The following is a 1,153,433-nucleotide window of genomic DNA, read 5'->3' as shown; positions in this document are numbered from 1 at the left end:
ATATATCAGCTTTAACGAAAGATTTATTATCGGGCATACATGGCACAGAAAATGATAATGGCACAAATGATAGTGAAAAGACGGTAGACGATACGCAAGAAACCCATGATAATGCAAACAAATCTCAGTTGGAAAATGATAACAAAGATGACATTGAACATACAGAAACAACGACTGAAGATCAAGTAGACAGCCCAAAACTGTTCAATGGGGCTGTGAAACTTGAACCCCAGACTGACCTATCGGAAGATGTAGATATGCCTGCTACACCACTAGATACAGAATCAGAAACTGAAAAATTGCAAAATGTTCCTAATGATAGTAGTACAAAAAATGTTCAAGGCCTCAACGGTGTTATAGAACCGATAAAGGTTGAACCGACAGAAGAAATAGACACTATTGATATACCTAATGACCCTATCGGTCCAGTAGCCTTAAAAACAGAAATGCCCAAAACACCAGAAAGTTTAATTGATTCAAACGATACATCTGAATCCTGTAAACCAAAAGAAACTGTAGAGATAAAAAAAGAAAATGATGTAAGCGAACACCGTACATCTAATATAAATAAATCAGCTGAGATGGGCACAGCTGAAAATAGTGAAAACTTTGCCGTCGACACTCCTGTTGATATCAATAATATAAATGAAGAAGTCAAAAAATCGGTCACCGGTGACATTCTTAAACCTAATTCCGGTGATCCGAAAAATGCAGACTCGGACAATGATGAAATGAAAAAATCTGAAGAGGTTCCTAGATCCGATATTGAGCAACCGACAGCGGTAATTATTGCTGAAAATAAGCCTGTTGAAATTTTTAAACCTGATCCTGTTGAAGCTACAAAAACAGCAGATGTTCCTGAAAAACTGTCAAGTTTAGATGCCGCAAATAATAAATCTGTAGTTCAGGACCCACTAGAAATTAATGAACCCGCTATTGTTGATACATTGAATTTAGATTCAGATGATGAGATGGATGGAAAAAAAGTTGTAGAAGCCAAATCTCCGGCACTCAAAACGACAGCTGAATCCAAAGAATGCATCTCTGTGGATCTTGACGATGATGACGATGATGACATCATGTTAGTCGATGACCTCCCTAAGGAGACAGCAGCCGCAGTTGAGCCAAAAGAAAATATTGATGAGTCAAAAAGTGATGCTCTCACCCCCACGCCCTCTTTGAACAATGATCATCCAAAGGCATCGACTCCTATTATTGCCAATGACAATGACGATAATCGGAAATCACCAGAGAAAGGTAATGCATTAGGTGCTTAAATAATATAGCTTCGCTTGAGTAGTTTCTAAAGCCGGTCACAGATTTGCATCCAATGTCTGCCAAAAATCTATGTTTTTTCAATGCCTGTTTATTGATTTAGACAAGTACCCCATGGATCAGGCATATGGCTGATAACCAACAATCTGACAATATATCCTCAACTCTTTGGAGGTCTATATATAGTAGAATCTCACGGATGTGTCACTACCTGAGGCGACTCGTGTCTCGAAATGAAATTTTTAGTAGTGTTATGTTTTGCTACTATCCATAATTGAGCCCATATCCGGAAAACGAGCGTTATCTTAAAAACATTGTTCAGAAATATTAGCAGTTAAACATTTCAGTTGGTTGTTGTGGAGATACACAGCATCAAAAATATTTAATTCTGATGAATAAAAATAGTTTGACTAATTGAGAACACGGCTTATTAAACAAAAAAACTTTATTGGATAAACCACCATGTTTATAATAAAATATATGGTAACAAATTTAACGCTGTTTTTCCGGAAAACATAAAATAATCGTAAAACTCTGATTTTAATGGTAACATCCTTTACCCTAAGTTTTTAAGTGAGTCACTTGAAGTGATGTCTTCATTAGGAGGTCCATTTCTAACATTTGTTGGGGTAGATTTCAATATATTTTTAACCAATCAGACAAAATGTCTTCCATTTACTTTGCATCCCTTTGGATTTTATTTCCCATTTCCATATCATATTTGTGATTTTTTTTGTGACTGACATCTATTGTTTAAATTGTTGATCTAATATGCTTTAAAACAGCTTCCTATACTCTACAAATCAATGATTAGTGAAATTTTCAACCAAATAATAATTTAAAAAAATACTTAAAAACATCGCAGGAAGTTTGAAAAAAATGAACAAAAGATTTTATTTATTGAACTTTAAACCTCCCTATCTCCATTTTCATGTGTCTTATTATTATTATAACTCTGTAATTATAATAGGCTACCCTTTTTTTATAATATGTTCCAAAAATCAATTGATTTCAAGTTATATATTTTTGAGTTATTGATATTTGATTATTGGAAGTCATTTTACTGTTCTATATACAAAAATAAACTTGGATTGAATGACCAATTTGTGTTTCGGAAAGTCGGACACCAATGGGTTAATGACAATACAACGTGAGTCATCTCTAAATTGTATGAAATTATTGGGTCTATAATTATTATTGTAATTTGTATAAAATAGGCGATTAACGTGATTAGTTTATATAACTATGCACTTATTCTTTTCAAGTTAGGCTGAATGATAGAACAAATTGTCGCTCGATGTTTCTGTTTATGTACTGTTTGTATTTATTATAACATATCCATGTAAGGCGTGAATATGTGGGCAGCTATTTGTAAGGTTGTTTTTCTGTAATAAATCGGGAATGCTTTTAAATTTCAGTTTGTTGAGAATTTACAAACATTTTACTAAAATTTGAAAACATCCAAAAACATAGTTCGGTATGTCTCAAAATCATGTTGTGGAGTAGTTGAAATTTGAAAGATTGAAATACCCTCCAAAATCAGGCATAATGTTAATTTATTCGTGCTTTATGTGCATGTTCTATAATATATTAGATGTCCTTGAATTTTTTTTCTACATATTAGCGACACATAATCCATTGTTAACTCTAAATACTTAAACTGTTGACTTGCCAACTTTTGGCGGCAACCCCACGGTAATCTGATTTACCACAGAAAGCCAAACATACAAATAGCTGCCCTGAGAATTAAAGTTTTTAGAGTTCATCAACATATTTACGCCATACATGGATATAATACCACCTTCACTGTCTATGTCGTACTATTATAGTCTTCTAGTTATAATCGTTTACTTAGTTACTTAATCCAACATACTTGAGTCAGAATGTTAATAGATACCGATATGTACCAGAATTGAGGGTGTTTTTTGTAATCATTTTCCCCTGGAGGTCCTTCATTTAGTTTGTTTGCAGTGTTGATGAAAATATTCTTGTATATAATTTTATTTTCATTTCAGTTAATGTTAACAATGATGATATCGTAATGGTAAATGATGACAAAGCTGTCTCTGACAACATTGCGAACAATTTAAAAGAAGCTGTTGATACTGCTAAAAGCGATAAGATAGCTCCAGCAGAGACTGCAGACTTTCTGAAGCCAAAATCACCTTTGCCCGAAGCCAATAAAAATCAAGAAAAAACACCGACCGATGGTAGATATAACACCTAATTTATTAATTTTTTAATAAAATTGATGCATAAATAAATTATTTGCCATATTAAGAAATTTTTTAAAGTGCATTATGTATTCAAGATTTTGCTCCAAGCATATTAATTAGTAAATTACTTAGTTCATTACAAATTGAGAATTAAAAAATAATTTTCACGATTTGACAAGCTCTTTTTTATTTTGATTCAGATGAAACCAAATCACCTAAGGAAATAATCGATGTGGTGGATGAAAAGGAAATCGAAAAAAAACTTGGTTTTCCATTAGTCCCTTTAAACTTCAAAATAAATCTTGAAGAAAATCTTGCAGACTTAACTAGAAAGGATCTGGAAGAATTTTGTTTAGTTAAAGTTGTGGAGGCTATCGTCGCCAGAAGCAATCTCAGTGATGTCCAACTGAAACTGAAAATGCTGCAGAAGAACATCGAAGAGTGGCGAAAGAAACTGATAGATGTCACAAAACAAAACAAAGATCTCGATACTGTCGTGCGAGCCGTTAATGATTTGCAGAAAAGGAACAACGAGGAACGGCCGGTGCCTATTAAAATCACCCGCTCTGTGGGCCTGCAGGTCGGATTTACGTGTCATCCTTCTTTAAGTAAAGTGATCGATACCCCGAAGCCTCCTACCACAAGCGCAACGATGAACGTGAAGAAAGGGAGGCCGCCGAGAATTGCTCCTAAGCCGTCAATTCCAAATCCTCCAATCCCAAATTCTGCAATGCCGAATTCCCCATCTATACCTTCACCGCCCACTCGAACTACCGTAACTCAACCATACCAGAAAAAAAAGATTACCCCCACTACCCCCATTCCTGTTCCTAGAATTGTGGCAGCGAATAAGAGTCCCGCCAAAAGCGTTGATAAGAATTCTCCATCTTCGATTCTGTCACCCGCTGTCAATTCTAATATGCCAACTTTAAAGAATGCTTTACAAAATTCTGTCCCTGATAATCGCAAACCGGCAGCTGAAAAAAGGCCAGCCACGTTTCAATCGATCGATCTGACCAGCGATGAACCACCAGCCAAACAACCGGACATGAGGACATTACAAGCAAAACTGAACAACCCACCCACTATTAGGCCGCCCAATCGAACCGAGAATGTCCCGAAGATTGTGCAACCTGTCAACCGGATAGGATTTATCGGCAACAGCCGGCCTGTGTTCTTTCAACAGCACCAAAACAATATCGGTGGCAATACGACAATAATCAGCCAGCGTAAAATAGCTCCGGCCGGCATGAATCGGCCGCACACTCTCGTCAGAGTACCTGGTAGCAATCAGCAGGTACGGATGACTAATTCTATACCGATAATGACAGCGCCACCGATGCGTCATCCCGCTCCCTTACCTCAAACGCCGCTTTCTAATAAACAAGTTTCTCACCCATCTTGGAAATGGATTCCGCCACGGCCTAGTCTCAAAATATCCAAAGCCGACAATGGAATTGTTATTTCATGGGAGATGGAAGGATTCGTAGATTCGCGGCACGAAGAAGTTGCCAGTTATCAAATATACGCCTACCAGGAGACGACCACTCCGCCAAACACCGATCTCTGGAAGAAAATAGGCGATGTCAAGTCCCTACCTCTTCCGATGGCGTGTACGCTTACTAAATTCATGGCAGGTTTTAAATATTATTTTGCAGTTCGGGCTGTCGATGTCCGCTCCAGGGTCGGCCCGTTCAGTGCGCCCGGACAAATTTTATTGGTGAATGAAAAGTGATACGACTCCTAAGTATCTGATCGTAACTCAGAGACCATAACATTATGTTTAGTCATTTAACTAGGCTGTTTGTTCTTGGTAATGATCGCCTTCAACATTGTTGGTAACAACACTTGTTATAGCATTGAAAAATTCTACATTGGTTTGTGTTATACCAGTGTAAATAAATAAATTATACCAGAACCATATTTTCACCGTTCAGTCGAAATTCTGTCACACATCATTTTGAGATAGTATAATAGTCTTTGAATGTTTAAGATGACCTTCAAGATTTTGGCGTGATTGCACAAGATTGGTCAGCTTCAGTATTCTGTAAGTGATCTCGGTCCATTTAAAAGGTATTTGTTTTGTAATACATTGACACATTTAACTCAAAAGGTCATTTCTGCTGATACTGACTTTTCTGAAGGGCAACGATGATAGGTTTCCATAATGAGATATTTTGACAAGATGGAGAGCCAATAATTTAATTCAATATTTTGTTTTCTCTTCTATATTATGTGTCGTGTTTGATTTGGAATTTAAAATTAATCAAGTTTGTCAGTGAGCTATTTCATTTATATACAGGTAGGTGTATGGGCATACACAATAAAACCTGTAAGGAATACTTTCTTCTATAACATTTCTTCCGATTTTTCCCCCATGAATTTAGTCTCACAAGAGAAAAAATATCTAATTCACTCCAAAATAAAGGTCTGTTTCCATCACGAAAATTATCTCATCAAAAAATGTCAACATGATACAATATGTCAAACAATAGCATTCTTGAAAAAATATTTCGAATTAGGAATAGATTATGTATACCTAATATGAACATTAAAATAGTGTTGGTATAAGCTTAAAGTTTATAATGCAAGGCAAACATGATAAACTCTTAAGAATCGAAATGTTCTATTGATGAAGGACTCATAACATTTTTATCTATCCTGTACAGAAAATTAAATATCTATGTACATATACCCAGTGGCGGCTCGTGGATAAGATATTTGGGGTGCTGTGATTGATTAAAAATAAAAATAAATGTTTATTTGGATTACATTTTACCATTTACATCAAAATTAAATATAAATAATTAAAATAAAGAACTTTGCATAAATTCCTCTAGAAATAAATTTTAACAATGTTGATAAATCATTATAGGTATATTTGCGTTGTGTGCTCACGCGCGACGCAGAAACAAATACTGAAATCGGACTGTCTGATCCGCAGTACCGATTAGGCTTTCATTTGCGAGCACCGCTGCTGCGCCCTCCTTTGCCGACTTGAAAATATTCTATTGAAATCAGTACTGTGCAAAATCAAGTACCTACTGCGGTGTATTAATATTATTGGACATTGGATGTATCGAGGCGCAGGCGAGCTAATGACACGCTTAATAATATTGATATTTTCATATAATATACATAAATGTATGTATATTATAATATTACATTTGTCTCAATTTGCTTGGGGGTGCTGCAGTACCGCAGTGCATATGGACGAGCCGCCACTGCATATACCTAAGTATTACCGTTATCTTATATTGAATATGATATATTATAACTAATTCAATGAAAAAAAAGATGCTTAATACATAGCAGAAATCGACAAATTATGATTGAATAGTTAACTTCTATGTATTAAGTTTCTATTTGTACTCCATTGTAAACCTTTTATTAAAAGACAGTTTTATAACTTAACACAAATATTAAAATTAATCTTTTGAAATTTGATTTTGCTTTGTTTATGTAGTTATAAAACTCGAGCAATAATCAATAATGTTGAAGCAGCTAACTATTTATAATTAGGTTTTTATATTTTTTTCCCATGAAAAGTGATTTTGTATATTATTATAAATAAGTAGGTACTTAGGTTTAATTTGTTTTAAAGAAAGATAAATGCTAGTATTGATTTTGTTTTATTTTATTCCTATTTTCCTATATATATTGAATACATACCAGTGGCGAAGAGTGACTTTAGAAAGAGATGGGCTGTAGAGATCAGAGAAAATAACACGCCTGTGGTCAGGTATAGGTACTTACGGGAAATAAGAAGATAATACGACATTACTACTGATGGATAGGTACACACTAATTCGTTGAAATTTCAATTACTTACTGACGACAAAATTGAGTGATGAATTTAAATTATGTGATTTTCTTAAACCAATATACACATCAAAAATTATTTCTTATTTCTAAAAACCATCTTTAAATTATCTAATTAATTATTTTGGACAAAGCTGCAGTCATAGACAAAAAGATTTTAGTCTTACGTATGAGGTCCTATTGTTTTGCTGAGGTCACGTGATGAAGTCCATTCAAAAACCAGTATTCCCAGCGAATAATCCAATAAAGACGGATGGCATTTTTTAAACTTTTAACAGATGGTGCTGTAATTTGTATTTATTTATAATACATTCGTACAAATACAACAGATGTAGTTGGCAAATAAAATTATTTTTATAGAATATTAAGTGATTATTTAAATAATCGCCTAGTACACTGATACGTGCATAGTTATGTGTGGATAAAATTCCTTAAATAATAGGTGTTTTAAATTTGACATAATTATAATGATGTATCTTAAATTAATTCTAGAAAATTTTCGACCTATCAGTGGATGGAAAATGGCCACTGTCCAATTAGGTACATCAAGCATGTGACTATTAATTTAAGGTTACCTCATTTCCACCCACATGTATGTACAGCCGCGGGCTATTCATTCCATGTTGAATGTGTATAAGTTAGAGTTGCTTCACTGCCATACGCAGAGATGTCATCATTTATGGTTAACCCACCAAAGCAAGAAACAGAAGGAAGACAATAATTTGATTTGCTCAGTCGTTACAAGCATGAAGCAGTCTACGGTTTGACTTATATTTTGGCCGACACATCATCACTTATATTTAATGACATACAGTGCTCATGATATGCTGGCCAAAACAAAAGTTGCCCTTTTGTCAGACTTCTTAAGCGGAATATTAGAGATGGTTTAAGAATGTTCCTATCCTTCTTTTTAGCAGGCATGATGCCCAGTAGGTATGAGAGTAGTAGTAGTAATGAAACAGTCACAGAAACACCCAGCTTTTGATAAAATTTCATAAATCCATTGTGACCCAGGTAATCAAATCCAGGGTGCCTGGATAAGAGTCCAATGCGTTACACATTGGGCTACGAGGGTTTCTATTCCATGTTTTGTCTTATTAAGATATATAACAAAACAAAGTTATCTACAGAAAAGAAAGTATTTGATTACTTGAACTGAGCTGAAATCGTATTGCTTTATTGAAATTATTCAATATAGTTTTCTTCATCCCTCTATTCTTCTGCCCTTGATAAAATACCATTTTTTTTAATCATGTCATCCTATGGATCCTCCGCATAGTTTGTATTAAAAGATTTTTGAAAGATGTTATAGGTCCTTACTCTGACTCCAAACACACATTGAAAAACAACATAACATGTTTGTTGATAAATATTAAATGCTTAAGCGTCCGCGATAGCCGAGCGACTCACGCCGGTTTATAATATCGTGGATCCCAGGCTCGAATCCTGGGTCTGGCAAAATACATATATTGTTTTTCAATGTGTATTTGGAGTCAAAGTATAGACCTAATAGGTTAAGCAGGTGGCTAACATCCATTGCTCGTCAAAACAAAAATCTGTTAATACAAACCTCCACTCTGTGGTGGCCCATATTATGTTCTTAGGATCGGACATGGTCAAAAAATATATAAATTAAGTGCTTTCATAAGGTTCATGTCTTGTTCAAGAAACATAATATCCGTCTGGGTAGGTGATAATGATAAATGGTAAGTCCAAAACATATTTTCATTTATTATTCGACCAGTGGCGCACCCAGGATTTAATATTGGGGGGGGCCCAAGGAGGAGAATGTAAATTAGTCCCATAGGCTCTTTTTCTTCTTCACAGCCTAATTTCTCGTTGTCTATTGCCCTCGGTGTACCTACACCATGGTCCCCACATCCTGAAACGGGCCCTCAGGCTAGGATATTTGGCGGGCCCCCTACCTACCGCTAAGATTAAAGGCAGTGTGAAACACTACATTAACGTTTTGCAAATTGTGTTTTAGTTCAAATTAAGGGTAGGTACTTATACAGTGAATTATTGGCGATTTTCAATACATCCACTTTAATAATGGAGCTGTCGAGTATCGACACATAATAATTAAAAAATATATTGTTCATGGCCACGAAGTGCAATAGCGCCGCAGGCGACTTTTTTTACTATTAAAGCTAATTTATGATGTGTGTTTATCTCACTTATCTGGTTAACCCGACACGCCGGTCCCCCCACAGCCCGGGCCCCCAGGCTAGAGCCCTGTCAGCCCTCCCCAGCCATGACCTACACCACTCCGGAATTCGGGTGGACACCGAGAATTTTTTGATAGTTCCATTAGGGATTGGGTTTCTTAAAAAACCTGACATTAGTGTTTCGAAATTTTTGTGTTAGAAATTAAAATCTAAGAAATTGTTCTAAAAAGGGTGCTGGAGAATTACAAATCATTTTTTTGCCAGTGTTTTTATTTGTCTAAGCCCAAAGGTTTATTGGCTTTCAATTTCAATGGTTAAAATCATTCTGATAATTTTCATGTTTGGTGGTGTCAGGGCCCCTCGCCACCCCCCCCCCCCCTTGGGTGCGCTACGTAACCACCTCGCTTCAGTGTGAAAAAGCAAACATTCGTACTTAGCTTCCATAAAAATGCAAAGTTTTTTTTTAAAAATGCCTGTTTTTAAAGGTCTGGATTTGATGAAATTTACCATATTGGTCTAGTACAGGTTTTAGCACTGCGGTAATGTTTTCGAAACTATAGATTTCCTGTGTAAATAAAACAGTGCGTAGATATAATGTTAGGGTTTCTTGTCTTTGCGAGGGTAACAAATCCTTTAAATAAGCCTAACATTGACGGAGCACCATCCATACAAATTCCTCCATGATATTTTAGATTGTTCTAAATATGAAGAAATAGAATCAAAAACATCTTGTCATGTCGTACGCTCGGTGAGTTCTTTGCAGCATAGATATTGATCCACTATTTTGTTTTCATATGAAACGAAACCTGTGAGGCCAACGATAGACGCGTGCGATCGATTCGGCAACATCGAAATCACATTAGATCTTTCATCGGCTTTCATAATTTCAGGAAGGACTTTTTCGGTTTTCGCTATTTCGCGGATTTTTCTGCTTTTATCATTATTTTTGCGGTGCACTTGCAATAAGCCAGCGGTGACCACTGGTCTAGAGCCACAATATTTATGCTGAATTCCACCGAAAAAAAAATATATTTTTTAATTTACACCACCACCGACTGTGGTGGACATGGCCCCCACATCATGAATGTTTGGCGGCCCCCCTTACCTATCACCAGGGTTAAGGGGAATGTGATGTTCTACAGTAGTGTTCCCAAATGGTATTCCTTGGATTTATCTATATTGTTAAATAATTCCCTTGAATTCTTGATTTGTCGGACCTCATATCATATTATCGATCGTTATCATACTATGAACCACTGGTCGCGACCCCCTCTTGTGGTAGCCAAGTAGCATTCGACCCTTCGATATTGGATAAATAACCATTTTTATTTTTCTAGAAACACTAAAAATAATTGTAATATAAAATTATACACGTGAATTATTATCATGTAGTTACGTATTCATGATATTTTCTTCATAGATCATATTTTTTATGTTCATTTTGATGAAGTAGAATAGCGCCACATGCGATTTTTTTTTTATAATATAACAAATTTCTGGTGTGTGTTTATCTCACAATTAGACGAGCCGCAACGCCGGGCCCTCTTAAGCCCGGGCCCCCAGGCTGTAGCCCTGTCAGCCCATGGTGGTGGGTATAGTCGTACTTTTCGCCGAATTTTTATCGTCGATTTTGGGTTTTTTAATAGTGAAGTTCCAAAATATTAATTGAAAATGGATAAAAAAGTATTATTGCATTTAACTTATAGGTACACAAACCTACCCAACAGAACACAGCCTAATTTCTCGTTTATCGGACTTTTGTCTATTGCACTCGGTGTACACCACTCCGGAATTCGGGTGGACACCGAGAATTTTTTGACATTTCCATTAGAGATTGAGTTTCTAAAAAAAGCCCGACATTAGTGTTTCGATATTTTTGTGTTAGAAATTAAAATCTAAGATTTTTTTCTAGAGGGTGCTGGAGAATTTTAAATCATTTTTTTGCCGTGTTTATATTTGTCTAATCTATTGGCTTTCAATTTCAATGTTTTTGCCTTGCCCCCCCCCCTGGGTGCGCCACTGTATTCGACTGTAGAAAGGAAAAAGGACGTAATCCACACAAATCAAATTTCACAGGAGGCACAAAAACGTTTTTGTTATGGTTATCGATCAAAGTTAAAATACAAAATCGACATTACCGTGAAGTGCATGTTAATTAACGATTTGGTATTTATATTCCCTACAAAAATTATGGTTAAGTAGTTTTTACCACGTTACTTCCTTCTTTTTTAAAAAAATGTCAGCTAAATTGAGATAATAAATCGGCATTTGTAGCTTATATCCTTTGGATACAACTTGTATTTAGTTATGTACAACCATTTATACAACGTAATAATCTAATAAAACCTATTTTGAAAAAACTGAAGGTTACGTCATTTTTCCGATCTGCAGTCGTATTATTATTTGTCTCTTTAGACTAAAATAATAAACTAGAATGGTATTTTCTAAAATAACCATGAATTGCTATTATTATTATTAGATATAGATAATAATATTATAGGTGGTAGGTACAATTAATACTATAATTTTGATTCCGCGAACAATGTAAAATGGTAAGTTACTAAATGGTACTACACTATAATTTTATAAGGATTGTATATGAATGTTTTGTGTACCTACTATACCTTCACACCTTTGTACTGCATACAAAAAGATAGTAACACTAGTACCTAGGTACTTAACAAAAAATAGGTGTGCACCCAAAAAAAATGGTACACCCTCCATTTCAAAAACTATCCTTCATAATTTATGATAAAGGCGGGAACCGAAATCTAGCAGGTGCCACTAACTTCCGCATTTACCCCACCTACAACTTATAGTTTCTCGTCGCTCAAAGCGCGTACCTTCGCACTTTTCCGGGTACATTCCCCATAGCCAGATATTCCGCACTTTGAGTGTAGCGATACACATCTAGCCTGCAGCTGTAACTACTGGTGCTCACCTACGAGTTATTGTACCATGTCGCATCCACGAGTGGCTATCTAATGCGCGTGGCCTGATGGTCATAATTTTAGAATCATCAGTGTCTATTTGTATAGAATATTAAAGCAACCCATTTGACGCCTCAGATGATTGCATCAATGCGTGTCGTAGAATGCCTTTGCGTAGACAGCCAAATAATCCCGGTCACGATCCTCAGTTATGAGGTTATGAGATGAAGTATTAGGTACTACAATCCCCTAAATAATTGTTATTCGTTCCTGGGGGTGGGGAGGGTCCGGACCTGAAAACCATCCCCTGTGCAATTTTTAGACTTAAAAAAAACTAAAGACCGAGAGCAGACGCTTTCCGGGGTCCTTCTTTTAATACTGCCATTCGCCATGGCATGTCTAAAAGACAGGACAGAGCGGCGCGGAAGACACAACAAGCTAGAAACACATTGTTATCACGTCACATTAAGCTCACGCCACGGGCAAGAATGTGCAATGTTGTTTTACTTGGTAATTTAACAGAACCATACTGAAGTCACCTCGCGATTGGAAACAGTACACGTGGTGGTGAGAAAGTCAGTGACAAACAACGTCTGTACTATCAGCTGTGGACTATCTGAAGCTCGCATCGAAATGCCACTTATATTTTGTCACCCTGGCAAATCAACTACCATCTTCTAAATCGTTGAAATAAATGATATATAAATAATTATTAATTGAGAAATAAATTAATAAATAATATAATTTTATTATACTTATTAGTTTTGAGACAAAGGTTTTTGTCACGGGCACCAACTCAAAACATCTGAGATGGTTTCTGTGGGTCTATTCTATACTTGTCTTATCGACCGCTAAAGTAATAGATATCATCAAACTTAGGGTAGGTTTGTATCAAAGTATTGGCACTTATTGTAACAATTACAATAAGTTGGTTATATTGTTGCAATAAGTGCTATATTTTAACAGCAGCAAGAGAGGCGCTGTTAAAATGTAACGCTTATTGCAACAATTACAATCAACGTATTGTAATTGTTACAATAAGTGCTAATACTTTGATACAAACCTACCCTAAGTTTAATAATATCTATCACAGAATAGACCCACTGATCTTTCTTGTAAAACTACCAGTGGGTCTATTCTATACTTATCAACCGCTAAAGTGATAAATAGTATCAAACTTAGGGTAGGTTTGTATCAAAGTATTAGCACTTATTGTAACAATTACAATAAGTTGGTTTTTATTGTAATTGTTACAATAAGTGCTAATATTTCGATACAAACCTACCCTAAGTTTGATAATGACACCCACGGTGGCCGCGCGTCTTAAGCGTTGGACTATAAAGCAGTGGGTCCCAGGTTCGAATACTAAGTCTGGCAAGTACACATATTGTTTTTCAATTTGTGTGTGTCTGGGTATGGACCTAAAACAGTGACGTCCCTAGACAAAATGCCGCCCCTAGGCAGCGTCAAAATGCCGTCACATTTTTTTATATACTTATAGTATCTTTATCATCCTTTCATGACTCCAATATTTAAGAAACGTGTCGCATGGATACATTACTGTCAAAATCTATACCACTAAAACATTCAAAATTAAATTTAGATAAGTATAAAAAGCTAATAAATATAATATATGTACTTAATTAAGTTAGACACCCAAATCACCAAAGTCAGAGGTTTTATTTCGTTGATATTTCTTACACATTTGATTTGTACCATTTAGCAATACACAGAGTTATTATTTTCATATCATTTTTACTATGCTATTATTGTACAACATGAAAACAAAATAATTTTAGCTATTTATATAATGTAAGTATCATATTTCTATATAATCCAAATAATTCTCCTCGATTTGCCGCCTTTCGAGTAACTGCCGCCCCCAAGCGACGCTCAATCTGCCTACCCCCACGGGACGTCACTGACCTAATACGTTGAGCAAGTAGCTGACATCCATTTCTCGTAAAAAACAAAATCTGTCAATACAAACCTCCACTCCGTTGAGGCCCATATGATCATATCAGGATCGGACATGGTCGAAAAAAAAAGTTTGATAATATTTATCACTTTAGCGGTCGATAAGTATAGAATAGACCCACTGGTCAAACATTTGGAACATATCAAAGGTGAGCAATCTTATGACACATTTTTACATGAAATGTTTGTCAGTTATTCGCTTAAACTTAAACCATTGTCTCTTTGCTCTGAATCCTACGAGTAGGTATATTATACTAAAAATATTAGCAATTAGAATTCGATCCAACCGCGAGATTTGAACTCAGGGCCCATAGATTTTGAGACTGGCTTTCAGTCACTACAAAAACTACGTATTAATAATTAACAAAATGACGCACTCAAAATACATAATATTACTTTTATCAGCATGACTGCAGAGAAAGAAAACAATTACGTTAAATTATTTTGTTTGTTTTTATTTTATTTTTGGAAACACGACCGAAATTACACATTCATACTTCGGAGCGGCGGGCGGCGCGACGTGGAAAATTCGAATACACGAAGGCCACATCTACGTCTATGGTGCTAGTACTCGTAGCATAGCGTCGGCCCATAGCACCTTACCAGCGACGAAAGCTACGAATTGCGACGGATTCGTCTCCAGACAAATATTATTATCTGCTTATATTATCCATCAATTACATTGAGCTACTTTACGAGCTGCTTGTTGGCGAATTTACAATCTGCCTGTAAAGTCGCCCAGTGTAATCATCGAATAAGCTAATCAGCAGGTTGTAAACACTCTACCGAGAAAAGTTGAAAGCCAGTCAACTTTACACGCTACACGCCGGCGTGTGGGCCTACTGCGTCTGCGCACTAGAGCGCAGTACCAACCTCCCGGTAAAAAAACGGACTATGTTCTGTCAAAATAGTCGCTGGCTTGTGGTTTCTGAGCGAATGGAAAGTTTTGTGTGTCATCATCACAATCGCAGTAGCTGAATAGCTCGTAAAGTAGCTCAATGTAATTGACGCATTCTGACACAAACCGAGTCAAATTTCAAACTAAACTGACACGTCAGTAAAGCCTCAATTACATTGAGCTTCTTTACGACCTGTTTATTGGCGAATTTACAATCTGCCTCTAAAGTCGCCCATTGTAATCATCGAATAAGCTAATAAGCAGGTTGTAAACACTCTACCGAGAAAAGTTGAAAGCCGGTCAACTTTACACGCTACACGCCGGCGTGTGGGCCTACTGCGTCTGCGCAGTAGAGCGCAGTACCAACCTCCCGGTAAAAAAACGAACTACGTTCCGTCAAAATAGTCGCTGGCTTGTGGCTTCTCAGCGAATGGAAGGTTTTGTGTGTAATCATCAAATTGCAGTAGCTGAATCGCCCGCTTTTAAATTCGCCAATAAACAGCTCGTAAAGAAGCTCAATGTAATTGAGGCTTCAGCTTCGCAACAGTCCCGGAAAAGGGCAAAGAAAATTCATTTTCAATTTTGGGCGAAAATCTGAGTTGAAAATTTTTGGAAGAGCTTAAAAAACTTTTGACTTTTAGACCGATTTTTTTTTGTGGTTCTAATACCAAATTATATTCGTCAGGCATAATGGTTGTTATACACAATAATCGTAATCGTGTCATTATTATTTTTAAAAAATCGTGAGATTCGTACCCGTCTCGTCACTTCAACCATGCAACCCCGTACTTTGCGGGCACATTCTCCATACCCAGACACTCCGAACTGTGAGTATAGCGATAAACAGATAAACACTTCTTGTAGGTATAATTAAGGTTGCTCGCTAACGAGTCATTGCTATCGAATTCACAAGCGGTTATCGAATGCGCGTAGCATAACGCTTATAATTATTATTAGGATTCTTTGTGTCCTTTTGTGTCGTCCACGCTGTTTTGTGTTGTAGACAAAAGATCTTTCGGAAGATTCTACACTCGAATGCCTGTAACTTTCAACAGTTACAGTCAACACTGGTTTCAATCATGTTTAATTGTACAGCCTTCAGAGTTCAGATCATTTTGATAACCTAGGTGCCCATTGTAATATAATTTCAGACCAATCGAAACGCCGATTTCAGTAAATAGATAAGCGTGAAAAAAAAGATATGACACATTTTAGTCGCCTATCGAAACCCAAGACCCACTAATACGCCTAAACAGGTCACACGTTGTAATTCAACACCCATAAAACGAAAACCTCTTTAGATAAAAAATCTACCCTTTATGGCCACACTAAAATATTATACATATATAGTTTATAGCTATCCACTACTCGTTGTAGCGACTATGTAATATTATTATATGATATAAAAATATCACCGAGCTTTACAAAGCACAACACGAACTGTCGGGATTTCCCCGCTAACGATACAGGTAGATATTTTCCACCACGGCATGGTATGGCGGGGTGATTTCGTAGCCTGCAATTTTTATGCTACGGCAGTCAAAGACGTACTCTGGATCGGCGCGGTACTATTTTCCGACGGAAAACGACGTCAGTTTTCCACGGCGGCGCGAAATTGCATAAACATTTTTGATGGAATAATCGATAAAATCGACGCTAAAGTCTGACTGGACTACTACAGTGTTTGGTTTACTGTGTCGTTTATATCAATAACTATTCAACTATAATATGTAACCAATGCCATATTGTTACTAATACAAAGCAATCACTTTTAGCTTTCAAAATTTTAGCAATTTAAATTATAATGTACAATACTTACACTTAATACTAAACGTTATTAAAGTTGTATGTTAACTATCTTCAAAGTTAGGTGTTTACATTATATTGCTGGGGCATGAATATAATTATTATATCGTTAAATTGTAAAAGCTTTGACTTCGTGTGTAAACCATGTACAATAGTACAAACTGTATAATTATATCGAAATTACTAAGTAATTAATCATTCTTTTACTAGAAATCATTGCGAAACTGAAAAATTAAAGAAAAACCTTGGTTTTTTTGCTAAATATCTACTCACATAATAATATAAACTTAGAAATCTATAATAATTATTTCAATGGTATTGTCACACATTTAAATGACTAAACACTGACCTACCGTCAGTAAAACTTTACTGTCTATCGTCTATCCAACACCCTAATATAAGATTAAAAAGAGAGGAGAATGGCTAAAAATATTTATCGTAAAATCTTTAAAATTAATGTGCATCGCCGAAGATCGGTTAAAAAAAGATAAAACATTGAATGCGGACTGACAAAAAACAAACGAAAATCTCTACACTTTAGAAAAAGCACTTCTATCAGAGGGCTATTCTAAATACTAAAACAGTGTTAACACAGTAACACGTTTCCGTTATTTGTATTCTTCCAAAATAACACGGATATCACTCGGAGTAATTCCGTAAACAAAGTGGTTACCTAAAATAATTGTTAACACACATTGCACTGTATCGTACATGATACCAAATGCATCAGATTAGAATTTCAAATTAAAAAAAAATTATACATACAATGAACATTACAAACGATAAATGAAGACGTTCACATCATGACATTTAAAAGCAAAGTAATAGTATTAAAGCAGTGTAACGAGGAAAGAAATATTTGTGCAGTATCACAAAAACAGTATAACCCTTTATAGGTCATAAGCGAAAAACGGATAGTTTTGAGACCGGCAACATTAAGGTCTATATTTCTATAATTTTACAAGTTATAAACACCCTTATGGGTTTTAATCATTCTCAGATAATGCACAGAGGTCTTGAATCTGACCAATCGCCCTGAAGTTCGCACATATTGAGTATATTACGAAAAATGTGTCCCGGTCAGTTATCTGACCGGTGTTCATTTAGCGACATGATAGCTGCCAGTTTTTCAACAACAGTGTTTTTAAGTTCTTGTTTTTTGAAAATTGTGACTTGTTTACTGAAAACAAAGTATGCACATTTATACTATACATACAAATATATAGTTTTTTGTATTTCACCTATAAATTGTATGTGTTATAGTAAAATAATATCAAATTATTGAGTGGCATGTCGAAAATCTAACCTCAAATTGTATAATTTGGATCCTTTTTGATTTACATAATATAAACACTAAAAATAATTTCTAAACCACAACACATCTAATTTCATATAACAATATAGTGAACTTTTACAATTACTAGTTAGTTTTTGTGGATAATTAGTCGCTATCGAGTTATTTGATGATATGTGTCATTCTTTGAAAAAATGTTTTCCATAAAAATCGCGGGTAAAAATAATTGTTTTTGTTTTCATTCAAACTGTAATAATTTTTTGAAATACATATCTCAGAATGAAATAAAATAGTTATGGAATGTTATATGTATAAGTAGAAGCCTATATTGCCGAACAAAATTTTGTTTTTATTGTCTGAGGATGGAAAATGGGAGAAGCGGAGGTTTTAGTGCGAAAGACCTTGAAGACATGGGTAAAGACGCATCCCTAAGATTATTTGAAGGAATAACAGAATACCAATGTGTGTTGGATAATGAAAAAAAAACCTATTACACATCTTCACTTTAGAAACAAGTTGGCTGATCAGCTGATAGGATCTTTTACTTCACGAAAAAGGGTTGGTCGACCTCCATTTCCTGACGATATCAATTCAAATCATTATCCAGAAAAATGTACACTTCGTAGATGTGGTTATTCCAGCACTATGCTGAAAGTGATACGAACCTCAGTAACAAATTGCAAAGTATCCCTTTGCATACCGTGTTTTATGCCGTATCAATTATCTGAACAAAAGAAAAAGCCAACAAGGACTTAGAAATGTTTATTATTTTGAGAAATTTCTATAAAATTGATAAAGTAATTATTATTGTTACAGAAATAAATGAAATTATAATTTTTTCCTAAAAAAAATTATTAAAAAAATTTTTTGTGAACAAATATTTTTTTTACCTAAATGGACACCGGTCAGAAAACTGACCGCTGGGAAATCGATAATTACGAAAAAACTATATGCATTTAAAAAAAAAAATATTTTTTCTGTTCATCAAAATGAATATAGAATACATAAAAAAAATAATTAAGCACATATCTTTAAAAAAAAAGTTGTCCTATAAAGGGATAAAAAGTAAATGGGTAGGTACAAAAATTATAAAGCATGGAAGCACATCGAATGAGCTAAGTGGACCCTATTTTAAGAATTTATATAAACACCTCCCACCTATAAATATTTATCCTCGCGTAGGTGGAATATATAAACATCCAAAGCGATTTGGTTGAACACAGTTATTACCCTCCCGAGTGGCATCACCAATGGCAGGTTAGTTCTGCGGCTTGGGAGAACAAACAACTGATGCTACCGATTTCTAAGATAGTTATCAGGGACGCACAAGTCAATACTACCAAGAATGGCAGAGTTCTCATTTACACCACGTATAAGTCGAAAAAAATACGTGGTCAAATAATAATATTGATACCTCTAGCTATGCCATGTTAAGAATATTTTGCAGTACATTTCACAGCTTTAACACTTTCATGGCTGGCCGTGTTAAAAAAACATCACGCCTGACAGTTAACTTCCCGGGATAATTAACTGCCTAAATATTACATTATCGTACTTATAATTTTTTTTATTGATTCTGGAGTTAAGTGATATGTTCGAATAGCCCTCCAGGAGCACGACAATCTGTTATGAATCATGGATTTCTCCAATAACCCTAATTGGAGTGTCATTAGTAAATAAAGAAAATTTTGACGCTGTCATTTTTAACCTGGAAACAATCGAGAACAAGTAAACAGGGCGTAAAATATGAGGGAAGCGATTCTTCTTCTTCGATAGTGCTACAGCTCAAGTCGAGCCCTGGCCTCCTACAGGGCTCGAAATGGACCGGAACGCACCAGAGCGCCGTTCCTGTTCGTGAAATCGGTAAAATTATCGCTCCGTCTCGTGTAATAAATAATTTGACCGTCTGAGCTAGGCCATATAATAGAAAAAATAACACACTTAATTTTATGAAAAAAACACATACCTAAACTTTGATAACTTTACTATGTAAAAATCTTCAGAAAACTGTCGAGCGCTCCGGTTCGTAAATTTTTCCATTTCGAGCGCTGGGCCTCCACCGTCCTCCAGCCGGAACGGTCCTCCGCACGTCTTTTCCAGTTCCTGATTTTTAGCAGCTGGTTGTCATCTTTTGTAATGTTATCACCCCATCGTGTGCGTAGCTTTCCCATTGGCCTTTCGCCCCTGGGTTTCCTTCGAGGATCTTCTTCGGTATCCGTGACTCAGGCATGCGCTGGACATGGCCTGCCCAGTTTAGCCTCTGGAGTTTCATGAAGGTGGAGTGTTTCGAATCTTGCTATAAACGGTATAGTTCCATGTTGTACCTAATTCTCTACTCCCCACCATCATTCATGGGTCCGTATATCCGCATCAGGATCTTTCTCTCAAAGCGGTCCACCATTTCAGCTGCTTTCATATTTAGCGTCCATGACTACCACCCGTACGCAATGACTGTGCGTATGGCGGTTTTATAGAGCCAGATCGTAGTTTTTCTGTGGACATTTCTGGATTTGAATATGGGCAGCAATGGGACGTACGATTTATTTGCAGCGGTTATTCGGGCTTTTATTTCTTCCAGTTCCTCGTTCTCTTTTGTAATATTGGAACCCAGGTATGTGAACAGGTTGACAATCTCAAATTGATGGTTTCCAAAACTGGAACTTTGGCCCAGCCTACTCTGATTTTGTCGGCTTTGTACCACGACTTTAGTTTTGTTTTCATTTACTCTTAAGCCAATCTCTAGTGCGGCCCTTTGGAGGTGGTCAAATTCTTTCTTCTGCGGCCCTTTGGAGGTGGGGGGAAGCGATTAGTGAGCTCAATAATTTCGAAGTGATTGTGGGGAAATGTATCTACCTATAATGTAAATAGATCTTTAGCATTCCGTCACTTTGATTTTTTGTCTATCGATAATCGTTGCTGTTACAAAATTTTCAAAACTGTGCTAGGACGTTTAAAATCTGCAACCCGCCACTGTTTTATTTAGTTAAATTTTGTAGTTACACCACCGTGGGTTGCTCATCATATTATATTTCTTTACCGATTGATTGTTGTTCATAAATTCTCATTGATTGAACTGCGCTAAATCTTCGCATATAGGTTAGGTATTCTATGTAGAACTATTGTTATCTTCAATGATTGGCCTATAGATGTAGCAGATGATTTCTCTTTTTAAAATATTTTGGGCTATTTTCGCATAGTTACTTATTCACTGCGGAACTAATTACTAATTAATTACCACATTAAAATAACACGCTAATTATATCTAATGACCATCCAATGGGCAACACAATAGTTACGTTGGACGCATGTAATGAGTTAATGTCCAGGCTTCCGATGATTTTGTGTGTATCAGTTGATAACAGAGTGTCTTGTAATCTCATATGTACATACTGAATACAAACAATTGAATACCTTGAAGAGATTGACTTGTCATTGTTAGGAGTATATTGTTTTTAGACATTTTGTTTAGGTATTGTAAATTATTGATGCTTTATATCAGGTACCTAGATCAATATAGCTATTAAAATTGTATGTAGATTTGATGCTCTAGAACTGGGATGGTAAATCTCCAGTCTGAGTCGGTTTAAAACTTTTTTCAGGTAATACGTACCGTCGTTTCCTTTACAAATTAAACTTCTATTTATACGTGTGCCATCGGTTCGCCACCACTGTTCTAGAACTAGATGTGAAAAATATTTAAAATTTCTATATTATGTGATTGCATTTTTGCCATACGCACGAATACATAACTTACACAAGCTTATTCAAAGAAGTATCTAAGTATAACATACTCACTGCAATATTGAAGAAAATTATCAATCAAATGCCAATACTAAACAATAATAAATAGTGTAATAGCTACTTCTTTTCACCAAAAATAAAACCGATTAGGGTGTCTCGTTTACATTTTTGAATATTTGAGTTTACTGATATTATATTCAGGTTACTAAGCAATAGGTATGCTTTTTTAGGTTATATAGATTACAAGATTACATAAAATTGTTATGTGTATATTTGTCAAACTATAGTAACCTCCCATTGTATCTTACGCGTAAGTTGTACAACCAATGTGTGCTACCAATTTTCTTCGCAAGAATCTCTAAATATGGATCCTTAATGGTAGAGAAATCCAAAAATTATGAGTAGCGTAACGTGGCAGGAAAAGGTGCACGTTGAGCACAACGCAGAAAGATCACAAAATAAACCAATGGATTAATAGGCAGACAAAAGAGTAAGTATGCGATGTGATACGGGTCATTATGGCATATGAATGGCAATGAGCTGGAATGTCGCTCGGTGAGTGGTTATACAGAGGTACCCAAGGGGCACTAAACGACCACAAGGACACCCTAAAACCCGCTGGATAGACGAACTCATAAGATTCGGCAGATTTACGTAGCAGCAAAGAACTATAGACCAATAAGAGTAGAAGAAGCTGCAGGAGGTCTTTATTCAGCAGCCGATCGATCCCTGTCGATGATGATGATGACAATATTTGTCAAACAGTGACAAGAGGAAAACAATTGATATATGAAACAAATGAAGATAACATTTTTGAAATAGGTAATTAACAAAAGAGCATCACTACCTATAAAACAGTGTTGCCAACTATAAAACTGTCATAGACACAATGTCATTTTTTTCACCAATACAATAAATTAATATGTATGTAGTGAATTTTCTGAGGAGGTTGGACGGTTTTCAATCTCCTTTATATTTTCTGAATAGTTATTGAAAAATCATTTCATTTAAAGATATCATACTTTTGAGTACGCTCAATAATAAATTGTCCTTGGTGGCGAATTTTCTGTAAATCCGTGTTTGCTATTGCGTCGTGTATATTATGTAATTATTGTTTTAAACCAAACTGTCACAAATAATGATGTTTGCGCATAATGTTGGCAAAAATCAATGCAGAAATCCGCATCAAGACCTTTTGAAATAGTTACCTTTACATTGCGGGACCCGTGTGCTCCACCTGGGAGCAGATATTGGGACATAAAAAATGATTGCTTACAAAATTGGCGAGCGAAAGAAAATTGAAGTGTGCAAAAATCAATTCAGAATGGAAGTTGAAGTTTCGCTACGAATCGTAAAGGTTTTCTGTGGCCTCTACATCTACAATAAGTCGTGGGTGGCTAAGTGTAGAGTTGTTTAGTTTAGTGTGGCCATAAAGGGGTAGGTAGGGGGATGTTTTCGTTTTATATATGTGATTAATTTCAACAGCTGACGTGTTTAGACTTATTGACCGACCTCGATGGACGACTGAAATATATTAGGTATAGCTTTGACTTTTGGTTCGCTTACCTATTTACGGAAGTTAACGATTTGATTGATGTAGTGTTACATTACAATAGGAAACTCGAATCCTCCAGATTATCAAGAAACACGAAAGTCCATATATTTATAAAACATTTTTTAGATAAGTATTGTAATACGGTTCCAGAAATTATAGGTACCTAATACCTATTCAATAACAATGAACAATGGAATCTCGCGTTGTCTCTAAAGATGTCGTCCGCGAGTCTGCGACGTTGTTACAATATTATTAGCCAACATCTTGATGAGATTGATATTTTAATATTGAATATTTATATATATACACACAATATCATGATCAGCCTGAATCTATCCACTGCTGGATGAAGGCCTCTTCAAGCTGCTTCCACTTCTCTAGGTCCTGTGCGTTGCGTTGCCACGTACTTCCGCAGAACTTTATCATTCCATCGATCCAGCGGCCTCTAGGTCTACCTTGCGGACGTTTGTACCTCTTGGATACCGCTGGATGACGGAAACAATATATATTTTATATAAACACAGAAATACGCACATAAGATACATAATATACGTACACACATACAACACCGTGTTCGATCCTATGAGGATTATAATATGGGGCTCCACAGAGTGGATGTTGAATTAACGGGTTGATAAATGGATTTTAGAAACTTGCTCAACCTATTAGGTCCATACTCTTGGTCCAAACACACATTGAAAAACAACAAGTAAATTTGTCAGACCCGGGAGTCGGGACATGAACTCAGCTAATATTATTTTAATAATATTTCGTTGTTTCTAAATATCATGCTGTGAACGTCTTAAACTTATAATTTGTAATGTCCACAATATGTAAAATAAATTAATTGAATTGAATTGAATTGAAAAAGCCATGACATTATAAGCCGATACGTTATCGTTACATACCTATAGGTAAGTAATAAGAAGAATGCATTTAGACAAAAATTAATAGTAAGTACCTAATAATAAAAAAAAACAATAAACAGTGCGTTGATGAGTCGCGATCTTCGGGCAATGCGTTGATGAGTCGAGCAGTGCTTGCAACGGGCATCTAATAAACTTGGCTCGAATAAATAATTGCAAGTAAAAGATGATCGTGACATCAATCATGCAATTAATTATAACCATATAATTTAACTGTCCTAAAAATATCTGGATTATAAACGTTTAAAAAGAGAAAATCATCTACGAGATTCAAGTGAGTGAAAGGAAAACCCAATGCCTATATGGGTAATAATCGTCTAGCTCAGGGGCAGTCAACCTTTTTATACCTACCGCCCACTTTGTGTCTGTCAGTAGTAAATTTTTTAACCGCCCACCGGTTCCACAGTAATGGTGATTTGCAAAGTAGGGAAGTAACTTTACTTTATAAAATTTATAAAGCAGAGTTACAGCAAGTTAAAGTACATACTTAATAATAATTACTTACTAACTACTTTATGTCAGACATTCGCTTAGTTGGCAGAAAAAATCTTTATAAAACTACTGTAGTTAAATCTATCTTTTTATTTATACTTTGCATACATGGAAGCATAACATCTGATGAAATTACATTCGTTTAATTAAATTATCAATGAGATCCCTAAGGCTGATGCGGCGAAACTAAATACTGGATATCTGATGAAAACATAATGAAAACGTTTTTAAAACCCCTACCGCCCACCATGAAAGCTAGAACGCCCACTAGTGGGTGATAGGGACCAGGTTGACTACCCCTGGTCTAGCTAGACATAATTTAGACGGAGAGCTAGTCATTGAATGGAGAAGATGGGCGGAAGACCGAGCAGGATGAGTGAATATAAGGCGGTCAATGTTTGTTGCATGCTGTAGTGCAGCAAAGGGATTACATTACTTCTTTGTCAGTTACCTGTGAAGGATAATAATGAAGGCTGGCGCGCAAAAGTTATGGTAGAAAATCCAAACTTGTGAAAAAATAAAATGGCACCCTTTGTAAAAATATTGGAAAATCAAAAGCTCCACAGCCATTTTTCCAATCAATATGGCCACAGTAAATATAGAAATAACGGCTGGGACTTGATGCAAGTTATTTCGACAATAATTAATAAAATTTGGTAGGTAGGTATGTTGTGCATTTTTTTATAAAAGGATACAAATGTTTATGCACATAATATCCAGTAATTATTTGATAGGTACGACTTGATACAAGATATAAATTATACGATATTATGATTGCATTTCTAATTTACTTACTGGTTATACCGTTTGATTTTTTAATTACGTATTTTGTTAGTGCTTATTTACACACGAATTTGCTCTCAATACTATACGGCTATCTATTTACGATACGGTGGACAGTGATATAGCCAACTGCACACGTACGAATTTCTGGACACGGAGGGGAGTACCCATATAATATTATTTTTTTATTCCTTGAAACCACTCTTTAAAATTATATAATTTTCTATATTTGGAAAAATTTTCAATATGATTCACATTATTATTTTGGTTTATCAGAAACCCGATCTGTGACGCAATTTTAAATAAAAAATAAAATAAATTGAACGATACCGGAATAAGCTTTGATATATTTATTTAGTATATATTATACCTATACATAAGAACTTATAATTGTGATTATGGAACACAATATTTTATTTAGTTAATATAACCACCAGTTGAACTGTTAATAAAAACAATATTGTAATATGACCACCTACTAGTTTTTTCGTGTAACTGTTACCCTTTATTGTGAAGGGGCGTGTGAAATGAAAGCAATCTCAGATTAAGATTAAATACCTAATATGAACACGAAGAAAAAGTAATAATTATTATTGTTCTCTAAATTATTGCTATAATAGGTAAGTATGTTTCAACATTTTTACTTTAGATGGAACTTATTGATCTCTTCTAAAATCTAAGGTTTATTGGATGTTAACAATTCCTCAAAATATTAGCTAGCTGCTAGAGCAGGGGGGGGGGGCAAACTTTTTGGATGGAGGGCCAAATTCAAGAATTCAAAATGAGCGGCGGGCCGCAAGTAAAATACTATTTTTAGATATAGACTATTTGATTATCACGAAAAATAAACATTACAAAAAAAATAATGAGAAGAATGAAACTGTTGTACATTTTTTAACATTTTTTTAAATTCAGGTGTTAGGTAATTTTGTAGTTGATATTCTCAAAACTGCTTCTAAATGGGCATCGGAGATATTTGATCGTAAAGAATTTTTATTGAGGTTCATGATCGAAAATGTTTGTTCACATATCGTCGCTTAAGAAACAACACCGCGTGTTTGTCTACAATGTTTTTTTTTAACTAAACACAAAAAAAATAAGTTAAAAGGTATCAATTTTCAATTTTTTGAGACGTTTTTTGTTTCCCCTGAAAATTTTGATTAATTGACTTCCGCGGTGTTGTTTCTTAAGCGACGATATATAGGTTGATCCAAAAATAACGAACATTTTTCTTGCATAATCTTTAAGTTGGTTGAATTTGTCTGAATTAAGGGCATTGTAAAATTTTGAGATTTCTTCACGACGATGCAATTCTCTTAAATCAGTGTCACACTGCAGATCAATAATCTCAGGTTGTAGCTCTGTCGGTACACTATCGATATCTATTGAAAATGGATCGCGTACTATTGCTAAACAAATTTTAATCTATTGTCAATATTTAAAAAAAAATTATAAAATAGTTATTCGTAATCAGAGGTACAATTAATGATGGCGGGCCGCAAAAAAATACCCGGCGGGCCGCAGTTTACCCCCCCCCCCCTGTGCTAGAGGGTAGGAAGCAAGGCAACTGGAACGTACGTGTCAGTTTTACTGTTGTAAAATAACAATGTCAAATAGTACGGTGTGTTTTGATTAAACAAATTTTTTCGCATAAAAATAAAATAAGTAATAATATAATTTAATGGTCGATTTATAGACTCGATTGACAGTACTGTATTGTAAATTGGTAAGCTACTTGAGAGAAACAAAGATGTAAATTATAATATTTATATACAGTAAATTCTGTTTAGTATGCTGACAACGATTATCCATATTGTTGATTAACTGGTTTGCATTATGATCATCAGTTTTATACGGTCATCTTTACTTTACTTGTACTTTCATCCTACATAATTATTTCGGATAATCGATGTTCAACCGTACGCCTTTTCGTATTAATTTAATTGCGTTAGTTTTGGATAATCGATATTCAAATGTGCGTTTCTTCGTATTAATTTAATTGTGTTAAGAGCATACATAAGTGAAACGGCAAATAATTTTCAACAGTAGGTGGAACGACATTTCGCAGTCGTCGCAAATCGGAAACTGAAAGTCGAGGTCAATTTGTTTGGTGATGGCGTCGGAGGAATGGAGGAGGATGGCGCATGTTGAATTTTTATGACAAATTATATTTCGTTCGGCTCGCGTCATTTGCACAATCCGCGCATCGCCTAGTCACGATCTTTTTAGACCATGCTTCAGCTGAAGAATAGCCTTAAGTCTTTCACCGCCAAAGATGCGCTAAGCGCGTGGCCATTAGGTCTAATTCTTTCACTGCTGACGTGTTAATTACCACATTTAATTATAATGCCAATTGATACACGCCAGGCGTGTCTTTAGCAGTGCCGTATTGTGGTAATTAACTGACCAGCATGGAATGTGGTATCATAAAATGGCTGCCTATAGCAGGACAGCACCCTCTCTCTCTCTCTAGTTTTATTTCTTACTCTGTGGTCGGAATATTATAATAAACATGGCCGGATATAACATAGGGCTACAGAGATATAATAGCCCAGGATCCCGAAATTGGAAAGGGCAGAAGATAAACGCAAAAATCTGTAGAACGCTGATTTAAAAAAAGAACACGAGTCTACGATGAATTTTCCGTATAAGATAAATTTCACTTGCAATGATTGATTTGCGTGTCAAAAAGCAAAAAATAGATGCTTTTCAACTACGACATTCACAAATGATTTGCGTTAAATACAAAATAATATTGATCTTTTCAAATTGGAGATATAGGGAAAATGCAATCCGAAGGATCTAATTCTAGCTAGGCTATTGAGTTAACGTATGAGTTAGTACAATTTTATGTATCGATTATTCAAGGCAGCGTCATAGATAATGTTCAAGTTGCTCAAATGTGTCAACAAAAATATAAGATGGATAATAAATAAAAGATGGAAGCCCAAGTCGACGATGAAGATGATCATTTTTCAAATTGGGTTACAATACGTTTTTGGGGACCCAATACGTATTGGCCCAGACCCCCTTCAAACGTGAATCCGGGTCTGATAATAAGCTACCTTTTCCGCTGTAAGACGTATATAATAGGGTGTATTACGAGTCTTAATGTCGAAGGAACTCATGGCTTAAGTTGCCATGCACTTAATGCTCAAATGAATTTATTATAACCATGAGAGAAGATAGAAATAACATAATTGCAAACAACCAACTAAATCCAGATACACAATATTGAATATATTAGGGTAGGTACCTATTTATTGAAACAAAAAATGTATTTTAAACAGTCAGTGAGATTCGAACATTGGAGCACTTCAAATAATTAGGCGTAGGTACTTAGTGGTAAAATTGTTGAACATTCAATAATGTGTTGAATTATTCTCGATATAAAATAGGTAGGCCTGTAATAACGAAAAAGGTGCTGTAATCATAAAGTAAAATTACCGATTTTGTCGAAATGTACACAAAATGACTGGATTAAGTTTTGATGTAGAAGGTTGGGCTCATTACCGACTTGCCGGTCTCACGCGATCCTAGCCTCCCCATAATTCAACGTTTCTCAAACTATACAAAGCGAGAATATTACAACCATTGATATACTACTGGATGAATCATATGCTTCTTAAAATGACGCCCGATTTTCAGCGAGTCGGCCTTTGTTAAAACTTACTGAGTAAGCCCGGTCTAACTTGCATCTTACTCTAACTAATAGTCAGCGCATGACGACTTGCTCTGTCTGTTTTGCGTTGCAGCCACCCTTAGGTTCACTATTCCAAGAACGCAAATTTAGTTTTACAGCCAGGGCAATACGGGTGAAATTCGGGAATCCATGTTAACGGTCTTAACGCATTATACCTACAAGGAAATAAGACGATATTCGTTAGATCTTTTGTGGTACATTTTTAAAATGACACTTGTATAGGAACTGCTCATCTAGTAGTATATCAATGATAACAACCATTACCTCATCGCCGTCAAGTGACTGTACCGTTATAGCGCCTGTATACGTGCATGGATTTACTGGCAGCAATAATGTGTATTTTAAACTTTCGTGACAATAACTGTTTACATGTAAAAGTCCTGACTGTCTCCAATCTTATTCTCCAAGAGTGACCGAGACGCGATGTTGTCATTTTATGGTACTATTTCGTACAATTTGACAGCAGTGAAAATCGGTTAACCTCAAAATTCGTTCGTAGTCCTTTTTTTTGCCGGCAGGTTCGCGACTATCATTCTACTGCGCAGGCGAACTTTTTTGATTCGTGCATGCAATTTTGCAACTGCAGGATAATACATGTTTACACGTACATTTCATTGTTATGACCGCGATAATACGTGCTGTCAGCAGTAAAACCATGCACGTGTATTAATATGTTATGGAGAGATATTGCCTTACCGATATTTTTGCAAAATTTAATGAAAATCTTGAGTATTTTGATCAAATCTAATATAAAAGGTATTCCAGCCATAATTTAGTACGTATAAGGCTGCGCGCACACGGCAAAGCGAAGTTTCGGATTCATCCGCCAAACGACGTTTGCGTTTTATTTGCGAGCCGATTGCGTTTTATTTACGAGCCGATTGCGTTTTAAATGCGTTAATATTTCGACAATGCTGTCCAAGAGAAAACACGGTTTTCAAGGGGATTCATAAACGTCTTTTTTTGAAACTGCACCCTGCTGCGAGAGTATTTATCTTTCATTACAGTGGCGTACAAGGATAAATAAATCAATATAAAATCAGTACATAATATTGCATTATACCTACATTTATTTTCCCACTATTGCTTCTTTTGGAGCTGGACTGTTTTATATTGAAAGCGTTTTGAAAATTACCTATTGTTGAGCCTATTATATACCATCATCATCAATACTATCGACCGAAAGCCATAATATATTATAGTAAAAAAAAATACGAAATCTAACATAAATTTGGATATTTTATAGATAGGATAATACAATTTATCTATTACAGTTTGGTTTAGGCATAGCTTGATGAATTAAAAAAATGAACTTACAATATGTGTGATACGTATTTTTATTCTAAAGTTAAAAAAATAAGTAAGAATGAAAAAATGTGCACAATTTTGTCATATCGCCTAAAATATACCAATACTATTATGGTTTGGTAAGACAGGGCTTAATTGATTTTTAAAATCCAACCAATACCATCTGTAAATTGTAGTCGTATTTCAATAAGAACATATACAATTGACTGAAAAAGGTTAATGTGCACTATTTATGGCGGACCTTAACAGCTTACCTGCACCCTTCGCCACTGTACCTACATTTATTTTCCCACTATTGCTTCTTTTGGAACTGGACTATTTTATATCGAAAGCGTTTTTAAAATTACCTATTATTGAGCCTTGTATGTATCATCATAAACTTTGTCTGATTAATACTATCAACCGAGGGTACTTGATGGAGTTTGAATTTAAATTCTAATTAATTTAAGTTTTGTACTATTCCACTTGAGTATTTTTTTGCGATCAGGCTTTTGCCTTTCAACATTTTGCGCACTCGCCAATGGCAAATACACATTGACATCAAATTCTAGCTACAATAAAAAAAGATTATAACTTAATACACGAAGAAAGGGTAAAAACCTTATTACCTAGATACCTACTAAGTAAATGATGAAGTATAAAAACATAATATTTTGAATAATTTGAATATTTGCAGTGTTTCTAAAAAAAGCCGTTGTAAATACGATTAATACATTCGGTAGGTAAGCGTATTAAAATGTCATTTCTCGTAAACAATAGTTTTCTCGTTGTGCAATATGTTGGGAGTTTAATAATATTAACTAATGAGAGATGTCACCAACTGTAACTACTCACTAAATAAAAAAAACGAATAAACAATGTTAAGGTATAGTTCGCAATATGCAAATTTAAATAATTTTTGATGAATACCTATATACCTATACCGAAAATATTTATATAAGTACCTATAGATACGTATTGAATTACCCACCTACCTATTCATATTATTATGAAATACATATTTAAAATAACACCATTCTTTTGGGAAGAATACAAGTAGGTGTGCATTTGGTTATATTCGATATTAAATAAGTATGTATCTTTAATAGAATCATGCCTCCTTTTTATGATTGTAGAATCTTTATGTAGGTATCGAATCTATAAAATATTTTTATTAAATTTAATCTGTTTTTAAGCGTGAAGGCTCGCCATAACTATAAGGTAAACTAAACCATTATTATTTATTTTGTAGTAAGTATGTACTTCTTTAATTATTTTTTTTATTAGTTGACACTTTTATCTTCTATAGATACACTAAAATGGAAACGGGTGCCAATAATAACATATTGAAGTGAGAATAATGAATACCTTCCTACTACTATCGATAGGTATGTTCCTGTGTACTTGTGTAGGTACATGTATATTTATATTAATTATTATTTTCGTGTTATAATATATTATTTGCGATTAATTGATAACAAAATTTAGATAATTTATCTATTCACCCGCTACAGTAAAATCTATAAAATATTTTAATTAAATTATATCTGTTGCTCTACATTGCATGAACGCCACTGAAGCAATGGAGTAATTAATTATGTCATACAATACGTGCCATGAATATACTACCTACCACATGTTCTTTTAAATCTTCCCATTTAGGCCAGGACCGAACTTTTGAAAGCTGAAATTTATGGGGGCGCGTATTAAGAAATATTACTGATTAACCACATAATTATGTTCAGAAAGGCCTAATAAACTTTAATTACCAATGACAAACTCATGACCGGATGAGTGGGTATTTTTCATTAAAAAAATGGTTCCATGACAAAACAGGACAGTGACAAAACAGAACACCTGGAGAAAACCTGGCTGTTCTGTTTTATCATGTTCTGTATTGTTATTGTTGTCGAAGTCATGATGAATTGTTTGCAACCAGAAAGATTCACTTGAATGCTTAATGCTTATTTGGACTATGTCTGCATTTGCGTATAGCTAACAAAAATCCGCATGAAAGTCATTAAAAATAATTTCTACACTATGAAAATATCATCAAATTAAAAAACGCTTTCGATATAATATAACAGAATTCTATTCCAAATCAAGCAATAGTGGAAAAAATAAATATAGGTAAAATGGTAAAAAAGAAATACTTAATAATTATGTAGGTAATGTTTACATATTATATTTTTATATTTTATTTTTCTTAGTTCGCCACTGGCGACAAAAAAAAGTTTTTTTTTAATTCTTCGGATAGTGCAATAAATAAATTCTTGTTTGTCGAACACAATAAGGCACATATTGTATGACATAATTTATTACTTTAGTCCGAAAAAATTAAAAAAATCTTCCTTCTTTCTTAATTAGAGTCATCAAGAATTTCACAGTGGCGTTAATGCAATGGGGAAAACAGATATAATTTAATTAAAATATTTTATAGGTTTTTTGTATATAATTTGTTAGAACAATGTAATATATTATTATACCTATTGTATCTTTTATTAAATAAACATTTAAAACATATTATTCATAAACATTTGAAATATCTCCCCTTAAAATCTGTTCATATTTCCAATAGAATATTATTGCTTAGAATTCAATAGCTACATATTAAAAAGATAGCTATTGTAATGAGACTATATCAGGTAATTTCGTGTTAGTGTACCTACTAATATTTCAATCTATTTTTTATGAAAGGTGTTTTGAATTCATAACTACCAACTTTTTTTGAATATGTAATTGAATATGGTACTGTAGCGGCTAAATAGATAACTTGTACCTATTAATACCGACAGAACTGTCTGCCTTCAGCAAACGGCCCCTCTAGGGTACGAAAAGACCGGATCATCGCCCTCCAGTCTATTAGTCAGCTGGTCTTGAATAAGTAAGTAACCCTCCTCCTAGCTACCATTCAAATATAATAATAATATTAAATAAGTAGTATTAATTATAATAATATTAGTCAGTCAACCTTAAAGGGTTAGATACATCGCGTGATGTATACAGGTCGATCGGGATTGGTTGAGATACCTCATACGATATGTCGCATAGCCTGTCGACGCTCCAAGGACAGGAGCAAACAGGATAAAAAAATCTTTATTAATAATCTAATATATAAAAATTAATATTTGTGTGTTTGTTTGTTCGTATTTAATGCGCAGCCATACCGTTCATCCGATTGCGATAAAACTTTGTAAACTTATTGCTTGCACTTGCGGGAAGAGTATAGGCTATACTAATATATAAAAATGAATGTCTGTCTGTCTGTCCCGTATGCGTTCCTATACCATTCATCCGATTGCAATGAAATTTTGGTAAGTGGTTGTATGCATACCCATAAAGGTTTCTGAATTAGAAAAATCATCATCTTCTTCTTCTTCTTCATTATATTTTCTTTTATTCGTATGGTTCCTATACGATTCATCCGATTGCAATGAAATTTTGGTAAGTGGTTGTATGCACACCCATAAAGGTTTCTGAATTAGAAAAATCATCATCTTTTTCTTCTTCTTCATTCTATCTTCTTTTATTCGTATGGTCCCTATACCATTTATCCGATTGCGATGAAACCTTCATCAGTTGTTGTGGTAACACCCGCAATGGTTTTTGAATTAGTACAACCATCTTCTTCTTCTTCTTCTTCTTCTTCTTCTTCTTCTTCTTCTTCTATTCTATATTCTTCTATTCGTATGCGTTCCTATTCCATTCATCCGATTGCAATAAAATTTTCGTCAGTAATTGTGCCAACACCCGCAAAGGTTTCTGAATTAGTACAACTATCTTCTTCTTCTTCTTCTTCTTCATTCTATCTTCTTTTATTCGTATGGTCCCTATACCATTCATCCGATTGCAATGAAACCTTCATCAGTTATTGTGGTAACACCCGCAATGGTTTTTTAATTAGTACAACCATCTTCTTCTTCTTCTTCTTCTATTCTATATTCTTCTATTCGTATGCGTTCCTATTCTATTCATCCGATTGCAATAAAATTTTCGTTAGTAATTGTGCCTACACCCGCGAAGGTTTCTGAATTAGTACAACCATCTTATTCTTCTTCTTCTTCATTCTATGTTCTTTTATTCGTATGGTCCCTATACCATTTATCCGATTGCGATGAAACCTTCGTCAGTTGTTGTGGTAACACCCGCAATGGTTTTTGAATTAGTAAAACTATCTTCTTCTTCTTCTTCTTCTATTCTATATTATTCTATTTGTATGCGTTTCTATTCCATTCATCCGATTGCAACAAATTTTTCGTCAGTAATTGTGCCAACACCCACGAAGGTTTCTGAATTGGTACAACCATCTTCTTCTTCTATTCTATCTTCTATTCGTATGCGTTCCTATACCATTCATCCGATTGCAATGAAATTTTGATCGACTGTTGTGCTCACGCCGCAAAGGTCTCTGAATTGTTACAACTATTTTCTTTTTCTTCTATTCTATCTTCTTCTATTTGTATGCGTTCTTATACCATTCATCCGATTGCGATGAAATTTTGACCAGTTGTTGTGAGCACGCCCGCGAAGAGTTCTGAATTAGTACAACCATCTTCTTCTTCTTCTATTCGTATGCGTTCCTATACCATTCATCCGATTGCAATGAAACTTTGGTGAGTTGTTGTGCCCTTGCCCGCAAAGGTTTCTGAATTACTACAATCATCTTTTTCTTCTTCTATTTGTATGCGTTCTTATGCCATTCATCCGATTGTGATGAAATTTTGACCAGTTGTTGTGCGCAAGCCCGCAAAGGTTTTTGAATTAGTACAACCATCTTCTTCTTCTTCTATTCGTATGCGTTCCTATACCATTAATCCGATTGCAATGAAACTTTGGTGAGTTGTCATGCGCATGCCCACGAAGGTTTCTGAATTATAAAATCATCTTCTTATACTATTCGTATGCGTTCCTATACCATTCATCCGATTGCGATGAAACTTTTGTCAGTTGTGTGCGGTTTCTAAATTATTATTATATAACATACAAAGTTTGTTGTTTGTTTGTTCCATCCAATTTTGATTTTTTTTTTACTACATATTTATAACATTAATAACGTTTTCATATTTTGGATTCGATATTAATTTAGTGTTCTTATGTTTGACTTTTACTCCTATTATATTTATTTTCATATTGCCATATTGTATTACACAGATATTTTAATATTAAAGAAATAATTACCTCTTATTATTTTTCAAATATCTAAGATAAATATAACCACGAAGCGACCCCGTGCGAAGCCGGGTACTTCAGCTAGTTTATTAATAAATAATAATAGTACAAAACTTAAATCAATTAGAATTTAAATTCAAACTCCATCAAGTACCCTCGGTCGATAGTATTGATGATGATGGTATATAATAGGCTCAACAATAGGTAATTTTCAAAACGCTTTCAATATAAAACAGTCCAGCTCCAAAAGAAGCAATAGTGGGAAAATAAATGTAGGTATAATGCAATATTATGTACTGATTTTATATTGATTTATTTATCCTTGTACGCCACTGTAATGAAAGATAAATACTCTCGCAGCAGGGTGCAGTTTCAAAAAAAGGCGTTTATGAATCCCCTTGAAAACCGTGTTTTCTCTTGGACAGCATTGTCGAAATATTAACGCATTTAAAACGCAATCGGCTCGTAAATAAAACGCAATCGGCTCGCAAATAAAACGCAAACGTCGTTTGGCGGATGAATCCGAAACTTCGCTTTGCCGTGTGCGCGCAGCCTAATGTGAATGTTTGGCAGCTTATTTTGTATTATAGGATAATTATTGTAATTTTAGCTCAAATACTAGACTTCTATGTAGATTTTTGGCAAGGCGTACAGTGGCGTGTAGGAAGTTACTAAGTAAAATTTTGGTGGTTTGTGTTCTTATCTTTAGCGTTTTTTATTAGGTATTATTCCTGTTAATGGTTAACTTTTTTAATACAAATAATAAATGAACATATCTTAAAAATCAATCAATCATTGGATCATTCTGAGGGCGAATTCATGGTCATTGACAGCTGCAGATCTATCAACTTCAGTAATAAAAAAAAATGTATTTACATAAACTTGAATAGAAAAGCATTATAATGTAGTTATATTATTTAGTTAATAACTGAAACTTGAATTTGATATTAACGGATAGTAGGTACCTATACTGTTTTTTATTTCTCCATACATTGACCATTTCGAACAATATGTGCCAGAACGCTCAGAACTAAATCTTTGACATTGTGTAGGTATTGCTAATGTATACATTAACTGGCTGTGAAAGGAGGCATTGCCATTAATTATTGTACACGGTATGCAGCTAAATATATCAAATAATCATTATTAAATTAAGAATATTTACATGACTAATCACAAAATTACAAACAACAGCGTGCCAGGGAATGGGACAACAGGACGCCAGGACAATTGGACACCGCACTGTCGTAAACACGTAAACAGAACGTAGACGTGGAATTCTTATCAGTTTCTATCTACTACTTAGTAGTTTTAATTCATTTTACTCTTAACATAATGTTTTTTTATTGCGGATTAAGAATTACCATGCCTAAGGCTTTATATAAAAATAAAAAAACTCTTTTTTCGTTTTAATTTAAACATATGCACGATTAAATCATTATTTACGTGTGCATATTGAAATTCTCACAAACTATTAAATCATAATACAATAATTTAAATATAAATAATAATATTAAATATTATTTTTAAAAGTACCTATAAGTACCCAACGTCTACTTGTTTTCGAATTGCGTGGCGTCCAGTTGTCCCGGCGCCAAATCGTCCTAGACCCGTGTGCCATACGTAGATAGATTATTATAAACTGTCAAAACAGCAAGAGTTTATAACCGCCATCTTTAAATGTGCCAACGAACAGTAAATTAATTGATATCGTGTCCAGGAACCTGCACCTGTGCCGTGAGATATTGTATCGGAAACTGATGGCTGTATAGCCCTGAGATTAATTTAATTAATTATCCAGTAATGTCATTTTATATAACAAACTTAAAAATACGTAATAAAAACCATCGGAATACAAGTAAATACAGAAGAAAATAGGTACATAGGTAAGTGAATTAGAAATACAATCATATCATACAATTTATTTAAAATTCTAGCAGATGCTCGTTATTATCAAGTCGTATCTATCAAATATCTGATAATTATGACAGCGATATTATCAGATATTTGATATCAATCAATATCAAATTTGTTCATATCGAATCTAATAAAATTTAAACATTACTGTCGGCAATGGAACAACGCGTATTTTTTAAACTCAATGCTATACAGCCATCTCTTTCCGGTACTACTACTCATGGCGAACTGTGCTACGGCAAATTGTAATACGTACAACTTGTCGTTGAATCGTCATTGAATTTTATAAAAGAAAATGCGCACATGACTATAATATTATAGTTGAGGAATGATTTTTGAAAGGGGATTATTAAGTAGAAGCATATTTTGATGGTACCTACTGTCTGTATAATGTTGAAAAGCTTGTGGCAGAAACATTGCAATATATTATGCTTAATACCTATTTTAATTGAAAACAGGTGTTTCGTACACAACTGAGGTCTTATTCTTAAGTTTTCTGTCTAAAGTAAGTCTGATTTATTTAGAAAATTATCAATGAATTTATGTTTATTACAACGTTTTTATTAGCGTTTCTTATTTGTCCGGTGGTTGTTTATCCGGTACAAATCTTGCAATCGATTTTTAACTAACTTCCCGACTAGCTAGACATTTGAAACTTTTAGAATATATCAGAACAAGACGACAATGCATTCTTTTAATACCATCTTTAAGTAGAATTGAATTCATTTTCAGTTAATTCTGTTTTGTATGAAAAGTTATTTCGGAAGAAATCCGTAATCCAATCCACTATTATTGGTTGCTAACTGGGTCGTCCTAGCAACTAAATTATTAATATATACGTGCGTTACTATGGAAATCAAAATGACATTTCAGTATTCTGTATTTCTATATTTGTTTGTTTGTTTTTTTATTTACTTCATATCAAGTACAAGTTCGAGCAAATTGAGCATAATAATTCAACAGAAAATTTAAAAACGTTGTATATAAAAAGTTCTTTTTATCTTGTAATTATTTTTATAAATAGGTAGATAGCTCCAATAGGTAACCACAGTGTAAATGTATTAGCTCTACAGTTCCGTGTGAGTACAAGGGTGAAAAAAACTAAGTTTCGTTGTGCATTCTTGACAGTTAATATTATATTAAAAAAACATGCACATTATAACGAGTATATATTGAATATATACATATTTAGGAAATCAGTCCTTTTGTAATTTACTTGTCATACAAAATAACTAACTTATTTCCTAAAAATCTTTATTAAAAAAAACACTTTAAAAACATTAATAAACATAGACAATTTATTGCTATTATTGAAAATAAATTCATCATAGAAATAAACCCCTTTAAAAAATCACTACCGACAATAATAATTCTTAGCGGAAGATATTTTTTTTTACGAAATAACATTTTTAAAGGGAAGTTAAATAATTCTATGGCCGCCTTCATTTAAAATTTAAATTTAGTAGATAGGTACCGTTAACCAACGATATTTTTTGTTCTGTATGATTCTGTATTGCCGTTTTGAGGACCGCTGTAATAAAGAACCTTCAGAAACTTTATCCGATAGATCTGACACGAAAAGCATGTTGTATGCGGATCCAAAAGTTTCGCAGATTTCAAAATATATAACTTAAAAAAACTCACTAAACACGGGCTCCGAGCTTTCAAATGATTGCAGTCTACATTATAAATTTGGCACGCGACCGTTTACTTATCGATCATTTTAATCACCCAAAAAAGACTAATTGAGCAAAATATCATTTAGTGAATCACTGCAGTAGACATTACAGGATATCAATCATGTATTCTGGTTGTGTTCTCGTGTGTCCAGTGACATCCCTGGAGTAGCGCTCGAAATGGAAAAGGTTACGAACCGGAGCGCTCGACAATTTTCTGAAGATATTTACATAGTTATCAAATTTTATGTGTACTTCATAAAAATAAATGTGTTACATCTTCTATTATATGGTCCATCTAGCTCAGACGGTCAACATTTTTTTTCCACGAGACGGAGCGATAATTTTATCGATGTGACGAACCGGAACGGCGCTCCGGTCCATTGCGAGCCCTGCGGCCTGGACAGAATACCGCTCTCACATTAATTTTCCAAATTGCCGTAGGTACCTACACCCTGTTCTTTTATTCGACACTTTTAATAAATTAATGGGATATTCAATAAACAAGAGACAGTCTATCTGCGACATAACAATTTTATTCGTTGGGTTGAAAATCAATGCGACCACTTAACGTTATGCCTATTGTATAACACCAGCTGACCTGGTCCAGATTATTTTATAACCACCGGCGGCCAGAACATCGAGCTTTGTGTCGAGTGTCTAGCCGTCTAGCTAGAGCTTTATATACATGGGGGGTGAATATTAGCGGGGATGGCACTTTGCAAAGAGAGCTCACAATCCGAATGGAAATGGGTAAAGCAGCACTGTACTCAATGCTTAATGTTTGGCTGGGACTTACGATCCACAGTTGTAATTATAGTTGCTAACGTTTTTTGAGAGAATTCCTGAACATACAACAATTTCGAACCCAAAAAATTCAAAATATTTTCGCCGAAATTTTTTCCACAAAAAAATCCAGAATCCAAGGCAAGAGTTATCTTTTTTAGTTCTATCTGCATTCTTGCCCCTGAAAGCTATCTATCAGTTTTCCGCCCAAAATGAGTAATCCATTCAGAATCCAGGATGAGAGCGTTTTAGGGCTATCTTCCAAAAAATTCCGAAATGCCATCGGCTTTTCCGTACAAAATTTTAATTCTGCATCTTCAACTCACTATTTAAATATTCCGTCTACAATATGCAACGGAACGTTTTCACATGGGTATAATTTTTAAAATTTGCCTTTATTTTATAGTTTTGCCAGGTTTTACGTTCTGACGAACGTCTTTTAAAAAAATCGGGTCGAAGATTCCAGGACTAGTCCTGATTGAGGTTTACCCGGAATTTAACGCACGATCTTCTTTTCTGGGATGATTGCAGTCAAACCGCGACAAACGCGAGTTAATCCTAATTATCGTAATAGGTCATAATCAATGTCACGCCAAGAGTGGCTGCCTCCCGAGTGCTAGCTCAAAATTGCCACTCCCTCGAATTTTCTCATATAAAATATGTAATCTTACCTATTTTACCACGTTTTTATTAGCTTGTATTCTTGTTTCTTGTTTTTCCAGTACACATTTTTTCTTGTGTGTCCAGTCCTAGCAACTAAATTATTAATATATACGTGCGTTACTATGGAAATCAATATTAATAGTCAAGTTTATATGATTCAACAGAAAATTTAAAAACCTGGTATAGAAAAAGTTTATTTTATCTTGTAATTATTTTATACCAGATTTTTAGTGCACAATGCAGTAAAACCAAATACTTTTGAGAAACCTTCTATGAAGACGGAACCTAAATGTGTGAAAGTGAGTTAAAAATTAGTAATAAAGCTAATCATTAAATTATCTAGACGTATTTTAGCATTGTAGATTCACTTGAAACTAGAAGCTCGAAGTATTCATAAATATATCTTTTTTTCTTTCGACCATGTCCGATCCTAATTGGATCGTATGGGTCTCCACAGAGTGGAGGTTTGTATTAACAGATTTTGTTTATTTTTTATTTTTACGAGAAATGGATGTCAGCCACTTGCTCAACCTATTAGGTCCATACTCTGACTCATACACAAATTGAAAAACAATATTTTTTGTACTTGCCTGACCCAGGATTCGAACATGGGACCCAACGACGCTATAGTCCGACGCTTAAGCCGCGCGGCCATCGTGGGAGTGTATAATAGTCATGCGTAGTCATAAATATATATTTAAATAAAAGTGAAAACTTTTTTTTCCACACCCAAATATTTTTAGATTGAAAATTTCATCGAACGTACAAGATGACTAACTACTAGGCCAGTGCTATAATATATAAGGAAGTTATGAAATAATGAGACATTCCTGGGTCACTTAAAGTCACCCATCACAACTTGAATAACTTTTATTGTTCGTTATATAACTCTAAAAGGTGTGGAGACTTGATGGTGGGGTGATGGTAGTAAAAACATGGTATCTTAACAGTCGGTAAAGTAAATCATTACTGACATGGCGCCAGATTCCCAGAAAGACGAAAACTGTCAATGAGTCATGGCGAGGACAACGTTTCTAACTATATTGGTACACGCGAGTTTTCCCACCACTTTTCACATGCCTTTATGTATTCAACGTTCACCGATAACATCGTCCGCATTGTTATATTAAATAGTTTAAATCAACAGTTAATTAAACATTCTACCTAATATAACTAGTAAGTTTAAAGTAATATTAAAATGAAGAATGCATTTGGGGTTGATGGAAAATTTACTAACACGAACGATTGGTTATATAATAACTTATATTTAATATTTCAATTTTAGTAGTATTTTACTATTTTGTTAACTTTATGTAACGGAGAAAATAAAATTAATATCACCTTGCGTAAATTATTGGATGAAATTATTAAAAATTGTAATGAAACTCCAATCTGTTTTTATTACACGCTATTTGTTGCTTACATTATATTATTGTATATAGGTTCCTACATTAACTTTAGATTTTTTTCCCACGGGTTTTCTGTACAGTTCCAATTTTAAAATTATTATTTTGAAATCGATGATTTCATTCATTCGGATTATGAACTGAAAAATAGTTATTAATTAAATGACATGTGCATATTATTATAGTAACATAAATATTTTATTATTGCAAACAAACAGTTACAAATAATATTATATTAGTTACATTGAGAATTATATAGAGAAAAATAATAATATTAAAAGAGTAAAACCAAACAAGTAACAAAAGGTGTAAAATTAAACGACATACGTACATAATCAAATAAAATAATTATAATAAAACTGCTTATAGGTATAGGCAGGGTTTTTTATGAAAAAATAAAGGTGCCGGAACTCGCGTATTGCCAAACTTCTTACCAACTAAAGAAAATTATGTTCAACTTCAAACTTTTCCTATGCCAAGAAGTGCACGAAAAATTAAACAAACAAACATTAATACAAATAAACAAACAAAGTTGTAAAAAATAAAATTATATAGTGATTTCTATGGCCTCCACCACATTCTGAAACGGTCCAGGATGTTTGGCGGGCCCCCTACCTATCACTAAGGTAAAAGGCAGTGTGACGCTATATAGTGGCGTTTTTCAAATGTTGTTCGAGGTAAAATTAAGGGTATTCAGTGTATTAACAATCATTAACCAAAATATGCAATTATACAACCTCATATTTTAAAATGTCAATACCTACGTCAGAAGGAAATTAGCGCCGAAGGTGATTTTTTTACGATTAAAGCAAATTTGTGATGTGCGTTTATCTCACTTATCTAGTCGATCCCCCAGGCTAGAGCCCTGTCAGCCCCCCCCCCCCTTTGTGCTGGCAATGGTGATTTCCAAAGTTCAGTCCAATTCTCGTCTGGCAAATAGTCTCGATTCCTATTATTAGGTAGTGTTAGAGTCTATGGCCGAATGTCTTCCACTGAGTAACCACCGATCAACGTATTTTGATAGGATCGAAAAGTGTCAAAGCTGGTCCGACGAGTTTGATGAACAAAAGTACCGAAACTGTTTTGGTCTTCAACGAAGTTCTTAATGGGGTAATAATTAGATTCATTTGCGAAAATTCGCGTTCACATTCACTTGAAGAAACGGTAATAGAATCCAATGCATATATCAAACGAGATAGTTTTTCAGGATATATTTTTTCATATGAGATGATTCAGGAAAATTAACTTGTACTATGTAAGCGCGAACATTGTTTCGTCTAATTGCTTTTGAAACATTAAAAATACCGTGAATAAAGGTGCCGGAACGCCGTTCTACCGCGTTACATTACAAAAAAATCCTTTGGTGTAGGTACTAGGTTTCACTAAGTATATATATACCTAGTATCTACCTAAATCAGCGACTGCATTACCTCCTTGGATTTCTGTTTATTCGCTGTCTAAGGTACTCAGTTGAATGGCACTCACATGCTTTTTCTCAGATACTGTCATCAAAACAGACGGTCCTCATGGTCCAAAAGTCTCGACTGTCATATTTTTTGGTTTTGTTAGACTCAACCAAAAGGGCTGCTGAACCCAAACTTTCATCCGATCTATTCAGGTGAGATGCCGCGAGTGTATTCACCGCAAGTCACTTGTCATCTTTTGATGGCAATCAATTTGATTTAATTTTATGCGAGGTAATCAGACAAAGAGGCGTATCAGTGTAGTAAAAAGTGCAAAAATAGTGCAAAGTTATAAAACGTATACTCTAGTTTTAGGTAAGTGGAGGTCTGTGGCGTTGACAGGTTTTGATTCACTCTTATGAAAATGGTGCCTGCGTAATAAGTCATTACAATATGTATATCAATGTGTATATTACAATACTACAATAGTTATGATATTTTATATTTCGATTAGTTTTTAAATTAAGATGTCGATACTTTCTAATAATGCGATCGCATCATTTAAAGCCGCCACTGCTCTTAAAAGTTGTAATATTTGTATTCGAATTCGTTCCTCCATTCACCGCCCTTTATATGTAATGTGCCGCCCCTATGTAACGCATAGCCTGGTTACTCCCACGAGACGTCACTGCTGTTAACACAAAATTACTCCTGTTCTATTATTTTACCACGTTTTTATTAGCTCGTATTCTTGTTTGTCCAGTATTAATTTTTTCTTGTGTGTCCAAGATTTGTATTGGACGATTGAAGATTTTTAACTAACTTCCTGACTAGCTAGACATTTGAAACTTTTAGAATATATCAGAACACGACGACAATGCATTCTTTTTATACTTTTACCCATTCTAAGCAGAATTGAATTTATTTTCAGTTAATTCTGTTTTTTATGGAAAGTTATTATTGTTGGTTTCTAAGGGGGTTCTAGCAACTAAATTATTAATATATACGTGCGTTACTATGGAAATCAATATGACATGTATGAAATAACATTTCTGTATTCTGTATTTATTCAGTATTTATATGTATCACGTACAATAAAAAGTTTTTATTAATACATAGAATTGTCAAGTTTATATGATTCAACAGAAAATTTAAAAACGTGGTATATAAAAAGTTCTTTTTATCTTGTAATTATTTCATATAAACTTAGTATGGAAGTTGTGGAGTTTAGATTTTGCCCTATAGAAAAATAGCGCTTATGGAAAACTTGCTTTAGCGATTTAGATAATAAAATCACAAAACCTCAATTTTCTAAATGCAAATGGAAAAAATCCATATAAGTAGGTACGAGTACCTAACTACGTTTGGAAATATGGTCGATTTTTAAAGCTCAACCAGAAAAATGACTAATGACCGTTCTAAAATTTTCAGTGTTTTTTTTATATCATTATAATGGACATATAGGTATTGTAAAAAAGGTCACGCAACTCAGAGAAAAGCTCAGGCAATATGAGCTCGAAACTAATTGTCGCATTTTCAGAAATAGACAGACCTCGTTTTTGCCCTAATGTTAAAAGTCAAACGAAATTTCATTTTAATTTAGCTCGTATTCGACGATAAACATTTAGAATTTTGTGGTTAACTGCCTAATCATTTTTCAATTTATTCCGAAGCACTGGTCACTGGTCAACGTTTTAACTAATAATTAATATTAAATATTCCTTTATAAGACCGGTCATTCTCAACCTTTTTAGATTAGAGTAACACTTGAAATTATTTGTAATATTTTAGTGAGCTCCTGTCTAACTAACAATTGAGTTACAATGTGTCCGGAAATTTGTACGTAGGTATGCAGTTCACCGTATCACACTTCACCGTGAAATGTTGTATCGGAAATATATGGTTGCATTTTAATGACCGTCTAACCTCTTTGGGTCGTATAGTACTGAGATAAAATTCATATCTAAATAAAACACGGTTCTTGTTGGTTTACAGGAAGCCAGCGGCAATCAAATTTTGAAAATAGCCGATATACTTACTGAACTTAGGTAATGTTAGGTTAGGTAAAATTTGAACATTATTGTGTGCAATGCTCCACGAACAACGCGTATTTTTTAATATCTTTCCGGTAAGAAAGCTCACGGTGAACTGTGCTACGGTGAAATGTAATACGTACAATTCACATGTAACCGGGTTACATAGGGGCACGAAAAAAACATTTTTTCATTAGGCCGCCATAAACGTACAGTTTTAGTAACAGGTTGAACATGCCAGTTAATACGTAATGGCGGCCATACAGTTTTCTTTGGTAGATAATCTGCTGCGCCCATAGACGGACAGTTTTCGACCTGCCAGATGTCTGCCAGGCTCAAACTGCCAGCGACCCCCCACTCCCGTGTTTTTGTAAAACTGTTGGAATTTCGACACGCCGAAAGTTCTCGGGTGACGTTAGATGTTGGTAACGTTAAGTAGAATGGCTGGTGTAGCTTGTTATAAAATACAAATTCATTTATTATTAATAATGTAATAATATTATGTACGCGGAGATCGCAAATATTATATATTATTTTTTTTTACGAGGGTAAAACAAAGTTATAGTTATTTATGTAAACATGTTATTTTATATAATATAATATAAATGCTAAAATTTTAGAAAGCAATATAAATATTAAGTTATTGTGAAAATATAGACTAATAACTCAGTATTAAAATTTTATTTATTGTATGTAGTGAATATTATAAATTATTAATTTAAGGCGTTCACAACATAAATTAATAAACCTAATTGTGAATGACAATGTCGGTAAATCTAAATAAAATTTAAGTATATATTTTAATAATATCATAGTAATTAATTATTATACTGATGATTGATGTAAATATAATTTTGTGGCATGTTTAAATTTATTGTAAGTATATAAAATCAATACCTATATAAATATTACCGTATTCTAAAAATATGACCAAATAGATAATTAATGCTGTCCATTAAAGGGAATAATTTATTCAAAAGAAAAGATTATAGTTCATATTTACACGAATGTGTATAATATTGTTTCGGTGAATCTATAAAATACACAATCCACTAGAGAAATCATGATTTATTTTACCATCGTTATTGGTGTGTATTTTATGTCAATTTGTTTCTAATAAAAACAATTGTAATCATAATAAATTCAAAGTAAAATTATTCGTGTATCAATATCGTTCAAGTATACCCTACTTAAAACTAATTTAAACACTACCCCGGTGTATTATCTCCGCGAACTTAACCTCCATAGTTTTTGACACTTGCTCTGCCACAGACAATAACTGTACGTATATGGGCACGTCTGTTGACATTTCGACAGATTTAAATAGGGTAGTTAAACTGATCTGTGGTGTGCCCACTAACGTACAGTTTTTGTACAATTATTGTCTGTGCCAGGTTCAACCTGCTACTAAAACTGTACGTATAGGTATGGCCAGCTATTAAACTGTTACGTGTCACGTGTATCGTATATTACTAACGGTTTCCCGTGATTTCTAGGTGTAAAAGTAAACAGGTATACAGATTGAAGGCATATTTTATAGATTGATTCGATTTTAATGTATTTTAAATCAGTGAGATATACCAACAACGCGTCCCTCAACCACGACGTTTCTTTTCAATGAATATCAAGTCAGTGCCTTTAGAGACATAGGTACGTTAGTATCACAGTCGAATATATCAGCATGAGCCTGACATGAGAAAGGGAGCACGCATGTAATTGACGGGTGCATACAAATTCAAATTTTCTAGAATATCAGGATTGGAAACTATATATTATACCACGTGAGAGCAGGGAAAATGCTTTAAGAGCAGAAGTGAACTACGAGCTTCAAGAGAATGAAAGGCGAGCATGCCTTGAAGAAAGTTAGTCGGAAAATACTCGTTTGAGAAACTGTCAGACGAAAAATATTTATAGATATACCTACATTAAAATAAAGATGTCGAAGACATTTCTTCTGAACACGCTCTAAAACAAGCTTATAGGAATGCACATAAGGACCTTATAAAGTGCCGCCCCTATGCAATTCATGGCCTGCCTAGCCCACATATGTCAGTGTTTAGTCGTGTTCATCACACGAAGTTTGGGAAACTCAGAATTACACATGAACTGTTACTATTTATTTTGACTTCCAGTTTCACATTATTTACATATTAAATCTAATGACTTCGATAGTCTTATCAAAATTATAACTACCTACTACTATTATGAATTATTTTATTTATGTAGGCTGGTACTTTTACACAACTACTATTCGTGGGCAATCAAAAATTCAGAATCGTGAGAAGTCATGATAATGAATATATTATTAATGGGTGTCTTTCCCTAATGGTATAAGTATGCAAAGAAAACACAATAATTTATTGAAAGCTTAATATGATATCAACTCAACAGAAATATCGATTACGGCAACCTTAGTGTGTGCATGGAACATTATTTTATAAACAACAACTGGCGTCTTTTTATTTTGCGAACGTGAGGTTTTTGGGATTACAAAATGTTATCTCACTAAAACAATATTAACTTTAACTGAGTGTAGAAAAGAAACAGCGGTGAGGGTTTGTGAAATTGGTTTTTTAACAAAAATACGTCCACCCAGCCAGTGGCGGACCAACAAAGTGTGGCAGTGTTTGCACCAGTGGTGTAACGTTAAATAAACAAATTCCCCGAGCCAAAGATGTTGCATATAAAACAATGGGGTATCCATTGATCATGGGCCCCACATCCCGAAGCGGGCCCCCAGGCTAGGATCTTTGCCCCCCTACCTATCGCTAAGGTCAAATGCAGTGTGCCGATCTACAGTTGCATATTCCCAATAGTGTTCGAGGTCAAATTAGGGTATTTTTAGCGATTTTTTTGTATTTTAATACACCCACTTTTATGTTGTTATGCACAATTTATTATGGACTTGTCGAATATCGACAACAATCAAAAATTACATCGCACAGCCACACATTTTTTTACTATATATACCTAGTGCAATTATGTGATGTGTGTATCTCACTTGGCTGGTCGATCTGCCACGCCGGGCCTCCCTTAAGCCCGGGGCCCCAGGCCAGAGCCCTGTCAGCCCCCTCCCCCCTTGTGAGGTTCATGCCTTTGGTTGCCCTAATGAAAATGCGACTTCATAAAATATCGATTTTCATTTTGTCTATCAAACTGAAATTATTTATTTTATTATGCACATGCATTATCCTCTCAACCAGCGCTCGAAATGGAAAAGTTTGCGAACCGCGAATTGCGAATTTTCTGAAGATATTAACATAGTTATCAAATTTTATTTGTATTTTATAAAAATAAGTGTGCTAGAATTTTTGTTATATGGAATAACTAGCTTAGATGGTCAAATTATTTTTTCTTCGAGATGGAGCGATAACTTTACCGATTTCACGAACCGGAAAGGCGCTCCGGTGTGCTCCGGTCCATTTCGAGCCCTGCTCTCAACGCTATCCATACAACACTGACGCTTAGGTACTTATTTTTGGTGACAAACATATAGCTACTTATTTAGCTACATTGTAAAAGAAAACCAATCGCTTTTTTAAATATATTTAAAAATTGTGTAAAGTAATCATTGTTATCAATGAGCTTATAAATATCACGGGTGCACCGGGTTGTATGATTTCTATGGGGTTGCCAACTACTCTTAAATTCTGGTGAAAAGTAACATTTTAAGCATTTTTCGTACAAATTTGTTTAGTATTCTCCAATTGAACCACATACACCCCGCTTGGTGGATTTGGACCACTTCGTTCAAAGCAGTTTTAAGTGGGATTTAAATATGTAATTTTACCTCTTTTCCAATGCCTTTATAAACATCATATCGCAAGAAAACCAGCAATCTTTACGGAACACAATTATTAGGAAACGCTACCCGAAAGTGTTGAACTTTCAAAACGGCACCCCCAGCGACTTGTTACTATGGAATATGGATGGTTCACCCGTTATCTTTGGTCCGCCAATAAGCACTGGATTTGTAGATTCTATTGATGTTATTGAAGCATCTATTATCGAACACGGCCAAGCCATGTTCACTTTTTGATCAATTTTAATACCCATAATTCAATATATTATTATGTTGCAATATCAAATTCGGACTTAAAGTACTTATATTAAAATGAACTTTAAATAAAATTGTAGTTTTAATATCAAATGTGGCAATGTCAGAGATATCTTGTTTTTAAAATAGCCAAGTCATTGAGAGCCAATAAGATTGCTGCATTTGAATCAGCTGACCGAACATCGTTCAGTATTTTGTATAGGGTTAATCTGCAGGTAAAATTGAAGTTTTTTGTTTGCATATTCCATGTTTATTAAAGTTAATTTCTACCTCCATGGAAAAGAACGGTCGGGAAGCGAAAGTTATTTTACAGAAAAAATGTTGATAATGTCAAGCCACATTCTAACATAATAAATCCTCCAAATATACATGCAAAGTAGCTTATTTATTCAGGCGGCGTATTTATTTTGGAAGAAACATAATATTATTTCTTATATTTATTTGTCAAATTAAATATTTTTAAACGTATAAAGCTGTATAGTACCATTTGTTTCGATCCATTTACATGCAATGTGGTTTACTTCATTTATCGATTTATTGAATGATTATTTTGCATTTTTTTAAAATAAAAAATCATTTTATTGTTACGAAAACAATATGTACTCCACGAAATTATTCACATTCACATTTAAAAATACCTATGGTCGCGCGGCTTGAGCGTTGGACTATCACGCCGTGGGTCTCAGGTTCGAATCCTGGGTCTGGCAAGTACACATATTGTTTTTCAATTTGTGTGTGAGTCAGGGTATGGACCTAATAGGTTGAGCAAGTGGCTGACATCCATTTCTCGTAAAAAACAAAATCTGTTAATACAAACCTCTACTCTGTGTGAAGGCCCATATGATCCTATTAGGATCGGACATGGTCGAATACTTTGGGCACCTCTGGGCACGTCTGGGCTTTGGGGTTACTTTTGAATTGACGAAAGGATATTGAGATTTCATTACAAGAGTTGGGTGATAAATTAAAGCACAGAATTTATCGGGTCCCGAAAATCTAATTTAATTAATTTCAGACTAACATTGTAACGCATATTTAATTGTGGAAAGTTTGCAGGATGGTGGCTACATAATAATTATATTATCCATCTCAACTTACTAAACATGGATAATAAATAATTGGCGGGTATTTTAACTGCGACTACGTAAATATTTCAATTATTATTTAAAGTATTTAAACCATGTAAATATTTTATTATCAGGGGTTCCGGTTTGTATAATTTTCCATTTCGAACGCTGCACCAAGACCAGTTTCGTCATAGCCGAAATTATCAATTGGCAAATATTTAATAAGGTATATTACGTAGATTCTGTTATAATTATTACAAATAGGTACCTAATGTTTTTTATCTAATGACTCTAATGAGATTACTATTCACAATAATAAATAATTAGTTTCCGTTTTATCTACTGATAATACCAAATTGTGTTAATCATTCACTTCTGATTGCAGTGAACAAATTGTGATCAAGAAATGATGACTAACAACACAGGTGAAAAGTAAAATAAAAATAATGACATTTAGACAATTTAATAAAATAGTGGTGAACTGGAAATAGTTGTGCTCGTTGATCAATGGCATCCGTCCAGAGAAAAGGAAGGCACGCCACGATGTGCGGAAATATGGATACTTCGGAAGAAGAAAATTCGCCTAAATGGTAAGTACACATTGAAAATCAAAAGCGAACTAATACTATTGTAATTTGTTATTTATTAACCTTAATTTCGCGTGTGCATATTCCACGGACCTAAGTATCCATACCCAACGGCTACGTCTGCGTACGTAGAACGTAGATCACATGCTTAGCTCATAATCATGGTGTCATCATCATCAGCCTGAATCTATCCACTGCTATATGAAGGCCTCTTCAAGCTGCTTCCACTTCTCTCGGTCCTGTGCGTTGCGTTGCCACGCACTTCCGCAGAACTTCATTTCATCGATCCATTGGCCTCTAGATCTACCTTGCGGACGTTTTGTACTACTGGATGAATAAAATTGTCCAACGATTTCTCTTCTTCGAGCCATGTGTCCAGCCCATCTCCATTTGAGGCTTTTAATGAACTCTATTACATCGCAAACCCTTGTCGGCTTCCTTATCCACTCATTCTTCTTTTGGTTCTTTCGCGTTATGCCCAGCATGCACCTCTCCATACCACGTTGTGCTACTCTAAGTTTCTGGATCTCTCTTTTACTTAAGGTCCATGTTTCACACGCATATGTGAAGACGGGAAGCACACACTGGTTGAACATTTTGCGCTTTAGGCACAGTGGAAGGTCACTTTTGAAGACATTATTCAGGCGTAATCATGGTGTAATTAAGTACCTATATTATGTGAAAAAAAAGGCATAGACAGAAAAAAAATCGATGTATAAAATGTCCATATCCTAATATAATATATTTTTAAATTCGAGTTATGACAATAATTTTATTATTTACAATGTCTACGTTATCAAAACAATAATAATTATTTTATTGGATAAATTAAAAATTTTATGCCGGATTCCTGCAAATAGACATCTATCTGCGAATGCTACAACTATTTTCTCAATTCTTGACGAACTCTAGCGGGGAATGTCAAAAGTAACACGATGCGGAAATCTACTTATCACAGAACATTTTGTGAAAATTCTGCCTGCAAATAACCGTAGACGATGGAAAATTTATTAGCACTTTGTACACAAGATTTTCAATCGTATTTAATATATCCAATAATATGGGTACTTATTTTCAAACAAAATACCCATAAAAATGTGATAACGGTAAACGGTGCCTAATCTACTCTTGATTTTAGCACTATTTTATTACATAGTATCGAAAGCGGCTTTTTAGTATGTAGGTACTTAGGTAGGTACCTAGTATTTTTTTTTGAAGAAATTGTGGCAAAAAAAATTGCTGGCACACATAAAATATCATTTAAAATAAGATTGGTAAATGAAAATTTTCATTTCAATACCTAATGAAATAGATAATGCTTTCCTTGCCTTTTTACAGTAACGTGATTAAAATAATATTAATTGTCACACAAAGTTATAAGCGATCACCGAAAAAGATTTTTTAAACAATAATATTGCACTTATTTTTATATAAACAGCCTTCAAAATTTTAAAGAATGAATAATTTTCAATATTATTTTTGTAATACTTAATCGGCCGGCAGAGGGAGCTCTGTTAGTTTTTGAGGAATTGAAAAATTCAGTCGAGTGCGTGTTATCGTTGAGGTGGTTGCTGTTACATTTGACAGTACTGTCCGCCATATTCATTTTCAAATGTATAAAATTAACTAAATAACATCAGCTGTCACATGAAAATCTTTATCGGCAGTAGTGCATAAGTGTTTGTGCTTCAAAAGTTAAACATATGTTTTAACACCATGTCATTATTTGACAGTGAAGTTGACGTGTAAAAAATACGTATTCATAACCTCGCCCGTTCTGATTGCAATAGTTAGCTGTTAGCAGATTCGATATGTAAACACACCTTTCATGTTTGCTATAATGAATATTTTTGTCCAGTGCTCTATAATTCCTTGAGAATCGCTAATTGATTTCAAAGTGCGTCGATGGCTTGCCATCGTAAGTGAAATATTATATACTACGAATTATCTGTAGTAAAGCTGACGTTTTGACTTTGCGATAAAAACAAGGGACCTAAATTATTGGATGGCGAAATAATCTCGAAGGTAAAATTATTACTTCTTTGCAAAAATTGATGTACCTACTTAATATTAAATTACTTATATTTGGTTTATATTTCAACAATCTACCTAGTCATTACGGTAATGGATGTATACTTAATGTATACTTTTTATTATTTGAATTGAAACCTTTTACAAAAAGTTTAGTAAAGAAACGTTTCTCATTTTCTTAGCAATAACCACAATAAACCATTATAATATTATGAAGTAGATATTGTGTAAACACTGCTTATTGCCCAATAACGAATGTGTTGTCCTTTCGTAATAACTAATTCGGTTTTTTATGGCACATGCATAAATTTACTAATAACCAAGAAATACCGAATATGCTATAGACATTTTGATTATTACGAAATTTCCAGTATATTACCAAAATATTGTAATTTTATTCTAAAGTTGAATTCATAGGATTATACAAAATAATATATTGTGTACTTTGGTTGAATTGTACTTGGAAAAAAATATTTATAGGTAGGTACCTATTTTATGTAACTACTTAACATAAGGTATTCTAGGTAGTACTTACCTAAAATAATATTTCGTTTTATTTTGCATAATAAATCGTTTATGCAAATGTTGGAAGTTTTTTAAAAACTATAGTGTGTAAGAATTATAATTAACGGTCGTTTATTGTTAATAAAGTGTACATACCTACCTAATGTTATAAAAATGTATTTATTTTATAAAGAATTTACCTAGTTTCCGTGGTAGGTACTTTGATCCCTAATCTTACTTAAATCTTGCACATTTTTATATCAAATAGATAGCTAGTTTTTTGATGCTATATTAATTAAAATAGTCAAATAATATTTATATGCAAACATACTTCCCATAGTTGTGTCTGCAATGGCAGCTTTAGATACGTTGTAGTCCGATGTTTCTGACAGGTTTGGAGACCCGCTTGTGTATGCATGAAAAAGTGTGCACAATTTTATCGGATCGCCCATAGCAAACCAAAACTATTATGGCTTGGTTTCGCGGGATTTAATTGAATTTTAAAAACATACATCATCGCTGTAAATTGTAGCTTAGTGCTTAGTTCACTGAAAACAAAAATACGCATGATTGATAAAGTTTAGTGTGCACTATTTATGTCGGATCTTGACAGCCTACCTCCACCCTAAGCCACTGCCATATATATAGGTAAATCATAAGCGATTCGCGCGTGTATAGGAATTATTATTTACTAATATTTAATAATGCTACTAATTCCCCGCTCTTTTACGTACATATGCCAACCCCGCTGCCGTCCTTTACGTATTATACAGAATTGTGAATGACCATGAACAAACAATAATGTTTCCAGTATTCAATATCATCATTGGTTTTGGTTATTAATTAGGACAAAAACTACTAAGTAAGCTCCTTCAATAAATAACTAGATTTGCCATAGTACGTCAGGATTTTTGAACTCGCTAAACCTGTCTGTTACATTTTAGGGACACGGAAAGCCGCAGTTTTAAAAACTTTTTATCCTGTGGATCATTTTTATGGAAACACACTACGACCGAATGCGGGTTTCTGTAGTGGCAGAACCCGCAGAAATGCTGAAAGGACTTATCTTTTTCTATCTGAGAAAATAAAGTCAAATGTGCAATCTTTTATTGTTAAGAACTCCAAGGAAAAGGGGTTTCATTTGGAATTAAATTAGTGATTTGAAAGACTTATAACACTGTAGTCGTACAAATTACATGTGAGAATGTATGGACCCCAAATCTATAATTTTGCTTATCATTCATCCTCTTTGGAACTTTCCAATTGAATTTGGATAGGTACATCGTTTTTATGCCTTTGGGAATAGGTACGTCTTCTCGTAGACTATATCGTCGTTCAAAACGTCAATATTACAACCAATCCGTGTAACAACAATAATATATTATATGCGTCTACTTAAGTATCTAATCAAAAATGTACATGTGATTTTTATCGTAAAAACGTTTTTATTATTTCTAAACATTTTAGATTGACTGTCTATTCAGGTGAAATAATAGTTGATGCTCGATCACAAAAAATATTGAAATCGGTACCTACATAATAATATTATATCGACAGCTCACGATTCAATGCTGCTGGCACAGAATTTATTATTGACTACTATTCAAAATATAGCCTGCATAAATAAGTATGTATAATGTGTGTCGAAGCTTCACAGAAACACAAAAATCGCAGAATTTTGAGATACTTCTTCGAATATTTGCTACGCGAATGAAACAAAACAAATATTCAATAAATTAAACGAAATATGATTCTTCTAAAGATAATACATATTTTCGTTAATATTATTTTGAATTGACATTTAGTTATCAAAAATGATCCGAGGCTTTTTCAAAGTCATGTCAAAACGAAATATCAAATTTTTGCTTCGAAATAATAAAGTATGTAATATAAACGAATCAGAAATTAGATAGTCAGATACTTTTGACGTGTTACGTTAATTCTGCGTCACATTTTTTCATGCATTTGATTTGAGTTACTCCATCTCAACCCGGCATGTACAGTTGCGTTTTGCGCACGGCCGCGTTCCATGACGCTATAAACGTGTCAGAATGAAAAGATTTTAGTGCCACATTTCCTTGTCCCGAAACGAAGCTGCACGCGACTGCTGCACCCATGCAACTTGGTGGTTAAGGGGGGACATGCTCGTCGAAGGTCAAAATTGAGTTTTTATTGTATTTTTAAACCATGATTCTGGACACTCCTTAAACTTTGTAGATAATCTATTTATATAATTTTGAAGCCTTATTATCCTTTATAGTTATTTTGAACATTTTAAGACTGCATAAAGTATTTTTGTTACATAAAATAGTATTCTTTTAAACCTCTAGCTCTAATGTTTTAGAATATAGTCATATTTCGGTACATATCTGTGCAGCGGTGTTACGATTTTTTACATTTATTAATTTTTAAACGCATTTATGAAACCATTAGTATAATTTATTACGAGATAATTTTTGTAAAATATTCACGATAAAAAATTATATTGATAATCTCTGTGATCCCAAATTTGACAAGAATTAGGCATTTTATTATTCAAAAAATCGGCAAGATTAACACATTTGAAGATGATTTTAAAGATATTTATTATAAGCTATGTCTTTGATCATTCAAGTGTGATAAACATCTTATGAATAATGATTGCTTTATAATAATTATTGACCTAAGAATAAGGTAGTGTTTTTTTGAAATATGCCATTTCTTTTGTCATTCTCTAGTGGTTAAGCTACAACATACGGCCGTAGCCATAAATTGACAAACTATAATTAAAGTAAAGAGTAAAATTATGTTAACGCGCGTGTTTGAACATGTACCTAACTGAATTTTTTTTTATTTTTTTTTAAACGGTACATGTTCAAACACGCGCGTCAATATCATTTTACTCCATACTTCAATTATAGTTTGTCAATTTATGGCTACGGCCGTATGTTGTAGCTTAACCACTGGGGAATGACAAAAGAAATGGCGTATTTCAAAAAAACACTACCTTATTCTTAGGTCAATAATTATTATAAAGCAATCATTATTCATAAGACGTTTATCACTCTTGAATGGTCAAAGACATAGCTTATAATAAGTATCTTTAAAATTATCTTCAAATGTGTTAATCTTGCCGATTTTTTGAATAATAAAATGCCTAATTCTTGTCAAATTTGGTATCACAGAGATTATCAATATAATTTTTTATCGTGAATATTTTACAAAAATTATCTCGTAATAAATTATACTAATGGTTTTATTAATGCGTTTAAAAATTAATAAATGTAAAAAAATTTAACACCGCTGCACAGTTATGTACCGAAATATGACTATATTCTAAAACATTAGAGCGAGAGGTTTAAAAGAATACTATTTTATGTAACAAAAATACTTTATGCAGTCATCAAATGTTCAAAATAACTATAAAGGATAATAAGGCTTTAAAATTATATAAATAGATTATCTACAACGTTTAAGGAGTGTCCATAGTCATGGTTTGAAAATACAATAAAAACTCAATTTTGACCTTCGACGAGCATGTCCCCCCTTAAAGAAAGAGTTTAAGAAATCTTGACTTTCTCTGCCGTCATTTATCTTTAGTGACAATATATTATGTATATTTTAATCTGTAGCCATGTACTGAAACTCAACCGAAACAGATGAGTCAGGTGTTAAAAGTGATGAATGTAAGGAGGGATAAAATTACGAAAATATTGCTAAAATAGATATTTCTGTTCGCAGTCGAAAAAAAAGCATTGCAAAATAAATTTGCTTGAAAATATCGATTAAAACTGTGATTAGTTTAGATTTGGTAGATGACAAATTATGATTTATGAAACGAAATGATATCTTGCTGCTCTGCATAGGTACTCACATTTTTATAGCCGGAGATTACGAATCATTTCGATATTAATGAACAGTCTTAAGCTTAAGTATATATCTAAAAGTAGTAGGTAGTTCAAGTGCTTGACTCTTATTAAAGCTTTTTGAATACGAAAATAATAATTAAGTTTGTACCTTTGATTAAAACTCTAGGTACCTACGCAATGGCGGTTTACGACATTTTGGAAGCAACAGACTAAAACTATTTTAAGGAGTCATGGTGAAATGGCTTAAAACTAGAGCGTTGGAGCGGAGCTCAGAGGAGGAGCACTGTAGCAATGGGATTTTACCCGGAGCACCGAAAATTTGTAGAGCTCACTGCTCCGGATGTTTTTTTATTATTAAATTTTCGTCCTAAAATCCAATGAAAATAGTATATTTTGACACTTTGCAACACTGGAATTATTTGAAATATGGCAACACTCTCTAGTGATAAATAGCCTCACTTTTTGACAGAAGAGGCAAATAATGAGAGATGATTTACTGTCGGAAATTTTGTTTTAATAGAATTAATAGTGATAATAATGATTATTTTAAAACTACTTATATATATATATATATATATTGTTTTTTTTTAATATTTGTATACATAGTACTTATTAATTTGTTTTACCCGGAGCGGAGCAGACCCTGGAGCGGAGCTGGAGGGGAGCAACTCAAAAAAAAGTCCGCTCCAACGCTCTTCTTAAAACTAAGCAGTAGGTACCTTCCTACAGTACATATTATTAGTGGCGGCTCTTCTACTTTCTTTGTGGTGGGGTTTAGCCATTACTTATTAAATATACATACCTACCTACTTTCTCATAATATTATACATTATGTACCAAGCTACTTATAATAAATGATTTTATGAATGAGGAAATAATAAGCATACACTTACCCATTATCAGTAAAGTTTTGAACAACGAAATACAGCGAGCGTTTTTACTCACCTAGGGGTTATTTGATTCGCTCCCAATTTTTTGTAGAACGAGATTTGTACCGCGGTGACGGGCTGGGACTGAGTGACCCCGGTCATCGAAAAATATACGCCATAGATTTCTTAATTTGTACATAGGTGTCACCGTGAAGTAGGGCGTACTTAATTTAATTAATTACTTTGATACCACATAATCGTCATTATGTTATTACACAATTTAGAATCATTGCTCTATTTATTTGTATAATAATAATAAATATCTCTATAAAATTGGGACGGGTTTAGTTGGATAATAGTTCATTTAAACATTTAATTAAGTAGGTATATAATGACAATGATAAAAATTAGGATGTGTATTTTTGACATAATAACGATGTGGGGATGGTCCCTACGAGCCCTTAAGGTAGAGCCGACCCTGCATATTATTTTATCCGCGTACTTTAAAATCGGTGACCTTTATAAACGTTCTCAAAATACGACCTTTCAGTGGAAATTGTTTCGATCTAATAATCTCTTAACCTTTCAAAGAAAATCTATCCAGTCATATACTCTTATTATGGAAACATCGATTCAAAAATAGATTTTAATCGCACATCCCTATGATTCCGTCACTTGACTTTGAAACCCACGCGACTTCTGTAGTTAAACTTCTTCACTTTGTTGGTTTCCTATCTTCAGTATTTTGTGACGTCGTCATTAATCCAACACTCGTCTTTCATAAATAAACTCACGTGGCGTGTATGTTGCACGTGCTCTTTTGTTCCTCTCGTTTACTTCAAGTCGGTAGACACTTATTCATAATTTTCCGTAATACCTACAGCGCCTCAGACTTATTATATCATGTATTACGTATATATGAAACGGCTTAAATATTACTATGGTTACAAATACTTTGGAGTATACAGAAAAAGGCAAGCACAAGGGCTGATGATAAAGTGCGAGCGAGAACACATTAAGCAAGCAATGCATTTGAATGTTTTAGTTTAAATGATCATTTTCACAGTATGATAGTGAAGCTAATAAACTACTGTTTGCCTTATAGGTGATGAGGCAAATACTCTAGTCCTATGTAGTGCGTTTTTATTATTTTTAATGAATTTATAGACATAGATGTACTATGCTGTATTGAAATTTACTTACCGTTCTGAACTTACTGTTTTATTTCTCCTACCATTAGCTGAAGAATGTTCCAATATCGACCACATGATACAAAATACAACATGGTTAATATTTACGGACTTTTGGTATTTTAAAGAAATTGTTTACTCTTTTCTACTTTAGTGATTATTTTTCAAAACTGGACATATCCACTATTCACTCCTCAGAGATAAATGAACTTTTCAAATAAAAAACACAGCGATAACACGCACGCGACAAAAACCAAACTGTCAGATTGTATGACAACATACTTGGTAACGTGACTCAATACAGTCCCGCCATTAGCTGAAAGTGACATGTCTCATTTCGAATGTGAACAACGTTGGACGTGTCCCTATTTGAATGTCAACCTATTTTTTGAAACCTCTTTTCAATATGAAATTGGTGTTTTGTGGCTGTTTTTGAAAGTCAACTAAGTGTGTATGGAGGTTATAGAATGATATTCCGATAATAACTCATTTTCGGAATATATGGACATGTCCAATTTTGAAAGTTAACCCTGACTTGTTTAGCAGGCTTCATTTGTTTACTTGCTGTATTTTCTTCACGCATCATATTCGCATGTAGCGGCGCCAAAATGCCCGTCTTTCAGTTGGTTCTTGTGCCGCTGCCAAATCGTTTTCGGCAAAATTTTCACAGGCAGATTCTCACTCCGATCGTTTGCCCTGATCGTTAAATATTATTTTATACTAAATAAAAATAAAATAATTCATATTTTTCGCTCACGGTGACGTCTGAAACGGGCCTTATGAACTTTTAGCATTACGCCACTTAACTGCAATTTTTGAACGTTTTTACTGTGGTTTAAATTGATTGCCACAGCATAGCTAATATTTTGGAAGTTGACGCATTACAACGTGACGCCATGTTTTTAGGTTGTGACTTAATAAGGGCAAAGTATTAAGAACAAGAAATACAAAGCCCCCTGAATGTCCTCAAATATTACTAATATAAATGCGCGTTCCGTTTACGTGACACTCTTTAATACAATAATAATTATGATAAATATTTAAAATTACATTATGTTGTGTCTGTTATTGAGAATTTTGGTTTCCAAGACTGACATAGCTTAGGAATTAGTAGTGAAAAGTAATTAATACTACACATAACAAAATATATATACTTCCAAACCTTATACTTACTTATATATATTTTTAAGTAATAAAAAAGTGAACATAATAGCGCCTATACACGTGCATGGATTTACTTGCACCAATAGTGTGAATTTAAACTATCGCGATAATAACTGTTCACACGTAAAAGTTCTGACTGTCTCGCCAATCTCATTCTTCAACAGTAAGCGAGAAGCGATGTTATCATTGTTTGGTACTATTTGACAGGACAGGGTTAACCTCGAAACGAGTCTCTGCGCGGTGTAGTTCGTTTGTTTTACCGGCAGGTTCGCTACTATCGTTCTATTGCACTTTGGGTTTTGAGTAGAAGGTTTTCTTCAACATTTTTTTATACAAGTCTTTAAATCATTTTGGAATCATACATATGTAGTAAATATATTCTGTATGCTTATACATTGATTTATGTTTATATGTCTGAAGTAGAAACATGTTCTGTTTTTAATATATTAAGAATCTGTTTGGAATGAAGTCCGACTACAGAGCAAATATTTACACCTCAATCTGAGAGATCTGATGAAAGCATGATATTGTAATCGTCATTGGCATTTAAAAAACATGGACAAAGATAATACCTATGCCATACGTTTTATGGAAAAAATAGAAAAAAACAGAATCGGATTCATATGATAATAAAGTTTGCTGATTTTAGTGAAGTCATGTGAGCTCGCGAGGTGACAATAAATTGTCAACTTTAAATGGTAGGTAACATAATATTATAAACCTGTTTAACGGCCATCCATGTTGTATTCGCAAGTTGTTTTTGGTGAATTCTATTTCGGGTGTGCCCAAATATTGCATACATAATATTATTGAAGAAGTCGCGGTTGCTTGTATCTTCGCGCCCATCGTGTTATACGCGTAAAATAATTTAATCTATAATACTTACTAATTATTTGCACCTTCACACTGTTTATAATTTCACGCCTACTATTTGGATTCGTGTTGATATAATAAACTATAATATATCCTCGTAGTAAACATTTTATGATGGGGTTTAATCAGTGACATCATTTGGTGGTAGGCAGACCATTCGTTGCATAAGGGCGGTATGTGACGCAAACGATATTGTCGTTGCATTAGAAAGTATCGTCATTTTAGTTTAAAAAATGATTGAAGCATAAAAGATCCTGACGACACAACTACAGTTGAATTGTAATAACCATTCTAATACATATTATCACAAGAGTACTTTCAATACCACATACTTCCACGTACCTAAAACCATCCCTGTTTGAGAGTAGTTTTCATGGAAATGTTCTAATTCTCGGTAAATAAACGTTGTTGTGTTTGTCAATTTAAAGATTTTTTAGTGTACGTATTATTGTATGTTTAAGACCTAAACTAAAATAAGTAACTACCGAACTTAACTAACCTAACGAATTTGAAAAAAAATTGAAACTAAAAATGAAAGAGGATGGCGTTCAAAGTCTACTTAAGGGCGGCACTTTGCCTAGGTACGTCACTGATTATAAATTGTGTCGATCAAATTCGTATATTTCCACTATTTTTTTTAAAAGATTTTTTTGGCTTTTGATTCTTACATATCAAAGGAATATTCTATGTGCAGATTAAACGAACCAATGTCAGTATTTTTCATTCAAATAGTTTTTTCATTAGTGCCAAAGTCCAAGTTATGTGCGAATCACAGTATCTTTAAATCAGTGGTGCACAACCTATTTGAAAGATGGGCCAATTTACCCAACCAGTGGATAGTAAGTACTAAATGAGACATACTTTTTATTATTTTTTAATAGTTACATATCAGCTAACACAACACTCCAAACGCTACATTGCGTGCATACGTATTTGCACGATAGATACTTAGATAGTATATCGGAAATTAGAATTTTGTCGTATTCAATGGAAAATTTGGTGAAGTACCTACTTGATATTTCGGGCCGTAGAAAATGGCATTTTCGGCCGCATGCGGTCAACGGGCCGCGGTTTGTGCATCACTGCTTTAAGTCCATTTAAGGCCATGCATTAGTTGAGGCACGGTCTAAAAAGATCGTTGCTAGGCGATGCGCGGATTGCGGGTGGCGGGTGAAAATGACGCCTGTCAAACGAAATATTATTTGTCATATAAATCCAACATACGTCCATTTTATGTTCTGTTTATTGTTCTATTAGTAACAATAATAATATATTCATTGACATGTTTTCTTTTTAAAGTAAATGGGTAACGTTTTTAGTCATCTTTACACGATTTTAGAATTAATTGACCCGTCGCCATCACGCAGCAAAGTGACGTGTTCCTGGGTCAACATTCTCTCACTGAATGGCAGCGAGTCCAAAATTTCGTCGCGCGTACAGTTGAAAATTATTTGGCGTTTCACTGATGCGTCACCTTAAATAAAGTCAATCATAAGTCAACTTGTGGCCCTGCCGCCATTTTATTTTCGCAGTGAAAATAAAATACAGTTAAGTATATCTTTTTTACAAAATTGCTAATGTTACTGGATATTGTTTCATACTTACGGAAGATCACATGTTTTGTATCAAATATGCGTCCACAGTAAAGACCTGTATTATTTTTATGCACAATATTATAAATATAACCCAAAATTTGCTGATTTGTTAAACAATTGTATAGATAATATATTTATTAATTTACTTATATAAAAAAAAATGAATTCTAATTTCTACTCTTAATGTAAGTAGGTATGGTCGAACGGTAATGTCTCGGCTTTTGATGTCTTGGGTCCCGAGAATGGACCTAATAGGTTTACCAAGTGGTTAACATTCATTTCTCGTAAAAACCAAAATCTCTTAATTCAGGCCCATAATTATGATCCTCTTAGAATCCAACATGATAATGTGATGTAGTAAGTTCGGGTATATATAGCTATTTCCCATTAATGTGGATTCATCGGTTTTCGCAGTTATCGCCTGAATAAATCGTCCAATGTAGCTATCAATAATTTAGGTGAGATTGTATCACCTTGCTGGATTCCTTTGCTGTGGTAGTTGCTATATAAAGCAAATCATGCAATAGTGAAATGTGATAAGTATCGCCAAAAGTTTGAAATAAAAATGAGTTGTAGGTATATAAGTTTTTACGACTGGAGAGTCACTGAAGAAATTAGGTCATCCAATCGGACTTATATGTGGGGTCTTCTAAAAGCCGATGGATTAATCAATTGATTTATATAACGAATAACGCAATTATTATAACGTCTTATGAACGGATTTACGAGATGTTGCCTTTGGAATTTCTTATCGACAAAGCTGATTTTAATACTGTTATACTCCTGGGGGAGACGTCGGTGTGGATGTTTATTAAACATTTTATTCAGCAATATCTCACGACAACATCTAATAATGATGATACCAGTTACAAGGCAATGAACGACATGGTCTGTCGACTAGTTTTCCGTAGAAATAAAACGTATTGCGAAGCTCGAGCCGGTACTAGAAGTGCCAATCAGTTAGACTGCGGTTTCTAAAACAACTCTCCTGTGTCGCGGCCAGTCATACTATAGTGGTTTTGGCCTACAACACTCGCTTTTTAGTTATACTCTATTCGCAAATCAAGTGGCAGATAATTATTAAGGTAAGGTGCATTGGGGTAATTCCGAATATGGGTATATTCCGAAAGTTCAAAAATTCTACCAATCGAAGCGATATTTTCCTATTGGCAACATTAAGTCTAGAAGCCATATTCATTGTGATCGCTTCGTAAGTCGTCGCTAGTCGCTAGTGTCAACAATGCGTGCATACCATCAAGTTTTTTCGGAGAAGTGTTTTTCGCGCCATTTTTGCTGATTCGTAATTACCCCAACTTACATATCTCGGAATTCTGGTAAGTTATTTGAATAAGTGATTGCTTTTACGATAGATTATCGTTTTTTACGAATTCGTCAGAGGAGCACAACGTCCTAACTGTGTTTTTAATTTTATTTCGGAAATACCCCTTTGGGGTTATTCCGATACATATTCACTCCGCAATAGCCCACTTAACTTTTGTCATAGTAATTGGCAGTGATTCTCAATCTGTAAAGAAACTAAAATTATATCTAATTTAGATGTACATAATATACTTAATTAAATTAATATTAAAGTAAGTAAATTTAGCGTCCTCCTAATAAGAAGCTATCGCAGGCCCTATTATAATCTTGGGTATGTGCGGTAACGCCAGCCTTCACTTAACAGCATAACTAGTGTATCCGATATCATGAGCGAATATAGCAATGCTGATATTATAGATTATCTTGATTTTGAAGAATTGATGGATGAATACTCTGAAGATGATTGAAAAATATACAAGGAAGAACCGAGAAAAAACAAAAGATGTGAAATATGGTGAAAGTTTAACTGACGAAAAGATACTCACCAACAACGATTCAAATTCTCTCTGTACTAAGAGTAAAAGTGTTGGCAAAAAAAGTGAAGGTAAAGAAAATCAAGCGGATAAAACAGACAAAAAAAAACGAAGAGAAAAGACACATTGAAAGAGATGACAAAGACAACGTTGATGTTTTTACAAAAGGAAAAAATATGACAACTAGAGAAGACTCAAAAGAAAAAGACAAAGATGAACAACTGCTACTAAAACTGAAAAATAAAGATATAGTATACAAAACTCAAGAAAAGGACCCTGCCATGAAGGAAAATTACAAATTAAATGATTCAGTGCTTGTCAGATATTCAATCAGAAAAAATGGAGGTACTATATTGGGTTCATAGAAGAAATAATAAAACATGAGGAAACATACTTCTCTATCAACTTCTTAAAACTATGAGACCACAGCAGCAGCTAACCTTTATTACGACCAAAAGAAAAGATAGTGACAACGTTCCAGAGTCATTAATAGTGAAGAAGATAGATATACAAAAAAAGTGCTGATGAAATAGAATATTACTTATGTAATGATAAAGATAGAATTTAATTTGACTGATTGCGTACCAAACCAATAGATCATTATTATGTATATGTGAGGCTTTCAGACCAAGTCTTAAGCAATTCTGTTATATTTTTTTAACAGTGTAGCCCGCATTTTAGTTTTAGGTTTGCTAGCAGGAATAAATTATAAGTTTATGCCATAAAAGTAGATGAAAATGATTAAAAACACAAGTTCCGACTTTGATTTAACATTTTTAATGTTGACTAATTTAATTGTATGGGTATGAAGAAAGTTTATTTTGCTATGCAAAAAGCAGTAAGTAAACAAAAGATATCTTTATAAAAAATATTGTTCTATCAAGGTAGTCAAATAAGAATGTAGACTCAAATAAAAATTGATTGTTAAAATATCACCTTCTTTGATTTTCCTCGTCTTTATTTTAATGATTTAAGGTGGTAGGTACTTGTGTCATATTGGGATATTTTTTCTCATTATTTGTCACCGGTGGGAACAAAACTGGTAGTAACAACCGGGAATAAACCTACTCTGCTCCATCCCGTTCCACAATCCCTTTAATCCGAAGTCCTTAACTGAAATGTTGAGAACCACTATCTTTTTTTGGGGTAATTCCGAACTAATAGTATCAAAAGTTAGGGATTTTGGATACTATTAACAAAATTGATGATATTTTGTGTTAGGATTAATTACGGTCAAAAAAGAAAGGTAAACCTTCGGTCAAAGTGCAATAAAATCAACTTTTGAATAATTTCGGAATTACCCCAAGATAGTTCGTAATTTCCCCAATGCAAAAAAAAAATGACTCAATATTTCAAATCCTCAATTTAAAGAACCCAACTATATATTCAAGAATCTAATATATATTTATCATACATCTTTTCTTTAAGTACACCGAGGTAAAACAATAATGGCAGTAAATATAAAACACTTTGAATAATTAACCGAAATATATAACCTCTAGTCATCTCATAGAAATTTCTGTCGGAATTACCCCAATGCACCTTATTATTTTTGTTGTTTATTCTAACGAGCGATTTTGAATAGCTTTCGAACCTGCATACACTAGCGACAAAGTGTCTGCACTCTGCAGTCACTTTGCCCCCGGCGATGTACGAAATGTCACCACCAATATAAGTATTCGTGGTCGTTTTGGAAATGATTAGTGACGAACGCTCTAGAGACAACTTTCCCCTAGTGTGAACACTCTTAATAATTCACTTCTCAGACCTGTGGCAGTTTGCGAACAAATTTAGGTCGGAGTATACTAATTGTTTCTACACTGCTCTTCTTCTTACGTGCTGTAGTTTGATCACTTCCAATACTACCATAATACCAAAAATACTGTAAACATTTCGCCCCTAGTGTGCGCATGCTCTAACAGTTGGTCTCTATTTGACATTTTCCGTGTCCATAACAAATTTATCCATGATTTTATAGTGATTGATTTTCAATTAAGATAATAAGTGTACCTTATAACAAGTTATGTTTTATTGAAACTGGTAGACATTGAATTTGTAATTAAATATACGGTTTTGTGATTACTAAACTTATCTATGTTATAAATGTTCTTTTTAATGTCGGTTATCCAATAGATACAGGGTATCGGTCCAGAATATGGCAACACCGTTTTCCTTAGCTTGTAGGATCTCATTGAAATTTGCAGTTTAGTGAGAATGCCTTGCTAGAAAGCAGATGTTCCATGCTTTGCTTTTCGCCTCATTTGCAGGCTTTGCCAGTATAGATCGCATTTTTTACAATGCTTTCTTTGGGACGACCTTCCATAGTTCTCAGTCTGTAAAGGGCTTTTCATGTTTGCTTTTTTGAGACTGGAGACGCTCTGCTGACCTATTAAACAACCTTCGAGATGCTCAGAGGCTAAGTTTGCATCCCATTCTGGAAGTGGGTTTTCTTCAGATATGTAATGAAAGAACGAATGTTAATGCTCTGGCAATGATTCTACTTTGGCTCCAGTATAAGCGAATTAGCCTACGCAAATACAGATCAGTGTAGGTACACATGATAAAAAGTCAACAGAGGGGATCCAACAAACCAAACAGGACACTGGCACAAAACAGATCACCATCATCCAGAAACTAAAAGAGATCATATCTTACAAGAAAACACACTTTATAATTATTGTCTACAATTCAAAGTGGATCTTGGTCACCGAAGAGGTTTGGTCACAGATTAAACTAACGTAAAGCTGACTTATATTTAGACAAATTACTCGTACATTAAACCACTGACCATACGCCCTTGTTCCACCTACCAGGACCTCTGCGGGAAGGCAGATATGAAAGAAGAAGAATTTTGCAACCAACTGAGATTTACCCTTATTAAATCCCCCACACCGATATGAGCAGGGATTCAATTTTAATTAATTTATTTTTACATATTGTGGACATTTTAAATTATAAGTTCAAGACGTTCACAACATGACATAAAATTATAAAGAAGAAAGAAAAACAAAAGTAATAAAGGGGATAAAAATGAAAATAAAAAAAGAGAACATAATAATATAAACATGCAAAAGCAGTGAAAATACAATTATACATATAAGTATAATATATAAATTCAAAGAAATACACCGAGCTTGTTTAGGAGACCCTATTTTAAGAATTTATAAAATAGCGTCCACCCAAACTCACCCTCACGCAAGTAGAATATATCAACACCCGAAGCAATTTGGTTGAACATAGTTATCGCCCTCCCAACTGGCATTACCAGTGGAAGGTTGGTTCTGCACCTCGGAAGAATAAACAACTGATGGTCTCTATTTCTAAGATAGTTGTCGGGGACACTCTGTTCAACACTGCCCAGAATGGCAGAGTTCTGAGAGGGATGAGCATATTCTATCACGTCATCGATTCAGATGAGGGATAAGTAGATACGTAGATCACATTTAGTTGGTTTATGTTTACATAGAAGTCATTATTGTTTTTTTTCTTGTGCGTCAATTAAATGTGGTTTTCTTTTAATTTTCCGTTTATAATTTCCCCAGTTATCTGTCCAGATACCGTCTCGAGACCATGTTGTATTATTTTCAATTTCCACTTTTTTCTGTCCATCTTATCTTTTCTCCAAAAACAATAATTGACTCCAGTCTTTTCTCGCAAATCGACGGATGTTTGAATGAAATTAAAGATCAAATAATAGAAAAAGACGAATAAGAGCCGCCTTGTAAGACAATAAGCAGTAGAAGCAAAATAAGATTAATTCTTACAAAACAACAACTTAATTTTGCATGCATTTTGTGTGCAGCATGCAAAATTGATCGCTTTCGAAAAGTATCGCATTCTTCGTTTTGCCTTTACATGTAATTTTTTAAACAAGCACACACCGGTGTGATTACCTATAGTTTGTTATGCTAGACTGGCCAGCGGATTTTGTGTCAAGAGGATGTGATCTAATGATATCTAAACCAGCGTTACCTGTTTGCGTTTCAAGTTCTTTAGGTGAGCGGCGTTCTGTTGAGTTTTCCGTAGGCCGCCATTGGGAGGCGCTTACGAACGAAAGAGACGCAGGCGATTTTGTCGGTGGAATCTTAAAAAAATACTATTTGCTTACCATAGGATCGCTAATTAAAGTTTGATAGACAGAGACGGAAAGGTGCGTTTGGAAATGGAAACGATATGGAAAAATATTTTCATTTCTTGATATTATGTATAACGAGTTGTTTTTTTTGTATTGTTTTTGCTGATTTTAGTAAAACGCGTATTGTTATTTAGTAACCAAATAGCTTGAACTATAATAGAGGAGGCATTACCGAGGCCGACTGTATTCAAGCCGTGGCACTGAATACGAATTACGATGGTAGTGCGAGTTATTGATTATCTTAGAATTGAATGCCGGTAACGTGTTCGCAATAAAAATGAAGATTTCCGATTTCATATTCCGTTTAAATTATGTATTAACATTTATTTCAATATGCAACAATAATCATTTTCTATAAACAGTTGTACCATTTTGAAGTATGAGCGATAAATAACAGCTTACACTACCATCGAAGTTTACAGTAAGTACCGTGTCACAACATTAGTCGACCTTGGGCATTACGAACATTTAGTATTACAGTACTTGATGTCATTATTCTGGAACATTTGAAGTGTGGTTGAATTGGCAGTTACAGAAAAAATAATATTTTGTAATTACTTATAATTCATAAGATTTGGGAATGTGACCATTCTTTATTGAACATAAATAATTTAGAAACACCTAGAAATATACATACTTACTCATTGAAAAATCCTGAAAAATAATTAAGTATTACACTTAAGTAAATAGAAAGGAATTTAAAAAAATAAATATACTTAAATCTATCAAAAAACTTGATCAAATATATTTTAGTAGGTACTTACTTATGATCACAAAATAAAATAATGAGATCCTTTAACGAATTCATATTTTTGTAACGTTACTTTTTTAAATTCTAAGTTTATCTTTGACTACTTTTTAATGATTTTACGAGTACATACCCATGTATTTATTATATGTGGCTTTCGTGACGGTTTTTATTTATTTATATCAACTTTAAAACGATACGTACAAATTCAGCACATCATTAAATAAAATGAAATGAATTCTTTCTAAAACTCATGGCTGAAAATGCTTGCATGTGTTTTCAAAGCTTCTGGTATGGCCAACTATTTATGTACCGCTGGTACCCGATCACTGATCCACATAATTTTGAATTAAGAAACTTCTTTAACTTGGTAAGTAATCCATCAATGTTCACAAATTAATAAAATAATATGTGGTGATTCTTTAGAAATAAATACATTGACACATTCGATATTTGAATAATGCAATCAAAACATTAATTGTATTGCAAACAAGTCTCGTTAATTGTTAACTCTTTATTGTATCTACACCCGCATATTTACTGATAAAATTCTTTTGCTCTGAAGCAAACAATGATTGGTTGTTTTGATTTAACAGCTGCTGTCGTTGATAGTAAAATAAATAATACCTATGTACATATTCCAAGATATTAATTCAGTTGCAGCAGGTAATCCATACAATTATTACTGCTGACTAATTTATTAATGTAATTAATTGTTCACACGTTTTTGTGCTCACAATGACGCCACCTTTTAGTTAGGTGCATCTGCACCTAATATGCAAACCGTTTTATTATTCAAATCACCTCAGCGGAAAAAAAATAAACCTTGATTCGAATTGAAATTAATACAACTTTGTCATCGATTAGTCCAATATAATTACAATCGGTTATTGGCACGGGGATCGATTCTTCGTTTTAATATTTTTTTCTGTTTCATTGGTAGGTAAGTAAGTAAGTACCTACTTAACTATATTATTGCTAACACCCTAGTACTACATACCGTCTCTGTTCTGGCAGAACACACTAACTGGAGAATACTAGTTTTGAGTCATTTGACTTTGAAGTTGTTAAAAAGTTTTAAATAATGGTCTATCATGTGAGTTTATTAAGTAATCGTAAAAAGGATGACTTTAAAGTAAAGACTGTTTATTTATTAAGAAGGTTTCCAGACGGTAAAGTTTGAAATAAGGAACATTTTGGTACTAACTCAATATGTCATTTTTTGAATTAGTGTCTTCTGCCAGAACAGCGACGAATTACATTGTTCATATCTATAATAATACTTATGTATATCAAGTCTGTTCGTGAACAACATATTATTCTATCTGCGACAGAATATTAAAAAAAAATAAACATTTGTATCAAAGCAGCTCACTTAAATTATATAAATATCAGAGAAAAATACCAGGTGGCATTCTATCAACATTCTTGTCGATGCGCTCAATAATAATGTTTAAGTAATAATATTATTTTTTATATCACAAGCAAAGCAATAAGTACCTATAATATGCCTATAGGGCAGTGCTCCGCAACCTTTTCTCACCCACGGCACACCAAAGGTCTTCCGAGAATTCCACGGCACACCACACGTAAAACAATTTATTCATCAAAACATGGACCCCACATCCTGGCCAGGATCTTTGGCGGGCCCCCTACCTATCGTTAAGGTTAAAGACAGTGTGATACTTAGCGTTTTTCAAATGGTGTTCGAGGAAAAATATTGGTATTAATTGTATGTTAAGCCATTTTTTGTATTTATTGATACATCCACTTGAATTATGGTTAGCTGTCAGGTTGAGAACAATTTTATTATTTGTCGAGTATTGACATAATAATAAATTGTATCTTACAATTGTATGTTTTAAAATATTAATATCAGCGTAGTGAAATAGCGCCGCAGGCGACTTTTTTTTACTTTTCGAGCATAATTGTAATTTGTGTTTATCTCACTTATCTGGTTGACCTGCCACGCCGGCCTCCCCTGAGCCTGGGCCCCCAGAGAGCCCTGTCAGCTCCCCCTTGTAATACCCCCAATGGTGGTCTGGTAGGTCCTTTGGTACATTTGTAGAGATCCTTGTCTTAAAATTATTTGTGTTTTTTTTGGAAGCAATGTACCGCGGCACACCTAGCATAATCTCACGGCACACCGGTTGTGGAGCACTCCTATATGGCAACAATATTCATGCTAAAAAAACACGTCGGTTGGAAGACCGCTATAGATTGGTAGGTATCTATTTCGATAAAGCTGGTGTATTTTAGGTGAGTATAATCTTAAAATAGTTTTTTTTTTATTTAAGCCTGTTAGTGAAATGCATATTGGTACGTCACTAAGCGATTAAGCGCAGCACGTGTGAGAGGCACGCAACGTGGGTATTCTATGTATGCGATCGCACAACAAAGACGCTATAGTCTATTCGCTGTAAAAAGTCCGATAGCTAAATCGGACATGCTGTCCATGTCTTTTGACGTATGTATCATCGTTAAATAGTCCATTGCGTAGTTAACCTATTCGCTGCGTCCAACGGAACTGGTGCGTTGCCCATAAGGTGGCCATTAGTTATAATTAGCATGTTATTTAAATGTGGTAATTAAACATTAATTAAAAGGTCCACAGTGAAACTAAGAATTCACGACATTATCTTAATTACTTAATTAAGATGAGAGTATCAAAACACAGTCCAAAAATACTACAAATCAAAAATATAAACCGTTAAAATTAATATTCCAACGATGCTTGTAAAATTTTATAGATATCGTATTGATTAATATATGTTGATATCAAATCGAGTGCTTAAAGCAGACAACGTTATCTACAAAAAAGTGTTTTTTTTTTTTTTTTTTTGAGATAACGTTATTTTACATTTACGGCTACATGATAGTCAAACAACGTTATGTCAATCTTTTTTAATTTCTTATTAAATCATCAGTAAAGTTTAACGCTAACTACATACGTTACCCTTGTTTTCATATTTTTTTTAAACTATCCCTATAAATTTTAACATCATCATAAGCAAGATAAATGTACAATACACAATAAATTATAAAATATTAACATTAGGTTTTAAATAAACATTTCCCTTGTTGAGTTACAAGAATCTAAAATAACGATTTTTGGCTCTCCTGTAAAGTTGCACTTTTGTAGATAGTGTTGTTTGACACTAAGCCCTCGAAATACCACTTGGTGCTGCGCATAAGTATCGAGTATATAATATTTTGAAATTTAATTTTAAAATATACTGTGCGTATTTATTTAAAAGTGACAATATTGATTATATATTGTCAAGTACGATGCAATATTTACAAGCTTGCCATTTACAATACTTTTATTACGTAAAAAACCTTGCAATAAGTCTGATCTATATGCGGTGCACACCATTTCTTGAAGTGAAATAAAATAATGTATTATTTAACTGTCATGTCCATGTATTTATATTTAGCTCAGGGGTGACGCGGTGTCTGACAAATGATTTTTATACGGAATTTTATGTTGGGTATGTATTATTTAAAGTTAATACAAATTTATAATGGTAGGTAATTAATAATTATCGACTATGTGCGTCACCTGTTCATTGATATCTTAATTATCTAATAGTATTATGTATTAGTATGCTATTATTTTTATTTAATTATTGTGCAACATACATTGCCTTTAGGTACATACTCATGTACACAGTGTTGCAGATTGATTGTGACAGTCGCATAGTTTTTAGTTAAGCTGTACTCATGGATTCTTTTAAATTCTGGGTTTATGGACGCTAAACCAAGAGATGTCACGGAGACTTGAAGCTTTCGAGATGTGGCTGTCGCATCCTCAAAATTCCTTGGACTGACCGGGTGACAAAAATGTTGAAGTTCTCAATCGAACGGGGAAGGACCGAGAAGTTCTACGTAGTATCAAAACCAGGAAACTACAATCGGCAACATTATGAGAGGACAAAAATACAGCATTCCCCAACTTGTCATTCAAGGAAAGATCGATGGGAAGGGTAGCAGAGGACGGCGCCGCATTTCGTGGCTTAAGAACCTCCGTGATTGGTACGGGTGCAGCTCCACTGAACTGTTCCGGGTAGCAGACGACAAAGGTAAGATCGCCTTGATGGTGGCCGACCTCCGCTAGGGGATGGCACAATATGAAGAAGAATTACTTTGATTAGTTATAATCTGATGTTTCAAGTACCTACCCACCTATACAGGGAAGGATTGGCCCGTCAAGACACCTAGGGAAATCCCGGTAGGCCGATGATTCCCCAGTGCAAATTAACATGTTAATTATTCGTGAACAACGCTTGCCTAGATTCCAAATATATCATAGAACATTTTAAACTTTTGAATGAGATTTTCAATAATTATTCCCGGCGCATTTTGTATTTTGTATAAGTATTACATTTACCCATCCTTTCAATTTTCGACAATAGAATTCATTAATCTGTATCTTAAGATTTCTGTGTAATAAAATTTTGGGACAGTTACTTACCTAACCGTACCTAACCGAAATTTTACGGTACATGTTCAAACACGCGCGTTAACATCATTTTACTCCCTACTTCAATTATAGTTTGTCAATTTATGGCTACGGCCGTATGTTGTAGCTTAACCACTGGGGAATGCCAAAATAAATGGCGTATTTCAAAGAAACACTACCTCATTCTTAGGTCAATAATTATTATAAATCAATCATTATTCGTAGGATGTTTATCACACTTGAATGGTCAAAGACATAGCTTATAATGAGTATCTTTAGAATTATCTTCAAATGTGTTAATCTTGCCCGTTTTTTGAACAATAAAATGCATAATTCTTGTCAAATTTGGGATCACAGAGATTATCAATATATTTTTTATCGTAAATATTTCACTATAATAATGTCGATATAAATTATACTGATGGTTTTATAAATGCGTTTAAAAATTAATAAATGTAAAAAATCTCAACACCGCTGCACATTTATGTACTGAAATATGACTATATTCTAAAACATTAGAGCGAGAGGTTTAAAAGAATACTATTTAATGTAATAAAAATACTTTATGCAGTCATCAAATGTTTAAAATAAATATAAAAGATAATAAGGCTTCAAAATTATATAAATAGATTATCTACAACGTTTAAGGTATGTCCAGGATCATGTTTTGAAAATAGAAAAAAGCTCAATTTTGACTCACGCTGAGCACGTCCGCCCTTAACTAGGAAATTTTCCCTCCTCGTGTATCTGCGTTACAAGTATTTCCCATTAAAGCGTATACACAATATTTATGTTTTATGATAAAAAATGATATCTGGGTTTCAAGAAATTTAAAGGATAGCACAATGAAGAAATTTAGTTAGATTATTATCATTGTAGATTGTGGTCGAAAAGCTGTAAATTTTCTAACTCTATTCAACGATATTCCTTTCATTCACAGAAACGGATTCACTACTTGTAATATCCAAACCACACAAAGAATAAATTTTATTATGTATTTTCGTTCTACTGTTCGTAACTGATCTCTTCTAAAACTCATATTTTTATATATATTATTGATTATCGTGTAGGTATCGCAAATGCGAACGCGGTAGTAAATCTTTCTTAAGGTGGGTTCTGACGATTCGATTTTTGTTGAACGATTTCTCTTGATCAACTAAAATCGAATCAATTTTTATTCATACGTTTCCAGCAAATATCGAAAAGTTACAAATAAATGGCGGCAATTGCAGTAGGTCGTGCGTGTGCACTTTGTGTTTGTGAGTAATTGTACGAAGAATTAAGGCTATACCTCAGTTGAGGCATGGTCTAAAAAGATCGTAGCTAGGCGATACGCGGATTGCGGGTCGCGGGTGCGAAATATAATTTGTCATATAAATCCAACATGCGTCCATTTAATGTTCTGTTTATTTTTTTATTAGTAACAATAATAATATATTCATTGATATGATTTCCTTTTCAAGTAAATAGGTAACGTTTATAGTCATCTTTACACGATTTAAGAATTAATACCCCCGTCGCCATCACGAAACAAATTGACGTATTCACACCTCGACGTTCGCTCTCCGTCTGCCAGCGCATCCAAAATTTCGTCGCGCCTATAGTTGAAAATTATTTGCCGTTTCACTGAAGTATCGTCTTAGTAATAAAAGAAAAAATGTAGGTCGTGAAAAATATCGTGTTTTTCAGTTAGGATTTCAATTCTGAGAAGAAATAAACTAGGCGCTTTAGGGACCCACCCTACTGAAAGAATTTTCTGTGGTTGAATGAAGAATGAATTATTTAAGCATGCCTAGAAAAATTCTAATATCTGCGTTCTCATGAGTTTGATTTTATTTTTTATATCAGTCGTCGTTGTCAGTTTTTTCGCGGTTGAAAATAAAGCATCTTCTCGAGCATTGCGATTTCTCAAGGAGTCTAATTTATGATTCTACAAAACTTTATAAGAAATATTAATTCAAAACTACTTCGGCTGCGGTAGTGATTCAATTCGAGTGAAAACTACAGTTCCCTCACTTCGAAATAACGTTTCTACTCATAACTTGACCGATAAAATAGGACTGTTTTCGATCAACAATAGTTGATATCTAGGTTCACACTCTCATTTTCGTTCGATTTTAGTTGTGTCATGTTCTGTTTTGTCACTGTTCTGTTTTGTCATGTTCTGTTTTGTCACGTTCTGTTTTGTCATGTTCTGTTTTGTCACCGTTCTGTTTTATCATGTTCTGTTTTGTCATCGAACCCAAAAAATAATTTATTTATGTAACAACCTACTATTAGTAATACTTAGGTAGGTAATACCTGAGAGTGTAATCCCTGATAATCGTCAATCCGATGCCACGTGCCTAAGCACACATTAAATAAAAATATCTGATACCATTATGTCACTATAACGCCAAGAATGCTCCTATTGTTTCATTGTATAGTTTTATTTCTCAAGTACCGACTTACCTTCATTACTTAAATAAGTACTTATCCGATGATCAGAAATTTGATGTGCAAGAAAATAAATAAACTAAATATCTAGCTTATTTTCAGCACATTTAAAGCTATTGAAGGCATCAAAAGACGCTAACAAAAACGCCATAAGCCAGGTGACTTTTTTGCAAGCTAGATGCCTATCGAAAAATGCTAGACCTGGCAGGAAAAACGGCAACGCTGCTTGTGAGTATGATACAATATGGCTTATTCTAAATTTTAGAACAGTTTCAAAATAATATTAATTGTGGTAGATATCGAATTTATATGATCATTCCGTGCAGGTTAGTTAATTATATTATCATACACTTAGTTAAAACGAGACATCAAGTCACAACACTCACAACATTTTTCAGTTTATCAGTTTAACCCAAATTCTTCATTTTCGACACGTGTAAAAGCACTTCTTCGTTAATTAACTACACTTCATCAATAATACTTCCTGATCTATTCTTCCTTTTCTTTACATATAAATATGATAATTATCAATGTATTAAAGTGTATGATTCTGGCATGACCTCATACGAGTGTACATACTAAGATGTTGTTTGTCCAGTCATTAGCGTTATCAAACTGACCTTTTATCGCATTAACAATAATTAATTTTGTGTGTCAACTGATATTTTATGCTCAGAGCTCAGTATGCATTTTCGTGTTATTAATTAAATTTAAATAAGTACTGTCCCATGCCAGTGGTATTCAAAGTGTGCGCTGCGACGCCCTGTTTAAAAAAAAATCCAGACAAACATAATCTAATGTCTGAACCACGGTCGCAATGTTGAATCATATTATCATTGCACCCATTTATGACTACCAATGATTCCTCTCACAATATAAACTCTCGCAAGTAGTATTCCGAATCTGGCCTCAACGTCAAGAAAACGATCGTGCAGTGCCCAATCCGTTGACATCTTCCCAATTGATGAAGGAGATGTGTTTAGATTTATTAAAAACCTTAAGAATACGCGCTCTTTGGGACCGGATAATGTCCCTACATTTTTTTTAAAGGGGTGTGTTGATTTTGTCAAAGGCGCACTTGCATATATATATAATCTTACAATGGAGACAGGTATCTTTCCGGAAATATGGAAGATGTCGAAGGTGACTCCAATTCATAAGAGTGGTGCAGAGTCGTCAGTAGAAAACTACAGGCCGGTAGCTGTTCTCTCTGCACCAGCAAAAGTTCTGGAGATGATCATGCACAGCATGATTTCTCCAAAAATTGAGTCATTTATAATGAATGAACAGCATGGATTTAGAGCAGGCCGATCAACGGAAACCAACCTGATGGTATTAACTGATTATGTGTCGTCAGTACTAGATAGAGGCAGCCAGGTTGACTGTTCTTACAATGACTTCTCGAAGGCATTTGAAGAGTCGATCACGATATTCTAATGGAAAAACTCCAACTTATAGGATTGTCGGATCGATTTTTGGAGCTATTCGGGAGTTATTTTAGGAACCGTCAACAATACGTTTCGTACGGCCTTTATCAGTCACATACCTTTACACATTTTCTGGTGTCCCCCAGGGCTTAAACTTAGGGCCATTGCTGTTCACGATTTTTATAAATGACATAGCATTGGTAATTAAAAATGCTATGTTTTTGTTGTTTACTAAAGCCTCACGAGTATTGTTTTTCCAGTACTCGATGCATGGCAGAGTTCTCTCGCGAATATCATCTGTAAGAGATCTTGGAATTATGTTTGACGGTAAACTGACGTTTAGTGGTCATATAAATACCATTTGTAATAAGGCGCTAAAGATGTTGGGCTTTGTCTTGCGTACTTCCCGGGTCTTTTCGGATGTTACGGTACTAAAAATTCTCTATCACTCCTTAGTTAGAAGCATACTTAAAAGTGGGTCTGTCGTTTGGTCCCCGCATCAGTTGAAGTACGGCTTATGGTGGAGAGAGTCCAAAAGAAATTTTTAAGACTCCTTTACTTTCGGCTGTATGGATATTATCCGTGGCTCTATCCGAATGATTTTCTCTTAGGGGTGCTTACATACTGTAGCTTAAAATTTAGAAGGGATCTTTATTTAGCTACATATTTTTTCAGACTTATACGCGGCGTAAATGTGAACTCTGCCATTCTTGGTGGTGTTGACTTGTGTGTCTCTGATAATTACCTTAGGAATCGAGGGCATCCGTTGTTTGTTCTCCCACTGTGCAGAACTAACCTGCCATTAGTAATGCCAATTGGGAGGGCAGTAACCATGTTTAATGAAATCGCTTCGGATATTGATATATTCCACTTACGTGAGGGTGAATTTAGGTGGACGTTGTTTTATAAATTTTTAAGATAGGGTCTATCAAAGTTCACTCTGTGTGCTTCCATCTACTTTTATTTTGTTACTTATTTTATTTATTTTCTTATTTTATTATTCTCTGTATTTTTATTTTTAAAAATTATTAACACTTATTTTATGTCATGTCGTGAACGCTTTGAATTTATAATTTGTTATGTTCATTATATGTAAAATAAATAAATTTGATTTGATTTGATAAAAAATGTCTTTTAACTATACCTATTTCAGCTTAGCATCTATTTTTTAGTATTTTTATTTAGTATGCTATAGAGCAGTGGTTCTCAAACTGAGAGGTGCAGTCCCCTAGAGGGGGCTGGAGCTTTTGATAAGGAGCCGCGAAATATTTCAGTATTTGTAAAAAAACAACACGAAAACGTGATCACTGGACGATACCTGATACAAATCAGTCAAAATCTCGAGGTCGAATTTTCACAGGATCACAATATTTTATCCGTATGAATTAGTATGAAATTAGATGAAATAAGTATGAATTAAACATATGAGAAAAATGAGTGAGGCTGCAGTGACGTCCAGTGTGGGTAGACAGATCATGGGTCGCCTATTGGCTGCAAATTAAATAAATAATGTGATTTTGAGAGTATTCCGCCCGTGGTGCAAATGAAATGTCTGTATAATTTAAAAAAAAATACATTTAAGTATCCATGAAGATAATAAATGTGGTCTAGGTAGGTAAGTAACGAATTTATATTTGAGACTAAAAATGAGTTTTTTTTTTTTTAATTTAGTTTGCATAATGGAAGCAGTTTAATTCAATGATTTGAGAAATGGCATCGAGCAAGACCTGAACAAAAACGAACCACAAGTGCGAGTGAGAAAGCATTCCGCACGCTTATATCTCTGCAATATGCGTTAGAGTAAGATAGAATTTCTACGGCTGAATTAAATATTTTTTGTATACGTCGCCGTACATATTGAGATTGAATGACTAGTCATTTAAAAACTACGAGCACGTGTTGCTGAAATTTATTTTTTTTGAGTTTAAAAATAAATTTAATAGTACTTACTTAATTATTTTTAGTTAATTTAGTATAAAATATGGTTAACTATGTATGTTTAAATTTAAATTTAGCCAAACTTAGAAGCAACATTATGGTATAACGTTTCATGTTAATAATAATAAAATTGAGATGTGCGTACGCAAGAAACACGGCTTCATTTTGCCGTATATTATTACTCTGAGGCATGGAGAGTAGTACCCACCTAATACCTATCCACATACCCAATACCCTACTGGTATTTATAGGCCTATAGGGCGTTGTGGAAAAACCTTTTTACACTACTTACGGGCGCCGTGAAATGAAAAAGTTTGAAAACGACTGTCGTTTGTCATTATTGTCACCGTACGACTGTATTGTATCTTTGGTCAGTAAATACGTGACCTAAGAGACGAGGTCAGTCTGGGGACATTGTTATAATATTAATGCAATGAATAAAATTAATATATTGTCATACCTGTCACGAGGGAGCTGTATCTAAAAAGTGATCGTTTTTGAATCTGTAGGTGCGGGTTCTAATCCTGCGTCTGGAAAAAATAACTTATATCAGGGATGGTGAACCTTTTTACGTACACGTGCCAAAAATTCCCAAATATTATTTTTTTGACTGTGGCGTGCCGAGCAGTTTTTCGAGTAAGTAAGTAGTTCCAGCAGGAAAAAATGATAAAATAATTATAAAAATTCTATTAAAAAAGTTCAAAAATTATAAGCAATTGAGTTCTTAAGTATTATTACTATAATACCTACTTACTTAGTTTGGTTCTTTACGCACAAATTGACGCCAAAATTTCTCCGATCAGATGAGGCATCCTCTTGCTACAGTAATCTCAAGTATTGTAAAATGTTTGTAAATCGATCAAAATCAGAGGTTCACGACACGGCTTACCCCGCCGCCTGATGAGGTCAATGCTATAATATTATTATTTGTGACGCATAAATCATAAGGACCCATCTATGCAATTTCAATTAATTATAATGCTTATTCTTCAAGACTTCAAGAGTATCAGCTGCCTGTTATTTTTTATACAATGCGATCTGTCATTTATGAATGAATTTCGTCGTTTCCGTTTGCGCAAGGATTGATAAAATATTATTGGTAAAAATATCATTAAAAACCAAAGAAAATACGAATTTTTTATGTTATGATATAACATAGTATTATATTTACTTAGGTATTTGTAAAAAATATCGTTTGAATTGGATTTCTATTTTTTTTCTCTTCAACACAAAACATTCGCGTGCCATGCAAAATCATCTCGCGTGCCATAGGTTCGCCATCCCTGACTTATATACTTACATAACATTGTTACTTTATAACTATGAGGAATGCATTTAATAATCATCTATATTACGTAAGTAAAGGGTCGTACGACTTCGCCCTAATGCTACAACTTAGATAACAGTGGTTACTAATAGCCGGAGAAAACACCTACTCTCTCACCAGATAAAATTTGCACTATCCATGACAGTGGTGCGAAGGGAAAGGCTATCCATGAGAGGCAAATTCATTGAAGGTGCAAATTTTTGGAGTTGAATGGTCGAAAGTATTTCAATGCAAATATAGACTATAGCTACATAGATACCAGTGCATATGATATGAATATCTCTTTATATCCTACAAGTCAGTAGTCCGCTCGTGGCGGTGCAGTGTGCGTAGCAGTAATGCGTACATCAAATTATTTTCTATTTCGGTTCTGTGAGCGGGAAGACCAGGAAATCAGTCGAAATATGAGGCATACACTATTTAAATTTACACATTTACTAGATACCAATATCCCAGAGTATTAAATCGTCAAGGGTTGGTGACAATGACAGTATTAATGGACAACGCACTCAATACAGTAGCTAGCAAGAAAATTCGCGCATAGCGACATTCGCACATGTATAGATAGACGTCACGCAATTTCTATTATGTGATATCACGCATCGGGAATTTATAGCAATATCACCTTTATTGTAATGGCGTTAGAACACTGTTTCTATTGTCAATGTTTATTTGAGCGAACCCGCTGGAACCGAACCATTCGGCAGACCCGACAAAAAGCATCGGGAATTTATAGCAATATCACCTTTATTGTAATGGCGTTAGAGCACATTATGCCATTCAGCAGACCCGACAAAAAAGTGAGCGTCATTTTTTTTTCTAGACGCTTATATTATATTAATGTCATTGGTTGGTGATATTTAATATAAATAGATCTTAATTATTGTTATTTGATTTCTTGAATATTAACTGTCAAATTTAATAATATGCTCGTCGATAACTAAACTAAGTACTTATATATTTACGTATACTATTTTTCTAAAATAGGTTTTATGAATTGGCGAATACTCCTTATTATGCGATTAGTTAAAACCTACCTCAATAAAAATAAATTTTATATTAGGTATATTATGGTATATACATTATATCAGTACCTAACAGACCAACAGAGGCATCGACGCGTAATATAATGTAATAGTTGTCGCTATATAGAATATATACATACAGATGCACCGCATCATATATTTCGTGCGGTCAAAGGCTGTAATAATCCGTACGTGGATGTATCATACATCAATTAATAATCATAACAGATCGGAAAATTGCATAGCTTTCAAGAAAATATTCAAAAAAGCTTTTCCTACGCCATTAAATCATATTTAATTTTAGATATTTGAAATTGAAATTTTTACGGTTCTCAGGATTTGATTAAATTTTAAAAACTTACGTTCTCAATTTTCGGTATTATTCTACGTTGACATTTAATTAGTGTATATTTATTATTTATACATCAGTAGTGACGTCACATTATTATTATACTTTTAAGTTTTAAGTCCTGTAAATATGCACTATTTACTCCCATGATAGTCTACCTATAGATAACTTTTAGATCTCAAACTCTCTCTTGCCTTATTGAGTCTATTAATTGTCGTTATAACTTACCGATTTAAAAAAAATCTTCCTTATTATTTACATAGTAACTTGTTATATATTTTTGTTTTGAAAACATGCAATGGTTTAAATTGTACAATGAAATTGTGTGAATACATTTCAATTTCAAAGACGAATTGGAGCGAATGTGCCCAACCCACACAATAATAATTTATTATCGTGAGTTCGGATTAAAAACGACATTTTCATCTTGAACTAAGTGTTCCGTAACGAGATTATTCCGGTTTGAATTTTCAACAACACGCACGAAATAAGAAGGCTGCCAACAAAATCGTTTGGTGTGATATAAGTAACGTAGATATTATACACATGTAATATTTTTTTATGCTATACAAATGATGGCGGCCCTCATAGTTCAATGCATAAGGCATTGGCTTCACACACCGGGGTTCCTAGTTAGACCTGGTGAGATCACAATAAATACATAAAAGGTATGCATAATATGTCGTGCAAAATTATAGTTTTGAAATAATTTAATCCAAAGCTTTTAGTCCCACTAAACCAAACCAAACCATCTTAGAGTGGAGTATTGGGTGGAGATAGAGATAATTTGCTCAAATAAAACAAATACTCTAGAAACTACAGTGATAAAGCTTAGTCTGACATGTATATAGCAAAGTTAATAATAGGTAATAAGTTTTAAGCTCCGGATAATCTGTTGTAACTATTTCACTACACAGCTAATCCAGTGCTTATGCTTAATTTCATTAGCAATACGCTAGTATTGTTGTGAATAAATAATACAATTGAATTTAAATACCATAGTTTTACCGTTGGATAGTGTATTGAATAGCTATAAATATTGTATAGTTAAATTCAAAACTGCATTTTTTTCAGATCCTTCTGTCTTGATTCAGAACGGCGATATGGTTTTCTCAAGCCTGTGTGTTCTGTTACCTACTCAGTTATTGTTTCACTACCTACTCTAATTAATTGGTGCCCTCATGGCCTGTTCTAGTATTTTTAAACGTTCTTCAATTTACACTATGAATAGGTCTGATTCCCAAGATCTCATTATGGTAGTGCTGTTGCTATATCAAAGTGGTACACAGAACGTGTTACATAAGTATAATTATTATGTGGATATATTAATGATAGATGTGGTATCACCCAATTATTAGTTAAAATCTGGTCAAAACATTATTTTAAAACATAGGTATGATGTACTCATTTTCATAGATAGGTAGACTCAAAATATTTATTTGGCACAATTATTTCAACTATCTTAAGAAGTCGGAAGCCTCAGTTATTTGTTCTTCTAAGGTGCAGAACTAACCTGACATCGGTGATGCCAATTGGGAGGGCTATTTATAACTGTGTTCAACCAAATAAATTGCTTCGTATATTAACGTGTTCGACTACAAGGTTTACTTAAAGTATTTAGCTCAATCCGTGTATTTTATCATATTCATAAGTATTAATTATTTTGTAAATATATACCTAAGTATATTATTAACACTATTTTTTTTATTGTTGATAATGTCATTTTGTGAACGTTTTGAATTAATTATTTGTAATGTTCGTTTAATATAAAATAAATAAATTTGAATTTGAGTTATGGCCACATCAGTGATGCAACAGTAAGCTGCGCAGATACCGTTTCCTCCCTTACGTAAGAAAAGAACGGGTTGATTTGTATATCGTATATTAGGCATATAGTCTATATCGCTGATAGTGTTATCACTAGGGGGCGGATTTATATGCAACAAAAAACATGATTATATGCATGCACATATGCACTTAAAATCAATAAAATATGCACTAAAACCGAAGAAATACTTATGCAGTTAAAAATTGACATTTTTTGTGGGAAAAATTGTAAATACCCACTTAACCCAATATTACTGACAAAAATCGAACAAGTAGTTAATATTTTCAACGTAATACGATGGCAGAACAGAAAAACACAAACAATGAATATAAAGTTAATCAATTACAATTTTCAAAATAGCTTTTCCACAAGTACAAATAATTGAATAATAAATGGAATATAAACCAAACTTAACTTAAAAAACAAAAACGACACACTTAACTATTCCTAAATACTGTTATCTGTTTTTTGCCCGAAAAAAAAAATACCTATAATTTTTTTTTCATTATGCTCTGGCATTAAATTTTTCCGAATAGGTATCTGTCAGTATTTTGTTTATATGCGGAAAATGACCTCTCAACGTCCACAGAGGTGATTGGGCAAACTTTAAATAAAAGTGCCCGAGTTGACTTCACTTTTTCTGATTAATCCACAGCTCGGAGATGGAATTAACAATGCAAGTGCATCTAAACTATCTACCTTCCTAACTTAGTTATATTTCGATAAAATAATTAAAAAAAAACTAAAATTATAAATTCAAAAGCTCTAAAATATGCATTTATTTATGAAATATGCACTATTGTCTCAAATATACTCTAACGTCTGAAATATGCATTTATATGCACAATAAAATTTTGTTTTTGGATTCTGTGTCTTTCAAAACAGATTTCTGTGCAACTCTCATAGCTGTGCATACACCCTAACAAAACATGCACTAGCATATAAATCCGGGCCCTAGTTATCACTGCTGTCGTATCGGTTTATCTCACTTCCCCAAATTTGTGTAAGTACCGACCCGAACTATCGAACCCTTATTCTCAACGTAGTACATTAAATTTATAGTGAAAACTCATATTGGATTGTAGTAAACTCATTCAACAAGGCATTCTTAACACAAAATAATTGAATATTTACTCACTGACTTGTTGTTTTTAATATAAATTATCACGTATCTACCTACCTACCATTTTTGTATGTTTGCAAGAATTAACCGTTTGCTCAAAGAGGTCATGTTTATTTTAAATTTGTAGAATTTACCTACTAGATTTTTTTGGTTGGAAGTATTTACTTAAAAATGTAAGTAGGTATACTTTAGTGGTAAAAGATATGTTTTTTTTTTTTTTTTAATATTAGTGAATCATGAAAATGTAGCAACATACGCTATCTCAATATTTAGCTAGATTACTTGTGGGAAAGGGCATTAATATACGTACAACAGGAACCCTAGGTCTGCCTTTCAGATCTCACAAGGTTTCAGTTAGAAGAAAATGAAGGGAAACAACATAAAAATGTAACACAGTAAGACTTTTCTTACACATTATCATCAACTAATAACATGTTATATCGTCCTTTATTATGTTGAAGGTTACCCCGTAAATGCATATTATCATTGTATTATGAAGTGTCAACATAAAACACTTACGAGCGTACTTCAGTGAAATGGCAAATAATTTTCAATAGCAGGTGCGACGAAATTTGTCACTAGTCGCCAATCGGAGACCGACCGTCGAGGTGTCCGCACGTCGATTTGTTTTGTCATGGCGTCGGATGAAAATATTCTTAAATCGTGTAAAGATGATTAAAAAACTTTACGTATGTACTTAAAAAAGAAAACATGTCGATGAATATACTATTATTATTAGTAATATAACAATAAACATAACATTAAATGGACGCATGTTGGATTTTTATGACAGATTATATTTCGTTCGGCACGCGTCATTTGCACTATCCGCGCATCGCCTAGCCACGATCTTTTTAGACCATGCCTCAGCTGAAGTATAGCCTTAAGTAATACACGATTGAGATATTTTTATTCAATTTCGATGTATGCGTAATATATATATATATTTGAAATTGTTTCACCTTGCTTGAGGTGAGTTAGTAGTTTAGGTGAACAGTTTAGCTCCCTCAGTGTAATTTCATTTACTTTATATGTATGTATATTTTATTCCATTGTTTAATTATTTTATTTATAAGTAGGTACTTACCTACTTATGTATAACTCTGATTAGAATGATTTTCATAATATTTCTTACATTCATGGTGAGTGAGCGAAAATATACCTATATATACATACGTTTTACATGCTTATAGTATCTACATATTTCTCAGTAGGCGCAAAATATATAGGTGGGTACAGGCTATATTTAGTTTGGTTATATAGTACATAGCACTACAACCCCATGAGGGTCTTGGCCTCCCCTAGCATTTGCCCCCACCCAGGTTAAGATCTCTTCTCATACTTTATTTACTATGTCCGTATTGTTTTAGATTTGTTTTGTTGTATTGTATATTAATTAATTAGAATCATTTGTTTCTCATAAGCAATTTTAATTAAATTACCTAAATCTCTGTAAGCTCAGTCAAAGCACACGAGTACGTGGCGAAATTAGTCTTGGGTATCTGCTCTTTGACATTCCCAGGTGTAAACAATTTCTAATTCTTCGTTTGGTGTGAAGGATCGTATCCGGAAATATGTACGTATACGGTTCACCACAGGACACCTATTCATGCGCCGCAGTACGTGAAACATGAGTTCCTGTAACATTTAATCAAATGACGAGTTCTTCGTTGAACATTTCACCGTGGAATACATTTGTACGTATCCTATAACATGTGTATATGCCTTTACTAGGTTAGGTTAGGTTAGATTAGGGTTAATCTAATTGGAACAGTACTATTTGCAAACTATCGCCGCATTTTGTAAGTAAACAATGTTCAACGGAGAATTCTTCAGTTTATATAATGTTATACGAACTCATGTTTCACATACTACGGCGCACGAATAAGTGTCCCACGATGAACTGCATACGTACAACTTACATGTAACCGTGGAGGATAGAAGGATGTGTAGGGCATCGTGATACGTTCGATTGAAATCGAATGTGGCGCCTGGCTGGTTGGTTTGAAGGGGTCCATACTTTGCACCATTTTTTGGTTTTCTTTTGCCTTCCGGCTTCCCGAATGTCACTTTCTTTAACATCTGTGGTTTGTCCATTGTGTGCATGGTCCAATAATAAAAGGCGGTTCTGTTTGATTGATTGCATTCATATCATATCTCATTCAAATAAGTTGATTACAACAGTTATACAACTTCGTTAATTATGATTGTAATTTTGACTATAGTGTCTGCGTCAACAATTACGAATTGTGCCAGTAGCACTTTGACAAAGGTTTAACGACATTTTCTTGAATATATTTGGCGATCACTCTTCGTTAAGGTAGCGACACATTCTAACTTTTCATTCTATCCAAATCGGCGCCACAATTCCATAAATCTCTGAAAAAACATTCCAAAAATAGACAACGTTTCCGAAACAACCAGTAGAAAAAAATACCATTTTGTTTTCCCCTTTCTATGGGTTTTTTTTGTGTGCCAAGTTCTGGCAGTGAAAAACATGCCGGTTTAATTGTGCGTGTCGGAATCGTGTAACAAACTACAATAATATAGTACTTGTGACTGTTGGAAAATTAGAAGAGATTTTTTTTCCATTCTACAGCCCAGAGCCATTTTACCAAGTAAGTATCTAAGTTCAGTAAAAGAAAAACGAATTTAAAAAATACTTTAACTGCCTCTAACACTTTTTTACTACTTTCAATGCAAAAATGTGATACAAAACAATTTGACAACTATCTGCGATGTAATGGTTAAACAATTTTTGTAATGATAGTAACTATACGATGATTTGAACAAAATTATTAATCTTTTGAATGTTATTATCATACTTTTGTTTAATGAAGCATGCATACTCATTTTCATGTTAGCTTTTTAAAGTTTTGCATTTTATAGAATGTTTGTGTAGCGGCCCTCATTCAAGAGCCCATTGCAGGCCTCGGCAGAAAGCACACGCACATTACACAGTGACGCACATCTTTATATAATCAACTCAAATAAATTTAATATCAAAAGTGCCTTCACATATTTAACTGGTCACCCACCAACATCAATCCCACATATGTTTTAAAATTTTAAATATATATGGTAACTGCTGCTTACCTCCCAGGAGCTAGTCGGAGAGCCACGAATCAAGATTTCACGTCGAGAGGGGGTAGTGTGGTTATTAGCAACTAGCAATTTATTATTGTACGGTCGGCGTTACGACTAGAGTTGGGTATTTCCCGAGAAAATCTCAATCTCGAGATTCGGGATTCGGGATTTCCCGAAATGATGCAATTTTGAATTCTCGAGATTCGGGATTTCCAGAAAAGAATTCTCGAGAAATCGGGACATTTAAAAGAAACTTATAAAAATCCTAAAATCTGTGTAAAAACAGACTAATTCCAAAAAAACGTGTTTTTTTTTATTTACGAGTATGTAGGAAATAATTTAAAACATTACATTAAAATAGAATTTCAAAAAACACAGACTGTCAATCGCTGCGTCTGACAATCGCGTACGCTTTTGAGACACAAAATTCTCTGATGTTGCAAAAATTGCGCTCATTTTGATTCGACGTTGGTTTAATTGTGTTAAATGCCCCGATCAGTCGTTGAATTTTGTGTTTTCTGTCCACTTTTTTCATATAGAAAATCGTTTTTTCAATTAATATTTGTTAATAAAGAAATTCCGAATCCCAAGAAAAGATCTCGAGATCCGGGATTTCCCGAAATGTTCAAAATTTCCATTCTCGAGATTCGGCATGGAAAATCCCGAAAATTTCTCGAGAATTCCCGTCGGGAAATTCCCGAAACCCAACTCTAGTTACGACGAACCTATATTTATACATTTAACTTGGTTACAACAAATGGTTCTGTAATCAAGTTTAATCTGTTTTGTCATGCAACCCAGAAAACAGTACTGATTCCACGTGCAATATGCTTATTTATTTACTTAATTTATTATTTCATTTCCTAAAAGCGAAATTATAATGAATTAAATTCAATGTGTAGTAATAATGACATGTTTAGGACATGACTAGGTACGATATTTCCAAACAATGCTAATTCATTATTTATTATCGTTTCTATACGTTTTTAGGTTGCCCAAAATAACTTGACTTATCCTATACGCACCAGTGTGGTTTCATTTATTACATATGCATAACACTAATTCGAGAATTATATTGTGTGGCGAGAGAAATGTATAATTCGATAGTAGTAATTTATTTTAATTTTTCGTTTTATTCTTTTAACAAACGGCTGAGGGCCTCAGATTTCGATTTCTTACTTTCACTTTCTCGAGGCGCCATGTTAATTTACAGTCGGCCAATTTGTATTGCCGAGCATCGAGATTCTTTTTGTGGTTTTCTAAAAAAAAATGTAAATTACAATGACTACTTATAGCAACTTTACTGGTTTACCTACTGTAATATTAAGAAAACTGCGCCAACTCAATTACTGTCAATTAATTGAAGTTAAGAATATTGTTTTCATATTTGTTTATTTACTTAAGTCTATATAATTAACTTTACAAATTGCAAATTCAAGACGTTCACAACATAACATGGAGAATTCTAAGAAATAGTAGAAAAACAGTGTAGCGAGTAAATTCTAAAATTATAAAGTAACGCTGAATGAGTAAACGTTATTTTAAGAATTTATAAATCAGCGTTCGTCTAAACTCTTCTCACGTAGATGGAATATATCGATACCAAAGGGATTTGGTTGAACCTAGTTATTGCTCTCCCAATCAGTCTCACCAATAACAAGATAGTTGTGCATATTGGCTAACCAAATAACTGATGTTACCGATTTCTAAAATCGTCAGCGACAGTCAAGTCAATGCTACTGAGAATGAGGTGCATAAGTAGTCTATTAATGTCGTGGGCCCCAAGTTCGAATCCTGGGTCTGGTAAACACACATACTGTTTTTCAATTTTGTGTTTGAGTATGGACCTAATATGTTGAACGAGTGCCTGATATCCATTTCTAATGAAAACAAAAATCTGTTAATACAAACTTCCACTCTGTGGAGGCCCATATGATCTTATTAGGATCGGACATCGTCTACAGAAGAAATCTATTAGATCTCTTCTGACTTTTAGACAGTATACCTAAGAGAAAGATAACCATTGGTACCCGCAGATGGTATAATGATTATTAAGTAATTTCAAAGTTGTAACAATAATTACTTAAGTATTATCATTATCAAGGGCGTAACAAGATGTCTTTACATCCAGGGCGGTAACGAAAAATATTACGTAATGCAAATCTTGTACTTACGCGTGTGCACCTTCTTATCTCTGCTTCACATCCGTTTTTTCCACTAATGGTCGATTCCAGATATACAAACTCATCCACTGTTAATAGGTTTTGGAAAATACTTGCTGCTGGTAGAAGGTTAACCCGATCGATAACCATTAACTTGGTCTTATTCCTATAAGGATATCGTTTTACGATTATCTTCCTCTACCCGGTGTAGCAGTTCTGTGGGTTCTCTTTCATCAACAGATATTGGCGTGGTATCATAGGCTATGGGTACTTCTAATATTTCTCTTTCCGCCTAATACTTATACTAAAAATTGACTTTTTAAGAATAATTTTGTTGTGTTGGATTATCACGATATCTTCCAGTCTGAAGTGGAGATATTGTAGTAATAATTATAAAAAGTGTGTACCTAAGTGAACATAATAATTAATTATTACCAAGTGTGTGTAGGTACTAGACAATTCGTTAAACACGTGTGCGATGTTTAGCTGTTTATCTTTTCTTCTACGCAATGCGGCTAAAACGTCTACGATTTATGTTTTACTTAGTAAAAAGGTATCTATCGTCTATGCTTAGGTATGAATCTACTACCACTTCTCACATGCTGAAAATCTATCTCCCGCAAGGAAAGTGTGAAGAATGTATTTGATTCACTGTTCACTTAATAATTCCATGAAAGTATATAATATATTCACGTTTCAAGGCGTGGAATTAACTGTTTCCACTGATTACTAATGATTAATGAATTAATAATCGTACTTAGGTACTTGTCACCAGCATTTTCTCTATTTTATTGTTGCACTAGCGATCGCCTGCGACTGTGTTGATTGAAGAAATATACTGATTCGATTTGATGTCTCTAGCCAGCCGTTCCATTTCTATGAATGTCCAGTCAGTGCCTTTAGACACGTACGTCAGTATGACACACGAGCCCGTTGATCGACAACGGTTGGACGTAGGCCCCCATTTCCCCGCACCCCACCTCACCAATCAACCACTATCTTACCACTACCTATTCGTGAGGAATTGCTGCGAGGGCGTCTTTTCGAGAACTGAGTTTTATTAATATATCAGACTATATTTAGAGACAAGAAGAGATCAAGACTATATTTAGATTTAATATATATAAACAATAATTTAATTTAATACATGTTGAAGTAAGTATGTCCAAATATATATTCTATTATTTCTAAAATCGGTAACAAAAATAGTTTTTGGTTTCGCAATTACTTACTGTTTTTTTATAATCTGGTATGGGCGGGGGGGGGGGGGGTTAGTTTGTTTTCCTACAAGTTGGCTTCTTTGCTCTGTCTACAAAGAATCGTATTTTTATGAACATTATTAAATAAAATTTATCTGTCTATGTGGATACAGCGAATCGCTATTTATTAACATTCAAAAATAGTATCGCTAACAATAGAGTTATGATTCATTTGTTTACCATTTTTTCCCGATACAGCCATTTTGTGTTTTCGTATATTATACGTATCTATGAATAATGTAGAATTTAGACAATGAACTTATAGACACGACCTCGTAACAAAGGTCAAAACAAGATGAATATTTTTATCATCGTATTTCGCATTACAAATTAAGGCCAAAATTTTATTAATACGTGAAAACTAATTTCAATAATTTTATCTTTTTTTAGTATTCAATGATAAGTAAGGAATGAGACAACTGGACGCCAGGACAATTGGGTGCCGCACTGTCGAATGTAGATTTTATACAGAAAGTAGACGAGGAAGTTTAAAAAATTCCTATCTAAGTACCCACTACTTCGTAGTTTAAATCATTTTGCGCTCAACATAGTGTTTTTTATTGCGGATTGAGAATAATCATGTCAGAGGCTTTATATAAATAATTACAAGATAAAAAGAACTTTTTATGTACTTACAACGTTTTTAAATTTTCTGTTGAATCATATAAACTTGAATTGACTAGCTTAAAGGATCAAAAAAAAATGTACTTGATAGAAATAATACTGAAATGTCATATTGATTTCCATAGTAACGCACGTATATATTAATATTAATAATTTAGTTACTAGGACCCACTTAGCAACCAATAATAGTTTTACTTTTTACGGATTTCTTCCGAAATAACTTTTCATATAAAACAGAATAAACTGAAAATGAAATCAATTCTACTTAAAGATGGCTAAAAGTATTAAAAATGCATTGGCATCGTGTTCTGATATATTATAAAAGTTTCAAATGTCTAGCTAGTCGGGAAGTTAGTTAAAAATCGATTGCAAGATTTGTACCGGACAAACAACCACTGGACAAATAAGAATACGACCTAAGAAAAACATTGTAAAATAAAAGAACTCTCTTCTCGTTGGAACTTAAGCATGTGCACAATATGTGTGCATATTTAAATTCTCACCATGTATTAAGTACATAATAATATAATTTAAATATAAATAACAATATTAAATATATATTTTAAAAGTATGTAGGTACCAGAGGGTTGGAGCGGACCATTTTTTGAATTGCTCTGCTCCAGGGTCTGCTCCGCTCCGGGTGATAGGTATTATATGTATACAAATGTAAAAAAAAATTAAAAATACTACCTAGTTTTGAAATAATCGTCATTTTCATTATTGATTCTATTAAAACAAAATTTCCGACAACAGATTGTCTTTCATTATCTGGCTCTTCTGTCAAAAAACTGAGGTTATTTGTCACTCGGCAGCATTTCAAATAATTCCAGTGTTGCAAAGTGCCAAATATAACGTTTTCATTGGATTTTAGGACGAAAATTTAATAATAATAAAAAAAACATCCGTAGCAGTAGAGCACTACAAATTTTCGGTGCTCCCTTCTGCTCCGGGTAAACCCCTATTGCTCCACTGCTCCGAGCTCCGCTCCAACGCTCTGCTATTTTCGAATTTCATTCGATTGCGTGGCTCCCAGTTGTCCCGGCGCCGTATCGTCCTAGGACCTAGACCCAATAAGTAATTCCTATCGATTTAGGTATTGTTTTAATATGTTAATAAAAACAAGTGTTTACTTTAACTTGTATTTCAAGTAAGTACCTAAGTACTTATGCTTACTTACTATAGTAATTATCAAGCATTTACTGAAGAATGCCGAGTAATATCGACTAATTATTCACTTGCCTCATGCTTGTAATAATAATTGTCGTCGTGTGAATACTATAGGAAAAACTTGCTTAATTAACTGAGTTTTAACCTAATTTATATTTTTCAAAATATTCCTTATAACCAAGTGCTTTGACTATATTGCAGCGTTTCTCAAATGTGTTCCGCAAGGAAAAATAAGGGTTCAACGTAAAAAATACACATTGATAGTTAATGTACGAGTAGACTAGACATGGGATGGACATACACTATAGCTACATTCTGGATTTTCATATATTTTAATATTTAAAGAGCCACACCATAGTCACGTTCTCACGTAGTATTAAACACACAAATTCAATTTTAATTACCTTTATACACAAATCTTAATTATAAAAATAATAAGTATAAAAATACATATATAAGAAAATAAAGAATGAGAAAGAAAACTCTTTTGGAGCAGATTCCTTGTTTTTTGTCTACGGCGTTGTATATTTACTTGTTTTTAATTATTTTACATATTATGGAGGCGGCATTTCAATTGAGTTTTGTAATTTTTGCTTCTGGACAGTTACATAGGGGTTGCGTTCGATTTTATAAAATGCCTCAAGGGTTCCGCCATGCAAAAAAGGTTAGAAATCACTGGTTTACTGTCTAGTGGTACTCGAGTGCGAGGAGTCAAAGTATATTTGAATAATTCTCGATTCTCAAAATGTATATAAATAGATGTTCGCTTCTTTTAATTTATCCATTATTAGATTATGTGTCCGCTTCATTTAATATTATTTCAAAAATAAATAATATATAAGTAGGTACCTACTAAAATGAAACGTTTTCTCTAGACATATTATTTCTTAAAAGCTATGAATGTCTTATTTAATTCAGTTTATTTCCTTACAGTATTTTTGAAATTTTCGCTAGATGAATAATTTTAACCTTTCGGAAAATTTTCATCGCTTCGACGGAGTTTTGTAAAGATTCTAATTTCTCTGTTAAATTATATTGAAAACTGAAACCGTAGTCAGAGTTTCGCTTTCTGAATAGCACAAAAGATGGAAACTTTGCAGAGTTACGTACTTACTTTCCTCAACTCGTCTTCAGCCATATTAACCTATAGGTCCGTATATAACTGAGTTGTGTTTACTACGTAATTAAAAACATAGTTTAACCGTTCTCTGCCTGTATTAATCTTAAATCATTTTCAACAACTAACAAGTCGTTGATACTTCATGTTGATGCTGATGTTGAAAAAACCTACTATTTTTTATTGTATGTAAAATCTAAGTTGAAAACGATGTCACTAAGGCTGATGATTATATAATGTTTGGGTACGCCTACGTAAGTCGAAATACCTATCTGAGTAGAGGACTTATTATACTTTATAAGTTACCTATTATAAGTCTTATAATTATAACATAACGCTTACAATTTATATTATATTTTATTATTATATTATAATATTGTGTGTCTCAGGCAATGTTGCCAACCGTACTATAATTATAGTACAATACTATAATTTTGATTCTGCAAAAAATGTTAAATACTATAATTTTCCGCCAAATATGCCAAAATACGAGTACTATAATTTTAAACCATTTAAGCCGAAAAATGTTCCTGTACTATATTTTTTACAGAAATACTATAATTTTTACGCCTTTGTACTATAATCAGCATAGAAAAAGATGGCAACACTGGTCTCAGGTTCGAATCTCGTAAAAAACAAAAATCTGTTTACACAACTTCAACTCTGTGGCGGCCCATAAATGATATTCATTGGATCTGATATGATTTAAAAAAAAAAAAAAAAGAAATACATTCATAATGACTATAATGAGACTTGACACTTACCTATTATTTTTATGTTACCTATATATTAAAAATAATAGGTCCCTGTTGTATACGTGCATGGGTTTATTGGCACCAATAGTGTGTAAATTAAACTATCGCAATAATAAATGTTTGCCCGCAAAAGTGTTGACTGTCTCGCCAAAATCATTCTTCAATCGTAAGCGAGACGTGTTGTTGGCATTGTATGATGCCATTTGATAGGTTGTGAAAATTGGTAAATGTCACAATGTTCTGCGCGGTTGAGTTTGTATTTTTTTTCTGTGAGGTTCACCATTCGCAAAAACAAAATGCTGACAAAGGGTTTTTTTTAAGTTGATAAACCATTTCCAATTTAAATATTTTTTATTTATTTATTTATTTATAAATGATGATTGCACATTATAATACAACTTATATTACTTTTGACTACATAATGTAATTATGGTAATTATAAAACGAACGTTATTGTTTGAATAAGGTACCTACATGAATGTGTTGGTGTTGAACAAGAACAAGAAGAAGAACATATTTCAAAATATGTCTATATTTGGGATTACTTACCAATGTGAATGGAAATTTTCGAAAATGAAGATTTTTTTTATTATTAAGCTACGAAGTCTCAATTGAGTCTTATTTAGCTTTTCTTTATACATATACTGTTAATACATATTATTACAATAATTACTTATACAGTTATTACAATACTGTATGAGTACAAATTTACAGGAGAGGAAAAAAAACAAAAACAATTTGAACTTGTTGGCCACACTCACTCAGAAATACTTGGATGCACTGGAACGCCTTGATATTCGGCCGAGCCAAAAATATCGCAAGATCCAGTGACAATTGGAGCTTTTGTTTACTTAGATCCTTTAGAAGCCGCTGTGTCTGGGTATCATACCGAAGACATTGCCAAACAACATGATAAACATCTTCAATCTCACTTCCGCACTGGCACCCAGGGTCATTTATTATACCCAAGCGAGCCAGGGATGAGGCAAGATTATAATGGTCCGCTCTACATCGATTGATTGTGACAATTGTTTCCCTATTTAACATTTTATTGGTAGGTATACCATGGTTTGGTTTCAGAATTGTAATAACTTTGAAAGTACTTTTTCCCTTGTTATTTTAATAAATTGTCTGTTTCAGTTTTTGCTATTTTCTTGAACTTTTCAAAAAAGTCTGTATACGGTATGGGGAGTTTATTAATGCTCCTCTCAAGAGTTGCTGTTTTTGCAAGGCTATCTGCGTTCTCGTTCCCCAGAATTCCAATGTGTGAAGGAATCCAGTAGAATGTAATTGTGCTGTTTGAAGTTTTGTATAAATTTGTTAAACCTTTTTTTGATCTCCAGTATATATAAATTGGTTTTTACGCCAAATTTTGGATAAAGTAGACATTGGAGAGCACTAAGTGAATCCGTGAAAACGATTATATTTTTGTTGACGTGTTTGAGAGCTATGTCAAGTGCATCGTTCAGAGCGATACATTCCGCAGTATATACAGATGCATTTTGATTAATGCTTCTTTTTATTTGAATATGAAGTATTTATGTAAAATCGCAATATCATTATAACAGGTGCCCATTTGCAAACAACTTTAATGATAGGAAGTACTTACTAACTTATGACTTACTTACTTACTCCAGTATGAAGAAATATTATCTCAGAAAAAAAACAAATTACATTAATCGCATTAGTACAAAATTTAACCAGTTCTATAATACGATGAATGGAAATATTTTATTCGTTTTTTTGTAAGTGTCAGCATGTGTATAAATATTATGTAAAAACTAAATATTGGATACTTCCTAATAAAAAAATTGAACCTGTTTTTTTTTTGCTCTGCGAGTAGAATTACTCTGTAAATATTATCTTCGAGTTGGCTACCTGACCCGCCGAACCTAAAAATTTTACAATCTGGCCCTTGCCAAAAAAAAAAAAAATTACGACTCCTGTAGTACTAGATATCATACACACGAGTTCAAATCAGTCGAAGATGTAATAATTAACAATTTTAAACGTAACCAAAAGGTTAACTATACTTATGTTATTACTAAGTAATTGGAAATATTAAGTACAACTTTACTATGTAGGTAAGTAGACCGAAATTCTAAAAATACATCTTGAGTGTTCTCAAGAGGAGTTCATCATTATTTACAACAACGGAAAATCTACAAAAAATACATACAAGATTATAGTATGTTTGTCCGTCAACCGAGAATCTAATCGAACTTTAATAGGCGCTACTGCCAAATCATATGTCTTTAAAACTCCATTCTTCGCAAAAGACGTCACGCAAATTTTGCTATAAATAACCTATTTTTTTCTATTTCTAGCAATAATGTTGGCATATGAAATCCACTCCACGGTCATTACCGCATCCACTCTTCAATTACTGCGGTCGCGGATTTTTTGCTCAGCGCCTAAAAAGACATTTAATTTTACTCAGTGAAAGTTTTCCACGCATTTCTCATTCGCTGTTTCTCCCGCTCGCCGCGATTTTCCTTCTGTGCTGTCCATATACGAGACAATATTGCGTACCATCTCGGAAATCTTTTTTTTTATAATAAAACTCATGCACAACTCTTCATCGCAGTATGTGTATGTACATAACGTCTATTCAATTCTAAACTATCCTAAACGCCAAACCATAAAATGTGCAGGAGATCGAAATTTAGAAATTACGAACTTAACGTACCTAATTCGATTTAGTTCTGTAATGGCGAAATATTAAAAAAATATTTTTTGTGTCAAATACAATAAATTTTGGGGAATTTTTTCCAATTTCAAATTTATGAAAAATTCAATACATTGGCAAATAATGTCACTTAGGAGACTTAAGAAGTGGCATGAAAATAATTGTTTCTTAAATTCAATATAATCCTATGCATTTAGGTTTATAGAGAACTGTTGGAAATTCCATAGAGTATCGATTGATTTAATAAAATGTATTTCGAAAAATTGGCGACTAGGATAGTTTAGAATTGACTAGACTTAGTATAGACTAGTATTGGGAGTTACTAATGAGATACTGAAATCGGTCTCAAGTCATATCCAATCTTAAAAAAGGACACCTTGCCGCACATCCAAGGTCCCTAACCATTCTTTATGAAATTCTACTAGGTATGATCTATTGAAAAAATAAACACATATTATATGGGTACCTAATATAAGAATACGTTTACAAGAAAATGGTTCTTTCATTAGGATTTCATTAGGATAGGTGGTTAATAAAACATTTTGCTTCACCATCGTCGTATATTAATTAGTTTGTATGGATTTTTTGTTTTTATAAAAATGTGTCATTTAATTTTACTAAATTTAAAATATTAATAAGCCTCGAAGCCTAAGTTCGAATATCGAAAATTGATTAGAATCTTTAAAAGTATGGGTGAAATGGCAACCCTTTAATGTACTCGTACATCCTATTACTTTTCTAATCGATCACATTTAATGTTTAATATTATTATAAATTAACAGTCAAGTGGCAGCTGTGAATAAAATTATAACTATTTTGTCAGCACACTGTAGAGAACTGCAAATTTTTAAATAAAAAATATTCACACAAAAATATATATAAGAATAATTACAAGATAAAAAGGACTTTTTATATACAACGTTTTTCAATTTTCTGTTGAATCATATAAACTTGACTTGACCAGCTTAAACGATGAAAAAAAAATGTGCTTGATAGAAACACTGAATAAATATAGAATACTGAAATGTCATTTTGACATTTCATATTGATCTCCATAGTAACGCACGTATATATCAATAATTTAGTTGCTAGGACCCCAGACCCCTAGAAACCAATAATAGTGTTTTGCTTTTTACGGATTTCTTCCGAAATAACTTTTCATACAAAACAGAATTAACCGAAAATGAATTCAATTCTAACTCAACGATGGCTAAAAGTATTAAAAGAATGCATTGGCATCGTGTTCTGATATATTCTAAAAGTTTCAAATGTCTAGCTAGTCGGGAAGTTAGTTAAAAATCGATTGCAAGATTTGTACTGGATAAACAAGCACCGGACAAATAAAATTACGACCTAATAAAAACGTTGTAATAATAATACAGTTGGTTGCTGAAACGCAACAACCATGCAATAATTAAAGTTTCTGTATCATTTTCTTTCTGTGACAAGACAGCAAGCTGGCATGAAAATTCATATTACAAAATATTTCATACATTGACAATGTTACTTTACAGTTTTTTTTAAACGAAAAAGGAATTAGCTATGTTGAATTCTTAACCTTGTTCGGATTTTCTTTCATATTATTACTTCCATGCTGACTGTCACAATTTTTTTGATTAATCAGTTCTGATCCGGGTATAATTTGTGCTGATATTTTTGATGATTTTTCTCATTATAATTAGAATATTATTTTTATAGTAAGCTCTTCCCGTAATGGTAAAATATTAGTTATGCTGAAAACACATAATAGACGCTACATTATTATTTTAATAGTAAGTAATACAACCGATGCAGGCAATCACATGTCGACTACGTCGGTTCTCATTTGCCTTTATGTTTGAATAGGTGACCGTACGAGCTATACCGCGTTTTGACGGCTCCGGGAGAGGGCAAAAGTTAACACATACATACATTCGTAAAGCTTCGTTTCAGTAAAACTCATTTACCAAAAAGATGGTACTTAATATTGCAAACCGCTTTAAAGAATTGCCTCTCAAAGAAGCAGTATTTACGTTCTTCATAATATCACGATACAGTGGCGAAGCATAGCTAATATTATATTGCCAAGCAACGTGAGACGTGCAAGACGTAACGAACACGGCTAGTCACCTATGGTGCCACTCTAGAGTGATTTACCTCTTCCTACAACCTATTCTTTATTTACTATATTAGTAATTATATTAGGTGAAAATAACCCCTTGCCTGGAAATAATTCCTCTAAAGGGGAAACTGCATATTATGTATAGTACAGTATACCAAAAATAAACGCCTTTGCAGATACGATAAAAATTAATCTTATTAAAGATTTGAATCTTTCTCACCTTTTCTTTGAAACATTTTTTGATATTATCAACCGTTCATGAGATATAGCTAAAAATCCGCCATTTTTCAAAATGGCGGGCGTAGCGCAGCATAATATTATGTGTTCATCTTCGGTCTGTCACTTAGCACTAGTCTCATTTTTAAGGAAATAATTTTTTTGTACAACTTGCTTATCTACTGTCAGGATTTTATATACTCTGTCTGATTACATTTTTACAACGTAATATTAATTGGTAATTGATAATGTTTTTTTTATATATTCGCATATCCAATCAACCGCGAAATACGTTTCGTTTTTTGTCATTCAAAGTTCATTCTTCTCCAATATATTAATGTCATTTTTATACTATCTTATTTTGTTATAAAATTATATTTTTTAATCGTGTAGGTAGGATCACATTTTTGCAGATGGAATTTTCCTTCGGTAAACAAGTTTTGACAGTCTTTTTTTTGTGGCGATAATACGTCCGATGGTCTTAATAATATAGTGTTTAATTTCAGGTTTTTGTTGTTTGATTTGGGTTCTTTATATGTATATTAAGATAAACCGGCTGTAAATAATAATATATACACTTTGTTCGCCGCGGTATAATAATCTGGTAGGTTTTCGATCAATTTTGTTTATAACTAATAAATTAAAATATGTATAAGTTCACTAAAAGTTTGCCATCACAAGCCACAGCCTTTGGTTGATTTTGCTTCCATGCCAACCTCTACATACTAAACTTAGCTATTTAGGTACGATCGTGTAACGGTAGAAAACAATTGCCAAGATTATACTAACAATAAATAGTCCTGTTAGAACTACTACATAAAGCAGGTATGCTGACACAATATAATAATGGGTATCTCATTTTAGAAACTTTTAAGAAATATAGACAAAAACATGTTAAGTAACGTTTTCATGAAGAACCACGTCTTTGTATTCGGCAAGGTAGGTCGCCAATCGTTTGGTAATGGTGTCCAAATAAGTATTACATTAGAATCGCTTATAACTACTGAATAAATAAACATAGCGAAACAAATAGTATATCACTGTGAAGTTAAATGAGACGGGTGGCTAGGTCGCCAGTCGTTGCGTAATGACGCCCAACAGAGTGATAAAATGTTGTCCTAACAGTAGATATAAATGCAGGTGGAGGAAATCCGGTGTTGATAACTGCGTTCCGACGACCATTTCCCCATTTTTAGTGAGAGCGCACCGACAAATGTAGGTCTCCGTCCGTGTCTCTTCGCTAGAAAACCACTGATTTTTTTCTTGCAAAAAATATAATTTCATATCTTTTCTGTACTTAGAACATATCTCTGAGTATAAATAGTTTTTTTCTTCAGTAAATCCGGTGTATTCCTCTGTAATATTATGTGAATACAGTAGAAAATTATATTGACAATGAATAAGATGAGAAATTGTGACTGAAATACTGAATTTTTTTTTGAAAGTGAGATACTGAAATTTTCTAGTTTCGATGCTACGTAGAACCTTTACATATTCGTAGAACTCCGTAGACATATTTAGAACTTTTTGTAGAACGTATTTATATGATACGTAGAACTTTTTTCTATTCGTTTGAGGACGTTAACATTAATCACCCTACCCTGTCAGTCCAAAGAATACGTCTATACAGCCAAGCTTCGAAGTTCTCTACTCTCCGCGAGATCTCCTTGTTACAATATAAATATTATTTAATATTTCACACAGAGCCTCTCTACGGATGACTTTTGACGCCTTTGACCCACATTATGTATATGTACATATTCACCTGGTTACATTATGTATCTAACCAATTTACCAATAATATAAATTATTATTTTAGCATAACGACACTTTTCTATACTATATGCACACTGTAATATGCTTTCATACACAAAATTAACACTATTTCAGTCTAAATTTCCCGACTCTATGTGTATTTATATGTTTCGCACGTTGGCCGACTGGTACTGTAGAAAAACCGTCCGAAACGTACATAATATTTTTCTTTTTCTTCTGTTAACGATATTTTAATTGCAGTTAGAGCTATGTGGTTTTTATATACTTCATTGTTATACAAATAAATCTTAACATAATATATTATTCGATTCGAGGGGTTCCGGGCCAAAAGGCGACCTTCAAATATAAAATATTACAGGAGGGTCAAAAACTGTGCTGTATTGTTAATCTTATTATGAATTAATAATAATTTGATCATTAAACCTTTTGTTTAGCGAACGGGTACTTCGTATTTGCTTACGTTATTTGGCCAGTAGCCTATGGAATCACTCCCAATACTAATTTCCACATTTCTACAATGTTTGAGACTTTCACGGTTGATTTTTTTTATCGTAATAGATTCATGGGTTTCTGCCGCGTGTACTTCTTTCTTCTTTTCTCAACTCCGTGCTCGTTGCAGAGGCCATTATCAAAATTGTGTTATGATGAAGTGTATGAATGCCAAAAGGAATCCGATTGGCTAATAGCAAACGTTGCTCAAAGTAATGTGCTGTATCAATCGTTACGACCAGAGATACCGGATCGAATATTGGATTTTGTTAACAGTGCTGGAAGCCATGACGTTTTTAACCGTAACCCATCATCTCTATTAATATTTCAGGGTTTCTATGGATTTCGATGACCTCCTTTACCAATCGTGAAAATATCCCTTATTCCGGCCCAGTATATACACTACATTTCATCATAACGCATCTCTTGATAACGGCCTTTGCAATGAGCTCGAAACGTCGAGGAAAGAAGGAAGAAGTACACGCGGTGGAAACCCAAGAATCTATTACGGTTTTATATTTATATCTTCGTGATATTTCTGGTTGTAAAATATGGTACCTACTTAGGTAAAAACATATACCTAAGAATGTCTTTCTTTATTATTATTTCTGAAAATGAAATCGTAATGTTTTTTCGCATACCAATTTCCATTTAATTTTGGATTCTTTAATATTTTGTACATAAGATAATATGTCTAGTTTCAAGACCAAATAATACCTACATTTAAATTGAAAGATACGTTTTACTTTACTAATACTAGCAGGAGAAAACAGTATTATTTTAATGATAAAATTAAGGTATCAGATTCAGTTGAAAATGTCCCTCTGAGGCGGACGAAACCGGTCCTAATCTATTGATTAAAAGTGGAATAAGTACTACAAAAACATTGCGTTTTATTAAATTAAGACAACAATAGTATCAGATTCTTTATGTATTATTAATAATTGTTAATACCGGGCGCGTACACTACAGGGAGGGGCTTCGGGTCCGAACCACCCCTCGACCGAAAAAATTAGAAATTACTCGTATTTACGTGTATGGAATATTACATCTTCTGCTTCTTCGTCTAATTCGTTGGCGTGTATCTGTAATCTATACCCACTGCCCTGCTAAGTAAAAATACAGCGTTTTTGGTTTTCGTGAAATTGTTGTAGGAGAACCTAAGTTTTAAACTACCCTTTCTCTTATATTATGTAAAATTTTTGGATTGTTTTGACATAATTTCTAAGGTAAAGCCCAAGTAAAACGTGTATTCTCTACGACAATTTCACTGAAACCAAAAACACTCTTTTTATTTAGCAGGGCAGTATAGCTGCCAGCCAGGTGTTCATAGCTTGACTCAAAGTGTGGAGTGTTTTAGTATGAGGAATACCCCCGGAAAGGCGGGGTGAATTCGTAAATCAGTGGCACCTGATAGATTTTGATATCCCCGCCTCCTCTTGCTGCATTATAAATCAATTATTATGGATATTTTTTTCGAAATGGAGTCCCCCGTATAATTTTTCTGTTTGCGCGCCTGGCATATAAAAAAATCATAGTCCGTCAAGTATTGTTTTTTTTTTTGCAAATTATTCATAGATCCGGTTTAATTGTGTACAACTATTACTTAATTATTATAATCATGTCTGAATCTGCAATATCTGCATCAAGTTGTTTGAGATAGTAACCAATCCTGATCCTGGAATACAATAAATTACGAAGGCTGTTTAGTACATTTGCTCGCATTTTTAACTGTGCAGTAAAATTGTCTTGACCAAAAACAATAAATTCTTCTTCATTCTTTGTTCTCGTAGAAATAATCTATATATTATTGATAGTTTCAAGATTTTTTTTTTTAATTCTGAGGTATTTTTTTTTTTGGCAACTACTTAATTTATTCTTACTCTATCTGGTATGAAAAAAGCTGAAGACCCCAAGGCAATATCATGGTAGCTATTATTTGAGTCGAAAATGAGTTATAGTTTATATAGTAGGTAGGATTATTAGCCTTAATTTCGAATGCTATTTCCAATGAAGCAACTTTCATTGCTCTAAAGTGGCCACAGCATAATACGAAACTATTGGATGTTGAAAATGTTAACCGCAATCTTCTATGAAGACCAAAATAATCAATTACGGTATGAATATTTTACATTCGAAGTTATCATACTTATGTCATTTTATCAGTTAATACGTTCTCCACATTGTCTGCGTCGTCAAATATATGCTTACAATATAGTAATGCCGTAATAAATAATTGTCAATTTGATGTTTCAACTCATCTGGGAATTGTGAATTTGACTGTGTTTTTATCTAAATGTATAAAAAGAGCTAATCCACTAAACATAATATTACATGTGTTTGTTGTAACATTCCATCATAAATATTGTTTTTTTGATGATAGAAATTGAAAATAAATGTACCTATATTTAAGGCAACAAAATATAAAATAACTTTTAAATCTGATTATTTCATTCAATAACCGCAAACTCCACCATAAAAATATTTGCTATAAATGATTAAAATACAGGCCAATTCGTAAATGTCTAAATATATCCAAAAGTCTAGTGATAGTCAACATGTTCTTGCGTTCGGATCGTCAGCTCCTAACACTGGATGGGAGACTCCGGGGCCCAGGGTGCGCGAGCGATCGGCATCTTCTATTGGCTGAAGATAACTGTATTGACAGAGTATCAATCGGAATGGGGACGATTAATTGAAGAGGGCAGGGTCCGCCCTCGGGTGGTAGGTATACCACGATACAAATGATGTTATGATCTGATGAATTCAAGAACATTAATAACTGAAACCACTGAACGTACAGTATTATAATATGTAGTTACTTCACAATTCAGAATATTGTGATTACGAGATTTATTTGTACTGGATGCGGTTTTCCAAGTCCAAAGTACACAGGAAGCCAACAGTGGGCACTTGTACCGCATTGTGTACCATGTTGGTAACTGAAATTATTTAACCGCAGCAACCAAGAGAAAAAATCCAGAACATTGAACTCTACGCCGAAAATCTTACAGCTGTACACACATAAAAACGGCCAAATTTTATTCGGTAAAATTGAAAAAAGTCGTTAAATGTAAAAATGTAAAAACAGTTTCGATCTTGCGTGAAAATTTTATATTGTTATTTTGTTTGTAGTTTTTTTTACGAATCGCGAACGGCGTATTGTTTCTATTGCGAAATTATCTTTATGTTATTTTTATGTTAATTATTACTTACTACCTTTTGCCACCGACTATAAATTGTTCTGTTGGCGAAGTATTTAAAAAAAGGAATTAAATCGTTAGGAATTTTACTATTTTAACATAATCTCTGCGTACCTATATAATAGTTGTAGGTATATTGTGTCACTTACGGAGAAAGCAGTGGCCTGCAAACTTTTCACTCATATTATGTACTGGGTCAATCAGAAAAATCAGGTCAGATAATTTTAGCTTATTATAAGTTCCAATTTATTATCTTCTGCTGTTTTTAGCTTCGATATTTTTCTTCGAATTTCATTATTTAGCGGTAATTTTTTATTTAACGTATATTTCTTCTTTGATTTAAAATCCCGGTTCATTAACGATAATCAGGAAGCCAGGGGGGAATCTTTGACATGTTTCGCCCAACTTTACTAAATCGTTTATGCGAAGTGGACTGCTGCTGCAATGGGCGTGCCAGAAGTGGATTTTCGTTAAACTGAACCCATGTATGAGGAATGTGTAAGATGTTAACTATATATATTTTTGTTTCGTTACTCAAAAACTCTTTGTCTAACAAAAAGTCTTTGGTTGGGACAAAAATCCACGTCCCTTTGGCCACTGCCACGCCCATTATAACAGATGCCCATACCACCATTTGGACGATTTAGAAAAGTTCGGTGAAACATGTCAATGATTTTCCCTTCTGGTTTCCGGATAAACCTAATGTACCAAAATGCCTTTCGATATTTGGTCTTTTGGTACAGCATTTGCACAAGTACATTAGCACTTGAGTATCGAATTTCAAGTCTTTGGGTAGGTATATGGAAGTAGTCGAAAATTGATGGTGAGAGAAAATCTTTACTTATTATAGAAACACAGGTTGTATTAATGAATATTTTATTTTATCCATTCGATGTATGCTAATTGAAAAAAATTCTTGGATCCGCCATTTTAGGTTTCACTGAAGTTCACTTTAAATCATTTCATTTCGTTAATGCGTTAGTTTTAGAATATGTAGGTATGTTTTTAGTAATTCTATTGAAAATTGCAATCCCATGTCGAATTTGTCCATTTTCAATAAAAACGCGATATCGTCTGGTGTAACCTTTTTGGCCGTTTTGTAAATTGTAAAACATTATGGCGGGTCCACACTGGCAACATGTCGCGCGACAACCTCGTTAAATTTTACGATAATTATCATTCTTATCGTAAAATTTAACGAGGTTGTCGCGCGACATGTTGCATAGTGGACCCGGCATTACACTCTTGAAGGCCCATTGATTTTTTTGACTTGTAACTACTTTATACGAAAACTCGTATAGAAATTACATAGCACCATTGCCTATTCAAATTCGCACGTAACGTATAATTTTATTGGCAATTCATATCATCTGCTGAACCGTAAAATTATTATCTGTAAACATAAATTATATTCATTGTAAAACCATAACGTACTCTTAACTTTTGAGCATGATTAATATTGGGGTGTAAATATTACTTCTTATCAAATCTTTATTGATAAGTTGTTGAAAACCATCTATATATCGAAAGAAAACTCTCGATTTTATGGTAGTGTTTTATAGAGGCGATTACTTGGTAAAAAAAAATCCATTGAATATTTCGTTCTAGATATACACAAGAGATGTGAGCTAGCTGGATTTTATTTAATAAATGGTAGACTTATCAAGTCTGTATAGTCAACAAAAATACTTACGTCACTGTGAAGCTGTCACATTCTATTCATCGTATGTCGTCATATTGACTCTACAAACCTTGATAGGTTTTGGCCTCCTCCAGATTATTTCCTATTACCGACAATCCAGTACCATCATTATAATTATTATCTGTAGCATAGGCCTGTCACGGCCGCCTTACTGCTAGCCTTCACCGAGGATACAGTGTGGTATTCGAATTTGTATGTCATAATAATATTCATCACGTGATAAAATAATATCTTAACATACATAATTTGAAAACACCTCAAACACATACATACTTTTTTTTAAATACGATACCGAATAGCGGGTCTATTCTATACACAAGCTATATACCGCTAAAGTGATAGTATTGATTACGTATTTGTATTGAGTTATTATAATTGTTACAATAAGTTAGCCGTATAAACAGTCAAAACTGTCTATCTCACTCTAAATTTTATCACAGCCAAGAGAGGTGCTGTTGAAATATAGCACTGATTGCAACAATTACAACCAACTTATTGTAGTTGTTACAATAAGTGCCAATACTTTAATACAAACCTACCCTAAGTTTAATAATATTTATTACTTTATCACTTTAGCGGTCGATAAGTATAGAATAGGCCCACAGAACTCAGTTAGCAACTGCAAGTACGTTAAGACTAAAATTTTGAGAGATTACTGACGTTATCTAGTAATTAAGTACCTATTATTGGTACCTTAATTAAAATCACAAAAGAAAATCACCAATATTAGCGAAATTTGTAAAGCACTTCAATTACATGACTACTAGTTAATGTCGTCGCAATCGCGTAGGAGGCAAATGGCTAAATTGGTAAAATACATTGACAGGAATCCGATGAATACTCGTTCGAGTCCTTACCGGCGTTGTATCTTGTCAAGATTTTGTCTAATATGTACCTAAATATGTTTTTGGGGCGTTTCTAAATTATGTATGTTCAATAAAAAATGTTAAAATTCACGCGTATTGTGAATAATTATTTGTTGAATATAAGTATTATACTAATACATATTAAACGATTTTCAAAATCGTTTACATATCACCTGTATTGCTAACTAGTTACAGGTATCTCATCATTGGATTAAATAAGTTATCTACGCCGGACCCGTAGACGCCATGTGTTTTTCCCACATCTGCATTCAAAGGAGTCGTCCTCACGTGAAATGATCCATTTTTTTCCACCTTGCATCATGGGGTACCAGAGTCTTTAAACATGTCCATTTCATTTCTGATATCTGAGTAATTAAATAGTCGCTTTACTTACCGTCGATCTGTTCTCCGCTATTTCTGTCAAGACATTCCCGAGATCCTTATTCTTCAGTAAGCTTGTAAATTGTACCCATGCAGTTCGCCGTGAGCTGTTCTACATAAAAGAGATGACCGTATAGCATTGATATCAGAAAGTGACGGATTGTTTGTGGAGCTTTTAAATTGTACGTCTGTTACAAAACCATTTAGATGCGACGCTTGTTTGCAGATAGTAATGTTACAATTTTATTAGATTCAATAAGAACATTCATTTTATATGGATTGGTAGGTATCAAATATATGATAATAAGAGTAAGTGACCCTGTAATTATTATTAGATATTATTGATATGTACGACTTTATATTTACGAGCACCTAATTGCTAACCTACTTTTAAATCATTCATAATTGATATTATTTATTGCATTTCTAATTTACTCACCTACTTATTTCTTTTGTCTTTCCCTTGTATTCCGGTGGTTTTATTACGTATTTTACTTATACATGGATTTGATGCCAATGCATACCGTCGATCCCTAAAAAGTCGGATCTGAAATTTTGTCATTTTCGGATTATTACGTAAAAGTTGTTTAAACACTTTAAACATTTATACCACAATCACAGTTTTTTTTGTTTGTTTGAAAAATTTCGAGATACTCAAGTTAAAAATGACGGATCTACCGAGAGTGTCCGAATAACAATGTCGGTTTAACCCATATTTTTATTCATTATGGCAAGCAATAGGTCACAAAAGATATTTGATGAAACATCTTTGATTGCTCGTACTGAAAAATAGCATTTTGCAGATCCGACTTTTTTAATAGGGACCGACGATACGGTCACCTGTTTCTGATCCACCGTCTCACGGTGAATAACCATGTGTGATGTGACGAACTGCATGCGTACAATTTTCCAGTCACGAATCTTCAAGGGCTCTCTAATTTATTTTATAAAGAACAAGTTCCTTCTATAAAGTCGATTGTAGGTAATGTAGGTACATATCTTCTTTCGTAGTTTCCGTTTCCCAATATAGACCACTCCCGTTATCTTCACTCCGCTCTGATCTATGTATATTTAATATCAATTACATTAATTACATTGTCCAGTTATCTATTAGTCCGGTAAACCAGCTCTTCTTTTACCGATCGCACTATCAATAACGATTTAGGTTCGTGGCACTTAACTGGCGACTTGCGAACAAACTTACAACGAATCAGTTAGTTTTTTATAGTCGGCTGGCACGCAACCAAAATCGTTTTCACACCTATTGGCCGAGCGAACAGTTTCTCCAAGCTAATATGTATAACTACTTGGGTGCCCGTGCCTTTCGTGGCCAAACTTTTCAGTTTGCGTGTACGAAGAATTCGTTGATGTGCAATAACCATGATTATCTAGTACCACAGAACAGATAATAAATAGAATTCCGATAGGCTGTATACCAATTGGGAGGGCAATAACCATGTTAAATGAAATCGCTTCGGATATTGATATATTCCATTTACGTGAGATGAATTTAGGCGGACGTTGTTTTATAAGTTTTTAATATAGGGTCTATCAAAGTTCACTCTGTGTGCTTCCATCTTCTTTTATTTTTATTTTTGTTATTTTATTTTATTTCTTTTCTTATTTTATTACTTATTGTATTATTAACTCACATTTCTCTGTATTTTTATTTTAAAAATTGTTAACACTTATTTTATGTCATGTCGTGAACGCTTTAAATTTATAATTTGTTATGTTCATTATTTATGTAAAATAAATAAATTTGAATTTGAAAATTTTAATATTGGTCAATACCTACAGTAAATATTGACGGAGGGTTTTGAATGTGTGAGTGTCCTACGAAAATGAACCACACATAGACGTGCAATAGTGTGTGTAATTAACCAATATAAAATGAGCGTCAATACATAAACCGAGAGCAGTTGTCAGTATTTGACGTGTGACGTATTCTTGACACGTGTTTAAATTTATCCCTTATTCTTCCTTACTCGAGATCGGTTGCCTGCTTCTCCTTACCCGTTAGGTATTTCAGTTCCCATTATTTCTGAGTTCCCTGCCTAATACTTTTCGCGCAGTACGCCCTTTGTCTCTTTGTCTCCCGGTCTCGCCTTTTTCTAATTCTACGATTCCGGGATTGGAGAATTTTACCAACTACTTACTTAATATTTTACGCTTCAAACAATCCGATGAGAATTTAATTTTATACAGAAGAAACAATTACAAAAAAAATATTTTAAATCTATAAATCTATTTTTTAAATAATTACAAGATAAAAAGAACTTTTTATATACCACGTTTTTAAATTTTCTGTTGAATCATGTAAACTTGACAATTCTATGTATTAATAATTTAGGGCAAATAAGGTAATTGTCAACAAATCATTTTTTTTGCTATTTTGCAACAAACAAACAAATATAGAATACAGAAATGTCATTTTGATTTCCATAGTAACGCACGCGTATATTAATAATTTAGTTGCTAGGACCACCCCCTTAGTAACCAATAATAGTGGATTGGATTACGGATTTCTTCCGAAATAACTTTTCATACAAAACAGAATTAACTGAAAATGAATTCAATTCTACTTAAATATGGCTAAAAGTAATAAAAGAATGCAATTGGCATCGTGTTCTGATATATTCTAAAAGTTTCAAATGTCTAGCTAGTCGGGAAGTTAGTTAAAAATCGATTGCAAGATTTGTACTGGATAAACAAGCACCGGACAAACAAGAATACGACCTAAGAAAAACGTGGTAGAATATTGTGCTCAAATATGTAAATTAATCATATATTGGGATTTCAGCTTTTTCCATTCATCGCTTTGCAATGTCTATTTTTTCAAATCAGAAAAAAAACAGGACCGAAATTATTAATGAAATCAAATTGACCTTATTAATATTGTATGACTACTTTTAATGGTTATATTTATGTGCTTCATTATTGGTGATCCGGTCTCACATCTTTGCTAGGCATTGCAACCTATGGCGGAATTTTCAATCCTAGTTACATTACAAAATGGAAAAATATGTTCGCTTTGCCAAAAACCTTGTAAAAAACTAATCTCGGGATTCCAACATTTTTAATCCGAGATTAGGGGTCGTGGAATCGAAAACCTTCTTTACGTCTGTACTCTCGTGGACAAATCGTTCAAAATAATCACTTGTTTGGGTGGACCCAGGACTAAATTTTAAGAAGCAGTTTTTTAAGTCAGTATCTCTGATTTTGATATCCAGGCCCATAGGACATAATGTACCCCTGTCTTCATAAATTTGTAGTCACGGGAAATAGGAAACGGTTTCCGGGTGAAATTTATTTTCTCCTCGCCTTATCTCAATTTAACTTGGCTGTTGACCTACTGATTTATATATTAAAACTAGCTCAAAATTTGCAGTGGGGGAGTATATACTACGATCGAGTGCACTCGTGAATTAAGTTAAGCACATTCATTGGGCATTGGATTTTATGCATCTAAGAAATATTGTTTTTAGGGTCGTATAATAATATTGTAAGGGGTTCCATAATCATTAACTGGTTAGAAACTTTTTATAAAGACATATAATATGTATATACTTATATATATATAATAAATATGTACTTAAACCGCCATAAGAGACGCAGCATGCCCCCCCCCCCTTCCTGAACCCTATGCATTGGAAGGACCTTGCGGACACGAGAGTAGAAACTTTTATAGAAGGCGGCCTAGATCCATATCTGATTGGGGTGTCGATGGTGATGATGGTCTACACCAGGGGTAATCAACCTTTTTATACCTCCCGCCACCGGTTCCACAGTAATGGTGATTTATAAAGTAGGAAAGTAACTTTACTTAATAAAATTTATAAAGCAGTTACAGCAAGTTAAAGCATATAATAATAATTATCTACCAAATACTACTTTATGCCAGACTTTCGCTAAGTTTGGCAGAATAAATCTTTATAAAACAACTTACTGTAGTTAAATATATCTTTTTATTTATACTTTGCATTCATAGAAGCATTAAGAATCTTTTGAAAACATAATGAAAATGTTTTTAAAACCCCTACCGCCCACCATGAAAGCTGGAACGCCCACTAGCGGGCGGTAGGGACAGGTTGACTACCCCTGGCTACACTCTACACTTACGCTGTCATATTATTGAATAAGTTTAACACATACCCATGACAAAGAGTATTAAGGTTTCCAAGATAAGGGTTTTTCGTCATGGGGTTTTTTATATCATTTTATACTTAGTCCCAGATGCAGTATGTCGAGACACGTTAAATCGAAATAACGTCAATATTACATATATAATCCAAAATACAATGATTAATATGTGACGTCACATCGCGTTCCGTCATTACTATTGTGGCCATTTTTTAAATTTTGTTATCTCCATATTTTTTTTAAAAGTATATTATGAATATTTATAAATTAATAAGTCAATATAAATTACACAAATTAATTAACTCATTGCGGATCTAGTATACCTATTAATAAGATGGATTTATACTTAATACATTTTTTTGTTATTATATGGAAATAAAATTAGTACCTAATGTTAGTAATTTGTTCATGCTTCCGTTGACAAAGTGAAAATAATATAATATGATTTATTTAAAACATACTGTTAGTCGTTCGTATTTGCGTATTTAATCGATGTTATAAATATTTCAAATGCTTGCCAGGCTTTTTGGTCGTGAATGGCACGTGTCACCTGTCACTAGTTCTACGCGCATCTCTTTCCAAACACCGCGCATGTTCCAGTGTTGCCATCTTATCAAAGTGGAATTATAGTACAGAGCTTTCAAAATTATAGTATTTGGGATAAAATATAGTACGCGTTGTCATCTGTTGAAAATGTATATGTTTTTTTGTTTCTCAGAAAAAAAATAACGGAGAATTTGAGAAACTCCGAGACTCCCTTTTATTCAGGTACCTCTTCCGACCAAAAATGCTCACCGAAGAATTCAAGAAATTTCATTTTAAATCAAAGCCAAGAGATTTTTTTACGTTTTTCGAGCAATTTTTTTTCCAAGTTCTCCAAATCTTCTTATATTGCGAAATTATAGTACTTTGGACCAATTTATCGAACGAAAATATCGAAATTTTAGAATTTTTTATATATTTTTTCCGATATTCAAAATTATAGTATTTTGGGCAAGTTCTTTCTAAGGTTGTTCCAAATTATGAATGTTAAATAAAGAATATTGCAATCTGAAATCTTGTGTATATTATAATAAAAATCAATTAAATTATACAGCGGTAGCATTGTAAATATGAAAACTATAATCTGATAACGTATTAAGTTATTACGGTATTAACCTTGTGTTGAAATGCTATCTGTTAAATTAGCTAGATAATTGAAAGTGTGCCGCTATAAAAATTATTGCAAAAAAAAAACGTATTCGTTTCTGATATCTTTTTTCCACTGGCCACATCGTGACCGGCTGGAACAAAAACAACGTTTTTTTTCTTCTTTTGATTATGTTAGATTCTTAAGAATTTATTTACCATGCAAATTGCCTGGTTATTTAGTTCTGCTGTCAGTAATAAAAAATCGGTAAATAAATATTAAACCCCTTATTTCTTTATCACTAACGTCTATATTGTGCGCCAAGGATATCTACTTAGTAGGGAATAAAATAATATATTGTGTGATAATGAAATGTCATTATTGTGAGTTGTGACTGCGAAACATAATTTTACATAGGTATATAGGTACAATACAGAGTACCCAACTATTTATTTTTGTTATACCTACCGTTACCCACATAATAATGCATCACATTATTATAGTGAATACTTTAGTTTTTGTGACACATAATATCATTCCCGTTTGATTTTGAAAATTCATAATTCTATAAACACTGATCTTCTAGGACGTAGGTTATGCATCACCTACTATCATAATAATGCTAGATTAGATTATTGTATAGATAATTATTATCATCAGCAATACAACGAAAATTGGGTCTTGCCAACTTCCGGAAAATATCCCAACACTCCCAACCACTGTTTGTTTTATCTCTCTCACTGCAATAGCCCCAGAGATTATAATATATATGTCATTTTCTACACAGTACATCTACGTCAATTTGAAATATTTAGGCAAGTATGTATACGAAGCCTATTTTTTATTCCATAAAGAGGGACCCTGCTGTGTGGTTGAGTCTGTTTTAGCTTTAGAAAATGCCCTTATCTTCATCGACGTTACATCCCTAAGAAAAGATCGACCACATGCCATCGAAGCAAAATCATTTTTTTGCTAATGGACGTAGCACCTGAAGAACACAAAGGACGTCAGAATCGACTCTGCTCATAAAAATCTAAATCAAATTTCATTCTTTCGTAAACGGTTGAACACATGAAAACTCTACTTCCTACTAACTTACACACCATAATTATATTATGTTGTAGGGCCGGGGGGGGGGGGGGGGGGTCGCAAATTCTCGTTCGTGAAATTTGAAATGATCTACTAACATCTCCACTTTAATATTTTAAAAAAATGTAAGAATGTGTCTTGTATAAGTCATCTTACCCATCTTATTATATGTACATCAGAAATTCACTAAATGGAAAGCGTTTGTTCTTGATATTGTGTGTGTGTTTGTAAAAATATGCATAAAGCAATATCTGAAACTTAGATGTTACCTACATTCAGTGTGCAAAGTGAAAAAGAAACCCGTGTCGGTGCATTTTAAATGCAGCTGCCAGTACTCATTTGCTTTTCTAATTTCCTTGCATAATTTTGCCATTAAAAATTCTCAGTTTCATTAGAATGCCAATGGAAAATTATTCAATGAAAACCTGTGCGGGTACACTAGAATAAAAACAGATTACCTACTTAAGACGCTTAACTTATTAACTCATTATTAATGTTTTGTTTTTCTTTTAGTTGATTATCATAATTAATTTTTCTGTCTCATTATTACCGTGAAATATATAAAAATACGAAAGAATCAGTCAAACAACAGTGTATTCTAAATTGTCTTATAAAATGACTTCTTTTTCCTTCTTCCGATGGCGTTATAGCTCAACAGCCAAATGCCTTTTCTATCGTCACGATCCTTTGCGGTTTTTCTTCAGTACTCTTTCATACACTACTAATTATATGCACATATAAATAAAAAAATATATATAAAATAAAAAGCCTTTTTATTTCTTACAAACAAAAGTAAATGACAGTTAAATGACTATATCTAAGGAATATATATATAACCTATGAATATATATTAAGATTTTTTATTTTTATATATAATACTATTAGATAATGTTTATAAATTAAACAATGATATGTAATGGTTTGTAAGAACCTCTCTTCGGGTGAAGGCCTCCTCCAAAGTGTTAATCTCTGGCCTCTCTGGTTTCTTTCTCCATACCTGTTTGATTTCGTAGCTAAGTATTCGTCTTGTCTGGGTTGGCCTATTTTTGCATTTAGGTGCAAGTATACGCACCCACAAAAATAGCGGAAGAAGAAGAAATTGATACTTTTTTATACAAATGTAAACAAAGCTATTAACCAAGCACATACAACTTTTAATTATATGCACATACTTAAACCTTCTGATTTTCTACTGATTTACTACATGTGTTGTCCGTTTGGTTTATGCTAATAGAGACACTGCAACCTGATTATAATAATATACGATTGCACATCAAGCGTCACACTTTGAAACTAATTAAAATTTCGTGACACACAAAATTGTTAAGTTTTCGAAAAACTGACACTGGTTGAGGAACGCTGCAATAGCGCATTGACATTAACAACAATCAATAATCGCTTCAGTTCTATGACTACTAGTTAATTTCGGTGTAATTAGGTATGACGCTCGTGGATAAATTGGTAAAGCAAATTGGCCGGAATCCAGTTCGAGTCCTGTCCGGTGTCGTATTTTTTCAGGATTTTTTAAATACGTATTTTTCTGAGTAGTTTTCGAATGCATGGATGTTACGATGGTTGAATTGGTTGGTAACTATAGAGACAAATTGATTTGATCGCCCGACAACCTGAAGACGTGTATTCGATTCCCTCTCGGTTCATGATTTATTCTAGGATATTTCTAATACATAATATATATTTCTGAGCAGGATGTATGGTTCAATCGAGTCGTTTTTTTAATGTTAAGGAGCATTTTATTGTTCTTTGGATACTAATATAATTTGAACACTGCGTTAACTTTGTCAGTGCAGACATTTCATTTGTATGCGGCATAAATGGCAACAAAGAAACGCGACACATTGGAAAACCATTCCACGTCTGTTGCATTATGCAAACTGAAGAAATGCATACATAACGATACCACAGTTCAATAGGGGAACAACTCAAAATTTAAAGGTTTTGAGTTAAGAATGCCATTCGATGTAGAAAAATTTTCTCTTTATAATTCAACAAAAAAAAAAGTCAAAAATGTCTTCAATATGTCATAAAATCAAATAACCCTTTCTGGGATTAATTAGTAATTCCGTTATATAATCAAATTTATTGGTTAATTCCTTATTAAAATGTATAATTTCATTGTGCATTGATGAATTCCACTAAATTGAATATAAAAAAACATACACTTTCAACGAAATCAAAGCTTTAAAATTAAAATGAGAATTACAGCAAAAAATTCAAACGCCATTATCTTGGAACATGGTTTTATGAGTTGTTCCCCTATTGAACTGGGGTATCGAAGGTATGTAGGTACTTACCCTATGCAAAGTACCCAGTTGGGATAATGTAATGAAGCATGGGATGTGGTTGACGCTAGAAAATTCATAGTCCTATTTTTTATTACTTGGAGTCTTATCTAGGTACACTAATTACTTTCATAGTGGAAGAGGAATATTTCAATTACATTTATTATTATACTCTGCACTATTGCGACAAAGATGTTGCAGATAAACCTTGTTTTGTGGATTATGTATTTTATTACATACATGTAACATGTATACAACACATATACACCATTAATAGTATTAATATTAATTATTGAAACTGATAATAATGTCACTAATACGTATAAGTAATTAAATTTGCTGCAATTTATTTTGCATTTTAACTTTATTTGCAGCTTTATTGACAAGCGTGTTTTGAAATTTTTAGATAAAATCGATAATAAAGATGGAGCTTTCCCGGAAAATTTTTGGCTTAATAAATGAGATCCGTGTTGCCAGTCATGGCCCCCACATCCTGAAGCAGACCCCAGGCTAGGATCGTTGGCGCCCCCCCCCCACCTATCACTAAGAGTAAAAGCAATGTAGCGTTTTCCATGGTGTGCGCGGTAAAATTAAGGTGTATTTTTAGCGATTTTTCCCATCCATTTGTATTATGGAGTTGTCGAGTATCGGCACACGGTTAAAAATTGCATCATACAATCAAATATTTAAATTATTAATAATTATTGAACCAAAATAGCCCCGCCCCGCAGGCGACTTTTTTTACTATTAGAGCAAATTTGTGATCTATGTTTATCTCACTCATCTGGTCGACTCGTCACGCCGGGCCCTTCCTGAGCCCGGGCCCCTAGGCTAGAGCCCTGTCAGCCCCCCCTTGTGGGGGGCATGTTGGCAGTACTCAATAGTTGTATTTGTAAATACAATCTAATGGCGGCCTACTATCGCGATCTAGCTTTGGTTATTTATTTGCAATTTTACGCGGCTGTCATCTAATTTGTGAATAATTTGTATTGTTATTTATTATTGGCTTGCAATTACAATGCAAGACGTTTTATCCCAGTACACACAACACAACCCCCTTAGATTCATCACTTTCACCTCCGCACTCCTCTTTTTCGGCAGAGCTTCAGTACCTAACACCGATACAGAGGACACTTCATGTCATTGAATTTAATATAAACGACAGCAGAGCAAGTCAAAATACTCTTTCTCTAATCCATCACTTCTTGTAATAATTGGCGTCTATTGTTAGCTGTAGGTGTAAGGCGACGCGTAGGATTGCAACTCGTGTGGACGCAACTTAATTTGATTATTAGCCGCGTACATATTCATTTACGAAATGATTGCAAGTCGGCTTTTTAACGCACGTGCATATTTTATTGTGACATTATAAGTATTATGACATCTAGGAACTAACATTTACTAACTTAATAAGCAACATTGCAACGCCGCGCCTATTATCATAGTTATCATTAAAAATTACAAAATCATATATTATGAGATCTCAGGTCTGTTACGTATGTGGTTTTATAGCATACCTTGCCTTAAATTTCGAAAAAAACATTATTTTCAAATATTTTTTGGTTAACGTTGGTTGGTCTAATAGTTAGGGTTGTTGGGCAAATAGAACTTAATGCATTATTATAAAATGATATTTCTGCTTTGGTGGTATTTAAATATTAATTTCAATATTAGAAACCTTTTTATCGTTTTTACATTTTTGTAATGAAGTTGATTAATAAACAACAATATTAATTTATATTTTGAAGTAATCATTACGGTGAAAGTTCAGAAACCTGTGTATAAGTTAAAGTAACACGTGTTAATCGTAAACTAATAGCACTTGAAAACATTTCATTGAATAAATTAACAGGTATTTGAATAATACATACTTAAATATAAAAAAAATAATCACACTCATATGAATGAACACTGGACATGTGGCGTTAAATTTATATTTTTTTCATGTGTTCACAATAATTATTTACTTTTTAAACCCACGGTGGCCATGCGTATATATTATAATATGTAGAACAAAATTATTGAAGTGAGATTTTATTTGTTATTAAATTTGTTGATACTTATCGTGGGTATATTTTTTGAGAGGGAATTTTTTTACTTTGAATTTTTCTCGGACGCAACTAAAAAAGCTGTAAGTAAATAAATTAGTTATTATTATTTGCTGCCTCAGTACAAACAAGGGCACACTATTTGACAAAAACCTGTTAAGAGAAAATGATTGTCAAAGTTTTTGAATACCAATAAGAGAGTAGGTACCTAATTAGATATTTTTATAAAATATTTATTTATTATTATTATGTAAATATCCTAAACAAATGAACAGTTTATCTAAAATTATAAAGAACCACCTTAAATTCCCTCCAATATTTAAATTAAATCAATTTATGCAATAAAGTGTAGTATTGTAATAAAACAATAATTACACTCCTTTGATATTTATATGATGTCGTTGATGTCATACAAATTTATCTGAAATATTATGATAAAATAATTTTCTACAAAAATAGTGCAGCCTTACCAAGAATCTTCAACTGATTCTCCATATTTTGTAATTCATAAGTCAAAACTAACATTTTGTCAAATAGTGTAACCCTTGTACTTAGGTAGCTATATGTATGTTTTAAATCATCATAATAGTAATGTAATAGTTGTCACTAATCGAAAAAAAATGTTCCTGTCGAAGATATAGATAGAATTATAATCGATAAAACATATATGAAAATTGACAACACCATGTGGTGTACAATTTGTTATCAAATTACCTATGTATTTTTTATTATCAAATATAAAGAAACCTTCATTTAGTTGGTGTGGGAAATGGAATATTGTGGAAATATAAGTTTTTCTGCTTTCTATCGTTTACATCCATCCAATAAGCACTCATCGACACTGCCTCCAACACCACATCATATACTTATAGGATCGATTTTTTTTTTCGATTTTGGTCTACATTTCCGTTGCATAAAGAAAATGTAGAGAACAAATCCAAACTGTCTGTACATATTACATATACATATATATAAATGAAATTGTAACATGTATCGGATAGAAAATAAAGCTGACACTTCCGTCGGATGTAAACGAAAAGTTAACAGATCAATAAAGATTTTATTCACATAAATTTCGCGACCAGACGAAAACAATATTTTGTTTTCCGTTTCTTTGGAAAAGAGACAAAAAGTACCTAACCTAACTGAACCATCTGCTGTCTAGACTTGAAAAATATTTTATTCATTGTGAATACTACTTAATGCTAAGTAAGTGTACTTACCATGTAGGTATTTAAAGTTTTAATTAAGCTCTAAATTTAATATTGAATGGTAGAGTGATCTATAAATATCTATAATATGACGGTACCTATATGGGTTATATTAAAATTAAATCAATAGAATTCTGCATTCAAATTTGCCCGCCTACAGGGACCATTACGTTTTACTTTGACCAGTATCCACTAGCTCGTGTCACGAAGTTTTCCCTATATTATGTATCTATTTATAAACACAAGTTTATTAAGATGAAACTTTGTGAAACACAAAAAACCGCAGAATTTCCAGACAATATTTAATCAATTAATTATTATGTTGAACGTACATAATTTGAAAACATCTCATGCATATAATATATACCTACCACCTACCCACCAGGAAAAAGAAATACGAAACCCGACGGGACTTGAACATGACAATCGCTGGATTTGCGCCAATATGCTTTTCCAATTAAGCTACGGGCATTCTACTTAATTACGACGAATTTAACGAGTAGTTCATAATATATGAAATGCTTATCAAATTGCGTTGATTACGTTGACTGTCGGTTTTTGTTTAAATCAAGGTATGTATCAATTAAATACCTTACCTTAAACGCTTAAAAGTCCCTCTCTTTATTTCTCCAATCTTCAGAAGTTTTTATAATAGTTTAATAGTGAGAATTGTATATATTTACACCTATAATAGATTTATCTATTTTTTTATGCTATTGTAATATCTAATAATTGACTACTTATTTATAATATAATTTTGTTTTTAAATTCATTTAGTTAGAAGGTAGATCGTAATATCTTAATAATTATTTTATGACTAAATACTCGTGCAGAGCAATTCGAAAAACTTTTCCCATTTTCGTTAGCGACGATTGGTGGAGCATGTCCGCCAAACGTCACTCCGTATAATTTTTTCACGCGTTTGATTGTAATTGATTGAGAATGCTTCCACTTACAAAAGAAAGCATTCCAAATGAATAATTATCCCAGCACGAAAATAATGAAAACAAACATTACACACGTACGCTTTGGTCGCCGGTGGATTATGGATCATTTCGACTAGTGCACATATAGCCTTAAGGCTATACCTCAGTTGAGGCACGGTCTAAAAAGCGGGTGCAAATGACGCATGCCAAACGAAATATAATTTGTCATATAAATCCAACATGCGTCCATTTAATGTTCGATTTATTGTTTTATTAGTGACAATAATAATATATTCATTGGCATGTTTTCTTTTTAAAGTAAATGGGTAACGTTTCTAGTCATCTTTTCACGATTTAAGAATTAATACCGCCGTCGCCATCACAAAACAAATTGACGTATTCACACCTCGACGTTCGCTCTCAGACTGCCAGCGAGTCCAAAATTTCATCGCGCCTATAGTTGAAAATTATTTGCCGTTTCACTGATGTATCGTCTTAAGTAGTTGTCATCATCATCAGCCGGAGTCGATCCATTGCTGGTTGAAGGCTCTCCTATCTTCCTCCACTCTTCTCGGGTCTTAGTTTTTCGCTGTCACATACTTCCTTCGAACTTTATGAATTGCTGAATATGCTGGATACACCAGCCGGTTTTAAGGCGTCCCGTGGACGTTTAGTGCCCCTTAAGTACCACTGTATGACGGCGTTTGTCAACTCGCCGTCCTTGCCAGCCCATTGCCATTTCATCTACTTAGCGATCTCTATCACAATGTTTTCTTAAATTTCATAGGCTCTATTGGTAAGTATACTACTTACTGTCATATAATATAATGCAATTCATAAAATATTTAGTAAACATTTTATCTTATAAGCTATGTTACATAAAATATTTATATAACGATAAAACACTGAACCATAGTGACACATGTACAGTCTAGATAAAGGGTTAATTTATTTACTTTGAGTAGTTAAGACTTACTTACTTCTCTCCATTTTTGAGATCTGCAGTTTATTTTTATAATAACTGCATTATTTTTAATTTAAAATATTTTCAAAGTAGCTTAGTAAAATCCATTCATTATAATATAATAAAATTTACAATGTATCTAAAAACCCCTCAAAACTGTGTCATTGTTTTTATGCGCATATCTCAATGTGTAAGTCAGTGGTATCCAAACTTTATGTTACTACGCTTCCCTTTTAAAAAAATCTAATCTTGGCGACTCCCTTCCTTTATTTCATGAAATAATACAGACACCTTTTAAAATAGTCAAAAAAGTACCTACCTATCGCTGAGGTTAAAGGAAGTGTGGTATTACATCAAATGCAATCATCATTCAAATTACAACGTACAATTTAACCCACATATTTAAAATATTTGATAGCCCTGAAACAAATTAGCGCCACAAGCCCCTTTTTAACTATTAGAGTAACTTTGTGATGTGTGTTAATCTAACTTAGCTGGTTGACCCGCCACGCCAGTCCCCCAGGTGAGGATTATATAATTAGTCTCCATATCTTCAGACAGGTTTCCAAACAACCTTTTATAGGACTGTTTTTTTTATGTAGTTTATAACTAGCGGCCGATTTATAAACTGCATCTGCAAACCAAAAGCTATATTAATTGTGTTAAACTTTTCGCGCCTCCCTTTGCAACACTCCGCGCCTCCCAGTTTGGAAATCGCTGGTGTAAGTAATGGAGAGAAACCTTTTTGCTTTTGCCCTACTCATTTCTTAATATTTAGGAAATTGTACGAATCAATTAAAAATTGGCATATCACCTATGGAATATTCCACTCTACTAAATTTGGCTGTCATCTGTATCATCGTTGATTATATCGAAAAATTGACCTTTTAGTAGTCATAACACACCTTAACATATGATTAAGTGTAATGTTTGTATACTATTATCACTGAATTATCACTATTACATGCTTTGAATTATATATTTTTATGCTAGCATGTTATTAATTATTTATAGAAATAAAAATAATGTTTTAAAAAGATTCAGCGCCCACTCGGATTTATTACAACCATAAAAGTAGGTATCTAGTACTTGATTATGCTTACTATGTATGTGTCTTATTCAATATTTTTATACAATATAATGCATACTAAGTGATGGGTAATTTATAGAATATTAATAAAATTATTTTTTAAAGAAAACATTTCAATTCCGAAATGTCAAAACGCGTTATCTTTACACCAGTTTTAGGGAATGATTGCATCTTTAAAGCTATGTCTTCATTTGATTACTTCATCTTCCACTTGGCTTACTTTTAAAAATTCTGGTTTTAAGACCGAATAGTTTTGGGCATGCTTTAGTTAAAAAGCATACCAAAAATAATTTTCAATTTTCACAGGAAACTGTCATATTTTTATAATGCTGATTTTAATACAGTGTTTTGAAAAAAATATAATACACAACATTTTTGTTTTAAATCCTTCAAAATTACAGTAATTTTGATACATTTGGCATACAATTATAGTACTTGTAATATCGTCACCGTTCTGGTAGAAGACACTAATACGAAAAAATGACGTATTGAGTTAGTTATACCAAAATGTTCCTTATTTCAAACTTTACCGTCTGGAAACCTTCTTAATAAATAAACAGTCTTTATTTTAAAGTCATCCTTTTTACGATTACTTAATAAACTCACATGATAGATCATTTCAAACATTTTAACAACTTCAAAGTCAAATTACTCAAAACTAGTATTCTCCAGTTAGTGTGTTCTGCCAGAACAGATACGATATAAATTTTTGGCAGAATCATTCGGGGTTGGTAACACTGACGTGATGCCATGAAATATGTATATACGTGTGCTAGCCTGCCATTTTGAAACCGGTTTCAGGCAGGCAATGCGCAGGCTACGCATGCACTGCGATGCGTTCATCTAGCGCAGGTTTTCCTATACTATTTTCGGAACATATCAGAAGAATGGGTACCCCAGTGTGTCAAAACAAGCTGTTATTGTTTTACTTCCGTTTACTACGACATATTTATGCGAAACAGGATTTTTTAATTATGCTGCAACGAAGTCAAAGCCCAGGAACAGGCTCAACGCTACACCAGATTTAACTTTCTAATAATTTGCATGATATCAAGAACTCAAACTCATCGAAATCATTAAAAACTTAATTCACGTATATTTATATGTTATGTTTTTAAAATAATTAAGTAGGTACTATTTAAATATATCTAAATAGATAATTATTGTTTTTTTTTTCATTTTGTTAAAATTAATTGATTGTGTATTATTTACCAACCCTACGAAATTGAAAATACACAAGGTGTTCTAAATTGTAGGATTTGTTCCGTCGTAGGAAAAGTTTGGCAAACCTTGAACTTCAGAAGATGGGTTTTCTAGCCCGAAACAGCTTTCGACGTAAATGACTCAGTTAAAGTATAAATACTAACAATAACTTTTTTTCAAAACTATTACAATGGTTCTACTTGATGTTTAATTTGTAAAGTCTCAGTATTCTCAACCAAATGCAATACGTTTGTTTATGCTGAAGAATGACAATAGGAGGGTGTGGTAAGTATAATAGCATAGCAAAGTATATTAGAATAATTATTCCAGCGAACGAAAAATCGTCCGAATGCCCGGGGTTTTATCAACGTAATGGTTATTATAAGAAACTACTTTTGTGCTGATTATAAACATGCGCCATATCATCCGATCATCGTATTTGCGATCCTTCTGTGCATATTTTATATTATTTTTACGCTAAAGATTCGACACTGGTCGTGTTATTGCGAAATCAGCCGAGATTTTTTTTCACGATTGGATCCGTGGTATAGCTTCTATCATTTCATTGATTTGATCGGCCACGATTGCTCGATAGATGAGATGAGGGTAGGACTCTGACACAACTTTCGACCGACACGTATCGTCGATCTGTCAATGTCGTATTTCCCTTCAGGATTTCGTTTGTAATCTAATAATGGTAGATACGTTTTAAGGATTACAATGTCAGAGAATTTTCCGGATTAGTATCCGATCCCGGGTTCGAAGGAAATATGAAATGTTTCCCATTTTTTTATTTCTCAGCATTTAAAATATGACACTGTGTAAGTCACTGACTATTTATTCTAGGGATCTGGGTTCGATTCTCGGTGAGGTCACAATATATTATTTTGATTAGCCGAGTGTTTGATTGTTTCACTTTTACTTATACATTACTATTTTACTACACTATTGTCATTGGGCCCCATGTGTATTGTAGTGTTAAAAGGGATATTTATTTATATATATTATCATTTTTCTTCTTTCGACCATGTCCGTTCATAATAGGATCATATGGGCCTCAACAGAGAAGAGGTTTGTATTAACAGATTTTATTTTTACGGGAAATGGATGTCAGCCACTTGCTCTACCTATTAGGTCCATACTGACTAATACACACATTGAAAAACATTATGTGTACTTGCCAGACCCAGGATTCGAACCTGGGACCCTCGACACTATAGGCCGGCGCTTAAGCCACGCATATTATGATATAATAAAGTTACAACTCACGTACTTATATAAATGTTTTATGATATTAGGTTATTACCGATGAACACCAAGTGAGTGTGAAGTGTGTCCGAAATCCTAGCATTTTCAACAAATCGTTAAGGTTTTGGGCAAACCGTAGTCCTTATTTTTAGATAATAGATACATAATTGTATAATATCTTGTATTTTAAATTTTATCCTTGAAAAATACATACAATTAAATGTATAGTATGATAGAAGTAATGCGGGGTTTTTTTTTATTAAATCATAACAGTGATTACATACGCAGTTACTCATTTTATCTTGGGGAAACATAATATTTATGTGATAGTGGTTTTAATAATTCGTTAGCTGTGGGACTTTTGGGAGTACGCACTTACATAAATTGCAAAAATAATAAATAATTTATTCACATAAACGTAAGCCAACGAATATTTCGGATTTACCCGAAATTTAAAATTTTATTCAATAAAATTTTTAAAGGAACCGGTATATGAAACAATGTTGTTTTGTTTTTGCTAAATCAGTAGAAAACAAATTGTGGCACTATTAAAATATTCTTAAGACATCGTTACGTGTAGGGTCGCCAACCGTCCCGGAATGGAAATCCCTGACCATGATCTCAGTTGGATCATATATCTGTGGAGCAAAATGTCTCGGAATGTTAGAGAAACCAATATTATCGATCTACGGTTAAGGAGTATTCTTTCTATCTCGTACAACTCTGCCTATCGTATTATTTCTACTTATCAATTTTGAGAGTGATTCATACTTTTCATTATTTTTTATGTCAACGCAATGATATAGGGGTTATTTAATCAATTCGAATCTCGAATCGTAGATTCTTTAGCAGTACTTAATATAATACGTATTATTAATAGAATTTGCGTTTACTTGGTAGAACTCTATTATAATGGTTTTAACAAAAAAACTTCTATGAGAAGTACCTATATATTCTATGCTAATCATTATTTCCTTTTTCGTATTCTCCCATTTCCTTTTTGATGTCGTACCCGAAACTGTTCGGTGGAGCTGTACTTATTTATATCTACCAATCGTGGAAGATTTGATGACATTTACGACTGACATATTATTATTATTGCAAACAAATTCTATCTCAAAGGTTTCGGACCACATTTCCGGGAATCGTCTCAAAAATATTTGGCAACCCTAGTTATGTGTGTGAAATAATTTCTGATAATAACCAATGTGCTAGACTTCATAATTGGAGGATAATTAATTAACAGAAGATTTATTAATCTATCATATTTATTTTATTTGTTGTGGGGGATAGATACTATTTCGCTATTATTTTGTGTTCTTCATCATAATTACTCATCCATACTTCATACTCTGTACAATAGAATTCCAATTTACAATGTTAGAGCAATTGAAATTTAGTAAAATATATTATTATGGGTTATTAAAATTCCACTGTCTGTGAGATTATATTTCAATTTAAATTTCCGACAATTATTTAAATTGAACTATTTCCATTCCGAATAAATTCCAGTCATTTCAAAAACCGGCTAGCAATTTTCCATTTTGAATTGTGAATGCTTTGTATAATTTTCAGTAGAACACCACGTTATCATTTTTTAGCTATGTTAATATCCTACAACAATATAATAAATTTATGTTATTTTTCATTTGTTTCAGGTTGTCCAACGATTCAATACTCGGGAGTCTCCATCAAATTATTCAAAATGGTATGTTTTTAAAAAAAATATTTTTTCAACTTATGTTTTCATGCAAATTGTTTATTCACTCTGAATTAAATTTAAAAAAAACTCTGTCGAATTTGACTTTCATAATATTCCACGATATTTTAGTTAATTGTTTATACCCCACCGTACGTGATGTAAAATAATTATTATTAATCTCACAAATGCACATCTCTATTCTACTACGCAGGATGCTGAGTAGAAAATTTCAAACGTTAAAATTGGGTCTAGGACGATTTGGCGCCGGTACAACTGGACTCCACGCAATTCGAAATTAAATAGACGTTAGGTACATATAGGTACTTACTTAAAAAAATATTGAATGTTATTATTTATATTTATATTTAAATTATTATATTATGATTAATATTAATATTAAATATGCACACGTAAATAATGATTTAAAATCGTGCATAATAATATGTTTAAGTTCCAACGAAAAAAAAAAAAATTTATTTTATATAAAACCTTAGGCATGGTAATTCTCAATCCGTAATAAAAAAAAACATTATGTTAACAGTAAAAAATACTAAGTAAGTAGTAGATAGAAACTGATTAAAATTCCTCGTCCACGTTCTGTATACGTATCTACGACAGAGCGGCGTACAATTGTCCTAGCGTCCAGTTGTCCCATTCCCTTAAAATTAGGGTAAATTTCGGCAGGGTAGGGACGCACCTTCGAGAGATCAAAAATAAATAGTTATAGGTATATTCGATAAATCACTGATATTTCGTTTTCCTTGTTGATAAAATCACGTAATTCCCACTTGTTTACCACGCATACAATAACTAGGTATTAAAACAAAATTAAAAATACATTATTTTCGAAACTGTTTCGAAATCTATCACAATCTAAAATTCACGCTATATTACAAGAATTACATACATAGTACGCTTATTATACATTAATTTAATATTTTCCCATGTGTCTTATCAATTCTGGTATTATCTTATCTTACATTATTGATTTTTCACATGAGAGAAGCGTAAAATTACATTGTTTATCTTTGTCATGATATATAAATATGATTTATAAAAACAAAACCAAAAATGATTAAAATATTATTCAATAATAGATTAAAAACAAAGATAGTTTATGCATCGTTGTCTGTTTCCTTGATAAATGCGGTTTTTGTGACTGTAGCCAAATTACCTATATAAACCTTTAAACCTGAGGTGTAAATTCTAATTGACACATACAGAAAGGGAAGAGATACTTAAGTCGGTCCAACCAGCTGCCGCAATATGGTCGCCACAAAGGCCAATTATATTGCATTTAAAAACTTGCGAACGTGAAGATCTCTTCACATAGTTTTGTTTATCTGTGTTGTTTTAGCTTTGTTTTACATTAAATACATATCTTATATATTATCATTAAATTAATTTATTTCTGTTAACTCTTCGTGCCTTTCTCTCCCATGGCACTTTTTATTAATTTACGTCTTTCAGTAAACTCAAGCTCACTCGAGAGCGTGGCGATCTCTACTTGACTCCCAAGACTTGGGTATCTGCTCCTGAGACATTCCCAGGCGTAAACAACTGCTGATGCTTCCCATTCAAACGTAGTGCCTCGTGATACAGTTGATTAAGACCGAGTGTTTTGCGGGGCGGGTTGGTTTCGAGGGGTCCATGTTTGTGTTGAAACATAAATAATTATGTGTATTACCCCCGTTTCAGACGGGACACCTGTGTCGCGCTCGGTATACTATAGGAGGCCTTTGTATTATGTTTATGAACTTCCCAGAGCTAATGATTCAACGCATAATTTCGCGTTATAAATTAGAACATAAAACTGGCTGCGGTAATAAAAACAAGTGTATCGGCTGCTTGAGAATGTAGCGGCCGACGGAAAAGTGTTCTGGATACGCGTTGACTCATTAGCTCCAGGGCGTTCATAAACATAATACAAAGACCCCTTTATTCGAATACAAAGACATCCTTATTATATATGAGCGCGACACCGGTGTCCCGTCTGAAACGGGCCTTAGTCGGTCGATAAGAAAAATCGTTCAGACTCATGATAAAAAAATGCTTGATCGCATGTTTAATGTTGACTGTTGTTATTATTCAAAATTTTCATATATAGATAGGTATATAGTTAGTTTGATATTATTATGTCAATGATCTTTAGAATAAAAGGTTTCCAAGTGTCTTTTTGTATAAAAAAAACATGTGCTTGCGGATCGTGGCCCGCCGGTTACCGATCACCGCAATATATTATCGCTATTTTCATTTTGTTACTGATATGGTTTGTTATTTTTTTTTATTGTATGTATAATATTATAACAGATTAACAATTAGGTAATGAAATAGGCTTCATACGGCAACAGTCGAGATTTCCGCGGTTGTGTAAATACGTGGTTTTTGTTTTCGGCTGATAAGACTAATTACCGGTAATATATTTCGGAAAAGTCCGCATACAAGGTCTGCAGTTTAGTTTCGCCTCGTCACCTATTCAAATAGCACGCTTTTACGTTTTGGTTTTATACTTTCTTGCGCTGATAATAAATAATATGTTTTGAAATTAACATTCAAAACAACGATAAGCCGTGAAATACTGTGTAACAGTGAGTCTTGGGAAATGTGAGTAAATTCATTTTTATCGTACTTATACACTGATGCGTTTTGGTGGCCTGATACGGGTCTTGAGATCGTAATATGGACAATCGGCTCAAAATTATATATCGCCACCTGGAACCAACAGTGAGATAAAGTGAAAAAAGTCGATTTTGAGATAAGCATTCCATAATATAAAAAAAAATAATAATAACCCATTTAAAAGAAAAAATACCACTGTTGCATTTATTAAAATTGTCATGGAATTTCAAAGGAACTGTGGGATAACTGTAATAACCCACTCTTAATAAAGGCATACCTACACAAAATCCTATCATTATCATCTATTATAAATAACACCCACTGCTGATTTCATGTAACGATATTATATCTATAATGCAGTTTTTTTTAAGAATGTGTTGGATTGGAATAGAATAAATATAATTATCGAATATTAATCTGCTCGGAGGTTGTTAAAATGTAACAAGTACAACACGACACGGCGCCGATAACTTTAATATTGTGCATGATCCCATTTTAACAGTTTCAAATATTTGTTATTTTAAGCGATGGATATAAAAGTAAACAGATGTTCACGATTAGCAATTAGATTTTTTTTTACATTTAAGTAAAACTCATCGACCCACAAGGATTTCTCTCTGTGACCCCGCCAAGCCAACCGGCCATGATTGGTGTATGGTGTATAATATGATTTACAAAATCTATGGCTTGATAAAACTTGTTTCTTTATTTCTCACAAATTAAATTATTATTTTTTTATAGAGGCGATACATAAAATATTCGAAGGAACTAGTGTTTTTTTCAGTAATTCATTTTGTTTATCATATTAATTGAAGGTCCGGTGATAATTAGGCAAAGTAGTACAGCTCATACCGGAAACAAGTTAATTTTGATTGATTATATATCTGGGTTAATGTCATATGTCATGACACGTTGGTCTGCAAGGAGTAATAATAACTTACAATTCGTAAAATGCAGATGGTGCGGGATATAAATTCCTAGAATGGTGCTAACTTTAACTTTTTATTATAATTTTTTAAGAATTAAATTATATTGTGTTGAATTTAATAATACTTACTATGTAACATAACAATGTTTTTTTATAAATTTCAGGCACGGCTCGCAACACCGTCGCCCTACTCCGCCAGGATGTGCGGTCTACCAATTAATCCAGTGAGCAGCACCACACTATACCACAATGAAGCTCTCGGAGACTTCGCTCGCCCACAGGGGTTCGCCTCGACCTCGGCCTGATCACAATCCGAACCCTATAGAACCCGAAATCCACGAACAGAGTACTACATTATTCAGTAGACTCCGACAAAGTGGAGGTCCATCGCAGATAGATCACAGGAAAAAAACAAATAACAGGAAGTCATTAGACCTAACTCCGAGGAAAATTCACGACATTCAAAGTGTAGCGAATAAGGTCAAGAAGTCTTTCTCGTTTGATGAGCCATGTGTAAATGCAGCGACAAACAGCGCTGTAGTTGTAGAAGATAAAAAACCTGTCCGCGTTGTCCGGTTGGGTGCCACTTACGAAAATCCAGTCACTGTCGAACCAACAACTTTCAGTAATAATGTACAACGCTGTGATAAAAATGCTCCGGTTAAGTGCATTTCAGTGATCGATGACATCGATTGTGATATTGTTAGAGGTGGAGCTAATAATCAAGAATCGCGAAAGCAATGTGAATTGTTGTCCATAGGTGAAAATAGTGCAAGTGACACAAGTTATAAGTATCTTGTAAATAGTGATTTAAATGAGTGCTCAAAACCAAGTGAAGATAGCGAGACGACATCTGCTGAAACCAAGGATTTTGTTTTAAATTTAAAGTCAACTGTAGTAGGATACTTCTCGAAACGATTAGTTGATAGTGAATCGAATCAAAATAATTCTACAACGGGTCGATCAGTGGCTGAATCTAAAAACCCTGCCGAATCCCCGACCGGTATAAAAGCAGCGCTGTCTGGTTATTTTGATAAAGTTTTATCCGAAGAATCGAGGCGACGAATATTCGGTGGCGAAAAGGCGGTTAAAGGATCCCAGGTCTCGACGGGACTTAGAAAAGATCTCTGCAGGGATCGACGAGGGCGCTCTGGGTCTCGGGCCGGATTAAGGTGCCGCAGCTCGCCGCCGCCTCCGCCCTCAGTATGTCCTGGCGGTGGTGAGGGATCGGCTGGAGGCAGGCTCTGCCGAACGTGGTACGGGGGTTACGGCACCCTGACTGAGGACGGGGACACGTTCGCCGAACAGGTGAGGATAAGTCATATGCAATGACTGTTGTACGAGAACATAATTGTATACTCGATTAACTATTGTTAATTCATGTATTTTAATAACCGATGTGAAAGATCTTGGCATAATTTTTAATTCTTTATTATCTTTTCACTCGCCCGTCACCTCTACATCTATGCGTGTAAGTAAGCTTCTGGGATTTATCATGTGACAAGCTAAGCCATTCAAGAATCCAACTGTGTTACTGACACTTCGTCTCGTTATTGTCTTCTTCAATCTGGAGCCTTTATGAAGTTTCTTACAACCTTATTTTAGACCGCGTCCAGAATAAATGTATTCGATGTCTGTATTGCAACACACATATAAATGAATAACTATTTTCCTTTCGATTATTCGTGAAACGTTTATTTTCCGGCTGCTTTTCTTCAAGTCATGCTCGCTTTTCACTCTCTTCACGATCGCAGGTCACTTCTGCTCTTAATACATATTTAATTAACCCACTCTTACCAGGGCGGTTTCTAAACATGACTTTTTGAAGGATTATTTATATTTTTTCTTCTTTTCTGAGGATACTGTTTGCTTTACATTTTTTACAACGTTTTTCTTAGCTCGTATTCTTATTTGTCCGGTAGTTGTTTGTCCGGTATAAATCTTGCAATCGATTTTTAACTAACTTCCCGACTAGCTAGACATTTGAAACTTTTAGAATATATCAGAACACTATGCCAATGCATTTTTTAATACTTTTAGCCATCTTTAAGTAGAATTGAATTCATTTTCAGTTAATTCTCTTTTGTATAAAAACTTATTTCGACACCATTATTGGTTGCTAGGGGTCTGGGGTCCTAGCAACTAAATTATTAATATATACGTACGTTACTATGGAAATCAATATGACATGTCAAATTGACATTTCAGTATTATTTCTATCAAGTACAATGTTTTTGATCGTTTAAGCTAGTCAAGTCAAGTTTATATGATTCAACAGAAAATTTAAAAACGTTGTATATAAAAAGTTCTTTTTATCTTATAATTATAAATATAACTTATCTGATTATAACCAGCTCTTTTTAAATTTCAATGCGGTGTTATGAACGATTTTTTTATAATTTAATAAATTAATTATTAACGCATGGTATTTTCAGTTGACCATGGAAGAATTGTAGGTACAAAGATCATTAGCTTTTAGATAAGTTTTATCCTAATATATGACAGAGCAATCGATTCAGTTTTACAAGAATTTAATAGACATGCTTACTTATCTGTTATAATATATGTATTATATTTGTTGCTATTTTTTCATGAAAATGTTACGAAGTAGTACAAGTTAGATTATTTTATATTGCGTATATATTTCAGTCATCATTATAATATTTTCTCTCTGTCCATCACCATTTCCCCCCGTTTTAGTTATTCGTCAAAGCGGACAGATTCGATTTAAAACTTTTCGAGAAAAATTCTTAACTTTTTCCTCCTTCTGTCTTTTTTCTTTCTTCTCGGCGATATTCTAATATATATTTTTCCCACTGTTGCTCTTGAAAACTTTTTTTAATATTCGTTCATTAAAGTTTTTTTACCTTCTTTGAAAGAAACATAAAAGTCACAATTCTCACGAAATACCGGCTGTACAGCTGTCAGGTAAGATAAAAATCGAATACTTTTTGAAATCTGTGACATTCAGAAAAAATAAGCCAGTCTAAATCATCCCACCCACGGTGGCCGCGCGGCTTAAGCGTTGGACTATAACGCCCGGGGGTCCCATGTTCGAATCCTGGTTCTGGCAAGTACACATATTGTTTTTCAATTTGTGTGTGAGTCAGGGTATGGACCTAATAGGTTAAGCAAGTGGCTGACATCCATTTCTCGTAAAAAACAAAATCTGTTAATACAAACCTCTACTCTGTTGAGGCCCATACGATCCTATTAGGATCGGACATGGTCGAAAACAAACTATTTAAGTAATGAATTTTAAAACATTATATTACGGTGTTATTAACTTGATAATATTATTATAATGCGTCGATCATACCTTCAAATCGGTTACTCAATAAACAAATGTTAACATACTTTAATAAGAGGATACACGAGTGAAACACAAAAAATGCAATGTTTCTAGACACTTTTATTCATAACAGCTTATGAATTAAATATAATATGATTATTTCATATATGTTTATTTATCCAATCTTCAGATGCTGTTTTATAATCCATCGCAAACAAAATAACGTTTTCCTCGAAATATCGAAGAAATAAATGCAATAATCGTCGTAGTAACTTTTCATATACTTAGTTGGTTTGTTTTTTGATTCACTTCGAAATTATATCGATTATATCAAATATTGCACTATTTTTAATTTGATATAGAATTGCTCAAGCCTCTCATTTTCAGTCTCTCTGGCTCTGACAGCGTTGTGAAAGGCGTTGGTCGTGGATATGCAGAAAAAAATCAAGTGTTCAATTGCAATAATCTGTCAGTAGAATTACAAAAAATATGACTGAAAAAGTATTCTGGCAATCGAAAAAAGCTTTCGAATGAATAGTTAAGCCAACCCGAAAATAATGATAACGTATGTTTAATTCTATTTACATAACAATTAAGATCTAAGAAATCGTGCTTTTGGGTTACATGTAAATTGGGCAATGGGACAACTGGAAGCCAGGACAATCGGACGCCGCACTGTCGTCGACACGTAAACAGAGCGTAGACAGTAATCAGTTTCTACCTACTACTTAGTAGTTTAAATCCATTTTACTCATATCATAATGTCTTTTTTATTTCTGATTGAGAATTACCATGCTTAAGGCATATAAAAATAAAAAACTCTTTTTTCGTTGGAACTTTTAAACATCTGCACGATTAAATCATTATTTACGTGTGCATATTTGAATTCTCACCAACTATTAAATCATAATATAATAATTTAAATATAAATAATAATATTAAATATTTTTTTTTAAAGTACCTATAAGTACCTTACGTCTATTTATTTCCGAATTGCGTGGCGTCCAGTTGTCCCGGCGTCAAATCGTCCTAGACCCGTAAATTGTAGGTAAAACATTTCACCGTGGCACAGTTCGCCGTGAGCTTTCTTATCGGAAAGAGATGACCGTATACCTACTATGCGGTCTCCAATTTTATTAGATTCATTTTGAACATTAATTCAATTTTCATTGCTGATTTTGGGAAAATTCATGAATTTAAGAATGAAAACCTAACCTAACCTAACAAATAATCCAGTATATCAGCTATTTTCAAAATTTGTTTGCTGCTGGTTTCCTGTAAAGTGTAAACCGACAAGAACCATGTTTTATTTAGACATGAACTTTATGTCAGTTTGTACTGTACGACCCAAAGAGGTTGGACGGTCTTTACTATACGGCTATATATTGCCGATACAACATTTCACGGTGAAGTGTGATACGGGGAACTGCAACGTATAAGTTTCCGGAGACGGTGCTTTTGATGGCAGTCGATCTACGGAGAAATTCCTGTGATTTCGCGACTATTTCATGGTATCCTAAAATCATTTTAATTCATATTATTTTTTTAAAGTATCTATTGTCATCTCCCTCCATTTTCGAACGTGAAAAGATGCTGTCACTTTTTTTTCGTCTGGGTTCGGGACTTGGAGGTGGACAAATAACACACCGGAATTGTGATCAGAAACGACGAGTTTTATTTCTACTAGGTTACTACATTTATATAATATTTTTTCGGAGGACGAAATGTATATGTTTACGATTTGGCTGTTTGCAGCGTTCTGTCGCGCCAAAAAAACGGCCGCTTACGAAGCGATACCAATGCGGCGTTGCCAATATGAAATTTTGCCGCCAACCATACGTACAACGTTGCCGGTTTATTATTATTTATTTGCGTAATCAACCCTTACTATTTGTCGGCTTGGTACCGATTAGGGCTTCTCCAGATTCACAGAGACATCCCCAAATGGGGACCATTTGGGAGTGTAACACTATTAAAAGTAAGTATGTGAAATACATAATAGGACATTTTATAACATAAAATTGTTAAACCTTATTTTAGGGTGATTACGTTATTTGTAAACAAATAAAATAAATATGCATTACAAAGAATAACGGACACAATTTAAATACAAGTATTAATTTGTCTTTCTTCAAAAAGTTGCACATATATTATTGTTATTGGCATAAAGGCATTGTCTCCAATAACAAAGAAATACGTGACATATTGAATTGGAAACATCACTGTCATTAGGTAAGCGTATAACACACGTGTCGCCAGTTGACAGTGAGCCCACTTGCGTTTCATTTATCAATTAGAATTAGTTCATAAAAATTGTGCAACATTGTATGCCATTAAATAGTATTATTTAATACTACACGTTCGGCAGTTACATTATACCTAACTCGTGTATGATTGTTTTCCGAGTTTGGTGTTTTTTTATGACATTACTCTTGTTACACTGTTGCATGGGTTGATTAGATAACGTTGGAAATTATTATTACAGATTGAGATTACAGTTCCGTTTATTATTTATTAAATAATTACATTAATTGTTGACTGATAAGATGGTGTTACCTAGATTCCCATCTTGGAGAGGGGGAGGACAGGCAAATGGAAGAAACAAGCAGTTACGCACGTAATAAATTATTGAAGTGGATTGAAAGATGAATAATATTATGCTAACGGTGCTTTATTTTTTGTTAAACTGAGTTCAATTTATTTCGTCGAGGTGACATTATGGACATGCGCATATGCTATATAGTATACGCCTCAGTGGCGAAGGGTGAAGGTAGGCTGTTAAGAGCGTACATAAGTGAAACGGCAAATAATTTTCAACTATATAGGTGCTCAGTCCTCATCGTGAATCTCTGTGGCAAATTCTGCTAGGCTATGGTGTCCACGGAAACTGGTCGCCGTGATAAGTGCTCTCTACACCAATACAGAGTGTCGCGTGAGAGCAGCCGGAACATCCTCTGACCTCTTTGAAATCACGTCAGGAGTCAACCAAGGATGTGTACTTGGCTCTTTCTTTTTATCATCATGATGGATTTCATAATGCGTAAGACGGTTTGCCCCGACAGTGGGATACGCCTACATCATGATGACACAACCGATCTATGCGAAGAAAGACTGTGCGACTTGGAGTATGCAGACGACGCAGTCGTGTTTGACTCGACGATCGAAAGGTTGGAGGTAACCGTGAACAGGCTAGCCGTGAACTCGATGCGTATGGGTCTTCATCTGAATGCCGCTATGACCAAATCCATGTGCAGTGCTGCATGCATCGACGCCGAAACTCCTCTTCGGGTTTCTGGTCTGCCCGTCGAGCTGGTGTCCAGATTCAAATACTTGGGTGCCACGGTTGCCGATGATGGTGGTATTTCTAGTGAGCTTGGAATCCGCATGGGTGTGGCGGGCTCTGCGTTCAACCAACTTGGAGTCGCATGGAGGTCAAGGCTGTATTCTGTGAGGACCAAATGTCGTTTGTTTAACGCGTGCGTGCTACCTGTGCTCCTGTATGGCTGTGAGACATGGCATCTTACTCAGCTTCAAGAGTCTCGGCTTTTGAGCTTTGAGAATCGATGTCTCCGCCGAATCTTAGGGGTACATTGGTACGACCGCGTTACAAACACCCGAGTTCGTGAGCAGACACAACAGCCTTCGGTGATTGAAGTTATCACGAAGAGAAGATTTACGTAGCTGGGACATGTATTCCGGATGCCGCCAAAGAGTGCGGCACTTCGTACCCTTGTGGCACAGCCTCAAGGGTTCCGTCGCCGTGGCCGGCCCTCCCTCACCCTGCAGCGATGCTACAAAAGCGACCTACGTGCTTCAGGTCTGACATGGCGGGAGGCGCAGGAGTTGGCGATGGACCGAGGGAAGTGGCGCCAACTTGTGCTTGCCCTATGCTCCAACGTTGGGACGTGACAGGGTGAAAGAAGAAGAAGAAGATATAGGTGTGACGAAATTTTGGACTCGCTAGCAATAAGAAGTCGAGCTGTGAACACGTCAATTTGTTTCGTAATGGCGACGGGGGTATTAATTCTTAAATCGTGTAAAGATGACTAAAAAACCTTACCCATTTACTTGAAAAAGAAAACATATCAATGAATATACTATTATTAGTAATATAACAATAAACATAACATTAAATGGACGCATGTTGGATTTTTATGACAAATTATATTTCGTTCGGCTCGCGTCATTTGTACAATCCGCGCATCGCCTAGTCACGAACTTTTTAGACCATGCCGCAGCTGAGCTCAGCCTTAAGATCCGACATAAATATAGTGCACACTAAATTTCGTCATTCAAACGTATTTGTTTTCATTGAACTAAGACTACAATGTGTGGATTGTGTTTGTTAGCTTTTAAAATTCAATTAAACCCTGCCTAATCCAAGCCCTAGTAGACAATAATAAAAAAATATTCGTTAAATTATGCCATTAAACCGTACATAATTTTAGATATTTTATAGATAGAAGAATATTTTTTATCGATTTTGGTTTGGTTTAGGCATGGCTTAATGAATTTAAAAGAAAAACTAACCAACACCAATAAAAGTATATATATTCTTAATTTAACGAAAACAAATAAGTACCTATGACTGAAAGAATGTGCACATTTTTTCGGATCCCTTATATCATACCTAAACTATTATGGTTTGGTTTAGGCAGGGTTTAATTGAATTCTAAAAACTAACCAGCATAATCTGCAAATTGTAGTCTTAAGTTCAATGAAAACAAATACGCTTGACTGACAAAGTTTAGTGTGCATCATTTATGTCAGATCTTAATAGCCTACCTCCACCCTTCGCCACTGGTACGCCTGAATGTTTGTATTTGGCTTTAAAGAGACCACGTTTCATCAAGATGACATTAATTGAATCCATTAGGTGGCATCAATATTTTTTCATTATACGGGTGAGTTGTCTTATCCGGTTGGGCATTTTACCGATGTGGAAGCCTTCATATTTATAAAATATGTACACCATTGTCCGCACAACGATCTCGGATGACAGACGTTGTGTGGACAAGCTGCATTATATAAATTTGAAGGCTGTCACATCGGACAGTCATCTTGGATCACGGATTTCTGACGTTCGGTTCGGAACGTGGACATACGACCTTAAACTACAGATCTGTCTATGACTGATGCGATTTAATCGTAATATCTGATGTTATTGAATTCCGTCATGGAAAAGATGTGAGTTCGAATTCCGTTCGAATCGCGTTTTTTCTTTTGTTTTTCTATTTGGATTTTTAAAATTAAGTTTATTCCTTAATACGATTTCATTCTTAAATCCTAAATATCCTAATTATAATTAAAATTTCTTATTTATATGTTAATGAGTTAATCACGTTGGCAGGCAGGTATCCAGGTTCAATGCATGACTTCTTGATAAATAATACGATATGATATTTCGTCTTATCACCGACTCAGTTATGAATAATCAAATAAAATCTTGAATTAAGTATACAAGCTCTAGCCAAGGTCGGTATAGAATTTACAATAATAACTTTTATAATTTATACTGAAACTGAATCATTAAAAAAATGGTTTTAATAATTTTATTGTGACTACCTCTATGAATAAATAAGTTCAAATTTAATCATCATCATTGTATTGTTGATTACGCCATCTTTCGCTCTACAACACTTGACGGATCTTGGCCTACTGTAGAAATATTCTTCATTATTGCTATCCAATTATTTAAGTCAATGTTCATCAAATATTCTGTGGCAGAGCCCAGCCATCTCAGTTTCGACCTTCCAGGCCTTATACCTTTCTAAGGGAAATACGTACGTACCTTTCGGGTAATTTCGCCATCACCCTATGTGGGCAGCCGATCCAGCGGGTCTAGGACGATTTGTCGCCGGGACAACTGGACTCCACGCAATTCGAAAATAAATAGTCGTTAGGTACTTAAATGTACTTTAAAAAAAAAATTATAATACATATTATTTATATTAAAATTATTATATTATGATTTAATAGTTGGTGAGAATTTAAATATGCACACGTAAATAATGATTTAATCGTGCATATGTTTAAGTTCCAAGGAAAAAAGAGTTTTTTTTTATTTTTATATAAAGTACTAGCTGAAGTACCCGGCTTCGCACAGGGTCGCTTCGTGGCTATATTTATCTTAGATATTTGAAAAATAATAAGAGGTAATTATTTTTTTAATATTAAAATATCTGTGTAATACAATATGGCAATATGAAAATAATTCTAATAAGAGTAAAGGTCAAATATAAGAACACTAAACTAAAATCGAATCCAAAATATGAAAACGTTATTAATGTTATTAATATGTAGTAAAAAAAAATCAAAATTGGATGGAACAAACATACAACAAACTTTGTATGTTATATAATAATAATTTAGAAACCTTCGCAGGTGTGCGCACACAACTGACAAAAGTTTCATCGCAATCGGATGAATGGTATAGGAATGCATACGAATAGTAGAAGAAGATGATTGTCTAATTCAGAAATCTTCGTGGGCATGCGCATGACAACTCACCAAAGTTTCATTGCAATCGAATGAATGTTATAGGAACGCATACGAATAGAAGAAGAAGAAGATGGTTGTACTAATTCAGAAACCTTCGCGGGCTTGCGCACAACAACTGGTCAAAATTTCATCGCAATTGGATGAATGGTATAAGAACGCATACGAATAGAAGAAGATAGAATAGAAGAAAAAGAAGAAGAAAATGGTTGTATCAATTCAGAAACCTTTGCGGGCGTGAGCACAACACTTGATCAAAATTTCATTGCAATCGGATGAATGGTATAGGAACGCATACGAATAGAAGATAGAATAGAAGAAGAAGATGGTTGTACTAATTCAGAAACCTTCGCGGGTGTTGGCACAATTACTGACGAAAATTTTATTGCAATCGGATGAATGGAATAGAAACGCATAAGAATAGAAGAATATAGAATAGAAGAAGAAGAAGAAGAAAATAGTTGTACTAATTCAAAAACCATTGCGGGTGTTACCACAACAACTGACGAAGGTTTCATCGCAATCGGATGAATGGTATAGGGACCATACGAATAAAAGGAAATAGAATGAAGAAGAAGAAGAAGAAGAAGATGGTTGTACTAATTCAGAAACCTTCGCGGGTGTTGGCACAATTACTGACGAAAATGTTATTGCAATCGGATGAATGGAATAGGAACGCATACGAATAGAAGAATATAGAATAGAAGAAGAAGAAGAAGAAGAAGATGGTTGTACTAATTCAAAAACCATTGCGGGTGTTACCACAACAACTGACGAAGGTTTCATTGCAATCGGATGAATGGTATAGGGACCATACGAATATAAAAAGATAAAATGAAGAAGAAGAAGAAGATGATGATTTTTCTAATTTAGAAACCTTCATGGGTGTGCATACAACCACTAAAAGGAAATAGAATGAAGAAGAAGAAGAAGAAGAAGATGGTTGTACTAATTCAGAAACCTTCGCGGGTGTTGGCACAATTACTGACGAAAATGTTATTGCAATCGGATGAATGGAATAGGAACGCATACGAATAGAAGAATATAGAATAGAAGAAGAAGAAGAAGAAGAAGATGGTTGTACTAATTCAAAAACCATTGCGGGTGTTACCACAACAACTGACGAAGGTTTCATCGCAATCGGATGAATGGTATAGGGACCATACGAATAAAAGGAAATAGAATGAAGAAGAAGAAGAAGAAGAAGATGGTTGTACTAATTCAGAAACCTTCGCGGGTGTTGGCACAATTACTGACGAAAATGTTATTGCAATCGGATGAATGGAATAGGAACGCATACGAATAGAAGAATATAGAATAGAAGAAGAAGAAGAAGAAGAAGATGGTTGTACTAATTCAAAAACCATTGCGGGTGTTACCACAACAACTGACGAAGGTTTCATTGCAATCGGATGAATGGTATAGGGACCATACGAATATAAAAAGATAAAATGAAGAAGAAGAAGAAGATGATGATTTTTCTAATTTAGAAACCTTCATGGGTGTGCATACAACCACTTACCAAAATTTCATTGCAATCGGATGAATGGTATAGGAACCATACGAATAAAAGAAAATATAATGAAGAAGAAGAAGAAGATGATCATTTTTCTAATTCAGAAACCTTCATGGGTGTGCATACAACCACTTACCAAAATTTCATTGCAATCGGATGAATGGTATATGAACGCATACGGGACAGACACACAGACAGACTGACATACAGACAGACATTCATTTTTATATATTAGTATAGCCTATACTCTTCCCGCAAGTGCAAGCAATAAGTTTACAAAGTTTTATCGCAATCGGATGAACGGTATGGCTGCGCATTAAATACGAACAAACAAACACACAAATATTAATTTTTATATATTAGAAGATATGCATGGTAATTCTCAATCCGCAATAAAAAAACGTTACGTTAAAAGAGTAAAATGAATTAAAACTACTAAGTAGTAGATAGAAACTGATTAAAATTCCTCGTCTACGTACTGTTTACGTGTCTACGACAGTGCGGCGTCCAGTTGTCCCATTCCCGATCCAGCGCAGTCTTTGCACATTTATAATGTCACGTGATAGTTTTTCCCTCATTCAGCGAAGAATATCTCATACACGAAGTTCAATAGACGAGAAAGATAATGAAACCATGTCAATCGGAATCTACGTAGGGAGACAAGTAACAGAAATGATATTTTAAACTAAGTACAGCATTTGGACGGAATATTTATTTGTATTTCGTATTTTTATGTACATGGGGCTTAGCTGTATGTAACAAAAGTAACCGGGTCATGGCCCCCACAAGAGGGGGGGGGGCTGACAGGGCTCTAGCCTGGAGGCCCGGGCTCAGGAGGGGCCCGGTGAGGTTAGTCGACCAGATAAGTGAGATTAACACACATCAAAAATTTTACTTTAATAGTAAAAAAGTCGCCTGCAGCGCTATTTTCCTTCAATAATATTATTATTTAAACTTATGTGGTTATACGATAAAATTATTAATTGTGTGTCGATACTCGACAATTCCATAATTCAAATGGATTTATTAAAATATACAAAAAAAAAACTCTCAATATACACATTAATTTTACCGCATACACCATTTGAAAAACGCGACTGTGGAGCGTCATACTGCCTTTATCTTTAGCGATAGGTAGGGGGGCCCGCCAAAGATCCTAGCCAGGGGGCCCGCTTCAGTATATGGGGGCCATAAACCGGGTATCAATATACTTAACCACCAAAATTATCTCCTACGTCAGATGAAGGATATGGCACAGAAAGATGAAGATATGTTAAAATAAATTTAAAATTGAATCAATATTTGATTTGGTAGATAATGTGAAATTTTGATTTGATTAATAGATAATTAAGTAGATAGAAATAAAATAATACAAACCCATGTTCGTTTATTTTTATGTAAACCGAAAAACGCATCTGATTTGGTATTATGTTTTGACAACTTTCTCCGCGGAAATGTATCTTACTTATACATTTAAACATAATAATCTTCACTAATGACTTCATTATCACAATTTTGTTTTTTTTATTCATAATTATTTGTGTATTTCATAAGTTTAGAAATTTTGATTATTTAGAAACACGTGAAAACGACCAGTTGTGTACTTACTTACACATTTTATAATATATCGTCACAACGCTCTGATGATTATCATTACTAAACTGTATTAAATACGAGGCTATGTATTTTCAAAATAAACAAGAATTCCGAACTCATATACTGGTATAAGTTGATAAATTATTATGAATACTATTCAGTTTCCATACTTATGATAGAGAAGTCAACACGTGTTCTATAAATCACTGTACGCACAAGGTGAGATTGGTGTGATGTTTGCGAAGTTAAATGTAAATATAGACAAAGTGAGAGAAAATATTGTCATATCCACATTTAAACTTGTATCGTATGATTGTACAGTAGAATAATTAAATTTAACCGCCGAACAGATAATAAATAAAATTTCGATAGGTTATAATATACCAATACAGTAAATTTTGACGCAAGGTTTTGAATATGTTAGTGTCCTACGAAAATGAACCACGCATTATAGACGTGCAATAGTAATATGTGTAATACACCAATATTAAATAAGCGTCAGTGCATAAACCGAGAGCAGTTATTAGTACTCGACATACGACGTATTCTTGACACGTGTTTAAATTTATCAGAGAAATAATGACAATATGTAAAACTAATTTTGCCGAGACCTACATATTATGCCCGGATCTGTTCATATATTATATTATATATATTTAATTGTAATAATTTGATTTCCAGAACCCCCCTGGCGTGGTGGCGGGTTTGAGTGGCGCGGGGTGCGGCGGCGGGCGGCGGCGTGCCGATGCGCGTCGCCGCCGCCTGCCGCTCGACCACCCGCACCACCCGCCCAGCGCGGCCGCCGCGGCGAGGCTCTCGGCCAGCACCGTCAGCCTCAACATTCTGCCGCGCATCTCCGCCGCGGTCATCCCGCTGCGCCGCAAGGACCGGGCGGACGCGGACCTCTCCAAGTCGGCGGCGCCGTTGCTGCAGCGCGAGAACAGCGCGCCGGTCCTCAACATGAACTCGCCGACGTCGCCGCTGACTCCACAGCACCTGTCGACGCTGAAGAGAACCGACTTCAGCAAATCGGCCGCTCCTCTTATCGGACTTCAAATGGACGATCCTTTTGCCAGTGGCATGTCCGGTATGAGAAAGTGTGAGACTGTTTCCGGGTTCAGTGGTTTTGAGCCTCAGAGGGCGGTGAATAGGCTCAGGCCTGGTGGTGTTTGTTCGAGGTGTAGTAGTTTGTTGTCGCTCGCCGCGAGTGGGTCGCGATACTCGCTGGGTGCCGCTGGCGGGTTCGTCGCTGTGACTAGTGTCGATGAGGAGACTCTGTTGTGTAAATTGTGCTTGGAGGACGTACCTTCGAATGAAGTCACCAACATCGAGCACTGCGGGTGCTCCTTCTGCACTAAGGTGAGCTCGACTTTTTGTCAATACTGTTACCATGCATTTTTAATCATTGACGACCCCAAGGCAAGAACATGTTAACTAGTAAAACATGACTTTTGAAGATATTTAGACATTTGCGAATTGGCATGTAGTCTAACCATTTATAGCAAATATTTATAGTGAAGCTTGTGGTTAAAGAATGAAATAAACAGACGTAGAAGATATTTAATATTTTTTTGCCCTAATTATTCAATATGCAAAACCATATTTTGCCATAAGAATTCCAATACCTAGTTATGAAGGAATATTATAGCAAAAACATGTTAAGGTGCAAACATGTCGAGACTCGTTATTTTGAGTGGAATATCTCTTAATATTTTTTATAGCTTTTAGATAAAACCACGCTTGTCAAATCCACCATTCCCATACGAATCGAAACATCAAATCGACAATTACGGTACCTACCTATTATGGTCACCAGAGCGCTGGAGCGGAACCTTTTTTGAGTTGCCCCGCTCCAGCTCCGCTCCAGGACCTAATACTTGCTCCGCTCCATTTTAATAAGTATTATATTATGTATACAAATGTTAAAAAAAATAAGTAGTTTTAAAATAATCGTCATTTTCATTATTAATTCTATTAAACAAAAACGACAGCAAATCGTCTCTCATTATTTGCCTCTTCCGTCAAAAAGGTGAGAGTATTTATCACTTAGCAGTGTTGCCATATTTCAAATAATTCCAGTGTTGTGAAGTGTAAAAAAAAACTATTTTCATTGGATTTTAGGACGAAAATTTAATAATAAAAAAACATCCGTAGCAGTGGAGCACTACAAATTTTCGGTGCTCCGGCTCTGCTCCTGCTCCAGGTAAAATCCCGTTGCTCCAGTGCTCCGTGCTCCTGCTCTGAGCTCCGCTCCAACACTCTGATGGTCACCATAGATTTGAAGAACCTATTAACTGAAAAAAATATGGCAGCATGTTAACTCGAGCTTAATATTATATCCATGCTGTAATTTGACGTAATTAACTTATTTAAAGATTGCAGTTAACATTGTTTCAAATGCTGTGGCCACTTTCGAGCAATAATAGTTAGTTTACTGAAAAGAGCATCCAAAATTAAGGCTAATATCTACATACTATAACTGATTTTCGATAAAAAATGTGGTTAACATGTTTTTGCCTTTGGATCTTCATCACCTACTGTTTATCTTAGACTATTCCCATTCGTCGACATCACACCGAGTAATCATTCTAACATAAATCATGTGCCTATGTTCTTTCTATTTACCATCATTATTTATAATGTTAGATAGTTAAGTTAGCTAGCTTTCAATATTTGCTTAGGCAAACAAAAAGTTTTAAGAACTCTTTCACATTACATATAGTGAGACGCAAATACTTATATAACTGATTTTCATATCGAATGGCGAGGCTTTCTCTCCTTGAATGATATATCGATTCTCTGAATATTCAACTTTACACGGAACTTTACACATTGATACACGTACGTATACGTGTGAAAATATTTTCAAGATTTTTCTTTGTGCCATTTGGCAGAACACAGATTTAAATGCTATCATTTAAGTAGTAAAAAATTGTTGGCTACATAATATTATTTGTAAAAATGTATTACCTATATCACTCGTGTGACAATCGAAATTGCTATCGACTATACTCTATTTTGTGGAATTTATTTGACAATTGTCCTGATTAGTGTACCCAAATATAATTCATAAAAATACTCCAGATACGGGTAAGACAATTAGCTAGATGGCAGAAAGTTATACTAAATTTTCTCAACAATAAAAATACAGTATAACCTCGTTTTTACGTGCACGGAATTCACGTTTTCCCGGAAATTGCGTGTAATTTTTTCAGTCCCGATGTAATTCAGTACATTTAATACCCGCATTTACGTTTTTCTTTCCCGCGATTTACGTCGGAAATATTCAAAATATGCGGGTTACGCGCGCTTCTGAAGAACTGTCTGATGAAGTAGAGGTTGATATTCCGACAAAAGAAGAAGCGATGATGTTCACCGAAGGTTTAAAAACCTACTTTACAAGCTTTGCTGATATTCAAGATGACACTTTTAAATGTTTATATAGTCTTAAAAGAGAATTACATAACAAAAAAAACAAAAATGCAACAAACTGATATACATGATTTTTTCAATAAAAATTTAAATTGAATGTTGTTTTTTAATAAAACGTTATTTTTTTAGAAACATAAAATTTAAATGTTCTTTTTTTCAATACCCCCCTTTTTCATTTTCCCTCCAATTAGGTTTTTTTTCCAGTTCCTTAAAAAACGTAAAATAGGGTTTATACTGTATATAGATATAGACAGTTTAGGCGGCTAACTTATTGTCACAATTATAATACCTCCCGACCATGTCCAATCCTAATAGGATCATATGGACCTCCACAGAGTCACGGTTTGTTTTAACAGATTATAATTCCTCAATACTTAAATATTATAAACTACCCTCGATAGCCGCCGATAGCAACATTGTGTATATAATAAATGCACTGGTATAATATTCAGTTTTATTATGACAATTTTAAAGTTGTTTGCTGTGTCGAAAAACGCTAGATGTAACACCATACGCCATAATATGCATCATATTACATATCGCGAGCCTACTACATACTACAAGGTTCCAAGTGTTCGTCCTTGAAAAAACAAACACAACAATGAAGTAGTATTCTAAGCTGCCTCATTGTTACTTTTGTTTCTCCAAGGACAAACACTTAGAACCATGTAGTTCTCCACTCGCGATATGTTGGCAACGCTCGCCCTAACTAAATGTTATACCTAAGCATAGTGTATGCAGTGGTATATTCATCTTGGCCGTGCTCGCTCGGGTAGTTTTTTTTAATACCTACGTTTATTTTTGTACCTATCTTGGGATCCAGGTCCTTCATTCAAGCCATAATACACCGAAATAGGTTCAGTGTACATTTATTACGTAATTATATGAAACTCTCAGTTTCAAATCCCCCTTAAACGGTTTTTGAAAAATTTTGAATTAGATATGTAGGCATTTAGACGAATATTTTTGTTACCTATATGATGGCCAAAAATTGAACTTTAAAAAACGCGAAAAACCGTCAATACGTATGATCAAAAATTAGTGTAAATTTCAAAACCCGCTAAAATGGTTGGGTGTGCTTTTCAAATGATCTTAAAATGGATAAGCCAAAATACTCTTTAGAATGTGCGAATGAAATAATAAATACATAAAATTCGCAGATTTAATAGATATGAGATTTTCTCATATTTCTCAAAACTACCTAAAATAGTTTTAGGGGGTTTTGAAACCAGGCGCTTCATATATCAATTATTATTATACTGAATTGAGCCTCACTATGGATTTGGTTTAGCGCCAGTGTCAAGCCGTGTTTGCGGGTTCCAATCCCGAGTCCGGCAAAAAATATTCTTTCTTTCAACCATGTCCGATCCTAATAGGATCATACGGGCCTCCACAGAGTAGAGGTTTGTATTGACAGATTTTGTTTTTTTACGAGAAATGGATGTCAGCCACTTGCTCAACCTATTAGGTCCATACCCTGACACACACAAATTGAAAAACAATATGCGTACTTGCCAGACCCAAGATTCGAACCTGGGACCCACAGCGTTATAGTCCAACGCTTAAGCCACCCAGCCACCGTGGGTGTTATTATTACTTATTAATTTGTTTGATCCATAATACGAACTTAATGCTTTGGGTTAGTGACTAAAGTAAGAACCATTCCTCGTAGTCTGCTAATATAATTTAAACTCTGTGGAGACCCATTTACTATGCTTAGAATAGAAAATGGAAGGTAATCTACTTTTTTATTGTGAAATAATAGTGTGCACATTACGTCTCATTAGTGTGTAGTATTCTTGAATATATTGTGTTGTTTATCCGGAGCACTCTCGTGTAGTTTCCTACAAGCTTATTTTAGAGCGCGTCTTGAAGAAATTTCTTCGATGTTTTCATTCAGATACAACTATTCTTCAAACGATTATTTTCCGACTGCCTTTCTTCATGCCATACTTGCTTTTCATTCTCTTCAAGCTCGTATGTCACTTCTGCACCGCGATTTCCTAACTATCGTCTCGTGTGGCACCAGACGACATGACGTCACAATTACGTCATGTCGTCTGGTGCCACACGAGACGATAGTTAGGAAATCGGGCTGCTGCTCTTACGTGCATACTTCAGTGAAACGGAAAATAATTTTCATCTATAGGTGCGACGAAATTTCGATAGCGATAGTCGAGCTGTGAACACATCAATTTGTTTTGTGATGGAGTCGGTCGTATTAATTCTTAAATCGTGTAAAGATGACTAAAAAACGTTACCCATTTACTTGAAAAAGAAAACATGTCAATGAATATATTATTATTACTACTAATATAACAATAAACATAACATTAAATGGACGGATGTTGAATTTTTATGACAAATTATGTTTTGTTCTGCACGCGTCGTTTGCACAATCTTCGCGTCGCGTAGTCACGATCGTTTTAGACCGTGCCCCAGCTGTAGTATAGCCTTAAGACATTTGTGCCTGCTCTCACTGTGGATGATTTTCAATCCTGACCATAATGACAATCGTCATCGAGTGTCACTATATGTGCGTCAAAGTAGACGAATCTCAAGATATACGAAATTCTTGATAATAAATGTGTTTCGGGCCGCACATAAAAGCTTAAAGGGCCGCAGGTTGAGTATCGCTGGCCTAGAGCATATTTCAAAATATCGGTAGAGCGGGGGGGGGGGGGGGGGCACCACCTATTATTTCAAATCAAATTTATAGTTGGACATAGGTAATAAATAATACACAAAATAATAATTTTAAAATATAAAAAAATTGTTTATTTTCTGTAAAATGAATACATGTCACAGTTGCCTCATACACACAAAGTAAACGTTATATACAAATTATAATATCAATCTCAAAGTCAGTGTGATCTTTGGCATTACATTTCGACTGATTATTATAGATACATACATTAATCATGATGTTTACATGAAGGTATAATATTCATTAATTTCGTTTAAAATATGCCATGGGAACATCGTCCAATGTATCAAGATAGAAGTGAATTATTATTTATAGTCAAATTACTGGACTTGCGCTCGCCATTTTCAAGTGTACGTGACAAATAATATAAGTAATATAAGTGAAATATAACTTATAACAAGTATAACATACAAGGCGAGCCAAAAATACCGAAAGAGGATATCAAAACTCGAGAATCATCAATCAAACTAAACTGTCGCTTTTGAAAGGCGATCGTGATAAACTGGCATTGTACAAAACTGATTTCGATGCTCGTTTACATACATTTTAAATGAAAGCTAATATAATATGTACACAAAAGACGCGGTTTTATAAACATGATTATAAATTGTCTTAATTAAACTTGGTTTCCAGAATGGATTCACAGTGTGAACGGGCATTTACGCATGGAATACTATTATTAGGTCGGTGGTTAGGTAGCAATTTTTAATAAATCTATTGTCTATAAAATATCATATCAATATAAAAAGGTAGCGGGCGACCATTGTAGACCGATGCGTAAGACAAGTATTAAAAAATGTTAATTTAAAAAAAACTCCCTTATGTTTGTTTACGCATATAGAGAAATAAAAAACATATTTATTAATTTAACTCTTGCAATAATTCATCGTGGATAAGTAGATAATGTGGTCAGATAACAGCAGTAGTGACGTGAGGTACAGTTAGAGGTGCACGCACCTATATCCAACCGTTGTCAATCGCGCTTGCTCAGCAGACGCACGCGTATAAATGCGCCGACTGTATATTCACAAACATGGAAACAGTTGGGTAGACGGGCGCTCGCTTAGATCTAACTGTTATCTGTCTGACTGATCAATATATATCTACATTCTGTATATAGGTAAATCATTATACAGTGGCACCGTGATTATGGCAAAAACGGCTTGCAGTTGTGGTGGTATTATGTGCTGGCATTGAAACAGACGTTAATTCCAATACATCCACGAATCAGCCATGATACTACTGCTACCAATCGCTGTTGTCGTGGCACTTGATTGAGAATTACGATGGTAGTGTTAGTTACTGATTATCTTATTGAATGCAATGCGGTAACCAGCTGTTCGCAATAAATGAAGATGTTCGATTGCGTAGCTCGTTCACATCATTAGCGTTTATTTCAATATGCAACAATTGTCATTTTCTACATTCGAAGTCTGAGCAATAACTAGCACTACCATAAAAGTTTACTATTTCGTGTCACGGTATAATTATAGTGAACCTTCAATGTCATTGTAGAATGATTCACCTATATCTGTCCTGGTACTATTTCCGTATTGTAAGAGGAAAAGTCACGGGCTATCGGTAGTTTGGCAATATAAAACAATGCTAATGGATTAAAAAGCAAACATGTAATTAATATTGCCCGGTTGCGACGTTATTAGTATTATGCACGACGTTTTCCGTGGTTTGCATTGAAACTTTATGAGAAGAAAAATGACACTCGCGTGTGAAAGAAATTATTCTTGATGGGGTTTATATACATGGCTGGGTAAATGTGACGGGTGTCTCGGTCCGTCACTAATTGATAGCGGTAATTGCCAGAGGAAAATGAGAGGAAAAAGTAGCGGTCGAACGACACTTCAATACTTTGATTGAGTAAAGGCAGAAAAAATCCTTACGGAGTATTTTGGGTGCCTTTTTTATACTATTGTCTCTGTGGCAGTAAGTGAAAAAAAACAACAAATTAAGCCGACGTGACATTTCGAATAAATAGCACTTGAAATGAAAATGAAAAGAAATTGGAAATGACAAAAAAAAATAATAAATTGAAATAATATTATTTGATTGATGTGTTTACATAAACACGCCAGAATTCAGAACGTTCACAACTTTAATTTTACATTTAAAAAGATCTAGTTGTAATAGAGAAAGTTAAATAAAATTATAAACCCTCAGAAGAGGGAAGAAAAAAATAAATAATGTAAAACAATAAAATACAATACACAGCATATCACTGAAAATGACTATATTGTCTTCGAGTGCGTTGATTACTCTCATAGCCCTCGTTACTGGTGCCTTATAGGCCTGACACGAGGGAAAAGTTTTGATCCAGGTTTAACCACGTAGATAATTGACGGGTGCAACTAAATTTAAAGTCTTCGTCACGCCAGGATTGAAAATCATCCACAGTGAGAGCAGGCACAAATGTCTTAAGGCTATACTACAGCTGGGGCACGGTCTAAAACGATCGTGACTACGCGACGCGAAGATTGTGCAAACGACGCGTGCAGAACAAAACATAATTTGTCATAAAAATTCAACATCCGTCCATTTAATGTTATGTTTATTGTTATATTAGTAATAATAATAATATATTCATTGACATGTTTTCTTTTTCAAGTAAATGGGTAACGTTTTTTAGTCATCTTTACACGATTTAAGAATTAATACGACCGACTCCATCACAAAACAAATTGATGTGTTCACAGCTCGACTATCGCTATCGAAATTTCGTCGCACCTATAGATGAAAATTATTTTCCGTTTCACTGAAGTATGCACGTAAGAGCAGCAGCCCGATTTCCTAACTATCGTCTCGTGTGGCACCAGACGACATGACGTAATTGTGACGTCATGTCGTCTGGTGCCACACGAGACGATAGTTAGGAAATCGGGCTGCTGCTCTTACGTGCATACTTCAGTGAAACGGAAAATAATTTTCATCTATAGGTGCGACGAAATTTCGATAGCGATAGTCGAGCTGTGAACACATCAATTTGTTTTGTGATGGAGTCGGTCGTATTAATTCTTAAATCGTGTAAAGATGACTAAAAAACGTTACCCATTTACTTGAAAAAGAAAACATGTCAATGAATATATTATTATTATTACTAATATAACAATAAACATAACATTAAATGGACGGATGTTGAATTTTTATGACAAATTATGTTTTGTTCTGCACGCGTCGTTTGCACAATCTTCGCGTCGCGTAGTCACGATCGTTTTAGACCGTGCCCCAGCTGTAGTATAGCCTTAAGACATTTGTGCCTGCTCTCACTGTGGATGATTTTCAATCCTGGCGTGACGAAGACTTTAAATTTAGTTGCACCCGTCAATTATCTACGTGGTTAAACCTGGATCAAAACTTTTCCCTCGTGTCAGGCCTATAAGGCACCAGTAACGAGGGCTATGAGAGTAATCAACGCACTCGAAGACAATATAGTCATTTTCAGTGATATGCTGTGTATTGTATTTTATTGTTTTACATTATTTATTTTTTTCTTCCCTCTTCTGAGGGTTTATAATTTTATTTAACTTTCTCTATTACAACTAGATCTTTTTAAATGTAAAATTAAAGTTGTGAACGTTCTGAATTCTGGCGTGTTTATGTAAACACATCAATCAAATAATATTATTTCAATTTATTATTTTTTTTTGTCATTTCCAATTTCTTTTCATTTTCATTTCAAGTGCTATTTATTCGAAATGTCACGTCGGCTTAATTTGTTGTTTTTTTTCACTTACTGCCACAGAGACAATAGTATAAAAAAGGCACCCAAAATACTCCGTAAGGATTTTTTCTGCCTTTACTCAATCAAAGTATTGAAGTGTCGTTCGACCGCTACTTTTTCCTCTCATTTTCCTCTGGCAATTACCGCTATCAATTAGTGACGGACCGAGACACCCGTCACATTTACCCAGCCATGTATATAAACCCCATCAAGAATAATTTCTTTCACACGCGAGTGTCATTTTTCTTCTCATAAAGTTTCAATGCAAACCACGGAAAACGTCGTGCATAATACTAATAACGTCGCAACCGGGCAATATTAATTACATGTTTGCTTTTTAATCCATTAGCATTGTTTTATATTGCCAAACTACCGATAGCCCGTGACTTTTCCTCTTACAATACGGAAATAGTACCAGGACAGATATAGGTGAATCATTCTACAATGACATTGAAGGTTCACTATAATTATACCGTGACACGAAATAGTAAACTTTTATGGTAGTGCTAGTTATTGCTCAGACTTCGAATGTAGAAAATGACAATTGTTGCATATTGAAATAAACGCTAATGATGTGAACGAGCTACGCAATCGAACATCTTCATTTATTGCGAACAGCTGGTTACCGCATTGCATTCAATAAGATAATCAGTAACTAACACTACCATCGTAATTCTCAATCAAGTGCCACGACAACAGCGATTGGTAGCAGTAGTATCATGGCTGATTCGTGGATGTATTGGAATTAACGTCTGTTTCAATGCCAGCACATAATACCACCACAACTGCAAGCCGTTTTTGCCATAATCACAGTGCCACTGTATAATGATTTACCTATATACAGAATGTAGATATATATTGATCAGTCAGACAGATAACAGTTAGATCTAAGCGAGCGCCCGTCTACCCAACTGTTTCCATGTTTGTGAATATACAGTCGGCGCATTTATACGCGTGCGTCTGCTGAGCAAGCGCGATTGACAACGGTTGGATATAGGTGCGTGCACCTCTAACTGTACCTCACGTCACTACTGCTGTTATCTGACCACATTATCTACTTATCCACGATGAATTATTGCAAGAGTTAAATTAATAAATATGTTTTTTATTTCTCTATATGCGTAAACAAACATAAGGGAGTTTTTTTTAAATTAACATTTTTTAATACTTGTCTTACGCATCGGTCTACAATGGTCGCCCGCTACCTTTTTATATTGATATGATATTTTATAGACAATAGATTTATTAAAAATTGCTACCTAACCACCGACCTAATAATAGTATTCCATGCGTAAATGCCCGTTCACACTGTGAATCCATTCTGGAAACCAAGTTTAATTAAGACAATTTATAATCATGTTTATAAAACCGCGTCTTTTGTGTACATATTATATTAGCTTTCATTTAAAATGTATGTAAACGAGCATCGAAATCAGTTTTGTACAATGCCAGTTTATCACGATCGCCTTTCAAAAGCGACAGTTTAGTTTGATTGATGATTCTCGAGTTTTGATATCCTCTTTCGGTATTTTTGGCTCGCCTTGTATGTTATACTTGTTATAAGTTATATTTCACTTATATTACTTATATTATTTGTCACGTACACTTGAAAATGGCGAGCGCAAGTCCAGTAATTTGACTATAAATAATAATTCACTTCTATCTTGATACATTGGACGATGTTCCCATGGCATATTTTAAACGAAATTAATGAATATTATACCTTCATGTAAACATCATGATTAATGTATGTATCTATAATAATCAGTCGAAATGTAATGCCAAAGATCACACTGACTTTGAGATTGATATTATAATTTGTATATAACGTTTACTTTGTGTGTATGAGGCAACTGTGACATGTATTCATTTTACAGAAAATAAACAATTTTTTTATATTTTAAAATTATTATTTTGTGTATTATTTATTACCTATGTCCAACTATAAATTTGATTTGAAATAATAGGTGGTGCCCCCCCCCCCCGCTCTACCGATATTTTGAAATATGCTCTAGGCCAGCGATACTCAACCTGCGGCCCTTTAAGCTTTTATGTGCGGCCCGAAACACATTTATTATCAAGAATTTCGTATATCTTGAGATTCGTCTACTTTGACGCACATATAGTGACACTCGATGACGATTGTCATTATGGTCCACATCAGATCTGGTATAAGAGTGTTGCTATTGCACACGATTAATTTATAAAACACGCATCATTTTTTAAATCTCAAAAATGTTTTGTAAGAAAGGGGGGTTTCATGTTTTTTTTTTCGTCACCCCAGTAGTGATGCGGCCCGCGTTACTTTACAAATATATGTATTTGGCCCGAAGAAAAAAAAGGTTGAGTATCATTGCTCTAGGCCCTAGGGTACAAAAAGGTTAGCTAGACCGGTCAGCTTCAAATGGCCATTGTCAACTGATACACGATATCCATTGAACCTAGTTATTTAATAGGTACTAACAAATTTAAAGACAAAAGTTATTTATTGATTGCGGGAACATTAATTAATTACAATATTCTACGAACGAAATAAGTCAATTGAATTTACTTCATTAATTATGCTAAATTATGTGGAATAAGTACTACATATTATGTTTTATTTTAATTAAAACAATGTCTTTCCACGAAGAATTGACAGCTAACACGATTAAAGTAATTAGCTATAAGAGATTCTTTGTAATATCAATATGTAAAGAGTTTTAATTGTGCTTTAAGTTTTAAGGTTTTGATTAGATTCTGAAGAAATTCTTCAAGTGTGTTGTTATTCTCTTCCCAAGTACTTAATGCTCCAAAAAGTACTCCACGGCGTCCAGTATAAAGACGCCTTCTGCTATTTTCCGACGCTCTTTTACTGCAGTGTGTAAACTCTTTTGATATTAACTGATACTTTTGGATACTTATACAAATGCTACCGATAATGAAATCTTCTTAAAAGAAATCTGTAGACAGTGACAATGTTATTTAATTATTGAGAAACTTACAACACTTAGGGTACATATTATGACATATTTCGTTAGGTGCAGTTTAGTTTCCACGTGACCATATTAAAATAAAAATATAAACAAAACATTGATAAATCACGAATTGACATATAAAGCGTGTTTTGTTTTTAAAATAAAATTAAAAAGTGTATTATTCTTCTTCATGAAGTTCCTTCTCCTCTGGATTGGCAATCATAAAACCTATCCCCACATTTGAGACCGAACAGTGCTCTTTTGAAACCATATTCTTAAATTTTATTCTTCTGTCATGATACCCGAAGCTCATTTTTCTCCCCTTTATGAGTTGTAGGGGGTTGTATTTTTCACCACACGTCACGCAATTCTTCATTTTTCGGCTACGGTGCATGGTTAAATCATCGGTTCCGTGCGGCTACGTCTTGTGAGGTATAAAAATCTTAATCATTCTGACACGTTAATTTAATAAGTACCATGGAGAGCGGTCGTGCTCAAAACACGGGTCGTGCACAATTAATACATGGTGGTTTGGATGGCTTAACCTAAATATTTTTCTCTACTACCAGTAATTTATGGTTTTATGTGAAAAGTCATCGACCATCGTAATTCGTGGGTCGGGATGTGAAGTCAGGTAAGTCACAAAATGTCATTTTGAGATATAGCAAAAACAAAGTTCAAAAAATTCCCCACATTCCCCTAATTATAGTTATGTTTTTTTATGGGTAACAAATCAAAGTACATGTAATTAGCTTTCAATTATATGTCCTAGAAGTATTCTAACTATTTCGTTTCATTAAAACTTAATTGGTTTAAAAAAAAAGGGAATTGACTTAACTGGATTTGCACAAAAAATGATTGACTTACCTTACTACGCATAAAGTAATATTGTTATTTTTTCATGTAAATCCGACTAATATTAGCAATAAAACACACGTTTTATACATAAATCTTATTGGTTTATTGAACAAAATATTATATAAATTTAAAATTAGCATTTTTACAACTTTTTTTTACTTTAATGTTATTTAAGTAATGAAAAGGCACACAAACCTGAATATTATAAAGTTTAATCGTTATCATTAAACTCCAGTATGAATTTCTTCAATAGTATCAGGTTAAATATCGCTGACTATCTCAGATGTCTCAAGTGACTCATAAAATTCTCTATAATACGGTGAAATGTATGGAAGTAAATCTATCAAATCTTTCGTCTTGTCTCGTCTTATATATGAAATTTGTTAAAATGCAGTCGTTTCGTCGAGAGTTCTTTCAAATTTCTCTATTCCCGGTTCGTGTTTGTTGAATTGAAGCCACTTAACATCTCTCCAAACAAACTTATTCCCATCTGTGTCTATTTTTCTGAGTGGCAATGGTCCTTTTAATCGATCCGAGTAGTTAAAAATTTGTAATTGCACGAGTCATTTCAGTGACTTTAAAAGGATTTTTCTTTGCAGCCTCACACATTGATTTGGCCCAATCATGAGGATGTTCGATCGTTCCACCAAATGTTTTTTTTTCTTTTCAATTATGCGATGGTCACTATCGCACTCCATATGTGTGTGGCCAGGGACTAAAAAGTGTGATCAATTTTGTTTAAAGTCTCAGAATGTTTTACTGCTATCATGCACATTACAGCTACGTGGCTATTTTTGTTTTGACCCGCACATCTATCAGAATACATGATCATATGCTTAATATTATCATGTACCCCTTGGTTAAGTATTTGAACAGGCATGAAGCGATATCGTTAGCTTTTCTATTAGCAAGAGTTTCATGGCATACATAGCAATATCCCTGGTTATTATCACAATCATGCACTGTCAAATGCCGTTTGTAAAAGGCCAGGGAACTTTGCTGCATGTCAAATGTTACAATTTGGCAAGAAGAATCTTGTAAGTACTTTTTATCACAATTTTTTAGCTGAATATGCAAAGTCAGCTTCGTTATGATGCTCTTTCAATTCCTCATGATTTTTATTTCTTTCTTCATCGTTGGTGGAATTCTTAATTAAGTTAAGTTTATCGTATGTTTGGCAAGTAGGTATCCTTATTTGGCCGTTTGAATGTTAAGTTCATGCCAGGGAATATTTCTGCGTATAAACGAATATTGATGGGATTAGAGCTAATACTCTTCAAATATTGAGAATACATCACAGTTATTGTCATATGTGGCGGTAAGTATTTTCTGACAGTTCCTTCTAGAGTAATGACTCTCATAATGATGGAATTGAGAGTATAATATGTGTCTTAGATATTTGCCTATCTTCTTCGCTATCTTTTAGAGATATTTTTCCTCTTGCATATTCTTGAATAATTATACCGGAAGTAGTCGCACTTTTTTTTCCAAAACAAAAAAATTGTGACTTTCACTTAATGTTTTTAGTGTACAACCTTTACAAATTGGTTTCCGTAACAGTTCAACAGTCAAGTAATATTAAACTGTTGGCAAAAATGTTGTTTTCATGGTTCGCTTTGTCTGATACGACTTTTTTTCGTATTCATAACATCCATTATAGGTACTTATTGTGTAACTTTTTCCAGTATTTCGTGCAACTTTTTTATCATTTCTGAAGGCTTTGTATCATCCCTTAAGTTACATTTTTGGTGATTATTACTTCTCAATCGAGAACGAGGGTAACAGGTTAAAACATCATTATGATGTGTAATCGTGGAAGCACTATTTGAGCATGAACAGCGTGGTTCTTCAATGTTGGTAAATTAGACTGTAATAATTCTTGAATATTAAAATCAAGATCTTTTATGCTATCAATGAATCGTTGACATACAAGTTATTGGAGTATGTGGTTGAACCTAGAAGCAAGATTGTTTATTTGGATATTATGTACGTGTTTTTAGATTTAAATAAATCAAATTCGATAAATTTGGTATATTTTTTATTATTTACAAATAATACACATACTTATTTATATAAGTCATAATTTATTATAATACCTATGACTATTTTACTTAGGTTCTGTTGTTATTTCTTTTTCAAATATTTCTCAAAATATCTTTAAAAATACGTTAAATTCACCAAAATCAACACTGAGTAGGTATGACGTTTGAAGGTAAGCCAACTATGAGTAGTAAGGTAAGTCACACAAAATGTTGACTTATCTGACTACTCATGTGACTTAACTGTGTACACACCCCGTAAAATAAAAAATATATTTTGACTGAAACTGCATCTCACCAATGGTGAGACGTACGGCTTACCTGACTACACACAACGAAAGATTATTTTTTTTTTAGTATAGTGGCATTCATATCTCATTTTTGCTGTTTTGTGACTTACCTGACTACACATCCCGACCCACGAATTGTATATTGGGCACATACCTATACATATTTTATAAATTAACATTGGTAATATGCAGAGATTTATTTCCAAAAACCAATAATTCCATATTTTCAGATCAAATGTCATAAAAAATATATACTCACTCTATATGTCTATATGTAGTTTCAAATAAGTAATATAATATATTATATTAGATATTATATAACTTTCAAAATCCGCCAAAAGCATACCTACGAAAAAATGTTTAACACTTACTGAAACCGATTAATTAAGATGATACAAATAAATGCAGCTATGTCCAATTATATCTTACTTATATTTATATATATTGCAATAACAAATTTATTTTCTAATAAACAATACAATACAATTGAAAAAAAATATCAAAGCCGAACACTCTGCTTAAAATGCAAAAACGTCGTATAGGTACCATAAAATATTGAATTGTGAAAATATATGCTTCGATTATGTATGTAGGTATATGTTTTTTACACACACAATCCTCTGACACTTTGTTTATTTAATTCATTATCGTTCGTTTTGAATTATTGCAAGCGAATTAAAAATATTTTAAAATAAATGATTCATGACAGTTGTAATGTTACTATTTATTCTTGGTGCAATGCAATGTAATCAAATAATATGATAATGTCGAAGGTCAGTTTTTTTCAATTGTAATATTAAATTTCTGTATGAGCAGCGGTTTCGAGGAATACCCGTTTAAATTTTGTTATACCAGAATTTTATTACGCATTCGTAAAGGAAGTTTCCATGTAAAATCTTTTTAATTTAATTATATATATGGTAAGAATGAAATCCCGTACTGATTATTCAAATTGCTCGTGGTTCTGAGAATCTATATATTTTTATCAGCATCCAATATAAGCTGTACAATTATTTTCTGTCGACAGTCGTTTTGGATGAGAGATTATTGAGGATTCGATATATTTCCCATTTATACGAAATATCGACGTCAGATGTATTTTTCATTATATGTATATTTTGATGTTCTTAATTTAAAATTTACGCAGTTTAGTTTTTTTTTTGCATGCATTGTTCTTTCTCAGAGAGAGTAAAAATTATGTTTACATTCCTTATTTGAAATTGTATTCTGATTTATCATATTATAGATAAAGAATTTCTTAATTATAGTTGCTCCAAATTTGAATTAAATATATTATCGCATTGTCCACAGCAAAACCTATTATGTATAGTGATTTTTGGGAACGAAACAATTTTTTTAAGTAAGTAAAACTATTATTTTTACCACTTGAAAGGCACAATTTATACGGTAAATTTCTATAAATGGTATAATTGAGTATTCAGCGACGTCCCTAGACAAAATGCCGCCCCTAGGCAGTACCGAAATGCCGCCCCATTTTTTTACAATATTTTTTTATCATTCTTTTATGACTCCAATATCGAATAATTACCAACAAAATATTATAGGTAGGCACCACTAAAACATACAAAGTTAAATTTATCCCAAAAAGTGGGGATTTTTGACGTTGGAAATATAGTGGCTTCTTACATGCATTTTTGCGTTAAACCAGACTGTTATTATTCGAAAATCTGTACGTCTCGTTTATGGTCACCAAGCACGTCGAAAGGCAATGGAAGTAAACTAGACATCGCGAACCCGACAAAGTAATTACAGTCCTGTTAAACATTTTAATGTTAATTAATACATTTTGTGTCCAACCAGTGAGCTGATATTTTTAATGGAAAATATTTTCGTAATTATGTTTAGGTTCTTAGCTATTTCTATATATACCAAATGATTCTCCTCGATTTGCCGCCCTTCGAGTAACTGCCGCCCCCAAGCGACGCTCAATCTGCCTACCCCCACGGGACGTCACTGAGTATTATACAGTTTATTGTCATCGCTGTTGAAGCATTGGCGTTATTTTAGATTGGTTTTCAGTAGTAATTACCAAAAATGTTAATTTACTTATTCAAACAGTACTTGGGTATTTTGAAGTAGTTCGATGTCTACTGCAGAAAGTTTAAGTTTATCGTCCTCTTGCCATTGGGAGAAGAGTTATTTTGATTATAGCACAAACAACAATATGAGAGATATGCCCTTACAATCGATACTTTCATTTGCTGGGATGTTATTTCTAAATGCATTTCGGTATCATTATAATATGAAGAAAATATTTTACACAGTGTGTCGTGTAACGTGTAACGTGAGTGATATTCTCTATCTCCATTACACATGTCCTAATAATATCAGTCAAGGCTTCAACTCCGTACACTTCGAAGGGTCTAGGACGATTCGACACAGGGACAACTGGGCCACGCAATCGAATGAAATTTGAAAGTAAATAGACGTTCGTGAATTATAGGTACTTTTAAAATATATATTTATATTTAATATTATTATTTATATTTAAATTATTATATTTTAATACTTGGTGAGAATTTAAATATGAACACGTACCTAAATAATGATTTAAGTAATTGTGTATAATATGTTTTAAGTTCCAACGAGTTCTTTTATTTTATATGAAGCGTCAGGCATCTCAATCCGCAATAAAAACCATTATGTTAAGAGTAAAATGAATTAAAACTACCAAGTAATAGATAGAAACTGATTAAAATTCCCCGTCTACTTTCTGTATAAAATCGTAGCTAACGTCTATTTATTTCATTCGACAGTGCGGCGCCCAATTGTCCTGGCGCCCAGTGGTCCCATTCCCCACTACGAACGTTTGAGAAGTGGTTTCACCGTTTATTTGTATGCTAATTCGTGAGAAAGTTTACTATGTGAATGAAACACGTATCGTATATAAATAATTTTCGTATTTTCTATTTATATATCACAAATAATGATAGATAACATTAAATATTATTATATATTCTGCTAATGCGAGAAAAACAGTCAGTTGAACTGATAGTTACTTATCATTATTATCAGACTCACTTCTCCACTTGACGTCATAAATATGGATGACCCCTTACCACTAAAGCAGGCTTGCGGGGCGCTCGCGCATTTTCTATGTGAATCATCGAAAAAACAACGTTATCAAATACGCCAGCGCACACTGGATTTGACGACGCATTGTGCCCGCCTGCCCCATGAGTCACCGTTGTGTGGCTTCTCAGCGGATCGAATTAACGAAAATACAACGTAGTCCATTCATTGAACACGGCGAGCAAAATCACGCTCTGGAAGCGTCATCGATAGACGGGCGAGAAGGCATTATTTAATAACAGAGAACTCATTGTTTAGTTATTGCGTAATTACAAGCCCCGAGAAATAATATAATATTTTTATTGCTTTGTTATGAGAGACGCTGATAATAATAATTATTTTGTGCTTCTTGGGCCCCTTATTACATTGGTAAAGGGTAATGCGCGGGTGGGAGGGGGCCTACTCAGTAGTGAGCGCACCGAACGCTTTTTTGGTGGGCTTTATGCCTTATACAAATAATAATAGTAATACATATATCATTTTCGATTCCGATTTTCGCAAAACCAACATCTCTGTGCTACATCTGAAATGGATATGGGCGAAAATATAAATGAAAATGGCCATCAATCACCGAGTAGTTTCAAAGAAAATTAAAATATTAAGTTTATTTTTAAAGTTCCTAAAATGGTATTTATTGTGCAAACCATGCGCTGGATTAATTCCACAGATACGAAAAATGGCATAATTTAATTTTGAAATGTTATCCTATAAGTCATCATCCATCTGCCTTTGTTAATCGTAGATAACTTGGTGAGAATGTAACCCGCAGTCACGACTTTAATTATTCTTCAAGTCTCTGTTTCTGCTCGTACATCTCAGAATTGATGGTGCTTCAAAAATTATTATTCCTAATGAATTCTTTCAATGGGTATTCACAGAAGACACGTTTCCGTGAAATAACTTGAATTGTCGGAAATTTATTATGTCTATATACATATACAACAGCATGATTCCAGTCGTATTATTGATTATTTTAGGTACGATTAATAACATACCTTCTTTAGACTGTCCATTAGTCGCTAAATGATCCGTAATACCCCATCGACGCAAATGTATGAAAGTAATAAATTACGCTATTATATTATAGTATCTGATAGTGTTTATTTCCGTCTACTAAATCCAATATAATCCCAGTTTCTTATCGTTATTTTATTTTTATACTGGGAAAAATATTCTTTGGATTTTTTTTCAAGTGCAAGCAGAGTTTTTTATAAATACACGTTTTTGTAAGTGTAGAAATTTGGATTGGCGCAACTCAACTGGCAGATCACAAAAGCCACATGTCGAGAATCACGATAAGAGGGCTCGCACATCAGAACTCGCCGCATGCGTCTTACGACGAATTCGTCGATGTGACGTCATCGTAAATCAAGAAACAAACGTTATCAAATGGAGCTTCGCAGATTGGCCGATCCAACTGCGACGCTCCTGCATGCGACGAGTTGCGTTTGCTAGAGCCTGCATGTCGATATCGACAAATGTCGACTCCGCGCATGCGCACAGCCGCACAATCGGCCATTTCTGTCTCTGTCTACACTGTCATTGCTCGCTCATCGCTTGTCCACCGCGTTTGACGTTTGTTCATACAATCAACACAATAAAAATGGCAGACGAGAGACTTCTTGTTAAATGTCTCCGGTACCAATACATAATAATCGCTGTTTCCGCGTCTGATAATATATTTGCGCAATGCCGTCGTCTAGCTAGAGTATATTTTGACGTTTCGAGAGATTACGCGCGAATGTCGATGTCGCTAGAGATGTGCGAGGTTATATCATGCAACACTGACCGGCGGGTCTAGGAAGTTTTGATTTATGGCCGTCAGGCACACAAGGCGAGTTGTGATGTGCGAGCCGGCTAAGCATCTACTACGTTATTACCAACTGTATATTCTATAAGCAGTGCAAGTTTCATCAATATTAGCCACTCCATTTTTATTATTAGCATCAATGACACTGCCATTGACTAGGATAGATCAGGTATGCCCAACTTGTCCAGTAGGCTGTGATATATTATCCATTATCAAAACTAGCAGTAATCTACTATTTGAAAACGAGTTTCACGTTAACTGGGTAAAGAAATAAAATAGTAATGGTTAATCAGTTAATGCTTCCTCCCTAAAATCTCAATGAAATCATAATATATTGCAACTGAATGTAGGTACCCATACGCTTTTCAAATTTTCACGACTCAATTCCTATGGGCTTATGTTGCGATCGACCAAAATCCATTCCGCTATCGCCGCGTTGATGAACATACCTGGTATATATGGATGGATAGGTGATTTCTTCATCGATTTTCCACCCCCTGAGAGGTAAGTTGCTACCCTTCTGCAGTGCCTTATCTGCTTACGAAGTTTAGAAATTAGGTATATCGATATACGGGTAGCTCGACGAAGAGCGTGCGATTGTGAAGCTGTCAAAGATGTACTCGTTACGTATGCGTCGTGCCCCCATTCCCTGTTTATGCGCGCAAGTGCCACAAGTCAACGGCATCGACACCGATGCGGCCTCAGTCGGTGTGTTTACAAAATTGTGTTTGTGAAATATGTTTTTTTAATGTGATACTACAACACTGGCTTGTTGACATAATGCTTTAATTAATCGGTTGCATCATTGTGTTTGGCAAGACACTCGGAAATATACGCTTCGGTCATATTTTTTCCACACGTGTTTCATTAAAAACTACAACCAAAAACAGAGATTTTGTAATGCTGAATTTATTTCGTCGTATTTTGTACAAAACATGATACCTAAGTAATTATTCAACATTGTTTTTCTTGATGGATATTTTTTAATTTTTTTTTGACCTGCGATGAGATTAAAAAATAATAGAGAATTATTGTAAGAAATATTAGTAATTTTTTACGTCTCAAATATTCACAAAGGAATTTCCTTGCTCATTCCAACATTTCAAAAAAACTATTTATAAAATAATAACAGATCGTTTATTGTCAGCAAAATATTATAAGTACTTACATAGCTAACTAAATACGTGTTTAGGAGTTGAACCTAGGATTGAAGCAGTACAAGTTGTTATAGAACGGTTTAACCAGGCTGCTATAATTATTCAAAATTGGTAATTACCAAGTTTATCTTTATTTAAAATACTTTATTGGATTCAATTAATTGACATTTATTGTAAATCAGGTATTTAACACAACTTTATGGATTCTGGTACAAAAGTATTCCTAATGCCGGGCCCACACTGGCAACATGTCGCGCGACAACCTTGTTAAATTTTACGATAATTATCATACTTAACGTAAATTTTAACGAGGTTGTCGCGCGACATGTTGCCAGTGTGGACCCGGCATTACATTGACGACATGTGCAATAATATAGGTTGAATACTGAACAGGGATCGATTTTTACTTGTGTTGTTCCCATGGACAAGGGTCACCGTGAAAATAATGTCTAGATCGCCTTATAAGCAAGTGTTCAATGGAACCATAATAAATAATTCATAGTCGATATTACACTATAAAATATTTATTTCTAAAGGGATTTCTTATTAATTGATTTAAAAACATCCCTTATGAAATAATGTAACAATACATCGATAATATAATATTATTGTGGGAATATAGCTAGTTCTTAAATTTACACAATACATCTTAACTTAGTCTATTCAGTACTTATTCTATTTATTTATGTAAAAAAATCCTTGCAATAATATTTAACAATATAACTTATGACTGTAGTAATTTGGTCAGTTATTAACTTATTTATTTATGTATTATATGTAATAATATTTTATAATAAAGTTTTATAAATGCGTGTAAGAAAAAAAAGAGTTTGGAACATTTTTCACATCGCCACATACTCCGGGTGGAAACGGTCGGAGTGAACCGAAATGCAGCTCCGGTATGCGAAATCTTCGAGACTATCATTTTGTTTCGTGGAAAATATATAAATTTGCATTCCGGTTCGTGAAATTAAGAAAATATTAAATTCATTTCCATTACATATTTTTTCTTTTACAGAACGCATGTTAGGTAGAGTATACACTTCCTAACCACTCCGGTTTCAGGATGAAAATGATTTAATATATTCTTACAATATATTTTTTACATATATTATCTATTTATTTTCTTATTAAGATATATATTAATACAAGTGAATATCATTTTATCTAATTTAATGCGAGTTATTCCGGCAAAGAGGCGTATCAGTGTAGTAAAAAATGCAAAAAAGGTGCAGTTATAAAACGTATAGGTACTCTATAATTATGTCTATATAACAGAAAAATCGAATATATTTGTATATACCCGGAAAATTATCGAACGCTTCGGGTGTTTTAATTTTCCATTTCGAGCGCTGCACATACCTATATATTTATGCATGAATTTGGACGCGGGAACTCGATAGAAACATGTAGGTACTGATTCAATATTATATGAAAAACATTCCTCACATAAAATTACACTCCCATGGACTTGCACTTCATAAGATGTTGTTATTATTTTAGCAACGTATCTAAATAGATATGTTGACTTGATTTGTCAATCTTTACTTAAATAGTTGGTCTTATAATAATAATAGATGATAATAATAATGGTCATTTCAGAACAAGAAATTAAAACAGTTATCAAGACTAAAATTGCGCATTTAAGTGTGATTTACTTTACTTGACTTTGTCACTGGTAGGGGCAGGACACGACAAAGTCACTTTGGAATGGTGTTGGTGTCATTTGAAAGTATCGATCCCTAAATGAATCGCCTGCACTGCCAGAAGAATCTGATACCATTCTACACTAATTGTATTCCTTCAATCTGCAGTTAAATTTGTCATTAATTTATTGTGAATATTATGATATAAACGGTGGTCGCGCGGCTTAAGCGTTGGACTATAAAGCCGTGGGTCCCAGGTTCGAATCCTGGGTCTGGCAAGTACACATATTGTTTTTCAATTTGTGTGTGTCAGGGTATGGCTGACATCCATTTCTCGTAAAAAAAAAACAAAATCTGTCAATACAAACCTCTACTCTGTGGAGGCCCATATGATCCTATCAGGATCGAACATGGTCGAAAAAAAAAATGATTAAGTATATGCATTACAGCGATTTTTAAATCTCCACGTATATTTTGCAATATGTGCCAGATTTCCAGTTATCGTGTTTAGCCTAAACGCCACACAATTTATTAGGTATTATGATGACTAAGTACTAACTGTGCTGTTACATTTGTGTCTTTCACAATGAGAGTTCATTTGGAGGTGTTCCAAATTTGAGGAAAACATGTTATAAGTGGTTCTTGCATTAAAAACAACTGAAGCGTGCTTTTGAAACATGCTTTGGCAGTCAGTGCATTGCTCTATTGACCCGAATATAATAGAGTTTTTTTGACATAATACTAAAATATGTGAAAAAATCTGTCAAACAATTACAACTGGTACTTTTTTATAATTCTTTTTTCATTTTATATCAGCTGATATTATTATGTTAACACGTTACAAAAGTCAATACTTCAATGTGACTGACAGATTCATATGTGACGTCATCAATAATCGGTCAGGTGTTAAACTATCATCATCACCCATATTGGCAGCCAATTGGACTGGCTTCCGAAACTGCGTATATACCAGGAATGTCCAAGGCGCCGCGCCGATCACGGGATAGATTTTGGTCGATAGTAACATAGGCCCATCGAATTGACCCTAGAACATTTTAAAAAAAGCGTGAAAAAATGATTTCAATGAGAGTTTAAAGAAAAGCATTAACCATTCTTATTTTTATTATTACAACGTTTTTCTTAGGTCGTATTCTTATTTGTCCGGTGGTTGTTTTTCCGGCACAAATCTTGCAATCGATTGTTAACTAACTTCCCGACTAACTAGACATTTGAAACTTTTAGAATATATTAGAACACGATGCCAATGCATTTTTTAAATACTTTTAGCCATCTTTAAGTAGAATTGAATTCATTTTTAGTTAATTCTATTTTGTATGAATATTTATTTCGATACCATTATTGGTTGCTAGGGGGTCCTAGCAACTAAATTATTAAATAATAATATATACGTGCGTTACTATGGAAATCAATATGAAATGACATTTCATTATTCAGTATTTCTATCAAGTACAAATTTTTTTGATCGCTTAAGCTAGTCAAGTTTATATGATTCAACAGAATATTTAAAAACGTTGTATATAAAAAGTTCTTTTTATTTTGTAATTATTATGTCCTTAGCCTGCTTATGTGTAAGTTGTTTTCGTATTTTTTCACTCACGGTCAGTAGCAAGAGTGAGAGAAACATACGTTGTAAATCCCCGAGCTAAAAACTGAGGCGTAGTCCCCTTACCATCGCGCGGTAGGCTCTTTATACAGCAGGATAATACATTGACGATGAGTGCAATACGTGTCCAAAAGTAAACAAAAACTATAATTTTCACATAATTATGTAGTATTTCAATGTCATCATGGAATACAAGTTAATTTATAGCGCTTCAGTGTCCTCGGTCAAATATAATAAGTTTGTTCGAGATAAAGAGTGTGATAGATCAGTACCAGTTTTGATACTGGATAATAAACCACAACCTACGTAAAATTGGATATGCCTGATTTAACCCAATACTTTAATGTATCAGGGGGTAAAAAAAACATCCCCCATAAGCTGATGTCCACTCAGGCACCGTTGTACTAACTCTTGAAATAATTCCTAGCTTTTTTCTATATTATTTTTATCGTTGTTTGTGTTGCGGTTGGCGTTTATCGCTTATGTGGTGGTAATCAAATATCTCGGAACTTCCGTTTTTATCCGCTAACCGTTCCCGGGACTTGTGGGAAAGCCTCGATAAAACCGAAATAACAATATGTAACGTGATTTTTTAGTTATTATTTTGGAAGCGGTTTTAAAGCATGCCTAAGCATTATTTTTTTAGATCATTCTGAAGCGATGCTCCAAATTGTTCTGATAGCCACTGCTTTATCTTCACCTTAGCACGGGTGTGGCTTATCTCGTTTCTTCATAACCCATCTTCACACAAGGAGTTTTCTAAGAGATTTTGATGGCACGTTAATACGTACATATTATGTATAACGAAGCTTAAAGTATCATTAAAAATAAAAATAAATGTATTTATAAAATGAATACCATCTACTGAGGGTACTAAATGGATTTTGAATTTAAATTCTAGTTTATTTGAGTTTCATATTATTCCATTTGAGTCATTGTTTGCGACCCGGATTTCGCCTTTCGGCATCTTAATGCACTATACGCACTCACCAATGGCAAATACACACTGACAACAAATACAGTTAAAATGTTTTTACTTTCTTTTATTGTAAGGCTATGCCTCAGTTGAGGCATGGTCTAAAAAGATCGTGGCTAGGCGATGCGCGGATTGTGCAAATGACGCGTGCCGAACGAAATATAATTTGTCATATAAATCTAACATGCGTCCATTTAATGTTCTGTTTATTGTTCTATTAGTAACAATAATAATATATTCATTGACATGTTTTATTTATCAAGTAAATGGGTAACGTTTTTTAGTCATCTTTACACGATTTAAGAATTAATACCCCTGTCGCCATCACGAAACAAATTGACGTGTTCACAGCTCGACGTTTGCTCTCCGATTGCCAGCGAGTCCAAAATTTCGTCGCACCTATAGCTGAAAATTTTTTTGCCGTTTCACTGAAGTACCGTCTTAAATTGTTATGCAAACAATATTTTAATTGTACCTACACATTATTTTTTCACTATTATTTAAGTAAGTACTTAATTAATATTTTATTTAGTTCACTCATACTTATGTGTAAATAAAATATTAATTTGAATTTCAACATTCCTTTCCAACTCACATTGAAGTAAAACAATAATTATTGGTTTCTTTTTTTTTGTAAAATGCGTTACGACACGTGTTTCGCTCACATCGTTGATTTTTTTATCAAGTATGATTATGCACCGACATTTGCGTTTGAATTTATCTACTTATAATGTCATTATTCTAGAAAACGAGGTATGTAATTTTACAAATTGTCATAAATTGAGTAGAAGGGTTGAGTATTTTAATTGGGGTTTAAAATGTTGTTAATAATTAATGTGTTTATTACTGTTAATATATTGTTATAATGAGTGTTCATATGTGTCAAAACGGAACCTTTTAGCCTTCCTAAATAACATGTGAAAAGAAAATAAAATGTGTTTTGAAATACCTACATGTCTTGTTTGTATTCATTGCGGTATGCCATATTATTCATAATCAGTTTTTTTTTTTGACAGAATAAATATTTGTGTTGCAAAGATATTGCTTTTCTTTTCCATTGCTTGATATTAAAGGCAGATGCAATGTGCGATTTCACATATCCTTGGCAGCCTGTTTTTATTAGCTCGGGGATAGGATATCTACAGCGCCAGGAAAACCGAAACGGCGAAACATTTGATGAAAGAGTTGATGAAAAATATTTTTCCCGATATACAGGTACGCCGTATTTGAATGTTTATTTTCTTTCATACTGAAACGACTCGCCGGCTGATTGATATTAGGGATACTGTCGTATTTGCAATAGGCAATTTCAATGTCCTATGCTTTGAAAGACGGTGAAATGATGTTTCTTTCTTTCTATTTCTAGTATTGGTTTCTACTTGTTAAGATACAATTTTGACTATATAGATGTAGTGTTTTTATATACAATATAAATACTACATACTTAATGCTTATACTTACTTAAGCTTGGGCACGGTCTAAAACGATCGTGACTACGCGACGCGAAGTTTGTGCAAACGACGCCTGCAGAGCAAAACATAATCTGTCATAAAAATTCAGCATGCGTCCATTTAATGTTCTGTTTATTGTTCTATTAGTAACAATAATACTATATTCATTGACATGTTTTCTTTTTCAAGTAAATGGGTAACGTTTTTTAGTCATCTTTTCACGGTTTAAGAATTAATACCCCTGTCGCCGCCACGAAACAAATTGACGTGTTCACGGCTCGACTTTCGCTCTCCGATTGCCAGCGAGTCCAAAATTTCGTCGCACGTATAATAGTTGAAAATTATTTGCCGTTTCACTGAAGTATGCTCTTAATAATTTACTAGGTAGTTTAAACCAATTTCAAGAATCGACCTTGAGCTACACTATTTTAATTTTTTCTAAAGGGGTGGTGACTGCAACATGATCATTATGATCAAGTATACAGTAATTAATACAGTATACTTAATGTTTTCAAACAAAAATAAGCCGCTACATTTTTCACGCACAAATAGGTACCTATCTGCTGATGTGAAAAGTAATCTTTACTATAAACTATTTCTATTATTCAACAATTATTAATAATTCACAAGATTTGAGAATGTAACATTCTTTACATTGAACATTCATAATTTGAAATCTCAGATATTATATACCTAACCATTTATAGAGAGCATTTCTTGGAAAAACTACTAGTTGATTTCGTCGTAATTAGATAAGATGTACGTAGCTTAATTTGTAAAGCACATTGGCACAAATCCAGTGAATATAATTCAAGTACCGTCGGACGTCGTAAATTAAAAAAAAAATCTGAGGTGTTTTCAAATGATGTATACCTACTTCTTACTATATCTTAAATTACATGTCGCATGCATGTTCTTGCTTAATCTTCAACACCTAAATTCTTTTTATTTTACAAAAATATTTTTGCTATAATAGACCTCAGTATGTGAATGGTCCGTTGTAGTTCAGTAGGTTCTAGTTATTACATCGGAATTGTCTAAAAATAGTTTATAACCCCAATCTCCACAAGTAGACCTCGTTTACCAGCGTGTTTACAGATATATGTACTTAGTACATAGGTACCTATATTTTCTCAATGCGGTTAGTCGATTTCTTTTTGACAGTTTACGTATAGGTTCTTCACATGTGCATATGCAATGTACTACGCATTGTTTATCTATCATTCTTACTAAAACCACATGTGAACACAATGCCTAAAGTATGGATTATTTTATCGCGTAATGTATAATGTCAAGCCGCAGTGACCAACACAATAATATGTAATTGTATTTAATGCCACTAAAATGCAACCATAACATTATATACGCATTAATAATGAAAAGAAGAGTACGGTATGCTCAAGAGGCCTTCCGCAAGGAGACCCCCTATCCCCATTACTATTCAACATTCTTACAACTGACATATTAAAGTTAATAACAAGGGTCAACATTGTACAATATGCAGATGATTTTGCACTTTTTTGTTCGGGAAAAAGAGTAGATGAATGTCAAAGGTTAATGCAGAAGAGTCTTGACGAAATAAAATTATTATTGGAAACGCGAGGCCTCAAAGTAGCTCCCAGCAAAACTAAGGTGGTACTTTTTGCCAGAGGCAAGAGACAAAACCAGCTTAACTTAAAAATCGACGGCACTATAATAGAAAGAGTAGACACTTATAAATTTTTAGGTATGAACCTGGACTATAGACTAACGTGGAAGCATCATATTAGTCATTGCGCGAATAGCCTGACACAACCTCTGAACATACTCAAAGTACTGGCGGGAGGTGGGTGGGGCGTACACCCCATTCATATGAGAAGGTTATACACGGCACTCATTAGAAGCCGATTATATTACGGGAGCATGTTTTACCACTCCGCTGCCGAAACTAATTCGGTGAGGCTAGATCGCATCCAGTCCAAAGCATTAAGAATATGTGGAGGATTTATCAGGACAACGCCCATTCACGTGCTACAAGCGGAACTCAGCGTACCTCCACTGAATGTCAGGAGATGGGCACTGGCTACCAAGACATGGATGAAGTGGAAATCTATAATAGATAACCCCTTATTGGCAAAGGTGAAACTCCTATACGAGCTCGTTGAAAGCAATACATACTATGAGAAAAGAAAGCTCCCACTACTGGTAGGAATCCTTAAAGCCACAGAAAGTTGGGAGGTATTAAATACAAAATGCCTAGGTATGTATTCGCTAAGGAGGCCAGTTGGTACCTACGACCTCAGCTCTGTTATCCAACTAGAGGTCAAAGGAATAGACAAACCAAAACGGAGCATAGTATCCGATAAAGCAAGAGAGCTTGTCGAAAAAATGCTGACAGAGAGGTACGCAGGATGGAGCCACCTTTATACAGATGGATCCAAAGATCAGAATAGAGCAGGAGCAGCTCTTGTGATACCAGAAGTAGGTATAAACAAGAGCTGGAAGCTAAACCCAGCAATACCAATAATGACGGCGGAACTCATCGCGATAAACGAAGCAATTAAATACACTTTAAGCGATGATTTCTCGGCGCAATCCGCTGTCATTTTAACAGACTCCAAAAGCGCTTTACAACATCTTGCCGCAGCAACTCGCTCACATAACAGTAAAACCATAGCATACCACATCCTTGACCAGATCGACGCCAAGAAAAATAGAGGAGGAGATCTATGCCTTCAATGGATCCCATCGCACATGGGCATTGAGGGAAATGAAAGGGCAGATGATCTGGCAAAGGAAGCCGGCCATTCAGGGGTACCACATCAGTGGATACCAGAAAACCTGGACTGGAATGAGGCTATAAAAAAAATGTGCCATAGTATGTGGATAGATTTTCACCATAGGGCATCATTAGAAAAGGGGAAATGGAGTAAGTCAATTCTACCATCACCACGAGAGGTGCCCTGGTTTGTAGAGTCTTCTTTGACGAGGAATGAGCTTAAGTTAATACTGAGGCTAAGAACAGGGCACACCATGGGCAAAAGATTTGATGTCCTCATGGGAAGAAGCGAATCGCAGCTCTGCGATGAATGTCATGTTTTAGAGGACATTGTACATATAGCACTGCAATGCCCCAAATATGAAATTCACAGAGTACAGCTGCGAATTGCAGATATCTATGAGAATGTCGACGAATTGAAGGGTGTTCTGGCGGTGGGTAAGACGGAAGAGCTAGGCAAAATTGTAAAGTTATTTAACAGAATAGGAGTGAGGACCTGATCGAAGGATCCCCTTCTAGAAGAGAAGAGGCGATATGATAGCGAGTCGCAGTCAAAGCCTCGGTAAAATCACAAAAAAAAAAAAAAAAAACATTATATACTATTGAACAGGATTGGCGAACCTTTTTACCTGCGCGTGCCAAAATTTCCCAAATATTATTTTTTGTCTTTTTGCCAGTTCGGTTTTTCGTGGGGGAAAAAATGAAAAAAACGTTTTTAATAATTTTATATGTTAAAAGTTTAAAAAAATACAATTGAATTCTTGAGTTTTTATCCTTCACCGTGTTTCTATCCGAAGGCATATTTTTTATTCTTTGAGTTATTTTTTCCTTGTTTTCAAAATTTTCAAAGAGATCGTGGGAGCATTTAACCACACTTCTTTCATATATTCCCTATTACTGAATGGTTTTCTATTTTCAGCGATTATGTTTGAGAAAAATCGCTCCGTGAGTGTAAAACCAAGGCAAGTGCAAAAACATATTTTGGATATATTAGGGTTTGAAGTCCTCGTTTTGTTAGGACAAGTAGAGTTTCTAAAAAAAAAACATAATATTTAGTTTATATCTACATTATATTGCACGTTTTTTCAGTTACTTCACTTTTACATTATCAAGTTTACGACTTTTGCAGTTGTTTTGCATTTAATCTCGAAATTGAAAAATTTGCAGATGCCTTGGTTTTACACTCACGGTGCGAAATAACAATCAGCTGATATATTTGAATGACTACAGCCATTTTTGTGGGTAGCAATGAAATTTATTGTTCCTTTATTACTTAGTTTGGTTCTTTGTGCACAAATAGACACCAGAATTTTTACGATCAAATTTTTTAATTTAAAACGTAAATTGGTGCGATAATATTTTGTGTAATCTATAAAGCCTAATGACCAATCTATGCAAATATATATTTAGATTAAACGTAATGCCAATTCTTGAAGAGTATTTATTTACCTGCTATTTTTATACAATTCGATCCGTCATTTATGCATGAATTTCCGCCGTTTCCGTTTGCGTATCGATCGGTAAAAATAATAATAAAAATCGAAGTAAATACGCATTGCTATGTCGTTATTATTTTTTAACATTATTAGGTCCTAATAGGTAATAATATTAGGTCCCTGGTTCGAATCCTGGGTCTCACAAATACACATTGTTTTTCAATTTGTGTTTGTGTGAGAGTATAGACCTAATAGGTTGAGCAAGTGGCTGACATCCATTTCTCGTTAAAAAAACAAAAAATAAATGTGTTTATACAAACCTCCACTCTGTGGAGGCCTACATGATCTTATATAGACCGGACATGGTCGTACAAAATATATATAATATATTGTAAAACTTTTATGTAGGTATTTATTTCTATTTTCAAAATTAAACATTCGTGTGCCATTCACAATCATTTCGCGTGCCATAGGTTCGCAATCACTGCTATAGAATATAGATATATATAATTCTACCGTATACGCAATACACAGATATGTCCAGATATTTAATTATTGTGTTTGTTTTAGTCTTTCATTTTCATGTAGTCTTCTTCTTCTTTTACTTCGTTTTTCTCCACCGCAAAATATTTCGGCATTATTCTCGATCCTGATCCGTCCAGCTGACCGTCGTTTCCAGACTGGCCTCTTTCGCCTCAACCGTTGCGGTACCTAACAGTGTCTCCGGCATTCGCTGACCATTTTTAGTTTTAATTAATTTTCATGTATTTTTATCGTCGATACCTCGGTGTAACTTCGAGGATCGTGGTTCCCTTTAAATCTTCTAGTTATATCCCTCATGTGATACCTGCATTCTGCCGTTCGCAGAGCTGAACGTATTGAATTACCCGTATCGGAACTGGAATCGGGATTGAATACCGGTCGGACCATCGTGTAGTGACCTCCATCTTCCCTGGCGTCTGACTATATGACCAAATAACTATAGAACTATCTCGTAGCATATTTTAGAAAACGCGTCACCTTTATTTCTTACAATGTGTAGGTAATTCATCCTCTTTGCTGTCCACGGAATCTTTACTGTTCGCCTCCAAAACCACATCTCAAAGGCATTAATCTTACCTCTTTCTTTTTTCATTGTGGTCATGACCCAATACCATAAAGACGCCGAAACCCGGGATTTGACATATAAACAGGACGCCGTTTTTCTTAATTTGTTGAAGACTGTCATTCCTTTACGATGCCTATTAAGTGAATAATCTCTTGTTAGTTGTAAAGTAAGTTTTTAAATCTGATTTGGTTAACCCATATGTATGTTTTATAACACTTATATATTGCTCGGTATCCCCACCAGTAACAAAAAATATTTTACCTTACGCATGAATTCACAAGATAAGGAATTTTCTTTAGTTGTTCTGTATATATTGATAATATTTAATGCCGGCGCTCCATTGGCACGCAAGTCAGACGATTTACAGTCTTCGGACTTTTTTTCGCGTGGAGCACCCCAGATCTGCGGACTTTTTAATCCGCAGACCAGACTCGTTGGATTTCAAACATGTTTGATATTTTACTCTCCGAGTTGCCAGACTTTGACCGTCGATCACAATGCAAATTCGATTTGACATTAATATGCGATCATTCGGACCGAACAAATCTGTAATTGTTTTAAACATTTTCATTGATTAATTTGTTAATTTACACATTAGAAAATGAGAGATTTATCATTTTTTTTTTATTTGTATTTATTAAATTCATAAAATAAAACGTAAAACTTGTGTTGTTTTCACTGCTATATTATTTTATGCAAGTCTACATATAAATAACACAAAATTATAGGATTATCGGAAGACATTACGATAATCGCAACTTTTGACTTTTGACAGCTCGACTTTTTTATTCATTCGTTGATCAGTAGCAGATCATAAACAAATCGGACGATTTATTGTCCTCGGACTTTTGGCTCGCTGGCATAACTTTCTTTCTTTCTGTTCGCTAACGGATTTTTAATTAAGCATCATGTGACGAAATAACATCCAAATGCTACATTTTAATAACAGTTATACCATGTGGATGCCCCGTTGTTTTTCGACGAACGGGTGAGCAATATGATGATAACAAGTTTTCTTCCCAAACGCACGATACGAAAAGAACTGATTCCGTTATTTTCCTCCGAGTAAGTGGTTCTGTCATTTAAACTGAAGTTATCGAGGGAGTTGCAGAATTGCTTCTTGAATAACAAATGAGACAATCCCTGGGGATGGACCATATGGATGAGATGTGCGTAAGCACAATCAATTAACGAATGAAATGAAAACGCTTCATTGAACTGTGTATCATATTGAAACTACGCACGTACAGCGGGTATGGTTGTTTTATTTTGCGGGATTGCAATCTGTAATAAAGTGGTCTCTAAAATATTTTGATCGCGTACCCCCAAAGCTGACTTCATTCTTAGATCCTTTGCGCTGCATTTCAGCAGAACCGAACTATTTTTTTCGATCCGGACAGATTTTTTTTTTAAATTCGTATTTTAATGTTGTACCTACTCATTGTATCTGATTTCAATTAGCTGCTGTCGATAAATGGTCCATTTTCAAGTTTACAACAAATGGGTATAAAATCCATTGAAATTTTTCGCTAAGAATGCCTGTAAATATACTACAAAAATATTATTTCTTTGATTTATTGAATGATTATCCACTGTTTGTTTCACATTTACATTATTTACGGCAACAAAATCAGACAACGATGTAAATATCTCCAAACATTTCCTTATCAAAATTCTCTCCTCACATCACAGATTTCTTTCGAAATTAAGTTATTTTCCCATTCACTGTTTAAATGTTAGATAGATTTTTCTCTTTTATTTTGACAAAAATATCAGAATCCCCACGGATTATCTCGCGTACCCCACTAAGGAGACCACTGCCCTAATATATTATACTCGTATTGAAAAAAATAAAAACAGAAGTTACCTATGTATAATATAGGCTGTAATAGTACCTAAATAAATTATACGTTCAGCGAAATTTGACAAAACCTTAAAGTGGTTACAAGCAAAATACACGCGTCGCTTACTCAACATTATGGCAAACGTGACGCGTGTTTATTTGCTTTATTCCTGTAATGTGCGCCACGTTTTCAAATGTACATATTATATTTTATTATATCAGGACCTATTTATATTATAATTTAGAAAATGATCATTGTTTTTTTTTATTTCACATATCAACCGCATGTAATAAATAATAATACTCAGAATGTAGACTCTATAAACCACAATGTGACGTTTGTTAATATATTATAATATTAAAAGCTTTAAAAGTATGTTTTTTGTGTTGCGTATTATTTATGTTTAGCTTTATACAGGGATGAGAATGTCTACCCCACCATAACCACAGCAGTGACCCGAGCTATTGCTCCGACAGTCGCTACGGCGGAATAGTGAAAAAGGTGAACAGGCGGACGTGCGGGTCCGAACGCAACAATTCCTCACGATTCCTCAGAATTGTTGCGTTTGACTTTCAGGAAAAGTTGCTGCGACGTGTGGTTCGCCATGGACGCTCAGCTTAAGAGCAATGTTATATGCGAAGGTTATATGCGCAAAAGACATTGCCTGTACAAATTTAAAAGGAAATTAAAATTTTTGTGCCCCACATAACGGTATTTAGACCTACCAAAGGAAACGGCTAATTTTTAATGACAATAATTAACAACACTAATATAATGTTAATTAATGTATTCATTGAAATAGTCAATTCTATTTAATGTAATACATATATTGAATAACAGAATTAGCGTAGCGATACCAGTTATCGTTTTCACAGTTTTCTCTGCGATCTTCGAACGTTTCCGTTCATTAATAGTTTTCTTTTTCTCCTTTTCAGTCTCAAGAAATATGTTAACCAATCCTCCCCGAAAATTTGGATTTTCACTCCCAAAGTTTTAGACTTACACTTTCAGTATGAGACCTACTAGACAGATGGCGTTACAAGAAATCAAGTTTCCACACACCATCCCAAAACTTGCCAGTTGAAAACTCTCCGGTAATTTCTGCATCTCGCCAGTACAAACAAACTAGTCCGTTATCTTCATAATTTAATATTTCACACAGTTAAACGCGCATTTTACTTTGAGACTTCAGCGTTTCCATTTTTACAATTGGGTGTTGCCAGTGTAACCCAGGAACTCATCCTAACGCTGTTGTAACTCTTGTGCGCTCTGTTGTAATGTAGAGAACACTGCTTAAGAGTTGTATTCGTTACCTTGGATGATAACAAAATAATTATTGTTCTAATTCTAATACATACAGGGATAATTAGCTGCAACAGAATGATAGCAGGCATGGCCCCCATAAGGGGAGGCTGACAGGGCTCTAGTCTGGGTGCCCGGGCATAAGAGGACTCCGGCGTGGCGGGCCGACTAGCTAAGTGAGATTAATTACTCTAATAGCAAAAAAGTCGCATGCGGCGCTTCTTCTATATCTACTTAAGGATTATTAAATACTTAAATATGTGGTCGTGTGTTGCAATTTGATGTGATATTGTGTGATTGATATACTTAAATGATAAATTTATAATTTGAGAAAAATTACTGTATACTGTAGAGAATCACACTCCACTTATCCTTAGCGATAGGTAGATGGCCTCGCCAAAGATCCTGGCCTAGGGTCTCGTTTCAGGATGTGGGGGTCATGTATCAGGTGTCAAATACAAATTTACAAATCATTTGCTAGGACGTTCTTAAGGTGACGCATCAGTGAAACGCCAAATAATTTTCAACTGTACGCGCGACGAAATTTTGGACTCGCTGCCATTCACTGAGAGAATGTTGACCCGGGCACACGTCACTTTGCTGCGTGATGGCGACGGGTCAATTAATTCTAAAATCGTGTAAAGATGACTAAAAACGTTACCCATTTACTTTAAAAAGAAAACATGTCAATGAATATATTATTATTGTTACTAATAGAACAATAAACAGAACATAAAATGGACGTATGTTGGATTTATATGACAATTAATATTTCGTTTGACAGGCGTCATTTTCACCCGCCACCCGCAATCCGCGCATCGCCTAGCGACGATCTTTTTAGACCGTGCCTCAACTAATGCATGGCCTTAAGATAAATAATACATTCTTGGGTACGCAATTAATGTTTTAATATTTCAAATGATGATGTAGCTTAATTTTTTAGGTACCTACTGGAAAACTACTTAGGCACTGTATGTATTTATTTGCCCCACTTATAAATTATTAATTATTAATTATCGTAGACATAATTTCATTAAAATGTATGGAGTAGGACTTATCTAGATCGCACGCTATTGAGGTTAAGTTTACATTGTGAACTGAATAAGAACGTGTTTGAACTTAAATAAAACTATCAAGCCATACATTCAATTGAATTCGTATTATACCTATTTTCAATTAACGTTTTATTTTTTTACTGCTTCAGTTGGTTGGCCTTAGCCTCTATTGTGCTCCGATTTTTGATAATCATACTAATATATACGATTAGTACCATTGATAAATTACGTTTCTATATAAATATAAGTATTGTTAAGTAGAAATTTTGTTTTTTTAAACGTGCGTCAACAAAAATAAACAGTGAGAAATGTAAAATTAATTTTGTTTACTTAATACGTAACCTTTTAATCTTTAATAATAATATAATATAACAACTACTGCACCACACACTATATAATATCTGCCAAACAAATATTGTCAAAGGTATTGGGAATTGTGTGCTCGATGGATGAAAACAAAGAATGTGGATTTAGTGCCAAAAACCAGTTGATATGGTTTTAGTAAATGCATCTATATTTTTTTAGTAGCCCATTTTAAAAATATCTTTTTAAAATACGTTTAATAATCAAAAATCGTACTCCACAGTCGATTACCTACATATTACTCAATCACCTTTTCCTACCCACAGATGTTCTATACATCTTACTTACTTATCCCTGTCAAGCTCTAGCATAGGAGAATAGAGAAAGCATGATGTTGCACAATGTCCATCGATCAATTAGATCATCCCGCGATGTTTGATATGTCAAATATACAGCTTGTAGATCTATCTTGTAACATTGCTATATGGTGAGGGAGGATCAGTCACGACGATGGATTCTGTGCGACTGTGCGACTGTGCGATACGAGTGAAATACCGCACTCTCGGGCAGCATCCGAATTACCTATGTACATATCGAGCGTTTGTGATATGGTCGTAGCAGTGTACCCCTAATATACTGAAGGAATTTATCATAAAAATACAAAATAATAGATGCTTGAGATTTGGTCAGCTACCATATTATTATGTCATAGACAACATTAGGTATAATACCAGCTAAAGATGTTGAAATTGCGAAAGAGCTTTGGTTCACAGCATTATACTATACTTCCATGATGTAAACACGACTTAACTCGAATAGAGAACTATTGATAAAGTGTTCATGTGGGTAATTGAATCAAATCGATGTTTCTTTTTGTACTTATATAATACTTAACCATTCAAATGAATGTATATTTTCCTCGGCAAAAATCAAGTAGTGCTATAAAATTTAAAAGGTCCTCAAAAGTGACATTATTTTCTCGTATTTATTTTTCTGCAGGCGTGTCCAACTAATCTATCGCAAAGTTTATACTATAATACGTACACAAGTGGTCATATAGTTCCGTATATTGGTTCGTGGATTAACTGCTGAGCATAATTATCGATTGTATGTTTTCATTATAAATCTCGAAATTATTCATGCGGATTGTGCTCGTTTATTGATAAAAAATATGTTATATTTTTTAAAGCCAATTTACAACCGAAATTGCATTGCATTGCTTCGAAAGAAACGCACACATTATAATATATGCGCTCTTCTTATCTATGAAAATAATTACAAGATGAAAAGAATTTTTTATATAAGTACCTACAACGTTTTTAAATTTTCTGTTGAATCATATTAGCTTGACTTGACTAGCTTTAATGATCAAAAAAAATTGTACTTGATAGAAATAATACTGAAATGTCATTTGACATTCATATTGATTTCCATAGTAACGCACGTATATATTAATACTTTAGTTGCTAGGACCCCAGACCCATAGCAACCAATAATAGTGTCGAAATAACTTTTCATACAAAACAGAATTAACTGAAAATGAATTCAATTCTACTTAAAGATGGCTAAAAATATTAAAAAAATGCATTGGTACCGTGTTCTGATATATTCTAAAAGTTTCAAATGTCTAGCTAGTCGGGAAGTTGGTTAAAAATCGATTGCAAGATTTGTACCGGATAAACAACCACCGGACAAATAAGAATACGACATAATAAAAACATTGTAATAAAGTTGTATTAAAAGAAAATTCCGGATATTCGGTTGGCATCATTCATTCCAATAAACCTTACTGACATCTATATCATACAACATGCAAAATATGTAGCACATGTATGTTTTATCGAAAATGTGCATTATCATTCTACTCATTGACTTATTAGGTACGTAGACACGCCCTTGTAAACGTCGGCGCTTCGATTCCAGTTTCAAACTATGCCCGTATTAACTTACCAAGTGGTAGGTTTATGAATATGATATAAATATTGAATGTGGTAGAAAAGTGACCTTTACCTAAATTTTAAAGAGGATACATATTGGAAATTCGTGTTTATGCCTTTACATTAATTATTATTGTCACATTCTGGTAACACGTATCCACTTATCCACGTATCCACTTCAATATTTTCATAATATGTGTAAAAATTAAGTGAGTATTGCCTGTTGTATGAATGTAAACGATTATAACAAAGAAAATAATATTAATCCACGCTCAGAGAGTGTGTCCTAAATGTATTCATATTCCTATATTATATTTTAACGTCCAGTGAGGCCTTGTCCACATGGCGCGTGTCTCGCCGCGAGTGCATGTAGACACTTCAATGAGGTTACCTGTACCTAGGCTGCGCACGACAGTCGGCACGGCGCGAGTGCATGTGGACGACTCAATGAGATCACATGTACCTGGAATGCACGTGAGTCAAAACGCGCCATGTGGACAAGGCATAACGCGCGACAATCTGTTTTAGTTAGTAGATACATTCTACTGCATATCCCGAATGAACTGAATATGTCTCTATGTAAACTTATGAATCTTCCATATTAAACTGTGGCGGGTGTTATGTTCATATAGTCTTTAGTTACGATTACAGATCAATATTTTCATAGTAAATATTTAAAGATATCTGTGTATTTCTCGTTTAATTTCATTACGCTCGAATGGAATAATAAATCTATTCAGTCACTGTAAACGTTTAATTTAATATTCGTTCAGTATTTGAATTGAAGAACGAATTTCACCTAGTTTCAAGAAATTTAGCATTTAAATAGGTAAGTAGTACCTATTTGCTAATAATTCATGATAAATTATAATATTTCTGTAAATTATTTATTACATGATTTTATCACTGGCATACCGTGAATTCAGATGCTGGATAAATTATATGACTTCTATTTAATATTGCAATAACTGACAGTAACAGTCTTCTACCTATTCTGCTAACGTATCCAGTTAAATATTGAATGTTTGTATGTAAGTAATACTGTATCTAAATGTCCTAAATTGTTATTATTGTTATAAATTGAATTAGAGTGAAACACTAAATAACTCCTAAAGCCTCAATTACATTGAGCTTATTTACGAGCTGTTTATTGGCGAATTTAAAAGCGAGCGATTCAGCTACTGCGATTTGATGATTACACACAAAACTTTCCATTCGCTGAGAAGCCACAAGCCAACGACTATTTTGACGGAACGTAGTTAGTTTTTTTTACCGGGAGGTTGGTAGCGTGTAAAGTTGACCGGCTTTCAACTTTTCTCGGTAGAGTGTTTACAACCTGCTTATTAGCTTATTCGATGATTACACTGGGCGACTTTGCAGGCAGACTGTAAATTCGCCAATAAACAGCTCGTAAAGAAGCTCAATGTAATTGAGCTTTAAGATCAAAAAAATCCAAAAATGCTCGACTCCCGTACTCGTGAGTTATGTAATGTCCTAAGTACATATTTTCATATGTACATAATTTATAACGATAATCTCTTGTTTGTTTGTCACCCTACCTATGGAAAGCGGAAAATCTTTTATGTTTCTGCCAAAGTAAATAAGCAATTTAGATAATGTTGTTAATATTACTTTGTGTTGTAAAATGTATTATCATTTTTTTTTTAAATAAGTACTAAGATAATAATGTTACTTTCAAGTGCCCTGCTGTTAAGTATTATTTATTCAAATCATGTGAATAAATAATGCCTTTTAATGAATTGGATGGAAACGTTTCCTGCCGTTTTACTTTAGAATTACTAAGTTACATCAATGACAGGAAAATTGCTGGGGCAGTTGGATACGTTTATTTCTTTATGTCAGTAGTCGGCAACCGTGTGATTTTTTGTGATGAATAAATGTTATATGAATAAAACATATATAAACAATTTTATACTCTTAGAATTTTCAACACTAAATTAATAGGGTACTGTTCGGTTATACGGAATACAGCAGAAAACACATTTTGAAAATAGCCGATAAACTGGATTATTTGTTAGATTAACCAAACCTAACCTAATCTAACCTAACTCAACCTAACCTAAACTAACCCAAACTAACAAATAATCCAGTTTATCGGCTATTTTCAAAATGCATTTTCCGCTGTATTCCGTATAACCGAACAGTACTATTAATAGTTTTTTGTAAACACCTCATTCGTTCAAAAATGTACTATAATTTGAGTGCATGAAAACAATGAGAAAATTTAATAATGAATTTCACGAAGACGATAGTCGCATATTATGGAAACTTGAAGCCATGAGTTTTAGAAGTAATAAATTTTATTCTCGACCGACTGATGAATATTTGCATGCGAAATCCGAATTTGCATTTAAAGTGGATATAAATAGAAAGTGATAATAATAATATAAAGTATATTATATTCTATAGGTTGGTTTATTAGTCGATAGCTATTTCGGTTATCACACCATTACCGATGAGTTTAGTCTTAGTCTTGATAATGGTGTAACAACCGAAATATCTATCGACTAATAAACCAAACATTTGAATTCAATATAATTTATATTGTCATTTAATAAAATGGAATTCTACCAAGTAACTGCTAACTCAATTAATGGATATAGATTTTTTTGTCTAAGGAAAACAGCCACAATAGTGACCGGTATTTACCCAATGTTATTTTTTTCGGTTTCGTTTTTTATAAATCATGTTTGTTTCATATTACATAATATGTACTTAAATTAGTTCTCTATTTTTGAGGACGATTTTTTTACACTATATCTTCGAATAAATCTTAAATTGATTGAAGACGAACGTAGGAGAGGGTTTACCGACCCTGCTCTGTATCATTATTCTGATGTTGATATTGGTGAACATATTACTGTCAGTTACCCTATCAATATCTTAACCGCAAAATTATCAATTTATATCACAACATTGCAGGCTGGAATATATTAAGGAAGCTCTTATTGTAATTTCCGTAATCATACATACATAATTCTCGGTGATATTATTCTTATCGACGTTTCATTTCCCTTCCTTGGGTCGATGCCTCCGAAATACTTATGTGTTATTATCGGTTAAAGGGTTGAAGCAGTGGTGCCTATTCGAAGCGGGCTCCGCGGGCTGTTCGAAAAAAAAAATAGCGTACAATAATACATTCATATCATTTGGTGATGGTTTTTTTCGGGAAATAAGAATAGTATTAATAAACTGCTCTACCCTTATCGCAACGGTGGCCATATTGTGTAATAAGTAAACCCATTTTTCAGGTGCTAAAGACGCGTGCACCGGTGACGAAATTGGGTATATGTTGTTCTCAAATAAACCTTCATATTCCAATATAAAAACTTGATATATAAGTATATTGGCGAAGGGTGGAGGTAGTCTGTGGAGATCCAACATAAATAGTGCACACTAAACTTTGTTAGTCATACTTATTTGTTTTCATTGAACTTGCAGATTATAATTAGTTTTTTAAAATTCAATTAAACTCTGATATCAGATAAATAATATTATTCTTCTATATTTTATGGTTTGGTTTAGGCAGGGTTTAACCATTGAAAACACACAACATGAAAAAGTGTGTATTATTTTTATCGGATATCCACATGGTTTTTTGGTCTAGAAATGGTTTAATTGAATTTTAAAAACTAACTTATTGCATCTGCAAATTGTATTCTTAATTCAATGACAAGAAATAAATATAAATGACAAAGTGTAGTGTGGTCCGTTTATATCGAATTCCACAGCCTACCTCCACTCTCCGCCATTGATATTTTCCATTTTACCAAGGGCTTGACTGAGACCCGCTGTCATATCGCTTCTTCTCCTATGTATGCGGATATTGGAAATACAATGGTTATATTTTTTCGTACAAAGTAGTTACATAGAGGTTGTTATCGAAAATTCTTGACAAATAATGAAAATTATTAATTCTCGTTCCTCGAAAATATTTTACCCCTAATATTTCGAAATTATCATTTCTTGAAAGATTGTTATTAAGATTCTCAAGAATTCGTGAAATTTTCCTCAAGTTTCCACTTTTCCCGGAAGATCTTAAAAAATCCATTCTCGAGTATTTATTTTCGAGAAATCACAAGCTCTAGCTAGACTTTCGTGTTTGAAGTCTCTTTCATGTGCGGAATCGGTGTGTGAAACTATTTTTTAATTGGATTTCAATTGAACTCGTTAAATCCTCATCATTTCGCTTGTGCTTTATTCGAAAATCCGTTGATACTTTATTTTCAATGAATTTTAAAGAGCGGAAAAATAGTATCAAAAAAATACTGTGCATAGATTGACGCAAAGAAAAAGACCCTTTGCTTATGAGTCAATTTCAATTGGGAATTCAGAATATTTAAAAAAGGGGGATCGAATCGGATCTCTAAGAGAATTTTTTTTATTTACCGCTACACAAGTACCTGCATTGATTTAGGGCGCTGTGAAATGAAAAGGTTTAAATACCACTGGCTTAACATTTCCCTCGATCCCACTCCTCTTACCATGTCCTAGTTGGAACTTGTTAAAATAAAACTGAGATAATAAACTACTTTTCTTGTCTTTAATGTTTGAACATAGGAATTTGAATCTATATTTTTCGCTACTATTTTTTACTAACCTTATATTAACTTCACGTACGCGGTTTCTATAATATGGATGTACTTATGTAGGATATATAAGTATATAGGTATGTGACAGTATTCTTCACGGTTTTTTTCCCATATACTCGGACATTTGAAATTCAGTAGACAGTTGATAATATTATAATATTGTATTAAAATTTGGTTGCGGTCCGGTGCTTCATAAATAAAAATGTCATAATCTCATATTATAATTAATTGATACATTGATATAATAAACAGTCCTCTTCTATTGCGATGATGTATTTTCGACAGTTTTACGTTAAAAATGTATCTTTTTATTTATGCAACCTATTTTGTGATCATATTCGTAAGTAGTATACATATTAATTCAATTAGCAATAAATAGTTGCAGTTATTTCAACATCTCCTGACGTTTTTTGGCCCCTTTATAAGTCGTTTTGGAAACTAGTTTTTTTTATTGTTTTAATTAAATGGTGTCACAGTAAAAAGTTACAGTTAATTCTGGTATATAAATAAAATAAATTTAATGTAAAACATAAAAAGTAAAGTGTAGAAATTTTAATGCTCAACGGTATAGGTCGCGCAACCAGAGTTGAGGCGGCCGAATACTCACACAGACGCATTCAAAAAAGGAACAGCCTGTAAAATAGTGTAAAAGGATACTGTATTCTTCAGAAATTCACCAATACATACAATCTTTCGTATCTGTGTCGCACCAACTCTGGTTGCGCGATCTATAAAGCTAGATTAATTAATTGAATTGATTGAACAGCAAACAATCATAAGATACTGTAAGTCCAAAAGACTACGATGGGCGGGACATGTGGAGAGAATGCCTGAAGTTAGAGCGCCAAGGATCGTGACGAAGTGGCTCCCCAACGGAAGAGACCCAGAGGCCGTCCAAGAAGGAGATGGGCTGACGCCGTAGAAGTGGACTGGATTCATATAGGAAGACCCGGTAACTGGAGAAGTGTGGCGAGAGACCGGAGTGAGTGGAGAGCGGTTGTGGAGGAGGCCAAATCCCACCCCGGGATGTAGCGCCGTGGAAGAAGAATTAATTGACTTAGTATGAGGGCGTGTGATCGCGCTATCACATGGATTTGACTATCAGTGAAACACGAATCTATAGGATATATAAAAAATGGAAATCAGTAGAATATAAAAGATATAAAATGTGAAAGCATTGTAAGTGTATATATTCGTAATTAGGGCGCCAAGTGTGATCTAAATATGTACACGATGAAATACTGCAGATGTAAAGAAAACACTGTAATTTAGATAGATTACAATTATTTATTAAAATTTAAAACACATATTATTGACATGGCATTTTCTAACAATGAAGACTCGTGATCTATGTTCTCAGAGACAGATAATTTATAAAAATATTATGGATACATGGATACTCATCTGTACGTCCTTCGTCCTTTGATATCAGGTGATTCTATTAAAGTTCCAAATGAAGCTACGTATTATACAGAATTTAAAGTTGGATGCCGTCTGAGCGGCAACCGTCAAGGTAAACATTTTATCAAAGAGATCCATCCTTCTGTGAAGTCATGGTAAAAGTGATCAAGTCAAAGGGATCTAGTGCCATTCTCTGTCGCGCGCGTTGCAGTTTGATGTGAAACAGAATGTTTTGTTCATCCTTCATATTTTTTCAGTAAGTAGATATAAATTTGCAACGTGACAATAGTTTTCCTGGCTGTTGAGTTGGTGTACTGATGAATGAAATTAAACTTTTACTAATGTCAAATATTTGCTTATTCGGGTTGTATTCCATTAACTATACTTATAATAAATGACACAAGTGTAAGAAATGTTTGTCGATATTATGATTATTTGTTTTATTATCAAATTATATCATTATATCACTCAATATTTACACATTTTTTTCAAATGCGTCTACGTATTTGCTCTACAATAATATATTACACACTATCCGAATACTATTTCTTTTCTGTGGAAATCGTCCGTAGGAGAAAAGGGACATATTGGGAAAAAATATATGATTGATGTATGTATCACTTCCACCCAGGTGGCTTCTTTCGTGCTATTCATTTAGGTGTCGTACCTACCTATATATTATATTCAGGATCGTATTATGGCGTAGGCAGACTTCCCAATTGTCTAGGGTCCTAATTTTGTAGAAGCCCAGGCGAGACGTAATGAAAATGATAAAATATATTTTTTTAGTTTTAGTAGATTATAAACACGTATAGATTGACATGAAAATAATCCGATTTTACATCCCATAAAGTGTCGTATCTGATTTTGAAGAAAACATTCTGACGTTTCTGAAAAGCTCAAAAAGAGGTCTCGAATTTTATAAATCGACCAACAGGAACAATTGAAGGGTGCCATTCCATAATGTACTAGGTCGGAAATAATGATTTTGAAACAACCACGATTTTGTGGATTCGGGGGGAAAGAGATTAAGTTAGTTTGGTTGCAGCTGAAATAATCGGTTTAAAAATAAATCACAGTTTTCAAAATACTCTTGCTTAGAAGTTAATTAGTGAACCTATCTTTTTTTTAATTTTATGTACCTAAGTATAATGAAGTTTTTGATATTGTGTTATATTCAATGTTTTGAATAAATAATTTTACTTAAGAGTTAAAAATGATTTTCTCAATTTAAGCTATTTCTATAAATTAAAATATCTATTTATTTTTCTAAAAAACTAAATCTATGATCACATATACTAATAACACCGTGTGTTATAAAATGAATAACACTGTCCTTTCACTATAACAAATAAATACTTAAAATATCATATTTGTCGTGAAAATGAAAGTTTTCGGCACTTATTGTTATTACCGTCAAAATGTTCTCTTATTATACGAAGAGCCTACTGCGCGATGGTAAGCGAAACTACGCCTCATTTTAAAACGTGGGGGTTCAAATTTTCTCTTTCCCTCACTTATGCTGCAAACCATGAGTGTTGCTTTGTCACGACTCAATTCCTACTCATATGGTGCGATTGTCCATAGTCCATTTCGCGGTCGACGTGTTGGACATGCCTGGCATATTATGAAAGCCAGAAGCCTAACTGTAATGATGACGATAAATTAAACCAAATTATTATATTAATTAGCTGTACAATGTATTTTTGCATTAGTTCAAAATCTCCTTCGAACCAGGCGAATTTGGTCCTGGTCGTTACTAATTTCTGTGTATTAATTAATGTAATATGTTTTCACAAAAAATAACAGTTAACACAAATGCTATTAAAACGTGACAAAATGTAGTAACGCTTTTTTTAAATTTTATACTGTGTTATAATTCACATAAGCCTAAAACCCATATGTACTTGAGGCTGCCACTGCTATCGACAGTAGAGCCGTTTCACACAAGACACTGCATATACATATAAATGAACGCGACACACGTGTGACTCCGCCTGGTGCCTGAACACCGGTGTTACAAAAGATTATTTTATTCGTTATATCAAAGTATCCATTTGCAGTCCATGGCCCCCACAAAGGGGAGGCTGACAGGGCTGTAGCCTGGGAGCCCGGGCTCAGGAGAGGCCCGGCGTGGCGAGTCGACTAGATAAGTGAGATAAGCACATCACGAATTTGCTCTAATATTAAAAAGCGCTATGTTACTACAATAATATTAATATTTAAAATTAAGTGATTATGCAATACAATTTTTAATTGTCTGTCGATACTCGACTACTCTAGAATTCTAATTAAGATGCATAATATGCATGCATTAAAAATATAAAAAAATACGCATTAATTTTACCGCGTACACCATTTGGATAACGCTACTGTTGAGTGCCACACTGCCTTTACCCTTAGCGATAGATAGGGGGGCCCGCCAAAGATCCAAGCCTGGAGGCCCACTTCAGAATGTGGGGATCATGGTTGGCACAGTAGTACTTTAAATGAAATTATGACAGAGCCAAACCCTAGGATAAATATAAGCTAGCAGGGAGGGTCTGCCAATGTCAACGGTATGTATATGTATTACAGCTGGGTTTGGAGACAGCAACGAGACCAGGTCAAGGTCAATAGTTTTAGAGATGCTTTGTCATTAAAATTTATCCAGATTGATCCCACTAATAGTCGAAAATAACACAAAGGAGATAGCGCAGGATCCCATAGACTTTTCGTATACATAATATGCGGAACGCATTCTGACAATTGGAATAGGTTCTAGGGGTCATTAAGATATATAATGTCGATGTTGCCAGGCGATATTAGAGGTCAATTTTTTTTATTGAGGTTTTAATTTTTTTTCTTATAACCCACACAAGTTTATTTATGGAAAAGCTCATCTGATCCACTATTTGTAATTCTAACTGCCGACACTATCATGTAGTTATAAGAAATCGGCTTTGACATGTATATCATTATGCAAATGTGTAAGTAGTGTTTGTAAAAACTGTGATCATGATACTTAAAGCAGTTTGAACACTTGACTTGTTTCTTTTTTTTTAATAAAATAATGTCTACTTAGTCGTTATCGTTATTTCATTTATTCACCAACCTATATGTGCAACCTACACTGTTTCTGTATTAACCATAATACTAAAACAATGTCATATGCATATAACATGGTAAAGAAAGCAATCTGGGTGATTCTATACACAAATGCTAATAAATAAAATAATTTAAGCCAAGGAGGATCCTAAGAATCGATAATTTTGAACACATTGCAGTACCCGCTATTTTTATTTTTTCAAATGGGACGAACCGTTCTACGACCATGCCGATGGTATGGTACAATTATTGCATTTTCAATCAATCCCTGATTCGGTCTTGGTTTTATTGAAAAACTCAGAACAATTTTTGGTGGGTTATAAGAAAATAAATTAAAACCTCAATAAAAAAAAATTGACCACTAATATCGCCTGGCAACATCGACATTATATATCTTGGTGACCCCTAGAACCTATTCCAATTGTCAGAATGCGTTCCGCATATTATGTATACGACAAGTCTATGGGATCCTGCACTAAGAACAGAAAAATAATATTCGTCTACGGCTGTAAATAATATAATGGACTAATAAATATCAGCGAGTCGTCTTTATAATTAACTTTTGTATAAATATAATTGCGAGAAATTTAATTATACAAGATAGGCACAAAAGATTTGGATAGGTATTAATCAAATTTATTCTTACATGTTCCATTTCATGACTTGGCGCATTTTGCCATGATGGATCGTTTTTTTTTTATATAGATTATGATGCGAAATCATAGATAAGAAACAGAAATGTATACTATATTAATTAATACATATATCTACTTACGTACATTTATCTAATCATCAATAATAATATAAATACATACATGACAATTTTAGGTTTAATCGCTTTATACTATACTACTCTTTACCGATTTTAGTACATACCACAATAATAAACATTCCTTTCACTCTCGTTTCTAAGAGTAATAATATGATGTGTCAACACTGGTAACAAGTTGCTGGCAACCTCATAATATTTTACGATATTAATCATAATTGCATAAGTAATGTTACGATAATTATCGTAAAATCTAACGAGGTTGCCAGCAACTTGTTGCCAGTGTGGCCCGGCATTATGTACTGATATCGGTCATACTCGTTTGTCATCCCTCCCTATTGTATTTTTGATTGGGTCATAGCATAAAAAATCCAAACAATATTGATAACATAACGTATTTGAGTACCAAAAGCAAAAGAGCTTCTCTCCATTTATAAATGCCCAACAGTCACTAGTTGAAAATGTTGTAATTAGACAAAATAACTTTATAATAAATTTTTAATTTTAAGTTTAAACAATAGTCAAAGTTGCTCAGTACATTCTATAATGTAATATAATAAAACATAATGTATTGTACCTAACACGCCTCATGACTGTGTCATTATCTTTATGCGAATATATCAATATGTAAGTGATGGCGAGAAACCCTTTGCTTTTGGTACTCAAATACTTTGTGTTATCAATATTGTTTTGATTTTTTATGCTCTTCAATTAATTGCTACTGAACATTATACATAATATTTACTTGGGCACATATTATTTTAAAATATATAATTTTGGAAAATCTTTGAAATAGTCGGTAGGTATATGTATCTATTAGAAAAAGTTTGTCCGAGTATGATTCGAACCCACCTCATTCTTTAAGTTATCGATTCGTATATGACCCATGCGAATTGTTTCTAATAACTACGCTATTTGTGTTGTGTCAAATTACGAAAAGGAAATGATACCAGCTTTGTAATTTTTTGGCCAGCTTTGGCATTTAATAATAATATTACTGACAAGACTTATAGAGGAGTTATAAAATTTGTAGTTATAAGATCCTTAGGATTTAATTATGTTTAAATATAGAAGCTTCTTACATTTTCTTAGGTGATATTTCGTACTTAAAATTTGCCAATGTTAATTAAAATAAGACACAATATTACCTATTTTACTTATTCTTCATAATTGAATAATCCATTAGGGGCAGTTTCGTCTCAACTGATTGTCCCATCGGAATGGATTATACTTACCGGCTGTGACCAGTATTAAATTATGTGGAATAATTACTACACAATATTGTGTTTTAGTTTAACAAATTTAATACAATGTCTTTCCATTAAAATTGTACAGTTAACACAAGTGATTTTTTAGTATGACGAATTGTAGAGAACTAATCAATAGAGACTTTTCAAATTCTATAATATTATAGAAAATTTTCAACGCTTTAGATGTGGAGCCACATATTATGGAGGATGCGTAGTGAAGAGATTATTTTTTGATTACATCGCCCTATAAATACTTTTGTCCTTGCAATCATTAGGTACTCGAGTAAATTATATTTTCTCTTTACGGATAATAAATGGCCAAAGTATACCTACAACTTTTCTGATGGACCTGATATTTATTATTATTTTTATAATATCGTACGGTACTGGGCAGAGATTTGCACATCTTTTTGGTGTGATTTTTCTTATCTTCTATCAGCTGCCTTCATTTTCGCACCGGATGTCTGGTCGACGATATTATCTACAATTCCGCAATGCGCGTATTTCATAAAAAATCGTGTACGTTTACTTTTAACTATTTGAATTTCTATTGTGATGTAATTATTCCGATTTTTCAGTATTTTATAATAATAATCTGTGCGGGTTCCACCTTACACCGTTTATCCTCGCGATGGCCGAGCGGTAAGGTGTCATCGGTCTCGTGTTCGGATCCCGGGTCTAACAAATTCACACGCTGTTTTCTCTACGTTTATTTGTACCAAGATATTCATTGATTTATCAAGTGGCTAACCTCAATTTTTCGTAAAAAAAAACTCTTCGCGAGGCGGCCCAGATCCCACATTGGATTGTTGAGCGAATTGTTGCGTGTAAAAAAACAATTATTTATAGGCATATCATCTGCAAACGAAAAGGGTCTTCATAACCAACCCTGTCCGTAGACATCGGAATCTGCCAGGGTCCGCTCATACAAATGTCGTTATTTATTTTCGTAAACAGGTGTATGGAGATCAATTGGTGGAAAAATGCACTACTTATATAATTATACCTACATTTCAATGAGCTGTGTCTGCATTGTTGTCATATTATGCTAACGCACCTGATCAGTTGTGTGTTATATTATTTATGTAGATAAAAATGTACAACTGTACTCGTTTGAACAGTATTGGTACTGAAGTCGATCATGTTCGACGAATTGCGAGAGATGTTAAAAGATGTAACGCAGTTTACACAGGAAGCGTAAAAGTTTTGTGTTGAAATGTGATGATGGGGTGATGGGGAGGGGGGGGTAAAATAATGAATATTGAATGACATGATTTTTGGAGGACCCTCTTAAAACGATCTGTTTGAACACCACAATTTGAGTCTTACTAGATGTAAATAAATTAAGGGCTGATCATGATGATGCTATGCTCTCATTAAATTTATATGTACCCATTATCACGCCCTCCTTCAATCCCTACTGCAGTCATCGATAGTGAACTTTCCTGTCGATTTAAATCGGATTTACGCTTGAAGGGCCGTGCGCTAATACCTACATATTGAGATTGACATCCCCAAAAAACAACATTTTACAAAATTTTTAAAATATGTTTATTATTAGTCTTTGCACGTCGTTGAACCATTAGTTTTTAGACTGCTTGAAAAATTGATGATTGCATGTCACTGCGGTGGCTTCTTAAACACTGCTCTCGGTATTTTGCAATCAAATCTTGTACATGGTAATTTATTGAAGTATCTACGTTATTTTGGCAATCTTTTGTATCCTGTAAATTCATTCATGTGGAGGCATCTGCTTTGTCTGGGTCTCAAGGTTTTTTCATAAATGTTTTCAAAGATTATTTTCCAGATTCTGGGAGCCCTAGCAATTTGGGAACTCTATGATATAGCTCCTTTAGCACTGTGTAAAAACCAGCCCTGTTCAAACGCCCATGTTTTTTTTTATGAAAGTGATACTTGTGCATCATTAATGTTCTGAAAATAGCATATCGTACGTATTATCTTTCGCGCTACAAATAAAAATGATCGACGAGCGAGTATGCACGTGATACGTCGTTTGATCTGACAGTATTGACACATCATACATCGGATGTGATTGTTGATCTACTATTCTACTATAATACCGAGATGCGACTGTTCTGAGTAACGTGCATTAGCGCATTAGCCTGAATATTATTTAAATGTATTGTTATTCAAATAAATAACTGTATTGTAAATATCAAAGTCCATTTCTGGAGAACAATGTGTTATGTTTTATCAATTGCATTTATAGGTATAATATAGGTTATTTGATAGTGTAGTAGCTAGTAGCTCAGAGATAGCTAGCATTTTTCTATATGTGTGTCAATTTATTTATAAAAAAATCTTTTTTCTAAGTCGCATATCAAATGAATAAAATAAAAATTAAATATATAATGTTTTTACATAATGAATTACTGTAAATTTCTCAATATACTTATACCTAGTACTATATAATTATAAATTTACGTACTTATTACGTACACAAAAATATATTTGTATACAATTAAGTGAGCTCCGTGTTTGTTTGGCGTCAATTTATTTTATTGTTGTTTTAATTTTATAAAACGCATTTTTTGTGTAGTACTTATTCCACTTTTAATCAATAGATTAGGACCGGTTTCGTCCGCCACAGAGGGAAATGTTGAAAGTGTCCCTCTGTGGCGGACGAAACCAGTCCTAATCTATTGATTAAAAGTGGAATAAGTACTACAAAAAAAATCGTTTTATTAAATTAAAACAACAATACAATGCAGTTCCACTATGAATTTACAGTTAACAAAAAGTCAATTTATTTATTCGCGTTTAATAATTGCATATTTTTTATTACACTCATTCTTCAGTCAAATCAATAACATGAGATTCCTTACCTTTGTTTCATTGCCGAAAATAGTTGTCCGTTATCATGTTGACCCAAAGATGGTGAAAATAGCGGTTGCTTTTTTCAAAACGTATGTCGTATCTGGTAATGAGATCCTTTCATCAAAAGGTAGGTATCTTACCTACATTGATGTTCGTCCTCCCATCACTATTACAGTTTTTATTAGTAGGTACATATTATACTTATAGTAATTCGAATAAATAAAAGAAAATTATTAACAATTTGTACAACGAGTAGGTACCTACTATTATTATACATTGTTATATATTAGCAACGGGTGTAAACGTAAACTAATGTGTTATTTATAATCGATACATTTAAAAGAATCATCTTGGTTTTAGTGTAAAGAATATTTTTTCAATATTATTTGAATATATAAATATTAGTAAACACGTTTTTCAAAAAATACTACTTACCTAATTTTTCTGAAAAGACGCTAGACGCGATATAAATCTCGTCATTCTCTGTTAAATGCCGCCAATCAAGACGTCTGATAACAAATTGTCTAGTTTAAATAAAACACGTAAGTAACAATATCTCTACATTATTTCAGCGTAAGCGGAAGTGTGTTTTTTAGTTTCAATAAAAGTATTATTTCTGAATTATAATATGTATTGTTAAAATCTATATCTTAAACAAGAATCGACGGAACTGTCTATCTATATCTTACTGTTGATGCCTGGTGATTGAGTGGCTGTCCCTGAAGCTGTGGGTCACCGGCTCGATCCTGCGGCTTGAAAGAAAATTCTACTCTTCATACACACTGTGGAAGCCCAGATCTATGGGCTTAGGATGAAAGAATGCGTTGAAATAATCCCTGGTGATGAGCCACCAGGATGGAAAGCTGAGAAAAAATGTATTATTTTATTTACTCTTGGTGAAAATATAGATTCTAATATGAAGCACTGTTTCACTTTGTGCTTTATAATGCATTTTAATATAATATCCAGTAATCAAAATGCCAACAACACAAAAAATACTAAGATGGTGAGTTTATTTATTATTTCTTTTTAAACGTTTTAACACTTATAATAATAATTTATTTACAGTGGATTTATGTAAGTAAGAGGTAAGTGCACTGGGTATTTTTTTCTCGCAAGAACAGCTTGGTTATAAAATGTCATAAAGACTTACGTTTTTTTACAATTTGAATGCTGAAAGAAATCATGATAACCATTGCATAATGTGTTCACTATTTTTCGTTTATCAAACAAATCAACTACAAAAATATTTAATGATTCAGTAGATTTTTGATAAAACGTTTAAAAACACGCAATAAATCAACTTCAGACTTTATACCACTAGTGTTGGCATTGGTTTTGTTTGCATATAGTGCAAATAGTGATGCACTTTGCACAGATTTTACTATATTGTAAAAATTCCGCATATTGCAGTGACGAAGAGTAGCTATTGGAGGGACGTATGTGTTAGCTTTTAGGTACATGATCAGTCAAATATACGGGACTCAACTTCACAAGACATACAGTTCCGCTTTGTTGGTATGCATGAAATTTTTCGCTAATCACCTGGTTTTATCCATACAGCGCGGATGTTTCTCATGACTGTTTAATTTCATTTTTTCTGCGTCATGAAGGGCTAGAATAATACAGTGATTTCACTGAACAGTCGACTACGTTACCTATTATAAAAATGAACACAATTGAATACTGATGTCTATTATTTATAGCACTACTTATTAATTTCAGTGGTTAATACATTATCGTAGTTAAATGATTTAGTTAGATTATAAGTTAGGGTAAACGTTTAATGTTAAATAATCGTTTGTTATCGTATCTTTACCGTTGGTATTTTTTAGAATCGTGAAAAAGAAATCACAGACAGTTTCCGCCACTGGTGTATTGTCATACTAATCACCGACTAGTTTATGACTAGGGCAATATGATACGTCTTGATTTGCTTCTCTCCACAGTATACGTTAAAGTTCACATGTCATTAAAATAGTATAACTTTCGATGACGTATTTTTTTCTATTTGTTTTTTAAGTATGTACCAATTTCGGTATTGGATCTAATGAATACAATCTACACAAGTGTAAAGGTATAATTATATCTACAGACATTCAACGTACCAGACACGTAACGCATCGGAGACGACGTTTCGACACGTATTCACATAGTAAATAAATTTAAATAATACAAATAGATTCCTCTACAGTTCTGTTCTGTTATAAGTTATAAGTTATAATATAACGTTGAAATGGTTATTAATTAAACAACCTATAATAATAAAGTTATTAATATATGATACAGGTATTTTATAATTACAATAATGTTATTGCAGTTTCATTGCAGATTACATGTTCATGAATGTTTAGGCCATCACATCGCTAGGCCTCGATATAATACTCGTATTTGCCGTTAGTGTTTTTAAACTTTATAATATGAAGTATTTTATGAACTATATGAATAATATTGATTCGCTGAAACTAAAAAAAACAGACTTCGAGAGAGATTGGAAAAAAACAGAGTATGATATCAATACACATACATGTTAATAACCATTATTGTGGTACCGCTTCCTTAAAACCAGTGTTGTTAGAACCCTCCATTTGTTTTCAATTGTTCGGTTACGGTTCTTTACGAAACCAATATACATACTAGCTTCAGAATGAGTGATTGATGAACAAAAATATTAGAACTATGAAACCCCAGCAATCCTGCATTTTTAAGGGGTTTCTGTTCAGTTTCAGAGTTCACAAAACTCTAAATTAAGGGTTCCGGTTGCGAAGTAATCCGAGGTTCTCAACATTCCAGGGTTCGCTTCCGGTTCCATTTCCAGCTCTGCTTTAAACATACTGAATTTTCGCCTGGGTAAATTGTACTTTACTGGTGATGCGATTACTTTAAAGCTACTTTAGTTTTCACTAAAAATAAAGCAATAAATAGAAAACGTAGACGGCCGCAGTACGGGAGCTTTTAAAAGCGTTAAGCTTTAAGCGTCAAGCTTAAAATATTGCTTCAAAAACCTACAAATTCTCTTGCTAAGATTAACGCCTCCAAGGATAATGGAATCCTGTGTGGTGTTTTTTTGGGTCTCAGATTTAAAAAAATATATACATACAACTTATTTTTGTCGTTGTTGACTGGTCGCAAAATGATCAATAATACCCGGCGAATGTAAAAAGCATGATATTATGTTATAATTTATAATATTATCTTGCATCACACGTATATTAAATCTAAATTAGTCGCAGTTTCATGTTATTATCATGCTATGACAAGTTTTAATTGGAAGGTCGTATTTTATGAACACAAGCAAAGATCTTTTGTACATGTTTTTATAATTTTACTATTAGAAAGAAACACATGAAAAAAACTGAAATGGAATCATCCCTTTGAACTAGACATGACATGTTGGAGCATATGAGATATAATTAGTAAGTAAAGCAAATAACCAGAACGTTGGAGCGGAGCTCGGAGCAGGAGCACGGAGCACTGGAGCAATGGGATTTTACTCGGAGCATGAGCGGAGCCGGAGCACCGAAAATGTGTAGTGCTCCACTACTCCGGATGTTTTATTATTATTGAATTTTCGTCCTAAAATCCAATGAAAATAGTATATTTTGACACTTTGCAACACTGGAATTATTTGAGTGCCGAGTGATAAATAACCTCATTTTTTTGACAGAAGAGGCAAATAATGAGAGACGATTTACGGTCGGAAATTTTGTTTAATAGAATTAATAATGAAAATGACGATTATTTTAAAACTAATTATTTTTTAACATTTGTATACATATAATACTTATTAAAACTTTTTACCTGGAGCGGAGCTGGAGCAAGTATTAGGTCCCGGAACGGAGCTCGAGCAGAGCAACTCAAAAAAGGGTCCGCTCCAACGCTCTGCAAATAACCACTAAGGATACTAGATGTAAAATAATATTTATATTGATACATTCCACCTACGTGTGGATGAGTTTAGTTAGGTGGACGTTGTTCTATAAATTCTGAAAATAGGGTCTACTTCTACTTAGTTCATTCGGCGTACTTTCATGTAAGTACCTACGTTTTTTATTATGAAACATGCGATTACCGCTTTTATTTCTTCATTATTTTTGATATTTCATTTGTCATGGTTAATAAATAATAAACCTCTGAACATTTTATAAACTAAACAAATAGTCGAAAAAATATTTAGTTACTTCGGCACTTAGGTATTCACGAAAATATATTATCTATAATTCAAAAAGTGTCTAGAAACCCCGCATTGTTTTGCTTTTCACTGAGTTTAGTACTCTTTTTTATAACTACGCGAAGGCTTGACTATTTTCTCTATTTTCTTCGATGTTTAGCTGTTGTTTAATTGTGGTAAATTTTATTACCATATTATAAAGTTTGTGTTCCTGACATATTATATACCTACTCGGAATAAAGGTTATTTAACAAATTATTCTTTAATTACTGAGTTTAACAGCTATTGAATCATTTATGTAGATACCTATAGTATTGTTTTTATTCTTATTATATATATATATATATTATGTTAGTCTATCAATATTTTTTTTCTATGTTATGCGGTAAAATTCGGTGACCCTCACCCTTTTTAATCGCGACTCATAATTTAATGTAGGAATATTTATTTTTCTACTGATAATTGATTATTGGCGATACAATAATTCAGTGGTTTACAAACTTTATGTTACTATGCCTTCCTTTAAAAAAAACTAATCTTGTCGCCTCCCCCCCTTTATTTCATTAAATAATACAGACAATTTTTAAATAGTCAACAATGTACTAATACAAAAATGAAAAAAAAAAAACAATGTTTTACCGGGTTCTTATATATTCATTTTTAAATTAATTTGTTTTTCATGCGATGAATGTGCTTGTTTATTAGCACAATCAATTTCAATAGTAGTCAATCCAAATTTATCATCGTTCATTGACAAATGGATTCTATCATGGGCCCCACATCCTGAAGCGGGCCCCGAGATCAGGATCTTTCAATCACATATTCAAAATATACAGAATAGCTCCGCAGGCGACTTTTTTACTATTAATAAAATAATATTATAAGTGCATTATCAAACTAACCAAGAACTCCGTAAATAGATTTTTGTTTGCTTCAATATATATCTGGCGTAGAAATAATTTAAATGTGGATACATGGCGAACTTATTTTTTTTGTAATTTTGATTTCCAAAGCTCCAAATTTTTATGAATGCCTTCACTTTGTCTTTTTAAATCAGTTATTGCATTAGTGGTCCTTGCATTGATTTATTCACTCATTTTTTTTTTAAATTTCAACCAAATATGTACAACAAAATTATAGTTCCTAACAGCAGTGGATAGATTCAGGCGGATGCTGATGATGATGATTCAGACTTCATATTTTCATGAGATAGCCAGCGCGCTTCACAATAGTGTAAAAGTGAGATATTATAAAATTTGTTTCCATATTTTCAGACAGGTTTCCAAACAACCTTTTATAGGACTGTTTTTTGTGTAGTTTATAACTAGCGGACGTTTTATAAACTATGCATTTGCAAACTGCAAACCTGTGGCTACATTAATTTTTTCTTCAATTTTAAATAAATTCAACATCTCAAATAAATATTTGTCACGTCACTTTCACTGTATGAAAATATGGATTCTGGTTTTAAGTGAATTGTGTTAAACTTTTCGCGCCTCCCTTAGCAACACTCCGCGCCTCCCAGTTTGGAAATCGCTGCAATAATTTAACTGGTAACATTGTTAGTCAATAATGCTTCTCTAAGAATTGCAAATCTTGTTTATTGTTTTTGCATTCATCATAATAAAACATATCGCAATAATAATTGTCGTACCATATTGATTTGTTATTTTATTATACTATTAATCAGATTTGCTAATAAATTAATTAACATATAATAATATATATATATATATATATATATTATTATTTGTATGGTGCGTAATTACTTGATAATGCTAGAGTACTTATGTACATACAAAAATTAAGGGTCGTTCACATCTACAGACACATAACGATGCAGTACCGGCACATACAGCATTGGTTTGGGCGGTTTAATGTTATCCAATTTATCCTACTTATAGTTTGAAATTGATATCGGTTCGTGCGATATCATTTGATAATAAAATTATTCATTCTCCATTAGCTCATTATACCTACCTGAGTAGTACATAACGACAACTTCTGACTTTCTCTTTTTGAGTATCTGGTGCAGAGTGAATCGCTTAGTTTTATCTTCATATTTGTCTTCCTCGTCTAGTAATAAAATATAAGTGGATTTTGGTCGATCGTACCATTGTCCATAGGAACTAAGTTTGTATTAAAGAAAATGTAAAATGCGCATACATTCATTTTTAATATGAGAAAGCCCGCGTTACCCGTCGTACTACTTGATTTGTATCTGTACACTTGAAACCTGCCGCAGGAGTGAGGGAATGGGACAATGTGAATATATGCGCTTTAAACTGAGGTGTAGTCTCCTTACCCCTTACCGTCACGCAGTATGCTTTTTTCATAGTAGGGTAATAGATTGATGCTGAGTGTAATGAGTCGTGGTTACCCAAAAGAAGACCATGAGTGTCATCAGCCAAATATAATACTTTTGTACCCAAGTTGAAAGATGACAAGGGAGAGTGTGGTAGATCGCTGCCAGCTTTAATACTGAATAGTAGATCACAACTGACTTGAAGTTGGACATACCCACGAAATACTGTAATACGATAAATGGTCAGTCTGAATACAATCGAAAATGTCGTGTCTGCTACGCTAATCCCCAGCACGTTGGTTGTCTGTGGATATGAATGGACCTTTACTTTGTTGTATACGTGACTATCTGACTAGTTAATTTTTGTTATTGAAGTTAATATTTTATTTACAACATTGAGATATTTTTTCCAAAAAGAAAACAAGGAAAATCATTGATCTTATTGTTTGTCACTGGCAATGAATTTATTTTCCCCACAGTTAAGTAAGGAAAAAAAACAAAATAGTCGGTTAAATCCCAAAAGCCATATTTCTCACTGCCTATTCGAATCACGCGGGCACAGTTCGCTTCTTATGTAACATATTTTAATATTTATGTACTTCATCTCCGGTAACCGCGAGGTCGCACCATTTCCATTATTCCACCACCACGTAATGAGCGTCTTTCTATGCCAATTCTGCTGCACTAAAGGATGAAAAAATGTCGATGACGACCACGCGGAATGTATACTATATTCATAAATCGATCGCGTTTTGCGTTAACTCGGGACATCCTCAGAAACACCTTTCCGAATTATTTTTTACCGAATAGGACCCACATCTAAAACAGATCAATTAAGCTAACATGTAGTTCAAATACTGATCACGCACGTACCTCAGGTGTTATTTCAAATTCCGATAATATTGGCGACCACATGTATTTTTCTGCGTCAGGATATCTTCAATTTTTTGTTTTAATGTTTTATTAATTAAACTTGTTTTTTTTAATGTTCTCTGTATTTTAAAATGCTGCATTTTTTTCTATTACTAATAACCATGTAGCGTACAAAGTGGTTGTTAGTAATTTTGAACATCACAAAACACCCAGGCTTTGAGAAAATCGCATAAATATATTGCGTCCTCACCGGGATAGAACCCAGAGCTCCTACGCACTGCACCTGCACCACGACAGCCGCCAACATATATAATTTAATACACCTCAGAAGCATACTTATTAGGGGGGGGGGGGGGGGGGGATGAGCGAATGGGACATAAACCCACAAATTACAAATACTGTATGTTCAATAAAAATACTACATTCTTAATATCTCGTGTATAATTATTAAGTCTTTGAATATAAAATAAATTTTAATTATAAAACGAAATTACTGACCGGTTATTTTTTTTTGTTAAAAAAAGTACGGACAAATACGTCATGCTACATGACATGTCTTTATTAAAATGGTGATTAGGTAATTATAGGTTTCATTGATAATAATAAGCTCTAGCCATTATATGTTGAATGCTTCCTTATTTGTATGTAGTATTAATGTTTGAATAGAGCCTTTGAATAAATTACGCGATATGTCTTTATGATTTTTTTTTTACTTTACTTACACAATTGTATTCTCACTGGCAATTTTTTCTTCGACGGCAACGCCTTTTATCACTTGAAACTTGAGACAGCTCTTCTCAAAAATCACAATTCAATATGTATGGGGTTAAAGACAATTTCGTGTTTCGACTGTAAGTGGTTGGTTTTATCATTATTTTCTTTTCTTCCATTGTATCGTATTTTCAAACTACATCAATATACCAATTTTTATTAACCAATAAACTCTTTATTGAAAAAAGCAAGATACAATTGGACATTTCGGCGCTAGGTGGGTTGTCGACATAGTTTGTGATCGAGAATTCTCGAGAAATAAACAGAAAAACAATCTCGTGAAATTGATTTTGCGAAATTAAGAGAATTTTCATTTTTCGACAAATCATCAACGAGATTCTCAAGAAATCGAGATATTGTCAATTGCAATCGGACTTTAAAAAAACTCACGAAAGTTTGATTTATCTATAAAGAAGACCTCGACTTCGATTCTGAACGGAATTTATAAAAATGAAAAAAAAAATATCAACATAAAGAGGTAATTTTGTAATAATATCGATTTCTTAAGAATCTGGAGATTTCTCGAGAAATAAAAAAATCTCGAATGAAAACAACTATTCTTGATTTCGATAATTCTCAAATCTCGAAAAATTACAAGCTCTCATTGTCCAAGTTATCTATACTATAATTTCGAAAATATATTTGGATGTTTCTTTGTACGCCCTTCGGTTTTTCTTTATACAAATCCACACGCGCAGTCGGATTTCGACAAAATTTGGAGGGTAGACGGAGGCCGACGAGCCTCGGGTCTCGAATTTCAGATTTAGCCCGTTGCACCCCGGGGACAGTTTTACGGTTTTTGCGGACAAAGGCCGCCGCGTACAGGTCCTTGAAACGCGAAAGTTAATGCTGCAACCCCCATTTTTTATTGAAAATGTCGCTAGAATGTGTACATTTAAAAAATATTGGAGTTTATGTCAGCTCGATCGGAGGTCAAATGGCAAAATTAAATGCAGATAATTGTGTTATTAGAATTGCTAATCGGTAGGGAGCCAACCGAGCCAGCGCGGCGCGGACGACGCAGTGCTGCCAAATTTTCAAATGAATCCAATTCAAAAAGGCTCAGCGAGACTCACCCTTTGTGCAATTTTCAGCTCTGATAATTTGCATATAGATAATCTATATATTATAATATATTTGCATATAGGTAAACATTTCCATCGCGTTTCCGTGTTTTTTTAAAATTCAATCCTTTGCACTCTACGAACTAAATTTAGAATTTTTAATTTTCAAATATTAAACCATTCCACTCCCGGGCAGCGCCGGATGATACTGCTAGTAGGTAAATATAAATGTTGTGTGAAATTGCAGATAGTGTACCTATATTATATTCCTATATACTTACACATTTTTTTATTATTTGGACTAATCGGTTTCTTAAATATAGTCGATCAAGAAAATATGATAAATTCGCTGAGATTGTTATGTTAAAAATAATAAACCACTTAATATTTATTGTATTTGCCATGAAAGTACATATTTAAATTCATGGCCAACCGCCTTGGCAATATTATAAACATGTATGGTACCATATCCGTGTTTATAAGCCTATCCTAGTATGTATGCACTATGCAATTTTATGCGTTTAGATAAAACCATCGTATAATAATAATGCTTTAATATTATAACGCTTACCAGATTACTATTAGAGTAGAAGATTTTTTTCTTATTATTTTGGAAACTAATATTTTTATGTTATCCGTATTCAACAAGATAACGTTGAAAGATGCTCTGTCTAGACCATTTTCCAAAATGTCGGCCGATATATCTTATTAGTCACAAATATATCTAATAAGTGAAAGTTTAATAATGTTCTGCGACTACACTACAATAAATATAATGCAAAACGTAATGGACATCCGACCGTTTACTTCTGATGTAGTACAGATTTAGTAACACGTACCTATCATCTGCATCAGTCGAGGTCGATCCACTGCTGAATGAAGGCCTCCTTAGTTCATTGCTACCACGTACCTACATCCACTGAACTTTATGAGTTATGCCAGTTAGGGCGTCCCTGTTGACGTTTAGTTCCTGTAGGATACTAATATATGGCGTATATTAAGGTGATACCTACATCAGTGAAACGGCAAATAATTTTCAACTATAGACGCGACGAAATTTTGGACTCGCTCGCATTCTGAGAGAGAATGTCGAGCTGGAAACACGTCACTTTGTTTCGTGATGGCGACTGGCGTATTAATTCTTAAATCGTGTAAAGATGACTAAAAACGTTACCCATTTATTTTAAAAAGAAAACATGTCAATGAATATATCATTATTGTTACTACTTAATAGAACATAAGAAGTGCCCACCACCACCCGTCATATATGCACAACCGTGGATATGCACGGCCGCTTTCTATGACGCTTTAAACGTGTCTGAAAGAAGTGATTTTAAGTGCTCATTCCGTCCCGAGACGGAGCCGCACGGGACTGATGCTGCAACCATGCACCGTGCTTAAAGAAGAAAGTTAAGAAAGAAAATGTTTGTTTTTGGACTGGCTCTGCTGTCCGCTGACGTTAAACGCTTTGTGTACCCGCATACTGAGTGTCACGAATTGAAATGGATGAGTCTACAGAAGAGTCGGGACTATCCCGCTCCCCATACGACGCTGCAAATTTCTCAATTGCCGCAAAGTTGGCCTCGGTTGCTACCAGATCTCCATGACCAATTGGGCCCGTGTGAGGACGGACCCTGGCAAACAGCTCCGCTCGTTCAAATTCCATAAGCGGGCAATCCCAGAGGATGTGTTCAACATCTTGGTGGTCATGCCCGCAGGTACAACCCGGCCCATCTACTATCAAGCCAAACTCGTGGAGTCTGGCGGCGAAGTTGCCATGGCCGGTGAGGAACTGGCTAATCCAGTGCGAAGGTTGGAGTTTTCTAGTTTGGTGCCTGCAGAATACGTCTGAAAAAAACGGTAAGTGTGCCGCCCCTTGGGGGAGGCGGTCCACCTCGCCTGCCATGCCGCAAATGCGGTCTTGTACACAATGTCACTTACAGTCTTCCTGTAAGGAACGTCCTCGGATCTCTGCGGTGGTGTCAGATGGACACCGGCGAGTATTGTGCTGATCCCCCTCAAGAGGAGGGTGATCGATCCTCTGACTTGGACGTACAGATCGAGGGGTAGCACCCCCGCGAGTACGGCAAGCGCGTCAGTAGAAGTTGTGCGGTAGGCTTTGGTAAGCGAGATCAGCGCAAGTCGCTGCCCGCTTAGTAGTGCGTGTCTCACGAGAGTTAAGGAGTTTACTCGGGAATGCCAAATGCTGGAGGCGTAACCGGCAATTCCCATGAAAATTGCGCCGTATGCAACCTTAAGGGCTCTAGGCTTAAGTCCCCAACTGCTGCCCGCCATTCGGGCCATTCTCTGATAGGCCGAATTGGCCTTAGAGACGGTCGTCTTGGCGTGGTGAACGAAAGACAGCTTGTCATCAAGAATTACTCCCAGATACGTAACCCTTTCGGAGAAACGCACTGAGGTTTGGCCAAAACAAACCGTGGGCGGCCGTCGAGTTATGTTGACCCGAGAACTACCCCTGAGGAGGACAGCTTCCGTCTTGCTCGGGGCAAAGGTCAGCTTGTTCAGCAACCCCCAATTAAGGATTCTGCCCAAGGCGTCCGTGGCTGCACGCTCAAGTGCCGGTCGGCTCGTCGCCCCAACAAGCAGGAGCAAGTCGTCGGCGTACGCAACGAGCGTGCAGCCCGGAGGCAGTGGCAGGGACAGAAATAAACAGAACATAAAATGGACGTATGTTGGATTTATATGACAAATTATATTTCGTTTGGCATGCGTCATTTGCACCCGCGACTCGCAATCCGCGCATCGCCTAGCCACGATCTTTTTAGACCGTGCCTCAACTGAGGTACAGCCTTAATATAAGTAGGTTTTTTTTCGAATCGATGCCCTACAATAAAAAATGACGAAGTTGAGTCGGGTGTCCAATTTATATTTTCTAATTACTCACCTAAAAAAATAAATTTGGATCAAAACAATAATATTCTGCTAGTGACATGAATGACATGATACACAGCACACAGAAAAAATATACATTTTAATAGTATGTGTGTACAACACTTCTGAATAATTTCTAATATTTGACACCCGACCTTTGACTTCTGACATACAGAAATATTATACGTTTTAATCCATATAACGAAATAACATACATTCGCATTGTCACTGCTTTGTATACACAATGTGAATGATATAAATATTTAGTACCCAAGTATTCATGTATTCTGAAATTCAAAATTCAAATCATAGTCGAACCACAGACGTGTTTCCATACTGACAGTCGGCTTGAATAATGTACTACTGGGCAAGATACTGTTGCCAATAATTCAGAAATTTATTTGGCAAACTGACAGCGATTTGTCTCTTAAAAGTGTTGCCATACTTAATACTGCCTTCTTCGTTTTCCATTATGGTCTCTTTCTCATGTTATATATTGTGTATTCGATGCGGCAAATAGCGACGACTGGTGAATATATCGACAGAGAAACGCCAAATAATTCTTATCTTCTCGTTACATATGTCTATCTTTTACAATAGTGACATATCGACCATGAACTGCCAATATCTCCTACCTTTATACAAGTACATAGGTACATTTTACAAGATAAAGAATATTCTAATTAGTTCGTATGGTGCGATAAATACTTAGCTTGTAAGTACGTATGTTTAATTATAGTCAATTTTATACATGTCACTTTCCGAAACGAATTTTCTATCTCTGGTTCATGATGAGAGCATCTGTAAATAATAAAGTACTATAATATAATATGATCGTAAATAAAGTAGAACCTTTTTTTAATATTGCGGGTAGCGGATGATAACGCTAAAATTGCCCTGATAGTGGTCGCTAGAAGGAGGGAAAGCGACAATGATATTCGTATTCACGAAGTGACAAGCTAGGCTGTGGGGACTAATACTATAGGTGTCTTTTTAAAACCTGACATTTTGGCGCTGCGGTTGATGCGTTTAGTTTATCTATTATGGATTATTGATAACTTAACATTCTTTATTGTCTTTTTTTTAATTAGTAGGTACTTGGGTATATTTAGTGACATTTCTCATTAGTTAATTTTATTAAATTGTCAACATGTTACCTAGTTCCATTCCTTACTAAAAATAACAATTTAGTACGCTTGCTGAATGTATCAATAGTGAATATCCAGCATATCCACTAAGGGTTTTTACAAATACACTTCAAATATTAAAACAATGTTTTTATAATTCTTGATCATTTACTTAGTAGGTAATAAGGTTTTATCTTCTTTTATTGTATAAACGAGAATTAACCATGTGAATTTACCATTCTTGAGTGCGCATCGAAGATTAAACCCGGGTCGCAAAAAACGACTCAATTGGAATAGTACAAAACTTAAAATCAATTACAATTTAATGTTATTTCTATTAAAACTTTTTTAAATGCTACTCACACAAAATCGTTCTCTCAGGTGAGAGATTTTTTTAGCATATTATGATGTATTTATATCACATCGACTAATAATTGGTTATTAGATTATGCGAGTTATCAGTATGCAGTAGATATTCAATAATGGATAGTATGATGATATTAGAAATTGTCACGTCTGATCGTCATCCAGCTGTTTAAAACGCTGATGTGCTAAAATTTATATTTTATTTGAAACAGAGACAAAATACCGTTTGATAAACACACAAATTAAGGCAGACTTTATATTTCTTTTCTACAAGTCTGTCTGAATAACTTGCTTGTTAAAAATTACAGGTAGTGGGGGACTCACCATCATCGAGTGTTTGCAACATCTCCGATGTGGTGATTTAACACATACTACTAAGTATTATAAACGATCTGAAAATATATATAAAAAAACATTTTGACAAAATTGTCACGTCGGAGGTTTTAACATCTCCACAAGTATTATGTTTAAAATGTTACATTTAGTGGTACCTACTGAATTTATAAAGATGTGATTCCACGGTTTATTTTTTGTGAAATAATGTCTGAAATAGACAAGCTCCCTATTTCGCATTAAACTATAAGGTGTTTATGAAATGTGGCACACTGTCGTACTTACTGCATATTACGAGGAAATTGTTATATTCTGAAAACTCGTATAGTAATGGAATCTAACTAATTTTGTAGGTAAATGTGTAATAGTTTCCTGATGTATATTATATAGAGTGTATTCGTGAAATGTTTAATATTAAAATATATATATATATATATATATATATATATATATATATATATATATATATATATATTCTAAGATATAGATATAAAATAATTAATGTTTTTTGTCTATGTATGATTATAATTGTATGCCGAAGTATCTCGCGAACAATCAATCACTTTCTTTTCCGTTATATAAATTTAGTAAACAAATTGCTTGAACCTGCGGGCTACAATATTTTTTACATTCATAACATAACATAACACTTACATTCTTTTCGTCTCGTTTGTTATATGATTTAAGCTTTTTTCCATTTTTATTGAAATATTAATTTATCACTTTACATTGCAAACAATATACCAGATATCTAAGTACTTACTTATTACATCTTTCCTTTATATATTTATTTTGTTTAACGTGGTTTTTTCTTTAATTTTCAGGTAAGACCACACTCATTGACCTGAAATAGAAACTGTTATTAATCTACTTTTGGAACCGCGATGTTACAACACTGGTAGGATTATTTATTGTATACTAATAAATAAAACGTTTGTCCCTCATGCAAATCGCAGACCGACATGTGATTATTACTTTGTGCTCATGCGCGAACCAAAACAGTTTTATATAGGACCTACTTTAAAATGCTAGCTGAAACACTCTTAATTCACTATTAAGATTCCTTTTGATTTCCAATGTCAGTGTGTGTTTGCCTTTGGTGAGTGTACACGGCGCCTGAAGATGCCGAAAGGCGAAACCCGGGTCGCAAAAAACAACTCAAATGGAATAGTACAAAACTTAAATCCATTAGAATTTAAATTCAAATTCCATCAAGTACAATCGGTCGATAGTATTAATATAATATCATCTCTATTTAAACGACCGGTTGGCCACATTTCAAGCCATTGCACAGCAGTTTCGATTGTGCACTGTTTGGTCCGGTTCGGTCAGCGTTTGGTCTTGCGGAACATAATTCAACCCGAAGAAACGGTTGCACATGCGCCGAATGTCAACAAACAATTCACAAACGTCCAACTTGCTAGAATAAACCAAATGTATAGTCCAGGTCCAGACCAAAATAAACCACCTGTACAGGCGCGCACACAGAAAATGGTATGAGAGGGGTCCGTTTCGAAAAACAATTGAAATATGTATAATAGTTTATTACATAATCTAGATTCTAGAGTCCAATGTTTCTCAAACGCAGTCCGTGGTCCACAGAAATTTCCCGGTGGTCCGTGTATTAAATGCATAATGGTAAACATTTAAATGACATACTCAAAAACCCGTGCAGTTGCAAGTATTTTTTGTCCATTGTGTTTTTGTCCTTAAAATATATTAACGGTTTTACGTGACGAAATCAATCGCGATCAGTCGTTATTATAGGTTAGATACTGAATAAATAATATATTTTTATTTCTGCGGCAGTGGCCCGCAAAACATTTCTCTTATTTACAGTGGTTCGCGGGTGTAAAAATGTTGAGAAACACAGAATTCTAGTCGATGCCACTGACTTTCCGGATACACTCCTCATATCCAGACACTCGGTAGTTTGGTATTAGCGACGAACAGCTGGCCCGTAGCTGAAACTACGGACTATCATCTACGGGTTGCTGCGATCTTGCGTTTGACGAATATCTAGCAACCATTCCACGTGAAAATCTGTTAGTATAACCTCATGTTTGTGGAGACCCGTATGCTCCGTTTATATTCGAAAATGGTAATTTACTTATACTTATTCTTTATTTTGACAATATTTGTCTATTGCGGTACCTACGAAAAAAACGGTTCAAATAATTTTAAGAGGCGCAGAAATATTGGTACTGTTCGGTTAAAGCGGATACAGCGGAAAAACACATTTTGAAAATAGCCGATAAACTGGATTATTTGTTAGTTTGGGTTAGGTTTGGTTAGGTTAACCTAACAAATAATCCAGTTTATCGGCTATTTTCAAAATGCGTTTTCCGCTGTATCCGCTTTAACCGAACAGTACCGAAATATTTTATTCCGCGCAGCAAATAAAAAGAAGAGAGAACATTGGCTGCTACGTCTTATTATCCTTGTGATTTATGAACAGTGCATTTCTGACCGTAGTGACGCATAACTATTTTTATTTTGTTAGTGTATAAAATAATTAACAGTAAAGTTCTCAGTTTGTACTGGATGGTGAAGTTTGAACTGATTAGCCTGACAATGGCGCCGGATCTTGTCCTCAGCATCACTTCCCAGCGTGATCAGACAAGGTTAATGTTTGATTTAGTGACCGGTTAGTAGTACAGCCCATGCGCAACCTGTGGCACGAGATACAGAGAATATTATTTTTGATCAAACCATTTACTTTTTCATATTACAATACATACATTCAAACGGTAACCAAACAGGAAGAGAAAGAAATTTAATAATCTGATAATTAATTAGTTTTGTATGGCTACCAAATCAACCACACAGTTGTTGTAATTCAAAAAAATCATATGAATTCCCCTCGGTACACAAAACAATATTAGTGAAACTTGCACAGCTTAAAGACTACCAACATTGTTTGTACCAACTTTGTTGACTTCCATCTCGCCTCTCGATATCTAATGAAAACTTCTCGATAATAACTTACTTACAACAACATAAGGTGAGGCGCGCTGATTGAGATGCGCGCGCCTAGAAATCGAACGATTTTATTAATAGTGAGTAATAGAGGTGAGTTGGAAATACTGTCACCAGTTTGTGTACTCAAGTATCGGATGAAACTACCCATACTCAGTACGTGTGGCCCAATAAACTTGTTCCAAAAAAACTTGTGATGATATCATCGCGAGTCGCTGGCTAGTTGGTAGACTTTCAATATTATTGACATTAAATGCGGGCGAGCGAGGTAGCACTTGAATACAATCATATTTTAATTTATTAGTCTATGCATGCGAATAACATCATCTTTTGTATGAACAAATAGGTCATAAATTTTCTGTACCAGCATATTAATTATTCCCTCGGAAATATGGTGAGGAGACTGAGGTGACGCAGTTTACAATAAAAAAAATCATTGTCATTCATTTTATGGTAACAAGAATATTATAACTTAACATAAAAACAACTCATAAATTTAAAAAGTGTTTAAAATTTTATAATAAATGGGACATTTCGAAAACCCCAGCTCAGTATATTTTTAGCGATTCTATTGAAGCCGATATTTCAAATACTAATTTAGAGTTGATTTTAGTTTCAGTTGAGTATGAAACTGTTGTCGCATACGACCGCCAAACGCTCTATACAGTATTCCAAATACTAGTAAGTAAATTTTGGAACAAGTTTATATACTAAGTATTTTTTATACTGGTAGTAAGTATACTTAGTCTTCAAAATCGACCAGTTTTCCCATCTCTAGTGAGTAATATTAATTCATTGTCTACACCTTTCTTTCCGTTTTTCTCGAGGACGAAGTCGTAGAAGTCTGTTAGTTAAATAATTGTAAGAGATTTTTTGTTGACGCCGATTTCAATTCCGCCGTTTCCGTCAACGTGGGTTATTTAACAAAGACAGTATACGTTGTCTGATGAGTGAGGGCGCCACATGCTAGCATTTGACATATCATTAATTAATACTTGTTATACTGTAATAAGCTTAGTTCTAAATTCGAACACCTGACGATTTATGATGGTATTGATGGTATATCTATCTCTAGCAATAATACTTAAAGGTAACATAACAACGTCGAAATCACGTAGTATTGCGTCTTTTTTATAATTTGTTAATCTTCTTCAGACTAATTGCCTGTATAGTTTCGCTAACCATGCTACGATGCGCTGGTCAAAAAAGTTGAACAAATTGATGCCTTTATTACGTGGCAAGTAAATGGTTGGCGACCGTCGCAACACAGCGAAACGCTGGGGCAAGCAAATCAATCTTGGCGTGGCAATTAACAGTTGCGGCTGCCACTAGAATACGACATCACCTGAGTTGACTCGCTTCCGTGATCTAGGCCGTCAGAGTTGAGACATCGGGTCACTTAGGCCAGAGGCAAATATAATTATTACACTGGAGCCTGATCCAAAGGCGTCCCCGTATTAGTGTGGGAAACTGACTGTCAAATGAATGTAAATGTATAGTGACCTAATAGAATTGTACACAATTTAACAGATATTTTATACCTACTTACTAACTATAACTATATAATATCTGTCAATACCTAATAATATTAAGACAATTTAAATATCGGTCTGTGATCTCTAAATGTTTGTATTTTGATGAGTGTTTTGACTACACATTTCCATTATAGATACCTAAGCACAAAATATAGTTATTTTTTATATTAATTTTGTTTCCCTGCTTATTCAGTTATAACTCTAAAAGTACTGGTTCAATATTATTGACACTTCCACAACTTATAGACTATATTATTGGTAGGTACCAATTTAGTAGACTTAACATCTCGATAACTCAAGAGGAATATAAAAATCACGCACTTAGCCGTGTCGCACATCTAATCTCGCCCGACTGCAACATGTCGAATATGTCGATGCGACTTTGTTGGTATTCACAAAACATACGTTACCTAATGGACCTCCGCACACTGCTGGAATGCGACATTTTAGTTTTTTTTTTTAAAAGTCTAGTGTCGCTAGCAACACATTTCACGTGACTCGCGCCGCATGTCGCTCGTCCTCCGTGTTTCCGTAAACCCGAAAATTTTGAAAAAAATTTCATAAAGCAAATAGACCAACATATTCCGTGCTAGATCGGAATAATTTGGGTAACTGACAACGCCATGTGCATTTTGTAATGCTGTTGACCACTGGATTTTGTATCTCCATTTTAAATTCGAGAATATAAAGTATAATCCCACAGAAAGGACTTGTCACCAATAATTTAGATTTCGCTTGACATCAATATCATATTAGGGTAATGAATACCCGTAGGTAATAATTAGATTGTTTCTTTACTATTCAAGGTGAACGCTAAAGAATCGTTTATTGGTTCGTCATATAGGTTAATCTCTCGAACGGATGATATGAGATACTGATTAATGACAAACCATAAATATGTGGTAATATTTGTTATTAGTTATTACCTATTGTTTGTGGTCAATTTACAGGTGTGCTTCTTGATTTATCCCAATAGCTGACTTGACGAAGTCACACCAAATCACTCATGTGTTGAGTATGGCATGTTTGTTTCCAGTAGAACATTGAACGCGCATGTCGTGTTGGAGTCACTAAATTTCATTTACCTACATAATTTAGTATTTATAACTGCGAAACTTTGAAGACATGGCGCTTTGCGAGTATTAACCGATTGATTAGCACAAGCGTCTAGTGCAGAACTTCTTGACTGTGTCGCGGACGCTTAGGAGTGCTGTGAGGTACCTACAATACAATTCCAGCGTATATTCGGCGTCTCACGATTATATCGACAATATAGTATACTCACTTATATTTATAGCTTTAATAAATATATATGTGTAGTGTTAACGCGAGATAGATCACGAGTAACTCTTTCAAGCATCGACCTAGACATTAAGAAAATGGGTACAAGTCGATTTACGGGAAGCCAGGCGGGAACCGCGCTGATTTTCATAGCTGATTTGGGCAATATTCATGAATTCGAGAATGAAAACCTAACCTAACCTAACAAATAATCCAGTATATCGGCTATTTTCAAAATTTGTTTGCCGCTGGCTTCCCGTAAACCGACAAGAACCAAAAAATGTGTTTTGTGAAACAGACGTAAATATGTATGTTATTGAAAAAATAACAATTATATAGATTTAAAATGGCGATCAAATAAAAAAATAACTACTAAAAATCATGTGTGACTGCCAATTATTATTGTCAAACATTTCTGACGGGGAATGGGACGATTTGGCACCGCGAACTGGCCTCCGCCGATTGGCCTCCGGTAATTGGCCGCCGGTACAATCGGACGCCGGCCCAATTGGACGCCGACCCAATTCGACGCCGACCCAACTGGCCTCCGGGAGATTGGACGCCGCACAGTTGAATTAAATGCGCAAAGGAATAGACGTACGTTACGATTTGTTGGAGTAAATAAGCAAGTCAGTTTAATATGCTTCTATCTTCTCAGTAGGTGTACCTTATACATTTCGCGCTTGACACATTTTTAATATAGATTGAGAAAAATTATTATGCCTGATGATGTTTATTAAAAGAAAATAATTCTTCCTTCGCTAAAACTTAAAGATGTGCATAATCAATTAATTTATTGTCTATACATGGGTACTTATTTATATTTACAACAAATATTAAAAATAATGTTAGATGTTAGAATGAAAATTACATTATATTTCAGCGTTTTATCGACTTAATATTATAATAAAGCTTAAACATGTATATTATTATGCATAAATGCGTATTTTAAGATAGTATGAAATTACAAACAAAATATTAAGTAAGTTATCTGCTAAGTATAAATGTTTCAGTAGTTTGATTGATAAACTACTTAGGTACTGGATGCCGGATGAAATCCCGAAGGCCGAAATCCCGAATGCTGAAATCCCGAATGGCCGAAATCCCGAAAAATGAAAAAATACAAACATCAATAATTGCGCAATTTTTGCAAGAGAGACAAAAACCCATTTTTTGTGGAAATATAAAAAATGTAAAATACAAACATCAATAATTGCGCAATCGTGAGCGCAATTTTTGTAAGAGAGACAAATCCCATTTTTTCGGAAAATGGGTTTTTCTGATTGCGCAATTTTTTTCAGGAGAGACCATTTTGTAGAACGAATGGATTTTGTGCATCTTACAAAAATTGCGCAATTCACGATTGCGCAATTATTTATGTTTGTATTTTACATTTTTTTTATATTTCCACAAAAAATGGGTTTTTGTGTCTCTTGCAAAAATTGCGCAATTATTGATGTTTGTATTTTTTTTATTTTTCGGGATTTCGGCCTTCGGGATTCCGGCCATTCGGGATTTCAGCGTTCGGGATTTCGATATTCGGGATTTAGGCTTTCGGGATTTCGGCCTTCGAGATTTCGTCCGGCACCCAGTACCTAAGTAGTTTATCAATCAAACTACTAAAACATTTATACTTAGCAGATAACTTACTTAATATTTTGTTTGTAATTTCATACTATCTTAAAATACGCATTTATGCATAATAATATACATGTTTAAGCTTTATTATAATATTAAGTCGATAAAACGCTGAAATATAATGTAATTTTCATTCTAACATCTAACATTATTTTTAATATTTGTTGTAAATATAAATAAGTACCCATGTATAGACAATAAATTAATTGATTATGCACATCTTTAAGTTTTAGCGAGGGAAGAATTATTTTCTTTTAATAAGCATCATCAGGCATAATAATTTTTCTCAATCTATATTAAAAATGTATCAAGCGCGAAATGTATAAGGTACACCTACTGAGAAGATAGAAGCATATTAAACTGACTTGCTTATTTACTCCAACAAATCGTAACGTACGTCTATTCCTTTGCGCATTTAATTCAACTGTGCGGCGTCCAATGTCCCGGAGGCCAGTTGGGTCGGCGTCGAATTGGGTCGGCGTCCAATTGGGCCGGCGTCCGATTGTACCGGCGGCCAATTACCGGAGGCCAATCGGCGGAGGCCAGTTCGCGGTGCCAAATCGTCCTAGACCCTTTCTGACGACATGTAATTTTCATACGTTTTTATAATACGCCTACATAATATTATTATGATAGTACGCAAAACTTAATTAAGAAATTGATTTCCGTATTTTTCTGGTGAAATACGGAAATAATTTAAATTTGTGTTACAAGTTATGTTAATTTATTCTACCATAATGTCGCCTGCGGCGCTAGTGTACTGCATTTGAGAGTAAAAATTAATAATAGGTGATGTTTTTAATCCACTTAACGGGCAACTGGTACTTTACCTCTGTATGTCACTTTCCTACTGCTACTGGACCTTAATATATGTGTCGCTAGGTAGGGGCACATCGAGATTCCCTACCTGGAAAAAATGTTCCAAAAGTTGGGAATAATTGATATATTATTGGTAAAATAGGATCAATATCCGATAAAAAAATTAGAAGAAGAAACAAGTGTCGGCCACTGTCAGATAATTTTATGGGAAAAGATTTTTTTAAATGTATCTAGCCTTATTTCTTCATTCAGAAATATCTGTATAATTAAGTAATCGGTGAGTAAGTATTGTTAAGGTGTCCCGATAATTTTATAATTTGATTAATATACCGTGACTTGTTACCTGTTGGGAAGTACTAATAATGTGGTACTTAAAATGTACGAAGTATCCACAGAAGCCACTGGAATACTAGATCTATTAAAACTGAAACACGTGATGGCGAAAAGCTCTAAGGACGTGTACGTGGAAGAACCGTGGGAAGCTTTCGTCCCACGTAGATGGTTCCCGTGGTTCCCGTCTACTAATGGTGATATATAAATTCATGTTCTACCACTTCTATAAATAATTATTCCGCGACTGTCACTGGTATTAGCGACAGTTGCATTCATAGTGTTAGAACGGTGTTCCACTTGATAGGATCCGTTACAGGAGTCATTCAGGTGGTTATTAGGACGCTAGTGCTAATTATATATATTTCTTCATAAATGTACGATAAATTTTGATATTTCACGACCTACAGAGAGAGACTTGTGACCAAAAAATGCATCTCTTTCAGTCAAGGAAAAAAAGTAAAACATTTTTTTTTACATTTCAATAATTTTATTTAGTAAGTACTGAATATACAATATATTTCTGACTGTTCCAAATTATGTGAGTGTTACATTACCTAAGTAAAAATATATACGTAAAAAGAATGTAAGTAGTGTTTTTTTTTATAAAACGTGCTTACTATATTGTATCAGAAAAATGATGGAAAAAATATTTTCCGGTAGTTTGTTAGATTAAGGCTATACCTCAGCTGAGGCATTGTCTAAAAAGATCGTGACTAGGCGATACACGGATTGTGCAAATGACGCGAGCCGAATGAAATATAATTTGTCATAAAAATCCAACATGCGTCCATTTAATGTTATGTTTATTGTTATATATTGCTAATAATAATAGTATATTCATTGACATGTTTTTTTTTCAACTACATGCGGAACGTTTTTTAGTCATATTTACTCGATTTAAGAATATATTCCTCCGACGCCATCACAAAACAAATTGACGTGCTCACAAGTCGACTAACGCTCTCCGAATGGCAACGCGGCCGAAATTACGTCCCACATAGTGTTGAAAATTATTTGCCGTTTCACTTATGTACGCTCTTAAGCATTCGCCTGTCTAAAATTTATTTTGATTTTTTTATGTTTTTGAGTGTTGCAATAATTAGTATGCATATTCAAAATTGTAAATACGAGTAAGTAATCATTTTCATTAGCATTTCCCTTAGTACGTTTTTTTTAATAAATGCATGCATTTAAAATTCCTTTTTTCATTTACGTCATGTTACTTCTCGGGTCTAATTATGTGAAAGCATTGGTGTTTGACGCTCAAATCAAATAATATATTGGTGAATGTTCTTTCGATTGATTGTTGAGGTTAAATAACGAATTACGCAATCTGATTTCAAATAATATTATTTTGAAGATGACTCTTACCTATGTATCTGGGTTAGCAGTAGTAGTCAAGAGCAACGTGCCACTATTGATCGATAAGCGGAGATAAGTCTAAACAACGTGAAATTGAGTTATGTATACTTAACTACCACAAGGAATTAGAAGATGGGTTATACGTACTTAGGTTCGCCATCGTGGCAATGTTGTGGCACGTCTTTTCACGATAATCTGACCCCTAAAACATTATTTAACCAAGATTATTATCTTTTATAGACGGCGTGACATCATATTTCATATCACACGAACTGTGTGCATTTTTGTTATTGTTATGTCAGTTATCTCCAGACAAAAAGGAAGCTGTCGTAAACTTTGGTTTTGTCTTAGACATATTATTTATTTACATAATATAAAATTCAAAACGTCTTTCGATTTTATGACTGATCAAAAGGTTAATGACTGATTTAGACTATTCTTCCAATTTCAATTTTGTATTTTTTGTGTTCAATAAATAATTCTTGATTTTTTTTTTTGTTTTTATTTTGTCCCGTTTTGGAAAAATAATAATGGAAGCCTAGTTATACTTTTTTCTGTTTTCTTTCTTAATCAAGGCGTTCATTATAGTATCTACCTCAGCATGGCAGCGATCACATCGCACCCTCGCAACTAAACCGCCACAAGTCCAAATTTACGTGTTTTGAGTTAATTACTACGTTTCATTGTCTATCGTTCATAGTATATGTATCGAAAATTTCATATTCATTTCATAAGTCATCAAATTCAAGTCAAAACTTCATTCAATATCTAAACATATTTCAAAAACACAGTACAAAAATGCGAAAGGTAAAAACTTCAAAGCTGATTTTCTCTGTTTGACGTTTTTTTGATTGTTGCGAGGGTGCGAGATATCAAGACGATTTCTATTCATATAGCCCCCTGATACGTTGAATGCATGTTTTTAGGCACTAACAACCTAATGTAGGCCTCCGAATCCTTGGCTAGCTCCGGGCCTGGAGTGGAGGTACATTCAGTTTTGAAGAGCAGGTAGGCACAGTAGTATAGTTAATGAAACTAATGTTCACCATAAATTATAGTCTATTTATTTCATCTCACATCCACCAAAAGTTATTAAAAGTCAAAATTACATAAATCCGAAACCACAAAAGTTCACAGTATTTTATAACAGTCTAATTTAATTAATTATAGCAGAAGACAGAAACACTTATTATTATATTCTTAGGAACTAGTCTCTTATTATTACCGTAAGTGAGATTGCGCGAACGCGAGACTTTACGAAGAAAGGTTGGGAACCGGGTCCAATAATAAAAACAATTAAAACGCGAGAAAAACGGCTAAGTCGCTGACTGACACTTGACCGAACTGTCAGATCTGACAGTAGGTACGGATCGGTAGGTATCAACCGGTAGGTATTATGAACCTCGGTGAGTACCTCCTCTCAAGTCTTGACGACTTGTATGGAAAAGTGCGAATAAAAATACGCCGCCGACCGTCGCAGGTTCGGGGTCGTAAGGGCGGAAGAAGACTATTATTGAATCTAAAAATCAGGGGTTTATATGCAAATCTGCCCGATTTCATCCCTTCGACCAACGTTAAGAGGGTGCGAAAATTAATTAACGGTTTCATTATGAAGATGAGCAGAAATCGTACAGTGACTAATTACCCGCAACATCCACACAAGTACCGGTTATATCAAATTACGGGCGCTAGGCGGCGCTTCCAGATGGGCGGCGTCGCCCTCGCGTCACTTACGTATTTCGAGTACTTGTCCGTACTAAGTATACGTAATTAGAGTAGCAGAAGCACCTTGTTTCCGGTCCAGCCACGCGAAAAATGCTCGTACGAAGGAGTACCCGGTATCGACGGCTTCGTCATTAAATTACCTATCGATACAGCATGTGGTGGCGTTCCCCGTGGCTGAGGGAGGGGCGTTTCAGAGGCGGCCGGCTCTATAGGCTCTAGCGGCGTGAGGGTACCTCTCACCCAGAAACAAGAGTACTCCAGAGTTAGCCTGGGTGGTAAGGCGTCATATCCCAGTGGTCAAATTGGCATATTTGTGGCACCAGTCCTACGATAGCGTATACCAACCCTTCGGCCAACTACCGTTAGAGGGCCAATCTTTGAGGCCCTCCGACGGCCTGAATACCTCTTTGGCGTCGGTCTCAGAATATGAAATCGGTAGGTCATGAATTTACTTACAAAATGATAGCTTAATATCTAATAATATTAAGCGGGAACGTTACTTTAAATGAATATGTATTTGTGCTTGTCGCGCAATCTTTCCTACTTTACCAACTAATATAGCTCGGTGTCGCCACAGGCACATACTTACGACTAGTTGACGGATGTTATTCCGTCAACCAAACATATAGGCAGTAATAATTGTTTAGTACATACTCATACTCCGCCGATCAAAGATTTCCCGCACTTTATTCTGGTACGTGGTCTCCTTGATCGACCAAAATCATCGATCCGATTCTCCCGTCGCGCGTGAGCGTGACGCCGTCATACACGCGAGCGAGAGGGGCTCTGTCTCTGCAGAGGGGGTAAATTTGGATCGCGAAATCGGTTTCAACACATACGACAGAGACGCCGTCGTATGTCAGAGCAGGAAAGCTGCCGGAATACCGCTTCGGAAACGCCGCGCGCGGAACAGCCGTGGCTATTAAAAATCGAATTTGTATGAAATTAATTCCGCGGGATCATGATTAAAATCGGTTCGATGATTGCCCTATGTGTTGCTATACTTTGTGATCGCACAAATGTACGAATGGAAGTTTTCGCAACAGGCCTATGAGCATATGTTAACAATTACCGTGCCGTGTATGCGCGATGCGTAGCGACATCGATTTATATACCCTTAATATTACATACACCTTAATTACCTTAACTACTATATACTACTAACGCCCATCCATAAGTCCCCCTTTATTACCTCGTTAACCCTTGCATTTTTTTACATTAATTTACAATTTACAATACATAGGTATTACAATTACAAATGAAATTTTATATTACATCTAATCTAACTTAATTAACCCCTTTATCCAATATATATTTAATCCAAATTTAATCCTATAACCTTATTACCTTATTACCTATATTTACATGGTCTGTGACCGACTTATTCATCCACAGTTGACCCTGAGAAGTCGTGGGACCTGCCAGAGCAAACTGCGGGACTTGTACATACATAACATATCGTCTGTTTTTGTTCAGCTTTGTCAAGGCGAGCGGCTGGGAGGCACTACTCCCTATGGGAGCGCCCCCCACAGGGGCAGAAAAATCAGTGCGTGACACTAACTTAACCCTTTTGAAGAAAAATATTTATATTGTTCTTAAAACCAGGCCCTAAGCGTACTTGACTTGGAACAGAACATAATCCGAGGGAGCCAGGATAACACTGTAAAGTGCCTTAACGGATCACAAAATTAATGGGAAGCGAGTTGCCTTCTAGTTGAGGTTGTAATAAGGTACAATTCTCGAGTGTGGAGAAATGTGGGATAAACATAAACACGTGTTAAAGAATTTAATATCGGTAATATTTTATGACACTCGTCGCGCTGTATTTCGTGCGTTTTATGGTCCGACCGTCATAAAGTAATAAACCGTACCTACCTAGTTTCAAAGCCTTGGTCTATGGTAGTGGTGCAATTTTTGAATAATAATGATATATTATACTACACTCGACGTACATTTTAATTATTTTTAATTTAATAGTTACATATCAGATACCGTTTTTGGGCCGCGGGTTGTGCATTACTGGTCTATTGCGACTGGCTTTCACATTTATATAATATTCTTATTGTTGATTTACCTGCTGAAACACACATCCTCAAATGGCATCTTGCACACAAGGGTCAATGACAGCAACATAGAGCTGTTTTCACTAGCTTAATTCAATTTCAATAGTGAAAACGTATATTGAAATCCGTATCATGTGTTTTATGAATATTAATTATTACAATAGGTAGGTGCATGACAAAGTTGATGAGTTCCAGTTTTATCAAGTTTGTATGTGCGAGCCCGCCAATTCACGTAATAAATTGACTTAAATCTCGCACATAATAAAGTATGAAATATTAATATCATCAGTAGGTAGGCACACGAGTTCTGTTGTACCTACTGACCACATTGATACGTGATTTCTAATATAGTGATTGCCTGGCCGGCTGGTTATTCATTGTAAATAAGTTATTGCTCACCTTTGGTCGATTGCCCTCGAACTGTTACAGCAATAGAATTGTGAACTTGACCCAAATATTGTTCGCTGATTTGGTCTTTAACCCCTTGTTTGCCGATTCATTTTCTAATATTTATCCTACCGCGCATGCAATCGCGTGTTCTTATACAACTAATATTTGGCAATCCTTATTTTATAACGATACAATTACTAAGAGAAATAGTTATGCATGTTGTTACATTTTGAATGATATTATTAGATCATTTTTTTAAAAATATATTTTCGTATAAACACGTGTTAAAGAATATGTTATTTTCAATAATTACGTCTGTATCACAATCATGGCCCCCACAAGGGGGGACTGACAGGGCTCTAGCCTGGGGGCCCGGGCTTAGGGAGGGCCTGGCACAACGGGTCGACCATTTAAGTAAGAACAACACCCACCACAAATTTGCTACATTGGTAAAGAAGTTGCCTGCGGTGCTATTTTCATTAAATATTAATATGTGGCTGTGCAATGCAATTTGATGCGATATGATGATTGATATAATTACCTACAAATGATAATTCACGTGTAGAATTATATTTTATAATTATTGTGTTGTTCCTGATTTATAACATGGCTATTTATCTAATATGGCGAAAGGTTGCATGATATGATACTTGGCTACCACAAAAGGACGTCGCGATCAGTGGCTTCATAATATGACGTGTGTGCAGATAACTCATTAAATCAACTGAATTTATTTAAAAATCGCTAAAAATATACGGAATAAATACGTTTATTTAATACCTCTATGGGAATAACCTTAACTCTGGGGTTCCGCGGAAACCATTTGACGAACACTACTCTCGAAAATCACAATGCCTTTATCTTAGCGATAGGTAGGGGGCCCGCCATATGTCCTCGTCTGGGGGCCCGCTTCAGGATGTGGGGGCCATGATCACAATAATATGCACTACAATGTGTCGCGCAAATGTAACGCACTTTGTTTTACTTCTGTTTTATTGGCCTGACCTGATCATAAAGTACCTCAAAACTTTAGTTCATGGCGATAGTTTTTACATTTCTATCGTATTAATCTGTCCAGTGGTCCATGCTCTGGTTCTAGAGGCAGCATTCGAATCCCGTTTTATAAGAGGAGACTTTACTACTCCTCTATCACGGGTCTTCGTAAAATAAAAAGTCTACATTTGTAATATAATTGAAATAGCAAAACAAGATATCGCATCATCAAAGCAAATACTCCCCCTGTAGTTTTTGGTCAAATTTGAATGCTTTGTTGTTAACTATGACTTGCCTTTATTCAGTAAAACAAGATTTCTAAATATGAGCTTTATAGTGAAAATATGAAGCTTAGAATATTATATGTTTCTCATTGAATCAATATACTTAAGACACAAATAATTACTAAACTCATCGCAAATTCACTATCAGATGGTAAACAATTTGAGTGTTGTTAATTTCGTATTTGTGTCAGTATCGACTGACAGGGATTGTTCCAATTTATTCACTGTCTTTATGAAAACGTGTGAAAACTTCAAATTATATCCCGTTTACACGTGCATGGATTTACTGTTGACAGTAAGTATTATCGCGGCCATAACAAGAAAATGTATAGGTAAACATGTATTATCCTGTAGTTGGCAAGATTGCATGCATGAATCAAAAAAGTTTGGAAGCTTCTGAATTTTCATGCGACTGTGGATTTTTTCGATCTGCGCCTGCGTAGTAGAACGATAGTGGCGAACCTGCCGGCAAAAAAACGAACTACGAACGAATTTTCAGGTTGACCGATTTTTACTACCTGTCAAATAGTATGAAATAGTACCATGAAATGACAACATTGCATCTCGCTCACTCTTACCCCCGTTTCAGACGGGACACCGGTGTCGCGCTCGTATATAACAATGAGGCCTTTGTATTCGAATAAAGAGTCCTCTGTATTATGTTTACGAACGCCCAGAGCTAATGAATCAACGCATAATTTCGCGATATAAATTAGAACATAAAACTGGCTGCGGTCATAAAAACATGTGTATCGGCGGCTTGAGAATGTAGCGGCCGACGGAAAAGTGTACCGGACACGCTTTAACTCATTAACTCGGGGCGTTCATAAACATAATACAAAGGCCCTTTTATTCGAATACAATAGCCACCTTATTATATAAGAGCGCGACACCGGTGTCCCGTCTGAAACAGGCCTTAAAGAATGAATTGGAGAAACAGTCAAAACAGTCGGAACACTTTTACGCGTAAACAGTTATTGTCACGATAGTTTAAAATACGCACTATTGCTGCCAGTAAATCCATGCACATGTACAGGCGCTAAAAATTAATATTTACCTATTCGCCACTTGAGAGCTCATAAATGGTATTCCTTTACGCTAGTGTAACTTTACCAATTGCTTAGGAAACCATTACAACTATTTTCAGAGATGGCTAAAAATTTTCTTACGTCAAAAATAATTTAGAACTCAATACTATGTTCTTATGTAGGTAGTAGTTTAAGAGATTATTTATGTTTTCAATACAATAGTGAATAAAGCGAATGATTCGAATCGCCTTAAGATATTAATATAAGGTCGTAGCATTTGTATTCAATTCTGATTTTATAAAAATTCTCTATCCTTTTTCATATAATGTATGATTTTGATTACTCTTTGTAATTATCTTAATTATACTTCCAGTTTAATAAATGAAATGTTTGATTGGTCAAGGTCTCCCGTCAGAATTATATTATGGTATCCTTATTTTACCGAGGCCCCGTTTTAGTGAGATGCTAAGAATCAGTGGAAATCGACGCGCTTTGGAGCCGCCAGAAGTACACTTCACGTGTATTGAACACGAGTAATTTCGTATACAATTAAAATATTAATAATTATGCTTTTATTGTGTAATAAATAAAAAGTAAAATATTATTTTTAAACGTTAAATTTATTGAGGTTTTACAAACCCGTTTATCAAACGAAGAAACAGAAAATAAAACGGCAGTTAACCATATACTCATATTATCGTTCTTTTTTTTTAAAATAATATATTATAATATAAATATATTGTAATATTGTGGCCGGAACGCGTCTCATTTGTATCGGAAAATGCTTATCGACCATGTCCGATCCTAATAGGATCATTATGGGCCTTCACTGAGTAGAGGTTTGTATTAACAGATTTTTGTTTTTTTACGAGAAATGGATGTAAGCCACTTGATCAACCTATTACGTCCATACCGTGACTCACACACAAATTGAAAAACATTGTGCGTACTTGCCAGACCCATGATTCGAACCTGAGACCCACGGCGTGATAGTCCAACGTTGAAGCCGCGCGGCCATCGTGGGTGTCGAAAAATGCTAATGATTATCAACTTGTTGCATATCCGCGTATTGTATTATTTGATGACACGATACGATGCAACATCGTCTATTTTCCCCATATCATGACTGCATTTGCAGTTAGCAGAAAATAAGTCGCAAGTGAATACGACTGTTCGCCCATATATCCACACGTCGCCAGAAACTCCCCCCCCCCCTGTGCAACGCACAATACATCGTATAGTTCCTACAATCACTACGACGGATAGGTGGACAAGCGTGCAGGGGGGGGGGTGTTGAACACAACGCGATTTTGATGAATCTCAATATTAAGTGAATATTGGAATTTATTAAAGTTTACATACCTAACATACCTACCTAAGTCCCCTAATAATTACTTAATTAGTTATCAGTGTCTTATTATTTATTGACGGCCCTACGATGGCCGAGCGGCTTACGCGTCGGCTTATAATGTTGTGGGTCCGAGATTCGATTCCTGGGTCTGACAAATACACGTATTGTTTTTCAATTTGTGTTTGGAGTCAGAGTATGGACCTAATAGGTTGAGCTAAGTGGCTAACATGCATTTCTCATAAAAACAAAAATCTGTTAATACAAACCACCACTCTGCGGATGCCCATATGATATTATTAGGATCGGACATGTTCAAAAGAAAAATAATTATTTATTATATAACACTCCTACTGTAATGAACTTTAAGTGGCTCTACTGTGAAGATATGTAACTAAGGGCAGGTCGGTTCTAGGGTAGTGACTGGTGATAAAATGTATTGGCCCATTTACATATTATACAATATGTTTATACCAGGGAACTCAGAAATAATGGGAACTGAAATGCCTAACGGGTAAGGCGATATCAGGTAACCGACTCGATTAAGGAAGAATCCGGGTTAAACTTACACACGTGTCAAGAATACATTATACGTCGAATACTGAAAACTGCTTTCGTTTATGCATTTACGCTCATTTAATGTTGGTGTATTACACACACTATTGCACGTGCATAATGGCATGCTTCATTTTTGTAGGACACTCACACATTCAAAACCCTGCATCGAGATGCGACGTATTGAATATAGCCTATCGGTATTCTATTTATTATCTGTTCTGTGGTTTATACTTACTATCCAATATCAAAACAGGCAGTGATCACTCTCCCATTATCATCATTCAACTTGTACAAACGAATTCTATAATTTTACTGTGAATACTGAGGCATTACAAATTAAACAACTCTTACCTTTTACTGTCACGGAGAAATACTCAATTTCCCATCTTTGTGTAAATTATAAGATTTTGTCGTTTTTTGGCACTTATTGCACTCATCTGACTCATCCACATACTCAACTATGGTCATATTATGTAAAGAGCCTACTGCGCGATGATAAGAGGAAATTACGCCTCAATTTAAAGCGCGAGAATTCATATCTCTCTCCCTCACTGGTGAGTAATGGCGTACGAATCGAGTGATAACTGTGATAAGACTAATTTACTCGTATTTCCGCATGGTCAATTTCAAAACGATTGTCAAGTTAACTGAAAAAGTAATGGTTAATGTTTCGTCGTCAATATCTCAATGAAAACATATATCTCAACTGACTATATGTACACGCTTTTGCCATGTTCACATCTCATATACTATTGGTATACCTGTGTGATCGACGCGTTAGCTGAGATGCTTGTGTTAGTCGTTCTAAAAAAATCTCACTATGATACATCTTACTGTTTTTGAGTTTTCTTATGACGTATTGTGTCGATATTTCTTAAAAAAAATTACATTTTCGAAAAATAATTTATGCTAGTTAAATGCTATTCATAATACTTCATACTTCAGCCGTAAGTACCTTTTCAAAAATTCGTCCACCCACACTTACGTAGCAGAGTGACGTATCATCCCTTTGATGCGACAACGAAAAAATCTACAAAATTTGCCCGATCAAGCCAGTTGCGTGTATTTGTATCACAACATGACACGCAACGGCGCAACTATGCTTGTCCACACTGTATCGCAAGAAGCAAGGCAAAGCGTCGCCTTAAATCGGTTAGGGCGTAATTATTATTGTAAAAAGCAATGTAATTATCGTAAACATCCAACGTACAAACTTTAAGGCCATTCATTCTCAGAATTAATTACGTACATCCGAAATGAGAATAATCACAGCCCAAAAACCGTATAAATACCGCGGTTCGGACATCAACTCGGCAATCAACATCTGGAATTTATTCTTGCCGTAAGGAATGATTGGTTATATTTAAAATAATGTTGCAACCCGTAAATGGGTACTTTACCCCCTACTTACATACTGTAATGAATACCTTTCCAATTTTTGACGTGGTTGTTATTTGAGAGATAATCGACCAAAATGTTTTCATCTGCTTATGTTATAAATTATAATATCCATCATACCATTTACATGGCACATACATATTATTATCTTATTTAAATTCAGAAACGAGAAAGCAAGAAATAACTTCCATCAATTAGGTACTTGACTTTTTTAGTAATTGACTAATCGGAACTTTCTGGATTCATTATCCGGTTACTTGTCTAACGGGGTCATTGCAATGACATTATTAATGGACAACGCACTCAATACAGTAGCTAACAAGTAAATTCGCGTTCGCACATGTATAGGTAGACGTCACGCAATTTCCATTATGCGATATCACGCATCGGGAATTTATAGCAATATCGCCTTTATTGTAATGGAGTTAGAACAGTGTTTCTAGTGTCAATTTTTATTTAAGCGAACCCGTTCGAACCGAACCATTCGGCAGACCCGACAAAAAGCATCGGGAATTTATAGCAATATCACCTTTATTGTAATGGCGTTAGAACAGATTATGCCATTCGGCAGACCCGACAAAAAAGTGAGTGTCATTTTTTTTTCAGATGCTTCGTCCATATTAATGTCATTGGGTCATTCTCTATTTAAATGTCAAGTGTGAAATTACAATGATATTTTTTTACAAAATATTGATAATACTTTTTGTTTGAAGTACGGTGTCCAGGTTCAAATTCTCGGGTGACACGGTTGAAGACGATGGTGGTATTTCTAGTGATCTTGGAATCCGTATGGGTGTGGCAGGGTCTGCATTCAGCCAACTTGGCGTCGCATGGAAGTCAAAGCTGTATTCTGTGAGGACCAAATGTCGTTTGTTCAACGCGTGTGTGCTACGTTTGCTTCTGTATGGCTGTGAGACATGGCATCTTACTAAGCTTTGAGAATCGATGTCTCCGCCGAAACTTAGGAGTACATTGGTAAGACCGCGTTACAAACATCCGAGTTCGGACACTTCGGTGGTTGAGGTGATCATAAGAAACGCTTAACGTGGCTGGGACATGTGTTCCGGATGCCGCCAAAGAGTGCGACACTTCGTATCTGCCCAAATGCTGGGTCGTGACAGGGTGAAAGAAGAAGAAGAAGAAGACTATATAAGGTCGTTCTCAACTAGTGGGTCGCAACGTATTAATATAAAATGATTTCTGTTGGTATCGAATCAAATTGCTTAAGTATGTACTAACACAAAGCATTATTTATTAATTAAAATAAGACACAATATTGTGTAGCCTCATTTCACTTATATTCATAATAATCGGTTTCTTCCGCTTCAATGGAACATCGTCAACTGATTCAAAATGTACGATATAATATACACAAAATTATTTATTGAAGATAATGCATATTATGAACAACAGTTAAATTAAATTCTAAGAAATTTAATTTAGAATGTCTATTGTCTCAAAATGGGTATTTTTAAACTGTTATATTTCACCAATTTTAAAATCAATATTGATACTCGATCTTGTCTTTTTGATTAAATAAAAAATACATACACCTAAACGTAATAATATTTAGGCACTGTCATACTGTCATACCCATACCCATACTGTCACATAATGGGGTATACTTTCAGATGAGATCTGTTAAAGTATGTATTAATATTCAACATTTCTATTTCCGTCCAAAAATGTCGCGTTTTACATTATGCCGGGTCCACACTGGCAACATGTCGCGCGATTATAATTATCATACTTATCGTAAAATTTAACGAGGTTGTCGCGCGACATGTTGCCAGTGTGGACCCGGCATTAGGCAGACATTTCGCAAACTGGTTTTTTAAATTTAAATATATTTTTTTTTAAGGAGAACAAAGTCAAGCCAAAACATTCAAATTATATATCATTATCGTCAGCCGTGGTCCATCCACTGCTTGTCTCGCCCAGCTCCTTCCAATCTTCTCTATCTTAAATTCTTCGTTGCGCCGGAAATCGGTTGAACTTTATGAGTTCGCCAATCCAGCAAGTTTAAGGGCATCTCTGGTAGTTTAGTGCCACTTTGGTACCTATCACTGTATAACTGCATATTATGTCCAGCGTTTGTTCACACGTCGAGCGATATGTAGTAGTTTTTATCCTTTTACATTAAGGGTCCATGTTTCACATGCATACGTGAACAGTGGTAGCACACATCTGTTGAACACTTGACTTGTGATGTGAGCTCATATTTGAAGATACTATTCAAGCGCGTACTATTTTTAATGAATATAATGACATTTTATACACCATGCCCATGGAATATACTACAATGTTGGGAGTAACAAAACAGTTACAAGTTGAATTATATGTAATGATGTAAAAACTGTTCCTATATGTCAATTCAATTGTACTCATAATGCCGGGTCCACACTGGCAACATGTCGCGCGACAACCTCGTTAAATTTTACTATAGGTATGATAATTATCGTAAAATTTTACGAGGTTGTCGCGCGACTTGTTTCCAGTGTGGACCCGGCATAATACTCCTCACCACCTATTTTTTTCTATATCGCTTGTTAATGTAGGTCAGTGATACTCATCATGGTTCCTCGAGAATTCCCTAATGCTGCAACTTGAATCAAATTAGGTAATAGTTTAACATTATTCTGCAGAACCTTGAATCTTCACAGTGAGATCGAGTGGATCTGTTTTGTTCTCTTGCCTCTTTCAAATTAAGTTGCTCTAAAATCCATGACTAATTGTATCTGGACGACTGCTTATTTTTATTGTATTTTTCTTTTCTTGTATGTCTTATCTATAGGTAGTCCCAGAAGTACCCGACCTGACGCATATATAGCAGTTGTTGTTTGAAAATAATGACCATGATAGAAAGTACCAACCTTATAAAGCCTAAGTGCTCGGCCGTAGTCATTTGGCGGGCGCGGCGCGGCGGCGTCTTGCGAAACTCAAACGTATAACCGTGTGTATTATGCCCCAAAAAAGACACTGTCTACGAACATTTTACACACGGTTATACGTTTGAGTTTTGCAAGACGCCGCCGCCGCCCCCGCGCGATCACTACGTTCTTGCACTAAGTTTGAAGTTTGACGGCGCTACGTTGTTCAGTCATTATTTCGACCCTTAATCGGCAGAACAACGTAAGCGACAATTCATAAATTTTACAGGAGAAGGTTTTTTTAAAATTATTTCCGTAATTAGTTCCAAAAATGAATTCTGTTAATGTGGTTAATAATAATTGGTTACTGCCTATACGGAAATTATAAAACAATTGCATTAGTGCTTTTAGTTTTCGAGATAGTGGCGGTAACGCTGTTTTGCTTATGTCTATGACACGATATTTTTTCCAGGCATGTCGCTTACGCTATTTGGCGTAGTCGTTTTTATTTATAAATTTCATGCTAATTATCATCACAGGGCATTACTAATTAAGTATTAAAATAAATAACATAAGCACCCATTTATTTTACGAAAGGGGACGTTGTTAAATAAATTAAAAATACTTTGACTTTTTAAATTAATATTTTTGCTTGTAGATACTTAATCACATATAGGTAAAATAAAAATAAATGATTGGTATTTTTAAGGTTTCGCTTATATTATTAATATTATCAGGTATTGTTATTTTTCAAAATGAAATAGGTATGTATCTACTCGTACATAATTAAATATGGGGACCTACTAATTATGATAAAATAAAATTGTAATCAACTATTCAGTTTTACAAAAAAATTATTGTCCCACATTTTTTAAGCAGTAATCGCATCCTCATTCACGTCTTCCTGATCGGATTCCGGTAAAGTATCTTCCACTGATAATCCATGTGGCAGTTTCATAAACTCATCCGTCATCTCTGAGGGATATTACATTTAACACAGAGACTTTTATACTGTTACTCGTTATACTGGATTTCCGATATTGGTGATTTAGCACTATACAGCAAGGGTGGCTACGCTTAAAGCATCACAGCACTTGATCGGGATCTGATGACATTTTCTAGGTCTAACAGTTTAGTCCTACTGTCACCAGAGTAGGTACAATATTTGGTAAGTTTTTTAAATTATGCCTTTCATAATTCACCAAATTTAATTTTGAGCTTTGAAGGAATGCAAGTAGCAGCGAAAGATTTCCAGTCACGGAATTCTGCATATGACATGATGACCTAGCGTTGGAAATGATGGTGGGTAATTTTGATAGTGCCCAAACTACTATATAAATGACTCAATTTTCGCATGAATGGAATCGACCGGCATCGTAGTACGACCAGTGGGTCTATTCTATACTTATCGACCGCTAAAGTGATAGATATTATCAAACTTAGGGTAGGTTTATATAAAAGTGTTAGTACTTATTGCAACAATTATAATCAACGTATTGTAATTGTTACAATAAGTGCTAATTCTATAATACAAACCTACCCTAAGTTTGATAATATTTATCACTTTAGCGGTCGATAAATACACAATAGACCCACTGGTAATAGAAAATGTATTTCTATCAATTCAATGAAAGTTGAATTTTTCATAAAATAAGATAGCATACCCAGTGTTGCCCGGTTCTTATTCTGACCAATCACAGTATAATAATTCCTTGATTTTTTCCCGCTTTGTCAGTCCTGTCCAAAGATTTGTGCATGATTGCTGAGATCTCATTACTGCCACGTTTACCATCAGTTTCACCCCATAAAAAGCAGTATCCATTATTTGTTCCACTTTCCGACAGTAGTGAGATGTAACGGCGGGTAATTATTGTTTAATAAACTCTATTACCAGGTTTATTTTATCTCAGCCAGTTTTACTGGACGGCGCGAGCTTTGCTCCCAAATCGGTTTTCGCACAACTCACTACCAGACGGACCACCGAATAAACCGTACCGTAGCTTACACTATCAAATAACGTCGGTTACGTTGTTTTGCTCTACTTTATAATGCGATACAAGTTAAAACGCTAAAAGGCACAGACCCTAAAAAAATGTCACGCGATTGAGATCGGGCTCTAATATTTTTGTCACTTATGCGCTAGGTGATATTGAACAGTTCTCCATTTAAAACGCAATTTACCAAAAAGTGTCGCTTACGTTGTTCTGCCGATTAAGGGTCGATTTGTCAGCCATCAACAGTGAACGCTCTCAGTGAATTTGTAATCATCAAAAAAATAAGTCATAGTTATGTGATACAACACTTTCATTTGAAAGGCTTCAGTCCAACCAATTTCAAAGCGGCAATAGATTCTACTCTAGGGGTGTGCTCCTTTGTTTACAACAGTAACATATTGGGTGGCTGAGTTTAAACGAGCTCGGACGAGCTGCCAAAACGAACATCGCAGTGGTCGACCAAATGAGGTGACCACGCCATAAATGGTGACGAATATCCACAGAATGGTATTAGATGAACGTCGACTGAAATTGTGCGAGCTAGCAGACATGGTAGGCATTTCAAAAAGTGCTGTACATCACATATTGACTGAAAATTTTGACATCAGAAAGCTGTGCGCAAGGTGGGTACCGCGATTACTCACAATGGAGCAAAAGCAGCATCGAAACGAGCTCGGACGAGCTGCCAAAACGAACATCGCAGTGGTCGACCAAATGAGGTGACCACGCCATAAATGGTGACGAATATCCACAGAATGGTATTAGATGAACGTCGACTGAAATTGTGCGAGCTAGCAGACATGGTAGGCATTTCAAAAAGTGCTGTACATCACATATTGACTGAAAATTTTGACATCAGAAAGCTGTGCGCAAGGTGGGTACCGCGATTACTCACAATGGAGCAAAAGCAGCATCGAAACGAGCTCGGACGAGCTGCCAAAACGAACATCGCAGTGGTCGACCAAATGAGGTGACCACGCCATAAATGGTGAAGAATATCCACAGAATGGTATTAGATGAACGTCGACTGAAATTGTGCGAGCTAGCAGACATGGTAGGCATTTCAAAAAGTGCTGTACATCACATATTGACTGAAAATTTTGACATCAGAAAGCTGTGCGCAAGGTGGGTACCGCGATTACTCACAATGGAGCAAAAGCAGCATCGTGAGGATGTTTTAATCGAGTGCTTGGCAAAGTTTGACAGCAATAAAGCAGAGTTTTTGCGTCTATTCATAACCATGGATGAAACATGGGTCCATCACTAAACTTTACACCTGAGGTGAATGAACAGTCAAAACAATCGGCTGAAAGGGGAGAATCGGCTACAAAGAAGACGGGGTGGCGTCAGTTTTTTAGGATGCGCGTGGGAAATTTTCATTGATAATCTTCAGAAAGGAAAATCAATCAACGGCGTGTATTATGAAAACTTATTGCAGCGTTTGAGTGATGAAATCAAAAAAAAAAAAAAACAACCGCATTTGGCGAAAGGGTAAGTTCCGTTTCATCAGTACAATTCATCAGTTCACACATCCGTTATCGCGATGGCCAAAATCAATGAGTTAAATTATTTTATTGTTGTTTTAATTTAATAAAACGCATTTTTTGTAGTACTTATTCCACTTTTAATCAATAGATTAGGACCGGTTTCGTCCGCCATAGAGGGAAATTTTCAACTTTGTTTTCAACATTTCAACAATGTTGAAAATATCCCTCTGTGGCGGACGAAACCGGTCCTAATCTATTGATTAACAGTGGAATTAGTACTACAAAATAGTTTAGTTTTATTAAATTAAAACAACAATACAATGCAGTTCCACCATGAATTGACAGTTAACAAAATAAAAGAAATCAATGAGTTAAAGTTCAAATTGCTTCCTCACGCACCCTATTTGCCAGATTTAGCCCCTTCGGATTATTTTCTGTTTCCAAACTTGAAAAAATGGCTCGGTGGTAAAAGATTTGCCAACAATGAAGAGGTGGAGTCGGCGGTTGATGGCTATTTTGAGGAGCTCGACGATTCTCACTATTAACAGGGTATCGAAGCTATTGAAAATCGCTAGGAAAACTAGCTAGGAGACTACGAAGAGAAACAAAAATATTTTTTCTCAAATTTTTTGTGTTTTCTTTGTTAGGTCGGGTACTTCTGGGACTACCCTCGTATGTACCTATATATACTTTTTATGTTTTTTTCTTCAACGATTTTCAATAACTCTCAAATTATATTCATTACAGCTAATATTTGATCTAATTTAATTTGATTTATTATGCTTTTTGTGTCCGCCTGTTACTGGGACCATCACATTTTTTTCTATATTATATCCTCTTCATTGATTTCTGTTGGTTGGTCTGTCTAAATAAATAAAAAATACCTATTTTTAAACAATGGCTTAATTTTAAATTTAAAGAAAAAATCTAGGATGTATGTGGACCTTAATACTAAATTTGCCGGTCAGGTGTCTCTAGAGTTGGATTGTATCATATGACACAAGGGGTCTATTTCACTTTTTCTACAATAATTGCATCTCCGCAGGTGTTGTCAGAATATTGTATTCTATACAATATCCTTGTTAGCATGTATGCTATAAATGCTGGCAAGAAAATTGTTTTTTTTGAGAATATTTCGCGACCCACTAAATATACCAATCGACACAATTTTGGGTCGCGACCCATAGGTTAAGAAACGCTGCTCTAGATTCTATAAAATAGCCTAAAGATTCTGTCAATCACCGACGTAGGTACAGAACTTTTACACTGACTCCGATGTAATATAATATACGTTGGTACTAATATACATTGTTGAAATTTATACAATGTCTCTTCACATTATTTGATTTTACTAACTTTGTGTCGTCTAATTAAAGAATGCCAAGAATTTTCAATTACTATACGTTCACACCATAACACAATACTTCAACGTTGCCCACGTTATGTTTGCTTTAAATAATAATCTCCAAATCAAATATTTACTCTAACCTGCTGTCAGTGTTTGATTAAAGATTTAATTTTATTATAACGCCATATTTACAATGCTGCAGTGCACAATGTTCCGTTGGCTTAGCGATGGCACCATACAAACAATAATCATTATGTAACCAGTGTACGTATTATTTATTATACGTATTATCTTATCTTATCATCAATTTAATTAGGCCGGTATTAGACTATTAAAGATCTTTGATAAATATCTTTTATAAAGAAAGAATAATTTATAAAATCTTTTAGTGTAATAACCTATATTTTATAAAATATGTATTTCATAAAAGGTAATAATTACCACGACATTACCTTTTATCAAAAATTTAGTCTATGGTAAACTGAGTCTTGCAATGTTACAAGATGAAATTTTCAAAATTCAGCAGATTTCTATCAACTATTTTATTCGATGGGCTAGGGATTGCAATACCGGTATCCTAGTATATTTCGATATCGAAATACCGGTTTTGTTAATCGGACAATATCGATGTATTCGGTATTGAAAATGGAAACAAAATGTACAAACTAACATAAAATGTTTAATATGGCTGTATTTTTTGTCGGGTTACGCGATGTCTGGTTTACTTCTGTTGCCCTTCAACGCACTTGGAGATCAGCAATGGCACGTGCTATAAAATGTTAATATTTTAAAAAGCTTTATATATATACTTATATATCAGTAGATACTTATGTTTTTTCATATATTTCAGGAATACCGGTATCCAATCTAAAATACCGGTATTAATATTTTCATTCGGTATTGCAATCCCTACTTGTGGCATTCGAATCGTGCTATTGTTATAATCTCACTAGTATCTTGAAAAACAAAATCCAGTAGGAACGTAGTAATCCAATATAGCATCTCATATTATTATAAGTAGATCTTGGTACTTAAACTTTGGTAAACATGGCAACGCTGGACTCACTATTACTATGACGGCTCATTAAAAATACAACATGAAAGACGGTAAGAAATTAACGAAACATAATTATTGCTTGTGAGATAAAAAAAAAATATGAAATACTGTATGTAATACTCGCCATCCAGATTACAGATAATATATAAATTGGACAAGAAACATAAACATATACCGGTATACATTCGGTATTCACTTTTTAAACATAACTTTTAGAAAACATTTTACGCAGTGTGTCATGTTTTATAGAAGAATGGTATTAAGTGAGAAGCCGGCTTGAGAGTGGGTCGATTGTTTGGGCCCCGCATCAGTTGAAATATGACCTTATGGTGGAGCGAGTTCAAAAGAAATTTTTGAGACTCCTTTATTTGAGGTTATATGGATACTATCCGTGGCTTTATCCAACTGACTTTCTCTTAGGTATGCTTACATACTGTAGTTTAAGTGCTAGAAGATATCAATATTTGGCCACGTATTTTTTTCGACTTATACGTGGTGTGAATGAGAACTCTGCCATTCTTGGTAGTATTGACTTGTGTGTCCCTGATAACTATCTTAGAAATCGGGAGCATCAGTTGTTTGTTCTCCCGAGGAGCAGAACTAACCTGCCATTGGTGATGCCGATTGGGAGGGCAATAACTCTGTTCAACCAAATCGCTTCGGATGTTGATATATTCCATCTACGTGAGGATGAGTATAGGTGGACGTTATTTTATAAATTCCTAAAATAGGGTCTGCTTAACTCATCCGGTGTACTTCCTTGTACCTATATATTTTTTTTGTATTTACACATTTATACTGTAGAATAACTTAATACTGATCTATCTCTTTTGTTATGTACCTAATATTGTTTTAATAATATTTCGTTGTTTCTAAATGTCATGTTGTGAACGTCTTAAACTTATAATTTGTAATGTCCACAATATGTAAAATAAATGAATTGAATTGAATATAATGGTATTGATAAAATATCTTTAATATTCTAATACCGGCCTTATCGGAAAAAATTAAGGCTTTAAGCGAAAATAGCAGTATATTTTCTATTTTTCATAGTAGATGACGCGTACTGAATAAAAATATTATCGGATTGGCATTTATTAATATTTACAATCGCGAAATCTCTCCCTGTTTCTTGACCCCGAAATCTTGGTTTTTTTAAATGTTTTTTGACAAATAAGACGTTAAATAAAGATATATGAAATGGAAGCGGTAGTCGTATTATAGTTAATATCTTATTTTACAAATGCGATATTCGCAGATAACTTTACGAAATTTGATTTTTTTATTTGCTCAATACAATATAACATAATTAACATGAAATTTCATTCATCTTCAGTAAACGCTTGCCTAAGTAAACGGTTTGCCAACCCTCTTCTGGGAGTAGGTATCACTAGGTACGTGTGCAAAACATCATAAAATAATATGTTGCGACTAGGGATTCCAATCCCGGGATCCCGAGCTATTTTCGATACCTATGAATCCCGGGATTGATAAACATAATCCCGGGATTTCGGGATTGATTTTTTTTATCAATTTTTATGGAAAATAAAATAAAAGCAAAAATATAACAGAAAAAATACTTTTAATAAAAAATAACTAGGTACATTAGAAATAAACTGAGTTTGAATGAAGTTTGATTTATACCCATGTGTAGGTTGCCGATTCATTTTATTTTTTCACATAAATTATTAAAAATTGAAAGATTGGAAAAAAACAATGCTTCGCACTATTAACAAAGTTATTCCACCATGATATTCGACACCTTGCAGACGGGCGAGTTTAGATGTGAGAGCCGATTTACGTATATAATATACCGTGCGTATTCGTTTGACATCATACGTTTTACGGCAGTTTCAGATTTGGCTGACTAATTAGATTTATGAAGCGGAAAGGCCATAAGTACGCCATGATTATTTGCCATACTATTTTAAATCTCGCTAATCCATTCATTACGTCTTTACTATCAGAAACAGCAATCTCCTATTACATTCACATTATTATTTATATTACAATATTATTTACCCCGTTAAACTTGTGTATTTTCAAGATTGAACGTATACAATATTAACAATAAATGTGTTAAATAGTATAAATTATACTAGATTTATTTTTGACCGATTTTATCAATGTTATTTGTAAATATAACAAATTTATATAAACAATGGAAAAAATACCAATCCCGGGACTAGTCCCGGGATCCCGATTGTCAAATTGTAATCCCGAAATCCCGGGATCAGAATTTTGGCTCGGGATTGGATTCCCTAGTTGCGACGTTGTTGCTATCTCGTTGTGTAATTGTTATCTTAAAAATAGTTGTGAGTGTTACAACAGTTTATCATTCTATCCAATCGATACCGATAATACCCGCCTCCACAGATGTAGTGATATTTAATTTTCATTACTCTCCCCCCATCGCACACTTACGAAGTGAGTGGCACTAATGTTATTACGGGTGAAATTCAAGCATCCAATAGTCAGGCAATCGCAATTTCCACGTGGGCTTTTACGAGTCTGCCGGCTTTGGATATTATATGCACGTGTGCATCTTGACAGGCGTGCTGGTGCAATTACTTCTGACGTTAGATGATTTATATTTAATGCAATAATATCTAATAATTGTCATTTGAGTCTCTAACAGTGTTGCCAACTATCTGACATAAATATATAAAAGTAGAGGTAGTCTGTGGAAATCCGACATAAATAGTTTACGCTTTGTTAGTCATACTTATATTTTGTTCGCATTGAACTTAAAATACAAATTGCGGATAGTATCAGATTATAATATGATTGTTTTTTATCATTTGGGGTTTATGTTTGTGTGATTTGCCTTTTTGAGTTTTGCATGCTATATGATTTCTTCTTGGATAGGTACATTATTTTATATATTATATTATATTACCAATAATAAGTAGATAATACAATCATAGATAGATAGATATATATATATATATATATACATAATAGATATAATCATAGGTTATATATACATTAGATATAGTCAATTCACTGTCATTTACTTTTTTTGTTTGTAAGAAATAAAAAGGCTTTTTTTAATATATTACCAATATAAACACACCGTCGCGTTCCGAAAAGTTTTCACTTCGTCAATATTAAAATTATTTTAGAACCCTTCAAAATAACCCTATGAAATGAAAGTAGAAACCTTTCAAGCATAGAAACCCGAGCCTTATTGAAAAAATATCACATGCGTGAAAGTTTAGCCTTATTTTCATACAATATTAAAGTTCGGATGATTTATTTATATTCGGCTCTAGAATTTGCTATTCGATATAGGCACGGTATATTATGATATCAAAAGGTTTCAACTATAATTAGACGCAATCATAATATGAACTATTTAGTAGGTACGGTTGATTTCGTACTTAGTTACTAAAATTAATATGAAAAGTCGTTGTAATCATCAGCCGGTACGATCCACTGTTGGATGAAGGTCTTTCTTAGCTATTTCCACTACTCTCGGTCTGCATACGATGCTAACTTATTTACGTTGTTTCTTGATCTGGTCTAGGCATATGAATAGCGCAACGGGAATGGAAGGTGCATGTTGGCGTCACGTTGGGATCACAAAATAAACCAATGTTTGTGGATGCAGACAGGAGTACTCGATGTGATTATTATAATATATTGTTTATGAACAACATAAATCAAATTATGAATTATTCACGACGTTTACAACATGACATTTAATTTTTTTTTTAATTTGAGCACTATAATCAACTTAAATTTCGTATAATCAACAAAAAAACTTTATTTAAAAAAAAATATTCAAGTTATGTAAATTAAAAATATAAAGCAACGATTAAACTCAGAGGAGAAAAGAAAAGGAAATTAAAACAAATACATATCGTTACACAATAAAATAAAATTTGAAAAACAAAATACACAGCACATCACTGAAAATTCCCTTGCCTTTGTGTAGTGCATTCATTGATTAGTCTCGCACCCATCTCTACTGGGTCCTGAAAAGCCTGACACTAAGAAACAGTCTTGATCTAGAAGAGGTCGTGTGTAATTAGCGTGTGCATATAAATTCAAACTTTTCAGAACGTCAGGAATGTCCTATCCAATATTTAAAACTTAATGCTTTTTCTGTTCTAAGTTATTCTTACGTCCAGCTTTTGTGATAAATGATTTTCACACGTTTCGAAACTCGACTAAAACTCTTATCTCGACATGTCCATCAAACGTCCAAAATCGAGTCTGTTTCTTTTCTACCGGCTCTGTACCAGTGTACCATTTATCAAAACCGGTCCCGTCTTCAAATCGTTCAATTTTTCTATAGCCTATTGATATACTTTCGTACATAGTGGGTCTCAAACGCCACCTCGGGTTATTTTCGTATACATAAATTCGATTGGATATGCTATGGCATAACAGCCATGTTATGGTGAACATGCTATGCTGAGAGTGCAATCGAGAAAGACTTGCTGTAGGAATATAGCCAAATTGCACACTGTTTTTACTGACTTAATAATAGACGCATCATCCGAAGAATAAAAATGTCACCTTAATCGGCCCCAAGCGATACGACTTCGATTACTTCGATAACACATGCTTTCTCTCCCCAACCTGTTATGTTATGCGGGCGTATACCTTAGCTTAAGCTGGGTCGCACATCTATACGCGACTGCAACGCGTCGAATATGTCGGGTGTCACACGGTAGTATTCATATAACACATGTTTTTTCTTTATGTTTGTTCTTTATGTGCCTCAGCACACAGCTGAAATGCGACATTTCAGTTTTGCAAAAAAAAAAAAAGCAGCTGGTGTTGCAAGCAGAAAATTTAATTTCATTCGACATGGGGCGCAAGTATAATACCAAAATGTCGCATTGACACAATATGTGCAGGAGCTGAGTTTTCATTCGTTTCGGCTAGCCGTGTGACGTCACTGTCCCGCATGGAAGAACGTTTGCAACATTGCGGCCAGTTTTGATTTATGACTATATAACTGTCGAGGTGATTTTAATTTGCGACCGGGATAACGACCCCTTGTACCCATGGCCCCCACATCTTGAAGCGGCCCCATCTACCTATCGCTATGGTTATGGGCAGTGCTATGCACACTACACACTACAAGGGGATTATCATTTAAGTATCACCATATCACAGCAAATTGCAATGCACAACCATATACTTATTTAAAATATTGTACAGTACCGCCGCAGGTGACTTTTTTTAAATATTGGAGTAAATTTGTGATGTGTGCTTATCTCACTTAGCTGGTTGACCCGCCACTCCTGGCCCCCGGCTAGACCCTTGTCAGCCCCCCCCCTTGTGGGGGGCCATGTTGGTACCCTTCAAAGTAGTGCTGAGAGTGTTCCGGGAGCCACCTCTCAAGATCGTAAGCTTGAAGGAGACTAACAATAATTAATCGTAAAATGTCATAAGAATAACCTACAGTCATATACGTTATGGAGTCTCATATTATGATCCACTGTATAATATGATTTAATTTGTTTTTACTTAATTTCTTCGATCTTCAAAACGCGCTGAAATGATGAACCAGTATCCCGTCACAAAAATCTCTGAACTGCAGTAGACAACTTTATGCACAACTGAACATCACTAAAGTGGCCTACGTAACTGAATTTATACGAAATGAGTATTTGAAGTAGGTCAGCATATATGGAAAATTATTTCCAAAATACTCTCATATATCAATGTCGAACCAACATCATACCATTATAATATTATAAGATTTTTTGTTTAAAATCGTATAAAGACTATCTGAAACCATCATATTCAATTAATTCATATTGCGTGTCCAATTCATATCATATACTTATCATATGTATACATAATATAGATAGCGCCTGCAGTGGATTAGTAGACAACATTTTTACCTCTGGATTCAAAAGCTGTGGTTTGAATCAAACCATCGTTTTTTTTTTTTTTTATCCATAGCATAATTTCCTTGGGTTAAGCGAATTGGTAACATCCACTTCTCATTATAGGTGAAAAAATATTAGAACGCAAACAAGAACAGTAGGTACCGAATTGTAGATCTATTTAAAAAAAAAAAAAAAGTAGTTCCATGAATTGGCACCCATTAGATATATGTATGAGAAAGCCTGTAGGGTCCAGACCAAGAACATTTGTACCTATATGAACAACATTTTCCATCCGCGTCGGAAAACAAAAATATTTGGACATTTGTATCAGAACATTTTGAATATTGGAAAAGTTTCGTAAATATTCGGAAATACTTGATACAACAGCAGTTTGTATGTAATGTTTATTTGTTCACTGTACGATTAACATTGGTATGGAATCTGGATGTATTAGGTATAAGCTGTACAAAAATATATACTAAACTAAAAACTTTTTTTATTCAACGAGTAATTCATAAGGTTTAAAAATGTAACAAAATTATAACTAAAATTTGGATAGATCCCGACACTGTTTAGCAATTATTGATGTAATATTAATACTTTGCTAATACAAAAGCCGTTTGCCAAAAAGTAACGCAATTTAGAAAGCGCTTCAGAGAGTGTTGTAAAAACCACTAGTAAACTTTGTCGCAATAGGATACGTATAGCTAGTTGTCAGGGCACATTTGCGCGAATCGCATGGGGCGCAAGGTCGAATTATCAAAGATTTATTTCAAATTAATATTCATTTTTACCACTTTTTCTTAGCTCGTATTCTTGTTTGTCCGTTGGTTGTTTATCCAGTACAAATCTTGCAATCGATCTTTAACTAACTTCCCGACTAGCTAGACATTTGAAACTTTTAGACTATATCAGAACACGATGCCAATGCATTCTTTTAATACTTTTAGCCATCTTTAAGTAGAATTGAATTCATTTTCAGTTTATTCTGTTTTGTATGAAAAGTTATTTCGGAAGAAATCCGTAATCCAATCCACTATTATTAGTTGCTAAGGGGGTAGTACTAGCAACTAAATTATTAATATATACGTGCGTTACTATGGAAATGAAAATGACATTTCAGTATTCTATATTTGTTTGTTTGTTGCAATATAGCAAAAAAATATTTGTTGACAATTGCCTTATTTGTCCTAAATTACTTAATAATTGTCAAGTTTATATGATTCAACAGAAAATTTAAAAACGTGGTATATAAAAAGTTCTTTTTATCTTGTAATTATTCTAATTTAATCGAATTGGAACATTATCGTTTCCAAATAAATGCTACGTAATTATAATTTTTAAATTCTTACAAAGTCCCTACCTACCACTTCGGTAGGGACGGTAGTTACTTGGTAAAAATTCCATTTGTACAACGGCCTGGTGGCTTCTGCCAATTTGTAAAGTGTTTTCTTACACATTGACGAGCACGACGATGATTGTTTGCAGCCGGTCTAGGGGACATTAGAGTCAACTACAACATGACCTTGGATCTAAAATCATGAAGATGGTGAAAGTTAAATTACTCAAGACAATACTGATGTCACCAGGCAATGGTAACAGCAACAATGAAAATATCTGAAGATTCAAACCGTAAAACGAATATTTCTCGTGAATGGATTAATCATTATGAGATAAACTAGTAGCATAAAACATGTAGGGGTAGGTACTACGGAAATACAAGTTGCGGAAAAATAAAAAAATGATTTTTCTCGCAATTTCCTTAGGCACGATTACCCTTACGTACCCTTTTGGCGGCATGCCACATGTTTTGAACTGTCTTCCATATTACTTATATTAAATGTATGCCCCACGATTGCTCCACAAAACGTTACGTAAATGAATATGAATAATAGAAAATCTGATATTGTCTTCGTTCTGTTATAATATGCGTAACATATGCCGCGTTATGTAGTTTTATTTCATGTTATTGTACCCTGACTCTAAAATGGGACTACTTATGCGTAAATTTTAAAATTATGCTTTTAATACTGAATCTTGATAGGAATTTTAAACATAGCCGAATTTAAACGGGTGGTTTATTTAGTATGCCAATTAGTCCGATATCTTACAAAATATTTTTTTTCTGTGGCTACCAATTCAACCACACTAAAAATACAATAAATTCTATCAACTGCTGCAATATTAAAACGGCATAAGACACTTTCTAGTTATATTCCAAGCTAGTATTATAATATGCTCAATGACAATGGTTGTAGTACCTATCTTTCGAACAGTAAGTTAGTTAGTACTTACTATATAATCAATAATCATGTGTAGAATATAGACAGGCACACAAGCAAGACAGTGCAGTTGATACATTATTCAGTGGCCTGCAATTTGACCCCGATCCAATTTTGTTCTGTACCGGCTACTTTTCTTACTTGCACTAGATGCTTCTCTGGCTAGAGTTATTTTATTTACCTGCTTTATTCCCAAGTGGCGCAAATGTATTTTCTACTACAGTGCCAATAAATTTAACCCGATGTACTTACGCCATAATTCGCTTGTTTGTTGCCGTAGCTCGACGTTATTGGCGAATCACGTTGTAGTTTTATGCTCACGATTTTAGCCAGGGTAAGTTTATAAGGTCGTAAGTGGTGGTGGTACCACAAGGAAAGATGAACATTTTAGACGAAAAACGCGAATATAATTGGAAAATAATATAATATTGCTTGACACTTTCACGGCTATTCCGTGTATTCCTCCTCCTCCTATTGTGGTAAAGTTGTTTTTTTTTTAATCTTTAGCTGACACCGAACGATTTCTCAGAGTAAGAAAACATGATAGTTACTTACTGTGTTAATTAAAACCAGAGATGCCAGATCAGACATTGAATTTTGTAAAAGCTAGAAGCCATAACGTTTTCAAATATTGCCTCTAGTCCCTGGAGCGTTCCAATGGATTGTTGTAAAATTGTATGTGGTTCGCCTGTTTTAATCCCATATACAGAATATTTTTTTTTCAGTGGCTACCAATTCAACGACACTAAAAAAATTCATCGCAAAATCACCACGAAGTATTGCATTACAAAACGTGTATAACATTACGTTTGCATGGAAACCATATTATCATACGATTATAATTAGGGAATCCAATCCCGAGCCAAAATTCTGATCCCGGGATTTCGGGATTACAATTTGACAATCCCGGGATTGGCATTTTTTTCCATTGTTAATATAAAATTTTTATATTTACAAATAACATTGATAAAATCGGTCAAAAATAAATCTAGTATAATTTATACTATTTAAGACATTTATTGTTAATGTTGTATACGTTCAATCTTGGAAACACATACGTTTAATGGAGTAAATAATATTGTAATATAAATAATGATGTGAATTTAATTAATATGAGATTGCTGTTTCTGATAGTAAAGACTTTATGAATGGGTTAGCGAGATTTAAAATAGTAAAGCAAGTCATGGTATACTTATAGCCTTTCCGCTTCATAAATCTAATTAGTCAGCCAAATATGAAACTGCCGTAAACGTATGAGATCATGGTGAAATTACTTGTTAATAGTGCGAAGCATTGTTTTTTCCAATCTTTCTCATTTTTTATTAATTTATGTGAAAAAATAAAATGAATCGGCAACTTACACACGGATATAAATCAAACTTTATTCAAACTCAGTTTATTTCTATTTCAATATTTTCGTTTTTATTTTATTTTCCATAAAAATTGATAAAGACATCAATCCCGAAAGTTTCGGGATTATGTTTATTAATCCCGGGATTCATAGGTATCGAAAATAGCTCGGGATCCCGGGATTGAAATCCCTAATTATAATTGATATTGTAGACAAATGTTCAAACCCATCCATCCATTCATTAATATGAGTTTCTCTCGATTTACATACATAGTATTTTTTCATTTGTTCCTGTTTACAAAATGATAATATTTTGAATTCCGTTGTTTTATTAATCGATAGCTATGGCTAAAGCACTAAGGCCGTAATATCGAAAGAAAGTATCGATACCATTATTAGACTAATTATCTAATTATCACTACTGATAGGTATAATTTATGTTCTCATGTTGTAAAGGGAATTCTTCCAAATAAATGTTAACTCGTGTCGTAAATGGTTCGTGTTTGCTTAGTAGATACCTATTGCGGAAGTGTCACTCGCTCTAATGACTTCCCAATAATTCGATAATATTATTGAAGGGTGTGCCGTGCCGTGATTCTGTCATAATCGGAGGTGAGGCATCTCCCAATTTCCGCATAACCTCGCTAATTGCCATGGCAACGGGTCTCTTGTTCCGGGAGCTTTCAAGTTTTGAGTCTTTGTGTATTATACAATAACTTAAATATGGCATTTACAAAGTCTTGGAAATTTCAATTTAATTTTGGAACATAATAGGAGGGATGTCAAATTGGGCCAAAAGAGATTCAAATAACTTAGTATGTATTGTACCTATCGCTAGCTTATTATTTCAATTCTAGGTATATTATTCAACATGAAGTACCTAACTATCTATCAGTAGACTGTTGATAATTATAATTTTACAATCTAATAATATACATTTGATGGTATTCAATGTCAATAATAATTATCAGTGGAAAGACATTGAGTAATTATAATGTATTTTTACTGTTTGTAAAATCGATTTACTGTATCAGTTGCAACGAACAGAGATACCGAATCGACAATTTCCGAAAGCCGTGACGTTTTTAAACGTAGTCCATTGTCCCTATTATTGTCAGGGTTCCTGTGAATTTCGATTGCTTTCTTTACTAGCCAGAAGAAAGAAGTGACAACCCAAAAATGTAATAAAAATCAAACAACCGTGAGAGTCTCAAACAATATAGGTATAACTCTAAAATCTGATTCTCAGCCGGGCTCGATCGGTCTCTAGTTCCTCGCTGCCACGTACGTCCACCAAACTTGTTGAGTTACTATATCCAGCAGGTTTTTTGCGTTCCTGTGGTCGTTTAGTCCCCGTTGAATACCACTGTATCCTGTAGCCTTGCTTCTATATATTTAGCGACTTCTATCACATCGCCTACTCTTGTCTCCTTCCTTATCCATAAGATTCTTTTGTGATCTTTACGCGTTATTCGGTATGCCCAACATTCACATATCCATGCCACGTTGCGCTACTCGTAATTTTGTATTTCTCTTACATTACGGGATCATATTCCACACCTGAGCACTGGTAGCACACATTGGTTGAACACTTTATGATTAAGGTACAATTACTGGAGGGCACTTTTGAGGATACTATACAGGCGCCGAAATGCACTACATGCCAGTAAAGTTTGGTTCTCCAAATAATCTCATCATACATCCACCGTCAATTGACATTTATTTTGTTATCCAAGTTGTTGACTCGCTTTGTAACGCTTTGAATTGAGAGTAAAAGAAATTGTTTAATATCCCATTGATTTACTGTATTATTATATAGGTTTTTAACAAAATTCGCATATATATTTTGCCTATGTACAGAATTTCTGACGGTTCGTAAGACACATTGGTAGTAGAGCAGTGTTGCCATCTTTTCCTATGTTGATTATAGTACAAAAGGGTAAAAAATATAGTATTTCTGAAAAAAACTATAGTACAGGAACATTTTTCGTCTCGAATCCTTCAAAATTGTAGTATTTTTGTGATATTTGCGTAAAATTATAGGATTTAAAATTTTTCGCGGCTTCAAAATTATAGTAATAAAATTATTGTACTATAATTATAGTACGGTTGGCAAAATTGAGTACAGTGTAGCAGACGGTATGTAACCAATGATAAGTCGGCTGATTATTATGTAGCGGTATTCATCCAATGAGATGTTATATCGCAATGATGCAGCTGAGCCCAAACTAAACATAGACTCGTTCGACGATTTTCGTTTGTAAGGGCGTTTCCATAAGCGCATCAAAAAAATCATATATGTAGTTATCATTGGTTAATACTAAAACGATACAAAATAATGAAATTAATTTAAACGAAAAGGGCAAATAGGTCAAGTTAAAACTAATGAAAAATATATATCTTTTTAATAGTTTTAGAGCGCAAGTATGAGAATTTTTCTGGATTTTCTCGACATTTTCTTGAGTGGGGCCTTGCTTACGACTTACGATAACTAATGAAGCGAACTTCAAAGTGTGGCATGAACCGTTATGCAAATCTTCCTTAATACGGAAAGGCACATCCTAGTAAACTTCAATATTTAGACGTGGAAATTTCAACCCTGTTTACCCGGTCAGGCCATTATTGTAGGACGGTGCACTATCTATTTATATGGGATCTAAAAATAATAGCTATAGTCTTAGACTCCGCAGAGAACGTAAAGTATTAGCAAAGCAAGTACGCACATAACAAAAATTTGGTTACTTACACCGGTTAGTAATTAAGGCAATTATTTTGATTTAAAATACGAAACAGTAAGGCAAATTTGAAAGCGCTTAAGAGAGTATTGTAAAAACCACGAAATAACTTGGTAGCAGTTAAAATAGGACAGGTATAGCCTAGTGGTCAAAGCATATGGGTGCGAACCCGGGGGGCGCAAACGCGTGTCGTATTTTTATCAAAAAGATTTTTTCTAGTGATTATATATTTCTCAGAAATGTTTTCAAATTACTTATATTCAATAATTGCTATGTATGATAAACTTAAAAATGTAATAATGTAGGGAAGGTGGAGGGCCTCTGAGATAAATGTGGAACGAAATTCTTTTGGTAAATCATCATCCGTAAGACTGGCCCAATATAATTGCAGGTGTAAGAGGCAGGTAGGTAATGCATACTCATCGCGAGATGCCACTATGTGAAGAACGATACGTATAGTGTTTCAATCACCTTCTATATAATAATAATATATTATTATTTATTAACTTGATGATTTTGGGTTTATCTTCCACTAGACGACTAGACAAACAAACAGTCACGAGATGAGATTTAAATTCGAGGATGGGTTTGTTTAAAACGACAAAAGTTCTGTGTGATTCATATTTATTTGTGCATGAAATTACAAATTACAATTAATAAAACAATCAAAAATACCATCTTAGGGTCGTATGCATGAGAATCACAAATACTTTGTAGACTATATACTACCCGTTTGTATGCATGAGTGCAGATGTAATTCGTTGTTTAGCGACGTCACGATGTGACGTCATAATGTGTCATAGCGTGCAAATAATGGCAAACTTATAAAATTTCATTCCCCGACCATTAATTTTAAATTTTGAAGTTGTAAACGTGTCTGAAAGTGTACGAACGGTACCATATAAATTTAATAATTATACATGAATAATTATTATGAACTTTAAATAATTTATCAGTTATATTATCACATTTATTTTATAATTCTACTGTACGAAAGGATAAAGTATTCCCGATAAACATTTCCATTTGACGGCAATACATACAATTAATTATATTATGACTAACTTCACTTCAATCACATATATAATTATGAGATGTCAAAACGGAATAAGTAATGACAGAAATGAAAATGGATTTAGCTTAGAATATAATGTAATGATCACTGTATAATATTATACAGATGCAGCAGTAGGTACCTATATTTGCGGTCGTTTAGCGGAGATATTTTATCATAATCTTACGTAAATCCATGTTATCCTACTATCTATCTATCTACCATCCTACTATCTAGATTATAGACTATATATCAAAACTATACGTATTTTGTAAACAGCACGACTAGGAACTGTTTTTAATGTTCGCAAATGTTTTACAGAGTCTACAAAATGAACGAGGGCCTCAAGCAAACGTTTGTTGTAATGAATGCATTATAAAATGACATTTGAAAGTGACAGATGAAGCAGCCATTTTGAATGGCGTGTGACGTCAGATTGCTTACATCACAAACAGTGATGTACGCTATATGGTAGAAAATCGGTTAAATAGCTTATAAAGAATTTGGTAATCTCATACATACAGCCCTTACACAGCTTACACAACATACTTTAAAACAGAGAATTAGGAAGTTGTTGATGAGCATCGCGTGAACAAATGAATACCTTCGAGTAGAATTATTATTCACATTAATTGCTCAACAGACACGTTATACCTACACTCTTCATATTATATTGTGTCTTGTTTGATCAGGTGATACTCAGGTGATAGATATAAAAAGACCGCCGCCATCTTATTTTTATATCAAAATGAGCCTAGCGAAACATTTTTTTATCGATGTTTTCTACCCACGAAAATTATGAAATTTAAAAAATAAAATGTGCCACGTGAAGTCCTTAACATGCCTAAACTGTTGTATTATTTATTATATTGGTAATATTTATATTAAAATTTGTTTTCTGTTTATACATTACTAGATGCCTGGATTTCTGGAGCGTCTTCGGGAATTTCAATGTAGATATTTCGTCTAATGGAATTCCTAGTGTTAGCCTAGATTTCCTTTCCACCACCTCTTTTGTTCGCCTGGTTCATATGAAAATTCCACAAGTTTACATATAGCCGACGAGTAAGTAGATACCTACTGAAAGCACTTACCCTTTTTTACACTATGATAATATCATTTATATTGGAAAATGTATATAATATCAATGGGCATTATCCTAAAAGCTTTAGAATCCTTCATATCTCCATATAAGGGTATTTTTATGTTTTATCGCACCCTTGGTTTTATTTATTTTATATATTATCTCATGTCGGAACTCGGTATTGCAAACCCGTATAAAATTTTCATTCTCAGAATTTCCGCCTCGGACCTCGGAAATGGCGTATTATCGTGCAATTTTAATCGGTCCAACGCCACGTCAAGCGCCTCTTGCCAAATCGGATCACAACGCGTAGATTTCACTCATAGGATCACTGCGGGGTGAGGAAGGTAGTCGTACCTCCAGTTTACGACTTTTTATTTCGGTTATACAATTTACATGTTGGGTAAGTCTTGATAATAGCGTGACAACCGGAATAGCTATCGACTAAAAAAAACAAATTGTGGGTTTAAATACGAGTATAGTATAGTCCAACGATAATCCAAATGTAGCAATATTTTGCATTTTTTGGTACTTACATAATAGTTTTGTCTATTATTAAATATGCATGTAATCTGCTCAATGGCACTTAATTTGCCACTTAGACGGATATTGATACATTCCACTTGCGTGATAATGAGTTTGGTGGATGTCAATTGATAATTTATTAAACTAGTGTATATTTAGCTCACTCAATAAGTAGTTCCACTTCGGTATAGTAAAATTAATTATATTATCATTTTATATATTTTTAATCACACAGATTTTTAATATTAATTGTTTGTATTGTCTAACTGTTTTCATCGTGCTTCTTATATTTCTTAATATTGTTCATATTATGTAAACGGCTTGAACCTGTAATTTGTAATGTGTACGAATGTAAAAGAATTGAATAGCAGTATTTTATCAAAGTATCTATCAATGAACAATATTTTTTTGCTTAAGTTTTCATAACATAACAGTCGCTTAATGTGTACATAACTCGGTTAATTAATAACCATTTAATATTATTTAATCCATGTATAATAATTTATTAACAATATATGTTTCTTTCTTTTTCAGGTGAGCGAAGTTATGTTGACACTGAGTGACAAAATACATCCCCAAGTTAAAGGTATCGTATGGAGTGTGTTAATGTTTATACGTGGTCGATTAATAGATTTTTTTGTGCTATCAATGTTTTAAAAAGACACATGTTTATTTGAAAGGGATGTTTATATATGGTTGATACACGTTTATTTAAGTAAGTTCAATAAGTATATCCTATATTTTATACGTACGGTCCGTGGTAGTTTGGGGACCCGAGACAGTCAAGACTGGACCGATATACGAACCCTTTATCTTCCAAATCCCTAAGCATTTTCCCTAAATTTCTTCAACACGAATGCTCTCTTATGATAAAGCTTATCCCTTAAATTAAAACAATAAGTCTTAGTTTTAGCATAACTAAATATTAAATTCTAGTATTCACTAGCTATAGTGAAATGGCACCCTGCAATTAAAGTTTTTAAATTAATGTAATGCATACTGATATTATTAATAGTATCTAGTATCTTTTGCTATGTATGAAATATTCACCAACCTATTCTTCATTTTCAATTTCCATATAGAAATATAAAAAATTGGTCCCGTCGATTTATTCTATTAAATTAATAAATCCAATTATTTGAAGAAAAACAACATATTTTATATCTCAAATGTTTGCTGTTAATTTGTTATCTAGGAAAGTAAATTGGGATTTCATGCATGAAAAAATACTATAGAATTCCTCCCGAGTATACTGGTAGATACTAGATAGTTTTCCTCACAAGTTTCCTTCTCTTAGTCACTCGCATAGATCGAGATATATGCAATCATCTTGGCTATAACATTCCTACAGAACCTTCTTTGAATATACAATAAAAATTTTCGTAGATGAATCCAATGTCAGCTATTTTTTAATCCAGAATTCATGTCAGCTCCTAACGTGAATTATTTGGATTTGGATATCATGCTACACTCCAAAGAATCAACAGACAATGGCAATATCTCGTGTGGTATGTAGGTACCTATTCTGAGGATTGTAATTAGAGACAGGTCAGTCTGAGACTCTCATAAGGCATTCTCTTAAGATCCAATGTTGCAACTTCACTTTAGATGATAGGGGATGGCTACAACCTCTTCGTTTGGGACATTGTTGCCATCTGTTATCAAAGCTCGTCATATGGTTTTTCTGAGTAATCATGAAGTAGGTACAACATCAGAAATTCATCAGGCAGTATTTAGTTCAGATCGAGTACAACACTGCACCTATACCAGACATTTTACATTATGTTAAACGTTGCTTTTTCGCCCAGTACTACCCTCCGTATTGTGCACCCCCAGCGCTTTTATTCCATTGCACCCACCGCAAGTGGAAGGTATCGCGACCGGATTATTGAATTGTTATTACCTTAGTAATTAACCTAGAGCTCTCCTGAATAAACCTCTGGACCGACCCCGGAGTATATGGGCGGACAACGACTATAGGTACTTAGAGAGGCTGAGTGTGTCCGGCTGGAGAGAGAGAGAGATCCTTGGAATACTTACAATGACGCGATACATTCCAATGACGGTAACTGAAGCAGAACAGGGGCAGGTGTGGTTGCAGATTGCATTGGTTTTATTCACTTCGATTTCAGTGCAGCAAAATACGTCATATTAATTTGTGACTGCTGCTCCAAACACCAATTTAAAATTTCACAGACTTGCATCTATACTGCTTGGGAAATAGTTACATACTTCAACAGTTTATTTAGTAGGACAGTTTGTATTTAATGGTTTTTACGCGCATTGTCTTTTGACTATATAAAATTTAGTACAACCGCTGGTAATATTATAACTATAGCATTACTTCCCACGTTTTTTGAGAACAGCAATATAATATAATGACAGGCCCAGTTATTTCTTAGTCATTGAAATTTCTTATGTTATTCTACTAGGTCAGGGATGGCGAACGTTTTTACGTACACGTGCCAAAAAATCCCAAATATTATTTTTTGACTGGCGTGCCGAGCAGTTTTTCGAGAAGTTCGAGCAGGAAAAAATGATAAAATAATTATAATTAAAAAAGTTCAAAAATTATAAGCAATTGAGTTCTTGAGTATTATTACTATAATACCTACTTAGTTTGGTTCTTTACGCACAAATTGACGCCAAAATTTCTCGGATCAGATGAGGCATCCTCTCGCTACTGTAATCTCAAGCATTGTAAAATGTTTGTAAATCGATCAAAATCAGAGGTTTACGACACGACTTTCCCCACCGCCTGATGAGGTCGATGCTATAATATTATTATGTATGACGCGTAAAACCTAAGAACCCATCTATACAATTTCAATTAATTATAATGCTTATTCATCAAGACTTCAAGAGTATCAGCTGCCTGTTATTTTTTATACAATGCGATCTGTCATTTTTGCATGAATTTCGTCGTTTCCGTTTGCTCACCGATTGATAACATATTATTAAAAACCGAAGAAAATACGAATTTTTAATGTCATAATAGGTATAACATATATTTAGGTATTTGTAAAAGTTTTTGTTAAAAAATATCGTTTGAATTAGATTTCTATTTTTTTCCTCTTCAACACAAAACATTCGCGTGCCATGCAAAATCATCTCGCGTGCCATAGGTTCGCTATCCCTGTACTAGGTACTATAAGTATTGCAGTAGACAGTCTTGCGTATTCTTTTTAGCGTACATAAAACATTCCGTTGCGAGTATTTTTTTATATTTCGGATTGGCTGGTTCGTGGTTTCTTCATATTATGGCAGAATATGATTTTCGAAACGCATATAGGTACTAAAGTTTATTTTTGAATACATTTTCAACATTTTTTATTAGGTTTAAATTAGATTGAAATTTTCATAAATTCCTATGCAATATTATGATTGTTATACTTTTATTTACTTATTACCACTTATCAGTACACTAAGTTGTGTGTAAACTCTTTCCTTATTCAAATGAGTAAAGTTTCGGTAAACACATGCTGGTGTACGAGCGATATTACAAAAATTATAACTAATTATTTAATTATTATAAAGTATTGTGTATACTGCAACAAGTGCAAAACATCATAAGCCGACTTGCAGGTTTCCTATTAGTAAGGGTGTCCGGTAAGGCGACACGATCTCACCTTCCATTACAAATACTCCTTGTTGTTTTTATTTAATAAAACGCAATTTTTCTATAGTACTTATTCCACTTTAATTAATATATTAGGACCGGTTTCGGTTTCAAATAAAAACAACAATACAATGCAGTTCCACCATGAATTGGCAGTTAACAAAATAAAAGAAAACAAATACTCCTTCTAAAACCTTTCAATAAATCTTTTTCATGCTTTGCATAATGTCCCCCATTATGTTATTAAGGAACTACCCCAATATATAATATATACTTAAGCTGGCGTTACAGACCATTCGGGTCCATGACCCACTGCACAACCGTCACCCAGTAATCTCTATCCCGAGTTCTCTCTCTCTCTCTCTCTCTCTCTCTGCCTATCTGCGTTCATCTTGACGTTATCCGTCCATCGCTTTAGGGAGCGGGCCAGGGGGTCCTTCATAAACATTATGGATAGTTTTAGATCCATCTTGCCCTTAAGTCATTGACGGACTATATTGGGTTTAAATTGTTCGCAGAGCTCAAAATTCGCAAGGATGCGCCACCTTTGCTTTTCTCTAACCGGTCCAAGTACTTTTCGAAGAATTTTGTTTTCGAATATTTGGAGAGCTTCTCTTGTTTCTCCATTATAGGCTCCAGGTTTTTCACTCATACAGAGCGATCGATTTCACGGTGTACCCGGAATTTTGTCTTTTTAGTCAATAGCTTGCATCTGAGTAGATTCTTAAGTGTGAGGAAGGCTGCATTTTCAGTCTTTAGTCTGCTGGCAAGTAGTTCATCTCGTTCTTTTGGGAAGTGTTGGTTCCTGAGTAGGTACTTAACAGCGGTGATCTCAAATGTCGAGTTACCCGTATAATTTAATTACTAACTATTTTTTCAATGCGTAATGCTATTTTCCTTTGGTTTTTAACTAAGTTGATTATAATTTATGTTATATAAATATAAGTTTATAGCTGGAAACAAATAACTTTGTTTTTAAAACCATTATAATGGAGTTCTACCACGTCAACGCCAATTATATTAATACATGATATTTTATGCTTAGTTAAGTCTTATTCATAGTGTATGAAAGCCGTGCTATTTAATATGCCTAGTATAAACCCCAGAATGGAACAATCGCCAGACGTTGTTCCAATTTCGTGAATGCCCTACTTACTTGTATAGTGAGTTTGTACATAGGATCCTTTCCCCTGAGCATTTGCAAATACCGATGTAGGTCGTATTATGAAAATCGACGAGGCTTTGTTCGCGTCGCCTTTATTGCTTCGCATTTTATATGTAAATCCTCGCATCGCTCGCTGCCAAACTCATAAGTTTTATCACAATATAAGAATTGAATACTTAAATACATACGTATTGCATAGAGAGTATTCACCTGCATAGGTACTCCGTACCAACCCCATCAGCTTTATTCCAACATAACAGTTACTCAAAAATCAATAAAAATGCTATGACGTATTCCAAGAGTTAAATATCTCGAGGTATGAACAATATACGTATTGCATGGATATATATTTATTTAATAAAAAAAAGCAAATCATTTTGAACATTACAAATCAGAATTTAGGACGTTGACAACATCTAGATGTTAATTGGAAATAACTAGTTATATACAAACAAATTCAATAAAAAAACATAAACAATGTTATCCGGCCATGTTCGATCCTAATAAGATCATAATATGGGCGTCCACAGAGTGGAGATTCGTATTAACAGATTTTGTTTTTACGATAAATGGATGTCAGCCACTTACTCAACATATAAGGTCCATACTCTTGACTCGTATACAAATTGAAAAACAATATGTGTCGTTGCCAGACTCAGGATTCGAACCTGGAACCCACGACGCGATAGACCGACGTTCAAGCCGCGCAGTCATCGTAAGGTATGTAAATAATGTTACACAATAAAATAAAAATTTTAAAACAAAATACACAGCACATTGAAAATGTATATATATAAGGGGTGTACATTGACTACTCTCACACCCTTTGCTAATGGTGAAGTTTGACACGAGGAAACACTTCTAAACTGAAAAGAGGTCATGGGTGCGACCACTAGGTAATTAACGGGTGCATATAAATTCAATTTCTTTATGACTTCAGGGTTGGAAACCATCCCTCAAAACAGGCAAATATATCTCAAAAGCAGAAGTGCCCTACGAGACTCAAGACAGTGATAAGCGAGCATTCGTTGTAGAAAGGGAATCGGAAAATAATTATTTCCTATATTACCTGTATAGATACTCCTGTCAGCTTTATTACAACATAAAAACAGTGATAAAAATGCTACGACGCATTCCAAGAGATAACTATCTCGGGGTATGAACACTAACATACCTAACGTTTCCTAAAAAATGTCATACGCACATCAGATGCCAGGTGTTATGTGTTAACGTGCAATTTTGATAGCCACCGTTTACTTACATAATACAAAATTGAGCCAGAAGTTATCGGATTTATCTTGGACCAACAGAATTAACAGAAAAATCTTGTAGAGTGAACAATTTGGAATAGAGCTGCAAGATTGATGACACTGCTCCAAAAGATGTGCACGTGTCTAAAAATATTAAGGTTAGCAGACATCGATCTATGACCTATATGTGTCAATAAATGAGCTTTTGAATATAGGTAAATGTAAAGTGTCTTAAGTACCGTAAGCACATTGCTAAAACAAACTCAGTAGGTACCGTTTTGCATCGATATAATAATAATAAAAATAATATTATTATGAAGATGTAACTCATATTATAATGACAATAAAAAGCAGAAGGTATTTTATTATTGTGTATCTTATAATCGATGCAATACGACATCAATTTTGGTATTTGGTAAATTATTACTTTTATTTTGTTAAATAAATGCCATAACTGGCTTTAGAATTATTATATATTACATAGCTTATAACTTTCAATATAACTTGTTCTTTGATGAAACATTTTCCGCGAAATTTAAAGGGTAGATATTTTGAAACGTTAGAGTTGCTACACCTGGATATAGGATACATGAAGTTTGACATCGTTACCCGCGGCTTAATGATGACTTCCTCTACGTGAGAGCTTTGTCTGTTTAGTGTGTCTAGCACTCACTAACGAGTCAAAAACACTGAATTTACAATACCTATCTAAGTAGGTATATGTTCCATAAAGCATGAAGCGAAGTTTAAACCATATTGGATTTTCAAAGTTCTCGTATCTATTCTTTGATTATGTTGGTGTTCTGTATGTTCATTAAACGTTCGTAATCGATTACGCCACCATAATATTTTTATTTTTTTCTTTTTCCGCGTTGGACATGCCTGGAGTATAGAGATGGGAAATCTGGTCGATTTTGAAGACTAAGTATACTTACTACCAGTATAAAAAATACTTAGTACTTATATAAACTTGTTCCAAAATACTTACTAGTATTTGGAATACTATATATATCGTTTGGCGTGCGTATGCGACAAAAGTTTCATACTCAACTGAAACTAAAACCAGCTCCATATTATTAGTATTTTGAAATACGTATCGGCCCAGGGAACTCAGACTGTGTATCGGCTTCAATAGAATCGCTAAAACTACGCTGAGCTCCGCTTGTCGAAAAGTCCCATTTATTAGAAAATTTTAAAGACATTTTAAATTTATGAGTTTTTTTTAAATTTTAAACATGTTTTGAGCGGTATATAACAAGCCTAAGCCTGTGCGTCATCTCACCACTGTGCTGCGATACAACATTTATGACCTATTATTCATACATTCTAATGCAATAGACTAGTAAATTAAAATATACCCATATTCAATTGCTATCTCGATCGTGCGCATTTAATGTCGTTAATAGTGTTGAAAGTCTACCAACTGGCGAGTGCACAGAACAGCGACTCGCGATGATATCATCACAAGTTTTTTGGAATAAGTTTATTGGGCCACACATACCTTGTATGGGTAGTTTCATCCGAAACTTGAGTACACAAACTGGTGACAGTATTTCCATCTCACCTCTACTGGAGTAACATATTCAAGAAGAGGGCTCAGTGGAAATCTGTACTTAGTTAGGCCACAGATGATGATGATGATGATAACAGTATTGAATGTGTATTATAGAAATGTAAGCAATCAATTAAAAATGTAAAACGAAAATGTTTGTTTAGAGTGGAATATGTTCCCACGTACTATTTATTACGCGTGATTGAAACCACCTGGTTTCAACAATTTATCTAAAAACAACGGGCAGGTAACTTGTTCAGGTTAGTTTTGTAACAGATTGGACCGTCCATCATCCTGTAGCGAACCTTTGTGGCGCACGGACAGGTGATTTGTCAATCAAACGGACCGGTGTACCGGAACTTATTAAGAGCCCTGAATTGGAATTTCACAGCCTCACAATTAACTGAAGGATACAAAATGATTCGGGAACGTGGAATTAATTTTCACACTACAAATTTACACAGGCTGATTTAGTGACATGGCAGCGATTTGTTGAAATTGGCGTCGTGTTGCTGAAATTGTTCGTATTAGGCTGGTAGCGGTATTAGACTATCAGAGATATTTTATCAAATGTTTTATAGCGTTTATTTTATGAGCAGTTTCATAAAACACGAGAATATTACACTGTAATATATTTTAAGTTTAATAAATGGACTATGGAGAACGAACGTAAGTTTATATTATTTATTCAAAAATAATTTACGAGTGAAGAAATTTTTTTGCTAAGATCTTTCAGTGCGAATTAGCGAACTTTTTTTTACATCGTATTGTTTTATATTCAACCGGGGGGATCTTGATATAGAAAAAGTAATTTGTCAGTACCTATTAAATTTAAATTTATTCTTTATTGTCAAACTTTCAAATGTATAGAGATATCGTTGCAAATTGTCGCATATAATTTTAAATCTGCAAAAACTAAAAATCCAATTCCATTCATGGCATTCACAATGTGATTGACAAATATAAGCAACATAATTGGCCCGAAATTTGATCCTTGGAGAACACCTGAAAGAATTCAAAAAACATCCGACACATACCGACAGTGATGCGAAAAGTAGAATTTGATTTTTTTTCAGTCTAGTATTTTAATTTTTGTTATGGTGACGATTATTTTATACAGGATTTAATATTTTTCATAATATCTTAAAATTAATAATTTTCTTGCCATCTTCAATTTTGTATTTTGTAATGAACTGTCAAAATAAAAGTGACTACTAGTGTTACCAAGTTGACTGAAATTTTATTAGATCTACTATAATACTATTAACATTGTATTAGTAGATTAATGATCACATTTGCGTGATTTAAAAAAAAAGTTTGTGAGATTATAACAATATCATACTTTGAACCCACTAATCAATTTTTTGTCAAGAAACATCGTTGATTTTAGTAAAAAAAAAATCAATCTATTGAATTTTGACGACTTCATCTGCGAACACTTTATCATTGACTGATCTTTAGTTTGATAAAACATAATGTCGTGATATTATCTACTATCTCTCGTATTATAAAATATCTTTTATAAAAGACATATTTTTTTATAAAGTATAAATTTTTTGATCCACTGTAAAAGGTTTTATAAAAGATCTTTGATACTCTAATACCGGCCTTACTCCTCTATCAAAACTAATTCAAAAGTTGTGCAGTATCGGTGCTAAAATACCATATTGACTAATATTTGATAATAAGTATATAATGTAGTGATACATATCTAACGCCCACGGTGGCCGCGCGGCTTAAGCGTTGGAGGTCCCAGGTTCGAATCCTGGGTCTGGTAAGTACACATATTGTTTTTCAATTTGTGTCTGTCAGGGTATGGACCTAATAGGTTGAGCAAGTGGCTGACATCCATTTCTCGTAAAAAACAAAATCTGTCAATACAAACCTCACAAACAACAAACATGGTTGAAAGAAGAACGTAGTGATATTATCTTTTATAAGAGATCGTTTATGAAATATATCATAGTAGTTCAATGCCGGTGCTAAAATACCATTTCTACCATCGAGGAAATGTGAGTGCACAGATTGCTTTTAATAAGCCTTGCACAATATGCGTTTTTTCTAGTTTGTATGGAGTTAAATGCGCGTGATTGAGTAATATAAGACAAGTAACATTCATAATGACGACACAGCGAAGACGTTTTTACAAACTGTTGTGTAAATTTATAATATATAGCGTTAAAATCGGAATTTATTATGTGTGTTTCAAAACACTAGAAAGTTTAAATGGTTTGTTTTGGTAAGTATTTTTACAGCACTAAATGTTGCTAATTAAAAATGTAGAATCTATTAATTAAGCCATGGAAGTTGCGGTTACCTAGCGATAATTTAATTTATTCTGTTTTCATTTCACCGTGACGTCAATAGAAGAAAGCATATTTTCGTATTTTTTTATTTACATTATAATTATTAGATATGCATTTTAAATAATATTTAGACCGAAACTTGTTGATATTCTTATAATATACGTTTCTGATTTAATATGTATTTTGTGAAATTGTTGTGAAAATAAACCTCGCAGAACTTTTGTTTTTTTTATGTTACGTTATTATATTTATAGTGAAAGTGGTGAAATCTCCGCTTTGCAGTAAAAAAAGAAATGTTTTCTTCAAACATTTCACTGAGTCATGATACCTGTTTGCCATTGATATGTGAAAAAATAATTATCATTATGCAGTTTTTCCTTATATCACATACCAAAATTTTCACGATGCAAGATGTAGTACTAACCTAGCATTGGCGATAGCAATTGATAGAGCAATTAGTGTGTTGAACCAAATCGCTGTTTTATTGATTCTTAAAATATTTAACCTTCTCAACTTTACTTTGTACATTTTATATGAATTATTATAAATTAATATTATTATATGTGATGACTTGGGATTCCAATCCCAGGATATTTTCTAGAGCTTAATCTTTCTCGAGCTATTTTCGATACCTATGAATCCCGAGATTGATAAATATAATCCCGAAACCTTCGGGATTGATTTTTTTATCAATTTTTATGGAAAATAAAATAAAAACGAAAATATAACAGAAAAAATACTTTTAAAAACAAATAACTACACTAGAAATAAACTGAGTTTGATTTATACCCATGTGTAAGTTGCCGATTCATTTTATTTTTTTCACATAGATTAATAAAAATGAGAAAGATTGGAAAAAACAATGCTTAGCACTATTAACAAAGTAATTCCACCATGATCTCATACATTTTACGGCAGATTCATATTTGGCCGACTAATTAGATTTATAAAGCGGAAAGGCCATAAGTATACCATGATTTGCTTTACTATTTTAAATCTCGCTAACCCATTCATTAAGTCTTTACTATCAGAAACAGCAATCTCATATTAAATACACATTATTATTTATATTACAACATTATTTACTCCATTAAACTTATGTATTTCCAAGATTGAACGTATACAATATTAACTATAAATGTCTTAAATAGTATAAATTATACTAGATTTATTTTTGACCGATTTTATCAATTTTATTTATAAATATAAAAATTTTATATTAAAAATGGTAAAAAATGTCAATCCGGGACCAGTCCAGGGATCCCGGGATTGTCATATTGTAATCCCGAAATCCCGGGATCAGAATTTTGGCTCGGGATTGGATTCCCTAGTGATGACTAACGATAAATATAGGTAAGTAACCTGCAATTTCGGATTGTAAGAAATAGAAGAAAATTAATGAGTGATAATAATAATATGATAAGTGACATATCCATGATAAATTGTTACCTGTAGTTATAATTTCATTTTTGCAAGATGAATATATTTCCACTGCGGAAAATCGAAAACTCAGCGGTGTAAATGACGTTACCATTACTATAGTTACATTACCTATTATTATTATTATTATCGTGCTATCTCCTAATGGAGGTCGGTTACCATCAGGGCGATCTTTCTTTATCATTTGCTACCCAGAACTGTTTTGTGTAGTTGCACTCGTACCAACCACAAAATGCGGCGTCTTTTTTTTGTATATTTGGGCATTTTCGCCAAAGTTTGTACATGTTTGAAATTTGGGTAATATTATTTTTTCACTCAAATTAACCATTTTTATATAGCTAGCAGATTCCTTGTTCTATTGCTGAATTGGTGATAGCAATTTTTCAGCAAAATATTGATTAATACAATATTTATATCATTTTTATTATGAAATTGGGCATAATAAGTTTCCGTTCCGTGACTACGAAACTTAGCTTTTAAAACATGAATGAAACACTTTTTATCACTTAAAAGAGCTCTATTAGATTAAAAAAACCATACACTTCAAAATAAAACTACAAATAGTCAAAAAATATTATTGAATTTTAATTCTTGGGCACATTTCGTTCCCCTCCGTTACCCTATGTCTATAATGGCAGAGCATTTTTCCTTTAGTATTTGAAAAAACCAATCAATGTTCGTTCTGCTATTTTTTTAAAGACAATAATCACTTTAACTAAATTTTATTGGAAAAATAAATAAGTTTCGTTATTTAATAATCAAATGAAAAATAGTTAACGTTCAACTTTTTTGGGGACATTTTCGGAATGGAACGAAATGGTAACGGAGTGTAATTTGTAAAGCTTAAGTTACATGTTACCATAAAAACAAATTTTTGTTTTATGAAATTTATTTGAATTTTTTGATAGACAGATAAATATTCAACGTGCGTCAAAATAACAAAACAAATCAAACTTAATCACTAAAATAGACATATTTTATAATAAATTTCACAATACTTGTAAAATAAGGTAGGTAATAATTTTGACACACTATACATTACCATAACTTTATTTGGCATTTATATTATTTGTAACTCAGATAAAAAATATTTTTAAGCAAATTAACAATATATGAAAAAAAAAATCAGCAAGGGATTCAGACGCGAGTTCCTAGCGCGGCACGGAGTATATAACTTTTACGAAAATAATTATAGTCAAACTCGGTTATTACGATCTCTGACATAGCGAGATCTCGGATGTAATAACGAAACATTTGTTGACAATTGGTTTATGATTTTCGCCTTACATTTAATTCTTTCACTGTTATAACGAGCAACTTATCGGATATACCGAGCTAAAATACTGTTAATGTGTCGACCGTTTTAAAACATTTCGACCCTAAGCAATAAAATCCGATTGGACAGGATGCCGCCGGGGTCGGATTACGTTTATGACACTAGTAAAGTGTCTAAGTACCTACCTTATTGGTGTTTCACCGACAATAATAAAAAAGTATCCACGCATATGGTTGAAAAATCCAAGGTTTGTGAAGTCCGTAGGTACCTACCAGCGTTAATTACAATAAACAACTTCTTTTGTAGTTTATGAATGCCATGCTCGTTTCGGGGATTTTTACGATGGTTTCCAAATTTTTTATTTTCGGCTTTTTGTGTAATGTGACATGCTCATTTAAAAATACCTATTCTCTGATATAACGAGTAACGCTTATAACAAGCAAATTCAGTCGGTCCCATCTTCCTCGTAATAACCAAGTTCGACTTTATGTTGTCTTGAAATTTAATTGTATTCATCAACATAAAATGTAGCTATACAGGTTGATTGTAATCAAGACGTACTTTTCTGACATTTCGTGAATACCTACAGTTCTAGGTATTAAATCTAATCGAGTACACATTTCTGTTAAACGTGACAAAAAAATACTTTTTCATACATTTTTATAAATTTCTATGCCTAAAATGTATGGAGAAGTTTTAAAATTTTGGTGGCGTATAACAGAAAGAGTATGACAGAGCCAGTGCCTGTCTCGCAATTATTTCAGTCTGGTGTTTTTTCTTTTCCTTCTGTTGTTTTTTTTTATCTCCATACTTTTATGTGCGCTATTTTTGCGTATTCAGACATATCACATACTTTTTTAATCTTTATTATATTATTATATTATAGTCAGGTTATTTTTTATATTTTTTAATGAAAATATTTTTGTTTTTCATACGAACAGACAAAATAATTTTTTTTATAATCTATGAAGAACTAAACACACACTGTAAACCCAACTTTATGCATGCCATTTCGTTACTTTTACATTCCACATATACGTTACCACCAATATAGTTTCGGAGTGGAAGTAACGGATTCTGTTTCAGAAGTGTTTGAAGCCAAAATTTAGCTTAGTTTTATTGTTAAACCTGCGATATGTTTTATTATATCTGTAGTATGAAAGATAAGCTCCATATGTGTAGTATGTGAAATAGAAATATGTGTTTTCTTACCTTATAAATCGTGGTAACAGTAGTGGAACTTCTTAAATGACCAACCCAGAAAGCAACCTGTTCCGATAGCGATACCGACACACACCAACAATTTAAAGTGTACATGGCGATCAGTGTTATACAAAAATGTTGCTACATTAAAAAAAAACATATTTATAGTGAAAATTTTTCGCCTTCATGCTAAAATCGTGGTAACGGAATGTGGAGTTCCACTTTTTCAAATATCCTGGGACACACTTTAAACGTGATTTTTTTTCAATATTGGTACAAATTTACGAAAAAACTATATATTTTCCAAAAATATATAATGTAAGCTGTTGAAAACACTACGAATTTAATTTTACACACTCAAAATTAATGACGAAATCAGACTTTGTTTATTTGAATTTATGGGTGGGACATGGTAAAAACGCACTACCTTTCGATCTAAATAATCAATTAAAAATATATACAGGTCAGATAGTTGTATTTAACTGATTGAATAGAGTAAATTAATAAATTTGCATGTTAAAAGTACATAACTTTCCAACATTTTATAATATAATAACTATGAAAAAATCAATCAAAGTCATGGGACATGCCAAAAACGCAATGTACAAACTTTGGCGAAAATGCCCATTTACCATAGGTCTTTCTATATTTTCACAATTTGAGGAATGCTGTACTGTTGTCCTCTCATAGTGTGCCCGTTGTGCTGTGGTTTTCTGGTTTTAATGCTACGCAACTACTACTAAAACGTAAACTTTTGTCAATCGGTCAGTTCAATGAATTTTAAGGATACGTATATACAGCCACACATCGAAAGCCTCAACTCTACATGACATCTGATTTAACGTCCACATCTCAATACCATAGAAAAGGATTTAGAACACATAGCAGCGAACCATTAGCAGTCTCAGATTATTATGAATATTTTTTATCTACATCTTTACGTAATTAATCAATGCTATGAAAATATCGTCTCTGTTCTGGCAGAACACACTAACTGGAGAATACTAGTTTTGAGTAATTTGACTTTGAAGTTGTTAAAATGTTTGAAATGGTCTATCATGTGATTTTATTAAGTAATCGTAAAAAGGATGACTTTAAAATAAAGACTGTTTATTTATTAAGAAGGTTTCCAGACGGTAAAGTTTGAAATAAGGAACATTTTAGTATAACTAACTTAATATGTCATTTTTTCGAATTAGTGTCTTCTGCCAGAACAGTGACGATATATACCTATCCAGAAGGTGTTACAACTTTTTACATTTTAAACATCTGTAACATTGGATAATAAAGGAAGAATCCATGGAATCTATAATATTTGAGTTTTTAAATTAAAATAAAATATTCATAATATCGTCACCGTTCAGGCAAAAGTCACCAACCCTGAAAATGGCAGTTTTGAGTTGAGTATGTCACCCGAAGCGTAAAATTATGTTCTTTAAGATGCAAAACTCACCACGGTACATTAGTTAGTAAAATTTTGCTTAAATCCGAATTATTTGTTTTTCACTAAATGACTTTCGATAAAATCTTAACAAGCAAAAGTCATCATAGGTGAATAGACATTATTGACTATATAAAAAAAAATCCTTTGTTATAAATATACAAGCAAAAGTCACTATACTATGGATGGTGAGTTTTACTGATCCTTCTTTTGGCTAACATTGTTCAGATAATTAACAAGCAAAAGTCACCAAACCATAATTGAGCTACCTTGCCTCCTTCAAAACCTTCCAGATGTTTTAATTAGAATCAAAAAGTAAAATTACCTTAAAAAATTATTAAGAAGACATGAGAAAATAATTTAATGAAGATAAAACCTTAAAAACATTAAAATCTGATTTTTCCTGCATTTTCAAACTTTCAAATTGCGATATCTCAAAACTATGTTTTTAGGGTTGGTGACTTTTGCCTGAACGGTGACGATATATTAGGTAGGTGGGTGAGTTTATTGATTATTTAATGCAGTGGTCCCCAACCCCCGGTCCTCGGATCAAATGGTACCGGGCCGCCCAAGGAACATTAAATTATTTCCATAGTTTTGGATATCAGTGGAAGATGAATATCCATATTTAAGCTGTAAAGCTATAAATGTATTAATGTCATTTTCAATAACCTATTCATGCAAAAAAGCATTTTCGTCCATGTCGTCATTAAAATTGAAACAAAGGAATAGACTGGACGTGAATGCAGCACTTCGTCTGACAGAGACAGCACTGCAGTCAATGCAGTTGTTTTTGTTAAATTTTAATTGTATCAGACTGTTATATGTATATTTGTTAGTTATAGTTATGTCTATCTGTCACAATATAAGATAAAAAAATATTACGTAAAAAACCACTTTTATTTCAGTATTAGTGGTCCGCGAAAAAAATTTCCTTTTTTTACCAGTTCGCAGATGTAAAAAGGTTGGTAAACACTGATTTAAAGAACCAAAACCATCCATTCGAATTTTAAACTGGAATCGTATTCGAAACCGAACCTTTAAATATTAGGGAGTTCTAACAGTTTTTTTTTTATATAAGTTACTCTATAATATATTATTTTTTTATTTAATAAACCAACTTTGCGTAGGCATAAAGTTGACTCGTCGTACGTAGCACGGTGGATATTATAAGTTATAACCCTTCTCTGTTTGTTTTATAGCCCTACTAAAGTGCTCGCGTCTGAAAATTGGCGAACATTTCTAGACCTAACTTTTTTATTTATTTTTCTGTTGTCTAAGAAATTCTATAGAAATTCTTACGTATCTCACCGACTTTACAATTCGTAGTACTTCGCTGTTTCTGGGGTAGGCTACGCTCTTGTCAGCCGCCTATCGTTACACAGCGCCATAAAGATGAGCACACGTAATCAAAGAAAACACGAACAAATCCATTGTCAATAGAATATAGCCTTCCCAAAGCAATAATAAAATAATAATATTCGTTAACACTTCTTCCAGCATCGCAATCATAATAATCTCAACTAGGGTAAGCAATGGAATTTTAGATACCGGTATTGGGTAATACTCACAATACCGGAATCCCGGTAAATTTTGACAATTTTTCTATGTTCTATACTTTTTTGCACTATATTTGAAACCAACAAGATCTCATCAATAAAAATAAACGGTAAAATACAACCAAAGAGGGACTTAAGTACCATGAAATTGCCTAAACTGTCTCCAATAATGACTTCAATAAATAAATATAATATTATATAAATTGAACATTGGGCTACGGACATAATTAATACTAGAGTTCAACGTGTTGAAAATTACAATTTTGTTTTTTTATAACTGTGTAATATTTTATTATAAATACATTTAAAAAATCTATAAATATTTCACATTTCGTGACACGATTTTAATAATATTTATCTATTCTTTTTAAATAGTGGGTAAGTATATTTTTTTGGATCCCCCAATCCCGAAAAAAATACGTGTATTAATCAATGCATCCTTTTTATCAGACAATTATTTAACCATAGCCTGATGACAGCTAGTTTTATTTTTGATATTTTCAACGATTGTCTTTTATTATTCACTTCGTTGGTGTTAACCGTGAATTCTCGGTGAGAGATATTCATTAAAATAAAAACAAGACTATTTTGTACTTATTCCATACAGTTTCGCACGCTTCTATGGAATATTCTTAACCGATACAAAATCTAAAATCCTAAATAGTATAATTAGTTTAGGCTGAAACCGCTTCTGTTATATTATTCTTTTATTATATGGAATATGTATGTTACTACATATTGTGCTTTCGTTTAATCGATTTTTAATTATTATAATACCAGGTACCCGTGCCACCTATCAACATTCGTGACTTAATAATTAATGTTAATGCCATTTAATACGTTTTATATACTGTATAGTCTATATGCTAGTACTGCACTGTTTTCTTCCACGACCTGATTAAAATAGATGATTCCTTTATTTTCATGTCAGTTTATATTTAAAATTTATAATTTGCGTTTACGTGCATGTTTTCTCGCATGCGTCAAAGATCAAGACGAATAAATAAATGTATTGTAAAATATGAAATGTATTTCTCACATAAACGAATTAGACGTTGAATGTATGATAAGTTATTCCGTATATACGTAGAGTAACTACTAGTTTATTGATGTATGAAAGCTAATCACATTTGAATTGAAAGGAACCCGTCATTGTTTATTCCGGGATTTCGTTATCAAATAATCGAGATTACGGGATTGGAAACCCTAATATCGATGTAAAATTTTCTGCTCGCACCAACGACACCCGCGCCAGGAAAAGCAATCTGAACCGTGCTATTCGCATCGCTTCAGTTCAGAATGCGATTATTTGCTATTGAATTAGCGTTAAATTTCGCTATGGACTTTATAATATTAAATATGCATCGAGAAATCATATTATTAGAGAGAGATGATTTATATTTGTTTCTGTTTTTCTCTTCTACGTGGGATTGATTCTCGTGTTTATTTTTCTTTGTCACAATAATTATTGAATTAGCTGTAATTATCAGAGGATTGGACATGTCCCTTTTTTGAGTTGCTCCGCTCTGGGACCTGATACTTGCTCTATCTCCGCTCCAGGGTCTGCTCCGCTCCGGATAAAAAGTTTTAATAAGTATTATATGTATACAAATGTATAGTAGTTTTGAAATAAGGTTTATTATTCGTCCTTTTCATTATTAATTCTATTAAAAAAAAATACCGTCTTTCATTCTGCCTCTTCTGTCAAAATAGTGAAGTATTCATCACACGGCAGTATTGCCATATTTCAAATAATTCCAGCGTTACAAGTGTAAAATATAATATTTTCATTGGATAATTTGAAAATTTAATAATAAAAAAAAACATCCGGAGCACTGGAGCACTGCAAATTTCCGGTGCCCCAGCTGCTCCGTGCTCCAACTCTGAGCTCCGCTCCATCGCTCTGGTAATTATATTGATGACTGCCGATTGTCCGCGACTTCGTCCCCGTGAAATATTGAATTAAAAGGACAGAAATACAGCATAAATAAATATATTTACTGTTTTAATTTTTTTCAGATCAAATTATAAAAATGACTGGATCTGAAAACGGTTGCATTTCTGTGAATATCCAGATAGTATCTACGTTAGACACGTACGTAAGTATCACACTTGTTTGACAACTCGAGTGTTCCCGCATAATTATAACTATATATAATATATTCTTTTTAACACTACACCAGTTTATGAGGCCCAGTGACAGTAGTGTGTTGAAACACAATCACAAATATTCAGGCTTTGAGAGAATCACATACATATATTTTCACCTCACCGGGACCAAACCCGGAGCCCTTGGATGAAACGCCTGCGCCATATGCACTGGACTACGAGGGCAACTATTGAACGTAAACGCGCACACCTTTACCCAAACACCACTTCACCTCTCCATCAGTTCTATCTGACTCTTCTATCTACGAGTATCTACTCGTGATGAAAAGTTCGAAAAGTTTTGTCTTGGAACCTTTTGAATTATTGAGATGTAACTCTGCTTACGTTGTACCAGAAACGTAGATTTCCCCTTTTGGGATTTTGGCCATTTATGATATCGTCCGGCACTCTAAGTGGAACACACATATTATAAGTGATGGATATAAAAAATCTGTTTTAACAGAATAATAATACTTTAAGTCTTCAGTGTTCTTGAAACTTTTTACACACATTGAAAGGATTATAAGTTTCATGCCACTCTCTGAACTCGTAGGGGGTTAAAGCTACTCCTTTATGATTATTTTTGTTTTGTCATTCGACTACAGAGCGATTTTGAAAGGAAAAAGTTTGGTCGGCGCTGAAATAGCCAAACTTTTAACAATGCCCCACCCGCCCGTGCTCGCCAGCATGCCGCGAAAGTTAAATGTCGGATGCTCTTTGTGAAAAGTTTTTGATAAAATTTCCCCAAAGAGGGAAGAACATTGCTTGGCATATTCAACATTTCCCTTTGTTGGCGACAACATTTTTGATATATTTTTTTTACCTACCTCTACCTATTCTGTTACCTATTTTTCCATTTGTACGTTTTCAAACAATGTATTAGTGGATGTGGCTACGGATGTCAGAAAAGTTTCGGTACTTTGGTATCTATATTTTCTTTCACGTTACCCATACCAGGTGTCGATACTCTTTCTTTCGATATGACGTCCCTAGTTATGGCTGCCAATCGTAATCAACGAGAAAATACGGATCATTATAATGACACAGATAACTTTCTTACTAATATTATGGATAAATCGACCCACGATTCTTAATCTGTGACTATTAGCAACACTACGGCCTAGAGGCGTCAGGTTATATGAAAGTATATATGGTAAGGCAGGCTGGTAATCAATTTGCGGCAAAATTACCACGTCAACATTATATTATATGAGTACATTATAATGTTACTTAATTAAGTGTCACTGTGGAACGGTGTTGGTGTCATTTCAAAGTAACGATACCAACACCTAAACGAGTCGCATGCACTGCTATAAGAATCTGACTACATTCTACATGAGTTCTAATCTATTAAAACTACATTCTGCAATAATGTTAACACAGGGTATTCACACACAAAGGACATATTGATAATAATAAAAAAAATTAAATATTAAACAAATTGTCGCATAATCTGTTTGAATGCTAATGAAAGAAGCCAGTGTTGCCAGATGAAGTGAATATTTTAAAAGCAGTAGATTTTACTAACATTATAATCAACTAAGTACTAACATTTTGAATACAAAATTCGAGCTTTGCCCGCGTGTCATAGCTTTGTCATCCCTACGTTATACTATAACTTTAACAAATACTTTTACAAGTACGCGATTATTTAGTAATAACTATTCACTATTTAAAATAATTTTATTTATTTACACTTACATAATAAACTATTTCTTTATTATTGTATTATTTGACATAATTTGAAAATACCTTAGATATAATATAATATACCTACTAGAAAAAATCTAGGGGCGGCAGGTTATATGAAAGTATGGTGAAGCAGGCAAGTATGGTGAAAAAGTATGGTGAGGCAGGCTGTTAATCAATTTGCGGCAAAATTTCCACGTTAACATTATATTATATGAGTACATTATAATGATCAAAGTAAATCCTCCGTGATGCCCTGAATTTTTTTTTATCGCGTCGCTATTTTTCGTAAGTATCGGCTATTGTTGGCCTGCTTCGTTCAGTTGTATGAGAAAGCCGATGACTTGCCCCTCTTTCTATTTAATATCTCTATGACTAAGGCCTTAAGGTAGGTATTACAATTAGTGTGGGTTGGAAGCCTAACCATTCTTTCAATCTATTAGAATTTTCTTATTAATGTATCATCCCCTGGCGGAGATGTGCTGCATCAGGGCATCTTTCTATCATCTGCTAGTCTGAACAGTTCGGTGGAGCTGCGTTTCTACTAAGCACTGATGCACGAAATGTGGCATCTTTGTCTGCTACATATATCTACCTAACGTTGATTTTTTCCTTGAATAACGAACTTGGAGAGTTGTCTGATTTGGGTGCACAAATGCATATTTATAACGAAACAAAATCTCATTTTTACTATCTAACCTAACCGCTAACGGCTAACCGGTAACCGATCGATAGCTATCGCTGACCTCAAGGAGACAGTATGACATCACTCAGATGTCGATATAATTCAGGAGCTTAGGGTAAAAAGGATCTATGTGCATATTTAAGTAAATTCTACATAACAGTTTTTAACAATTCTGTATGATCTGGTTCTAAAGTAATACGTTATTTTATAATATGCCGAGAAAAATAATATTGTTAATATTGTTGATGCGTTGACACGTTAATCAATGTTATCGATACTTCAAACCTCAAACCCAATTTAAAATTACTTTTTAATAAAAATCATGTAGGTACATACATTCGTTTGGAGTCAACGTCAACGTGTTCTTTCACCCTTTCAAGAATGTTTCCTCCCTCTTAAACTGACAATGTTTTTGTTTACTCAGAAATTATATTTTGAATTGACATAAACACAAAACAACAAATTTATACAATCGCGTTGTTTAACCATGGTCTTGATCACTGCAGATCTGACGTCTATAAATCGAACGCACACATGCGTCTGGAATGTACTTTAATTATTCTCATGCATTGTATTGAATCTGTTAAATCAATTAAATTTTTAATTTTATACATAGGTAGGTACTTAATTTAAATTTGAATATTTCACACATAAATTGCAGGAAATAAAAACGTAAAACCGGGAATTAAATATTAATAAAATATACTAAATTGTAACAAGACTGCAACACGAAAATAACGGCAAAACGTGAAATTGGGGTTCTACTGTATTTATTTTTGTTTTTAGTGTTTAATTAGGACTATTAGGAGTACAAGTCATACCATAAAATTCAAAATCGACACGTACTAATCCAATGTTAGGAATGAAATGCTTATAACTTTTCATATCTACATAGCAGTCAAACTTTTGAATTTCATTCACACATAAATAGTATAATATTATTTTATTGTGTTGTTAAAATTACACCTATAATAACACATTTCTACTTACATATTCGTCAATCCTCAGCGCCTCAATTATTATTCTAACAAAATACTTGTTCAATTTCTTATAAAACGTAATGGACGTTTCACGATACATATAAGTTTGTGGCGCCTAATTATAAGAAACGTACCTACTTCACTCTGCGTTGATTCTGTACTTTCACTTCGTATAAAAAATATTTTCGGATCTGACAAAAATTCCTAACATCGTGTTATTCGAATCAATATCCATGTCCCTGTCACATCGAAAGTCTGTTGAGATAAACCGCAAGAAAAGTAATTATCTTTTTCACTTTCCGAGAGTAAAGTCTTTCAATAATACGTTTTTATTTTCCAATCAGTCATGCACGGAATGTTCTTCCTGAGCCGAAATAAAACGAAATAAAATTGTGCCCTTGTTCTTAATATTTTTTTCGCCCAGCATTCTGCTGACCAAGGCCGCCTTCGTGTATGGATATCGATCATTGTTTATTGTTTTTTTTTACAGACCACATGTAGTATACTGATTATGCAAAATGTTAAATAATATAGCTGGCCGTAATACATGTGATTGGCGAGATCGTTAATACGTAGACGTACCAACTCTGGACATGCAGTGCTTATTTAGTCAGATGTCGAAATATTTGTGCAAATTGTTTCTTCTAAAAAAGCCTAGTCTCGACCAATATAATATTTTTATATTATGTACATACATCAGTGGCGAAAACTCCGCACTAGACCAGGGGTCGGCAAACCGCGGCTCGCGAGCCACATGCGGCTCTTTGGGTATTGGCGTGCGGCTCTTTGCCAAATTCTCAATTCACAATTTTTACAAAAACTTTTGCAAAATTCACAATTTTTTTTGTCATTGATTTGTACACTTATTATATTATAATGACATTATCGCGAGCCTAATTTTTCCTCCGTGATAGTTGATGCAAAAAGGTATGACTGTTATTGGATTTAAAATAACAACAATGCCCATTGCAAAAGTCGACAATTTTTTTCTCCATTTGATATTGACACGAGCACTTTCGAAATACAATTGTATTAGTGGATTTAACAAGCAAAGTGTTATGGAGCTCCAAATTTGTAGGTCTTGCCACCAACATTGAGGATTTAGACTTAGAGAAAGAAAAATGCATTTTAAGTTCACAACACAAGTGGAGCGCTCTAAAATATCTACATAAGGTAGATACCACGATTTTTAATACATGTAATAGCTTCCGAACTCATATTCGAGTCTACATAATACGTATGTGAACAATCATTTTCAAAAATGAGCAATATAAATAGTATTTAGAGAAGCCTAATAACCGATAAGAATTTGGAGTCGCGCCTGAAATTAAAAACTACAAGTTACATACCAAACATACAGAAACTCTCCAAAGAAATCTATGGCAGGTCCATTATTCACATTAGTTTTAAGGAATGCGAGAAGATTGTATGTAATTCATATTCTGTAAAAATTATATGTATATATTCAACAATAAAAACATATATTTACTTTAGTTTTATTCGGGAAATCTTCTTCACTTAATAAGTATACAATTATAAAATGTAATTTTATTCATTTAAATAAATCATATTTATAAAAATATACGTATGGCTCAATTTTTTTTTGACAGTTGTGCCACTCATTTGGCTCATTTGGTCCAAGAGTTTGTCGACCCCTGTACTAGACGATTATTCAAAGACCACTTTCTTAAGAAAAATATTTTTAATTGCCTATTAACGTATTTAAATAATACTAGCTGGATTATTTTATAAAAATAATATAATTTGCCAACGACATCTGTTGTACCTACCTATTGTAAATTTGTATTATAAATTGACTGCCTGCTAGACGGACATGTATTTACTCCTACTGGGTCAATAGTATTGATACCAATACTTAGCTGAGACCAACATAATCATACAAAAGTTTCAAGTAATTTGGTACATTTCACGCACACAACACATACAAACAATGACACACGTATGTGGTATAACAGGTTACGAATCTGGAGTATGAAAAAATCTTGGATATATTTTTATATGTTATTTTCAATAGTTACGTCTATTTATATCATAATAATATGCGTTGAATTTAGTCACGTAGGCATATGTAACGCGTCTTCAATACCGACGCGCTTTGTTTTACTTGGGTTTTATTACTTGACCGTCATAAAGTACCCTGCATCAAAACCTTGATTCATGGCAGTGGCTTTTACATTTATATCTTATTAATCTGTTCTGTGACATATTCATAATTACTCGAAAACACCATATTCAATAAAGAATGTTACATTACAATATCGGCGGATCCCCTTCTAGAAGAGAAGAGGCGATATGACACCAAGTCGCAGTCAAAACCTCAGTAAAATCACAAAAAACAAAAGTTTTTACTTAAGGTTTTATACTTAGGTAGGTACATGAATTGGATTGTCTGACAATCAGTTTGCAAAGTGACATATGACACTTTATGGTGAAGTTCCGATGCTATAATTTACATATATAATTTATGTACCGTAATCTGGCGGGAATACCTTTTGACACGGTGGCAATTAGGGATTCCAATCCCAGGATCTCGGAACCTATGAATCCCGGGATCGGTAAACATAATCCCGAAACATTCGGGATTGATTTTTTATCAATTTTTATGTAAAATAAAAATAGATAACGGAAAAAAAACTTTTAATAACTTAACACAGGGAGAATCACCGAATGTTAAACAACCATTTTTTGCTGCCTTACGCAATCGTAACATCGAAAAAAAAACTAATAAAACCAACACTTAATGCTTTGGTAATACTTCGGGCATATTATTCAGAATACTGTTTGAATTACTTATATTTTTATTTTTTGTTATAGTATTTATTGTCGACACAGTGTTATTTTTTATTTTAATTCAACTTGCATATGTATTTGTTATCTTTTCATAAATAAATAAAACTTTTTACTTTCACATTATTATTTATATTGCTTGCAGTATTATTTACTCCATTAAACTTATCTATTTCCAAGATTGAACGTACGCAATATTAACAATAAATGTCTTAAATAGTATAAATTATACTAGATTTATTTTTGATTGATTCTATCAATGTTTTTGTATGTATAAAAATTTAATATTAACTATCGAAAAAAATGTCAATCCCGGGACCAGTCCCGGGATCGTCAAATTGTAATCCCGGGATCAACATTTTGGCTCGGGTTTGGATTCCCTGGTGGCAATCAGCGAGACATTTGAAAACAAAACAATTTAAAATATTAAAACACTTTATTATTCAATTTGTTGTAAAAAAGAATCTATATAGTTTACCGGAGTTCACCCTGTTTGGCCTGCACTTATTAAATTTTAAAAAAAATGTCAATAATTCCGACTCGAAGTTGCCCCACTATCTCGCTTCTTGCGCAGCTGTTATTGTCATTTTGACTTTACTTCGATTTAACTTAACTTTACGTTCTATGCATCTCAGGCTAAATTGCTATTTTTTGAGACAAATACTTTTCATGTGACGTATGCATATTGCAGTTCTTTCAATTACGTCTGAGTCGTACTATTCTTTCGTTTTCTTTCGACCATGTCCGATCCTAATAGGATCATATGGGCCTCCACAGGGTGGAGGTTTGTATTGACAGATTTTTGTTTTTACGAGAAATGGATGTCAGCCACTTGCTCAACCTATTAGGTCCATACTTTGACTCATACACAAATTGAAAAACAATATGTTTACTTGCCAGACCCAGGATTCGAACCTGGGACCCTCGACTCTATAGGCCGGCATTTAAGCCACTCGGCCAGCGTGGGTGTGTTCGTGGGAGTCGTACTATAATTGCCATATATTATGTAAATTGAATTTTCCACTGATATTTCCATTTACATTAAAATCCAATGATAGATATTTTCGTCTTCATACCCCGAGGCAAGTTCATACATTTACTTATCTACAAGTATTATTCTGCCTGAGACGAGCGGATTATTATTTGATTGCATTTGCGGTTCCTTTACATACGTCACAATGCACAATGCCGTCGACATATTATCGAATCACGTGCATGACGATAAGTTCATATCACATGCATATTATCACATATTATTGTTGAAATTCAGACTGCACGAGCAGTACTTTATTGTTTTAGAATATAACACAGAAGAAAATTAATGGTGATTTTATGGTTTTAGGCCTTAGGACATCTCGGATCAAAGAACACCCCCCCAATATGCATAGAATTTATTTTACTATTTTTTTCGCCATTTAATGCCGATCGCCCAATAATTAGAAAACTATTTTACAACGTTGTTATTAGCTCGTACTCTTATTTGTCCGGTGGTTGTTTGTCCGGTACAAATCTTGCAATCGATTTTTAAGTAACTTCCCTACTAGCTAGACATTTGAAACTTTTAGAATATATCAGAACACGATGTCAATGCATTCTTTTAATACTTTTAGCCATCTTTTAAGTATAATTGAATTCATTTTCAGTTAATTCTGTTTTGTATGAAAAGTTATTTCGGAAGAAATCCGTAATCCAATCCACTATCTGGGGTCCTAGCAACTAAATTATTAATATATACGTGCGTTACCATGGAAATTAATATGAAATGTCAAAATGACATTTCAGTATTATTTCTATCAAGTACAAATTTTTTTGATTGTTTAAGCTAGTCAAGTGAAGTTTATATGATTCGACAGTAAATTTAAAAACGTTGTATACAAAAAGTTCTTTTTACTTGTAATTATTTAATTTTAATTCAATGGTCAAAGTATGAAAATTGCACAGCACAAATATAAACTTCAAATAATTTATTCGTTGCGTTATCAGTGGTGATGCAGTGTATCTATTCATCATTCGTATATTTTTTTTATTTGCTTTAGGTATATATTATTAAGATGGCGTTTGTTTACACAATTGATGCCAATCTAGTGTTTACACATATGGGTAATACAGTCGAACTTGGTTATTACGAGGAAGATGGGACCGACTGAATTTGCTCGTTATAAGCATTTCTCGTTATATAACATTTTAGCGCCACATTCTATTTAATTATAGAACATAAAAAATCTGAAAACCATGGTAAAAATCCCCGAAACAAGCATGGCATTCATAAACTACATAAGAAGTTGTCTATTGTGATGAAGTGAAGACGCTGGTAGGTACCTACTGACTTCACAATGCTTAGATTTTTTACATGCAATTTCAACCATATGCGTGGATACTTTTTCAATGTTGTCGGCGAAAACATAGACACTTAACTAGTGTCATATACGTAATCCGATCCCGGCGGTATCGGTCTAGTCAACTGCCCGGTCGGATTTTATTGCTTAGGGTCGAAAATATTGTTTTTAAACGATCGACACACAACAGTTTTGCTCGGTATACCCGAGAAGTAGCTCGTTATAAAAGTGAATAAATGTATGGAGAAAATCATATACTGAAATGTCAACGAATGTTTCCTCATTACATCCGAGATCTCGCTATTTCCGTGATCGTAATAACTAATAACCAAGTTCGACTGTATAATAAAAAGCATTTAATACTGATGTCTTTCGTGTGTGTGTAGATAATCGGTGATCAAAATAATGTTGCTTTATTGGAAACGGTATTATTGATGCCTATGAAATGTGATGTTGGAGCTGTATGCTTCGAATTCCTTGAACAAAACACAGTACGAACCAATAAATCACCGAGAGACTCAAATTAAAGGAATGGCTATCAATAATATGTCTGGAGAGGTATTCTGAAATTTTCAGACGTATTGTTATCGAAGAATCAGAAGAGGGTGGTGGTTTTGGATAGTTTTCAGGAAAGGTGAAACAGAATAAGAGCGTCGGCGCAGTGAAGGCGTCAAGCGAAGGAACTTACACAGGGTAGCCTTCACTGTCACAAAAAAGCAAAAGACTGTGAGGAGTCATGATCCTCACCCACGAGGAAACGACCGAGTAGATAACTGGCATAGTCGTGAGATTTTACGTACCTACAGATTTTTTTCTAGGGTTTCCAATTCATCCATTCTAAAGACGTAATGTTACAGTCCTTTGATCTGGCTATCTTTTTTCTAGTAAAATATGATAGTTTAGTATTCTGAAAATGTGTTCCATATATAAATAATAATAGTGTGCCGAGTTAATTTAATAATTTGGATAGTGTCCCATTTTAAGAAAAAGGTTGGGAAAGCACTGGTCTAGCTAAAGACTGATAAACCAAACTATACAATTTATATTACCATTTTGTAAATTCACAAGCATTACCCGAACCACCTTATATAGACGCCACTGACTATGCCATGTATGTTACATTTTTAAACATAGTTTTTACTACTTTTATTATACTTTCAGTTTATCGGTTAACATTAACCGATTGTTTCATTTGGAATAACTCGGTTATCCGGTTATTAAGAATATTAATTGATTGCATACTGGCCAAAAAGACAGGACGATGAAAAACTATATACTGGTAGGGCTAACAAGCAGTTTGCTATTCGTTTGTTTATGTTTTTCGTGGAATCGTAGTGATTTTAAATAAATGCGGCCTTCTGTAATTAATATACGAAAATAGCATGATAATAATTGATAATACACGTTAATGTCTAAAAACAGTCCGATTAGAGACGACTTGTTTGCGATGCGTATGGTTTATTTTTAAAATTAATTAAAATATCAAAATACTAAAAACGTCGGGTCAGGGATCTTTGAGCTCGGTCGTTCGAGGTTGGTGAATCCTTAATTGCGTGGAACAAAAGTCGTGGCTTTGTTTCTTCGCCATACCTACGCTAATAATTTATTTTTGCATCAGTTAAGGCCATCAAAAGATTAATCATATGTCATCACAACACACTGTATGCCTAATGCAGCCGTATTATTGCAAGCTGAATTTTAAAACAGAACGATTTGTTGAAACCCAAGGATTAATGCAAATTAGGTGCTAAAAGAGATACATACAGTTTAAATTAAGCAGATTTTGTGTTCTGATTTCTTTCAATACACTGTTCTACACACATGTTATTACAGAGTTTGTTTGCCGGGAGCATATATTTTTCAACAACAAATAATAAGAGAGAGGCAAACATATAATCACAACTAGGGAATCCAATCCCGAGCCAAAATTCTGATCCCAGGATTTCGGGATTACAATTTGACAATCCCGGGATCCCGGGTCCCGGGATTGACATTTTTTTCCATTACTAATATAAAAATTTTATATTTACACATAGCATTGATAAAATCGGTCAAAAATAAATCTAGTATAATTTATAATATTTAAGACATTTATTGTTAATATTGTATATCTACGTTCAATCTTGGAAATACATAAGTAAGTTTAATGGAGTAAACAATATTAAATATCTCTATATATATAAAAATCTCGTGTCACGATGTTTGTGGTCGAACTCCTCCGAAACCGCTAGACCAATTTTTATGAATTTTTTTATGTATAATTGTTAGGTATGAGAAAAGGTCAACAAGTATATTTCATACCGCTAGGTGATTCGGGTATCTCTATCCAGAAAAAAAATTCTTTAAAGCTCGACCGATTTTTATGATTTTTTTTATGTATATTTGTTAGGTATAAGAATAGGTCAACAAGTATATTTCATACCGCTAGGTGATTCGGGTATCTCTATCCAGAAAAAAAAATTCTTTTATTTTTTTGACAATTTTTTTTTTGTATTTTTTTTTTATTTGGCATCAAAAAATACCTATAACCCAAAATTTTCACCCTCCTACTTCCACCCTCCCATTTTTTAATCGCGATTTTAGTATTTTTGTATGAACAAATGAACCGTCGTTCGTATTTCAAACAGAACGAAATTATTTATGTTGTTGAATGACAGATGGCGCTATGTCCGAGAAGAATTCACGAGAAGCGTCGCGTTATTTTGACATTTCATGTACAAAGCGTTTTCCTAAACATTTCACCAACGACACGATCACAAATGTCGACGGATATCCAATATATCGTCGAAGAAATACTGATAATGGCGGACAATCATTTACGCTAAATATCAACAACGCAGACATTGACATTGCCAATCGTTGGGTGGTACCATATTCGCCTCTGCTGAGCAAAACATTCAATGCTCATATTAATGTTGAGTTCTGCAGTTCGGTGAAGAGCATCAAATACATTTGCAAGTATGTGAATAAAGGCAACGATATGGCTGTATTTCAAATTCAAAATACCGATGTGAATGCTCCTCGATTGAATGACAACGACGAAATAATGCGCTACCAAATTGGCCGGTACATCAGCTCCAATGAAGCTGTCTGGCGTATCTTTGGTTTCCCAATTCATGACCCAGCAGTTATACATTTAGCCGTCCATCTTGAAAACGGCCAGCGCGTATTTTTCACCAACGAGACAGCATTTGAGCGTGCCATAAATCCACCAAAAACTACTCACCGAATTTTTCGAATTGTGTAATCGTGCGGATACTTTCGGTGCCTTTGCACGAACATTACTCTATTCCGAAGTACCTCGCTATTTCACATGGAATCAAACAAAAAATGGATGCCCCGCAAGCAAGGCACACCAATTGTTGCGTGCCCCGGCCTATTCAAATCAAACACTTTGGGCCGAGTATATACAGTCAATCCAAGGCAGATTGAGTGTTTCTATCTGCGACTGTTGTTGGTTAATGTCACCGGCTCATTATCATTTCAAGATATACGCAAAGTGAATGGGCAACAGTATCCAACATATAAAGATGCATGCCTTGCACTCGGCTTGCTCGAAGACGACAATCACTGGGACGATATGCTTCCTGAAGCAGCATTGGGCTGTACAGCAACACAAATTCGTCTACTATTCGCTATAGTGTTGACTACATGTTTCCCGGGACGAGCAGACACGTTGTGGGATAAGCACAAAGATTCAATGACTGACGATATATTGCATCGAATTCGTACACGGTGCAACGATCTAACGATTCCATTCAGTGACGCTATGTACAATGAAGCATTGATTACTATCGAGGATCTTTGCGTTGTCATTGCCAATTTACCACTCAGTCATTTCGGTATGAGTTCGCCAAATCGAAGTACTTCTGATTTAATGGACACCGAAATGAATCGCGAACTGCAGTACGATACTGCAGAAATGGCAGCGATTGTTACTCGCAATGTCCCACTACTGACTCATGAACAAAAAATCATTTACGACTGCATTATGCTGGCAGTTTTGGCGGGACAAGGTGGATTCTTTTTTTTTTTGATGCACCAGGTGGAACTGGCAAAACATTTCTTATTTCGCTAATTCTCGCCAAAATACGATCAAATAATGGCATTGCATTGGCTGTTGCATCATCTGGCATTGCAGCAACTTTATTGGATGGAGGCAGAACAGCTCATTCAGCATTTAAGCTGCCACTGAATATTCATAATAACCCAGACGCAATGTGCAACATAAAAAAACAATCGTCCATGGCCACAGTGCTGAAACAATGCAAAATTATCATCTGGGATGAATGCACTATGGCACACAAACATTCTCTTGAGGCGTTGAACAGAACACTCAAAGATATAAGAAACAACGACAAACTATTCGGCGGCACTCTGTTACTCCTTTCAGGTGATTTCAGATAAACACTTCCCATCATTCCACGTTCAACGTACGCTGATGAGATCAACGCTTTGAAATCATCGCCACTGTGGCGTAATGTTGAAAAAGTCCAGCTAAAAATAAACATGCGCGTGCAAATGCTACAAGATTCATCTGCTGACACATTCTCGAACCAATTGTTAGATATCGGCGATGGAAAAGTTGCTGTCTATGAAAATACTGGATGCATAAAATTGCCCACTAATTTCTGCAGAATCGTTGATTCGCAAAATGCTCTCATTGACCGCATATTTCCCGATGTACGCACACAATACATAAATCATGCGTGGCTAGCAGAAAGACCTATGTTGGCAGCAAGAAATGTGGACGTTGACGATTTAAACTTCAAGATACAGCAGTCGTTGCCAGGCGATTTGGTATCATACAAATCGATCGATACAGTTTGCGATGTCAACGAAGCTGTAAATTATCCAACAGAGTTTTTGAACTCACTGGATTTACCAGGCATGTCAACACACCTTCTACGGCTGAAAGTTGGATCTCCGGTTATTTTACTTCGGAATTTGAACCCACCACGGCTGTGCAATGGCACGCGATTGGTCATTAAAAAATTGATGAAAAACATTATCGAAGCCACCATTTTGAATAGCAAATTCCGAGCCGAAAATTTTTTGCTGCCACGAATTCCAATGATTCTTACAGACGTGCCAATTGAATTCAAACGCGTTCAATTTCCTATTAGATTGGCATTCACAATGACAATCAATAAGTCGCAAGGCCAAACGATGTCTGTTTGCGGCTTAGATCTGGGCACACCATGTTTTTCACACGGACAATTGTACGTGGCATGTTCTCGCGTGGGCAAACCATCGAGCTTATTCGTGTTGGCTAAAGACGGACTGATAAAAAATATTGTACACTCAATTGCTCTTCAAAATTAATATTGATTTTCTTTATTTCATTTTCCTACTTTAGGATAAAAAAATTATAATTTTTTTTCACTTTACATTTAACTTTTAAGAGATCAAACAATGAATATGTTATCGGCGGTCATCATCTACAGTGCTCCATTCCTCTTTCTGTCATAGATCTCATCCCAACACACTTACAATACATTCGTTATTTTTATTTAACAACCAAAATATTTACTAGAAATAATTTAGATGGCAGAACAACGTTTGCCGGGTCAGCTAGTATATATATAAAAATAATAATGTGAATTAATACGAGATTGCTGTTTCTGATAGTAAAGACTTAATGAACGGATTAGCGAGATTTAAAATAGTAAAGCAAATAATCATGGCGTACTTATTGCCTTTCCGCTTCATAAATCTAATTAGTCAGCCAAATATGAAACTGCCGTAAAACGTATGAGATCATGGTGGAATTACTTTGTTAATAGTGCGAAGCATTGTTTTTTTTCCAATGTTCGTCATTTTTAATAATTTATGTGAAAAAATAAAATGAATCGGCAACTTACACATGGGTACAAATAAATGAAACTTCATTCAAACTCAGTTTATTTCTAATGTAGTTATTTTTTATTAAAAGTATTTTTTCTGTTATATTTTCGCTTTTGTTTTATGTTCCATAAAAATTGATTAAAAAAATCAATCCCGAAATCCCGGGATTATGTTTATCAATCCCGGGATTCATAGGTATCGAAAATAGCTCGGGATCCCGGGATTGGAATCCCTAATCACAACTAAGCTAGATGATATCACAAAATTCTTCTTCTATCTCCATGTTCGGTCCTCATGTATCTATAATATATAACCTCATAATATATTATATATTATTATGATTCATGGAAAATAATCTTATGCGCTGTGTTTACTCTACTGCATTCGTGGAAAAAGTTTTGCATATATTATTTTATTTTGAGTGTTTTCTTGTAAACATCGATTTTGCAGGTGTTGCAGGCGCAGCCAATTTGATTATTGTTTATCGAATGCTCCATAATAATCTGCTTTTTTCTGTACAGTGTACATGCTCTGTAAACATTGATAAAACCTCAGAGCAATAATATTACAGATAGTGAGTATTGTTCGGATATAATATGAAGTAATTTTCTTTGCATATTACAGCAGCACCTCAATTTTATTATTCTTAACTTACCTATGAAACGGTATACCAAATTTAAACAGTTAACCATACTTTTTACCAAATTAGGTAACTGAAAATATTGACTGATAACTTTATATTTCACTTAAAAAAAACTATATATTTCAGTTATACGTAGATACTCTCGGTTATGCTTTAAGTACATAACGTCTCTGTTCTGGCAGAACACACTAACTGGAGAATACTAGTTTTGAGTAATTTGACTTTGAAATTGTTAAAATGTTTGAAATAGTCTATCATGTGAGTTTATTAAGTAATCGTAAAAAGGATGACTTTAAAATAAAGACTGTTTATTTATTAAGAAGGTTTCCAGACGGTAAAGTTTGAAATAAGGAACATTTTGGTATAACTAACTCAATATGTCATTTTTTCGAATTAGTGTCTTCTGCCAGAACACTGACGAATCCAATATTACCGGCCACACTTCTAGCTTCACTAAATTGATTATGTATAGTATGTCTTTCTTATACGCGTGCCGAATGCTTTTTCACTGAGGTCTTCGGGCAGTTTTTGTTCAGACTTTGGATAAAACACTCTATAGCCACTAATCTTTGACGTCGTTTGTTTCCAGTTGCGCACACACCAGTCGAGAAACAGCCTCCTACTTATTTATTAAACTTCCTGGTTTGTATTTCACAAAAAAATAAGAATTTCTCGATTATATTATATTCAGATATATCTCCTTTGTAATGGTAAAAATAAGATACAAATAATTAATAGCTCTCGAGTGCGAAATTTCGTCCCACGTATTGTTGAAAATTATTTGCCGTTTCGCTGATTTATACTCTTAATTCAGCGAAAACAAATAAGTATGACTGTAAAGTCCTCACTATTTTTGTCGGATCGCCCATAACCTACTTACCTAAACTGTTATGGTTTGGTTTAGGCAGGGTTTAATTGAATTTTAAAATCGAACCAGCACCATCTGTAAATTGTATTATTAGTTCAATGAAAATAAATAAGTATGACTGACAAAGTTTAGTGTGCACTATTTATATCGAATCTTAACAGCCTATCCCCACCCCTCTCCACTGCGACACAGCGTATGCCACAATTTAAAAAAAAATCGAAAACCTTCATAAAATAATAAAATATATTATTGTGTACTTATATTTTTTTTGTCAATCTATTCCCCTTATCTATAATATATTACTTATTCCGGTCACGACCTAACGAGTCAAACATATAAACCTCGCATTTTTTGTTTGCTTACTTACGTTGTTTGACGTTAAACTCGATAATAATTTATGTTTCTTTGCAAACTTTCGCCTCACCAGGGCTGCGATAATTTCGAATTTTGTGAAAATATATGGGCCCATAATATAACATATCCGTTCACCGTCGTCGGAGAATGAATAATATCCCAGCGCTTCGGGAATAAAACACATTAAAAGTACACACATAATAAATGTATTTCTCGAAATTTTGTCATATATGAAAACCATACTTATGCTGGAATCATATTACCATCACGTCTCATGAGCTCACAGTAAGCTCGCACCATGGACAAAAATTGTGCAATGTCGTTTTACTTGGTATTTAAAAATGTCATCAGGTAAATATAATGTGCTTCCATCCCGTACCTAGCACATTTTGAACAAAAAACGAATAGTGTGTATCTGCCAAAATGTATCAGAACAAGATCACCTCATCTGACGCGTGATATAACGTTTTGTTTTACTTTCTGCAAGTTTACAACCTTTTAGAGTCACGTGATATCACGTATTTATTTTTATTTTAGTGGTTTGGAAAGGAGCTACAAATGACAGGTAATTGATATAATGTTTTGTCAGTTTTTATTATTGAATGTTCTCGTGGTTATAGCACATCACCTCACGTGATGATAATATGGCTCTAGCATTAATATAGTTTTGAATGTTTGATGTTCGTATATAATTATTTTAAACACGTTTATCATTCAGCCAGTCTTAGTTAAGATTACTTTTCTGCTTCAAAATGACAAATATAGACTGACCATGTTTTTCATACATAATTTGAAAATAAAACCCGAAACATACCAGTTAGGTTTTCGATTTGAACCCACATCCATCGCATTCCGGACGATCAGATTTATCGATTAAGCTACTGGTTGAAATACTACTTCCTAACGATTTTGCATCTGAGGCGTTATTTTAAATGCCAGCTTTTGTAAATTTTAGATCAAGGTATTAATAGGTTTTAAGTCCCATTTTTTTCTATGATTTTCTCAATTGTATTATATTTCTAATGTGGTTCCAAATTATAGATATATTTCCAATAAAGATTGTTACATCTTAAGTATTGTAAATAACAAACTTTAGAGGGGTCTAGATAGCCCCTAGATTGTTTTAGATATTGTTGTCACATATTGTTTTTCAATTTGTGTTAGTTTGTATCCATAGCATGGGCATAATAGATTGGGCAAGTGGCTGACATCCATTTCTCATAAAAAAATGTTATGGAACCTCTTCGGGAGGCGGCCAAAATTCACACCGAAATTTAGGGCCAATTCGTCGTCTGTAATTGTTATTCCCAACCTTTTTCACGTGACCTACAGCTTTTTACAGTTTTTTCAAACTTTAATTAACATAGTTTGCGTCTTTCCTATAATAGGCAGACGCAATTATTTGCGATGAACGTTTTTCATATTTATATTTAAACCCTAAAATGATGTCAAAATTGCATGCCAACAGGCATGTTCCATAACAAGTGTTACGAATACTAATTTTTATGATCATGTTGTGTACCAATAATCAGTTTATATTAAGAAGTAAAGAAGAAAACAATTTAACCGCGAAAAACAACTGCAAAGTTAAATAACACGTTATCAGTTTTTTCAATAGTTAGGCACTTGTGTTTGTGAGAATACACCTTTTTTATACGAGTCGATGCTTGAAAGACCTAGGTATACATAATTCTTGGTCATTACATTTTTTAAATCTTCATATTGATCATTGACTGAACATTAGGTATCTACTTACTATATTATCTTGCGCAAATGCTCGCGACACACGGGTTGGGAAGCTCTGGTCTGTGGTTTGTACGTCATGTTTGGATTTGTTATTTTTAATATGTTACAGTAAACGAAAGACTTATTTTCTCAATCAACACGGATGACGACCTACCTCATTTGATTTCATCGGGAAAGTATTCTTGTTTTGTGTACATATAGCTGATATATATCACATTCTAAGCAACCCGTCAGTATCTAAACAGCTCATGCAAATGAGCCATATCTGAGTATATTATAGTATGATGATTAAAGTTACACCCATCTAAAATCCGTTTTACCTATCGTACGTGAGATCGATTTCAATTTGAATTCTGAATGTCGGTCTAAGTTAAGCCTATTATTATACTATAGCCCACGAAATAAGTGTATAGTGTAAGTAATTAAAATTATAGCATGTTTTCTTTACAGACCAATAAATTTAATACGGATTAGTGACGAAATGATATTCTTCTCTTGATTGACGAACTCTTTCGTCACTTCAGTGGTGTGATGGTGTATTGTACTACAATTTAGTATAGCATTACCACCGTTTGTCTTTTGTCCATATTATAATATAAGCCCTCGTATGTCATAAATTAATACATATATAAAATTTATTAATAAGTAGAAGCTTATTGGTTATTTAATGTGATAGTGTTTGATTAAACTATTTTTTTTAAATGCACTAGTTAATATCGTCAAACAATACTTACACATAGTTAGAATCTTTTATAAGTGACTGAAATAGGGAACGACGGATTACGTATCCAATTCGAAATAAAAGTTTTGGCTAGATCACACCTAGTTGGAAACAGTCATTGGAAAAATACAATTGAGAACACCTTTAAATTGTCGTTGGTTATGATATGATTCTCGACAGTGGTAGCTGTTCTAATACCGTGAAAGTGCACTGCACTCCCAATAATGTCCTAAATCATTTGTTTATCTTATTTTATAAGGTCATCTTTGACGTTTTCGCAATGTAAGCGATATTATAGTATTGCAAAAGTAATAGGTCAATTCCATACATTTATTTTTTCTCATTGATGTGATTGGGGTGTCTAATTGCAATAGCCTCTGGTTGGTAGCGCTCTGCCACGTTAATTTTTCACGTAAGACTGTTTAAATTATTGATACCGATTGAATATTTTGGTTTGACCAAAATACTTCGCCCGATCCGCCGTCCGGAGTTACTGCTTGTATATGTAGGTAACTGCGTATTTAATGCCGAATTATTTGTTTTATAAATTATGAGATTGGAAAATACAATTAGAGTTTCCAAACTTTAATGCGTGGGTTATAGGCATTTTTCTATATAAAAAATAGATCTTAAGTGCTCCACCAACGAAAAATTAACTCATTTAGTGCTAACACCGCGACTGGCGCGTTTGGAGCAGTTGGCCATTCGATATAATTAACGTGTTATTTAAATGTGGTAATTAAAATTTCAGCAGTGATTGTGGCGAGATGTTCTTTGAATATCCTCCTACCGTCCTTGTCTTTATATACTGGTAGGTAGGTACGACTTCTCTACTCCTACGTGTTGACTTGTTTTTATTTTTGAGACGATCGCGCGTCGATTGTTTACTTATATGTTTAGAGAGTATGATTTTTTTTTCAAATGGTTATGTTATTTAAAAACGTATTTAATTTAATTGAAAGTTTTACTAGCATGTGGCATTCTCTATGTTTTGGGATTATTTAGATTATCTGTCAATGCATGAGGCGGTACAATTATTGTATGTTTATTGCTCTATTCTTAACATAAGAAATTCCAAAAAGTCATACAAAATATTATATATCATAATAAATTATAAACGCATGTATTTCAATATTTTAAACGATTTTTGCGTGAAGTTTATATGCAGATATTAATTGGAGACGCTGTATTTTATTACAACGTTTTTATTAGCTCGTATTCTTGTTTGTCCGGTGGTTGTTTGTCCAGTACAAATCTTACAATCGATTTTAACTAACTTCCCGACTAGCTAGACATTTTAAACTTTTAGAATATATCAGAACACGATGCCAATGCATTTTTAATACATTTAGCCATCTTTAAGCAGAATTGAATTCATTTTCAGTTAATTCTGTTTTGTATGGAAAGTTATTTCAGAAAAATCCGTAAAAAGTAAGAGAGTATTATTGGTTGCTAAGTGGGTCCTAGCAACTAAATTATTGATAATATACGTGCGTTACTATGGAAATCAAAATGAAATGTCAAAATGGCATTTCTGTATTCTATATTTGTTTGTTTGTTTTTTATTTACTTCATACCAAGTTCCTACAAGTTTGAACATATTGAGCATAATTATTCAACAGGAAATTTAAAAACGTTGTATATAAAAAGTTCTTTTTATCTGTAATTAATAATGTAATTATTTTTACTAGACACAGTGCTACTAGACTACTAGAGTCTAGACTAGGTTGTGATTTCTTGACTTATTTTGATTCGAGAGTTCTCGAATAAAGAGAATTTATTTCCGAAAATCCGCTCAGAGTAATTGAAGAGATCATTTTCTTTAGCTTTTCGACCAATTTCAATTACGGAATACGAACTCCCGGATGTGTGTTCTTGGTGAATTTCTCAAATTCGAGAATTCGATCACAATATCTGCATAGTGCCGACATACATATTGTCACAAGAGTCATAATTGTCAGGCACGTCTAGAAGATGTTATGTTATTAATAATGGCATATCGATACGGTAGTAACTATAGTGATGCCGGTGGTTTAGCAGTCGACTTTACCGCGCTTGCAATATTGATTAACGTGTTTCATACATCGAATGATAGTGTCAACTATTATACATTTCCCTATACGTGCCTAGCCGATTCCCAAACTACATGTATGTTTAATTTATAATAATCAATAATTCAAATTCGTAAAAAATCTGGCACCATGCTAGGAATAATCTGTTCAATTTTTCCATGTTCATTAAATGTTGGGAAACCTCATGGCCGTAAAGATTTTAATGCCCCCCAACGGTGACATAAACTGAATAATTCCGGGCTTTCTCATTATTTTAAGCACACATTTTATTATTTTCGCTCAACGACTGCCCCATACCTTTGGGAATTACTGGTCGTAAACACTTGGATTTTGTCTCAAGTTTTTTCCTTTTGTAACGTTATCGCGGACCCTGTTTTGGTGTTAATAATTATTTTTATGAATTTTTCACTGATTGTGATATTATGAATATAATGGTATCACCCATCGCCCACTGTATACACTGTATATGGGGTGCCTTCAGCCCTTCATTACCTGTGGGTGATACAAGCTTTCTTCACTGAGGGTTGCAATGCTGTCATGCCAGAATCTCACTCGATTTGGACTTGAGTTTTATCAGAAATAAGTTTTTTTTGAACTATAACATTAACAAATTTGCTAGTTTTTCGTTAATTCAGTATAGAAATTATTATTTAACCCTTATATCTAAATTATTTTCTTTATTATGGAAAAAAAATTATATTCTCTTTAAAAATCAAAAAGAAAAATGTCGGTTAGCTTTTAATACATATCATTGGATTTCTTTATTTACAGTACATATTATTATATACGTTTTCTTTTCCCGTTCACCCATATTTTAAAGGTGAAGGCCCATTTGTAAAAACTTTACTATAAATGTAGCACATAATGAGAATATGCTATTATGAAATAACCATAATGTAAGTAAAGATGTTATTTACGCATATAATATTATGTTATTTCCACTTCTTCTTCAGTCCTTCGTATCATTTGCCTCATTACTAAGAATGGTGATTACTGAAAATAAAATCGTTGCCAACAATCTTCTTCCGTTTCGAGCGATCCTGCGCTGATCTTATTGTTGATTCAGTCCCTTTCTTGGGGACATTACTCCATCTGGAAGCTTCACGTCCTCGCACCTCATTCTCTTCAATATGTCGACACAAACTTTTGATCAATAATAATTTATCATGCTATTGTATTTATTTATGTTATGAAGGTCTCTTCTAAGGGTTGGTATGCAATTATATATATAACTATGTGTATATTTTGGAGATGCCGCCGTTTATGTCAATATATAAAATTATATCTCTCTTGGTTGCAGTAATTAATTAGGTATAAAGGTCCTGCCCACTTAACCACGAAATTTAAATCTCCCTCACAAAGTTTAGAATTATTATAACATCGCTAAACTTCGCAATATCGAACCGTCGATAAAGGCGACGAAAATTTGCTTAGATTGTTATTATTTTTGACTTTCGCAATATACCTAATATTCATGTAAACGTGAAAAGCTCGTCAGACAAGAGTGGCAGAGCTTAAAGCGCTTTTGCTACAATTAATCCATATTTCTAAAGAAGCTTATTTTAAAAGCTCACAGTTTCTATTAAACGACAAAAGTTGATCCCAAAATAGACCCTCACACACCATTTGTTTTAAAAGCAGTAAATTACCATGTAAGCTCTTGAGCGGAGCAAATAATATGTAGACCTCCACATAGTGGAATCGTTAACTGACTTTTTTACGAGAAATGATCGTTAGCCATTCGCCACACCCACTGTATTTTCTGCTCTGGATCATATAATCGCTGAAAAAAACATCCATAATTGTAATTAGTAGGATCTTACCCGCAACCATCGGCTTCAGAGACCAGCCAGGCCAAAGTCGGAGCATAATGATTTGATAAATTTATTACTGAGTATGAACAATAGTATACGAATTTATTCGTCATCTATTTAATTCAATTAATTTATTTTCATTATTCTCATCATTAACAACGACTCACTCTTTAGTATTGTAACATAATATGGTAGTAGCATGGCTGCACTATTTCCTTTTTATATTATACATATATTATTTTATAGATATTTTCCTAGCGCATAGATCGCTGCAGAGGTAATCCGTAAGAAGGGAACGTATCGCACTGCCGGATGATATCCTGAGTACATAAGCGCCTTTTGGTCAACACATTCGTCATTCATTCTGTAACTCGTGTGTTTCTGACGCCGTCGTACCAGCGTTCCCCAGTGTATACTACGATAGGCGAAAATCTGCGAATTGTTAAGACTGTGCATGATTTTAGCCATTAAATTAATATTATAAAATAAATGGTATATTATACAGTTTAGTCGAAAAGAAATAATCCACATAGTATACCTAAATGCTACACAAAAGTAAGTTAAGTTATAAAGTTTTCTCAACAACAAAAATTATACTATTTTTCTAATCAAATCAGTATGAATTATTATAATTAAAATTATCAGAAAAGAATGGGCTTTTCCTACTCTATCTCTAAGCAAAATTACTACACCCCTGTGAAAATCTAACATACCCAATAGGTTTTGTGACGATATTTTTTCTAAGCACAGTAGAAATAATTATTTACGATATCGAAATTTCTTATTTTTCTTTCATGTTATCGTCCAATATAGACTACTTTTATCGCGCAACTTACAACAAAGGTTTATGAGGACTTTTCAAAGTTGAAGTTGTTTCTTTGTGATATTGAAACTTTGTATATAACAATATCCACTGTTTGTTATTGGGCAAATAATGATACTTACGATTGTATACGTCTAGCGATGCCGATTTTCAAAAGTATAATGTTAACAAGATAGGTACATTGATAAAATGTTACAAAAGATATATTTTATTTTATCCTGCTGAGTCAGTGTTAATAAAAATGCGTGTTTATTAAATTACGTACAAAATTACGCCTCCAAACTAAAAAAGAAATTAAACTAGAAATTTTTCAAAAGTAGTCATAATTATGCCAATTATAATTAATTGCTGATGTCGCGATATGTTCGTTGTGGGCGGACTGCGTGAAACATTGAGAAATCGTTTAACGAATCTATTACGGGACTGTTTCTATTTCAGTCAATATTAATCTTGTCGTCTTTGTGTCCAATGAGACTTGGATAAATCACAGGTGTATTGATAGTACATTCCTAGTCGCCTAATTACTGAAGATCATGGCACTTGTGAGAAATTTTCATGATTCACACGATTCTCCCACAGTTGTCAACATCAATGAAGATCCTGTCGCATTACAGTGTACGGGCGTTTTTCCTCTTCTTCTTTCCCTGTCTACACCGTCAATCTTGACCAGTATCTGACTATCTAGCTGACACTCTTCTTCATCTTTTCGAGTCACATGACCAAAGAATTAAAGCTTTCGTATCAGACAGATGCTTGTGAATGTATCCATAGCTCTTCTATGATGGACCTATTGATAAGCCTGACAGTTATGTGTATCCTGAGGATACTTCTCCTACAACACATCTCAAAAGCACCGATATGGTTTCAATCCGCTGCATAAAGACTTATAAAATGAAAAGCTGTTTTCCGACGACCATAGCATCCGGATAATAACCCTCAGTCATGAAAAAAAAATAGATACTCTTAGAGGATGATGGAACAAAATAATGAAATTTTCATTTTGTCTATGCGCAGCATACTTAAAATTCGATAGTGAAAACGAAAATTGTAATTGACTATCACTAAGAGGTAGTTGAACACCCTTGTCAACTGTTCACCTATATGTATTTACTTATTTATATTACATTATCATGTTCAGAGTTTAGTTTTTTTACGTAAGCGGTGTCAAAGTAATTTATAAGCGGGATACCATAAAATAATTGTAGGTAGATTTTTCTAGATTCTAGAAAAATCTTTAGCCAGAAATTCTTCGATTACAAATAATTGACCTTCGAGCTTCGCCCCCTCACCACGTGCACAAAACGACGACGCGCACTAATGCAATGTTTAAGTTCCATTATCTCTAAAAGTAGATCGATGACACCCGCGATTTTTTGTACATTTATATCGAAGAAAATAGTATGTATGTATTTTGAATGTATGCTTGTCTTTAAATATGTGCAAATATCTAAATTTTCTGAATTGTGTAAAAAACATTGAATTAAAAAGATTACCTACGTAAAATGCAAGTAGGTATTTTTTTCTTACGATATTAAGTTCTTTCAAAAATTACTCTTAAAATTATTAAAGTCTTATGGATAGCGCTACGTTCACAGTGGATACTATATTAAAGATAGGTAATGATAATATCAAAGTGATATATTATATAACCGTGTTATATGTACCCTCTCCGTGTGAAGTGTGTGTTAATTATTTGATTAAATTGTGTTTCAATTTCTAATTTAGTACTAAGCTAACCCTTCTCAATTCATAGGTGTAATATTTTTGCAAATCTCTCTGGAAATATGTGACAGTAAAGTACTCCCAAACTGATTTATTTGATTGGCTTCAGGGTGGGGTGACAGTACCTCTCCACACTTTGCTGTATTGAAATATCAAATAACTAATTGCGTGAAATGAAATATGTTTTACATTATAATTGATTTGAGTTGTGTGCTATTCCATTTGAGTATTTTTTTGCGACCCGGATTTCGCTTTTCGCCATCTTCAGGCACTATGCGCACTCACCAATGGCAAATACATTGACAACGAATACAGTTAATTACAGTTAATAAACCATATTGATTATTAGGTCCACACTCTGACGCCAAACACACATCTAAAAACAACATGTGTATTTGATGCCAGACTCAGAATTCGAACTCAGGACATTGTGTGCGTTGGCGAATAAGAATAATATATGTATTTCACACTCAAACTAGATCGCTGATTTAAGTTTGACGTCTATCTTTTCTGCACAAGGCCCTTGTATTGAAACTTGTATTTCGATCATAATTCGAATGAAACAATGATATACTGTTAATACGTTAATTAATTTTAACAAAATATACAACAAAAATTTTTCCGCTTTGCATTCTTGTAATGACTATCACTACCATCGGCACTGTAGACTGCTTTAGGTTTTCTGTACTATACCCCATTTACACGTGCATGGATTTACTGACAGTACGTATTATCGCGGATATATCAAGAAAATGCACTTGTAAACATGTAATATCAAGCAAATTGCAAGATTGCATGCATGAATCAAACAAATTCGGATGCTTCTGAATGTTCACACGACAGTTGGGATTTGTTCTATATCTACGCTTGCGCAGCAGAACGATAGTGGCGAACCTGCCGATAAAAAAACGAATTACACTGCGCAGTCTTATTTTGAGGTTAACCGATTTTTACGACCTGTTAAATAGTACTATAAAATGACAACATAGCGTCTCGCTTACTCTTGACGAATGGTATTGGCGAGACAGTCAGCACTTTTACGTGCACACACACACGATTGCTGCAAATAAATCCATGCACGTGTGGAGGTTTACTTCAGCTACAGTGTTCATTGGTAAGTCAGTGATGTGTACGCTTTCATTCCGTTGTGGATGCGCTACTAGACAATACCTACGCAATATATTGACTACTGCATTATACGTATACTATTGTATAGTGGATATCTAGATTATAGTACTTATATTCACCTCCATACGCACAGGAATCAGGGGATGATAGCTCATTCAAAGAATTACTTATTTAAGAAAAATATGAAAAACATAGCCGAGTGACAGACAAAATATCCGTTTTTTTCATATGATAAGTCAAACCTTCGTCTACGAACTACTTGAAGTGCCGTCTTAAAATACTCTTAACATGACTTGTCGACCTTCAAACCTGCAAACTAAGAAATGGCGATTTTTTTATTAGAGAAGTTTTCTGATGCTCGCGATAACGCGCATTGTAAATAATAAGTAGTGTGACAATCGACAAAAATCTTGTGACTGTAATATTAGTATTTACATCGCAGAGTTTCTATTTTCTGCAATTAACAAACTGCTGTCACACGAATGAATGAATAATACAACAGCATCAATGAGTTGTGATTAGGACTGGAAATGGAACCGGAACCGAACCCTGGGATCATGAGAACCACTAAATTATTTTTGAACGAGAGTCCCAGAATCGAATACCAATATTATAGATTGGTGGGTATCCATTTCGATAAAGTCGATATTGTATTCCATCTGGGTTAAGAAGCTTGCGTGAGAAATGCATATACGGAAGCGATTTGAAAAGGGGTGTAATGCGGGTGTTCTGTGTATGCGATCGCGCAACAATGATATAAACTCCATCGCATCCAATTTTACGTGCGTCACAGAGAGAGACAGTTTATGCATTTCAGACAGACAGATAAATCAAGACAAATGTATAATAATAATATGTACTATCTATTAATATTAGATAGGTCTCGTGTTATTTTATTTGCAAACTTTAAATACATATCAAGGCAAGTAATTGCCATACATTGGATATTGTATTTGTATTGTGAACTTTTGAAGTAGGTAAGTACATATCGTTGAAAAGTTTTTTAATCATCGATGTTGTACAAATTAATAATTTTGCGTCTACGCTTTCATTGTATATCCACTTTTTAATATGAATACCTACTACTTACACCTTTTTCATACATATAAAATTACTTTTAAACTTGTACAACACAGATATATTGTTTTCTTAACTTATATCAGTTTATATTTTTTGGCATGACATCCCTATTTCATTAAAAAGTGATATTTCAAAGCTTAGTAGGTAGGTATATAAAACATAAAGTATGAAAGCTTCGTAACATTTCAATATTATTTCACAAGTACGTTTTTTTAAAAGAAAGAAAAAACAATATGGTCGTTCTGGAAAGATTAAACGTCTTGTCGTTCTGTTTTCTATTCTGCCCAATAGTTGACTGTGCAAGCAACGGTTTTTCAATAGAAAACTACACTTTTTGAGGAGAGCACCAAACTTGGCATACATCATGTCTACACCCATTTTCAAAGCCAACTATAGACAGACAGGAGCACTGAATCGCGAGTTACGATGGTAGTGCTACTTATTTATTATTTTAGAATGCAGTGCGGTAACCTGTTCATCATGCACACTCCAATGCATGCCAACGATAGTCTTGGGAAGCCGCTCCTGGTAACCTGTTCATCATGCACACTCCAATGCACGCCAACCATAGTATTGGGAAGCTGCTCCTGGGACACGTTTGTTACGCCACGTTATACGCTTGCATAACAGGTGTGGAAACGTGGCGGGTGATAGAGGTAAAATCAAATATCATGTTCGCAGTAAATGAAGATTTTCGCTTGCATATTTCGTTCAAATCAATTGACTGATTTATTTCAATGTGAAACATTTTTTTTCTACAGACAGTTTACCATAATTATTGCACTCGAATTATTAGTAATAATTAGCACTACGGACGAAATTTACAGTTTTGTGTCACGGCTTAACTATGGTGGGCCTTGCCCATTGCCAACATTGACGTGCCACCTCTCCACCCATAATGGATATCTCCACACCACAATCTACCACAGTTTAAATATTCCAACACTCCATTTCCCTTCTGGTCTACTGAAGATGAGCTTCTTGGGTGTCTTCTTTCTCGAGACATGACGCCCAATCTATATCTCGTACAGTACGTATATAGTTGTACCTTCCTCGCCATTTACCATCTTGATTGGTTACTGCTCCAAAGACCTTATCTCTCTTTGAAAAATATCTTCCTATAACTTCCTCACCTTTTTTTGATATATGCTATAATTCTTAGATCAATATTGGCATTTTGAGGATCTTATAAAGCCTTATTTTAGTTTTCTTTGAGATGAGTCTTTATCTAAATTGTCTCTGTAAACCGCAGTAGGACCCGTTTGCCAGTGTAATTCTTGGCTAGTGTCGCTTTGATGAGTGATGATGTGTTATCATATCACTGTTATCAGTTATCACAATCGTGAGTGATGTTTGAGACACATTTTTGGCGGCTCCTTCCAGTGCGATAAATGTATGTAAGGGCTGTCCTTCCATTATTTATTATATCAATGTCATCGGCAGATCCGATAAGTTACACGTATTTGTGGTGTGTGGTTTTGTACAGCTTTAGTTTAGTTTGCTTTGTGGGAAGTCGTCATTTGACGTGAATCTGTAAAGGTAAACCATAATAGGATTAGGTAGCGTAAAGCGACGTCAAATTTCAGAAATCCATGTGCCAGTTTCCACTATCTATAGCTACACTTTCAAGAACTCAGGCATAAACATTACTTCACAATCGTTCATATCTCGCTGCCTAATAAGAGAGCAGATGCTGGCCATAATAACATAGTTACGTTATTATTTATTGTTTACACGTAATTATTTTTCAAGTACGAGAATTTTCGTGCTCCACATAACGTAATAATAAATAATTGACCAGGCGAACCAGTGAACGAATAACTACTCACTCTTCGTGGCGAATAATAAAATAATTATTTGAAATGGCCTCTTATAAAATATATTTATGGCTGCATACAAATATTTGGAACATTCAATAATAAAATAAAACCACAGACAATAATTTCGAGAATATTTTTATGTTAACCTTTGAGATAACCAGATGAAACTAATAAATTGGCACTGTACTATAAGCTGGTCAAGTTTCATTTCAAAAAATGGTTTATTACATTACTGGCAGGAAGTGCAAGTACGTTATAACAAAATTTTGAAGTGATCCTGACGTCGAAGTTAATTTAATACGTTGATTTGAAATACAAAAGCCAATTACCAATAAGTACCGAAGTTTAGAAAGCGCTTCATGGAGAGTATTGTAAAACCATTAGTTAAATTTGTCGCAATTATGTAAGACACATATAGCATAGTGGTCAGTTCACATGAGCGCGAATCCCGAAGGATGTAGGTTTGAAATTTATTTCGTGTCGTATTTTTTTCAAAAAGATTTTTTCTTGTGGTCTTATATTTCTCAGAAGTGTATGTTTGTCAATATTGATCCAGTCGTTTTGGGTTAGGAGGGAACACATAGTTAAAATTTAAAATATATAGTATGTTCTATATTGTGTCCATTGGTGTCACGGGAAGAAATCAAAACGCTGATCAATAGACAAATATTAATTTTAAATATTATATTAAAAATATAATGTCTAATACTATTGCAATTAACGATTTATTTTCTCTTCTTTTTCAGTGTATGCAGGCGTATGCGGAGTACGAAATTGTGAACGGAGCCTATGACATCTCGTGTCCTGACTCCGGTTGCCAAAGGCAGGGCGTCATGAGGCCTGCGGAAGTGGAGGCACTGGTGCCTCTGGACCTAGTCGATAAACATAGGAAGTTCAGACTTAATCATGGTAAGCTCACGCATATAATATCTCAATTATATAAAAATACAACCCGTGCTTTACACGTTCACACATTACTTGCTTACGCATTGCATTGGTGGAACTGTCAATATTCAACCTTATTGACACAATATTATGGTAATAGCGAATTTGGAGCCATTTATGATATAGGTACCTACTCAATTCTTATTTAAAATCGTACATAAGTGAAACGGCAAATAATTTTCAACACTATGTGTCATGTGGAACGAAATTTCGGCCGCGTTGAGGCGCGTTGCCATTCGGAGAGGATAGTCGACCTGCAGGCCTATGTAACTGGTGATATAAAGTCACCCGACGACATGACGTAATTGTGACGTAAGCCAATACACGCTCGAGGCAAGCCGCCCAACACACACTGCTCACGATAGATATTATTATGCGTTATTTTCTCGAATGCTATTATCACTCCGGTAGTACGTCACAATGATGTCATATGACGTCATGTCGACCGGGCGACTACAACTCACAAGTTCTAACATAAGGCCCCTGTTCGCACGTCATTTTCTTTTGTGATGGAGTCAGATGAACACATTCTTAAATCGTGTAAAGATGACTTAAAAACGTTCCGCATGTACTTGAAAAAGAAAACATGCCAATGAATATACTATTATAATTACGAATATAATAATAAATATAACATAAAAAGGACGCATGTTGAATTGTTATGACAAATTATATTTCGTTCGGTTCGCGTCATTTGCACCCGCGACCTGCAATCCGCGCATCTCCTAGTCACGATCTTTTTAGACCATGCCTCAGCTGAGGTATAGCCTTAAGTCGTCAATTGCACCAAATCAGGAGGGTAAAGAAAAAAGAGGCGGGTTGAAGATTTCATGTAAACCTCACCTCATTTTGATAATTATTATTGAACTATCGTTTACGTTCATAATAGTGTTTTTTTTATTAAAATATTGTTTAATCAACGAATAATAATACAAAATCGTCAGAACGTAGCATTATCTATTGAATATACCTACCTACATTATTCCGGCAGCGCTAGGAATCTTCAACGAACTGTACGCTTTTGTATAAGAGCAAGATGCACTTCGGCATGATGAATAGGTCAGAAAATGTCAAGTTTAACTTCGAGTTGGTATTCATAAAAAAGCACGTAGCATAACACTGAAAATCAATCGGATGGTAATTATAGAAAATTTAAATTATAGCCACCATCTTGGTATATTATGGGCTTCCAATTATTGCTAAAAACTCAAATTTTAGCCCGATCAAATAATAAACTAATAAATAATAAACCGAAAATCAATCAAATCATACGGTAATTATAAAAAAAATATTTTTCTCCGTTATTTTGTAATTATATGGCTCATAGGTGGTACAATATCTTAAAAATGTAATAGATATGCTTCTGAAGTGTTACAAATTATGTGTGTCAATCATACTCGTTTGAAAACAACGTTTTTATTAGGTTAATTTTATTTATTGATTTTTCATTTTTCTGAAACCGAAAGGATTGTTCTCACCTTTCTTGCTAGGCAACCAATCGACTCGAATGAGATTCACTAGGTCACATTGACTGCCGACCAGATAATTACTAATTAATTACAACATTTAAATATCATGCTAATTATATCTAATGTCCATTTAATAGTTACGCGCCTAGCGCGTCTCTAGCACTGACAGACTTAAACGACTAAAAGTAGAAAGGACCTCAACTTCGTTCAATTCAACTGTGTCGAAATGTAGTTCCTACTTATCAAGTGATTTTCAACTATCATTCAACGTAGAAGTGGTGAAGGGTGCCTGTTGAAGTTGTAGACTGTGGGAGATAACTGTAAACAAGTCCTGGGACAGCCATATTTACTGGATTTGAATTTGAATTTTGTTCACTGTTTTACTGAACAGAAATGTTATATTTTACCTTTTTATGATATATATTAAATGAAAAAAAGACTAAAGATTCACTACAATCAATGACATTATTAATGGACGACGCACTCAATACAGTAGCTAGCAAGTAAATTCGCGCATTCGCATGTATAGGTAGACGTCACGTAATTTCCGTTATGCGATATCACGCATCGGGAATTTATAGCAATATGACCTTTATTGTAATGGCGTTAGAGCAGTGTTTCTAATGTCAATGTTCATTTCAGCGAACCCGTTCGAACCGAACCATTCGGCAGACCCAACAAAAAGCATCAGGAATTTATAGCAATATCACCTTTATTGTAATGGCGTTAGAACAGATTATGCCATTCGGCAGACCCGACAATAAAGTGAGTGTCATTTTCTTTTCCAGATGATTCGTCCATATTAATGTCATTGACTACAATAGATATTTTTTTTTAAATAATGCCCAAACGCTAAGCTAGAAAAATCTACTAGTTGGACGTTTTGACCGCTTGACCATCTACTCCAGCGTGGTTAAATGAATGTCCCTATATATTTACAAAAAATTATCGCTGTTGGCACTGGAGAGACCATTAGGCTTAAATACATACAACCTCAGGTCACGTTATAGTATGCCACTGGTTTTGATATTGAGTGTGTGTTATTTTTACAATACGTGTGTAAAATCGTATGTATGTGTTGTATGCGTGAAATGGTCGAAGTTACTTAGAGCCTCTTTATTGTGTTAGTGCCATAGTTAAACGTTTATAGGCAATTAAAAAAAATGTTTCTTAAGGCGGTAGGGTTTAAATAATAACCTAGTATGGAGCCTTCGCTACTGCAACATACAGTTGAACGACTAAATTCGCCACGTGCGAACGCGGCGTAAGTCTTATACATTTAAACTCGCCAATTTTTAATTAATCGGCGTCTATGTGGTTTCGGTGGAAGTACCCATTTGTTTAATGAGTGCTTACGACTTTTACGCATAATATATTTGAATTAGTACCTAATACTTATATAACGTTTTAAATTTATGCTACCAGGTCTGTATAGGCGTTTTGAAAAATCTGGACAATATTCACATAAATTTAATTGGAATCGATTTATTTTCCTTGTTTATCATTCGAATTACCTTGATTACTTGGTACCTGTGATTTTTCCTGGTTTAGTAAATGGCAATGAACTACGAATATAAAGTCAATAATATTTAGTAATTTCTTAAGAAATCTATTCTAAAATAAAAATTACTTTACTTGGGAAAACCCCCAGAATCACACCAATTAAATCTTATAAAAAAAACGAATTCGGTCTAAAGCTTTCCTCCTGTCTGGCTAGGGCTATTTCCACTAAGCTACGATCCAAGCATATTTCATGAGGATATTTCGTAATAGGTAGGCATAATTATTCTGTATTATATCTATCAATCTAGAATCTACATATATTTCTTAGTCTTCAGTCGTTCCGTTCAATCGTATTGATGTGATTATTGCCTATATGTGCGTATTATCAGTCATCGTACAATGATAACCATTTTCCAATCGGCTCTAATGACAACGTACAATAAGGTATCCATGTTATTTTTTATCATTACCATGATATTTCGTACGTCATAACGTGTCAATATTTTTCTTTTCCATTTAAATTTTCACTGTCACGAATGCCCTGATAGTTTGACTGCAGTGGTTTCAATAAGTATAACATTTCTCAAGTAATTGACTGAATTTTACATCGTTGACTTCGTGTCGTCATTAACATCATCAGCCTGAAAGAAAGCTTCTCCAAACTGGTTTCATTCCTTAACATACACTTAACTCGAACCTCTTCAACCTCTTATATACATACATACAGTCATCCCCACAAAACAAATAATAAATAGAATACCGATAGGCTATATTCAATACGCCGCGTATTGATGCAGGGTTTTTGAATGTGTGAGTGTCCTACGAAAATGAAGCACGCATTATGCACCTGCAATAGTGTGTAATACACCAACATTAAATGAGCGTAAATGCATAAACCGACAGCAGTTTTCAGTATTCGAAGTACAATGCATTCTTGTCACATGTGTAAGTTTAACCTGGATTCTTCCTTACTCGAGTCGGTTACCTGCTATCGCCTTACCCGATATTTCAGTTCCCATTATTTCTGAGTTCCCTGGTCATCCCAATACATGACTAGATTTATCAAGCAATTATTGTGTACTTTTTTATGCTCACACGTTATGCACAGAGTGCACCTCGGCGTACCAGGCTGTTGTACTCTAACTACCACACTTATACTGAGGGTCCGTGTTTCACTTACATGTAAGTTGGTACGAGAAGTAGAAACTGATTTCAATGGGAGGACACTTTTGAAAGCATTCTAGCCAGAGATTGTGATTTCTCGACGTTTTTCATGTATCAAAATTCGAGAATTCTTGAAATAACAAATATTTTTTTTCTCGAAAATTTGCGATTAGTTTTTTGTTTTATCTGGTATTGACGACATTCTAGAAAGGCCGGAATTTTTTACTGTAAAATTTCTTGAGCTCTTTTACTTCATCCGGCCAAAATTTCCGTTCAAAATCAATGCCTTATAAAATCTCATTGATGATTTTTCTTAAATTAAAAATTCGGAAAATTGACTTCTCGAAATACGAGATTAGCCTTTTCTGATTATTTCTGAAGTTTTTTAGTCACAACCTCTAATTCTAACACAGCTTGTGAATAATTTCATCACACATACATCCATCTACATACATATTATTGTGTTGTCCCAGATAAATAATATAAGTACTCAGTGGGTACTACACCGTTTCGAGTTGTTTGCCGATGATATCTCTTATCGTTTTAGCAAAGGTATTAAACATAACTTTCGTCCTTGTTTACTTCAATAATTTATCTAAACAGAATACCTGGAATATTAATTATAAATTATAACCATGCATCAAATGAACGAACTCTTTTGATTAAGGGGCATAACGACTGCCTGTGTATTTTCCAACTCATCAACGCGTACGTCATTCGCGTATTTTCACATCAATCTAAATATTGTAAGCTCTCCTCATATCCATCAATAATAAATATTATATAATATACTCTATGTATGTTGGTACTAAGTATATCAATTTATTAGTTTAATTACACTAATTACATAATATTATGTACTTCAAATAATACGGTAACTATCGTATCTGTAGACGCTACTGTTTAGTTTTTCGTAGTGCATTCTCAAGTTATAATTTGGTTTATCATATTTGTTGTATAAATACTAGAATGTATACATAATATAATTTGTACCTTGCTCTAATTTTACATAAGCGGATCAGTACTCGTGGCACGGCGATTCCTACTTATGCACTTATGATTTCTGAGTATGTATCTACATTGCACTTCAAATGATATCGAGTGCACCTATGTATGTCATTAAATTAATGCATTCTAATATATTATGCAGTTCTGTACTCCAAACGTCATGATACTTAAGCACGTTTATATTTAAATGAAAGGATTTCTATTTTAATTTCTAAAAAAATGCATGTTTTTTAAGTTAGCAAAACTGTATTAAAAAAGAATTACTCAAAAAATTAACTATTGTACGACAACATCTTCTTGGCTACGTGAAGGAAGGCGCTGTTGTCGACTAAATGGGAGGAGCTTGTTTGTTTATAATGGAAGTGCGGTAAAAAATGGGAGGACCATGTTAGTTCACAGTTTTAACACGTAGCCAAGAAGATGTTGTCATAGAGTACACATTTAAGAATACATCCGATCCTCGTTTTGTACGGTTTTTTTTGCACGGTTTCGAAATATCACGGTTTAAAAAAAGTAAGTACCGATTATTTTTTATTTACACTGAATTTTTTGCTTTAATTAACACGGTTTAAAAATACTAAAAAGAATAAAAATAGTATGTAGGTACATATAAATTTATCAAAAAATTGCGTTGCAATGGACCGTACGCCACTCTTGCATAGGTACATATATTGTCACCGGATGCCGCCCAGACATATATACGTACATACATGGCGCCACTAGTCAGTCACTTCGGGTTCGATAGCGATGAGAATGACTTTTCGCCAGCGAAAAACAGCAGTAAACGGGCACGCTTATTGTCAAGTAGTGACACTGAATGAATATATGTATTTCTCTGTACTAAATTTAATTTAAATCGAAAACTATGTATTTTTATGTATAAATAATAAATAAATTCGATTTATTTTTGAGTTCTAGAATTTCGTATTTTGAGTTGATATTAAGTAATCTACCATTTTTGTATGGGCACCTTATTTTTTTTTTACACGATTTGGTTTGCACGGTTGTCTTTGGTACGTATCCCCCGTGCAAAAAGAGGATCGGGTGTGCTTATCAAACTACATGTTTCAATGATTAAAATAATCAAATAATAAAACTTCAAATTTAATCTTCTTGATTATTAATATTTTTGTCCACAGTAATTAATATTATATCCGAAGTAGGTATAAGTTTTTCTTCTTGTCGTATATTCGTCACAGGACGATCTTTTCTGTATCATCTAATCTACCACCCGGAACAGTTTCGTGAAGCTGTACTCGCACAAATCACTGAGCTTATTATTATAAAGCCACGAAATACAACGTCGTCCTCTGCTACGTTTAACATTGATCTTTCCTTGGATGACAAGTTGGGGAAATTTTGTATTTTTGGCCTCTCCCCTCCCCTCCCCAGTTATTCAATATATATGGAGAGCATATAATGCGAAGAGCCCTAGATCATTGGCAAGGCGGAATAACAATTGGTGGCCAGAAAATAAATAACTTAAGATTCGCAGATGATACCACACTAATCGCTGCTGATGAAAGAGAACTCACAGAGTTGCTACACCGGGTAGAGTAAGAGAGTCGCAAATACGGCCTCCTTATTAATAGGAATAAAACCAAGTTAATGGTTGTTGATCGGGCCAACCTTCTACCAACACTAAGTACACTAAGTACACTCCAAAACCTCGAAACAGTCGACGAGTTTGTATATCTTGGATCGACCATCAGTGGAAAGGGCGAATGCGAAGCGGAAATAAGAAGGCGCACACAAATTGCAAAAAGTGCGATAACACGCCTTACCACTATATGGAAGGATCGGGGAATTTCGATTGCCAGAAAAATGATGCTTGTGCAAACATTAGTGTTCTCGATATTCCTATACGGAGTCGAGTCGTGGACCCTGAAGGCAAGAGAACGGAAGGCAATTGATGCCTTTGAGATGTGGTGTTGGCGCCGAATGCTTCGCATTTCTTGGACGGAGCACAGGATGAACCAGTCAATCATCCAGGGACAGATAAAGGAACGGCTCTCGACGATATGTCTGAGAAGAATTCTGCAGTTTTTTGGACATATTGTCAGGCGCGGACCGGACAACCTGGAGAGACTGGTAGTTTTGGGTAGCCTCCAGGGAAGGCGAAGCAGAGGAAGAGCGTCTGCGCGATGGAGCGACCAAGTGAAAGAGCTGACTGGGGGCACCATCCATTCTGCCCTGAGAGAAGCGGAAGATCGAGAAGGATGGAAAGTCTTGGTCGCTCAAAGGATGGCGAAATTTAAATGTGGTCACGATCCTCAGCCATGAGTGCACGACCAAGAAGAAGAAGTCCTCTCATAGTGTGGCCGATGTACTGTAGTTTTCTGGTTTTGATACTACGCAGAAATTTTCGGTCTTTTCCCATTTGTCACCCGTTTAGTCCAAGGAATTCTGAGGATGCGTCCATACAGGCACATCTCGAAAGCGTCAAATCTCCGTGACATCTCCTGGTTTAGCGTCCATAGTTACATACGGCTACATACCGGTAGTCCCAGAAGTACCCGACCTGACGAATAGATAGCAGTTGTTGTTTGAAAATAATGACCATGATAGGAAGTACCAACCTTATAAAACCTAAGTTTGAAGTTTGACGACGCTAAGTTGTTCAGTAATTATTTGTCAGCCATCAACAGTGAACGCTCTCACTGAATTTGGAAACATGGAAAAAATTGGTCATAGTTATGTGATACAATACTTTCATTTGAAAGGCTTCAGTCTAACCAATATCAAAGCGGCGCTAGATTCTACTCTGGGGGTGTCTGCTCCTTTGTTTACAACAGTAACATATTGGGTGGCTGAGTTTAAACGAGGCTGTTCGAGCTGCCAAGACGAACATCGCAGTAGTCGACCAAATGAGGCGACCACGCCAGAAATGCTGACGAAAATCCACAAAATGATATTGGATGAATGTCGACTGAAATTGCGCGAGCTAGTAGACATGGTAGGCATTTCAAAAAGTGCTGTACATCACATATTGACTGAAAATTTGGACATGAGAAAGCTGTGCGCAAGGTGGGTGCCGCAGTTACTCACAATGGAACAAAAACAGCATCGTGAGGAGTTTTTGCGTCTATTCATAACCATGGATGAAACATGGGTCCATCACTTTACACCCGAGACGAAAGAACAGTCAAAACAATCGACTGAAAGGGGAGAATCGGCTCTAAAGAAGGCGAAGACAGTTCCATCTGCAGGCAAGGTCATGGCGTCAGTTTTTTGGGATGCGCGTGGGGTAATTTTCATTGATTATCTTCAGAAAGGAAAATCAATCAACGGCGTGTATTATGCAAACTTATTGCAGCGTTTGAGAGATGAAATCAAGAAAAAACAACCGCATTTGGCGAAAAAGAAAGTTTTGTTTCATCAGGACAATTCGTCAGTACACACATCTGTTATCGCGATGGCCAAAATCAATGAGTTAATGTTCGAATTGCTTACTCACGCACTCTATTAGCCAGATTTAGCCCCCTCGGATTATTTACTGTTTCCAAACTTGAAAAAATGGCTCGGTGGTTAAAGATTTGCCAACAATGAAGAGGTGGAGTCTGCGGTTGATGGCTATTTTGAGGAGCTCGACGATTCTCACTATAAACAGGGTATCAAATCTATTGAACATCGCTTGGAAAAGTGTATCGACCTAAATGGAGACTACGTAGAGAAATAAAAATATTTTTTCCCAAATTTTTTGTGTTTTCTTTGTTAGGTCGGGTACTTCTGGGACTACCCTCGTACAATAGAAAAGGATTGAAAAACGTAAAAGCATACCATAGTAGGTATAGATCCGTGCTAAGGAGGCGTCTCATTTTGAGAAAAGCACTCCTTGCTAACTCAATTCTTGTTTTCAATTTCAATTTTTTACGTAGTTATAATAAAATTATTTATAATAATTTTATTGGGTTACGTCATATACCTAACGCCATATTGAAAATATACATAATTTTTATAATACGAATATTTGCACAAGTAATCACTTAACTAGTTTCGCAACCAAGTAGATAATAATTATTATAATAAACAGGTCATTGGCCGCCAGCTTGTTTTCCTATCAATGTATTATTCTAGTTGCGTTACGCAGCATTTGGGTTATATGTCATATCACCGTAAATTAATGAATAGATTGGACGAAGTCATTCAACCTTATGAAACTCTATTAAACTTTCCCCGGACCAGTTTCCTTGACCCTTCGAGCCTCTCTGTCCTCTGCAAATATAATATACATGCCTACATAACAAAGTTTACATGCACGTTCACGTCATAATCCCTTGCGCCTGCGGGGTGTTATCACTATTACCAGAATATCGTTAATAATCCACATATTTTATAAATAAATATATTTTCTTATTTATGATATTTTGACATTCATATTTTTGGTATTATGGGTATATTTGGTTGTAGGTTTAAACATGTACCTAAGAACTAGGAATTTTTTACATTGGTACTATTTAAATTCGTGATAATTAAATTATGTTTTTAGTCATGACTGACTACACAAGAGAAAAAGATTTAGGGATGTGACATTCTTCATAACTTAGATAGGCTCAGAAATATTCAATATAATATTAGAAAAAAATCTTGAATTGAGTGGGATTCGTACCACACCTTTCACTATACTGACAAGGCAATTGCTCTCATCGCTAAGCTACCGACCCTAGGAAATATGGGTATGGAGACGCTAAACATCGCTATATTGAATCGATTCTCAACCATTTTAATGAAAACAAACTTGTATCGCGGCCACATATTCACTGGGCACGTTTGACTAAAATTCATACCTACAATCATATTTATGTAGTAATTTTACTTGATGACATTATAAAATATATATCACACTAGCTGAAGTAATCGGCTTCATACAACGAGCTCGCTATGCATGTATCTGGTTACATATTGTAAAATGTACGTATGCAGTTCGCCGTAGCACAGTTCACCGTAAGCTGCTGTATCAAAAAGAGATGGCCGCATAGCATTGAGATCAAAAAATAACGCGTTGTTCTAGGAGCATTTATTTCATCGTGAAGTAACTTGTGCGTATGTTATAAACCATTTTTTAATTCAATAAGAATATGACTTTTATATTGATTGATATCAAATATCTGATAATGACGCCGTCATTATTATCAGATATCTGATAGGTACTACTTGATACTTACGAGCACCTACTTGCGAACCTACGTTTGAGTCAAACAGAATTTTATATAAATATATACGATATGATTGTATTTATAATTTACTTAAATACCTATTTACTTATATCTTTCCCTTGTATTTCGGTGGTTTTTATTATTATACTTATATAATATATGGTATTTTAAATTGTTTTAAAAACTTTCATTTAGATGTGAATTTGATATCAATGCTATACGACCAACTGCATACGTACAATTTTCCGGACACGAAATCTGTGAGCATCTCCCACTGTGACTTTTATTTATTTCACGTCAGCTAAGTGTACCTATACCTATAATACGACGCATAAAAATGTATGGAACAAACGCTAATGTGTAAATCATATGGTGTATATTAGTTATTTTACGTGTGACAAGTAAGAAACATGGAATGAAGTAAATTTTTTAAAATCAATGTTCTATTTTATTTTCAGAGGTCGCCATGGACGGCTGCCGGGCGTTTTGCCCACGGGCCGGCTGCGAAACGGTGTGCAGGGTGACCGGCGAGGGGGCAGGGCCGGTCCCAGGAATCGGCGCGGCCCCCCCTCAACCCGTTCGTTGCCCAACATGCGCACACCACTTCTGCAGCGCTTGCACCAACCAGGTGAGAACGATACATATGTTTAATTCTCCGTTTGATGTGCTTACAAAGCAAAGCGTATACCCGAACTTGAATACCTAATCATAAATCATTGGAAACATTTTATTTACATTGAAGGCGTTAGGATGAGTATATCCGTTATTGTTTCCCCGAATGATGAGATAGTAGCTTAATTCTTGTATAAGCCTTATGGAACTTCCAAATTGATTATACCGACCGTCGATGATATGTCGTCCAGATTTTCCCATTGGCTGGGTGTTCGGACATATGGAATGAATTGACGAATTGAGTGCATGGTTTAGTCCAGTGGTTTCCATTACTACGCCTCCCTTTAAAAATAAATCTAATCTTGGCGCCTCCCCCCTTTATTTCATTAAATACAGACACCTTTTTAAATAGTCAAATATGTACTAATACAAAAATGAAATAAAAAACTTAATTATAAAAATAAACAAGGTTTTACTACTTTTATTATATTCATTTTTAAATTAATTTGTTTTTCTTGCGATGGATGTTTTCTATTAAACGGGATCGATATTTGGATTTCATTGCAGCTAATGGAGAAAATCCCATTTCGCATAAGTATGATGTTACGAATGGTAGCAGTACTTTATTTATTTATAACTTGCAATGCATTTATTGACGAAGTATTAACAAAGAAGAACAGATGAAAGAAACAAAGTAGTTTTTTTTTACTATAAGAGTAAATTTGTGATGTGTGTTAATCTCACTTAGCCGGGCGACCCGCCACGCTGAGCCCCTCCTATTCCTATGCCCAGGCCCCCAGGCTCGAACCCTGTTAGCCCCCCCCCCCCCCCTTGTGGGGGCCATGGATTCTATATCCACGTGAACTTTGTCAAATCGAGAACTTGAAAATAAATAATGTGAAAAGTGCATTAGAAAACTATCCACGTTCTCAGTAAATAGATTTTTGTTTGCTTCAATATATCTGGCGCAGAAATCTTTTAAAAGTGGAAACATGACGAACTTATTTTTTTGTAATTTTGATTTCCAATATTATGATTTGACCCTTTATATAATTTTTTCACGAGATAGACAGCGCGCTTCACAATCGTACCTATAGAAGTGATGTATTATAAAATTAGTCTTTATATCTTCAGACAGGTTTGCAAACAACGTTTTATAGGACTGTTTTTTATGTAGTTTATAACTAGCGGCCGTTTTGTAAACTATCCATTTTTTGCAAACTGCAAACCTGTGGCTACATTTGTGTTAAACTTTTCGCGCCTCCATTTGCATCACTCCGCGCCCCAGTTTGGAAATCGCTGGTTTAGTCAATGTACAAATTTATTTTCAGGAATCGATTAAATTTAGAATGAATTGATTTGTTTGACTTTGATGAAATTTACTAAATCCTAGCACGATTTCAAATTTTGATGTTTCCACAAAAATACGAGGGGTACCTACGTTCGGGAAGCGAGAATCAACTGATAGAATAGGACTGCTTGTAGGTGACACCCGATTTGGTCTGGTTGACTATAGGTTAAAATAATGTTGGGCCAACAGTATCGTCTGGAGAAATGTAACCATTTGCGTCATTAGTAATCAGATCACGAATTAAAAAAAATGTGTATGTAACATAGTATACCACCTGTTTTTTTTTCATTTACTAGCTAGGTACCTATTTTTACTATCTTATGTTACCTAGATTTTTTTATGAATGACATTGAAAATAAAGTTCGCTTATCACCAGGCGGCAAACATATTGTCATTTGTGTTAGAGATATTTATAGACATTGATTATGCCTTTATAATAGAGTTGGTTGGCAGAGCAAACAAATGTGATAATTTTGTATGTCAAGGATTGATCGCAGTGAGGATTCATTGCGAAGGCAAAGATGACACTGCGGTGAATACTGGCATTGGCGCGGCGCCATAGGGTTGCATTTTTTTTTTTAAATATAATTTTTATCCTGATATTTTCACATTGACAAAACAAACAGACCACAATGCAGTAAAAAGTAAACTGTTCTTAAAATGAATTGCTTTTTTTCGAAGCAGTAGGTATGAGTTTAATGAATCAAGAATTGAAGTCAATAGACGTATAATTTAAAATATGACAAAATAAATCAACTTGTGGCACTAAAAAAATTGTCTAAATTGCGTTTGAGAATTGCTTGTAAGTAAAAGTAAAAAAACTTAGGTCCTAATGACGGCGTATTTTCGAATTTGATAGCGGCTACCAACTTGGTCATCCTGAAATCTCAAAATAAATCCCGTTAAGTAATCGGACCGAAGATTATTAAATCTCCCGGCGTATGCCTTCAGTATAAATGATAAACAAATATACAATATGACATAAAGACTATAACACCATGCTTGGCTGGTGTAATTTTGTGTAGGTATAATGTTTTCATGGCTCTTTTTTTCATTGAAAAACTGTCGCCATTTGACTGAACGAATGAAAGTAAACGTTAAATGATGGTATGTAATATATAACTATCTACACGTACATATTACACAATTAGGTATTTACTACAGGAAACGGGTTGTTAATTTTTGACCATGTTTTAGTTTTTATTATTTTATCCTCACTGGGGGAAAAAAATTGAACGACAATGAAATATTTTTATTGTAAAAAAACCTCGGCAATTATAATTAAAGTCTACGTCAGGGGTTTTCACCGGTGTGCTCGCTGCAAAAAAATAGTAAACGATTTGTATTTTTGGTGTATATGTTACGCCGAATGTGTGAAATTGCGTATTACATAAAATCGGCAAAATTTTGCCTATTTCATGAAAAATGCAAGCCCGTTGCTTTATTCTTGAATTAGGCTGTAGAATGTAGCGCTACGGTGGTGTTTTTTGAAACTAAACCAAATGAGTCAAATGCTCATGCATTGGTCAAAATAGATGGTCGCGCTCCGGTGGTGTTTTTTGCAACTAATCAAACTAACCAAATGTGTCAAACGTAACGTCATTGATTATATAAAAATATACCAATCAATAACTACTTCAATGACGTTCATATCCATTTACTATGCCCAAAAAATTCTAGAACTGTAATATGATAACAGAAGAATTTTATTAAAAGGTATTTTCGCGATTTGATTCGTGCTTGTGTATCAGGCAATGGTCGATTGTTTGTGTATGATTTGATAGTTTGTTGACGTCTTGTTAGCTAACCTCAAAATGGACATTCAGTTGAATTCAGAATTAAAAAACCTAACATAACCTAATAATAATAATATTATATTATGTCCAATTATAACTAATAAAGCCATCCGTATTAAATTTACTTTTTCTACTGTCATGTTGACAGTTTAAGAATTCCATACCCTGCCAAATTCACGCACTTGGCAGATAAATTGCCTAATTCATGAATAATGCAAGCCCGTTGTCTTATTCATGAATTAGGCAACATATTGCCGATTTCCTGTAATATGCAATTTCACACATTCGGTGTAACATATACAAATCTTGAATTACATTTCACACATTCGGTGTAACATATACAAATCTTGAATTACGGCGGCTCTCGTGGTGCAGTGGGTAAGGCGCTCGCCTTCCACCCGAGAGTTCCTGGGTTCGATTCCCGGTCATGACAAAAACATTTATGTGTTTTTCTCAAAGCCTGGGTGTTTGTGATTGTTCAAAATTACTAACAACCACCTTGTACGAAAAAGCAAGGATATGGTTATTAATAATTCTAAAAAAAAAAAAAAATCTTGAATTACAAATAAATATTTCACAATATTAAATAAATGTATGTTTGACATTCGATAATATGTAGGTATATTGCATTGGAAGATTTATTAATATCGACCGGATGATTTTCCGTTTTGGTGTACCTAAATCGGTGCAAATTTTCACTCTTACATGACTCAATGGGTGAACTAACTTAAAATATCATGTTCCTCTCTAAATTTGGAATTCTACGTTATTGGAAAATATTAACTTCTCAATGCGTTATTTTAATATACACAATTTTTCCATAAGAGCTTGTATATGTAAATAAAACCAAAATTAATGCCTAATCCATTTTTTTATTTTATGGTGTTAACTTTCAATAATTCTTGCGCATCTATTCTATACACAAGGCTGCTATCGGCCTTATCGGCCAGACCACCAGCTGACAATATCAATTTGAAGCGGACGAAACCTGTCCTGACCAATATTAAAATAAGTGGACTAGTAGGTACATATTACATATTGTGTTTTGTTTTATTAATATTTAAATCCATTCCTAAATAAAACCCTAGTTATACTTTTTTTATTTATTAATATGGAAGTCGCCCAACATGAAATTAGTTATAGTTTACTATAAAATGGTTTTGAAATCACATTTTAGACAAAAATGGATTTATTTGAGTATGCAGCTTAACCCGAGCGCCAAAGATATTTTCTTACATATTTATATTTTATACTGTAAGTATGTCTAAGTTGTCTATATAATCAATAATGTATACTACTTATTCGTCAAATTATATGCCCACATTATTGAAACAATTATTATCGTGTTTGGTCATGAATATTTTCCTGTTGAAAAACCGGTTGGGAACCTCTGTTCTATGACATTAGTATTATTATGTGTTGGTGACCTTTGGGAAAAATAGATATCAATATTAAGTATAAACCTTCAGCTGTTTCCTGTACCTTACTAAAAAAAACACTACCTATTCTTGAATCGTAAAATTAATAGTAATACTAAAATTAATGTTATGAATCTACTATTAATATGGCAGTGGTGATAACTCCGCACTAAGCGATTATTTAACACATATACTTACCTTGAAAATACCAGTGACGAAGATTCGATAGCAAATGAGCAAGTCCGAAGAAATAATATTTTGTCTGTGAACTGCTGCATCAGTCTGGCACGCCATCACTGAACTCGTTCATTTATCAAGCGGCGACGATGGTTCTTCCTCATTCATAATGTTTGTATATTGCCATTACGTAAAAGTTACAGTAGGTTGTAACACCATATCCCTATTATAATTACCATTAAATCTCTTGGATAGTACACGATTTTACACGGTTTCTATACTCTAATGATTAGAGTCTAATCACTCGATATGCTATTACCACACCGTAAGCATCAGCAGCTGCTGTCAAACTATTACGAGAGTGCCATCTATTTTTTTCAGGAGCCCATATATTTCAAGTGCAGAATTTTCGTTTATAAGTGTATGTTTGATACATCTTCTTTCTCTCTTTCTCTCTCTTGTACACATTTTCATAATATTTTATTTACTCTTGTGCGGAAAAGTTAAATGATTTATTTGACCTACAGATTGCCGTTTATATAAGTTAAAACATCTTTAAGAATCTATCAAGAAAATATTCGATCGGTTGACCTAAAATCTTAAAAAAAAACACTTCTATACATGCAATTTTGAAGGAAACCCTTTCAATTTAATTATTGGCAGTTTATAAAATATAACTTGGGAAGTTGTCTATGAAAGGAAAAAATTCTATTGGAGAATCATAAGATAAAAAATACTACTCATTGCTAAATAAATATGCCTGCGAACAGGGAACTCAGAAATAATGGAAACTGAAATACCTAACGGTTAAAGAGAAGCAGGCAACAGATTTCGAGTAAGGAATAATATCGGATAAATTTAAACACGTGTCAAGAATGCGTCATACGTCGAATACTGACAACTGCTCTCGGTTTATGCATTGACACTCATTTAATATTGGTCTATTACACACACTATTGCACGTCTATAATGCGTGGTTCATTTTTGTAGGACACTCACATTCAAAACCCTGCGTCAAAATTTACTGTATTGGTATATTATAATTTAGCCTATCGGAATTCTATTCATTATCTGTTCTGTGCCTGTAAACGAAGCGTATGTAATATTTTTTTTTAGGATACACCTACTATTAAACTTTTCTTTGTTTTTCATAATTAGAGGACATTCGTTCAAAGAAGACTTTATACAAAGTAAATAAAACTTTTTATGCATAATCAATCAGGTGAATTAATAAATTATTTTGGACTTCTTTGTGAGGTCACAGAGTCACCCAAGTGGAAGATTTTCTTTTTTTACCTCTTAACGTTTTTCTTCTAGATGAGTAGATGTTTCGAAGTAGATTCCAGTTAGGTAGCTACTATAACCAGAACCGTAGTGAGAATTACTTGCGCCCCAGGCAAATTGCGCCACCGCAACCCCTTATGAACGGTTTTTCAATCCAAACATTATTTTATAATATATGCTGTCAATAAAAATAAAAACAAAGCACTATTTTTCAAGTAGGTATAATTTTATTTTATAGGTCAGCGATGGCGAACCTTTTTATGTTTACGTGCTAAAATATTCGTAATAATGAGTGGCGTGCCAATGGCTAATATTGGCGATAAATTATAAATTAGGAACCGCATTATGTGCCTATTAATTGTATATTATAAATTTACGGAAATATATTTTTTTCCGCTTAGTCTGCTAGTAAAAATAAAATAATAAAAACTTTTTTTAAAGTGATATTTGTTCTTATGCAATAATATGACACATTTTGGTGAAACCTCAGTTAAATACTATGTTTGTTCTTATACAAACACATGACAAGCGATGTACATCAGATAGGTACCTACTTCTTTTATTAGAAATTTAACAACTTACAAACGCTACAGTGAAAATCACATCGGACTTATATGCGACTGTCATGCATTTTCAATTAGAACCTATCACCGTTCAAACACATTTACTGATGACAAAAGATATAAACCAAAATGCTTGTTCATATTATTACAATGACGACCTTCCGGCCGACTCAAGCGCAATATTGCAAGTGTGATGAAGAATAGCCAATAGTCTCTTGTAAATAATTATAAAATTGATTTCATCTTGATTTCATCTAAGAATCATTCGCGTGCCAGCAAAATTATTGCGCGTGCCATAGGTTCGCCACCGTTAATATATGTGATCAGGCCTGCGATTTCCTAACTATCGACTCGTGTGTCACCCGATGACATGACGTAATTGTGACGTAAGCTAATACACAGTGACGTCCCGTGGGGGTAGGCAGATTGAGCGTCGCTTGGGGGCGGCAGTTACTCGAAGAGTGGCAAATCGAGGAGAATTATTTGGAATATATATAAATAGCAACCTAAACTTTGTAATAACGAAAATATATTTCCATTAAAAAAATCAGCTCAGTGGTTTTATCGGGTTTGCGATATCTAGTTTACTTCCGTTGCCCTTTTACGTACTTGGTGACCAGAAACGACACGTGTAGATTTGCGAATAATTAGCCTGATATTTAATTAGTAATGTATCCATACGACACATTTCTTAGATTTGGACTCATGAAAATACTGTATAAAAAATGAGGCGGCTTATTGGTGCTGCCTAAGGGCGGCATTTTAGCTAGGGGCGTCACTGCTAATACACGCTCGAGGCAAGCCGCCTAACGCATACGGCTCACCATAGATATTATTATGCTGAAACACCTATTTGTGTATGGGGACAATGGATAACGCCAGTATTTGAGTAGCGTTAATTTCTAGAATGCAATTATCACTCCGGTAGTACGTCACAATGATGTCATATGACGTCATGTCGACCGGGCGACTTCAACTCGCAAGTTATAACATAAGGCCCCAGTGTGATTACAAATTAAAAACAACTGAGCCAAAAATATTTAAATTGTCATTAATCTCAATTTCATAATTTTGCTGTATCTCCACGATAATGCCACCTTGTTATTATTAACCATCAATTTTTTTTGAATTGTGAAGCTGTAACAATTGTTGTGTAATGATTTCAGTGGCACGTTGGCATGGACTGCGCCGCATACAGTCGACACCTGGCGCTGGAGGCCGGTCTGGTGGGCGGGCTGTCCGGAGGGGACGCGATTGCTGCCGGTCTCCCGGCCGAGTCTGATCTCATCAAGTGGTGTCCGATGTGCCGAGTTCCCATCGAGAAAGACGAGGGCTGCGCGCAGATGATGTGCAAGCGATGCAAGCACGTCTTCTGCTGGTATTGCTTGGCGAGTCTGGATGTAAGTCATGCTGGAATAGTAATATTAGCTAATTTTAATTCACTTCTGAATAGTGATAAAATTCATCATCAGTGTGAATCCATTTACTGCTAATAAACGACTCTCTGAGCTGATTCTATTATGAACTCTGCAGAATTTTTGTATCCCATTAATCTGGGAACCTCTAGGTCTATTATTAATCAGTTCCTACCTTTGTCTAATTCCATTGGGTCTACATATTCTATACACAAGGCGGCTATTAACGGATAAAGTATAATATATATTATCACTTTACCCAATTTGGATGTTTATTAACATATTGTCACAATTAACCTCCCAATACATAAATATGATAAACTACCGTCGATAGCCGCCTTGTGTATAGAATAGCTTCGCATATCTTTTTTTTTTTTGTTTATGTCATTATGTATTATGCCCAGCATGCACGTAAATCTTAACTTTCTGGACCTCTCTTTTACTGAAGGTTCATAGTTAGTAAAAGTTAAATATATTAATATGACTCGAAATAATTATTATATACCTCATGGCCCCCACAATGGGGGGGGCTGACAGGGCTCTGGCCTGTAATAGTAAAAAAGTCGCCTGTTACGCGCGGTATTTTTCTCCAAAGATATTAACATTTTAAAATAAGTGGCTATGCTGTTGATTTGATTTTTTTGCTGTTGATTGGCTTTGATTGTTTGGAAAATGCTTGTACAGTGTCGTAGTTTTGTTAGCCTTAGCGATAGGTAGGGGGGCCATCAAAGATTCTAGCCTGGGGGCCCGTTTCAGGATCTGCCTACACAATTTCTTTACCAATAAAGCAGACCAAAAATTCACTAACTAGATTAAGCTACCAATGACTACCATATACTTGGATACCAAATTGGAATGCGACCATTATGAATAGGGAGAGGTGGATGGATATATAGATAATACCATCATAAATCGTCAGGTGCTCGAATTTAGAACTAAGGTCATCACAGTGTAAAATGTATTGAATGATATGTCAAATGTTACCATGTGGCGCCCTCACTCAGCGGACAACTTATACTGATGGATCTATAGTTGTTGGAGGAATCCAGGAATCCACCCCTGGTTGATGGGCTCTTGATGATGATGATGATAATAAAGAACGATGTTCACATCCATTGCTATAACAAGTGAAATGGCTATCTTTCTTTCAAGACTGGGTTATATTATATATAAGATTTTTAGATGCAAAGAATTTTCATTAAAATACATACTTACTTCGACTCGGAAACAGACCCAGCCCAAAAAAAACCTTGAACTTAGTGAGATTCGAACAAATATCTTTTGCTTGCTGGGTACATGCTCTAACCTACCAGTCTAGATATCCTTCTTGCAGATAATTGCTGATAACTCAGATAGCTGAGAATGTTAAACCAATTAAAAGATGTGTGTTTGAATATCGGTCTAAAAAATTAATTAAATCAATGACAAAAACAATTAATTTGTAGAATTTAGTACAATTTATATCGACTGTAGAAAAAGAACGTAATCCACACAAATCAGATTTTACTGGAGGCACAAAAATGTTTTTGTTATGGTTTTCGGTGACAATTAAAATACAAAGTAGACAATACATATTAACGGCCCACATGCTCAGCGTAGGTCAAAATTGAGTTTTTATTGTATTTTCAAACCATGATCCTGGACATTATTAAACGTTGTAGATAATCTATTTATATAATTTTGAAGCCTTATTATCCTTTATATTTATTTTAAACATTTGATGACTGCATAAAGTATTTTTGTTACATAAAATAGTATTCTTTTAAACCTCTCGCTCTTATGTTTTAGAATACAGTCATATTTCGGTACATGAATGTGCAGTGTTAAGATTTTTTACATTTATTAATTTTTAATCGCATTTATAAAACCATTAGTATAATTTATGACGAGATAATTTTAGTAAAATATTCACGATAAAAAATTATAAGGCTTCAAAATTATATAAATAGATTATCTACAACGTTTAAGGAATGTCCAGGATCATGGTTTGAAAATGCAATAAAAGCTCCATTTTGACCTACGCCAAGCATGAAGAGAAAGAAAAACCAACAAAGATGTTGGTTAAGTTGTTTTTCCCTACTTTCTTCCTTTTTTTTGAAAAATTGCTAGCTAATTGGAAAATAAATCAGCGTTTGCAGCCTACATCCTTTAGATACGTGTAATTAATCGTGTACACCGTTATTATCCAATAAAACCTATTTTAATGCCATAACTGAGGGTTATGTCCTTTTTCTGTTCTACTACCGACATAATTTTATAGTCCACATATACTTCGACACCTCCTACGTAAAAAGTCGGACCTCTGTTTTTGGTTATTTTGACTTGATTGCCTTTTATTAAATAATTTTAAAGATAATACAACCATGATAATTGAAAAAAAAAATTATCAATCAACTAAAAAATTACGATTCCAGATTCCAGCATTAAAAATTAATGTTGTGGTGTCATTAAAATTTATGAAAATCATACTACTGAAAAGTACCATTTAGCAGTTCCGTCCATAACGTAGGGGGGTGTCGTTTTCTTCCATTCCAAAAGTCTCAATTATTTATTACCATCATTGGTTTTTGTAATAATTATTAATAATATACAAACTTTTCTATTTCAGGATGATTTTCTTCTCCGACACTACGACAAGGGTCCTTGCAAGAACAAATTGGGACACTCGCGTGCGTCGGTGATCTGGCACCGCGCCCAAGTGGTGGGAATCTTCGCAGGCTTCGGCCTGTTGCTTCTAGTGGCCAGTCCGCTACTCCTGCTAGCCGCACCCTGCATCGTCTGCTGCAAGTGCCGCCTCTGCAACTCCAACGAAGGCAAGACTATCGACGGCGACGAGCCCGAGGGGATGGACCTCGAAGGGGACGATTTCCCGGAAGACAACATACAGAGGATCACGGCTGTCCCAATCGATTAAACGTTCACAATACTTTTACATACACGATTTCCAATATGCAGTCGACTAATTTGAAGTTTACTGTGACCTCTCATAATGAAGTATATACTCTAGTACAAAACTACATGCATCTGCCTGCAAACAAATAAACAAATGTATAAAAACTGTTTACAAACATTTGCCCATATTTTTTCTATTTCATCATGGATGGAAAACATAATATGTATTTAGACTGAAAAATAAGCAAGTGCGGACATGTTTGCAGTTAAATAATAATCTTATACTGGAAATAGCGAGACTCGTGGTTTCCTGAAGTGTTACTTTTATTAAAACATGCATATTTTTATGGTGTGGACTATCCAAACTATATTTGGTGCATTTGTTGTATTAGGGAAAAAAATTACAAACAATTGTAATTTTTTTTTACTGGCATATGTTTGTAAGTTTCGACTAGGCTTAAGATCATCCCTCAGGGCCTCTAAGAAGCCCTGTGCTCTACCAGTCTTCTACTTTTTCCCCTGGTCATTGCCAGTATCAGTCAAATACATTATATGAATAGTATTTACTGGCTTTGCAGGAAGGATATGGTGCCGTAATTCGGCTAGTTCGCAGAAACAGAGTTCAGGAATTTAAAAATACTCCGAATATTTCGAAAAACAGTGATTAGAAGACCGTGTTACAATGCTGTAGGCTCTGACAAAAAAAAATATTTCTTTGATTTAAAATAGAGTTTAAAGTGTTTTCTAAGTATTTTGTCAACGTGTTAGAATTTGGTGATTTTGTTTAAATCAAGTGGAGTGTCTTAGAAATTGGTAAAGGTGTGTGTGATATTATTCCATAAAGTGTATGTTTAAACGAGTTGTTATAATCTTGTCTAATTAATCAGAAAACTGGTCAACTTTTCTCCGGTTAGTTTGACAATATAAATACAAATATGAAAGGATAACATTGAAAGAATTGACAAATTAAGTGTAAGAAGTACTGTAACTCGGGTGTGGATAATATTTTATTAAATTCTGTGATATTGACTATTGAAATGTTTATAATAATATTAAAATGGTCGTATGGAAGTGGTAACCTGTTAATGGCTTATTTTTAATAGGAAAAAAGAATTTGTCTGATATTTTTATAGTTATTTCTCAATGCAAGGAAAGCATTTATAAATGTCATATGAATAATTATTATTATATCCTTACACACGATAGTACCTACCTATATAAAAAAAAAACATTTCTTATATTAGGCATGTAAATAATTTTTAGATTAAGTATATTATTATAAATTTAATGTCTCTGTTAGCTCAGATGTATGAATTAATAAATCATGCTTTGTTAATATTAAATCAATATTTCAAGATAATATTAGAAATATTTAATGTTTGAATATTGTTGAAATATCAATGTTGTACTTATCTATCGATGTATTATAAAATATTTTGAATTGTATTCATAATATAGTGATATAATCAAAGAAAATTCTATTGATGTTGTAAGAAACACGAGTTATATTATAGCTCCTAACAAAATACCTTCAAACATTGTACAAAAGATCAAATCTTCATATCATTGTATTTCAAAATATGTATCGATTGATTACCTTTTAATAGTTTCTAAATAATATTCAACATTTTATCCGATTCAACAAAACATTAAAAAATTTTATGAAACGAAAGCAATGAAGTACCCTCTTCTTTTTTATAACTGGTATTACTTATAGCTTGCAAAACTATTTGATTGATTTAACTGAGAACATATATTATTTAAATTAGATATTGATTAGGGCAGGCTTGGGCAAACTTTTTCTATGAAAGGCCACATTAGGAATATAAAATGAGCGGCGAGCCGCAAGTAAAATACTATTTTTAGACATACATTCATGAAAAAGGAATTTCAATATAAAAAAATAAATGATTCTGTAATGGCCAACAATTTAATGAGAAGAATGAAACTGTTTTACATTTAGTTTTACATTACAAGCTTAATTTGATCGTGAAGAGTTTTTATTGATGTTTATAATTGAAAATGTTTGTTCGATGATAAAACAATTAACAAGTTGACAAATTCTTCAATACATTATTATGTATATTCAAATGTTATTTTTAAAAAGGCGTTAAAATGTAGAAACGTGGGCCCCACTGAAATACTTGGCGGGCCGTAGTTTGCCCAGGCCTGATATAGGGTATCGACTACATCCGTTCATTTGAAGGTTTACTTAATTTTTGCAATTCCCTCCAATAAAACTGATGTATTTTTATTGATGGATTGTTATTTGTATGCCAAGACAGCTTATGTAAATTTACCCTCATCACATTAACTGCCCTCTGGTTTATATTATTTTTAACATTGTCTATGATTTGAAGTTACTGTACCAACGCATAAAAACAAGTTATACAATCATGAATAGAATGGATAGACTTCCTAACCGATTCGTTACAAGATATTGTTGCAATTAATAATTACTCCTAGATTTAAAAAATTATTGTACTCTCGAAGATCAGTTCAAAAATAGTCATTTTACTGTAAGATAGAGTAGTTTCCGTTTATTGAAATTATTTGCAACCACATATTTGATAAAATGTATCCAATCACCATGCGAAAAACATGTGTGTTGTAGAAACAATACAGTACGATAATCCATCAATTCCTTTATTGTTTTTAATGGGGATCCAATAAAAAAAATTACTCGATTCATGTCTCTTGTATTGTATAATAATGTTCTGACACCGAAAAGGTTGGGTTTAAATTTGAAGTACATATTACAAATGGTCGTGATGATTATTATGCTCATCCGCGCATATCATGATTATTTCTAATATACATAATAAAAATTATCTTGTAGACATCCTTGATTAGTCCATCCATTCTGTTTGTTATTAAGGCGGCTTCAGATGATGCGTTAAAACCCGGCAAAGTTCTTCAGTTTTTAATACATTCAATGTTACATGAGTGTCTTCTACATAATATTATTCCTCGATGCAGTCTATCCATGAAAGTTTCACCTCATTAAGAACCCTTCAAGCTTCGACGGGTCATCCGGAGGCAGGTTATTATGTATATTGTGTTTTTCACTGGAGTCCATTCGTAACCCGTCCGGGAAAAATAGATTGTTAATAAAAAATATTTTGATGAGATTTGCATTCAATATATAAACATTTCATCATAGAACAAAAATTCAAATACTTTCGAACTACTTTTGATGACATCTGTGGGAGGTAACCTATTTATAATCTGGCTGAAACTATATATTTTACTAAGAAAAAATTACCCGTTTGATGGATAATAGTTTCAAATAATATGGTGTACATTGGGAATAATGTTTTATCTTGTCAATTGATTATCGACTTATATATTAATTAAAAAAGAATTTGTTTTGCAACCTTCATATTAATTTAATTTTCATTAAAGTGTTCTTATTATTGTGCCAAATATTGTAGGCTATGATTTTTGCTCATTTCCCACAGGCGCACACTTAAAAAAAGATATCAAGTTATTTTGTATTTAATTTAGTTAATATTGTTTTTTTTAAATATTATTGATTCAAAACCATTTATATAATGTATGATTATTAAACGCATGTTTTTCATTTTTAGTACCCCAATTTTTTTACTTAAAACATATGTGGCCAAATGACTTATACATAATGTTTACTTTATGTCTTGATTTGGGAAATTTTGTGCACTGAGTTACATACCTACGTTCATTTAATTTTTTTCATACTATGCCTAAATATCAATTTGTCAACATTGTGAATAGGTATATTATTATGTTTATTTTCAAATTCTAAAACGTAGTTATTTTGTAAATCTCTGTATAGGTATGATATTCATTAAATGTATTCAAATATATCTATTTATTCAATATCTCGTTGACTTGATTAAGGTATATATTATAATATTATCACCGAATATTTGAATAATTCTTGCATAACTACATAGCTTGCTGTAATATCACACTGCCTTTTTTTTCTTTCCAATAATAAAAAAATAATAAATTGAATTAAATATTTATTTTTAAAAAACCTCAACTTAAAAGAAGTATAAATAGATTCTAAATTATGTAGTTTCTGAAATATATTTCAACTTACTTCATATGTAAAAAGTCAAACGCAGATGTTTATGACTCTGTATTAACAAAATAATTACAACTCAAATTATTCTTGTCATTTTAGTCTAATTCTGGGTCTATAAACATACCTATTCATTAATTAATCTGCATTTTTCTTGTAAAAATTAACAAACTGATATTAAATTTCTCCAATCATTATATTATTTCTACAAATAGTGATGTGAATTGATACATTGACTACATAAATATATTTCATTATGCTACGACTGGGTTTTTAAAAATTGTTATTACACTTCTAAAAAGATATTCAAAATTTCAACAGCTTACGCAAGTTGACAGTTGTACCATACCATCGGTGCGATTGAGGGACTGTTCGCCTTTTATGAAGAAATGAAAATTATAGGAAGCATCCATTATCAATTCATTTGGCATTAATTCTCTGGCAATTGATTCAATACTACTTTCATAAAAATGTTTATTACAGATGTCAACCATTTTTTTTAAATCAATGATAATGATGCTTCTGGTGAATATTATTGTAACCAATTTTGCAAATATTACAAAAGACATTAATAACAATTCTTTTTTCCACATTGCACATCAATAATATGGCTTTCAGATGATGTGTTATTTAAATAATAAGGAGAGCATTTGTAAAGTTATCATTGAGGAGCTGAAGATTAAAGAAATACATGCGACGTATTAGTAAAAATAAAATAGCAGATAATTTATACATGAAAAAAAGTTTCACTGTACAAATTGGAGATTCACTCTGAAGAATATTAATTTTGAAGTTAAAATTCTCAACTTACTTATGCACTTGAATCCCTTTAATCCTCGGCTCCTCAATTGATAGTATAATACTGATTTTCACATTTTTTAGTTACAGTGATATCTTCTATATATGCATCAATCTGTAAGATATTTTTTGTATATTGATGGTTGTTTATAAGTAAATATGTCCATCTCGATTCCATTCCTTTTAAATATATATATTATATATGTATATAATATAACCAATATTTTTATGCACATTCTGTAGGTACAAGGTTTTTTTTTTTAAATAACAAATTAGAAAATTTTGTCATAAGACAATCAGTTCAATATAAAACTAATGTGATAATTTTTAGATTATAATAATTTAACAGAAATACTTTACTATTGCTTCAAGTGTGATTTAAGTTATTTGTGATAAAATTAGTTGGAAGAAAATAATTACTAATAAAACAGTTTTGACGTAGATCATTTCCCCGCATAGACATAGACACACTTATTGTTTTATATATCTACTGATTTGTTTTATATAACTTTTAGTATCAAATAAACTTAATAACTTGATCGGTCGGTAAAATTTACTATTTAGCTTAATATATTATAGATATGTGAGAATTATTGTATTTAATAAACCTTTATTTTCAATATCTGAAATAAATTATTGCCCATAATTCTGTTTTCATTCAAATTACCTGATCCTACTTACCAAAAAATAAATAAATAAATGCATGCAAAACAATGTCCAGAGGGATTCATTAGATTTGTTTGCGTAGAATTAGAATACACCAGTCTGGGTCATTCTACCGTTGGCGTCGTCCTCGGTTATTTAATTATTGTAATGGAAGCTAATGAACGAAAACATAATTACACTATTTATAAATAGTGTTTTTTTATTTAAATGAAAATGTCCTGTTCCACATAAGACCAAAAATAATAATTGCAATTATGTCATAATAATATGTCTTTGAAGCAAGGCATGAAAAATTTCTGCATGTTATAATTTTATTTATTGAAAATAACAGAACTGTTTGCAACGTCATCTCACAGTAAAATTTGTGGGTTACGACATATTGCAGTTTATCGAACGGTAAAACGTATCGATTTATATCTCAAGCAAATAATATATTTTAGAAACTAGTCAGTTCATATCCTTTTTATTTTATCTAATAATAAATTGATTTTATCAATTGGCGAGTAGTACAATGTGTTAAGCCCATATTCCATTGGCAGATTGCGTCTGGCCCGATCGTCTGCCACGACTGTCAAACTCTATTCTCTATGGTTTTCAAGGATCGTGAGCGATCGGGTCGAAAGTGGAAAATTTTCTATTATCCGTCGTGCGATCCTTTCATTATCAAGCGAAGATTGCCGAAAGCGTACGAAAATAGCCGAATATGCGCCTGAGTCATGCAAACGGTCGTTCATTTCATTCTACATCTACTGGTTGATTTCAACTGAACAACTACAAGATGGCGAAAACTTAAAAAATATATATGGAGTATCACCGAGGACACAGTCCTCGTCGAATAAATACACGCCAAAGATATAGTGTGGAACGTAAAAAAATCCGCCATATTCAATGGTGATCACGCTGTTCTTCAGTTAGCCAACTTTTGACCCAGTGTTTTCGTTTACGGCGAGTCCTGACCGCCTGAGCCAGTTGAAATATAGCCATACTCGCTACAATAAATTAGTCTTTGGATTATTCGATTTTGATATTCGAATTACTCAATTGGTTTGGAGATTCAAGCTCGCCCAGTTATTCATGATGTAAATTAACAATAAGTATACAAACTTTCTATAAATGTCAAACGGCCGCATAAATTTTAACAGATCTGATGCTCGCTAGGTTTGACAGCTGACAGCTCAGTTTTGTTGACGTAAAATTGCGCGGGAATGCGTTCAGTGTAGCCACCAATCTAAGAAATATCTAGTTTTCACTCAACCTATATTTTTAATAATAGCAACACTAGTATTATTTTAACCAATCAAATCAAGGACCAACGAGATTGAATCGTTGCGTGTAATTGCAAATAGCTAGCGACGACGGTTGGCGTCGATCGTTGGATCGGGTTGGGTCTGTGCGTCTGCCAATGGAATATGGCCTTTACATGTATCGCCAATCAGCATTTAAATACTCTAACCAGGGGAAAAGTATTTAACGATTCGATATTAAGAAAAAAAATATCGAAAGCGTTAGTCAAAATGTTTTGACACTTTGACGACCCTACACAGTGACGTCCCGTGGGGGTAGGCAGATTGAGCGTCGCTTGGGGGCGGCAGTTACGGCAAATCGAAGAGAATCATTTGGTATATATTATAGAAATAGCTAAGTATCTAAACTTAATAAAAACGAAAGTATCTTTCCATTAAAAAATCAGCTTATTGTTTGGAAACAAAATGTATTAATTAATATAGAAGGTTGAACAGGACTGTTTTTTTTAGGGTTCGCGATGTCTAGTTTACTTCGGTTGTCCTTCGGCGTCCTTGGTAACCAGAAACACGAGCAGATTTGAGAATAATGATAGTCAATATTTTGTTAACACATTGATCGCCAACTAGTTTTACATAAAATAGTTAAAAAACGATTATTTGTTTCTAAGGTGTTATTTGATAGGTTATGAAAGAATATAATGTTTTTTTTCATTTTGATGATTTTTTTACGTAAATATTGGTTTTTATGATGTACAGGTCACATGTGGCCGTCGCGGCGCCAACAAGTTAATTTATTATATTGCGCCGGGCCGGCCATTTCGCCGGTCACCTGTCCATATGTGTTGACGAGAGCATGGTGCCATTTTGAGGTCGTATTATATTTAGATTTAGATAGTATAATTAACAGAAAAGGCACAAATACGGAATAAAAGTTTTCAAATTCGGTAGTATAATACCTGGATATACGTAAACTGGAAATATATGTATACATACATCATAATCATTTTTGTAATTCTATTTCTTTATTATTTACATAATTTTTATAACTAACATTTTTATAATCTATTTAATCTTTATTTTTATATCAATAAAAACACATTTACAATTTAAAAGGAAAACATTTTTTTTCGTTATGTACATTCTTTACATTAGTGAGCCTATATTTTGTGACTGGGAAGACATATTTTCAGGCCAAGTGGCAGTAATATACAGAAGGGCCATGCCGGTCACCGCGTATCGAAAAATTGACTGCGCGCGTGCCCATCGGCGCTGTAGAACAACTCTAAGGTAGGTCTTCTTTGCCGGTCACCGGTGACCCCCATGGCGATCAACGTGTTAATAATGTATCCATACAACATTTTCTAAGATATTATTGGAGTCATGAAAGGATTATGAAAAATACTGTATAAAGAATGAGTCAGCATTTTGGCGCTGCCTAGGGGCGGTATTCTGTTTAGGGACGTCACTGACCCTACATACAACTATAACCTGAGGCGTGGCGATTTGGAGAAATAATATCTCACCATAGACTGACAATAATCACATTTACAAAAGAAATTTTACCAAGCTGAATCTAAAAACCATTTCATTAGGTATTGTTTTGGGGAGAGTGAAAAAAGGAATATTTTCAATAATACATATTTATTTTGTTTGATTATTACAATTGTTATGAATGTTTGAATCAAACATTTCCATATTATACATAGTAACAAAACATCCTAAAAAAAACTTTATTGCAAGCTGCGGTACACATGGGGAGAGTGGTCTGCCTACAACGTCGTGGGTACCAAGTTCGATTTCTGGGTCTGGCAAGTACACATATTGTTTTTCAATTTGTGTATGAGTCAGAGTATGGACTTAATACGTTGAGCAAGTGGCTAACATTCATTTCTTATAAAAACAAAATCCGTTAATACAAACCTCCACTTTGTGAAGGCCCATATGATATTATTAGGATCGGACAGAATCAAATAAAAAAAAGTTAGAATTAAAAGGAATTTTTACATGTTGGAAGGACGCATTTAGCTAGCTGTAACCTAATAAAACCGGATTCAAGAAACTTCAATTAAATACATTTCAAAATGTACATTGTTCTGTAAAAATTTAATTTCCACTACGTATTAACGTTAAAAAATGGAAATTTGGATATTTTTTAAAATCCGCAGTAACTTGATGGCTATGGCTGCACGTTCCCAGCCCTGGATTAGTAGTTGGTCTACGGGTATTGTTTGTCTAGTTTATACTGAAATTGACCTGTCTGCATATCTTTATGATATAAAAATATATTACGTCCCAGTTATTCTGTCAAATACATAATGATATTTGTTTCACCTTCGATTAACAATCGAATATCTCAAAACATACAAAACTGGAGTTTGCTAATTCAAGCTAAACCATGAGACATAATCCGGGTTTGGGCCAGCTGCAAATCAAGTTATTATTTGTAAATAATAATAATAATAGAGGTTACTATTGCCTCAGTCTTCTTCTCATACCCGCGGTATAGTCAAAAATCTGAGGGTTTCTAAATTCTCCTTTCATGTCCAACAGGTAAAACAGCCATTTGTTTTGAACTTTAATTGGTATTTGCACTTTTTCTGAACTCCTGGCTACTTCGCATGACACGTATTTCAAATTCACTCTCATGATTCTGTTACGTCCAAAAGGTCCGTATGTTACGAAGGACACTTCTTCACCTCCCTTGTGTAGGATTAGGTATCGAACGGACCTCAATGTGTATGACCACGTACAAGCCAGCATACCAAAGCCTAAAACAAAAGATAAATTTCATTATGCAAATAAATAGATAATGAAATAATATAACAATATGAATTTATTTTTATAATATAATATTTAAATTGGCATTAAAAGCTCAATCGAAATTATAACCTACAACCGATTACGTGACACTTTGATTCTTTATTTAAAAATTTAAGGTGTAAAAAATAGTTATACCTATATTTTGTGCTGCCAGAAAAACCGTTTTACGCGTAGTTCTCTACGATAATGCTTAGTATGTAATCATTATACTGTATGACCTCTTTTAATCCAAACAAATCTGAATTTAATTTTGCCCAACCGGAACCCAATTCTAGCGGTTACAAACCGAAGATAAGTAAATGTCTCAAAATACATTGCATGATCTGGGAATGAGACGATTAGGCGGAACCGGAATGAAATGCAAGAAAAATACATGTATGTACCTATATAGATTTTGATTTTAAGTGATTTTTTCACCTATATAAAACATCCAAACCAGTTTGACTTCCAACATTATCAACTGGTGAATTGATAATGTCATAAAGTGTTCAATTTCTATATGTGGAAAAGGTACTAAAAATAAAAATAGTTGACAAACATAATCTTCTTCTTATCGTGCCATGCCCTAGCTAAGGTCGGCCAACATCAGAGCAGGGCGATCTTCGCATCATCATTTGTTACCCGAAACAGTTTGGTGAAGCTGCACTCATGCCAATCACGGAGGTTCTTAAGCCATGAATTGCGGTGTCGTCTTCTTCCACCGCTGATGATTTGGGGAATACAGTACTTTTGTCCTCTCATAATGTGGTAACTACGGGTAAGTAGTGATACTACGCAGAATTTTTCAGTCCTTTCCCATTTGATTGAGAACCTCGAACATTTCTCACCCGGTCAGTCCAAGGAATTTTGAAGATGCGTCTATAGCTGTATACAGCTACATCATGAAAACCCTAACTCTCCGTGACATCTCTTGGTTTAGTGTCTATACTTGCATACCATAAAAAAACGATTGAGAGAACATAACAATGAACCATAAGCTGTCTCAGACGCAGGTCAAGGTCAAAATCTTGCAATCTCAATTATTCTAGTTTTTATTTCCTGAGACTGGTCCCGTTTCTCATTGACCAATTTTAATTTCCTAAATAGTGGGTTAATCGGTTCGCTGTTAATAACAAAACTTGTGTTAGTGTTTGGTGTTGCTATTTTTGATATTGTTAATAATAATTATGTTTTCTTGACGATCATTCACTTGTGTTCTGGTTTGAAGTCGGCTGCTTTGTTTACATAATCTACACACGCATTTCTCAGTGTTTTATATGATTATTCATCTTAAAAATAATGGTCAATGTATTGCTTTTTGTTGCTACATGAAATTGACGAGGGAGTATCTTTCCACAGCTATAAATAGCTAAATTTTATATTCAAATCTCTACTTTTGATGCAACAAAACAATATGTGAAATGGCAACTCAAAGTGGAGTAATTTTCAATCCTACTCAATAAGTACTCAAGGCTTATCGGCAATGAGATACATGAAATAAAATTATGTCCCTAATTAACTAATTGGGTGAATCTGAAATTATAGTGGAATGCCGCAGTAGAAGTGTCAAGTTCTATTCAAGTGAACCTGCGATGCGAAGTCACTTGTAGCTTACTTAATCAGTCCTTTTTTTGCCTAAATTTTCTGCATTTTAGGCTTCATCTCTATAGAAGAAGGTTATTTTTGGAGGTAGCCCAGACGATGGTTTGGCCAAGTGGGGGACGCGACAGGTTTATCAATACCTTCAGCTAGGCAGACAGCAAAATGTGAGAATTGCTAAAGACACATAACTAGGACATTTGAAAGGAGTCACTATCCTCAACAGTGAGGGACACGAATACAAAGAAATTTTTAAATAATATTAACTTAATCATTTAAATTTGATAGTAATTATTAAACTCACCTAGTAGCAATGCCAGAGCTGTTATAGTGTCTTTATATTTGTTCTCTCCCAAATTGATCTTAGCATACCAAGGTGTTTCCGGGGTTATTTTTAATCTATCCACTGGCGCATCTACCAGTGAAGTATGTACAAAATAAGCGAGATATCCCCAAAACATATATTGAGTAATGCCAAAAAAATTCAACATTTTGTAGAATCGTTCGTTTTCGAATTTGTACAGTATAATGTCTTTATTGACGTTTGTATTGACGTCTTTGACAGTCTTCTGAATGGTTGTTTTTGAGCAGTTTCGACATGATTGGAGATTTTTCGAAACATTTGTATTGAAAACTCCTAATCTACTCAATAAACTGTTAGCTCGGCTAGCATTACATAGATTTATGAATTTACTTAAGTACATGTCGAGTTATACGAAATGGTTTTGATTTTCATTTATTAGAAAGAATTAAATGTTAAAATGATAATATTGGTCATTAGTTTCCAAAATATATTTTACAATAATTACGCAAATTTGGGGATATAACACATAACCTAAAACTGTCAGTGCCAGTGGTGTTGCTATGATACAATTTGGTTGTGTCTAGTGTTGCCATCTTGTCTCCGAAAGTACGCGGTCTAATACCAGCGCTCCATTGGCGAGCCAAAAGTCCGAGGTCAATAAATCATCCGATTTGTATATCGACTGTGTTTAGGAAAAAGGGCGTAACCCTCGATTTTTCGAAAAGTGCTTTTATTAGATATTAACAATGTATACAACTAAATACACGTTCTGTAAAAAGAAAGTAAGCCGCAAATGCCGATTTATTATCTTAATTCAGGTTTTAATTGAGCTTTAATTAAGTTTTAATTTAAGGAAAAAAGCATTTACCCTCAATTTTAATGATTTTTCTGTAACAACTCTTTAATTATTAGTAGATCGAAAAGATATTACACCAAATCATCAATCATCTTTTTATTATTTTTTTTTATGAATATTGAACCAAAATCATTCAAAAAATGTTTTTTGCTTCTCCTGTAAAATTTGTTCTTTGTGGGTTACGACCATTTTCCTAAACAAGGTCGATATGCTTTGCTACTGATCAACGAACGAATAAAAAAGTCAAAATGTCATCCGATAATCCTACAATGTTGTGTTATTTATAATATGTAGAATTACATAAAATAATAGAGCAATGAAAACAATACAAGTTTTACGTTTCCTTTTATGAATTTCACAAATACAAGTATAAAAATAATTGACAAATCTCTCATTTTCTAACTTGTAAATTAACAAAGCAATCAATAAAAATATTTATAACAATTACGTATAATTTTTTTTTCGGTCCGAATGTCAAATCGAATTTACGTAGTGATCGACGGACGAAGTCTGGCACCTCGGAGAGTAAATCAGTGATCAGATGGCAAAACTTGATATGTGCGCTTTTGTTAATTGTGCAGGAGAACTGTTTTAAATTTAGAGATTGTTTGAATCTTTCTGGCGAATATGTCTTTTGAAAATAATATAATATAACGATGTATTCGAAATGAGTTTAAGATATAGAATAAGTATTTCTATTGTAATTATTGGATCGAAAAACCTATACAAAAAGGTAGGTATTTACTATAATTGTCTACATGGAATAAACTGTTTTCGTAAAAAAAATCATAAAAGATCATGACAGTATCTGCGGCACAATTACCAAGTTTTAATTAGCATCACTTTTTAAATAGGTACGTATAGTATTATTTGAATCTGAAAGTAGGTACCTAAGACATACCTAATTATGTTTTGCCAAAATATTGTTTAAAATCATTAAATCTAAGTAGGTATGTTTAGTTTTATGGTGTTTGTATTCATTTACTATTAATTAGTTACAATCGTATATTGATACGTGAAGACTCCTTTTTCCTTAGTGCAAATCGACCATTTTGACAGTTGTAGTTGATTTGTGAATATCATCCATGTCTGATGTGACGAACATCTTTTTAAATGTTGTCAGCGCTTTGTGAAAACAGTCTATTCCAGTGGTTCCCAAAGTTGACTGGGCTCCGACCCATCTAACAAAAATTTCCAATCTTGGGACCCACCTCTTAGCTGTCAGAGAAAAGAGGGCATAAATATTGGTAATGCTCAGATTCCCTAGTGGCGAGTCGTGGAACTACTTAATGTTGTCATATTTGTTCTAATTGAAATAAAAAAAATATTTTTTGTAAGTGTTACCAATATGAATTCAAGATTGTTGAAATAAGAAACACAACTTAAATAAAAAAAAATATTACTTAAATACCTACACCTGCAAGGTTTTTTTTACAGAGTTATTTTAATGGGAAGGGTGTATTTGTTTCTTATTTTTCTTCATTACAGTTTTAGCATCAACTTCAACTTTAGTTACTTTTAATCGCAGTATGGCTGGCGCTAGCTCCAGCGCTAGCTGGCGATATTCCGCGACTGTGCTGCCATATTAAGTAGTGCATTGGAAATTCAAATTATTATTATTTTATCACAATATTTTCCGTAACTTAAGTTTATTTCAATTTTTAGGAATTATAAATAACTGAATGAAATATCAAATTTATCACTTCCTATTTTTTTAAATTCGTGTATACAGTGGCTAGGGCCCACTCAATATTCGCTCGCGACCCACTGGTGGGTTACGACCCATAGTTTGGGAAACCATGGTCTATTCAATTGTGCGAATATTCATTTTGAAAAGTTAAAAAGGTCGATTTCAATAATGTACAGTGCGAAAAGTTTACGGTGATGGGCGGCGGGGCGGCTTGGAGATCTAGATCCCCTCCTCTCGCGTTTCAGTATTCATTCCCCTCACCTTGAGCGCATTTGACGTTTCTTATAAGTGCGCGGTATCAGTCATTATTATCGGAATATCGGAAAAATACGCAGAAAGTACCTACCTACTGTTATTTCGATATTTTTTTGCAATAAAAGCAAATTTTGCGAACCAAGAAAAAAAGAGGTTAAAAAAGAATTTGACTTTGGTGTAAAATTAAATTTATTGAATTCGTTGGTAAGCATTTTTGGTCAGAAGATGTGCCTATCTGAATAAAAAATACCTGGGAATTTCTCAAATTCTCCGTTATTTTTTTCTGTTAAAAAACAAAAATCCTATACATTTTCAACAATTGACAAGGCGTACCTAGATACTATATTTTTGGTGGAAATACTTTCTTATGCCGGCGCTCCATTGCCACGCAAGTCAGGCGATTTACAATCTTCGGACTTTTTTTCGCGTGGAGCAGCCGAGATCTGCGGACTTTAATCCGCAGACCAGGCTCGTTGGATTTCAAACATGTTTGATAATTTCAGTGATCAGATGACAAAACATGATAATTCGACTTTTTGACGAAATTGAGTTATCACTATATTCGGACTCCTCTCGTTGAGACAGTGCTCGAAATGGACAATTCTACGAACCGGAGCGCTGCATAATCTTCAAAGAATATCAAAGAGTGTTGGATTTTTTGTTGCAATCTTAAACCGATGAAAGAAATAAAAACAATCTTTGAACTTTTGACATTCACAGCATTATAATCAAGTTATGAGTATGAATACTTAAATTTTTTCCACGTGGTAACTTTGATAATTGTATCTATTTACATCATTTATTTTCCGCCCCTTAATAAAATGGCACTATTGAACAGTGCCATTATCTGCATACTTTTTTTAGATTACCTGAAGGAAAATAGGTCACCCAACCCTATGAAGAAAGAAAGAAATAAAAGACTTTACATCCAGCCTGGTACGTCTGCGTCAACTTACAATTTTCCCCCAGAACGTTCTAATACATCCAGTAAAATCATTGTTCCAGAATATGCTAATACATCAGCGAATAGCATAATTGTACCAGAACATTCTAATACATCTAATGAAATAATTCTACCTGGAACATCTAAAGACAAAAAAGATTGGAAATGCTCATAAGACGAAATGCATCAAAACAAAAAAATACAGTAACTTCGGATATTCAAATAATTCCACTCACTAAAACTAAGAAGCGAAAAGAACACATTATACTTACAGATTCATCAGATTCTGAAGAGACTATAAGTAGCATTAGTAGATATTCGCTATTAGATGAATCTGATGACTTTTTGCCTCGAGAAGATAGTGATGTTGACACCGAATCTATTAAATTCGGTGAAGTATCTGAAGAATTTAAGAGTAGAAACATAAAAACTGATATTGATTTCAATATAACAAGCGAAACACCTGAACAGTATGACAATCTGGCAGTTAATTGTTTTGTTTTAGTCAAATTTCCTGTCCAGAAATCGGATCGCTTTTATATTGGGCAAGTGATTAAAAAAATAAGTGAAACTTATACGATAAAATTTTTGAGAAATAAAGGAAGAAACCGATATTGTTTTGGTTCTAAACGAACCGAAACCACATCGCAGAGGAATTTTGATTTTTGATTCAGAAGTTTTAAACAATTTTTCAGTATATTAATAAGCTGTATTCTAATGTGTATAGTGTATATGACATTATGAGTGAATAAATATTGTGTTATGTGCATAAAAGTTTGCTGAATAATTGTATCATAAGATTTTTTTATTACCTATCATTTTTTATCTATGGCATTCTAATCGAATGAGATTGATTTGTATTTTTTCGTTATTGGTATACTTACATGTATAGTTGATTTAAATTAATTAATTGTAGTTGTAAACAAATGTTCCTTTTAATATTTTCATTGGTTATAGGTATTTGTCAAATCATTAAAACCGATATTGTTTTGGTTCTACACGAACTGAACCCATATTATCGCAGAGAAATTTTGATTTTGATTCAGAAGTTTTAAACAATTTTTCAACATGTTAATAAGTTGTATTCTAATGATTATAACATATTTTAATATAGGTATAGGCATATGTGTAGTTAATTTAGTTAATTGCAGTTGTAAACAAATGTTACTTTTTTATATTAATATGTTCAAAAAAATTCATAAATAACCATTAAAATTATTCCACATTAGTTTTATTGACAACCCTGACAGAAGTTTATCTAATGTATGAAAACACGCCAGAACAGGTTCGGTACTTCGCCTACTACCAATATCTTGCTAAATTGAACCTTATACACCCATCACTATGGTTCATATTGTTTTGAACACATCTTTTTACTATTAAATCTTTTCCTTTATTTATATATATGGCTACATTTGAAAAATACAACGCTGGGCGAAGTTCGAGTAAGTACACCATGCTTCGCCTGGTGTCTTTCAATAATCAAAAATTAATGTTTTTCCTACAAAATGTGAAATTTCATGTCACTTGTACAAAATTGACAACGCAATACTTCATTGGATATAATTACTAGTTACGAAAGCATCTTAATTTTTATGATATTACGCTAAATCACACTAAAACTAGGCGAAGTTCGGGGTCACGACGGTACTCTTACATTTTGATGCATCGTTATAATAAATTAAGTTTATATTAGGTAATATTGGGTTGAGGTAGGTTAGGTTAGGTTGGGTTAGGTTAGGTTAGGTTAGATTATGTTAGGTTAGGTTTTTTTAGAATTATTAGTAACCATGTCCTTGCTTTTTCGTACAAGATAGTTGTTAGTAATTTTGAACAATCACAAACACCCAGGCTTTGAGAAAAACACATAAATTTTGTGTCCTAACCGGGAATCGAACTCAGAACTCTCCGGTGGAAGGCAAGCGCCTTGCGCACTGCACCACGAGAGCCGCCGGTTAGGTTAGGTTATGTTAGGTCAGGTTTGGTCCGAAAGTTATAAAATTTCATGACGGCATCTGCGGCACATTTACCAAAACTTATATCGATGAACCGAAAAATATATATACCTAGGTGGCGTTATTTGGTTGTAGATTTACATAAAATAATATATGAACGATAGCAGCATGAATATAATGGAACCTATTTATATTACAGCGTTAAACATTAATTATATTGACACCTAAGCATCATTTTTGCGATTGCCTTCTAATAAATTGTATTGCCGCTACAATTATTACTTTGATATTTGTGAATTTCTACCTTTTCTTTGTGCGATATATTATTTATCGGTGAAAACAATTTTACCAATGTGTGCAGTTGTCAAAATTGAGTGAATTTATATTTACAATGAGTGATGAATGATTTTCGTTTTGTGAAAAAAACTATTTTATGTGATTTCATCTATTTATTTGTGAAATCATTTATACCTATGTGAAAACTACTTTCCAAATGAAAGTTGTTTTTTTTGTGAATTTTGATTAGGTATTGCAATGTGCGATTAATTTCCGCCCTCTCAAATTATCTATACTTCAAAAATGCACGCCTTTATATTATTATACTGGTAACTCTGTTGTCAACCTACCCTTCTGTCAAACGGAGGGACGGATAAATTCGATATTGGTTTTATATTATTAACTCTAAATTAAAAGTGATAGTATTCAATGAAATGAAGATATTTTACTTATTTCTTCTTATTGCTCTAGGTATTTCATAAATATACGTTTATTTTAGTTGCGAGTTTATGAGGTTTTGCCTCGAAAACATCACCCTTATCAGTGTCTAAAAGCTTACTAAAATCCTGTTATTTAAATAATGATTTTTTTAATAATCAGAATGAGTATTTAGAGACACCAGTGTACCGTTGACTTATTTAAATTTCTCCTGGAAAATTTTCATGTTTGAAGTTCTTCGAAATTAAATGTGATAAATTATATTCAGAGGGCTATGTATTTTGTTTTTGTGACATATAACATTTCTCTCTCATATTCCTGTATAGTATGTATTGCACAAATATTGTATTTTGTGAAGTCATTTTGAAAAAATGCATTTGGAAACCTTTTCAACACCTTCCTCTATCCCATATTAAATATTTACATGATTTACTTTCTATAAAAACAATCATACACGTTGATAATAATATAGCAAATATGCCATACCGCGTCATAAATATACAATTATCAGTTTGCTTCAACTTATTACGAGGAATAAAATTTTCAGTCATAGCCGCAGATGACTGCATGACAATGACATTATTAATGGACGACGCACTCAATACAGTAGCTAGCAAGTAAATTCGCATGTATAGGTAGACGTCACGCAATTTCCATTATGCGATATCACGCATCGGGAATTTATAGCAACATGACCTTTATTGAAATGGCGTTAGAGCAGTGTTTCTAATGTCAATGTTCATGTGAGCGAACCCGTTCCAACCGAATCATTCGGCAGACCAACAAAAAGCATCAGGAATTTATAGCAATATCACCTTTATTGTAATGGCGTTAGAACAGGTTATGCCATTCGGCAGACCCGACAATAAAGTGAGTGTCATTTTCTTTTCCAGATGATTCGTCCATATTAATGTCATTGCTGCATGACCACTTCATTTTCTTTTTGGCAGAAACAGTTTATCCCATGTAGACAATCTTATTAACCGATGCAGAGCATTTAATTACTTTTCAATTACCACATTTAAATAACATGCTAATTATATCTAATGGCCCCCTAATCAGGACAACAGCTGTGGCGTTCGCGTTGTAAGGATCAAATACATTTTTCTGTCCAATCCAATAATTGTTAATTTACAGTTTGATATTTTCATACATTTCAATGCATCGTTACCACACTAAGATTAGGTGAGGTTGGGTTTGGTCTAAAAAGAAAGTTATAAAAGGACATGCAGTCATCTGTGACACTATTGTCATGGCTTCATGGCTGTCGGGGAGATGCTTCCTGGGAAAGTATTTCTTAAATACCTATTCATTCTCTGATCTTCAGTCATTTCGGTGGTGGATCACTTAAAATGTAAACATAAAAAACCTAACCTAGAAGCATGGCCCCCACAATGGGGAAGCTGACAGGGCTATAGCCTTGGGGCCCGGGCATAGGGGGGCATGGCGTGGCGGGTCGACCAGCTAAGTGAGATAAACACACATAAAATTTGCTCTAATAGTAGAAAAGAACACTGTTTCACTTCAACAATATTAAGATTTAAAAATATGTGGCTGTGCGATGCAATTTAAATGATGGGTAACTTACCTGCAGAATTTGAGAAACGCTACTGTAGAGCATCACATTGGCCATAACCTTGGCAATAGATAGGGGGCCCGCTTTAGGATTTAGGGGCCATTTCTAGCAGTGTTTTAACTGAAAAATACATTGTTTTCGATCTACTTCTGTAGTTGTGTTCAAAATGTTTCAAAATAAACAATATTTAATAAATTTAATACTAAAACAAAAGCGTCTCCACTGATAGGTAAAGGTGTTTTTCATAATGGTCTAGTTGAGATAATCTGTTTTCGCAATGATACATGTATATTTGTCGATGATATTGAGAATATAATGTTGATGTTGTCCATGTTTGTTTTTTCAGTAGTGTGTGTAACCTGCAATGATGCATCCCGCGTGCTTGAGCTGAGTGACCGTTTCTTAGAAATCCATCACGATGGCCACTGGCTGGTGATGTTCTACGCCCCGTGGTGTGCATACTGCCATCGGCTGGTGCCCGTTTGGGCCCACGTTGCTCAGGCGCTGCATACATCCAGTGTCAAGGTGGCTCGACTCGACTGTACGCGCTTCACTATGGTGGCGACACATTACAAAGTCCGTGCTTTCCCCACCATCATGTTGTAAGTCATCAAACATATTTTGATTCCTGTTCTCCTATTCGCTCATTACACTATTTGTTTTTTATATAAGTGGAAAAATAGGCCCAGTCTAATGTCTCTGATCCATTGCCTCGCTAGTCAGATGACTTAGACTTAGAGATTACCAATCTAAATAAAATGCCTTCACAGCAAACAACACGGCAGCCAGACTAGGCAGTGACGTCCCTAGACAAAATGCCGCCCTTTTTTGTATACAGTATTTTTTATCATCCGTGCATGTGTCGTTTCATATGAATATATATCGGTCACCAAGGACGTCGAAGGGCAACTGAAGTAAACTAGACATCGCGAACTCGACAAAAAATTACAGTCCTGTTATGTCAATTAATACACTTTGTTTCCAACCAGTGAGCTGAATTTTTTTAATGGAAAGATATTTTCGTTATTAATAAGTTTAGGTTGCTATTTCTATATTATATACCAAACGATTCTCATCGATTTGCTGCCCTTCGAGTAACTGCCGCCCCGAGCGACGCTCAATCTGCCTACCCCCACAGGACGTCACTGAGACTAGGCCATCGTGCTAGAACAGATGTCAGCGTAACCTGAAAACTTCCGAATAAACTGATTATGTTCAGTTTAATTTTAATAATATTTTTGTATAGGAATATTGATATTTCTTGCTTTTCGAAAATGCGGCGCTGATGACACCTATTAAAACAAACATTGTTAACATTGATGAACCCAATAATTTGGTAATATTTAAAGGTGTCATCTGTTAACCAACATTAAATATGCATATACTGTCAAGTGTTTGCCACTGGTGAATATAATATGAACACTCACCAGTTGTTATGTTAAGTCAGTAATGGGAGAAACCTTTTCCACGATTGCGCTAAAATATATCAATCATTGTGCAAATAATATCAAAATTTTATAATTTATTTTTAATTAGTGCTACTTAGTGTATAACTTAAGAGACTATAAAAATGGTATATTTGTGACTATCCTGATAATCAAATCAAATTTATTAATTTCAGCTTGAAAGGATCCCTGAAACATGAATTTACTGGTGACCAAACAAAAGAAGAGCTTGTAAATTATGCTCTTCGGATGTCAGGCCCCCCCGTGCTACTAGTAACTAAGCCCGACACGGTTGACTACATCAAAGAAAGCAATCCACTATTTTTTTCATATGTGGGACAACAGACCGGACCATTATGGGTAAGAACCAAATTAAATAATACTTACTATAATAAAATTAATTTTAAGATTCATTTTCATTAGATGCATTGCAATGTAATATTGCGGTAATCTCAATATCGATGGTGTTAAGATTAAAAATTCTTCAATTGGTTGCAACACGCCTTATTTGGTTTTAATTGTCATGGCAATTCTTTATTATTGCTTTTTTTTTTAATCTGTCTCATGGCCAGAAAACTATTTGCACTTGGGTAATTTAATCCAATTAGACTGAAGTATGTATCAAATGTTTTAAAGAAATACTAAAATATAATACTCAATGAAGCCTTATTAAACTTGTTTTAGGAAACGACCAAATACCTACTTACATAAATCCTAAAGGAATTCATATAAGTAACAATTCTTGAAGTGAACTATTTTCAGTCCTACGATTCTTGTGAGAATCAATTTTTTATTATGAATTTTGGAGTGAATAACCCGCATGATTTTTAATTTTCAACTATGTTATTCTCAATATACCATAATAATGTAATTCAACAACCACGAATCCAAACTTTTGTTATTTCAAAATGAAATTCATTCGTTTCTACAACTTATCTTTTAATATATTGTGATGAATTAAAGCATTCATTATTCAAATTAATTTAGCATGTTTTAGTTATTGTGTGTCATTTTTGCAGAGAATCTTGTAATTAACATTTTACCCATTGCGAAGCCAAATACCGACAGTGTTTCATGAAAACCATCAAATTTCGGTTGCAAAATATAAAACCATATAACTTTTGAACCTGCCCAAGTAAATAAAATTTTAAACATCTCTATTGTCACTAATCTAACAAACACAGTTATAACTGTATTTTAATAAAACATCAAAAATTTCAAAACACATGAAAGGAATGACGGATTTAGTACTATTTCCGACTCACTACACTCCCTGTCACTTTGAAATGTGATGTATGACTGTACTAAAAATCATGCATCTGGCTGGAAGGCCAATTTTTGAAACAAGCAGTAGGTAACTAAGCTATTCTAGCAGTTTGCTTAGCTTTTATATGAGATTTTTTTTTCTGCGTCAATTTTTGCAACCGCTTCTATAAGTCACGGAGGCTTTTGAGTTTCACACGCTTCTCCGGTAGAGGCGCTAGTTTGTCGCTGGTGGTCGTCTATTTTAATTTTGACAGATCAAAAACAGATTGAATGTCGTAATGTAACATTGTAAGGGGGGGTGGACGTAATGCACCGTAACGTGTGTTAATATGCTGAAGCAGGGGGAATTTAGGAATTTAGTTCCACTAGTTCATAAAAGAACCGTGATGACGTGAACGCCAGCTTATAAAAATCGGACTCTACATACATATTTCATTAATATTAGGTTTGTAAAAGGCATAAAGCCCACTAAAGCGGGCGAGCGGGGCACTCGCTCATTTTTGCGGTGAATCACCGGGAATACAATAGAAGGTACACAGCGTATGACGAAAATAACGCCACGCGCGCCTTATATTTCAACGCACACAGAATCGAGCGCGGCGTCCTTGACGTCATAGCACGACAATAAAACGAAAATACCATGCGAAACCGACCAGTGAAAGGGGCGCGACGGTCACTAATTTACTCGGCGGCGGGAGCGTTGTCAAACAGGTGCGCGCTTATTCTGCATACATATTTTAATTTATTCTACACCGTGCGCTTACATCGTTTATTGTTATTGCAAATAATTACTTACTATGCTAGCACAATGACATCATTGTGAAAATGAATTTAGAGCGGACAAATAAATTACTAAATTTTATAGCTTTGCAAAGAAACACGAGGCGAAATGTGATCGGCGCCGCTTTTTACATAGATGAGAGGTAATGCGCGGCAAGAGGCGTGTGATTATGGTTATGTATATACGCTTCTCATGCCGACTGCGCCCCGCTCGCCGCTTTGGTGGGCTTTATGCCTAAGAAGTCGTTTTATTAATGCTACTATAACAGTTACTAATAGAATATGATATTGTCATTACCATATTTTGGGTTATTTTCTTCTTTACATATTAACTTGAGCTGCCATTGGCTGTTATGTAGTCCATAAACTAAAATATAATGAAAACTCTTACGCAATCATAAATGTACACCCAATATTTCCGTTGCATTTTATGACACCGTTCGAAGCATCATGCTTACTTTCCAAGCTATTTCGTGTTTTCAAGCAAGTTTTCATACTTTACGATACCGCTTGTTTCAAAAATTGGGCTCCAGGTGTCATATAAACATAATGCAATGACGCACCGTGTGCCGCATATTTTTACCGATAAAATTATGTATAGACGAGTAAATAATGTGCAAATAAGACGAATTTCTAAAATGATAGGCACGAATTTATACATATTTCCAATGTAAGTACTGTCGATAAATTTTTAAAGCAAAAATTACATGTTAACTTAATTTTGTATGGCCGATAGTGTGTATGCTTCATAAACTTGACCATATCACGTCACATTGCCAGAGCCTCAGGTAAAGTGTTAACCTAACGCTTGAGATTTTTATCTAGAGTGCTAGAGTACTTTGATTTCTTGACTAAAATGATAACATGATTGTGTAATAACTAACTGATGATATTAACCTGTATAACGATTACTTTCCTTTTTGATTCATAAAAATACACCTTTTCAGGATATGTTCTTTCACATTGCCGAAAAATATCAAGCCGTTGCTTCTTTTTATGCAATGTCATCTGATGTCGCCAGTAAACACATGACCCTCGAAACAGTTCCTACTTCATTTGTGTATAAAGAGTCAAGTACATATTTCTTCCCAGGCAAGACATATGATAATAATTATGTACAATAATATTAATTTTTTGGCATACTGTTTAATGTAGCATAATATAATATATTTTAAATAACTGATATAATATACCCATCAATCTTTAAGCTAATTTATATATTTACATAAAAAAACTACGAAGGGAGTTCCATAAGTTCACGGAATGGGATAGAAAGAAAAGAATATACCTACATACTTTTTATATTTTTATTTTTCAATATAATCTCCTCGGACGTTAATATACTTCTTATATCTCTCGATTAATTTTTCTAAACCTTTATAAAAATAATTTTGTGATTTGCCTTCAAAATGCTCGTTTACGGCTGCCTATAGGGACTTCATCAAAATGTTTTCCACGTAAGTCTTTCTTCAAATTTGGAAACAGGTAATAATCACTAGGTGCCAGATCAGGAATGTAAGGCAATTCCTGGAAGCCGCACTTTCTCATAGCAGCCATTGCAATTTGAACATGCCTTTTGTTAATTTTCCCCTCCTTTTGATTTTAATAGATTCTTTTAACCGACTTAGAATAGGACTGCCTGTGATGTTGGTGCCGTTTGGTTTATAATTTATTAACAGGATTCCTTGTGAATCCCAAAACACTGTTGCCATCACCTTCCCAGCTGATGGTAAGACCTTAGACTTCTTGTGGGCTGAACCACCCTTTTTATGCCACTGCATGGACTCCTGTTTTGACTCAGGGTCTTAGTGATGAACCCACGTTTCATCTCCACTCTCCCCTCTCTACAATTTTGTTGATAAGTTCCTCTTGATTGATGCCAAACAGCTTTAAAAACTGCTTAGAACATTCTACACAGTAACTTTTTTGATGTGGCATAAGCATTCGTGGCACCCATCTTGCGCTTACCTTTGACATCCCAAGATTTTCGTGTATATTTCTGGAAATTGTTGTTTTGGATTAATTGAACCTTTCTGCGATTTCGATTAGTTTTAGCTGACCGTTTTCCATAAGGGCATCGTCGATGTTTAATACCAATTCATGTGTAGTGACGTCACTTGGTCTTCCACAACGGTCATCTTCTAATGACTCTCTACCTTGTTTAAATAAACGTGACCATTTGTAAATCATAGTTTTACCACAAAAAAAGAGTGCCATAAACCTATTTCATTTCATTTTGGATGGTTTCCACAGTTTTTCACCAAATGTTTCACATTTTCAAAATTATCATAGACTTTCATTTGTTCTTTTGAATATTGGAAGCGATTTAATGGAACAATCAAGTTGAAATTGTATTAGTATTCCTAAAAAGGGTTACCTAACAATAAAAAATGTATTTTAACCTCAATACTTGTTACTTTTACCACCATTCCGTGAACTTATAGAACTCCCCTCATATGTATTTATATAGAATACATTAATTGATGTTAGTGAAATCCCTTGCTTATATTATATATGATTGGTATGTTATATTTTTCAGAGGATATTGGCATTTTGAATGACAAAAGTCAACTGAACAAATCAATGCATAAATGGATAAACACAGAGAGATTCGGCACATTCCCTAAGGTTTCTAGATCAAACATCAATGAGTTGTTAAATTTGGAAAAATTTCTAGTTCTGGCTATTGTGGAAGAAAACAAATTAAATGAGATAACAGTGGAAGAAACGGAATTCAGGGACATGGTCGAGTCAGTGATCAGGTGATAATCAATCCTCAAAGTTAACATTTCATTATTCAAAAGAATATTCATTGTGAGTTATTTTATGACAACATCAAACTGAATAAAGTGAAATTTCAACTTCATTCTTAATTGTTACAGTCTATTTATAGACATATTATATTAGGCTCTTTTAACCGACCTCGGTTCATTCAGTGTTTTTTTTTTTCACTTCATACGCATTTAGAGACTAAGACCCGTTTCACACGGGACACCTGTGTGACGAGATTCCGCATTTACACATAACTGAATGGGTGCGTTTAGAGGGGGACACACGATGTCGCAATCATGTATATAATGCATAATCTCGCCACGCCGATGGATTGCCACAGGTGTCCCGTGTTAAGGCATTGTAAATTTATCCTTAAATTTGAAAATTATTATGGATGATTCTTTCTTCAATTTTTTAGCAGACTTTTTTTATTTTTCATCTAGTCCGATTTATAATAATGAGAATATATACTCAAAATACTTTTGTTTGATGCAAGAAAAAACAGACTAACTAAATATAATCCACTTCATATACCTACTCATCTAAAAATTAGAATTAGGTGCATAATTATCATATTTACTGGACATGTATTTTTGCAGGCAAAAAAGAGATACGCTCCACAAACATTTCCAATTTGGATGGATCGGATCGCCCGAGTTGGCCAATTCCATTGTCATGTCGGTGCTTCCCGTACCGCACCTCATCGTGATCAACTCCACCACCAAACATCATCACATTCCGGAAGACGATCCAAGTAAACTTACCCCAGAAGCTGTAACCATTTTTCTCGAACAAATTTACAATCATTCTGCACCGGTGAATATGTTCCCTTACACTCCATTTAGATAAGACTATAATACGACGGTCACGATGGCCGCGCGGTTAACGCGTCGGCATATAATATCAAGGGTCTCGGGTTCGAATCCCGAGTCTGGCAAAATTAACAAGTTCTTTTTCTAGTTCGTGTTTGAACCCAGAGTAAAGAGTAAAGAACCTAATAGGTAAAGGATCGAACATGGCATAAAAAATATATATTTATATTACAACGCATTTGTTACTCATACCCTGATAAACAGTATGATCACTGGGGCCTGCCGCACCTACAAGTGGTGTGCGCATGGCCCAATGGTTCCGATTATTTGGATCATCGGTGTCTGATTGTATCATCTGCCTCGCGATGTACTGTGTTTTCGACATATCGCATGGCAACATTCAAATAATTTAATAATGTCACTGGTATGTACCTAAGTAATATTCCATTCACCTATTGACTAGGTATCCTATGTTATGTAGGTGCCTTATTTGCTCCTAAACGGAGCATATTGTTTATGGGCCTTCTCAGAATGAAGGTATATTTTTTAATTGTTGCTATTTGAGATAGCATTTACTCAGTAGAATCATTCTCTAAAATTATTGACCTTAAACATGGTACATGTCATGCCATGAGTTATAATAATAATTATTGATTGTCTTTAGATATATGGCGGGGATACATTTGCTGTGAGACTTTATAGAATGTACTTTCAAGCGAGAACGTCTCTGGAATACATGTGGAGTGGTAATCCGGTGCTAACTACCTTGATATTTGGATTACCTCTCGGATTCCTCTCGCTTATATTTTATTCCGTGTGCTGCACGGACATTCTTGATGCTGAAGAAGAAGAATCAGCAGAAGGTAATGTATTTGTGATCGCTTCGAAATTTCTATGTAAACTAACTGAATTTAAACTGAAGGTAAATTTCCATTTCACCTGCAAGATGAAACATATTTATTAGTCGTAAGCCACTCACGCAACCAATTGCCTCGGTTCCAAGCATGTATATTTCTTATAGAATTTCAACATGTGAATTTAACTAAACCACAGTGCATATTCAATCCGAAATTTCAGGATCTCAACATAGTATGTTATTTTATACATTATAATTCAGTTTACCAAGTGAGTCAAAATTTCGAAATTATAATACAAAATTCATTCACCTTCATTTATATCAACTGTAGAAAGGAAAAAGGACGTATAATCCACACAAATCAAATTTCATAGGAGTTTTTAGTAAAACGTTTTTGTAATGGGTTTCGGTCAAAGTTAAAATACAGAATAGACATAGCTGTGAAGTGCGTGATAATTAATAATTTGGTTTTATATCCCAAATCTGATATTAGTTATTGAGTTAATTAAAGAAAAACCAACAAAAATGCTGGTTAAGTCGTTTTTCCCACTTCGCTTCCTTCTTTGCTTAAAAATGGTCAGCTAAATTTACATAATAAATCACCATTTGCAGCTTACATCCTTTGGACACAATATGTGTATTTAATCATGTACAATCCAATAAACCCTATTTTGAAAAAACTGAGGGTTACGTCCTTCCTTTCTACAGTCAATATGGAATACATAATAATATATTGATATCTAAATCAATTTGGCTGAACACAGCTGTTACTTTCCAATTGGCATGTTAATTCTATAATAACAAACAAGTGACACTCCCTATGTCAGTAGATCATTTATTAACCAACCGGATACATAAAGGTCATTGAATCGGTCAACTTTTTTTTGTAAATTAATTGTCAATGTTTCAATTAGTTTGACATTCGTTCTATAAGCAAACTTTTTCTCTCACGTTTGTCAAGTTCACCTGTTGTTTTTCAACGTGTGTTTGGATCAAAAAAATAGACCTATTCTAGTAAAGAAATCTATTACTCGTTTGGGAAGCAGCGAAGATCCAAATGAAATTGTAGAATGAAAAAAAAATTGAATCCTAAATCCCAATTGAAACACAGTAAGTAGTTACAATAAAAAAAATTGTGTTAAAACCCACAGTTTTAATGTGTAGCTAATTTCTTTTTAATTTTATGCTTACAGAAACTGGTCATGAAAAGAAAGAATAAAAAAGCCAAATGAGGCCCGAGGTCTCTAAACCTTTATTCATAAGGTTATAATAATATCATGAAGAGGTTATTCGAATTTTTTACATCTTAATTATAAGAATTTTTATAGTACATTATTGCTAGAATAATTATTTATGTGTGAAGTTTTTTGAGATTAACATCTTCCAATACCTGAATGAAGTTTTGTGTGTACTTATGTATATATCATCAAATCATAATTTTTTTAAACATTTTATACATGTTTCATTTGAATTAGGTATGTACATACTTTAGATGTTTTCAGTAACTTGCATTAATTTGTTTTTCTTATAGTAAAAATCATCAAAATTATGCCCTAAGTTTAACAATGAAACAATAATTTGTAATAATTCATATTTATTTGTGCTTATACACGAATACTATTGTTACCGTGATTTTGCCGCTAGTCATTTAAAAATATATTGTTTTATAATAAATATTATTTGTCTTATAAAAATTTGTTTTACTAGATACCCAAAACACACACACAAATATTCAGTAATGCAGGCGTGGGGCGGGAGCGACACGTGCAATTTAAATGTAATACATGTCTTTAAAATTTCTGTAAACAATGCGGCGGGCTCTCGCCATAGTGCATGCATACAGATGTCCGCAATGAATGCGTGGGCGCCGGTGCAGGAAACGAGTGAGGAACGGATATCTCAAACCAGTATGTGTGGTATTCACTTGGCAAATCATATAGTATATTTATAACCTCATATCGAAAAATGTTTAAATGTTTAGGATGAAAAAACAGTTTTACTCAAAATTTTCTTTAAGAACATGGTCAAAGTTGTTTTAGAGTATGATTAATTAATCGAGTGGGGCATTTTGTACAGTTTGTCGCTTATAGATTTGGCAGTATTTAACTTAGGAAATGAGTTACGAGTTTTTGTTATTCCAATGTAAGATTTTTATTGAGTTACGAGGTTTCAATGTTTATAAAAGTATAGTTATATTTTATTATCTTTGAAAAGAAAACACATTTTGGACATTTGATTTATTTAATAATCTTTAAAAAGGAGAAGGAAAAAATAAAATAACAATTCAAATTTTAAAAACTTATATTAAGTAAGATTGTTTGAGATACGAGTATTACAACTTATAAAAAAATAGAATTTTGATATACCTACCTACAAGTTTGTGATTTTTGTCAATATCTCAGTAACTATAAATAAATACCACATGCGAGTTAGATACCTTGAGTTACGAGGTTGAAACTGTTTGCCAGAATTACTACTTCGCGTTTTTGTTTCTTATTTGGTTTTGTTTTGTTTCTTATTAGGTTCTTTATTCATTTTTTGTGGGTAGAAATGAAATTTGTTGTTAACATTAATTAGTTATTTATTTACTCACAAATTGACACCAGAATTGCTTTGATCATATGAGGCATTCTCTCGCTACATTGTAAATCTATTAAAATTAAAGGTTCGTGGCGCGGCATTCCTCGCCGCCTGATGAGGTTAGTACGATAATATTATATGTGATGTATAAAGTCTAAGGACCGCCCTATGCAATTATATATTTACATTAAACGTAATGCTTATTCTTCAAGAGTATTTGCCTGCTATTTTTTATACAATGCGATCTACCATTAGGTATAGGTATTTTTTCTCTTCAAACACGTGCCATGAAAAATCAACTCGCGTGCCACCAGTGCCATAGGTTCGCCACCACTGATCTAGCCTATTCGAATAATTTGTCTTATTGACCTGCAGATTCTAGTATAAATTATAAAATTCTCCTTTTAAAAGTCCTCTCCATATTGATTTCATTGGCCTCATCTTTCGCTGAAAATTTTGCCATTTTAAATAGGATTTTTCCAGCAAAAAAGCTTCTGCATCCATGGTTTCTTATCCCTAATTTGACGACTGAACACGACCAGACGCACGGGCTACTCCAGACACATTGCCCGCACCTGCCAACGCTGCTATCCCGCGTGTTGACTCTGGCCAAGCACTAAATCTTTTATTCACCGTAAGGTCTCCACGTCTTCTTCCACCTGACATGAGATGATACAATAGATATTGCAATTAGCCATACAACCATAATATATATACATACAGGAAACCTACCTAAAGAAAATACTAGCACACCACACACATCACTGGCTCCAAGATTCGGTGTGAATCTTGGCCGCCTACTGTAGAAGTCTCCATATATTATAATATACAGTCTTTCAACATATTTTTTACAAGTAATAGTTGTACACACTATTCTTCTTCGTTTTTGACCGTATACTTTAGACACCACACCTGCAAGAATCTTCGTCACTCGCCAATCTTCTTGCATCATTCCAGCATCCCGTAGCTCAGACGTATATACTCTATGTAAGGTATTTAATCGGCCTGCATCTGGTTGGCTCGAAGAACAGGCAAGCTAGGTTGAAATTCACTTAAGGCATCCGTAGCATGTGGCCGAACCAAGTACATTGCTTCCTCACTCTTACCTTCTTGTTATTCCTAAAGTTATATTAAGCACACCCAGTATCCACCGCAAACATCCATTCTATACGGTTTCTCTGAGCCTTTGTAAGGTGTGATATGACTCGTGACCGTAAAGCAGCACCATAAGAATGCAAGTATTGAATATGCGGCATTTGGTTTTGCTCAAGCTTTTCCCAATCGGATACTCGGAGCTCTTTGCAAAATGCCGTTTCCCACACTATTGCATACATTATAATGATATTGGTGTAATACAAAAAATGGAGTAAACGATTACAAACATAATCATATTTCACTTCACTGTTAAATTGAAGTTATTATAGCAGTAATTCTTAATTTTCTGTAATTCAAAATTTTATATACTGTCATTCGTGTACGACTTATTAAACAGCTACCATATCCATTCTAATAGTTTTAATGCATTTTGCATAATGATCATAAGACAAATGTGATTCTGGACTGCGAGATGTCAAGTAAGCAGGGTAAGTGAAGGAAGTGAGGAATTTTGTTACTTGTGACTTAACATCCCTACGTCAAAAAAGTATCAATACAATAAACAGTGTGATTTTTTGAGAAAAAAGCTCAGCAAAAGATCATTTGATACTTTAACACTTTTCTTTTGATATAGGTACATTTTATTTTGATGAAGGGATGGACGGATTCTGTACTTCAAAACTTCAATGACCGAATTAGTCAGGAGTCATAATCGACATAAATACTTATGTTCACATTTAAGTAACTCATTTTAAAACAAAGATTCTACAACTGATTCGAAATTGTTTTCGAACCAGTGAATACAACTATACTAATTTCGATATCGACTGCCGGATAGAGTTCTCCAGAAATGTTCTTTCCCCATGTGTGGGTCCTTAGCCCTTTGCAACCACATTTCTGCCAATGTAGGTAAGATAAGAAACAAGAATAGCAGTGAAAAATATTTTATTTTAATCAATACAACACAGTTTTAAAAACATCACTTATCTGTAAAAGATGACTTTCAAAATTATGTACAGATGTAGTAGTTGTGTGCAGAAAATAATAATCTAATTATATTTGATACGAGATATTAAGCTTAAACTGCTTTTTTGTTAGTAGGCTCGGTTAAAAAAAAATATTACATATTACGGATTAATTAAACATATCAGTCAATATTAATAATTGATTTATTAAATCATAATATAAATATATATCAATGATAGTAGTTCACGTCACTTCATTGTGATATCTACATTACATATTACAAAAATAATCATAGTAAAAGAAACTTATACATACAATATTATTTTTAAAGGAGGAAACGATAGAATTACTTTTGCAGAAAACTGAAAAAATACTTAAAATTAAGAGATAACCCATTCTACATATTAGGTGCCTGTAATATCAACTACATAATCATATTATTTATGTCAAAATCAGAGAAGAAACTGCATGAACAGTAAAATCGATTATACCTTAATACATAATATGGTTCACCAGTTGCATGTGAAAAAATAAGTCAATTTGAAGATGCTTTATTCATTTTTTTGCTGAAGTGTACATCCACATTATAGTCGATCGTACAGCAGTGCTATGCAACTTAAAAAGTTAGAGGTGTCGCAAAAAACACGGTCGCATGCTTTACAGGTTGCTCGATTGCGATCATGTTTTTATATCATGCCGTACAATATACTGCGACATGAATAATCCAGTTTAGCAAATTGCAAGTGGTGTGGTATGGCAGAAAATGTGATGAATGGATACATTTTGTTTTAATATTATTGCAATTACACCAGTGACAATCTTCGACTCGCAAAATATTACAAATCGTCATCGTCTGAATCGAGAGCAGCACGCCTCCGATCAAACTTAACGGTGGAATTGCTTTTGGGCATTTGTTGGTTTACAGATTCTAGAATTCCAATCAGTTCCTGTTCATTGATTCTTCCTCTAAATTGTCCAGTCTGAGCCATTCGCAATATCATCGATTCAACCATTTCTCCCTTTTCAGGTTTTCCAAGTTTAATTGTGTTCACTGAAACAAAAATTACATACCAGTTTAAGTAAACAATTTTTTATTATTCAATAAATACATGAAATTTAAAAAGGAAGCATTGAAGCTGTTGCATATTGAACATACATGTAATTTGCAACAGCTTGGAAATATACATACAGTAAGTCCTCGACTTACGTGAATTCGTACTTACGCGATTAAAAAAAAAAGTATTTTGTGTCATTCTACGATTAGAACAATTATTATAATCGATAAAGTCCGAATCATGGATCATGAAAAAAAAATCAGTACCGATACAATTTACGATAATTACCAAGAAAAGAAGAATATTAATGGAAAAATATTGGTAATATGGATAGAAGATAGTATGCAGCAACAACAAATTCCAATAACCTCATGGCTTATGCTCATACAGGAGAAACTTTAGATTTTTTTTGAAGAAGTGTATAAATCGCACCGTGAGTGTAAAACCATGGCATCTGCAAAATACATATTTTGGATATATTAGGGTTTGAAGTCTTCGTTTTGTTAGGACAAATACAATTTCTAAAAATATAAACATAATATTTGGTTTATATCTACATTATATTGCATGTTCTTTCGGTTACTTCACTTTTACATTATCAAGTTGACGACTTTTGCAGTTGTTTTGCATTTAATCTCGAAATTGAAAAATTTGCAGATGCCTTGGTTTTACACTCACGGTGTGAAATGATGATAGTGTTGATACTCATAAATTCACTGAAAGCTACAGATAGTTTCAAAAATGTTAATGACCGTAATAAACTACACAATATCAAAGTAACAGGTGAGGCTGCCAGTGCAGAAATACAGAGGGAGCTACGGGTTTTATCAAGAGTTTAGCGAAAATGACGATTAGAGGAGGATTGTTTTCTTAAATGTATGTAGGTCCATTTTATCTTCACCTATTCTTTAAACTAATACATATTATTTTAAAAATTGCATAATTTCAAGTTTTATTCGACTTACACGAAAATCTTCGGAGTGAATTAATCACGTAAGTCGAAGACTTACTACAATGGGTACATTAGGAAAAAAAATGGTACAGAACGGGACGTGAGTCTGCATCCACCGGATTCTGACAAACATGCTCTCACTATAATAATATGTAAATAAATAAATTTGAATCATTTAAGTAACCTATGTCATACCTAATCACGTCAAATTTAACTGATAACTGTGTTCGGGGTATTAATTTGTTCGAAAAGATCATCGGTAATTAATTGCGCCGAAATTAAGTAACAATTTTGCACCTGAGGACTTAATTTGTTAGAAAAAGACATCAGTAATAAATTATTGTTACAATGTTGGTAGAACATGTCTCATACAAGCCTGAAGATTTCTTGTGATCTCCTAGCTAGTGGAAACAATATAAATTGTAAAATATGATTCATATTTTTTCATAGAAATTAGCAGCTCACCAGGTACCGCCCATGCTAAAATCTGCCGGCATTTAATAGGAACCTATTAACCTAACCTACGAACAAATGTTAAATTTATTGGCAAACATAACTAGGTATTTATTGTTTACAAGTCAATTTTTTTGGACTTTCATCTCTGAAACAAAGATATAAAATTTCTTACACCGTGCTCTGGCATCTTGACTCAGGACTTGAGATAGAATTGAATGCTTAGTTTCTTCCATTGCTTTGGCGCGTTCTTCTTGAGCTTTAGGGTTCTGACCTCCTTCTCCTTGGCCCTTGAAAGAAAATTTGCAAGAATACATAAATTACCTATCAATTTACTGAACTCCAAACAACTTACCTGATAGTGGCATAAAATCTGTAGCAGAGAGCCAGTGAACCGTATAAATCCAATTTAAGATTTTTCACCAGCTTTCAACTTCTTGGTTTTAGAAATTTCTAGTTTCTATTATAAATATATTCAAAGGGTGAATTGGCTATAAAAGATATACTTTGGGTACAAAATCTGTAATTACTTGACTCATTGTCCGCCAAGTACATGTCGCAATGGATCTGAGGTATATAATATATTATACGTCTTGGGATGTGGCTAGATTAAAGGAGATGTAATGATATTTCTATTTAGCGGCTCAAAGAAAATTTTAGATTTAGTGGTAATCTTTTTAATGATTGCATATTTTTTTCAGTTCACTACCTACGTAAACAGTGAACACCTGCCAACATGACTTTTAATGATAGATCTTTCGTCATTTAATAAAGAGTTGTACATGAATCAATGATGTTTTAGTTTGAAACATAATATTTTAAAGCTGCATCAAACGAAGTGATCATGTATTTCATGTTATAAAACGTTAAAATCAGCACTATAGTATTGTTTGGTTATAGTATGAGTCAGATAAATATATCTTTCTCCCAATAATATAAGTTTTTACCCCATACTGCGACTGAAGTTGTGACATGCGCTGTTTTCTAATTTGATCTAATTCGGGATCTTCCATTTTTATTAAACTTTTAATATTATAATGTATCTATTTCAAATATTCGTCCACACTAATGTCCAATGACATAAATTTATTCAAGCTTCAAGTTCAGTGTTCGCCGATTGTCTATAGTTTCATTTTTTTATGACACATGAATAATATTTTTTCCCGCCAACAAAATACTAATAGACTGCATAGGGAAATAAATCAGGTCTCAGGTGACAAAACCTGATAACTCGACTTTTGGACGAAATTGAGTTATCACTATATTCAGACTCCTCTCGTTGAGATCTATAAGATCTATAAGAGAAGATAAGGTGTTAGAATTAATTGTCCATAAAAATCCGTCGAATCTGATCCTCAAACGTCAGTTAGTGGTGCTGAATTAACAGATACTACAACAATAATTCATTTTGACAAATTCATCTCCAGCTGGCTTTCATGGAAAAGATTTAGGAGAAAGACATCCACAAAAAAACAAATTGGTTGATGAACGAGTCCAGATTGAGGCATTTATAAGAAAGCGTCAAAAACACGAGAGCCATTACTCCTGTGAAGATGTTCCTATTTAAATTTATGCTAACCAAGTCATTTAAATATTAAAATTATGTTATGGTGAATATAAAACAATGAAGTTTGAAAATAGAAGTGTGAAAACTGCATATTATGATTAATTTAACAAAATGGGTTTCAAATTCAATGAACCTTATTTAGATAAATAAGGCGATGCATTACGTGTAAACATTATATATATATATATATATATATCAAAGAGGCGAGGAATGAAATCTCCAAACAACACAATACACATTTCATTGATGCACATAAAGGTTATTACAGTAAATCAGGAGATAAAACTACAGCTAAGGAAAATCAAACCAACTAGTTATAGTTGTTTACAACAGGTTATACCATGTCTGCTATTATCCACAAATATTGTGTACTAGGTATAAAAGATTATTGTTTGTGTACAATTTAACAATTATTAGAGAATGCCAGAGATCGGAAGCCGTTTGAAGTGATAAAAATGTCCCAAAATACTTTTTTTGCTTTTTCAAACTACTTACAAATTCACAAATTCATCGCAAATAAGATAAAGAAGATAATAAGTTGAAGTTGTTAAAAATTAGATGGCTTTGATGGCAATGAACTTTAGGGCAATGTAGACGTAGAAGATATTGTTAAGGATTAAAATTTATAAAAATATATAATGATTTAATCGCTTCTTTAGAGCCCATACGTACTTGCGGCAGGCCGCATCATGGCTAGCTGCAGCGGCTAACCGCGAGTCACGGTTGTATTCACGGTTATCCGCAATGCGGCTGACCGCGGGGACAGCGGTTACGTTAGCGGCTAGCCGCAGTCAGTTTCAAAATGAACGTGACTTATCTTGGAGTTCTGTTAGCTAGTTCAGAATGTTTGAGAACCCAGATAGATCAAATTATAAATAATTGTCTGAACAGTTTTGGAACTCGGACACTTAAAGGAGGGGCGAATCAACTGAGAATAGTTATAAAATTAAACATATGGGATATTTAAATGTTTTATTCCCCTCCTTGTTTGTTAGTACACTCATTTAATATTAATTTCAGAAATAAAATATTTGGGCGTTCATTCCAAAGGATCCAAAGGATTCCAGGATCCACTGCTTTACTATAATTCTTCTCATTTATTAGTGGGTACCTACTAATTTAATATATTTTTTTTAATTAATTAAATTAAATATTCGGCACATTCCATGTATGCAAGGTCTACTACATTTCTACATTTCTATACTTTTCTACATCGTGTATAAATTTTTCCGTCTCGAAATCTATATCGGAATAAGTTTTTAACAAAAGCGGTCAGCCGTCGTCTAACCGCATAGTGCATAGCGCTCCGCGGTGCGGTAGACCGCATGCGGGCCGCGTGCATGACAACCGCCGAGATGTAGTGCGTATGGTGTAGGCACTTTGCATACAAAAAACGATAGGCGGCTAGCCGCAATGCGGCCTGCCGTAAGTGCGTATGGGCTCTTTATTAGTATATCTACCTGTAAGAACATACCTTATATTGAATTCATATTATTTCATGGAACGGAAAATTCTCATTAGGAAATATTTTTGCAACCCTCTGAAAATATTTGATGCCAATGTCTGTATCAATATATACCTATGTAACATTTTTAAAATTACATAAGATGGCAAAACATGATAACTTGGAAAATCTGGAAAATATTTTTTTCTACCAAACGTGGAGAATCAAAACTTTGAAATACTTATTCTATATCTAAAACTCATTTTGAATACATCGTTACATTATATTATTTTCAAAAGACATATTCGCCGGAAAGATTCAAACAATCTCTAAATTTAAAACAGCTCTCCTGCATAATTAACAAAAGTGCACATATCAGGTTATGCCATCTGATCACCGAAATAATCTGTAATAATTATAAAGTGTGATTTCGTTAATTTCTCAACTATAATAAAAATGCAGTATCAGTATTTTACCCAGGGCTTTGAACCGAAAACCGTTATTTGTGTCGGAACGAAAACTGGAACCGAACCGGAAAAAATATCGGTTTTTTTGATTCGGCACATGTGAAAACACGCGCGTTAACGCGAACTTATATCCTCCGATTTTTGTTGTCATGACACTATTCTCATAATTTATAATACATCATTTAAAAAAACATATGGCTATGGTCGTGCGGTGCAGCCATAATTATCTCTGCTATTCATAGTTGATTAATTTTTTCCTTTGTTCGCAAGCGAAAAAATTGAGTCTTACGAAAGTAAAGTAACATTTTGAATTTGTGCATTAAAATGAAGTGTAATGAAGACAGCAACGTCGCGGAAGGACTGGCGATGGAAACAGACTCGAATGAGTCGGACTTACTGATGGAGGACGCCGTGAGTGAGCTGAGGGCGTCAGTAATGTCGCTGGACAATAAGGTATCGCAGATCTTTTCAATGTTGACCCAACAGGGTCTGCCTCCAGTGGTACCTACTCCGCAGAAGCCGATGGTAAGCATCGACTTTCCGGTAAGTTTTTTACGGCCGCCCGCAAGGCCCGAACCAGTGGAAACAGGATTCCGTTGCCTCTATTTAGTGTCATAGTACAGGAGCCTACTTTTCCGACGCCACAAAGCTCGGTTAGCGGAACCTACCAGGCTCCAACTTTTTGACACATATAATTGGGCGGGGGTTCGCTATGCTGAAACCCAAAAACAGTATTTGGCGGCCCCGTCCTTCGTTGAGTTGGGACTCAACGATGAATTACGCCCCTACGATCGTTCATCGCATACCATTCATCTAATGGAGCGTACGATCGCCGGCCTCCAAAATGCGATGCTCGCACAAAAGCAATGCATTCGGGACTCGTTATAGTGAGTGGTCGATTCTATCAGCGACCACACCATTGGTACGGTTCTTTTTGAGACGGTCGTAAAGGAGTTCAGGAACTCGTCAGCACTCAAAAAAGTGTCTGAGGACGTCACCCGAATCCTTTGTGGAAAACGGGCAGAGTTTATTCAGACGAGGCGGCAGAAAAATCCTCTCGGTAATAAAAGACACCTTTACACGAGAGGCTCTTCCCAAGATCCCACCTAGCGCTGAACACATCTTCAACAAAGATAAACTGGCGGTTTTCCTAGAGAGAGGTGGGGGGCGCAAGAAGATCTTCGATCAGACCCCCGAAGTGGTTGACCAGGGCAGGGTGGAGAGTCAACCTAGCACTTCGTCAGGTGGACACAAGGACACCTTTCGGAGGCAGGGATACATGAGGTGAATGTCAGACCAGGTTAGGGGTGGCTTGCCGAGAGGCCCACGCCCATCCAACCGAGGTTTTCCCAGAGGTAAACGAGGTGGTGCGAGGTGCACTTACCCTAGACGCAGGTGACCAGGTCTCACTCACCACGTTCACATGAGGACGCCTCCAGCATTTCCAGGAAATCTGGCAGGCCAAGGGTGCACCACCATCATTATTAAAAATAATAACGGGAACCTGTATTCCGTTTATAAAGAAACCCCCTCTAATAATACCTTCCGTACAATTTCAGAAAGATTTCCAAACGTGACAATCGCCGGAGTCACTTCACAAATCGCGGAACTGAAGAAATCGGGAATATTGGAATCGGATGAGCCATCTCCGAGCTTCCTCTCAACCTAGTTTCTAGTAAGGAAGCAAGACGGCAGTCAACGACCCGTCTTCAACCTAAAACGCCTAATCGGTTTCCTACGACCAAGGCCATTCAACCTGTTCCACCATTTCAAGGTCCTAAAATTCCTGCAAAGGGAAGACTGGTTAGTAAAAATAGACCTAAGCCAAGCGTACCTACATGTACCTATAGCTATAGAACATCACCGATTCCTTCGGCTAGTTTACCAAGGAGAACTCCTGCAATTCACGTGCCTGCCGTTCGGACTGTCGGCAGCACCAAGACTGTTTGCCCCATTAACAAACTGGGTGGCCGAATACCTCCGGGGAAAAGGTATGAGAATCGTCACTTACTTAGACGACTTTCTGATGGCAAATCAGTTCAGAGAAATTCTTCTGTCGCAACTGACTTATATGATAGATTTCATGCAGGCACTAGGCTGAATAATCAACAAGAAAAAATATTGTCTAATCCCGAGCCAACAACGGGAGTTCTTGGGTATCACGTGGGATACTCACAACAATCGGAAATATCTATCAACAGAGAAGTGCACATCACTTCGTCACCACCTACAATTGCAGATCCAAAAATGCAGTTGGTCGCTCAGGCAGGCCCAACGCCTCCTCGGGTGACTCAACTTTGCAACCTTCGTCACTCCACATGGGAGGTTGCATTGCCGACGTCTACAACGTACGAGCGCTCAATTATCAAGGAGCCACCCTCACCGAACAATATCGATTTCACCGAAGCTCGAGAGGACATCATGTGGTGGATTCGAGCGGTGAGCTCCTCAGGAAAGATTCACAGGGAAACCTACAATCAATTCCTCACCACAGACGCAGCCTATTCAGGCTGGAGATCGCAGTTAGACGAGTACCACCTATCAGGTACATGGACACAAAGCCAATCCACAACTCCGGGATCAAATGCTCAGGGGATCAGAATTACTCCTACAAACCGACAACAAAACAGTGGTGGCTTACATCAACAACGAAGGGGGCACAAAGTCCGTAACCCTGCTAAGTCTTTGCCGACAGATTCTGGAAATCACCAACCAGGCCAGTATATCACTGACTGCACAATACCTTCCAGGCAAATACAACTGCGTGGCAGACCATCTCTCACGCAGCAAAATTATCCCAGAATGACACCTAGTTATGGCGGCTACAACTCCCACATTTCAAAGATGGGGACTCCCAAACGTAGACCTGTTCGCGTCCAACACAGCCCATGTTGTCACAACGTATGTCTCACAAAACCCGAACGATGCCCTTGCACTGTTCCACGATGCATTCAGTCGACAGTCGGACTTCAAACTAGCCTGGATATTGCCACCACCGAATCTAATTTCACAGGTATTGGCACACCTGAACACGGCAAGGGGAAAATATTTACTAGTTAAGTGGCCCCATGGTGGAATACCCGATCCCGAGCACTTAGAGTAATTTCTAGTGGACACGGTGACAAACCATCCACTTCCACAGGGCCGGGACCTATCACTCCAGTTATGGACAATTTCAGGTGGGCAGAGTTAGTTTCTAGTTGGTCGGTAGAGGACTTCTCATTTCCGGCTAGCGACCATCAACTTTGAAGACCTATTAACCTGCATGGGACAAATGGAAGACATGGTGCCTGGCCAACTCGATAAACTATAATACCTCTGAACCGGTTGAAGTGGCTAGATACCTGCGTCACTTAAGGAAGGTCTTTAATATAACACTATTCTTGCACAGAAGTTCACGCAGAACAGCTATATTATTATTACTCGCATCGGGACGACGGGTTCATGACCTTACCCTTCTCAGTGTAGCGGATAATGGCCTAGTCGATAATGGCGACCATATAATTCTATGGCCAGTGTTTGGTTCCAAGACGGACACATCAAGGCACCACCAATCTGGATGGAAATTAAACACTTCCAGTTGCCAAAACATCGATCCAATATTTTGGCTACGAAAACTTATCTGCGTTTCCAATGAGAGAAGAGAAGAAGGTGGTAACATTCCGGCATTATTTATCTCGTCAAGAGGCCCCCCAAAACCTGCGACTCGAGCAGTCATCGGAAATTGGATGAAGTCAGTACTCGCTGATGCAGGGGTATAGGGATCACCAGGCAGTACCTACTCGATCAGCAGTCGCCTCCCTAAATTGGTTAGAGATTTACCCCATAGATGACATCCTGCAGAGAGGTAATTGGCGCCAGGAGGCTACCTTTAAAACATTTTACCAGATACCGATAGACACACAGACTTCTACAGCGGGGGAACGAAATATATTGACCTCTTCGTTCAGCCCGGTGCACTGAGTCTAAAAGCAAGGAATATATTATACCTAATTCCCATGTTAAGTTTCATCCATCCTATCTTGCTTTACCAGGTGATAACAAACAGATATCTCAAGGGACTTCAGAGTCAATAGCGAATAATGAAAGGAGTTTTACCTACCATTAAAACTCTTATTATTCTTGTTGACTCTGAAGTCCAGAGAACACCTGGTTTCCTTCTTCCTTGAGACATCAAAATGAATAGCAGAGACAAAAACGATGCCAGCAACGGAAGCACAGTCCTGCCAGCCTGCTAAACAAGATGAGCAACCAGAGAGATAAATAATCAAGAAGAAAAGGGGGTAAAAAGGGCCAGCACAGAAGAACACAAGGCAAAAAATACGATCAACATCTTAAGGGACTTAAGGGACTTTAGAGTCAACAAGTAAGAGTTTTAATGGTAGGTAAAACTCCTTTCATTTTGGAACGTGGCGCCGGGTTATCATGCTACCTAGTACCATAAAATGTTCTAAATTATGGTACCTATAAAATATATTTTTAATACAAATAAAAACATTTAAAAATTAATCAGTCGTTGCCGAACCGAAAACCGGAATATTTTTTGGGAACGAAAACTAGAACCGAGCCCATATTTTTACTTGAACCGGAACGAAAACCAAAACGAAAAATAATAACCGTTCGAAGCTTTGATTTTAACGACCGAATTCAGCCTTTGCTACATAGTGCTTGTATATTAAAAACGTTATTTCTGGCAGCACTTTTCCCACGAAGGTGTGTGGCTCAGTGATTTCAACCGTACTATAATTTTACGCCAAATATACCAAAATACTATAATCTTAAAGGATTCAAGATGAAAAATGTTCCCGTACTATACATTTATCAGAAATACTATAATTTTTATGCCTTTGTACTATAATCAGAATAGAAAAAGATGGCAACACTGATGTGGCTATGCAAAATTTCAAAACAATTATTTGACAGTTTTAATAGGATGCTACTTTAGGTTATATTTTTATAACCTAGCAAAATAATAATAGTTATGGCTATGTTGATATTTATATCTCAGCACATAAGGGGTGCTGCGATTGCCAGAAAGTGCATTTATAAGTCGTTTAATGTATTCGATAATAATATTGGTCTATGTGTATATCAATCTAGTAATGAATTGGCATTGCGCTTGTTACACGACGCGCCTAAAATACATGAACGGTACAACAATTATTCAAAAACTGACCATAAATCATATTATAAAACACGGAAAAACCATGAATTCATAAAAGAAGATAGCTTCTCCAATCGTCTGCGATATAATTCATACGATAAATCACAAACTGATGATAAATCAAACGCCGAAACTAATACAAAATATTTTAAACCACGTAAAAACCATGACTTCCGAAAAGACGATAACTTCTCCAATCGTTTACGACATAATTCATATTATGATAAATCACAAACTGACGATATATCATATCCCGAAACTAATACACGATTTTTTAAACCACGTGAAAACCATGAATTCAGGAAAGAAGATGGATTCTCCAATCGTCTACGACCATCAAGAGAATATCAGAAATCATATAACGGCTCCAATAAAAGAAATCCCTACAATAATCCAAAGCCTCACGTATCTCGCCAACTGTCACATAGCACACCAAAATTATTCGGTTCTTCAGAGTCAAATGCAGTAGATCAGTTTGAAGCATCTACACCGTGTATTGATGATGCGAACTCTATACCGGATGATGATATTTCTGACAATCTCATTTATGCCGAAGCTCCAGATAGCTTTGGTATGCTTTCACATACTAAAGTGCAGTTCACCGAAAAGTATGAACACGATGAGGACGATAAAAAAGAGGAAGAATTTTTGCATAATATTCCATCGCATAAACAGAAATTAAGTACTAAGAAGTATGCAGACATGATCAAGGATCATATTCAACACAAAAGAATCAAAGAAGCTTTAGATGTTATGGAAGAAAGAATGATAAAAGAAGACCGTGTTCAACCAGAGAATTATATCTACAATATATTAATTGATGGGTGCGCCCAGGTGGGATATACTAAAAAGGCTTTTAAGTTATTTAATGACTTAAAAAAGAGGGGATTAAAAGTTACCGGTGCTACATATACTTCACTTTTCAATGCGTGCGCTAATAGTCCGTGGTCTGAAGACGGATTACGCCGTGCTAACAATCTCCGATTACTCATGACAGAGAAAGGAGAGGAACCAAACCTCACTAATTATAACTCTATGATTAAAGCATTTGGACGATGCGGAGATATTGAAACGGCCTTTGCCATCGTCGATGAAATGGCTTCTAAAAAAATGAAAATCAGAGTACACACATTTAACTTCCTATTGCAGGCTTGCATATCGAATAAAGATCGTGGTTTCCAGTACGCCCTGACTGTATGGAAAACAATGCTTACAAAGAAAGAGAAGCCCAATGTATACTCGTTTAATTTAATGCTGAAATGTATTAAAGAATGTAAATTTGGTGAAACAAATGCTGATCATGATACATTAAAAGCCCTGTGTCTTCCAATTGATACAAAAAATATTCGACAGCTGGCAGAACCCGCCGGTTCGAACGATAATATGACACTCGATCTACTGGATGATTCTATTTCTTCACAACCAAATTTGCCAGTCAACGATGAAGCCGTTTCAGAGATTGTAACCACCTCGGAGAGTAAAATGGCAACGCCGTGTATAAATCTTCTCTCACAAACTCCTAATACAACTGATTTGGTATCCCTACAGACGATAAAAACGGTAGACGATAGAATGTCAATGGTCGGTGGGTACCTCGGTTTTCTGAAGGAAATGGATGGGTGGGGTGTGCAGCCGGATTTAAAGACTCTTACACAATTATTGATAGTCGCTCCTAATACAACCGAAGCCGAGAATAAATTATTAATGATTAAGAAATTCCTCAAGACTAATGTAGATATTGGTTTCTACAACATGTTAATAAAAAGACGTTGTTATCGACTTGATTATGATTCTGCAAAAGTAAATATTGATTTTATGTATTTATGAACATTTTAAATTTGAATTGTTTGGTATAATATTTTGTTTAAACCAAAAATGTTGAAAAAAAAGTTCTTTTATGGTAATGGAGCCTGAATGAATGAAATTTAAGCAAAAAAGGACTTCTGAACTACAATTTAAGTTAGCTACAAGTGACTTTGCAATGTAGGTTCATTTGAAGAGAACTTCACACTAATTCCAGTATGACATTCCATTATGATAAAATTATAGATTTACCCAATTAGATTCTAGGTACAGATATTGTCGAAATAAGCCCTGAGAACTTAAATTCTGAGAATTGGATAGTGTATAATTAAATTTGACATTTCACACATCTCGTATGTTGTCCTATCAAAGCAAACACAAGGGGAAAATACTCCCTTGTCAATTTTATGTAGGCAGCCAAAAGCAATATGTTGAATCATTATTTTTAAGTTGAATAAATGTAAACAAACCAATAGACTTCAAACCAGAATGTGAGTCGCCCTTTTGTTTTTGGGGCTAGCTAAAGAGAAAGAAAATAATGAACTAACCAATACAAGCACACATGAAAATCTTTATTACACATATGCCTTCTAAATTCCTAATACGAAATGTATATGACTCCTTCAAACTAGTCAAAATTCTTTGGTTTAATTAAACTTATCTGTCTCATGTACAAAATATAGATTCGATACTGTTTGTAAGAATTTTTGAATGCCTTTGTTATTCCAAATGGATGTAACCAACACTTTACATTATCACACACCACTGGTTAGTAACAGAAATCTCTAGGTGTGTGAAATTGCCCGATGATATAATTAATGGTATCAATGGTAATTAATCCGGTAAATGTCTATGCTCATAGCTAACTACTATCTTGATCTGCCTCTCACACGACCAAAAAATATATTAAACCTTTTCTGATACATAGATATCCTTATATGGGCGGACGATTGACAATTTTATTTTCAACATTAAACTGGTCACTTATAAATTTAGCGCCTAGTCACTAAAGTGGTAACAGAGCTTACATATTATCTAAAACTGCAGATCACGAGTTCGAATTCTACATCAGATCTGGCAAATTCACATGTAGTTTTTTCAATTTGTTCGATCCAAAGTAATGATGCTACATGAATGAATGACCATTCCATGAAAAAAAAATAATTGGTTAAGTACCCTCCACTGTGTAGCTTTATATCGGAATAATAGTAACTATTTTATCTGTAATATTACGTTTCTGTATATGTTATACAAGTTTACCATCAGTAGTATTTTGTTACAATCACCTTACTAGTAAAGTTGAGATCAATGTTATATTGAACACACAGAGACATCTTTTGGAATGACTTCGAAATACCAAACCATGACAGAAATATCGAAAATTATTGAAATCAGATTTAAATAAGAGCTTCCTTAAAAATAGATGAATACCGAAATTAACACATATAAGTACTATAGCGTAAGTAAAATAACCTGTTAATATGTTTATAATATAATTTTATAGGAAGTCAGGAAACTTATAGAAGATGAGAATAAGTATCAAGTGAAACAGACGTACTGGAAGTCAAAAACCATCGTAGCCCCTGACATATTGACCTATGGATTGATGGCTTTATATTGTGTGACTAAAAATGATGCCATCGAATTATTAAATGAAATGACTACAGCCAGACTCAGGTAAAACTTAATTAAATCAACGTTTATTTTCTGCATTAAATTTATATTCAATATTACTTATTTTCTTAATGTTTTTCATAATTTCAGGCTCAATTCGGAAATACTTGGAACTTTGCTGAGACACGGAACAGCTAACAATGATATTGAATATGTCTTGTTCATAATGAACTACACAAAAACTGAACAGGTCGACGTCAACGAAGTCTATTTTTCTCACCTAGAAAACTTCTATATTAAATGCAAAGCAATTCTCAGAGGAGAGGTAATTTGAAGAATATTTTAATGTTATTGTTATTCTATTGTTTCTCCGAATACACATTCTAAGATAAAAGTTGCACTTCCTGTGAAGCTCCAAAAGAAAGATTTACTGTACTAGTCTAATGTTAATGTATATTGTACATAAATATAACAAGGGGGCTGAATGACGTATTCCTTCAATATAATAATGAAACAGTTCTATTGAATTAATAATTAGTTCCAAATATTCTATTTAAATCAGATTTATTGTGAATTTATTATAATTTTAAAATATTAAATTAATAAATACTTTTCAATTTAGCAAATGGTGAATGGAAATCCCCCACCTCCGAGCTTTGAGGTATACTTCAAGAAATTTAAGAAGGAATTCAAAAAGTTGACGAAAACAGAAAAGCCGGAGGAAGAACATCCCTGGTCGCAGTTCAAATCCAACCAACCGGAGACATTCCAAAGGCCCACAGTTATACCTAAGCCCGTCAGGTTTTATAAAAGAGAAATTCGCCGCATACCAAAATATGTTGTAAAAGCTTAAAACAGTATAGGAATGAAGTAAATTGGTGATACTTAAAACTATGTTTTAAGAGTGAAAGTTTTGCATTAGACTCACTACTCACTTCATCCTGTCACTCTTCATCGAAGGTCGCGCTGTTTCCCATGATGCAGCGTCACTGAGCTGGCAGTAATTATAATTCATTTATTGTGTCAACTATAGTTTTGTTTGTAATTAAATTTTGATGCACAAGAGATAGTGTTGTTACATACCAATATAAATGATTTTGAAACATGTACATATTTACACCCACGTTGGCCTAGTTGGTAGAGTGGCCTTTGTTTAAATATGAAGCTGTGGGTCAGGTTCGAATCCGCAACTGGTAAAAAAAGGCATGTTATGTATTGTTTTTCAATGTGTAATCCGTGCAAGGACCTGACGAGTTGGGCAAATAGCTAACTATTCCTCCGCTTATGAGCGTAGACAGTAATTTACTATGTACTTACCTTTTTGGGAGGAAAACAAAAATGTAAGATGTAAATGTTAAAATATGTAAAACCATAAATATATACGTAGACAGTGTTCACAAGACTTTTGTTATTTATTTCGAAATCTTTACATAAATACAGATTTTTTAATACAAAGCATTTACTTATTTAAATTTAAAAACCACCCTCCAAAAATTATTAAATAATTAACTGTCATTTAAGATAAAAGAATACAAAAATAACTGTCCCTTAAAACAGCGCTTCTCAACCAATGTCAGTGATGACACACCATGGCATGTCACGCGACATTTTTGCATAAACAGTTTTAATATTTTAGGAAATACGAAAATCCGATGAAAGACAACTCGCATGAAGTTTATTAATACATCAAATTAATGTAAAATGCGCCATAAAAATGAAGGACTCAGTGCAAAGGTTGAGAGGCACTGATTTAACCGATGCAAGCATTTAAATCTTCAGATGGTGTAGTTTTCTGTTGACGTCTTCAAACTTCATTATCTTCCTGATGAAGAAGTCTCCAAACCGGTGAGATACTTTGGTATCGGCAATATGAATCATATCATTGTCAATATAGAAGTCGAGCTGAAACAAAATCAATGAATCATTATTAATAATTTTAGTTTACCAGTGGATTCTACACAGAAATAATATCAACTCGTGGCAAAACAGTAAACCTTAAAAACACCTATTGCCAGTGTCCAGCAAATCATTAGTTCTCCCAAGCCGCCGCACATCAAGATTTGATTGTCGGTTTCTTGAGCCTTTATATACACAAGTGAAGCTGATATAAATACATTATAATCGATAGTTTCAGCAAAGAAATAAGAGTGAGGGAGAAGTCAATACAACAGGTGTAATTTAAACAATGTCAGCGATAGCAACGTAGCCAATAAAAGCATCACTGCCTACTTCCTCCAAACATAAAGAAATCGGATTTGTCCCACCATAATTGTTAAGCAGTATCACTAGAATATGCCTAATGATTAAATTAGCTGCAGGATTTGCAGGTTCACTCGTGTTCTGATGTTTCTTTGCCAAGGGCATACAGAATTAAAAATGCCTGGCTTATCTCAGTGTTACAAGTCGAAACAAAGTTTTTTTTATAAAAGTGAACTATTACAATTTAGACGATGAAAATTGCAATACATATGTATATAAGTAAGCAATGTATGTATGTATTAAGCGCTGCCAGCACAAGAATATTAATTCCTTTATGCGTCCAATTCAACCATACTAAAATCATCCTGAAATCTTTGTGTTTATAGTTTTAAAAATTGTCTAATAGTATATAATAGGTGTAAAGCCACATATAGACGACAACCACTAGATGTTGCGATAAATCGCAACCATGTGTTCATTGCAGGGATGTTGGACCTGACTTGCGATTTATGTGGGTGTCATCTGGGTGTGGTCTAACCCGGCTCTCACATCAAAACTCGTCTCGCCTGCAACGTGTCGAATACGTCGTGTGACGTCATCGTTATTTACAAAACATGTGCCAAATGGAGCTCTGCAAATTGGTTAAATGCGACTTTTTAGTTTGAAAAAAAGATTATTGACGCAATCGACGAGTTGCATGCTTCTCGGGCTGTGAGTCGAAGACGCCAGAACGCATACAGACACCTACAAATTGGTCATTCCTATACCGGCTCGCCGCATCCATATATATATACGTTTCGAAGGTTACATGTGACTCGCTAGGTAGATGTGCGCGGACTCATACGCAACACCGGATCGACATTCTTGGAAGGTTTGATTTATGGCTGTGCGGCAGACGAGGTGAGTTTAGATGTGAGAGCTGGACAGTGGTTCCGCGGGCGGTGTGCGCAATGCAAACGTATAACCGTGTGTGAAATGTTCGTAGACAGTGTCTTTTTTGAGCATTTCACACATGGTTATACGTTTCGAGTTTCACACGCCCCAGCTGACCGCGCATTCACTAAGGCCAAGCACTAACGGGGCTTTTTACGTGGGCGAAGTCGCGCAAAGCGTTGAGCAGCACGCGTAACTCAAACGTATAACCGTGTGTGAAAATGTTCGTAAACAGTCTTTTTTTGGTTGTACGTTTGAGTTGCACGCGCCGCTCATCGCTTTGCCGACATCGCTCACGTAAGACGAGCCGTAAGAGTATAATGCAGTACTATATTGAGAAGCTAGAAAAGATAAAAAATATCTAATACGTTGTATGTTTGTTCTTTTTCATTTCTACTAAGGCATTCTAATAAGAATAATATCTATAAATGTTTTTCTAGGTTGCCGATTTCGGTATCGTAAGTTAGACGTATATCGGATGGTTCTCCATTACACTCAGGGGGGTTTTAGAACAGTTTTAATCAAAGCATAACCGTCTCGAAGTAGAGATATTTTTGACATGATTAGAATGTTGTAACTTAAATCTGTTTGTATGTAATTAGAAAAGTTTCTGTATCCTACATTCACCCAAAATATTGGTGGTGGAATAGACATAAAGATAAAATAGTTAGAAGTTAATAGATACATACCTCAGATCCAGATTGGAATTTGCCATCAAGGCCACTGGCCCCCTTGGACCAGACGACATTCTTCATCTTGTGCTTGAAGCAGAGCAGGTGGATACTGAGTTGTGCCATCTCTTTCTCTAGATCCCACTTGTCTCCTCGCTGGCCGCTCGACATGAACGTGGCCAACTTTGACAAGGGTAGTGTGGTGTACAGCTTCAGGTATGACCGGATTGTCGGGAGCATCTTTTGCTGCCTTACCTGGGAACCAATACAGCATGCAATTAGTACTAATAAAATAAAAACACTCATTTTGATACAGGGAAACTTATAATTCATAAAGCAGTAGGTGAATGAGAGGGATTTTTAGTTCCCCAGGTTTTGTGTTAGTCGTACCAGACACTATTTTCCTGCAAGAATTCTTTTTACACAATTGAAGATTTTTGTGGCCAACATTGCAGGAAAACTTCAATAGTCATCAGTGAAAGTTGAATATGTAAAACAAATAAACTATTTATGAAATTATTCAGGAGACAAAAACAACGCAGATTTACTTTTACATAATTCAAATATAACTCTTTCGCGGTTTTGATAAGCCAATAACTATAAATTCTGTACACCAACCAAACGCGTCTTGTCACGTCCTAAAAATATGCGGTAAAATATGTATTTACAAAAGTTGGCACTTCTGAATACATTTACATTGACAATATTATCACATACTTAGACCGGTAGAATTTAAACATGGCCTAACATGTTTTAGTGGCACGGAGTCAGTCAATACTCAAACAAAATACTGAAATAGTTTCTTGTGCACCAAAAACATTTAGATTTTCGATTGTGTGCACTCACCTAGGTTCATTAAAACAAAAATAATTTTGACAAGATTAAACAGATGAAACAGCTCACCTCATCCATGAAAACTTGTGTCTGGTGCTTGGCAGCGTCTTTTCCATAATCATCGATGGGCGCATCGGGCTCTGGCGGGCAGGGAGACAGGAATTTAGGGCAGGCGAATGTGAAGCAGCTCTCGAATTCTGTCAGATCGCCATACTGCATCTTGTACATCTTTTCGTGGTAATTTTTCTCCCTCAGAACCTGCCGAGACGGAGACGATTGTTAGTGAAACACCCCGAATTTATTACAAACTATTTTACAAAATATTTATCACAATCTTAGAGCAAGAATAGAAATAGAGTGAGTATTATTAATTGTCCAGTTACATGTAACTGTTTTCTGTGGGTATTTTTTATGTACATAATATGATTAAATTACTATGAACTATTTTATTTCTTACTCTCTCTGTAAGTCTAGACGGTCACTAGTATAATAGTTATTAATGAGCAGAATTTACCTGTTGGATCGACTCGTCGACACACTGCGGATGCAGGACGAGACAGATGGCCAGCAAGTGGTACATCTGGTCCGTCTGTTTGTTGATCTGGTCGTTCTGGTAGGAGCGCACCGAGAACAGCTTGCTAGTCCGCTGCACGTAGAGGAGGGCCGAGCTGACCGTGCGGATGGCGTCCGAGTAACGCCGCATCATCGTGTACGCGAATCCCACATAGTACGATGTGGATATTTGACACGCGGGCACGTGCGAATATTGTGACTTTTTGTGCAATTCAATGTTTTCCAAAACCTAAAATGAAAAAGTCGAAATTAGTTTAATATCATTTATATTTAGCACATGGTCATGTATCTTAAATATTCATTTTTTTCTGTCTACACCCTTAACAATCCTAGAAACACTCGTTTTTTGAATTTTTTATTAATGTATGTACATACTGTCGAACAAGATCTTCTTGTCAACGTGTTAAAACTGTGAACTAAGCCCCTCCTGTTTTTAACCGTACTTCGGCTGCAACGACTTCCGGTAATCTACGAGTTGTCCACGTATTAAAACTGTGAAGTAACAAACCCCTCCTATTTAGTTAATCGCACTTTGACTTCAGCAACTTCCGGTTATTGCCTAGATCTTCTTGTTGGACAGTAGTATGTGGTGTCTTTTCCAATATGGTCAAAATCTAACAAAAATATGTAGATGCATATTCAATTTGCAATTCCACACGATATAATATCTTCTTCATAATATTTCCAGAACTTATTGACAGAAACCAAAATTAAAAAGGTAGGTATAAATGGATCCTGATATATAATTATGAATTATGTCTTATAAAAATGGGCATATTATTCTAATTTGACAATACAATACGATGGAAAAGAAAACAATCATTTAAAGTTGAACCATAAATATGTTTTACAACAAAATTATTGATTTCAGAATTTCGAAATGATGACTCATATGCTAAGAAGTGATGTCTTTAGTTTTATATTTTGGTTGTGAAGTAAAATTTTACATTTGGTATATTAATTTTCAAAAGCCGAGTGGACAAAAAAATCTTCATCCCATCAGTCAGATCTTGAAAAAATATTATTCAAAATTCATACATTTGATATGGGCAACATTATGTGTTACAATATAATAGCTAATACATAAATTGTTCACTGGAATACTTCAGTGAATAAAAAAAAAATATACACACACCTTAATGGCTTGATAATAATCTCCCAGAAGAGAGTGCAGTCGGAGTAAACCGACGAGGGAGTAATATCCGAGCATTTTGTATAAGGAATGGCGTCCGAATTCTCCCGCTACGGAATCTGGATCACCACCTGACGCGTAAACCTGAAAAGAAGTCAACTGTTTAGTTGTGATACTGTATGTGGTATTTATCCAAATTCCAACCAAAAGTTATAACTGCACTGTGTGTAGAGTCTTAATTTAGTTGACTTGTTGATTTAATTGTAGCTGACACGTTAGAGTGCTGCATGTATGTGGTGTGAAAGGATGTTAGTGAGAGGCAGGGACATAGATATATAAATACGTGAAATGGAGGGGGGTGGCAATAAATGGTGGCCAGGGTAATAATTGTAATACAAAGGTGTAAGTAAGTGAAAGTAAAGCATTTATGGAAGTTGCGTATTCCAGAGAATCCCCTTCTGTCGCTCTCTACCTTGCCCTGCAAATTATAAGCTTGAGTAATTTATACTTTGCTTTGCGGAAAATATGGCTGAAGTATACAGTCTTTCTGTGGTTGACAGTATATGTAAGGTATTTTGTTTCATCTTAAACATCCTCATTGGTAATATGATCCACCTTAGATCCACAAGAATTTATAATGGTACAACTTGAAAGCCTTCAGTCGCCTGATGGTCCATTCCATGTACAGGTTTCGACTCTGGTTTTGAAGGTACAATACATATTATTATGTAGTATTTTTTAGATTATTAGGCAAATAGTGACAATGATTACCTCAAGCTGCATTTTAATGTTTGACTTATCCACAAGCGAATGCAAAACATTGAGAACGCACAACACGTTCCACACTTTGTTCTCATTGTTCAGAGTTTCAATCTCATCGGGGGTTTTCTTGGTTAAACGAGCCCTAAAATAAAAATTGGTCAATATAGTAAACACGTCAAATAAAATAATAATAATTCATAGAATTTAATCTATGGAAAATCAATATCAAAACTATAGTCTTCCTCGTAACTTTTTTCATAATTTTTAAAATAACCCCGATTTTATATAGAGGCTGAACTTTGATATGTATTCACTATTTATTATATTTGCAGCTTTTCTTCAGACTCCTGCGAGTAGCGATGGAAAACTGTAAATATGTAAGACATATTATGTTTATTAGTAGGTATAATTCGTCAGAAAAATTTGCAAATTACCTGTAGTGAGCGAAGGATTGGAATTGGTAGACAAATTCGTCAACCAATTCCCAAAGCCACTGGTCGGGTAACTCGAGCAGCACCGGTTTCTGCGCCGACAAAATGTAGTTGAACAATTCGCAGTAGCTGTAGAAAGACTCGAAACGCTGTTCGAATGTCGGGCCACCGGGAATACGAGCGTAAATATGACGGTAGTACAGCTCTTTGTAGAGAATCATGAACACCTAAAAATACGAATGGTTGTATTAAAATTATCATAGAGCCACACCATATTGGAAGATGCCATAATCAGTTCAGACAATCAAGTATGTAAATACATTAGCTTCTCAAGTAAATCAAAGGATGACTGCAGGACAAAAACAAATACGGAAAAAACCTTAGTTGCTATTCATTGAAATATGCTTGACATATTCACGATTTGAATGGTTCACGTTAAAAGGACAACTACACGGTCCAAGGCGAAAGCTTGGGTATTGTTTTGTTTAAAAAATGGTCATCTGAGTAAAAATATCACAAATTAGATTCTGAAAGACTAGTATCGGAAAATGATACATAGAGGAATAATTAATTCGATGCTTTTTTAGTATGTGATGTAAAAGAATCCGGACTTAACGACATAAATGATACTTGCTGGAAAACGATTTGTTGAGATGCAATAAAAAAAATTGAGACTCCACTGTAAATATAGTCGAACTCGGTTATAGCGAGATCTCAGATGTAACGAGGAAACATTCGTTGACATTTTAGTTTATGATTTTCTCCATACTATTCACTTTTATAACGAGCTGCTTATCGGGTATACCGAGCTAAAATATCATCAAAATTTTTCTTAAACCTGTTAATGTGTCGATCGTTTAAAAACATTTCGACCCTAAGCAATAAAATCCTACTATAGGATGCCGCCGAGATCGGATTACATTTATGACACTAGTTAAGTACCTATCTAATTGGTGTTTTCGCCGACAATATTGAAAAAGTATCCACGCATATGGTTGAAATTCCATGTAAAAAATCCAAGGCTTTTGAAGTCAGTAGGTACCTACCAGCGTTCATTACTATAAACAACTTCTTTTGTAGTTTATGAATGCCATGTTTGTTTCGGGGAAAAATTCTGTGTATTTTTGTTTGAATTGCAACTTTTTGTGTTATGTGACGGCTCATTTAAAAATACCTATTCTCTGATATACCGAGTACCGCTTATAACGAGCAAATTCAGTCGGTCCCATCTTCCTCGTAATAACCAAGTTCGACTGTATATCCATAAATCGTCAGTACTGCTGCAGACGCGAATATATAAAAACACAGGGTACCTATAAATAACCTGCTTTGAAACACAGACTGACAACACGTGACTGCAACTCTTTGATTATGAGTATGTCATTAAGTTGATGCCTGTGAGTTGCTTTAAAAGCTGTAGTTCAAGTGACTGACACCCCTGTCTCTCAGATCGGACAGAACACAAAAATAACAATGGTATAAAAAAACAACTAAAGCTTGAAATTGCATAGGGTAAATTTAATTATTGTGACCGTTATTATACCCGACTGCTCTTACATGAAGCCTGTTGCATCATTTTCTCTCGCTCGGCGTCGGTCTAACTACGTTATATTTTCTGTTAAAACTAATGAACTTCACACTTTTGTGGTATGTACGCAAGGTTGAGAAATATCTCAATATAAATGGCATCTGTGTGTGTAGGCGGGAAGAATTTTGTTTCCAAGTTTGCATCATGAGGATGTCGAGCCGAATGTATGTGTTAGAAAAATGGGTGTGGTAAGAAAATAGTAGATAGGTACATCGCACAAGATAAGACATTGATTCCAAACCTGATCATTCTCAACAAGTGCAGCGACCTCGTCTTCTTCGGGCCACGGCGTCTTCTCGAAATACTGTTCGGTCAACTTGGGGAATGTGGTTTCGTACAAATTCAAAATTTCAAATGAATTACCCTCATGGATGGCATTTTGAAAATACACCAAGAACTTTTTCACCTGAAATAAACACAAAGTTATAATATTTATTAAGTAGGCAATGCAAAACAAAGCAATCGAGAACAAGAAAGGTCCTTAAAAAATATTTAGTGGATATCAGTGGGGCCCAACTTTAGATTTTGAAGTGTCTTTTTTTAGGTTTATATTAATATAATATTATAGAGTTACGATAATACAACTAAGTACATGTATGTACTTTGGATATCTTCAAAATATTGCATATTATTATACCTATTCGAAATAGAATTAATGCATGGTTTAGTAGGTACATATTGAATTTGTATACATTGCTTTCTTTCGCCGCAAGTGACAGGTTTATAATGAAATTATTCTACTTACGACTTCGGGCATCTGGTAATATTGGCGATCATGCTCCAAATCGTATTGGGGATCGCCTGTATGGGGCTCATATTCGCCATAGTTCTCGTAGCCGGGCTGAAATAATAGTTCATATGGATGGATTGGTGACTTATTAACCTCAAATTTGTGTTTCTTTGTCTCAAATAGTTGCGATAAATTATTATGCTTACATTTCCCTCAGGATATTCGTCTCCTCCTGAATACATAATGAATTACCGAGAAGCTGAATTTGTTGTAATTTTACTTAAATATAGAAAACGCCTGACACAGCCACGGCTCCAGATGAATATTACCAGAGAGAAAAGAATAGTATTATCTATGGAAAGATTGAAATGGTTGTTTCTAATGTTACCATTATATAGAAATTACCATAAACTATCACGAGATGAATAATTTATTCAGCTAGAAGAATCTTCCCGTGAGAAATTTAAATAGGTAGGTAGGTACCTTCTTTCTGTATGAAACTTTGTGAAACCATGTGAACGATCCACTAATTTAAGTGATATGATATAAATTTAATTCAATCACATTCAACATCTCGAACTAGAGCACCACTATTTTTGTTCAGAATGCAATTTGTTTTCATAAAAAAATATCTATATCAATCAAAGAGAGTCCAATCTCTTTGATATCAATCAAACTCAATTAAATTAAATTAAATTAAATTAAATAATTACTTTTCTACACACTGAAATTAGTTGGTAGTAAAGTGCTATATAATATATTTAAAAAAAAAACTACACACCGACAACACGTGAAATTTGACAATATCAATTTGACATAACCCACATACATAACCTTTTAGCAACGAAATTGACAGTTCCGTTGTCATCCATCAACTTCACTGTCAATTCGGTAACAACCAGTGATAATGTCTCAAGAGGAAGCTAATACTACCATGGAAACCAGTGGGAGTGAATCTTCGGAGTCCGAAGATGATTCCATGGAGGAATCAAAAGAAGATGCTGGCGAAACTGAGGATGGAAAGGAAGAGTCTCCGCAGGTTTACCTCCCCGGAAAACCACTTGAAGAAGGAGAACGGTTGATTTGCGACCAATCTGCTTATTTAATGCTTCACCAGGCGCAGACTGGGGCCCCATGTCTGAGTTTTGATGTCGTGCCTGACAGCTTTGGGAATTCTAGAGACTCATTTCCCATGACAGCTTACTTAGTGGCGGGGACTCAAGCCGCAAGAGCCCATACCAATAGGTAATTTGGCAAATAGAAGCCTGCATGCTATGTTATGCAAACTGATAATTGTTTTAATGCTTAAAAGCAGTAAAATATTGGCTTATTGTTCGTGGAGCCCGGTTCTGACAAATTCGCATGTTGTTTTCCAATGTGTGTTTGGATCCTAATTGTGCTGACCCAATAGGTTGAACGAATGTCTAACATCCATTTTCTGAGGTTAGGTTAGGTTTTCATTCTTGAATTTTGCCAAAATCGGCTATGACAATTAGCACGGTTCCCGCCTGGCGTCCCCATAACCGACTTGTACCAAAAAATCTATTAAAACAATGGTAAAATTGTCATATAGCGTCTCACCGTAAATTTACATGTCAGAACAGTGTGTTTCAAAAGTATTTTTAGGAAACCTTTCACATCTGGAGAGATGGTTTTTGCTAACCATTTATTAAATTTGTGATTTTAACGCTTCAATGGTAAACTACCGCAGATGATCTTATAATGTTCATAAATGGGTATGTATCTACTGCATAAGTAATGTAATTGGCTGTGATGTCACGTCAAAAACATTGTTTAGAAAAAAAAACATCCATCCCACAATTTTTCAGTGTTAATATAGTTTAAAAATGCATGTTTTTTTACACTTTCAGTCAGTAATGTTTCCTGGAAAAATACATTGTTTTCAGCAATTTTTCAATTCAAGCTAAGGCTGGTTCGACAAATTTAAACTGAGGTGGTCTGCATTTCCTCATTATCTAAACAAATTAAAATACACTTCAATGTTTTTTATATATTGCTCTACTTTAGTACATAATATTTTCAGGAATCAATTATGTACGAAAGTCGAGAACCGCCTGTAATTTGTTTGTGAGTTTTTGAGAATAGGAATTTAAAAAAACGTGTTTTTTATCCGTTGTTTTCTTTTCAGTGTAATAGTAATGAAAATGTCAAATTTGCACCGCACTTCCAAGGAAAGTGCGAATGATGATGATGATGAATCAGAATCGGAAGATGAGGACGAGGATGATGAAGAAAAGAAACCTCAACTTGCCTTTGCATCTATCAAACATTTAGGCTGTATTAATAGAATAAGGGTAAGTACTTTACTTTTATTAGATTTACAGAAATCACTATTTTACTACCTATTATATTAACTAGACTACCTTTCCTAACAGTCCATTACTGTATCCAATTTAATAATTTACATATGAAACTGTACATAAAAAACTTAGTTTAACTTAAAACATAGTACTTAAGTATGTTTGACTATATCTGCATGCGATACAGGTAGATGCAAATTCTTTACTTACTTGTGGATCCATACCATAACATTATTTAATTGTATTAATTAAAATGAAACACCATTTTTAGTATCCTTTTTTTTACCATATCCGATCCTAATAAGATTATAATATGGGCCTCCACAGAGTAGAGGTTTGTACTTTAGTACTACATAATTACACTTTTTAATATTATTTTGAACCGGTTTCATCCGCTTGTGTTACTCCTACTTGTAATGTTGTGTTTTATCTTAAATACAATGCATTTCCATCATGAGTTGTTAGTTAACACCATAAAAGATATTTATATTGTAATTAATATATTGCTATTTATTTAGATTATTTATAAGGTTTCCAATACTTTACCTGTGTAGTTCTGTTGCTTTCGATTCATGACATTCTAATGGGCTCGTCAGATATATTAACAGAGGGTAACTTCAGATTTTCTACTTACATCTTTGTTTGTTAATCTGTTCTGTGAGGGTAAACAGTAAATGATAAATAAGAATAATACACCTTTTTCTGATGCTCGTATCACACTGACTTATGATGAAATCAGGGTAGTTGAGGTTTTATACTACAATATGTTAAATATAATTATTTAATGATTCTTTGCAGTTCTATAACGGCTTAATTTGCAGGTTTCTCCATACAAAAATTCCACATTAGCGGCTTCATGGTCAGAGCTGGGTCACATAAACATTTGGGATATCAGTCAGCAGATTCAGGCAGTCGACAGTCCACCGGCCTTAGAAAGATACAACAAAGAGAACTTGGAGGACACCACAAAACCTTTGTACACATTCTCCGGCCATCAGCTGGAAGGATTCGCCATTGATTGGTGTCAAACTCAACCTGGTGTTAGTATTCTCCATCATTTTGTTTTTTGACTAGACTAAAATAATAATATTCCTGTCGTATCTAATTATTACGATTCTCATAGACTGACCATTATGAGGTGTTTTTAGTTTTACTGTCCATCCGCATATTCCTCAGATTCGCTAACCAGAAATCTTCCTTTGAATAATAATATGCAGAAGTGTTTCAAACATCATCCAATTTAATTTAAACTGATTAAATGCACAGGTGTTAGCTACAGGAGATTGTAGAAGAGATATCCACATATGGCAACCAAACGAGGCAGGGTCATGGGCAGTTGACCAAAGACCGTTGGTGGGCCATACCAATTCCGTTGAAGATATACAATGGTCTCCAAATGAAAGGTATGCATTTATTATTAGTTAACGTAGTATTTATAATCTCACTTAGCTGGCACTATATTATAATAACTGATGGTGCCGGATTATTAGAATGTATGGAAAACCGGAAAATAACAAACATGAAAATGTGTCCACAAATTGCCACAAGAGATTTTCAATCTTGTTTTCAAACCAACCGGAATCTGGTATCCTAGAAGATCAGTTAAATTCCATCCACATGGTGTATACGACGGGGCTACGGGAAGTTAGCATGACCATAGATAGATGCAAGAAGACCGGACAGCAACTGAGATTTTTGAAGGCACCGTGTGGTGTCCATATGCTGCAACTATGCAAACCCCGATTGTACAGTTTTCAAGGGACCCTAAGAAAAAATGATAAATGTGGGAAACAATAAATGCGGGATATACAAAAAAACTCGTTTTCTCCTGAATTTTTTTCGATATCTTGATTTATTTTCAGTTTCTCAGCTAGAGTTCTAGTTTTCTTCATGGGGGGGCATTTTAGTTACAACTTATAAAAAATTGTGATACGAGATGCGAGGCAAGCCTGAGCGCTTACCGACATGTGCAAAGAAAGCTGACAGACTGAAAGGTCTGCATGTATCATAAACAATTCTACGAAAGCGAAATGAAAAATATTTAACAAAAGCGGTCAATCAGGATAATTTTTGTGACAGGACCATGATATTTAGTCGATAGATCGAGGAAAACAATAAATCGGGGAATGGTTAATGCGGGATTATTTAACATTGTTCTTATGGATGTTTGGCGGGACTTTCAAAAATTAATGATCCGTACGGGAAAACGATTTATGCGAGAACGGTAGATCGGGGTTCCACTGTATGTATTTCCTACATATGAATTTAAAATACTCAGATAGTGCTGGATTACTAGACGTGCCGGTTTAGTGAGATTCTACTGTAATTGAACTAGCAATTACATGGCAGTTTTGTCAATTCTAAAATATTTAATGTTCGTTTCAATAACCGTGAAAGCCTCAAACATTATATAAATTATATATCTTTGGTTTCAGAAATGTGCTGGCATCATGTTCGGTGGATAAAACTATAAGGATATGGGACACAAGAGCGGCCCCCAACAAAGCTTGCATGTTGACAGCTGAAAATGCACACACCAGTGATGTCAATGTCATCTCTTGGAATAAAAATGAACCTTTGATTGCCAGCGGTTAGTGCAAAAATTATTTACGTTAAGTCATTGGCACTCGTTCAGTGCGTTTGGAGTAGTTGGCCATTAGATATAATTAACATGTTATTTAAATGTGGTAATTAAAAGGTCAACAGTGATTGTGTTAAGTATGTATTCTATAACCAGTTTATTGTAACTATCTTATAATCATTCACATGAAAGACATCATAAATTAACCACCTAGCACCGTGCTAGTAACTAAATACATTTTAATTTGGCGAAGATTTTAATACCTCGGAGTGCGTATGTATCATATTATTTAATTTAGCTTTATATTTAATAGAGCAGTCACCCGGATAGTGAAACATGTGAGGTTCGACTCCCACATGGCCTAACTTTTATTTTCTAGGATGTTTTCTAATATGTATGTATGTTTCCTGAGTTTTTCAAATTATGTATTTTCAATAAGAAGAATTTAACATTCTTAAATCTTGTATCTATTCACTATTGAATAAAAAAATTGTAATTTGACAATATTATATGCCGCTATATACCTACAGAATTATATACATAATCGGTAGTAATGACTTTTTGGATGTCTATTTTAAATTAGGTAGTCAGTGTTTAAAAATGTTTCTTGCCATTTTATTCAGGCGGCGATGACGGACTTCTCCACGTTTGGGACCTGCGACAATTCCAAAGCGGGACACCGGCTGTCAGCTTCAAGCACCACGTGGCCCCCGTCAGCTCAGTGGAATGGCACCCCAGTGAACCCAGCGTCTTGGCTAGTGCCGGTGAAGATCACCAGGTCGCTCTATGGGACTTGGCTGTTGAGAAAGATGACGGAGACATGGCCCTCGAAGATCTAAAGGTAATTTATTGCTGTAATTCCAACTAACCGTTTTCTTCAAATCACACTTTGTTAATTGACTAAAATATGTCATTCTCGACAATAAATATAACTCTACATAAGGAAAAGGAAGGAGAGTCAAATGTGATGAAAAATTTTGTATGGGAACTCGTGTGTTGTCGAACTGTGTAGCATTTTGTGGCAATTCAGAGGTGTTGATTCGATTCATCTTTTTTCTCATCTACAAATACATAATATGCATTACAGTTACATATGTAATTTGACGTATTCTACTCATTATTCAATTTTTTAGACGTACCTCCTTTTTCTTTTTGTTCACGGCTATAAAAGTTAAATTTTGCAATTGAGGAACCAGCGGGATTCCGAAATTACAAACCCTAACAAGTACCATACATACTGCCTTCAATAAATGTATTTTGAATTTTTGAAAATGTATTCTGTTCAGGAGCTTCCACCGCAATTGCTGTTCATTCACCAAGGCCAGACGGACATCAAAGAGCTTCACTGGCATCCACAGCTGCCAGGCGTCATGATCACAACTGCACATACCGGTTTCAATGTATTTAAAACTATCAGTGTCTAACATGTCGCAAAACATGTTAAAAAAAACAATCATATTTTAATAATACACACTCGCCTTGAAAGAAACAACCAAAACGTCTTTTATTTTATTTATATATATTATCTATACCAGGGGTAGTCAACCTGGTCCCTACCGCCCACTAGTGGGCGTTTCGGCTTTCATGGTAGGCGGTAGGGGTTTACCGCAAATATTGAAGAGGCTGGATACAACTTGCCAAGAAGAACTGTTAGAAATTAGATATGATGAAGAAAGTAAACATAAATTTGATAGTGGTGGATATGAAAACATATGGCAAAATAAAAAAAATTCCTGTCTTATATCCAGATATGTGGAAAATGATATTCAGTTTATCGATACCTTTCTCTACCTCATATCTTGTGGAATCAGGCTTTAGTGCTGTTAATCATATTATGACCAAATAAAGAAACCACCTGAATATTTCCGAAAGAGGAGACCTTCATTTGTTCCTCACAAAAATTATCCTCACAAAAGACATATCCAGTGTTTAGTTTCGCAGCGTCAGCCTCAGGGACCTCATTAATAATTTAATTAATTAAATGTAATTTCATCAGACTTCATGCTTATATGTATGCAAAGTATAAATAAAAAGATAGATTTAACTACAGTAAGTTGTTTTATAAAGATTTATTCTGCCAAACTAAGTGAAAGTCTGACATACAGTATTTGGTAAGTAATTATTATTATAAGTTGTTTTTCAATTTGTGTATGAGTCAGAGTATGGACCTAATAGGTTGAGCAAGTGGCTGACATCCATTTCTCGTAAAAACAAAATTTGTTAATACAAACCTCCACTTTGTGGAGGCCCATATGATTCTATTAGGATCAGACATGGTCAAAAGAAAAAGAATTATTATTATATGCTTTAACTTGCTGTAACTCTACTTTATAAATCACCATTACTGTGGAACCGGTGGGTGGTTAGAAAATTCGGTACTGTTCGGTTATACCGGAGGCAGCGGAAAACGCATTTTGAAAATACCCGATAAAATGGATTATTTGTTAGTTTGGGTTAGTTTAGGTTCGGTTAGGTTGGGTTAGGTTAGGTTAGGTTAGGTTAGGTTAGGTTTGGTTAGGTTAACCTAACAAATAATCCATTTTATCGGCTATTTTCAAAATGCGTTTTCCGCTGCCTCCGGTATAACCGAACAGTACCGAAAATTCTACTACTAACAAAGATACAAAAGTCGTCAGTAGGTATAAAAAGGTTGACTACCCCTGATCTATACCATTATTATTTATACCATCCTTTTTTGAGTCAAAACCCCTTTTTATAAATTCCTAGTGAACTGCGACCTCCCTCACCAAATTTGTATATGTTACGCCGAATGTGCGAAATTGAATATTACATGAAATGGGAAAAATTTTGCCTAAATCATGAAAAATGCAAGCCCGTTACCTTATTCATGAATTAGACAAGATATCTGGAGAGTGCGTGAATTCGGCAGTAATTTTTCTGTCTAGTTCATGTATTGGACAAATTAGATAGTAGCGCTACGATGGTATTTTTTGCAACTAAACTAAATGTATCAAAATGCTCATGCATTGATCAAAATGTACATATATTATCTATGGTCAAAATAGATGATCGCGCTCCGGTGGTATTTTTTGCAACTAATCAAACTAAACAAATGTGTCAAATGTCATTGATTATAATATAAAAATATACCAATCAATAACTGCGATGACGTTCATATCCATTTACTATGCGCAAAAAAAATCTAGAACTATAATATGATAACGGAAGAATTTTATTGAAAAGTATTTTTGTGATTTGATTCGTGCTTGGTCGATTGAATGTTTGTGATAGTTTGTTGACACTCGATAGCTAACCTCAAAATGGACATTCAGTTGAATACTTTAATTCAGAATTACAAAACCTAACCTAACCTAACCTAATAATAATAGTATTATATTATGTCCAATTATAACAAATAAAACCATCCGTATTAAATTTACCCTTTCTTCTGTCATGTTGACAGTTCAAGAATTCCATACTCTGGCGAATTCATGTACTCTTTACCTAATTCATAAATAAGGCAACAGGCTTGACTGTTACATGAATTAGCCAAAATTTTGCCCATTTCATGTAATAGTCAATTTCGCACATTCGGTGTAACATACATAAAGACAGTTTAATATAATGGATAAAATACATTAAAAATAATCTAAATGAAATTTTTCCTGGTAGTTTTTACTGGTCTCTTTCTGTTTACTGACAAATATTACACTTTTCTAGTTCTTGAACACTAATTTATCATCTTTTCCCATTGGCAACTGTTTGTTCCCACATTTGGCCTAATTTTTGGTCAACGACATTGATAATATGGCAATTTCCTGTCATAAATACACATTCAATAAATGTACACAAAATAAATATAAAGTAAGGTTCAAAGAAGATCAACATTCGAATCTTTTGTTTAAACATAGACACCGGTAAAAAGAATGTTATTAATAAACGATTTCTTTTATTCAATGAATAATTCACAAGATTTTGAGAATGTAACATTCCATATATTGAACGTACATAACTTGAAAGCACCTCAGATATTATATACCCACTAGAGAAAATCATATTAGAAAAAAATATGAAACTCGATGGGATTTGAACCCGTATAACCATTGGTGTCAAGTTCAAGTAGACGATATTTGGGGGTGCTGCGGTTGATTAAAAATAAAAAAAATGTTTATTTGGATTATATTTTACTATTAATTATATTAATAATTAAAATAAAGAACTTTGCATAAATTGCTTGCAGAAATAATTTTTAACAATGTTAATAAATCATTATAGCTATATTTCTTTCCGCGCTGTGGCGGGCGTGCTCACGTGAGATGCAGAAACGGCGAAAGTCTATGGGCGAAATACTGAAATCGGACTGTCTGACCCGCAGTACTGATTAAGCTTGAAGCTGCGAACCCCACTCCCCGCGCCCCCCTTCGTCAACTAGAGCAAATTCTATCGGAAACGGTACTGTGCAAAATCAAGTACCTACCGCGGTGTATGATAATATTATTGGACATTGGATGTATCGGTGGGAGGGTGAACTTTTCACACGCTTAAATAATATTGATATTTTCATACAATATACATAAATTTATGCATATTATAATATTACATTTTTCTCAATTTGCTTGGGGGTGCTGCAGTTCCGCAGTGCATATGGACGAACCGCCACTGGTTATAACTTAAATATTTGTCGAAAGCCGGGCGTCGGTTATTAATTAAGGTAACTAATATTCCTTGATTTAATACACAAAAACCGATAGTCAATAATAACGCAATTTGATAAGCATTTCATGTATGACCTACTAGTTTAAATTGTTGTAATTAGATAGGAGGCTCGTAGCATATTTGGTTAATGCACAGATTGGCACGACACCAACGGTTATACGGGTTCAAATCCCGTTGAGTTTCGTATTTTTTTCAAATATGATTTTTTCTAGTGGGTATATTATATCTGAGGTGATTTCAAGTTATGTATGTTCAGAATGTTATTAAATTTTGCATCATAGTCAATATCTACTATTTAGTTGGCGACCACCTGGAAAATATCTCACATTTATAAACACAAATGTCATTAGTTTAATTAAGCGCTGGCTAGTATTTGGAAGTTCCCAGGCTCAATTTTATTCCTGTCAGGAGAAAAATGTCATTGATTTTCATTTAATATTTGAATCCCTTGAATTTGTATATGTTACACCGAATGTGCGAAATTGACTATTACATGAAATGGGCAAAATTTTGCCTAAATCATGAAAAATGCAAGCTCGTTGCCTTATTCATGAATTAGACAAAATATCTGCCGAGTGCGTGTATTCGGCAGTAATTTTTCTGCCTAGTTCATGCATTGGACAAATTAGATAGTAGCGCTACAGTGGTGTATTTTGCAACTAAACTAAATGTGTCAAATGCTCATGCATTGGTCAAAATTTACGTATATTATCTATGGTCAAAATAGATGTTTTTTGTGGTGGTCAAGTGGTGTTTTTTGCAACTAATCAAACTAACCAAATGTGTCAAATGTCATTGATTATAATATAAAAATATACCAATCAATAACTACAATGATGTTCATATCCATTTACTACGCGCAAAAAAAATCTAGAATTATAATATGATAACGGAAGAATTTTATTAACAGGTATTTTCGCGATTTGATTCGTGCTTGGGTATCAATTGTGCAATGGTCGCTTGTATGTTTGTGATAGTTTGTTGACACTTGTTAGCTAACCTCAAAATGGATATTCAGTTGAATTCAGAATTACAAAACCTAACCTAACCTAATAATAATAATATTATATTATGTCCAATTATAACTAATAAAACCATCTGTATTAAATTTACTTTTTCTACTGTCATGTTGACAGTTTAAGAATTCCATATCCTGGCGAATTCACGCACTAGGCAGATAATTTACCTAATTCATGAATAAGGCAACAGGCTTGACTATTACACGAATTAGCCAAAATTTTGCCCATTTCGTGTAATAGTCAATTTCGCACATTCGGCGTAACATATACATATCGCCATATCTTACTAACGACGCTCTTCTAAAATAAATGTCAAATTTATTGTTTTAAATCTTTATTATTGCATATTTATTATATTGTAATACATTGTAGGTATGTATCTTCCTATGGGTACATAGTACCAAATTGTGTTTCAATGAAATTTATGGGTTACTGATATAATTTCGTGTACAGTCTGTCCCTACTAATTAATTAACAAACAATTCACACTATTAATAAAAGTGAAATTAAGGAGGCGAGGACTAAATGGATACAAGTGCACAGGCAACCAAGTTTAATAAATAATTGATTTCAAAGTTGAATACGCGATCATGCATTCTACATAACTGTTTTCAACAACATCTAAATTAGGTCTGGTACTCAATGGATACATTATTTTTAAGCAAAAATATTAATATTACATACCGTGTTTATTAGTATTTTTAGTGTTTGAAAGGGTTTTTTAGGATTCACTTCAAACATTCAAATTAGATATGTATGTACATACTTGAAGGAGAATAATATTGTTTGTTAAAATTTATTTGTAATAACTTTTCTGTAATTTTTATATTAAATTTAAGTCCGTTTAAGTTTTACAACATTATCATATTCGATTATGTTATAAAACAAGTGATACTGTTACATATAAGACGAAACTGATCTTGAAATTATTTATATAAAAATGTGGAAAAAACTGAATTATTTTTTTTACTTATATGTCACTTGTACACCCTTTTTATCCTCAAGCCCTCAATTCTTCTAAATGCATGTTACACAATATTTCATTTGAAATAATATGAAAGTATTAGATCTATGTCAAACTATAGTCATCAGGACCGCACCAAGAAGTGAGGAATCTGCGGCAGTCGGCTGCGTCGCTGGCAGGCTCGGTGCTGCAGTGCAGTTGAAGCTTTGCCCATGCGTCACGATTTGCAGCCCGCCCTTCAATCAAACAATATTTTATGAATAACATAAATTTTTGTACCACCTCAAAACCTATTTAGGTACCTATTAAAAAAAATATTTACACTTAATGGGACATGAACCCACAACTATTACAATCCAGGCGTTGTGATTTACCAATTATTAAGCTACTGATATATTATTTCCGAGGTTGTTCCAAATTATGTATGGTCAATAAAGAATAATGCATTTTTAAATCTAGTGTAATTATTCATTGAAAAATTCAAGTGTGCTAGATTATAATCTAATTATCATTATTTAAAATAAAATAACTTTTTATCCAAAGAGGTTGGATAGTAACAGTTTTTTTTATCAGAGTTTTTAATGTTAATTCATAAATGAGTGACTTACCATTTGTAAAGTGCACAATGCGTGTTGATAACGGGAATCCTGTCAATGCGCAAGGAACGTCTCCGGGACCCAGGCAGCATTCGTAGAGACCACGTTTATCCAATGGCAATGACTATAAATAAATGAAAATGTATCACCGAGGATCTTTGTAGAATTTCACACAGGGATGATAAGATTGTGATAATTAATTTACTCATAAACATTGTCTGACAAAAAATTAACCAAAGAGAATTAAGATATTATAAATATGTATACCACATTGGATTATAAAGTTCGATAATTTAGATGGGTAACAAGAAAAAGTGGGACGGGGGCGTACAAGACAAGCAACACAACAGAAGCTATGTGAATGCTGTCGCCGACAGTAATCATAGACAATATACAAGTTAGTTATCCCTACTTCTTGCGGAAGAAATGGCATCTGCGGTGTCACTACAGTTACCTGTGTGACATTCTGGTCAAGCGAAACAGCGAGCACCCATTCTCTCACTTCATCGTGATCTTGTGACGAAAGTGCACTCCCTCCTAGGACAACTTCATGCGGGAAATCAGTTTCACCTGTGAAAGTAAACAGATAACTCAGTGTGTGTTTCTACCTATTTAGTAGTATATCATTGGTGTAAGTACAATAAATACCGTGGAAGAGCCATATTTCTTAAAATACATTTTTTTCTATATTCTATTCAACGTGGCAAGAAACATTGTTGGTGTAATCAAATTTCAAAACCAATAGTTTTCTTGTTATCAGCATAAACCAATTCCGCATATTATGAACCATAAATAAGTTCTTAATTTTTTATACTGAGGATATTTATGTATTTTTTAAAAATACTCTGTTAAAAATAATTGGCACACATGTAAATATTAAATTTAAGTACCGAAATCAGCATGATCTAGAGCGGCTGCATCATCACCGTCAGCGTCGGCTGCCTCCGCCAAATCCAAGTACCGATTCAGAAGAACGAGGGCTTCACCTTCGCGTTCCGCCTCTCGCAATAACATTCCCGCCGCACAGAACGCTGAAGACATAAAAGTCTGTATTATAAACATACCACATAAGCGCGAAGTTCGATAGTGTTGCCAGTAAATATGACGTAGTTAGAACGACGCCGAGCGAGAGAAAACAATGCAGTAAGCTTCATGTAAGAGCAGCTGGAAATAATAACAATAATTAAATTTACCCTACATAATTCGTGTGCAGTAAAAGAAATCGCAATTTTAAGATTAAGTTGTTCCACTATAGTCATTGATATACAAGACACACCCTCCCACATAATATTCCAGTGCTAACGTGGACAGCTTTTGCAAAATAAACCAAAGACATCTGATCTTTATCGCAATGTAGGTAAAATTCATTTTTAACTAGATACTAATATGTCTCACTCACATTCTCCAAAAATCAAGTTTTGAGAAAATTGCAAAAAACTACTGGAACATTATTTTTTGTAATTACAAAAAAAGTAATGAACTGCCCTTGAAGTGACATTATTTTTTTTAATATACATAGTGTATCATTCCTGAAAAAATACAAAATTTGTCATGACAGTGTGAGGAATACGGATTCCTGATTGGTTTAGGTTAGTGCCAGGACAAAATACAATACATAAGTGGTGTTCTTTAAAAATGATTTTTTATGGTTTGTTTAGAGTAATTTATGATACGAAACTATTTTTTCTTATATAGATTGATGCAGGCAATATTAACTAAAAGAATACCAAATGTGACTATAGGCAACTGCAGATGAGTTAGCATGATATGACAATATTGATGTATAGAAGAACACACATTCACAAATTGACCCTTATGTTTATTTTATTAGTGCTTATTTTTCAACTACTCTCATCTGTTCCAGAAACGCTATCGAGTGCTCTTATACTCAAATTTCATAAGGCCTATAGTTTGTTCCAAACTCTGGAAATAATAAATCTAAAGTAAACATTATCCGATACCATTATCAGCTGCCACCAGATCGGTGTGACGCAATAAGGCAGTGGCGGCTCGTAGGGCGAGGGGCTTGAGGGAAGGAACCGATCCGCAAGCCACCCGCACACACAGCAGGGAAGAGGCTTCCACCGCTCGCTCCGTCGACCCCTTTCCTTCGCCTCCATTGCTGGACATCTAATCAAATAACTTCCAACATCTTAAAAACCATCGAAATTTTACAATATACAACTGAGGTGTTATTGCATTGTTAGGCAAACCGAACGCCATGTTTGATATCTGTATGCCAAATATTACAGAGATATTATATAACATTATCATGTACGATTCTAAGAGGATTATATGGGCCTCCTTAGAGTGGATGTTATATTAACAATTTTTTGTCTATATAAGAAATGGATGTTAGCAATTTGCTCAACCAATTAGGTTCAATTCTGGGTCCTAACACACTTTGGAAAACAGCATGTGAATTTGTCAGACGTGGGATTCGAACCCGGGACGCATATCATTACAGACGACATATTATGGGGACATAGACATTAAATATATTCTTGCAATCGCTCTTGGTCTTTAGGAAATCCTACAACAAATTGTTTTCTTCAATTTCTCTTTTCTATCACAATGGTATTAGATAATAATACACTTTTCAAAATTTATTAAATCTACAATCCACTTTGAAATTGTAGGTAGAATCAACAGATCCTCCAAATTTGGTTACATTATGACAACCGTGAACGAAATTGCAAGCATTTCAAAAAGCCATACAAATAAATGTACAGGTATCGCTGAGTGAAGTGGTAAAAATAGTTTAATTAAAAACCACACATATTTATTAAATTCTTAAATTATTGGTGTGACTATTTCATACATACATACATACATACATGATTTGCGTAATAGTAGCAATCAATCATATTATTTGTTTGCCAATAGTTTCCAAACAATGTCATGGAAAATTTGAAAGTTAAGTACACTCACGATAGAATGCAGAACATTCCTGAGGTCTCTCAAGAAAGTGTAGGGCGGATTGGGAAGGGCGGAGGCCCTCGCCAGCATGGGTTGAACGAGGGGCTGCAGCTCGGGAGCGCCTGCGCCCCACCGACTTAGCACGGCAATAGCTGACGCCACCCCTCCGCTCATCGAACCATCCGGCTTCTGCACACACAGACAATGTCAATGACAATGGCACGATTATTTGTCAATTGACGTTAATAATAAAACAAGATATTATTGAAATGTTGGTACGTATCCTTCTTATTTTAAGAGCAATAACTTTGTTCAACCAAATCGCTTTAGGTATCGATATATTCCACCTGAGTGAGTTTAAGTGGACATTGTTTTATAATATTTTGGATTGGCCCTATTTAATTCACTCGCTTTCTTGTACTCCTTATCATTTTGAATATTAATTTTCAGATCGTTTTTTTATAAATAGGTACTTACATGTATTATTTCACTATTTACACTGTATTACTCTTGATACTGTTTCAACGTGTTGTGAATGTCTTGAACTTAAACTTGAATGAACTGAATTGAATTTTTAGTCTGGGATTTTTTTTATCAAATTTAGTAAAATGTTTTCAAGGAATTTTTTTTTCTCAGAAAAAAATGAATTTATATTGTATTGTTTTTGTGTGACGTAACATTTTGTACACCCCTCCCTATCTCCTCTGTCACGAATCATCACATTATATTAGACGTCCTGCCCATCGTAGAATGTGATATACATAATATCAACGAACTCTTAGCAAATCAGCATATTTTGAAAATGTCTAAATACTATGCATGTTGAGGCATAGGTTTCCAGGATCCTGGCCAAACTGGGGTGGTTGGTAAAACATAATGAGAACCTATTCTATCTAATCGTACAAGAATGTGCCATATAGTGGAAATGTATTAACAGGGTTACTAGTTTTATTTTCCATATGGTAAACAAAGTTTATGTGTTTCAAGCGTAAATGTTTTGAGGTCATATCATCAATTGTAGGTGGATTTGGATATAGATAATCCTAACGTCTATGTACCTGGTACTCCAAAGTGTCGTGGTTCTGCATGAGGTTAGCAGCCCAGCGTGCGGCAAGACGTGCGGCGGCGGCCGATCCCAGCGCAGACGCCGCTTCCATAGCGAGAGCCCACTCGCCGCGCCGCGCCAGCTGCTCCGCCTGCCCGTTGTCATCTCCTGACACGTCAGACAAGTCGTCTTATTATTTCCATTTCACTTGAATTATTGATTTCAAGATAGTTGAAAACCCACACACAGTCGTCCCAAAGAATGCTTGATTATAATTGAGAGTGACACAAATACTATACCTAGATATTCCTCAACTATTTTAATACATTTTATATCATGTTCAACTGTATAGATAGGTGGGCAACTTATTTGTTGCTGTGATCGACTTTTTACCAAATTCACAGACTTTCCAAATACATATAGCTTTGGTATAGACATGCTTACATATTAAGAAAAATAATTATAATAACAAATTTTTAGTGAGAGGTATATTATTCTGACTTCTAAGGAACGTTCATAGTGGAATATGTATGCCAAGAAGGGTAAGCGTGATCTGAAACAAGTCTGAAACACGCACAGCAACTGACCATTTGATTTGGAAGGGATCAAAGGGAGGCAATGATATAAATGGGCGTTTTAACTTCTTGCATGGAAACCGCAATAGTGAAGAAATAATAACCACTGTGTCTTGACCACTTAGTTTCACCACAAATGACATTTAATAATATGTATTAGAATCTTTCTTCCATAATGTTCAATAATTCGAGCTTACAACCAATTCAATGAGAATTAAACCGGTGGACTTTTATTTTTATCTATTCCTGAATAATAAATGTAGGTACCTACTTATAATTTTACAAATAAGGGTTTATTTAATGTGTTATTAATTATGTTTCAATTTCCAAATTTTCATTAGATTTTTACTCAATTGATGTATTTACGTGTGGAAATCAATTTCTCATGTGAGAGTTTTCAATATAAATGAATATACCTGCTGCGTGTCTGTCGCCATCTGCTGAGTCTGCATACATAGAAAGAAGAGCATCTTGTAATCTCGCCCCCATCGCTTCTTGGCCGGCTTCTGTCAATCTGTTGATAATACAATACAAATTATAAATTTCAATATTGAGAACGGATAGTATCCACAATAATATTAGTATCATGAAGTTATGACATAAAAAAGTACCTTTGGGCGATGAGAGGAGCGATTTGTGCTGCTCTATGGGGCGGCAGGTGGTCTCTGGCTAACCTGGCCGCGCGGAGAGTCGCCCTCTCCACTGTGGTAGGACCTGCATTCTTCACTTCAATCGATAGAAGACTTCGGATTGACTCCCAATATTGACCACTGTAAATGGAAACCAAGAAATCTTTACATACAAGTATAGGTCAGGCAGTTCCTAACTCAATAAAAACAGATTAAAAGATTGCTAATCTTGCGATGACTATGAAATGGCCCCAACAAATGTAGTACCTAGGTATATAAATAATATCTCTGTTCAAATATAAATGAAAAATGGTCCAGGGTTGCCAACCCGGTGCGCCACTACACCACTATACATCGGATTGTAGAGCCAATGATGATAAAATAAAACACAATACTATAGTGTTGTCTCTTTCGGTTGGCGTGTTTCTTTAATGAAACATTTTATGTGCAGTACAGAAATTTTGCCAGTAGAGTGAAAGGACTGATGTGTAACAAAAAACCGTCATAGCTGATTTGAAAAATGTAATACAAAAAAATGCCTAGGTCAGTCTCAAACCATCAACCTTTGTTTGACAGTACCGCGCAGTAGCGCAATACCAGATGTACCATTAACGCTGTGAAAATTTTTGGGATCACTTCGTATACACAACTACTTGATAAAGGTAGATGGAGTGAATGATGTGGATTATTTTGATTTTCAATCGGCCAGCCAACTCTCGTGAAAATGTCCACAATCACAAAACAGAAATTGCTGTTTAACACTTCAATTTAGTTTTATGTATTACCTACTTTGGCTATTTTGTCTTTTATATATCTCAAAGACTACGTAAGTGATAAGAAACTTTGTCAGTATGCAGAGAATCTTGGTGGAAGTGAAGATGGGATGGTTTATAGTAATGTTGAGAATCCTGTGCACACTTTCACACACATTAATGACGATTATAAAAATGGAGAGCAAAACAAAAAGTTTCTCTTCTGTCATGGCCACACAATCCTTTTTTAAATATAGAATGTCTATTAAGAATAATTAATACTTAACACCAATAATAATGTGAATATATTGTGTTACTTGTTAGCATGTTCTGCAGCGGTCCTGAGGATAGTTTCAGGGTCAGCGCTGTCAGAATTGGAAGCAGAGTTCCCTCGTTGGGTTCTGTCGTAAGAAGTTTCTCCGCCTGCGCGGGAAGCCTCCGCTCTAACAGCTTGGACGCCTTGCGGCAGATATTCCTCGCACACCCGAATCGCATCATCCCACATTCCTGAATGAAATCATTTTAATATAGTAATGGTTTTTTGACCATGTCCGATCCAAAGTAGATCATATGGGCCTCCACAGGTTGGAGGTTTATATTAACAGAATTTTGTTTTTACGAGAAATGGATGCTAGCCACTTGCTCAACCTATTAGGTTCATACTCCAAGTCAGAGTCCAAACACTCATTGAAAAAAAATATGTGTATTTTCCAGACCAAGGATTCAAACCTGTGACCACGACATTATAAGCTGACGCGTTAGCCCATCGGCCATCATGGGTGATACACCGCCAATATTCATATTGACGTCAAGGCCACAAGTTATAGATGTCAGTCAATAGTGAAGATTTATTTTAATTCATTCGTGTCTAACCTATTCTGATAATATGTCCACGATAAAATATTGAAATTTTCTATGCATAAAATGCTATATATTCAATGCTTTTTGTAGTTTCGTTAGCATCGAATTGGTGTGCAAAATATCTTAAATTTTAATTCCTGACTTTTTAAAATCTATTCAAAGAATCTGCACTTCTTCCGCACATTATTTCCAACATATTATTTGATTCACATATATTATGTAAATTGAAGCAATGAAGATCGTAAAAAATTGTTAAATATTTTTTTTAAATCCCTAAAATTATCACATTACATATTATATTGCTTTAATTCTCTTCTCTCAGGCTACAGTTCAGGGCGGACCTTGGCTGTCGAAGAAATGCTCCTCTACTCTGCCCGGTCCACTTCTTTTCCAGTGAATCACTTCTACCGCTCGCAAGTCTCTCTGTAGATCATAAAGCCACCGAAATTGTGGTCTCCTCACACATTGTTTTCCTTCTTGTCTACTAAACATGAGCTGCTCAAGAATCCATACGTCACATGGTGTGCCCATCGCAGGTGTTTCATTTTGATAAATCCAATGACATCAGAGTCATCAAAGTGTTTGTATCTTCAAAAGATTCTACACACAAACACTTTTATCATCTGGGAATCACTAGTAGATAATATTAACGTCTCTTAACCGTAGTACAATACTGGTCCACCAAGCCATTTGTAAAATTTGTATAGAATAGTTTTGAAAGATTACCGTTTTCTTTGTAATACTTGATGATTTCTTGAGGTCGGCCGGCTCGTATCACTAAAGCCTCATACAGCTGCAAGTCCCCTTGTGCTTCTGCCCATTCTCCGTAAGCGCGGAGAACCTCACTTTCCTAGCAGGTACAATAAACATGCAAATGTGATATTAATAATCAACATATAAGTATTGTTACATATTGCAGTTTCAAAATGATAAAATCTAATCATTGACTTGAAAGCTGTGGCACTATTTCCCCAATTCACGATTAATATCAAATAGTCTTACCATCAATGTTCCCTATAAGGCAGTGGTTTGTAAACTTTATGTTACTACGCCTCCCTTTTAAAAAAATCTAATCTTGGCGCCTCCCCCTCTTTATTTCATTAAATAATAAAGACACCTTTTTAAATAGTCAACAATGTACTAATACAAAAATGAAAGTTAGTGCACCGGAATGCTGTTATGAAAATTAAATATTTGAAAAGAAAGAGGTGGACTTTTGAAAATAATGACGGAAACACTCGAAGAACGAAAGAATACGATTGAGATCGCTGTGCTCATAAATACATAAATAATATAAGTTTTAATGAAAAATTGTATATGTGTGTTTGTGGGGGGGGGGGGGGGGGGTATAGTAAATTTACCGCACCGGGTGAGCATCGATGATCCGCACACACAATAGAAAAATTAGAGGGAACGTTGGTTACCATAAGTCCTCTTTTCCCCAGATATGAGGAATTCTCTTTTTACCCTCTTTTTGAGGTCTTATCTTTTTGTCCCGCAGGTTTAAGAAATATTTTTATCGTCTTGTAGTAGACTAAATAGTCTGTTTGCAGTACCTTTTCTGGAGCGTGGTGCTCAGCAAGAGAAAGTGCTCTGGCGTGTTGGTGTGCGTGTAGCCACATATCGACGGCTTCTCCTGCACTGCCACCCTTTACGAATTCTGTTTCAGCCTCTTCCAACTAGAATTAATTAGTTAATAGAATCACAATTAATATTTTTTAACCGTTATTTCTAGGACAGTTACATTCATAAACCTTCTGTATTACTTGTTCATTAAATAAAAAGAGTTTGATTAAAAAAAAGTTGAAAACTTTGGAAAGATCCTGACGCTGTCTCTAAATTGTTATACCCACTTCGCAAACACGAATATCATTGTTGCTTTCCCTCCATGTATTGTAATGAAAAAAATAGGATACTATAAAATATTTGATTGCAGCTATAGTATTTTATTATTTGTAGATGCTCTCATCGTGAAAGAGATAGAACATTCGTTTCGGAATGTAACGTTCTATAAAAGTTTGACCTTTCGTATCCCTTGATTTAAAATTAAAAAAGATGGTTGCAAATATTAACCGCATGATTTGTATCGATAGCTTAATTGGTAGTGTAAACCACCTGGAGTGTGATGCTTATGGATTCAAATCTCATTAAGTAGAAATATTTTTTTTCTAATGGATTGGAGGTTTCCAAAATACATAGGTAATTATGTATCTCACATAATAATTTTGGAAGACCTTAGTTAATACAAGTTTCTGTACTTTTAACACAGTACATAGGTACCTATTGGAACATTGGATAAGGGTGATGACCAGATGTCAATAATAACCTTTCCTTCGTCCTCAAGCTGAGCAGCCATCTGCGCCCGCACAGGTGCTTCGAGGTGTGGTGCTCCGGCGTGTGCGAGGGCCAAAGCACGGGCCCACCTCCCGCCGCGCGCCGCCCATCGAATGCCCGCTTCTAACGCATTACGTCCCATCAACACGCGAGCCGCTGCTGCGTCGTCTTCCAATGAGTTGGACCATGCCACCACTACCTAAAACACAAAAACATTCGCTTTTATTATATAGTTTAATTTTTCAAGATATAAAAATAAAATAGATCAACATCTTGCAAAGTGCTACTATTCGGTTTCCCCTACATCCACGAAAATATGAAGTGTATAGAAAAAACAGTAATTAGATTTAATAATAAAATGATATTAATGAATTTAAATGTTTTATTGATGTATATGTAATTTCCATTTAACTTAGTGGAATCGAGAGCTTCACAAAGATACGGATATTTTTTTCACATTTTATTTACTCGTACTTAAAATGGGTGATTACATATTTTAAAAAATGATTAAGAAAATTATTAAAACTAAAAAAATGGATTACGGTAAAACCATACTGACCCAAGCCAGAAAATGTGATGTATTTTAACGGATCATTTGTAGTCTATCTAGAAGTAAGTACATAATTATTAGCAAACCTGTTCCTGTACTTGCAGTGGGGCGTGAAGTTGAGCAATTCTATATGCATCCTCCCATTGGTCGGCCATCCTATACATCTGTATGGCTCCTTTCCAGTCACCTTTCAATTTAAAAAAAAAAGTTTTTAAAATATAGAAAGGGGGGGTGTTATAACGGTTATTTTTGGAGATAAACCCCTGAACAATCCGTCAATGTAGTAAGAATTCAGAATATACCAAATATATCGCACACTGAGATCATGAGAGAGAGAAAGATAAAATATTTTTTAGATAAAAGGGCCTCATGTAACAAGATAATGCTTCTATATAGCTCTAAATTTAAATTTTAAATATAAAATAACCATGGACACAACTGTGTAGGAGGCCACTGCTTCCAAGTAGTAGTTAATGCCATATAGCATTAAAAAAAAGATTTTTTTTCTATCGAACTGCATTCATAAGTAATTTTTGGGTTTTTTTGCAGTTATGACCCTATAGATCTTAGTGTGCGATAAATAATTTGTATCACCATTTTGTAAAATGGAATTCTATCAAGTAAATAGCAACTGAAACAATATTCATAGTCATCAGAGATAGATATTGGAAGACGGTGAAGGAGACCAAGACTCAACTTGAGCTGTAGCACAACCAAAACAAGAAGATGATAGTTTTGGCCTTTTTCAATTTAACTTTTTAGAAAACTCTTCAGTGAAAGTTGGTGACGTGAATCATTAGGTGAAATGAATTGAGTGTCTGACCTGCTTCTATGTAGTAGTGTTCGGCCTGTCGCGGGCGTCCCTGTTCTTTGAGCGAGTGCGCCACCCGCTTGGTGGCGGATCCCAGCAGCTGCGGACGGTGTTTCCCGACTAGGCGCAACAGAGCTGCGTGCCTTCCCGCTTCTTCGTGCATCGATATGGCAGCGTCGGCCATGCCCAACCCCACATATAAGTTCTCAGCCTCACGGTAATCACCTAATATCATAGATATACAACATTGATGTAAAAAACATCTATTGAAATTTGATGTATGCTATATAATAGCATTTTTATGTTTATTTGGACTAATAGTCTGTTCACATCAAAGATGTTGTAGAAAAAGCTTGATGAGGTTATTAAGGTTAATGATTAAATTTATTATGTATAAATAATATATTAATATAGCCGTTATTTCACATTATGGTTTCACTAATTGTGCTCTGTTATTTATTTGCTATAAAAACCACTCGCATTGTTTAATTTTACATGCCTAAAATATTTTTATTTTATAAAATAAACCACCATCTCAAGACGCAAATAACAATACTTACATAAATAAGTAATCAAAGCAAAAGTATCAAACAGCAAACCTCCATTTGCAATTTATTGCCATAGTATTCATTACATATTATAATTAGGTATAGTTACCGATTCAACCACACTAAAAATTATCTAGAATTGCTATTAAGTGTTGTAATGCAAAGAATTCGATAGGTTCCCTTTCAATAAGTCTGAACTCTTTGATTCACCTTGGCCCTTGAGTCGTTCAGCTTCAGGTAAAAAGATGTGTGCAGCGGAGGCGTTGCCGAGAAGTCGCTGAGCGAAGGCGAGGGCACGGCCCCACTCCCCTGCTGCTCCTAAGGCCCGAGCGCCTTGCTCCCCTACGCCCCCCGCTTCCCACAATATCTCCGCAGTCTCCCATTCCTAATCCGCATGCATAAAAATAAATAGTATATAATATTATGTAAATCAAAGAATAAATACAACAATGTTTTTGAAGTACATATATAATGAATGAATACATATTATATGGATGAAGTAATAATTATTGATGAAAGGATTAAAAGGATCCAAATCCATAGATGACCGTGTTAAGTAAATCAACTTGTAAGTTAGTGCTTTTCAAGTACTTTTTATATTATATTATGCTTCATACAAAGCAGTAAATATTTTATCACGTATAAATGTGCGGTGATATAAAAACTGGTTCTAAATCATTTTTACTTATATGTCCTCAGCTATTTAATGTTCAAAAGAATAAAATATGAAATACCTGAATAGACGCATAGTGATCTGCCAATATTTCATAGTATTCTTGAACTGACTCCACGTCGTCGATAACCTGAAAATTGAATTAGATTTTTAAGACCAAAATAATTATTATTCATGTGGACAAAAAGCAACATAAAGTTTACTTCTCTGTTAAAATTATAGAGATCAACATTATACTTACTGTAACATTCGGTCTTTCGAATACCTCCTATGACCAGAGGGGTCAAGCGAGATTTCAATGTGGGAGTTTGGCGTATTTTAAAAAGGGAAGTTCCCATATCGACACAATATTAGACAGAAATATCATGAATACAATTTTACATTATAATACATTGCTACAGAACAGGGATAAGGCCTCGAAGCACCAGTTGAAAAAATGGCGTGGTTACTTTTTCAAAATAAATCTCTGCTCTAGTTTAGGTCAGATAATATTATTACAGATACGGTGTTCACCGTTGGCACTCGATTTCGGAATAAAAGATTTTTAATTGGGAAGGTTGTTGGTTGTTTTTCTAACCTTATTTATCCGAAAATAGAGCGAATTCTAAATTTAGACTTATAAGCACTTACCGATACATTTTCAAAATGTTGACGCTGAGATTGTACAAGACATCTGTATTTTTGTAAGCAAAAGTAAGATACGAGTATTTTAGCGCTCCTGAATGTTTGGTCAGAATTATTGTCTTACTTTTTTTGTTATCATCCGTTGTACAATAATACCTCCAAGTAGTAAAGAAAGCATGTTGGTTACTTGTATGATCTGCAAAGCCTTAGCCCACTGTTGAGCCCTGACAGCAGCCGATAGCGCTCCTCGTGAGTCTCCCGCCTCGATGAGATGCGCAACAGCCGAGCCCCATTGGCGCCTCTCCACCAGCCACTCACCCCAACTTTTTTCTAATGATGTCACCTCTTCAGGAGAAACCTAAGTCATAGTTTCATACATATTAATTGAAAGCGAAATGTTCATTATATTATTTAACATTATTTTGTAGGTAAAGTTTTTTGGGCTTCCATTTTTTATGAAATTAAAGACATTTCATAAATAGTGTACATATTAAATAGATTTATACATCAATACTCAACCCCACGAAAAAAAAAACTTAAGTCTCCGTTTTTAGCTCACAATGGTCTCCCACAGTGTGGAGGAATCTTAATCTCTTTGGGATAATGTCCTTGATACACATATTGGTTGAAAAACTTATAAATACAATTTAATTAAACTGTTAGATGGAAACCTAGTGTCACCTCCGAAAGGGGGGGGGGGGTTAGGAGAGGATGATCGCTGGACCCCCCCTGATGATGTATAAGTCAGGTCTCGGTGATATCGTCTGCTGGCTTCTTTCGGGGACATGCTTATGTTGATTGACAACGCGGAAGTACAGGCGAAAACAGGGCGTTTATTTGTTCGGAATACAGTTACAGTAAAATACAGCGTACAAAGTATTTAACAAAAAATATTTTTTTTAAAAAATAAATAAATTTAAAATGGCGGCGGACGCCGACGGCCGCGACCGGCGTCCTGAGAGACCAAAACCCGAATGAATCCCTTTTTGGAGAGCAGGTCAACTCAGGCAAGAATTAAAAATATTACCTACAAATTCTGTCACTGAAAAATGACAAAAGGACAGCCTTTACACCCTATGTACCTGGCTGGTAGGTACATTGGGTGTCATATTTCTGAGAATTTTTGCTAACCACAGAAATATTCAAGCAGACCTTTTCCAGGTACATGCTTTGAAAGGCACTGCATTTGCTGGGATTATCATTACTGCACTAAATTACAGCTTGCTTGTATGTTTAAAATTGAATAAGTATAAAATTTATAATGACGCTAGGTTTTACTTTGCTTGCTTCTAGAATTAATGTAGGTATAAAGAAAATGCAGGATTTTACATACATTAAGGGCTAGAATGATTTCATTAAATTTTGTAGAACTTGCAAAAGGGCGACTATAAATTTTCATACATCTAAGCTTACGGGCTAGAAATTTGTTTCGCAGTCGATCTGCTCATGTTTGCATGAATCAGCCCAATGATGATTCAGGCCTCATGGCCTTGGATCCTCTGAGGATGCCATGGTTTAGGCGGTATCAAGCGACCTCTCTGGGAAAGGCCCTGAACCGTAATTGGGCTGATTAAGATCGACCACGATACAAAGTATTTAGCGTGTGTAACTGGATAATGCGGCGTCTTGATTATGTGGGTGGTTGCATCTCCTGCGTTAAAGGATCGAAGCCCCTCCGAACCGTCGGTGGCCGGTCAAACTGGGAATACAGCACTTTGACGCCTCGCGGTCAGTGGTTCCACAGTTTTCCGGACCTACCGTAAGGATGCTGAGAGAGGAGGGCGTCGTGCCCAGCCTCTCTTAACGCCGGTCCGAAGATCGAACGACACTTCACCCAGATGCATACCACGCGACCACTTTTTGATTGCTTGCTTGCCATGCCTCCAGTTACACACACTGACAGGCAATTTTACATGAAAAAAAACTATGCTAACACGTAATTGACACAGGCTAAAGTTTTTTTTACACAGGCTTAGGTTACTAGGTATAAGCTGACGCTAAAATGTTGTATATTTAAACTGTCTTTACACCACATTCAAACACAAACACTATTTGAAACTACCTAACCTATGGCGCTATGCTACGGCTGGTTGAGGATGCTGCTAGGCTGCTCGCTTTGCTGCTGGAGGCTGCTTTTCTCTGCTGAAGAAGGCTGCTTGACTCTTCCGAAGTGTGGTAGATGACGCGCCGGTGGCGTCGACTACGTACTTTGGTGTTGCATGTCTGGGCCAGGACTGATTCCAAGGCGCGCAGACAGTTGGAGCCAGGAACTTCCTCGACGTATCCGTCCGTGGGCCAGGGTCGACTGATGATACAGCTGGTCGGGGAAACATCGAGAGTCCTTGGTTTTGAAATGGTTTTGAAATGGTCTGTTATTCGGCAGCATCCTCGTGCGTGATTACTGATGATGCGCGATGAGTCGGCCGGCGATAGTTTCCCAACTGCGGCGGATCCATGACAGGCGGCATCTTGAAGGCTTGATGATTCTGCTTGCTTGCAAGTTGAGCGCCACCAGAGGTCGAGCCTCTGGACGCTGTACTGTTTCACACGATTCCACACGCTGCTCTCTCTTCCGGTTGCCAATCAATCGCTTCTCAGGGCTTGGATTCGGGCGAAAGAAATTCCGCCTACCTCCTAATCGTAGACGATCACGATCAGAAGGCGTATGCCCCACGCCTTGGGGGCCATTGTCACCTCCGAAAGGGGGGGGGGGGTTAGAATGAGTGCGCTGGACCCCCCCTGATGATGTATAAGTCAGGTCTCGGTGATATCGTCTGCTGGCTTCTTTCGGGGACATGCTTATGTTGATTGACAACGCGGAAGTACAGGCGAAAACAGGGCGTTTATTTGTTCGGAATACAGTTACAGTAAAATACAGCGTACAAAGTATTTAACAAAAAATATTTTTTTTAAAAAATAAATAAATTTAAAATGGCGGCGGACGCCGACGGCCGCGACCGGCGTCCTGAGAGACCAAAACCCGAATGAATCCCTTTTTGGAGAGCAGGTCAACTCAGGCAAGAATTAAAAATATTACCTACAAATTCTGTCACTGAAAAATGACAAAAGGACAGCCTTTACACCCTATGTACCTGGCTGGTAGGTACATTGGGTGTCATATTTCTGAGAATTTTTGCTAACCACAGAAATATTCAAGCAGACCTTTTCCAGGTACATGCTTTGAAAGGCACTGCATTTGCTGGGATTATCATTACTGCACTAAATTACAGCTTGCTTGTATGTTTAAAATTGAATAAGTATAAAATTTATAATGACGCTAGGTTTTACTTTGCTTGCTTCTAGAATTAATGTAGGTATAAAGAAAATGCAGGATTTTACATACATTAAGGGCTAGAATGATTTCATTAAATTTTGTAGAACTTGCAAAAGGGCGACTATAAATTTTCATACATCTAAGCTTACGGGCTAGAAATTTGTTTCGCAGTCGATCTGCTCATGTTTGCATGAATCAGCCCAATGATGATTCAGGCCTCATGGCCTTGGATCCTCTGAGGATGCCATGGTTTAGGCGGTATCACTAGGACTCAGTCATCTGGAGCACGATGCACTAATCTCTGGTCCACAGTTTGCGTTTATTATTTTCTTCAAATTATTTGAAAGTAATTTCTATGTACAACTTTTAAACAAAACTTACATGGCGTGCTCTCTGGACGGCTTTTGCAAAAGAGTTAGCCTTGGCGTAGAGTTGTACGGCTTTCTCTGGTTCTCCTGCTCTTTCGCAGAGCTCTGCCGCTTGCTCCCAGCATTCATTCTTCAATGAATACATTTTTCATTAGTTAAGCTATATGTAGTATCAATCAAGAGAAATATACTACCACAGTTCAACTGAAGTAACTAGATACTTAAAATACGAATTTTCCTCATTTTTTAATTGTAGTTTACATTTTCAGGGATCAAGGTGCGTAACAATTTATGTATATTATGGCAATATAGGTGGGTGGGTTATTATTGTATGATGAGTTTTTACTGAAATTGAGTCAATATACATAATATACCCATTGTATCATATTTTTATGCTGTAAAATATTGATTGTCCAAATAGCGTCTCATTAATACATAATACGTCCTTTCACCTATGATTTTCAATCGATTTGCATCCGATTTTCTCAATATATACAACATCTGTACACTAACTCATCAAAATAAAATATACCTACATAACATTGTGTCCTTTGATGAATAATAATAACAAGTTAAGCAAAGATACAAATTCTCAATATTTAATAAATCGTAAACCTCATTGGATAATAAATAATATTTAGATATTTCCAGCACTCAACTTATACATGCATATTACGCTGTTGCACAGGTCACCCTGTAAGAATGGTTAGAAGCCATAAGGCAAAAGTGATGGGGTCGACTGTAAGGTATACAAAGAATGAAAAGTAACAGTACCTTGAGCAGCGCTTGCAAGACAGACGTGATGCAGTCTCTATCGGAAAGAAGGGCAGGTGAGTGTCGAAGGATGCGAGCGGCTCGGCCCGGTAAGCCGGCTCGGAGTACCAGTTCCAGTGCTCCTCTCGCGTCACCATTGTTCACTAATAGACTGGCTGCTTCACCCTCAGCGCCTAATGTACACATAAACAGCCCATTTTATATATTATGTAATCTACATGTATGTACCTACCTAATATTTTTGTTTCAACAATTTAACTTGCTGAAAATCCAATATTTTCCTATAAGTTCAGTGCTCTATAGTGATATTCAATTATTAGCTACACCGTAATAATATTCATTCATCATCAACACTACAACCTTATGCGGGTCTTGGCTGTATCTCATAGCTTTTAGATTTCGGTATTTCAAAAGAAACATCTTGAAAATATGGCACTTGCAACAATATAAGATGAGATTTGAATAAAGACCTAATAATATGAATCAGTCTATTTATTCATTGTGTATCCTTTTTCTTTCTGATTTCTTATACTTACTTAATAAATACTTAAGTAAATAATTTTTAAAAATCAGATAATTATTAATTGTTCTAGTTGTGTTGTGTCAATTTGAAATAATCCAATAATTGTCAGGAATCCTAGTATTTTACGGATTTCCAATTACAAAATATATAGATTAACTTTGAATTAGTTTTCAGCATCATAAAATAGATGCCTAAACCGAAAATCAATCAGACGATGACTCTGGGAAATTTTGTATGGGAGTAGTGTGTTATGCAGTAATTACAAAGATACAATATACTACTCACCGGATGATATGAGATGAGTCATGTACTGTTCACGAAGAGTGGAGGCTTGTTGCAGTCCCAATTTATCGGCAACCGCCAGCGCCTCGGGCCATCGGTGAAGGTTCGTGTACATGGTTATGGCCAGCGACGGGTCATTCAGCTCTTCTATATAAATATGCTCTGCCGTTTTTAAATCGTATGACAGAATGGCAAGGCGTGCTCGTACATGTGGTGATTGCATACCTAAAATAAATATATGCATATAAAAAGCAGTACATTATAATGTATGAATACAATTGAGATGTTTGGCAGTTTTGTAATAGCCACAATACGGCAGCATTGGAAAAGCGGCATTCAGTTTATTGTATCTAAAGTCGTGTCTGGACACTTGTACGTATGCAGTTTGCCGTGAAATGTTGTATCGGAAATATGACCGTATATTAAAGACTGTCCAATCTCTTTGGGTCGTATAGTACTGACATAAAATTAATATCTAAATAAAACACGATTCTTGTCGGTTTACACTTTACAGGAAGCCAGCAGCAAACAAATTTTGAAAATAGCCGATATACTGGATTATTTGTTAGGTTAGGTTAAGTTTTCATTCTTGAATTAATGAATTTTGCCAAAATCAGCTATGAAAATTGAATTAATGTTCATATTGAAGAAAATAATAATTGGAGGCCGTATAGTATACAGTCATCTCTTTCCGATAGAAAGCTCACGGTGAACTGTGCGATGGTGAAATGTTTTACGTACAACTTACATGTAACCATCTAAAGTTGGCAACTGAAACGCAATTCATACACATATATTGGGCCTATTTTGGGCCAGTTGTATTAGATCACCAATGCCTTGGACATTGAGTGACATACGGAGGTTGCATAGCCAAGTGAATCTCAATGTGCCTACTCCTCTGCTACTCTCTATTTTAATCAACATTACTGTTATAAAATATATTTTAAACATAAATTATAGTAAGCTCACCCTCCTCATTAGTTTCTTTTTCATATTCTTCAGAATAGGCAAGCGTTTTTGAAAGATACGAACTTCGTGCTTCATCGCCCAATGCTTTCCAGCATCTCACTGCCATCTGCGTATGTGAAAATGTATAATATCATTAAGTGTTCATATTATCTGTGTTGAATAATAATCATTCATAATTGATATTAAAAATCTCACCTTAAGATTACCAATTTCCATAGATTCGTTTGCAAGCTGTTGCCATAATGTTAGAGCTTGCGGAATATCACCGAGGGAATTCAAATAAACTTCGCATCCAGTAAAATCATTTGACCTAAGAGCTGTACCTGTAAATGAATATAAAATCGTTTTCTAAAATCTATTACATTTCTATGAGATGTAGTAGTCAATACATATCGGTATACCATAAAAACTTACAAAAATTTAATCGGGCATGATCGAGAGTGACATATGAGATGGATCCTCCTTGCAGTAGAACACGAGGCACTCCATTAACCACTTCTACTTGAGTTGCCATACCGCCTCCGCATTCCATTAGCTCCACCAGCCCCACATCATTAATGGAATACCTATAACAAAAATAATATTTATGCACTACATGTATGATAGAAGCGAAACATACAAATGACACCATTTGTATGTTTCGGTTCAATTCATTTCACTTCTTGAAATGTCATGGCTAGTTGATGGCATAGCTTTAAATCACCTGTCAAGTTATTACGGTTTGTCAATAGTATGAACATACTCGATAGAAAAGCACATATTGAAGTACGACTTGTCAAACTGGAATAAAAACCGATGGAGGTTCATAAATTGTTGATTGTAATGTCAATTGTAAAATTGTTGATAAGATAAAATCTCATAATTTAATTGGTAGTTGACTGATGATATGATTTTGCTGATACTCAGCTGTACGCATATGCCTAGACAGTGCGAGTGAGACAGAAATATGTTTTAATCAAAGAATCTGGACTTTATATAGAAGGAGCTGTATGTATTGTAATGTCTGTTATGACATTTAAAATTATTTAACAAACCCATGGTTAAGTTGGTAAACTCCATAAATATTAACATCGCTCAGTTGTCATTCTGATTTTTTACTCACGCAATGGCTGCCATTTTTTATGTTTATTGAGATTACTTACTCAAGTGCAATTATTATAAACGATTTTACAACAATTTTACAGGATTTTTCAACTGAATAATAATGTCAAAGTTGTAGTAAGTGCAAATTGCCAAATGATGTCATAGCAGTAGTGTGAAGTTGTCTGCAAATGAACCTGCAATGCGAAGTCACCTGTAGCTAGCTTAATCAATGGATCAGAGGTCCTTTTTTTGCTTCAATTTCATACATTTAGGCTTCATCTCCATAAAAGGTTTTTTCAACATCTTTGGTTTTTATCATTTTGGGATAGAAATGCAAACAAGCGAACAAGTTTCACTTCAACATGCAAACAAGTTTCACTTCAAAAATGGATCATGCGGGGAGAAATAAATGTTGATTTTTTTTAACGACACAGTGAGCATATTTACATAGTATTTTACTTATTAGGAGAGTATTACTGAAAATCCAATCAAATGTTTAAATAACTCTCGACGATGCACATCTTAATTTAGAATAATATGATAAGTAGATAATGTCTCACCACACAGCGAGATGTGTAGATGTCTGCGCAACCACCGCATCGCTTCCTTCTACCCATTGCACAAAACTAACACCACTTAAAATCACCTCCTGCAAAGAAAATTAAATATATTCAACAATAATCTGTAGGTAAAATACACAACAGAAAATAACTAAAATTACATAGTATTCAAAACAATTTTATATTCATTACAGATAAAAGTTATTTTACAGCTCATATTGCCCTAAGACAGTCAGTGTTATCAACACCTCACAGCATTGACAAATAATCATCTTCTCCTTCTTTTTTGACCATATCCGCTTCTCAGTTAGAGCATATGAACACTGGGACGCCATAATCTGATGTTAAAATAATTAAAACATTATGTAAACTCAAACGTTAAATTTTGATATTCATACTTGATAAAGTTCATTGTTATGTATGAAACATGTATAGGTAGGTATGTCATAAAGTTGTTTTTATATGTGGTGAACGTCAAGCGATAAACTCTTTTTATAAATTATGGATTACCACAAGTAAACGCTGTTTGAAACATACAGTATTTTCCAAGCAACGTAGATTGAATAAGGACCGTGATACACTTGTGTGCAGGAAATTTAAATGACAGTAACATATTTACTATTCTGCCGTTGACGACATTGAGCAGCAACAATCGTCGGCGGCGATCCCGCAATAGCAGTATGTGCGCGGACTCGCTCAATTCCAGCCAGTCGGCTCTGGCTTCAAGTCTCGCCTGGGCCACTTGAGATCCTGAAAAGATTCATTTAACTTGATATCCCATGGTGGAGTAGTAACAGAGAAAAACTCACATGCTGTTTTTTTTCCATATGTTTTTGTCCAGAGAAAGAACGCAACGGGTTTAATGATTAATTAATACTATTTTTACTTCTTACTGATAAGTGGAGAGCTTAAAAGATTATTGATGGATACATACCTGTAATAAGATCAATAACGCATACACTTTTCTGATCAAGTAGGTAAGCTAATTTCTTGTTGTCGACGGATTTAGACAGATTTCCTTCATTTATTCTGACACTCAAGAGATGTGGATTGAAAAATTCTGTACGCACCTAAAATCAATTTGAATACTCAAATGAAAAATAATTCAGTAGATCTATTCTAACTACATAACACCCAATAACACCATTACCAATATCTAAGATAACCCCAATATGTTATAGACAAAGATATTCTGTGTGAAAAGTGGTCATCAGGAAATCTTTGAGCTTATTCCCACGTTTCACCCGAAGATTGAACGCATAGTGCTGCCGTTAAAAGTGTTATTTTATTTTGAACACATAGAACATTTTTATCACAAGATTGCAAGATTTTGAAGTTAAGTGTTATGTATGTTGGAATAGGAAACAATTGTCTATCCCTCATTTGAAATTATACAGTAGGTATTTTCCATTCATTTCATATAAAAGTCTGAAATATAGCCTCTAAAATTATTATTGTTACTTTAAATATGGCAAATGACTAATTTGCTTTAAACATAATTATCATAAAAATAACTTACCGATGCTAATATAGAATCAATCCCATATTCAATAAGAGATAATTCACCGGCTCGGTGAATAAGGCATACTGGCGCATGCTGGAATAAAAATCGTTCACCACTTCCAGACCATGGTACCTAAATCACCAACAAAAAAAATGACACTCATAATATGGTATATTCTTGGGGTGGTTAACTTATTTCTTGAATGAACGATTACAAAAAAAAGCTATCTACGATCAACGTCACTAAAAATATAAAAGAAAAATTATAAATCATATAAATACATGCTAAAAAATTTATGCACATATCTGATGTTCAAAAGTTTTTATGACAACTCATAACACGCACAGCTACTGATTGTGTGACTGAGAGAACTCCAGAAGGAGTTAGCAGTCGAGGTGGTAGTTTAAACTGTAACCTGCTTAGCGGTTAACATTTTTTGTCTAAAAATAAATACAATGTTATCAAATTACAAATACTATGGCTGCAATCTAGCGAAAAATCCATCGACTTGATTGACCTGTTGTTCACACCTGGTCTGTTCTATTTTTAGTGTATTAAAATAAATGGCGTAATGGATACCAAAAATGAATGCTCACCTCACTAACTAAAGACCTGGCCAGATCAACTACAATCAGTGAACTTTCAGTTCTGCAAACAGCATACCACTCTCCACCTAAAATTAAAATGAAAAAAATTGTTGAAAAGCATCCAAACGTTTATTTTACCTTCCACTCCGTAAAAAATTGCACTCACGTATGCCTCAGAGTCCTGGACAAAATAAATGGGCCCTAAACAAAGAGATTCTAACCTCTTTGGCTCTAAACATTTTTTAAAGAAAAATTTTCGGCTATACCGTATGGGCCAATCAAGAACAGTAACAATTAGAAGAGCTGATACAATGACGAGCTCTATGGTCTTATTGGGTCATGTGCACCAAGAACTCCCAATAGTAATGTCGAGCAATCCAATAGGTAGCATAAGATGCAATTTAAAAGTTCGCTGGCTAAATGGAGCTACTGATTACTACCGTATGCTTGAGGTACTTGAAGTGCGAATTCCACAATATCGCATCAAAGTAAAAAATGTAAAGGCAACAGGATATATAAAATTTCTTGGTTGCATAACCTAAAAGATTGACTCAATATCCAAGATGCAGTGTAAGAAATAATTTACCCATGACTCTCACGGTGTGAATGTCTCGACCGAGGGAAGCTTGAATAGTGACCTGGGGCACGTCCCCTGATAGCTTCCGCAGAGACAACTGTCCTTGGCCCCGCCTCACAACCTCCAGCACACCTCCGCATATCCAACGTCTGAAAGAACCACATCACCAACCAAACCGTAAATTTACTGGCCTCTAGGCAAAATAGTAAAATCAGTATTCCATTTCAATTATTACTTATATCATAAAATGATTGTCAAATTAGTAGTAAAACATAAATATTAAACTCAATCAATAACAAAAAGACAATATTACTTGAGCATTGCTTCAAAGACGACAGTGGCACCGGTAAATCCACCGACAGCTATCTTAGCTCCGTCCCGACTCCAAGCGAGCGCTCTAGCCGCGTAAAGACCCTGGATGTTCAACACAGAGCCGCTTGCCCACCGACCCCTGCTTGCGTTCCATTCTATCACGTGGCATCTGTCATAGCTACCTACCACTGCTGCCTACATTAAATAATAAATATATGTATTAAACACAATGGTGAATAATTCATTATCTTTCTTGATTCTAAAAATATTTATTTCATGTCTTGACATCCTCCATAGACCATGATTCTCATCCCATTTTTTCAATATGCTATTGTAGAACAGTTATACCATTCGTCTTCTTCATGCGCCATATCGTGGGTGTACAGGCAGAAGTCACTAACTCCAAATACACAGTTCTGAGATAATCAATGTTTTGTGTTTTTGGTGTTCTTATAATGGTTGTAAAATCTTTATTTTTTGAGTTCTTCATTACTTTTATTTTTTTATATGTTCAATAATCTTAAATCGTGACTTATGCCAGTCAAGCAGCATTACTTTTTCTATATAATGACATTAAAATTTCAATTTCATCAAAACTGGAGTTAGTGACTTCTGCCTGTACGACAACGATATAAGATTCACATGACCAGTGATTCGCAACCTGTGGTATAACAAATACATACTACGAATAAATTGACTTAAATATTTTGATTATACTAGGAAAACTTTAAATTGGCAGTTCGGAAGGCTGAAAAATACAAAAAGCCTCCACAAATTATTCTGAAAGGAATGTTTAGCACCTCAAAAAAGCTAAAAGAGTACAGCAGTAAAAATAAGGTACTAAAGAAGTACTAGCATGTTTTATATTTGGGATTAGATTTATTATTAACAGTTACATTTATTAATCTCACTTTTCCTCTCCAAATGTTCTCATATAATACTTATTTCGTGGCGGCTCTCGTGGTGCAGTGCGTAAGGCGCTGGCCTTTCATCCAGGAGCTCTGGGTTCGATATTTATGTGCACTGCTGTTTCACTATACTACTGTCATTGGGCTTCTTCGCCTGTTGTAGTGTTATAAAGAATTATATATTATTATCCACACAAAGACACTCCATTTCTAAGTTAGAACGATGGCCTTCTAATAACTTCCTTTTCCCATTTTTTAAATCCATTTCATGCCACGCATACTTAATATAAAAATAATATAGTAAGACATTGTATTAGACATAACAAACACTTCAATAATATGTCGATTATTTTTAATAAAACAAATATTCTCACCTGCCCACTAGCACTCGCACAGGCCACCGTGAATTCTCGCTGAGTAGAATCTTTCGAATGATCAAAGGAACAGAGCGGTCTTCCGGATGCATCGTAGATGACAATCCGACAATCGCATCCTGCTGCCAATATCTGAAATATTTATTAATGAATCCAAAACTATTATTTCAATCCTACATTTAATGTCATTCATTTTTATATCCGAAATAAATTGGAAACAAAATGACTAGAGATATCAACAAAATATTAATACTTTATTTTAATACAAAACCAATATTAGGTATCAATACTATTTTTTTCAATCCGACATCCCTAAATTCATGACTGAAACACGACTCTTTGAAAGAGGTTCCGACATCAATGACTACTGAAAATCATTTAAAAGATGTACGTATTCGGGGATTTGCAGGATACAATAATCCACTTTTCTTGATGTATATTTCTGTTATGGGTTGGAATTATTAAAAGATATTATTATTGATATTTAATGTTGTCCTTTATTTCCACTTTATAACATAAAATCACATAACATATTTTTACTGATATTCTAATATAAGGTTCGAATATTACTAGGTACAATATGTGTTTCTTGTTAGAAGTCCGACTGAAGAGTGTTTTATATACTGGAATACTACTAGGCAGGAACAATATTGATGATGCAACAAACTTAAGAAGTGAAACAAGATTTAACATGTAAAATAATGAACTCATTGTTCCAGCCAGTCGAATCTACTGGAATGCTGACTCACCAATAGTTATGTAATTTGAATGGCACATAACATTTCTACCGCTAACATTTAACAAAAAAAATGTACAACAAACATATTTGGTTGAGTTTAATACCACGCCACCCTGAATGATAACTTACTGCATTTTCTAAAGCACACAAAGCCGTCGGTGTAACCGGATGTCTTGCCAGAAGTTTACTCCCAGACGTCAGCAATGCACCGTCAATATGCCCGGAGATCAACAGTCCGCCCCCGATTCCTGACAGGGAAATGCATGCGGATGCACCCGCCCATGCACCGTTTCCCTTGTTAGTCTTGCAGTCCAGTGATCTAATACATGAAATTCATAGTTCACCACATAAATTGTATTACAAACATGTACCGAGAGACATTGTTATTCTTTTATTCTCTATTGAGTTTCTCTAACCTTACTTTTCCATCGAAAAGACCCGCATACAAAGTTCCAATAGGGCTCCAGTACATGCACATGCAAGCTGACGAGAGCGGAAACTTATTGCAGATGACTTTTTTAGAATCCCATCCTTCCCCGACTCGATAAACGAAAACCATACTGTCACTTTGACCAACAGCAAGCATATCTGATTCACTGCTGAATGCGAGACCTATAAGCAAATTTAAAAACAAAAAGATAACACAGAAACACAAATTATATGTAGGGTACATGAATTTCGATAATTTCCCTTTAAATGAACCTGCGCCGGGGGGTAACATGAAAGAGCAGGACAAGCCGATACAACTGGAGACATTGTCGGCGATTGTGGTCTTAGATAATAATACAGTCGAACTTGGTTATTACGAGTAAGATGGGACCGACTGAATTTGCTCGTTATAAGCATTACTCGTTATATCGTTATATAACATTTTTCCCGCCACGTTCAATTTAAGCATAGAACATAGCAAACCATCGTAAAAATCCCCGAAACAACCATGGCATTCATAAACTACAAAAGAAGTTGTTTATTGTAATGAAGTGCTGAGCCGCCGGCGCTGGTAGATACCTGACTTCACAAAGCTTGGATTTTTTACATGCAATTTCAACCATATGCGTGGTTGTTGTCGGTGAAAACACCAGTTAGGTACTTAGACACTTAACTAGTGTCATAAACGTAATCCGATCCCTGCGGTATCGGTCTAGTTAACTGCCCGGTCGGATTTTATTGCTAAGGGTCAAAAACGATTGACACATTAACGGTTTTCCTCGGTATTCCCGAGAAGTAGCTCGTTATAACAGTGAATAAATGCATGGAGAAAATCATAAACTAAAATGTCAACGAATGTTTCCTCATTACATCAGAGATCTCGCTATTTCCGTGATCGTAATAACCAAGTTCGACTGTATGTACAATTATTTGTGATTGTTCATGTAAATAATGCCATAATCATTATTGTATATAAAAAAAATATTTTAGGTTTGTAACACTAATGCAAGGTGATTTTATCTCAGTGCAGATCTGGTAAATAAATCTCAGAACGCAAGTGCTATGTTTACCATGTGTATTATTTGGCATTAGCGATCTTTGTTTCAGCTTCATTTTCATTTATATACTGATTAGCTCCATCATTACAGAAGAATGTTTTTCTTCAACTTCTTGGTTTTTGTAAAACTTATTTTTAAAGAAAATTAAATTATTACACATTATTGAGTACGACTTCTTTCCGGCATTAGGGTCAGATGGCTTCGTGCTGAACTTATCCCTCCTGGTGCCTGCTTCATCAAACAAAATAACTGTCCGTTCGTGGGTGGCGATGGCCAACTTTTTATTGTTTGGTGCCCAGGCCAACGCCGCAATCGGGCTTTCTCCATTCTAGTAAAATAGCAGGCATATTATTTATTTTTATGTTACTTACATTATTATATCGACACCCCCTACGTATAAGGTCGTAACTGGAAAATTGTACTTTTCAGTAGTACGATTTTAATAAATTTTAATGACACCACGTTAATTTTTAATGCTGGAATCGTAATTTTTTAGTTGATTGAATTCTTGTTTCTTTCAATTATCTTTAAAATTATTTAATAAAAATCGTCAAAACAGCAAAAATGCAGTTCCGACCTTTTACGTAGGTGTCAATATATTCATAAGTAGATACAGAAGACAATTTTATTTAAAACACTGTTTATCTTCATTTAATTTTTATATTTAACATAAATACATACCTGAGCTTCTGTAATTGTTTGCAAGTATTTTAACTGCATTATTACTTAATCTATTTGACAATTTGTCTTATGTGCCTATGAATTTATAATAAAACAAGCGTTACTATTATTTCTTAATCATTTTATGTTTCTCAATGTCTGGAAAATACTTTCTATTCTTTTCTAAAATAATGACAACATCATGAAATAACCTCGACAAGAGTTGAAAGTTTGTTGTGACACATCGTAACCATGACGATAACCATGGTAATAAAAACAAACTTTTCAGTAGGTAGTCCAGAATTATTATTATTAAATATCAGTGTGACCAGTCCAACAAGAACTGATAATTATTATATTTTTTTAGTTCATCACCACACCAATGGCATACCTAGTTTTAAATATAATTATAGCAGGTACATAATTTCTATACACACCACATTAATTATAAATAGTGTAAAATGAGGGTTCAACAAGAAATATTTGTAGGTATTGATGGTATTGATGATTGGAAATGTACCACTATTACTCCTCTTCTTCTTTAACCATAATTTGAGCATATCGTCGGTAGTTTTTAACAAACACGTATCTCGAAAAACACAACATTTCAGGAGAGGCAAATAACAACTTTATTCTCTCAGTTTTTAATTCATAAATAAATTTTCTTCTATGAAATATCCATTTATTATAGTTACAAATATTTTCATGAAAAAAATGTTATGTTTCTTCAATCTATCACACTATACTTTTGACCGATCAGTCATATTGTCGAAGATACGAGAATGCGTTGCAACTTTACAGTGAATCATTCCACAATATTACTGCAGTAAACATGTATCTTGACTTACGAGAAAGAACTTCAGTATAATCATCTGTCGGAGTTCAGTATTCTGTATACTTACAAACACATAACTCAAGATACGAGTTTATAATATTTATAGAAGTCTTTTATTGTGATACGAGTTTTTAGTCATTGCTTAATTCTATTATGTTATAAAGTATGTTTTGCGATACGTGTTAGTGGAATATGTGCGTATTCAAATTCTGAATTCATTACATCAAACAACTCAAAACTGACAATAAATTGAGATACGTGTTTGTAGAAAATTAGCGACGATATGGACACCACACGGTGCCTCCAAGAATCCCCGACACTCGCTATAGTCTTCTTGCGTCTTACCAGGCCATGGCAACATCCTATTGCTCTGACATATACACTCTGTGGATAGTATATAATAAGTATGCAAGTCATACATTGCTAGGGGTCGGCAAATTTTAATATGACAGTAAATTAAGGAATGAGAATAATACCTATAACTTTTGACAGTAGATTTAATGAATTTTATGTTTATATCACAATTTTAAAAAAATCTTTGAATGTTGGAAAAAAAGGTGTACCTACCAATTTGTGAAGTAATGAATTTCTATAAAATTTGAGACTTACGATGGTAAGTGGTATCAGTTAGTCAAACATTTTAAATTGCCTAAGGGCAGCACTTTCGTACTTATACATTAGACAGAAAAAAAACCCATGATATAGAAAAAATGTCTATTTTAATTCAATATAATAGAAAAACATAATCTTATACAAAAAATAAGCTATATCATATTAAGAAGTAAAATACCTATAAACATTTACATTTGACATGATAAAGAGAGTTTAATATAAAACAGAAAGTCAAAATTATCAAGTACCTATCTATATAGTAAAAGAAACATATTCATATAAAAATTGAAATAAAAGTATGTACATACTTCGGTATATTAAAATTTTGTTCTTTGTTTTTAATTGATTAAGACATCTTAACCAAAGCCACATTTATAAGATGCCTGATTGTAGGACGGCCGTGAGGACAATTCTGTAAGAGAGACAATAGACAATTTATTAAAAAAAAACATCACCACTGACCAAAGGCAAATGTAAAGTCAAATTGATACTTAATCATTACTAAGTATTATACTATACCCAAGGTTTTTCGATGACTCCCATGTGGTCGATCAATTTTCGCATGTCAGTTTTGCTTAGTGCAGATCCTATCATTACGGACTTCCTACACGCCCTGGATGCGAACATCATTCGGATTCTGCTCGGTCTGCATATTTCATTAGGCGCCTCCTACATAAATTTATTGTTACAGAATCAATTTTGATATAAGATTACATGGTTCCTTAAGTTTTCAATCGTATTTTGATTATCTCATGAGTTAATTTTTGGAATTTTGGAAACATTGCAGGTTTTATTTGTAATGATTAAAATTTCAACGAAGAGATGTCATAATCCAGTGGTTCTTAACCTTTTCGAAGTCACGGGCACTTTTACTCAAAAGAAAAAATTGCGGTGCACCAAAATCAAACGGTCAGAAAACAATGAAAAATATGCGGACATAACTATTATTACAAATTAAACAGATTACATAACAAGCGAAGAAAAAAAATATTAAAGAAAAGATGATATATACATAAATTATATGGAAAAACTGTAACTAAAATTACACTTAACAAAATGGAATTTATTTGATGTGAAAATCTATATACCTGATACCAGCAAGTGGCGCCTGTGAGGCCAATGGAAGATGCGTGCAATCGATTCGGCAAAATCGAAATCACATTAGATCTTTCGTCGGCTTTCATAATTTCTCGAAGGACTTTTCGGTTTTCACTATTTTGCGTGCTTTTATCATTTTTTTCGCGGTGCACCGGTTAAGAACCACTGTCATAATCAATAAATCATATAAATCCTCATATATTATAATGAGCGAGAAATAAATTTTTGTTAACAGGTACTACAATGTGTCATTTATTCAATTCAAATGTAGAGGAAGGACGGATTCTTCTGGCATTGCGGTACACCTAATTGAGTCGCCTGCACTGCCACAAAAATCTGACGCCATTCTACAGTAAAATCTCAATGTATCAAGCTATTTCGAGTGAGGGCGCATCCGTTATATAATAAAATAGGTTTTCCAAACTCCTATGTTAAAAAACTTATAAAACAATGTTCAAACACAAAAATAAATATTTACACATCAAAACATCGGCTGGCATGCTGTTAAAACTGCTGGAGAAAGTCACCCATGCAACAACAAAACCAATTACCATGCAGTGCTGTGTACATAATCATGTGCTAGTCACACGCTTTTTACGAACGCGATTATTTACGAACGGTGACTCATGATACACAGACCGGAATTTTTTTCATTAAATTGAACATTGACATTGAACTATTCAATTTGAACTTCTACTCAGGGCCTATTTTCACAAATAAATGTTGTTTGGATGTTATTAAAAAAAACATGTGTGCAATAGGCTTTACAATTACATTCATATTCTGATCGTGACCATTGAATCAACCTTTGGTTAGATCAGATGCCATTATTAATGTCTAATGTCAACATAATGTCCTGTATTGCAATAATTCAGATACTATTAAGTACCAAATACAAGGAGACAACAACATTGCAATAATTGTACAATTATAGCCTGGATTCAAATTATACTTTCACGACAATAAATGTTTACAAACAAAAATGCTGATTGTTTCATCTCACCAATCTCATTTTCCAAGTGTAAGCGAGACATTTTTATTGTTATTGTGTGCTGTGCGGTGTATTTAGTATATTTTGTCGCCAGGGTCGCTACTATCATTAAACCGAGAATATGCACATGTCGCACGAGTTGCAACTTTCGTGTGAAAATTGGAAAACCGTTAAACAGTGTTGCAACTTGCAGGACAACAAGTGTTTTCATTTATTTTTATGGTCGCAAGCAATATGTACTGCCAGCAGTAGATCTATTAAATTTTATGTACAGTATGAATCTATTATTGAAATGAGAAGACAACCTTGAGCATGAACAACATTTCTTCTATATCTTCCTTTCCGAATACACAATTTTTTGAAATTGGAATGGTGACCAACTTCACTCGTTTGGTGGGCACCTCATCTTCATTAATCTCAAACGTGAATCCATTTTTCTTACAAATCTCTAAATTGTCAATAAGGATTCTCTCATTGACACCGGTAAGTTCCAAAGGCTGAGGCCTGAAAATGCATAACATAAAGATTAGATAATAGTAAATTTAAACAGGTACCCAGATTCATAATACTTTTGAAAGATTCTACGCCATATTTATGGGCCAATCAAGGACAGTAACAATTTGAGAAGATACAAAGCAGGGCAATTCAATCGATTAAGATTGGGAAACTGTGCTGGCTAGGTCACATGCACCGTATGAACGCCAATGAACCAGCAAAGCGAGTAATAGGACGCAGACAAGAGGCAAATCAACCCTCGAAATAAAATTAAATGAATATGTTTGTTCTTTTGTCCGGAGTTTCATTTGGACAGTAAAAAATACACCTTGATGTATGGTAATTTCAAATGTCTACATCTCGTGAATACATCTGTACAATGAGCTCAAACTATTGGTCAAGGAATTGTCAGAAAAAATTGTAGCCCACTAGACCCTGCCATTTTGGAGCCATTGCATCTAGGACAAACTTTCAGTCATACAGAATAGATATAATGATACTAACACAACAAGTTTCTGATTGGATAAGACAGTTGTCTTCTGGAGAGTTTCAAAATTATATTGCTCATCTGTAGCATGCTGGTCCACGATAAAGAGATCATCGTTTAGGTGCGTAATGATGAATCCGAGATTGAATTGTCCGATGATCCGCATTTCGCTGAACATCTCCTTGGAGATTTCCTTCTCCAGCTCCTCCTCACACTTCTTATTGTTACCCGGAGTAATCTCAGATCGAAATTTGACTTTATCAATAATCGTTTGCGTATTGCTTTCTTTTATTCTGTTGTTTTCAAGCATCAAACCTTTTATATGATTCATCGAAACGTTACATACCGTGACTTTTTTGTTTATATGAATCTTTTCTAGAGTACTGTCGACGATAACTTTTTTTGTTGGTGATTTTTTAGGTGTTCTTCTAACTGGAATATTGCTTGGAACCTGAGAATCATCTATGATATCGGAAATAGTAACGATTTGAGAAAGAGGAACACTGTCTGAAAATCCTAAGAAAACTGTCTCTTTTACAGGACTATTATCGTTTTCACAATCTTTATGATCAATTATGTGATTAGTTTTATCTACATCGTTCTTTGGCGATACATTCAATTCACATTCTGAAACATTGATCATAGTTTCAGAATATTCTTTGCAATTGCTGTCTTCTACCGTCTCATCATCCATATCAACGGAACTTTGTAGATCGATAGATTCTTGAGAATATTTCCTTGACACTTTACATGTAGTCACAAAACTGTCTAATGAAGAAGACTTCCTTTTCAATTCTACAGTTGACTTTTTACTAGATGTAGCTGGCTCATTGGGTGTTGATTTACTAACGAATTGACTTAAAAAGGAAGAAAATATCCTCGGAGAAGACTCACTGTTACTTTTTTGCGGAAGTGAAATATTAACATTTTCTACTTTTAATACAGAAGGAATATTCTCATATAATTTATTTAGTGATACTTTTATAAGCTCCATAATATGTTTCTCTCGATCTAAAAACAATTTTCTCTTATCTGGGGTAACATTCACGTCGACGGCTGACCGTTTCAATTTCAAATCGAAACAAACAAAAGGCGACTGATGCGGATTGTATTGTCGGTATATTTCGTTGAACACTTTCATTAATTTAGTCGGTTCACAGGGGCGCGAATTCACAAAATAAAATTGCCTATCCGTAGTGGATTGTCCGCTTCCGTGACCGCATGACGAAACGAATCCCGTAAAATCAAACGGACGTCTTTTATCACACACCAATTTATAACTGTCAGGTTGTGAATTTTGTTGGACCTGTGACAGATTTTCTTCTGTATTAATATCCTGTTCAGATTTCATTATACTTTCAAGTGTACATGGTATCTCATTAGTGTCATTAGAGGAATCTTCAGACAATTCTAATTCAACATCATCACATTTAATATCCGTTATGTCCACCTGTTTATTCGGCGAATTAGGACTAGCCAATCTGATTTTCTCCTGTTCCAAGTTTTCATAAAATGTTTTCTTAATGTCACCGACATAGCTCTCTGGGTAATGTGGCTTCAAATCTAGCAATGTTTGCAGTTGTTTCACACCAAAAACACAAGCAATGTTATCCCTCAGAGATCCTCCTTGAGTGGCCACCACGGTTGATCTGTTTCCTTTGGATGTTTGATTTGTACATATTATTCTGAAAATAATATTTAAGTATCAATAGACATTTCAAAAATACCAAAAAAATCAGTGTGTACTTACATACGCGCGTTAGAAGTTATACTTCTTTGGCATAAAAAAACAAAATAAACCGTTACCTGAGTCTATTAATATTACAGTGGATTAGGTTGATGAAAATGTAGGCGATTCATCTGTGTCTAATATAGCACATGCTAATTGTAATTTAATTATTGTATTGGACCAAAACTCATCTTTGCCATACAGCGGTTATAATCGATTCAGAAGTGCCTTTGATGAATTAATAAAAAATCAAATTTTAATATATTTTTTGAATTATTTACCAACTCAACATTCACAAAATTTATTTATTTATTGATATATAATTTTACTCATAAATAATACTTACATAAATATAGCCTCAAATCTGGATACACAATCTTTACAATGAAAAATAAATATACACTCTAATATAAATAAAGTTTTATGAATATAAATTAACAGTGTAGAATGTTAGTCTCCAGAAATTTGTTTATAAACATATATATTTATTATAACACAATTTTGGTTATGTTTACAACACATGCTGTTTACTTGGTTGTGTTGAACGACTAACTAAATGATACTATGCGCATGCGCATGTACCCCTGACACCGAAATGAATATAATTATAATAATAAATTATGTGTTGCATGGCACGCGCAACTTCGTCACATGCCAAAAATACACTCTGATCTGTTTTCACAAACGCGCCAAAAGAACTTCAAAAATAAATGTATTCATATTAAATAATTGTTCTTTTATAGATAATTTCATAATTACTTACTTTACTCCAGACGATATTAGACAATAGGCATAAAGCAGCTGAGTCATTTTATTAAATTCTCTTTTCAAATTTCGATGGAACTCTTTTTGTCTCACAGGTAATGTACTAAATACGTTTGAGAGGGAAACAGTTGTTCCAACTTGCCGGGCACATGGAGTTATTGTTTTAATTTCGCCTTTATGGTCATATTCAATTTTTGATCCTGAAATAGAATAAAAATTTAATTTATGCAACCATAATAATTAAATTATGTATTAAATGAAGTATTCAATACAAAGATATTGAATAAACCTATAGAAACGAGACCTAAATAATATTATAATACTGAAGCTGATAAAATATTACTAAGGTCAATGACTAAATTAACTGAAAGTTTGGTAACAAAGTTTTAGTTCATGTTACGGTCAATTATAAATATATTTCAATACCTATATCAGTAGATGTATGCCTTGTGGTAATAACAAGGTTCGCTAAAGAGGCCAAAGAGCTAAGGGCTTCTCCGCGAAAGCCAAATGTAGATACGCCCAATAAATCGGAGAATTCCCGTAATTTGGATGTGTGATATTTCAAAGCTGAAAAAAGGGGAAAAAAACTTAAACCAAGCATACTTAATTAATAATATTATCTGTTGTATTGGTAATTAAGTCCAATCCAAGTTGATGTAAGTATGTGGTATTTGTAACTACTTACTTCGGTTGCACTTTGAATGATATAAGTAAATCACTATATCGTGGGACCATTGGGACTGTGAAAGCAACACGCAGTTGTATTGGTAATGATTGCTAGCATTGAAACAGGCTTTGCGTTGTAGCAAACAATACTAATCCACCTGCATATCGCTCATGATGCCACTGTAGAAGGATTTAACTTCTATGACTGAGACCATACCATTGAAATTAAATGTTGAATCCAGAAAGAAAATCAGGACAGCTTTTACACGACTGAGGAAGAAATTACTATTAAGTTATGATCTAATCCTGGAAATGAGAATGAAAATGGTAAAATGCCAAGTATGTCTTCTCAGTGCTATTATATGGAATAGAGGCGTGAACATTCGCAGAAACGATACTCAGGAAACTCGAAGCGTTCAAAATGTAGGTGTACAGTGGAAGGACAATGTTACAAATGCTGACATGATGCCGAGCAACTAGAAAGTTTAAATACTTTGTACATATTATGCGGCATCCAGAGAGATACAATATACCTAATTAATATTATTCTAATTAATCAAGGGAAGATTTTCAGTACGCGGGGTCTGGTAGAAGAAGAATGTCAAGGCTCAAGAATCTCACAGATCCGTTTGTGCTCAGCACTCCATCCTCCTTAGAGCAGTGAAACAAAGAAAAAATGCCCAAAATGATCATCTGCATTCGATAACAGATATTGCACAGAAAGCAGAAGAAAAACATTAAATAATAATTTTCTAACTCAGTCCGGAAAAATTGTCTTTCACTACGCCTGAACCGTTGTCGGACACTTCAATATTATCTTTTCCATATTCTTTTAAACGTATTTCAACTGTTGTTGCTCCGGCATCTAAAGAATTTTCCAACAATTCTTTCACAGCAATTGCCAAATTTAGCACAACCTGCAAAGCAATAAATAACATTATAACTCAACTATTAAAATAGCAATCAACAAACCCTATCACAATATCACGGTTCAGGATCGTCAAATTGATCTACACCTACCTGCCCAGAACAAATCCGGTGTACGGTATCCTTATTGATAGGTCTAATAGATTTAGCAGATTCAGTTGTTACATCCAGACAATTCTCGTTTTCGTTTTCAAACGAGGCCATTGTTAAAATAAAGTGGATTAAAACCACACTTAATAGTATTCATAGACTAATATACTTTTAATATTAATATGTAATGTAATGACTTAGATAAGGTTATGTTGTGGCATTTGTCAAAAATTTTAAAGCTATAACCGCGCTTTTTGTTCTGTCAAATTTATAACATAGACAACAGACTTTTACTAATTGAGGGATACTCAGACAATCATTAGTTCAAAAAATGTTGATAACAAACTGTAATGATTATTGAAAAATATAAATATTATAATATACGTAATCGAATTGTTAATTTTCACGATAAAATAAATAGTGTTTTTTAATAATTAAAAGAAAACTCACTGTTGATTGTTTAGGTACATAGGTATATATTTATTTAAAATTAAAGCAACTACTTTATAAAATCTTTAGGATTATTTTAAGTCATTACAGATAGATACATTTTTTTATAAAAAATACTGCGCCATCAAAATTAGTAGAATTTCTTTTGACATGGTCATACTGATTTACTGATGATTATTGACAATTTGTGACAGACATTTCAATTTTGAGTCATACTTTTCATTCTTGTCAATTAAGATTTTACATTGATGTTTTCGATTTAGACGAAAACTAACATATATAATTTAAACGATACAAAATATAGTCCACCCAACCATGCAAGGTAAAACAAAATAATCTTTCTGAACACGATTATATTTTGTATTTACAAGATTTATTTTTATCCTAATAAATTGTCCAACTGTTTCAGAGGTAAATCGCCCAGAATTATATGAAGAAATAAAGTTGTACAAAAATGCACGAGAAAGAGAAAAGTACGTAAATAGAATATTAGGCTTGAAATAATTAAACAATAATATATAACATTTACATTGACAATCTGTCTGTTTAGTCTGTTATTCACTAGGGGCCTTGGGAACTCACTTCAGTGTTCATAAAACACCAATATACAAACTGTCCTCAAAATTAGAGCTGTGGAACACATTAATTAGCCATTTAAGATGATATTGTCTCATTCAAATACTAATTAAGTCCATTTCACTTTTGATTTTCACTTCATCGAATCTTTCAAATTCGATTTTTCATATCATGTGCACTAAAGCATGATATGTTGTCAACTTGAGCCTATCAACTGAGTGTGGATTATTCAATGACTCATACTTGCAGAAATTAAAATGTAGTTATTATTGATAGTTTTGAACTGGTGTCCTTCAATGCTGGGTGCGATATCTTATTTGTTAGGCTACCATTCTGTCTTCCACTCTACATTGATTTTCCATGATTTTACATTGTGCCTATAGCCTCAATTACATTGAGCTTCTTTACGAGCTGTTTATTGGCGAATTTACAATCTGCCTGTAAAGACGCCCAGTGTAATCATCGAATAAGCTAATAAGCAGGTTGTAAACACTCTACCGATAAAAGTTGAAAGCCGGTCAACTTTACACGCTACACGCCGGCGTGTGGGCCTACTGCGTCTGGCAGTACCAACCTCCCGGTAAAAAAACGAACTACGTTCCGTCAAAATAGTGGCTGGCTTGTGGCTTTTCAGCGAATGGAAAGTTTTGTGTGTAATCATCAAATCGCAGTAGTGAATCGCCCGCTTTTAAATTCGCCAATAAACAGCTCGTAAAGAAGCTCAATGTAATTGAGGCTTAACTCCGACTGATTTTAACAAAAGTGCCACCTAGAATCATGTTCGTAATATAATTAATTGTGTTTTTCTTTTGACCATGTCGAATCCTTATAAGATCATATGGGCCTCCACAGGGTGGAGGTTTTTAGTAACAGATTTTTTTTTAACGAGAAATAGATGTTAGCGACTTGCTCAACCTATTAGGTGCATACCCTCCACAAATTGAAAAATAAAATGTGTATTTGCCAGATCCAGGATTTGAACCTGGGACCCACGATATTGTAAGCTAACCATTGTGTCAGCTGCTCGGCTTTGTTTATTATTATCAATTACCTTGATAAAATTGATTTTTATTTGCAAAATTTGAAACTCTCAGATAGAGTAGCTATTAGAAATAGTTTGCATAAAATATTTCGACCACTACTGACATAGGTTATTATTTGCTAGAATTGATAAGTTTCCACATAATATTATAAAGTCTTCAACTTCATAGAAGATTTTCTTCAACATAATACCCATGTCATCATCATCTTCAGCTGGTAACGATCCATTGCTGGATGAAGGCCTTCCCATTGCTCATTCCACTCTTCTCGGTCTTTGCTGAGACATACATTCAAGTTTATGAGTCAGAGGGTTTTAGGGCGTCCTTGCGGACGTTTAATGCCCCTTGGGTACCACTGTATGACAGACATCTAATAATAATCAATCATTAATTTGCCATTCTTAAAAGTTAGTATTTCTTAGTGGTCGTGGACTTATTTCTATTTAAACCAAGATTATCTTCTGTGATATTTGATTGCTTAAGTTGTATATTGTTTATTTTAGGCATGACAATATGGCTGATCTGTATGCGGTGGTCAGTACACTTCAGCAATTGGAGAAAGCATACATCAGGGATTGTGTGACTCCCCAGGAATATACCGCCGCCTGTTCCAAATTGCTGGTACAGTTCAAAGTTGCCTTCAAGCAGGTCCAGGGTGATGAATATCCCAATGTCGATGCCTTCGTCAAAAAGTTCAGGGTAAGAAGCCACCATTTTTATCCATTGTAAATGCCGTACAATATTTTTTTTTTTAAATGATGTGCTGAAATTATTCTTTGCTTCAATTTTTATAGTTTTGTAATGCGATTTACTATATTTTATATAATTAGCATTTCAAAGTATTTTTATTTAACAATTAGGTACTTTGGTACATGTCAATTAGTCCAGTGCCACTTGGCGGTTAGAAATCTTTTCTTAATTCCTTAGTTATGTAAGTTGTTGGGTTTCAAATGTTCTCATGGTGCGATGCCGAGCTGGTTTGAGCAAAGTGGTGTTGTCTTAATTGAAAACTAATAATAAAATTAGAAGTACCAATTATTATCGTGTAATGTAATACTATATAATTTTAAAAATTACAGCTCGATTGTCCTGCTGCTTTAGAGAGAATAAAAGAAGATAGGCCAATCACAATCAAGGATGATAACGGCAACACAAGCAAGTGCATAGCAGATATTGTGTCAGTAAGTATATCATAATATTATTATTCTTCTACCTTTGTGGTAATGGTAAAAAGTGATAGAAACTTAAATACATAATTCTATTAAGATTCTTAATAGTTCGATAAGATCAATACACTTCATATAAGGTATAAATTCATTTACACACCTATTTATTGTTTGTACAGTTTTTTACAGGAACTCATTGGCATATTCCTAATATATTTCTGTCTCTTACTAGCTATTTATCACTATAATGGATAAACTTCGGCTGGACATAAGTGCTATGGACGAACTGCATCCAGACTTGCGAGACCTCTCCGACACCATGACCCGACTGAGCATTCTGCCTGAAGATTTTGAAGGACACGAGAAAGTAAGTTCGCTATAATTACGTAGCCATCTGATTTATTTCTTTTTATATTTAGAAGGCACCATGCAGAAAGGAACGTATGCACATTTAGAAAAGAAACAGACAGTTGTCATGTCATAGTAAGCTTACATCAAGGGCAAAGCATGACAATGTCATTTTACTTGGTATTTAAATGAATCAAAATCACACTGAAGTCTCTTCACTAATGTCACACTAGCAACCTCTCTCACCTATACATTTGAGTTTTAGGTCTGCTGGATAAAACTACAAAATGCAGCCTTATAGGGCAGACCTTTATTTTCACATACACCAATTAATATGGTGCTGGCCGCGCGGCTTAAGCGTTGGACTATAACGCCGTGTGTCCCAGGCTCGAATATTGGGTCTGGCAAGTACACATATTGTTTTTCAATTTGTGTCTGTCAGGGTATGCAGCTTCAAGCAGAAATATCCGAGCTATTTATATCACTGAATGGCCTCAGGCAAGATGACGCTCTGGCATGCCTTCTTTTCAATATTGCGCTAGAAAAGGCGATACGGGATGCAAAGATTGATGCCCGTGGCAGCGGCACGATATTTACTAAGCCTGTGCAGCTGCTGGCGTATGCCGATGATATCGACATCATTGCCATATCAGAATTGGCGCTGAAAAAGGCATCCACAGCACTAGAAGCCTCTGCCAAAAGAATGGGTTTACAAATAAACGAGGCAAAAACTAAATACATGCCTGTCTATGTCACACCACGAGAAGTCGCACCAAAGTTAGATATTGGTGCATACAAGTTTGATACGGTCGACAGTTTCATATACCTTGGATCTCTTGTAACTCGACATAATGATATTACAGAAGAAATCAACAAGAGAATCATGTCTGCGAATAAATGCTACTATGGCCTGTCAAGACATTTTAAGTCCCGCTTACTATCTCGCCGAACTAACAGCACTCTTTACAAGACACTTGTAAAAGCCAGTGCTCACCTACGCATCGGAAACCTGGACATTAACTCTGCGAAATGAACGAGCCCTGAACATCTTTGAAAGAAAAATTCTCCGCCGTATATATGGACCGATCAGGGATGGACCAATTGGAGGAGAAAATATAATGCTGAGCTCTACGGGCTGTACGAATATTGCAGCGCAGTTCAATCAATTAAGATTGGGAGACTGCAATGACTAGGTCATGTGCACCGTATGAATGACAATGAACCAGCAAAGAGAGTGATGTCCAGCAATCCAATAGGACGTAGAAGAAGAGGGAGGCCAAAGATTCGCTGGTTAGACGGAGCTGCCAGTGACTGCCGTATTCTGGGGGTACCAAATTGGAAAGCGGCCACACTGGATAGGGACAGGTGGAGGGAGCTGTTGGAGGAGGCCAGGACCCACACCGGGTTGTCGCGCCCCTGATGATGATGATGTCTGTCAGGGTATGGACCTAATAGGTTGAGCAAGTGGCTGACATCCATTTCTCGTAAAAAACAAAATCTGTTAATACAAACCTCTACTCTGTAGAGGGCCATATGATCCTATTAGGATCGGACATGGTCGAAAGAAAAAAGGAAGAAAAGTGGCTGACATCCATTTCTCGTAAAAAACAAAATCTGTTAATACAAACCTCTACTCTGTAGAGGGCCATATGATCCTATTAGGATCGGACATGGTCGAAAGAAAAAAGAAAGAAAAGTATATCAATGTAATAACATATTTTATATTTGACACTATGTTATTCTGCATTTACAGGTCCAATCATGGCTGACAGTACTGAATGGGATGCAGGCATCAGACAAACTCACGGAGACCCAGGTCCGTCAGTTAATTTTCGATCTGGAATCATCATATAACGCATTCAACAAACTCTTACACAAAACATGAGCGATCATTACGGTTGTTGATATTTTTCTATATACGGTAGAACCTCGATTATCCATATTCCTTTCGGATCATCAATTTCGTATGAATATAAGGAAAGAGTACGATTTAAAATAATATAATTGGTTAAAAAAGTGAATTGCGATTATCCGATAATCGAGGTTCTACTTTTATTAAGGATGTAATAATTGATTTATAATGCAAATATTTCGTATTGTTATTATGACTTCAGCTATTTTTTTAAGAGTAACACCGATTGTAAAAGCAGGTTTTAAGAAACAAACATTATCTATATTATAAGTGGAAATCTGTTTGTTACACATTTTAACAAAATAAATACATATATTTCAATTTATTTACTTTTAATTGTTTTTTCATAAGGATTGACTGACTGCCAATATCCATGTGTACAAAATTAGAACCAATACCTACCTGAGTAAAATACAAAGCATCAGTCTTAGATATCCGCTGATAGTATATATCCCTCTTGAAGGCTGCCCACTGGTCACGAAACAATCTGTATTTATGATATTATAAGATGATACATTCATGATATTTTAAGATTTCTTGAATCATGAATTTTCATCTACTAAATTGAAACATATTGTGGTGTCCGTATCGTTATTTTCATGTTGGCACAAATATTTATTGGAATCTTTTCTTTTTTGAGTGCAAGCATACAGTTTTTAAGTGATGTTTTAGTAATTTAGTTATTATATCTATCAGTGGCGAAGGGTGGAGGTAGGCTATTGATCAGACATAAATAAAAATAAATAGTATAAGCACACTAAACTTTGTCAGTCATACGTAGGGCTACCAATTAACCGAGGTAAAAATACTACTCGGTTAGGGGTTTATAACCGTCAAAATTGTAAACCAAGACATAATAGAAAAAAGGAATTACTCATCAAGGAAGTAATTATTTTCATATAAGTTGCACAATATGCGTAACTTGTTTTGGTATTGATATATTTGTGTCGATAAATATTTTAAATTGTAAGTAGCCCCACAATTAATTTATTTACCAGCAATCTAAATTCTAAGTAAATCAAAAGACAAAATAGGTATATAAATAGTTTATTATTATTACGATATAGTAGGTATAAACAAAACATACAATTATGTACCCCTTTTATTATTCCAATATCATTTTACATGACTTTTGAATAACATCTAGCCATTTGATAACTAAACAGATTTTCGAAAAAATCAATGATTGGAATCTAAACATATTAAAATGAGACAAAAAAGGTCTTTACTCTAAAATGAGATTAGTGGTTTAATATTTTTTTGTGTACAAAAATGGCAATTTTTATAAGAAAACAGTGAGTTCCATCTGAAAGAAGATTCGACATCTTTGGAAAAAAAATTTGTTACCATTCACTCAAAAGATCCATATCTTGTTGACGTTTACTATGTGAAAAAGTAACTCAATACCCGGAGATTATTTTGCTTTTCATTTGTAAGTGCAATTGAGATAAAGATGTTGATTTTTCTCCCAGATGGACCGTTCTGTGGTTGCTTTACAAAAATCTCTGAAGCAAGTTACAGTTTGACGCAAGTAAAATATTTTCATACAGAAGAAACAAAAAACACAGTAATCCTGAGAATTTGTATGAAAATTTTTTGCTTCACTTTCATAACTTAAGTTAATCCATTGTCTCTATACAAGAAGGTTTTCTTCAACATCTTTGGTGTGAAATGATTAAACAATTTTATTGGAGAATTTACCTATTCCAAATTCCTGTAAATTTCAGAGATATGGACATTCGAAAACTTTCTGTGAAACCAACAATAACTTCCTTTTCAACAAAATATCAAAACATATTATAATTCTAAGTTGACTTTACTACCGTATAATTTGCAAAGATTTTTTTAATATGTGATGTAGTCTGTTCACCAAGGTGACATTAACAACTTTAACATCAGGAGCCTTGGGGAAGCTTCATCCTGCTACAGATAAGAAATCGTCAACAAATATTGTCTTCCTAATTTTTTTCTTGGACTGATGCAGGTTTAATTAATTGACTCTTGTTTCAAATGCAACATAATTTCTTTGATTTGATTACCTACAAAATTATATTATTTTAAATAAACACTCAAATATTATTTACGTGACAAGCAAATTAGGTCTACAAACTAACATTTTGTCAATGAAAATATATTAAAAATAACTACATTATAACATTCCAACGCCAGACATTGCACATTCCATATTGTGTCGTGTTAGAGTGTCGAAAATATTAGATTTTACGAGAGAGAAGAAAATTTAACAGATTTAAAAAGAACAATAAATTATCTGTCACAAAATAATAATACTTTTACGTCATTCTGAATAAGTATTTAGTGTGATTAAATATACTAGAATAATTAATTTTTTTTTTTTAAATGAAACTGACAATGCCACTACATCTTGCTGGGTGGGGTTTCCATTTTAAATCTAAATAATACACTTTTCACTGTAATCGACAATGCCACTTCTGCACTTGCTGGATTCCCGAAGAAAACGGTATTGAAGAAAATTAATACATTTATCATCAGGGATGGTGAGTCATGTACTCACATTGAAGAGAAATTGAACCCATTGACTACTGACTTTATTTTTGTATATATGTTACACTGAATGTGCGAAATTGACTATTACATGAAATGGCCAAAATTTTGGCTAATTCATGTAATAGTCAAGCCTGTTGCCTTATTCATGAATTAGGTAAATTTTCTGCTGAGTACATGAATTCGCCAGGGTATGGAATTCTTGAACTGTCAACATGACAGAAGAAAAAGTAAATTTAATACGGATGGTTTTATTAGTTATAATTGGACATAATATAATATTATTATTATTAGGTTAGGTTTTGTAATTCTGAATTAAATTATTCAACTGAATGTCCATTTTGAGGTTAGCTATCAAGTGTCAACAAACTATCACAAACATTCAATCGACCATTGCACGAATCAAATCACGAAAATACTTTTCAATAAAATTCTTCCGTTATCATATTATAGTTCTAGATTTTTTATTGCGCCTAGTAAATGGATATGAACGTCATTGCAGTTATTGATTGGTATATTTTTATATTATAATCAATGACATTTGACACATTTGTTTAGTTTGATTAGTTGCAAAAACTACCACCGGAGCGCGATCTTCTATTTTGACCATATATAATATATGTACATTTTGACCAATGCATGAGCATTTTGATACATTTAGTTTAGTTGCAAAAAATACCACCGTAGCGCTACTATCTAATTTGTCCAATACATGAACTAGGCAGAAAAATTACTGCCGAATTCACGCACTCTCCAGATATTTTGTCTAATTCATGAATAAGGCAACGGGCTTGCATTTTTCATGATTTAGGCAAAATTTTGCCCATTTCATGTAATATTCAATTTCGCACATTCGGCGTAACATATTATAATACTAAAAAATTTACTTCCAACAATCAAATATTAATAACTCAAAAAATATACATACATGTTTAAAACATTTGATTATTTGAACATAGATAAAAAAGGATGCTTTAATATGATTTAAAAGACAGAAAAGAAAACAAAAATATTTAAAGAGAGATGGGTGGTTCAATAATAACTTTCATTTATTTTTCTTCAGCATTTTAAGTTTAGTGCTAAATAAAAAACCAGTTAAGTACATCCTAAAGATTTAAAAAACTGCCTGGTTTATAGTGTAATCTATTTTTTAATGATAACCCACAAAATATCTGAAAATTATTGACAAACACCGTACTTTTTGCATTTCTAGCGATAATAGTGTAATTTCGCTGATGACGAATTAATGATTTTATTACTCTGAATTAATGAAAATATTGAGTTACGACACTTTACTGTGGGATGTGCGATTACTACTATAGTAGATATTATGATTTTTTTAAGCAATGTTAAATAACAAATAATGTCCATAGCGTTGCAACAATTCCAAATCAATAAATAAATGTTTGTCATAAAAAAAAAGTAGTTAAAAAAAATTATGTTTCTTGATCATCACTTCAATAAAATCGGTGAAGATGCAATCCATATTATAAAAGATTAAAATTGTACAGCTTATTATTTAAATAACTCCTGTGACTATTACTTTCAAGCCGAAATGCTTAGAATGTCACTAATCACCGGTTATTCAGATCACTAGTGTTTCGTGTTTCGCGACAAATGTGCGGATGCAACAGCAGTATTAAATGTCTCATTTATTACTACTCACACTGTCAGCACCAGATTGACATCTAAATATGTATATCAACAGACACCATTTTTATTGCCATGCCAATAAAAAAATATACGAAGCACGAAGACACTGTAGGTATAATAAAGCAATTATTGAAGTTAACAATAATATTAACTATAAATTTATAATTATTCAATTTATATTGTGCAGTTTTCATACTTTTACCAATGCATATAAATGCAGGCAATCGGAATTTTAAAAATGGCAATAGTTTGGATCGTAGAAAGTAGCGATGCCACATTGATTAAAACTTTTGCAATTGTCGTTCCATTTTGATCTATGCATCCTGGGCCTTAAACAATTGGTTTATCCAGTTAGTACTGTTTACATTTTTTCCATGAAATAAACCGTACCTTTTCTGGGAATACAGATACATACGTAAAAGGTTCTAATATTTCTTATTATTAATTTAACTGGTTTTCAATCAAATCGCATTTTCTAAAATGTTGTCACACAGTGCGCAGTAGAGATATTTGCCGAAGCCAGCTAAGATCCACATGGGGATGAAATGTGAAAATGATATATTGTCTTTTCAAGAGATTCAGCTGTTACTTGATGGTAATTCATGATAAACTTGTTTTACACTATATTATTAAAAAAATATCACAACCATGTGATAAAGACGTAGAATATAATTATTATGCAAGTAGTAAAAGCAATAATAAATCAAAAAAATCCATAGTAAACGGTATTATTTTCAGATTAATCATAGTGATTCTGATAAACCTGGAATTACAATCACGAGAAGGTTAATACAAACTGAGCCTGGCACGATCAACTGTGTGACAAAGGAAAATTATAAAGGATCTCGCAAGTTTCGTCAAACACTTGATTACTGGAGTCAAAGTTTATTGATTTTAAGTAGTGATGAAATCTGTTATTTCTTTTCATATTATTTCCGGAGCGTTCTGTTTCCGCACGACAAATAGTTCTAAGTGTCGCCATGTAATCGATAGACAAGGCGGTTCGGTCCATTTGTGATCCACAAGGAATCTGATCGCACACCTCGCTGTGGGCAGTCTGCTTTTTCTGCGAATCTTTCCATCTGCAACAAAATAATAGTGACATTTTAACTACGTATTGAATTGCAAAGAAACAATCCAACTTTCACGGGCCGAATTAACTACTAGTAGACTACATACTAGAAGCGAAGTTGGAAGTAGGTTAAGATCCGACATAAATAGTGCACACTAAACTTTAGTCAGTTATTTGTTTATTTTATGTTATTGTATATTTGTTTCCATTGAACTAAGAATACAAACTGCAAATGGTGCTGGTTAGTTTTTAAAATTCAATTAAATACTGCCTAAACAAAATTTCCCCCTTTCAATTTTAAATATTTCAATATTTATAAGTAAGGTATCAAATCATATTTTTGGGGATACTGAATTCAAAATAAGGTCACTTAAGACATTGTTCGAATTCCCTTTTATATACACCTTTTTTACAAGGAATAGTTGTTAGCCTTTCTCCCAGCCCACAGGATCAAATACACATTGGAAAAAGAACATGCATTTATTTGAACCCGTGACCTATGGCTTCATATTTATAGACACAGCCGCTCTATCAACTAATGTTAATGTTAAATAGAGAATAGTATGTATACTTGAATTTTATTGTAATTTATAAATCCAGAGAAAAACAAATTTACCTTAAATCTTCTTCTCTATGAAAGCATTCATCAAGAAATTGGCTGTCCTTAAAATGAAGTCCTTCAACCACAGGTTTGCAGGACATGGAAATCAATTCTCTGGACCATGCACTCGAAAGTTCTTTATAGTTATCATACAGCGATAAATCTTCAGATTCCGATAAGCTATCAGTCAACGGAAACTGCCAAGAATGTTTGACAATTCCATAAGTGTGAATAATATTTCTGCTATGCGATTGCATTACATCGACGCTTGATATATTATCAAATAGATTAAAAATTGAATCGAGATCCCCTTCTTGCGTTTTAGCATGTTTAATTTTTTCACCACTATCTTGTACAACAGAAGAGTCAATGAGGTGATTAAATAATCTAGACATATTCCACCAGGCGTTGTCTAAATTGAAATTGAACGATGACTCTTGAAACAATTTCAAATTAAAAGCAGGACTCGTGACATCCAACGTTGATTTAGTAACTTTTACATGAGATGTCACTTTTTCATCGATATCTTTCCGACTGCGATCATTATCAGCTTGCAATATGTTATTCTTTGTTGGATCCAATAACCAATATTGAAGTTGCAATATCGCCGTTCGAATATCGCCTTTACAGAAATCCAGAAGTCTGGATGAGAAATTGGGTATAAACTTCTGACATTCAATTAGCATCAAAATATCCAACCACGGTCCGAGCAAAGCTCCCATCAAGGGATAAAAATGAATTACATTTTTTTCAGAAATAAATCGTTGAAGATGCAGACATTTAATGTCGGACGCGACCAAAATTACCGGTCTCTTGGATGACTGTACTATCTGCGCCAGGGCATTCACAAAACCGTCGTCTTCCTCGAAGACAACGTCCGCTTCTTCAATTAACATTAATGACATCTTATGCGTGTCACCGTTAACCTTTTGCGGAAGAATATCTCGGCTGTTTTTATTAGATTTTCGATTGTCACAATTCTTTGATTGTTTAGTTCCCTTCAAATTTAACATTTTTCCTTTATTTTTTGTATTAACAAGCATATCTTTCTTGTTTGTTACTTTGGTGTTTTCTATTTTTTCAAATAATCCTGAAAAATTATTGCTATCTGAGCTCATTTTGGTCAAGACTTTATGTGATTGCGTGGCTTCTTGGAGTTCAGTGAGGATTCTTTTACCAGTCCTCTTCGAACTGGCATTGACTTCTAAAACATTTATTCTCAGCTCATTGGCGACAGCATATACCGAAGACGTTTTCCCGCTTCCTTTTGGGCCGATGATGACGATCATATTATTCGGAAGGAGTGCACTGTCCCTGCTTTCAGAATCGGATGTGATAAAATCACTGGAACTCTCGGAGTCTATGCATTTCCTTTTGCAATTCTTACTAGTTTCATTGTAATCTTTCCATGACTCTAACCATTTTTTAATCGTACCAATGCTCTGCATATTTCCAATTATATCGGTAGAACTGGTCGGTCTATATTTTTCAGTCCATTGAGAATATTTTTTGTTGTGCGACACATCGTCAGTTGCCAAATTTTCATACGATTCATTAAGAATCGGTGCAGTATCCAAAATATGATTATCAGATTTACTCATAATATTTACAGTAGAGTCAGCGTTACTAGCATTATATTTTTGTTTCAGTCGATTATAGATCTTGTTGACGGGGTGCATCGCATATCTACGCTTAATTTCGTGTAAGCCCGCTTTACAACTATATGACTTCAACTCGGACAATTCTCTATATAACCATGCGTCGGGTGCGTCGTAATTTGTGTATTTGTTGAATATTCGGCAGCAATAATTAAAATCTTCTGTTTTAGTAATTATATCATCAAAATTCTCCATTAGTGGTATTATCGGTAAATTCCATACAGAAAAACTACCATCTAAATCGGACGGAATCTGTTGTATGTGACTAATAGATGGAAATACATTAAAATCAATTACGAGACATGGCAACTTTTCCTGCTGCTTCCGTATATAATCAGGCATTCCACTTTGTAGAAATTTGAGTTTAGCCGCAAGCAATTCCGGATCGATTTGGGGTTTTGGAACATTCTTCAAAAAGAGCGGCGCGAATTTCACACTTTTGGATACAGATTCCTGCGAATTAGAACTGTGAAGTTTGCTAACGGGCAGTGATTTGCGCGAGGCGATCCGACCGGGCGATCGAATACATCGCATTGCCGCAGGCGATTTAATGTTGATGATCTTAATCGGTGACACCGTATCCACATCCGACGAATCGTCTAATCTCGTAACATCGATTACTTTGCTGTCTTTTCTTTTGCGATTACTTTTTTTAGGAGTGAAAATATGATAACCGTCTGAACCGCTACCGCCACCTGATTCATCAGAAGACTCCTGGATGTATCTGAGAGGTTTGTTGCAGTTCATTCTTTTCGGACGTATATTCTCCACTACGTCAATAGAAGGAAGCGGATCTGCAATAATAACTTCATCACTTTCCAACGGTTGCAAATCACTGTTGGCAATATTCAAAATTTTTGACGACGCTTGGAGGCGTTGTTTTTCAACTTGCAATGATTTTAAAGGTATATCTTCAGAAATTTCTTCGATATCCAACTCTCGTTTGACGGATGCTTTTTTCAATTTTTTGGTTTTAATATGTGTTCGTTTGATATTGTTTTTCACTCTTCGGTTAAATTTAACTTTTATAATCTGTGAATCGGCAGCAACATCATCGCAAGTGATGTCACTTGCGATATCTGGTTGTGAGAATTTCTCATTTTCCACTTTGTCAAAATAGCTGAGCATGCTCTCCTTTTTCCGAAGAGACGGTGAAAGATTTTCTAAAAAATCTTCATCACTCATCTCGGTTTTATGTCTCTTTCTGTTCTCAATCGGTTTTTTTGCATCATCTTTAGATTTCTTCGATAAATTTCCAACTAAATGGAGTTGACCATCCCTCTTTCTCTTTCCCTCGACATTCCTCGTAACGAAAACATCGCTTTTTATTAATTTTTTATGTGACACAGACATTTTTTTCTTTATAATTTTAATAGAACTTTCTTTCGAGTCGCTTTTTAACAATTTCTTTTTCTTTATTCCGTTTTGGAGTAACACCTTAAATGATTTTTTACGTATCTCTAATGTCTTTTTCAATACCGTGTCTCTCACTTCTTCTTTTTCCCTATTTTTCTGTGCACCTTTTAAATCGGCCAATTTTTCGAGAGACAATTTTCTTTTAGCTTTTACTTCTCTCCGCAGATCGGCTTCATCAGAATCTTTCTCGGTGATAATTTCCTTGCCTGGAGAATTGGTACCGATTCGCTTTTTACGGGATTCCATCATAATTTGAAATGCATTACTCGGAGAGTTATTTATTTCTCTATCAATAGAACCATTTTCGTCACATTTAACAGGTGGTTCCGAAAAACATGTATTGCTATCTGATACATCGACATGTGTACTGATTTTTTCTTTTTTATTCTTTTTAGTCACTTTGAGACTTAGCCTGGCTTTCTTAGATTTCATTGTAACTTTTTTACTTTTCGGCGATTTATAATCCAATTTTTCACTTTGGGTGAGACTATTTCCATTTATTTTTGTTATTTGCGTCGAGTTGCAATTGCTAACATTAAGTTTAGTAAGACTGCCGTCAACTGCATGTTTAGAAGTAGATTGCTTATCGCGAGCTAAAAAACTAACGTTTGATTCAATAGTACATTTTTTAGTACGGTTTTTTACTATTTCTGAAGGCGTTATGTCACGTTTCTTTGATTTATACTTGGTTTCTTTATTATTTTCATTGGTTTTCTTTTTGGACTTCACTTTTTTTGAAGTTGCAATCTGATTACTTGCTTCGTCGATAACTACTTGTTTCTTACTGGAAGATATTTTGATTGTATTATCCTTAATTGGGCTACATGTCGAGCTTCCTGCACCGATACTTCGACTATTTCCATGGTTATTAATGATCTTCGGGGTCGGTTTTAAATCAGAAGCTACCGGGTCTGGTGACTGGGACTCTTTGAGAGGTTTGAAAAAATTCCTCACGCTGGCCATTATAGGGATCTGCTATCCTTTTAGCTGTTCGTGAATACATAAAATCTACATTATACCTATCTAAATTAACGCCACAAAACTAATTCCAAAGAGTATCGGTTAAAATGTTTACAATAACTTTGACGTTTACAGAACGAGAAAGCAGCGGGAAAATAAACATCAAAACCATAGACAACGAGAGAAGATAACAAATGGCTACTCAACGCGTAATAAATTTTCTACAATAATCTACTTAGTATACTCAATAATTTTATACTTGAAACGACAATGCGAAATAAGTATGTACCTAGGTACCTATTTTACAACCAACTTGTGATGCCTGCGTTATGACAGGGCTGTAACAGTAGTAGTCGGATACAGGGGTCAGCTTAATAATAATATTATATATCTGATAGATCGAGGCGATTTATAGGTTCGCAAATGATCACTAAAACTTTCATAGCCAGCCATAATATTTGCATTCTGCTTTAAAACTTTATTAAAAATTCAGCGCTCGAAATGGAAAACTTTACGAACCGGAACGCTCAATAATTATCCGAAAATATGAATATATATATATCTAATTTTATATTACTTAGGTAGGTAGGCATATTATAAAAATAAGTGTATTCGATTTTTAAAAAAAATCGAAAAAATTTCTAAATTAAATTTTTCACCTGACAGAGCGATAATCTGAGGATTTTCACGAACCGGGGCTGCGCTCCGGTGCACTCGGATCCATGTCGATCCCTTATTAAGGGAATACCATAACCCAGAAGAAACGGAACCCATGATTAACCCTCACCAATGCCAATTATCCCGAAAGCATACAACTTGTATTGACAGATCATTTCTGTAAGATGTTAGGATTTTCCAAGGGCAGTTAGCTTGCGGATATTATAAGTTCCGAAACAAAATCATTTAGCAAATTCAGGAGAGGTCATCGAGGTAGAAAGGGGGTCCGAGATTTCCTTGTGCTCGTGTTAATCTATTGGGTTTTAAGATGTGCAAGTGATTAACTTCGAATTCACTGGTGAGGCGGCTGCCACCTTAGTGCTCAGTCGTAGTGATTTTGCGGGCGCGGCGCGGCGGCGTCTTACGAAACTCAAACGTATAACCGTGTGTATTATGCCCCAAAAAAGACACTGTTTACGAACATTTTACACACGGTTATAAGTTTGAGTTTCGCAAGACGCCACCGAGCCGCCCCCGCGCGACCACTACGTTCTTGCACTTAGGGTCCATAAAAATTTAAAGATGAACGAAACGAGACTTTCCCTCCCGTACCCAGAATGTACTTACCAGTTTTTATGCGCCGGTGATTCACTTGCACCCCTTTTATCTCATACAGCATGCTGCATTGCTTTTTTTGGCTACGGGACCGGTCCTATTAAATGTGAGGTCCTATTATTGGAGTATGTGCGCGAGGTCCTTATTCCGATATTCAAAATTGTGGTATTTTGGGCGTACTACCTACCTATACCTTTTTAATATCGTACAAAGTACGCGGGCCAAAATAATTATAGTAGGTACAAATAATACTATGATTCTAGTACGATTGGCAGCACTGTGTCTAGAGCAGCGGCTCTCAAACTGGAGTCCACGGTTCCCTAGGGCAGGGGACCGCGATAAACGAACGAATATCTATTTTATACTATGTAATTTTACTATGTAACTAATGTAATATGTAACTAATATAATTTTTATAACTATAGCATGTGTCATTCGAACATTTTTTTAAAGGGACCGCCACGCAGATAATTTTATAAAGTTTGAGAACCGCTGGTCTAGAGCGTAATAAAACGTCGAATCAAACGTCCCTGTTTGTTTATTCTGTCAACACTGTACGAGTGTTCTTCGAATACAAAAACTCCCCTAAAATAATACAAATAGAATATTATTAGATAATAAAATTGTAAGAGGTTCACACCAATAAGATAATTTCCCCCAGTTATGAAAAAATTGTACATGACATTGTTGATCGTTTAGGTCATTATACCTAGGTAATACATTCAATGCAAAGCATGACTGTAATACTTATTTAGACACAGCTATTAATTTGTTTAATATTAGGTTTGTTTTATGTATAAAATTGAACTTATTTTGTAACATTAAGATTTAAATTTATATAATAATTATTTAGTTATATAACAGGTAACCATTTAAGCTCGCCAAATTACCGGGGAGTAGGTAATATATCGTCACTGTTTTAGCAAAACCATATATGTGCACTTTCTCAAATTGTGCAGAAGGATAAAACTGAATAAAAAAATAATATTACATTTAAACATTAAAATTATGAAGATTGCTTTATTATAATCAGAAGATGGTCTAAGATTATTATTTTGTTTACAAAAATCTTTTATTTTCAATACAAAAATAATAAAAATACAGTTTGTGATGTCACATAAGTTGTTTTGATCGTTTTGTAAATACACATAGTTTAATTTATTCATCAAAATGTGAATAATAATAAATTTTCACTCATGAAAATCTGTTACATAAATAATAGTTAAAATATACATAGTGCATTAGTGATAAATTGCAATATCATTTTATTAATTATTTATGCAGTATTGAGATGATCTTATATTTATAAGTTCGTTTACTTTCTATTAGCAGGTTTAAATGTTAGGTTATCGTAGAAATAATGGTGATCTTTCTCTATTACACTTTTTAATTCCTGAAGATGTATGTATTTCGACTGCGATATTGGCAATGATTCATTATATATAAATTACAAAAGCCATCGAACGGTTGCACTGATAACGTTGAGTTTGTAAAAGATTGTTCCATCTGGTAGATACTTTTCGTTTTCCTGGTCTGATTGAACTTAATCCAGATTTAATCTTATCCATAATTTCTAAAAATTAAAAATCAATGACATTAATTTTATAAGGTTGTTTTGGTCTTGCCAGCCGCATACGTGCTATATAACCAGACGGTGAATATATTGGAGGCTTAAAATACTTTTCCAAGGTGGCATGTGCACTATCGTCCTCCATCATGGTGTGGCCTTTTTCTAGAAAAAGCTGTTGAATCTCGATGTTTTTTCTCTCTAAAAATATCACTTAGAGCAGTAGCGAATAATTTATTTCGGTTTTGATATCCACACTAATCCGATATTAGAATTATTTCATTGTATTGTCTTGCTTTCGATGAGATGAGACAAATTCGTTAGAAAATACATTATTAAGAATGTATATGGTGAAATTGTGTAGTTGCAGCTTTTATTTATAATACGTTTTTGATGCCTGTGTTTTTGGACATAGCAGCACACTTTGGAGATCCATCGTAATTACTAACCGTCCAGTAATACTTCTGGTACTCTCCGTCATTTCATTTTTGGTCTTCTAACATCTTTTTTTTTAATAATGTGGCTATTGTATTCCATTTCTGAAACAGTCTTCATTTTATAACCACAGCAGATGGCAGTGATGGCACACTGATCTTTACGTGGTTGGTGGATACTGATTTTTTGGTGTTAATGAATTAGAAAAAAGGATACTTCTGCTGCTTTATGACCATTTTCCAGAGACCATTTTTTATATTCATCATGCATTTGTATTTTGGATCGGAAACACGATTCCACATACACCCTGGAGGTGTTTTCTCTGCAATAATGGCTGGGAACTTTGGAATTAGATCCAACCACAATGTAACATTTTTCCACAAATCTCTCCCGTTTTGATTTTTGGTTGCACTACCAATTATTTATCTTCATTCAGATTCTTATTATCTATCATTGTGACTTTCAATTGGCCACTGTCATCGAGACGTTTGTAGTTGTTTACCCAACTTTTAGATTAATTCTCGCCTATACCCTATTGGCCATGTAGGCATCTTCCAGAAATTATTGAGTATTTCCTGTCTCTCTTCTTAAGAAAATTCCCCACAAAGAAATGACGTGACGGTTTTTTCAATCACCTTATGTGAGCATGCATCTTTCATTTTTCTTGCATTTTTCAAACTGTCGTGAAAGACCATAATGCATAATTAAATATAAAAATAAACTATTTGAAGCCAACTGTAAAAAAACATTACAATCTCGATATCAAAATACCATATATATGTTACTATAATATACACATAGTTGTTTTTGTGAACCGTGGTTTTTGAACCTTACACATAGCTGTTTTTTATTTTTTGAAATAACTTCGGAGCGAGTTTACCAAACACATAGATCACTTTACTGGCCTATAGAGAAAAAAATAAGGAATGACTCGGTATTCAAAAGTCATTTTTGATAAAAGTGACACATAGATGGTTTTGCTAAAACGGTGACGATATACAAATCCTGCGAAGAAGATTATTTAGTTTTTATGAGCTAGTTTTCATAATTTTAATTAGTGGGGAGTTCGAAAAACAATAATGAGAAACATGAAATTTATTATTTAAATCAGTAGATAGGTTATCGAGAACGATTTTTGTAATTACTGATATAGAATAGATGCTACGGATTTTTGTACTCTATTATATTTAGAGAATTTACAATTATAGTGTGGTAACCCTACGAAAGCGAATGAAAAGTTACGGTTTGCGTGCCATTGCTAAATGCGACCTCTACCGTTTTTCATAGCAGCCGCAGGCAGGTATTTTAGATTTTTATTATAATTTAGATTAAAGTATTATGAAATCGAAGTTGTGCCACAAGGGAACAAAGTGTCGCACTCTCTGGCGGCATCTCTTCGTGGTCACCTAAATCACTGAGGGCTGCCGTGTCCGGTCATGAGCTTGAGGTGTTTGTAACGCGGTCGTATCTATGTACCCTTAAGTCGGCTCGCACATCGGAACTCGTCTCGCCTAAAAACGCGTTAACACGACGTTAACGAAACAACATAACACGCGTTGCCAAATGGAGCTTCGCAGATTGATCGAATGCAACTGTTTCGTCTGAAAAAATATCTGGCTGTTGCATTCGACATGTTGCATCCTTCTCGGGCACCGAGTCGGAGGGTCGAAGTCACTAAGAAACACATACAAATTGGTCATTCCTATACCGGCTCGCCGATCACCGCATTGAAATATCAATACGTTTCGAAGGCTACGCGCGACTGTCGTTAGATAGATGTGCGAGGTTGTGTCATGCAACACTTGCCGCCCGTTCTCGGAAGTTTTGATTTATGGCAGTCAGGCACACGAGGCGAGTTGTGATGTGCGAGCCGGCTTAAGATTCGGCGGAGACATCGATTCTCAAAGCTCAAAAGCCGAGACCTTTGAAGCTTAGTAAGATGTCACGTCTCACAGCCATACAGTAGCACAGGTAGCACGCACGCGTTGAACGAATTATTATAATATTTAATATTGTAATACATGCGATAGGCACTGAATGGTTCATTAAACATAGGTATTCCTATGTACTAGTAAAATGCTTTTTCCAACGGCAAAACTAACAATATTTGGCGACCGGCTTAGACAATAAATAATATGGAAACAGCGCAACCAAATAGGAAAGAATTTTTCGTATGATGATCTTGATCTTGAAATCTTATTATTAAATAAATATTCTTACTGTGTAAATAAGTACATTGCATGGCTTGAATTTACTTCGCATTTTTATATATAAGGATTTTAACACTGATCCAAATATGCTGGAGGCTAATAACTAAAAAAAATCATAAATTTAAATCATTTAATGATATATTTTTCTACTAAGGCTTTATACTGATATTTTTATGAATAATAATTATAGCAGAATTGTTTGTTGCTGAATGTCTACAATTAATTTTATATTTTAGGCAAGCACTATGATGCTGAAATGCTTGTTATAAATTTTAGACTAATCATAGCATTTAATATGTTTTAGAATATGGCTTGCTTTTATGATTATTTATAACTTATAATGATGCTAAATTTTATTAGGCTTGTTTCTAGAAATAACAAACGAAAAAAATACAGGAATTTAGATACAATTTTATTAAACTGTCTTATGACGTTGCATGTTTTCAAAGGGTGACTATAATTTGTTACGTGCTAAATATTTTATCTCGTGGGTCGTAGTCAACACTGTTCACATTTATATGAGCCAACTTTTGGAGGTGCTAATATATTTTTAAATTTCAAAGTGCGACTAGGTACTTGTCGAACTCATGGTAAATAAAATAGTATTTAAGACGTGTCGTAAATCCCGGCTTTTTAACTTAATATTGTTATTTGATTCTCTACGTGGGCACCTGTATATTGATAAAAAAATCTAACGCGATTCTTTTTATAAATATCTTTACAAAAATGATATACCTAAATAATATGTTAATACTTTTAGTAAATTATCGAGCGCTCGGGTACCTATGTATTTTTTTCATTTAGAGCGCTTTTTGATACGGAGGCAGCGAAAATGAACTTTACCGATCTATCTGAAAATATAAGTACTCTGATATAAGTACTTAATATATTATTTACCTACTACGAACTTATTTATTATGTTTAGGATCAAGGGCATCCGTTGTCTGTTCTCCCAAGGTGCAGAACTAACCTGCCATTCGTGATGCCAAATGGGAGAGCAATAACCATGTTTAATGAAATCGCTTCGAATATTGATATATTCCACTTAATACGTGAGGGTGAATTAGGTGGACGTTGTTTTATAGGTTTTTAAGATAGGGTCTATCAATAGTTCACTCTGCGTGCTTCCATATACTTTTACTTTTAGTTTTGTTATTTTATTTTATTTCTTATTTTATTACTTATTGTATTATTACCTCACATTTATCTGTATTATGAACAATGTATTATGATATCATATATTATGAACGCTTTGAATTTATAATTTGTTATGTTCATTACATGATGGATTTTTGTATTCGTAAAATGCACACGTCGCATACACACATGAATGGCGTGGCCCTGTTTACGCGTTTATTTGTTTACTATTAAATTTTCGTTAGAAGTAGGTAATAGTAATCGTGTAAAATGTTGACAGCCGCTGAGTGCAACAAATACAAAATGAAGTTTTGCGATCGGCAACAGTGCTGCCAACCGTAGTATAATTATAGTATTTGTACTATAATTTTGGTCCGCGTACTATGCACGATATAAAATAGGTATAGTACGCCCAAAATACTATAATTTTGAATATCGGAAAAAATATGTAAAAAGTACTAAAATTTCGATATTTCCGTTCGATAAAATGGTGAAAAGTACTATAACTTCGCAATCCTATAAGAAGATTTGGAAAAATGCTCGAAAAACGTAAAACAATCCCTGAATTTGGTTTAAAAATGAAATTTCTTGAATTCTTCGGTTTGCATTTTTGGTCGGAAGAGGTACCTAAGTAAAAAGGGTTCTCAGAGTTTCTCAAATTCTCCGTTATTTTTTTCTGAGAAACAAAAAACCTATACATTTTCAACAGATGACAACGCGTACTATATTCTTTCAACAAATCGTCACCGTTTTAGCAAAACCATCTATGTGTCACTTTTATCAAAAATGACTTTTAAATACCAAGTCATTCCTTATTTTTTTCTCTATAGGCCAGTAAAATGATCTATGTGTTGGGTAAACTCGCTCCGAAGTTATTTCAAAAAATAAAAAACAGCTATGTGTAAGGTTCAAAAACCACGTTTCACAAAAACAACTATGTGTATATTATAGTAACATATAGATAGTATTTTGATATCGAGAGTGTAATGTTTTTTTACAGTTTGGCTACACATTGTTTGTTTCTATGTTATATGCTATGCATTATGGTCTTGCACGACGGTTTGAAAGATGCTTTCTCAAAAAGAGAGACAGGAAATATTCAATAATTTCTGGAAGATGCCTACATGGTCAATAGGGTATAGGCGAGAATTAATTTAAAAGTTGGATAAACAACTACAAACATATCGATGACAGTGGCCAATTGAAAGCAACAATGACAGGTAATAAGAATCTGACTGAAGATAAATAATTGGTAGTGCAACCAAAAATCAAAACGGAGAGATTTGTGGAAAAATGTTACATTATGGTTGGATATAATTCCAAAGTTCCCAGCCATTATTGCAGAGAAAATACCTCCAGGGTGTATGTGGAATCGTGTTTCCGATCCAAAATAAAAATGCATGATGAATATAAAAAATGGTCTCTGGAAAATGGTCATAAAGCAGCAGAATATACACCAGTATATTTACCACCAAAAAATCAGTATCCACCAACCACGTAAAGATCAGTGTGCCATCACTGCCATCTGCTGTAGTTATAAAATGAAGAATGTTTCAGAAATGGAATACAATAGCCACATTATTAAAAAAAAAAAAAGATGCTAGAAGACCAAAAATGAAATGAAGGAGAGTACCAGAAGTATTACTGGACGGTTAGTAATCACAATGGATCTCCAAAGTGTGCTGCTATGTCCAAAACACAGGCACAAATGTATTATAAACAAAAACTGCAACTACACAATTTCACCATATACATTCTTCATAATGTATCTTCTAATGAATTTGTCTCATCTCATCGAAAGCAGGACAATACAATGAAATAATTCTAATATCGGATGGGTGTGGATATCAAAACCGAAATAAATTATTCGCTACTGCTCTAAGTTATATCTTTAGAGAGAAAAAACATCGAGATTCAACAGCTTTTTCTGGAAAAAGGCCATACCATGATAGAGGCCGATAGTGCACATGCCACCTAAGAAAAGTATTTTAAGCCTCCAATATATTCACCATCTGATTATATAGCACGTATGCGGCTAGCAAGACCAAAACAACCTTATAAAATTAATGTCATTGATTTTTTAAGAATTATGGATAAGATTAAATCTGGATTAAGTTCAATCAGACCAGGAAAACGAATCGGAGATCCTGTTGTATATGATATTAAAATGTTACAGTATCTACCAGATGGAACAATCTTTTACAAACTCAACTTTATCAGTGCAACCGTTTGACTGCCTTTGTAATATATATAATGAATCATTGCACATATCGCAGTCGAAATACATACATCTTCAGGAATTAAAAAGTGTAATAGAGAAAGATCACCACTATTTCTACGATAACCTAACATTTAAACCTGCTAATAGAAAGTAAACGAACTTATAAATATAATATCATCTCACTATTGCATTAATAATTAATAAAATGATATTGCAATTTATCACTAACGAACGCACTATGTATATTTCAACTATTATTTATGTAACAGTTTTTCATGAATTTATTATTATTCACATTTTGATGAATAAATTAAACTATGTGTATTTACAAAACGGTCAAAACAACTTATGTGACATCACAAACTGTATTTTTATTATTTTTGTATTAAAAATAAAAGATTTTTGTAAACAAAATAATAATCTTAGACCATTTTCTGATTATAATAAAGCATTCTTCATAATTTTAATGTTTAAATGTAACATTATTTTTTTATTCAGTTTTATCCTTCTCCTGCACAATTTGAGAAAGTGCACATAGATGGTTTTGCTAAAACGGTGACGAAATACTATAATTCCACTTTGAAAAGATGGCAACACTGATCGGCAAAGTTAATGTCAGTATTACGGCGTCAACTGAGAACTACACTTTATTTTGAATTTTCATCATTCTCTTATTGACAATCTAACGATTAGCATTTATCAGAGGGCTGTTACGTATTCCATATTATCTGTGTGAATTTATAATACCTATATCATTGTAAACCAGTAAAAATTATATTACGGTTACTGGATTTAAGTAAAATATTTATTTACCTCGTCGGTGTACTTCTTTATCAAAGTCGTAAGTGTTTTTTGTAACCATATTACCTACCTATAGTCCTATAAGTTTGTGCATAGGTATTACCTACTCTCACTGTGTATTTCACCATACCAATTTTAAACTTCTAGATTTGATTCGTATGTCACCAGCACTCAGGTTTGAATCCAATCATACTTAGGTATTTTATCTGCTTGCATTGTTTGTTTTTATTATATTTATTGTCAGGTAGGTACCTATATTATATTCTGGCTTAGTAGGCGAGGCCATGGTGAAATATTACTTAACAGTGTGTAAGTTTGAGGGGAACCCCGGGATCCATTTTTAACATACCTAGGTACATAATGTTGCACCGAATGTGCGAAATTGACTATTAGGTACATGAAATGGGCAAAATTTTGGCTAATTCATGTAACAGTCAAGCCTGTTGCCTTATTCATTAATTAGGTAAATTTTCTGCTGAGTACATGAATTCGCCAGGGTATGGAATTCTTGAACTGTCAACATGACAGAAGAACAAGTAAATTTAATACGGATGGTTTTATTAGTTATAATTGGACATAATATAATATTATTATTATTAGGTTAGGTTAGGTTTTGTAATTCTGAATTAAAGTATTCAACTGAATGTCCATTTTGAGGTTAGCTATCAAGTGTAACAAACTATCGCAAACATTCAATCGACCAAGTACAAATCAAATCACGAAAATACTTTTCAATAAAATTCTTCCGTTATCATATTATAGTTCTAGATTTTTTTTGCGCATAGTAAATGGATATGAACGTCATTGCAGTTATTGATTGGTATATTTTTATATTATAATCAATGACATTTGACACATTTGTTTAGTTTGATTAGTTGCAAAAAATACCACCGGAGCGCGATCATCTATTTTGACCATAGATAATATATGTACATTTTGACCAATGCATGAGCATTTTGATACATTTAGTTTAGTTGCAAAAAATACCACCGTAGCGCTACTATCTAATTTGTCCAATACATGAACTAGACAGAAAAATTACTGCCGAATTCACACACTCTCCAGATATCTTGTCTAATTCATGAATAAGGTAACGGGCTTGCATTTTTCATGAATTAGGGAAAATTTTGCCCATTTCATGTAATATTCAATTTCCCACATTCGGCGTAACACATACATCAAAGTTCATAATAATTATCTTTTTAACAATACATTAAATGACATTTGTATTGACGGTGATTTAATCTAGAAACACATTATAGGTATCAGAACATTCAATAATAAAAACCATAGACTAATATACTATAAAAACTGACAACCTACATAAACATTGTGTCAATTAATTGTTTTACCTATGAAGGTTCCTTCCAAACCACTGAAATCAAAAATACGTGAGATCTTGTTGACTCGAAAATGTGAAAATTTACTGAAAATATTTTTTTTCTATTACTCGTTAAGTTGATTGAGTGGTGTGATGTAACTTCACATGATTTATGTAATCATTTAAATTAATATGTACCTATTGGGTATGTAAAACAACGTTGCACGTTCTTTGCTTGTTGTACGAGCTTATAGCGCTTGTACACGTGCATGGATTTACTGGCACCAGTAGTGTGTAAATTAAACTATCGCGATAAGTAACAGTTTATAATATATAAAAGTGCCAATTGCCTCGCCATTATTATTCTTCAAACGTAAGCGAGACGTGTTGTTGTCATTGTATGGTTCTATTTGATAGGTTGTGAAAATTGGTAAACGTCAAAATGTAGTTGATATTTTTTCCGACAGGTTCGTCATTATCGTGCTACTGCACATGCGCATATGTCATGCAAGTTCCAACTATCGTATATAAATTTAGAAGCAGCTGAACTTTTTTGATCCACGCATGCAATCTTACAACTTGCACGATAATACGTGTTTGCACGTGAATTTTCTTATTATGGCTGTGATAATACAAACTGCTAGCAGTAAATCCATGAATATGAAGTTCCGCTACTGAATAATGACTACCTTTATTTGGATGATAAGAGCCATTTAGATTGCGATATCCTGTGGCAGGAACATTGTATCCATACGCGCGGTGCCAGGAAATAGCTGATAAGAAATATTCTGCAATTATAATATAAAATAATATGTTTTACAGGATAAAAATAATAATTAGTATTACCTTATATGTGACACATCATTTCAATAGATAGTCTTTCTGCTTTGTCCATGTTGGCTTTTTAGCTGGAGCATTTTATAAACACTTCGTAGTACTTTCATGAATCCCCGTCACTTGCTAGTCTTCTTGCATTTTCTCAGGTCATACCATCATCCCGTCACTCTGAAGAATCCACTATGTAAATAATTTTTGCCGACTGAAAGCGGCGTCAGAGATTGACTTAAAAAAAGTGACGGATCAAGTTGAGACTCTTGTGAGGAATCTGTAGTACGTAGCTGAGTCATATCTAATGTCACATCTTCACCATCGATGTGAAAAAAGGCGTAGTCGTATCTCTTCATTTCTTACAATGTTATTCCAATAAATTCCCAGTATCCTCTTAATTAGTTGTTGTCGAAACGCAGTATACAAGCAACCGCTTTGAGGCTTTGTAAGATGCAATAACCCACTATCATCAAGCAGCACCGTCAGAAAATGCAACTGTTGATAGTGCGGCATTTGGTTTTGAGAACTGGGATTACCATTAACCACACTTTCATATTATAACTGGATGAACCATGTCAAAAATAGAAGATCCTTCATAAATTAGTCTGCCCATAGAATTCTTAGTCTGCCAAGGTCTACAAGTGCAAGTTTCATTCATTGTAAACGGATAAATACATATGAATGTGGTTGAAAAATATACACTACCTATATTGCGATAAGTGTTCAACTCCGTGTTCATGTTTTTATGTCATTATTCATCTGCGTATGGTTCATATGTGGTATTTTTACACCAAGAAATATGCAAGGTTCCTACATGGTATTGATTTAAGCCGATAACAAGAAAATAGATAAGTCTATTCTGAAATTCTAATCCAAATCAAGATAACATTGGTTTGGTGAACATCGATCATTGTATATAAATTGTTCAAAAGTTGTATCAAAATTGTTTCTGAACATTTAATATGCTATGATACAAATGGTCTTGTATTCCCGACGCAAATGGGAAACACTGAACATAGTATACAGATGTTTTTGGTCTGGTCTAGGCTTAATACACCAATCAAATGTGTCTTATCATTTTTAAACAGATTACGGTAAAAAGCGTATTTAAAGAAAATGGTTCTTTCTCAGTGTTGCTGTTACCCTGACGTTTTTCTATTTGCAATCCATAGTATGAGTGCCGTTTTATGTGAATATCTTAGAATAAAGGTTTAAAGTTCTAACAGACAACTTACACAAATTTTACATGATTTTTCGACTAAAATGATAATGTTGAACTGTAGTATTATTGGCTCATCGTGACGGACTGTCGTTTTATATTCTCTGCAAATTAGCAAAGAAATGTCATAGCATTATTGTGAAGTTCTCTGCAAATGAACCTGCAATGGGAAGTCACTTGTAGACAATAACTGAATCAGTGGATCAGTGGTTCTTTTTTTTTGCTTCAATTTCAAACATATCTTACACATAGAATTATGTGTGCATTAACTAATTTGTTGAATCTGAAATTATAGTGGAATGTCATAGTAGAAAAGTGTGAAGTTCCCTTCAAATGAACCTGCAATGTTAAGTCATTTGTAGCTAACATCAGACGTTCTTTTTTGCTTGAATTTCAAACATTTAATAATGCACTAAATAACCAGACCGACAGACAGTTACATAAGACCAACGGAGTGGGACTTTAATCTCACATCTCTATAGAAGAAGATTTTTTTAACATCTTTGGTCTAAACCCTATCCGCATAAATTGTCTATGGTCTGCCATATAAAACAATCAATAATAGTATGTGGCATAGTATTGCTTACTTAGTTGTAAATTAATTCTGTATTGTTCATTTCAGGTTTATATTCATCTTGAGCTGTAGGTATGGCGAGTAACCCAAAACAGGGATTTGGAAAGCCTCCATCCTCGCAACCTCAAAGAGGAGGGAGGAATAATAACAATGGTGCAAATAACAGGAGTAGGTCTCATAACCGACCATCAACATCAGCAGGCGGGTAATTACAGAATACATTTTTTTACTACTAAAATGACAATAGATTGGAGCATTTTTATTTGTTCAGAGAGTTACTAATTCTAAGATTATATTATACTGTATCATTAAGCCTCAATTACATTGCGCTTCTTTACGAACTGTTTATTGGCGAATTTACAATCTGCCTGTAAAGTCGCCCAGTGTAATCATCGAATAAGCTAATAAGCAGGTTGTAAACACTCTACCAAGAAAAGTTGAAAGCCGGTCAACTTTACACGCTACACGCGGCGTGTGGGCCTACTGCATCTGCGCAGTAGAGCGCAGTACCAACCTCCCGGTAAAAAAACGAACTACGTTCTGTCAAAATAGTCGCTGGCTTGTGGCTTCTCAACGAATGGAAAGTTTTGTGTGTAATCATCAAATCGCAGTAGCTGAATCGCCCGCTTTTAAATTCGCTAATAAACAGCTCGTAAAGAAGCTCATTGTAATTGAGGCTTTAGACTGAATTCTCCAAACACTTGCATCATTTACTGGTCTGTGTATTGGTCATTTTGAACATATCCATCAGTTCGGCATTTGTTATTGATATGGTCCACGATTCACCTCCATAGCTACCGTATGGATGATTGTTTATAACTTCGATATCTTATTTTATTTATGTTCATTCCTGCTGGACTTACGGTCGGATTTACCGGTACTCTCAGTAAGCGCAAGAGTAGGACCCCATGCTGCTAAGTGTGCCCCAAATTCAGGAGTAAAAATAATCAAATTCTTGGCAGGAATGTTTTGAAAAATATGAAAATGCTGTTTTTAACCCAAGTTTATTTATTGCAAAGAATGAAGGCAGCAAGTAAATTAAAAACTATTATGCCCGAACACAATATTACCATCATGTCATGCGCTGTCATCTAACGTGATAGAATGTGATGTAATGTAATGATTTCAGGCCATTATCATCTCTAAAATTATTTTTTTTGTCATATCACAAAATGAGTCATTGAATATTGAGAGAGGTCACTGTTTAACAGAGTTTATAGATAAACTCAAATATGATCCAAAAGACAAAATACAACAAAACATAAAAATATATTCAATTATACTGATGACTTGATGATTGTCGAAACAGTTATCATAGCATTGAACAAAGCCGGCCCCTATAAATTGTTTTCATATTAGAGCCATTACATGTCACTTATGTGTGATATTGTTGAGACGAAGAAAAATTAAAGCATTCAAAATTGATATACCTACACATCTACACACTATGAGGAATTACAAAATGCAGGTTTTTGCGCCATTTTTAGGTAGGTCGGTAGTTAAATTTTGTTTAAAATATATTTTTTTTTTTATATGAGAGCCGTTAAGACGGTACTTCAGTGTAACGGCAAATAATTTTCAAATACAGGTGCGACGAAATTTTGGACTCGCTGGCAATCGGAGAGCGAACGTCGAGCTGTGAACACGTCAATTTGTTTCGTGATGATATTAATTCTTAAATCGTGTAAAGATGACTAAAAAACGTTACCCATTTACTTGAAAAAGAAAACATGTCAATGAATATATTATTATTGTTAGTAATAGAACATTTAATGGACGCATGTTGGATTTATATGACAAATTATATTTCGTTCGGCACGCGTCATTTGCACAATCCGCGCATCGCCTAGCCACGATCTTTTTAGACCATGCCTCGACTGAGGTATAGCCTTAATTGGTGCTGCGAGTAGGGCCCCTGAATGGTTAAATCCGCATCTGGCTGGACCTGAAGATTGGTTATGAGAATAGAACTTTCGTGTTGGTGTTATAATAGAAAATCCTATATAGCGCAATTCGATAAGCATTTCATGTAACAACTACTAGTTAAAATCGTCGTAAATCAATTAAATGCCCGTAGCTTAATTGGAAAAGCATACTGGCGAGTATCCAGTAGGTACAGGTTCAAGTCCCGTCGGGTGTCGTATTTTTTTCTACAAAATGATTTTTTCTAATATGCATACATGCAACATGCATTTTTTATAACATGCATACACATGCATGAGATGTTTTCAAATTATGTATATTCAGTATTTATAGAATGTTACATTCTCAAATATTGTGTCTTTTATTCGTTGAATAAAAAAAAATAGTTTATTTAGAAAATCCTATCACTGACCGATTAGATATGCCCATGTACGTAATAAATTATCTCAATACAAAAAAAATCCCCCTTTGATTCAATTGGCGATACGTTGATCAGTGCTATGGATAAGATTGCTGATAAGGATGAGTCAACAAAATAAACCGGATGTTATATGTACGCAAGTCGATTGTCTAGTTATTTGTTTGTACATAAAATAATATACGATTTTTGAATTTACTAAAATATTTTTTTTTTATTCAATTTATTAAATTATGAAAATACATAATTTTTTATAACCTCAGATAATAGTACCTACATAAAAAGAAAGACCGACCGAGTGGGATATGAATCTCACATTTTTTCGTTATCCGGATTGGTGCTCTCCCTATTTTGATCTATATTATTATATTTCACTCTAATATGCGCATCATCGGAGGGTATTCCAAAACTTCGCCAAAGTAAAGCCGCCAATTTTATAAACGAATTGAAACAATGATATCACTAACACAACTCAATAACCAAAATTATTTATGATATCTATTTATACTTGTGAAAAATTATTATTTTTTTATTCCTTACGGAGAACGTCCAAGATTTAATATTAATTTTTATTATTTATCTACATCTAGAATTTAGAATTTCATCTACATAAATAATATATCGATGACTAATTATTATGACATACTCTTTTTAAAAAAAATCTTAAACACGGTTGTGTCCGCGATAAATGATATCTCTGTTCAGCCCATGATGATGCGGGTCGTGATGTCGTGAGTATTATCCGCAACCTCTGTAGGGCGTGAAGTCATTAAATTCGTAGACGTGAAATTAGTATACAGAAGTCACATTAATTACATTGTAAATAATTTGTTTAAGACATACATACGATTCCATACAATTAGTTTCACAAAGGTTTCGTCTAGGCATAGTTTAGATTATTTTTTGTATTGTTTTCAAATTGACATTGAATGAAAAGGTTCAAGAAACTTCTTTGGTTTTCATACAATAATAGTATAGTTTTAGTTACGTATACAAATATTCCTTCTGACTGACATCCTAGGGTGAGAAATATGTGGAGATAATAATATAATCATTGTAGTAAACCATCCGTCATCCGCAAATCTATTATCACTCTAGTTAGATACATAATTGCCAATGACATTTGTTTTCTCTAGTGCGCATGTGCATTACAAAAATACGTGAATAATTTGTTAAAATGCACAATGCGCAATCAATGGATTACCTTGCGATAGATTCAAGTTGCGCTGAGTAACCAAAGTGATGACTACTCACTAATTTCAGTGTGGTAGATTGAACTCGTTGAGGGTACACTTAATAAAGCTGCAGATCCACTGCTGGATGAAGGCCTCACAGTACTGACTCTCTTCTCAGCTGGTGTCAGTATATAAAAACAAATATACAGATTTCTCTTGTTTAACTCTCCATTTTAATGCTTATTGTCTGACTCAGATGCTCAACTCAACGGCTCTCGCCTGTTCTGTTGGCCAACTGACAACTGATCTCTACTTCTGTCTTCAAAACCTAATACATTTTGTCCACATTTCAGTTTGTTGTATTTTATGTTATCCTGATCCTATTGATGTTGCGAAAACACACTTTTAATGTCTTTTGATATTTGCTTTCAGCTCAACTGCGACAACTTCCAACTTGTCGGTGACGTCTAGTGTCCTAATGAACACTTTGGAGTGTCCGGTTTGCTATGAAATAATGCAATCGCCCATCTTTATGTGCGAACGAGGACACAACGTATGTAATTCATGCAGCAATAAGTTGCCAAAACCAGTGTGCCCAAATTGTCGTGGGAAAATGAGTCAAATAAGGAATTATGCATTGGAATCCATCATAACCGAGGTAATTACATACATTCATCCTAATTTGAGAAAATAATTCTGATACACGTGTTACAAAACATGCTGCATTTTGTTTTGGCCTTGTGTGCGTGATAAATTTTGTAAGCACCACTCCTGTACTGCAAATCTGTGTTTAGTATAGGTTATTAGTATTTTTTTTTAATCTGGTTTGGGACTTTCTATTTGGAAGCCTGAAACAGTTGTTGTTATTCTGGTCTGAATTTTTTAAATTGATATAAAATAATACTTCTTACTACTGAGCTGTCATCAGTTTATAGTTAATACATAGTTGTCAATCTTTTCCTCCCTGGAGGATGAGGACGAAATACAAAATGTTAATACTAAACAAAATTGTGCCACAGGTGAATTTTTTACTGTGTATGGAACAAATTTATATGAAAAGTATACCTTCTATACGTCACTATATAAGTAAAGACAGTGGAATTCTCTAGTTATTATTCCCAATAAGAAAATACTGTAAATCCTCAAAGATATGTACCAAAAGAATAAGCAACTCCGTGGACGATAGATTACAGTTATATTAACAGACTCGGAATGGTTAATTAACCAAGTGCCCAACTGATTGTGTCCTTGCTTTGGATTAAACATACAATATAAAAAAACAACATGCAATATGGGATTCGGACTCACCCTCACAGCTTGAGAAGTGGACATTTCACCAACAGCTTCGTGAGGCATGATTATTTTTGTAAATGATATAACATTTAATAAATTAGGTAAAAATATATGTTTTCATCAACAGATTGGTGTTAAATGCCATAATCACCTTTATGGTTGTGGGCATGTCTCAACCACTGATAAAGTAGAGGCCCACTTTCAAGATTGCTCCTTTCGACAACGCTTGTGCCCCGTTGGTCTCGTCTTCAAAAATTGTTCCTGGGTTGGTAAGTGTAATTCGATTTATGTAATATCGTGTCTTGCTTGGTCAACGAAGCGTCTTATTTCATGTCATGTCATTTCAATCCGAATTGAATGATCTTGACATGCTGTTTGACTCAACATTATACGTGCAAGTACGCTTCTACGAATTCTTGGGATAAGAATCATTTTTTTTATGTATACTCTATGTTTCGTTATAGTGGAAACGCTTAACCACTGATATGCGCGCAGATGCAATTTCTTCTCGTGGGCAAGAAGTGTTTATTGTTTATGTTCGCTATTGAGGGCTTTGTTAAGATCGTGGCTGTTATGTTAGTTTTCTGTCCAAATTATTGAACACTAAAAGTTATGTGGTACGTTAATAGTGGATAGTATTCTTGAATATGGTTTCATTATATGGCAGTCTTAACTTTATTTTAGTCCAGAAGAAATTTCTTCGATGGCTTTCAGTGGCGAAGGGTGTAGGTAGGCCGTGGAGATTGACAAAAATAGTGCGCACTAAACTAATTTTGTTTTCATTGAACTAAGAATACAAATTGCAGATACATAATAGATAAAAGATAAAAATATTCTTCTAACTACATATTATGATTTGGTTTAAGAAGGGCTCATTTAAAAAATATTTTTAAAACTAACCAACATCTCTAATTTGTATTCTTAGTTCAATGAAGACAAATAAGTATGACTGGTAACATTTAGTGTGCATTATGTATATCAGATAACCACAGCCTACCTCCACTCTTTGCCTCCAGTCTTTATTTTAACATATATGTGTAAATATATAGAACATCCTTTCGATAATTCTTTAATGGGTATTTTCTGACAATCTTCCTTCAAGGTAGGCTCACTTTTCACAATATTAAAGCTCAATCACTTTTGCTCTTAAAGCATTTTTACCTGTTGTCACCTGGGAAGGTGTACTGATCCTTATTTTCTGAAAAAGTTGAAGTTGTATGCACCTGTCAATTGTCTGCGTGGCTACATTCTTGACCTCTTCTGGATCAAAATTATTTATTCGTGTTTGGTTATATAGTCAACATGCTTACTGGAGACGTAGACATTTCTGTTTCTGTTCTTTAAATCTAAATCTGACGTTGAAAATGCCTTCAATTAATAATTTGTTAGGTTCTATAATAAAGTCACATAAACATTTTTGTTCGATAACCAGCATATGAAATCGGATCTCAAGCAGAGATGTCTAATATAGTCGACCTTATAACCATCATCCAACGTTATGAAAGTAAACCCAGACAGAATAGAAGAACTACCAAAGGGTTTCCCTGCTTACCGTGTTGTCATATGAGGTGTTCAATTAATTATTTTCATGTTATTTTCAGGGAGTCTTAAAGATATTTTGAAGCATACGCGAGAATTGCATCCCAAAAACAGTTTGCTAAGAGCCGGCCGACAAACTTTGTTTGAGGAATTTTCAGTCACGGTGTTCCAGCAAGACATGCAAATTGTCAACCTGAGCGAAGATCTCTTCATTTACCACGTGAAGATTGATCCGGCTCAGAAAGCTGCCTATTGGGCCATTCAGTACATCGGAGACAGAGAGCTGGAAAACACGTGGAAGTATGAAATAGCCATTTATAAATCAAACGAACCGACGAAGAAAATTTCTGCTGTCGAAGTGTGCCATTCGGATGTCGAAAGTGTATCAGAGTTGTTTAAGAATGGAAAATGTGTGGGAGTTCCCCTGAATGTCTTGAAAAATTTTATATTTGATAATAAGAAGTTTACTTTCAAGTTCTACATTCATAAAATTCGGTCTGCTATGGATGTCGATGATTTGAAAAAAAATCTTCCTTCAAATCAAAAAAATAAGTTTTCCGACTAATATTTTTATGTTCATTACAAAAAGTATGCCATTTTGTTTTTAGGTATCGTATTGACTTAGTAGATTGCTGCAAATATTTAGACTACGCATGATGAATATTTACAGTAGGATTGCATGCAAAGCAATCGTAGAAATGCACTTCTTGCTGCAGTTGCTGTAACTGGTTACTGCGACACTGAATTTTACAAGTAAAATAAATATGTGTGCCTTTTTGTATTTTAGGCAATCTTTATGTGCGCATGTACCATGATTGTTAAAATAATAATATTATCTATTGCACAAATACCTATAGCTTAAAGCATTGAGATTTTCGGCAAGCTGGAATTGTTTATCTCAAGAATATTAAATACCTACAGTGAAACCACAATTTTACATTCTTGAAGGGAATGTAGATAAAGGGCAAACGTAAATTGGTCTGGATCATATTATGTCAATGTGTTCTTTCCCCTTTTCAAGAATGTTCTTTTTCTTTTGAACCGACAATGTTTTTTTTTTAAGCAATGACGTGTCTGGAATTAATTTCAATGTCTTTCATTGAATTAAACATGGTCAAATAATTTGAATGTTAAAAATTTCAGACTTAAATTGCGGAAAAGAAAAACATAAAATCGGGAATTAAATGTACTAAAATGGACTGCAGAAGCTACATGCAAATGGATGTAAAATCAGGGTTCCTCTGTATTACAAATATTTTATATAAAATTGTTACTGTGAAAGTCAATACGGTAAATACTTCCATGTCACAAGGTTATAAGCTATATTGTCAATATAATACATATTATACTTTCAAAGTAGTTCTCACTATATTATCTTGTTTGTGTAAAACTGATTGTTTCACAATATAGATAATAAAAAATTTAGGATGCGAGCAGTTGGTTATTCAGTTTTCCTTTTACTGTTTTTTTTTTGTAATTATTTGTCTTGTGATCTTCATTTTGTTATTGATAATGATAAAATTATCAGATAAAATATAAATCATTATGTGTGACAGGTATGACCAAAGCAATTGTTGATTGATTGTGGCATTATTTGTAATTACTTTTTAAAAATTGCATTTTTGTATGCTCTGTGATTTACATTTCTAACAAATTTTCCATAAATTGAGCATTGTGAATTAAAAAATACAGAAAAACTACAATATATAACAAAATTAGTAGTTTTTATGCTTTTAAAAATCAGCATTTGTAATTTAACACATACTTAAGTAATACATTACATTTTGTATTTCGTAATTAGAATTTTTTTCGTTTTTTTGTCCCTTCGATTTTAAATTAACAGGGTTTTACTCTATACCTTGATCACTTTCCAAATAAATATTTACAAAAACATTCCAATTAAAATTTTTCCCATACGTATACTGTTGAAAAACCATATCAATCCGATGTTTGGTCATTTAAATTGTGTCATAGGTTTGTCAATGGGTTTTTTGGTTATTTACATAATAGTTTTTTTGCTAAAAGTCGATTATAATAACAAATATGTTGACCACCTCTGATGTATATCGATGCAGTGATGTTGAACTGTTGCTAATTTACGTTTGACAATATTATATAGATAGAACATTGTTGTGTTATACACATAACATATTTGAGTATCTTTGGCAGTGAAATAAATATTTGAGTTGTCTGCAAAACTTAGTCTGTTCAAAATGGATTAAATTAAATTAAAGTAACAATAAATATTGACCGTTTTGTTGAATTCAAATATAGGATACATTTTGTTCTATCCAAAGACAATATTGCTGTATTTAAAGCTTTGTCACTGTAGTCACTGTCAATCGTGGTACCAATGCTGTATTTCGAAAAAGTTTTTGTCTTACGCTTTTTTTTATTATATATTCCTTACCGTGGCCAGCTGTCAACTGTCAGCCATTTTCATTTCAAACATGTGAATTCAATATGAATGTTTTACTTAACCAAAGGTTGTATGAGTCGTGCAGATCCGGTATACAGATGCATGTCAGCTTTTTTGGAAAATTTTCAATTAAACATCATGCAATGTCTACGGAGATGATCACTTGCAACAGTGCATAGTATAAGTATTCCTACAGTAGTTGATCTGTATTCTCAGTTGTCGAGTTTTTTCGCATTACGTTGAAATCAAATGAAAAATTTGACTTAATTATGTTGACTATTTGAATTGTGAGATTATTCTCAGTAATTTATATTCAAGGATAAAATCCAATATGTTACGATGTGAAGTGCCAATTCAATGTGCCTTGATGACATTTTCAGGACTGTTAATTCAGTTAATAAATTATGAATACTTTTATCAAATTTAGTACTGTGATGCATGGTTACAGATCCACCAGTATAAGTTGTCCACTGAGTGAGGGCGCCACATGCTAACATTTGACATGTCATTCGATACTTCTTATACTGTGATGAGCTTAGTTCTAAATTTGAACACCTGACGATTTATGATGGTATATCTGTAGTTTACAATGAATGGCAGGGAACTGTAATATGATTTCGAATCGAGAGTTAGGTAATATAAATAATAATGTACTTAATTTCGGTCAGGTAAGTCAAGAGTGAAACATATTTTATTTTGATACAAATTTATGTCAAAGCGCTGTTATATGGTAATTGTACATGATTGTTGAACTGATTTTTAACTTGACTAAACTGTCGGGCTCGAGGTTACAACAAGCTCTTTCGACCTGAAATAAAATAAGACTGCGGAAGTTACATTTTTAATGGAATCATGTTCGTGTTGGAAAGATCGAAGGATAACTGATCTTTTCAGGTATACGAATTCAGAAGCGCCTATGTTATTTGCTTTCATTAAAACGGCGCGGATTTCAAACAAAATTAAAACTGGCTCTGCTTTGGTCAAATAATCACAATTGCAAATATGTCAACTCACGTGTTACTGGTGCATTATTATAGTGCATACATAACATACTGTGACTATTTTCTAAAAAGATTTTCTGATTTGAAAAATAACTACTAGGCAACAATGTTATGAGGATCGAATTTCAATGAAGCTCCATTGTAATAATCCAGCATCTAGTAAAATTTCTTTCATGGCTTCTTAACAAACTGATTGTGGAATGGTTTTGAAAATTTGACTGTGATTGTTAATTTAGGATGCCCATGTAAACGTGGATTACATTAAGTTTCACAAATAGAATGGTTATCTTAGGAAACAACTGGGTTTGCAATGATTTGAAATGCTTCTATGAATATTTTGATCATATTCATGTTGTACATCAAGATTATATAAGCATGAGTTTCAATCAAGAAGATTTTATATGAATTACTGATTTTTGAAATTCTATTAGGGATTTATAGTTAGGGAGTTACCGGTAACGTGTTTACTTGTTTAGAACTAAGGTCGCGCCAAGGGTGTCCTCTCCCCGTATGCAGGAGTCAAAATGCTACTCTATCAAAGATACCGATTCTCTATGAAATACCAGTTGCTAAATAAGCCGATAACAATCTTTTTAACGATGTTTTTAGCACAAGTTGGTATTAATAATATGAGAATGAATCTTATAAAGATTTGACATATCGATGTTGGTAAATTTTCAAACTGCATAACAAAATGTGATTGGAAATCAAATAAGAGATTTTTCTCTCTCGTTATTTGACTGTCACCAGGGAGTTGTTCACCTCATGCAATACCTAATTATATAATTATGTATTTGCAATTGGTGCGTCGTTTTTTATATTTTTTTATTATTGTTTTAAGTATTTTTTTCACATTTTATTTTGTGTGTACTTGATAAATTGAAGTAATGCGAATGATGAACCAAAGTTAAAAAAACCAATTTATAAATTCACTCTTTACCAGGTTTCATAAACAAGTGAATAACTGGTCAATTTACATTATCAGGAATTAAATACAAACAGCAAGATCAATAAGTACTATGTACACACATAATAATATATTATTATAGGCTTTAAACATAAGCTTATTATCATGTTGAACGTTGTAGTCATTAAATTTGCTGTTCATAATATTGTATCATTCGCATGCTTTAAATAATTATTGTTTAAAAATATTATGTAAATGTAAAATTTGTATAAATTGTATTATTGGTGTTTTATTTTTTAAACCTCGGTATAACGGACTTCAGACAGGACTGATTAGAAATTCGGTCAAATGTGAAAATTGTTAAAAACGTTCGGTTAATGTTATACATGTTTAGTCACTGCTCGTAAACAATGTTCGTACGTCATCTCTAGCATTCGAAGTTTAAATCAGTACTAGCTGTTTAATTTGTTTACTCAAAGTGAATTAACACATTTACTAACCAATTCTATATGTATTAATTTTAAATTTTACATACTAGTAAAACACATGGTAATCTGGAAACCGACTATATTATGTAACAGATTTTCGGCAACACCCTTCTTGTCCGCATTAGTCCATTATATTGAGGTTCTACTGTATATTAATTACCCTCCATCAAGATTGTATTTTTGTTCAAAATAACAATCCCTCTTGAAAGTTAATTACTTACGTTACATTGTCCAAAAGTATGCTGAATAGATTCAATTGGGTCAATAAATTGAGACTTTATTTGAGTGACCAATTAAAATATCTTTTTTTTTAAAACTGATCAATATTTTTCCTTTCTAGCATACAGCTATTTATACGTAGGGTAACTATAGGCTTGTCATTATATATTGGCTGCGATGTTTTAGCGGCGATTTGTGAAACTACAGATTCCCCCGTACTTTCAAGTATATTTATACGCCGTCAACCCCTGCTTAAGTCATTACCACTGCATACGTCACCATAAATTTGCAGACAAGATATTATGCTGGTTCTAGAATACGATATAATATTTAAAAAAGAGAAAAATGTTTATATTTATTGGTTTTTCTATTATTATAAAAAACTATTTCTATGGAAACCTGATAAATGTCTTTTTAGAAAGTCATTTTTATTGACATTTAAAAAATTGATAATGTGCATTAGCTTTTTTAAAAGATTTAAACGTTTGAATTGAATATTGGTGCTCTATATAATTTACTCAAGGACGATGTTGTGTACTGTTGAGTACATTCTATATGGACACATTATGCATAAATAAAAATAGCTATGGGAGAGGTTATCGTCATTATGTTAAATAAAATATTCCACTGTTGGAATTTTTAAGAAATATAATCTTTGTCACACAAGTAAGTAATAATGATTCATTCAATTGTATTTAGTTATTTCTCATGAGATAACTGATACATATTATGGATATCTATTTGAAGATTAGATAGGTTCTTGTGGCCATGGAATTTTGATTTATCTAACAATACAAATATGCAGGTGACACATAATATTTTCCTTAATACACTTATTCCGTTACTTACGACGGAGATACATACTTCGGTTCTAAATTGAGGTTAAAAAAAGTCAGCATAAATAAAATTAATAGTTATACATTCAAAAATCAATTAACTATTTATTTAGTTGAGTTAGTCGCAAATGTAGAATGTCATAAATTGAGGTCATAAATATAAGAGTACGTCTTGTACATTTATACTAACCTAATATTAGATAGAAATAAATGACAGTATGTGTTTCTTATGTGGATTGTAGTCTCCTTCGGTGTCCACCTCCGTATAGGCCTGTCCAATACCGTTTTCCTCCAATTTTCGACCTCAAAGGTCTTCAAATATGACTTGACACTGTCTCCATCTTTTGGTCCAGCCATCTAAGGTAACACAATGTGACAGTGCAATGTGTGGGCGCTCATACGAACTGTACAACTCGATGATGTATCCGTTTCCACCCTGACTGTCATCAATGTATCCAAAGATACAAGACAGTTGGCTCCGCTCAAATGAGCATAGCACACTTTTCAGTATTAGTCTTTTTCAGGATGCAATTTAAGTGTCTTATCTTACAGTGTCTTACAACACAGTTATATTCGGTTATATTTTTTTTATATTCAGTAATTTTTCCACATTTATAAAATACCAAGACTGGTTTCGTCTTACAAAGATAGCTATTGTCTGAAATTTCTCCAAAAATAAATAACAGTAGATTTATAAATTCCACTCACCATAAATAAGTGCCATCTGTCGATTAAACCGTATACTACGCTTTGTCTGTTGGCAAACACATTGAATCTATGTTGTGGTGGGTATTTAAAAACACATCGGAAATTAATTAAAATCAAGTTTTGCACTACAATTAATAAATTATGAGTTAATTGGCGTGCGTCAAAAGGATTAATAATAAACATGGCTGTGTTTGTATATGAATGTTTATTTAGGTACTATTGAAGATTTTACAATGAAAAATAACAATGACTGAATTGATGCATTTTCCTTCAGTGTAAGGTGATAGTACTATCTACAATATTAATACGCAGAAAAACTTTATTATATATTATTACGCCCTATATATTTTATATTGAAACAATTCAATGCCTTAATAAGAAAGCCTTTTTTATATTACGTGTCTTTAAGGCAAGAGGATTGATTGTCGTGTCTTCAACTTATTTGATTTAATAATATGTCATGCTTACTGTGAAGCTTAAGTGTCTTATTGAAGATAATATTAAACAATTACCAATACAATATAATGTTTATTAGTTTTAAGATATATTTGGTTTTGTGGTGGAGTTAGGTTAAAATAATTATATTCATTAGGTTTGTTCCTGCTGAAATTAATCATAAACTGTTTCTAGTTTGTAATTTTTTACATGCACATGCGTGAACCTAAAACGGTTGGCTGATTATTTGGAAAATCCTAGCTTATATGGATCGCTAGTGTTTTACCTAAAATATGTTAGATGCATTCATTTTTGCTTATATCTGTTATAATGGGTGCCTGTTGGCAACAGTCAGAGTTATTTGAAAGCATTTCGAGCTTCTTAGCATAAACTGATATCTGACCGTTTCAAACCGTTATGTCCACAATTGAGTTTGGCGGGAAAAGAATACAAACAGTTGTTATATGGTTGCATGTGTATGAAATGTCGGTAGAACATTCACAAGGCTGGCTGGAGCAAACCTATTATATTTCAATATTACTAATAATAATAATATATGTGAAAATTATACGCTTGTGCTTTAAAAACTGTGTACCAAAATGCCAAGGTGTGTCAAAAAGTCTTGATTCTTTCTTATATAGTCAAACTTTCTAATATTGTATTTTTTTCTACAAAATATGTCTACAAACATTTTGTCATTCAAATATATATTTGAATTTATTCATTTTATATAAGTACTTAAAATTATTTTATTACTGTAACTTGGTATTGTAAAATGGCCTTTGTCCTAATAAATGTATGGTTTTTTGAAAAAAATAACAGCTTGTTTAAATAGAACCCTTGCTTCCCAAAAGTTCAAGATCATTTTTAGGTTTGTAATAAGTTCATTTTTAGATCTGCAGGCATTCGTGTAGTGATAAAATAATGCGGGGTCACTGTTTTTTAAAATCCCAATCTCCCCTCCCCTCGCACCTTTACAGCAAACTTTTCGAGAGAGTCACAATGTCCTTTTCCTGCGGAAACATTTCCAAGATACAATATCAAAAATTGACAACCAAAGACAGTGATTATAAAGATAGGCTAAGTACTCTTATTCCGATAGGTTCGATTCCCAGTGAGGTCACAATATATTTAGGTGATTTTTCTCAAAGCCTGGGTGTTTGTGATTGTTACACTTGTATTACTAAATACACTATTGTTTCACCACACTACTGTTGTTGGACCCCATAGCCTGTTGTATAAAGAATATATATGAATACGTGTATTAATTAAGGCGCTAAGTACCAAAATAATAAAAACTGACTTTTTTATAAAAAAATTTTCTACATACCAACGCCAATAACTTCAACTATAGTCTAAGTGCCTCAAGCAAGTCAAAAAAATACAGCAAAATAATTAAACCTGTCGACGTTGTAAGTCCGTTGGCGTGTTTTATTTATAATGGTGTAAGTAGCACTGCAGTGGTCAATTCAATATAAAATAGCTGACGATGGTGTGTTGACACTTGCGAGTTCTTAATACCTAAAATTATAGAAGCTGCCGTGATTGCTTCACACTGTAAAAGTACATTTTTCAAAAGGTCTGCTTCATGAAATTTTACTACAATGACTCGGTATTTTGTAACTACAGGCAATACTACTTTTTGGTACTTAGAGCCTTATTTAATACACGTATTCATATATATATTTTTCTGATTTTTTTTTTTTTTTACTTTAGGCATGCCCAATGTGTCGGTTTTCGGAATGGATTTTGGTCGATCGCACCATAGGTCCATAGAAATTGAGTCGTTTATATGTAAAAAAACGTGTAAGTATATTCAGTTGAAAAATAATATGATTTCATTGAAATGTTGAAGGGGGAGCATTAACTATTCCTATTTTTATTACCTTAACCAGTTGATATGAAAATTATTTTAAAAGTAAACCTGAGGAAGCTGCATCACCTCATTGATCGACTTGATTATATTGCAACAGTCACAGCCTCTGGCAAAAATGACAGGAAAAGAAAATGTGAATCCACGCACCTTAAACTGAGGCATTGTATTCCTTTGCATAAATAAATGCAATGAGTGTCGAAAAGAACTCAAAAACGTATCATTTTCACGAAGATTGGGAAATTGGGTATTTCTTTGTGAAGGTCAAAGACAAGTGTTATTGTTTCATTTGTAATGGTTGGAACCTGGACATGATCATTAAAATGTTAATTTCTGAGATGAAAAATGACAGAGAATCATGATGACTTGAGTATATCTTTGTTGCAAAGTCTATAAATTATTCAGGTTTCGCTAGTAAAGATACCCCAAATTTTTCATTTTCGATTTTCATTATTGCAGTGACATCCCTAGTTCCTTTTATTTTTAGTTTCAAATTGTGCGAAAATTTGTTAAATAGCTACCTACGTATTTATTTTTATTTTCGGCTATCTTAAACAGGCAAGTGCAACTAAATTAAAAAAAAAAATGACCGACCTACATCCATACAGCAGTGTGTTAGGTACCTGAGTGTAGATCTGAAGCGCTGTTTCGAAGCCCCCTTGTAAAAAAATTTCCCTGTGCGATAGATTGCCATTGGGTACCCGTTACAATACTAAAATAGGATAGGTCGTCAGAATTTTTTAAATAAGACGTTGACAGTTCATAACGAAGTGACCAGATCGTTTGCTTCATGAAAAACTACTAAGCACCGCATGACCTGCCTACCCCCACGAGATGTCACTGTTCACACGACACGTGCGCCCTTAACAAATAGATCCTGTTTTTGGTGAATTAGTATTCGATGATTGATTAACTTACAAGACAATCCATGACAGTCTGTCCGAGCACAGTGGGGCAGAGCATAGGCGAGATAGACTTGAGCAGCATGGCTTTCACTTCAGGACAGATATTGATGATCTCGCAGTGACCTCCCCTCAGACCGCACTCGCCCATGTAGCCTTTGGAGCAAGACATGAAGCTGTTCCATTTCCGAGTATGGCTTGCCCATCTCCATTAAAACCTATAAACAATAGAGCAACATTGATTTTCATAATTTCGCGCAGTTCGCATTGTGAGTGTAAAGTGCAAATGACATAGCTCAGAGATAATTATATAAGAAACCGACCCATAAATAATAATTTAAGTGCTTAATTAAAGGACATGTAGTAATATTTATTTTGTTTCAAATTCTTTGAATTTTATAACTCATTCTATCAGAAGTTCGCGACGTGGTCAGTACTGTCCAACAACATGTTCTTGGCTACGTGTTAAAACTGTGAACTAACAATCTCCTCCTACTTTTAACTGCACTAGCGACTTCCGGTTTTCGCCTAGATCTTGTTGTCAGACAGTAATTTGACCCATTATACATCCCTCTTGTGTAAAGTGCTCAAAAGTAAAGGCTACAAATTAACATAGTTGACTTCTATGGCAAAGGGGTCTCTAGAAATTGATATTTTCCATGGATAAGTAGCCAATGAATGTCACACATCTATTGCAATATTGGTCACATGTGCACAGAAGGTCTGATGCATGTCCTATTACGGAAAAAAAATTGTCTTATCAGTACACTCGTAACTTTTAACAGTGAAATTTGCCTACCTACATTATTTTTTCGTAAATATTTCACTAAAATAATGTCGACATAAATTTTACTACTGGTTTGATAAATGCTTTTAAAAATTAATAAATATAAAAAATCTTAACACCACTTCACATGGACGTAGGTACTGAAATATGACTATATTCTAAAACATTAGAGCGAGAGGTTTAAAAGAATACTATTTTATGTAATAAAAATACTTTATGCAGTCATCAAATGTTTAAAATAAATATAAAGGATAATTAGGCTTCAAAATTATGTAAATAGATTATCTACAACGTTTAAGAAATGTCCAGGATCATGCTTTGAAAATAGCATGAAAGCTCCATTTTGACGTACGCTGAGCATGTCCCCCCTTAATGAAACTAGTTTCAAAAAAATATTTAGAAATAAGATATCATCATTTAGCGAAAAATGCAGAGCAACCAATCAACCATACTAGACAATATTATTTTAATAGATTAATTATTCTTAGGAATCAATAGTTTTTCAAAATATTATTTTCTCAACGCTGACTTTCAAATAAAAACATTTTCGTTTTAAATAATCGATTCTTTTGTATGAATATATTCATATTATATATGCAGGGCTTCTCTGATAATATTATGTTAAATAGATGAAATATTGTAATTAACTATATAATCAAATTTTCAACATACCTACCTGTATTTTGTGTCTAATAGGCTTATATAAACAAGTAATTTTATAAACAATATGTCAAAAACGTGATTAGTAATGCAGAAATTAGGTATATAATTTGATTTATTATGGCGTATTGAAAATCTCTGCTATTAAAAATCTATCAATATAATAGAGATAGGAAAATTTCAATATTAAATTTATATTTTTCCTGAAATGTCATAGTTATATTTATCGTTGTTCTGTTTTGTAACTGTTCTGTTTTGTCATGTTCTGTTTTGTCGTGTTCTGTTTTGTCGTGTTCTGTTACCATGAATCCTAATAAAGTTTTTATTGCGGGAACTTCTTATAATGAAAATACGTTTATCACAAATTGGTTGTAAGCTGAAGTATTGATAAAAAAAATACTCAGGGGGGCGTTTTTATGTCCGAGTACGGTCCATTTGCAGCAAAGTGTACCTAATTTCAGAGAGATAAAACTTTGGCTCACAAAACGAGTACGCACTGACATTTTTGTGTGCTCCCTCTGTGGGAGGAGTCCAATATCTTTGGTACTATATAGTACGATTGGCAACACTTTGTCTAGAGCAGCGGTTCTCAAACTGAGGTCCGCGGTCCCCTAGGGCAGGGGACCCCGAAAAACGAACGTATATTAATTGAAGCGCCTAGTTTCAAAAGCCCCTAAAACGGTTTTCCTAAAATTTTGAGTTAGATATATATTTAGAGATATGTTTTTGTCCATTATATGTTGGCCAAAGTTATAGTTTCAAAAAAGGCCTAGAACCGACAATATTTATTATCCAAAATTAGGCTTAATTTCAAAACCCTCTAAAACAGTTGGCATGTGAATTTCAAACCCCCCTAAAATGAATAAGCCAATCAGCGGCTGCTGTGATGGTCATGTGATACGGATTTCAATATGTCTGCCTGAACAAAATTAAAGTGACTTCGCGTTGATCGCTCTGTAGGTTAATAGTATTTTTCAATATTTATAATTAATGTTGAACTGATTAATGTGTCGAAACCAAAGCCCAATGAGTCAAGGAAGCGTTTACAAAGAAAAGAAACATGGGAAGTTAATATCGAACGCCAAAAACGATAAGTGAATATTGGCAATTTCTGCGTGTTATTTGTCCAATAATACAGTGGTGTCTCGTCATACTGTCCTTATTGTTGATTATAAAAATACTTGTTTAAAATAATTACAGTTTACCATTGAAAACGTTAAATACGTACCTATTGACTTAATACTTTTTTCACATATTTTATTAATTATCAGGACCGGTTTTACCAACTTATTATTTTCTATACAAATTTCTATACTATACATATACCATTCATCCGATTACGATAAAACTTTGGTGAGTTATTGTGTGCACACCTGCCAAGGTTTCTGAATTAGAAAAATCATCATCTTCTCTTCATTCTATATTCATTTATTCGTATGGTTCCTATACCATTCATCTGATTGCGATGAAACTTTCGTCAGTTGTTGTGCGCATACTCGCAACGATTTTTGAATTAGTACAAGCATCTTCTTCTTCTTTTTCTATTCCACCTTCTTCTATTCGTATGCGTTCCTATACAATTAATCCGATTGCGATGAAACTTTGGTGAGTTGTTGCGCACGCCCGCGTAGGTTTCTGAATTAGTACAACCATCTTCTTCTTCTTCTTCTTCTATTCTATCTTCTTCTTTTCGTATGCATTGCTATACCATTCATCAGGTTGCGATGAAACTTTCGTCAGTTGCTGTGCTCACACCCGCGAAGGTTTCTGAATTAGTACAACCATCTTCTTCGTCTTCTATTCTATCTTATTCAATTCAAATGCGTTCCTATACCATTCAACCGATTGCAATGAAACTTTGGTGAGTTATTTTTGCGCACACCCGTGAAGGTTTCTGAATTAGTACAACCATCTTCTTCTATTCTATCTTATTCTATTCGTATGCGTTCCTACACCATTTAACCGATTGCAATGAAACGTTGGTGAGTTATTCTGCGTACGCCTGCGAAGGTTTCTGAATTAGTACAGCCATCTTCTTCTTTTTCTTCTTCTATTTTATCTTATCTATTCTATCTAATTCTAGTCGTATGCGTTCCTATACCAAATTTGGAAAATCCATGCTTCTCACATGGACAGCTGCATGTGGCCTGCTCATGCGAAAACCTGATTTATTCGTGTACGCACCTCACGGAAAAACAAAAAAAAATATTGTGTATCCAAAAGCACTTCAATAAAGAGAATTAAAACACAAACACTTTATTTCTTTGAGTGGCATTGCAACGCATGCCGGGTACTACGGGAATACAAATAAAAGAAGAATAAGATGGTTGTACTAATTCAGAAACCTTTGCGGGCGTGCGCACAACAACTGACGAAAGTTTCACTGCAATCGGATGAATGGTATAGGAACGCATACAAATAGAAGAAGATAGAATAAAAAAAGAAAAAGAAGAAGATAGTTGTACTAATTCAGAAACCTTCGCGGGTGTGCGCACACCAATTCACAAAAGTTTCATCGCAATCGGCTGAATGGTATAGAAACGCACATGCATACAAGAAGATAGAATAGAAGAAGAAGAAGATGGTTGTAATAATTCAGAAACCTTCACGGGTGTGCGCAAGATAGAATAGAAGAAGAAGAAGATGGTTTTTCTAATTGAGACACCTTTGTGAGTGTGCGCACAACAACCGACGAAAGTTTCATCGCAATCAGGTGAATGGTATAGGAACCATACGAATAAAAGAAGATAGAATGAAAAAGAACGCACATGCATACAAGAAGATAGAATAGAAGAAGAAGAAGATGGTTGTAATAATTCAGAAACCTTCACGGGTGTGCGCAAGATAGAATAGAAGAAGAAGAAGATGGTTTTTCTAATTGAGACACCTTTGTGAGTGTGCGCACAACAACTGACGAAAGTTTCATCGGAATCGGATGAATGGTATAGGAATCATACGAATAAAATAAGATAAAATGAAGAGAAGAAGAAATGAAGAAGAAAAAGATGATGATGATTTTTCTAATTTAGAAACCTTCGCGGGTGTGTGCACAACAACTGACGAAAGTTTCATTGCAATTGGATGAATGGTATAGGAATCATACGAATAAAAGAAGAAAGAATGAAGAAGATGAAGATGATGATGATTTTTCTAATTAAGAAACCTTCGCGGGTGTGCGCACAACAACTGACGAAAGTTTCATCGGAATCGGATGAATAGTATAGGAATCATACGAATAAAATAAGATAGAATGAAGAAGAAGAAGAAGAATATAGTTTTTCCAATTCAAAAACCTTTGCGGGTGTGCGTATAATAACTCACCAAAGTTTCATCGCAATCAGATGAATTGTATAGGAATGCATGCGGGACAAACAAACATTCATTTTTATATACAAGTATAGACTACTGTTCTATTTCATTATTATTTGTATTTTTAATTATATAATATTATGTATGTATACAATAGTAAATTCTATATCGTTAACATAATTTATATTGTTAATTTTAGTTACCTACTTCGAAAAAATATTTTTTTAATTTGTACAAATCATATTTATTTTTTCTCCAAGAAATATAGCCACAGGACGCCTTTTCCAATTTCCTCATGCGCCATTGCTATAATGTAAGTTTCATAACCCCCTAAAATCATACATGTTAATTTCAAAAGCCCCTAAAACGGTAGTTGAGTTTCAAAGTCCCCTAAAATGAAAGTCATTTGATGTTTAATATATTCTCTCAGTAAAATATGCAAAAAGTGAGTAAATGATACTAAATATTATACTCTTTATAGTGTATAAATCAAATAATAAATACATAAAGTTCACGCATTCAATAGATATGACGTTTTCTCTTTTTTCTCAGAACTGTCAAAAGTCGTTTTACGGGCTTTTGAAACTAGACGCTTCAATTTTATTATACTATGTAATTTTACTATGTAACTAATATAATTTTTATAACTATAGCATGTAACATTCGAACAATTTTTAAAAAGACCGCTACGCAGTTAGCAGATAATTTTATAAAGTTTGAGAACCGCTGGTCTTTAGCGTAATAAAACTTCGAATTAAAGGTCCCTGTTTGTTTATTCTGTCAACACTGTGTGAGTGTTCGTCGAATACAAAAACTCCCCTAAAATAATACAAATACCTACGAGAATAATATGTAAGTGTGTCATTTGTCAGGCGTCAACTGACAACTGCACTTTATTTTGAATTTTCATCATTCTCTTATTGACAATCTAACGATTAGCATTTATTAGGAGGTTGTTACTTATTCCATATTATCTGTGTGAATTTATATCATTGTAAACTAGTGAAAATTATATTACGGTTACTGGATTTAAGTAAAATATTTATTTACCTCGTCGGTGTATTTCTTTATCAAAGTCGTAAGTGTTTTTTGTAACCATATTACCTACCTACCTATAAGTTTGTGCATAGGTATTACCTACTCTTACTGTGTATTTCACCATACCAATTTTAAACTTATAGGTTTGATTCGTATGTCACCAGCACTCAGGTTTGAATCCAATCATACTTAGGTATTTTATCTGCTTCCATTGTTTGTTTTCATTATATTTATTGTCAGGTAGGTATATTATATTCTGGCTTAGGTAGGCGAGGCCTTATGTTTATATATAAAAGTGTTAATTGCCTCGCCATTATTATTCTTCAAACGTAAGCTGGACGCGTTGTCATTGTATTTTGCTATTTGAAAAGTTGTGAAAATTGGTAAACGTCAAAATGCATTGTGCGGTGCAGTTCATATTTTTTTCGGCAGGTTCGCCATTATCGTGCTACTGCACATGCACATACGTCATGCAAGTTCCAACTATCGCGTGAAAATTTAGAAGCAGCTGAACTTTTTGTTCGATGATTGCACGATAATACGTGTTTGCACGTGAATTTTTTTGTTATGGCTGCGATAATACATACTGTCAGCAGTAAATCCATGAATATGAAGTTCCGCTACTGAATAATGACTACCTTTATTTGGTTGATAAAAGCCATTTAGATTGCAATATCCTGTAGCAGGAACATTGTATCCGTACGCTCGGTGCCAGGAAATAGCTGACAAGAAATATTCTGCAATTATAATATAAAATAATATGTTTTACATGATAAAAATAATAATTAGTAATGCCGTATATGTGTCTCACCATTTCAATAGATAGTCTTTCTGCTATGTACATGTTGACTGAAAGCGGCGTCAGAGATTGACTTAAAAAAGAGACGGATCGAGTTGAGACTCTTGTGAGGAATCTGTAGTACGTAGCTGAGCCATATCCAATGTCACATCTTCACCTTCGATGTGAAAAAGGCGTAGTCGTATCTCTTCATTTTTTACAATGTTATTCCAATAAATTCCCAGTATCCTCTTAATTAGGTGTTGTCGAAACCCACTAAACAAGCAACCACTTTGAGGCTTTGTAAGATGCAATAACCCACTATCATCAAGCAGCACCGTCAGAAAATGCAACTGTTGATAGTGCGGCATTTGGTTTTGAAAACTGGGATTACCATTAACCACATAATATGAATATTATTCATATTATAACTGGATGAACCATGTCAAAAATAGAAGATCCTTCATAAATTAGTCTGCCCATAGAATTCTTAGTCTGCCAAGGTCTACAAGTGCAAGTTTCATTCATTGTAAACGGATAAATACATTTGAATGTGGTTGAAAAATATACACTACTTACCTACATTGTGATAAGTGTTCAACTCTGTGTTCATGTTTTCATGTCATTATTCATCCGCAGTATGGTTCATATGTGGTATTTTTACACCAAGAAATATGCAAGTGTCCTACACGGTATCGATTTAAGCCGATAACAAGAAAACTGATAGGTCTATTCTGTAATTCTAATCCAAATCAAGATAACATTGGTTTGGTGAATATTGATCATTATATATAAATTGTTCGAAAGTTGTATCAAAATTGTTTCTGAACATTTAATATGCTATGATACAAATGGTCTTGTATTCCCGACGCAAATGAGAAACAGTGAACATAGTATACCTACAGATGTTTTTGGTCTGGTCTAGGCTTAATACACCAATCAAATGTGTCTTATCATTTTTAAACAGATTACGGTAAAAAACATATTTAAAGAAATATGGTTCTTATAAAATTTATTCTAAGATATTCACATAAAACGGCGCTCATATTATGGATTGCAAATAGAATATCGTCAGGTCTGAGGAAGAACCATATTTCTTTAAATACGTTTTTTACCGTAATCTGTTTAAAAATGATAAGACACATTTGATTGGTGTATTAAGCCTAGACCAGACCAAAAACATCTGTAGGTATACTATGTTCACTGTTTCTCATTTGCGTCGGGAAAACAAGACCATTTTTTGTATCATAGCATATTAAATGTTCAGAAACAATTTTGATACATTACATTTAATGTTTACTGAGGTTGGTGGTGTCACAAACATTATTATCCGTAATCTGTAGAATTGATTGGTGAGCCACAGTCGATCCAGTGTTGCCCGTATCTGAAAACTTCACAATCAAAACTCGCTATTGAACAGACTCTGACAGCAAAATGATTATTCAACTAGATGTATTAGTATTATTGCGAGTAGCGAGTATTTCTAACGATAAGTACTAAGTCCATGTAAACAAGCCCATATCGTAGTTTTTTTTTTGTCCGCTCTACAGATAAGTTTGTGAGGCTGTAACTAAGTTTGCTATTATAGAACCCTTGCATAGAGCATAATGTGTAACTTACAAACATTAAACAAGTATTTCTGTATAATTGTCCCCTCAACTCTTCTAAACCTAAACTAAAGAATTTGGACTAGAAATAGGAGTCGTATACGTTATTTCTGTCATGACCAATGTAAAGTGTGCGCCTGTGCACGCACACACCTACCAAAATGTGTCCGCACACATGTTTTCGGGTCTAGGACGATTTGGCACTGGACAACTGGACGCCAAGGAATTTGAAAATAAATAGAAGTTAGGTACTTATAGGTACTTTCAAAAAAATATTTAATATTATTATTTATATTTAAATGATTATATTATGATTTAATAGTTGGTGAGAATGTAAATATGCAGACGTAAATAATGATTTAATCGTGCATATGTTTAAGTTCCAACAAAAAAAGAGTTTTTTATTTTATATAAAGTCTTAGGCATGGTAATTCTCAATCCGCAATAAAGAATACATTATGTTGAATTAAAATTACTAATTAGTTGATAGAAACTGATTAAAATACCTCGTCTACGTTCTGTATACGTGTCTACGACGGTGCGGCGTCCAATTGTCCGGAGTCCAGTTGTCCCATTCCCATGTTTTCATCCCCCGCACAGTCCTCACAAAAATAACGTAAAAGAAAGTTTCCTTTGCCAGATATTAGTAATAACTACAGGTGTGTTCAGTGTACGTAACAAACAATTCAACTGAACAATACGATTGCTTACACAGTTACAATATAGAACAATTATTATTATATTTATTAATTATAGAGAAATTATACACCCTAAAAATGTCAAAAAGGAGTGGATGTGATATTTCAAATGCGATCATTAAGATGAAATCCTGCGATAAATTTAAATTGGAATGGCTCTCTGAAATCGTCGAAACAGAAATGCCATCGCAAAAAGTAAGAATGTGCGATATATTTGTTCATTCGAAACATGATTGTGTTAAATGCATCATATGTTCCGCAGAAAATATGCAAGGAGAATTCACGTCTGGAAAGAAGTGAATTTAATGGAGGTTGTGTCTTTTAAGAAGGCATTCAAGTCAAAAAGTACACCGGGATGCTATTATGAAATTGAAAAATTTGAAAAGAGGTGGACTTTTGAAAATAATGACGGAAGCAGCCGAAGAACGATAGAATAAGATTGAGATTGGTGAGCCCAAAAAATCTGGTTGCGATCTAGTCAAAGTACTAATATTGATAATGTACTATTGGCTATAAAAATAAATGCTTCTATGCTTTCTGTACAAGATATTCATAATCATGTATCTAAATGCACAGATATTCCCGAAAGCTGACAATGTAAAAATTATGGGTTCGAATTTGTCGAATGCATCAATGCAGTCATTAAAAAAGAATTTTTTGACGAATTACGGAAGTGTAGATTTCATACATTATAAAAATTAGAGGGAACGTTGGTCATGACATTTGAAATTATTTTGCAAGCGCATAAAACATGGTTAAGTTAGTAAATTCCATAAATATTAAGTTCGCTCCGTTGCCATTCCAATTTTCATACACAAATTTTACATGATTTTTCGACAAAATAATTATGTTGAAGTGTAGGATGATTGGCTCATCGTGACTGATTGTCTTTTTCTGCAAATTGGCAAAGAAATGTCATAGCATTAGTGTGAACTTCTCTGTGAATGAACCTGCAGTGTGAAGTAACTTCTAGACAATAACTTAATCAGTGGATCAGTGGTTCTTTTTTTTTTGCTTCAATTTCAAACATATCTTACACATAGAATTATGTGTGCATCAACTAATTTGTTGAATCTAAAATTATAGTGGAATGTCAGAGTAGAAAAGTATGAAGTTCCCTTCAAATGAACTTGCAATGTTAAGTCACTTGTAGCTAACATCAGACGTCCTTTTTTGCTTCAATTTTAAACAACGGAGTTGGACTTGGAAATGGGATCTCGATAGAAGAATATTTTTTTAACATCTTCGGTTTAAACTCTATCCACATAAATTGTCTATGGTCTGCCATATAAAACAATCAATAATAGTTTTTGGCATAGTATTGCTTACTACCATCGTTGTAAATTAATTCTGTATTGTTCATTTCAGGTTTATATTCATCTTGAGCTGTAGGTATGGCGAGTAATCCGAAACAGGGATATGGAAAGCCTTCATCCTCGCAAGCTCCAAGAGGAGGGAAGAATAATAACAATGGTGCAAATAACAGGAGTAGGTCTCGTAACCGACCATCAACATCAGCAGGCGGGTAATAATTACAGAATACATTTTTTTTACTACTAAAATGATGATAGATTGGAGCATTTTTATTTGTTCAGAGAGTTACTAATTCTAAGATTATAGTATAGCGTATCATTAGACTGAATTCTCCAAACACTTGCATCACTGGTCCGTGTATTGGTCATTTTGAACATATCCATCAGTTCGGCATTTGTTATTGATAAGATCCAGGATTCACCTCTATAGCTACCGTATGGATGATTGTTTTTTTACTTCGGTATCTTATTTTATTTATGTACATTCCTGCTGGACTCAGGGTCAGATTTACCGGTACTCTCAGTGTGCGCAAGAGTAGGACCCCGTGCTGTTAAGGGTGCCCCAAATTCAGGAGTAAAAATAATCAAATTCTTGGCAGGAATTTTTGAAAAATATGAAAATGCTGTTTTTAACCCAAGTATATTTATTGCAAAGAATGAAGGCAGCAAGTAAATTAAAAACTATTATGCCCAAACACATTACCATCATGTAAAACCAATAAAGAATTTTACATTCTTAAATCTTCATTCGTTGAATAAAAAAAATAGTTTATTTAGAAAATCCTATCACTGACCGATTAGATATACCCATGTACGTAATAAATTATCTCAACACCAAAAAAATCCCCTTTTGATTCAATTGGCGATACGTTGATCAGTGCTATGGATAAGATTGCTGATAAGGATGAGTCAATAAAATAAACTGGATGTTATGTGTACGCAAGTCGATTGTCTAGTTCAGGGTTTCCCAAACTATTTTCCGCGGAATACGAGTGTTCCGCCGAACCTGAATAGGTGTTCCGCGACCATTTGGAAAGGTTTTATACACTGCAACACATTTAAAGATCTACTAAGTAAAAGTAAAATAAGTAAAACTAAAATAATTAAAGAATCTACATCATATTGAAAGGCGAGTGATGATCAATCTCCACTGATGTTTATGACGTCAAGTATCTAGATAGGTCATGGCTCCCACAAGGGGGTGGGCTGACAGGTCTCTAGCCTGGGGGCCTGGGCTTACGGGGGGCCCTGCGTGAGAGATCGACCAGCCAAGTGAGATAAACAAACATCACAAACATGCACTAATAGTAAAAAAATGTCGCCTGCGGCGCTGTTTCACTTCAAGCATACTAACATTTACTAATATGTGGTTTTGCCATACTGTTTTTTTTTTGTACAATTTTTGATTGTTGATATTTGACATGTTCATAATTGTGCATATCAACATAAAAGTGGGTGTATTAAAAATACAAAAAAACGCTAAAAATACCCTTAATTTTACCTCTCTCCTTAACTTTAACTCTCCATTTTAATGCTTATTGGCTGACTCAGATACTCAACTCAACGGCTCTCGCCTATTCTGTTGGCCAACTGACAACTGATCTCTACTTCTGTCTTCAAAACCTAATACATTTTGTCCAAATTTCAATTTGTTGTATTTTATGTTATCCTGATGAGATATCCAGGGTTCCAGCGGCTAGCTCAGGTGTCGATCGAACCCCGGATTCACAAAAAAAGGAAAGGAGATATTTATGTTTGTTGAATTCAATAAAACACTAAGTCTTTCTTGTGCGGGTCTTAGCGTTATATATTTTAATATTTAGTTGGACAATGTTATTTTGTAGTCTTTCATATACGAGGGTGGGTCAATAATTATAATAAAAAAAAAGCATTAAAACAGTTTTTATTTTTGTATTTTTTTTTATTTCTCAACATAATCTCCTTGGTTAGACGTTTCTCAATTTTTTTTAAACCGTCAGAAAAATAAGTTTTCGGAAGGTCCTCAAAATGTTTTGTGGACTGTTGTGGAAATTTGTCCGATCGATGACTTCTTCATTTGAAAAAAAACGTTTGTCCACTTAGCCATTTTTTTAAGTTTGGGAAAAGGAAAAAGTCACTGGGGGCTAAATCTGGCGAATACGGTGGGTGGTCGACCAATTCGAACTTCAATTCTTCAATTTTAGCCATTGATCGTAAACATGTGTGAACACGGGCATTGTCCTGATGAAAGAGGATTTTTTCCCTGTTTAAATGAGGCCGTTTTTCTTCAATTTTGTTTTTTAGCTGGTCCAATAAAGATGCATAATAATCCCCTGTTATTGTTTTTCCTTTTTCCAAATAGTCAACGAAAATAATTCCACGTGCATCCCAAATTACAGTAGCCATAACCTTACCAGCTGATTTTACGGTTTTCGCCTTCTTTGGACATGGTTCGCCTTTCGCAATCCACTGCTTTGACTGTTCTTTCGTCTCGGGAGTATAGTGGTATATCCATGTTTCATCTACAGTCACAAAGCGATGAAAAAATTCATCCGGATTGCGTTGCATGAGCGACAACAGGGCTTTAGAGGCCACCACCCTATTGCATTTATTGTCGACTGTGAGCAAACGCGGCACCCATCTTGCAGAAATTTTTTTCATGCCCAATTTGTCATGTAAAATAGAAATGACGCTACCTTTTGAGATCCCTGTAACCTCAATTATCTCACTCAACTTTAATCTTCGGTCACTTAACACCATATCGTGGATTTTATTGATCATTTCTGGTGTAGTCACCTCTACAGGACGTCCTGAGCGTGGTTCATCCTTTGTTGATGTACGACCACGTTTAAATTCATTTAACCAGTTATAAATAGTTGCAAGTGAAGGAGCAGATGTGCCGTGAACTAAATCCAACTCAATTTTTATTTCCTTTGCTGTTAACCCTTTTATATTAAAATGTTTAATAACAGCTCTAAACTCAATTTTCTCCATTTTTGTAAACAAGCAAGAGAGACGAGAGAGAGAGCACGAGAAACACACAACAACCCGACCAATCTGATTGAAACTTCGCAGCATACTGAATCGGTAGTGCCGCTGCATGGAAACAAACCGCTTACAGTACAAGTCGCGCCATCTGTCGGCTTTTCTAAGGACTTATTGACCCACCCTCGTATTTTGTTTTTACAATAAGTTTCGCAGGTCCGTACATAGTTTTCAAGGGACGCTTACTGACTTTTTTTTATTCTTTTCAAATTCCTCGTACCCACGCCGACCAGTAAAAAGGACTCTCGTGATTGGCCAAATCTGATTGCATGATCCTTTTGATTTGACGAATCACGAGGACCACCTCGGCGCAGGCGCGCGGAGATTTTACCGTTGCGCAGTGCGCGGCAAAATTTATTATATATGAATACTTATATTTAGTCTTAAAATTATCTCTTTCATCCATCATCATTTATACTTTAAAATCTATCTTAATTACACCTCCGCCCAGTAAGTGATTTTCACGCACCGGACGAAGGCCCTTACTCATAAATAAATTTTAACGTAGTTGATCAGGGAACCAGAACAGGTGTTTTATTCAATTGTTTATAGAGATCAGGGTTGCGGTTCGGCTTGTCTTTTATTTCATATTTACAGAAACCAACAAAAGCCTGTTGATAACAGGTATGTGTCACTGATCCTATTGATGTTGCGAAAACACACTTTTAATGTCTTTTGATATTTGCTTTCAGTTCAACTGCGACAACTTCCAACTTGTCGGTGACATCTAGTGTCCTAATGAACGCTTTGGAGTGTCCGGTTTGCTATGAAATAATGCAATTGCCCATCTTTATGTGCGAACGAGGACACAACGTATGTAATTCATGCAGCAATAAGTTGACAAAACCAGTGTGCCCAAATTGTCATGGGAAAATGAGCCAAATAAGGAATTATGCATTGGAATCCATCATAACCGAGGTTAAAACTAAACAAATAAGTGCCACAGGCAAATTTTTTACTGTGTATGGAACAAATTTATAAAAAAGTATACCTCCTGGCGGGATGGCGAACCTTTTTAGGTACGCATGCCAAAATTTCCCAAATAATATTTTTCAACTGTCCGACGTGCCAAGCAGTTTTTTTATGGCGAAAACATTTTATAAAAAAAAAGTTAATAATACTATTAAAAAGGTTTAAAAATAAAATTACAATTGAGTTATTGCTATTCTATCTTTCACAGTATTTCTAGCCGAAGGCATATCTTTTATTCATTGACTATTTTTTTCCTTGTTTTCAAATTACTTAAAGTGATCATGGAAGCATTTAAACCACTCTTCTTTCATATTATATTCTCCATCACTGAGCGGTTTTCCATTTTTAGAGATTATGTTTGAGGTAAAATAACAAGCAGTTATTATATTTCAATGACTGCCGATAATTAACTTCATAAGGTTTGTTGATTGTATATTTTTATGTTTAATTCCCCGATTCTAAGGACCGACCTACGCAATCGTATTATTACATTTGATTTGCCTGTAATTTTTTATACAATGCGATTTGTCATTATTTATCATGAATTTCATCGTTTCCTTTTGCGCATCGATTGGTACCTAAACAAATTATGAAAAACCGAAGAAAATACGCAAGGCTATAATATTTAGATATACATAAAATACTTAATAATATTTCTTTTCTCTTCAAAATGAAACATTCGCGTGCCATGCAAAACCATCTCGCCATAGGTTCGTGCCATAGGTTCGCCATCCCTGTCCTATATAATACATCACTATATAAGTAAAGACAGTGGAATTCTCTGGTTATTATTCCCAATAAGCAAATACTGTGAATCCTCAAATTTATATCCCAAAAGAATAAGCAACTCCGTGGATGATAGAACATTTAATAAAAAAAAATGTAAATTATATATCCAGTTATATTAACAGACAAGGAATGGTACATCATAATTAACCAAGCGCCCAACCGATTGTGTCTTTGCTCTGGATTAAACAAATTATAAAAAAACAATGGGTTTCAGACTCACTCTCACAGCTTGAGAACAGGGCATTTCACCAACAGCTTTGTGAGGCGTGATTATTTTTGTAAATGATTTAATAAATTAGGTATTGATAGGTATGGGTTTATGTAGGGTGTTGATTTGTATTTTTACACTTATTGAAAACACTGATTCAGGGACATTACGTAAGTATATTTCGCTTGACAATAAACAATTAATTGTTAATAACATTTGTAAAGGCGCGCTGTGGCGCGAAAAAGGTAGCGAATCGTATTTGGAGGCGACGTAAGGGCTGAAGGGTAGGTAGCTGACTGCCCGTACCCACTTCTCGACCCTCAGTCCGCCCAGAAACAGATAACGGTAAATTTGTTTCGCTGTGCATTATGGTCTAGCCTTGACTCATTTACAATAATTGTACATGTATATTATACAATAATATCATTATATTCCACACTCTGTTGATTGGAGGATTTTTGATGGGGGATTTAGGCATTAAGATAATATACCTAATAAATATTATTTGGTATCAGTATGTATTTATAAAAAAATATGTTTTCATCAACAGATTGGTGTTAAATGCCATAATCACCTTTATGGTTGTGAGCACATTTCAACCACCCATAAAGTAGAGGCCCACTTTCAAGATTGCTCCTTTCTACAACGCTTGTGCCCCGTTGGTCTCGTCTTCAAAAATTGTTCCTGGGTTGGTAAGTGTAATTCGATTTATGTAATATCCTGTTCATCATTTTATTCGTGTCTTGCTTGATCAACAAAGCGTCTTATTTCATGTCATGTCATTTCAATCCGAATTGAATGATTTTGGCATGCTGTTTGACTCAACATTATACGTGCAAGTATGCTTCATACGAATTCATCATGGGATAAGAATCATTTTTTTTTATGTATACTCTATGTTTCGTTAAAGTGGAAACGCTTAACAACTGAAGTGTTTGTTGTCTATGTTCGCTATTGCGGGCTTTGTTAAGATCGTGGCTGTTATGTTAGTTTTCTGTCCAAATTATTGAACATTACAAGTTATGTGGTATGTTAATAGTGGATAGTATTCTTGAATATGATTTCATTATATGGCAGTCTTAACTTTATTTCAGTCCAGAAGAAATTTCATCGATGGCTTTCAGTAGCGAAGGGTGTAGGTAGGCTGTGGAGATTTGACAAAAATAGTGCGCATTAAACTAATTTTGTTTTCATTGAACTAAGAATACAAATTGGAGATGTTGTTGGTTAGTTTTAAAAATATTTTTTAACTGAGCCCTTCCTAAACCAAATCATAATACATATGTATGTAGTTAGAAGAATATATAGTGCATTATGTATATCGGATAACCACAGCCTACCTCCACTCTTTATTTTAACATATATATATATAAATATATAGAACATCCTTTCGATAATTCTTTGATGGGTATTTTCTGACTATCTTTCTTCAAGGCAGGCTCACACAATATTAAACCTCAATAACTTTTGCTCTTAAAGCATTTTTACCTTTTGTCACCTGGGACGGTGTACCGATCCTTATTTTCTGAAAAAGTTAAAGTTGTATGCACCTGTCAATTGTCTGTGCGACTGCATTTTTGACCTCTTCTGGATCAAAATTATTTATTCGTGTTTGGCTATATAGTCAACGTGGACAACTGGAGATGTAGACATTTCTGTTTCTGTTCTTTAAATCGAAATCTGACGTTGAAAATGTCTTCAATTAATAATTTGTTAGGTTCTATACTAAAGTCACGTAAACATTTTTGTTCGATAACCAGCATATGAAATCGGATCTCAAGCAGTGATGTCTAATATAGTCGACCTTATAGCCATCGTCTAAGTGCGCTCAAGCATCGCAAAAGTTAAAACGTTATGAAAGTAAACCCAGAGAGAATAGAAGAACTACCAAAGGGTTTCCCTGCTTACCGTGTTGTCATATGAGGTGTTCAATTAATAATTTTCATGTTATTTTCAGGGAGTCTTAAAGATATTTTGAAGCATACGCGAGAATTGCATCCCAAAAACAGTTTGCTAAGTGCCGGCCGACACACTTTGTTTGAGGAATTTTCAGTCACGGTGTTCCAGCAAGACATGCAAATTGTCAACCTGAGTGAAGATCTCTTCATTTACCATGTGAAGATAGATCCGGCTCAGAAAACTGCCTATTGGGCCATTCAGTACATCGGAGACAAAGAGCTGGAGGACACGTGGAAGTATGAAATAGCCATTTATAAATCAAACGAACCGACGAAGAAAATTTCTGCAGTCGAAGTGTGCCATTCGGACGTTGAAAGTGTATCAGAGTTGTTTAAGAACGGAAAATGTGTGGGAGTTCCCCTAAATGTCTTGCAAAATTTTATATGTGATAATAAGAAGTTTACTTTCAAGTTCTACATTCATAAAATTCGGTCTGCTATGGATGTCGATGATTTAAAAAATGATAACATGATCGTAAAAATAATGTTATCTAATGCACAAAAACCTATAGTTTAATGCATTGAGATTTTCGGCAGCTGGAATTGTTTATGTCAAGAATAATAAATACCTACAGTGAAACCCCAATTTTACATTCTTGAAGGGACTGACTAAAAAAAATGTAGACAAAGGGCAAACGTAAATTGGTCTGGATCATATTATGTCAATGTGTTCTTTCCCCTTTTCAAAAATGTTCTTTTTGGATTATAATTAGTACGTTATTAACTCACTATATATAGGTACGTACTTAACTTTATTGAAATGTGTAGGAACTTGCAAAAAAATAAGTTTCTCGTTTTATAAATTAATACTACAATAATATGTACCTATATTCCAATGTAAAATAGTTTCGACCCTTACTTACCTTACAATCCTAAAAATCTTTTTTTTTAATATACATTATTGTACATAAATGGGACAAGGCAATATAAATCTTACTCTACTTAGTGCATTTTTTTGTTTTATCACCATTGACACGAAAAGGTCTATTGGTGCATTTTGAAGGCCATACAGTATTGTCTTGAAAAAAGGTTATTTCTCAAATATTTTTTCTTACAGTATAGACTATTTAAAAAAAACTTAAGTAGGTATGACATAAATGAATGGGTCATTGGAAATCCAGAGATTCTAAACAAGTAAAACTATTTTTTAATAATAAAAATATTAATTTATATTTATGTTTTATATTTATTTATCAATTAATTTTTCCTCAATTTTAATTAAATCCGAACTGGAACGTGATAATACCTTGTAGGAGGCTTGAAGATTTTACGAACCGGTACGCTATTCTCGGGGGATTAACGAACCGGAGCTACGCTTCGGTGTGTTCTGGTCCATTCCGAGCGCTGTGTGTGAGTTATGAATGGTTAGTGATGGGTAGGGATATCGGTACAGAAACACAATTCAAAATTCAGCACATATTTATTATTAAAAGATTCACTAGTGTTCAGTTTAATAACATGTCCTTAATTAAAGTGGGTTTGTAATCATACATAAAAATACATGTAAATGTGTAAATAATATCTAGGGTTAATTTTACATCTATGGAGAGGGATACTAATATATAGTATTGTTTAGTCAAAGTGAATTCAAATTAGAAAATTAATAACATAAGATAATACTTTTATAAGTTGACTTTAAAAGGAATGCATTACATAAACGTCCATGCAGGAACAACAAAAGGAATTGCCTATGATAAGTATAACAGAGATAACAATATTATAATTAAGAAGTCAATATTAATATTTTTAATCAAAACAAGTAGTATCACATCACAACAACATTTACCATCTACAATAAAAAAAAAAAAAAACAATATTCAATATTAGCAACACCGTGATTTATTTTTAAGGAAAGACTTCCCCACCAATGCCAGAGAAAATAGAGCAATGGGAAAGTTTGATTTTTGTTTTCACTAAACAGCAGGTGAAAACCAGTTCATTTTATTGATATAAAATAAACTATTATAAAGTGTTGCCTGTATGTTATATTACATTAAATTATTTAATTTGAAAATAAATAAAGAAAAAGGGACAAGCCACAGAGATATATTTTTAACAAACATTACGAACTCATTGTATGGTCCTATAAATTTGTAGTTGTTCTATAAATAGGTAGATTGGAATGAATTTTCGTATTATTTTGTATTCTATTTTTGTACCAAGTAATTTTTATAAATAATAATTTCGTTTTCATGTACCTATAGGTTATAAATCTAAAAGAAGAGTAGTTATTAAAACATGCATAATGCAAGTTCATTAATAATAGAGCAGCTCAAATGCATATTTTAAATTAATAGAATAATTTTTAGGTTTCATTGAAAAGTTATTTGCAATCCACAATTTTTTTATATAGTTACTTATAAAATGATATTCAATTTATAAAAACTACATAAAGTTGTAAGTATGTATTAATAAATGCGCTTTTAGCAAATTGTCAATAATATTATCAGTTAAAAACGGTGGATATTTGTTATAATAATATAAGATATTAATAAATAAATTATACGGGAGTTATTCATCATTTAACATAAAAATGATTTGTAAACGATATCTAATAATGTCGATTCAATAAATGAGCTAATCGATAAAAATTATGCGGAATAAATTAGTCTCCAGCAGGTTACTTATATTCCTTTACAAAGTCATTGTGGAAATTTTCAAAACTCTTCAACATCGCTTGCAATTTTTCAGTTTGGGGTAAAATGGTCGTTCGGAAGTGGTAGGTTCCGGGTTGCTGACCAAATCCGGTGCCAGGAACTACGCAGATACCTGAAACGAACAATATTCGAAACAATTCAGAAAGAAAAACAACATCATTGTTTGCACTATGTGCATACTTTGGATGCCACTAAACTTCACTTGAAAAAAATTGGGTAATAAGGCTAATGATTAGATTAGCTGCAAATCATGATGCAGATTACTTTGTAATAAAACTCTGTGAATTACTTGCCACGGGGAACACTGATAAAGATGCTTTGGATTTGTGTTAACAAGCCTTAAAGAAGTTTTTTTTTTATAAAATCCTAACAATAACTACATAAGTAAGGAACCAAAGCGAGGGTGTCAACGGCAGGCCACATTTAGAAACAATGGATTCATTGTTGCCAACACAGACAATGTTAATGTTTCTATAGTTACCAATTCAAACAATCTTGGAGTTGTATATGATGCATAGAGTGATAATAAATAGGTACACTACAATGAGGGTTACCTGTACTTAAGATGAATAAAATAAAAAAGTTCAAAGGCAAAGAGGGAATAAATATTTACCGGTCTTTTCCAAAAGACTGAATGCGTAGAACGTATCGGCAGCTTGGCCAGCCTTCTTGGCAGCTTCGATGGCCTTCGCTGGAAGCTTTACTTGTGGGAAAGCATACATAGCACCCTGAAAAACAAACAAAATATTGCACCAAAATTCGTGGGTATTTCTAAATTTTATACAAGTCAGGATAAATTAGATCCTCGCCAAAGATGTTGAAGAGAACCTTCTGTATAGATGGTCCCTGGTCTTCTGATTAGGTTAGCTACAAGTAACTTCACATTGCAGTTTCACTTCACACTACTATGAAATTTATTTGCGAATTTGCAGGATATAAAACAATCAGTGATAATGAGAGATAACATTTATAACTGCATATGACTAAGTAAACAGTTATAAACATCATTACTACCAAAAAGTGGCAGCCACTGCTTAAGTTAGAAAAATCGGCAATGCTGCAACTTAGCGATATGTATTAATATTTGTGCAGTTTACCAACTTAACTAAGAGCCCGATGCTCAATTCGTACTTACCATAAAATAACAGTAAAATTGGTAAAAAGCCGAAATCCATCTGTTAACTATAGATTATAGATATAAGGAATCCTTAACCATAGACTACTTTTGTTATGAACCCGCCCCCTTGCCCCCCTTCTGAATTTCCATTTACCACTGACAGCTGCTGTCAAAATACATTTACGTGTCTTTAGTACGGCCAATACACTCAAATTCATTTAACAATTGATCTCAATATGGGTATTGAACAACTATTAAATATCCGTGACATTTAATACGACATATTTTCCTTTACTTTCTTGATTCTGTACATGTTTTAATTTAGTAAAACCGATTATCGAATTGAAATGTCAGTGTCAATGAATTATGAATTAACTTTTCTTATTCAGATTTAGATATTTATGTAATATTAAACCAATAGATAGGTAGTTGAAATATATAAGTACTTAGTTACCTACACACCAACATGGTAATATTAGTTTTAATCACTCTCTATAATTATTCACATCATGGCATATTTGTATTAATTGTAAATGACAAAATCTGACATTTCAACGGCAAGTGTTACCGTATCGGGAAAAACATGGGTCAAAAAATAACTTATATTATTCACTAATTGCGGAGACATTTAATCATTTTAATTAAATATTAAATGTGTATTTATAGTTATTGAATTTATTTTGTATATTTTTCATATTTTTGTCATCGTTTAACAATTACAAAATAATTTACCTAAATTATGAAAAAGAGAATTTTTACATATGGTAATATTTTCAATAGAAAAACAGAACGAAGCTATTGCAGATTTGGTGGACCATAGACAACTCGTTCATAACTATGAAAGGCTTTCTGGATAGTGTTTTGTTGTAATTTTGTTGTAATTATGACAGACGATTGAGCATCGCGCTCTAAGCCTCATTTGTTTGTTGGATGTATTCAAATGTCATAAGAAATGGATATTAATTAGTCTAATACTAATAATAATAGTCCAAATACGCATTGAAATAACAATGTGATTTTGCCAGACCGAAGATTCGAACCCGAGACCCACAACATTATAAGCTGACTGCAGGGTTATCGCAGGCGAATATTGTATTCTGTGATATAAATGGTTACATACTAAAAAGACATACTTGTATTATCAAAAGTGATTGTTATACGGCTCTTGACTATCACACCAGTCAATTCTTGACTGGGCACGGTGGATTCGTTGCCAAGCTCTTTGAGTTTGGACTTGTCACCTGACTAACATGTCCATGTGGCGGAGAACTACAGGATGAAAACCACATCCTGTGGGAATGTCCGAGTATGTGCTCCGAGAGGGAAGAGATTCTCAAGTCGGTCCAACCAGTTGTTGGGCCCATCAGGTCATCCGACCTGATCGCTACAAGGCCAGTTTTATAACTTTAAAAAAATTTGCGACGCCTTATTGTTGACGTAAAGATCTCTTCACATAGTTTTTGCATGTCCGTATTGTTGAGTTTTGTCTTTGTATTATCAAAGCTCACTTGAGAGTCTGGCGACCTCAGTCTTGGGTATCTGCTCCTGAGACGTTACCAGGTGTAAAAAACTGCTAATGCTAGGATGCAATACGCTCAATTAAGACCGAGTGTGGTGCAGGGTGGTTGGTTTGGAGGGGTCATTGTTTGTGTTGTTTGTTAGATGCGTTTAAATGTCATGAGAAATGGATGTTAATTAACCTTTTACTCAATCTATTAGGTCCATGCTCTGGGTCCAAACACAAATTGAAAAAACAATGTGAATTTGCCAGACCAAGGATTCAAACCTTAGATCCACAGCATTATAAGCCGATATGTTACTGGCGAATATTGTATTGTGAGATTATAATGTTCACATACTTGAGTTATCAAAAGTGATTATTACACTATTAGTAACCTAACAATCGATGTCATTTGTGAAAACATTGAATTACACTTACTTGAACAGGGTTGCAGCTGTAACCTTCAAACGAGTTGAAAGCATCGGCAACCATCTTAGCTCTAACTCTAAGTGACTCCAAAACTTCCGCCTTCTCTTTCGCGTACAATTCATAAGATTCATCACCCTTCTTCGGTGGATTTGCCTGAAATATAATGAATAGAAGATATCAAAATACAATACGGAGAACTACATTATGTCAACGTATCCAAGATAATACTGGGCGCTAGATGGCAGTAATACAATGCGACAGATTGGTCTAATATGATCGACTTGATTATATTACAACAGTCACAGCCATGGCCCCCACATCCAGAGGCGGGCCCCCAGGCTAGGATTTTTGGCAGGCCCCCTACCTATCGTTAAAGATAAAGGCAGTGTGATGCTCTACAGTAACGTTTTCCAAATGGTGTACGGGGTAAAATTAATGTGTGTATTTAGTGTTTTTTTTTTGTATATTTTAATATATCCATTTGAATTATGGAGTTGTTGATTATTGATACACAATTAAAAATTGTATCGTACAACCACATAATTTTAAATAATAACATTATTAAAGAAAAATAGTGCCTTTTACTATTAGAGAGAATTTGTGATGTGTGTTTATATCACTTATCTGGTCGACTTGTCACGCCGGGCCCTTCATGAGCCCGGGCCCCCAGGCTAGAGCCCTGTCAGCCTCCGGCAGAAGTGAGAGGAAAAGAAGATGTGGATTCAAGCACCTTAAACTGAGGCATTGTTTTCCTTTGCATAAATAAATGCAGTGAGTGAATACTTAACATTTTCATGAAAATCGTGAAATTGAGAATTTCTTTGTGATGGTCAAAGACAATTATTAGTGTTATTGTTTCATTTGTAATGGCTCAATGTCTCAAGCCAATAATTCCTTGATAAAATTATAGAATGATTATCAAGAGTGTCATAGAACACTGCCTACTTGAAGCTGGACATGGTCATTAAAATGTTAATTTCTGAGATGAGAAAAGAGAATTGTGAGAATTTTTAAAATAAGACATTGGCAGTTTCTAACGAAGTGACCAGATCGTCTGCTTCATGCAAACTGCTAAGCAACGCATGACCTGCCTACCCCCAGGAGATCTCACTGTTAACATGCGCCTTAACAAACCTGGTTTTGGTGAATTAGTATTTGATGATTGATTAACTTACAACGCAATCCATAACAGTCTGTCCGAGCACAGTGGGGCAGAGCATAGCCGAGATAGACTTGAGCAGCATGGCTTTCACTTCAGGACAGATGTTGATGATCTCGCAGTAACCTCCCCTCAGACCGCACTCGCCCATGTAGCCTTTGGAGCAAGACATGAAGCTGGCCAGTTCCATTTCCGAGTATGGCTTGCCCATCTCCATTAAAACCTATAAACAATAGAGCAACATTGATTTTCATAATTTCACACATTTCGCACCATGAGTGTAAAACCGTAGTAAGTGCAAATGACATAGTTCAGAGATATGAGGGTTTAAAGTTTTGCTTCATTTTTACTTTGAGCCCTGGACATTTGCAGCAGTTTCTCTTTTAAATCTCGAAATCGAAAAATTTGCACTTGATATGGTTTTACACTCATGGTTTTTGGGTAAAATATAATATCATGTTATGAAAAACCTTTATTAAAAATAATTGATCACAGTTATTTTTTTTATTTGCAAAATATTATGTTAATTTCATATTTTTTGACAAAAAGTGTTATGCAAGTATTCTTCGGTGGGCCGTAAACTTGTTATATTTTGAATAGTGTGCAGTGACGAGAACAAGATTGAGAAACACTGGCCTAGATGTCCGCTGTCAACGTCACAGGCATGATAGTCTGATCCTACAATAATTTTTATTCGAAATTTATTATGTCAGAGAAGGAATTAAAAAACTATTGTTAATAATTATAAATTTAATGCTTTACTTATACTACCTACTGCAGACTGGAAAAAGTGATTGTTGGACAATAGTAAGATATACTGGTAATTCGTCAACAAATTATATACCTTTTTGAAGGAATGGAATTGTGATCCTTCGGCGTAGACATTGTCCTGATAGACCTCGTCAGCCAGCAGGAAGAGATTCTCCTTATGCGCGAACTTGATGATTTCTTCAATGTTCTTTCTGGACAGCACCTGACCGGTGGGGTTTCCGGGGTTTATGATGACCAATGCTCTGGGGTTGCAGTGCGTTCTGGCCTTCTTTAACGACCTGTCCAGCTCACCGACGTCCAAAGCCCAATTATTAGACTCGTCCAGATAGTAGCCCACCTGTTCGATGTCGAATTCGGCAAGGGTCGCGGAGTAGAGAGGATATTGAGGAATTGGGATCAAAACACCTGAAATATTACAGTAAGTATATTAAAAAATCTATCTAAGATTATTTATTAATTACTTTTATAATCCGTTGCCGAATGCCAAAATGACACATGCAAAAATTTCCAAGATTTACTCAAGAAGGAACGCACATAAAAAGATCTGCAATCTTATCTCTGACACTGATTCTTTTATCTTCATTGATCTTGGATTTTTCACGGTCATCCCAAGTTTTATGACGTCTATACTTTGTAATAAATACACAATTTTCTATAAGTATTAAAATATTTAAAAAAAATTTTTTCATGATAAAATATAATAGCTTAGTTTTGAATTTTCTATCATTTGTCACTCACTACACAACACTAGCATCATACCTTGATGGTTTATGATGGAAAAAAAAGGTTGGAATTAAATTTCAGCATTATGAACACATGTGAACTAGTCATTTACGGGAAAGAATAATAAATAGAGAATGACGGCACGTCTTCCAGTTCATCAACAAATATCAATAAAACGAGTGGAAATAAAAAAGTTCCGGAGCACTGATTAAATTAAATATTCTTATTAGCTCCCCCCCCAAAAACACAGCTACTGAGAAATTGCTGAAGGGATAGCCAATCAAAAAAATATGATAAATTATACAAGAAACCTACCAATAAATAATAATTTAAGTGCTTAATTAATGGACATGATGTAGTAATATTTATTTTGTGTGAAATTCAAAGAATTTTATAACTAAATCTATTAGAAGTTAGCCATGTGGTCATTAATTTGACCCATGATACAACCCTCTTGTGTAAAGTGCTCAAGAGCAAAGGCAACAAATTAACATAGTATGACATCTATTACAAAGGGGTGATTGAAGATGGCTGTCGAATTTTATGTTACACAATCCTGACATTCTGGCAATAATATGTTTTATCTCACATTTCTCTTGAAATTTATATTTTCCATGGATAAGTAACCAATCAATGTCACACATCTATTGCAATATTGGTCATACGTGCACAGAAGATCTGATGCATGTCCTATTATGGAAAATAAATATGTCTTATCAGAACACTCATAACTTTTAACAGTGAAATTTGCCTATCTGCATTTACAAATAGTACAAAGATGATGTTAAAATATTATAATGAATTCATAAATTTAATGCAATTGATAAAAATCACACTTTGCAACATATAAATGAAATAAATGTTTCATTCAGTTTTTTTGTTCTACTGTAGATAGGACATATTGCCAGAATGCCGTAATATGTATACATGTTCATACCATGTGATGGTGGAAAATGAAGAATTTGGAGTATCTTTGGGAGTCCTGAATAATCTGTACACTTTGTAGGAAAAATGTACATGTCATTATGATTCCCTGCCTTTTCTCATCCTACTAATTAACATTTCATGATCACATAAAATATAAATATTAATACCATAAAAGAGTATTATTGTAAATGTTGCGTTAAAATTGAGAAAAAAACCTCATTTGGTACATCAGACATCCTTGGTTACAGCACTTTTTCTAATTATTATTTTGTAAACACGTGCATTATATCTTCAAATAAAGATAAATAACATTCTATAGTAAAAAATACTCGGTAAACTTATCATTGGAGTTTGTATAAAAACCAAAAAATTGAGTTCTGTTTTTGTCATGATATACAATATTTTATAATGGTTTTAATGTGTAACTATTTCAAGGTTAATTTTTTCTCATTAAAAAATGTGACAAAATATGGCTTTAATTATGAAATGAATATATTATTTTATTCCAACATGAAATGTCAATTTTTAGGATGAAAAAAGACATACATCTTTCCTACAAAGTCTATAGATTGTTGAGACAACTTCCAAAGATAACCAGAATTCTTCATTATTGACTGTTATATGGCACCTGTGCCTTTAATTTTACCTGTACTATTCACCAAAGCCTTTAGATATTTGGGTAAAATAAATGTCTGTAATCCTAATCGCTGCATATTAAAACATGATGCATTATTTGCATTCTCATTTGGAAGACTATAATATCTAAATATTTTTTAATTTGTATCAAACAATAAATTTTTGGCCCTGTCAATTATGTCACAAACAATCAACAACTGATTATGTCTCACCTGGTTTTTTCCCTTTTACATGACAAATGAGTAGTTTGAGTATGCTTTTGATGCCATCGGACGCTCCAGCAGACAAAATGACATTCAGCCAATCGGAGGGGATTCCTCCATCCCTGGTCTGAATGTAGTTGGCCACATGTCGTCTGATGATCTCAATGCCAGGAGAGTCTGTGTATGAACCTACTGAGCTGCCTCTGAAAATACAACATACATCATAACTTACTAAAAATTGTACAAACAATATTATGTAATACATTGGAATACGTTAATCGGACAGTTTTGATGCGCATGTAAGTGAATATGCCTACATCATAAGTCATTAACTCATATAGTGGCAGTGTGTAAACGACAGCACAGATATTTAAATAAATCACCATCATTTAACTGGTAAATATTTCATGTTTCGGGGAGAAAAATTCTCTGCTGTATGGCAGACGGCCAATTAGAGACAGTAACATTTCAAGCAAGACTCAGTTTATAAGATGACTGCGTGTCCAGCAATCATTAATCAGACATTTCCTTTCTGGCTATGTGGCCAAAGAACCGCAGAACTCTTTGGAGGGGTATTTAAGAGAGACAGTTATTCACGTTTACTTCTCTCTGAAAGGGTATATTCGTCGTCTTTGGTATCCATGGCATTTTAGGCATTTAATTTGCCAAGACGGAAGATCGTTCATATTCCACATTGTCATGGAATAAAAAAATATTTGCAAAACACCATTCCAAAACCGATTACGTTCACACTAAAGTCTGACATGTTTGTTGTGACTCATTAAGTCACAACACCATAAAGAAACATAGAGAAGACCAGAGTATTTTGTAATATACCAATTACCAATATAAACAAATTATATTTCCAGCCAAAAATTGAATATCATATTAAAATAAAGGAATATAATTTAAACTGAAAGGAAAGAAAAAGAGATATTTTTAGGATAGTTCCGCAAGTGTATTTATTTACTCTTGACAGCTGTTATTCTTCAATGTGAGAGAAAACATTACAATAACAGAATATGTTAAAACTTGTTAACAGATTTAATGCATATTTATAAAGATGATTACATAAATATACATTTATTTATCAATCCTGCTGCATGATATCTTTCATACTCCATACATCACTGAGAGAAAATTAATGCATACATAAATTATCGACGTGTTGTACGCCCACCAATTTTCGATGTAATCTAAGAACTGCAATTGGATGATGCATATTGATGGACATGCGTGACAAATCCGCACCCCCACGTAATATACCCATCTCTGACCCCTCTTTGAAATGTTAACAAGACTCCTACATTAGGATGGGTGATTCGTGGTTGTGCATAGCCGTCGTAATGAATGTTGGGCCTTAAGTGGAGAAAAAGTACTAATGTTTGTAGTCTTGACAAGCTATTGTTTTATATACGTGTGTCGATACATTATATCCTATACAGACATCCATTATTCAGTGTGCACTATGATCATCAGTTTCATATTAATAGCGCCTGTACATGTGCATGGCCTCTGCCAAAAGAATGGATTTACAAATAAACGAGGCAAAAACTAAATACATGCCTGTCTATGTCACACCACGAGAAGTCGCACCAAAGTTAGATATTGGTGCATACAAGTTTGATACGGTCGACAGTTTCATATACCTTGGATCTCTTGTAACTCGACATAATGATTACAGAAGAAATTAACAAGAGAATCATGTCTGCGAATAAATACTACTTTGGCCCGTTAAGACATTTTAAGTCCCGCTTACTATCTCGCCAAACTAAAAGCACTCTTTACAAGACACTTGTAAAGCCAGTGCTCACCTACGCATCGGAAACCTGGACATTAACTCTGCGAAATGAATGAGCCCTGAACATCTTTGAAAGAAAAATTCTCTGCCGTATATATGGACCGATCAGGGATGGCACCAATTGGAGGAGAAGATATAATGCTGAGCTCTACGGGCTGTACGAAGATTGCAGCGCAGTTCAATCAATTAAGATTGGGAGACTGCGATGGCTAGGTCATGTGCACCGTATGAATGACAATGAACCGGCAAAGAGAGTGATGTCCAGCAATCCAATAGGATGTAGAAGAAGAGGGAGGCCAAAGATTCGCTGGTTAGATGGAGCTGCCAGTGACTGCCGTATTCTGGGGGTACCAAATTGGAAAGCGGCCACACTGGATAGGGACAGGTGGAGGGAGCTGTTGGAGGAGGCCAGGACCCACACCGGGTTGTCGCGCCCCTGATGATGATGATGTACATGTGCATGGATTCACTTACAATTTACACCAATAGTGTGTATTTTAAACTATAGCGATAATTACTGTTTACACGTAAAAGTGCTGACTGTCTCGCCAATCTCATTCTGCAACAGTAAGCGAGACGCGATGTTGTCATTATATAGTGCTATTTGACAGGTTTTGAAAATTAGTAACGTCAAAATGAGTCTTTGCGCGCGGTGTAGTTCATTTTATTTTCCGGCAGGTTCCCCACTAATTGTTTTACTATGCTGGGGCATATATCGCAGCCCAATTGTCACATGAAAATTCAGAAGCTTCTGAACTTTTTTGATTCATGCATGTAATCTTGCAACTTGCACACTAAAATGTGTTTACACATATCGTGGCCGCAATAATACATACTGCTAGCAATAAATCCATACACATGTAAACGGGGTATTAGATTATAAGAAAAATGCATAATTAAAATAATATAGATTAATTATGTTATTTTGACTATCAGAATTTATCATTATCCGGAGAATATTTAACTCCACTTTATCATGTTAATAGTAATTTTATCATATTAACCCACGCACCGTGCTGAGCATAATATAAATATGCCCAAACAAATAGTGTCTTCATTGTGATGGACAATAAAATTAAGCATGCCCAAAAGTAATTGAAATAAAATTTTGCAACAGTTAATGTCAGTCAGTTACGGCATAATTGACTTGCGTTGATGCTTACTGAACACACAAAAACTCTTCAGTATTCCTGATCTTAGGTTAAAATAAAACGCAATATGTACATCGACAGATTAAAAAAAAATTGTTGATTTGTTTTATACTTTGAGTAAGGATCTAGCACAGTGGTGCACAAGCTTTTTGAAAGGGCCAATTTATCCATTTTCTAATTTTTCACGGGCCGCAAAGGGTAAAAGTATTGAAAAATAATGATATATTATACTAGATGCAATATGCATTTTATGTTTTATTTTTAATTTAATAGTTACATAATTTTATCAGCAACTTCAATCACTCTCCACTCCGCATTACGTGCATATTTGCATGATGGATCGTAGTAGTGAGATTTCTGACACTGCATACTGGCAGCAAGCATTTTCGGTAAACATGTCGGGTTCAATGTTTGTGGTTGCTGCCACTGCTGTTCATAATCGAACTGTATTTTTTCTGTTAAGACAAGCGATTTTTTAATATCGATTCACAAACATCGTGCACTGACAAAATTCTTGGAGAACTAACACTAAAATGCGCATTTCGAAAACAATAATCTAAAAATAGACTGCACCTGCACCACAGACGGTGTGACTCATTGTAAAAAGATGAATTTCGGTCGCAAATCTATACCCTTGAAAATATAATCATATTAAATAATAAAAAATAGCATTAAGTTTTCTATCAGTGACGATTCAGATTATATACCGTTGCTACTGCATAATTTGTTCACATATATTTATCATATTCAATGAAAAATTTGGTGATGAAGTACTTGTTATTTTGGTCCGCAACAAATGCCATTTCCGGCCGCGTTTGTGCACCACTGATCTAGCACATTCCTCATTTCCAACTACAATATGTTATTTTAAATCTACAGTGAGAGTTTTTTTTTTAAATTGGATACGATGATCGTTGGTGATTTTTATTTATAAATTACCTAGGTGTATCCAACATACATTATTGTTTTAATGAGAACACGTATTATAATAGTGTTTCTCAGACTTTTTTGGAGTCGAATATTTTGGCATCCCACCAAATAGTTGCTCAGGGGCAAAACATAAAAAATTGGTCGTTGATTTTTAATTACAAAATGGATTTAAACTAAACTAATTCTTACGTTAATTACACCAATTAACTGATTGCGGCATAGAAAAGATTAAATATTAGTTTTTATTATTTTTTAAATGTAATAAATTGACATTTCTTTTATTAAGATGTCGATGTTGATGTTGTGAATGACAAATGAGGATCGCCTCTATTCAGTATAACAAAACAGTTATTAGTTTTTGTCAGCAAATGAATAACATGATTAAATCCATATTCAACAAGGTAAGTTATGGGAAATGTGATCACCATTTCACTACCTACTTTATCCAAAAATTATCTTGGTTTTGTTTACATCCAACTTGAGCTCTCATATCAATTGCATTCACACCAATCTGGGATATCACTGAATCGAACCAAAATATCTACATGAAACTGATTCAAATGCACAATGTATATAATAAGATTATCATCTTATACTTCAATCAATAGTCACCAATTACATAAATTGAGGTAACTCACAATGTCCAATATTAATTATGAGATGATTGAGCTTTTCTCAGATTGCAATTTTTTGAATATATCTGACATGTAAAAAATATCACACTTAGCACCACCTATCTCTTCTCCAAATCGGTTGTCATTCATAAATGATACAATACTGTCCCAAAGTGCAACAATGCAACAAAGACAATTACCCTTTGATATTCAACTGGGCAGTGTTGACCTATGTGTCCCTGATAACTATCTTAGAAATAGGGAGCATCAGTTGATTATTCTCCCAAGGTGCAGAACCAAACTGCCACTGGTAAAGCCAATTGGGAGGGCGATAACTATGTTCAACCAAATTGCTTCGAGTGTTGATATATTCCATTTGCGTGAGGGTGACTTTAGGTGGACATTATTTGATAAATTCTTAAAATAGCGTTTCCTTAGCAAACTTCATTTTTATCTCTATTATTACTTTTCTTTTTCTTTCTTCATTATGATACTGTTTCATGTCATGCTGTGAACGTCTTAAACTTATAATTTGTAATGTCCACAATATGTTAAATAAATTGAATTGAATTGAATTGAACCTCCGTGTGTAATAGTAATAGACATTGTGCACAAGTCTTTATTTGATGACAAATAGAGATTTTAGATTTAGATCAAGGAACTTAAAATTGACTATTATATTATAAATATATTATATTTATGTAATAATTTATTAATTGAATGTTAATTGTTTTCATAGATTTTCATATAATTTTAATATATTAATTTGACAGTGGTCCCACGAGAGTTTGCAGTGGCCCACCATTTTTGTTCATTTTTGGCCTGTGGCCCTCTTGACAGAATACTGTAGCCAGGTGGCCCTCAATTGAGAAACATTGTATTATAAAACATTTTTGGGTATATAAAATATCATATGACACTGCTAAGTTGACAAACAGGTATAACTTGAAATAATGTCATCATATCAGAGGTAAAACCGATTGGGTGCAATAGTTAATTATTGAGTTAACTTAATGAGTTTTAGTCATGACATTATAATATCATTATGTACCCATCTAAACTATCAGAAAGAAACAGTCAATAATGATAAATTTATTTGAGCGGGGTTAAAATAAGTAATGAGCAATCCGCATCTCACGGGATGATTTTCTGTGGCCTAGCAAAGAGTTATTTTATAAAACGTCGAGGAATAAGATAATCGGTTCGGATAAATAAAGTCTGCGCATTATTGGGTTGAATAATGTTACGTTATAATAATCATTAGGTTACTAACAATAAAAATTATATTATATTGGTAACTAGAGTTTGATACAAAGAGAATCGTGGCAGTTATGTGGGTTATCATATGCCCAGGATTCTTCTAAATCCCGCTCTATATTGGGTAATTCAATTAACACATAATATGCCAAGAAAAATTAATAGACTGTAAGGATATGAGTCTCATCCAAGATAAACAATAATTATTGTGTTTTATCAGTTATCGTTTACTACTATCAGTGTATCAGACTCATTGGGTATTTTTTTTATTCAATAATAGATATATGAAAAGCAATATATAAAACGTTTCTTATCATTTATACTTACAAAAGGGTTATCACAAGAGTACAATATAAAGCTACGCAATTGATAATTAATGATGAAATAATTATTATGAATGTTTCTTGTGATTTCTTTAATATTTATGAATGATCAATTTTAAAGAGAATTTAAAAAAAATACAATTTGTAGTCAAACAACTGTTACTATGAGAAATTAACAATTCATTATCAAAAGGAATTTGAAACCGCATTAACCTATAGCATAGTCAGAGTGGCACCGAGTAAAGGCTTGCTTACACAGGCTTAGTGCAATTCATTATTAATAAGCATTAGTTTACGGCCTGTTTACACATGTCGGCATTAGTGCGAGTAGTGAGTACTAATGATTAGTACTAAGCCCGTGTAAACAAGCCCTTAGACAAAACGATGCAATAGGCTTGATGTAAACGAAGTCGAGAATTGAAACCGTAACAATAAACAAAAACGTCCTGTGCAATTTGTGCGCACCAGAAGGAATCGCATCTGCACATGTTCAAGGTTGAATTGCTCTACAGCTAATTGAATAATATATTGTATTTAATTTTAAAATTACAAAATTTTTTAACAATTTTGTCAAAAAAAATTATAAGTAAACTATAATTTATAATTTTTCAATTCATTTATGTTGAATAATATACAAACTATATATGACTGTCTTTGTCGTGCAATGGAAATCTACACCTAAATTGGACAGCATTGTGGACAAGTTGATATAGTTTACAGTTTATATACATCCATTGTGAACCGAGGTAATGATATAACAGAGGTATAGATGTGTTAGCAAGAGTTGAGGCTAAGTAATACTCACAAAGACGCATTGTTTACAAACAGGATGTGTCAAATATTTAAATCGACATCAACATATACGCATGTTGTCCTCTTTTCGCTATAAGCGCAATAAGTAGGTGTAAGCAAGACTAGCGGCTGTTTCTCGTAGACGTTGTGCAATGCCCGTTGCCTCAGAAATGCACCAATACACACAATCTCTCATATCTGTGTTCGCCTCAACTTTTTCGCTGCATTTTTTTGATACAATCTGGATTGGGAGACTGCGCTGGTCAAGTCACATGTGTCGTATGAGTGATAATTAAGTGGTAAAAAGAGTAATTTCGAGCAAACTGGTAGTGCACAGGAGAAGAGGCTGGCCAAAATTTCATTGGCTAGATAGAGCTACCGATGACTAGGGTTACTAAATTGGAAAGCGAGATGTTGAAGGTTGTTGTCGCGCTCCTGATGATGTTGATAAAAATCTTCTAAGATTGTATGAAGTGTAATTTAAAAAAGTGATAGACAAATAACTCTTTTTTAATAATAGTTACATAATAATTACCTGCATCCGTCAAGGATATCTCTGGCTTTCTTTTTAATGTCGTCTGGAAACTGTTTGTCGTTAAGAAGAGAAGGATATGTTACTAAAGCAAGCACCTGAAAGAAAAAACAACAAATTATTATTACGCTAGAGATATTTTGAGTTGGGTAGCATATGAAGGAGTTTTTAGTGGTAAAAATTTGTTAGATTTAAAAATGGAAATTCATATGAAGTCAATACAACAGCTGTTAAACTATGAAGTTTTTATTAACAATCAATCAATCTTTTAAGTGTTATCATTTACGATTATGGTCTGCAGATTAGATAATTTAATGTAATGGAATCACAATAACATCAAGGCAATATAAATTTACAATTCAGTATGTATCTCTGCCATCAATAAGATAGTTCCATACATCATATTGGATACAAAACATTGTAAATTTCGTCATAATCCTTGATAGAATTAGCTTCAGGATATTTTAAGAAAAGTTATCTGAAAACTATGTGCTTATTTTACAAAAATGTTAGAGACATTGATAAGACACTAGATTGACACACGGTGTCACGTGTATCTATATAGATTATGGAAACATACAAGTAAAAATTTTGATAATATAATATTTATATTATTAGAAAAATAAACAATGAAGCTGTACCAAAGAGCAAACTCGAGCAGGCCCATTCAATAAGAATAAAAATATTTTTGCTCCAATTTCTTGAACATAATGTAACTAAATAATAAGAAGTAGACTACAGTAATTTATTATTACTGTAAAATCTCTACTAATAAATAAGAAGGATGGAATTAAGTTATTGAGATAATCACGAAAAACCGTGAAACATATTTAGGACTGCAAAAAACGAAATAAAATGTACTTGCCTCATTAAAATTAATAAAAAATCATGTTTAAAGTTAGTCGTAAAACATAGAAAATGGCGGATGATGAATAATAGAAATTACTTTGCAATTAACCTTTGGTTTAATTCTGTTTAACTAACAAACGTATGAATGCTGGAAAAGTACTTACAGAATCAGAATTGGTTTCTAACTTTGAAACTAATAGCCTCAAATGTTCATCTATTAAGATTTTACATATTTTCATCTATGAAAAAATCATTTTACTTATACTTTTTGGTGCTGTTAAATACAGAAATAAATCTCCTAGCATATGATCTTAACCGACCATAGTCGTCACTTTAGCAGATTCATCTATTTTATTTAAATTTGACTTTCGCATTTATTCACACCGTATCAAATTAGCCACTTACAATTATTGAAGGTAAGGTGGAATCTTTTTAATTGTAGAGTTTCGTTTACAGGGTTTAGTCTTTTAGCCTGGCAATGACAACATTCAAAAGAAATCAAAAATGTAATTTCCATTCACAGCTTCCGGGCTGTACAAAAAGAGGTAGGGGGCTTGATTTGGTTAGTGGGCCGTAGATAAGTCGCTAGTTAGTCCTTATTCAAGCCGCATAATCAACCGCTATTCACAGCTTCATAGACAGTTACTCTACCGCCGTGGGTGTACTAATGTAATTTACGTACTTATGTTAAAAAAGTCAGTTACATTTATTATGAACCTCTATTCTGTGGAGGTTTCTATATTTTATTAGGATTTTCTGGAGCCCAAACAAAAATTTTGATTGAGAAAAATGACATATTCATGAATTTGACTCATCCATAGATTCCGAGACTGCGATCTACCAAAGAGCAGAACGTCTTAGAGCCTTAAACTATTCAAACTCTCAAGGAGGTTTCTTAATGGATTCTTTTCTTTAATGTGAAATGGTTGTTAGCCATTCATGCTCTGGATCCAAATAGTTACACATTGAAAAACAAAATATAAATTTGCCGGATACAGGATTCGAACTCGTGACCCATAAGCTGCTGCAGACATTCTGTCGTTCATCCATCGTCTGCACTTTAAACTATTATAAATACATCATAAAAATGCATGTAAAAAAATTGTCTAGCTTATGCTTTCAGGTAGCGACATTTTAATTGTTGTTGAATTTTAATTGAAATAAAAAAAAAGCAATAAGTAGGTTATGTTCATAAAATACAGTTGATATTGTGTTTCTTTACCCAACTGAAGAGGATCAATAAGAAATTTTAAAAAGACATCAGAATAAAATTCAATAGAATAAATAAAAGACGAAAGAATTAACAAATATTATTTGAATAATAGTGTCTGTTCAAAGTTGAAATTCAACTAAAATTGGAAAATAAACTGATAAAGTTAATAATTGTGTAAATTCATAATAGACATTGATCTTCACTAACAAATAATATGAACATGAATCGTGATCAACACTATTTGGATAAAAATCCGTTAGGAACAAGTTCAAGGATAACCACAATTTCCATGTATGATCAATGTCACATTGAGAATATTAGCTGTGTACATGACCGCATTTTGGTCTAGGCAAACTAAACAATTGCCTAGACATATTATAAACTTTTTAATGTTCTGAATACGAAGCATACTTCTTCCACCACAAATTCCGTACTATATTTTTTTCTTGGTGTTGTTAGGTTAGTAGTAATATCTAAAATAATGATGTACAATATAATATACACTGATAAGTAGAGGTTGTGAACGAAATTTCTCATCTTGAGAATTCTCGAGACATCACAAGCTCTATTGAGGAGAGAAAAAAACCTCATACATTCGATTCTGAAGGAAAACAATTTGGTAGCAGTCTACTGCAAGATTCAATATAAATTTTTTTCATGTTTGAAAGCGAACGAAACAATGTTTATTTGCAGATTTCAAATTTCACTTCCAAAGAAAACTTTTCAAGTGGTTACTCAGAACATTAAAAAAGGACTTTTAGAGGGGGTCGGATTTAAGGTCGTGCCTAGTGGCCCTGATTCTCTTAATCCGTCCCTGGCTGTAACTGAAATATTTATCAGTTATGTAACATATGACATGAAATCAAAGACATGAATACTATCAATATTGCATATACGTATGAACAAATGGCTGTAAATATGATGTTTGCAATACTATTGCATGTATGAAATCATAAGTAACATAAATGTGTATGTGTGTGACTGATGACTATTTGGATACACATCACTAATTGGTCGACCTCCATCAATTTAGATTGTTAACAGTTGTATGGGATCGTTGCGTAAATAACAATCCTATTGTGGATGCAACACTTTTGAATTAATTTTGTCACAAGTTTAATGCAAATAAATATAATTTCATTTATTTAATTCTATCAAATATAAAAACTACATTACAACTTTTCACACATTATAATAATTATATACTCAACTACCTATCAGAAGAAAAATAGTATTTAAATGAATATACAAATAACACTTTGAATCACCCAATATTTATTAAAATTAAAAATTTACTATTTTATTCGTAACCTAATTTTTTGTTAGAACTGACTATTTGTAACCAACATTTTTGCTATTTTACAGGGTAGCATTAAAATTGAGTAAAAACTGCTGAAGGGATTAATAATAACAATGTGTATTTTTGGTTTTATAGTATTTTTAATCCTTTTAAAAATTAATTATTTGTATAATTATTATAATTTCGGTAAATGCCAAAATGAAGTTTTGAATAAATAACAAACAACAATGGCCCCTTGTTGTAACTTATTTTTTATTTTTTTATTATTTAATTATTTTCAAATATCTGAATCACAAAGAAATAAGTGAACAAATGGACACAACAAAAGGCCTAATTGCACCGGCAGATTCGCAGACCTAACCAGATTCAACGATGATCATCGTGAGCAATAATCGATTTCACATAGCAATTTCACAGAATGATTCAGCTACCCACTCGATCGTGTTGACGTTTGAATTGATTGGTTTATAATATACGCTCTGTTTGCTAGTGTTAACAATAATAATTATAAGTAAACCAAAAAATATAAATAGATCAGTTTAGTGGCAACACTAAACAGTCTTCCCTCATGTTGTTACCTACTTTAAATACCAATGGAAACTATTGGCGATTACATTTTGACAAGGTTAGTAACGTGAGTAGCTGGTTGTATTTTTTTTTTAACCATATTTGATCGAAAGGAGAACATATGGGTCTGCAGAGTGGGGGTTGTATGAATAGTTTTTTTTTTTTTTACGAGAAATGGATGTTAGCCACATGCTCAGTCTATTAGGTCCATATACTAGGGCCAAACACACATTGAAAAACAACATGTGAATTTGACAAACCGGTGATTTGAACCCGGGACCCATGACATTACAAGCCGTAACCGTTTGACCATTGTGAACTACTGTATTTAATAGCATATTATTAAAATTTTGTATTATTATTCTGATAAAATAATGAATAAAGTCAAGCAACCTTCATTATGTAAACGTCAAATTTGCATCATGTCAAAGTGAAGACAGGACATGCCATGTGAAGCTAACGGTTAAGTCGGATATTTTCATACGTTCTCGGTAATCTTCAACCCAACTTTCATCGATCGGTGAGTGAATCAAGCACTAAAAATACGAATTATTCTATTTTGGGTATGGTTTCAGGGAACAATTCAAAGTGGCATTTCACGATCGTGGCAGACGATCGTCATGAGAATCTGCCAATGGAATTTGAGCTTAATAAAAATAATAAACATATCATTGATTGCAATGCAGCACTCTGCACTTTAATTGTTAAAAAGGGAAGATATTTCTGTGTATTAAATTTAGAGCAAGGACACATTGTTTTGGGTGAATGGCTGACAATCATTCCTCGTAAAAAGTCAGTTAATTAAACTATCACTATCTGGAGATTCAAATGCTTTAATTTTGTGACAACAATGTAGTTATCTAGTCTAATAAAATATATTCAATAAAATTTTAACTGGATACCTACGTCATAATAATATGCAATGTGCGTTGTTTGTAAAGATCAAACTATTTGTATGTTAATTCAACATTCTTCTGATATAATATAAAACCAGTTAGACTAATGCTCGCTGGTAGCTGTTTGCCTAAATTTTTAAGTCTATAATGCGACGTAATCTTTTAGTAAACATTATTAAATAATTTTTGGATAAGGTGTTGTTTACACAGTTGTATGATCGCATTTTGATAACATACGTATTAATATAATGATCATGTGAGAAAAATGTGGTTTATCACTCATGGTGGACAAATTTAATATCAGTTATAAGTCTGTAGGTTTAATAGTGATTTCAATGTTAGTAGCAATGTTATTCTATGATTTGGCATTGATTAAAAATATTCTCATTAACCAAGCGAAAAGTCTTCTGGTATACGTTACAGAAATAAAATAATAAGGTATTTTTCGATATTTATGTAACCATTTTGGTTTTTGTTATTCCAATTTCAAAATACTCATTTGATGTAAGATTTAAAAAAAAAATAAGCGAACATAATATCATAATATCTAATGTCATCTATGTATCAATGACAGTTCTCGCTGACAGGATGTTATTCAAAAGAAATACGTTTTAATAACCAAGAATAATGAGGATCACTGTAAAGTGTAGGTACTGATATAATCTTTCTTTTTATGATATCTTTGGATGCATTTCAAGGGAGTTATCGTATTTGCCGATAAAAAATAATTAGTCACGAATATTTGCTCACCGGCAAAGTGTGTTTAAAATATTTCAATACTTCGCCATGTTGGCGAAAGGAATATTTATATTGACACAGTGCATAATGTCATAATATACCATATATACCTATGTCATAGTTCTATTAACCATTAAAAATATTTCTACTGAACTGTCTGTTCGAATAAATCAGTTTTGTAACAACTCAACAACATTCCACTCCCCCTCATCATATTGTTCGGTCAGAAAGCAGGTAGTAGCTAAGTAATGTTCAAATTGCTTGAATTGTTAATACACTTGAACGCTGAGTGAGAGGGTGAGTAAAAATCAATAGTCAACTAAAACAATGTTTCTCAGTGCAGTTTAGCAGAGGGGATGAACATGCATGCAATTTTTTTAAAACCACTATTACCTGAATACTCCAACAGTTTGTCACTTCACGAAAAAGTTGGGTGGAAAATTATTAATTATTTGATTAATTTTCTCGATAGCGAGAGATTGATTGTGACGATAGTCTTGAGATTTTTCAAGAAATATAGAGAAAAGTTAATTTAAGTTTACTGACCTTTTTTATTTTAATTTCAAGATTCTCCTTTCTTGAGAAATCATGTACCTACCTACCTATGAGAATCTCAGGAATTAGATAAATTTAATGTTCACCGGGGATCTAGTAATTTTTTTTTGAGATTCGGAAGTCAAATTGTTTTTGCAGGTTTCTGACAAAAAATATTTTTGGAAGAACTAAAAAATTGAAAGAATTGAAAAAGTCAAGCAATTACAAGCTCTATGGATACTGATTCCAGGATCCCAGGCAATCCCACAAATTTTTCACAATCTATTCCAGTGTTTGGAAAAAATCTATGATACCGTAAATTCTGAGAAGATAAAAATACATTTGGATAATCTACGGGCACAATCTATTATTGCGATGAAAAGTGTGTTAAATTTGTTAAAATTACAATTGTATTAAATATTGCGTAAAGAGGAAATAAAAATATTCAGAACTGTAACTGAACTGTTAAAATATGATAAAGATTTTTTTAAACATTTTTTTGCGATACTACAATTTTACAGTTTACAATATTTTTTTTATTTAATTAGAAACTAACAACTAATTCTGAAATACCAGGATTCCAGTATTTTCAAACACAGAAATTTGTTATTAATAAATCGTATTCCGAAAACGCAAATATACTAAATTATAAAGTTTTTATGATTCAATGTATAAAAACAAAGTTTGATGACACCCATAAGCCCCAAGCTTGTCCACTAAAAACAATATAAAATGTATTGACTCACCTGTCTTATAAAAGTAATAGGAACCTGCCCCATGGCATGACAATCTCCAATGTTTGCTTTAATCACTTCTTTGAATGGTTTTGAAACACCCTAAAAGAAAAACCATATTATTTCATAAATAATAATTATAATTAATGAATTTAACATAAAGTGCCATATTGTTGTGAGTATATTAAATTAAATTTGTATCAGTCACTTCTTTAGTGTTAAATAATATTAATTGATATTTATAATCAATAACAATGACAATTTTTAATATATTATAGGAAGTGTGTTTTGAATGAAAGTAGGTATAAGTATAATATATTTTAAATTTAAAATACCTAAAATTTGAAAAAAAGAACAACACATTATTATGTACGATGACCGCCAAATTTTAATAAGGATGTATGAAATATAATTAATTACTTCCATATTACAATCATAATGTGAATAAAAAATTATGTATAAAGTTTAGATAACATATAATGTAAAATTCAATATTGATTATTATACGGTAAATTATTTTTTTATCGTAATATTAAAATGTGGGTTAATCGATAGTGCAGTGTTTTGTGTCGTTCGCAAGTGGTTTAACATTGTAAAAGTCAGGTAAAATTGACAGATGAATGGTAAAGTACCTTGGCCAATTCCTTTTCGATCTCTCCCGCTCTGATGACGAGAGGTCCTCGAACGGCGTATTCCATAACTTTAACATTGGGATTAATATCGTCGATCGTAACGCATCTCTTGGCTGCGGTCGCCATGGTTCTCGTGCAAATGTCGAGCTGAAGCACTCTCCTCAGGTTGACGTTCGCGTCGGCCGGGCGAGTCCGGTGGAATACGCGGACCCCGCTTATCAGTCGACTCGCTGACATTGACATGTTTCGGCTATTGTTCACACGGAAAAGTAATAACTCGATTAATTCAATCCGCAATCGATCAATTGACAATAAAATACGGTAGAAATCTGTATGAAATATTCGATTTACACACGGAACTTATCTTGTAAGTAGGCAGACTGTGACTGAAATGGTTATGTCATTCATTATTACATGGTTTTTTTTATTATTTATTTATCAGTAAATGCGATGCGGGGTCGTCGGTTTATCGATAACAAGAGTTGGATTCGATCCTCTTAAAACCCTAAACAATTCATACGCTGTTAGATAAGATAATGATTCAATAATTAATTGGTACAGTCGGAGACTTACCCTTTCGTCACAAAATATTTGTTGAAACTGTCAGTGACGTGACGAGCGCGTCTTTCTTTTCGCGAGGAACTCAAATTGCCGTGAAAAAATATTGTTATCGTGACATAACCTATCCAACACAGTTAAGACAAAAATAGACAGATAGGAATCGTCACAAAATCAACATTCAACAGCCAAGTTCATACTTATTCACATGCCGCGAATATTTCGAAATTCCGCTGATTTTGGTCAGCTACCTTTTGTTTTATAGATTGGTATTGCCTTTTGACCTTTTTTGTATTTTTTAGGTTGCTGATACTTACTCTAGTTTCTAAATTCAAAATGTATGTACCTAGGTAGGTAGGTAGCTAAATACTTATGTATTTTCGTAATTGTATAGAAATAGCATAGACATCTATTAATAATTATAATCAGAAAGCTTACCTATAATATTCTCATACAATTAAAATATTTTTTTTTGATTTTGCTTGAATCAAGGCCACAGAAAAATGTTATTATCGTAATCTGTAGGTACAAGGTTTTTAAAAACAAAACAAAGGTACCGGAACTCACTTCTTGTCAAACTTCTTACCTATTAAAGAAAAATATATTCAAATATCATCGAAGCGCATAAAAAATTAAACAAACAAATACAAATAAACAACTAAAGTTGTAAGAACATCATATATTTGAATAAAAGTATACTTATAGTGATTTCCATGATCACCACATCTTGAAGCGGGCCCCCAGTCCAGGATCTTTGGCGGCCCCCTACTTATCACTAAGGTATTTTTTACAATTACAGCAAATTTTTGATGTTCATTTATCTCACTTATCTGGTCGATCCCCCAGACTAGAGCCTTGTCAGCCCCCCTTTGCGGGGGGCCATGGTGATTTACAAAGTTCAGTCCAATTTTCGTCTGACAAATCGTCTCGATTCCTTTTCTTAGTGGCCGAATGTCTTCCACTGAATAACCACCGATCAACATATTTTGAAAGATCGGATCGAAAAGTGTCAAAGGTGGTCTGACAAGTTTGATGACCAAAAGTTCCGAAACTGTTTTGGTCTTCAACGAAGCTCTTATTGGGTTAATAATTACCTAGATTACCTATTGCGAAAATTCGCGTTCACATTCACTTGAAGAAATGGTAATAGAATTCAATGCATATATCAAACGCAATAGTTTTTCAGGATAAGCCTTTTCATATCAGCTGATTCAGGAAAATTAACTTGTACTATGTAAGCGCGAACATTGTTTTGTCTAATTGCTTTTGAAACATTAAAAATACCTACTGTGAAAAAAGATGCTGGAACACCGTTCCACCGCGTTACATGACAAAAAAGCCTTGCAAATAAGTATTATAACGCAAAATGCTGTAGATACACTGATCCTTTCAGTAAATTAATAGTTTCATGCCAAATTTATTGGAGAAAACCTTTTTGTATAAGTAGGTAGGTACCTTATACAATAATAATATACAGTATAACCTCGTTTTTACGTGCCCAGAATTCACGTTTTCCCGGAAATTGCGTGTAATTTTTTCAGTCCTGATGTATTTCAGTACATTTAATACCCGCATTTACGTTTTTCTTTCCCGCGATTTACGTCGGAAATATTCAAAATATGCGAGTTACGTGCTTGACAATGATTGGATCATGACATTCGAACGGCGTAAGGTGTTTGTAGGGAAAACTCCGTGTCTTTAGAACGGCGCACGGTGATTGGTCGGCGAGCGACGCTGTAATTGGCCCGAGTTCGGCGTTGTTGAGTCATTTAAAACCAGCATACTTGTTTGCTTAAGAACTGTCTGGTGAAGAAGAGGTTGATATTCCAACAAAAGAAGAAGCAATGAGGTTCATCGAGGGTTTAAAAACCTACTTTACAAGCTTTTCTGATATTCAAGATGACACTTTTAAATGTTTATATAGTCTTGAAAGAGAATTACATAACAAAAAAACAAAAATGCAACAAACTAATATACATGATTTTTTTAATAAAAAATATTTTTTTTTTCAATAAAAATTTAAATTGAATGTTGTTTTTTAATAAAACATTATTTTTTTAGAAACATAAAATTTAAATGTTCTTTTTTCCAATACTCCCCTTTTACATTTTCCCTCCAATTAGGTTTTTTTTTTCAGTCCCTTAAAAAACGTAAAATAGGGGTTATACTGTACTTAATAATATGAAGTTTAAACGTGTGTAAGTGAAGGTCCACTGAAAGCAATAAATTCGATACAGACTGAAAAGAAGAGGGTATGTTTAATTTATTTTGCATACAAAAGCACATATTATGTCAAATTTGTATTTGCCACAGCGATTTTGATGGAGAAACCAAAGAAGGAACTCTGAGTGATTTTCTGGGAGATTTCATGCAGTGAAATAAAAATCCAGTTATTCCATCTCAAACTCTAGCATACTTGTAGTCAGTGGCGGCTCTAGCATCTTTTAGTAAGTGGGGTCAGATGGCGTGAAATATCTAATAAGTACCTACCTAATCAATATTAATCAAAGCGTAAAAAACATATCTTTTGTAGCTATTACTTCATCTTCATAAGCCTCCTGCGTTCGAAAGAATCTTATTGCTACAAGAAAAACAAAATAGTCTTTTCAAGGATACATTCGCCGTCAACCATGTTTTTTGGTAAACTGTTCGGAGTTAAATGCTTTTTTTGTTTTGATTAGTTCATACACAATAACTAGAATAAATCTTCTAAATCTTCTAATTCTAAATCTGTTGGTGAGGTCCTAATCGTTTCACTTCTAGTTTATCTTCAAATGTCAATGTACTGAACTTATATTTCAATAAATGAACCACCTCATTCATCATAATACTTAATATTATTTATCAAAGTTATTTTACTAACGTGAAATTCAGCTATCCACAACTAGTACATCACAATAATTAATATTTAGGTAAAACAAATTAATATTGATTTAATTAACTGAAATAGCACATACCTACCCTTTGTTATTATCATTCAAGATATTATAAATTATTATAGTATGTATTAACAAATATATTTTAAAACTTAAGGAGATAGATAACATATTTGATCACTTACTGGCAAACTAACAAATAAACTAAACCGGTGGGTCATGGGATATGAATTTACAGCCGACCGACAATATAACTTCATAATATATTTTAATAATAATACGCCCAGTTTTACCTACTCCCACTTATGCAAGACCAGGTATTTACTACAGTGTCCCCGGTCCAGCATCGGTAGATGTGGGTAAAATGTGCATAGCACGTGCAAAACGACCTACAGACGTACGCACTGTTCAGTTTCCCTATGAATTTTGGGAATCATAACTGGCAATCGCATATAGCATCTCATAATATATTATTGCTTTGATTTTAAAGGGGCCACCGAATTTCGACCCCAGAAGTATCGTTGTATTGTACTATGTAGGTAGAGCCAAAACTCACATAGAGCATTAGGGATGGGCCAAGAAACAAGAATCAAGGATGGGCAAACAGTACAAATAAAATATATACTTAATTAATTTATACAAAATCAATGTATTATGGTAGGAACGTATAACATGAATATCAATTGAATATTGATTATAGAATGATGATGAGGGGACCGGGGTCTGTCCCCTAGGTACCCAAAGGAAGAGCCGCCCCTGCTTGTAGTCATGCGTTTATGAAAAATGTTCAGGCCTTGTTTGCAATGCTCTCATGAACTAATGTGTGCTACCAGTGCTAACGTATTCTATTAAATCTATCCAATTCATTTATCTTATCATTTAATTTATTTATTCGATTTGATAATTCATTTTAGCACTCCAATCAAATTAAATTTCATTAAATGAATATCTTTGAACATTATTAAAGACTTTCTCACATTTCACCATAAATCAACAGCCGATTCGAATTGTTGATTGAAATAATTACTTATAAAGAACACAATAACTAGGATTTGGATTTTCTTGCGACCAAAGTATTCTTTCTGTCACTACCAAAGAATTTTAATTATAAATAGGAGCCTTGTACAATATTATTTCTGTTATGACAATTGAAATTATTTAGCAATGGTTAAGTTGGTAAACTCTACAAATATTAAAATTGTTTAGTTGCCTTTCCGATTATCTTACTCATGCAAATTGGCTGCCATTTTTTATGTTCATTGTGCATACTTACTTGAAGACTGTTATAATCAATGTGATCTTTCAACTAAATAATAACGCCAAAGCGTAGATTGTTGGCTACTTATCACCTCATCTTGGCGGATTGTCTTTTTATACACCCTGCAAATTGGCAAATGAATGTCATAGCAGTCGTGTGAAGTTCTCTGCAAATGAATCTGTAATGCGAAGGCGTTTGTAACTAACTTAATGAGTAGACCGGTGGTCTTCTTTTGCTCTATAGAAGAAAGTTTTTTCAACATCTCTGGTCGCTAGTTTTTTTTTCATCAAATGCATTTGTTCTCTAGTCCTTAGCTCTAGTCCAAAAGATTTACAAGTGTAGTTTTGTTAGCTTGCAGGATCTCACGAATTTCACACAGTCAAATAAGACACTTTTTTGTCTTTTTATTATTGAGTGTGCTGCTCTACTTTCATAAAGGTATGCTTAAGTGGAAGAAACTAATTGTGGTTGATGACTTCCATTTGTTTAAATTTGGTCATTGCAATAATTCAGCAGTATAAAACCGGCAAAGAAGAATTTCTACTTTTTACTGGGCAATTAGCCATTAAAGGAGTCAGGCCTTCGGTGTTCTCCACCATGCTGTCAGTAACTCATTCCAGTAGACATGAGGCTATTTTGTAGAAAATATTTCATAAGTAACTCACAATCAAAGAATTGTGATTCTTTAGTAATTTAATGAGGGGATTAAACAATTGAAACAGAATAATTAAGAAACAAACCATAGGTAATTTTATTTATATCAATTAATGGAAAACATATATAATTTGTTCCCACATTTATTTAATAATAATAAAGGACATTATTACCTGTACATAGCTCATTATTTGATCACTTATTATGATGAATTTAGCTGCAAGGCTTTTTAGTCTTAACACTAAATAGAAATGTAAATAAATATGTTTATAATAAAGTAACGCCAGATCTTTAGTAAATAGATCGTAGGTAAATTATATCATTAGAAGTGTTGAAATACTTTTAAAAAACCCTGCAGCTAAAACAAATTGTCTTTTCCTTTCAATATACAATTGAATAAAATACAAATCAATTAATGTCTACCTAAAATAAATATGTGAATTCGATCAGTCGTCACAAAATGACAACCGATACGATCCAATATGCTTCACCAATATGCTCACGGATATGCTTTTATTTTGAAAATATTGGTGAATTCACTAAGTACATCACGCTTTGAGTATTGTTCGACGAGGAATTTCAACAAATGATAATGCCACTCGAGTGAGACACCTTTCACTTTTATGCTAAAGAGAAACACAGTCTAGCGATGAGAGAAAGATATGGCCGACACGAAAACAGTGCTCGATTTATTTCCAAAGTTTAAAAGCATACCTTTTGCAAAGTGTATTACAAAATATACATAAAATTCAAGGACGACAATAGTTATTAAAATTCATAAAAACAAAATATGTATCTATAAAATTGTTCATATTGACAATTTTATCATATTATTTCTTTACACCTAAACACTTTTCATTTATCTGATATTGGTATTATAATTGGACGGTGTCACTTGATATATATAATATATATATGTAAATATTTAACTTCACATTTATTTTACACAAATACTATACGAAAAAGTTCACTCGCTTTTTCAATTTCATGGCATTAATAATATATTCGTGACTTATAATAAATCAATACTCAAAATAATTCAAAAAGAATAATACCGCGTCAAGTTAAATATTGTATATTGTAGTAAATAAATAATCAATTGCTCGGTGCCCTTCAAATCTCAAATTGCAGAAGATAAGTTCACGTTTTGAATTATTTAACAGGATTTAAGGTCAAGAGGACTTACACACAGCTAAATTTAGAAAATATTAAAATATTGCTTACACATTTTAGTGCTTATTGTCTTTAAACATACTGATTATTGTAATAGCAAGCATTTAAGAATGAATTGTCAATAATTTAGTTAGGAAATTATTATTATCATGTTCAAAATTGTTCTCGCAAAACTAAGAAAGTTTCTCCGATCGCAGAGAGGCAGCAAAGTGTGAAGGGTTATGTATCGTTTCACTCCTCAATGCGAAGCTAATAATTGTTTAGAATACCGTCATCGGACTCTCGCACTTATTATGAAATTAAATTGCTTGGCACAATTTTTTCTTTACATCCTAATCTGCCGACTTCTGTTTTGAAATACCATTTTACACTATGGAAGAATCTTAACTGTATTGGAAAATATAATTTAAAATTCAATAATCAAAAATAAACAACTATAATTTTAACAGTCCCGAAACAAAGTTTTTGTTATTTTTGCAATATTTTGTAAAATTAACAAAAACTTTGTTTTAATACCATTAAAATGGAGTCCCACCGCGTAACGCCAGTTCAATATACTTAAATCAATTATAATTTTCAGGAATTTCAAATACACCATAAATATTTTGATGGATTGTATATGGTTATACATAGACATACTACATAAGAGGCTTTTGACATTTACGCTAAGGGATTCATTCGGCTGCCTGTCTAAATTAAATATATACATTTAAAAATACACTTTATAAATGTTCCAAGGTTTTAATATTATTTTTCTAATATGACCTTCGAAGTGATAAATCTATTTGAATTAAAAAAAGATTGAACCCTTTATTTGGTGGGTAAGTATACTATTTCCCGAATATAAGCCAAGTTCTAAATATGTTATGTAGTATATTTATGTATATTATGAAAACACACAGAGGAATATAAAAAACAGACAAATTTTGACAATAATTGAGATATAAAATTTATGCAATTAAAAACTTTTAAATAAAAAACTTCACATAGACTTAGATTGCAAAATTTAATCATGAAAGCATATTTACAACTTACTTTCGAAACCTTAACCCCGATAAAAAAATAATATATCTTTTTCTAAAAATTTATCAACATTACTGACATATTAATCTTGTAATAATAATATTAATAATAATAATAATATATTCATTCTTATAATATATTTGTAGTACAAATCATGCAATCTTTTCATCAATCTACAATCACATTTTGTCTATATACACCTAATAAAGTAAATTTTGAAATAAAATATTATTCACTAATCGTAACAATTAATTATTTATGAAAAAACTAATAGACGTATGGCAATACTATTTTAGCCTTTTATAATAAATGTTTCATTTTGGTTATGTAATAATTGAAAACGAATTTCTCCTGCACCGTTCCGTCTAGATCTAGAATAAACTGTTTATTGGTTAACTTCAATGACATATAACATTGTACAATATAATATGTCTCGATACTCTTTGATGGACATGGAATGTACGGATTATTATTTTACTAAAGTCAATTATAAAAATGCGCCGAGACCTCTGATCTAGAATGCAATTTTTTTTCAATTAGACTTTAAAGGGTTTTTAAATGCATCTGGGAGGATATCAATAAAAGTGCAGCAAAAAATATAATCTCATCGACCGTAAGCGACAGTCGATAGTTATGTTAAAAGAATTTTTGAGTATTTTTATTGATCCGTGACCAGAAATCGATTGCGAAGTCAATTTTTAAAACAATAACAAATAATAATATGTAGCCGTCAACATTTTAATATGTAATACTTATTCAACTACTAATAAATCAACAAGGTTTGTTAATGGAAAAAAACGTAGAAAAATAATAGCCCCGACATATCAAAACAAATCAATTAAGAATAATAGGATCTCGTAAGAAAGAATGTGTGCGGTGTTTTATAAATCAAAATTGATTGATTTACGAATCAACGAGTGTCAATTTAATTGTAATACTGACTGCGACTGGTAGCAGCCGTGATACAGATATATAATGATCAAACCGAGACACTAGAAAAATCTGCGATTTACACTTGCTGCGAATTATCATTTATTTACAGAAATTTCATTCAAAATCCGTTCACCGAATACGGATGTGTTTTTTTATAATATTGCTGCGGCGATGTGCGCACGTCTAAGTTATCTGCATTCTTCAATGCAAACGGTGTCGCCAGCCGCAGATACGTCGGTCAGTCGGTGACCGCAATGAATATCTAGCGAGAGTACTCGGGTTGCGGCTCGAGTCGTAGATGTAAAAGTTTAATATTATCAAAATAGCTAATTTTAAAAATATAGCCATCGGTACGCTTCCACAATTCTTTAATTTAATTATTAAATTGATGACGTACAGATGGAGGAATGTTTCGAAGGCACAGCGCGTGATGTAGCAGTATTACGAAATTCACTCGGAGCGTCGCCGTTTCGCCCTATCATTATTTTGAAACCGTAACGAACAGAATATTCTGTCCTCCACGTTTCCGTGATTATGATGGACCCTCGTCACGCCCGAGGTCAAAAAGCATCCTATATAAATATGTATGTATCGTTGCGGTCCGTCAGCGGGACTAAATTTCGTAACACTTCTATAACGTATTACCAGAAGACCGCGTAGCCATTACTGGATAAATTATTAGAGAGGGAATTGACGTTGGGCACGTTGGAGACGCTGATCCTCCAGACGCTGTGCGGTTTGGCGTGAAGGGGCGGAGGGTGGCCGGCCCTCGCCGGATGCTAGCAGTCGCGGTCCTCCTGCACCAGGGACTGGGTATCCTTGCCGGTGTCCACGTTGGTGGGGTCCAGCTGCCTCTGCTTGCCGCCGGGAGCCGCCCGGGTCTCCGTCGAGCTCGGTGACAGGACGGCTGACTCTACTTTGTCTTTCGACACTTCCGATGGGACTTCATAAATACCTGTTGAATCAACAATAGCATCGAATTGATAATTCTAATTATGTTAGTTATACATTTGTCATGTCATTCTAATATACAGTCATACATACACATAGTCATACATGTCATTCTAATAACACCTTTATCTGTATGCATATTCCTTTGATAACAATACATATTATGTAATCACTTCAACGGTTTTAATTGACAATTCTTAACGGAAAGATATTGTATTAATTTAAAAAAAACTCAATATAATAATTATTCCACATAATTTAATAACAATTGGCACCAGCTTCCTCCGCTTCAATAATAAATTTTCAACTGATACAAAAAAAAGTTATCTGTATGTAGGTACTAGACAAAAAGATTAAGATTACAAGTTTAGTTATTTATTGAAGACATGAATACTAATTAATTGATTAATGAATACCAAAAAATTCCTCGTTCACAAACAGTTAAATTAAATTTCCCTAACTTATGGGTAATTCAGGCTAACAATGCCCTAATCTAACAGATGAAACCGGTTTCGATTGTTGATAGGCAGAGAAGGGATTGCAATTCTTGACAGAAACTTTCAATACCTACTGTCAAAAAACCAAATGAGTATATATACATATTATTAAGTTGGTTGTATGTATCATTTGAGGCGTCTAATTCCAAAAAGTGATAAGTCCACATTTGGTCAAAATCGAGAAAAAAATACGCATGTATTTTGTGTAATTTTACACAATATGTATTGATCGAAAAATTCCAAAACGTGACAAAACCCTACGAAAAAAAAAAAATTTAACTCTCGATTTATTACAAAAGCGCCACGTCCGCGTTTCATATTATTTGATTTCGCGCATGTTTAAGTCAACCAATAAGGGAACGTGTAATACTAAAAATGGCGTCTCCCATGCTGTAGCATCCGGTAAATTCATGACAGTGCCACGGAAATATGTGCCTTATGCGGAAAAAAATAAAAAGTGAGGTACAAGTAGCGCTACATCCAATTTTATTTTGCCTATATTTATTACATTTAAGAGGTTATCGGCTGAAACAAAGTGCCATTTGGTTCTAATTTTGACATAGAATACAACGGAAAAAATTATCTCACGTTAAAACAAATAATTGAAGCTTGAAACATAAAATGTTGTTTCCCGCAAATATTGAATTGTGGACATGTCGCTTTTTGTAATTAGACGTATCGTTTATAAAAATTTCAAAGCTTTACAATGAACACCAAACTCGTATGAGAGGTCGGGAAATTAAAATATAGTATCAAGTCAAAGTCTGTCATAACATGCTGATTAGATTCTAATGCAGGTGTTTCAAAGACCTCAATAAGCAATCTTTGGTCTAATTCTGGGTATGGTCTCCCCACCAAATCCCCTCAAAAATCCATTTTTTATCATTCGCAAATACTAGTTTTATTAATGCTCACCCATCACTCCGGATCCATTGCCTCCCTGAACCACCGCATCGTACATGGGATTACTGAAGTCCCTGTTCTTGCCCACTCCGTCGAGGTTGTACGCCATGTCCATCGGTTCCCCGGCTGGATTACCCTGAGGGAGGGGCCCACCCGCGAACGGAGCACCGCCGAATTCGACATTGGAGCCTTGCCTGAACGACACGCTCTGCGATGATGCCAAACTTCCCAGACCGGTTCCTTTGCCGCTGTGAATTTTAATAAGATGTTTATTTTTGACACTATCTTCGAATTAAGATTTGTGGGTACCTATCGTTACCTTGATTCAAGATTACAAAAGATGATCGCCAATATTAACAGATTTAATTACACCATAGTTGAATATTGTTGGAATACTTCATCGTGCAATGATAGCTTAATTGGTAAAACGCAGCGCCTGCATTGCGATGCTTGTATAAAGTATAATGATTTATCTAAAAGTTATGTTTCTGAGGTATGTGTTATGACAAATTATGTGTGGCCGGTATTAGACTATACTACAGAAATTCAAATTTATTTATTATCTTTGAGGCTGGTATTCGACTGTAAAAAATCTTTGTCAAATATCTTTTATGAAGAATACTTATTTTATAAAATCTTTCATAGTGTAATAGTCTATAACCAGTACACTGACAAAAATCTATAAAATAGATCGGCTAACTATAATGTTATAATTTATCGAATACTGACAGCTTTTATGAGAGAATTCGAGAAAAAAGGTCACTCACAATGGATGCTTCCTGATGACGAACCAGGCGGCTGCTCCGGCCAGGAGGACCAGCAACGTGACCACTACGGGGACGACCACCGCGGCCGTATTGCCGCCGCCGGCAGATCCATCACTGCCTGTGGCTCCAGTGCCACCGTATTCGCAGTGGATGCCCGTCACCCCTGCCGGACACGAGCATCGCAGGCCGCTGATTCCATCCACGTCGCCTCCTACCACTTCCTCTGTGGACTCCATGCACACGCCGCCGTTTTGGCAAGGACAGATTCGGGGGGATGGTCTCGGTCGTTCCGCAGCTGGAAATACAATACGTTACTTACACATTGCGCCCAAATAAATGCAATAGTAATATTTCTCCCCTCCATGGTGGAAATGGTGGAAAAGAACAATATTGTGTACGAATTTTCAATCTGCCTCTTTTTCTGTATTGAATTGCTCGATAATACTATTTTTGCTAGTTTATATGGCGCACGTAATATAACCAGTACAGTCTCAAAATCTTAATTGATTGCACTGCGCTACAATCTTTGTGCAGACCCACCCTCTCCTCCAAATGTCGTCCCAGATTGGCCCATAAATACGACAGATATTATTTCTTTCAAAAATGTTCTGGGCTCATTCATTTTGCAGTCTATGTCCAGATTGTCGAGGCATAGGGCACAGGTATTTTGTAAAGCATGCTTTTGCTTTACCGAGAAAGTAAAAAAATGAAAATTAGCATTTCAGCGTTTCATCCTAAGTGGAGAATATGGTTGTATTAACAGATTTGTTTTTACAAGGAATAGCCATTTGTACAATCTATCTATCTATATCCTTGCATTGAATCAAAAATACAACATTATATTGTCACCTCCGAAAGGTGGGGGGGGGGGGGGGTGTAGGACTAGCGCTGGAAATATTTGAACTAGGTATACAAATACATTTTTTTCAAAATAATCTCAATCAGATATTCTAGGTATTAGGTACATTGTATGGCTGGGAACTTTGCTTCCAATATTTATATAGGTAAGTGTACGAATTTAATACCTATTGGTCAAAATTGGATGAAATGTAGGTAAAAATTTTAAGAAATGGGTAAGTATTAATAATTACTATTTTTTGGCATGTAAAGTATTGTGCTGACGATTGTTTTAAGTTATATAGGTAACTACAAAATCGTTTGCTATTGATTGGCTTTAAAATCACAGCTTGCTTCTAAGTATTTTTCAAATTGACTAAGAATAAAATTTATAATGACGCTAGATTTTACTTGGCTTGCTTATAGATATAATGTAGGTATAAAAAAATGCAGGATTTTATTTATATTAAGGGGTAGACTGATTCTATTAAATTTTGTAGAACTTGCAAAAGGGTGACTATAAATTTTCATACATCTAAGCTTACGGGCTAGAAATTTGCCTTGCAATCGATCTGTTCATGTTTGCATGAATCAGCCCAATGATGATTCAGGCCTCATGGCCTTGGATCCTCTGAGGATGCCATGGTTTAGGCGGTATCAATATCAAATACTGTATTGATATACTACATTGGTAAAACAACATGCATTTTTTTTGATGGCTTCATATTTATACAATGACAGCCGTTTTACGCACTATACTTTCGTGGGTTGTACATGTAAAGGTGAGATAGTAGGCGGGGCTTAAAATGCTTTAAAACATATATCCATAGATGTGATCATTTCATTATTTAGTGTATCGATTTGGTATACCTGCATCACAGACCACTTCCTGCGTGGTCCTTCGAGGAAGAGCAGGTTGGGCGGCGCCGTCTGGACAGGCACAGCGTCTACCTCCAGGCACCAGCAGACACAGGTGAGAGCACGGGGAGCGCGTGCACGGGTCCGTTAGGGATGTGTTGTACCGCAGCCTGTGGTACACTGCAATGCAATATTCCACATTCAATAATCAGTTGATCACACATAATATGCACAGCAAGTGGCGAGTATCATAAGGCTTAAAAGCATTGCCTACCTTCCTCTTGACAGAATATATAATTAAACCTAGAATTAAGAGAATACTATAAAGCTTGGACTATACTGAAGAACTTCCGAAATGTTTTTGGTGTCGTGCAATTGATAACAACAGAAAATTAATATTTTGTTACTTAGCGTATTGAAACAATACATTGTTTGCCAATTTTATCTTTAGTAGGTTGTTGACGTTTGGTAATGTGTGATATATTTTGTAGTTATTCAACTAAATACTTTAAATCATAAATTTTATTGTAGTTTAGCGTATTTGGCAGATTTTCTATGTACAATAATTGATGCAGTTTGTCCTTTCACAGGATACATTAATTTGCATTATAATACATCAGCGTTTCTCAAATAATGAGAGTTCCATGAAAAAATGAAAATTTTTTTGCTAATTAAAAACATTGTATGTACGTTTATATGTGGTAGATGAGAAACTGTTCTGCAATATAGGACCATACAATAAATGTTATGCTTTGACATCAAACAAGCAAGTGTGATTTTACACTTTGTATAGAATATTAAATATTATTGTGAACATCATGCTGTTATACCTTTGACTCCAGACGGGTTGACCAGATCTTTAGCGACGATGACTGGAACGCCCCTTCCAAACTTATCTTGCTTGACGAGCTCTCCAGAATCCCTCGTCACCCAGAACAGAGACGATTCGAAAACATCCAGAGATATAGGGTGCTTGAGAGTGTGTCCTCTCAAAATGGTTTTCCTGTTGGAGCCGTCCTGCTTCATGGACTCAATAGTGTTCAGTTTGGTGTCCGCCCAATACAGAAGATGATCCATCGCATGATCAATGGTCAAGCCGGTGGGATGTCTTATTCCTTCCGTGATGAGCGGCCTTCTCTTCGAACCGTCCATCCACGAGACTTCGATCTTAGGGGCAGATCCGGAATCGGACCAGAACATTCTTCCCATTTGAGGATCCAATGCGAGAGACGAGGGGCTTTCGATACCCGTTGAAACGACCGCTCGGCGATATCTGCCGTCGGTTCTCGCCACCATGACCCTTCCTCTGGGCTTAGATCCGGTTCTGTCGGTTTCCGTCCAGTAGAGATTATCCGCTACCCAGTCGATGGCGAGAGCCGTCGGTTTAGAGTTTCCTTTCATATTCAAGTCCTGAGCGAAGCCTGCTTTCACTTCTCCATTCTGCGCATTGACCATGTACGACCGTTTGATTGTCTTATCGTAGCTGTCCGCCCAGAAGATGATTTCAGTTTGTGGATTGTAATCGATGGCTTCGATGCGCTTTTCGGATGTTATCACATCAATCTCATGGTTGTTGTGCGCTTCAAATGCTCTTATTTCAGGACCGTTGGCAAATAGGAGGGTGACATTATCATCGGTCGCTTTGCAGACCCCGGACATACCGTCAGATAACCTGTAAATATAATTTGATACATATTATGAAACTATCGTGGTTTCAGTAGTGTTTAGTATATTTGGATTTTTGTGTTCTGAGATAGCATTTTGGATTTCAGATGTTTACGGATTTCAAAGTAATACCTTGTTGGCTGTCTGTTTTCTGATTTATGCCAAACATTCAACACATACAGTGGAATTGGGTTAAAATGTTATGAGAATTGAGTTTTGAATATATCAAAGATATTTAGGATTACTGGGAAACAGATATTCCCATCTATTGCCTTGTGTTTTATGTTATATAATATAATTATTGCACAAAAATAAAATTATATTTATTATTATTAATCAGTAGATATTTCACTATTAATGTTATTATGATTTAATACGATTGTTAAATAGTGAGAGAAACACTTTTTTGATTGTTATTTCTACAGTTTCAACTACGGGAAACTCATAATCAGAGAAATAAGACACAAAATAAAAATGGTACCTGAATCCTGGGCGACAGTCGCAAGTGAATGTTCCGTTAAGGTTATGACAGATCTGCGAGCAGTGATGGCTACCGCTGACGCATTCATCTACGTCCTTACACTTTTTGCGATTCTCGGCAGAAATAATATAGCCAGAGTAGCACGCGCAGATGTATCCGCCGTCTGTCAGATTCATGCAATGGTGTTCGCATCCGCCTAAAAGTAAAGAAATAATGATTAGTATTGTCCCACTTGGAAAATGTGAATGTCTGCGATGTCATCATGACAATGGAGAAGTGGCAAAAATTTATCATCATAATCGGCATTGCAACCCAATGTCGGTCAAGACCTCCACAAATTTTCAGGGCTCAAAAATACTGGTTGCTCTGGAACTCACATTTTCTCTGAAGAGCCCTGCATATTATATAAATTGGGTTAATTCAATCCAAAATTTGCAATACCTCTATCAATGACACCGCAAGTCTTGGAGTGATGGCATCCTAGTTCATCAGAGCTGTCACCGCAGTCATCAGCGAAGTCGCACACCTGAGTCTTCTCGACGCAATGTTTGTTGGCGCATTGGTATTGAGTGAATGGATCGCAGGGCTTGGTCCGCACCGCACACAGAGTCATGTTGTTCTCGTCCGAACCGTCTCCGCAATTGTCCACACCGTCGCACACTTGATATCTGAAACGCAAAGAGTTTGGAACTATAAGTGAGTCTTGAGAACTTGTTGTATTACAATATTCAATGGCGATTTCTAAACATTTTTAGTGTGGTTGAGTTGGTAGTAATAAGTAATTTGGAAAAACTTATCATTAACGGAAAGATTAAAGTGACCTAAACATGACGGTCTAACCAAGTGACCAAGTAAAGGACGCTACAGGTCTCTCAATATCTTCAGCTCTACGGATGACAAAATGCAGGAATCCACATAACTAGACATTTGAAGGGAGTCACGGTCGTCAACAAAGAATGACCAATTAACGTACCTGGGTACACATCTGTGGTTGTTGCACTGGAACCGTCTGAGCGTATCGCAGTTGAAATTGGTGCATAGAGATGGTAACTCGTCAGAGTTGTCTCCGCAGTCGTCGGTTCCGTCGCACAGGTCAGATTGGGACACGCATAAGTTGTTCGTGCATTGGAATCTAAAATATAAATACATTATTACTATCATCTAAACACAAATAATGTTTTTCATTATTATACAAGAAGTGTTTTAACTTATCTACCTTAGCAGAAAAACGTTGACAGATCAAAATGCTATATTTTTATTTTTGAATTTAGTCCTATGACAGTTCAATGCATTTTGTTCACTTCTGCATGACATTGACCTCTTTGAAAGAATTTTGTAAACTGCCGTTGCTGTCACTTGTTATTGCCTCTTTGACTTATACGTCGCTTGAAAAGTGTTGTCCTCAAAGATTCGTTTTGCCACAACATTCATGGATCTCTTTCAGCTTCATCTTTTCTTTGGTGAGAAATTTCACCAAATAATGTTCCAAATTGAGCAATTTCCTTGGCAGGTTCACATGAAGATTCATTTACAACATAGTCATTTTGAAAGACAGAATCGCCCTAAGTTGAAACTGCATCACTTTGAGAAAGGTCCCAACATGCACTGACTTGTTTCATGTATAATTTTTATTCATAATACTTATATTTAATTATACTATTTCTTTCACATTGAGATAAATGTAATGAACTTCCTACAGAAATATATAAAAATGGGATGTATAGAATTACTACATTAACAACCGAAAACAAATAAGTATGACTGACAAAGCTTAGTGTGCACTATTTATGTCGAATCTTAACAGCCTATCTCTACCCCTCGCCACTGCTGTACATGCACTGAAATAAATAAAACGGTTTATGATCATCATTGCGGAATTATTGCATATTATTTACCTGCTCTCGGGGCAGTATCTGCCTCCTGGGTAGCGTGGCGGGCAGCCGACCTCGTCGGAGAGATCTCGGCAATCCCTGTCTCCGTCGCAGCGGAAGTAGGAAGCGATGCAGTGGCCAGATTTACACTGGAAGGTACCGTTCTTGCATTGGAACCCTCCGCATTCCAGCTCATCAGAGTTGTCCCCGCAGTCGTCCTCGTGGTCGCACCGCCAGCGGGAAGAGACACACTTGCCGTTGTTGCACTTGAATTCAGACTCTGAACAGTCTCGGTGTTTGCCTTTGCACTGGGCGTCCGTCTCGTCGCTACCGTCTCCGCAGTCGTCGGCGAAGTCGCACAGCCATTGCTTGGGGACACATCTATTATTGCCGCACTGGAAGTCTGTCTCCGCGCTGCACTTGGGGCAGTTGGCGGCCAGTTCATCAGATCCGTCGCGGCAGTCGTCTTTCCCGTCACAGAACAGCCATTTAGGAATGCAGCGGTAGTTGGACTGGCCGGGGCACCTCTGCCAGCCGGTGGTGCAGTTCTTCTGGCGGCACATGTAAGCGGGTTCGTCGGAGTCGTCGCCGCAGTCATTGTCGAAGTCACACATCCACAGGCGAGGGATGCAGCGGCCGTTCTTGCAGCTGAATTCCGTCTCCGGATCGCAGGCTCGGTTGTGGCACATTTGCGGATCTTCATCGCTCCCATCCTTACAGTCGGCATCCCCGTCGCATTTCCAACTGTCGAGGATGCATCTCCCGCTGGATTTGCACTTGAACTCCAAGATGGGACAATCGTGTCGGCATGATTGCTCGTCGGAGCCGTCCCCACAGTCGTCGGTGCCGTCGCAGATGGTAGCGGAGGGGGTGCAGTTTGTATTCTTGCACTGGAAGGTTCCGGCGCGGCAGTGTCTAACCGGACAGGACTCCGGCTCATCCGATCCGTCCTTGCAGTCTTTCTCGCCGTCACATTTCCAGAACCACGGAATACACTTCTCATCTCTCCCTCCGCACTGGTGCTGGCCAGAACTGCAGTTGGCGATGCAGGTCTTCATGTCTCGGGCGAGGTAGAATTGGTTGGGACAGGCACAAACGCGGCTCGTGGCACCCTCCTCTCCGTAACCTTCAATGTTCAGGTAGCTGGATTCGATTGGTGGAGCTATGAGACAAAGGTGGGAGCAGCCACCATTGTCAGTGCCGCACGGGTTAGGGTACGGGAGCTGACGCAGAGGATGGTTGATATGGATGTCGTATGGGCGGTGAGTGGTGTTTCTGAGGACCTGCAGATTCTTTCCGTTGTACTTGTTTGCCTTGCTAATCGCTTTGAGATTCCAATCCGTCCAGTATAAAAAGTCATCGAAGACAGATAGTGCGAAAACGTGAGGGACGTCGGCGCCAGATATGACGACGTGCCGGTGTCTGCCTTCCAGATCCGTGTAAGCGATATAATCTAAGTGAGCGTCAGCCCAGTAGATTCTGTCCGTGAAATAGTCAACGGTCAGAGCATTTGGCCAGGCGATGTCGTCCTCCCATGTGAGGATCCTTGTGAAGTTGGTGCCGTCCATTCCCATCTTGGCGATATATGCCTGGAGATGCCAGGAGGTGAAGTAGAGATAGCCCGTCCCCGGGTGGACGACAAGGGCTCTGGGATCGGCGATTCCGGTCTTTAGAGTTTTCCGTCTTGTCCCGTCCAACTCTGACACATCGAGATTTTTGGAATGCCTGTCGAGCCAGTACAGCTTTCGAGCAATCCAGTCGATCGAGATGCCCTCCAGCCCATGAGAGTCATGGCGGATAACGGCTTCTTTTTCGTTGCTTGTTGGGGAAAGATAATCGGAGCGGTAGATTGTCTTGGCGGTGACGTCGCAGAAGTACATTTTGTGTTCCAGATTATCAAAGTCCAGAGCGACCACGTTCATCAGGTCCTGGTGCATCAAATTATAGACCTTGGCATCGGTCGACATGTTTCTCACATAGTATTTGTTTGTGAAGACGATCCACGGCGGAGTGTTATCAATCCTCTTGCAGGTATGTTCGTCGGCCTGTCTCTCGTAATACTTATCATTGCACTTGCAGTAGTAGCCTCCGGGAGTGTTGGAACAATATTGCGAGCAGACGCCAGGTGTCTCCGAGCACTCGTCAATGTCAGAGCAGGCTTTGCCGTCAGCCAGTAGTTTGTATCCCTGATTGCACTCGCAGTAGTAGCTGGTCAGAGTGTCGACGCATTTGTGGCCACACTGATGGATTTCCGTCTTAGCGCACTCGTCCACGTTGCAATGCAAAGGTTCATCAGAGTCATCGGTGCAGTCAGACACTTTATTGCAGACAAGTCGGTAGTCGATGCACTTCCCGTTAGTGCACTGGAACTGGCCAGAGGGACACGTGTTGTTAGATTCCTTCTTGCAGTCCACTTCGTCAGAGCGGTCGCCGCAGTCGTATTCCCCATCGCATCGGTACTGGTTCCTGATGCACTTGAAGTTTTGGCAGGTGAACTCTTGAGGTGAACAGGTCTTGTAGCGGGAGTTGCACTGTTTGCCTTCATCAGATCCGTCCCCGCAGTCATTGTCGTGGTCGCAGAGCCAGCCCTTGTTAACGCACCTCCCGTTAGTGCAGGTGAACTGGTCCTCCTGGCAGGGTTGAGGTGAGGGGCAACGGTGGAGGGTGGAGTTCTCGTCTGCGCCGTCTACGCAGTCAGGGTCGCCGTCGCACATCCACTTCTTGGGGATGCACTGCGCTTTGCCCCATGCTTTGTTCTCCTCGCAGGTGAATTCGGTTTCGGCGTCACATTTTCTTTCATTGCACTGGTGGCGATCATCTTCGTCACTGCCGTCCAGGCAGTCGTTGTCTCCGTCGCAGATGTATATCCGGGGAATGCAGTTTCCATTGTCGCAGGTGAATAGATCTCCGAAACAGGTTCTGCCCTCGGATTTGCAGTATTCTGGTGGTTCATCAGAACCATCTCCGCAGTCATCGTCTCCATCGCAATACCAGGTGGCGGGCACGCAGCGGTGGTTGGGGCAGCGGAAGCTATTCTGGGGGCAGGTTCTTTGAGCACAGTGTAGGGGATCCTCGTCAGAGTTGTCGCCGCAGTCGTTGTCACCGTCGCACAGCCAGTAGGGCTCCACGCAGATGTTGGTCTTCTCGCACTTGAGGTGGTTGGCGGGACAGGTGGTGTTCCTGGGGCACCTTTCGTGGGTCTCATCGGAGGTAACGTTGTCCTTGCAGTCGTTGACCCCGTTACACACCTGATTTGTGGGGATGCAGCGGTGGTTGGCACATGTAAACTCTCCATCAGCGCACGGTGGATACGTGCAGCCCTCTTCATCAGAGCCGTCCTTACAGTCGTTCTCGTGGTCACACTTCCAGGACTTAAAGATGCAGCGGCCATTGTTGCATCGGAACTCGTTTGGAGAACAGGAGTGGAAGGTGCAGTAGTTGGGATTCTCATCCGACCTGTCGCCACAGTCGTCGTCTCCATCACATGACCACATTTTGCTGATACACTTGCCGTTGGCACAGTAGAATTTGCTGATGTCGCAGGTGAGATTTCTGGCGACGCACATTCTTCCCTCGTTGACGAGCTTGGTATTGTCATCGCACCGACATTCGGCTGTATTGTTGGGTCCTGGATGGCAGCTCTGGGCGCATCCGCCGTTGTTCTGCCTGCATGGATTGGCCTGACAGAGCTGCCGGGAGGTGCTGTACACGTGAATATCTCTCGGGGAGTCCTCTAACCTCTTCACCATCTCGATCATGTTGGCCCCTGTATGCTTTTCGGCACGGTACACCCCTCTCAATTGCAAATCGGTCCAGTAGATATAGTTCCTGAAGACGGTGATGGCGAACGGGTATATGGTAGCTGAAATGAGTACCTCTCTTCCTTTGCCGTCCAATCTGGACCGTTCGATCTTCTCCCTGACTGCGTCTGTCCAGTATAGCATAGACTCTTCATAGTCGATGGTCAATCCGCTAGGCTGAGAGAGATCTTTGTCTATGATTGCCTTCTTCATCGAGCCTGCCATTGTCGTTTTGAAAATCTTTCCCGATGTACCGAAACGACCCCAGTCAGTGAAGTACAGAGTTCCGTTGCAAGGGTCGAGGACGATAGCCCTCGGTCTTTCGACTCTGGCAATCATCACGAGTTCGCTTCCGTCGACGTTCATCGCGTAAATGGTGCTATTCGAACTGTCAGTCCAGTATACTTTCTTCTGAGTCCAATCGTAGGCAATACCCTCTGGATTGATGCCTTTGTTGATAATGTTCTTAATGGAGGTGCTATCCGGGGTGCTAGCCGGCATCCAACCGATTCTGGCCCAGGGTCTGATCTGAGTGAAGAATAGCTTATTATCAGCGAAATCGAAATCTATTCCCACAACGTTTGTCAAGTTACCGACTGGTTTGAACGGAACGCCGGTGGCTCTCGGATCCAAGTAGATTCCTCTTATTTCGGTCCGTGTCGAAAACACAAGGAATTCATTGACAGTGTCGCATTTTTTAGGATCTGCAGCTGATATTTGACCGGTCGCGCAATCACATTTGTGAGTTATTCTGCTGAGAGTGTAATCTGGTGGGAAACTAAAGCACAGCTGATCGCAACCGCCGTTCCCTAATTTTCGACAAGGATTATTTTCATCGGCGGGCTGATTGGTCAGATCGAATATGACAATGTCTCTTAACTTTTGCAGATTTGTGCGAACTCTCTCCGGAAGGGTGGTGTTGCCGGGCAATTTGGACGCTTTAAAAACGGTCAGAAGATTCCTGTCTACCCAGTAGACGTCTCCCATGTGAACCGCGATACCCATCGGATTGGGAAGATTCCTCCTGATGACCTGCCTGTTGCCTCCGCTGTAAGATATCTTCTGGATCATGTCGAGTTTGGAATCAACCCAGTACACGTCGTGAGTCAACATATCGACAGTCAAGTCTCTGGGATTGGATATGCCCGATGTAACAACCGGCGTCCAGTTTGTTCCGTCCAAATAAGCTTTGCCAATTCTCGGATGCTGGCCATAATCGATCCAGTAGAGCAATCGTTTCAACGGATTTACGGCCATCTCTCTCGGGGCGTCTGTTGTCGTTTTGACTAAGACTTTTCTGTTCGACCCATCCAGCCAGCAGATCTCCACATAATTCTCGTGCGGGAACACATTGGTGAAGTAGAGATTGCCGGATACCCAATCGATGGTGAGGCCTCTGATTCCGTTGCTTCCGATGCCGTCTTTGATAATGTGCTGCAACTCAGTACCGTTCGGTCTGACTCTGAATATTCCGTTCCATTGACCTCTGTTAAACTCAACCCAATAGATCCAGTTCTCGATGAAGTGGATATCGACGTGGAGAATATGATGGCCTTGTCCAGTGATGGGTAGCATGGCTTCAGAGCTGTCCTTCAAGCTGTAACCTCTCGTCATGTCAAGTTGGGATACAACGGCGAAAGACTTGTATGGAATACAGTTGACATCGTTTTCTTTCTTATATCCGATGGAACAGGCGCACACTCTGGTTCCCGCATCGCTTGGGATGCAGATCTGCTCGCACCCTCCATTGTTTTGCATGCATGGGTGGTTGATCATCTTCCGCTTTTGGAAGATTGTCATAGATTTCAGATCGCTTTCATTATCAATTATATTCTTTACGTTGTCGCCATTAGGCAAGTCAACTCTGATGATCTTTTCAAAAGTGGGATCTAAAACGTACAGCCTGTAATCTAATACGGCCAGCGATTGAGGATGGCCGATGTCGTTGGCTTCACTCAGGAGAGTTTTTCGGTTTAGACCGTCGGTGGTCACGACGATGACTTCCGCCGGATATTGAGTGCTGAAATAGATCATTTTCTTCTCGACGTCGATGGTGAGGGTTTCCGGTTTCTCGATGTTACTGACAAGCACAATGGGTTTTGTGCCGTCCATGTTGACCTTTCCGATCTTGGCCGGAACACCAAATCCGCCCTCGTCAGCCCAATACAGTTTTCTGAAAAATAAATGAGAATATGTTTTGAGCACCTTTTCAATCGCTGCACTCATTAACTTGAGGTTTTATGGATATTATCGGTGGCTTCATCCGACTGATTTTTTCTTAAGGTATGCTTACACTGTATAGTTTAGAAGTTAGACGAGATTTTTATTTGGCTACATGTTTTTTCTTGATAGTAATTGATTGGCGTGTCCCTGATAACTTAAAAATCAGGAGATTAGTAGTTGTTTGTTCCCTCAAGGTGCAGAACAAACCTACTATTGGTAATACCAATTGCTGTGTAAGGTGGAGATTGGTTTATAATTTCTTAAAATAGGGTTTACAGTAGCTCAATTATTGGTGTATGTACTTCCTATTAAATATGATTGCTTTTTTTGTTTGAATCGTATTAATGTTAGTAATTTTTTATTGAGTTTTCATGTCATATCATCAAGTCTTAAAGTTTAAGATAAGTAAGTTAAACAATATAATAAGTAAATAAATAAATTTGAATTTGAATATTCTGCCTATTGTATTTATTTTATACATTCTTCTTGTACCTAGTCTTGTATTTTTCGGGTTAATAAAATTAGTTTTCAAATTAACATTAAAATAATTTTGACATACCCTTCCGTGGGATCCACACAAATGCTTCTCGGCTTGGCGACCGATGTTCCGTTTCCATCGTTGGCCAAAATAATACTCCGGTGCTTCACTTTGCCGTCCACTCGCACAACTTCAATATTGCTGGCTATCCTATTTCCGAGGTAGAGATTCCTGCCCAGCCAATCGAACGCGATGGTGGCCGGCGCGCCGACCAATCCGGTGTCGGGGCCGAAGAACTCTGTTTTATTTCCGCCTCCGTAAGGTGTCGAGAACAGGGTGCAGTTTTCATCGTCTCCGCCATCGGGCGACGAGGTTTGCAGCCAGTAGAGTTGGTGAGCTTGCCTGTCGTAGTCCAGCTGAGATCCTCCCTGGAGTCCGACCACTGGCGCCAGCAGGCCGGCCCTTCCTGTTCCGTCCAGAGATATGTCGACGATTTGGGAACCTCGTAGAACCATCAGATAAGCGGTCTCCTCTACAAGAATAAATTAAAAATACAGGTACATTAGTGCTATGGACTATTGCTAGAGGGAGCATTATGAAAAATTGGTATTACAACACTTGTCAGCAGATGCCATTCTGGTATGATTTTAGTGTTGTAGAACTGATGGCCACAGAAGCAGCACCACATAAAGTTGGCACATTGAAACATGATGGCATTGTTTATAGCTGCCAGCTTTATCTTTGGCATGACATATACGATTTCTGTGATTCTTGATCGAAATATTCTAAATAATTAACATGCTGACAATTAAATTAATACAAGTGTGCCGTGCCAGTGATTATATTTTTATTTATTTCTTTATTAAACACCACAACAGGCCGTGAAGCCCAATAATAGTGGTAAAACTCCCAGGCTTCAGGAATTTACATATTAGATTATGTAAAAATATTTTGACCTCACTGGGAATCGAACCCAGAACTCCGCCAGCGCCTTGCGCACTGCACCACGAGGACTGTAAATTCTAGATAACTGTTTTCAACATTCTGTAAATGAGGTCTCTTAGGCCATCCTCCCACGGCGCAACTGAAATCTGATGGAACTGGTTTGTGAAGGAACTCATAAACTGACCAATGTGATGCTTCGCACACGGCGCTACTGAAACCCAGTTGAAATAATAATCACATAACCTCAAACTGTCAAACTGGACTATCAGCTGTGTTGTACAAAAACTGACAACACGCGCGCTGCAGCGTTTACATAAGGTTATTTTAATTTTCCCATTAATATTTAACCAATTTTGGTAAGAAAATATGATTTTTCACCGAAATCTAATGATGTTGGTACCATTGTTTTACGGTGACTGGAAACTTCAGAGACCGCGCGACTAGCATGTCGCGTCTCTTCGCGACCGTTTTGAAGCTGAGAGATTCCAGTCTCGCCTTCAGCGAGCTGCCATTGAAATACATTAGCTAGATACTGGCTGGAATTTTAGTTTCAGTACCGTCGGACTTCAGTTGCGCCGTGGGAGGATGGCCTTACTCAAATGATCCTTTATTGCTATTCCACCAAAATATGTGAATATTTCATTATGGTTAATTATTAATGTTTTTAGTGTTTAAAAATGACAAGTCAAATGAAAACATTCAAAAATAATAATAATTTAACATTTTGACATTTGATGGTTGCTATGAAAATAATAATGACATTTCATACAACATATCCATGCGATATTCTCCAATGTTGGGAATAAAATGCATATATTATTATATTTTCACACAATATAATATGTTAAGTATATTATGAATTCTGTTTCATGTTATAATAATTGCAATTCGGCGCATCGTAGGCTACACTTGCATTATAATGTTCAATGTATTGCAATCAGAGCTGGAAATGGAACCAGAACCGAACCCTGAGTATTCTTAGAAAGTCTAGATATCGTTTAGGACCCAATATTTTGAATGAACTGTGAAAAAAAACCTGCAAATTGTATAAGAGCACTTGCGATTTTTAAATAAAATTAGTGTTGAATGTATATATGTGCTATATATACAGTCTACCAGCCTATCGAGGTGCAAGTTTTAAATTTCGCCCTGTTTCGTCAAAAAATCAAAATGAATATTGACTTGAGTCGCTAAACCCGCTCTAAGATAAATAACAGGTTACTAAATCCGCTCTACATAGCTGACAAATGAGACGTCGCGATTCAAACCATGATTTTTAACATATTATGTTTAAATCGCTATACAAACGTCACCACTACCAGCATCAACATTATCGTAAATGCACAAAACAGTTTTTCGTGATTTACTCGAAACTCAAAAAAACCTCCAGAGCGGATTTAGCGACTAAGCAACTCACTTGAAGACAGAAGAGACATTGTCATAAACCAGTCTCACCTTCAGTACAGCGACCGTCTGATTGTAATCTGAATCCTGGTTTGCAGACACAGGTATATCCGGGATCTGGAGTGGGGCTCAATAGACACAAATGTTGGCAAGTGGCCTTGATGCATGGCGAAGTGTAGAGGGGCTGGAGTGAAGGGTGATGCACGTGGATAGACAGAGGCTGAGATATCAAATGAGACACCACGGTTTGGTTGTCGCCTTTGAATTTGTGCGCCGACAGTACTCTATTGAGCTGCCTATCGGTCCAGTAGAGGGTCTCTTCGAACAGCGTTAGAGAATGGGGATGCAATAAGTAATGACTGCCAGCTAACACTTGCTGTCTGCCCGTTCCGTTGTAATAGCAGAAATCAATGAAATCTAGTTTTGAGTCAGCAAAGTATACCCGTTGAGTTGCTGTATCAAGAGTCAAGCCATTGGGCCAGTATATTTTGGTGCTGACAATGACTTCGCGCAGTGTTCCATCCATTCCGATCCTCTCGACTCTTGGGTTCTCTCCCCAGTCGGTCCAGAACAGCCATCTGGTATTGGGGGCTGGATCCAAACACATCCCTCTTGGTTGAGTAATATTTCCACTTAGGAGAGTTGTTCTGGCGGAGCCGTCCTCTTTCGCTACTTCAATAGTGTTGAGCTTGCTGTCGAGCCAGTAGAGATTACCGCCGATCCAATCGTAAGCCAATCCTTCGACCAGATCTAATCCGGTCGAGATCACGACCTGAGGTTCGCTTCCTCGATCCAATCGCGAGATCTTCTTCAATTTCATGTCTGACCAGAATATGGTTCCGGTGTGCATGTTGGAATCGGTCGCCACGACGTTCTCCACGATGATGGGCACTCTCTCCAGTCCTTGCTCTTTGAGATCAGCAACGAGGATGGAGTGTCTGTTGGAAATGATGAGGAATGCAGACGAATGATTGAGGGCTTTGCAAGAGTGTTTGTCGGCTCCCAAGACGTATCCGTCGTTGCATAAGCAATGGTAGGAAGATTTGGTATTGACGCATGTTTGTGAGCAGAGTCCCGGAGGGTCACATTCGTTGATGTCTCTGCAGGTATAACCGTCAGACTGCAACTCTTCGCCAGGGGGACACAGGCAGAGGGCTCCGTTGGGGGTTTGCTTGCAGTTGTTGGAGCACAGACCTCCCTGGTGCTTACATTCTGCGAGGTCGCAACCGGGTCCTGAAAAAATAGCAAAAATCGTTCAGTTAAATGTATAGTTTTTTAATTTGTAAGTATGCAGCGGTTATTGCAGAAATCATTTATATTTCAATAATGAATCTCTGATTCAGAGCGACCATGAAATTATGTCACTGTTCCGATTTTGCAAAAGGAAACAATGCAAGGGCCATTTAATATTAAAAATTACTATTTTTAACGCCTAAGTGAAACATATTGGCCTTCACGGAGTGGAGGTTATAAGAAACCGTTTTTAATGAGGTATGGTTTTAGCCATTCGCCAACTCGTTGGGTTAAATACAGATTAAAAAGATAATACAGCTGATTCTCTTTTTGCAGTGTTTTTTAAACGGCCCAAGAAAACAGACCAATTATTATTTTTGAGCCTATCTCCCATCTTTATATCTCAACTGTATCTTTTTTTACTCGGGAACATATCCCCGTGCAAGAGTATCGGATGTATATGATTTTTGTTAGGTTTCAAAGTTCTTATAACAATCCTATCGTAGGGATGTTTTTTTTCATTATCTAATCAGGGTTAACCTTCACTAGGGATGAAGTTTCTCAGCTCTTTGTTAGATTTTAAATTGTCGAAATTTTCAGGCAATGTAATAATTTTTAAAAACAAATAAAAAATATCACCTTCATCAGCTCCATTAGGGCAGTGGGTAGTCCCATCGCAGACCTGCGTGAGGTTGACACACCGGTTGGTGACGCCGGGGCACTGCCACTGGCCCACTCCACAGCGGAAGGGCGGGGGCACGCACGCGTGGATGTGGCTCTCGTCCGAGTTGTCGCCGCAGTCGTCTTTGCCGTCGCAGATGTACGCCTTGAACACGCAGTTGGTGTTGTTGCACTTGTAGAAGTTGGGCGCGCAGTCGATCTGGCCGCACGACGCTGGTTCATCAGAGTGGTCGTCGCAGTCGGGCGTGCCTGCGAGTATGAAGGGAATTGTTTAAACATCTTCATTAAAGTGTTAATTTAGTTGACTTTCAGTAAACTTTTATCTCAATTCTCGATATTTCAAAAGAAACCTCTCAAAAATAAACCAGTTACAACAATTTGAGGTGAGGTGGGGATAAAGACACAATAATACGAATCAGTCTATTTATATATGAGCACCAGAGGTGAGTTGGAAATACTGTCACCAGTTTGTGTATTCAAGTTTCGGATGAAACTACCCATACTAAGTATTTGTGGCCCAATAAACTTATTCCAAAAAACTTGTGATGATATCATCGCGAGTCGCTGTTCTGTGCACTCACCTGTTGGTAGACATTCAACACTATTGACATTAAATGTGCACAAACAAAATAGCAGTTGAATACAAATTGCGTTCGAAAGTATGAATAATAATAGGTTATAAATTTTGTGTCACAGCACAGTAGTGAGATGACGCACAGGCTTAGGCTTGCTATATACCGCTAAAAACATGTTTAAAATTTAAAAAAAAATCACTGTTATTCATTTCTGTTAACAATAATATTGTAACCTAACAGAAAAATAACTCTTAAATTTAAAATTTTATAATCAATGGGACTTTTCGACAAGCGGAGCTCAGCGTATTTTTAGCGATTATATTGAAGGCGATACACAGTCTCGAGTTCCCTGAGCCGATACGTATTTTAAAATACTAATAATACGGAGTTGGTTTTAGTTTCAGTTGAGTATGAAACTTTGTCGCATACGCACGCCAAACGATCTATATAGTATTCCAAATACTAGTAAGTATTTTGGAACAAGTTTATATACTTTTGTATTTTTTATACTGGTAGTAGGTATACTTAGTCTTCAAAATCGACCATTTTTCCCATCTCTAATGACCACTTATTTAGAAAACTAGCACTGGGTAGTCTATTTGAAAAGAATAATGAATGATCTTACCATCACAATGCCAGGTCCTGGGTATGCAAATACCTGAAGATTGACACTGGAAGTGCTTCTCCGTGTTACATTGGTCGGGAGCGATGGAAGGACATCCCAATTCGTCACTGCCATCATTACAATCGGGTATTCCGTCGCATTTGTAAGTCTCCTGAATGCATTGCCGTAAGTCTGCGCATTTGAACTGGTTGGCCAGGCACGTGATGGGGGGACATTCCACTTCGTCCTGTTTGTCGAAGCAGTCATCGTCTCCGTCACACACCCACGATTGAGGAATGCAATGGCCGGTGCGAGGACATGTAAACTATAACACAACAGAAAATATTGTTAGCGTTTTAAAATTAGCATCAAACAGACTTATTCTTAAATTAACAGTAAGGCACCCTGTATGAAGATGTTTGCTTCGACATTGACATAATCCAAACTCAGAAATGCCAACAAAGTTTCATTCACCTCTACGTCCACAGATGTGACTTAATCTATAGAGTCCTAACATCAACAAAATATTCAAACTAGACAAAAACATCATTGCGTCGGTGTTTTGTAAAAAGGGCGAATCAACCATTTAGGCAAAATCGAGATTTTAATGAAAATACAATATGTACACCACTAGCTTTGTTGTGTAAAAACGGCGAATTTGTATCTCCACAGGAAAGTACTTAAAAACGATAATCGACGAAAATTAAATTAATTAAAATTACGAATAAAAAGCGAATGTGACATATTAGGCCTTTTAAAATATTATATAATAATGCCTACTATAATGACAGTATTCTTTCTAAGCTTTATTATAAACTTGTTAGATATTTATAATCATCCACAGGTAATAAAGAAATAAATGTCAAAAGTTAAAAATCCTCCTCCTGTAAAATAGCATTTTGGTTAATTCGCCCTTTTTACAAAACACCGACGATTGTACAAGACATAAACCATCTTAGATTTAGGTAAAGTATCATCCATAAACAGATTCAAAATGTCACCTAATACTAGTTTTAGTGTTGAATTTGATGTAAATTCATAACTTGCACTATTTTTCAAATATGTTTAATAGAAGGCAACGAGTTTTTCATTTACCTACCTTAAAATAATCATGTTATTGTAAAATTGTACCCTTTTCTTATAATCAGTTGAAACTGACGATCAAAATGAAATCTGGATAATCAATGTCCGGATAACCAAGGTTCTACTGAAATATTTGGATTCGTTCGAAAATTTTACCCCGTACTATGCTTAAAACCTCAATTACATTGAGCTTCTTTACGAGCTGTTTATTGGCGAATTTAAAAGCGGGCGATTCAGCTACTGCGATTTGATGATTACACACAAAACTTTCCATTCGCTGAGAAGCCACAAGCCAGCGACTATTTTGACAGAACGTAGTTCGTTTTTTTACCGGGAGGTTGGTACTGCGCTCTACCAAAGTAAAGTTGACCGGCTTTCAACTTTTCTCGGTAGAGTGTTTACAACCTGCTTATTAGCTTATTCGATGATTACACTGGGCGACTTTACAGGCAGATTGTGAATTTCGCCAATAAACAGCTCGTAAAGAAGCTCAATGTAATTGACGCTTTACTGTCTACCCTCATAGGATGCTACTATCAGTAGTATTTTTTTTTTATTAGTGATTTCACTTATACGATGATCGCGTAGCAGGTAGGTCGATTCATTTAAGGCGTTTGGTGCGATGATCACACGAGTAAATTCACACCATTAGAATCCAATGTTTGGTTCATGTTTTAATGGTCTCCCTTTATTAATTTTATTTTTTGGGTTCCTCCAAAAATGTATAATGGGGGTTTCACTGAATTAGGTAGTTTTTTATTATTATATTATAATTAATTAGTATTAGAATTAGTATGTCCTGATCATTGACATATTAATATATCGGCCCATCTGAAATATAGTATATTTTTGATTTTTTTTTGTAGTTAATTAAACCTAGACTCACAATACATTCGAGAGAAAAATGTTAGGTAGTTAATTTTTTTCCTGTATAAGCACATTATTATAATATAGGGATACTTAATTGATATTCTTTTTTCAAATTTATATTATTTGAAAAGAAAAAAATGAAGACTGAAAATTTAACATAATTTTCAAAATGGTTGTCTGGGTGTGTGGCATTTGCAAGAAGGAGTATTATAATATTCATGATTTTAATTTACATTACGTTTTGAAATACCCCAATTCGACACTAGTTGAATGTCCCTCACGCTTCGTGAAATTCTCTCCGAGTGAAAATGATGGATCGACGAAAATAGTCATTCACAGTATGCAGTATGTAATTTTTTCAATTGATACCTACTAGAAAAAATCTAGGGGCGGCAGGTTAATGAAAGTATGGTGAAGCAGGCAAGTATGGTGAAAAAGTATGGTGAGGCAGGCTGTTGATCAATTTGCGGCAAAATTTTCACGTTAACATTATATTATATGGGTGCGTTATAATGACCAAAGTAAATCCTTCGTGATGCCCTGCATTTTTTTTTATCGCGTCGCTATTTCTCGTAAGTTGTTGGCTATTGTTAGCCTGTTTCATTCAGTTGTATGAGAAAGCGGATTCCTAGCCACGGGTACTGTATTTTTTTCAAAATTGTTTTTTTAGTAGGTATATATCTGAGGTGTTTTCAAATTACTAATAATAAATAATTATCTTTTGCCCTACAGTAGTACACTTCCTTCTGATTTCTCCGATAGCGAGAGCGACAGCGAGCATGAAGACGAGGACACCGACACCAGTGTTAGTCAAGTTGACTGTAGTAGAAAAAATAATAAATATAATGCGATTTATTCCGATCTCTATGCTTTTTTCGTATGGCCAGAGAAAGATTTATTTAATGGCATCAGACAGAGAATGACAGGATTTCACAATGTTTTAAACCCTTATTTTTATTACTGAACTATATTATGATGGGGGGGGGGGGGTATATATGGGAATCTAAATTCGAGAATTGGAAAAACAATATTTCATATTGTAATGTTTCCCATAACACTTTTCAATACTATTTAATAGTAATACCATAAATTCTATCATCACTGTCATTTTCTGTCATCTCAATTGTATTTTTTGCGAATCATTCCTAATAAATTACCCACGCTATCTGAGCTGCTTCAGATTTCGTCAAAAAATGGTTAAATACCATATAATTGTAATTTACTTCCAGTTAATGCCATTATAAGCCACATTTTTCAAAGAGTGCATAAGGAATTTTATTTTTAGTTTTTGCTATATGATTGCTAAATCACGTATTTTCAATAAAATTGAGTTTTGCATAAAAGATTGTTTAATTAAAAAGAATAACTGATGCACACAAATAATAATCATAAATATTTTACCATTTCAGGTTGAGGAATACGAAGAGGAAGAGGAAGTGGACGAAGTGGTATTAGTTCTTTTTATATTAAATCTGTTTTTGCAGATTAGCTAACCATAGATTCATTGCAAAATATAACACTGAATTTGGGATACATATTATGAATACTATGAATGACCCAAAGTAAAGCACCCCTATCTCTGATGCCGTGGGTCGATTCTGTGGCTGGCAAAAAAATCAATAGGCAATTTGGAATTATTTGGATACAACTGGATGAACGAAAGGACAAATCATTTTTTTTGTGGGGGTAGTACGCAACTTTTTGAAACTTACCTCTATAATAATGATATACTCATATTTTACAGATTTGGCTATAACAGAATGAAGTAGAACTTTCAGCCGACGCTTTTTGATTTTTTTGAAAGAAACACATCCATGTTTTATAAATCTTAAATTATATATTATACTAAAGAGTTTATTTTAATTAATCATTGTTTTAATGAAATAAATTTTTGTTTCTGTTCTCTGTCATTCAAGTATTTGTATGAATTCGATGTCACTGATGAAAAAATTGGGTTGTGCTTTATCCATTCCTTTGTGTTAATTGAAGACAATGTAAAAAAATAAAAGTTTGGACTATTATCACTATAACTTGATGTTGATTCCTCAATGTTTTTAATACAGCTGAATTGGTAGCCATTGGAAAATTACTAATATTATGTTGGCGCATTGAAAAATGGCAGAATATAGAACTTTTAAACCATATATTATAATGTACATACCTGGAAGTAGGCACAAGTCTTTTCAGCACAGAAGTCTCCTTCGTCTGATCCGTCTCCGCAGTCATTCTCCGAGTCGCACTTCCACGTGTTGGGAACGCACCGTGCGTTCTCGCATTGGAACTGAGAAGCACCGCACGTCACATTCACGCAACCGGTCTCATCTGAGAAATCTCCACAGTCATTTTCTGAATCGCATTGAAAGTGAATAGGGATGCAACGCGATGACTTGCACTGGAATTCGTTGGAACTGCAAGTAGGTTCTGTAAAAAAAATGGTAATGAAGGATAATGTAACAAAACAAGAATGGTTTAGACGTTATTTTATATTATTATCTTAAAATAATAAAATTGAAAAATACGTTACGATATTATGCCTACACACAAGGCCCACTATTTATAGTCAGGCTATGACACGATACTGTAAACGTTGATTGTAGTGCTAGTTATTGCTCATACTTTGAATGCTATAATGGTAAACTATTTGTAAAAAATGATAATTGTTGTATATAAGTGGTAAATATGTAATCGAAAATCTTCATTTATTCCAAACAGATTACCGCATTGCGTTTGAAGACAATGAAATATTAGCACTACTATTGTAATTCTCAGTTAAGTACCATGACCTGACTATAGTCATCCTTGACCTACACAATTATTATAGGCTTATATTATATTTCGGTATAAACAACATATAATCGTGTATGTATGGAGCATAAATAAAGGTTTTTGTTTAACATCCTGGATATAACAATTATTGTAATATATTTAAAGGTAAACTTACTCGTGCAGTTTTGTTCTTCATCACTGTTATCCAGGCAATCATCGTCTCCATCGCAGACCCAACTCTTAGGAATACATCTCTGATTATTACAGGTAAAATCCCAAGAGTTAGGGCACGGCTGGACTGGAGGTTCCGAATTAGGATCGGAAATACACCGCATTTCATCGTCAGCCAGCTTCTCACCGTACGGACAGCCGCATCTCACCGTCAAAGTTTGCGACTCATTCATAGGAACGGCAAAACATATCTTTTCGCAGTTTCCATTGTTGATTGAACACGGCTGCAGTCGGTCAATTTTCTGTACACTTTCACTGTAAACTTTCACACCATACAATCTGTTGGTTTGAGGTTCTCTGACCATAGTTTCCTCTTGCTCTCCGGTGAGTTTATGTAATCTAATAATGGCATCTAACCTCCAGTCGGTAATATACATGAATTCTTGGTGAATAACTATAGAGAACGGATGGCGTATGAGTCGAGAGTTGACCGTTTTCACATCGCTTCCGTCAAGGTTTGCATGCTGGACGTGGTCCAATAGAGCGTCACACCAGTAGACTCTATCTGCTTCAAAATCGATCGAAAGTCCATTGGGCCAACCGAGAGTAACGTTTTTAAACACAATCAGACCGGTTCCGTCGGAGTTCGCTCTGCTGATGTTAGCAGGACGATCCCACTCTGAGAAAAATATAAATCCTCGATTTGGGTGCACCACGATGGCTCTGGGTCTCTTCAAATTTTTTAGCAACGTTCTTCTATATGTGACATTCTGCGTTGAGAGCACATTCAAAGTTCCTTTGCGCGAATCTATGTAATAGAGGTTCTTGGAAGCCCAGTCTACGGCCAGGCCTTCGACACCTTCGTTTTGTGATGCCAGAACAATTTCTCTGGATGTTCCGTTTCTGTGGACTCTGTAAATGACATCTTGCAATACGTCCGAGTAATAGATATGTTCGTCTCTCGCGTCGAAATCGAGGCCCACGAATCTGGCACGTCTCGAAACTACTGGTAATATGGCATCACTGAATCCTTCGATCACAGGGTGTAATACTTTTCCTTTGATGAATCTCTGCTGAGAATACATCAAAAATTCTTGTACAAGAGCACAATTTCTCAAATCACTCTCTAGTCTCCATCCTATATTACAAGCGCACCTATATCCTAATCCTGCACCCTGTATGGCAGTCACAATACACATCTGTGCGCATCCTCCATTGTTATTTCCGCAAGGATTGTTAGCAGACAACTGCTTCAGTTGGTGAACGACTTTAATCGCCTTGGGGTCTCTGATGTCTTTCATTTTATATATAGACTGTATACTGTTTGCGCCTTTGAATTTATCTACAGCCATAATACCCTGTTTAGTTCCGTCAGACCAGAAGATTCGGTTTTCGAAAAGCGCAAGTCTCGAAGGGCTAGGCACGGGTTGTCCTCTTAGAACTAAAAATCTGTGTTGTCCCTCGTAATCTACCGTTTCGATGTAATCCAAAAGCGAGTCGCACCAAAACACTCTTTTGGCAATAATGTCGACTGTGATTCCGGACGCTTTATATGCCGCTTCTGAAACAATCGATTTGGCGTGGGTTCCGTCCATGTTTGCTCTCAGCACCTGTCATGAAAATGTTTGTTAAATTAGTATTTATTTGCTAAATTGCACTGAAAACCCTAATGAATGAGAATTATTAAAAATTAATGAAGAAACTCAATCTCAAAGATCAACTAACTCAATGCAGTAGTATACAATATGGCATACTCGCCAATTTGATATTTCGCAAGCATAAAATATATGTATAGAGTTAACCTATATAATTTAAGCATTTTTGCAAGATTTGTCCAAATGAAGTTACGGTCGGTCGGATAATTGTTTGTTTTCTACAGTTTTACAATACTTACTGCTTATTAAAAATATCAAAAATAATTAATATCAGATCCATGATTAAAAAAACCTATTCATATAAATGGCTATCACCCATGTTCTTTTAAGCTGATGGAACCAGTTATGGATCTTTATTATATTGTTTGAATTTAATAAAGTATAAATATTGTGTTTTCTTTTAATTTTAACTTAAGCGTAAGTAGAAAAGATAAACAACACGTTGCATGTTTTTGTCCACTAAGGCATTTTCTACGTGTTTCTGGTCTGCCTGTCAAGCTGGTGACCAGGTTCAAATACTTAGGTGCCACAGTTGCCGACTATGAGGGTATTTCCAGTGAACTTGTAATCCGTATGGATATGGTGGGAGTTTGCATTCAGCCAACTCGGAGTCGCATGGAGGTCAAGGCTGTATGGAACAAAAGAAATTAAGTATGACATCCTCACCTGATTACTGTCAGCGACAAACATGTATCCGAGAGTAGGATCAAGAGCAAGATCAGAAGGGTTGGTGAGGTTGGATCCCAGCACCACAGCGTGTCGTCTCCCGTCCAGCTCGAAGACGTCGATTTTTTGTCCAACGGCATCCGCAACGTAGAGTTTGTCTCCCACCCAGTCCACAGCCAGAGCGACCGGAGCCCAGGTGCCCGGAACAGTGATGTCATTGTCAGAATAGCTTGGGAAGCCATTCGGGATGTTCAACGATTGTATGTGGACCTGTAGAAATGATGATATTTAGTTATTTAGTTAGCTATGACTGTGATGATCTCATCATCCTTTCTTCTTCCCTGGCCTGGACATAGCCAATACTGTATATAGCGTTGCCACATACTTCTGCAGATTTAAACTATTTTGTTGATCCAGCTGCCTCTAGGTCTGCCTTTTGGATACTACTGAATGACTAATTTTATACAGCGATTTTTTCTTCTTTGAGGTGTGTCCAGACCATTTCCATTTGATGTTTTTAGCAAAATCAATTACATCCTATTTTCTTTCCATATTATTATTTATACATAAGTATTTCTTTTTAACAAATTTGCCAGGTATTTTCATAAAATATGTCTGGCATTTTTTTCTCTGGGACTATAACTCGCAGCAGTGGATCTTCTCCACCTAAACCAGTCTTCTTTGCTCTCCTTCTCGAGTCAATCATGTTTAGCACTCCCGAGTAAACTCATCAAATTATTATGCAGCGAAAGACAGTTCCCAAAGTGCATGCATACCTTAGACTCCTTAGAGGTAGCGTTGATAATAAGTCATATTTACCTTTCTCGTTTTGATATCGGACCAGAAGAGCAAATTTTTCTTGTAGTGATAGTCGAGACCGGCCGCACCGGTGGAGTTAGCCACGAGCTTGACAGCCCGGCCGTGGGAGTCCATCATGAGCACAGCTCTCTCGTGGGCGAACAGAAGCTGCGGCGTCGACTCAGGGGGAGCCGTGCACGTGGAGATGCCGCTCAGCATGTAGCCGGGAGCGCACGAACATTTGTAGCCTGGAAACATTAATAAAATAATTGGATGAACAATGTGAAAATTAAAAAGTTTACTACAGTCCAGTCATGCCAATTTCAGTCACCATAAACTAATAAATATAGATGAATATGATTGAAAAATGAACTTTACATACATTGCGATACAGACCATTCCAAATCTGCATTCATGTGTAGGTATATCATTACTGTCTTGTTCAACTAACACCAACTACGGCTGACTGTCGTGAAATGTTTTTATGAAAATAAATATAGGTAGTATGTAGTTAACATGAAATCTATCTACATTGCAATAAGGGTATTTTGAATGTTTCTGTCAGTGATGTCTTTGATCTATCTGTAAAATATGTCCACATTAAAATTTTGTATGCAAAAGTGTATTCTCATTATTATTAATATCTGGGAATAGTTAGACATTGTTTTTTCATTTATATAACAAATGGCTTATTGGCCATTTCAGCTAAATTATTAAACTGGTGATCAGATTGGTGAATTACAAAAGTCCTCGGTTCGCTTATATGTTAGAGCATTTGGACACCGAGTGGCACCTCCGAGAAGCTCTATTGTTCGCTTGCAAGTCTTCTTGCATCCCTCCAGATCCAGTTGGTTTTTAGAAAAGGCAGGTCTGGTTAAGCTCTTTTGTGGAATATGTAGCATGTGGCTGAGTCGGATTCAATGTAGAATTTTCCACCTTCAACATTACAAGAGACTGCACGGTCTGCTTTCTTATCTCCGTGTTACTGACAAAGCTATATTATGACTGCACACCCAATATACAATTCTTAAATCTCAGCATACTAGCTGTGTAATGTGCGTGTTGCACAGGTAGAATATAATAATAATACCTCAACATTTTTTGACGGAGTTTGGATTGGTTGCTTGATCTAAAAATATGGTATAAGAAAAATGAACATTTAAAAACATAACAAACCTCCGTCTCTGTTGGTGCAGAGCTGATCGCAGAATCCCCATTCGGCACATTCGTCTCGGTCAGTGCAGGTCTTATTGTCGGCGCTGATGACTCCTCCAGAGGGACACGAGCATGCTCCTCCGTTTAAGGATGCAATGCATTTGTATTCACAGCCGAGGGATGGGCACGAAGCGGTAGCTAAAAATATAATATAATCGTATAATGTATTTTTTCAACAAGGAGAATAAATAAAAATTGTGATCCTGAACCTTCTTCTAGATTCCGAAAGATGATAAGGAATAACCACTATTGATAAATATCATTGATATATTTACTAGGATGAATAATGTCTTGTTGTTTTTATTTAATAAAACGCAATTTTTTTATAGTACTTATTCCACTTTAATTAATATATTAGGACCGGTTTCGTCCGCCTCAGTGGGACATTTTCAACTTTGTTGAAAGTAGTTGAAAATGTCCCACTGAGGCGGACGAAACCGGTCCTAATATATTAATTAAAGTGGAATAAGTACTATAAAAAAATTGCGTTTTATTAAATAAAAACAACAATACAATGCAGTTCCACCATGAATTGACAGTTAACAAAATAAAAGAAAAAAAAAAATGAATAATGTCTGTTCAATTATTGTCAATTTAAAACTGTACCAACGACAGAAACGCACAGCAAGATATAACCATCTCTTTTATGAATATCATCTTATAATATTCCCTTTTATCATGAGTTTCCGAATATCATCGGTATTGCAAAGGCTGTAAATGGTATAGTGACTTGTAAGAGTGTCTGAAAAATACTGTTAAGGATCAGGAACGAACTGGGAATATTACTTTTTATTTATGATAGCTTGAAATATTATGTTCGTAATTTAGTACATAATATTACATAAATATATCAATGATAAATATCATCGAATCCTTGTAAACACTGATTCAATTTTTTATCCATTATGGCAGTTGATTTCGTTGGAATTCCAATTGTAATTAAATAGTTGGTTGATAGAAAGGTTGATTATGTCATAAAATTTACTAAAATCTAATAAAAAGGAACCCTTTACCACACCCGGACTTAATTGGGCATGTTATAATACGCAAATATATGATTTGACCTCAAATCATATCTATATATACCTACCTAGGTATCTGCACCATTATAGAACTGTGAATATCTCAGGAGCAGTCACCCAAGACTGATGTCGCAACGCACTCAAGACTGCTTTGTCTGAGTTTACATGACCTTAAGAGTACCGACAGGAGAGAGGAGAACGGAGTAGGTATAGACAAAAATTGATCATAAGGTATAAATCTAAAGCTAATATAAAACTGCAAAACGATTTAAGTGAAGAGATAATATGACAACACATTTTAATTTAAAAGCAACAAAATTTGTTATTCTAGTGACCAGATCGGATGGCACGATCTGGTACACATTTCAGGGCATTCGCATTCCCAGAAGATACGGTTTGCTTCCTATACTATACGTTGGTCATTAGGCTTCACTTACAGCAAGCTGTTTCTTCGTCGGCACCATCTTCACAGTCTCTCTTGCCGTCGCAGAGCTGCGACTTGGCAATGCAGCGAGGAGTTCCGCCAGGTCCTCCCTTGGGGCAGAGGAACTTGTTGTCGGGGCACGCGATGGCAGTGCAATTGGCCTCGTCGGAGCCATCCGAACAGTCTTGGTAGCCGTCGCAGTGGAAAGTCGCCGGTATGCACAGAGCGTTCGAGCAACGGAACTGGCCAATATGACAGGGGGGGAAATCTGGAAAGAAAGTTTTTTTAATTCAACTAGACTTTTGGAAAATATTAAATATTTTTCATAACTGCCATTTAACCCTTAATGGAAGACTGATGTAATTAAATAAATATTAATCAGTTATTTTATTCGAACAGGAACAATTTTGTATTCAGGGTGCCGAACATACGTATAATTTACGCTACAAGATTAGAGACCAAAACCACCTAAAGTAGCTCTTTTAAATAAATAAAGTTAATTCATATTTTGGAAGGAATGATAACTTCAATAAGTAATACGAAAATTTAATTTAAAAATGAGTTTGGTTGCAAATCCAGCAATCTCTTTAAAAGTTATATATTATCAAAAATAAAATAAATAATGATATTTTAACTATGTGATTTCTGAAAAATAGAAGTCGGTACACGGGCTAATACGGTGAATTCATTCTATTAAAATTTGGTGGTGATCCGATATTCAAAACATGGGGTCTTTTGTTTATACTTCAGTTGAGGCATGGTCTAAAAAGATCGTGGCTAGGCGATGTGCGAATTCAGCAAATGACGCGTGCCGAACGAAATATAATTTGTCATAAAAATCCAACATGCATCCATTTAATGTTATGTTTATTGTTATATTACTAATAATAATAGTATATTCATTGACATGTTTTCTTTTTAAAGTACATGCGGAACGTTTTTTAGTCATCTTTACACGATTTAAGAATATATTCTTCCGACGCCATCACAAAACAAATTGACATGCAAACAGGTCGACTATCGCTCTCCGAATAGCAACGCGGCCGAAATTTCGTTCCACATACTGTTTAAAATTATTTGCCGTTTCACTGAAGTACGCTCTTAATATATCGATCTGAAACCTTCACGTATAGATTACTCGCAGACAGTTAGTACAAAAGTAAAAAATACATGGGTATCGCCGATCTACTTTTCAAGATAATGGAACTTTGCACTAATGCGCGTCGTCATTTATTTTGACGACATCATAAATACAAAAATTGGACTGTGAAAACATTAAAAATGGAAAGTACCTACACATCATTACAAGAATTCTTGTAATATGTGAAGTCATGGATATACTACGGACACGGCTAAAGTTAAAGCGACATTTTTCTTTTATTATGTGTCTTTGTTCACTGATTATATTATCTTCTAGCTGTAGACTGCCTTTTCTCATTAAAAGTTAGACGTTGATTAATGTGACCAATAAATGTATCGATTATTTACCTTTCCGTTTTGATATAAGAAAAAAAATATAACGACGATCTTACGATTGTTCTATATACCTATAATATATAGAAGTGACGAAGACTCGTTACTATACTTATGTTATATTACCGTTTATGTTAAAAAATAGTTTTTGATTACATATAGGTACTATCCGGTGGCGGGTTTCTGTGAACATTTCTATGTTTTGGGATTTAATGATTTAATTAAATTTATTGGTAAGAAATTCTACAGTAGCTGTCAGGTCATTACTAAGCCCCCTGAAGTCATTTTTCAACTTTTCCATACCAATCGAATTTAAAGAACAATTATCCCTTTTCAAGCTCTTAGAATTTAGTTGAATATATATATTGATACTATCGACTGAAGGTACTTGATGGAATTTGAATTTAAATTCTAATGGATCCAAGTTCTGTACTATTCCACTTAAGTCGTTTTTTGAGAATATATATAAGTATGTCAGTGCCTGGAGATTTTAGACTGTCAGCTATTGAGTGTACTGATGCTGCATTTTCTGCACTTCAATTATTTTAAACGGGTGCTGGAGGTCATTTTTTAAAACATGGATGGAGGCATTCCTCCACACTGTCGGAAAATTAATTTGCACAGATTGTATTGCAACCTTTCTCAATCTACCGAACAAAATTTAAATAAAAAAAACAACAGAACGATTCAAAATAAGATAAGATACTTAGCATCTAGCAGTATACTGATTATTATTTATACCTATTCTACGCAATGATGACTGTCTAAGTGTGCACTATTATTTCCTGTTACACATCTCGTTACGTACCTAGTCTTTGCCACTGATCGATATCTATAGGTAAATCTATTTTTCAATATTGCCATAAACGTACATTAATTTTTATTTTCGCCGCTGGTGAATAGTTACTTATTATATCAATTACAAAAGTTGTTTTCGGTATCCCTAATGGTTCAAGTATGATTTTTGAAACGGCCGGTAAATCTCGCTACAAAATGTTGCCCACCGAAAGTTCACCTACATTTAATATCTAAAACTTGTTTATTTAGCATTATAATCATTTGGATAACGGTATATTATGTGCGCACGAAAGAGGACACAGAGTGTCGAGTCTATATTATGGAAACCAATGCTGCTATTTCAATTATAATATAGTACAGTATTTAATAATATTTGGTACATATAAATAAAGCCGAGGATTAAACAAGTACAAGTAACATAATATATTTTAAAGCGCAGTTACACATCACAACATTTGTACGTGAAAAATGATTCAATCGTGTAAATAATTGCTTTGTGTGAAGTAGATAGGCTGTGGGAATCATAATGAGTAATATGTAGGTAGTTTTCAGTCATAATTACGAAATACATATAATAATATGATATTACCTACTACTGTTGAGTAGGTACATATTAATAAATGTCAACGTAGAATAATACAAAAGAATTAAGAAAACAGATGGTGTTTCTTAGTTTTTAAAATTAAAATAAATCCTGAACAAAAACGTCTAATGATAAAATGCAATTTTATCTTTAAAAACATCTAAAATTAAACAGATTAATATCACGAGTTAACGGCGTAGATGAAACTTTTTGAAATTTATAATTATTTTCTTGAAGGCTAATTAATGAAAGCTCTGATAATGAAAAGCCTTCAACTCTAGTGCAATTTGCCGATATATTTTTACGGTAGATGTCACTTTATAGATACTAAACAGTTAACATGATTGATTAAATTTCGTCTTTAAAGTGTAAGTATAACTTCTAAAGGATCTAAAGTATATGAATAAATAATGTGTAAAATGTTAAACACATATTCACAGTCAACAATAAATTAGAGTCAACATTTAAATAATCGAAATAGTTCTTAAAATAATAATAGTAAATATTTATATTGTGTTCAGTGTTTGTTATTTATTTTATGAACTAGTTAATATTACATTGAAAACATACACAAATGATTGTTGGCAGTAGTAGTTCTCAACCATTTATTATGGTTAAAGGTTAAATGACCGACGGGGGAAATTCCCGTTTTCACTTACTGCATCCAGTTTCGTCTGAGTTATCCCCGCAGTCGTTTCTATGGTCACACTTCTGCGCCGCGTCCACGCACCTTTGCCCCCCCTCACACCTGAACTGGTCGAGCCTGCACGCCACTCCTGGACAGCCATCCTCGTCGCGACCCGACCTGCAGTCAAGGAGGTAAATATTAAACAAATCATTTTATAAGAATATACGAAGACAGTATCCTCAAAGTTCCCCGCAATGCACACCAGCCTTGTAGGCTTTTCAGATGTCACCCTACTAGAAAAACTGCTATTTAATCCATTTTACTGATAGTCAAAGATTTTTTTAGTTAAAAAATTAACTTACAGTTAAAAAACTATTTAATAAATCCGATTTTTATTAGTACATCGTATTATGTAAATATTTTTGGTTGATAAGTTCTTTAGAAAGTGATAATAAATAGTCAGAATATGAGACCTCTGATAACTCAACCATTATAATATTATATAACTGTATGTATATTAAGTGTGATTGTACAAATAGATTTAAATCAATATCTCTTGTTACATTTTCAAATTATTTCATTGCATGTCAATTGAATGTTTCATGTGGCATATGTGTAATGTATGTGTAATGTATATGTAATGCAGAGATTATGTTGGATCAGCCACGTGCGTAAAATGCTCGAGGAGTTGACAGCAAGGCTGGCTACGTACGCATTCCCTGAGAACGACTTAAACTGAGATGGATTTCAGAATGCTCGGTTCAAATAAACTGAAGATTGCTGGTGCTGGATCGTCCAGAATGGAGGACGTTTTAAGTTTTTGAAGCAAGTCAAGATGCCATAAATGATACAAATTCAAAATATTTAGTAAAGTTACGAAAAACTTGAGTTTTACGAGTTTAAAATGTATAATTAAGTCTAGTGCAACTATTGGTCGAAATGGACCGGAACGCACCAGAGAAATCCTTCTCGTCTTCCGACTTGTCAAAGAATTAAAAATGACGCTCCGGTTATGAATTAAACGATCGTATATAATACATTATTATTTACTAGTTATTTATAACTACAAATAAGTGACGTCTCGCAGCGATTGACAAACCATGCACTACTTATATGCGGTAGATAAATGATGGAGAAATAATAAGGGCATATTGTGGTGCCTGCCCAAATGCTTAGAAGTAATATTGCGTATCAGTGGCGCACCCAAGATTTAATATTGGGGGGGGGGGCAAGGAGGATAATGTAAATTTTCTTCTTCACAGCCTAATTTCTCATTTATCGGTCTTTTGTCTATTGCACTCGGTGTACCTACACCATGGTACCCACATCCTGAAACGGGCCCTCAGGCTAGGATATTTGGCGGGCCCCCTACCTACCTCTAAGATTAAAGGCAGTGAGAAACACTACATTAACGTTTTTCAAATTGTGTTTTAGTTCAAATTAAGGGTACTTATAGAGTGAATTATTGGCGATTTTTAATACATCTTCTTTAATAATGAAGCTGACGAGTATCGACACATAATAATCAAAAAATATATTGCACAATTATATAAGTAATTGAAAATGTACATGGCCATGAAGTATAATAGCGCCGCAGGCGTCTTTTTTTACTATTAAAGCTAATTTATGATGTGTGTTTATTTCACTTATCTGGTCAACCCGACACGCTGGGCCCCCCACAGCCCGGGCCCCCAGGCTAGAGCCCTGTCAGCCTTCCCCAGCCATGACCTACACCACTCGGAATTCGGGTGGACACCGAGAATTTTTTGACAGTTCCATTAGGGATTGGGTTTCTAAAAAAACCTGACATTAGTGTTTCGAAATTTTTGTGTTAGAAATTAAAATCTAAGAAATTTTTCTAAAAAGGGTGCTAGAGAATTATTACGAATCATTTTTTTTGCCGTGTTTTTATTTGTCTAAGCCCAAAGGTATAGTTTATTGGCTTTCAATTTGAATGTTTAAAATCATTTTGATAATTTTCATTTTTGGGGGGTGCCAGGGCCCCTTGCCCCCCCCCCTGGGTTCGCGATAGTTGCGTATCGAATGTCTAAGGATTGTTTTCGCATTTATCTGTCTAAGGTAGGTGGGTAGGTATATAACAAAAAAAAAACTTCCATAGTATATAATATATATTCTGAGAATTATCGAAAGATACCGTTCATAAACTTTTCTATTTAGAGCGCTGAGTTATTATTGACAGTTAGGTTAACTTACAGCGTTATCTATGCATCTAACCAGATGAGTGATAAGTATATGGATAAGCTAAGACACTTACCTGCAGTCGATGTAGCCGTCGCAGCGCTTTTCCCGCCCTACGCAGGCTTCCCCGCTACTACTGCCGCTGCTTCCGGATGGCGCGCCGCTCTGCGGGCCGGCGCCGCACCGGAAGTCGTCCGCCTGGCACTTCCGGTACGCTGGAAAAGTTAAGGGAGAAACACTTGTCAGTTGATTGATATACGGACGCACAAATAATGGTCATTCTTCTGTTGATAGAAAAAGACATTTTTTTACGTTGGATTCAGTGGGGCGTAGTTGGAATACATCGTTTCTGTTGTCAACTACAGATATCCATTATAATATACCAGCGTTTCTCAAGGTTTAGTAAAGATGGAAGGCGATTTCAAAATAAGATTAAGAATAAGTAATGGCCATGCATTTGAACCAACATTTATTTTTAAATTATGCGTGTGAATCATAACGTCATCTGTGGAGTATATTCTGAATAACAAATATGTGCGCTAGAATTCACCATTTTATGCTTAGGTAGATAAATGCATTTATCAAATTATTATGCTGCGAAAAAAAGTATCTAAGTGTACTTCATTTATTTCGGAAATATCTTACTTTTCAGTAAAACTAAGTTTTACTATGATTGTGCTGTGAGAAAATACGGATTGGCTCTCTTATTTACACAATATCGAAACAGTTCCGTCGAAGAGTAGGTTAAAAGCAAAAAGGCTTCTCTCCATTTTTGAAATGCACAACAGCCACTCTTTGAAATGTTTAAATTATACGAAATAGGTTTATTATTTTTAATTTAAACAATGGCCAAAGTATCTCAGTACTTACAGTATATTAAGATAATATAATAAAATCCCGTAAAGATTGTGTCAAATTTTTATGCGCATATCTCAATCTGTAAGTAATGAAGAGAAACCCTTTTGCTTTAGCCTACTTATTTGTCCTATGAGAAATGAGTACTTATGCACATACACACTGGAAATGCGCCATCTACGCCACGCGCGCCGCTTTTAGTGTGCTTTAGCCCTTAGAGGGAAAGTCGGTTGGGGCCCATATTTTATTAAAATATACGACTAGTTTTCGAATATTCTTTATATAATGAGGTTTCACAAAACGTGATATTATATTATACTTTTTCATATTTTACAACGTTTTTATTAGCTCGTATTCTTGTTTGTCCGGTGGTTGTTTGTCCAGTACAAATCTTGCAATCGATTTTTAACTAACTTCCCGACTAGCTAGACATTTGAAACGTTTAGAATATGTCAGAACACGATGCTAATGCATTATTTTAATACTTTTAGCCATCTTTAAGCAGAATTGAATTCATTTTCAGTTAATTCTGTTTTGTATGGAAAGTTATATCAGAAGAATCCGTAAAAAGTAAAAGACTATTATTGGTTGCTAAGGGGGTGGTCCTAGCAACTAAATTATTAATATATACGTGCGTTGGTATGGAAATCAAAATGACATTTCAGTATTCTGTATATTTTGTTTTTTTATTTTATTTAGTTCATATCGAGTACGAGTTTGAGCATATTGAGCATAATAATTCAACAGAAAATTTAAAAACGTTGTATTTAAAAAGTTTTTTTTATCTTGTAATTATTTACAATAAACTAGAGAAAACTCGATACTAAGCGATTGTGTAACCATAACATTTATTTTGTTTTTTTTTTTAAATAATTTAAATACCAGAATTCTTTAACAATCTATTATTGTTTCACCCGTATACAATGAAAAATCTCGTGTAAACAAAACGCTTCAGGATTATAATGTCATCGATGGGTAAATTATAACGGTTTGAAGTCAATTATTCCAAATTTGAAAATGCGCAAATGAGAAAATTATGTCGGGGAAAGTCAATATTTGATTCACACTCTTTGGGGAAAAAAGCTCCGGGGGGCGTTTTCGAAAATAAATTATTGCAAGGAGAAAAAAAAAGACGGGAGAAAAAAAGCCTCATTGCAAATTAATGCAACGTCAGCCTGTTTCGGCGAATAAATCATCAACCTCACGTATATAAATAATCTATTAGATCCAACCCCCGAACGTGCGGTTCGCGAGTAATTCGTCGGGAGATAATGCAATTTATTACCACGAAGTTCACCCATAATAATCGGTGATAGGTTTATCGGCCATCGGCAATGCACCATAGTGAACATTCTGGAATCCACTGACAAGTATTGTAATTCAAAAATTAGTAGTATTCCCTCTATTATGAAGGTTTAGTCTCTGTGGCATTTCTAAAGTTTATACTGAGAACATAATAATTATTAATTGTTAGGTTCGACCGTGTTTAGGAAAAAGGGCGTAACCCCCACAGAACAAATTTTACAGGAGGGGCAAAAAACTTTTTTTTGAATGATTTTAGTTTAATATTTTTTTTAAAATAGGCACAGACATTGGGTACATGATTGATGATTTGGTGTAACATCTTTTCGATCTAATAATAATTAAAGAAGTTATTACAGAAAAATCATTAAAATTAAGCGTAAATGCTTTTTTTCTTAAATTAAAACTTAATTAATCTCAATTAAAACCTGAATTTAGATAATAATTCGGCATTTGTGACTTACTTCCTTTTTATAGAACGTGTATTTAGTTGTATACATTGTTAATATCTAATTAAAGCACTTTTCGAAAAATCGAGGGTTACGCCCTTTTTCCTATACACAGTCGGTATGAATTAATATGATTTAGTAATGTTGGTAAATTAATTAGACACATACTTCTTGTACGGAAAAATACTATAGTTAAGAATTTTTGACCCATACTATTATATCGAAATAAACAACGTTGTATATTTTATGGATATATGTTGGCATATTGTTACTATTATGGTAATGCATTATCGACGATTGTGCGACTGATGTATATGGGATATATAAAGAGAAAATTTAATAAACCATTCTTTTTATTCAATAGTATAATTCACAAGATTTAAGAATGTAACATTCTTTATGCAACATACATAATTTGAAAACATCTCAGAGAAATATATTATAACCACTAGAAAAAATATTTAAAAAAAAATACGACACCCAGCAGGATGCAAACCCGCGCCGCCGGGATTCTCGCCCATGTGCCTTACCAATTAATTTTTGTGAAAAACTTTCTTATTTGCGTTAATTTTTTTTGGCAGTCGTCCTTTGTGTTTTAAATCAAAATACTTATTAATATTATCTTAATTACTAACCGGTGTCAGGATCACTCTAAATTTTAGTTATAACGTACTTGCACTTACTAATAGTTAAATAAAATGTTTTTTATTCAACAAATAATTCACAAGATTTAAGAATGTAAAATTCTTTATTGAAGATACATAATTTAAAAACACTTATTATATAACCACTAGCCCGAGCGGTTAATTTTTTAAATTTCGAATAGCGCGCACGTTAAAAAAGAAGAATTGTTCGCATACCGATTTAAAAATACCGTCAGGGGCTTTAAAGTGCAAACACTCAGTGTGGAAAGGTGGAATGGGTGGCGGGGGTTGCGAGGTGTATGAAAAGAGTAATGAATAACGAAGACCGCCTTAACATTTAAGACGCCGGGACGAGATGATAGATTCGCCTGATAAAGAGAAAATGGAGACTGTTTAAGGCTACTATTTTTTCTTCATTTTTAAATTGCACAAGGAAATTTATGATGAGGCGGCAATTACTTAACTCGGTAGATTTGCCAAGAGTAAATTATGAATAAGTACCACAAAAATTCAATGAAGAATTTGAATTTTTTATGATTTATTTTTTAAGATTTAATTTTTGACTTTTGCAGTTTTGGATTGAAAGTTTCTGCGATAATATTGATATACTTAATATAATATACTATATATATTGAACATACATAATTTTGAAAACACTTCTGAGAAAATTTAATATTCTTTCTTCTTTTCTTTCGACCATGTCCGATCCTAATAGGATCATATGCGCCTCCACAGAGTGGAGGTTTGTATTGACAGATTTTTGTTTTTACGAGAAATGGATGTCAGCCACTTGCTCAACCTATTAGGTCCATACTCTGACTCATACACAAATTAAAAAACAATATGTGTACTTGCCAGACCCAGGATTCGAACCTGGGACTCTCGACTCTATAGACCGGCATTTAAGCCACTCGGCCATCATGGGTATGTAATATAACCAATAGAAAAAAATCTTTTTTGAAAAAAGTAAGACACCCAGCAGGTCGAACATGCACCCTCGGGTTTCGCGCCCATGCACATAGTCCACTATGCTATAGGCGCCATACTTAATTGGGACAAATTTTAACTAATGGCTCTTAATACTCTCTGAATATCTTCCCAAATTGAGTTACTATTGGCGATCGGCTTTTGTATTTTAAATCAAAGTTGGCATTACTTTAATTAAAAACAGACGTCACGGATCACTCCAAGAATTTTTGTTGTAACTTACTTCAACTTGCTAATAATTTTTAATTAACAATTTTTTTATTCAACGAATAATTCACAAGATTTAAGAATGTAACATTCTAATTATTATTGAACATACATAATTTTGAAAACACTTCTGAGAAAATATATTATAACCTATAGAAAAAATCTTTTTTGAAAAAAGTAAGTAAGAATTTTATTATTCCTTGAATATAAAAAAATAGTTAATTAAATATATATATATATATATACCTATACTTATATTTATATATTATATACGAAATTAAAATTCATGCAGTATGTTCATCTCTGGTAAAAACATAATATTATCATTATAGATATGTCTGTCCAAGTGTGCGCTATTTTTTCAGTTGCTAAAGTTTACCTCTCTCCAAAGGGCAAACTTTGCTACTATAACTGTGTAATATAATAATATTAAGAGAAACGACGTAGTGTACAAAATTTACTGATGCGAAAGAGTATTGCATTTTCAATCATTTTAACGAAGGGCAAACGTGGCAAGATTCCGTAGGCAGGTAGGTACTTAAAACCCCACGTATACACAATATATATACATGAATGGAATATATGTCAGGTCACACCATGGGGTCGTGGAAGAAAAACAATTTAGTGGAAAAACCGAAGCACTGAATCCACTGAAGCGTTTTTTCCGTACACTGAAGATAAAATTCATGCTGCTTTGATCGGCGTATAAGATATAATATATCACTTAACTTCAACAAAAGATCGTATAAAATGGGTCAAAATTAAATCAACTATGGAAAACTTACAAAGCATTTTTTTTTGTGAAAAGATATTGAATAAATAGATGACAGAGTAAATAAGGGAGGAATAAGAGATGATATATTACACAATGGCAGGTATAATTTTATTATTTCCGTATTTTGACGTAGAATACATAATAATATATACAAAATTTGTTTCATATGGGGTGCCACTATCACAGGCATAGTATCACGAAATTATAGGATATCACAAATAGCCATAATTCAGTGACCAAATAAGGCATAGTAACATACTTAGTGAATCTAAAAGAGAACATTCTAAGGAATCCGAAAAGGTGCTACTTACCGCAACTGAATATGATATAAAATATAGAAAACACCCTACACATTGATCTCATTTTATTTTATATCGTCCCGTATCTCAGCAATCCAGGTGTATTCTATGCTGTCACATGCAGTTATGTCACAAACATAGTTTATCGTTGATTTTTAAAAATTAAACTTAATTTTCGTTACAAAACTAATACATATTTATTAAGCATTTACAAGTATCAATAATTATAAGTCGTTTGATATATTTTCAGATAGAAGCACATTTTATTATATTTTAGATTTTACAATAAATTTACGATGGTATTTTTACGGAGTTTTGATTTGTAATGTTTGACATGTAATGTAAATTTTGACATGCGAGGTATTGTACAAGTGAAACAGAAAAAGTATAATATTAATATAATATGCACCAGAGTGTGCTAATGATTGAACTGATCCTCTATAATTCTTTAATTTATCAGCACTGACACAATGTCAATACGATGGTAAGTATATATATCATTACACTGTGACAACTTACGTACCTGAAATAATACTATAATATCGCAATATTTTTTTATTGATAGTAATGCCATTAATAAACTTAGAATGATTCCAAATTTGAATCAAATGAATGAATAAGAAAAGGTTTATATCCAATCGTTTTATAAGTATGTATTTAAACGGAAATGCAAAATAATTCCACAACACATTTCCCGCATTTCGTTTAGCTGCCGCAAATTTTTCGGCGCTGTTTCGGTAGGGAAAATTCCTTCCCGCCAATTTGTCACAGGACTGCAACATCAGTGGTGGGGCGTGATGTATGGACGGGATTCGGAGGGCGTTTAAAAAGAGAAATGATTCAAAACCCCTTGTTGATTCGATGAAAAGCCATTTGCGCATTTTAATTTTGGTGAATCCGTTCCACCTATGCACAAGGGCAGCGAATAATACATATATTCGCACAAAAAAGGTTAACTACTATTAACACACATTGTATATTATACATATAAGAAGATCGTATACCTACACTAAGGTACCTATGCACAGGCGTCTCCATTACCTTTAGCTATGTGGATCACGGAATGCAAGAATTGCTGGAGAAACAAGTCACGATTTTCCATCGTGTGGGACACAACAATGAAAAAGATATATCTAGGTACCTAATTAATTTTGAGGGTAATACATAATTCAGGGCTCGAAATGTATCGGAGCGTACGGGACCGCAGCTCCGGTTCGCGAAATTATCAAAACCATTGCTCCGAGAAATTGCGTTCCAAAACTAAATTCATTTATTTTATATTATTATTTTATTAAAATTGCAACTATTGGCGTCTAGTAGGGCTATACAGACGCTTATGTGCGGAATAAAAGAGGATAATACCATTTTTATTGTTTATACCACAAATATTGAAATATTGACGACATTGTATATAAATATAAAAAAAATATATTAAAAAATACTAGAAAATGGTTCATGCATTCAAAATCATTAAAAAAGTTTACAGCAGAAAATAATATGTAAACAGAAATACAAAACGAAAGCCTACTTAAAAATATATTATAAGGTCCTCGGGAAGTAAATTTGGCTTCACAATAACTTTTTAAGCAGCGGTGTTGAAATTTTCTTTTTTGAAAACCGGCAACCGGCTGTAATAATATTATGAATGCCTGCATTAGTGAAGAAGAGCTCCCCCATTTCGGGCCACGTGGAGCTGACTGGAGAGGGGAGAGAGGTAATGCGATAAGATGAAATTAATTGCCCATGTCTGGCCACTTTTTGCCGCTGGAGGTTATTTATATTTTTAACCGAGTGCGTGGCTTGGGTGTAATGCATACAAGGGCGATATTTTTACCGAGTTTGGTCCTGATATTTTTATTGTCATATAAAAGCTTAGTAGATACACTCATATCTCCACTTAGGCAGTTTTGAAAAATACATTTTTTTGTCTTTGTTTTAAAATTATAGTTAATATTGAATAATTAATATTACAAGTGACATACGTTATAAACATTACACATTCGCATGAGGTTTAATAGTTTTGACAGAAAACTTGACACAGTAAGCGAGAGTAAGCGATGCAATAGTTTGGGTCTAGGACGATTTGGCACCGGACAACTGGACGCCACGGAATTCGAAAATAAGTAGACGTTAGGTACTTATAGGTACTTTACAAACAAATATTCAATATTATTATTTATATTTAAATGATTATATTATGATTTAATAGTTGGTGAGAATGTAAATATGCAGACGTAAACAATGATTTAATCGTGCATATGTTTAAGTTCCAACGAAAAAAGAGTTTTTTATTTTATATAAAGCCTTAGGCATGGTAATTCGCAATCCGCGATAAAGAATAAATGATGTTAAGAGTAAAATGAATTCAAATTACTAAGAAGGTAGAAGATAGAAACTGATTAAAATACCTCGTCTACGTTCTGTATACGTGTCTACGACAGTGCGGCGTCCAATTGTCCGGAGGCCAGTCGTCCCATTCTCAATAGTTTTGATGTAAATTCAGTCCACGACACCAACAACAATCATAATATTTACCGTACATGCGTAAATGCTGCGCACTAGAAGAAATCGCACCTGCGCATATTCAATTGTTCTAATATAAGAGCAGTTTACAAGCTTCTAACAAGTACCTTGTATGAAAATTTATAAGCATTTTAATCCCAATATTGTATTCATAATATATTTCTGTAACCGAAATTATTTGTATATCAACGTATCTAACTTTAATGTTTTACCCTGATAATGAAATACTAAAAACATAAAAGAAATTTCCTGGAATAGTAATAATTGATCATTTGGAAACAAGTCCGCATTCACAGCATACTGAAAGCAGTCATGTAGAAGTTACAATCGCATATTATTTCACATTGAAGTCGATTTACTCAGCTTAGTCACTAGTCCACTTGTATTCATTCAATTCCGAGAACCCAATTATTTTTAATAATTACCGACCCAAATCGAACAAACTTTAAACTTTCAACGCAGTCTAAGAAGTATTTACACGCAATACGAAGAAATTTATTGTTGTTTTTATTTAATAAAACGCAATTTTTTTATAGTTCAGTTGAAAATGTCCCACTGAGGCGGACGAAACCGGTCCTAATATATTAATTAAAGTGGAATAAGTACTATAAAAAAATTGCGTTTTATTAAATAAAAACAACAATACAATGCAGTTCCACCATGAATTGACAGTTAACAAAATAAAAGAAATTAACGAAGAAATTTGTAAAAAATAAATGATTAAAAATAAAATACATAAGAATTAATCACAGATTCTTTAAATTAATGTATTAATCAATGTTACAAATCGATTGGTTTGATTCACCAATCCATTTTCAGAAGGATCAGAAAGTCCAGTGAAAAAAATCAGCCAAGTATACTATACACCGTTTTAATTACGGCTTAACAAATAAAACCAATGAAACGAAAACACTTCTTTTAATGCAGGGGTGGGATAATTTTCATGTCGGAAAAGGCTGCAAACTTAATAAGGTCGTGTTAAAAAAACTTCAATTAGATACTTACCTATATTTAAAATTTACACTAGTTTGTAGATTTCTAATATACTAAGAAAGAAATGTGTTACATCACATTCGACGATTTGGGTTATGTAGGAAATGTAGATTGGCAACATTAAGAAGTAGAAAAGCAAGAATGAATTTTTGTGTACTTATGTTGCTTGAATCTACTTCATTCTTCCATATTTGAATCGGATCTTCCCTAGCACCAAATATGGATGTTATCATTTGAGAGCTCAATACATTTCATTGTATTATGTATTTTATTAGAAGCATTTGAGCCATCAACTAGATAAGGTTGAAATTTTAATTGAGAGAGATTTTGATAGATATCACGATTATCAGTGCCAGTGGACCAGTTTATTCTCAAATTAATAAATGTAATACTTAAACGACATAATGTTCCCTTTTTAACTCTTTGGTATTTTAAATTATGTTGATTTTATTGTATTTTGATTTATGTTGATTTAAAGTTTTTAATTATGTTGATATTATGTTGATTTTAAAATAAACAGAATAAAGGACAAAATAAAACATGTTAATCAAGAACGGATCTGTCTTGTAAAATGTGGATTAATTTAAAAGGCCATATGTTTCGCAGCCCTGTTCTAATGGATACTTGATAAAATACATTTGTTTGATAATATATACATTATGATTACTAAAATAGTCTGAATTGGATTTAAAGCGGGTTTACTTACGAGTGCAATTCTTGCTTATCGAAAATGGATAGTATTAATCAAATTTATATGTGTAAATGGTTTTATAAAATTAGGAATTAAAAAGAAAACGACATTAGTTAAATAACTAAATTCTTTGTCGTATTATTATCGTGGACTAAATCTGCAGATAAAATGCCAAGCATACCTACTATATATTTGTAACATTTAAATTATACGTATACAGTTCACCGTATCATAGTTAACTGTGAGACGTTGTACCAGAACAAGATGGTCGTATAACATTGAGATCGCATTTACTAACACTAATTAAGTACAAAAGTAAAACAAAGTATACCGGTTCTGGTTGACATTATATTGTGTTGAATAAACACACCATAATATTATTAACCAATACTTGCCAGTTAATACCATTGCACCAAGTGGACCACATATTACTTTAAAATCATTAATTACGGCTTTTTAACGTTTGTACAACCTACTTTACGGTGAAATGCTTCACGAACGCATATACGGCCATCTGTTTTAAGTACAACAACTCACGATGAACTGGGATACGGCGAATTGCATACGTATAATTTTCCGGACATGATTTGTAATAATTTAAATTACGCTGAAACGTGACTATTTTTTAGGTAGGCACATTCCAAAATGGATCTTGGCTGTTACACGACGAAGTTTTTAACAAGCTTTTCACGAGAAATGGATATCAGCCATTTGCTTTGGGTCCAAACATACATTGAAATGAGGATTTTACTTAAGAGGGCCATGTGAGTTGACTGTTTCAAAGAAGAGCCGCATTCAAAAATCAAAAGATAAACTTGATAATACCCGAATGGAGACAATGGAAGTAGCGAAGGGTGAAGGTAGGCTGTTAAAATCCGCCATAAATAGTGCACACTAAACTTTGTCAATCATACGTATTTTTGTTTTCATTGAAATATGACTACAATTTACGAATGGTGTTGGTTAGTTTTAAAAATTCAATTAAACCCTGCGAAAACCAGGCCATAATAGAAGATAGTCAAAAAGTATCTATCTTTAAAATATCTAAAATTATGCAATTAAATCATACATAACTTGATATTTTATAGATAGAATAATATTTTTTATCTATTATAGTTTGGTTTAGGCAGGGCATGAATTAAAAAAATGAACTAACAATATGTGTAATATGTATTCTTAAAATTAAAACAAATAAGTATGAATGAAAAAATATGAAAAATTTTGTCGTATCGCCCAAACCATACCAAAACTATTATAGTTTGATTTAGGCAGGGTTTAATTGATTTTTAAAAACTAACCAATACCATCTGTAAATGTTAGTTTTAGTTCAATAATCACAAATACGTATGAGCTTGAGCTGGGTATGTAGGTTGATTTGGAAGAGCGTTGATGAGCAGGTTTGAAAAAAGCCAATAAGTAGCATAGTGGACAATTTGTGGACGGGAAGTAAATCCAAGAGATGCAGGTTCGATTCCTGACGGGTGTCTTACTTATTTTCAAAAAGATTTTTTCTATTGGTTGTAATATATTTTCTCAGAAGTGTTTTTCAAAATTATGTCTATGTCTTATGACTAAAAAAGATTAATGTGCACTATTTACGGCGGATCTTAACAGCCTACCTCCACCCTTTGCTATTGAACAATGGACCAATTATTATTGAGAAGTCTCATCGGGATACAAACTGTAATTCGACGTCTCGAGGTTCAAGACAGTTACTGGAAGGAAGGAAGTTACTAAGGAAGAAGGCAGTAACTGACTCTCACACACTTTCGAGATAAATGACATAATGTGTTTTTTCTCAAACTTAAGTACTGTATTAATTAATAAAAACGGTGGTAATTTTTATTAGCAGGATGTTAAAATACAAACAAAGTAATAATAAATAAGCAGTAACTGCAATGAATAGGTGCAATTACTGACTTTTTGCTAAAAAAATATATTATTTTAGAAGATGTATATCTTTTCACTAAGGATTTTAACGGTATTTTAGTGATAATACTGATTTTAAAGTGAACAGAATATATAGCTTTAAAAATTACCTAATGGATGGCATTCACTCAATTTCACAAATTTTGCGAGTTACTGCCTTCTTCCTTAGAAGGGCAGAGTAGTCATATACTGGGGGTGTCCTCGTATCGGGGGGTCAAATGCAATGAACAGAACTTGCTGAATGTGATTCCGCTGCTATGTTTTTAGAAAACTGATTCAGGACACGTTAAGGAGGTAAGTACGTAATATGGCAGAAAGTCAGATGACAATAAAATGCCGGGATTTGTACTTATACGGAAGATTCAATGTAATTAACGTATCAAAGTGTAAGATGTCGCCTGGCTTTATTTAAATTAGGTGTCGCTTTCAAAGAAGGCTTCGTTAGACAAACATCTTTAGGATATTATTGCTTCGTTCGAAGAATTATTCATCCATTCGCTCTCTTTACACTACGTTGTTATGCGATGTAATAAAAGGCAGACTGACGAGATTCTCGATGGTAAATTATTATACATTTTTTTATAAGTTTATGTTACAAGTATAAAAATTCATTATAATCAACGTATAGGAAGAGAGATATTTAAAATGTAATGCAATGGAAATAAAAATGGCTGATACATATGTAGTACGAGCTTAAGACTATAACTATTAGATATTCAAATAAACTTTGTATAGTACCTACAACACAGATAGCTATTTCAAAAAGTGTGGTTGTTTTGATTACCTATAGAAAAAAATGATATTCGTAAAACTAAACTAAACTAAACTGATATTCGTTAATACTAGTTTGTGATCAGGACCGATTTAGTCCACTTTAATATGACATTCTCAACTGATTAGTATTGCCTATATATGTGTATTATTTTGATTGATACTATGCTGTTCCACCAATGCAAAATTGTGTATGTCTTTAGGATTCTATTATCATTAAAATGTAGTCTAATGCCGTGGGACATTGGCAACACGATAATTATCATAATTTATATTGCCATAAATTATTTTAATCGAAATTTAATGATGTTGCCAGCAACTTGTTGCCAATGTGGACACCGCTTGATAAGCTATTTCGAAGATCATACGGAGATTTTTGAATAATATATAGTTTTTTGTATTTTATAATTATTTGAAACATTTTTTTAGTTATATCGAATCGAGCTTCAGTATTATGATACTACTGAATAATTATTAATTTCATTTAATATTGCAGTGGGTAAGTACCTAACAGTATTTTGAATAAGCTTGTAATATTCATGCAAGCAATTGTCCGGCTACACTAGGGAACACAAAATGAATTAGAACTGGCTTACTGGATATGGTACGAGTATCACAGTGAATGAATCTCGAGTATGGAGAAAAATGGAATATAGGTAGGTACTACATACGTATTGAAGAATATGTTATTCATACGGAAAAGTCTGGTGGAGCTGAACTCGTACCAATTACGGAAGTTTTTTAGCTATGAAATGAGGCGTAGTTTATGTAATGTTTACTGTTGATCTCTCCTTGGATGATAAGTTGGGGAATGTTATAGGTAGGTACTCTTGACCTGTCATAATGTGACCGAAGTACTGTAGTTTTCGTGTTTTGATACTACGCAGAACTTCTTGGTACTTTTTCCATTCGATATCACCCAGTCAGTCCAATGAATTTTAATGATGTGTCTATATACCCACATATCGAAAGCTTCAACTCTCCGTGACATCAACTGATTTAGTGTCCATACCCATACCATGGAAAAGGATTGGATTTCACAATTTCTATCATATTAATCTGTTCCGTTCTTTATTTTTCATACACTCTGTTGCGAACAAGTTCGTTTATTTATAGTTTGCATATATGTAGCTACATAGTACAATATCGGATTGCTAAAGGTTTGCGTCTACGATATCGTTGAGCGAATTGGCCGCCGGTTTTCATTTTCGATGTCCTGTTGGTTTTATTGAAAAATAAAATCTACCCCACGAAAGTCGCTGACCGCCAGCTGGTAGAGATACAATAACTTTTATACATTTATACGACACTATTTTTTTGTCTCCAAATCCAACTCGAGAAAATGTTATTGCAGTGAATGTATTGGCATCTCGTAGATTCAATAGTATGATGCGTTCTTATGTCTGATATTGCTTTCTCACATTGAGTGATGTAGAAAGATCGAAAATGAAGAATTTCGGATAATATGTATATAATAATAGTTATTATAATAGGTATTATATAAGTACATACTTTTTATGAAGGAAAATTATTGTTTATATCATTATGATAACGTGTCCTTAACATCATAACACTTAAAATGTTTATATACCATGAAATAGTACATATTACATATTTTAAACGTCAGAATGAATTCATATTTTTTTTTCATAAGATATCCGTGTAGTCTACTAAAGTTTGTACAAGGGAACACAAAATTAATGTGAAATGACTTACTCTACTGGGTGTGGAATAACAGGATAATGCTGTTGAGTGTGGAAAAATATAAGATACACTTAATCACGTGTTATATAATATGCATTAAAGTTTGTCACGTAAATTTAACGTGCATGCATCGAGGGCTTTTGGTATGCTTTGTTATATTTGGGTTTTATGGCCTGTCCGCCATAAAAGTACCCTGCTTCAAACGTTTGGTCCATGGTGATGGCTTATACATTTATATTTATTAATCTGTTCTGTGACTTGAACACGTAGGTAAGTCCTCCGCGGTAAGAAGTTGAAATTTGGTAATAATATAGCCCTCAGTTTCCTAATTATTGACTAAAAAGCCCCAAACGATCCGAGTGGCATAGCGCCTTTTCAACCCCCCCCCTGACTCAACATATACCTAATTACCCTATACTATACTTAATACTAACAATAATAAACGTATGAAATTAAAGCTGAAACAATAATAAATAGAAGCAAATATAAAAATAATGTATAAATTTAATATTTACCTACATAATTTGAAAAATACCTTCAGCTTCCCACCTCGGGGGTCTACCATGCCCAAACATTTTTGTAAAACTTTACTGTACTATAGACAATTTTTTATAGCATGTCACTAGCCAAAACGAATGTTTTATCTTTCGTTCACGATGAGAGCATCTTATAAGTAATAAAATACTATATGTGCTTTCAAATAATATAGTATCCTATTTTTTACGTCCATAAATTTTATGTCGAACAATCTGTTAAGGGAATATTCGTATTCGCAAAGTGGCAATCTAAGGCATTTTCAAATCAGTCAAGAAGTGTATTATACATTCAATACGTTATTCATTTAATGGTAAAATAATAATATAGTAAAATGTATTCGGTAAAACTTTCGATTGGGATTAGCAACTGATACGTATTTTTTTTTTAAGAAAATGACATCTCATAATCCTTTTGCTATCTCATTTTTTATTACTTTCCATTCAATAAATGTTGAAATAATAACAACAAATATAATATGCAATAGTATTATATAACTATTGAATGTGATTAACAAATCCATATTGAAATTAGTGTCTATAGTCGTCAACAGATCACTGATGGGAAAGTGTGTAAATATTGTGTAATTAACAAATAGCTACTCGTATTAAAATATATACATTGTATGTAAATTACTAAAAAACTGTTTGATGCCATGAATAATCTTTGTAGAATATATAGATAGAAATTATTTATTTGTTTGTCACATAATGTATTCAGTTTTAAATTAAGCATATTGATATGTACCTACATTATATAATAATTAAAGTGGTATTGATATAAGTGCCTACTATTGATGATTACCGGTAAAGTTTTACTCTATTGTCAAATGAATAGAAAAAAATTAATAACTTGAACAGAAATATCAGTAAATAATAGTTGTATGTACAGTTGAAAAAAGGCGGGAAATTGATTGTGCATATTTGTTCGAATTCAACAGACCAATATTTTTTGAATACGTATGAAGCAAACATTCAGATTACACCAAACAAGGAGAGAATAAAAAATGCATCCATAGTTGCAGACAGTTTTCGATAAATAAAACTGCAAACCAATACGAATCGGTTGATAAAACACAGACAGAGAGCATTTTATTATGGCAGATGTATTTAACTAGAAATATAATAAAATAATAAAACTCTTTTTGATGTTGGTTGAAGGAAAGCGGTAAAGGTTCAAATATATTATGATGCACGTCGCGCACTGTCACGTGATGTCACAGTACCTAAGCTGCCGCTAAGAGAAAAAAGTGTGTAATGTTGTTTTTTTTATGTTTAAAACATTATCAGACTGACGATCTCATCCCGTAGCATATTTTGAACCTTTAAACGAACATTGTCAGGAAAATCTGCCGAAATCACTACAACAATGAGGTCACCTCGCGTGTACCGTACTGCATCGACAACCGCATGACTAAATGCACGTTTTTATCATTTTCTACATGCCTACACATTTTCGACTCGTGTCAAAATCGCGTGTTTTTTGGTTTTAGTGGTTGGCACTATGTATTTTCTATAAGAATGTTGACTGCTGTCTATGGTCTGCAGGTTAGGTTATATTCAAAATATTATCTATGTCACACGTAACAACTGTTAAAATTAATTGAAATTAATTAATTAATTAACGAGTTGATAACTCTCAGAATATCGCATCATGCGGTTAAAGTTTTCCAACTTTCCAATTTTTGTTTATTTGATTATTATTATTGCCAATTAATTATAAATATCATTAAATACTATTATCAAACGTTTTCGTGCAACATAGGACGGTTTGTGGGTGAAATAATGATGAAAATAAATACACAAAAAGGCGTAATATATGGGGATAGGTTAAAATAATGGTGCCGGGCCGACTAGAGATAAACTAGCAAAACTTCTGCCGTGATCTGCTATTACTCACATCAGTAGAAAGGAATAAAAAACCCGACCGTTGCCGAACATTTCACATCAATATACGGAAGCAGAGGCTTCAATTAGTTGACTATACCAGCGGTTTTCAAACTTTTCCATTTTTATTTAGTGTACACATTTTTAAAGCGTCTTAAAAAAGAGAAAAAGTCTAATTGGTACGCTCACACTTATGTGTAAACTTTGCGTGTGTATTATGATTTTGTAGATAGATAAGTAAAGTTGTTTTAGGACTCGTATAAAATTAAATATTTGTTATCATTAAGAAAACATTGTAAAATCAAGTAAAGACGTCGTTTACATATGTGGCGATAAGCGACATCGTAAAAAAGCGCCTTTACTCAAGCATATACGAGATTATGTCAATATTCATCTATTTACTCTCTGACCCATCACGTCAGATGATGAGGTCCTAAGATTTTAACACATAAAAAACAAATTAAATTAGATAATGACATATTTTTTTATTTTGGGTGCAGGAGCTCTGATTCGTGAACTCTCCTATCTGTAGATAAAATATCCGCACAGACAATAAATGAAAATTGAAAATGTTTCATACGAAATGTCGATCGAAAAACGGTCGGAAAATTCAATTTAACTCACAGCAGCATGGGCATCGTGCTCCGCTGGGAAATAATTAATAATCAATTAAACTTTACCAAACTGGCATTATATTTACAGATATATGATTACACTATACATTGTATGGTATAAATTCCCATTTGTAGACATATTCAATTTCTAGTTTTAATATCTTTTAAATAGTTTAGAAAATTAGTAAAACTAATGTGAAATTAATTGAATTTAGTAAACAATTACAAATGACTGTAAAGTAATGCTACATATACACATTGTATAATATATGTACATTTAAGCATTTACGAACTAGTTACTTACATATTTTCAATGATACTAAGTAGATCATATGAATATCTAATTACGTAGGTCATAGTATGATTTCATTGGTACGAAAACGTATTATTTATTATATAAAAATAAAACTGTTAATTACATATACTTAATGACAGTTTTATTGTTAATCTCATAGAAACGATTTTAAAGACTAAATCTATACATTTCAATTTTACGTTCAATGTTTTTTTAATTATTGAACAATTAAATATCATCGACAACACTTTTGTTCTATATTGCCCAAATGAAAAGGTTCCCTTGGTGACGATAGATCTCTAATGCTGACATGCTCCAAACCGGACAAAACAGAACATGACAAAACAGAACATGAACAGAACAGAACATTATTTTGTTTACCTTTCCACAGCACTCGAAATAGAGAATTTTACGAACCAGAGCGCTCGGTAATTTTATGAAAATATTAACATAGTTATCTAATTTTATGTGTTTTATAAAAAATAAGTGTGGGATTTTTTGTTATATTATGACCATTCTAGCTCAAATGGTAAAATTATTTTTCCATGAGACGAAACGACAATGTTGCCGATTTTACGACCCGAAACGGCGCTCCGGTGCGTTCCGGTCCATTTCGAGCCCTGCCTTTCCATCATAATAATGAAATTTTATGTTAATTATAATATCTATTCACTATTAAAATACGTCGTGATACAATATGTATGTTTATAGATTAGAAGGTGAACTCACATACAAAATTCTTTTCTAAGTTTCACAAGGATAGCACACACTAGACACCCTTAAAATGGTTTACTGCTTTCAGTTACAATTAGCGTACGTGAGCTGAAAGTTTTCTCGCCCAAGCGAAGCGAAAGAGTGAATATTGTAAAGGCGTAAAGATAGAAATAGCGATTAAAAGTGAATTATACACGAATTATTTAACGGAACATGACGTATTGTGATGTTATGTTATTCCACTTTTAGAAATTATAACACAGATTTTCTGATTATTATTGAGAAAGAATAAGTCTATCGAACATTCACGTCAAAATGACGAGTTTTTGGAATCTTGATCGTAATACCTTTTAAATTGTAACTAAAGTTTGACGTCTATGGATATATAATATTTCGCAAATATACAAAATAAACACAATATTAAAACAATTTATAAGTGAAGTTTTAAATAACTACGTAAAAAAAATAAGATACTTAAAATAAAATATAATACGTTCCACGTACATTGTTTTAGTTATTTATTCTTAAAGATTTAATGAAGTATATTCTGTAAGTGGGTATAATGCATATATTATGTATATAAGTTGAGAATGTATAATTAAAGAGAACGAAACCGGTTCTGGTCATTATTAAATTATGTCGATTGAGTTGCATTGTATTGTGTTAAAGTATGAAATTTTAACATTAAATTACTTTATAGCGTTCATGGAGCTTCTTTAGTATAGTAGATTTAGTAGTCAGTGCAAAAAAAATACATTTTGAAAGGTAATGGTAAAGGTAAAATGGCAGCTTGTTTACAGTCGCCATCTTTTTTTTCACTTTGGCATGAATGAACTATTACTTTGACATCCAATTTAAAATTGTTTGGCAAAATCTGCACATTTTTTGTGAATCTGCAAGCTTGCCTAATACGTGAATAATTACGATACAATTTCATTTTGAGAACCCATTCGACGATTCGTCTTTTACCAAATCCTTTCAGGATAGTCTGCTTCTCATTTTCACAACGCCCATCGCCACGTATTGCCATATAATGCCATTGTTGACAATTTCTGAAGAGCGTTGGGGATAATCATAATAATTTATAGAATTGACTGTTTTAGTGAATTATAAATGGTATTGACATCATTGCAGTTTTGACAGATACAGGTGATAATAGTGAAGTTTGCTATACCTGAATTGGCAATGCGAAATAAAGTATAGTTAGAGTTTGAATATTTTTCGTACGTATTAATTCATATACGTCTTTGACCCACTCTTTATACAAAACAACAAAATGGAGGTATTCGCACGACTTCTTTGCAAACCAGTAGAGAGAAGAATTTATTGTTTCGTCAATGGGGTATTTACTCACGCACTATTTCCCCGATTATCCGCTCTTCGAAGATTGAGCGGTCAACAGTGCGCCCTAAACGGCTGGAAAGCGATCTCGGATGTATTTTTTCCTCAAGCACACAACGGCCGGCGGCGGGTGGGGAGAAATCGCGCCGGAAGCCGGCAAAAAGGCGCGAAAAAAGCGAGGGAAACGGAAGCAATCGCGGGTACGTGACGGCGATCGGCGATCCGACGGCCAAATAAAGTAAATAGGCGGGGAAACACGTAGACATCTCCCGCGCTTTCTTCTCTTTTCGCCTCTACGTCTCGGAACACGTACTAAGGCTCTGCTAAAAAGCACAGCCTTGCACCGCTGGCATCGAATCACTACGCCAGAAAATAATAACGGCTGTACACATATATTTTTATTATTTGTATAAGCTGTCACAAGATGACGACAGAATAATGCAACATAATACAAAACAACTGAGGGATTTCGATCATTAATATTATTCAGAGACTATTCGTCGAAGCACAGCTATGCCATATAAATTTATTGAGCAAAAAATTAATTATACGTAGGTACTCAAAATCCAACCAGTGAAAATATATTTAATTGTTTTCTGTTTTAGTAATTATATTCTTTAATTTTTATATTTACCTTGTTAAATAGGAGAGATTCTAAAAACAATTGGTGCCACTATAAAAGATAGCGTTAATTTTTTTAAGGAATATAATATTTTAAAGTTTTCTAGTTAATTTGGTAAAAGTTAACAAATCAAAAGCATACAGTATTTGTGACAATACTCTTCAAAAGATTAGACTGAAAAATAATTATTTTAATATCTAACAAATTTTGAAATTTGTTAACTTGAGGAGGTGGACAGATAGAAGAAAATTTTGGCTTTCGTGATCTTTCAAAAACCTTAATAAAACAGACCTGATGGTCTAAAACAGCGATACTCAACCTGCGGCCCTTTAAGCTTTTATGTGCGACCCGAAACACATTTATTATCAGGAATTTCGTATATCTTGAGATTCGTTTCGACTTTGACGCACAGATAGTGACACCCGAAGAGGATTGCCATTATGGTCCACATCAGATCTGGTATAAGAGTGTTGCTATTGCACACGATTAATTTTAAAAACACGCATAATTTTTAAAATCTCAAAAATGTTTTGTAAAAAAGGGGGGGTTTCATGATTTTTTTCGTCACACCAGTAGTGATGAGGCCCGCGTTACTTTACAAATATATGTATTTGGCCCGAAGACAAAAAAGGTTGAGTATCATTGGCCTAAAACAATTACAAATAGAATGACAATAAATATGATCTTATATTCATTGTTTCAAACTATGTCATCACTCATCATACACAAACAATCAAAACTTTCGATAACACAACATTTGCATATAAAACACGAAAACTGTAAACGTCAATAACCACGAACATAGAACATGCGTCAATCCGGGCGAACGCGTATGAAAGGTAATCTTTTTAAAGCGGCCAAAAGAGGCTGTTGAATCCACGCAAAATGAACGAACATCAACAAGTCGATTGTTCTGTGCATGTTCTGTGAGTAGTATGAATAATAATATTCAATCCACTCATTGAAGCTTACAAAACCAATACGCAAGCAGAGAGGAATTAAGGATTATATATCCCTACGATAATGAATAAAAGGATTATACGAGAACACAAAGAAGCTGTGAATTTTGTCGATATATATAAAATTTAAGAATATATTTTTTTGCATTATAAAGACTAATGAATCATGAAGTAATAAAACAATAATGAATCTTTTGAAAGACACACATATATATAAATATATATTTATATATTATATGTATGTGAATATTACAAGAATTACCAACATATAGATAGAAGAAAGGAAAACGATAATCATATGACTTTATCGTAAACATAATTATATATTGTATTTTTTTTTTAAAATTATTTAGAAATCAAATCTATGGCTGTCATATGTTCTCCTTTGTGATATTACATAGTTGGAACAAGTCCGCTAAAGTGGAACCACGCATTATTATGCCAAAAACTTTCGTTCATTAGAACGAAAACTTCAAAGACAAATTTAATTAACTAACTCTATGTTTGCAATCGAAAATGAAATGATTATAATCTATAGTTGTCACAGCACGAAAGGGGTGGTGAAAATATGTTTATTTTAGATTTAATACACCAATAATTATTATTTCAAACATTATAATGAGTGCCTAACTTTTTACATTCGTTCATCTGAGTCGGACGCATATTACGGATCATTTTGAGACTATTAATACAGTTTAACGCTGATGGCTTTTCAAACAATCTGTTTATGTTTTTTTTATATAAAATAAAATGTCTGTACAAGTAAGTAACTAAGTAGTTTTCCAAATGATCGATTTTTGTTAAATTTTTCTAAAACTGGACGTAATTATTATGTTTTGTTCTTATTGAATTATCAATCTAAGAGTATGTTAACAACGCTACGAAATTAAAACATTTTGTTCAAGAATAATTACATTCACTACATGTACGATTACACAGCGAGCATTTACACGAACGTATTTGCGGTTTGTTCGCGGAAGTTGAAAAAGTATTTTAATTCATTACAATTAAGTATAGACGGAAACCCATTTTCAATTATTTCTCTTCTTTAGAAAGCCTCTTGACTAAATAAATTTACTGATCAATTTAACAGGCAATGGAGGCGGTGTATTTGATGGTTTTTTTACGTTGCGCGCAGATACGATCACTAAAAATAGTTGGTAATATACGCTGCGGACTGTATTTTCCAGATTATTTGTATGGGACGGCCACAGTTAGTACACGCGACTGAGTACCCCACTCGCTACCTACCATGTCATGTTGCTTCAACAGCGGACCCCCGCACTATCCCACATATTATATTACTCATTCTCAGATTCTCGGCGATTTGATTGACACCTGACCAGGAACCATAATCACGAATTCACACTTATCAGTTGTTATAACATGTCGTGCCCACACGTTTTAGTTTTGGTGATATTGTGAAATCAGTCAGCACATTAAACCATAGTATTTATCGTACTGCACGTCAAGTGTAATGCGGCTGAACTGAAATCTATGAAGTTTTCTCCAATGATGCATAATCAATCGTTTTAACGTGATTTCACACACGGTTGGCTATAACTTAAAGATATATTTTTATGTCGAACGTCTGCTGACGCCAGACAGGTGAAAAGTATTTTAACGACACAATGAACAGCACGAAATGATGTTGGATTACAGACGCTCCTAACAATTGTCTGGAGCCGCCACAAATAGCTAAAAATAGCAAAACGCTACGTAGGTACAGCGAGAAATAACACCGAATAAAAGTGAAAATACAGTAGTATAGTAAGTATGTAATATGAATATTAAAATACATTAATAATTATAATACCTACTACGAACGATATAAAATTCACACATTGAGAATTTGGATTATCCCAAATCCGCTTCTGTCAACTCACGATTGGAGCCGACAGTCTCGATAATGAATAATATGAAAAAAATACCAAATTCAAATACAGCCATAATAATACGTTCGCAGCGTTCCATCAAGATGGCTGCCCACGCTGCCGCCGCAGCCATTTCCCGCCCTTTCTACCAAACGTAACAAAAGCAAATAAATTGTTATGATGGTTCCACGCAGAGCGCGATTTTTTATTCATGAGACTATTCAACGTCAAATAATATCGCGTGAAACTCATTCGGGTGTTGTGAAACAGCCGAATGGCGCAAAAATATTAATATTGAAATGTTTATTGCAACAATGGTGCGATACTAAACCGGTGGGGAACCAGATGTTATGTAAGCAAAGATCTATTAGTGTATTTGGTACTGTTCGGTTATCAGGAATACAGCGGAAAACACATTTTGAAAATACTCGATATATTGGATTATTTGTTAGTTTGGGTTTGTTTAGGTTAGGTTAGGTTAGGTTTGGTTAGGTTAACCTAACAAATAATCCAGTTTATCGGGTATTTTCAAAATGTGTTTTCCGCTGTATTCCTGATAACCGAACAGTACCGTGTATTTTTCTATGGATATGGTAGCCTAAATGTTAGCAAAAAGGAACATCTGAACAAATGATTTAGTTAGCTACAAGCGACTTCGCAATGCAGGTTCGTCTGAAGAAAACTTCACATTTTTACATTCCACAATAATGCCAGATTCGCGTAATTAGTTAATTACGAACATATTGCCAAAAATTAGTCTTAACTAATTAAATTTATAGAATTGGATAGTGTATTAAAAAAAATCGATATCAATTTGACATTTCACCCATCTCACATATTGCCGTATCAAAGAAAACATTTGAATGTGAAATTTAGCTATAAATACTTCGTAAATTTTATGGAGCAAGCAAAAGTAATATATTGACAGTTATTTATATGATGGACGTAAAACACCGATAAATGCGTACACAGGTTATGTACACAAAACAACAGACTTTAAACCAGAACGCAAGTTGCCATTTTGTTTTCAGTGCTGCCAATAGAAGAAGAAAAACAATGAGCTTGTTACCGATACAACCATAAGTATGATAGTTCGATTCGAAAATCGAACTGCCTTCAAAATTTCAATACGGAATGCGTCTTTCTAGCTAGAGTCTAAATTCTTTGGCTGGAACACATTTTTTTATTTGATTAGACATAAATCATTGTCATTATATAAAGCCTATCATAATTTGTTAAAATAGTAACGTTGTTATCTGTACCCATATATTTGAATTGTATGAAATATGTAGGTACTTACTTAAAGTGTACGTTATTATTTGCTGTATTAAGTTTTTATGGTTGAAATCGACATAAAAACTACACCAGTGGATCTATTCTATACTCATCGAACACTAAAGTGACAAATAGTATTAAAATTAGGGTAGGTTTGTATCAAAATATTAGCACTTATTGTAACAATTACACGAAGTTGGTTTTTATTGTTGCAATAAGTGCGATATTTTAACAGCAGCAAGATAGGTGCTGTCAAAATATAGCACTTATTGCAACAATAAAAACCAACTTCGTGTAATTGTTACAATAAGTGCTAATATTTTGATACAAACCTACCCTAAGTTTGATAATATTTATCACTTTATCACTTTAGCGGTCGATAAGTATAGAATAGACCCACACGGATGGAATGCGGATCTGTAGCTATACATACGTCATATAAATGAATCCTAAGAGTTTTAAAATTTTATTTGAGAAACAGATTGAACTTGACACAAAATATCGCGAAGATTAAAAAAGATGGAATTTTTTATCACAAATTTGTAAAAGTTAATGGATTTCTCTGCAAGAATGTCAGAGCTGTTTAGAAAACGAGGTGGCTGAAAAATCGCCACCGTGTGTACCAAAGATAAAATAAAAATAAAGAACATCGTGATAGATGCCGTAAGAGAGTATAGAAGGCAACACTGTGATTAATTAATAATGAAACTTTCAACTACGCCGAAAAAAGGAACTTTTCTAACTCTTTGTATAAAACACTTGATTCCAGAATGTTTTAATACTAGTTTGACTAATAATTACCAGATAAAAAGAACTTTTTATATACAACGTTTTTAAATTTTCTGTTGAATTATTATGCTCAATATGATCAAACTTGTACTTGATATGAAGTAAATAAAAAACAAAATAATATAGAAATACTGAGTACTGAAATGTCATTTTGATTTTCATAGTAACGCAGGTATATATTAATAATTCAGTTGCTCGGACGACCCAGTTAGCAACAGAATTAACTGAAAATGAATTCAATTCTACTAAAAGATGGCTAAAAATATTTAAAAAAATGCATTGGCATCGTGTTCTGATATATTATAAAAGTTTCAAATGTCTAGCTAGTCGGTAAGTTAGTTAAAAATCGATTGCAAGATTTGTACCGGATAAACAACCACAGGACAAATAAGAATACGAGCTAATAAAAACGTTGTAAAAACTAACGCCCGCGAGTTGTTTATCGAAAATGAATTTAAATTCTATTTGATGGTTTTTTTATACGAGTTTTTAGGAATTGGTTTAGTGGCTCGGGTTGACTGAGCATAGTGGTCAGTGCACTTAGGCGCGAATCCAGAAGGACGTAGGTTCAAATCCTACTGGATGTCGTATATTTTTCAAAAAGATTTTTTCTAGTGGTTATATATTTCTCAGTGTTTCAAAATAAACAACTATTACACAAAAAAAATAAAGTATTAAAAAATACATCTAAAGTTTTCTCCTCTGAGCAAAAGCTTGGTTCTAACACATACATGTGTATTGCAATATACAGCGCGCACGATTGAAATTTAGATCACGATCGAACACTCATTGTTCGGGTAATCCCGTTATGACGGTCGCTGTAATGTTGCCATCCTAGGACTATGTATTCAGTAAAAATAAAATAAAAACATCGACGCAAATTGAATGTTACGTTTTTTTACAGACAGAAAACCGTTCAAAGAGTAATTGATGTAGAATTGAACCATGATAGACATACGAAGCCGTAATATTATTATGGCTTTTGCGTAGGCTGTCTAATTTAAAAGTAAGTACCAGTAATTATTTGTGTTACTTTTCAAACATGCATACTATTTTAAATATCAGGCCGTCAGATTCATTGATATATTATTTAGCATGGCTGGCCAACATGTTTGTTGCTGAGATTGACATTGAATTTGTGTGGTTTTCTAGAAGCATGCTGAATTGCACTTTGTATGAGATATTATGCGACTAGTGAGCAAATGAACACATAAAGCATGGTTCTTTACCAATATGATTAATTTTATGCGTTTTGAGATTACCTAGTCGTAAGAATTTAAATGAATAAACATCGCATTGGTACTTTTTTACTATTATGTGTCATTCAAATGAAAAATAGACTGAAATTTTACATTCAATATCGACCGTGTTTAGAACACACACCACACAACAAATTTTACAGGAGAGGCAAAAAACGTTTTTTGAATGTTTTTGGTTCAATATTAATAAAAAAAATAAGCAGAGACATTGGGTGCATGATGATTGATGATTTGGTGTAATATCTTTTCGATCTAAGTATAATAATTAAAGAGTTATTACAGAAAAATCATGAAAATTGAGGGTAAATGATTTTTTCCTTAAAATAAAACTTAATTAAAGCTGAATTAAAACCTGGATTTAGATAATAAATCGGCATTTGCGGCTTACTTCCTTTTTACAGAACGTGTATTTAGTTGTATACATTGTTAATATCTAATAAAAACACTTTTCGAAAAATCGAGGGTTACGCCCTTTTTCCTAAACACAGTCGATATGTTTCAGATTTAAACTAGCTTTAAAAAGAAGATATGGATGTATCTCTACTGAATAATATCTTCGATTTTTATAGTATGACATAGTCGCACATAATGTTTCTAAGGTATATAGCATATTTGGTAAAAATTGAGTTGTATTTATTTATAAATGGAACATTACATATTGTTTTTGATAAGCATTACTAATACATACTACTAACCATGTTACTTGTTGTATTATTTTTTAGTTTTGTAAAGGATCAATAATCATTAATAATTAATATGTTAGAAATACGATCATATACCATTAAGATATGCTCTGTTGTAAAATTTTGAAAACGGTTGTGCTCGACCACGATTGGCCACATCTGTTAATTTATTATATATGTATAAAATACGCTATTGGCGAATTTCGCATAGGTTTTACAAATTCATAATTTTTGACATTTGAATGATTTTGACGTTTCGCTTAAAAGCCAGTTCATTGGTAATTGGTGATGTACGATTTGTAAGTGATTCAAATAAATTTAAATTCTAATTGAAATACGTTTTGTACTATTCCATAGATTTTATAATATCTTCAATTATACATAATATACAAAATGCGAAATCTGGGTTGCTTAAACAGATTCATATGAAAAAGTAATTAAATTGAATAAAGTACGCTCATTTATAGTATTATTAACGACCAAACATGTATATAAAAGTCGAAAAAAAGTACAGAAAAAAATAATTAGCATTATTAAAATTGCATATAAAGACAATGTGATAAAAAGAAACGTCCATTTCAGGAAAGTGGAATATTATATTAACGATATCCGCAGACATCTGATTGGATACAAATTATTAATTGTATTCTAATGGATTCAAGTACCTTCGGTCGAAAGTATTAATATATTAATTGTATGTTATGACAATTGTATTAAGAAATCTTTTGAAGAAGCTGCCAATGTCCACATCGGATTGTAGAGCCGGTGAAGAGATGGATAAACGTATTATTTTCGATGTTTATGGCCAATATGATATTGCGATACCAAAATAGAGGACTAGCCATTTTTTTTTAGTTTTCAGAAAATCTGGGTTTGAGTGTGTTAGTACGGATCAAAATGCTTTGGTTCGATTGGTTGGTTGGTTGGTTAGTCGTTAGCACGTTGTAAACTATTGTAAATATAAGTCGTTTGGAACCGAGTAGACGGATTTCAAATTGTAGCATAAAATAATAATTATATTGATCAATTGGCAAATATAATAAATACATCAACGTACTAAAGATCTACCATCGTAAGTTGGCAGCCGGTCGAATTTGAAACTAAAATTGTCTATCGAGGATAAATTTGTTATAAATGCCATTTAATTTTACAACATGTTTCTCGAATTATGGATTGCATAATATTTGTACAGAAATCTACTACCAATAAAAAATTATAAATTACCATTTTTTTGTTAGTTATGGTAAAATTCTCAATGTCATACTAGCGCCCTCACTGAAATGCCAATTTATGATCTATAGTAGTCATCAACTTTTATGCCGATTGCTCATTTTTAAAAAGCTGTATTATTGCCACATGGCGTAAATTTAACTTTATGCTCACAGTATGTAATCGTTGTATGTATAGTGTAGAATATACCAGATAGTTGATTTTCCCGATGCTGTACTGGTAGGTACCAATCGATTCCCGGGCGGCATTTCATTTCGATATATTCATTACTCTTTATCTCCCTCATTTTGTATTTTATTTATTTGTTCGAATTTGACGTTAGTTTGCATTTTGCATGCAGCCGCAATGCAATAAATTGCAGTCGATAATAGTAAATTTTCACGTCCATTTTATTTAATTACTCTGCAAATAAAAAACAAACCGTGCCGTTTTGTTCATTCATCCGTAGTTGTGGCTCGATGTTTTTATATTCCATTCATGCCGAGTGAATGTAAATATTTATTAAACAATCAAACGGCCAATTATGATTAATAAAAATTTAAAAAAAAAAAAGCCAAAGCCGAATTCAATTCAAATTACAATAGTAATATCACAAAGAAAGGCAATATTCTAGAACCTATTCGTTCTTTCTAAAATGCGAAGTTACCTATTTAATAAGAAGTACCTACTGTATTTTACACCAAATATTCAATACGATAAAGTTCTTACTTAACACATGAAATATAATTACCGTCTTTTGAGATATTTTCCATCAAACATTTTAACACGTACCTACTTAGTAAAATCTGCTTACTAAAATCGTTTTTTCAATAAAACTTTATATTTTTTCACCTTACAAAGCTGTAAGGCATTCATTTATATATATATATATGCATTTTTTTACAAAAAATGCATTTGGAGACTTCTATTTGGACATTATATTTTTTTACCAAGAGTAAATAATGCGTATTTAATAATCCTGAAAAAAAGTAATAGATATTTGGGTTTTCACCGCGTGTTCCTCCTCATTCTTTCCTGGATGTTTCAGGCTCGTTGCAGACTATTCTCAAGATATGACTCCTCTGATGATTAAAAAAACAACCGTGAAAGTCTCAAACATTGTTTACCTGAAAAACAGTTTTAATATATGTATCATGATATTATAGTATATTACCGGGTTTAGGACGATTTGGCGCCGGGACAACTGGACGCCAAGCAATTTGAAAATAAATAGACGTTAGGTACTTATACGTAGTTTAAAAAAAATATTAAATATTATCATTTATACTTAAATTATCATATTACGATTTAATAGTGAGAATTTAAATATACACACGTAAATAATGATTTAATGGTGGATATGTTTAAGTTCCAATGAAAAAAGAGTTTTTTATATTTATATAAAGTTTAAGGCATGGTAATTTTTAATCCGCAATAAAAAAACATTATGTTAAGAGTAAAATGAATTAAAACTACTATGTAGTAGATAGAAATTGATTAAAATTCATCGTCTACGTTCTGTTTACGTATCCACGACAGTACGGCGTCCAATTGTCCTGGCGTCCAGTTGTCCTATTCCCATATTACCACATTCACTTTTGTCTTTGTTTATTAAATTTGTTACCGAGATAGATATTGTAGTTGTTGATTCGCTCGATTTGAATGCCATTATGGGAGTCTTTCAAATATTTATTTTCAAACATAATTTGCAAGTGCTTGAATCCTACGTCAGTTTTTTTGGGGTTTTTTGCAAAGGCATATGTCGTCGTCTACATAGTTATGTTATTAAAAACGTCATTGAGATATTTGCCGTTAATGGGGATTCCTCTGTTGTCTTAGTCAAGTCCCCTGAATAGATCTTCCAAAGTGACGGTGAAGAGTTTGGATGGGGTGTGTCGCTTTAATGGATACCTTTGCTAATAGAAAATAAGTTTTATATTCGCTGTTGCATCGTTGCATACGCTATTCAGAATGTTTATATAGCGCATGGAGATTCATTTTTGGAATATACCTAATAAAATATCTTTACGAAAACTTTCTTAACAAATATTCATTCTATTGTGCTTATGTATCATTTATATTCGTCTTAAAAAAGAAATATGATCAACTGATTGGATTGTACGTACTAGTTATGTTTGTATAAAAAGTTAAGGTCAGAATACATTACTACCTTTGATATATAAATACCTTACCTGTTTTCATTCAACACAAACCGGAAATGAGGCATTTTAAAATGTCAATTAAATTATGAAAGTATTCAACCATAGACACCTTACAATGTCGTGGGAATGCTACGCTATTTACAGCTTCATTTGAAAACTAATTCATCACAAATTAGTTTTACTACTTACTGCAATATCGGCAGAACGAATGAGATCATTAAAATAACAGATACGTTATATGTAATTTATTACTTTGATCAGTTGTAACACTTAACTCACCATTATGAATACAATCAAATAATCAATGCGATTTTCTACTCGTGTATGGCAAATTGTATGAAAATATTTGTACGGATACGTTATTTCCGACAACATTTGTACCGATTGCAGATGGTAGAAGAGCAAAATGACATTTTCATCCACTAGAATTTCGCCGAGCGGTAGGTAATTTGTACGAATTTTGAAAAACACGTTCCATTTATTTCATGACAGGAATTATCTAAATATATTGAACATACAACTTAGAAATACCCCAAATGTATACCTACCAGAAAAAAAACATTTTTGAAAATTTACGGCGTCTGGTGGGACATGAATGACAGGAAACATTAAATGAATTCGAGCCAATGTGCTTTACCAATTAAGTTACGGGCGTTCTAATTACGGCGAAATTAACTATGCATTAGTTTTTTTTTTTTAACTTGAATTGCGTTAATTTTTTGTTTTCAGTTTTTGTGTTTATTATAACTATAACGTTAACGTTAATTATAACGTAGATAAACTTGCAAATGTTAATAATTTAATAAACTATCTCTTTTAATTAACGAATAATTCATTAGATTTGAGAATATTACATTCTTTTTGCCAAGGCCTGCGGTTGTTTTCAAATGACGTATGTTTTATATAAAGAATGTTACATTATCGAATCTTATGAAATATTAATTAAAAAAAGAAACATTTTAGTAATCATATTGAAAAAGAAAATTTAATTCATGATCTTCTTTCTGCCACTAAAACCCTATGGGGTCTTGGCCTCCTCCAGTATCTGCCTCCATCCATGTCAGTCAAAAGCAGTTTTATAACAAATATTTGTTAATAATTATGGTAGGTACTAATCAAAATCTTATGTAAGCAGGTACCGAAAGACTTTTAAGTGATTGAAAGGTATGTAAGGTAGTATGTTTTCGTTAATACTTCGTAAAAATAAGTTTCGCGTAAACAAAAAAGTAAATATTATAAATATTCATATTTTCAGTAGGTATCTGAGATTTTAAGTTTAAAAAAGTATAATAGTATGGTTAAAGATTTTAGTTTTTTAAAATAAAGCGAGAAACATGTAATTTTTTTGGTATATCTAGTAATAGGAGGGCGTTTGTAAAAGCTTCATAATTTGAAAGAAAAATTGAAAGTTAGTAAAAGACTTCAATGTCAACTGTGATGTGTATGTATATTAAAGTTTTTTTTTTATATATTCCTTACATTATATTATGTTTCACTTTAATTGCAAATGTGGCAATTATAAAGGACATAGCACACAATATTAGTTGCGCCCTTCATTTTCACAATATAATACCACGTTTACAAGTGCATGGATTTACTGCTGATAGTACGTATTATCGTGGCCATAACAATAGAATGTGCGTGTAAACATGTATTATCATGCAAGTTGCAAGATTGATTGCATGGTTCCATCATGGATGAATACAGTTCGGAAGCTTCTGAATTTTCACGAGACATTTGGGATTTGTTCGATATCTGCGCCTGCGCTAGTGGCGAACCTGCCGGTAAAAAAAAAAACGAACTACACCGCGCAGACTCATTCCGAGGTTAACCGATTTTCACGACCTGCTAAATAGTACTATAAAATACAACATCGCGTCTCGCTTACTCTTGAAAAATGAGATTGGCGAGGCAGTCAGCATTTTTGCGTATAAAGAGTTATTATCGCGATAGTTAAAAATAGGTACACACCAATGACAATGTCATTGGTACACACTATTACAAGTAAATCCATGCACGTGTATAGGCGATATAATGATGCAAAGACAAAAATAAAACTTATAAAAGTGCTGTTCCGTAATATTTAATAATGAGAAAGCGCTATAATGTAGTCAATCGTTAATTGAGTTAGCATTTGCTTGGTAGATGCCATCTCAATGCGGTTGATTAGTCTTAATCGTGACTTGTGTCAGGGATGATAAAATGCTAATAAACAACGTTAATTTAATGTCCAACTTAACCTACGATAAAAATATACTCGTATATATTACAACAATGTAACCTATATCAGAACTAATTAATTTTTAATCTAAAATGACCTTTTAAATCCTCTGCAGGGTGGATTTACCGAACTAAGCACACAAGTGTATCCGGTCTAATTAGTTTATTGTGTTAGGCTTTTACATCCTTTATAGTTTATATCAAGTCCACGGAAAGCTTTAATTATTACCAATGGATTATTAATTAAGTTTTGTTGTTATAGCCAGAAAATTGAATGAGCTTATGGCGAAGTATAATATACTGAAATGGTTTACTTACTAATTAATATTGTAACTAATATGTTACATGATATATTATTATAAGACAATAGTTGTATCAATAATATATGTGTGTGCATATGACTTAGGTATCAGTACATATATATATATTTATATATATATCTTTCTTTCGACCATGTCCGATCATATTATGATCATATGGGGCTCCACAGAGTGGAGGTTTGTATTAACAGATTTTATTTTTACGAGAAATGGATGTCAGCCACTTGCTCAACCTGTTATATTTATATTATATTTTAATACTTACATCCATTTTAATTAAGGAGTTGTCGAGTGTCGATACACAATTAAATATTTCATCGTACAACCATATAAATTTAAGTAATAACATTATTGAAGGAAAATAGCGCCGCAGACGACTTTTTTTTACTATTAAAGCAAATTTGTGCTGTGTGTTTATCTCACTTGTCTGGTCGACTGGCCTCGCCGGGCCCCTTCTGAGCCCGGGCCCTCAGGGTAGAGCCCTGTCATCCTCATCCTTGTGGGGCCATGATCGTGGGTGTTGTATATATAGTATGGTGGGATATATATATAGAGTAATTAAAAATTAATAAAATATGGAATTGGTATAGTTTTAATATCACATGATATTTTGTCAATCATGGAAACAAAAATGAAAATACCAAACGATGACGGAATTTGATAGTTACAACTTATTAATAACCATATTGTTGAAAACATAAAACTCTATAATACCTGGGATGGTCAACTTGTTTGAAGTTGCTATATGATTTTTACATAAATTACATAAATAGTAATTTTAAAAATTATAACTACCAACTAAAAGTTTATAATATATATAATTATCACTTTATATTTAGATAGTCTACTATTTATATTGGGATATGTACGCCAAAAATGACATTATTAATGCATATTCAGTATGAGGATCGATAATTAATTAAGAAACAATTTTATTATTTGTCTTTTAATTTTTGTTTAATTTATTAAAATGTAATTCATATTTATATTCACGAAATATTTCGACAACTTTCCTACTAATATTATTGTAAATATCTTCTAAATAAAGCAGTGTTCTGATTTATTTACACAACATAATAATATGTACAGTTCTTTTTCATACTTACTCATGTAGAATACCAGATTTTTTCCCGGTAATATGTTTCAAATTTATATACGTTTTTGAAACAAAACGTATTTGTCAACTGAATACTGTCATTTTAGAAGGATACATATTATGCATACAAGATTTATAATAACATGTTATTAAAGTGATAGCAGATATCCGACAATACGCATGTAAATAAGGATTCATTTCAATGTTTCCATAAAATCACATCATTTATAATAAAAAAAATGACTGAGCTTTTTGGGATTTCGAAAAAGCTTTAAAAAATTCGTAAGTTTTATGATAAATGAAGGCTTCCAAACGGAGAAGGGTTTTGACAGGTTGACGTGTGTTGCTACTTGTGCCGTTTCGTCACTGAATCGCGTTCACCCACCTGTTGAATGCGCTCGAAGGTATTGCCTAATTCAATATAGTTGTACGCTTTGTGCCTTTATGGGTCTGAATTCTTTCGCCGAATAAACTTTGCTCGCGAGAATTTCTTACGGTTGAAATGTAAAATATCACGGGACTTAGCGTGTCATATTATGATTTGTCTGCTTTATAATATAATACAATTGATCAAAAGAATTAACGTTCGAAAAAGTTCTAAAAGCTTTCGACATTACAATTTCATATTACAGAAATACTAAAAAAGCTTTCATTAAATTGAATTAATCTCTATAGATTGAAAGATAAACTATAAACTATTTATAGGTATTTAATTGTTATTCAGTATAAGTGTAATAAATAATGCAATACTACAAAGTTAATTGAAGTATGATTATTGGCACGACCTACCTCGAAAAATTGTAACGCAAAGGAGTCGGACAAAAGTGTCCGTTTTTTTATTTTCCGTCGTTTTTTATACGGTCACGGGGTTTAGAAACCTTACCACGCCGAGATCATGCGCTCACTCTCGACCAATGGCGTAGTTGGGTAGGGTCGCAAACCAAAATATTTGTAATATATATAAAAAAAAAACACGTATTTTATGCATACTATTATGCGTGATACGATTTCGTGTTTTTTATTATTTATTAGCATGGCAGTTCATTGATATAGTTGCAAGGAACAGAAGCACAGTTATAAAAATACTTTCGTCAAGTAAAACATAATGCACGATTTTGGATTTATGGGACTTTAGTGACAAATTTATCCACGTCTTTACATTCTTTTATGCGTATCATGTAACAAAATTGCGTGTAGAGCCTGTGAATGGTTGTTATGAATAGCGTGCACTAAGTCTTCAAGATTCATATAGTTAATTCAAATATTGAGATTTTTCTCTCTCGCCATATGCATATACCTACCGCTATAAATTTGCTAATAGATAAATAATTGTCCAGCTTTTAAACAAGGTCACAATAGCCGATTACTCAACTAAAGGTCGATCTATCTTGAGAAGCTCTTATTTTTCAACCTTCATACAAGGCTACCACTCCCAGAGGATATGATGACCGTCTCGCGATTAATAGGCCATCCATGGACTGAAACCGTATGCGGTTTCGGACCGTGTACCATACTTATCTTATCTTTTCTGTTCATGGAAATATATGTTTACAAAGTATATTATAAGTATCTGATCGTATCCGTTTATATCATACAGTTACACTTACAAATTAAGTGAAAATATATTTTCATGAACAAAAATCATAAGTTTAGTATGGCACACGGATCTAAACCGCATACGGTTTCAGTCCATGGATGGCCTCTTATACTTCAGCTGGGGCACGGTCTAAAATGATCGTGACTGCGCGACGCGAAGAATGTGCAAACGACGCGTGCAGAACAAAACATAATTTGTCATAAAAATTCAACATGCGTCCATTTAGTGTTATGTTTATTGTTCTATTTGTAATAATACTAATATATTCATTGATATGTTTTCTTTTTCAAGTAAATGGGTAACGTTTTTAGTCGTCTTTATACGATTTAAGAATTAATTCTCCCGACGCCATCACAAAACAAATTGACGTGTTCACAGCTCGACTTTCGCTCTCCGATTGGCAGCCAGTCCGAAATTTCGTCACACCTATAGTTGAAAATTATTTGCCGTTTCACTGAAGTACCGTCTTAAAGATTTATTTTGTTATTTATAATATTGAGCCTAATTTGCTCTTTCGCCACATAACGCTATAAATTTGCTAATAGATAAATAATTGTCCTCCGTTTAAACAAGGTCGCAATAGCCGATTACTCAACTAAAGGTCGAACTAACTTGAGAAGCTTTTATTTTTCAACCTTCATACAAGGCTACAACTCCCAGAGGATGATGACCGTCTCGCGATTAACGTATTTCGGATTCGAATTTCAACTATGGTTTTGGAGTCAATTTGGATATCTCCATGCGTCACATTGCCACACGGCAGATTTAATAAAAATATATTATAATATAGATGATTTATTGGTACGCATGGTTTCTTATGCTATTTACTCGCATGCAGTTATAAACGATTTTACATGTTTTTTTTTAAAACACAATAACAATATAGAAGTGTTGTATTATTGATTGCTTACATATTCATCATGAAGGACTGTCTTCTCAAACACTATAATATAAAATTAAACTCACTCAAACATATTAGAATGGGAAGTTCTCTTCAAATATACCTGCTAGCAAAGTCACTTGTAGGAAACGTAATCGGTAGACCAGAGGTCCCTTTCAAAAATTTCGAAGAAGGTTTTTTCAACATCTTTGATAGGAGTGAAAATATATAATTTACACTGCGTACAGTAAATTATTATTAAGTGTTTTTTGACCGTCCTCCGAAATTAAAATAATAAAATTCTGACGTTACGTAAAATATGTATTAGTTCAGCTAAAAAAAAAATAATAAAGACAATCAAACTGTTTACGGTGATAAAAAAAACATGTCATTTTCATTCATGAACCAAAGTATGCGTAGAAATATTATGTAAAAGCATTTTCACCAAAATCCCGCGCAACTTTCCAAAGTAATTTGAATATATAAATCCGATAAACCTGTTTTTATATTCCATACATATTTATAAAAAGAATACAGGGTGATTTGAAAGCACGGACAGCAAAACTAGTACTAAAAATGCTGACCATAACTGGATCAAAACGTTAACTAAGAGTAATCGTTGTTCATTGATTCAATATGTATGACTATGAGAGCAGAATTTACTTTATAACAATTAAGGTCAATTTTAATTACGATCTGCACAGCAAGCTGACGAAAAGGCGCTGGCATGGATTGAAGTCTTACCGGTGCTTCGGTAGTACTGATAATAAGGTTTTGTTTTTACTGTGACAATGCTTTTTTTCATTTATATCTCGAGGCCGTCGCCAATACTCTGCTGCCGTGCGAATAACTGAGACAATGAGAACCCATTGAAAATACGGCATCGTCATAAATGAGGGCTGTTTTTTGCGTATTATGAAGTGGCTACTTTACATAATTTTACACAAGTTTTACGCAAGTACACATATTGTTTTTCAATTTGTGTGTGAGTCAGGGTATGGACCTAATAGGTTGAGCAAGTGGCTGACATCCATTTCTCGTAAAAACAAAATCTGTTAATACAAACCTCTACTCTGTGGAGGCCCATATGATCCTATTAGGATCGTACATGGTCGGAAAAAAAACTTTACATAATATAAGGTAAGGCATTTTATTTAATTAATAATTTATCATCAACAACAATAAATATTAGTATTTTATTATAGAATCAGTTCTATTGCTGTACGAATCTAATGTACGTAGAATGTAATTACTGTAAAGTATACTACTAACTTGCACAGGATGGAGTTTACATTGCCATATTTTTAACATGGACTGGTTGTTAGGACAACCCTTACTCAGGTTCAAACATAACCAGTATATTCACACATTTTTTACGACCCCCAATTATTATAAATAATCCAAATAATACGTACGTATGTTAATACAAACATGAATAATGTAAAATATACATACGTAATTTGGAATAACTCAAAAGCATACTTCCATCACAAGGTGAAGTTTTCTATATACTTATATACGTGTGTATCTAAGTGCGTTTTTAATAACGTTTGTTCATTCGTTGATTAAAAAATAATTAAATATTTTCAATGTATTATAGAGTTTTGAAAGAGATTTAATAAAGAATATTTTAGTGTGAACAAAATAGAATGAAATGTTTTAAATAGTTTCGATGGTTAGAAAATGAATGCGATTTTTTGAATGCTGTGTGGATATTCGGAAAATAAAAAACACACTCCGGAGGGAGTAGAAAAAACATTTTTGTCATACATTATTCAACCGAAGCATTCATATTCATTTAAGTAGAGATAAATAATCTGAATAATGATTTTCCGCTGCACGTCCGGGGGTGGAAAATATTCGTTTTCCACACGAATATATTTTTATTTGTGTTTTATCAAATTTATTTCAAATTCGACTTGCAAATAATGTTGTGTTTACTAAAGACAGACAAGTTTCGTCGTAATGTGCTAAGGCAGTGTTTCTCAATCTGAGCCATGACCGAAATAAGGTTAATAATTTTGGTTGTGCGAATTAAGACACAATGAAACAAATAACACATACAAACAAAAATTACATTTAATTTAGTAATACAAGGTACAGTAAAGGTAACAAAATTAGATCTTATTTATGTAAATCTTGGTTTTTAATAAATTTTAAAAGTTCATCAAATCTCGGTGTCATTTTAGACAGGCTGGAGTTTGTTTCGAAATTTGATCGTCATTATCTTTAGAGCTGACAATCATGACTCGCATATAATATATGTTATTACAAAGGGTAGTAGTACGGTTCAGTGCTTCGTTTACAACTATTGGCATTTCGTTTTTAAAAATTCAACTACAATGCACACAAAAACTCAATAGTTTTACTAAAACTGTAGCGAAGTGCTTCGTCTCTATGTATTTCAATAGACTGCTCTTCTAGTTTATCAAAATTAATTGATAAAATCTTCATATAAGTCATTTACATAAAAAATAAATGACGTTCGTATTTCAAGAATGTTACCCATCGACCCAATTTTGGATCTCAACCCATCAGTTAAGAACTGCTGTACTAAGGAAACAAACTGTTGCTATTAATTTTTCACATTATAGAAAAATATTACTGGCACAGATGAAAAAAAAATATTATTTATGCTAAACCTACCGTTATGATTTAATATTCGCATTCTTCCCTTAATTTACCGCCCCCGAGGGAACATCTAAAAAGCCACGTAATTTTACATGCATATAAGCATTGCATATTATCATAGTCTTTATTGGTATGCAATTTGAAAATAAAACTAAAATTGACAATCACTATATATAGATTATAAATACTTAAGATATTACATACTACAACATTGTGTGTAACTGCAAATATTATGTATACCAAATCTGCCGGTCAAAGGTCTAGAGCTCTAGAAGTTTAGTTTGACTATATAACTAAATCATTATGACATGTAGGGCACATACGTACAAAAAACTATATGAAAAAATATACATTTTTGCCGATTTTTAACATGTAGTTATAGACAACGTAAGCCCGAAAATTATGCATATTAATTGATGTTGCACGAGCTTATGTAGAATTTAACCCGTTCAGCGTAATTTGATGACGTGAATTATGTTTTTAATGCTCGCCGACAGCAGGGCATATTTTTTTTTTTTTAGAATTATTAGTAATCATGTCCTTGCTTTTTTCGTACAAGGTGGTTGTTAGTAATTTTGAACAATCACAAACACCCAGGCTTTGAGAAAAACACATAAACGTTTTTGTCATGACCGGGAATCGAACCCAGAACTCTCGGGTGGAAGGCCAGCGCCTTACCCACTGCACCACGAGAGCCACCAGCAGGGCATATTATGATATACTGACAATATAACATGAGAGGTGTCATGTAAGGCTTAATCCACTGATTTATGTATTCTTATTATTGTAATTAGTTTATAGTGTGGTTAAAACGGTAACCACAGCAAAATAAATATTCTGTAAGTTGGCAGCACTGAAAAATGGCGGCTATAAAATCTCATTTATTATAAACTTTATATTTTTGGCGACATAAATAAAACCATACCAATAATTTATATCGATTTCAAATTTCAGGATTTATCTAGGATACGTATCTGTATTTCATAATATAACTGGTTTTGTGAATCTAAATTAAATCGACATAATTGCAATGTTTGACAAATGCAAGCAATATAAGTGTGTAAATTGATAAACGATAAGCGATATGCATCTTCGGAAGTACCTCGTCATGTTTAATGATCTAATTAAATGGTGAGTATATATGTAAAAGTAGAAGAATTAGGTACAGTTTATCAAGGTACATTAGAATTTGTGATTCTAAAATTATGCGATGATTCTAAAATATGTTTTATTGTCTCAGAAACCGTACATATTCTAATTAAATATAATTTGCGTATATCGATATTGTAATTACATAAGTACCTATATCACGATTTTGACAAAAACCTTTGTCTGTCAAAATGTCTGTCGGTGTGTAGGTTTTAATTGAGGAGCCACCCGGTAAAATTATGACAATGACGGTTGACAGTCGCAATCCAAATTAATGACTGCCATTATTCATTTCAAAGTCCAGCTTTTGTTTTCAGAATGCAGAGGGTTAACATTTGAAGATCATTTGGTTTACAAAATGATTGGTCAATTAAATTATTTGTAATATGATTGAGACACAAATGTAATATTTAAATTAACAGTTATGATAGCTAATATATTTAAAATGAGACTAGTTAGCTTACACAAAGCAAATAATTCTAGCTAAAAGCACTACGCCGCTTGAAATAATATTATAATTTTATTACGGGTGCATTGAAAGATTTTGCTGTGAGATTTTGATAAATAAAATCGGTTCGCGGTTAATATCACACACCACACTCGTTTAGAAAGCTAATGTGAATCTCGAAATTACCAAACGGTAAAAAAATATTATTATATCATTGATTACTATCAACGTGTTTTCATACTGGCAACACTTCCCTAACTTTAAATGATATGCAAAATTCTTTTTTTAGTTTTACCGTTGTTTTTTCTAATCAAACGATTACACATGCATAGGAGTATGTAAATAGTTGTTTTGGTATTTTTAAATATTGACATGTGTATGAGGTGTATGTTGGGTATCACGCGAAAGGACCGTACGAGAAACGAATGGGTGGGCCACAGGGTCGCCCTAAAAGCCGCTGGATTGACGAACTGGTAAAGTTCGGCGGAAATACGTGGCAGCGAAAGACACAGGACCGAGAGAGTTGGAAGAAGCTTGGGGAGGCCTTCATCCAGCAGTGGATTGACCCCGGCTGATGATGATGAAATATTGGTATATGGGTGAGCGTAGTCATGTACCTACATATTATAAGGGTTGTCTAATTCTGCACCAATGATATATCCATCTAAAAACTCTGTAACTAATATATATTTGAAAATAGTAAATTTTAAATAACCTCAGAAATACGCCAATTGGAAAAAGCGTGGTTAGCGCGCGAGGAAGGGGGGCAAGGGATAAAGTAAGTCCGAATTCCGTCTGTGGGCTTCATCGTTCTGTACCACAAGAATTATGTATCGGAGCTACACAAATGAAGTGTTTGTGGCTTTGCATTAACAAAGTCTGATCATAACACCAACAAGTTTGAAGGTCGGTTATGATTTCTGCAAATTGTAGACGTTTGTCAAAAGTTATAACTATGTCGGCACATAATATAAAACGTATATACAATTAAAAATATGTTAGTTTAGTCTTTGTATCATACTTTGCATACCACCGTTATTTACTTAATAAAATCATGCTAACTTTGTACCTTTGGCAACGATTAAATGCAGGCACTGAATGTAACTGTCGTTTCATTAATCAACCCCTAACCAGAAAATGTTTAAACATACGCTTACCTCCGCAACGTAGTCTACCAAAGATTTTATTATAATACAAAAAGTCAACGGGGTATTTTAGGGAGATTAAAATTAATGACAAAAAAAAATTGAAAAAGAAAATGTGAACTATAAATAAAAAAAAAACACAGGAGACATTGAAATGACTTTGTGAAATCATTGCAATATTATTACAAAAAATGAGTGGCTGAGAATAATAATAAAAAATCCATAAAAATATTGTCATTCTGTGTAAAAGTTTATATTTCCATGAAGTCGAGCGTAAATAATACAACGCTAAATGAAAACATCACAATTTATTTAGGGAATGCTTCTCGTGAAATTCATAAAAGCCACATCACAAAAGAAACGCAAAGATTTTTCATCAAACAATAGAAAATTAATGTTTTAACCTTTGTCCCTTTTTGGATGGCTGTTCACTAACTGCTTATTGCTTTACAAGGATTACCTATTATATTTTCTTATTTTTAGGAATATACAAATTTTCCTTTTATACGAGAGAGCCTTTCACCTTTTGCCGCAAGGGTCATGCGACTCTTGCCAAGAGTTGATAGTAATTTTATCGTTGGTATACCAAATGCCTATTCTACAAGTTCCATTTATATTATATATCAAAAGATAGACGAAACTGAGCAAATTGAAAACAAGCTTTTATTAAAAATAATTTTTCATATAACCGAAGACAGTTTATGAGAAATATCTAATAATGTGATATGAAACGCAATGTTTTAAAAGTACCTACGTAGATTTTAACTCCGATCTCATTCATTTGTATATATGTATATATATTGGTATTGGTACCTAGATAAGATACATATCGTGCATGAAAACTGTATAATATATAAATATTGCTAAAATGATTTCAATAGGAAAAGAACTTTATATATACAACGTTTTTAAATTTTCTGTTGAATCATATAAACTTGACTTGACTAGCTTAAACGATCAAAAAAATTTGTGCTTGATAGAAATAATACTGAAATATCATATTGACTTCCATAGTAACGCACGTATATATTAATATTATTAATTAAGTTGCTAGGACCCACTTAGCAACCAATAATAGTTTTACTTTTTACGGATTTCTTCCGAAATAACTTTTCATACTAAACAGAATTAACTGAAAATGAAATCAATTCTACTTAAAGACGGCTAAAAGTATTAAAAAAATGCATTGGCATCGTGTTCTGATATATTCTTAAAGTTTCAAATGTCTAGCTAGTCGGGAAGTTAGTTAAAAATCGATTGCAAGATTTGTACCGGACAAACAACCAGCGGACAAATAAGAATACGAGCTAAGAAAAACGTTGTAATAATAATAATAAAATAGTCAGTAATACCAAAGAAAGTGTCTTTTCGTGTTTGTTATCAAATTGCAGATATATATTAAATTTGCGATATATAACAATTAATGATGTAGATTATTTATAATATGCATTCACATAAAATGCATTATATAAATAATTCAACATGTTATGTTAATATTATCAGCAGTATTGGCAACTGTCATTTAAGGTAAGAGAATAACCAAGATGGCAGATTTTCATAAAATAAAAAATGGCTAGAAATGAATAGTCAATGAGTCATTATTATTAACATGGGTTTTATTGACATGAACAGAACAAATATTGAAGGAGAATTTATTGTTTTAAAGCCAATAAATAAATCAAACAGTTAAAACCTTTGCATGCTAAAATATCATTACTAAAATATTGTATGTGACATTTTTTCATTGGTAATATTATATAAAGTATATGAGGCAGTAATATTAATTCTCAAGCAAATCTCGTGTAATATTCAAGCTTTTTTATGAGATGTTTTAAGCTATTTTCGATGTCGAAAAAGGCTAGATTTCACGCCATATTTTGTCAATGCATATGGAAATTTCAGTTTCTCAGTTAGATTTCTATTCAAAAATGATAGATCAAGCAAGAAAAATGCTAAGTTGGCAACGCTGAATTGACCAACCATTTATGGGACAAAATATATTACGTTTGGGTCGCACGGTTTCTCACCCTTAACTTAAAACAAAATTCTACAAAGTGCAATATAAGTTATATTGACTGATAATAAACAACAACGGTGGAGTTTCGATTTTATATTTAAATATTACCTAGATACTAGGTATTAATAATTTACTTCAGTAAGTAGTCATTCTTTTGGTGATTAATCTGAAACAATATTATGACGAATGAAGTAGGTAAAAGATGCAGTAGTGTGAGACACATATTTGGCATTGCACCAATGTCTCGCATTGCCAAAAGCTCGGCCAGGCCAGAGCTCAGCTTAAAGCTTTCCGAAGATAAAGAAGTCACGTAAAAGCTCTTGTTCACGGTTATTTAAAGGGATGTTTTATTGCACTATATGAAACAAGTAATGTGAAAACAGTTGGCTAAGATATAGAATCTAGACATTTCATATTATTGTATATTTTATCTCTTGTCTGTATTCGTTCGTTGGGTATAGCATATGGACACAATTATTCAATACAATGTTTTTCCATTACCACCTTAAAATGTATTATACAGTGTTAAAAGCAAAGTGCTTCAAACTGTAGTGCTACTAGGGATATTTTTTATTGATGGAATTTCGAGACATGCAGTTTGATAAAATTCAGTGAAAAATTACATAATTACGAGTATATAAGTGTTTAAATTACTGTCAAAAAAAGTAAAAAACATTTATTTTTTAAAATGCAAAGATAAACTTGCACTATAATAAAATGGCCGTTCATCTTATTATTTATTACATGTTTTATCAATAAAATGTAGTTGTTTGATTACTCTCAAAGGTGTAGGAGAGATTTTTTATACATCCGTCAAAGTTTTGTACTAGGTATTCCATTTGAGTTATTTTTCGTGACCCGGGTTTCACCTTTTGGCATCTTCAGACACTATATAATAAATGAATACAACACAATCTGTTACATGCATGAGAATTAAGTCTATTATTATTTGTCAATATCCATTTACCAATGGTCGATGCAAAGATGCCGAAAGGCGATAACCAGGTGCAAAACAATAAAACTAAAATCAATTAGAAATAAAATTTGATGAATTTATGAAATGAATACGTGTATTAAATAAGGCTCTAAGTACCAAAAAGTAGTATTGCATGTAGTTACAAAATACCGAGTCATTGCAGTAAAATTTCATGAAGGAGATCTTTTGAAAAATGTAGTTTTACAGTGTGAAGCAATCACGGCAGCTTCTATAATTTTAGGTATTAAAAACTCGCAAGTGTCAACACACCATCGTCAGCTATGTTATATTGAATGCCGTTGACCACTGCAGTGCTACTTACACCATTATAAATAAAAACACGCCAACGGACTTACAACGTTGACAGGTTTAATCATTTTGCTGTATTTTTTTGACCTGCTTGAGGCACTTAGACTATAATTGAAGTTATTGGCGTTGGTATGTAGAACATTTTTCTATAAAAATGTCAGTTTTTATTTTTTTGGTACTTAGCGCCTTAATTAATACACGTATTCAAATTATAACTCACAATGGCCGCGCGGCTTAAGCGTTGGCCTATAGCGTCGTGGGTCCTAGGGTCGAATCCTGGGTCTGACAAATACACATATTATTTTTCAATTTGTGTATGAGTCAGAGTATGGACCTAATAGGTTGAGCAAGTGGCTGACATCCATTTCTCGTAAAAACATAATATGTCAATACAAACCTCCACTCTGTTGAGGCCCATATGATCTTATTAGAATCGGACATGATCGGAATTAGTGTCAGTGTTGTTATATTGATTTTTATTGAATTTTATATTTAATTTAAAAGTCAGTTTTTCAAGAAAATAAAATGTGTTCACTAGTAATTATACGTTTACAAATATATCAGTTTTGATACAAACAACGGGTAATTATTATACAAACGTAGCTCAAGAGAAGTAGATAGCTAGAACGGCTAATTAACTACGTAATTCATCACACAAAATCTCAGCGAATACCGATCGACGCACACGTACTAATATTTCATCAGAGTAGTATTCCTACTAACAAGGATTTGAATTTAATTAAATTTATCTACGTAGAGTGCCTAGGATGACATGTTAGAAATAGCGTCCTTTGCCGCCCTCGCTAACAATGTATAAGAACACTATTTAATTAATATGACAAGCAACAAGTGTCTGGATTCTCTCTCGTACATAAACCACCCTCAACATAGTTTACTGCACACTGCTCACAGATTAAATAATATCTCACGTGAAGTTTACATACAGATTATAACGTAATTAAAACTTAACATTCCTTTTGCCATTTTTAAATTAAACAACTGAAGTATCCGGTTTAGCACGAGATTGCCTCGTTGATCGATATATATTAATAACCTCACGGAACAAATCAATAATAATCACATCTGTCAGTATCAAAATATAATAAGTACCCCGTTTACACATGCGTAGATTTACTGTGCACAGTAAGAACATGTATGGAGAAACATGTATAATCCTGCAGTTGGCAAGATTGCGTGCATGAATCAAATAAGTTTGGAAGCTTCTTAATTCCCCGTTTACACGTGCACGGATGTACTGTGCACAGTAAGAAAATGTATGGGGAAACATGTATTATCCTGCAGTTGGCAAGATTGCGTGCATAATAGCTCCTGTACACATGCATGTAATTACTGTCGGCAATCGTGCTTATTTTAAACTGTCATGATAATAACTGTTTCTTTATGCACGCTATCTTGCCAACTGCAGGATAATACATGTTTCCCCATACATTTTCTTACTGTGCATAGTACATCCATGGACGTGTAAACGGGGTATAAATCAAACAAGATTGGAAGATTCCGAATTTCCAATGCGACAGTAATATTATATTCGATCTGCGCCTGCGCAGTAGAGCGATTGTAGCGAACTTGCCGGCAAAAAAACGAACTACTCATTTTGAGCTCCAATTTTCAATACGACCTGTCAGATAGTAGTATAAAATGACAACATCGCGCCTCGCTTACACTTGAAGAATGAGATTTGAGAGACAGTCAGCACTTTTACGTGTAAACAGTTATTGTCATGACAATTTAAAATAAGCACAATTACCGACAGTAATTCCATGCACGTGTATAGGCCCTATAATTTTTATGCGCAAGTAAGATCTACGAACTACTCATTTTGAGGTTAATCACTTTTCAATACGTCCTGTCAAATAGTACTATAAAATGACAACATCGCGTCTCGCTTACTCCCGAAGAATGCGATTGGAGAGAAAGTCATCAACTTTTACGTGTAAACAGTTATTGTCACGATAGTTTAAAATAAACACGATTGCCGACAGTAAATATATGCACGTGTACATGCGCTATTATGTTAAATCTAGAAACGCTACGTTAAAATGAAAATAATTCTGACAGCTGCAGTAAAAGTCAAACAAATGAAAATAAATGCACTGTCTATGATTAAAATTCAAAATTGGAAGAAAGAAACGAACATACTTTGTTCTTGATATTTTTTCCAAAACCAATATTGATACTGGTGATGTTTATTTAATGTAGTGTCCACCCGCATAACGTGTTAAAAAGCGACAAGCTTCATAATATCGTTTCAAGAAATAAATTTTATGGCGACATATTTGTTTGTCTTTATTATGTTTCACGGATGACTAACATTGACTAATGTAAAGAAAATGCATTCATATATCAAACTATCTTCTCGTTAAACTTTCAGTTCAATAGAGCATACTGTAATATTTATTACTAATGCTAGAATTGAACCAGACAGAGTTTCGGAGAAAGTTTTATTTTTGTATGTTTGACTTTGTCGTGACCGTAAAGGACGCTTTTCGAAGAGCGAAGTAAAACTACGAGAAAAGCAAACAGTCCCTCGAACTGAAAAGTGTTAATTACGACAACCCATGGCATGTGTGTGGTCTGCGGGTTGCATCAACTGCTGCTTTTTGCTAGAGAAACTACAAATATGTGGATAATTTAACTACATATATATAGGTAGATAATTAAATACTTATATATCGTCTCTGTTCTGGCAGAATACACTGACTGGAGAATACTAGTTTTGAGTAATTTGACTTTGAAGTTGTTAAAATGTTCGAAATGGTCTATCATGTGAGTTTATTAAATAATCGTAAGAAGGATGACTTTAAAATAAAGACTGTTTACTTATTAAGAAGGTTTCCAGACGGTAAAGTTTGAAATAAGGAACATTTTGGTATAACTAACTCAATATGTCATTTTTTCGAATTAGTGTCTTCTGCCAGAGAAAAGTGACGATATATTCTCAACGTAGGAAAATATAGCCATATGGTAGAATTTATCAAACTCATTAGATACCAGCTATTTTATTTTATTCCAGCGAAAAACATCGTACTTTAGTAGATCCTTATTAATTCACTGTGTTTGAATGAATTAATATAAAATAAAACGGTTAAAATGACTCCAAACTTTTCATCTCAAATTAATTTTACCAAATATCTCTGTATCGTTTTATATAAAAAAAAGTGCTGATAAAATAGCATCAGTAAATCTAAGTTCGGGCCTGACGTAGCTCTTTAATTACTATAGAACTCTAGCATTTTAAAATTTATTAACTCTTAGAAATGAAAATATGCAATTAATCTATATGTAATAACAGAATCACCTTATAAAGAAAAGCAATTGTATGGTTCGTAATAAATTAATTTTAAAAAAATCCATAATTACGTAGTTTACTCTAAAATATCTTCGGTTTAGAAACCTCGGTATACACCTGTACCTGACAGAATAATCAAATATTTTGAACATAATCACATCTATACCATCAGTGAAAGATATTTATAACATGTAAAAATACTAATAAATATCATTAAGGGTAGTTTTAACGTGTTTAACGTAATACGGGGTAACTAAGGATTTATCCTGTAATCGCAGCTTCAAAGTAAGTTACGTTTCCGACGGGTCGCATTACCCTCAAAGCCTCGCAAAGGATTACCATTTCACTGTGTCAACAAACACAATTAAAAATTCCCACTTTACCCCAAGAGCTCAAAGTGATTTTAGGGCCGATGAGTAGTGCTACGGGAGACGTAGAGGTGCCTACGACGTAGCGGCGTAGCCCAACACCTTTTATAAAAACACAAAGCGACACTACTTTGTGGAAGTACATTAAGATATTGGTACGTTGTAGAGCTAATCAATAAGTTTATTTTTATATCCAATATACAATAAGACTTTTACTGAGTGTCGGTAAATGAAAGTGTATTATTGAGTTTATGTATTGTATGCAAAGTGAACGAATATATCCGTTATAAAATAAATGAACGTGAAAAAACAGGTCTCTTAAAATGAGTCTCCAAAGAGTTCTTCAGTTCTTTGTTCACATATCATATAAGTGATTATAATGATCTGAAAAGTCTCATAGTCATTGAAATTCGAAAGAATCGAGGGTCGGCACGGAAGAGGGAGGTCGCCTACACTACGGACCAACTGAAAGACGCTATGGAGCTATCAATACATTATGCTATGCGAATGGCGGAATTAGGGACCGTTGGAGACCCATGCCTAAAACATTTACGAGGAGTAACGATCCAAAAAATGAAGAAATAAGTTTGCTGTTTTAAAAATAAAATTTTAGAAATCGGGAGTATAAGTCAACTAACCTGCCATTAGTGAAGCCAATTGAGTAGACAAAAATTATGTTCAACCAAACCGCTTTGGATATTGATATATTCCACTTACGTGAGAATGAGTAGGAATACGTGGGCGTTGTTTTACAAATTCTTAAAATTGTGGTCTAAGGACTTTGCTCATTCGGCGTACATCCATGTATATACTTTATAATTTTTGTATTTACTATGTATGTACACTGTTTTCTAATAAAGTCTCTATTTTTTGTTATTTCGTTGTTGTGAACGTCTTGAATTTGCGATTTTTAAAGTTTACAATATGTAAATAAATACATTTGAATTTGTGAACTTTTATTTAATTGTTTTTATGATTTGTAAATAGCTTTGTCGAGTTTTAATAAATTCTATTCTCAAATTCATTATTTCAAGAAATTCCCTTGAAAAAATTCTTAAAAATCGCTCGTCTAAATGTAAGTTTATATAACTGAAAAAATAATAAAATTATAATTCTAAAAAAACCAAATATTTTTATTCGTACCTGCAATTTAAAATACAGCCGTAGTAATTAATAATATTTAGTCAGAATACCTCATTAAAAACTCGCCGAAAGCGCGACCGCCGTTTCCCTTTAGGTAAAGTATCATAAATTGTTTGGATTGCCCCATTCTTATAATCTCGTATAATCTCTACGCCAAAATTTTAATTGTGTTATAATTTATAAATAATGGATATTGCATCTCATCTCTTTTTCCGGATTCACTTTTATGCTCTAACCGTAATCTCGAGTAATTTATTCCAACAGTATGTAAAAGCTCTCTAGAATGCGGTATTTAATTAAATTTGCGTGTTTGGCAGTTCCTGCTGGGTGATTAACATGTTTAGTATTTTTGCGAGTAGATAGGTACTTTCATAGATGGCAGTGCTATATTGTTGCTTATATATTACATTAGATATTTTGTATTAAGGGGGATGCTTATACTATCAGAGGCGAAAAGAGGCACCTAACGGAAAAATACGAAGCTTGCAATTTGAGATTTTTTTTGATAATTTACAATTTAAACTGTAGTAATTAATGAATATGTATCTGAAAACACTAAAAAGATTTTTAATTTTTTTTTAATTTAAAGATAAACTGGCAATTGTAAAAAAATGTAATAAAATGGGAATTCGTTGCAGGGTCAAATCTTATTATTACATTATATTTTATGGCCATATTTATTGTTAAAATTTAGTTTATTAAGTTTTAGATTTTTTGTCTTTTAGATTTTTGACTAATTCATCGTTTTAATATTTTTTTATATATATTTTAAAAAACATCGATTTTTATAAAAATATAAATGTGTATAACTTGAAATCCTTTTTATTAATATCAAATTTTATTTTAGGCATGGTCACAACATTGAAGCTCGAGTTGATATAAATAAAAAGGATTTCAAGTTATACACATTTATATTTTTATAAAAATCGATGTTTTTAAAAATAAATATAAAAAATATTAAAACGATGAATTAGTCAAAAATCTAAACGACAGAAAATCTATAACTTAATAAACTAAATTTTAATGATAATTATGACCATAAAATATAATGCAATAATAAGATTTAACCCTGCAACGAATTCACATTGTTTTACATTTTTTTACAATTGTAAGTTTATCTTTAAGTTAAAAAAAAAAATCTTTTTAATGTTTTCGGATAGATATTTATTAATTAATATAGTTGAAATTGTAAATTATCAAAAAAAAAACTCAAATTGCAAGCTTCGTATATTTCCGCTAGGTTCTCTGCTGGCATGCGTCTCCATCTTAAATAAAATAAAATAAAATATTATACGTATACTGGCTCACATGCATAGATATGATATATTCTGATAGTTGAATGTGGAAAAATCTTAGATTTTATATGGAAGTAATCTCAAAAGAGATATTGTCTGTAAATGCAATTTGAAGTTTGATCTCCGTCTATCGCAGGGTGTTCGTAAAATCGATGCAAAACGTGTTATTCGTTATTCAATACGCGCATATGGCTGGATTCTAGTCACGGAGACCGATTGGGCAAATGATGATATCCTTAGTGTGTTCATAAATTACTGTTTCCGGTTTACCCGGAGATGGTTGTAAACAGGGGATAACAGCTTTTTGATTTACGTCCAAGTGGATATATATATATTGGCCGCACTAATATAATATAAATATATGCCAATTCTCTACTACCTAGATATAAAATTTGATTAAGTTATTATTATACTTGGGAAACAACATATGAAAAATAAAAATGTCTTCATAAAATGTCGTTTTCTAGGCTTGACACCATTCTTATATATTAATTGTTACACAGGTCATAATGGATCATACTGCATATTTATAGTAAAGTCACTTTCATCGTATTTGACCCATTCTACCAGAATTTATATTTAATGACGCATACAAAACGTATACGACGATGTGGATTTTAGACTATTAAAACGTATTTCATTATCTTCGTTGATGGTAAGCTTATCTTATCGCTCAAAGTCATTAATCTTTTTTATTTATATAAATATATGTGACTCATATAAATAATAAATTATTACGATTGTTCAAACTATACTTAATTAATTCCACATATGGAACAGTCTAATAATAAATCGTCTCTGTTCTGGCAGAACACACTAACTGCAGAATGCTAGTTTTGAGTAATTTGACTTTGAAGTTGTAAAAATGTTTGAAATGGTCTATCATGTGAGTTTATTAAGTAATCGTAAAAAGGATGACTTTAAAATAAAGACTTTATTTATTAATAAAGTTTCCAGACGGTGAAGTTTGAAATAAGGAACATTTTGGTATAACTAACTCAATATATCATTTTTCGAATTGGTGTCTTCTGCCAGAACAGTGACGATAATATTATAGTGTATTGTTTTGTTTAGTTTGTCAAAATATTAAAAAAAATATCATTAATTACAGTTAAACACAATATTTAGTACTTAATCATTTAATAATGATCAAGCTCTGTTTCGTCCGCTTTAAAAGAACATTCTCATCAGTAAAGATAATTATATTGAACCAAACACATATATACTAATGCAATTAGTTGCGACTGGAGAACAGATTAATGAGATATAAATACGAAAACCAGTCGTTATGGAGCAAGGCTTTGAAGCCAATTTCTGTGTATTACTTGATGACGGTCAGTTCATAAAGTTAAAAAAATACACGAACCGCAGTGCCTTCAAATATTACTAATATTGAATGCGCGTTTTGTTTTTGTGACAAAATTTCTCACATTATGAAACAGACGTAACCATTGAAAATAAAATATTCTTTAACGTGTGTTTGAGTTAACCAATTTTTCTCCGCATTCAAGATTTATACCTTCTAAAAGCCCCACCCAGATGGCAACCCACTTATATTATTTTTGTATTCCCTGATTGCGACCATGGAAATCGTTATAATTATAAGAATACTTACTGCAGTCAGCTTCGTCCGTTCCGTCGACGCAGTCCACTGTCATGTCGCACCGGTGATGGGGCGGTATGCAGTACGTCTTGTTCCATACATACTGCCCGCATGTCAGCTGACCAGTTTCGCATTCGGGGGGCGCTAGAAAAAGAAAAAAAAACATTTATTTAAATAAAAATTATCTAAGTAATTATTTTGCTGAAAGGTATTATTAGTAAATTGTAAGACCAGGGAGAAGGTCTGTTTCCATCTAGAATTGTATATAACAAAAAGAATAATCAAAATACGAATTTTGCACAATTTAGACTAGTGACTAAGCGAAAATCATTCAATTAAATACGGTTACATGTAAATTGTACGTAAAACATTTCACCGTAGCACAGTTCGCCGTGAGCTTTCTATGGGTAGAGATGATCGTATACTATACGGTCTCCAATTTTATTAGATTCAATATGAACATTAATTCAATTTTCATAGCCAATTTTGGCAAAATTAATGAATTCAAGAGTGAAAACCTAACCTAACAAATAATCTAGTATATTGGATATTTTTAAAATTTGTTTGCCGCTGGCTTTCTGTAAATAGACAAGAACCGTGTTTTATTAAGATACGAATTTTATCTCTGTACTAAACGACCAAAAGAAGTTGGATGATCTTTAATATACGACCATATACAGAGAACTCATAAATAATGGGAACTGAAGTACACAACGGGTAAGGCAATAGCAGGTAACCGACTCGAGTAAGGAAGAATCCGGGTTAAACTTACACACGTGTCTAGAATACGTTTTACGTCGAATACTGAAAACTGCTCTCGGTTTATGCATTTACGCTCATTTAATGTTGGTGTATTACACACACTATTTCACGTGCATAATGCGTGCTTCATTTTCGTAGGACACTCACACACTCAAAAGCCTGCTTCACCATGCGGCGTATTGAATATAGCCTATCGGTATTCTATTTATTGTCTGTTCTGCGACCATATATTTCCGATACAACATTTCACGGTGAAGTGTGATAAGGCGAACTGCATACGTACATATTTCCAGCTACGATTAAATACATCTGAGTTAGGTCTTTTTTAGGTCCTTACAAAGCATAAACGACGTTTCTCGTACGTTAGGCTACAATCTAGGATTATGTATATGAAATTTGAAATGAGGTACACGAATTCAAATAGCTATGTAACATACGTATTTGAAATTCAAATGTTATAGATGTATTAATACTAAGATCGAGAAAAGCTTAACGAAACTGTCTGTAGTCGCAAATACCCAATAAATAATGACACGCAATTTTGAATAAATGTACTGACAGCGAAGATCGACTTCGAGTGTATTTAATCTATTGCAACATTCTGAGTGCATTTAAATAGAGTTACCCCAGGCGACTTTCAGTAAATATGCCTGAAGTGCAGTTCCTATTGCAAGAGAAACAGTGGCGCACATGTTAGTCCGGTGCAAGCTCATTAAAAAAATACAATTACGAGAAATGGAGAATCATGAATTATGTAAAATGATATCTGGTTATTAAATTTGGCATTTTCTTTCTTTATTAACCTACTATATCCCTTAAGGGGGGACATGCTCGTCGAAGGTCAAAATTGAGTTTTTATTGTATATTCAAACCATGATCCTGGACACTCCTTAAACGTTGTAGATGATCTATTTATATAATTTTAAAGCCTTATTATCCTTTATAGTTATTTTAAACATTTCATGACTGCATGAAGTATTTTTGTTACATAAAATAGTATTCTTTTAAACCTCTCGCTCTAATGTTTTAGAATATAGTCATATTTCGGTACATAACTGTGCAGTGGTGTTAAGATTTTTTACATTTATTAATTTTTAAACGCATTTATAAAACCATTAGCATAATTTATTACGAGATAATTTTTGTAAAATATTCACGATAAAAAATTATATTGATAATCTCTGTGATCCCAAATTTGACAAGAATTAGGCATTTTATTATTCAAAAAATCGGCAAGATTAACACATTTGAAGATGATTCTAAAGATATTTATTATAAGCTATGTCTTTGACCATTCAAGTGTGATAAACATCTTATGAATAATGATTGCTTTATAATAATTATTGACCTAAGAATAAGGTAGTGTTTTTTTGAAATACGCCATTTCTTTTGTCATTCCCCAGTAGTTAAGCTACAACATACGGCCGTAGCCATAAATTGACAAACTATAATTAAAGTAGGGAGTAAAATGATATTGACGCGCGTGTTTGAACATGTACCGTTTAAAAAAAAATAAAAAAAAATTCGGTTAGATACATGTTCAAACACGCGCGTTAACATAATTTTACTCCCTACTTTAATTATAGTTTGTCATTTTATGGCTACGGCCGTATGTTGTAGCTTAACCACTAGGGAATGACAAAAGAAATGGCGTATTTCAAAAAAACACTACCTTCTTCTTAGGTCAATAATTATTATAAAGCAATCATTATTCATAAGATGTTTATCACACTTGAATGGTCAAAGACATAGCTTATAATAAATATCTTTAGAATCATCTTCAAATGTGTTAATCTTGCCGATTTTTTGAATAATAAAATGCCTAATTCTTGTCAAATTTGGGATCACAGAGATTATCAAAATAATTTTTTATCGTGAATATTTTACAAAAATTATCTCGTAATAAATTATACTAATGGTTTTATAAATGCGTTTAAAAATTAATAAATGTAAAAAATCTTAACGCCACTGCACAGTTCTGTACCGAAATATGACTATATTCTAAAACATTAGAGCGAGAGGTTTAAAAGAATACTATTTTATGTAACAAAAATACTTCATGCAGTCATCAAATGTTTAAAATAACTATAAAGGATAATAAGGCTTCAAAATTATATAAATAGATTATCTACAACGTTTAAGCAGTGTCCAGGATCATGGTTTGAAAATACAATAAAAACTCAATTTTGACCTTCGACGAGCATGTCCCCCCTTAAGTCTTAAATTCACTTTTTAATTGACGACAAATACTATGATAAATTCTCCCACAGCGTAGGTATTTATTTTTAAGATTTTTTTACAACAAAACTCTACGTTTGGATGTCATCACTGGTTGTTTACGCTTCGAATGTCTCAGCAGCAGTTAGTTACCTAAGACTGAGGTTACCATTCAGTCAAGTGTGCTTCGAATGAATTTAACGAGTTTGAGTTAAGGGTACCCATTGGAGAGAGGAACATGTAGACTAATTGTGCCGGGCGACCAGGTCGAACGGTCCGATTGGCCCAACAAAGGATATGGTCTTGTATCAAAGAAATTTGTACGTTCTTCAGCAGTATGATGTCGCATTTTTTAATATGTGTATGTATGTGCCAAGTTTTATTAAATTAAATCATTTTGGTAGAAATCAATGATTGAATATATAATCTTGAATAAGTATCTATACATACATGCCAACATGCCCAACTTTTAAGCAAATTAAAAAAATAGTTGTTAAGAAGTCTTTCTGAAAAAAATAATATAATGGAAACACTGAGGTAATCAAAAGTTATAAAGAATTTACAATAAAAAGCATTTCAATACAAAGTAAATTTAACAGTTTTCAATTGAATAAAAAAATGTTCCAAATTCAAAAAAGAAAAACAAAAGTTTCACTTCGTAAATTTGACAATCGAAAACTTATAATATTCTGGTCCTCTAAAAAATAAACAAAGGAAATTGAATTTAACTATATCGGATAACAATAAAGTATAGAAGTTTTAAAAACAATACGTTGTCGCTCAAAGAAAAAGTATATTTTTCATTCGTATTACTTATATTTTAAAAGAACTTTTTTTGTATCATATTCGTGGAAAGAAATAATTTAGAAAATATTTGTCAGACAAGTCAGTTCAGTCATTATATATAATATAAACTTAAATCGGAAAATATTGACGGTGTTTAGGTATCTATATGGATTTTGCTAGACAAAGAAATATGCAATTATTGATATGTGCATCCTTAATGAAACTATAAATCAAGACAAAGTAGCGTAACTATATTTTTTTTTGAACAAACCCAACCTAATCTAACCTTAGTGTGTGATAATATGTATCGAAAAGCATCTCCCCCGACAGAAAAAGGTATTTAATATAATTGTCTACATGGGATAAACTGTTTCCGCCTAAAAAATGATAAATGGTCATGCGGTCTCTATAACCAAAAATAAGATAACATTCGAAGAAAAGAATAAATGTGATGATACGCAGTTATCATGTAAGTAAATGCAGGCAAATAATGCATAGAATAATATAAGAAGCAAAGTGAGTTGTTAGACAGTGTAAATAACTTCCTGTCTTGGAAGAAGTCCCATTTGGCTTTCTAGGGAAATATAATTCTCCTACATAGACACTAGTATGCGAATAGACTACAGTCTAAGGAAGAATAATATTTAGCATCAGTAGCTTAAGACTACAAAAGATATATTTTCTTATATGTACCTGGTACCTAATAATAAATCACATATAGGTACACAACCCAAATTGATTTGGATATATTACAATTTTGTGGGGTTTGGGAAAAAAACAAGTGGGTACTATTAAAAAAGGTTATGTTACGTTACATGCAATTGCATATAACACTCGATTAAAATATATCTATTCATACCTACATACAACACTATTCCCTATTTACTCTTTTTTTATTTAGTAAATTTGAATATTCTAATTAATTTAAAATTAAAATTCTATCAATTACGAGTACCATCGAACGATAGTGTTAAATTTATAAATTTGAATCAGTAGAATTATGCAGTACATATTTCACAGTTGAAAATTAATTTATGACAGACGTACGTACTTTTAGAAAATGATTTCAAATGTTTCTTTGATAATTTTAGACAAATGTTAACCTAATTGTGGTTTTACCGAAAGACTACATACTTATGATTGCACTTATACATGAGCAGAACCTTGTAATATAACAAATAGGCGTCTAAATATGTTGAATTTATTCGTAGTGAATCAAACTCTAAGTCATGCACACTCTAGCTAGCTAGAGTCTAGAACACGTCTGTCACAGCCAAGATAAGAACTACCATGGATGCTCTCAGCACAACTTTGAAGGGCGCTTCTCATTTGTTATGCTATAGTTTACGCCCGAAAAGATGTGGAGTGAAAAGTATATATAAATGTGAAATACTTTCATTCCATTCACTACATTGCTGAATTGTGTGGTTCCCCGCTCGTGTTCGAATGGAATTGATATACCTACAGATCAATTCCGTTTAATATCCGAGCAGAAAAATGTGTACTTTTCAAAGAAAAGGTCATAGACACTCGACACAGATCTGTAATAATCACCCTTATTGCGATGTAGGTGTTGTGTTTTCAGTATATAGCTATAACATGGAGATATTTCTTTTTATTTTAAATTAAAGTACCAAAGTAATAAAAAATATGTACTTATAAAAATTAACACAGTTTGGAAATTGTTTCTTATTAAAATGGAAGTAAAATTTATTTTCTCGTCATTTTCATCCGTATTTATCTGTTTATTACGGAAGAATAACTCCTTTACTCTGGTTCTGGTAGACTATAACTAAAATTTTAGAATCATCCTATTTTTTTTTTTTACATATTTCGTTGGTATAGTATAATAAGTCAATGCTGAATGGCTTTTGATATTGTATTTTCAATATGCTACTTGAATAAACCACGTCAATATTATGAAATCTTGGAATCAAAACAATATAATATTATAAAGGTAAGGTAAAACCCGTATCATAGCAACATTGAATCCATGAGTGTTTATCAATGAATATCATTATCACGTGCGTGGTTTACGAATAAATTATTAACCACGTAATATAAGAAAGATAATTTATTCAGAATAAGTGTCTACGTAAGTAATTAGATATGATTTACTAACTAAGTGAAATTAGTGAAATGCAAAAAAGTTAGGGTTTCAACACACATGTTTGTATAGTTAACGTCTTATGAATAAAAAAATATATATATTTGAAAGTTAGATATTTTTGTGAATATAACCAAGCTGAATATTATACGATCAGTTATCAAATATTCTAATTAACTATTTCTTTTATTCAACGAATAATTCACAAGATTTAAGAATGTACCATTTTACCGATTTAGAAGAGCGTTGATGAGTGGGTATTAAAAGTGGTCAATAGTTAAAGTTTGTAGCAATTAGTATGTCACCGCGTAGCATAGAGGTAATGCGCGGATGGGGCGTAAACCCGGGAGATGCAGGGTTCGATTACCTGTCGGGGTGGCTTACTTTTTTTTTCAAAATATTCTAAGTTTCAATAAATTAAAACTCTCATTGAATTGAAAGTAACAAACATCCAGAACCGTTTTATGGTTGGTTTTAAATCTGTGTATCCTCAGACGTATTAACTGTTAAAATATTATACTGATTTAATTCTGATATTATTACATAATCTACTACGATAAAAAAAACAACCGTGAAAGCATCAAACATTATATGACAGTTAGAATTTAAAAAAATCTGGTAAATTAAATTATAATATAAATATCCACCAAAGAATAATCTACAGTCGCCGATATTTTCTCATGTTTTTTTTACGAAGAAATATCGTATTATTTTGAAGATTATATGGAAAATACATAAATAAACAAATATGTAATACTAATATCAACCCTTGTTTTGGACATGTATCAAAATATAAATTACATATTCTATAAGTACACAACATACGACATGTTATTATAATATATCTGATCCCAAAGCATACAAGCGCACATCCAAATTACGGACATACAGTGTCATGTTCATAAAAGCAATTTAAATTTGAAAATAAAATTTAATAAAGCACGTTCATAATTGTTCCCACATGGAAACATTATTCGCGGAGACAAGGGTTCATTTTATGAAGAGAGCTGAGGGTCATTTATGTTTTTGTGCTTTCAGATATAATTAAATGTGATCGTGCAAAAACCCAACAAAACACAGCATAACCCGTAGTAATAATAAAATGAAATTAAAAATTTTATGTCCCATTTTCAATTATCATAAAACGACTTTGTATGACTTGAAATTCACTGAGTATAAGTCTTATGTAACGACCTCTGTTACTCTTTGTTGGATAATAAAGCTTAACCATTCAAACATTACAAATATTTAAATAGTAAGATCGCAAACAGTTCCGATTATTCCAACACTGTATTTAAAATGATTCCAATGTATAATATGTTATATGCACTGTTTTAGTATTCTTTCTTGAAGGCTGAATAGTACAAATCATTTAAGAAACATATGCACCTACATAATATGCAGTGGCAAAGACTCCATACTAGGCGATTATTTAAAGCCTACCTTCTTAAGAAAAATATTTTTTAATTGCATATTCACATATTTATATACTTAATCACAAAAAAATATTTTACCAACGAGAGATGTCGTATATGTAGGAATGTATTACAGTATTACACAGTTTATAAAACAACAGCAAAGGTATTAAAAAATATACCACAGCGCGCCGTAAATAAATAATAAACGCCGCGACGTCTCGACGTAAATAAATCTCCGATGATGTGTGAAATAATTCTGAATTTTTTCGTATGGACTTTACGTCTCGTAACCTCAGCAAGTCTGCTGATTTGTACGAAATAAGGTAAGCTCCTATCGCAGAGCCTAAAACATTCGCGCGTAATAATGTTGTCACGACTGCGCACTTTGTCCAAAATCATTAATAATTAGATAATTAAAAAAATAATTTCAATGGCGTTTAATCGAATATTAATAAATAAGTAAGTATAGATTGCTTTTATAATTTTTTTTTTATCTAATGATTTTTGATGATACATGTTTTGAAAAATACGTAATTTAAACACATCGCTCATTTTTATATCGTCAATGAGTTTTTAAAGTTTCATTGAATTAGTGTGTCGTTGTCATTTACTAGTGTGTACTGATAAATCCAGGGTTCCGGTCTAGCTCAGACAAAGTTCAATTCGAACCCTGGTATCACAATTTTTAGTTAGTAACTGGTAAACTGTCCTTTTTTTTAGGATTTGGGCTGGGCAAAATAACGCACCGGAATTAGTTTTATAACGGCAGGGTATATTTACGTGGATGTTATATACTTATTACATTGTTTTATAATTTGTTTTACGGAGGACAAAATTTCGTGAGTTCATTGCTTGACTGTTTTCCGACACTGACGCCATCTTGAAAATCGCTTTCAACGGTTTTTTTCAAGGCGACGTTGCAATATCTCCAACGGTCAAATTATGGCATTGTTGCCATTCAACATATTATTTTCTAACAACTCTTTTTCTTCTCCTTGCACTATCTAACATTCCTCTCTCTCAATTACAATACAAGTTATTTTTCCCATTCATTCTTTATACATGGTATTGCAATTTATTGGCGTTTTGTCTACACATTCTACTGACATGTTTCATACATTATTGTTAGCGACAGTTGGTCACTTTTTATACTGTTTAAGGGGTGAAGCCCAATTTCATTCGTCGTCTCGCATACTTTCTTATTTGTTCACACCTGGTCTTCCACGAACCGTGTCCTCAGCCTCAAAGACACGGGCCGTGGGACTTATTTCTGGAAAGAAACGTCCCTCTGGGTGGTCAAGGGTGCGGCTCGGTGCAGTTTATTTGACTACGAGGCCAAGGGCGTGTTCAGGCCACTCTACACCCCTAAAAGGTACTCTAGGTATAAGACCCGAAGTCCGAGGTCGTGACAGTACCTATTCATTAGTAGTAAATATCGTACTATTTTCGTAAGTATACCTGACAAGTGTGCTCTTTTTATCAGATCTCCACAGCCTACCTCTTTCCAAAAGTCACCCTTCGGCACTGATAATATGGATCAACCTCATTTACATGTCGGCCATAGTATTTTAGCCGGTAGATTAATTGGCAAAGCTGCTCGCCCGGATCGCGATGGATATGTGATATAATTACGAGGTTTAAGAAAATCTAAATATGTTTCTGTTGATACAATAAATTAGCTGTAATGCTAATTTATTGAAGTATAAAATAACTTTGAAACGAGAAATAATCAGACTATAATTTAATAAAATGTTATTATTCTATTCTTCATGAATAGAAATCTATTACACTACAAGTTTAATATGAGGTATGACTTTACTTCCATGAAGTGGTGCAAAACATCACGATTTAGCAATAAACCAAAATAAAAGTTGTAGATGGCTGGGTATTGTCTTGCATTACACATTCAATTTAACGTGATATAATGATTAATAAAAAATATTTGGATGTAAAAGTAAGATAAAAACTGTTGAACCATAGTAATCAATGTTAAGCCTGTAGAAGTATGATTTCATACAACGAATAAGCAAATATTTTTTCTGTAAGTAAATATGAAAAGAATTTGAATGGAGAGGGGGGGGGGTATAAGGTTTCCGTCAGGTAGAAAGGAAAACTCCCCTACGGACTGCCCAAAACAAATGTGTTTTGTTTGACTTGGAAACGAAAATATTTGACGAGTTCTGTCATTATAAAATAGTATGTGTTTGAAGAGAGGGGAAAATGTTGCATAATATTTGAATAATTTAGAATAGTTAGAGCTACTAAAAAATAATAAATCAGTGGATTTAAAAATGTATTTTTTTTGTTAATTATTAAGAACAGATAATAACCATATAAAGTTGGTACCTAATCCTATCATCACCATTCATTACCATTAGTTTACATACGCAATAATTATCATTTCCACGGTTAATAATTAATGAAGTTATCCAAATGGCTAGAATATCTTCATAAACCTTTCAATAAAATATTTTTCATGCTTTTCAAAATGTTCTTCATTATTTTAAGCAACACCAAAAATATAATATTCAAGTATAATTTAATTAATAATATTTTTTCAGTACGTAATGCAAATGATAGATAGCAATGCATTTTTTATTTGTTTTATTCATCTGTCATCGGTTTTAAGATATTGTTTTAAAAATAAATAATGCGCAGAAGACCCGTATGTATTTAAGACTTAACTTTTGAAATAAAATTATATAATACTATATTTTTTAATGTATATACCTACACCATTACGGACCTAATGATACCTGTGGCAATTACATGTTTAGATACACGCTTGTAAAAATGTCATATGTATTACAATGGTTATTACAATTCAATAATAACTATGTTGTCAGGATTATTTTTGATTCGATTATTGTTTAAACTAAAATGTCGATATGTATTTTATAATGAGGCGACAGCATCGTTTGCTTCATGGAAAACTCCCCTTGCTTAAAAAGTTGTAATATTTGTATTCGTTCCTTCATTCGCTGACTTTTATAATGTACCGCCCCTATGCAAAGTATGACTTGCTTACCCCCACGAGACGTCACTACATATTATGTATACTAACTATATTGACCTTGGCGTTTAAATATTATTACATTTTAGCAAGCTTTTACATTAACTCAGATAAAATCTAAGAGCTTCGAAAATAACAAGTACTTACATACTTAAACAAGTATTGCTAATATCGAGCTTATTCATTGAAAGTAAATTGTACTTACTAAGTCTTATGTTACGAAAATCTGGCATTAACTATTTAACTTAGTATGTTTACATATTAAGAATATTATGAGACGTCTGTTTAAAAGCTTTCATTGGACGGATTCCAAAATAAAATAAAAACAACTTCTGCCTAAATACTATAGTATGTTGAATCGAGTGGATTTTATTTTGACAATTTGTGATAAAAATCGGTTTATTTGTCATCACAAACAAGCTAAAGCTGGTAAACTCGGTATCATTATTTTGGTCTATACTAATACTTGAAGAAGCTTTGTAAAATTGTAGTATTCCAGCCATATCGATATTAGGTATTTTTAGTGTGGTATATAACTGATGGCCATAGACAATTTACATTTTGTAACTTGGTATACTGAAACATGGTTGCATCGTTTATATCCTTTATTATTATTATCGCTAATATGACATACATGATAATTGAGGTTGTTGATAGAAATATTCTAATTAATTAGGAATTATTCTTATCAGTTTTGGTCAATCCACTGCTGAATCAAGGCCTACGCGTAGACCCTCCAGCTCTTCCATATCAGTGTTTTGACTTCACGGACAGTAGGTACTCTTTATACACAATGAAAGGTGTAATTCAGGAGTAATTTGCTATAGTTTGGGGTGTTTACATAATTGATGGGATATGTCTCTTCACATGGTGTTACATTTATACTACAGTGTTTTGTAAATAAGGTTACTAAGGTACTAATTAAAATCTTACAAGTAAAAATCGTGTCGAAATGGAAATGCAAGTAATAATATTATTGATACAATGATTTACGAAATTGACTTTTTATTAATCTAAAATTGGGGGTCCCGCCAAAATGGCCCGAACCAAAACCGCCCGGACATTACCGCCCAGACATTGCCGCCAAAACAATTTAGAAATGAGACAATTTTTATTTTTACATAATATTATATTTTACATACAAAAATTAAAAAAAACCTATGTATAAAGATTAAATTTTTTTTTATTTAAAATTTAATTTCAAAATTGTGTGCTAATCTTCTTAAATATTCTAAATTAGAAATACTACAATACAAAGGCATTAACTAAGTGTTAAAAGCTGATGATTTTAGGTTATTACTATACTAACAGCTGAAACGGATTAAATGTCAAATTACACTGATTATTGTAAGTACCTATGTAAATTTCTATCGATACCCAATTCGAAAAACCAAAAAAGCACTTGTTTTATATTATATTGTTGTATTTTTTGCGGACGGAATGTTCGGGTGGTTTTGTCGGGGTGCTCTAAAATTTTCATATTTTTTACGGATGCAGGCAATACAGTATTAGTAAGAAGTTTGTTATAAACAAATCCGAAAACTTGCAGTTAATTTCAACATAAGTCTACGATGGTCATTTTTATGAACGGCTTCCCTTTCATATAATATTTAGACCCCGTCTGCTTTTTTTTTATTAAATACTTGGTAACATTGGTAACTAGTAGACATTAATTTAAAAGCTCGAGTTTCAAAATTTGCCAGGCAGAACTATGCCTACTCGTGTTGAAAAGCAACATCCTTAAACTTTGCCAAGTAAGTATAATACCGATCTTGTTTTTGCAAGTTCGCAAACTTTTGTGGTTGAACTTCGTGACACAAGACGTTGATTTAGTCGGGTAATTTCCCGGAATTTATTTTTAATTCTCAAGTATTTATATTTAGTTTATTTATTCAGCAATTTATTTCAGTTATCCATGGCGGAAATTTCAATACATCATAAATATTATTTTATTTTATTACTTAACAACAAGACTTGTAGTTATATTAGATTATAGCTAAGATTAGAGTTGGGTTTCGGGAATTTCCCGACGGGAATTCTCGAGAATTTTTCGAGATTTTGAGTCCTAAATCTCGAGAATTGAAATTTTTCTTTTGAAAGAATCTTTTCTCGGGATTCGGGATTTCTTTATTATCAAATATTAATCGCAAAAACGATTTTCTACATGAAAAAAAAGGACAGAAAACACAAAACGTTCAAAGACTGATCGGGGCATTTAACACAATTGAGCCAACGTCGACTCAAAATGAGCACAATTTTTGCAACATCTGGGAATTTTGTATATCAAAAGCGTACGCGATTGACAGTCTGTGGTTTTTGAAATTCCATTTTAATAAGTAATGTTTTGAAATATTTTTGTTTACCTACTTCTATTTTGTTTGTCTTCTTACATAAATAAAAAAACATATTTTTTGGAATTTATCTGTTTTTACACTGATTTTAGGATTTTTACATGATTTTTTAAATTTCCCGATATCTCGAGAATTTTCGAGAATTTTTTTCTGGAAATCCCGAATCTCGAGAATTCAATATTTCATCATTTCGGGAAATACCGAATCTCGAGATTGAGATTTTCTCGGGAAAAAACCCAACTCTAGCTACGATCAAGAGCAGTGTAAGTTCTTTCATGAGTCTGCCGTAGTCAGATTTATAAAAATCCAACGTCTAGCTCGATGTATGTTTCTGAACAAAATCATATAATAGTATGTTCAATTCAATATAAACCATTTTATTAAAAATTATATAGTTAAATTGACACTACTGAAATGTTGTGTGTTACTGCGTCTAGTACGTAAGGTTTTCATCCGAGGACTCGAAGTTTGATACTCAGTGAGGTCACAATATGTTTATGTGATTTTATCGAAGTGTATGGGATTGATTGTTTTTCTTCTATTACTAAATACACTACTGTCATTGGGTCGCTTGGCCTGTTGTAGTATTAAAAAGAATATAAGTACATTTATAATATATATATACGCGATTCTAAATAGTCATTATATGAGTTATTTTTGAACCATTTGTTAAATAATAATCATAAGCCTTTTTTCGCTTTGCTTAAAGTTAAAGTATACTTTTCATAAAATTTTCTCGTGAAAGGCTCATTTCCAATCCGACTTTTTCCTTCGTTGGAGGTAATTTCCACACACGTGTAACAGGGTAGCATAGATAATGAGGGGTAATTGGAGACCTTTTATACGTTACTTATTCACAAATGTAAATGCGTCGGAAATTAAAACTTCAGCGCGGACTTTGCGAAAAACATTTACGGAGAATGGTACAAAAACCGTTTGATTCATTACATGTGAAAGAAATTACAAATTCACCAGTACCAATTAAATGGACTAAACTGAATACAAAGAATTTCGTTTAAATGGAGTATAACTTCTTGTCAATTATTATTGCTAGCTAGCCATCTATTTAATTATACAGTAGTATAAAAAATTCAGTAAATATGGGATATTTTATCGCTTTTTATTATTTATTATTCTTGTTAAACCTAAATTATTTTGGCAGAGGGATGCATTTTGGATTGTTCCATGGAGTCAAGTATGCACCTGGGATAGTAAATGTTAAATAATAAATGTAAAGTAAATGTTAAATATAATTAATTCTAAATCATTTATGTTTTTTTTACTATCCCATTAAGTCCCAGGATTCGCCCTTCAGCATCTTCGAGTACTATGCACACTCGTAACATATATTATTACCACAGTCTATTAAGTTTCCAACACTTTACGTAGATAGATGGTGTTTATACTTGATTATTGAATTGTAGTCTTCGCGTTCTTTTATTGTAATTTTTTTTTACACAGTGCCAGTGTGAATTTTCCATCGCAAAAATGACTCAAATGGAGTATACAACTCAAGTTCTATCAAGTACCTACTCTCAGTCGATAGTATTAATTTTTAAACATAACATTTTTCATTGTTGAATGTATAACAATTGATGGTAGATATTTTTTTCTATATTAATACTAGAATTACAACATGATTAGATTTAGTTTTAACTTGTCTGGACTTAACCGTGTTCGGACTCGTACTAACATCCTGTCAGATTATTTATCCTATTTTCATTCATTCTTCACTGTCTTTTTTATCACTGTATTTTTTGTTTGATTTAAGTGTACTACCTGTGTCCGCTTGTTATTAGGACCATCAGTTCTTCATTTATGTTATATCTCACTAGGGGCGGCAGGTTATATGAAAGTATGGTGAAAAAGTATGGTGTGGCAGGCTGGTAATCAAGTTGCGGCAAAATTTCCACGTTAACATAATATTATATGGGTACGTTATAATGACCAAAGTAAATCCTCCGTGATGGCCGGAATTTTTTTTTATCGCGTCGCTATTCCCTGTAAGTTGTCGGTTATTGTTGGCCTGCTTCATTCAGTTGTATGAGAAAGCCGAATTCTTGCCCATCTTTTTATTTAATACATCTATGATATCTCATAAACATATTGTATTCTTCAGTGATTAATCCTGTTGGCTGGTCTAAATAAATAAATTCGAAAAACAATCCAATTTTCTGCTGGTTTTGACAGTCGTAAAACTGTTGATACATAAAAATGAGCAGCAACGAGAAAGAATTTGCTTGCAATGATAAAATAAAGACCATTATTTAATTATACAATTTCTTTTATTTTGTTAACTGTCAATTCATGGTGGAACTGGATTGTATTGTTGCTACGCAATTTTTTGTAGTACTTATTCCACTTTTAAAATAATGTAATTATTAATTAAAGCTATGGCATCTTAAAAATACGAATGTTATTCACAATTCAGAAATATCAAAAAAGACATAAACATGAAATTGGAGAAAGAGCAAAAGCAAAATGATGATGCTATTTTTATTTAATTTAAATATTGTTTTTGAGAATCCGAGCAGTATTAGTTTTTTTTTTTTAATAAGTTGGTTGATATAATAATAATTATAAGTTTTATAATTTCGAATTTAAACAGATTATTATTCTCGCTTCTGAAAAATTATGTCAACACTATTCGTAATTCAAATTTAGTTTCATAATACACAACACACAACTTTTAATTAGATACCTGTTAAACAATTAATAAATTTGAAAACACTATTAACTTTATCAAACTCAGGTAGAAGTTTTAACATACAGCATCGCATTGCATTGGCGTACGTCAAGAAAGTTTTTGGAAACTGATTTACATGACAGAAATGGAAAATTTAAAAAAATAAAGATATAGGAGACGAACTAGAATTCTTTTGATATTTTAAAAAGGTCCGGCAAGCTCACTCCTGAGATAATATTACAATAATTACTCAACCAAATTCATTTCCCATAGTGATCCATTTATAAGTATAGAGCAGGTATGTCAAACGCGTCGATCGAGTCGTGAAACGTAAAAAGCGTGTACATTCAGTTGCAATATAAATTATAATACAATTTCATTTAATTTTCAAGACCGCATGACGTCATTGTATTGCACCACTCCCGCATGAGTGAGAGAAAGTGATTATGTGAATCCCCGCGCTTTAGACTTAGGCATATTTTTTTCTTTACCGTCGCGCACTGAGACTTAGCAGTTTCACGAAAATTGAGAAATTGAGTTCTTATTTATTATGAGGACTTATTGCTGTTTTTTAAAAAATTGTAACTCCTTAGTATCTTCAACCAAATATAATACGTTTGTTTAAGTTGAAGAATTACATCGGTCTGGTAGATCACTGCCAGTTTTGATACTGTATAGTAAATCACAGCCTACTTTATGTTGGATAATTGACATGCCTCGGGGGTATCATTATTGATCCACAAATGGTGCGAAATTATTGTGCAGTTTATACGGATTAAGTATAACCAAAGTTCAGCCATCATCAAAACTAATCACCTCTGATCTGACAAACACTAAAAACCGCATATTAATTAATAATCCACCCACGGTTGACTGGTGATTGATTGGACACGAAGCTAAAGCGTTATGCAATGGAAAATTTGGCTATTTTCGCATTAAGCCAACAATACAGCCGATAAAATATTAATTATTATAATGCCGCTTAGACCACAGTAAAATAGGATTGAAAAGAAAAACCGAAAATTATTTGATAGTATATAATCAATAGTTATTATACGAGTTGACGTATTCAAAATTCATATAAATCGGTCAATATAGTTAATAAAAAAATACTACCTTATTCTTAGGTCAATAAAATCTTGCCCATTTGTTGAATTATAAAATGCCTAATTCTTGTCAAATTTGGGATCACAGAGATTATCAATATATTTTTTTATCATAAATATTTCACTATAATAATGTGGAGATAAATTTTACCAATGATTCTATAAATGCTTTTAAAAATTAATAAATATAAAAAATCTTAACACCACTGCACATGGATGTACAGAAATATGACTATATTCTAAAACATTAGAGCGAGAGGTTTAAAAGAATACTATTTTATGTAATAAAAATTCTTTATGCAGTCATCAACTGTTTAAAATAAATATAAAGGATAATAAGGCTTCAAAATTATATAAATAGATTATCTACAACGTTTAAGGAATGTCCAGGGTTATGCTCTGAAAATAGCATAAAGCCTCCATTTTGACCTACGCTGAGGATGTGGGCCGTTAAGTATTAAAGGTAGGTAGGTACGATGTAGTGTAAATTAATGAATTAATGTGCACATTATTATTTGGCATATTATATTGTAGCTTGGCTAGAAGAATGGCGTCATACATCGGTACCAGTGGCGAAGACTCCATACTAGGCGTTTATTTAAAGCCTACCTTCGTAAGAAAAATATTTTTTTATTGTAGGTATATTGACGTATTTATATAATCATTCGATTATTTTATATTCTATAAAAATAATTTAATTTTACAAAAACATCTGTTGTATATGTTGGAATGTATTATAATTAATACAGATTACAGAAAAATCTGTCAAAGGTTTAAAAAAAAAATCCACATCGGGCCATCTGTCTTTGACATATTTATCAAATTATTCGGTCAGGAATGGTGATGGTTTTTTGTATGAACTTTACGGCACGTGACTTCAGTCTGTCTATCGCATTGTATATAACCAAGTACACTGGTATATATTAGCACATTTGCGAAAATTTAATGGTAACTTTGGCTTACGATTTTTCAGGTAGTTTTCAATAATTAAAAAATCACGTTTTTTGTTTGAATACCTAACAAGATCAGACCAACAATTTATTCCATCAAAATACAAGTTAGAATAATGAGCCGCACCGTGCCTGTCCGTATGACTTCTGACATATGACATCAGCATAATATAATGACTTAAAATATTGTAAGGATTAAGGTTATACTGTTCGAAGAAATTAAGTTGAATACATGGACTTCAAAGTTGAATATGCGATTATACATTTTTCATTACTGCTAACATTCTGTAATTATTGAGGTCTTGGCCGAACAAAAAGAGTAAAATTATAATATGTAATGATTAATGAAAATAACAACAATATTATATTATAATATATATAATAGTACTAGAAGTCCGTGGAGTTTAATCTAACTGGAAAAATAACGTGTAAAGAACTTCGCAACAATAAATGTTGGAAAGTATATGGCGAAGCGAAAAATGCTCCGAATTATATTTATATTATTCCTTTAATCCTCACCTCATAATGTCCTCTAAATCTATAGTATTTAACGAATTGAAAAAAAACATTATACACATTGTGTTTCACATGACGTGAAGCACAGTTACACCAGTTTAGCAATTAGATTACTGCTGACAATACGGATTATCGCGGCCATAACAAGAAAATGTACGTGTAAACATGTATTAGCAAGCAAGTTGCAGGATTGCATGCATGAATCAAAAAAGTTCGGAAGCTTCTGAATTTTTAAGCGGCAGTTGGATTTGTTAGATATTTGCGCCTGCGCAGTAGAACGATAGTGGTGAACCTGACGGTAAACAAGAGACCCATTTTGTGGTTAACCGATTTTCACTACCTGTTAAATAGTCAGCAGTTTAAAATACACACTATTGCTGCACGTAAATCCAATCCATGCACGTGTACAGGCGCTCTAAGGTTGAGTGCAATAACCACTGTTCATGGACAAAATCATGAAAATCAATTTCTTTTAGAACATATTATGTAACTGTTAATTTACTGTACCTATCTTAAAATAATAATTAAAGGAGTACTATAAATAATCAGAAGACACGATTTTTTTTAATGAACTGTACTTTTCTTACATTTTGTATTGTACAAACGGAATTAACTTAAATATTAAATTTGATACTGTGTTGAAAGATATTATGAAACTCCCATAAAATACATACAAAATATAGCCTGGTCTAAATTTGCGATACTTATAACTGATATTATGAATACTGCGTGTCATATCCCAGACCTGTCCTGACGAAGTGCACTAAATGAAAATACATACCTACATAAGATATACCCCGCCAATATATATCATTTTGGCGTTTAAAAGCTTCTGATGAATATGGGTGACGTAAAAAAAAACCAAAACAATACTGTCCTGCGTCATTAATATGGATCAGAATGCTAAACACTCAGTAAAGAGGGTAAGAAAAAGATACATATCTTCAAAAGGAGAGTCCTGGAAAGAGTCCTTGTAAATGTTAGAGAAAATGCCATTTGGGTATAAGTATAGCATTGGCGTGCGGTTCATATATGTTATAGATGCGGCGCATGTTTAAATAAATTAATCCTAGATATTCATATGAAATATGCATGTGATCAAAAATATTAACTCAGTAAAAGCGTGGGTATGGACAAATATTATCATAATATATTATAACATATTACTTATTATGTCGCTGTGATAATTGCTTGCATTGTCAGTGTATTTGAAGTATGAATCAAATCAGTTGTTAATCATTTTACAAAATATACACCGTTCACGTAAATTCCGGATATGTAGATATTCAGTTCAAGTATAAAATGCTTACACAGTACCTCAACCACATTATGAGACAACAAACGTACATCATTCCCTAACTTGTCATCCAAGGAAAGATCAACGGTAACATGGTGTGTAAAACTCCCACCTCCGCTCCCGTTATGTATATGCAGCCACGTCATACGCGGCCGGCTAACATAACCCTTACGTGTGCCAGATCAAAGAATTTAAGTCCTCATTTTGTCCCGAGCAGAGCCGCACGGGACTGGTGATGCAACCTTGCACCGAAGTGCGAATGCATGATGTTAATTTATATGGCAACTATCAGAGTGACTTTAATTTGAAGAGTCGCAAGTGGAGTCGAGAGTGTCCCGCCCCCCGTACGCTCTGGCGAATTTAGTAAAGGCCGCAAAATTGGCCTCGGTTGCCACCATGTCCGCGTGTCCTATTAGGCCCGAATGGGGTCAGACCCAGACCAACGGTAAGCGTACTAGAGAACGACGCTACGTTTCATGGCTTAAGAACTTCCGTGATTGGAATGAGTACCACTCCACTGCACCTTTACGGGTAGCAGATGATAAGGCAATGTCCTGGTGGTGGCCAATCTCCGCTAGGGGATGGCGCGATATGAAGATAGAATGTTTTAATACCTATGTAACGGCTAAATAGCTATTTTTCTGGATAACATCACTTATGATGAAGAGTATGCCTAATCTTAAAAGTCACCACACGCTATTGATGTCTAGGTAGGTATTATAAAGAGCTATACTCAGTTTACAGAGGCGAAAAGATCATGCGGTAATTATTTTTAAATGGAGTTACTAGATCGGCCATGTTCACAGGATGTCATATGAGTCCTAGGTGGCCGAAACTTGTAGAGGTTTTACCCAACTCTACAACTGACACGTTATTGTATGTGCTAATGTTTAGAGAGTCAGAGATGACAGTTGTCTAGATACCTTCAATATAAGTAGAGCTGACAACGGCACTCAGCCCTTTTCCAAATTATCAAGTTAAAAGAATCAGGATAAACCTTCACACTTAAAAACATAGTTTAATATAACTTCATTCTATCTGCCGTGTAATACCATTAATGTATTTGTGCCATATAAACGATGTAAATACTCACGCATGTTTTTCCTTCAACGGGCAGTGTTGCATTGGGTCGTCCTAGATGGAGAAAGTTTATAGAGGAAAGTAAAATAATATTGATAATAGCAATTAAATAAATAATAATAATAAAAGACAATAAACAATAATTAGGACTGCCTCAATTGCATTCAAGCTAATGATGTCAGTTATTCGCGGACGTTGATGGATACCTTCGTTCGCCATACGATGCACCCCTATAGTGACGTCTCGTGGAGGTAGGCAGATTGAGCTTCGCTTGGGGGCAGCAGTTGCCCAAAAGGCGGCAAATCGAGGAGAATCATTAGGTATATATAGAAATACCTTAGTAATAACGGAAACATAAAAAAAAACAAAAAAATTAAGCTCACTAGTTGGAAACAAAGGGTACTATAAAAGTTTTTACAGCAGGCCTATGTTTATAACTGGTGATATGAAGTCACCCGACGACATTACGTAATTGTGACGTAAGCCAATACACGCTCGAGGCAAGCCGCCCAACGCACACTGCTCAACATTGATATTATTATACTGAAACACATATTTGTGTATGGGGACAATGGATAACGCCAGTATTTTAGTAGCGTTATTTTCTCAAATGCTATTATCACTCCGGTAGTACGTCACAATGATGTCATATGACGTCATGTCGACCGGGCGACTTCAACTCGCAAGTTCTAACATAAGGCTCCAGGACTTAGATTTTTAATTTTTCGCTTTGTCAGGTTGGCGATGTCTAGTTTACGTCCGCTGTCATTCGATGGCATGGAACAGCAATGACATGTCCATACCTAATTTAAAATTTATCCAAATATGCCTCTCGCGAGTTTAGGAAGTTGTCAGGTGTATTTTTAAATGTAACTATCTGAAGCCATAGACTCGCAATATTGTCTATTGAAGCAGAGATGGTATGTAAATTGGATTTAGCGGTATATATCTTATTATCTTGTGTCTATACAATACGTTTCTTAGATATTGGAGTCATGAAAGGATGATAAAAAGTATTGTATAAAAAAATGTGGCGGCATTTTGGCACTGCCTGGGGGCGGCTTTTGTCAAGGGACGTCACTGCCCCCCTGGTACCGTTAGGACTATGGATGATTTTAATCAGGTGATCAAAAGGCTATTCTGGTTAAATCCCCGGCCGGGTTATCTGACAAGAAATTAATTCGCGACGGCCGCGGGATGGATGTTGATTGATTGAAAAAGCCGTACGGCGGAAAAACTGGTAATTTTTCATACGTTCCATACAACGGAAAGGGGTGGAGGCGAAGCACGTACGTGATTGGTCCACGGATGTGATAAACAAACTGGAGCGAATATTTAAAAATAGCGTGATTATCGAAAACTGCATTACCATTAGCGAAATGAAAAACGAGTAAAAATGAAAATCACACGGGGTAGATGATAAATATTGTCTTTATTTAATTTACTAGAGATATTATCATTCTATTTTACAACGTTTTTCTTAGCTCGTATTCTTATTTGTCCGGTGGTTCTTTGTCCGGTACAAATCTTGCAATCGATTTTTAACTAACTTCCCGACTAGCTAGACATTTGAAACTTTTAAAATATATCAAAACACGATGCCAACGCATTTTTTAAATACTTTTTGCCATCTTTAAGTAGAATTGAGTTCATTCATTTTCAGTTAATTCTGTTTTGTATGAAAAGTTATTTCGACACCATTATTGGTTGCTAGGGGGTTCTGGGGTCCTAGCAATACGTGCGTTACTATGGAAATCAATATGACATGTCAAAATGACATTTCAGTATTATTTCTATCAGTAATATTTTTTTTTTCATCGTTTAAGCTAGTCAAGTCAAGTCAAGTTTATATGATTCAACAGAAAATTTAAAAACGTTGTATATAAAAAGTTCTTTTTATCTTGTAATTATTTAAATGTATCAATATACCTACATACTCAGTAGAATTACATTTTATAGTGGTAAATATATAAATGCATTTTTATTCGATAATCATTAATTGGTAATATAAACAGATTTTACTAGAAAAATGTGAAATTAATTCGCGTATTTCAATGCTGTTTTTTGATTTAACAAATTAAAAAAAAATATTCTGGATATTGTCGATATTTCGATATGTCTTGACATCTGCAACCTTTCAGGATGCTATAAACATGTCTGAATAAAAGATTTTAGAACCACACTTCCTTGTCCAGAGACGAAGCTGCACGGGACTGGTATAACACCATGCACTGTATTGTGGAAAGAGATTTAGAAAGTAAAAATAAATAGTTGCTAATAAGGTGTGAATTGAGTTGCTCTGTTGTCATTTATCTTTAGTGACATGAAGTGTCTTCTGTACCCTGTACTGAATCTCTGGCGAAACAGAGGAGTCAGGAGTTGAAAGTGATGAATCTAAGGAGGGATCGAAATTATTCCGTCCTCCATATGACGCAGCAAACTTTTTAAATGCCTCAAAGTTGACCTTGGTTGATACCAAGTTAGCGTGAACAATTATTGGGACCACGTGCAGGAAAGAATCTTTTTCATTCTGAAATTAATACCTAACTAAGTACCAGTTTTAAAACTTTAAATAGTTGTCGTTTGTCTCCGTCTTCGCATACAAGAAAAAAGCACTGTCAACGATTATGGTATGACACCGGAAATAGCTAGCAACTTTGTTATTTTAAACACATTAGCTAAAAGTATTTTGATATTAGGTGTTTCCCGAATGTAGAAGTATAAAGTACATAACTAAAGTTATATCACTAATAGCAATGAAAAATACAATTAAAATCTACATTTCCATCAGCATCTTGAACGTTGAACTTTTGTCGAAATAAAGATGAAAGAATTTCCCATTTATGCAGGAACTTTTATGGTGCCATTTTCTGAGGCGATATGCAGTTTTGCGAAACCATTTTCCATTGGATTGGATAAAGCGGTCGCCCCAATCGCGTATTTTCTCAAGCAGTAACCAGAGGCGCCTTGGGGCCAATTTATTTATCAACCCTTTCTCTGTTATGACACTCTAATACTCACAAATGGACCGAAGTGCGGACACCAGTCACTGCAAATGTCATAATTTATTCACTCTTATATGAGCAACAGTTTACCTGTAGAACCTCAGCAATATGATACCCTTTTTTTTTTTAAAACCATGTCCGATCCTAATAGAATCATATGGGCCTCCACAGAGTAGAGGTTTGTATTAACAGATTTTGTTTTTACAGGAAATGGATGTCAGCCACTTGCTCAATCTATTAGGTACATACCCTGACTCACACACAAATTGAAAATCAATATGTGTACTTGCCAGACCCAGGATTCGAACCTGGGACCCACGGCGTGATAGTCCAACGCTTAAGCCACACGGCCACCGTGTAAAATATATATTATACTTATTATTAAAACACAATTTTCAAAGACTGCTGGAACATACATATTAAAAAATAAATTTTTGTTTATAGAATCTAACATTTTAAAATCTTATACTGGTGTTAGAGAACAGCAACAATAGAGAGAGAATAAATACATTTGGTTTCCTGTCGGGGTCGATTGTACAAAATGTTTAAAACAACTGGTTTAAAGGAAGCAGATGAGCAATGACATTAATATGGACGGAGCATCTGGAAAAAATAATGACACTCACTTTTTTGTCGGGTCTGCCGAATGGCATAATCTGTTCTAACGCCATTACAATAAAGGTGATATTGCTATAAATTCCCAATACTTGTTGTCGGGTCTGCCGAATGGTTCGGTTCGAACGGGTTCGCTCAAATGAACATTGACACTAGAAACACTGTTCTAACGCCATTACAATAAAGGTCATATTGCTATAAATTCCCGATGCGTGATATCGCATATTGGAAATTGCGTGACGTCGACTTTAACACGTGCGAATATCGATATGCACGAATTTACTTGCTAGCTACGGTATTGAGCGCGTTGTCCATTAATAATGTCATTGCAGATAAGTCATTAAATAGATCAAAGATGGATTATATGCTATGCTGGCGATACAGTACTACTGACGGATAATGCCGAAGACCTTCAATGTTTACCAGTGGCGAAGGATGGAAGTAGACTGTTAAGATTCGACATAAATAATGCACACTAATCTTTGTTTGTTAAGTATACGTATTTGTTTTCATTGAACTAAGACTGTAAATTGCAGATAGTGTTGGTTAGTTTTTAAAATTCGATTAAACCCTGCGTAAACCAAGCCATAGCCAAGCAATAGCTAAACAATAATCTAATGGATTCAAGCTCTGTACCCATTTGAGTATGGAATGGAGATACTCAAATGAAATAGTACAGAGCTTGAATCCATTAAAATTTAAATTCAAATTTTATCAAGTGCCTTCAGTCGATAGTATTAATATTAAACTATAATCGTCTATCTAGAAAATATTTTTTATCTGTCATGTTTTGGTTAAGCAGGGGTTGATGAATTAAAAAAACACCATCTGTAATATCAATATGTATTATTAATTATTAATTCAACGAAAACAATTAAGTATCACTGAAAAAGTGTGCACTATTGTTTTCGAATCGCCCATAGCATACGACACTATTATTGCAGTAACCATGTTTAAATACTTAGGACGCTGAAGACGCACATGGGAGTAATGACCAGGCGGCCGATCGATGTATTTAACGTGCATTTTAAAGGTGCTAATTAAAATCTCATTATACAGTCAGCAGCGAATGAGTTAATGAAATCACTTCAGATATTGATATATTCCACTTACGTGAGGGTGAATTTAGGTGGACGTTGTTTTATAAGTTTTTAAGATAGGGTGTGCTTCCATCTAATTTTATTTTGTTACTTATTTTATTTATTTTCTTATTTTATTTCTTATTTTATTACTTATTCTCTGTATTTTTATTTTTAAAAATTATTAACACTTATTTTATGTCATGTCGTGAACGTTTTGAATTTATAATTTGTTATGTTCATTATATGTAAAATAAATAAATTTAATTTGATTTGATTAAAAACTAAACGGTTTAATTGATTTTAAAAACTAACCAGCACCATATGCAATTTGTATTCTTAGTTCAATGAAAATAAATAAGTATGACTGACAAATGCACCATTTATGTCGATTTTAACAGCCTACCTCCAACCCTCGTCACTGGGCGATACAGTGCTACTGACGGATAATGCCGAAGACCTTCAATGTTTACAGACCAAAGTGAATAATATAATCAAGACATGTGAATGAGATACCGCATTATGACATAAACCATACAGAAAGATAACCCTTTGTAACATAATGAAATAAAGGGTGGAATAATAATATTATTAATAAATGAGATACTCACGACACGACTGGAATTCGTCCTCCCCCTTGTCGCAGTCCTTCTGGTAGTTGCAGACGGAAAGCGCGGGAATGCATTTTCCCTCGGGGCACTTGAACTTGCCCACCGGACATATGATGTCGCCTGAAAACCAAAGACAATTGAAGGAATTAGTAATGTTTAAACTATGCTCAATATAACATTAATTTGCATCTGTAATAGATATATAACTATTTAAAATTCGATAGAATGATTGTATAAAGTTCTAAATCAAAAGTGCTGTTTGGAAATGATATTTGATTATATATTATATTATCTAACTATAGTTTTATAGTAATTTTGAATCGGTTGATAATGTCCCATGGAAGAGGACGAAAGCGGTCCGTATTAATATTAAATTTTGTGGGATAAGTATGTGCTAATTGTATTTTATTTTAATTATTACAATGTCTTTCTACTTTCAAGAATTAACAGTTGGTTAGATGTAAATTTACGTATGTAGTTCATCGTGAGCTGTCGTATCAGGTTAAGATGACCTATAGCATTAAAATTTAAAAAAAAATATCGCGTTGCTCGTGAAGCATTTCACTGTAAAGTAAGTTGTATGCACGTTACATAACCATTTAGATGCGATTTTGGTTTGTATACCTTATTATCAGATACTTACGACCACCTGCTTTGCTAATATGAATTCTGAATCAGTCGGGAATCTATTTAAATAATTTTTAATTTAATACTTACCAATTTTATTTTGTCATTTTCTTGTATTCCAGCGGTTTTTACGTAAGTTTTTATTTTATCATGAATTTGATCTCAATGCTATACGGCCATTTATTTCAGATACAACAGATCCTGGTGAACGACAAACTGCATACGTACCATTTTCTTAACAGACTAATAGTTAACGGTGTTAACACCATTAAATATATTTATTTGATTTAATCATTACAACTTCATAGCATCACAGAGTAAACTATTTCATAAAATAAGGTTATTTATTGTTTACATACATAGTGTGTCAAAATATATCGTATGTACTTAAATACCATTATAGTGCACACGTGACATTTCAAATGGGAATGATATTGATCGAAATCAACAATTATTAATTTCAATAGGTTACATTCCAAAGTTAACACCTCATACGAAGTGAAAGGTCAAGTATTTTGACACAGCTTACAACCCGCGTCAGAGTTGATTTAAAAATAAAGGTGGTTTGTATCATAACATCGATCGTTGGTTGGCGGTACCTGGTAACTAACGAAATGACTAATGCCAGCGCTCCATTGGCGAGCCAAAAGTCCGACGACAATAAGTCTTCAGATTTTTCTACGTTCTGCTACTGGCCAACAGACGTTCAACGAAACGAGTATATAATTAATTTGACGAGTAAAACAGTCGACTTTGACAGCATAGATAATATACGTATATCTGACAGTTAAATCGTGATGGCGTTAAATGATACCGACGTTTTATGTTTTTTGGGTTATTAGGTGGCAGATAATGTAATAACGAAGCAAAGGGTACACAAATACTGGGTGAAACATTGGATAAGGAAACGAACGACATTATCCCACACAAATTTAATACGAGAATTGCGTTTGCAACCGAGCGATTTCCGCAATTATTTGCGAATGTCGGAGGATGTATACACAGAACTGTATAATTTGGTCTCCCCATTTATTAAAAAAAAAAATACTATGATGAGGGAAGCTATTTCTCCTCATGATAGATTATGTGCAACCCTGCGATTTTTGGCTGCCGGCGGAATATTCACTGACTTGCATTATAGAACTGCGATTGGAAGACAAACTCTGGGCAAGATAATTCCCGAAACTTGCCAAGTCATCATTGACGTTTTGAAAGGAGAATATTTCAAGGTGTGTATTATATTATACGTCATCTAATAAAGTTGGGCAAATTTACAAATATATCATTAACAAGTAGACATTGGTTGGTCTTATAAAGTGAACGTTTAGTGGATTGTTTTACCTATATAAATCATAGACGGCAACATCATAAGAATGGCAGACAAGATGCATTTGAGATAGGTATATATATAGTCACAAATAAGGCCATCGTTGACATGCTAAATATTCAATAGACCATTAGAATGCTGTACCTAGCCAGGACTCTCCATATAGGCTGTAAGCAAGCTGCTTAATTATTCCTGTTGAATGTATTGTAATACTAGTCATATTCTTCGAAAAGCAAGCATGGAATTTGATTTCTAAATGAGGCCACATAATAATATAGGTTTGCTAACATAGCTCAAATACTTACCATTTGTTGTATCGCTTAAGCTAAGGTTTATAGGCATAAAAACAAACAAAAAAACAAATATTTTTACAAGATATTTATTCATACAAAAAACATTAATTTATTATACCGGCTTTTGTACATTTTTGCTTAATATACGATAAACTGGTTGAGTATGAACAGTAGTTGCTGGCATTATTTTGTCACTTTGTCCCATAAAGGCAACTTCATGCATCAGCTTCTCGGCCAGCAATCTTTGTCCCTGTGACATCGATCGTAGTTTCATGGCCATCATTTTGCCAAAAACATCAAATTCATCTTCAGTCTTGCTTAGTTTGTCGGTGATTAATTCTAACACTTTGTTGGCGCTATCATTCGATTTTTTTCGTTTGAACGATGGGGGTTCTGGTGCTCTATTGAGATTCGACCTTGGAGTAGTCGACAACGTGGATGTTGAAGGCGAATATTCTATCTGTAAATAAAATGTTGATTATTTTTTGTTGCAGTTCCCTGACACGCACGAAGAAATGGAGACGATTGCAGAAGAATTTAATAGTAAATGGCAATTTCCAAATTGCCTGGGCGCAGTTGATGGGAAACACATTGCAATCGTGCCACCTGCAGGCGCCGGCTCCCACTTTTATAATTACAAACATTTCCACAGCATTGTTTTGATGGCGATTGCAAATGCTAATTATGAATTTATTTATGTTGATGTTGGAACAAATGGACGTATTTCTGATGGAGGCGTACTGAGAAAATCTGATTTTTTCAAACGTTTAGACGAAGGCAGATTAAAAATACCTGCACCAAAAAAACCTACTGCTAATTCTGATGCACTGCCATTTGTTTATATTGGCGATGAAGCCTTTGCATTACGTAACGATTTCATAAAGCCGTATTCACAAAGGCAATTAAATCACAGTAAAAGAATATATAATTATCGGACATGCAGAGCCAGGCGAATTATAGAAAATGTTTTTGGCATTTTAGCTGCTAGATTCCGCATTTTTCAAGCTCCAATAAACATGAAAATTGAAAATATCAATACAGTTGTATTGGCTTGCTGTGTGCTGCACAACTTTCTTCGTCGCAAATCAACACATACTTATACTCCTTCTCATGACCTTGATAGGGAAAATCCTGAGACAGGTTTAATAGAGCTCGGACTGAGGTCACAGGACACCTTAGCGCCTTTGGAAGCAACGACTAATCGGAACTCGACTGCCAATGCTAAGAAAGCGCGAGGAGATTTCGAAAAATATTTTAATACTACCGGGGCTGTCACATGGCAAGAAAGTATGATAAGCAATAGATAAATTAAACCAATGTAACAATTTAGTTAAAATGTTTTACCTCAATACAATCTTCGTTGTTTAACGAGTTGGAGTAACTCTCATCAGGAGACATGTTTTCCAAATCGTCCACCATGCTGGATATTGAGCTCGATTCTGTATAACAAAATGTAAATTGTTAAAATACAACATAATACTCAAACTTGTTTTTTATTATCTCTCCCCTAAGTACCCATTCCTTCATACGGTTAATATTGATATTGGTATAATTGGTGTAATCCAGTATATCGGGTATTTTCAAAATGTGTTTTCCGCTGTATTCCTCATAACCAAACTGTACCATTAATTTTGATTGATGATTGACGATTTATTGATTGTCTCTGAAGGAACCTAACTCGAGCGATTTTTGATTTTATGATCATTTCTTTTCTTCTTCTTTCGACCATGTCCGATCATAATATGGACCTCCACGGAGTGGAGGTTTGTATTGACAGATTTTGTTTTTACGAGAAATGGATGTCAGCCACTTGCTCAACATATTAGGTCCATACTCTGACTCATACACAAATTGAAATTCAATGTGTACTTGTCAGACCCAGGATTTGAACCTGGGACCCGACCACGACTCAATAAGCCGCGCTTCCACCGCCATGATCGTACCTATATATTATTATTTCTTACCTACCTCAGCAAAGAATAAATAATTTTATTGTGACTAGAAATGATTCATAGCTGTATGTTTTAATTGCTTAATAGTAGCTAATCTAATGCGATGTCACTTTCAGAGCTAGGTACGACAATTTCATAATCTGCACGTGTATAATAAATAGCTTTAAAGCATTCCTACGTACCTTCCATTTGGTCGTTCAAGAACTCCAAATTTTTATAGTACCACAGTTTGGGTAGATAAACTGCGTCTGTGCCGGCTCCGCTTCGATATGATGTCCTTACTTTATTTCTCTCCTTTCTGTAACCCGACCTCAATGTCTGTATTTTCTTTTTAACATCGTCGACCCTTGCCTGCGGCTCCACCTTGATTAAAATCTCCAAAAGTTCCGCATACGCCAAGGACTTGGCATCACGATTCTTGTATAGTGGGCTGGTCGTCTTCCACAACGATGGGTTGTCTTTAAAACAACTAATAAAATCTTCCAAGAAACTTTTCGAATGCGCTCGTAGATCTACCATTGTTGTTATCGATGTGAGATGTCCGAACACTTTGAATGACAGTTAAAATAATGATGGCGCTGTCGTCCGTCGGCATAGATATAAATAATGTGACGGTAAAGCGTGGTGAACGTACGAATTTCAGCGGCTCGGCGAGTAAAATATCAAACATGTTTGAAATCCAACGAGCCTGGTCTGCGGATTAAAAAGTCCGCAGACCTGGGGTGCTCCACGCGAAAAAAAAGTCCGAAGACTGTAAATCGTCTGACTTGCGTGCCAATGGAGCGCCGGCATAAAATCTAAACACACTTGTTTCACGTCACGTAGGGTAAGTATATCAATACTCAAAGGGGTTGAAAACCCTTCGAATATATTGAATTTATGCTGTAGATATTAACTACAATATTATAATGTTACCACAGTTTTGTTAAATGTCGATGATTCCTGAAATTATGTAAAATTTATACTTAGTACGTACTGTAATTCAAATTTATTTATTTACATTTTTAAATGATTTATTATGAAGAAAATACTTGTAATATATATATTATATTCTTGTTCACACTACAACAAGCCATGCGGCCCAATTACAGTAGTATAGTAGAACAGTAGTAGAATGAGTTTTAATTTGTAGCGCGTATAAGCAGGACAAAATACGTAGCCAAATATATGTACTTACTCGTAGATATCTTATAATTTTAAGACTACAGTAAATATATAAAAATACGTACAGGAAAGGCATTGTGGTCTGGTGGCACATTTCATGGTTCATGGTCTAACTAATAATAATAATACTGATCAGGACCAGTTTCGTCCGCTTAGACTTATCATTAAAATATATTGTTACGATTTTTTAAACAACATTTTAATGATACTTATATGTAATAAGTAGATTAATGTGGTATAGTTAGAGGTAGTTTTACGAATTTAGTAATAAAATGGTCAAGATTAAGCCAATGAACAAAAAAATGTGAAAATCGATGTGGTCATCGAATTGACATCAATAAAAAGAATAAGTACACCATTTAATCATTGCATAATAATAAAAGCGAAATGATCATATCGATGCCAGCACCCTTTGACAATGTCGTACAACTGGGGTGAAAACATTCATCTAGGTGTGTGCGTATTTTTGTTGTGGAAACGCAGCGCGGCCGTCTCTAGCGGTCTATGAATAATTCAATCGACCCCTACGTAATGGAAAACGTTGGGACGCCGAAAACATTGGCGGTCGCTAACAACTGTGTTTAAGAATATCTCGAAAAGGCACGTACATACATCAAACATATTGCATGAAAATATATGCGTATAAAAAAATCTAATAAAACGTATATGTCTTTTCATTTTTTTGCCTCCGTTACCGACGATGACAATCTTTGCAATGAAATTGAAATCCGCATCTGAACTATTTAGCCTAGTTACAGTTGCATTGACATCAACGCTGCTCAATGCGTATGTGCTACCTGTACAGCTGTCATCATCAGGGGCGCGACAACCCGGTGTGGGACCTGGCCTCATCTAACAGCTCCCTCCACCTGTCCCTATCCAGTGTGGCCCCTTTGAAATTTGGTATCCCCAGAATACGGCAGTCACTGGCAGCTCCATCCAACCAGCGAATCTTTGGCCTCCCTCTTCTTCTACGTCCTATTGGATTGCTGGACATCACTCTCTTTGCCGGTTCATTGTCATTCATACGGTGCACATGACCTAGCCATCGCAGTCTCCCAATCTTAATTGATTGAACTGCGTTGCAATCTTCGTACAGCCCGTAGAGCTCAGCATTATATATTCTCCTCCAATTGGTACCATCCCTGATCGGTCCATATATACGGCGGAGGATTTTTCTTTCAAAGATGTTCAGGGCTCGTTCATTTCGCAGAGTTAATGTCCAGGTTTCCGATGCGTAGGTGAGCACTGGCTTTACAAGTGTCTTGTAAAGAGTGCTTTTAGTTCGGCGAGATAGTATGCGGGACTTAAAATGTCTTAATAGGCCAAAGTAGCATTTATTCGCAGACATGATTCTCTTGTTGATTTCTTCTGTAATATCATTACATTGTACAGCTGTAAGGTGTTATAATTAACAAGGCCAAAACTAGCGATTTTTGAGCTTTAAGAATTGCATTGAATCTTATGCGCTGGCTAGACGGCGGCGATTTGCCTGTGCGGTATAGTTTGTGCAAAAAATACGAAACACTTTTACGGCGCTTTTCGGTTTGCGCGAGCTACTGTTTTCCCGTCCACACACACGGGCTTCCCGATACAAACCGGTTTGCGCAGGTAAGCTTGTAGTAAAGCATGACCGTCTAGCCGGCGCTTTAGGCATACACTGGTATGACCACGTTACAAATACGAGTTCGTGTGGACTAATAAATACGTAAGAAGAATCTATTTTAAAACCCGAACTGTAAAAAAAAATGATTTCCACTTAAGGTGCATATTTTTTACGTGGATTAGTTGTCGGTCATTCGTATAAACTACTTGATATTTTTGCTCTGAATTAAACTTTAAAAGAATAAGTTGACAGATTGCCAGATTCGGGATTCGAGCTCACAACAAATTATATTCCAAAATAAATGCTACAAAAGTAAAATAATTTAAATAAATTAAAACCCTCCATGTCAAGAAATACCTATAATTAAAATGGTTATTTTAAGTACTATTATGGCTCGATGACATTGAGCTACTTTACAAGCTACACGCCAGCAAATTTACAATCTGATTGTAAACTCACCCAGTGTCATCATCGAACTAGCTAACAATCAGATTGTAAACAATCTGCCGAGAAAAGTTGAAAGCAGGACTACTTTACACTTTACTACAAAAAATGACGGTTTCTACTCGCTAGCTTGTTGGCTTCTGAGCTAGTGGAAAGTTTTGTGTGTCATCATCACAATCGCACTAGGTGACTCGCCGGCTTTTAAACTCGCTGACAAGCAGCTTTTAAAGTAGTTCAATGTCATCGACGCATTAGTAGGTATACTTGCTAGTTGCTACTATGAAATTAAATTAACTTGTCAAAGATAAAAATGGTAGTATGTCTCCTCTGTTCACCAGTGTCGCCGTCATGGATTCTCACTCATTAAATACGTAATAAAATAAAGACTTTTTAAATATGGGTTTATCGGAAATTCTTCGGGTATCATTGAACAAAGAATTCACAACGATGTGTTACTGTCTAAAGAATGTGTTTAAAAATCTTATTAATTGTGAAGATTCAAAAACACTGGCGTTGTGTCTACGACAGTTCAATAGTTGGCAACTTCGTTCTAAATAATGTGACGTTCTTTTATTTCATATTTCAAATATTACCACCTTTCTTTTGTTTTTTTTTTTATCTTGTCACTATTATTTGACAAATATTCAAGTACCTGGCAATAAGGTAATCTCTAACATGTAATAAAGGAATATTGAATAGTACTCGTATATTATAATATGATGTGATAATATGATCTTCGTTCAAAAAACTTTAAATAAATAAGAAGAATTGGAATCAATATAAGATAAGTTTAACAAAATTTTAAATACAAACTTTTGTCAGGCAATGCGCGTTAATACCGATTGTCAAATCGATTAGGTACTTACAATATTACCGTAGAAAGTACCTAGCAGTGGCTAAACTGTGTGTTTAAGATAGGCAGGCTGTGGTAGATAACTGAAAATAAGTCCTAAGACAACTATATTCACACTACTCGAATTTGATTTTTTTCTATATTCATTTTACTGAACAGAAAATATTATAGTTTACCTTTGTGAAATGTGTGTAAAAAAAATACACCATTGTATACATAGCGGTATTAAATAAGTTGTATTAGGCTTAAATACATACAGATTCACGTCACGTGATAGTAAGACATTAGTTGAGACGTTGTGTGTATTTTACAATACGTGTGTAATCGCACATATGTGCTGTTTGCGTGAAATGTACTAAATTAGTTGAAGCCTATATGTTAAATTATGTTGGTGACGTAGCTGCATACGAATAAGCCGGTTCTTACATCTAAATTCGCCTCGTCTGGCGCACAGTCATAAATCAAACCTTCCAAGAACGGCGATCCGGTGTTGTATATGAAGATCGCGCAGATCTACCTAGCGACAGTCGCATGTAACCTTCGAAACGTATAGATAGTTAGATGCAACGATCGTCGAGCCGGTATAGGAATGACCAATTCGTATGTGTTTGTATGCGACCTGGCATTTTCGACTCGGTGCCCGAGAAGCATGCAACTTGTCGATTGCAACAGCAGATGTATTTTCAAACTAAACAGTCGCATTCGACCAATCTGCGGAGCTCCATTTGGCAACGTTTGTTTTGTGAACAACTATCACGTCACATCGACGTATTCGACACATTGCACGCGAGGCGAGTTTTGATGTGAGAAACGGTTTAGTACCAATAGTTACATGTCCATCTAGTTAAGCAAGCCAGCAGTGAATTTATCGTCTCTGTTCTGGCAGAACACACTAATTGGAGAATACTAGTTTTGAATAATTTGACTTTGAAGTTGTTAAAATGTTTGAAATGGTCTATCATGTGAGTTTAATAGGTAATCGTAAAAAGGATGACTTTAAAATAAAGACTGTTTATTTATTAAGAAGGTTTCCAGACGGTAAAGTGTGAAATAAGGAACATTTTGGTATAACTAACTCAATATGTAATTTTTTCGAATTAGTGTCTTCTGCCAGAACAGTGACGTTATAATACATACCTACAGACAGATGTCGTTGGCAAATTATATAATTTTTGTAGAATTGTTATTATTTAAATAATCGCCTAGTATGGAGTATTCGCCACTGGTATCTACCAGTGGCAAAGGGTGGAGGTAGGCTGTTAAGATCCGCCACACATAGTGCACATTAACCTTTTTCAGTCAAATGTATATGTTTTTATTGAAATAAGACTACAATTTAAAGATGCTATTGGTTGGGTTTTAAAAATCAATTAAACTCTGTCTTAACCAAACCATAATAATATTGGTATATTTTAGGCGATATGACAAAATTGTGCACATTTTTTCATTCTTACTTATTAGTTTTCGTTAGATTAAGAATACGTATTGCACACATTGTTGGTTCATTTTTTTTAATTCATCAAGGTATGCCTAAATCAAACTATAATAGATAAAAATTATTATTCTATCTATAAAATATCCAAATTTATGTATGATTTAATTGCATAATTTTAGATATTTTATAGATATACGAGTATTTTTTGACTATTATCTATTATGGCTTGGTTTCGCAGGGTTCAATTGAATTTTAAAAACTAACCGACACCATCTGTAAAATGTAGTCTTATTTCAATGAAAACAAGTATGTATGACTGACAAAGTTTAGTGTGCAATATTTATGGCGGATCTTAACAGCCTACCTCCACCCTTCGCCACTGGTATCTACTATGAAACACTTCGAGTAATATTTCTCGCAATATAGTAGTCAATTAGACTTAATGTATACAAAGCATGTATCATGAAATAATTTAGTGCGACCGTTATCATTGTTCCCTATGTCAAATATTTACAAAGTTTATGCGCGATTATTCAAAAATGTTATGCATACGAGTAAAAGTAAACGGGGATGTAATGTTGAAAATTAACGTTATTTTGAATTTAATAAATATGCACTACATAATATATCATCGCTGTAATTACAAGAGGTAATGTTAACAAATTGGCTATGTACCGAATTAACAACACGTGTGTCAAATTACCTGTATGAATTATGCTGTTTTGGCGTAATTAATAAATACGTAATGCTATTTTAAACAACGCTGTAATATCCGTAAACAAACTAATTTATAATATATATCAATACTTTCGACCGAAGGTACTTGATGGAATTTGAATTTAAATATGTATGAGATTGTATGGATGAGGATTTAGGTATGTATAGGTGTGTATTATATACATATATATTAATTAACTATTTCTTTTATTCAAACGAATAATTCACAAGATTTCACATGATTCACATGATTTCGAAGAGCGCTGAGTGGTAGGTATTTAATAGCCAATAGCTTAAATATTTGTCGTCATTAGTATGTCTTCCGTAGCATAATGGCTGAATGCGACTAGTTTGGGGCGTTTACCCGTTGGAGATGCCGGGTTCGATTCCCGACCGGTTGGCTTACTTTTTTCAAAAAAGTTTTTTCTATTGGTTGTGATATACTCTCTCAGTTAGTGTTCTTCTAAATAATATAATGTACATATATATTATATTAGGTGAGTTATATATATTATATTAAGGGAGTTTATATGTATATTTAAAAAATAATAATGTTATAAAAGTAGGTACCATGTAAAAGTATTATTAAAGACTAGTAATATCTCACTAGTTAACTCCATTAATTATTTTTCTTAGAATTGACGATTTACACCTCTTGAGTGTAGTATTTTTATTGTTTATAAAGGATAATGACCTATTATTAGGTTGACGATTTAATATAATAATATGCTATCCAGTGTATTGTTATTAATAAGATAGGGTTTTTACTAATTAGGTTTTTACTGTCAATATTTATAATTTGTTTGTGTATTTTTTCTCTTTTTTTTGTAACCTCTGACCTAGATAGGTAGGTAATGGAGTTTTTACCTACTCTATTGTATTGATTTGCTATATAAAAGTGGGGCCACACCGGCAACAAGTCGCGCGACAACTCGTTAAATTTTACGATAATTATCATAATTGCTTAAGAAATTTTACGATAATTATCATGCTTATCGTAAAATTTAACGAGTTGTCGCGCGACTTGTTTTCGGTGTGGCACCGCATTAAGGTAGAGTTAAGAGTTTTCGTTGTCAGTGTGTGTTTGCCTTTGGTGAGTGTACACGACGCCTGAAGATGCCGAAAGGCGAAACCCGGGTCGCGAGAAACTACTTAAATGGAATAGTACAGAGCTTGAGTCCATTAGAATTTTAATTTATATATTATTATCAATGTATTACATTATACTAATATTAGTACGTACTTAATTACATGTAAATTAGTGAAATCAAGTAATTTGTGAATGCATCCCCAAATTTTAGTCAACATATTGTTTGTTGCAGTTCATCAAGTTGGATCATGTACATAGGATGGACGAGTCACACGTGATAACGTCATTGATATTCGGAAAGCCCGAAGGCCTGGTCTACATCGTACAAGATTGAACGATAGTGTCGAGTTGGATTTAACGATATCGGGCTCTCTATACTACGAGTATGTCGCAGGTGCAAATTTGTGAATCTCGATCGTAGTGGTTTTACTTACAGTGTGATGCGTTTGCAGTTCATGATTAGTATGTAAGTAATAATGAAAAAAAATAGCATTTTTTATATAATACTGAATATACACAAGGTTTAAGGATGTTAGATTCTTTATTAAAGAAAAGAGATAATTTTGAAAAATCTCATCAATATACATATTAGAATAATATCTAGAAAAAAAGTTGGTTAGCTATCAATCCGTGCATCATTCGTGCGAATTATTTCTTATAACTCAGGTGCCTACTTCAAATTCTACCTACCAATCAAGAGGCGATCAATGTTTCGTGAGCAATAATTAAGGTAAATGACATTACTAACTGAATCGTTATAGACGTCCGGCGATAGCCAAAATTTTGCTATTGATATTTTTGTAGTTATGAAGAATGAAATAGTGATTTCAGTCCGATCATAATAATATAATCAGTTTTATCTTTTTTCTGGATTTATTTCAAAATTATGTATTTTCAATAACGTATCAGTTAATATTCGATAAATTTAATTGCATTGCATTTGAAATACGTGCGATAACTAGTACTACGATCGACACTGTCATCTGAGCTATTGAGGGTCTCGATTCATTATACATGTGATAAACACCAAAACACTTAGTGTTTTAACATTCGACAAGACTATGCCATTATAACAATGGTAGGTGCATTACAAATGTTCCACTCGCATTTTATCCATGGGATAAGTTTACCATATGTAGTTATTTGTTAAAATAACTTTCCATACTATTAGACCAGTGTGTTGGCAGTACGTTAGCGTGGCATGCAAATGGAATTTTGGCGATAACACCTATTGACACTTTCACTAGGAACTAATTATTATCACCTACGAACTAGTAACTACTGAATACACTTAGCGATGTCTACTATATTCTAACGAGCAACATCGAATATGGCGTTGTATTATCATGAGTTATGATTTACATCTAATACAGATTTATACGTGCCTAGTAACGATACCTACTTCTGTTTTTTCGGCAGTTTTTAGTTTGAGATTTAATTGCATTTATTTAGGCATGCTGCTATAATGCAACATAAAAGTCAGAAGAGTTCGATAATCAGCTACTCGGCGCACTTTCAGATATTTTATAATTTTTGTATAAACCATTCCATGCTGTGAACGCCTTAAATGTGTCATTTGTAAAGTTCACAATATGTAACTAAATAAATTTGAATGATTGGTATGATATCTATGGTTATATAGGAAGTGATAAAATACTTATCGTGCATTACTACACAAATACAAAATGCCTGCATCTACATAATATACAGACAAATCAACGTCATTCATGAAATATCTGCAAATTGAGATTAGCTTTAGAAGCTCGTTGGTTTATTGCGTCGGGCATTGAAATGTTGACATTTGACCAACAGGGTGCTTGATTGGCAAACCGCTATGCTGCTGCACATTCATGACCAGTCAACACGACTGTACGCCTATTGACTATATTATAATTTTTATGTTTTGAATACGAACTGAAGATACTAACAGAACCTCGTCATTCTGGCTGGGAATGGTCAGATAAATTATGATAGAACTAGAATTTTCGCGGTGGGTTTCTGGATGTCGTATCATTGTTATGGGTCGTACCGTCTGGGTACAAGCCTAGTACTAGTAGGAGCTTTTGGCCTACACTATAACCAACCGATCCAAACTCTGCTTGCAATCGTTATTTTTCGTAGTCTTTGTAGTAGTGATAATAATATTAATAATAACAACAAGTTTGTCAAGTAATAGATGTTTCTATACCACTGGGTAACAAATAACTCATGTGATGAAGATACATAAAGGGGTACTTCAAACTAGCCGACGGAATGGAAACATATTATGTAACCTTAAAAAAGTCATTGGTGATTTTAGATTTAGTGAAGAAGTGGCACATGGGGGAGAGGTCCTCCTGTAGACTATATCACCAGGAGATTCATGACGCAACCAGTACATAGCAAAACTCCGCTCCTATTAAGAGGAATGCTACAAGTTTTATAATAATAATAATAAGCAAGAGCAAGTTTGTTGACTTCAAAAGACAATATTTTGTATACGAATAAATAAAACAAGTAATCAGAAAACTAAAATTCTCTAAACAAAAGACAAATATTTACTCATTGAAACGATACGTGTGATCTTATAATAAGTTAAATCAAGATACTGGTAAGTGGACTTGCGTGGCTATTATAAAAGCCCATGACCGTCATAGATGTAAACTTTTAATCTCTTATCCCATCAGTGTCAGTTAATTATGATACAAATTTGTGGTATTTATGTTTAATTCTGATGAATTGTCACTTCATTATATGTGTATCTAAATTTTATATGTATAAAGGTGTTGGTGATAATGAGGTTTAAGGTCTATATTTCTAAGTACACCATAAAAGGCGTTGGTCGTTTAATTTATAAATACTTACATGTAGAGCCAACATGAAGTTAATAAATAAGGGTAGAAAAGAAATAATTTAAGGCCGGAAAGGGTTAATGACAATGTGAATCGTTATTCTATCCAATGATGTTGTTATCGCTTGGAAATAATACTGCAGTTATTGAAACCACAAATTCGTCATACAAAATACCTAGGGCAATTATTTCTATTCAAAATATCTGTAACTCCAATATAATTTGAATGGGTAAATCAATAGTCATAAAACATTATTAATATAATCTATTATATATATGCATACCGTAGCTACTCATTTTGTCATTCACATTTTAAAAAAAAACTTCTACCTGAAAACAATTAATCGATGGTGATTAATATTTTTAATAAGTTGATAAAGTATAGAAACTTCAGTATAATATAATCGAAAATCATAATAGAACCGTCACGACATGATATTTATATTGTCGAGCAAATGCCAGAGACAACATCACCAAAGTAAGTTGTCCTAAATGAATTAGAAAGCAAAGGATTTGTTGGAAGGAAAGTATGGGAGAAGATGACGGAAGGCTAATGTTTTTATGAGATAATCTTTATCTACTTAATTAAAATTTGGAAATTTTATTGATTGTCGCTGTCTCTCCCTTACCTCACAATGATACTAATATTAAGTGTATACAATAAAATGTCAAATATTATGGTATAAAGTCATACCTGATACGAACGAAAAATTCGTATTAAATATTTTATTATAATACAAGCTGAAGTACCCGGCTTCGCACAGGGTCGCTTCGTGGTTATATTTATCTTAGATATTTAAAAAATAATAAGAGGTAATTATTTTTTTAATATTAAAATATCTGTGTTATACAATATGGCAATATGAAAATAATTCTAATAGGAGTATAGGTCAAACAAAAGACCACTAAATTAAAATCGAATCCAAAGTATGCAAACCAAGGCCTGAACAAAAACGATGCATGAGTGCGAGTGAGAAAGTATTCGGCACCCTTATAATCTCTGCGACACGCGCTAGAGTAAGATAAAAGGTCTACATATGTTTTCGTTAGTTTCCAAAAGTATCGCCAACAAATCGTGGAGAATCGCTTCACGTAGCATCGTAGCTCGTGTTGCTAAATTGCTATTTTTTGTGTTAGACATAAAGTCAGTGGTAAATATTTTTTGTTAATTAAGTAGGAAAGATGGTTCTGTGTGTTGTATTAAAATATGGTAGCCGTACTGATAAGCAAGAATATGGTATTACGTTTCATAGGTAAGTTGATACATGTTCGTGATAATTTATTTGTATATTATTATATATATTATCAGTGACCTAGTGTTTCTTTAAAATAACTTAAAATATGGATATCTTTACCTAATGGTTGCATTTTGACCGCTTAAAAATACTATATTACGTAAAAAAATTGAAAATTATATTTTAATTCTGAGCGTCTAGTGCGAGCACTTTGGGCGAGCACTACCGAAATGGTCTATGGTCTCGAATATTTGTAGACGAATGCGTTCGCTTGCTCACAAACCAAACGCATGGCACGCAGCTTCATTTAGCAATGCAACGGGTGGCGTCTAGATGTATCTATAGTCTATGATGCAAACGTTATTAATATGTAGTAAAAAAAATCAAAATTGCATGGAACAAACAAACAATAAACGTTGTATTTTATATAATACTAATTTAGAAACCTTCGCAGGTGTACGCACAACAACTCACAAAAGTTTCATCGCAATCGGTTGAATGTTATAGGAACGCATACGAATAGAAGAAGAAGATGATTTTCTAATTCAGAAATCTTCGTGGGCATGCGCACGACAACTCACCAAAGTTTCATTGCGAATAGAAGAAGAAGGAGATGGTTATTCTAATTCAGAAACCTTTGCAGGTTTTGGCACAATTATTGACGAAAGTTTTATTGCAATCGGATGAATGGAAGAATATAAAATAAAAGAAGAAGATGGTTGTATTAATTCAGAAACCTTTGTGGGTGTTACCACAACAACTGACGAAGGTTTCATCGCAATCGGATGATTAGTGTAGGAACCATGCGAATAAAAGAAGATATAATGAAGAAGAAGAAGAAGATGGTTGTACTAATTCAGAAACCTTTGCAGGTGTTGGCACAACCACTAACGAAAGTTTCATCGCAATCGAAAGAATGGTATAGGGAACATACAAATAAAAGAAGATAGAATGATGAAGAAGAAGAAGAAGAAGGAGATCGTTGTACTTATTCAGAAACCTTTGCGGGTGTTACCACAACAACTGACGAAGGTTTCATCGCAATCGGATGAATGGTATAGGAACCATACGAATAATGTATAAAGTATAAAGAATAATGTATAAAGTATAGGAACCATAAGATATAATGAAGAAGAAGAAGGAGATGGTTGTACTTATTCAGAAACCTTTGCGGATGTTACCACAACAACTGACGAAGGTTCCATCGCAATCGGATGAATGGTATAGGAACCATAAGATATAATGAAGAAGAAGAAGAAGATGGTTGTACTAATTCAGAAACCTTTGCAGGTGTTGGCACAACCACTAACGAAAGTTTCATCGCAATCGGATGAATGGTATAAAAACCATACAAATAAAAGAAGATAGAATGATGAAGAGAAGAAGATAGTTGTACTTATTGAGAAACCTTTGAGGGCGTTACCACAACAACTGACGAAGGTTTCATCGCAATCGGATGAATGGTACAGGAACCATACGAATAAAAGAAGATATAATGAAGAAGAAGTAGAAGAAGGTGGTTTTTCTAATTTAGAAACCTTTGCGGGTGTGTGCACAATAACTGACGAAAGTTTCGTTGCAATCGGATGAATGGTATAGGAACCACACGAATAAAAGAAAATAGAATGATGAAGAAGAAGAAGATTATGATTTTTCTAATTAAGAAACCTTTGCGGGTGTATATACAACCACTTACCAAAATTTCATCGTAATCCGATGAATGGTATAGGAATGCATACGGGACAGACAGAAAGACAGACAGACAAACAGGCATACAGACAGACAGACATTCATTTTTATATATAAGATATAGCCTATACTTTTCACAAAAGTGCAAGCAATAAGTTAACAAAGTTTTATCGCAATCGGATGAACGGTATGGCAGTGCATTCAATACGAACAAACAAACAAACAAACAAACACACAAACAAATATTATTTTTTATATATTAGATGTAGTGAATAACTCATTTTTGAATAAAAAGAACTAGATATATGTCGTAAAGCAGGCTGGCTGTAAAAGATCGAGCTAAAGCTGTTCTGCGATCGCATAAGCTGGAAAAACAATCGAAGTATATTAAGAACACATGGAATCTTTTTTTGTTGATTATGATGATCATTTTGATAGTAATTTAAAACTAAATAATACAATATTAATGTATAAGATATCTGTGTGAGAGATTTTTATTTACTTCGTGTCTCACCTCTATAATACGACAAGGAAACTCCAGGAAACACAAATACGTATTGCGAAAAGTTGCCGTGATTTATATATGAAACACTGTCAATGATCCCATTATCATAGTAATATAAATATCTCACTTAGTGCCAATGTAACTTTAGTGAGCCATTTAAATATTTTTCAGTAAGTCAGTAAATATCCTTTGTGATAAAATCATACCAAGAATATTGGGGGCCATAATAAAGGCTCTATCGGTAATAAAGATTTTCTCGCAAACAAAATTAGCCAATCGCAAAAAAACAAGAGAGCGGAAAACAAAGTTAAACCTCCAAAAGCTTTCAAAAGCTTGGGAAAAGTTTAATCAACAAAATTCTATCCCAAAGATGTTCATTTTGTCAAATACTAATACAGCCGACGTCAAATCGATTTAAAGGTATGAGTTGCGTTCTAATCTTATAACTTTCGTAAGTACAAAACGTTGTACAGAAAGGTGAGTATTTTCCATTGATAAAATCATTTTTTTAATAAATTTGACACATTTTTTTGGAGACATTTATACAAGTTATACCTGCATATATATATAGTAACAAAGCTGATACATATGCAAAATCACAAATGCCAATGTAATAGATTTTTATAAATATTTTATATAGTATGGTTCGATGACCATATAAGGACACATCACGGGGGAAGTTGAGGCCTTCGAAATGTGTCCATGTGTACGTATATTTAAAATTTAAATTATCGAGAAAGGATAGTTTTATAGTATATAATATAGTAGTTGTAATTAATTAGGACGGACGCACATTGGCGCGAATCCAGCGGTTACAGGTTAAAGTCCCGTCGAGTGTCGTATTTTTTTCTAGTGGGTGTATGTATGAGATGTTTTGAAATTATATATGTTGAATTAATTATATATGTACTATTGTAAAATAGGTTTCTATCGTGCGTCTATATGGTGTCTCAATTCTTAGTTATTTAAAGATACATATCGCAAATAAATAAAAAAACAGTGACAATATTTACCTCAAATACCGATGATTTAAAATCGTCGTGTGAATGATATAACGAAATAGTACTTATATGCGAAAATAAACATTAAATTTACTATACAACCCTCTAAAAACTGTTGTAACATTATATAACTTGAAGGTATGCAAACACAGCATTACAAAATATAATTTATGTTCTATCTGCACTAACGACAGCAATAAAAAAGAATATATACATAAAGAACTGATAAAATTGATGTTGCCATACGAACAAAATAAAGAATATGACATAAAAAGTAGCTTCTAAGTTTTCTTTCGGCGGAGCTCATTTCGTTATAATAATATCACTTTTTCGAGTCTTTATTTCAGCCAGTGACAACTCTTCATATATTTTCCCCGCAGCGCCTGGAAAATTTCAACAATACTTTGAAAGATGAGTTTCCATTTTCGAAGCCGTACGAAACCAGCGTGGTTTTGTTATTTCTCATATGGAGAATTTACAAAATAGATGGAGAAAATAACAGCTCATATTTCTATCTTTACAATGCGATTTTATCTACGTTATTGAAAACTGAAAGGTGAACATAATTATATACTTATATATTACATTATTTGTAAGAGTATAGTAAGTTTGGTTACTATTTCACGTGCTTATTACATTATTATAATATAATATAATTAATTTATCTGTCTATCTCTCTAGCAGTCGCATTGTGCTGCATAGTAATGATGACGCAATCGGACCCGCGTGGTAGATGTCTCATGCAACTATCAACCTGGATGAAACTCATATAAAATACACCGGATTTATCGAAATGTATACCCACCTATCTATATTTGTATTCAGGCATTGTAACGAACAATACTCAGCGAATCACTAATGGTGCCACCGTAGAATTATTCCGGTATACCTAACTGTAAAGATTGTACTATATTTTGTATCAGTTTAGACTGTTTAGCAGTGGCGAAAAATATTTTTTAATTTTATATTGACATATTAAATAATATAATCACATAATAATATATTCAATATGCCCAACGACATCTATCGTATAATTGTCATAATAATTTTACGATATTTTCCACTATTTCAATAAGCACCATTTATGGCATGTCTCGAAGGTTTAAAAAAATAAGCGACATCTCGTTTCGCTTCACATATTGTATGGATTACGTTCGCGTGAATAGAAAACTTTTTTTATATGAAGTTTGTTTCTCATAATTTCAAGACGTCTGCGGCGGTCCATATAAATTGATAAGCTATTTAAAGAGCGATTACATTTTACGTAAGTGCACATTTATTCAAAATAATTTATAAGATAATTTAAAAAAATAATTTCTAGAAATTCAATCACATATAAATATTGATTGTTGTTAAAGGTAATAAATAATTTATCTTGTGATTTTTATTTGTCAGTTAGTTTATTCATAGACTAAGACAATTTATTCAGCCAATTATGTAAGTTGAAATCTGATATTGTATCTAAGTCTGTGTTTTAAATATATAAGTTTTTTAAAATACTAGTTTACGGGTTAAATTATAAATTGTTATGGAACAGATTCACAACAACGGATATTTTCAATTTATTTTGAGTGTATCTTGCGTTTATATTTAAGAAAATACATAATTCAAATTAATTGCTTAATTTTATACCATCAGTAAGCTTTTGAAATTTCATCGGTTTTTGTGTACGAGTACCTACCTATTCATCAGTAGTTATGTCGGATTATCTTCTTATTTCCCGTAAATACATCTAACAAGTGTGCTTTCTCCACAGCCTACCTGTTTCCAAAAGTCACCCTTCGCCACTGCTGTTTAGAGTGTCATATTGAAGCGGACGAAACATGTCCTCACCATTGTTAAAGTATGTGGAATTAGTACATATTAACGACTGTGTTATTTGTAAAATGTGTTCATAAAAATTCCTTCGAAAGAAGACTGACATAATAGTCATTAATTTATTATGATACATTTACTGCTGCAATAAAAGGTTATCAAATTAAAATAATATATAAGTATAAATTAACCAATTAAATTTAATCTCAGATGTATTTGGTTAACAATATCCATGGAAACATTGCTTATAAGCTATAACCATGATATTGTTCAAACTTTCCCCGTATACAGTTCGAGGAAGTTAGGGGTGGTATTTTACAATCCATCTGGAGTGAATTAGCTCTCGGCGGTCCTACAAGTGCTTAGCAAGTAATTTTCCATTTTCACTCGGTTTAGGAAAATGGTTTGCAATGTGGAAACCCAATTGAGTTTTCCTGGGAGCGTTTGCATTTCGGACTGCTATCTGTAATTAGTTCCTCGGGGATTTGGGTATAAGCTTTCAACCTGAGAGGAAGAAGCCAACCAACTATCGCGGAGCTTGTAGTAGATATTATCACTACAGTGGCCAATAAGCGTTATATGTGTTAAACCATTGCAGTATTTCTTATTAATTAAAATAAAACACTATAAAATATGTACTTATTCTAGATAATTTAAAAACTACCTGGGCTAGTTTCGCCTATTTTAATAGGATATTCTACATATTTATTATATATAGGATATAAAATATTACTTATATAAAAAAATCTGTTTTCTTTGAAGGTTGTACTTATTTATTTAGTGTAAATTAAAAATTAAAAGCGTAATTAATCTATAAGGTATGTCTGTAGCGTGTCATCTGATTCAACGTTTATGATTTGTGTAATTATTCTATTTATAATATAATATATTATTATATACCTACGTTCGTTCTTTCCGACTTACGAAATTACCTCTTCTTGTCAAATATTTAACAAATTCCATTCACAGTGACTTTTAAAAAAACTATTTCCGTAAAAAAAAAACATAACCGCGAAATTCAATAAATTCCGTTTAGAATCAGAAGTCGAGAATTTTTTTTTTACTGACAATTCAAATTTTCTTAGACAGCTTATCCTAGTGATAATTTCTCTTTTTCTATAGAATCTCATTGATTATTTCTCGAGATGAAATGAGAAATGATAATTCTTGAAATTTCAAAAAAATACTTTCTAGAGATTTTTCGAGATCACAATATCTAGCCCAGCGTAATTGGTCCATATATGAAAGTATATTAGAAGATATTTTCATTTTACATTCGTACAGTCGTTCAACCATTGGGAAAATACTAATTTGTAACATAATTAAATAATAGAAATACTTTTAATATGACCTAGTCACGGTATTCGAATCTGCGAATCATGTAACAAGAGGCAAGCGTTGTAATCATCTCCTCCTCCGTGGGCGTACAGATTTAATATACCAAAGTATAAATAATTTATTGCTGTTAACGGATATAAATCTTCAAGATGTGCAACGGCTGTTTCATGCAAGAGGCATCTAATCATCTCGATATCCTTTCTATTCCGCCAAGGTCTTTCTCACAATAAAACCAGTTATATACGTCTACTGTCCTTCAAGATAGTACCTACTTCTATCAGTCGCATGTTTTAGCAACGGTATTTATTGGCTATGTTGAAATACACCAGTCGTCCAATAGTTATTTTCTGTTATAGTGGTTAATACGATGTTTTACATTTGAATATATTAATACGTAGGACAAAGATGTATTATAGATCTTTTTTAATAATTATGTATCAATACAGTTTGACACTACATGAAAAATGATACGAGGGTGGGTCAATAAGTCCTTAGAAAAGCCGACAGGTGGCGCGACTAGTACTGTAAGCGGTTTGTTTTCATGCAGCGGCACTACCGATTCAGTATGCTGCGAAGTTTCAATCAGATTGGTCGGGTTGTTGTGTGTTTCTCGTACATTTAAAAAAAAAATTTGCTTGTGGAAAATGGAAAAATGGAAAATGGAGAAAATTGAGTTTAGAGCTGTTATTAAACATTTTAATATAAAAGGGTTAACAGCAAAGGAAATAAAAAATGAGTTGGATTTAGTTCACGGCATATCTGCTCCTTCACTTGCAACTATTTATAACTGGTTAAATGAATTTAAACGTGGTCGTACATCAACAAAGGATAAACCACGCTCAGGACGTCCTGTAGAGGTGACTACACCAGAAATGATCAATAAAATCCACGATATGGTGTTAAGTGACCGAAGATTAAAGTTGAGTGAGATAATTGAGGTTACAGGGATCTCAAAAGGTAGCGTCATTTCTATTTTACATGACAAATTGGGCATGAAAAATATTTCTGCAAGATGGGTGCCGCGTTTGCTCACAGTCGACAATAAACGCAATAGGGTGGTGGCCTCTAAAGCCCTGTTGTCGCTCATGCAACGCAATCCGGATGAATTTTTTCGTCGCTTTGTGACTGTAGATGAAACATGGATACACCACTATACTCCCGAGACGAAAGAACAGTCAAAGCAGTGGATTGCGAAAGGCGAACCATGTCCAAAGAAGGCGAAAACCGTAAAATCAGCTGGTAAGGTTATGGCTACTGTATTTTGGGATGCACGTGGAATTATTTTCGTTGACTATTTGGAAAAAGGAAAAACAATAACAGGGGATTATTATGCATCTTTATTGGACCAGCTAAAAAACAAAATTGAAGAAAAACGGCCTCATTTAAACAGGAAAAAAATCCTCTTTCATCAGGACAATTCCCGTGTTCACACATGTTTACGATCAATGGCTAAAATTGAAGAATTGAAGTTCGAATTGGTCGACCACCCACCGTATTCGCCAGATTTAGCCCCCAGTGACTTTTTCCTTTTCCCAAACTTAAAAAAATGGCTAAGTGGACAACGTTTTTTTTCAAATGAAGAAGTCATCGATCGGACAAATGCTTATTTTGAGGACCTTCCGAAAACTTATTTTTCTGACGGTTTAAAAAAAATTGAGAAACGTCTAACCAAGTGTATTGAGCTCCAAGGAGATTATGTTGAGAAATAAAAAAAAAATACAAAAATAAAAACTGTTTTAATGCTTTTTTCTAAGGAATTATTGACCCACCCTCGTAGAATATAAAACATTTACAATTTGTGGGAGTATTATACCTGGTGTGAAAAAGTGATTGCGTGCGCCGAGTAACATTTTGTATATATCTCCAGTTTCATTATCTTTAACATTGTATGTGACAATTTATGGCAGGCAATTGATTTTATTTTAAGATCCATCAAGGTTCTCGGGATATTATTCACAACGTTACTCATCAGTTAAGATACTTTTCGTGGCATATTTGATACTTCGAATGCTACTAAATTTAAGTATCAACTGGCAATTTATATTTTGATATTGTTAAAATTTGCGTGAGCGTTTGGTAATTTACGCTGTTGGCCGGTCGACGCAAAATCAAAGCAATCCAACTTATCCATGTTGTTACGTAGTTAATTGTACTATAGGTTCTTTAATATTTTCATATTTTCCACGAATGGTGCAATTTGTACAGTAATCAGCTGTTGAGAAAAAAATAGCGGTTTATGAACGACTGTGGGTGTTTTTTTGTTTTCCGAATCGACTGAAATTTTTCTTCCTTACTCATCACCCAGAAAAGGTACTCGTTGCAGTATAGACAATGTGCGTACTCAGACGATATCAAGGGATTCTCACTAGATTTATCTAGTATCTGTTCTAATTTTTAGTTTTTAGTTCAATAAAGTATTTTAGTAGTAACTTAATTTTAGTTCAATAAAGTATACGCATTCAAAGATTTTATGTTTCTTTTGTACTTCTCCCTTTTGCGCACTACGGTCGTCGATCTAGTGCGACTGCATCTCGGAAGATGAAAGTGAGGCAATAATATCTTTTTAATCTGAAGAATGGCGATCGTGCATATTAAACTCCTTACATATAAGTACCTACATCTATATTCAACATACACATGCATATACGTACTGCCAGCACCATGATAATTTGACTTAAACTTAATCCTGAAATTTCAAATTTCGGGAGAATTCGCGACGAGAAGGTTAAAAAAAATCAATAGTCGTCGTACGAGGATGGGCGGCTAGTTTTGTCTCAGTTATCTGGTCGGACCCTTTTGAGATCGTTCTTCGTTTTACCATGTTCTTGTCCGTGTGACAGTTAAATATTTATAAAATGTAACACTGTCAACATTAGTTATATTGTAAGTTACAGTGACGTCCCGTGGGGGTAGGCAGATTGAGCGTCGCTTGGGGGCGGCAGTTACTCGAAGGGCGGCAATTCGATGAGAATCATTTGGTATGCTTAGATATAGCTACCTATCTAAACTTAGTTACAACGAAAATGTCTTTTCATTAAAAATATCAGCTCGCTGGTGGGAAACAAAGTGTATTAATTAACATAAAAAGTTTACCACAAGGCTGCAATTTTTTGTCGGGTTCGCGATGTCTAGTATACTTCCGTTGGCCTTCGACGTGCGATGTCCTTGGTGACACGTGCAGATTTGTCAGCCGTCGACACTAAAGATGCATTCTCATTCCCATTCTCACAGAGCGTTCCACCTTCCGCTCTTGGTCCACGATTTTAGTATTACCAACGTCAAAAAATCCCCAATTTTGGGGAAAAAATATTTATAAATTTAATTTTGTATGTTTTAGTGATAGGTATATATTTTGTTAGTAGGTACCTAATGTATCCATACAACACATTTCTTAGATATTGGAGTCATGAAAGGATGATTAAAAAATACTGTATAAAAAATGGGGCGGCATTTTGTCTAGGGACGTCACGTTAGAAGAGATAATATGAAACTAAACCCTCTATAATTAAATATGTATTGTAATGTTTAATCTTAAAATAAATATAATTCATCACCCAACCTTTGTAATAAAATCCAAACAGTTAGTTTTCTACCGATCATTTTAAAGTAAATTCAAAGCCTAGAAGTATCAGTTTATACAAGCAAATTAAAATTAAGAATATTACTAACTAAAATGTTATGGTAAAGAAAATCACAAATTCGATGTCAAAATTGTTCCCATAAATATTTACGCTAAGAAGATGATTGATCTGATAGTATTATCCAATATCCTAGTATTAAATGAAATCACACACGTGAATTAATATACGATTATAAGAATTATATGATAGCATCATATAACCAAGAGCAGTGATGGCTAATGATTGATTACACCCCGTTATCTAGAGGAAAATATTACACAGAATAATTAATGTGTGTTCGCTATCTAATTCCACGTTTAGTATTATGATCTATTTTATAGAGTATGCAATTAATAACATGAAGTATTTTATAATTAAAAAATATTGCTTTATTTATTGTACATATTATATAATTTAAAAATATCTCAAACTATTATACCCACTAGAAGAAAATCCATTTTAGAAAGAAAAAAATACTATACCCGACGGTGAAACCAGTAATCGGTAAATTCATGCTAGTGTGCTTTTCCAATTAAGCTACAGGCGTCTTACTTATTTACGACGATTTTTAACTACTAGTCAAATTGCGTTAATATTGTTGGCTATCGAATTTATTGTTTATTCCGATCATTTCGATCATTATATAAATATTTTCACAAGATAAAATAATCACGACACCAAAACTCGATCCGATATAAATAAAAAGGATTTCAAGTTATACACATTTTTAATGTTATGTAATATAATTTTATTACTTCCACTTGCTAATAATTAAATAAACCATTGGCGCAAAACCGGCGACCGCGGGCTCGAGACCTGCTAGGCGTCGTATTCTCAAATCTTGTGAACTGTTTGTTGAATAAAAACATATATTTTATTGAATTATTAGCCTGGCACTCGTTAGTGATTAAGGTAATTGATACTTTGATTTAAAATAGAAAAGCCGACTGCCAAAATTAACGCAATTTTTAAAGCGTTTCAAAAATGTAAAACCTGCTTTTTAATTTCGTTGTAATTAGATAGGAAGCACATGGATTAGTTGGCAAGGAACATTGGCGCAAATTAATTGAAAACACGGGTTTGTGCCCGCTGGCCATCGTAATAAAAACATCTGGTGGGTGGTTATATATTTCACTGAGGTGTTTTCAAATAATATATATCAATTTTTGTTTTTAATTTCTACAATGGTTTTAACTATCAAATCTTGGTGAAAACACGCTAAAACTCAATAAAATAAAACACAATATGTACCTAGTACGTATTCCACATAATTAAGTTAGAATTATGACCGGTTTCGTCCGCTTCATTAAAGGAAATAATTATTACTTGAAGGCATGGTAAATAATCAAATAAAATTCTGTATTTTTTTCTCATTGCAGTGAATGAAACTGGATCTAATTATTATTACATTATACGATATAAATACTATACATTGTGTTTTATTTGTTTTGAATATTATGTACATTTTGAATAATTAATACAGTTAAAAAGGTATATTATTAGTAAATTGTATCAATTGTCATGCATGGTGTTCTGTTACAAGATTCTCCTAGTAAAACTACAGTAGCACCGCACTTTGCGTAAATATTGAAAAAATATACTCATCATCTTATAATATGCAGTGAGTTATTATGACAAAGCTCACAAAATGACTACCATCTTCTCTGAAGACGTAAAAGCTCAGTGGCTTGGTCAAGGAGGTACTGGAAAAACACGCTCGTAAGCTCCCGTCAAGAATGAATAAAGAAAGGAATAAGAGATTCCGTTTTTCTTTGGTCTCAAGAAGTGTTGATTAATATCACACAACAAGAATACCTCACTTCACATCAAAGGGAATGTCTCATATTAAGACTGTAAGATACCCAAGGCATGTGACAGAATTTTGTTTTATGCTTTTATGTGTAGGTACAATATTGCATTACGTAGGCATTCAATATTTTCGTTTTGTAAATAAAATGTGACTAATTTTTTTTAATAGTAAAATTATACTAATTTATATTGGTAAAAGAAAAAACACAGTTATCCGGTATATTACCTTCGTTAAGCTGTTGAATCCTCCAATGTGACATAATAAAAAAACACAGGAAAGACAACACAGTGATGAAGGTAGACATTCAATTTTTTATTTGTAAGTCTCTCAATAACTTGATTAAATCGAAGTGTAATATGAGGTGTTTATAACCTATAATTAAGGGTAGAAGATACCAGTATTAGACTAAAACTTCACATATTTGCGATAAAAGATTGCATTTCATGAAAGTCATTTTCCCCTTATAAACAAGTCATTCACCCCATCAACGACGATATAATATATTATAATATATATATATGAAGCATAACATTTCTTCGTGAAATTTATAAAGGTAGGTACGTACTATCTTGTATTCAAAGACCGATAAAACACCAAAAAAATATTTATGCGATGAGAAATGGTTTGTTGAAGTATATTTTATGTTTCTCTTTGTCACTGCAGCGAAAGAGGAAAAAATACGTGATAAATCACAACATATACATAGGAAATGAGAATAATATATTATTATAAATATAAATGATATTATGTATGTATTTACTATGTCATTCATTAATAAATTTCATAGAAAATACAACGGATGTTGTGCACTTTGCATAAATTAATGTATGAGAGCATGATGAATATTATATCCTAATTATCATTTTTAAGATATTGAGCATGAAATTTTGCATTTGGAAGCCCATAACATACAAATTTAAATTTTCAATGATTTCCATCTGATTTGATTGATATTTAATTTAGACATAGTTTATAGTGCTAGTTATAGAAAATGTAAAGCAATACCTACACAAAAATGGCGGACGTAATGTCAGCCATTGAGATTTCGAATTGGATACACAATTAAAAGAAAATATCAAATCGTATCTTTCAGTGTTACCCAATATACACTAAAGACCGAAAAATGGATAATGGTCGAATCGAAGGGGTAATCAAGTTTAACGGAAGTAAGTAGCAGCGCAAACAAGCGAATGAAAAGGTGAAGAGTGACAGCGAGGGAAGGCCTTCACCCAGCAATGGAGAGTGGCTGATGACTCTTGCGAAATATTTAGGTTTGTCTACGAATGGTAATCGATTAAGTTGATGGTGGTTCCAAGTACTTAGCCGAATTTTGTAGTAGAGTTAAAATCGATTGAAAGATAATATTGTACCTTTTATTAATTTATTATAAGTTACTTTTTAACACTAGAACAGGTCATGAACAGACCCAATGACAGTAAGTCAGTAGTAAAAGTGAAACGATCATATAAATACAGATACTTTCAGAAAATTACAAAAAAATATATGGTGACCTCATCGGGAATCGTATCCAGAATCTTTTGATAGGAAGGCAGTGCCTTTCAAGTGCTGAATAGTATTTAAATTAAAAATACAGACATATGCGACTCTTAGATCAATATTAATATATTAAATATTAAAGTAATACGTTCTGATACTTAGCAAGGCAATCCACGTAATTGTGGCACATCCACATGGATTTCATCGCCGTGGCCAGTCCTCACCATGCGGTGATGATACAAGAGTGATCTACGCGACGTAGGTCTGGTATGCTAAGATGTGCGAAACGTGACTAGGTGACGAGGTAAACGGATCACGTTGAGCTTGCCATATTGCGCTCCGATGTTGGAGCGTGATAGGTTATAGTAAGTAAAGCCATGTTTATATTATTTACAGCTATAAAATAAAGAATAACATAATTTTATTTACGTTCGCACGCGTTGGGATATTCCTTAATATACAAAATATTTTTCCACGCAAAAAAGTTTATATATACCCATTATCAGATAAATGAGCGAAAACAAAACAACTTTTCTTCAAAAATAAGCACGTAATAATATAAAGATTACTTATATCTCATTTTTATAGACACAACAATAAAAACAGAAGTGAATATTAAAAAAAAACCTGCGTCAGAATTTTCTTTCAGAGGCGTAATAAAATCAAGACGAAGAGATAGTTAAGTTAGAGCGGTTTTCTTCTAACGGGCAAAAAAAGAATTTCCAACTGCAATATATTTCAAATTGCTTAAGAATTCGAGACTTCATTCCTGTAGGAAGAGGGGAAAAGTTTACTCAGACCGCCATGGAATCACATTTTTCCGATGGCAGTATTTAAGTTAATCTCTGTCATAAATCTGTCTTAGGCAAACAAAAACGGATAAGCACGGTTAAATCGAACAGCCAAAAGATCGGGACCTACGTCTATGAGACATGACCTACAAGCATTTAAACACTTCAAATTTATTATCATTTGAAAATAGGTCTCACAAAGAAAGTTGAAAGATGTTATGTGTTTGTTATTATAATCCAATAACTCAACAGGGCACCAGAAACTGACTTACGTATAAGATACAATAACAATTATTAGTATTTTCGTAATATTAATAGTTTTTTTTACGAGGAATGGATGTTAACCACTTGCTTAATCTCTATATATATATATATATATCCATACTCTTCGTTCAAACGCACACTGAAAAACAACATGTGAATTTGCCAGACTCGGGATTCCAAGTAGATATAATATTACCTCTCGGCCAGCATTATATTACAACTTTATTGAATGGGCCTACGGTGCGATTGATTAAAATCCCGCGTTAAATGCGTTGGACATGCGTGTCTTATATTAATTATTGTAATAAATGGAAAATCGGCTAATAAAAATGAACATATTATTTTAATTTCAAGCGGAGCAGGTTTGATTTTTGTTTGAAATTCGCACATTTTAGCATGCCCTTTCACTTTAGTTAAAGGAACGAGACGAATAGCGGCAAACGAAACTGTCTTTACTCTTTTCTACCTATTGATAATATTAGCCAGAATTCGATTTAAAATATAAGCTTCTCGAGACTTTTTTTGGGGCAAGAAAGCGTGTTATTATCTAAAGTAACTTTCAATAAGTTTGCATAATCGTATATAGCTGATAAATATATGTGCTTTATCGAATATTAAAAGTCTGTATACAAAATAAATATCTCCAGGCGAATCGACTGTAAATCAAATGTATATTATCAATTACCACTTAACCTCCTGGAAACGAAGTCATGACAAATAGAGTTTTCTGCCATTCACCATAACTAAGTCATACATTAAAATTGTATGATCAAATCTTACTCTATCTATGATACCTAAAGAAATAAGTATATTACTTTTTTATAAATAAGTAAACATTGAACATACCAAAAGCCATATACGAGTAAATATCAAATCATTTATTATTGTAGAGTTTACCATCCATCAAACTGAAGATATTTTGAGATGTCCGTAAAAGAGAAATATGAGGATAAACCGATACGTTCATATTTTAGTACCTACGTACTAAGAGTTTTATGATAGTTCTAAATTCTTCGCGACATTTGCAATGCTACACTTATGTATGCTTTGCAAAAGAGCATGAAAAGGATAAGTTGAAAACTTATTTACTCGTATATGCACTAGGATATAATCTAACATGGTACGCACTTCGAGTAAAAGTAAAAAATATTTTTCATTTTTAGTCATATTGTGAATATACCGGATATAACCTCCATCGTATCCGGCAAATTGTACGTAAACAGTTGCACGTATACGTACATTACGACCTTGAATATTTATTCAAATACCGGATATCAGAATCCCATCGTAACCGGATAACATGTTGTTCGTTCAGCATTTAATTCAGCGGAAATTTTAATGTATTTTAAAAATATATATAGTTTAGGGCAAAAACAAATAGTGCTGCAAAGCGACGCAGGTAATGCTGTTCGTACTTGATCACATATTGATTCACTTTGAATCAAGCAATAACCACCGCAGCCTTGATAGAATGGTGGTCAAAAGATGTGTGATTCGTGCTACGAACAACGTGTGTTTCATTTTGAATATTCACCATCATCAACTGTCAATCCTACATCTTAACCCAACTGTCAAGACTAACCTTACACTGAACGTGCTCTACCAACACCAAACCCAGCTTCGATTGACCGCCCTGAACAATTTACCATCACTGAGCTAGTCGAAGGGTGGAAGCTGGTCGTGTGACTTACACGTATCGACCGACGGCGCGCTACCAAGGGCGTCATTAACGTCAGGTCGACCGGAGAGCTGAGTGCGGAGGTCGGATCGGGCTGTGCGGCCCCGACTCCCCTCCCTACCCGGACTTCCAGGGTGTCAAGATAAATACAATTCACATGTAACCAATCATCATATAGGATTAAGAATGCGAGTCGCAGCATTGCATATTTTAACAAAAAAAATATAATGAAGAGTTTATGTGTTGTTTGAATTTGTTTTTATTTATTTTAATGAATGAAGCATCCCGATTAACTGAGATCGAAACTATCTACTACCTGAGAAGATGACCGCTGGAACGGAGTTATTGAGGCTTTTCCCCCACTTGTCTCGCCGGCGATTGGGGCCGAAACCAACTCCTTTGCCTACACAGTGGTATCCAATAAGCGATTCATTCATTACAAAGCTACTAGCGATACCAATTTTACATTTATAAAGATTCTTGGTTATAATAGTGTATAAGAGTTCCACCACCTTGGTCCATCCATATGGATGGAGATCGCTTTAAGAAGACAGCATTTTGTTTCGTAAAAATTAATAATAGAATATTTGTTATTAACTATACGAATTTCATTATCAAATTTCAAGATTTATTATATTAAATCACACAAAGTTGTCACAGTTTATAAATTTGAAATTGCTTTCGTGAAAAGTTTGATATTGATTTAAACTTTTAGAACTTAGCATGATGGATATTGTATCTACATAATTTAGATTATCTAAAATTCTTAACACTTCCCGACTTATATATATATAAGCATTTAAGAATTTTCTTGTATTTAAAAAAAATAATATACTACCTAGGTATTTTTTTATCTTCAAAATAAAATAATGGCATGCCATGCTAAATCATCTCGCGTGCCATAGATTAGCCATCAATGCCTTACTTAGTAGGTAGGTGATAAGGTTTATTTAACTGTATTAAATTACTATATACACAATAATTAACCGAGTGTGTATTTGCCTCTGGTAGGTGTGTGTAGTGCCGAAAAATATACCGAAAGGCGAAATCCGGGTGGCAAAAAAAACTCAAACGGAATTAATAGTACTAAATTTAAATCAAATAAAATTTAAAATTAAATTCTATCAATTACCCTCTATCGGTACTATTAATTTTATAATAATTACATGATAAAAAGAACTTTTTATAGACAACGTTTTTAAATTTTCTGTCGAATCATATGAACTTGACTTGACTAGCTTAAACGATCAAAAAAATTTGTACTTGATAGAAATAATAATGAAATGTCATTTTGACATGTCATATTGATTTCCATAGTAACGCACGTATATATTAATAATTTAGTTGCTAGGACCCCAGACCCCCTAGCAACCAATAATAGTGGATTGGATTACGGATTTCTTCCGAAATAGCTTTTCATACAAAACAGAATTACCTGAAAATGAATTCAATTCTACTTAAAGATGGCTAAAAGTATTAAAAAATGCATTGGCATCGTGTTCTAATATATTATAAAAGTTTCAAATGTCTAGCTAGTCGGGAAGTTAGTTAAAAATCGATTGCAAGATTTGTACTGGATTAACAACCACCGGACAAATAAGAATACGACCTAATAAAAACGTTTTAAAAATAAATATTTACTAACCTAAATCTTTGTGATAACAAGACTAAACATGTTTTCTACATATGATTTTTCATGAAAACAATATTTTTTGCTTATTTTAAGTAGATACAAGGGGTTAGTAGTAGAAATACTTAAGTGAAAAATATACATTTTTTTAGAGTGTTTCTTATTAATACCGTATTAGTTAAGAAAAGTAAATTAATTTCTATTTGATTTGAGATGAACCAGGAGTGAATGGTGGCCAGCCCGAGTTCGAGGAATTGCGTGTAAACACCGATAGATAAATAATGATATCTCACTGAAGTAAGCCGAGAAACCGTGAAAAGTTCCAGTCAGAGTTTGAAAGTTTCGACAATTTTGTCCTGGTTAATGTTTCGGGCAAACTAGCTGGTGCTTCTCCGCCTACTTGCGGCGGGCGGGGACGGATGAAGCCGGGCGGCGGAACAACCACTAAGTATTGTCAATTTGGAATACCACTTTCGGCAAAAGTCGAAATGTTAGTTTCGAGAATTTTTGGTAAAGCTCATGAAGTCGAAGTGAGAATAAAGAAAATGTATTTATTTTACTTTTTCATATTACTCCCCGCAGTACTTCAGTACTTGTTTGATAACAACAACATCAATTTATTTAATAGAAGATCGTAATAGCTGCTATATAAAATAAAGTGTTTTAATAATATGAAGAAAAGAAGAAACGGATTCTGTAAATGTTCGTGTTCTCTTAATAATAGAGTTTGTTGTACGAAAAATTCTTTTAGCCATTCAATATTAACCTGTATATAAGACATGTCCAACTTCAAGTAGGCTATGATCTACTATCCAGTATCAAAACTGGTAGTGATCTACTACTCTCCAATTGTCAAACGTATTATATTTAGATGAGGACACTGAAGCTTTACAAACCAAACAAATACACTTGTGTGTCACCATCACAAAAAAATATACTTACTCAATTTTATAATCGTCGTAAAAATGATTAGTTTTGGTCTGCTTTTGGGCATCGTCAAATGCGCGACAGTTAAATTAAACTATGTCATTATTAAGCACGGAGATTCACATAGTATCTTTATTTATAGCCGTAATGCAATATGAATTAAATGATAAGACGAGGTTCACTTCATGTAGCCTAATTAAAATAAATAATAATTACAAGATAAAAATAACTTTTTATATACCATGTTTTTTAATTTTTTGTTGAATCATATAAACTTGACAATTCTATGTATTAATAAATACTTTTTTTGAACTTGATAGAAATATTGAATAAATATAGAATACTGAAATGTCATTTTGACATTTCATATTGATTTCCATAATAACGCACGTATATATTAATAATTTAGTTACTAGGACCCCCTTAGCAACTTACTTTTACTTTTAACGATTTTTTTCTGAAACATACAAAACAGAATTAACTGAAAATGAATTCAATTCTGCTTAAAGATGGCCAAAAGTATTAAAAGAATGCATTGTCGTCGTGTTCTGATATATTCTAAAAGTTTCAAATGTCTAGCTAGTCGGGAAGTTAGTTAACAATATTCAATCGTCCAATATAAATCTTGGACAAACAAGAAAAAAATTATACTGGACACACAAGAAAAAATCTGTACCGGACAAACAAGAATACGAGCTAATAAAAAAGTGGTAAAAATAGGATTGGTTAATGTTTCCCTTTCTAAATATCAATAAAATCATATTATATTACAAATGGAGGCACACGTTTACATTTTCCCGACTCAATTCATATAGGTATATGGTGCGATCAACCAGAATTCATCCCGCAATCGATTGGTAAATCGCGATCCACGCGTATTATAAGCCTGACCTATATGATCCAAACATGCAGTGAAAAACCAATATTTAATTTTCGTAAGACATGGGAAATCACGACTCACGAATTTAGACACTCCACGGTAACGCTACTATAATATCACGTTCGATAGTTAAAAAACAATGCTAAATTGGTAAATTAATTGTAGTCGTCATTTAAATTAAGTAATTTGTCTATGTTATGAAAGACAGACGTGGCGATGCTACACGTATCTAAATGTTGAATCTTGAGAAAGATATTTGGCTAGAAACTATTTGGTGAGCCTAATGTGAGCAGGCCACGTGCCACGCATTAATGATCAAGCACCAAAGAATGGCCTAACGTTTAGTGGCCAAGAAGAGAAACACAGTGCGGGAAGACCACGATTCAAGTGGCTTGATAACCTACATACAATTTCGCAATTGCTGGTAGTAATCAACCGGAGGAAGGAGTGAAAGAATGGATGAGTCTGCAGCAATGACATATTAAATGGACAACTCACTTCATACCCGGCGCGCACGAGAAATTGTGCATGAAAGTCATTCATTGATGTATAGGTAGATGTCACGTGACCATATGACGTATCCGTTTCCATTATGCGATACAAGCTTCGAGAATTTATAGTAATATAACCTTTATTGTAATGGCGTATTAGTGTCATGACTCATTGCGTTAGAAACAGATTCTCGGTTACTTACGACTTCATGAAACACATGAAAAGTGATATCCCATCTTTCTTGGAGTGTTTAGTACATTTTTTTACAATTTTTAACTAGGCACATTGGCATTTTGTAACACAATAATAACGGTGGAGTCGAAACCTGACAGTCAGAAATTTTGTATGGGCAGACCCAGCGGTGTCGCCAGACCGCTTGCAAGCAGAATGTTCATTTGAGCGTAGGATACCGATATTAAAATATGAATTTCGCCATCCGGCAGACCCGACACAAAGTGAGTGTCATTTTATTTTCTAGATGCTTCGTCCATATTAATGTCATTGGTCTGCAGAGACCAAGTTTCATGTCTTACTGTAGCGAAATTATTTAATATAATTAATTTAATAATTTACCTAAACATCAATCGAAGCTTTAGTTCTGATGTAGTTAATGATATAAAATTTAATTAATTGCCTTACAAGTTTAATGAACATTTTCAAAGCCCCCAACATTTCTGGCGAGACATATCACATTTTAAGCGAGCTGGTGCAATTTCTAGTTCATGAAAACTTTTCTGTCTAATTAAAATAAAATAAATCCCGCCCCGAGAGAGAGCCGAGCTTAAAGCTCGGCGCAAAAGCTAATGACTGAAACGGGAACTTGCAACTTGAGTCAGCAAATAATCAAACGTTGGGTAGGTAACACATTGCAAAAGCTTACGGAATTTTATAAAAGCGTATTTTCACACTTTTCAAGATAATAACGTATGCTCTTAGAAATGAATTATTTAATCAGGTGTTAAGACAATCCAATCCGACTTCAGTGGGCCAACGATTGGTATCAAATCGAATTATGTATATAAATAAAAATGTACGGAATAAATAAAATAAAATGTAGACCACCAAAATTACATCATTTGATAAAATCAGTATATTCCAGAAAAACGTGCTTTACCTAAATAAATTTTCATTTACAATATAAATAATAAATATTGGTACCACCATTTAATTACACTTTATATGTTTTCGAAAATATAAAAAAAAATACTTTAATGTTTACGGATTCCAATGTACAAATTATATGCACGTTTAGTTTTAATTTGTAGTTTGACAGATAGCCCATAGATACACGCCTTAACATAGGTTGGTAATTTATAATCCTGCCGTTATATAAGGCAGTATAATGCTAATTGAAAAAAATGTTCAAATTATGTTAAAAATGTGTTCAAAGTAAATTTGAGGTGTATAAAAAGTTAACTATTTCCTTAATTCAACGAATAATTCACAAGATTTAAGAATGTACCATTCTAATTATTGAACATACTGGAGGTAATTATTAAACATACGAGGAGCGCTGATGAGCAGGTATTAAAAAGGCCAATAGTTAAAATTTGTCGCAATTAGTACGCGCCTTGTAGCATAAAGGATAAATGCGCGGACACGTAAACACAAGAGATGCAGAGTTCGATTCCCTGCCGGGGTGGCTTACTTTTTTCAAAAAGATTTTTTCTATTGGTTATAATATATTTTCTCAGAAGTGTTTTTCAAAATTATGTATGGTAGAAAAAGTATTAAAGTAACCTATAACCAATAGAAAAAATCTTTTTGAAAAAAGTAAAACATCCCGCAGGACTCGAACCTGCATCTCTCGAATTCAATGACGCCGATTTGACCGGTATCTCACATAGTTGAAAACAGGTTGAGATTAAACACATCTTGTTAATTCATTACTAAAACTAAAAAAAGAGATTGGACTGTTATAAATTATTTAAAAAATATATATACAAAAAATAGGTAATCTACACGTAGTTACGATTAAACTATTATTAAAAATATGGCAACCTACTAGAAGTGTGTCATAAGATATTTCCACGACGTGACTTGACACCGATAATAGAAAAAAGAAGCGCATAGTCGTAACTCTGAAGAAAATACTTTAGTTCGGCGAGAAAATAATCAAAAACTTGCTAAGAAGCCGGTTACACACAACTGGCCAGATTCTAGAAGCGTGGCGGCAACATATTGGTGCAGCATTATTAATAAGAGTTTTCCGCGCACGACGACGCCAAAGTGGGTTCTCGAAAACCCGAGGAAAGCGACGCCTACCGATTTGCGAACAGATCAGGCGTCGGAAAAAAACTAATATAAGTTCCACGCACAACGGGCAGGCGGGGATAAAGTGAAATCAAAGATCGATATCCGGAAAGGCCGGAAATCGACTAAGTGAATTTTTATTGGACTGAAAAAAAAACTATTGCCTCGAAAATGAAACGGACTGCTTTGAAAATGGGTATTGTATTTTAAACGACGCGACGTTGAGAATTAATTTACAAAATGTTTACGCTTCGCTTTTTGACAAAATCTGTCGATTGTAGTTGTTGTGGAATACCAGAATGTTTACAGTAATAAACCGACTACAATTATTATTTATATAAATACAAATATTATTTTAGAATAAAAATATATTAAACATGTAGTTGTTGTACGCCCTTTAGCGTAAGACACTGGATTGCGCGCGTGACAGGGGTGTCCAACTACCTATTCAAAGCACAGACTAATGTATTTTTTTTTTCAAAAATAAGATGACACCTTGAGATAACCAGGTCAATCTCAGACTATTGAACTTCTCAGCTCATAACTGGACAGCTCTGTCAGGTTAAGCTCTGACTTAATATTATAACCTCCTACTTGCTTATGTGGTGAATTGAAGGTTGTCTATCTCATAGGAGTATATACATATTACATAATATGTATGTCGGTTGAAAAGAAAGAGCTTTTTAAGTCCGCCCAACCACTGGTTGGACTAGTCGGCTATTCCAGCTTGGTGTCTACAAGGTAATTTTTTCAGATTTAAAAGTTGGCAGTGAGAAGATCTATTGTTCACCAATGGTTAACCATAATAGCACCCGGCGGGTGGTGGAAGGAAAAGCAAGTAAGTATGTATATTAGGAGTTAACCCTCAGTTAGGAACCAAAATAGGTTCTTTTGGATAATAACATTGAACACTATTAAATACACGCTGTATCCAAAGAATGTTAGTTGCAAATACCGAATTATTATCTAAACGTAGTTTTTATTTTTTTTTAAAGAAGGAACTGACGTGGGAAATAAGATTTAACCATAATTTTTATTGGTTTTTCTTTAATTACTCCAATACTTAGTATCAGATTAGAAACATAAAACACCAAAATAATTATCTTCTTGTTGGTAAAGAACTGACGTGAGAAATAAGATTTAACCATCATTTTTATTGGTTTTTCTTTAATTACTCCAATAATTAGTATCAGATTAGAAACATAAAACACCAAAATAATTATCTTCGTGTTGCATATTTTAACTATTAACGAAAACCATAACAAAAACATTTTTGTGCCTCGTGTAAAATTTGATTTGTGTGGGTTAAGTCCTTTTCCCTTTTAATAGTCGATATATATGTATATAACTCTCAAAACGTCGAGAAAATAAGGAAGAAGAACATATGGTGACAACCTAAAAACCTTATAGGATTACAAGCAACTGTGAATGTCTTAAACAATATATTATATATACTTAGGTACATACAAATGGCAAATTTAGCACGACATTTCTACCTCTTGAAGATACAGCACACTACCACATTAACTAAGAAAGCGACGCGCATTAATATTAAATGCGGAACAGGCCATAAAAGATTCACTGCGCATTTATACTGTATACTTTAAAATGAAGTATATTATAAGGCTGTGTGCGCACAGGCCGTGTTAATTGGGACATCACGTTCTGCGTTAGCTCCTACGGAAGCTTTATTATAACTACGTTTTCAGGAGGAGAGGTTTTATTGAATTAAACATTGCGCCCGGGCCCTCCTATCTTTATCCTTACGTGAGTTATTACTCCTATTTGCATATGTATAAAATGTTCACGCGAACTGTTACAGCTAAAACTCGTGTCTTTTGTGCGCCACGAACGAAAAACAACCATAAAAGTGGAACATATCTGATTTATCACCCGAATTCTTACCGTTTATTATACTTTGACTAGTACTCAAACGTGAAGTCAAAATTATCTACCGTATGTATAATAATCACGAAAATTGTTCAAGATTAATTTCCACATTATCGTATATTATATTTTACGTTTAAATGGTGATATGGAGCAGTGCTCCTAATACTATTACACGCCGGAAAATTATAAAAAAAATCGGGCACACTGAAAAACAATCACCCACTAACCTTTTTGAACAGTTTTGAGTGTATGTATATCATCATCATTATTATCAATCAGCTGGGGTGTCATCCACATCCATTAAACTTACGAGTACGTCCATCCAGCTGACTTTAAAGCGTCCCTGTGGACGTTTAGTGCCCTTTTTTTAGGTACCACTGTATGTCGCCAATTATAAAGCAGTTTTCCACTCGCCGAGCAACATGTCCAGCCCATGCCATTTTAATTGATTAGACTCTATCACATCGCGTATTCTTTCTTGTCTGCACATCTTATTTTTATTCCACATACTATAAAATCCATTGTGGGTTTTGGACTTCTTAAGGAGAGGGTTTTTGTTAACATATACGATTTTAGCCAGTTGCTCAAACTATTCGGTCTACGCTGTGAGTCTAAACTCAAGACCTAGGGGCGGCAGCTTATATGAAAGTATGGTGAAGCAGGAAAGTATGTTGAAAAAGTATGGTGAGGCAGGTTGGTAATCAATTTGCGGCAATAATTTCCACGTTAACATTATATTATATGGGTACGTTATAATGACCAAAGTAAATTCTCCATGATGCCGTGCATTTTTTTTATCGCGTCGCTATTTCTCGTAAGTTGTCGGCTATTGTTGGCCTGCTTCATTCAGTTGTATGAAAAAGCCGATTTCTTGCCCCTCTTTTTATTCAATACCTATATGCTAAAATCCCACGACTTTATAAGCTGACACGTCACCACTCGTATACCCAAGTTTATTATTTATAAAAAATATTTAATGTGCGATAAGTCAACGAAATTCTTAAAAAAAGACAATAGTTATGTGGTTGATAATATTTTATTTATGAATTGATGGTTGGGGGAAACTTATTGGGGGGGGAACTTAAGTGACAATTTGTATCTTAACATGAAGAAATCGTTATATATATTTACACTAACAACTCTACCAAGAACTCTACCACTTCGTGACAGATTGACTCTCAGACATTCTACACGATCTTAAGTCCACTAATAATATATCCCTTTCGCTGTGTTAACTTAGTAACCTCAATATTTTGTGTATTTGAACTGTAAAAAAATACTCGAAATTTCCGACAAATCAATTATAATACTTAACATTGACCATGGACAATAAAAGTTGTTAACAGTTATAATATGTGGTCAAAGCTATAACGATGGAAATTATTAATACAAAAACAATTTTAATCGCGTGAAAATGCAACAAAACGTTTGGATTTTACTGTACGTAACACTATTTTGTGGCACACTTCCCAACTGCAAGTGTGTCGCAGCATACCGATTGGGAATCACTGTTATAAAGCCGTTTCTAGCGAAAATTTTAAATTAACGATACGTATAATAATACATTAAAATGATCCATCTGTAAAATATGCAAAGATTTAAATACATATTGATTTAGCATTTGGATTGGAAAATAGTTACCTAAATACGTATTATGCAAATTGATATTTTCTTTTGTGTTTATGTATGATTAGCATAGAAATATAGCTATTAGATTACTGAAATTTTACTATGAAAATATTATACTTTACGCTTGTATAATTTTTGACGTTTGAATAATATTATTATTTCTTTTATATGGAAATGAGATACGATAGAGTATAGGTAATTTGGTTCATGCCCAAATACAAGTACAAAAATAATTAGTTTCATATTTTTCTTCTTTTTCTTTGGCCATATCCGCCCTTTAATTGGAGCATATGGACACCACGCGGCGCCTCCAAGAATCCCTGTCGCTCGCCAATCTTGCTTCGTTCCAGGTCAAACCAAAATCCCGTAGCTCCGCCATATACACTCTGTAGATAGTATTTAGTGGCCTTCCAGGACGCCGGAATCCGGTCGGCTTAAAGAACATGCAAGCCAGGTTGAGGTTCTCTTCTGGCATCCGCAGCACGTGACTGAGCCAGGTCCAACGTCGCATCTTCACTCTCAGCATGATGATAGGTTGCTTGGTGCGTTCTCTTATCTCCTCGTTGCTCCTTAAGTTATACCGCACACCCAGTATCCGTCGCAAACATCTGTTTTCGAAGCTCAGTATACGGTTGCTCTAAGCCTTCGTAAGGTGCCATGATTAACCGTAAAGCAGCACCGTCAGAATGCAAGCGTCGAATAGGCGGCATTTGGTTTTGACCGAGTACAATCGTGAGTCCCAGACATTCCGCATCGAGTTGAATGTTGCTCCAGCTATTCCCATTCGGATAGCGAGCTCTTTCTGCAAAATGCCATCTCCCGTGATGTGTACCCCCAGGTACTCGAAGCTGTCGACGCTCTCGATGTTTTGTCCGTCGCTAATCAGAGGGAAATCTGAAATCAGGACAGGTGCTATTACACAAAACGTTGGTTTTCTTCGCATTGATTTCAAACCAACGCGAGATGAGCTGTTATGCAACCTGTCGATTGTCTCTTGAATGCCCTCGATTGAGTTGTCGACTAGGACAGCGTCATCGGCGTATTCCAAGTCGCATAGCTTTACCGTGGGGGTAACAGGTATGCCTTGATCGGGTGGTATTGACTTTACTATATTATATAATTTCATCTCAAATACTATTCTTCAAAGAGTCCTTTTGGTGAAAATATGAGTAACGTATAAACTGAATCCTTCCTCTGAAAGTATTTACATTATAAATAAATTAAATATTAAGATATTGCAATTATCAAAATCTATGATTGCGAATTTCTAAAGAATTTTGAATAGATTTTGATTTTTTTATGACGACTATATCATTAAATTTAAATATAGTTTCACCCAAATACCACAGTAGAGTAATCGCCTCCTCATGATTGGGTCAAATTATAATGTATTCATTTGGGAAAGATATGGTAATTTGCATTTATTGAAACCATAAAAAGCAACCTGTTGATTTAATTCATTAAGTAAGAAGTGTTAGGGATTGGAAGGGGGAGGGGGGGGCGAATCTAATAAACGATACAGACGGCGTACAGTATCTATACAATAATTATTATATAAATAAGATAATTAAAATAAAGCTGCCCACTCAGGGAAGGACGTGCAGCCAACTGGCGCTACCAACAATTCTCATACAACGGCAAGTAACAATATTATCTAATCGTCTCCAACTCCCGGTGTCAAGGTAATGACTCACTGGCAAAACATTACGGAGATTTATAAACAATACACAACAAAACATGAATATTTGTTAAAGTCGTAGCCAACTCCTTGTTATAAGACCATCAGAAACCGAGTTTGGCCTAATCCCCAAAGGTGGTCAAGTTAGTGGATGTTAGTAGATGCATACAAATTATTATATTACTATCAAATTTAATGTTTTCAGTCAATTATCGGTGCAATTTATACTTTATTAAACGGTACAAATGAATATTACAAATTATTATACAATGATATAAAGAAAAAGGGTATATTTTCATAGTACAAGAACAAAGCATTTCATTATTTTACAACGTTTTTATTAGGCCGTATTCTTGTTTGTCCGGTGGTTGTTTATCCAGTACAAATCTTGCAATCGATTTTTTACTAACTTCCCGACTACCTAGACATTTGAAACTTTTAGAATGTATCAGAACACGATGCCAATGCATTCTTTTATTACTTTTAGCCATCTTTAAGTAGAATTGATTTCATTTTCAGTTAATTCTGTTTTGTACAAAAAGTTATTTTGGAAGAAATCCGTAAAAAGTAAAACACTATTATTGGTTGCTAGGGGTCTGGGGTCCTAGCAACCACATTATTAATAAATACGTGCGTTACTATGGAAATCAATATGAAATATCAAAATGGCATTTCAGTAATCTATGTTTATTCAGTATTTCTATCAAGTACAAATTTTTTTGATCGTTTAAGCTAGTTAAGTCAAGTTTATACGATTCAACAGAAAATTTAAAAACGTTGTACCTATATTAAAAGTTATTTTTATTTTGTAATTATTTTAAACAATATAGCGGAAATAACTTCGTAAGGGGTCGATCGGGTATTATAAACGAATGAATTATTTCAAACAAACAAAAAAAAACCTTTTAATATTACGAATACAAGCAAAAACTTTTCAACGGGCAAATGATTAAAAGAATATAATATACGTGCATGTTAGAAACACGTCGACGTAAAAACGGCATTTTAAAGTTCTGTATGATGTTTAAGCTGAAAGCATACATTGAAAAAATCTACCCTTCTGAAACAAAAATATAAACTTTATTCGTAAAATAAATGTCAGCAAACACAAACTTTTCCTACGTAACACTAAACTTTGTTGTAAATGTTTAAAAACATTTAAAATATTTAAAAATATTTAAAAAAACTAAAACTGTTTTTTTTTACAATTACGAGTACATATTGATATTATTTACGAATTATATGATGGAGGGCCATATGTATGAGATTCCGAAATTCTTTATAAGCTATTTAACCGTTTGTCCACCATATAGCGTTATCATTCAAAATGGCTGCTTTATATGTCACTTTCAAATGTCATTTTAATAATGCATTCATTACAACAAACGTTTGCTTGAGGCCCTCGTTCATTTTGTAGACTCTGTAAAACATTTGTAAAACTTTAAAAACAGTTCCTAGTCGTGCTGTTTATTCATTTCATTCATTCATTTATTCTTATTCCGTTTTGACATCTCATAATAGAAGTGATTGAAGTGAAGTTAGTTAATATAGCTGTATGTATTGCCACCAAATGGAAATGTTTACTGGGAATACTCTATCTTTTCATACAGTAGAATTATAAAATAAATGTGATAAAATAACTGATAAATTATTGCAAGTTCATAATAATTATTCATTTATAATTATTAAATTTATACGGTACCGTTCGCACACTTTCAGACACATTTACAATTTCAAAATTTTAAATTAATGATTGGGGAATGAAATTTTATAAGTTTGCCATTATATGGACGCCATGACACATCGCTAACCAACGGATTATATTTGCACTCATGCATACAAATGAGCAGTATTTAGCCTCTAGTATTTGGGAATCTCATGCATACGACCCAGAATCTTTAATAAATTGTGCATGTTTAAAAGGTACATTATTTATTGTTGTTTTGTATTGTGAAGTATAGACTTTTGTTTGAACAAATGTAACAACGATTAATAATTGAATATCAAATTGATCGAAAATAAATGATTATAGCTTAGTCATTTCCTATAAATTATAGTTTGTGTAAGACACCACAATTTAAATATTGTGAAATATAAAAATTGGTGGTTTTGATATTTTTAAACAAATAAAATATTAGTAAAAAACGTGGAAACATAAAAAAGATTAAATTATGCTGATTTATTCATTCATAAAACGTGTAAGACGTAAGAGAATAAAAATCGAGCTTGTTAATAGAAATTCCTGAGAATTTTTTGAAGAATTCCATTGACGCGCGTTTTTGATTGATAGTTTTAATAAGCATATTATTCATGTTTCATAATGTCAAACAATATTTTCTCACGTGGAAAACGTACGTTCCTATGCAAGAATTTGGTAGAATAAGAATACATTTCCATAGAGGATATTTTATTATGTAGTTATTTCGAATTAATACATCTACATTCTATAGTTATGTAATACGGATCTAAATTTTTATTTTGTTGTTAGTGTGAATATGCCAATGATTAACCTTTTAAACACACTAAAAATAGTTTTTACTACATTCTCCACTGGTCTTTCCGGTAATAAATTACTAAATTACAATAACTATATTTTTTACAATATTAACCTAACCTTATAAAAACTTCACTTGAGACTGTATACGGATATATCTACAGTTAAATAAAAGATTTTTCTGGCATTGCGGCTACGAAAAAACCACTTTGGCACAGTGTTAGTGTTATTTGAAAGTAATAATAACAACACCTAAAAGTGTCGCCTGTACTGCTAGAAGAATCTGACACCATTCTACATGTGACTGTCATTTAATTATGTAGTTTATTCATTTAAGGGGTCCCCATTTGTAGTTGTTCATCAGTCATTTTCATCACTTTCCGTCTAGATCACAACTTGTAGTTGTTTGGTATTTTAAGATGGATACAAATATTTGATTACTAAATATATAACCGTTTTATGGTTGTTTTATTGTTTATACTTGTACACTGTATTACATTTTGAGGATGTAGGTATATATTTAGATAATATTAATTTTGTATTCCATGTGAATTTAGTAATTAATAGTTTTACATCATTCTCGGTCAAACATGGTATGCGATGAATGATTATTCAATTGAGAGTTTTATAATATTAATACTATCGACTGAAGATACTTGATGGAATTTGAATTAAAATTCTAATCGATTCAAGCTCTGTACTATTCCATTTAAGCCGTTTTTTGTTCTGAGAGTTCTATTTTATGTTATTATTAACACTTCTGTTTCAGGTTGGATAATTAATTTATGGGAAATTAAAGTTATTCATATATTATAAAATTCAAGTAAAAAAAATAAAATCACTATAAATAAATAATATTATATTTCACTGATAACTGTGCTTTCTGAGATGTTTCAAATACCGCCAAATAAATACTGCTGACGTTGTTTACCGTTCTCACGATATGACCATCGAACAACAGCCAGGTTGTTATGTTAATCTTCATATGAAGACTAAAAGCATATACTATAGATTTTTACTAAAAAAGAGCTACTATGTAAATCCGCGTTAAATGTAGGTACCGTGCTGCGCTAATTTGCGGATGGGCATGCATTATGGATGCATTATCGGGAAGGTGGTGTGTGGTAGGTGTTGGGTGGGTGCGATCGATGCGGTCCACCATGGTCCCTGTAAACCATTCCACCAACCAACCCACAAACAGATGACCGCCATGGGCGTGCAAAGACTAAAAAACATAGGTACCTATATTTAGAGTAAATTTCAGTAGGTTTTTAGCTAATAATAAAAAAAATATTTGCATACGAGTATAAAACTTTTTTACGAATTGTGTAGATATATATATTTCAAGATTTATTCAAATAATTAAGATATTGTGACTACTCTAAATGTGTGATGGATAGTACTGTCATTTAGTGGAATTTAAAAGCAAATAATAGCGGACGAGTATGAAAAGTAATAATACTTATTTATATTCTTATATTATATAGTTTTGAAATGTCTAAGACAGCAATTTTTAAACTGGGAGGCGCGAAAAGTTTAACACAAATAATGTAGCCACAGGTTTGCAGTTTGCAAATGCATAGATCATAAAACGGTCGCTAGTTATAACTACATAAAAACAGTCCTTTAAAAGTTATGTTGCTTGGAAATCTGTCTGGGAGACTAATTTTATTATACCTCACTTCTATACTATTAACTGTGAAGTGCGCTAACTATTTCATGAAAAAATGATATAAAATGGTTAAATAATAATGAAGAGACAAATTTGTTTAGCAACGATAAATTTATTGCTGAACTTGTCTATTTGGGTAAAATTGAGTGAATAAATCAATGCAGGCCCATTAAGTGGAAAAATAGCACTTTGTGCTTATAAATAATATATCAATCGCATGAAAAACAAATAAATTTAAAAATGAATATATGTGTCGCTACATTTCAAAATCAGCCAAGTCCACCTTTAGGTATTTTTGACTATTTTGTGATTTGCTGAATAACTAGTGCTTTCTAACATTTCTGCATTATCAAAATGTGGAATTTATTAATTTTAAATATTCTATAATCGACACAATATAAACTTTCACCCTTGTGACTGTGTATTTGAGAAAACAAAAAGCTGTTTTTCTCTTATTCATCTATTATGGACTTGGCTGACTTTGAAATCTAGCAACACATATAGTAAAACCTTGTTTATTTTCTTAATTGATTTTTTTTTAAATTTTTTGTATTAATACTTTTGTAGACGTAAAAATGTGTCTGTATTATTTAATGGAATAAAGGGAGGGGGAGGCGCCAAGATTTGATTTCTTTTGAAAGGGAGGCGTAGTAACATAAAGTTTCGAAACCACTGGTCTAAGCAAACCTTATATCCATGGTAAACTCATATATTTTTGGACCGAATGAGACTCGAACTAAGTCTTACTAATAAGTAAGCTATCGGTTCAGATATCTTCTTGCGAGTAGTATTCCTGATCAGTGATCACTATGTTATTTAATGTGTTTTTTCTAATTATGGCAAAGTATTGCTAATTTTTTTATTATTTTAAATCAATACTTGACATAATAAGAGGCAGTAGTAGTTAATTATCAGTTTTGATGTCCCTACACATATAATATCGGTAAACTAAATTTTAATTACCTGTGTTATTATTCAAGACCGAATATCCGTAATACATTTTCAAAATCAGTAGTAATAATTATTACAAGATAAAAAGAGTTTTTTATATACAACGTTTTTAAATTTTCCGTTGAATTATTATGCTCAATAAGCTCAAGTTTTTTTATTTACTTGATATGAAGTAAATAAAAAACAAACAAAAAAACAAATATAAAATACTGAAATGTCATTTTGACATTTCATTTTGATTTTCATAGTAACGCACGTATATATTAATAATTTAATTGCTAGGACCACCCCCTTAGCAATCAATAATAGTCTTTTACTTTTTACGAATTTTTCCGAAATAACTTTCCATATAAAACAGAATTAATTGAAAATGAATTCAATTATGCTTAAATATGGCTAAAAGTATTAAAAGAATGCATTGGCATCGTGTTCTGATATATTCTAAAAGTTTCAAATGTCTAGCTAGTCGGTGAGTTAGTTATAAATCGATTGCAAAATTTGTACTGGACAAACAACCATCGGACAAGCAAGAATACGAGCTAATAAAAACGTTGTAATTTAAAAACGTTGTATATAGATTATGTTGCTATTTTCTAGTTATATATTTATTCGGAAGCCGTTTACTTTACGGAGAACGAGCTCGAAATGGTGTGACTTGTTGAATCACGGTATTATCTATAATTGTACTATTCTTTTGGTAATGCAGTGACAAGCGAATTAGCCATCGTCTCAATTTTTGACAATCCGTTAAATTGCAATCGCATTAGCAAATTCTAACTGAATTGTTAACGGAATCTATTCCCGTGCTGCACTGAATGCGGTCTGTGAGATTAGCGTAGCTGAAAGCTTCTACCGCTATGCATGTGGGCGGAGTGCAACGTTAGTGCATGCACCTTGCTCTTGCATTTCGTAGCAATAAAACGGTGTTAAATATATGCAGCGGATACTTATAGCCGACACATATATTTGAATATAGAACTATGCACATAAGAAATTTCGACGCCTTATTCTATACGGAAATAACTTAAAAAAAACGAAGTTTTGAGCTAATGATATCATTCGATGGAGAGTGATTTGATTATATATATATATAATTCAGTATAAATATTATTATTTTTGTTCATTGTAACGTATGTAAGTTATACTTCTTTTGGCGCGTTTGGTAAATCAGATCAGAGTGTATTTTTGGCGTGTGATATGTAACACATAATTAATTTTTTCACACGAAAAAAAAACGCACTCGATTGAATTCAAACCACCGATTATTCGGTTATCAGCCGAAAGCACTACCTTTACGCCACATTATGATACTGCAATCGTGACGAGTATACAGTATAATATTATAGTTTAGAATTGTTCTGTTGCCTAGCAAGCGAATTTATTAATGTCGGCCATTTGCAATTCCTTACGTAAACAAACTATTAAACGTCATAGTGGCAGATGTTACTTTAAAAATAAATCATTATATAATTTAGTAATATAAGTTAAAGTGTATAGAAATAAACCAACGGCGTTCCAATAAGCGGTCCTTTTTCTTGAGTGTGCAATTTAACAAGATAATTAAGAGCTAGTCAAAGAATCTAGTTTATCACAAGTTTTGTTTTTGTTTTGTTACGCCAAATAAGTACAACTTCTAACACGCGTACATAAGTACACACACCGATTTTTTTAAATATTTGGAAATATCTATGTAGGTTCTTGATTGAAAGACAAAATTTTATTGTGTTAATTAAAAAAAGTAACATCTAAATTTTGTAAATCAAACGACATTATCTTAAAACGAACTTTCTTGAGTTATTATTAAATTGAACCATAGAATCGATGTAGAAGTAAAAGATCATTGCACCAAAAACACTACGTGAAACTAAATTGAATCCATAAATAACAAAATTATAGCGTTATTAAGCTTAAAGTTACTTGCAGATGGACAGATCAAATCAATATTGTGACACGTTTTAAGAGAGAGGAAAAACGAAACCGTATAGAGGGCTGTCGGACGGCGAACTAATTTGGAAGACGATCGTCAGTCATGAGACTCCGACGAAGAAAAGCTTGCATTTTAACATGTATTTTCCATTCGACATGAATCTATGTTTCCTCCCGAAGAGGTTTCTTGTACGACAAATGGATCATCGCCACTTACTCAACAAATTAGATAGGTACGTACCCTGGCATGATGCCTTTAATCTTTTTTTAAAACAAAATACTTATTCTGGACAAAACTTTTCTTTCGGGTTTGAATACTTGGTGCATTGACTACAGCCGTAATTCTTACGTTCTGTATGTGTTACAATAAAAAATGCGAGGGCAGAAATACTAATAAAAGTAATAGCGTACAAAATCGTAAATGATGTTTTATTTGACTGCACTCAACAACGCAGACCGTATCTGTGTAAGGCCGGGATTTCCCGCCGAAAAGCCGTTTTACAAAGTAAAATAAAATGGCCGAAAATTCCCGCGGGATTTCGTGATATCCGCTTTCACTTGAGGAATATTTCAAATAATCCGCCGCTTTCCGCGCCATTTCCGTCGCGGCATTGCAAATGAAAATTGACACGTATGGCGGTCCCGAGGGGATGACAACACTGTGCCCCGGATGACTTTATCATATTTGCTAAATGTTAGCGATACCTACGAAGTAAATGTCAAAGTATAATAATATTTATTTTCATTGCACGACTCACCATTCGTCTACTAGCGCAACGATAAAAACAACTGATGGAATTTATTAGATGATGAACAAAATTAATAATTATTTAGAAAATAATAAAGGTAATTCACACTCCCTTTACTGTAGCCCATTAAACTGTAAATATTTCAGTTAATTTGCACTTCGTCATGTTGTATATATCTACTATTCATAAAATCATCAATATTGCATCTAATTAAAATGTTATTTTAAAAATCGATAGTATTATCCAGTAAATACATATAACTGATAGATATCCGTCAGATTTCATTTACCTGACACATTATAAATGCACATTGCAAACAGAGCGTCCTATTCATTAACGAACAAAAGACATAACATCTAAAAGTATTTGCGACATAGAGAGACATACTCACTTGTGTGAAAGAGATATGAAAGTAAGGGGTGAAATCAAGATAGATTTATGACTTGTATGCTTTAAGAATGTATAGAAATACTCGTATGATTATAATTACGTTTTGATGCTTTTTTGATAAAACAAATAATGATGATGAATAGAGTTAATTATGTTGCGAAAATATACAATTCTTTTTTACATAAAATAATATGTATTATGAATCTTTTACGGTAACCCAAGGTGACATTGCCGGAACGGACGAAATTTATTAGCATCGTAAATGGAAGGTTAACACAGCCTTCTTATAATGATTTTTGCGTGATACTTTTGACATTAACCAAAACCAATAGTATTTCATGAATATTTATTCAGTCGATCGATTAACTTAATTACAACATGGTGATTCGTAAGAGTTTACATAATGTACAGTTTTAATTATATTCAATGTAAACAATAGTAAAAAAAAAAATAATAATTAACTCTATGAGAATGCAAAATTTTAACAATAATACGAATCAGATATTATGTTATGTATTTGCATAAGCCGTGCTTTTTCCTTATCGTGTTTAAAATAATGGGATACATCTTTAACCTAGCTAGTAACATAAGAATATAAATCTACGTTACACTATAATAATTATTAATTTAACCGCGGGAAACAACTATTCCAAAGTATCTTAAACATTTGAAAGTTTTCACGTATTATAATAAAATAATAAAACATTATTGAACAATTTGTTTTAATAGTAATTTACTGAAAAATGTTTCGTATAATTTATTACAGTAAGCCAATACTTTCGACTACAATCGAATTTTAATTAATAAAAACTTATATGGAAAAATGCGTTTTATAAGCTGGCTTCACTTGAATTTTGACGATCCGTATAAACTTTGTTTTTCTTATAAGTATTCATGCAAATAGCAAGTGATAACACAATAAATCGAGTAGGCGTACGTATATAGGCACCGGTAGCGAAGGGTAGGGGTAGGCTATTAATATCCGACATAAATATTGCACACTAAACTTTATCAGTCAAACGTATTTGTTTTCATAGAACTAAGACTACAATGGGTTGAAACTTGATTGTTTGTTAGTTTTTAAAATTCAATTAAACCCTGCCTAATCCAAGCTATAGTAGATAATAATCAAAAAATATTCGTTTATCTATAAAATACGAAGGGTTGGAGCGGACCCTTTTTTGAGTTGCTCCGCTTCAGCTCTGCTCCACTCCGGGTAAAAAGTTTTAATAGGTATTATATATGCATACAATTAAAAAAAATAGTTTTAAAACAAGGTTTCATTATTAAAAGTGAAGTTATTTATCACTCGGCAGTGTTGTCGTATTTCAAATAATACTTTAGATATAATATTTTGTAATATTTAGAAATTGAATAATAATAAAAGAAATCTGAAGCAGTTGAGTACTAAAAATTTTCAGTGCTCCGGGTAAAATCCCATTGCTCCACTGCTTCATGCTCCTGCTCCGTGCTGCTGCGCTCCAACGCTCTGATAAAATATATAATCATTTTAAATATTTTATAAATAGAAAAATATTTTTATTTTTTTTTTTTGATTTAGGCGGGGTTTAATTGAATTATAGAAATTAACCAGCACCATCTGCAAATTGTATTCTTAGTTCAATGAAAACAAATAACTATGACTGGCAATGATTCGTGTACACCATTTATATATAATCTTAACAACCAACTCCACCCCTTGCCACTGATAGGTACTAATATAAATCAGATAAATGATTAATTATTGATTAATACTGAAATAATAAATTTTAAGATTTTTTTTTAAATTGATTGTAACATCATCCAATAGTCAGTACTTATATTGTGTTTAAAACTTTGCTTTTATTTCTGAAAAAATAATCCTCTTTAAGGAATGGTAAATAATTATTACTGGATACTTACTTGAGAAGTATTCTGAAATTATATTTTAAACAGAGTATATATAGCGCTGCGCAATGTAAGGGTTAATAATTTCCGTTGGCGGGAAACGATCGTCGGGATTAATACCGGAAATGATTTTCCCGCGCGAAGAGACAGAAAACAGATTTTAATTAAATATGAATTAAAGTTTATTATTATGTGATATTTGCGGCGATTTTTTTTATTTTAATATCATCATTAATTGAATAACGTTTTCAAAAATATATATAGCTGTTAATATAATCATATTATGAATATGATCTTGTCAGATGGCCAAACGTATGACGAAATGAATAGAAGACGCATAAAGATAAGAACATCGAACAAGTATCGGGCTTGTGGTTCAATTGCATGATATCAGCGGACACTTGGATGGAGGGAATAAAGAGCTACCCATGTCATGTAGTGGAAGAATATCAGACAGAAATTCCAATGATTTTCACTTGTAGATAATACAAAATGCAAAAGGTAACTAATAAATGCAGTACCTAACTTAAAAATACAAGCGCCCTTGTAAACGACCCTGCTCATAGACATATGGGTCTGCTCAAATTGTATTTGTTTCATAATCATAATAATAGTAAAAACTGTGTATCTGTGAATATTGTAATTTTATTACTACGCGGTTTTGATTTCGTGTAATTTTAATATGGCATAGTTTATACGCGGTATTGATTTGTTTATTTTATTTATTGAAAAAAAAAAACATTGTGTACATAAAAACACATAATTCACGACGTTCACAATATGACAATTGTAGCTGCAGAATAGTAGCGATCAGATATCTATTGTTTAATGTATCAAATTATTCTGCAGTAATATATTCCCAGCGAATCAATTTCCAGCAAACAACTCTTAGCTAGATCAGCAAGTTGATTGGCAATATCAGATACGGTATATTATTACATCATATTACAGCACATTATATCATTACGGTGTATTAGCCGAATAATCATTTTTCATGGTATCATATTGTCTTACGACTGTAATAATAGATAATATTTCATTTCGCTACTCGATTTAAAACGCTGACTCTATAATTAGTCCAATATGATTATGTACCAGAATTTTATATTAATGTATTACTTTTTATTGTATAAATAACGAAGAATAATTTATCTAAATGTCACTCGAATCCAAGTACCTAGCTCGTAAATATCTCAGTAGATTATATGTACTATCATTGCATAATATACTATTGTACCGATACGCTGCTAATAAATCTCACCCTGCTACATCGTAGACTTCGTTATCATCATCCTCAATCCACACATCGAATACCACAGTAGTGACCCAACACAATTATATTTAAAAATAACTGATAATAATCAAGCAAGTTTAATAAAAATATTTAGTAAAAATATTACCATCAAAAATGAGAAAAGAAAATAACATAATTAATAATATCAAAAAATAAAATTAAATTTCAAAAACAAAATACACAGCAAATCACTGAACATTACATGTATCACAACCTTCGTCAATATTGTCTGATAAGCTTGACACGAAGAAACACCTCTGGTCGAGAAGAGGTTACAGCATAAGTAATTAAGGTGCGCATATAAATACAAAATATTCAGGACGTCAAGATTGGAAACCATCGTTTGTGAGAGCAAGCAACAATTTCTAAAAAACAGACGTGACCTACGAGCTTCAAGATAGTGAAAAGCGACCATGCATTGAAGAAAAGCTGTAGGAAAATAGTTTGACGAAAGAAAACAGTTAAATGTGATGAAATAATAACATCGAACATTTATCTCTTCTAGATGGTCTCTAAAATATACTTGTGGGAAACTTCATAACTTGATTGATTTATAGTTGTTTTTATTTAATAAAACGATTTTTTTTTGTAGTACCTATTCCACTTTTAATCAATAGATTAGGACCGGTTTCGTCCACCTCAGTGGGACATTTTCAACTCCCACTGAGGCGGACAAAACCGGTCCTAATCTATTGATTAAAAGTGGAATAAGTACTACAAAAAAATTGCGTTTTATTAAATAAAAACAACAATACAATGCAGTTCCACCATGAATTGACAGTTAACAAAATAAAAGAAATTGATTGATTTAAGTCGATAAAAAAATCTGTCAAGCCTTAAATATTAATACACTAACCAACGCATCTTGTCACGTTTAACAGAACTTGATATTGAACTTACGACGACGATACCTATATTAGTTATTATTAGTATTAGTCCCTTCCCTTGTTCGAAGCAGCAGAAAATAACAAGTAAAATTTACGATTGATAAAAAACGTAAGTAAGAGAGAAAAGAAGAATGAATGGACACAATAGCATAATATTTCTCCCGTTTTGAATTTTTTTTTAATAAAATACAATGGCTGATAATAGAAAAAGTTTTCGAAAAGGTATTATCCCCTACCAATCATTCGAAAGTATCGTTTAATAAGTATGACCATAAATTAAAAAGTTCCCTTTGTCTAAAAATATAAATAACCGCCCCAAATTTCCTTTGTGGGGCAAATAAATTATTCATTACGCGTTCGGCCTCTCCAATTTTATTTTCATATCGAATTGGAATCGGAAATGCCAACATAAAGAAAAAAAATAACGCTTTTAATAATAAAAGAAAGCTCTTCCAGTGAAGAAGCGACGAAAAATTCGCCAAGTTTAAAGTTACACATCCAATTTTATTATCTCCATTCTAACGTATAATTTTCATATTTTTTCTGCTTTCTTTGTTTTCGGTTTATTCTTTTGTTCCCCTCACCGTTAATGTTGCTTTTGTTTGCGGACAGTAGACTCATTTCGTCTTTATAAGATCATTATTAGAAATTTTCAAACGACCTTGTCTAAAAACTGTGCACAAATTTATCATTTTTATTTTTTTCTTATTCTTCCCTGTCATAACTCCTTGTTCTCAACTCATTACTCATACTGCCCTTAAACCGTCTGCAGTCCGACGCCTAGAGGATAGTTTTTTTTTTTTTTTAGAATTATTAATAACCATGTCCTTGCTTTTTCGTACAAGGTGGTTGTTGTTAGTAATTTTGAACAATCACAAACACCCAGGCTTTGAGAAAAACACATAAATGTTTTTGACACGACCGGGAATCGAACCCAGGAACTCTCGGGTGGAAGGCGAGCGCCTTACCAACTTCACCACGAGAGCCGTCATCCTAGAGGATAGTTACGGGAAGATGCTACGATTTTCTAATATAATAAATAGACTCAGCATGTCCAAATTCAAATAGGCTATCATCTACTATCCAGTATCAAAACTACTCACCCTTCCGTTCACATTCTTCAACTTGAACGAACGTGGTATATTTAGCCAAATGCATTGAGGCGCTACAAATTTAACAAAAACGCTTGCTTTCACCATAAATGAGTAAAGAGCTTATTGCGTGACGGTAATAGTAAATGATATTATAATACAACTGAATGTACACGATTTTTTTATATTATCGACCCCATGCTCGCCTATCGACCTTCCCGTCGTAGGCAATGTGAAAGCCGGTCAGCGCGGTATGTCTGTGCGGGGAGTAACAACAAAAATAAACAATAAAATCATTTAAGCAACTTTGAAGTTTTCTTGTAAGTACATAATTATGTCTTCTATGAAGGAAAACTATTATGTAGTTTATTATTAAATCTCATGGGAGACAAATTTCAATAAGATTTTTTTTAAGATGCTAATTGAATCTGTTTCCGTTTCCTTAAATTATTTTCATTTGCGAATTATTTCGAATTTTCATCACTACCCTTCTATAATAATTTTTGGTCGATTCAGTGACGTACTTTAGAGGAAAAAGGCGATACGTCCAATAAAATATATTTCTATAATAATTGAGAGTTTTCCATAAAAAAAAATATTTTTCAATAATAATTGCACACAGGCTACATGAAACAATCATTCAGACATAGTGTAAACTGTAAATAAACACTGTAAACTATACGGCATGAACTCAATAGATATAAATAATAACATTTGTCTAACAATTATTTCCAGTGATACACAAACTTTTTTCTGTAAGGCCAATTTATCCATTAATAATTGTTCACAATATGCAATAATAATATGACGCACAATCGTCATTATATGCGCCGCGCACTACACTATAACAATGGCAATATAACACTACACTCCTGCGTATATCTATGATATCTGTTGCATAATAAATTTTAAAAATTAAAATCAATATACGAAAGCATTTAACTATGTTTCAATAAAAATCTAGTCAATATTATTATTAGAATAAGTATATATGGATAGCTTTCGTTGATTGTATTCAAATGTTAAAAAAGGCAACACTTTAAAGTTAATTATGTTAGTAGCTTTACACACCTACATATTATTCTAGACGTTATTTTTACATACCTACTATTTGTTTTAGTTAGTGGATTACAATATAACGTCTCCGTTCTGGCAGAACACACTAACTGGAGAATACTAGTTTTGAGTAATTTGACTTTAAAGTTGTTAAAATGTTTGAAATGGTCTATCATGTGAGTTTATTAAGTAATCGTAAAAAGGATGACTTTAAAATAAAGACTGTTTATTTATTAAGAAGGTTTCCAGACGGTAAAGTTTTAAATAAGGAACATTTTGGTATAACTAACTCAATATGTCATTTTTTCGAATTAGTGTCTTCTGCCAGAACAGTGACGATAATATATACAGCATGGTAGGTTGTGTACCATTAATGGCCCCAGGGCCTAGGCAAATGATGAGTATAGAAATATATTTAAAAAAAGAGCGAAAAAATAATAATACGTAGGTAGGTAGATTCTGAGTTAAAAAGTTTGGACTATGTTTTATCGAGAAAATGGCACAAAAATTTTCCATACCGAAATTTATCCGTAACAGTGAGTATTCAAAAATCTTGCACGGAATGGTAATTGAGAATTGTAAAGAAAAGAAAACATTTTAGTACCTACTTAGCAATGTTTTCTCATAAGAATGTTAAAGTACAGCACTGTGGAAAATTTGCTTATATTATTTTGTTTTGAAATTTTAAACAGTTTGAATTTTATGCGAAAACTTTGCTCACGAATCCAATTAAAATTCAGCCCGCCATTTGAAGAGCTGCGAACATAATGAAAGGTGTTTGCAAGGAAGCGGACTTGCCCCGTCATATCCGGTACACTTTCATTTAAAGTCACAGTAAATATCTACCGCGAAAAGAACTACGGCAAAGGTAGTCGTTTGCAATTACCGGAATAGTTGGTGAATCGTACCTGATAAAAATGTAGCCTTGAACCACAATTTTTCAAAATAGCGATTGATTTTACAATATAATGCTAAAACACTTTACTATATTTTTGATTAGAGTCTTTGCTACGGCCTTGAAACTGCGAAAAAAAGGAAGAAAAAAACATGGTGTAAGTCTAAAAACTAAATAAAATATTACCCTTTGTTTATGTCTTTTTGTGTGTTCAACTTTAAATATAAATATAATATACCTGAGTGTTGCTGATAAGTGTCATGAAACTTGGCATATGTCACATAACATACTTATAAACTGTAAGTATGTTGTAAAAATATATTTCATATTGTTCGGCGTATATGTGAAATTCGTATCAGATAAAAGTCACAAATTTCACGACGAAAAAGTATCTTTTCATTGTAGATACAAAGAATGAAATAATCAATTGTCATTATCTCAAACATTGTAAATATACATGTAAATAAATAAATCTATGAATAATTTATTTAATTTTCTCCTTGGTCAGGTGCACGAATGGTATTGAAAATACGGAACGACCTCACATGACTGCTAGTTGACACGAATACTAAGTGAGTGTTCAATATAAATAAAAATAAATATGTATTAGTTTAGTTACTATAAACTCACAAGAGAAGTCATACTAATAATATGGAAGTAGGAAATAACAGATTGGTTTGCATCCGGTGATAATAATATGAATTGTGTAGCTGGAATTACAATAACTTTAGGTCGGGATGTATACTGCAACCTACTTAAACGTTTATTATGTAGGTACCTACGTACCGAAAAGGGAAAGAAATTATTTGAGAAACTGTGACAAAAAATGATAAAATGATACTACAGGTGGTTAGTTTTAATTATATTTCAGAAACCACAGTGAAGAGCATTTACCAGCAATGTGGTTACTACCAGAGTTGGGTATTTCCCGAGAAAATCTCAATCTCGAGAATCAGGATTTCGCGAAATGATGAAATTTTGAATTCTCGAGATTAGGGATTTCGAGAAAAGAATTTTCGAGATATCGGGAAACTTCAAAAAAAAACTGTAAAATTCCTAAAATCAGTGTAAAAACAGACAAATTCCAAATAAAAATGTTTTTTTTTTATTTATGTAACAAGACAAACAAAATAGAAGTAGGAAAAAAAATTGAAAACATTACTTATTAAAATAGAATTTCAAAAAACACAGACTGTCAATCGCTGCGTCTGATAATCGCGTACGCTTTTGAAACACAAAATTCTCTGATGTTGCAAAAATTGCGTTCATTTTGAGTCGACGTTGATGCCCCGATCAGTCTTGGAACGTTTTGTGTTTTATGTCCACTTTTTTCATACAGAAAATCGTTTTTCAATTAATATTTGATAATAAAGAAATCACGAATCCCGAGAAGAGATTCTCGAGATCCGAGATTTTTTGAAATGATAAAAATTTCAATTCTCGAGATTCGGGATGAGAAATCGTCTCAGAAAATTTCTCGAGAATTCCCGTCGGAAAATTCCCGAAACCCAACTCTAGTTACTATGAATCCCGTAGACCCCCATAGTGATACATTCATATAGAAATGAATGGACAAAGTATACATATTATAATAGCTGATTTGAAAACCGCTAGTATGACTACTATTCGGTGAAACAACGCAGAGAAAAATAGAGGCATAGGTGAATTCTTTTCCTTAAAAACTGAGAAGGAATCCGGCGAATCGAGAAACTATTTCAGGCAGCATAAGACATGCCTTCGCAAGAGTGATCGTTAATAGAGCAGGATCTGACAAAGTACGCAAAGAAGAATTTAAAAACAATACCAAGTTAGTACACACAATAATTATTATGATTAACACTATTTGAAGTATCACAGCCACGGATAATGCAGCCATTGGTAACTATATCTACCAGTGGCGAAGGTTGGAGGTAGGCTGTTAAGATCCGCCATAAACAGTGCACATTAAACTTTTTCAGACATACGTGTTTGTTTTCATTGAAATAAGACTACAATTTACAGATAGAGTTGGTGAGTTTTTTTAAAATTCAATTAAACCATGAGGCCATAATAGATAATAGTCAAATATACATGTCTGTCTATAAAATATCTAAAATTATGCAATTAAATCATATGTAACTTTGATTTTATTTATTATAGTTTGGTTAGGCAGGGCTAAATGAATTAAAAAAATTAACTAACAATATGTGTAATATGTATTTTTAATCCAACGAAAACACATAACGATGAATGAAAAAGTGTACACAATTTTGTTGTATTGCCCAAATTAGACCAAAACTTTCGTTTAGGCAGGGTTTAATTGATTTTTAAAAACCAACTAATACCATCTGTAAATTGTAGTCTTAGTTCAATAAAAAACAAATACATATGACTAAAAAAGTTTAGTGTGCACTATTTATAGCGAATCTTAACAGCCTACCTCCACCCTTCGCCACTGATATCTACCCAGTTATTTGTTGCCTGCTTTTTTTCTGACAGCGCAGTTTCTGAATTTCAATTGATTTATTCGCACTATAATCTTTGTACATATTATCATAGAGCTCAGCATTTCATAATATTTTCGAATTTGCTATTCTCTGACTAATTTACAGATATGATGGAAAATTTTTCTAAAAAAATCAAGGTAATGTTAATAAAATAGATAATGTCCAGGTTTCCGAGACATAAATGAATCCTTGATTAGTGTCATGTGAAGCGTGCTTATTTTAGTTCGGTGTTCGGGTAGTAGAATAAAAATTAAATTACCATATTCGCACATATATGCATGATATGAAGAGTACCAACCCATCAGGTTTTTGCACTGGATCAAACACGCGTTAAAAAATCAATTAGTATATTTGTTTTGAAAGGCGATGGGATCAAACCCACTACCGAAACGATTACTCTATCAACTAAGCCACTGTGAGTAAGCCGGCTCGCACATCACAACTCGCCTCGTGTGCCTTACCGCCATAAATCAAATTTTCCGAGAACAGGCGGCCAGTGTTGCATGACACAACCTCGCACATCCATCTAGCGACAGTCGAGCGTAGCCTTCGAAACGTATTGATATTTCAACGCGGCGATCGGCGAGCCGGTATAGGAATGACCAATTCGCATGTGTTTCTTTGTGACTTCGACCCTCCGACTCGGAGCCCGAGAAGGATGCAACATGTCGAATGCAACAGCCAGATGTTTTTTCAGACGAAACAGTTGCATTCGGTTGATCTGCGAAGCTCCATTTGGCGCAAACACGTGTTATGTTGTTTCGTTAAATAACGATGACGTCACATCGACGTATTCGACACGTTTTTAGGCGAGACGAGTTCCAATGTGCGAGCCGACTACAGACAAAGGGCGGGATTTAAAATGTCTTACTGCCGTATTCATATACATTTGAACCGCGTTCAACGTAGTAAGCCGTTTATCGGCCGATTAAGGAAACTATTTTAAATGCATACGTCACGAGATGCGCACAGGAATGCGCACCAAACTTAAAATGGCGGCGATCTGCGCGAGCTGTCAGTGTCACTTTAATACACAATGACTTCATCACAACAAGCGTTTAGTAGGAGGCTTGAAACCTTCGTAGGTTTTATAAATTATTGCGAAAATGTGTGTGAAACAGAAAGGAGGAGACGCTTGCGACTGCAAAAAAGATACATCAGAGATATGGACATTTGTTATTCCTTGGATTCGCCTATTGAATTCGACTGTTATCCTAGCCCAGGCGGCACGTTTTCGCGCGTTGCTGAACGCATTTGTTATCCGCGAATTTATTATCAATGTTTCCCTATCGGCACAGCTAACTAATAGTTCCTTTTCATCTTGCGTGAAGTTAACTGCCCGTCGTCGTTGTGCCACAATAGGATTCATGATGATGCTAAAAAATGAAAATGAAAATGATGCTAAGCTTGTAAAAATGATCGAGATCGTGGGTCAGTGGAGGTGTTTGTAAATATTGACAATGATCCGTGAAGCTGTATTGCCATATTATGAAAATATTTACTGGGTATACTTTGATCATTTCGTGGATTATGAAGTATAAAATAAATATGATTTTATAACAAATAAATTATTTAAAGTTCATGATAATTATTTATTTATAATTATTAAATTTATATGGTACCGTTTGCACATTTTTACACCGATTCACAATTTCAAAATTTTAAATTAATTTTCGTGAAATTTAAATTTAAAATTAGGTAACATTACCCATGGCATGACGCGTATTACGTCGGCGACGTGACGTCACTATTCGTCATACATTTAGGTTTATGCATGCAAATTTGCGGTATATAGCTTGAATGCAGTTTGCTGTTATATGCATACGCCTGTTAATAAACAAGAGGGGAATTTGTTCGTCGACATGATTATCATGTTAATTTCCTCTTTGGCCGTTATCTATTTATCATTACACATACAATATAAATTATGTATATAAAGTACAAATTAATCATAAAAATCCCTGGACTGTATGTCTGGCAGAAAACAATTTATTTTCGCTATATTTGAAAGGATATATTTTGCGAAGTATAGAGAATAAGGTGCTAGGTGTGTATTAATCCGCACAGCCTTATAATACAGTGCAGGCACATGATAAATAACAATCAATTTTCCCATCTATTTCATCTCGATAGCGAAACGATATATAATTTTACGAAGGCAAAAGAATATAGAACGTTATAAAAATGAAGCTATCCATTTACGAATCGAAACTTGTTTTACTTACCTTCCATTGAAAAAAAAACCCTTTTTAGAAGTACTATTATCATTACTTACCTATCTTTATTTTGATCGACAATATGAAATGTAATGAGGCAGTTTGTAGGAGGTAATTTAAATGATTTATGTACATTTTGTCTTGTGCATTATGTATATAGCAAAAAAAGTCTTCAGGGTTGAATGAAAATATGACAGCTGACAATTTTCTCCCATAACAATTTTATGAAACTTCTATTTTCAAAAACTGATGTTTACAATATTATTGTGAGTATTAAATGAAGGTTTTGTGTTTAAGTGGTAAATGATTACTGCACTTTCAATAGCGGTATTGCAATAAATATAAGCATAATGAAATCAAACAAATCTTTATTTATTTGTATATTTTTAATTAATAGATTTCTTTATATTCTGTGGTTGCAGGGTAAAAAAAGTTCTTAAGTCGCGTTTTTACGAAATTAAGATTTAAAGGCCAATGTGTGTAAACAATTATTGTGAGCTTTTTTCTGTATCATAGATTTTGTTACATGTAAGCAAAATAAATATATTTAAATTTGTTGAAATAGTTTAAATTGAGAATTTCATTTTTAATTCTAAATAAACATTGAATATAACTCAATATCAAAAATTTTATTAAGTATACATAAATACTCTAACAGAAATAAAAAAAAATATACAAATAATTAACTTCTAGGCAAGAGTATTTTGAAAACTGTGAATTCTTTCACAGTTTTCTTTCGATTAGGTATCTCAGCTGCAACCAAACTGGTGTAAGCACTCTTACCCCGAAACCACAGAATTCATAAAGTAATTATTTACTTGGTGTTTGCTACGGTTCGAATTAGGTGGGGTACAATTTACGCTGTATTTGATAGATATTTACAATCGATGACTTACGTATCTTATTAATTTAATTAACTTAAAACGATAATTTCATTTTGAAATTATTAGCAAATGGACACTTCCTATTGGCCTGTTAGATATTTACATAACGTTAAATTACATATATTATGTCTACCTTCGTTTTCTCGTGTTTTTAACATGGAAAATGTTTTACTCATAGTCTCTGACGCAAAAGCGTTACGAAAAATAGACGTAGAATAGCTATAGACGCGCAGCCCGCCCCGATTACACGCGCGCCGATTATTTTAATTTTACGTTCAGTAGCCTACATTATGTGAGACGTATTGTTCGTCTGTTATTATTACTTCTTTAGTTTTATTATTGTAATTACATAATTTTCTGAAAAGTAAAATTATTTGAATCCTTTGGATTCGGTTACTTTGACAAATAAATTTTCTTTCGAATTTGAACAACCAGCCTTCAGAGAATCAGTAGGCAAAGCATGTTCCATGTTTAATAATTTTAGCCGTCAGGGTTTAAGTAACCATCGTCTGAGGGGCCCAGGGGGGCGTTATTTTTTACAATATTGAAATCATCATAGAATGAAACGATTTGTATTGAAATTTGAAGCAAGTAGGTAAAAACACGGTAGTGAAAAAAGACCAAAAGGGTAAACTTGACTAAAGGAGGCCTTTATATAGCAAAAGGTCGATCAACGATGATGAATTTAATAAAAAAAACAGTTATTACACGAAAAAAATAATCTAGACATCATTTGAGGTGTAATCAACACATTTCAGTCAATAGCTATTATAAATGCTATGGAATTGTACAAAATACCGTAGATCTACATGGCAACCGTATTTCGCAGTCACACTGGTGTCAAAATGGATGGTATGGATGGTAATAATAATAATCGTATGACAACAATAGTTCGCCGAAACGCGACAGCATTTTGAGGCCCGTATTAAACGGTGAATGTGTGGTCAGTGTAAACGAAATGGTATAAATGCTCTAATTTTCAAAAGATTCACCGTTTACTTGGTAGTAATTCATTATAGCCTTTAGAAAATAGCGACATTTATGAATCAGCATGCAATTAGTTATACTAATAGTAATCTATATAGGATATACCAGTGTTTCTTCAGGATTAATAAACATATTCGATGGGTAAAACATAAAAATATGCAAACCGTTTTAAAAAAAATTTGAATATTAAAATATATTTTAATTTTAAAATTCTTCGTCGTATGTAAGAATAAATTAGGCTAAAAATACTTTAGAATTTATCAAAAATAATAAAAGCAATATACACGATAGCATATTAATTGACAACATTTTACATCGTGATCCAATGAAATCTCGGCGCCGTTTGCAGAGGAAATAATAGCAAGGTGGTGCAAGAAATTCGACTAGTGATGCAATACAGGAACGCAGGACATCACAGTTTGGAGGAAGATACACCGGATACAAACCTGAGTGACCAGAACAAAAAACAATATGAAGATATCGAGATAATCCGAGTTTTCAAATTGCAAATGTGGCGTATAGGAAACTGCGGAACACGTGATGGACTATGATTTGAGTTACCTCATCTCCATTCGCCATGTATATATGAATGGCCGTCTTTCATTACGCTATAAACGTATCAGAACGAAAAGACTATAGTGCAAAACTTCCTTATTCCAAAACGACGCTGCACGGGACTGCTGTAGTAATCATGCAACTTAGTGCTTAAAAAATGAGTTTAGAATCTTAATTTGCTTTACCGTCATTCATTTTTAGTGACATGAAGTGTCCTTTGTACACGTGCATTGAAACTCTGTCGAAACAGAGGAGTCAGGAATTATAAGTGATGAATCTAAGGAGGGATCGTAATTATTCCGTCATCCACACGACGCAGTAAACTTTTTAAATGCCTCTAAGTTGGCTCAGTCTCAGTGATGGTTTACTCTAGTCGCTCGTTGCATCCAACTACACCATTGATGAGATGTTTAAAGCTAATGCCAGGGTGGGTAAAGAGCTTTTTGGGAAGAGTTTAGACACATCTTTCGCAACAACATACAACAGAAGAAAAAGAATCGTAATTACTTCAACGATTTTCTCATTTAAAAATTCACCCCTCAACTATTTTTAGTTAGAAGTTTTATCAGCTTTCTATTTCACATCGGAGACATTAAAAAATATAATATTCAAGTACCAATTAATAATAGTTATGTGTTATAAAATGTTTATTTTAATGTGATGAATAGAATAAATGAAATGTTCCAATTTTACGAGACGAATAAATACCAATTAATATTATTTTGAAGGTTATACCTACAAGTTAAATTCGCAAGAGGAGTATTAAAATCCTTTTCATTTTCCTGAGTTTTTAGTGCGGAAACATTAGACCAAGACGACCAAGCGCTATTGGAAAAGATGGCATGCAAGCACACAAGCGGAAAATCATTGATTGACTAATAGCTCAACTAACGAAACAATTTCAGAGTATTTATAGAATATCGATGTTTCTGTCTTACCAAAACAATCAATCGAGGTGGAAAATTGTTAATTCCAGTCCAATTAATATAGTAACATATTAATTTTGAGAAGCCAAATTTTCGATAGAAAATTATTATTATAATAGCCATTAAATAAACAAATAAAAATAGTGCATTTTTCAACACATTCGTCAGTAAATTGATTGTAATTCGTCACATCAACAGTTTTCCAGATTACATGGCGTGCATGACCCAATTTCGTGTCTCCACTAGTGACCATTTTCACGGTGTTTTTAAGGCAATTTCTCTCTTCATTATTGAATACCAAGAATCCAAGAATTCATTATATTTCGAATTGTTCTTATATTGACATGTTCAATACCTCCGTTCAGATACTCAATACGTGCAGTTAATTAACTATTTTTTGTGTCCTGCTCATTTCATAATGTTATATATTTATATAAACCATTTTTTATTCATTGTTTTAAAACACAAAAGCTGATTGCCAAAACAATAAAGCAATAATTTAGAAAACGCTTAAGCGAGAATTTTAAGAATTGCTAGTTAATTTCGTCACAATATGATAGGACACACATAGCTAAGCGGTCAAAGCACATAGACGCGGATTCAAATCCTGCTGGTTGTCGTATTTATTTAAGAATATTTTTTTAATAGTCATATATTTTCTCAAACGTGTTTTTGGATTATGCATATAATTAAAAGCTGATTTTAATGCTGATAATTAATTAAACATGTTTTTCGAATAATCGAGATGTTTCTGCCATATAAATGAAATAGTTGACTACCTACTTAGTCGATTGGCACACTTATCTCAAAATCGACATATTATTTGCACTTTATCTCACCATTGCTTTCAGGAAGCAATAATTTGAAAAAGGGTATTAGAACAAACCTTTAAAAAAGATACGACAATGTGCGGGACTCGAACCTGCATCCACTGGTGCTTCACCAATCACACAATTTATTCCCTTTATTGAATAAAAACATAGTTTATTTTGAACATACATATATTTGAAAACACTTCTGAGAAAATATATTATTAACCAATAGAAAAAATCTTTTTGAAAAAAGTAATACACCCCGCAGGATACGAAACTTCATCTTTCGGGTATCGCGCCCACGCACATATACCAATACGCTTAAGGCGTCAGAATTAATTGCGTCAAATTTTAACTAATGACTTTTAATACTCTTATGTAGCGGTAATTAGGCTTTTATAATCCAATTAAGTCCAATAATTATAATGTTACATTCTTAAATCTTGTTAATAATTTGTTGAATAAAAAATAGTTTATTTTAACATTATTAAGTCTTTTCATGAAAAATTTGACAGTTAATACAATTAAAGCGAGAAGTGTATGGCATATTTTGACGGGAGCGAAACGTTGGAGTATATTATATTATATACATTAATACTAGTTATTCTTGGAGGTTAAAATGAAAATTATTTATTATTATTTCTTTCTTTCGCTTTTCTTGAGATGTCTTAGTGGACGTTTCCATTTAATTCCGAAAGCTTCTTAAGACTTGGGAATGAACTAAGCGTCTGCTCGCCTGTCAGACTAAGCTCCGCAGACCCTTTTTGTTTTTGCAATTCAAACAATGGAAAACGCATTCCGCTTTCCTCTGTCTTAATTATGAAAAATAATGGATCTCCACTCACAATGAAGGCGCTCAGTCAAACTTGAAGTTAACTCTCGTAACTAAGAAGGCATTATCTAATTGATGCTGGGGTCAATTAAAAATTGATTAGGGATGGTGATGATTAATGACAATATTTATCACAACAAAATATATACATTTATAATGCAAAGCTCGGTTAGTGAAGATACAATAAATAATATCTGAGCTGCCGAGAATTAAGTCTATACTTCAGGTCTAAAAAGATCGTGACTAGGCGATGCGCGGATTGTGCAAATGACGCGAGCCGAACGAAATATAATTTGGCATAAAATTTCAACATGCGTCCTTTTAATGTTATATTCGTAATAATAATAGTACTCGTATATTCATTGACATGTTTTCTTTTTCAAGTACATGCGGAACGTTTTTTAGTCATCTTTACACGGTTTAAGAATATATTTCTCGGACGCCATCACAAAACAAATTGAAGTGCTCACATCTCGACTGTCAGTCTCCGATTGGCGACGACTGCGAAATTTCGTTCCACATACAGTTGAAATTTATTTGCCGTTTCACTTATGTACGCTCTTAAAGGAAAACAAGTCATATACATAATAAAGGGGTAATAGTAAACAAATTTAATTTTAATCATTTATTATTTGTATTATATTTCAAAACGTTTATTAAGGGAATAATGTTACCGCGACTGTTTTTGATGAAGCGCATTCTGTACGTCTAATTTAGGGCCACTTTTTAGAGCAATGCTGGACATATACAACGAATGGTATTCAAATCAAATCATTTTTTTTTTTACATATAGTGAACTTCATAAACTATTAATTTAAGACGTTCACAACATAACATTTAAAAACAAATGCATAGTATTAAAACACTATATATAAAAAAGAAATATATGCAGTATTAGGTTATTTATTAAACAGTAGAAAGAGTAAATACAAAAATTGTAAATAAGATTGAAAGAAGCGCACCGAATAAGCTAAGTAGACCCTATTTTAAGAATTTAGAAAAAAAATGCCCACCTATACTCATTCTCACGTACGTGGAACATGTCAATATCCGAAGCGATTGAGTATTGCCCTCCTAATTGTCATTACCAATGGAAGGTTAGTTCAACACGTTGGGAGAACAAACAACTGATGCTCCCGATTTCTAAGATAGTTATCAGGGACACATGTCAATAGTACCAAGGCAGAATTCTCATTTGCACCGCGTATAAGTCAATCATGTTGGGTTCTAGGGCGTTAATTGTTGCTGGTTTATCTGCATATATTAGTGACTTTACGTAAATCTAAGGAAATAACTCAGAGGTATCAAATCGCACGAAAGAAATCTCAAATTTTGATTTCGATAAATATATGGTTGCGGTCGCCGTATCGCAAGATACTGTTGAAACCACGCTTTGTCTGGATCAATATCATCCAAATTTAAAAAAAAAACATTGATCATCATTGTCCCTCAGACCTCATTAATGAAGAAATAAGGTCTGATGATACCGCCAGCGTGTAAACCTTACCAAACGGTGCATTTTTCTGGATTTAATAGAGACTGTAAGGTCTCTTCTGGATTGGTCTTATTCTATATGTGGCTATTTTATTTATTAACAAACCCGTTAAGCCAAAAAGAGTCTCATCGCGGTAAAACAACATCTGTTAGTTGCGCGAATCGACGACCGATTTTTAAAGGAAATTTGGATACTTTGGTGACGCTGTTCAAGCGTGACTATTCGTGATTATACTATACTCGGTTTGACAGTTAACCATTTCGTAATTTTTACCGAAGCGAAAAAACACCCGCTAAAAAAATTAAAGTCATTAAAAATGAGTTAGAAGCAGTCTTCGCATCACCACAATATATATTATTATGTATAATATATTATAGTATGTGAAAAATAGTTCAAACATGCAACTGCTTTGAATGAACGAGTGCGTTTCTGAGGTGTTTGAGGTCTTGAGGATGTGTAGGTAAGTAGGTGCTGACATGTATTCCTTCAACTACTGATACACATTAAGGCCATGCATTAGTTGAGGCTCGGTCTAAAAAGATCGTTGCTAGGCGATGTGCGGATTGCGGGTCGCGGGTGCAAAAGACGCCTGTCAAACGAAATATTATTTCTCATATAAATCCAACATACGTCCATTTTACGTTCTGTTTATTATTCTATTAGTAACAATAATAATATATTCATTGACATGTTTTCTTTTTAAAGTAAATGGGTAACGTTTTTAGTCATCTTTACACGATTTTAGAATTAATTGCCCCGTCGCCATCACGCAGTAAAGTGACGTATGTCTGACTCGACGTTCTCTCTATGAATGCGAAGCGAGTACAAAATTTCGTCGCGCGTACAGTTGAGAATTATTTGGCGTTTCACTGATGCGTCACCTTAAGACATTTTAACATTTATTCCTAGAATAGTAGTGATGGAACACACTTTACAGAATTTAAAATTTACAAATCCATATATATATATTTGGGATATTTTGAGTTATGTCATAATGTTGGGTTTCCCAAACATTTCATATGGCTAGTACACACCTACGGTGGCCGCGCGGCTTAAGCGTTGGACTATCACGGCGTGGGTCTCAGGTTCGAATCCTGGGTCGGACAAGTACACATATTGTTTTTTCAATTAGTGTGTGAGTCCAGGGTATGGACCTAATAGGTTGAGCAAGTGGCTGACATCCATTTCATGTAAAAAATTAAATCTGTTAACCTCTACTAAACCTCTACTCTGTGGAAGCTCATATGATCCTATTAGGATCGGACATGGTCCAAAAAAAAAGTACACACCAGCGAGCATTAGGTGAACCGAGCGTAAAGTTTGCGCATTTCCATCTACGGTCGGTTTTTTTCCAAACAGATAAGTTTTCGATGCCACAATGTTGGCGGATTTTCTCTCGCGAAGTGCGCACACCACAGGCATGGAGAGGTGTGACGTAATGTTGGAGACTTGATTACTAGTATTCCTATCGTTGAGGAGCTCATGCTTTGAGCTAAATAGCAGCGCACTCGTCGGTCGTTCGTTGGGTGCAATTGGAAAAATAATATGTTTTCGCACTGAGCGTTACTGACGTAGTTTGTAAACGTGTGTAAACCATGACTTTGTGATTGTGATGTATGCGCCATACTCAATCAATATTTATTAATTTTAAAGTTGAACAATTATAACTGCCGTATTTTTATCGACATTCGAATGCCATAATTCTACGTCAACATTTAATTTCTTGCGCTGCGCGATTGCTACAAGAGCGATCTACACGAAACTGTAATAGAACGTTGTGCTGGAACGGGAATGTTTGTTTGCCGAAGTATCATTCTCTCAACGCATTCGGTTTGATAAATAGCTGTAAAGAACCAGCGAACCACAAATCAGGATTCGAACGTTTTATAACTTAAACATTGCTTTTATTTGATTTTTTATAGGTGTATGTATGTCATTGAGTAAAGAATAAAACACTTCACCTCCGTAGCACTTCAGCAATAACGTTTGGCAAAAAATGATCTTACGACTTTATTCATTTCAAAAACTTCCCCCCAATAAATATGCATGTTTACCACTAACATAACTGAGCTCGTGCCATATAAAAGAATGTACATTTATCGGAATAAGCAAACGTTGCTCAGTGCAGCGATTAAACACAATCACGAGCAAAGTAAACTTAGATAATAATTCCTGCTTGCTGCATTGTTTAACAGTATTACAATTGCATTTTAGAGCAAATATTTGTATGCACTTTTGCTATTGTTAAAATAGTTTCAACATTAACAATATTGGTGTAATTTATTTATGAGACTGGAATAAATAAATCACGTGTTAATTAATGTATTGTTCTCTTTATATCTGATCGTATATAACTAAGGATGAGAAAGAGAGAATATTAGTTGAGATAACAAAAGTAAATACATAGCCGCCTTCCATTACTCTATAAACGTGTCAGAAAGAAAAGATTTTAGTTCCACACCGAAACGAAGCTGCACAGGACCATATACCTTGGTTCTTTTTGGGACATTCCATTGAAAACAAATGGAGACCGATTCTATAGAGATGAATCTTGATAGTTAGCTTTAACTGACTTCGCACTACAGGTTCATTTGAAGAAAAGTTCACACCTCTAAAATGACATTCCAAATAATGTCATAGTCGTCCAATTAGCTAATTTTTTTTGACCATGTCCGATCCTAAGGAGATCACATGGACCTTCACAGAGTGGAGGTTTGTATTAACAAATTGTTGTTTTTACGAGACATGGATGTTAGCCACTTGATTAACCTATTAGGCCAAGACTAAACACACATTGCAAAACAATATGTGTATTTTCCAGACCCAGGATCCTAACCTAGGACCACGACATTATAAACTGAAATGAAATTTTACAACGGTAAGTTTAATATGAATATGAAAATATACATTTATATTCTACAGAATACATCCTTTCATACAGTATCTAATAGAAGAATGGGTATTTACCCTTTTCAGAAAAACTTAATCTGAATAAATTTCGTTATAAGAATAACCCTTATTGCAATATAAGTAGAGTTTTAGTTTTAAGTAAGTACAATATGTATTTATATTTTTTTTTTCTTTTAATCCATTAAAATTCAATTATAGACTATTATTTAAATTAAAATTAACAATAATAGTCTTCCCCTATAGCGTCTAGACATATTTATCTTAAATTTTAGAAACATACGTATTTGAAAATAGTACTCTGATTTCGAACGAAAGACACTGAGAGTGTCATTTGGAGTCAGACATGAAGATGGAATGCGGCGCATACGTTCTTGAACTCTACGAGGAATTTGGGGAACTAAACATAATCTAAAACGTTAAAATTTCATAATTAAAATGGGCTGGTTACGTTTAACGAATGAACCTGAACTGACCAGTCCGGAGAGTTTTTTACACCAAGCTGCCTGGAGCAGGGAACTCAGAAATAAATATTATCTGTTCTGTGGCCTGGAGCATGGTTTCCCGAACTATGGGTCGCGAGCGAATATTGAGTGGGCCCTCGCCACTGTATACATGAATTTAAAAAAATAGGAAGTGATAAATTTGATATTTCATTCCGCTATTTATAATTCCTAAAAATTGAAATAAACTTAAGTTACGAAATTCTGGCTCTCAGTTGCTGATAATTACCCTTGCCTGTTCGATGAAGCTATGAAAGTCTTCCTCCTCTTTACTACCTCATATCTATGTGAGGTCGGATTTTCGGCTATGGTTAACATAAAACTTAACATTAATACCGAAATAAATTGGATATATCAAACACACTGCGATTAAAAGTAACTAAAGTTGAAGTTGATGCTAAAACTTTAATGAAGAAAAATAAGAAACAAATAGGTACATCTTTCCCATTGAAATAACTTTGTAAAAAAACCTTGCAGGTGTAGGTATTTAAGTAATATATTTTTTTATTTAAGTTGTGTTTCTTATTTCAACAGTCTTTCATTCATATTGGTAAAACTTATAAAAATTTTTTTTTTTATTTCAATTAGAACAAATAAGACAGCATTGAGTAGTTCCACGACTCGCCACTAGGGAATCTGAGCATTACCAATATTCATGCCCTCTTTTCTCTAAGACAGCTAAGAGGTGGGTCCCAAGATTGGAAATTTTTGTTAGATGGGTCGAAGTCCAGTCAACTTTGGGAACCACTGGCCTGGAGAGTCAAAGTGCAGTGGTTGGATGTCGTGGTCCAGGATGCGAGTGCCACGAGGACGTGTGATGTAGTCAATGTTTCAGTTGTTGAGAACAGCTGCATTTGTAAGTCAATACCGTAAATATAATATATGAACATTAATTCATTTTAATTCCCCATTATCTCTAACAGTACCTAAGTCGTAGTGTTGGTCTCGTGATATGAGAAAATCCCTCGCAACGTTTTAAGTAAATTGCTTCAATTTATTGTTGTAGAGGCGACGTCTCCCCGTACAATGTAAATTGTAAACGTTATTATTTCATTGTGCCAACAAGCGCTCTCTATGAATAATAAATAGACCAAAAAAGCGAACCACAAAACGAGTAAATATTAGACTGCAGAGCATGTCATCTGAGCCAGAAGTCATAAATGCTCCAGCATCATGATATTCTACAGTCAAATAATATAATAAAAATGTATATACGTAAACTGCTTATGAAAATTTAACGTAAGTACGTATCAAAAAAAAAATCGTTTTTATGTAACATGTTCAAGTTGATGTATTTTATTAGCTCGTATTCTTGTTTGTCCGGTGGTTGTTTGTCCAGTACAAATCTTGTAATCGATTTTTAACTAACTTCCCGACTAGCTAGACATTTGAAACTTTTAGAATAAATATCAGAACACGATGCCAATGCATTATTTTAATACTTTTAGCCATCTTTAAGCAGAATTGAATTCATTTTCAATTAATTCTGTTTTGTAAGTTATTTCAGAAAACTCCGTAAAAAGTAAGACTATTAGCGATTGCTAAGGTGGTGGTTCTAGCAACTAAATCATTAATTGCGTTACTATGGAAATCAAAATAAAATGTCAAAATGACATTTTCAGTATTCTATATTTGTTTGATTTTTATTTACTTCATATCAAGTACCTACAAGTTTGAGCATATTGAACATAATAATTCAAGAGAAAATTTAAAAACGTTGTATATAAAAAGTTCTTTTTATCTTGTAATTATTTTATATTTAACTTTTGTTTTACATCGTATATTGTACGTATTTGACTAAACACATAATTCTATCTACATTGAAATAAGGTTGAAAATATTCAGGACAGGCAAAACATGATAATTAAATTTAAAAATAACTGGTTACATAATATTATAATCAAGCAAGTTAAATAAAAATATTTAGTAAACATTACCTTCGGCCCCCGTAAACCAGTGCGCAAGGCGCTGGCCTGTCATTACCCCGGACTCCGGGTTCGATCTCGGTGTGGTCAGAATACATTTATGTGATTTTCTCAAATCCTGGGTGTTTGTAAATCTTTCTCTTCTATTACTAATTACACTACTATTGCACTACACTACTCACTAGTAAAATAATATATACATAAAAGAGAGAATATATTAATATATATAGCTGATATTAGGATATTGACATATATACTCTCTCGCTCTATCAGAACACTCCAAGAGTGGCAGCAGATTATCCGAATCTTTAACTTCAGTAATGTTAGATAACTGACACGGCGCTGCGTGCGTGGCAGGGGCGATGGACCACTTCTTCCAAGGGCAGACAAACGCATTTGTTTTTTCCTAATATCAAATGGCGCATGGAGATAACCAGATTGACTCCAGACCATTGGACTTCTCAGTTCTTAGCCGGACACGGTGGTTTTGCCTCCAAGCTCTGTCAGCTTGGCCTAATAGAATCTCCGACTTGCTTATGTGGCGAATTGCAGGATGCCGATCACATCCTCTGGGAGTGTCTCCATATGTCGGTTGAAAGGGAAGAGCTTCTCAAGTCGGTCCGACCCTCAGTTGGACCGGTCGGCCATTGCGACTTGGTATCTACGAGGGAAAATTTCTCAGCTTTTAAAAAGTTTGCGGCATTATACGGCGAGCGAGAAGGTCTTTTCTCATCGAGAATTGACCGTAATACATTATATGGAAGTAGGAATCACGCACACTCTAGTGCACGCCAACCAAGGTCTTGGGAAGTTGCTCCTGGGACACTTTCGGCACAAATTTGAACAGCGCCTATCGTTCGTTACGCCACGGTATACGCCTGCATAACGGGTGTGGAGACGTGGCGGGTGGTGGAGACGTGGCGGGTGGTGGAGGGAAAAGCAAGTAATGTTAGATAGATCGTCCCAAATATGGGTTTATAGCCTAAAACAGCTGTCAACGTAAATAATTAAAATAAAGTAAAATTATCAAAAATAGCTTTGTTTCAAAACCAATAAAAATGAGTTCTACCGCGTAAACTTCAATTCAATTAATTAATTGATGAGAAGATATTGATTATAATTTATGAAATGATTTCAAACTACTTTGTAAATAAACTGAATAGATTTTACCTGGAGTAAAATATCGTTGTCAGTGTTTGCTTGTAATTTATTACCTGACAAGTACTGGACTGAATTGTGCTATAGTAATTAATGTATTTTTTATTCACCAGCAACTAATTATAACTTTGAGTGGGCCACTTTAGGTTCTTCACGTCAGATATTTCTGCAGACTTTATTAAAGTCCATCTCTGCAAACTAACAACACAAAGTAGTCTGTCTGTATGCTTCGAGAGTAATTTCTTAAAGCACAATCTTGCTGCATTTGGAGCTTTCTTGGAGCACAAACTTTTGAATACGTACAATATAAATTTTCTCATCATTTTCAATTAAGCTTTATTACATAGTTATTTAATTATTTAATTGATAGAAAACTTTTGTGCAATTCTAAAAAGTAAATTGAAAATCTTCATATAAAATAATAAAACATTAATTATTTTTTAAACTGATCTTACATATTATTATATTATGAAAACTAAGAAAGATTTTAAGCTTAGAAAAACGAATCGATACACACGTTTCATTTGTGCTATAATATATATTTTTTTGATTATTAGGAAACAGTTTAAATATAAAACAATATTAATAATTACAAGATAAAAAGAACTTTTTATATACAACGTTTTTAAATTTTCTGTTCAATTATTATGCTCAATATGCTGAAACTTGTACTTGATATGAAGTAAATAAAAAAACAAACAAATATAGAATACGGAAATGTAATTTTGATTTCCATAGTATATATTAATAATTTAATTGCTAGGACCACCCACTTAGCAACCAATAATAGTGGATTGGATTACGGATTTATTCCGAAATAACTTTTCATACAAAACAGAATTAACTGAAAATGAATTCAATTCTACTTAAAGATGGCTAAAAGTATTAAAAGAATGCATTGGCATCGTGTTCTGATATATTCTAAAAGTTTCAAATGTCTAGCTAGTCGGGAAGTTAGTTAAAAATCGATTGCACGATTTGTACTGGATAAACAACCACCGGACAAATAAGAATACGAGCTAATAAAAACGTTGTAAAATAATACACCATCGCCATATACGTGGACATTTCTTAATTTGATTTCATCAGTGTCGAATAAATGCTATATGAGAAGTGTAAAATTATGTACAATTTTATAATCTGTATATATATATATATACATAATAATATGGAGCCTAATTAAAGTTGATTTAAGATAGGGAAATAAACATAAATTCATGCATTGGCTCTACAATGTTGAGTGCGTCCCGAAGAAATTTCTGATGTACCTATTTCCAAATTATGTATGTTCAATAAAGAACGTAACATTTTTAAATATTGTGAATTATTCATTGAATAGATAGTTAATTAATTTATTAGCAATAACAAGTATGTACGTTAAGAATAACATTTAGAGAGATCCGGTCACCGGCTAGGAATCATTTAATCATAATTGAATTGATACGTTGATTCAAACCACAAAAGCAGGTAGCCGTTATTAACGAAATCCGCCTTCTGTGGTAGCTAAGTAACATGCGACTTATCTCCATATTGAATGAATAGTTTAGCGAACCCACCAAAAATAATTACAAAGAAAAAAATGTGTGAATTACCATTTCATTATATCAGGTATCACAACACGTCAAATTGCATAGCGCACCCACTTTATTTAAAATATTCGCACACTTTAAGTGAAATAGCGCCGTTTTTTTACTATTAGAATAAATTTGTGGTGTATATTTATTTCATCTAGCTGGTCGACTCGCCACGCCAGCCCCTCCTAAACCCCGGCCAAAAGGCTAGAGCCCTGTCAGCTCCGACTCTTATGGGGGCCATGCTTATATCAGTAGGTACTCTGGAGGGAACGCATATATTTCGGAGGGATAGCATATTGAAGACATTGTGTCTGGGAGCAACCTTGTTACAACAAGAAGAAGAAAACTAAATTCAAAATTGTGTAGTATTAATAAATAATTACAATGACAAAGATTCTCTATGATGGTAATCCAAGAAGTAATTAATGGCAAAATTAATTATAGATTGCTAAATTCTGAAAAGTAATTATTTTTTGGTATTTCTGACTGGGGACGGATGCTTGACTGGAGTCCCAAAAAGCGTCTTTTATAATAATCAACGTTTTGTAAAATATTTACTTTGAAAACAGCTTAGAGCCTTAGACGAATGCCCTCACTTGTATTCTAATCCAATTATTGTCTTCCTAAGGCGATAAACCTAGTCCTTTTGTTCCTAAGGATTCCTTTTGTAAATTATTATTTCGCAGATTGATTCCGGTAAAAATACAAAAACATCAGTAATATTATTTACATTAAATAGTAGTTTATTAAATATAAACATATCTTAGGTAAATAAAGAATATTTAATATAGTTATATCAAGTTTTTTAGGTGTTTAATTTATTCAAATGAATGTAAAATGATTTAAAGTTGTACATGAGAGGAATCTTTAGATAAAACGGATCCCATACTCGCATTGAAGTATGATAAATATAATATATTCAATACGTTAAAATAAATTCAAATTTTTCAATAGAAATGCTATCAAATTAGGGATAATGACTAAAGATATTTCATTGTTACAAAATCGTCTGATATAGCATAATGTCGACATGAGTAAGCCCTTCAAACTTAGCCACAGAAAAATAAGCGAGTTTTGTGGTTGTTCATTTAAACATTCTAAATAATTGTAGTTCAATGCATTTGTCTGCTTTTCTATATACATGAACGGTTTTTCTTCGCGGTATATTTACATTATAATAATATATAACACAGCTTAATTAGCAATATAATGTGAATATTTTGGTTCGGCTTTGTGTTAAAAATGGTTGATGCATGCAGTGGTAAACAAAACAATAAAACTATCTATTCATAACAAAAAGAAGTGACAGGGTTAATTTTGATTTTTGTTAATTTGTGGAATTGGGTGGTTGAGTGATTGTAAAATTGCGCTGAAATGCTTGTAGTGTTTCAAAAATGCGAATGGTAATAATGTGAAGTATATTACAAATAAATCTGCGAAACGAAATGACTTACTACTACTTTTATTGATCATGTGTTTCAGTTTCTATTTTTTTGTTTCATTTTCATATATTTCGGCTCCGTCTATTAGAAGGTATCCTTCAATGTCTCTTTTGATAACTGGATATCACGTCGCTTGGTTCGTAAATACAACACGCGGTCCACTTGAATGCACGCCACAAAACAATTGCCATAAATAATCCAGACACAGAATAAACGTATTAATAAAATAACAATATAAATAAATCACTCGGCCCAATTCAACACGTCTCTGTGGTGTGTAGCCATTATTTGTTGGTGCTGAGATTGACGTGCCCAGCCAGCACATATATCGTGGAAGGATATCCGTCCAAAGTAATATATACGTCACATATATTTAGATACCTGCACATATTGCAAACACTGTATTAAGTCGTAAATTGTTGTGGCGCCACTGGGTTCACACCTTAACAGCACTAGTCGCTTACCGCCAGTGGCGTGGGTATCAGGTGTCTATTTTCAAGTCAGCATAATCTAAAAATATAATGCACGTCAATCAACGTCTTGGAGAGTTTCTTATGGGACACTCCCAGCTCAACTTTGAAAGGCTCATAATGGTCGTGGAGACTTGTCGGATGATGGAGATGTAAAACTCTAACAAAAAATACATACCTAAATACATATAAGTAATGATCTATAACTTCAAAAACCTGCAAAAGCATACGAAAACATGTTTATCAATATAAAGAAAGTTTAGACTTGCAGAAACCAATAATTAATTGTGGTAGATGGTACATATAGAAATACGAAAGCCAGTCGCCATAGACTAAAACTTAATTAGGAGTAAACCGTTAAACATAAGCACTCGTAATACTGAACCCCCTATGTCCTCAAATATTGCCAATATTGAAAAATAAATGCATATGTTTTTCGTTTACATTGGTTACATTGAAAATAATATATTCTTGATTATCGCATATTTGTCTGCACTCGAGAATCGTACATTCTTAGAAGTAAACCGATAAGGTAAACGCACTCCCCATTATTTTTGTGTGCATAGGTAATAACTTCAACGTGGTTGTCAGTTTTGGATAGAAGAATGCATTATCAGCAGAAAACGTTGACCGAAGAATGCTATGACTAACAGATCTGTTCTTGTTGAATTATGGTCTTATTTTTTCATGTATTCATCGTTGTTTTAATTAAATAATGTATACAAGCATTCAAGAAAATTATATAACTATATCTAAAAATAATTTTAACCGTTTACAGAGTGTAGAGACGACACTGTCTTTGGTGCTAATATCAACTCAGGTGCTGTTGCAGGAAAAATATCACATGGAAAAAAATAGATAGCACTACTTAATAACACTATTGCCTTTGCTAAGGTTAATTAATTTTTAATCATTATTAACCAAATTTTACAAGAATCTATGCGATTTTTGAAGAAACAACAGATGATGAAGAAAACTATGCATGTAATATTTTTAGATACTAATCCGGACAATTACCCGCGAGAATAGATTCACAAGCGAATTAAAAAAAAATTACCTACTCACTGTGATATTGAAGAAAATTAATATTCACAAATCACCATGACATTACATAAAACAATTAGTCTGTATTAATGGCATTGGTTCATTACAAATGACATTTAGTAATACTGAGATAAGAATGTATAATGTATTAGTCTAGTTTGCATCCTTATTCGAATTACACCGGTAGGTTTTTATTTTTATTTATTCCTGAATATTGTAGCAACCATAAAGTAAACAAAAATACTAAAAACAATCCTGGACTTAAAATATATAGGTTGTTTATTGTCCGGTCAATATCCTGTGAAGCTCTATTTTATTAATTAAAATATAACAATATGTAGGTAATACATTTTCTACATAGTTTGATAATAATCAGGAGAGGTTTCATCCGTTTCAATGAGACATTATCAAATGATACAAATTATACAATATTTATACAAAAAATGATTCATTGTTGATATGGACATTAATTAAATAAAATTCACTATTCAAATATAAATATTTAAAAAAAATCCCAATTTAATTAATATACTTATTATATATTATTATGCACCCTGGGTAGCCGATTTCGTAGAAAGACCGTCTATGTGGTGGGGGGGGGGGGTGTAAAAAATCATATTCTTTTTCAACACGTGTTTAATCAAGTGCAAAGACAATGGTTGAGCTATATTCTTCATAATAATCTCAACCAGTGATTGCCATAGGCATAATACCGTATATTTTAAGCCAAAAGATCGTTAGCGACAATAAGGCCTGAATAAAAACTAACTGTAAGTGCGAGTGAGAAAGCATTTGGGACGCGCATAATCTCCGAAATATGTTTTAGAGAAAGATAGAAGACACATGAATAAAAGAGTTAAGTTTAGTGATGTAACGCCGGTAAATATTAGATTGACGTATAGACTTAGGGCAAACGAGTGGGTGTGTAGAATTATATAGTATAACGTTAACTGTGTAAGTTTGAGGTTGAGGTTCTACTGTGCATTTAATCTTAATGCAAAGAAAATGGATTCTTATAGCCGGACAATATCTTATTTCTTTAGCATTAATACACTGAGGTTTCGTCACATATTTTGCCACGTTTTTCTTAGATCGTATTCTTGATTGTCCGGTAGTTGTTTATCCAGTACAAATCTTGCAATCGATTTTTAACTAACTTCCCGACAAGCTAGACATTTGAAACTTTTAGAATATATTAGAACACGACGCCAATGCATTCTTTTAATACTTTTAACTATCTTTAAGTAGAATTGAATTAATTTTCAGTTAACTCTGTTTTGTATAAAAAGTCATTTCGGAAGAAATCCGTTATCCAATCCACTATTATTGGTTGCTAAGGCGGTGGTCCTAGGAACTAAATTATTAATATATACATGCGTTACTATGGAAATCAAAATGACATTTCAGTATTCTATATTTGTTTGTTTGTTTTTTATTTACTTCAAATCAAGTACAAGTTTGAGCATATTGAGCATAATAATTGAACAGAAAATTTAAAAACGTTGTATATAAAAAGTTATTTTTATCTTGTAATTATTTATCAACTACCCTGCTAAAAAAAAGATGTAATTTATAATTCTCGGATACTGAAAATTTCATTCGAACTTATTTACGCTGACAAATTAATAACTATATAATTCTCACCGTAACATCGCAAACGCCACATTTCGGTTTATAGAAAAAAATTGCGGTCCGCCCGAATTTGCGCGGCAAACAATTGAAAAATCTTTATTCTAGCACAAATAAGAAAAGTAAATCTCGCCAGGCCAGACGAAAAAAAATCTACTAAAAGAAGTAAACAAAAAAAAAACGAGGAAGAACGCCGCAATGAAATTGTTCGGAAGTAATCTATCGGCTCCGTGTTCTTCCGGGAGAAAAAAATCTGGATGATTAGCAATTTAAACTTTACCCGGGAAAATGTATTTACAGCCTATAATAAAATTGGCTTTACTTTGCCGATTCTAACATAATTCAAAATCCAGTTAAGCTTATGAATATTTAAAGGCATCCAATTTTTTAACGTCTAAAAATTTATAATATTTTTTATTACATAACTTCTCACAAATCCAAGTACAGTATTAAAATTTCTTTGTAATAATTAATAGCATGCTATTATAAAGAACGAAGATGTAGACTATTTATAAGTAGATGATTTCAACTATCTAGACAACAGTTGGATTAAAACGGGTGCCCCTGTAACCACACTTAACATAACCACTCCAAAGCTTCTGTCCGACTACTTTACATACTCGTATTGAATTGTTGCAAGTGCGTTATTTGACAATTATTAGATAAAGGCGCGTGTAGTTCTTCCCCATCTCACAACTTTATCGCTGTTGTGTTTACTTTTCGAAACATATTATCTTTTAATTTCGGAACCAAAACAGACAGGTACTCAAATTTTATTAAGATAGATAGTTCAAACTTGAGAGTAGATCAATTGTTTGGGTCCCTCATCAGTTTAAGAATGACATTAATATGGAGAGTGTTGAAAAGTTTTTTTGAAACCTTTTTAGTGGAATTTGAATTAAAACCTAAAATGCATATTAGTTAGAAAAGTTTTGCATGTATAGTACGAGTAAGTAGTTGTACCGGTAGATTAATCGGTTAAGCTGTGCGAATGTGGTATTAACATCCCTTTCGGTATTTACATTTTTTTCCAGGATCTTTTCGAGGAGGTATTGTTTTGAGGTTGTTCCAAATTACATATTTTTGTGGCTGAGAGTGACGAACTTTGCTAAATAACCATATATATTTTACAGATGACGACTACAGACAGTGTACAGTTTACAATATTAAAGTAGTTAATCTAACCTAGGTAGTAAAGCGTAAACGATTGTCTGACATCTCCTGCGAAAAGCCGGATCCAGCTCACTGGCCGAACATAATATAGTCTGATATATTTGACAATTCATTTGCAGAGAACTTAAAGAAGAATGAAATTAAACTTGCCAATTTGCAAGGCATATAAAGAGTAAGACACGGAGTCATTAATGCTACAATTATTTAGTTGAAAAATCATGTAAAATTTGTGTACAACCATATAGAACTGCACTAGAGTAAGGAATTACAATAAACATAAAAAATGGCCGTCGTTGCGTATTGCAACTGAGCGATTTGAATATTTGTAGAGTTTAATAACTTAACCGTACTTCTTGCGCTTCCAAAATAATTTCAAATGTCATAAAACAGAAATAACGTAGGTACTTGTATGACTCCTTCTATTTTATAGTCCAAAATTATTTGATTTAGTACATTTTATTAAGATAAGCATTAGGAATATTCAAATAAAGACTTAAGTGATGCACAAATTGACGTGACGCGACGCGGCTTGCATAATATAATGGTATAAATATTTTATTTCTCGAATTATCCGATAGTGAAGTTTTTTTTACTATCCTAGCAAATTGTTGAGACGGCAAACCTCGCCGTCACGACATGAATATTTAATCCGAAAAAACTCGCGAAGCAAATAAACGGCGAAGCGGGAAATGAAAAAATAACAAGAACTAGGGAAGCTGAGAGCTCGAAAAACTGACCTAACCAGAGTGCGTTTCAAGGAGATATACTGGCGGACATTCGAATCTCTTTCTCTAAGACATGCCACTCTATGTATTTAGATAAATAAATATCATAGTATCACATAAACATTGGAATACTATAATGCAAAAGGAACTTTATGTGCGGTAGCTAGGTGTACTTAAATCCACTCTCGCGTTTTCCTGTTGGTTTCCCTCACTATGAAAGCATTTGACGATTCATATTTGCGGGTGCTATGAGTCGTACTGCAAAAGATAAACGAGAGAATGACCTTATTTAGTCCATAAACAATGTTGACGAATGAATTGCGGCGATGATAGGACAGATTATTGGATATTTCAATGTTGCCAATACTTTCGCAATACTTCGATAACAACACGAGCGCCGCCGCCGACCCTCAAGTTAAACTTTTTGCATTCTATTTTCAAAATAGTATTTTAATTATACATACAGATATAATATCTACTAGCCCCGCTATATCACATTTTACCTAAACTAGTAACAGCGATATTAACGTGAGACTTACATGCATGACATATAGAAAAAGCTTTGATGCAAGCTGGCTTTGTAAAAATATCGTCTCATATAATGGTTTTACGTAGATCAAAATAGTAAAAATATATTTAAAAAAAATGAATAAAGAAATTTTTGTTTTATTGACATAATATAATATATTTTGAAAAAACTGGAAAATAGTGGTTAGCTTTTAATTAGAATAATATTTAAACATTATCAGTGGGCTTATTTTATACACAAGGCGGCTATCCGCAGCTATCGACGGTAGTTTATAAGAAGTATGTATTGACGTAGTATAAATAGTTGTTTCAATTAGTTAACCACATAAAACTGTCAAAAAGTGCTATGTTTTAACAGCATATCTCTTGGATGTGTTAACTTTTAGAGCGAGACAGAGACAGTTTTGATAGTTTAAACGGCTAACTTATTGGTAACAATTATAATACGTCAATACATAAGTATGAGCCGATAGCAGCAGAGTTGTTTAGGGGTAGAATATATGAGTGACTGGAATTATTAGGTGAAACGGTTTCGGTTACTATCGTATGTAAATGTTGGCCGGAGAGAACTTCTAAAAGTGACCATAGGATATTTATTTAGTGCACTTTTTGCGATGCAGGGATTACGAATAGGGTTTAGCATCTATCCAATTTAGATTATTTTACAGGACGAGAATATACTGGATGACTCGATCATAGTCTAGTATTGACAGACGGCCGGCATGAAAAGAATTTATTAGAATTTAAAAAAAAAACGTCCAACGCATCGACACAGGTTGCATTTTGGTCGATCGCACTACAGTTATATAGTTGTAATATAATATTGTGATAAACATTCCTATTTTTATTTCCTTAGCCTTCTTTCTTCTTTCGACCATGTCCGATCCTAATAGGATCATATGGGCCTCCACAGAGTAGAGGTTTGTATTAACAGATTTATGTTTTTTAAGAGAAATGGATGTCAGCCACTTGCTCAATCTATTAGGTCCATACCCTGACAGACACAAATTGAAAAACAATTTGTGTAATTGCCAGACCCAGGATTCGAACCTGGGACCCACGGCGTTATAGTCCAACGCTTAAGCCGCGCGGCCACCGTTGTTAAGTAAAAGTCATTTAAAATAATAACCACGATGGAGCCAGCTTGTTCTAGTAGTATCACTGAATATGTATTGCATCATTCATGATCTATTGCAGAAGTGAGAGAAAAAGAAAATGCGAATCTCCGCGCTTTGTACTGAGGCATAATGTCCCCTTACCGTTGTGTAGTAAAAGAATAGTTTAACGGTGAGTACCCAAAAAAAGATCAAATATATTATTTTCACGACGAATGGGAAATTGAGTAGGTACTTTCTAGTGATGGTTAAAGTATGTTGTTTAATTTGAAACGCCTCAGTGTCTTCAGCCAAATACAATACGTTTGTTCATGTTGAAGAATAATATTGGTAGAGTGTGGTTGATCACTGCCATTGATACTGCATAGTAGATTACATACTAAAAATTCTCTATAACTCCTTAGTTAGAAGCAGACATGAGAGTGGGTCTATCGTTTGGCTCCCGCATCAGTTGAAGTACGGCCTTATGGTGGAGAGTCCAAAAGAAATTTTCGAGACTCCTTTACTATCGGCTGTATGGATATTATCCGTGGCTCTATCCGACTCACTTTCTCTTAGGTATGCTTGTATACTGTAGCTTAAATTTTAAAAGGGATCTTTATTTAGCTACATATTTTTTCCGACTTATACGAGGCGTAAATGTGAACTCTGCCATTTTTGGTGGTGTTGCCTCTGTGTCTCTGATAATTAATTACCTTAGGAATCGAGGGCATCCGTTGTTTGTTCTCACAAGGTGCAGAACTAACCATGTTTAATGAAATCGCTTGATTAATTGATATATTCCACTTACGTGAGGGTGAATTTAGGTGGACGTTGTTTTATAAGTTTTCAAGATAGGGTCTATCAATAGTTCACTTTGTGTGCTTCCATCTACTTTTATTTTTGTTATTTTATATTATTTCTTTTCTTATTTTATTACTTATTGTATTATTAACTCACATTTCTCTGTATATTTATTTGAAAAATTGTTAACACGTATATTATGTCATGTCGTGAACGCTTTGAATTTATACTTTGTTATGTTCATTATATGTAAAATAAATAAATTTGATATGCCTGGTGCTTTTCGTCACATGCAATTAACATACAAATTTCCCGTCTCATTTCCATGTCAATTATTGCCACCCACGGAAATTATCAGACATTTTGAAGCTATTTGCTACTTGACTACATTCTGTAATGATGCATAATAAAAGTACAATTTCTTTGATTAAACATTGCTTCGTTTAACATTCGTTTAAATATTTACTTTGCAAAAAAATCCTGGACGAAAATGCCAATCCAGACGAGGTTGTAGACAATCTGGACGTAATGTGAGCATTTGATACATAAGGGCTGGAAACTAGAATCTTGAAGTAAATTTAAACGTCACAAATAAATCAAGAAATCTATTCGCTACAAGTCATGGGCATTTTTTTATGTACGATATCGACACGGCACCAGATAAGGCGCAGTAAAAAGAAGCCCTGAAGTATTGAAACGGTCCCGAGAGGTTTTCCACTTCCGGGAAATGCATCTCCAGACACTCTACGAGATATTCCCTTTTTTATTTCCACTGAAACGTCTGGGCGAGCGTTTACTCGGATGAGGAAATATATTGCGACGAGAGTGTAGCAAAAAGATTGCCTCGGACAAGTGACTTTATATTATCTTGTCTGAAACAACTACAGATAATGTTTATTTGTTTTCCCGAGTACCGGCCGTAAAGCACACAACGACTCTGTGCGGTAGTAACCGGCGAATAGAAACACATTTTGCAATCTACGTAAAAAACATATGAAAAGTATACAAGATAAAGTACTGAACGGAATTATACACTCCATGTTTAGCCTTATATAAACTGACAATACACGAGATATCATTTAGTTGGACACTAAATACTGCAAAGGAACAAATCTTATTAAATGTTTAACGCGCGTTAACATCATTTTACTGCCTACTTCAATTATAGTTTGTCAATTTATGGTTACGGTGGTATGTTGTAGCTTAACCACTGGGGAATGCCAAAAGAAATGACATATTTCAAAAAAACACTACATTATTCTTAGGTCAATAATTATTATAAAGCAATCAATCATTATTCGTAGGATGTTTATCACAATTGAATGGTCAAATAGGTTATAATTAGTATCTTTAGAATTATCTTCAAATGTGTTAATCTTGCCCATTTTTTGAATAATAAAATGCCTAATTCTTGTCAAATTTGGGATCACAGAGATTATCAATATAACTTTTTATCGTAAATATTTTACTAAAATTATCTCGTCACAAATAATACGAATGGTTTTATAAATGCGTTTAAAAATTAATAAATGTAAAAAATCTTAACACCACTGCACATTTATGTACTGAAATATGACTATATTCTAAAACATTAGAGCGAGAGGTTTAAAAGAATACTATTTTATGTAATAAAAATACTTTATGCAGTCATCAAATGTTTAAAATAAATATAAAGGATTATAAAGCTTAAAAATTATATAAGTAGATTATCTACAACGTTTAAGGTATGTACAGGATCATGCTTTGAAAATAGAACAAAAGCTCCATTTTGACCTACGCTAAGCATGTCCCCCCTTAAGGAATCTGACAATAGGTACCATATCATTAGTTAGGTACTTGGTATTTAAATTTACAACGGCGGGCTAAAGAACGTTTTTACGCAAACTGTCATTACAACACAATAAAAAGAACACACATGTTTCAATCTTAGTGTGCAAAAATCTCATTATTGAATATGCCAAATTTTATGAAATTTTGAACGAGTCGAATCAATGATGTTGAATTAGTACGATATAACAAGGTTTCGTAAATCATATTTTTTTTTATAAGATTCAAAGCTATCGATATTTTATCGTGCTGGGACAAATATTCATCGAAATATTTTTATTTAGTATGCCAGCATATACATTTTATGTACTTAATGTTTTTGTATTTGAATTATTACAAATGCAATTAAGGCATTTCTAAATGCTGCGGGCTGACGTTGACTACTATGCTCCGTCACGACAATGGGAGGTTTTTTCTCGATTCTATAGAAATAGTCCAAGAACAATGTCACAATTATTAATTTATAATTCATAAAATTTTGAAGTGAATCAAATTATGTATACATAATTAAAAACATCGAGTAGACGATTATTGCGTTTAATTCTTTGATATTTCGATGTAAACGTTTGGTATGTTGTTTGCGATGAGATAAAATAAACATCTGGGGATTGGATAAATACTTTTACATATATATCTCATAGCATATGTTTCAAAATAATTATATATTTTGAAGTTGATGAAGGAGGAGGTTTATTTATCTTTGTGCAGTAGAACAGAGAGTTGTTACAATAGTCGGATTAAGATAACGGTGTAGAGTGATAAAAGGTTTGGTGATATTAATAAACTGAGAGACTTGATTCGAGTGGAGTGATGGTTAACTATACCGAGTGAAAAACTCGTGACAATAGTAGTACGTCTTGTGACGGACTCGATGAGTTAAGTGAGGATTCTTGCATTGTCCTTTCAATGTATACAAATACAGTACATAATGTATTACAAGACATATTATCGCAATTACCAATCATAACAGATTGAGGAAATGCTGACGGATATTATTGCTCTATAGTATATTGTTTTGTTTTGATAACAAAACATACATATCAAAGTGTGTCACTCATTTAATGCTGAGTGGTACGATTGCTACATATTGTATCTTATTCATAAGATTTTAAAGTGTTTTGAAACATTACGATTTCCTTGTGTTTCAATCGTGTAAGTAAAGGATAGTATCTTACACATAAACATGTTAATACAGTATTGTCACAGTAATGTTTTTGACATCGTAAGTATTGGATGCAGAAATTGCTTGTGTTTACCTTTCGGCAAGCAGTGAAGGTAAGCCGCGAAGTTTTCAAGGCACTCTGGTTTTATACCTGAAAGCAAAAGAAAATATAGCATTAGTCGTGTCTTATAAGTATAATAACTCATGTGGAGGAAAATTGTCAGGTGAACTCGCCCGGCAAACGAAATGTAAATATACATACCACACAAATTATTATAACAAATATTTAGTAATATAAACTAGAGAACTTCATGTTATCTTTGTAGGGTTGATAGAGGGACGTGAGTGTATTTTTAGGGGTGGTTAAATGTATTACCATATGTGTAACAAGGTTTTTATTTAAAAAAAAAAGAATACACACTTTATATTAAACACTACGGATTCATTTTTGTTATATATCAATTTCCTGCAGTGGAGTCGGTTAGTTATATTTTGAAAATCGATTCGAGGTATCCGCGATCGAGATGTCCGTTATTTTTTTGACAGCTAGTGTCCATAGGAATTTTTATTACCTAAGTGGCATATTTTGAACTGTGCTTAAAATTACACTTGGATTATTTGGTTCAAAGAGTTCAAATTGCAAACAAAATAAAATAGAATACGAATCTCACCGAATCATTAGTATGGTGGTAACTATACTTCCATATTCATGGGAAAATAATATGTACGTAGGTTTTATTATATAAAATTATAAAACACATATAATCAATTAAAAGTAAATCGAAATTATTCTAAGTAATATCTATACAGCAGAAAGTATTTTGAACTCCGGAAATACAAACATACAAACAAAAACTGACAGTTTTTAAAGTTCTCAAAAATCTATATATTTGATATAATATGATGTTTAAACGATAGAACGACGTTTATATTTAAAAATAAACATATTATTTTAATCATTAGACGTTTGCTAGAGAAAGAGAGAGCTCTAAAAAGCTTTGATTTTTCACGTTTTCGTATAGACTCTTGATAAAAATGACAAACAGATATTTTCCATTTTCTTCGAATTTTAGTATTGCTAGTATACGGAGTATCATTTATCACTTTAATTCTTGTTGGACGACATTGTATTAATTAAACTAAAACACAGCGTAATTATAATATTGCTGCTGATATGAAAATATATTCTAACAGCTATTTATATAATTTAAAGATAAAAATTTATCATTGAAGACACGAGCACTAATTAAATACAATATTCTGAGAAAATTCTTTGTACAAAAATAATTTAATTAAATATCCCTAGCTTCGCTCGCTACAAAATAAGACAATAATTAAAACCAACCGTAAAATTGTCAAGCAATTTATATGTTAGTATAATTTGTTTTGATTAGACTTCCAAGACAAGATATTTTTGTAACTCTTCTTGAAAAAAATGCGTCAAAAGATCTATGATGTTATAAAATAAAAGAAAACCACAAGATATTGCAGCAGTATATAAAAAAATATGTATTTTATGGTGATAAATGGATGAAAAAAATATACATTTTTACTGACTACGTGACCTATTTTTTTATAGTAAGAACGCGCTAAGAGATACTAAGTGTAAATAATGTAACACGAAAAAAACATCGTTCATCAAAGTTCAATTTGAATATATTAAAAATTCATAATCACTCACACAAAAAAAAATAGAAAAATACGCGCCAAAAGCTGTGCTTGAGAAAGCTCGCGTGTGTGGCAAAGTGAAAAATACCGCCAAGGGTAAGAGGGCATTTTTCTTCGGGGATTTCCCGCGTTTCTTTTTCCCGCCTAGCGCGCCGACACCTCATTAACTGACGTAGTTGGTCTCATAAAAGACTTGGCAGCCTACAGGCGGGATATTATTTTTAAGGCCTATACACTTATCATTCTCTTTGCACTTGCCTGCACTTGAGGGGTGTAAAAGTTTCACGAAAATTACTTTGGAATTTTAGAATTAAATAATTAAACGCAGGCTACTTAAATGGCTACCTAGTAAAGTGGAATGCAATGTTATAATATTTAAAATCTTCTACGGTATTTTACCAATATGGAATATTATACTCGTATATGTGGTTGGTTTACTTAATTAACCAATAGAATACCACGAAAATGATGATTGTGCAAACATTAGTATTCTCTATATTTTCGTAGGTGGTTCGAAATGCGGTGTTGGCGCCGAATACTTCGTATTACTTGGGCAGAGCAGAGACTCCAAAAAAGGGAACGGTTCTCAACAATATATCTGAGACGGATTCTGCAGTTTTTTGGACATGTTATTTGGCGCGGACTGAATAACGTGGAAAAACTTGTGGTTTTGGGTAGAGTTGGGTTTCGGGAATTCTCAAGAAATTTTCGAGATTTTCAATCCCGAATCACGAGAATTGAAATTTTTAACATTTCGGGAAATCCCGGATCTCGAGAATCCTTTCTCGAGATTCGGGATTTCTTTATTATCAAATATTAATTGAAAAAAGACTGATCGTGGCATTTAACACAATTAAGCCAACGCCGACTCAAAATGAGCGCAGTTTTCCAACATCAGGGATTTTTGTGTCTCAAAAGCGTACGCGATTGTGGGACGCAGCCATAGACAGTATTTTTTTTTGTTATTTGAAAATCTATTTTAATAAGTAATGTTTTGATTTTTTTTTGTTTTCCAACTCGTATTTGTCTTCTTACTTAAACAAAAAAATTTTGGAATCTGTCTGTTTTTACACTGCTTTTAGGATTTTTACAGGTGTTTTTTTTAATTTTATCGATATCTCGAGAATTCTTCTCTGGAAATCCCGAATCTCGAGAATTCAAAATTTCATCATTTCGGGAAATCCCGAATTGAAATTGAAATTTTCTAGAGAAATACCCAACTCTAGTTTTGGGTAACCAACAGGGAAGACGAGACAGAGAAAGAGCGTCGGCGTACTGGAGCGATTAAGTGAATAAGCTTACTGGAAAGCCTTCAATCTACTCTGAGAGAAGCATAGGACCAAGTGGAATGGAGAGCCATGGTCGCTCAGAAGATGACGGATGGGCACAAACCAATACACATAGAGTCCACTCATGATATTTCCAAGTTTCAGTATAATATGAAATATACATAAACTTTTGTGTCTTGTATTTTAAATGGTGCTGGATACTGGTGTTTTAAAAGTCTTGTAGATGTAGACGACCAAGCGGTCGAATTAATACTTTATGAACTCCACAACTCAATGATCGAGAGGATTCAGAAGAAATCCTTGAGACTACTTCACTTGAGGTTGTATGGATACTATCCATGGCTTTATCCAACTGACTTTCTCTTAGGTATGCTTATATACTGCTATCTGCAATTTAGAAGAGATCTTTATTTAGCTACGTATTTTTTTCTACGTATTCTGCCGTTCTGGGCAGTGTTGACCTGTGTGCTCCTGATAACTATCTTATAAATAGAGAGCATCAGTTGTTTATTCTCCCAAGGTCCAGAACCAACCTTCCACTGGTAATGCTAATTGGGAGGGCGATAACTACGTTCAACCAAATTGCGTCGGGTATTGATATATTCGACTTGCGTGAGGGTGAGTTTAAGTGGACGCTATTTTATAAATTCTTAAAATAGGGTCTCCTTAGCAAATTCGGTGTACTTCTTTGAACTTTGAATATATTATGTATAATTGTATTTTCACTGCTTTTGTATATTTATATTTTGTTCTTCTAATAATATTTCATGTCATGTTGTGAACGTCTTAAACTTATAATTTGTAATGTCCACAATATGTTGAGAAATAAATTTAATTGAAATTAAATTTAACCTGCCTGCATCAGTAGGGTCATTCTGACAGCAGCGAAGATACCCTAGTGTGAAGAAACTCATAGAGGTATTTGGTAAATACGAATGATGGAGGGGACGGGGTAATGCCATGGCTTTCCCACTGAAACAGGCTCTACGTGCCGCTGAATTAGTGGAGCTAATCCATGGATAAAGCTGTCGACGGCCAAATTACAGTCTTCAGTCATGAAGTCTTGACGAAGAATAATACAAGATATAAAATCTATGTAATATATACAAGATCAATAATGATCGGATAGAACTTTGTCGGCAAAATTCCCGGGTTTAAAATAATACACAGGGCCAAAGTAATAATTTAAGAGCCCCCGCGGAGAGAATTAATGAGGACGGCTATGCAAATTAAAAAAAAATGTTCGCCCGCTTCCGATCGCAAAGGAGAGATCCCCGAGGAGGCTGGTTAAACATCTTAACGCAATTAGTTTGCTTCAAATTTATTCATCACAATTAGTGCAAGGCCAACTGCGACAATTGGATGCAGGGATAAAGATTTATTGTTGTTTCATTAAACAAAAATGTTTCTTCACTGAGATGTAGTCTTACATTATTATCAATTACAAACCCAATTTTGAGTTTAATATTTTTATATTACCGCTGAATCTTATAGGTCACTGATACTAGGTTTTGACGATAAGCGCTTTTATAGGTCACTCACTGATCACGTTTATGATCTCGAAGTAGCGCTTTACGTGGCTGGGTCATGGTTGTTAATCATCATCATGGGTGAATCTTCATCTATATAAAGGGATGTAAGTGCTACGGTGTTGACGTAACGAGAGGCGGAGAATGTGATGGTGAGCCAAGAGAAATGCAATGCGACCAAGTGGTTTCCATATTACTCCAAATCTAGAGCATGAAAAAGGATAAGTAATTACTTGCCACTGTTCACGAGAAATTTTCTTACAAACAATTAACACCTCCTCTACAAAACGTAACTTATTGTGCTGACTATCTACATATACATTTTATATAAAAAATAATGTGATTATATATCACGGGCGTTGTGGTCCGTAGACGCTGCAGATATGGAGCATCTCCAGAAATAATTGGTAAAGTACTATGTACTAATCTTAGTATTTTTTTGGGTTTCCACCGTGTGTCCTTCTTCCTTCTTTACTCGATGTTTCGGGCTCGTTGCAGAGGCCATTATCAAGAGATGATATGTTTTAGGATGAAAATGTAGTGTAGGTATGTACATTTTCATACTACCTCATCGGTAGCATGAAAATTAGATTCTAATAGTCAAAAAAACCTAAAGCAGATAGTATTATGTTGCAACCAGAATCCTCACAAGCAAAAGTCATCACACGTCACTCTTATGTAAGTACTTTTAGGTAAGTACCTATAACATTTTTTTAATACTACGCTACGAACGTATTGAATTCATAATTGTTAAATGGAGAATACATAAATTTAATTTGTATGATAATAACCTGGTTTATAATAGTTACCCCATTAGAGTTAAATGTATATCATAGATAAAGTTTAAATATGTTTTTAATTTTATTGTAGAATTATCTTTTATTACGTACATAATATTATTATTAAACTAAATTCCATCATGATAGTGGTACGTTTAAAAGCGTCGTAAAATTTAAGATAAGATAAACAGAGATGATGCAAAATGTAACAGGATAACTGTCAAAATTATGTCTAGCAACTTACTGCCAAGTTGTTTTACACGTAATCGCTTAAAATGGCCGAGCCAACATGAGAGAAATACGCAATTACTTTAACTGGGCGATAAAAGCAAACAATTGTTCCAAATTATGAGATAATCCCTCTCTTTTTTAGCGAAATGCTAACCAAATTTTTTCCAAAAGGTCGAAGGATAATTCGGGATATTCTTTTATGAACCGCAAAGTAGCCGTGCTCGAAGGGAAAGTCGACAGTTAGGCCGCACACAGTAAATTCAAGTCGCTCTGAATACGTTCAGAAAAGACCGTAAAATGTAGTGGTGAAGTAAGAATTTGCGTTAGTTTGTGACGTTGAAAAATGTTGAAACATTTGAATTTTACCAACTTTGTTTATACTTCTTTCATTATACACGACTGAGCTAAACAGATTACTGCAGTGAATTTGTGGCTGTATATCTGAATATCCGGTATAACTATATATTGTTCGAAGCTTGTTACGTAGTATATTGGTAATATGAGAGATGAAAGATATGTTTAAAGATTATCTCAATAGAATAGATATACCTACTGCATATTATAATGTAGCTCACTAGATACTGGGGCGATTTGATTTCGATTCATATAATTGATAATAAGTACCTACAACTTTTACGGTCGGATCAGACAAAACATATTTATTTTGTTACTAATTTACACCAAAGCATATCGACCCTTAATCGGCAGAACAACGTAAGCGACAATTCATAAATTTTACAGGAGAAGGTTTTTTTAAAATTATTTCCGTAATTAGTTCCAAAAATGAATTCTGTTAATGTGGTTAATAATAATTGGTTACTGCCTATACGGAAATTATAAAACAATTGCATTAGTGCTTTTAGTTTTCGAGATAGTGGCGGTAACGCTGTTTTGCTTATGTCTATGACACGATATTTTTTCCAGGCATGTCGCTTACGCTATTTGGCGTAGTCGTTTTTATTTATAAATTTCATGCTAATTATCATCACAGGGCATTACTAATTAAGTATTAAAATAAATAACATAAGCACCCATTTATTTTACGAAAGGGGACGTTGTTAAATAAATTAAAAATACTTTGACTTTTTAAATTAATATTTTTGCTTGTAGATACTTAATCACATATAGGTAAAATAAAAATAAATGATTTTTAAGGTTTTGCTTATATTATTAATATTATCAGGTATTGTTATTTTTCAAAATGAAATAGGTACGTATCTACTCGTACATAATTAAATATGGGGACCTACTAATTATGATAAAATAAAATTGTAATCAACTATTCAGTTTTACAAAAAAATTATTGTCCCACATTTTTAAGCAGTAATCGCTGTATTATCCTCATTCACATCTTCCTGATCGGATTCCGGTAAAATATCTTCCACTGATAATCCATGTGGCAGTTTCATAAACTCATCCATAATCTCTGAGGGATATTACATTTAATACAGAGACTTTTATACTGTTACTCGTTATACTGGATTTCCGATATTGGTGATTTAGCACTATACAGCAAGGGTGGCTGCGCTTAAAGCATCACAACACTTGATCGGGATCTGATGACATTTTCTAGGTCTAACAGTTTAGTCCTACTGTCACCAGAGTAGGTACAACATTTGGTAAGTTTTTTAAATTATGCCTTTCATAATTCACCAAATTTAATTTTGAACTTTGAAGGAATGCAAGTAGCAGCGAAAGATTTCCAGTCACGGAATTCTGCATATGACATGATGACCTAGCGTTGGAAATGATGGTGGGTCATTTTGATAGTGCCCAAACTACTATATAAATGACTCAATTGTCGCATGAATGGAATCGACCGGTATCGTAGTACGACCAGTGGGTCTATTCTATACTTATCGACCGCTAAAGTGATAGATATTATCAAACTTAGGGTAGGTTTATATAAAAGTGTTAGTACTTATTGCAACAATTATAATCAACGTATTGTAATTGTTACAATAAGTGCTAATTCTATAATACAAACCTACCCTAAGTTCGATAATATTTATCACTTTATCACTTTAGCGGTCGATAAATACAGAATAGACCCACTGGTAATAGAAAATGTATTTCTATCAATTCAATGAAAGTTGAATTTTTCATAAAATAAGATAGCATACCCAGTGTTGCCCGGTTCTTATTCTGACCAATCACAGTATAATAATTCCTTGATTTTTTCCCGCTTTGTCAGTCCTGTCCAAAGATTTGTGCATGATTGCTGAGATCTCATTACTGCCACGTTTACCATCAGTTTCACCCCATAAAAAGCAGTATCCATTATTTGTTCCACTTTCGTAGATAATTTCATTATAGTATGCGTATTTCGACTAGGGAGTGTTTAGCACCTTCTCGAGGTCAAAACTTGCGCACAAAATGTCATTGTGATTTTTACTTTTGGCCAGATCATTAAAGAACATCTCCTTGCATTTATCCTTTACGGTAAGGAGACATTTGTAAGTATCCGTTTCAATTAGCCGAAGTCTCTCGTCACCAGACATATTTGTTACTTTCTCGCAAAAAGAACACTATTATCTTTTTTGGTAGATGAAAACCCAAGTTGAACTTACTGTCTATTAAATACGTTTCTGAAAACATTCCGAATCACGACATTAGTGGATTCATTCAAAGAATCCAAATTTTCAGTATAAATTTTATACTTATACATTTTTAACATTTCAAAAATCTATAGGAAGATACTATTCTTCGTAGATTATTCCGACAGTAGTGAGATGTAACGGCGGGTAATTATTGTTTAATAAACTCTATTACCAGGTTTATTTCATCTCAGCCAGTTTTACTGGACGGCGCGAGCTTTGCTCCCAAATCGTTTTTCGCACAACTCACTACCAGACGGACCACCGAATAAACCGTACCGTAGCTTACACTATCAAATAACGTCGGTTACGTTGTTTTGCTCTACTTTATAATGCGATACAAGTTAAAACGCTAAAAGGCACAGACCCTAAAAAAATGTCACGCGATTGAGATCGGGCTCTAATATTTTTGTCACTTATGCGCTAGGTGATATTGAACAGTTCTCCATTTAAAACGCAATTTACCAAAAAGTGTCGCTTACGTTGTTCTGCCGATTAAGGGTCGATATTTTGTATATACGGTTATAGAATTGATTTTTGACTTAGTGGAATACCTTGAATTATTTGAGATCTACAAACTTTTGAAAAAACTAAAACGATTCTAAATAATAAAAATTACAATATTCTTATAATATTAATTAGAATATTTAATGACAAAAACAACAAATAATTTAAGTCGTAGCGTTTCTTATAGAACAACCCCGATCATCGTAAAATATACCTGTGTGCAAATATTAAAAATAAGTCATACCTTTGAACAAAGGACTATACGAATAAAAGTACTTTAAAAAGTGTTAACCTGACCTGCCTCTCTTTCACACTGACCAAGTTTTGGCGTCCAGGAGAACCACAAAATACTATTAATAAGATGCATTCGAATGACATAAATATTGGAAAAAATGATAATATTCGTGTTTTCCCTGTAAAAGAGGTCCAAAGAATCGATTATAAGACGCATATTTTAATTTTCTTTTGGTGTCTTTCAAATCGGGATCGTCGTATGTAAAATGTAGGAATACATGGCATCACAACTTGTAGTCAATTACTTCGAAGAAAGTTCTGGAAGAATAGCGAATCATTAACACCCTGGATAGCTAGCAGATAAGACGGTATTTTATGGAAACACTGAGTCGAAATCTGAGACGAGAAGTTTCAGACTATGGCGGTGAATATCATTGTGGTAGTAATATACAAACAAAAGTATGTGAATAATATTTTTCTTTTTATTGTCATTATATGATCTATATTCTATATTATTTCATTTTAGTAGTAAATCATTTCATTCATCATGATTTTTTCATTCATTGAAAAAGGAGGACGCGTATTAATTATAATCGATGTAATACGATCTATAAGATTATTTATAATACTCGTAACTCATGTTCGTCGATGTGCGATTGGCTTTACGTGGATTCAAAAAGCCTGATTTACATTTTGATTATAGAAGCGAAGATCGTTTGCAAAAAGTTAAATTAACTTTCGGATCGACACAAAAAGTTACGCGACGCGTCGTGTAAAAATGGTAATAATTAAAAAAAACTTCTAAAATAAAATCCGCGACCACTGATTAACAATTTAAATTCATTATACATAATCGAGATGGATTTTCGTTGGCTGTCCATTTTTCATTTTGTTGATTAGCATGATAACATCGTATTAGCATGAAACTATATCGTGGACCAGATATTAATTAGTTAAATTTTCAGGTGCTATCACCAAGAGAAAACACAAGACGAAACGAACGAACGTTTTCTCATGGAATTAACGTAATTAGGTAACAATTTGATTTCATTGTAATTGATAAATTTATTGTTAACTTAACGTAGTTATTTTACACATACATTGTAACCGATTACTACGTTGAGTAGGACTGGGAAAATTAATATAGTTACTATAATATGTGATTAGTTTGAATGTATTGTTTATTAATAACTAACTCTTTAGTTCTGAACCTGAAAGTAGTTCACGCAGTACATGGGTCTTGTTGGAACTCTTGTAAACTTACTAGAATTTATGTGATGGATTTAATCAACACTCACGGGAATTCCCATTATGTCATAGTTCTCATCATCTTTGTCTCGCATATTATATTTATCAGTGGCGAAAGGTACCTGTTGAAGTTATGTAGGTTGTGGTAGCTAACTGAAAGACAGTCATGCGACGGCCATATTTATAGGAGATGAATTTGAATTTTGTTAATCTTCAGTATTTTACTGAACAAGAAATAATATACTTTAACTTTTTATCATTAATATTTCACGAAAAAAAGATAATACTGTAATATAAAAAAGTAGGTACAGCCATAGTTTCAAACTCGAGCTAGAAAAATCTACTGTCTCGGTAGTTCAGCTATTAATTGAAGGAACTATCCCGGATCAGCGCATCTATTCTATACACAATACTGCTTTCGGCCGCTATCTAGGGTAGGAAATTATCCAAGTATTATCCAAGTATTATGTACGTTTTAACAGTACCTCTCTCGGCTGTGATAAATTTTAGAGCGAGATATACAGTTTTGACAGTTCATACGGCTAATTTATTGTCATTGTTACGATTAGTGCTAATATTTCGATACTTTCCTACCCTAGAAAGCTGACGTAGAGGCCAAAAGTAGTCTTGTGTATAGAATAGATGTCCAAATCCAGCGCGAAAAAAATAATGAATATATTTATATATATATTAATATATTACAAAATATGTTAAGTTTATATACCTAAAGCCTCGAGTTTTTTACAATACGTGTATAATCGTTTTTGTTATATGCGTGAAATGTACCAAATTACTCGAAGCCTTTGCTTTATTAGATTGTGTTTGTATAGTTCGTTACGAATTAGTGGAATTGCTACGTTTCGTCTGGTTGATCGACAATTAATTTATAATACATAAATGTCGTTAGTTTTTATATAAAATAATGAAGTTATTATTTAAATACGTTAATACATTACTAACTATTTTTATTAAGAAGGTAGTATGGAGTCTACGCCTCTGATATTTAATATATATTCAGTGACATAGTGTCTATATGTCATATCAATATCAGATAAATAAAACATCAGTATCAATACTGAAAATGGTAAGTAAATAATATATATTTTTTTGGATTATTACTGTCTAGTTGGCTTTTACAAATAATTTCCACCCCGGAGTAGTTTTTGCTGTAAAAGTATAGCGCGCAGAGTGCACCATCCATCAAGAGCTGTCAGTGGCGGATGTATTTGACAAATGAATATTTATTACGAGCCCAATCATTTTCAACGACTTTTCATCCGATAGTGGAAATTTCCGTCTACTATACGGAAAAATGTTATTGCTGACAGGGCTTGAATTAGCTATCTAGATTGTCAATCAAAGAGTTTTCATATAACACAGGCAAACTACAAATGGCAAATATATATTTTTTTATAACGAATAAAATATACAGCAATCATATTTGATTTTCAAGCTAATAAATCGTCTCTGTTCTGGCACAACACACTAACTGGAGAATACTAGTTTTGAGTCATTTGACTTTGAAGCTTTTAAAATGTTTGAAATGGTCTATCATGTGAGTTTATTAAGTAATCATAAAAATGATGACTTTAAAATAAAGACTGTTTATTTATTAAGAAGGTTTCCAGACGGTAAAGTTTGAAATAAGGAACATTTTGGTATAACTAACTCAATATGTCATTTTTTCGAATTAGTGTCTTCTGCCATAACAGTGACGAAATTTTCATACATAATTTGAAAAATATAATATCTACTAGAAAAAAAATACAACGGCCAGGGGGACACGAACTTGCATCCACCGGATTCGTGTTAATCATCATCATCATCGGCCTGAATCTATCCACTGCTGGATGAAGGCCTCTTCAAGTTGCTTCCACTTCTCTCGGTCCTGTGCATTGCGTTGCCACGTACTTCCGCAGAACTTTATCATTTCATAGATCCAGCGGCCTCTAGGTCTACCTTGCGGACGTTTTGTAATACCACTGGATGACTAGATTTGTCCAACGATTGTCTCTTCTTCGTGTTAATGTAGCTTACTAATTAAGCCATGTGCGTTCTATCCAATTACGATTAAATTAACTGATAGTTTTTACATCTTGAAGAACTCAACAAATTGCATTATTTTTGGTAACCGACTTTTGTGGTTTAAATCAAGGTATCAATTATCTAATAAACCATTCGTTTTATTTAACTGTTATTCACTATTAGCAAGAGGAAGTAAATTATAACTATCAAATGAGTGATCCGGGCATTGGTTAGTAATTATGTCAATTAATGATACCTTAATTTAAAAACACAAAAATTTATAGTCATCTTTAACGTAATTTGATAATCATTTCATGTATGAACTACTAATTATATTCGTCGTAATTAGGTAGGATGCACGTACCTTAATTGGTTCAAACACATTGGCGTGAATCCAGGTTCATGTTCCGTCGGGCGTCATATTTTTTCAAAACTAATTGGTATTTTCAAATTATGTATATTCAGTATCAATTATCAATTACATTAATTAATATCGACGTCTCGATCTCTCTATATTAAATTTTAGTTATAACGTACGTGCACTTGTTGAGAAGTTAATAAACTATTGTGTTATTCAATTAATAATTCAGAAGATTTGGCAATGTGACAATCTTTATTGAACTTGCATAATATGAAAATGTCTCAGATATACACCTAGGTACTAGATTTAAAAAAATTAAATAAACATAGAAATATGTGAATTGCAGCACGTCAATAAAATAGTACGTACAACGAACATCAATAAAAAAATCAATAACAATGGAAAATGGTGACATAATATCATAGCGAACTAAATAATATTTTATGATTTTGCATATTTATATTTTTCGCTGAACAATGTAAGTATCTTTAAGTTTTCGACGTGACTCGTGTACGATCATGTTTGTTCAAGCCTTTGTAACATAACACACGTATTTCAGATTGTACAGTATTACAATATGACATGATCTACATATTATGTTTAAAAACAAACATATAAATGTATGTCAGAATGCTAAATATTCAATGTTAAAGTTAGCACTACAAAATGACATCAACAGAATACGGTCACGTATTTGTAGTGTAAACTAACTCGAATAGTAACCGACAACAAAGTCTTAAATAAGACTGCATATTTGCGCGAATTTGTACTGAAAGAAACCATCTCACAAAAACAAATAAAATACCAACATAATAGGACTTCCATGTTTGTTTATTTTAATCTTCGTAATAATGTCTTGTCTTGTTGACGCAGATGGCGCAATCGATTCAAAGGTTAAAACCAATTACGATTATTAAATTATACCAGAATCCTAAAACCACGCGTATGAATGAGAAATTGAACGCGATTCGGGTATAGCAAAGAGTACGCGATGGATGAAAATCTGGAATTACGACCAGATACTAACTGATGAATACCCTTCCAAATATTTCAAAAATAATTTCAGCCCATCAGGGTTCATATAGCAAGAGGTTTGTATTAATTGTGGTTATATGAACTTGGACGTGGCAGGGTGAAAGGAACAGAATAGATAAAATTTACACAAATCATTAGTTAACTCCATTAATTCCCGATACGTTACCATTGTTCCCAGAATGGACGATTTTACACCTCTTGAATGTAGTATTTTTATTGTTTATAATTACTAATGATCTATTATTAGGTTTTGACGATTTATTATACGCTTATCGGGTGTACTATTATTGATAAGGTAGGGGGTTTTTTATAAACACTTCAACTATTCATAATTTGTTTGTTACCTATATATTTTTATTGTGATCCTTGACTTAATAGGTATGTAATAAAGTTTTTACGTACTTTATTGAATTGATTTGTTATATCAGTGAGAGTTAATAATATTAGTTGTCAGTGTGGATTTGCCTTTTGGTGTGTGTACACAGTGCCTGAAGATGCCGAAAGGCGAAAACTCAAACAAAATAGTACAAAACTTAAATCTATTAGAATTTAAATTCAAATTCCATCAAGTACATTCGGTCGATAGTATTAATATTACAAATATATATATTTTTAAATTAAAATATTACTATTATGTTTGTATGGACCCAATATCATGAGGGGTGGCTCATACACAGTTTCAACAATAATATACTCCACGAGAAGGAGTGTAAGTGGTGATATTTGAATCGGTACAGTGTGATGATCTTTTGGAGCGTAAATAATATTGATGTATCAAAATTATGCATATAAATAAACTATAAAGATTTTCTATATTTTGTGTAAGATACAGATTATAAATGTGGGATAGTTCCTGCCTAAATAACTCGGTTCGATTATTTAAAATTAACAGTAAATAACTATCCGTAATAAGAAACGACAAAGCACAACAATGGACTACTTACTGACCGCGAAAGGAACAAAAAATATGAAATCCCCATTAAAAATGCAATTTGCAACAAAAAGTTTAAAGCTTCTACATCTGTTCCTAGTTGTTTCTTTATTTCGCGCCGAGTTTCGAGATCGTTTTTCCGCTTGGCGGAAAACGAATAAGTAATAGAAGTCGCATTTTTTTTATACTTTCGCATATTTTTAATTTTAAGCTGGCTATAGTCCAACAGTAGTTTTGCAAATTAGCGGTTGTTTTAAAAAATAGTGTATTTTAATGAAAACTCGTTATAACTCCAATAACTTAACTATGAAACGTTATATCATCATGTTGCTTCTCACTACGGCTACCACATTTAAACACATCATAGTTAACCATATTTTCTACTAAACTTTACTTCTAAAAATAATTACCAATACCTCTATATTTAACACAAAAACAATAATTTTCAGCAACACGTGCTCGCAGTTTTTAAATGAATGTAGTCATTCAAATCAATATTTACCGGCGACGTTTAAAAAAATATTTAATTCAGCCGTAAAAACTCTATTTTACTCTAACGCATATTATGGAGATATAAGTGTGCTGAATGCTTTCTCACTTACACGTATGGTTCTTTTTTGGTCAAGCCTTGTCACAGCCCAATTGCCTTGCAGGTTATAGTAGGCATCACCGTCATAACCGAAAAGAAGTATTATAAGTATTATATATTTTAATGACGTACAAAAACATGTTTCTGATACAAAAGCATTAACTAAAGAAAATCATTTTTTTATAATTATTTTGAGTAAACTATAGCTTCTCATGAATTAATTGTTGTCGAGTCAAAGTACACAAAAGCCATTGGATTATTTTTGAGATAAATCAACAAATTGTAACGACATACAATAATATGTTATTTACAGTTTGTATTAATACGACAAGTTAACAATACACTTGGCGTTCGCCAATCGTTACAGAGCTGAAGTTTTCGTATGTGGGACCACTTCATAGATTTACGTTGTGAGAGTTACCAGAGTATTGAACAATAAACTTCACAGGGTGGAGAATATTCTACAACAACTCGTCAAGCCAAACATAATATGTCGGATGTTTATTTGAAGGTAAAATGCAACCCAGTGCAATTGAAAATAATTAATGAAAAGCGCGAGATTTTGTTTCAGATATGAATTACTTTGGGAACCATTCATTTTATCTCACTTAATATAATTCATTATTTTATTGTGTTCTACTACGGTAAGAATTAAACTTTAATTGGCTCATTTACGTTGACTGCTGTTGCGAGCGATCAGGTATAGTTGATCGTGTCAAAGATGGATTTACACTCCAAAACAGCTGTCAACGTAATTAAGTAGAATTAACAAAAATAATTTTGTTTAAAAACCAGTACGTATAATATAGTTCGAGTATTTATAATATTTTGTCAAGATTTTAGATGTAAATTGAAAACCGATTGATTTTCTTTTAAAATATATCCATTATAACAAATAAAAGTATCTATAAATGGCGATAAATGGCCAAGGCAAAAAAAAAGGTTGATAATATCTTGTTGGGAGGATAATTTAACTTTCAATAAAAAAAAAAATACTTTTAATCACTTTTTTGTCTTCTGTTCATCTCATTTAACTGGCTGATCCGCCATGCCTGGCTCCAGGACTGGAACCCCTCACCTACATGTCTCACCGCAATTTGCCTTTCACTTATAAGTGTGGAATTTTTCTTTTATACGATTCCAACAGCCTTAAAGAAAGATCAAGGCTTTTGTTCATACTCCATTGTTTTCATTCAACAATGAACTATTTCAAAATATATTGCGTGTATCTATATTCTAGATCCATACACTTTACCATTGTGTCAATCAAGTAAACAGTGCTAATATTATTTTAATTTGTTCATTTAAGTAGCTATTGTTACTAATTTATTAAAAGATATTTTTGTTTAATGATTTATTTTTTCACACATATTTTAAAAATAAGACACTGCAATTTATTTATTTATTTATTTATTTATTTATTTATTTATAAAAAAGAGTATTACGGCATTACAGCTTTTGGCCAATGCGCCATAATACATAATACATACAAATATATAAAAATATTTTAATTACAAATAACAACTAATATGACAAGAAAGTGGAAAAGACAGCATGTGTAAATATTAAAGAAATATGATAATATATACAATTATAAATTTATCCTATTTAAAACGTCTACAAACATTATATAATTAATAAAAAACAAATCAACCTTTATGGTGCCATCAAATAAGCTAATTGCACGATACACAGCATCATGAAACATAACATCTGTCCTGCGACGAGGTATCTTGAAGACCGTGGAGCTGCGAGTGATATTGGTGGGAACATGAAAATTAATATTCGCCAGTATATGCGGATTGTAAATGAACCCACGAAGAAGTAAAAAGAAATGCTTTAAAAGAACAATCACTCTTCGGGTAGACAGGGATTGCATTGATAGCATACCCAGAAGAAAACGAGTCGGGAAATTCATTTTATTGTCATTATCATAAGGAAAGAACCCGTATGTTCTTAAGTAGAGAAATCTAAGAAATCTATTGTGGACTCGATCCAGCTTAATTGTGTGCATGAACCTATTAGGACTCCAAATAATGCTGGCATATTCAAGAATACTCAACACAAATGATACGTATAATGTACGTAGCACTCGGACGTTTTCGAATGATTTTGAAACCCTCATAACAAAACCAAGCATTTTGCTAGATCTAGTACTGATGTTAAGAATATGCTGATTGAAAGTGAACTTTGTATCATACAATACTCCCAAATCTTTTATCTCCGTTACCCTACTCAATATTATACCAGACAATGTGTATGGGAACAATAAGGTGTGCCTTGAACGATTGAATGAAATAATATTACATTTGGAGGTAGCGAATTCAAGTTTATTTAAGATAGACCATTGCGAGATAGCATCTAGGTCAGACTGCAACATCGCACAGCATAATGGGGTTTCAATAGTTCGAAAAAGTTTAAGATCATCTGCGAATAGCAAACAAGAAGAATTGGTTATAACTTTGACAATATCATCAAAAAATATTAAAAACAAAATTGGGCCAAGATTTGAACCTTGAGGAACACCAGAGTTTGTTCTAAAAATCCGCGATTCATTCCCATGGTAATCAACAAATTGACGGCGATTTTTCAAATAAGAAGCAAAAAAACATATTATACTATATGACGCGCCAAATGTACAAAGCTTTTGTAATAAAATATCGTGATCAACACGATCAAATGCCTTGGAAATATCTGTGTACACAGAATCAACTTGAATTGACTTATCCATAGAATTTGAAATAAAATTATTATACACTATAAGATTTGTTACTGTGGACCGCCTAAGTCGAAAACCATGCTGCGAATCGGAGAGGCGAGAGTCTATTTGACGGTTGATGTTTATATGTAACATCGATTCAAATAATTTACATGGAGCCGAAAGAACTGCTATTGGCCTATAGTTAGAGATCTCTGATCTAGATCCCTTTTTATGAAGCGGCCTTAGGCGGGTTATTTTCCATGCATCAGGAAAAGTGCTGGATGCTATGATTAAATTAAATATATGTTTAAGCGGAAAGGATATATGTTCGTAATAGCCCTTAACCACATAAGGTGGCAAGCCATCTGGACCAAATGAACTTTTGAAGCAATCGATATAATATGTCAATTAAACCAAACTTTGGATATATCGATAGATACTCTTTGACATATACCTACCTCAAAGTTATTCAGATACCTTCTTTTAATACGTTACCGATACCAGTATAGATAGTTTTTCTTTCAATATGATATCCTCGGAAATAATAATCAGTGACGGGCATATGACGATTCGGCGCCGGGACAACTGGGCGCCAAATTCGAAAATAAATAAACGTTCGTGAATTATAGGAAGGTACTTTAAAAAAATATATTTAATACTTATATATTATTTAATACTTGGTGAGAATTTAAATATTCACGTGAAAATAATGATTTAATTGTGCATATGTTTACGTTTCAACGAGGAGAGGGTTCTTTTATTTTTATGTATAGATTCAGGCATGATAATTCTCAATCCGCAATAAAAAACATTATGTTAAGAGAACAATGAATTAAAACTACTAAGTAGAAGATAGAAATTGATTAAAACTCCTCGTCTACTTTCTGTATAAAATCGTAACGAACGTCTATTTATTTCATTCAACAGTGTGGCGCCCAATCTTCCTGACGCCTAGTTGTCCGATTCCCTCGGTGACACTTTGTTTATTGTTTTTAAAGTGAATTTTAGCTGTGTTAATATCTTTTTCATGCTCTTGTGTAAGTGTGTATATAATACATATTATCATATAAGTAATTCACACGCGCACACATAAAATTGATTTGTGGAGGTGGTATATTTCGGAAAAAAAAATCCAAAACAATTTATCATTGATTTTTGAGGCGGCGTGAAGGGGCGGGTCAACAAAATCTAGCCAGTGTCACTTACTTCCATATTAATCCCGCCAACTACTTACAGATTCTTCTCACTTTTTACATGCACCCCTGCACTTTTCCGGTTACATTCCCGATATTCAGACGCTCCACATTGAGTACATATAATGAAAAAGAGATGTCCTCACGATACTTATTATTAAGTTCGTTATTATCCCGGCTATTTTGACTTTTAAAAACCCAGCATCAGAATATTAAAGCGAACATTTAACGCAACGGATGATTACACCAATTATTCATGAGTGCCATGGGTCTTCCAGTATATACAGTATATATATGTGTCGTAGAATAGCGAGAGAAGTGGGGTCAACCCGTTGACAACGTAGTTCGATAGAAATATATAATATACCTGGCAAAGAGGAAGAAGGGTTAATATTCCATTCACTTAGTGTTTAGACAATTTGTAATTCTCCGAACCCGTAAGTGGATACTTGATGTAATTTACTAAAAAACACAGTGCAGTATGGGCATTATGCATGTTTTGTTATGTCAAATATACAGATACAGAGATCGAAAAATAAATAATTGGTTAATAGACCACACAAAAGTGTTAATACCTCGAAATAGAGAAACAGGCCTCGCAGAAATCGCCGGATAATATTCAACATCCGGTGGTACCCAAGAGATATTAAATACTGGATCTTTGATATTCAGTGGATGTATAAAGATGGATAAGGTTACAGACAGCAAAGAGACGACTTTATCCAGCAGTGGATCCAGTGGCTGAGATAATGATGAAATTATAGGGACGTTTCAGACGGGACACCGGTGTCACGCTCGTATATAATAAGGAGGCCTTTGTATTCGAATAAAGGGGCCTTTGAATTATATTTATGAACGCTCCAGAGCTAATGAGTCAACGCATGTCCGGTACACTTTTCTGTCGGCCGCTACATTCTCAAGCCGCCGATACACTTATTTTTATTACCGCAGCCAGTTTATGTTCTAATTTATAACGCGAAATTATGCGTTCATGATCATAATACAAAGGCCCCCCCTTTTTTTAGAATTATTAATAACCATGTCCTTGCTTTTTCGTACAAGGTGGTTGTTAGTAATTTTTGAACAATCACAAACACCCAGGCTTTGAGAAAAACACATAAATGTTTTTTGTCATGACCGGCAATCGAACCCAGAACTGACACGCTAAACTGCCAAATTGTCACGTAAATAATACGTTTAATTTATAATTAATTAATTTATAAGTTTAATAAGTAATATCGATTAGAATAATTATCAAAATGTGTCTAAAATCACGTCCGATACGGACTGCGCGCTAGCCTGCAACTTCACGTCGGTAATCAAAAATTCAAAAGTGAGCCGGCAAAATAGGTATACTTAATAGATTAAGAAACCGTACTGAACTGAAACGCGACACTGGTGTCCCGTCTGAAACGGGCCATATTGTAAAAGTTATAGCCATAAATACTGAACAATATTATTGAAATAACGACAAGAGTTAGAAAATAATGATTCCATTGATAATATGGAACAGTTTTCATGAATAAATAAACATAACAATATACGTACCGCAACGAAGTCCACACATCAGTCAAACGTTAATACAAATGGAGCCACAAATCAAAGGGTCACATATAATAACAATGTCCAACAAACGAGATTATCTCACAATGACCTCTTTCCTATCTCTATGCGTAGGACAATTTTTAATGAGAGAGCGGTTTTCACATGTCCATTTATAAATCAAACTATGTTTTACAAAAACAAGATAATAAATTGGCTTTTTTTAAAATACGTCTCCAATCGGCAGATATATATCTACAGCAGTGGCGAGGGTGTGTATGTAGGCTGTTAAAATTAGACTTAAATAGTGCACACTAAACTTTATGCGTTATAGTTATTAATTGTTTTCATTGGAGCGATAACTTTAACGATTTCACGAACCGGAACGGCACTCCAGTGTGCTCCGATCCATTTCAAATCCTAAATTATTAAAAATGTTATTGTCGGGTACGTCAGATGTATATTGAAATGAAATTATCTTAATTTATTTAAAACAATGTCAAAAGGTGACGTGGATCAAATTTTTAGTCAATTCTTATTTATTTTCAACAGATGACGTTTACAAATCATTTGATTTAATGCATTACTCAATACACAGCTCAACGCAAACAAATTAGACTATGACACAGGGAAAGACGAGGATGTTTCAATTATCCAAGCGAATGGAATAACTTCGGTTAATTTACTATACACGTAGTATATTGCGTGCTGGATAAAGAATAATAAGGTTAACTTTGAATTGACTTTAAAGATTCCGTTATATTATTTTTAAATTTTGTACTGCGCGAAAAAATATTCGAACACGCTCAGCAATCTACTGTGAATTCTGAATTTAAATATTGAATAGGTGTAGGTATTAGTAAACTGAGTCATGCGATAGATTTTTACTAAAATGGTTCAAGATAGTGTTGATTGATGTTGAGCGCCATTTTCCTCTGATAGTGCATTGATTATTATTCAAGCTATAATGCATGCCGTTGGCTCTAAAGGATGGCGACTAAAGAATACTATCATGAATGACATCAGATTGTCTTACTGCCAGTACAGCTAGATTGTATTGACGCAGACGAAAGGAAGACGTTATTAAGAACTCTTTAGTTATTTGAGCATGAGATTCAGTGATCGGATGGCAGCCTGAACAGACTGGTGGTGATGAAATTATAAACCGTAAAACAGGAAGAAATCAAGAATGCGACAGAATCTTCATTGGTGTTGGCAATTCGCTCAGTTGAACCCATGGAAAACTGGTAGAGAATCGACGGCTCATGGAGAGCGTGAGCTTAAATAATGAGGTATCGGCAGATATCACATGCACATTGCGTTATAGACATGACTGATAATATTAATATTTTGTATAGGTTTGACAATCGCCAACTTCCGCCAGGAGAAGGCAATCGAAGAAGATGAAGAATAGTGACATGAATATATTAATATCTCACTTAAAAAGCAAGTTCCATTTAGGAGAAATATTTTACATAAAAAAGCATATTTCGTACCATCGCAACTAAACTGCCACAATCCAAAAAACGTCAAACAGAGAAAATCAGCTTTGAAGTTTTTACCTTTCACATTTTTGTAGTGTTTTTTTTTTTAAATATGTTTAGATATTGAATGAAGTTTTGACTTGAATTTGATGACTTAGAGATATGAAATTTTCGGTACATATTCTTTAAACGATAGACAATGAAACGTAGTAATTAACTCAAAACACGTAAAGTTAGACTTGTGGCGGTTTAGTTGCGAGGGTGCGATTTGTGATGTATTATTAATATGAATATAAAAAATAGTACCTACAACTACCTAATTAAAGATTTATTAGTAAGTGATCGTTCGTTAACAATTACATTTTAAGATATAGTAACGCCATCTAGGAATCCGAGGTACCTACATATTTTTTTAATATCTTGATTCATAATAAATTACAAAAAATAGTAGCCAATATTAGTGGAATACATCAGTTTGTAAATAATTTAGTTGTGATTAAGGAAACATACAGCGTCCGAAAAGCGTTAATTGTGAGTCCATTCCCATTCGGTATAAATATTAAATAAACAATATTTCATACTTAAGTGTTAAAAGAAAATATTTATATGAAAGAATATTTTAAAAAACTATTTTGGTTGAGTCTTGTGTAGGTAACAGCGAAATAATTCTGGCAGAATAATTTTCAAAATGTATTTGAATTTAGAAGCAACCAGAGCGGAAAGTCGCCGGTTTTGGAGGTCTTGTTCAGTCTCACGTCACGGCGCGTCAACATAATATCGTGTTTTCTTGGTTGACATTATTGTTTAAAAATGCTTATTTTGATGAAAAACTTATATATTACTAAAGTAAAACTAAGAGATTTATTTATAAATCTGTGATTCTTACTATAATCCGGCGGCATAGATCAGAAAATTAAGCGAATTGTGCACTTTTGTATAAAAAAACATTAAATTAGGTATGATGGATAGGAATTACAAAGAGGCTTTTTAAAGGTATTGAGTAGCTTAAAAATATACACAGAACCCTTAAAAATTTAGAAATGATGGAGAAAATCAATTGTCTATAATTTCCGTCTGGTTAATTTGATTTTTAGTTCGTACATGTATTCTATATTAATTCGAAGTTAAAGTTGACATTTTTTTATCGGAATCGTAGTCTTAAAAATGTGGCCTGGATGGAGTTGACAACATCATACAATCGGCAACACAATATCTCCACTCGATCATTAAATATTAAGAAACTAAAATGAGGCAGTTTTAATTTATTTCCGTGGAGTTGTATGGAATTGGCAACAAAATAGACGGCAATAATCTATGATTCTTGTAATAAATATTTTTTTTAGAATTTATCAACAATATCATTCGGCAGTATAATATACATACAATGATACTTCACCAGCCAGCTACCAAGATTCAATTAGTAAACAAAGCCTAAGCAGATAATATGTATCAAATTGCAGATATAGCAGAATCCCCGTAAGTACAAGTTACCGCATGCTACTGGTAAATAAGGTAATATATGGTAACCGATTTTATTAACAGCAAGAGCACCAAACATTTATGAATTTTTGTTATTTAATTTTATAGACCATGTGCTCTACATTCTACAGAATATAATGTATCAATAGTTGCAATTTTAACGAGCTTTATTATCGTCACTATAATACTCTTAAAGCTGTTATTTAGGCGCCAGAAAACTTGTAAATCTCAAACGTGAATAACAAAGGACCAGCAATACTCCATACATCTCTCGGTTAAGCCCTATCGAACACTGCATCAAAAGTTTAATCTCACTGGAAGGCTAGGCTATGCATCAGGAAACAATGTGTGCTGCACTCTAGAAAGCTCTCGCTTTAAAGCTAACGTTACTTTGAAGTTAGTCTTATTGAAAATTTCAGTGTTAAAATATTAAAGCACTAAAAGTGGACAGACTGAACGAGGAGCTTCGGTACGTCGGCAGTATAAATTACTAGTTATATCTTTCTATCTATATTTTACAATCTATTAGCTTTTCTGCTTAAATGAATAATTTTTCATTGAAAAAAGATATTGTTTATTATACGTGAGTAATACACATTACTTTAATAATATTGAAATGTAAATAAATTATAGATTGATAAGCGAAATATTAAGGCTATACCTCAGTTGAGGCATGGTCTAAAAAGATCGTGGCTAGGCGTTGCGCGGGTCGCGGGTGCAAATGACGCATGCCGAACGAAATATAATTTGTCATATAAATCCAACATGCGTCCATTTAATGTTCTGTTTATTGGTCTATTAGTATCAATAATAATATATTCATTGACATGTCTTTTTCAAGTAAATGGGTAACGTTTTCAGTCATCTGTACACGATTTCACACGCCATCACGAAACAAATTGACGTATTCACACCTCGACATTCGCTCTCCGAATGCCAGCGAGTCCAAAATTATTTGCGGTTTCACTGATGTATCGTCTTAAGAGATGCATGCTGTGTATACCGTGCAGGGAATGAAATATAAATAAGTGGGTAAGGGAATATAACTGTTAAGACATAATTCAAAACTTAAAGGCCTTGAGTTGTAGATGGGCAGACTACATTACTCTGACAGATAATCGTTGGATAAATCTTATCATTCGGTTGAATTTAAGAGATATTGAAATATTATATAGATATTCGCAGCATCGATGAGATAATCAAGTTCACCGTCGAAACAGAAGACTAAGGGTCGAAAAGAGTGGAGGCAGCAAGGAGAGATATTCATTCAGCAGTCGATCGAGATAGGCTGAGATGATGATATAAGTAACTAATTTCAGTAGAAATACAGTATCATTTGTATTTGATGTTATCGTTTATATTAAAAGTTTAAAGTATGTATAATAATAATTATAATTGTGTATTCTAACACGATGGCTAATCCAATTTTAAATAAATAAATTATACACTTATTATGTTTTAAAATAATGTATGTAAAGTATTCACGTCATAAAATGTTCAATGTTTTCACATCACCAGTGATGTGCAAATAAAATAATAACAAGGTAAATTGTAAACATCGTTTTTTTTTAATATTAAAAATACGATTATGACAAAAATATATTAAAGTGAGTAAATGGTGAATGAAGTCGAGTGAAAGTCAACGGCCAAAACACGAATAGTTCTAAATTGACCTTTTATGACCCAATTTTATTCGTGACAATAGTAATAAACTTGAAAACTAACTGCAGCACGAGGTCGGTATTAAAAGCAGAACAAGTCTGAGAGATAGTTAAATACTAAATGGATACCTGTCACTATTCAAAACGATGTCGATGTGAATATTTTAAAATTGTATTTTTGCTATTAAAAACACTACTAACATTGTAATAGTTTGTTCACCTTACAATGACCTTCTTTCAAGGATTGAGAGTAAACTGGCAATGGGTGTTGTTGATACATTGAATTGTTCTTTTTTTAAATTTTGATGATTGATTTCTTTTCTATATCACGAACATAATGCCAATACATACCTATAGCAAATCTACAAAATTGAAGAGCCAAAAAACTGATGAAGTATATTATTTATTTTATAAGAAACTAAAAGATATTTTTTATCAATTGCATGTATCAGTTGAATGAAAATGGTCACTTTCGTTCAAATAAAGCATTTTTTTTTCCTAATAGAGTATAAGTAGGATTTATCAATAAACATATCGATACCTAACTTATATAGGGAAATAACTCAAAATATCTTATTCTAAGTTGATGACGTTTGAAAATATTGCACAAATTTTTATTTCATTGTTAAAGCCTTGATATATAAGGTAAGATTTTTTATTTAGTTCAACTGAACTGAAATTTTACAGTTTAACAAATAGTCAACCCAGACATTCCCGTTTATAATTGAATTAATAATTTTCCCAGAAGAGTTATTCGATTTTCTGACCCGTTGAAGAAATTTTTGATTGTTAAAAAGATTTTTCTACGTTGTAATTAACTCAAAACTTTGAAATTTTGAGTTATTTCCCTATAAAAGCTGGGTATCCGATATATTCAAATTAAATAAAATTTAAGACCATTGACAACATGACATTTAAAAACAAAGAAATTGATGCATTACAGATAAATACAACAAATATAAAGTACATACACGGAAGTTCACCGAAAGAGCTAGGTAGACCAAGGCCTGAACAAAAACGATGCATAAGTGCGAGTGAGAAAGTATTCGGTACCCTTATAATCTCTGCGACACGCGCTAGAGTAAGATAAAAGGTTTACAGATCTGGGAGATGGTTTGCTACGATGTAGCCGGCAAATCTTAGCTTATAGCCGTGTTGCTAAAATTGCTATTTTTTGTGTTAAACATATAGTCAGTGGTAAATATTTTTAGTTAATTAAGTAGAAAAGATGGTTCTGTGTGTTGTATTAAAATATGGTAGCCGTACTGATAAGCAAGAATATGGTATTACGTTTCATAGGTAAGTTGATACATGTTCGTGATAATTTATTTGTATATTATTATATATTTTAATATCAGTGACCTAGTGTTTCTTTAAAATAACTTAAATTATGGATATCCTTACCTAATGGTTGCATTTTGACCGCTTAAAAATACTATATAACGTAAAAAAATAGAAAAATATATTTTAATTCTGAGCGTCTAGTGCGAGCACTAGCGAAATGGTCTATGGTCTCGAACATTTGTAGACGAATGCGTTCGCTTGCCCACAAACCAAACGCACGGCACGCGGCTTCATTTAGCAATGCAACGGGTGGCGTCTAGATGTATCTATAGTCTATGAGGTAGACCCTATTTTAAGAATTTATACACGTAAAAATTACAATTACAAATACACTTTCACGTACTAGTGATTTCTCTTCTTCAAATACTGTCCGAGAGGGTGAGCTATCAGTGGTATCACTATCCATAAATATAGAGCCAAAATGAGCCTTTATTTTAAGATTATTAAAAAAACCCTACATTACTTTTTGGACATGATATACTAAGGCAGTTGAATTAATTATATGTAGGTGGATAATATATAGTGTTTTATTTTTCGATTAAACTATGGAAATTTTGAAAACTTCATCGTTAAATAAGCATTGATAAAATCCCATGTGTGCGAAATTTATTCGTCGATATTTGGCAAACATAATTCATACTGATAACAACCAAATTAATTCGAATCATAATTTAGTTTGGGCACGCTTTGATCACCGAAACAAATCGAATTTCTTTGACAAAGTATATTATAATTTAACGACCGCCATTTTCCATATATCATTTTCACACGATAGATTCGCTCATATTGAATCGTTACATTCAAAATGCTTACAATAAAAGTGAGATTATTTTTTGTGTATGTATTATTCAAGGTAAGAATAATAACATTATCGTAGTCAAATACATATAAAGCGAAGTTTTATACGGGTTGAATGATAACTTGGGGACTTTTTTTCTAGCTTTCTTCTATTAAAAATGTACGTGCACATTCGATTAAACACAAGGTTTATTTTTATTATTCACAGAGTTTTCGAATGGTTGAATATAAACTTTCTCTAATAATTCGAAATAGGTCTTTTTAGTATCAATAAGGGTAAGTGTAGACAAAAATAAACAGTACTTACCTACTGTATATACCAATGGTGCCCTTCAAAAACAAACCAAGGTCAGCATTATTTCGCCTGAATATACGAAGTCAGCCGAAAACTTATGATAATAAATAGTTTCATTTGTGTTGTCTATAAATTACATGTAATGATTGTAATAAATACTAGACTATTCTTTTATTTTATTAAGTGTCAATTCATGGTGGAACTGTTGGTGGTATTGTTGTTTAATTTAATAAAATGCAATTTTTTTGTTTACTTATTCCACTTATAATCAATAAATAACGACCGGTTTCGCCCGCCGCAGAGGGACATTTTCAACTGAAATTTTCAGTTGAAAATGTCCCTCTGAGGCGGACGAATCCCGTCCTAAATTATTGATTAAAGTGGAATAAGTGCTACAAAAAATGCGTTTTATTAAATTAAACAACAATATTAGACTATTCAGTTCCGAGAAGGCATGCTGGATGTACCAGACCGTGGTACCCTACGGTGGGAACAGATATTAAGTGTCAATAGGTGTACTTTGGAAACGGTTGCCCAGTCTAAATCTGCTCCTCTTATAACAAGGAGTTGGTTGCAACGCAGACAGATATCTTGAAATGATACTATAAATGCCAAAAAATATAAGGTGTGTAACAAACATTTTACTTGGTTCTATATTCAGAGAAGTCAAGTATCATGTAATGCCGTGCGCCGATAATAGCAAATATCTACGGGGAATCAGACCTCGTCTCATATTGAATCGAGTCAAAAGTTAACATTGATAACGTATTAAAAAAATATTGTATACATATTGTGTTTGTAAAATATATACAGTTTAAGGGGGAGACGCATAGCAATTCATTATAATTCATTATCAAATTAATGCTTTAAACATATTTTAATCGATCAATACCTATCTAAATACAATGGGAAAAATAAAATATATTTTTTTATTTCAAAGAGAAAACGACAAATAAGAAAAAACGGCTAAAAATAAGGGTTTTACTATTACTCTCAAAATCTTGTTTATTCACTATTATCCAGCCTTGATAGTGTATTCATACTGTCAATGTGATATTCTTTCATCCCAATAAGTAAACTAAAAATTATAATATATATATACATATAAATAAATAATAATATTACGTTTGGTACTTTACGTTTACGTTTGGCAAGTATTTACTTTTGTTATGAAATGCCTCGGTAAATAATTTCTGTCCATTTTCCACATGGTCTATTTTCCTACGCTCAATTTATTGACCGTACGATATATTTTCCTGCCTTATGCATAGAATATTGACATACTTTGAAGTATTTAAATAAAATTTTGTATAATATAGATACTATCTCTGAAATCAGTATTACAAAATTGAACCATAATAACATACAAAAATATAAACATGAGGGATACTGGTATATTGTGTATTTAGGGGGAAATAAGTAATCCATTACAAAAAGAAAGCATCAATATAAGTTATGTTTGTTCAGTAATATTATGAAATATCACAGAATATGTGTAAAGAGCGAGTGCGCCATCTATTTCCTATCTCGTCTGAAATATTGGAGCATAAATTTTGTCTTACCAAACATTAAAGGTTGCCAACCGGAAACAGACAGTAAATAACCGCGGGAATCGGGGTACATTATTATTATGGGAGATCCTAACAGTAGCAACGTATATTTATATGCAGTTCTATTGAATACGAAGTGCAATCATAATAATCTATGAGTATGATCAAGGGGGACCGTAAAATGATAGCTGAATGTAATATGAATGAGTTGCAAAAGACTGGGAAAAGTCAAAGAACTTCGACGTCATTGTCTGTAAATTAATAATATATGTATATATTACTTTGCGATCACCATACATTTATAGAATACACTACGTGTGTGAAGTTTAGTATATATATTCAGCCAAATTGTATAAAAATGAAGTAAAAGAAAAAACTTCTGGTCTACCGATTAAGTGAATTAAAAGTGTCATTTCGTTTGAAGAGAACTTCACATTATAATTTCAGAATCACCAAATTATTAAAATACATATCTATATGATTCGCTATGTGCAGCTATTGCCAAAATAAGTTTTAAATATTTAAATTCATATGATTGTATAGTGAATAATTAAATTCGACCCGTATATCATATTGTTCTATCAAAGTCAATATAAAATTTAGTTATGAATAAATAAATATCTATGCAAAGTTACTTTCTTGTTATTTTTTTTATGTAGGCAGCCAATAGATTGACCATTGTTTTTAAGATAGATAATCACGTAAAGTACCGAGGTTACGGAATACTTAGGTTACGTAAATACAAAAAAATCAAACCAGAATGCGAGTCAAAATTCTGTATTCGGGGTTGCCAATAGAAGAAGAAAAATAATGAACGTGGTACCAATTAACACATAACGTATAATCGTTCGATTCTAAAATCAAACTGCCTTCAAAATTCTTAATATGGAATACGTATAAGATTCATTCTAATTACAATACAAAATGTTTGCAATGCTATGCATTTAACAAAAAGAATACTTACCTAATATAAATGAAAGGGACACTTAGTACAATTCTAACGTAATGAATAAGTAAAGGGTGAATACATTTGTTGTACCCAGGTACTGTATTCATTAAAATCAATATTTTTTAATGCAGACATAAATGCAGTACAAATGATATCGTGACGATAATTTAAGATTTATATATATATATTTTTTTTAATACGAATATGTTCATAATTTTCAAAGCAAAAATATTCTAAAACCAAAAAAATAATGAAATGTGGCTATTGGAAGCAAAGGCAATTGGACTACACGGGAATTTGTTTCCTTTGTTTCCAATTCCTACATATTACGATATTGTATTTAACCACTTTGACAACTCACTCTTCGAAATTATTGTGAGGTTATGAAACAAAATAGAATTGACGTACAATTTTGGTTCTATGTCTAACGGTAAAAAAAAACACAATTTTCATTTATACTGCTGTCAATAAAAATATATTAATACACCGTTTACACGTGCATGGATGTACTGTGCACAGTAAGAAAATGTATGGGGAAATATGTATATTGCGTGCATAAATAAAACAAAATTGGAAGATTCCAAATTGTGATGATTTATTGCGCGCAAGTAAGATTATTTTCGATCTGCGCCTGCGCAGTAGAGCGATAGAGAGCGAGATAGCGATAGAGAACATGCCGGTAAAAGCGCGTTGACACGGTCCAAGTGCGATCCAAGTACAGTTGGACCGAGTGCCATCCAAGTGCACTCGTATGAGACATCTTCATACTAATTATTCCTATCCAATCTACTTAGACCGCGTCCTACTCATACAAGTTAGCTTGGATATGAATAATTAGTACGAAGCTGTCACTTGGATGGCACTCGGTCCAAGTGTACTTGGACCGTGTCAATGCGGCTTAAAAAAACGAACGTTTTGAGCTCCGATTTTCAATACGACCTGTCAAATAGTAGTATAAAATGACAACCTCGCGTCTCGCTAACTCTTGAAGAATGAGATTGGAGAGACAGTCAGCACTTTTACGTGTAAACAGATATTTTCATGACAGTTTGAAATAAGCACAATTACCCACAGTAATTCCACGCATGTGTACAGGCGCTATTAGTTGTCTTTTAAGTTCTAACTATAATAGATATCAATTTATGTGCAATAAACACCTTTATACAGAGCGACCGACGAATGCTGGAAAGGCACACAATTTCATTGAATGAATATTGTACATGTTTATTCCGTAAAACTATTAACTAAGAAGAGGTTCTTAAAAGAAGGCTTTAGTAATGCAGTGGGTAAACACTAAACCTTTCGTAAATAATAAATTAAGCTGCCGTAAAAATAGAAACGGTTAAGTTAACAAGTTTTTTAAATAAGATATTCTGTGACATTTATTTAAGGCGCCGGTCGCATTGCTAAAATATACCGCAATAAAAGAAGGTTTCGCAGGGAAAGCAATAAAAATATGAACGTAAAATTTCCGTAAGTACAAATATTAAAATGTATTATATATATATTCGGACCTTGTTTTATGTGAGGGTTTCAATTTTTCTTACATAAAACCAATTTAATATTAGTGGTAGTTAAACTTTTATTATCAAATTCGCCGGACGCAGTAAAAATACTCTCTTAGCTGAAGACGTCCCGTGCTTAGTAGACTAACACACTTTTAATACTATCGATCGAAAGTATCTGTTGTCAATTGAATTTATGTTCATATATATCTCATATACCTAATATACTTTAATTAATGACGAAAAGAATGAGAGTTACAATATTTTTTTTTTATTGTGATCATTGACTTAATATATTGGTGATAAAGTTTTACCTACTGACGGCGCTTTTCAGTGGATTGTAATAGGATTATAATAAATCGGTCTCTTATGTATTATATTACGTTTATAATTATTACTACATTAACATTATCATATTTTTATTGATAGTTAAATTATATAACATACTGAATTTATTGAATTAAATATTAGAAGGTCACATACAATATAGAATTGTTTTAATTTTAAATATATACGTGACATAAACCCGAAATCAAGTCTTCGGTCGCTTTGAGAATTGCAACTCTCTAGCAACGCTATCAATCATGCAATACTGCACGGTGACTAAAATACGCTAAAGAAGTGCGAATATATTCGATTTTTATACGTGTTATATATACGCCCAGATTACGGTAGAATTTTCCATACAATCTATTTGAATTATAAGAATATAACCGTTTGCTGGCGTTGCCCCTAAATAAAAAATATGAATCAAAATTAATTAAAATAAAACACAATATTATTTAGTAAACTTCTACAGTTTCATTCGTTTCAATGGAACGTTGTCAATTAATAAATTGGTCGACGAAACAGGTCCTGGTCATTATTAAATTATGTAAAATAAATATTATGTACACATTTTTTTTTTTTTAGAATTATTAATAACCATGTCCTTGCTTTTTCGTACAAGGTGGTTGGTTGTTAGTAATTTTGAACAATCACAAATACCCAGGCTTTGAGACAAACACATAAATATTGTGTGTCCTGACCGGGAATCGAACCCAAGAACTCTCGGGTGGAAGGCAAGCGCCTTACGCACTGCACCACGAGAGCCGCCTTATATACACATTATATTTTATTTTAATTAATGCAATGTGTTTTAACCAATAATTGACAGTTATTAGTGGCACTCCGTTAACAAATCAAGGTAAACTTAAATAATCATCTGAATACTATTGAGTCTTTGGCAGTAACATCTGCTATAAAGTCAAGTGAAAAAGCGAGATACTACATTTATATTAACTCACTGAGCTCTTTTGATAACACTTTATTGGATTGCAGTAACGTTTGACATTTAAGATGGACTTGAGATACAAAGTCTGAATTGGCAGGCAAACCCATCGGATGATATTGGATCACAAAGTTAACCCTCGCATACAGTGCGTCAAACAGAAAAAAAGGTCAAGAAGTAGTAAGTGCGGCCAACAACAAACTCCCCGATAAAGTTTTAACTTTACTTCCAGTCCTTTTACCCTCCAAAGACAAAACTTCGAAAAGCCAATAAGGAGTAAGGTTATGTTTAAGTCGTATTCAAACGAAACTTCAGATAGGTACGCTAATGCATTGGAATTTGAGTGATATATTTATTTTATTATCTCGTAGAAACTTGAGAAATATGAAGATGGATAATGTTCGAAAAGTTACACGTCATATAATATATTATTATGTTCTACATTTAATGGTTTTATGAAAACATTGTCCTTACTATGAACTACAATGTAAAGGTTATCAATCAAATGCTATAGTGCCGCATGTACACGTGTATGAATTTAATACCAGCAATATCATGTCAACTAAACTATCACGATAATACCTGTTCAGACACAAAAATGATAATTGTTAGTGAGACGCGTTGGATGTTGTTGCGTGAAGGTGTTTGTGCTGCGCGGTGTATTTCGTGGTTACATGTAAATTGTGGTTACATGTAAGTTGTACGTATGCAGTTCATCGTGGGACACTTATTCGTGCGCTGCAGTACGTGAAACATGAGTTCTTATAACATTTTATCAAATGACGAGTACTTCGTTGAACATTTCACCGTGGAATACATTTGTACGTATCTTACAAAATGCGGAGATAGTTTGCAAATAGTACTGTTCCAATTAGATTAACCCTAACCTAATCTAAAATAACCTGGTAAATACATCTTCACATGTTGTAGCATACGTACAAATATACTCCACGGTGAAATCTTCAACGAAGAACTCGTCATTTGATTAAATGTTACACGAACTCATGATTCACGTACTGCGGCGCACGAATGTGTCATGCGGTGAACTGTATACGTACAAATTTCCGGATACGGTAAATTGTACGTAAAACATTTCACCAAGGCACAGTTCGCTGTGACTTTCTTATCGGAAAGATATGACGGTATACTATACGGTCTCCAATTTTATTAGATTCAATATGAACATTACCTAATTCAATTTTCATAGCTGATTTTGGCAAAATTCATTAATTCAAGAATGAAAACCTTACCTAACCTAACAAATAATCCAGTATATCGGCTATTTTCAAAATTTGTTTGCTACTGGCTTCTTGTAAATTAGTGTAAACCGACAAGAACCGTGTTTTATTTAGACATGAATTTTAGTCAGTACTAGGCCGTATATTTCCGATACAACATTTACGGTGAAGTATGACACGGCGAGCTGCATACGTACAAGTTTCCGGACACGGTATTTCGAATATTCTTTTTAGAAAAATCAGAAGCCGTTTAACTTTTTGATCCATGTATGCAGTCTTTCAACTTGCACGATAATACGTGTTTACAATGGCAAATGCCAGTTACTGCCAGCAGTAAATCTATGCATGTGTAATTGAGGCATAGCAGAAAAATGTGAAGCTTGTAATTTGGGACAATTGGTTGATACTTATTTACGTTTTAAAGTATTTTAATCAATACGTAAATAATATCTAAAAACATTAAATATTTTTTGTTTAAAGTCAAAGATAAAGGAACAATTAAAAAAAAAGTTATTAAATATTATTTAATGGTTAGGTATATCGATTATATTTTGTTTTCTAAAAAAATTAGATGATGGCTAAATTGTTTATTTTTAATTTCATGTACGTAAGTATTTACATTTTTCCACACCTGTTTTTAGAGCGTATAAAAATATGTATGCAATCAAATCGCGTATATTTAGTAACTAATAACGGATAATAAAATGAAACTATGTGCCGTTTAATAAAGCAATAATTGAACATTACGTGATAGTCTGGTAATTAAATCAGAAACCGAATTAATTATACTAAATCCAGCCATTATCGAACAACTTATTCACGGAGATATAATAGATAATCTTGACATGTCTCTGTTACACAATTATTTCCCTTGTTATAAATTTAATACAACCCTTGATTATCTGTACATAGTCACAACAGTTGCAATAGTTTTGCTGTAAACTCACCACTACATACAACAAAGTACTCAGGTAGTTGATCGAGTATTTCAGTTATATCAGGAATATAATTAGTTCCTTTGATGATGCAGACATTCACTTTGACTTCAACTGATAAGATAACACACAAAGACTATGTATAATGAAGTGAAATTAATGGTTATGTGAACGATTAAAATACAATTCATAATTTATATAAGTATATCAGCCACATCTGCTAATTAATTATAACCATAACTACTAATTTAACATACCTTTTGAGCAATAGTTTAATTCTACCTTTGGCTAGAATCGAAATACATTTATGTGACAAAAAACTGAACGAAAAAACGAGATATGCAATACACTAAGCCGATGAGGAGTTAGATCAATGATACTCAACCTTTTTTTTCTTCGGGCCAAATACATATATTTGTAAAGTAACGCGGGTCGCATCCTGGTGTGACGAAAAATATCATGAAACCCCCCCTTTTTTATAAAACATTTTTGATATTTTAAAAATTATGCGTGTTTTTTAAATTAATCGTGTGTAATAGCAACACTCTTATACCAGATCTGATGTGGACCATAATGACAATCCTTTCCGGGTGTCACTATCTGTGCGTCAAAGTCGAAACGAATCTCAAGATATACGAAATTCCTGATAATAAATGTGTTTCGGGCCGCACATAAAAGCTTAAAGGGCCGCAGGTTGAGTATCGCTGAGTTAGATGAACTTCGCCGTTGGAGTGATCGCGTGAAAACAGAGAGTAACGTTACCTTTTCATACTGTTTTAACTAAAATCCACTGAAAATAAACATGAACGAGGCCAGTTCTGGTGAATTCTGATCAATTTGTAACTAGGCGTTAGCTTAAATTTAATATGTAATATTCATTATTAAGGTGAAATAGTATTCTATCTGTACAATATTGATTATTCGTGTTATTCTATCTTTATAGTATTTATCTGAATGTTCTGCCAGTGAGCCATTTCCTAAAAGATCAAACCGGTACTTGGCACCGGGAGGCGACGATAATTAGATAGTACCTATCGTCAGATCCTGTAATCTGAGAATTATTGCACGTAATGGCAGTGGGGACCTCACCCCTCAACCCTCGCATAATTGGATTTCTCTATTTTATAGAATATTTGTTGTTAACTGTATGAAACCTTCTCCACACAAGTTGTCGATTGTTGGATTTTCCACCCCCAGCCTTACTACTAAAGCAGAGGCAAAGACTGCCTGTTGAATGAAAGCAGGCTGTGGAAGGTAGTTGAAAAACGTCCTAGGACAGCCATATTTATGGTATTTGAATTTTGTCATCTTAAGTATTATACTGAACAGAACATAATATTATATTTTACTTTTTAATAAAATTTATTTCACTAAAAAAAGACAACATGTACTTAAATACTTATTTTACAAAAACCGAAAAAACACCGAACTGGGAATCGAACTTGCGCTAAAAAAATCTAACGATTCGCTAGTTGGGCCTCTTGTCCTGTGGGCCACCCGAAGTTTGCCTACTGTGCACAAAATAAGATACGTAAAGATAATAGGCGTTGTCGTGAAATCATTAGCCGTTTCATAATATAATACAATATAAAGTTCTATGATCTCAAGGACAAACACCGTAAAGCTTTATTAACAAAATATATACGACACCTTGGTTTGCGTGTGTTAGTATAAGATTCGGTAGATTTTGATATTATTTATGCGTATATGAATCCTAAGCTCAATACTATAACTCTGTTAGTAGTTTTTACCTTTGAAGCTAATTGAATTTATATTGCTTAAAAAGGTAAGCTTTAAATGTTTAAATAATAGCCTAGTATTTGCCACTGCACTACATAAGTTATGAGCTAATTTTGATGTTAATGTCTCAGAAATATCATGGCATTGCCAAAATAATAATATCAAATGCACTCACACGTAGTTTACATACATAGTTTAAAATTCCATCGTGGAAGTTTTCAAGCATTTTCTCCAATACATTATTTAGTTTATATTTTCAAATATTCAGAATGAAAGCGGGTCGCGCGGGCTTCGGGCGAAAATTGAATTTATCAATCAGCCAAGGTGTGACATCAGTAACAAGAATATTCAAAGAAAAATAGCTATATTCCAAATGCGCTCACACGACAAGACAGCCGAACATCTCTCTTTCTCTCTCTCTTACTCTATCTGACATCTAACGATCTAACTAGTTCTAGGCAAATAAGTATTTTCTGTGTATCTGTTTAGTATGATTAAATTGCTCAGTGGGGTGAAAAGGCAGCCCGGGATAGACGTTTGAATTCCGTCGATTTTTTAATAAGGTTCATCCGTGTCAGTCGAATGGAATTTTATTATTATTTACACTGTATCAACTTCAGAATTCCCTCCAAAAAAATAGGTAACAAGGTCCCCCAATAATGAGGGTTCGAATACAAAGCACACGCCAGAGTACCTACGTTGATTTTATTTCAGAGAAGATACACACGAAAATGGTGAGGTAATTATTATCTTTATCATGTTAATTGATTGTATTGAAGTCATTCATGATTTTATGAATTCATTCATTTATTATTTCTAATATCAATTACTACGAACCATTTATTTTAGTGGAAGTCGGATGCTGAGTTGTCAGTGACGTCCCGTGAAGGTAGGCAAGCCATGCTCTGTTCAACCAAATCGCTTCGGATGTTGATATATTCCATCTAAATAGGGTCTACTTAACTCATCCGGTGTACTTCCTTGTACCAATATACCTAATATTTTTTGTATTTACACATTTCTATTGTTGAATAACTTAATACTGATCTATCTCTTTTTTTATGTACCTAATACTGTTGTGAACGTCTTAAACCTTTAATTTGTAATGTCCACAATATTTAGAATAATAAAAAAAGTAAATAAATGCGTTGCATAGGGTCGGCACATTATAATAGGCGTCATTAGAAAGTGTTGACATCTCAGTTTAAAAAAAATCGAAGCATACAAAAAACAATAATGCAATACTTATATAATTTTAATATTGTTTATCACACAGGCAATTTTTAAGGGTGCCTCCAAACCTGTCAGTGTAACAAATTTTCACGTAAGTACCCAAAACCACCACTATTTGATATAGGTTTTGTGGAAATGCTCTAATTCTCAGTATATGGTAGGTATGTATGTCAATTTTTGTTGTTGTATCGGTTTGTTGAAAATAGGTAGGATTTTTCAGATAATTTACAACTAAAGATGAATGAGGGTGACATTCTAAGTTTGTTTAAAGGCGTCACTTTACATAGGAACGTCACAGGTACCTAGTCGTAATGGAAAAATTATATAATTTTATATAAATAATCATTTCTGTGTTCATTGTTTTCGTTTATATTAATTTTTCATTATATTATAAAATATACTCAATACTTCGATATACGTTAATTTAAATTTCAGGACTTCCTTCGTCCGCTTAAAGAGTCGACTTACTTATGGAATTGCCGTTTACTTGGTATAACTCCTCATGTTTGATAGTCTTCTACTGAAACTGTTTTAATACTCAAAGATATTTTAAGTATGTAGAAAAGAATTTTTCTAGCAAATATAATAAATACATAGTACCTTACAAAAATGAACAATATATATATATATATATTGTATATAAAAGGTTTAGAAACAAAAACAACAGTTTCCGTTTTTGTAAAATGTAAGTCATTTAAAAGGTATATATTTCTACTAAGAAGCTAAGCTATGCGGAGCACACTGCAAGTAGCCGTACCATGCGCACTGTACCACTGTACGCAAAGCTAGTGTTTTTACGCCACTCGCGCAATGTATTTTACAACGTTTTTCTTAGCTCGTATTCTTATTTGTCCGGTGGTTCGTTGTCCGGTACAAATCTTGCAATCGATTTTTAATTAAATTCCCGACTAGCTAGACATTTAAAACTTTTACAATATATCAGAACACGATGCCAATGGATTTTTTTAATACTTTTAGCCATCTTTAAGTAGAATTGAATTCATTTTCAGTTAATTCTGTTTTGTATAAAAAGTTATTTCGACACCATTATTGGTTGCTAGGGGTCTGGGGTCCTATCAACTAAATTATTAATATATACATGCGTTACTATAGAAATCAATATGAATGTCAAAATGACATTTCAGTATTATATCTATCAAGTAACAATTTTTTTTGATCGTTTAAGCTAGTTAAGTCAAGTTTATATGATTCAACAAAAAATTTAAAAACGTTGTAAGTATATAAAAGGTTATTTTTATCTTGTAATTATTTAAAACAATGTCGTTACATAGTCTACTAATAATAATATTTTTATTGACTGGTTAACATTATTAAAAATGGAAATTACCGTTGTTGTTTCCAGAATCCTATAACAAACACTACACGATCGTCGACCGAAGAAAGCCAGATATTAACATAATACACCATTGTCATTTTTGGCTATACCGACCGACGAGAATCGTAGTAGCCTAGCGCTTCGGTTAGAAAATGGCGTTGCTAAAACCTATTTGGTCATAACACCCATTGAAAATTCATAAGACTTCATAAGCAGACATTTTACTACTAGTTAATCGCGGATGTAAATAAATAGTTACACATTGATTGCTTTCTCAATACTGAAGCTATATAAATAATTAGCATAACTTTTAGAACCTTCTGAGGTTGACAGTGGCATATCAAATATTATATAATAGCTTTCCAATAAAAATTGACTGTGAACAGAATTCAAGTAATCATACTTACTACAGTTACACCACACCGTAGAGAACTGTTTTATCTTCACGTGGATTGGTTAGTAGCAATTTTCTTAAATTCCTCTCTACAAGTGTAACATTAGGTTAGGTTTATTCCCATACAAATGTATAACTTTACAGTGTAAAGCTTTCAGTCTTATGAGCGAACAACTAAAGGCCATAATTAAACAAACTTACATAAAGTGTGCCATCCTATTTGGCACTTAAACATTTACATCCATAGAAACAGACGGGAACGTCATTAAGGCGTTAATTTAAATTTGAAATGAAAATAACAATTGTTTGACATGTCTCCTTGGCGTTGATTCAACATGGTATGTAGTACTAATATGTGCTTGCAATCCTACTTCATTCGTAAATGTACAAAAGATGGGGATGCGGCGCATGCCCTGATAAATATTTGACCATTTGAGTGTTTCCCGAAGACAAATAATAATCGTGCAACTACGCTTCTGCCGCCTTTCATATGCAAATAAATCCGCAGGGATGTGGAAGCACCTACTAACACTGTGAGGCTGGCTGTGGGTGCCAAACGACATACCTGAAACTACTTTAAACTTTTGAAGCTCGCTGCGGGGCTTTGGAAAAAGCTGTGTTCAGGGGTTAATATTAAACAAAACAGAAAACAATAAAAATATCCATACAAGAAGAATACATACTATCATTATTTTAATAAACTATTTATTTTATTCAACGATTAAGAAACAAGATTTCAGAATGTAACATTCTATATTATACTGAATATACATAATTTGAAAACATCGCATTCATATCTATACACATTAGAAAAAACCACAAAACACTTGACGGGATTTAAACCTGTATCTGCTGGATTCGCGCCAGTATGCTTTACAAATTAAGCTACGGGAATCTTATTGAATCACGACAATTTTATCAGATACTTACTTGAAATAATGTAGTGATCCGCAACGTCGATTAGTAATTAAGGAATTAATTATTGATACATACCTTAATTTTATATACTAAAACCGATAGCCAACATTATAATGCAATTCGATAAGCATTTCATGTAACAATTACCAGTTAAGTGATTCAAAAAGATTCCCTATATATTCCTATAGATTCCTTATAAGTATTTAATTAATAAATAGATTCCACAAAAATGAATGTTTTATTTTTCCCCGGCTGTTCTGTTTTGTCATGGAACCTATATTTATGTAGCAAGTAGGACTATGTACATGAACTTAATATCCAAAAGAGAAAGTTTAGTCCGTTTACTAAGTAAAGTGCATTTAACCAGATTACGTATATCGATAATTGCTACGAGTTAATTAATAATAAAATATCTTCTAAAATTTCCGGTGGATTCCGCCAATAAAGTGGTTTAAGTGTTCCGGCAACCTCCCGCCCAAGTTATGACGTAGTTTTAAAGTTGAAGGGGGCTTCTTCCTATAACCAAAGTGGTGTGGAATTTTTGAAGAAAGTTTTATCAGCCGACGCCTCACTCGTTAGTGGGCGGCGGAGATGGAAAACAGGCGTCGGTATATTGGAGGTAAGACGACTTCCTATGAAATAATTCACCATAACACGTAGGATAAAAGTGAATTATGCGTCAATGACATTGAACTACTTTACAAGCTGTTTGTTGGCGAATTTAAAAGCGGGCGATTCAGCTACTGCGATTTTGATGACGACACACAAAACTTTACATTCGCTGAGAACCCAACTAGCTAGCGACTATTTTGACAGAACGTAGTTCAATTTTTAGCGAGAGGTCGCTACTACGCTCTACTGCGCTGACGCAGTAGGCCTCACGCCGGCATGTAGCGTGTAAAGTTGACCGGCTTTCGACTTTTGTCGGTAGATTCTTTACAATCTGCTTGTCAGCTTGTTCGATGATGATACTGAGCGACTTAACAGGCAGATTGTAAATTCGCCAACAAGCAGCTCGTAAAGTAGCTCAATGTCATTGACGCGTTAGACGTATCTTTTAAATTGTAGGGCATTCGATCCGGGAAAGGGATGGCAATATAACGAGTAGCTGAGGATTGAATGAATGCAAATGCTATCAGCTGCGTTTATAAATTCTGCCATTATTTTGTGGCGGCGCTATGTAAGTATATATGTCTAGTCTGAACCAACAGTTTGTACGCTTTTCCCGGTCTGAAAATGTTTGAAATGTCCAATAATATACAAAAAAATCCCCCTAAATATGGCCACATTTGCTTATTTGTCAGTAAATATGCACATGCTTTTCATCCGCTATGGAATATAAAAAACATGGTGAGTTATATGAAAATATTTTAAATCTATTCAAATAAATATTTGCAAACAATTTTATACGATATTAAGCAGATCTAACTTGATCAGTGGGTCTACTCTGTACTTATCGACCGCTAAAGTGATAAAGTGATAGATATTATCAAACTTAGGGTAGGTTTGTATCAAAGTTTTAGCACTTATTGTAACAATTACAATACGTTGGTTGTAATTGTTGCAATAAGCGTTACATTTTAACAGCGTCTCTCTTGCTGCTGTTAAAATATAGCACTTATTGCAACAATACAACCAGCTTATTGTAATTGTTACAATAAGTGCTAATATTTTGATTCAAACTACCCTAAGTTTGATAATATCTATCACTTTATCACTTTAGCGGTCGAAAAGTATAGAATAGACCCACTGGACTAGGCAAGGTGTATAATTTGTATATATTATTTACTGACTAAGCATTTGACCCTTAGTTAAGTTAATTTAACGGCGATATATCTGCATCTGGCCCATAGTGTTTTCTTACGGGGGTGAATTATCAGTACTCCAATAAGCACAGGCTTTCACTGCATAATGCAAGTTACGCCACTTTTACCGAGCGGTGTTTTCGTGTTATGAACATTGATTATATCGCATCGGGCACATGAGTGGTTTAGCAAGGTACTCGAATATTTTACACAAGAAATTTTAATCGAAATTGAGAAAACAGGCTTTCTAACTAGAGTAGGGACTATCAACCTTTTATATGCCTCGCACCCCTAGATAATGTTTAGCAATGCTTGCACCGCCTAGTGAATCATTTTTTTCCCTCTACCATCAGTTGTTCTGCCCAAAACAAATTTTGTCCAGAATCCAGGCCGAGAGCTTTTCTTTGTCGAATTCTTTCCCTCATTCTTGCACCCCAGGGTGGGAATCCCTGACTAGAGGGTAACTTCGTAAACACAATTTTAAATAATGATCGCGATGACTTGGACTTTCATATTTAATATTAAAAACTAAGTAAATTTACCATTTTCTCCCCAAAGCGGAGCATATGGACTTCCACCGTGCAGATGTTAGGTAGATTAAATTACTTTCGTTCTAGGGAATATCATAATATTATAATAATCTCCATTCTCTAATTTTATTAATCCATTAGGTTAGATCGTTATTCTGGATCAATGCAATCATTGAAAAAATTCGGCGGAATCGACTCCGCAGTCAGAGACGGGATATTTATTAATATACCTACTCCTGTCTTCCTCCAAGAACTCTTTCCATTTCTTCAAAAGCACTGGCTTTACAAGTGACATGTAAAGCATGCATTTAGTTTAGGGTGGTATTTGAGACTGGACTGTAGGTTTCGAAAATATATTTATTATTATAGCAGAAGATACGAAATACGATTTTACGGTAATTTATTGTTTTTAGATTATTAGCTTATTTTGATAGTAAGTTGGTAAGAGAAGGAATATATTATATTAATTGTTTTTAATTTCATTACGAACTATACCCTACCTAACCTTTTCGTAAAAGATGGTTCTGTCATGCCACGGAGATTTCAGAAGGATTCTGTAAGTACCGTCAAATGGGGTAATTCCGCCTACTCAGTATAATTCCTCTATCTATTTTGTCTAAGTAGTAGTAGGTATAACCGAATGACTTTAGATCTCCTTAATAAAAACGGCAACTCAACTCATCACGTGGTCACATTTTTTAAATATTATTAATTCAAAACATAGTAAGTACTTAATTCAAATTTCGAATATAATCTTAGATACGGTGAAATTTACATAATGCATCATTATATAATAGGTGGCGATACAAAACGAAGGGGACGCCGTCGCCCAGTAGTTAACATAATTATTTGATTATGTTTTTAAAGACATGAAATTACGTTATCGGCGGATTAGATAATAATATGACATATTCACCCACGCTCCCTTCTCGATTGTCTTTCCTCAGATAGTGACCCTCGATTGATATTTTTACGAATGTTGTCGCGAAAACGTGAGAATTTTGAAATAAATAAAATTCTTTTAATTAAGTCAAACAATTATTTCGACCGTAATAAATAATACATCGGAATATCAAAGTGGTAATATATTAGTTACCACACAATTCTGTCATGTGTTATATTGTAATTGACGAAATATTTATATTAATTTTGCAAGTGGTTTAAACATAACCTGCTGCTGATACTTTTCATGGAATCCATTTCTCTCTAGAGAGGAGTGATTCCTCGTCGGCCAATCAAAATCACGACACTGCTTGATTGTTGGCGGCCAATCAGGGCGCGACGCAGCGTGACGTCGCTTCCGCCGTCACTGACCTGATGACGGGTCATTATTTTGTCATACGATGGCGAGGTGACGTTTGTAAACTGTGGCACGAGGAACAGGATCACTATTGAATTTCCCCCCACAAAATTGATTGGGTAATGATAGATGTGCTTATATGTGATAATTTTTATCTGGCAAACTTGCAAAGGGTCACCTTTGAAATTATTTAGTCGCTACACTTCATCGAGACCAGAATTGAGATAGCAAGAACTTTTGAAAAAAAGAAACACATCTTGCTCCTCACAACCCTTCTACATAATAGTTTTATTATAACACAGCTTCCCAGAATACAATATTGACAATAATTATAATTATACGATTACATAAACTCACACGTGAATTTCGGTAATCATATTTGATAAAGCTCATTTTCAAAATAAATATTTTTTTTTAATTTCAGGTGTTAATTATGTACTTAGTTGAAATTCTTAGATCGTAAAAAGTTTTTATTGATATTCATAAATGAAAATGTTTGTTCAAATATGTAGGTTTATCAAGAAATAATTACAAGATAAAAATAACTTTTTATATACAACGTTTTTAAATTTTCTGTTGAATTACGAGTACTATGCTCAATATGCTCAAACTTGTACTTGATATGAAGTAAATAAAAAACAAACAAATAAACAAATATAGAATACTGAAATGTCATTTTGATTTTCATAGTAACGCACGTATACATTAATAATTTAGTTGCTAGGACCACCCACTTAGCAACCAATAATAGTATTTTACTTGTTACGGATTTTTCTGAAATAACTTTCTATACAAAACAGAATTAACTGAAAATGAATACAATTCTGCTTAAAGATGGCTAAAATTGTATATATTAAAATAATGCATTGCCATCGTGTTCTGATATATTCTAAAAGTTTCAAATGTCTAGCTAGTCGGGAAGTTAGTTAAAAATCGATTGCAAGATTTGTACAGGACAAACAACCACCGGACAAACAAGAATACGAGCTAATAAAAACGTTGTAATAACCAACATTGTTCTAGCACAGGGATCGGCAAACCGCGGCTCGCGAGCCACATGCGGCTCTTTGGGTATTGGCTTGCGGCTCTTTGCCAAATTCCCAATTCACATTTTTTTTTACAAAAAAGGTATGATTTTGTTCGTTTTAAATCCGCCCATTGCAAAAGTCGACAAATTAAATTTTTCTCCATTTCATATTGACACGAGCACTTTAAAATAGATTTTTTTGTAAATTTAACAAGCAAAGAGTTATGTAGCTCCAAATTTGTAGGTCTTGCCGCCAAAATTGATGATTTGGAGAGAGAAAAATGCAATTTCAACTCAGCGGAGCGCTCTAAAAGAATACATAATAAAGTACATACTACGATTTTTAATACATGGTATAGCTTTTAAAACTTATATTCGAGTCTACATAATGTGTATGTGAACAATTATTTTCAAACATGAATAATATAAATAACATTTATATAAGCCAAATAACCGATGGGAATTTGGAGTCGCGCCTAAAATTGAAAACTACAAGTTACATGGATGTAACTCATTTTCTGTAAAAAATATATTTATAATTTCAACAATAAAAAAACTTATATTTGCGTTAGTTTTATTCGCAAAATCTTCTTCATTTGATAAATAAACAATAACATTCAATGAAATCAATCATATTTATAAAAATATATGTATGGCTCTCGAAATTTTTTTTAACCGTTGTGATACTCATATTTGGCTCTTTTGGTCCAAGAGTTTGTGAGAGAAGACCCCTGTTCTAGCAGAATCTTTAAGTTGTTCGACATTCGTATGCACATTTTCTTCTCGACGGTGCAATTCATGTATTACACATTTTATTATTAAAAAGGAGTAAAAATTAAGAACAAAGTAAACATTTTTCAGAAATACGATTAAAGCTCAACATACTTGTCGGGCCACAGTTTTCTCAGGCCTGAGCCACTCACTAGCACTAGAGTATACGAATAGATTATACAATAGTTTCAATAGAATATTAAAAATAATAAAATTCACAGGATCGTAGTAGTGTATCGTAGTACACATATATTTTAAGCTATTTCCAAAATACCGTGTGACCAATGACGTTAAAAACAAATATTATCGAACATAGTAAATAATGTGAGATAACGGGTAAGCCAACCAATAAACAGCACGATGTCAAAGATACTGTACCAGATAGAGATAAACATATTATCAAAAGGAACTAAATATATAAAAATATGTACATATGTACTTAGTCAGAGATGATACTTTAGAAATAACAACATAAATATTTGAGTTGATAATAATCGGGGGTTCAAGTGATACAACCCAACAAATATTAATACAATACCCAGTGTTATTATTTATATCACATAAGTGCTAGTTATGTTTATATTAGTTAGATACTAACTTTATGCAAATATAAACTAATACCATGGACTATGAGTACTTGATGTAGATCAGAATATTTTTGTTGCGAAACGTGTAATATAATATTTCGGTAACTTCGTGCTTCGGTTAATATAATATATATAATATAATATATATATAATGAACATTATTTATGAGAATTATTTATGTATTTACTGTGTATAAACCAAATGATGTATAGATCGCAAAAATGACATTAGGATTCCTTAGCAAAAAATTGTTCAGTTATTGAAAAATGTTTTACACACATTTTAATATTATGTTTATATATCTACACTTTGATACGTTTCAGATGATATTGCTAACACTCCACGGCTACACAAGTATTTTTGACTTACAACCAGGTTTCGAAATGGACCGGACCATTCTGACAACTACTATCGGTTTATGCACTGACGCTCATTCAATATTGGTGTATTTGAAGGTTGGAACACACACTATCTATAATATGGGTTAATTTTCTTAAGACACTCACAAAATCAAAACCCTGCGTTAAAATGTAGTGTATTGGGGTATATATAGCCTATCAGAATTCTATCTATTAATCTATTCTGTGGGTACCACTGAATGATGTTTATTCCATAATATTATGTGTATCTTGACTGTAATTAAAAATTGAGGAGTGTATTTTCAAAGTGAACTTATTCCACTACTTGAACTGCGATTATGAATGCGAGAATTTAAAGGATAAAATTTTGAACAAGTATCTTTGAAAATCAACTTCAAATTCGGTGTTAGTAACAAAAGTTAGTAACTTTTTTCAATGTGTAACATAAACACCCGAATTGCCAAAAAATTGTTGAAGTGGAATAAGTTCACTTTGAAAATACACGCCTCAATTATACTAGATTTTAATAATAGAACAATTAACATATCAATTCTCCCAAAAACAGCGAACGATTGAAACATATTTGATTTGAACTCGCTTCGTAGTAAGTACTCTGTTGAGGAAAATAAGGCAGACGACCATTCGATAAGGAGCACTGGCTAGCTATTTTCGTCAAAGGTACTTTACAAACAAACATTCGGAATCCCAACTTAAAATATCCCCCAAGAGTTCTTTGAGAAGGCTTTCGAATTCAACTGACATCTTGAAAGAAAACCTTGTCTTGCTTAGAACATACTGAAATCAAACTAAATGTAGTATATTAACGACACGAGAATGTAGGAATATTTGGAACTATAATAAATTATATAAAGGAATATAATGTTACACGGGATTTTAGGACAGGTGCTTTATTCACATGGCTATTCAGTGTTGACTTAAGAATTGAGTAGGCGATGTTGGTGGGTAGGTACTTTGAATAATGTTTACCTATTTATCTTGTGAGAGTCATGTTTTGTTACTCAACAAACAAAAACCGAATCATTTTCAGTTAGATAGATAATTTTTACAAGACAAAAAGAACTTTTTATATACAAAGTTTATAAATTTTCTTGTACTTAATATGAAGTAAATAAAAAACAAACAAACAAATACAGAATACTGAAATGTCATTTTGATTTCCATAGTAACGCACGTATACATTAATATTAGTCTTTTACTTTTCACGGATTTTTGTGAAATAGCTTTCCATACAAAACAGAATTAACTGAAAATGAATTCAATTCTGCTTAAAGATAACTAAAAATATTAAAAGAATACATTGGCATCGTGTTCTGATATATTATAAAAGTTTCAAATGTCTAGCTAGTCGGGAAGTCAGTTAAAATCGATTGCAAGATTTGTACTGGACAAACAACCACCGGACAAACAAGAATATGAGCTAATAAAAACGTTGTAAACTATGAAATACCATACATTAAATTTCGAATCTGTAATTTATTAAAAAAAAAATGAATAATATAATAATATGACAAAACAGTGACTGGCCATTTGGCACGAATACAGTAAAGGTAGGTATAAATTACGCACTAATTAAAAACAAATGCGCAGTGGGTGTTTTTATTTTTAATTAAAACACGTTTTTTTTTAAATATGCTTAATATGTGGTCTAAGAAATCATAAAGATTTTTTTACATTTAATCGATAGATACAAACAAGTATGATCTCAAAATAAGATGAACGAAGATATTATACATTTTACATTAAAAAAAATGATAAATACGTGGTAAATCCGTCATCGTCATAGATTAAAGCATTTTCTTTGTTTTGTATAAGTCTGGACTAAATAATATGATGTAAAGTTTTGACACTTTTGATAAATTGAGAATGAAATATAAATGCCACACCTTTTTTAAGACATTAGTATGAAGACTCTTTTGTTGTTGTACCGGACCGCCCCCAAAATTTAACAGAATATAATGTCACCACATCGTACCAATATGTGTAATGTATTGAAAGTCTCTGAGAGGTGTACGGAAAATAAACGAAAAAGCCGTTGACAGTTTATAGGATATATTTTACATACCTAAAAGAAGTTAATACAAAATATGACATAGTTACGGTTGACAAGAAATTCGATACATTAATATAAAATTTAGTAAATGCTTGAGCAATCCATAAGTAAAATCAATTGATAAACGTAATTATAAAATTACCATATTAATAGATCATAAAAAATTAAATAATTTATATAAACGGTGACCTAAATAATTGTGCTATAAAATAGGTTAACCGTACGATAAACAGCATCATGCAACAGCATCTCAGTCCTCCGATGGGATAGCTATCTTGAAGACCGAAGAATTTTGTGTGACTTCAGTGGGAACATAAAAATTAATTAGGTACTTACTATTAGAAAGATTGTAAATGAATCGGCGAATTGAATTAATGTTTCGTTTGGACAAGGGACTTATTGACAGAAATAGATGGGAATGGTACATTGTCTTTTTATCATAAATTTCCTTACAATATGTTCGGTTATTTTAATCCCTCCTGTATAACTTTGACAAAATTTATATACTGTTTTCATAACATTAAATAAAAATACAGCTTTTTTTATTATGTTATATTTCTCGAAGTTCTTATACATTAATTATAATTCAGATATTAGCGTTTGAAAATAATGAATGTTGTACGTATCTAATAAAAATATGAAATAATCATATAATCATAAGTCAAAGATATACCGATGGGTCTAAGTTAGTCAGTTGATTTACGAAATTCATACAGAAGTTACTACATCAGACTATGAGTAATGAGTCCATTCGGACATCATGGGCTTTAACCACTAGGAATAAATACACCATAGATGCGAGGTAAAAAAATACATTACTCTTTCTTTTCTTCGACTTTCTTGTGCGTATGTAATCAAATAGAGTGTGTGTTTATGTGTTCTTGTAATGTATGAACATTAAGGCAGTGTTTTCCAAACTTTATCGACTAATACATCATTTTTTTATAATATAAAACTTACATGTCAAGCAAAAGACATTCTCCCAAAGTAAGTTTTGTAGTTATTTTATAAAATATTTTCTGTATATTAAATTCAAATATCATTAGAGAACGTATTGTGAGTAAGGTCGCTTCAAGCTCGAAATAGTTACAAATTTAAGAAAGTTGACATACATCTATGCACGCACTGCCACGAGTTTTACATTTTTTTAAATTTGGAATGTAACATGTAAATATAAGAACATAGTAGAGATGGGAAAACTGGTCGATTTTGAAGACAAAGTATACTTACTACCAGTATAAAAAAATACTTAGTATATAAACTTGTTCCAAAATACTTACTAGTATTTGGAATACTATATAGATCGTTTGGCGTGCGTATGCGACAAAAGTTTCATACTCAACTGAAACTAAAACCAACTCCATATTATTAGTATTTGAAATACGTATCGGTTCAGAGAACTCAGATTGTGTATCGGCTTCAATATAATCGCGAAAAATACGCTGAGCCTTGCTTGTCGAAAAGTCCCACTTATTATAAAATTTTAAATTTATGAGTTGTTTTTCTATTAGGTTACAATATTATTGTTAACAAAAATGAATAACAGTTTTTTTTTAGTTTTAAACATGTTTTGAGCGGTATATAACAAGCCTAAGCCTGTGCGTCATCTCACCACTGTGCTGCGACACAAAATTTATGACCTATTATTATTCATACATTCGAACGCAATAGACTAATAAATTAAAATATACATATATTCAAGTGCTATTTCGTTCGCGCGCATTTAATGTCAATAGTGTTGAAAGTCTACCAACTGGCGAGTGCACAGAACAGCGACTTACGATGATATCATCACAAGTTTTCTGGAATAAGTTTATTGGGCTACAAATACTTAGTATGGGTAGTTTCATCCAAAACTTGAGTACACAAACTGGTGACAGTATTTCCAACTCACCTGTAGAACATAGTAATATATATGACCGATAATAATGGAGACATAGTCATAGTGGCAACATTGGAACTAGTTGTCAAATATACAGGGAAAGCCTGCCAAGAAAGTCGAACTCCAGGTCAATGAAGCAAAAATAAATTACATAGCTAAGATTGGAGCACCAGTAAGCTCACCACCAAACACGAAATATAAATGGATTGAAAATGAAGCATGTTTTAATATGTCGATTGCATTAACTGGAGTAGTGGTGACGAATCGATGTTCTCAGAGATTAGTTTATACATACTTCATAACATAACTAACACTGTCGTAGCATTACTGTATATCAACACTCCATCTATTTATTTACTATATCTATGCTCAACACTTACCATTAATGGCTACAAATGCGCGAATGTCGGCGAATTCGCCTAATTGGAAAATTAATCCTAATACGGCTTACTTAGATACAAACTAAAAGTAAACTCTAAAACCCTTGGGGATATATTGACATAAGAGCGGTAGTGCTTGGCGTTATCAAAAAGAGATAAGAAGACGCTGGATATCTTTGAAACAAAGATGTTGAGAGGAATCATAGAATCCAAATATGACGATGGTGGCATGTGGCGCAATACGTGCTGTATAGTGTTCCTAAACTCATTTCATATGTGAAAATGACGTGAATCCGTTGGCAGACCATATGGCAAGTACGTAATAACACTAAACTACCCAATAATCTACTATATAATAGACTGGAAGGAAAAAGTCAGGTCAAAAGGCCTAGACTATGGTGGTTGAAATGTGTATGGAAATACACCGAGTCCCTGGGGTTAAGGCAATGGAGGAAAGCTTGCGGCAGACAGAGAGTGGAGATATTTCCTGAAAGCTCTAAAGATTCACATTGGGTTATATGTAGTAGGTACAGATGATGATTAAATTTTAATGACAGTACCTAAAGGAATTTTTATTACGGGAATGAATGTGTAAGACTGTAAAAGCCGTAGGCAAATTTCTTTGCAATCTTTTAACATTCATACAATTATAATAAGACTGAATTAAAATATTCTATATCATACATAATACGCTCTTATGATGAATGCGGGAATTTTCTTGATGATTATATTTATAATTATTATTCCATTGAATAACGTATTTATTGAGATATATGTTTTCTTTTAGTGATATTATAACTAATAAATTATAAAATTCTAAGGCGTAGGTATAAGCCGTTTTACAAATAATTAATTAGTGGTACAAAATCTCTTCCCCCAGTAGGTACCCAAATTTCGCTCAAAATAAGATATAAATCCCCTAATTCATTTTGATTTATTTGTAACATTATTATAGATTTTTCGCTCTCACACAAACGATTGAAATGTCTAATAACAAATGCCGATAAGTCGTACATATAGTCGAAATATATGTACATATTAAATGTGCAACTTCACACAATATGTAATTATATAATATTTCTTTTAAACCAGGCGAACATATACCAATTATTTAAAGTAATTGAAATAAATTTTGATGTGCCTAATTTTCTTTTTTATATATTTATTGTGCCCACCATGGCCGAGCTGTAACGTATTGGTTTATAACATCGTAGATCTCGGGTCCGGCAAAATTCAAATGGTATTTTAATGGTAATAATGTGTTTGGACTCAAAATAAACCGAACAGAAAATAAACCTAACAAATAGGTTAAGAAAGTGGCTAATAAATGAAAATCTGTTAATAAACGTCCACTCTGTGAAGGCCCATATGATCATCCCAAGGTGACGCATCAGTGAAACGGCAAATAATTTTCAACTGTAGGCGCGACGAAATTTTGGACTCGCTCGCATTCAGTGAGAGAACGTCGAGCTAGAAACACGTCACTTTGCTTCGTGATGGCGACGGGCCAATTAATTCTTAAATCGTGTAAAGATGACTAAAAACGTTACACATTTACTTCAAAAAGAAAACATGTCAATGAATATATTATTATTGTTTCTAATAGAACAATAAACTGAACATAAAATGGACGTATGTTGGATTTATATGACAAATAATATTTCGTTTGACAGGCGTCATTTGCACCCGCGACCCGCAATCCGCGCATCGCCTAGCAACGATCTTTTTAGACCGTGCCTCAACTGATGTACGGCCTTAAGATCGAATATGTTGATGTAATGTGTAATAATTTATAATGTATCGTAAAAATGGACTTATCGACTAATAGAAAAGAGGTCATAAAATACAATATAAAAAGACACTGATGTTTTAATACTAACCATTTATGCCGGACGTACAAAAACGTTATTTACCAAAAATATTTAATTGTAAACCTAATGATTTTTGTAATTAAACGGTAATATTATTGTAAAGAATTGGCGAAGGCACACAGCGTTGCAATGACCTCATACTAGGCTACTATTTAAAGCCAACCTTCTTAATAAAAATATGTTTCAATTGCCTATTAACATATTTAAATAATATTTTCATTATTTTATATTATAAGTACAAAAAATATAATTTTCCAACGACATCTGCTGTATTGTAAATTGATTATCGATTTATTTAACTTGAAAGTATGCAGCAATACTAATACGTATGGAACTATAACACAAAAACAATTTTAACAAAGGCTTTAAGGCTATACCTCAGCTGGGGTACGATCTTAAAAGATCGTGACTAGGCGATGCGCGGATTGCGTAAATGACGCGTGCCGAACGAAATATAATTTGTCATAAAAATCCAACATGCGTCCATTTAAGGTTCTGTTTATTGTTTTATTAGTAACAATAATAATATATTCATTGACATGTTTTGCTTTTTCAAGTAAATGGGTAACGTTTTTTAGTTATCTTTACACGATTTAAAAATAAATACCCCCGTCGCCATCACGAAACAAATTAACGTGTTCACAGCTCGACTTTCGCTCTCCGATTGCCAGCGAGCCCAAAATTTCGTCGCACTTACAGTTGAAAATTATTTGTCGTTTCACTGAAGTATGCTTTTTACCTAGTGTGGTCCATTTCACGCACACAACACATACAAACGAAAGTAAAAAACACACGCACACAATGTCAAAAACCTGAGGATATAGGTTTATAGCATGACATGTTTACAGTATTTATTCATTATTTTTTCTTTCGCTGGATTCGATGCGAAACGGTCCCTTTGACTAAACGTTGAATTGCAGAGTTAATTATATAAACCATGTTCGAATCGCGGTTGAGTATTACTTTTTTTATATCTAATTTAGTGCCTTTCGTGAAATATCTTTTTGAAAACGGTAAAACATAATATTTTCGTTCAGTAAAATACTGAAGATGATTTTCCTTCAATAACCTACCACCCTTCGCCACTGACGTACAGTATAAAAAAAATACACATAAATTTTAGACACAAACTTATAACCCTTATATGGTAAGAAAGGGAGTTATGAACTCATCGCGCCGCACAGTTTGACATAGGCAACATAGTTGGTCGTACTACTTACAATACCTACCAACGAAGAGTTAATAAGCGATTGGGTAGGAAAGAATATGTCATTCTGGGTTAGCGGAAGAGAGAGAAGCTTATTAAATGTAATGATATGAAATTGCCCACATGCGAACCTATGTAGGTACCGGTGACTCGAATAAAAATATTAGAAAGTACACCTAGCTGTGACCCGACCGCAATGTGAAATAATACTAACCATATATTATCATTGGTTTAAGAAGAACACGATGGCTTTTTTGTCACCTGAATCGTACTCCAAGCCACGTTAGCACACATTAAAATAAACTAAATTTATAGATTTATAAAAATGTATTTATAACTAAATAAATACTTTTAAACAGCAAAGATAAACGAAAATTACATAATTTCTGAGAAAATATATTACCCACCCATTTTATAATAATTACCCTATTATATACCCACCCATTTTATAAATATGTTATCCAGAAAATATATTACCTCACACACCCACGATGGCCGCGTGGCTTAAGGACCGGTCTATAGTGTCGAGGGTCCTAGGTTCGAATCCTGGGTCTGCCAAGTATACAAATTGTTTTTCAATTTGTGTATGAGTCAGAGTATGGACCTAATAGGTTGAGCAAGTGGCTGACATCCATTTCTCGTAAAAATAAAATCTGTTAATACAAACCTCCACTCTGTGGAGGCCCATATGATCCTATTAGTATCGGACATAGTCAAAAGAAAAAGAAGAAGAAAAAAGAAGAAAAATGTATTTATTACTAACTAAATAAATACTTTTAAACAGCAAAGATAAACGAAAATATACATAATTTCTAAGAAAATATATTACCAATAGAAAAATCGGCCGGTCGCCAATAGTAACTCAATTTGGAAAGTGCTTCAGAGAGTATTAAGTTCCATTAGTTAAAATTTCTCGCAATTTAGTATGACGCCTATAACATTGTGTTCTATGTGCATGGGCGCGAAACCCATGAGATGCTGGTTCGATTCTAGCTGGGTATAGTTACATAGTATACTTTATGACGGTCAGGCCATAAAACACAAGTTTTAGAAAAGCGCGCCGACTGCCCTTAAATATTGCAGGCGCGTTAAATTAACGTGACAAACTTTAATAAATACTATTATGATAGAGACGTAACTATTGAAGAATAATGTATTTTTGTATTTTTCCACACTCTAGATCCGTAGTCTTTTATACCATACCCAGTAAGGTAAGTTAGTTTCTATTAATTTTGTGTTCCCTCCTTTGTGTCCTACCATGACTTTGCATAATATATACTACAGTCTCAAGTAGACGAATCATAAAAAAACTGCGTTTCTCATTCAATTCATTTTTTTTTTTTTTTTTTTTTTACATATTGTGGACATTACAAATTATAAGTTTAAGACGTTCACAACATGACATGAAACATTATTATAAAAAAGAAAGAAAAAGAAAAGTAATAAAAGGGATAACAATGAAAATATAAAAAAGAGAACATAATATAAACATACAAACGTAGTGAAAATACAATTATACATCTATAGTAGTTAAAAGAAGTACACCGAGATTGCTAAGGAGACCCTATTTTAAGAATTTATAAAATAGCGTCTACCTAAACTCACCCTCGCGCAAGTGGAATATATTATCAACACCCGAAGCAATTTGGTTGAACATAGTTATCACCCTCCCAATTGGCATTATCAGTGGCAGGTTGGTTCTGCACCTTGGGAGAATAAACAACTGATGGTCCCTATTTCTAAATTAGTTATAAGGGACACATAGGTCAACACTGCCCAAAATGGCAGAGTTCTCATTTATACCTCGTATAAGTCGAAAAAAATACGTAGCTAAATAAAAATCTCGGTACAGTTCGGTTATGAGGAATACAGCGGAAAACACATTTTGAAAATACCCGATATAGTGGATTATTTGTTAGTTTGGGTTAGTTTAGGTTAGTGAGACCCCCGGGGTTCCAGCGGCTAGTGACACGAGCAGAAACGCCGACCTTCAGTTAGTGTTTGTGGCAGAGTATGGTTGAACGACATAACTATACAAATCTAGCCTTGTAGTCAATTCTACTTCTCAATAGCCTTGCGACAACCTCACGACACGGTTCAGACAGGATATATAAGTCCCATGGTTCTAAACTATGGAAGAATCAAGAATGAAATGGTCAAAAAGACCATGAACAGGTAACCACTAGCGTAATCGTTTAGTATTAGGAAGTAAAATGTATGTTGTTAACCTTTTCTTTGTAAATGTAATAAAATTTTACGTAAAAAATTTTCGCCTCCGAAAATCAAGAGTGCTCCAGTGTAATTGGAACGCTGTGACCACAGACCTCGAAATGTCACGTCGTGAAATATCAGCGCGATGTATTTTTTAATATAAATTTCCGGGAAATCTCCATTAAACTTAGAAAATAAGTTATGGAAGAGATTGTTTATGTAAAATTTAGCAAGTACATGCTTCAATAACTTTTATAGCAATAATGGAAGTGTATGAAAATTGGAAAAGAAAATTGAATATTTATAAATTTATATACTGTATAATTGTGAATAAAGAATTTTTATACTAATTTTATCAATACAAGATAGAAGCTAACTACTGTTATAAAAATACTGTAAACGCGTACCTATATTTATAGACGCGTAATTATAATTATAGATTTTGTTAATGCTATAACATACTGACTATAATGAATATTGTAAAAGTAACGATTGGAAAAACTTAAGATTCTGGTATAGATGGGTTTCTACCCATAAACAATAATAAATCTTAATCGCATCTTGGGTAAATAAAAGAATTAAATACTGCAACTAAAAATACAAATTGGCGTGTGACCTTGAACTTTAACTGAATTCTGTCCGACTAGAATTTACGGCCCAGCTGTGCTGGCTCGCGAGGTAAAAATAGATTCAAGGTTACATCCATATTACTATATAAAAGTCACTATGCAAGATTAAATAAGTTAGTAACTGTTCGTGTATAACATCTTGTTAGGATTAAGCATTTATATATTTAAGTTGAAATGTTAAGTATAATATTATAGTATTTTCTCGTAATAATATTCGTCCGAAAAGTAAATATCGAATGAGAAAGTTTCTGCGGCTCCAAACAGTTTTATTAAAACTTAGTAAAATTCTATTGGCCTAAAAAGGCCAAGAGTGGTGGAAAGGACTAGTACGTGGGTGTCAACCTTTCATTTTGACATTTTAAATTTAAAGACTGCCATTCCCTTATTTAGTACCCGAATACTTATTCCGATACCTCGATGGAAAGCTAGAAACTTTCCCCTTCGTTTGAACACGAAAAATCATATAAAATCAACTATTTTGCTTACGTCATCCTAACTGCGCATTTAAGGGACATGTTCTAGAGGGTGCTTGAAACACCCCTATTAAGTCTTAATTTTGCGAAAATAAAGTAGAGTAAATTTAACCCGACTAAATTAGAAGATATCTCTATTAGAAAGTTGCCAGGAACGGGAGATATACGTAAATTCATCCCGTGAGAGAAAGATATAGATCTGCTATCCCTTACGGACTGTTTCCTGTTAAACCTCTATCCGAAGGGTATAAAAGGCGACCACTTTTCCCGTAAAATCATTAGTTTCTACACTCTTCACCAGCGATCTTCAGCAAGCAGCAGTCCTCACTGCAAGCTTGTGAGACATGGTTCTCAGTACATTCGCGATTCCTACGTACCAGTAAGTCCCCTTCGACGGGCAAACGTAGCGCGAATAACACGTATCTGTCGGTAGTGACGTCGGCCGCTAAAACGTAGCACGAATACCACGTATCTGTCGATAGTGACGCGTTCGCGGAGTAATTTTATTTTTCATTACTCATCATACGAGGTGACGTAATCGGGATAAATTACGCGATCGGATTTGTTTTATAAAAACAAATTAATAAACTCAGTCTGTAATAATAAATTTTACAAATCTTTTCGGGATTATAAAATAAATTTTTGAAACTTTATTAAGTAAACATAATCATAAAATAAATTTTAGTAAACAAATTCATAAACATGAAAACAAATTTTAGTAAATAAATTTGTAAACATTATGCAAACCTTTTGTAAACAAGTCTGTAAACACAAATAAATATTTGTAAATACACTGTGAACATAAATAAACTTTATAAACAACAATAAAATAATTCTATTCTTTTATAAACCTAATACTGTGTGACCAAAGAATAATTTATATTTTCTTCCTTATGGGAAAATATTTCATGAATTAAAAATATCCAAAGAATATCTGCGTATACATTCTCTGAATTAGGTGTGACTTTTTGAGAACTTGTGAAAGATTTCACAGAGATCCTATAGTGAACAAATAAATAGTTTGCTGATACTTTAATGAGATTTAATTACGGGAACAATGACAGTTAACCTTATTGTGTGACCGTGAACTCTAGTACCTGAATAAATTCGGCACCACACCAGCTGAGAGTTTTATTCGGGAATTCAAAAGTTGTGATACTACAAAGGAGATCCACCTCTCCTAGTTCATCACTAGTCTCCTCAGTGACGGCCCGGTAGCATTATTGAGCTAGCCGTGAGCCGGGTCATGTCACTAGCTCAGGTGTCCATCGAACCCCGGATTCACAAAAAAAAGTACGATATATTTGAGGGTGGAATTAAATAAAACCACGTCTGTCTCGTGTAACTTGGTAATCCTTATATTTTACACTTTCTTTACATGTTTAGGTTTTGCAATTAGTTACGCAGGTCCGTATATGTCGGAAAGGGGACGCTTACTAATTACTTTTTTCTTTTTCAAACTTCGCGTACCCACGCCATTCCAGCAAAAGGGACTCTCGTGATTGGCCAAATTTTATCGCGTGATCTTTGATTCGGCGAATCACGAGCCTGACCCTGGCGCAGGCGCGTCGAAATTTGGACGTTGCCGACAAGCGCGGCAAAATTTATTATATTTAAATACTTATATTTAGTCTTAAAATTATCGCTTTCATCCATCATCATTTATACTTTTTAAATTAAAAAAAATACTTACGTGGTTGAGCAAGGAATCAGATTAGATGTTTTATGAAGCCGTTTCTAGAGGTCAGGGTTACGTTTCGACTTGAGCTACTAAATGATTATTTTACACCGGGAGAAGCCCGCCTGTAACAGGGGTGTATCATTAGGTTAGGTTAGGTTTGGTTAGGTTAAACTAACAAATAATCCAGTATATCGGCTATTTTCAAAATGTGTTTTCCGCTGTATTAAAATCTCTTCTAAATTGCAGGCTGCAGTATGTAATGCCAGCGCTCCATTGGCGAGCGAAAAGTCCGAGGACAATAAATCGTCCGATTTGTCTATGCTCTGATACTGATCAACGAACGAATAAAAAAGTCGAGCTGCCAAAAGTGAAAAGTTACGATTCTCGTAATGTCTTCCGATAATCCTATAATTTTGTGTTATTTATATGTAGACTTGCATAAAATAACATAGCAGTGAAAACAACACAAGTTTTACGATTTCTTTTATGAATTTCATAAATACAAATAAAAAAATAATTGGTAAATCTCTCATTTTCTAATGTGTAAATTAACAAATTAATCAATAAAAATGATTAAAACAATTACAGATTTTTTTCGGTCCGAATGATTGCGTATTAGTCAAATCGAATTTGCATAGTGATCGACTGACGAAGTCTGGCAAAAATATCAAACATGTTTGAAATCCAACGAGCCTGGTCTGCGGATTAAAAAGTCCGCAGGTCTGGGGTGCTCCACGCGAAAAAAAAAGTCCGAAGACTGTAAATCGTCTGACTTGCGTGCCAATGGAGCGCCGGCATAAGCATACCTAAGAGAAAGTCAGTTGGTCATATAATGTACACCACAAAGGTTTCAGCACCTGGATCACTTGGCATTACAAAATAATATAATAAGAACTATATCCGGACATTGATCGTAGGCAACAAAAAAAAAACAAAAAAAACAATGCTGGAAATAGTGCAGTAGGCAGTGAAACGGTTAATAGAAAATGACAGTAATGATAATACTCGTTGACAGTTGGCTGTCTGTGAAAAAATAAATAAGTCGCGACACAAAAGCCGTGGGAATGTAATAAATAATAAGTAATAACATATAGTCACTTTTCCTGTGCACAAAAACAGTGTTTTCACAAAACCACAAAAACTACTCGCTCTGTATAGCGGATAATTTAATTTTCTTCGAGTTAAGTACTTACATTAATTCAATCCGCAGGGAAATTTATTATTGTATTGTACGATAATCCCACGACGTTTGTGATATACATAATATGATCGCATTGCACGAAAGAGAATCTTAGAGGATTTCTATTTTAGATGGTTTATCCATACATACTGATATTTACAATGAGCTGTACTTACATATTATTAAGTTTTTATGAGAGAATTTTGCAGACAATCGAAATTCAACATACCGAAAGAAAATGGTATGGGAAACGTATCAAATGAAAATATAAAAGTATTTTCGTCCTATAAGATCCAGTAGGTTTTTTCTATACACAATGTGACATCAGCGGCTGTTGACTGTTGTTTATCATATCTATGTATTGAGGTGGTTAATTGTTACAATAAGTTAACCGTCTAAACCAATGATACTCAACCTTTTTTTTCTTCGGGCCAAATACATATATTTGTAAAGTAACGCGGGCCGCATCACTACTGGTGTGACGAAAAAAGTCATGAAACCCCCCCCCCTTTTTACAAAATATTTTGGAGATTTTAAAAATTATGCGTGTTTTTTTTTTTAAATTAATCGTGTGCAATAGCAACACTCTTATACCAGATCTGATATGGACCATAATGACAATCGTCTTCGGGTGTCACTCCCTGTGCGTCAAAGTCGAAACGAATCTCAAGAAATACGAAATTCCTGATAATAAATGTGTTTCGGGCCGAACATAAAAGCTTGAAGGGTCGCTGGTTGAGTATCGCTGGTCTAAACTGTCAAAAGTGCTATATTTTAACAGGACCTCCCTCGGCTGTGTTAACTTTTAGAGCGAGATAGACAGTTTAGACAGGTAACTTATTGTAACAATCATGGCCCCCACAAGGAAGTGGCTGACAGGGCTCTAGCCTGTAGGGCCGGCGCGGTGGGTCAACCAGTTAAGTGAGATAAACACACCACAAAATGGCTCTGATAGTAAAAAATCTATATCACGAGTAGAATTTTGTGTGTGTTTCATGACTGTCACAAAAGGGAGTCGCGATCAGTCCTTCATAATATGATGCCGAGTGCTGACAATAATTCAAGTGGATTTATTTGAAAATGCCAAAAATCGCTAAAAAAACACGGAACCCTGGAGTTCCGCGGAATACCATTTGGGGAATACTAACTGTATAACTTTACACTACCCTTAATCTTAGCGATAAGATGGGAAGGGGAGGAGGGGCTCCGAACACTGTGGCCTGGGGGACCGCTTCAGGATGTGGGTGCCATGGTAACAATTATAATACCTCAATACATAAACATGATAAACTACCGTCGATAGCTGCCGATAGAGCCAACCGGCTTCTAGGAAGAAAAATAACGATGCCAAAACATCTAAAAGTATCGATACGTGTTAATGACAGTCCTACGTATCTATCGCCGTTTGTAGTCGCTTCTAATTTCAAACTCAGCATTACAGACTATTCTTGAAATGGCAATGAGCACGACATGTCATGAGGAGATAAAGAATACACGGTGATACTAAATATCCGATAATTTATTAACAAATATCCTTAAAAATTTTCTCTATACAGTATTTCAAAGATGCAATTATGGTAATTGACACCCACGATGGCCGCGCGGCTTAAGCGTTGGCCTATTGCGCCGTTGGTCCCAGGTTCGAATCCTGGGTCTGACAAGTACACATATTATTAATTGAGTTAGCATTTACTTGGTAGAATTCCATTTTACAAGAAATGAAAATATAATTAATATTAAATTCTACAGGTTTTAAAAAAGGAAAGGAAAGTTTTATCAAGACTAGTCTTGATAATGGTGTTACAACCGAAATAGCTATCGACAAACCTTTTTTAAAACCTGTAGAATTTAATATTAATTATATTTTCATTTCTAGTACACATATTGTTTTTCAATTTGTGTATGAGTCAGAGTATGGACCTAATAGGTTGAGCAATTGGCTGACATCCATTTCTCGTAAAAACAAAATCTGTCAATACAAACCTCCACTCTGCGGAGGCCCATATTATGATCCTATTAGAATCTGACATGGTCGAAAGAAGAGTTATGGTATAAGCAATAGGTTTTTTAAACTTGATCCAATCGAAAAATGTCTACATATATAAGTACATTGTGTACCTATTTTAGTGTTTATTATTTCGACGTCTTATAAAGGTGTTTCCATTAATCATAAATAAGCCGTTTCATGAAACAATAACTTTTAGGTGGTATACAACATAAAAATATATTCTTATGAAACACCATGTATAAGTGTAAAATGGATGCTTGGTAAAAGTGCACACTGTCTGAAGTAAAATTTTAATACTTTGCTCTTTAACGCAAAGCGGTGTGACATACTAAATATTTAGAATTTCATGCGCAGTTATATTTTCATTTTTAAACCATGGAATGAAGAGACACTTTTTAAAACTACTAGGTATATGCTACATAAAGAGAGAATAGTTCAAGCAACTGAAAGAGACTGTAGATGTTTCAATACTTTCGATGACGAAATAAAGAGATTAAAGCTAAAAATATTTGCACATTCAAATGGATTCACGATACTTCTTTATGTAGTGTGATATTGGTAAACGTACTATAAAGAGGCACTGCTGTAACTGTTGGAAGGTTATGGTGGTGAGTAGGGATTCCAATCCCGGGATCCCGAGCTATTTTCGATACCTATGAATCCAGGGATTGATAAACATAATCCCGAAACTTTCGGGATTGATTTTTTTATCAATTATCATGGAAAATAAAATAAAAACGAAAATATAACAGAAAAAATACCTATAATAACAAATAACTACATTAGAAATAAACTGAGTTTGAATGAAGTTTGATTTATACCCATGTGTAAGTTGCCAATTCATTTTAAAATTAGAAATATTGGAAAAAACAATACTTCGCACTAAACAAAGTAATTCCACCATGATCTCTCTCTTACGTTTTACGGCAGTTTCATATTTGGCTGACTAATTAGATTTATGAAGTGGACAGGTCATAAGCACACCATGATTTGCTTTACTATTTTAAATCTCGCTTACCCATTCATTAAGTCTTTACTATCAGAAACAGCAATCTCATAATAAATTCACATAATTATTTATATTACAATATTATTTACTCCATTAAAACTTTTGTATTTCCAAGATTGAACGTATACAATATTAACAATAAATGTCTTAAATAGTATAAATTATACTAGATTTATTTTTGACCGATTTTATCAATGTTATTTGTAAATATAAAAATTTTATATTAACAATGGAAAAAAAATGCCAATCTCGGGACCAGTCCCGGGATCCCGGGATTGTCAAATTGTAATCCCGAAATCCCGGGATCTGAATTTTGGCTCGGGATTGGATTCCCTAGTGGTGAGTATTTAAAGCGAAACCACGTTGAAGTAGTTCTACTGGTGCTGTTTCTTATTGTAGGTTGGCGACCAAATTACAAAAAAAAATGTTTATTTAAGTACATTATAGTAATTTTATGACCATACCCGATCATAATAAGATCATATGGGCCTCAATAGTGTAGAGGTTTGTATTAACAGATTTCCGTTTTTACGAGAAATGGGTGTCAGCTACTGGCTCAACCTATCAGGTCCATATTCGGACTCCTAACACAAATTAAAAAACAATATGTGTATTTTCCAGATCTAGGATTCAAACCTGCGGCTCACGACATTCTAAGCCAACGCTTTAGTCGTTCGGCTATCGTGGGCGTAAATGTGAACTTTACAACTTATAAATTAAAGACGTTCATATCATGATATGAAAAAATATATAAATAATATTAAAACATTATTCACAAACAAATAAATAAAAACAGTAATAGAGAAAAACACTAAAAGGGTACACATAAAAATATAAAGTACTTAGAATTATACCGAGTGAGCTAAATATAGACCATATTATATTAAGAATTTATAATACAACGTCCACCTAAGTTAACTCATTATCATGTAGGTGGGTGAAATATACGAAGCGATTTGGTTGGATAAAGTTATTGCTTGCCCAATTGGCATGACTACTGAGAGGTTAGTTATAGGCACCTTGGAAGAATAAAAAACTGCTGTTCCCGATTTTTAAGATAGTCATCACTCATCAGACAGACTTAGGTCACTATTAATAAGAACGGCGAGTTCGCATTTGCACTCAGGAAAAAGTACGTAGCCAAATATACTTGCAATACTTCTCCCTATAGTGAGCGTCGTATCAGAGTGTAGTCAAGATGAGCTTCTTCAGCCCACGCGTCGGTTTCTGTGTGTGATTCTCAGATGCTTCATGAAGAGGTTTTCTGACAGATTATTTAAACGATGAATGGATGATAGCCACTTGCCACTTGGTCAACTTCAGGGAACTCAGAAATAATGGAATCTGAAATACCCAACGGGTAAGGAGTAGCAGGCAACCGATCTCGAGTGCTGAAGAATATGGAATAAACGTTAACGCGTGTCAAGAATACGTCATACGTATAATACTGACAACTGCTCTCGGTTTATACATTGATGCTCATTTAATATTGGCGTATTACACACATTATAGCACGTGCATAATGCGTGTTCCACTTTCGTAGAACACTGACATATTCAAAACCCTGCATTAAAATGTAGTGTATTAAATATAAACTATCAGGATTCTATTTATTAATCTGTTGTGAGGAATCTATTGGGCACAAACACGTATTGCAAAATAACATGCTAATTTTCCGGACTCGAAATTCGAACCCGAGACCCACGACTTCACGAGCTTGTTACCTCTCAGTCATTGCAGGCACGGTTTCAAAATGTGTAAACTTTATAAAAATCGATATGGTTAAAAGGTATAGACTAAATATAAAATATATGTGAAAGACTTTACAGTCTATATTCGGTACTCTATACGGAAAAGTTATATATATATACTTATAGAAAACAGTGTTCGGAGTAAGCCCCTACCCCGATAGCATCTTTAAATAAGACTACACATGTGTTCGGTAAGTAAAAATAAAGAGAAAACGTATACATACCCCTCTATCGGGCATATTTGCACGGGTGGATGCCGAAAACCAATTTAAAAACTACTTTTCCCCTGTACGTAACAACCATTTTCTGCGACAGATAGTTCACCCGGGCGGAAGATCGTTTTACCTGAAAACAGAAAAGAAACAGTACGGTGAGACTTGATATTTTATCATAATTTTTAAGGGGGAGTGTAGTACCTACATTTAGCGACAAAATTCGAACGACACAATTTATTACAGTTTACTGATAGATAATTTGTGACAATGGTCACAATGCCAAAGCTCAATTGAATATAAATAATTACAAGATAAAAATAACTTTTTATATACAACGTTTTTAAATTCTGTTTAACCATATTATAAACTTAACTAGCTTAAACGATTGAAAAAATTTGTACTTGACATGTCATATTGATTTCCATAGTAACGCATGTATATATTAATAATTTTGTTGCTAGGACCCCAGACCCCTAGCAATCAATAATGGTGTCAAAATAACTTTTCATACAAAACAGAATTAACTGAAAATGAATTCAATTCTACTTAAATATGGCTAAAAGTATTAAAAACGTATTGGCATCGTGTTCTGATATACTCTAAAAGTTTAAAATGTCTAGCTAGTCGGAAAGTTAGTTAAAAATCGATTGCAAGATTCTTACCGGACAAAGAACCACCGAACAATAAAAATATGAGCTAAGAAAAACGTTGTAATAATATAAAATCTATGAAATATAATATTTAAAAATCAACCGAGTTGCATTCGAATTCAGTTTCCTTTCCGGGTGAGTGCTTTTATTCATTAAACTATCGATCAATCGTTCATTCTTGTACATACATAATTGCTTATAGCTACGCTATTTGGGTATGATTTAACTTCCGCAGAGCTTTGCGAATAAGAGCACTTCCCCTAACTCTGAAAGTTCGAATCCTACTCGGCCCAGTCACGTAGATATTATGTTATGAGTGTTTTAGAAAAAATATATTTTCAATACGTAGCGAATATAAAATAATTTAATTAATGTCATAATAATATAATGAAAACATTATACGATAGCATATTTTATAGCAGGATTTTCTATCTTTGTAATAAAAAAATAGTTTTTATTATTTTTAGATACATTAATTATTTTTTCTTCGTCGGATGCTTTGGCCGTCCAACAGCCTTCTTCACAGCTTGGCTCCATCCATTTCTGCATCATCAGAGAGAACTATTCTTCGTCCTTTTATATCTTTCACCTTTCCAAATATCGTGAGTTTTGTTTCCTTCGGGTTATATGATCAAACGAGATTCTGTCTAGAATCTTGTAGTCGCTGATAATCTAATCATTTGTTCGTTTGGTCATCCACGATGTTCACAGCACCACATTTCAAATGTGTCTTGCATCTATTTTTCTCTTCCATAATATACAGTCAGCAACTCGGAAGGATGCGTACAAATTGGGAATAGAAGAGATCTTACTAAATGGATTTTAAATGTTTTTACTCTTCCAAATTGGTCGTAGTTTCAACATAACATTTTTTGCTGTTGTCATCCTCTTATTTCCCATATAAAAACTAAACTACTTGTAAATAATATACTATACATTGTATTACATTGAATATTTCGTATTTTGCCATAAGATGCTCCTAACCGAACAAGAGTAGCACTGCACTTGGTCTTAAGAGCATAACACTGTGAAACTTTACTAACATCATAGTAAATACGCCGATACGAAGGTAAAATAATAAACTTGTAGGGTGTTTACTCTTATATCGAACGATTTTTTAGGGAATTTACGACCATTTGTTTTATGTCGCAAATGTGTTCTTAACCTAAATAGAATTGATTTATCTGACAATAGAAAAATAAAATTTCACTACCTGCGATTCTCAAATGGGATTATGCGAGGTAAAATTAAGGGTTCCCCGAGGGTTGTTGATTTTTATATGATATAATTTTGACAAAGAGACTGAATAAAATTAATTTAAAAGTGATAGATAAAAGGGGTCAGATTATAAATGTTATCAAAAGTTGATCAATGTAGTAGATTCTGCTTTTACATTTAGAAGTCAAGTAACATGACGAAGTCGGGTTTCCATTTTATTAGAATATTAGAATGTTTGAAATGTGGCAAGATTTCTTTTTCAGAGTATTTTATAAATCGATTTACAAAAATTGTATGGTTATTAAAAATTGCATATCTCTTATACATGGACATATTCACAAAATTAAATTAAATAATATGTTTATTATTGTAAGTTTAAACGTTTTTCAATGTGAAATATAAATAATTTTGCACACTGGATTCAAAGTTTATAAACGTATAAAAAATAAATGGGTTTATAATTAAAATTAATTGAGAAACGGTGTAGATACGTCATTGAAAACACTTTTATGAATTAAAAAAAATTAATACTCAATAACAATAGGTAGAATCGTTATTGAATACGAAACAAGTTTCGTGATTATTTTTCATTAAAGACTACGATATTTCATAGAAACCCATTTTTTAAGTTTAAGCTTCAACTCACTTCAAGTAAAAAAAATACATGTAGATTCATACACAATAAATAATTAATATGTTGGCCCATTACTTATGTGCAAAATAATGCAACCAAATGGCAGCTTTTAATTTTAAATATAATCCTAGTGTGTTCCTCGTAGGGACATTTATCATTTAGTTTGTATATGCTCAAGAGAAAAGCTTTTATCATTCAGACGTTTTTCCCATTTTAGTCATATATATTATAACATAATATATGTATGAACGACTTAATTTTCAAAAACTAGGTAATAAAAAGTGTAGAAACAAGTTTTATAAATATTGTCTTAAATTGATTTTTTCGTTATGACGGAAATGACGTGTTCAATTAAAAATGTGTAATTATATTTTATATTAACCTTTTCCACTCGAAATTTTTTTTATAGGTACATACCACCCACTCGAGACTTTTTCCCGCACAAAGCATAATTTCAATATAAAACATTTAATTGGTGAAAAAAATGTAAAAAAATTTTTTTTTTTTTTATTCTGTAAAATAAATTTATAATGAATATACTGTACTTATTTTTAGTTTATTTATAATTCTTGATTGTGTGGTATTTCACAAAGCAATCTCCAATATGTAATCCTGGCTTATCACAGAATCGTAATGAAATAGCGGTATGTAGAGAACTGGCTATAAAGTGTAAATCGTCCATTATGACTGTAAATATGATACAAATGAATTGCCTTCAAATACACTTGTAATATAAGCGGCTGTCTCGTAAATTTCCTAAATTAGTTTCGGGCTCATAACAACTCATTCCCAGTGCGGTACACATTATCAAAAGATTTCTCAAAAAATAATAAATCGATACGTAATAATTTTCATTTGACTCATTAGAGTATTTCACATTATATAGGTTCCGAATTGGCATAATATACTAGTAAGTATTGTCATCAAAAACAGTATTCAAATATAAAACTGTAAACTATACGAGACGCCCCTGCGCAAGCGAGAACCAATAAAAAATATAAACACACTTCAAAATCATGCGTGACAAACACTTCACTCTAGTCTGGGAACGTTCAATAAATAAAATTTATGTGACAAAAAAACATTGCTTGCAAGCGACGACCTACGAATAAAAAAAGAGAAGATTCCGATAAAAATACTATGTTGAAATTAGGCACGCAGTATTCTTTTGCCGACTTCTTTCTCAGATAAATGTAATAACCTATTATTATTCATTCTAACTTGATTGAAATCGCATTATAAAAATTTCTGAAAATATTACAAAAAATGACTTTATAGGCGATGCCGCCGCTACGGCGGCACTCGAGTAATACGGGAAACTTCTAATGCCGCCGATATGGCGGCACTCGAGTGTTAAGGGTTAATATCATTATACACCACTGAATGAAGTTATCCCCTATCAACGATCACTCTTTTCCGTTCGTCTCTATTTGGTGTCTCTCTGGTACATATTATAAAATTTAAGTACCTAATTCCACATTGTTTAAACATAACTTTCCGCTTAATTCTAATATTTTTTTGCATATGAATAATCTTTCATTCTCAGTACCACTCCTGTTAAAACTAAAACTAAGTAGGTATACATCATTTTCGGAATTATTGTTATTCGTGTTGTATGGAAAGCCATTCAAAGCAGTGACAGATTCGATAGCATACGATTATTTGATATTTAATGTTTACCATGATTTATACACAAATCATTAATCACTTACAATTAATTAACTACTAAAATGTAATTAGTGGTAAAATTACTATTTATATGTAAGTATATTTAAATTAGACAATTATTAAATCTACCGGAAATATAAAAATCTCAGGATTATTAGCAGCCTTTTCTATGCATAGAAAATTTTAGCAAACACGAAAATGACGTCACAAATAATAATAAAAATTGTATGGGAGAAGTAGGCGTAATAGTCTATGGCATACCATAAAAATAAAACAGTACCTATGTTTTAAAAAGAACGTATGATAATATGATAATAATAATCTAACGAAAATGGTTAGTTATTTGGTGTGTTTATGATTTATATTGGAATCTAGTTTAATTTAAATACATTTATCTTAAATACATTTTACAAACGGAGTGTGGTCTACTTGGTCGCAAGTTAGATCCACGGATGGATTTTTTAGGTACCCTTAGCCTACCTTTCATCAATAGGCACTCTTCGCCACTGTTATAATATTATAAACCTAACTGTTACACCAAAATAACTTAATTTTGATATCTATTGATCCATTATAATTATAGCCACTGTACTAGACAGAAGATAGTACAAACAACCGATAGAAGTAGACATCTATCATACAAGTGCATCACCTGAGTAGAGTTTCCTTTGATATTAACTCAAGTATGTAATTGAAGCTTAATTTTCTCAGTCTGTATGAAGTTTTCAAGTATCCATTTTCATCTCTGACATTACGTGAATTATATTATTCAACGTCTACAAACAAGATTGTGTTATAAAGCAACCTTCTCAAATGATGTTCTGGGTAGTTAAGCTTAGCTATAATTTCACTGCAACTTCAATCTGGATCAGAATTCTTTTATGTAGAAAAATATGATTCTCAGACGAAATAAGATTCGTGCTCTGCTTACAAGGGGACTTTGCTTTGTTTCGTATAGATCACAATTAAAGTGAATGAATCTTTTATGATAGAATGAACTTTATAGATGTACCAAGAAATAACTAAAGCTATTATTGTAAATGCAAGACATGAATAAATAATATCAGTAGTTAAATTAATTAATGATACTTTTTTTTTTAAATGCATTATGAAACAATTTTTGTCTCGATGGTTATGTATGTTATTCCATTGAGATTTTAGAATAAGTTTGTATTATTATGTTCCTCCATTTCTTTCAGTATTTTTTTCAATGGCCAGAATCAAGTATCTTGTATTCAGTGTTTCTTGCAATTTCCCTCTGAGACTCCAACGCTTCTTTTATAATATTAGGCAGTCGTTAATGGCATGCTACACTGTTTGCGACGTGTTGCCATCGCATGGAAAGCATCGTCACCGGCTTTCAGCAGTAACAAATATACAACCAGAAGGTGAACGCATTAAGACAGGCATATAAATATTTATATGAATTCAAACTAAAATGAATTACGATTGTAACATGTCTCTATATGAAAATGAAAAGCTTTTGCTGTGGGACTATTACATACATTTTTTTTAATCAACGAATTATTCAAAAATAATTGAAAGATAAAAAGAACTTTTTATATACTTACAACGTTTTTAAATTTTCTGTTGAATCATATAAACTTGACTTGACTAGCTTAAACGATCAAAAAAATTCGTACTTGATAGAAATACTGAATAATGAAATGTCACTTCATATTGATTTCCATAGTAACGCACGTATATTGTATTTATTTATTTATTATTTATAATAATTTGGTTGCTAGGACCCCCATGCAACCAATAATGGTATCGAAATAACTTTTCATACAAAACAGAATTAACTGAAAATGAATTCAATTCTTCTTAAAGATGGCTAAAAGTATTAATGCATTGGCACCGTGTTCTGATATATTTATGTCTAGCTAGTCGGCAAGTTAGTTAAAAATCGATTGCAAGATTTGTACCGGACAAACAACCACCGGACAAATAAGAATACGACCTAAGAAAAACGTTGTAAAATAGAATGTGCTTCTAAATTATGTAAGTAGATATGTTAAATAAAAAATATGACATTCTTAAATCTTGTGAATCATTGAATAAAGAATAGTTTATTAAAAGTCGTACAAGTAGGTACCTATTATTGGTATTGATTCAAACCACAAAACACAGTCGCAAATAATCACGAAATTTGAAAGACGCTTCAGTCCAATGACTATTAGTTAATTTCATTTCATTCTTCGTAATTCGGTACGGTGCAGGTGGTCATGAAAAGAAATTTCATACGCCTAAAAATTAATACATTATTATGAATTTTCAATACCTATTTCCACGCATTGGCATTCTACATTAATCGATACTTATACTTAGTCCAGTTACTTCAAAATTAATTGGTCTTTTAATTTGCACCTCATTACAATAATTAATACGTACAGTGCAAGCATTACAAAAGAACATTTTTATTCGTTAGTCGTTCTGAACAGCAAGTCGGCGTGATGTTGATGTTAGCATTGTTTAAATTTATAACAAAGAGCAGTTCCACAATGAGCTATTAGAATGAAGTGCATATAAGATTACACTAGAAATGGCTTACGTTATGTGCACCAAAAGCTCTTAGCCCGAACGTGTCGTTCTGGAGTTACACGAAAGTGCTCATTCATAGTGCGCTTACTCTAAACGGCCATGAAGAAATATGAATAAGTATGTCATGAAGAGAATAAATAAACATGTGTTTATAGTCGAAGTAAAATGCGAAGAAACAGTTTCATAAGCTAATAATATTACCTACTGACTTACAGATTTTTCATAGCGCTACGCACTAGGGTGGAGGTTGGCCCCCTTTAACAGACTCCTTTAATCAATTCTGTCTTTTGGTTAAGTTACGAATACAGGATTAATAATTAAGAATGTGTATTATCGATTTGGTAATCTATGTGAATGAGCTACATGCGATATTCGGATGGATACGTGTATTAGAAATATTAATCGATAACTGTTCGGTGTTCTCTTCTATGCCTCACAATATTATTACTATGGCAGTATCTGACAGGCCGAAGATTTTTAACGACACACGTTGAATGTAGAGCGAAGCTTTACTAAAATCGCTGTAATACCGATAATTATTTGTAGCTTAGTATTTCATAATTATTATTCAAACATAATGACACTGTGTGTTTAATTTTTTAGATTATGCAAATCAGTCGACAGTGGCTAGTAGTAATTTGAATTTATAGTCGGACGAGACAATGTGTTGATCACAGCCTCTGTCATTTCCCTCCATTTTCGGGTTGTGAAAACACGCTGTCACTTTTATTTTTGTATGGTTTTTCGTCTGGATTCGGGACTTGGAAGTGGACAAATAACACACCGGAATTGTGGTGGTAACGACGAGGTTTATTTAGCTTAATATATACTAAACGGTTACATTTTTTCACAGTTACAATTTCTTTTATATGAAGCGCGAGTTAACGATGCTCACGGTTTGGCCGTCTGGCGCGTATTACCCGCCATATTTGTGTTTTTCTCCCAGCGAGAAGCGTTGTCGAAAACGGCGACGTTAGAGATATTTTCAAACGGCCGGGAGTTACAGCATTGCCGGCTTTATTATTATTTATTTTCGTAATCAGCCCCTATCTATTTGTTGATTTGATACCGACTCGGGCCTCTCCAGATACACAGAGACATCCCCAAATGGGGACCATTCGTGGGTGTAACACCTCATAGAGCGAGAAAACTCGCTGAAGGCATAGAACCGGGAATGTATATGATAAGTGATAAGAGTGATTACTAAAAGTACATGTTGAAAATAGTATACAAGCAATGTGACTAATCATGAATGACGCAATGCATACTATCGATACGGTGGGATAACCGCTTGATATCGTCACGTGTGGTTTGGTTTGCCATTTTCCGTTAGTGGGAATGACGCCTCCAGAGACGTTCCGCTCGCTCTCCGAACGAATACCCTCACGACCGGTAAAATATTTGTATATATCTACAGACTAATTATAAACCAATTGTTCTATTTGATGGCATGGTGTAAAATGGCGATTAGAATAATTATAAAACAAAGGGATTTTGATAATGTTGTGCTAAGAGAAGAGTATGAAAGTATAATAATATGTAAAGTCTATGCAAGTAAATAAAATGTTATGGATTTATATTTATGTTCATACGTTGTACAATACTTGATTTGATTCACTACACCCTATAGATTAGTAAGATAATGGTACAAAGAAAATCAAAGCAAACTAAATAGATTATGTTTTACTTAATTAGTTCTCCGAGAACAAAAGCCAATGGATTGCCTATTAGACATGTGCTAGCAGTTAAGCCCTCTTTCCTATATCTACTAAGGGTAAAATGTATTAATATACATCACAATCCCACACGTATCATATCACTTATAATAATAATTTTATATTATTAGTATAGAGATCTCATGGCTATATTAAGCACGTAAGGAAAAACTAACATTATTGTTAGTATCGGACAGGAATATTAATTTACTATTAGGTGTGCAAAAGTCTTTTTAATTTTATTGTTAATTTATATCACAGATTCATTATCATCTAGCCAGGATTGTTCAACTGTCGAATGAAGGAAATGTGAAAACTGGACACCAGGACAATTGGGTGACGCACTGTCGAATGCAATGAATATACGTTCGTTACGATTTTATACAGAAAGTAGACGAGGGATTTTAATCAGCTTCTATCTACTGCAATCTACATAGTAGTTTTAATTCATATTACTATTTTTATTGCAGATTGAGAATTATCATGCCTAAGGTTTTATTTAAAACTAAAAGAATTCTCTTCTCGTAAAAACTTAAACATATGCATAATTAAATCATTATTTACGTGTGCATATTTAAATTCTCACCTAGTATTAAATAATAATATGAAGTACATATTTTAAAAGTATTTATAATTCACAAACGTCTATTTATTTTCGAATTTCATTCGATTGCGTGGCGCCCAGTTGTCCCGGCGCCAAATCGTCGTAGACTTTGAATGAATGCTTCCGGAAGTGCTTTTTCACTCCTAGGATCCTATCCACTACGTATTCTCGACACAATAGAATTATTATTGTCTGCAGCGAGTTTTAAAATGGCTTTGCGCCCATTTAGGGCCTGTTAAATTTCCATTTCAGTGTTTTCGCGACATCTATCACATCGCATAAGTATGCCTGTCTGCTTGCATATCGATCGGTTGTGTTCCTTTCGCGGAATGACCAACGTTCATCTTTCCATGCCAAAATGCGATACATTTTTTTTATTTTTGAAAATCTTATCTTCATTAAAGGTCCATATAATATATACGTGACCTCTTTGTGGTGCCAGTGTAAAAATAAATTCACCCTTCTACTTATTATTCAATCATAATGTGGACATTTACCTTCTCCCTTCTTTAAATGGCTTTAACAATACCATTATGTTATAATATAAACTCAAACGTCGTTACATTTTTGGCTTATATACATATTTGATATAGTTTTTTTGTGAATAAATATAATATATAAATAATAAAAACTGAATTCCTTCAATGCTTTATAATATAAGTATTATTTTTATTTCTTGAAATTAAATTAGTGAGATTAAAAGAAGTTTCAAATAAGTGTCATATATAAGGAAGCCTCGACAGTATACAAACATAATGTCATGTTCACCTTGATTTGTAAAGACGTTATTTAATTACGACCATTTAGGAATTTAGGTATTAATCACAATATGCAGTTAATAGTAGATACAAAAATATAATGCTAATAGATTTACATGTGAGTGTTTAAGTTGGCACATAGTGACATCTATATAATGTTAATGGGTATATTAATTAATTCAAATGTAATTTATGCGTGTGAAATCTAAGAAAACCGGTGGCGCCGCGCCATCTAGTGCTTGCATATGAAAAAGTATGTAACTACTTGAAAAATTGCAAATGTATTGACAATAGCTTGCAAAGAGATGTATGTATATGGTACTGAGATAGTATCAATAGAGAGAGAGATATAGAAATAGAGTTAGTTACATCTGAGGTCATGGCTCCCAAAAGGGGGCGGCTGACAGGGCTCTAGCCTGGGGGCCCGGCGTGGCATGTCGCCCAAAACACACTACAAATTTGTTCTAAGCGATGGTGCCCACAGAACGCGTCGAGCGGGCGAAGTCGGCGTATTAAGTGTTTATTCATAACCATAATCACACGTCTCTCGCCGCGCATTACCCTTCACCTATGTAATAAGCGGCCCAAGCAGCACAAAAAAAATATTTTTACAGCGTCTCTCATAACAAAGCAATAAAAATATTATATTATTTCGGGGCTTGTAATAAATATTTACGACGACATTATTCAACCAGCGAAATAAAGGACATGCAATAAAATTAAACAATGCGTTCTCTGTTATTAAATAATGACTTTTCGCCCGTCGAACGACGACGCCGTCCAGAGCGTGATTTTGCTCGCTGTGTTCAATGAATGGACTCCATTGTATTTTCTTTCATTCGTATCGCCGAGAAGCGGTGATTCGCGAAAAAACAATGATTCATGCGGCGGGCGCGTATAATGCGTCGCCAAATCCAGTGGGCGCTGGCGTATTTGATTACGTTGTATTTTCGATGATTTACGCGCCACTTGTAGAAATTTTGCGCGAGCGCCGCACTCGCTGCGTCAATGGACTTTATGCCTAATAGTAAACAAAGTAGCATGTGGCGCTATTTCGCTTATTAATTATTATCATTTAAAAATATGTGGATGAGCGATGTAATTTAATGTGATATGATTGATATAATTAAATGATAATTCAAGTGTAAAATTTTATGTTATAATTATTTTTAATGTGTTTCCTGACTTAGGCTTAAAAAATAGCTTTTTACCAAAATGGCGTAGGGTTCTATGTAACTTGGGTACCAAAAAAGGAGGTTGCGATCAGTGCTTCATAATATGCTGAGTGCCTACAACTCAATAAATCAACTGAATTTATTTAAAAATCGCTAAAAATACACGGAATCCCCTTAACCCTGGGTTTCCGTGGAAACCTCTTGGGGAACACTACTGTAGAAAATGACACTACCCTTAACCTTAGCGATAGGTGGGGGGGGGGGGGGGGGCGCCATAAATCCTGGCCTGAGGGCCCGCTTTAAGATGTGGGGGCCATGTCTGAGGTGTTTTCAAATGATGTATGTTCAATGAAGAATGTTACAGTCTCAAATCTTGTGAATTATTTTTCGTTGAATATTTTATTGAATTATTAGCAAGTGTAAGTATGTTGAAACTAAAATCCTGATGTCGGCTGTGAATCAAGGTAAGTAGGTACCTATTATTGGTAGGTACTTTGATTACAGGAGCCGATTGGCAAAATGAACGCAATTTGTAAAGCATTTCAAATGTATGAATATTGTATACCTATAAATATATTAGAGGTATTTTCAAATAATTATGTATGTTAAATAGAGTACCTAGGTGTATTTATTTGCTTTGTATTATATGTGTATTTATAGGTATATAGGTATCTAATACACTCAATTTTATATTGTATTGCATGTTGTATTAGTAAGTATGGAATTCTTAAACTGTCAACATGACAATAGAAAGAGTAAATTTAATACGGATGGTTTTATTAGTTATAATTGGACATAATATAATATTATTATTATTGGGTTAGGTTAGGTTTTGTAATTCTAAATTCAACTGAATTGTCAACAAACTATCACAAACAAACAATCGATCATTGTACGATTGATACCCAAGCACGAATCAAATCGCGAAAATATCTTTTAATAAAAATTTTCCGTTATGATATTATAGTTCTAGAATTTTTTGGGCATAGTAAATGGATATGAACGTCATTGTAGTAATTGATTGGTATATTTTTATATAATCAATGACATTTGACACATTTGGTTAGTTGATTAGTTGCAAAAAACACTACCGGAGCGCGACCATCTATTTTGACCAATGCATGAGCATTTTGACACATTTGGTTTAGTTGCAAAAAACACCACCGTAGCGCTACTATCTAATTTGCCCAATGCATGAACTAGGCAGAAAAATTACTGCCGAATTCACGCACTTGGCAGATATTTTGCCTAATTCATGAATAAGGCAACGGGCTTTAATTTTTCATGATTTAGGCAAAATTTTGCTCATTTCATGTAATAGTCAATTTCGCACATTCGGCGTAACAAGTATATATTTTTAACAATGAATTTAATTTAGTACCCGAGTGCCTATATTAGATAAACTACGTGTAGCTTTACTGTTCATGTATATACCTTATACAGGTGTATTATTTTCGATTGCGAATCGTTTACCTGCTCTTCAAAAAGAATTCTTCGCTACCGCAATATATTATTAATAACCAAACTATATATATGTAGGTTATGCGTTTTATTACTATTATTGTGTATTCGCATTCGATACTTGAAACGCTGGATCACGTCTCGCTCCACACAACGAGGTACCGTTGGCCATTTTTGCTAAAGTCGCGTACTAAAAAAGAACGAATGCCCGTGCCGATAATCATATTGAGCTTATCCGAAAGAAAAAAAAGGTCTGACACACTTAGAGAAATAAAATGGATCTAGTACACTGTAAATCGGCAACGACTTGCGGACAAAGGATAAAAGAAAAGTATTACATAGGTATGCGTACTTGATAATGGCGCAAAACACACTTATGTGTTTACTTACTCATTTATGAGAGGCAATGCAATTAAGCAGGGGAGATAAGGCATTCAGTTTATTGTAACAGGCCCAGTGTATATTTACACTTTCTGTTTAAATAGTCAAAGTAAAATACTAAACAATGCGTAAGTAATAGGTATACATCATTTACAACCATTTAGATTTAGAGTCGATTCACGATTATGTGTCCCTGATAACTGTTTCAACCAGTGTTGCCAACCGTACTATAATTATAGTGCGATACTACAATTTTGAATAAGCGAAAAATGTAAAATACTATAATTTTACGCAAATATGCCAAAAATACTATAATTATGAAGGATTCGAGACGAAAAATATTCCTGTACTATAATTTTTTTTTCAGAAATACTATAATTTTTACCCTTTTGTATAATCAACATAATATAATAATTACAAGATAAAAATAACTTTTTATATACAACGTTTTTAAATTTTCTGTTCAATTATTATGCTCAATATGGTCAAACTTGTACTTGATATGAAGTATATAAAAAACAAACAAATATAGAATACTGAAATGTCATTTTGATTTCCATAGTAACGCACGTATATATTAATAATTTTGTTGCTAGGACCACCCACTTAGCAACCGATAATAGTGGATTGGATTACGTATTTTAACTATACAATAATGTAATTTTGGAGTGGTAGCTCTGCGATATTAGGAAATTATTTAACTCATACTTATTTAGAATCTTTATAGATAAAATTGCAACTCACTTGCACAATAAATACGTGAATAATATTTAATTTTTTTACATAATACACTATCGACTATTTTTGGAGATGGTCCACGTCTATAGCATCCATGGCCACTGGTTAACACTGATACATATTTTCTCTCTTTTTTCTTGTCGTGTTTTGAACGACATGAATTTATAATTTGTAATGTCACATTAATGTAAAATATATATTTTTTTATTCAAATTGTAGTCCCTCGTAGTCCTTTGCGTAAGGCGCTGGCCTTTCATCCAGGGGTTCCGAGTTCGATCTGGGTGGGGTCAATATGTATTTAGGTGACTTTCTCAAAGCCTGGGTTTTTGTGACAATTTCTTTTCTATTACTTAATACACTACTGTTTACTGTCCACTACTATAGTTTTTTTTTTTTTGAATTATTAATCACCATGTCATTGCTTTTTCATACAAGGTGGTTGTTAGTAATTTTGAACAATCACAAACACCCAGTCTTTGAGAATAACACATAAATATTGTGTGTCCTGACCGGAAATCAAACCCAGGAACTCTCGGGTGGAAGGCAAGCGCCTTACGCACTGCACCACGAGAGCATCTTTGGCATACTGTAGTGCTAAAATTAATGAATGTATTACACGAATACTAAATACCTCTAAAAGAGAAATTCCATTAAAAACCGCATTAAATATTTATCATTGAAAAAGTGGACTTTTGTTTAAAAATAGTGCGCACCATTGATTTAAGTTTACATTGAAAAATATCATATGTATTTTCATATATGTATTTTAAATCGAAATTGCATAAAATATATACGCTTAGGAAAATTATATATGTACATATTAATGATCATATTATAACTCAAGATCAATTACTATTACATGTATATAAACAACCCATAGACAAATTTGAATAGCCACTAACTACACTTTAGCCGAGACTTAAATACTAAAAGCTCGATAGCAATCCTTCAGCACCTTATAAGATATGCAACATCCGTATTATTACAAAACTAACCCGGCTAATACGACCCCTAGATTCGGGCTGGGATTCCCGCATTGTGACTGACGGCCGTAGACGGTGGTCCCCGAGGCTTTGTAGGGCTTTCCCGCGCAAAAGCTATTCCTGATTTTCATGAGCGCAGTCAAGGAACGGTACATGAAATCTGTACTGGATCGGCTCAAGTACTGGGATGCTAGATAATAATCTGGCTTATATACTGTAAAACGAATTTAATGTCGCTTATTCACTGTTCTATGAAAGTCTCTCCTTGATATATATCAATGGTGTGCGGTGTCTTTTGAGATCGGGTATGCTCTACTAAAGCATATTCCTATAAAGGCGTATTTAATATTTTTTGACAATGCTCTGATTTTGAAATACATAATTTCTACTGAATACTCGATGTCAGATTGTCAAAACAAATGAATATAGTGTTATATTCATTATTTTGCAATTTAATTATAAGTAGATGAAGGTATTGAAAAAATGGGTAGGTATAAAAAAAGACTAATAGCAAAGTCCCGCACAACACTATATTTGCACACATAAGAAGCAGTATCGGACACTTAGTATGACATTGAGTTTATTTATGGATATTATCATAGAATGAATATATTAGAATATTTAAGGGATTGACAACCACACCATCTACCGATTATTACAACATTGCTACGAAATATACTAGCATACAAAAAGCGGTGATTTTAGGTATGTGGAGGCCTGTGGCACTGATAGGTTTGAGGCAGACTGTCATTACAATGCAACAATTGATAATGATGTCAAGACTTTTCATGCTTCGGTTATTTTTGAAATGAATGTGTATTTCTAATGCAGCATCTGCTTAATGGAAAACGACCACTATACTCAAAATATCGACTGTGTTTAGGAAAAAGGACATAACCCTCGATTTTTCGAAAAGTGCTTTTATTAGATATTAACAATGTATACAACTAAATACACGTTCTGTAAAAAGGAAGTAAGCCGCTTTATTATCTAAATTCAAGTTTTAATTGAGTTTTAATTATGTTTTAATTTAAGGAAAAAAGCATTTTCCCTCAATTTTAATGATTTTTTTGTAATAACTTATTTAATTATTAGTAGATCGAAAAAATATTACACTAAATAATCAATCATTATGCACCCAATGTCTGTGACTATTTTTTTTATTAATATTGAACCAAAATCATTCAAAAAACGTTTTTTGCCTCTCCTGTAAAATTTGTTCTGTGTGGGTTACGCCCTTTTTCCTAAACACAGTCGATATGAAATATTTTGAATTCGTTTCTTTAACCTCAGCCATTTAAAATGTGCCGCCTATTATGCAACACATGGCGTGGCTACCCCCACGGAACATCACTTGTTATACTTATATAAATGATAAATGGGGTTTTAGTATTGTTCTACAAGACCAGGGACAAGAAATAATGGGAACTGAAATACATAACGGGTAGGGCGATAGCAGGTAACCGACTCGAGTAAGGAAGAATCCGGGTTAAAATTACACACGTGTCAAGAATACGTTTTACGTCGAATACTGAAAACTGCTATCGGTGTATGGATTTACGCTCGTTTAATGTTGGTGTATTACACACACTATTGCACGTGGTGCATAATGCGTGCTTCATTTTCGTATGGCACTCACACACTCAAAACCCTGCATCAAGATGCGGCGTATTGAATATAGCCTATCGGTATTCTATTTATTATCTGTTCTGTGTACAAGACCTTATAGAAGTACATCTTAACTGGAAATCAAGCATATAAACACGAGTTACATAAATATATTATTATACTCATCGCGTTATGTTATAAGAAATCTACCAGCTTTCAAAATAATGATATATTAGACAAATGAAAAAAAACAAATACTTACGCATATGTTATCTTACATACGAATAAACGGGTAGCTTCGAATATTACATACATATTCCATTAGCATTTTAGACACATTTTTGTAAAGATGTACTTAAGTATAAGAATTGAAATTGATGGCTAAAAGATTTCATACCAGCATGTACTTTGGTGGCGTATATTATAATAAAAAAAAAACATTTAAAATCCAGAATACCTATTCTGTTAATAATTACAACGTAAATTATACAGTACAGTAGTAGTGTTGCTATCGGATTTTATGGTGTTATACCCCGTTTAGACGTACATAGATTTACTGCTGACAGTACGTATTATGTCGGCCATAACAAGAAAATGCACGTGTAAACATGTATTATCATGCAAGTTGCAAGATTGCATGCACGAGTCAAAAAAGTTCAAAAGCTTCTGAATTTTCACGTGACAGTTGGGATTGATATCTACGTTTGCGCAGTAGAACGGTAGTAGGGAACCTGCCGGGAAAAAAACAAACTACATCGCACAGACTCATTTTGACGTCTACCGATTTTTACCACCTGTCAAATAGCACCATACAATGACAACATCGTGTCTCGCTTACTCTTGAAGAATGAGATTGGCGAGACAGTCAGCAATTTTACGTGTAAACAGATTATCGTGATAGTTTAAAATACACACTATTGGTGCATGTAAATCCATGCACGCGTACAGACGCTAGTGTAGAATGAAAAATCATGCAACTGACTTGTTAATAAATTTACAGAATGAATTAATCACAATAAAAATTGTCCGTCTTCTATTCAACAAGTCCAATTTTAATCAAATTAATTTACCATCTCCTAAAAATCGCCATTCATTAATAATATGCATAAATAAGATGACAATGGTAATGTTTAGAGGGAGAATGTCTCCACCCATTGATATTAAGATATTTGGAATGTTATCTGTAGTTACTACAGTGACCAACATAGTAATGCAGTAAGGCACATGTATGAGAAATTCGTATCTCGCGCCATTTTGTATTGCCTAAGTAAAAAAATCGTAAAAAAACTACCGATAGATGGTTAACAAAACTTGATGCTTCTCTATTTAGCTCTCGGTGGGTTAAAAACAGTCTCGATTATCTTATATATACTACAAAATATGACATTTATAATATAAATCTTGCATAGGCGAAAATGACATATAAGTATAAGGTGTTTCTGTGCAACAGTAAAATCTCTGTAGAAAATAAATATGTTAGTCGTATTGTTATTAAACAGATCGATTTAAAAAATTGAATTTCGCTTCATCGTTATTGTCTAGTTAGTAGAAGGTAAGCATATGTCATATAAGGTTTCAATATAATATATATGGCTTATTGAATCAACGTATTTAATAATATTTCACGTTCCCAAACGAAACCTTATATTTATATTGTATATATTAAATAAATACTATTGTATAGACAGACTAAATGAATTATTATTATCGTATTTTGGAATATGAAATAGCAAGATTACGTTGCCATGTGTATTTGAATTTTAGATAGTAAGCAAAGAATATCAGCTAAAATCTTGCAGCATGAAATTCAAAGCTAGCTCTAGTATGGCGGATTGCATTGCTTCGGGCAGAAAACCAACGTTTACAGACCTCAGCTTGCTGCTTGCTACTTACTCCACCGAAACGTTTCAAATCTGATTTAGAGGAATATATATTTATATGAAGTTATAACAATTTCTGGGATGAGCAGCTTTGGAGAAATTTATCATGAAAATCAGATTGCAACAATTCTTAGAATTCGATTCGAAATTCGAACAATTATTTATGTATGTGTAAAGTTGTGATTATATTGAGATGCAAGTCGCGTACTGTCACGCTGTCACGGCGACAAATTTTAGTATATGGTTTCGTCATTTTGCAGAATATTTTGAACGAACACGATCTCTGTAAATTCAATGATGGAGTAACCTAGTAATGAGTCTCTGTAAATTCAATGTTATTTTGAACGGAACCCAACCCGCAGACCATAGATAATAGACAACATTCTTATAGAAAATACATAGTGCAAACCGCTAAAAACAAAAAACACGCGATTTTGACATGATTTGAAAATGTGTAGGCATGTGGAAAATGGAAAAAAAGGTTCATCGAGTCATGCAGGTGTCGATGCAGTGAAGTACAAAGTGAGGTGACATCATTGTTGTTCTGGTGATTTCGGCAGATTTTGCTAACTGGCAATGTTCGTTTAAAAGTTCAAAATGTGCTACGGGATGGAAGCATCACTCTGATAACATTTTAAACACCAAGGAAAACGACATTACACACTTTTTTCTCGTAGCGGAAACTTACTGTGACGTCACGTGATAGTACGCGACATATATTTCGCGCTTCACGTTCACGATTTTTTTGCTATAATATATGCAATATCACGTGATACGTATATATAGATGATCAATGACTTATATAGAAGATTATAAACCATGAATGACGAACACCTACAAAAATCTACACGATTAGTGGTTCACAACGGTAAAAGTACGGGATGATAACAACACTTCTATGTATTGATACCCTATAGTGTCTCTATCATGACAATGTATCGGTACCTAATCGTATTCGTATAGGAGAAAAAGTTAGTAATTAATTTACAATTTCAGTAATGAGAAATGAAAAAAATCCGGATAACAATATATCACAATGATGGAAAAATAAAACAGATATTTTTGAAAAATAAATTCTCCTGTGAGACCTTTTTATAAGCTGGGGAAAATCGAGAGTTAAATCCATTTTTTTTCACTTATCAGGGTTGAGGTGAGAAGATTTGTTTTAGTATGCTATAACAATGCATAGGTACAAACTGAAAAATATTATATCTGGCAAAAGCATCGACAAAATGCAAAGCTGCTTTGAAATAAAAATGTTCAGTCATTATGATTGATTGATTATAAATATAAAATATAAAACAAACGAAAATAACGTTGCAGTCATTCGCATTATGCACTGAAAAAATATTTATTAATTAAATTATACGTGAATATGTATTATATTAATATGTTTTATTTCCTTAAAATAATGGGATATATTTTGCAATCACGAAAATGATTTTTTGGAAGATTTTGTGACCATCGGATGACTCCATTAATTATTAATTAAGGAAATAACACTTTTATATACACAATACATTTTTCTTGGTAGTAGTAAAAACATAATGATGGGATTATGTACTTTATAAGGATACTATTAGAGTCTTTAGACAATATATTCATTGTTAATTCTATTTATTAAATGTCTAATAATTAACAAAAATTTAGATATTTTTTGTGCATCATTGGATGGACTTCTCATAGAGTTTTTTTTTAATAATATTTTCACCATTTCTCGATACCTTATTCTGTTGCACATACAAAATGCATGATTAAAATGGTTATATTTGAATTACAAACAAGTATATATTCTTATTCGATAAATTATTCTTAAAAGTCAAACCCCTAATGCAGGGGTCGGCAAACCGCGGCTCGCGAGCCACATGCGGCTCTTTGCCAAATTCCCAATTCACAATTTTTACAAAAACTTTTGCAAAAATTCACAATTTTAATTTTTTATCATTGATTTGTACACTTATTATATTATATATAATGACATTATCGCGAAACTGAATTTTCCTCCGTGATGGTTGATGCAAAAAAGGTATGATTGTTGTTTTAAATCCGCTTATTGCATATATAGACAAATTAAATTTTTCTTCATTTGATATTTCAACAATAAAAACACATATTTACGATAGTGTTATTCCGGAAATCTTCTTCGCTTAATAAATAAACAATTATAAAATGTAATTATTTCATTTAAATAAATCATATTTATAAAAATATATATAGGTATGGCTCTTGAATTTTTTTTAACCGTTGTGCCACTCATATCTGGCTCCTTTGGTCAAAAAGTTTGCGGACCCCTGCCCTAATGCATACAATCTATTTGTTTTATGAAATACATTAATAATACATCACATTTATGGTGAACCATGTCTCTTTATGTTTGTGAAACCATATTAGAAATATTATACGAGTTGTCGTAATATTTATAACTCGTATTATTTCTAAGGGGCACATTCGTGTTAAGTGTATTCAGTATCAACCGATAGCAAACGGTGCATGGAATATTGCATCTTTGTTCAGAATGGGAGCAAGCAACAAGACATGCAAAAAGCATACATAAGAGGAGATTATAGAGACGCTAATGGTATGAAATGACGACGTGGAGATACGATGAAAGGTAATGTTGGCTTACGTGGTTTTGTTTTACGTCTCATTTTGGCGGGGATTGCACGTATTAAGGACTACGCCACGATACGTTATTATGAAAATGAAAACAAAGTATACATACTTTATCATCAGTTATATTATTAATAATATTCTTATAAATGCATGTCCGACATATTCACTATTAAAATCATATCTTCTTTCAATCACGCCAGGAGGTTATTCAACCATTAAATTATAATATTAATATAGTAGATATTATTAATTTAAATAAAGCGCAAATTTTATCGTACTGATTCCATTTTTACAACGTTTTTCTTAGCTCGTATTCTTATTTTTTTCTGATTTTTAACTAACTTCCCGACTAGCTAGACATTTGAAACATTTAGAATATATCATAACACGATGCCAGTGCATTTTTTTTAATACTTTTAGCCATCTTTAAGAAGAGTTGAATTCATGTTCAGTTAATTCTGTTTTGTATGAAAAGTTATTTCGACACCATTATTGGTTGCTAGGGGGGTCCTAGCAACAAAATTATTAATATATACATGCGTTACCATGGAAATCAATATGGCATGTCAAAATGACATTTCGGTAGTTTTCGACTGTGGCTCCCCCATCAATTCTTCAGATAAGTTTGTAGGTCTGAAAGGACTTTTCAATGATTATTGCATTAGTGACGAAGTTGTGTTATTTATAAAAAATAATTACTGAATTTACCTATAGATAATATAAATAGTAGGGACCTATGTATTAAGTTTGACGATTTCATAATACTCTTTGTTGAAATTCAGATTTTCATAAAAAATAATACATTTACAAAATTCAGAAGCAGATACCTATAACACAATAAAGCGAAAGGACTGCGTAGATTGAAACTTTTTCTTTTGTTTCGCCGGCGTTGAAAGCTGCTTTTCTTTATTTATTGTTTAAAATGTCAAAAATGTTTGTTGTACGACAAACAGAAAACAACAAAGATTTTTAACATTTTTGACGTTCGGTAAACTGTAAAACACGAAAAAGATCGACGACAAATTGATGAGGCGAGTAAGCAATTGCGTGCCTACCTTTTTCGCTGTGGGGTCACATTTTTAATTGTAGGAGAGCCGTGCTAACAAAGTTAAAAATGATACCTACTAAAATAGACCTATCTTTAGCCATGTAGCTAAATATCGGTTTTAAATACGTACATGAGGTTTTTTAAGCAAATTTTCTCGGAATTTTAATTTAATATCATAATATATTAATATAATACCTATCAGTGGCGGCTCTCGTGGTGCAGTGGGTAAGGCGGTGGCCTTTCACCCGAGAGTTCTGGGTCCGATTCCCGGTTATGACAAAAACATTTATGTGTTTCTCTCAAAGCCTGGGTGTTTGTGATTGTTCAAAATTACTAATAACCACCTTGTACGAAAAAATGAAGACATGGTTATTAATAATTCTAAAAAAAAAAACCTATCAGTGGTGAAGGGTGGAGGTAGACTTTTAAGATCTGACATAAATAGTGCACACTAAACTTTGACAGTCAAACGTGTTTTTTTTTCATTGAACGAATACTATAATGTGTAGAATGTGTTTGTTAGTTTTTAAAATTCAATTATACCCCGCTTAATCCAAATCATAGTAGATAATAGTCAAAAAATATTTCTTTCTCTATAAAATGGCGTAATAAATTAAAAATATTATAATATATTCTTAATTCAAAGAAATAAGTGTGACTGAAAAAGTTTGCACTATTTTTGACAGATCGCCCATAGCATACCTGAACTAATATGGTTTGGTTTAGGCAGGATTAATTGAATTTTAAAAACTAAGCAGCACTTCTGATAATTGTATGATTAGTTCAATGAAAATAAATACGCATGACTGACAAAGTTTAGTGAGAACTATTTAAGTCGAATCTTAAGTCTATATCTATCCTTCGTTACTGATAACTATTATCGTTTTTTAAATTTCATGTTCGATTGTCTATGGTCATTTATAGGCGATAGACAATGACGCAGCGGAAAAGACACAGTCGTTATTGAGCTTTACTAAAATGTAGTCGACACGCGCCGCTCGTCCGTGTCTCTTGTTAATATATAAATTCTAAAGTATAATTTAAACCTTTACAAACAAAAAAGAATTACTATACTGTATTTCGTAGTGCCGTGTTACCAAACTTTATTGTCATAATATAAACCAAGAAAATGCCAATTCGAGTTTCCATTCATCACTGCCCGAAAATATTATGTCACACACACACACGACGCAACCATCAGAACAATATACGTAACATCGGGGGTAAGATCACATCTTACAAAATCCACCCGATACGTCCCTCGGGAACCTAACCTAATTTAACCATCACCATCTGCAATTTGTATTCTTAGTTCAATTAAAACAAATAAGTATGACTGACAAACTTTAATGTGCACTATTTATATCGAATCTCCACAGCCTACCTCCATCCTTCGCCACTGATATAAGTATACTGAACGCTACAAAAATCACTGAACCGATGATTGCGAACAATGAAAGCCTTACATCCCAAAAAGGGTGTAAAAATAAAATTTATTACAAAAAACAAGGGTTAGGCGAGCGAGAAAGGCCGATGGTACAATAATTATATTGCTCTTGATTTGGTGTTATTGTTCTAACAAGCCACTAATCTATGTACGATAATGTTTGACAAACTTGTCACCTGATTCTTCTCCATTACCTACATTAGAAAAACGACTTCAAACTACCCAGGTCGTTGGCTTGTATGTAAAAGTACTTATATATTATCTCTCAGGCGGCCGATAACGAGATATAAATAGGTAAAAGATTCTCAGATGGAATTTAGGGCTTTGAAGTTTGCGGAGAAAGTCGCTTCAAAAAAGGAATCTCTACATACACACATTCCACCGGTTCTATCGCATAAATATCAAATAATTTATGGTTTAATTTTTCTAAAACTTAATAAACATTATATTTTATATTATTATTTTGTTGATAATTATGTTAATAATAAATTTATTTATATAATTAGAGTAGAGTTTGTGGTTAAAGTATAGAATCACTGTGTGAAACGGTCGTTTGTCTAGAAGGGACCGCACAACTTTGTCGATAAAGAAAACTCAAAGTGAAAAACATAACGCTACACCGCCCCTCGCATACGAATAAATTTCGATTTTTTCTTTATATTCCCCCGCGTCACATTCTAGTACATTTGCCATGCAAAAAGTCGAGTTTTATATCGTGAATTACTTCGCAACAAACATAAGAAGTTCACATTTTGATTTAACACTGGCATTGAATATTTTTTACAAGAACATATAACTTAGTACCTATAATATATTATTTAAAACGAAATATAATGTATCGTACTTCTTCGATATTGTGCTCATGGCCCCCTCAATTGGGGGTCTGACAGGGCTCTAGCCTAGGGGCCCGGCGTGGCGGGTCAATCAGATATGTGAGATAAACACACTTCACAAATGTGATTATCACACACTCTAATAGTAAAAAAGGCATCTGCGGCGCTTTAACACGAAGGGTTTAACATTTAAAAAATGAGGTTGTAAAATGCAATTTTTGATTATTTTGTACACCATTCGACAACTCCATAATTCAAGTAGATGTATTAAAACTCCACTAAATCGCTAAAAAATAAACTGAAAGCCCTTACTTTTACCTCTAACATAATTTTTAAAACGATTATGTTGTGCATCACACATGCGATGAAACTTAGCGATAGGTAGGGGGGCCGCCAAAGATCCTGGCCGGGGGGCCCGCTTTAGGATGTGGGGGCCATGATTGTGCTACTCATAATTTAGGACAATGTGTAGGCTGCTGATCCAAATATACTTGCTGCGAATAATAACTATCAACAGAACATGAAGAAACAGAACAGCCAGTGGAAAAATAAAACATTCATTTTTATCGAACATATTTATTAATTAAATATTTATAAAACTTAAGTTTATAAAAGGAAGTAAATATTTAATATATATAATCACTGCATGTTGGGTATTTAGCGTAAAAACCTCAATTTATCTGCCTAATTTTGATAATCATGCACAAGAATTATTAAACTCATTATTTCGTTGTACCTAGTCACCAGGGAACTCAGAAATAATGGGAACTGAACCCAACGGGTAAGGCGATAGCAGGTAACCGTCTCGATTAAGGATGAATCCGTGTTAAACATACACACGTGTCAAGAATACGTTGTACGTCTAATGCTGAAAACTGCTCTCGGTTTATGCATTTACGCTCATTTAATGTTGGTGTATTACACACACTATTGCACGTGCGTAATGCGTGCTTCATTTTCGTAGGACACTCACACATTCAAAAACCCTGCTTCAACGTGCGGGGTATTGAATATAGCCGATCGGTATTCTATGTATTATCTATTCTGTGCTAGTCACCCAAGCATTTTTAACATATTATATAGATTAAGAAGAGATATACCTAACTTGCCGACAACACCGAGTTGAGTCCCGTTTAATTGAGGCTTTCCAGCGATTGGGAATGCAGAAATTATATAGTTTGATTTTTTACGGCGTATTAAATCCCTGTGTTTTAAAAATCTATACAAAATATAGAGATACGACAATTACAATAATAAATGTTATATTTTTCCTGAAATGGCATAGTTATGTTTAACTGTGTTTTGTTTTTTCACCGTTCTATTTCTTCATGTTCTGTTTATTCATGGAACCTAATAATATTATTTTCTGCCACTCGTCCAACGCGGGAACATAAAAGTGCATAGTGCTGAATGCTGAATAACGTCGCTTGTACTTACTTGTTTATCTTTTAAGTACGAAAAGGTGAGGAGGCGATGTCGTTGATTTTTAGCTTACGACATCTCCCCACCATGATGGTGATGAACTTTACTGTTCACGAGGAAACGGAGTATTCATTAAATGAAGCTGGATGGCGTTAAAGAAAAGTTAAGTAATGAATAAACTTCGTCAATTTTTGACTGGATATTTCAGTTTCGCTGGCAAGCCATGTAATTAAAACCAACATATTATCAGGTCCACGTAGCGGAAAATGCAGGATGCAAACGACGTTCTATAGAAATATCGTGAAATGTTTACGGAAAGAAAAGTTGGTCCAACCGACCGTAATTAAAATCAGGTGTGATGCGGGGTAGATAGATTAGAGGACCATTAACTTTGATATGATCACTGTCAGCGAAAGGTTTAAAAACGTTTAAAAACACTCTAATGCGATTTGTCAGAGATTCAAGATTAAGCAATTTATTATTTTTTATGATGTTCAAAATGATTGCGTTTGTTATAATTAACTTTGTACCTAATACATACTGCGCTGGCTGCAGATAAAACGTAACGATAATCGGTCACGAATTCGGAAAATAATTATTGAACTGTCAAAATTTTGAACGTCAAAATTTAAAACAAAGTTAAACAGCGACTGTCTATTTTTTGTAATTATATTTACAGATATACATTTTTAGATCAAGCGACAGTTTCGTGAAACTGAGACAAATAATAAATATAAGTACTTAATAGAAAACGGTTTTTAACCTGCTTTAACTTTTATTATTTAATTTTTAGTAGTTTATCGTAGCTGTTTTTTATTACGTTGGCTTGGTTTATTAAAACAATCCGTTTAGTAAGTAGGTGCTTACAATGAAGCGAGGTAAATTGTTTTTAATAGTTTTTTTAACACGGAATATTCTTGGAATGTTTTATGTACAAATTGGTTACATCTAAGTTGTACGTATGCAGTTAATCGTGGGACACTTATTCGTGCGCCGCAGTACGTGAAACATGAGGTCGTTTGATCAAATGACGAGTTCTTCGTTGAACATTTCACCGTGGAATACATTTGTACGTATCTTACAATATGCGGCGATAGTTTGCAAATAGTACTGTTCTAATTAGATTAACCCTTAAACCTAGTAAAGACATTTCATAAAATTCTCCACGTGTATATACTCCACGGTGAACTGTTCAACGAAGAACTCGTCATTTGATTAAATGTTACACGAACTCATGTTTCACGTACTGCGGCGCACGAATAAGTGTCCTGCGGTGAACTGTTTACGTACATTTTTCCGGATACGGTACAAAGTAACATGTAGTCGGTTTTATTGTTAATGATAAAATTATTAATTGTTAATAAATTAATCGATGTCATTAAATTATTCTTTAAAAATATATTTTCTCCATTAGTTAAAAATGACCATCTAAGCATACTAAGCTGCTATTTGTCCCCACATATAAAACCCTTTTACAAGAAGTGAGCGTCACTTATAATACTCAATAATTGTAGTTTAGGAATAAAATTTAACAATAATTACAAGATAAAAAGAACTTTTTATATACGTTTTTATATTTTCTGTTGAATAATATAAGCTTGACTTGACTAGCTTGAACGATCAAAAAAAATGTACTTGATAGAAATACTGAATAAATATAGAATACTGAAATGTCATTTCGACATTTCATATTGATTTCCATAGTAACGCACGTATATATTAATAATTTAGTTGCTAGGACCCCAGACCCCCTAGCAACCAATAATAGTGTTTTACTTTTTACGGATTTCTTCCGAAATAACTTTTCATACAAAACATAATTAGCTGAAAATGAATTCAATTCTACTTAAAGATGGCTAAAAGTATTAAAAGAATGCATTGGCATCGTGTTCTGATATATTCTAAAAGTTTCAAATGTCTAGCTAGTCGGGAAGTTAGTTAAAAATCGATTGCAAGATTTGTACTGGATAAACAACCACCGGACAAACAAGAATACGACCTAATACAAACGTTGTAATAAAATAGTTATCTACTCACCAAAATCCAAATAAATCTTTATTGATTAATTGACAACGTTAAAAAGGTCCACGCGTTTCATAATGAAATGGTTAGAAAAAAACAATCAAAGGAATTACGGGAAAACACGCGTTTTCTAAATTCATTCGTTAGGGTTATAAAAGGACGGGCAGAAACAAATAAATTAAAAATAAGATCGAAAAAAATATATAAATAGAATAACGGGAAAACACCAATTCGCTATTTTCAAAGAGCAGTAGCGTCCGTCACTAATGCGAAATGCGATTACATGTTATGACTAGGGAGCTGATTTATATGCAACAAAAAACACGCATTCACGAAACTAAAACCGGAGAAATATGCAGTTGAAAATTGTCATTTTTTGTGGGAATAAATTTTTAATACCCACTTTACCCAATATTACTGACAAATAATCGACTAACTAGTAAATAATTTCAACTTTTTAAAAAAATTTCATATTTTTCAACAAAATATGATAGCAGAACAAAAAAACACAAACAATAAGTTAATTCATTACAATGTTCAAAATAGTTTTTTCACAAGTACAAATAATTGAATAATAAATGCAATGTAAACCAAACATAAGTTCAAAAATAAAAACGACACACTTAACTATTCCTAAATACTATTTTCTGTTTTTTGCTGGAAAAAAAAATACAATATTTTTTTCAATATCTCTGGCATTAAATTTTTCCGCATCGGTATCTGTCAGTATTTTGTTTATATGCGGAAAACGACCTCTTAACGTCCACAGAGGTAATTGGGCAAACTCTAAATAAAAGTGCCCTAGTTGAATTCACTTTTTCTGATAAATCCACGGCTCGGAGATGGCATTGAAAATGCAAGTGCATCTAAACTATCTTCCTTTAAAGCATAGTTATATTTCGATAAAATAATTTAAAAAAAAACGAAATTATAAATTCAAAAGCTCTAAAATATGCATTTATTTATGAAATATGCACTAATGTCTCAGATATGCTCTAACGTCTCAAATATTTGCGCAATAAAATTTTAGTTTTGGATTCTGTGTCTTTCAAAACAGATTTCTGTGCAACTCGCATAGCTGTGCATACACCCTAACAAAACATGCACTAGCATATAAATCCGGGTCCTAGTTATGACCGTAGTTTTTTTAAACACCCATGATCTAATTCTAACTCTAATAAAATCGAAAAGTAATTAGAACGTGCACCATTATCATATTTATCTTTTTCTGGACTATGTTGGTTATTAATGTATGTTCGATTAGCGGCGAGGAAAAAGTAATTCGTAAACGTGTATAATCAACAAAATCAGACGTTAGTGTAATAGTTTCTCGAACACGGTACGCAACTCCCTACTATAATTAATAAGATGAAAAAAAATGAAAAAAATAATTAACAATTACCACACTTGACATGCATGTTTCTTAACCCAACAATATTTCGTGGCTTGTTAAATAATTGCACGTAGGAATGAGAGTTAATTGATAACATATCATTATTTTGTTTGCATGTTATAACTTCGTGTTTCACAATCAGCTGTTTACTTAATTTCAAATTTAGATTAAAAAGCCATCACGTATCTGTGTATCGATAAGTAAACAGGGCTATTTGAAGATCGTAACGTTTTCAGTCAAGACAAAATCAAAACCGAACCATTCTATTTAAACAAACAAACAAAGCAATACTATCAAATTATTAATTCTTTTATTCAACGAATAATCTTTGAGAATATAACATGCTTTATATTGGACATACATAATTCCTAATCTCAACACCTCATCTGTATACTTACTCGAAAACATCTATGAAACGTCCAGGTCTCAAATCTCCTGAATTATTCGTTGAATAAAATAGATAATTTATTAAATTATTAGCAAGTGCAAGTACGTTATATAAGTGAAATATGGAGTGATCCGGGCATCGGGCATTTGATTTTATACCTTGATTTTTAAGATTAAAAGTAACGAAATTTGTTAAGCATTTCATGTAAAAACTGCTAGTTACTTTCGTCGTAATAAGATAGGAGGCTCGTAGATTAATTGGTAAAGCACATTTACGCGACTCTAGCGAATACAGGTTCATGTCCCGGTAGTCGTATTTTTCAAAAAATATTTTTTTGGTATATATTATTATAATATCACTGTCATTTTTTTTAGAAAGGCATTTTCGTTTCAAGATTCAGTGTTTAAATGGTGGTAATCATTTATCATAGTTCATTAAATGGGATACAATTTGTTTACGAACATATCTATCGAATGTAAAAACATTTTAAACGATTTGTTGTCATTTTCAGACATATGCATAAATCAAATTTATTTTAAATGTAATATCCAAATGTGTCGATAAACGGAGGCTTAGCACCTCCAGTCTATTAGCGGGTATTTTTATAAACGATTTTGAAATAAATTTTATCAAATGATCATCATCTACTTAATATTGTATTAAAAATTATATGCATTGATTACTAAGTGATATCTCATTTTATAAATGAGAGACATTGTATTAATAAAACTAAAACACACTAGACGTATATTATTTTTCGCACATCATCATCGTTAATTAATAGAGATTAAACCCGGTGTCGATCATTTAGCAATACATTATCAACTGATTCAAAAATCCATTCGTACAGCTATTTATATCAGTGATTTCCAATTATAGCAGCGGAAAGGAATTAAGTATTTTTATTTAAAAATAACTAAAACTAAACTAAAATCAAAATATAAAGTATATTTTGTATATTTCCTATGTGGACCTTAATATGTGTGGGCTACATCGAGTGTTTAAAGAATGTCTCAAGGTTTCTGCTGAAAGGTTGGAAGTCACCGACTTATACTAAGAATTTAATGGTATAGTGAAAATTTTGCGATTCTCAAAACAAGTTAAGAAACTACTCAGATCCTGATTTTTTTTGTTGAAAAACTGGAATCCCTGCCAAGTTTTTCAACACAAAGAGTTCATATAACGTTCTCTATTATAGTATTTGAATCTCTTTTGGAACAACATTTTTACAGAGCGGACGCTGATTTAGTTATGCAAAATTCCGCGCCACTGTCGCTATGATAAAACCTCGTAAACCTCCGCCAGAGAAAAAAACCCTCCACAGGGTTCACAGAATTAGAGTAATCCTATTATTTTAAACATTTTTAATGCAAATCCCGGGTTCTTTATAAAGGCCCGTCGCTCTGACAATAGCCACAGGTTCTCAAAGCGTATATACGGGGGCTTAACATGGATGAAATAGACTTAGTGAGAAGAATAGAACGGATTGCTTTATACATATCAGATTTTGCAGACGTGGCTTTACTATTTGTATAAGTATATTCATTCAATCCTGTTTGTGAATGCTACAGGAGTATTGTATCCTAGATATGTCGGTTTTTTATATACTATATTGAATTATTCGGCCTATTTTAGGAGGAGTTATTACAAATTTAATTAACGAATTATTGTATTTTTCTCATTTTTTTAAATAAACGTTTAGGAAACATTGTATCTCATGCATATAATATAATCTATTATTAGAGTGGTTTTAAAACTTTTTTATTTGATGGTGCTTTAAAGCATATCAAATAGTGGGAGGGGTAAGTCTGTTGTTAATCACAGTTTCTCAAATTTATTATTAATATTAGATCTTATCCGATCATAATAAGATCATATTATAGGCCTCCAAAGAGTGGAGATTTTGTATCAAAAAATTTTTGTCTTTACGAGAAATGGATGTTAGCCACTTGCTCAATATATTAGGTCCATAAACTCCAAACGTGTGCATTTGTCAGACCCAGGATTCAAACCAGTGACCCACGACATTATACAACGACACGTAAACCGCCCAACAATCGTGGACGTAAATATATTCTTAAATATCGGAATCAAACTTATACAACTACAGATCTCAATTAGTCTCAGGAAAACAACATGATAGTGAATATGCGATTTTGACTCTGTGATTAACGAGGGGTATAAAAATATGCTAAGTAAAAATTTTATCACATTAAAAAAAACCGAAGTGTGCAAATCTATTAGGTATGACAATGCATCCGCGTATTGGATTAAATTTTCTGGGGTTATTAAAAATGTCGACTAGGAACGCCAAGGTGCAAACTTTGTACATCTCTATAGTACGAGGGTGGGTCAATAATTCCTTAGAAAAAAGCATTAAAACAGGTTTTATTTTTGTATTTTTTTTTTATTTCTCAACATAATTTCCTTGGAGCTCAATACACTTGGTTAGACGTTTCTCAAATTTTTTAAACCGTCAGAAAAATAAGTTTTCGGAAGGTCCTCAAAATAAGCATTTGTCCGATCGATGACTTCTTCATTTGAAAAAAAACGTTGTCCACTTAGCCATTTTTTTAAGTTTGGGAAAAGGAAAAAGTCACTGGGGGCTAAATCTGGCGAATACGGTGGGTGGTCGACCAATTCGAACTTCAATTCTTCAATTTTAGCCATTGATCGTAAACATGTGTGAACACGGGCATTGTCCTGATGAAAGAGGATTTTTTTCCTGTTTAAATGAGGCCGTTTTTCTTCAATTTTGTTTTTTAGCTGGTCTAATAAAGATGCATAATAATCCCCTGTTATTGTTTTTCCTTTTTCCAAATAGTCAACGAAAATAATTTCACGTGCATCCCAAAATACAGTAGCCATAACCTTACCAGCTGATTTTACGGTTTTCGCCTTCTTTGGACATGGTTTGCCTTCGCAATCCACTGCTTTGACTGTTCTTTCGTCTCGGGAGTATAGTGGTGTATCCATGTTTCATCTACAGTCACAAAGCGACGAAATAATTCATCCGGATTGCGTTGCATGAGCGACAACAGGGCTTTAGAGGCCACCACCCTACTGCGTTTATTGTCGACTGTGAGCAAACGCGGCACCCATCTTGCAGAAATATTTTTCATGCCCAATTTGTCATGTAAAATAGAAATGACGCTACCTTTTGAGATCCCTGTAACCTCAATTATCTCACTCAACTTTAATCTTCGGTCACTTAACACCATATCGTGGATTTTATTGATCATTTCTGGTGTAGTCACCTCTACAGGACGTCCTGAGCGTGGTTCATCCTTTGTTGATGTACGACCACGTTTAAATTCATTTAACCAGTTATAAATAGTTGCAAGTGAAGGAGCAGATATGCCTTGAACTAAATCCAACTCATTTTTGATTTCCTTTGCTGTTAACCCTTTTATATTAAAATGTTTAATAACAACTCTAAACTCAATTTTCTCCATTTTCCATTTTCCACAAGCAAATTTTTTTTTTAAATGTACGAGAAACACACAACAACCCGACCAATCTGATTGAAACTTCGCAGCATACTGAATCGGTAGTGCCGCTGCATGAAAACAAACCGCTTGCAGTACTAGTCGCGCCACCTGTCGGCTTTTCTAAGTACTTATTGACCCACCCTCGTATTACGATTTGTCGTACCATTTTGATCGCAGTGGAGCTGCAGAAAAGTATAGATACTGTGATGCAGACACGAAACTCGTGTCGTAGTAAAATTAAGTGGTACTGTTCGTATTCGTGTTATTTGCTAGGTTAACCTAACCAAACCTAACCTAACCTAACCCAACCTAACCTAAACTAACCCAAACTAACAAATAATCCAGTTTATCGGCTATTTTCAAAATGCGTTTTCCGCTGTATTCCGTATAACCGAACAGTACCATTTAAGTAACTCAAAAAAATCATCCTACTTCACACTTGGTTCATATTATCTCAAACATACGAGGTCAACCAATTCAAAGTTCGTTTGAGTAATTGCACATGTTTGAAATATAAACGAAAAAAAGAAATGAAAACAAAGTAATTTTAATTATTGAAATCACGTAACAGCATAAACTCATTTACTAATGAAACAATATACAAGTTAAACCAAAAATCTAAAAAAGCTGAGATATCTATATGTAGATAGGTACTCGTAAAATATTTAAAAATGTACTATCATACATATTACATTCCCATATTTATCAAAACACTCTATAGAAGGTTTGGATACATTTGGTTCGTAATATTAGTATGGAAAGGTTACATTCTAGTTAAGCTGCACGTCAAGTAGGGGAACTATTTTAAATTGGCGATGTTTTAATGGACTGTATATTTGGAAGTTGACTCTATATGAGTAGGGTACACTTAAGAACTCCCGGCACTAACCTTTGGGGTTTGGTGCGTAGAAGAAGTCTTCCTGGACTTTTAAACCACTACTGGATGCTGGGTCACTCACACGCACATTTTTTAGTTGCGTGGTTGTATACCTTGTATCATTGTTATGTATTGGTTTCTGACACTAATCTTAAATGTGTCCAGGAAGTATATGAATTGCCTGAAGTCATAACATATTCAAAAAATCAAGTTTTGAGATAATCGCAAAAAACCACCAGAGCATTGCTTTTTGTAATTGAAGAAAAGTAAGCCACCCCGGCAGGGAATCGAACCATGCATCTCCCGGGTTTACGCCCCATCCGCGCATTACCTCTAGGCTACGCAGTGACGTACTAATTGCGCCAAACTTTAACTATTGGCCACCTTTAATACCCGCTCATCAGCGCTCTTCCAAATCAAGCGATGGGGGTGGCTTACTTTTTTCAAAAAAGATTTTTTCTATTGGTTATAATATATTTTCTCAGAAAGTGTTTTTCAAAATTATGTATGTTCAATAATTAGAATGGTACATTCTTAAATCTTGTGAATTATTCGTTGAATAAAAGAAATAGTTAATTAGAAGCAAAGTATTTAACTCTCTTAAATATTAATGAGTGAGTGTGTCGATTTACATTATTTAATATATATATATATATATATAATATATAAATAAATATAATACCTCTACGACTACAGACACACAGCACACTATGAGAAATAGAGCTCTCTGTTTGGTTAGGTTAGATTATTATTCATTGAAAAATGCGAGTTATGACACCAACAGTCAACTTTGTCAACGATTTTCACATGGTTCAAAGTGACTTATGATAGCCAACTTTTTTTTTTATATAGATTTAATGCCTTTAGAATCACTTGGTAAATTTAAGGCTATACTTCAGCTGAGGCATGGTCTAAAAAGATCGTGACTACGCGACGCTCAGATTGTGCAAACAACGCGTGACGAACAAAACATAATTTGTCATGAAAATTCAACATGCATCCATTTAATGTTATGTTTATTGTTATATTAGCAATAATAATATATTCATTGACATGTTTTCTTTTTCGAGTATATGCGTGACGTTTTTTAGTCATCTTTACACGATTTAAGAATAAATATTCCTCCGACGCCATCACAAAATAAATTGACGTGCTCACATCTCCAATACGTCTCTCCGATTGGCAACGAGTGCGAAATTTCGTTCCACCTATTGTTGAAAATTATTTGCCGTCTCACTGATGTATGCTCTTAACTCAAAATAATTACAAGATAAAAAGAAGTTTTTATATACAACGTTTTTAAATTTTCTGTTGAATTATGCTCAATATGGACCAAACTTGTACTTGATATGAAGTAAATAAAAAACAAACAAACAAACAAATATAGAATACTGAAATGTCATTTTGATTTCCATAGTAACGCACGTATATATTAATAATTAAGTTGCTAGGACCACCCCCTTAGCAACCAATAATTGTCTTTTGCTTTATACGGATTTTTCTGAAATAACTTTCCATACAAAACAGAATTAACTGAAAATTAATTCAATTCTGCTTAAAGATGGCTTAAAATAATGCATTGGCATCGTGTTCTGATATATTCTAAAAATTTCAAATGTCTAGCTAGTCGGGAAGTTAGTAAAAAATCGATTGCAAGATTTGTACTGGACAAACAACCACCAGACAAACAAGAATACGAGCTAATAAAAACGTTGTAAAATGACAAAATTCCAAAATGTGAGTAAGACTCTAGGCGACTATAATTATATAACTTTGGAAGATGAAGTGGGAACAGGGAGATAATTGGTGTAAACATACATTATTTATAGTACCTATCACGGAACAGACTGCAACTTTCAACAGTTAATATTATTGCTAAAAAATCAATAAATAACAGGCTATAAACTGTAAGAGCGTATAATACATAATATAGCATACATACATTTAAACATTCGTGGATAACAGTTGAAATGGCGTTGGGTAAAATCCGCCATTATGGGTTCGGATTAGACGTCATTGTGTGCACAGCCGTAAGCCGTGACAACTCTGACAATAGCCGGAAAATGTACGCCAAGATGAAATTTATTCTTTCACGTTCACGGCAGCAGTCCTTAAATCGAGTACTAGGGTGTCATTTGACAGAATTCGGCGTCTAAAATTGACACTTGGCAATCGATTGAATTTACCGATTACACCTACCCCTAAACGGGCTCATTGCAATTACTGGCTATACATTATTACTCCTCTTTCAGCCCTTCCAATTTGTAGAGAATTCTCTCATTCAATTCTATTCTACTGCGGTAGGTGCCAATTCAGTATAAAAAATTTAATTCACCACATATCGATCAATCACCACGGTTCATTTGAGTTCAATGAATTACTAACAAACCGACACAGATTTCTGAAAATTGCGAAAACAAAACATTATACATCGACTGTGGAATGTTCCGGATTTGATGCATTAATGCGATGTCTTATTTACCAGAGGCATCTAGCGGAAAAATACGAAACTTACAATTTGAGACATTTTTTTGATTAATTTACAATTTCAACTGTATTAATTAATCATCATCAGCCTGAATCTATCCACTGCTGGATGAAGGCCTCTTCAAGCTGCTTCCACTTCTCTCAGTCCTGTGCATTGCGTTGCCACGCACTTCCGCAGAACTTTATCATTTCATCGATCCAGCGGCCTCCAGGTCAACCTTGCGGACGTTTTTTACTTCTTGGATACCACTGGATGACTAGATTTGTCCAACGATTGTCTCTTCTTCGAGCTATGTGTTCAGCCCATCTCCATTTAAGGCTTTAATAAACTATATTACATCGCAAACCCTTGTCTGCTCCGTTATCCACTCATTCCTCTTTTTGTCCTTTCGCGTTATGCCCAGCATGCAGGCCAAAAAGAGATCCTCATCAATGGCACTCAGCTCGAACAGGTGAAAAGCTACATCTATCTGGAACAACAAGTGTCTATAGATAGATGTAAATTTGATGAAATTTTTCGCAGAGTAAAGCTAGGCTGGAGTGCTTTTGGCCGCCTGAATAATGTCTTCAAAAGTGACCTTCCACTGTGCCTAAAGCGCAAAGTGTTCAACAAGTATGTGCTTCCCGTGATCACATATGCGCGTGAAACATGGACCCTAAGTAAAAGAGAGATCCAGAAACTTAGAGTAGCACAACGTGGTATGGATTAATTAATAAATAATATGTATCTGAAAACATTAAACAATATTTTAAGCCAAAGATAAACTTTAAATTATTGTAAAAAAATGTGGATTTGTATAAGAACCTTATCTTATTATTACATATATTTTATGGCCACATTTATTATTAAAATTTAGTTTATTAAGTTTTATATGTTTTGTCGTAGAGATTGTTGACTAATTCATAGTTTTAATATTTTTTATATTTATTTTCAAAAACATCAATTTTATAAAAATATAAATGTGTAAAACTTGAAATCCTTTTTATTTATATCAAATCGAGCTTCAATATTGGGACCATAGATAAATAAAATTTTATAGAAATACAGGTTGCAAACCACATTCTTTGGGAATGTGTACGGAAAGAGAAGAGGTGCTCAAATCGGTTCAACTAGCTGTTGAGCCCATCGGACCGTCCGACCTGGTCGCCACAAAGACCAATTTTATTGCATTTATTAATTAATACAGTTGAAATTATAAATTATCAAAAAAAAATAACTCAAATTGCAAGCTTCGTATTTTTCCGCTAGGTGCCTCTGGTAGGTAAAGACATCGCCGTAATGATTAAATAAACAGTACAGATTACTTACTTATCTTCCCTACAATACAATTCAAATAAATAATATACCTCATACTTCAGCACAACTTTGGTTTAGTCAGCTTTGTAAAATCGCATAATGTCTAGACAAGTACATTAATTATTTATTATGTAGCAGGTATTAAATCTATCAACGATATGCTTTTAGAGTATCTGAAACTAATACTAATGGATCCCTAATCAACTAGGTGAGTATAGTTTGCTAATATCGTAATATTAATAATACCAATGAATCAACTGTAATTTTAAGTGATGACCAAAGCAGGCCAAGTTTGATTTTCCTTAAAATTGGCGCACTTTTAACAAAATACACTTCCTCCCAGCGAAAGTGCCAACATATCATACTATCATAAGCCCTAGTATCTCAATTTATACGTTTTGCTGTTCTTGAATTAAACTATATTTTGACGATTTGCTGTATTTAACTTGGATTTAAACAGACAAAATATGAGCATTTTTTTAACGATTATTGGTGCATAGGTCCATATGCATGCACGAGTTTATATATTGTATCATCATCATCATCAGCCGGGGTCAATCCACTGCTGGATGAAGGCCTCCCCAAGCTTTCTCCAACTCTCTCGGTCCTGTGTCGTTCGCTGCCACGTATTTCCGCCGAACTTTACCAGTTCGTCAATCCAGCGGCTTTTAGGGCGACCCTGTGGCCGTTTCGTACCCCTTGGGTACCACTGGATGACGGCATTTGTCCAGCGGCCGTCCTTTCGGCGAGCAATGTGTCCCGCCCATCTCCATTTCAGCTGTTTGGCAACGTCTATTACATCGCGTACTCTTGTCTGCTTCCTAACCCATTCGTTGTTATATTGTATAGTATCGTCTATTGTCACATATCCCACGATACAAATATATCAAATTACAATGTATATTTCTCCCACCGTTGATCCTTTCAATAATTCCCCTGTTTCATTTAAACGCGCTATCTCTAAAATTTTGAATAATTGACACTAATTGAATTTTAAATGTATTCTTTTTCCCTTTCCTATTATTCTCTTTTTCTGTTCTATCTTATATTATTCATATTATGTACATATACATAATATACATAATATGTATACATTTCAACAACTATTGACACACATATAATAATACGAGTAAGTATATAAATATTTAAAAAAAAATACTTTTTTGTCCATAAATATTTAATATTATTTCTCGTTTTCCTTAGGTAATTTCTTCATATTTTATGTTCTTCTTACTTTTTTACTTTCTATCTTGTCAGGCTTAATTACATTGTAAATTATATAGGTATTTATGGAAACTTTGCTGGTTGCAATATCTTTTCTCTAATCTATTTTTATACATATTCGTAATCAATGTAACTGTGTGCTCATTGAGCACCTGCCCTTTAAGTCATTGTTGTTAATATTCTATACTGTTTTTTATGGAAGTTTCATTCGTAACAATGACTAAAAAGGGTTGAGTAAATGACTAACAGTATTCCCTTGTATAAACGTTTCATAATATCACATCAAATCGGTGGATGCTACACATATGCGCAAAAATGGTAGTTTACTTCTTTTATTTCAGATACAAAAAATTCAATCAAATCAACGAATTGGCCACTAAACTATTTCGATTTAGTATAGCTAGTATTATTTATTTTTCATTAACAGTACATCTAAAAAGATTTAAACTGGGGGACGATGAATGCTATCCATGTGACGGCTATACATCTCAAACTGTGTGGCATGTCATTAACGACTGCCCAATAAGTACTAGAAAAGGAGTAATGGGCTCTTGGAGCTCCGTGTAGACAACATAATCACGAAATTAATCTCCAAATACGAAATACTAAACAACAAAACAACACAAGAGCACTGCACAAAATATTTATTTTGGCTATAGAGAAAATCAACGACATACCTACATGGAGGAATATAATTGACTGGACGCTTCACTTAAAAACTGTAATCGAGCAAATTTTTCAACATCACCATAAATGCGAATACGAAAATGACTCAATGTAAGTAATTAATTCTCCCAACCACATAAACCGGGTTACATGTAAGTTGTACGTATGCAGTTCATCGTGGGACACTTATTCGTGCGCTGCAGTACGTGAAACATGAGTTCGTATAACATTTTATCAAATGACGAGTTCTTCGTTGAACATTTCACCGTGGAATACATTTGTACTTATCTTACAAAATGCGGCGATAATTTGCAAATAGTACTGTTCCAATTAGATTAACCCTAACCTAACCTAGTAAAGGCATCTCATAAAATTCGCCACATGTTGTAGCATACGTACAAATATAGTCCACGGTGAAATGTTCCACGAAGAACACGTCATTTGATTAAATGTAACACGAACTCTTGTTTCACGTACTGCGGCGCACGAATAAGTGTACTGCGGTGAACTGTTTACGTACAAATTTCCGGATACGCATAAACCAAAAGTAAGGCCATGGTTATTTAAAAAGTAATAGATACAGGAACCCATTTGGACTTTTTCTACTAACTAATTCACAATAATTAACTGAAAAAAGTAGTTTTTGTTTGAATTAATTTAATAATCTCACAAATAAAACTTTTGTATTTTACAAGTCAGCATAATAATATATATTGGTATAATGATATTAGTGAGAAGACGATTAAAATGCATAGCTAATTGAAGTCTGCAAACTGCATCGCCTCTGGCAAACTTTGAAGCCGAAGAGACTTCAGGTTAACTGCATGGCAGAAAATGCATTCAATAATGCAATTAGGAGCGGCCGCAGATCGCTCATAAATATGCAATTCGTTAATTGCACCAAACTCAAATATTCATATAAAATTTCCCGCAGTGCACACGAAAGCGGGAAACTTTGAACGGGCGTAACACTTGCCGTACATCATTATTAACAATCAACGCAAGACAAAGTTTGCGAGTTGAAAATGGGAGGCTAAATTGAAAAGCAGACGGAAGAGGTGGGAACGTCGCTCACGCTGCATTCATATTTATTATTTTATTCCTCTTTCATAATGGACTCTGGGAAATTGAATTGGACTGATGAAAATAATTCAATTATCATACTGTAAATTCTCTTAACTAGTGAATAACTGTGTGTAAAAAAAATCCTGGTTTTTATTTCATAATTAAAAATATAATAAGTATCTTTAGTAGGTGGTTGAGGATTGTCGATTGGTAACGCATCGGCTATTAAAGTCATGGGTCTCGATTTCGAATCCCGGGTATGGCAAAATCACATTTTGTTTTTTTGTGTATTTAGATCCAGAGCATAGTCATAATAGGTTGAGCAAGCGGCTAATAACATCCATTTCTCGTAATACGAAAATATTTTACAAATCTCTTTGTGCGGCGGCTAATAACCACACCGGATTGTAGAGACAATTATGTAGAGCCAATTTAAAAAATGTATATATCTAACATATGTGTAGAATTTAATTGTTTGAGCATAGCAACCTAAGTCTTGGGCACTTTCTCCCAGGACACTCCCAGTCAAATTATTTCAGATGTTTCACATTACCAATTGTAGGGTCCCGCGATACGCTCGATTAAGACCGAGTGTGGTGCGGGGTGGGTTGCGGTGGATGGTGCTTAACTTCAATGTTGATTAAACTTGTGAAGAGATGAATAAAATTGCGGAATTTAAAGCTTTTATCATATTTTATAAGTTAACAATGTTCATAAATCATAGTAGTACTAGGTTTGTTGTATGGTGCGTTTCATGTCAACCGGTGCCCACAGAGTAGGTACCTAATAAAACATTCCAGTGTGTAAGTACCTATATAGTGCGGAGAGGCGATTGCTGAATGGAAATCTCTTTCTTTTTTGAGGCAGTGTTAAGCGAGGCCTACGCTTAAGCGATGGCCTTTAACTTTACGTTTTGCCTCCACAACAATATTCTCATACAAAGTCAATGAACTGTGTCGGCAGTCGCAGTCTAGTGTACGGGTGTGTCCCTCTCCGACACACGGCCAAGACGGGCCTACGGAATTACCTGTTTGTCACGAGGGATGGTGAACATTTTCGTCACGTCAAATAAAATTGACAAAACAAAAAAATGTGGCACTTGAATCAAGCCTTCAATCAAAAATTTACAATCTATTAAGAACAGATCATCGCTGATAAGTGTCAAGTGGTAACCAAGATAATATAGAAAACGTTTTAAAGATGAACCTGGAAGCCACTGGATCGATAAAATAACAACAGGGCCGAGCGGGACAAGAATAAAATCATCTTGGAGAGGAGTTCACTGATAGCGACGTATAAATACAATAAACTACTAGAGCCGTTTAAATTTTATTTAAATTTCAGTTGTTGACAATTAACTAAGAGCGGAATGCAGAAACATTTGTCATAACTAAAATTTCCTTAGCAGAAAACACTATGCAGAAACATTGTCCTTAGTTAAGATCATTTCTATTGAAAATAATACCATATTTAAAAATTCTCTTTCCTATAATTTAGGTAAATTATTTTATAATTGTTAAACGATGACAAAAATATGACAACTGCATTTTATAAATGCAATAACTATAAATACATATTAATATTTAATTATAATACTCTTATGTTTCCGTTATAAGTCATTATACGTGATTCCACAGGCACCGCAAGATATTTTTTAACATGGTAACACTAGCGTGAAGTGTCATTCTATCATCTGGCATCTTGTATTTCTGCGGGCTGGCGTATAAAAGTAAAATAATATTCTGCAAGTACATGCCAAACGAATTAACACTATCAATATCCATATTGAGATACATTGTTAAATGAATTTGAGTGTATGGACTGTTTTATAGACATGCGAATTTATTTTGACAGCAGCTGTCAGTGGTAAATGGTAATACAGAAGGGGGCGTATTCATAACAAAAGTAGTCTATGGTTAAGGATTCCTTAACTCTATACTCAGGACTGTCTATAGTTAAGTCATGCTTTTCGGCGACCTATCCTTAGGATCGAAATCTTAGATTGTGCATGCCGCTCTAAGAGTATCTCTATTTTTTTGGGATTTGCCTTCTTTCTATTGAATGAATTGTTTTTTATAAAAAGGTATATCTCTGTACCTATTTTAGTACTTAAATGCTTTTAAATTCGACAGTAAAAATAAGCATTTAAATGGTATAACAAAAAGGAAATAATTATTGTTATTCAATTACCGCATTCATTGTGCGCAACTGTACACTCTGAAAAAAATAAGAATGTAACATTCTTCATTAAAAATACATATTATCAAACAGCCTCTGGTACACATTGACTAGAACAAACCTTGAAACTTCTTGGAATAATTCATACCTATGCGTATATATCGCTAATTTGGTTACCGATTCAAGTATTCATTCATAAACATACTATTTTCTAATAAATAACAATATTGAGATGTTTTGTCAATAAAATTAATCATTTTTTTTTTTGTAATTTTAAATTATTAAAATATAACGACGGATTTTTTTAAAATTTACTTTAGCTCAATTCGGTATATTTCTATACCAAAGTGAAATTGTTATGTCAATATGAGGGTGTTAGTTTCAAAGTCGGTAGCCTCAATATTCCCTCATTTTGAGATAATCGCAAAAAACCTCCTAAGAAAATTTAGCATTTTTTTGCAAGCATATTAGTAAACAAATAGAAAATCAGTCAGTCAAATAAATAAACAAATGTTTTTGTAAAATTTAAAATTTGTCAAAAAATATTTTTAAAAATAATAAAATAAAATAATTGAATAATAAATATAAACGAATTTTATTGATATGTAGGTATGCAATACGAAAAAACGTACAGAATCGTAAGCAAGAAAATATATATTTTTTTTTAATGGACCGTTAAGTTACCGACTTTGAAACTAATATAACTAGCCTCTGTAGGATTTGTATGTGTTTAATACAGATTTTTTTTTTAATTCTGTTCTTTCGGAATTAAGTATATTTTTAGGGCGACGAAATCATGATCTGAATATTTCGTTCTGAATCATTAATATATTTGGATAAAATGTTGAGAAAGGTGCTTAAAAGATTAAAATTAAAAGCATGACTTAAGAATTTATTAAAAACCGAAATCGTGACAGAGTAGGCCATCGCTGGAATCGCTTAGCGTGCCGCGGTACAACTTTATATGGGTCTTGACATTAACAAAAATACAGTTATTCTAACCACGCCGCTCGTACAAAGCGCAGTCAGGTAAGTTTCGGATGAAAAATTTACCTATGTAACTATGATCAGATCATAGTGGAGCACACCAGGTGACTAGGACAACGTTGGAACATAGAACATAATAACAAATGCGCGTAGGTAGAAAGCTTCGAAGTTGATCTTGTCAGATAAGAAGACCTGGTAGTTAACGGGTTAAAAATGATACACATTAGGTATATTATTATGGTAAGTAATTGATGAAAACCGTATGTATTATCCAATATATTATATTATTCAATTCGGGTAACATCAAAGAACGTTACTTTCTGGATATAGCTGTAAGAATGTACGATTCTCGAACTGGAAATTATGGAATAAACTTAAACACGTGTTGAATAGTAATATATTATTTTCAATATTTACGTATATATCATAATATGCATTGAAGTTGTCACGAAAACAACGCGCATTCAATATTGGTAATGTTTGAGGACGTATTAGGCTTTGCATTTCTTGCAGTTTTATTATGTTGTAAATTAGAACAGAAAGTTGGCGACTATTCGACGCTTGCATTCTAACGATGCTGCTTTACGTTAGTGAATCATGACACCTTGCGAAAGCTCAGCGCAACCGTATACTAAGGTTCGAGAACATGATATGTTTTCGACGGACGGAGAACGAACTCAACGGCCTTTCATCACGCTGAGAGTGAAGAGGCGATGTTGGGCCTGGCTCGGCCACGTACTGTTGATATAAATCAGAAGAGAACCTTAAAGTAGCCTGTTCAAGCCAACCGGATTCCGACGCCCTGGAAGGCCGTTAAATACTATCTATAGAGTGTATACGCCGGAGCTGTGAGATGCTGGTATGAAATGGAACGATGCAAGATGACTGGAGAGTGACAGGAAATCTTGTAGGCATCGTGTGGTGTCCGTATACTCCAGCTAAGGGACGGACATGGGCGAAGAAGAATAACATAAATCAAAACTGTCATCAAAGTCTTGGTCTATGACGATTGTTTGTGTGGTTTTGAAGCCGAATTTCGTTCATGACTTAATGACAGTCAGACTATAAAATGATTGTAATACAAAGCTACCGGAACGTTCTTAAATATTACCAATATTGAATACGCGTTACGGTTACGTGATAATCTTTAGTGCATACAGATGTATCATAGATGTATGATATAACATATCCTTTAAGTTTATCAGATTTCTCCGTCATCGAGAATTAAACATTACCCAGAAAATAATTCCTATTATTTTTGTGTTTCCTGGGTTTAACGTAATATAATGAATTTATTCAGGAAATCTTAAACAATTTCTGGAGCAGGAAACACAAAAGTGATGTTTTAAGATGTTGTTTAATGTTTGGATTTTTTTGAAATCCGGCTCAGTACCTAATTATGATTTACATTTATGTGCAAAATTACATCAAATCTAGTAGGTACACAGTTAACGTGAATGTAATAATTAACAAATTAAAAAAAAAACACAAAATGTCGCATGACGTAACATAATTCAATTATCAATATCATCCATTTTTTATACTGAAACAAGTGCATATTTACAAAATTAAATGTTTAAAAGTTAATCATATTTACAATTTATATAATATCATAATGATGCTCCAGAATTATAATAATATGTTAAACGTGCATGAATGTCGCATATTGAAAAATCAATAGATGGGTACGGAGAGATTTCAAACTTTATCCATTCACTAAGTGCCAGATGCAGAGATGTCATATTTTAAGTAACATAACTAACATACGAGGGTGGGTCAATAAGTCCTTAGAAAAGCCGACAGGTGGCACGACTAGTACTGTAAGCGGTTTGTTTTCATGCAGCGGCACTACCGATTCAGTATGCTGCGAAGTTTCAATCAGATTGGTCGGGTTGTTGTGTGTTTCTCGTACATTTAAAAAAAAAAATTGCTTGTGGAAAATGGAAAAATGTAGAAAATTGAGTTTAGAGCTGTTATTAAACATTTTAATATAAAAGGGTTAACAGCAAAGGAAATAAAAAATGAGTTGGATTTAGTTCACGGCATATCTGCTCCTTCACTTGCAACTATTTATAACTGGTTAAATGAATTTAAACGTGGTCGTACATCAACAAAGGATGAACCACGCTCAGGACGTCCTGTAGAGGTGACTACACCAGAAATGATCAATAAAATCCACGATATGGTGTTAAGTGACCGAAGATTAAAGTTCAGTGAGATAATTGAGGTTACAGGGATCTCAAAAGGTAGCGTCATTTCTATTTTACATGACAAATTGGACATGAAAAATATTTCTGCAAGATGGGTGCCGCGTTTGCTCACAGTCGACAATAAACGCAATAGGCTGGTGGCCTCTAAAGCCCTGTTGTCGCTCATGCAACGCAATCCGGATGAATTTTTTCGTCGCTTTGTGACTGCAGATGAAACATGGATACACCACTATACTCCCGAGACGAAAGAACAGTCAAAGCAGTGGATTGCGAAGGCAAACCATGTCCAAAGAAGGCGAAAACCGTAAAATCAGCTGGTAAGGTTATGGCTACTGTATTTTGGGATGCACGTGAAATTATTTTCGTTGACTATTTGGAAAAAGGAAAAACAATAACAGGGGATTATTATGCATCTTTATTGGACCAGCTAAAAAACAAAATTGAAGAAAAACGGCCTCATTTAAACAGGAAAAAAATCCTCTTTCATCAGGACAATGCCCGTGTTCACACATGTTTACGATCAATGGCTAAAATTGAAGAATTGAAGTTCGAATTTGTCGACCACCCACCGTATTCGCCAGATTTAGCTCCCAGTGACTTTTTCCTTTTCCCAAACTTAAAAAAATGGCTAAGTGGACAACGTTTTTTTTCAAATGAAGAAGTCATCGATCGGACAAATGCTTATTTTGAGGACCTTCCGAAAACTTATTTTTCTGACGGTTTAAAAAAAATTGAGAAACGTCTAACCAAGTGTATTGAGCTCCAAGGAGATTATGTTGAGAAATAAAAAAAAAATACAAAAATAAAAACTGTTTTAATGATTTTTTCTAAGGAATTATTGACCCACCCTCGTATAATATAAGTGGTACCGCCACTAAAATAAAAAAGGCAAAATTGAGAAACACATAATATGGGATCTGTCAAAATTGTCAAATATATCGCACAGAGAATTCAAGGCAAATATAGTTGTGTATTTCGTTTATTCATATGCAATATAAAATATAAAATTTCGTTTATTCATATGCAAAAAAAAATATACAAAATAAAAATCTTGATTGAATTTTATAGCGCCTGTACATTTGCATGGATTTACTTGCAGCAATAGTGTGTACTTCTACTACTAACTACCACTGTAACTATCTCGATAATAACTGTCGACACGTAAAAGTGCTGACTGTCTCACCAATCTTACTCCTCAACAGTAAACGAGACGCGATGTTGTCATTTTATAGTACAGTTGGCAGGTCGTGAAAATCGGTTAACCTCAAAATGAGTCCGCGCAGTGTAGTTCGTTTTTTTACCGTCAGGTTCGCTACTATCGTTCTATATCTGTGCCTGCGCAATAGAAACAGTGAACTGTCGCGTGAAAATTCAGAAAATTCCGAACTTTGATTCATGCATGCAATCTTGCAACTTGCATGATAATACACGTTTATACGTGCATTTTATTGTTATGGCCGCGATAATACGTACTGTCAGCAGTAAATTGTTAGCACGTGTTAAAGGGGTATAAAACTAAGTATAGTGCTAGATTTGCATCAATTCTTTTACGCCTACCAATTTTGACAATATTTAGGCAATGACATTAATATGGACGAATCATCTGGAAAAGAAAATGACACTCACTTTATTGTCGGGTCTGCCGAATGGCATAATCTGTTCTAACGCCATTACAATAAAGGTGATATTGCTATAAATTCCATATGCTTTTTGTTGGGTCTGCCGAATGGTTCGGTACGAACGGGTTCGCTCAAATGAACATTGACATTAGAAACACTGCTCTAACGCCATTACAATAAAGGTCATATTGCTATAAATTCCCGATGCATGGTTCATCAAAGCTCATCTGATCTACTATTGAGCCTATTGATTTTCAATAACTTGGCTATGAGTTACGAGAACATAAATTGTATCCAAGACAAATGACGAATGAACCTCTACCAAATTATTTAGTTAAACCATGCATATGTAATTCTAACTGCCGTACATTATCATGTAGTTCTAAGAAATCGGCTTTGACATGTATATCATTGTGCAAATGTGTAAGTAGTGTTTGTAAAACCTGTGATCATGATACTTTACTTAAAGCAGTTTGAACACTTGACTTGTTGTTTCTTTTTTTTTAAATAAAAATGTGTATATAGTGTGATTAGTGGTTATCGTTATTTAATTTATTCACCTACCTCTATATGCAACATACACTGTTTCTGGATTAACCATAATACTAAAACTAATGTCATATGCATAGATATAGTAAAGAAACCAATTTGGGTGATTTTATACAAAAATGCTATTAAATAAAATAATTTAAGCCAAGGAGGATCCTAAGAATCGATAATTTTGATCACATTGCACCACCCGCTATTTTTATTTTTTCAAATGGGACGAACCGTTCTACGACCATGCCGATGGCATGGTACAATTATTGCATTTTCAATCAATCCCTGATTCGGTCTTGGTTTTATTGAAGAATTCAGAACAATTTTTGGTGGGTTATAAGAAAAAAAATTAAAACCTCAATAAAAAAAAATTGACCACTAATTTCGCCTGGCAACATCGACATTATATATCTTGGTGACCCCTAAAACCTATTCCAATTGTCAGAATTCGTTCCGCATATTATGTATACGAGAAGTCTATGGGATCCTGCACTAATTTGAATTGCGTGACGTCTACCCATACATGCGAATGCGCGAATTTACTTGCTACTCGTAGCTACTGTATTGAGTGCGTCGTCCATTAATAATGTCATTGTATTTAGGACTACCGCCAATCACTAAAAGGTCAATTAATTAGGTAGCACAAGTCATTTTTCCGATAATGGTTAAATTTTAGCTGGTCATAATTTAGGTAACCAATGTTAATTACATTTAAACTGTATAAATAGTTACCAACTGATTTTTCGTTAGTGCTATGGGATTACAAAGAAATTCATTCAAGATGTACTTAACTGCACTTTAACCATTCAAAATTTAAATTCAAATGATATATAATTCAATACGTAATATTATAATAAGCATTCACCATTATTTGAAGAGTTTTCTATTGAATTTAAAATTTAAACAGTCATACAAAAGAATTGAAAAAACATCTCAGCTCACTAACGCAATGCAGGTACTTTCAAAATAAAACAAAAGAATTGGATTCCTCGACAATAGCTTTAGAATAAAATAAGCCTTACATTAACTCTAGTAAAATACATATTTTATACTGAACTAGCGTACCCCTAATAGTCTAATACTATGCGAGATTTTTCTAACAATGAAACTCTCAGTAAAGGAGTGGCTGTATGAAAAATGCAGTAACTACTTCCCATAGAGAAGATACTGTCATATTATTCTACAACCAAAATATCATGGTTGAGTTGATATGAAATATTATTATCAGTACTAATTAATTTAATGTATTAATAAAGGCTGTGCCAAACCATATTGTATATTATTGCAACCTTCAAAGGAGCACCAAAGCAAACCAGGAAGGCTCTCATAAAATGTAACTAAAATTATAAATAATATTATTTTGTGAGCCCTTTGTGGGACTTGATAAAAGGCTGGCGAAGACGGTACCGTCTGTTTGCCATAGCTCCCGTGATGATTGTCCATTTCCGTAATGCTTTATGATTGATTATTTAATTAAATTGCCGATTGTCAACTATGTTAAAATAACTCCGATTACACAGTATATGATTGTGAGTTCATTATTACCGCGGTAACTGGAATGCGGTGATCTTTTCCACCTTTGGGTTGCCGTGTTGGACTAAGGCTTTCTGATGAAGGTGTTTCCTAACAGAGATATGTTACCTATGTTATGACATAGTGATGTGTTTTGAATTAGCCAGTGCTCACCTACGCCTTAGAAACCTTGACAATAGCTAAAGATACAAAAGCAGTCACCCACCCAGACAGTAAAAAAATGTGAGACTATTCCCACTTGGTCTACATTTTTCCATGATTTTTTTCTAATTGGTATATTTTCTGAGGTACCTATTTCAAAATGATTTAAGTATATATATTTTAATAAGAATTTACCATTCTTAAATGTTGTACTTATATATCTAGCAAAGAATAAAACAATATAAGTAACATCTTAGTTAATAGGAAAAGTAAGTAGGTAGGTATACACGGCAATCAACAAAATTGAATTATTTTGTAGATATTGAATATTACCACGGAATATACCTACACTGCGTGCCGTTGGCTCTGGGGGAGATAGTACTCATTAATTTTGTCACGTTTGATTAGTATCAAAATTCATAATAATATATTCAAAGACATGATTGTAAGTTATACGTTCTCACAACGATACGAAACATAAAAACTCGAAATTCAAAAGAAAATTATCGCAATGAAATTATTAGTAGGTATAGTTATTATTTACTTTAGGGTCTGACGATCGCTGTCCTTTATTAAATGATGGCACACTCAAAATAAGATTTTTTTTTGATAGAAATAAAATATATTATTGTCGTTTGGAAAATGGGCTCATAGCGCCCGAAACAGGTGTTAATATAACTAACTCAATTGTAGAAAAAAAAAATGTTTGAAAACCATTATAATGGAGTTCTACCACGTAAAATCCAATTCAATTAATATATTAATAAATAAATCAAATCATTATGACTTGGTGTACATTTCTGACAATCAATATGCAATTTATGTGAGAGTAGCACTTTCATTAAAATTTATTAAACCAATATGAATGTTTCGGATATTAAAATATCTAGGTATAGATTAAAATAGCACATACACGTGTGTGTACTTATTGGTTTGTGGCAACGTACATATCTATACGTATTGGTTATCAATTCACGTCATAGAAATAGTATGCTCACTGAATTGACATCCTTAGTTCGGATTATGATGTAACATGAAACACAATACATCGGAAGATATATCATTGTTCATCAGATGAACAGATTCTGTCTGTAGCACAATCTCTACATATAGACATGTTATAATGTGTTTCATAGCGGCAGACTGCAATCCGAGTCATATAGATGAATGAAAATTGAGAAATAGGTCATGTCAGTAATAGAATCAGGCATCGAGATGTTATTTTTCCATTTTCAGTTTACAAAAATAAACTTAGAAAAAATATAGCCGTTATCAAATTAATATACGATAAAAAGGGTGATTTTATCTGTTTTTCATTTATCGTCATGTTTTTCTTGTATATCATATTATATGTACGTTTTAAAATATGTGCCTATCAGAGATTCGCAACCGGTGTGCCGAAGTGCACTAATGTGCCAAAAGATAATAATAACAAACGAACTCACTCTAACTTTAGAATAAATATTAAAAATAAGTAAGTAATAGCTGTTTTTCAATTTCAACCCTAGCAAATGAATAGAAATCGTAGTGGGTATATAGGAATAATTCATCATCAGCCGGGGTCAATCCACTGCTGGATGAAGGCCTCCCTAAGCTTTCTCCAACTCTCTCGGTTCTGTGTCGTTCGCTGCCACGTATTTCCGCCGAACTTTACCAGTTCGTCAATCTAGCGGCTTTTAGGGCGACCCTGTGGCCGTTTCGTACCCCTTGGGTACCATTGGATGACGGCATTTGTCCAGCGGCCGTCCTTTCGGCGAGTAATGTGCCCCGCCCATCTCCATTTCAGCTGTTTGGCAACGTCTATTACATCGCGTACTCTTGTCTGCTTCCTAATCCATTCGTTTCTCTTACGGTCCTTTCGCGTGATGCCCAACATGCACCTCTCCATGCCTCGCTGTGTGACTCTTAGCCTTTGGACATCTCTCGTGTTGAGGGTCCACGTCTCGCAGCCATACGTGAGCACGGGTAATTAGAAGGAGCAGGAATAATTAATAATACATATTATTTGTTTTTACGAGTACAGCAACACCCGAATATTTTCTAAGAGAGAAGAAGCCTCATTATTATTTTTTAATACATTTATTAATTTTAAACGCATTTATAAAACCATTAGTATAATTTATTACGAGATAATTTTTGTAAAATATTCACGATAAAAAATTATATTGATAATCTCTGTGATCCCAAATTTGACAAGAATTAGGCATTTTATTATTAAAAAAATCGGCAAGATTAACACTAAAAGATGATTCTAAAGATACTTATTATAAGTTATGTCCTTGACCATTCAAGTGTGATAAACATCTTATGAATAATGATTGCTTTATAATAATTATTGACATAAGAATAAGGTAGTGTTTTTTTTTGAAATACGCCATTTCTTTTGGCATTCCCCAGTGGTTAAGCTACAACATACGGCCGTAGCCATAAATTGACAAACTATAATTGAAGTAGGGAGTAAAATGATATTGACGCGCGTGTTACATACATCTAGTTACATTTTCATAACTCAATTGAAAGCTAACATTCACACGTTCAATTGTATTATTCATGGCAAAAGCCTGATTATCTACTTGCAAAATCAAAAGCACTCAAATGGATTATTAGCTCAAACACTGTGAATAGAAACATTCGAATAACAAAATAAACAGACGGCTTAAAAATATTATTATCCACTTAGATTTTTTTTTAATCTCACACGTACATGACAGTTGAATTAGTTTAATTTTCAATTTGCGACATTCACTAGTGTTTATTTTTCACTTAGCAGAGATTTCTCCTTGTTTGAAAGAGATCCGAAAAATAAATGGAGAGTTACATGAAACAGGCCTGTGCAGTACAATTTTTAATCAATTATATAGAAATGTACGAGTTGTCAAAATACATCAGAAAAGGATTATGTATACATCTAAGAGCAGCGTAATATTTCAGTGTTTCCTATGACGACCATTTTGTCCTCCACTCTCGACACACATATGCCAACAGAAAAATGATCATCGAATTGAGAAGGGAAGTTATTGAGAGAATGAAACAACATGTTTGTGCATTGTGGATTTATTATTGCAGCGTATAGCCTTGGTACGAGGGTGGGTCAATAAGTCCTTAGAAAAGCCGACAGGTGGCGCGACTAGTACTGTAAGCGGTTTGTTTTCATGCAGTGGCACTACCGATTCAGTATGCTGCGAAGTTTCAATCAGATTGGTCGGGTTGTTGTGTGTTTCTCGTACATTTAAAAAAAAATTGCTTGTTTACAAAAATGGAGAAAATTGAGTTTAGAGCTGTTATTAAACATTTTAATATAAAAGGGTTAACAGCAAAAGAAATAAAAATTGAGTTGGATTTAGTTCACGGCACATCTGCTCCTTCACTTGCAACTATTTATAACTGGTTAAATGAATTTAAACGTGGTCGTACATCAACAAAGGATGAACCACGCTCAGGACGTCCTGTAGAGGTGACTACACCAGAAATGATCAATAAAATCCACGATATGGTGTTAAGTGACCGAAGATTAAAGTTGAGTGAGATAATTGAGGTTACAGGGATCTCAAAAGGTAGCGTCATTTCTATTTTACATGACAAATTGGGCATGAAAAAAGTTTCTGCAAGATGGGTGCCGCGTTTGCTCACAGTCGACAATAAACGCAATAGGGTGGTGGCCTCTAAAGCCCTGTTGTCGCTCATGCAACGCAATCTGGATGAATTTTTTCGTCGCTTTGTGACTGTAAATGAAACATGGATACACCACTATACTCCCGAGACGAAAGAACAGTCAAAGCAGTGGATTGCGAAAGGCGAACCATGTCCAAAGAAGGCGAAAACCGTAAAATCAGCTGGTAAGGTTATGGCTACTGTATTTTGGGATGCACGTGGAATTATTTTCGTTGACTATTTGGAAAAAGGAAAAACAATAACAGGGGATTATTATGCATTTTTATTGGACCAGCTAAAAAACGAAATTGAAGAAAAACGGCCTCATTTAAACAGGGAAAAAATCCTATTTCATCAGGACAATGCCCGTGTTCACACATGTTTACGATCAATGGCTAAAATTGAAGAATTGAAGTTCGAATTGGTCGACCACCCACCGTATTCGCCAGATTTAGCCCCCAGTGACTTTTTCCTTTTTCCAAACTTAAAAAAATGGCTAATTCCGAAAACTTATTTTTCTGACGGTTTAAAAAAAATTGAGAAACGTCTAACCAAGTGTATTGAGCTCCAAGGAGATTATGTTGAGAAATAAAAAAAAATACAAAAATAAAAACTGTTTTAATGCTTTTTTCTAAGGAATTATTGACCCACCCTCGTACCTATCTTGTGGAGACCAAAATCCGCAAACAGTTTTACCTAGAGTATAAACTAAAATTCCTTTAAATGACTATGAATACATACATAATATTAACAATATTGTCTCAACTTAGTAATGAAACTAAAACGATGCATTATATAGGTTGAAAAAAACCAATTTAGACTTCTATAGAATAACTGTAACGGTTACAGATGTTAACAATTATTGTTTGTTTGCCATTCATTCATGGATAATATATTGAAACACATCATAAATTTGCATGTTACAGTTACACAATCATGGAATTATAACAACGATTGACATGTTTAGAGGCAGGTGTTAAAACGTCGATAATGAATGTCTGTTGGCAATTCTACTGCATGGCTATAGATTTATATACATATTAGAAGACAATATTTATATCACAGAACGTGCGTGGGCGCGATACCCGAGATATGCAGGTTCGATTCCTAGTCTTCAAAGTCTTACTTTTTTCAATTTTTTTTTCTATTGGTTATAATATTATATTTTCTCAGAAGTATTTTCAAAATTATATATATTCAATAATTAGAATGTTACATTCTTAAATTTTGTGAATTATTCGTTGAATAAAAAAATAGTTCATTAAAAAATTATATTAGTATATTAAAAATGATACAATCGAATTATAACCACGAATTTAGGAAGGGTCTGGCAAATTCACATGTTGTTTTTGTTTCAATACATTTTTGGACCTAATCCATTTCTCGTAAAAACATAGATAGGTAAAATTTTCACTCTGTGGAGGCCAGGGAACTCAGAAATCATGGGAACTGAAATACATAACGGGTAAGGTGATAGCAGGTAACCGACTCGAGTTAGGAAGAATCCGGGTTAAAGTTACACACGTGTCAAGAATACGTTTTACGTCGAATACTGAAACGATGAATGGACGATAGCCACTTGCCACTTGGTCAACTTCAGGGAATTCAGAAATAATGGAATCTGAAATACCTAACGGGTAAGGAGTAGCAGGCAACCGACCTCGAGTGCTGAAGAATATGGAATAAATGTAAACGCGTGTCAAGAATACGTCATACGTCTAATACTGACAACTGCTCTCGGTTTATGCATTTACGCTCATTTAATGTTGGTGTATTACACACACTATTGTACGTGCATAATGCGTGCTTCATTTTCGTAGGTCACTCACACATTCAAAAACCCTGCATCAAGATGCGGCGTATTGAACATAGCCTATCGGTATTCTATTTATTATCTGTTCTGTGGTGGAGGCCCATAAAATCTACTTGAGATCAACGATGGTGATGTGTTTGTTGTGACGTGTTGACTAGGATTATTTGATGGCGATACAGTGACATGAACTATGATCTAGAATCTAGATTCTAGATTTATACACACATTGAAAGATGACATGTACAATTGATACAGCCGTAGGATTCGAACCTGCGATTCATGGATCTTTTGGCCTATTATTAACTGTGGCCGCGATGTCCCATTACAAATTTAAAATCTAGAAAGCAGTGGAAACTGGGACATGCACGTCAACGATCACATAATCGGTTTCGTTCTTATTTTGCGACAGTTTGCGCTCAGTTCTCTTTCACTTTGTGAAGATTTCCTTTTTGTTTGCGAAAGATATGAAAAATAAATATTTGAAGAGATACCACAACAAACAAGGTTGCGTACTTGTTGTGTTACAGTGTTTCTCAAAAATAGTCATTGTCCGTAATTATTACTAATGCATTGTAGAGAGTAAAAATATGATTTTCTTATTTTTTTTTTAATAAAGGCTGCCTCCCACGATCCGGTTCACACGCCAGATAATAACAACAATATGAAACACTAACATTTGCAACTTCGCTGCCTAATTGAACGCACTCGATGCGTTATATTATTATAGCAGGCATGTCCAACGCGTCGGTCGTAGCATGGATTTCGGTCGATCGCACCATAGATCTATATAAATTAAAATTAAGTAAAAAAAAAACCATAATATGATTTCATTGACATTTTGAAGGGGAAGCATCAACCATTTCTAATTTATACTTCCTTAATCACCTTACGTGAAAGCCAGTATCAAATTATATATATATATATATATATCGACCATGTCCGATCCTAATAGGATCATATGGGCCTTCACAGATTTTTGTTTTTTTTTTTTACGAAAAATGGATGTCAGCCGTTTGCTCAACCTATTAGGTCCATACCCTGACTCGCACACAAATTGAAAAACAATATGTGTACTTGCCATTGAAAAACAATATGTGTACTTGCCAGACCCAGGATTCGAACCTGGGACCCACGGCGTTATTGTCCAACGCTTAAGCCGCGCGGCCACCGTGTGCTATAATTAACTAATCAAATTAACTATAAGGAATCCCGCGTGACCTCATCATATCACTTGATTTATATTGTATCACCTACAGCCTATCGCAGGAGTGAAAGAAAGAGATTGCGTGAATTCCCGCGCTTTGAACTGAGGTGTACTTTCTCCGTACAGTCGCACAGTAGGATAATAGTCTCACGATGAATGCAACGAGTGCCCAAAAGACGACCAATACAAATCGTTTTCACGACGAATTGGAAATTGAGTATGTATTTATGATTGTGACAAACAAATGGTGTAGTTAATTTTTAATGTGTCAGTGTTGTCAGTAAAATATAATTCAATCATAATAGGAAAAAATGGTAGGTCACTGCATGTTTTTATACCTAATGGATCACAGCCTACTTGTAGTTGGACACGCATGTACTAAATGATAAAACACAATGAAAAAAATGAGGTTCTCGTATAATTCATAAATTAAAACTATATTTGCCGTAACGCATAGGTATATCATGATTTGACCTCTGACTTGTGTGATCTGTGTGGACTTTAATTGAAAGATGTCTCACAATAACAATCAATAATGTTACCATGTAAAAATGTATAATTTATTATTTTTGCAGTGAAGTTATTATTATGCGTGGAGGTGCGTGAAGAGTTGCAAGTTAAAAAAATAAATAAATTATGAGCGCGTCAAGCGGCGGCATAATGCGAATGAAAAGTCAGAGGGCAGCACTGCCGAATGAAAGTCTCGCTATGAATAATAACAATAGCAAAACAAAAGAAGCGATGAAAAAGAAAATAATGAAGATGGAGAACGGCGAGGTAGCGGGAAAAAAGACACTGCTACTAGGTATAGCCATCTCACACATATAGATGCAATGGAATCTCAATTGCAGATGTAAATTTTTAGTGGTATCAACAAATTGCATGGTTTGTTATAGAGCATATCCTAAATTGAGACGATATAAACAAGAAGAAGCGACAATGCCTAAAAATACATGTAAAATGAGTCGCCTAGAGAGTTATAGGTAAGTAGAATGTTGCAATTTAATAATTTTTGAGATAATAATGACAAATGACACTAACTGCATATTACAGGGTTCGAAATGGACTGGAGGGCACTGGAGCGCCGCTCCGGTTCATGAAATACCAAAGATTATCGCTCCTTCTCGTGGAAAACTTAATTTGACTGTCTGCGAAAATCTACACAGTTTTTTCATAAAAATAGAAAAATATTTTCGGAAATTTTTCAAGCGCTCCGGTTCGTTAAATACGACTAATACAGTTAACTTTTGTTTACATAGCAAACTAAAAAAGACCCAAATGGATTAGGATAAGCCTCATATCAATTATAATGTAAATACTACACCGTCAGTTCAACCACACTCGATTCAATATGGTATAAAGGCCTGTCCATGCAGCCCCTACTCATATCAGTCCATGGTCTTTCGGTATCACGAACCTTGACTAAATCATTTGTGTTAAGTGTTCTTTAATATGCTAGCATTATTTGGAGTCATCGCAGATCCGTACGCACAACGAAGTTGGATCGAGTCCACAATAGATTTCTAAGGCACCGAGCATATACAATCGGGCGCGCGGGGCGCTCGCGCATTTTTTCAGTTTGGGCGATGAATCACCAAGGAATACAATAGAGCATACACAGCGTATGACGAACATAACGCCTCGCGCGCCTTATATTTCAACGCACACAGAGTTCAGTGCGGCGTCTTTTGACGCCATAGCACGACAATAAAATGAAAATACATTGGATGTGACCAGCGAATAGGGCGCGACGGTCTCTAATTTACTCGGCTGTTGGGAGCGTTGTCGTACAGGCGCGCGCTTATTCCGCATATTATAAGTTATTCTACACCGTGTGCTTACATCATATTAAGTTACTCCGCTAGCACAATGACATAATTGTGAAAATGAATTTAGAGCCGACCAATTAATTAATAAATTTTATTGCTTTGCAAAGAAACACGAGGCGAAATGTGATCGGCGCCGCTTTTTACATAGGTGAGAGGTAATGCGCGGCAAGAGGTGTGTGATTATGGTTATGCATTTACGATTCTTGTGCCGACTGCGCCACGATCGCCGCACTCCGCTCCGTTCAATGGGCGTTATCGCTAAGTGTACGTCCTGAGTGGCAGCGTTCGGCGCAGCGTTGAGCGTTTTGCGCAACTCAAACGTATAACCGTGTGAGAAAATGTTCATAGACAATGTCTTTTTTTGGTTATACATTTATACGGTTATACGTTTGAGTTGCGCATAACGCTCAACGCTGCGCCGAACGCCGGCACTGAGGCCTCACACTAAGATTTATTTTCTCTACCTAAGGGCATATGGATTCTTTCTTTATGGAAATGATTATAAAAATAATTTTTCGGCTCGTTTTCTTCCGGGTATGCTATCAATGTAATCCTTAAAGAATGATTGCTCATTTAAAGCATTTCTTTTTACTGCTTCGTGGGTTCATTCACAATCTGTCTATACTGGCAAATATTAATTTTCATGCTCCCACCAATATCACTCGTAACTCTGCGGTCTTTATGATACCCTGTCGAAGGACGGATGTGATGTTTCACGATGCTGTGTATCGTGCGATTAACCCGTTTGACGGCACCATAAAGGTTAATTTATTTTGTCTCATAATATTCGTGAATGTGTTAAATAGGTTACATTTGTAATTGTTTTTATCATTTACATAACAATATTCTTTCTCTTCTACTTAACTGTTATATTGGTTGTTATTTATAATTAAATCATTTTTATATTTCGTATTTATTACGTAGTATGGGGTATTGACCAATACCTGTAATTATCTCTACATATTATGACATAGGTACATTATAATATAATATAAAAGTCGGTATTTTATAACAACAAAGATATTTTAATTTTTTTAAATTTCATAGCTAAGAGAGCAGAATCGGGTATTCCACTGTAATACATTCCCCGAGAGAGAGAGAGACGAGATTGCTTTTTGAAACGATGGCGTGTCGATTCAAACTTTTTTGCCTTTGTTCTTCTTTGACTTTTTAAATACGCCCAGTATTTTTTCATTCTTTTTAATTATTCTCTATCTTTAACTTGATCGTCTCTGACATGCAACAGTATTCTTATATTATTAAACAGTATAATTACAGAAATTTTGGAAATGTGAGATGATATTTTAAATTGAAAAATAATATGAACTTAATGTTTAAAGAAACGTGCCTAGCTGAGCCTAGGGTGATTTTCTTTGAGGCAGATGACGGAATAGATTCGTGAGAAGATTTAAAAAGGGCCTTGAAACAGTTCAAACCAGTCGTACAATTATAAATAAGTATACATTTTTGTCTATCTCGAGGGATGGCTTCCAATCCTGGCGTCCTAAAAAAATTCAAATTATTACCTACTGGGTCAAAACTGTTTTCTCGTGCCTATCAGGCACCAGTAGCGAGGGGTGTAAGACTAGTCAATACGCTCTCCAAGCACATATACATTTTCGGTGATGTGCTGAACGGTGTTTTTGAAATTTTATTTTTTCTTCTTCTCTCTTGTGTGGAAAATACTTCCAATAATGTAAATCTCATGTTGTGAGCGTCCAGAATTTTGTTTTTTTATGTCCACAGAGTTTTATTTTTTTATATAAATAAATAAAATAGAATTAAGTATACATATCAAAATTTTAAAAGAATGCGTATTTATCACAAATTTAACAGTGTACAATATTATCCAAAGCATAACAAAATCATCAAAGGGGCTTATAATAGCATAGAACAGATCAATAATATATAAATGTAATAGCCAGTCGCCATGGATTAAGTTTTTTGAAACTGGTTTACGGTTATTATTAAGAATATAAATCGCAAGAAATAAATACAAAAGGGGCGAGTGTCCTAAAAATATTACCATTATTGAATGCGCGTTTCGTTTAAATGACAAACTTTAATTTATATTGTGATACAGATGTAACTTTTGAAAAACACCTACTTATCGTTGAACACGCGTTTAAGTTTAGCCCAATTTCTTTAAATTCTAGATTTAAAGCTTGATATTACTACACCCATAACGTAAAGTATTTGCCAGTGATGTCCCGTGGGGGTAGGCAGATTGAGCGTCGCTTGGGGGCGGAAGTTACTCGAAGGGCGGCAAATCGAGGAGAATCTTCTGGTATATCGCTCATGAGAAAGCAATACCTCGTATGCCACATGACACTTTTTGTGGATGAAATGAAAAAATATCTATATTCTCCATCATTCCATCAAATTTAACACGTATTTTTCGTATTCTACTATTAATCTTAATAGTGATATACAAAAAATGAAGAATTTTTATGTCTTGATAGTGACTAGAAAGAGTTTTCATCATCTCGTGTTTTGTGGCATACAAGGTATTGTTTTCTCATGAGCGATATATAGAAATAGCTACCTAAACTGAGTAGGTATCTACTAAATAACTAAAAAATCATTTAAAAAAATCAGCTCACTGGTTGGAAACAAAATGCATTAATTAACATAAAACGTTTAACAGGGCTGTATTTTTTTGTCGGGTTCGTTATGTCTAGTTTACTTCCGTTTCCTTTCGACGTCCTTGGTGACCAGAAACCACACGAACACGGATGATAAAAAATATTTTATACAAAAATGGGGCGGCATTATGGCGCTGCCCAGGGGCGGCATTTTATCTAGGGACGTCACTTAGTATTTCCAATTATTTCTATGTTCCCTGAATCATATACTTAGACAGATACGTACATGTATGCAAAAAAATAAATCTCTAATATTATTAGGTAAGTGACATCATGCAATATTAATTACTTTTAGTAACAAGATAATATGATTCTAGGAAAGAGATAAATTGTTATTTTTACTGGGTACGTTGGTAGTTGGAATTTATGGTTTTTATTTTATTTTGTATCGTGCCTCCACTTCCCAAAACCCGCCACCGGTCGTATAAATTCAGATATAATATAGCGTATTGATTAATTGGCAATTGTTTTAAATGACTGGTGTTTGGTACCAGTTTTGTACTTGGTTCGTACTAAAACGTGCATACCTTCGTGAGGCTTCGGTCATTGGGTCGAGATTGTTAAGAATTTTCTCATGGCGGATAACTTCACTTACTTGGATACTATGTACGCTATAATGAGCACACACCATAGAATCTTTAAGAGAAATTGAAGATTTAATAATCTTAATAGTAAATACATCTTAGGCGAAAAATATAACACTCAATTTATAGTGATAGATTAGCAATATTGAAAAATGGAATGCAAAATTAAATACTAAACTTGTAGTATTCTGCCTTTCTAAGGAAGAAGGCAGTAACTGACTCTCACACACTTTCGAGATAAATGGCATAATGTGTTTTTTCTCAAACTTTAGTACTTACGGTGAATTAATAAAAAACGATGGTAATTTTTATTAGTATGATGTTAAAATACAAACAAAATGATAATAAACAAGCAGTAACTGCAATGAATTGGTGCAATTATTGCCTTTTTGCTAAAAAAAAATCGTATTATTTTAGAAGATGTCTATTTTTTCACTAAGGATTTTAACGGTATTTTAGTGATAATACTGATTTTAAAGTGAACAGAATATTATATAGCATTCAAAATTACATTACGGATATCATTCATAACTCAATTTCACAAATTTTGCGAGTTACTGCCTTCTTCCTTAGAAGGGCAGTATTGTACCAACTACCTAAAAGAAGACACAATATAGTACAACAATTTTCAGAAATAAGTCAACTGACTCAAAGAATTAGTCATGGGAAACGAGTCACTTAAATTTGAACGTAAGTATTCGCGTCAGTTACAGTCCTACAAACTTATCTGAAGAGTGGGATGGGGAGCCACTGTCGAAAACTACCCAATCAAGACTCATAACTGGACAAAATCTGACATTCGAATGAAATTTGTCAAAATGGCGTCTTATGGTAGTTCGGAGTTCCATTTTTTGGCCATTCTACAGATAAGTTTGTAGGTCTGTATCTGAAGATGGGTCAAAAATGGAACTACGAACTACCATATGGACGCTATTTTGAAAACGTAATTCAAATGTCAGATTCTGTCCAGTTGCGAGTATTGATTGGGTAGTTTTCGACAGTGGCTTCCCCCACCTATTCTTTCGATAAGTTTGTAGGTATGTACATGTAATTTTTCGTTTTTACTGATTATGTCATTCGAGTCGCAAATAAGAAAAGCGTCTTCATAGCGTTCACTGTATCGTTCCTGAATCACATCGTTCGTGAATTACCCAATGACTCGATACTATCTTCAGAGTGTTCTCGAAAGCCATATATTGCATGAAAAATTAGTTTTTAAGCCATATCTGATTCTATGACGCATGCGTATAAAACTTGGTGTTCGACTGTTTCATAGATAACAGACGTATATAATTATATATTATGTAGACTATTTCAAATGCATGTCTACAAAGAATACATAACAATTTATATCTAAGTTGACAAGATAGGTCTCGATTTTTATTTAATTTTTGTAAATGAAGTATGTACCTACTTTAATTATATATCGTGGTTTAATTTAGTAGATACCTATATGAAGAAAGACACTGAAAAATATCAGCGGTGAAATCCAACACTGAAACGAATCAATACAAAACGCATATTTTCATAAATATTTCTTTTACTTTTTATGATACTCGTATCAATACAAGAACAAGATCACTACGAAAGTTTTCACTTACTGATCTGACTGAAATGGTGGACTGCTTTGAGAGAAAGATCCTGAGGCGGATATACGGACCCATGAATGATGGTGGGGAGTGGAGAATTAGGTACAACACGGAACTATACCGCTTATACCTTGATTCAAAACTCTCCACCTTCATAAAACTCCAGAGGCTAAACTAAGCAGGCCATTTCCAGCGCATGCCTGAGTCATGGATACCGAAAAAGATCCTCAAAGGAAACCCAGGGGGGGAAAGGCCAGTGGGAAAGCCACGCACACGATGGGGTGATAACATTACAAAAGATGCCAACCAGCTGCTAAAAATCTGGAACTGGAAAGACGTGCGGAGGACCGTTCCGGCTGGAGGACGGTGGTGGAGGAGGCCAGGGCTCGACTTGAGCTGTAGAGCCATCGAAGAAAAAGAATATGTAGTTGCTTTACTTCTAATAGAATGGTACGAAAATGATGATTGTGCAAACATTGGTGTTGACTGTCCAGTCAGATTCTAAAATTTAAAAAAGTGTTGCTTTATTTTATTTCTTTTCTTATTTTGTTTCTTATTTTATTACTTATTGTATTGTTAAGTCACATTTCTTTGTATTTTTATTTTAAAAAATTTTAACACTTATTTTATGGCATGTCGTGAACGCTTTGAATTTGTAATTTATTATGTTCATTATATGTAAAATAAATAAATTTGATTTGATCTGATATTATTTACTGTAGGTATATAATGAAAGGCTGCATATCCGCTACGTTGTCTTATAATTTTTGATAAAGTCAAACTGCCGTACATTAAATTACCTGCTCTAAAATATGCCAGTATACTAGTTTTCAAAATAACGCCACCGTAGATTACATGAGAGATAATATCAGGTGTTTATTCTCATACTAGAATCTAGATAATCTGCCAGTGTGTGTTTTCCCATAAATAAAGTTGCTCGGTTACTTATACGATGTACTTAAGTAAAATACCGGTCCTGGTTATCGGTTTGCAAAGGCATATAGTGATTAGGCACATTACTGTATTCATGCTATTATTAATACAGCATACCTACAATCTTTCAAGTAAAAATACATGGGTAATGAAATATTTGGAGTAGTGACTTGTGCCCTACATGGACCAGCAGGTCTATTCTTAACATCACTTTAGCACGTTTCCGTTATTATCATTGGTCAAAATTATCACGTTAGGAATTCTTTACACTAAGCGTGAACAAACGGTTAGAGGCGGCTATAATTCAGATTTTAGCAAATTCCGTCCAACCTCTTTGAGTCCTATAATAGTACTGACATAAAATTCATGTTTAAATAAAACACGGTTCTTGTCGGTTTACACTTTACAGGAAGCCAGCAACAAACAGATTTTGAAAACTAATAGTCGATATACTGGATCATTTGTGAGGTTAGTTCTTTACTCTTGAATTATTCATGAATTTTGCCAAAATCTAATAAAATTGGAGGCTGTATAGTATACGGTCATGTCTTTCCGATAAGAAAGCTCACGGCAAACTGTGCCACGGTAAAATGTTTTACGTACAACTTACGTGTAACTATCTGGACGTATTAGCAAGAAAGATACCTGTGTAGATTAGTGAAAGAGCCCTTTCCACCCGATCCAAAAATATTTTCTAATATGTGTGTACCGAGGTTTGTTTCTCGTTGAAAATACTTTTTAATTAGTTGTAAAAAAATCGTGATTTTCAAAAGGATTAACCTTTTTGTGGCCATAACTTATTATTCTATTTATTACTTTCATTTTTATTATTTACTTAATGGAATAGAGGGCACCTCATTGTTTCACCATTGTCTCTATAAACTGATGTGAATTATGTTAGGCTCCCAAGTTTCTTAGTATACAAATTTATGAAAAATGATTTCAATCATTCACTTCACATTCATCTATGTATTAGGTTACGACAGTTACATGATATAGGTGAAAACACATTTTGAACAAAAACAAGATATAAATTTTCCAGACACGGGATTTGAAACAATGGCTTTAGAAGAAGATATTCTGACATACATCCATCGCGGGCGTAGTGATATAATATTATGATAATAATATATTCTACCATATTATATATAATTATTATTGAATACCAGTGTAAACAGAGAGAAATAATATAATTCCTAAATAATATTATTACAATAAGAAAATTCTGGTTTAGTGTTGTAAAATATGTTACCTAGGATAAATGGAAAATTAACGTGTACAATATAATCAAATAATATTAATATTTTGATATAAAGTATCTATACCTGTGTATATTACATAAAACGGTATATAATATAATATATTGTTATTTTTACCGCTTACTCGACATACAATGTGTTTCCCGTATAATTATCCAACTACATATGTAATTAATTTGTCAACATGTTTAGTTTTGGATAATTGGTAATTATAATCAGAGTTACATAATATTTAGATTATTCAGCTTAACATAGATAATTATTATTTTAGGAATTGTTGTTTGAACTACTTTTAGTTAAAACAGCTATTGTGCCTCGCGTACCTATGCCATAATGTAGTATACACTGATTATTAAAAGTGTTTTTCTTTCTTGAGTGCCTTATTTTAAAGGTGCTGGCAATCATCAGATGATTGTAAAAAAATGATGATTGATGGTATTCAGACATTCATAGCATTTCACCACACAGTTTCATAATCGTAACTAGGGATTCCAATCTCGGGATCCCGAACTATTTTCGATACCTATGAATCCCGTGATTGATAAACATAATCCCGAGATTTCGGGATTGATTTTTTTTTATCAATTTTTATGGAACATAAAATAAAAGCGAAAATATAACAAAAAAATACCTTTAATAAAAAGTAACTACATTAGAAATAAACTCAGTTTGAATGAAGTTTGATTTATACCCATGTGTAAGTTGCCGATTCATTTTATTTTTTCACATAAATTATTAAAAATGAGAAAGATTGGCATTCGCACTTTTAACAAAGTAATTCCACCATGATCTCATACGTTTTACGGCAATTTCATATTTGGCTGACTAATTAGATTTATGAAGCGGAAAGGTCATAAGTAGGTACGCCATGATTATTTGCTTTACTATTTTAAATCTCGCTAACCCATTCGTTAAGTCTTTACTATCAGAAACAGCAATCTCGTATTAAATTCACATTAATATTTACATATATATATTTAATCTTTAGACCGACCGTTTGACTGACATCCGCGAGTTCTTGCATTCTACCTTGGAGGTCTTTCGGGTCCTGTGAGAGTACAACAGTATCATCTGCAAAGCGCAGGTGACTGAGGTGCTCTCCATTAATTGGAACACCTTTTTCCTCCCAATCAAGTTGTTTGTTTTTCGGACCCTGCGATTATCTGTATTTCTGGCACCCAACTCGAGCAAGTCAGCAGCTACGTCTATCTCGGACAGCAGGTGTCCATAGACGGAAGCATGCACGATGAAATTGCTCGAAGAACAAAGCTGGGATGGAGTGCTTTCGGACGTCTGAATAGTGTCTTCAAGAGTGACCTACCATTATGTCTTAAGCGTAGGGTGTTCAACCAATGTGTGCTACCCGTGCTCACATACGGCTGCGAGACGTGGACCCTCAACACGAGAGATGTCCAAAGGCTAAGAGTCACACAGCGAGGCATGGAGAGGTACATGTTGGGCATCACGCGAAAGGACCGCAAGAGAAACGAATGGGTTAGGAAGCAGACAAGAGTACGCGATGTAATAGACGTTGCCAAACAGCTGAAATGGAGATGGGCGGGGCACATTGCTCGCCGAAAGGACGGCCGCTGGACAAATGCCGTCATCCAATGGTACCCAAGGGGTACGAAACGGCCACAGGGTCGCCCTAAAAGCCGCTGGGTTGATGAACTGGTAAAGTTCGGCGGAAATACGTGGCAGCGAACGACACAGGACCGAGAGAGTTGGAGAAAGCTTGGGGAGGCCTTCATCCAGCAGTGGATTGACCCCGGCTGATGATGATGATATATTTAATATATATATATATTTACTCCATTAAGCTTATGTATTTCCAAGATTGAACGTAGATATACAATATTAACAATAATAATGTCTTAAATATTATAAATTATACTAAATTTATTTTTGACCGATTTTATCAATGTTATGTGTAAATATAAAATTTTTATATTAACAATGGAAAAAATGCCAATCCCGGGATTGTCAGATTGTAATACCAAAATCCCGGGATCAAAATTTTGGCTCGAGATTGGATTCCTTAATCGTAACGTTATTACAATTTCACGTGTAAATATCTAAATGTTAGTTACCTGCGTAAAATTCAGCATGCATATTCACTATGTTATTATTGAAATCCATGTCACTCATAATTAGGGCCCAGATTTATATGCTAGTATATAGTACGACTGTAGGCTCAACAGGAGTAAAAAATGACAAATATATATTTATATGTTCAATAATAACGTTCGCGCGAATATCTATCAAATACAAATATTAACAACGTGTCTCCATTGTTGTATTAATAGGTTACGTGGAAATATTAATAATAATTTTAATTGTCTCACTCAAAATTTAGCTAGTTTTACTTGTTGCTGAACCCATGGTTTACGAATCTAGAGTTATTACCTGTCCGATCCTTCACAATAATTACGTCTCGTTGATTGACATAGGTATCTGGTTAGCTGTTGTACCTACTAATATACCATTTTGATAAGGATTTTAACACAATTGCGAAACATTTATCGATTAGGTACCTTTAAGGGAGACGATGCAATGTATATCCACAAGACTAAGATTTAAATATTTGCAGCAGAGAATACATTTTAAAATGAACTTACAATATCAAAGGGGTGCTGTCGCGTGAAGTGAAGTAACATTGAGTTTTCAAATAATGTCCCAAATACCTGCAAAAAAACAACAACAATTAGTCAAATGTATTTTTAAATATTCAATAGTTATAATATTGAGTGTACATAAACGTAAAGTGTAAGGCGCAGGGCACATAGAATCAAACGAACATATAGAATGTGAATCATCGAAAATACAACGTGATCAAATATGGTAGAGCACACTGGTTTTGAAGAAGCGCTGTGCCCGCCCGCCCCATAATTCAAAGCACATAGGTGTAGGCGCACGCGTTGTTTGGCTTCTCAGCGGGACGAATTAACGAAAATACTACGTATTCAAATATGTCAAAGCCCATTGAACACGGCAAGCAAAAGGGGCACGCGCTATTTTATTTTATCCGTGTCTGGACGCATTGTCGATAGACGGGCATACAAATAAAGTCATTGTTTAGTTGCTGGGTTCGCGATATATTGTTAGTAGAATTATGTCATCGTGAATATGAATTACAAGCCGCCGAGAAATAAAATAATATTTTTTTGCTTTGTTATGAGAGGTGCTGATAATAATAATTATTTTGTGCTTCTCGCGCTCCTTATTACATATGTGAAGGGTAATGCGCGGGTGGAAGGAGTGTCATTTAGGTTATATTCACGCTTCACAGGCCTACTACCTAGTGAGCGCCCCGATCCGCCGCGTTTGGTGGGCTTTGTCCCTAAAGGACATTTTGGAGACTAGATTTTCATGATAGAATATGACGTGTCCTAAAACTGTGTTAGCAAAATTTATTTTGTAACATTTAATTCATGGAAAAAATAGTGAAAAATGTATGACGAACCCTGTTGGGCCGCGTGTGCAATTATTATACAATGCTTATTGTTTAATAACATTAAAAATATAATGCATGTCTTGAGAGATGTACCAAAATATGGTTTTATTACATTAAATATTTGTCTAGATTAATCTATCTGTAACGCATAAGCTGTCTCTTTATGACGCACATAAATTTGCATTCGAAATAGTTTACGTCTTTATTGCGCGATAGCATAAATACCCTCGTTGCATCCCTCTCATGCGCGCTGCACTTAATCGCTTAGTCAATTAGTATAAATGCATTACGCTCACACGCTTCTTAACCCATTCACTGTTTCGTTATTTTATAAATTACAAAAATAACTATTTTAAGATAAAACTAATGAAACTTACGTAAAATACACCGGATTTATCGAAATGTATACATACCAACCTATATTGGTATTCAAATCGACGCGTTCTTTAGCTGTGAATATTATTGTTACATAAATATTGTTTTGCTTATGATTTAAAAGTATTATTCTTGATATAATCATATTATTGAGCGCATCGACAAGAATGTTGACAGGTAGCACTACCACCTAGTCATTTTTTCTAGTTGTCAATATAAAACGACGACGTCTAAATACCATTTTATGGTAATGCTTTATTTTATATGATCATGACATGTTGACTTCTACCATGAAAAACGATAGAGGATTACAATGCCATATACATATTATTTCCTAATGAATCTAAAATCTACAAGTTGTTTGCTTTAGACTCCAAAAAGTATCCGAAAGCCTTCATTGTTGACGGTTATACGGCACCTGGGCGGGTCTAAAAGTTTTTATTTCAAAATTTCCCCCGTAAAGTTGTGAAATTATCACTTACGGGTACCGATCTTACTTAGCAATCTCTATAATATCTCGTAGTTTTCAACTTTGCGATAGCGCTAAGATAGAGATACGTTCAATTTTTAATAAAGGATTTGATCAATCATTCTTGGTTCTAAAAACATTAAAAATAATCTGAATTAGGTATTTTTTTCAAAACTAAAATGACATGAACACTTAATGATTTTTTTGTTTGTTTCAAAACCGAACTTTCCAATGTTGTACCCAAAAAGCTAAACTGAAAGAGATTCATTCAATGATTCTAGTAAGCAAAAGATGAAATATTTGCATAGTGTAGCGAATTTCAACTCTCGTTCTCCACACCTGTGGCTATATTGAAAAAATGGTCCCCTCCCCAAATGCATGTTATTTGTATCGTACATTCAAATGGATTTATTAAGACAAAAAATCTTGTCCTGAAATATATTGGAAGGTACGTTTGTAGGGCCGTCAAAAAATATCGGTACCTACTGTGATACGTTGGCATCGATACTGGCTGCGCTTTTTAGTCGACTGTAATTTGGGGTTGTTGTGGATTTTGGATCTGGGGAGGGGGTGGTTTAAACGGGAGTTGATCTCTCGACACTTCGCATGATACACTGGGGTTTTGGGGTTAATGATAACACTCGAAAGGATACTCGTTTGATAAGGCACTATGTATGCGTTTACGGTTGTTATGTCACAAGAGCCGGTATCACGGCTTGCCAAGTGTTTAGTTCACGGAGTTTGTAATGAGAAGACTCGAAGTGAATTATTGCTTGGACGACGGTCACACTGTAGCAAGTTGACACGATCGTGGTCTACGAATAACTGCCTTTGCATCAATCACGGGTGACTGATTACTCGTTAAATAGTTAACCGCCTGGATGTCAACAGTAAATAAGGATAGTAGGTATGAAATATTTGTGCGGGTGTATGGATTGAATTGGGATCATAATCGGCCTAACCAATACTTTTTGTCAATATCGAATTATTCGACACATTTTCTCTAGTTAGTGGAACATTAATAAACTGATATGAAAATTTGCAATATTTATTTACTATGTAAGCGTGGTTTTTTCAACAGATAGAGCATTTACATACATAAGAGATGAAAAGTGTTCTGTTCCTAGTTCACTGTTTGGCGATAAATATCGTAAAAAATAATATATCGACCAAAAAATACACTGTTGTGGAGTTAATAGTTGGTAGTATTTTGGATGCGATGTGTGGGTTTAAATGCGTAACGAAAGAAATATGTACCGTTCAATAGGACGATATTTTGTGAAACAGTCAAGACGAATGACTACATAAATTTAGTATTATCTTAATGGTTTTGTTTGTGATCATTGTTTTCAATAAAATATTGCATTTTTGTAATCAGTGCTTCGAACCGTTATTTTATTTCGTTGCAGTTTTCGTTCCGGTTCAAGTTGAAATATATATTTCCGGTTTTCGTTTCAGTTCCGGTTCGAAACCTTGGTTGTAATATAAAAAAGCTTCGATACTTTTGTAGCTCTCAGTATATTATTGATCAAATATCTATTTTCAATGTATTAAATTATTCGACCGCAATAATAAACTCCCAAGGGACTCATATACCGGTAAACATCTGTTTACCTGCGTCAGCGGATTGATTAGCGATATTAAATACGGTATCGCAATGGAAAATTAGTCTAATATCCATTCTCATAGTATCATATTATATTATGACTGTAATATAATAATAAATAAAATTCACAGCTACTCGTATTTAAACCGCTGACTCGTTCAATATAATTATGTACTGGAATATAATGTTTAGGTAATACTTTTGACTGTATAAATTACGAATACTGATTGATCAAAATGTCACTCGAATCTAAGTACATGGCTCGTAACTATCTCAGTACGTAATATGTACTGTCATTGTATTTATACTATCGTACTGACCGTTACACTGCAAATAAAACTCGCTCCTGCATACATCTTCGACTTCTTCATCATCATCCTCAACACCATAACCCACACATCGAACACCACAGTGGTTACACCAACACTTTAATTCTATACTATACCGATACTTTGTCTTTCAATGTGACAGCCCTAAGTTTAAGCAATTCTTTACAGTAACTTGGGCTAAAATATTGTTATTCAGTGGTCGTTTTTATAATTTATAAAAATCCATTACTTTCTAAACATTAATATTGCTTGCAAAAATCACGTAGGTCACGTGTTCGCCATCGCTGGACGGAAAATAACATTTTCGATACCTAGTATTATAAATTTTAAACTAGGGTATTGCGATGACGTAACACTGATTAGTTTGTAACTAAGTATTGGCTAAACTCGTAGGAAATTATTTAGTACAATGTTCCCTGCTTGAAATTTCTTTAACAACATCTTCGTCTCGTTTGTTAATGACGCTGATGAAGGAAATTAATCGACAATCTGTCATCGCAAGCCATACTCTATCGCCATCCCATCAGTATGCCTCAATTTTAGATATAAAATATAATTAGATAGGTAGGTGTACGATCTAGATTCCAGACATTGCAATGTTTCACATCATAATTTATCAAAATTTAATAATGAAATTGATTAAATTTAACGTCAATTACTTTAGTCACAATCATAATATTATGCTTATAACATATAAGTAATAATCTATTATAAACATGGCCCCCGCATCCTGAAGCGGGCCCCCCACTACATATCCCTAACAGTGTGATGTTCTACAGTAATGTTCCCTAAATAGTAGTCTGCGAAACCCCAGAGTTCTGCGAGGTAAACTTAATAGTATTCCATGTATTTAAAGTGATTTTTTGTATTTTTAAATAAATCTACTTGAATAATGAGTTGTCGACACTCATCTCGTCACCATATTATGAAGCACTGATCGCGACTCCTTTTGTGGTAACTAAGTAACATGCGACCCTTTGACATATTGGATAAATAGTAATTTTAGTTAGTCAGGAAACACAATTCTACACGTGCATAATAATCATTAATTTAATAAAATTATATCAATTATCATACCATATCAAATTGCATTGCATAGCTACATATTGTTAAATGTTTATATTCTTTAAATAACAGCGACTTTTTATTACTATTAGAGCAAATTTGTGGTGCGTGTTTGTCTCACTTAACTGCTCGACCCGACACGCCGGGGCCCCAGCCTAGAAACCTGCCACCCCCCCCCCCTTGGGGGCCATGCTTATAATTACAAGATTTGATATAAGTAGATGATTTGAAAACTCCTCAGATATATTTATTACACTATCGATTTTTTTAAATGTATCTAGTACGTAGGTGTTTTCCAAATAATGTATGTTCAATAACGAATATTACATTTTGAAATCTTGTGGATCATTTGTTGAATAAAAAAAATAGTTTATTAAATTATTAGCAATTGCAAGTAGGTTATAACTAAAATTAGAAGAGAAGTCTGAAGTCTGAAGGATGGTAATTGAGGTAATCGATACCTTGAATTTATTAAGTACTTGAAATGCAAATACTAGAAGTTAATTTCGTCGTAATTAGAAAGGATGCACGTGGCTCAAGATTTTTTCTATTATTTTCTAGTATCTGAGGTTTTTTCAAACTATGTATGTATGCTATATCATTTAGTATAAACATAAACATTGGAATAATTAAATATTTTTAGTTTTACAATCAAGGTAAGTACTTATTATTGGTACCTTGATTCAAAAAATATAAGCTAGTAATATTAGCAACATTTTAAAAGCGCTTTAGTTGAATACTGTTAGTTAATTTTGTCATAGTTAGGTAGCGTGTAGTTGGCTTTTAGGAACAACACATTGGCCTCAATCTGATGGATGCAGGTTCGAGTCCTGCCCGGTAGTATATTATTTATTTTAATTACTTACCACCAGGGGATTTATAGACTGATAGAGATTGTTTTCGCAGTTGGAAGATTAAACTCAAATTTCGTCGCAATTTCATATAGGTACAACGAGTGCCCTAGGCAGATTGCGTCTGCTCTTATAATACTGCCTACGCGAGAACAACACTTTCCAGGCTGATTGCTTTTTTAATAACAATAATTAATAATTATTATTTTTATAATTTCTTTATTTAACATTGATTAGGTATACACACTAACTAAAGTTTTAATTTAATGTATACATCAGAGTATCAAACTCAAATATTCATTTTTAATTATGTCAATTAAGTACATCTTCTTTGTGTGCCATATCCGTTACCAGACGTCGGCGATGAATTTGGCCATTTGGCCCCTGTCCGTCGCTGCTCTGAATAGGGATGGAGTGCTGAGCTCAAACCAGTCCCTGAGCTTTTTGAGCCAGGACGTTCTTCTTCTACCAGGGCCTCGCTTACCGGAGATCTTCCCTTGAATGATGAGATGTAGAAGGCGATACTTCTCGGGAAGCCGCATGATGTGGCCAAAGTATGCCAGTTTCCTGATTTTTATTAGTTTGACTATTTCTTTGATCTTTTTCATCCTTGACTTCACCTCGACATTTGTAACTTTGTCCTTCCAGTTGATACGAAGCATGCGCCTATACACCCACATTTCAAAAGCTTCAAGTTTTTTGAGAATCGTTTCTGTGAGCGTCCAAGCCTCTACTCCATATAAGAGGAACGAGAAGACGTAGCATCTCACCATTCTAGTTCTGATTCCCAGGTGTATATCATGGCTACATAATACTTTTTTTAGACGAGTAAACGCCACCCTGGCTTTCTCGATTCTGCATCTCAGTTCCGTGGTATGGTTCCAGTCATCATCCAGAGTGCAACCCAAGTATATAATGGAATGTGTTCTCTCTAATGGGACTCCATTCACTGTGCACGTTCTGTCATCTATATGGGACTTACTTACACTCATGTATTAAGTACATAGTTAACTAAATACATTATAAATTATGATATTATTATTTCAACAACACGAAAAATTGTGACTAACCTACAGCAATTAGTATTTCTTTAATTTCGGAATGTTTTATAGTGTGGAGTAACAGGCAACCGATCTCGAGTGTGGAACATTACGGGATATACTTAAACAGATGTCAATAATACGTTTTCCTAAGCTTGTCCTTTGTTCTGACAACTCTGTCGGCTTATGCACTGACGCTAATTCAATATTGGTGTATTTGAAGGTTGCAACATACATTATTGCACGTCTCTAATGTGTGTTTCATTTTCGTAGGACACTCACACAATTCAAAACCCTGCGTCAAAATGTAGCGTATTGAATATAGCATATCGGAATTCTATTTATTATCTGTTTTGTGAACGTGTAGCATTTAATATATTATTTCATATTATCATTTTATGGCTCCTAATGTGTGCCGAATAATTATTTGATAATATATAAAACGTGCAACCCTAGTCGTAGGATAGTATATAAATATTTGGTGGTTGATTTCGTTTATGTCTTGTAGTCATCTCCGGCTCCGAAGCGTTATACAACACTGAATTATCTGAGAGCAGAAAATATAGACATACCCGGCAAGAGTCGTATCCGGAAATTTGTACGTAAACAGTTCACCGCAGGACACTTATTCGTGCGCCGCAGTACGTGAAATATGAGTTCGTGTAACATTTAAACAAATGACGAGTTCTTCGTTGAACTTTTGACCACGGAGTATATTTGTACGTATGCTGACATATGGCGTAACATGTGGCGAATTTTATGAGATGTCTTTACTAGGTTAGGGTTAATCTAATTGGAACAGTACTATTTGCAAACAATCGCCGCATTTTGTAAGATACGTACAAATGCATTCCACGGTGAAATGTTCAACAAATAACTCGTCATTTGATAAAATGTTATACGAACTCATGTTTCACGTACTGCGGCGCACGCAGTGACGCCCCGTGGGGGTAGGTAGATTGAGCGTCGCTTGTGGCGGCAGTTACTCAAAGTGCGGCAAATCGAGGAGAATCATTAGGTATATATAGAAAGCTATCTAAACTTAATAATAACGGAAATATCTTTCCATTAAAAAAATCAGCTCACTGGTTGGAAACAAAATATATCTATTAATTATTAGACTACTATACTACAATTTTCAACAGGACTTCATTTTTTTGTCGGGTTTGCGATGTTTAGTTTACTTCCGTTGTCCTTGGACGTCACGTTCTTCACAGTCACTCGCGAGTTATGGAAGTTGTCAGTTATCTGAAACCGTAGACTCGCAATATTGTCTATTGAAGCAGAGATGGCATTTAAGTTAGATTTAGTGGTATATGTACGTATATCTTGTTAATAATGTATTCATACAACACAATTCTTAGATATTGGAGTCATGATAGGATGATAAAAAGTACTGTATAAAAAAATGTGGCGGCATTTTGGCACTGCCTAGGGGCGACATTTTGTTTAGGGACGTCACTGGGCGCACGAATAAGTGTCCCACGATGAACTGCATACGTACAACGTACATGTAACCGGCAAGAGTATGTGAGCCTGTAAGGTATGTGCTAAAACGAAAAAGAGATGGGAGACTCGATGCATATATAAAGAGCAGCAGTGAAGGATGAAGGTAGACTGTGGAAATCTGACATAAATAGTGGACACTAGTATGAAAGTGTGAATTATTTCTATCGGATCTTCAGAGTCTCTCCTTACTAGTATGGATCAGTATAGGCATCGTTAAATTGAATATTAAAAACTAACTTATACCATCAATTATTTGTATTCTTAGTTCCATGAAAACAAATAAGTGTGACTATTTATGTCAAACCTTCGCCAAGAGTGTGATATCCCTCTGCATAAAGGCATTCATTAAGAGAAATATCGCACTAAACATAAACTCATTTTTTATTGAACATACATAATTCTGAAAACACTCATAAGAAAATATAGCCAATAGAAAAAATCTTTTTTTAAAAAAAATAAGACACCCAGCTGGAATCGAACCAGCGTCTCTTGGATTTTGCGCCCTGTGCATTATCACTATGCTACGACTGCCATGCTTAATTGCGACAAACTTTAACTATTGGCTTTTAATTAATAATATATGCTCCTTAGTGCTCTCCAAATTGAGTTACGGTAGGCGATCAATTTTTGTATTCTAAATTAAAGTATTTATGACCTACTTTAATTACTAATCGACGTCACGAATCTCTCCAATATTTTCTGTTGCAATTTACTTGAACTTTAAAGCTAGTAATTTTTAATTAACTATTTCTCTCGTATTCAACGAATAATTCACAAGATTTAAGAATGTACCATTCTAATTATTAAACATACATAATTCTGAAAATACTCGTGAGAAAATATAATAATTTTTATTATTTCTGGAAGTTTCATTTAAAAAATTCAATAAATAACGCAATAAACTAAGATTACATTATTTACTAAAAAAAATATCACTGAAGTTTTAAGAAGGTACCTACAGAAGGTAAATTTTCAAAAACCTGTCGGGGATAAAACTGTTAATATAATTATAGGCCCACAATTCAAGATGTCGCATTATTCTTAATGGGAAAAATATCTAAATGGGGTTTATTAATTTCCCTGTAGTTTTAAATTGTGCGGATATAATTGAATTAATTTTCTAATCGGCAGAAATTGGAGAGGCAGCGGCGGATTACGTGATAATAATGAGAACTCCTCCGAATTTCATCGCAAAGTGATTTTCCGGGCGCAGCGGAGGAAAATAATTTGAAAACGATATCAATCGGAAATTTTCCCGCCAGAGGGCTTCCGGCCCACTCAACTTGACAACTCGGTAAATTAATATAATGCGTACGAGGAAACCTTAATTTCAACTTTATACGTGACTTTTTCTGATGTCGTATGTATTTCGCTGTGGAATACTGATCCATCCCTTAATTTCACTGTATAGTATATATCATTTACCAGATCTAACTTGGAGCTTAAAATAAAATTATTCTTCGAGAATAAAATTCGATTAATAATAATTTAATTAACTATGCAACTGATGAATGAGTATGTAGGTATGTAGTAAATTATAGAGTATGAATGAGAGTCTTACTGATTGCATAATATACATATATCAGTGGCGAAGGGTGACTTTTGGAAAGAGGTAGGCTGTGGAGATCTGATAAAAAGAACACATTTGTCAGGTATACTTACGAGAAATAAGAAGATAATACGATATTACTACCAATGAATAGATACACACTAATTTAATGAAACTACAAAAACTCACTGACGGCATAAAATTAAGCGATCAGATTAAATTAAGTACGTATTTTTTCAAAACATTTATACACATCAAAAAGTCATTAGATAAAAGTTCTTTTTATTTTTAAAAACAGTCTATATTTATTAATATTCGATTAAACACCATAGAAATTATTTTTTTTAAATTATCTAATAGCCGGTGCGTCCTCACTCTCGTTTGACCTAAAACGGTTTTAGGCTCTGCGATCGGAGCTTACATTAGTTCATACAATTCGATTTGACTGGGCGGGGCTACGTGACGTAAAGTACATATGAAAAAAATCGAGAATTATTTGAAACGTATCCGTAATCCGACCTTTATTTACGACAAGACAGATGGCGCACCTTTGCAGATTGTTTTGTAATTATCTGTGTAATACATTCCTATACATACGGCATCTCTCGTTGACAAAATAAATTATTTTATAGAATATATTACAATCAAGTGATTATATAAATAAGTCAATATGCAATTAAAAAATATTTTTCTTAAGAAGGTAGGCTTCAAATAATCGCCTAGTATGGAGTCTTCGCCACTGACATATATATTATAATATTTACACGTAGGGGAATACGGTATGATATCTCTAAGATATACGAAATAGACAAATTATACAAATCTAAATATTATCTCTCCTTCAGTTGTACCTATAAATTATATTGTATATATTTTGTTTAACATGTCGCCCGATGATAGTAGTGTGGTGAAACAGTAATGATTGTACTGTAAGGTAGTAGTAGAAGTGAAACATTCAAACACGTAAACTTTGAGAGAATCACATAAATATATTGTGACCTCACCATTGAAAGGCCAATGTCTTACGCACTGGACTACGAGAGACGCCTACTTATTTGGATTTAGCTACATAATCATGAGTTATGCACACAGAACAGATTAATAAATATAATCCAATACACTACAATTTGAAGCAGGGTTTTGAATGTGTGAGTGTCCAATGACAATAAAACACACATTATAGACGTGCAATAGTGTATATTGCACCTTCAAATACACCAATAATGAATGAGTGTCTATAGATAAACCGAGAGTAGTTATCAGAACGAAGGACACGCTTAGAATGACGTATTCTTGACACGTGTTTAAGTTAATCCAATATTCTTCCACATTCGAGATCGGTTGCTTGTTACTCCACATCCGTCAGGTATTTCAGTTCCTATTAATTCTGTATTCCCTGGTTATGCAATATAATAAAAAGGACAAATATCACATTTAAATGGCATTTCTCGGGAATTTGTCATTTTGTGTAATTTTAAGTAGTCAAAAATACCTATATTGTACAAAGATCGCAATAAAGTATTTAGTCACAATTATGTGTTTTAAGTAGTGACAGGTTTAGGTTTAATAAGAATAAACATCGCATTTAAGGTTTTTTTTATTCAACATTAATAATTATAACTGATTAGTGATTATGGTGGAGCGCTGATGAATTATGTAAGTACAGACAAAGGCAGCTGTAGTTCAAATAAGTTAGGAAACTTAGAACTATATTTTAATAATAGGTATCTATCTAATCCACGTAATAACTATGGAATAAGTCAGCGATTTCCAAACTAGGAGGCGCGGAAAGTAAGGCGCTCCTTTGGTTCTGGGCTATCAAATATTTTAAATATGTGGTTGTGCGTTGCAATTTGATGTGATACCTATATGATGATTGATATACTTAAATGATAACTTCCGTGTATAATTTAGGAAACACTACATTAGTGCACTACACTGCCCTTAACCTCAGCGATAGGTAGGTGGGTCCGCCAAAGATCCTGGCCTGGGGCCCCGCTTCGGGATATGGGGCACATAATAGAATCCATTTGTCGCTTAACGATGATGAATTTGGATTGATTTCTATTAAAATTGATTGTGCTAATAAACAAGCACATTCATCGACCATGTTTATTTTTATATATTTTTTTTCATTTTTGTATTTGTACATTGTTGACTATTTAAAAAAGGTATCTGTATTATTTAATGAAATAAAGGGGGGGAGGCGCCAAGATTAGATTTTTTTAAAAGGGAGGCGTAGTTACATAAAGTTTGGAAACCACTGGAGTAAGTAGTGTACCTACATTGTGTTTTATTTGAATTATTACAATGTATTTTCACCAAAAATTGACAGTTAGCACCATTACAGAAATTATATAATATTATTATGTTATTTTAAGTAACGGTTTTCCATTGAGAATTGACAGATAATTACTGAATACATTTTGTATGTTACAGCAGGAAACGGAATGGGAAGCATATTTTACAACGTTATAAATAATACAAAACATGGTATAATTTATGAAGTTTCATTTTAGCAAACGATACAATGTTTACTTTGCAAATAATGTAATATGTATTTTTACACACAAAAGGGCCATTTGATGTCGTGCAATGATATACGCGTTGTTCCGACGCAGTGATTTAATCATAGAGAAGCAAATATAATTATCAATTCTCTTGTGTTTTCTCCAAACAGACCCTACTTTTCGACTTGATAATATTCATACTACAAACAAACAGTTAGACATAATTAAAATACAACAAATATATTAAATAAATATTACATTAATTGTTGTAATTATTGGAGTATCGGTTATTATACAAATATTAAATTGGCGGCGAAATAGATGTATATAGAAACCGTTGTTTTTTTAATCTAACTAAGATAATAATCCGATCCACTATGCTAATTAATTAAATTATCGTATACAACAGTTACGGTAATTAAATTTATTACAAGCATTAATTATTAATCCACCAAATAAAAAATCAATTCTTTGCTTACAATTTAACAATGACTAGGTTAGTGAGATAATTATGAAACTAACATAATTAATTATCTTGTACAAATTGCTTCTTTTAAATAAATTTATACAATTGAGCACTCGGGTTCGATTCAAACATCTCACAGTAACATTAACCAATTTTGTTTCCTGATAATATCTTCTATATTATTTAACCAGATGAAGACGTTACTATTTTATTACCTCGTTTTTTACCACGTTTTTCTTAGCTCGTATTCTTGTTTGTCCGGTGGTTGATTATCCAGTACAAATCTTGTAATCAAATTTTAACTAACTTCCCGACTAGCTAGACATTTGAAACTTTTAGAATATATGCCATCTTTGAGTAGAATTGAATTCATTTTCAGTTAATTCTGTTTTGTACGAAAAGTTATTTCGGAAGAAATCCGTAATCCAATCCACTATTATTGGTTGATAAGGAGGTGGTCCTAGCAACTAAATTATTAATATATACGTGCGTTACTATGAAAATCAAAATAACATTTCAGTATTCTATATTTGTTTGTTTGTTGCAAAATAGCAAAAAAAATGATTTATTGACAATTGCCTTATTTGTCCAAAATTATTAATATATAGAATTGTCAAGTTTATATGATTCAACAGAAAATTTAAAAACGTAGTATATAAAAAGTTATTTTTATCTTGTAATTATTTTATAAACAGCTTGGTTAATAAAATGGTATCTGTATATAAATGCTAGTTCAATACATACTATTATTATGAAAATATAACTATTTACAAATCACGAGATCTCTCTGAGAATTGGATGGTAAACGCAAAAGGAAGACACTGCTAGACGCATTTAAAATGTGGTGCTGGAGACAGATGCTGAGTTTCGATGACCACCAAGAGAACAAACAAGTATGTCATCAACGAACTTCCACATTTGAGGCAGACTGATATCGGTTTACTTGCACCAGACTATTCAATTTTTGAGTGACCTACCATTATGTCTTAAGCGTAGGGTGTTCAACCAATGTGTGCTACCCGTGCTCACGTATGGCTGCGGGACGTGGACCCTCAACACGAGAGATACCCAAAGGCTAAGAGTCACACAGCGAGGCATGGAGAGGTGTATGTTGGGCATCACGCGAAAGGACCGTAAGAGAAATGAATGGGTTAGGAATCAGACAAGAGTACGCGATGTAATAGACGTTGCCAAACAGCTGAAATGGAGATGGGCGGGGCACATTGCTCGCCGAAAGGACGGCCGCTGGACAAATGCCGTCATCCAATGGTACCCAAGGGGTACGAAACGGCCACAGGGTCGCCCTAAAAGCCGCTGGATTGACGAACTGGTAAAGTTCGGCGGAAATACGTGGCAGCGAACGACACAGGACCGAGAGAGTTGCAGAAAGCTTGGGGAGGCCTTCATCCAGCAGTGGATTGACCCCGGCTGATGATGATTCAATTTTTGGCGACAAAACAAAAGAATGACAACCTGAAAAAACTCGTAGAATTAAGTCATGTCAAAAATATAAGAGGACGACGAAAAGCTCCCTTCGGTAAAAACCAAATTAAGAGTGCTATAGGTTATCGATTAATACAGGTTCTGGATGCTGATGATGTACCTAGGGATTGCAATACCGAATGAATATATCGATACATAGGTATTGTAGAAAAAAAGAAGTACTTATCAATAAATATAACTAGTATAACCTATATAAAACACTATTGTATAGCAGTCTAAAGTATCTACCTATATTTAATGTGTTGACTTTAATAAATATGTACAGATCGATCATAATATTTTAGAACTGCTAAGTTTTACAAATACTATAAGTCTGGATACAGGAAAATCTCTTTCAAATTCAACGTTTGTTGGATGTATGTACTATCAATGTTGGATCAATAGTTGGTTATAGAATAATTGGAAATATTTGCCACGAATATTTTCTTTTTCGAAACATTATGTTAATTCATTGCGACAATTCTATAAGTATATTTGAGGGATTTTGTTTTAATAGTATTTAACCTTTCTTGGTTTCAGTCAATATATATTTGCGTTTCGACAGCGTACAATAAATTTAATATACATAAGTAGTACCTAGTAAGTAATACAAAAAAAACATTAAATTCATTTTCGAAAAAATGAAATGTGTCATCATCATCATCAGCCTGAATCTATCCACTGCTGGATGAAGGCCTCTTCAAGCTGCTTCCACTTCTCTCGGTCCTGTGCATTGCGTTGCCACGTACTTCCGCAGAACTCCACTCCACTGGATGACTAGATTTGTCCAACGATTGTCCCTTCTTCGAGCTATGTGTCCAGCCCATCTCCATTTAAAGCTTTTAATAAACTCTATTACATCGCAAACCCTTGTCTGCTTCCTTATCCACTCATTCCTCTTTTTGTCTTTTCGCATGCACCTCTCCATACCACGTTGTGCTACTCTAAGTTTCTGGATCTCTCTTTTACTTAGGGTCCATGTTTCACACGCATATGTGATCACGGGAAGAACACACTGGTTGAACACTCTGAGCTTTAGGCACAGTGGAAGGTCACATTTGAAGACATTATTCAGGCGGCCAAAAGCACTCCAGCCTAGCTTTACTCTGCGAATAATTTCATCAAATATACATCCATCTAGAGACACTTGTTGTCCCTATGTGTACCTATGTTTAATACGGAAAATACCGGTATTTTGAATTTTGAAACCGGTATTTCGGTATTGATAAGTAATTGAATACCGGTATTGCAATCCGTAAGTGTACCCAAGCTATTTATTAACAAAGGTTGTTAGACGGCCAAATCATCATTTCGGAATAAGACATCACAAGTACCTATCTACAATACTAATATAAATTTAATTAATTTTAATTATAACACCTTAGGTATATACTTCCATAATTCGTAGATATTTAAAACATGTAATACCTGTTATGTAAGATATCGGTTTATCTGCTACGCCGTCACCAGGTACCCACCCATTTTAATGAATCCGTATTAACTTTTGTTTCTTACGAGAAGCAGAGGAAGTGTATCGAAACAAAAGCAAAGTTTTCCTCATTATTTTCACCAGACCTTTGACGGAATAAACACAAACTCGATAAATGAATTAACTGTCGAGTTTGTCTCTCGCACTCAGGTAAGGGATGGGCGGCAGATTTGGAAAGGTAAAAGTAAAAGCGGGGGATGTCAGAAGTTTTGCAGCGTCCCCTCCCGACGTCGAGGAGACGGTTTGATAATAATTGCCCGGCGGAACGGTAGGGTATCGTACCGTCCCCTGGTGATTAGAGCCCGCTAGTGAACTTTCCGATCGGGTCCGCTAATGCTACCTTCTAATTGCTTCGGGCCGGGAAAGACGGGGCGCTTCTGGCGGGGATGACCGATAGGGTAGTCTCGGCTAATCTGATCCGTCTGGCGCTTTGATCTGTTTGCTCTTTTTATAACACAAAGATAAGATTTTGAATTTAGATTATTAGAAAAGTTTTCAACCTAACGACGATCATAAAGGGATATAGGTATATTCACGAAAACAAATATGCTACGAGTATTTTTATTATTATATTTTTTTTCGCTGTTAATAACTTGATGGAAATACATATTATAAAAAGCGAACAGTTCAATATGTAAGTTATGATTTATTTTTTGTACTTTTTCCACCATTAATTTATATTTTTAACACATCACCGGTGTTATCCTGTCAGAAAATTTCAATTCGTATAAACTATGCTTGATACCAATTGAATATTATATCCGTCAGGATAAAACCACCAATCTTACTTTAAGTACAAAAAGTATAATAAGTATAACTTATATATTTGTAATTATTTTTAATATTGAAATAATTACAAGATAAAAAGAACTTTTTATATACAAGGTTTTTAATTTTTCTGTTGAATCATATAAACTTGACTTGACTAGCTTAAACGATCAAAAAAATTTGTACTTGATAGAAATAATACTGAAATGTCATGTTGATTTCCATAGTAACGCACGTATATATTAATAATTTAGTTGCTAGGACCCACTTAGCAACCAATAATAGTTTTACTTTTTACTGATTTCTTCCGAAATAACTTTTCATACAAAACAGAATTAACTGAAAATGAAATCAATTCTACCTAACGATGGCTAAAAGTATTAAAAAAATGCATTGGCATCGTGTTCTGATATATTCTAAAAGTTTCAAATGTCTAGCTAGTCGGGAAATTAGTTAAAAATCGATTGCAATATTTGTACCGGACAAACAACCACCGGACAATTAAGAATGCGAGCTAAGAAAAACATTGTAAAATAGTTAGTTACTGATATAATAATGAGAACTAAAGACCTGAAAGAAATTTCTTGAATATGAATAATAAGAAATTTGAAAAATCTCACAATGTCAACGGAACATATGTCATTAAATATTGTTTATTCGACTGATATAGATACCAATAGGTAATCTTTAGCCCCATATATCAAGCATCGCAGTGCGGGAATGGGACGACTGGACTCCGGACAATTGGACGCCGCACTGTCGTAGACACGTGTAGACGAGGTATTTTAATCATTTTCTATCTACTACCTAGTAGTTTGAATTCATTTTACTCTTATCATAATGTATTCTTCATCGCGGATTGATAATTACCATGCCTAAGGCTTTATATAAAATAAAAAACTCTTTTTTCCTTGGAACGTAAACATATGCACGATTAAATCATTGTTTACGTCTGCATATTTACATTCTCACCAACTATTAAATCATAATATAATCATTGAAATATAACTAATAATATTGAATATTTTTTTTGAAAGTACCTATAAGTTCCTTACGTCTATTTATTTTCGAATTCCAGTTTTTCATTTCATTTCATTTCTGTTCAACATCACGCCAGTGAATGATTCCGCAAACATGTATAATTCTAAATTATATTATAATCTAAAAGATTTATAACAAAAAATACTATATTTCTTATATTATTGTATTAAAATCAGTATTATAAAAAGATGAGAACACTGCTTCCCGTGAAAAATAAAAACCAGTTGAGGTACACTTGTAGACAGTTGACACATTGTATTCCTCACATCCAACCCAAAGTAAACGCAAAACTACTTAGTGTTAAAACCAGAATTTAAAAGTTGTAGCAAGTGGAAGATGAAGTGATCAAATAATGTAGGAATAGCTTTTTGCTTGTCCTACGATGCGACTTTGGTACGTGACATAACTTACACTAATTAATAGTGGCCAATATGCTCTGCTTTGGAAAACATGTTGACATATTGTGTCAGTGTGTAATCTGATATAATCTGATTATTTGATAACCCACTTTTGTATCTCTGTTAGTAGAAAAATTTTCTAACCGCCCACCGGTTCCACAGTAATGGTGATTTATAAAGTAGTAATCACCTACGGTGGGTCTCAGGTTCGAATCCTGGGTCTGGCAAGTACACATATTGTTTTTCAATTTGTGTCTGAGTCAGGGTATGGACATAATAGGTTGATCAAGTGGCTGACATCCATTTCTCGTAAAAAACAAAATCTGTTAAAACAAACCTCTAATCTGTGGAGGTCCATATGATCCTATTAGGATCGGACATGGTCGTAAAAAAATGTTATCGATGCATCTCGGTGAAAGATCATTCACAGTATTTAAAAAAAAATATATAATATCTATAACTATTTATATAAATCGATACCACAGTTCAATAGGGGAACAACTCAAAATTTAAAGGTTTTGAGTTAACAATACTATTGGATGTACAAAAGTCTCCTTTTTATAATTCAGGAAAAAAAATAGTCAAAAATGTCTTCAATGTGTCATAAAATGGAATAACCCTTTCTGAGATTAATTAGTAATTCCGTTATATAATCAAATTTATTGGTTAATTCCTTATTAAAATGTACAATTTTATTGTGTATTGATGAATTCCACTAAATGAAATACTTATAAAAAAAAACATACAATTTTAACGAAATCAAGGCTTTAAAATTAAAATGAGAATTACTGCAAAAAAATCAAACGCCATTATCTTGGAACAAGGTTTTATGAGTTGTTTCCTTATTGAACTTGGGGTATCGAAATGGAATTGTGATTTAAAAAGACACAATTAAACTCGTATTGGAAATTAACAAAACCAATAATATATGAGCTTTCTGAGCAGAAAATTGATTGTGAATATAATAACTTCGTTTAAAGTTGAAGTGCAACGCGGCGCATTTTCTTCTTATCGTGCTGTCAGAAAACCAAGGAATGGAAAGGAATAAGATTGAAAAAAAACCCGATCTAAAGGAAAGGAACGCCAACGTTTCTCAGGTAGCAATATTTTTAAGTCAGATTAAATAAAATGTGCGAGAGATTTTAAATTCTTAAGAACAACAAAATTACAAGCTTCACTTCCCAGTGGAAAACTTTCCCAGGACTTTGTTATCTCGCATCAAGAAACACTGTCGGGGAAATAGCGATATTTTTTCATTAGAGGGCGGAATTATTGTACAGTTATATAATTATTGTCTACTGTTGCTTCCTTAAAGTCTTCTTATATAATCAGTCAAAATATCTATCATAACTTCTACTCTTCATCAAAAACACAGGAATTCTAAATTGAATTATAAATAATATTCAAATTTATCTGAACACAAAAATAGTGGGAGGCGAGTGTTCTTCTGGGTGAAGTTTTAACAAAATTTATCTTGAGTGTGAATAACTATGGAATAAGCTTATAGACGTTTTAAAGAATATCGTATTTTAAAAGGTTGCAGCTGTGTTATAATATGCTGTATTATAATATCAGTGGCGAAGGGTGGAGGTAGGCTGTTAAGATCCGCCATAAATAGTGCACAATAACCTTTTTCAGTCAAATGTATATGTTTTTATTGAAATAAGACTACAATTTACAGATGGTATTGGTTGGGTTTTAAAAATCAATTAAACCCTGTCTTAACCAAATGGTATATTTTAGGAGATATGACAAAATTTTGCACATTTTTTTATTCTTACTTACTTGTTTTCGTTAGATTAAGAATACGTATTACACATATTGTTGGTTCATTTTTTTAATTCACCAAGCTATGCCTAAACCAAACTATAATAGATAAAAATATTATTCTATCTATAAAATATCCAAATTTATGTATGATTTAATTGCATAATTTTAGATATTTTATAGATATACGACACGAGTATTTTTTGACTATTATCTATTATAGCTTGGTTTTCGCAGAGTTTAATTGAATTTTAAAAACTTACCAACACCATCTGTAAAATGTAGTCTTATTTCAATGAAAACAAGTATGTATGACTGACAAAGTTTAGTACGCAATATGTATGGCGGATCTTAACTGCCTACCTCCACCCTTCGCCACTGATATGCATTAAAGTTTGTAATGTATTATACAAAACAAGCATTCAATATTGGTAATATTTGAAGATATTCGGCGCGCTTTGTATGTTTGCATTTTATGTCATGACCGTCATACAGTAATAAAACTAATGTGTCTTCAAAACGTTGGTCCATGGCGACTGATATTCGCATGTATATATATTTTTAAGTAATCTGTTTTGTAATTAAAAGTAATATTTGAATTTTTATGAGCTTTGTATAATATTATTATCGTATTTGTCGGATTTTACAGATACCAGATAACTGCGTTTTGTAGGCAAGTAAATGACTCGTAACCGAAAAGGGCAGTATGACACTTGGACAGTTAAGTTGTAGACGTTGTGAGTAAATAAATGATAAAAGATAATATTTATGAATAACATACACGCTACATAATGACATAGGTACACCATTTTATGAAGACTTAAAAGCACACATACAATTAGTCTAATTTTCTTTGTCTAGCAACACTATCAGAATTATTAGTATCGTTGTAAGCTATTGTCAAGCAGCTTGTAATTCATTATGGAATTAAGAATATTTTTTTTTATTTTAGCATATGATATCACCATCGAAAATTACGATCCAAATAATCCATAGATTTCCATATTGATATTATATAAATGATAAAGATATTATACAAATGATGTAGTGTTGGCGCCGAATGCTTCGTATTTCTTGGACAGAACACAGAGCAAACCAGTCAATCATCCAGACACTGTAGATAAAGGAACGGCTCTCAACAATATATCTGAGACGCATTCTGCAGTTTTGAGGACATATTGTCCGGCGCGGACCTAACAACCTGGAGAGACTGGTGGTTTTGGGTGGCCTCCAGGGAAGACGAAGCAGAGGAAGAGCAACCAAGTGAAGGAGCTGACTAGGGTCACCATTCATTCTGCCCTGAGAGAAGCAGAAGATCGAGAAGGATGGAAAGTCTTGGTCGCTCAAAAGATGGAAAAATTAAAAAGTGGTTACGAATCACGATACTCAGCCATGGGTGTACGGTCAAGAAGAAGATTATAGATATACCTAAATGTTATATACCCTTGTTTGCACTGTCCGTTAAACATGCCCAAATAAATCAATTAAAACTATTTATAGCAATAAGCATGGGTAATTAAATTATCTCTTTGCAAGCCAAGGTAGAATTTTTTACTTTCAAACCTACAATAAACAAAAAAGGTAAACTAATGGAAAATATGTTGCTATTTTATTTGTTAAGACGATACTTCAGTGAAACGGCAAATAATTTTTAACTATAGGCGCGACGAATTTTTGGAAAATTTTAGAAATTCTGGCAATCGGAGAGCGAGCGTCGAGGTGTGAATACGTCAATTTGTTGGTTCTAGTTTGTTTCATGATTGTGACGGGGGTATTAATTCTTAAATCGTGTAAAGATGACTAAAAACGTTACCCATTTACTTGAAAAAGAAAACATGTCAATGAATATATTATTATTGTTACTAATAGAACAATAAATAGAACATTAAATGGAGGCATGTTGGATTTATATGACAAATTATATTTCGTTCGTTAGGCGTCGTTTGCACAATCTTCGCGTCGCGTAGTCACGATCGTTTAAGACCGTACCCCACTTGAGGTATAGCCTTAAGGCTATGTTTAGTGTTATGTTTCTTATTATATTCGTAATAATAATAGTATATTCATTGACATGTTTTCTTTATCAAGTACATGCGGAACGTTTTTTAGTCATCTTTACACGATTTAAGAATATATTCCTCCGACGCCATCACAAAACAAATTGACGTGCTCACAGGTAGACTATCGCTCTCAGACTGAAAACGCGGCCGAAATTACGTCCCACATACTGTTGAAAATTATTTGCCGTTTCACTTATGTACGCTCATAATGAATACGTCAGATAAATAAATAAAAGGTAATCACAGTATAGAGTATTATTAATTTGAGCAAGCAGGTAGTTAATAAGTTATCACAATTTATATATAGGCCAACGAACAATATTTTCCTGCCGCAATCTCCGATCGCAGAAGTTTTGCTTATTCGACCGAACGAAACCTACGTTGGCTTGGAAATCTATCAAGATTATTCCTTCTGCATACGTATCATAATATAAATACGCACACGTATATCTAACTAGAAATGTATTGTGGAGTGGAATTGTTCCGTAGAATCAGCATTTCTCTAATTTCTACGCACGATAATAATATTATGAACCGCCATTCATATAATTTATTACGAAAAGAGATAGTATTGATAAAAATTGAAATTATATAAGATAGCCAAATAATTTGAGTTATATTATGTACCTGATGGAAAACACATTGGTGTTTTATATTACATCACGTGATTCTAAGGCGTCGTGCACATAGAATCGGGCTTGCGGGGCGCTCGCGCATATTCAATGTGAATCATCGAAAATACAACGTAATCAAATACGCCAGCGCACACTGGATTTGACGACGCATTGTGCCCGCCTGCCCCATGATTCATCGTTTTTTGGCTTCTCAGCGTAGTCCATTCATTGAACACGGCAAGCAAAATGGCGCTTCGGAAGCGTCGTCGATAGACGGGCGAGAAGGCATTATTTAATAACAGTGAACTCTTTGTTTAGTTATTGCGTGTCCAATATTTCGCTGGTAGAATGATGTCATCGTGAATATTAATTACAAGCCCCGAGAAATTTAATAATATTTTTATTGATTTATTATGAGAGACGCTGATAATAATAATTATGTTGTGCTTCTTGAGCCCCTTATTACAAAGGTGAAGGGTAATGCGCGGGTGGGAGGGGCGTACTTCGTAGAGAACGCACCGAGCGCTGCTTTGGTGGGCTTTATGCCTAAGATGATTTTACTATAGAAATAGTAATATTCCTAATTTGTAGCAGTATTGCAATGCCTAAATAAAAAAACTTATGTTAAAAACGAGGGTACAAGTCAGTTATAGGGAAGCCAGGCGGGAACCGCGCTAATTGTCATAGCCGATTTTGGCAAAATTCATGAATTCAAGTATGAAAACCTAACCTAACTTAACCTAACATAAACTAACCCAACCTAACAAATAATCCAATATATCGGCTATTTTCAAAATGTGTTTACCGCTGGCTTGACATAATAATTATATTTATATAATTATATTTTATCTCGCATAAAAATAAGCCTTTAGACTTCAATACTTTAGTGGAGTGTTTCATATAATTATTTTCAAAGATCAGAAAAATTCTAACATGATCACGAAGTATGTAGTGATTTGCAATTCTAAGAAAATATATCGATAATTGCAACCCGACCGCTTCGGTAACGTATAGCGCCTGTGCATGGATTTACTTGCACCAACAGTGTGTATTTTAAACTATCGCGTGCTGACTGTTTCGCCAATCTCATTCTTCAAGAGTAAACGATACAAGATGTTGTCATTTTATGGTACTATAAGACAGGTCGTGAAAATCGGCTAACCTCAAAATGATTCTCTACGCGGAGTAGTTAGATTTTTTTTACGGGCAGGTTCGGCACTATCGCAAGCTTCTGAACTTTTTTAATCCATGCATGCAATCTTGCCATTTGTTGACTTACAGGTAATTTCAAGTCGTCTATAGATAACGTCATACGATTGCCAGTATTTTTGACACCTCTCACCCCCCCCCCCTTCCCCACAGTCATACTTTGTAACAAATCTATTATCCTTATGTCTAAATTACGTCATATTTTTCATCCCATCCATGTATTGAAAATGATCGATTACAGTATTATGTTTTACTGGAATATTGTATTCTCAGAAAAATGAGTAAGTATTATTTTGGGTTTGTGACGTCACAAATCATCACATTGTAGCAGTACTAGTAGGTATACGTTGACATCTATATTATGGATCGCTTCTAATCCCTCGTAGATTCATCTTTTCTTTTACATTTATATAACTTACATCTTCATAAAAAAATGCTTTTATTCAACACCTTTATACCTAGGTAGCATATCTGTTAATATCTGTTGTATCTGCTGTTGAAACACTTTTGCCTGTTATCGCGAGGGATGGTTTCCAATCCTGGTGTCCTAATGAATTTGAATTTCCATGCGCCTGTCAATTACCTACGTGGTCGCAGTCATGATTTATTCTGGATTGGAGCCGTTTCCTCGCGTCAAGCCTATCAGGCACCATTAGCGAGGGGTGCAAGACTAGTAAATGCGCTCCCTAAAGACATAGACATTTTCAATGATGTACTTTGCATTTTATTTTTGAAACTGTATTTTTCTGTATAAAATTGTATATTTTCCGTTCTCAAAAATTATATTTTTCTGTATTAAATTATACTTAAGTTTGTTTTGATTATTTTTTTTTTGTTATTATTATTGTTTTTATATATATATTTCTTTTTCTATATTCTCTTCTCTCTTGTGAGGGTAATGTTTGACTTATAATGTAAATCTCATGTTGTGTACGTCTTGAATTTAGATTTGTTATGTCCACAATGTTTTGTATTCTTAAATAAATAAATAAATATCACAAATTTTATGTATGTAAATAGTGTACAACAACTAGCTGCCTTGAACTTACTAATATATTTTTTTAAATATTTAATATAAAAAAATATATATTAGTAAATTCAAGGAAGCTACGATCCGTGACGTCTGTTAGTAATTAAAGTAATACCTACGTTGATTTAAAATTCAAAAGCCGATAGCCAATAGTAGCTCAATTTAGAAAGCGCTTCAGAGAGTACCTACTATAAGAGCCATTAGTTAAAATTTGTCGTAATTAAGTAGGTGTGGTACTTTTAGCATAGTGGCCTATGTGCGTGTAGAGTTGGGTATTTCCCGAGAAAAGCTCAATCTCGAGATTCGGGATTTCCCGAAATGATGAAATTTTGAATTTTCGAGATTCGGGATTTCCAGAAAAGAATTCTCGAGATATCGGGAAATTTAAAAAAAATCCTAAAATCAGTGTAATTGTGAAATGTGTAAAAAGTGCAGTGTAAAGACAAATTCCAAAAAGATATGATTTTTTTTATTTATGTAAGAAGACAAACAAATAGAAGAAGGAAAACAAAAATAATTCAAAACATTACTTATTGAAATAGGATTTTAAAAAACGAAGACTGTCAATCGCTGCGTCTGACAATCGCGTACGTTTTTGAGACACAAAATTCCCTGACGTTGAAAAATTTGCGCTCATTTTGAGTCGAAGTTGGCTTAATTGTGTTAAATGCCCCGATCGTCTGTGAACGTTTTATGTTTTCTGTCTATTTTTTTTCATACAGAAAAATCGTTTTTCAATTAATATTTGATAATAAAGAAATCCTGGTTCCCGAGAAAAGATTCTCGAGATTCGGGATTGAAAATCTCGAAAATGTCTCGAGAATTCCCGAAACCCAACTCTATGTGCGTGGGCACGAACCCCGAGAGATAGTGAGAGACGGCGTCTTACTTTTTTTTTAAATATATTTTCTATTGGTCATAATGTATTTTCTCAGAAGTGTTATGTATAAAAATTATGTATGTTCATATGTAATTAATATACATGAAATGATTTTTATTACGACCAAAAATTAAATCGGCATTCGCAATTTGTAAATTTACGTTCTTGATGCTACAATAATTACATGCTTTTGGAGGATTAAAATTTCATAGTTTTTGAGTTGTATTTAAAATATGTAAAAGCAGAAAGGTAATACTTACAGAAAACTATTGAATCGTGCTGGCTGTTCATTGTGTGTTTAACAAGATATTTGCTTAATGCACTTGGAAAAGCAGATTGCATCGATCCAAGTGCATTCAGTGCACCGAGATTTTCCTTTTAGCCGTTACCCTTTGACGTGGTGCAACCATAATGGAAACGCTGGTAATTTAAACGGCGTAGATATTTTAATTAATGAAAGCTTTGCGAAAATTACGCCTTTTTATTAGAGACATTAATTTGACAGACTTATTAATAATACACAAGGTTTAATAAAATAACAGTTTTCATTGAACGTCGATAATCTGGAATAACGTAAATATTAGAAAATAACAATAAAATAAAAATTGGAACATATATGAAAATACACTCACATCCATCGCAATCAGGGCGAATAGCTTTCCCGGCACAGTTACCGTCTCAAACAGTATCCATGTAGAAAACTCCCAACAACCATGTACCTAAGATATTATTTTCCAACCACTGTTTGTAGTATAAACATCAAGGCATTTCTTTAATGGTGTTTAGGTACTGTAAATTCTTGGTGGAAAGATATTGTATTAATTAAAATAAGTACTTATTCCTCTTAGTTTAATAATAATCAGTGCTGGTTCCGTTCACTTCAATGGGAGATCATCAACTGCTAATAATAATAATGATACTGATATTTATATTAACTGCTTATATTAAAATGTGCTCGTTGAAGTTTTGGTTACTGACTTACTCGTACATACTGTTATTGTTCAGATAAATAAATATATTATAAAACTAAACAAGAATTGAATATAAATAATGTGAAACAACCGTATAATTTACGAAATTAGTAAATTATTTCTGGAATATTACGTAGGCAAAAGAGCACAATCTGTTTTTCTTCATAGGCATTTATAAATAGTACTGAGAAGCCAGCATATGTTGTGTAATATATGCCATTGAACATGCTACCATGACTTCAATATATATATTAGGAAAATACACACCGTGGACTCAACAGATAGACAATTCAATTGCTAACCAATCTTGCATTACACTTAATACTATAGATTATGAATTTCAATTCCAGACATATATCTAAACACCGGGATTACGAGTGTTTTTAATCCCAGGATTAGACATACCTTGATTAGATGTATCAATTTATATGAAATTTTAAGTACTTAGCCATATTGCTTCTAATTGCGTGATCTAATGAAGGTTAAGGGATGAATGGTATTTATCTGAGACTTATTAAGTAAAGATTATGTAATTAAAAAACCAATCGCTTTCTTTGAAATAAAAAAATAAACACTTATTTGTGTCAAAATTAATCATAAAATATAGCGATAACCCAGGATCGCAATATTCGCAATCCATAGTATTAATTGACCTGCTCCGTTTTGGGAGTCGACTGGAATTGGCAGCATAAAGTTTTTTAAACGTAAAATACGTTTATTGGTTTATTGGCAGGTTCAAAAAGTGTCACGTTTTATGAAAACTACTTTAAAAATAATACTTATATTGTTTTGTCGCGGGTTTTCAAAACTGTGTCTCTAAGCCACCATCGTAGATGGATATCGGGAGAAAGATAAGTTTTTATATCAATCGGACGCAAACCAAAATGTGTGTACCTATTTAATAACAAAATTATACACGTATTCTATTTATGCATGATGGTTACGTGAAAATTATATATTTATTTATTGTGTTATTTGACATACTTATAAGTACTAGGAATTAACAAATATTATAAGATATTTTAATACATACCTAGAAGCCATATAATCAAAACATTTAATAAAATAAATAATATTATTATATTCAATATTACGAGTATAATAATTAGGTACTTAGGCACCTGATTCAAATTATCTCTATCGCCTGTCATTAAACATTGAACTCTGTAAAATAATTGTCATATTAGTTTTGTTTAAAAAAATATATTCACTAAAATAAAAAGTATATTATTTATATGTACGTAGGTATCTTACACCACTGTTTCGCACTAGCTCACTCCAGTGCTGGTGAATAAATAAACAAGTGCATTCTGTGGCAAATTTATTGCTGCATCCATTGGCGAACACAGCTCACGAGCACCGTCCAAAGAAAAGCGCCAGAAAAACAGGTGTGAATGGAAATGCGATTCTAAATCTATCGAAATGGCGATGCTGCAAACTGTTTCCACGCCGTGCCGTACACTCCAAATCAGGTGGGCAGTACCTTCCGTTACTGAGGTGAGTGTCTTTGAAAACAATGGGTTCTTTTTTTAAGTCGATGTTTGCTTGAAAACAGTGCTCGCTTGCTTGGATTATTTTTATCGGAGTTTTGCAGTTTATAAAAGATTAATTAATTCCTTTTAAAGGGGTTTCCATTAAAAGCACACGTAGTACGCGATTATTACATTGGGACTGTTTACATAATCGAATTAATACAAAATTCGTATTAGTAAGGAAAAACGTATAAAAACTCAATAATAACGAAATGAGAGAAATATGATCAGACAGTGATAATATACTATGTATAAAAGAATTATATCGCAAACCAGTACAATAAAACGGTACAAGGTGACTAGCAATTGAACAAATATGTCGATGGAAAAAGAGTAGTTGAACTCTCTGTTAGAGTCATTACAACAAGACTAAAAACGCTGACATTATAATGGGACTAAAATGTCTGTAAGTAAGAAAGATATTAAATTAAGAGTAACTATTGTTCAGCGACTCTATAGACACGATCATGGCCCCCACATCCTGAAGCGAGACGCCAGGCCAGGATGTCAGGCCGCCTACTTATCGCCAAGGTTGAGGGCAGTTACTGTTCTACGGTAGAGTTCCCCAAAATTTCCCGCAGAATCCCACGGTTCTGACAGGTATAATTAAAGGTGTCCCATGTACTTTTAGCGATTTTTTTTTATTTTCCAATAAATCAACTTCAGTTATTGAATTGTCAACACTCGAGATCATGTTATTATAAAGCACTGATCACAACCCCCTTTTATGGTAGCCAAGTAACATGCGACCATTCGCTATATTGGATAAATAGCCATTTGTATTAGTCAGGAAACACACCTTATATTTTTTTTTAGTAAAATAGCGCTGCAGGCAACTTTTATTATTGTTAGAGCAAATTTGTAGTACTTATCTGTATATCTCACTTAACTGGTCAATCCCCACGCCGGGATTCCCCTAAGCCTGGCCCACCTGGCTAGAGCCTTATCAGCCCCTCCTTGTGGGTACTATGGGTACGATTATGATTACAGAATGTCGAATAAAGATAAATATTAATTAAATAAAAATGCCCAACTTATTCGACAGTGATTTAATGTTTAATGAACAAATAAACATGCAATTAGTTTGAAGCAGGCTTGAGGGTGTATCAATTGTTTAGGCACCACACCAGTTAAAGTACGACTTAAACCCTGTCGCACATAGTAACTCGTCACGACTGCAATACGACGACTTAGTAATGTAGTTATCTAGTTTTGATAATATGCAGAAATCGGTCGTCTTTCGTTCGGTTGAGAACGTCAATATTAATTACCAGGTCAGTCCAAGGAATTTTGAGGATGTGTCTATACAGCCACATTTGAATGTCTCAATTCTTCGTAACATCTCCTGGGAGGTATGGACGCTAAACTAGAAGACTTGTAATAGTTGGTCTTTAAAGAGTATTTTTCATTTGATGGACCACTATATACGCATGAAAGGGTATGGAAACTTGGCGGTCTTTCAAACGTCAAACTCAAAACTTTGTATATAAACAATGAGACCTCAAAAAAAGGCGCAGACCTGTATCGATCACAGCACGGACATGTTGTTCAGCCAATTTTATTGATAAATCGTTGTGAAAGAAATATATGACCATTAGCTATTTGGGAGATGTATATTAATGGCATAAAGTACAATAGCCAGAATAACATTTTGCAAATAAATCTCACCGATTTGCAAAGTGACAGTATTGATATAAATTAACGATTTCAAAACAAATCGTACACTGTCATTTCGGTACTATTAAGAATATCCATATTTCAAAATGTAAGATTTATGATAGGAAATAATATAACATGATGAAATTATATTGTATCTATTTCAAACGCTTTTACACATGATAATATACCAATACAGAGTTATCGTAATAGATTTTTGGGTTATCACCGCATGTTCCTCCTCTTTCTTTCCTCGACTATTGATAGTTTCAGGGTTCCTTAGATTTTCGATAGCAGTCAATAAAATATGCCTTATTTCGGCCTCAATATTTTGGTTTCAAACTATAATTTGTGGCCTGTGTCCATGGCCCCCACATCCTGAAGCGGGCCCCCAGGCAAGGATATTTGGCAGGCCCCCTACCTATCGCTAAAGATGAAGGCAGTGTGACGCTCTACAGTAGCGTTTTCCAAATGATGTACGCGGTAAAATTAATGTGTACATTTAGTGTTTTTTTTACATTATAATACATCCATTTGAATAATGGAGTTGTCGAGTATTGATACACAATTAAAAATTATATCGTATAACCGCATAATTTTAAATAATAATATTATTGGAAGGAAAATATTTCACTATTAAAGTAAATTTTTATGTGTATTTATCTTAATCTGGTCAAATCGCCTCGCCAGGCCCCTCCTATGCCCGGGCCCCCAGGCTCTAGTCCTGTCAGCCCCCCCCTGTGGGGGCCATGCCTGTGTCCATTGAGTGTGTATTAAAAACTAATATAGTTTCATCAAGGTCTAAGTAAGAAAATTTTTATATTCGAGCATGTATCTAATAATAATGTATTAATTTGTCGAAAGTAAAAGTAATTAGCCGTAAATAATTCATTTATAAAATACATTCGCATGTATAAGTACTGCATACCATCTGACCGTATAAAAAGTACCGTTAGAATAAAACCAACGCAGCGTAAAACACGAGCGATCGCACTATTGTAAGATAATATAATTACCATTTTATTATTATAGAAACTTCTACTTTGGTTGGTTAACTGAAATCATGTTCATAATATGACAGTGGAGAAGGGTGACTATTGGAAACAGGTAGGCTGTGGAGAAAGCACACTTGTTAGATGTATTTACGGGAAATAAGAAGATAATCCGACATAACTACTGATGAATAGGTAGGTACACAAAAACCGATGAAATTTCAAAAGTTTACTGATGGTATAAAATTAAGCAATTAATTTGAATTATGTATTTTCTTAAATATAAACGCAAGATACACCAAAATAAATTGAAAATATCCGTTGTCGTGAATCTGTTCCATAACAATTTATAATTTAACCCGTAAACTAGTATTTTAAAATACTTATATATTTAAAACACAGACTTAGATACAATATCAGATTTCAACTTACATAATCGGCTGAATAAATTGTCTTAGTCTATGAATAAACTAACTGACAAATAAAAATCACAAGATAAATTATTTATTATTTTTAACAACAATCAATATTTATATGTGATTGAATTTCTAGAAATTATTTTTTTAAAATATCTTATAAATTATTTTGAATAAATGTGCACTTACGTAAAATGTAATCGCTCTTTAAATAGCTTATCAATTTATATGGACCGCCGCAGACGTCTTGAAATTATGAGAAACAAACTTCATATAAAAAAAGTTTTCTATTCACGCGAACGTAATCCATACAATATGTGAAGCGAAACGAGATGTCGCTTATTTTTTTAAACCTTCGAGACATACCATAAATGGTGCTTATTGAAATAGTGGAAAAGATCGTAAAATTATTATGACGATTATACGATAGATGTCGTTAGGCATATTGAATATATTATTACGTGATTATATTATTTAATATGTCAATATAAAATCAAAAAATATTTTTCTTAAGAAGGTAGGCTTTGAATAATCGCCTAGTATGGAGTCTTCGCCACTGTAATATTAATATTATAGTTAATCTTAAATTCGGGTGATTAGTCATTATTGTGGCACCGCCGCTGAATAGTGGACTTAATGAAATTTTAATTGTAATTGACTTGGGTCGGTATGAGAATTGAGAATCTTAAGAATTTATAAAACAACGTCCTTTTTACACTCGCCCGACGCAAATGAAATATATTGATATTCACTCTCACACAAATTCTGCAATGCGTGGCTGAAATGTAACTTAGGGGTCGTCCATATATGATGTCATATTACAAAAACAACAAAATATAAATTTATGTTGTTTCGGATAATAAAATATTTAGTGAGAACATTATTATACTGAAATCGATCAATTTTAAAATTAAAAATGTGACCGTAATTTAGATATTATGGAGAATGCTTACCATTTTTTTTACAATATTGAAAAAATAACATAAATAGGTGCAAAATGTTAATATTGAAATTTTAAAACAAATTGCATTATTAAAAAATCATTAAAATTTATTCGGCACATATTTGCCTAGCCTAGCAACGGAACAATTCTAAACTATAATACTATACTGTATAATCGTCACGATTGGAGTACCATACTGTGGCGCAATGGTAGTGTGTTTGGCTGATAACCGAGTAATCGGTGGTTCGAATCCAATCGAGTGCGTTTATTTTTGTGTGAAAAAATAAATTATGTGTTACATCTCACACGCCAAAAATACACTGTGATCTGATTTTCCAAACGCGCCTAAAGAAGTATAACTTCAAAATTATTAAAGATCCATTTACGTATTATTTTGAATGCATTGGAAATAAAAGTATTCATAAATCGTATTATTCGGTAACATGGAAATTTTCATCTGCCACAACAATCCATCCGCAAATTTGTAACAAATATTTAATGAAGCGAATAAGAAGCTTATTACTTATTGCATAAGTTGTAAGATGCTTAAAGCTCCTCGAAACATTGTCGAAATGTTCAAAAGCGAATGAAGAACATTATTACGCAAAACTCACGCGCTTTCTGTGAGTTATTATTCGAAGCTTGGATAAACAATAAACACACGTAGCTCAGAAACAAGTCCCGAGAGCTATCTGACATTTCCAGGCGTTCAGTATTATAAACTGGGAAACAAATTCTAGCAATTTAATAATTGTTTCCACAGATAGAAACACGAACAGGAATGATAACGTTGCGTTTGAGTTCGTTGAGTAAATCTTTACGTGTACATACGAAACAAACAATCATACTGTAATAAGTACTAGGTACTAAATAGTATATTATTCAACACATATTATTTAAAAACCCTCAGAAACATACTTAAATAATTACAAGATAAAAAGAACTTTTTATATGCAACGTTTTTAAATTATCTGTTCAATTATTATGCTCAATATGCTCAAACTTGTACTCGATAATATAAAAAGTAAATAAAAAACAAACAAACAAATATAGAATACTGAAATGTTTTTTGTCATTTCATATTGATTTCTATAGTAACGCACGTATATATTAATAATTTAGTTGCTAGGACCACCCCCTTAACAACCAATGATAGTGGATTGGATTACGGATTTCTTCCGAAATAACTTTTCATACAAAACATAATTAGCTGAAAATGAATTCAATTCTACTTGAAGATGGCTAAAAGTATTAAAAGAATGCATTGGCATCGTGTTCTGATAAATTCTAAAAGTTTCAAATGTCTAGCTAGTCGGGAAGTAAGTTAAAAATCGATTGCAAGATTTGTACTGGATAAACAATACCGGACAAATAAGAATACGAGCTAATAAAAACGTTGTAAAATACGACGCCTGGCCGGACCCGCACACGAATTCATTGGATACATGTACCGAATCCAAACGTGCATTATTAGTTGAACCACCTGCGTCCTACCTAATTACGACAAAATTAACTAAAAGTCATATAACTAAAGCGCTTCTCAAATTGTGTATAATATTGACAATAGGTTTTTGTGGTTTAAATTAAGGTGCCAATAATACATTCTCACCCAATTATAGGCATATATTATTATGAATGATTCCTTGAATAAAAATAGTATATTCATAAAGTAACGATAAGACTATTTTAAAAATTTATAAACCATTGTCCATTAAAACCTTAAATTAATATATGAATACCCCCGAAATTATTGTATTGCCCTTATAATTCAGATTAAAATTGATTAGACACTTTCCAGTAAAGTGGCAATATTCATACCATGGCTGGTAGAGATAGGTAACTTCTAATGCTACCTGTCGTTTGTTAAATATTCTATTCTGAAGAGTTCTCTTTACTTCAGTATGTAGTATGTACTAAATATGAACGCGGGAAAAGAGGGGTGATTTTTATTAATTAGCCGTTGATATTCTTACAAGGTACGAGTATTACTTGAAATGATTCAATCTTGATATCGATTTTCGAACGTTGGTCTGAGAGATGATATTTTTTATTTTTTTTTAGAATTATTAATAACCATATCCTTGCTTTGTCGTGCAAGGTGGTTGTTAGTAATTTTGAACAATCACAAACACCCAGGCTTTGAGAAAAACACATAAATATTGTGTGTCCTGACCAGGTATCGAACCCAGGAACTCTCGGGTGGAAGGCAAGCGCCTTACGCAATGCACCACGAGAGCCACCTAGAGATGACAATATTATAAGCATAATGTTATTCTGTCATTAAAAAGTTTATTATCAGTTTTCCTTTCCAGCGGACGCCATAATGAAACACGTTAAGGATAGTTCTGGCAAGAATATGGAAATTGTATTTCATCAAATATTAGATTTTCTAAGTAGCGTTATTCCATAACCACTATAAGGGTATATTGCGAAAAATCGTCTGCAGCCTACGCTGAACACAATTTATTTGAAACTTACAACTTGAATACATTTCCTCGGCTTAAACTAAACTGGCACAAAGGAGATTGTTTTCCAGTCTGTAAAATGCAATATCGTATTTCTTATTTCTTTATATTCCGCCTTTTAATAGGTTTGGAGTGCAGCTTCAGCCTGGGGGAAAACTGCGCGGCCAAAAAGTACATTTTCTTTCTCTAAAGCAGGAAAAATGTACTTTTCAACTGCAGAGAAGATACATAAAGCATCCATGCAATGTTTTTTAACATTCTATTGCAGGAACATAAAACAAATACTTTTGCCAAACATTCACACGCAGTTTTATACCTACGTACAATATATCGTCACTGTTCTGGCAGAAAACACTAATTCGAAAAAATGACATATTGAGTTAGTTATACCAAAATGTTCCTTATTTCAAACTTTACCGTCTGGAAACCTTCTTAATAAATAAACAGTCTTTATTTTATAGTCATCCTTTTTACGATTACTTAATAAACTCACATGATAGATCATTTCAAACATTTTAATAACTTCAAAGTCAAATTACTCAAAACTAGTTTTCTCCAGTTAGTGTGTTCTGCCAGAACAGAGACGATATTTACTTCCCCATTGAAACGAATAATAAATTAGGAAGCTTGACGACGAATTTGATGCGACATACCAGATAAAAAATAACTTTCAATTGTTTATAAGAATAACCACCTCCGGTACCGGCAGCCATCTTGGATTTTATAGCGGCCATTTTTAAATAAAACTATATTACCAATATCCCGGCTTTTAAGCCACTCACACAGTATCACAATATTGATGTACTTATAAATATATCTTTTCAGTGTCAGGTAATACTAAAAGGAATTCTTTAATAAACAAAAATGATCGACAAATTTTTGTTCTTTTATTATTCTTAGGCGTTTCGCCCAACATACACCTTTCATTACTAACTCTGTTTCCAGACCTCCCTTTTACTGAGGGTCCATGTTTCGCTGTCCATGCCATTAAAGTCTAGACAATTAAAAAATATGATGTTGTCCCGAGAGTAATTTCCTCATTGCCATTCAAAACAATCCCGTCCAGACCAGCAGTTCTCAAAGAGCCCGCTCACAAAAGAGCGCTCATAAAATATTCCCAACGCGGTTTAATGCAGTTATTCGCTGTGCACAACGCCCGATTGGTCCGCACACAATCAACTACGCGGTGTTTACAAACTGAGCGGTAATATTAACGGTAAAGGATTTAAATATTAAATTATCACAGATTTTGTGCGTCACTCGATTATTTAATAATCATATTTATCCAGAACTAGTAATACAAATATATTCCACTGAACACTCTAATTTAATATCCCATTTACACGTGTATGGATTTGGGTAACTGCTGAAAGTTTGTATTATGGTGGCCATAACAGGAAAATGCACGTGTAACCACGTATTTATTTCCAAGATTGAATGCATGGATCATAAAAGTTCAGCGGCTTCTGAATTTTCACGCGACAGTTGGAATATTTGCGATGCGCAGTAAAACGATAAACGAATTTTAACAACCTATCAAATAGCATCATACAATGACAACAACGCTTCTTGCAGTTTTTCGTGTAAAATTATCGCAATACATAGTTTAATTTACACACTATTGGTGCCAGTAAACCCATGCATATGTAGAGGCGCGATTATTTGTAATACTTACGTTAATCGTAATATTCTACGTTTTGTTTTTAATATTATTAACAACATATACTTGTATGTTTTTTTAATAAATCGAATGTCAGATTATTTAACTATTAATTATGTTTCCTTCTTCATAATAATAATGACAGAGACTAATAAGTAGATATAACGTTACGTCTTCACATTCCTTCTACATGTATTATATTTTAATAATTAGTTTGATTTATTAAAAAAAGCATTGTTTTTCATCGAAAGTATTGCCCGCGACCACAAAGCTGTTGAAAACCCCTGCGTATATCGTCTTTTTTTACAAATAGCATTATTAATGCATATTCTTTGTTACTGGTTATAAACAAATTGTAATGAATCTATTTTATCTACACGATTTTAAGAATATAATAAGTATAGTAAGTAAGTATAATTAGACTAATTATCGACTCATTTTATACAGCCTAAAGGAAATACAATTTATATTTTATGTTTTCTTTGAAGATAAATAAATTTGAATTATTTTTATTATTTCAATAAACAATTTTAATCACTGAATTGTATTTTTCGTACCAGAATGTCCTGCTACATGAACGAAACTGGTAATGATATTTTTTAAACGAAGTGACATAAGTATTCTGATAATATAATTCAATTTCCACCAATAATGAATAGTTATTTTAGACAGACAATTTAAGTGAACTTTATAATTCAATGACTTTGTTATTAGCCTGTAGATATGGACATACAGCAGGCAATTTCAGCTCAATAAACTAAATACAGAACGCAGCAAAAATAAACGCAAAATGCCGATTTTTTAAAAAAATAATCTGTATGTGATAGAAACTATAAACATTGGTTTTAAATACTTTTTCTAAAATATTAATTTTGCCTCAGTTGTATCTCCATCATTTTACATTTTTTGAAGGTTTCTTTTTTTTATATCAAGTAATAAACTCATCTGACCATGAGATATTGAGAAGTATCGAATCTATAGTCAAACCAAGGATACTGATAAGTGATAATAATACCTTATTAATTAAGAACGAAAACATCAAACGGAAACAATGTACGTATATTAATTAAAATTAAATCTAGGTACTCTAAAAGGCTTTTCGCCCATTTCCCGTAGGTAAGAGACTTGAAATTCGTGTGCTAATTCAGTGAGAATAAATAATATATGAGGGCGGTCCGGTACCCCACAAAACTGTTTTGTTAATGACGCTGTCGATCGGAAACCTTCACTAATAGATTCATCAAAGTACTGCGTCAGAATTAGTTTAAAAATATTGTTTCACAACATTTTCAGGTCATGCTAAGTTTGTATGAGCTGGCGACCAGACTACTAATGGAAACATCATGGACGCTATGGTATGGAACAAAACATACTCGACGTAGGTCTATTTTCGAGACAATGAAACGACCGAGAAGGAGAAGAAAGTCATTTTCGGTGAAACAGCAATTTGGATTTTGTATTGCCAAAGTGATTTTTTTAAATGCCACAGTGTGTCGGTAATTTTGCATTAAGGTGATTCATTAGTGAAACGGCAAATAATTTTCAACCATAGGCGCGACGAAATTTTGCACTCGCTCCCATTCGGAGAGAGAATGTAGAGCTGGAAACACGTCATTTTGCTTCGTGATGGCGACGGCCGTAATAATTCTTAAATCGTGTAAAGATTACTCGTGTAAACGTTACCCATTTATTTTAAAAAGAAAACATGTCAATGAATATATTATTATTGTTACTGATAAAACAATAAACAGAACATTACGTCACTGTTCTGGCAGAAAACACTAATTCGAAAAAATGACATATTGAGTCAGTACCAAAATGTTCCTTATTTCAAACTTTACCGTCTGGAAACCTTCTTAATAAATAAACAGTCTTTATTTTAAAGTCATCCTTTTTACGATTACTTAATAAACTCACATGATAGACCATTATTTCAAACATTTTAACAACTTCAAAGTCAAATTACTCAAAACTAGTATTCTCCAGTTAGTGTGTTCTGCCAGAACAGAGACGATTAAATGGACACATGTTTGATTTATAAGAAAAATTATATTTGGTTTGACATGCCTCATTTGCACCCGCGACCCGCAATCCGCGCATCGCCTAGCGACGATCTTTTTAGACCGTGTCTCAACTGAGGTATGGCCTTAAATCTATCCGAGCAGTCAACAGTTTTACTGGTACACGTGATCGTGTGAAAAATGAGCCCAAAGTAACCTTACTCCCATTGATTTTTTAATATTAATTAACTCCCATTGAATAATAATTGCAAACTCTGCGTCTAATATCGTGATAATTTTTAAGTGATCAAAAACCTCATATAACCAGAATCGGTTGCAAATCCCGGAAAGGTAAAATAAATTAACTAAGTTCGCAGTTGCTGGACTATTGCCTATTTCTATTGCTTACTATTTTGAATGAATGGCCGAAACCAGTCTATTCTCATCGATTCCAATACAAAAGGGAAAACTAATGCAATTGAAAAGTATTATTTCGCTCCCCAGTGGCGGCATATAAACGAAAAGGGTTCAAATACATATTGGGGTTGTATGGGAAAAATTCCAATAACAAGAGTGACAAGATTACTGATATAAATAATTAATAAACTATAATTAACTATTTCTTTTATTCAACGAATAATTCACAAGATTTAAGAATGTACTATTCTAATTATTGAACATACATAATTTTGAAAAACACTTTCTGAAAAAATATATTATAACCAATAGAAAAAATCTTTATGGAGAAATCCACGACGTCGGTTAGTAATTGAAGTAATAGGTATCTACTTTGATTTAATAAACAAAAATCGATTGCCAAAGAAGCTTGATTTGGAAGAGCGCTGATGTGTGGGTATTAAAAGTGGCCAATAGTTAAAATTTGTCGCAATTAGTATGTCACTGCGTAGCATAGAGGTAATGCGAGGATGGGGCGTAAACCCGGGAGATGCAGGGTTCGATTCCCTGCCAGGGTGGCTTACTTTTTTTAAAAAAGATTTTTTTTATTTGTTATAATATATTTTCTCAGAAGTGTTTTTCAAAATTATGTATTTTTAATTAATAAACTGTCTAAAAATATTCAAACATTCATTGACTTAGAAGAAAAACCTATTTAGTGAAAGGGTGGTATGGTATATTATATTAAATTTGTGATAATATTTGACAGATTCATGATTGAAATAAATCATCATCATTACCATCGGCACTAGAACAAGCTGTTAGTATTGGCCGAATCCATAAACTAATTTACTCCTAAAAAGAAAAGTTCGGTGAAAGTATATGACATCTGTGAGCTAAAGACGAGGACAGTGGAAGGAGCTCGACACCTGCTGATAATGGTATTAAATGTATGAAACGATGTTTTTTTCTTCTTTGAGTGCACTAGCCACTGATCCATTGGTCCAATTGCCTTACTCGCGGTTTTTGTACAATAAAAAAATGATCTTTATATATATGAATTTGTATTCAAAAATGTAATTCGTTAGAGATTTTTCTGATTGATAATATATTTCCGATGCTTTTCAAATGTATATAAGACTAAAAAATATTTAAGAGTTTGTAAAGTATTATGAAATAAAAAGAAATATATAATATTTATATCAAGAATTCCTAACATATGGGTTGCAAAATTCGTGGGGGTGAGGGTTCGCAAGGTTAGACTGTCTAAGTGTGTGGACTGTCGATTATAGATTATCTTCGAACTAGAAAAAGTGTAATGTTGGACCATAAAGTGAAGAGTGAAGTGGACCATACAGTCCGCAATTTAGAAGAGATATTTATTTAGCTACGTATTTTTTTTCGACTTATACGAGGTATAAATGAGAACTCTGCCATTATGGGCAGTGTTGACCTGTGTGTCCCTGATAACTGTCTTAGAAATAGAGAGCATCGGTTGTTTATTCTCCCAAGGTGCAGAACCAACCTGCCACTGGTAATGCCAATTGGGAGGGCGATAACTATGTTCAACTAAATTGCTTCGGGTGTTGATATATTCCAATCGCGTGAGGGTGAGTTTAGGTGGACGCTATTTTATAAATTCTTAAAATAGGGTCTCCTAAGCAAACTCGGTGTACTTCTGTGAATTTCTATAGATGTATAATTGTATTTTCATTGCTTTTGTATGTTTATATTATGTTCTCTTTTTATATTTTTATATTTATCGTTTTTATTACTTTTTCTTTATAATTATGTTTCATGTCATTTTGTGAACGTCTCAAAATTATAATTTGTAATGTCCACAATATGTTAAAAAATAAATTTAAATTGAAATAATACACATTAAAAAGCGAGGGGGTCGTACGTTATTTAGCAATAACACAAAGGAGTCGCGACTCGAGCAAGATTATATATTTTAAACTGATATTATTAAATTTTATGTTTTATATACGGTCAACAGTCAATTTTTACAATGGACACAAAGGCATGACCATATTTTCAAAAATAAAGACAAAGGCTTTTCGAAAAACTGCATATTAATTTTTTGCGTACCACTTTTAGCGTAGGTTGTCCTCACGGCTTTGCATGTCTCTGGTATTCTTAATTAGCATAGTTTATAATGCTCGAAGCATCAGTGGGTCGTTGGCACAACACTGGCGAGGGCGGACAGCGTCTCGCGGGGAAAATTACATTTCTACGTGATCTTTTTATCAAACTCATCGCGTGGTGACCATATTACACACAGGATGACGCGATTTTCGCGTAAGGGCATTTCATTCACAGGTTATAGGTATACTAATTGGGAGAAATCCTGGTACGCTGACGAATCCCAAAAAATTTTATTGTAAATCATGGAGTATGCGTGTAGGCTCCAAATAATATTATATCACAGAAATTTTAAAACAGTAATAGCTGTGTTATTATTATTTTATTACATTTTTATCGGCTTAAGAACCGTTCAATATTCGATAACAGATTTTTTTTTTAAATACTGATAATCATAATATAAGTCAAAGAGAATATTTAAAATAAATTATTAGAAATATATCTAAGTATTAGAAAATATCATAAAACAAAAATGGCTATTAACCGTAAAATTTTAATCATGGTACATTAATACGCTTTATAACTTGTGACAGGAGTAATCCAGATTTGTAGTTGTGTTTAAATCTTGTGTATTTTCAATATTAAATAAGATATTAAATATTTATCGGCATGTCACAAAATGGACTATTCATGATGCCAGGTATATATAATTCATTAAAAATAAATTCAATATAGAATACGAGTAGGACATATTCTATCTACATACTAATTTAGGTGAAAGCATTTATTTTCCATTTTTTACATGATTTAGTTTTTCGTTGACTTAATAATATAATTTAATTAATGCATTAAAGTTTGTCACGTAAACGAAACGTGTATTCGATATTGGTAATATTTAGGACATTCAGTAAGCTTTGAATTAAATGGGCTTAATGAGTAAGATAATCCCGCTTTAAACTCAATCCATGGCAACTGGCTTTAAATTTATATTTATTAATCTGCTCTCTGGTTATGATGATGAATTCACGAACATTTTTGTGAGAAAATTATTAGAATAGGTAATTATGTTATATAAATTCTAACATATTTATTAAATATCAATTTACTTTATGGAATTTTTTGGAAATTATAATGGATTTAAGTTGTTTACAAGTCCGTTTGAGTCGTTTTTTGCGACCCATGTTTCGCCTTTTGGCATCTTCAGGCAATATGTGCACTCACCAAAAGGTAAATACAGGTACACAAGTCAGGTACTTATAATTAATATAGTTTATGAAGTGAACGAAACATCAGTCGTATCATATTATATTTTGTATATTTGTGGTGTATACCAACTAACCAAGCAAGTGGCAAGTGGTTTACATAAATTTAAAAAAACAAAAATCTATTAATACAACCCATATGATTTTATTAGGATCAAATATGGTGATGTTATGTAATATAAAGTGATAAGTTTTATAACAGTGTGGAATAATGGGTTAATGGAATCTAGATCGTAAGGTGTAATACAACCTCCGGCCGCAGAGCGCTGATTCCGAGCCCCCTTTGCGCTGTCCCTGGTCGCTCAGTGTTTACAGAGTAAGTTAATCGTGGGGTTTTCATTAAATCGCGCCAACTTGCGTCGCGGCGCAGCCTTTTTCTCGAGACGTCGTTAATCTTTTCGCCTGAGAAGCGACGCCCGTTTTGGCCTGGGGCGTCGATGCTCACTTGACTTTAGGACAGCAGTTGCATTGATGGAATCGACCAATTCATGACAACGAGAAACTGTCATCGAAATATAGCATCTATTAATTTTTATTCTCAAATTATTTAATAGTATAGATACCTAATATATATGTAGCTACATCCATATAATTTCATGGTAGGTACGTAAAGAGTGGTGGGTTTAAAACTTTGTTATATTTATGCAACATGGAATTTTCTAAAACGATCTTTTTTTACCAATGCCAAACAAACCCTTTTTCAAATCCACATGTAGGTACTTACTGATTTTTCAATATGATTGATAAAAGATTCCTCATAAAAAAAGATTATAAAAAGGTAACCATCGATAACCATTTTTAATTACATTATCTTACCTTGACGTATGCTCAAACAGATTATGTTCATTAAAATAACGAATTAATCAATTAACGTTACATTTGAAGTCTTCTCTAATGTAAAAAATAAATAAACTAGTAACCACCCCCCTCCCCCAATAAATGTAACATAAAATGGGGCATACGCATCAGCTAGGTCGAGATAAATTTATCGGTGGAGTGATTGCGTAGAAACAATGACAAATGCTCGAGAGAAGGCACCTTTTCACGCTGTCGCTACATATAAAATCGGTGTCTTTACTTTATTATTGTGCTATGTTAATGAATGCACATGTTATGAACTATCATAACAAAAGTTGTAAAATTCATTCTTTTAATATAAAGTGAATCGTAAAATAACTTGATATTAACGATCATAATTCATAACATACACGCGTGTGCTCACACATTATTTTTTTTTATTTTTTATATTTTATTTATTAAGGAAACAAACAGTTACCATTTTGATCACAAAAATTTAAAATATAATAATGAAAAGTTATTGCAACCAGCAAAGTTTCCATGTATACATTATAATATAGTTAAGCCTAACAAGATAGAGAGTAAAAATAACATAAATATAGAGAAATTACATAAGAAAATTACATGAGAAAAATGAGGAAGAATAATAAATAATTAAATTATAATTATACAAAAAAAAGTAACATAAATATATATATATATATCTATTTTTACAAAATTTTGGAGATAGCGCGTTTAAATGAAAGAGGTGAATTATTAAAAGGATTAACAGTAGAGAAATACATACTTATAATAATTTAAACAAGAGCGCCGAATAAAAGAGTTTTGTGCATAATTAGAACCGCTAAAACTGATATGGTACAAAGTTTGCTTTCGCGTTAATCTTGGTGGATAATGGAAACCCACCCTTTCGAGTAGGTTTGGCGAGTCAACAAAACCATTGATAATTTTAAAAAGAAATTATTTGATCAGATATAGAACGTCGACTTTCCAAAGATGGTACCATAAAAGTTGCAGCGGTCGAGATAGAATTATTAGATAAATCATAACAGTAAGCTTTAAAATTGAAATGCTAGAATTTAACCTAGATTTGATTAAAACCCTTCGAAAAATGTAAATGTGCTTTCGCGAAAACTTTCAAAATATCCACTTAAAATTTCCCATCCCTAGTGACGTGTGCAGTAGTAATATTGTACGTCCACGTGAATAATGTGCGTTCGCTCGACTCTATAAAGAGTGACGGGGTCAAAATTGTTTTGTTTGTGTAACAGGTCTTTGCTCCCGCGTGCCTCTTCCCTTTCCCACTTCAATCTTCGCAGACAGTGACTTGCAATATTTTATCTTGACATTCTAGAATCTAGAATCTAGATTATGTATTATAATTTTATAAGATGTAAATTATTTCGGCTGACAATTTTATTCAAGTATAAGTACATAAGAGAGTTTCATAATAATGTATGTTAATTTACTTGGTATTGCCAATAAGTAACGCAATTTTGAAAATGCTTCAGAAGGTACTGTAAAAATCAGTAGTTAACATTTACACAATTAGATAAAACATGTATAGCATAGTAGTTACATGCACAAGGGCGCGAATCCCAGGGGGCGCAGATTCGAAGCCTACCGGATGTCATATTTTCGTCGTATGTCGGTTTATGGGAAGCCAGGCGAGAACCGCGCTAATTTACATAGTCGATTATGGCAAAAATCATCAATACAAATCAACAATAAAAACCCAACCTAACCTAACAAGTAATCCAGTATATCGGCTATTTTCAAAATTTGTTTGCTGCTGGCTTCCCTTCAACCGGCAAAAACCGATTTCTTCTAGTGGTTACATTATATTTCGCCTTTCATTCTCTTGAAGCTCGTAGGTCACTTCTGCTCTTCAGGCATTTTTCCCTGGTCTCACGTGGTATAGTTTCCAATCCAGATATTCTAGAAAATTGGAATTTGTATGCACCCGTGAATTACATGCGTGGTCGCAGCCATGACCTATTTTGGGTAAAAGCAGTTTCCTCATGTCAGGCTCGCCAGACACCATTAGCGAGGGCTGTGGGGATGGTCAATGCAGTCCCTAGAGATGTAGATATTTTTAGCGATGCATTATATATTGTTTTTTTTTAATTCTATTTTATTACTCAATTTGTATTTTTTTTAATTATTGTTGTTTTTTTATTTTACTTATTTCCTTTCTATAAAATTATTTTTTGCTTTGTTTTTTTTCTCTACCTTGTTTTTTCTCTAATTGATTTACTTGTACTTTTTATTCTAAATGTCATGTTGTGAACGTCCTGAATTAATAAATTATTATGTACTCAACGTGTCTTTTTTAAATAAATAAATATTTCTCATAAGTATTTTAAAATTATGTATAGGGCATATTTTATTATTACAACGTTTTTCTTAGGTAGTATTCTTATTTGTCCGGTGGTTGTTTGTCCGGTACAAATTTTGCAATCGATTTTTAACTATTTTCCCGACTAGCTAGGCATTTGAAACTTTTAGAATATATCAGAACACGATGCCAATGCATTTTTTTAATACTTTTAGCCATCTTTAAGTAGAATTGAATTCATGTTTAGTTAATTATGTTTTGTATGAAAAGTTATTACGTTACCATTATTGGTTGCTAGGGGGTCCTAGCAACTAAATTATTAAATACTATATACGTGCGTTACTATGGAAATCAATATGAAATGACATTTCATTATTCAGAATTTCTAACAAGTACATTTTTTTTTATCGTTTAAGCTAGTCAAGTCAAGTTTATACGATTCAACAGAAAATTTAAAAACGTTGTATATAAAAAGTTCTTTGTATCTTGTAATTATTTTGAATTATTGTTGTTTTTTTAATTTTATTTCTTTTCTATATAATTATTTTTTGCTTTGTTTTTTTCCGCTACCTTGTTTTTTCTCTAATTGATTTACTTGTACTTTTTATTCTAAATGTCATGATTTGAACGTCCTGAATTAATAATTTGTTATGTACTTAACGTGTCTTTTTTAAATAAATAAATAAAAATAAATAAATATTTCTCAGAAGTATTTTTAAATGACGTATAAGCATATTTTGAATTATTTACTTACTGAATTTAAAAGAAAATATTTCCATGAATCGTTAAGCGGCCCAGAAATTAGAACTTCACTTCCATGAATAAACGTCTCCAGTACTTTGGTCTTTGCTGCTGTTAGTGACGGCAAAATAAAAGGATAATATCTACAAGACCCCCGCCCACCTCCCGCTGTTTCGCTGTACTTAATGCTACTGTAATGCCGGGCCCCGAGTAAAGAGAACTGACAGTACGATTTCCTTTGAGGATTACATCTTGCGCTGGAAGAGTTACTCGGTCCCTCGCATATATGGAGTCAAACGTGCTGTAAGGGTTTATGCAGCATATTGAAACTGTAAATGAAACCCTGAGGTACGGTTTAGGTGTTAACACGCCGAATGCCTATTGTAAATAGATTGTCTGCAGTGCTACCCTCATAAAATTAACACAGTTTTGTCAAAATTTAAATTAATATTAGACATAATATTCACGCATTTGATAAAAAAACAGTTTGTATGAATAATTGTTTAGCCAGTGATACGCAAGCTGTATGGGGTCCAAAAAATAAACTAAATGTACGAAAAAATCTCGAATACTTCGTTTTCTTGTCGCGTCATCCCTTATTGAAGGTCAGTTACAATCAGTACGATCTTCGATCTATCATTTGCTACAATGAAACATTGGCACCAACAAACCAAGAGCGCCCCGCACTATACTCGGTCTTAAGAAGGCGTATCACGGGACACTACGTTTGTAGTGAAGCATTATTTTTTATGACTGGGAATGTTTGAGGAGCAGTTATACACTCAAATATGCTTTGACTGAATTGTCATGCCTAAGTTAATAGTACCCATGGGAGAGAGGAGAACGTAGAAATAAAATTCAAAATTGTAATAAGTAACAAAAGCTCTTCACGTTGACAACATATTGGACACACATTTTCTAAATGCAATAAAATTGGCCTTTGTGACGAACAGGTAGGACGGTTTGACGGGCCCAATAGGTGGTTGAACCATTTGAGCAGCTCTTCCTTTTCGTAGACAATTCAGTAGATGAGAAATAAAGAAAAGTAAATGAGAAAGATTGGAAAAAACAATACTTCGCACTATTAACAAAGTAATTCCACCATGATCTCATACGTTTTACGGCAGTTTCATATTTGGCTAACTAATTAGATTTATGAAGCGGAAAGGCCATAAGTACACCATGATTTGCTTTACTATTTTAAATCTCGCTAACCCATTCATTAAGTCTTCACTATCAGAAACAGCGATCTCATATTAAATTCACATTATTATTTACTTCATTTAACTTATGTATTTTCAAGATTGAACGTATACAATATTAACAGTAAATGTCCAAAATAGTATAAATTAAATTAGATTTATGTTTGACCGATTTTATCAATGTTATTTTTAAATACAAAAATTTTATAATATTAACAATGGAAAACAATGCCAATCCCGGGATTGTCAAATTGTAATCCCGAAATCCCGGGATCAGAATTTTGGCTCGGGATTGGATTCCCTAGTACGTATCGATGTCTCTTTTATTCCGTTATTGATTAAATGTCATAAAGTAACCCTTTAAGGTTCGCTTTAAATAATCGTCTAATACATGGTTTCCCAAACTATGGGTCGCGAGCGAATATTGAGTGGGCCCTCGCCACCGTATACATGAAAAAAAAATAGGAAGTGATAAATTTGATATTTCATTCAGCTATTTATAATTCCTAAAAATTGAAATAAACTAAACCAACTATAATGTCAACAAAAGCAAGTGAAGAACTCATTGATTTATCAGAAGATACGTCACTGAAAAATAGTTTCAATCGTAAACAGTTAACGAAATTCTGGCTCTCAGTTGCTGATAATTATCCTTGCCGGTTCGATGAAGCTATGAAAGTCATCCTCCTCTTTACTACCTCTTATCTATGTGAGGGCGGATTTTCGGCTATGGTTAACATTAAAACTAAATACCGAAATAAATTGGATATATCAAACTCACTGCGATTAAAAGTAACTAAAGTTGAAGTTGATGCTAAAACTGTAATGAAGTAAAATAAGAAACAAATACATCCTTCCCATTGAAATAACTTTCTTGCAGGTGTAGGTATTTAAGTAATATTTTTTTTTATTTAAGTTGTGTTTCTTATTTCAACAGTCTTTCATTCATATTGGTAACGCTTATAAAAATATTTTTTTTTATTTCAATTAGAACAAATAAGACAGCATTAAGTAGTTCCACGACTCGCCACTAGGGAATCTGAGCATTACCAATAGTTATGCCCTCTTTTCTCTAAGACAGCTAAGAGGTGGGTCCCAAGATTGGAAATTTTTGTTAGATGGGTCGGAGCCCAGTCAACTTTGGGAGCCACTGGTCTAATAATAGTCTTCGCTAACAGAAAATGCTATTCATCCAATGATTCGATGTTACTATGTGCATAATACATAAGATGTGGCGAGTTATTCATGAAGCCTTGGTGTTTTTGACCCCGACTCAATACGATGCAATCGGGTATGCCTGGAATGATAATTTTAATATAATAAATGTAGGTACATAGTACATAATATTATGACGTGAGTACTTGTAAATGTTATTTGCAAAATCCATTGTCTCCTGCATTACTTTATTTGCTTCACAACATTGTTAGATTCGCCAAAACGAACATCATCCCATCAATTAGTGTTTATTATTTTAACACGCATGAAAAATTCGCAAAAATATTTTATATAGGAAATTATAATAATGCTGATTTTGACAGTTTTTCATATATAATTTTTTCTGCACTATAAAATACATACAATTGAGTATTTACTCAATGGAGAGACAAATACATAATTATGACAATAATAATATTTTGTCAGTGGCTCGGTATTCATTTAAATTTATAGATGTATTTAATTATTTTATTTTAACCCCTCAGTCCTTAATGTTTAGTTGTCTCGTAGTCATGGCCCCCACATCCTGAAGCGGGCCCCCAGGCTAGGATGTTTGGCGGGCTCCCCTTCCTATCGCTAAAGGTAAAGGCAATGTGACGCGCTACAGTAGCGTTTTCTATGGTGTACGCGGTAAAATTAAGGTGGATTTTTAACGATTTTTTGTATTTTTAATATGTACCTTCATTTGAATTATGGAGTTATCGTGTATCGGCACACAGTTAAAAATTACATCGTACAATCAAATATTTTAATTATTAATAATTATTGAACTATTTTTTTATTATTAGAGCAAATTTGTGGTCTGTGTTTATCTCACTTATCGGTCGACTCGTCACGCCGGGCCTTTCCTGAGCCCGGGCCCCTAGGCTAGAGCCCTGTTAGCCCCCCTTGTGGGGTCCATGCTCGTAGTATTTATGGGTGAGGATACCGTTGGTAGACCACAAAAAAATCAATGAACAAAGAAGCACATGAGAAAGAATATTTATGTCGTCAAACCAGTTATCTCCACAATTATCGTATACCTAATTGTTCAGTATAAAAGAATAGCCAATCAAAAATGGCATCTCACAACCAGAAAATATTTTTAATAGTAATATTGTTAAAAATTTTAATGTGTGTTTATTTTACTTAGCTGGTCAATCCACCACGTCGGCCCCCCAGGCTAGAACCCTGTTAGCCGCCTCCCTGTGTTAAAGCTATACCTCAGTTAAGGCACGGTCTAAAAAGATCATGGCTAGGCGATGCGTGGATTGTGCAAATGACGAGTGCCGAACGAAATATAATTTGTCATATAAATCCAATATGCGTTCATTTAATGTTCTGTTTATTTTTCTATTAGTAACAATAATAATATATTCATTAACATGTTTTCTTTTTCAAGTAAATGGGTAACGTTTTTTAGTCATCTTTACACGATTTAAGAATTAATATCCCCGTAGCCATCACGAAATATAATTTGTCATATAAATCCAATATGCGTTCATTTAATGTTCTGTTTATTTTTCTATTAGTAACAATAATAATATATTCATTGACATGTTTTCTTTTTCAAGTAAATGGATAACGTTTTTTAGTCATCTTTACACGATTTAAGAATTAATATCCCCGTCGCCATCACGAAACAAATTGACGTGTTCAAACCTCGATGTTCGCTCTCCGATTGCCAGCGAGCCCAAAATTTCGTCGCACCTATAGTTGAAAATTATTTGTCGTTTCTCTGAAGTACCGTCTTAATAGATTTGTGACCACGCTGAAACGTCGTTCCATTAAATATGATGCAGGAAATGCAATTAAAACGTTTTCAATTAAACCTTTTTCCGCTTTCTTTTTTCTTTCACCACCCTCTTAATTCTATTCGACGCTTACTTATTACTCTAAGGGCGATATCGACCACTTTGGGAAACACTGGACGTGGAGTTAATTAATTATAAATTCATTTCAGATTTATTCCATCTGACTAATGATTAAATTCATCATAGTATGAATAATTTATTCGCAAGTGTTTGAAAAGAGAAAATTAGGTGAGTCAATGCACATATTATTGTTAAATAAATAAAAGTTTATGTAATATTTTACGTCATAGTATTTATTATTTGATGAAGAAATACCGACATTACAGTAATTGACGCGATTCTTGTAGAATATAATACAATGACTAAAGAGATAACAATTAATTATCGTCTTCTCAAATATTATCATTATTATGAATTAAAATCACATGTTATGTACTTAATAGTAGTATTATTGTAGCTTCAAATTATATAATAGAAAGCTATTATCGTGTAAATACGTCTAAATGAACTTAGTTTTAAGCTTAAGATTATACGTACTATTTCCCATGCCAGGCAGTTGTAGAAATCTTGAATTTCGCATTTAATATGATGAAACATACCTGAAAGAAGAAAAAAACCTTTTAATAAAGATATATAGATAGCTGTTTAATAAATAAAACATAGCCATAATTGGAATTATGTAAAATAAATACATGTTGAATTTATAAAGCTTTAAGGTGAAGGTGTAGAGATGAAAATCAAATCAGTGGTTGCTCCGATGAATGGAGGAGCGAGTTTGTATTGCAGCATTAACAGTTGATACAAAAAATATGATACTGTTCCGAGGTCCGGTGGAAGAGATACTGTGCGGAGTGATACAGAGACGATTAACTGAGACTGACTAACACATCAACTATATAAATGCATATTATATTTCGATAAATTCAGAGAGAGTCATTGTTGATATGTTTGCAATTGGGAAATCTACTGGCCTCTGCATAATAGCAACTTCGAGCGTTTTGATGACCTAGCCCGAGACAGTCGAATCCCATCGAAGAGTGTCACGTGTGTATAGTTGAATATGTTGAATATAGACAGGACGATTATACAATAGTTAAATGACTTGCTAATTCTTACATTGTCGAAATACTGCTGACAATAAGTCGTTGACCGCTACAAAACTAATCATTTTATGGATAAGCATTTTTCAAGGCACCTGCAGAAATCGTATGAAGCTTGCAATTTGAGACAATTTATTGATATTTACATTTTAAAGTATTTTAAATAATCAATATCTAAAAACATTAAAAAATATTTTTTCAGTAGACTCCTTATTAGAATATTTTCCGACCATGTCAGATCCTAATAGGATCATATGGGCCTCCACAGAGTAGAGGTTTGTATTAACAGATTTTTGTTTTTTACGAGAAATGGATGTCAGCCACTTGCTCAACCTATTGGGTCCATACCCTGACTCACACACAAATTGAAAAACAATATGTGTACTTGCCAGACCCAGGATTCGAATCTGGGACCCACGGCGTGATAGTCCAACGGTTAAGCCGCGCGGCCACCGTGGGTGTAAGTATTAGAATATACGTATTTAAATCTTCTCTATACGCGGTTTAATTCTCAAAATGCTGAATGAAAATATTATTCAGAATGTAATATTTCTCGGTGACACAACAGTTAGTTCTTACTTAACGGTAATCTATAATGTCCATAATATATTATGTATCTACTTAATAAAATAAAAATGTATTGCCAAACTAGAAAAATATTGTGTTGGATATATGAATAGTTATTACTAATAGGACTTAAGGCTAAAATATCTATGACTTATTATATTTTATTGGCGTTGAAGTAATGGAGCAGAATGATATTTCGACATCGCGTCGGCAGATCACGGTTCGAATCCGTGCCGGGATGTGTTCATGGTACGATTGGTACGCCACCATTTTATTCGGAATCGTGGGAAAAACTTTCACTGCTCATTCATTTCCTAGCTGTGTATAAGTAATTGACTAAGCCAGCGATCTGACATTTCGTATTTCAGCGCATCTCGCCGAGAGAGGCGTTTGTGATTGTGAACGCGGCGTTTTAGGAACGCTTACGAATCGCGAGATTATATTATTATTAACCAATGGCTGGTGTAAACAACACATGCGATCATTTTTTAAAAGCAATATCGAAGATAATTTTGCAATTCAGTTTGAACAAGAAACCCTGAAGGCATGCAACGAGTTTTCCAAACAGAACTTGATTGTCACGAGGATAATCTTGTACCCGCTACTTTGAACTACAGGAAGAAATCCTACTTTTTTTTCTGAAGGAGCGTACGATATTATTATCTAGAGGTGAAGAACTAACGCCTTTCTTAAACTTTTTATGACAGAGAATCTTAGATGATCTGTTTGTCCTGTAGTCCAATTTATTTCTGTACAGTATTTTAATTTTATTACAAAATACAGCAGCATATTTGTAGTTTCATAGCCGGAATTTCAAGAACTTTACATTTATTTTGTATTTTAATCATTGATATACTACTAGATGAGGAGTTCCCATACAAGTATCATTTTAAAAATGTACCACAAAAGAAGATATTATGAATATCGTCTAATAATATTTCGTTGTAAGTATAATGCGTTAAGACCGTTAACATGGATTCCCGAATTTCACCCGTATTGCCCTGGCTGTAAAATTAAATTTGCGTTCTTGGAATAGTGACCCTAAGGGTTTCTGCAACCTAAAGATTGCAAGCTACCAAAAATGCATGTCTGAGCGGACAGAGCAAGTCGTCATGCGCTGACTATTAGTTAGAGTAAGATGCAAGCTAGATCGGGCTTACTCATAATTATTGCCAGGTCGTTTTCGAGACAAATATTAAGTGAGCTTATATCGGGTTAAGTCCGCTGATATTAAAACAGTAAGTTTTAACACTGGCCGAGTCGCTGAAAATCGGGCGTCATTTCAAGAAGCATATGACTCATCCAGTAGTAGGTATATCAATGATTTTAATATACTTATATAAATACTATTGTTTGTATTTTTATATGCTTTCATTTTAATCAAGATGTATGTGACCCGATAATTTAACCTGCTCTAAAGTGGCGATTTTAATGGACGATTCAGATCGTTATTTATGAATTAAATAATTCTGCATATTAAGTAGAATAATAATTTATGTAGTTTTTTAAAATCAATATAACATATTTCTATAATGAATTCATATTTTGGAACCATTAGATTGATTGAAAAAAACATAACTCGGAATAAATACAAAGCTTTCGTACAACGGTTCATAAAAATCCAAAAGCAATACCAAAGGAAAGTAAAAAAAAAAATAGTAGAATAGATTCAAATACAATTGTCAAATTTGCGGATCTAAAACCCGTGTAAAGCCAGACGCAGTTTTCCAAACGACATTTGGGTCAAAGCGTCCGAAATTCGGATTCAAAAAAGGTTTTATAAGGGACCTTGACAATGTCGCGTCACAAATAACCGGGACATTCACTTATCGCGTCTTCAAATATGTTTATGTTTTATTGCAGAGCTCAAATAAATTTTATCAAAATTTATGACATTTTGTCTGCATTATAAAGGAATGAATGTCGGAATTTTCAGACAATATCTCAAATTAATCATTATCATCATCAGTCAGTGTGCGAGAAGGAAACAGCATCGACAACTCATGTGTGTTTCATGCCAGACCTAGCATTTCTGAATGCAAAATTCGCATCTGGCGTATGGCGTTAAATCTAGCGTTTTTGACAATGCAACCAGCTTAAAAGTTTACGTTGCTTAAAACTTTAGCTAGAATATTATACAGGATTGCTTGAAAATCAACTTCTGGCCTTTTATAATATCGTATAAATAAAATAAGTGTTTATTAATTGAGTTAGCATTTACTTGGTAGAATTCCATTTTACAAGAAATGAAAATATAATTAATTTTAAATTCTACAGGTTATTAGAAAGGTTTTGTCGATAGCTATTTCGGTTGTAAAACCATTATCAAGACTATTCAGATAGGCCGTTTGCCTTTGCCTAAATACTAATACGTATAGATAGAGACAGAATACATTTTCTTATTCGTTCCAACAATATGTTTCTTGTAAAATAAATGTTGCAAACAAAATGTTGACTAAAATTCTTGCGCGATTAATTTTTTAATAGTACGACTTATTTTTTAGTTTTAAAATACTTACTAATTTATTCATCAATTTTTGTTCTTTTAAAAACAATGTAAAATCCTTGTAGATATAGGTATGACATATTTTTTTTTGAAATGCCTATACTTTTTAAATTTTAGCATTTTTTCTGCTATTCAGCTTATTTTTTACTCGGGCATATTTTTGCAAAAGACAGTTGGTGACACTGGTAGTAAAAGATGTTTGCAGGTACGGTAGGTACTAGCAATTGACACCTACAATTTAATCTTTTCTTTATCAATTTATTGCATTCCACATTGCCAACAATGTCATTTTTTTCTTAAATATAAAAATAATGACGTATTTGGGAAGTCGTTGTAAAATATGTTGGGTTTTTAAAGCTATATTATACATGAGCTGAATCATTTAATATAATAAAGTTGCGAATATTACTATATAATATATAAATATCACATAGTTACATCCATGGTAAACAAGTAAGATAGATTTATAATTCGCCAAGCATCTTATAGAATGCGGCTATTTTGTCGGTCCAATTCATGGTCCTGGCATCAATATGGGTCATCGACTTAACCTCATGAAGTAAGTAGAGGTAAATAAATACTTTGGTAAAAGTCCAGAGACAATCTAATTAATCTAGACGCGCAGCTGTTGAACAGTTTTCTTTTAAAACTGTTTTAATAATATAAAAAAATACTTGAAGTCTGTAGAAGTGGGTAAATCGTTAGAGATAAATAAACATTAACGGCCCACGTGCTCGTCGTAGGTCAAAATTGAGTTTTTATTGTATTTTCAAACCATGATCCTGGACACTCCTTAAACGTTGTAGATAATCTATTTATATAATTTTGAAGCCTTATTATCCTTTATAGTTATTTTAAACATTTGATGACTGCATAAAGTATTTTTGTTACATAAAATAGTATTCTTTTAAACCTCTCGCTCTAATGTTTTAGAATATAGTCATATTTCGGTACATAACTGTGCAGTGGTGTTAAGATTTTTCACGTTTATTAATTTTTCAACGCATTTATGAAACCATTAGTATAATTTATTACGAGATAATTTTTGTAAAATATTCACGATAAAAAATTATATTGATAATCTCCGTGATCCCAAATTTGACAATAATTAGGCATTTTATTATTAAAAAAATCGGCATGATTAACACATTTGAAGATGATTCTAAAGATACTTATTATAAGTTATGTTTTTGACCATTCAAGTGTGATAAACATGTTATGAATAATGATTGCTTTATAATAATTATTGACCTAAGAATAAGGTAGTGTTTTTTTGAAATACGCCATTTCTTTTGTCATTCCCCAGTGGTTAAGCTACAACATACGGCCGTAGCCATAAATTAACAAACTATAATTGAAGTAGGGAGTAAAATGATATTAACGCGCGTGTTTGAACATGTACCGTTTAAAAAAAATTTAAAAAAAAATCGGTTAGGTACATGTTCAAACACGCGCGTTAACATAATTTTACTCCCTACTTTAATTATAGTTTGTCAAGTTATGCTTACGGCCGTATGTTGTAGCTTAACCACTAGGGAATGACAAAAGAAGTGGCGTATTTCAAAAAAACACTACCTTATTCTTAGGTCAATAATTATTATAAAGCAATCATTATTAATAAGATGTTTATCACACTTGAATGGTCAAAAACATGGCTTATAATAAGTATCTTTAGAATCATCTTCAAATGTGTTAATCATGCCGATTTTTTTAATAATAAAATGCCTAATTCTTGTCAAATTCGGGATCACAGAGATTATCAATATAATTTTTTATCGTGAATATTTTACAAAAATTATCTCGTAATAAATTATACTAATGGTTTCATAAATGCGTTAAAAAATTAATAAACGTAAAAAATCTTAACACCACTCCACAGTTATGTACCGAAATATGACTATATTCTAAAACATTAGAGCGAGAGGTTTAAAAGAATACTATTTTATGTAACAAAAATACTTTATGCAGTCATCAAATGTTTAAAATAACTATAAAGGATAATAAGGCTTCAAAATTATATAAATAGATTATCTACAACGTTTAAGGAGTGTCCAGGATCATGGTTTGAAAATACAATAAAAACTCAATTTTGACCTTCGACGAGCATGTCCCCCCTAACAAGATAAAAAGAACTTTTTATATACCACGTTTTTAAATTTTCTGTTGAATCATATAAACTTGACAATTCTATGTATTAATAATTTAGGACAAATCAGGCAATTGTCAACAAATCATTTTTTTGCTATTTTGCAACAAACAAACAAAATATAGAATGCTGAAATGTCATTTTGATTTCCATAGTAACACACGTATAAATTAATAATGTAGTTGCTAGGACCACCCCCTTAGCAACCAATAATAGTGGATTGGATTACTGATTTCTTCCCAAAACAGAATTAACTGAAAATGAATTCAATTCTACTTAAAGATGGCTAAAAGTATTAAAAGAATGCATTGGCATCGTGTTCTGACATATTCTAAAAGTTTCAAATGTCTAGCTAGTCGGGAAGTTAGTTAAAAATCGATTGCAAGATTTGTACTGGATAAACAACCACCGGACAAATAAGAATACGAACTAATAAAAACGTTGTAAAAAGTACACGAAACTGCGACGTTGTTGTGCGAAGGAAAGAAATATATTAACATAATATACCCTCTTTTCATATAATGATTTTTTTTAAAAGGAATCATATAATCATTCTTAATTAAGATGGGATTATAGCCCGACACAGTTGTTCACATAGCTAACTCAAATATGGTAGAATTAACAGAATCTCCGTTTTAAACCGTTTTAACATAGATCTACGACGTAAACGGCAATTTACTTAATACATTAAAAAGCATGACTTAATTATCTTTGACTGTAATTTGTTCCCAGTACGTCAACCACGTAGAAGTTCCCCGAATCTCAACCAAATATTTTAGGTCCTTTCCAACAAACACAAATGTCAGGAAAAGTATCACTTGCAATTGAAAAAGCACGTGAGTTAATATACGAAAGCTCATATAATTAAGTTTAAATATATCTGCAAAACAGTGGACTTTATTTTTTTTAAATGAATTCCCGGAGGAAAAAAGCTCGCAATGCCAGTGTCGCGAGGGAAAGCTCACAGCGCTAAATCCCATAATGGAAAAATAACACTGCATCGCGAAAGCTCCGCGCCAGTTTATAAACTTTTAATTGCGCGGTAAATTGAACAATTGTGCAAAACTGAATGCTGCTGAAGAAATGAAAGGAAAGTTTTTTTCCGTTTGAATATTTTCATTTGTGAAACGATATAATGCCAAAAATACAATAAATTGTGTTTTTAAAGCGTTTTCCATTTGAAAAAAGCTATGCAAGTTTTACTTTATTGATTATTTAACCATGCGCATAAAAGGTGAACGTTCAAAACATTCGAAGGTTGTATAGGTATTTGTGTCAAGAAACTAACTGAATCATTACAATGATTCTTGTAAATGCCTGAAAAAGTTTTAGAGAATTCTAGTGCAAACAATACTTAGAATTTATACGTGAAATACGTTTTATGTAATATTTTAGTAAATCTATCAGAATGTTATTGTTACTGATGATGACTGATGATGACTGATGTAACCAAAAAACTCACTTGATAGAGCTTAAAATAAAAGAAAATCAGTTGGCTCGCTCAGCAGTAATTTGGTTTTATGTACCATGACGAGTACGTGCTAAAAATTTGTCGAGACAAATCAAGTGTGAAGTATTATAAATTTATGGAGAAATCCAGACTATCCCGCTCCTCGGATGACGTAGCAAATTAGTCTGTATCATATCAATCATACTGTAGTTTTATCATGTAAATGCGAGGACAGTATTCGATCAATGGATACCTACGATTAATACTTGATCGACACACATACGACGAGCAAATATAATAATATTCTAATAGCAAAATGCGAAAGGTAAAACAGGCTGCTGTTTGAATCGCAGTGCGAGCGATAATAAAAAGAAATAGGGATGTCAAAACTGTATTGATAAAATACCTTTTGGCATTTAAACTTTTCTTTCAATACCATACGCATGTACCGGTACTAACTGTTCTCGAATGCGAGCTAAATATAAGGATTCGATTTGGATTTTGAAAGATTTTTTTTTAATAGATTTCAATATTTACTTTATAATTTATAACGAATTTACAAAATGATAATATAAATTATATAGACTTCTGCAGGTGGTTTTTTTAAGTAAATAGCTGATTTGGTTGTAACACAATTTCATGTCTACAGCACTCATATAACGAGGCGGGAAAAACTCTCACTTTGGAACCTATGGGTATCAAGGCGAGAGAAAGAAATCATTCCATATGTGTACACAAGTCGATTATTTTTGTAGATATGTTTTGATATTATTTGAAAAATTGTTATCCTGTAACGATGCTACAAATGCGATCAACGCGGCGCAGGTCGCATTATAGGTGTTTACAATCACACCGTTGAAGAATGACTGACTGTTAATGGTAGTCCTGGCAAGGATAATGGTGTTAGGCGGGTAAGAAGTTTATATCATATTAGGGCCGCTATAATTGGCCCAACCAATTTGTTTTTTGTTGCAACTAACTTATTTTCGGATTTCCTTAGATAGTATTAAGTTATGATATACAATTAAAATCTACCTATATACCAATCATTTATATGAATTTATCAGATATTTTAAACATGGATAATGTTTCTGTGATGAAATAATAGGAGCCGACTTTATAATATGAAAGTTCTATTGAAATTATTAAAAGTAAGATTTTTATTGAGTACCTACTTAAATGGATCGTTTTGCAAAAGCCGAGTATCTCTACTATCAATACTATGATATGGCATCCCTATCTACGCCTGGGCGTCCGCGGTCAAAGTCGACGCGCGAAACCTGTTTGGCAAGCAATAACAGAGCCACGCGGACCCGCCGGCGCTGTTCATGATGACGTGGGGACGGGACAAGACACAAGACGAGTGACGAGGTGTTCGTGTGCCCGCAGTGGTGTTGGGCCGTACCAGGCCGTACGAAGCGACTGTAAACGGGATGCCGAAGCAGCGACAGAGCCGACACAGTGGCGGTCATAGAGGAAAAATTATATGTACAAAACTCGATATACGTACTGACACTAGATGATCTGCGATCACCTCGTGGCTACAAACTTTACGTCCCAGGAAGAGTTCAGAGGAGAGTCCAAGAATCAAAATCACTGTTCTTTTATTTAAATGAACATATATATTTCCACAAATTCACACATTGATATAACGTAAGATTAATGCCTATAACGAGATTTGCAGTTAGTTCGCTACACAGTAATTTTTCTCTCGCCACGAGTGTCGTGGACTTGCTACGAAACGTTTCAAAGGGACACTGCCTGAAAATTTTCAAATCAGGGGCTTCTATCCGGCTTGCCAAAGTTTGCAAAAACATCGTCCGCTCTCAGCCCCTGTTTAGCTTTTGCCCTCACTCTCACGAGTTACGGACCACTATCTCATACTCGCACTTTTACCTACGATCTACACCCTGCATATAGGCGGCCATTGAGGTTATTAGCTGTGCTCTCAGCTGAATTCTACATCATATTATAACTCTTAAATTTGTTTCGCCGACAGATCCTTCAATGTAGTGTAGACCGTAGGATTTATAAAATTTGTAATGCTAGCTAACAGGAGCGCTACAAGTTCAGTTGACTAATAGGCTGAAGGTCGAAGGTTAGATCGTCTAGTGCTCCAGGCTCCAGAGGAGTCGTCTGCTGAAGGCAGAGAGTTTCAATTGGTGTTAGTACCTACATACTAAAGAATTTTGACTATAAATATAAGGAGTTATGTATATGTTACTTTATATATTATGAGTTATGACATTTGAAATTATTTTGAAACCGCATGAAGCATGATTAAGTTGGTAAACTCCACTAATATTAAGATCGCACAGTTGCCATTCCGATTTACGCAATGAAGGTGATTTTTTATGTTCATTATGGTCACTCACTCTAGCACAGTTACAAATGGTTTTACACAAAATTTACTTGATTTTTCAACTAAATAATAAAGCCAAAGTGTAGTATTATTGACGGATTATCTACAGATCATGACGGATTATCTTTTTATACGCCCTGCAATTGGCGAACAAATGTCATAGCAGAAGTGTGAAATTATCTGCAAATGAATCTGCAAAGTCACTTGTAGCTACCGTAATCAATCGAGCAGTGGTCTTTTTTTTACCTTCAATATCATACATTTAGGTTTTATCTTTATAGAAGAAGGTTTTTTCAACAACTTTAATGCAGATTGTTTTATTGTATTAATTGTAGTTGATTTTTAGATTGTCACCGTGAACTATTCCTTAACCATTCTTCGAAATTGATAATGTTACGAAATTTAACTATTAAACTAGCTAAAACTGAAATACAACTGGTGTCATAATAATAAGTACTTGCCTAATATCGTATAACACAAACATGGACCCCTCCAAAACAACGCCCCGCACCACACTCGGTCTTAATCTAGGACAATTTAATCCAGTGTTGGAAAATATAGAGTCAAATAGTGTACACTGTGTTAATAGTTTTGGAGGTATATGACATGACGGCAGATGAGTTGATAGAGGCAGTGGTGTCTTGACGTCTTGATGCAGAGTGTAGAGAGTTACAATGGTAAGAGATGTGATCGAGATCTGTTTGTGTTGATGAACTGCGAAACTTGATTCGAGTGGAATGACGGCTGAGTATGTCGAGTGAAGAACGTGGCAATAGTAGTGCGTCTCGTGATGGACTCGATGAGTTGAGTGAGGATTTCTACATTGTCCTTCCAATGTATACAAATACAGTACATATATTACAATATATGTTGTTATTACCAATTATAATAGACCCTTGACACGAGCAGAAACGCCGACCTTCAGTTAGTGTTTGTGGCAGAGTATGGTTTAACGACATAACTATACAAATCTAGCCTTGTAGTCAATTCTACTTCTCAATAGCCGTGCGACAACCTCACGACAAGGTACAAACAGAATATATAAGTCCCATGGTTCTAAACTATGGAAGGAGTAAGAATGAAATGGTCGAAAAAGACCATGAACAGGTAACCAGTAGCATAATCGTTTAGTAATAGGAAGTAAAATGGGTACTGTTCGGTTATACCGGAGCCAGCGGAAAACGCATTTTGAAAATAGCCGATAAACTGGATTATTTGTTAGTTTGGGTTAGTTTAGGTTCGGTTAGGTTGGGTTAGGTTAGGTTAGGTTAGGTTAGGTTAGGTTTGGTTAGGTTAACCTAACAAATAATCCAGTTTATCGGCTATTTTCAAAATGCGTTTTCCGCTGGCTCCGGTATAACCGAACAGTACCGTAAAATGTATGTTGTTAACCTTTTCTTTGTAAATGTAATAAAAATTTTACGTAAAAATTTCGCCTCAGAGAATCGAGACTGCTCAAGTGTAATTGGAACACTGTGACCACAGGCCCCGAAATGTCAAGTCGTGAAATTTCAACGCGATCTATTTTGAATATAAAGTTCCGGGAAATCTCCATTAAACTTAGAAAATAAGTTATGGGAGAGATTGTTTACGTAAAATTTAGCAAGTACATGCTTCAATAACTTTTATAGCAATAATGGAAATGTATGAAAATTGAAAAAGAAAATTGAATATTTATAAATTTATATACTGTATAATTGTGAATAAAGAATTTTAATACTAATTTTATCGATACAAGATAGAAGCTAACTACCGTTATAAAAATACTGTAAACGCGTACCTATATCTATAGACGCGTAATTATAATTATAGATTTTGTTAATACTATAACTCGCTGACTATAATGAATATTGTAAAAGTAACAATTGGAAAAACTTAAGATTCTGGTATAGATGGGTTTCTACCCATAAACAATAATAAATCTTAATCGCATCCTAAGTAATAAAAGAATCAAAAATCACAACTAAAAATACGAATTATCACACAACCTTGAACTTTAAAAAGAATCTATTTCAGGCAAAAACACGGCCCAGTTGTGCTGGCTCGTGAGGTAAAAATAGATTCAAGGTTATATTCAAATTACTATGTAAAAGCTACCATGCAAGATTAAATAAGTTAGTAACTGCTCATGTATAACATCTTGTTAGAATTAAGCATTTATATACTTAAGTGGAAATGTTAAGTATAATATTATAGTATTTTCACGTAATAATGTTCGTCCGAAAGGTAAATATCGAATGAGAAAGTTTCTGCGGGACCAAACAGTTTTATTAAAACTTAGTAAAATTCTATTGGCCTAAAAAGGCCAAGAGTGGTGGAAAGGACCAGCACGTGGGTGTCAACCTTTCGTTTGACGTTTTAAATTTAAAGACTGCCATTCCCTTATCTAGTACACAAATGCCTATTCCGATACCTCGTTGGAAAGCTAGAAACTTTCCCCTTCGTTTGAACAGAAAAAATTATATAAAATCAACTATTTTGCTTACGTCATCATAACTGCGTATTTAAGGGACATGTTCTAGAGGGTGCTCAAAACACCCCTATTGAGTCTTAATTTTGCGGAAATAAAGTAGAGTAAATTTAACCCGACTAAAATAGAAGATATCTCTATTAGAAAGTTGCCAGGAACGGGAGATATACGTAAATTTATCCCGTGAGAGAAAGATATAGATCTGCTATCCCTTACGGACTGTTTCCTGTTAAACCTCTATCCGAAGGGTATAAAAGGCGACCACTTTTCCCGTAAAATCATTAGTTTCTACACTCTTCACCGGCGATCTTCAGCGAGCAGCAGTCCTCACTGCTAAGTTGCGAGACACGGTTCTCAGTACATTCGCGATACAAATAAGTCCCCTTCGGCGGGCAAAACGTAGCGCGAATACCACGTATCTGCCGGTAGTGACGCACGCCGCGGAGTAACTTTATTTTCTATTACTCATCATACGAGGTGACGTAATCGGGATAAATTACGCGATCGGATTTGTTTTATAAAAACAAATTAATAAACTCAGTTTGTAATAATAAATTTTACAAATCTTTTCGGAATTATAAAATAAATTTTTGAAACTTTATTAAGTTAACATAATTATAAAAACAAACTTTAGTAAATAAATTTGTAAACATAAAAACTAATTTTAGTAAATAGATTTGTAAACATTAGCAAACCTTTTGTAAACAAGTTTGTAAACACTAATAAATATTTATAAACATGCTGTGAACATAAATAAACTTTATAAACAACAATAAAATAAATTCTATTCTTTTTTTTATAAACCCAATACTATGTGACTAAAGAATAATTTATATTTTTCTTACGGGAAAATATTTCATGAAATAAAAATATTCAAAGAATATCTGCGTATACATTCTCCGAGTTAGGTGTGACTTTTTGGAAACTTGTGAAAGATTTCACAGAGATCCTATAGTGAACAAATAAATAGTTTACTGATACTTTAATGAGATTTAATCATGGGAACAATGACAGTTAACTTTATTGTGAAACCGTGAACTCTAGAACCTGAATAAATTCGGCACCACACCAGCTGAGAGTTTTATTTGGGAATTCAAAAGTTGTGATACTACAAAGGAGATCCACCCTCCTAATTCATCACTAGTCACCTCAGTGACGGCCCGGTAGCATTATTGAGCTAGCCGTGAGCCGGGTCATGTCACCCTGCTGATCTATTTATGATTGAGGAAATGCTGTCGAATATTATCGCTCTATTAAAACGTACATAATAAAGTGTGTCACTCATGTAATGCTGCGTGGTATGATTGTTACATAGTTTTAAAAATATCGAATGTAGAAACAAGGTGACTGAAAAAACAATTTAATAAGACAAACAAATGACAAAAAAGCTTATAGTCAATTAATTAACGACATAAAATATGTTAAAAAGATGCGCCACTGGAGAATTTTAGTTTTGTTGACGTAAAATCTCACTTCGCGATAAAGTATAATATTGAGTAATAACCACCACAGTTTCTTTGAGTGGAAAACAGCTACACATAATGATACGACATAATTTAAGTGATGAATCGTTCCCACAACACTGACTTATTAAAATCAATATTAGTATAATGATATTGTATTTAAATTTTTTATCTAAATTAAATTATTACACATACAACGCCTGCCTATATCATACGACATGCTATAATAATAGCGTACGTCCAAAAATGTTGAAAAAACTATTGCAGGTTCATTTGAAGACAACTTCACACTTCTACTATGGCATACCATTATAGAATATACTTTCAGATTTTCCCAATTGTCAAAAGAAGTATTCCATTCTTAAATTCATCCATGATTAAATGATACTTCAATTTCACAATTCATGAATCTCACATATTGACATATCAAAGCAGACATTATTTGAATATAAAATCTTGGCTATAAATAATACTTCATCGTTTATTTTACATATGCATCCAAAACAAATACATTGACGATTATTTTTTAAATAAACAATCACGTAAGACACCGGAAAATGACAAACAAAGCAACATACTACAAAACAGAGGGAGAGCCACCATGTTGTTTTTGTACTGCCATTGGCAGAAAGAAGATAATGAAGACAAACACACATATTATTATAGTTGTGTGATTCGAAAATCTAACTACCTTCAAAATTAAAAACAGATTACATCGATTCCGAATGTTTTGTGCACGAGTATGACCAATTTTGCCCCATTCAAACAGGTACATACTTATATCCATTTCGCTCTAGATATTCAATCGATTCAAATGATTCAAATCCAATTTTCTGAAAGCATATATTTTCACACATACCTATCTATCTATCTATAGGAGCTGACCGCAATAATAAATAATACCCGTTTTTTCACTTAGTCAGTCATCCATTGACGCAAACGCCAGATAGCTGACTTGATTATTTCAATAAAAAGAATATTATTTTGATTGTATAAATAGCGAATAATAATTCATCGGAAATGTCACTCGAATATACGTTTCCGGTCTGTTACTATTTCAATCTCCGTATCGTCCCGCACAACATCTCATTTTACCGAGATTCGGACCTCGGAACATTATCATAAGTATTGTAACATACTATTGTACCGACCGATACGCCCTTAATAAAACTCGCCCCTGCAACCTTCTTCGACTTCTTCATCATCATCCGCAACTCCATGACCTACGACACGTCGACGACTCCCACAGCGGTAGATAACTCAAATCGAACCCCACATATATATAATATATGTATTATATGGTAGCCAAGTTCGCAGTGACATATTTAATACAATGTTTTTGGGACTTTGCAAATTTTGTTAAAACTCACAGAAAAACAAATATAACTATATTATCTAAAAAATAAAGTCACTAAAATCTTTTTATGCCGTAGTGTCATCAATCATTATTTAACGCTTTCGCCAAATTTTGGATAAACAATTTCGCTTCAAGTACTATGGCTGTGAAAAGTAATTTACTATGAACTATAATTAACAAATAAATCTGAACAAAAAAAATGTAATTATTCCTAGAGGTTACAAAAACAGTGTGACCAACTTTTAGCGTGCCGGCAAAAAAAACGCCATTCGTTCAAAACACAAACAACATAACCAGTTCTGTACAGCGTAGTGTATTTTTATAATGCCGAAACTATTAATTTTGTAAGATCTGCACACGATTAAGTCAAAACAGTTAGTTGCACAATCGTTAAATAATATAATTTAGTATTACAATATTCGAGATGTTTTTTTTTTAATAGTTGGTTTTATAATATTCGCTAACGTGTTTTTAGAATGACTAGCTAAGACACATTGAAGCGACTTATCACGTGAATGAGCAAACTCGTGATTTATTCGGTGATAATTTTCTCAGAAACTCTTTTTTTAATGTGATAATTTCTCTTTTTCCTATCAAGGAAATGATGAAGTATATTCTTAGAAACATATAAGGAGGTATTAACTTTAAAACATGACATTGCACGTAATAAACAGAATGAAGGAATCATTAATCATTTAAAAGTAAACAGCTGTTAAAGAAGATGGCATTTGGAAATAAAAAAACATTTACCAGGATGAAGTTCTTTATCCAGAATATATTAATATAAAATTGTTTTAAAAAAAAATTTAGATTTCATTCATGTATGACCTACTAGTTTAAATTGTCGCAATTAGTTAACGCATTCACTGCTGAGTAGATAATGATTTTTTAATTAGCACCTTTAAAATGCACGTTAATTACATCGATCGGCCGCTTGGTCATTACGCGCATGTGCGTCTTCAGCGTCCAAAGTATTAAGAGGCTCGTAGCATAATTGTTTAATGCACAATTGGCACGATACCAGTGTTGACACGGGTTCAAATCCCGTCCAGCATCGTATTTTTTCAAATATGATTTTTTTTAGTAGGTTTATAATATCGTCTCTGTTCTGGCAGAACACACTAACTGGAGAATACTAGTTTTGAGTAATTTGACTTTGAAGTTGTTAAAATGTTTGAAATAATGGTCTATCATGTGAGTTTATTAAGTAATCGTAAAAAGGGTGACTTTAAAATAAAGACTGTTTATTTATTAAGAAGTTTTCCAGACGATAAAGTTTGAAATAAGGAACATTTTGGTACTAACTCAATATGTCATTTTTTCGAATTAGTGTTTTCTGCCGGAACAGTGACGATATCTGAGGTGTTTTCAAGATATGTATGTTCAATAATATGGAATGTTACATTCTCAAAATATTCTGAATTATTCGTTGAATAAAAGAAATGGTTTATTAAATATTTACATATTTTGAGACGCATTCATTAAAGTTCCGCGATGTACTTTTTAGTGAAATAAATATATATTGGTCGTTCTCTCATGGCTGATGATCGTGACCACCCTAAAAAGCAGCCGTCTTCTAACAACTATAAATCTCCGTGTCTCACGGTCACCTGCTTCTTTCAAGGCAGCTCGAAGACTTCCTGCAGTAAACTACTTCCCTGGAGTCTGCTGAAAAGTACCAGTCTCTCCAGGTTATCATGTCTGCGCCGAATAATATGTACATAAAACTGCAGAATGCGTATGAGACATAATATGTCGAGACGGTTTGTACCGCGGTATACCGATTCGTCATGTGTTCTGTTCAACACTGCATTTCGAAGGCATCAATAATTGCCTTCCGCTTCTTTGCCTTCAGAGTCCATGAATCGATACCGTAGAAAGATATGGAGAACGCTCATCTTTCCACCAGCATCATTTTCGTTGCAATTTAATTTTCTCAATCTTTACATATCAAGTCAAGCGAATGACAAATAACGTAATTAAATATTCGCCACTGTGGTAAAAATAGAACAAAATAGGTTAACAAAATACACCCTCACTTTCTGCCATAACTTAGAAGTTATAAACGTTCAGTATTTTTTTTAAATTAGTTACCTACATAAATCGTTCTAAAGATGGGGTGCCTATAACAGCTGTCAACATACATAAATAACTCAAATATCATAGAATTAACAAAAAAACTTATATTTAACATCGTTTACCTCCATCCAACAGGCTGTCCTCGCCACTGGCTTATCACTAATACCAAGTGTCCCCAGTCGACGATTTCTCGGTCAAGTTTGACCAATTAAAGCCAGCCGGGCGGGAGAACGCCACTTTGAATGACTAACAATGCTTAATCGATTCCTCCCGGTTTAATTTTATTACACGGGCGCTTTCCCCAACTAAGGAGAATAATTTCCAATTAAATCTGACAATCTGTCCAATTCATCAAACTACGGTATAATAATAGAGTCTCATATAGATACCACTGTCAGTTATCATCATTATCAGCCTGACTCAATACACTGCTGAATCAAGGTCTCTCCAAAGTGTCTTTATTAATTTCAAATCAGATCAAAAAAATTTGTACTTGATAGAAATAATACTGAAATATCATTTTGACATTCATATTGATTTCCATATTAACGCACGTATATATTAATATATTTTTTTACTAGGACCATCCGCTTAGCAACCAATAATGGTGTCGAAATAACTTTTCATACAAAACATAATTAACTAAACATGAATTCAATTCTACTTAAAGATGGCTAAAAGTATTAAAAAAATGCATTGGCATCGTGTTCTGATATATTCTAAAAGTTTCAAATGTCTAGCTAGTCGGGAAGTTAGTTAAAAATCGATTGCAAGATTTGTACCGCACAAAGAACCACCGGAAAAATAAGAATACGAGCTAAGAAAAACGTTGTAAAATAGATTAAAGTGAAAATGTTGCAAGCAGTAAAGTTTCCATAGATAAATGATAAAAGATATTAAAAAGTGTACAAAGAACATAAAATTGATAGAAATCAGTAAAGAAAAATATTGATAACTATAATCGGATAAGTCATAAGTAGTTGGATATATTGATGTTACTGTTGAAATGTATACATACTACTGTAAGAGATAACAGGGAAGAGAGAAAAAGAAAATACGTACAGTTGAATTGCGATCAAGGAAATGGCGCGTTTAAATTAAGCAGATGGGTTATTAAATAGACCAACGGTGGATATATAACTATCGTAATTATTTTTTGAAGGTAACTGCCACTTGAATTATCCGTACTAAGATAAGAGTAATTTTCTACAATAAAAGCCATATCAGCTAAGAATCAACTGAAAGTTAATTTTTTACCCTTTACAATAAAATAATACAACAGAAAACGTCCAGAGGTTATTAATATTTACAGTCTCGGTAACATTGTTTTTTAGAAACAAGTCAATTAATAAACATGGTTGCATTTCTTCTTATGTGATAGGTATTCTCTTATATTTGTATTAAAAAAACACTCACACAGACACAATATCTTCTTCAACAACAATTGCTGTATTTATCTGGTTTTTTAATTATATATAATTTGTTTCTCTTGCATAAACAATAGTGTGATAATTAGTGGTGTTATTGCTGATTTAGAGTTTTTATCCAAGTACTAATTTCTTATTATATTAAGCTAATGTGGTTTTGATAAAATATTTTCAATCGATTAAATATAATAAACCTATGTTTATAATAATACAAAATTATTTGTTTGTCATAGAGACTGAGTGGCGTGTAATGTACAATGCAACAATTTATTATCGGTTATGAATGAAATAACAGGAAATACTTTTTCGCATATATACTTTGTTTGATTGGCGCTTATTTGACATGAACCAATTTTGAATTAACTCAAACAAATCAACTTGTTATAATAATAAAATACCAGTAATTTTCAAAAACAAATTAACTTTTTCCTTTTGTTGTATGTTGAGTTTTGTAACAAAATAAAATTATTAGTCAAAGATATACTAAATACATGCCATCAGAAAAATAAATATCGTAGTAAATATATCAAAAATAATTGCAACATTTCATTATGAGCATACTTCAGTGAAACGGCAATTAATTTTCATCTGTAGGTGCGACGAAATTTTGGACTCGCTGGTAATCGGAGAGCGAAAGTCGAGCTGTGAACACGTCAATTTGTTTCGTGATGGCGGCGGAGGTATTAATTCTTAAATCGTGTAAAGATGACTGACATTTGCTTGAAAAAGAAAACATGTCAATGAATTTATTATTATTGTTACTAATAGAACAATAAACAGAACATTAAATGGACCCATGTTGAATTTTTATGACAAATTATATTTCGTTCGACTTGCGTCATTTGCAGAATCCGCGCATCGCCTAGCCACGATCTTCTTAGACCATTGCTCAACCTTGAGGTATAGCCTTAAGGCAAGAGCCTCTGTCGACAAGTTGGCAAGCGACCTAATGGCATTACGAAGATTCCATGGAGGGAAGGAAAATATATGGTTTATGTGGCCACTGTGGTGGATATACTCGCGGCATCTCACCTGAATAAATCAGTTCAATCATCAGGTTTAGCAGCTCTCAGGACTGTCTGTCACCTAATTATATTGTCTGTCCCCAGGTGACCAAGGCCTGAACGAAAACTAACCATAAATGCGAGTGAGTAAGCATTCGACACGCTTATACCTCCGCTCTATGCGTCAGAGTAAGATAAAAATTCTACGGCTGAATTTAAAAACAAATGAAAACGTCGCCGGAAAAAATTGATTGTGCTGATTACATGCATTGAAAAACTGTAAGCACGTGTTGCTGAAATTTGTTATTTTTGTGTTAAATATAAAGTTAGTGGTAATTATTTTTAGTTATTTTAATATAACATATGGTTAGCTATGTTGTGTTCAAATTTGGTAGTCGTACTGAAAAGCAACACGACGGTATAACGTTTCATAGTTAAGTTGATAATAATAAAATCGTAGTTCTACTGAGGGTTATAATTATGCAAGAAACACGGCTTCATTTTGCCGAAAAATAGGCCCTCTCTATATATCATTACTCTGAGCTGGGGACCGTCTGCTTTGAAGACGGTAGCTGATATCGGTCGTCGCTTGACTGATACAATATGTGAGTGCCGTTCCACTGAGTACCTGAGACAGCAAATAAGCACAAAAATCCAAAAAGGTAATGCAGTCGTTGTTTTAGGTTCTATTCAGGTGTCCAGTGGACTGGAGGAAGTATTTTATATACTTGGGGAAACCTATTAAGTATATCAAAAGTTTTATAATTATTATTTTATTGGTCTATACCAATGATACTCAACCTTTTTTTTCTTCGGGCCAAATACATATATTTGTAAAGTAACGCAGGCCGCATCATTACTGGTGTGACGAAAAAAATCATGAAACCCCCCCTTTTTTACAAAACATTTTTGAGATTTTAAAAATTATGGGTGTTTTTTAAATTAATCGTGTGCTGTTGTGCACTATCTGTGCGTCAAAGTCGTAACGAATCTCAAGATATACGAAATTCCTGATAATAAATGTGTTTCGGGCCGCACATAAAAGCTTTAAGGGCCGCAGGTTGAGTATCGCTGGTCTATACCTATATAATATAAGAATTACTGATATTCTTATAAATATCGCTAAACCAAGAGATGTCACGGAGACTCAAAATTCCTTGGACTGACCGGGTGACACATGTTGAAGTTCTCAATCGAATGAGGAAGGACCGATAAGTTCTACGTAGTATCAAAACCAGGAAACTACAGTACCTTGGCTACATTACGAGAGGACGAAAATACAGCATTCCCCAACTTGGCATTCAAGGAAAGATCAACAGTAAGCGGAGCAGAGGACGGCGCCGCATTTCGTGGCTTAAGAACCTCCGTGATTGGTAAGAGTGCAGCTCCACTGAGCTGTTCCGGGTAGCAGATGGCAAAGATAAGATCGCCTTGATGGTGGCCGACCTCCGCTAGGGGATGGCACACTAAGAAGAAGATATATAATATGTACTTATGTTGTTGATGTCAAGGATCATGACGAAGTGGCTACCCCAACGGAAGAGACCCAGAGGCCGTCCAATAAGGAGATGGGCTGACGCCGTAGAAGTGGACTGGCTTCATATAGTAAGACCCGGTAACTGGAGAAGTGTGGCGAGAGACCGGAGTGAGTGGAGAGCGGTTGTGGAGACCAAATCCCACTCCGGGATGTAGCGCCGTGGAAGAAGAAAAAGAAGAACTTATGTTTTTTAATTTTACATATTTTGTTTTACTCTTTTATTATCATTGTTTTTCTATATATTTTTTAAGTCACTATATAGGTACCTAATTTTCAATGTAATATAATATTATGTACTTAAATGTTTGTTTGCAATAATAAAACCAACCTACTTATAAATACAACAAAAAAATACATTGCATTAGTTTTATTTCAATTTTGGAATAAGTCCTAAACGTCAGAACATTATCAAATGATAACACGTTATTGATGATCTATAAAAGTAAACCAAAACAATCCAATAAATTCTAACCACAATATTGTTATAGGTTAGTGGGCCGCTTAGTTAATGTTATAAAACTGTTAAGAATATCGAAACGAAATCAATATTGTGGAATATTGCTTGACACACACAAAATACAAAATGGTCTAATTCAGTGGTTGACGACGTAAATAAATATATTATAAATTGGCTCTACAATCCTGTGTGGATCGGGGCCGCCTCACCGAGAGGTTTCCAAACAGATATTTGTTTTAGGAGAAATGGATGTTAACTACTTGCTCAACCTATTTGGTGTATGCTTTAAGTTCAAACACACATTGAAAACCAACATGAGAATTTCGGAAACCCACGTTTTTATAAGCCGAAACGTTAAAAATTGGCCATCGCGTGTGTAAATAGTGCGTTCTTAAATTAATATAAAGTCATAAATTAAATATTAATACAGATGGAGTGTGACCATAAATTGGGCCAGGAAACTATACGCTGCCGCTTCGGTTATTTTCGCTTACTCTGTGCTAGCCAACTGCCTACATTATTACAAAATGTATGTACCCAATTCATATCTAATATTAGCCAATCACTGCTTAGCCAACATATCGACTCGGTCACGTGACAATTAATATCATTTAGTGTGCAATAAAATATAGAATAAATATTTGTGTCTTACTTTCACGTGGTAACTAATCCCATTGAATATGTTTTACCTTTATAAAATTGTTTTTGTATACATATATAATATATTATATATTTAGTATTAACCAATAATGTATATTCTTCTAGGTAAAGCCTTATGTGGTTAAAACCACCCTGTAAAAATTACATAATTATTTTTTTGTTTGACTCAAATGCAATTTTATATGAATACTAGACTCAAATGCAATTTTATATGAATACTAGCTGACCCGGCAAACGTTGTTCTGCCATATAAATTATTTCTAGTGAATATTTTGGTTGTTAAATAAAAAATAACGAATGTATCGTAAGTGTGTGGGGATGGGATATATGACAGAAAGAGGAATAGAGCGCTGTAGACGATGACCGCCGATAAAAACAAAAAAACATCAACCATTCATTTTCTCAATTCAAAATGAGTAATGATGTTCATAATGAATGAATTACCTCTGACAGGATCTCGTTGTTTAATGTTTATGCAATATCCGTCTTGTCCCTTCCAGAAAATTAGCGGATATTTGAGAGCGTCGTATGAACGGTGTGTGTCAGCGATGAACTCCAGATTATTGTTTTTTCTTCGAATCACGATTTCTCGCGTCGATGTGCGGTCGCCAACCATGATTCCAGCAATGTCGTCAACAACAGGCGCATTGAATCGAAGCACGTGCTCTCCAGCTGGTGTTTTATCAGGATTGATGACAATAGCGTGATTGTCACTTTGCAATTCGTGCATGTGTGCTTTGAAGAATTTCAATAATTCATTGTGCTCATTCAACAGGGCGTCCAGTTCGCCGACGATGCGCCTGGCATTACGCAAATTCAGGCTATTGTAGCCGCAACGTGCATCCACATGATTGATGTCCTCACCGCCCATGAAGTAGATTTGTAAAAATTTATGTGGTTCGTTTGGGATTGGCAGCAATGAGCCTACTTTGTGGTATACTTGGCCTTTGATTTTGAACGTAGAATGGAATTGTTGACCATTTGCCGCAGTATTGTGAACTATTTCTGTTGCTCCGAACGAAGTCATTTGGAAGCATGAATTGAATGTGCGAATGGACTTCAGGAACAGGTTTGAATCTGGAACCGTGCCGATGAGCAAGCCGTTCAATGGTTCTGGTGGTATCTCAATTTCTGGTAGTTGCACTTTTCCTGATGCGCAACACATCCCGGCTGACTCATGTTTGAATTTGAGCGCATGACAATGGGGACATTCTTTGTCCATAGCACCAATCAGTACTTTCGGATGAGCGGAATATTCAATATCTGGCTCGTACTCGAATGCGAGACGAAGGAACGAAGCGGATGTAAATGTTCGATGTACTTGTTGGCGTTGTCGGTCATTTGCTCTGCGTGTGTTAACTACGAACTGGCGCGCTTGGCTCCGTTCCAATTGTCGTTGTTGATTTCGTTCAGTTCGTGCCTCTTGTGATTGGGATGCACGCAATTGCGACATGCTTACACGCACGTTTTTGTTATCTTGTTGGATTTGTTCGTCTGTTCTTTCTGCTCTACTATTTCGCATGTTTGTTGCTTTATTCGTTCGACGGCCCAAATAGCCCCCCTTGCGTCTTGATGGCATTGTGCACTGTAATACACGCACATAAAAATAGATAAATTAAAATAAATCGTACAAAATTTTGCACGCACTGCGTTGTGATATGCCGAATGAAATGTCAAAATGACGCGACGCTTCTCTTGAATTCTTTTCAGACGTAGCGCCATCTGTCATTCAACAACATACATAATTTCGTTCTGTTTGAAATACGAACGACGGTTAAATTTGTTCATACAAAAATAATAAAATCGCGATTAAAAAATGGGTGGGTGGAGGTAGGAGGGTGAAAATTTGGGGTTATAGGTATTTTTTGATGCAAAATAATAAAAAAAATACAAAAAGAAATTTTCAAAAAAATAAAAGAAAAAATTTTCTGGATAGAGATACCCTAATCACCTAGCGGTATGAAATATACTTGTTGACCTATTCTCATACCTAACAAATATACATAAAAAATTAATAAAAATCGGTCAAGCCATTTCGGAGGAGTTCGACCACAAACATCGTGACACGAGATTTATATATATATAGAGATATCAAATATCTCTCATTTCAGAGATTGTATGAAAATTAGAGGTACTGAGCTCAGTTTGTAGTATTTTACGATATTTTAGCTTCATTAATTTTGTGTAATACCTACTACATTTTCCATAATTTTCTTTCTATCGGTATCATGCAATATTCCACGCATATAATAATATACAAGAAAGTTGTGTTGGAATATTTTATTCATTTAAGTATCGTGGTTTGCTTGTAGTAAATATAAACAGGAAATGTGCCCAGCAATGGCGGCTCGCGGAAAAGAGACAACCGATATAATAAAAAAAAGCCATAAACAATATAGGTACCTGCGTATGTAGAATAAAGTCAAGGTCTGCAGGTATATTACAAAATATATACCTACCTACAGTAGACACGGCAGAGGTAGGTACTCAATCGATTGTATATTTCTCATTGTGGTTTATTCATCATTGCAGATTAATTTTTTACCACTTGAGGAAGCATAAATAATCTGAGAGCTCACGGCGATTATTGTAAGAGGATTTACCAACAATAAATTTCGTTATACAATGGGAACTGAAAAAACTGGATCTTTAAAATGAATAAACGTAGATAAATGAAAAAAATGAACAAGATGAATTCTATATTAAAATGTTTCCGATCGATTTTTTGCTCGTGGAATGAATACACATCTAAACGAATGTGATATAGGTACCTAATTTATTTACATAAATACCATTAAAACAATTAAATGTTTTTCTAGCGTGTATTAATTTATGAGACGTGTATAAGTAATCTTATTATACAATCATTATCAAAGAATTTGGACTCTAGATAGGAGTCTGTCCTAAAAATTTTGAAGGCAGTTCGATTTTTGAATCGAACGATTGTACGTATGATTATTTTTTTTATTATATTGGCAGCTTCAAAAACAAAATGGCCAACAACGCTCTGATTTAAAATCTGATGCTTTGTTTACATTACCTATGTACGCATTTATCTGTGTTTTACGTTATTATTAATCTTTAACATAATGGTCAATGTACTACTTTTACTTCCTATATAAAATTGACGAGAGAGTGTGTCTCCATATTGAATTTCTAGCATCATAATATTATATTCAATTGTCTGCTTTGATACGATAATACGTGAGATGCGTGAACTGTCAAATTGAAGTCTATTTTAATTATACACTAGCTAATACTACGAATTTAATTAGTCAATGCCTAATTTGGCAATATCTGCATATATAACCATATTATATGCAATTAACAAATTGAGTGAATCTAAAATTATAATAGAATATCAAAGTAGAATTACGGTGTTCTCTTTAAATGGACCTGCAGTGCGAATCACTTATAGTAAACTTAATCAATCAACCAAAGTTCCTTTTTTGCTTCTATTTCATATAGGTACCTAGTTAGGCTACATCTGTATAGAATATAGAAGAAGGTTTTTCATCATATTTGATTATTATCCTTGGACAATGTAATGAAGTGAAATTTCGGTGAAACTGAACTCATTCTTTAATATGCAAATTTCTGAAGTGTTATAATTTCTTTTATTTTGTTAACTGTCAATTCATGGTGGAACTGCATTATATTGTTGTTTTTATTTAATAAAACGCAATTTTTTTGTAGTACTTATTCCACTTTTAATCAATATATTAGGACCGGTTTCGTCCGCCTCAGAGGGACATTTTCAACTAAATACATTTTTTTTAAAACAATATTTATCAAACAGAATCCAAAGCGACAGATATATATCTACCTATTGTTATATTATATCTGTCGCTTTGGATTTTGTTTGATAAATATTGTTTTAAAAAAATTGTATTCGTTGAAAATGTCCCTCTGAGGTGGACGAAACCGGTCCTAATCTATTGATTGAAAGTGGAATAAGTACTACAAAAAAAATGCGTTTTATTAAATAAAAACAACAATACGATGTGTTATAACATATAGGTTCTAAATTATTTGGTCGCATCATCGGAAATAACAATCATATATTTAATATCACCTCAGTTATTCATACAGGGTGGAAAACAAACGTCGCTGAGTCGCTGATGATACATTCAATTTTAATTCCAGAATATATTAACTATTGATTTTACACTTTAGAGTTTGCTCCAATATTCATTAATATATGTTTAATAATCTTGTGAATCACGCGGCCAATAGTCTGGTTACGGTGTAGATAGAGACCAAAAGAATACAAGAAATAACACATTGACGGAAAAATATGCGTCAGTGGTTAATTAGACCAAAGTCAAAGTCGCTTTTCAGAGCCACGATGAATAAGACAGAGATTAAAATTAATGACTAAATATTCAATGTGTTCTATTTGCTTAAGTATAATAAATAAAATCTTCAGTAAAGCACGTAATTCACAGTAATACACGAGTCAATATTGTATATATTTTCAGGTTGAAGGTTTTAAAAGCTTTCCACTTATATACCTAATCATCTGGAGAATTTAACGGGGGAAAATCATATATCAAGGAAAAAATAAATTGTATTCTTACAATATTCAATGCATCGCGACTGCACGATCGTATTTTTAAGTGAGAGAACTTTATCGATGACATTTTATCTGGATTTTCATTGAAATTTAGTGATGAGAAGATTCCCAGTGGTATAACCAATGTGTCGACGCGATGCAATGCATGTTCCAGCGCACTTTCAATCATTTCGAAAATAAAAATGATATAAAGACATTGAATTCCACGATATCGAGTCGACGTAGCAAATAGTATCGCTGAAGTTCTTATTAATAACTGTATCTAATATTTCTACATCGAACGGGGCATTCAAACTGCAAAGACCAGGTTTGGTGATTTTTCAAGATGATTGGTTAGAACTTAGAACCATACGTACAACACCTATTTAGGCGATGGGAACAGACGTGAGCAACAGGAAAATATTACACTAAGGCATAAAGTCCACTAAAGCAGTCTTGCGGGGCGCTCGCGCATTTTCCATGTGAATCATCGAAAATACAACGTAATCAAATACGCCAGCGCACACTGGATTTGACGACGCCTTGTGCCCGCCTGCCCCACGAGTCACCGTTTTTCGCTTCTCAGCGATACGAATTAACGAAAATACAACGTAGTCCATTCATTGAACACGGCAAGCAAAATCACGTTCCTCGAAGCGTCGTCGATAAGACGGGCGAGAAGCCATTATTTAAGAACAGAGAACTCTTTGTTTAGTTATTGCGTGTCCGATATTAATTACATGCCCCGAGAAATTTAATAATATTTTTATTGCTTTGTTATGAGAGACGCTGATAATAATAATTATTTTGTGCTCCTTGAGCCCCTTATTACATTGGTGAAGGGTAATGCGCGGGTGGGAGGGGGCCTACTCAGTAGTGAGCACACCGAACGCTTTTTTGGTGGGCTTTATGCCTAATGGCGAAGAGTCCGTACTAAATAACTATTTAATATTTTCCTTGACATATAAACATAATTCAATTACAAGAATCTAATCAACACATGTATGTTCTTATATCCGTGAGGGTTAAAATCACGGAGTGACATTTATAAATAGTATTGCAATGGTGACAAGTTGAATGCATATTGTCCGGGAATCAAAATTTTATTATGTATGTACGAATACTACAAACGCCGCACCGTGGCAAAAAAAGAATCACAAATCTTGAAATAAAAAAAAACTAAAAAATATCTGACCACTGATCGAATACATATGCGAAATTAATAAACAAGTACACTTATTGTATTGCGCAGTACACTTATCAATGCCTATAATTCCAGAGGTTGGAGCGGACCCCTTATTGACTTGCTCCGCTCCGGGACCGAATACTTGCTCCAGCTCCTCTACAAGGTCTGCTCCGCTCCTGGTACGTATTATGTATAAAAATGTATTTTTTTTTTTTTAAATAAGTGGGTTTTGAATAATATTCGTCCTTTTCATTATTCATAATTCTATTAAACAAAAGCCGACAGCAAATCGTTTTTCATTATCTGCCCTTTCAGTAAAAAAAAAGTGAGGTTTTTATCACTCTGCAGTGTTGCCGTATATCAAATAATTCCAGTGATGCAGTCTCAAATATAATATTTAGGATGAAAGTTTAATAATAATAGAGCACGTAGAGCACTACAAATTTTCGATACTCCGGGTGAAACCCCATTGCTCCACTGCTCCGTGGTCCTGCTCCAAGCTCCGCTCCAATCATCTGTTCAATTCAGAATAACCCTTATCTCACAGATTCACAAACAGCCGAAATCGGTCCTGATCATTATTAAATTATGTAGAATAACTACGAATTATAGTTATTATATTGCAATCAAAATTCTACAGCTGTCAACACAATCAGTTTATAATAATATTCACAACATCAATAAGTTTCACAACATCAAAAAACCACAATTAAGGCACCAGATTGAAGCCTATTACAGACCGAAATAAAAAAAATACACAATTATATTATTAATTGTAAGTGAAATACAAATTTTATAATTTAATTAATACAATGTCTCACTTATCTGACTTGAATCTATTAACGTGATAATTGTTTATTACCTGTTTGCGAGCAGATATATGTATATATATATGTAAGTAAGTGCTGTGTTTAATGGGCCAGGCGGCACTTTTACATCGCATTAGAGCAGCCACCAAACGTACCCACACATCCGCAAATTCGACAAGAGATCCGAGCGAAGACAAAAGACGGGCGCATTGACATTTAGAATTTTTCAAACGAAATCGCCGATTCGTGACTTGAAATGCAGATGGGGGGGAAAGGGCGGCCTTTCGTTTTCCTCGGAGAAGAAAATTTTCGCATCACGCCGCGCTGTTTAAGAGATAAAGCGTGTATACTTTGCTATATGTTATGTCCGCAGTAATAATACAATTTTCGAGAAACCGTTTATTTTCTCAGCTCTCTCGCTACCTACTTGCTATATTGAAAACTATTGTTCCAGGAATCGAGACCATAATATTTTGTTTAATGCTATTATTACTTGGAAACTAATGAAATTTAGCTAAATTATTAGAGATATTACTTGTCTATGACATTGTAATAAACAATAAAATATTGGATATGTATATGAAAAGATAACATTATTTTCAAAGAATCCTCATTTGTTTACCATACTTGCAAATCTACTGGATAAACAATCGATTAATTCGGGAATAAGATCAAACGATAAGGAATATTCTGCCAGATGAAAGCTTCTATACCATAAAACATAAAGTTTGCCCGAAATTCAAAGCCTCCAAACTGCAGCGCTGAATTTTTACTTTAGATTCCTTGACCAAAAATAGGATGAACGCACGCAATTCGAGCTTTTTGCGTAGTTTAATTCACGAGATATAAAACATTTCAAGTTTCTCTTACATTATCAATATTTGAATTTATAGACGTATCAATTATATTGACTGCTCCAAGCCAAAAGGCTTAAGTAACATTTTGATGATTTTGAGTTAAATATGAGGTTATGTTAAAAAAAAAATATCAACAGACTGGCGAAACAGCGTTCTTGATAGATGATTGCAAACAGAGGTACGATTTTTCAATATAGGCGTAAGTGATAATCCTACAGAAAGCCAAGAAGAATTAATGTAACTTCCACTAACGTAACTTACTAAAGTTAAAATGATTATAACAAATAAAATATAACAGAAATACAAACAAAAAAAAATAATGGAAAAATAAAACAATTCGGTGTTTTCTTTATGAACTTTGTATTTTTTTCTAGGACAGCCAAAAGGAATTAAGTGATTTAAAAAATCTGATTGCAAATAAATAAATTAACACTACATATACCAAAACAATATTATTCTACCATAAATGAAAGAAAAAAAACTCCAAAACTAAGAAAGAAGTTGTTAAGAAAGTTGCTCTCCTGAATAGTAGCGATTGGTTACTAACGCCTTTTTGCTTGGAAAAGTCGATATATTTATTCATTTAACAATCGGTAACTTTGTAACATAACAATAAAATAATCTAACAGAAATATTTACAGTTAGACGTAAGTGCGAGTGGTTCTGTCTGCTGTTTGTATGAAACTTAGTGGCATTTGTTGTCCTTTTTGCCATCACTTTAATGCATTTAGGCTCCATTTTTATACAAGATTTATATTCGACATTCTGATTTATTATTCAACATTATCCGATCATATTAACCTTGCCAGTTCTGCGATATTGAGTCACGTCGGGCAGGTGTATAAATATTTGATATTTCAGTTAATATGCACTTCGTCTACAACTCTACACCGTGAGTTCCAAACATTTATTGAGTCGTGGTCCCTTTTATAATAGCCAAGTAGCCTGCGATGCCCCCCCCCCCCCCCTAAACAACAGTTGCATTAATTACACTTTAATAAGGCGAAAACTCATAAAAATACGTATGAATTCACAATCATCATGTTTCTCCTAACTTTACCAATATTTGTTTGTTTAGTTTCGAAAAAATATAGTTTTTCTAATCTGTTGAAGATTATTTTTCACCAGTAGGCACCCATTAACCTACAGTTTTTGTTTGTCGATATACAAACTAATTATATAATGAAACTTCTTGTTTCGACTTCCAGCCGGATTCTCAGATTGTTGATCGGTGAGAGTGTCGATTTTCCGTAGCCTCACATACATTTTAAACAATATAAATAAATGTAGGTACGAAGCTAATGATTATTAAATTTCTTCCGAAGATCTGTATTCGATAGTTTGTCATTCGAACACCGATATATACATTAAGAATTAAATTTGCACCATAGTCATTTTTTTTTCAAATTAAGCACGTGATCTATTTTAGCTATATACAACAAATAACGATTAAGAATAAAAATCTATGTACCTAGGTCATGGCACCCACAAGGGGGGGGAGGCGGACAGTGCTCTGGCCTGGGGGCCTGGCGTGATGGGTCGACGAGATGAAAGTGAGATAAACGCAAATTTAAAAAATTCTGTAATAGTAAAAAAGTCACCTGCGGTACTATTATGCGATACAGTTTTTGATTATTGTGTGTCAATATTCAATACTCGATAACTCCATAATTCAAGTAGGTGTTTTCAAAAATACAAAAATTCGCTAAATAAGTTTACCACGAACACCATTTGGAAAATGCTTGAATAGTGTCACATTGCATTTATCCTTCGTAATAGGTTGGGGGACTGCCAAAGATTCTAGCCTAGGGGCCCGTTTCAGGATGTGGAGGCCATGATCTAGGTACCTATTATATCGTCAAAATATGCATTTCCATTTTATGATATAACTGATTTATTATCGTGAAAGTCGTACGAAAACGCAATGTGACAATCAAAGCACATACTGGATTTTTTTTGCACAGTAAAATTGTGTCGCTAGATTTCAAAATCAGCCAAGTCCATAATAGATGAATAAGAGAAAAACTGCTTTTTGTTTTCTCAAATACACAGTCACAAGGGTGAAAGTTTATATTATTTCGAGTATAGAATATTTAAAATTAATAAATTCCACATTTTGATTCAGCAATTCATAAAAAGTAAAAAATACCTAAAGGTGGACTGTGCTGATTTTGAAATGTAGCGACACAATTATAATGGTTAACGTAGGTTTCAGTTGATTTTAGTGAGTGAATGTCTACAGATATTAGAATTATTATTAAGACATGTATACACATTAATTAGGTTCAACAAATTTTGAGAAACCAATAATGTGATTTAAAAAAATGCTAAGTAGATGCTTTAAATATTATTTTTGCAATATATAGAATAAATCGAATGTTAACATTTGGGATACAGCCTGGCCTTTTGATCAAACATAATAAAATTACATATGTTTGTATAAGACATGTACATAAGTACTGACAAATAGTACTTTTTTTATTACTTTGCAAAGTAACGGTAAAAAATTGTTGAATATCACTGAGATGTCGGGACGATAGTATGGCTCGTGATTCTATAGTCAAAGGTCACCCTTTCAAATTCTATGTGATTAGATTTGTGAAGGTGTTTCTACTTTATCTCTATGTTGTATCGTACACTCAACTTCACATAGTAATTCCAATGGTGTTTCGGAAAATCCAATAAAACTACAAAAAAAAAATATCGACAACATTCTCATACAATGATGCTATCAAAATTGATGATAAGAAGAATTTAGGCACGCACTGTGTGATTCGGATAACTTACAGCCTTGCAGGAACAAGTCAATATTATAAATCGTCACTGTTCTGGCAGAAGACACTAATTCGAAAAAATGACATAATGAGTTAGTTGTACCAAAATGTTCCTTATTTCAAACTTTACCGTCTGGAAACCTTCTTAATAAATAAACAGTCTTTATTTTAAAGTCATCCTTTTTACGATTACTTAATAAACTCACATGATAGACGATTTCAAACATTTTAACAACTTCAAAGTCAAATTACTCAAAACTAGTATTCTCCAGTTTGTGTTCTGCCAGAACAAAGACGAAATTATGTAGTCTAAAGATGAAACATAAATAATACATGTTACTAAAACTAATAATAAAACAATCTGCAAGATATTTCACATTTTAGTTTAATTATTAGTGTATTTAAAACTGTTATCGCCCGCATCTATCAAAATACCGTGATGAAAAATATTAAATAAGCAGATATTGTCAAAATGAAACTATATTTTTTGTATAATATTATTTAAATATGTATTATTTATTTTAAAAAGCATATTAAGTGTATAACAAATTATTAATTCACGGCGTCTACAGCGTGGCATTTACAATACAAAAATAACAAGTAAATTAAACTATAATAAAAATATAAACCAAAGAATAATACTAGAAAAAAAGGGCTAATCAAAAATAATACAAGAGTTTTAAAAACAAATACATAGTGTCTCAATAAACATAGCTATGTATGTCTCTAAGAAGAGCATTGACTCGTCGCGTAGCCCTCACTATTTGATCTTGAATTATTATATTATGAATGGATGGTACTGGTCTATTCTATATAAATTGACAATTTCTAATATGGTAAACGTTCGACTTGTACAAGAACGAAAAAATTCACACGATAATACAAATGCAGCTATAACTGCATGTGAAAATACTGACTTTATTAATCATGAATATACATATATAGGCAGCTAGCGACTCACAATTATATATAATATTTAGATGAACAATAACAAAACTCGCTTAGGTGTGTTATACATACATAATAATGAGATCAAAACAGTTTGACAACAATATAGAGTAATATTATTATATTATGGTCACCAATTCAACCAAATTAAATCGTTGTAGAATTGGCTTCACGTGTTGTAATACAAAAAGTTCCTTGCACTCCTATTATAACTCCCAGGTGTGAATGAAATTCATTGGTGAATGGACCTTTACTCTAAGATTGTGCGATAACTGACGGTATAGTGTAGGTATCATCCAATAATCATAATTATATGACTTTTGCCTTGTCGAAACACGTATTTTATTGAAGAGAAAATAGTTTTTCTCTGCTAGTATAATCTAACCTCTGACCGGAAAGAAAGTTTAAAAAAACAATAAAACAATAATTCAGAATGTATGTAACGCAGTTAATAATCTAAACATAGTAAACGTCAACCCTGACCACGGACATACTCAATTTGCGTCTAGACTATGACAATTATTTTAACTTGGATGGTGGCTGTTTGGAGAAGTAACATCCCATCCATGGTCCCCACAAGGGGGGGGCTGACAGGGCTATCGTCTGGGGGCATGGGCTCTGAGTGGGCCTGGCGTCACCGTCGTCAAAACACTCATCACAAATTTGCTTTAATAGTTAAAAAAGTCGCCTGCGGCGCTATTTTACTTCATGACTATTAACATTTGTTAATTTTAAATTATATAATTAAACGATGTAATTTTTGATTATTGCGTATTGATACTCGACAACTCCATGATGAAAGTAGATGTATTAAAAATAGAAAAAAATAGTTAATAATACACTGAATAATGGCCCTTAATTTGAACTGTAACAAAATTTGAAAAATGTTAATGTGATGTGTCACACTGCCTTTAACATTAGGCCCGCCAAAGTTCCTAGCCTGAGGGACCGCTTCAGGATGTGGGGGCCATGATCCCATCACACCCTTCTTTGTTAGTCTCAGTCACTGTGAAATCATTTGCCGTTTATTATTTTACGGCAGTGTGGTGTATTTAAACAGTTTTGAAAATGGTTGTAAAGGGCTTTATAACTCACGTTACCAAAATTTAAGCAAAAGCTAACCATAGTTGTGAGTGAGAAAGCATTAGGCGCGTATACTATTCTTTGCAATGTGCGTAAGAGTAAGATAGCAGACATATGAATGAAAGAGTCATGTTTTAAAACTTGATGCCAGTAAATATTAGTTTTTTTTTAATTTGTAAAAAAATTCAATCATATTTATTAAAATTCCATTTTGTAATTAATTGTAAAAACGGTGATATTTTATTTTTTCCTTGAGCTACTGTAATTGACATGGGGGCCACAAGTAACAAATGTTTGAGAAAGACTATAAAATTATAGCAGTAACTGACAGTGTCTTTAATAACAAAGAAAAAAATGTCTTTATAGGTAAATTTTAATACAACCCTACAACTTACTTAATTACTTTCAGTCATGAAATACAGAGAATATATAAAACAATAAAGCGAATGGACGCACCTTTACACAATTAATTATGTTCTGAAAATGGACACAAATAAATTAGATATTACCATTTATATGTACCTATTATTTGAATTTTTTTTGCTGTACACACCTTGTTTGAGCAAACGATAATAATTTACAATTTATTGACGATTAATCCAAGTCACATATATACATTAAATGGAGGACAAACTGGCGCATTTAAACTTGCCATACCGTAAGGATCAATTAATTACCTCTCTTACCATATGTTCGTATAAGTTGTTTCCTCTAGGGTCGAACTTAGATGAGAAGATACCTCCTTTTTCGACCATATATGATGCCATAAATTTACACAATGTTTGGTATCCAGAAGGCGATTTAAGCAACCAGGACGCAATAGTACTGCCACAGTATTCTTGAAAGTGAAATTACAATAGGATTAATATTTCTTTTCACTATTAAGGTGAAGTTCTACCATACCAATGCATTCATTCAAGAGGTATAATTATTAATGAATGATTAAGTATTATTTTATAACCATATTTACTATATTAGTTATAAATTTATTACACTCGATATGTAATAATTATATTGTAGTAATAATTAATTAATTCTCAGTAGAGATTAGATCATGCAAATACTTAATTGCAGTTACAATGTTACTAAAATAACCAATAAGTAAGATACTGAGGATTATAGTAACATTTGTTTATGCATGAAACAGGATTCAAAAACTGTTCTATATGAAGAGAATTTTATTCCCAAAATTAGAGTAGGTATATTCCATGATTATAGGTTATACCTTAACTTGTTTATTTGTTTTGTATTTAATATATGTAGTGACATTTTCGCATTACCTAATCCAAACACTATACCCTAAGTCCATTGTTTATGAGTACCTGTCGAGAATTTGTCGCGCTTGCTAAACGTATTGATAGTGAGTACCTATCTAACGTATCTACTACCAAACACTTCAAATTTCCAACACCAGTTTTATACCTGTTCTTTTATTGTATTGGTTTGTTACATAAACGAATATTATTAACTGTTGTGCGAGTGTGCATAGTCAGTGCCGCGTTTAGGGTGGTGGAGGCCCGACGCACTGACTGATTTTGAGGCCCTCACGATAAAAAATAAGAGAAATCCATAAATATTTACTCTTTAAATAGTTATTACACAAAATCTACTACCTACGTATCTAACTGATATTTTTTTTGACTAAATAAGGTAGAGTTTGTCTTCTATAAGCTGGCGAGCGGTTTCCCTCCCCCGCTACAGCATCCATCTCGTTCCCTCCCATTGAAAACTTGCAACAGTTGAACACGATGGCACAATGCTTTCCGTGTGACGTGTACGCTAGCTTATAGAATACAGACTCTAGATACATTTAATATGTTGGTATACTCGTACATTAATAATTTAATCTATATTAGAGGCCCCTTTTAAATATTTGACGTATTTATTGCCTCATTTGCATTATATAAAACCCGCCACTGTGCATAGTGCCTGATGATCCCGAAAGGGGTCGAACTGACGCAATTAATGGAATAGTGTATTCCCGCACTTAAATTATTTGTTATTTTATTAAATTATTTTTCTTCACTATTTTCCCATAATATTCTTTATAATTTTAATAAAACTGCTAAGCAACTAGCATACATGATTGTGAAATAGTAGGTAATTCATAAATACATTTAATGTTATTTGTTATGTTAAGATTGAACGTTTCATTATTGTAAGCCGATTGTCCACAGTTTTTACTCACCACTAATTGTTTTTTTCTCTATTACACGGTACCAGTCGGTACCACCTAATGAATTCAATGAAATCTGCTTTACTGATTGGTCACAAAATGAATTTTTCTCCATTCCATTCGAACAATAATATGATAACAATGAATTACAATAACCGATTGGTTCTGAAATACTTTGTTGCCAATAATTAATATGCTAGTTACTAACCTTCGTAGTATATTGTTATAAAATACAATAAAACAAATAAAATATTATCAAATTATCAAGGTATTTACAAGGTTTTTCCCATCAATTCTGCACATATTGTTACCATTTTTCGTGATAACCATTTCTGTCGGTGCACTCTTCCACTTTTTTCACTGTCGTCGGCCATCTCGGTAAATACTAAGGTAATATTTCGGGTCACGGAAATGTCAGTACATGACATTATTAATTTAGTCTTCATTACTAATAGAATATAACACTTCTTCTTTATGTACCATATTCTAAATGAAGGTTGTTTACCATTGTTATAATTTTCATTGTATTCATTGCAACTCTGAAATTAAAAGTGACCGTACTTTATACAAAACACTAACTCTAACAGATCATTCAGGCAAGAAATGTGACTTCTTTACGATCCTCTTTTGCTATCTATATAATATTATTTTAATATATCAGGCATGTCCAATACTTGGATCGTGGAATACATTTTGGTCAATCGCACCATAGGTGAGTCGTGAAGATCTAAGAAGCGTGTACATTTAATTGTAATAAAATATGATTTCATTGAGATTTTGAAAAGGAAGCATTTGACCATTTCAAATTTTATTTAACTTAGCCAGCTGACGTCGTCGTATCAATTATTTGAATTGCAACACTCACGGCCTGTCGCAAGAATGAAAGAAAGAGAAGAAATGAATCCTTGCGTTTTAAACTGAGGCGTAGTTTCCTCTAACCATCGCGCAATAGGCTCTTTGCACGATAAGATAATAGTTAGATGATGATTGCAACGAGTACCCAAAAGAAGACCAAAACTAGTATTTTGTCTTTGTAATGATGAAAGACAATTATTATCGTTGTGTAACAAGTATAATACGTTTGTTTAAGTTGAAGAATGATCTATTACCTAGATCACTGGCAGTTTTGATACTGGACAGTAGATCACAGCCTTCTTCATGTTGGATACTACCCTATATGATTAGTTAACGTAGTCCATAATAATTATAAATCCTCATGGCTTGACCAAAGCTTTCGTTTTCTCGCCATGATATACGATTACTGAGCTTTTTAAACACATTCTTTGAAGTAAGTACTGCATAATTACCTATTATTTATTTCCATGATATCCTAACCGGTAAACACATCTGAACAGGTTTTGTTTAATTACTCATTAGTTGAGTATCTTGGGTCATATACAAGACTATAGAATACCATGTATTTAGCCAACAATATCCTTACGTGTAGGTTTGTAGGTCACGACAAAATAAACACAAGTTTCGCGCCTCATTTAGTTTTATCTTACATAATAATATTATAGTACCTCTCTTTTAACAACATACAAAGTGATATCTTCCAATATATTAATTAATTGTCGTTGTATCTTCCATGGCATAACAATTTATTATTTTAGACATATTTAGCATTTATGTATTAACTTGAAAACGTTTAAAATCCAATAGATAGGTACTGTAAACTAATGATTTTAGGCCACCATAATAAAATACAGCAGACAATAAATTGACCAATGTTTCTTAGAGGGTGGATTTGATGTAAGTAGTCAAAAACTGCATTTACCACGTGGTTTTTGTTTTGATTATTTAGCATTCCCGCCCGGTAGCAAAATTAATTGATAACATTGGTAAAAAAATTTCATTCTGATTATAATAATTATAAAAGTGGAGTGTTTACTTCCGCTCTCTTCTTGACTGTCTTTTCTCAAAAGTGCAGGTAGCAGTCTTGCGACAGGACGACAAACAGCGCCTCTATTGATATATTTATTAATATTGTCCAGAAAACGCGGGAATTTTGAAATAAATAAAATTAAACTGTCTGTTTAATATGCATGAGAATTTTACAATGGTTACAATACGTATATTTATATTTTTACGGAAAACCTTCAGTGAGAATTAATTGTAAGTCACCTGATATTTATATAAGAATAATAAGGAAAAACTCTCATTCAATAAATCGTATAAAATAAACTACCAATATACAATTAACATAACGCAAAAAGAAGTACAAAAATTATTAATAGAATAATCATGTAGCCAGTATTTTCCAAGAACATCTCTTAGCTTTAAAAAAAATACGATTTGATTTATGACTTCCATAATATCATTTCGACATACAAAATAGATACACAGTCCTTGTTGTTGCATTCTGCAGGGCCGAAATAACTGTAGGCGATTATGATAGCAATTTATTGTACCTACATACTTGTATTAAATTTGACGGAGGACATTACAAATTACACAATAACACTAATTGCCTTTCAAGATCATCTTCTCAATTTGACATTCGTTGTGAAAGTTTTGATTCCTTTTTGGGCACTCATTTACTTTTCGTCAAACCATTCTCCCATTGTACAAATAGCCCTACTGCGCGACGGTAAGGGGAACTACTTATACGTTTAAAGCGCGGGGAATCGAATCTTTTCTTTTTCTCACTTCTGCGACAGACGGTCAGTGATGCAATTAGAACCAAGTGATGCGAGATCACGTGGGTTTCTTCATAAATAAGCTTCTTAAGGAATATGGTGCACAGAACAGATGGATAAATAGAATTTAGATAGCCTATACCCCAATACACTACATTTTGAAGCAGGGTTTTGAATGTGTGAGTATCCTACCAAAATGAAACACACATTATAAACGTACAATAGTGTGTTGTAACTTGCAACCTTCAAATAAAGCAATATTGAAAGAGCATCAGTGCATAAACCGAGAGCAGTTGTGAGAACGAAAGACAAGAATGACGTATTCTTGACACGTGTTTAAGTTTATTCCGTATTCTTCCACACTCGAGATCGGTTGCCTGTTACTCCACACCCGTTAGGTATTTCAGTTCCTATTAATTCTGTGTTACCTGGTTATGCAATATAATATATTTCTATGAAATTTGTAATTTTATGTAATTTTACGTAGTCAAAAATACCCATATAATCACTGGAATCGCGCCAACTGTGCATTAACCAATTATGCTACGAGCCTCATGTCTAATTGCGACAATTTAAACTAGTAGGTCATACATGAAATGCTTATCGAATTGCGTTATTATTGACTATCGGTTTTTGTGTATTACATCAAGGAATATTAATTACCTTGATTAGGTACTAACCGACGCCTGGCTCTCGCTAAATAATTTAGTTATAACGTGTACTTGGACTTGCTTACATTTTTAATAAACCATTTCTTTTATTCAACGAATAATTCATAAGATTTTGAGAATATAACATTCCGATATGAATACGGCCCTGCTATCGATTGCTAAGCAATACACGTTTTGAATTGATATTGTACAAATATGTGTGTTCAACTAACTATCAATGACAGAGCACTGGAATTATTTTAAAGCAGCACAATTTTTATAATGATAAATAGTGCCCTTATATGAAGAAAATCGATGTTTCCGATGCATATACATTATGGCATGCTAGCGTGTACGTACAATATGGGATATTTGTCTGATGGCGTATCATGTGATAATGCCATGAATATGCATCAAATACAATGACGATGAATAAAATTACATTACTGATGGAAACCACGAGATACTGAATCAGTAGGCGTGATTGTATTGTAAAAAATACGACAACAAGGTGGCGTGATTTTAAAAAAATAATGTAATAATGATTTGCCATTTATCAGTCATGTCATAAGTAACCGGAAAATTCTTTTATGAATAATTGCTTTCACGATAATACTATTACGAATAATTGCTCTAATAAGCAATTTAAGGGAAAATTCGTGAAAAAATTAGTCGGCAGTAATTTAATTCTTATTATTCTTGTCGTGCTATCTATAAGTCTATAAGAAATCGGCCACCATCAGAGCGATCTTTACGCAGAGTCCAAAACGGCACGTTAGTTGGTGAATGCTGTATGTCTGTCATCTTAAGGCGAAGTCTTCATTGAGCCTTTTTTAAAGAGGCACCTAGCGGAAAAATACGAAGCTTGCAATTTGAGACATTTTTTTGGTAATTTACAATTTCAACTGTATTAATGAATAAATATGTATCTGAAAACATTAAAAATAAAAATATTTTTTATTTTAAGTCAAAGACAAACTTACAATTGTAAAAAATGTAATAAAATGTGAATTTGTTCTATCGATCCGCACCCTATTATTACATATATTTTATGGTCATATTTATTATTAATATTTAGTTTATTAAGTTTTCTAAGCATCACCTAAGCGATTTTTGACAAATTCATAGTTTTAATATTTTTTATATCTATTTTAAAAAACATCGATTTTTATAAAAAATATAAATGTGTATAACTTGAAATCCTTTTTATTTATATCAAATAAATTATTTTTATAAATATAAATAAAATATTTATATTAATATAAATAAAAAGGATTTCAAGTTATACACATTTATATTTTTTATAAAATACGATGTTTTTTAAAATAGATATAAAAAATATTAAAACTATGAATTTGACAAAAATCGCTTAGGTGATGCTTAGAAAACTTAATAAACTAAATTTTAATAATAAATATGACCATAAAATATATGTAATAATAGGGTGCGGATCGATAGAACAAATTCACATTTTATTACATTTTTTACAATTGTAAGTTTGTCTTTGACTTAAAATAAAAAATATTTTTATTTTTAATGTTTTCAGATACATATTTATTCATTAATACAGTTGAAATTGTAAATTATCAAAAAAATGTCTCAAATTGCAAGCTTCGTATTTTTCCGCTAGGTGCCTCTTTAAAAAAGGCTCAGTGGAGACTTCGCCTTAAAATGTAATACTGTCGTTTCTGGTTTTAATAGTACGCGGTTATGTTGTGTCAACGGAGCTCCCATAGCTCCTTTCACTCTTTTCGGTCACTAGTCCTTCGTTGCCACGTATATACATCCACCGAACATTATGAGTTCGACTATTAAACGGGTTTCAAGGAGTTTTTGTGATCGTTTAGTGCCATTTGGACACGACTGTATGACAGAATTTGTCTAGCGGTTTTCCACGCGCCGATTACTTCTACAATCTTCTAACATCTATCACATCGCTTACTCTTGTCTACCTCCTGTAATGCCAATTGGGAGGACAATAACTCTGTTCAAATAGATTCTGAGTTTGTAGTTACTAATATAAAATGGGCAATATGGTGGGCATTGTGATATAAATTCTTAAAATAGGGTTTACTTCTCTCATTCGGTGTACTTCCTTGTACCTATCTAATTTAAATATTTTTTTAATTACTCTTTCTCCTGTTTTCTAATACTGCATCTTTTTCTTTTTTTATCTATAAGTATACTGTTTTAATAATATTTGTTTGTTTTAAATGTCTTTAATGTAATGTAATGTTTTCAAATTTGTAAAGTTCACTATGTAAGTAGGTATATTATGTAAAATAAATAAAACTTGATTTCACTGGTAGCACATATTGTTGATAACACTTTACGCTTAGCTTAAGACATAATGTATCGATCTTCCGTTAGTCTGTTACTGATATAATGTAATATAAAATTTATTATTTTATAATGTTTTTATTAGGTCGTATTTTTGTTTGTCCGGTGGTTGTTTATCCAGTACAAATCTTGCAATCGATTTGTAACGAATTTCCCGACTAGCTAGACATTTGAAACTTTTAGAATATATCAGAACACGATGCCAATGCATTTTTTTAATACTTTTAGCCATCTTTAAGCAGAATTGAATTATTTTTCAGTTAATTCTGTTTTGTATGAAAAGTTATTTCGGAAGAAATCCGTAAAAAGTAAAACACTATTATTGGTTGCTAGGAGTCTGGGGTCCTAGAAACTAAATTATTAATATATACGTGCGTTACTATGGAAATCAATATGAAATGTCAAAATGACATTTCAGTATTCTATGATCGTTTAAGCTAGTCAAGTCAAGTTTATATGATTCAACAAAAAATTTAAAAACGTTGTATATAAAAAAGTCTTTTTATATTGTAATTATTTTTATTAAGTTAGTATTTAAATAATTGCCTAGTAAAGAGTCTTCGTGACTGCTACTGCTGGAACAGCTCTTCAATTAAACGAATTTATTTAAATCGAGTATCTTGCGCAACCAGGACAATCATTACCTTGTAATTCGTCGTCATCCCTATGATACATAGTAATAACACAGTGAAGCCTATATAGATAATACACCAATGGAGTTTTATCATTCGAGAGAAGAGAGAAAAAATGCTTTGAAATATTCAAGCGGCCCTGACGCTTCGTACTACCAGTCACGATCAACCAGCAATCAATCAATTATATAAGAATTAATTAATAACATTATGCAGCGATACCATTGTTGATAATGCATAGTTAATGTCATGTCTATCAAATGGCTTCGTAGTCTATGGTTTGATATCACGACATACTGAAGAGTGATCGACATAAATAAGTTCAAAAAACATTGTATAACTATAATCTATATACGCCCATTACGGAACTGAGGTTGGAACGCTCGTGTCTTGTTCCAACGGTGGCGGATTCAAATCCTGGTACTGGATCAAATTCACATGTTGATTTATAAACATGTCGTCACCTTACTATTAAGACCTTGTAAGTCCGATATTATGGAAAAAAATAAGTTTGTTCGACAAGATTTAATCAAAAAAAAACATTTTAATTTAAATCATATCAAAACCTCGGTTCTTAAGACTAGTATGCTGTCCATCTATCGACAAATTTGAAAAACTCGCAGTTCTCGTGGTTTCAAACATAGAATTAAAACCTCGTATTTCACAACCAGTGTTAGCAGATTCATCGATTAGAGACGTGTTTAAAATATTGTTTTTATTACATTTTTTCCTTCCACTCAACATTCTACTCAAACAGATTTACGAGGTATTAATAGTAATGTGACAATATGTATTTCTTTATATCTGTTACACCGCATGTGTAAAATTGACTATTACATGAAATGGGCAAAATTTTGGCTAATTCATGTAATAGTCAAACCTGTTGCCTTATTCATGAATTAGGTAATTTTTCTGCTGAGTACATGAATTCGCCACGGTATGGAATTTCTTGAACTGTCAACATGACAGAAGAAAAAGTAAATTTAATACGGATGGTTTTATTAGTTATAATTGGACATAATATAATATTATTATTATTAGGTTATGTTAGGTTAGGTTAGGTTTTGTAATTCTGAATTAAATTATTCAACTGAATGTTCATTTTGAGGTTAGCTATCAAGTGTCAACAAACTATCACAAACATTCAATCGACCATTGCACAATTGATACCCAAGCACGAATCAAATCGCGAAAATACTTTTCAATAAAATTCTTCCGTTATCATATTATAGTTCTAGAATTTTTTTGCGCATAGTAAATGGATATGAACGTCATTCATATCAATGACATTTGACACATTTGTTTAGTTGCAAAAAACACCACGGAGCGCGATCATCTATTTTGACCATAGATAATATAAAAATGTACATTTTGACCAATCCATGAGCATTTGATACATTTAGTTTAGTTGCAAAAAATACCACCGTAGCGCTACTATCTAATTTGTCCAAGACATGAAGTAGGCAGAAAAATTACTGCCGATTTCACGCACTCTCCAGATATTTTGTCTAATTCATGAATAAGGCAACGGGCTTACATTTTTCATGATTTAGCCAAAATTTTGCCCATTTCATGTAATATTCAATTTCGCACATTCGGCGTAACATATCCAAATCATTAACCCAATAGCTAACCTCTGCCTACAATATATAACAGTGATGAATAGATATATACTGTAATATTATATAATATTCCTAATATCTTTATGTAATATTGTATTTTTAGTAGAAAGCTGTAAGTAAATGTAATTATTTATTTTAATTATTTTATTTATTGTTTAACAGACTTTGTCGTTTGTTTGCTGATCTAATTATATAAGTACATTATTGAGAAGCCGTTGTGTTCTGCGTAGTTATGCCCATCTGCAGTCGGATAAAGGTTACAAATCGATTCTCCAGAACTTCTATATGCCCCGTTTCGGAATGTATGTGAAAGAAATACTATCTATAATCAGGAGAAGGAGGTCAATAAGTGGTAGTAAGAGAATAACATAGCATGCACACGATAATAATGTATTAGTTGACGAGTTATCGACAGATTGCAACGGCTCATAATTAATCAGCCTGCCAGTGATGATTATAGCTGTAGACTATGACTGAAGCGCCTAGTTTCAAAAGCCTCTAAAACGATTTTAGGTAGTTTTGAGAAAAATGAGAAAAAAAAATTGGTAGTTTTGAAAAAAATGAGAAAAAATCATTTCTATTAAATTTGTGAACTTTATGTATTTATTATTTAATTCGTTACATTCTAAAGAGTATTTTGGCTTTCCATTTAAGCGGTATTTGAAAAGCATACCCAACTATTTTAGCGGGTTTTGAAATTTACCATGATTTTTGATCATACGTATTGACGAATTTTGGCGTTTTTTGAAGTTCAATCTTTGGCCATCATACAGGTCAAAAAATATCCATTTAAAACTACATAACTAACTCAAAAATTTTCAAAAACAGTTTTGGGGGCTTTTGAAACTAGGCGCTTCATGTGGCAGTGGCGACGGGTGGAGGTAAGCTGTTAAGGTTCACCATAAAGAGTGCACACTAAACTTTGTCAGAGTAGAATTTACAGACGGTATTGGTTAATTTTTAAAATTCAATTAAACCCTGCAAAACCAGGCCATAATAAATAATAGTCACAAAATATTCGCTATCCATAACATATCTACAATTATACAATTAAATCATAAATACATCACTTTGGATATGAAAATTCAGGACAAAAAAGAAGAAGATAAAACAATAAAGAAAAAAAATGATTTTTGATAGACGGTTTCGCTCTTAACCAATCATTAAAACATTTCGATAGATAATGAATGTTTGTCTTCTTACTTAGAAAAAAATTTTTTTTTGTATATTACTTGTATTATACTGTTGGTATACATGTTTGAAAAAATATATTCGAAATCTGTTGTAGGTATATTAAAATGGTACACCTGTATATTGGTCAAGTAGGGTCAACCGGCAAAGGTCCCCGCGTATGTTTTCTCAATGTCAAAAATAATGTTTGCCGTCGGAATTCCTCGTGGGTATTTGATCCCCTTAATATTTTTATCGCCACCGAAATACGTTTCATCCATTGGGAATCGGGGCATAATCAGAATAATATAACCGACCTTAAGAGGGGTCCGGTGTGGTCCCATGTCATTTTCACTCCGCTGAACAAATCGAGATTGGGTATACCAGCACACACAAGGGTATCCTCAAATATTTTTACCTGAATATATTCACATTTAAAAGAAAATAAAATATCGGACATGAACCCTTAGGTGATGAGTGTAAATACTTGTGATATAATGATGACACAATAACTATGACGACACAATAACTATGACGACATTATTGACGCCATTTTGTAAAAAAAAACGGACCCTAGAGACAAATTTACCCAAATAAACACACTATATGAGACATGTCCAATGCGTTGATGGCACCATAATCCCATAGAAATGGAGTCGTTAAATCTAAAAAGCAAGTAAGTAGGTAGGTACCTAAGTTTTTTTTCGGCCATGTCCGATCCTAATAAGATCATATTATGGGCCTCCACAGGGTGGATGTTTGTATTAAGAGATTTTGTTTTTACGAGAAATGGATGTCAGCCACTTGCTCAACCTATTAGGTCCATACTCTGACTCGAACACAAATTGAAAAACAATATGTGTATTTTTCAGACCCAGGATTCAAACCTGGGACCCACGACAATATAGGCCGACGCTTAAGCCGCGCGGCCATCGTAGGTGTACCTAAGTTTAGATATAATATGATTTTATTGAGATTTTGAAGGGCAAGCATTATCTATTCCTATTTTTATTTCTTTAGCCAGCTTACGTGAGAGACGTTATCAAATTAAACATGCGGAAGCCCGCGTGACCTCGTCGTATCACTTGATTCGTATTGCATCACTCACGGCCTGCCACAGGAGTGAGAGAAAAAGAGAAGATGTAAATTCTTTAGCCACAAAATGTGTCATATTCGTGATGCGGCCAAAGAATTCGAGTTTTCGGTAGGTCACTAAAAATGTAAGCTAAAATAAGTTAAATAGAATTAAGATGCTGCACCTTGAGCCACAGTCGTGAACAACCCTCCCTCACTCTGCAGTGATGCTACAAGAACGATATACGCGTTGCTGTCTAACATCGCTGGGATACTGGAGCGTGACACAACGGCATAATAATGCAGTGTGAAATTATTATTGAAATAGTATTGAAACCAAGTTTCTGGAGTTAAGGAATAAATATCTTTTTTATTTGTTCATTTAGTATTGTAGGTTATCGATTATTTTGGAGAAGATTAACAACAAAAGGGATTCTCTCTATTTTTAAAATTCATGACGGTCACTATCTACAATGTTCAAAATAGACTAAATAACACTAATTTAATCAAACGCCAAAGTAGCTCAGTATATTAAATTAACAAAATAAAACTTATATTATACCTGTCAGAACTGTGTCATTATTTTTATGCGCATATCCCAATGTCAATGTCATACCAAATTTTGATTTTAACCTACCTACTTATTTTTAATAATGCCCAGGATCGGTTTGGTCGACTTCTACAGGATTGTTATTAAAATTTACGGATGAAACAATTGTCATTTTGGAAGTAAAGACCCATGCTGAGACATGAAAGAACAGAAACATGAAATGCCAGAAAAGGGATATTTTGTTATAAATATAATGTTTGGAGTTTATAATTTGAATTGAGATTTCTGTGAAATAGTAATTTGGGAAACCGTCGCAGAATAGGTACATCGCTTGACCTATAGCACTAGTTACTAGGCAAATATCCGAAGGCGAACCCCTTCAGTTAACACAGTTCAACAACAAATGGTATTTAATGATCCAAAAACTTCAATCAAAGTGATGCTTGGGTTTATTTCGGGCATGCGTTAGTATAGGCCGAGATCAATTTTCGACCGGTACGCTGCCCGCCAGAGAGAATAAGTTGACTTATTAGAATGACAGATCGATACAAAAACTAATATATCACCGAGAAAGTAAAATAATGGAGTATAAAGATTCTTCAGAGAGGAAAATAGTTTTGTAATATTGCCTCAATTTACCAAAATTTTCAAATGCTACTGTATATATACAGAACGACTCCATTTGTAAAATTTAAATTTTACTCTGTGTTAATAAAATTATTTCATCTGTGGTGAATGAATACATTTAGATTTATTTAAGTTTTGTACTATTCCATTAAAATTTTAATTGTATAAATTAACAAACATTACTATTACAAAGTAAAAACCTTCTACAGATCTCAGTGGCGAAGGGTGGAGGTAGGCTATTAAGATCCGACAATCATAGTTCACACTAAACTTTGGCAGCAATATATATTAATTGTTTTCATTGAAATAATACTACAAAATGCAAATAGCGTTGGTTAATTTGTTAAATTCAATTAAGCCCTGCGAAACCAAGCTATAATAAATAATAGTCAAAAAATACTCGTCTATCTATAAAATATTTAAAATTATGCAATTAAATCATACATAACTTTGTATATTTTCTAGACAGAATATTTTTTATCTGTTATGGTTTGGTAGGGCAGGGCTTATGAGTTTTAAAAAAAACTAAACAATACTTTCTGTAATATGTATCCTTAGTTCAACGAAAACAAATAAGTGTTTACTATTTTTCCGGACAGCCCATAGCATACCTAAACTATTATGGTTTGTTTTACGCGGGGTTTAATTGATTTTTTTTAAACTAACCAACACCATCTACACTTGTGTATTCTTAGTTCAATGAAAACAAATGAGTATCATGGACAAAGTTTAGTGTGCACTATTTATGTCGAATTTTAATAGTCTACCTCCACCTTTCGCCACTGATAGACCCCGCTCCAGATGAAGCATGTGGTTACCGCGTCTCATTACAATATAATATTATGTAGTAGCGATATAATCTACTTTCTCAAGAACAGCGTTACAACGATCAATGTATTGAGTATCTTTGAACATCTTGGAGGTATAGGGGTGGATTGGCAAGGCGGAAAATCGGGGAAAATTCCAGTAGGTAACTTTGCCAAACATTTTTATTTCAAATCACGGAAAACAAATCACAGAAATATGAAAATTGTTGAATGAGATTATTCCGTGTACCGTATAGTATTATTTGTATTGCACGCTTGTGACCCCCCTTCAAGCCGTTCTATATTGGACAATAAGAATCATTATATTGCAGGTCAAATATATTCTGGACCAATTGATTAACAAAATTTCCCTAGCCGACCTCAAACCAGTAATCAGTCGCAGGGCAGCTCCATAGTACAAGAGGGTACTGTAGTGAATATACTTGTACGCAAGATAATATATTTTTTTTTTTTAATAATAACCATACCCTTGCTTTTCGTACAAGGTGGTTGGGTGGGTTAGTTGCATTGATGTGGGGCTAATTAGGTGCCTCCATTTATATCTTTAATTTTCTTTATGGCCAGGATTAAATATTTTGTGTAGTGTTCTTGTGTTGTTCTATTGCTTAGTGCTTCGTGAGGCTTTTGGAGGTCAATTTCGTGATTATGTTGTCTACATCGAGTCCTGAGAGTCCATCGTTCCCTTTCTAGTATAGGGCAGTCGTTGATGACATGCCACACGGTTTGAGATGTGTTGCCGTCACATGGACAACAGTCGTCATCCCTCAATTTAAATCTTTTTAGATAAGCTCCGTGGCCTGTTAGTATCTGTGTGAGTTCGTGTGATATTTTTAAGTTCCTGGCAAGAGTGATGGCGCAGTTAATATAATAAGCAAGATAATATTAGACTACCGCCTAATTACATGTTCATCGCTTTGGGGTTCAAAACCTTTGATGTATAAGAAAATGCACCGGGAACTGTAGTAGACAATACGTATTAAAGACATCTATCTGATTATCATTGAAATCAAATAGGGTGTGTTATAATTATAACTGTATTTTGGACACCTAGGGCTGGCATTCAGAATCACCGTTAGATGATAAATATTGAATTAATAGAAATATAATTAAATTATTAAATACTTACTTAAATGTTCGATTAATTAGACCTATCTAAATACTTGTCCCTTGTACATATCCCAGCTGGTAACCGAACGATAAGGTATTGGGTTAACATAATTGTTGGTTCCATGTTCAAAAAAATATTATGAGACTATTATTTAAATTTAGACTTAAGCTTTAGCTCATATTATTCGATATATAAACCAAACACGTTAAAAAAAATCTTCTTCTATAGATATAGAGCCTGTATATATGAAAGGAATGCTGGAAAAATGATTACCAAAGTGAGCAATTTCATATTACAGCGAATCATAATATGTAAAAAATATCACACTTTTTAACTGATATTTATTTAGAATGGCAGCATTAAAATAAAAACACATTGCATTAGTATATTACTATTATAATAAAAAACAAGATATTTTAATATAAAATCAGTTATCACTGTTTATAATATTTCGATGAACGATTACAAAACTCGCAAATAACAACCTACAGTCCTACACCATACATACAGTATTCATCATCACCCGGGGTCAATCCACTGCTGGATGAAGGTCTCCCCAAGCTTTCTCCAACTCTCTCGGTCCTGTGTCGTTCGCTGCCACGTATTTCCGCCGAACTTTACCAGTTCGTCAATCCAGCGGCTTTTAGGGCGACCCTGTGGCCGTTTCGTACCCCTTGGGTACCATTGGATGACGGCATTTGTCCAGCGGCCGTCCTTTCGGCGAGCAATGTGCCCCGCCCATCTCCATTTCAGCTGTTTGGCAACGTCTATTACATCGCGTACTCTTGTCTGCTTCTTAACCCATTCGTTTCTCTTACGGTCCTTTCGCGTGATGCCCAACACGCACCTCTACATGCCTCGCTGTGTGACTCTTAACTTTTGGACATCTCTCGTGTTGAGGGTCCGCGTCTCGCAGCCATACGTGAGCACGGGTAGCACACATTGGTTGAACACCCTACGCTTAAGACATAATGGTAGGTCACTCTTGAAGATACATACAGTATAACCAAACGTAAAAACATTTTAATGCTTCCAATGTATACAATATTGATTTCTATATGGCTTTCTATATTCTAAATTAGTTTTAAGCATAGTAAAAACCTCTCAAGCATGTGTTGAAATAATATAAAATCTTTGAATGAGTATAGGTACTTCAAGTGGTTTGGCGTTTTCTCTGTGGTAAATGAAGAACGACTGTGAAGTACTAACATAATATATGTATTACATAAGTATTTTAAATACCTACGTTAAAATGATTTTGCATTTTAATATTTTTTTTTTTATTTGAATGCCTTCATTAAAGTCGTGGTGTTTGTTAAAAAAAACGGCATTGTGTTATCGTAGTCAAAAGTAATAAAATAATACTAGGCCCTCTAATATTAAAGGAAAAAATTCAGTGGCAAATCTACTGAATAAATATTGCAGAATTATTATTAGTTATAGACGTCTGAAGGTGTCTTGTTCTTTCCCAATGTCACCTTGGAAATGATATTGATGACCTTTTAAAGTTAGCTCAGAGACGATTTCAGCGTCATGCGGGCTACAAATAATTACACGCATATAATTTCACGCGAAATCACGAAGATAAAACTAAGACACTCATTAGGTATATGAAAATATGTAAACATACCGCACAATATTCATTATCTTCGTTCTACAGCACGGTTTCTCAACTTTACTACGCCCCGCATCCCTATAAATAGTGATCAATGTTCGCACCCCCTAAAATATTACATTACACTTTAAAAGTAACATTTCATTTTTTCAACAATGGCCAGAAAAATATGGTTTCTCGGTGCATAAAGTGAAAATATAAATTAAGTCATCAAAAAATGTAATGGAAACGAAAATGTCATACAAAAATGTACTTAATGCAGTCGCAATTATGAACATAAGATTCATTGATGTCGTTAAAACTTTCTCTGATCGCAGTTCTTGGATTTTCCATTGGATTTGTGTGATTCTATTATACATAGTATTGGAGAGATGATATTTTTTCAAGATTTTGGTCAATATGTGAGTTGAGAGCTTTTTTAAGCTTTTCAATGCAATTTTGTCTGGGCAGGGATTGCGCTAGACTGAAAGAGAACAGAGCTTTTTTTTAGATCCTCAGGCCAAAATATTTTTGACTGGCTTTAAAAGTTTACGTTCACGAATTTCCGTTACAGACATACAAACTTATCTAATTAATTAATGGGGGAGCCACAATCGAAAACTATCGAATCAAGACTCGCAACTGGACAGAATCTGGCATTCGAATGACGTTTTCAAAATGGCGTCCAGATGGTAATTCGTAGTTCCATTTATGACCGTTATTTCGATAAGTTTGTAGGACTATAATTGATTTTTTTTTCTAAAAATCCGGGATGTTTTGCGTCCCGGGTAAATCGAGACATTTGGCAACGCTAGACAGGCGTGCTTACGCCTATTCTTGACGAATTCATATTATAGATACAGTAAATACTTTCCATATGTCGCACCCCAAATTGAAGACTCCTGATTTATGGAATTCATTATATATACATACCTACCGAATCAAAAATATTGCAATCCAACTATCATAGTTGAATACATGTGTAGTTGTTATAGTCTCTCAAGATTTATAAAACAAAAAAATACTACTAATATTCCAATATTAATTATTGTCAATACGGTGAGGTAGAGGAAGAAAGGCTGTGTATTGAGAAAGGGAAAATTCTCTAGTTACAAGTATGAAGAATAAAATATGATTATGAATTAAATGTTTAGGATTAGAACACATTAATTTACTACATTTTAAGCTAGGTTTTAAATAAAATTGAACACAGTGTCTACTACTTATTCCAGACAGTTCATTAATGCAATAATATCCCGTTTATACGTGCATGGATTTAAATGCACTTTTAAACATGTATTATCGTAAGTTGAAAGATTGCATGCATGTATCAAAAAAGTTCAGAAGCTTCTTAATTTTCACGTGACAATTGGACTGTGACATATCTGCGCCTGCGTAGTACAACGAAAGTGGCGAGCCTACCGGAAAAAAACAAACTACACCACTCATTTTGACGTTTATTGGTTTTTACGACCTGTCAAATAGCACCATACAATGACAACATCGCGTCTCGCTTACTCTTGAAGAATGAGATTGGAGAGACAGTCAGCACTTATACGTGTACACAATTATTATCGTGATAGTTTAAAATATACACTATTGGTGCAAGTAAATCCATGCACGTGTACAGGCTCTATAATAATCGAAACGGATTTCGTCCGCTTCCATGGGATATCGTCAACTGATACAAAATGTACAATTTTACAGGTTACAATTTTTAATTTTAAAATGCATTATTTCCACTTGGTCCAGACTAATCTTAAAAAAGTGAAATATGTAGGTATCACATAATATCATGTTTTGTTATTATTAATTAATAGGTCTTTCGACCAAGAATTCACAGTTATTTTCAACCCATTTCTCATGATTTTCCATTAACTCTCTATTTTTAAATCTCATTAGCTTTCTCTTTCTTGAAGGCCACTTCACGGTATAAAAAATGTATAATAATATAAGAATATAATACCAGATATCAATACCAGAAAAAAAATCTTTTGAAAAAAATACGACACCCCGTTGTAAAGATTAAATACTTGGAGTAATCCGTGACGTCGTCTAGTAATTAAAAGCATTTAATTAATACCTTCCTCAATTTAATATACAAAAACCGATAGTCAAAATTAACACAATTCGATACGCATTTCATGTGAGACTACCAGTTAAAATTATCGTAATTAGGTAGGATGCCTTAGCTTAATTGGTTAAAGCATTTTGGTGAGATACCGGTGTTTATACAGGTTCATATCCCGTTGGGTGTCGTATTTTTTTTTTAAAAAAGGTTTTTTTGGTAGGTATAATATATCTGAGGTGTTTTTAAGTAATGTATGTTCAATATATATAGAATGTTACATTCTCAAATCTTTTCAATTATTCGTTGAATAAAATAAACGGTTTATTATAATATAAGTATTGGGATATAGAATAATAGAAATTTATGTGACAGGGGGAAAACCCTGGTCGAAGCCGGGTATAAAAGCTAGGGAATGGGACTACTGGACTACGGACAATTGGACGCCGCACTGTCGTAGACACGTATACAGAACGTAGACGAGGTATTTTAATCAGTTTCTATCTACTACTTAGTAGTTTTAATTCATTTTACTCTTGACATAATGTATTCTTTATTGCGGATTGAGAATTACCATGCCTAAGGCTTTATATAAAATAAAAAAACTCTTTTTTGAGTTGGAACTTAAACATATGCAAGATTAAATCATTATTTACGTCTACATTCTCACCAACTATTAAATCATAATATAATCATTTAAACATAAATAATAATATTAATTATTTTTTTAAGTATATATAAGTACCTAACATCTATTTATTTTCGAATTCCGTGGCGTCCAGTTGTCCCGGTGCCAAATCGTCCTAGACCCAAAAGCTAGTATTACATAAACTCAAACATTACTTGATAACGTGGACGATTATGAATTACCATCAAGTTGAATATCTTGAAAGGCATTCTGATATTCTATCTACCCAGTTATTTTTCTTAATCAAATACGATCTTAATGCTGAATTCATCTCATGAAAAAAAGAATCCAAACGCGTCTGTTTGAGGACGGCAATTTTATCAAATATTAAATAACGTCTGTGTTTGTTTGCATTCGTAGGTTGGCGATATGAGAAGTAAATATTGTATTGTTATCTCACTCGGCGTCCGAGAAGAGATAAATTGACTAATATTTACATACATAATGCAAATTCGTGTTTTTCTGTGTTCCACAAAAGACTTCTTCGAAAATTTAACAACCGAAATGTTAGAACAAAGGAACCGAGCCAGCCTCGCATGACAGTAAGATAAATACATACCATTATTATATTAAAAATGATTGGATACTCAAAAATAATTATTAAGGCATTGACTGATAACATAGCGGAAAAGAATTATTACATTATTGAATACAACAACTTAGTGCAATGCAACCAACATTAATTATTTAATAATAAACGTCTGAAGCAGTTGTTTACGCCTGGGAATATCTGAGGAGCAGATACCGAAGACTGAGATCGCCACACTCTAAAGTGAGCCTTGACTGAGTTTACTAAAAGACGTAACTTAATAAAAAAGTGCCATGGGAGAGAAAGGCGCGGAGACTTAATATAATGTGAATATATAAATTAATTTAATGATATATGTATAAGATACAAAAAAGAAAGCTAAAACAATACGGACACACAAAACTATGTGAAGAGATATTCACGTCTGCAATAAGACGCCGCATTTTTTTAAAAGCAATATAATATAAATATAATATAAATAACGCCAGTATTTGAGTAGCGTTAATTTCTCGAATGCTATTATTACTCCGGTAGTACGTCACAATGATGTCATATGACGTCATGTTGACCGGGCGACTTCAACTCGCAAATTACAACATAAGGCACCAGGTCGGATGGGCCGATGGCCGAAACAGCTGGTTGGACCGACTTAAGTATTTCTTCCCTCTCGGAGCACATTCACGAATATTCCCATGTGGTTTGCATCCTGCAGTTCTCCGCCACATGGACATGTTGGCCGGGTAGGTATATCTACCCTATTTTGACAAGAAACATATTTTCATTACGAAGCATACAATATACAAAAAGTGCCCAATTAGTACTCTCGTGAGACTATGTAAAAAAGATGTGATTTTTTTATCTTTGTCCTATCGATTTTTCCTAAAGCATAGTCAAAGCTAATAGTGCTAATAATGTAATATTTGTATAAAATGGTGATCTTCATTTATTGCGAACTCAAAGATAATCAATCACGAGCACTACCATCGTAATTTGCAATTCAGTACCACGGTCTGAATATAGTCGGCCTTGGGCTTTTCCGTTTTCGGAATCGAGGGAGGTTTTTTGTAGCAAGATTCAAAAGCAGGATGTGGAGCTCTTTCGTCATTCCATCTTCAACAAACCAACAAATATTTTTCGAACAGCATCGCGGCACACAGATTGAATACCACTGTTATGTATATGTCAAGTTATTTTACAGCTCACTTAATAATATATTTTTTTTATCAATAATGGAGAACAAATTCTCACAATACATAATACATAAACGGCGGCAAAGGACAGCGTGAAAATGGGCCTTTATTCGAAAATATGCATAACGTGGGCAATTCGAAATTTTTTCATTATTTCTTCACGATCACTGCACGGAGATTGATTTCATTGTTATGCACGTGTTTCCGATAGTGGTCGCATTATTTCAGAGATTAGAGTAGGTACGAAATCTGATAGGAAGAGGAGCAAGATAACATAATATATTCCCATCAAAATTATATGTAATGCTTCCATGTACATACTTACTACATCTTCTGCAATGCAGCCTACTAGCTAATCTTGTTGAATTACTAACGGATCCAGCATCTGAATAATAAATGGGCCCTCGCAAATGACAACATTATCAAGACTATAAAGCCATGTACGCACACAGATAAGTTGACAACCTAATAAAATATTTATTAGATTTTATGTAAATTTATTTTATCATACATTATTTCAACGGATTCTTGCGCAATCCATAGTTTTGCGTTTATCGCTTTATGCCGAAACTTAGTAAGTAAAGCTGAGTTTAAATTTTTATTATGTTGCCAAATCCAGTGTGTATACGACTTGATACTGAATTACTCACCATAATTATTATATCTACACTAATTTTTATCCCCTGTATGGTTTATTAAGGGAGTTAGTATTTGACGTAGTTTAACTGATAATATTCTAAACGTGTTGAATGAAGCTTTGTAAACGTGGCAAGACAAATAATATTCCGGGCCTGGAAAAAATTCACATGTTATTTTGCAATGTATGTTTGGACCCAGAGAATGGACATAATAGGTTGACCTAGCGACTAACATCCATGACTAAATGACCAACATCCAAAACAAGCAAACTCTTCTTAAGGCGGCCCAGACCCACATGATTATAGAACCAATTAAAAAAAATGTTTTAAAACTTGCACTAGTGACGATAATGTCAAAAAAAGTAAAAAAATGTACCATAATACGTACATCGGCGTCGGTTCACAGGATAATGTCCAGTTTGAAAATTTCAGCGACATACCTGCAAAAAGAAACAAAAACAACAAATTAGATAAAGATGAAAAAAAAGTAATTTGAAATATAAATAACGAATGAGAATCGATAAAATTAACATTGACATTATTATATATATAATTTTAACAAAACATACCGAATCTTAGACAACACAATGGGAAAAAAAGATGGAAATATAACCACTGAAGATTTTTATTATATTCCTTGAACAAAGTGTATATTATAATATCAACGACCCCAAATAACTTATTGATGTAAATAAAAATATTAAATACAATAACAACATTCTTTGAATATTTTGCAGCAAAGCCTGTCACGTGTTTTTTTTTCTAGTCTAAAACATCAACATAAGTACTGCGAATATTATTATTATACGTAATATTAAAATTAAAGTCTCTGGTTGATTCATTTATACGAGGGTGGGTCAATAAGTCCTTAGAAAAGCCGACAGGTGGCACGACTAGTACTGTAAGCGGTTTGTTTTCATGCAGCGGCACTACCGATTCAGTATGCTGCGAAGTTTCAATCAGATTGGTCGGGTTGTTGTGTGTTTCTCGTACATTTAAAAAAAAAAATTTGCTTGTGGAAAATGGAAAAATGGAAAATGGAGAAAATTGAGTTTAGAGCTGTTATTAAACATTTTAATATAAAAGGGTTAACAGCAAAGGAAATAAAAAAATGAGTTGGATTTAGTTCACGGCATATCTGCTCCTTCACTTGCAACTATTTATAACTGGTTAAATGAATTTAAACGTGGTCGTACATCAACAAAGGATGAACCACGCTCAGGACGTCCTGTAGAGGTAACTACACCAGAAATGATCAATAAAATCCACGATATGGTGTTAAGTGACCGAAGATTAAAGTTGAGTGAGATAATTGAGGTTACAGGGATCTCAAAAGGTAGCGTCATTTCTATTTTACATGACAAATTGGGCATGAAAAAAATTTCTGCAAGATGGGTGCCGCGTTTGCTCACAGTCGACAATAAACGCAATAAGGTGGTGGCCTCTAAAGCCCTGTTGTCGCTCATGCAACGCAATCCGGATGAATTTTTTCGTCGCTTTGTGACTGTATATGAAACATGGATACACCACTATACTCCCGAGACGAAAGAACAGTCAAAGCAGTGGATTGCGAAAGGCGAACCATGTCCAAAGAAGGCGAAAACCGTAAAATCAGCTGGTAAGGTTATGGCTACTGTATTTTGGGATGCACGTGGAATTATTTTCGTTGACTATTTGGAAAAAGGAAAAACAATAACAGGGGATTATTATGCATCTTTATTGGACCAGCTAAAAAACAAAATTGAAGAAAAACGGCCTCATTTAAACAGGAAAAAAATCCTCTTTCATCAGGACAATGCCCGTGTTCACACATGTTTACGATCAATGGCTAAAATTGAAGAATTGAAGTTCGAATTGGTCGACCACCCACCGTATTCGCCAGATTTAGCCCCCAGTGACTTTTTCCTTTTCCCAAACTTAAAAAAATGGCTAAGTGGACAACGTTTTTTTTCAAATGAAGAAGTCATCGATCGGACAAATGCTTATTTTGAGGACCTTCCGAAAACTTATTTTTCTGACGGTTTAAAAAAATTGAGAAACGTCTAACCAAGTGTATTGAGCTCCAAGGAGATTATGTTGAGAAATAAAAAAAAAATACAAAAATAAAAACTGTTTTAATGCTTTTTTCTAAGGAATTATTGACCCACCCTCGTATGATAGCATATTATACGTGTATATATCAGATTAGAATTCCCAAACTATACTAAAGGTATGCCAAGCGTTGGGGTTTTTCCTAACGTAATTTGGTTCATCAAAATATCATAAATTAAATGAGATAAACAAAGGATTATCATAATTAAAAAAGCATAGACAATGAAAATAACAATCCTGTAGTGCTGGTACAATAAAATTTATTAAATTCATTCACTCGCATCGCTAACATAAAATCACACTGTCAGAAATAATTATCATTAGAGAGGAGCCGGTAGGTTAAAATTCATGCCAGGGCATACATCCTCCCGCAGGTAAGCAGTCTTTTATATGTATCAGCAGTCATACACACAAATACATACACACACGACAGACAGACCAAATAAGTGAGATAAACATACATCACAAATTTGCTCTGATACAGTTAAAAAATTCGCCTGCCGCGCTATTTTCCTTTGTTAATGGTTATATTTTAAAATATGTGGTTGTGTGATGTAATTTTTAACTGCGTCGTTACGTGATAACTTCATAATTCAAGTGGATGTAAGTACTTGTTAAAAATACACTAAAAGGTACCCTTAATTTTACCGTGAACGCCATTTGGAAAATGCTACTGTGGAGCGTCACACTGCCTGTATCCTAAGCGATAGGTAGGGGGGGCCGACAAAGATCCAAGCCTAGGGGCCCGCTTCAGGATGTGGGGGCCATGATCAGCACTCACACAAAGCAGATTCTCGTCCAACCAGACCATGTGTCTATGATATGTATATATTATTTTCAAGGAAAACGCACGATAAAATCACGGTTTCCAATTATATTTCATTAGTGGTATATAAATACTTCAGCAACATTGACCTTATAACCTATATCAAATATTTCATCTATGTTCGAGTCAACTTGTATAGCATATTAATATGAGGATTTAAACTTTTAACGAACGTTGTCAGTTAGCAAAATCTATCGAAATCACCAGAACAACAATGAGGTCACCTCACACCTCACGCGTACTGCACTGCATCGATATCCGCATGACTCAATAAACGTTTTTATCATTCTCTAAAAGCCTACACATTTTCGACTCATGTAAAAATCCCGTGTTTTTTTGTTTTAGTGGTTGGCACGATGTATTTTCTATAAGAATATTGTCTATTATCTATGATCTGAAAGTTAGGTTATGTTCAAAATATTATCTATGGATGCAGTATCGCAAGTAATTTTAACGTACTTACACGCTGTTAAAAAATCAAAATACTAATACATTAAAGTTGGCACTCTCCATCATTGAATTTATAGTGATAGTGATCGTTCAAAATATTCTGCAGAATGACGAAACCATAGACTAAATTTGTCGCCGTAACAACATGACAGTACGCGACTTGCATCATAATGTATTCGAACCTTAAGTAGCTAAATGACCGAATATATATTTTGTGAAAGACTCTAATAATAGTTAAATTATTGAGTGGATGCAGCACAATAAGATAATATATAAAATATTTATGATAGTGGCTGTGTAAAATAACTTGACTTGACATGACAGCATAGCTGACAATGATAAATTCTAATGAAACGTTTAAATTAAGTACCTACCTACCTAAACTGGTAAAAAATATGTTGAAATCAAATACCGACGAAAGTTTATAAATTAATTAGCAACAAAATACTTTTGTTTTAAGTTTATCGCTTGTCTATGATAAATAATTATTATTTTCCAGGCGCACATCTCTTCGCCGCTAGTTGTGTTCGCTGAAACTTTTCTTTTCAGTTCGTTTGAAATATTATTCGTGGAAATTTTTAATTTCAGTGTATTAAAATTAAGCTGAGAAATGAAGACTTCGTCGAAGAATTCTTTCGAAAGAATGAATGAATGCCTTAAACAAACTGAGCGTAACTTTAAGTAACTATTTTGATAATGATTACGCGGAAAAATATTAAAGAAAATTAAATTAAATGAGTTTCAAAAGCTTTAGTTTCCAGATGTTCTGAAAATTATTACCGGAATATTTATCCTATTATAATATAATACAGGCATATTGTCTAACATCAAATAAAATGAGATCTACCGAACTTCTTCAATGCCATTCTTATTCAATTTCCCATTCACCGTCAAAAGAATAAGTTTGAGCTCATTGTAAAAATATTATTTTAAGTAAGCAAAGTAAAACTACACTTCAGTTTAAAGCGTTCACAATTTCTCTTTATCTCACTCATGCGTCAGGCCGTGGATAGTGCAATACGAAAATCACGCTGGCTAGAGTAAATGCTTCATAACTTTGCACAAAATGGATAAAAATGATGTAGTATATTCTATCATTTTTGATCTTATTTTATTCGAGGTAATCAGGAAAAGAGGCGTATCAGTGTGGTAAAAATTGCAATGTTATAAAACATTTACTCCACCTCAAAGGTCAGCAAAATTTTGGACCAAAGGAGCCAAATATGAGTGGCACAACGGTTAAAAAAAAGCGAAAGCCATACCTACCTATATTTTTATAAATATGATTAATTTAAATGAATTAATTAATAAAAGAAGATTTCCCGAATAAAACTAACGTAAATATATGTTTTTATTGTTGAAATATCAAATGGAGAAAAATTTAATTTGTCGACTTTTGCAATGGGCGGATTTAAAGCAACAATAATCATACATTTTTGCATCAACCATCACGGAGGAAAAATTAGTTTCTCGATAATGTCATTGTATATATAATAAGTGTACAAATCAATGATAAAAATAAAAATTGTGAATTTTTGCAAAAGATTTTGTAAAAATTGGGAATTTGGCAAAGAGCCGCACGCCAATACCCAAAGAGCCGCGGATTGCCGATCCCTGCTCTACCTCATGGTTAATTTGAAAACGACTTTCATGTCAGCTGTCTAATGAAATCTATCTCGATTCGAATTCGATTTATTCTAACGATTATGAATAAGGTTATATTATATTGCATGAAAATAATAAATAAAACTCCAACTGTTTATTATTTGATCTACCATAACGCATTTAGGTATAGTTTCAAAATCGTGAAAATAATTTTGATTCATGTAGTTAGGAAATTGGTAAAAAAAAGTGCAAATCATTCTCGATGGATTCACGTTTCAATGACAAACAAACAGACGGCCTTTTGGGAATAATAAAAGACAAGTCTTTTCAAATTCGATATTTTTAAAACACGTTGATTGATAGTCAAATTACTACGTATGAAGAGAATTTCGAAACACATAAACCCGTTTTCATTAACAATAGATAATATATACACTGAATATTGACTATTAAAATACTAATAACACGACTAAAGAAATAAATCGCCTGATCAACCTCGCAAACAGGTGCAATTTTCGACTTCAAAGCCTTCACGAAAACAAGGTACTCTCGAAGAAAACCAAAATAACCCTATATAAAACTCTCCTGCACCCAGTATTAACGTATGTATCAGAATGCTGAGTACTCAGCAAACAGGGTGAGAGAAATATGGATACATTTGAGAGGAGAGTATTGGAAGAATCTTTGGGGCCATTGAAGAAGATGGCATTTGGAGATTAAGGTATAATGAGGAGCTGTTCACACTTTATGGGGGTGTAAAGATCACGTGGCATATGACAATGTAGAGACTGCGCTTGATGTGCATAGAATGGCGGAGGAGACACCAGCAAGGCGTACTATGTACGCAATGCCCAAGGGCAAGAGAAGATTTGGACAGTCGAAACTGATATAGACCGCGCTACATAGATTTAAGAAAAGAAGAAGAAAATCGTCATTTATTTGGCAATGTGACTCAGAGAGGGAAGGGACAGCTAATAAACTAGGGATGATTGGTACTATTGACAGTATAAATAGTAAAAAAGGAAGGTGAAGAGGGAATGGGACGATTTGACACCGCGAACTGGCCTCCGCCGATTGGCCTCCGGTAATTGGCCGCCAGTACAATCGGACGCCGGCCCAATTGGACGCCGACCCTATTCGACGCCGACCCAATTGGCCTCCGGGAGGATTGGACGCCGCAAAGTTGAATTAAATGCGCAAAGAAATAGACGTACGTTACGATTTGTTGGAGTAAGTAAGCAAGTCAGTTTAATATGCTTCTATCTTCTCAGTAGTTGTACCTTATACATTTCGCGCTTGACACATTTTTAATATAGATTGAGAATAATTATTATGCCTTATGATGTTTATTAAAAGAAAATAAGTCTTCCCTCGCTAAAACTTAAAGATGCGCATAATCAATTAATTTATTGTCTATACACGGGTACGTATTTATATTTACAACAAATATTAAAAATAATGTTAGATGTTAGAATGAAAATTAACTTATATTTCAGCGTTTTATCGACTTAATATTATAATAAAGCTTAAACATGTATATTATTATGCATAAATGCGTATTTTAAGATAGTATGAAATTAAAAACAAAATATTAAGTAAGTTATCTGCTAAGTATAAATGTTTCAGTAGTTTGATTGATAAACTACTTAGGTATTGGGTGCTGGACGAAATCCCGAAGGCCGAAATCCCAAATGGCCGAAATCCCGAAAAATAAAAAAATACAAACATCAATATTTGCGCAATTTTTGCAAGAGAAACAAAAACCCATTTTTTGTGGAAATATTAAAAAAAATGTAAAATACACACATCAATAATTGCGCAATCGTGCGCGCAATTTTTGTAAGAGAGATAAATCTCATTTTTGCGGAAAATGGGTTTTCCGATTGCGCAATTTTTTTCAGGAGAGACCATTTTATAGAACGAATGAATTTTGTGTATCGTGTAAAAATTGCGCAATTTGCGATTGCGCAATTATTGGTGTTTGTATTTTACATTTTTTTTTATATTTCCACAAAATATGGGTTTTTGTGTCTCTTGCAAAAATTGCGCAATTATTGATGTTTGTATTATTTTTATTTTTCGGGATTTCGGCCTTCGGGATTTCGTCCCAGTACCTTCCCAGTACCTAAGTAGCTTATCAATCAAACTACTGAAACATTTATACTTAGCAGATAACTTACTTAATATTTCGTTTTTAATTTCATACTATCTTAAAATACGCATTTATGCATAATAATATACATGTTTAAGCTTTATTATAATATTAAGTCGATAAAACGCTGAAATATAAGTTAATTTTCATTCTAACATCTAACATTATTTTTAATAATTGTTGTAAATATAAATAAGTATCCGTGTATAGACAATAAATTAATTGATTATGCACATCTTTAAGTTTTAGCGAGGGAAGACTTATTTTCTTTTAATAAACATCATAAGGCATAATAATTATTCTCAATCTATATTAAAAATGTGTCAAGTGCGAAATGTATAAGGTACAACTACTGAGAAGATAGAAGCATATTAAACTGACCTGCTTACTTACTCCAACAAATCGTAACGTACGTCTATTACTTTGCGCATTTAATTCAACTGTGCGGCGTCCAATCCTCCCGGAGGCCAATTGGGTCGGTGTCGAATTGGGTCGGCATCCAATTGGGCCGGCGTCCGATTGTACCGGCGGCCAATTACCGGAGGCCAATCGGCGGAGGCCAGTTCGCGGTGCCAAATCGTCCTAGACCCGGTGAAGAAAACCCGCCCCCTAGATCGACCAAATCAAGATTGCGATAGGGTCTTTTTAGATGGCAACTACTGGAGAATCGTCTAGGCAGTGTTTCTCAACCTTTTCACACTTGCGGACCACTGAAAATATGAGAAACGTTTTGCGGACCACTAACGCAGAAATAATAATGATAATTTATATAGTAACGTATAATAACGTCTGATAACGGTTGATTTCGTCACGTAAAATCATTAATCTATTTTAAGAACAAAAACACAATGCATAAACACTTATAAGTGCATGGATTTTGAAGATTTTATTAGATATCATACGAATTTTGACACCAAAAACTCGCAGACCACCGGATGTAAAACATTGGTCTAGTCTTAGAGAATACCTATTTTTAACTTTTCATGAGACCACAATCATCAGAAATGAGGAAACGGCTGAGAAAAGTGCTTACTCAATTAATACATTAATTTTAGGGTACTCAAGCTACAATAAAGTCTACTGCCCAGTAATCATGAGCATGAGATGAACCTACTCAAAAATGCAGTAATGTACCTGCATAATAATACTAATCAAAATATTCGCAGAATCGGTATTTAAATAATAAATATTAATAATATTTTCTTTTATAATCCTTTACATATTGTAATGCGTGAATACAATTTGGCTGCCTTCGCCAGCTGTTTTAACGACAGGACAAAATAATTTATGTACATACTACAAAAAATATCGTAATATGCAAAGAACAAGTAAATTTAACAAAACAAGGAATCCGTAAATTTTCAACACAAAGAAGGCAAGAATGGAATGCGAAGGAAACCCGTTGAAAATCTTAACGGAAAATTCTTGCAAACCAGAAGGCTTCTCGGGTTGTCTGGATAAAAATAGATTACAGAGTAACCTTGGTACCATCAAGACATTTTTTAATTTTCTGGAAGTCTTAAATTGTTACATAGTTTCCATGATGTTGTGTTACGAGTAAGTTAAGTCAGACGATCAGTTTATGTTCCGCTAGTTAGTGATATACTTTTTAATCATTATCTTATGTTATGCCAATTGTCATCAAAGTCATGAGTTTTATATTACGTAGGTCGTAGGTAGTGACATCAATCATTCATACAGGTTTAAATAAAATCAATATATTGTAGGACACAAATGAGTCCTGTAGATTCAAGGTAATTTTTTTATAGTTTTGAGAAAAGGTGAGAAAATCACTGTGGCATAGTTTAGCAACTTAATGTTTTCATAATAAGCATAAAAATTTAATGTATTTGAAAGATAATTAAAAACGCTCTAAGAAAATCTTCAAACTGGGAGTTAACATAAATTAATTTGAATACGTTTTATTTTTTTAATTGTAGTGTTCTTGTTCTGTGTGATAAAGTAATAAGTCAAAAAAAACTTCGTGTATCCACAGTAAAACTGCGTGATTGACATAGATACATACATTAAAGATTCTTAAATACAATGATACATAGGAACGCCAAAAGGCAGGGACAGTATGCCTGATTTGGGTAACTGACTTTTTACAGCGGACAGACATACTTAACTAAAAATGTAATGAAATGTTGACGCATAGTTGAATTAATTGTATATAATATGTATATATATGTGTGTCATATTAATGCACTGGTTATTACCGTCTATTACTGTTCTTAATCGTACATTTTTAAAAATCCCGCCACTAAACACCGAACGATCTTCGCAAAATCGGACAATGACCATCCGCCATTACTAGGGTTGTAAAGTCCGGACACTCAACTCGGTTTAAAAAAAAATCCATAATAATTATCTTACCTGTATGTGAGTGTTGCTTTATAATAAAGTTGATAAATAATGTATTAACATTCTCAATCTAATGGGAAAGGACCAGTGTTATCCGTTGTATAAAAAAACAGAAAACTATAGTACCTCGGCCACATTATGAGAGAACAAAGACAGATCAATGACAAACGTAGCAGTGAACGACGTCGCATTTTGTGCATTAAGGACCTCGGTAATTGTTCCGAGTAGTAGATAATAAAGCAAAGATTGTCATGATGGTCACCGATATCTGTTAAGGCTATACTTCAGCTGAGGCACGGTCTAAAACGATCGTGACTACGCGACGCGCAGATTGTGCAAACGACGCGTGACGAATAAAACATAATTTGTTATAAAAATTCATCAAGCGTCCTTTTAATGTTATGTTTATTGTTATTTAAGTAATAATAATAATATATTCGTTGACACGTTTTGTTTTTCGAGAAAATACGTAACATTTTTTAGTCATCTTTACACGATTTAAGAATTAATTCTTCCGACGCCATCACACAACAAATTTACGTGCTAACAGGTCGACTATCGCTCTCCGACTGGCAAAACGGCCCAAACTACGTCCCACCTATTGCTGAAAATTATTTGCAGTTTCACTGAAGTATGCTCTTAAGACGATACATCAGTGAAACGGAAAATAATTTACAACGATAGGCGCGACGAAATTTTGGACACGCTGGCATTCGGAGAGAGAACGTCGAGCTGGGAACACGTCAATTTATTTCGTGATGGCGACGGGGGTATTAATTCTTAAATCGTGTAAAGATGAATAAAAACGTTACCCATTTACTTGAAAAAGAAAACATGTCAATGAATATATTATTATTGATACTAATAGAACAATAAACAGAACATTAAATGGACGCATGTTGGATTTATATGACAAATTATATTTCGTTCGGCATGCGTCATTTGCACCCGCGACCCGCAATCCGCGCATCGCCTAGCCACGATCTTTTAGACCATGCCTCAACTGAGGTATAGCCTTAAGGAATGGCACGATAAGAAGAATAACCAGTCCGGATGAATACATGAGTCCGGACATGGTTGTCAATTCCAGGCAAACTTAGCTATAATGAACTATGTGTATCCCCAGCGTTACTCTGTGTATTGCCAGACAGTCTCCTTGTTGTTTTCAATATAATTTATTTGCACTATGAAATATCGCTCCGCATCCAAGGAAACAGACTGGCTTTCGACAATAAAAACCTTGCGAGAATAACACTGTTAAGCCTCCCCCACACCAAAGCGAATATTCGCGGCGAATATTCGCAGCGAATTATTCGCCAATCAAGCTCGTATTGGCTTACGGGACAGAGCACGCTTGCGCGACCGCCTTGCGTCTTGAGTGCGAATTTGCAGCGAATATTCGCTGCGATTTTCGGGAACTCTGTCGACAACGAATTTATTCGCGGCGGACAATTTCGCCAAGGGAATTAGTAAAATCAAAATGGCGAAGACATTGAGCAGCTGATCGAGTTGGTCCGGAAATATCCAATCCTTTATAATTTCTCTGACAGTGACTACAAAACATGAGAAAGAAAGATAAGATATGGGATGAAATTGGCAGGGAAATTGTTGAAAATGGTATGAAGGTCGTCATAATAATATCTTTTATCTTTGTCTAACCAAAGTATGTAAAGTTTTTTGACAGGATGAATACGCTATTATAAATAAATAACTTTAATCTAAGGTCCCGATATTTAAAAAATACATATTATTAATTTGCGTCATGCACAGCCTTTAATAACAGAAACTTTATAACTTTGATTGTTAGGGCACTGACAGTTCTAACTTATTGCGATCGTTTGACGTTTTGGTTTCGACTTACGAGCAGTCATATCAATAATGTTATAATTAGGTATCATTTACAATACCTACTTCAATCATATTCGGTATCGGTCACGTAAATACCCATTTTATATTCGTTGATAATATTTTTTTAGGTTAGATAGGTAGTCTTTAAGATTATTTTTTTGCATCTAACATTATGCAGCATAGCATTTCTATTGTAGCTAAAGATATAATATACATATAGGTAGATAAGTAGGTACTCCATGTCGTCATTGTGGTATTTTGTAAGGTTTTAGACCAAAAACCTTACATACTACTTACTATCGGGTTATTTACAGTAGGACATAGGTACCTAGGTTGTTTGTTTTTTGATCTCAAGAGAACTCAATCACAAAAACGATATTATGTACCTATATACCTACTAGGTATATATTTCCTTCATTATGTATAGGTATATTGAGCTAATAAACTGGTTTTGCCCAGTGCCGACCGCGAACCAAGATAATATCTACATGTTCCATGTACCTACCTAACATAACCAATGTTTTCTGTTTCACATTAATTTGTATACCTACCTACAAACATTTTAAACTTAATTGAGATGTTCTTAAACTTCTGTTCATGTAATATTATGTAGGTAGGTATATCTTGGTCTGCATTAGGCAATAAGATTAATAATTTTATGTGCATGTAAATATAAAGGTCAGGTACCTCCTCTAAGTACATAATATTATATTATCATCATGGATACCTACCTGAATGATGTTGGAGATATACTAATGCTTTGTGATGAATTTAATTTTAGCAAAGATCTTCAACCTTTCAACGTAGGTACAAAGCACCAGAAGAAATTAAAAATGAAATCCCCGGCATTAACAGGAATAAAATAATATTTCATCATCAACATCAGTCGGGGTCATTCCACTGCTAGATGAAAGCCTCTTCTAGCTCCTTCTACTATTTTCGGTCTCTAGTTCTTCGCTGCTACATACTTTTATTGTACTTCACGTGAACAAAGAGATCAACTAAGTGAAGTGTCAATCAACAAAAGTGGCATTTGTGCACAATGTTAATGAATTTTCCAAAACATTAAGTGTGATAATATAATATACAAGGATGAATAAGGCGTGGGCGAGGGCCAAGGTCCATTTTATGATTCCTCTATTGATGTACCTATTTTTATTAAGAAAAATGTTTGCCGTAGAATGGGGTGAATACTGAATAGACCCTTTTTAAAATTTCTATTTTTCTGCTACACATTATTCGGACAAATATGAATGACTTAAAACCTGTTTCTATGGACATAATCATACTCTAAAATATTTTTCAACTACCATTTATTATCAAACAGCCAATTTTGTGTGATGTCTCTTTCTATCCAGCGTTGGGGTGATTATAGACATGGCGGGTGGATAGAATCGAATAATGGTAATTTCCTAATGTTAAAAATGTAATTAAGTACCTACTGTACATTACAAATTTATGTAGGTACATTTAAGTATGTAAATCAAAATCAAAAATATAAATTTAAATGTTATACAACACAGTATCATGTAAGTATTTAAAAAAACATATACTTACATAAACATCTATTTATCCAAGAATTATTTGATACTTGAATCTGTATTTTATATACCATATTCGATGGATGTATGTGGTGTATTTTGTAAAATATTTGGTATGTATTTATTATTTAACTAAGCGTATTTAATTTGCTACGTGACCTGTAGCTCTTTTATAATCACAAATTATTGTTGAATGTTCCGAAAATGAGTTTATGTGCCGAAACAGCTGTCAAGGTAAATGACTCATTAACAAAAATAACTATATTTCAAAACCATTATAATCCATCTACCATATAAACACCATTTCAAGTAATAAAGAAATAAAAAGTCACCTAATTAAATAATATTATACTAGAAAAAATATACTATCTATATACCCACTTAATTTTCATTTAAAGTTGTAAAACGCCCGGTTACTAAATAGAGGAAGGACAGAGTCTTCTGGCACGACCGAATCACATTGGAACGGTGTTATTGTCATTTGAAAGTAACAATACTGACACCTAAATGAGTCGCCTGCACTGCCAGAATCATCTGAACCCTGTCACCTATCTATATACAATTTATTGTTATTTTTTTTCATATTTGTCCATTTTATTACAATATCGTGTTACTTTTAAAGCTCATTGTAATTCTAATAATTATATAAATATTTTTCTTGTATTCTGTGCAAAAATGATTATTAAAACTTTCTTAACCTAAACCAAGTATTTTTTATTGAATGATCCTGCAAAAAATTCAAGTACAGTTAAGTGACATATTTTGTTTCAGTGTATAAGCCATAAATAAATATACATAAATTATATTTAATATATACATGTATACTGTATGTATAGCCACGGTTGGTCTTGCACTTGTTGCTGTAGCTATGCGATCTGGTGTGGTCCATTATCCAAAAACACTCAATCACATCCCTGGTCAAACAGCGGGCAGCCGTGTAGTGAGTCTGGCTGGCCTATGGTGGCACTAGAATGATTTCAATATACACAGTCTGTTAATTTGAATATGTTTTCGACTGAAAGTTGTAAAAATATTAGAAATCAGGATTTAAATAATTAAAAAACTGTTTCATTAAATATCATATTCATACCTATGCAAAATTTTGATTCCTTTGAAGTACCTGTACAAAATACGGATGAATATAAACCAAACAAAAATATTTGTTACTGGTACTGCCATAGTAAAGTAAAGTTTAACATACTTCCCTAATAAAACAAAATTCCCAATTCTTGTCGTTCTGTAGATGTTTCATTTCAGTTTTTACCAACGATCCACTAAATATGAATTGGTCATAAACACTCAAAGGAAATCTGGCACTCACTGCCAGAATGTCCATGTCAGACATGTCAGATACCTGCATAAAAATAAATGTCATGTTATGATATTTATTACGAATTTCACATTTACAGAAAATTTTCTGCGCTCATTTTTGAAAGTCTCCAAGTATGACGGGTATATTCGCACATGGGTGCAGTTAATGCACCCAATGATTTTCGGGAAACCTGCCCTTTCTTGAAGTCTGAAATTAAAAAATATTTTTACCGACACAAAATAATATTCCCGTTAAATTCTTATTGAGTAGGTAATTTACTTGTTGTGTCTATGCGCAGTTACTCTAGTTACATGACATGTACATTGTAATATTGTATAAATTGATCAGAGGGTATCAACACAACACTAAAGACTGTCAGCGCTGTATGGCGACTGTATGTAAGTATTACTAAGCACTGCTATTATAGCATCGGACACGTTTCCTATGCATCTGCTTACTGATGCCTGGCTCATTGCGCAGAAGACTTGGCCTACCCGTTTTTGGTACGCTCCCTCTGCGTAGAAACGCAAAATAGTCAAAACCTACAATTCAAATAACGGAGACATGTTATTTCAATAGCATATTACCTTCAAATCCTGTTAACCCTTCATGGTAAATGCTTATTTATAATATGTGCAGTTATGAAACTGAGTAAATCTATCTTACCTATGAGCCATGGCAATCTTGCCCTGTCATAAAGTAAGGTTATATTAAATGTCGATGTAATTTGTCGCACGCCATCTCATTATATCTTCAGCGTGTAATAAGCATTCAGAAGACGTGTACATTTTGTCAACACACAACTGTCACTTTGACATTCGTATATGTATTTAGTCTATGGCTGCATCCAATGCTGCCACCTTGTTTCAGATAATTAAAATACACTTTACGCAAAGTGGGTAAAAGTTGTAGCAATTCTGAAAGCGCTATAGTGTACGTGTATTTTTTATATTTAATTCATAAAAATTATAGAATAATTGGCGTAAAATATTAATAATATTTACAATTTTAAATCTGGCGCGTAAATAAAATTATTTAGTCTATGGCTGCGTCGCTGACGCTTTGGTGTGGGGCCAAACGCGAAATTCGCATCAAATCCAAGCGGTAGCGACAGCGATAGCGAGGGCGTTGCGAATTCGCTGCGAATATTCGCTTTGGTTTGGGGAGGCTTTAAGTGGAGATAAGGTTATAATATGTTCGATAAAATATACGATGACTTAGCATCGTGTGGAAATAATGTATAAAATAGTCATATATTATAACGACTAACTAGGAAATAAAACATACGGTATATCACGTTGTAGAGATGTAACATATAATTTGCCAACATAATAAATTCATTGTAATAATACCACAAACAATTTATCCGACATTGTTATAATAATAACTTAATTTATACATAATGTTATTATAGTTTAGTGCATTGATTACATATAAAATAATTGCATAAATTTCTATGGAGACAATTAAATAGACATTAATACATAAGTATATTAAACTTAATTGGACATATTAAAATAATACTTGAATATAATAATTAATGTTTTATATGAATGAATTTGCAAAACAGAAAAAATACCAACTATTTTAATCTTACAAAATATATTTTTCTGTTTAATATTAGATGATAAACGAAGACTATCATTCTGTAAGCTGTATTGTATACAAAAAATTATACTTTACTCCCCTGTAAGTATTGCAACCCTGCAACACCCACGACGGCCGCGCGACTTAAGCGTTGGACTATCACGCCGTGGGTCCCAGGTTCGAATCCTGGGTCTGGTAAGTACACATATTGTTTTTCAATTTGTGTGTGAGTCAGGGTATGGACTTAATAGGTTGAGCAAGTGGCTGACATCCATTTCTCGTAAAAAACAAAATCTGTTAATACAAACCTCTACTCTGTGGAGGCCCATAATGATCCTATTAGGATCGGACATGGTCGAAAAAAAAAGTATTCCTTGATTTTGGTGGTACCTGCAAACTTACGATTATTATTAAATATAACTTTGTGGCGGGCAGTGTTGCCTACTACAATGTACTACAATTTTCGGCTGCGTACTATGTACTATATAAAACAGGTGTATAATACGCCCAAATACTATAATTTTGAAAAAGTCGGCAATAGATGAAAATACTGCACAAAAAGCCCTTTTGTCTAAAAAAAGGTGACTAATTACTTTACATTTGAATTTTGTCTAAAAAAAACCAAACGTTAATTACCTACTTTACTCCGAATTTTTTGAAAATGGTGAAAAGTATTGGACATTCAAAGCGTACTATATTTTTTTGCCGAAATATTATAATTTTGGAGGCTCTGTACTATAATTCCTCTTTGAAAAAATGGCAACACTGATGGCGGGATATACTCACTCGGGTGCCTTATATGATTGTGGTGGGAACACGTCCCGACGTATAGTTATAATTAATATTAATTGTTTAGATATAATCGTAATTTTTTTCATTTAGTGTTTTTCTCTCGACTTGTAAAATCTTGCCTCGTCCAGGAGTAATCGAAAGTCGAGCTCGGTTAACTCATTCGCTGCTGACTATATAATAAGATTTTAATTATCACCTTTAAAATGCACGTTAATTACATCGATCGGCCGCCTGGTCATTACGCGCCATGTGCGTCTTCCGCGTCCAAAGTATTAATACGATCACGGATATAGCGAGATCTCGGATGTAACGAGGAAACATTCGTTATGATTTTTTCCGTACATTTATTCACTTTTATAACGAGCTATCGGATATGCCAAGCTAAAATATCGTCAAAAAATTTCTTAAAACTGGTAATGTGTCGATTGTTTTAAAACATTTCGACCCTAAGCAATAAAATCCAACTGAACAGGATGCCGCCGGGGTCGGATTACGTTTATGATACTAGTTAAGTGTCTAAGTACCGACCTAATTGGTTATTTCGCCGACAATATTGAAAAAGTATCCATGCATATGGTTGAAATTCCATGTAAAAAATCAAAGGTTTGTGAAATCAGTAGGTACATACCAGCGTTCATTACAATAAACAACTTTTTTTGTAGTTTATGAATGCCATGCTTGTTTCGGGAAAATTCTAATTGCGTATTTTTGTCTGAATTGTGACTTTTTGTGTTATATGACCGCTTATTTAAAAATACCTATTCTCTGATATAACGAGTAACGCTTATTACGAGCAAATTAAGCCTGTCCCATTTTCCTCGTAGTAACCATGTTCGACTGTACTTATTTATCTGATATTCAAGTTTACTGATTACTAATTGAACCGAGAAAATTAATAAGAATATAATATTGTAGAACTGGTAAGAAAATGTGGGTCTAAGACGATTTGGCACCGGACAACTGGACGCCACGCAATTCTAAAATAAATAGACGTTAGCTACATAATATAGGTACTTTAAAATAATATTTAATATTATTATTTATATTTAAATTATTATATTATGATTGAATAGTTGGTGAGAATTTGTATATGCACACGTAAATAATGATTTAATCGTGCATATGTTTAAGTTCCAACGAAAAAAGAGTTTTTTATTTCATATAAAGCCTTAGGCATGGTAATTCTCAATCCGCGATAAAGAATACATTATGTAAAGAGTAAAATGAATTAAAACTAGTAAGTAGTAGATAGAAACTGATTAAAATACCTCGTCTACGTTCTGTGTCTACGACAGTGCGGCGTCCAATTGTCCGGAGGCCAGTCGTCCCATTCCCGAAAATGTATAATACGTTTATTATGAAAGCGTTGAATGAACTAAATCGAATTGTATTTTCCTGACAGTTAATATATTACACAAACGTTTTAAGAAGCGTGTGGTTTCAACTTTATTTACTTCACAGTTCACGTGAAAATAATATGCGATGTCATGATTGTTGTTGTAAACATTGTAAGCGGCTAAATCCCAATCCTGTCATGTATGTTTACGTAAAAGATTTAAAAAGCTACTAATGTAAGTAGGCTTCTACCGCGTACAGCAAAGTGAAAGATGAACTTGCATTTCCATCAACTAGGATTAGGGATATACTTAAAAATGAAATTGTATTATTAAACAAAATGAAGGAAAAAAATATAAATAACTTATTTATTATTTAAAACGTCCCTAATGTAATTATAATGAATAAAATCGATATTCTTTGGATAACAACAAAGAATTAATTACATATATACATAAACAATCTGTGGATTCGGCTTAGCTGATATGATTCGAAGCTACGGTCTAAAGATCGAGAGTTGAGCGTTCTTATCGTTGAATTAAATTGAAACTGCATGAAACAATAATATGAAAACAGAACATTTAAATTCTATATAGAATGAATATATATCTGTGCTAAAATAGGCAAACAGGAGTCCTTTGATAAAATGCATTCAAAGCGTTTCCATAGACATGAATTCAAACCGACGAAGGGTAAACGTGTGCTATGAAAAGGCTTTCGTATCTAAATTCCAACTATTTCCTTTGGGTATACACTACAAAGTAGTAAACATGGTCTGTTCAGAAAGGCAGATACTCTGTCAACTAGACAAATATATTTTTAACGTAAATAAACTTCGCTATGCGATCTTTGGATTTATTCAGGTTAAAATGCTATTACGTACATACTAGGTTAACAAAATATGAGTAGAAAATGTACTTTTATTATAACCACACGCTTTACACTTATATATATATATTGAGACTCGAACGTAGGACCTGAGAGGATCAGTCAGTTGCCTTTCCATCGTATTGCTGTTAGCAATTAGCAAATTCAAAAATGTAATGTCCCCACGATTATTTTCTTCGCGCCGAGAGAGCGTGTTGTAATCTCGAGCCCCGCCAATACGTCAAAAATCAATTCCATAACCGTGTATAAATAGCCAAATAAATGTGTTGTATTGTAAAAAAGTATCAAAATAAATATGTTTGGTTGGACCCGACCGTAAATGAAATAAGTACCTACTTATTATCAATTACATATCCCTCGAATCGAAATCATATCGAGTTTTCTGCCATTCCCCGTAGAGTATCAGAAGCCCAGTGTCACACGAAATACTGTGATATTTCATTGTCATTGTGAATCACTATTATGAAAATATATTCAATCAGATTATTAGGAGAATATGAGTCATGACACGCGTTATAGTTAGGCCCGTTTCAGACGGGACACCGGTATCGCGCTCGATATAATATAGAAGGTATTCGTATTCGAATAAAGGGGCCGTTGTATCATCTTTATGAACGCCCCAAAGCTAATGAGTCAAAGCATAATTTCGCGTTATAAATTAGAACATAAAACTGGCTGCGGTAATAAAAACAAGTGTATCGGCGGCTTGAGAATGTAGCGGCTGACGGAAAAGTGTACGGGGCACGTGTTGACTCATTAGCTCTGGGCGTTCATAAACATAATACAAATGCCCCTTTACTCGAATACAGAGGCCTCCTATATTAATACGAGCGCGACACCGGTGTCCCGTCTAAAACGGGCCTTAGACTCTCTGTAATAAGTAATAACAACACATTAATAGAAATTTCCTCCATAATGGCTTACCATTACTGCTTTTTATCTATAGTAATACTTTCATACTTCCGAAACATTTAAATAGAATAATACCCTATATTGAAATAGCCAATAGAATATCTCAGTAACAATAATTACTAAAAAAATGATAATAATATGGTATTACTAATTAGCAATACTGAATTTCCTAATAATAATAAATTAGTGATTAATCTGACATAATAATTGTTATCATTTACTCCATACAAAATCGAACTACTCGTAGCTTTTCAATATTGGTAGAATCCACAAAGGAAACAAAAAAATATAGAGACATTTCTATAGATGATTTTTATAAAAAACAAGTGACACAAAGGAGTATATTGAAAGTTATTATTATTGTTTTTGGTCAGAAAGCGGTCCATTCATAAAGTTTGAAAAGCTGCGTCGTACAAAAACCTTTATAAAGGACTAAATTCATTATAGACCAGTTCATTATATTTCCTGTTATTTTTACTCATCTTTCATATATTACATCTCTATTGATTTATCGAAGATATTAATATATTAATCTTATACTAAAAACAGTATTAATAAATTAACTTAAATCTTACTATTAAAAAAGTTGAATAGATAACTATTTTTGACAGCATTGATTGATTTTGGACAATATTTCAAAATATATGAATGACGATGGATATCTGAGAAAGAAATCATGTTTTTAATGACTATTTTACATCGTGACCATGCTGTACTCAATGTGAACCAAAAGTTACAATGCTCTTTGTTTCGTGGTTTGTGGATTTGAATCCTGCAGCTCGGACAAGTTCAAAATCATGTTATTGATAATTCTACGATATTTGTGTTGACAGGTGTTTATGGATACAAACCGATTCATGAAACGATAACTAATCATCAATACTGTTTGCGCGTCTCGTAGACGTAAATATTGATAATAACATTGTCTTTAACACGTGTTTAAGTTTATCACATATTTCTTTACACTAGGGAAATGTATATTCTTGCAGTAACGCCCAGAAGGTGATCCACTTTCGTTATTTTTGTATTCCCTGTATGTGTAAGCGATATATGCTATCTAAATGACATCTGATCTAGGAAACAATGTTAAGCAAAACACACTTATTTTTAGTCATTTTGGCCAATACATTATTGATATCGGAACGCGAAAATTTCTGAAATATAGCGGGCCGCAGAGCTATGAAGGCTTTGGAAAACGCGATTTATGAAGGACCAAAATGATCGTAGAGGATGGTCTACGACAGCATTTGCGCCATTGCGACGATTTTTACGAGGCCTTTATTGTCCAGATATGATGATGAAGGATAAAGGAACGCAACATAAAGACAAAAGAGGACATAAAAACAATGAAAGGACCCAACAAACAGTGTCGCCGGAGACAAATGAAATAAAAAAACTGATTAAATAAAAGCGTCATTTTTAATAGGTTTAACGAGTGACAAAGGAGACTTAAAATAATTAAGGACAATGAATCGTTTAAAAAACGGTCACGCTGTTAACGGGTTAATTCGCTTTTGCTTTTATATTAAATATATTTTGTGTTTATACTGTTACTGTACTGTAACAATTATTGATGTCATATTTAAATTTCAATTTCAATTGCAATTGCAATTTATTTATTTTACATATTGTGGACATTACAAATTATAAGTTTAAGACGTTCACAACATGACATTTAGAAACAAAGAAATATTATTAAAACAGTATTATGTACATAACAAAAGAGATAGATCAGTATTTGGCATAAAGCCCACCAAAAAAGCGCTCGACGCGCTCACTACTGAGTAGGCCCCCTCCCACCAGCGCATTACCCTTCACCTATGTAATAAGGGGCCCAAGAAGCACAAAATAATTATTATTATCAGCGTCTCTCATAACAAAGCAATAAAAATATTATATTATTTCGGGGCTTGTAATTAATATTCACGATGACATTATTCTACCAGCGAAATATCGGACACGCAATAAAATTAAAGTTTTTCTTCTATAGTTAATAATATTATAACCATATTTGATAATATGAGACAATTGTTTTCCATTCAAAAAACGATACAACAAAGACTGACAATGATAATTAGGTAGGCAATAATTTTTTTTTAGAATTATTAATAGCCATGTCCTTGCTTTTTCGTACCAAGGTGGTTGTTAGTAATTTTGAACAATCACAAACACCCAGACTTTGAGAAAAACAAATAAATATTGTGTGTCCTGACCGGGAATCGAACCCAGGAACTCTCGGGTGGAAGGCAAGCGCCTTACGCACTGCACCACGACAGCCGCCTTGGTAGGCAATAGTTATATCCATAAAATTCTGACGATTAAAAAATTATATTTAGCAATTATAATGGGTATTTTTCATAATAATCATAACAACTGGGTTAACATTCTCAGAAATCTTTAATAAAGCAATCAATATTTAATTGTCTCAGTGAAGATATTCGCCCTTTGAAGTTATGACGAGGGATCGATAGCTGGCAGTACAAAAATGACATTCCACGTAATTTACTTTAACGGCAAGCGATAAAATTGTTTCCTATAAGAATGCTTAATACAGTCGTAATTTCCTAAGTGGTAAATAAGAAGCCAAGACTCGCAATCCCGGGCTGTAAAAGAAAGAACATTGCTTTTGGCATTAATTTCGCATAAAAAATGATAAAACCAGCCACCGGTTGGTACAATTTCAATTAAATTGTTAATAAAATAAGAAAATAGTTGGCCATAAAGCAATAGAAACCTATTATCAAACCTTATTGCATTCTAGAATTAATACCTGTGCTATGCTGTGAAATAATACTCAACAGTATATTTATTGGATGCGTAGGTACAAGCCCAGAGTACCATTCGAGTGAATACGCGAATTTACCAAGCCATTGGCTTGTTTGTAGCATGGTCGTTTATATTTGAAAAATGTAAATGAAAGTTGTCAATTATTTTAAATGGCTCAGTTTGTCTGACGTGCAGTGACGGGTTTAGAGACATAGAGGTCCGATACACTGACTGATTGTAAGGCCCCTCGCGATAAAAAAAAGAAACACCATAGACTCCAACTACGTACCTAATAAAAATATGTAGGTATAATTAAATATGGCAGTGATGATGACACATTTATTTTGTGTACAAGTACGTATCAGTTTGAATGGTTATGTTATTAAATTATACTCCTTTGATTCTAGTTGCAGTTATTTTGTTACGCTTTGGGTAATATTTTATAATTAGATTTTTTAAGATTTTGGTATAATTTAATAATAATATAGTATGAATGGTTTGAACTTTTTAAATCTTTTGACGAATCGATTGCATTATTTGCAAAAAGTTCTGACATGAGATTCGTTAAGACACCCATGGTGGCCGCGCGTCTTAAGCGTTGGACTATCACGCCGTGGGTCTCAGATTCGAATCCTGAGTCTGGCAAGTGCACATATTGTTTTTCAATTTGTGTGTGAGTCAGGGTATGGACCTAATAGGTTGAGCAAGTGGCTGACATCTATTTCTCGTAAAAAAAAAACAAAATCTGTTAATACAAACCTCTACCCTGTGGAGGCCCATATGATCCTATTAGGATCGGACATAGTCGAAAAAAAATATCCGTTTATTGAGTTTAATCTGGGGATCCGTTATTAGTACCTACTACGAAAGCTCCGGATGATACGTTAAATGGTATCTGCTTTAAAGACATGTAATATAATGTTACACTCCTCTACATCAATTTCTATTAGTCGAGTAATACCATTGAAGCAAGTTGAGGGTAAGTAAGTAGGAAACCTATACATTTTTCCATCCTATAGTTTAAGCCTTAGGGTGAAGGAAAGTATTATGAATTTTAAAGCACATAAGTGAATTGATGCCAGTTTATGACAATAATGACTTCAATACATAATCAAATAGGTAACTAGTAAATTATATTAAAGAAAACCTTGTTATATAGATATAATTATAGCCTAAACAATATGAAAATGAAGTTAAAAGAAAGGACCGTTGCACGGCTATTCCGCCTGGTTAACGTGATAATACGTTTCCGTTATTTTTCTTGATCTGAAATAACACGGATATCACTCGGGTCAATTCTGGTCATCTTAATTGCAATTTAACACTACAAGCCGGTGCGCTTGTGCCTTGTCACCGAGTTTTTTTTTTAAACATTATGTCACATGGACGTTTGTTCAACATTAAAAAAACTGGAATTATGTATGCGTTATAATATATCGGTTAGTTTATTAATTATTGTTGTAGTTATTATTAGGGAATCCAATCCCGGGATCCCGAATCCCGGGATCCCGAGCTATTTTCGATACCTATGAATCCCGGGATTGATAAACATAATCCCGGGATTTCGGGATTGATTTTTTTATCAATTTTTATGGAAAATATAACAGAAAAAATACTTTTTTAATACAAAATAACTACATTAGAAATAAACTGAGTTTGAATGAAGTTTGATGTGTAGGTTGCCGATTCATTTTATTTTTTCACATAGATTATTAAAAATGAGAAAGATTGGTAAAAAAACAATGCTTCGCAATTTTAACAAAGTAATTCCACCATGATATCATACGTTTTACGGCAGTTTCATATTTGGCTGACTAATTAGATTTATGAAGCGGAAAGGCCATAAGTACGCCATGATTATTTGCTTTAGTATTTTAAATCTCGCTGATCTATTCATTATGTCTTTACTATTAGAAATAGCAATCTCATATTAAATTCACATTATTATTTATATTACAATATTATTTGCTCCATTAAACTTGTGTATTTCCAAGATTTAACGTATACAATATTAACAATAAATGTCTTAAATAGTATAAATTATACTAGATTTATTTTTGACCGATTTTATCAATGTTATTTGTAAATATAAAAATTTTATATTAACAATGGAAAAAAATCCCAATCCCGGGACCAGTCCCGGGATCCCGGGATTGTCAAATTGTAATCCCGAAATCCCGGTAACAGAATTTTGGCTCGGGATTGGATTCCCTAATTATTATGATATGCCGTTTATAATAATGTGTATAACATTGTATAAAGATAGGTATACTGATTTTGCATTTTCTTTAAAATATTTCGTGTAATCAATGAAGTTATACAGCTAGCGGGCGTGTAACACGACAACTGTGGCTTAGCACACGGCATGATATCGCCTGTGTCGCAATATCAGTATTCATTTTCTAAATCTCTGATGTCAAGATGTACTTAGTTGTCGTTCATTATCTCGCTCTAATCAGGTAGCGTGGCTGTCCGGATCCACGTTACAAACCGTTTCGTCTGATAGTGAATATCCCGAGATAACTCTCGGAATACGACATAGCATATTTATCACGTTTTTGTTATATATTGGAAAAGACATGCAGGGCTATCAATTTTCATACAAACTGTGAAGAGATCAAAATGCAGATCATTGGATTTTCATAGAAAAAAATCACTTACTTCAAACTGTTTAAACTAGACATATTTGTAAATTGTTTAATGATTATTTCTGTTAGAAAATGTAAACTTTTAAACTCTCAGTTAGATTGAACGCAGGTACAGTAGCGGTGTCAACTGAATTCTATGATTCTACCTCTTAATTATAATATACCTTACCCCTCTAGATAAGCGAAGGTGTAACTTTGCAAGTATGAGGGGGAAATTTTGCACATCACATTAAAAATACACAAGAACAAACTTCCACAAATTAAATTAGCCATTTTTGAGCTTCTCACTTTTCTAAGCAAGGCATTTATATTCAAGAATGCAATTATGCGGCCGCCTTTTGAAGCAGACATTTTAATAATACAGAATTCTTTATCAGTTGAAGTCTGATGGACAATAACTTCCAACTTATATAATGCGGAAAGAAAACTGTAGAAGTTTACAAAATTATATTATTTTTACTGATAATTTATATAAACAACAGAATAGTGGAATATATATATATATATATACACCCGATCTTGTTTTTGCACGGGGGATACGTACCAAAGACTACCGTGCAACACAAAACCGTGTAAAAAAAGATAAGGTGCCCACACAAAAATGGTAGATAGGTTCCATTACTCAAAATCAACTCAAAATACGAAATTAGTGAACTCAAAAATAAATCGAATTTATTTATTAATTTATAGGTACCTACATTGAAATATGTGTACATAAAAATACATAGTTTTCGATTTAAATTAAATTTAGCAGAGAGAAATATATTCCTTCCGTGTAATCACTCTAATCGCTGGAAATATTTAATGACGCTGACGCCGAAACACGCGGCGCTTTTCTTGTATCGAGCACGAAGTGACTGACTAGTGGCGCCATGAATGTATGTCTGGGCGGCATCCAGTGACAACATAATATTTATGCACCATTGGCATGCGGTCCATTCCAACGCAATTTCTTATTAAATATGTACATACCTACATACGTATTTTTATTCTTTTAGGTTTTTTTAAACCGTGTTAAAGCAAAAAAATCAGTGTAAATAAAAAATAATCGGTACTTTTTTAAAACCGTGTTATTTCGAAACTGTGTAAAAAAGCCGTGCAAAAAGAGGATCGGGTGTACCTATATACAGAGCAGTCAATAGGTATATCCATGGATACTATTTCGTAGCATATATCGATTGAAAACTGGGTTATCATGCCATTGGCATGGATAATAGACGGTTTAACTCTTTTGTAACAATTAAAATATTGGTGTGATCTGCATTGTCGATTCTTAGAATTGACCGAAATACTCTGGCAAATTAATAAGTAATTATTATGTATTAAATACACCATTTATTTAGTTTACTTAATCTTAACATTGTTAGGTATAAAAAAAAATCTTCGCTAATGTCAGAAAGCATTAGTTTTATTGAAATAATGAAATACACATTAACTCTAGCTTTATAAAAATATTGAAATAATATGTAGAACCTTCACTACGGCGACATGAAATTGAAATTTTCAGTCAATAAATTGCATATAAGGCGCAGCAGCGCATGCTGAATCGCAGCCGTCTCATTTACCTAATACCTGTCAAGCAGAGCAGGTGCTTCCCGTACCTACAGGTACGGCTTGCGAGGCTTAAAGACGGCGCTGCCAGCGAAGCTTTCCAATCCAGCGAGCTTTGGCGTCGCGGCGCCGTCACAAACAAATCGCTTTAGAGCCAATAACGATATAACGTTAACGCTTGTACCCTTTAAGGATACATACGTAATTAAAAAATATTATTTGTTCCATATGTACATGCGCCGTTTATTAATTAATAAATATATGAAACTCCAAAAAATGATCTCAGGACGATATGAATATTTTTACTTGTAGATAGTTAAACAAAAACTAGTTATTCTTTCAGCACTATAAACAGTCAAATGAAATGCGCTGTATATTCTCCTATCGTGTTCGCCATGAATCTGCAAATGATAAATATATATGTGAACTAAACCTATGCTCTGTCCTGTTATAATAAAAATTGGGGAAAATACCAAGATTTACACCTATATTTATCCATTGTTGCTCTACACTTTTTTTTTTCTATCTCATAAACATAATATTTTCCATTTTTTGTGAACGTGGTGAAATCCAGGATATTATGAGTCAAAGAAAACATTGCTCAACGTCTTCGAGATGTGATGATGCTGGCGATGACTGCTGAATACAGAACACAGAACCAATGTACATCAATAAGAACATGGTCCCCACACCCTGAAGCGGGCCCACAATGTAAGATCTTTGACGGCCCCCCTACCTATCGCTAAGGTTAAAGGCAGTATGATGCTCAACAATAGCATTTTCCAAATCGTGTTCGAGGTAAAATTAAGAGTATTATGTGTATTTTTAGCGATTTATTAACACACCTACTTGAATTGTGGAGTTGTCGGGTATCAATAAACCGCAATCAAAAATTGCATGACACATAAACACATTTAAAAATGTTAATATCCTTCGTGTGATATAGCGCCGCAGGCAACTTTTTTTTACTATTAGAGCAAAATTGTGATGTGTGTTTATCTCACTTATCTGGTATCGGCCATGCCAGGGCCCCAGCCCTGTCAAGCGCCCCTTGTGGGTGTCATGAGTAGGGCCCGGATTTATATGCTAGTGCATGTTTTGTTGGGGTGTATGCACAGCTATGAGAGTTGCACAGAAATCTGTTTTGAAAGACACAGAATCCAAAAATAAAATTTTATTGCGCATATAAATGCATATTTCAGACGTTAGAGCATATTTGAGACAATAGTGCATATTTCATAAATAAATGCATGTTTTAGAGCTTTTGAATTTATAATTTTAGTTTTTTTAAATTATTTTATCGAAATATAACTAAGTTATGAAGGTAGATAGTTTAGATGCACTTGCATTGTTAATGTCATCTCCGAGCTGTGGATTTATCAGAAAAAGTGAAGTCAACTCGGGCACTTTTATTTAAAGTTTGCCCAATCACCTCTGTGGACGTTGAGAGGTCGTTTTCCGCATATAAACAAAATACTGACAAATACCTATGCGGAACAATTTAATGCCAGAGCATAATAATGAAAAAAAAATTGTAGGTAATTTTTTTTCGGGCAAAAAACAGAAAACAGTATTTAGGAATAGTTAAGTGTGTCGTTTTTGTTTTTGACTCATGAGTAAGAGACGTGTATTTGTGTGCCTGCGTGTATTATTACGTGATTCTTCAAAAACAATATTTACCGTTGTGAATAAAGCCTAAAAGACTTAATTGTGGCCAGTGTGTTGATAAAACGCGTAGACGGCGAACGCTGATGAGGTGAAGTAAATCAAGTTAATGAATTCACTGGTAACAAAGAATACCTTTTCCAGAATAAATACAATCCTAAGTCGACGACGACGAGAAAGAGAATAGAGATAATAAAATATCGTTTAAAAATAACAGCGAAAGAGTTAAGTACCCAGAGAACGTTTCACCTGCATGTGAATCGAAATTTCTCAGATTAAGCCTGCACGAGTATACATATATACGTAGCTGAAAGAACGTGAGTTACGTATGCAGGGTAGATATAAAACTCATGTACTAAGATGTTTTATTAATATACACTAGAATGAACAATCCACAATGATAACATTTTTTTTTAATAATCGGTATTAGGTATATCAAATGCGGATTAAATTGCGGAAAAGAATTATTCCAACTTGTAGTGAAGGGAACTCTAACTTTCCCAGAGGAAACAGAAGGGTAAGCAAAAGAACATTATCTTGGCAAACACAGTCTGGATAAATAACTCACTTTCCAGGGCATTCGTGATCTGTTACGACTGTCCCAGGATAGCAACTGTACTGCAATTTGGTCGCGATCTTCGATATAAATTACCGCCGTTAGAAGAATGATAGGTTAATACCAGGGAACACAATATTAATGGGAACTGGCTTGCCCTAATGGATGTGGTATAACGGGCTACGATGTCGAGTGTGAAAAAATATGGTATACATTTCAACACGTGTTAAAGAATATGTTATGCTCAATTGATAGTTACGCCTGTATGCTAACAATATGCATTACAGTTCGTGACGTAAATGTAACGTACATTCAATAGTGCAAGAAGTCGGCACGCTTTGTTATATGGCATGGTCGTCATAAAGTACCCTGCTTCAAAACACTGGTCCATGGCAATTACTTTTATATTTATATTTATTAATCTGTTAAGACTAAGTCAGAACGGTACAGTTCGGTTATGAGGAATACAGCGGCAAACACATTTTGAAAATAGCCGATATACTGGTATATCCACAGAATGTTAGACATTGTATTTAATAAAAGTCACTTTTCGTTAAATGCTTTTTTAAATTCTTTTAGTGAAACGCTGTCTCGCTCTATCATTATTAAGAAAATATACTGGAGGGAGGGGATAATACCGAATATCGAATGAGCGATATAGTTTGGTACCTAAAGTATGCATAGTCACAACGTTATTTTAAAAATTGTAGGAATAACAAAATAAATATAATATATAAAAAGCCGTATACACAGAAAGGAAATGTTGACATCGTAAAAACTGTCATAATATACCTATATATGTTATCATAATTTATTTTATCAAAAAAATATTTTCAAGGGTTCTTGTGCGAACAAAGCCATAATTAGTTATCGTTTTCACGATGTTGCCAACTCCAGTGTGTACACTGCTTACTGTGTAGTATACCGTACGATATTTTACAAATGAATTTCGTAATACTTCTTATGTCCTATAGCTTTGCAAAGGTTATTCTTAATATTTTCAGCTGGCCGTGCTGGTGTAAAAGTAATTATTTTCCCCTCTTTTCATAGAATTATTTTTCGCTATGCTGGTTATGGAATTACAGGCTGCCATTTTTTTTTATTTAAAAAAAATATATCATATTCATAACGAGCGGATAAGGCACAATGGCCGGATAAATGCTGTCATAACCATTTAATTTCTTCTTTCCGACATTTTGACACGGCGGCAAGCTGTAACGGTCACGGTGGGAAGCCTGCGGGCCAACAATAATGGCGGGAAAAGTCAAATTAACTGTCATGGCCGCCTCGCGGTCAAGGTTGTTATTAACAACGATATGAATTATAATTAGACACACACTGACGTGTTTGTTTATAAGAAAATTGGTAATTAATGCAACTGAATTACGTGTGAAACGATATATTTATTTGATTGAGACCTCATTTTTTACAACAACTTAATCAAAGTACACAATGAGTGTCCTAAATACAATATGTATATGAAGTTAAAGTTATATTTGTGGTCTATGCCGAAACACTTTTATACGAAGGATAGTTAGCCGAAAGTATCACGCCGATTCTCAAAAGGCAGTAAACATTCAAACCGAATGGAATACTCGTCGACTTGATTTGTACGAAAACACTTTTACGAAACAAAAATTGACGAAACAATCACGCCCATTCACAAAAGGCAGTTAACGGGAAGGAATACATATTACTTATATTATAAATATATATATATATACATATTATAATATGTTCTTTTTAACACTACAACAGCCCATGAGGCACAATGAAAGTAGTGTAGTGAACCAGTAATGTAATATAATAATATTAGTGAAACCATCCAGACTTTGAGAAAATCACATAAATATATTGTGACTTCACCGGGAATCGAACCCGGAACCTCCAGATGAAAACCCAGCGCATTCCGCACTGGACTATGAGGGCCTCTGCGGAATATTATGTATTCACCAGATCTTTGCTGGCGTAGTGATTTGTACTAATTTAAAAGACAGGTACAAAGGCAGAATTTATGCGTGCATTTTGTTACTATTGTTTTGTAGGAGTGGTCGATGGTGTGGTAGATGAAAGACGATCATGGTTATTGGTGATGATGGAGAAGCGAGAGTTTCTTTATGGTTACATAAGTACAAGGGTACAATCGGTAAAATATAACAGAGGTAGATGTTATTTACCGAGGCACTAAGTTTTCTAGCAAGATACAAGTTTATCAAGTGAATATTACGGAGAGACTGACTTGTTTCCTCCCGACAATTTTTTGTTGAACCTGTCACGATGGAAATTGCTTACCTCAATATCTCAGCCATTTGGTGAGAAAATATAATAAACGTTTAATGAATATCACTGAGGTAAACAAAGTGCTTACTAAGTAGTAATTCGATTGTGTGAAAAATGTATAAGTACAAAGAAATTACACATACTAAACAATAATTAATTTAACTAATTTGAAAGCGATTCATATGTCATGGATTTTACTGACACTGCTTGGTTCTCCCAGAACCATCGATAGCCACAATTTGAAGATGGAATTCAAATTTCACGAGTTTTAATAATTACCAACAACATTCAAAATAATTAAACTATTAATAAATAATATGAACCTATCAAAATAAGTATTACGAGTATCAAATATTTGTTTCGAATTATATTTGGTTTACAAATTATATCTACGTGAACATCATAGTGTTAATCTATCTTTTGTTAATCGGCCAAATGGTTTCGCATAATTTTCCTTCGATCAAATGTTTTCCATCGATTAATTTTTCGAAAAAATTGTATGGAAGATAGCATCAAGATAGGAATCACGTTATTAAATTTGAGAGCATTACTGTCATTTTTATCAAAATGTTATATGGCACAATACAGTTACGTTTTGAATAGGTTTATTCGATCGCTTTGACTTCGTGATAATTAAAGCCAAAATGCCGTTGCATATGAGTTTATAGTTCAATGGTTGAACGTCTAGAGTTTAGACTAGACGTTTTTCGGGAGAGGTACCTACAACAAAATGTGTGTGTTTCTAAAATCACACTGCACAGCATACATTGGGTTCGATTCTGGTGAATCAGAGTCTTTACGGTAAACCTTACAATTTCTTCAGGTGTATGAGCAAGTTTCAAATCCGGAATGCCATGTAAACGACGCACCGTTGGACATTTCCTTTCAGCGAATTATTATTTCCAAGCACTTTGGTTGGCATCAACGGTATTTAATAACCGCATCGGATAGAAGATGTTCTGTAATTGTTTACATTGACCTTTAAAAAGAAGAAATAAATGAATTAATAGTAAAATATTTCCGCCTGAATGGACGATCTTTTAAAAACCAGTTTTGTATATTTCGCTAGCAACACGAATTCTGTCTTACAGTGTTGCGCGTAAACATCAAAGAAACGTTTTAAATTTAGAAACATTCTAATATAACTTCTAAGCATAATCAATTGTGTCCTATTACTAGAATACTAGATGTAGACTTATGTGTATGCAAAATAAATTATTAAGCATATTATGTTCGTTATTCTTTTCATAGTGTATATGACAATTATAAGTGTTGCTAGTGGGTCCTTTTTGCCATCATTTTCATAGGTTTATACTCCGTCTAGGCCAACCCAGATAAGACAAATACGTAGCTACGAAATCAAACGGGTATGAAGAAAGAAACCAGAGAGGCCAGAGATTAACACTTTGGAGGAGGCCTTCACCCGAAGAGGGATTCTTACAAACCAAACAAACTAATTACATACCATTGTTCAATTTATAAACATTATCCAATAGATACAAAAAAAAAATCCTAATACATAGGTATATGTATTATACAAAAAATATAAAAAAATAATAATAATTAATATTATATAAACTAAAAAATAAGTAGATAATACAACCATAGATAGATAGATATATATACATAATAGATATATTTATAGGTTATATATATGCATTAGATATAGTCGTTTAACTGTCATTTACTTTTGTTTGTAAGAAATAAAAAGGCTTTTTATTATAATTATACTCCATCTCTGAGACGCATTCTGCAGTTTTTTCGACATATTGTCCGACGCGGACCGGACAACTGGAGAGACTGGTGGTTTTGGGTGGCCTCCAGGGAAGGCGAAGCAGAGGAATGGCGTTTGCGCGCTGGAGCATCCAAGTGAATGAGCTGATTGGGGGCACCATTCATTCTGCCCTGAGAGAAGCGGAAGATCGTGAAGGATCGAAAGTCTTGGTCGCTCAAAGGATGGCAAAATTAAAAAGTGGTCACGATCGTCAACCATGAGTGTACGACCAATAAGATACTCCATTTACATAAAATAAATGAATGAATAAGGTATTTTTAAATATCTTTTAAAACAGCACGATATACTGCAATGACAATTAATTCTGACTTTAAATTCCACTTGCAAGTGTCGTTATGATTAATGATTAGTATATTGATATTTTCGTTTATCGAGTAGGTTGTATGTGGATATTCCCATGTAGATTTCTGTTTAATCAACTAATGTTAAAAATGTTTTAAAAGGGCATCAACAAGGCGTCAAATTTACGAAATTTGTTTTTCTTTTATTTTATTGAGGACATATTAATGTGGGACTAATTCAGAAAATTTGTTTTCAAAATACGGAAAATTATTAGCTACGAGTAATACTTTCCAAATAAATTAATGCATATGCGTAAACGCTTTCATTTACATGAACTACTATGTACCTATACGGTAGAGTTTATAAAGATAATAAGGGCCCACATGGTCAGCGTAGGTCAAAATGGAGCTTTTATGGTACGAGTATGTTCAGAGCATAACCCTGGACATTCCTTAAACGCTGTAGATAATCTATTTATATAATTTTGAAGCCTTATTATCCTTTATATTTATTTTAAATATTTGATGACTGAATAAAGTATTTTTATTACATAAAAAAAGTATTCTTTTAAGCCTCTCGCTCTAATGTTTTAGAATATAGTCATATTTCAGTACATCCATGTGCAGTGGTGTTAAGATTTTTTGGATTTATTAATTTTTAAACGTATTTACAAAACCATTAGTAAAATTAATGTTAACTAATTATATAGTGACATATTTACGATAAAAAATTATATTTTATAATCTTTGTGATCCCAAATTTGACAAGAATTAGGCATTTTATTATTCAAAAAATGGGCACGATTAACACATTTGAAGGTAATTCAAAAGATACTGATTATAAGCTATGTCTTTGACCATTCAAATGCGATAAACATCCTACGAATAATGATTGCTTTATATTAATTATTGACCTAAGAATAAGATAGTATTTTTTTGAAATACGCCATTTCTATTGGCATTTCCCAGTGGTTAAGCTACAACATACGGCCGTAGCCATAAATTGACAAACGATAAATGAAGTAGGGAGTAAGATCATGTTAACGCGCGTGTTTGAACATCTATTTAACCGGGAAAAAAATTAAACGGTACGCGGTAGGAATGTCCAGGGTTATGTAAATACATAAAAGCTCCATTTTGACCTACGCTGAGCATGTGGGCCGTTAAATGACAATTTATTGTTTTCACTACACAATATGTGGCACAATGAAAGAGAAGCACCCTTCAAAGTTGTGCATGGAGCATCTAAGAAAAAAGGTATTACAATCCCGACTGTGAATGTAGATATTATATTAGAGCGTGCAGTGTATAAAGCTACAACTGAGGTACATCTGAAATGTGCGATCCCTGAAGCTTCTTTGGTGAATGAACACTTATCGATGTTGTGTCTGTTATATAATATAACTTATGACAATATATAATATCTGTTCTCGTATATTGTTTAACACGTAAATTTGTATTGGATTTTTAAGGGTTATTAACTATGTTAAGTATTCAAAAATTGAAAAATTACAATATGTAACGATAAAATGTGGCATACTGCTTTTGACAGCGTGTAATTAATTTTATTTACTGTTGAACCTTTCTGTAAGTCTTCTTAATTTAATACTTTGGACGCGGAAGACGCACATGGCGCGTAATGACCAGGCGGCCGATCGATGTAATTAACGTGCATTTTAAAGGGGGCAATTAAAATCTCATTATCTCTTCAGCAGCGAAAGCGTTAATATCAACACATGTTTTGTGTACCTATATCTACCACAACATTTATATTATGTTTGATGAAATAATAAAACAATGAAGAATTAAAACAAAATAACTACATACCTGCTTGTTAGAATTCATATTATTTGTCTCTCGATATAGTGGAAGCGCAATTAGACATACCTGCAACAAATAAAAAGAGTTTGTAAGTATTTAAAAATATATCATATGACTGTAGATATCAGTGGCGAAGACTCCATACTAGGCGATTATTTAAAGCCTACCTTCTTAAGAAAAATATTTTTTAATTGCATATTGAAATATTTATATACTTAATCACTTCATTATTTTATGTTATACAAAAATTATTTATTTTGCCCACGAGAGATGTCGTATATGTAGGAATGTATTACAGTATTACACAGTTTACAAAACAATCTGCAAAGGTATTAAAAATATACCACAGCGCGCCGTAAAAAAATAATAAACGCCGCGACGTCTCGACGTAAATAAATTTCCGATTATGTGTGAAATAATTCTGTTAGTTAGTTAGTCTAGTTTTTTCGTATGGACTTTACGTCTCGTAACCTCAGCAAGTCTGATTTGTACGAATAAGGTAAGCTCCTATCGCAGAGCCTAAAACATTCGCGCATAATAATGTTGTCACGACTGCGCACTTTGTCCAAAATCATTAATAATTAGATAATTAAAAAAATAATTTCAACGGCGTTTAATCGAATATTAAAAAATAAGTATAGATTGTTTTTATAAATAAAAATAAATTTTATCTAATGATTTTTGATGGGTATACATCGCTCATTTTTATGTCGTCAATGAGTTTATGAAGTTTCATTGAATTAGTGTGTCGTTGTAATTTATTAGTGTGTAGGAACCTATTCATTAGTAGTAAATATCGTACTATTCTCGTAAGTATACCTGACAAGTGTGCTCTTTTTATCAGATCTCCACAGCCTACCTCTTTCCAAAAGTCACCTTTCGCCACTGGTAGATAATATAAATTAAAATAACGTAAAGTTTAACTTAATAGACAAGAACTGTATCTCCAAAGTAATGAACTAATGACTAAAACAAATAGTACGTCCTTAGATTATAATCTATAGTTTAGATACATTATTTGCAAAAAAATCAAATCATAAAATTAGCACGTGCACGTGCACGGGCGATATTTACAGTTTCGTCTAAATAATTATGATTGATAGTATGTATATATACTTATTATATACCTGTAACATCAATTCAATGCGTTTAATCTGAATATACATAGAGCTTGTGATTTCATGACTTTTTTCATTTCTTGAGATTTTTATTTAGATTTCCCAGAATTCTCGTGATTCTCGAGAAATCGACATAATTACGAATTATTTTCTGCCGATTTTTTTTTTCATATTTTAGCTCTTCGGCCAAATCAAATTCAAAGTCTTTTTTAGAGAAACCAAATTTTCTTGATAAACTTCATTCGGTTTTTTTTAAATTCCGATTGCGGTCTTAGCATAGTGACGATTTCTAGCTTTCTCAAGAAACTTGTTGGCGATTTCTTGAGAAATGAGAGTTCTCAAAATTTCGGTATACTAATTTCTTGAGATGGTACGAGGGTGGGTCAATAATTCCTTAGAAAAAAGCATTAAAACAGTTTTTATTTTTGTATTTTTTTTTTATTTCTCAACATAATCTCCTTGGAGCTCAATACACTTGGTTAGACGTTTCTCAATTTTTTTTAAACCGTCAGAAAAATAAGTTTTCGGAAGGTCCTCAAAATAAGCATTTGTCCGATCGATGACTTCTTCATTTGAAAAAAAACGTTGTCCACTTAGCCATTTTTTTAAGTTTGGGAAAAGGAAAAAGTCACTGGGGGCTAAATCTGGCGAATACGGTGGGTGGTCGACCAATTCGAACTTCAATTCTTCAATTTTAGCCATTGATCGTAAACATGTGTGAACACGGGCATTGTCCTGATGAAAGAGGATTTTTTTCCTGTTTAAATGAGGCCGTTTTTCTTCAATTTTGTTTTTTAGCTGGTCCAATAAAGATGCATAATAATCCCCTGTTATTGTTTTTCCTTTTTCCAAATAGTCAACGAAAATAATTCCACGTGCATCCCAAAATACAGTAGCCATAACCTTGCCAGCTGATTTTACTGTTTTCGCCTTCTTTGGACATGGTTCGCCTTTCGCAATCCACTGCTTTGACTGTTCTTTCGTCTCGGGAGTATAGTGGTGTATCCATGTTTCATCTACAGTCACAAAGCGACGAAAAAATTCATCCGGATTGCGTTGCATGAGCGACAACAGGGCTTTAGAGGCCACCACCCTATTGCGTTTATTGTCGACTGTGAGCAAACGCGGCACCCATCTTGCAGAAATTTTTTTCATGCCCAATTTGTCATGTAAAATAGAAATGACGCTACCTTTTGAGATCCCTGTAACCTCAATTATCTCACTCAACTTTAATCTTCGGTCACTTAACACCATATCGTGGATTTTATTGATCATTTCTGGTGTAGTCACCTCTACAGGACGTCCTGAGCGTGGTTCATCCTTTGTTGATGTACGACCACGTTTAAATTCATTTAACCAGTTATAAATAGTTGCAAGTGAAGGAGCAGATATGCCGTGAACTAAATCCAACTCATTTTTTATTTTCTTTGCTGTTAACCCTTTTATATTAAAATGTTTAATAACAGCTCTAAACTCAATTTTCTCCATTGTTGTAAACAAGCAAATTTTTTTTTTAAATGTACGAGAAACACACAACAACCCGACCAATCTGATTGAAACTTCGCAGCATACTGAATCGGTAGTGCCGCTGCATGAAAACAAACCGCTTACAGTACTAGTCGCGCCACCTGTCGGCTTTTCTAAGGACTTATTGACCCACCCTCGTATTTTCGGATATTTTCTCGAGAATCACAACCTCTAAATGCAGCCGCAGCAAATATTAAAATCAAACCACAAAAGTGTAAACAAGTTGCAAATACACCTGGAATGAGAAATGGCTTGCAATAAAACTTATTATTAGTTTTAGTAACTTTTTTCTAGCTTCACTTAGATATATAAAGTATTTATGTGCATAATAAAGTGTTTACTTAATATTATTGAATATGAACAGTTTAATATCGGATGATACAATGAATGCTGTGACAGTTTGGTAAACAATTCAAAATAACTTACGAAATAATGGCAAAAATGAATATACCGCCATTTTTAACATCGGAACATTCTTTTTTTAAATGCAATCAGAGTCGTCTGGGGAGTTTCCCGGAATATACGCAAGACAGCGAAGAGAAGTGGGGAGTCAAGAGTGTACCACATCACCGCGATTCCCCGAACTCATAACGAAATGGTAATAGAAAATTATACACTGCATGTGAGCAAATATGTATGTATGTGTAGGTTTTGCAATCCCGGGATCCACCCGATTTCTTAATCTCGAAATCCCAGGATGAAAATGTTGTGATTTTGGAATAAATTGTTATATACTTTATGGATAAAATATCGTAATTTCTTGAATGGAAATAGGTTCTTATAATTCGTCAAAATATCAACGACCATTATCATAATTATACGAAAGTTCTAATTAATATTATTTGATTGACTTTCTGTATTTTTTTATAATATTAAGGATTGTTGTTTGGAGGTTCTTTTTAAAATATATATAAAACTTCTTCCCTACCTACTTAATTATAATCAAAATAGCTGTCTCCAAGCGTGATTTTTTTTTTTAATATTTGTATACCGGAAAACAAAAATACTTTCACAGTTAATGGAAATTAAAATTCTTACCCGGGGGTTACAATGACAGTATATTGCAATAAGAGAAGAATTATAGAGTACGTCACTTCAGGTTATTTAAAAAACCTTCTAAAGGCCATATTCCATTGGCAGACGCACAGACCCAACCCGATCCAACGATCGACGCCAACCGTCGTTGCTAGCTATTTGCAATTACACGCAACGATTCAATCTCGTTGGTCCTTGATTTGATTGGTTAAAATAATACTAGTGTTGCTATTATTAAAAATATAGGTTGAGTGAAAACTAGATATTTCTTAGATTGGTGGCTACACTGAACGCATTCCCGCGCAATTTTACGTCAACAAAACTGAGCTGTCAGCTGTCAAACCTAGCGAGCATCAGATCTGTTAAAATTTATGCGGCCGTTTGACATTTATAGAAAGTTTGTATACTTATTGTTAATTTACATCATGAATAACTGGGCGAGCTTGAATCTCCAAACCAATTGAGTAATTCGAATATCGAAATCGAATAATCCAAAGACTAATATATTGTAGCGAGTATGGCTATATTTCAACTGGCTCAGGCGGTCAGGACTCGCCGTAAACGAAAACACTGGGTCAAAAGTTGGCTAACTGAAGAACAGCGTGATCGCCATTGAATATGGCGGATTTTTTTACGTTCCACACTATATCTTTAGCGTGTATTTATTCGACGAGGACTGTGTCCTCGGTGATACTCCATATATATTTTTTAAGTTTTCGCCATCTTGTAGTTGTTCAGTTGAAATCGACCAGTAGAATGAAATGAACGACCGTTTGCATGACTCAGGCGCATATTCGGCTATTTTCGTACGCTTTCGGCAATCTTCGCTTGATAATGAAAGGATCGCACGACGGATAATAGAAAATTTTCCACTTTCGACCCGATCGCTCACGACCCTTGAAAACCATAGAGAATAGAGTTTGACAGTCGTGGCAGACGATCGGGCCAGACGCAATCTGCCAATGGAATATGGGCTTAACATTGTAGAAAATTGTCTCCAGATTGCGACAAACCATAGACAATTTTAAATATTGCATTCATATAATTAGTATACGTAAGTATTACTAACTACTGCTTTGCTGATTGAATCAATAATTCTCAAATATTAATTAAATTAAGATGTAGCCCTTAAATTAATCTAACGATCAGTGATACCGCCACCGAATAGTGGCAAACTCGAGGAACACATACGGCACCTGTGTAAACAGTCGCAGTAAATCATAACGCAAACATAAAATAAACTGCTATTAAAAATCAAACGAATAAGAACATTATACTAATTATTTATACATTAGACTATTGTGACAATTGTCACAAATATTTCTCAACTCCGCTACTAAATGTGGCGGCGCTAGTCATTAAATGGCACACTCCGACCATCTAAAGTAAACAGCCACACACCTACACGGATATTGTATACCTTTGATGATTCTATCGCTATTAAATACATCGTCATAGATGTGGGTTAGTTTTTTTTTTTGTTGTATTTATTTCAGTTTCGACTATCACTTTATTTATCAAATACAGAACCCAAAATTAATTTGATGATATAAAGCAGAGTTTCCTAAGTTTGTTGTACTGTATTGACGGATTCCATGAGTGCGAATCACGTCTCATGGAGACATCATAATATTTTGAAGGATACAAGATATTCTAATGCGTAACAACCGGGAAATAAAATGACGTCGGTTTCCTAAGATGTACCCACCATTTCCATTGAGCGCGCGAAATGATCCGCACATAAAAAATGTCACGCGTGATATTTCGCGCACTTTGTGAGTTATTCAAGAATAGGATGGTAGGCACGCCTCTCGACTCGACTACAGTGTAACTTTTTGAATACAGAAGCGGCGAAGGATGAAAAGAGGTGAAATGATTTCCTCTGGGTTGCTTTTGTAAATGCGTATTGAAAGTTGAAAGCAATCAACAACTTTATACATTTGCATTTAGGTACTCACTGACGCCAAGTAATACGTTAAATAAGACTATTGTATATGTCAGTGGCGAAGGGTGGAGGTAGGCTGTTAAGATCCGCCATAAACAGTGCACATTAAACTTTTTCAGACATAGATATTTGTTTTCGTTGAAATAAGACTACAATTTACAGATAGTGTTGGTTAGTTTTTAAAATTCAATTAAACCCTGAGAAACCAAGCCATAATAGATAATAGTCAAAAAATGCATGTATATCTATAAAATATCTAAAATTATGCAATTAAATCATACATAACTTTGAATATTATATAAATAGACGAATATTTTTAATTTATTATAGTTTCGTTTAGGCAGGGCTTAATGAATTTAAAAAAATAACCAACAATATGTGCAATATGTATTTTTAATCCAACGAAAACAAATATTTATGAATAAAAAAGTGTGCACAATTTTGTCGCATTGCCCAAATTAGACCAAAACTATTATGGTTTCGTTTAGGCAGGGTTTAATTGATTTTTAAAAACTAACTAACACCATCTGTAAATTGTAGTCTTAGTTCAATAAAGACAAATACATATGACTAAAAAAGTTTAGTGTGCACTATTTATAGCGAATCTTAACAGCCTACCTCCACCCTTCGCCACTGGTATATGTATTGTATACTATCTATTGTATATGTATTTTTGTTGTATTAGATCAGTGGTTTCCATCAAGGTTCCGCGATAACTTACAAAAGCTTTAGAGAAAAAATGTTTAAATTTTAAACAATAAAACCTTTTGAACCACAGACTATAGATACATTTAGACGCCACCCGTTGCATTGCTAAATGAAGCCGGGTGCCGTGCGTTTGGTTTGTGGGCGAGCGAACGCATTCGTCTATAAATGTTCAAGACCATAGACCATTTCGCTAGTGCTCGCACTAGACGCTCAGAATTAAAATATAATTTTCTATTTTTTTACGTTATATAGTATTGTTAAGCGGTCAAAATGCAACCATTAGGTAAAGACATCCATAACTTAAGTTATTTTAAAGAAACACTAGGTCACTGATATTAAAATATATAATAATATACAAATAAATTATCACGAACATGTATCAACTTACCTATGAAACGTAATACCATCTTCTTGCTTATCAGTACGGCTACCATATTTTAATACAACACACAGAACCATCTTTTCTACTTAATTAACTAAAAATATTTACCACTGACTTTATGTTTAACACAAGAAATAGCAATTTTAGAATTTTTTGAACATATTACATGAATTTGATATGGTGTCATTATTACAGTAGCGGGAATTTTATTCGTAAGGATATTTTTTGTACTCGTAGCAAGGATTGAAGAAAATCGGTTTGTAGTACCTAATTCATGTCGCCGCCTACTACGCACTGTTCATTTTACTGTTATCAAAGCGCTTGAAACTTGCACGTTTATTGCTACACTATTTATTTATAAGCCTGTTATATTGACCTGCCCTTCATTTTGAACAGATATATTGATAGATGCATGGGTTTTCACCACGTCTGCGTCTACTTTCTTCTCTATTTCTTTAATATCAATTATCAATGACATAATATACACTACAAAACTCTTTAACTATCAAAATAATAATATTAAACAATATATTTTCCTGACACTCACCTATTTGTACTTGTCCGAAGATTTTACTACCTGAAGAATTTCTTTCAGCTGCTTAATGTATTAACATATCATGTTGAATTAAACAGGTAATTCCGACTTTATCAACTCAATAGAACATCTGACCGTTTTTAAATTCACCTGAGAAAATACCCGTTCGATCTAACAATTAGATGTTGGTGTGCTTAAAATAAATGAAATTGGCTTGAAAATATTTTAGTCTCTATTTACAGGCATAACTTGAATACGTCTTAGCCATAACTAGTGAATCCAATCCCGAGCCAAAATTTTGATCCCGGGATTTCGGGATTACAATTTGACAATCCCGGGATCCCGGGACTGGTCCCGGGATTGGCATTTTTTCCATTGTTTATATAAAATTTTTATATTTACAAATAACATTGATAAAATCGGTCAAAAATAAATCTAGTATAATTTATACTATTTAAGACATTTATTGTTAATATTGTATACGTTCAATCTTGGAAATACACAAGTTTAACGGAGTAAATAATATTGTAATATAAATAATATTGTGAATGTAATAGGAGATTGCTGTTTCTGATAGTAAAGACTTAATGAATGGATTAGCGAGATTTAAAATAGTATAGCAAATAATCATGGCGTACTTATGGCCTTTCCGCTTCATAAATCTAATTAGTCAGCCAAATCTGAAACTGCCGTAAAACGTATGATATCATGGTGGAATAACTTTGTTAATAGTGCGAAGCATTGTTTTTTTCCAATCTTTCTATTTTAATAATTTATGTGAAAAACTAAAATGAATCGGCAACCTACACATGGCTATAAATCAAACTTCATTCAAACTCAGTTTATTTCTAATGTGTTATTTTTTATTAAAAGTATTTTTTCTGTTATATTTTCGCTTTTATTTTATTTTCCATAAAAATTGATAAAAAAAATCAATCCCGAAATCCCGGGATTATGTTTATCAATCCCGGGATTCATAGGTATCGAAAATAGCTCGGGATCTCGGGATCCCGGGATTGGAATCCCTAGCCATAACGTCTTTTTTGTATTTGTTGAATAATCGTGAATTAAGACTAACCCGCGTGGGACAATCTATGTCTATCTATCATCTCCCTATCTATCAGTCCCGCAAAAGACAGGCACCCTGGTGGCATCCACCAATGGCGCAGTCCTGGCTATCAATACAAAAAAACATTACTTGTATAAATTATTTTTTTATATACCTATTGCTCCAATCTGCAACCACAAAAAAACACGTGGAAAACCAACAACGCAACCATAACAGTGACCAAGGCGTGGATTGAAAAATGCAGGCGCATCTCTCAGATACGACAAAAGAAATTTCCAATAACAGTAAACAGTTATTTTTATTCACTTGGCCCATTAGTACAGATTTATAAGGGTGCTAATCAAATGACAACACGATACGGCGGGGTTGTGTATACTTTTAATTATGGCTCGTTTTCGAATAAATCCTGGAGCACTTTATATGCTAATGAATTAAAACACTTATATTATACACAAGCTATGTTAACTTTTTTAATTAATGAAACAATAAAATGTATATCTCCTCCAAAGTTAATTTGTTAATAGGCGGACGCATAAATTTGATGCTTCAATAAACCAGTTTTGACTAATATCGCCTCTCTTATCAATTTAGTTGTGGTTTTTTTTTTAATTTTCTTTTTTACATTCTTTGATTTACGATCTTTCCAGATTCTTCTGAAATCTAATCTTATACACTGACTCACGAAATATGAGCAATATTTCACAATAATACTAAAAATGTAATCGTTGTGTGATTTTAATATAATATTTACCTACATTACCTTTAAGATATTAAATTTTGAGTAATAAAAAAATATATTAGAAATAAACAGTTGCAAAAGTTACTTAACAACTAGCTGACTTTCCCTAATAGTCTATTGCTATATCCAATCTGAGACTTCACATACGAAACTACAATTTTAAATACATGTAAATATGTACGCAAATGTTAAAGATAAGGAGTGGAAAACTAAGCCAGTATATATGTACGTTTAACTAATGTAAATTTTTAAAGCCTGACATTTTGTATCCATTATACTTATACTAATAAACTTATTTGTTTTTTATTTAATTTGTATTATATTTAGTGACATTTCACAATAAACACCAAATTTTATTCAATTTGCAAACTTAACCTAGTTCCATTGTTTATGACTTATGAGCAATGACATTTTAATGCGCATCCTGATTGTGTTAATAGTGAGTATGGAATACAGGTACCTGCTAACTGTTTTTTCCAAACACTTCAAATTTCTACACTAGTTTTTATACTTGCTATTAATTTTACTGAGGAATAAGGTTTTCATGTTATTTTATTGTATTCCTTGTTTATATGGACGAGAATTAACTGTATTTCGTGGCAGTGTGCATTTACCATTGGTGAGTGCGCACAGTGGCGAAACCCGGGTCGCGAAATAATATGATTCCAACCATGGCCCCCACATCCTGAAGCGGGCCCCCAGGCCAAGATATTTGTCGGGCCCTCTACCTATTGCTAGGGTTAAAAGCAGTGTGACGCTCTACAGATTTTTTTTCAAATTGTGTTAAAATTAAGGGTATTCATTGCATTTTTAGCGATTATATGTATTTTTCAATAAATCCACTTGAGTTATGAAGTTTTCGAATATCGACACATAATAATCAAAATTTGCATCATATAATCACATATTTTAAAATGTTATCGAATATTCTTTAAGTAAAATAGCCCCGCAGGCGACTTTTTTACCATTAGAGCAAATTTGTGATGACTGTGTGTTTATCTCACTTATAAGGTGACGCGCCACGCGGGCCCCCCAGAGCCCTGTCAGCCCCCCCCTTTGGGGGGCCATGATTCCAATAGAACAGTACAAAACTTAAATTAATTAGAATTATTTAAATTTAAATTCCATGAAGTACTCTCAATCGATAGTATTACCTTTCTAAGCAGAGTTAAATTGGTTATGTTAGTAGTCGATGGTATGACAACCTACATGGTAAAGTTATTGAGTGATAAACTAATTTCTGATACCAACTTATTAATACTAAATACTGTAAATATCAATCGAATAATTGTTTTTTTCTAATAGCATTAGTATGATGGTTTAAAAAAAAATATTATGCTGTCCTTTAATGGACGAGCAGCTAAATATAGAATGGAGAGAAGAAAAATCGGTCGTAGCTTATGTCTCGTGTATACAAATACATTTCCGGAGTGTTGATTAGTTTTATGACTAGTCGTAAACTCGCCAATGAAGTTAATCAAGGATTCTAATTACATTCGACAGTCATTAAAATAAATTGAATGCTTCAAATCTGTAGAGATTCTATTCACATTATTTGTGATTTAAACTATATAACCACCCTAATATATCTAGATATAATCGGTACGGAGTTATTTTAACGTTTAACCAATACCTAGTATATTATAGAATTCGATTTTACAAAAAGTAAAATATCAATTATTATATTAAATTATTGTTTAGTTTAGAACTACTTCATCAATTAAGATTTTCCTACTGCAGCGAATGAAACATGTCTCGATAGTCGATGGTTATTAAGTTAGATTGAAAAAGTATTGTATATTGTGTTTTATTTTATTTAATACAATGTCCTTTCAAAATCCAAAATTAAATTAAAGCGATTCGCACGCCTTTTCGCTATCTTGAAGATAAAGTGTAACTATCTTCCTAGCATGATTAAAATAGACCGATTATTATTAACTACCTAATTTAGATACTTACGTTATTGCTTATATTCTCATTGTTACGATTTAAATATTTTAAATATTCACATATTATATTGAACTGTTTTTTTATTCAACAAATAATTTATAAAATAATTAGCAAGTTCAAGTACGTTATAACAAAATTTTTGAGAGATCCTGACACCGTTGGTAATTAGGGTAATTAATTATTAATACAAAAGTCGACTACCAAACAATAATGCAGTTTAGAAAGTACTTTAGAAAATTGTAAAAACCATTAGTTAATTTCGTCGCAATCAGATAGGACACACATAGCTTTGTTGGTAGAGCGCCAGCGAATATGAAAATTAAATGGCTGGAGCACGCGTTACCATCAATGGAAATCGTTACCCGGACCACGCCCAATCTTTTTTTTTTCATATAAATGACATTGATCCCAATGAGATGTGGTTTCAACAGTATGGTGCTACGTGCCATACGGAGACCGCAAACAACGACTTATTAGATCAAGTGATTTCTAGAAATGAACCGGTCAATTGGCCTCCAAAGTCGTGCGATTTGACACCTCTGGATTATTTTCTGTGGGGCTGCCTGAAGTCATTGCTCATGGTATTCGTGATTTATACGGCCTGCAGTGCTCGACAAAGTGGCTCAAAATGCGCTTCGGCAAGAACAGCCGCGATGGCCATACGCCCGAAATTGTTTACAAATGTTAATACCATGTATTGATCTTTTGAATAAAAGATAATATTAAAACTTATTTTTTACAATGATAAGTTCCATCGGGCTTAAAAAAACACTTTATATTATATTATAGATGTAGGATGTGGCGTACTAATGAAAACTTTTCATTGATAATTTATTGAGAGAAATATTTTAAAATTTATTTTTTCTTTACAAAATTATCAATAGTTTTGTTGACTCGCCAAACCTACTCGAAAAGGTGGGTTTCCACTGCCCAGCAAGATTTACTCAAAATCAAGCTTTGAACCATGTTAGTCGTAGTGATTATGAAATTATGAACAAAACTCCTTTATTCGGCGCTCTTCTTTAAATTACAATATGTCTTTCTCCACCGTTGATCATTTCAATAATAAATCTGTTTCATTTACACGCGCTATCTCCAAAATTTTGTATGATGGATATTAACCAAATTTAAAATGTATGTATATATTATATAATATAACTATTTCGTCTATAATTATTCCTCATTTTTCATGTTATTTCGTTATATTAATGTTCTTCTCACTTTCTCACTTTTTATTCTTGTTAGGCTTAACCATGGCCCCCATATCCTTTGGCGGGCCCCCTACCTATCGCTAAGGGTAAAGGCAGTATGACGCACAGTATTAGAGTTTTCCAAATGGTGTACGCGGTAAAATTAAGGTGTATTTTTAGAGATTTTTTGTATTTTTAATATGTAAATCCATTTGAATTATGGAGTTGTCGAGTATCGGCCCACAGTTAAGAATTGCATCGTACAACCAAATATTTAAAATTATTAATAATATTGATGTAAAATAGCGCGACTTTTTTTACTATTAGAGCAAATTTGTGACCAGTGTTTATCTCAATTATCTGGTCGACTCATGACACCGGGTCCTTCCTGAGCCCGGGCCCCACGCTAGAGCCCTGTCCCTGCCCCCCCTTGTGGGGGCCATGGGCTTAACTATATTATAATTTAAACATGGAAACTTTGTTGATTGCAATATAATTTCACTATTCTTTTTTAAACATATTTTTGTATTCAAAATGTAACTGTTTGTCTCCTTAATAAATAAAATAAAAAATAAAATAACGCAAAGTTGTATAATACGACATATTATAAAACCATCGAGAGGGAATCAAAATGTGTCATTAATGGGGAGGTCGGATGGCGATGGATAATGAAACAGTTACGCACTTTAAAGTGTGGGTTCCCACTCGCTTCCAACACGTCTGCGACCTCCGGTGAGGGTTTAGCCGGGACTAACGACCACCTTAAACATACGGACATCTCGTGAGGGTTACAGCTTACGGCCCATAAAGCGTGTAGTGAAACCTAGCGGCGTACAGAGTATAAATCTAATCAATATGTGGTTAAAAATAATGTGTCTTCAGCGCAGATTAATCACATTATATTTAATATTCCAAAGTATACAAAGTTAGTTTGATTATTTTAGTGTGTAATTCAGCCTTTAGATACGGCAGATATGTGTAACCTCAGACCAATAATACTAAATAGATAGCGTATTGTCCGGCTAAATGAAGCCATTTTCTTTGCGTACATATAACGCATAGTAAGTAGAACGTCAATTTTATCATTATTAACTTACCTATGAAATGTTATATCATCTTCACTTAAATTTTAAATGAACTATTTTTGACCAGTAACTGTATATTTCACATATAAACTAAATATTTCAGCAACACGTACTCTCGGTTTTCCGTAAAGCCGCGTTGACACGGTCCAAGTACGATCCAAGTACACTTGGATCAAGTGCCATCCAAGAGACAGCTTCATACTAATTATTCCTATCCAAGCTAACTTGGATGAGTAGGACGTGGTCCAAGTAGCTTGGATAGGAATAATTAGTATGAAGATGTCTCATACGAGTGCATTTGGATGGCACTCGGTCCAAGTGTACTTGGATAGTACTTGGACCGTGTCAACGTGTAAGTACGTAAGTCAACCGGATATTTACCGGCTTTACTTCAACTCTTACGATTTACTTTGCGATTGTTAATGTCTTTTATTTTACTTTAACGCATATTGCGGAGATTAAATGCTTGCCAAATGCTTTTTCATTCGCACTTATGGTTAAACCTTGTGTATAATTATTGTCGCAGATGCCAAAAGAATTATATTGGGAGGACGTCGCGTACTATTAAAAACCGTTTTACTTCCAATTAATAAATCATAACAGACCCTACTGATCTTAAGGAAATGCTGATGACCGTTATCGTTCTATTGTTTTGTTTTGACAACAAAACATGAATATTAAAGTGTGTCACTCATTTAATGCTGAGTGATATGATTGTTACATATATACACCTTAAAAGCCTCCAGTTTTCATTTATATTTTGTTTTTTTCCCCCGATATATCTTTTCATCGTTACCAATTCAACGATAGTAAAACACTCTGGAATCGCAATGAAAAATAAGTTTGTATTACATCGCCTTTTAAAATAGTTAATTCTCATGCATATAATCAAGATGATACGAAACAAATTTGGCCGTGTAGTGATACAACAGTGGCACAGTGCGATAGTTTTGGGGTTTGGCGTCGACAGGTTAAATAATACGCACCAAAAGGCCCATAAAACTTAAGATATCGATCCACGGCAGGGTGTAATGGACCCTAGAGTTGTCAGCAGTCAGCACTCTTGCCAATCAGGATGTACAACTTTTTCATTGTTATCGCAAACTTGTAACTTTATCGATATCTTCGTGGCTTTATCACCCTAGGCTCGATTATAGAAGTTTTATTGTTCTCAGGAACCTATGTTTTTTTTCTTCTTATTTATTTGGCGGAAAACTATGAATACTTTCACGTGAATTGCGATCAAAGAAATTGTACATATTTGGAAACTATACACAAATAAATAATACAATATACGTTTTTATTGAAGCCTCCAAATACAGGCCTACAAACTTATCTAAAGAATGAGATAGGGAGCCACTGTCGAAAATTACCCAATCAAGACTCGTAACTCGACAAAATCTGACATTCGAATGAAATTTTCAAAATGGCGTCCTATGGTAGTTCGTAGTTCCATTTTTGGCCATTCTACAGATAAGTTTGTAGGTCTGTACCTCTATAGTCAGACGGCTCGTAGTGTTAGATTCAGCTAATTTGATTGGTGATAATAATGTTCAAAATAAATCAATAAATGAAATATCAAGCATTCGTGCCTACATTTTTTACCATGTCCGATCTAAAAAGATTATATGGGAATTCACCACAGAACAGATCAACACATATAATTCTGATGGGCTATATTCAATACACCACATTTTGACGCAGGGTTTTGAATGTGTGTGTGTGTCCTACGAAAATAAACCACGTATTATGGACGTGCAATAGTGTATGTAATACACCAATGTTAAATAAGCGTCAATACACAAACCGAGAGCAGTTGTCAGTATTCTACGTATGACGTATTCTTGACACTCGAGATCGGTTGCCTGCTACTCCTTACCCGTTAGATATTTCAGTTCCCATTATTTCTGAGTTCCCTGGAATTCACAGAGTAGAGGTTGTATAACAGATGTTTGTTTTTATGAGAAATTAATGTTAGCCACTTGGTTAACCTATTATACCTACACTCTGGATCCAAACACATAACATGTGAATCTTCCAAACATTATAATAAGCCTGCCGCGTAACCGTTCTGCCATCGTGGGCGTTTACTTAATTACCTACAACTTAGAATTTTATGAACTATCCCTTCTTCTCATTATAAAGGTCCATTTAAACCCTCACCAGACAGTATTAACAATAATAACTACAGCATTACATACCCGTAAACGTAAATTTCAGTACACATACTTTGTAACTCATAACGTGAACAAAACACGTGTCGTAAAATAGATTTTATATTATGTGGTGTCAACTAGTCCTAGTCCGTTAAAAAAGCTCTGTAAGCTCTTGGAAAAAGCTGGCGTCGTTAGATTTTCAAATTCTATCGGCTGCTATTACAGTTGGGTTTCGTGAATTTCCCGACGGGAATTCTCGAGAAATTTTCGAGATTTTCCATCCCGAATCTCGAGAATAGAAATTTTTAACATTTCGGGAAATCCCGGATCTCGAGAATTTTTTCTCGGGATTCGGGATTTCTTCATTATCAAATATTACTTGAAAAAACGATTTTCTATTTGGAAAAAGTGGACAGAAAACGCAAAACGTTCAAAGACTGATCGAACACAATGAAGCCAACGTCGACTCAAAATGAACGCAATTTTTGCAACATCAGGGAATTTTGTGTCTCAAAAGCGTACACGATTGTCAGACGCAGCGATTGACAATCTGTGTTTGTAATAAGTAATGTTTTGAATTATTTTTGTTTTCCTACATATATTTTGTTTGTCTTCTTACATAAATAATAAAAAAAATCATATTTTTTTCGAATCTGTTTTTACACTGATTTTAGGATTTTTACAGTTTTTTTTCAATTTCCCAACATCTTGAGGATTCTCGAGAATTCTTTTTTGGAAATCCCGAATCTCGAGATTGAGATTTTCTCGGGAAATACCCAACTCTAGCTGCTATGAGCCAGCCACATGATACATATATATACACGATCAAGTACTGATGAAGCGACTCATATTTAGTAGGCTATAGTGGGATTAAAATTGAGGGGAAATCATGAGTTTGGCGGCGTGATGACCCACAGAGAGACATGCAAGGACTAGAAGTAGGTAATCAACTGTAGAAAGAAAATTAATGAGTTTGAGACGGCCAAGGTTCCGGTAGCACCAGAAAAGAAGAAGACGCTATCCGGTAAACTTAAAAATAAATTAATATTAATGAAAGTGTTAACTACCACTGGTATTCACACAACAGTCTAGCTATATAAATGGCCTTGCGAATCACCAACGATTACTACCTACTAAATCAATTACTGATTAAAACTCATCTACAACGTTAGTTTTTAATAATGATAAATAACGAATATGGCCCCCATATCCTGAAACGGCGGGCCCCCCTACCTATCGCTAAGGATAAAGGCAGTGTGACGCTCTACAGTAACGTTTTCCAAATGGTGTACGCGGTAAAATTAATGTGTATATTTAGTGTTTTATTGTATATTTTAATACATCCATTTGAATTATGTAGTATTGTATCATACAACCACATAATTTGTAATAATAATATCATTGAAGGAAAATAGCACCGCAGGCGAATTTTTCTTTACTATTAGAGCAAATGTATGTTTATGTCATTTATATGTTCGACTCGCCACGCCGGGCCCCCACGCTAGAGCTAGAGCCCCCCCTTGTGGAGGGGCATGATAACGAGTGTAATTTCAGAATTTTTTAAATTTTGAATTAATTTCATCATGTAGGTACCCTCAGTCAGTTTGAATATCTAAGATTTAGACAACACAATAATAACTCACCCTTGATATTATAATAATACGTAATGTGATACATACCCCAAAAGTCGTGTTATTTGTTACCTATATATTAAGTCCTTCATTTACCGAAGAAATGAGTGTATATTTTGTGAGTAGGTAACTACACGATTATTCTGAACTAAACCACATCCTGTTGAATAGGCCGATTATATTGACTCGCGTGGCTTTTATTAGAGAAATTCCCTGACTCATGCCTCCACAATAATCGTTTTGAGACTGCTCTTCCTAATCTAGATTATATAATTGGTAGCTTTTCTGAATAGATCATTCGACGCATAATGTCCAAGAGATCAATATCTCGACAAGTTCGCATTTTATTACTCTATTGTTCTATGTATTAAGGTCATTAGATAGCCGAAAACAAATACGGAGATATATAGCCATCCCAACATATATATATAGCACCAACTAGCTTCCCGCCTATAAACTGCGTGCAGTGTGTAATTAAACTAGGTAAACCACCACTTACGTCGTATTTTCCTTATGATAATAACTGAAATTTCTTAGCTCACCGTTGTGTTGGTAGACATGGGGTATATTGCGAAAGTCACCTTAAAGATAGCTACCCTAATCAAAACGAATACTAGTGTCAATAATTATAAATACCTATTAACATTCACTAAAGCCACCTCCATTCGGGGATTAAGCCGGAACTGGCTTTTGACGGTCTTATAACTAGGAGTTAGCTGCAATTTAGCTAAGATTAATATTATTACAACGTTTTTATTAGGTCGTATTCTTATTTGTCCGGTGGTTGTTTGTCCGGTACAAATCTTGCAATCGATTTTTAACTAACCTCCCGACTAGCTAGAAATTAGAAACTTTTAGAATATATCAGAACACGATGCCAATGCATTTTTTTAATACTTTTATCCATTTTTAAGTAGAATTAAATTCATTTTCAGTTAATTCTGTTTTGTATGAAAAGTTATTTCGGAAGAAATCCGTAATCCAAAACACTATTATTGGTTGCTAGGGTCCTAACAACTAAATTATTAATATATACGTGCGTTACTATGGAAATCAATATGTGTCAAAATGACATTTCAGTATTATTTCTATCATGTACAAATTTTTTTGATCGTTTAAGCTAGTCAAGTCAAGTTTATATGATTCAACAGAAAATTTAAAAACGTTGTATATAAAAAGTTCTTTTTATCTTGTAATTATTTTATATGTTATGTACAAATTTGATAAGAAAATGAATGTTCTTCCAGTGAGCCATTTCCGAGAAGGTCACATTAGCGCTTGGCACCGAGAGGCGGCAATGTATCGTGATAATTATTGTAGGTAACAATCGGACGGCCTTTTCATTATATATCTTTAATATTTATTGTAAACTGTACACTGCCTGTCTTAATCTTTTTTTAAATATTAACCGTTCTCCACCTAAGTTATTATGTATTATATTCGTCACCCCGAGTCGAACATTACATACTAATAAATAACGCGTGGATCTATCGAGATGACCGAATCAATTAATGGTTTCATTGACTGTACTGAGTAATGAATGAAAGATGTAATTTTGTGTTTGTATTGTTTTCGTAATATTTTTTTTTGTCAATTACACCTTGCCGCCCTACGAAAAATGAATAATTCATTAGTTACCATCCTACTTACTAGTAGCATATCAAATTATGAATTATGTCGTGCTCATATATTATGTAAACAAATTAGTACATTTTGAACTATGTTGGCGATTATCTATATTCCATAGGTAATATCATGATATGAACTAAAACTGTGGAACACTGTTTATTGTTTACGTAGGAGTCAATATAATATCATAATTTATCAAAACGATAAACACATCATTTATTATTTTCAATGTTAGTTGATGGAACAACATGTTATTTGAAATAACAAATGTACAAATAATAAAACTTATAAATAACTCAACATTTGTGTGTGTGTTTGTTATTTCCAATAACATTGTTATAATATCATGAATCATTTTCCAAGAAATAGTGTCTGAAATACGTACGTACGTACGGGTCTTCTACGCATTTCCAATTTTCCAAAAAATATTTTGTAACCGATTACAGATGAACAAAACAAACGATAATAGCTTTGCTTTCATTCGCATTGCTCACTGAAAAATAGTTAATAATTAAATTATAGTTCCATAGTATATGTTGTGATCAGTCCTTAAAATAATGAGGAAAATTTTGAAAAAATCATTTATTGGAAGGTTTTAAAAAGTTTTAATATATACATTATAATTAATTGAGGAAATAATACTTTAACATGCTTTAGGCAACCTATTCTATTAATTTTACATCGTTCCTAAATATTAGATGCAAGCATAACGTTCCTCATATTTGGCCAGATGTAGATAGTTTTTCGTACATCCTTGAATGGGTATTCCACCTAGTTTCTAATAAAATTAGTAATTACGAATACTGTGAGCATACCGTATGTAATATATATCTACTTATATGCTTAAAGTGCCGAACCTAGACCTTTCTTCATAAATTAGAAATTATATTACAAAAGTAAGACATATACAAATTTCAAATCCCACTATTTCAAAGCTATTTTCTATGGGGGCGGAAAATAAAATTCGCCGAATCCAAATTATATTACCCCTTGTTCGAAACGTTTCATTTTAAAAGAATGGTGTAGAAGAAAGACATGGATGCATTTGAAACATTACATTCGTTCACGTCGATTTGATGTGACACGCGCTGCCTCCAGAAGCTCGCCATTCCCGAGAGAGCCTGTTTCTAGAATAGGAGCTTTTTCGATTGTTACTACTTAACTGCTATCAAAAAGGTGAATGATTGTATAGCGAGCTTTTTATTTTTTTATAATGAAAAAAATACTTGAATATTATAAATACAATATTTAATGTTTGAGACTTTCACGGTAGTTTTTTTATCGTAATAGATTCTTGGGATCCACCGCGTGTAGTTCTTCCTTCTTTCCTCGACGTTTCTCACGATTGGTAAAGGAGGCCATCGAGGCCCTGAAGATATTAATAGGGATGATGGGTTACGGTTAAAAACGCCATGGTTATAAATAAATAGTATTCGCACAAAAATTCGATCTCACAGAGGCAACATACATAGTTCATATTTCGTAAAATATGTTTGCCAAAGCTGTAGAATGGAGAAGGAAAATATGTACCCAATTGCCTAGCAGGTTAGGTTAGGTTAGGTAGCAAACTATACCGTGCGTATGTTAATTGTATTAATAATATGTATTGCAATCTTCTATTATTTACTTATATGCAGGAGCGACGAGTTGTGATTTTATTTCGCGATTAAAATATAAGTGGGGTGAGTGTGAATTTGCATTGTTTTTATATGTTACTCATTTTTATGATCTATCTTAAGGGCGGACGTGCTCAGCGTGGGTCAAAATGGAGCTTTTTTCTATTTTCAAAGCATGATCCTGGACATTCCTTAAACGTTGTAGATAATCTATTTACATAATTTTGAAGCCTTATTATCCTTTATATTTATTTTAAACATTTGATGACTGCATAAAGTATTTGTATTACATAAAATAGTATTCTTTTAAACCTCTCGCTCTAATGTTTTCTAATATAGTCATATTTCAGTACGTCCATGTGAAGTGGTGTTAATATTTTTTATATTTACTAATTTTTAAAAGCATTTATAAAACCATTAGTAAAATTTATGTCGTCATTATTATAGTGAAATATTTACAATAAAAAATTATATTGATAATCTCTGTGATCCCAAATTTGACAAGAATTAGGCATTTTATTATTCAAAAAAATTAATATAATACGTTGGGTGTATTTAATTTATAGTCTATTAAAATAAAATTACCGTCCAGGTGTGTACCGTTCATTTTTGTTACAGATCGCTCATCTTCTTCAACGAATCAAAAATGTTCCGGAGCATTGCTTAATTATAATGTATTAGATACCATTTTACAATGCAGCCAGTCATAAGTTAGCAATGTGGTCAATGTATCAACATAATATTGGTGTGCATGCTCAAATTGGGACTCATGCTGTGCTCAGGTGTGCATGCTCAAATTAAGACTGCATAATTGATTTTTCTGTATCTTTGCGCCCAATTTAGGGTTAATTAATTCTTCTTCTTTTTCGATGGCGCTACAGCTCAAGTCGAGCCCCGGCCTCCTCCACCGCCGTCCTCCATCCGGAAAGGTCCTCCGCACGTCTTTTCCAGTTCATGATTTTTAGCAGCTGGTTGGCATCTTTTGTAATGTTATCACCCTTTCACCATTACAAAGACAAAACACTAGTTTTGGTCTTATTTTGTTTACTCGTTGCAATCATCATCAAAATATGCTCTTATCGTGCAAAGAGCCTACTGCGCGATGGTTAGAGGAAACTACGCCTCAATTTAAAACGCAGGGATTCATTTCTTATCTTTCTTTCATTCTTGCGACATGCCGTGAGTGTGAGTGTGAGAGTGAGGCCGTGAGTGGTTAATTAATTACATACATCATCTTTTACATACAATTTAAATTACGTACAAAATATTACATTTTCATAAAATGCTAGTCAATCAAGTAAATTTTGATGTTTTCGAACTTGGGTTCTTGCAAATACCCAACAGTGTGAACGTGGTCATACGTATCCCTGCGTTATCTCAACCTTACCGTAAAGCTTCACACTGTGCGGAGAAAAGTCGGTAATTGGAAATGGTCAGAGCTTTTATAGGCATCGATAGTCGTAAAATGCGAAACTTTAATTCGGCAAGGCAAGAAAGGGAGGTCCGATGCGTCATTGTCGTTTTTAAGACGGTCAGATCAGATAGTCGTCTTCCGGAATCGACTGCAGCGTCGTAACTTATGCACGCCCTTATTTATATTTTTACAGCTTCGCCGCGATGCTCGTTATTCCAAATACCGTACCTTCAATGTTTTGAAACCAAAACTGATTCTATCTCTCCGAGTAAACACACTAGGTTCAAATATTCGGAACGAATAAGTGTACTTGGTGTTTTCAATTATAATAATTGTATTGATCAAACCTATGGATTGAATTTGAATGCCATTTTCAGCAATCATTACCACTGTATCCTTATATTGTCATTTTTAATGATTCCACATGTTTTGCAACTCATAATATATCAAATTTAATGTTTTCCTAACATTGTCTGCAAGCACACTTCTTATGAGAACATTACAAAAATTACCTATCAATATTCTTGTAGGTATGTGACGATTTGCTAGTACTTCACTGAAAGCATCTATCAAATCTATAAAATTATTCTATTATTTGTTTTCTTTCACGACCTGATAAAATAAACGATTCCTTTATTTCGTCAAAATATTTTTGAAATTTAGGATTTGCATTAATTTTTACTTTCCCCTTATGTGTTTTAATACGTTTTCTCCATGTCTCGCTTTATTTTACGCATATACATATTATGTTTTCTCGCATGCGTTACAGACAGACAGATAAATACATAAATCAAGACAAATATATATTGTTTTTATCATTAATATCATCATTATCAGCCTAAATCTATCCACTGCTGCATGAATGTCTCTTCAAGCTGCTTCCACTTCTCTCGGTCCTGTGCATTGCGTTGCCACGTACTTCCGCACAACTTTATCATTTCATCGATCCAACGGCCTCTAGGTCAACCTTGCGGACGTTTTGTACTTCTTGGATACCACCAGATGACTAAATTTGTCCAACGATTGTCTCTTCTTCAAGCTATGTGTCCAGCCCATCTCCATTTAAGGCTTTTAATAAATCTATTACACCGCAAACCCTTGTCTGCTTCCTTATCCACTCGTTCCTCTTTTGTTGTTTCGCATTATGCCCAGCATGCACCTCTCCATACCACGTTGTGCTACTCTAAGTTTCTGGATCTCTCTTTTACTTAGGGTCCATGTTTCACACGCATATGTGATCACGGGAATACCTTTACATAAAGTTACCAAATATATTATCAGGAATATAATTATTGTAATAGATTCATATAGTATGGAACGAACAGATAAAGTAATAAATAAATGTATAGATTTGAGTAAAGTATAACTGGGTTCCATAAAGCGTTGTAAAAATTGAGAGAGAGTGCAGATACGAATATGAGACTTAACTCTAGACTGTCGCAAAAGTTTTCGAGAGATTATCGTTAGACTTTGCGCTGGACACATTTTACCCCAGCCTCCCCTCATGCGCGACGATCGGATTTCCTCTTTCGGGTATTTTTCTCGAAGATGTCTCATAAATCAACGCGACTGCCGATGCTGCGCTAAGAGTTTTTTGACATGTTATTACATTTCACTTATTATTTCAATTCAAGTTACACATTAATATTGTAAGCTAATCTAAACGAATTTATAGAAAATGTTACTAACACAATACTAAAAACAATTGAAACTTGAATTTGGTTTGTGCATATTTAAATTTAGAATACTATGCTTTATTGTTTTAGAGAGGCTAACCTAACGTAATCAGGTATACATGAGAATTCGAAAAATCTGGTTACTAATTTTAATAAAAGTTTTAATTGTGACATATTAATAAAACAATTAAGTATTTTGATTTCAAAGTGAAACTTGGTTAGATGTTCGCATGCACTTTAGCACACATATGCATGCAGTGTGTTCTGTGACTTAAACATAATATCCTAAGTACGGACAAAATAAAATCACTAATTACAAAATGATCGCTTATGGCGAGCAAGCCAGGGTTACATGTAAATTGTACGTAAAACATTTGACCGTAGCACAGTTCACCGTGAGCTTTCTTATCGGAAAGAGACGACCGTATACTATTTTTATTTATTTTTTCGACCATGTCCAATCCTAATAGGATCATATGGGCCTCCACAGAGTAGAGAGATTTTGTTTTTAACGATAAATTGATGTCAGCCACTTGCTCAACCTATAAGGTCCATACCCTGACTCACACACAAATTTAAAAACAGTATGTGTACTTGCCAGACCCAGTATTGGAACCTGAGACCCACGGCATGATAGTCCGACGCTTAAGCCGCGCGGCCACCGTGGGTCTACTATACGGTCTCCAATTTTATTAGTTTCAATATGAACATTAATGCAATTTTCATAGCTGATTTTGGCAAAATTCATGAATTCAAAAATGAAAACCTAACTTAACCTAACCTAACCTAACAAATAATCCAGTATATCGGCCATTTTCAAAATTTGTTTGCTTCTGGCTTCCTGTAAACCGACAAGAACCGTGTTTTATTTATGTATGAATTTTATGTCAGTATTATACGACCCAAGGTTGGACGGTCTTTAATATACGGCCATATTTCACGGTGAAGTGTGATACGGCGAAATGCATACGTACAAGTTTCCGGACACGGTAAGCCAGACATAAAATATCGAAACTAATGTTATGTGCCACCAATGGATTTCCGAGATTCAAACCAACAATGGTTTTAATAAAAAAATAATATGATTAATCATAACCAAATTAAATTGGGATAATTTATGTAGTGTACGGAAGGGTTGATTTTGATATCGGAATTTTAATTCGAAATATTTACAGTAAGTAAATTACGCGCCAAAAAAAACAATTCTAGAGAACTTATAACACGACGTATTAATGAAAGCATCTTAAAATGATTATAAAGAAAACTCTCGATTATCCGGCGAAGATTATCTGTGCATTGAATCGTTAAAAGATTCTTAAAAACAAAACAAAAAATACAGAATTTCTCAAAATATCTAAAATAGCAGCTTCAATTGAAATAATATGTAGGCACGTATATAGATTTGTATTTATCACGTAATTCCCCGAAGTTAGGAAATTAGTGACGCTTGTTTATATTAATTAGATGTTTTTTTTATTATTAAATTTATTATGAACCACATCCTTGCCTTTTATTACAAGATACTTGTCAAGGTTTATGTTTTTTGCTTCATGGAAAATCACTACTGCTCTCAAATTTAATATTTGTATCCGTTCCTTCGTTTGCCGCCCATATGCGACGCATGACCTGCTTAACCCCACAGGACGTCACTGAATGCATTTACCGTTAGAGATACGTTTATATTAAGTTGAATAATTACTTAATTAATTACACTTGAGAGACTATGACTATACAATAAAAAATGATCATTGCCAAACTTGTGAAAATATGGTGATTTATATAATATTATTTTCGACAATTGGGCACTATTGGGGACGGATACTTGTATTGCAGTTTTAGTTTTAAATGAACTCTTGTAAATACTATATTTACTTATTTTAAAATCTACGAGAGATCATCACACAGTAATTATGATATAAATTACACTTTTTGTTGGGATAATTGTAAAATACTCCATGAAAAAACTTCTCTCGACAAATTGCCTTTCCTCAGTACAAAAAAAAACATGTTTATTGTTACAGTCGTGATTATTATAAGCATAATTGTTAAGTACATAAATTACGCAGAAACTCTGGCAGTGGCTCTTATCGCACGCCCCAGGGAAGATAAACGAGGGTCCCCAGACGTGACCGCGGCCCCTCAGACTGCAGGCAAAACAAATAGCCACCTTGCCATCCACAAACAACTTCCGTAATGATATATTTAAAACATTATCTTGCAATGCAAACACTCTGATTTATTAACGCAGACTCGGCAGTCGGGATGTCTGCATAAAGGGTAAAAATAATTAAAATAAAATCTACGGACGATCTCTTATCAATATCAATCTAATATATTCTTATATATATATATACCATGGCCCCCACAAGGGGGGTCTGACAGGGCTCTAGCCTAGGGGCCCGGGCTTAGGGGGGGGCGGTGTGGCGGGTGAATCAGATATGTGAGATAAACACACTTCACAAATGTGATCATCACATACTCTAATAGTAAAAAAGTCGTCTGCGGCGCTTTAACACGAAGTGGTTAACATTTAAAAAATGAAGTTGTAAAATGCAATTTTTGATTATTTTGTACATCACTCTACAACTCCATAATTCAAGTAGATGTATTAAACTCCACTAAATCGCTAAAAATAAACTGAAAGCCCTTACAATACAATTTTGAAAACGCTTATGTTGTGCATCACAAATGCTATTAAACTTAGCGATAGGTAGGGGGGCCGCCAAAGATCCTGGCCGGGTGGCCCACTTTAGGATGTGGGGGCCATGATATATACATATATGCAATATATTAGATTAGTCCTACCAGTGTTCCGTATGCTTGCCAAACAAGGACCCTCAATGTAAGATAAATTCAAAAAATAGGAAAGGAAAAAAGGGAACCAGACAGAAATACACTGTCGTCAACCAGATGACAATCCAATGTACTTTACATGTCGCTCGGCGAATGCTGGCACACAGTGATACCCTTAAAACCGCTGAATATACGAATTCATTCGGTGGATGTACGTGGTAGCGAAGAACTAGGATCCAAGAAGATTGTAAGGAGCTAAAAGAGGACTTCATGCAGCAGTAGGCCGACCACGGCTGATGATAACAAATACGCTTTAGTTTTTATCATTATTTCCACTCAAAGAGGGACCATATCAACGTTTTCAATATGGATTTGGATCTAGTACAACAGCGTTGCTGTAGGAGTGTTATTTAGCCGTTAATAGTTCAGTCCATATGTTGGATCAGTCACGTATAGAAAAACATACGTGGATTTGAACAAGTCATTGGATTTCACAACCCAAAAATTAAGAACGTGATGCAATAAATCCTGCTCTTCGGTTTGTGACAATATTTTCTAATGCTACTTTAATTGAGGCCCAGGTATGTAATTAAGTAAGTATTAAGGAGGTACTATTAATTGAAAAAAATACACATATCAAATCAATAAAATTCTTTTAAATTACTTTCAGTACCTATTTAAGTCGCTGTAGACGTATACTGTTAAGCACAAAATAGGCGAAAACTAATCTAAAACAGTTGGTAAAACGTACTACTATTCCTTGCATTTAGTTCTAGGCCATATTATAATATCAGTACGTAATACAATATATATGAAAATGTGTACTAACAGAATAATATCGGCGTCTTAATCCCAGAACACGAGTCTAGTTATAACTAGTTGATCACGATAAGTAATACACCGCTAAACCGGTATTACCATATTTTTGTATGAGAAAAACACGATAGGATCATGAATGCGTTCGGTCATTGCCATCGAGTTGTCAACCGTAGACGCCGCCGCATTGATTTTAAGTCGATTCTATCAGACTAAAAAATGTCATAATAAAGTATATCAATAAAAATAATTAATTGATACTTTGGTAGGAATAAACAATATTCAAATGTGTAATAAAAAGCAGTATCTTAGGAGCACAGATGTTAAAAATAAAAACATATATACAGATGGAGTCTAAATTAATGAAATTGAAGCAAAAATAACCTCTGATCTAACGATTAAGTTAGTTACAAGTGACTTTAAACCTTAGGTTTATTTAAAGAGAACTTCACACTTCTACTATGAGATTCAATAAATTAATCAATTTACATACGTACGTATATGTGCAGATATTGCCAAAATAAGTGTAATAATGTATAATTAAATTTGACATTTTAAGCATATCAGATATTGCAGTATCAAAACAGACACTCGAATATAAAATTTAGGTATAAAGTGTGGAAAGACAATTCCTCGTCGTTATGTAAGCAACCGAGAGCAATACATTTATTGTAGCTAAACATTCTTCTTCTTCGATGGCGCTACAGCTCAAGTCGAGCCCTGGCCTCCTCCACCGCCGCCCTCCAGCCGGAACGGTCCTCCGCACGTCTTTTCCAGTTCCTGATTTTTAGCAGCTGGTTGGCATCTTCCGTAATGTTATCACCTAAAGTAGCTTAACATTATTTTAAAATAAATAATAACGTAAAATACCGTACGTAAGAGACTTCAAACCAGAACGTGAGCAGTCATTTTGTTTTTGGTGCTGCCAATAGAAGAATATAATAATGAATTTGTTACCAATACAACCAAACGTATAATCATCATTCGATTCGAAAATCGAACCACCTTCTAAATTCCTAATACGAAATACGAACAATAAAATATACTCTTTCTATCTAGATTTTAGAGTCCAAAAGGTAATGTAATAAAATATGGTCGTATTTGTTTTTATATTAAGATATTTCGGCCGATCTCGGTAGTAACTGATGTACCTAACCTTATATAAAAAGTATCATGATGACAAAACTAAATTTAAATGATAACTTAGATTAGATTCAATTTTAATGCATCGTGGTAGTGCAAATTTTTCGTGCTCATTCCAACGGGTTTCGTTAAGCTAGGGATAAGTCAATAATGGCGACTACAGAGCATTAGCAGTTAGACAAGGGTTGTTTTGCATTGTTTAAACAGCTATTTGGTTCACACGACGCTGATGAAGGCAATGTTTGAACAAGTTTACGATTATTACAGAAAAGACCTTTCACATTGACATTAAAAAGTATCATGCGATCATAATATGTACCTAATTAAAAAAGAAATTATTTTTACCCACTGAATCTCACGGTGCGAATTTTGGTTCTAATTTCAAATAAATCCAACATGAAACGTCAAACTTCCACAAAATGGTTTCCGTGCATTGACCGATTAGGCAAGGGTTGTTTCGCATTGTTTTAACAGCTATTTGGGTGACTTTGCGCCACGGTAACGGCAATGGTTTGGACAAAATGGTCGCGCTTAGTAACACCTGTCACCTGGTCATAGATAGTAGCGCCATTCAAAACGGGCGACCGTTCAGCTAATTGTCCCGCCAAATTAGCCCGGACCGCTTTTCAATGGCGGCCACGACGCGACGCGAGCGCACAGCCGTGAGCTGACTGCATTAAACCTAATGAACCGATTATACGATCAAGGAAATTAAATACGACGATCTGAAGAAACGGCAAAAAGTCCAATTGAATAGATCCCGCTGTTTTTAAAATAGGCGTTTACAGTATCTTTCACAGTTCATAGAATCTTATAATACACTGATTATAATTTACAAGCTTTTCTCAAATATTTACGCATCATTTAAATGTATATAACAGTAATAAGATAGCATAGTATTGCCAGTGGTACTATTGTCATGTCACTCATAACTTAAAGTGGCAGGATAATAATATTATAGTGTGGTTAAATACAAACAACTAAAATATATTCTAATATTACATATTAAAAAATTGGCTGGAGAACTAGTAGTCAGAAGTATTTGAGGAGCCGAGGATTGAAAGAATATAATTGCGTCGATGAGGGGTAAGGAAGGGTAGTGAAGTGGGGTAAATAGACATAAAATTTAATTATGTTATTGTAAATGTTATATAACATTCTAGAGGTTATGTCGTCTTTTCAAATGAACGAATGAACTCAAATGGAATAGTACAAAACTTAAATCCATTAGAATTTAAATTAAAATTCCATCAGTACCTTCGGTCGATAGTATTAATATTATAAATAGGATTATGTTTATTAACGTTTTAGTATTTGAAGTAGGACAAGTTAGGCCAAAAACATTATAAAGAACACGTTGCTATGAATGCAATGACAACATTTTGAATAAAATGCTTATGACTTGTCGTATAAAATAGTTACGTGTAATAAATTAATCGTGTTTCGTGCATATGTAAAAATAATAATTATACGTTACTTGCACTTATTTAATTCTAAATACATGTCTTAAATATTATATCTTTATAATGAAATTTGAATGAACACGAACCAAAGAAAATAATTAATACACCATGGAGTACACAAAAAATTGCAAATACAATACAAATAACGTGTAGCAAAATAAATAATTATAGTAGTTAGATAAGTAGCGACATTGTTTAAATCATAGTTTCTCAAAATTTATAGAACTGCCGTCCCCTTTGCATTGCAAGAAACATTGCATTATTTTTTTTTGCTGTAGTATTTGTTTCAATTGTGACACGCTCTAGTTGTATAAGAGCAAACATAACATTTTAAATACTTAGTTTTTTTATTAACATTTAATATTCAGAGTATCATGTTGACTGACTTCACGGGGACCCCCATGAAAAATGATACAAATTAAATTAAATTAAATTTTAATATTAATAGTAGCCAAAATAGTAAATATTTAATTGCGGTGTGTGTTTTTATAGACAGCAGTTGCAATACTAGATAAAATCACACATAATCTATCGACATGCGGAATACTACGACTGGTATACTTAACAAACTCAATATTATGTAACTTGTGGATAATTAACACGACGTGGGAACGGGTGTAGGTTCCTACTTGTACAAATGATGACCACTTGTACTGTCCCGCTAGTTATCGGTAAATATTGACACGGCAAAGAACGGCGAAGAATTTTACGACTAGAACACGTATATTTCCCAAATACATCATTTGAAGGAACAATTTACTTGAACGAAAGAAAATTATTTGTACATTTTATCATATACACCAGTAGTGTGATTCCACTGTTTAGCTAGACATTAAACAATAATTAATATTAACATTTTTCCATTTACTGTATTCACTGAATTTAATGAATAAGAAAGAATGTGCCTTGTACTTTTAAATAATTGTTATCGATAGGCATAAAGCCCATTGACGCAGCGAGTGCGGCGCTCGCGCAAAATTTCTATAAGTGGCGCGTAAATCATCGAAAATACAACGTAATCAAATACGCCAGCGCACACTGGATTTGACGATGCCTTGTGCCCCGCCTGCCGCATGAGTCACCGTTTTTCGCTTCTCAGCGATACGATTTAACGAAAATACAACGGAGTCTATTCATTGAACACAGCAAGCAAAATCACGCTGCTCGAAGCGTCGTCGATAAGACGGGCGAGAAGCCATTATTAAGAACAGTGTACGCTTTGTTTAGTTATTGCGTGTCCGATATTTAATTACAAGCCCCGAGAAATAATATAATATTTTTATTGCTTTGTTATGAGAGGCGCTGTAATAATAATTATTTTGTGCTTCTTGGGCCCCTTATTACATAGGTGAAGGGTAATGCGCGGCAAGAAGCGTGTGATTATGGTTATGAATATACGTTTCTTAGGCCGATTGCGCCCGTTCGTCCGTCTTGATGGGCTTTATGCCATAGACTAACTACTAAGCTATGTATATAAAAAGATTCTGATTAACTTGCCAATCTCTAATGATTACGTTATCAGGTAATCATCGATACAATATATTATATATTGCGATATAATAAATGATCGCGGTATCTATCCAATGAAAAGTCCATGATGGCTTTTCTTTTGAGAAACCCAAAAGCAAAATAATAAAAATGAAAGTAAAATGTGCGGGCTCACTTTTCTAAGCATAACGTTTTTGATCTCTATAATCTAGACTGGGAAAAGATTCTGTTACGAGGGCAATACAAATGCGTCCTGTACATGGTGTCCCATATATTGGAATTGAATTTTTCCACAGCCGAAGCAAGATTCCATCGCCACACGCTGCGAAATTATTTTATTTCATTATTTTTTTCATCTATTTTGCGACGACTATTAAATTAAATTACTTATATAGGTGTCGCAGTTATCTCGGTGATTTGAAATATATTTGTATTGTAATCCATTTATGCCATAGGTACTTTAAGTAATGATTTTAGGTTCCCTATATCCACTCGTCAGATATGAACAGTCGTGGATAGGCAGGGATTTTACGTGCTCACTCTGTTATCCCGATCTTCTTCTTCTGATTGTGCCATCCCCTAGCGGAGTTCGGCCACCATCAAGGCGATCTCATTTTTGTCGTCTGCTACCCGGAACAGTTCGGTGGAGCTGCACTCGTACCAATCACGGAGGTTCTTAAGCCACGAAATGCGGCGCCGTCCTCTGCTACGCTTCCCATTGATCTTACCTTGAATGTCAAGTTGGGGAATGCTGTATTTTTGTCCTCTCATAATGTGGCCGAGGTATTGTAGTTTCCTGGTTTTGATACTACGTAGAACTTCTCGGTCCCGATAGGGTATTATATTAAACGTTCGTAGGTCATGAAAAAAATACATTTACTAATGTAATTAATACCTTGGTACTACATCAAGGGTTCAGTTGCCGTAGTCGACCCTCCTTCACACTGCAGCGGTGCTATAAAGCGATCTACGCGCTGCATGAAGCACGAAACGTGACGATTGACCGAGGGAGGTGGCGCGACTTTGCGTTTGCACTATGCTTTAACACTAAGACGCAACAGAGTGAAGTAAGTAATGTAATTACGTAGGTAATGTATGAAGTAAGGTAAGCAATAAGCCAATAAATAATCACTTAGCAACTACACCAATGCTACATAGTATTCAATTTAAACTCAATGTTATGAATTATATGATATTTAAGATTGAATATGTACCGTACCTAACAAAAGGTTAATGGGAGAATGCCATTCTGAAACACAAATCGCAAGTCCAAGAATTATATTCATCTTGGCATTTTAAAATATCAAACCACTATTGCAATTTGTATTTCTTCAATGACTGATTGGTGTTAATGCTCTTTGGTGTAAATCTTGATCATATTCTTTAGCCAACTGTCAATTGCAATATTTTAATTCTAACCTAGTTTATAATATGAAAATCTGACTTCAATAAAAAAAAAATCTTTATTAATATCACGGTCAGTTTGTTTCAAGATGCATTCATAAGCATAACAACGGAGGTGGAGGAGAAAATATACAATATTATGTAGTTCTGCTCTATCCGTTCAGAATATATTGTGAACAATAATATATCTACATAGGTATAAAGATTAATATAAACAAAATACACCAGATAGCCACCGATATTATTATAACCGTATTCTTCAGACCAGCTTCGTGGACCGATGGAAGTCTCCGGAAAATGCATACATGGCATAGTTGTCAACAGAAAACTCTTCGGTTAGAATTTCTTTGCGCTTGTATTGACTGGTTTAATGTTCAATTAAATCACGCAAAGTCAAATACTATTTGAATCAGAATTGTATCGTGTTGATTAAACTGGTATCTGCGTGATAAGACTCCATTATAATGTTAAGAAACTACTTTATAGTAAAAAAAAATAATACAATATAACTGTATAATGATTTACGATGGCTTTCTGCCAAGTGGTGTAATAAATACGCATGAAAAATGTATTGATTACAGATATGAAATATGAGATTAAAATAAACATGCGTTATAACCATAATATCAATCATTGTGTTATGACTTCACATTTAAGTATTGCAATACCGTTATTATGGGATAGTATTTTTAGTATCTTTCAATTCCGGTAATCCCCAAATCAAGTATTTTTCCCCCCATGTATTTGTGTTTATTTTAACAAACAAAAAGGTCTTGCAATTAGTAACACTTTATTGGTTGACGATTTAATTTATGCGAAGCTAATAAAATTGACCATATTATTTTATTTGTATTTCGAGACTAGCAAATAGTATTTTTCTGTATTTTATTATAAATAAACTTTCTATAAATTACGTTTATTTCAGAGATAATAAGACTTTTTTGTCGATAATCATATAAAAATGAATCCTGTCATTCCAACATTTTCATTTCTCGTTAAATCACCCGGGATTCCGTCACTAAAAACGCTAATCACAACATAATCATGAGGTAACCTAACCGCGATTGATATAATAAAATTAGTGAAGTCCAGATTCGAATCATCTTTGGCTTTCGCCGAACTGTCAAACTTTTTGTCATATAACGCGTAAGGAAAATGACAATCTTCAAAAACAAAAAATTTTTGGTCAGGTGGAAGGTTGGAGAAAACGAGGAAGCGTTATCTCCAGATGGACAAACCACTTCATGAATAATGTCACAAGGTTTTCTTCACTGACATAGGCGTTTCATGCCGCTGAATTCCGTGATTGTTACTACCAAGCCGTGGAAAAGGCTTTCAAATGATTAAATCACCCGGGTCACGATCCTCAGTCATGAGGTCTCGGCGAAGAAGAATATAATTTATTTAATACACACATTAAATGATCTATATTTTCCAAAACAAAACATGACAAAATATCCGTATTATAATTATTATAATATGATAAGTACACAAAAATATACGTTTTCAAACACCGCCTATGGTAGGGATTGAATTGCGTGGATGTATGGATAAAGGGAAGATTGGCCGTATAGAAAACGAGCTATAAGTCAAGAATATTAATAATGAAAAAAACCAGCAGAAAGATTGTCTGATGAAAACCATAAATAAGAAATTCTGCCTGTCTGGGGGAAATTGAGAAGGGTGGTGGACATTGTAGGGGGGGATATATTACAGATATTATTATAAACTGAAAATCAATAAACACATAAGTACTCTCATTAAGTAATAATTGATTATTATGAAATATTATACCAATATTGGAATTTAATACATAAGCATAACATATAGCAGTGAATTTAATAAGTGTGTATATAAAAAAGTTTTTAAAATATTAATACAAAAATATTGTTCCAAACATGTTAATCTCTAAATTTAATATGTATTACAAATTGAACATAACAAAAATATAAAAATGGATATTTACATTTAAACCGTATAGTTTTTAAATGTAAGTACATGTATTATTGAGATAGCTGGCAAAATTTTAATTGGAACGTTATAAAAAATACATTTATGAGAATTGAAACAAATGCTTTTTTTACTATTTTAATGACAGAAGTAAACGTTATAAGTTATTATAGTTCTCAATATTATCAACGTGAGATGATAAATACAAAGAAAATAACCAATTAATAAATATTACATAAATACAATAAGATAAAACAACAAAATATTAATACACGTAGGTACACATCGAGTAAGTTTAGAGTGAGCTAAATAAAATTAAATATATCCTACTTATAGTACCACTACTTAACTGTATTAAACATTCATAAAACAATTTTTAACTAGTGGCAACATTGTTTTAAAGGATGCGACGTTTTTTTTGTTCTGTTTTCAAATTTGCTTTTTTTTTTGTTTTCGCATATCATTAATTGTTTTTCTTCAGCTGTCATTATTTTCACACGTATTTAAACGTAATCTTATAACATCTCAGTGTAATAAAATCAGTTTTAAAACGTCAATAATTAGGAAATATTTTACCGAACGTATGTATTACGCAATATGAATTTCCCAAAATGATGTCAACATATAAAAAAACACATATATATTCATTTGGAATTTTAACCACTTTCTGCGAACGTTTGATAGTTAATTTTCAGGTAAACTAGCACACTACTTACTTATCTTCATCAGTAGATGCTAAAATAAAATAAAAACTATGATTTATCTTGAGCATGTTATAACAATCGAAAACTAACGAAGAACGGTAAGATTAAAGTGAATGTTCCCATATGGAGCGCATGCTACCAAAAGCGTTGCGCGTGCACAGTGATTCAATGGAAAGTTTAGCATAAAAATTACGGTGAAAACGAAAGAAATGGTAATAGAAAAAATAACGAAAGTGACGCCTCATCGACCAGAATTCACGCTATTAATAATATTCTAAATGGAATGGCTTTAGCACAGTTTTGTTGGTTTTTTTTTTTTTTTAGAATTATTAATAACCATGTCCTTGCTTTTTCGTACAAGGTGGTTGTTAGTAATTTTGAACAATCACAAACACCCAGGCTTTGAGAAAAACACATAAATGTTTTTGTCATGACCGGGAATCGAACCCAGGAACTCTCGGGTGGAAGGCGAGCGCCTTACCCACTGCACCACAAGAGCCGCCTTAGTTTTGTTGGTTATTAATAATGTTATTGAACACGCCTAAGCAAATTATTCTAAAAATTGAATTGAATTTTATTCTCGGTCTTTGGTTGAAAGGGAAGAGCTTAAAAGGGAAAGGGAAAATTTCTCAGCTTTTAAAAAGTTTCGGTTCTCGTCGAGAATTGACCGTAATATATTATAATATATATTATTTATTTATTTATTTATAAAAAGAGTATTACGGCATTACAGTTATTGGGCAATGCGCCATAATACATAATAAATACAAATGTATAAAAATATCTTAATTAGAAATAACAATAAAAAGACAGCATGTGTAAATATTAATGAAATATGATAATTTATACAATTATAAATTTAGCCTATTACATTATATAGTTAATAAAAAACAAATCAACCTTTATGGTGCCATCAAATAAGCTAATAGCACGATACACAGCATCTTGAAACATAACATCTGTCCTGAGACGAGGTATCTTGAAGACCGTGGAGCTAAGAGTGATATGGGTGGGAACATGAAAATTAATATTTGCCAGTATATACGGATTGTAAATGAACCCACGAAGAAGTAAAAAGAAATGCTTTAAAAGAACAATCACTCTTCGGGTAGACAGGGATTGCATTGATAGCATACCCAGAAAAAAACGAGTCGGGAAATTCATTTTATTGTCATTATCATAAGGAAAGAACCCGTATGTTCTTAAGTAGAGAAATCTAAGAAATCTATAGTGGACTCGATCCAACTTAATTGTGTGGCTGGACCTATTAGGACTCCAAATAATGCTGGCATATTTAAGAATACTCAACATAAATGATACGTATAATGTACGTAGCACTCGGACGTTTTCGAATGATTTTGAAACTTAACTTTAAAAAATCATCAAAATATGAATTACGTACACTCTACTGCACGAAAGGAAAGATTTAAGTTGCTCTTGGGACATTCTCAAAACAACTTTGAAAGGCGACTAACGTTTGTTACGTCACGGTATACGCATGGATAATGCGTGTGGAGACATAACGGATGGCGGAGGGAAAGCAAAAATTCTTTGACTTATTACTAACGATCGTGTCTTGTCGTTTCGTTCATTTGACAGATGACGAAAATAATCGTGGGTGGTCGCAACTCTTGACGCAAGAGATAAACATGCAGACACTAAATTTCGATTCCCGATGGTAGTGCCAGTTATTGTTAAGCTTCGAATGCAATGCGGTAACTTGTCTGCAGTCAATAAAGATTTGTTTTCGGTTGGATATTTCGTTCATATTAACTTTTATTTTTTTAATAAGAAATAATTAACAACACAAACACACATATAAACCAACAAACCCGCACCACATTCGGTTTTAATCGAGCGTATCACGAGGCTCTACGTTCGATGTGAAGCATCAACAGTTTTTGTTACGCCTGGTTAAATAGTTGACAATATTACATTCGAAATATAAGCAATAACTAGCACTATGATCGCAATTCACAGTTTCGTGCCGCAACCTGAATATAGTAGGCCTTGTGTTACGATAAAAATATCGATACTATTATCGGAATACAATATACCTAATCGACGGTAATAATAATCATAATATACCGTCAAAAAAAAATATATCGCCCATTATTATTAATTTCCGTAATTCCTCCAATGTATACGTACACTAGTAACCATAAACTGAATATTACTATGAAACATTCATTATATTATTATTGTATTGACTAGAATGCAAGGCTACTCAGCTACTAAAAAAAAAAATGAAAAGTGGCAATTACTTTCAACAATATACGTCAGACATTTTCAAGATTAAATGTAATATTCGGATGAATATCTAAGCAGACACAACAATGATCACAAGAGTGATAAAAAATATATACAATATAATATATTAATACTTTCTGCATTTCTTTCACATTTTTGAACCAAAATAGTAAGCGATATAATGCTGTATTATAATATAGTTGGTAGTATTATATAGTTTGTTGTAGTATGGTCCCTAAAATAATAGGGAATATTTTTCAAAGCATGAAAAAAATATTGGCATATTTCAGAAGACCATTAATTTTTAATAATTATTGAAATAATACTTTTATATACGCAAGACATTTTCCTTGGCAGTGCCAGTGATATAGAATTAGGTATCAAATTTATAGGGGGATTTTGAGCAATACGAGAATTTATTTATTTTGTCGTACACCATTGAATGGCCTTTCCATATATTATATATATTATCTAGTATTCTATAAAAATTCTGTATTGTACTTAACCAATAAACCTATTTTAGTGTTTGATGGCTTGAATGAAAGACGAGGGCTCCAATGAATGGAAAAATAAAATTTATTACAAAAAAAACTACAGTCAAGATACTACTACATCTGCATATATTTAAAACATAGTATATATATATATATATATATATATATATATAGAGAGAGAGAGAGAGGTACCTACTATTTTAAGCTTAGTTATAATATCAAGATTGGGACAATAGTCTTAATAAGCCACAAGTAGATTATATTACATGTGGAAGCCCATTTAGTATAATATTTTTTATGAAACCCTGGTGTTAGAAATTATATATAATTATTGTAGTATAAAATAGCGTACTCAGTAAAAATTAGGTTGGTAAATATTAATCCTCGTTAGAAATGTCCGGAAGTTATTAAATAATAGAATGAATTAGTAACCTCTATTATAGGTAATAATAAATTATAAAGTTTAATCCATCACCTGGCGAGGAATAATAAATCTGTGTGACTGGGGATTGTGATTCGAATGATTTTTCTGTCTCGTCCCTACCTCTCTCGGCAAGTAGACGAATCATAAAATAAACTGTGTCTGTCATGCATGGCCCCCACAAGTAGGGGGCTGACAGGGCTCTAGCCTGGGGCCCCGGCGTGGCGAGTCGACCAGATAAGTGAGATAAACATATATATCAAAAAATTGCTTTAATATCAAAAAAAGGGCTATTTTCCCGAAACATTTATGTGGTCGTTTAATGAAATTTTTGATTATTGTGTGTCGATACTTGACAAATCCATAATTCAAGTAGATGTATTAAAAACATAAAAAATTGCTAAAAATACATTGAATACCCTTAATTTTGCCTCGATCGCCATTTGGAAAATGCTAATCTAGAGCGTCACACCGCCTTTATGCTTAGCGATAGGTCAAACATACTAGCCTGGGGCTTCAGGATGTGGGGGCCATGCTGTCATGTATGTAAACAGAAAGTGTCTCAGCACCTAGACTATATATGAGGAATACTTAACAAACTTAACCTACACAGATTTTTTCGTTTGAGTTGTGAATTGTTAATTTAATGGTTTCAAATGTATGATTTTCGTAATTGCCTCAACCTTCAATTTATAAATCATTGTTTTCGGCCGTGTTTTTTTTCAGTGTGAAAAATAAGTACAGTGGTATACGGCAATTCGACCTAAATTTTAATTAAGACCGACAATGAATTTGTTTGGCTATCGAGTATCGTTTATTATTGAAACCTTTCATGACTCCGTATAAAATAGAAAAAACCTTCCTTATTGTCTATTCCCACTCTTTAGAACACAATTTAAAATATTGTGAATTTTAGTATAATAAATTATAATACACAGTAATTATCGAGGTCAGGGAAAATTTAAGTTAGTATTTAATAAGGTTAGAAGACGTGTCATAGAAATGCAACAAACTAACGGTACAAATGCAACAAGGTATTAATTCATCGCTGGCATTGTTTCAAATACCAACAAACCAATGTGAATATAATATATACGCTATAAGCTGCTTCACTTTTTGCTCCATTGTTTGTATAACCTACCAATCATCTACTTACCGATATAAACCTGCACCTAGATTCTCACAAACGAAGAGTTGACCTAACTGCAACGAATTGTTCTAATATACTCACAACAATAGGAATAATAAATAATGTAATGTCATTTCTAATGAAGTTGGTTTTTGCTTTAAATAATCAAAATAACATTCTTTTGAATGAAACTTGAACCATTTAGATACAATTAGATGCATTAATTTAGCTGCATGCAGAAATCTCCTAATAGCCATAGATGTTATTTCAAATTGCATCACTGATTTTTACTAATAACATATCATATATAAGGCATACACGCTTAGTAGATGGTTCCAAATTATATATATATTAAATAAATAATTTTATTTAATGAATCTCCATATCGCACCCTCGCAACTAAACCGCCACAAGTCCAAATTAACGTGTTTTGAGTTAATTACTACGTTTCATTGTCTATCGTTCATAGTATATGTACTGAACATTTCATATCTCTAAGGCATAAAGCCCATTGACGCAGCGAGTGCGGCGCTCGCGCAAAATTTCTACAAGTGGCGCGTAAATCATCAAAAATACAACGTAATCAAATACGCCAGCGCCCACTGGACTTCACGATGCCTTGCGCCCCGCGTGCCGCATGAGTCACCGTTTTTCGCTTCTCGGCGATACGATTTAATGAAAATACAAAGAAGTCCATTCATTGAACACGGCTACCAAAATTACGCTGCTCGAGGCCTCGTCGATCGACGGGCGAAAAGCAATTATTTAATTACAGAGAAGTCATTGTTTAATTTTATTGCGTGTTCAGTTTATCGCTGGTTGAATAATGTCGTCGTAAATATTAATGACAAGCCCCGAAATAATATAATATTGTTATTGCTTTGTTATGAGAGACACTGTAAAAATAATTATTTTGTGCTGCTTGGGCCGCTTATTACATAGGTGAAGGGTAATGTGCGGGAAGAGACGTGTGATTATGGTTATGAATAAACACTGCATTCGCCGACTTCGCCCGCTCGACGCGTTCTATGAGCGCTATCGCTAAGTCATCAAATTCAAGTCAGCTTCATTAAATATCTAAACATATTTAAAAAACACAGTACAAAAATGCGAAAGGTAAAAACTTCAAAGCTGATTTTCTCTGTTTGACGTTTTTGGATTGGGGCAGTTTAGTTGCGATGGTGCGATATATGCAATAAATATTTTTGTATTTAAAATTTGTTAGTATTACTTATCTAATGATATTATGTAGCTGTAGGTAAAATTGTATAGATCAGTTGACAACGTCTTATTGAGCGGACAAAACCGATTCTGATTATTATTTAACTATGTAAAGTAGATAAGTACCTATGGAGAGTGGTTTGGAGATATGTTCCAGATGCCGCCAGAGAGTGCAACACTCCATATCCTTGTGGCACAACCTTAAGGATTCCGTCGTCGTGGCCGACCCTGCCTCAACCTACAGCGGTGCTTGTTGCTGCAGGTCTCACATGGCGGAAGGCGAGAGACGTGGCGATTGACCAAGGGAAGTGGCACGGCCCTGTGCTTGCCCAATTCCCCAACACTGAGACGTGACAGAGTGAAGTAAGTATGTAAGTACTACCTAGTACCTACATATTGTGTTTCAGAACGTTGCTAAGAATCGACAGTAAACATTATTAGGTAATGAAAAGAAAAAAGTCAATAAAGAATGTTACATTTTTAAATCTTGTATATTAAAAAAAAACAATAAGACACGCCGTTATAATATTACTATTCCCTTTCCTTCTCCTTACTCCACGTCAGTTCTTGTAGTAAAGGTAATAAATATGCCTTAGAATTTAGATGATAATCGCATTTGGAAATATATAAATGCATGAACAAGTATTTTCACACATGAGTTTAAAAAAAAATGTCTTTTCAACTGACCATTTGCAAATAGTGCTATATTTAATGGATATATTATAACAGTCAATATAAAAATTTCCTTGCTAATATTCATCCATACCGAATAAATATTAAAAAATTAAATTCAGTGAATAGTGTATGTTTTGCTCTTAGCTGCAACAGGAAATGGAGAACATGAATGAAATATTGTTTTCTATTATTTTACTGGCCAACAAGCTATAGTTCAGTCTTTAGAGTCCCAGACAACGGAGCTCCTTCAGCCGTTATTTATCGGTTCAGATTAAACGGAAAACTTTTCAACCTATATCCAAGAGCAAAAGGATATTTTCAAACAGGAAGCTAATATCCCGGCCACGAACTGCACTGCAAAAGTTAAAGTGTACCATACGTGCTTCAGGAAACAGAATATACTATGTAGTTAAAACTCATGTCTGTAGGTTTGTGTACTATTTATTATATTCTATATTACAAAAAGTTCCTGAAGATGGTCTATTTAAATCTTCATTTCTTCATTGATCAAGTTTCCTCAGAGGGACTTAAAAATTGCACTGACTTGAAGTGTGAGCCCCCCCCCCCCCGCCACGATAAATAATAAAGAACAAATAAAATAGAAAAACATACTATAACTATATATACATACATAAACTACCTACGTACCTAGAAAAAATTAGAATATATCTCTTCCCTATCGAATTATTATTGAACTGTCATCAGTGATAACATTTTTAACATTTGTAGTTTACTGTTTTGTGTACAAGTATGTATCTGTTATGTATAGGCGATTTTTTGTGAAAAATATGCATTAATTAAGATGTTGGTATAATTTAATAATTCTATAACGAATTTGATATGTTTCGAAGCCTTCTTTTAAATCTTCTAACTGATCGATTGCGTCAAATAAAATCGCCGCTGTGTGTAACTGCGTTCAAAAAACACATATATTGAATTTGCCTTACGCCTCAGTATTTGCTAAGATTTCAATAATAAATTTCACAGGTTTAATTCAATGTATTTATGCACGATATTACACGTATATTATTGATTTCAACATAGCATACTGCTCTTCCCTTTTCATATTATATTACTAACGGAGTCTAAATCTAATATGACTCCCTCTCCCTACCGTATGGTCAATATTATCGATCGATACCTTTCGCCACATCAAATTGGTAAACAACGTTATTTTTAAATACCTACCTCTACCATTTAATGTATGTCACATCGTTATCCTGCTACATCTGCAATTTCATTCATTTTTTGGACTTTCTTAATCTATATTTTATTTATGGTTGTATCAATAAGAATCTACTAAAAGAATCCAATTTCTACCAAAACGAAATATCGCTAAAATCTCAACCTGGTACGCAAAAGGTAACTGTCTCTAATTTTGTGTAAGGTGTATCCATCCAATTAATTAATATATTTTTAGAAGGGGTGAAAAAACCTCTACGATAAGGGCGCCATAAAATTAAAACGTTTGCAAACTACTGGCCCAACCTAATCCAACGTGAGAATGAATATGAAAAACTATGTACTAATCGTTACAATACTTTTAATGAAATTGCTATGAAATTTTGGCTATATCCGTATATAATTCGTAGAAATAATATCCAGTATATATTTTTGTATTGATGTAAGCTGGTTAATCCATAATTTTTAATTTGAATAAATTCTATTACCTTGTGCATACTGTAGTAAAATTTGAATATCGAATAGACAGATAAAAATAAAGCGAATGTGACGGAAGCAGGAAATTGCAATCGGATGGCATAAATAAAAAAAATACTTTTATTCGCAAGTAGTTGATGGTATAAAACTGTTAAATCAATTTATTTTTATTAATATTGATGTATTACCATATCTGAACATTTATTATTGCGTAAACCAGGGACTGGAGTGGTCCGATGAAGTATTTTTTTATACGTTAGTCATTTTGTAAAGGAAAATTTTTACATAAAGGTTGATTTGAAAGGCTTTTTTGTATTGAATGTATTTCATTTGGCCGTCCTGAAAAAAAAGGTTGCTTATCACTACACACAAGTACATGCTGAATCCCTCAAAAAGGATATTATATAAAAAAATTAATTGAACTATTTGTATTCATATTTAAGAATGCGACATTCTCCAATTATTTATTACTTTGCTGTAAAATTATAAAATTTTGTTGCACTTATTGATAGGATGAAAAATAAGTAGGTACCTCAGAAACGTATTTGTCACAAAATACCAACATGAATAGGACGAGATTGGTAAATATCTCGCCGGGATTGCATCGATGTAGTTTCAAATCATATTTGAACTACGTTTTTTTTCAATGTTTGTGACCAAAATAGGTATATACATTTAAAAGCACTAAAACGATTCTTTAAATTTGCACCTATTGGCAAATAGTCGATTGTAATCAAATTGACATGAGATTCTCAATTTAATCCACTATTGTTATAAGTACTGAAAAATTATAATAATTATAGCTGTCCGCCGACACAGACCACCAATCGCTGCGTTTGAGCCCCCTGGTCGCCTTTTGACCCTTCAGCCGTCTGCCGTAGGAAATGTAAGTCAGCCGGCGGGGTACATCTACGCAGATGATAGAGTAAAACGCAACGGTTAACGGTTACGTTGGTGGACAGCATAAGAATATAATGTTCGGGATGAGCAATAAATTAAAGTATATACTTACCCACTTACTAAATATTTAGATTCCAATATAAAGTAATCTTGCATAAATTAAGTACTCTCCAATTATTAAGTTTGTATTGTATGGTAGAATACCTGAAAATAAAAGAAAAAAAAATATTAGTATAATTCAGTGTAATAATAGTGGTGTATTATTATATTATTTAACGGCCCACGTGCTCGTCGTAGGTCAAAATTGAGTTTTTATCGTATTTTCAAACCATGATCCTGGACACTCCTTAAACGTTGTAGATAATCTATTTATATAATTTTGAAGCCTTATTATCCTTTATAGTTATTTTAAACATTTGATGACTGCATAAAGTATTTTTGTTACATAACATAGTATTCTTTTAAACCTCTCGCTCTAATGTTTTAGAATATAGTCATATTTCGGTACATAACTGTGCAGTGGTGTTAAGATTTTTTACATTTATTAATTTTTAAACGCATTTATAAAACCATTAGTATAATTTATTACGAGATAATTTTTGTAAAATATTCACGATAAAAAATTATATTGATAATCTCTGTGATCCCAAATTTGACAAGAATTAGTCATTTTATTATTCAAAAAATCGGCAAGATTAACACATTTGAAGATAATTCTAAAGATACTTATTATAAGCTATATCTTTGACCATTCAAGTGTGATAAAAATCTTATGAATAATGATTGCTTCATAATAATTATTGACCTAAGAATAAGGTAGTGTTTTTTTGAAATACGCCATTTCTTTTGTCATTCCCCAGTGGTTAAGCTACAACATACGGCCGTAGCCATAAATTGACAAACTATAATTAAAGTAGGGAGTAAAATTATGTTAACGCGCGCGCGTTAAAACACGCGCGTCAATATCATTTTACTCCCTACTTTAATTATAGTTTGTCAATTTATGGCTACGGCCGTATGTTGTAGCTTAACCACTGGGGAATGACAAAAGAAATGGCGTATTTCAAAAAAACACTACCTTATTCTTAGGTCAATAATTATTATGAAGCAATCATTATTCATAAGATTTTTATCACACTTGAATGGTCAAAGATATAGCTTATAATAAGTATCTTTAGAATTATCTTCAAATGTGTTAATCTTGCCGATTTTTTGAATAATAAAATGACTAATTCTTGTCAAATTTGGGATCACAGAGATTTTCAATTTATTTTTTTATCGTGAATATTTTACAAAAATTATCTCGTAATAAATTATACTAATGGTTTTATAAATGCGTTTAAAAATTAATAAATGTAAAAAACCTTAACACCACTGCACAGTTATGTACCGAAATATGACTATATTCTAAAACATTAGAGCGAGAGGTTTAAAAGAACACTATTTTATGTAATAAAAATACTTTTTGCAGTCATCAAATGTTTAAAATAACTATAAAGGCTAATAAGGCTTCAAAATTATATAAATAGATTATCTACAACGTTTAAGGAGTGTCCAGGATCATGGTTTGAAAATACAATAAAAACTCAATTTTGACCTTCGACGAGCATGTCCCCCCTTGCATGGCTTAAAATTACTTATTCTTATTACAATGTTAAAAAATATATCGAAAATATCTTATATTATATAATATATTAGATTCGTCTAAATGTATGAGAGTGAAAATACGTAGTTTTATTTTCTCACTGTTTCCCCGGTAGATTGTACGCGATAGATACTTGACAAAGAAAAACTACATCGAAATGAACTGATACAAATGTAATTTCCGAGAAGTTTCAGTCCACCTGCTGGTATAGAAGGTTTTCAATTGGAAATAGTTCTACAAACTAGACTTCAGACTCCAAGGCTATCCAACACAAACAGGAATTTACGAACTACCATTCTAACATTGTTAGTTTAAATACATAGAATATAAATGGACACTTTCAGTGGGAATTGAATATCAATGAAATAACCCACAATTTTTCCCATTAGAGGTAAAAATCATTGTAAATTATAACATTGATTTTATAATTAGATTATTATTTTTTACAATAAATTATTCCTTCATTGTTCTGGCATCATAGTGTAAGAATTTACTACATTCTCTTCCATTCATTGCTAGTCGTTTCGGTTGTGCTAGTATCATTGAATTGAATTGTACACCCGCTCTTAAAATAGAGATGTTACAGTAATTAGAATTACATCACTTTTGTAATGATAAATGTCACGAAATATGTGTCTCGATAGCATAAATCGTGCCCGGAAACTTGTACGTATGCAGTTCGCCGTATCACACTCCACCGTGAAATGTTATATCGGAAATATATGGCAACCTCTTTGGGTCGTATAGTACCTACTGACATAAAATTCCTGTCTAAATAAAACACGGTGCTTGTGGTTTACACTTTACAGGAAGCCAGCAGCAAACAAATTTTTAAAAAAGCCGATATACTGGATTATTTGTTAGGTTAGGTAAGGTTTTCATTCTTGAATTCATGAATTTTGCCAAAATCAGCTATGAAAATTGAATTATTTTTTATATTGAATTTAATAAAGTTGGACACCGTATAACGGTCATCTCTTTCGGATAGAAAACTCAAGGTGAACTGTGCCACTGTGAAATTTTTTACGTAATATTTACATGTAACCTGTATAAATAGTTACCTGCATGAAGGCGATTAAAAATGTTACGGGTAACTGTACCCATTCGGACTGCATAATAATTGCAGGACTGAGTATTAAAATAGTACAAGTGGCATATTATATCAAAGTAAAAATGAGTTATTAGTTTTTTTTCATCACTACCCACTATGAAAAACTGAAGGCACATTTTATATTGCGTTAAGATGTGGCAGAACCCTTCCCTTGGATATACTTTATTCTATCTAGTATAATCTAGTATCTCTCTAGTAAATGAGATAGGAAGCGCAAAGACAGTGAGATTTTTTTTACATAAATTGAAAGCGGGAAATTTCGAAACATTCAAAAGGGCGGAAAATGAGACGATTTAGTTGTTGGGAAGTCGAGATTACGTCGCCGGAAACGATGGCGGTAAAACGAAATTGAGACGCAGGAAAACCAGAGACAAAAATCTCGCCGTAGAGACAATGCTGGCGCCACAGCGCGGTGAAAACTGGAAGGTCAAGGGAGAAATCGACACCTTATTGTCACTAAACTAGTATAATATGTTTCCCAAGTATACGTTTATAATATTATATGCATCGCAATCGTTGTTTATACAATGAGGAAAACATTATAAAGAATGCTTCGAATTGTTAATTGGAAATATTTAATATTTTTAATAATCATAACATTGTCTATAATAGATTAACCAAAATAATATTTAAAACGTAATCTTTGAATTAAATTAAATAAAACACAATATTTAATACTTATTCCACATAATTGAATAATAATCGGGCCGGTTTCGTCCGTTTCAATAGGACTTTGTCAATTGGCAAAAAATAAACAATATTAATCCCCCTGATTGGTGGACTTTGACGTCAACCTCAAGTTAGATGTAAATATAACAAATAATTCTCTGGATGGATCGATAGCTTAGAGACGAAAGCAAACATTCGGAAAGTGAAAAACGTGAATTCGACTCCCACTCGGATCTAAAGTTTTCTCTAATATTACAACTATGTATACTAATAAATTTTAAACAGCAAAATTATTTATTGAAGATGTGGAGAATAATTAGATAAAATCACATTTTTATAAATCGACAATATCCCATTGAATTGAACGAAATCGATCATGGGTATTATAATTGTGTGTAATAAGTACTAGGTACATGTTATGTTATGTTGTTTTATTTTATTTTATACAATGTTTTTCCACTTAGAATATACGGTGAACACCTATCAAGAAATTACCTAATTTTCCAATTCTAACATTTGTAAAGACGTCTTCATAGAATTACAAAGAAGAAAATATTATAAGACCTTCAAGCTATAGACTATTTAATATAGGCATAGTAATGTCCTTGCTATTGGTTGATAATTATATGAGGCATTAATTTTCAAAAACCGATAATTTCACAATTCAATATTTGTGATAAACGGCGTTTTTATGTGTCAAGCGTAACCGGTTGGTTTTAACGTGTTAGTTTTTTTCCGTATATTATTTTCAACTTAGAACTATATACATTTTTTATTAGACGACAAACCCTTTATTTTAATAAAAGAAATATACAAAATATTAGGACACACCGATATTTGTAACACTTTAATTCGGTTTCTTAAGTATTAAGTTTGCAGTCATATATAATGCCAAAACTCTAACAAAAAATATACATGATCTTATGTGCAAATCTTCTAAAACATGTCGAAATCATAGGAAACATAAGAATATATATTTGTCATACCTAGGGATTCCAATCCCGGGATCCCGAGCTATTTTCGATACCTATGAATCCCGGGATTGATAAACATAATCCCGAAACTTTCTGGATTGATGTTTCATCAATTTTTATGGAAAATAAAATAAAAACGAAAATATAACAGAAAAAATAGGTTTAATAACAAATAACTATATTAGAAATAAACTGAGTTTGAATGAAGTTTGATTTATATACCCATGTGTAAGTTGCCGATTCATTTTATTTTTTCACATAAATTAAGAAAAATGAGAAAGATTGGAAGAAAACAATGCTTCGCACTATTAACAAAGTAATTCCACCATGATCTCATACGTTTTACGGCGGTTTCATATTTGGCTGACTAATTAGATTTATAAAGCGGAAAGGCCATAAGTACACCATGATTTGCTTTACTATTTTAAATCTCGCTAACCCATTCATTAAGTCTTTACTATCAGAAACAGCAATCTCATATTAAATTTATATTATTATTTATATTACAATATTATTTACTCCATTAAACTTATGTATTTCCAAGATTGAACGTATACAATATTAACAATAAATGTATTAAAAAGTATAAATTATACTAGATTTATTTTTTACCGATTATATCAATGTTATTTGTAAATATAAAGATTTTATATTAACAATGGAAAAAATGCCAATCACGGGACCAGTCCCGGGATTGTCAAATTGTAATCCCGAAATCTCGGGATCAGAATTTTGGCTCGGGATTGGATTCCCTAGTCATACCTATAAGGCCGATAGTCTACCGACTGAAACAGCCTCATATTATATTTATTGAAACGGGGGTTAATCATAAAGAATTTGGACAATAAATAGAAAAAGCCGTAAACGTTATTTCAACTATGACAGCTATGAAATTATTGAGCAAACACATGAAGCATGGTCAAGTTGGTAAACTCCACAAATATTAACATCGCTCAGCTGACATTCTGATGTTTAGACACACGCAATGGCTGCCACTTTTGTGTGTTCGTTGTGATATTACTTACTCGACTGCAATAATTATAAATGGTTTTGCACAAAAATCATGCCAAAATGTAGTAGATATTAAATTCTGACGGATTTAAGTTTTGTACTATTCCATTTGAGTCGTGTTTTGCGACCTAAATAAAAAAATAATTCAAATTCCATCAAGTACCTTCGGTCGATAATATTAATAGTAGGTAGTAGATATTATTAACTACTTATCTATTGATCGTGACGGATTGTCTTTTCATACGCCCTGTAAACTGGCAAATAAATATCATAACAGTAGTGTAAAGTTCTTTGCGAATGAACCTACAATGGAAGGTCACTTGAATTTCATATATTATGTAGGCTTAGTCTCTATAAGAAGGTTTTTGTCAAAATGTTTGGTTAATCAGCTAATTAATACATATGGGCATAATATGGTTCATTGAAGTGTGGATTTATTGATAAATGGAATTAAATTACTCAGATGTAAAGAAGTACGGCAGTAGCGTCCTTAGAGAAAAAATCCTACCTATAGTAAACCGACCAAGGTCGGAAAATACAGTAAACCATTTCACTTATTCATCAAATAAAATTATTCACAAGAAGAGAACACGAGAATGTAAAATATAACGCTCGACGGGACTTGACACTATAAACACTGGATTCGCGCCAATGTGCTTTAATCAATTAAGCTACGGGCATTCTACTTAATTGCGACGAATTTAACTACTATACTGCCTTCATAAGGAAAAAGTCAGCTTTTCGACAAAAATCACAAATTGAGTTAGTCTACAGATAATGCTCTACGTTATTTTTCTAGTTATTCTAAACAAAAAGACATTATAACGAGTTTCATAAGCAAAAACACAGCATCGATTGAAAATATACAGGTTTTTGCTTATACCATATATCAAATGACTGATCCAAATTATTTAAAAATTTATTAAGAAAAGTTGAAAAAACGTAAATGCCTCATTATCTCAAAATGTGAGTTTAGCAAATAGCTGCCTTTTTGCTTATGGGTGCAGTATATTTGAGACATTTTCATGAGTTTTGATGTAAGTATATTATAGTTATGTAGTATTTGCTAACCAACTAAACTATTGTCTATCTTTTACATATTATTTTGTAATATATGTTTTCACAATACGCCTGAGACAATAAATTATCTTATAATATTTTTTCTTCAAGCTGCCGATTTAAAACGTCTCTACAAAGATTATTTTCATTTCCGCCTCAAACGATGTGGGGTGACTTGAACGTAGCACTAAAAGCTAGTTTTGGTAAGGATCGCATTGACGACGGCTTCAAATTTAATGCGGGTGCCCGCGTATTCCCACTCAAAATCGCTTCGCTCCTTATATTCCGGAAGTGCTAACTTATTGTTATGTATTTTATACCACTGGTATAAAAGTGAGTAAGTTCTCTTACGCTGTAATAATCTTACCACTGGAATCTCGTATATTTCAGCTTTTAACAAAGTCAACTTTGAATCGATTAATAAAAAAGAGAGAATCTGTTAAGAATTTAAGCCCTACCTACCTGATAAGTAAGAAACGAAAGAACTCAATGACAGAAACACTGCAAATTATATTTCTTCGTGGAACAGTTTAAGTCCAATACTGTGGAAATAAGTATTTTTTTATTTATCAAATCAATAATAATTTTTCTTAAGTATGCTTATACTATACTCGATTGGGTACAATAAATGACCCTAAGTGTCAGTGCGGAAGTGATAATGAAGATATGAATCACGTTGTTTGGCAATATCCCCAATATGATGCTCAAAGACAAAGGCATCTTGAAGATTTAAGTAGACAAAAATATCATTTACCACTAAATCTTGCGATATTTTTAGCTCATCCAAATATGAAAACATTTCTGTGTATCCAAATGTGTCTTTGAGAGTGTAACCTTTAAGTGTAAATTGATTCATTATAAATGATATGTATCTACTCATAAATGTAATAACTGTATAAAATGTAAAGTTAAATACGTCTCAGCCGAGACTTACAAAGTTTACAAAATATCTATATTTGGCTCCTTTTTTTTTTTTGATGAACACGCCGTGAAATGGAAACTCCATTATTGGTAGTATTGACTTGTGTGTCATTGATAACTAACTATCTTAGAAATCGGGAGTACCCGTTGCTTGTTCTCCCAAGATGAAGACCTAGCCTGCCGTTGGTTATGCATGTGAGCATTCACGGTTTTAAATCAAATCGTTTCGGATATTAATATATTCCACTTACGTGAGAGCGAGTTAAGTTAGAAGTTATTTTAGATGTATTTTTAAATATGGTCTACTCGTACTTCGTATACCTACCCGATGTGCTTCCATGTACTTTTTTACGTCAGATTTTTTTATTTAAATATTGTTAACATTTATTTTTCTTTATTTTTGTAATGACATACTCATGTGTGAACGCCTGGACTTTTTAATTTTTTCGTGTTAATATTATGTAAAATAAATTAATTTGTATTGAAATTATTTTAATTCAATCCTTTTTAAGAGTATCTACTTATTTAAACATAAAAATAATCACTATAATAATACTAGATAATAATTACAGTATCAATGTAAAAAAAAAACACCTATTTGTTATAGTAATATATAATCGTTGGTAAGTAATACCATATAATGTTATATTATGTAAATAGAGCATTCTTATAAAGAATCTTATAATTTCATGTGCGTGCTTGTGTTTTAAATGAGACATTGTGATAATACTGATAATAGACAGAATCACAACCATCTGTCTGAGATGAACTCTTCAGTTCTTTAGCCATAAGACTCGGAGTGGCAATGACAGTTAGGAGAAAATGAGTCATGATTGAGAGCGAAAACAGTAAGAAAAAGAAGAGGAAATTTATTCACACAGTAAACTGATAATATGAAGAATGCGATATATGTATTAATAATTATTTTTGTCGGCAATCTACTCAACTGAGGAAAATTGAAACTGCCACGATCCTCAGTAACAAATTAGCGACTGAGAAAAGGAACTTTACATTAAAGATACAATTTATTATTCTATGAGAAATTACTTTGTTGTTATTCCTATAAACGTGTGCTCTATTCTGATAAGCGTGGTAATTTTTTAGTCCAATATACTAGTATGGTAAAAATTTATTTCAAGTGCTTTTATAGCCAGGCCAATAAAACAACAATTAACATTCACTTTAATTGAAACAAATGCTCGGGCAACACTGGCGTTTATTGGCATCTACATTTAATTAGAAAAAAGACTTATACAGAAACAAAGCGAATTTTCCCTGACAGTGGAAAATACGCTTTCCACCTGAGCAATTCGTTGTTTTCTTTATTGTTTGCACATGGAAAAATATACACGAAAAATACAGATTTAAAAAAATATATTTTACTCTCTGTTTGTGTTACAATTTAATGTACAACTGACAACAGTAAACATAGAATTGAACATATTATTATTGCTGTAATTACGGATTACAATGCCGAATGAAAATATCAATACCGGCATTTCGGTATTGTTATTGAACACATATCAAAACAAATAGGAAAAAAAGTATCTATCAATATATATAAAAATGTATTCAAAACATAGATATAAAATATTGTTAAGTACAGAAAAAGTATCCTTTAATAAGTGACCTTCGAAAAATATAATATATAAGTATGATAAAATGATAGAATTGTTGATATTTACAAATATGTATCTTCAATTTGAATTCGTGATCGGTTTAAATATTTCTGAAACTACATAGAAGTCAGTACGTTTTTTTTCAGCTGTGCAAGTAAGACATTTATCCTTTATTCTTTATCCTTTTAAATTAAGTAATTGTATAATGGTGTATTTTGATCGATCATTCTTTTAAAATTAAAATAAGGAGTAGTGTCTGCACTCAAAATATTTGCATCTTGAAAGCACAAAGCTTCTATACCCAATTTAATGGGCAATACTACGGTAGGTAGACAGTAATGGAGAAAGAACATTAAATTTATTTACAAAAAAAGCAAACGTGTATGCTTTCTTAATAACGAAAATACCGGTAGTTTTGATGTTTAAAACCGGTATTTCGGTATTGATATATACTGGAATACTGGTATCGCAATTCCTCGCTGTAATAACATGAAAATAAAAAAGGTGTTACATATATACATCAAAATAACATTAGAAATATGTATTTATTGTATTGTGGCAACAATATTATATTTTTTTAGTGTTTTTTAATTTTTACAGCCACTTTACCGTGTAATTTGACGCGCAAAATAATGTTCCCAGTGTGAAAAAAACTCTTTTCGTAGGTATAGTAAAAAAAACTAAGTTATGTCATTTAATTATTTTTTCGCTGAAATCACTAAGTGTTAACAGTACGCAATTATCGTTTTGTAGTGTCACGGTAATAATTAATTTTGTTTAATATTACAATGTTCAGATGTTTTTGAATAAGCTTCGAGATATATACACCAAGGCATTTACCAATTATTGTCCGGAAACGACAACAAAAGGATCTCAGCTCTACTGACTAAGATTATTAAGCGCCCACAGTTTCCTGATCTTGTTGAAAAAACAATTGCATTTGACCTTTAAAAGTGTCATCACTACGAACAAGTGTGAATTCAATGACATGCAAAATAATGATACAGTCATCAGCTGTCACCGAGTGCAGAAGCATAGAAATAATAAGATGCATTGTGGGTATCAAAAGCAAACATATTGTATACCCCCGTGTCCACAGATTCACTTCCATCTATACAGCAGAGTGCTTAGCCTTATGCGAAGCCACTAAAATTGCACTTAATTACAAAAATAAAAATATCAACATTTTCACTGACTCCTTAAGTCTGACTCGCTCGAAAATCCAAATTTCAGCATCAAAATTAATGACTACATTTTTAATATTAGAACCAACATTTCCAAATTTAGCAATAGTAACAAACACGGTACAAATATACAGATATACTGGATTCCAGCACATAAAGGAATTAATGGCAATGAAATTGCTGATCAATTGGCAAAAAAATCTGTAAAATACCCATCAGAAAATATAAGAATTCCATACACAGATTTTAAAGCCCAGTTTAAACAAACAATGAGCGAAAATAACGGTAAATATTTAGAAAATCTTGGGAAAGAAAAGGGAACACACTACTATCAAAACTTTTATAGTGGATCTCCTAAAACTTGGTTTAGTAAACATTGTAAAATAAAGCGAGATGTAATAGTGACAATAGCTAGAAGCAGGACAGGGCATTACAGTCTCAACGAATCATTGTACAAAATTAAAGTGGTAGATAGCCCTCAGTGTCAGTGTGGACATCCCACTCAAGATCTTAACCACATTGTCTGGCAATGTGATGCCTATGACCAGGAGAGAGAAGTGTTATTGAATAAGTTGGGAAAATGCAGGTTATACCCTCCTTTTACGATTAATTCGTTCCTGGCAAAACCAAATATTTCAGTTATGAAAATTGTACATGAATTTCTCCAAAAATGTAACGTAAATGTCTAGTGTATAGTGTAACAAAAATGTAATTCTCTATCATTAATAATGTAACTATTTATGCCTGTCGTTAAAAAAATGTATGTATACTTTTGTAAACCATTGTAAAGCAGAATAGCCTTCCATTCAGAGAAGAGCTCAATTGCTTCCAAATAACCATATTATGAAAAATACATAATATTACCAAATTAAGACATCAGGATGCCGCGAATGTAGAAATGTTGTAACCAGTTTAAATCGTGTGTTTTTGTAAGGTGCCTACAATAACTGAATGTTTGTAAAATGTCGCGAATTTTTTGGTGTGCTTTCTCCCTTCCTAATAATACTCCACCCTTGTCCCTGTAGACAGCTGGGAGCTTTTGTGTATATAATTTATGAGATACTGGCTTTCTTTTTCAGGCATTCGGACATCTCTTCATCCACGGTTCGTGCTACTCCGCCTGCTAGTCCGCCCGCTGAGATAATTACAGAAAGTATGCAAATATCGTTTTTCACTTTATAGTAACTAACACCTTCAAAACGTTTGCTAACTCTCTTGGAAAGGAAGTACCGTCATTCCTCTGTGTCCCTTCTTCTTGACCTTGGACCTGGGAAGTGTAGTGATACCTCCCAGTCCACATGACGTTGACTAAGACTAATGAGAGAATATAGTATCTACATACTATATATTATGATACACCATGGGTACGTGAACTTCTGTACCAACGATAAACGGATTTTAACCTATTTCCCGTATGTCCAGAATTGGTAGTGGGTATAATAGATTATAATATTAAAATTTGGACTCGTAGTCAAAACGTAAGTAAAACAAGTAATGATGACATCGCAATTTAACTCGGCGCAAGAGAATGCCCTTATTTATGACCATTACGTATTCATTAGTTTTCATTTAAAATTTATTTGTATCTATATTCTGTCAATAAATATAATTGTATCCTTCGGTTCAATGAATATGCAACATCTTTCTATTTTGTAGTATTTTAAACATAATTATAGTATTTTTATTATTGATTGATTTCGCAGATACTTAATACAAATCACTACGGCAACTGATTTTTTAAACTATAATATGTGGCGTAATACTGTTAAGTTTTCTTTTACAGATGTACTGTGCGAAAACATGTATACTCCAGACCTCTACGTTTGATTAATTCCGGTTTGACGTTGGATGACAACTTTGTGTTCCTTTGCCGCATCTGACGATGCATGTTGTGCGTTGCGTCTGGAATCTGGATCACGTCTTACCAGAAGTCGCTTTGACCGCGTTGGCGTAGCTCTCAAATGACGTTTCCGCCAGCTTTGTTGTTTTGTTTGATTGTTTGAATTTGTAGAGACGCCATTTTGTGTTGGAACATAGCTGTTGAAATCACGCTAAAATGCTAAATCAATATAACACACTAGGTATAATACTAATAAAAACATTTTAACATATTACGATAGTGAAATATAAGTCAAAATATATATTTCCAACAATTGAAACACTATATGACTGACTATACATTGGTAAAATTTTAATTAATACGTGTACCTATGTATTATATCCGTTTTCTTATTTCTGGTGAATAGTGAGATTTTTCCGGCTTGAATATTTTGACAGTAATTGCGTCTGCGTCCGCGGAAGTGAACTTAGCTTTGTTGGTATTTCTTAGTTGCGATTATGTTGGTGTCGTGTATGATGTCAGTGTGCATTAACCTAACAATTTTTGACAGACATAGAGCGGCGTTCATAATCACACATCTAACATAACAATACACTTTTCCAAATTGTTTCTTGAGAATATTTTCTGCAATGACCCCAAAACATCGAGGAAAGAATGAAGAATACATAGTGATAAGGGAACACTCCCTATTTTGTGACGTTTGACCAATAAATTATTACCCTATTCGACAACTTAATCGAGGGCATTCAAGAGACAATCGACAGGTTGCATGACAACTCATCTCGCGTCGGTTTGAAAATCAACGCGAAGAAAACCAACGTTTTGTGTAATAGCACCTGTCCTGATCCAGACTTCCCTCTGATTAGCGACGGACAAAACATCGAGTGCGTCGACAGCTTTAAGTACCTGGGGGTACACATCACGGGAGATGGAATTTTGCAAAAAGAGTTAGCTATCCGAATGGGAATGGCTGGAACAACATTCAACTCGATGCGAAATGTCTGGGACTCACGATTGTACTCGTTCAAAACCAAATACCGTTTATTCGACGCTTTCATTCTGATAGGTGCTGATTTACGGTAGCCAATCATGGCACCTTACGAAGGCTCAGAGCAACCGTATACTGAGCTTCGAAAACAGATGTTTGCGACGGATACTGGGTATGGGTGTGACAGAGAAGAGGCGGACGTTGGACCTGGTTCGGTCACGTGCTGGGGATGCCAGAAGAGAACCTGAACCTGGCTTGCCTGTTCTTCAAGCCGACCGGATTCCGGCGTCCTGGGAGGCCGCTAAATACTATCTATAGAGTGTATACGGCGGAGCTACGGGATGCTGGTTTAACCTAACCGAAGCAAGAAGACTGACGAGCGACGGGGATTCTTGGAGGCGCTGCGTGGTATCCATAAGCTCCAATTAAGGGCCGGATATGGCCGAAGAAGAAGAAGAATATCTACAGCTTCAGTACAAACTGCATTTGAAATCACTGTGAACTCTACATTAGTTGACCGCGTACTACATAATATTATAAAGATAAAGAGACAATATAGTGAATGAATAGCTTTGAGGCTTAACGCAATCACACGATTAGTGAGACGAGCGTAAACAGGAAGTAGCGTGAAAGGACTTCGGCTCGATTGAGTGGAATAGAAACGATTAGCCCCGGTTAGTTTACACTAAGTACAACCGGGCCACGGTACGTAAGTATGTCTATCGTGTATGTATGTAGGTATGTACGTTGTACGACTTCATCTGCTAATATCCAAAAGAACGTGTAGATGGCTTTTACTTTGTGCTTATTTCAACGCAGGCGTTAACACTGCCAGTCAAGGGGAAAGATAAAACTGATCAACCGTTTCCTTATTTTCTAGTATAAGTGAATGTGAAATACATTTTTTTATAATTACTACAGTATTCAATTATCTTTTAAACTATTTAGTGTCAGTTGCAAAGCAAGAGGTGGGCGAGCGGTGCAGCAACCCTGAGCGTAGTCCGCGTAGGGGCGCAGAAATAGAGTAGCATTAAATGTGAAACAAGTAAAAATTGATAGTTATAGTATTTCGATAACTAGTCAACGAAATGTTTTTCAGAAGAATATTAATAAATAATTATGGTGCAGATTATTAAGTCTTCGTGAAGTCAGAGAACCATGAAATGTTTCAGAACTGTAAAAAATCTACTAATCTATTATTCAAAATCAACATATTTAAAAATTGTGCAATTAGCATAAAATAAAATGACTTTGTAGTTAGTGAAATTGATAGCAAGAGAAAGGGGGTTTAATAATACCACGCAGCTAAAAATGGCGCGCCACCTTCCAGTCCAAGGATTCCGCCCTCTCCATGCGCATATATTATATCCTAAATTGTACACCAAACATCAGTGTAGTATTTCCAGATCGTGAGAAATTTAAAGAATAGATAAAAGAGATACTCATGAAATGACCAAATTATAGGGAGAACGATTTTTATTAAAATCTATAAAAAAGGTTTTCTATTATTATTTATTGATTGTTTAGCAGTGTTTTCTGATAATTATACTTTAAGATAAAAGTTCACTATTATGTTGTATTAGATTAGATTAAACACTTATATCATGAGTTATGTAATCCGTTTTATTTATAATTTGTTAATGATACCGAACGCAGGTGAACTTAATATTTATGGGTTGTTTAGGTAAAAACATGCAAAGGTTACAATTAGTTTTGTATTACGTAAGGAGCGTATTTTTCGTCACTGTCCCGGGCTTAAAAACAACTTGGTACGCCCCGGTTAGACGTTACAAATTGCACCCATACGTGTAGCCCAACTAAAATGATTATTTTACAAGAATTGAAGAAGAGAGTGGTGAGGAATAGAGAAATAAAAGAAATCATAAATGATTTTTGCAAACGATACAAAATGTAATGTGTAGGTACTAAATTAATATAATTTAATGGAAAACTTGTGGCCCTCACTTACATACTTACATGTTTTGTTTTGATTTTTTTATTTAAATATATCTCTAATGAACGAGTATAACGACCTACGTGGACAAAGCGCATAATTTGTAATTAACTAAGTAATTGTCCAAATTAGCCTATATCGTCACATTATAAATTGCCAAACGAAATTTAATAACAACTAATGACTGCCATATGCAGCAATCAGCGCAGATGTACGTGCATTTCCGGCAAACAAGCTGTAATCATAAGTGTTTAGAATTATGTGCTAATTGCCAGTAATGAGTATAGCTCAATAGCTCTCAATCTCGCCAAATTAGACCCACTATGAATAATCAATTATCGAGGGATGCAGAATTACAGCTAGTATAATCAACTTAATAGTTATTTTAACGTCGTTAACTATTACTGTAGCATATTGAAAATTACTCTGTCAAAAACTGATGTGCGATCAAAATAGTCCCTAAGCACTGATCATCACAACCACCGACGATGAGTTTTCTTTTTTTAATGAAATATTTTGACGTGAGGTATAGCAGTTTAACCAGTAAAGTGGTATACAACGAAAACCCTTTAAGAGCGTACTTCAGTGAAACGGCAAATAATTTTCAACAGTAGGTGCGACGAAATTTCTCACTAGTCGCCAATCGGAGACCGATCGTCGAGGTGTCCACACGTCGATTTGTTTTGTCATAGTTTCGGATGAAAATATTCTTAAATCGTGTAAAGATGACTAAAAACTTTTACGTATGTACTTAATGTCAATGAATATACTATTATTATTAGTAATATAACATTAAATGGACGGATGTTGGATTTTTATAACAAATTATATCGGCACGTGTCATTTGCACAATCCGTGCATCGCCTAGCCACGATCTTTTTAGACCATGCCTCAACTGAAGTATAGCCTTAAGAATAGCAATTTTAAAAACACACCGTAGGCCAAGGTCAGCCAACCAGACATTTCAGATTTTATAATTTTTTTTTAATCACTTTATCGTAATATAACTAAGTTAGGAAGGTAGATAGTTTAGATGCACTTGCATTTTTAATGCCATCTCCGAGCTGTGGGTTTATCAGAAAAAGTGAAGTCAACTCGGGCACTTCTATTTAAAGTTTGCCCAATCACCTCTGTGGACGTAGAGAGGTCGTTTTCCACATATAAACAAAATATTGAGGATAATATTCAAAAAATATTGTATTTATTTTTCGGGCAAAAAACCAAAAATAGTACATAATTATAATACTTAGGAATAGTTAAGTGTGTCGTTTTTGTTTTTTAAGTTATGTTTGGTTTACATTGCATTTATTATTCAATTAATTGTACTTGTGAAAAAACTATTTTGAAAATTGTAATTGATTAACTTTATATTCATTGTTTGTGTTTTTTTGTTCTGATATCGTATTACTAGTTGGGTAAAGTGGGTATTTACAATTTTTTTCCACAAAAAATGTCAATTTTTAACTGAATATTTCATTAGCGCATATTTAATTCATTTTAAGTCAGTGACGTCCCGTGGGGGTAGGCAGATAGAGCGTCGCTTAGGGGCGGCAGTTACTCGAAGGGCGGCAAATCAAGGAGAATCATTTGCTATAAAATAATATAGCTACCTGAACTTAGTAATAAAGAAAATATTTTTCCATTAAAAAAATTAGCTCACTGGTTGGAAACAAAATGTATTAATTAACGTAAAAGGTTTAACAGGACTGTAATTTTTTGTCGAGTTTGCGATGTCTAGTTTACTTCCGTTCCTTTTCGACATACATGGTGACAAGAAACGACACGTACACGGATGATACAAAATACTGTAAGTATAAAAAAAATGGGGCCCCTGCCCAGGGGCGGCATTTTGTCTAGGGACGTTACTGTTTTAAGTGCATACATGCATGCATATAATCATGTCTTTGTTGCATATAAATCCGCTCCCTAGTGATGACTTCTGAAAACCGAAGGGAATTGAAATGACTACGGATCGATTTAAACTGTAACGCTATTGGAAGAAGAAGATTAAATTGGTTACGGGTGCAATATACTGTTAATTAAATTAAACTCTTATTTTTTATGCATTTGCATGATAATCGTTTCGTGTAAAGAACTTTTTACCTAATCGCTGTTTTAAATCGCACTGTCAGTGAAATTGTTCACATACTTATTTTATTCATCCTTATCACAGATGTCTAAATGGTAGTCGTCCAGCTGTCGACAACAAAATCTTCGTAGATCCACTTTACATGCAATATGCAAATACCTAGATTGACATTCATAATAATGAAATGCAACCCTATATGTTTATACGGTGGGTATCGATAGACGCGCTTCCCCTATTTGAGCATACATGATGAGATTACTGAATTATCACGCTCTAAAAGCATAACCATTTGAAACATTTCAACCCCGTCGCCCCTCAAACGATCCGAGAATCCATTTCACTCTAAACGTCCTATATAAATACAATTGCACACACCTTGCTAATATAATTATACACGTTTATTACGTTCTGTGCCGTGGTTAAAGGGGATTAATTAAAGGGGTACTAATTACAATGTTATTCGGGATAGGTGGGGTAAAATAAATAATAATTCAGTATAAGTACATTATGTTTATTTGATTAGGGTTAAATCTAAACCAATAATATCTGTAAGTAGGTACTGCTTATTTTGTTACGTTGTAAAATTATAGGTCTGGCCGCTTATTCGGCAACACAACAGTATAATAATAATTACATAGTATACAAAAGGGTGCAAACAAATAAATATTAGGTATAGAACGTTTTGCAAAGGATAATTAATAATTCCTGAATAATTAATTATATACAAGACGTACTTTCATAAGTATATTTATTTGTGAAATTTCAACTTACAATTGCCATGTTTAATATGTCTTAAGGGCCCATGGACCCCACATCCTGGAGCGGGCCCCCAGGCTATGATCTTTGGCGCCCCCCCCCCCCCCCTACCTATCGCTAAGGATAAAGGCAGTATGACGCTCTACAGTAGCGTTTTCCAAATGGTGTACGTGGTAAAATTAATGTGTAGATATATTTTGTGTTTTTTTCGTATATTTTAATTCTTACATTCATTTGAATTATGGAGTTGTCGAGTATTGATACACAATTGAAAATTGTATCATACAACCATATTATTTAAGGAAAATAGCGCCGCAGGCAACGTTTTTTTACTATTAAAGCAAATTATTTGTGATGTGTGATTACCTCACTTATCTAGTCGACTCGCTTCGAAAACAGAAACTATCTCAAAACATGCTTTTTTGTAGTTAGGTCCCTGTGATACAAAAACACCGAGTTTATTCTTGCCCTTGGAAAATAAATCGACGCAATAAATATTTAACCCAGTACGAAAATATTATTATATGAAACCACAATAATTTATATATAGAGCGTTTCAAAATTTAAATAAAAGTGTTTTTCAAAATTATGTATTTTTTTTATATAATATATATAATTATGTTTAATATCTGCACTCATCATTAAAGCCATCAAACACCGAAATAGGTTCAGTAGTTTTCGTGTAATTTCGTATAGCGTACGGAATTATATAATAACACATTTCCAATATTATCCGTTATTCCGATGGCCTCGGAATCGCACAAACATCACCTAAGTACGCCCGTATATTTGGCTGAACGAATAACCAACAACACAACGTTTCAAATTAAATAGAGCTGTGATTTAAGGTAATGGAGGTGTTCGATACAAACATGTTGCTGGGGTCAACGCACCAATCAAACGGATCACATCACACACTTAATCGTTCATCCGAACTTAAACTATACACGAACAAGCACGTTGAGAGGATCCGACCTTTTGACTGACAAACGCTACACACAATTATTCTTGTACATACTAATTGAACGGTGTATGGATTCATCGATCATGTGACAAAAAAATATATGAATGTGAGCCGCCAGTAACATCCAATGTTCTGAAGACTCTGTTGAAGAGGTAAACGACTCACATCCGAAAATAACAGTACCTACACATTATTTGAACACTAAAGATATCTAAGATATAAATACTCTTCATTTAGATCGTTTGTCATTTGATATATTTTATGTTATTATTCATTTATGTTTATTCTCCGTGCTTCTCTCTCCCATGGGTACTTTTAATATGTAAACTCAGTCAAAACATACTTGAATCCGTGGTAACCTCAGTCTTGGGTAACTGCTTCTGATAAATTCCTCGATATAAATTACTGGCGATCCTTCTTAGGGCCTCATGATACGCCTGATTAAAACACGGTATGATGCGGAATGCGGTTTTGTTGGGAGAGGTGTGTGTTTGTCAAAAAATAATGATACAAGTCTGTTTACTGAAAGCCAGGCGGGAACAACGACAATTTTCATAACCTAACCTAGCCTAATAAATAGTCCAGTATACCTATCGACTATTTTCAAAATTTGTTTGCCGCTAGCTTCCACTCAATAGACAATAATTAAAATTATAATTAAATATTGTTAAAGAACGAATATTTGCATATAGGCAATAAAAAAATACACGTGACATAAATCCAAAATCAAGTCGCTGGTAGGTTTGGAAAAAAGTTCACATATGAATTTCGTGACCACGCCACGCACTCATTAGCTCGCATTGAGTCTTAATACTCATTCGCTGCTGGCTAGATAATGATTTTTTAATTACCACCTTTAAAATGCACGTTAATTACATCGATCGGCCGCCTGGTCATTGCGCGCCAGGTGCGTCTGCAGCGTCCAAAGTATTAATAATCCATATCTTCGCTGAATCGTAGGAATTTGGTACACTGGATTGACCACACTCATCATATCATATCATACAATCACGTAGAGCCATTATTTAACGGATCAGTGGGTCTATTCTATGCTTATCGACCGCTAAAGTGATAAAGTGAAAAATATTATCAAACTTAGGGTAGGTTTGTATCAAAATATTAGCACTTATTGTAACAATTACACGAAGCCGGTTTTTATTGTTGCAATAAGTGCTATATTTTATCAGCACCTATCTTGCTGCTGTTAAAATATCGCACTTATTGCAACAATAAAAACCGGCTTCGTGTAATTGTTACAATAAGTGCTAATATTTTGATACAAACCTACCCTAAGTTTGATACTATTTATCAATTTAGTGTTCGATAAGTATAGAATAGACCCACTGGTACATAACATGTTTACGCACCATAACAAAAATAAATCGTGTGAAACAAATAAATGTCAAAAGTTAAAAATCCTCCTCCTGTAAAGTAGCATTTTGGTTGATTCGCCCTTTTTACAAAACACCGACGAAAGTTTAATTCAATGCCACGCTGATGAATAATCTATCAAAATTAATCAGTAAATACTTTTCTAGGATAATTATAATAAAAAAATCTTTTATTGTATGATTATCAGTTAGTTATTTAACAAGACATCTTCAGTTTGTTGTCAAGCAGTATTCATAATAATTGCAAAGATAAATAGGTATATGTTTATGGACAGGCAAAATAGTATTAACCTCCTTTCATATTTTGACAGTTAATAATTTGCGACAATATGTCTTGCTAATACATTGAATCTGAAATTACTTGAAAAAGAAAATATTAAACTATTTAGCTAAATAAATTAAATTTTTGTGCAGCTGATGTCCGGAATTTTAAACTGGTTGAGGCCTTCGAGATGTGGCTGTATATACCTAACCTCAAAATTCATCGGACTGATTGCGTGACTAACAGACGTTGACGTCATCAAAAGAATGATAAAGGGCCAGGTGATAGCTTCTCGTCGGACACCATTGAAATGGCTGCGTAGTCGCATCTCTCACCACACCTTGTCATTCTGTCCACATCTGAAATCTCTTTGAATGACTTAAGCAATCCTTTCCTAAGTTTTAAACGAGATTGTACTATGGTAAAAGCTTGTAGAATCAGCCAAAAACAACAAAAGAGGTTTAAAAAACTGAGAGTAACCCAACGCGGTATGGAGAGTTGCATGTTGGGTATTACTGCATATAAAATACAAACACGTATTTTAAAAAAAGCTGTTTATCTCACGCACATAATAAGTACAATCAGCGATGCGTCACATTATAGAAGATACGCACATTATATGTGTATTTCATAAACTTACATCGTTTTCATATCGCAACGGCATTGCGTGACCATCACACGCGAGAAATCTTTCACTTATACTATCTGATAAACGATTTAATTCTTATAATGCACTTTAAACGATTAACGTCGATATGATAAATTTATATCACGGAATATGCTGAATATTACAGTTAAAAGTTTCATATAATTGACGCAGTAACACACCGTCTTACATAAACAAAGATGTCTAATCTAATAGCATGCTAAACTGTGCATCGTATTGTTATGTAGCGTAAGTATTTAAACACTATTAACCCAGTATATTTTTTCGTGTATGGCGGATGTAGGCCTCTCCGCAATTTTGCCATCCATCTTTTCCAATGACTTCCGCCAAACTTAAATATCAATCCAGCGGGTTTTTCGCCTTCCATTCAATCGTTAGACGTCCATTAGAAAATGACATTCGTCCAGCTACTATCGATATAATCTGCCTATCACTTGGCAATCATCCATGGACCCTGCACAAGATATTTCAAAATGCACTCAATGAGATATAACAAGTGTAACAAGTGCATGTTGGGTATACCATAATGGGGTTTTAATCTAAATAAATGGGTAAGGAAGATAAATGGATCAGTGCATTGCAAAACGTATCCCAATAGCAATACCTATATCAATCCACTAACAAGAAACTAAAGTGGTATATCTTTTATCACTTTATTAAATTTATTCTCGCATTAACTTATTTGGCAACACTTATTATTATTGTTTATAAGATACGAGAGGGACTGTGTAAAATATTTTATAAAATTTAGGTTTATTATAATATGGACAACGAATGTATGTTGGCTTGTCTGTTTACGTTTCCAGTCTTAGATACAGATTACTAAGTAGATACCTACTTATAATCGATACATTTCGTGTTCTACAATCAATAATTATTTTCGTGGTTAATTTCTTCCCATCCTACATTTTGAAATGAACTGTCACAATATTTTCCGATAAACCATATTATGCTATAGAATATTATTTGATAAAAGGTAGTGTCGTGACTAGGGATTTCAACCCCGAGCTATTTTCGATACCTATGAATCCCGGGATTGGTAAACATAATCCAGAACCTTTCGGGATTGATTTTTTTTATCAATTTTTATGGAAAATAAAATAAAAACGAAAATATAACAGAAAAATACTTTTAATAACATGTAACTTGTTAGGCTTAACTATATTATAATGTATACATGGAAACTTTGCTGGTTGCAATAACTTTTCATTATTATATTTTAAATTTTTGTAATCAAAATGTAGCTGTTTGTTTCCTTAATAAATAAAAAAAAATTATAAAAAAATAACTACATTAGAATAAACTGAGTTTGAATGAAGTTTGATTTATTACCCATGTGTTACCAATTCATTTTATTTTTTCACGTATATTAATAAAAATGGGGAAAAAACAATGTTTCGCACTTTCGTGACATGAATTTGAGAAATAGAATAAATAAATCAAGAACCATTTAGTTAGACGTTTCTACCAGAAAATGTTATTCTGGAGACCCACTGATAACAGGGGGAATCACCGGATAATAAATAACCATTTTTTGCTGTCTTACGCAATCGTAACAACATCAGAAAAAACTAAAAAAGCTAACACTTCATGTATTGAAGTGTTGAATGAATTGTATTTATTGTCAACACAATATGTTATTTTTTTATTTTAATTGAACTTGTATTTGTTATCTTTTCATAAATAAATATAACTGTTTTACTCTCACATTATTATTTATATTACAATATTATTTACTCCATTACACCTATGTATTTCCAAGATTAAACAACATGCACAATATTAACAATAAATGTCTTAAATAGTATAAATTATTTATTTATTAATTTTTGCCCGATTTTATCAATGTTTTTTTTTGTATATTTAAAAATTTAATATTAACTATCGAAAAAATTCCAATCCGATCGTCAAATTGTAATCCCGAAATCCCGGGATCAAAAATTTGGCTCGGGATTGGATTCCCTAGTCGTGAACTTATATAAAAGATTTTTGATAGTCTAATACCGGCCTTTGACATGATCTTATTTATGCAGTGTTATGATAGTTAACGAATCAATTATATTACAAAATAATTTTCCGTTAATTAAATAATCTCTAACGATCTCTGTACTTAACTTACATTACTGACTTCATCAATAAAAATACGTAATGACGAAAACGAATGCCTTATTTAATTAATTCGCATTTATAAAAAACTAAAAAAAAAACACCTGGCATATTTTCAAATAAAAAAAACATTAGACAAATATGAGACAACATAAAGAATGTAATTTTTTAATATATTTACGTTATGTGTGTTAATTTTACATTGCCGGCCATTAACATAGTAAACGGAATTTGGAAGCAAGTCATTCACAAAACATTTAATAAAAAAAACAACTTAGTTAATTAAATAAAGTTAATTCGTCTGCCGGCATTTTGTGAAGGTGAAAGCAAAGTAACACCTTGCACGTATAACATGAATTCTGCGAAATAATAATCAGAAAACATTTTAATTTTCTAATAAATAATCCGTTACCAGGCGACACGATATACATCATACTTGTTTTGTGGCGCTTCAACCCGGAGTGGACCTTCGCCGCCTGGGTCTTCCGTCGCCATCGTCTTCCGCAACTACGTTTTCTTTCTGGCCCACTAAGCGTGAGGCGATTTGTCAATGCTTGATCATCAATACGTGTCTCGTGGCCGGAGAAATGCGTTGAGTTTTGATTAAGACCCACTATATCCAGGCCGTGGTGCGAAATTTCGATCGTAGTGCCAGTTATTGCTTATTCTTCGAATGCAATATTATGGTAAAATGGTGATTATTTAACGAAATATGCAATCGAAAAACTTCATTCAACGCGAATATGTTACCGCATTGCATTCAAAGATATTCAATAACTACCGTCGGAAATCGCAATTTACTGCCGCGGCCCAACTATTAGAAGGTCATGGTTTTGATAAATCACGTGTGCATATGTAATTTTGTGTATTTTCATAACTTCGGCTTGTATATGAACAGACATCATGGAACTTCACCAGTATCCATATCATGTTATGTGTTTTAATTCTAAGACCCTCCTCCCACGCAGCAACTGAAATCCGACAGAAACTGAAACTAAAATTCCAAACAGTAACTTGCTAATGTATTTCAATGGCAATACGGGAATCTCTCAGTTTCAAAACGGTCGCGAAGAGACACGACATGGTAGTCGCGCGGTCTCTCAAGTTTCCAGTCACTGTAAAACAGTGGTACCAATTTCAATAGATTCGGTGAAAAAACATATTATGTTCTTACCAAAATTGGTAGCACTGCGTAACAAGCGTCATCCTATAAAAACCATAACAACCCAGACGTCAAAAGTACAAGTTAAGTAAAATTGAAATAACCTAATTGTATTCGAGTAAACGCAGCAGCGTGCGTGTTGTCGGTTTTTGTACAAAACAGCTGATGGTCCAGTTTGACAGTTTGAGGTTATGTGATTATTATTTCAATTGGGTTTCAGTAGCGCCGTGTACGAAGCATCGCATTGGTCAGATTGGTCAGTTTATGAGTTCCATCACACAACCAGTTCCGTCAGATTTCAGTTGCGCCGTGGGAGGAGGGCCTTACTAATTGTATATTCTATCTTTGTTAGGTAGTGACTTCATGGGAGAGCACTGGTGAAATAATATAATATTTATAGATATTCCTCGCGCCTTCTTTTACCCGGGGGCTCCGGGTTTGATCCCGGTGAGATCACAATATATTTATCAATTTATGTAATTTTCTTAAAGCCTGGGTGAATTTTGCACTTGTATTAGGTACTAATTACACTACTGTCCTTAAATATCCTTGAAAAGGGACGATAATCCGAAATGTTTTGGAAACTACTCCACGGTGGTTCATAAGGTCCGTTTGGGATGAAAACAGTAATTTACAAATTTTTACCACTAACGGTGAGATATTGGGCAGCATTGAACACGATATCAATATAATATGGCCAACGTCACCGCGTCCATTTGGGAAGCGAGTAAACACGTTGATTCGTGACGGTCGAGTGGTCTCAGCCGCGGCGTGCTGAATCGGAGTCGCCGCTCCGCGACATGCAAGCAGCTAGGCGGACCAGTTTGCGCAAACGTGGTGCAGAAAAAACCAGCCCCGCAAAAGAAATCACTGCCAAGTTCAACTCACCGGCAGGATGGCCACATTCCTCGGCGGCAGATCGCAATGCTAAATATCATTTTGTTATTGTGGTAATGGATGATTGGTTGTGTTGCCATTAAGTCGTAAGAATTATATCTTTTTATAAAATTGAAATGGAAGGAATCTTGCATACTCTAGTCGCATAGCTTCCCAACCTTTTTGCGTCACGTACACTATTTAGTTGAAAATATTTTGCATACTTATGTTCCCTTAAAAATACCATAATAAAGATGTCCTATAATAGCATTATATATTTTTAATATTGAAAGTTGCATATACACAAACTAGCAAAAGTGACATAAAATTAAAAAAATAAGTTACAAGCAGTTTTCATATTACCACAAAATATCTTTATTATTTTCATAGCAACCACATACCATATTGGTAGTAATCAGGTAAGTCACTGTTGCACTTATATTACTACGATTTTCAGCACAATATTAACAGTGTTACAAGTATAGATAATGCTGACCATCACTTAAATTTAGAAATAATGAAAACATTGTATCTATAACATAACACATAATTTTGTGACTAACTTTTTTCAAAAAAGATTTTGTCTTTGGCTATATTTTCTCATGGGTGTTTTCAAAATTATGTATGTTCAATAATTAGAACGATATATTCTTAAAATCTCGTGAATTATTCATTGAATAAAAGAAATAGTTAATTAACATAGTATAAAATGAGCTGCAAAGTTAGGAAACCATTTTCGGAACAACCAGCTCATAAATGAATACATCAGATATTGCAGAATTTAAAAAAAAACTTTGTTTCAAAACCATTATAATGAGTAATTCCATCAAGTAAACACTAGTAAAAATTAATAAAATGAATAGATTTGTTTCAATGGAACGCCATTAAAAATAATTGTGAACTTAGTCTTGATTAAGAGCTTGAAAGAGCTACTTTACACAATATAATATTGAAAACAACGTTAAACAAATAAATAATGTCGTTTTATCGTGTTAAATGCAACAGCATAAGCAACATAACAAAGGCATACTTGAAGTTGGACATGCCTGATATAATGTTAATGTCATTTAGCGATACAATGTTCATTTAGAAGATTGAAAAGCGAACTCCTGGCTACTTTTAGTCTGCCTAAGAATATACGAAAAGATTTTAGTTGCAATTCAAACTATGGAATTATGTATTAGTTCCTTTGTTGCAGTCATTGTAATAAATAATGAATTGACATTTACGCATGATACTGTGCGTCTTTGAAGGGAAAGCGCAGCGGAAAAAGATCGCTCCATATTTCCTTAATTGGACAATGCTAACACAAACTACAAGACATCGATGATCAACTATCTGCTTGCGGATCATTTTGGGCCACGTTTGCTGTTGCGAGCACTAGTTGCCATATGTATAGATTTATAATAGTATTGAGGACCTAATACGTTATGACTTACTGACAAAATAAATACAGAATACTATACCGAATTTCGTGTTGACTCCTAAATATACCTATTATATTGAATAGTGTTAATGTTGGGGGTGGCAAATCCAATAAACAAGGATTTGCGACGAAGAGTAATTATTTAAAAATGACATTTACGAACATAATTTACAAATGATCTTAAAACATTCGATGTGACGACTACGTCGTGTAGTGTAAGTAATTATAATTACAACAGACAATTAGAAATTGTATTTTGAAGGTTTATATAATTGATTAAGTACATTAAAATTTTGGTGATATATATAGAACATTGAGAATTTTACTATACACTGCAACCTCATTTTAACAAAATTGTCACAAAACTATATTAAAATATTATATCATGTTACTTATAGAATGGGACGAAATCGTAATATATCTTATTCACTATAATATTTATCTCAAACGTAACAGGTATTATTATTTTTTTAAACGTTCATAATAAATTTAAAAATAGTTTTTTAATTAACAAGATTTCCAATACTTTATAATAAAAATAATATTAAGTTTGAGCTACCTAATAGTGAATAATAAATATAAACTTGTATCTTTCTGTAAGTAAAATGTATGTTATAAGCAAGGAAAAACCCTTTATTTATATAGTTTTGATAATAATTGTGTTACAACCGAATTTCTAACGGTTAAATTTGTCGAATTTAATATTATACATTGAAGTTAATGACCCCATCAAACTACACTCGGCCCGCACCACACCGGCTTAATTAATCGGGTGAATCGTGGTGACCTAGGTTTGAATGTGAAGCATCAGCTTTCGTTGTGACTGGGACTGTAGTAGGAGGATACTGAAGTCACCACTATCTCAACTGTGCTGTAACTGAGTTTGCTCACGGACAAAGCTAATATAATCTTCTTCACGAACAAAATTGGCTTTTGCGGCGATCGGGTCGGACGGCCCAATGGAAAGCAAAAGCCGATTGGACTAATTTAATATTATACGATTGTAGAATGGAATTGTATATTTAATATAATTTCTTAATAAAGTAAAACGATTGATTAATTATGTTCAAATGTGTAGCACCACTGCTTTACACTAGTTAATACGTACCAGTCAAGTTTATGTGAAGTAATAGTACCTACACTGAATGGATCGAAGCGCTGCCGTCTAGTATGGGGACAATGAAACTATATAACAGTTATATCAGTCGCTCCAGATGGAATCGCTGAATGAAGTCGATGGAGCGTCAGACGAGATATACCCTAAGTAGATAATAACGTCTTTAGCAGAATGGCTCACAATCTTCTCTTCATATTAATTATTTCAGATTTAGATAGACTACAGAAGGTCAAAGGCGCCTAAAATAATACTATTATTATCTTATAGGCGTAGGGCGTTCATTATATTATAATATTATCTACCTCAGTATAAAACAAAATAGTTAACGTGTTGATACCAAAAGTGGATAATGGAACCGGAACCAAACCCTGCAACCCCGGGCTGGAATCTCTTAAAAGCGACAGGGTTGCATTGTTCTTTCTTATATTTTCGGTATGTTATTCTAAATTATGTGTCCCTTGTGGCACAAGCTCAAGGGTTCTATCTTACCTCACCCTGAAGCGGTGCTACAAAATCGACCTACGCGCTGCATGTCATGGCGGAAGGTGCGACACTGGGGCATAACATGGTGTGGGCGTTACACTAATTAATCTCTGAAAGTTTCCATACCCATCTTAAGATTACGTAAGTACTTAATATTAAGAACGTGTCTCCCTCTATCTGCGTTGCAGTAATAGACAATAAATTATTGTGACATAGATTGTTCCACTATAAATTATAATCTATTGGCAGTATTGTCTTTATGGCTTATTAATATCTTATTCCTTGCATGTATTCATCTTTCAATCGGAACAAATTACGCCGACTTTTATTTTAGATGTAACTAAAAGTCGCATGATGTCTTATTTATTCAAAAATATAATAAGTTGAGTACTTAATAAAAACAAATTAAAATAAATACATATGAGTGAAAATATGAATGGTATTTTTGAAATATCGTATTTTGCGACCATTTTTTTTTTAATATACACTTGGTACATTAATATCCAAAGCTCTCGTAAAAAATATAATAATATTCCTTTCACGGAAAGCAGGAAGCAATTATGCGTAAATCACTTTAATGTGAAATAATGCGATATTTTGCACCGGCGGGCATCCATTTTGAATATTCTCCCCCCAAATGAAAATGCTCTATAACTGGCGTGTAAACAGATTGCCCGTTACAATAACTCTCAATTTTCGTGAAATGGCGGTCGACGGCGGCCATCTTGTGATTCATTTCCCGCCAAAAAAATGCAAAATGAAATGGTTACAGTTAAAGTGCCGGCCGATACGGAAACGGACCAGTGACCTAAACTGGTTTAGAGCGGTTATAATTGCATTTTATTCACCGTAGAACTGGAGCCTATACGTATTGATTATTTACGGTACATTTAAGTCAAAACTGAAGGTAACTAAGTACCTACATCAACATTTGATTTTTAGAGAAGATTATTATTGTTATAAAGATATCGTAGAAACAATTTAACTTCATGTTAATATAGTGTAAGAAATAATAAATCACTTTTCGTATTTAATAATTATTTTTTTTTTAGTCGGTGAGTTGGTATTTAACGTAATCTGAGAGCATATTATTAATAACAAACAGTACGTTCGTAGAAATACGAAAAAAGTTTGAAATAGGCAATTATAAGTTTTGTTTTTCTACACGATGGAAAATTAAAAGCAAACATTGGTACAATAATAATTAATATCACGTGTATTGTAACTAAACCACGCCAATATAATATGCTAGTTATAGGTGCTAATATTCACCACACAATACTGAGAAAGAACGGAAAATAACTTCACATGTACATAAACGTAACTGCCGGTCACAAATAGTACATTATCATTATCAACACCCGAATTGAATCCAATACTGGAAGAAGCCCTACCTTACTTGTCTGTTTGCTTATTCATTAGTATTTTTCGTGGTTTTCCATGTAATGCCTAACACACAATTTTGCATGCCACAATTAGGCGCCCTCCACACAGTCACTAACAGAAAACCCAACAAAATTGTCCATATATATAATTTAATCAATAGATATCGTCAACAAAACACTCAACAATCAAACGTTCAAGCCAGCTTAACGTCATCGATCAAAAATATGTCATCACACTCATCACACAACGATTAAGTGATTATGTATTAGCGTTTAAGAAAAATAAGAAATAGGCGAACATAGTGAATGCTTCCATCCACTCACAATTATAATTTAAGTCGATATCTCAATCTCCAACACACACGGTACATGGTTGTTACAATCAGTCCCGTGCGGCTCCGTATAGGGATTGCAGGATGAGCACGTAAAATAGTTTATTTCAAACACGTTTAAAGCGTCATGGAAAGCAGCCCTGCATATTCATGGCTATACATACATGACGGGTGAAGATGGGGAACCTAAAATCACACACACATATGTCCGGTTGCAACAAATTCGGTGATTTGACAGGTCAGCAGCGCCAACTATATAATGTACCTTCGTAGCTTCGGTGGCTCTCATAGTCAAATTAATTAATTAATTCGCAAACCACTTAACTTTTCATACATAGGGTTCCAGGTTCGATGCTCAGTGAGGGCACAGTGCTTGATATGTGTGTATCTGTGATGTACTACTATTGTGATGGCTACTGTAATTAGATATCATGACCTGTTGTAGGATTCTTAAAAAGCGGCAATCCTGTTGAGGGCTTTCAAAATTTTGTTTTGAAAGGGAGAATAGTTGCTTTTCAAACGAAACATGTGGTGTCGACTATGTGTGTCAGTTTAATGAGTTATATTTAATAATGTTCAATGAATGTCAACTAAACAATACACATATAGTTGCTGAGTTGCAGTCGCAACGAGTTTACGTGTGCGAGACGGCTTAATTTTTAAATATTTTAATTTATCCAAAATATGAAGGCGTCCCTCTAAAACGGGTCTATTATACTACATCATGTCAAAAAGTGATTTTATTTACTAAAACGGTTCTATATATATATGGCATTGCTCACGATAGTGGAAAGTTTTATTATTTTAACTGCCACACTTTTTGAGATATTAGCAACACTAAAATGCTTGCCGTAGAAGAGAAGTCTATATGATTATTTTTACTATCCAAAATAAAAAAAATTGTCAACGATAAAGAATGTTTTCATGAACAAAATTATTAACACAGATATACTCAAAAAGTCCGCATGATCGAATAAAACGTTTTTTTCCTCTCCTGAACAATTTTGTTTTTGCATGTAGACCCCTTTCGGGAGACGCCTTCATATGATTAAACAATTTTTAATTTTTTCATGTATTTAAATGATTTATATAAATTATGTCATTTATGAAAATAAATTTCTTCGCGAAAATATATATGGCACTATTAAAAAAATTCTGTTTCTGCAGGCGAACAAAACAAAGAAAATGAAAACTCTCAGCACCCAAATGCAGACTCGGCATTTAATAATTGAACGAAACGAAAGCTCTCTAAATACATTATTACGAACAGAAGAAAGCATGTCTTAATCATTTATTACACAAAACTGAGATTCCGCAAATGTGGAACAGAAAAATTCGTTTTATTTTATGTGTATTTTCGAGTTGTAGGATTTAAACGTATACATTAACATAACATGAAAGAGGACTTTACATAATAGATAGCTAATAAATGTTAATTGTTATGTATTATTCACTGAATTTGTAATGCATTAGTAGCAGTTGCAGTTGAGTTTGCTGTTTAAAAGGAATATAATATCACCTATTTACGCATCGCTTAAGTGTATGTCCATTCTTTAATACTAAGGAAATCTTCTGCGAATTCGATCGGTAGTTTTATTTTCAACAGTAGGCGCGCAGTAATGGACCCACTGGCTCTAGTATCCTTTGATGTGTTAATTGAGATAGCATTCCATGCGTGGCAGTCTTGATAATGGTATTACAACAGAAATAGCTAACGAGTAAAAAGCCACATGTAATTGAATGTTATTGATATTTTACTATTTTTATTAAAAATAATAATGCATTACAAATTGTGTGTGTACTTTACTTACTGGACTTTTTATTCAAGGAATATTAAAAAAAACTCCATTATGTATTTTTTAATTAATTTGAGGGCAGTTTATACGTCCATAACTTAATAAAATGTTAGTGACCACAGCTTTATTGGTACCTGGTGATGAATACTATAATGAAATATGTAATAAAAAGTATATACAAGATTTTTTAGTAGAAAATTAATCTTTAACAAATTTAACAGATTTCTCACGCAGATTTATAATTTCGTAAACCAAACAATATGTATAATATGTTATATCACTTAGTAATTCACGTGTTGAGTGTTATCAAGTATGAGTACATATTCAAATCGAAAGTTTGACGTCATTCCATAATAATTAGCCACCACCTATATTTAACTGTAACTTAGAAATATTATGAGCTTACAGTATTTTGGTAATGAAACTTAAGAAAGTACACTCGTAACCGAACAATTAATTACCCGCACGGACATTTGTTCATTCAAGTGGATAAGTTTATTCAAACAACTATTACCCATTCATCATTATATTAAATAGAAATAATAATAACTATGACAACACAAAACAATTTATTATCTGACCACTTCGTTTCACCACCACTAACGTTAAACAATTACAATGTTTCCTTTTTCTAATAATTCGATCAAACAGTTAATTAAATGAGTTACTTACACTATTTTAATTATTGTTTTATCTATTCACGAATAATGCAGCAACCATACAGTCAACAATAACATGGTGAGATATTTTACTTAAAATTTAACGATATTTTTAATTGGCGTTGTAAAATAAAACCATTTTTTGAATATACCTACATATTAGAATAAATCCAGATTTTTTGTCTCCAGTCCAGTTGAACTCACATCTTTCACTTTCCGGGTGAGTGCTTTGAGTTATCGATTTGTCTATAATCCATGCGAAGTATTGCTATTAACAACGCAATCTTAAGTTGCCTCAAATTTAGGTAAATAAAAAAATGTTTTTATATGTGAAGAATAATAACAAGTAATAAATACATTATAAAAACATCATAAATTAATTAGTACCACTACGAAAGCGCTGAATTGCTTGAAAAGATTAAATAGTTTACGCCTGAAAAAGCGGTAAAGGAAAATGAGAAACCCTGTGGCAACGAGGGGAACTTACTTTATTCCCGCCAAGTCGAGTGCATTGTGTCTTTAATTTAAAAGACGCGCGCAAATTCAATCCTCGTGGGGGGCGCCGGCGGAACAAGTTGGAGAAACTGCGAAACACAGCGAACGAACAAAGCTGTTAACGCAACAATGGAGTACGCCGCAATTATAACCTATCTCTCACTCTACTTCGGTTTTGAGAAATATGAATAATTATTCGAGATACATCTCCGTAATAATAGCACAATACCTACATTCGTTATGTACGAAACGGCCGAGAAATGAAATGTGTATTTACGAAAAAAACAATGCTCGTAAAAATACCATACACCAAAAATATTTGTTCCTGTTTTCATAACGTTTTGTGGGAAATTTTTCCATGTATCATCCCTCGTCAACTGTTCTACAAATCCGTAAGGATCTTGGCTTCCTCCAACAACGGCTGACATATTATTATTCATTTGTCAACGTTACAGCGAAATTTTAAAATATACCCGTTCAGGGTGTAGCTGTAGAAGAAGGTGGATAGGACGATATTAAAAAGGTTACAATAATTTAATTTATATATATATAATTTAAAGCTATTTCTGGCTATAAATCGGTCCCCAGAACGATCTAAATTCTAAATATGATATAAATAAGATAATATTCAAATAGCACGGTCTGCATAATATTATGTCATAATGAGAAGGTGTATTCTCTGAAACCTATTTCTCCCGCCCTGCACATGACAGTGGTGTTGTGATTTTTATGAATTATTTATTATTATATTACCATCATGACAGGGTCCTAGCCTGGGGACCCAGCCTCAGAAGGGGCCCGGCGAGGCGAGTCGACCAGATAAGTGAGATAAACACACATCATAAATTTGCTTTACCATTTTCCTTAAATAGTATTATTATTCAAAAATTTTTGGTTGTACGATTGATTGTGTATCAATACTCGACAACTCCATAATTCAAATAGATGTATTAAAATATACATACAAATATACATTAAATTTACCGCATACACCATTTGGAAAACGCTACTGTAGAGCGTTATACTGCTTCAGGATGTAGGGGGCATGATCATCAGCCAGAGTCAATCTACTGCTAGACAAAGACTTCCTCTAGCCTCCTCCACTCTTCACGGTCCTTAGTTTTTTACCGCCACATACATTTATCAAACTTCATGAATTCCTCAATCCGACTGGTTTTAGGGCAGTCTTGTGGTCGTTCGCCGAGCGACATGTCCGATTCATTGCCAATTCATCAACTTATCCACCTCTATCACATCACGTACCTACTCTTGTCTGCCTCTTTATCCATTGGTTTCTTGTGCGGTCTAACATGCACCTTTCCACGCCATATTGCAATATGACTCAACAATAGGAAGGTGGTTATGAAGAAAGAGAGGGCTTAAACTGGGGTAGGTACTAGAAAGCTTCTTTCATACAAATATCTTTGAGTAACTAAACTGTCGCTGTTTATATTTTTAAAAAATATTATTGTATTTAGATCATACTGATAGTGAGTTAATAGCCTTAAAACTGTTTACATAAAAAATCTGTTGAATAATATAATATGTTGAAAATATGTAATAATGAATATGTTGAAAATGTCCCTCTGAGGGAGACAAAACCGGCCCAAATTTATTTATTAAAGTGGAATAAATACTACAAAATAAAATGCGTTTTATTAAATCAAACAACAATACAATGCAGTTCCACCATGAATAATTGACAGTTAACAAAATAAAAGATCAATTACTACGAATTCCTTTCATAGTGGGTTGACTACTTCGATAGTATTAATTAACGTATCTACATGTAGGGCAAGGGGTATCATATTTTCCATTACATATGTATTATAAAACAATAATTTACCGCATTTCATTCGTTCTCCAGATTCAAGACAGACTCTTTTCTGTTCGGCTGAAAAGACAACATGGAAAATTCGTGATGTAATCAGGTCGAAAGCTCCATCTGAATGAACTGACGAAATCAAGAATACCACAGATACCCCACTGATGATCCCGAGAGAATTGATATCAAGGCATAGAGAAGGCTGTTGGACGGTCAAATCATCCGAGTCACGATCCCCAGTAAAGAAAATATCAAGTACTAGAAAATATTACCATAAATACGTATTCTCCGCGTCTCCATATTTTTCTCATACGTTTACTTATATTATGTCCGATCTTACTGTCGTTGTTGTGGTGTTTCAGACTTAATTATCTATCTGTGAGCTGCTGCATCAGCCTGGCGTAGTTTTTGTAGTCTCCTGACTGCTGACCACGCAAAACTCATTCATTTGTCAAGCAGCGACGCTTAATGGTTCTTCATCATCCATAATGTTTCTATTTTTTGATTGATTGTGTATATTAGCAAAGGCTACAACAGGTTACAGCACCCTGCAGCACCCTATCCCTGTTATAATTACCGTTAAATCTCTTGAATAATACACTAATTAATAATAATCGACACTCGATTATCTCGGTATGATATTACTGCAATGTAAGCATCTGTCAAAATATTACGTTTGTCATTTGTTTTTTTTTATAACCCGATTAAAATAAACGATTGCACCGTTTTGTTTCAAATTTAGAATTTGCGTTTATACGTCTACGGTTAATAGATTTTCTCTCTGCCCACTTTCTCTTATACATTTTCATAATATTATGCTCTTTATCATGCGTTACAGATCATCCAAGACAAATATAATATAGGTAATAGATTATTAGATAATGTTCAGCTTTTGAACGTTAAATAAATATGCACGTAAAACTGTTATTAGTTATTACGTACCATTTCATCGAAATGTATATGACCAGTAATAGCCGATATTCCTCAAGGACAATTTTATACTATTTATATATTATCAAATTTAATCATAGTTGGATATGATTAAATAAAAATCAGCGTGGCTTAATGACATTTTAATTCGACGTTTCGGTGTTGATCTTGGAACATTTTGTATAATGTGTGCCTACATTAATTTCGATGCATAATTTGACGTGGTACGGTTGACCAAACGCACTAATCATTGATATTATATTACCAAGTCGACTTCACAGCGGTAAGTTTATATACTTGGTTCAGCATTCGTGATATATTAGTTTGTACTAATTATTATGGTTATAGTGATCAGTCTGATCAGTGATCACACTAATTTATAAAACTCAGTACTTGTAATAATAATAATAATGCATAGTATGTATAGTGAGTATCTAATGTATATACCTACTCCAGGTTTTTAAAAACACTTCAAAATATTCAAAAATAGGTAATAATATTTTTACCTTATTTTGTTGTATTAATTTATTATTATAAGTGAGAATTAACTGGATTCGTAATCAGTATGCATTTACCATTGGTGAACACGTATTGTATCTAAATATGCCGAATCGAAAACAGGGTCGAAAAAAACGACTCGAATGGAATAGTACAAAACTTAAATCAATTAAAATTTAAATTCCATCAAATACCCTCGGTCGATAGTGTCAATTCTTCTGTCGTAATTTTTAAAAAAATGAGTATCAATCGACTAAAAGGTTTTTAGCAATGTTGCAAAATCTTCTAAAAATTTGGCACCGCATTTTGACAAAAAAAAAATAGCTTTGATTTTTTAAATTATTTTTTTACATATGTGCTTAATACTAATACAAATATTTTTTATTGTGTTATAATATATACGCTAAAATTCAATTAGATACCTCTCATTATATCCTTCGACTAATGCATTACTGAGGATGGTGATCAATTAAGTTACAATCGTTGTCAACAATCTACTTCGATATAAAGCGATCCTGCGCTGATCTTATTCCTTCAGTTATTCTCAATTCAGTCGTTTTCTTGACGGTGACCTCTTTCCGTTGTCGCTACCAGAGATTACTCTTCTAAGTGACCAAAGAATTGGAGAACGCATCTTTTTCAAGACTATAATATATGCAAATATGTTATTATTTCAAGCAAAACTTTTAGTTTTGATTAAAAATTTTGATGTGTCACAAAATCATAATTCGTTTTTAAGTATGTCACTAACTCAATGAGGTTAAAGATAACGTTATATTACATGCATAACACCTATATCTCAAAAACTGCCATTAAGTTTAAAAATAATAAGGCGTAAGAGAATTTTAGGCCAATTCCGAAAATAACTTGTAATTCCTAGATGTGTTACATGTATAATAAATTGTAAATGATAGATAATAAGCGTATAAATATACAATTTATAAGATATTATAAAATATAAACCGATTAATACGTATAACTTCATTTTAATCACGCTCTTCAAGACAGCAAAAAACGATGGAATCGTCAAACGATTTCACATAATATTTGTAAATACCATAATTTATTAAAACTTTTTTTTACTCTACCAAATCATCTACCTTCATAATATTAAACTTTATTTTAATTTTAATATTTCCTTTTCACTTATACCTAAGTGTTAATTTATCCGTGCCACTCACTCTTGGATGTAATTAATTCTCCAACAGCCAGATGTCGGGTTTCAATTTCCGTTCATTGAAATCATTAATGTAAGTAACGAACAAATTTGAAAATGGAACACGTATACACGAAGGAAGTCTTTCGCACTGTGTACATACATATTTGATAATTTGAAACAAATAAGTGAACGGTCTGCAATTTACCCTTTTGTCCCGTAATTTCCGGTGCGCGCGAAAGCAAGTGAAACTAAATACTTAGTGCAAAGTAAACTTGACAAAACTTAGCGACAATAGACGGGACATGAAAGCTAACTAAACTTGCCATAATTCATGTGCCCGCAAAAGCTACGAACAAGCGACAAATTTATCATTATTTGCTAGCGCTGTGGATTGTTAAGTTGGTAAACCAAACAAAGACGCAGATTTTCCCTAGAATTCGTCGAAGTATTCAAAGATCAAAGCACAAGAAAACAATGATTTCGAGTAGGTACCCACTACGCTATATGTGTACAGAAAGCACATAAAACTTGTTGCATATTTGTAGATAAAAACATTTGTTTATACATACCTAACAATTTGAACCACATATAAGGGCAGACTATATTATAAATATTGTGTTACGCCTATATAAATTGTACGTATTACATTTCGCCATAGCACAGTTTACCGTGAGTTATCTTACCGGAAAGAGATTCCCGTATGTATAGCAATGAGATTTTAAAAAATACGTGTTGTTCGTGAAGCATTGCAGACTCCAATTTTATTAGATTAAAGATATAAGAACATTAATTTGATAATGATTGGTATCAAGTTTTTGATAATAACGCTGTCATTATGATCAGATATTCGATAGCAATGACTTGATATGAGAACCTACCAGAAATTTATATAAATATATTATACGATATGATTGTATTTCCAATTTACTTATCTACCTATTTTCTTCAGTCTTTCCCTTGTATCCCGATGGTTTTTTAATACCTATTTTTAAGTGGTTTATTTAGACAAGGAAATGATTTAAATATTATACGGTTGTCGATTTCCGATACAACACTTCACGATGAACTGTGTTACGGCCAACTACATACAAACAAATTTCCGGATACGTTAACAAGAATATGAATAGCAACGTTTCAGTAGGGCAAATATATAAACTGCAATAACCTTTATTGGGTGATTAAAAAAAATTAACTAAATTTTGTAGTTTTTTTAAATATTATGATCTATAATTTAGTATTAAGGCGAACAATGTCCATTTAAATTTAAATGGATCTCCATTGTGTGCCCACTTAAAAAATGTATGCCTATTAATTATTACTGTGGCAACATTGGGCGAGCGTGTTAAGACGTTTTTGGAAAGTTTTCAATACTGTCTTTGATAAAAAATCCTAAACATCACAATTATGCCTATATTCAAATATATTTGAACGATTGATCTCATTATAGTCCATTGCGTTGATATTGAATGTATTTACTTCTATGAAATACAGTTTGTTTGTTGTTAAGTTTAATGAATTACTAGTAGGTATCTACTGAAGTAAACAAGACAGACAAAAACTGAGTAGTATTATATTATGTAATTTATAATGCAAACGATTACCTTATATGCTTAGTAATATGTGTTCCTTAGTAGAAGGCAAATAGGTTAGGGTGAAAAATCGGAAAAGATCCATTACCTGAAAATAGAAAGAAAAAACAGATTGATTACACTCGCTTATACGTCTCTTATTTTATTTTATTAATTTATTGAATAAAAAATGTTTATAAATATTTTATAGCACAATATAATTAACTACTTATAATATAAAGATAATTTACTCAACATGTCAATGAAGTTAGGTACATCAATTATTCATTATACTCAATGAAATATTATTTAATAGAAAGTGTTTGTTAATTTTACGAAATGTTACTCGGTTCTGATCAGGGCATATGGGTCTCAACACTCTCAACGCACAGAATAGACGTTATATTAATAGAATTTTTACGAGGAATAGTTAATAACCAGTCACTCAACCCAGTGGATCCTTGCAGTGAATTAAATACATATTGAGACAAACTACATGGATTGTTTGAAGTGCTGTAGGTTCGAACCCGTGAACCATGGTGTCGTATGTATACGCTCTACCTACACGCACAAGGCCGAGATGGGGCGATGTAAATGCCAGTTAATTTTAATATTTATGATTTTACTTTACGCATGATGAGTTGATTTATATTTATACAAATGATATGTTAATATATTAATTCATAATCGTCATCTCAGTCACTCTCGATCCACTGCTGGATGAAGATCTCTCATTGCTGTATCCATTCTTATTGGGCATTAAGTTTTTTTTTGCCGCATACTGCATTCATTAATGTAATTATCAACGCTTTAATAGTACGTGTTCATACACTTCACTTTCGTAAATAATGTGCACAAGACTGATGCGAGAGTTTATACAATTAAGTAGGTACAATGTATAAGTGACTCAAACAGTATGTATACAGCTAATACGCACGAGCAAAAACAAACGACTGAACCTCCCGATAGTGAAGATTAAAAAAGGCATGTAGGTTAAGCGACAAATTAGCATATCTAGGTTATCAGCCACGCCAATATCGCCCTGACCATAAATGAAACAAATGGAAATTACTTTGTTCAAATAAGTACGATTCTATTAACGCGAATTGCATTGATGTACGTACACGTTTGTTTATGTTTAGCGGGAATGACACAACAGACGCTAATTTAACCTGTCAGTGTTATAATGTTGTATGATTAATGTTTTACTTAGAGAAACATTGTATTTAAGGGCGAAAAGGCAGAACATTTAATTAAAGTTTTAACAAATTCAACAGTTGCAACACATAACTCATCCTAGACCTGCACCGCGATTTCCTAACTATCGACTCGTGGGTCAGCCGACGACATGACGTAATTGTGACGTCAGCCAATACACGCTCGAGGCATGCCGCCCAGCGCACAGTGCTCACCATAGATATTATTATGATGAAACACCTATATATGTATGGTGACAATGAATAGCGCCACTGTCTGACCAGCGTTATTTTCTAGAATGCTTCACTCCGGTAGTACGTCGCAATGATGTCATATGACGTCATGTCGACCGGGCAGCTTGCACTCGCAAGTTCTAACATAGGGCCCCTGAGGCTACAAATGGTTCGCTGCAAGGTCACTATATTAAGAAGATCGTGGCACTGAATTACGAATTAAGATGGTAGTGATAGTTATTGATTATTTTAGAATTAAATGCGTTAACCGTAAAACAGATAACTGCTACTTTCAGCATTATAAAAAAACCTCAAAACCGCATTTCTATCTAACAGTTCGAGCGAAACCGTGAAATAAGTGGGATTTGTTGTAAATTGTACAAGGACATGACTTCTGTTAAAAGGTATGTTAAACATTTAATATCATACAAAATGCTAATCCAATTGACAAAAGTATCTATGTATTTGATTTATGTATACATCATTAGACATATATTATGGAAAAAAATAGGTGGGTAGGTGTATTATGAAGTATTACATTTATTTTTATTAGTTGAATAATGTTTTAACAGTATTATTAATCATCTTTGTTTTTATTATATTTCTCCGACTTTCGTAGATAAATGTTGGCCACCTGGCCCATAATTGTAGTTTTGATGGCCGATAATAGAAACTTTTTTCTTGATTGTTCCAGAATAAAAATGCATCAAAATAAACGAATAAAATATAGTCAAGAACGGAAGAATAAAAGAAGTAATAGAGTATATGAAAGACCATTGTGAAGAGTCTTTGCGTTCAGTAACAAGAAGTATCCTAATATTCAAAACTAAAATTCCTTCCGCAAAAATCCTCAACTGAAAAGTTTTGTATGCTGTTCCGACTATGGGAAAACTTCAATGATTCTCATTTATCCTCTATGCTACGTCAAGATGTTTGTTAACTTCTAGGTATTAGGTAGATATAAGATTTCTTTTGAATTTTTGAAATCAATTTCCAACAAGCTCTACGTATTTAATTAAATATACCTCTCTCACTGTAGCTTAATGTGTTCTTTGTATTTTTAAGTAATATGTTACGTATGTCAACTAAAATGACGATAAAGTTGCATTAAGTACTTGATTGAACACTTAATAATGATGTGTGATCATAATATTACATTAACTGTTTTTTAATTTTTGTTTAAATAATGTTATTACAGCAATTTTGGGGTGGCCAATAATTGCATCTTTTGGTGGCCAATAATTGAAAAAAGTGGCCAATAATTGTAGATTTCTACCTTTTTTTTTTGATTATTTTTTTATGATGTAAAATATTTTTTTTAAATGTTCTAATAATTGATGATTATAAAAAAATAAACAATTTAACAAATTATATTTTTTTATTTTACCTTCCTAATGATATGTGTCCACAAAAAATTAACAAAGTTGAAAAAATCCTTAACTGGCCAATAATTGTAGCTCTTACCCTACGTCATATATACTCGTATTATAATGACACAACTATTATAATAAATACGCATGAGTCATAGGCGGACTGATAGCTCAAAGAAAAATAGCACTCACCCGGATAGTAAAACGTAAGAGGTCCAAATCCGACGTGAGCTACTTTTTTCAACACATTTTTTCTAATCGAGTATTTTCTAAGGATTTTCACAATAATTATGGACTAATAATTTTTTCTTGTGAAAATATAAAATTAATTAGCTGTTTCAATGCATGTTTTTGTCAACTGAAATTCGAGTATCGGAAAGAAGTTGATCCTGATCTATATTGTTATTATTTAGTATTCAGGCCGGGGCACGAAGCTGGAAATTTAAATCGTAGTGCTAGTTGTAGCTTATTCTTTGAATGCAATATGGTAAAAAATGGTAATACATTAATTAATTTGAACAATTCAATCAAAAATCTTTATTTACAGCTAGCACCAGCATCGTAATTAGCAATTCAGTGCCCCGACCTGACTATAAATGGCCTTGATAATGAATTTCCACTCAGAAGAATTTGCTGGAATATGTACATAATATATTATAAATAATACCATTAATCATACAAATTGTATAGGTATGTACAAAAAACAATGCATTAACGACATACGAAATAATACGTGAAGTTAATAGCTTGCATCTAGTAAGTATTGTCACAATATGATCGTCATCTATTATTAATTGTCACATTAATTATTTTCTTATGAATAATATTTGTATAATAATTTATTGTTGAAAGACTAAATTAACTGCAGATACAATACTTCTGTGTCGCACACAAAGACGTAAGTAGATACCTACTTACATAATAAGTAAAGTGCGAAGTTAGAAATACGAATACTTGATGATATTCCCCGAGGAGAGAAACTTTCAAAACATTAGCGGGGTAATATGATAGTTTTTGCGACAAAAACATTTCAACGAAATAATAATAATGTAGTATTTACATAAACTGTGAAGAAAGCAAGAAGAAGAACTCGTTTGCTTTGTTTCTAGACATAATAATAGTTGTTAATATTATCATAGCATTCATTATAGCGCCTGTTTACGTGCATGGATTTACCTGCACCAATAGTGTGTATTTTTAACTATCGCGATAATAACTGTTTACACGTAAAAGTGTCGACTATCTCGCCAATCTCATTCTTCAAGCGTAAGCGAGACCCGATTTTATAATTATTATTTGGTACTATTTGACAGGTCGTGAAAATCGGTTAAACTCAAAATTAGTGTCTGTGTTTTTTACCGTCAGATTCGCTACTATCGGTCTAGTGTACAGGCACAGATATTGCACGCTCCAATTGCCGCGTGGAAATTCAAAAGCTTCTGAACTTTTTTGATGCATGCATGCAATTTTGCAATTTGCACGATAATACGTGTTTACTTACGCCTTCATTTTTTTTGTTATGCCGCGATAATACGTACTGTCAGCAGTAAATCCGTGCACGCATACAGGCACTATAATGCTTGTAAGTATGATACATTTTTTTTAATGTAATGTATATTACAAAATTATATATGCGGACCACACAGTGCGACTAACTGACAATGCCGAAGACGTTCAAAGTTAAACGTATGAGGTTAGCATGAACTGGTTATTAAGATAGACTTTGAAGCCTGCTTTGGTTTACGTCTTAATTACGGTAATGTCATTAAATGCATGAAATAGCAATAAAATCCCACTGAATGTCCTAGAATAATACCGATATTGAATGCGCGTTTCTATCACATGTCAGATATACTTTCACGCAAATTCTGGCAAGCGACGTCTGGACAAAATACGACAAAGCTTTTAAAACTACTCAAATAAAACGTGGCTATACATAATAGATACTTTGAATAACTTCACTGTATTCCGTATCGTATTAATCTGCTATAAAAAAGATTGAAGAAGTTTCTTATGTATGCACGATGCAAAAGGCCATCTAGTAAGCTGTGTGTTGTACCATCCGTGGAAAAGGCAAAGCCAATTCGCGCGTCGAAAACTCAGTTATCAGATAAAGGAAAATGTGGGCAGAGTGGTCCAAATTTCTCTTCGAATACGACAATGTTTCATTTCACTTTCATTTCAACTAAACCAGAGCATTTTTCAAATTATCCATAATAATATGGTTTATGTGACCACTGATCATGGACATTTTGAGAAAACCGCAGGATGAGTAATTATTAACAATATTTTCCCTCTCTTTTATGTATTTTTTTTCGTGTCCAGAAAGTTGTACGTATGCAGTTCGCCGTATTAGACTTCACCTTGAAATGTTGTATCGGAAATATATGGCCATATATTAAAGACAATCCAACCTCTTTAGATCGTATAGTACTGACATAAAATAATGTCTAAATAAAACACGATTTTTGTCGATTAAGCGATGGTGCCCACAGAACGCGTCGGGCGCGCGAAGTCCGCGTATGCAGTGTTTATTCATAACCATAATCACACGTCTCTCGCCGCGCATTACCCTTCACCTATGTAGTAAGCGGCCCAAGCAGCACAAAATAAATATTATTACAGCGCCTCTCATAACAAAGCAATAAAAATATATTATTTCGGGGCTTGTAATTAAAATTTACGACGACATTATTCAACCAGCGATAAACTGAACACGCAATAAAATAAAACAATGACTTCTCTGTAATTAAATAATTGCTTTCCGCCCGTCGATCGACGATGCCTCGCGCAGCGTGTTTTTGCTCGCTGTGTTCAATGAATGGACTCCATTGTATTTTCTTTCATTCGTATCGCCGAGAAGCGGTGATTCGCGAAAAAACGATGATTCATGCGGCGCGCGCGTATAATGCGTCGCCATATCCAGTGGGCGCTGGCGTATTTGATTACGTTGTATTTTCAATGATTTATGCGCCACTTGTAGAAATTTTGCGCGAGTGCGGCGCCCGACGCGTTCTGTGGGCACCATCGCTTACACTTTACAGGAAGCCAGCAGCAAACAATTTTTGAAAATAGACGATTTGAAATTCTTTAATTCATGAATTTTGCCAAAATGAGCTATGAAAATTGAATTAATGTTCATATTGAATCTAATAAAATTGGATACCGTATAGTATTCGGTCATCTCTTTCCGATAAGAAAGCTCACGGCGAACTGTGCCACGGTGAAATGTTTTACGTACAATTTACATGTAACCGTATTTTTAACACTACAACAACCACGAATCTCAAATACAATAGTTTAGTAGTGGTTTAATGGAAGCAGTGAAACAATCACATAAACACACATGCCCAAATAATTTGGACTCTGGTCAGGACAAGTCTTATACGCGTTGCTTATTAGGAATGTTGTGTCAGTTTTCGAAACGGACTATTGTAAATGTGGTTGTATAGGTAAGTTCATTATTTTTGAGTTGAGTGAAATAAGAAATAGATAAATTAATTAGACTAACTGTTATAATTAGTCATATATATCGAGTGCTTAAAGTCAGACAACGTTATCTACAAAAAGTGTTTTTTTTTTGAGATAACGTTATTTTACATTTCAGGCTACATGATAGTCAAACAACGTTATGTCAATCTTTTCTAATTTCTTATTAAATAGTCAGTAAAGTTTAACGCTAACTACATAAGTTACCCTTGTTTTCATATTTTTTTAAAACTATCCCTATAAATTTTAACATCATCATAAGCAAGATAAATGTACAATACACAATAAATTATAAAATATTAACATTAGGTTTTAAATAAACATTTCCCTTGTTGAGTTACAAGAATCTAAAATAACGATTTTTGGCTCTCCTGTAAAGTTGCACTTTTGTAGATAGTGTTGTTTGACACTAAGCCCTCGATATTATATAGGTAATTACCACATTGCCTAATATAATTTGTATATTAATACATAGTTAACAACGATTGTTACATATATTCCACCTTGTACGAAAAAACCAGGGCATGGTTATTTAAAAAAAAAAAAAACGATTGGTATACTGTGTAGTACACAATGTGTACAGTTGAAATAAAATAAATAAGCGCCAAATAAAGCCGATTTTTTCCAACCCCTTTGCATGCACTAAAGGTGTGCGCAATAAATACGGCAAGCCGAAAAAACTGAATACATTATTTATATGAAAAAATCTGTGAATTAATCTAGCGTATAAATTTAAAACCGCAACCCTTCTGAAAGGCTCCGCACATGGTACTTTTCCCAGCCGAGTTAAAAATCGTAGCGGGTCGTAGCCACTTTAGGGCATCCCTTTTCGCGGAGAGGTTGGCGTAGAGGCCTAGCGTAGAAGCGTAGACACGAAGCGGCCCTCCGTCATTTCCCTATTTCCGCACCGTTCGTTAGGCGCCGGATATACGCCGCTAGCAGGCTTCGGGGGTAACCCGTTCCGCATATTCCAATGCCAAATGCTGCACATTTTAGCATTTCGCATATTATTTGCGTACATTTGACTGATAACTACATACTGATGTAATATAATATACTCAAAATATTCTACATTTGAGAAGGTGCCTCGAATGTGCTAATTGTATCATTAAAATAAGCCATATTGATATTAACCAAAGTACGAATAAGTAATTAAAACCAATGTGCACCGTTAGCAACGTGAAAAACATCAAGAGTGTCGACAGTTTTGAATATCTGGGATTAAAGCATCCACACCGGTTAACCGGGTAACCGCTAGTTTCTGAACTAACAGAGAACCGGGTAATTTTATGCGTTTAACCGACCGAATCCTTAGTAGGTATTTTTACAAACAAAAATAGAGAATTACATTAAAAGACATATCAAGATATATTTCCCATCTCTCAATTTAACTAAGTAGGTACCTTATAAAACTAATTATTTATATATAATATACCGAACATATTTTAATTCAACAATATTTTTTGACGTTATTACTTTTTTCTATTCAAAATATTAAAACATGTAGGTAATATTTTTTAGAGCCTGTATTGGTTGAAATAACCCTATAATATCTTGTAAAATCTCGCGGAACCCTTACCAGGTAATGACAAATTAGATTCGACGGGGTAAAAAAAATAATAAAAAAAAACATGTTCACTAAACGTAATGTTTAGGTCACTGGTTACAAACCATCCTATAATACCTTTAATATACCTAGTTGTTTATTAAAAAAAATGGTCACTCGAATATCCAATCATGAGCATTCAAAATCTATCATTGTTTACTGAACAGGTCACATGAAAAAAAAATATTTTTAGTTAGTTACAAGCGCACTTACCAATGCAGTGAAAAATTCCACTCGATATAACTCTTATCATCGGATTTTTTTAGAGAGGTTTTACAAAATAATCATAATACATTTTAATTGTAAAAAATTTACATAATAAATTATTATGAATACAGTATCAAATAAATAATAACAAGTACATAATTTATAAATCTATCTATTTTACGCCTATAACCATTTTAGTAGCATAATACATTGAATAATTAATTATAAAGGGTTGGTTCATAATTTGAATCACTTCAGATGAAGTATGTAGTTAGTTAAAATTAATCGCGTTAGTCATGGACAAATCAAGCAATCACCCGAATGGTGAAAGGTACGGGTTGAAATCCTTTTTATAATCTGGGTGTCTGAGGGTTTTCAACATTACCTATTATTTAATTAGAAAACTTCGAGATTTTTTTTTCTATGCCTAGTTGGATTCGTAGTTACATCTTCAACTTTCCGGGTAATGTCTCTACCCATTTAGTTACACACTCAACTATTCCATCAAAAAATGGTTACCAATTTAGCAAAAACAATAATGTTATAATCTTATAATAGCTGTCCAGTACTACTCTCCACGGGAGCAAGTATAGATTTGCTATTTGATTGTAAAAATAAAATTAGTATAATGAAATCTTAGCTTCTTTTGTTGATGGTAAGCAGTAGGGACAATCGTGCTTGTAGGAGAATTTGACTACAGGTTATTTTAATTTTAAAAAAATTAAAAAAAAAAACAGTAGGTACACGCATGAAAATCAATCTCCTGTTTTTGCAAAATCGTGAGTTAGTGTTAGATCAGGAACAACATAAAACTACATCGTAAATCGATGAATAAAATACGTTTTAGAAAATTCGATTTCTGATCTTTACACTAAAATGAATTTCATTTAAATATCATTCTGTCACCTTGACATATAAACATAGATATTATGCATTTATAATAATTTATTATATTTCACGTTTATTTGTTTATTTTAAATCGTGCATAAAACGAGTGTCAGATTTTCCGAATAATTAATTTTAAAATCGGAAGAACGGAAACGGAAGTGGTTATATATAAAAATATCCTTTATGATATTCATTCCATCAATGAAAAAACATGCAAAATTTGTTAATTATGTTTATATCCATAGTATTATACCAATCCACGTTTTCCAGTGTTCCAATTCACGTGAGCAACAATATAACTCGTCGAGCATTGTGTGTTCCGCAAACACATTTGCCTTCAAACTTTGTACAAATCGGTCTATCTTCCGTTCAATAAAACACAATACGGGATCGGCACAGGAGAGCTGGGAGCGATCAGGAAACAATGAAACTCACAAAATGTTGTAATTTCCAGCGCTTTTTGTTTCCGAGGCGTGTCGATAGATTCCATTTCGTTGCGAGATTTCCGTTCTTCTTTTTACTTTTCTCTCCTCTTGTGGATATTTTCAATTTTGTGCAGGAAAAGAGCCTTTCACACAATGCGAAATAACCATGCTTAACTTTCCGGCGACGCAGCATATTTTCAAATTAAATGAAAATACTTAAACAAGGTGTCTTGAAATTATTTTCATTGGGCAGTAACTTTAATTGAGTTATTCATATTGTCAATTTCATGACAGACCCGTATTCAGAACGATACTACGAGAATTAATTAGGTCGTAGAAAATATTAATAAATTAAAAGTGTCATACAATACCATTATATTGTTAAGTAGGTACCACAGAACAGGCTAATAAGATATAAATGTAAAATCCATTGCCATGATTTTGAAGCAGGGTATTTTATGACAGTTAGGCTATAAAACCAAAGTAAAATAAATCACACCGACTGCCCTCAAATATCGAATGGTCGTTACATGTACGTGACAAGTAAGTAAGTAAATAAGAATGCATATTATTATGATACAGACGTAAGAATTGAAAATAACATATTCGTACATATAGTAGTGTAAGCCAGTTCCCATTCATTGTGTCTTCCTGTGAAGTACTTATATAATCAAATATTATTAGTTTTATAAGTATTTACGCGCGAAGTCAAATAATTTTTCAAAAATAGAAAGTTGATATTTTTAGCGCGGGAAAGCAGCCCCAACTCAACACGTTAAAATGTCGAAAAAAATCTTTACTTATATCTGACTAAGTAGCCGCGAAAATATCTCTTTCAAATCTTGACATGCATTGAGAGATTTTTTAACATGGAATCATCAAAAGAAATAAATTCAAAGACTTACAAGCTCAATTTTCAAGTAGAAATACGATCCTGATATAATATATACATATGAAAGAGCATGCCATTCGAAAGATTTGATATTTTAATTAGTTAATATTAAAGGTTTCCATATAAGTATACAGATTGTAATGTAATTTTATATCAATGTACATGTAAATATAAATATATTCAATAATAATGTCAATGAAGTACAGTAATTATTTCATAGAGAGATATACCACAAAATATTACGTTAAGTATAGATACCTACTTAATAGGTATGTAAATTAATAGATTTTCAGAAATTTAATTGTCTATAAACTAACTAAATCAATGAAAGGATTATATTATAATTACAAATAGCTATGCTATATCTGTGGTTTTATAAATTAGTATGACACTTGCTCGCTTTATCCGTACAACGGTACGGCTGGGACATATACCACAAATGCAGCCCAAAAGTCGCACTGATTCCATCTCTCCCTCATACTGTAACGACGCTATAAAAGCGATCTACGCGGTGCAGGTTTTACATGGTAAAACGACGCACTGGACAAAGAAAAATGGCGTGAACTAATACTCTCATTATTACCCCATATTCTAACACGATATCTATACTATATTATTATTTATACATGGAAACTTTGCTGGTTGCGATAACTTTTCATTATTCTATTTTTAATTTTTGTAATCAATATGTAACTGTTTGTTTCCTTAATAAATAAAATAAAATAAGGTGAACTGACAAAATTACTCTTTTTGAAATTTTCAAGGCATATGTGTATATTTATTTAAAACGCTATTCATAATTCAAGATGGATAAAATGTGTGTCTTTTTAATTGATTAAGGTAAAAGCTGGCAGATATAAATAACCACTACGTTCTTCATGAATAAATAACACTCATACATACTTCTGTGTGATAAATATTTAATTTGTTTATACCTATTCTAAGCCTATGTTCTTTTCGTTGAAAATCCCTACATACATAAATGTACGAGAGCAGGAAATTATACGGTAAACCGAATAATTTCCTCCGCGAAAAAAAAAAACTGAAATATTCCGTCTGGGTAATACGTACGCTTTCATCTTTGGGTCGCTCTTTAAGTGCGACATTCAGTGGCGGACTGTTGTTAGCAAAATTCTTTAGATAATGCGTGCATTTGAAGATTTTTCGAATAATCACCTTCCATTGTTTTATCACTAAAGTAGGTGATATTATCAACATTACACTGTTGTGTAAGTATTAAAACGTCAATCATCCAAGCAATATAAAATAACTGATACAAGTAACGTTGTATTTGAACTTATGTGAGATTGAAGCCCAAAAAATATGACTTAGTTCGTTCAATATCACAATGGTCGCAATAGAAAATAATGATGACACTCTTGCAGTGCACAATGTTGCACTAGTCTAAATATCTGTCACAGCAGCAATATACTTTTTTTTTTTAAATAATATTAATTAAAAGAATGTTGTGTTTGACACTTTAATTGGCACCAATAGGAAAAAGCGTGCGACGACCTAATGATTCGTATATAATAATACACGACATTTAATGGCATTCAAGTTCTTAACTGTAACAAATAGTTGCTTTAACCAAAACTTAGCGATAAAAAATATTTATTGAACTGGTTTTTGTGTGTTAGAACTTTATTATAATGGTTTTAAAAATATATACAAATATAAAAATTTGTAAACGCGGGTCACTGAATTCTTTTTGACAGTCATATCGAGTGACACATAATTGTGTACGTACATATCTTGCAAGAATTAATTATATATAAGTAACTCATATACGTTAAAAATACAAAAATTAAGTCGTGTTTCTTTTTATCAAATATTGAGGAGTGCAGTGCACCTGTATGGTGTTAGAGCAGCTGTCACTGGAGACATTATGTTGTTGTTATACAATTTGAAATCTACGCAGAGTGGTGTTGTTTACTTTCATTTTAAATGGGCTGACATTGCGAAGCTTGAAATTTTTCTATTGTTAATGGCCTGATGAAGATTTTAACAAAGGGGCCGTAAGTTTCTGTGGCGGATGAGTGTTTTAATAAATTTATACGATCGCACACGAGATTAGTCTGATATTCTATGAAATTTACTATTTCTCATAATGTCAAATAAAATAACACACAATTATATTCTACCGCGATTAAATTTATTCTAATCTATGATAAAAATAATACACATTAAACTAGGTATACAAATGTGTTAATAATTACGCAAGTAAAAATTCTCATGGCAAAAATACTTAAATAAATTTTATTGAATACCTAAGTATTCATTTTTAAAACAATTTATTGTCTAATCTTATTACGAAATATGCTACCAATTGAATTTGCATTTTCATGTTACTCAGTTGGCAGAATAATTTAACGAAGTCTCAATTATTGGGACCATTTGCAATACAATCACAGTGATGAATGTCATGATAGACCCGTGGCGTTAGAGTAACTTTTGGATGTAGGCCAGGTTATGGTGCTCCGAAAAATAGTGCACAGGTCAGTCATACTTACGGTACAAAAGTCAATATTACAATATACACCAGGTATGGCAAATAGGATTTTATCGGCGTGCCAGAACAAGCTGATTTTTTTTTAAATTCATGGCGCATGCCATTCCTTTTTAGGTGTACCTACACATGATATTATAATCTAAATCATATTTAATGAATATAAAAAAAAAACAATTTGGAATTAGGTAACTAAATTGTTTATTGAATGTATAAAAAAATAATACACATAAAATTAAAGAAAATAAGGAAATATAAAAACATTTAATAACACACTAATTTTTTTGAGGTTTTTTTGTTTCAAGTTATTCGCTTTTTATATCAGGTTGATATGCCGTTGATTGCAAATTAATACAGGCTGCTGAATCTTCCTTTGTCATCCTACTTCTAGTCTTTGAATGTACCTACATGATTCAATATAGAAAAATAAACTTTCACATGAGTGTACGCGGACGAAAAAATGGTCAACAACGATATTGCTAGTTTTTAACGGATATAACAGTATCAGGCATGCTTTTCCGTGTTTTTAATATTATGATTTCAATTCGGCATTCCGATTCATCAATTTGAAAACGCCGATGACATTCTAATTCTTCAATAAATTTTAACATGTTTACAAAATTTTCAGTCCAAATAGGATTATATTGCAAATCAATACTTTCAGTACATATACATCAACATAACTTCGCTTTGATTTTATATTTTCCCGCTATAAACGTTTTGAATATTAAAAAATAAAAGGAATTATTTTTTTGTCGTGCCGTCGAAAACTTTTAAGGTGCCAAGTTGGGCACGCGTGCCACGTATTTGCCATCGCTGCTATATACTAATATCAACGTATATTAGAGAATCAGGAAAGTTGATGATGTTTGTTAACTAAAATTTTAAATTCATTAAATAATTATTATATAAAATCAAATATGATTTAAGGGCGTATTTTTTTTTTATTTGTAACTAATTTTGAGATGTTATTTTCTCGAAGGCTGTCGATGACAAGCCTCCAACTCCTTCCTTCATTCTCCTCTCTTTATAATGTGCCGCCCCTACGCAGCGCATGTCCTGCTTACCTCCACGAGACATCACTGATTGAATGCTTAACCATCATACTAATCACAACAAAAAATAGTGGGTATTTACCATTTATATACTTTAATTAAAATTAAATGCACGAAGTATTATTATTTCGTTGGCCAAGCTTATAGAATATAGTGTACCTACGTACATTCATTATTCAATCATGGTGATTTTGATTACGAAATAATAAATAAAATCCAATTAAAAGCAGGAATTTTAATTTCTCCAGTCAACGACTACCCGGTGTATTTTCATTCTCAAAGCAAAAAAAAAAACAATCAAGCTCTGTTTGCATACTGGGCGATGTATGGGGAGATTCACCTACGAACCTCTCTGATTAGAGACACCCAATACCTGTCGGTTAATTCTATTCTGACAAACAATTACCACCTGCGCGCGCGAGTTTTAACGTCATTGTTAATGCAAGTCGCACGGAATAATGTGAATCTTCCAGGAATAATTCGGTTAGTAAATGTTTTACACGAATTTTAACACAATCAAGTGTTATTTCACCTAGTAGGACAGAATAATTCAATTCGGCGATAATTTAACGCAAGTGGGGGACATTGACCCAGTCATTATCATTTCGGACGATTCTAGCTTTTATTTTGTTAACACCGAATTAAACACCTGCATACCTATATAGGTATGTATATACAGTATTGCCCATGGAGGGGCAGACAGGGCTCTAGCCTGGGGGCTCGGGCTGTGGGGGGGCCCGGCGTGTCGGGTTGACCGGATAAGTGAGATAAACACACATCACAAATTATCTTTAATAGTAAAAAAAGTCGCCTGCGGCGCTATTATACTTCATAACCATTAACATTTTAAATTATATGATTGCCTATGATCGATACCGATTATTGGAGTTACTGTCGTAAATAAGTACTTAGTAATTATATGCCACTTATTCAATGCTTGCATTCTGATGGAAATGTTTTACGGTAGCGGATTATGGCACCTTAGCAACCGTATACTAATCTTCGAGAACAGTGCGACCTTAGACAATAGATACACGGCGACGGCGAGATACAGTGCGACGGATGCGGTATGAGTTTATGTGTAACAAGGAAGTAAGAGAACGAACCAAGGCCTGAACAAAAACGATTCATGAGTGCGAGTGAGAAAGTATTCGGCACCCTTATAATCTATGCGACACGCGCTAGAGTAAGATAAAAGGTCTACATATTTTTGAGTCAGTTTCCAAAAGTATCGCTGGCAAATCGTGGTGAATCGCTTCACGTAGCATCGATAATCTGCGAGTTCGTGTTGCTAAATTTGCTATTTTTTGTGTTAAACATAAAGTCAGTGGTATATATTTTTAGTTAATTAAGTAGGAAAGGTGGTTCTGCGTGTTGTATTAAAATATGGTAGCCGTACTGATAAGCAAGAAGATGGTATTACGTTTCATAGGTAAGTTGATACATGTTCGTGACAATTTATTTGTATATTATTATTTATTTTAATATCAGTGATCTAGTGTTTCTTTAAAATAACTTAAATTATGGATATCTTTACCTAATGGTTGCATTTTGACCGCTTAAAAATACTATATAACGTAAAAAATAGAAAATTATATTTTAATTCTGAGCGTCTATTGCGAGCACTTTGGGCGAGCACTAGCGAAATGGTCTATGGTCTCGAACATTTGTGGGCAAATGCGTTCGCTCGCCCACAAACCAAACGCACGGCACGTAGCTTCATTTAGCAATGCAACGGGTGGCGTCTAGATGTATCTATAGTCCATGGAACGAACCCAGCAGCGTCTTATCACGTTGAGAGTGAAGAGGCGACATTGGACGTAACTCGGCCACGTATTGCAGATGCCAGAAGAGAATCTCAACCTGGCATGCCTGTTCTTTAAGCAGTTATCTATATAGCTACAGGGTGATTTGGAACGACACAAGAAGACTAGCTAGCGACAAAGATGTGTCTTTACGCTCCAGCTAACGAGCAGACATGGCCGAAGAAAAATTACATTCAGTGTCAGTTTTATATTTAGCATAAGTGTATCAGCCTAAAGATGCCGAAAAGCAAGACCAGGGTCGCTAAAATCGAATCAAATGGAATAGTAAATATTTAAATATTTAAATTAAAAATCCAACAAGTCTAGCATTAAATTTTTCCAACTAAGGTGGCCATGTCTAAAAAACGAACACGTTTGATGCCAAGTCCTCTGGTCGTATTAGTATTGGGATACTTCGGTGGTTGGATGACGTAGCTCTGGTTCCACGAGAAGTCGATTTACTCAACTTGGTTACCAATGCACTTGGATCCCTTTATTCCTAAGCTTGTCAATAATGTTCATATGATTTTCTCTAGGTATATCCCAAACTCTTTGGCTCGCACGAAGTCATTAATGCGTCGCTACCAATTAGACCCGCATTAGGCCACTGATTCGCATATAATGAACTCACTCGATGTATTATCGGATTGATATGGAGTGAATAGCTTTCCCCGGGTTTTGACACGAGATATTCCGTGCACGAGTAATTCAACCAGTGCAATTAACGAAAGCGCGGTTCAATGGAACTTTTGATTTTAACTTCGCTCGAGGCATCGCGGTACGTCAGAAATGAACGGTCGTTAGCGCCATTTTGCGAATTATTAACAATCTGAAATCACGTCGAAAAAATTAGCCTTTCGAACTTGGCGACCGCGACATACGACAATATGACAGCGACCGCCTTCGCACCGTTTGCAGCAGGAAATGCAGAAATAATTGGAAGTACGTTAACTTCTGGGTGTGGTAGCAACAAATCTTAAATCTCGACTACAACGTTAAATATGTTGTTTTCAGCAGTTAAATGTAGGTATATCATAATAGTACATTAAAGTTTGTCACGTTAATAAAACGCCACGCGCATTTAATATTCGTAATATTTTAAAATACTTGCCGCCATTATTTGTGTTTCTTGGGATTTATGCCTGAGTGATAAACCGAACCCGGCTTCAAAACTTAGTACATGGCGACTGGCTAGTACATTTCTATCTTATTAACCTGTCATGTGATTTGCAGTATACGACCGATCTGGCGATCAAATTTCAGATATCACCGATTGAAAAATTATAACAAATCACAAAAATATTTTATAAAATATTCGGGGCGGTCCAGAACTTAGACTATTTCGAATTAGCAATTAGCATTAGAGAATGTATGTTTGCAGGCGTTCCGTTTTCATTTTTTTAAGCCTTAGGGGCTTTGCTGGGTGCCTTAAAAAGTAAATTGGATTTTTTTTTACTTAGCTCTAATGATTAGTTCAAAAGATATTGATTTACCATTGTCTTACCCATTATATTATATTATATTAGATATCAGCGATATGGGATGAGTACTTGAGAGCATATCTCTTCTCTCCATACTTGACTGAGAATTAGAAATGGTTTACACTTTTTTGTACACTCGTATCGCAAACTTGAAAGATGATTTCTACGGTTACTAAATAATTTTCCAACGATATGTACCGAAAGTATTATAGGTTGTATATTTTGGTATATATTTATATAATATATATATGAATGAATGAATCTACTCTTCTCGGTTAATCCTGAAGAACGTCATGATGCAACCCTAAAGTTTTCTCATAAAAATTCAAATGCACGAGCGCGCAATTAATGTTCAATTTGTTATAATATTCTAATTTCGTAATTGTCACGAGTGACATTTCAAATTAAAAATTCGGTCGCGTGATGAAATTGTGATCCATAGACACAAATTTATTGAATATTGGTCAACTGAAAGTGAGTGACAGCTGACTCGATGCGTTTTCGATTTTGGGAACGAAGCGGCGTGCGATACACGAAAGTTATGGTTCAGAAATTTTTGCTGCGTTATGATTTTCGAAAATGAAACGCGCGGTGGAATTTTGAAGCCACATTAATGTCACTGTGATATTTCATATTACTATCTTATTTTACCGCCATTTTATGCAATACATAGAAAACACTTTTTAAATTGCCACCGTTCCATTAAAATGTCGGAATGATATTCGATATTCAAAAATACATCAATTCTAATATGTAGCTACATATTTTAATAACCATTTAAAACAATCAGTATTATAATATATTATGTGAAGCTAATAAATGTGTAAATAAAAATTTCTTCGTGGTGGAGAAACGATCAAAATGACATATTATAATAATGCAAAGACTGCACTGGTTCGGCCACTGATGTAGAATGCTTGGGAAGATACTAGCATTGTAAGCTATGTACTTACGTATCACGTAAGGATAAAATAGTACATGGATTGTGCCACAAGGATGGAACTAGGTCATATTAATTGGAAAGTGACAGCGTTGGATCTTTCGAGATGGAGAAAATTCGTGTTGGAACCCGAGACCAGCCAAGGATTATAAAATCAATAATGATTAGAGCTGTCATATAAAAAGAAAATATCGATATCGAAATACCACTAAACAAATATCGATACTCTTTTGACGGCCCTAATGATGATGGTGATCTCTGCCTTAAGCAGACTCTTCTGACCTTCCAATATCTATCGAAGTTGTGGTGATTACATTATTACTTCTTTTATTCGGTCCACTGAACGTAATACCGCGTATACACCTCGAGCAGCGGCAGTAACGAGAAAGTACCATCTTGAATCCATTTGTGTTCATCGAAATACCGACAAGTATGTGGTTCGCCACGAACCTGTTCGGCACGAGTGTGAGGCATCATGAGGGCGTGGTACTTGCTCATGTCGGTTTATTATCCACACGTATCATACGGGCGGCTTATCGCAGGCGTTGCGTTATAAATAGCACGGCATCAGACTAACCAAAGATTTAATTGTAAGCATAAAATATAATAACTTTTATAGATGTTATTCTCACACACAAGCCAATGTTTTCTCAAGACCTGCAACTTGTGAATGTGAATCCTTGGTCGTAAGACCGTTTTATATTTTAAAAGATAGACTGTCTGACACTTGGAAGTCGGAACAATTTACGGCGCCTATAGAAAATTATTTTATTTACTGTCACTTGCAATGTTCTTTTTAATCTCAATGCATAAAGTGTTATTCGTATTATTAACCTGTGATCCAAGGTAGACAAACTCATCAATTCTCAACGTTATGCACAATAATAGTTTTTTTTATTCGTGTACGTCTGGGAATGTCTTTTATCTCTTAATATAAATATTACAAAGAATGTTTGTGATTTTTCTCCAGACAAACTTGTATTGCAAAGAATGACAACCATAGAGTTAGTTATAGATGTCGGGGTTGCAAGAATCAAAAAAATGTGCGAGCTATTTTTATCAATTTATGTGCTGATGTGTTTTATGTGAAAAAAACTACGATTCTCAGAATTTTTATCAATAAATTGTCATCGCTATACTGACCATAAATCTGTCATGAGATACAAAATCGATTGCAGTTTAGTAACAATAAATATAAGATAGGTTATGCATTCGAGAGAAAAACATTCGATAAGAAAAGATAAAATAAAATCGACGTGGAAAAAAATAGAAGACGTTCGAAATTGAAATGAAATTTTGTTTTTTTTTTCAGATGAAATTGAAATCAATTTATAACAAACACATGTGTTCATATAATATAATGATAAAATAGCTGAAAGAGCATAAATATATTACATAAGTGAATCTGATAGAATGGTTACTAAAGCAAATGATTAAATTAGCTACAAATCATTTCGCAGTTCAGAATCATTTCAATTTAACCGATTTCACACTTTTGTGCTATGACATTTGTTTGTCAGGGCTGCACTGAGATTAAAACGCTTTAATATTAAAAGCATTATATTTATTTTTTACAATATTTAGATGAATATCACAAATAAACAAATCAAGACGTTGTAACAAACCACCATCGTGTTTATTCATAAGCAATGCAATATTGCCAACGCAAAAAATATTATTTAACCGCCTTCAAAAAATCTGTAGCTGTCATTATTTCTGTTTTCATGTTGCTCATTATTGAGGCAAGTGATAACTTTTAAATGTTCTTTTTATATATACATGTAGCGTTCTTCACTTAAACCATCGTGTACCGGCAACCATCTTCCTTTTCAATCAGCGACCCTCAACTGTCGATAACAACTGTTCAAAAATCAACCTCATGGGTTTAGAGCAGTGTCTGCCAAACTTGTTTACTTAACGACACATTGAGGACGGAGTATTTGTTTCGTGGAACACCAAAAAAACACCCAAAAGATAAAAGAACAAAATTATAATACAGGTAATACATAATACAATAATGTTGTTCGTCAAAGGAATGAATTTTATTATGTGAAACAATTATGTTAGAACGCAGCTCAAAATAATTAGTAAAATAAATACGTAAACCCTCAGCTATCCTCTATAATCGTTCCCATTTTAAAAAACACAGCGATTCAAACGGCAACAGATGGATGTAATTGAGGATATTGAATCCAAATCGAAATCCAAAATCTAGTTAACAAAAGGAGGCTTTCATTGTGCACAGGATCGTTTATCAAGTCTGTTAAATTTTCTTACACTATTAATGTCAGGTGTGTACTGTTGTGTATCCTTTGAAAGGATTGATGACCCACTCGGACATTATTTGATATTTTGATAATCAAGTAATTGGAAATTGGAACCTCTCGATTACAATGTATAATTATTAATTAGGATAGGTTTTATCAATTGTGGTTAAAGTTTACAATGTTATTATTAAATCATGAATAATGTTACTAATAATACTTAAGTAATATGAAAGTTTTAACAAATTATTAACGAGTCATCTGTCAACGTATATCAAAACAAAACCCTTTCAAACCTAATCTGCATACCGTATCTCTGATTTATTCACTGATCATATTATAATGTAAACCTCAAAATTCGTATATTTTGATGAATCCCAAATCGTATGCATGCCTTCCCAATAATTAACATACGTAATATTATTACTGGGTGAACTAGTCTTTCTAGTTAGCTTGGAATTCGCACGGGCATAGTAGGAAGGCTTTCGGCCACCTTAGGGCTAAGACACATGGCACTACAAACCGATACAGACTGCGGTGTGTCAACTGAGGATTTACTTGAATTCAAATGTATCCAAATGGAATCAAGCAAAAAGACAGTTCGCGTCAATTTGCTGCAAATTGCAGACGACCAAATTCTGTTTTCCGGTGTGAGACGTGAGTAACATTTTAATACTGCAGGTCTCGACTATCGATATCACTGATAAATATTGGGTCTAGGACGATTTGGCACCGCGAACTGGCCTCCGCCGATTGGCCTCCGGTAATTGGCCGCCGGTACAATCGGACGCCGGCCCAATTGGACGCCGACCCAATTCGACGCCGACCCAACTGGCCTCCGGGAGATTGGACGCCGCACAGTTGAATTAAATGCGCAAAGGAATAGACGTACGTTACGATTTGTTGGAGTAAATAAGCAAGTCAGTTTAATATGCTTCTATCTTCTCAGTAGTCGTACCTTATACATTTCGCGCTTGACACATTTTTAATAAAGATTGAGAAAAATTATTATGCCTTATGATGTTTATTAAAAGAAAATAATTCTTCCCTCGCCAAAACTTAAAGATGTGCATAATCAATTAATTTATTGTCTATACATGGGTACTTATTTATATTTACAACAAATATTAAAAATAATGTTAGATGTTAGAATAAAAATTACATTATATTTCAGCGTTTTATCGACTTAATATTATAATAAAGCTTAAACATGTATATTATTATGCATAAATGCGTATTTTAAGATAGTATGAAATTACAAACAAAATATTAAGTAAGTTATCTGCTAAGTATAAATGTTTCAGTAGTTTGATTGATAAACTACTTAGGTACTGTGTGCCGGACGAAATCTCGAAGGCCAAAATCCCAAAAGCCTAAATCCCGAAAGCCGAAATCCCGAATATCGAAATCCCGAACGCTGAAATCCCGAATGGCCGGAATCCCGAAGGCCGAAATCCCGAAGGCCGAAATCCCGAAAAATAAAAAAAATACAAACATCAATAATTGCGCAATTTTTGCAAGAGACACAAAAACCCATTTTTTGTGGAAATATAAAAAAAATGTAAAATACAAACATCAATATTTGCGCAATCGTGGATTGCGCAATTTTTGTAAGATGCACAAAATCCATTCGTTCTACAAAATGGTCTCTCCTGAAAAGAAATTGCGCAATCAGAAAAACCCATTTTCCGAAAAAATGGGATTTGTCTCTCTTACAAAAATTGCGCAATTATTGATGTTTGTATTTTTTCATTTTTCGGGATTTCGGCCATTCGGGATTTCAGCATTCGGGATTTCGGCCTTCGGGATTTCGTCCGGCACCCAGTACCTAAGTAGTTTATCAATCAAACTACTGAAACATTTATACTTAGCAGATAACTTACTTAATATTTTGTTTGTAATTTCATACTATCTTAAAATACGCATTTATGCATAATAATATACATATTTAAGCTTTATTATAATATTAAGTCGATAAAACGCTGAAATATAATGTAATTTTCATTCTAACATCTAACATTATTTTAAATATTTGTTGTAAATATAAATAAGTACCCATGTATAGACAATAAATTAATTGATTATGCACATCTTTAAGTTTTAGCGAGGGAAAAATTATTTTCTTTTAATAAACATCATCAGGCATAATAATTTTTCTCAATCTGTATTAAAAATGTGTCAAGCGCGAAATGTATAAGGTACACCTACTGAGAAGATAGAAGCATATTAAACTGACTTGCTTATTTACTCCAACAAATCGTAACGTACGTCTATTCCTTTGCGCATTTAATTCAACTGTGTGGCGTCCAATCTCCCGGAGGCCAGTTGGGTCGGCGTCGAATTGGGTCGGCGTCCAATTGGGCCGGCGTCCGATTGTACCGGCGGCCAATTACCGGAGGCCAATCGGCGGAGGCCAGTTCGCGGTGTCAAATCGTCCCATTCCCTAAATCTTTAGGGTACACTGGTAACACCGAGTTACAAATACTCGAGTTCGAGGTGACAAATTAGTCTTCGTTGATCGAAGTAATCTCGAAGAGTTGCTTCACGTAGTTTGAACACGTGTTCCGAATGTCGACAGAGAGTACAGTGGTGCTATAAAAATGATCTACGTGACCACAGAACAGATTAATAAATATAATTCCGATATGCTACATCCCAATACAGTACATTTTGACGCAGGGTTTTGAATGCGTGAGTGTCCTACGAAAATGAACCACGAATTATAGATCTGCAATAGTGTGTTGCAACCTTCAATACACCAATATTAAGTGAGCGCCAGTGCATACACCGAGAGCAGTTATCAATATTCGATGTTTGACGTATTCTTGACACGTTTATCCCGTATTCTTCCATACTCGAGATCGGTTGCCTGCTTCTCCACACCTGTTAGGTATTTCGGTTCCCATTACTACAGAGTTCCCTGTACGTGAAGGTGGATCAATGGAAGCCCGTGACCTTGTGCTTGGACTATGTTTCAATGCTAGATCGTAATAGGGTGCAGTAATGATTATTAATTTTAATGAATAAAAGGTGTACAATCGTTATTATAAATTGCCACATTCCAAATAGCGAATAGGTTTTTCAAGGACAAAGGCTTCAAGAAAATCGGTGTGTGTATAGATAACGTTATAAAACCTTATATTATGATCTTATGTTTACCCCTCGCATGAACAGGGTAACCTGAGAAACCTTTTCAACCCCTCATTATTTACATGCATTGCCCAAAAAGAGTCAAAAGTGACAACTTTTTTTAAAGAAATCCGTGTAGGTATTTAATTTAACAAAAATCATTTTTAAGGACACCACACTTTGAGGACATTGTAAGTAAACCATGATAATGCAACATGACATGGCATGGTCCACGTTGGGCATAGCAAGGTAGGACCACCACTAAAGAAAACAAAAAAATACGATGCGATAAATAATCTAAAATGGCAAAGGGTATCCAAGTTGCAGTAACAGCCCTAATCCTCACTAGATGGACGATTTCATTACAGGTTAAAGATGGTGCGTTTTCGTCAGGCAGTCAATTGGACAAAGCTGATGATAACTGTGGAATTTTTCTGCTTTAACGCATACAACTATTATCTTGTACCTATTGTGCGTTTACAACAATTGATTTTGAAACAATTTGTCTGCTAATTCTACAGATTTATGAGTAATAGTTATCAATACGTTCTGGGATTTGTAGTCCGAGAAATGAGTAATTCAAAAAATGTAGAGTTAAAAATTTGTGTTAAAACCATCTTAATGGTCCACACGTAAACTCTAGTCTAATATATATGTTTAGTTATAATTACTAATTGTACTTAAGTACGAGTATGTACTTGCCAAAAAGAACATTAGTATAGACATCCCACATCAGTCATCACATCACACTGCAATGAAATATAATATATACACAACAATAATTAATAGTGGGTACTCGATCACATTTTATGGCATTTGTAGAGCAAATACATTTAGTTCTAGTGTTTGCGAAACTGTTAGGCATAAAGTCCACTAAAGCAGGCTTGCGGGGCGCTCGCGCATTTTCTATGTGAATCATCGAAAATACAACGTAATCAAATACGCCAGCGCACACTGGATTTGACGACGCCTTGTGCCCGCCTGCCCCATGAGTCACCGTTTTTCGCTTCTCAGCGATACGAATTAACGAAAATACAATGTAGTCCATTCATTGAACACGGCAAGCAAAATCACGCTCCTCGAAGCGTCGTCGATAAGACGGGCGAGAAGCCATTATTTAAGAACAGAGAACTCTTTGTTTAGTTATTGCGTGTCTGATATTAATTACATGCCCCGAGAAAATTAATAATATTTTTATTGCTTTGTTATGAGAGACGCTGATAATAATAATTTTTTTGTGCTCCTTGAGCCCCTTATTACATAGGTGAAGGGTAATGCGCGGGTGGGAGGGGCCTACTCAGTAGTGAGCGCACCGAACGCTTTTTTGGTGGGCTTTATGCCTTACAGAGTGTGAGTGGGCGTGGTCAAATTATTTCGTCTCACATTTTATAGCCAACTATCGCATTTGATACATACACCCGCACTATAACAAATCGTAATAGTTTAAAAATGGTTTCGATAGATACGCGATCTGATTGAAGTTACGAATAGTATTATTAACGTAAACAACTCATAAAATAGGGAAAACTAGCTAGGTGAAAACGTAGATAATAGTATAGAGATATATGCTAAACTTGAAAAAGTTTAGCATATATCTCTAATACTAGTGATAGCGACCTACAGAATGTTATTATCTATAAATATGAAAAGGAAGTAAAATTTTATAACATAGTCTACCTAATCATATATATTCGAAATTCGAATTGGATTGTATTATTGTTATATTTTTGTGAATGAATATCATCACATTCATCACAAACGAATTAATTCAACTGCGTGACATAACCTCACAAATAAACTGTCCCTTTTTATTCACAGGACTATTTATTTTAGTTTCAATGTATAGTAGTTTTTCCTCGTGCAGTCACAATCTTCTATCATTCGCGAGTGATGCGAAAGGATATGAATGTAGACACGTTTCATATGAAGCAGGATATTGCATCAATCCAGGAAAATAGAATACTTTCAATCATGAAATATCTTTTCCAGAGATTGATAGACGTAAAAGATATTTATTTTCAAATCTTTCATCGCTATATTGCAAAAGTCATGCAGAGATTGTATCGTAGTGCTTGAGAAATTTAAATGCATTACTTACTTAGGAATACGATAATCATATCATGGATGGTGATGCAATTTTTATAACAATAAATAATAGTAAAAACCGAGATAATTTTTTTATAAAATTGACAAAATCAATACCGGTATCATCACTCCACTACGTACTACCTAGTCGATACCATAAAATATATTTTATTTGTTTTTAGAACATAATAGATTAAATCACCATATGAATCACACATCCTCTAGTACAGTGTTTCTTAACCTTTTTACACCTGCGGATCGGTAAAATTAGGAAAAAATATTTAGGGGGCCGCTAACGCAGAAAAAACTATTATTTATATAGTATTTTTGTTTATTAGTTTTTAAATCTTATATTAACATTATAAGAGACATACATATCAGTTTAATTGCGAATACAAAAAATATATCAAGAAAATTATATTGTTAGGTACCTACTTACTTAATTGAAATAATCAGAAACCGGTTAGAAAATAAATTGTTAATAATAGAACTTCTGGGAATTTCAGAAACCAATGGGAAGCTATTTTTTTGATATATGTATAGTGAGCTGCATCTTTGCTAGAATAGTTGATAACTATGGGTCCAGTATTGTTACGGAGAGACGAAGCCCCAGAGTAATAATATAAAGAGAGTGGGTATTGTTCGGTAAATTGAAGCCGTGTCTTACGTACAGTAGAACCTCAATTTAATTATTATTAACTTAACTAAGAAACGTTATACCATCATGCTGCTTCTCGGTACGACTACCAAATTTAAACACAACATAGTTAACCATATTATATCCTATTAAATTAATTCAAATTAATTACCACTTACTTTATATTTAACACAAAAATGATAAATTTCAGCAAGCAGTTGTTAAATGAATGTAGTCATTCAAATCAGTATTTACCGGCGACGCGTACAAAAATATTTAATTCAGCCGTGGATATTCTATCTTACTCTAACGCATATTGCGGAGATATGAGCGTGCCAAATGCTCTCTCATTCGCACTTATGGTTCGTTTTTGTGCAGGCCTTGGACGAAGCGATGCATTGAGATCCATTCGGTTTCTTTGTTTCGTTTTTCTTATTGACATGGCCGAAAAAGTCTTCTCACATGAATCGAAAATTTGGATGATAATTAAATGTATCTGTAACGAGCAATGTTTATTAATTTTGTATCTGGATACCAAAATGGCATTAAATGATTCGAAAAACTCTATAAGGTTTCCTTAGTTTCGAGTATTAATTGAGCATGGAATGACGTCTTCCATAAACGTTTAAAATGGGGAACCACTTTACTGTTCGCGGACCGGTCGAAAAATTCTGCGGATCAGTGGTTGGGAAACATTGTGTAGTACACGTTTAGTTAAGGGGTTAGTCCCAGAACCCTCGCGGCAGAACTTGAAACGTCGCCTGACATTGGTTACACCTGGAGGTGACGAGACAGGTGTGTATAAAGGGAAGAAACTTAATTGTTCAAGTTTAAATCATAGAGAAATAATACAGTAGGAGTAAAACTTATACAAACAAATAGACAGTCGTTTTCAAAAGTCTTGTTTAATAAAATATTGAATGTTTCATTGAATCTACCCCAAATGAATAAGATATAAGTCGACACAAAACATAAGTATGTAGCTACTAAAATTAATATTATTAAAGGCTAAAAACGTGTAAATAAGTATATCTAAATTATTCATACACTAGGAGCTTGTTGGGACAATAGTATGCACCACAAAACTAGATGATAAACGTAAGCTCATAATAATTGGACCTTTGTACTTATTATGTTAATTTTTTTAAATTCAAATTTATTTATTTTACATTTAATGAACATGAGAAATTACAAATTTAAATTCACGTTAATATTATGATGATGTGGTAAAAATATTTAAATAAACATATAGGATAATATATCAGTAAAAATAACGTCCATGTAGATTCTAGACTCACTTCACATAAGTGGAAATGTAATTTGATTGGACACAGTTATAGATTACCATAATTAATGACAAGTCATTTCGGTACCCTGGGAGAATCAATAACGGATGCGTATGTAGAGGTACTATCTTATAGCACATATTGCACTCTTTTTGGAACCTAGGGCTTTCATTCAAGCCATCAACCACCAAAATCGGCTCAGTAGTTTGCGCATAATTTGAATCTAAATGTTCCCGAAAACAACCAAGATTATGTACTCACCCATTTTTCTCATTACTAGGCTATATTTTATTATTATTACCACGTTTTTATTAGCTCGTATTCTTGTTTGTCCAATAGAATTTTTTTCTTGTTTGTCCAACATTTGTATTAGACGATTGAAGATTTTTAACTTACTTCCCGACTAGCTCTAGACATTTGAAACTTTTAGAATACATCAGAACACGACGACAATGCATTCTTTTAATACTTTCAGCCATCTTTAAGAAGAATTGAATTCATTTTCAGTTAATTCTGTTTTGTATGGAAAGTTATATCGGAAAAAAATCGTAAAAAGTAAAATACTATTATTGGTTGCTAAGGGGGTCCTAGCAACTAAATTATTATTATAGACGTGCGTTACTATGGAAATCAATATGTAATGTCAAAATGACATTTCAGTATTCTATATTTATTCAGTATTTCTACCAAGTACAAAAAAAGTATTTATTAATACATAGAGTTGTCAAGTTTATATGATTCAACAGAAAATTTGAAAACATGGTATATAATAAGTTCTTTTTATCTTGTAATTATTTAGGTTAGGTTTGTAGCTATTATATTTTGAAAATGTGCAAATAAGTAAGTGAACGAAACATCAAGGACATCTATTATTTAAATACAGAAAGTCAACAAAATCGTCATCTATCAATTTCAAGTCATGTTATTCCCACTGGAACTTCCAAAATTTACGGAAACATCCTCAGAAACATATCTATCTTAAATCGGGTGAGATTCGAACACATGTCAAGCACGTATTCGAAATCTGTTGAATAAAAAATAATTTAATTAAAATATAAAACAGTTATCCCAAAATGTTGAACAACGCAGCTTAAAGAAAAGCGTCTAAAGTTTAGACTCTAAACTGTAAAACGTATTAGATTTGCTTCGACATAAAATATTTAAACGGCGGTAAGGCGGCCGTAAAATCGTTCCACTAGAAATAATATTATTAGTCGAATCGATCGAATGTCATTGACCGTTAGACAATCGATACACACAGCACTACATAGCTGTTGTTTGTTGAGTCATGCCACATCAAAAAAGAAAGGCATACGAAATAATATCTAGCTGCATCAGTCTAGTGGTCAGCAATTTCTCTATACTTAAATTATATTAACAACTGTCCATAAACTGAGATGTCTACTTCCGAACACATATCTACTGCTATAGCACGGTTTGACCGGGCTGCTATAATTAGTCCAATGATTTTATCTTATTAAAATACTTTATTGGTTACATATATTAGACAATTGTATAATCACTTATTAAATTTAACCGTATCCGGAAATTTGTACGTAAACAGTTCACCGCAGGACACTTATTCGTGCGCCGCAGTACGTGAAACATGAGTTCGTGTAACATTTAATCAAATGACGACTTCTTCGTTGAACATTTCAACGTGGAGTATATTTGTACGTATGCTAACTATCGACTCGTGTGTCAGCCGACGACATGACGTAATTGTGACGTCAGCCAATACACGCTCGAGGCATGCCGCCCAGCACACAGTGCTCACCATATATATTATTATGATGAAACACTTATATGTGTATGATGACAATGAATAATGCCACTGTCTGACCAGCGTTATTTTCTCGAATGTTATTATCACTCCGGTAGTACGTCACAATGATGTCATGTGACGTCATGTCGACCGGGCGGCTTGCACTCGCAAGTTCTAGCATAGGGCCCCATGTGACGAATTGTATGAGATGTCTTTACTAGGTTAGGTTAGGTTAGGGTTAACCTAATTGGAACAGTACTATTTGCAAACTATCGCCGCATTTTGTAAGATACGTACAAATAATGTATTCCACCGTGAAATGTTCAACGAAGAACTCGTCATTTGATAAAGTGTTATACGAACTCATGTTTCACGTACTGCGGCGCACGAATAAGTGTCCCACGATGAACTGCATACGCACAACTTACATGTGACCAAATTTAACATACATAACTTAACAGTATGAGGTCTGATACAACAGTCTCGTTATATTGACTAGATACTCAATAATGTATGTTGGATACTGAATAGACATTGGTTGTACTTATGATATATTCACATGGACACGGATTAGGGGAGAGTCCCCTAATCAACAGAGGTCACACAAAAGCATCATAACTATCGACCGCATGATGATGCTGATTACATCACAATTTATATTATTACTTCCCACAACATTGTGGGGACATAGTTCTTTAAACTACACATAAATATAATCTATAATCAGTACTTACTCTAAAGTCTAAAAGGTATCCCTTATTTATTGATTTTAAAACATCCCTTGCTATAATATTACTGTGGGAATTTGGTAAATTATTGACTAACATTAAATCTTATTGATTCACCTCTTATATCTAATAATATGTTATTTTATAACAATACCGATAATCCACAATTCAGAAGTAAGGCCCGTTTCAGACGGGACACCGGTGTCGCGCTCAATATAATATAGGAGGCCTTTGTATTCGAATAATGGGGCCTTTGTATTATGTTTATGAACGCCCCAGAGCTAATGAATCAACGCATAATTTCGCGTTATAAATTAGAACATAAATCTGGCTGCGATAATAAAAACAAGTGTATCGGCGGCTTGAGAATGTAGCGGCCGACGGAAAAGTGTATGTGAGATACGTGAAATGTAAAATTGAAGTCTACTTAAATTATGCAATATCCAACCCTATGAAGATGGCAATGTCCACACATAGATAAGTATGCACTTAACTAATCGGGTGAATCTGAAATTATAGTGAAATATCATAGGTAATCATATTTACTATAAGTGCAGTAGGTATATATTTTTTAAATATTGACACATTTTTTTGTTCGCATTACATTATTATGTGACTGCATTTTTACTATCGTATCATTTCGTATGTATGCGCGTAGTTCACACAGACACACACCTATTATTTGTTATGAAAGACATAAAAATATTTTGATTGAAACATCAAATTTCTTCACGAACTGTACAGGAAGCTATATCGTAAAATTAAATATTTTAAATACACATTCAGTCACTTTTCTCAATGGCTAGTATCGTCTTTGAAGTATTCGTTGTTTGATTATGAACATTCTTTGTATACTTTTTGATTCTGAACAGATAAACAACAATATTAATTAAACGAACAAACAGACATTTTGAGTTCATAGCCTCTGTTGTTTGTCATTTCCTACGCGCATTCGCCCTAACTAGAGATGTCATAAAAGGAACGATACTGTCTTGATGTCAATATTGGATCTTACGTTTTTTTGTAATTCTGCTTGAAATTTTTAAATATCGAAACATTTCAGATCGCCCACCTCCCCATCCCCATTCGTTCTGTAGCAGGGTACACACAAATAAGGAAAAATGAGTTTACTGTTATATAGTTAATTACCTACTGGGTGAGGCTGTAAGAACGTATAATTTCTGAGTATAGAGAAATATTAAATAAACTTAATCCCATGTAAAAGAATGTTTTCTTATTTTTAATACTTACGTCTGTATCATAATATGCATTTAAGTTTGACATGTAAACGAAACGTGCATTCGATGTTGGGAATATTTGAGTAATAAACTAAAAGTGGCTTCAAAACCTTGGTCAATGGCGATTGGCCCTCGCAATTCTATCATATTAATTGGTTCTGTAGTAATCTGACAAAAATATGTGCAACATAACTGGACGGAAATATGTCATGGGCAGCAACGCTGGGTAGGTGGATTTCTCATCGGACTGATCGAGTGAAAATAGTCAGAAACAAAGGCGCCTTTTTATACTGTCATCACATACGTAGACGACATAAAAACTTCGTTGTTATTATGTTATTGGCTGCAATGTGGTTTTGAGCTATCCTAACGAGTATTATGAAAAATCGTTATTAGTAACATTATTTTCATATTATATGAGCCGTAAAATAACTTGCCAATAAATACTTAAATTCTCCTGTATGTACTAATCATTGTGATAATAGTATAATTATATTAGTGTTCAAAAATTGTGAAATCTTGTTAATAAAATTTCTTTTCTTCCCTATTTCCCAGTGAACCGTAGACATAAGGCGTAAAACCCAGTTAACGCAGCATGTGGGGCTCTCGCGCAAAATTTCACAAGTGGCGCGTAAATCATCGAAAATACAACGTAATCAAATACGCCAGCGCACACTGGATTTGACGACGCATTGTGCCCGCCTGCCCCATGATTCATCGTTTTTTGGCTTCTCAGCGATACGAATTAACGAAAATACAACGTAGTCCATTCATTGAACACGGCAAGCAAAATCAGGCTCCTGGCAGTGTCGTCGATAGACGGGCGAGAAGCCATTATTTAATAACAGTGAACTCTTTGTTTAGTTATTGCGTGTCCGATATTTCGCTGGTATAATGATGTCATCGTGAATATTAATTACAAGCCCCGATAAATTTAATAATATTTTTATTGCTTTGTTATGAGAGACGCTGATAATAATAATTATTTTGTGCTCCTTGAGCCCCTTATTACATAGGTGAAGGGTAATGCGCGGGTGGGAGGGGGCCTACTTCGTAGAGAGCGCACCGAGCGCCGCGTTGGTGGGCTTTATGTCTAACATACATACGTGGTGTTACAATATATAACTACAAGAGTATTAATTTAAGTCATTTTTTAGAAGGACTTTGATGGAAAATTCTTTCAATAACATTGATACAATACCGGTATTGATACTCTCTTCCAATTCGATATAATATAAATCATATAAGCTTTTTCATTAAGGCATCCCTAACTAAAAGAAACTCGTATTATTCAATATTCATAATATAATAATTTTATCCAGTGGCAGGTTTAGGGACACACCAACTGGTTTTGAGGCCCACGATTAAAAATAAAATAAAAACCATAACTTATTTTTTACTTGTATAAAATTTGGTCATGCTGCATTTATTTTTCGTAAATACGCTAATTATTTTACAACCGACAACCGACAACCGACAGAAATATTAGCATATAATATTTAAAAAATATAAGTATATATATTTGTTAGGTATATTATAATATATAGCATTCTTGAATAAACCTTAAAAATAAATTTGGTGTTATATTACAATTATTTCGTTATGCTTTGGGAAATATTTCAAACTAAATCTGTGATACTTAATTACAATTTAAGATCTGGTTTTAACTGTTTTGTGGCCCCTTTGAAATATTTGGATGATTCGGACGCGTCATTTGCATCAAAGGAAATCGCCGTTGAGTTTACGTTTACCCACATACACTCCCTTTGCATTTTCATACTTCAGTGAACACAATGCACTAGTGCTGGATTTACGGTGCATACACATTTTATAATATGTTTTGTATCTTAAATAGTCTTGACATCTCAATCGGGATTGTTCGCATGATCGAATCTGAATCGACGATAATTAATCAATTCCTCTTTATGAAGATATTATAATAGATACCTAAATGTAATTAAATCATTTTATTATTATTAACATACAGTTGAATGCGCCCAATCAAAACAATTTATAATAAGTACATATATCTATCGGGTGCTAATTTATTTATTAAAAAAAAAAACTAAATTTTAAATCGATTTTCAGATTATCAAGTAGATTAATATAATATAATATGACAATCTCAGCCGAGCTGAATTGAACTGCTGTCTTAGGCCTAACACAGACTATAGTCGAGACAGTCTTTGTCGTATACAAATTGAGACAAAACAGTTTCGACTAGTGCATAGCGTACACTAAGTGAGATCTGTCATTAGATTCAGAGGGTGGAGCGGACCCTTTTTTAAATTGGTTTGCTCCGGGACCTAATACTTGCTCCAGCTCCGCTCTATGGTCTGCTCCGTTCCGGGTAAAAAGTTCTAATAGATATACACTATATGTCAGTGGCGAAGACTCCATACTAGGTGATTATTTGAAGCCTACCTTCTTAAGAAAAATATTTTTAATTGCATATTGACATATTTATATAATTACATATTTATAAAATAATTTATTTTGCCAACGAGAGATGCCGTACGTTTAGAAATATATTACACAGATAAAAATATATAATATGTATCTATATATAATAAAAATATACCACAGCGCACCATCTGTCTTGACGTAAATAAAGGTCGGATTATGTTTCAAATAATTCTCAATTTTTTTCATATGGACTTTACATCACGTAGCCCCGCCCAGTGTGTCGAATTGTATGAACTAAGGTAAGCTCCAATCGCAGAGCTTAAACCTAAATAATTAATAATCAGATAATTTAAAAAAATAATTTCTATTGTGTTTAATCGAATATTAATAAATATGGACTGTTTTTAAAAATAAAAAGAACTTTTATCTAATGATTTTTGATGTTTATAAATAAATGTTTTGAAAAAATACGTAATTTAAACTGATCGCTTAATTTTATGTCGTCAGTGAGTTTTTGAAGTTTCATTAAATTAGTGTGTCGTCGTCATTAGTATGTACCTATTCATTAGTAGTAATCGAAAGTACCTATACCTGACAGGTGTGTTCTTTTTATCAGATCTCCACAGCCTACCTCTTTCCAAAAGTCATCCTTCGCCACTGCTATATGTATACAAATGTTGAAAAATTAAACAATACGTAGTTTTGAAATAAGGTTTATTATTCGTCCTTTTCATTATTAATTCTATTAAACAACAGCCTTCTATTAAGTGACAGCAAATTATTGTCTTTCATTATCTGTCTCTTCTGTCAAAAAAGTGAGGTTATTATTTTATCACTCAGAAGTGTTGTCATATTTCAACTACATAAGTCCAGTGTTGCAAAGTGTCAAATATAATATTTTCATTGGATTTTAGGATAAAAATCTAATAATAAAAAAATACATCAGGAGCAGTGGAGCATTTTTATAAGCAATTCTTTTTTAATCACAACATTATGCACGGGTTATGAATTGTCCACCCAGGTGAGCAGGATGAAATTTGGTTGACTGCTCTCTTCATATGAACTACAATTGAGACTACAGGTAGATAAAACAAGCAGTCTTATACTTAAAAAAAATAAAAAAATATTAATTGGAATTGCAGATATTAAGCAAAGGTCAATTCTTGACTGGAAGACATTATATTAATTACCAGTAACCTACATTTGTATTTATATTTGATTCAATTATCAATAACATATTTTTACACAGCCTGAAAAACATATATAGGAGTATAATATTACATTAATGTGTTCTGGGAATCTAAGTAAATTTTATTTATTTATTTTTGAATAGAGATTCTTAAAATATTGTAGATATTTAATTATTGTCTGCCTTCGATAAATAACGCTCGTCCTTAAATGTATCATTATAATTTTCTATTGAAATACATTATGTGGAATAAATACTAAGAAATTTATATTTTATTTTAATTAATACAATTCATAAATATCTTAATCACCATAACTGCATGATTATTATATTATTTACATGACGTATCGGAAAACGGACGTGAGATATTAAAATATTTGAATTGTGACACGTGGAATTTGGCCGTGTTACACAAACCTATTGGGATAGGGTAACCTAGGATACTGATAATATCCTCAGTATCAGCTGGAAGGAAGGTCACAGGGGAAATGTTGCCAAAATCACCACCGACCATGGCAAATAGTAACTGTTGGTTAAATATGTAAGCTACAGGGGTCACTAATGAATGTCGACGTTGATAAATATCGTAGAATTAAGAAAATGGATGGTTTTGGTTAATTTTTAAAAATCTAAAAATTATTTAATTTTTTTAAATATAGGTATAACGTTAAAAAAATTGCAATAATCTAATTTTTAAATTATTCATTTGCTTGAAGGCTAATAATAAAAAAAAACATTCAGCTTTAGTGCAATTTGCCGATCTGTTACGATAATCTGCCTTAATCTTAATTTTGTTAACTGTCAATTCATGGTGGAACTGCATTGTATTGTTGTTTTTATTTAATAAATTGCAATTTTTTTGGAGTACTTATTCCACTTTTAAACAATAGATTAGGACCGGTTTCGTCCGCCTCAGAGGGACAGTTGAAAATGTCCCTCTGAGGCGGACGAAACCGGTCCTAATCTATTGATTAAAAATGGAATAAGTACTCCAAAAAAATTGCGTTTTATTAAATAAAAACAACAATACGAATATATGATACATACAGATTACTACAGCCTTTGAACGCATTGGTGGTAAATATATATAGCACAGCGCATTTTATTCTGTAGATAAGATATATTGCGACCAACTATTATATTGTATTACGTATCGAATATCGATGCCCCTGTTAACATATTTTTATCGCCTAGTAAGGAATCTTCAGCGCTACACCCAGTAACGGGTATGGCACAGTAGTAGAAAATTGTTAAGATACGAGTACCAAAACCAAATAAACACTGGCAAGTAACCACTACACCAGGGGGGGGCAAACTTTTTGGATAGAGGGCCAAATTCAAAAATTCAAAATGAGCGGCGGGCCGCAAGTAAAATACCATTTTTAGATATACACTATTTATTATCACGAAAAATAAATATTACAAAAAAAAAATGAGAAGAATGAAACTGTTGTATATTTTTGAACATTTTTTTTTAAATTCAGGTGTTAATTTTGTAGTTGATATTCTCAAAACTGCTTGTAGGTAAATGGGCATTGGAGATATTTGATCGTAAAGAATTTTTATAGAGGTTCATGATCGAAAATGTTTGTTCACATATCGTCGGTGTTTTGTAAAAAGGGCGAATTAACCAAAATGCTACTTTACAGGAGGAGGATTTTTAACTTTTGACATTTATTTGTTTTTTACCTGTAGATGATTATAAATATCTAACAAGTTTATAACAAAGCTTAGAAACAATACTGTCATTATAATAGGTATTATTATATAATATTTTAAAAGGCCTAATATGTCACATTTGCTTTTTATTTCGTAATTTTAATTAATTTAATTTTAGTCGATTATCGTTTTTAAGTACTTTCCTGTGGAGATAAAAATTCGCCGTTTTTACACAACAAAGCTAGTGGGGTACATATTGTATTTTCATTAAAATCTCGATTTCGCCAAAATGGTTGATTCGCCCTTTTTACAAAACACCGACGATATTTAGGTTGATCCAAAAATAACGAACATTTTTCATGCATAATCTTTAAGTTGGTCGAATTTGTCTGAATCAAGGGCATTGTAAAATTTGTAGATTTCTTCACGACGATGCAATTCTCTTAAATCAGTGTCACACTGCAGATCAATAATCTAATGTTGTAGCTCTGTCGGCACACTATCAATATCTATTGAAATCGATGTTCAACGTAGAAAATAGTGGTTACATAGTGTGAGACGAGACGCAAGGAAGACGTACTGAGATAATACATTTACGAAACAACAAATTCTTCAAATTTTAATCTATTGTCAATATTTTTTTAAAAATTATAAAAAAGTTATTCGTAATCAGAAGTACAATTAATGATGGCGGGCCGCAAAAAAATACCCGGCGGGCCGCAGTTTCCCCCCCCCCCCCCCCACTGCACTACACCAATGAGTAACTTGGCGTCCTCGCGCCATTTTGGAACCGATATACCTATCTATATTGATGATAATGGCAATCAAGACTTAATAGTTAATTTTGCAATTAGACAGAGTAACAAGCAAATGACACATTATTATCAATCGTAATACACGACATTATATCATGGTTTTCACTTAGCATACACTGATTAATAATAGTCATTAGCTAATGAGTACGTATACTAATAGGATACAATTTGCTTGATCACCTTTACCTGACAGTGCGCCGATTTCGCTATATACTACATACATTACCCAGTTTATTTCTACACCATTAATTTTCTCCTTTCTTTTCTTAAAACTAATGTTACTTTCGATAATAGTAATCTTTCGTCACCTCATTCGGATTCATTCTATCGGAACGCGATGAGTATTGCTATGTACCTATCTACGTTTGATTTACTGACACGTCCGACATTTTGTAATAATGGTTGTGCATTTTTCATATGAGCTGCGACAGGTCACACTCATTGTCTCGGCAGTAAATAATGCTTCTTGTCATTGCAATGATGTCTGTATATCAGTGATTCTCAAACGGCTCCCGTGGAACGCTGTGGCTTCGTAAGAAGTCGTACAATAGAAATTATTTTGGTAAAATAGCAAATCACAAGGTTTAATTAACGTGGCTTATTTTAAAATACTACTACAAAATGTGATATTTTCTCACGCTTTTCCATGTTATTGACTTTTACAAATCAAAAAGTATCTGAGATTTCTTGATTCTCGGTGTTTTTGCTTGTCTTTAACTATATATTATCAAGGTTGATGGTAGATTTAAAGACACTCTTTCTAAGTATCAATTATATTATATTGTGAAAATTCACTGTCATATAAAATGAAAAATTTCTTTCTTAACTTTCTTCTTTAAGCACTACGGTGCATGGTTGCAGCATCAGTCCCGTGCGGCTCCGTCTCGGGACGGAATGAGCACTTAAAATCACTTCTTTCAGACACGTTTAAAGCGTCATAGAAAGCGGCCATTCATATCCACGGCTGTGCATATATGACGGGTGGTGGTGGGCACTTTAACGTATGTCATATAAAATGAGAAAGTTTATTACGAGTACCACAAAACCGTAATTATGTTATTGTACCTAAGTAAGATAACTTCAATACCTGCCATGGATAAAAGTAATAAAACATTTAACGTTATGTTAGTTATATTCCCAGTGTATAGTTCTTTAAAACAATTAAACTTCAGTTTCGAAAGCCCCTGCAGCTCAAGCTGGGTTTGATTTCCTTCACCGATAATCTCCATTAGGAAAACAGTCTGTGCCCATCATTTGATATTGCACTAAATCATGGTCATCTTTCTTTTATGCGGAATTTCCCGGGGTATTTTTTTTAAATAAAATTTAAGTTGGGCATAGACAACATTATCAAACTTCTAGAAATGATACCATAAGTGTATTTTAACTAAAATTAGCTAAAACGGACAGCATTGTCCCCCGTGCACCCTGGACACTTTTCCAATGCTGAAATTCTCCCTAAGTGACAGAACGATTCAATGCAATGGTCGATAATATTTTATTGACTGCCTCTATAGTCCTATGTCGATCTTGGCCTATCCTAATGAGATTTCATAACATATTATTATTTACGATAAATGGTTGTTAAGGCCATGCATTAGTTGAGGCACGGTCTAAAAAGATCGTTGCTAGGCGATGTGCGGATTGCGGGTCGCGGGTGAAAATGACGCCTGTCAAATGAAATATTATTTCTCATATAAATCCAACATACGTCCATTTTATGTTCTGTTTATTATTCTATTAGTAACAATAATAATATATTCATTGACATGTTTTCTTTTTAAAGTAAATGGGTAAAGTTTTTAGTCATCTTTACACGATTTTAGAATTAATTGGCCCGTCGCCATCACGCAGCAAAGTGACGTGTGTCTGACTCGCCGTTCTCTCAATGAATGAGAAGCGAGTACAAAATTTCGTCGCGCGTACAGTTGAAAATTATTTGGCGTTTCACTGATGCGTCACCTTAACTATTCACTAAATCTATTAGGTCCAAATTCTATTTAACAAAAACGACATGTGAATTTGCTACAACACATAGTATGCAGCCATTCGATAATCACAGGGTATAGCTAAAATCATGGCCCCCACAAGGGGGGCTGACAGGGCTCTAGCCAGGGGGCCCGGACTCAAGAGGGGCCCGGCGTAGTGGGTTAACCAGATAAGTGAGATAAACACACATCACAAATTGATCCTAATAGTAAAAAAGTCGCAAATTTACTTTAAATGTTAAGTATGGTTTTAAAACATGTAACAAAGTAACTGTAGAGCGCTGTAGTATGCCTTTAATCTTAGTGATAGGTGGGGGGGTCAAACAAAGATCCTAGCCTGGGGGCCAGCTTCAGGGTGTGGGGGCCATTGCTACGGTAATCAAATGATGCCATAATTGAAAATTTAATAAAAATAAATAAACATGTATTGCAGGTACTAAACTTGCTAGTCTCAAAATCATCAGCACTATTGTATAATATACCACTTACCCAGAATCAAGAGTTTTTTTTTTATATTAAAACGATACTTCAGTGAAACGAAACGACGAAATATTGGACTCGCTGGCAGTCGGAGAGCGAACGTCGAGGTGTGGGTACGTCAATTTCTTTCGTGATGGCGACGGGGGTATTAATTCATAGTGTAAAGATTACTAAAAACGTTACCCATTTACTTTAAAAAGAAAACATGTCAATGAATATATTATTATTGTTACTAATAGAACAATAAACATAACATTAAATGGACGCATGTTGGATTTATATGACAAATTACATTTCGTTCGGCATGCGTCATTTGCATTAATCCGCGCATCGCCTAGACACGATCTTTTTAGACCATGCCTCAACTGAGGTATAGCCTTAATCAATGAGATATTGAGAAGAATATTTATAAACAAACAAATGATATCTGAATAGTCGGCTCGCATTTGACGTAAATATGTGCGGTGGTAATTTATTATTAGAGCATGTGCAGTTACAGAATACGTTGTCACGTCAACTCAGTCTATTCTTTAGGTTAGAATAAGTGTTATTATAAGTGCCTATATTATCAATGTAAAGTAAGAACATTAATTTTTGCAAACAAGCAAATACCGATGTATATTAACAAGATAAATTACCGAAAGGTAGACGCAAAAATTTCATTTCTAACTGTCAGTTTCCAGTGAAAAGATTGAAAGGCTAGACGTTTTCAGTAAATTGTTGCAGAGAATAATAAGCAAGCTTAGACAATAGTGTCGTCATAAATTTATATGGCTATAAACAATCTAAGTAAAGCACAGTAATAAAATTCAAATGCTACACTGTAGAACGTAGCACGAACTCAACTGTTTTTTGAATATCACTGGAAAAGGTTTTGATAGTAAAGCATGCGAGGAAAATTGTTGAAATATATCTTATACGACGGTTTCTAGTATGCAAAAATTATTGAATAGGGATATAATGATTGTCAATCTCGCGAGACATTAAATTTCACCAATATAGCAATCTTTAGGGCCGAGGTGTTATCTCAATTTCCGTTATGAATGACTACTCTATTTTATAGTATTGAATCAAGGTATCAACAATAAGTAGTTTCTTTAATCCCTAAATGGCATGTACTTAGTACTTGTTAATAATAATAATTGACACCCACGGTGGCCGCGCGGCATAAGGCCCGTTTCAGACGGAACGCTGGTGTCGCGCTCGTATATAATAAGGAGGCCTTTGTATTCGAATAAAAGGGCCTTTGTATTATGTTTATGAACGCCCCGAGCTAATGAGTCAAAGCGTGTCCGGTACACTTTTCCGTCGGCCGCTACATTCTCAAGCCGCCGATACACATGTTTTTATGACCAGCAGTGGCATATTCATATGCAGCATATGGCAGCCAGTTTTATGCTCTAATTTATATCGCGAAATCATGCGTTGACTCGTTAGCTCTGGGTGTTCATAAACATAATACAAAGGCCCCTTTATTCGAATACAAATGCCTCCTTATCATATACGAACGCGACACCGGTGTCCCATCTGAAACGGGGGTAAGCGTTGGACTATCACGCCGTGGGTCTCAATTTCGAATCCTGGGTCTGGCAAGTACACATATTGTTTTTCAATTTGTGTGCGAGTCAGGGTATGGACCTAATAGGTTGAGCAAGTGGCTGACATCCATTTCTCGTAAAAAACAAAATCTGTTAATACAAACCTCTACCCTGTGGAGGCCCATATGATCCTATTAGGATCGGACATGGTCGAAAAAAATAAATATTCAACGAATAATTGACAAGATTCAATAATGTAACATTCTAGTTATTGAACATACATAATTTTGAAAACACTGTATGTTCAATCATAAGTATGTTACACTCTTAAATCTTGTGAATTATTCGTTGAATAAAAAATAGTTGATTAAAAATTATTAGCACGTTCAAGTAAGTTACTCCAAAAATCTTGGAGTGATCCGTGACGTCGGTTATTAATTAATATTAAAGTAATACCTACTTTGATATAAAATACAAAACCGATCGCCAATGTAGCTCAATTTATACGGTGCTTCAGTAAGTATTAAAAGCCATTTGTTAAAATTTGTCGTAATTAAGTACGACTCCTATAGCAATGTGGTCAATGTGCGTGGGCGCGCTACCCGAGAGATGCAAGTTCGATTCCTGCGGGGTGTCTTATTTTTTTCAAAAAGATTTTTTCTATGGATTATAAATATATTTTCTCATAAGTGTTGTCAAAATTATGTAAGTATGTTTAATAATTTTTAGTTAAACTATTCTTTTCATCTAATGATCAATAAACATGAATTGTATTATTAATGTAGTAGCATTAGTTACTGAACATTCTTAAATCTTATCCAATAAAAATATGTATATATTAAATTTATAATATTATTTTAACACTAATTACTGGTGTTGGATTTTTTTTGTAAATTTAATATATTTAGAGTTTTGAAAGCCTTCAATCATGCGTCATTGCATAATAATCAAAAGAAAAAAAATCAAAGCCTCAATCTGTTTTGTGAAAACATCGCTTGATCTACAAATTTAATACATAACGTCCCATCAGTAGTGGATTTAGGGCCTTCTTGGCCCAAAACACTGACTGATTTTGAAGACCCCAGGATATGAATTTAAAACAGACAACAATGTATCAGTTCTTCTATATATAATTATCATTGAAGATAACAGTGGTGACATTGATAACTAATGGCACATAATAGTATTACTTATTTATTTTTGTGTACAAGTCCGTATCTGTTTGAGTGATTATGTTATATACCTACGACTATTTTTAATATGTTGGTAATATTGAATGAATTCTGTCGTTTTGGGATAAAAACACTTACTTAAAGTCAGTTTCGTTGCAGCTGAGATAATCGCATTGGAAACAAATCGCCGTTTTAAAAATAAGTTATTTCATGTTATTTTTTTTATTTCTATTTATGTATGATTAAATTCTTGATATAGTGAAAGAAATATTCACAGTTTTGAATACCTAAGTACTTCTACTCAGACTAAAAAATGATCTTCTTGCTTAAATATGACAATAAAGACCACCCAATATCGTCAAAACGCGTCGTAGGTACATTGCGCCGTAACAACAGAATTTATGATAGTTTAAACTGTTTCGAGGCCCCCTTTTAAATCATCCGACGATTCGATTGCGTTATCTGCATAAAAGAATACGCATTTGGTTCGCTATATTAAATAATGATCAATAACTCTTATATAACCAGGGAACTCAGAAATAATTGGAACTGAAATACATAACGGGTAAGGCGATAGCAGGTAACCGACTCGAGTAAGGAAGAAGCCGGATTAAACTTACACACGTGTCAAAAATACGTTTTACGCCGAACACTGAAAACTGCTCTCGGTTTATGCATTTACGCTCATTTAATGTTGGTGTATTACACACACTATTGCACGTGCATAATGCGTGCTTCATTTTCGTAGGACACTCACACATTCAAAACCCTGCATCAATATGCGGCGTATTGAATATAGCCTATCGGTATTCTATTTATTATCTGTTCTGTGTATACAACTAATCGAATGGGTTAATATCGAGTTCAAACTAGATGCAGTTAAATGCAGTGACATGGCAATTTGATGTTGGTTATTGATCGGATACAATATGATCAAGGATTCTCTCTTGTCTAAAACATAGACGGTACTATCCTCGTTTGATTTATGAGAGCTCATCCACACTGAGATGATTAATAATTTATAGTCAGATCGTCAGTCGTGCATACAAGTATGCAACGTGCTCTCTGTTACAGATAAGTGCATGTACACTGCACAACATAGTTTCCTCTTGCATTGTAGTTTATAGCAGTATTACATCGATCTCGCTTATCTAAAGCAAGACGGTTTGGCTGCATAGTTGTAGTAGGTGCGCTTCCATATCGGCTGGATAGAAGATAAAATGGATAGCATGGAGACACCGCCATGGTACGGTGTCACTAGCACAGGGTATTTCAGAAGATAATAGATAGTGTGGTTTGAGTATAGATAAATATGAGATGATTTTAAACACGCATTAAAGAATATTATGTTCTTTTTAATAGTTACCATCGTCTGAATCGTAACATGCATTAAAGTTTACTACGTAAATGCAGCGCGCAATCAATATCGGCAATATGTGAGGATTCATTGACTGTTTCTTGCTCATTATGTCATACACCTAAACTACTACTCTAGTCTATGGCGACTGGTTTTAGCGTTTCTATCGTATTAATCTGTGGGCCTAGAGATACATAGAATGTTGAGTTACAATACAATTTCAGTTGCTTAACTCTTAATTCGTGACGTCATCATCATTGTTGCCATTTTTTAATTTTGATTTCCAATTTTCTTTTTTAAATTATCGAGAATGGTAAAAGTATCTATGCAAACTGCACAATATAAATCGAACAATTATAAATCAATATTGGTAAATAATTTGAAAACACTTCTGAAAACACTAGAAAAAAAACTTTTTGAAAAAATACGGATTTAAAAATTGTAAGTTCAATAAATGAATGTTAAATTCTTCAACCGTGTGAATTATCCATTGAATAAAAAGCATAGTAACTATAGTAATAATTAATATAAACTTTAAATAATTCAATGGTTACGTATTGTGGATCCAGTATACCTAGTAAGATAGAGTTATACTAGATCAGTTTTTTTTATTAATTTAATAAGTGTTCTATATTCGACTATAAATACTTATTCAACAGACAACGGAGTCACTTCCCGATCACCGTGTACGGCAGAGGCTGTCAGCGTGAAAGCCGCGGCGGGTAACGAGGTAGAGTCGCTCGCGGGGAACGATTTACGGGGCGCACTCAGCCGTGGAGCACCCAAAAGCGAGCGGATCCCCCGCACCGAAGCGAAACAGAGATTCAGAACCCCTGCCGTATGACATATCGAACAGCTATGTCCGATTTATGACGCCATTACAGGAGACATTTTCTGATTTTTGTACACAGACACTTTTATCATCTAGATTTTTTTACGCCCATATCTAAACCCCACCGTAGAAGAAAGATAGCGAGTAAGGTTCGAATCCCATAAGCTAACTGAAGTACACATACTTTTAAATAATATCTAGATATCGTAACTAGGTAATTATTATTGCAATGTTCTGCTTTTCCTTTCTGTGTTCCTATTACTTAAATAGAGATTCGGCGAACGGATAACAACTATTTCTACTTGTAGTAAACTTAATATACATTAAGATAGATTATACATGGTAAAGGAATCATAAACCACCAGTAGTGGGGAAAATGTTTGAGATTAGTTGAGGGCTCTGGAAACAAAAACGGCAGTTTCCATTTTCAAATAATGTTGGCAAGTCAATAAAAATGCCTCATTTCTTTCTCGTTGTATAATTTCTGAAAAAACTACCTATTCTAAAACGTTATTTGTTATTATATAGTAGGTACACAAACATCATAGAACAATAGTTATTTTCAGAAATTATACATAAGAAAGAAATAAGACAAAATGGTAACTTTCGTTTTTGTTTCCAATCGACCTGTCATGGAAAATCAAACTCGGCACGTTCACGTGGAATTGAAATACAATGATTATACCACACATATTTAAAAAAAATTTTGTACTTGATATTTTGAAAAGACAATAATTTCTAATTACAATACAGGAAATAAACCATTTTCGCTTTTCAGCGGGTCATAATAAAACAACGCACAGTACTTTTACGATAAACGATTGTTAGCCATTCCCCCAAGCCATGGGATCCTTGTTCTGGATAAAACACACATCAATCAATAGAACAATAACATGTAATTTCGGCCAGACTTAAAAACGTATCCGCACCCCCGGCGTCAGAGACAGGCGCTCTATTGACTACAAAGTCGTGTGTTATATTATTATAACATATTTATACATTTTTTAGAAAGTTTTTGCAATTCTAAATTTCGTAAATATCCTAAGGTTGCGGACCTCTGATGTAGACAATGTTGAGCCATTGTTCTGCACCCGACCACTCCTGAATGCAGTGAAAAGGAACCATCGTGGGCGGTGATGTTGACAAAATGCTCGAGACGAAATTAAAAAGAAAAATCCCACGCCGTATTAAATTTAAAGGTTCAATCAGCGCATTCATTATGCTATCATATTATTGAATTAGATGGTGGAAGTCCTCAAGCATGCCCAAAGAATTGGTACAACGGTATTACCATGGAAAAACCTTATTTTCTATCAAATATTAGGTATTATACTAAGTTAAAAATCAATGTGATGATATTCACCAATTATATACAGATTCGAAGTTTCAAGTTTACCATTTTATCTGGGACACTATTTGTCGCGCCTAATTACAAAAACAGACAAATCCACAATTCAATATCAGTGGTAAATATAATTTTTGTTAATTAAGAGTAAACCGTTGGTTTTACGTTAGTTTCGTATATTATTTTCAAATTAGTACAATATGGCTATCACTATAATATATCGAATGAGGAGAGGAGTTAATTATATATAATATGAGGGACACAATTTCTTTTGTGATTCGTCTACCTGATACTATACTACACACAAGTCACAGTACCAACCTCGGAAGTAGTCGTGGATTCCACCCCAACCGTCCTAATTCGGTATTTGAAAACATTATTGTTTTGCCATAGACATTTTTGCACCAGATAATATTTGCATATAAATGTGAAATATAACAATTAGTTTTAATTTTAAAAAATTAATGAGTGTATAAGTATGCAAATACATCGTTCAATAAATACAATGGTATGAAATTGATAATTTGACAATTGTTTGAAGTAAATATGTCAAAAACATCCAATGGCCGCAGTTTGACCAGTAACACAAATTATTTTTGAATGCATATCGAAATAAATATTATGTACCGCTATATGGGGTGAGATTAGACCAGCGATACTCAACCTGCGGGCCGCATGTGACCCTTTAAGCTTTTATGTGCGGCCCGAAACACATTTATTATCAGGAATTTCGTATATCTTGAGATTCGTTTCGACTTTGACGCACAGATAGTGACACCCGAAGAGGATTGTCATTATGGTCCACATCAGATCTGGTATAAGACTGTTGCTATTGCACACGATTAATTTAAAAAACACGCATAATTTTTAAAATCTCAAAAATGTTTTGTAAAAACAGAGGGGTTTCATGATTTTTTCGTCACACCAGTAGTGATGCGGCCCGCGTTACTTTACAAATATATGTATTTGGCCCGAAGAAAAAAAAGGTTGAGTATCATTGGATTAGACCAATACTATTTTGTCTAATCAATGTTTTAAACCTTAATTACATCGACTGTGTTTAGACAAAAAGCAGTAACCCTTGTTTTTTTTAAGTGCTTTATTTTATATTCACAATATTGTATACAACTAAATACGCGTTGTATAAAAAGTCGCAAATGTCAAATTAATATGTAAAAACAGTTTAGTAATAATAATAATTAGATGATAATCGTTTTTCAAGAAAATTCGGCTTTGATTTTTTACTTTTCTTTCGATATGATACAAGTATCGATACTTTTATTCAATACGTTACCGATACTAAGTAATGATCATTTTTCTTGCCATTATGACAGTCCTAGATATAGGCACGTAGGTATATAATTGTAATTTAATTACTAATATAGGTACTACTAACGAACTACAATGGAAAATTACAGATTGCAAATGATATTAAGAGGCATGGACAAGTTTTATCAGTCCACATAATAACGTCATAACGATAACCATGAACAGCATAGTAACGAACAGGAAAATTACAGATTTCTATTTTCCACAAGGTATCTAGTAGATATATGCAATTATGGACATATGCTATAACACAAAATAAGAAAAACATCCAATGAGATATAGTATACGTATTCACACAATGCTTACTAATTTATTTTGCTCAAGTAAATAAAAAGCTACTTTTCTCATACTTTGCTTGTACGTACATATTTTACTTTGCCTTGAACTACGACTATACTAATTTTAGGCATATATTAATGTAGGTAACTAGCGATGGCGTGTGGTCCATAGATGCTGAGGATACGGAGCATGCCCAGGAAAACATAGTTTGCAATACTATTATGCATTTACGATGCAATCTGATGGTATATTTTATTTCAAACGGCATTCTCTGTATAAAGTGGTTATTGTAAATTTTGATCGTGTTAGGTTATATAATTTTGTGTGATAAACAACGGGATCCACAAAGTTCGGAATTGCTGATAATTTTTAGGGGCTATGATAATATTATATTACTTATAGATTTTTCCAACGCAATGCCCACGAGCTAACTTCACCCCACGCTACTGCTGCCGAGGTACTCACTTCATGTAAAAAGTACCTAGTTACTATTTTATTTTTATTTAACGATAACCCGAACCTACGTCCGCGTGAAATACGAAAATAAGAAAATAAAACTAACATACACGATGAAGAAATACACTGATTAAATTCGACTTTTTTTAAAATGAGATAGACAACGGTTGAATGTAGGTGAGCATCCTTTTACCTGAATCTCACCTCACCACTACACCGCTACTATCCTGCTTAACATAGTTACTCGTGATGAATATTGCAAGTTTTTTTTGAGAAGACAACTTATTAGTTTATAACTCTACTAGATTGGTGCTAACAGCCGTGTAAGTTTTATCAATATTGGTCCAGTAGTTTTTTTTAGTTATAACCGAACAGATAGACAGACAGCCATGATATATATATATATTTTTTTAATTCGGTGTGTGTACTTATGTACGCGCGTTAGAAGTTATACTTCTTTGGCGTAACAAAACAAAAACAAAACTTGTGATAAACTAAATTCCTTCTTAAAATCTTGTTAAATTACACACTCAAGAAAAAAGATCGCTTATTGGAACGCCGTTGGTTTATTTCTATACACTTTAACTTATATTACTGAACTATATAATGGTTTCTCGTTGTTTTTATTTTTAAAGTACCAACTGTCACTCTGACGTTTAATAGTTTGTTTACGTAAGGAATTGCAAATGGCCGACAATAATAAATTCGCTACCTAGGCAACGGAACAATTCTAAACTATAATATTATACTGTATAATCGTCACGATTGCAGTATCATACTGTGGCGTAAAGGTAGTGCGTTCGGCTGATAACCGAACAATCGGTGGTTCGAATCCAATCGAGTGCGTTTTTTTTCGTGTGAAAAAATAAATTATGTGTTACATGCCACACGCCAAAAATATACTCTGATCTGATTTCCCAAACGCGCCAAAAGAAGTATAACTTAAAAAACTATATTGTGTGGTTGGTATCTTGGAAATGGAATGGAAAAAAAATCGCAACTATTTCAAAATCACAAAAAGACAAATCAATTTTACTACGTATTAAGTAGGTACTATAGATTTTCCCAATCATAATTTGATTACATTATATTACAAATATTATGTGTAACGACATTCAAACAATAGATATCGCAACACTCATGGCGTAACATCACATATTTAATTTATTAAACGATACACTATGCAATAATTATTTTTTGGGAAAACGTTTCGAAACATTTACCTTTTGCATGATTATGCAAAATACGGCAAAGAATTGCATTGCGTTGGCAGTTTCTGTATGGCAAAAGTAATTCTAATATGACAATTAAATATTGCAGAATACTTTTATGAGATACGAAATGAGTCATTGTAAATATGTAAATTATAATAAAATATACAGTTTGATAATATTATAATTTTCAACAATTAAAATGAAATGAAAAACGTTGTCCAATCACCTCCATGCTACGTAGGTACAGCCCTTCGGTGATGAGGATAATTTACTTACACCGTAAATACGTAATGGTTGAATATTTTCTGGCCACCATTTCGATCCTTGTAGAGAGGGTCAAGGTGAAATCTGTCGAGCAGCAAATTTAACGTTACAGCAGACTTACATAATGAAAAAAATAATCGCAACAATAGTTGTAAATAAGAGACTTGAGTGATTTCAGGGTGGTAGACTGTAGACTAATTAAAGCATTTATATAAAATAAAATACAGTATAGTATAGTATTGTGTATTTATCTCACGACGGCGCGTTTCGGTCTAGCGACCGCGTGCGCAGACCAGTTTCTTTCTTGAATGTTCTACTGTGAAACAGAAGATACACAACATCCGCCATAGGATCCAAACACGAAAATCTATTCCAAACATATCTCCGCCACCATTTTTGCCACTACAGCTCGCTGAGCACTGAAAGCCTATTAAATTAAAATCAAATAAGGGAGGGTGGCTGCTCTCCATGTGACGGCAACACGTCACAAATAGTGTGGCATGTCATTAACGACTGCCCAATATTAGAAAAAGAGCAATGAGCTCTGTGCAGAAGTTTAATGAAATAACACAAGAACAACACGAAATATCTAATTCTAAAAATAATAAAAAATGCGAGAACATAACTCAATGCAGACTTCATCTAAAACTCTAATCAGTCTAATCCAACAACTTCTTAATAACATCTTACAAATTCAAATACGTGACCAACTCTATGTATTAACAGAACATGTGTGCAGAAAACTAAGGGCATGGTGCGTACTAAATTATTTTTAAAAAAATCTAATCTAATCTAATCTAAAATAACGAGATACGGTTAAATTTATCTCTTTTAGAAATGAGTCGTCCAGATGCAAAACCTGCTAAGTGTGTTAGAACAGATTTTTGGCAAAATGATAAAAACTGTTTTTGACACTTCTAGACATCTTGCCTATGCAGATCTATGATCATTATACTTTTATTTATAAAATTTAAAAAAATATATATTTCGTTGGTACACAAAAGTATTTTGTAATCAGCCTTTAAAATAAATAGATATCATGGTTTAAAATCTGAAGATGACAGGTTTTGCACTCAAACTGCAACCGAGATCATCAAAAATATAGCAGGTTGCAGCTCGTTTTATATTTGTGTAGCCTGTAGCCCATATACGTGTAAACTGAGACGAGTAGAGTCCTAGGTGTACCAAAACCTCAAAATCGAAAAATAAGGAGATAACAGGTTTTGCACCTGGACAACCCAAATATCTTTAAAAAAGTTTCTTTTTTCTAAACTTCCAAATAATGAAATATTTTAAAACTACGTTTGATGGAAATAATTCTAATTATTAATTACAGATAAGTAGGTACCCATATCCACACCTAAGAGCGAATACGGAGGAAAAGAAATACTGAAATATCCATTTTGTTGGACAGCGAATTGACCGGGTCGCTATTTGCATACCTCACCTGTCAGAGGCACAGCTAAGAGACATGATTACGAGTACATACTCCAAGAAGCGACAGGTTTTTTCGGCTAAGCGCGTGGTTCAGGTAAAAAATCGACGACGCCGTGTGGTGTGGTTGTTGGATCGCGCACGAGCTGCGATTTGACACCGCTTCGCGATATTCTGCACGGAAGAATAATATATAAAAATATCACAATGGCGCCACACGGAGATCGTGAAATAGCTCCAATCGATCCTATAAACTTTTACCGCGTTTATTATAATGGTAAATGGTGCCCGCGTTATATTTTTCATGTGGCAACGCCGAGATGCACCGCAATTAAAACTGCACAGAACGACATTATTAAAAAGTGCACTCTCCACCGTTGAGCTAAATAAATGCTAATATCCTTGACCGATCATGGTTGTTTTTGGCTACAAATTGAATTATTTTATCTCAATTTCTTTACACAGTTAAAATCTAATTCTAAAGTATTAATTTAAACATGTCAATTTTGAGCTTTGAGAATCGATGTCTCCGCCGAATCTTAGGGGTACATTGGTACGACCGCGATACAAACACTTGTTTGTCTGTAAGTGGACACAACAGCCGTAGGTGATTGCCGTAATCACGAAGAGACGCTTTTTCTGGGACGTGTGTTCCGGAAGCCGCCAGAGAGTGCGACACTTGGCACAGCGATGCTACAGAATTGATCTACGCGCTGCATGTCTTGCAAGGCGGAAGTTGCGAGAGTTGATGATGGACCGAGGGAAGTGGCGCGAGCTTGTGCTTGCCCTATGCCCCAACGCTGGGGCGTGACAGGGTGAAATAAGAAAAGAAGATGGTTCGAAAGTTTAGACAAGAAATAAAGAATGGGAAAAGTGTCGAGCGAGACAAGGCGATATGATAGAAACTGTATCTAAAATATACCTTTATATCCCATCAACAATAATTGTGAATTAGCCATGATCACGTCAGAAGACCCAGGGGGCTTAAAAAGTAACAATTTAACAGAATTCGCAAACCACCTAATCAAAAATAAATGTATCTTGCTTCATCAATGATTGTAATTTTACACTCCTTCATCGCGCGATAAAAGTATGTTTAAAAACGGATAGTTTAGAGTAGTTTAGACTGTTCAGAGTTCCTAAAAATAAATAAATATAAAAACGGCAATAACACATAAATTTATAAAATTTAAAACCAGTATTGCTCCCCCATTGAGCATTCTCAGGCCCTCTACTCAATATTAGGTATACCAACCTACTGAAATGTTATCAATCATCCCTTTCATATTATCCGTATCTATTCCCGACCACCTACACAATATTGACAATAATTATAACATTACACGTACTCAACCGTAAATTTAGGTACTCATACATGATAATGCTCACCACATGAGCGAAACGCGTGTCGTAAAATAATTTCTATAATATGCAGTGAATACCAAGTGATAAACAAGTATTCTGGAATTGTTTAAAAAATGTTTCCATGATCTTTAAAATAGTTGCTTCTATAAAATTTTGCAAAAAACACATTGCAGTACACAGTGGATTTTATATTGTGAGCTGAACACTTGGTTCAAATAAAATACAATCACTGGACATATTTAATCTAGTCACCCAGTGGTACCAGAGATATTATGAAACAACTGAAAGATAGTCCTAAAGGTCGCCAGATTGATGAAACAGTTCAGTTACGTGAAAATCCGTGGCAACGCAACACACAAGACCAAAAAGAATTAGTTAATTGATTCAGACTGCTGATGTGACAATATTTCAGTGACACCTGCAGCTGCGTTAGCGGAATAGGACAACGATGTTATAAATACATGAATGCTGATATCCGTTATGAGCCTTATTATAATAAATTTCGAGTTCATTTTTCAATTACCTACATTAATCTGTATTTATTATTAACGAAAGAAATAATTTTGTATAACCAAGCCAAGATGTGTGGAAGCAATCTTTTTAAGGTGGGCCCTTTTATATTGTCTAAGAAAATGTTCTCTTTTACATTCGCATGTAAACGAAGTATATACTTTTCTATTTACCAGTTTATATAAAATAAACACGACGTTCGCCTTGAATTTGATAAGGCAACGCCACTCGTATGTATGTATCATAGTATTATTATATACCTACTTAATTAAATAAATACCTAATTACTCAAGTTTGATAATAATAATAAAACCTAATTTACATTAATGGGTAATTAATTAGTAGCTCGAGTCATAAACAGACATCTAGGGCAAATTAGGCAGAAACGACATAAATAAATTTTGTTTAACATGAATTACTTCACAAAATGCTAACATAAATTTGGCGAAATAAGTAAGGCAAAATGAAACTAATGCACGCACTTATTAAAACTGGTCCTGCAATTCAGATGTTGGCCCCTTAGGTGTGAAAAGAAGACAATATAATTATACTGTAATAACTTATCAAATTCAAAACACATAAGCAATTTAATAATATGTGATACCCAGGTATATTTGGTTACATGTAAGTTGTACGTATGCAGTTCATCGAGGTACACTTATTCGTGCGCCGCAGTGCGTGAAACATGAGTGCGTATAACATTTGATCAAATGACGAGTTCTTCGTTGAACATTTCACCGTGGAATACATTTGTACGTATCTTACAATACAAATATTACAAATAGTACTGTTCCAATTAGATTAACCCTAACCTAACCTAGTAAAAACATCTCATAAAATTCGCCACATATTGTAGCATACGTACAAACATACTCCACGGTGAAATGTTCAACGAAGAACTCGTCATTTGATTAAATGTTACAGGAACTCATGTTTCACGTACTGCGGCGCACGAATAAGTGTCATGCGGTGAACTGTTTACGTACATATTTCCGGATACGGGTATATTTATGGTAACATCTATCGGTTGGAAAAGCTAACTGACACACATCATCACTCATCACGCAGTTGGTACAAGCAAATGCTGTCCATCCGGAATGATGTAAACTGATTATCCCACTACATTATAAAAAATACAGTTCGAAATATAATATATCGTAATGTAGTCTACAAGAAAAAGCGAGGAAATAACTAATAACAATAACACATTATAAACAACTGCATTATTCAAGAAATGAAAATATAAATAATATTAAATTCTACAGTAGAATTTAATATTATTTATATTTTCATTTCTTGTAAAATGGAATTCTACCAAGTAAATGCTAACTCAATTAATAAACTGCATTATTATATAAAAACAAGCAAAAAAACAAACCTTTCCAGGAACTATTTTTTAAAAATTCTAATAGAAAACTTTGCTCATTAAATCAGTATGTATGATACTTATTGATCTCGAAAAAAGCTTAATATGCACATTTAAAATGTAACTATGCATGATCCGTTATAAATGCGTCATCGTCATAATAATTTATAATAAAATAATAAATAATTTGATTTTATGAAAACTTAAAAAATCTAGTAAGACACATTTTTTTAAATGTGCCTATATAGGGAACTATTGAACAAAATTTCATCGTACCTATAGTGAAATAGAAGGTCCGTATTTCCCAAGCTAGTGGCGGACACTTTTATTCCAATATAATATGTAAGTATTGATCTATAGTCTAAGGATCGTGCTCTTTTTAAGGCTAGGATTTCACAGTGTTATGACATGTAAAAATAATAATATCGTATAAGAAACATAATAATATTATTTATTACATCAAACATTAGAAATACATAGTTCATTAAAGTTATCCTCAGTGCATGTTTTAAAGAGATGTAAGATGTAATGATAAAATGCTCGGTCTAGTGAATACACAAACATCGTTCATTCATAAAAAAGCAAGCAGCATATATATTGTATATTGTGCGGTTGCTTTTGAAAATATCTACAATATTATATATTATAAAGTTTACATCCATGCCGTTGAAAGATGTCAGCACAGGTTTCTACGTTGTATTAACTTTAAACTTGGTATTCCAGCTGAATCATTGTCTACGTTAAATTTTTAGAGATAACCTAATCTATCCACGCCGAAAGCACGACGACAAACAGCTGACAATTTGGTTATGTTTAAAACAACTGTAAATTCAATTTTCGACTTCGCCGAACTATTGAACGTACAGGCGGCCCTCGACTTTCCATCGTTCTACTTTCGTACAATTCGCTATTTAAAATTTATATTTTTGTTGATAATGGAAAAACTTTGCGCTTCCATGCAGTCACTCCTCTCTCCTCTGCTCCTCGTCACCTTCACAAATGCGTAAAAGGGTGGTAGGTAGGTATTCAACTATCTCTTTACAAGTTTATAAAGAAAACACCTGATTGCTAATATGCCTCGTTAACTTTATTATATCCATTGATAAATAAATATTTTAACGTACACTTTTCCATGTTTTTTTTACGTCCCTTTACTTTCGAACATTCGAACATATTTTCAGGAACAAATTACGTACGAAAGTCGAGGGCCGTCTGTGAAACGAAAAACTGAGAACCTTTTCACTTTGATTTTTTTAAGCTAACTTCCCTACAAGGATTCATTGTATTTCAAATAGTTATTACTTATTGTTATTATATTGACTATTGACATGCCCAATACCTCCGTTCAGGCACTCAATCACTGCAGTAAATGAACTTTGTTTTCCATCATACTAAATTCTGATTTGGATTTTGTAATATATACTAATATATATATGAAGACCACAAGCAAATATCATTCCAAGTCCATTTTTTTGTATACAATGAACTGTTAATGCCATCTTGTGGAGAATTTCTTAACGTATTTTTCTGTGTAAAAATATTTTCGGAAAAATTAATCTGTATCCTATAAAAACGTGTTTCTAATAAAGGTGGTCAGGGAAAGATCATTTAATGTGCATGAATACTGGGTAATATGTATTGTATTTTTGTCAATTGAGTAAAATTTTCAAATAAATGGTAGTGTTTTTGAATCATATTTTTATGTTAAATAATTATAAAAATCGTTTAAAAATAATAGTGAAAGATTAATTGTAACAACTATTCAGAGTTTGCAAAATCGATTTACTGAAAATGATACAGATGTGACATAGTATAATATTTGCTTGTGGTCTTCATTTATATTCTACCTTACTGTACCATTTTATTATTACTGTTTTTAGAATTGATCTGTTTTATTTCTATAATTGTATATATGTCATACTCGTTTAAGTACTATATATACTTTGTAAATATTTTCTTTCTAATGTGCATACGCTTTTATAAATAAAAAATAATAATATCGTACTGTAAATTTATGTTATTATTTTTTTTAAAGAACCCCTATGGGCATCGCTATGCATCAGAGTCGCTGAATATTATGGATTGTCATTTATATTTAATGCTTATAAAATTAAATACGCAACAACCTTTTATTAATGTATTTAGTCAGCACTTAACCGACAGGAAAATCGTAATAATACCCATATTAAAGATGACTGGCGTTTTATACATAGCTCTCTGATAATGTTGACATATCTACTTAATTTTAATAATTTAATTCACAATAATACTTCTGGGAATGATGAGTAGAACGATTGTATACGGTTCCTGTAATTTGCAGTAGTTGTTTTAAACATAGAGTGAGTGACGTGGGTATCTATGATCTTCAGCCACGATCCTAAAGTTGCGTCATGCTGCATCGTCGTGGCTACATACACCATCATAACAAGACTGCAAAGGATCCCGAAAAGTTCAATATTTATTTTTAGTGAATTAAATTCTTATTAAGTATGTACATACTATCTAAATTCTAAACGTGCTCTAAGATTATTCGTCCTCTTTTCTCTTCCCTCAAGTCTTTTCCCTTCTTGCTTAATTTTTGAGCACGGCACTTTTTTACATTATGAAGCGCCTAGTTTCATAAGCCCCTAAAACGATTTTAAGTAGTTCTGAGAAAAATGATTTTAGGTAGCTTTGAGAAAAATGAGAAAAAATCATATCTATTAAATCTGTGAACTTTATGTATTTATTTTTTAATTTGTTACATTCTAAAGAGTATTTTGGCTTTCCATTTTAGGGGTATTTGAAAAGCACACCCAACCATTTTAGCGGGTTTTGAAATTTACCTTAATTTTTGATCATACATATTGACGGTTTTTGGCGTTTTTTAAAGTTCAATCTTTGGCCATCATATAGGTAACAAAAATATCCATCTAAATACATATCTAACTCAAAATTTTTCAAAAACCGTTTTAGGGGCTTTTGAAACTAGGCGCTTCATATTTTTCTTTCAATAATGAAAATGTCAAATACGTAAGTGCAACCGGTGAGCGGTGTTCAAGAAAACATTGGGTGACTATAATTATACCTTGGGTGACTTATTATGACACACTTTCATAATCAGTAAGTGCATTTTTGTGAAGCAATCGAAATACTAACTTGCATTATTTGCATGACCGTATCGCAACGACCTAGAACTTTTACAGGATAGTCAGTCTAAAATGCATACATATAAAGTATTCAGTGTTGTCATAATTAAACTGACATGACACAAAAATTGCCACAATTATTTAAATATTTAAGTCACTTTCAAAAAAGTGATAAGATTTCTAACTGATATAATAATTTATTATGCCAATCATCCAACACGAAAATAATACTTGACGTCTACTTTATTTAGATTTAGATCTATACTTACTACATTGTATTTATAAGTAATGGCCTGACTCGTATTGACAACTTTATAAAATCAGCAACACAGCTCGACTTGATCAGTTAATCTCCAAAATAGTAATAAAAATGAATCTCTTATAATTCATGTTCGCTGTGTGGACAGTGTTAGCAACAGCGACAGATAAAAATGCCAACCTAACTCAACAACTTATTAAAATAATGCACAGTAGAAGAAATCTGTAAAGCGTCAATTACATTGAGCTTCTTTATGAGCTGTTTGTTGACGAATTTAAAAGCGGACGATTCAGCTACTGCGATTTGATGATTACACACAAAACTTTGCATTCGCTGAGAAGCCACAAGCCAACGACTATTTTGACAGAACGTAATTCGTTTTTTTTTACCGGGAGGTTGCTACTGCGCTCTACTGCGCAGACGGAGTAGGCCCACACGCCGGCGTGTAGCGTATAAAGTTGACCGGCTTTCAACTTTTCTCGGTAGAGTGTTTACAACCTGCTTGTTAGCTTGTTCGATGATTACACTGGATGACTTTACAGGCAGATTATAAATTCGCCAACAAACAGCTCGTAAAGAAGCTCAATGTAATTGACGCTTAACGCAGATCAAATGCTTCGTGTGTAGGATTTCACAGAATAAGATTGTGTACCTTGATTAAATATACATTTTGAGTATAAGTAGCTATTGAAACAAAAATCAGAAATTGCTTATACCAAATATCCGAAAAATCGATAGACATTAAAGTGTTGAATAATCTTAAAATGCATTTTTCAGAAGTATTATTTATGGACATACTTACGACACACTCGCTCTTAGCTACAGAAAATATTAAGTACTTATAAGTTTAGTATTCTATTTTATAAGGCTGGTAGCTTTTTCTATGTGCGCACACAACTGGTAAAATGGTAGAATCATGGATGTTTGTCTTACCTGTTAGTCCTCTGGTATCGGCAAAGGCGATGGCCAGGACTCCGAGCAGAGTGACCAGGGCAGCTGGCAAGAGAGCCCTCGAGCTCGCCATGACTCCCATCACTCCTCGCCGGTCAACCTCCTTGAGTGGCGCCCTCACGCGGACATAGGGCGGTCACCGCGACCCCTCTTCACGACACTTGCTTTGCGATTCGATATGACAAGCTTGCGCGAACTTATTACCAAACTTTGTTTATAACTCAGTTTATGTATAATAATTTAACGTCAGTGTTTTTTTTTATTCCAGATGTCACCGCACAGTTTGGGGAACTTTTTGACGTTGTTTGTTTAATTATTTAACTGTAGGAAAACGAATTAATTAATTAATTACTAATAATTATGTTAATTTCACTTAGGTAGATATATGACAATAATACTTATCGGAAAATAATATATACTTATATACATGACAAAAAACGTGATGTTAATGTATATACTATATTAGTATAGTATAGCTATAATACTAATTAACTTATTAATAATAATGGAATCACAAAGATTTGAAAAATTAATCGTTACTACTGTTTCCTATCTAGTACTTATTCAGTGACGCGTTTCGTGACGTAGATGTCCGACGTACAACACAATAAAAAATGACAATGTTTTTATTAAATTTTACAAATATATATTACCAAGGAATTTTGTTATGTTTTAGAAAATATTTTTAATTTTACACCCAGTTTGTGAGAAATGCGCATCTTTTTTAAAATTTAAATATAATGACTTTATGACTGGTTGTAAGTCTTCGAAGGCCCCCTTTTAAATTATCTAACGAATCGGTTGCGTTATTCGCGTCAAAGAAACGATAGTAGTTATGCGGAGACCGCGGCGCTGACACCTAGTCCGTGTTTATAATGCATAAGTATAAGCCACTACTTATAAAGTATAAATTGTCAAATATTTAAAATACCAAGAAAATAAGATGAAAAACTAGTAAGTAGTAGTTAATTAAATTACAGGTTTCGTGGAATATACAGTCAAACACAGGTGCTAATTTCGAGGTTTGTACGGTTTTATTTTTTCAACAAAGAATGACAAAATCGTGCAGTGTTTTTTAAACAGGCAGAGCAAGTCATAATGATTGCTATTCAAATCGCAAATGTCGGATGTCGGTCTCTGCCCGATCGCTGGTGCGTACAAAAAATATTCAAAAGTACCAACGTACATCTACCAAATATATTTTTTCTTAGTTTTGTAAGAATGCAACGTATTTTTTTTTTTAAATAAGTATACCCACTTATAACCGGATATTGCAATCATTATAACAATACGATTTATCAAGAAATCTACCTGTCTATTGTCATCGCGCAGGCTAATGGATGGACATCGTAAGTTTGATGTCTTCATTTAATTGATTTCAAAGAGCGACAATCATTTGTATAATATCTACAAGAATTACTTCGAAAACAAACACAATTAGGGATTGATATTAAGCATAGACATATTATTTATAATTTTATGAAATTGGGTAAAGGTAAAGAACTTCCTCTTTATGTTACTGATAATAGGAAAGAGAGCATAATATTAAAAGTACGATTCCGATTGTTAATCACACTGCATTACAGAAACTCATTATCAGTTTCAAATATGCTACAAAGCGGCTGGTTTATGGACTTGGAGACCCGAGGCACTGACTGATATTGACGCTCCCCACAATAAAATTTAAAAAATCCAACAATAACTACATGGTAAAAAATATCTAAAAATAGACATAATATTAGTAGTAGACCCCTTTGTGGGTCTATTCTATGCTTATCGACCGCTAAAGTGATAAAGTGAAAAATATTATCAAACTTAGGGTAGGTTTGTATCAAAATATTAGCACTTATTGTAACAATTACACGAAGCCGGTTTTTATTGTTGCAATAAGTGCTATATTTTAACAGCACCTATCTTGCTGCTGTTAAAATATCGCACTTATTGCAACAATAAAAACCGGCTTCGTGTAATTGTTACAATAAGTGCTAATATTTTGATACAAACCTACCCTAATTTTGATACTATTTATCAATTTAGTGTTCGATAAGTATAGAATAGACCCATTGGTGTACATAGTACTATGCTTTGGGCAATATTGTACTTATACTCGATATGTGAGAAATCCGCATCGTTTTATGATTGTGACGTATGTTATATTTTTAACTGTTTCGAGGCCCCCTTTCAAATCTAATGACGTAGGTATCGATTACGTTATCAGAGTCAAAGAAAATCACGGCTGATCCTACAATAGTAAGGCATTTCTTGAAAATATGCGTTTTAAATATTTTTAAGCTATTGGCAGCTAGACAGATGACGTGTATTTAATAACGGATATTCAGTATATATATTACAAACATATTGTAATTATTATTATAAAAAGTTAGGTTAAGTACACTTCAAAATAAATTAATTTAAACTAGCGGAATCACCACCCGGTGCCGTCTTTTCTACAACGTATAGGTACTTGGCTGAGCGTTATTAAGGGGTATACTACAGAAAAGGGTAAATTAAAATAATTTATACATCGTAAGTATGTAATATGTCACTACTTGACATTAATATTATGACAATGTTGGTTATTTTGACAATTTAATCATTTTAATTTCCTTCTATAGTACGAACTTGTGGAAAAGTTTCTTTTGAAAGCTCATTTTTAAATATGGAATGTACCTAGTCTGTTGTTCGTTATTTAAAAACGTGTGTTATTCTAAAGGGTGGGATTGATTTATTCACGAGGCTAGTGTTTTTACTTGGACAGGTTATAGAGAAGTTATAATAATAATGCTTTTTGTAGAATAAAAAAAATAAAAAGTGTCGTGTCAATTTGATTCGTAGACCAGCGCTGCGGATGGCCCACGGCTAGGTATGTCACCAGCGATTTACAGTTATCTGTGACGTCGTCCGTTCTGAATGATCTAGGTGTGCATTAACACTTTATTTTATTTGCATTTCATCCAGCCCGATTCAACGGTAAATTAACAGCACGCCACTACTCATCCGACCTGGAATAAGTAATTTAGTATGACGTAGGTACACGATTTTTTGTTAAAACCAAAAAAAAAAGCTTTTTTTCTATCGGAAATATGTTAAATAAATTATTTAATAATAATCATTATAATGTAAGTAGGTAACTGACTGACGATTAAATGTCACTATTATTGCAAGCAGAAATACGATATCAAAACCTACGGTTTTTTAATGTTTTTGAATGTACAGTAAAATAGTGAAATTACCTAAAGAATTCATAAAAAAACGACATTGGTCTTGTACACAATGTTATAATAATGTGTGTGGTAGCTTTTAAATAAGCTCTGATTTGACGTATTGAAAAAAATTAAATCAAGTACTTATAGAGATTATAAACATTTTTTTTATTTTTAATATATTTATTTTTACTTATAACGACCATTAGACTGTTATCAAAATTACTAAGTAATAAAATAGGTAGTAATAAATTAATAGGGTGTGTGAAAGTACTGGTAAATGACAGATTGTGACAGATGTATAAGATAAATAAAAAATATATTAATAATTCAATGGATTTAGTGAAGAAAACGAACCTAATTTTATCAATAATCACTCGATATTGGTTAATTTTATACGAAATAACACTTCCGTCACAGAAGCCGGGTTCAAAAACACTTGAGCAAACTCAAAGCCGACTGCAAAACTACAAAAAAAAAACACTGAACTTTTTAAATCCGCACAAAAGAAACAAAAATAAAACTTCGCGAAAGGTAAAATTTTCCAAGCGATCCGTGTCGCTATTACTGAAGTGCATTAATTTTTAGTTTGATTAAAATAATGTCTCGTATATTTTGCCGACGTGTCATACACGCAGGTGGCAACGATGGACAAACAATTTTACAAACTCGTATTCTCCGTCCACGGTGTAAATAAACGAGGAACTTTAAGACACAACCCTCCACAGCCGTGGCCTCTCGCATACTAAAGTTTCGAACAGCGCGGGCGGGGGTGGGGACTCTCCGGCTCGGAGGGAGGGGATAATAACTCGAATTGAGTACATCACAAGTTTTGTTTGTACGATCCGCTCACAGGTGGTTGGATGGCCGCTGGTTCATTTTGATCAGATTCTTCTCGAAACTCGGTGCTCTTTTCGGACAGGTTGGCATAGTTGGGTTATCGTTATTTTATCCGTAGCCGGTTGCGAAAACATTTGCCGGCAACTTGCCCGGCCGGTTTCTGGACCATGCGTATCACCCTATCTAGCATCACTCGAAAAACACGGAACCCTGACCAGTGACGTCCCTAGACAACGTGTAGCCCTTTTACAGTTTACACTCTTACAGCGAATCAGGCAATACAAAAAAAAATAAGTGAAGTGGGTTACCGTTACCTGCTAGGTGTGGTGTTTAGAAGCTAAACTTTAAAACGCGTTTAAAAATAGCTATGTCGGTATTATAATATGCATTAAAATGTGTTACCTAAACGCAATGACATTATTAATGGACAACGCACTCAGTACAGTAGCTAGCAAGTAAATTCACTCATAGCAACATTCGCACGTGCATAGGTAGACATCACGCAATATCCATTATGCGATATCACGCATCGGGAATTTATAGCAATATCACCTTTATTGTAATGGCGTTAGAACAGTGTTTCTAGTATCAATGTTAGTTTGAGCGAACTCGTTCAAACCGAACCATTCGGCAGACCCAACAAAAAGCATCGGGATTTTATAGCAATATCACCTTTATTGTAATGGCGTTAGAACAGATTATGCCATTCGGCAGACCCGACAAAAAAGTG

At 33.7% G+C, this 1,153,433-nt stretch overlaps 17 protein-coding genes, 3 long non-coding RNA genes and 1 pseudogene across 25 annotated transcripts in view; 10 read left to right on the top strand and 11 right to left on the bottom strand.

Moving 5' to 3' along the window:
- wde (Fibronectin-III type domain-containing protein windei) overlaps window positions 1–6,280 on the top strand; it is a 19,889-nt gene extending 13,609 nt beyond the window's left edge. For all 4 annotated transcript variants that reach the window (XM_085960103.1, XM_085960107.1, XM_085960104.1 and 1 more), the window contains 3 exons: window positions 1–1,257; window positions 3,291–3,485; window positions 3,692–6,280. The exon at window positions 1–1,257 is cut by the window's left edge and continues 57 nt beyond it. In XM_085960103.1, the coding sequence (XP_085816229.1) occupies window positions 1–1,257; window positions 3,291–3,485; window positions 3,692–5,226 (2,987 nt within the window). In that variant the 3' untranslated portion in view covers window positions 5,227–6,280. The remainder of the gene's footprint in view (window positions 1,258–3,290; window positions 3,486–3,691) is intronic.
- Window positions 6,281–53,162: 46,882 nt separating this feature from the next.
- Window positions 53,163–328,692, top strand: LOC147063482 (uncharacterized). 2 transcript variants are annotated; one of them, XM_085959679.1, is made up of 8 exons: window positions 53,163–53,662; window positions 128,966–129,015; window positions 132,721–133,864; window positions 146,140–146,817; window positions 305,052–305,214; window positions 316,009–316,178; window positions 323,918–324,151; window positions 326,775–328,692. In XM_085959679.1, the coding sequence occupies exons 3-8, from the start codon at window positions 132,806–132,808 to the stop codon at window positions 327,078–327,080; spliced, it is 2,610 nt and encodes an 869-aa protein (XP_085815805.1). In that variant the 5' UTR covers window positions 53,163–53,662; window positions 128,966–129,015; window positions 132,721–132,805; the 3' UTR covers window positions 327,081–328,692. The 2 variants fall into 2 exon arrangements, with proteins under 2 accessions (XP_085815805.1, XP_085815806.1); XM_085959680.1 differs by lacking the exons at window positions 53,163–53,662; window positions 128,966–129,015 and adding an exon at window positions 131,479–131,613.
- A 6,774-nt stretch (window positions 328,693–335,466) lies between these two features.
- LOC147063481 (transmembrane protein 223) lies at window positions 335,467–339,085 on the bottom strand. Its single transcript, XM_085959760.1, has 2 exons — window positions 338,535–339,085; window positions 335,467–336,600 (listed from the first exon to the last, which is right to left on the bottom strand). The coding sequence occupies exons 1-2, from the start codon at window positions 338,932–338,934 to the stop codon at window positions 336,302–336,304; spliced, it is 699 nt and encodes a 232-aa protein (XP_085815886.1). The 5' UTR covers window positions 338,935–339,085; the 3' UTR covers window positions 335,467–336,301.
- A 5,761-nt stretch (window positions 339,086–344,846) lies between these two features.
- Tmx3 (Thioredoxin-related transmembrane protein 3) lies at window positions 344,847–356,142 on the top strand. Its single transcript, XM_085959452.1, has 8 exons — window positions 344,847–344,980; window positions 346,870–347,125; window positions 348,145–348,328; window positions 350,962–351,106; window positions 352,554–352,776; window positions 353,386–353,602; window positions 354,263–354,461; window positions 355,648–356,142. The coding sequence occupies exons 1-8, from the start codon at window positions 344,944–344,946 to the stop codon at window positions 355,671–355,673; spliced, it is 1,287 nt and encodes a 428-aa protein (XP_085815578.1). The 5' UTR covers window positions 344,847–344,943; the 3' UTR covers window positions 355,674–356,142.
- On the bottom strand, window positions 351,559–352,252 carry LOC147063480 (uncharacterized; annotated as a pseudogene).
- Window positions 356,143–359,059: 2,917 nt separating the features above from the next.
- PDCD-5 (programmed cell death 5) lies at window positions 359,060–362,680 on the bottom strand. Its single transcript, XM_085959619.1, has 3 exons — window positions 362,503–362,680; window positions 361,731–361,845; window positions 359,060–360,146 (listed from the first exon to the last, which is right to left on the bottom strand). Exons 1-3 carry the CDS (start codon window positions 362,566–362,568, stop codon window positions 359,932–359,934), a joined length of 396 nt encoding a protein of 131 aa, XP_085815745.1. The 5' UTR covers window positions 362,569–362,680; the 3' UTR covers window positions 359,060–359,931.
- Window positions 362,681–369,896: 7,216 nt separating this feature from the next.
- LOC147063477 (pentatricopeptide repeat-containing protein 1, mitochondrial) lies at window positions 369,897–375,072 on the top strand. Its single transcript, XM_085959730.1, has 4 exons — window positions 369,897–371,997; window positions 373,505–373,677; window positions 373,765–373,939; window positions 374,237–375,072. The coding sequence occupies exons 1-4, from the start codon at window positions 370,015–370,017 to the stop codon at window positions 374,465–374,467; spliced, it is 2,562 nt and encodes an 853-aa protein (XP_085815856.1). The 5' UTR covers window positions 369,897–370,014; the 3' UTR covers window positions 374,468–375,072.
- eIF3l (eukaryotic translation initiation factor 3 subunit l) lies at window positions 375,008–383,805 on the bottom strand. The gene is made up of 10 exons (XM_085959731.1): window positions 383,674–383,805; window positions 383,483–383,578; window positions 382,979–383,143; window positions 381,153–381,376; window positions 380,728–380,860; window positions 379,960–380,100; window positions 378,766–379,053; window positions 378,321–378,509; window positions 377,436–377,672; window positions 375,008–375,516 (listed from the first exon to the last, which is right to left on the bottom strand). Exons 1-10 carry the CDS (start codon window positions 383,707–383,709, stop codon window positions 375,382–375,384), a joined length of 1,644 nt encoding a protein of 547 aa, XP_085815857.1. The 5' UTR covers window positions 383,710–383,805; the 3' UTR covers window positions 375,008–375,381.
- A 464-nt stretch (window positions 383,806–384,269) lies between these two features.
- On the top strand, window positions 384,270–389,866 carry l(2)09851 (WD repeat-containing protein 1 l(2)09851). Its single transcript, XM_085960073.1, has 7 exons — window positions 384,270–384,712; window positions 385,617–385,782; window positions 386,610–386,828; window positions 387,055–387,191; window positions 388,224–388,378; window positions 388,993–389,210; window positions 389,656–389,866. The coding sequence occupies exons 1-7, from the start codon at window positions 384,375–384,377 to the stop codon at window positions 389,791–389,793; spliced, it is 1,371 nt and encodes a 456-aa protein (XP_085816199.1). The 5' UTR covers window positions 384,270–384,374; the 3' UTR covers window positions 389,794–389,866.
- Window positions 389,867–395,035: 5,169 nt separating this feature from the next.
- On the bottom strand, window positions 395,036–422,987 carry Oseg2 (intraflagellar transport protein Oseg2). Its single transcript, XM_085959417.1, has 36 exons — window positions 422,949–422,987; window positions 422,424–422,595; window positions 421,197–421,392; window positions 420,910–421,099; window positions 420,042–420,173; window positions 418,761–418,954; window positions 418,457–418,596; window positions 417,880–417,956; window positions 417,299–417,415; window positions 416,714–416,849; window positions 416,399–416,529; window positions 415,780–415,868; window positions 414,551–414,702; window positions 414,332–414,459; window positions 414,137–414,242; window positions 413,171–413,392; window positions 412,363–412,535; window positions 411,602–411,718; window positions 408,134–408,304; window positions 407,384–407,452; window positions 406,860–407,034; window positions 406,114–406,326; window positions 405,377–405,477; window positions 404,733–404,939; window positions 403,963–404,085; window positions 403,133–403,256; window positions 401,863–402,052; window positions 400,776–400,934; window positions 400,581–400,678; window positions 399,603–399,757; window positions 398,557–398,733; window positions 397,587–397,755; window positions 396,516–396,656; window positions 396,080–396,195; window positions 395,638–395,749; window positions 395,036–395,265 (listed from the first exon to the last, which is right to left on the bottom strand). The coding sequence occupies exons 1-36, from the start codon at window positions 422,985–422,987 to the stop codon at window positions 395,135–395,137; spliced, it is 5,142 nt and encodes a 1,713-aa protein (XP_085815543.1). The 3' UTR covers window positions 395,036–395,134.
- Window positions 422,988–424,464: 1,477 nt separating this feature from the next.
- Pms2 (mismatch repair endonuclease PMS2) lies at window positions 424,465–431,868 on the bottom strand. Its single transcript, XM_085959624.1, has 8 exons — window positions 431,629–431,868; window positions 431,366–431,525; window positions 430,366–430,509; window positions 429,938–430,139; window positions 427,463–429,130; window positions 426,769–426,967; window positions 424,894–425,043; window positions 424,465–424,786 (listed from the first exon to the last, which is right to left on the bottom strand). The coding sequence occupies exons 1-8, from the start codon at window positions 431,737–431,739 to the stop codon at window positions 424,721–424,723; spliced, it is 2,700 nt and encodes an 899-aa protein (XP_085815750.1). The 5' UTR covers window positions 431,740–431,868; the 3' UTR covers window positions 424,465–424,720.
- Window positions 431,869–432,236: 368 nt separating this feature from the next.
- Window positions 432,237–437,450, top strand: Vps28 (vacuolar protein sorting 28). Its single transcript, XM_085960099.1, has 6 exons — window positions 432,237–432,397; window positions 432,485–432,548; window positions 434,195–434,390; window positions 434,771–434,872; window positions 435,090–435,224; window positions 436,959–437,450. Exons 1-6 carry the CDS (start codon window positions 432,391–432,393, stop codon window positions 437,088–437,090), a joined length of 636 nt encoding a protein of 211 aa, XP_085816225.1. The 5' UTR covers window positions 432,237–432,390; the 3' UTR covers window positions 437,091–437,450.
- A 3,102-nt stretch (window positions 437,451–440,552) lies between these two features.
- On the bottom strand, window positions 440,553–447,170 carry LOC147063471 (uncharacterized). Its single transcript, XM_085959745.1, has 2 exons — window positions 442,982–447,170; window positions 440,553–442,375 (listed from the first exon to the last, which is right to left on the bottom strand). Exons 1-2 carry the CDS (start codon window positions 447,001–447,003, stop codon window positions 442,105–442,107), a joined length of 4,293 nt encoding a protein of 1,430 aa, XP_085815871.1. The 5' UTR covers window positions 447,004–447,170; the 3' UTR covers window positions 440,553–442,104.
- Window positions 447,171–456,523: 9,353 nt separating this feature from the next.
- Window positions 456,524–469,143, top strand: LOC147063470 (uncharacterized). Of its 2 annotated transcripts, XM_085959738.1 has the most exons (5): window positions 456,524–456,683; window positions 460,634–460,790; window positions 464,534–464,759; window positions 465,522–465,663; window positions 466,996–469,143. In XM_085959738.1, the coding sequence occupies exons 2-5, from the start codon at window positions 460,660–460,662 to the stop codon at window positions 467,496–467,498; spliced, it is 1,002 nt and encodes a 333-aa protein (XP_085815864.1). In that variant the 5' UTR covers window positions 456,524–456,683; window positions 460,634–460,659; the 3' UTR covers window positions 467,499–469,143. The 2 variants fall into 2 exon arrangements, with proteins under 2 accessions (XP_085815864.1, XP_085815865.1); XM_085959739.1 differs by lacking the exons at window positions 456,524–456,683; window positions 464,534–464,759; window positions 465,522–465,663 and having other exon boundaries at window positions 460,680–460,790; window positions 466,996–468,824.
- Window positions 469,144–486,992: 17,849 nt separating this feature from the next.
- LOC147063469 (uncharacterized) lies at window positions 486,993–494,379 on the top strand. Its single transcript, XM_085959416.1, has 3 exons — window positions 486,993–487,123; window positions 490,628–490,797; window positions 493,862–494,379. Exons 1-3 carry the CDS (start codon window positions 486,993–486,995, stop codon window positions 494,377–494,379), a joined length of 819 nt encoding a protein of 272 aa, XP_085815542.1.
- Window positions 494,380–495,263: 884 nt separating this feature from the next.
- On the bottom strand, window positions 495,264–519,662 carry LOC147063468 (alanine aminotransferase 1). Its single transcript, XM_085959682.1, has 10 exons — window positions 519,422–519,662; window positions 518,849–519,098; window positions 518,229–518,318; window positions 511,389–511,483; window positions 503,995–504,188; window positions 501,570–501,901; window positions 500,742–500,948; window positions 499,576–499,719; window positions 497,133–497,247; window positions 495,264–496,631 (listed from the first exon to the last, which is right to left on the bottom strand). Exons 2-10 carry the CDS (start codon window positions 519,089–519,091, stop codon window positions 496,483–496,485), a joined length of 1,569 nt encoding a protein of 522 aa, XP_085815808.1. The 5' UTR covers window positions 519,092–519,098; window positions 519,422–519,662; the 3' UTR covers window positions 495,264–496,482.
- A 7,049-nt stretch (window positions 519,663–526,711) lies between these two features.
- mgl (low-density lipoprotein receptor-related protein megalin) lies at window positions 526,712–1,152,610 on the bottom strand. The gene is made up of 25 exons (XM_085959678.1): window positions 1,152,221–1,152,610; window positions 1,148,643–1,148,981; window positions 642,899–643,018; window positions 617,312–617,443; window positions 564,524–564,662; window positions 562,280–562,425; window positions 558,780–559,034; window positions 557,282–557,458; window positions 556,127–556,353; window positions 555,308–555,577; window positions 552,991–554,596; window positions 552,211–552,470; window positions 548,118–548,421; window positions 546,876–547,166; window positions 545,055–546,236; window positions 542,736–543,186; window positions 536,178–542,126; window positions 535,256–535,414; window positions 534,724–534,950; window positions 534,283–534,478; window positions 532,967–533,808; window positions 532,149–532,316; window positions 530,442–530,736; window positions 529,687–529,922; window positions 526,712–528,278 (listed from the first exon to the last, which is right to left on the bottom strand). The coding sequence occupies exons 2-25, from the start codon at window positions 1,148,740–1,148,742 to the stop codon at window positions 528,103–528,105; spliced, it is 13,908 nt and encodes a 4,635-aa protein (XP_085815804.1). The 5' UTR covers window positions 1,148,743–1,148,981; window positions 1,152,221–1,152,610; the 3' UTR covers window positions 526,712–528,102.
- On the bottom strand, window positions 645,223–647,565 carry LOC147063467 (uncharacterized). Its single transcript, XM_085959733.1, has 3 exons — window positions 647,280–647,565; window positions 646,490–646,584; window positions 645,223–645,605 (listed from the first exon to the last, which is right to left on the bottom strand). The coding sequence occupies exons 1-3, from the start codon at window positions 647,284–647,286 to the stop codon at window positions 645,258–645,260; spliced, it is 450 nt and encodes a 149-aa protein (XP_085815859.1). The 5' UTR covers window positions 647,287–647,565; the 3' UTR covers window positions 645,223–645,257.
- Window positions 729,454–732,292, top strand: LOC147063466 (uncharacterized). Its single transcript, XR_015072144.1, has 3 exons — window positions 729,454–730,819; window positions 731,133–731,666; window positions 731,735–732,292. It is a non-coding gene; the product is annotated as an uncharacterized LOC147063466 (long non-coding RNA).
- Window positions 788,040–793,466, top strand: LOC147063465 (uncharacterized). The gene is made up of 3 exons (XR_015072109.1): window positions 788,040–788,624; window positions 791,812–791,941; window positions 792,482–793,466. It is a non-coding gene; the product is annotated as an uncharacterized LOC147063465 (long non-coding RNA).
- On the bottom strand, window positions 985,772–987,208 carry LOC147063464 (uncharacterized). Its single transcript, XR_015072079.1, has 3 exons — window positions 987,049–987,208; window positions 986,161–986,424; window positions 985,772–986,036 (listed from the first exon to the last, which is right to left on the bottom strand). It is a non-coding gene; the product is annotated as an uncharacterized LOC147063464 (long non-coding RNA).
- Window positions 1,152,611–1,153,433: the final 823 nt, after the last annotated feature.

Source organism: Rhyacophila brunnea, unplaced genomic scaffold (genome assembly GCF_057557595.1).
Source record: "Rhyacophila brunnea isolate RB1 unplaced genomic scaffold, BYU_Rbru_1.0 scaffold_9, whole genome shotgun sequence".
NCBI classification, from domain to species: domain Eukaryota; kingdom Metazoa; phylum Arthropoda; class Insecta; order Trichoptera; family Rhyacophilidae; genus Rhyacophila; species Rhyacophila brunnea.
This window is presented reverse-complemented; position numbering and strand designations above follow the sequence as displayed.

Coding starts and splice junctions, on each gene's coding strand:
- LOC147063470 (XM_085959738.1), top strand. CDS start 460,660: ATGGCGAGTAACCCAAAACAGGGATTTGGAAAGCCTCCATCCTCGCAA. Junction 460,791..464,533: donor CCATCAACATCAGCAGGCGG/GTAATTACAGAA, acceptor ATTTGCTTTCAG/CTCAACTGCGACAACTTCCA. Junction 464,760..465,521: donor TGGAATCCATCATAACCGAG/GTAATTACATAC, acceptor TTTCATCAACAG/ATTGGTGTTAAATGCCATAA.
- Tmx3 (XM_085959452.1), top strand. CDS start 344,944: ATGAAGATATTTTACTTATTTCTTCTTATTGCTCTAG. Junction 348,329..350,961: donor AACAGACCGGACCATTATGG/GTAAGAACCAAA, acceptor ACACCTTTTCAG/GATATGTTCTTTCACATTGC. Junction 353,603..354,262: donor TTTACAATCATTCTGCACCG/GTGAATATGTTC, acceptor GATTGTCTTTAG/ATATATGGCGGGGATACATT.
- PDCD-5 (XM_085959619.1), bottom strand. CDS start 362,568: ATGGAAGATCCCGAATTAGATCAAATTAGAAAACAGCGCATGTCACAA. Junction 361,846..362,502: donor AACTTCAGTCGCAGTATGGG/GTAAAAACTTAT, acceptor TTTTCTTTCAAG/GGCCAAGGAGAAGGAGGTCA. Junction 360,147..361,730: donor TCAAGATGCCAGAGCACGGT/GTAAGAAATTTT, acceptor TTTTTGTTTCAG/TGAACACAATTAAACTTGGA.
- LOC147063481 (XM_085959760.1), bottom strand. CDS start 338,934: ATGTACTTAAGTAAATTCATAAATCTATGTAATGCTAGCCGAGCTAAC. Junction 336,601..338,534: donor AGCTCTGGCATTGCTACTAG/GTGAGTTTAATA, acceptor CTTTTGTTTTAG/GCTTTGGTATGCTGGCTTGT.
- Vps28 (XM_085960099.1), top strand. Junction 432,549..434,194: donor AATGCACGAGAAAGAGAAAA/GTACGTAAATAG, acceptor TGTTTATTTTAG/GCATGACAATATGGCTGATC. Junction 435,225..436,958: donor ATTTTGAAGGACACGAGAAA/GTAAGTTCGCTA, acceptor CTGCATTTACAG/GTCCAATCATGGCTGACAGT.
- LOC147063482 (XM_085959679.1), top strand. CDS start 132,806: ATGAAGCTCTCGGAGACTTCGCTCGCCCACAGGGGTTCGCCTCGACCT. Junction 146,818..305,051: donor GGTGCTCCTTCTGCACTAAG/GTGAGCTCGACT, acceptor CTTCTTTTTCAG/TGTATGCAGGCGTATGCGGA. Junction 305,215..316,008: donor GAAGTTCAGACTTAATCATG/GTAAGCTCACGC, acceptor TTTTATTTTCAG/AGGTCGCCATGGACGGCTGC.
- Oseg2 (XM_085959417.1), bottom strand. CDS start 422,987: ATGCAGTTAAAATACTTGCAAACAATTACAGAAGCTCAG. Junction 414,243..414,331: donor TGGAAATTGGTAATCTTAAG/GTGAGATTTTTA, acceptor TCACATACGCAG/ATGGCAGTGAGATGCTGGAA. Junction 402,053..403,132: donor CAAGTATTACAAAGAAAACG/GTAATCTTTCAA, acceptor GATTTCATTCAG/GAATGTGGGATGATGCGATT.
- Pms2 (XM_085959624.1), bottom strand. CDS start 431,739: ATGGCCTCGTTTGAAAACGAAAACGAGAATTGTCTGGATGTAACAACT. Junction 430,510..431,365: donor AGACAATTTTTCCGGACTGA/GTTAGAAAATTA, acceptor CCCTTTTTTCAG/CTTTGAAATATCACACATCC. Junction 425,044..426,768: donor AAATGTTGTTCATGCTCAAG/GTTGTCTTCTCA, acceptor AAATTTATGTAG/GAGGCGCCTAATGAAATATG.
- LOC147063471 (XM_085959745.1), bottom strand. CDS start 447,003: ATGGCCAGCGTGAGGAATTTTTTCAAACCTCTCAAAGAGTCCCAGTCA. Junction 442,376..442,981: donor CATAGAGAAGAAGATTTAAG/GTAAATTTGTTT, acceptor ATTTTGTTGCAG/ATGGAAAGATTCGCAGAAAA.
- LOC147063468 (XM_085959682.1), bottom strand. CDS start 519,091: ATGTCAATGTCAGCGAGTCGACTGATAAGCGGGGTCCGCGTATTCCAC. Junction 501,902..503,994: donor TGTAAAAGGGAAAAAACCAG/GTGAGACATAAT, acceptor GTAATATTTCAG/GTGTTTTGATCCCAATTCCT. Junction 496,632..497,132: donor CAGTCTTTTGGAAAAGACCG/GTAAATATTTAT, acceptor TGTTCGTTTCAG/GTATCTGCGTAGTTCCTGGC.
- LOC147063477 (XM_085959730.1), top strand. CDS start 370,015: ATGGCTATGTTGATATTTATATCTCAGCACATAAGGGGTGCTGCGATT. Junction 373,678..373,764: donor ATGACTACAGCCAGACTCAG/GTAAAACTTAAT, acceptor TCATAATTTCAG/GCTCAATTCGGAAATACTTG. Junction 373,940..374,236: donor AAGCAATTCTCAGAGGAGAG/GTAATTTGAAGA, acceptor TTTTCAATTTAG/CAAATGGTGAATGGAAATCC.
- LOC147063469 (XM_085959416.1), top strand. CDS start 486,993: ATGGCGAGTAATCCGAAACAGGGATATGGAAAGCCTTCATCCTCGCAA. Junction 487,124..490,627: donor CCATCAACATCAGCAGGCGG/GTAATAATTACA, acceptor ATTTGCTTTCAG/TTCAACTGCGACAACTTCCA. Junction 490,798..493,861: donor AAAACCAGTGTGCCCAAATT/GTCATGGGAAAA, acceptor TGTTATTTTCAG/GGAGTCTTAAAGATATTTTG.
- eIF3l (XM_085959731.1), bottom strand. CDS start 383,709: ATGTATTCAGGAGGAGACGAATATCCTGAGGGAAAT. Junction 380,101..380,727: donor ACATTAAAATGCAGCTTGAG/GTAATCATTGTC, acceptor ACTTCTTTTCAG/GTTTACGCGTCAGGTGGTGA. Junction 377,673..378,320: donor CACAAGTTTTCATGGATGAG/GTGAGCTGTTTC, acceptor ATTGGTTCCCAG/GTAAGGCAGCAAAAGATGCT.
- mgl (XM_085959678.1), bottom strand. CDS start 1,148,742: ATGGGAGTCATGGCGAGCTCGAGGGCTCTCTTGCCAGCTGCCCTGGTC. Junction 552,471..552,990: donor TGAAGAACAAAACTGCACGA/GTAAGTTTACCT, acceptor TTTTTTTTACAG/AACCTACTTGCAGTTCCAAC. Junction 542,127..542,735: donor TGTGTGGATCCCACGGAAGG/GTATGTCAAAAT, acceptor TTTATTTTTCAG/AAAACTGTATTGGGCTGACG.
- LOC147063467 (XM_085959733.1), bottom strand. Junction 645,606..646,489: donor ACAACGAAGATTGTATTGAG/GTAAAACATTTT, acceptor TTTTATTTACAG/ATAGAATATTCGCCTTCAAC.